Source organism: Schistocerca serialis, chromosome 6 (genome assembly GCF_023864345.2).
Source record: "Schistocerca serialis cubense isolate TAMUIC-IGC-003099 chromosome 6, iqSchSeri2.2, whole genome shotgun sequence".
Classification (NCBI taxonomy): Eukaryota; Metazoa; Arthropoda; class Insecta; order Orthoptera; family Acrididae; genus Schistocerca; species Schistocerca serialis.
The window spans coordinates 644954588-646108020 of NC_064643.1; the positions used below are offsets into that span (position 1 = coordinate 644954588).

The 1153433-nt window shown below is 41.3% G+C and overlaps 3 protein-coding genes, 1 long non-coding RNA gene, 2 other non-coding genes and 1 pseudogene across 10 annotated transcripts; 4 read left to right on the forward strand and 3 right to left on the reverse strand.

The window, feature by feature from the left end:
- Positions 1–69975: 69975 nt before the first annotated feature.
- On the forward strand, positions 69976–121993 carry LOC126483739 (importin subunit beta-1). 2 transcript variants are annotated; one of them, XM_050106868.1, is made up of 16 exons: positions 69977–70144; positions 70436–70494; positions 75315–75497; positions 75582–75782; positions 75856–76008; positions 76167–76316; positions 92657–92869; positions 92943–93114; positions 93200–93591; positions 93676–93879; positions 98703–98933; positions 105068–105175; positions 105262–105405; positions 116026–116246; positions 118356–118532; positions 119088–121993. In XM_050106868.1, coding segments are annotated over exons 1-16 (2673 nt in total). In that variant the 5' UTR covers positions 69977–70080; the 3' UTR covers positions 119089–121993. The 2 variants fall into 2 exon arrangements, with proteins under 2 accessions (XP_049962824.1, XP_049962825.1); XM_050106867.1 differs by lacking the exon at positions 119088–121993 and having other exon boundaries at positions 69976–70144; positions 118356–118536.
- A 196259-nt stretch (positions 121994–318252) lies between these two features.
- LOC126483635 (carcinine transporter) lies at positions 318253–713796 on the forward strand. Of its 3 annotated transcripts, XM_050106690.1 has the most exons (13): positions 318253–318331; positions 479966–480187; positions 515434–515607; positions 540067–540170; positions 540297–540451; positions 562737–562905; positions 562981–563107; positions 565095–565216; positions 617341–617555; positions 643562–643743; positions 679845–680023; positions 688570–688682; positions 711267–711392. In XM_050106690.1, exons 1-12 carry the CDS (start codon positions 318260–318262, stop codon positions 688661–688663), a joined length of 1815 nt encoding a protein of 604 aa, XP_049962647.1. In that variant the 5' UTR covers positions 318253–318259; the 3' UTR covers positions 688664–688682; positions 711267–711392. The 3 variants fall into 3 exon arrangements, with proteins under 3 accessions (XP_049962647.1, XP_049962646.1, XP_049962645.1); XM_050106689.1 differs by lacking the exon at positions 688570–688682 and having other exon boundaries at positions 562996–563107; positions 711267–713796; XM_050106688.1 differs by lacking the exon at positions 688570–688682 and having other exon boundaries at positions 711267–713795.
- On the forward strand, positions 710482–710599 carry LOC126485468 (5S ribosomal RNA; annotated as a pseudogene).
- A 7406-nt stretch (positions 713797–721202) lies between the features above and the next one.
- Positions 721203–960751, reverse strand: LOC126483636 (myosin-11-like). 2 transcript variants are annotated; one of them, XM_050106692.1, is made up of 9 exons: positions 960653–960751; positions 937066–937171; positions 884097–884348; positions 849123–849250; positions 842597–842763; positions 800666–800748; positions 757605–757846; positions 723375–723574; positions 721203–721743 (listed from the first exon to the last, which is right to left on the reverse strand). In XM_050106692.1, exons 2-9 carry the CDS (start codon positions 937162–937164, stop codon positions 721664–721666), a joined length of 1251 nt encoding a protein of 416 aa, XP_049962649.1. In that variant the 5' UTR covers positions 937165–937171; positions 960653–960751; the 3' UTR covers positions 721203–721663. The 2 variants fall into 2 exon arrangements, with proteins under 2 accessions (XP_049962649.1, XP_049962650.1); XM_050106693.1 differs by lacking the exon at positions 960653–960751 and adding an exon at positions 956471–956594.
- On the forward strand, positions 765506–765580 carry Trnat-ugu (transfer RNA threonine (anticodon UGU)). The gene has a single exon. It is a non-coding gene; the product is annotated as a tRNA-Thr (tRNA).
- Trnas-cga (transfer RNA serine (anticodon CGA)) lies at positions 807439–807513 on the reverse strand. Its single transcript has one exon. It is a non-coding gene; the product is annotated as a tRNA-Ser (tRNA).
- A 33332-nt stretch (positions 960752–994083) lies between the features above and the next one.
- On the reverse strand, positions 994084–997754 carry LOC126484420 (uncharacterized). Its single transcript, XR_007587851.1, has 3 exons — positions 997243–997754; positions 997003–997122; positions 994084–996942 (listed from the first exon to the last, which is right to left on the reverse strand). It is a non-coding gene; the product is annotated as an uncharacterized LOC126484420 (long non-coding RNA).
- Positions 997755–1153433: the final 155679 nt, after the last annotated feature.

The window sequence follows — 1153433 nt, forward strand, 5'->3', positions numbered from 1 at the left end:
GATAAATCACCAGGTCCGAATGGAATACCAAATCGATTTTGCAAAGAGTAGTCTATGGCATTGGATCCTTACCAAGCTTTCATTTATCATCAATCTCCCGCGCAGCACAAAGTCCCAAGCAACTGGAAAAAAGCGCATGTGACTCTAGCATATAAGAAAAATAAACAAACAGACCCACAAAATTATAGACCAATATCCCTCACTTCGGTTTGCTGCAGGATCTCTGAACATATTCTCAGTTCGAATATAATAAACTTTCTTAAGACTGAGAAGCTTATGTCAACGAATGTAGTAGTTTGGCAACAAGGACATCGCACAACTCTACATTGTTGCCAAATTTATTCAAGATGGCAGATCCAAGGCGGCAGCGATAGATGTGCAATGTCGCAATGACATTATGGTGGGAATTTCAAATGATGGCGAATGGGCTACCTCCACTAACCTAACCTCTCCCCCCTCCCCAAGAAAATGGCGGGAAGTTAAAATCTTGGCAGGAAAAAGGTCACTTGTGCTGCCTCAAGTAACCTAAGAAAATGGTGCGAAAATAGGTCACTTGGGCTACCTCCAGTAACCTAAGTCATTTGGCCACCACCTCTTCCTTGGAATTGGTGTCTTCCTTGGAATTGGTGGGAAAAGGACTCAGCCTGTTCTGGGCTACTAAATAGGATGGATGTAAGTCTTTATTTTCCATGCAGTGTTTATTGAAACAACATGATTTGTCATAGGCAGTAGCTCCATCCAATATCTTTACCATGAGGTCCAGAGGCCAACTGACCTAGTAGACAGTACTGCCACCCCATGGCAGTCTGGGGGAAGGGGGGGGGGGTGAGGAAGGAAATGGCGCAAAAAGGACTCAGTCTGTGACCAGCTGCTGGAGAGAGGAAGGAGTATACTTTTATTTATTTTTTCAGTGGCTAAGTTGGAACAGTTTATTTAGAGATGGATTTCACATAGTATATTTATTATGCTGATACAAAACACTCACTGTGGCGTGCTTGGGATCACAGTAAATAGCTTACAGACCTGAAAACTACTCAGAAGTTGCTGAAATAATGCAGAACACTGATGTGCAGAAATGAAAACAACTCGTAAATTGTCAAAATAATGCATGTAAATGGCTCTGTAAACACGCTCACTAATTGTAAACTGTCGAAATAATGCACAGCCTATAGACCTGTTCACAAAATAATGCAACAGACATGTCCACTACTCGTGAAATTGTCAAAAAAATAATGCATGTGTAACGCTATGCAAACACGCTCACAGTGCTTAAACAACCGAAAATGATGTAGGGTAGAAACACTCATTGCACATAAAAAACGCTTTCGAACTATTTGTAAGAAATTCGACCAAGACGTATCAGGGAACTGCTCCCTACAGAGTTCCAAAGCACGCACATGCCAGTACGGTATCCCCTGCACAAGGCCGGCCGCGGTGGTCTAGCGGTTCTAGGCACTCAGACCGGAACCGCGCGACTGCTACGTCGCAGGCTCGAATCCTGCCTCGGTCATGGATGTGTGTGATGTCCTTAGGTTAGTTAGGTTTAAATAGTTCTAAGTTCTAGGGGACTGATGACCACAGATGTTAAGTCCCATAGTGCTCAGAGCCATTTGAACCATTTGAACCCCTGCAAAATGACGACGCGGGCGTCAGATGCTGGGCTGCGGTTTACCTGGTCACTGTGGGTGATGCATAGCTGCGGTCCAGCACTGAGCGAGAGATGTTTGCATAGCGCCTCACCATCGTAAGTGCACATTTGTATGTTAATAATAGCCCAGTCTCCCTCTTGACGTGCTATAGAAATCTGTTACAATGCTTCCCAGAATAACACAGGATGCAATCTTCCCAGTGATAGTAATAGGACATCCCGTCCCACATGTGAGACACATTGGCTGCGCCCAAGTGTTTTATTGCCCAGTATGGCTGATGCATAGATGCTCGATGTTTACGTAATGTGGCTGGAATTTTTGGTGTCCTACAGCTACTGGTCTGCAGATGTTCTAATGCCACAATATTGGATGAGGGACAGCATCATGCCAGAGATGGATGGTCTGCTTCAACTTGTCTCTGAACACCTTGGCAGATTAAAACAGTTTTAATCTGCTAGGAAGTTTCAAATCAGCACACACTCCACTGCAGAGAGAAAATTTCATTCTGGAAACATCCCCCAGGCTGTGGCTAAGCCATGTCTCCGCAATAGTGCTAGTCCTGCAAGTTTCGCAGGAGAACTTCTGTGAAGTTTGGAAGGTAGGAGACGACGTACTGGCGGAAGTGGAATTGTGAGGACGGGTCAAGAGTCGTGCTCGAGTAGCTCTGTTGGAAGAACACTTGCCTGTGAAAGGCAAAGGTCCTGAGTTCGAGTCTGGGTCCGGCACACAGCTTTAATCTGAAAGGAAGTTTCAGATATGAGACTGCCAGAAATATGATTCACTAGTGGTTGTAATCATTATAAGACTTCTCCATAGGATTCAACACAGATATGTCGTTGAATGGAAAGACTTGATTCCAAATCAAAGACAGCATTTCTACCAGAAAATGTAGCACTAGAGATCTGAAAAGCTAGCGTACATTTCTTACGACGTCAACAGCACACCATCTACTGTTTGTGATACTTCTCAATCAACCATCACCTATATCCCAGTGGATATATCGCAGAACCTTTGACACAGCATCGAGACGGAATGCTTTGCAAATATTGGAGAAATATCTAACGGTGGCATGAGAGAGTTGCAAATACCACCTTCATACGATGTTACTTAGCCAAATCACTTTTTAAATTCGGTGATTTTATTACGAGCTTCAACCCATCGGCAGCTTGTAACCGCACTGTTGGTCTGATTTTATACACTTCGACGATCACCGTTTATATTGAGTGTCGCAGTATTTGTCTGGAAAAACAGCTTCATTCGGAGGTAATGCTGAACCTCGATTTATAAGGCTTGTACAGTTTTTAACACAGATATCATTAGCGATACTTGTGAGCACCTGTAGAACCACGACCAATTGTGATATTACCATGGTCATCGCGTTGCATCTGGCGGTTTTTAAAACGATTACTCCTCTCTTTCTAAGACGCAGTGGTACCACTCGCAGGAAAAACTTATAAGAAATGTCCACCCATCGCTGATTTTCGCTCAGTACTGTTTCGTATCGCCACCAAACAGTTATGGCGAAGTATTATACTTAGTAGTAGGGGATGCGTGGTATGTTCGTCTTGAGCATAAGGCTTATAAAATGTGTGTGTGTGTGTGTGTGTGTGTGTGTGTGTTCCGACATGTGCAAAGAAAATGACTATGTCCATGTGGAAGGAAGGTATGGATTTGACGTGGAATACTGCTATAGCAAAGGGAATGGAAGATTTCTTTTATTTGGAAAAGTGTGTCAAGTCATATGAATGGTACAGATATTTCTATTTCCAGGGCCACAACCGTCGGCAGGGGTTATTTCTGATACTTCGTTCACTTTCAAATGTCGCCCAATTGAGACTGCAATCGTAATAATTAATTGTAGCGATCAAATATATATATATATATATATATATATATATATATATATATATATATATATGCAGCCGGTTTCCTAGGACGATGTTGTCTGGGGGTGCGTGGCGCGCGGCAGCGGTGGCCTGTGGCAGGAATGATTCACGTTTCCAGCCAATGGCAGGAGCTGTCCAAATGGATAGGCCTGTTAGGGGACAGGATTTTACCTGTTCTAAGCATGTCGTCCTCTACATGGCTGAATAGTGAACTAATACTCAGTATGTGTTGGGATGCCTTTGTGATCACGTGTGTTCTGCACAGAAATTCGTGAAGACTCAATATTGATGTGTGTTTGCGCTGGACCATTATTCCCTACCATGTAAATTGTACGGTTGATTGCTACTGCACATTTCCCATCTTTAATTGGTCGAGAGAACATCGACTGTGGTGTGTGTTGTGTGCATCTAATATGTGAAAGACGGGTGTAAGACACGTTTGCTTGTTCTCTAGACATGAGAAACACCTTAGTAGACTTTGTAAAATATAAGGCTGATTTGGAATCTGGTAAATCACCGACATTGGTATTCGTGAGTGGAAAAATCAGTTTCCTCTGGGTTTTTTTTCGAGTTGTTACTCAGTGGTTTACAGGGCGCTCCACCTCGCTAAAGTTTCGGGTTTCTGGAGAGATAATTTCGTCTATATCTTCGGAACTACAGTGTGCAAGCGATAGGTAGCATACTGCAAAGTGCTCGATATCGAGGAGTATCGCGAAAATGATATGATATTCTGGCAAACCATGTGAAAATACATATGTCCTTGTAATCTCAGAGTCTGGAGATGGGTGTAGAAAGCAGGCAAGCAACAGGTAGAAGCCAGAAACAGTAACGCCTTTGTGCCAAGGGAAACCGATCCAGCCTTTATACAACAGTTTGGAGAGTGACCTCGGTCCATTAAGGGCACTCTGGTCACAAGTCAGTGCAGTATGTGTGCAGGTGAGAATCGCTTGTGAACTGTCGGCTGCGGTGGATGACCACCTGACCTCACAGGAAATATCTAGTGCTGTGAGGAGTATATACGGTGATAGTGTTTATGCTGTCTGTCTTCGCGATAGATCCACAAGTGTCTGGTGGTCGATAGCTATATGCAGGATGCAGAAGTGACGATTCTGTATGGCGTAGGATACGAATTATTTGTTTACTAGATCGATATGGAGCATAAAGATCGGTTTCACGCAGAAATATTCAAGCTACCGTCGTCAGTGGCAGAGCAGGGTAATTGAGAACGCGTCTTTCCGTATTTGACGATCTGTAGAGCACTTTTGCATGGTTTAACTGTCAGTGCAATAAGGCGATCTGTACAAAATAGTTTTGCTGCTGAAAGCCTCATCTGCAGAAAGAAATGGTGGATAGTGCTCTAACACCAGCAGCAGAAGCAGTTTGGTGGGTAGATTCAGTAACAGCCAATCAGAATGGTCCATTCGTTCACAAGACATCGTTTGTGCTGAGACATAGGAGCCTTGACAGACTGGTTTGAACAAGATGGGTGTAAGGTATCTACGGAAAGTTCTGAGAATAAGGTGATGTATTCTTTGTTCAGGTGGTCAATGACAAGTTGAAGCAAACCATCCATCTCTGACGTGATGCTGTCCCTCATCCACCATTATGGCATTAGAAGATCTCCAGACCAGTAGTTGTAGGACACCGAAAATTCCAGCCATGCTACGTAAACATCGCGCATCTATGCATCAGCCATACTCAGCAGGAAAACACTTGTGCGCGGCCAACACGTCTCACATGTGGTATGGGATATCTCGTTAGGACTGCTAGAAGGATTGCATCCTGTGTTATTCTGGGAAGCATTGTAACAGATTTCTGTACTGTGTCCAGAGGGAGACTGGGCTGTTATTTACATAGACATGTGACATCAGTATAACAGTGACAACCTTTTAGCAGCACTTGCGATGGTGAGGCACTAGGCAAACACCTCTCGCTCGGCGCTGGACCCGCGGTTATACATTCTCCACGGTGGTCAGGTAATGTGTGTTTCGACAGGAATTCCCCAGGTGTCAAATATGAAAGGGATGCCAGTGCCTCATACTTGCCCAACCCGAACGGACACCTGAGAATGGCCTGGCATCTGACGGCCGCGTCATCGCTTTGCAAGGCAGGCCGCACCGGCGTGTGCTGGCACGTGGGAGCTGTAGGGAGCAGTTCGCTGATACATCGCGGTCGAATTCCTTACCGATAGTTCGAAAGCGTTTTTTACGTGCAATGAGTGTTTGAGCCCTGCATTATTTTCGGCTGTTAAAGCGTTGTGAGTGTGTTTGCATAGTATTACAGATGCATTATTTCTTGACAATTTCATGAGTAGTTGCATTATTTTGTGAAGAGGTTCGTAGGCTGTGCAGTGCATTATTTCGACAGTTTGCAATTAGTAAGATTGTTTGCAGAGCCTTTTACATGCCTTTTTTGACAATTTGAGAGTTGTTTTCGTGTCTGGTCGTCAGTGTACTACATTTTTAAGTGATTTACGAGTAGTTTGCTGATCTGTAGGCTGTGCAAAGTATTGTTTCTACAGTAGCAAGCATGTTTGCAAATCATTATACATGCATTATTTTGGCAATTTACGAGTTGCTTTCGTGTCTGCACATCAGTGTACTGCATTATTTTGGGTGATTTACGAGTAGTTTGCAGTTCTGTAGGCTATTTAGCGTGATCCCAAACACACCAGGCCGAGTGTTTTGTATCAGTTTAGCATATGTACTACGTGAAATCCATCCCTAAATAAACTGTTCCCATTTCCCACTGAAAAAATAAATAAAAGTACGCTCCTTCCTCTCTAGCAGTTGGTCACAGACTGAGTCCTTTTCACGCCATCCCCCCCCCCCCCCCCCCCTGCAGAACTCCGTCGGATGACACTGCCCTCTGATGGCAGTACTGTGTACTATGTCAATTGGACTCTGGACCTCATGGTGAACACACTGGAAGGTGCTACTGCCTATGACAACTCAAATTGTTTAAATAAACACTGCATGCAAAATAAAGACTTACATCCATCCTATATTGTAGCCCAGCACAGGCTGAGTCCTTTTTCCACCAATTCCAAGGAAGAGGTGGTGGTCAGATGACTTAGGTAAGTGGAGGTAGCCCAAGTGACCTAGTTTCCCACCATTTTCTTAAGTTAGTGGAGGCACTACAAGTGACCTTTATCCTGCCAAAATTTTAACTTCCCGCTATTTTTCGAGGGAGGGGAGAGAGGGGTGAGGGTGTGGAAGGGTTAGGTTAGTGGAGGTAGCCCAACTGGCCTATTTTTCTGCCAAAATTTGAACTTCTCTGTGTGACGTCATTGCAACATTGCCATATCTATCGCCACCACCTTGGATCTATCATCTTGAATAAATTTGACAGCAATGCAGATTGGGATGATGTCCTTGTTGCCGCACTACTCACGAATAGGCCTAGTTTAAGAAAGCATCGATCTTGCAGAATTCAGCTTGCCCATTTCTCAGATGATATATTGCTATCTACGAATGAAGGGCAACAGGCAGATTCCATATTTCTAGATTTCGGAAAACGTTTGACAGGGTACCCATTGCACGCTTGTAACGAAGGTACAAACACGTAGGATAAGTTCACAGATATGTGAGTGGATCAAAGACTTCTTAAGTAATGGAATCCAGTGTGTTGTCATTGAAGGCGAATGTTCATCAGAGACAAGGGTATCATCATGAGTGCCCTAGAGAAGTGTGAGTGAACCGCTGTTGTTCTCTATATACATAAATGATTTGGCGGACAGTGTAGGCAGCAATCTGCTGCTGTTTGCTGATGACACATTGGTGTACGCCAAGGTGTCGAACTTGAGTGACTGCAGGAAGATACAAGACTACATAGACAAGTTCCTAGTTGGTGTAATGAATGGCAGCTAGCTCTAAATGTAGAAAAATGTAAGTTAATGCGAATGAGTGGGAAGAACAAACCTGTAATGTTCAGTACCAATATTACTAGTGTCCTACTTGACACAGTGAAGACGTTTAAATATCTGGGTGTAAAGTTGCAAATTGATATGAAATGGAACGAGCATCTGAGGACTGTGGTAGGGAACATGAATGGCCAACTTCCATTTATTGGGAGAATTTTAGGGAAGAGTGGGTCATCTGTAAATGAGATCGCATATAGAACGTTAGTACAACCTATTCTTGAGTACTGCTCGAGTGTTTTGGATCCGTACCAGGTGAGATTGAAGGAAGACATCAAAGCAAAAGTGATGTACATGATGTACTTTGCATGCAACATGCCATCATTGAATTTCTCACTGCAGAGAAAGAAACTGTGGGGAATGTTCACCAACGCTTGTGCGAAGTCTATGGAGGATCTGCTGTCGACAGAGGTACACTTAGTCGCTGGGCGCAGAGGGTGAAGTCATCAGAAGGCGGTTCGGCGCAGCTCCCCGATTTGCAGCAGTCAGGGAGACCATCCACGGCTGTCACACATGACATGTTGCAACGAGCTGATGTTGTCATTTGCTGGGACAGTTTAAAGTATGCCATTCATGTAAAATATTTTGAAGACGATAAGGAGGTGAATCGCAGAGTGAAGCACTGGCTCTGCCACCAGGACAAGGATTGGTACCGTCAGGGCATACACGCCCTTGTTTTGTGCTGGAGGAAGGCGTTAGAACAGGGTGGAGTTTACGTGGAAAAATAGTGTTTGTAGATAAAACCCCATTCTTTCGTGTATGGAATTCTTCTAGCCACCAGCAATGTTGAACCACCTGAAGATGTCGGACAGTTGGTCCGAAGAAATATTGTGGAATTTGCGCAACGTGATCCGGCGGCAAACCCGGAAGACTATTTACAACATATCTGCCGGGAAAGCTTGAAGAGTCACAATTCTCATCATGTTTAATAAAGAACTTTTGAAGAAAAAAATGTGGTGCGTTACTTTCGAGGCAACCCTCGTAAAGCCCCCCAATGGAAAACAGAGACCTGCCCAACAGCTTTTTTTTTCTCTCTTTACCACACAAATTTTGCATAGTGGACATTTAAAGGCTTCTGTCCTTGCCTCTATAGTAGAGACAAGCACATACTACAATCTTCTGTTTGAGTCCCAGAGTGATGTAAGAAAGATACAGTAATTCCTTCTTATATACAATTTTTATTGACTTGTATAATATTATAACGTTAACCTTATTTTCTACATTCTGAGGGCTCTGTTACTCTTTGCTCACTCTAGGGCTGATTTTGGGCTTGTTTTTATTTTATTCATCTGATGGTGGACATGCAGTGGAGTTCCATCATAGATGCCTCTTCACCATTCTTGTCTCAACAGTGGCAACTTCAAACTTCTTCTTTCAACCAGAGAGAATCTTTTTCTTGCTCTTCTACGGAGCAGTGTATAGCTTGTTTTCTTTCCTTTTGCTGAGTCTTTACTATCATAAGGTTTCGTGCTCAAACGGAATTAGCCAATCACATGCTGTGATGGGCTAGCAGTTCTGGTAAATATTCAGTTTCTGGTCCACTAGTTCGTGTACTGTCATTGATCAGTTCTCAGCGACCCCTCTGAGCAGTGCGGTGGGAAGAACAGTCTCATGCTTTAGGGAGACAGAGAAATAGCCATTTCAATACATTGTTGTCCCAGGCGGTGGTGAGTATCATGTGCTGAGAGCACCACTAATTTAGGCCATTAACGATGTGGTTTTAGTTAGGAATCAATCTGTGTTGATGGTATCAGCACCATTAGCAGCCCCTCCTTGGAATGAATCGTGGAATGTTCATTTTGCATATGAAATTTTGATGAGAATTCGAATAATGCAGTTTATAAGTTGAGGGCTTGCTTACTGGGCCATGTCCCCCCCCCCCCCCCCCCCTCCCACTGTCAATGGAAATTTCAGATCTCATCTGTAGCTCCTTCATTGCTTTCTATTTATCAGTTGCTTTATTTCATTTCTGTTCCTTTTTTTAATGTAAACCGATTACCCCATATGTGCAATTTGAGTGTCCATCAGGCACTTGACCTTTTTCCCTCTTGCAGCTTATTCATAATTCATTCCATTTACAGTAAGGACAATGTTTATGATGATATTTCGTAACATGAGTACTTTGCTTGAGTCAAAAGGCGCAGTTATTACTTTTTGGCTGTTATGCCCTCCTTCTTTGCTCTTCCACTCACTGATGGTGTGTATCCGTTCTTACAGTTATTTTCTTATCAGTATTACATGTACAGAGCACAAGGCTCCATGATGTTACCGTTTCCCTGGATTTTATTTCTCCCATTATGTCCATCCTTTAACCAAATTCGGTACAATATGTTGATTGGTTCTCCGGGGAAGGGGACCAAACAGTGAGGTCATCGGTCCCATCGAATGAGGGAAGGATGGGGAACGAAATCGGCCATGCCCTTTAAAGGAACCATCCCAGCATTTGTGATACAGTATGCACACATGTATTTCGTGTAGTCATGTGTAAAGAAGGATTCCACTTTCCAAGCATTAATTTGGCAGCCTCTCTTTGTACATTTTTTTCTTGTTCCAATATATTGACAATAAATTTATAGTGATGCTCATTTATCTCCCTTTTCAGTCCCAGCGAGTGGATCAATCCCCACAAGTAAGAACCTCTAACGCTGGTGAAACGCTAGATGATTTTTCCATACTTGAATGGAGACACATTTCCTTCGCACATATTTTGTGAATAAGCTGATTCTCCATTGTCCACTGCCTGTGCAAGAAAGTGAATAAAATTTCTCTTTTCTCCCCCATACATGGAGTGTGGGAATCTCTACCACACTTCCGCATATCTAATTCAGATGGTATACGTTAGGTGCACTCCAACATGATTCTGTTGTAGCTCTGTCCAGGATCAATTAGGTTGAGGATAATGGTTATGACAGATGTTATGCACCTCCAATTAAATTTTACAGAGAAGTGCATCTCTCATAAGCTATCCATTTAATCAGTACCCAGAAGAAATTTAGTTCCTGAAGTTCAATGTATACGACTGCAATGCTGGTTCATGCATCAAGGCTAAAACTACTAAATATATGTGTGACTCCTGACTTTCCTGAAGTATGTGCTACAGGTAATATGGCTATGCCGATTCTGAGCCACTTTGTTTACATTTGTGATGTCATGTGATTGAGGTTACTGATGTAGTGACATCATCAGTCTTATTGGTGATCTCATTGCTCTTATAACTGAAGTCATCATGCTTATCAGTGGAAAGCATGCCTCTGTAACCTCTCCCCTCCCAAGCCCTCATCTCCAGCCAATTGTAGTGCAATGTTATATATGAAACTGACAATTAAAAATTTAAGATGGTGGAATTAACCGTATTGTGTTAATCGAAAACTGAAAAGTCTCTCCTCCTCATCCTTCCTGTCATCATCAAATCACAACACAGTGTTAAAATATAACAAGTAAGCAAAAAATCTAAGATGGTGAAAATAGCCCTACTCTGTTAGTGGGAAATTTGAAACCACTTCCTTGTCCTCTCTCCCATCAATCAGGCTGTAGCATTAAAATGAGGTGTAAAACATTATTAACCTTCACTTGAAAGTAAAAGTATGTGTTATTTACATGAAAGTCACACACTCTGGTATAATAATAAAATGATGTGTGAAATGGTGTCAAATTACACTATTTCTGAAAGGCGTTTTATGTACACATCAAGCCATGCCCGTCTCACCTTACACAACAGGTCATGCCCTTCTCACCTCCCTCTCCTCTCCATCAAGTTACACTTAACCTCGGACCTAAGATTGCACTACAATTGGCTGGAGATAAGGGGTTGGGAGGGGAGAGGTTACAGAGGCATGCTTTCCACTGATAAGCATGATGACTTCAGTTATAAGAGCAATGAGATCACCAATAAGACTGATGATGTCACTACATCAGTAACCTCAATCACATGACATCACAAATGTAAACAAAGTGGCTCAGAACCAGGGCAAAAATTTGATAGTGGCGCCCGCACCCCTTTTCGAGCGTTTGAGAAGGGACGTCAATATTTTAAAAAAATCTATGTTACAAAAATATGTCCATTTTGTAGTGCATATCTTTATGAAGAGCTCAATATATAAAACATATATGTTCGAGGAAATGTAAGACATGTTATTTGGTCTTAAGAGTGCCATAGAGCACTGCCACACCTCATCACACAACACTCTTCTATCGTACATCACTCTATTTCGCTCTGTGCAATTAAAACATACATATTTTGTAATGGAAGCCATCAAGCCTATATTCAGGACAGCAAAAATTAAAATATCCTGTGTTACCTCTCCCGCTACCAGTCGACCGGTTTAACATCCTACCCCCCTCCTCTCCCGTCCCCTCTTAATAGTGGGTTGGATTATTTGTGACCAGGGGAATAAGAACTCTTCAGAAAATTGCACTCTTTATTACCTATTAGGTAATGACTTTTTGTTTTGTGTGACATAAAATTAAATATAGGAAACATAAAACCAGTAAAGACAAAAGACAAGCAAGACAGTACACATTACTTCAATCCTTAGGTCGCACGTCGAGCATTCTTTGCTGCAGAAGAGTCTATAACATCACCAAAGTTCTTCAAACATGAAAAATGTCGTTGTCTAATAGTGATAAACCTGTTAGTACGAATAGTACCCAAGACTGGTGTGGTTTCTCGGTTTGATTACGTCTATTTTGTCACTGTCTGCTAGATAAAATGAAATAAGTCTTTCTAATGTTGCAGCAGTTGTAGCATGCGCTAAATAAGCGAGACAGTTTTGGCACAAATGGTCATTTTTATCTACCTAATTTACATAAATAACACAACAGAATATAATTCATGAAGTATCAATATCAAACACCTATTAGGCCTCCTATTAGTATAAAGTCTTATGTTAGGAAATAGTTTTACATTTCATCCATAAGCTACAGTTTCTCAGGCGTGAGATCAAAAGGTAGTATTAGTAATACGAAATTTTAACATAAATTTGGAATCGACATATTCTTTCACATAATTTGTACGACGTCCCCATGTCTTCTCTTTCCTTGTTCTAAAAAACAATCTTGTCATCACTAATTCTGTAACTGTTCCTGCTATTATCCAAACTTATTCTCTGTTTAATTTCACAAACCCTGCCAGAATCACCGGTTCAGTTACCCCACGTTTACTGTCTGGTTAGGCCTTATGAAGTGCTTGTACAAAAGGTCTTGCACACTCCTCTGAAAATAAAACTCAACTGGATGCTAACTGGGGAGTGTACAATTCTGTCAAAATTTCGCTTTCTTGGTTGGTTGGTTGATTTGGTGAGGGGTGGGGAAACCAAACAACGAGATCATTGGTCCCATCGTATTATGAAAGGATGGGGAAGGAATTCGGCTGTTCCGTTTCAAAGGAACCATCCTGGCATTTACCTGAAACAATTTAGGGAAATCACAGAAAACCTAAATCAGGATGGCTAGACACGGGTTTGAACCATCATCCTCCCAAATGGGAGTCCAGTCTGTTAACTACTGCGCCACCTCGCTCGGTTTCATCTTCTTGGATACACCAAGAAGATAATGTGTAATCTTTCTTACCACTTATTCCCATTAGTCGTTTATTTCCACTCTGGTAATCTGAATCTACGGATTTCGTTAATAATTGTAATAACTCTTATCATTCGTGAGTCCAATCAACCACACAAAAAAAAAAAAAAAAAAAAAAAAAAAAAAAAAAAAAAAAAGCGATTGGCATTCACCCTTTAGGGTTTAGTCAGCTCAGCTTGTATAGCCCCATCCCGTATTGTCGCGAGAAAGATTTTTATTTCTAGATGCGATGGGGATTCCACTGCGGGAGACATCATGTGCACTACGAACGCATTCAAAAGTCAACTTACGACTCGTTCAGAAATGAGCTTAGACGTGTTCAAAAATGTCCAAAAACCAGCAGGAATGCGTTTCACAATCATACGAATAACCGACAGACCAATGCGCGCTGGATGCTAGGGGCTTTGTGAAACAAGATTTTTTTGGTCAAGAATATGAATTTGGCGCCCCCTGAAATTGACGCTGGGGCATATATTCCTGTTTGCTCTCCCCCAGATATAGCTCTTGTTATACTGAACCATGTCTTTTTCCCTCCCCTTCGGAGCTGAACAGAGTGTAGCATTGAAATGTTACATAAAAATTGCATAAGAGATACAGTAAAAATTATGTAACCTCCACTTTAAAGTGAAAGAGTGCCCTCAACAATCAATAAAATCAGCCAGTGAGCATTGAACATCACTGTCCACTGACCATCACTGTCCATTGACCATTATTTCCACTGACCATCATTGTCCACTGACCATCACTGTACACAGAATATGTCAAAAACTATACCTGTACACACATAAACTCTCTCTCTTTGTCTCTCACTCCCTTTCTTACTCTATTTTGTATGTAAAATACCATAGTTCTTAAGCACATGTGATCTCTCTAGTGCAGTGCAAAGTAATCATTTCTTGATTCTCTCCCCCCCCCCCTCCCTCTCTCTCTCTCTCTCTCTCTCCACACACACACACACACACACACACACACACACACACACACACACACACAAATTTAAATTAAAATATTTTCTAATTAAATCTCATCTCGTATGTGTGTGTGTGTGTGTGTGTGTGTGTGTGTGCGCACATCTTTTCACCTTCATTGGTGGGAAATTTAGAAAGCCATCTTCTCATTCTCTTATAAACTGATCAGGCTGAAGTATTAAAATTAGACATAAAATATTATGGAACCTCCAATTGAAAGTCACAGACATACATTATTTCCATGAAAATCACAAATTTCTGGCTTAATACCAAAATGATGTGTAAAAATGCTGCCAACTTTCATTACTTCTGTAAGACATGTAACATACTCATCCAGGTCACATCCATCCTCCCTCACCCTCCATTCCAGCTAATAACATCAAAGTGCTCAAAAACCCATCCCTCCCATTTCCCCTCTTCTTCTAAAAAAATGTAGTATTAAATTAATTGTTAAAATGGTGTAAGACATGTAGTATAAATTGCGTAACATCCACTTGAAAGTCAAGGAGTTATGCCATCAATCAACAAAATTAATTACTAATTAATCCAATAAAATAAAATAAATTTCAAAAATCCAGCTATCTCAGCTGAGCTTTATAACCCACCCATCCTCTTTCCAACCAATCAGAATGTAGTATTAACACAAGGCTTAAAAATAACAACAGAAATGCCATAATACATTGTGTGACCTCCATCTAAAAGTCAAAGAGTGATGTCATCAATCAGTAAAACCAATCAATCAATCCATCAATTCAATAAAGTAAGTTTTTTGAGTTCTCACATAAATGTCTTCGCAGATGGGACAAGTTTCTAGTTGCTCAGTGGTTTACAGCTCACTAAAGTTTTGTGCTTCTAGAGAAATAATTTCGAGTCTATATCTTCAGAATTATACTGTGTGAGCAATAGTACTGCTATGCAAGTGATATTGCTGTGCGCTTGATATCGAGAAGTATTGCGTAAATGGTATGATATTCTGGCAAACCATGTGAAATTACATATGTTCTTGTAATCCCAGAGTCTGGAGATGGGTGTAGAAAGCAAGCAAGCATGCAGGTTGGGCCAGAAACAGTAACGCCTCTGTGCCAAGTGGAAATGAGCCCATCTTTGTACAACAGTTTGGAGAGTGACTTCAGGCAACTGAAGACGCTCTGGTCACATGCCAGGAGCAAATGACTTGCGATCGTCAGCTGCATTGGATGACCACCCGACCTTGCAGGAAAATATCTAGTGCTGCGAGGAGTACACCTAAGCTGCATGTGTTTCTGCTGTCTGTCTTTGCAGTATATGTACGATTGTCTGGCGGTCGATAGCTATATGAATGACGCAAAAGGGGCAATTTTGTATGGCGCAGGATACGAACAGTACGTTTACTACATCGACACGGTATGTAGTGATATATTGTCGGATTGGAGATCGGTTTCACGCTCTAATATTCAACTTACGTCCTCAGTGGCAGAGCAGTGTAGCTGAGTAAGAGTCTTACATATGTAATAGACATAACTCCTTCTGCAATAAACAAAGTTATTTTACTGCCATTGTTTTTAACATGTCATACTAAAAAATCACATTCATTGCAACAGTAACTCCAACACAAGAGATTCAAGTGTCATCCACTTCAATAAACATTTTATGACAGTGTGTTTTCACAATGGAATGAAAAATAATTTCATTTTCTCAAAGTGTATCTATGCTACTACTATAGACAGTGACATAACATTAATATATTGCCAGACATATTAATTTGCCACAGATGGAAAATATAAAATAATGATCTTGGGTATTCGCGATGGCCTGTCCTTAGTAACCATTCCAGAAAATATGGGGTGGTGGTAGAGAACATTTGGTTGTGCAATCCTGTAGTCATTCTGGTGTGGTACTGGATTTGTGATGTGTTTTTGAAAATAAATCAAAGGTATATTGAATGAATTATTGAATACTTTTTGATAGAACCTGGCACTAATGAAAAGAACAAACATAAATAGAATATCATCACTACATGTCAAATTAGAAAAGAATTAAGTATGTACTGATGTACCGATTAGTAATATCAATTTTGTATGTAGAGTACTCCACTCCGTCACCAATGAGATAGTAATCAACCTCAAATGAAGTACCTACGAGTAAAAACTCCTGCATTTGAACAATTATTAAGTTGTCAAATGCTGGAGCACATATCCAGTTAATCTGATCACATATTTCATCACATTGTAAGTGGAAAGCTGGAGATGGTGACACTAGTGTTTAACAACTGTCATTATGTAGGTGCATCTTCAAGGCATTAAGCATTCTCACAGCACCTTCACAATGTATACATTTACTAATATGGTGTGATATAAATAAAAAATTTCAAAAGAATAGTGATTTCTTCCACTCACTGGCAATAACGACATCACTGCAACAAAATATTCATCCAAAAATCAAGCATACAAAAACCTCAAAATTTAACAAAATGAAAACTACTGGTGTTGTAAATTTTGCATGACCTATATATCTCAAATGAAGACCTCAATACCAGTAACCCATACAGAACTCAAAAACTAAACAAAATTTTCACATGACCTACATAGTTCCAACAAAGCCCTCAATACATGGAACCAACCACTCTAAAACATGGTGTTGCAAATTGCACTTCACCCACATAGTTCAAGCAAAGCCATAGACAGGACAATTACTCTACCTAAACCAAAGTTCTCAGGACAACAAACCAACTCATGCTCAAATGACTAATGTCAGAAATGTATCCTAATCAATGATGGTACAACAGTACCCATGATACCTACCAATAACAATCCAACGATTACCAAACTCTAACAAGAAAATCTCGAAAATTTATGAAAACTTCCATCACTACCAATTTCAATATACACAAACAACTTTGCCTATTGCAACTATCAATGAGCTACTCATAAATATCTGTATCTTCTTCATAACTGAAGGAAAGATAAAAACATTAAATCTCCAACCACAAGAAACACACAGCACTAATATTTCCAAACATAAAAATGAATCCATCTGCCAAAATATGCAAATTCAAAGTAACTCACCAGAAAGCCAGCACAACTTCTATTCATGTCAAACAACTCACTAACAAACATCCAGCACAAGAGAGCACCACCAAATACAACAACACACAATCTACAATCACAAAGACTCAAAAACACCAAGGCTCACCATGACATTATGGGTAAAAGCAGATGGGTGTAGCATCAGCACCTGACCTTGTACGAATAACCTCACGTTAGCCCCAGGTAGGAAATAGTGATGAGGCAATGACTGCCAATTGACAAGAAAACAGGACTAAATTACCAAGAATGAAACTTAATTACTGTTGGAACATTTGTTCAGAATTTGCCTCTTTTTGGTACAACCCAAAAAGGCCAGTACTGCCTGCTTTGCACTTAGGATATCTTTCTCACTGTACTGGCCCACAAACAGGACTAACAGCATACTTTTATTCAAACTGTCCTACAACATTTTCTGTCCAAGCAGCATAGCCAAGATCTTTAAAATTGTCCACTCTAACATTGAAATTCTAATACTTACACCCTAAACCATTTACTCCCTAATGGTACTTATGATTAATAATAAAGAGTGAATTTACTAGACACTGTTCTGATTTCCGAATTTTCTGAATGTCATTCATATGAATCGTTACCTGCGATTTCGGCATCTTGCTTTTCAAGTGCAAATTTCCCACAGTATCTCCAGTTTTGCTGCATTTCTATTCCTGTTTTTGGCGAGTTTCATCGCTATATACTTCAGGGACTAAAAACAAAGTTCAACAACTCCATTACTTAACATCTCAACATGTTTAAACGAGAGTTACCTTTGAAGAAGCCGTCCAACAGCCACTACAGCAGAACTAACTTGCATACAACACAGCTATGATACTAAATCTGCCGTTTATAACGTTCATGAGTACAACACTACACGTGCAGCTTGAGTACATACGTCACAGTATTAAATAAATCCTATACATTTATATTCTATGGGAAAATACGATACCACAATCATTTTAAGCGATCGGCTTATGTGCCTCCCAGAATGTGGATGTATATTACGTTTCCAGTTTTCTCTCCAACAATTTGCGTTCCGCTTTTCGTCTCTTAGAAATCACAATAGCACAAAGCCTAATACTGAGTCACCACAACAGTTCCATGCAGCATGTACCACCCCGACGAAAGAAACAACAAACACAGATCTTTATGCCCGCCAAAAATTTTGTCTACAAAGATAATACTCGCAACGCCTTCAACTGGATGTGGTAACTTCTGTGAAAGTGTGAACTATGTCACTTCCCGTGTTTCGCTGTCGCTAGAGTGGATACGGTGCCACGTTAGGACCATCAGGAGGAATGCATTCGGCGTTATTCTGGGCTATTTTCGTAAACAGGTCCTGTTAGGACAAGAAGTTCTATGAGGACAAGCTGATACATCATGAAAGCTTCTACCAAAGCGACCGTTAACTGTTTCTCCGACACTTAACAATTTCCGAGAGGTTAACTTGGGTCTTATTTACATAGCCATGTGATGTCAGTGTAACACTCAGAACCTTCTAGATGCGCTTGCGATGGTGAGTCGCTACCGAACATTTTGCAACGATGCGTCACCCACACTGGGCAGGTAAATGTGTGTACGGCTAGACGCAGCTCGCATGTCCTGTTTGGTTCACTGGGAACAATGCACCCTGTACTATTCTGGGAAGCACTGAAACAGATTTCTATAGCGTGACCTGTAACATTAATGTAACATTAAGAACCTTTCCACTGCATCTGCAAGCGTGAGCCACTAAGCAAACAACTTTCTCGGCTCTGAACTGGCAGATATGCCTCAACCACGATGGTTGGGTGAACATGTGCGCTTCCAGAGGGTAACTTGGCTCTTATTTACATAGACATGTGACGTCGGTATAACAATCGAAGAATTCTAACTGTATACCCGAAAATAGACGGGACTTTCACCTGCTGGCTGTGTGCAGCAGCGGCGTGAGAGCGATGGCTTGCGCCCTGCGTCCAGCTGCCCCTGCAAAGGGCCTATGCGATGTCGGCGGCGTCGGCAGGTGTGCTCATTGGTGTCTCTGATACGGTGCAGTTGACAACAGTTCGAAAGCCTTTCTTATGTGCAGTGAGTGTTTATGCACTGCATTATTTTCGGCTGTCTAAGTGTTGTTCAAATGGTTCAAATGGCTCTGAGCATTATGGGACTTAACATCTGTGGTCATCAGTCCCCTAGAACTTAGAACTACTTAAAGCTAACTAACCTAAGGACAGCACACACATCCATTCCCGAGGCAGGATTCGAACCTGCGACCGTAGCGGTCACGCGGTTCCAGACTGAAGCGCCTATAACCGCACGGCCACTCTGACCGGCATAAGTGTTGTGAGTGGGTATGCAGAGCCTTTTACATGCATTATTTTTTGACAATTTACGAGTTGTTTGCATGGTTGTACATTAGCGTACTGCATTATTACGGTGGTTTATAAGTAGTTTGTAGATCTGCAGGCTATGTACTGCATTATTTCGACAGTTTACAATTAGCAAGCGTGTCTGCAGAGCGTTTTACATGCATTATTTTGACAATTTTCGAGTTGGTTTCTTGACTGCAGACTGTGCAGTGCATTATTTCGACAGTGAGCATGTTAGAGTGTTTTACATTCATCATTCCGTGGATCTACGAGTAGTTTGCAGCTCTGTAGGGTGTGTAATGCATTATTTCGGTAATTTACAAGTTGTTTGCATGTCTGTACATAAGTGTACTGCATTTCCATAATTTACGAGTAGTTTGCAGATCTGTAGGTTATGTACCGTGACCCTGAGCACGTCAGGGCGAGTATTTTGTATCAGTGTGATAAATGAACTATGTGAAATCCATCCCCAAATAAGCTGTTCCAAAATAAATAAAGTACACTCTTTGCTCTCTCAAGCAGCCCATCACAGGCTGAGTACTTTTCCCTGCCCCCCCCCCCCCCCAACCACCATCTTGGATTATGTCACAGAAGATATGACAGCACACTCTGGTGGAAATACTTTGTATTAGGTCAATCGGACTCCAGACTTCATGGTGAACACACTGGATGGAGCTACTGCCTCAAATTGTTTAAATAAACGCTGTATGCAAAATAAAGACTTAAGTCCATCCTATCCAGAAGCTCAGCACAGGCTGAGTCCTTTCCGTGCTAATTCGTAGGAAGAGATGGGGGTCAGGTGACTCAGGTTAGTGGAGGCAGCCCAACTGACCTATTTTCCCGCCAAAATTTGAACTTACCGCCATGACGTCATTGGGACGTTGCCATATCTATTGCCACCATCTTGGATGCGCCATCTTGAATAAATTTATCAGCAATGCAAGCTGGGGTGTCGCCGGACTTGCCCTACTACTGCTGTATCCTTAAATGAATACAATGCCAATAATTCTTCTGTTTTATTAAAATGGGCAATAAAACCTCTGACATAAATCGCCACTTGGGCAATATCGGATAGATGTTTATTCATCCAAATCTAGAGAATAAAATATAAACTAAATGCACGATTTTTTACTTAACTTCTATTTGTCTTAAAGTGTCTTCCACAGGTCTATAAGAGTTTGATGAGATACATTTATTTTTGATAAATCATTTTTCTTTTCTGGTTCAAATGGTTCAAATGGCTCTGAGCACTATGGGACTTAACATCTATGGTCATCAGTCCCCTAGAACTTAGAACTACTTAAACCTAAGTAACCTAAGGACATCACACAACACCCAACCATCACGAGGTAGAGAAAATCCCTGACCCCGCTGGGAATCGAACCCGGGAACCCGGGCGTGGGAAGCGAGAACGCTACCGCACGACCACGAGATGCGGGCTCTTTTCTGGACACACAATGTCAATGAGGTCTCTAAGCATTACTACATCATTTCTCTATCTGAATGTGACTTTAATTTTTTTTGCCGATATCAGAGCTACTGCATAACACGCTTTCACATAGCAAGCTGACTATGAATTTGCCCTCGTAAATATCTGCTGTCGAGCAGAAAGTTTCCTCTTTAAGTCATTTACTTGTCGAAATTGTCCCTGGTGTTTATCAGACATTACAAATGATTCAGATGGCTCTGAGCACTATGGGACTAAACTGCTGAGGTCATTAGTCCCCTAGAACCTAGAACTAGTTAAACCTAACTAACCTAAGAACATCACAAACATCCATGCCCGAAGCAGGATTCGAACCTGCGACCGTAGCGGTCTTGCGGTTCCAGACTGCAGCGCCTTTAACCACACGGCCACTTCGGCCAGCATCAGACATTACTGCATGTTTAGTCTCATAGTGCCGTTTGATGCTATATTCTTTTGGAACTGAGACAGATTCATTGCAGATCAGGAACTGCACCAATAGATAATATGGATTTTGTTTTGTATTCCATAAAATGTTCTCAATTCCTCTATAACTTTTCTCTTCTTAGGTCCTATTTTTTTATTAGTTGGTGCCATACCAAGTTTGCATCTTGAACAGAAACAGATATTTTTATTATCATAAGTCTGCAACTGACAAAGAGGCAACACAGTAATCGGAGTGTTGTAATTCCTTATGTATATGGTATGCGAAGTTCAGAATCAAATGTGATTTACCTAAAGTAGTTTGATGCAACTGTCAAACATTCCCTACAAAATCTACTTTAACTTTTCCAAAGTTGCTTGACTCCATAAAGCAAGTTGACTGTTTCGATGGCTATATGACTCTGCGGTAGAATGCCCAACTGTCACATGGGTGGCCTTCGGTTCTCATTTGTGGTAAATTTTTAAACAGAGAAGGTTCATGTTCTATGGGCATTTTCGTGATGCGTTGGGTACATGAAGATGGATAAATTAATTTGAATTTTTTTTTCAAACAACCTAACATGCAAAGGATCGGTCATTACGTATTTATATAAGCAATGAAAACTGGATTTTTGTGTGTGATATGTAATTAGAAATAAGAAGACGTGCATTTTTCATAAAAATGGCAGTTAAATATGTGCTAATCAGCATATATTTATGACATAGGTATTGGAACTGAATGGAAAAAAAACTGAAAAAGCAATGACCAAAACTAGACTCGAACAAGCAGTCCTGCAATTGTCAGTCTCTAGCACTGGCTTTTTTCATTTTCTTTACAATTTTTAAGTATTTCACGCTTCACAGAAATGCTTACATACAGAGCATGTGATTATGTTTAAAAATTTGTACAACTGTGCACCTACGTTTAAAAATACAGTCCGCCTGGAAATCAAGCCCCTGCCCTCCTCCACATGGAAGGCTAGCATTGTACTACAGAACTGCACTGCTCATCTATTTATCAGTCTTTCATTTGAATATTATAGACACTTGGGAAGCTTCATAGCTGTTCTCTCGAGAATTTTTGAGAGTACTATACAACTGCTCTAGGAAATTGATAGTTTAGTTTTGAGCATCATGTATCATAAGTACAAAAAGTTATATATGCTTCACTTAATCTAGCAGACTTACTTTAAAATTTAGACCAAATTTCGATTTCTTTTGTTATGATTGTTCCTCAAAACTATTCTACATTTGAAGTTGATAACATTATTAGCTGCTGTAAATAAGATAAAGACAGGTGGATGAAGACAAGCATCACAGATTATTTGTAAAAAATAAAAGCTGGCATTACTTACATGAAGTGATGATAGGTATATCGCTATCGAATGTGCATCACATATACACATGAAGGGAAACAAATGTATCCAGTTTCGCAATCCACACTATTGGTAATTGTTGACAGCATATCATCAAGGCGACTTGCATCTTCTTCAAAATGGCACATGGGCTTTTCAAAATAAATCCAAAATATTATTTTTTTCAAACAGGAATGTTGACGAAAATCTAATGATAGTTGAATCAATGAACTGAGATATTCCTATTGTAATTGGATATGATATGAAATACGGTTGATGGAATGCTCTTTTGTGGGTTTTATGTGAAATAAAAGTTAAAATTTTCTTTCATATGAAACAGTGCCTTGGGCCAAAAATTAGTGCCACACATGCTGCAAGTTGGCCACCCCTGGTCTACAGGTAAAATTCCATCGCATTATAGACAATGATGGTAGTTTCTAGGATATGAATGTTTCCGCTCATGTAATCTCTTAGAAGAATGGGGAAAAATGTAGGCAGCGATTTAAGATAAAAATTTGAAGTCCTTGTTAGATTCTAATGATTCTTGAAGTACAAGGTTCATTACATGAGCATAGCACTAATTAAATAGAGCATTGGAATTTGTTTTCTAGAACTTTACTTTGGCGTCCTCTGAAGTGGCTACTCATGATGGCAGCGCCATCATAGGTTTGTGCAGTTAGATGATACCCACAGTTATATTGTTACATTATTTCGTTAATATGATTAAAAGAGCTGTTGCCGTTTTGTTGGCACTCACTTTTTGAAACCTAAGAAATTATTCCACTACTTCTTTCTGTGGAACTGAAAAGTAAGGGGATACAGGTGATAACTATGACTTATTGCTTTTATCTAATGTTTCATCAAGCGCAACAGCCACAGAATCTGTATTCTTAATTTCATTATAGATGTCGTCTCTCAAAAACATCATCTACTGCATTTATTAAAGCATTTTAAATGTTTGCCAATGTGCCACAGAAAACTATGAATGTTACTGAATGTTCTGTCAGCAGAGGATCAAACTCGGCATTTACAAGAAGAAATTCTAAGTACTTTCTTCTTTTGCACGTTCTGAATTTTCCCTATGGCCTTGAAAGATAATTCCTGTTTCGCTAAATAGCAAACTGCATTAATTAAGCTTTTCAATATTTCCCTGTTCTTTCTTTCTCATTGGGCAATTCTGTTTCTACCCTTCCTTCAGAAATCAAAAGAACGTTAATTCTAGCATGACATGCAATAAACCTGTTGCATGATAAAAAAGTAGAAAAGTGAAATTGAGATCTGATGATTTTTATAATTTTGTTCGGTGTTCTGGTTTGGAGTACAGTGTTATTGTTCGTGTACGTTGGGTAAGGGAATTTGAGCACTAGTTCGGCCACTGCCAGACTTGCGCTGGTCAGATGCGGCCAGGTTTGCATGGTAAGGTGCTGCGCAACACGCACTGAGCCGACTGCGGCCAGCCGCCCATGTGGCCAGCGTTTTGTCATGCGACCAGCCTTCGGCCAGCGCGCCGCTGGGGCCAAAATTACACACAGCTGAATGGAGCAGCATACACGTTGCACTGCCAGTGTGTGGCCAGCCATCAATCTGGTTTCAGCTGTGGCGATATTTTACATTTTATTATTTGTTTGTTGCTGCATGTCTGCAGAAGGATCTTACATAAGGGAGAGACCTGCTTTGTGGGACTTGTCATCCAAAGAATATGCTGACAAAAATGTGAAAAAGAGAATGTGGGAGGAAGTTACTATGATGTTTGGGGGCAGAGACTGTGCAATACTGCAGGAACAAAAGATGCTGTGTAAGTTCTATTACTTTTATCAATATTTATTAACATAACATGTACATATAATTCAGACTTCAGTCAATGTAATCCAGCTGCTATGGCAGAGTGCCTTCATGTGCAAAGTAATAGGCAAAAAACGTTTCTGTAATGTGAACTGGATGCACATCTATGTATTCATTGTGGAATATCCTCATGAACGAAAGGATATCCATACAGTGAATCTAAATAATGAATACCATCACTCTTTCGTATATAGTTATGCAAAACACAACATGCCTTAACAATGTCTATGGCGAAATCGACATCCACATTCATGGGTCTGTGAAAGATCCTCCGCTTATTTGCCATATCCCGAACGTGCACTCTAGGAAACGTCATGCTCGAGAATGACGATAGTTGATTACTTCTGTTTGTATCAAGTCGCAGACCTACGTATGGACACATAATTCTGTGTCAACAACAAATACATAAGGCACTGGCGTTTTATTTAGTCTGAAATGTGTTTGTCTTCCGGAATGTCTAAGTTATTAGACAGTATTCGCTTATAGAACACTGATTGTTGAAATACCGTTGAGTCAGCACATTTAGCATACAATGCCATATCTACAGCGACAAATTTATAGTTTGCATCACAAGCAGCCATTAATACAATAGAGAAACATTTCTTATAGTTGAAGAACATTGATGCACTGTTTGCTGGTTTCACTAGTCGCACATGCTTTCCATCAATGACACCGAGACAGTTGGGGAACTTGGACTTAGTTTCAAAATCTTTTGCTATTGGCAGCCAGTCGTTTTTGGTCGGTTCTGACAAACATTCATCTTTTAAGATAATCCAGAATGATGAACGTACTCTTCTTACAATTTCTCTGATGGTTGTTACTGCAAGTCAGAAACCATGATGCAAATCAACGAACGAATTTCAAGTTGCCAGCTATCTGAAAGGGAGAAATTACTGAATTATTTCACACTTTTGCGAGATAGATTAGTTTTAAGGCAACTTTTTTCTGAACAAAATGTCTTGAAATATTTTTCTAAGAGAATCTAATAAGCAGAATTGTTCTAATCATTTTCTTTAAATTAATGATGTCCCATCAGTTCCTACCACATATGACATATGACATGCGGAAACGCATCTAACATGTTACTACTTGTAGCTTCCCTTTACGAAGAATAGTCATTATTGGTAGCTAAGATAATATTTTTATTGGTATATCGTTACAGAAGAAATGGCGCAACATTAAAGATTCATACAGCTGGGAGAAACAGAGATTAACCGGTAAAAGTGGTTCTGCAGCTGCGAGAAAGACGTCATATCTGTATTTTAATCTGGTATCATTTCTGAATATTACCAATCCACTGTCGCAAACACATAGCAGCGTATCCCCTGAGAATGCCAAGAATCAGGCCACAGCAGAAAGTGAAGTGCCAAGTGGACCATACCAGGCTAGGGTGCTCAGTAAGAAAAGGAAAGCAGAAGACGAAATTGGAAGCCAACTAATCGATGTTCTGCAAAAATCTGCAGAAGCCAGGCAGCAATTGGACACACAAAAGACGACAGATGAGGACAGGCTTTTTTTTCTTGTCTTTGGTCAGCGATTTCAAAAAAATACCTCAACATCTGAAGTTGTCTCCAAAACGACGAATCTTAAGTATTATTGCAGAAGCTCAAGCACATCTTCCTACGTACTATCCAGCGTACATGTTTCACCATCATTTTAACCATTTTTCACCATCATCATCCGGATATTCCTCACAATACCAGCCTCTATCTACATCGTTGTTTTCTGATGGAACAGGATATTATTAGAAAACCTATCCCATGCAGTCTAGTTCTTATTTTTCACAAAATAATAATTCACCACAGTCCCCATCAGAAACCACCAATGATGGCAGGATTGATAATCGTGTTACATCACCACTACTTACATGTTTCGATGAATCATCAAGTTAATTTTACTTACTACATAATATAACATTAACAATTTCATTATTGGTAAAAATTTTCTTTAATAAAACTTACCTTAATTGATTAGCAATTTCTCTTGATTTCCTATGCATTGTCGCATTGCTATGTCTGTACCTCTTATGCTGTCTCCAATTTTATTTAATATTTCATCAAAAGTTTTTATAAACATTCTAGTAAAATTGAAGAATATATCTTTGTGTTCATGAAGTTCACAAAAAAAGTAACAAACATTCCATTTGTAGAGTGGGATTGCAACATAGGATGTACCCAGTACCTTTTCTTCTTTTGTTTCGCCTGACAATACCAGAGGTACACAGCCGTTGCTATCTCCGTAATCTCGATCGTGCGACTGAACTGTTACCAAGCGACTGCCAGCCGTGCCGGCTAGCTGCAGTCCTGATCACAATTGTATCAGCTATGGCCAGCCATTGGTCATGGCTGTGGCCGCACTAGTGAGCTATTGCCCTGAGACTAGATAATAATATGCCTTCTGTGGGAGGCTGAGAGTTTTGTGTTCATGTGTTTTCGGCTACAGAGAGGAAAAATTTATTAAAATCTAAAGCTTCCCTTTCCAGATGATTGTCATCTGTCCCATTTTCTATTAACTGTGCTACCCCTAATTCTTCTGGTATTTTGTCCCTGTTTTTTCCGATTTTATGATTTTTCAATGTAGTTTTTGTTTTATTGTTTGACATGTTTATCTTCTGTGCATAATGCATGTTCTGCACCTTTTTGATTACAGAGTTTAAGAGTTTACAGTACATCTTATTGTGTGTTGTCACTGTTTTATGTGTACTGTTCTTGTATTCTACATAAAGTTCCCTTTTTCTGGCAGATGATATTCTAATCCTAGATGTTATCAGATATTTACTATCAAAAAGTCTTGATCACAATTTATTTATTACAGTGACCAGTTTCGACCACTACTGTGATCATCTTCAGTGATTCTCTACAGAAGGAGGTTCTTACTCAGAGGTCTGAAGATGATCACAGTAGTGGTCGAAACCGGTCACCGTAATGAATAAATTGTGATCAAGACTGTTTTTGATAGTAAATATTTGTAACATATTTATCACTGTTCACTCCGATAATGTATTCAAAAGTAATCTAGATGTTATCCTTCCTTTCTGCCTACTTACATTTAATTTAATTTTGATATGTCTTTGGGAGGGATTCAAAGTGTTTGAGAAAAAGGTTTAAAAATGAGTTAAGTTTCTTAACCATGGTGTAATAGTTCCTGGTGTAGACTAATTCTAAACTTATTGGTGGACTCATTGTATATTGTTCTGACATGCCAAACTTGGGTGCTTGCATTAACTGTTTTTCTATTGCTACGTTTTGGAACTGATGTTTGACCATCATTATCAGATATGTCATTAATTACTGCCTGTATTTTTACATTATAAGATTTTGTGGGATCCAGGACAAACACTGTCAATCGTTGTCTTACTGCAGCCACTGTCCTTGTTGGCAATAAGATCATTGGGTGTAAATTAAAGCAAGACATAAATGTTTTTAGTTGTCTATGGTTACGATTGGATGATGGAAAGTCAATGTTAAAATTCCATCATAAATAATTTTGCTAATGCTCAAGTAAAATTTCATGAGTTTCAAACTGAGCAAGAAACTTTGGGATATTTCCCATTGTTGCCTAGTGGACAGCTTTAATTACAATGTACTGTTTTTCCAGTTGTAGCATTGACACAGTTTCTGCAACTTCTAGATGATGCTCTGTAAAGCAAAACACACCAACATCTGTTTCATTTAAACCTGTTGTACCTTTTGAAAGCAGAACTGCTTCCTTTTTGTTTAGCACCCTTCTTATATTCTGATGGAATATTTCTAAACAATGATGATTGTCAGCATCTGGACTTCTAATTTTGGTATGTCAGATTATTACCTATTACTACTACTACTACTACTACTACTACTACTACTACTACTTTTACACTGTGTCTTTCTTTTTTATCCTAAAAAGGTATACATTGAATGTTATAAAATATTGGGATTGGATGGCTGCTGTCTTGCTTGTTTCTAATGCTGTTGGTGATAATATCTATAACAAGCTTATTCCCTGCTCTATTGAAATGCAGACAATGATGTTTGTGATGATGCAGTTTTATCAACCACTTTAGTGTGTGACCAGTCTTATTTCCACAAAGCTCCACTGAGCTCCTCCTTCACATCTTTCATATGTTTCATCCACAGCCTACCAAAATGCTGGAAGAAGGAAAATACCATCACATAGACATGTGTTACTTGCTCAGCAATGTTAGAGATACCTCCCTCAACTCTGTAGCTGTTGTCATCATCCAAACTATTCCCAGGACCATCTATAATGATGATATAGCCATGTTTATCAAGATCCTTCCCCAAGGAACCTATATCACTGGTAGCATGACTGAGTCCAACACACTGCTTAATTATACCACTAACTTAATAGCTTTAACCTAGGAATTCCTTTAATAATTGTATAATAAATTCTATAAAGTAAGTGGACTATGACTGTACCGAGCGAGGTGCCGGAGTGGTTAGCACACTGGACTCACATTCGGGAGGAGGACAGTTCAATCCCGCATCTGCCCATCCTGATTTAGGTTTTCCATGATTTCCCTAAATCTCTCCAGGCAAATTCCAGGATGGTTCCCTTTAAAGGGCACAGTGAACTTCCTTCCCCGTCCTTACCTAATCCGATGAGACTGATGACCTCGCTGTCTGGTCTCCTTCCCCAAACAACCCAACCAACCCAACCCAACTATGACTGTATTTGTTTGTAAACATGTGTACCTTGACTTTTCATGCCGCTAGCCTCCTACCACCTGCACAGCCGCTGACCGACCGCGGCGTCACGTTCCCCGGACTGCGTGTATCAGCTCATCTCCATCATGACAAGAGCGGTGGGGCTGAGCTACCGGAAAATGTATTGGAAGAACCAAAATAAAGAGGAAGACTGCTAAAAACAGCCACCTTCTTCTACCCAGCCACGCCTTACAATCCCGACCATGTCACCCGCTCTGGTCATCCTATTACAAGTGGTGTCAGTTGGGCAACCTGCACATCACACACTCCTGTTACAATTGGTGACAGTAGTGGTCTTCTCCCTGGATTTGGAGGAAATTGTGGCTGGTAATCTACGAGGATATATGGCACCTGAGAAGGGCAACAATGGATCAGCTACTCCTGCAACATGACAAGTAAGTGCCAATTTTTCGTTTGGTGGTTTGTCTGAACCTGTAGCATTGTCCGTCTTCCTTTCCTGTTCTTTTTTCTGGGCTTACTGTAGTGTTGATTCGATAGCTGGTAGTGATGTAGCAGCTGTGTGTGAGGTGGTTATTCAGCAGCTACTTGAGCGAGTGTCGGAGTTAGAGATAGAGCTTGCTTGGTCTAAAGAAGTGAGCAAGGAATGGTTTCCTGTTAATACAGTAATTCATGACACTAACACTGCGTCTTTGGTCACCCCTTTCTCGGGAAAAGCTGGGGAGGATGTTATGATTTTTTTTGAGAACCTTAGCATGGCAGCTAAATTGGGAAATTGTGGTGCAGAAACACTTTTGCACGTTGCTAAGTTGAAAGTAAGTGGGGATGCCAGAGCATACGTTGCATGACATGAAGAATTAATGGATGCTTGGACATTTGAAGTATTCAAAAAAGGGTTGCTTGAAAGATATCGGAGGAAAAATATGTCTAGATATTATCAGAAACAATTAATAGAATGTATCAAAGGAATGGGGAATCAATAGAAGCTTTTGTAGATCGAACTCTAAAAATTAATGTTAACACCAATGAGCTAACGGATTCTGATAGGGTTAATGAAGCCATTCTGCAGGATGGAATTCCCTAAGACTCTCAATGAGGCAGTTGGAATCGCTGTGGCGTTAGAGGAAGTTGAAGCAGTAACGAAGACGCAGGACACGAAAGCAGTGTTTAATGCACAAATAAAATGTTTCAGATGTGGTCGGATGGGACATATTAGATGCGATTGCAAGGAAGTGCAGTGCAGGAAATGCAGACGTTGGGGTCATATGGAGCGTAATTGCAATGGGTCCTGGCAGAAACATGATAGGAAACCGCAAGGTGGGCCTCACCCCCCTCAGTTAAACAGGGCAGGGGGTGGTGTGTCCACTGTGCAACACCCCCTGGTAAGGATTAATGCTAGTGCAGAATCAGTGGCAGACTTTTTTCTGACCAGCTTGGTGAGGGGCAGACCGTGCAAATTTTTATTGGATACCGGATCTCAGGTATCCGTGGCGAGTAGGAGTGTACTCAGTAAAGTAGAATTAAAAATACCACGCTGGGCGTTAAGTGGCGTGGTTGGGGGACACGTGAAGTGACTCGGATCAACGGTGTTAAACCTCTGAGTGGAAATAAGGAACTTCCATCTGAAGGTAGAAGTTCTTCCAGTTGTTGGCAGCAGCTATGATGTCATACTCGGATTGGATTTCCTGGTTGTGCATCACACAAAAGTTAACCTGGAACGGCGTACAGTAGAACTGGACGGAATACAATTTCGCCAAGGTTCTGCAGCCGAAAAACTGTTACTGTCGCAAGGAATCGCCCAGACATCGGGTGGGCCACCTAAGCTGCGTACAAGGTCCCTTAGGGTTAACTCGCGGGATACTATACCGAAGGGTACAGGGAAAATAACCTGGGCAGATGTTGGAGCCAGTAAATTCGTTGTGTGTCGTTGAACCTTTGTCTGAGAATGAGCCGCTGGATAAAATGAAGTGTTTTACACCCCGTAGCGTGTCCTACATGCGGGAGATATAAGAAAAAAAGGTTGTGCCTGTCAGTATTGATAATGTTGACCTTGAAGAGATGCAGTCAGCACGGGGGTACCGTAATAGCGAATCTGGAGATAATAGGGGAAGATGAACTGGATAAGGATTTCACAGCAGATTACACAATGCTGGGAGAGTCTGTCAGCTGGTCCGCACTCAGGGGTAAAGTAGCAAATTTAGAAGGGCAAGACAGAGAATTCATGGAGAACCTTTTGACGGAATATAAAGAGTTATTTAATTCTCATGGTCCACTGCCCGCCACACCGTTGGTTCAGCATTACATCCCCAGTGGGAATGAAGCACCGGTGTATAAACGTCCATATCATGTTCCAAAAAGTTTACAGCCTGTCATGGAAGTATTTATTAATCAACAGCTTAGGGATGGGGTAACAGAAACCAGTAGTAGTCCCTGGTCCGCTCCTGTCGTAATAGTGGGTAAAAAATCACCTGATTGGGGCGAGGCATATCGCTTTTGTTGTGATTATTGTTTCCTGAATCAAAAAACTGTATCGGATGCATACCCAATGCCTAATATCACTGAAACTCTGAATAATTTGGGTCAGTGTCGGTACTTCACGACCTTGGATCTTCGAAGCAGGTACCACCAGTTGGAGGTGGCCCCCAGAAGACCGACCGAAGACAGCTTTTTCAACACCTACAGGTCATTTTCAGTATCAGCGAATGCCTTTCGGACTCAAAAATGCTCCGGCAACCTTCCAACGGTTAATAGATAGCGTGTTACGAGGGCTGAAACCTAATCAGTTTATGTTATATTTGGACGACATAATTGTTTTCTCAAAGGACATGCAAGAACATGTGCGCCGTTTGCACGCAGTTTTCGATCGTCTGAAAGCAGTGCGGTTAACTCTTCATATGGAGAAATGTCATTTTTTGTTGCAAGAAGTCCGTTATTTAGGTCGTTTACAGGACAGGAGGGTGTCCACACGGATCCAAAACTTGTAGAGGCGGTAATGAATTTTCCGACACATACAAAAGTAAAAGAGCTGCAGTCTTATTTAGGTCTCGCCAATTTTTACAGGAGGTATATTCCAAAATTTGTGGGAATTACAAGGCCCCTCACGCAGCTGTGGAAGAAGGGAGCAAAATTTCACTGGTCAGCAGAATGCGAAGAGGCTTTTCAAAAGTTAAAAAATTTGTTAGCATCTAGTCCGGCATTGGCTTTTCCAGATTTTAGTAAACAGTTAATATTATCTTGTGACTCTAGCAATTTTGCTTTGGGCATTGTATTATCTCAGGAAATAGATGGGCAGGAACAGCCCATAGCATATGCTTCCAGACAGCTAAACAATGCAGAAAAAAATTACTTGACAACCAAGAAGGAGTTATTAGCATTAATTTTCAGAATAACCTATTTCCGGTGTTATTTGTATGGACGACGTTTCAAGGTGATTACTGACCATGCAGCACTTAAGTAGTTGTTAGGGCTTAAAGATCCAACGAGTAGATTAACTAAGTGGGCTTTGCGTCTTAGTGAGTACGATTTTGATGTGATTCATCGACCGGGTAAATCGCACGGAAACGCGGATGGTCTGAGTCGTAAAGTATGCGCCATGGAATGCACAGGAATAAATGAGAACGAATGGGTGGAGGCACAAACCGCCAACACAGATTGTCAAAGATTTATCTCACAGCAACAGTTCGTCGCGAAAGACGGGATATTGTACCGTAAAACTAGGAACGGTCCACGCATAGTGGTACCAGAAAAATTGCGAAGCGAAATTTTAAGGCAAGCACATGATTCAATGTTTTCTGGTCATTCGGGTCGAAGAGCAACGGAAAGAAGGGTAGCACAGAGTTATTGGTGGTCAACGCGTACGCAAGATGTCGATCAGTATGTAAAGAATTACATTCCGTGTGCTCAACGGGCAGAATTCAGTCATCAGAAAATTGTGTTGCAACGACTACCGGATGTGGATGACCTGTCCAATTACTTGGCGTAGACGTCTTAGGACCATTTGTGCAAACACCAGCGGGTAATCGCTATGTTTTAACAATAATATATCATTTTTCGCGCTATGTGTCTGTGACAGCTTTTCCGGACCAGCGAGCCAAAACAGTGGCTCACGCCATGATACATCAATGGATATTGAAATTCGGAACACCTGAAACTATAATTACAGATCAAGGGTCAATCTTTATGTCCGATTTGATGAAACAGTTATGCAAGTTATTGCATGTAAAGAAATTGAGAATGAGCGCGTTACACCCGCACGCTAATGGTCGGACCGAGGCAGTTCATCGTACAATAGCTAAGATGTTAAGTTATTATGTAAATTCGCAACACAACACTTGGGATACCCTATTGGCGTTTGTAAGCGTGCCGTATAACTCAAAAGTGCATGGAAGTACAGGATTGTCTCCGTATGAAGTACTGTTCGGTCGGAAGATGCCATCTCCGTTTGAATTGCTCAAGACCCCACCAGGAACCGATATTTCGGCTGTTAAAGACTTATCCACAAAGTTGAAAACAATCTGGCGGCAGGTGAAAAAAATGAACACTAAAGCGTTAGAGAGACAGGACAAAGTTCACAATAGAAAGGCGGTTTTACCCAAATATCATGTAAGACAATGGGTGATGATGACTAATTCGTATGTGCCAAAAGGCAAAAGGAAAATATTTGTATCCCGTTATCAAGGTCCTTTCCCAGTGATCGAGATGACATCGCTGGTGAATGACAAATTACAGCTTCCAACTGCTATTATGCTCTTAGGCCACGCATAAAAAGGCAGAGCTAATGTGAGTTGTTTTTCTTTTGTGTCTCAGGAGGCGTGACGTTCTGGTAAGAACAGCAGTTCCAACGTCATGGGTTGTGCTGAAGAGGGAAGAGGGAAGGCGTGCACTATCTCTCAGCATAATTATTCTGTTTTGCTGTTGCAACTTAGCTGAAGCCTTGAAGGTACGTCCTCCATCAAGTGGTGTTTTGTTCTCTCGACAAGGGGACGTAATTATGTCTGGACATCAATGGACCTTAAGGGTGGACTATAATATTTGGGCGGTTGAAGACGGAATCTATAAATTAGAGGATACATTTAATGAACTTCATTCCGTGGTGGCTAATCAGTCAAGGTTTAATGACACACAGGGAGAATATCAGCTACTACGATCAGCTTTTGAACGCTTACAAGCTCAGTTGCGGCAAACTGTAGGGTTAATCCCGCACGTCCGCAGGAAAAGAGGATGGTTAGATGCAGGTGGTCGTATCCTAAAAAATGTTTTTGGGACCGCTGACGCGGAAGATATTAAAAGTATTAGTGAAACGCTACAGCAGGTACAGGATAATGTGAATAGTAGCCATGGAATTCTAGATCTTCAGACAGCCCAATTAACGAGTTTGGAGAAAGATGTAGTTAATAATACGCGCCAATTGCGAGCTTTGGCCGCGACCATGATGTTCCACATTAAGGCCACAGCCGACACAACCAATCACGACTTGGGTATAATCAAGTACCAGTTGGATAACATCGATTCACAGCTGATAATCGCTAAGCTGCTCCGTTTTCTTGCTGATAGTATTATGGAAGCACGCATAGAAGCCACGGAACTACAGGAGGCTTCGATGCACGCAATTTGTGGGCACCTAACCCCGGTACTGTTACCTTCGGAACAACTTCGGGAAGGATTACGGAAAGTTCATTCGGAACTGCTCGCATCCCTGGAGCTACTGACGACATTAACAGACGAATACTTATCCCTGTACTGCAAAGTGGCCACTGTTACCAGTACGTGGACGGGTACCCTGCTGAGAATTCATATCATAATACCATTAATATTTAAGGATTGTAAATTTGAATGTTACGCTTTGCATACATATCGAGTGAAGTGGGAAATTTTGCAGAAATTCGTACAATTAACCATATGGGAAATACTGTTAGTGGCACGTAACAGACAAGCTCATGCGTTGTCGAACAGGTCCAGTTACTATCTGCCCCGCGAAATTGTTACACACTGTTCCCAAATCTTGTGAGTATTCTCTATTCCACTCTCAGGAACCCTAAGGAAATTATAGCAGGCACGGTGAAATTCTTTCAGCAAGTGGGTTCACATTGGGTATTTTCAGTAATGGAAAACACAATCGTTATTTGAGTTTGTTATGAGCATGGTAAGCAAGGGAGTACGCAAAGAATAGAACTCCAGGGGCAGGGACTGTTAATTAACGGCACACAGTGTGACATTTCAGGGCCAACTCTCCGTTTACCAGCTGTGATTACTGGAGAGACAATCATGAACATAAAACGCTTATTGATCTATGTACCCGACTAACCGGTGCAATTCGTCACGAAATAAATCTCACTCTTTTGAATAGCACATTAGACCCGACTTTGCTCTTTGGACTGGATGCAAGCAGCTCAGGATGGTCGTATAACTATGGAACATCTTTTTCGACAAGTGCATGAGTACTGTAATGAACATAAGCAACGCTTCCCAGTTATTGGATCATCAACCACCGCCACATGTATTTTTATCTTTGTCGTAGGATTAGTGTACTATCGGCTCGAGAGGATAGGTAGCCCATATCCTGCCCCGTCCAACCTTTAACCTACGGGTCTACGCAAAATCACTGAACAGTTGTGAGGCACTGCAGCAGAACACTGAGTAATGTTTATGAAGAAAGATTAGACTGAGGATAGAAGTGAATGAACACAGTGTGAATAGTGAATCAGTCGCATTTTGTGGTGTTTGTGAAGTGAACTGTATTTGTTTTGACTTTTTGGTTGAATTCGGGGACGAATTCTTTTCGTACAAGGCAGGAATTGTAGAGGACAAGGGGTTATTTTTAGGAAATATGGTGCGAAATTGTGATTTAGTGCGTTTCAGTGCGCGATTCGCCAGCCTCACGGCAAACAGCAGACGAAGAATGGCCGGCGCGTTATGCAGGTGACACAGTTTTGCAACGAGCGTCGGTATGTGTGTACATGCGCGGCAGCCATCAACAGCCAGAACGCAGCATTAGCAGAATTACGCAGGCGCGGGTGGCGTCGGCGCGGTTGCGTTAGCCAACTCACCGAGAACCTTCTAATAAACACGCCGCACAGTGGGTCAGAATCCCAAAAAGCTGGTCAAAATATAAGTAGTTGTTCAATTTGTACCAAACTTAGTATGTAAGGGTTTACGGAGTTTCTGATTAAGAATATGATATCAAAAAGTGAAAAAAACAAAATGGCGGACCCAAGATGGCAGGCTCTATGTACACTACTATCCTTTTTTACGTATAAAAGTAATTTTTAGGGAATTATCGAGGTTACTGATGATAACAGAGTTCAAAAAATTTAAAAATGGTGGATCCAAGATGGCGGTCAACATCTATGTCTTTTTATTTATTTATATTTGTTTATTTTTATTCATATAAAAGTCAGTATTTAGGGGTTATTGTAGTTAATGCTTAAAAAAATAAACCAAAAAAGTGGAAAACTCGAAGAAAGGACCAACTATAGGTTACAAGATGGTGTAAAATATTACAAAAAATTATTTCATTTTAATTACAATTATTTATTTTGTAAATTTTTTATAACTTAATTTACAAGTTTTCATTTTCTTATTCTTTTTCATCTTCTGCTTCAACTGAATCGTCATCATCCTCAAACACTGTTTCCTCATTATCTGCATCTGCATCTCAATCTTCACAGTCTTCCGCCACAGGAACTAAGAGGGCAACAGCTTCTGGCGACAAACTCTTCAGTTTCTTTGGCGAAGATTTGCGTAAGGAAGAAACGTAGGGGTCTGTCGTTGCCAACAATCTCCTAAACACGTCTTCCATACTCTTAACTCTTGAAAACTTTCGAGAAAAACTCAGGCGATATTGCTTTATCAACTTATTGGTTGATTCCTGAACATCCTCCGATAGTTGACCGATGGGTAAAATGGCCGAAGAAATAATGTCTGGACCGTGAATCAACAATCTATGGACTGCCGTTGGCATGTTGTGCCAGGGGTATTCTTTCACGTAGTGCCTGGCAGTTGCTAAGGCGTATGCTAGAAACTTTTCAACGTCGATCTGACGTCCGCTCGAAATCGTCTGCAAAATTGTATGGAAACGGTGGATTAGTTCTTCGGAAACTCCAGTTATCAGCACTGATGTTGGAGTGTTTTCAAATAAACGTCGAGCGGTGTTTCCGTCATTCGTACTGCCATACCCTTGTTTCGGCATGTCAATTACAATTCCAAGCTGCTCTTTGAAAGCTTTTTGAATGTTGGATTTCAGTATTGCTTTTTCCTCTTTATCTTCTGCTTTACGTGCCTGCCACTTTTTTGTTTTCATTTGGTATGCCAAATTAATACAACATTCAAAACATCGAATCCAGGCGTGAAGAGTTGATAGTGCGTACTGCATATAATCGGCGGCAACTTGTTTTTTCAAAACATCGTCAATGATATTGAATTGGGCAGACGTAGCCTTGCAGAGATAGCATCGTTGCGCAGATTTCGTGTTGGTGATAGCATTGCACACTTTACCATCTACCATGGTCATGCTTAAATTGTATTTAATGGAAATGTCTTTCCCATGAATAACTGTTTCGAATGACTGGAGTTGTTCGATCTGTTTGTCGTAATACGCTTTCTCATTTAAAGACGTTTGTTCTGTTTCCTTTGTAAATTCTAACTTCAGTGGTCTGCAAAGGAGGGTTGAAGAAGGCTTCGGATTAATCCATAAGATCTTTTCTTATTTAGTTTCTTCATTTACACCTGCAAGTTTCAGTGGAACAAGTGAAGTGAAAAATAAAGTTGCATATGAAATACTCGAATCTGAAAACTTGATTTTATACATGCTTTGCCCGGAGATTCCGTCAAAGCCCCACTTACAAATAAGGGCCATATTAGACATTTCCGAATCACTCATATGTAAAATATCGTCTCGTTTCAGCAGTAGAACACGTTGAACAGTGTGGTCTAACAAAGCTTGCAATCGTACCTCAGCTTTTGATTCGGTAAAAGTGAGGGTTACGTCTGGAGGGCAGCAAGCTTTTTTTGCTACCAAAACAGCTGAATACGTTGGATATAGTGTGTTTAAGCCTTTTCCTTTAGCCCCATTTCTCAAATGCTGGTAAGATTCTTTTGACAATTTCAAGTCGAAAAGGAGTGCTAGACCTTCATTTGCATCATATGAGGATGGCGATGATGTTGAAAATCGCAAGCCTGCCTTGTATTTTTTCACCTTGGATGGACTTGAGAGTGTGACGTCTTTCACAATCTTCGCAGCATCTGGGTGCCTCGAAGATTGAAGACTCATTTGCGCGGCGAACGATAATTCGACAGGACTGAACTTCGTACGAATCTCCTCAGTTCTCCTTCTTTTAGACCTATCTGATAATGTTTCAAATTTTATGGCAAGTCGGCCTGTTGATTTAGTCACACTTGCAGGTTTCGAATCAATCGGAATATATACTATTGTATTTAACCAGGTTTCGTTCTTCTTGAAAAAATATCCTTGTCGCCGAGTTGCTTCCTTATACTTGCTTCTTAACTTTGTTAACAAAATCGAAATGGTAGGCCTCATATCATAGGGAATTTTAATTGTATGTCCACTTTTTTCTGTCAACGACCTTTCCAAATGTTCTATGACCCCTTCCAAATCATTTGACAAATACTCTTTTGTTATTAGAAAAATATCTTTCCTCGAAAATCCGATTCTGGAATACGTTGGATCAGATGAAACTGAAATTAAAAAAAAAATCTGTGTTACACTTTTCGTCATTTTTCTAATTATTTTATTCTTTAAAATGCTTCTACGTGTCGACTGTAATTTAAATTGTACAAATAAAACTCATAATCAATTGATTCTACTGTCATTTCTGAAGATGTCTGAACAATGACATTATGCAAGTGTCGCTTAAAACGTGGCTCAAAGCCAGAGTCGCAACTAGTCGCAGGATTTGAAGCTTAATTTACAAAGGTAATAATATATACTTGTGTACACAGCGCAAAAAATGCGGAATGTCGTGGAATTCGTAACTTATCTCTATTTTTAAGCGCATTTTACGATTTTGTCATTCATTTCCCTGTAGTACGTTAATTGAAATGTAAACGTGCATAATTGATGATTTAATAGTGATATAAGTGTTTTTTCACTAGTACATACCTCCTGGAATACATTCCATATTGAAAGTATTGGTTTCACTTGCACAAAGCATAAATAACTTCCTTCAACAACACGACCGTTTTTGTAGGCTGGCCAGCTGCGCGCACGCTAATAATGAACTGCCGCATTTGACCTGAGATATTACCGAACAAATGAACATCTGGTCGTCCGCACAGCCGGCGTTCAGTTGTCCCAGCATTGCTGCTGTCAACCTGATGGTCCAAAATCCCCATCTTTAAACTTTTTTTTCCTTTTTGGCCACGTTTTCAAGATTCTGGCCCACAGTGCGCCGCCGCGTAACCGGTGCATACAACAGCGGTCTGCACTATTCACTATTTAAGGGCATCAGCGGTGGGTGTCGGCATCGGTTCGACCGATTGGGCGTTCGGTCGCTGTTGCGTCGTCATCATCAGTGACGCTGTCCCCGAGTCTGTCCGGCGGAGGGCGTTGCCCGCTGCTGCACCGGCGACTCTTGGCGTCATCACGAGCCGCCGCGTCTGCATGAGGCGGGCTAGACCGGGCCTCATGATGCTAACCTCCTACCACCTGCGCAGCCACTGACCGAGCACGGTGTCGCGTTCCCCGGGCTGCGTGCATCAGCACGTCTCCACCACGACACGAGCGGTGGGGCTGAGCTACCGGAAAATGTGTTGGAAGAACCAACAATAAAGAGGAAGATTGCTAAAAACAACCACCTTCTTCTACCCAGCCACGCCCTACAACCCCAACCACATCACTCGCTCCGGTCATCCTATTACAGACGAAACATACCGCCATGAATATATTTTTCTCATTCATTAGAGTTGGCTTTTTCACATAAAACGTTATATAATGAAAACTGCTTCATCAGCTAATTTTTTATTTATGTACAGTACAGGCGTCTCATTTGTTCTGTTACTGTAGAGCCCAATAATGTTTCACCAACTTAATTCACATGTAATACATACTGATATGTATATACATCATTCCAGCCAACATCATAGCTCTCACAAAGTTTCATTTCAGTTACATTAAATTAATAATTGTTCCTTAGATTATGGATATGACACTTGACAACGATGTATAATTTGTCAGTTTAAGATATGTTCTGTTTACATGATACAATGATTTTTACTAATTCATATTTAAAAATTCTTCTACTGAGTAGAAGGAATTGTCATTCAGAAATCATTTTAATTATTTTTAAATGATGCTTGACTATCTGTCAGGCTTTTACCACCATTTAGTAAATGACTAAAGATTTTTGTGGCAGCATAATTCACCCCTTTCTGCTCCAAAGTCAGATTCAACCCGCAAGAGTGAAGCTATTGTAGCTACGCACTTTGCTATTATTTTTGATTTGGGATGGGATGTTGTGATTTTTAGTCCAAAGATTGGTTTGATGCAGCTCTCCATGTCACCCATTCCTGTGCAAGCCTCTTCATCTCTGAGTAACTACTACAGCAACATCCCTTTGAATCTGCTTAGTGTATTCATCTCTTGGTCCCCCTCTACGGTCGTTATCCTCCTCCCCCCTCCACCCATGCTTCCCTCCAGTACTAAATTGATGATCCCTTGATGTCTCGGAATGTGTCATACCAACTGATCTCTTCTTCTAGTCAGGTTGTGCCACATACTTCTTTTCTCCCCAGTTCTATTCTGTATCTCCTAATTAGTTATGTGATCTACCCATCTAATCTTCAGAATTCTTCTGTAGCACCACATTTCAAAATCTTCTATTCTTTTCTTGTCTAAAATGTTAATTGTACATGTTTCATTTCTGTTCATCGCTACATTCCATACAAATACTTCCAGAAAAGACTTCCTGACCCTTAAACCTATAATTGATGTTAATACATTTCTCTTCCTCAGAAACGCTTTCCTTGCCATTGCCTGCCTGTTTTATATCCTCCCTAATTCGACCATCATTAGTTATTTTGCTGCCCAAATAGCAAAACTCATGTACTACTTTAAGTGTCTCATTTCCTAATCTAATTCCCTCAGCATCACCTGATTTAATTCTACTGCATACCAGTATCCTCGCTTTTCTTAATGTTCATCTTATATATTCCTTTGAAGACACTGTGTATTTGATTTGACTGTTATTCCAAGTCCATTGGCAAATGAGAAAGTTTTTATTTCTTCTCCCTGGACTTTCATTCCTACTCCATATTTTTCTTCTGTTTCCTTTATTGCTTGCTTAATGTACAGATTGAATAAGGTGGGGGATGGGCTGCGACACTGTCTCATTTACTTCTGAATCACTGCTTCCCTTTCATGTACCTTGACCTTTATAACTGCCATTTAGTTTCTGTATAAATTGCAAATTACCTTTTGCTCTCTGTATTTTAGACCTGAGACCTTTAGAATTTGAAAGAGAGTGTTCCAGTCAACATTGTAAAAAGCTTTCTCTAAGATTGCAAATGCTATAAATGTAAGTTAGCCTTCCATTAACCTATCCTCTATGAGACATTTTAGGGTTAGTATTGCCTCACAGATTCCTACATTTCTACTGAATCACAACTAATCTTCTCTGAGATCAGCTTCTACGAGTTTTTCCATTCTTCTGTAATAAATTCGTGTTAGTATTTTGCAACCATGACTTATTAAACTGATACTTCGGTAATTTTCACACCTGTCAGCATCTGCTTTTTTTGAAATTGTAATTGTTGATTTCTTCTTGAAGTCTGAGGGCATTTCGCCTGTCTCATACATCTTGCTCAAGAGATGGAAGAGTTTTGTCATGGCTGGCTCTCCCAAGGCTACTAGCAGTTTTAGCGGAATGTTATCTACTTCTGGGGCCTTGTTTTGACTTAGGTCTTTCAATGCTCTGTTAAAATCTTCAAATAGTATCATATCTCCCATGTCATCTTCATCTATGTCCTTATCCATTTTCATAATATTGCTCTCAAGTACATCTCCCTTGTATAGACCATCTGTATACTACTTCCATCTTCCTGCTTTCTCATCTTTGCTTAGGACTGATTTACCATCAGGGATCTTGACATTCATAGAGATGGTTCTGCTTTCTCCAAAGGTCTCTTTAATTTTCCTGTAGTCAGCATGTGTCTTTCCCCTAGTGATATATGGAGTAAGATGGTTATTTTTTGATGATCTTATTGAATGTGTTAATATTTGTAAAGGAAAATGGTATATTTTAAGAACTGTGGTCATAGAAGCATTTGTTAGGCAACAATATCTGTATCTGCAATGGCAGCACTGTGGAGTTGTAGAATTTTTGACAGTCAGTATTGGATATCTACGGTTTGCAGCACGCAGGGATTCATTGAGTGTTCAGTATAATGCATGGATGCACTTTTGAACTATGTCAGTTGCAGATTTATTATGAAGAGGAATGATGACTCAGAACTTCAGAGCATTTCTGCTCAAGCTAGACAGAGCTCTTGATTCACTTTGTAGGAAGTACCAGAAATTAGTTATATGTGGTGACTTCAGTGTAAATTTTGTGCATGATGGTGCAAGGAAAAGGATGTTGGTAGATCTCCTAAATTCATATCATCTGATGCAGACTGTGTTTCTTCCAACTAGGGTGCAGGACAAATGTCATATGTAATTACGAACTATGTAGTAAAGTTAATCCAACAGCAATAGAGAGTTTCCTAAACCATGTCAAGGAACAAGAGTGGCACGGTGTTTATAGTGCCGATAACATAGAGGATAAATATAATGCTTTCCTTAACACATTTCTCGTGCTCTTTGAGAGTTGCTTTCCATTAGAACATTCTAAATTGGGTACTAGCAGTAATAGGCATTCCAGGTGGCTGACTAGTGGGATAAGGATATCATGTAGAACAAAGTGGGAATTATATCAAAATGTTAGAGTAGTCGCAATCAAGGTGCAGTAGCCCATTACAGACAGTATTTTAAAGTGCTTAAAAATGTTATCAGGAAGGCAAAGAGTATATGGTATGCAAATAGAATAGCTAATTCACAGGATAAAATTGAAACCATATAGTCAGTTGTGAAGGAAGTGTCTGGTCAGCAGTACAAGGTTGACAATATAAAGTCAGTTCATAGTAAAAATATTTCTGTTACTGATAAATCAGATACAAGTGCAGTATTTAACAATCATTTTCTGAGCATTGCTGGTGAATTAAACAAAAATTTAGCTTCTACAGGGAATCATAAAACTTTCTTGGCAAATGCCTTTCCAAGATTGATGTCTGAAGTGCTCCTCTGTGATACAGACAAGGGGGAGATTGAGTCAATAATTAAAGCACTGAAGACTAAGGACTCTCATGGTTATGATGGAGTGCCTAGCAGAATATGAAAGTACTGTGCTGCGCATGTTAGCCCTGTATTTAGCCATATCTGTAATTTTTTCTTTAGGAATGGTCAATTTCCTGAGTTATTTAAGTACTCAGTAGTAAAGCCGCTTTATAAAAAGGGAGAAAAGGTAATGTAGACACTTTTAGAGCTATTTTTATGCCATCAGTGTTTGCTAAAGTTATTGAAAAGGTTGTGTACTAAAGGATAATTGATCATTTTATCTCACACAATTTGCTATCAAATGTTCAGTTAAGTTTTAGAAGTAGCCTAAACAACTGAAAATGCTATATTCTCTTTACTCTGTGAGGTACTGGATGGGTTAAACAAAAGGTTTCGAACGCTGGGTATATTTTTTGATTTAACTAAGGAGTTTGATTGTGTTGATCACAAAATATTGCTCCAGAAGTTGGACCATTACAGAATACAGGGAGTTGCTCACAATTGGTTCACCTCTTACTTTAGCAACAGTCAACAAAAGGTCATTCTTCATTATGTTGAGAATGGCTGTGATGTGGGGTCTGACTGGGATACAGTCATGTGGGGGGAGGGGGCGGTGCCCCACGGATCAGTGTTGGGGCCATTCCTGTTCCTTATTTATGTAAATGATACGCCCTCTAGGACTACGGGTAACTCTAAAATATTTCTGTTTGCTGATGACACTAGCTTGGTGGTAAATGATGTTGTGTGCAACATTGGCTTGGTTTTAAAAAGTGCAGTTCATGACCTAAGTTCATGGCTTGTAGAAAATAAACTAACGCTAAGTAACAGTAAGACTTAGTTTTTGTAGTTTCTAACACACAATTCAACAAAACCTGACGTTTTAATTCCACAGAATGGGCATATGATTAGTGAAACTGAACAGTTCAAATTTCTAGGTGTTCATATAGATAATAAACTGTCGTGAAAAGCCCATGTTCAGGATTTGTTCAAAGACTTAATGCTGTTATTTTTACTATTCGAATGGTATCTGAAGTGAGTGATCGTTTGACACGAAAATTAGTCTACTTTTCTTATTTTCATTTACTTATGTCATATGGTATTATATTCTGGGGTAACTCTTCCCTTTCTAAAAGGATATTTTTGGCTCATGAACGGGCTGTTTGGACAATAAGAGGTGTAAGTTCACGAACCTCTTATCGACCCCTGTTTACGAGTGGGTATTTTGACATTGGCCTCTCAATGTATACATTCCTTATTGTCATCTCTTGTTAACAATATTAGCTTATTCCCAAGAATAAGCAGTTTTCACTCAAGTAAAACTCGACAGAAACCAAAGCTGCATTTGGATCGGACTTCGTTAACTCTTGTGCAGGTAGGTGTGCTGCATACTGCTGCATCCATTTTCAATAACCTACCACTCGAATTCAAAAATCTTAGCAGTAATCCAAGTGCATTCAAATCGAAACTGATAAGTTTCCACATGGGTCACTCCTTATATTCTGTCAAGGGGTTCCTTGAAAAAGTAAGCTGATTCTTGTTGTATTGTTGATTGCATTTACTTGAACTTATGGATTGACTTTTTTGGGTTCATTAACATTTTATTTTTATCTGTTATTACTTTTGTGTTGTAATTTCATGTACTGACACATTCCATGAACTTGGTCCTATGGGGCTTGATGTGTAAATAAAAACAACAATGGTTGGGTAGCATATGGACATAAAAAAGGTTTTAAAATGAAGTACAAGGTCTTACTTTATGAGGTAGAAAATTTATTTTTATTTTTGCAGACTTGCGTTGTCAGTGCAGTTCAACCTCGTCGCAGTCATGTTTTAGATAATTTTTCTATTGTTTGATCTGCTGATTTAATTTACTGTGTCATGGAAGTTATTCAAAAAATGGTTCAAATGGCTCTGAGCACTATGGGACTCAACTGCTGAGGTCATTAGTCCCCTAGAACTTAGAACTAGTTAAACCTAACTAACCTAAGGACATCACAAACATCCATGCCCGAGGCAGGATTCGAACCTGCGGCCGTAGCGGTCTTGCGGTTCCAGACTGCAGCGCCTTTAACCGCACGGCCACTTCGGCCGGGATGGAAGTTATTAGAGTAAATGAATTTTCGTATAAGAGTGTGTGTGTGTGTATATATATATATATATATATATATATATATATATATATATATATGTGTGTGTGTGTATATATATATATATATATATATATATATATATATATATATATGTGTGTGTGTGTGTGTGTGTGTGTGCGTGTGTGTGAACAGGGTGGTCCATTGATCGTGGCCAGGCCAAATATCTCACGAAATAAGCGTCAAGCGAAAAAACTACAAAGAACGAAATTTGTCTAGCTTGAAGGGGGAAACCAGATGGCGCTATCGTTGGCCTGCTACATGGCGCTGCCATAGGTCAAACGGAAATCAACAGCTTTTTTTTAAAATAGGAACACCCATTTTTTATTACATATTCGTGTAGTACGTAAAGAAATATGAATGTTTTAGTTTAGTTTAGTTTAGTTTAGATGGTGGTGTAATAATCAGAAACATATGGCTCACAATTTTAGGCGAACAGTTGATAACAGGTAGGTTTTTTAAATTAAAATACAGAACGTAGGTACATTTGAACATTTCATTTTGGTTGTTCCAATGTGATACATGTATATTTGTAAACTTATCATTTCTGAGAATGCATGTTGTAACAGCGTGATTACCTGTAAGTGCCACATTAATGCAATAAATGCTCACAATGATGTCTGTCAACCTCAATGCATTTGGCAATACATGTAACGACACTCCTCTCAACAGCGAGTAGTTTGCCTTCCGTAATGTTCGCACATGCATTGACAATGCACTGACGGATGTTGTCAGGCGTTGTCGGTGGATCACGATAGCAAATATCCTTCAACTTTTCCCACAGAAAGAAATCCGGGGACGTCAGATACAGTGAATGTGCAGGCCATGGTATGGTCCTTTGATGACCAATCCACCTGTCATAAAATATGGTATTCAATACCGCTTCAACCGCACGCGAGCTATGTGCTGGACATCCATCATGTTGGAAGTACATCGCCATTCTGTCATGCAGTGAAACATCTTGTAGTAACATTGGTAGAACATTACGTAGGAAATCAGCATCAATTGCACCATTTAGATTGCCATCGATAAAATGGGGGCCAATTATCCTTCCTCCCATAATGCCGCACCATACATTAACCCGCCAAGGTCGCTGATGTTCCACATGTCGCAGTCATCGTGGATTTTCTGTTGCCCAACAGTGCATATTATGCCGGTTTACGTTACCACTGTTGGTGAATGACGCTTCGTCGCTAGTTGAACCTGTGCAAAAAATCTATCATTGTCCTGTAATTTCTCTTGTGCCCAGTGGCGGAACTGTACACGACGTTCAAAGTCGTCCCCACGCAATTCCTGGTGCATAGAAATATGGTACGGGTGCAATCGATGTTGATGTAGCGTTCTCAACACCGACGTTTTCGAGATTCCCGATTCTCGCGCAATTTGTCTGCTACTGATGTGCGGATTAGCCGCGATCCAGCTAAAACACCTACTTGGGCATCATCATTTGTTGCAGGTCGTGGTTGACGTTTCACATGTGGCTGAACACTTCCTGTTTCCTTAAATAATGTAACTATCCGGCGAACGGTCCGGACACTTGGATGATGTCATCCAGGATACCGAGCAGCATACATAGCACACGCCCGTTGGGCATTTTGATCACAATAGCCATACATCAACACGATATCGACCTTTTCCGCAATGGGTAAACAGTCAATTTTAACACGGGTAATGTATCACGAAGCAAATACCGTCCGCACTGGCAGAATGTTACGTGATACCATGTACTTATACGTTTGTGACTATGACAGCGCCATCTATCACAAAGCGAAAAAAGTGGTCCAACTAAAACATTCATATTTCTATTAAAAAAAAAACACACACAGTTGATATGCGCCATCTAGCAGGCCAACCATAGCGCCATCTGGTTTCCCCCTTCAGGCTAGACAAGTTTCGTTCTTTGTAGTTTTTTCGTTTGATGCATATTTCGTGAGATATTTGGCCCAGTCACTATCAATGGACCACCCTATATATATACTGATTCATTTCGGAATTCTGATAAATGTAAAGATAATTATTTTGAAGTAAATGTTAGAAGGTTTCATGGATTGAGAGCTACTAGCAAAGGACACACTGCAGCAGAAACAATGTGTGCAGGATTTATTAGAGCTGCTGTGGAATCTGTTGCAAGTGAGTCAATGAAGTGTGTTGCAAACGCAGCTGTTCAAATAAATAATGGTATGACTGAAATACCAGTAGCTTTTGATGGCACTTCGTAGAAGTGTAACTACAGTTCTAACAATTCTGTTGCTATTGTGACCAGTGTGGATACTGGGAAGATAATAGATTTCCAGATTTTAACCAAACATTGTATTTACGTAAATCAGGGAATAAAGAAGGGCATATCTGTCACAGAAATTATGAAGGTATTGAAATTTTTAGCCAATCTGTGAACGAAAGGGGAGTGTGTTACACTAAGTTCTTAGGTTCAAAAGCATATAACAGTGTAGTAGCAGCTCAGCCTTATGGTGAGAAGATTATCACAAAACTGGAGTGTGTTGGTCATGTCCAGAAGAGGATGGGCACCAGGTTGAGGAAGTTGAAACAAAGTTTGAGATACAAGAAACTTTCTGATGGTAAAACCGTAAGAGACAGGCTGACATACAAAATGATTGATGAACTACAGCAGTATTATGGGATGGCCATTAGAAATAACACTGAGGATTTGTTGAAAATGGAGCAGGTAGTATGGGCTACCTTCTTCCACAGACTGTCAACTGATGAAAAACCAGTACACTGCCTTGGCCCTCTTGGACCTGAATCATGGTTCAATTACTGCAATGCCCACTGCTCAAATAGTTTATACAGCCATAAACATTCCATCCTAGCAGCGGTCCTGGATATCATACAAACTATTTACAGAGACCTGGAAAATTCTGAATTACTGGAGACGTGTCTGCATGGCCAGACTCAAAATCCCCATCAGTCGTTCAATAATCTTATATGGACTCACTTGCCAAAAATTTTTTTTGTTGGAATGAAGACACTGAAGTGTGGGGTCAGTGATGCTGTTACTGCTTTTAATGATGGCAACATTGGTATGGTGAAAGTGCTACAGCATATGGAAATTAATCCTGGAAAAAACTGCATCAGAGAACTTGAACGGATGGACAAGGTTCACATTGATAAAGCAGAGTATGCAGCACAGTTGGCCACTAAGGAGTCCAGAAAGAAGAAAAAACTTAGAAAAGGATCAAGAGGATGATATAGAGTACGGTACTGGATGCTTCTGAGTGACTAAAAGTAAAAAGTTAAGCATATATTAAGTCAGTTCCAGTTTTTGAAAGTTCAGAAGTTGTTCTTGAAAATTTACATTTTCTGTTGCATTTTTCCCTAAATCTCAGAAATAACTTTGAGTAGAGTATTCAAATTTTCTGTGAGTAATAACATACATATCCCGAGTCTACATACATAACTTATGTATAAATTACGTTTCTGAAAGCAGTGGCTGAAATGGAATTATTGTAGTTCAGTAGACTCAGAACATACAGTTTAATGTCCTGTAAAAGTTCCATTTCAATGTCGGGATAGGGCATTCCAGTTCCCCTTAAAGCTGCCCATTCTTCTTATATGATTCCTTTCCCCTATTCTTGTCAATCGTTCCCTAATGCTCCCTCTGAAACTCTCTACGACTTCTGTTTCTTTCAGTTTATGTGGCTCCCACCTCCTTAAATACCTAATTTTGCAGTTTCTTTAGTTTTAATCTACGGGTCATAACAAATTTCATAAGTGGATATATGTATTGCAAAGGTGCTGTGAATAGGGCTCCAGCTATTATTTTAAATACATGCTTTTGTGTAATGAATACTTCTTCTCTTAATGATGAATTACCTCAAAATATGATGCCATATGAAAGCGATAAATGAAAACAGGCATAATAGGGTAATTTACTGATATGTTTATTACCAAAATTTGAAATAACTGTAGTAGTAGAAGTAACTGAACCTAAACTTTTCAGCTGATCATCAGTATGTTTCCTCCAATTCAGTTTCTCATCAATGCCTATAAATTCTGAATATTCTGCCTTAGCAACACACTTCTGTTCAAAGTTTGTATCAATGGTGTTATGCCATCTATTGTATAGAACTCTGTATACTTCGTTTCTTTAAAATTTATTGAGAGGCTATTTGCAGAGAACCACTTAATAATTGCATGAAAGACATTATTTACAATTTCCTCAGATAATTCTTGTTTTTGCATATGATTACTATACTTGTATCATCAACAAAAAGAACTAGCTTTGCATCTTCATGAATATAGAGTGGGAAATCATAATATATGTTAAGAACAGTATGTGGTGAAACAAGTGCTATATAATTGTGAGTGATACAGAGGGAAATGAGTTGGCTGGGACTTACCCCAGTTCATTACTACCACCACCACCACCACATCATTGTAACGTGCCTGTGCTCAGCATACAAAGGATTGCATCATAATCTAAAAGACAAATTAAAAATGGAAATAACTTTTCCGCACTTTGTCAGTGTATGCCTTCAAATATTAGTGTTAGCATTTTTCTGCCTCAGAATGACTGAATGGGTATATTTCGCTAAATATATTATTTTAGGAAAAAATTATGCTAGGATGCAAAAAATTGTTCAGAATGTGGAAAGGTATGCCACAATCAAAGGTTACAATGCTCAACTTGGTGGATGCAGTATTTTGGTCAAAAACAGTGTTTTTACGAAAAATTGAAGGCACTAAATATTTGATTCAGGAAGATGAAAATTCATAATTAGCCTCAGTTTCATATAAAACATCAACTATGTGACTCCATTAAGCTACCTCTATTAGTTTTCAAGTTATTTACAAAAATGAAATTTGAAATGAAAACATCCTTATTCATAATAGATTAAGTACTATTCGCATTTGTTATAGAAAGTTGTAAAGACAGCACTCGATTACGGTGATGAAATAATACAGCTGTATCACTTTTCAAGACTTTATCATGAATAACAATCATTACAGGGAATCTTAAAGAGGCAGTTCGGACATCATTTTCTACAGTCGGTTCCAACATAAAAATTCCAGCCAGCAAAGTTTAAATGTGGGGCAGCTAAATCTTTTTCTGTAACTAAAGCAAACTTAACTCTAATTTAATAAAAATTGAGAAAATTATAAATTATTAAACGACAGAGATATTGATTATTATGTGCCTGAGAAAGGGGCCACTTATACGCTGCTACCTGTGGCTGCAGCGGTTTATAGCAGACGTTCTGTTTGGCAGTCCGATGCGCCCATCGGTAAATACAGCCAGAGAGGCAGTAAAGAGACAGTCCACAATGAGATATCAATCTGTCAACATCAGTCAAAAACTGTGTATGTTGTGCCTTGGATGGTGTCACAGCCAGGCAGCTATCAAATGTGTTTTTGGTAAAAGTAGGAAATGAACTCGCAAGGACTGTACACCATCCTGGATCACTTACATTTCACGAAAATAACTGTTTGTATACCACCCATAATGTTGACGAAACCACATGGAAAGTGGTAAGATTATTTTCAACTTTTAAGTCGAGAAATTAACTTTTGGTTATTAGGAGTCAGGCGATAGACTATTTTACCTGAACTTCCCATAGAGATCGCCTCTGAACTTCTAATAGTGCTTTTTCTGACAGGGACATTATTATTATCAAAAATGTTACTGTATATTGTGTGTTTAACTTTTACTGAATATAGCAACCAGTTAAAACTATAAACTTTTATTTAGATTTATAGTTCCTGCTACTGCTGAGTAAATAGCAAGTAGTAACAATTTCTTTCAGTGAATACAATGAGTAATATGGACTTGCAGACTGAAAATTATGGTCACTAGGTTCTCTATCACATTTTGAGTGATCATAAAATAATTTTCAGGCTCTTGGAAATGGTGAAGAATATTTACCTGCCACCTCACAAATAATGGACCCAAGACTGAACCCTGTGGGACACCATTCTTGATACCTCCCCAGTTAGACAAATGTAATGTATTGCGAATACATAGAAAGAAGGATCCTTTATTGTATGATTATATGATAGCGGAACAAACACTGGTAGCAGTTACTTCTGTAAAATATCTGGGAGTATGCGTATGGAACGATTTGAAGTGGAATGATCATATAAAACTAATTGTTGGTAAGGCGGGTACCAGGTTGAGATTCATTGGGAGAGTGCTTAGAAAATGTAGTCCATCAACAAAGGAGGTGGCTTACAAAACACTCGTTCGACCTATACTTGAGTATTGCTCATCAGTGTGGGATCCGTACCAGGTCGGGTTGACGGAGGAGATAGAGAAGATCCAAAGAAGAGCGGCGCGTTTCGTCACTGGGTTATTTGGTAACCGTGATAGCGTTACGGAGATGTTTAATAAACTCAAGTGGCAGACTCTGCAAGAGAGGCGCTCTGCATCGCGGTGTAGCTTGCTCGCCAGGTTTCGAGAGGGTGCGTTTCTGGATGAGGTATCGAATATATTGCTTCCCCCTACTTATACTTCCCGAGGAGATCACGAATGTAAAATTAGAGAGATTAGAGCGCGCACGGAGGCTTTCAGACAGTCGTTCTTCCCGCGAACCATACGCGACTGGAACAGGAAAGGGAGGTAATGACAGTGGCACGTAAAGTGCCCTCCGCCACACACCGTTGGGTGGCTTGCGGAGTATCAATGTAGATGTAGATGTAGATGTAGAGGACTCTGCTGATTTTTGCAGACTTTCTGTACTGTTAATTTCAACCTTCTGCATTCTTCCAGTTAAATATGAATTAAACTATTTGTGCACTGTACCACTCATACCACAAAACTTTCACGTATCTAGAAGAATTTCATGATTTACACAGTGAAACGGCTTTGAGAGATAAAAAAAATATCCCAATGGCTGACATTCGGTTATTCACAGCAATTAATATTTGATCAGGGTGGTTGGCTTGTTTTGTGGAGGTTGAAGGGACCAGACTACAGAGGCCATCGATCCCTTATTTGAACAGCAAAAGCGTATGTAGCATTTTCTGTTGAAAAGCCTTTCTAAAAACTAAATTGATATTTTGTTGGTACTTCATTTTTATAAACGTGTGAAGTTACTCTTGAATAAATTAGTTTTTCAAGAATTCTGGGTAAAACAGCCAGAAGTGAGACTGGACAGCAGTTGTTAGCATCAGACCTATCCTCTTTTTTATGCAATGATTTAACAATAGCATATCTCAGTCCAGCCAGAAACATGCTTTGTTTCAGATAGCTACTACATATGTGGCTGAGAATCCGACTTATCAGTTAGGAAACAGCTTTTAGTACCCTTTTGGAAATGCCATCAATTCCATGTAAGCTTTTCGTTTTGAGTGTATTTATTATTTTCGTAATTTCAGTAGGAGAGGTGGGTTGAATTTCAATTTTATCACATTGCATAGCTGTTACCCTTCCATATACAGCCTTGCATTTTCTAATGAACAGTTGTGTCTTATTTTCCACTACAACACTTAAAAAATAATTATTAAAAATGTTTTCTACACCTGACTTTTTGTTGACCGACTTTTTATTATGTCTGATGGAAACGTAGTCTTCTGTGCTGTCAGTTGCCCTGTTTCCCTTTTAACAATATTGAAAACTGCTTTAATTCTATCATCAGAAGTGCTAATCTCAGAAACAGTGCACATACTTCTGGACTTCTCAGTAACTTATCTTAATACAGTGCGGTAGCTTTTATAATGTTTGACTGTTTCTGGATCATTACTCCTTCTAGCTAATATACATTTCCCTTCACTGTTTACAAAATATTTCTATCCCTTTATAAGCCATGGTTTTTTAGATGGCTTCTTACACTGTTTTCTTAGGGGAAACTATTTTCAGATATACTAACAAAGGTATCGTGACATAGGTTCAATTTCACATCACCATCTGGTTTCCTGTACAACTTGTTCCAGTCTAACTGTTGGAAGCTATCCCTAAAATTTGCAATTGTAAAATCATTAATTAAATGCACTATTTTGGAGTAATGTTCGGCGTTACTGTATGGAGCTATGACATATACTGTAACTAGCTGTGCATCATGATCAGAAAGACCATTCTTAACAGGAAATGTTTTTATTGGATTAATTCTTACTTGGTCTATAAAAACATTATCTATCAGTGTGGTGCTTTCCTGTACTACCAGAGTAGTAAAATCAGTAACTGATGTCAAATTGAAAGAACAAAGTTATACTTCAAGGTCATGCTTTCTATCAAATTCTTTCAGAAAATCTACATTGAAACACCTACAAATAATGATTTGCTTCCCTCAGTCCGGCAGACAGTACAACAAAAAAATCCAAGTTATTCAGAAATAGCTGAAAATTTCCCAATGGGGCCCTACACACAATTATAAAAGTACTGTTCTTTAGTTTGAGCTTACAGGCACATACTTCTATATGTTGCTCTACACAAAAATTTTTAGTTTCTAAACATTGCACACTATGATAAATTTTAACATGTATGGCAACTCCTCCTCTCTCCATAGTGTCTCTAATTACATGTGCTGAATGCTTACATCCACCTACATTTACTGTTTCCATATCTGTTATTATACACTGAAGAGCCAAAGAAACTGGTGCACCTGCCTAATATCGTCTAGGGCCCTGCAAGCATGCAGAAGTGCCACAACACGACACGGCATGGACTCGACTAATGTCTGAAGTAGTGCTGGAGGGAACGGACACCATGAATCACGCAGAGCTGTCCATAAATCCGTAAGAGTATGAGGGTGCGAAGTTCTCTTCTGAACAGCATGTTGCAAGGCATCCCAGATATGCCCAATAATGTTCATGTCTGTGGGGTTTGGTGGCCAGCGGAATTGTTTAAACTCAGAAAAGTGTTCCTGGAGCCACTCTGTAGCAATTCTGGACGTGTGGGGTGTCGCCTACTGGAACTGCCCAAGTACATCGGAATGCACAATGGACATGAATGGATACAGGTGATCAGACTAGATGCTTACGTATGTCACACCTGCCAGAGTCGTATCTAGACATAGCAGGAGTCCCATATCACTCCAACTACACATGCCCCACACCAGCTTGAACAGTCCCCTTCTGACATGCATGAGCTATGGATTCATGAGGTTGTCTCCATAACCATACACATTCATCTCCTCGATACAATTTGAAATGAGACTCGTCCGACCTGGCAACATGTTTACAGTCATCAACAGTCAAAGTTAGTGCTGACAGGCCCAGGCGAGGTGTGAAGCTTTTTGTCGTGCATTCATCAAGGGTACGCGAGTGGGCTTTCGCCTCCGAAATCTCATATCGATGATGTTTCGTCGAATGGTTCGCACACTGACACTTGTTGATGGCCCAGCATTGATTTATGCAGCAATTTGCGGAAGGGTTCCACTTCTATCACGCTGAACGATTCTCTTCAGTCATCGTCGGTCCCGTTCTTGCCGGATCTTTTTCCGGTCACAATAATGTGGTAGATTTGATGTTTTACCTAATTCCTGATATTCACAGTGCATTCGCAAAATGGTCGTACGGGAAAATCCCCACTTCATCGCTACCTCGGAGATTCTGCGTCCTGTCGCTCGTCGCCGACTATAACACCACGTTCAAACTCACTTAAATCTTGATAACTTGCCATTGCAGCAGCAGTGACCGATCTAACAATTGTGGCAGAGACTTTTTGTTTTACACAGGTGTTGCCGACCGCATCACCATATCGTGCCTGTTTGAAAATTGCGCCTATACCAGCTTTTTTGGCGCTTCAGTGTATGATGTTCAGACAGACATAGTGTATCTACTCTACGTCTACATCTACATCAAACTACGAAAGCCATCTAATGGTGTGTGGGGGAGGGCACTTTTTGTACCACTAATTGAGCCTTCCAACCCTGTTCAACTCACGAATAGTGAATGGAAAGAATGATTGTTGGTAAACCTCGGCATTGGCTCTAATTTATCGAATATTTATCGAATGTTCTCGTCATGATCATTATAGTAAACATCTCCTTGCTGCATGACGCCTCTCTTGTAACGTCTGAAAGTGGAGTTTACTGAGCATCCCACTAACACTCTCGGGCTGGCTAAACTATCCTGTGACGAAACACGCCGCTCTTCATCGGATCTTCTTTCTTCTATCAGTCCTACCTGGTAGGGAACCCTGATAGACGAACAGTACTCAAGAATCGCGTGAACAAACGCCTTATAAGCCACTTCCTTTGTTGACGAGTTACATTTTCTTAAGATTTTTCCTAGGAATCTGAATCTGGCATCTGCTTTTCCCACTATTTGTTTTACGGGGTCATTCAACTTAAGGTCGCTCTGGATAGTTACTCCTGGATATTTTATGGTAGATACTGTTTCCAACGGTTTGTCATCAATAGTGTAGCTGTACAGTAGTGGATTTCTTTTCCTACGGCTGTGCAATATGTTACGTTTATTAATGTTCAGGTCAACTGCCCGAGCCTGCACCATTCATCAATTCTCTGGAGGTTATTCTGCAAATCGTTACGATCTTCTGGTGTTTCTGTTTTGTTATAGACGACCCAACACCTGCGATCATCCTTAAAGAGCACCTGATGCTTTCTACTAGGTTACTCACATATATTGTAAACAGTAACGGTCCTATCATACTTCCCTCGTGTACTCCAGAAATGACCTTTACATCTGTCGATCTTTTTCCGTTAAGAAGTCATGAATCCAGTCACAAATCTGCTCAGCTACTCGATAGTCTCGTATCTTTTCCACTAAATGGCAGTGTGGGACGGTGTCAAATTACTCCCTAAAGTCAAGGCATCAATCTGAGCACCATTGAGTGTGTGTGTGGTTTGAGGTTTTCGGGCGCTAAAGCACCATTGTCTACAGCATTGTCGATCTCATAGAGGAACAAAGCGAGCTGAATTTCGAAGCATGTCTGCATGCGAAATCCGTGTTAATTTTTATAGAGGAGATCTTCATTCTCTAAAAACTTCATGATTCTTGAGCATAAAACATGTTCCATAATCTTGCAGCAGATTGACGTCAACGATATAGTTCTGTAATTGTATGCATCTGTCCTATGGCCCTTCTTAAAAGTGGGAATGACCAGTGCTTTCTTCCAACCGCCAGGTACCCTTCGCTGCTCAAGCGATCTGCGATAAATTACTGTTAGAAGGGGAGCAAGTTCTTTCCCATAATCTTTGTAGAATCTCGCGTGGTCCTGACGCCTTTACACTTCTAAGCGATTGTAGTTGTTTTTCTATTCCGCGATTGGTTATCTCAGTATCGACGTTTGTATGACAACAGAAAGGAGGGACTATGCTATGATCTTCCACAGTGAAACAATTTCAGAATATCGAATTCAGTAGTTTGGCCTTCACTCTGTTAGCTTCCGTTTCTGTGCTAGTATAGTCTGTGAGTGAATGAATAGGTGATTTTGACCCACTTACTGATTTTACATACAACCAAAACCTCTTAGGGTTTTTACTCAGATCTTTTAACGAGGTTTTACTTTCAAAGTCATTGAACGCTTCTCTCATTGCTCTCCTTAATCTCATTTTCACTTCGTTCAACTTTTGTTCATCAGCTAGTTTTTACTTCTCGTGAATCTGAGATGAAGTTCTCTTTGTTTACGTAGCAGTTTTCTAACACAGCTTCAGAACATACTTGTCTATGCTAGTTGCATGATGCCTTTGAATTTTTTTTCCATTTGTTCTCTTCATCTTCGTCCTCATCACCGAATATTTGATGCTGATTGCTCAGATTTGAAATTTGTATCCTGTCACTCTTGCTAAGCAAAAATATCTTTCTATCTTTCTTAATGTCCTTTGTAAGACCCATTGCCATTGGCGCTATAGCAGCCATATGATCACTGATGCCTTGCTTTGTGTTAACTGATTGGATAAAAACTATCTTCTCAAAGTAATTTTCGGGCTAGATATCCAGAATAGTGTCACATGAGTCCCTGTCTCTGGGAACTGTTTTAATAGCATGACACTCCCAATCTATACCCAGCAAGTTGAAGTCACCTCCTATTACAGCGGCATTACCAGGAAATTTATAAACGAAGTTTTGCAAGTTCTGTCTGAAGCACTCAACCACTAGAGCTCCTAAACCAGGCGGTGTATAAAAGTATCCGATCACCATTTCTGACAGATCTTTTATGCTTAACTTCACCCAGATTAATTCACAATTGGAATCCTTGATAACCTCGCTAGATTTGATTTAATTCTTTACTGCAGCAAACACGCTGCCACCATTTGCGACTAACCTATCCTTATGATAAATATACCAATCTGCACTTAGGATTTTGTTGTCATTAACGACCGGTTTTAACCAACTTTCTGTTTCTAAAATGGTCTATGCATTATAACCTTCAGTAAGTGATACTAATTCTGGGACCTTTCCACCACACATACTCTGCTACCCTAGTAGCTGCCTCCTGCTTGTAGTGCACGCTTGACCTGTTAAGGAGAACCCTAAAATTCTGCACCCGATAACAGAGGTCGAGAAATTCTCATCTGATACCGTTGCAAAGTCGTCTGAGCCTCAGAGGACCTTGTTCAGCCCTGAGTACTATACTGTTGAGTGGTACTTAAGTAAATAAATTAGTGAAATCAGAGTGAAGTAGAAATTAGAATATAAATGAAAAAATTGGTTTAGTTTAGAGAGTTACATACTGGCAAACAGCGGGCAGAACAGCAGAACAGAAGAGACAATGACCGTGAAGTCAGCAAGTTCCACATAAGCGGGCGCTGTCGATTCAGCCGTCAGGGCATCGCCCGACCGGCTCACGTGTTTCTCAGTTGTCGCATGTGAGCAAAGACCCTTGCCTACATTCCAAGAGCCAATGACCGACGTTAAGAAGATTCTTCGAGAAGCTTCTCAACGTGACAGAAGAGGCAATGACCGTGAAGTCGTTCACCTCCAGTAAACTAAAGTGAATAAATACGCGAGACGCAGTGGGCCCGACGGACGAGAGAGGAAGAAGAAGGAAGAAGAGAAGAGTAGCAGTTGTTTTCAGTCAGGTTCGGTGCTGAAGACCGTCATGCAAGAAGAGACTGCATCATGCACAGAAGCACCAAGTCCACCGCTGTAATAGAATAGCAAGCAGCAGCCTCGGCGCCAGAAGACAGAAGTTAAAAGGTACTGGAAGTCTGATTTTTACGTACCCGGGTGACTCGTGAGGACGGGAAGGAGACGGCCTCACATCAGCAGTCACCTGTGAGCTGGGATGAAGATCCGACAGCCGAAGACTGGCAAGCGGGAGTCCGTTGTTCGAGTCCGGGACACTGGCCTTCCCCCGCCGCGCCGCTCTGCTGGCCGATGCACAACACACGCGGCCGCTTAGAAAAGAGAAACACTGGGACGCCACATGCAAGGTATCACCATCCGATGCACGACTTCGGTCGCAATAATTAAACGGGCCACCTCGCACTGCGCGTCTCCAGTCAGCTGGGCGAGACGGCGACACGAGATACACACCGCTACGCGTAATCAGACGCCGCCGCCGCCGCCGCCGCTGCCGCAGCAGAAGGCTTCGCAAACGACACAGTTGCCGCTCTCCAAGCCAGTACAATCCAGTAAGAAAACCGTTGTACGAAACTTGCAATAAAAGTTGTCTTTTGTAAAAATGCTGTTTCATTCTACCTCATACCCGAGCCGAGGAAGAACCCACCCTGCCCACATTTTGTTAAGAGAGAAAAATTAATTTATTTAGTATTTTCACCCTGACATAATGCTTTAGAATTAAATGCCCATTGCAGTGATGCTCATCCTGACAATTGACTAGCATCAAAAGAGAAAACCCAGTTACATTTAGTATCAGAATTGTTACAATACTACAAATAGACACCTTACCCTTCACCCCATGTGTGATGCTAGTTGCCTTCACCAAATCAGCCATCTGCCGAAACGAGCGGGGAATATTGTAGGAAACCAAGTGGCATGCTTCATTTGTGCCGACATGTGCCACTATATGCAGTGGGTCCTACCCAGTGCACTCCATAGCGCCTGGCACGGTCTTCTCCACATCACGGACAAGACTTCTCTAAGGAGTTCTGTCACCCCCCCCCCCCCCACTCCCCCCAACATTGAAAATCCCAATGACAAGGATACCCACCCTCTGCACTTGTCTAGACTGGGCATAAGAATCGACTGCTGGCCCAAAAGGGGAGACATCCCATGCTGGCTCAGATTTACAATCAACACTGGGTAGCACCTCGTACCTGTTGATAAAGCTTAGGGGCCAGCTGCATGACCTGCTCCCTGTTTTGCCCAGTGAAACATGAACCCACCACAATCTGCCACCCACTTTCTAGTGAGGTCGGGCCGGTCAGATGTTGCGTAATGGAAGATGCAGTGACACTCAGGTCACCAGGGGACTCCAACGGCACCAAAGGTGTTACAGGTCTCGTCACCCGTGCCCCGATGTCACTGCAACTTTCAGCATTTGTCAGAAGCATGTTGACGGTAGCCAATGCAGCTTGCAGCTGTTTACAGACGGCAGTCAATTCTCCTTGTGTCCACTCACAACAAGTATAGTCCCTAGCTATATCGTAGTGAATGGAAATGTCGTGTGGCTAGGGCCTCCCGTCGGGTAGAATAAAAAATAGATATAAGATCTCAAATGGCGCTACTGAGTTTGGTCTGTAGCAAAATATAACGATGAGAAAATAAAGAGATATTTGAAAGCGCTCTGCATTTTTCACTACACCCGGAGACTTCAAGCTCTTAAACAGAAATAAATTTCTCTACTGACGTGGCTGTATCTACAATTACCTGTTACTAAAAACTCTGCTTACCCAAAAGCTGCTGCATGAGATAAATATGCAGATTGAATGCACTTATCTAAACTATATGCTGTGTATCAGCACGAGATTTACTCTTAGTGGCATGATATGGGGCTTCTCATGGCGGGAAAATTACATTAGGAAGCTGCCTTACACAAGGATATGCATCAACATTTACACAAAAACAAAAGAGGAGGCCACGACATTTGGAACGTGGATTTACTGCAAACTTTGTACAATCGTAGTACTCCATGAGGACAACAAAATGTGTAAGCAGTAGCGCGTACTTCTCAAGCGTTATTGAGAAAATCGCAAGATAATTTCGGTCGTCGAATATATATCTATGCGTGGCTATTTTAACCATGAAGCGGCTGCAGCCGAGTGGTGCCGGCACGGTGGCTCAGTGTGTTCGGTCAGAGCGTTAGCTTCCCTCTATAATAAAAACACGGATCATCAAACAAACTGAACGGGTGTCACTGGACATCTGCCCTAAACAAATTCAACGAACATTATTGAACAAAATGCTCTTTTTTTAAGTGTTTGGCGTTCAAGCCGCTGGATCGAGTTCCGTTCGTCAGTTTTTTTATTTTCAACACAGTCATTTTCTTTATTATTTATATTGCAATTGATATTATGAGGAAAATACGTGTAATCGGATGAAATTTTATTAAATTTACAATGTTATTTCGCGGTCTGCTAACGTTTATTATCACAAATAATGTAATATTCATAACTATCGACCAGTAAACGACCAAACGCATACAGTCATACTGAAAATGTATGCTTGTCCGTGATTTGAGAAATCCCTTATACCCGGAAGGAGCCCGAAACGACTTGTTACCTCCAAGTTTTGATCAGCACAGACGGCTTTCGAAAGATGTACAAATAATCGTCGCTTTCGACATTACGAGTACAAGTTGCAGGATGGTACTTTTCGTAAAAACATGGAAAACATAAAGTTAAACGGCACCAGCTCCATTGAATAAATGCTATGTTTCCACATACGCAAGGTATTTTGACGTTTTTCTGTGGAAAAACAAACTTTGTTAACATTTTGAAAAACCTCTCTTTCAGACGATAGTTTGGAAGCAAACCATGCATAACGCAGTATTTCCTTAAAAATCGGCGCTGATAACTGGTTATGCAGTATCGAGTGTATTTTAATAGCGTCTTCCAAGAAGCAATTTCTCGTTCTCTTTCGATTAAATACGAACAGTTTTGAAGACACATTTTCAGTATCACTTTATGCGTTTGGTCGTTTACTAGTCGATAGTTATGAATATTATATTATTTGTGATAATAGAAATTAGTAGACTGCCAAATAACATTGTAAATTTAATAAAAGTTCATCCGATTACACGTATTTTTCCCATTATATCAATTGTAATATAAATAGTAAAGAAAATGACTGCATTGAAAATAAAAAAAAAAAAAAAAACTGAAGAACGGAACTCGATCCAGCAATCCAGCAGCTTGAACGCCAACCACGTTTAAAAAAAAAAAAAAAAAAAGAATACATTTTGTCCTATATTGCTCGCTGAATTTGTTCAGGGCGGACGTCGGATGACACCCGTTCACATTGTTCGTTCATCCATTCGCTCAGCTTTTTTAATAGAAAGGGAAGCTAACGCTCTGACCGAACACGCTTTTTTTATTTTTTTTGTTTTTTCTTTTAATTTTTTATTTTTGTGTTATTTTTTTTTTCTTCTTTTTTTTCTTCCTTTTTTTCGGTGGTAGGGGACCAGTGGGTGTTCGGGGGGCAAAGTGGTCAGGGGTCGAAACCCGAGGCCTGGCCGCAGTGTCCCCCTCACCACCACCGAGCCTGTGGTGCTTTGGAAGTGGGAGACACAGGAATCAACAGCAGTGGAAGTCGTTGTTGTTATTTATTTATTTGCATTGTGTTTTTGTAATATTAATTATTACCATGAAATTATGTGAACACATCGGCGAAAGAGAAAAAAAAATATAAATTCTGGGTAAAGAAAAAGGAAAAGCAAAAAGAAATAAAATCCGCCCAATCTGCGACGCGTTCTCCCATCCGCGGAGGTCAGAAGTAGAATCGATCGTTGGCGGCTTAAACTCAGACACCGCCGGGGGAGGAGGGGTACGTGCCCTCAGCTCCAGGCACCCCCCAACTTAGTGGAGGTCTAAACAAGACCCCTTGAAGATAGTTAACAAATAATGTTCGATAACGTGGCGTGTTTTCGAGAGCTCCATGGGCTGTTCGTAAATAGGTCCAGAAGTCGAGGTGGGATTTAGGTCCCTCATGAAAGAAATAAGCGACCGCCCACCCTTTGACCCACGTAATAGCATAACATTTGGCGGCGGGAAAATGTTTGTCCTGTGGGCATAGGAACATTCAAGGTTCGATTGTCTCTGGTGGTATCTGGAGATAGCAGGCAATGATTTGCTGCGTGAAGCGCCATACATCTTGTGAAGAGGCGCATGTCAGACGGTGTTCATCAGTGTCCAGTTGCTGGCAAAGGAGACAAAAAGGGGATTCTGACAAGCCAATGTTGTGCAGTCGCTGCTTCGTGGCAAATTTCCTGTTGACTATGTGATACCACAGTGCCCGGACATTCGTAGGGAGGAAGGGCTGGTGGACGTTAGTCCACACTATGGGCCACTGGATGGAGGGATATTTGGTCTCCATCACATCCCGGGGAACACAGCGCAGCAGCAGGCTGTAAAAATCCTTAGTCCTGGGTGGGTGCGTATCTGGGAGACTGCTGTGTCTGTAACTGCAGTCGACGAAAAAGGTCGAAATATGAGACAAATGAGGCACGATATGGCCGACAGACACCGGTTGTGAGGTGGATGCAGGGAGGAGGACCTCAAGCAAGCTGCATGTTAGAGATGCAACCTGGCCGGTCCACTGTTTTCTCATGGTACGCATGTACAAGGCTGCAGCTCGTATATGGACATTGACGAGCCGACACCCCCATCCCGTGGGGGCAGGGTATGTGTCTCATAACGGTCTTTCAACATGGAACCAGCCATGAGATAATAGCCAAAAGCCGCCTGAAGGTTGCGCCAAATTGCAGTTGGCAGAGGGAGAACTTGAACAATATGGACCAATTTTGATGCCACATAAAGATTAAGAAACTCAACCCGTTGAAGTGTGTCCTGGCGGCGCAAGAGGTTCTGGCGGACGTCGTTGCATATGACGTGTAACAGGCGACGAAAATTCGTTGCCGCTGTGCGTGTGACCATGGGTGTAAAGGTAACGCTCAGGTACCGGAAAGTATGCACAAGCGGCAGGGATGACACTGCACCCTCCTGGAGGCCTTATCCAATGTACACTGCAGAAGATTTGGCGAGATTCATGGCACTGCCAGCGGCAGCCCCATAACGAGTAATCACTTCGAGGACTGCTCGAATCTCAGAGCCGGAGTGAATGAGCAGGAGGAGGTCATCAGCATATGCCCAACAGCGAAAAGTGTGTTGGTGTAGGGTGAGGCCAGAGAGCTTATTTGTCAAGCCCGCAATGAGGGGCTCAAGGGCAATGGCATACAGGAGGGTAGAGATGGGGCATCCCTGCCGTATCGAACGGCAGATAGGTACCAGCCCTGCTAATCATCCATTGACTTGGACACGTGAACTGGCACTGTTGTAAAGACGACGGATGACGTCGAGAAGCGGAGGGGGGATGCCCATTCGGGTTGCCACCGAAAACAGGAAACGATGGTGCACTTTATCGAAGGCGCTGTCGAAGTCTATAGCGACGACTGCTGCACGGAGTCTGCAGGCTGCCGCCATCGCAATTAAGTCGCGGCATTCCCCTGTGGCAGTCTGTATGTTAACCTGTCCTCCAGGCGTCGTTTGCTCTGGCGAGAGGTATGAGGGAGTATTGTTCGGAGCCGCATTGTCAGTAAGCGCGCGAGAATCTTGTAATCGGCATTGAGTAGGGTGAGCGGTCTGTAACTCGTGACCATCGAACCACGGGCTGGTTTGTGTACTGGTATGATGATGACCTCAGCAAAGGTGGGTGGGATTGCTTCGTCAGATGTCATCAGCTCTTGATACATAGTCGTCCACCGCGGTGCCATGAGGTCCCGAAAGTTACGGTAAAACTCAATCGGCAAGCCGTCAATGCTGGGCGATCTGTTGACAGCGCCCTTGGCGATTGCGTTGTTGACTTCGTCTCGCGTGACCGCCACTCTCAAAGCATCCGCCTCCGTGTAGGGGAAGGTGCACGCGACGTAATGCAAAATGGAGTCGTCTGCTGCAGTATCTGCATCTTCTTCACTGTAAGTACGACAGTAGTGCTCGACGAATGCGTGGACGATGTCATTCTGAGTGGTCACCTGCGTGCCACGAGGCGTGGTCAGAGTGCTGATGATTTGCCGACGACGCCGTCGTTCGTCGGACACTATATGATGCATGAATGGAATTTCTAAACCCGCGTGATCGTGGCGTCGCGTCCGTATCACCACCCCTTGCAATTTCCGGCGTGCCAGCGCAATTATCTTCGCCTTAGTTCTTTGCCGTTCCAACTGGTTGTCTGGGGTTGGCGGTTGAGCGTCCAGATCTCGGAGAATCGCATAATAGAAGTCAACGGTGTTGCGATGCCAGTCGGTCATGTCCTTCCCGTATCTCATTAGTGTCCTCCGGATCGCCGGCTAGGCGCAGTCCAACCACCATGTCAATGTCGAGCGGTAGCGGGGAAGGCGTCGATCACAGGTTGTCCACGTTTCAGTGACTTGTCGGCGACATGCCAGGTCATGCAGGTGAGAAGTATTGAGTTTCCATGGCGCACGGCTGCGCCATACTGATTGCAGCGGAAGGAGGACCATACAGATATAAGTGCAATGGTCGGAAAAGGCTAGCAGCCAGTGTTCGGCGCCCCATATCGCAGATCTAAGAGTTTGTGAGGCATATATCCTGTCTAGTCGGCTTGCGGAATGACTGGTAAGAAAGGTATGGCCAGAACAGTCGCTGTGTTGAACTTCCCAGGTATTGTGAAGCAGGAGGTCTTGCACCACTATACGTAGTTCCTGGGATGTAGTATAGTGGGGAATCTGATCTTTAGGATGCAGAACGCAGTTGAAATCACCTCCTAGCATGCAGTGGTCATAACGCCCTAAAAACAGGTGAGTGATTTCCTCGGAATAAAGCTGGGCTCTTTCATGCCGTCGGTCAGTGCCTGAGGGAGCGTAGACATTAATGATGCGTGTCCCCATCACAGTGAGTGCCATGCCTGGAGCTGATGGAAGGAAGGCTACGTCGGTCACAGAAACCTTGTGGCGGACGTAGATGGCCACTCTGCGACCCATAGGATCACTCGCGGAGGCGTGGGCGGTATAGCCATTGATATCCGGCAGAGTAGCCAAGTGAACTTCCTGCAGAAGGGCGAAATCAATATCCGAAGCCCAGAACATCTCCTGCATAAGGCGGATTTTCACCCTGGAACGGATGTTGTTGGTGTTGATGGTTGCTACCCGGTAGGCCTGGTGGCAGACTGCTGGAGACTGGTCCACTCAGACGTCCGCGCAAGGGCTCGGGCGTCGCAGCGGAATGTTATCCCGCTGGCCCACAGGGAATCCTGGAGAGTATGATTAGTGGTTCGGCCCCGATGGCGCAGGGTCCCGTAACGGATCCTGCTCCTTGACCTCCTCCTCGGGCCACGCAATGGAAGTGGGCACTGGTGTATCGTCCATTTTGTTTGCAGAAGACGTTGTAATGGTGTGTGGTGTAGTGTCACCTGTGATACGTTCATGATTTAGTTCAGTGTCAGCACGGGGCGCAGGCACACCGCGCTCATAACGTCTTCGTCAGCAGTAGCGGGTTCTGGGGCCTTGTGCTGGTCGACAGTTGCGGCCTCCTCAACTTGTAAAGTCTCCTCCTGGCCGGAAACTGTGCGACGTCTTCGCTTGCGACGTTTCGGAGAACGTTGTTTCTTTGTGCGACCCTCCGTGTCCGACGACGGAAGGGAGTCGCGTCGCTCTGGCAGGAAGGCCGCTGTAGGCACGATGAGCGAGTCGATCTCCATCGTGTTTCCGAGGTCAGGGTCAGCGTCTGGTTGCGTCGGCATCGTCGGAGCGGCGTCGATGGCCGGCCGAGGCGGCGAGCCGTCTGAGGTGCTCTCCGTCGGTGTCTGGTCGGGCTCGTTAGTGGCGTCGTTGTTGGCGCCCGGGCGACGTTGCAAAGCGGTAGGAGAAGCTAGAGCAGTGGCGTAGGTCACCGGTAGCACTGTAGGTTGCGACGTGGGTGGTTCTTCGGGAGCTGGAAGTTGCGTAATACGCAGTTGTAAGCATTCGGATCTAAGGTCGCCTTCTTTGCCGCACCCGGAACAGGTCCGACGCTGGCCGTCGTATATAATTATTGCACGGCATCCGCCGATCTGTAAATAGGGCGGGACGTGGCTTCGGAGAGCAATGGTGACCTGTCGGACCCCGTTTAGGACAGGATACGTCCGAAACTGTGTCCACTTCCCCGCAGTGTGGCCATGGACTGTGCCGTATGGGCGGAGTGCCGCGACGACTTCCTCAGCAGGAAGTTCGAATGGCAATTCGAAAATGCGTATCGTTCGCATACCTAAGCCTGCGTGGTCGACGGTTACCTCTCCCACATTGCCATCAGCATGACTGAAGCGGAGCCCCTGTTTGGTCTCACGTAGGATGCGTTCGCAAGTCGCGTCGTTAACGATTTTAACATAGACCGTGCTGCTCACGATTGACAAACGTATGCCGATAATATCGGTCGCTGGGATCTTCACTTCCTCTCGCAGAAAACGTTCCACCTCGAGTGCTTTGGGTCGAGCATAATCGTTGCAGAAAGTAAATCGGAGTGTAGATTAACGGTAACGGTTCGCCATAGATCTTACACGGATGCCGGCACTTAAGTAACGGCGGTCAGAAAGTAAACAAGGCGAGCTCGCGCTCCGCACGCGGTCAACACGGACGCGTCCGCTTTGTTGCCCTGCCGAAGGCAGACTGTGCTGAGCTAACGTACCGTCACCATTCAGCTCCAGACGCTTCAGGTTACAATGGCCACGCACAGATATATATTCGACGACCGAAATTATTTTGCGATTTTCGCTGTAACGCTTGAGAAGTACGCGCTACTGCTTACACATCTTGTTGTCCTCATGGAGTACTACGAGTGTACGAAGTTTACAGTAAATCCGCGTTCCAAACGTCGTGGCGTCCGCTTGTTAGAGTAATTAGTTAACCACTAGTCTACACAGTTAAACACACAGATGTAGTTCACTTCTCTGCAGAACCACTTGAAAAAAAAAAAAAAAAAAAAAAAAAACAGAAACTAAATTACTGTACATCAGACAACTGCTATAGCTGCTACTGCTGGTGGTGCATCTGTTCGGCTTGGCGTCTGCCGGTATAGTCAGTTTCTGAATATTCTAAACAAACAAGAAGGTCAACTACTTTGTTTTTTAATCCCTTGATATTCTGATGCAATATACTAAAACTATTTTAACTGTACTATTATGAGAATCTTGTGATATACTAATATTATTTTTCACTGTAATTTTATGAGAGTCTTGTGATATTTTTACATCTTTAGTACCTACTTTTCTGAGATTCTCATTAAGCTTTATTTCATTCACTACTGAATCATTGGACACTGATCTTAGCCTAAAAAAGAGGTTCTCCCACGAGTTTCAGTGTCCCCCCCACACCACGCCACCCCTCTAAAGATTTTGCTATTGCCCTGGGTAGTTTACCTCTCCCTTTTCTATTGAGATGCAAAGCATGCCTTGTGAAGTCCCAGCTACCTATAGCATCAACAGGAGCCAAACCTATGCCTGTCAATGTTTCCACCAAAATCAGCTGATCTAACTCCATATTGACTCTCCTGACAGAACTGTTCAGCTGGGTCTGATCATTCCTCTTCCATGGCGACTACCTAGCAACAGAACTTTCCTCGTTCTTTCTACTTTTTTTGAAACACTTGGTTTCCTGGTGAAAGTGTGTTGAGTATAAACTACAGTTACATCTACCTGAGCCTCTTCGTTGGTTAACTGAGGTATCATGGCAAATTTATTGTTTGTGCCAATGATGAAACTGTCAGATACTGTTCTTTTTCTGTGGCCCCTTTTCCTTACTACCACTTCCCATCTGTAGTCAATATCCCCCCCCCCCCCCCCAACCTCGTCAGCTCCTCCCCACTCCCCAGTACTATCCAATTCAGCCTTAAGTGCTGTAATTTTCACTTCCTGTTCTGCTGCTTTCCTAGCCTTTGAACGTACTTTCCAATACCATGGAAGAGACCCTTTACTTCTGTAACTCCCGTGCCACTACATTCACCCCAGAGTAATTATCTGCTACAATAGCTGCTTAGAACCATTGAACTAACTTTCCTATGGCAACTCAAACACTGTCTTGTCACTTATGGAGGTTTAAAATCTAGTTACAAAATTCATCTAGACAATAACAGTAATATTCTATTAACTACATATCTCAAGAGTCTCTTAAAATTAGGTGTACCACTATTATATATGCATTCTATTAATATAGTACCGTAATGCACTTAAAATAACGTTAAAACTCAAAACTTGTATACCCGAAAAATTAGACCTAAGATAGTGCATGAGCGACAGGGCCTTAACGCGTTTTGAAAAGAAATAGAAGATAGTACTAAAAACCTTTAATTCCCCGACCAGATACGGCACTACTAAATATATGTGTAACGAAAACTACCTAAATTCTTCACTTAATACTTACTCAAACGTCTTAAATTTGTATGAAAACCTACATCTAAAGTACGCGGACACGGGGCCCTTCAGATTTTTGTTGTTGTTGTTGAGAATTACGTTGAAACAAGTGAAACCTTCAATAGATAAGATGAAATTAGTTCTAATTAACTTCCTTGTGGTGTAATACTAACGTAATTGACAGTTATTACACTATCAACTACTCATCGTCACGAGCTCAATATTCAAGCGCGTGCTGCCTTGTCAAGCTTAATTAAGTAGGGTAAGGTAAATGTAAGCCTATTCAACGGAGAAAAACTTTTGTATTGAATAAAATCATGCAATATAAACAGTAAAACAATAAAGTTAAATACAGTTTTCAGAAAAAATAACTGTTTCGTTATTTGTACAAATCTAACGTAAGTAAGTACGTACGGCATGGATGATGTGCTTCCCGATGATGAATCTGCAGCAATATAGTACACCTAAATAGAAGAAACAGCTGTCATGTATTACTGAGTGAAGATGGAAGGAATTTAAGATTGTATAATGTCTTTCCACTGTTATATTTTCCCAACAGAAAGACACGTATCTATTTGTTTCGTACATTTCGTTTTTGCGTTACCAGCAACTTGTCGTACCATTGTCTTGCAACTTTGGAGTGTTTTTTTTTTCATTTGAATTTCTACCTAAATTTTTCGAAGTGCTAGAATGCATTATAATGTTTAGTACACTAAGGAATTAATTTATTGTATCGATTGTTTGATCAAAGACTTGATGGCGCGAAATTTTTCATATTGCTACTTTCTGTGATTCATAGTTACAAAAATATAGTACCTGTTGTATTTCAAGATTGGATACTTTCTGAATCACGTATTCCGAATTGGAGCGTATGTTAGTAAAATATGACGTAAATATAAGGGTGTAACATCGATTTTATGGGTTTCCCAAATATTTTAGTGATTCTTCAACTGCGTTCGTCGTTGGATTCTTGCGCAGTGGTACAATTTACATGTGGGTGATTGCCGGTTGTGGTGGAAACGGGAGACAATATTCGCGTTAAATTTTGATTAGAAATTGACAATATAGATCGTAATTGAATGAAAATGAATCCCGAAGTTACAATGGAACTAATTCAAGTGTTGGAGAAGACTGTTTCGCCAGGTATGTGTTGGAATAAGCAATTCGTCTTTAAAAGTGTGTAGTGATATTCGTTCAAATTCGTTGATGATGTCTCATGGCAATTCAGCCATGGGGCGAGGGAAGAGATATTTTACAATTCTTTTTTTAAAGTTGATGCTTGGGTGATGAAAGTACCACCAAACTTTCTTCTGCGATGTAATGCATTGCATTTTCATGTATAACTCAGTAGAAATCATTTTTTTTATTTTCGTCAATGTCACCTAATGGACAATATTTGACTGCTTTTGACGTACTTTCTTTTTCTGTTTCTAGATAAAACTGAATTGGAACAGGCACAAAATTATCTGGAACAAGCGGCACAAACAAATTTGGTATGCAAACCATGACGTTTCTCCAGCAATCTCAGTATTTTCTTGTAGACTGGTATACTTCAAAAGTTTTTGAAACTGTTTGTAAACTGCTTTGTACACAAACTAACATTTAGGCGACCCTCATACTATTGTATGTGACCAGATTATGATAATCAATCCACTGCACAACATCTGTCAATATGGATGAGTTTGATAAGTGTAGATGAATCTGCTACACACTAGTTTTGGTTTACAGTAAGTCTACAGACAGATAACAAAACTTAGGTTTCCTAGTACATGTTTTCGTAGCCATTTCATGTCCACCCGACGATTAGAATAATTTCTCGAGTGGAACAGTGGTCAGATTTTAGTTCTGAAGTCTTTATCTTCTGTGCTTGTTCTAATGAACTCCTGTTATAGGAATCCATATTTCTTTGGATAGATATTGTATTCATTGATGTTATTAATACTCTCATTGTGCAGTATTAGTAGTATGAGATCTCTGTGGAGTGCTTATGCTGTACAAATGGTTGACTTATTTATAGCCCCAGGTAATTATTTGATGTTTAGAGTCATCATTTTTGTGAAGATCTGTTCATAAAGCTTCACGTCTCAATATATTCCTCCACACCAGCAGTGCTGGCTATTTTGTAATTTATTTGTCACTCACAGTTACGTGCTACACTACTTTTGATACACCAGCATTCTCCCCCAGATAAGTGTCATAACATTTCTTAAATGTTGTGTTGTCTGTTTGTTACTTATTGTAAACTGTTTGAATATAATTTTTAATCATTGGATGAAATGTGTTATAAATGAGACAATGTAGATTTTGAGGATGAGGAATAAGAGATTAATGTTCAACATTGCATTGACATTGAGGTCATTAGAGATGGAGCACAAGCTCGGATTAGGGAAGGATGGAGAACAAAAGTGGCCATGCCCTTTTCAAGGCACCATTCCAGCATTTCACTTCAGTGATTTAAGGCAATCTCAGAAAGTCTTGTCAGGATGGGCAGGCATGGGTTTGAACCATTGTCCCCCTGAATGTGAGTCCAGTGTGCTAACCACTGCGCTATGCTGCTTGCTTAGTTTTTGAAATCGGGTGTTAATGAACTTCGGTTTGGTTTCATTTTGCTTTAGGGCGCTAAAAACAACTGGGGTCATATGCGCCCAAGTCAAAAGTATAGAACACAAAGACTGTACGTCAGTCCCTGTTGACATAATGGAAGACAGCTAAAAACAGGCATGTGGTGAACGGGCCAATAAAGAAGTCATTCAGAAGAGGAGTTAAAGGAGGACTGTAGGGAGTGCTTTATAGTAAAAGCTTACCATGTGCTATCCATACACTGTCTTGTATGTTAACTACTGCTGCTTTTCCTGAGAGTGATGGTTGGCATTGTGAATGGTAGAGTGGCAACCAACTGGGAACATGCAAGCTTATGAGACAAAGCAGTAGTGGTTTGGGTAAAACATGATTGCATGTGGCAAATGAAACTGCCTCTTTGCAATTTAAATTAAGATTGTGAGATACACTACGTATCATTGTCACTGGCAGTACTTTGTATTTATGTGAAATTTAGTATGTGTGCAGTAATTTAGTGCAAAACTGTAGTTACATATATATGGTAATTCAAATGTGAGGAACTCTTGGGAAATGAAAGGCCATCGACACAATGCAAAAACTTCATGTTTAATAATATGGGAATTATATGGTTAAGAGCTTGTATTTGACTTTCTGTTACTTTCTCATAGGTGTCTCCAATTGGACAAGACAAATTGTCAGCATCTGCACTGGATTGTGCACAAATGCTGTGTGTGGACAGCCTTTCATAAAGTTTAGCTGGATTCGCTCTCAGCTGTTATGAAAAAAGTTGGTGCGTACGGAAAAGAAACATTTTTGATGTGGGAACTGTTTAGAAAAATCCGTGCTGTCATGGTCATTATAATACATAAAAACACTAATATTTTAATAACAAACCTGAAATCAGTACTGTCCATCCAAAACGAGCCGTAATATTATACTTGATGAGAATTTAATAACATGTTTACTCCTACCATACCATATGCCTGAAGATATATTTAAAGGAAAAGTTACTGAAAACAGACTGCTGCATAAGAATGATTTTAATCAACATATCTCTGTTTTTGTTTAAAAAAGGAGAAAAGTAATGCTACACAAAGCGATTGCACTAGAACAAATTCACTCTCATTTTGTAATTTCAGCCATTTATATTCATTGGCCTACATAGAAGGAACATATTTAAGAAAAATAAATTTTATTTGGTTTAAAAAATATGTTTTAACTTCTCATAAAACCAAATGGTAGAACAGAAGAGACCTTTACAGTGGCATCAGTTTCATCGTTGTAACATCAGTAATTTTGAAGTTGTTTACATTTTCTTTCATATCATTCTCAGAATAGTGAGCAGTTACCATTTCTTGAAGTTAAACATCAGTCGAGTATTGAGTATTTGTGTTTACTCCATAGGTACGTCCATACAGTAAACAAACATAATAAATTTTTCCACTCATTATGCTCTAATGTATGATTTAATATGTGCTGATCCTTAAGTATAATTCTAACAGTCACAGCTTAGTGTTAATTAGATAAAACTTGGGCAAATGAATTTTAGGTTATTTTTGGGAGACACTTCAGTGATCGGTAGTTATTAGCTTCCTAAGGTTTCACTGCTTTTTTGGATGTATGATAAGACAAAATTGTTAATTTATGTGGGTTGTGATTAAATTAGATACAGTATTCAGGATGTGGAACATGTCAGAACAATAAAATTATATATTAAATATTTACAAAGCTTTTCACAGTTCCGTGTATACATACTAAACTGCATAAGATAACTAACAGACCAGTTTAGCCAAGGCTTGGCAGAACAGAAACAGTTGATGTGGAGTTTTTAGACAGTTCATGCTACTGAAGCTGTGTTGAACTCTGGTATTATGTAGCTTTGTGTGACATACTTGTTAACATGTGCATCTTTTGGTTCGTCTAAGAAATCCATCTGTGGAGTACTGTACTAGGAGTAGGTTACAATTAATTTTTTAGGCTCCTATTAAAGTTCACTCTATTAGTATCACAAACTTTTTGTGATTGCAAGCAAACTGTTGAAAATGTGTATTCATGAGCATTGGACAGTTTTGTTTGAATAGCTATCACACATTTTTAGTTATTATTCATAGCAAAAGTTTAATCAAACAAGTAATAAAGGTTTTTTTTTTACATCAACTTCACTAAGAGCTGGATAAATAATGTTTAGCAACTGTTGTTATTGTCCACTCTTATTTCACAAAGCCCACCTCTCCCAACTCTTCATAATAGTGAAAACCATCTCAGAGTTAGGCACACATTTGTAACACTTTGAATGAGGAAAGGTGCTTTGAAAGGTATGAAGAGGTATTAGTTAATTAGCTTTAATAACCACTAAATCAATGAAATGCTAATATCATTAGTTCCGGTCTCAGTTTCAAATGGAGACAGTTTATATTGAGATGTTTGGAGTTCACATACAGCAAAGCATCACCACTTTGTTTTTGTTATCAAATACCATGGCATCATTTCACACTGTGTGGTATTCCTCCTGCTAAACAGTCAATAAAATCTCTAGGATCTTGCTGCATCATAATAACTGTAGTGGGTATTACTACTGTCTAAGAAGACAAAAATGTAAGATTTTAAGTTAGTAATATAATTTTATGAGCTTGACAAGTAAAGTTTTTTGTAATTTAAAATAATCTGAAATATCTTACTATCGAAACCTGCAAAGACCGTGATGTGTGAGAGATGTCTGTGACTATACCATTTAAAAGAATCCTTTTTTAATGATGTATTCCATAAGGTGGTAAGGAGAATTTTTATATATGTGGGTCATCATATTTCAAAACACAAAAGAGTGGTTTTTCTCGTGGCATTTGGCAGTGACAACATTAAGCAAGTAGTTCAGAATTGATGAATTGTATGCTGTGAGGAATGGTAAGTTAATTTTGAATCTTAAGAAATATGTGAACCGTTAATTGAAAATTGGTTTGTGAAATTTCTACAAAACGTTTATCAACCGATTGTATTGTATGTTAACCGGGGGCATTGAAATGATGGAGAAGCTCGGTCCCCGTCGCAGCCGCAGTGGACCGTCGTCGTCCACGACGGCTACCGCAGTCCACTTCACCCCTCACTTCTTTCAGGGTTATTGTGCGATTCGACCCCCCGGTGGACCCCTCACCCACCCCTCAGAGAATGTCTCACACCAGACGAGTGTAACCCCTATGTTTGCGTGGTACAGTAATGGTGGTGTATGCGTACGTGGAGAACTTGTTTTTGCAGCAATCGCCTACATAGTGGAGCTGTGGCGGAATAAGGGGAACCAGCCTGCATTCGCCGAGGCAGATGGAAAACTACATAACAACCGTCCACAGACTGGCCAGCTCACCAGACCTCGTCACAAGTCCACCAGGCGGATTTGTGCTGGGGACCAGGCGCTCCTTCCCAATCCGGGAAGTCATGCGTTAGACCACATGGCTAACTGGGCGGGCTTATCAACAGATTACTATATGCAACTAATGATTGATTTTTGTTTTGGTCAAGTTTGGCACTGTAAATGTAAAAATAAGGATCACTTTCAGGCCAAGTAGTTTGTATGAAGAGGAGCTGATTTTTAAGACAAAATACACGTTATTTGAAAGAACATTAATTACGTATCTTTTTGAAAATTTTCTCAGTATTGCTCAAAAGGATAAAAAAACCTATGTGCCCGTAGTTAACAAGAGCTAACTGCCCTTATAAAGTGCAATAGAGAAAAAGTGCTGTGCAATCTTTTTACTTCTTCTAGGGTGAGTTCCTGAAAACCTTATCAGATATACTGCATCATGGTGGCAATAGTCCGGTGGCGAGAATGGCAGCTGGACTGCAGCTCAAGAATACTCTTACATCCAAGGACACTGCTCTTAAGACACAGTACCAACAGAGGTGGCTTGGTTTTCCAGAGGAGACCAGAAGTTATATTAAGAAGAATGTGAGTGGTGTTGCCTTCTTGATTAGAGACATGATGTTTGAAGTAGTACTGATATATTCGTTATTATTGAATTTACTTTTCTAGATATTAGCTGCTTTAGGAACTGAAAATAACCGTCCAAGTTCAGCTGCTCAGTGTGTGGCCTACGTGGCAGTTGCAGAATTACCTGTTGGGCAGTGGCCAGAATTGATTGGCATTATGGTTAATAATGTTATCAGTGCAACGAGTACAGAAATGATGAAGGAAGCAACACTCGAAGCCATAGGTTACATATGCCAAGATATTGTAAGTATTCAGATTTTGTATTCTTCGTGTATCTGCTGTAAAATTCATAGCTAATAAACCAGTTTACTTTCAGGAACATGAAGTGCTGGTTTCACAATCTAATCACATACTTACTGCAATAATTCATGGAATGAGGCAAAATGAACCAAGTAACAGAGTCAGATTGGCTGCAACGACTGCTCTTCTCAACTCTTTGGAATTCACCCGAGCAAATTTTGACAAGGAGGTTTGTAAAAAAAAGACAGTATTTTATCTTCATTTGGTAATGATTGGATGGTATACCTGATAGGCATAGATACAAAGCTCAAGATTTCTTGCTATTGTGATTTATAAAATGTAATATTTTCTTGTGCACTCAAACCATCCATTCTTCCGTTTTTTTAGTCGGAGAGGAACTTCATCATGGAGGTTGTGTGTGAAGCCACCCAATCACAGGATACTCAAGTGCGAGTTGCAGCTCTTCAGTGTCTGGTGAAGATAATGTCACTTTATTACCAGTATATGGAGCCATACATGGGGCAGGCATTGTTTCCAGTAAGTGCATTCATTTGTCTGAAAGTTAATGAATCCATGGCATTCCCTGAAAAATTGATTTCTTTCTGTTGTATAGTTGAGTTTTTGTTACCTATGTAAATCAGTTTTCCTGTATTTAATTGGAATGTGGTAAGAAGCATAGAAGTTGTACTAGTGACATAATAACAGCTGTCTTCAGAAAGGTTAGTATGTAGAAATTGCTTAAATTGTCTCTTGAAAGGTAGGGAACCATACACACTACATAGCAAGAGTGCTGTCAGACCCTTAATTTCGCACATAGGCTAACACCTATTCCCCGATTAGTGTTACATGTAGTTAGTGGGTACCTGAAAATGTGGCATGCATTTTTTTGGTGAAACTAATATCTGTGTTTGATGAAATTAACATCAGTTTTGTGAAAGTGATTATGCAGATAAATTTAATGCTGTTTTGTCGTGACCCAATATTCTTTTGGATGTTTGAGATTTTGATTACTGCTGGCATGGCTGAAGAAATAACCTTAATGGTTCGAGGAGAGTGTTGCTTTTGCAGAAGTTTTTTCTGAAACTTTTTAAAATTCTTTCAACAAAGTGACGTTGTGCTCTGATTTGTTTGTTGGTTTCTTGGTTTACACCCAGTTCAACAACTACAAAATCTGCAGAACACTGATTTCAAATCTGTAGCTTTAAAGTTGTTTGGCATATTGCAGAGTCGTGCCATCTGCATTTGTAGCCATGCAACCCATACGTGACAACACTACAGTTAGAACTGACATGGTACTTGGAGTGGAAGGAGAACAAAACATAATTTTATTCACTCATTACGGGAAGACTTGCGGTGGGGTTGCTGATGTGAGCAGCTGAATTGATAGAAATTGAAAGAAGTTTACCAGTTTTGAATTCAGATTGCTACAAAGTGTAGCCAGCAGACAAGTGTTTGTTTCTTTGGAAGTGGTTTGTATCTGACAGACCATTCAACCACACAAACATAGATATCACAGCTTGCCTCAGTTCTTCAAAATTAGTATTTTCAGCTACACAATCTGTGTAATAACTTGTTTCACCTTGCTCTTAATCTCAAGATGCCTCATACTCTTCTGAATAACTAATGTGTAACATTTTCTGCATGCATTTGACCCTCTGACAATAGTTTTATGACTGCACCTCCACTGCAACTGATCTGCAACATATTGGAATGATCTCACATGTGAAAAATATACTCTTGGGCAAAATACGAGGGTAATCCCAAAAGTAAGGTCTCCTATTTTCTAATAATTACATAGACCTGTTTATTTCTACAATGGTTTACATCAGTTTACAGCTTAAACATTTAGCTATTTATTGACAGAATCGCCATTTCTGTCGATACGTTTTTGTAGATACTGTGGCAGTTTTTGTATGCCCATGTCATACCAGCTTGCTGTCATGCTGTTCAGAAAGTTACGAACCTCTTATTTCACATTGTCATTGGAGCTGAATCGCTTTCTGGCCAAATTTTCTTTTAACTTAGGGAACAGGTGATGGTCACTGAGTGCCAAGTCAGGGTTATAGGGTGGGTGATTATGTTCCACTGAAACTCTTGCAGTAGAGCAACGGTTTGCCGATCGATGTGCGGGTGAGCGTTGTCATGGAGAATGTGTACGCCCTTGCTCGACATTCCTCTTCTCCGGCTCTGAACTGCCCGTTTGAGTTTTTTCAGAGTCTCACAGTACCTGTCAGCGTTAATTAATTGTGGTCCTAGTGCTCAGCCTTCAACACTGTTTCCTCAGAAACTGAAAGTCTCCCGCTCCTTTGTTTGTTGTGAATTTTGGACCGACCAGCTGCAAGCTCTCTACACCAATTACGAACATTTTTGACATCCATGCACGACTCGCCATACACTTCTGTCAATTGGCGATGAATTTCAATCGGCGCAGTGCCCTTTGCGTTCAAAAACCGAATAACTGTGCGCAATTCGCACTTGGCGGTAACATCCAACAGGAGCTCCATTCTCAACAGCTGCCAAGCCAAGACCGAGCGCCTCAGCGCGGCGTGCACATGTTGAAACACAGCGCGTAAAGCACTCTTCATAACAGTGTGACCAACTGCCACACAAACAGAGTTCTGTACTTATATAAAAAATAGGAGACCTTGCTTTTGGGATTACCCTTGTACTCCCTCCAATTTAAAATAAAAGATTAAATAAAAGACTAACTTTTACGATCCAGCTGCAAACCATTTTTCTTCTCACATAACATCTTGTTGCAGTATTAGGTGGGAAATTGGAAATACCCAGACACTGAAAAAGAGTGTGACCTTACCAGTTACTCCCCTGTATAATTTATCAGAATTTTTGTACTTGAGAGAGGAAATTTGGTTATCACTGATGTTTTTATAATACGGGGTTTTATTTTTCCAGTATATTGGCAACTGAAAGTACTCGTTGAAATATTAAAAGTTTCGTGAATTCTGGGTATGGAAGTAAAATCATTCCACATAAAGTGAACCAGGGTCTGTACTCAATTTCAGAATCAAATGAAATTTTATCGAAAGTTTCTCCAGTGTCTTGCTTTTATATGTATATGTACAGTTTCAGCTCAATATTCCTTTGGTTCCATTTCTACAGTCTCTTATAGAGACAAAGTTTGTACCTCCTACAAGCATGCCAAAGAGCTAACTTCGGATAACTTTTATGAAAGGTACTCTTAACTTAAAAGCCCTTGCTGTTGTGCACTTGGAAAAACTGTGTCGAATAAGAAAATATTACTGATCAGGTTTTTAAATACATCAGGTGACAGCTGTGCTTTTTCAGAAATGCAGAAAATTCGCTGTACGACTTGGAGACACCATCTGTAACAAACCATAAATTAATGATATGAATATAATAGAGGGAAACATTCCACGTGGGAAAAATATATCTAAAAAGAAAGATGATGAAACTTACCAAACAAAAGCGCTGGCAGGTCGATAGACACACAAACAAACACAAACATACACACAAAATTCTAGCTTTCGCAACCAATGGTTGCCTCGTCAGGAAAGAGGGAAGGAGAAGGAAAGACAAAAGGATATATCCTTTTGCGAAAGCTAGAATTTTGTGTGTATGTTTGTGTTTGTTTGTGTGTCTATCGACCTGCCAGCGCTTTTGTTTGGTAAGTTTCATCATCTTTCTTTTTAGATATAAACCATAAATTATGATTTTTTAGAGAATTGGTAATAGGACATAACACCTATGCTGTTGTCTTGTACTTTTTGTAAAGTAGCCTCTGTCCTTCCTTTACTCTCCAAACTGACCTTCTGTATCAAGTTTGATGAAAACATTTTGGGTGGTTTTGGGACCCTTATCTCAACTGTGTATTCTTTTCATCTTTTTATCTTGCTATATCCTGAAAGAGAATTCCTTCAGCTTCAGAAGCAGAAATTTTGTCCCGTGTCTGCTTATAGCTGACAAGAATCGCTGAAAGTTATTACTTTTCGTATTCATTGGATATGTTTGAATATGATAATGAGCAAACAAAGTAAAATCGGTGAAAACTGCTTTTGTGTCAATAAGAACACTAAGTATATTCAAGTACAAATAAACTTCCAGACTATAAGCTGCAATGAAAAAACACCTACCTACTGATGAAATTACCCCCAAAAGTTTTTGCGATTTCATCCTTCAATAAATTTCATACGACGTTGTGTAAGACATCGAAAACATTGAATATGTTGGCAAGACATTGCTTGACCATTGTTTAAATCTTGCTGTGTCTGGAAAGAGTATCTTTTAAGCTTCAGAAGCTGTATAGTTAAATTTTATACCACTGCCTGCTTATGGATGAAATGATCCAAAAAGGTTTTGTAAATTCATTATTGGCTTTATTCCCCCAACAAACATTATTTGAGACATTATTGAAAACATTGTTAAAACTTGATAAACCATTTCTTGAAGGGATGTGTGTATTTATGTAACTGTCAGTTCCTATCTTATGATTAGCTTGAATTTAGAAAACTTAATGGGTGAACCAATCTGGTTTTTTTGGGATATAAATCAAGAACTGCCAGCTGCCATCTTTTCTTGCAGTCAAGATGAGACTGATTTCACAATCCTTCGCCATTTTATTGTGGTAAGGTAGCTTAAGCCACTGAAAGAAATGTCGTATTTGGACAGTGATCTTTTAAAAACTTAGATCTGGACTTGCATTTACTGAAGACACCCATACTCGTTCGTATCATTATGCCCTGTGGATGATGAAATTTCAGTTTCTCCAAAATACCTTCGGTAATCCGTTCGGGAAAACAAGAGGATTTACATCCAGTTTTCATTTCTCATGTTGAAAAACTGAAACTGTTGACCAATAAAGTTCTCAAGTTTAACCAGATGCTTTGTCCCAGATGTAGACAAGAATTTGCTCATAAGAAATTAAAGGCTTAGGGTGAACAGGAGTCACTGTTTGATGATTAGATGGATGCACTTGACACTTGTTGCACAATGAAGACTTCCTTAGCAACTTGTGGGAGTGTCACTTTCAGAGCTCGAACAAATTAGCAGTAAGGATTCAATGGGTTACGTATGGCAGAAAGTTAAAGCACAAGATTCCATCATGAAGACTATGCAAGCAGCTGCTTGTGAGAGTTCTACTAATGCGGGAAATACACATTGAAGCAGTGCCAGAAATGTAAGGATGTTAAAGTGTATTATTCATATCACTCCAACGAAGTTCAAATTTTGACTCTGGCTTTTAGCAGCTGGAATATAAAAAGAGCAGCAAAAGAACTTCGTGTTTCTGTGAGACTGGTGAAGCAGGCAAGGAAACTAAAGATGGAGTCTGGCATTTTGGCAGTACCTGCAAAACAGAAGGGAAAAAGACTCAATGATAAGATCACACATAAAGTAATCAGGTTCTTCAAGGTGAAGTTTCATGGCTGTAATGAAACAAAAATGGGTGTAAGAGTGGATGTTTGAAAAAGTCTGTAAGCAGAAATGCCTCCCACATCGTAACTTAAAAGAAATACTCATAGCTTATTATAAGGAATATGACAGTGATTTGAGGTTCCCAGAACTTTGTGAAATGGGGCCACAGTGGTGAATTACAATTGGTGCTTTTGGTACACAGTTCGTGTATGTGTAACACATCAAAATGTCAAACTAAAGTTGGCAGAGACACCTATTACGGATGAAAATTGGTGAATACAAGGAACTACCAACAAAATGGAGAGATGTGTGGAATGAAGACTGCATGCTACAATGTTGAGGACAGTGTGCTGGAAACATGAGCTGGAGGCTCATCTGGGTAATGTTTTTCAGAGAATATTTTCCAGACAAAATGATAGAATACAAACAGTGAGTACATACTGATAGGGTACACTTAGAGAAGTGATTTTACCCAAAATGGCTAGGAATGTCAGCGACCTTACTCGTGATAATTACTTATGAACAAAGTCACAATTGCAAAAAATAATTTATTTAAATGACCGGTTTTGACACATGCGGTAGGCCATCTTCAGATTGATTGTGCTGTAAATATTATAGAAGTGCACGGTGATTAGGGAAGCCAGTCTTGCATAAAATTTACGAAGATTGAACTAAAAAGGCATGATGTTTTATGCATTTGCTGAGCAGCTGTGTGTTGTCAAGATAACTGTGGCTAGTGGCTGTACTGCCATATGTTAAATAGTGCTTTATAGCGCACCAATTTGCTGCATTACGTCAGCTGCAGCCAGTGGGATCTTGTTGTTGTTGTGGTCTTCAGTCCTGAGACTGGTTTGATGCAGCTCTCCATGCTGCTCTATCCTGTGCAAGCTTCATCATCTCCCAGTACCTACTGCAACCTACATCCTTCTGAATCTGCTTAGTGTATTCATCTCTTGGTCTCCCTCTACGATTTTTACCCTCCATGGTGCCCTCCAATGCTAAATTTGTGATCCCTTGATGCCTCAAAACATGTCCTACCAACCGATCCCTTCTTCTAGTCAAGTTGTGCCACAAACTTCTCTTCTCCCCAATCCTATTCAATACCTCCTCATTAGTTACGTGATCTACCCATCCAATCTTCAGCATTCTTCTGTAGCACCACATTTTGAAAGCTTCTATTCTCTTCTTGTCCAAACTAGTTATCGTCCATGTTTCACTTCCATACATGGCTACACTCCATACAAATACTTTCAGAAACGACTTCCTGACACTTAAATCTATACTCGATGTTAACAAATTTCTCTTCTTCAGAAACGCTTTCCTTGCCATTGCCAGTCTACATTTTATATCCTCTCTACTTCGACCATCATCAGTTATTTTACTCCCTAAATAGCAAAACTCCTTTACTACTTTAAGTGTCTCATTTCCTAATCTAATCCCCTCAGCATCACCCGATTTAATTTGACTACATTCCATTATCCTCGTTTTGCTTTTGTTGTTGTTCATCTTATATCCTCCTTTCAAGACACTGTCCATTCCGTTCAACTGCTCTTCAAAATCCTTTGCTGTCTCTGACAGAACTACAATGTCATCGGCGAACCTCAAAAGTTTTTACTTCTTGTCCATGAATTTTAATACCTACTCCGAATTTTTCTTTTGTTTCCTTTACTGCTTGCTCAATATACAGATTGAATAACATCGGGGAGAGGCTACAACCCTGTCTCACTCCTTTCCCAACCACTGCTTCCCTTTCATGCCCCTCGACTCTTACTGTAACAAAAAATATTTATGATGTGCAAACGAACTAACAATTCAGTCAAATGTATATCATTATACAAGTACTGTTGTTTCAATAGTGCAAGTCATCAATAAAAATGCTTAAGTTTACATACAAGTGCATCAATATGAAAAGTTGAGTGAACGTTGAACACCAGATGGTGATGCTTGTTGGTACTTCAAGATGACACCATTTCCATGGAAATGGTGATGTTGGCTGTTGCTTGTCGAAGGCCATACAGTGTCGCCTAGGCAACAATGCTGTACAGCGTGGTCTTTGACATCATCTCCACAGGAACAGCGCAGCCTGCATATATATCTTTCGATGCCAGTAGGCACTATACAACGTTGCCTAGGCAACAGTGTGCTACAGCATGGTCTTTGACAAGTAATGGCCAGCACATCACCATTTCCATGGAAATGGTGCCACCTTGAAGTACGAATGTGCACCACCATTCAACGTTCGCGTAACCTTTTGTATTGGTACACTTCTGTTTAAAGTTTACAACTAAGCAACTATGTTAATGATCTGCACTATTTATGTAAGCAATAGCCCTTGTATAATGACATACATATATCAGATAAATTCTAGTGTCAGATTCCAGTAATCGGCTTGAGAAACTTGCCTATATACATTTGTTTATAGGCCTAATTCACGTAACGTTTTTGGAGAATCAAAGTTAAAGTATCTCGTTTAATTGTGGATCAGGCTCATCAGTGGTTATGTAGGATTTGCAGCAGAGATAGGAAGATAGTGGAACAGGAGGGGAAAATTGCTGCCCTTCAGGCTGAGCTAGATCAGGCTAGGGAAGATCTGGACAGGTTAAGGAGGGAGAAGGGCAAAGAGAGGTGGGAAGTGGCAACAGGTAGCAGAAGGAACAGGCCTAGAACTAAGTCTGACAGTTTTGTGGTGAATGTCAAAAATAAGTTTGACCTGTTGCTTCAGTTAGAAACTAATGAGCCTCAAGCAGAGGTAGGTGTAGACAGGACACAACAAACTTTCAATAGGAAATTGAAAAAGAATGTAGGAGAGTCATCGAAAAGGAAGAAAGTTTTGTTGTTAGGCAGTTCTCATGCCAGAGGTGTAGGCCAGCTTCTGCAGGAGGAATTAGGATCAGAATACCAGGTCACAAATTTTTTCAAACCAAGTGCTAGTCTGGATCAGGTGACAGAGGATTTAGGTTCACTCTGTAAAGGATTTACCAGGGAAGACACCGTGGTTATTGTGGGAGGGCCAGGGAACAGCATCGACAGAGATCCTGGGTACAGTATAGAGTGTGACCTGGTAAAGATTGCGTCAGCATCGAGACCCACCAATGTTGAGTTTGTATCTGTCCTGAGACGCCATGACCGGCCTCATTTGAACTCTTCTGTTGGGAGAGTTAATTTGGAGTTGGAACGGCTGCTTGGGTCGGGTGCGGGGGCTCATATTGGTGTGGTTCCTGTTGATCATCTCAGTAGGTGGGACTATACCAGGCACGGCCTACATCTCAACAGGAAAGGGAAGGGGAAACTGGCTGGGGTAATAGCAGGAAATTTAAAGGGGGGAGGCACTGCCATGAATGGTAAAATACCAGTGCTTACAGGTGTTGGAGCAGCACCTTTTTTAGGATAGGTAAGACAGAAAGATGCCAAGTTCTACGAGAGGTCAGGATTGAAACAAATCTTCAGTTTAGGAAAGAAATTAAACAGCACAATTCTAGCACATTGGATCACCAATCACAGCTATCAATTATAAATTTTCACCAATCACCAGAAATTTTATCTCCACCAAGTTGTATCTCAGTCCTAGGTAATTGCATTGATGAATTAAAGTCACCCAACCCAGTTGACATAATCTGCCTCTCTGAACACCATGTGACCACTGGTATAGGAACTAGGCCTAAGCACAATGAGAAACTCAGACAGGAGAGTACTGCAAATGTTAGAATAAGGAAAGGTTCTCATAAAAGTATAATTAAAAATAATGTAAGTATATTTCATCAAAATATTGGGAGTTTAAAGAATAAAGTAGATGAGCTTCTGGTTTGTTTAGAAGATTTAGAAGCTGAGAATGAAATAGATATACTATGCCTGTCTGAGCATCACATTGTTACTGATATGGATAAGGTAAATGTAAGTGGTTATAAGCTCTCTGCACATGTAATGAGAGAAAATATGGAGAAAGGAGGAGTTGCCATATATGTCAAAAGTTATCATTGTGCAAAAAGTATAGAAACAAAAAAGTTTTGTGTAGAGAAACATGTAGAAGCATGTGCCTGTGAGCTTAAATTAAATAAAGGCACATTTATAATTGTAACTGTATATAGGTCCCCATCAGGAAATTTTCATCTATTTCTGAAAAATTTGGACTCCTTGTTGTGCTATCTGTCAGACAGGGGGAAGCAAATTATTATTTGTGGGGACTTCAATGTAGATTCTCTGAAAGAGGGTAATAGGAAAAATGACCTTGAAGTATTACTCGGTTCTTTCAATTTGACACCCGTTATTGATTTTCCTACTCGGGTGGTAAAGGATAGCAGCTCACTGATAGATATCTTCTTTATAGACCAAGATAAGTTTAACCAGATAAATGCTCAGCCTGTTGAGAATGGTATTTCTGATCATGGTGCACAGCTAGTTACAATATATGACATAGCTCCATTCAGCAATACTAAACAGTCCTCCAAAGTAGTACGTTCAGTCAACGATTTAACAATTGCAAATTTCAGGGAAAGCCTACAGCAGTTAGACTGGGATGAGGTGTACCGTGAACCTGATGCCAATTTAAAATATAATTTATTTCATGACATTTTTGTAAATGCATTTGAAAACTGCTTCCCCAAGAAAATAGTTAAATATACTCGTAAGAAACCTCGTAACAAACCATGGCTTACTAAGGGTATAAAAATATCTTGTAATCGGAAAAGGGAAATGTATCTGACGGCAAGAAAGAGTAGTGACCCAGAAACTATCAAAAATTATAAAAACTACTGTGTTATATTAAGAAAAGTTATTAAAAAATCCAGGAGTATGTGTATCATGTCTGAAATCAGCAACTCTGATAATAAAATTAAAACAATTTGGAATATTATTAAAAGAGACGCAGGTCAACCAAGAGCAGAGGAAGACAGTATTACCATCAAATTGAATGAAAACTTTACGAACAAAAAGTCAGAAGTTGAAAATATTTTTAATAATCATTTTCTAAATGTTGTGGATATAGTAGGATCCAGGTGTTCATTAGAAGATGCTAGGCTGTTAATGGAAGAGGCCATACCTATGCAATGTGATACAATTGAAATCTCACCCACTTCTCCCTCTGAAATTAGGAAAATAATAAACTTACTTAAAAGCAAAAGCTCACATGGAATTGATGGCATTTCCAGCAAAATACTAAAAGCTTGTTCTCAACAGATAAGTAAGATTCTCAGCCACCTGTGTAATAGCTCTCTGGAACAGGGCATTTTCCCTGATAGACTGAAATATGCTATTGTTATACCTTTGCATAAAAAGGGGGATAGATCTGATGTCAACAATTACCGTCCAATCTCCCTTCTAACAGCTTTATCCAAAATTTTTGAGAAAGTAATGTATTCAAGAGTAGCTTCACATATCTGTAAAAATGAAGTACTAACAAAATGTCAGTTTGGTTTCCAGAAAGGTTTTTCAACAGAAAATGCCATATATGCTTTCACCAATCAAATTTTGAATGATCTGAATAACCGAACACCACCCATTGGGATTTTTTGTGATCTCTCAAAGGCTTTTGATTGTGTAAATCATGAAATTCTGCTAGACAAGCTCAAGTATTGTGGCATGAGTGGGACAGTGCACAAATGGTTTAATTCGTACCTAACTGGAAGAGTGCAGAAAGTTGAAATAAGTAGTTCTCGTAACATGCAAAGATCAGCACATTCCTCAAACTGGGGAACTATCAAGAATGGGGTTCCACAAGGATCAGTCTTGAGTCCTTTGTTGTTCTTATTATATATTAATGACTTGCCATTCCATATTCATGAAGAGGCAAAGTTAGTTCTCTTTGCTGATGATACAAGTATAGTAATCACACCTGAGAAACAAGAATTAACTGATGAAATTGTCAATACTGTCTTTCAGAAAATTACTAAGTGGTTCCTTGTAAACGGACTCTCACTGAATTTTGATAAGACACAGTACATACAGTTCCGTACAGTGAATGGTATGACGCCATTAATAAATATAGACCTTAATCAGAAGCATATAGCTAAGGTAGAATATTCCAAATTTTTAGGTATGTCCATTGATGAGAGATTAAATTGGAAGAAACACATTGGTGATCTGCTGAAACGTTTTGAGTTCAGCTACTTATGCAATAAGGGTCATTGCAAATTTTGGTGATAAACATCTTAGTAAATTAGCTTACTACGCCTATTTTCACTCATTGCTTTCATATGGCATCATATTTTGGGGTAATTCATCACTGAGGAATAAAGTATTTATTGCACAGAAGCGTGTAATCAGAATAATAGCTGGAGTCCACCCAAGATCATCCTGCAGACATTTATTTAAGGATCTAGGGATATTCACAGTAGCTTCTCAGTATATATACTCTCTTATGAAATTTGTTATTAACAACCAAACCCAATTCAAAAGTAATAGCAGTGTGCATAACTACAATACCAGGAGAAAGGACGATCTTCACTATTCAAGATTAAATCTAACTTTGGCACAGAAAGGGGTGAATTATACTGGCACTAAAGTCTTTGGTCACTTACCAAATAGTATCAAAAGTCTGACAGATAACCAACAAGTATTTAAGAAGAAATTAAAAGAATTTCTGAATGACAACTCCTTCTACTCCATAGAGGAACTTTTAGATATAAATTAAGGAAAAAAAATATAAAAAAAAAATAAAAATAAAAAATAAAGAAAAACAAAAAACACAAAAAATAAAGTTGTTATATTAACTTAAGTATTTTGTTAAATTAGCCTAATTATGTCATGTATTGGAAAATTCGACTCGTTCCACATCATTACGAAATATCGTATTCATGATCCATGGAACTAGTATTAATCTAATCTAATCTAATCTAATGACCTCATACCTAAGGCAAAGATGCTACGTGTAATCAATCTATGAAAGGTACGGGTCATATTCGTAAACAAACAAATGTAGCATACCATAAATTAGAAGCACATTCATGCAGTTATTTACTTAGTCATGAATTACATTGAAACGAACTGAAGATAACGAAAACCATTAAGAACAAGAATTAAAAACAAATTTTCGTTTCTGGTAAGAAGTATTCTCATAATTTATGCAACTAGAAAAGCAGAGTGAGCCTTTAAATTGCATTACAGTTAAGCACGTGGTGAAGTCATACTGTTATAATATAGTGTTAATATTATATTAATTATTGAATCTAACGGGAGAAGTGCAGGAAAGGTGGGGTTTTAAGTGGGGAAGAACTAGAATGTATCAGAGAAACAGGAAAATTAAAGGAATCGCAACAAATATGAAAGAGTAGCATAAAATGTGGAGAAGCTGACACACTAAATTCTAAAAGAAAAGCCAGTAAATCACTAACAAATATCTAAAAGAAATAAAGAATATTGGAATCAATAGCTAGAATTAACCTCTGTAGGTAAATTCCAGTTACAGATTCCAGCTGCTTCATGATTCATTTGTAAATTATTTTTGCAGTTATATGCACTGAAATGTAATACCATTTCTACATTTGTAATTGCTCTCTAAAACTACTGCGATCTATAACAAAAACTGGACTATGTAATTAGAACTGACCTCCTATATAGGTCAATTCTAGTTACCGATTCCAATATTAGTAACTTTTTTTTACAGTAGTTCAGAGGGCAATTACAACTGCAGAACTCATATTAGTCTACATTTTAATGCACGCACCTGCTGAAAAAAAACGATCTAATTAATGAATCATACACTGGCTGGAATCGATAATTAGAATTGGCCTGTGTAGGAGGTTAGTTCTTGTTACCGATTCCAGCTTTTCGATGGTTCATAATTTTGGACATATTTTGCAGTAAATCTGTGGACTACATTTTTGTAGGATTTCTAGATTTCTTATTGATCTCAGAACTACTATGAAAACTAATAAATGTTATAGGTACAGCTTCCAAATTTTTCTCATTTTCGTAGTAATGAAAATAGTAATACCGTATGCAGAATTCCTGTAACACTTTAGTGTACACACTTGAAAACAATCTAAATAACAAACCGTGGAATAGTTTTAATCGGTAACTAGAATTAACCTGTATAGGTCTGTTCCAATTACTGATTTCAGTGTTTGTTAGGCCCTACTTTTTGTCAAATTTCGTTACTTCTATAGATTTAACAATTAGTGTTAAAAGTTAACAGTGATGATTCATAATATTATGACTTCACTATGCGCTATACTGTACTGGATCTAAAGGTTCTCTGTGATTTTCGTACTCACATAAATGAAGTTTTTTCTTTTTTTTTTTTTTTTTCAGACATTTATACTCCTCTTTGGTATTCTTATTTATTTTTGTTACCTTTAATTCTTGTCGGTACAATTTGTGGCTAAGTAATTAATCACGTGAACTGTGTAACTCTCGTATGCTACATTCGTTTGCGTACGGATATGATCACTCATTTTCAGAGATTACTTCGTATGTAGCTTCTCTGCCTTAGGTGTGTGATCTCACTGCTGAAAGCAGATGTGTGTAATCAGACACCAGAATTGACCCCATATATCTGTACTGTTAGTTTTATATTTGATTTGCATTTCATAAATGTTCTTACATACCGTAAGATCGCATCGGCTGCAGCCGACGTAATGCAGCAATAGGCCTGCTATAAAGCACTGTGTAACACTGGCAGTTCAGTCATTAGCAGCAGTTATCGTCTTGACAACACACAGTTGCTCAGCATGTTACCAGCTCCAGCAAATGGGTAAAACATGCCGTTTTACTTTGGTCTTTGTATATTTTATCAAAGACTGACTTCCCTAATTACCAATCATTTTTATGATTGTTACAGCGCAGTCAGCATGAAGAAGTCCTACTGTCTCTGCCAAAATTGGTCATTTAGGTATATGATATTTTGCGATTGTGACTTTCTTCATAACTACGTAGAGAAGTGTCGTGCAACTGCAGAAGAAAAACTTGTACTTTCTTGGAATTAAGAAGCCACTTCAGTTGTACAAAAAGTTTAATACAGGTGAAGTGGCTTCTTAATCTCCAAAACTGTAGAACAGTTTATAGGGGGGGGGGGGTTCTAAAAATTAACCATCGGACAGGCCACCATTTTGTTTCAAGACACCAAAGTTCATATTTGGGGCACCGGGAAGAAAATCTTGCAAATCATATTGTTGGATTTTACTGAGAACTATTCATTTGTCATTAAAGATGCGGTTAAAGGGTTTCCTTGGTATAATAACCAAGCCACACCCTTTGTGATTTACTTTGGTGGAACAGAACATCAGTGACTGTATTGTTAGTGACTGCCTCCGTCATGATACCAGTGTAGGTCGTGCATTCGTAATGGGACTGATTAAATATTTGAGGGTAACGATAGGAGAAATGAAGCTCATTTACTACTTTCATGATTAGTCTGCTACTCAACCCAAGTAATTTACCAGTTTGTCTGCACAAAAAGAACTCGGGATCTTTCCTCAGTGGAATTTATTTGGAACCAGCCATGGAAAATCTCCTTGTGGATGGAATTGGAGGAACAGCTAAAGCATTGGCAGCTCATCCTAGTTTGTAGAGGCATTTAGATAAGCAAATATCTGGATCTGTTAAAGGTCTGCAATGACAGCATTTCAGGTATCTTTTTACACAGAGAGAAACTGAACAAATTCAATTTGAATAGGAAAGATGGTTTGCTGAATGCCACACAATTGCTGGGACAAAAGAAAATCTCTAGTACAAGCCCAGTGGTTTAAGAAAGATGAGAGTAAGCAGAGTTTCCAATGATGTCGCTGCATGTGCAATCAAAACATTTAACACAGATGAAGAAATTTCAGCTGTTTCAACCACAAATTTACAACCCGTGCTGTATGGTGCTTATTATATATGACAAAGCTAGGTTAGTGGGAAGTGTAAAAGTACCTTGGTCAATTATGTCCCCATCATTCTGCCCATTCCTTCCACTGACCATCTACTGAAGATACTTACTGGATACCAGAACAACACGTACTTGAGATCATAAAAGCACCATCAACATTATAAGGAAGGTAATATATTTACTCAGAATGTGAACAAGACGGTATTGGCAATTTATCTGAACCGGAAAAGAATTATTCCAGTCTGTAGTGTGTTAAAAATTCTTTCTTTCTGGGTTTTCCTGTTTTTTATTGCAGTAAATTGCTTGAAATTAATTTACACATAACTATACTTGTATTTTTGTTGACATAAAAGTGGCTTTCAAGGTTTCTGCTTACCCCTCAGCCCTTTGACTGCTGCGGACAAGTTAACTCATTATGACCTGCCGCTTTCCAGGTACTGAGGGTGTGTTTTGAATGCTTTCTCTGGGTTTCCCTTAAGTGTTAATGACGTGTTTATGTATCCTGTTTTGACATGTACCATACAACAGACACACCTCTCTGTGCGCTGACATTTGCAAAAACCCTCTCTTTGTTGTGTTGTATTACGATGATTGCTATGATGTACACAGGCAGAATTCTGCATGCTGTGTGCGTTTGTCGGCCAGATATAAAAACTAGTAACCCGAGAATGAAATACCCTTCTGCTCTCAAGTATAAATAAAAACTTCTAAATTTCATACCCAGCAAAGTATGAGCCAAAATAAGCCATATACAAAGATTATCCAATGTCTTTTTACCACTCAAGACTCTTGAAAATTTCATGCAGCACTTCATTTGATTTGCGGAACAGTAACTGTGACAAATAACGAAAAGAAATTCAGTTCTTTCTCGAGCAAAGATATCAAATGTGCGCAAAAATGAAATTCTTTTTGCTGAATAGTTTTCCTAAAATTAAATAAGTTCTTCATAGTGGCCAGAATGCTCGCTCTCAGCAAAGGTAGCATCATTTGACGAGCAGTATAGTAACAACAAAACCTCTCTCAGTACGGAATGTGGAGAGCACTCTTTACTGGTCAAAGGGTTAATGTCTCATTTGAGCACGCACACCATGTATGAAAAGTAAAAATTTTGAACTGTGTTTTTCCAGTCAGTAGCAGCATGCATAAAAAATTAAACTATATAGCTTCTGAAGAACAGTTGTGATACAGGTCCCTGAAATTAAATCTCAGTTTCACAGACAACAGTTGTTCTTGCAGCATATTTAGTATCCTTCCAAACTTCATTTTATTCTTTAATTTTAATTTTCATTGGGCCCATCTTTCACCAATTTTCTCAGTTGTGTATTCATGTCTGGCCCCTCCTTTCCAGTGCTTGATAAAAATATGACCTTACCCTTCCCTCACTCCTGGGAGCCATCAGTCACTCTGTTGCTCCCCTCACTGCACAGGGTTTGTTCTCTCTCTCTCTCTCTCTCTCTCTCTCTCTCTCTCTCTCTCTCTCTCTCTCTCTCGCTGGGGATAACTTGAAATTCTTCCCCGCTCTAAAATAGTAGTTTGGTAACTAAGTAGCAACCACTGTTAGTATCTGTGTTATTTGTTTTGTACAGAGTGGTCACACCTGGTCAGTTCTGTGGTTTTATATTTTATTGTTTAATATTGATGAATTAAGAAAACACTAACTTGCCATGTAAAAATTATTTTTCAGATTACATTGGAGGCTATGCGCTCAGACATTGATGAAGTTGCTCTGCAGGGAATTGAATTCTGGTCAAATGTAAGTGATGAGGAAGTAGATTTAGCAATTGAAGATAGTGAGGCTGCTGAAATTGGTAGACCACCTCAGAGAACATCAAGGTTTTATGCCAAGGGTGCTCTTCAATTTCTTGTACCTGTGTTGATGCAGAAGTTGACGAAACAAGTAAGTTGTGCATATGCATTCCTGGTTGTCAGTTTCCGTAAATTTTTGTTAACATTTGAATTACAAATTGCAGGAAGAATTTGATGATGAAGATGATTGGAACCCGAGTAAGGCAGCTGGGGTGTGCCTCATGCTTCTTGCTACATGTTGTGAAGATGACATAGTTCCGTTTGTCCTCCCATTTGTCAAAGACAATATAAAAAGTACTGATTGGAGGTACAGGGATGCAGCGCTAATGGCTTTTGGTGGGTGTTTGTGCCTATTGATTGTAATTGTGACAAACTGTAAACACTTTTAAACCAAGAATGTCAATTCTGATTTCCATTGCAGGTTCTATTTTAGGTGGCTTGGAACCAAAAACCCTGAAGCCACTTGTAGAGCAGGCAATGCCCACATTAATAGAACTTATGTACGATAGCAGTGTTGTTGTGAGAGATACTGCAGCATGGACTTTTGGGAGGGTGTGTGAAATAATACCAGAGGCTGCAATCAATGAAACATATTTGAAACCTTTGTTGGAGGCACTTGTGAATGGACTTAAAGCAGAACCACGTGTTGCTGCAAATGTCTGTTGGGCATTTACAGGATTAGCAGAAGCAAGTTATGAACAAGCAGTAGGGAAAGAGGAACAGTCACAACCAGAAACATATTGTTTGTCGCATTATTTTGAGTTTATTGTTCAGAGGCTGTTGGAAACTACTGACAGAGCTGATGGTGCACAAGTTAGTTTTTACAAAATGGTTTGACAATGTGATAATTCAAACATTGACGACAATTTGTTTTGTTACATTTTTATCTTCTTACAGGCAAATCTTCGCTCAGCAGCTTATGAAGCATTAATGGAAATGGTTAAAAATTCTCCAAGGGATTGTTACATTACAGTGCAAAAGACAACAATGGTTATTCTTGAGAGACTGCAACAGGTTTTGCAGATGGAAACGCACATACAGAACCATAGTGACAGAGCACAATATAATGATGTGCAAAGTCTGCTTTGTGCAACACTACAGGTTAGTGTGTGTGTGTGTGTGTGTGTGTGTGTGTGTGTGTGTGTGTGTGTGTGTGTGTGTACAATAAGACAGTTGGTCTTTTAAGAATGGGGCAGGTGGTTGGCTGTGGTGTTGGATAAGGAATCATCTCGGCATTTGCCTTAGTAGTTTAGGGAAACCCAAATCAGGATGTGTAGCCAGTGCATCTCCGTCCTACTGCATATTAGGTCAGTATTTCACCAGCTGCATTGCCTCATTTGGTCGGTGCATAATGTATGGTGTTCCTTGATCTTCACACAAATGGTTTCTAGTGAGTCATAATATGAAACTCAGTTCTGGCCTCCATTGCTGAACACAGGTATTGTGTGATGTGTAATGGCTTTGTAGTTTTTTTTCTGCTTAAGAGTATTTGACAAAGTACTTTAACAGACCATTGTGTATTGTTACTGATTAGTTTTAAATATTGTTTTCTCAGTTTTTCTTTTGTTATCTTTGTTTATTCCTGTGTAGTCAAATTTCCAAAAAGTGAATTGCTGCTTGTGTGTTATCTCCTCTGTTCAAATTTTCTCGTTGTAGGCATTGACTGCATATTATGAACGTTCGTTTCCTTCCTCCTCCAACCAGTGAGATAATTTGAGATTTTCAGAGGACAACTCATTATGGAATTTAAATGTTGAACAGATTAGAATACATAGCAGGGTTAGCCATAAAGTGATGAGGTGTTTAAAGACTTGCAGAGAGAGGAGTGTCAAAGTTTTGAAATAACATTTCTACCTCTACGTCATGAATAGTTTGATGGAGCTAGCTTCCTTTCAAACTAAATGCAAGTGTGCAAAACTTTCAGCATTCGTGCTATTTTAGCGAATGCATTTCTTTTTAAAATATCAGATAAACAATTCTTCTTATGGTTAATGCTCTTGTAAACATATTGACAAGTTGTTCTTTGATACAGTAGAGTATTGATTATTTATCCGAATGTCAGTCAGCTGAGTGACTGCTCAACAGAACTGTCACTCACTTTTGTGTGCTGCCTTCGCCCAGCTACAGGCTGCCCACACCCTGTCACCATTGCTGAGTTGCCGACAATAGTAACGGTTTACTGCCTGCTATGATCATGTGTTTCAACTTTTCTGCATGATATAAACTTGAGATTAAAATGTCTAAATGTAAATGTATTGTCCTTTCTAGGAGAAATAAATGAGAGATTAATAAAAGATTAGAGAAAGTTGAATTAGCAGCATAGTTACCTAATGAGTAAAAGTTTGGTAAGTTGACAATTAAGGGTGTAAAAAAAAAAGATGAGCATCACAAATGTTATATGATTCTACTGATGGATCAAAATGTCTTAAAACTACAGTCACTGCAAACATGGAATTAGATGAAGCTGTCTACAAATTCTTGCACAAAGATCACAAGGAGAACTTCCCTCTGGTCACATTCTGTGTGAAAAGGCAATTCGATTTAATGAAAACCTTGGAGGACCTATGAATTATATAGCAAACATGGGTTGGATAAAATGCTTAATGAAGACACAGCATCCATGAGCTTCGAATACAAGGAGAAAAATTCTTTGCTGATTCTTTCCAAATCAAGCTAATGGGAGTTTGGGGGCAGAAGAGTTTGCTCTTGAAAATGTTTACAATAGTGGTAAAACTGAGCTCATTTGGAAAGCTTCGCCAAGAAAAAGTATCTTTGCATAATGAATTAGCAGCACATTGTCCTGAAATAAGCAAGGATTGTAGTACTGCTTTAGCTTTTGCTAATGCTACTGGTGGCCACTGACTGCCTATGGTGGTCATTGTTAAAAGTGGAAAAACTGTTGTTTCAAACACATTAGTATATCTGTGATGCCTGTTGTTTACATGTCACAAAAAAGCGCATGGATGAATAGTAAAATTTTCATAGTATGGTTTATGGATGTTTTCTGTACACTCTGTAAAAGCTTATCAGTTTGGCAAAAGGGAGAAAATATTGCTGTTCCTTCACAATGCTCCAACTCGTCCATGGTGATATTTTAAATGAAAAGGATGAGCTCATTAAAGTCATGTTTCTTCCATCTTAAGTAACATCTTTATTACAGCCTGTGGATAAAGATGTTACTGAGAGTTTCAAATGGTACTTCAGAATAGAACTGTTATTTAAGTTAGCATTATGAATTGAAGAGGAGGGAGAAGAAAACCTGTTCATAAATCATGAAAATATTGATTTGACAGATGTCCTACATAATTGCAGCAGCATGGAATAGTGTGCAGGAACAAATGTTGAAAGAGCCTGGTATACAATTTTGGGTGTGGCAGAAAGTTCTCGATATGTAATTGAAAATTACAAACAAAATGGCATGACTGAAACACCCATTATCCTAAAAGAACTCGATAAATGTAATGAAGACGGCGTTCAATAATGGATGAGTGTTAAGACAGATCCAGAGCACCAAATCCTGCAGGGTAGCGAAATTGTAAACCTTGTCACTGATAAGGCAATCCTTTGGAGTGCTCATAACACATTACTGCTTCCCAAGGTGCATTATAAAGATGGTTCAGAAACCTATTCACACCATTCATAAGTGATCTGACCACAGTACTGTAAAAAAATAAAACACCTACAGCCATCCTTATGCCCTTTATGTAGCTACTAGCTACAGCACTTTAGTGCGTCATTTTCAGGCCTTAGTTGATGTTGAGGGGTTTATCATGAACCATGTATAAGCCGCATCAGTGGCCAACATAAACAGTTTATGTGAACGGCCATGGTCTCTAAGACCTCCAGCCAAAAAGATGGCCATACAAAAACTTCACAGTACAGAATTTCGTCAGTTTAAACCACAAACCCCCCTCCCCCAACTTTTTTTTGTGTGTAATAAATTCACAGGAGACTTTGATGGAAGACACGAACCATTTGCATTGTCCATTGTAAAATTTTCTGTTATTTTTCTCATGTACGCGCATGTGTTACCATTTTTTTTACCAGCATGATCTCATCAGATTTCCATTTCCACAATATAATTATTACCTCCAGTTGTCGAAAGAGAAGAGTCTTCTAGTGATGTGACCACTTTACAAATCACTTTCCTTGACTTAGATGTGGTAAGCCATCTACATATAATATTAATTGTACTTCAGTACTGATGGTGCCACAGAATAAGTATGTATCAGTATTGTTTGCTTGAAAATTAAACTATAAAAGAAAATTTAGAAACTTCATGCTACGGTATCAAGGAGCTTGCCTGAGCCTATACAGAGATTTCTCAAGTTTGGAGACCACAAGATTCTTTGTGTCAGTCAACAGCCTCTCATGTACTTTCATATAATTTCCTTGATGTGCATTCATGCACTGTGTGTGTGTGTGTGTGTGTGTGTGTGTGTGTGTCAGGGGGGCAGCCTTTTGGCCAAAAGCTCACATTGAGCTGTCTGCAACTGTCTCCTCTGTGTGGCCCTTTACGAGAAATGTCATTACTGCAGATAAGCTCACATATAAAATACATACACTATCTTTGCTTTTGGAACTAATTCTTTCATGACAAGGAGAGGTCGTGGATTGGTAAGAATGGAGGACAGGTCACTCAGATGCCAGGATGATGGGGACCCACCTGTTGTCATTCATCCTGAGTTCAGGGTGATCTGGCCTTCCTTTTCATCAATCCCCAAACCATCACCCTCTCCTACCAAAGGAAGGAATTATTAGTTCCAAAGCTAGAGTGTATGTACCTTCATGTGTGTCCTGACAGTACTGACATTCCTGCTGAGGGTAATTTTTACTCGAAGATGCTGTATTGCCCATCGAGTTGTTAGATGCAGGTTACAATTAACAATACAAGCACATTCAATAAATTGCCACAGATGTGGGTGTCTTATCATCTTTGGAAACAATTCTTGTGTTAATTTCGACATGTTTCTGGAATTCCTGGTGGTTGTCATTTAAGTAAATGTATAGTAATGGTTTAGAAGCCACGTTTTACCATTAAATCATTTTTGTTTCTAGCTCTTACAAAAAATTTTGTATTTGGTTTTGCTTTGAAAGTATAAGGTTTTCAGATGGTGAACATAATCTGCGAAGTTGAAGGTGGTTCAGCATCTTGACCACAGGAAATAAATAATATCACAGTGTGATGTCCATTTCATGTTCAATCATTAAATGATTCCTGGCCGGGTTGGGGATTTTCTCTGCCTGGGGACTGGGTGTTTGTGTTGTCCTCATCATTTCATCATCATCCTCATCATTTGTGACAGTAGTTGGATTGGACTGTGAACAAATTGGGACTTTGTATGGGTGCTGATGACCGCGCAGTTGAGTGCTCCACAAACCAAACATTATCATCATCACTTGTTAAATGATGGTGAATAAACCACTATAGAAAGTACAAAGCTTTCGGTGTGATCTGTGTGTCTAGTATAATAATCCCATCTGACTAAAAGGTTCATGTGCTAGTTCTTAGCATTACGTGGATGGTTTGTATCTGTGCTGTTCAGTCAATTGTGAGATTTCAGATGTTTGCACTAGTACTCGGAATGAAAAGTTATTGGTATCTTTGTGTTAACATAAGATGAAAAAGTCAAGAAGGTATTGATTGCATATGGTTTGTGAAAATTATTGGATTATGATCAGTTGGAAATTGAAGAATATGTATTGTAAATTAATGTTTCCTATTGAGTCCTTATGATATTGCCAAGCACGTCTTGTAATGGCCATTTTAGAGGAATCAACTAAATTTTCCTGGAAATAAGTTTTTTGTTTTTTAGTGGTAAAATTTGCTTAAATCCAAGATAGTTATACTGTATTCTGAATTGGCCAAATTAATTTGTCAATAAGTGATAAAGTTTCTTGATGATGGTGTTATTCTTTTTTAGAGCGTGCTGAGGAAAGTAACTCCAGAGGATGCACCCCAAATTTCTGATGCTATAATGACGGCACTGCTTCAGATGTTCAATTCAAACTCTTGTAAATCTGGTGGTGTACAGGAAGATGCACTGATGGCTGTGTCTACTCTAGTTGAGGTTTTGGGTGAAGGCTTTATGAAATACATGGATGCATTTAAGCCTTTCCTTTGCCTTGGCCTAAAAAATCATGCTGAGTACCAGGTATCATGTGTTTGGTTTATACTATTTTTACCTACTTTCCTTAAGAAACTTTTTAATGCCCGTCAACAACGTAGGAAAAGACAGGTTGCCTACTTACCGTAAAGAAGACAAGTCAAGTTGGGTGAAAGGTTATTGGTATCTTTGTGTTCAAAAGTCAAGAATGTATAAATTGCATATGGTTTGTGGAATTTTTGGATTTTGATCAATGGGAAATTCCAGAATATGTGTCATAAATTACTGTTTGCTGCTGAGCCCTTCTGAAGTTGCCAAGCAAGTTTTATGTTGGCAACTGTCTAAAACCTGACATGTCTTCTTTACAGTAAGTAGCAATCTGTCTTCTCTTACATTGTTGATATTCCTACCTGAAATTTCTGTTTTTACTTCATGTGTTATTGTGCAGGCAAATTTATCTGTTTTGATTATTTTGACATAAGATAGGTAAAAAATCTGAATTGTCCTTCTATATGCAGATAGATGCTATTGATGAACTTAATACCATCATTTTACCATTTTCATTAGCACATGCACGGATATACTATGGGACTAAAGCCAAAAATGCAAATCATATATTTTGAGTTTTGTTTTCAGGGTTAGAATGAGTTGGCCAAAATTTATGCACAGTTGAAAGTTGCTCTGTTCAGCAGCTGGCAGCTGTTGCAAACGAGTTTTGGAAGCACTCTCTTTCCCATCCCCCCCTCCTCTCTTAAAGAAATATACCTGAGATAATCAGAGATTGTCTTAGTATTATTTACTCTCACAAATTCTGTTTCATCTCCAACATATCAGTTCACTTGACTGTGTTGTGTACTAAGTACTCTGTACAATCAAAGAAATTGTACATGGAGCACCTGGTGTGAAACACCCACCCACCTGACCAAAATGTATGCGGTGCTGTCTGAAACGGGCAGTAAAACCTGAGTGAATGTGTGAAATTTCTGTTGTTTGGAAAGCATTCTACACGCCATGTCAGGTCACAGCAAACACATGAAGAAAGGAGTTAGTTAACTGTCATTAGTTCAGATGGACGGTGAATAATGGTACCCCATAGGGAAGTGATGGAAAGGGGAACCATGTCACTATTCAGCATTAAGAGAATCATACTAGTAGCAGTTATGGGCAGAGGATGATAACTTCCTCTGGCTTCTGAGATCAGAAAAAATCAGTTTGACCTGCAGAAAAGATGGAGACAAACAGCTGTGCTCAAAGTGTTTAGTTGGAGCTTACAGTTTGTATCATTTGTCCCAGAAATTACTTCTCTTCCAGTTTTGATTTAAATGGGGGGCTGGAACCAGATACATCAGGGTCAATCCAAAGTTAAGTGGTCCAATAAAAATTAAGTTGGTTGCTTGACCATTTGTAAGTATCTTAATTTTTTTGTATGTGATCACCTTATAATTGAGAAGTTCAAAACAGTTTTTAAAAAAATTTTACCTTTCACGTTTACTGAATGGCGACCATTTTCGTTCGTAAGCGCGTGACAATGTTTCAGTTTAGAGACATTAACAAAAATATGATACCTCTGCACTGGGTTCAGTTAAAACATTGCAATTTACATGATTGTTTTCAGAGAAGTGTCCTCTACGGCATTGTCTGTTATGCAAAATACCCTAAATTCAAAAATAACCAGTCAAAATGACCTCCAAAGTTTGGTATCCAAATTTTGAAACATAAACTCTTTAGCCCCAAAAATAAGAAAACAAGGAGTGATTTATGAGAGTATTTTTTTCCTATAGTTAGATATCACACACTGCTAGCTTCATATTGAGCAAGAACACTTACAAATGTTTCCTTAATTTCTTATGAATTTTCGAAATTTGAAAATTTTCATTTTTTGTAAAGTTTGGGGTTAGTTATCGGAGGTGGTACTGAATATAAAAATATGATTTTTGCACAGTTTGTACACCTGTATGATAGCAACATACTGTAAAAATTTCAACTTTGATATCAGACTGTGAACAAAGATATGAATTTTTGAAAATGAGGAGATTCATATTACTCTAAAACTGATCTTATGGCTACTGCCTATTCCTGTGTGATATTGGCGGTATATATTCAATTATTATTGAATTAAGGTACTGAATTTTATACAAAAAGTAACAACATCACTGAAATTGACATTTATATTATTTTGACATACTTAAAATAAATATTTTCAATTAACATCCTTCGAGATGTGAATGTTCCTAAACCTGGAGGTGGATGTTGAGAACATTCATTTCTTCTGACAGCTTCTGTGATATAGAATAAAACCTGCCAGTTGCTGCGGTAAGTTCAAGCACTGAAAGTTTCCTTAAAAAATTTTCATTGGTATCCAAACTTTGCCCGCGAAAGGCAAAGGTCCCGAGTTTGAGTCTCGGTCCGGCACACAGTTTTAATCTGCCGGGAAGTTTCATTATTCTAGCTGTCTGATATATGAAAATATCCCCCTTATCTCACTGAAAACAGTTTTCTTGATCTACATACATCTTTGTGCCCGCTGGTACTAAATTGTCTAGTGATCACTGATACCATCGTCTACGTGAACATCTTCAAAGGGGTTGGGTTGCCAGCAAGACTAGTATATTTTCATCATGAATAGTGTGCTAAACTATTTGTTTTATATGATTTTCAGAAAAAGCTTTTGTAGCTGTTTCACAGGATGTTTTCTCTCATCCAGCACTTGTGAAGTTTTTCTTACCAATTAATTGTGGGCTGATTAAAATCAACTCTAAATGTTACAGGACATGATGAATACATCATAGAACTTAAAATTTGTGTTGGATTCGAATCCTGGTGTAAATTAAGTTAGATTTCCAATCTTATATAAATTTTCAATTTCCACAACCCATTCATTCACTAGATCTCAAGTTCACCACTGACATTTCGCATTGGTATTATTTTGTATCACTGTATATTCATTGATTTCATCATCATCAGTCCATTCATTTTTCTTCAGTACTTTAATACAATTTATATTCAGAAAGTGTATTTTTAACTGGGAAAAATCCGGGAATTTTTTTCCTTGTCTGCGTGTACACCCTGCTTATTTACGCCAATTAGTTACTCTATTTTTCTTATGTTCATGGATATGAAGATGGTTTGATGGACCTAGAAGAGTTGTAAAATTAGAGTTACAGGGTTCAGAAGAAGACCTCATATATTTCAATAGGTGCTTACAAACAAACAAGGATACTTAGGAAAAACGTTCTATTGGGAAAGACAAATACTATTTCATTGTATGTTGGTTGGTTTTAAAAATTACGTCCAGTAAGTGGTGTTTGGCGTTGACATATTGAGGCCTTTCCCATATTTCTTAGCATCATTTCCGGTGGAATGGCAGCCACTTTTTGAGCGATTGCCTCCAAAAGTGCTTGTAGGGTTGTGGCGTGGTGTATGTTCACTGAGCCTTTAAGTGTCCTCAGAGAAAAAAAAAATTGAAAGATGATAAATCAGGTGATTGGGGGGGGGGGGGGGGGGAGGGGCTGGTAATGTCTCCTGGTGAAGAGACATGATCTCAATGAAACAAATCTCTCAAAATTTCTAGAGAGCACGGAAAAATGTGAACTGTGGTTCTGTCATGTTGGAACCAGGCTTCTCGCTCTTCATGGTCTCCAACAAACTTGTTCTACATACGTTGAAGAGAGGTCTCTCATCATGTGACAGCAGCAATTTGAAGTAACCGTTACAGTTCTGCCATCTTCCCCAGGAGAAAAAAAATACGGTCCCCACGTGCCAAATTTAGCAACAGTACAGCAAACTCTTAACACCATGGACGTGAAATAGTCGTTGAAGCTCTGAAGGGTTTTCTGCAGCCCAATAGTGGAAGTTCCATTTACAGTACTAAACAAGTGGAAGTGGACCTCATCAGAAGGAAACAAAATAGTGCTGGGGGGTGTCCTGAAAAATTTCTTCACACAGCTCAGAGAGTTTCCAAATTGCTCTTACTCAAGTCTTAGGTAACCATCCTTCTGTATGGGTGCATGTGAGGCTCTCTGTGCAGGATTCTTGTACACTCCTATCAGCCAATCCCATGCCAGCTTCATGTTTAAGTGTTGAATCCTGTGGAGATTGGTGGATGGACACACGTGTGCCATATTATCTGGCGTTGTTACCGTCTGAAGTTGGCCAGTAGATTCTTTTTCAGCGCGGAGCCTGATGCCCTAAAGTTTGATACCCAAATTCACAGTTTTTTTCCATCATAAACATAATTGTTAGACAAGTTTGTAGCAAATGTGAATTACTCGCTGAGCAGCAATTGTAGAACCACCATTAGTAATATACTCCACAATAAACACACAATGTTCACCTAGTCAAGCCATTGCTCCTATTGAAAGTGGTATGTACACTGGTATTGATAGGTACTCCTCCATGTCAGTATCCTAACAATTCACACAGTGGCCCCTCCAAATGTGGGAGGTGTTTTTGCTGGGTCCTGTTTATGCAGCCGAGACACAGTAAAATCTGTGGTATATTGCTTTCAAACTTAACGACTTACCTGAAACAAAATAACCTTCTCCTTGGAAATCAGTATGAGTATTGTAAATACTGATCATGTGAAACTAAACTTGTGCTCTTCACAATATCCTCAGTGCCATGGCTAGAGGAAACCGGAATGTTTCTGTGTTTCTAGACTTTGGAATAACTATTGATTAGTGCCACAATACCAACTTAGAGAAGATTTGTTCCTACAGGATGTCTAGCCAGGAATGCAACTAGATCAAAAATTTCCTGATGTCAAGATGCAACACGCTATTCTTGATAGTCGTCTACAGTAACTGAAGTAATTTTTGATGAGGCTTAAGGGGTGTATTAAAGCCAGTGCTCTTCGTATTATTAACAAATAGCTCAGTGGATAGTGTTAGTTGCAATCTCAGGCTTTTCGCATTCAATGCCGTTATCTGTGAGAGAATTCTACCCAGTAAAAATTGCTGTAATGTTCACTTAGACTTTGATGAAATGTCAACTCTTAAGGTAGAGAAATGCAAAGTTTTTCATGCAACATACATGTGATGTCCTTCAACTACAGGTTTAATTAGTCATAATTGATAAGTCATCACATAAAAAATTCAGCAACAATAATTTGTAAGTATTTAAAGTGGATTGACCACATAAGTTGTTGTAGGTGAAGCAAATAGTTGGCAATGGTACATTGGTAGGACATTGAGTAACTACAGAAAGTGTGTGAAAGAGAGAGTGTGCAAAACAGTTGCACAGACTATCCTTAAATACTGCTTAAATGTACAGTAGCCATGGGATACAGGGTATACACATCGAATGGCAGTGCAAATGATAACAGGGTTGACTGGCAAGAGTGTATGAGAAAAGGTTGACAAATCTGAATTGGCAAATTATTGAACATGTCATACATGTTGTGAGAATCAGCTTCAAGCTTAATCTGAAATTATGCTTCAGGCCCCTTTGTCGTATTTGCAGTGTCTCTACTGGATATATACAAATAATGAAAAAATTATTCACTGCTTAAATGGGTTGGAGGAATTAGTTGAGATACTTAGTATGTTTTCACTTGAATGTGGGTCAAGTTTAATGTTTTGTTATTTGTCAGTTTGATCTACGAAAATAAGTTTCACATGTCCTTTTAGTGTAATGAGACATGTATAGTTCTACTTCAGTAAGTGGTGTATGTTTGAAGGGATTGTGTATGACACTTAATGTAAATAACTCTTCTACTCGGGTACAAAATTTCAGAAAGATAGAAGTGGAAACTTCTGTATGCAGCTCTTCATCACTTTATCATTGCTGCTAAATTTAGGATGTTAATGAGAAGAAATAATGTGGAAGGAGTCTTCGTGTTATGTCCTGAGGTCAGATAGGACATAGACTTATTCCCTGATCAATATATGAAGATTTCTCTCTATCCTTTGGGACTTAGTTCCCTTCATGTTGCATAATAAATAGAGGAGTTGGAGGAAATAATACTTGTATTGATTATGCAATTCCTCAATACAAGACAAGGACTTGAGAATATCCTGCAGTGCCAGATATAACCTGAGGTCACTAAGGGAAACTGTAGAAAAGTTGAATTAAGAACATAGTCTGTATCATTACACATTAATGAAAATCGCAAAGATTAAATGTTTCTGTTTATATTGTGCTTAGAATTGATTTAGGAATTTCAGTACCTTATTCTGTCACAGGTTTGTGGTGCTGCAGTTGGATTAACTGGGGACATCTGCAGAGCTTTAAAAATTAAAGTTCTTCCTTACTGTGATGAAATTATGATGTTACTTCTTGAAAACTTAAGGGTAAGTATAACAGTCTGTCTCTAAATTTCTTATTTGTTGTCTAAAAATTTGTTGTTTAATAAATTCTGTGTTAAATATTTTTAAAGGACACAACTGTTCATCGGTCAGTAAAGCCACAGATATTGTCAGTATTTGGAGACATAGCTTTGAGCATTGGTGCAGAATTCAAGAAGTACCTTGAAGTAATTTTTCCTACATTAGCTCAGGCGTCACAAGCCCAAGTTGATAGAGTGAGTATGGAATAAGTATTAAAAATAGTTTTTATTTGCTTGTGTTCTACTCATCTGATAAGCTTTAGAAATTACATTGTAAAACACTATAAGGTACTGTTAAATTTATTTTTTAATTTGCGACTAGTTTTGGCGAAAGGCATGTAACACCTGTTGTACAAATGTCTTGAATACAGAATAATTTCAGGTGAAGAGGAGTTTCAGAATTGTAGGGAAGATGTAATTAATATTTAAAAGGCAGGGTCAACAGCCAGAGTTAATTTCTGCGAATGGACAATGAAACTTTCAATAACTTGTTTAGAGTTGGAGAATGGGAATGTATAGCATGCATCATCTGTGGAGGAAGCGAGGGGAAATAGTTCTTTTTATTTTATGGCATTCCTGCTTTTATGGTTAGTGTAGAATATTTGTTTTCTTAACCTAGTCCTGTGTAATTTATTGTTGTGAAAGATGCAACACTGCTACCATTGTGACAATTGCTGGGGCTGCTTTGTTTTCATCCTTGATTGTAGTTTTCATTGTTGTCGAAACTCAGTGATATAAATTGTAGTAAAACTATTTTTCACCGAACACATGCTTTAAAACAACACGAACAATGTGTGCCCTCCCATCAAACTTTGTCAAACACAGCAGATGTGGTCTATGTTTGACAAACATGTCAAAACAACTCCATATGCAGTCAGGTATTTGGCTAACATAATCAAATACGACATCCCTTAACACTAATGCATTAAGTAAATGTGTTATTCTGAGGTAGTCTCACTGTATGAACAGAGATTATCTGTGCCTTTGTAGGTTTTTCTAGTAATGAGAGGAGGGAGATCAAGAAGAGATGGTAGTAAATCTTATAAGATTGTTTTGTCATATTATTCCCACCAGTCATGCATGTTAAGGAAAAAGTTTTTGGACGGGTCACTGGTTGAATTGACAAAAACAAATTGTGTGTGATGCTCTAGAGCAGACCAGGCCAAACAGCGCGTTCCCATGTTGCACTAGAAGTGAAAGAGCAGATGGGAAAAGGGAAAGGAAACAAAAGGCTGCAGCCAGATGCCGCTAGAGCAAGACAGTTGCCTTGTCACAAGAAGTTTGCTAGCAGTACTATTTGTATTAAGTTAGATTCACATTCCTTAGGAATACTATGGCATCTGTGCACTTGCGCATCCCCCCCCCTCCCCCCCCACTATCACACTTCATTGTCTGCCACTCCCACCATGCTATCTCTCCCCCTCCCCGCCCCAGCCTCCTCCTTACCCCTACCCAGTCGCCACTCTCATCATGCACTGGTGCTGCTGCTTGGAGTGTAGTTTCAGCTCTCTGAGACTGCAGACGTGTGTGCAAGTTGCGCTTGCGTGAGTGTGCATGGTGTGTATGTGTGTCTACTGCTGACAAAGGCCGAAAACTATGATTGTGTGAATCGTTTTATTCTGCCTATAGCGACTCAGCTTTTCCACTATATGGTGAATTCTCATTGTGAGCACTTCTGTGAACAGCTTTGTCCCCCACCTTCCTTTATTTGCAAACCATTCTTTTGCACAAATTTAATATTTTGGCTACACTGTTTGTCATCTCCTCCATCGGTAAGATCAATCCCTTCTCCTCCTTATCGTGGCTCCTCCTCCCGTTCCCCATGTACACCCCCCTCCCTTCCTGGTGGTTCGTGTGACTTTGCGAGTATGTGCTTCCCCCTCACAGGGCCCCAGCCCTTGCAGTGCTACTTCCCTCTCTGTGCTGCAAGCCTATCCTTCTACTGTTCTTTTCATCTCTGCTTTAATGCCGATTGTGCTTAGATCTGGCTTTTGATGTTGAACACTTGGTTTTATCCCTTCCAGCAGTCTATAACTTTAAATTCCTAATTAAATGGTCTCATTTTAGGCTTGACTTGCTACTACTTTCCACATTTTATAGAAAGTGCAGTTCATGTAGGGGAGGTTGCCATTGTGATGCATATTCTATCACTTGTAACAATTCCATTGTGTGTGTGTGTGTGTGTGTGTGTGTGTGTGTGTGTGTGTGTGTGGATGGGTTTTATTTTATTATTATTATTTTTTTTTTTTTTTTTTTTTTGGGGGGGGGGGTTGGTCAAGTACTTGCATAATGGTAGCCTCCTGACCATGCACGGATCACAGTGTTTGTGTCTGAGCTAGAAACTCCATGAAAACCAGAGTATGTTCTTGTCACGGCATGGGAAGTTTGGGCAACAGTTTACTGTCCAGTTAACAGTTGCTGTGGCTGAGTGGCACCTGTGGGAAGAGCCCTGATTCAGAGTAGGTGGCACCATGGCGGACGATTTGTGCATGAAGCAAATTAAACTTTCTTTTGTTGGTGGCCAGAAGACCTGAGCAGTCTGTTCATGTAGAAAAGATAATTATAACGCAGAGAGATAACACCCCACAGCATTTCCTTCCCTGGCCATTTCATGGGATGAAGGATGGGCCAGACCTCTGGGAGCGATACACTTCACCCAGTACTTTGTATGTACCAGGACTGTTGTACCTTTTCTACAGTGAAACCATTATTCTTTTGTCGGAAACTTTCAAGACAAATTTGGGGAAGTTGAGTGTCTGGGAAAAATGCGAAATGGTTTGTTATTAATTAAAACTTCCTCTGCTGTCCTTTCTACAGCTCTCCATTTATGTGATCATCTAGGTGATGTGTGACCATTGTCCCAACCTAAACTTAGAAAATGGTCCAAGAAATCGTTTTCCATAGAGGTCTTACAATTGAACCAAATTAGGAGCTCCAGGCTGCTTTCCAGTGGCAAGCACACATTTTATCAGGTGCGTACAAAAAGGGCCCAAGGATAATTGTATGAGTATGGGTGCCTTTGTCTTAAGCTTTGGGGGGGGGGGGGGGGAGAGTGTCCTCCTGGGGAAAGTTAAGGTCATGGTGTACAGATGTGATGATGTGAAACCATATGTCCTGCAGCGTATGAAGTACTTTAGATGTTTCTTTGAACATATGTCATCCCCCTGCATGGCGGATCCAAAATGTGGCAACTGTGGGCAATCACTCTCCAAAGTTGGTCGTAGTGAACATCCACCTTTGTGTGTCAACCATGCAGAACATCACCCTCCATGTTCATCAGTTGTCCAGTTTTCAAGAAAGAATAGAAGATCCATGAATACAAATCTATGGAATGTCTGTTCTTTTATACTGAATGTGTGTAACTTGTGTAGTTATGCTAATACCATAACCATGCCACCCCCCCCCCCCCCCCCCCCCTCCAATCCACTTTTCCCAAACCAGATTTCACAATCTTCCTCTACAGTGGTTCCCATGGTACCTTCTTCAGGATCCACTTCCCGCACCTGGCTGAAGAAACATTCTCCTTTTCGTGTCTACAGGAGACAAGCCCTCCTCGGGATACCTCTCCTACCTCTCCCAGGAGGCCTGATGCCAAATGATGGCTGAAGGAGCCACAGCCTGTGGGTCGCTGGGCAGTCTGCTCTTCAACTGTCCCTACACTTAATGCAGATATCCCCATGAACAAAGTAGAATCAGGACAAGGTTCCTCCAGAGCCCCTGGAGGCACCAGATCCCTCCACACTGTAAGATTGTGAGCCAACGTTTTGTGGCTGTGGTTCTGTCCCCATTTGTGATGGGCATTGATCCTGTGGCATGACTTGTCCTTCTGGCCCCTTCATGCCTAACCTGGCCACCAGTCATATTAATCATCCAGTGGAAATTGGTGATCCTGGCATATCATTGCCACCACCAAACTGACTGACTGTCTACTACATTGGGTACTTCACAGAGTCAACTGTCCTTTGCTTGACTTTGCTTTTACATTTCCCACCTCTTTGTCAGGTATTATTGGTGAGGTTGTACAAGATGTTTGCGACGTGATCATCCACACCACTGGAGCTGCTATTCCCCTTTCTACAAACACCACCACCACCACCACCACCACCACCAACAGCTGATGCTGTGGTGGGCCCAAGACCTTGCAATAGCTATTCAGGATTGCCGATGAGACCTGCAGTGATTCAGACGACGTCATTTGCAGACCAACTTTATCACATTTAAGCAACTTCGTGCTAAGGCGTGCTGCTTAATCAAGCAAATTAAGAAGGAATGCTGGGAGTCTTGTCTCCTCCCTGGGGACGTATGCCTCTTCATCTGAGGTGCGGACCTTACGGGCCACCAATGATCAGCAACTGTTTCTGGTCTTCGTGTCTTTCTACTGATTCATCGGTTCTTTTGGAATACCTTGTGATCCCACTTTGTGACCGCATCGGCATCCTCTTCCTGACCAGGTACCTTTCTACGGCAGATGCAACAAGTATAAGATATTCCCTTATCTTTCACTTCCCGCCAAGCTGAATCCTTCAGTGACTGGGAACTGCTTCAGGCTCTTGCCTCGTATCACGACATGGCCCTAGACCCTTATTCAGTTGACTATCAGATGATCCAACATCTGAATGTTCCCCAAGGGCAGCATCTCCTCAGGGACTTCAACCGTATTTGGCTCCAAGGTGTCTTTCTGTTGCAATGGCAAGATAGCATAGTTGTCCAATTCCTTAAGACAGGCAAGAGACCAATGTCTCTTGACAGTTACCAGTTGAATATTGTGACCATCACACTAAGGATTACTCTGAAAAACATGCTCTGTAAGCTACATAAAATGATGGTTGCCTGCAGATTATGCTGGGTTCTCAAATCTCAGGGCCTTTTGGCTCCCCGTCTTCGTGGTTTCCAGGAGGGACAATCCACAACTGTAGATATGCGTAGATTGGAAGCAGCAACCCGACAGGCTTTTTCTAAAAGTCCTTTTTGACCTGCATTGGATGTATGACACCGTATGGTGTCATCCCATTTTACTTACTCTTCATGACTGGGGCTTTCGAGGTCCCCTTCAGATTTAGATTTTTATTTGTCAGTTTTTATCTTACCAGTTGTTTCCAGTTAGAGTTAGCACTTCATGCAGCTGTGTACGGGTCCAAGAGATTGGTGCCCCAGAGGGATGTGTGTTCAGTGTCACACTCTTCCACATCACCATCAATGGGGCTACTGACCCCTGTTGGGCCACTGGTTGTCCCTGTGTTGTACATTGATAATTTTCGCATTTGGTGCAGCTCCCACTGCCAGCTCCAAGGTGCCATCCAATGGGCCCATGCATGGGCTCTTTCCCAAGGTTTCCATTTCTCTCATACAAAAATTCAGGTCATGCATTTCTGTTGTTGTACCACAATCCATCGTAAACTGTAACTCTGCTTGGGTACATTTGATTTGATTTTAACAGGAGAGCTAAAACAGCTTAGTTCCAACTCGCCACTGCCCACACAGAAACTAGGTTTATTGTGTGGTATCGCTCCCTGTATATCTAGTAAAGCCAACCAGTGCCCTTAAATAGTGCAAGGAGTCCCTCTACCAGTTATTTGTTAGACACAATTTCTTCAGGTCTAGTTGTCCCGAAGATTCTGTATCTTTTACTCTCCAATGCCATGCATTCAGAGATTAGGTGTGATGCAGTTTCTTCACCCTCATCACAGATCCTACATTTAGGGTCCTCTTCCATTATACCCATTGTGTGTAGGTGTTTTTGAAGTTCCCATGGCCGGTCATCAGTCCAGTCATGAGTTTGATCTCTTTCCTGTTCAATCCCAGGATTACAGAGCTTCTTTTAAAACATGTCTTGGGCATCATTACCATACCATGTTTTTGTTTATGGACCTTGGTCCAATATCCTACGTGCTGTTTCCTAAGCCAGTTCCGTAGTTCTAATTTGATCGTGGCCTTGATGATTGTCAAGACAGGTTCCGGTCCAATAAATGGAGTTGTTACCCCCATCCTAGCCAATCTATCGGCTTGTTCATTGCCACAGATCCCTGAGTGGCCAGGGACCCACACTAGGTGCACCCTATTGCTTCCCCCTAGCTCCACCAGAGCCCTGTGGCAATCTGCAACAATCTTACATCTTGTTGCAGGAGCTGCCAATGATTTCAGGGCTGCCTGGCTGTCCGAATAGATGTAGATGCTGCTATCATTGTAGCACCTACTCATATTCGTCTCCCCACATGCCCTGATTGCAGAAATTTCGGCTTGGAATACAGAGGCCAGCTTTCCTAGAAAGATGCTGCTCTCCAGTCTTGGCTGAACCCTGTACAACCCTGCCCCAACGCCTTGATCTGTTTTTGACCCATCGGTGAACCAAACGATGTCCCCCGTACGGTGTCGAACTGTTTTCTCCCACTGCTCCTTACTTCCAATTATTATATTGTAAGGCTTGTCGAAGCAGTTACGAGTCATTATACAGTCAGCGGGCATTTCCCCAGCCATACCTATATTTACCTCACTCACTATGTTAGTGTGTGATTCTGGATATCCAAATGAGACCCAGTTTTAGCCAGTTTTAAGTCTGTATGGCCCAGCTGCTGCCTCCATCTTAACCCAAAGGTGAAGTGGAGGCACATGCAGCATGGCTTCCATTCCAGCGGTTGGTGTGCTGCTAATTCCACCCGTTATGGCTAAGCAGGCCAATCTCTGCACCTTAGCAAGCTCTTCAGCAGCATCCCGCTGTTCTACCTTCTTCCACAACACTATGGCCCCATAGGAAATCATAGGTCTAACCACTGTGGTGTATATCCAGTGCACTCCCCTGGGGCTTAGACCCCAGTTTTTGCCACAAGCCCTGCTAGTTCTCACTAAAGTACTTTTTGCCTTGGAGCAGATACTCTTAATATGAGGGGTCAAAGTTAGCTTCTCATCCAAGGTTAGCCCTAGATATTTCAGTGTCCGCTTCACAGGTAGAGTTTCATTGAAGAGCTTTAGATTTCAACTTGCATGCTGAATATGTCTCTTCGTAAATGGCACCAGAACAGTCTTGTTACGATTAACTCTCAGATCCTGTTTAATGCACCATTTTTGCACAATGTCCAACCCTCCTTGTGCCATATTCCTAACTGTGTCAGTGAATTTGCCAAGTATTACTATGACAAGGTCATCTGCGTATCCTTGGTGGAAGCATTATCTGGAATTTAGTTCCTCAATGAGTTCGTTCACCACTAGATTCCACAATAGAGGGGACAAAACTCCTCCTTGTGGGCAGCCTCTAGTGGTCTTAATTACCATCTTTTCATTCATCATGGTAGCCTCTACCTTCCTTCCACTAATCATGGCTCTGGCCTACCTACATATAGTGGTCCCCAGATCATGTACCTCTGCTGCCCTTATCATGGAATCGAAGGTCGTGTTGCTAAAGGCCCCCTCGATATCCAGGAAGATGCAAGAGGACTATTTCTTGGAAGTCAAGTGCTTTTTCCACCTTCCCGATGAGTTGGTGGAGAGCTGTTTCACATGATTTACCTGGTTGATATGCATGATGGTTCAGGTGTAGAGGGGCACTACATAGCCTACTCTCCCCAGCATATACATTAACAAGTTTTTGCAGTGTTTTGAGAATGGAGGAGGACAGACTGATTGGTCTCATATCCTTGGCCTTGGTATGATCAATTCTCCCTGGCTTTGGAATGAAGACAACCTTCACTGCCCTCCAAACATTGGGAATGATTCCTACTGCTAAGCTAACCCTAAATAGCCTGCATAGGATTCTTATAAGGTTTCCTCCTGCCTGTTGCAGGAGAGCTGGAAAAATTCCATCTGGGCCAGGTGACTTAAACGGCTGGAATGTTCCCACCACCCACTGGATTTTGTTGAAGTTCACACACTCCTTGGCTGATTCCCAGTCCTTTCTTCGAGTGTCTGAGAACCGTTGTCTCTCTGGGGTCACATACTGGTCTGTGTTAGCCGGCAGAGCGTATTGAGGAAAGTGAGTTTTGAGGAGCAATTCCAGCGTCTCATGTGCTATCTTTGTATATTCCCCATCCTCCTTCCTCAACGTCCCTCCTGAGTGAGTTGGTACTCTAGTGAGAATCTTGGTGAAGTCTGGCTTGTGCGGCCGTGCCTTCCAGTTCTTCACAGAATGCCTTCCAGGATGCCTCCTTTGCTTGTCTTATTGCAAGGTTGTAATTGACAAGGGCCTCACGATATTTAGCCCATTGTCCTTTGCGTCTCGCAATATTAAACAGTCTCCGTACCTGTTTTCTTTGCGTTTCCAATTTGTTATTCCACCAAGGAACACTCCTATTTGTGCACTTCATGGTGATTGTGCAGTTATCCTGATATGAGGTCACTATGGCAGAGGTAACAGCCTCTGCTACTTCCTCAAATTCTACTGGCTTCCTTATCGTGGTTTTAATTTCTGATGACCCTAAGTCAAGGTCTCTCCTGTATGTCTCCCAGTCTGTTTTCCTGGGATTTCTATAAGTCATGGTCTGATTCCCATTTAAACCTTGACTTTAATGTACATGTGGTCCGATGAGGATGGCTCCAACATCACATGCCATTGTTTGACATAGCTACCCATCGTCATGGAACCAAATGTTATTTCAATTACTTCTTCCCTTCTGCTATTCCTGAATGTAGGTTCATTGCCCCTATTCAGGACCTCCAAGTTGTTAGCTAAGAGGAATTCAAGAAGGTACTCACCTCTACTGTTAGTGTCCTTGCTGCCCCACACTAGGTTGGGGGCATTGGCATTGCACCCCACCAGCAGTTGGTCACCTTGCCGATGGCAAGTCTCTACCAATCTCCTCACCTCCAAGGGAGGGGGAGAACTGTCTTCGTAAGGAAGGTATGCTGAGGCCAAGACAATTTCCCTCGTGATACCTTCCTCACATTGCTGCATTTTGATAGTCACTAAGTCGCTAGAGCAGAAATCTATCATTGGCATGAAAGAAATGCCGTTTTTAACATAGATGCGTGTTCTGGAGTTTCTTAGATTTCTAGCATAGATCAGCTTACCTCCAGTGCGTCAGAGGCCGGTACACCCCCTTTGTATAAATAGGGTTCTTGTATCAGGGCCATGCCCACTTCCTGTCTCCTCAGGCAGTGGCTCAGGGCAGCAGAGGCCCCTTTACTGTGCTGCAGATTAATCTGCAGCACCTCCAGGCTCCATCTTACTGCAATCTTTGCGGTCTTTGAGAATCCTAATGGTGACTTGCAAGAACCATAAAAACAGTTTCAGGTCCTGCTCCCGCATCGCCTTCAGTGACTTCCCACCAACCTCCACCACCAGGGTTCGTCCTTCCGGAGCAACCTTCTGGTTAATCACTCTCCAGTCTTCTGTCAGGACTTTTCCGAACAGTCTTGGGGGAGACTTCCTTAAGGATCTTGGGTACCCATAATGATATCTTTGCGGTTTTAAGAAGCTCTGCTGCCGTCTTGACCAGCAGCTTCACATCTTCCCACGAGGATATCATGGGCACCTTGTCCTTAAAGCGATTCTACTGTGTGCACCCCGTCACAGACAAAAATGAGTGCACCACGGTCTAGATAGACCCTCCTGAAGTTGGGACCTGGGCCAGTGTCCAGTGTCCCCCCCCCCCCCCCCCCCCCCAATCTTTTCAGGGGGCCATCTGTACTAGTTCCTCCTGCTGCAAGGTAATGGCCACCAGTGGATAACCTTCCTGGATAACTGCCATCCTAAAAACCGAGACTGCAGTACTATAGGTCTGTTTCCCTATTTCTTGCCTCGGTTTTTTCTGGACTCGCTTACGCAGGGAGGAGGGAGTCTTTGATTCCTCCCTTATCCGCTTACTACCTGTCTTTGACGTTGTGGGGGTCTGGGTGTCCCCTTCAACCTGAGACAGTTTTTTTCTGGGGGTCTTGGGTTCTAGTCCCTTTACTTCCTTCTGTTTGTGTTTAGGAAGCCATTCTTTTCCTTCCTTTTCCCTCTGTTCCCTGAGTAGCTTCCTCCTTTGGGCCCCAGACAAGCCTTTGATCTTAATCTGGTCTAGCTTCTCGGTTACAGTTCCCACTTCTGGCTCAGGTCTAGACCCTGATTCAGTAGTGTAAGTGCCTTCCATCGATTCAGTCCCCGATGTTTGGGTATCTGAGGTCTCAATTTGCCCCTCAGTTTCTTTTTCTGTAATCATGTCAATGTCGGTCCCACGAGATTTGGGGATCTAGAAGGTCCACACCACGAATACCCCACGCTGTGTAAGGCTAATTACTCTGGGAGGTCGCCGGGTATCCCTGAGGCTCCGTTTGAGACACATTTTCCCATGTGCCAAGCACCCCTCGGTATGGATCGCATCACACCTTGGGTTGGGTCAGGGATAGGGAAGAAGGGATGTTGTGGGACACTCTTAGTCTGATCCATCGGTTGAGGTCTTTCCGGCAGTAGGTCCTCTACCTTTGGCATAGCCCTCAGCTTCCCGCGGATACGCAAGCCTCTCCACCCGCACGGACAGCGCTTCGTCAAGGTGGTGTCCCCTGGAGAGGTGCTTGGGTACATAATACACGGAACTGCGATGCATTAAGACTAAATGGCAATGTAAAATATTGCTAACCTGTACTTTTGTTTTTCAGTTAGATTTGTTCATTCAAAAGAGAATTTGAGAATTTGGTATTTTAGTGTAATGTGATAGTTCCCAGCTCTTCCATTAGGTCTGTATATCTGTCTTTCTCTGGAACACTTCTACAGTAAAGAATAGTTTAAAAAGCAATCTTTGGATTATTAATATGTATCTATGTAATGTTACCTACTTACTGTTAAAGAACATAAGATGGATAGTCAGATTTTCCTATGTTCTGCAACAATGTTCGTTGTTTTTTCAGAATGATTTTGACATGATTGATTACCTGAACGATTTACGTGAAGGTGTGTTGGAAGCCTATACTGGTATTGTACAAGGCTTGAAAGGTGACGGCCAGACTCCAAGCCCAGATGTTCAGCTTATGGAACCACATGTGCCATATATTGTACAATTCATAACAGTTATTGCTCAAGATGCTGATAGAAATGACAGCAATGTTGCATGCTGTGCAGGACTCATTGGGTTTGTATCATTTGCCATGGTTTTTGTGAGGGTAGTCGTTACCTTGTTCTAAAACTTTATCTTTCAATGCGTGGAGTATTACGTAATATTTTTTAGTTACTATAGTTGTTGTTGAATTGAAATATTAGTTTGTCTGTTAATGTGATTTACTACTACAACTACTACTCAGAGGAACTATTTTAGAGAGAAAAGTGGGCATAACGTTATTATACTGCTTCTGTGAAATAGCTTTTATCTCAAATTTTAGGAAACACTATAGTCTTGACGTGTCACAGTAGAGCACTTTTAACTGTAGGTTATATCAGAATTCCTGCAGTCACAGTTTATTACAGCTCACTTCTTAATGTATTAATATATTGTTACTATTTGCTTTTATTATTTGCACGTCGAATGATAAAATAAGAAGAGTAGAACTTAAAAATGTCATGTAAAAGATAAATTAAAACAGTGAATTGTACCACTCACTTATTTTCTCCCACAGTGTATTTTGAGGCATACATCCTCATCTTCAGGTGGATCAGTAGACTACATTTCAGTTTAGTTTCCTGAATGTGACTTGACCTATTGTTTTAAAATTCATTTAACTAGAAACAAGGTATAATTCATCACTTGTTTTTATAAAACGGAAATGGAATTACAAATTGTAAAAAAAATATTAAAGCTTCTTAAAAGTGTTCTAACAGATAGAAACCTGAGTGTCAGTATAAATATACATTTTTATCATTAAATGGTGCACAAACATGAAGCAGGAACATACACATTCCAGAGATTGTACAGAATGAGAAATAAGTTGCCTTAAGCTGGAAAGCAGAGATACAAACAACGTGTGTATAAATGTTGAAAATCTTTTTCCTTAAACTTATTGTTACAAAAATCTTATGCACCTGTGTTTCAGTGTATTTGTGTGTTAAAGAATCAATGTAGTGGTTTGGGAGTTGTTTACATGATTTAGGTAATTAAGGAATAGATACTAAGAAAAATTACCATGTGTCGTCAAGTATGATTGAGAAGCTTTTAGAAATGTGAATGCCCACTGTTCTATCTTTGTCGTCATGTTCAATTTCTGGCACTTTGTTTAGTGCTTGTTGGTATTTTGCAACATAAGAGGCAAAAGCATTAGTCAGATCATCATTTTACAGAAAGTAGACCAATGGATTACTATTTTCAGCATTAAATAACAACCTGCCCCGCCCCCTTTTTTTTAATATTGACAGAGAATTTGTGTGACGATTTTCATAACACTACTGTATATGAGGTACTATTTATAGTTGGTTTACATTTGTATGCTTTGTTTTGATGTAGACAAGCATGAATTTATTGAAAATGAGATTCATATTAGTAGCATAATGAGTTTCTGATGGCTGGAGTTATTATTTAAATATTGTGTTGTTTATAGTAATTTTACCATGTTATTACTACAGTAAAACATGATCAATTTTGGAAAATTTAAAACTATATTAAATTTTAACCACCAGTTGGATAAGCGAAGAAACTTTATCTAGGTTTTGGCTATAATAATGTAGCCTTCTTCAGAAATGTCATAATATAAGATTAACATTAAAACATGTCATAACTCTGTTAAGACTCTGCACCCACGGCCCACCTGTCTGGCCCGTTTGTGTGGCCTATCGGCAAAACATTGGTAGAAGTGACGCAGTCTTTTGACTATGTACTGTAGTACTAAAATTTCAACTTTGACAAGGCCAATATCCGGCATGTTTTAATTTTAATCTTATATTATGGCATTTCTGAAGAAGGCTACATTATTATAGCCGAAACCTAGGTAAAGTTCTTTGCTTATGCAACTGGAGGCTGAAATTTAATATAATTACATTTTACAGTTGTTGACTCTGCTGCTCCATGTTAAAAATATTCAAATTTAAAACTAATTTTTTGTCTTCGTTTAGAAGTTGCAGTGTGATTCGAATGATCTCATGTAAAACAAGTCAAGCCAATGAGGTGTTTGTTGGTAACCATTCTTTTTAACTCTGCATTATTTTATTGTGCTAACTGAATAACTGTGATACTCAGGTATCTGAATGTCCTGTTGTCCACTGAATTACCCCTGGTGGTGTTCGGCTTACCTTTTCTCTTTGTAATTGATTGCAGTGACCTGTGTACAGCATTTGGTGCTAAGATGCTACAGCTATTGGATGTGGAGCCCATTACAGAATTATTGACGCAGGGTCGTCGATCCCGTGTCACAAAGACTAAAACTCTTGCTACTTGGGCCACGAGAGAAGTGCGTAAGCTGAAATCTGCTGCAGCCACACCAGCCTCCAGTTGGTGAGTAACACACTTATTCATGTTAGTTCTAACCTGTGAAACACTAATGCAAACAACATTACATGAAAATGTTGACTTAACGTAACACTTCATGAATTGCAGCATTTAAAGGGCAGTTGGTGTAAAGTTTATAATATTTTGATCATTTTGAAGATGATAAACAAATTTTCTTCAAGCTAAAATTTATGAGGTAATGGAAATGAGATGATTTCCTTTTAAAATAAAGACTTTATTCATAAGGATCACAGAAATGGGTAGGATGTTACACTTACAGTAATTTCTGCGGTGGTAATATGTTGCTTAGACTCTACACATAGTAGCTGCTGGTTGATATTTAAAATCCAGAGTAACTTTAACTGGAAAAGTTTGCGAAGTGTTGTTTCATGGCACTGGTGTGCAGAGGAGTTCGTGTTGTATGGATGTTAAAATGAATGGTAGTGAGACTGGAAAGATAATACCAATCTCCACAACAAAAATGTACGATTGTTAAGTCTTTGTAGAAATATTCATGTTTTTCCAGTTTTGGTTCTGAAGCTAAGAATTTTCCCTTTACAGATCCGCCTCTGTATGTATAATCCCACATGAAGAAATTTGGATGAAATACTTTCTCAATATTATTCCTACTTTTGGTTGTCTGCAAATCCCCACTCCACTCTGAAGGCTCGTCCAGGGTGAAAGGCAGTGCAACAGAGTGAGCGATTGATTTATAATGAATAAAAGAAAACAAAATAGTACAGTGATAAATATTCGTGTGCACAGTTACTGGAAACGAAGTATGTGCGAACGAACGAGCGTGTGTCTGGTTGTTTGTTGTGAGAGGGACGCACCTACCAGGGCGAAAGAGTGTGCTTGAAGACTATGGACCGACCGATCGACGCAACTCGACAAGATGTGATGCAGTGTGAGGAAGGATGGAAGAAGATGCGTGTGGATCATTCGAGGCTAATTCTGATTACACAAAATATATAATTTTTTAACGACAAATGTCTTACTGTACGCCTTATCTTCTGATCGACGCATGTAGCATTTCCTCCTCTGCACATTGTGTGTTTTTTCTTGCTCAGGAAATTGTAAACATGAAAAAATTACAGTATTTTCCAGCAGAGGAAGTATGTTTAAATGTTGCAGTGCAACTGACATATCTTACTGGTCAGATTTGTTACCAAGATGTGAAGTGCTTTGGTTAGATACTTGAGACTTTTTTACCATAAAAGGCACATCACTCACTTAACTGCTGATATTTATTTCAGTGATGAAAATTTGTTGATTGAAGTGCCTTTATAAAAGCATAATAAGCTGAGAATAATTGATCTCAGTGGCTTTGATATGAATGAAAAATTATGTTGCGTTTATCGTCTGCCCTATTTTAAAGGACAGGTCAGTATTACTCCTAGTTTATGATCAGGGGTAAGTAAATGTTACAAATTCTGCGCTGTACAATTTAATTGTTCATAAGGAGTCTCTGCTAGACCTTCCTGTAAGTGAGATCCGAAATATTTTTATATATTGCTGAGTTTAATTTGTATAGTGGAGTCAGGTTTCGTTATATTGTTTGATGGCTGTTTTGCTCATTATTGGAGCATGTAAGTAATCATATTATCAGATTACTTCACAAACCCATAAGGATGGTTGTGTAAATTTGTAACTATTTGTAAGTCTTGTTTTTAGGTGACATAGATAATAAAAAGTCCAAGGTAACTCACTGACCTGAACCAAAAAAATTCTGTGATTTGAGGAGGTCCTCATGAGCATTTCCGCACATTGGGTGTTGAATGAATAGAAATGAATTGAGCTTGGTTATGTGGTCACATTTCTCATGTTGTGGGTCATTATTTTTCTACGCTGATTCTGGAGTGTGACCATTGCAACAGATTATGCATTTATCATTTGCTAGTCTGGTTTCCGTTGTGAAAATACTCAGGAATAAGTATGGTATTTCTTATTGAGCTTGGACCTCCTCGTGTATTTCTGACTGATGTGTGATACTTGCGTCCCTGTGTGCCTGTGAATAAATTACATGCCAGCCGAAGTGTGTTCAGTACCCTTCCAAAGGCATGGAAGTACGTAAACTGCATTGTATCAATGAGCCTATGTGTAGTGTATGATAGTGTGTGCTAGTTTATGGATGTGTATATGCTTGTTGCTGAGAGTGCTATTTAATATTTGAGAAGTATGAATGCTTGATTTGCCAACGACAAATGGACTGACAAATGTGTTTTATATGTAAACCTTGTTGTGAATGTTTTGGATGCTTCTTGTGTGTTTGTGGAAGTGTGACAGAATTGTGGAAATGTGTGCCATGAAAGTTCAACACCGTGAACAAATTCCTGTACGAGTGTAACTTCATTAACCTTCTATTCCAATGATTGATTTGGAAATCTTCCAAGACATTATTCCTCTGTAATCCCTTCAGTTTTCCACTCCCTGTTGCTGCTGCTACTGCTTGCTTCCATGTGAAACCCAGGAGCTATACGAGGGTTAGGTATTAATGTTACGGCATTAATTTTCGTATGTATTGCTTGAAAATGTTACTTTGGATTGAAGTCGCATAAAGTGATTATACAATGCAGGCAGTTTGTGGCCTCAGTTAAACGTTCTGTAATCATTAGCACTTCAGCATAGGGAATTAAAAGTTATAGCTATTGTAAATTCAAATTAATAAAACAAAAGTGTTCAACGTTCCTAAAACTGTTCTGCATTCCCTAAATCCAATACTACCACCATCATGTTTTCAGTGACCAGATATTATCTGGTTGAGCTCTAATTTTCTGAGATTTGTAGTTGAATTCTACAGATTTATTATGATTAGTAGTTTAGTGACATTTTGTTTGTTAATTTGCTGTACTTCTGATGGAATTTAATAATCTTTATGACTGTTTAATCAGTTACTGTTGATGTAGAGCTGCCATGTAGCTACACAATTCGACAGTATGTTTCCAGATCAGAAATATCATTGTTAATTTCTTTTAATCTACCAGTTATAAAGGCATTTTAAATATGGATTAGTAGAATAAAAGTAAGAAAAAATAATCACAAATTGGGTTAAATAATTTTTATTTTTGGTCTATAACATGTTAATAAAATTGTGCAAAGTGTGCCCAGAAGTAGGCTGGCATGATTATGTAAATGTTCCTTTTTTTTGTTTTTTTGCTAGCCAAGCTTCTGCAGTGAAAGTAAAATATCTCAAAAGTTTGTGTCTTGTGTGTCTTATACCTATTCTGGACATTCAATTATAGAAAAAAAAACAGGCAGATGACAGGAGATGTAAGTCCCTGTCCAGCAGAGGCTGTAAGTGGTGGATCATGTCAGTCTTGTGGCAAATGTAATCATATATGTGTAACACCAGGTTTGTAAGTTCCTTATGTAGGTTTGTTTATGTAATAGATTGTCTGGCAATCTTTTGATAAAGCTTTTCAAGTATACCAGAAACAAATAAAAATTTGTAGTGAGCAAATTGGTAATTGGATCTGCAGCCACACTTGATTATTCTTTGCTGCTTGCTTCCAGTTAATCATTTCAGATGAATAAACTGAAGAAATTGAAGTATAATGTTTTTTCCTACCATTATGGATTAACAGTTTGTTAGTAAGCTAAAGGTTTGTCAATTTGGCATTTACAACTGTTTAATAAGGATAAAGGTGTGGGCTTTACAACCTTACAGTGTTTGGAAAAGAAACGAATTCCTAACATTGTAAGCAATCAGTGTACTTCCCTAAGCAACCCAAGTAAGGCTTGCCCCCCCCCCCCCCCCCTTTTTAAAGAGCATAATACAGAACTTTTGATTCTCAGTACTAAAACATAAAATTAAATTTAATTATAAATCAAGACAGAAAGGTTACGAATTGTGAAATAAGTTCCACAAATTATTGAATAAAATGAGATAAATATAACTGTCGATAACCAAAGATTACAGTGCTGTGCATGAGATGTATATAGAAGAGTGTTGATAATTTGTTAGATAAATTGATATTTTCCTTGTTGACGTGAGAATTGGTCATCTTTTGCCCGGCATTGTATACACACTGGCAAGGGAAATCTGTGTTGAGTAACATTTATACTTCTACATTTAGCTACATGTAATAAGATAGTTTAAAATGCTCTTTTGAGTATATATATGTATATAAAAAAACAAAGATGATGTGACTTACCAAATGAAAGTGCTGGCAGGTCGACAGACACACAAACAAACACGAACATACACACAAAATTCAAGCTTTCGCAACAAACTGTTGCCTCATCAGGAAAGAGGGAAGGAGAGGGAAAGACGAAAGGATGTGGGTTTTAAGGGAGAGGGTAAGGAGTCATTCCAATCCCGGGAGCGGAAAGACTTACCTTAGGGGGAAAAAGGGTGTTTGTTTGTGTGTCTGTCGACCAGCCAGCACTTTCATTTGGTAAGTCACATCATCTTTGTTTTTAGATATATTTTTCCTATATATATATATATATATATATATATAGGCAGTCCTGTAGATGAAACAAAGTAATCGTTATCTCTTGAATCTAGCTAGCTGTATTGGCACTGAGCCATGAGAAGACACGTGAGCTTGACTGAGAGTTCTGTTAGCTTTCATACAAATCTGTTTTATGAGTTAGAGAGAGGGCAGGTGCTCCACCCACCCAAATATATAGAGGGAAACATTCCACATGGGAAAAATATATCAAAAAAACAAAGATGATGTGACTTACCAAACGATAGTGCTGGCAGGTCAATAGACACACAAACATACACACAAAATTCGAGCTTTCGCAACCAACGGTTGCTTCATCGGGAAAGAGGGAAGGAGAGGGAAAGACGAAAGGATGTGGGTTTTAAGGGAGAGGGTAAGGAGTCATTCCAATCCCGGGAGCGGAAAGACTTACCTTAGGGGGAAAAAATGGACAGGTATACACTCGCACACACACACATATCCATCCACACATACACAGACACAAGCAGACATTTTGTCTGCTTGTGTCTGTGTATGTGTGGATGGATATGTGTGTGTGTGCGAGTGTATACCTGTCCTTTTTTCCCCCTAAGGTAAGTCTTTCCGCTCCCGGGATTGGAATGACTCCTTACCCTCTCCCTTAAAACCCATATCCTTTTGTCTTTCCTTCTCCTTCCCTCTTTCCTGACGAGGCAACCATAGGTTGCGAAAGCTAGAATTTTGTGTGTATGTTTGTGTTTCTTTGTGTGTCTATCGACCTGCCAGCGCTTTTGTTTGGTAAGTTTCATCATCTTTCTTTTTAGATATATTTTTCCCACGTGGAATGTTTCCCTCTATTAATTCATATATATATATAGAGGGAAACATAAACATTCCACGTGGGAAAAATATATCTAAAAACAAAGATGATGTAACTTAACCAAACGAAAGCGCTGGCATGTAGACAGACACACAAACATACACATAAAATTCAAGCTTTCGCATCCAACGGCTGCTTCATCAGGAAAGAGGGAAGGAGAGGATGTGGGTTTTAAGGGAGAGGGTAAGGAGTCATTCCAATCTCGGGAGCGGAAAGACTTACCTTAAGGGGAAAAAAGGACAGTTATACACTCGCTTGCGTGCGCGCACGCACACACAACCATCTGCACATACCATATATTTAGTTGAATACTTTGCACATTAGAGAGGACTTTGATGGTTACTGCGAATTTCCTAGTGAAATCTTTAACACCATGCAGAAAAACTTTAAAGATTCAGTTAACAATGAAAAAAGAAAAAAAATTACAGTAATCGAAAGAAAGATTTATGTGGGTCTCATCGTTCTATACATCTAGAAGCATTTCGTGTTAAATTTGTAGGCATGGAGCAAATGATGAAATTAGTGATAAGAATAGTAATTTTGCTGAAGTCAAATGTATTACACTGTTAATTGTAACAGTTTTTCATGGTGCTGCACAAAAAGTATGGAGACATTATATATTACTGCAAAGGACATTGATTGTCAACAGGCATGTCTGGAACAATTCTTTGATTTAAGGCAAACTGCTGCTGACTTTCTGAAGGAAAAAGGAAAACGGGAACAAAAATTGCAAGAAACAGTGCATTTCAGACAGCACATCATAAATGAAATTGATTGCAGACTACTCTCACCAAGACATTGCAAGGTGAGAAGCAAATTGTGATTTGACAGGGAAAGTGGTTGTATTTAAAAAGAAAAGCACATTGTGGAAGGGAAACGTCTGACAAGGAACACTGTCTTGATCCTTAAAGCTCACTTGTATTAAAGAAAATGCAAGTGTTTGGAGAAGGCTTCGGGCGTTGAGATTGTTGTTGAAAGAATTACAAGAATAGCCTGTTTTGAGACAGTTTCCCACTCCAGGGCCCCCCCCCCCTCCCTGTACGCAGGCTTATGGAACCATTTGATCTGCAGTGTAATTCCTTTTTAAGAGACAAATTCTGTTACATTAAGACTGTCCAGAAGTACTACATTGTTTTTTGAAGAGTTTCCATGTCTCCTAGAGGTTGCAGATGTGATATCAGTCTTCCGATAAACATGTACAAAAGTCTCTTTTTGAGTAATTATGAAACTAAAGTTATGTGGTAACCTGAGTGATGAAACTCTTTGAAACTGTCTGTCTCTGCCAGTGTGCCGATAAATTATATAGGATATGAATTTTATTATGTCTTCAGTGTGCCAAAAAAATTTAGTACTGAGAATTTGTTGTATTTTTAATATATGTTGTTGAGAAGCATAAGTCATGGCTGTGCAGAAGGTGATAGGCAGTGTCGCATGTCCTGAATCCGTATGCTTATGACAGAAACGAAATTAAAAAAAATTAAACTGGCTTAACTGCCAGCTATTTAAAAAAAGAAATAACAATATCTGAAGTATTTATTTTCAACTGTGTTGTGTACAGTTGCTGTAATTTAAAGCAACAACTTTTTCTTCTCTCCACAGAATAGAGCACAAAAACATGTCAAAACTGGTAGGTTTTTCCAGTTGATGTTTTAGGTGGTTCAATGAGAACTTGAACATGAAGATATGGCATTAGGCAAATGCCCTATTATTTGGCTCATTAGAATGACAGTGAAGATCTTGTTCTGTTGTATATACATCAGTGATGATTGAAAAGTACCATAGACCAATATTTACAGGCTATGCATTGATATTTGCTCATATGAGGGATATGAATCTGTCCCTTAAATTATATTTTCCAAAGGGTTCTAAGTTGCTACTGATCCTATTTGCTCCCAACTGTAATTGGTGTAAAGGCTTAAATTAATGGAAACTTCTGGTACTATGAAGTGTTTGAAGTTCTCAGAACATTTCAAATGGTCTGAATGTGTCTGATATACAGATTGTCAGAAATGAAATAAATTTTAAGTATGGTTACAAAACTGAAACAGTGCTGACGCTGATAATATTTGACTGTTTAGAAGTTGTCAGATTTTCTTCTCAACCTAAGCTTTATTGTTCTGTTCCTTACTATGGTAACTATGCCATGGATAGTTACAAAGAATGACTACTCAGTCAGCAGTAATTTTAAAATCATTGCAGAAGGTTATAAAATGAATTCTGTTTCTGTATTGGTCTGAAGAACTCTTGCTAAAATAGTGGGATTATTGTAATGTTAATGTCTCTTTGATACAGTACATGAATTTCACAGAGAATAATGGAAAATCCAGGATAGAATATTGAGAATATTATAAAAAGGGTAGATTGCTACTCATATAGCAGAGATGCTGAGTCGCAGATAGGCACAACAAAAAAGATGGTCAGTCAGTAAGCTTTAGGCCAGAAAGGCCTTCATCCAAATTTTCTCTCTCTCTCTCTCTCTCTCTCTCTCTCTCTCTCTCTCTCTCACACACACACACACACACACACACACACACACACACACACACACTGGCTGCTGAGATCAGAATGGGAGCATACAGGGACAAAGTGGAGAGAGGGTAGGGCAGCTAGGTGTAATGGGGAGGTTAGAGGGAGGTCAGAATGGGGGAGGGGGGGGGGGGGGCAGTGGAAAAGAAGTAAAGGCTGTGGGTGCATTGGTGGAATGGAGAGCTTTGTAGTACTGGAGTGGGAACAGGGAAAGGGATAGGTGGGTGTGGGCAGTGACTAACAAAGGTTGAAGCCAGGACTGTTGAGAAAATTAGGATATATTGCAGGGCAGAGTTTCCACCTGCACAGTTCAGATAAGCTGGTATTCATAGGAAGTATCCAGATGTCACAGGCTGTGGAGCAGACATTAAAACGAATGTAATGTTGGGCAGTGTACTCGACAACTGGGTGCTCCAGCTGTTTCTTGTCTAGTTTTCTGGTGTCTATTCATGCGATCAGACAGCTTGGTTGTCATGCCCACATAGAAAGCAGCACAGTGGTTGTATTTAAGTTTGTAGATCACATGACTGGTTTCACAGGTAGCCCTGCCTTTGATGGGATAGGTGATGCTTGTGACCTGACTGGTGGTGGTGGTGGTGGTGGTGGTGGTGGTGGTGGTGCATGTATAGGGCATGTCTAGGTGTATTACAGAGATAGTAACCATGAGGCAAGGGGTTGAGAGCAGAGGTTGTGTAGGGATGGACAAGGATATTGTTTAGGATCGGTGGGTGGCAGAGGGAGGAGGGGTGGGAAAGAAAGTGTATAGGACATACCTTATTTCAGGGCACAATGAGAGGTAGTCGAAACCCTGGCAGAGAAAGTGATTCTGTTTCTCCGGTACTAAGTCTGAGGGGGAATGCTCTTCTGTGGTTGGACGGTGGGATTATGGGAGGCAGGTGTTGGCTGGAGAGATAAGGCATAGGAAATCTGCTTTTGTGCAAGGTTGGGAGGGTAATTATGGTCTGTGAAGGCCTCAGTATCTTGGTATATTCTGAGAGAGATTGAACGTCACTACAGATGTGACGGCCATGGGCTGTATGGAAGGAACTTGTTGGTACGGAATGGGTGGCACTGTTGAAGTGGAGGTGTTGCTGTTGGCTAGTAGTTTGATAAGGACAGAGATAATGATGTTGCCATCTCTGAGGGGGAGGTCAACATCAAGGAAGGTGGCTTGTTGGGTTGAGGAGGAAGCAGGTGAAGTGAGTGGGGAGAAGGTGTTGAGATTCTGGAGGAATGTGGATGGGTTGGCCTCACCCTTGATCCAAACTGTGAAAATGTCATCAGTGCATCTGAACCAGGTGAGGGATTTGGGATTCTGGGTGGTTAGGAAAAATTCCTCTAGATGGCCCATGAATAGGTTGGGACAGGGTGGTGCCATGCAGGTGCCCATTAGGTTTGTAGGTGATCCTTTCAAAGGAGAAATGATTGTGGGTGAGAATATATGGTCATGGTGACCAGGAAGGAGGTTGTAGGTTTCGAATGCATTGGGAAAGTTAGTGTTCAATCCTGGCAAGGCCCTAATGGGATGTTAGTGTGAAGGGAGATGGCATCAATAATGACGAGCAGGGCACCATGTGGTAAAGGTACAGGAACTGTGGAGAGTTGGTGGAGGAAATGGTTAGTATCTTTTATATAGTAGGGTAGGTTGGGTGCAATAGGCTGAAGGTATTGGTCTAAGAGAGCAGAGATTCTCTGTGGAGGTACAATAACTGGCCACAGTGGGGTGTCCTGAGTGGTTTGGTTTTATACTTAAAGAAGCGTATAGAAATTGGAGAGTGCGGGAGCGGTAGGAGTGAGGGGAGAGGGGAGAGAAATACTCAAAGAATAGACTAGAATATTTTTATTCGCCTTTCAGTATTTTTCATACAATTGGCTTCGTCAAAGTTTACAATGGAGTACAGTTAAGCACAATACACTTACATGCACAGAATTATTTAGCTTATTTAAGAATTGAAAACATTTCTTTATCACATATTAAAAGCTTGTATTGTAATGAGTATTTCCTTGGAATTCCTCAGTTGCATAGAATTCACTGCATTTTAACCAATTTTGCAATACACTCTTGAATTTATTAAATGGGGCTGTACGAGCTGAGTGTGGTAACTTATTGAAAAATTTTTTGCCCAAATGTTTATAGTTATTATGGACAACAGCTAGCCTCGAGAAAGGAAAATCCAACACGCGACTATTTCTGGTATTGTGTGTGTGTGTGTGTGTGTGTGTGTGTGTGTGTGTGTGTGTGTGTGTGTGTGCGCGCGCGCGCGCACATCACATCTCGTGCTGAATTTGTTCAGATTTTCTTTAGCATACATTAAACAGTAACATATGTACACGCTGGGCACTGTCCATTACACTGAGATATTTAAAGTGGTTTCTGCAGGAATCTCTGGGTGCTAATCCTAGTATACATCTGACGGCCTTCTTTAGCCATCTGAAAATAAATTTAGCCCCTGAGGAATTACCCCACAGCAAAATTCCGTACTCCAGATGGGAATGGAAGAAAGCAAATTACGAGTGTAATAACAGCTGTTTGCTCACACTGTTCCTCAATTTGTACAGTAAAAAAAAGTACACAGGCTAGTTTGCTGCACAGGTGATTGGTGTGTTCTTCCCAGGAGAGTTTATGGTCTATGTGCAGTCCAAGGAGTGTCACTGCTTTATTTTTCCTTTTTGTAGCTTTTAGATTAAAAATTATTTCTTCTGTTTTTTGTATTGTTTATGCACAGTTGATTGGCCTGACACCAGTGACTAGTAATTTGCATTATTTCTCTGTTGTTATCCAGCACAGTTTGTAAATTGTCACCTGAGAGTATTAGCGTTATATCATCAGCGTACAGTATATTCTTACATGGTATGTAATTCGAGAAATCGTTAATATAGACAATGAACAGGAAAGGCCCAGGAACTGAGCCTTGAGGTATTCGTCTTTTTATAGGGAGTATTGCTGATCTCTGTTTATTTGCATATACAAGCTGTAATCTATTGCTTAAATAAGATTTGAATAAGGTGAGTGGTATATCTTCAATGCCATAGTATTCTAACTTTTTTTTTTTAGTGATAATGTCATGAGACACTGAATCAAATACTTTGCTTAAATTAATAAGGGTTCCAGATATATGCAGCCTCTTTTCATATGCTTCATATACATTGTTCACCAAAGCTTCAAGTGCTTTTACAGTTGATAGGTGAGGCTTGCATCCGAATTGCTGTTCATTTAATAGTTTGTTGCTTTCAAAATAGCTCCATATGCATGCAATTTTCTATTATTTTGGATATGATTGGTACTATTGATATGGGTGTGTAGTTGTTCGGGAGGTTTTTATAACCTTTTTTATACATAGGTAGTGTAACTGTGAGCTTCAGACATTCTGGAAAAATTCCTTTATCTAGTATTCTGGGGAGGTTCTGGGATGGGCGTAAGAATTTGAGGAGAGACTGGAGATCCTGCGGGATTTCTGGAAAGCATCACTGTGGCAGAGCTTGTAGGAGGATGAATCTGACAGCTGGCAGAGTCCTTCTGCCAGTTAATCCTTGCAGTTCAAAACAGCAGTGGTGGAGCCTTTGTCAACAGGGAGGATTATAAGATTGAGATCGGTTCGCAGTGGTGTATTGCAGTTCTTTTTGTGGTGTAAGGTTAGCTTGCATGTTTTGAGCAATTCGAGGAATGATGATGAGGCAAAGCTCGAAGCTAAGAAATTCTGGAAAGTTAAAAGGGGGTGGGGTGATAGGGTGGCAGTGGTATTGGATCACAGTTGGAAGGAGGAGTGAGCTGAGTCAGTGTTCGGCATTGGTCTTTGGTTGAGTGTGATTGCTAGAGTTCGTGGTGAAAAAGTGTTTCCACTGTAGGGACCAGGAGTCGGAGAGAGAACGTCTTTAACAAGTCTTGCGTAATTAAATTTGAGAGTGGGGCAGATGATGAGTCCTTTGGGAGAGAGAGAGCCCAGATATTTACTTGGGGCTAAGGCTTTTTAAGGAGAGTTCACAACTGTGTTTCGGGTCTTTTTTAGGTTCTGGATACCATATGGTGGTGGTGATAGTAGGGAGTTTTTGTGAGAGGGCTCGGAGCAAGATAGTGCTAAGCCACACTTTTGTCTTTCTGAGAAAAATGCGTCTTAAATTCTCAGAAAATCCCATAAATCAGATTTTCGTATTTTACTTCAAACCAGGGTATTTGCTCCAGGCGGCAATTTTGGGGGGGGCTTAAAGACTGTTTCACAAAGCTCCTGACACCCAGCACCATGTTGTTCTAGCGATTATTCACAAGGTTTTGAAATGCATCCCTGTTGAATAACAGATAAGAACAATTACATATTATCTTCTCGGTGAATCCAAGAAACTAATATTTTGGCAGAAAATTTTTTGCCTGAACGCTACACTGATAAGGCCCAGTTGTACAGTCCCCAGCCAGCGGTCGCTAAAGTTCTATTCTAGGAGTAGCGCGGAAAACGCGTTGTATGAACACGTAGTAATGCCTAACTGGAGAATAAATCTGGGATAACTAAAATGGTGATTGTGGCAGGGTTAGTCAAGCTAACCATAGAATAAGTTTTAACCCTGGCAGGAATAGTTACAGAGTTAGTGATGACAAGATAGTTTGTTAGAACGAGGAAGGAGAAGAAACGGGGACATGACACAAATTATGGAAGAATGACAATTCCAAATTTATATAAACATTTCGTACTACTACTTTTTGATCTCGTGCTTCAGAGGTTAGAGTGTATGAATGAAATGTGAAACTATTGCCTAACATGAATATTTTTGCTTGTAGTATGCCTAATAAGCATTTGACATTGCTACTTCATGATTATATTCTGTCGTGTTACAAAAATGACTATTTGTGCCAAAACAATGTCATTTATTCGGTGTGTGTTACAGTTACTGCAATATTAGGCAGACCTATTTCATGTTATCTAGCAGACAGTGACAAAACACACGTAATCAGATTGAGAAACCACATCAGTCTTTGGGTACTACTCGTATTGATAGCTTCTTCAGTATTAGATGACGATATTTGGTTTTTTCATGTGGAAAATGTTTGACGAACTTTGATGAGCTAATAGGTCCTTTTCCAAAAGGAAAGCACGCCATGTAAAGCTCTGCTAAGGTTAGTGAGAAAAGCAATGCAACGACTTAAGGATTGAAGAAACGTTTACTGGTTTTATGTATCCTATATTTAATTTTATGTCTCACACACCAAGTTATTAGCTAACAGGCAATAAAGAGTGCAAATTTTCTGAAGAGTTCCTGTTCTGGTTACAAATAATCCCATCCAGTATATATTATGAGTTTTTCAAACGGGCAGGTTGTCAAACCAGCCAATTGGGAGCAAGAGAGGCACCACAGGACATTTTAATTTCCACTGTCCTGAATATAGTTTGATGGCACCCATTACAAAATGTTAAACACTTGAGTTCCACAGACCGAAATACAGTGATGTGCGATAGAAGAATGTAGTGTGAAGAGGTGTGGCACTGCACTTAGGCACATTTGAGACCAAATATGTCTTACATTTCCTCACATGTTTTATGTATGTGCGCTACAAAATAAACATATTTTTGAAAAGTCGATTTTTAAATTTTTGGCGTCCTACCTCAAATGCTCGAGGGAGGAGGGGCACCACTCTTAGTATTGCCCCAGTTCGGAAATTTCGTAGATCCAGGGCAGATCTACAGAGCAGCCTTAAGTTGTAATGCGGAGGTGGATAGCCTCACATGACCCGTGTTTATATTTAGTGATTTTGCTGTTTCCTTTTCGTTTATTGCTCTCATGTCAAATGAAAAAACAACTGATTTCTGTGACTAGGAGCTATCAAGTGAGTTAAAATATCTTCACATCATTACAGAAGCCTAAAATATGTTACTAGTTTCAGATTTTATTTTATTTCCCCTTTCTGACAGTCAAGCATTAATCACATTGCAGAGCAAAGGAGTTATTTTTGTTGATTTTCTAAAGAAATTTGGCTTTTATTAATCTTTTCCGCTTAACCAGCCAATTTATTGCGAATTTATTTGAAACTGAGTGTGTAATTCCACACTGTTGGCTAGTTTCAACTGTTCGCTGCATTTCAGGTGCACGTTTTCATATTCTAGCACGTATGGCATTATGCCATAATAAAGAACCAAACATGAGATAATACAGTACTGGAACTCTAAGAAAATTTACATACGAATGTTCACTTTAAACCGAATTATGCATTTTAGTGTGGTTCACGAAATCCCCGTGCTCTTGGAGTGCTCTGTAATGTCTTTTTTATTGTATGACATTATGTAAGATCTTTTTATGTTTTACATGTACAAACATATGGGCTTCCTGCGTCATCGTAGCTGCGCAAGAGCTGTGACGTTCGTTATCTGGCGCGCTCTGGCAACTGGTGAAACGAACCTATTTCTAACAGGTCGCGGGAAAATATTGCGAATGGTTGACTGAAAAGCGTTACTTTCAGAGTAAATTTCCTTTTACACAAGATGAACTATGTGCGAGAATGCACGATGAATTTCTTAAATCATAGCTTTTGACTCTCATTTAAAAATCAACCCTTTGAGTATTATGATTTAGAATAATTTCAAGCCCATATCTGACATTTATGTCGTTCTTACAAATTTTACTGGCACTTTCGCGTGATGTATCGCAAAGTGTAAAACACACAAAAAGGGGCAATACTATAATACTACGTATATTAATTTAAACCGTTAACTTTTCCTATGTGTGAGTTTGCGTTACTTAACTGTGATGTTGCTATTGGCTGGCTACGTCACGTGTCCTTTGTTCTGAATATCCACTGTTGTCGGCTGGCAAGATCACGTGATGTGAGCTATGACTGGTTTACAAAAGCGCATCGCAATCTTGATTTCAATCCTTCGGAAAGTAACATGTGGTGTTTGGTGGAAACTGAATTTATACTTTCATAATACGAAAATATGCAGTGTAAATGTTGCTGCACATCAAACATCTTCCCAAAATGTGTTTTGTTCCCTGAGTTTCATTTTCTAAAGTGCTAGGAAAGTCTACACCGGTGTATAAAACCATAACCATTCGAAAGACAGGTAAGTTTTACAGTTCCAAGGAAAAGTATACTCTCACTTAACACAGAAAAAGTGTATTTTCCCCACTTTTTTCCTCGTCCACACATACACCTGGTAAATATTTGGCAATAATTCATAAAAGTATGTTTTAATGTGTGATATGAAACAAATGTCGAGCACAAGAAAATATTCTTTCTCAATGATAAGCACAGATTGTTCAGTCAACATTAAGAGGGCAGTTGTAATCGTCGCCACTTCCTATACCTCCTATCTCTTTGCACTTAATACTATTATAATATGGATGGTACACTGGCTGGTTGAAGTGGAGTAGATCTTGCAAATCCTTGAACTACTTTGAATCAGCTGGGGTTGGTTCCCTGTACTTCTGAATGAGCTGAACATCTGCTGGCTGTCCTCACTTCAGTTGTGACTGGAGGTGCTTTACCATGCACAGAAAGTTTCACTTATATTGTTCCTGTTGTTTCACTCAGGAATTTTAAACTGTGAATTTTCGCGAACTTAAGAGGCATTTGTAGTCAGCAGTTGTCCTCTTCTGTATTTTTTCAAAAAGCAATCAGTTGATTAAAAATCTCTTCTCTCTCCATAGAGGTGACTGAAACCTTTCTTCTTGCAGCTTTTTGAAATAATCTTTACACTCATTAAGGGTATACACATTTCCGCAATGAGCTTTCTTGAATTTGTCGATTCTAGAAAAATCCTTGTCTGAAGGCAAAAAAAGTATGGTCTGGGATAAGAAAGCAGTGCTCCACAGAATCGCATTGACCACTGATTACTAGATGGAGCCAAAAGCTGTAATGTTCCAATTCGTGTTCTGCCGTACGCAGTTGTCTGAGAACACAAGATTCTTTGCATTATTAGCATTGCTGATTTGTAAGTACTTCATAATACAGCTAAAAATTTTGTCACTGCTTCACTTCCAACTGTCTCATTCTACTGGAACATGTAAAACACCCCCCCCCCCCCCCCCCCTAGCACAGTCGTGGACAAGTGGACAACGAAGTCCACAATTTGTGTTGGTAGACCACCGGCCCAGGTGTCAATATAGGAGTAGGAAGCACTTGCTGAAGATCCATGGTTATTACATGTAAGTGAGCCATTTTCCTTTGCTGCTTCAGTCTGCTACTGTAGGAGATTCTTCATTCCCTCTACGCTCTGAGTAAATGTGCTCTGCATTCGGCTTCAAGCTTTCAAAGTTCAGGATCATTTAATGCAGTGCTTGGATTTGCTTTTGCTATGGTTTCACATGTATTGCATGTATCTGATTGGGGGACCTTAAATCCAGTGTTGAACATTCTACAAAATATATGTCTGTAGTGTCTGCACTGACAGTTTCAAAACCACTTTCGTTGCACCATGGTACATAATAGTCTGTGTAAAGAGACTATATGGTTAAATCATAGTTCAGATGAACTATAGTTCGGTTTTGGCTTTTTTTAATAATGTGACTGGTATTTCGGAATAAGGCAAATATGGGTCCTAACATCTCCACACGCTGGTCAGAGTACTTGTTTGGCCTATTTGAATGCATTCCTCTACTATCAGTTCGCACAGAACTTGTTATTACCATTTTCTGAATATTTTGATGACGTCTTTTGTTTGTAACCCACGCAAAGACAAAAACTGATTATGACAAATATCTACATGTTTTCCTGAAAAATATACTGAGTAGGAGCATGTAAAGTTCCTAGATTCAGCAGCATTTTTATGCTTTTCTATGTACTTCTGAGTAATTGTGTGCTCCGTAATGCAAGACAAGTATGCATTTTGTGTGTTGAAATCAGTCATATTCCAAAAAGAATTTTTTAAATTTGGATGCTTTACCTTCTGTTAATACCCAGGACTCTCCCCCCCCCTCCCCCCCCCCCCCTCCCCCTCGTTAGGTCCCAGCTCCTTTGCTGAGTAACTCTTCTTCGCACTGTCATTGGATATAGGGAGAACCTTTGTTTCTTCTTATTTACCTTCTCCTCTTCATCTTCATCCTCCTTTTTTGGGTACTGTTTGAATTTCTGTTCCCCAATGAGCTGTCTTAATCTTCATAGGTGTCGTGATGGTGGTCTAACAGTCGTTTCATCCTCTTCCTGAAAATGGACATCACCACTTTCATTATTTCTATAAAAAGGCCACAAAAATATATGGTAGTATTTCTGCATAGCAATTAAACCTTGACTTTGAGAGATTATAAATACATTGGACAAAATTTCGGTAGTGTAGTGTATGCCCACTGCAGAACACTACGCTACTCATTCAAGAGGTACAAGGTCTATCTTTAATCTAGCATGCTGTATAAAGCTCAATACACAAATATGCACCCCTTAACATACTAAATAAGTTACCTACACATTCCATAAAGGTCAGATCAATTATTTTGGTTATAGCACACTTTGCATCATTAACTGGGCAAATTTTTGAGCAATACAGTGCTTTGCCACAATATCAAAGAAAATGTAATGTGTGCTCCAAATGACCCTTTCTCAAGAGACCAGTCTTCAGATGTGCGAGGAATATATTCATCTTCAGGATCTGAGAGACAGCTTGCGAATCACTAGATGTTCCTGAAATATAAAGGTTTCTCTCTACTGACGTCTTTCCACTGCTACAATCAGTCAATGCCGTCTTGTGAAAGTGTTTGGCTTTGGTTACTCTTGTTGAAATATTCAGTGTGATCTCATTGAGGCAATAAAAAGCTGAAGAGTACCTCTGCTGCTGCTGTGTAGGCCTATCTGGGAACCTAACAGAGTTATTGAATAGTGCTGCACCTAGTGACGAAGAAACTACCAACTCATTTAAGAAGAGAAAATGAAGCCCAGCACTATCTTGTGCCAAGCCCTTCATATATATCATCGTCCATATTGTCAACTTTGGTCAGCAGGAAACAGTGTTAGGCATATTGTACAATATTCTGGAATCTCCGTAGGATTTACATCAGACGAATTTGGTCGCTGAGACATCAATGTGGGCTCACTATAATGCTCCTCAAACCACTGTAGCATGGTTCTGGCTCAGAGACATGGACAATTATACTGCTGAAAGATGACATGACTGTTCGGGAAGACATCAAGCCTGAAGGGATGCAGATGGTCTACAGCTGTCGGCTTGTCTTCGATTACTACCACAGGTTTTGTTTGCCTGTGTAGATGAGTGGTAATGTGCTTGCCTACCATGCAGCAGGCACTTCGATCCCAGGTTGGTTTGGAGGTTTCCTCCATCCGTGGACTGGGTGTAGTGTTACCATCATCTCATCACCGATGCACGAGTCGCCCAGTGTGGCATCACCTGACATGAGATTTACGTCCGACGGCGAACTTTTCCAGATGGGGGTCCCCGTGCCAAAAATGCCATACGATCGTTTCAATTTTTACCACAGGTTCCATGAGAGTGCAGAAGAATGTCTCCCATAGCATAATACTTCTGCCACCAGTCTACATCCATCCAGAGCTGCACGTTTCGCACCACTGTTCACCTCAGTGACAGCATTTGTGGAAATAACCATCAACCTAGTATAGCAAAAATGTGATTCGCCTGAAGAGTCGACATGTTTCCAGTGATCACCAGTCAAATCCCGATAGTCTCATGCCTTCTGCAATCGTAATTGATATGTCTTTGGGTCAACATGTGAACACTTAGGAGTGCTCTGCTGCAGACATCCAAGAATAGCAATGTACAATGAACGGTGCGCCTGAAACCCTTGTGCGTTCGCCACCATTGTGCTCTTTCGGCAGAGGTAACACAGATCACTATCTCTCCTACTTTACAGAGCACACAAGCGTCTGAACCCCACATTCTGTGAAGAGTCACCATTTAGTGCCTGGTGGTCCTTTGACCTCTTTCCTAAAGAGTTGATGCTCATGACAGTAGCATATGAACATTCGAGCAGCCACGTTGCTTTCGAGGTACTTGTTCACAGGCTCTACATGATAATAATCTTCCCTTTTTCAAAGTCGGTTATTTCAGTGTATTTTCCCATGTGCCTCCCATATCTTCGCTAGGGTAATCCCCTGTCTGTGTTGCTCTGCTTACATGTTTTGTTACCGTGTCACATGCCTGCAACACTTCCAGCTGGCAGCCAACATTGCGGGGATGGTCATGAAATGTTTTGGCGTATCAGTGTATACTATCAGTCTTTCATCAACAACTTCATTGATTCAAGAACTATAGGCTTGACATACATTCACACACATGCATTTTATCTGATGTGATACCCTGAATATCTGCTGTCATTGGCTGGTGATTGCGTCATATGAGCTGTGATTGGCTGACAGCACATTGTGCTATCTCGATTTCAGTGCTTTGGAAGCTACAGTGGTGTATTTGGTGGAATTTGTATATATACTTTGGTAATATGAAAATATGCAGTGTACATATTATTGCACATCAAAGATCTTTCCAACACGCATTGCTCTTGCTGGATTTTGTTTCCTAAAGTGCTGGAAAGTTCTATGCTGGTGTATAAAACTTTTAGCGTACATAGGTTTGATAAGTTTGACACCCATGTGGGAAAGTATGTCACACAAAAAGGGAAGAGTGACTTTTCAACCAGGAAATTTGTGGAAAATCCGGGATTTTATTTTCTACTGAAGGGATGAATGAAATAGGTATTTGTGTTAGTGGTATTGAGAAACAGCTGAAATCGCTAAAACTGAACAAAGCTCCAGGCCGTGATGGAATCCCCGTCAGTTATACTGAATTTGTGGCTCTTCTCTCACTAATCTATCGTTGATCCCTTGAACAAAAAACTATGCCCAGTTCTTGGAAAAAAGGCACAGGAAAGGTAGAAGGAGTGATCCACAGAACTGCTGTCTCGTATCCTTGATATCTATTTGTTGTAGAATCTTAGAACTTATTCTGACCTCAAACATAAGGACATATCTTGAACAGAATGGCCTCCTCAATGCTAACCAGCAAGGATTTCGAAAACGATCATGTGATACCCAAGATCTCCAAAAAGTGCTTGATTCAGTGCGGCATCTACACTTATTGCCAAAAAGTGCCATCATATGAGGTATCAAGTGAAATTTGTGACTGGATGGAGGACTTTTTGGTAGGAAGGACATAGCGTGTTATCTTAGATAAAGAGTCATCGTTAGATGTAGAAGTAACTGTGGGTGTGCCCCTTGGAAGTGTGTTGGGATCCTTGCTGTCCATGTTGCATGTTGATGACCTTGCAGATAATATTAATAGTAAAATCAGGCTTTCTGCAGATGATGCAGTTATCTATAATGAACTACTATCCTCGAGAAGCTCCACAAATATTTAGATCTTGATAACATTTCAATTTGGTGCAGAGATTGGCTCTCTAATTGCTCAGAAATGTAAAATTGTGCACTTCACAAAATGAAGAACGTAGTATTTTATGGCTATAATATCAGTGAGTCACTGTTGGGATTGGCCAACTCGCACAAATACCTGGATGTAATATTCGGTTAACCAGGAATATGAAACTGGATGATCACATTGGTTCAGTCATGGATAAAGCAGATGGTAGACTTCAGTTTATTAGTAGAATATCAAGGAAGTGCAATCAGTCTACAAAGGAGATTGTTTACAAGTCACTCACATGACTGGTTCTAGAATATTATAGTGTGTGGGACCCTTACCAGACAGGACTAACATTGGATATTGAATGTATTCAGAGAAGGGAAGCACGAACGGTCACAGGTTTGTTTAATCCATGGGAGAGTGGCACAGATACTGAAGCAGCTGAAATGGCAGACTCTTGAAGATGTACATAAACTATCCCAGGAAAGTCTGTTAACGTTTCTGGAACTGGCTTTGAATGATTACTCTAGGAATATGCTACAATCCCCTACGTATTGCTCACACAGGGATCATGAGGATAAAATTACAATAACTACTGCACGCACAGAGGCATTCAAAGAACCATTCTTCCCCTGTTTCATACATGAATATATAAAAAGTAGATCCTTCACTGTTACAGGAGTACAAGGATTCTTAAAAAGAAAAAAAAAGTATGGATATTTGTGGCATGTAAGTAAATAATGGGCCAAGTGCCAAAAACTGATTTAGAGATAAACAACCAAATTTGTATAGCATTTCAACAAAAGCAGTATAAAAGTTTTGGATCACTATACAAACACAAAAACTATACAGGTTTCTTGTCACGTGTGTTTTTATTCTATGTTAATGGATTTCAGAACAAAATTATACACAGTTTGAAGAAAATGAACCTTCTGTTTGCAGTAGGTTTAACATAGATAATGATGCAAGTACCATCATGTCCATTTTTACTCATTTCACAAGTTTCTTGTAAAACCACGTATTCTCCTCTTTTACAAATGGTATCAATATAGATAAATCCCTTCTCTTTTCTTCAGACAGCCTACATTCACAGTGTAGTGTTTCCAGCTGCACATGTTGAAGATCAGAAGGCTTCACGTTTCTCTTCAAGATGTAATATTCCTTGAACTCTTCAGTTTCACTAAGAGTTGACCGAACTTCCAGTACCCCAGGCTGTTCATCAGTCAGTCTGATCCATGGTGCTTTTGAAATATGTACATTGATGAAATTCATATATTTTTCAGCAGCTGACTTAGTCGTAAAAATCTGTTTCTTGCATAATGGTCTCTATGAATAGTGTTGTGTGGGTAGCTTCAGTGATGAGGCGAACTAAATCTTTTGGAATTTCACACACAGTTAGCCTCATTTGTTTCTCAATGCAAAATCATGATAACTAGACATAAGAGTGTCCTTTCACCAAACACTTGTGCTCCATTTCCGTAAAGTAACCCTTTGCTGTAAGGTAAACCCACAGAAACATCATAATCTTATTTTTGTTCTGCCCACAGCAGTTGTTACTCCACATTGTTAGTTCTTTTTACAAGTAAGTGTCAGAAGTAAAAGCTTTGTGCACACAGGAAGCAATTTCATTCCCACCTCTGCCACATACGGCCTAATGCTAGAGAAACATGTGACTGGTTTGATTATCACTAACATGACTGCAAAAGCTGTAATTTTAGAGCCGTCATAAATAGTACATTTCACTGTGCCTTAACGAAGGAAGAGAAATCACTCTTTGCAAATCCATTGCTGCTGTACATACTTCAGAGTTAGGCCGTTGACTCTTGATTGTGTTAGCTTTCATGGAATCCATAGCTTTCTTTGCTTTTCGGTGATGTCATTCTAGCTGCAGTTTATTGTCTTTTTTATTGGAATCACACCTCAATTTGGCTTTGAGAAGGTCACATGTAGAACAAGTGTCACTTGACAAACGATTAAATTTTAGCTTGGGGAATTTGTCTTTAAAGACTTTTGCATAGAAGCAGTATGTGATGCTAGTGTCTTCATGTTGCCTTTGAAATTCCTTAAATAAATGATAAACAGTCAGATCTTCACTTAAGTATTGTTTGTCACCCAATTTTTTCCTTGAATAGTGGCTTTCTTGTCTTGGTATGGCGTTAATATGAGCAACAACCAACCTTTCATCTTGTTCTGTATATTTCCGGTGTTTTGTCTTATTTCCTCGCTTTTCTTCATATACAATCTCGCCACTCTGCTTCAACTGTGTTAATGTCTGAAACACTTCTTTTGGTCAAACCGAGAACCTCAATAAATGTTCCTTTACATACTCTATTCCATCTCTCTCACCATCAGGCAATGTGTAACACAGTTACGTTTTTCTTCTTGGGTATGATCAGTTGTCTTACACCTTGCTCAGTAGACAGCTGAGCAGTTTCGTTACTATCATTATATACTTTTTACCTTTGCCTCTTCACTTTGCAAACATGTATGTGAGACATTGCATAGTTATTTTGCTTTGTTGTTTCGTTTAGCGAGTAGAATTTCTTAAACAATTTAAGTTTTTGGTCATATGAAAGGTGCCTGCATTTAAACTGGCATTTACAGGAGTCCTGGAAGAGTGAAGCAGCACATATATATAACATGTTTAAATCAACATGCCTAGGTATTTGCAGGTAAGTAAATGATTTCATTCAAGTAGTTAACTACAACCTTATAATCAGAACGAAGATTTTTGTTCATACGAAATTAGCCCCCCCCCCCTCCCCCCCCCATTAACAATGGACCTTGCCGTTGGTGGGTAGGCTTGCGTGCCTCAGCGATACAGATGGCCGTACCGTAGGTTCAACCACAACGGAGGGCCTTGTAACGCTAACCAAAATGGCCTTTCTGTGCTGGTACTGCGAACGGCTGAAAGCAAGGGGAAACTACAGCCGTAATTTTTCCTGAGGGCATGCAGCTTTACTGTATGGATAAATGATGATGGCGTCCTCTTGGGTAAAATATTCCGGAGGTAAAATAGTCCCCATTCTGATCTCCGGGCAGGGACTACTCGGGAGGACTTTGTTATCAGGAGAAAGAAAACTGGCGTTCTATGGATCGGAGCGTGGAATGTCAGATCCCTTAATCAGGCAGGTAGGTTAGAAAATTTAAAAAGGGAAATGGATAGGTTGAAGTTCGATATAGTGGGAATTAGTGAAGTTCGGTGGCTGGAGGAACAAGACTTCTGGTCAGGTGAATACAGGATTATAAATACAAAATCAAATAGGGATAATGCAGGAGTAGGTTTAATAATGAGTAGGAAAATAGGAATGCGGGTAAGCTACTATAAACAGCATAGTGAATGCATTATTGTGGCCAACATAGATACGAAACCCACACCTACCACAGTAGTACAAGTTTATATGCCAACTAGCTCCGCAGATGACGAAGAGATTGATGAAATGTATGATGAGATAAAAGAAATTATTCAGATAGTGAAGGGAGATGAAAATTTAATAGTCATGGGTGACTGGAACTCAACAGTAGGAAAAGGAAGAGAAGGAAACGTAGTAGGTGAGTTTGGACTGGGGGTAAGAAATGAAAGAGGAAGCCGCACAGAGCATAACTTAATCATAGCTAACACTTGGTTCAAGAATCATAAACGAAGGTTGTATGCATGGAAGAAGCCTGGAGATACTGGAAGGTCTCAGATTATATAATGGTAAGGCAGAGATTCAGGAACTACGTTTTAAATTGTAAGACATTTCCAGGGGCAGATGTGGACTCTGACCGCAATCTATTGGTTATGAACTGTAGATTAAAACTGAAGAAACTGCAAAAAGGTAGGAATTTAAGGAGATGTGACCTGGATAAACTGAAAGAATCAGAGGTTGTACACAGCTTCAGGGAGAGCATTAGGGAACGATTGATACGAATGGGGGAAAGAAATACAGTAGAAGAAGAATGGGTAGCTTTGAGGGACGAAGTAGTGAAGGTAGCAGAGGATCAAGTAGGTAAAAAGACGAGGGCTAGTACAAATCCTTGGGTAACAGAAGAGATATTGAATTTAATTGATGAAAGGAGAAAATATAAAAATGCAGTAAATGAAGCAGGCAAAAAGGAATACAAACGTTTCAAAAATGAGATCGACATGAAGTGCAAAATGGCTAAGTAGGGATGGCTAGAGGACAAATGTAAGGATGTAGAGGCACATATCACTAGGGGTAAGATAGATACTGCCTACAGGAAAATTGAAGAGACCTTTGGAGAAAAGAGAACCACTTGCATGAATATCAAGAGCTCAGATGGAAACCCAGTTCTAAGCAAAGAAGGGAAAGCAGAAAGGTGGAAGGAGTATGCAGAGGGTCTATACAAGGGCGATGTTCTGTAGGACAATGTTACAGAAATGGAAGAGAATGTAGGTGAAGATGAAATAGGAGATATTACACTGAAGAGTTTGACAGAGCACTGAAAGACCTAAGTTGAATAAACACCCCAGGAGTAGACAACATTCCATTAGAACTACTGACAGCTTTGGGAGGGCCAGATCTAACAAATCTCTACCATCTAGTGAGCAAGAAGTATCAGACAGGTGAAATACTGTCACACTTCAAGAAGAATATAATAATTCGACTCCCAAAGAAAGCAGGTGTTGACAGATGTGAAAATTATCAAACTATCAGTTTAATAAGCCACGGCTGCAAAATACTAACAAGAATTCTTTACAGACAAATGGAAAAATTGGTAGAAGCCGACCTCGGGGAAGATCAGTTTGGATACCATAGAAATGTTGGAACACGTGAGGCAGTACTGACCCTACGACTTACCTTAGAAAATAGATTAAGGAAAGGCAAACCTAGGTTTCTAGCATTTGTAGACTTAGAAAGCTTTTGACAATGTTGATTGGAATACTCTCTTTCAAATTCTGAAGGTGGCAGGGGTAAAATACAGGGAGTGAAAGGCTATTTACAATTTGTACAGAAACCAGATGGCAGTTATAAGAGTCTTGGGGCATGAAAGGGAAGCAGTGGTTGGGAAGGGAGTGAGACAGGGTTGTAGCCTTTCCCTGATGTTATTCAATCTGTATATTGAGCAAGCAGTAAAGGAAGCAAAAGAAAAACTTGGAGTAGGTATTAAAATCCATGGAGAAGAAATAAAAACTTTGAGGTTCGCTGATGACATTGTAATTCTGTCAGAGACAGCAGAGGTCCTGGAAGAGCAGCTGAATGGAATGGACCGTGTCTTGAAAGGAGGATATAAGATAATCATCAACGAAAGCAAAACGAGGATAATGGAATGTAGTCGAATTAAATCAGGTGATGCTGTGGAAATTAGATTAGGAAATGAGACGCTTAAAGTAGTAAATGAGTTTTGCTATTTGGGGAGCAAAATAACTGATGGTGGTCGAAGTAGAGAGGATATAAAATGTAGACTAGCAATGGCAAGGAAAACGTTTCTGAAGAAGAGAAATTTGTTAACATCGAGTGTAAATTTAAGTGTCAGGCAGTAGTTTCTGAAAGTATTTGTATGGAGTGTAGCCATGTATGAAAGTGAAACGTGGATGATAAATAGTTGAGACAAGAAGAGAATAGAAGCTTTTGAAATATGGTGCTACAGAAGAATGCTGAAGATTAGATGGGTTGATCACATAGGTAACTAACGAGGAGTTATTGAATAGAATTGGAGAGAAGAGAAATTTGTGGCACAACTTGACTAGAAGAAGGGATCGGTTGTTAGGGCATATTCTGAGGTGTCATGGGCTCACCAATTTAGTATTGGAGGGCAGCGTGGAGGGTAAAAATCGTAGAGGGAGACCAAGAGATGAATACACTAAACAGATCAGATTCAGATGGATGTAGGTTGCAGTAGGTACTGGGAGATGAAGAAGCTTGCACAGGGTAGAGTAGCATGGAGAGCTGCATCGAACTAGTCTCTGGACTGAAGACCCCCCCCCCCCCCCACACACACACACACGAAATTAATTTGAATAAAAAATTAAATGCATTAAAATACTAGAACGTGACTTAAGCAGATTCCAACCCCTGTAATAAAAATTAAAACGGCAATCGAGGCCTACCTGGTGCTTGGGGATCTCTTTAGCTGGAATCACAGTGCTGTCTTTTCGAGTATATTCCTTTCCTTCTCTCTCTAATTTCTTCCTTTCACTTTGAGAGTGCTCAAAGTTCACCCCTGTTCCTTCGTTTTGGTGCAGTTTTCCATTCCTTTTTTCAATATTGTGTATTATGTACCTGTAATAATCACTTCACTGTGTTTTGAAAGCAATATAGAAGATGAATGGGGGGAAATCCCCAGGGCCTGATGAAGTATCAGTGGACATGATAAGAGCAACAGGTCCAGTGTGAATGCAGTGGTTGTAAAGAGTACTTTGAAGTGTGTGGAGAGATAGTACAATACCTGATGACTGGAGAGGAGGAGACATTGTTCCCATCTTCAAAAAAGGCAATAAAAAGACTGTAAAAACTACAGAGGAATAACCCTTATGAGTCATACAGCCAAGGTTTTTGAAAGAATTTTACGAAATCAGATAATTGAGAAGATAGAAAAGGAGTGAGTGAAGAACAGCATGGGTTTAGGAAAGGAAGAAGCACAATTGACCTAATATTATCTATCTGTCAACTGATGGGAAAAAGTTTGGAGTATAACAAAAGGGTGATAATGGTTTTTATAGGCATAGGAAAGGCTTATGACTTAGTTAAGAGGGAAAGACCCTGGGAAGAAAAGAAGATAGGTATAGAAGATGGATACATTAATGTAATAAAGAGGGGACAGTTCTAGAATTAGAACACCATTTGGGAACTCTGAATACTTCAAAAGAATACTTCCTTGTGTTATATGTCCTGCACTTTTTAATGTTGTGATGGATATAATGAATAGGGCAGTTAAAGATACAGTAAAAGAAAAAATATGATTTTTACAGATGATATGGTAAAAGGGGCAATGAAGAGGTAGATGTACAGTTACAACTGGATGCGTGGAAGGAAATAATGAAAAGGTATGGATTAAAAATAAATAAAGATAAGAATGAAGTAATGTTATTTGGAAGAGACAAAGGGATCAACGGGAATAGTACTTTGATTGGAGAACCCCTCAAAGTGGTAGGCAGTTTCACTTATTTAGGGAGTGAAATATCTAGTGGTGGAAAAATAACCAACGAAATTAATAGGTTACAGAAGAGAGGCAATTTCTAGAGTTATGACTTCCCTATTGTCACCTATGTAGGAGAAACATGGACAATGACAGAAAGGGACTGGAGCAGACTGCAAGCAGGGGAAATGAAATTTATCAGAGCAGTTAAGGGAAAAACAAGAATGGACAGAGTAAGGAATGTAGATATTAGAAAGGACCTTAAACAAGAAAGTTCGAGGGAAGAAATCGAAAAAAAGAGACTAAGATGGTACGGTTATGTTAAGAGGATGCATGGGCAGAAACTACCCAAAATTATGGAAGAACTAAAGAGGGATGGAAAATGACCAAGAGGGCGCCCAAGAACACGGTGGAAAACGGGAGTGAGACTATCTGTGGAAAGGAGAGGTGTGACCTGGCAGCAAGTGGAGGAAGAAAAATGGTGGGAGGACCGAGCCAAATGGAGAAGACTCGTCAGCACTCAGACCCGGTAGAAGCTGGAGCGGGATCCGGATACATAATAATTACTTCAGCAGTGTCCTATTGTTGCAAACAAACCACAGAGCTAGTTCACATGACAACAATTCAGGCAATTACACACCAAGACAATAACAGAAAACGGAGGGCGCAGGATTCTTTTGAACAACGATGTTGGTGTTAGACGCGAGTGCCATCTTGTGACAGCTGTGAATACTGTTTCGCGCTGTTCAACCTCTTGTTATCAGAATTTATGTTCTTGTTGTTGGCGGATTTCACCTATAACTCAAATTTTCATTTTTTGGCGCTTGGCCCGTTATTTACTTTCATGCCACATTTGTTTCTTGAAAAGAATTCAATTTACTTGTCTAATTGTGAGGTGGGTAAATACGCTAACATGGGCCCCCGCATTGCTTGCTCGCGGGCGCTGTGAGCCAGCAGTTCCCCCTCCACCTCTCTGCATAGGGTGGCTGTCAACGATGCGTCACATGGCAAGATGTGTTTTTCTACTTCGTGTCGTTAGTGTTATTGATATCGAAGTCTCATTGATGTTGTTGGTAGAAAGTGAGAATAAAGTGGCTGAGGAGGAATTAACATCCTCAAAAGAAAATGATGAACCTCAGTGGATATTAGATCTTTCTTTTCTGACTGACCTTAACAGAGCACCTGAATGTGATGAGTAAAACTGCAGCTTAGTCGTCAGCCAATTACCGATGTTTTAAAAGGAAATTGCTGTTGCTGATAAAGCAACATTCAGAAAAGTCATTTGCGCACTTTTCGAATGTTGCACTAATTATAACTGAAACAAATCTCCATAAGAGACATTGAGCGAAAAGTATGATGAGTTTGTTACGGTGGGAAACTTTCATAGTAGATTTAGTGACTTGAGTCGATTGTAAATTGATTTTACGACTTTTTAGTGGGCGTTCGAACACCTGAAATTCATTTGGAGTTCATTGACTGCCAGTGTTGTGTACTGAGGGTGAGGTTTTGGATTGCAGAACACATTGTATGACCTGTCTACGCGCAACCCCACCACACTTCCCCCCCCACCCCACCCCTTTCTCCATTGCACTGGAAGACAGAAATAGGAGTGTTTCATACTGCTTTTAACTGCGATCAACGTGTACACTGTATTACTTTGCGGCGCTGCAGTACTTATTACGGTATTAGGCAGTGACAAGATGTTCCTTTATTTGTTGGTTTGCCGTCGTGTTGTGACAATACCGAGTTTCAGGCGGTAAACATTTCTGTCATCTACTGAAGTCATGTGAACCTGTCGTTACCTTCCCCCCCCCCCCCCCCCCCCCCCCCCCCCCCCCCCCCCCCCTCAAAGTTGGAACGTTACATTCGCGCTCAAAAGAAAAATTCATTTGATTTTCTTCACGACAGAATTGTTATGCTTTTTCATTCGATGACACTTTTGTACAACACAAATTTGGCCCTTTAAGTCTACACTTCCTCGAATACTATGCTCATATTATATTGCGTCGGAAGCATTTATTTAATTGTACTGTAATGACGACATGCGAGCTGTGTGCGCGTCGTGCCCACTTGGTGACACACATGGCAACAGTGGCCGCAGGCAGCTCACTTGGCCTGGTATACAGCAAACAGTTCCAACAGAGCTACGCCAGTGCTTTTTCCCAATCTCCGAAACATTTCTGGAACTTGATCTTTAGGTTCTCTCAACAATGCGTTTCTAATCTGCTCTGTGCTTGTAAAACGACAGCTCCTTCAGAATTCTGTTACTTTTTGAGAACGGTTGTGTTACTATTATTATTATTATTATTATTATTATTATTATTATTATTCTTAACCTGCATCTACGCACTAAAAACCACCGCGAGCTGCGTGGCAGAGGGTAGTTCCATTTACCAATTTTTAGGGTTTCTTTCTGTTCCATTCATGTATGGAGTGATTTGAGGTTGCGAGATCGTTTGTGTTTACTGTATGTATAAGGATGAGAACTGAATTGAAAAAGACCAGGTTTAGGTAATAATAGTTATAGGTAAAATTTAATTGGGTTGTGCCTGGATTGGTGTGGTAATTTATGTTAGAGATATTCCGGATGGCTGCTCGTGCCACATCCATAGCGAAGTTCTGTGATCGTGGGACTACGCTTTCTCAGGTTAGTTTACACCTGTCTTCCTGAGTCTTCCAGTTCAGACTCTTCAGTATCTCTGTGACACTCTCCCATGGATAAAACAAACCCATGACTGTTCGTGCTGCCGTTCTCTGTATACGTTCAATATCCGGTGTTAGTCCTATCTGGTCTGGGTCCCACTCACTTCAGCAACTTCTAGAACCAGTTGCATAAGTGATTTGTAAGCAATCTCGTTTGTAAACTGCTTACACTTCCCCAGTATTCTGCCAATTAACCAAAGTCTATCACATGCTTTAACGACGACTGAACCTATTAGATCATTCTTCTTCATGTCAACAATGTGTTACATCCAGGTATTTGTATGAGTTGGCAACTTCCAAAAGTGACTCATTGATGTTACAGTCATAGGTTACTAAATTCTTCATTTTGTGAAGTGCACAGTTTTACATTTATGAACATTTAGAGGAAGTTGTCAATCTCTGCATTATGTTAAAATCACTGAATATTTATGCAGCTTCTTCCAGTTAGTACTTTGTTATAGATAACTGCACCATCTGCAAAAAGTGTGATTTTACTATTAATATTGCCTGCGAGGTCACTGTTATGCAACAAGAGCAGCAAGGGTCCCAACACGTTTCTCAGGGGCACACCTGAAGTTACTTCTACATCTGATGATTACTGTTTATCCAAGATAACAAGCTGTGTCCTCCCTACCACAGGTCCTCAATCCGGTCACAAATTTCACTTGATACCTCATATGATGGCACTTTTAACAATAAGTGTAGATGTTGTTCTGAATCAAATGCTTTTCGGAGATCAAGAAACACTACATCTACCTGGTTGCATTAATCCAAAGCTTTCAGTATGTCATGTAAGAAAAGTGCGCGTTGGGTTTCACATGATCAATGTTTTCGAAATCCATGCTGGTTGGCATTGAGGAGGTCATTCTGTTCAAGATACATCATTATGTCTGAGGTCAGAATATGTTCTAAGATTCTATAACAAATAAATGTCGTGGATACTGGATATAGTTTTGTGGATCACTTCTGCTACCCTTCTTGTAGAAGGTTGTGACCTGTGCCATTCTCCTAGAACTGGGCACGGTTTTTTGTTAAAGGGGTCATCGCTGCAAATGCAGTATAGAATCTTTTTCACAGGGGCTTCAGCTGTTTCTCAATGCCATCGACACTAATACTCACTTCATTCATCTTTTCAGTGGTACATCGGTTGAATTGGGACAGACCTGGTTTCCTTTGTAAAGGAACATTTGAAAACAGATTTAATCATTTCAGCTTTTGCTTTGCTGCCCTCAATTTCAGCTCCTGTCTCATTCGCTAGGGACTGGACACTAACTTTGGTGCCACTAATAGCGTGAACATATGACCAGAATTTATTTGGGTTCTCTGAAAGATCATTTGACAATATTTTGCTATGGTAGTTATTGAAGGCATCACACATTGCTCTCTTGACACCCATATGTGTTTCACTCAGCATCTCTCTTATCTATAGCCCTACACTTAGTTTTACAATTATTACGCAGTAATCCATGTTTCTTTAGAAGTTTCTTTACAGCGACTGTATACCATAAAGGTTCCCTCCCATTATGAAGTGTTCTACTGGATACGTATCTTTCCAGTGTATGGCTAACTATTCTTTTAAACTTGAGTCATAGTTCCTCTACATGCCGCTGCCCTGTGCTGAAAGTTTTGACACTACTGATTTTTTATCTAGTTTACTGAACATGTATATCTTTCTGCTTATTTTAGTTGTCCGTATTTTGTATTATTGCTTTTCGTGAATGACTTTGAACCTGTAAGTACTTTCCTTTTTAATTGTTCGACATGGTGGTAAGTAGTCATGTACTATGTTGATTTAGCACGACTCATGTTGCAATCCTACTAAAAATATACAGGTGGCATTACATTTTCAGTTTAGAAGTGAGAATCAAATATTTACGTGGAAATCATAGATAAAAATTCTGTTTATCAGGTGGATGTACTGTCACATATCAAGTTAGTCTTTCTTTGTGGCACTTTTGATTGGCAGAAATTTATCAAACAATATATGGAAAACTGAAGTGTTGGATGGTGATAGATTTCTTTTCACCACACCTCTCAGCTTCTTTCACAAACCCATTGTTGTAAGATGACTTTTTCTTCTCCTTAGTGTTGTAGGGTCATCAGATGAAAATCGTAGCTAGACATACTCAGTTATTTTAAATGGGGGTGTATACCAACCTTGGTTTAGTGTAGTAATCCCTTTGGTGCCATCTTGCAGGAATCTGATGTCTTTGATATTGACAAGGATGGAATAAAATTGTCTTAATGATATACTTTAAATGATATGTAGGCACAACCCTGGTAGGAAACTATGCCCTGTAACAGTGTACAAAGTGTGATCGAAAAGTAACAGAAATTTTTGTTGTTCTTAAAGAATCTTTATTTATTCATCATTAACATTAACGTTTCCATCTCAAATGTAATACACTTATGGCAGCGTATTTTCCAACCTTGGAAGCACTTCTTGAACTCACCTTTCATTATGGTTCAGCTCCTTCAACGATTCTGTTTTTGTCTCAGCAGTGGTGGCAAAATGACGTCCTCTTGTGGTTCTCTTCGGTCCTGGGAATAGAAAGAAGTCACAAGGGGCCATGTCCGGTGAATATGGCTGAGACAACATAACAGTATTTGTTTTTTTGCAAACAAATCATGAGGCATGGGGTTGTGAGCTGGAAAATTATCATGATGCAATTCCCATGAGTAGTTTTATCACAATTCTAGTTGTTCTCTTTGGATTGCTTCATGCAAGCAGCGCATAACTTTCAGGTAGTATTCCTTATTGACAGTACAACCATAAGGCAGGAACTGATGATGCACCATCCGATTTTAATTGAAGAAAACAGAAGAATCTTCAAATGTGATCAAACTTGTGGAATTTTTTCAGTCTTGGCTCTGGGTCTTGGTTTCACAATCATACCCGTATACCTTTATTTCATCATCTGGTATAACCTTCTGTAGAAGTTTTGAACTGTTGTCGACTTCATTCAGCAATTCTTGAATGTTGTCTACACGAAGTCATTTTTGGTAGAAATTCAACAATTTCAGAATAAACTTAGTTGCTACGCGTTTCGTGCCCAAAACGTCCGAAAAATTGCTTAGCATGAGCCGATAGGTATGTCAAAATCATCTGCAACCTCACTGATGGTGATTTGGCGATTTTTCAGAATGATTTTCTTTACTTCTTCCATATTATCCTCCATAACTGATGTGCTAGGGCGTCCATGGCAGTCGTTGCCTTCACCTTTGCAACCCTCTGTGAAATGTTTATACCACTTGTAAACTCATATCTTACTCATAGTAGATTCTCCAAAAACCACAGTCAACATTTCGAATGTGGTGCTTCCCTTTACTCCATTTTTAAAGTAAAATTTAATGCAGATTCTTTGATCCATCTTACTCAAAAGTAAAAATTCACCGAGCACTCGTAAACACTTGTAACCTTTTCGACTGTCAACAACAAACTAAGTATTTAAAACAGCTGAAAAGCCAACATACATCAGAAGCATGTGTACCAACAAGAAAAAAATAAAAATAAAAATTGGAACTCGTATGTATAAAGCCTGCAAAATTAAAAAATTACCTTTACTTTTTGATCGCATCTCGTATTTCTGGTATACAGTAGTGAAATATTTGTTGTTGATCAGATTTTGGAAAAGCAATGTTATCCGTCAATTGTGCTGCCCAATTCAGTGGTCGGATCAGATCATCAGATTCCAAACCTCACCATCATTGAGCAGATTGAAATTTGCGAGATTGTAATTCGGAGTACTTGAAGATATCTTTGCTGAACCTCTCTTTGGAATGTTTTGTGCCAGAAACACGTGAAAGTGGTTATTACCAGTATTATGTATTGTCTGGATGTAAGAGGGGTACTGTTGATAGAATAGAAGAGAATGATTAAACTATGGACAAAAGATTACCCATTGAAGGTCTATGCACAATATCACCTGTTGTTTTGCATTATCTGGTTCCGTATGCTGTTTCAGCCCTTGCTTGGGGAATTGCGCTTTCTGCTTCAGTTTATTCCTTCAGCACACTGCAAATATTTAACACAGCATTTTATCTACAAAAATTATGAGAAACTTCTTTGCATTACATGTAGCAGGTATACTGTTGTTCCACTCACCCCACCAGGTGGCAATTTTCTGAGAACAGGACCGTTTCTCCTGATGTATAAAGGCATCTATTATCCCTCAATGTATTGTGTTTTTTATATCACCACTCAAAAATATTATCTTAACATTCCCTACCCTTATTTAAACACGTTTGAGCTCTGCTTGTTACCACAATGCTTGGTGCATCACCCATGAGTTGTTCATGTAAACCATTGGCTGCGACAAAGAATCTTGCAGTTCAGCAGTGATATCAAAAATGTAAAATGGAAACAATTTAACCTGCAGGTGCAGAATGTCACATACAATGCTGTTCCAACTCTTGAGTTGCAAAAAAATCACAACACCAAAAAATAACTAATGTGGAGTAATGAAATTTTGGAAATATGTTTGTCGAGGTAACGTATTTAAGTGATTAACGTTGCAAGATCACAGCTTAATGTAAGTACGAGATAAGCAATTGCAAATGTGAAATGTTGATGTATTAATAACAGGTGTAACAACCAGAATGTTGAATGCAAACATGTATGCATTTTGTTGTATGGGTGCCAGATGGCAGTTTGTGAAATGGAGTTCCTGTGCCTGTTGCACTTATTGTTAGTTGGTCACTCACTATAGAGGGGATTAATGCTGGTTGTGGATGGCGCTGGAGTAGTCGTCTGATGATGTCCCATATGTACACAATTGGAAACAGATCTGGTGATTTAGAAGACCAAGGTAACATGCCAACAATGTAACTAGTATGTTGGGTTACAACAGTGGTATGTGGGCAAGCACTTTCCAGTTGGGAAAAAAAAAAAAAATAACACCTTGCATGCTGTTCATGAATAGTAGCTCAACAGGTCAAATCGCCAGATTGACATACAAATTTCCAGTCAGGATGCATGGGATAACCATGGAGTTCTCCTGCTGTTGTACAAAGTCACAACCGAGACCATAACTCCAGGTGTAGGTCTAGTGTGTCCAACATGCTGATAGGTTGGTCGCAGGTCCTCAACTGGCTTCCTCCTAACCGACACACAGCTGTCACTGGCACCAAAGCAGAAACAGCTTTCATTAGGAAACACAACAAATTTCCACCCTGCCCTCCAATGAGCTCTCACTTGACATCACTGAAGTCGTAAATGGCAGTGGTTTGGCGTCAGTGGAATGCATTCTACAGGGTATCTGGCTCTGAAATAGCCTTGAAGTAAATGATTTGTAATAGCTTGTTGCGTCGCTGTCATGCCAACTGCTGCTCTAATTGCTGCTGCAGATACAGTACGAGGCACCAGAGCCACACACCGAATGCGGCGGTCTGTCCTCTCGGTAGTGCCACATGGCTGTCTTTCTTCTGGTGACCGTACATTCACATGATCACTGCTGCCAGCAATCTTGTACAGTGGGTAAATTTCCTGCCAGGTCTTCCTGGAATATCGCAGAAGGAGCATGCAGCTTCCCATAGCCCTACTACAGGACCTCTTTAAAAATCGATGAAGTATTGATGAAGGCATCTTTGTCGCGTTAAAGGCATTCTTGACTTACATCAACTCACCGTTTCCAATTTCAAAGGTAACTAACACTTTCAACCATTGCAGTGTGTATTTAAAGCAAACCTGATTTGCATCCTCATAGTGGAACTACTAGTGCAAGTCTTACGTGACTCGTGTGAAATTTGAATAGACATCACCTTTCAGATGTAGAAATGTGCGTACCAACTTTCATTTATATCACACAGCTCCTTCTACTTGCTGGAACCTTTTTCTGTCATTGTGATCACAGTTTTGTGTGGGCGAATGATTCAGTTTTGGAGCAAATTATTGTTTCGCACATTTCATACACGAAACATATGAATTACCATATTTTATAGACTGTATGACCCACTTTCTTGTTTAAAACATTGCCTCCAAAATTCAGGTCCATCCTATACTCGAAATTAATATAAAAAAATCCAGTGTTTGATTTAAAATTACAGCCAGTCTTAAAAATGGCCATATATTCGATGCTGGCAACATTGGATTCAGATGGCAGCACCAGTACGCCAATGCGACACCGCCATTACAAACTCAGAACAATGTCTAGCCTCTGATGCGTGACTGCAGCCTACAATGCCAGTGAACATGAACTGAAAGTGCTTTGTGTTATTGACAACAGTAAAGTATTTTTGTTAGTTGCTAGTTTCGTAATAGAAGAAAAAATAAAAGCTATTCATATGATACATGCTATAAATTGAAAGTAATGGCATATGCAGAACAACATGGAAACGAAGCAGCTGAGCGGCATTTCGGCCCTCCACCAACAGAAAAAAAAGATTATAATAATTCATGATTGGTGGGCTAGTAAAGAAGAACTGAAAAAAAGAGGAATACTAAATGTACAAATACAGGACTGAATGCATAATGGTCAAAACGAGAAGATGACGTACTTAAATGGATTCAAGGACACTGTCAAAATGGCATTGGAATTAATAATAAAAAAAATATAAAAAAAATATTCAAGTATCTACTCATAAGGTGCAGTGGAACTTAACAGATTTTGAGGGTGGAGTTGGTTGGTGCTGTATGTTTGTAGAAGTGTTTTTTGAATTCTCATGGACTTCGCATGTGAAACAAAACCAAAATATGTCAGAAAATGCCACAAGAGTATGAAGACAGAATATAATCTTACCATCAATTTACTATTCAACATAGAAAGAAAACCAGTGTGGAACTAAGCCAAATAGCGAATATGGGTGAAACTCCTCTGCCATTTGATGTGCTGAGTAACAAAACTGTTGCCATGAAAGTTGCTAAAGCTGTAACTATAAAAATAAATGGACATAAAAAAATGCATTACATTGTCACCATTTCATGTTGTGCTGACGGGACTAAATTTAATCCAGTGATCTTTTTCAAGCACAAAGCAATGCCAGAGCCTTCTGAAATACTGCCAAGTGTTATTGTTCACTTACATGACGAGGGTTGGATGGACGAAGTTGGTATGAAATTGTGGATTAACAGTGTGCTGGAGAGAAGGAAAGGTGCTTTTTTGAAGAAGCATTCTTTTCTTGTGCTAGATCTGGTTAGTAACCATTTGAAAAACTCTGTGAAAGGGAAACTGAGACAGAGAAATACAGATCTTGCTGTTATTCTGGGAGGATTTATTTCACAATTGCATACTCGAGATGTCTCGATAAATAAACCACTTAAAGTGTGTATGAGAAAGGAATAGAACAAATAGATGATGGACAAAACCCAACATGAATTCATGCCTAAGGGAGCTTTAAAACGACCTACAATCAAACAAGTGTGTCAGTGGATAAAACAGAGAGAAGACTAAATTGTTAAATGTTTCAAGAAGTGCAGTACAAGTAACACTCGTGATGCCTGTGAAGACCATCCTGTATATGAAGAGCACAGCAATGACGAAGAAGAAGAAAGTTCAGATGACTGATTTTCAGAGATTTTATAGGTCAGTTCGCTTTTATAAATGAAGAATTTGTTTTTCTGTTTTTTTTTTAGTCTTGCTTTTGTAATCTAATAATAAAAATGATACTTTTAAAAAAATTGCTCAAAAATTAAGGTCTGTATTATAATCCATAGTATCTCATAGTGTGTAAAATATGGTAATTTCATAGCATCAGCCAGTTGACAACCAGTTTCATCAGCGATTTGGTTCACTGTGATTCGACAGTTATTTGTAATTTTTATTTCACTTTTTGGTGACTTCATTCATCAGTTGATGGTGTGCTGGCACATCCAGGTGCTTTGCCATCTTCAGCACCTTCACGATGATCTTCAAAGCCCTCCTACCACACACAAATGCCAAAAGCGATATTTTAACATGTCTAAAATCTTGTTGTACTTTGCCCTATTCTTATAGCAAAATTTCATGCATATTCTCTGATCCATTTTTATATGAGTGTGAGTCAAATGAAAACCTTAAATTTGTAATAACAAATCGAAATTTTGCCCGACTATCCTGTAAGTTAGTAAGCGTGCTACAAACAGCGTGCAGAATGGCCTGTAGGTGGTAGCATAGTGCACATATAACGTCGCAGTATCAGTATAAAGATGGCCGCCCCACTTGCGACTTGCGCCAGGGAAGAACAGTGTTCTGTTATTCGTTTTTTGCATAGTGAGGGTGTAAAACCTATTGAAATTCATCGACGAATGAAGGTTCAGCACGGTGATGCATGTTTGTCACAGCAGCAAGTCTATGAATGGAGTAGGAAGTTCGCAAATGGTGTGACTTCAGTGGAAGATGCTCCTCGTCCAGGTCAGGTACAACGAGTTGTGACTCCACAGATCATTGCAGCAGTTGAAGCCATAGTCAAGGAAAACTGCCGAGTGACACTGAATGACATTGCAGCATGTTCACAGATTAGTCATGGGTCAGCACACCACATTGTGCATGATGTGCTCCAGTTTCACAAAGTGTCTGCAAGATGGGTGCTATGGCAGCTGACTCCTCAAATGAGAGAACAACGTGTTGATGCTTGTGAAGAACTTTTTCGACGCATTGAACGAGAAGGTGATGGCTTCCTTGCAAGAATCGTTACTGGGGGCGAAACCTGGGTTCACTTCCACCAACCGGTAACGAAGAGAGCGAGCAGGGAATGGTGCCATTCCTCATCACCAAAACCAAAGAAGTTTTGAACAGAACCATCAGCAGGGAAGGTTATGCTGACTCTCTTTTGGGACAAAAAAAGGTGTCATTTTGGAGCATTACATGCCTAGAGGGACCACTGTCACCAGTGCATCATACACAGTTCTCCTAAAAAATCAGCTGCGGCCTGCAATCAAATCAAAGCAACGTGGATTGCTGTCAGCAGGTGTCCTTTTGCAACATGACAATGCATGGTCCCACACTGCCCTTACAACAGTTGCAACGATCACAGACCTGCATTTTGAGTGTCTTCCTCATCCTCCATACTCACCAGACCTTGCCCCAAGTGATTTCCATAAGTGTGGACCACTCATAGACGCAGTGGGAGGAAAGATGTTCTGTTCTGATAAAGAGGTACGCCACGCGGTGCATGAGTGGTTGCGTGGACTACCAAAAGAATTTTTTCTAAAGGAATTTATGCACTTTGCAAGTGCTGGAGGACCTGCATTGAGCGTGAGGGAGATTATGTTGAAAAGTGATACAGCTTTGTACCATTTCTGCACAATAAATAATGTTTAAAAAAATACTTAAGACTTTCATTTGACTCACCCTCGTAGATAATCAGCAAGACTACCAAACCACATGTAACTTATTTGATAGCTGACAGTAGACTAACTATTTAATACTGTAGAGAAAATTTTCAGACACATGTGCAGACAGTGGCGAAAGAATTGCATAAGTTAGACTAATGCAACATGTGAAATTACAAAACTTATAATAGTATGAGCCCTCTTACAATGATCTGTCTATAGGCTATGGATGAGTAAGATCAGATTAACAAAAGAATGAAACCATTTTGTAACCCATCTACATGATTACTCTGCAATTCACATTTAAGTGCTTGGCAGAGGGTTCATGGAAACACAGGCATACTATCTCCCTACCATTCCACTCCCGAGCAGCGCGCGGGAAAAACGAACACCTAAACGTTTCTGTTTGAGCTCTGATTTCTCTTATTTTATTTTGATGATCATTCCTATCTATGTAGGTTGGGCTCAACAAAATATTTTCGCATTCGGAAGAGAAAGTTGGTGACTGAAATTTCGTAAATAGATCTCGCCACGACGAAAAACGTCTTTGCTTTAATGACTTCCATCCCAACTCTCGTATCATATCTGCCACACTGTCTCCCCTATTACGTGATAATACAAAACGAGCTGCCCTTTTTTTGCACCCTTTCGATGTCCTCCGTCAATCCCACCTGATAAGGATCCCACACCGCGCAGCAGTATTCTAACAGAGGATGAACGAGTGTAGTGTAAGCTTGGACTTGTTGCATCTTCTAAGTGTCCTGCCAATGAAACGCAACCTTTTGCTCGCCTTCCCCACAATATTATCTATGTGGTCTTTCCAACTGAAGTTGTTCGTAATTTTTACACCCAGGTACATAGTTGAATTGACAGGCTTGAGAATTGTACTGTTTATCGAGTAATTGAATTCCAACGGATTTCTTTTGGAGCTCATGTGGATCACCTCACACTTTTCGTTATTTAGCGTCAAGTGCCACCTGCCACACCATACAGCAATCTTTTCTAAATCGCTTTGCAACTGATACTGGTCTTCGGATGACCTTACTAGACGGTAAATTACAGCATCATCTGCGAACAACCTAAGAGAACTGCTCAGATTGTCACCCAGGTCATTTATATAGGTCAGGAACAGCAGAGTTCCCAGGATGCTTCCCTGGGGAACACCTGATATCACTTCAGTTTTACTCGATGATCTGCCGTCTATTACTATGAACTGCGACCTTCCTGACAGGAAATCATGAATCCAGTCACACAACTGAGACGATACCTCATAGGCCCACAGCTTGATTAGAAGTCGTGTGTGAGGAACGGAGTCAAAAGCTTTCCGGAAATCTAGAAATACGGAATCAACTTGAGATCCCCTGTCGATAGCGGCCATTACTTCGTGCGAATAAAGAGCTAGCTGCGTTGCACAAGAACACTGTTTTCTGAAACCATGCTGATTACGTATCAATAGATCGTTCCCTTCGAGGTGATTCATAATGTTTGAATACAGTATATGCTCCAAAACCCTACTGCAAACCGACGTCAATGATATAGGTCTGTAGTTCGATGGATTACTCCTACTACCCTTCTTAAACACTGGTGTGACCTGCGCAATTTTCCAATCTGTAAGTACAGATCTATCGGTGAGCGAGCGGTTGTATATGATTGCTAAGTAGGAGCTATTGTATCAGCGTAATCTAAAAGGAACATAATCGGTATACAATCTGGACCTGAAGACTTGCCTGTATCAAGCGATTTGAGTTGCTTCACAACCCCTAAGGTATCTACTTCTAAGAAACTCATGCTAGCAGCTGTTCGTGTTTCAAATTCTGGAATATTCCATTCGTCTTCCCTGGTGAAGGAATTTCGGAAAACTGCGTTCAATAACTCCGCTTTAGCAGCACAGTCGTCGGTAACAGTACCATCGGCACTGCGCAGCGATGGTATTGACTGCGTCTTGCCGCTTGTGTACTTAACATACGACCAGAATTTCTTCGGATTTTCTACCAAATTTCGAGACAATATTTTGTTGTGGAACCTATTAAAGGCATCTCGCATTGAAGTCTGTGCCAAATTTCGCGCGTCTGTAAATTTTAGCCAGTCTTCAGGATTTCGCGTTCTTCTGAACTTCGCATGCTTTTTCCGTTGCCTATGTTGAATGGCACTTGTGTAAGGCTGTAAATTCCTGTTGTTATGCGGTGATAAAAATTATTTTTGTGGTTATCATTTCCACATAGTGATTTCTGATTTCCATGAATCTTAATAAAGAACCTCATTTGTGTACATGTGTAATGACTTAAAGAATGATACTAAATACTTCATTGTTTGATCTTAAATCACCATTATTCATATTTTCAGTAAAATTCCTTAGTGGGTAAAGAGAATTCTCTCTAGGCAGTGATGAGTCTTTTCTTTTCACAGCTTTAATTTTTTTGTAGTCTGAGTATCGAGTTACTGCTGTTCATACAATCTACAAGGAGATAAAAAATAATTAAACTACTACTCTACAATTCTAGTACTAAATACACTGATCAGCCAAAACATTGTGATCACCTGCTCAGTAGTTTGTTTGTTCACCTTTGGCATAGGTATCAGGAATCTGACAGTTTGTTGGTAGGTTTGTGGAGGTATGTGGCATTAGATGTCTGTGTACAGGTCATGTAATTTGCGTAAATAATGGGCCGCTGATTTGCATACATGGTGATGGCGTCCAACAGCAACCCAGATAGATTCCGTAGGATTTACATCAGGCGAATTTGGTTGTTGAGACATCAACATAATTTCACTATAATGTTTCTCAAACCACTGTAGCATGGTTCTGGCTCTGAGACACGGCCACTTATACTGCTGGAAGATGACATTCCCCTTAGGGAAGACATCAAGTATGAAGGGAGGCAGGTAGTTTGCAGCTGTCTTCAATTACTACCACATGTCCCATGCAAGTGCAGGAAAACGTCTCCCATTGCTTAATATTGCTATCACCAGCCTATGCCCATGGCGCACTATGTGTTTCGAGCTGTCATTCACCTCAGTGACGGTGTTTGTGGAGACGATCCTCAACCTAGTGTAGCAAAAATGTGATCCACCTGAAGAGCTGACGCATTTCCGTTGATCTATGCTCGAATCCCAATGTCCTGTGCTCACTGAAATCATATTTGGTAATGTTGTTGGGTCACGTGAACATATTGGGGTGGTTTGCTGCGTAGCTCATATGTTCACCTGTGTACAATGAACTGTGTGCTCCGAAACACTTGTGCATGCACCAGCATTGAGCTCTTTGAATAGAGATGCCACAGATCACCATCTATCCTACTTTACAGAGCAGACAAGCCTCCGAATCCCATGTTCTATGAAGAGTTATGGACGTCCAACCATTTAGCGCTTAGTTGTAGTTCACTGTCCTTTTACCTCTTTCAGTAGATGCACACAGCAATAGCACATGAACATTTTACCAGCTTCACCGTTTTCAAGATACTTGTTCATAGGCTCTGCATTATAATAATCTGCCCCTTGTCAAAGTCTGTTATGTCGATGGAGTTCCCCAAATGGAGGCCATATCTTTGCTAGGGTGATCCCGTGTCTGTGTATGCTCCACTTACATACCTTTGTTACTGCATCATCCGCCCGCAACACCAACAGGCAGCATCCAACGTCGCGGTCGGCAGTGGTCATAATGTTTTGCCTTTACAGTGTATAGCATGTCATGATGTTGAATGTGTGGACAGTCTGAGCGTATGTCTTCATGTAATTCATATGACATATTGTCACTGAAACCACAATCAAGCCTAAAGCCAAATGCAGGGTTATTTGTGAAGTACATCTATTAGTGCTGACTGTATATTTTATTATTGACATCACTGTAGAGTTAGAACAGAACTGCACTCCTGTATGGGGAGTACTGATATTTATACAAACATTGAATATTCCAGATACACAAATGTAAGAGATTTTGAGAACCTTCTAGAAATGACAAATATTAAATAACAATTTCTAGTGGTTGAGTTTGAATTGACTATCAACAGCACGCTAGTCAGTGGCATACAGCACAGCTTGTGGAATTGCCCCCTCTCCTTTAGGAACAGCAACCCGCTGTTTCAGTAGTTCTCATTACAGCTGACGATGGCTTCCAGACTTTAGATTTTATCAGTGGACCTCCGTAAGGTAGTGCTGGCAGATCCTTGCATTAATGGTCTTGTCACATTCTCTTCACTATGATGAGCGTCAAAGGTAGCCTCTCCTTTTGAAGCTTTGCAATCATCAAGTGGTCTTCAGTGTCCTTTAATGAGAAACACCTATTGTTGATTTGCGCATCAATACTGTCGTAAGGCTTCATATGGGGGACATTTGACAAAAGATGAAGGGTACAATACAGCTCATAGTAGCAATTTAATAACTTTTTCAAATAATCCCACTTTCCGCATAGGCATAAAAATCCATACCAAGTCTCACTGACCAGTGTTTGTTAAAGCAATCTCGGTCCTTCTTCTGGGTGTACAGGGTCTGTATGTGAGCTAGCTATCTTACTTTTTCATTCTTTGTAATGAGATGTTTCATGTAGTCGTCCACAGTATCATCCAGTTGAAATGTGACCAATGTATCCATTGGTGTTTCAGCCTTTTGATCTTGGAAAAGGAAAAATGCTGTGGAACCTGTAGTGTCTTGCTACACTGTTTTCTGCAAATATCATGGTAGTCAGTATTGTGTACCAAGCTCTCAGTTTGAGATGAACACACATCAAAAGCATGTCTGCCTATGTCTTATCAAAGCATTCTGTGAGGCTGTTTGTCTGTTGTTGGTAGGTAGTTGTAATCATGTAGATGATGTTGCAATGTGAAATTATCTCCGATTCTGGTCTCCACGTGAAAAATTTTTCATCACATGAGATAATTATATGGGATGCTCTGTGCTTAAAAAATGATGTGTTCCACAAGGATGCTTGCAGTTTCCAGAGATTTGGCAGTCAGCCGGCCGCAGTGGTCTTGCGGTTCTAGGCGCGCAGTCCGGAACCGCGCGACTGCTACGGTCGCAGGTTCGAATCCTGCCTCGGGCATGGATGTGTGTGATGTCCTTAGGTTAGTTAAGTTTAAGTAGTTCTAAGTTGTAGGGGACTGATGACCACAGCTGTTAAGTCCCATAGTGCTCAGAGCCATTTGAACCATTTAGATTTGGCAGGCAGGACAGCTTCGGTGAGAGCATAGCAGATGGAGGAGTCAGTTCAGACTATTATCCATTAATTCCCACTTGTCGATTTCAGGATCCACCCCAAGAGATCGATTCTAAATCGGTGGAATGATGCTGTTGCAGGTGCAGTTGGTACCAGATGCCTCAAAGGTAACTGCAGCACGCACTTCCAACATTGGCATTCCTCGCCGCATCTTAACAGATTGGTAGAGACCTAGCCAAAGATATCTGTGTCTGATTCTGCTTAGAGTCTTCACGAATATCTGGTGATCAGATCATGGAAATAATTTAGGATACTCATAGATTAATGGGGATGATGAGCAACCAGTTCCACCCCATTGGATCATAGTTCCTTGTACAATACAGTGGTTTTCAGCATTGCTGGATCTACCATCTATCCATCAGCAGTGTCATTTAGTGCCTTGGAATGCAGTCAGCATTCTTTTGTTTGCACCCACCTTTGTACACCACTATGACATCTTACCAATTTTCCTTAAGCATCATCAGCCAACACGGAGAATGATGGTCCATCATAATAATCAATGGTTTGCCAAATAAATATGGCCAGAATTCATTCATGGGCTAAACAATTGCAGGGCAGTGTTCCTCAGTTGTAGAGTAGTTCATCTCGGACTTGGACAGTACTCTGGAAGGATAAGCTGTCAACTTTTCATCACTTTCTTGAATTTGCACTAGAACTGCGCTTATAACATAACCTCTAGTGTTGGTATGAAGTTCTGTCTTATCATTCTTGTCATCTGACTGGAGGAGATGGTAATGTCTCCTTAAGAATATGGTTCAATATTATGTAAAAACCAACACCTCTTCTTTCAGGTACTGTTTATAACGTGTATGTTTTACAGATTTTTTGTTGATATCAGGGCAATGTAGCACACTTTCTAAACAAATTATAAGTATTTTGAATATTTTTGAACCTGTTTAGGGTTATTAAAAAAATTACGAAGAAATTGATGCAATTTTTTTTTCCAAAATGCTCCCTCAAATTGGGGTACCATTTAACCCAATGTTATACATTTGAAGGAGACCAAATTTTTACCAGATATGCAGGACATGATGGCTGAGGTACTAGACCTATTTAATTCCACCTATTGTGTATATTACAAGGATAAGAAAATATCACATCTTACATTTTAATTTTTATAATTTTTTCCCCAATAAAAATGTTATTTTTTCCATAATTTAGTTGATTCTGCAGCAAAGCTTAGGTCTACTACATAAGTATGGACCACTGCAAGGTACAGAAAAAAATAGAGCAAAGCTTTGTAAACTTTAGGAAGTATTTGTACCTGAATTCTGAAAAATACAAGTTGTGTGAAATTGCAATGAGTTCAATTAAACTGTACCTCAGAACATTCCTGAAGCATAGACTTCATCCTGCAGCATTTCTTCGTCTTCAATCTTCCTCTTGGCTTTCCTTTTAGCACTTCTTGCTTTATTGGTAACTTGAAGAGTGAATATTTCAGCTTCATGCACACACTCAAGCAGTTGATCTTCCATATTAGAGCCACATTTTATACCTAAATTTCTCAGTACTTCCAACCTTCCTATCGCTCCATCATTGAAACATATCACTGCATCTAGTACACCAACTTTTAATGTATTGAATCCTACAAAAACATTCTTGGGTAATCTAGCCATATGCAATGGTTGAAACTTTCATTTGTATTCTGAGTGCCCCCATCAAGACATTTACTACGCAAAACAGAGTCACTCAAGTTATAACACTACTGTGGTATTAAATTTACCAAATATGATCTAAACTTGCAGTAAATGTTGCCCATTGACCGAGTTTACCTAACAGAAATTTGGTATCGAATCTTAATTTTGTAAGAATAGCCATAGGTAGTCAACAGAAAGAAAATACTTTTGCAAGAAGTAACAGCAACTGATTATTGTTAAATGAAATAGTTATACGGTCGTCAGCCCAATTAGGCCTAATAATGTAAAACTATTATATATAAAGAACCTATTTTTACTAATTCAAAATGAACTTTCATTAAATTTTGTTCTATGAAGTGTAATGAACACACCCTTCTCAGTAGTCACTTCAAGGTTCATTAACCAGAAACCTACTAATCTGATTTATCCTTTTTATTATGATGGATAAGGAATGTGGTCCCACAAACTATCCCTTTCATTGTTACAACAAAGCTATACACACTTTCAAAATTATGTAGCATTAAGGTAGAATTGGATTACTCTTTGATTTGAGCCCATTAATTTTGTTCTATTTTAACACCCTATATACCCTGACAAAACCTCTACAAAATTAGATATAATCTCCAATAAAATTTTACTTCAAAACAACCTCAAGACAGTCTTATGATACCACTTCTGAAGCAAGTAGTTTTTTGAAAACAACTTTAAAGCAACAAACATTAGAACACTTTTGTTTTCAAAGTAACACTCTTTCCTAAACTGATATTCAAGTTCATTTTCTAGTTAAGTTTCAAAATACTCAAACATGAGTAGTCTCTTTTATATGTATGAAAAAACAAGTAAATTTTACCCTGCACATTAAGAGTACTGGCATAACTTTGCCACACATCAATAAAATGCACGGTAAAACTGTTAATGATTTTTATGCAAAGGACACTCTCGGACTTCCATCACTTATAGAAGAGGATGCTACTTGGATGAGTGCATAGGATGGACACATTGTTCAAACACATTTTGAACATTAGGATTATATTTTCACAGAACCAAACACAACATTAAACAATGGAAAATCCAGGATGGAATGTAACAGTACCAGTGAAGTGAAGTTGCTTCTCACCATATAGCTAAGATGCTGAGTCGCGATAGGCACATTAAAAAGATTCACACAATCAAAGCTTTTGGCCATTAAGGCCTTGTCAGCAGTACACACACACACACACACACACACACACACACACACACACACACACACACTCTTCTGCTGAGAGCTGAAACTACACTGCGAGCAGTGTTTGTGTGAGTGTGTGTGTGCGTATGTGTATGTGTGTCTACTGCTGACAAAGGCCTTAATGGCCGAAAGCTTTGATTGTGTGAATCTTTTTATTGTGCCTATCGCGACTCAGCACCTCCGCTATATGGTGAGTAGCAACTTTCCTTCTCTGGTATTGTTGCAAACACATTACTGGTTCATACAGTAATACAGTTCTGACCTTTCGTATGTGTGACGAAGTGGTTGCGCAATCGTGGTGGCGAGCATGTGGCAGCTAGGTGGTCTTGCCATAGGCAATTATTAGCTCTATTTACCTCTTCTTGGCTTTGTTAATATCATTTTTAGAGCGTTTCCCAAATTGAGAGCACTATTTTACAGCCACATATTAAATCCGAGGCCATTTCATTCCAATTGCAATACTGTAAGCCTCACTTGCCACCTGCACTGTTTACTCATCGGTTACTTGCTACCGACTGACTACTGTGTTCTCTCACTTGTCGCCCAGGCTGAGCGCCACATCCACCTTTTCCTAGCGCACCAACTCACTTCTGTTGCAGAGGGGAGCTACTTTGGGTTTCTCTTTTTTTACGATACAAAGTCCCTATGTATGAACCAGTTATTACATAGTTGCTTGCAAACATATTTTAAAAAAACCTCATCATTTAAACATATTAAGAAGCCAACACAAATACACATAATTAAATATCACTTCCCTCCGAATAATACAAAGAACTTAACTTGCAAAGAGTAAACATGTCACACTACCTTTCCACTTCTTTACAGTAGATCAAAGACATCACATAGTAAAGAATATACACGTGACATTATGCAGAATTAATCAGTACAAATTATTAACAATATTGATTGTAGTGTTACAAAGTCTCTAAAAATTTGTTTTATTTCATTCATAACAGGCTCAGGAAGAAAATGCTTATGATGGTATATTTGACCATTTTCTTTTGCAATTTGGTATCCAAACCAGGAATCTGCTCCTTTAGGGCAAAGTCCGTGAACAGAGTGGTCATTTGTGGACAACTTATGAAAGTAGGTGAAACATACAGGTTTTCTCATTGCTGTAACATCATTCAGAGGTGCAGTTCGTCTATTGGCCAGTCCATAATAACTCTGAAGAAGGACTATTTCAGTTTCTGTCAGTCTGCCTTGGCCAGACAGAGATTTTCCATCAGATAGCAACTTTCCTTTCATGTCTCTTTGTCGCTTCCTCAATCCAGCACCCATCCTCTTTTTCACATGTCCACAACACTCCAGTTTTGTTACCAAGGTCTCACCTTAAACGTTGAACTCATTAATTTTATTGAAAGCTTTAGAGTCCCCATTGCCTAGGTACTTCATATATCTAACTTTATAAACGGGCACTGACCTCTTGAAATATTTGTAGAGCTCCATCACACTCCATACCTCTACCGTAACCATTATAATTCTTAGAACACTGATGTTCAATATGTCCTTCAGTGTTACCATGGCACAGGTGTGGCAGTACTTAGATAAGCACTCAACATCAACAACTTTTCCATTCTCCAGGGAAGTAACACTTGCAACACCATTCAAGGAGCGATGTCCTCGACGTCCATAAAGTGCAACAGCAGTGTCCCTGGTTCCACTAATATTTACAGTTTCTTCTACTGGATGTTTCATAGATGCTTTAGACACAACCGTTAAGGCACCTAAAAGTATTTTTATATACTTGCTGAACCTACTGGGAGGAGGAGGAGGAAGGTTCATCAAACCACAAAACGTTTGAGTAGCCTTTTTTCCTTTTCCTAATGCGCGCATTGCATACACCAACTTCAAATCCACATCATGTGAATAATGCACAACGTTTGAAGTTATTTTCAAGGTAGATTTATTGCAGGATCTACACAGAACAATTAATTTTGACACTAAACCCTTCTTGTACTTTGTTGTTCAGTTATTTCCAGACAGCCTACACCATCACATTGTTTACGTTTCACCACTTCTTTTATCAAAGAAGATAAGGTGCCCACATCAACAACAACAAATCCACTACAAACAGTGTCATTTTTAACACAAAAATTTGATCACAAGGAGGTGTGCCATGTGGGAGTTTCTTCCCTGAAGAACTGATAAATGGGTTTCTTTCAACAGTGTGGCTTGCTTTTTTTGTGAACTGGTCACCACGGCATTTCCTTTTATTTAATTGTTTGATGCATGGCACAGTTCATATTTATTGCACACTAAAGGATATGTACTTCCACAAATATATGTAGCACTTGGGCAACAAACATTTGGTAATACATGAACAAACTGCTTCAGCAAAACAAAAGCAAATACTAGCAAAGATAATCATTTACAGACACTAGAAACTTGCACTGTTACCAACATATACAATGTATCATACCTATAATTGCTGGAAACAGGAAGTTCACAGTTCTTTTCGAAATAATACTGATTTCTGTAACAGAACTAAAAGGGACGTGGCGACATACATGACCATAACTTTAAAATTTGGTATATATAGGTCTTTTTCATTTGAAACCCCGTTTTTTATATTTATATATATGTAATCAGGAAAGACTGTAGAATTTAATAAAGTCATAAAAATTTTCGATTTTTCCACCACTTATAAGTAGTCTGAATCCTTAAGGACAAGGAAAGATCTTTCTTGCGCCATATTCCAGGAAAATTTGGTGTCTCTCCAGAGTAGTTCTTGAGAGAGATGTGCCTTAGTACAGAAGTCCTTTATGAATAACTAGTAGTGTGAGCACATTCTGAGAAAGCTTCTTGCATCACAAATGTGCCAAAGAGTTGTAAAATCTATTATTACTCTTATTTTCTCTGGTTCGGTGTAGACTCCATGGCCATTTTCCAGGTGCCCCCAGATTGTTATGTCTTCAATGGTGGAGGCCTGCAGCCTGAATGCATTTCATCACAATTGTCAGGTGGCTTAGATGTTCTTAAAATGTCTTGAAAAGATGACAGTGTCCTCTAGATAGCAAAGACATGTCTTCCATTGCAGGTGTTGAAACAGGTTGTCCAATATTCTTTCATATACAGCTGGAGCATTGCACAGTCCAAACAGCATAACTTTGAACTCATGAGGCTGTCAGGAGTTACGAAGGCAGTCATCTACCAGTCATCTTCAATTTTCCAGTAGCACACCAGTTTTTGGTAGTTGAAACCAAAATGTGCCATCCTTTTGTTTCTCAAGAGCCAGAGGACAGGACCAAGGACACTGTGAAACTTCTATGTCATCATATTGCAGCATCTTCTCCATTTTCTCCCATATGATCTGTCGTTCACCTGGCGGATCAAGTCCACATTCAAATGGTGATCTTTTTTCTCGGTCATTAATTAATTCTTTTTGAAAGAATTGTTACAAGGACTATAACAATTATTATGAGAATGCTGCTAGTTGTAGGATGATCCCTAGTGCCGATAGGATGATTTGCCATGGGCCACTCAGTCTGTCTTTTATCCACTCCAGACTTGAAAGCATCTGAAAATTGTTGCAAAAAGACTAACACTCGCCGACATTGTTTCCCAGTCAGGCCACATCCTATTGGCAGTTTGACAGCATGGCAACACAACACTGTTCTTAATCAGATTAGAGATTAGATTAAATTAGATTAGATTAATACTAGTTCCATGGATCATGAATACGATATTTCGTAATGATGTGGAACGAGTCGAATTTTCCAATACATGACATAATTAGGTTAATTTAACAACATACTTAAGTTAATATAACAACTTTATTTTTTTTGTGTTTTTTTTTAATATTTTTTTTTCTTAATATATATCTAAAAATTCCTCTATGGAGTAGAAGGAGTTGTCATTCAGAAATTCTTTTAATTTCTTCTTAAATACTTGTTGGTTATCTGTCAGACTTTTGATACTATTTGGTAAGTGACCAAAGACTTTAGTGCCAGTATAATTCACCCCTTTCTGTGCCAAATTTAGATTTAATCTTGAATAGTGAAGATCGTCCTTTCTCCTAGTATTGTAGTTGGGTTGAATTGGGTTTGGTTGTTAATAACAGATTTCATAAGAGAGTATATATACTGAGAAGCTACTGTGAATATCCCTAGATCCTTAAATAAATGTCTGCAGGATGATCTTGGGTGGACTCCAGCTATTATTCTGATTACACGCTTCTGTGCAATAAATACTTTATTCCTCAGTGATGAATTACCCCAAAATATGATGCCATATGAAAGCAATGAGTGAAAATAGGCGTAGTAAGCTAATTTACTAAGATGTTTATCACCAAAATTTGCAATGACCCTTATTGCATAAGTAGCTGAACTCAAACGTTTCAGCAGATCACCAATGTGTTTCTTCCAATTTCATCTCTCATCAATGGACATACCTAAAAATTTGGAATATTCTACCTTAGCTATATGCTTCTGATTAAGGTCTATATTTATTAATGGCGTCATACCATTCACTGTACGGAACTGTATGTACTGTGTCTTATCAAAATTCAGTGAGAGTCCGTTTACAAGGAACCACTTAGTAATTTTCTGAAAGACAGTATTGACAATTTCATCAGTTAATTCTTGTTTCTCAGGTGTGATTACTATACTTGTATCATCAGCAAAGAGAACTAACTTTGCCTCTTCATGAATATGGAATGGCAAGTCATTAATATATAATAAGAACAACAAAGGACTCAAGACTGATCCTTGTGGAACCCCATTCTTGATAGTTCCCCAGTTTGAGGAATGTGCTGATCTTTGCATGTTACGAGAACTACTTATTTCAACTTTCTGCACTCTTCCAGTTAGGTACGAATTAAACCATTTGTGCACTGTCCCACTCATGCCACAATACTTGAGCTTGTCTAGCAGAATTTCATGATTTACACAATCAAAAGCCTTTGAGAGATCACAAAAAATCCCAATGGGAGGTGTTCGGTTATTCAGATCATTCAAAATTTGACTGGTGAAAGCATATATGGCATTTTCTGTTGAAAAACCTTTCTGGAAACCAAACTGACATTTTGTTAGTACTTCATTTTTACAGATATGTGAAGCTACTCTTGAATACATTACTTTCTCAAAAATTTTGGATAAAGCTGTTAGAAGGGAGATTGGACGGTAATTGTTGACATCAGATCTATCCCCCTTTTTATGCAAAGGTATAACAATAGCATATTTCAGTCTATCAGGGAAAATGCCCTGTTCCAGAGAGCTATTACGCAGGTGGCTGAGAATCTTACTTATCTGTTGAGAACAAGCTTTTAGTATTTTACTGGAAATGCCATCAATTCCATGTGAGTTTTTGCTTTTAACCAAGTTTATTATTTTCCTAATTTCAGAGGGAGAAGTGGGTGAGATTTCAATTGTATCACATTGCATAGGTATGGCCTCTTCCATTAACAGCCTAGCATCTTCTAATGAATACCTGGATCCTACTATATCCACAACATTTAGAAAATGATTATTAAAAATATTTTCAACTTCTGACTTTTTGTTCGTAAAGTTTTCATTCAATTTGATGGTAATACTGTCTTCCTCTGCTCTTGGTTGACCTGTTTCTCTTTTAATAACATTCCAAATTGTTTTAATTTTATTATCAGAGTTGCTGATTTCAGACATGATACACATACTCCTGGATTTTTTAATAACTTTTCTTAATATAACACAGTAGTTTTTATAAGTTTTGATAGTTTCTGGGTCACTACTCTTTCTTGCCGTCAGATACATTTCCCTTTTCCGATTACAAGATATTTTTATACCCTTAGTAAGCCATGGTTTGTTACGAGGTTTCTTACGAGTATATTTAACTATTTTCTTGGGGAAGCAGTTTTCAAATGCATTTACAAAAATGTCATGAAATAAATTATATTTTAAATTGGCATCAGGTTCACGGTACACCTCATCCCAGTCTAACTGCTGTAGGCTTTCCCTGAAATTTGCAATTGTTAAATCGTTGACTGAACGTACTACTTTGGAGGACTGTTTAGTATTGCTGAATGGAGCTATGTCTGATATTGTAACTAGCTGTGCACCATGATCAGAAAGACCATTCTCAACAGGCTGAGCATTTATCTGGTTAAACTTATCTTGGTCTATAAAGAAGTTATCTATCAGTGAGCTGCTATCCTTTACCACCCGAGTAGGAAAATCAATAACGGGTGTCAAATTGAAAGAACCGAGTAATACTTCAAGGTCATTTTTCCTATTACCCTCTTTCAGAGAATCTACATTGAAGTCCCCACAAATAATAATTTGCTTCCCCCTGTCTGACAGATAGCACAACAAGGAGTCCAAATTTTTCAGAAATAGATGAAAATTTCCTGATGGGGACCTATATACAGTTACAATTATAAATGTGCCTTTATTTAATTTAAGCTCACAGGCACATGCTTCTATATGTTTCTCTACACAAAACTTTTTTGTTTCTATACTTTTTGCACAATGATAACTTTTGACATATATGGCAACTCCTCCTTTCTCCATATTTTCTCTCATTACATGTGCAGAGAGCTTATAACCACTTACATTTACCTTATCCATATCAGTAACAATGTGATGCTCAGACAGGCATAGTATATCTATTTCATTCTCAGCTTCTAAATCTTCTAAACAAACCAGAAGCTCATCTACTTTATTCTTTAAACTCCCAATATTTTGATGAAATATACTTACATTATTTTTAATTATACTTTTATGAGAACCTTTCCTTATTCTAACATTTGCAGTACTCTCCTGTCTGAGTTTCTCATTGTGCTTAGGCCTAGTTCCTATACCAGTGGTCACATGGTGTTCAGAGAGGCAGATTATGTCAACTGGGTTGGGTGACTTTAATTCATCAATGGAATTACCTAGGACTGAGATACAACTTGGTGGAGATAAAATTTCTGGTGATTGGTGAAAATTTATAATTGATAGCTGTGATTGGTGATCCAATGTGCTAGAATTGTGCTGTTTAATTTCTTTTCTAAACTGAAGATTTGTTTCAATCCTGACCTCTCGTAGAACTTGACATCTTTCTGTCTTACCTATCCTAAAAAAGGTGCTGCTCCAACACCTGTAAGCACTGGTATTTTACCATTCATGGCAGTGCCTCCCCCCCTTAAATTTCCTGCTATTACCCCAGCCAGTTTCCCCTTCCCTTTCCTGTTGAGATGTAGGCCGTGCCTGGTATAGTCCCACCTACTGAGATAATCAACAGGAACCACACCAATATGAGCCCCCGCACCCGATGCAAGCAGCCGTTCCAGCTCCAAATTAACTCTCCCAACAGAAGAGTTCAAATGAGGCCGGTCATGGCGTCTCAGGACAGATACAAATTCAACATTGGTGGGTCTCGATGCTGACGCAATCTTTTCCAGGTCACACTCTATACTGTACCCAGGATCTCTGTCGATGCTGTTCCCTGGCCCTCCCACAATAACCACGGTGTCTTCCCTGGTAAATCCTTTACAGAGTGAACCTAAATCCTCTGTCACCTGATCCAGACTAGCACTTGGTTTGAAAAAATTTGTGACCTGGTATTCTGATCCTAATTCCTCCTGCAGAAGCTGGCCTACACCTCTGGCATGAGAACTGCCTAACAACAAAACTTTCTTCCTTTTCGATGACTTTTCTACATTCTTTTTCAATTTCCTATTGAAAGTTTGTTGTGTCCTGTCTACACCTACCTCTGCTTGAGGCTCATTAGTTTCTAACTGAAGCAACAGGTCAAACTTATTTTTGACATTCACCACAAAACTGTCAGACTTAGTTCTAGGCCTATTCCTTCTGCTACCTGTTGCCACTTCCCACCTCTCTTTGCCCTTCTCCCTCCTTAACCTGTCCAGATCTTCCCTAGCCTGATCTAGCTCAGCCTGAAGGGCAGCAATTTTCCCCTCCTGTTCCACTATCTTCCTATCTCTGCTGCAAATCCTACATAACCACTGATGAGCCTGATCCACTTTCCCAACACCCACGCCACTGCAGTCCCCCCAGTGAAAAAAACTACTGCATCCATCACACCAAACCCCGGAACTAACAATTCTACGGCAAGTCAGGCACTTCTCACTCATGGCAAAAATAATACTTTAGCTAGAATAAATCAATTAAATTACCGAAAATCAAAAAAGACGTTACAAGAATTAAGCCTATTCACAAATGTATATAAGCAAGTTTCTGATTTAAAATTCCGCTGTTTTTCTGAGATCTGCATTAAAACAACGAAGGTATACACTATTTATTATATATTTCACTCGATGGAATGAAAAAAAGGACAATTAAACGAGATACTTTAACTTTGATTCTCCAAAAACGTTACGAGAATTAGGCCTATAAACAAATATATAGGCAAGTTTCTGATATAAAGTTACCCTGTTTTTCTGAAATCTGTATTAAAACAATGGAGTTATACGCTATTTACGGTAGTTTACTTATTTGTTACCGAGAAACTAGTTAAATTACCGTGAAACAAGAAACAAACACGTTAACAAAATTTAAGCCTAAGCGCGACTTCGCGAAGTTACGATCTTTTCGTGTTTTCTGAAAAAATACGCAAAGAAAAGTCAAACCTTTAACGGCAAGACTAAACGATACACTAATGCACGTATTTAATTTGTTGTCGGCGTTAAACTAAATTATATTCCTGTCTAAATCACTTAACTTTCTGGAAATGGTTTCTGGCGTCACTTACTCGGCGGCCCTTTCTGGACTGGTTCGATTGCCTCCATGCACATATCTTTAGGGATGTGTTGTGGACCCTTATGAGAGTTAATGATGCAAAGTTCCCCTTGGACACCTACAGTGCTTATGATTGTTACCAGCACGTAGAGCCTGAGTAACGGATTGATGACGGGATAACATCATCTTCAATGGCAAACGTCTAGCCAGAGCAGTCTTTTTTTTTTTTTTTTTTTTTGTTGGAATAGCTTTGTCAATCTGGAACTATGATCTTCCACAGTCTGATTGCTTGTGATGCCTGCAAGAAGTCCCATCGGAGAGTAACGTTATGGTTACAGTTCGATAAAACGACAAATTCAAAAGGTTCTATCATGTTGCTGATAGTTATTCTTGCAATTTGTGTTCCTGTGGGCTCGACATATTTCCCATTTGTGACTTTCAGCACAGTCACTTTCGCATCACAGAACATATTCATCTTTAGCTGGTGACAATAAGCATCTGACAGTAACGAAAACAAAGACTCCAGAGTTTATTAGTGGCCAGACCGATTGGCCATTGATGACAACGCCACTGAGATTTCCTGACATCTTGATAACTGTTGTCCATGGTGGGCCTTGCTCAGTTTTTTCAAATTTGGTATCTAGGAAAGCGGCTAATACCTTTGTATGCCAACAGGGGAGGGTTATGCCATGTTGGGGAGCAACCTTGTCCAGGATATGGATGTGGGTTTCATCCCACAGGTTGACCATAAATGTCTCCATTTGACTGATGTGAATAGGGACATTGTGATGGTTGGAATCTTGCAGCATAATAGCTATCACATGTTTGTCTTCTCTCACTGCATTAGAATACAATGTGTTCAGGGCTTCCATAATGTGAAAGCATACCGGCGTATTGTTCTCCATGCTCCAAATATCCTGTGGGGCATTCTACGTGGTGTAAGAGTTGGTTATACCTGCTTGGTTAGCTGTTGAGTTATCATTTGACAGCTATGGCGTAAGTCAAGTTTGCTGAGTCCATTCTTCAAGGGGTGTCCAACTAGTGACAAGAGGTTGGTGCTAAAGATTGAAGCATCTCTTCTTCAGCAGTCTTTGTTACCACCTGACCTATGGGATTCGACATTCATGGCTCCTATATCTTGTGTACTCAGTTTGTCATTTCTGCCTGCATGTTGTTCTTACTATCTGGCACATGAGAGAGGCAATCTCGTGGTTGTCATCCACAACTTCCATTAAGGACAACATTCCGCATTTGGTCATCTCTCTTTCGTCTGACTCTTCTGTTGAATTTCCTCTCTTTTTTGGCATCACATTGAGTTCCTCTGTCATTGTGATTTTCTTTACCAGAAAAGCTTCGCACATATCTTCTGTGACTCCTTTTATCAACTGTGAAATTTCGTCAGATTCTGTCATTTTTGGATTCACAATGTGACATAGGCCTAAAACATTCTGTATGTAAGATTGTGTCATTTCCCCATAGTGCTGGGCTCTGTTCTTCAATTGTTCTTCCACTAAATTGACTTGCTGCTGATTTTAACATATTTTTCAGTTTGGTCTGGAATTCATCCCAGCTATTTTTCATCATTCTTAAACCACTGCTGGGCTGTGCTATCTAAATAAAAGTGTGCATTTGCCAAAAACATCAAGTCATCCCACCTGTTGTATTTCATGATTCAAGAAATAAACTAAGTCTCATTTAGGAACATACACACATTTTGTGGTAACTGCTCCAGACATGTGCTAGTGCTTTGGTTTGGTTAAATAGTGCTTTCTTCTTGACCAAATGGAGCCATGTTTTATTAAGTTTATTGTGAAATGGTCCAATATTGCACTGTAGGATTGTGCAGATCAGTTTTCCTTTCTGTCTAATAAGAAATCTGGATATCATGCTCTTCATTCACCCATAACAATCCATGGTTTGGTTTTCTAGGGTATAATGAAATGTGTAGATATTCTCAGTGCTTTCAACTCTGTGCAAAAAGTCCTTCAAAGCTTTGTTTGGAAAAAACTTAATCTCACTTACGTTGAAACTTAAATTTCAAACTGAAGAGTAAGTTGAAGCTGCATCCCCCTCGTCATCCACAGTCAGCTATCTTGGTACCTATCAGGCTGATTATATTTTATGTGATGAGATGGTGATCGATGAAAGTCAGTCTTCGTTTCTGTTGATATTCGTGTCCTGGACTGTTCCATCGATTTTATTAATAACTCCATCCGCTGGACATACTGGCCAACTCTCATAAAAGTGCCACATTTAAATTTGTACAATCAATATCTAACTTTTGTCTATGGTGAAAATGTCGTATTTTGCTTTTACCCCAATGCACGTTTTCCCCTTCAAAAGCAAATGACTAAAAATAATGTCCTTTTTCCAACTTCGGAATACTACATAGCACAACTTAACTGAAATGGCTGTCAAATCCAAAATAGCATAAAAATCGGTATCATTTCTGGTTTGGTGTTGGCTGAGAGCGGCACAAGGTGGACAGTTGTAACTCCTTTTTGCATTAGTAGTGAAATCTCTGTTCATTCATGGTCACTTATTGAAATGCTGTTGTATGTCTGATGTACTTGGTAGATTTTTCCCTTGGCTAGGAAAATGGATGTGCACCAACCTACTGTAACAGCCGTACAGTATGTGAAAGGAGTTGTTGCATGATACAGGTAGTAGAGTAAGCAACTCACAATAATCCCTGTGAGCCAGGGGCACAGTCTTGTTCTTCTCTCCCTTTTGTTTAGTAGCTGGGGGAAAAAAAGAAAAAAAAAAACAAGCCGTCACTGTTAGTCTGTTGTGTTTAATAAGTGTTCGTTTATGGTCTCCCATTTTATGTTATTTTTTATATACATTACCAGTGCTGGAATGGAAAATTCTGGTGAAATGTGGCTGCAGACATCCCACCCCATTGTAAGCAAGAAACAGGAAGAAACCCTACTCCCATTGGTGTTTAAATTGTGAAAACAGAACATATATCAACAGAGAAATGCTTTTCAGTAGTTGTCACAGTAAATGTAGTAATAAGCTATTTATGCAGAAGTTACTGATACTATGGAAAAACAAATTGAGTCCATCCCTGATATTTTTTCCAATGTATCAATTAAGTGAAGTGGTGAGACAGTTTGATATATTTACATCACTTGATCCACATCAAGTCAGTCACAATTGCAAAGTTGATATAATTGCATTCATAAAAATATTTTGCAAGGGCTTGTGCTATTCTGCTGTAGAATGTGTCACAATACACAACTGACTTGCTCCCATACAATACTTTGGATACATTAATTTCCAGTGGGCCACCTTCAAGTCTGTCATGTTGATATACCCAATTCAACACTAAGTGACAGTTTCCTGCATAGGCTGGAATGTCCTTTGGTTGGAATACATATCATTTATCGAAACAGTCCAACCCTTACCTGTCTCTACACTTTAATGAGATGATGAACCACCTACCTGCCTCTGGTTTGATAAGAACTTCTGGTCAGTTGCCATCATAAATATGCCACTGTATTAATACAGCATGTACTTCTGATTTCAGGATTTAATTTCAGTTTTTTCTCTTCCCCTGTGGACACAGTTGTCCACAGTGATTTCATCTAATGTAAAGTTATTTATGTGTAGCACCACACTTAGTTATGCTCAAGAGTTGTTTCCATCTTTAACTGTCCTGTGGTCCTTGGCCCTTAATGATGTCCTTCCTCAATAAAACTGTGCTCACAAATCATGAAGTGTTCGGAATATTTCCATGCAGTTTGAAAAGATACATAATAATTAACACTTAAAAACATAGTAAATCAGCGTATGAAAATGTTCCTATTTCATTGTAGTACACAAGAACTAGATGTTGATTGATTCTCCTGTACATCCTAGTTGCCATTAATGCATACATGTTATATGTGGAGCATTTTTCAGTGAAGAGTCATAATGTACAAGCCTACAGACACTACTACTTTCTGTACGATTTTTCATAATTTTAGTCTATTACTTGTACTGGGTGAAAATTACATAAAATGAAATGTTGGAATTGTAACATTTTTGCACATTAATCTGAGAGTAGTTCACTGTAACATTAACCACCACCAAACTTGGTACGGTAGGCTGTGGACTGGAGAAAAGATTTGTCCAATATCTTTCATTGCCTGTAGATAGTGGTGAACCTCATGCTATGTGTATGTGTAAGGAGGAGTTTCGTGTTATACTTCTATTGTTTCAATAGAGTAAAAAACCAGCTTTATTATTTGATGTGACACTGTAATTGGTGGACGCTGTGATTTTTAGTTGCTATGTGGTGATATGGCATTTATGTTTATAGTCAGCATAAATATGAAGCTTCTGGCTTTAAATGTTATGTTTTAGTTTGAAACAGATACGCATAATAGTTTGGCTTTCTTCCTGGATAATTCCAGAACATTGAAATGACTCATTCATTGACCTAAAGTTTCTTATTCTATGTGATTTTGGTAGTGTTCACATTTTCATTGCAATGGGTACTAAAACTTTGTTCCTTCTTCTGTTTTTAATGATTTTAACAGACAATGCTGTGACTAACAATAGCTAGCTCTGCTTGACAAGTGCAGACCACCTGTTTCCATCAGCACACACAACTGTATGGAAGTGGAACACTGAATTTACAAATCATTTGGAAAGTCTGAAAGTGAAACACAGAAATTGCAATACACCTTTCAATTCTTGGCAGCTTATTGGATTATTCATTGGCGAATAACATAATAAAGTGTGTAGTTTGTTTTACACAGTGGTATTCTAAGGTGTATTAATGTAAGAACTCCATAATAATATATACAAGCAAGCAGTGATGTAGATATGTTGGTATCGTGATAAAAATAATTTCTTAGAGCATAAAATGGATAATTTTATACAATAATAACTATTTCTTGTTGATGAGACTAAATTGAAAACTAAATTCCAAGTGTAATTTTTATTCTGGTGAGTGGAATTCACATGGAAAGCAACAATATCTTTCTAGAAGTACTACTGTATTAAAAAAAAATTCTTATTTGCAGTAGCAATATGTTTTAATTGTTTGCCACATTGACATTTGTGTGGCACACTTACTTGGATTAACATGACCAGTATTGCAGGTTGGTGCTTTGAACTTCTACTGTTCTGTCTGCTGGTCAAGACTAGCTTGGAGTGAGTGAATATTAAGACTGTATAGGTCGCAAATGAACAGCATTCAATATTTTACATTTGATAGCTTTTGTAGAAATTTTTCCTCAATTGCAATTGAGCAATTGCAGTTGACTGTTGCCTCTACTATTAAAGTCATTACCATATTATTACATTTGCAATTGAAAGCTTGTGACGAATGACATTAGCCAGTAACAGAGCAAAATTCTGGTCTTCCACAAGACTGGATTTGAACAGATCATTTGAAAGTGTTACCTTTTTTCTATTTTTTGGCAGAGTTACATAACATCTATTGATAACAGAGCCCATGCCTTTAGTTTAGGAAATCAGACTTTGTACAGTACAAAAACCACAAGTTATAACAGCAGTTTTCAGAAATTTAATGGACAGATATTGTCATGTAGAAGAAAGTGTAATTAGATGAATGACGAACACTAACTTCGCGTAACGAATGTTTATTCAGTACTTGCACATTCAAGAGTGCGCAGCGAACTGCCTCCATCCAGAGCACATACAGTATATATACAGCTACAGAACATTTGAGTACAGTGATTCTTGACATTTGTGGATACTTCTAGAATTTACTCGAACCAAATATAGAAATATAGAAAATTGTAGAGTCCAAGTGAGTTTTGAACTCACGACCCTCCATGCAACAGTTTAGTATCATAACCACTACACCACTGTGCTACTTGGGTTCTTCTGCGACATTGCTCCCTCCTTAAGTGAAGAACGTCTCGGTGTTATGTCCTCCTAGTCCAGGAACGAGTCTTCGATCCTGCATACTCCGACTTCCGATGACTGTGTTCGTCCGGGCAGTGATCTTCTTAGAACTTCTTTTGCCGCTACACTCTTCGCTCTTTCATCACCTTTCCGCTTGTTGCCTATCGCTTGAGCTTCGAATTTCCCCTGGGTTGCAGGATCCTTACAGGGCTTCATTCGAAGGACGTGGTCGAAATCTTCAACTTCATAAATAACACCAGACAACTGTCTTGCAACCTTATAAGGTCCAAAGTAGTGCCTGAGGAGCTTTTCAGAAAGACCAACCTACCGAACAGGAGTGAAGATCCAGATGAGGTTACCAGGCTGGTAGACAACAGGACGGTGGCTCACGTCATACTTTCGGTGATCGTTTCCTTGAGCCTGCAGCGTGCAAAGTCGAGCTAACTGCCGAACTTCCTCAGCTCTGGATAACACCTGGCCAGTTTAGTCGTCGTCCACGTCATCAGGATGTAATGGAAACACAGTGTTCATCGTCGTAGTCACCTCATGACCATGCACCAGGAAAAATGGCATAAATCTTGTGGTGTCTTGTTTGTCAGTGTTGTAGGCAAACGTCACTAAAGGTAGCACCTCATCCCAGTTGCTCTGCTCAACATTGACAAACATTGATAGCATGTCAGCCAAGGTCTTATTACGGTGTTCAGTAAGCCCGTTAGTTTGCGAATGGTAGACAGTCGTCATGTGATGAGTAATGTTGCACCGACGGTTATCTCTGTCACAAGATTCGATTAAAAAACTTTCACTCAATCCGTAATTTAGTCACCTTTGGGCACCGTGTTTTTAATACAATGTCTTCCATGATGAATTTGGCTACCCCGGATGCTTCGGCTGCTTTCACAGCTTTTGTAATGGCATAGTGTGCCAGATAATCAGTGCAAACAATAATCCATCTATTGCCACTAGCAGACATTGGAAATCGTCCAAAGAGGTCAAACTCAGTATGCTGGAAAGGCATTGCGGCTGGTGGAATTGGTATGAGTCGGTCAGGTGATTTCTTAGGAACTGCCTTTCTCTGCTGGCACTCTCGACAGTGTGACACATAGTGATGGACACTCCTAAATAAACATGGCCAGAAAAATCTCTCGTGGATCGTATCGTGTCTTAATAAATCTTAAATGTGCGGCCTCAGGTGTGTCATGGAATTTCTGTAGAACATCTAAGGGCATGTGTTTAGCAATCACTGGTAGCCACCTTTTTCCAAATGGATCAAAGTTTTTCTTGCAAAGTAATCCATTAACTATGTTAAAGTGTCCTTTCACATCCTCTGGCGGATCAAAGGCAAGCATAATTTGAGATACCTTGGCATTCTTCTTCTGCTCAGCAGAGAGATCCTGGAGCGCAGCGAGACAGTCACTATCTTCATCAAAGTCTTGATGGTCTTGCGCAGGCAGTCGGCATCTTGGTGTATTTTTCCACTTTTGTACACTATGGTAATGTCATACTCTTGAAGACATAGTGCCCACCTGGCGAGTCGTCCTGTTGTGTCCTTAAGACCTGTCAACCAACAAAGTGAATGATGGTCTGTAACAACTGTGAATGGCCTTCCGTAGAGATACTGTCGAAATTTGCATATGGCCCAGATCACAGCGAGACATTCTCTTTTTGTAGTTGAGTAGTTTCTCTCAGCGTTTGTAAGTGTCTTAGAAGCATAGGCTATAACCTTCTCTTTTCCACCCGAAGTTTGCACCAGAACAGCACCGATCCCATACCCACTGGCTTCTGTGTGTAGTTCTGTAGGTGCTCTCTCAACATACAGACCAAGTACAGGGTCAGTCGTCAGAGCTTTTCGCAGCACATTGAAAGAATCTTGTTGAGCACTACCCCAGATAAATTTAGCGTTGGCTTTTAACAACTCTTGGAGTGGCCTGGCTTTGATGCAAAAGTCCTTCATAAAACGACGGTACTAAGAACATAATCCGAGGAAGCTTCTCACACCTCTAATACTTTTAGGAATAGGAAATTCCTTTATGGACCTCACCTTTTCTGGGTCTGGCCGCACACCTTCGTTTGACACAAGGTGTCCAAGTATTTTGATTTCTTTTGCTCTAAAGAGACACTTTCTTGGATTAAGTTTCAGTCCGCCTAGTTGGAGACACTTAAGAACGGCCCTCAGTTTTTTTATGTGTTCATCAAATGTCTCTGAGAACACTATAATGTCATCTAAATAACAAAGACATATCGTCCACTTCAGATGCCTCAGAAGATTATCCATCATCTGTTCAAAAGTTGCTGGTGCATTACATAATCCAAACAGCATTACCTTAAACTCGTACAGGCCCTCAGGGGTTTTCTCACAATCAGCCTCGTCTACTTTGATTTGCCAGTATCCCGAGTACATATCCACGATTGAGAAAAACATTGCCCCCGTCAGACAATCTAGTGTATCGTCAATTCGTGGAAGAGGGTAAACGTCCTTTTTAGTTATCTTATTAAGTTTCCTGTAATCAACACAAAAGCGCCAGCTGCCACCCTTCTTTCTTATGAGGACCATTTGTGATGACCATGGCCTCTGCAAAGGCTGAATGATGTCATTCTTCATCATTTTCTCTACCTCATCACAAATTATTCGACGTTTCGTTGCTGACACACGGTATGCTCTTTGGCTTATTGGTTGATGGTCTACAGTGCTAATCCAGTGCTTTACCATTGATTTGTCTAATTTGCTCTTCACTTGTGGATTGAAGCATTCAGAGAACTCTTGAAGAATGGCAAGTAGCTTCTTCTGTTGTTCCTTAGTGAGATCTGGTGATAGTCGAGCTAGAAGATCTTCTCTCACAGTGGTTGGACTAATTTCGGCCACAGACTCGGCATGGAAGGTTTCTATGATGCTCAGCTGTTCTGCAATTAATGGCTCAACATTTGCTACGTACATGCATCTTGGAAGGATCTGTGGTTCTCTGTGACAGTTAACTATCCACAATTCACTAAATCCGTTCTTAAGCAAGACGACAGAGGCTGGGATGACAAAGTTATTCTTCAGCGGTATGCTTCTCCTACATTCTACTACAAGATCCTTGGGTTGATGCATGGCATGACACACGAAAGCTACTTTTCTAGCGCTGACTGCAAGAATGATCACTTCATCCAGCACACGTAGTCTCCACGCAGTCGGATGTGCATCTTCCTGTTCACAGTATCTCATCTTGTCTAGCATAATCTTTGAGCGACTACAATCTATAATTGCCTGAGAAAAGCTTTCAAAAAGTCCCATCTGAGAATGACGTCATGACTACACTCTTGTAAGATGATAAATTCTAAGGGCTGTATATGGCCACTTATACCCACACAAATAACACATCTTCCTGTAGGTTTTGCATATTTCCCATTAGCCACCTTCAGCAGAGATGTTTTGTTGTCGACGAATATGGTTTTCTGCAACTGGCAATGGTACTTCTCCTAAATGACTGAATATGATGCTACAGAGTCCACAAAAGCTTGGGCTGGTTGGCCATCCATGAGAATACTGACGTAGTTTCCTATCATTTTTGTAGTTATCGACAGTGGAGGATTTTTCTCTTCAGCGGCCTCACCTCCAAGGTAGGTCACACCCTTTAGTTTTCCAGGTTGCGGCGGCAAGGTGATTTGCTGGACCTTCTAAACGGCGAACAAGACCTTGATTGGCGTGTTGGGAGCATCCTCTCCAGCAGCTGTCTTGCAGCGATGGTGACCTATGTCATCCTGAACCCACATCATCTTGTTCATCTTCGTCATCCCAGAGTTGGCGTCGGCTGAGATCGGTCTGCTGTCTTCTGGCATGGGCGTCATCAAATATCCACTGCCTTTCTCAACAATAGCATACCATGTGTCCCAGTCGTCCACAGTGGAAACATACTGGTTGGTCATCCTGGGTCCTCCAGATGTCAGTCTTCCTTGATGCCCATTGTAGGAACATAACTTCTCCTGGGTCTCGATCTTTTTGCTGTTTTAAAGGGAAATGAAGGACGAGAGATTGGGTTCAGTGTATGTTTCACTTCCTCCCTTATGACCTCTTGAAGCATCTCAGTATTTTGCTCGCTGTGCAATCCAACTGCCTTCTGAATTTCCTCTCTCACTATCTGATAAAGAACACTTGTGAAATCAGTTTCTTCCTCCATCACAGACATCGATACGATGTTTGGAAGTTGTTCAAACTTCTTGCATGTAATTCTTTTTTGATGCATTGTCTCGATATACTGGCACCATTTTATGAAGTCGGCTGCTGTCGAAACCTCCTTCAAGAGTAGGGCTTGATACATGTCCTCAGCAACACCCTTCATCAGATGTGCAACCTCATCTTCCTCCTTCATTCTAGGATCCACTATTTTACACAGCTCCAAGACATCTTGACTGTAGGATGCTGTAGTTTCTCCTGGACGCTGTGCCCTGCACTTTAATTTATCTTCAGCCTTGCACTTCTGTCGTCGTGTGTTGCTGAAATACTTGCGCAATTCTGCTTGGAATACTTCCCAGCTTGTGAACTTCTCTTCGTTGTTCTCATACCATTGCTTGGCAGTGCCCTCCAAAAAGTAGAAAAAGACATTAGCCAAACACATGGTGTCATCCCATGTGTTAAATTTGGCTATACGCTCATATACCTTCAGCCACTTGTTTGGTTCTCGGCCATCGTCACCAGAGAACCCTGAAGGATGTCTCGTGTGGTGGCACACAGTTGCTGTCATTGTAACCTCCTCTTCTTCTTCTGTCCCCGATAGATTGCGATCTGTTGAATATGGCTCGAACTCGGGTTTCTCACCACGTAAACGGCGGCTCTGTCGTGGCCTGACGGGAGCCACTGTGTTGTCGATAATGTGCGCTATCACAAGTTCCAATACCCAGCGTCTCCACCAGCCACATAGAAGAAGGTGTAATTAGATGAATGATGAACAATAACTTCACTTATCAAAGGTTTATTCAGCACTTGCACATACAAGAGCGCGGAGCGAACTGTCTCCAGCCAGAACACATACAGTGTATATACAGCTACAGAACATTAAAGTACAATGATTCTTGACATTTGTGGATACTTCTAGAACGTACTCGAACCGAATATAGAAATTAAAATTATTGAGTCCAGGTGAGTTTTGAACTCAGGACCCTCAATGCAACAGTTTAATATCATAACCACTACACTACAGAGCTACTCAGGTTCTTCTGTAACAGTATTATTGAGAGGTTCCTTGCTGCTTCCTCTGTTACCGCAATGTAGTTGCAATCTGCAGCTTATCCCAGATGGTATCTCCGTAGTGTTGGCAAAGTAAATAAATGTGATTTGTTAATTGTATTACACCAGTTTGTTTTTTTATTTGAGAGACAACTCATGTTCATATTAATTGGCAATCTCATATCAGTTTACATTATCATCAAGAGAAATCCAGATGGTGAGGCCATACGGCTGTGTGCAGGAGAAAACGAGTACTTAGCTCAGGAAAAATTGGGGCCAAAGGTGTGTTATCCTGCATACATTTACCAGAAAATATTGCTCTTCATTTGTCTAATGCAGGTAAAATCTATTCTAGTTACTACAACTGCTAAGTATGAAGCTTCATTTAGTAAGAACTTTTCTTAAATATGCCTGCTACAGTCAGCAATCCTTGCATGCCTCTTAAGTACCTGCGTGTATTGGCTACTCATAAGTGTCATAGCGGAGGCATTTGTTCTGTGTTTATGTTTACTTCAAATGCCTCAATCAGTTGAAAATCATGTAGAGAGTCATGTGACATGATTGAGAGAGTGAGTGAGTGAGTGAGTGAGTGTGTGTGTGTGTGTGTGTGTGTGTGTGTGTGTGTGTGTGTGTGGGTGTGGGTGCACGCATGCATGCATGAAATGAAATGGTCAGTGCGATGAGCAGTGGAATGATGAGAAAATGGGTCAGAATATTTGAGGATAGTCATATTAACATTTATGATGAAAAATGAAAGGGTACATTGTCACAGAAGCTTGTTGTAGAAAGTTGATGCAGATGTTGTTTAAAAATTATTTTATCCTCATCTAATGATTTCTCTGTAAGTTCAATGTAGTGTTCCTTAGAAGAAGAAGAAGAATAAGAACCCCCCTTAAACTTCCATTTAACAGTGGATGGCAAATTGTGCAGAAAATTTTAGTCGGAATGGAATTTAGAAAATGGTAAAGAATTTGCTTTTATCTTGCTGCATTTCAATTCCTGCCAAGTAATTATTGCTGCACAATACATACCAAAATTTGTATACAGGGTGAATCACCTAAAACTTTCACCAGGCGAGGTGGCGCAGTGGTAAGACACTGGACACTGGATTCGCATTCGGGAGGACGACAGTTCAATCTGCGTCCGGCCATCCTGATTTAGGTTTTCCGTGATTTCCCTAAATCACTCCAGGCAAATGCCGGGATGGTTGCTTTGAAAGGGCACGGCCAACTTCCTTTCCCATCCTTCCCTAATCCGATGAGACCAATGACCTCGCTGTCTGGTCTCCTTCCCCAAACAACCCAACCCCAACCTAAAACTTTCACCGCAAACAATGCTGAAATGGAAATTTCTGTTGATATGCGGTTTGCACAGAATGGATTGGTAGTCAAAGTCTTGTATTGTTAGCTAATCAACAGATTGTAATAATACTTTTATTTTATGCAGACATATGTTTTTAAGTAGAACAATGCCCGTTGACATTAGGAAATTAAAAGCAGGGTAATTAGAATGTCAGTGGTCTTCGTTGCAGGATTCTAGTCCGAGACGTTTACGAGATATCATATTTTGAATAGTTTCCACACCATCACTTGTTTGTGCCAATCAGCCTATGTACTTGGTAGGTATGATGTTGTTATGTTTGCTTACAGTATGCTTGTGCGTTTCTAGAGTACACTGCAACTTGTTAGTCAGTTTGCGCGCAACAGTCAAAGCAGCAGGCCTTGAGTGAATGTGGGATTTATCAGTGCAGGAAAAGCCTACATGCTCATGGTGTATGGAGGGTGAAGGAAAAATGCAGTTTGTTCCTGTATGGTGTATGCAGCAAGATATCCCAATAGAAGTCGACCATCTCGCAATTATTTATCAACTTCTTCATCCAGTTACGTGAAAGTGGCAGTGTAACACCTAGACAACATGACAGAAGGAAACAAGTAATGACAGAATAGGTGGAAATTAATGTTCTTGCTGCTGTTGTGACTGCACAATTGCTCCTGTACAATTGATCAAGGAAGTGGCATGAGGCAGTGAAGTTTTCTACACATTCTCCATCAATGTAGGTTCCATCCCTATCACATCTCTATCCATCTGGAGCTGCATGGAAATGATTACGAGAATCTTGTTAAATTCTTTACATGGGCATTAAGAGAGGATATTTCAGATATACCATATATCTCGTTTAGTGATGAAGTCACATTTACCCAACATGGGCAAGTAAACCACTGAAACATACACTATTGCTCCATTGACAATTCTCTTTGCCTTCATTGAGTGGAATGTCAGCATCCATGTAAATGTTTGGTTTGGGATAGTGAATCCTTAGCTCATGCCCCATTTTTCATAGGCAGAATACTGAACACACACAAGTATTGCAGCCTCCTAACAAACCATTTTTGACGGGTGCTAGAAGACATTCCTCTGCAGATTAGGAGGAACCTGTGGTACCAACATGACTGTCCAGCTCATAGTGCATGATTCCTCTGGAGATTAGGAGGAACTTGTGGTACCAACATGACTGTCCAGCTCATAGTGCATGAAGGACTACTGCATGTCTTTATGAATTGTTTCCAAATCATTGGAAGAAGTAACTGTACTCTATGAGGAGGTGTTAGGTGATTAAAACTGTTGATTTGTATTATGCCTCAAACTACACCGCGTTATCAGGGTACGTACTGAGTGAATTTGAGTTTCTCTGAACTTGGAGACCAAGTGTGGTGCAGTAGCAGTGTTATTTGTAAAGTGTTTACAAAAGAAATATGTTACATGTAAGTTGAACATGAATTATTGCTAGAAGCTAAATTAAATCAGTATATGGACACTATACAAGGAGCTTGCCAAGAATTTAGAAGCAAGATTTTATTTGCCAAGTCATTATATTATTACATAAATCAGTCTTCTGACCATGTGCTCATGCATGACAAAAACTCATGTATAGTTGACTGTCTGAAGATTATCAGAATGTACAGCTTGCACTACTGCATTCATCTCACATGTGGAATTAGTAGAACAGAAATGAATGAGTGCTGGATTGAAAACAACTGAAGACACTGTATAAGAAAGGCCACTAGACCTGGTGGATCACCTATTTGTTTCTGTGTCGAGCAAGTGGAATGTCTTGCCCCTCTATTAGCAACAGTTTATCATATATGTCTAATATACAGTATTCCCTGTGATTGGAAAATAATGCAAGGGAAGTCATTTCACTGTTTTAGAAGGTCCATGAAAGCAATGACCTATTTGATTTTTCCCAGTTTGCTGTAGTATTATTGAACATGCTTTGTGGTTGTATAAGTGGACACTTTGTGTGTGTGGGGGGGGGGGGGGCAGTAAACTCCTCTGTGGTAACAAACACAGATTCCAAAACTACCCGTTCTGTGAAACTGGAATTGTTCTGCGTATTCATGGGATTCACAAGGCTCTAATTTAGCTGAGCCCAGATTGATGCCACATTTCTTTATTTGTGGACTGCTTTGTCACCTGTTAAATACAGTTCAAGCTTAAAGAGGAACTGAATGACTGCATTCATCTGTGTTTGGTACCCACCACATATTTAAAAAAACTATCATGCGAAACCTACCCTTTTCTTTTCTCACATGATATCCTGAAAGCCCCAGATCAAGGCAGTCAGGTATATTTCTTGACTTCTGAAAAACATGACACAGATCAAGCAAAGTTTGTGACTGGATTGAGGATTCTTGTTAGAGAAGATTTAGCATGTTTTCTTGGATGAACAATCATTGACAGGTCTAGAAGCAACTTCGTGTGCCTTGGGGAATTGTGCAGGGACATTTGCTGTTCATGTTATATGTTAATGACCTTGTAAATGATTCAGTTATCTATAAAATAAAGTGTTGTGTGAATACTGATTAATATCGTGATAAGATTTCGTAGTGTTGCAGAAACTGCTTTAAATGTCCAGAAATGTAAAATTTTGCATAAAAAAAAAAAAAAAAAAAAAAAAAAAAAAAAAAAAAAGAAAAACACAATATCTTATTACTACAGTATCTATCAGTCACAGCTGGAGTTAAGGCAACTCATTCAAATGCTTGGGCGTAGCAATTGGTAGGGGTGTATAATGAAAGAGTAACATAGGTTCAGTTGTAGCTAAAGCAGGTGGCAGACTTCAGTTCAGTGGTAGAATGCTAGGGAAATGCAATCTGTCTGCAAAGGAAATTGTTTACAAAACATTCTTGTGGATCATCTTAGAACACTGCTGTACCAAATAGAACTCACAGGGAATATTACATGTGTGCAAAGAAAGGCAGCAGGAATAGCTACAGGTTTGACATAGGGAGAGCGTCATGGCGATGCTGAAAGAATTGAACTGGAAAATGCTTTAAGATAGACACAAACTATTCGATGAGAACCAACTTTGAAATGATGATTCTAAGAATAAACCACAGCTCCCTACTTATTGCTCCCATGCTGCTTGCAAGGACAAAATTAGACTGATTACAGCACACACGGAGGTGTTCAAGCTCTCATTCTTCTTGCACTCCACCCCCTCCCACCCTTCCCCACATGCTGCATTTCCTGGCCCCTCACACCACCTTTTCTGTGTTCCACCATATTGCCCTTTTTCCTCCCCCTTACAACACCATTTATGTCGTCCTTACAGTGCCCTTTCCACCCTGTGCTCCACAGTCACTGTCCTTTCCATCTCCCACCGTGACACAATTTTCATCACACAATTTTCCTTCCTGCCTTTTCCAACACTCCTCCTCTTCACACATATTTTGCCCTGTGCTACTTTTCTGTCTCCCACACGCATGCTGCCCTTTCCATACTCCTCCAGCTGTCCTTTCCATGTTACTCATGCTGCTGTCCACTTCATGCCACTCTTTTATGCCCTTCAAATCGCCCTTGCCATCACTGGAACACTGCGCTTTCCTTCCTCTTTCCCCAACTGCCCTTTTTGTACCATACTTCCATTTCTGCACCTCTTACACTCCCCCTTCTATCCCCCTAGCTTGCTGTCCTTTTCATCTCTCCCCACACTGCCCCTTAAGTTTTATTTATTTTATTTATTTATTTATTTATTGTTCCGTGGGACCACATTTAGGAGAAGTCTCCATGGTCATGGAACGAGTCAATACATGAAATTATAACACGATTGTAGAAACACATAAAATGAAACAAGTCGTTAGTTTAAATAAAGAAAATCAAGAATGTAACACTGGAATTTGCTTAATTTTTTATCTCTTCCAGGAGCTCCTCGACAGAATAGAAGGAGTGAGCCATGAGGAAACTCTTCAGTTTAGACTTAAAAGTGTTTGGGCTACTGCTAAGATTTTTGAGTTCTTGTGGTAGCTTATTGAAAATGGATGCAGCAGAATACTGCACTCCTTTCTGCACAAGAGTCAAGGAAGTGCATTCCACATGCAGATTTGATTTCTGCCTAGTATTAACTGAGTGAAAGCTGCTAACTCTTGGGAATAAGCTAATATTGCTAACAACAAACGACATTAAAGAAAATACATACTGTGAGGGCAATGTCAAAATTCCCAGACTATTGAATAGGGGTCGACAAGAGGTTTTCGAACTTACACCATACATAGCTCGAACAGCCCGTTTTTGAGCCAAAAATACCCTTTTTGAATCAGAAGAATTACCCCAAAAAATAATACCATATGACATAAGCGTATGAAAATATGCGAAGTATACTACTTTTCGTGTTGAAATGTCACTTATTTCAGATACTGTTCTAATGGTAAATAAAGCGGCATTTAGTTTCTGAACAAGATCCTGAACATGGGCTTTCCACAACAGCTTACTATCTATCCGTACGCCTAGGAACTTGAACTGTTCCGTCTCGCTTATAACATGCCCATTCTGTCTGATTAAAACGTCAGTTCTTGTTGAATTGTGGGTTAGAAACTGTAAAAACTGAGTCTTACTGTGATTTAGCATCAAATTATTTTCCACAAGCCACGAACTTACTTCATGAACTACATTATTTGATAATGTTTCAATATTACACACAAGATCCTTCACTACCAAGGTGGTGTCATCAGCAAACAGAAATATTTTTGAATCACCTGTAATACTAGAAGGCATATCATTTACATAAATAAGGAACAGCAGTGGCCCCAGCACCGACCCTTGGGGAACGCCCCATTTAACAGTGCCCCATTGGGACTGAACATCATTACCACTCTCAATATTGCGGAGGATTACCTTCTGCTTTCTGTTCTTAAAGTAGGAGGCGAACCAATTGTAAGCTACTCCCCTTACTCCATAATGTTCCAACTTCTGCAGTAATATTTTGTGGTCAACACAGTCAAAAGCCTTCGTTAAATCAAAGAAAACACCTAACGTTCTCAACCTTTTATTTAATCCGTCCAAAACCTCACAGAGAAAAGAGAATATAGCATTTTCAGTTGTTAAGCCATTTCTAAAACCAAACTGTACATTTGACAGCAAATTATGTGAATTTAAATGCTGCAGTAACCTTGTATATACAAGCCTCTCGATAACTTTAGCAAACACCGATGGCATAGAAATAGGTCTATAATTGTCAACATTATCCCTGTCTCCCTTTTTATAAAGTGGCTTCACTACCGAGTACTTTAATCGGTCAGGAAACCGACCACTGCTAAAGGAAAAGTTACAGATATGGCTAAGTACTGAGCTAATATACGTGGAACAATACTTCAGTATTCTGCTAGATACCCCGTCATATCCATGAGAGTTCTTGGTCTTTAGTGATTTAATTATTAACTCAATCTCCCTCTTGTCAGTATCATGGAGGAGCATTTCAGGTAACAGTCTCGGAACACTTTTTTCTAAGAGCGCTATATGATTCCCTGTTGGGACTAGGTTTCTATTTAGTTCACCTGCTATATTCAGAAAGTGATTATTAAGTACTGTACATATATGCGACTTATCAGCAACACGGACATCCCCACTACGCACTGATTCTATATCCTCGACCTGTCTCTGCAGACCAGCCACTTCCTTTACGACTGACCATATGGTTTTAATTTTATCCTGAGACTTAGCTATTCTATCTGCATACCACATACTTTTTGCCTTCCTAATAACTTTTTTAAGCACCTTACAATACTGTTTGTAATGGGCTGCTGCATTTAGATTTTGACTGTTTCTAACGTTTTGATATAATTGCCACTTTGTTCTACAAGATATTCTTATCCCTTTAGTCAGCCACCCAGGCTGCCTGTTTGTGCTAGTACCCTGTTTTAAACGTTCTAACGGAAAGCAACTTTCAAAGAGCACGAGAAAAGTCTTGAGGAAAGCATTATATTTATCGTCTACTGTATCAGCACTATAAACATCTTGCCAATCTTGTTCCTTGATAAGGTTTACAAAAGTCTGTACAGCAACTGGATCAGCTTTCCTAAAAAGTTGGTAACTATATTTAACATGTGTTGAAGCACAAAAATCTTTTAGACTTAAAATTTGTGCATCATGATCTGAAAGGCCATTCACCTTTTTGCTAACAGAATGCCCTTCTAATAATGACGAATGAACAAAAATATTGTCTATGGTTGTTCTACTGTTCCCTTGCACTCTCGTTGGAAAGAATACGGTTTGCATAAGATTATATGAATTAAGGAGGTCTACCAGCATCCTTTTCCTTGCACAATCACTTATACAATTAATATTGAAGTCACCACATATAACTAACTTTTTGTATTTCCTATAAAGTGAACCAAGAACCTCCTCTAGCTTTAGCAAAAATGTTGTGAAATCGGAGTCTGGGGATCTATAAATAACAACAGTAAGAAGTTTAGCTCCACTAAATTTAACCACACCTGCACAACATTCAAACACCTTTTCAGTGCAGTACTTTGAAACATCAATTGACTCAAATGGGATACCGTTTTTCACATACATGGCTACTCCCCCACACCGCAAAGAGCTCCTAGAAAAGCTGCCAGCCAACCTGTATCCTGGTAAAGGAAGCCTCTGAATTATCTCCTTATTTAAGAAGTGTTCAGATATACCAATAATTTCAGAGTCAACATCTATAAGCAGTTCACTAACTTTATCTCGAATACCTTGTATATTTTGATGAAATATACTAATTCCCTCATTAATCGGATACCCAAGCTTTGTAGAAAGTGGTTTCTTTGTTAGAGAGACTTCCCTTAAGCAGGAATACCTATCAGCTGACTTCAATCTAAAAAAGGTACAGCTCTAACACCCACAACTACCGGAATTTTCCCATGAGTGATCCCACCACCCCCACCTATGCTGTCACCTATAAGTTTTGCCAACCTCCCCTTCCCATACCTGTTGAGGTGCAGGCCATGTCTAGTGAAACCCGTCCTACTGATAGACTCCACCGACACCACTGAAATGTGACTCATGCCTTCTGTCATCAGCGCACCCCCAAGTCTCATGTTATTACGCCTGACGGCTATATTAAGATGAGGCCGATCGTGACGCTGAAACAGTTCCACGAAATGCACATTCGTGTTGCCAGTCTGAGTGGCTATCTTTTCCAGGTCACCATCTATGTCATACTTCCCATCCCTATCAATACTATTACCAGCCCCACCCACAATCACTACCTGATCCTCTTTAGTAAAATCCCTACATAACCCCCCTATGTTAAAAGTCACCTGAGCCAATCCTGCATTAGGCTTCACAATGCTGGTGACCTGGTACTCACTCCCCAAAACTTCCTGCAACTGCTGGCCTACACCTCTACCATGAGAACTACCTAACAGCAGAACCTTCTTCTTTCTCTTAGACTTTGCAACTGTCCTAGCCACCGTAACTGCTGAGGTCTGCTGCATACTTCCTACATCTACAGCTACTAGAGATTCCTCTCCACTAGACTCTGACAGTTGGTCATATCTATTACAAACACCAATAGTAAAGCTATCTGAAAATCTCCTTCTCCTAGCAGATCTCTTGCCAACAGCCAGCTCCCATTCCCCAACCCCCTTCTCCCTCCTCATCCTATCTAGCTCCTCCTGTGCGTTTTTCAACTGCACCTGAAGGGCACAGATCTTACGCTCCTGCTCCTCTATCAACTTACTCTTGCTACATAACCTGCAGTTCCAGGAGAGGATCTCACCAGAAAGCCCACTGGCTTCCCCACTGCATTCCCCCCAGTGAAAATACTTCGAACAAGTCTCACACCGCAATCCACTACTCACGAACCTACGGCAAAGCCCACACTTCTCACTCATGGTAAAATTTTACAATTATTGAAACAAGAAAACAACTTTATCTAAGTTCCGCTACTACAATAAGAAGATGTTAAAAACTGACTACAATTATCACAAACTTGCTCTACAAGGGAAGTAACTACTATTATTGAAAGTATTAATCAACAACAAATGAGAATATAACAAAATACTAACACAGAAAGAAAATCAAACGTCTAATGACAGTAACGAAACTGAAAGCAGTTCGCAAAAATTTCTTCTGAAGTTATTTCACCGGAAAACACCAAGAACACCGGTTGAAGACCACTAAAGTTCCTAAATAAAATACTATACACAAACAATTAATTAGTACTTAGCTTTCGATGCGCCGCTACAGCTGCAACTGGTCAGCGCGGAATGTAAACACGGGTAAGAGGTTTAGTTGCTCGATACGAAACACTCACAAATATCAGGCCACAACACACGAAATGCAGAGGTGAATGAAGAAACCACTAATAAGTCACTTATATAGTAAATATTATCACAAAAACAGTTAAAATATATATCTGAAAACTAAAAATAGATGAAAACTTAGAGAGCGATCTCACACGCAGTCACGCGCTTATGACGTCACACCAAAGAGTCTGCTCCCACACTGCTCCTTCCAAGGCTTGTCCCCAAGCTGGCCTTTCTGTTTCCCCATGCTCTTTTCTTGTCCCCTACACTTCCTTACCATACCCCTCACATTGTCCTTTCTCTTCTCCTGATGCTGCCCTTTCTGACCTCCTCATGATGTACTTCCTCTCTCCCTCACACCACCCTTCCCATCCCCTTTACATTGCCCATTCTCTCTCCAACCTTCCTGTCCCCTTCATGCTGCTTTGTCCATCCCTCTTATACAGCTCTATCCATTCCATCACAAATCACCCTGTTCGCTCAACTTGTGCTGTCATAATCATACCTTTCACACTGCTATTTCCATCCTCACACTATCCTCTCTGTTCCCCTCACTGCTTCCTTTCCTCTTCTTCTCTATGTCATTCTTTGCTTTTCCTTCATATTGCATTTTCTGGTTCCCCACACTGCTGTTTACATCTCCCACTATATTGCCATTTCTCACCCCCTCCCCCTCACACCACCTTCTTTTGTCCTCTACCTCTGCCCTTTGCATCCCCTTCACCCAGCCATTTCGGCCCCCTTCACACTGTCATATCTGTCCCCTTCACATTGCCACTTCCCTCTTCTCCATCCCACCCTCTCTGACCTTCCCTTCCCCTTCCACACTGCTCTTTCCATCACCTTCTCCATGCTGCCTTTTCCAACTCACCCAGTGCCCCTTTACCATCACCCTCACACCTCCCATTCAATGCCTATCATGCCATCCTTTGTATCCCTTAAAACTGCCTTTGCCATCCCCATAACTCTGGCCTTTCCTACCCTCTACCTGGTTGCCTCTTCCATTGTGCACCCCCTGCCACACAAGCTGGTCTTCTGTGCCCTCACACTGCCCTTTCTGTCACCCTTCAAGCTGGTTTTTCCGCCCACCCCACAACCCCACTGTCCTTTCCTCTGACTCCCTCCCCCACACATTCCTGTACCTTACTCTTCGCTCTGCCTTTTTCGTCCACACTTTCTGTCCCTCTCACACCATCCTTTCTGTCCCCTCAACTCTGCCATTCCAGTTGTATCAGTTCCTTCCACTCCCCACCTACCAACCTAAGTAGGATGAGATATGGAATGCTCCCATTGTGGCACATTACTCCCTTGGGCTTGCTAACAGCATAAGTTATTCTTTGTGAATTGTTCATGTGGAAGACTGTGTTGTGTATTTTATGAAAAACTATCACATTTTCTTCAGATCTTCTCCAAGGGTGACTTGGGAGAGGCATTCTTAACCATGTGTCTTATATAGCTGTCTTGTTGTCCCCATTTGATTTCTTCTCCATTGGTTGCAGAACCTAATATGCATGCATTAAACAGTGAATCTTTGTAGAAATGTTTGGGAATATTTTGACACTACAGTAATCAGACGTCAAATTATTGGGGTGTCACCCAGTTTTTAATTACTTGAATCTGAAAATCAGGAACATGTATATTATAATCAACATTTTCTAAGAGTCAGTCTACTATTAGGATTTGCATAAAAGATAACAGAATATAATAATCACTTATTAAGTGCTATAAGATCAAACAAGTTTACTAACATGTAGAAACCACGCACAAATGTTCCCAGTGCAATTTTAAGTAACAGTTCACTTCTAAATAATATAACATCCACTGTACACACATGTTGCCTCTCAGAAAACTAGTCACAAACTGTGTTTACAAGTGTTTCCCAAGACTGGTTTAAACTTTAACTTAAACTGAAGAAGACACAATATTTATTTGGGTCATGAACATATTGCTGGTGTGAAAGATATTTCTAGTTTGAATTATGAGGTTCCATCAGCCAATGGTAAATAACATTAAATAAAATCTTTAACTAAGCTTTTATGTGAAATTAGAGATATTAATATTGGAATTAGGAAGCCATTAGTCTGGATAATGTCAGCACAGTTGGAACTCTGCACAAATATTTAAATTGCAAATATAAATAATCAATGTTATGCACTTAGTACCAATGCTAACAGGTGATTCACAGCTTTCTGTGCACTCTTCAGCACAACTCTGCTTCCTTCTAACATTCTCCAACCAACTGTCATTTATGGGGTAGGGTGTTCTACTGACTTTGCATGTTCCCTAACTTGTAAATGTCACACTGTCCCCCTCACACCACATTTCTCGTCCCCATCACACCGCCTGTCCTGTCCACCTCTCACCCTAATTTCTGTCCCTTTCATGCTGCTGCCTGATGCTGCCTTGTCCATACCCCCCCCCCCCCCCCCCCCCCACACACACACACACACACTTTCCTATTCATACATCTCACGCTGTCATAATTCTTCCCATCACACCGCAGTTTTCATCCCTCTCACATTACTTGATCCATTCTCCCCATGCCACCCGTCCTGAGCCTCTCATGCCATTCTTTGTCTTCTTCACCCCACCTTTTTCGTCCTTTCCATACCCATACTGTGCTTTCCATCTTCCCATGTTGCCTTTTGCCTTTTCCGGCCTTCACACACTGCCTTTTCCCTCTCTCAGTACATTCTGTTTTTTACTCTCTTACATGTCCCTTTCTGTCCTCAAACTGCTTTTTCTGTCTCCCCAAGCCACCCTTACTGACTCCCCCCTCCCATGCTGCTCTTGCGGTACCCCACCACTATCCTTCCCATCTACACCACAATACACTGTCTGTGTCCATCTGTGTTATTCCTTCCATCTCCAATCACATTGATCTTTCCATCACACTCATGCCGCTATTTCCAGCCTCCCTACATTGATTTTTCATGCCCCCTCCCCTTCTTGTGCTTTCCTTTCCATCTTTCTGCCTCATTGATCTTTCCACTGTTCCTCCCTACACTGTCTCCTCAGCTACCTCCCTAGCTGGCATTTTTGTCCCTGTCCCCTGCTATCCCTTCCTGCTCTTGCACAGTCCCTTAGTACAGCCCTCACAGTGAATTTACTATTCTCCTCGTGTAGCATTCTGTTACCCCCACGCCACCTTTTGTGTCCCCTAATGCTGCTATTTCCGCCCTCCTCACACTGCCATTCTGTCCACTTCCCATTGCCCTTTCCATGTCCTTCAGTGCTGCCTTTTCATCCCCTTCATGCTGCCTTTTCATACCATTCACACTGCCCTGCCCCTTTTTCCTATGCGGCCATTTCCTTCCCCTCAATCCTGCCTTTTGTGGCTCCCCCACATTGACCTTTCCGCTCCCACACATTGCATGTTTTGCTCCCATTGAAAGGAAACTCAATTAAAACCTTTAGACCACGTGAGCAGGTTGGTCATGAAAGGGGTTCCTTTGGTGAATGCTACTGAACCATCTCTTGAGACGATATGTTTATTAACCCAACCTTTATTACAATCCAGCTTTCATTCCCTGGTACTTAAGATACATATTAGTAAAATTTCAACTCAGTAAAAAACATTCATTTAAAGGAAACACAATGGAACTAATCACAGAATATTAACAATGATGTAAAAGGCAATACAATAATCAAAGAAAACTATTACCTGAAGCTACTTTCTCCTCTTTTCGCGACGAAAAAGGACAGTTTTGTTTAACTGCTTGTACATTCAACCACGTAAGACATTGTAATGTTAAACAACTTTCATGGGACCTCTGCCTATAATATGACGTTACTGCCAGAAATTCAAGCTGTTGACCCAATAATTTTATTGTCAACAAAGATCCACAGATCAATTTATAAGAAACTATCAGCCTCGATTGTGGTAATGAAACCAACATTTACCTAGGTTTCAGCCTAGATAATTGAGCCTTCTTCAGAAGGTATACCTGAATCTATAATTTGTATGAGAGGGCATGGTCTAGAAATAAAACTAAAACAGCCTGAATAGGCACAGTCACATTTTAAAAATGCAATACATAAGTACTAAGTCAACACCAAGACTTAAACTCTGGCGTGCGCCTCGTCTCCATGGACGCCATGCGGTGGGCCTCGGGAGCTCACATGAAACTAAGTAGGACTAGATAACGCACTGCAAATCAACATGGCTGGGAATGTTGTGCATGTCTAACTGAGACCTTGACTGTCGAAGATAAAAGAACAACGCAGTTATATCTTAAAACAAATAACTTATAGAAAGGTTGAAAATCTTAAACATAAAGCCTCTGCACCAGGTTATTACTAAAATGTAACAAACTATGCACAGATTTATGTAAGTTCGAACACACTACCCTGACTTACACTATTAGAATATATCATCCCTTTCACAACGAATGCTGCATAACGCACCCATCGTTATTAATGAAAGATGACATAGGACATAAAAGAGTCAAACTGTAGTATGTAAATGCCATAATGCAATAATATCTGTTAACCTGTACACAGATGGTCGAGTAGGTGTTATTATCAGTTGATGTAGATATACCTCTTATTGCTGACACGCACTGAATGAAAAATATTATCAAGTTTAATTTTTTATCTTATTACTAAAAATAATGCGTGAGTGAATGAACAATGCCACATCATCGCCGTGTAATAGCAAATGACCAGCATAGGTCAAATTATGTTTTACATGTAAAAAATTTGGTAATTGTGTGAACGGACGTGCAACGCCCTTTCATCGCCCATATACTCTATCGACCAACAGACGTCAATTTCACTAAGCGCTACAAAAGATAATTATCACCTCTTATATTAAAGGCTATTGTTAAATAAATATGATATGATAAAACGTGCTTGACCCAAAATGACACATAGGAAAATTTTATGGACACTTGACATGGGAAAACGGTATGTTCTTCACAGGGAAGAATTAAAAAGAAATAAAAGATAGCTACTAATACGCCAATGTGCATGCCGTAAATGGACAAGGTTAAAGTCATCTCTGGATTGCAACTAGAAATAAATGTAAAGGGAATTAAATCCCAAAAGGTTGAGATGGACCAGCTAAACTTCATCTTGTCACCTAAGGCTTCATTTCACCGTTCATGTGCTAGTAACCACTTATATGAATATGACTATTGTCTATGGGATGGATACGGGCATCTTAATTATTTAAAAACCATGTGTGCCACATTATGTAAGCACCGTATGTGGGAAGACCCCTGATGGGAATCATATACCAAAATGTCACATGCTCAATGCATGCATGCTAGCCACTACCTTAAGGGATGTCAAAAATGAAGTATTGCTGTTACATGGTGATGAAGTGGCGTTGTTCGTTCACTCACGCGTTATATTTAGTAATAAGATAAAAAATTAATCTTGATAATATTCTTCATTCAGTGTGTGTCAGCATCAACTGATAAAAACACCTACTCAAACATCTGTGAACAGGTTAACAGAGATTATTGCATTATGGCATTTACATACTACAGTTTGACTCTTTTATGTCCTATGTCATCTTTCATTAATAATAATGGGTGCGTTATGCAGCATTCATTGTGAAAGGGCCCATATATTCTAATAGTGTAAGTCGGGGTGGTGTGTTCAAACTTACGTAAATCTGTGCATAATTTGTTACATGTTAGTCATAACCTGGTGCAGAGGCTTTATGTTCAAGATTTTCAACCTTTCTATAAGTTATTTGTTTTAAGATATGACTGTGTTGGTATTTTATCTTCGACAGTCATGGTCTCAGTTAAACATGGGCAATGTTCCCTGCCATGTTGATTTGCAGCGCGTTATCTAGTCCTACTTAGTTTCACGTGAGCTCCTGAGGTCCACAGCACGGCGTCCATGGAGATGAGGTGCACGCCAGAGTTTAAGTTTTGGTGTTGACTTAGTTCTTATGTACCAAATTTTTAAAATGGCATGATGTCTATTCAGGCTATTTTATTTCTAGACCATGCCCTCTTAGACAAATTATAGATTCAGGTATATCTTCTGAAGAAGGCTCAATTATTTGGTCTGAAACCTAGGTAAAGGTTGGTTTCATTACCGCAATCGAGGCTGATAGTTTCTTATATATTAGAGTATCACGATTGCTGACTGTGCTGCAATGTTGAAAGTACAAAAAATCCACAGACCACTTTGTGAAATAGGCATCAATCATCTTTTAAGTAATATCTTATATTAGAGTTTAGAAAACATGTAAATAGTAGTCTAAGAATTATACACTGATGTTAATCAAAACTTTTAATCACTGATAAATAATTCCAATAACATTAGAGAAATACAAAGCAGAAAAAAACTTTCTAGAAATTTTACCACCATTACAGAACTGCAGCCAGATAAAACATCATTCCATCACCTGGACAAGAATGGTCAAACCCACCCCAGGCCATTTGCAGTTGCAAACAATCCTATGGCAGCACAGAAACCAATCCACAGAGTATAACATGCTTTATATTAACAGTCATCCAAAGCTGCTACAGAATGCCCCGCACCTCATAAGGATGTCTGCACATTCCACTTCACTGAAACAAGGTGTCTCATCTGCTTAACGGCCATACGTTGCGCTTACTCCACAGAGCCACTGCCAGCACCAGTCTCTTGCGACATCTCGCACCTCATGCACTACCTTCTCCACTCTCTTTGAAGCGTGATATTTAATAAAAACATCCACCATGGGTCATGTGTCCACAAGTTGCGTACCAGCTATGTTACTGTAATCAATTATGATCAAGCAAGATTGATTGGGACACATCACATCTTTTTTGCGCTATCATTTCGTCCTTTCCATTCTGCCATTCTATTCCTACCTGTGGACTGTTTCTGCCTCCATCCACACTGTTATTTCCATCCCAGTCACCCCACCTTTTCCACATACCCCACACTGCCCTCTCCATACCCTGCACCCCATTTCTCGTTTCATCCACATTCGTACTGGCCTTCCTTTAACACCCCCCCCCCTTCCCCCCCCACATCCTCCGCCCTCACACTGGCCTATCTCCATTTTGCCACGCATGATGCCATGTCCGTCATACACTACCAATTTTCTCCTCCATTTGCCACTCTTTTTGTGCCCCCAAATCTCCTCTTCCATTCCTCCCATCCTGCCATTTCCTCTTTCCCTACCCTCCACCCTCCAGTGCCTTTCCTGTACCTTCTGTACTTTCCATTCAGTCTCACCCTACTTTGCCCTTTCTATCACCCTTCAAGCTGGTCTTTCTCCCCCCCCCACGCACCCCCCACCCCTCTCCCTCTCTTTCCCACTGTCCTTCCCATCCCTCTTCATACAACCTTTTGCATCCTCCTCAAATTGCCTTTTCTGTCCCTTTCATGTTGTCCTCTCCATCCCCTTTGCGGATCGCTTTCTGTCCCCCTCTCGCCACCTTTTCATCACCCATTTTAGCATTGCATAGTAGTTATAGTAATATTTTTAAAATGTATAGGAAGATAAAAATCTATAAAAACCTAATGGAAGACACCAGTTCACATTCCCTTTGTATATTTGTGCTTGTTTCTGTCTTTTACCCTTCTTTTCTTGCGCCTTTTTTTCATTTTTTTCTTCTATTGCAAATTAGTTATACAGCCTTGGAAAAGTAAAACTGGTCCCGAGTATATTTCATGCATCTTAATATAGACATCCCAACTTTCATCATCTATCCTCTGTATTACCTCACCCGTGACTTGACTTCAGTTGTAACAGTCTGCACTTGCTGCTATGAATGCTGAATGCGCGCACCAGAAAATGCTTATGCATGTGTGAAGTGTTTGTTGAAGGTTTCCTTTTTAAGACACCAGGTTTAATTCCCTTTTCTTCAGATATTTTTCTGTGGTGGGAAGGTCTGGAATGGGGACCACTCAACCTCATGAGGTCAAATGAGGAGCTGCTTGAATAAAGAAGCAGCAGTATCACTAGCATTAATCCGCTGGCGACAAGGGCTGGAGGGAATGGCGACATACTGATTGCATGTTGCACAATCATAGATCACTCCTCGTACTGCATTGTACACAGCAGTCGGAACAGGCCTAAGGCCAAATCTGTGAATGGTGTTAATAATTATAATATCTTTGAGGATAAGGGTGCATGACAGTTCTTCAAATAGAATGCTTTAAGGCACACCAAAGTATGAGGGAAAATTTTGTTGGAAATTGCTAGTTCATTTTCTGTCCTTGTGTCGAAAGCACCATACTCTAAACTTGAAGTACTTTTGGAAGTTAACTCTAACAAGTCTGCGAAGTCAGATGAAGCAGCTAATACTTAACTGGACTCCCAGTGGCCAAATAATGAGAGATTTTATGTTACTTAGAGTTACCATGTCTCACAGTGCTCTTCTTAAAGACAGAACCACTGAAACACTGTAAGACCTGGATGCTGGTGGGGACTGGCATCTTTTTGTCAGAGAATAACAAATACACTTTGAATAGATGATTTCAATCTCCTTGAAATGAAAAAAATACACACACATCAACAGAAACAACAAATACACTTCAACTAGATGGTTTCAATCTCCTTGAAATGAAAAAAATACACACACATCTATGAAAAGCTATTGCTGATTGAAAAGAAGAAATTGAAGCTCTTAAACAGAGGATAATTCTACAATACTATGATGGTGTAACTGCATATCCTAAATTAACAGTATAAAAATATTTACTGTCAGTTCTAGTAGATGAATATAATGCTGTATAATCTCCAGTGCAGGATGATCATCATGCTGATTTGTTTGAAACTGTTTATTCTAGCATGTGACAGAATTCTTGAAAGTAGGAGCCACAGACTTCTAATAGCGTTGTTTCCCATTAATGGTAGAATGATGCTATCCTCATCAATTATGTCTTTAATTTGAATCCACAAAACCCCACTTAGCCGAGAATTTTCCATTTTTAATGGATACTAAAAGAATAAATAATGAATAATAAGGAATAAAGTGTGTATAAGTTTTATTTTCTTAACTCACGATAACCACCAGTTGTTCTTTTTCTGGCATGGTTTTGTGAAATTTTGCATCTGGCCAAGTTGGGTCACCAATATTTGGAACATATTTAAAAGTTATATCCTCTTTTGTAGGGAACTGGGAAATTGCTTCTGTAATTATTAATATCTGCCATTATATAATGTTATTCATCCCTTTTGAAACAGTTTTGTTATCATTGAACCATTCAGTTTTTCATCAGGAAATAATTATCTAGAAGGTAGAGGTTCACATTGAGGAAATGTGTTACTAACCTAACCTAACCTAACCTAACCTAACCTACCGTCTGCAGTCTGTGTCTTCCACTGGATGGTGATGTCCCGCAGCATGTCCTCGCTGCACTTATAGCCCAATTGTCGCCACCTTTCTTGTCACTGGGCAACTTCAACACCCATAACCCTCTGTGGGGTGGGTCAGTGGCAACAGGTCGAGACGCCACCGTTGAGCATGTATGGGCACAACTTGACCTTTCCATTTTAAATGATGGTGCCTTCACACATTTCAGTGTGGCGCATGGCACGTACTCCGCCATCGACCTTTCTATCTGCAGCCCCAGCCTCTTACCGTCTGTCCAATGGAGTGTGCATGACGACCTGTGTGGTAGTGACCACTTTCCGATCTTTCTGCCACTGCCACAGCGTCACTCTTCCGGGTGCCCTTGCAGATGGGCTATGAATAAGACTGACTGGGACTTGTTCTCCTCCATGGCCACTATTGCACCTCTTTCTAATGAAGCCATTGATGTGGTGGTTCACTCGGTCACCACCGGCATCGTTACTGCCGCAGAATCTGCCGTACCCCGTTCTTCTGGGCCCCCTCGGCGGAGGACTGTGCCTTGGTGGTCACCTGAGATCGCTGAGGCGATTAAAGATCGCCGGCAAGCACTCCAGCGTCATAAGCGACATCCCTCAATAGAACACCTCATTGCCTTTAAACGGCTGCATGCGCAGGCCTGCTGCCTTATTCGCCAACGCAAGCAGGAGTGCTGGGAATGGTATGTCTCTACCATTGGGCTCCATATCTCTCCATCGCAGGTTTGGTCCGAGATTAGGTGCCTCTATGGCTATTGGAGCCCTGTCAGCGTCCCTGTGCTCTCACTGAATGGAGCAGTTTGTACTGACTCCGACGTAATTGCAAACCACTTGGCAGAGCATTTTGCTCTGAGTTCCGCCTCTGCGAATTACCCACTGTCCTTCCGCTCCATTAAAGAGTGGGTGGAACGTCGAAGCCTTTCATTTCACACCCGCCATCCTGAATCCTACAATGTTCCATTCAGTGAGTGGGAATTCCACAGTGCCCTAGCCGCTCGCCCTGATACAGCTCCTGGGCCAGTTCGCATCCACTGTCAGATGCTCAAACACCTTTCAGTGGACTGCCAGCGATGCCTCCTCGACCTTTACAACTGTATCTGGGTCGAGGATGAGTTTCTGTTGCAATGGCAGGAAAGCATTGTTATCCCCGTTTTGAACCCTGGCAAGAACCCATTGGAGGTGGACAGCTACCGCCCCATTAGCCTCAACAACGTACTTTGCAAGTTGCTCGAACACATGGTGAGCTGGCGGTTGAGTTGGGTACTCGTGAGTCTTGGGCCTTCCTGCCGCCAACAATCTGGTGAGCCTGGATTCAGCCATCCGTACGGCCTTTGCCCGCCGTCAGCACCTCGTCACTGTCTTTTTTCGACATGCAGAAGGCGTACAATACGACATGGCGCCATCACATCCTCTCTACGCTTCATGGTTGGTGTCTCTGGGGCTCCAATGCTGACTTTCCTACGAAATTTTCTGTTGCATTATACCCTCCGTGTGCAAGTTGCGGCCTCCCGTAGTTCCTCCCGAGTTCAGGCTAATGGGGTACCACAGGAATCTGTCCTAAGTGTCTGCCTGTTTTTAATTACAATTAACGGGCTCGCTGCGGCGGTGGGAATGTCTGTCTCAGCTTCCTTGTAGGCTGACGACTTCTGCCTCTACTATAGCTCCATTGGCATTGCAGCTGCTGAACGTCAGCTGCAGGGCACTATCCCAACTTGCCACTGGTGCTTTCCGGATCAGCCCTGTGAACAGCTTACTTGTGGAGGCAGGTGTCCCTCCACTGCAGTTATGGCGCCAACGTTTACTGGCTGCTTATGCTGCACATGTTTGTAGCAGGCCCAGGCATCCTAATTATCATCTCCTGTTCCCTCTGTCAGTTGTCCATCTCCCAGAACGTCGGCCCCAGTAAGGTTGTACAATCGCGGTCCGCATCAGAGAGCTTCTCTCAGGGCTTGAGGTTTTCCCTCTTCCACCTCCTTTCCGGGCCCCTCTGCGTACATCCCCGTGATGCGTGCCCCGCCCTTGCCTTCAGCTCAAATTGGCACAGGGCCCAAAGGACTCAGTCCCTCCGGAGGCCTTCCGCCACCACTTTCTTTCCATCCTTGCCATGTATCAGGGCTCTGGCGTTGTTACACTGACGGTTCAATGGTTGCTGGTCGTGTCGGTTATGCTCAGACTCTCGGGGACCATTACGAACAATATTCGTTACCGGCTGGCTGCAGTGTTTTCACTGCTCAGCTGGTCGCCATCCCTCATGCCCTTGAGTATATCTGCTCCTGCTCAGGTGAGTCCTTCATTATCTGTAGCGATTCCCTGAGCTGTTTACGAGCTATCGACCAGTGTTTCCCTCACTCTCGTATGGCTATCCAGGAGTCCCTCCATACTCTTGCCCATTGCGGCCGCTCTGTGGTCTTTGTGTGGACCCCAGGCCATGTTGGGAGACCCGGCAATGAACATGTTGACCGCCTGGCCAAACAGGCCACCAGTAAACCATCTCTGGACATTGGCCTCCCGGAGATTGATTTGCGAGCGTCTACGTCTTTCTTATCTGTGTCGTCTTTTCCATTGTCGTTTTTATTCTGTGTGGGTGTTTTTAAGTTTTGGAACAAGGGACCGATGACCGTAGCAGTCTGGTCCCTTTAATCCCACAAACCAACCAACCAGACGGCACTGGACAGCAAAACGTCAGTGACTGCACATGACAATTGTGTATAAAAGGAGCTGTAATGAGAGAGAGAATCAGATGCGCCAGCAGTCGCAGCATGCTGACGTTACCTGAAAAGGCGCTTTTAGTGAAGCTGTATTATCAGAATGGGGAATGTGCTAGTTCAGCATTACGATCCTATCGCCATAGGAAGGGGATTTGAATGGGTAAAGGTCCGTTGACAGATGCAGCTGTGGCGAGAATGATTTCGAAGTTCGAAGTCACTGGTTGTTTAGACAATAGACCCTGTAGTGGCTGACCGAACACAAGACATAATGCTGCTGAGACAGTTCAGGAAATGGAGGCTGTAGCAGGTTCGTCTATGCATGGGGAAGTCAGGACTCGTGCAGTCGCACGTCGCACCGGCATTCCATACACTACTGTTTGGTTGGCACTTAGGCGTACCCTCCAATGCTATCCGTACCCTCCAATGCTATCCGTACAATACCCATCGGCATCATGAACTGTTACCTGGCGATTTAGTGAAGTGGAGGGCATTTGCAGTGTGGGCATTTCAAAAGATGGCAGAAGATGACAATTGGTTGAGTAACGTGTTGTGGACCGACGAAGCTCATTTCACGCTTCGAGGGTCTTTCAACGCCCACAACTGCAGAATTTGGGCTACCGAAAATCCCAGAACTGTCGTGGAAACTCCATAGCACGACAAGAAAGTCTTGGTATGGGTTGGATTTACCACATCTACCATTATCAGGCCTCTTTTCTTCGAGGAAATGTGTGATTCTGGTTTTGTAACCGCTACCGTGATGGGTAAGAGGTACGCCGATATGTTACAGAATCGCTTCATCCGCAGCTTGGCTGATAAACACCTGCTGGAATGTACAATGTTTATGCAGGATGGCGCTCCACCCCTTATTGCCAGACGAGTGAAAGATCTCTTGCGCGTGTCGTTTGGTGATGATCGTGTGCTCAGCTGCCACTTTCGTCACGTTTGGCCTCCCAGGTCCCCAGACCTCAGTCTGTGCGATTATTGGCTATGGGGTTACCTGAAGTCGCAAGTGTATCGTGATCGACCAACATCTCTAGGGATGCTGAAAGACAACATCCAACACCAATGCCTCACAATAACTTCAGACATGCTTTACAGTGCTGTTCACAACATTATTCCTCGACTACAGCTATTGTTGAGGAATGATGGTGGACATATTGAGCATTTCCTGTAAAGAACATTATCTTTGCTTTTTCTTACTTTGTTACACTAATTATTGCTATTCTGATCAGATGAAGTGCCATCTGTCGGACATTTTTTGAACTTTTGTATTTTTTTGGTTCTAATAAAACCCCATGTCATTCCAAGTATGTTTGTCAATTTGTACCTCTCTATCTACATTATTCCGTGATTTATTCAGTTTTCAAATTTATACTGACTTTTTGATCACCCGGTATTTTATTCTTATCAATGTCAACCATTTCGTGGTTGTTGGGACATGTGTGTGCCACTCATTTGGGATACCATTTAAAACATTGGGAGGTGAGTTGCATACTTCTGCGTAGTGCTGTCATCTGTTGGCAGCCCTTCTGAACTTGGGAAAAACTCGAGACACTGGTATTCTCATCGTATAGAACAGCGGTTCGGTTCTCAAACTGTGGGGCTCGACCCTGAGGTGGGGTGTCAGTGGCATGCAAGGGGGGTGCGTTTTGTTAGAGAAAAAATATATTCATAGTAACAAACAATTAGGTTTATCTTTTATCGAACAAACGAGATGCCGCTGATCTGGTCTGAATTTCGCCCGACGTCGGTGTTAATGCCAGATGTAGTCGACGACAATGAAACCGCTGTCACATTTTCAGCTCTTTTTGAAATCATCGGTCAAGTTGTGTGACTTCCTTCAACGCCATCTAGGGTTAAAGCCTACATGCACGAACTTTGTTCCTAGGTGGTATTTTTTCATTTGATATTCGGTGGAATACCATTTGTTGCCGGCGCCATTACTGTTTCCGTAACTATCCCGTGGAGTGCAAGGTTTGGCTCGTGTATCTCAAGGCATCCTTATGGTGATGACTATAATTATAGACTTTGCGAGGAAGACTTGAGTGCAGTATGAAGCGGTGCCTGATTAATGACAAACATCAAGACAGCAGTGGTCCATCAACTGGCAGAGGGGAGGGAGATACTCCAGAGGTGAAAACGAGCAAGTGTGTTGAGAACTATTTAGTGCTAGGCTTCACAAAAACTACAATCAATGATGATGAGCATCCGCAGTGTGTTGTTTGTTTAATGATTTTAGCTGCTGATAGCATAAGTTAAGAGACATCTTGAAACCAAATATCCTGAATTAATGGACAAATCAAAAGATTTTTTTGTCAGGAAACTAAATGTTTTATTATCTACCCAGAAGAACTTTGCTAGAGCGATGAGTGTGATGTCTAAGGCCCTTTTAGCCTCTTACCAGATTTCTCACAAAATTGCTAAATGCATGAAACCACACATGGTTGCAGAAACTCTGGTTTTACCAGCAGCTATAGTATCAACAATGTTTGGCGACTCGTTTGCTCAACACTTGAAAAGTATTCCTGTCTATAATGACACAGGGTGTAGAAGAATGTTAGACATTTCTGATGATTTACATGAGCAGTTAATTGATAAATTGCACAACAATTTTGCACTTCAAGGTGACGAAGCAACTGACATTTATAAAGATGCTCATTTTATTACTTGTGTTGATTTCACAGATGAATTTAACATTCAAGTGTAATTTCTTTTTTGTGAGTCAATACTGAAAATGGCTACAGCTGAAAACCTTTTTGACACGCTCAATACTTTTTTTTAGTCAAAATGGTATATCACAGAATAAGTGTGTTGGAGTGTGCACAGACCAAGCTTGCTCATTGTCTTGAATTCATGGTGGATTGCAAGTGTAAAAAGCTATAGTTCCTGATGCTGTATGAACTCACTGCGATGCTGTATGGACTCACTGCATGATACATGAGGAGGCTCTGGCCGCTAAAGAACTTAGTCCACCCCTTCATGAAGTTTCGCGAATGTTTATACAAACAGTTATATAGGCAATACCTATAAATTCGAGGCTTGTTAATGTGCTATGTGAGGAGATGGGTGTTGAACACAATCAATTGGTCTTTTTTAGTAATGCTCGATGGCTTTCAAGGGATCAAGTATTGAAAAGAATGTTTGAACTGAAGAATGAGGTTGTGGATATTACATTTGTAGATCGGTAATAACACACTTTAGCCGTCAAATGGACATTTATTTAAGCACAAAACAAGGTGAATACAACATGGCTGTACAAACGTAGCTCACTGAAAATACATAGGCAAAGTAAGTCAAAGATCCTCGGGTCCAGAGGCATCACAGAGCCCGCCAACCCCCCCCCCCCCCCCCCCCCACACCTCCCCCTCTCCCGCCCCCTCCCCCAGCACTGTGGAGGGAAGCTTTCTCACTTGAATACAAACTCTTTGTGCCAGCACGGCCGTTGAAGACGGCATCCAGTGCAAGAGGTGGGCACCTCGGAAGTTGTGCTGACAGGGTCGCGTGCGTCAGACTGCTGCGCTGGCTGTGGAGTGCTCCTGGAGGTCATGTTGGCAGTGTCAGCAGGTGAGGCAGCAGCAATGGCAGGCAGACCACAGAGGCGTTATAGGTACAGAAAGCTGGTTGAAACCAGAGATAAATTCTGCCGAAATTTTTACAAAGGTACAGATGGTGTTAAGAAAGGATAGATTGCATGCAACCGGTGGTGGAGTGTTCGTCGCTGTTAGTAGTAGTTTATCCTGTAGTGAAGTAGAAGTGGATAGTTCCTGTGAATTATTATGGGTGGAGGTTTCACTCAACAACCGAGCTAGGTTAATAATTGGCTCCTTTTACCGACCTCCCGACTCAGCAGCATTAGTGGCAGAACAACTGAGAGAAAATTTGGAATACATTTCACATAAATTTTCTCAGCATGTTATAGTCTTAGGTGGAGATTTCAATTTACCAGATATAGACTGGGACACTCAGATGTTTAGGACGGGTGGTAGGGACAGAGCATCGAGTGACATTATACTGAGTGCACTATCCGAAAATTACCTCGAGCAATTAAACAGAGAACCGACTTGTGGAGATAACATCTTGGACCTACTGATAACAAACAGACCCGAACTTTTCGACTCTGTATATGTAGAACAGGGAATCAGTGATCATAAGGCCGTTGCAGCATCCCTGAATATGGAAGTTAATAGGAATATAAAAAAAGTGAGGAAGGTTTATCTGTTTAGCAAGAGTAATAGAAGGCAGATTTCAGACTACCTAACAGATCAAAACGAAAATTTCTGTTCCGACACTGACAATGTGGAGTGTTTATGGAAAAAGTTCAAGGCAATCGTAAAATGCGTTTTAGACAGGTACGTGCCGAGTAAAACTGTGAGGGACGGGAAAAACCCATCGTGGTACAACAACAAAGTTAGGAAACTACTGTGAAAGCAAAGAGAGCTTCACTCCAAGTTTAAACGCAGCCAAAACCTCTCAGACAAACAGAAGCTAAACGATGTCAAAGTCAGCGTAAGGAGGGCTATGCGTGAAGCGTTCAGTGAATTCTAAAGTGAAATTCTATGTACCAACTTGACAGAAAATCCTAGGAAGTTCTGGTCTTACGTTAAATCAGTAAGTGGCTCGAAACAGCATATCCAGACATTCCGGGATGATGATGGCATTGAAACAGAGGATGACACGCGTAAAGCTGAAATACTAAACACCTTTTTCCAAAGCTGTTTCACAGAGGAAGACCGCACTGCAGTTCCTTCTCTAAATCCTCGCACAAACGAAAAAATGGCTGACATCGAAATAAGTGTCCAAGGAATAGAAAAGCAACTGGAATCACTCAACAGAGGAAAGTCCACTGGACCTGACGGGATACCAATTCGATTCTACACAGAGTACGCGAAAGAACTTGCCCCCCTTTTAACAGCCGTGTACCGCAAGTCTCTAGAGGAACGGAAGGTTCCAAATGATTGGAAAAGAGCACAGGTAGTCCCAGTCTTCAAGAAGGGTCGTCGAGCAGATGTGCAAAACTATAGACCTACATCTCTGACGTCGATCTGTTGTAGAATTTTAGAACATGTTTTTTTTACTCTGTAGGAATCAACATGGATTCCGGAAACAGCGATCGTGTGAGACCCAACTCGCTTTATTTGTTCATGAGACCCAGAAAATATTAGATACAGGCTCCCAGGTATATGCTATTTTTCTTGACTTCCGGAAGGCGTTCGATACAGTTCCGCACTGTCGCCTGATAAACAAAGTAAGAGCCTACGGAATATCAGACCAGCTGTGTGGCTGGATTGAAGAGTTTTTAGCAAACAGAACACAGCATGTTGTTCTCAATGGAGAGACGTCTACAGACGTTAAAGTAACTTCTGGCGTGCTACAGGGGAGTGTTATGGGACCATTGCTTTTCACAATATATATAAATGACCTAGTAGATAGTGTCGGAAGTTCCATGCGGCTTTTCGCGGATGATGCTGTAGTATACAGAGAAGTTGCAGCATTAGAAAATTGTAGCAAAATGCAGGAAGATCTGCAGCGGATAGGCACTTGGTGCAGGGAGTGGCAACTGACCCTTAACATAGACAAATGTACTGTATTGCGAACACATAGAAAGAAGGATCCTTTATTGTATGATTATATGATAGCGGAACAAACACTGGTAGCAGTTACTTCTGTAAAATATCTGGGAGTATGCGTGCGGAACGATTTGAAGTGGAATGATCATATAAAATTAATTGTTGGTAAGGCGGGTACCAGGTTGAGATTCATTGGGAGAGTCGTTAGAAAATGTAGTCCATCAACAAAGGAGGTGGCTTACAAAACACTCGTTCGACCTATACTTGAGTATTGCTCATCAGTGTGGGATCCGTACCAGATCGGATTGACGGAGGAGATAGAGAAGATCCAAAGAAGAGCGGCGCGTTTCGTCACAGGGTTATTTGGTAACCGTGATAGCATTACAAAGATGTTTAACAAACTCAAGTGGCAGAATCTGCAAGAGAAGCGCTCTGCATCGCGGTGTAGCTTGCTCGCCAGGTTTCGAGAGGGTGCGTTTCTGGATGAGGTATAGAATATATTGCTTCCCCCTACTTATACCTCCCAAGGAGATCACGAATGTAAAATTAGAGAGATTAGAGCGCGCACGGAGGCTTTCAGACAGTCGTTCTTCCCGCGAACCATACGCGACTGGAACAGGAAAGGGAGGTAATGACAGTGGCACGTAAAGTGCCCTCTGCCACACACCATTGGGTGGCTTGCGGAGTATAAACGTAGATGTAGATGTAGATGTAGATGTAGATGTAGATGTAAATGCGGTTCGGCGAGGGACCATGCCGGTTTTAATCGGTTCACTGAAACTGCATTAGATCGTCCATTGAGAAGTATCATGAAAGTATTTGCTCCGCGGTGTATGATGTGGTGCGAACCAACGTAAGGTGGTTGTGAGGCCTCACGTACAGAGTCATCGTGCAGCATTACAAACTTGCGTGATGCCAGGTCTCTGTGTACAAACACCGGCGGCGAGGAATGAGCTCGGGGCAGGGTTGGTCGAAGGCGGGCAACGTGCGTGCATACTCGTTCTACAAGGTCCAGAAGGCTTATCGCGTCTGTCAGGCGTGCATCCTTGATGAATTCAGCTGGCAGGAGGAGTAGTTCTCCATATAAGACCTCCACCAGCGAAGCATTCAGGTCCTCTGTGTTGGCGGAACGGATGCCGAGTAAGACCCAAGGAAGTGCCTCAGACCAATGCCCACCGTGGGACGTGAGAGCAGCTTTAAGAGTTAGGTGCCATCACTCAACCAGGCCGTTCGCCTGCAGGTGATAGACCGTAGTGTGAAATTTTGCCACTCCACACAGTCGAGAGAAAAGCGTGGACTCGATTTGTCATCCCTGATCCGTAGTAATTGAAAGGGGGCAGTCAAATCTCGTGACCCACGTCGATAGGAAAGTGTGAGCTATTATCTCTGCCATTATGTTGACAAGAGGGATTGCCTCAACCCAACAGGTTGCATGGTCGATCATAGACAATATGTATTTGATCATAGACAATATGTATTTGTACCCTTCGTAATGGGGGAGAGGACTGACCATTTCAATGTGCATGTGCTGAAAATGACCCCTGGGGACGTGGGACGTCGAACTGTCCTAAAGGAGGCTACACGTGTCTGCCCACTTTACTACATTGACAAGGGATACACGTGCAGGTCCACGAGCGGCAATCATGCTGCATGCTGGGCCAGATGTAATGTTCAGTTATTAGTCTTGTCGTTCCCTGTGTTCCGGGGTGGGCCAGGTCGTGTAAAGCATCGAAGATCTCATGCCGAAGAGTGGACCGCACCAAAGGGCGGGGGGAGCCTGTAGAAATGTCGCAGAGGACCGGGGTCGTCGACTCATGCAGGACAAACGGTTTGATAGCGAGCGAAGACTTGTCCAAAACCAACTGCTGTGTATCCGCATCTTCAGTCTGCAGTCAGGCAAGGTCATCTAAGTTCAAGAGTGTGGAAAGCACTGATATTCACAAGTGTCCGAGGAATGTTGACAAATAAAAGTCCATGTGCCGGAAGTGTCACAGCAGGAGACCTTTTGCTTGGTTGCATGTTGTATCAACCAGAGGTTTGTGGTCTGAGTAGATAGTAAAAGGATGCCCCTTCAGGTCACTCCGGAATCATTTGACTGCCTCATAAACTGCGAGAGGCTCGTGGTTGAAAGCTGATCACTTACACTGACTCCTGGTTAGTTTTTTTTTAAAGAAACAGAGCGGCTGAGTGGAGTCCGTGGTGTGCTGTTGGAAGACACCACCAACAGCTGACTTGATAGTGTCAGTCGTAATAGAAATATGGGACTTGGGGTCGGAGTGGGTGAGAGTGGCTGCTTTTGTGTCGCAGTTTTCAGATTATTGAATGTGTTGAACATGGGCTTAGTCCTGTTCAACTTTCACTTCCCCGTGGTATTTTTACCACAGAGGTAGTCTGTAAGGGCCGATTGGATAGAGACAGCCCAAGGAATATGGCATCGATAAAAGTTTATTATACCCTGAAAACGACGGAGTTCAGCATAATTCTCAGGAAGAGGCAGTGCGAGAATGGTTTCAACAAGAGAATCCATTGGTCGGAGGCCGTCGGCCAAGACCGTAAGGCCAAGGAATGTAACAAATGTAGAACAGAACTGAGAATTGTCATGGTTGATCACCACACCATTGGACTTGAGAGCAGAACAAACTGCATCAAGGTGAAACAGGTGCTCCTCGGCAGACGAGGGAAAAAATCAGGATGTCATCCAAATAAGCGAAAGAAAAGGTAGAGATAGCAAAATGCAATCAATGAACTATTGCCACATCTACACAGCATTTTTCAAGCCGTAAGACATGTAACAGTATTCAAATAGGCTGAAGGGTGTGATGATGACTATCTCCGGAATACCTAGTGGGTGCATTAGAATTTGGTGATGCACCTTCAAACAATCTAAGACATAGAAGAACTTCAAGCCATGCAGTAATTGTGTGAAATCCTGGATATGTGGAATGAGACAGTTATCGATAATTGTCCGAGCTTTAAGGGGCATGTAGTCTCTGCACATGCGTAGTGAGCCGTTCTTCATAGGAACAAGATGGAGAGGTGAAGACCGGTTGCTGTCCAATGGTCGAAGCATGCTGGAAGCCAATAAATCCTGAACAGTTTCTTTCGCTCGCACAAGTTTGGAAGCTTTAAGACGTCTAGCTTTATAATATACAGGTGGGCCATCCGTGGTGCAAATTCTATGACAAGTGTCATTGCTGATGGCCGATACCCGCGAAAGGAGGCAGGCTGGAAGGGGGGGGGGGGGGGGGAGCGATTCACTGACCTTGCGTGGGTGGGGCGTTGGCAGCAGATGACAACGGAGGATGTGGCGCAGCAGCCGCGCGATGGGAGGGATCTCTCGAAGCGGTTACATGAACGGTTTGTAGATTCACCTGCGACAGCGTGGGACCGGTAGCAGGAGGAGGAAAACTTGACTCATGAGCGATGCAGTGTGAAGGTGCAGTAGAAGCGAATAATGGTTGGAAATGATGCAGCTCTTCGGACAGACTGCGAATCATACTCCGTGCGTAAGCCAGTTCAGCAGAGGCGGTGGCAATGCGGGTGCATAACACTTCGTTATGTGTGTGTGGAGCTTGTCGATCTGTGTACACATGTCCAATAAAGAGAGAGTCATGCAGTAATACCCTCGAGCAGAGATGCACATGCGGAAAGCGTAGCCAAGAGGGTGGAGAGTGGAGTCGTGCCAAACTCGTTCGAGCACAGAACGAAAGAACCAGATGTGTGGTGGAGCGTTGTGGCCTGCAAGTCTGCTGCAAGTTCGTAATGGTGTATGAAGTTCAACCCAATCATAGGTTCATCCACACTGGTGACATGGAGAGTCCAAGGAAAGGTGGCGACTGGTGATAGACAAAGTGACATCTTGATGGAGCCAAGTACCATGATAGGAGAGTGATTTACAGCAATCAAAGTGAGGTTAGCAGGAGAAAGCATTTTGCATGCGTGGTTGGTTGGGATAATGCTGACTTCAGTGCCGGTGTCGATGAGAAAGCGAGTGCCTGGTGACAAGTCTGTGACATAGAGGCGTCGCGCCACTGAAGCAAGAGGTGTGGTGACAGGTGGTAGGTGCTGTGGACGATTGTGGTGGGGCGTGGTGCCTAAATGTGCCCGCCGAAATCATTTGGGTATGCACAAGGTGTGCAACAGTTGCAAGTGATGTCCCCGTAAGTCGCATGGTACCAGCATAGTGGGTAAGCTTGAAGGCAAGGCGATCTGGAATGGGCGGGGGACACAGCTGACTGCATCTTTGCCTGAGACTGCTCGGGCTGCTGCTTGGGTGGGGTCGGCCGCTGTCGGAGGTTGCAGGCAGTACCTCCTTTAGGCTGCCTGGTTGCAGCTCCTGTCAGGCTGCTGAGGCATGCATGCTGGCCCCTGCTGGCGTGGATCCGAAGGTGATGGCGATGTCGTCCGTGACAGGCGGTGTCAGTGACAAATGATTGCAGAGGCTTGATCGACCATCCGTAGACGTACCTAGAGAGGGTCAGCTATGGAGATAGCAGGTGAAGTTGTAGGTACGATGGGAGTTTGACCATCCAGAATGCGGGTGGAACGGCCGGTGCTGTTACGAAAGCAGGTGGAAGGCGACCGTGGTGTGACCATGGAGTGATGGTTGCAGAAACTAGGGTGGTACTGTGACATCAGGCATATAAGAATATGTGACCCCGTGCACATGAATGTTCGAATTACAGTTCTCAAATTTGGTCGGCACATCAGATTAAACCGAAGGAGACTGCTTAGCTGAACGATAACGTCCATCACTCAATTATCGTTCACAATGTCACTAAGCGGCGTGCACTGTCCGTGTAGCAGCTGTTGCTGCCTAGTTGCACTTGATGGTTGCCACGTTGGGCCAGTTACAGTTAAGTGACCGCCGGCATGCATGGGCCCAGGTAATTGTTCACTTTTCACCAAATGCACAATAGATACACTATTAAATACGCAAGCACAGTTAATAGGGTTCAAGGCACTAGCACAAAAGGACACTGGCCGATACATTGTTCAAAAGAGAATGTGGACTGGCACACCAGTCTGTTAGTGATGAAACGAAGCACAAAATAATTTCTGAACACACGACGACATGTCGGTATCACCACCGTGGATATTATGTGTTTTAGATTGGTAATAACACACTTTAGCTGTCGAATGAACATTTATTTAAACACAGAACAAGGCAAATACAACATGGCTGTGCAAATGTAGTGTGCTGAGAAGACCTAGGCAAAGTAAGTCAAAGAACCTCGGGTCAAAAGATATGGCGCTTTATGCCAGAAGCGCCACAAGGTATTCTGTTTTTTAAAAAAGAGAAGTCACTCTTGGGTAGACTATTTCAACAGTGAAGATTTTTTTAAAAATACAAAATGGCTTACCTGACTGATATTTTTGAGAAACTAAATATTCTTAACACTTCACTTCAAGGTAATCAGGCAGCTCTACTATCCTGTAATGAAAAGGTGAAGGCATTGAGAGAGAAATTAGAGCTGTGGCAAAACCGAATGGAGAGTGGCATACTAGATATATTCCCTATTATAGTATCACTGTTAGAGGATACAGATCATCTGACACTTCCAAAGGTGATAAAAGCTTGCTTTCTACATCATCTTGTGACATTAAAAGTTCACTTCAAGAAATATTTCAGCAGCGATTTTCATAAATGCTCCTGGACCATCATTTCTAAATATAGAAGAGCAAGAACAACTTATTGAACTCACTTGTGATACATCACTGTAGAGTAAATTTAATGAAGTGTCTTTTTTGGAGTTTTGGATACATATTAGCAAGGACTTCCCAATGCTAAGCCAAAGTGCGTTGAAGATCCTGATTCCTTTTGCAACAACATACTTGTGTGAGACTGGATTTTCATCTTTGACAGCTATGAAGTTGAACTACCGTTCAAAGCCAAATGCAAACAAAGAACTTCGAGTGGCTCTATCTGCCATTCCTCCACATCTTGAGAAACTCATCCATCACACTGAAATTTTTAATTTAAATTTTTATTGCTCTTGTAATTCTTATTCACTGAATTGTAAGTAATGTTCATTTCATAGTTTTTGAATAAATGAAAATGTGATTAAGATAAAAAATTTGTTCCATATTTTCGTTATAATAAGTCAGGTTATTTTTGGTTTCTGCTGTGTAAAATCCTTTTAAATTGAGTTTGGTAAACACAATACGGAAAAAATATAAATTATGACCATTTATATTAATAACAATAGGCTCGAGGGCCTGATACTATTTTTCCTAGCGAAGGGAGTCCCCAAGAAAAAAAGTTTGAAAACCACTGGTATAGAGGGCTGTGATTTTTTAAATGGGCTGCCACATGAGTTTTCACACCATTGCCATTGTTTTGTATGTCTAAATGGTTTTTGTCATTTACTTGCTACTAAGAATGTCCGAAGTAAGTATTTTTGCTGTTTTATGTTCCTTCCATATTTACAAACAATAACGGCAATTTCTAAAACTCATTTTACTTCTAAAGTTTTCTTTCAATTAGTGGAATGCATGTGTCCCAGTGAACATAACGTGGACTTGTAGTGCGTTTATGTTGCGATATTGTAGTACTCACATTTCAAAGAAATGCAGTGTCTTCTGTAAATTTTTGTGCTAATATAAGCACAGCATGTGGTTTACAACAGTTAACTATAATTTTCATTACAGAAGCTGCAAGACAGCAAAATCCAAATTTTTTTATTTTTACTGCCAGATCAGCCGGCAGACTCAGAAATTGAAGATTATGACGATGATGTTTACAAAGACATTTCATTTTGTGATCATTTGTGTACTCCAAGCACCTCACTAGAAATGTGGACAGACAGTTCTGAATGATGAAACTGCAGACTCGACAGATTCTGATCGGGATGATATAACAAAGGTTACAGCAATGAAAATTTTGCTAACCTCAGTAAGAAAGATGCTAAATGCTCAAGTAACAGAAACACTAAGCACTGCTTGGGATCCAAACAAGAAGAGTTTAAATTGTGGTGCCAGTGACCACAAGTCAAGTGATTGCAACCACAAGAGCAAAGGAAAGAGGCTTCAGCTGCAACGAGTTTGGTTATGTCTTTTGAGAAAGCACAAAGGAGAAGAAGAATAAGAATCAAAAGATGACAATGAATGCAAACTCTCCTAGAGTATTAACAACTGTATTTTTAAAAATGTCCTAATAAGTAACCAGAAAATCAATGCGCCAATTGACTGTGACAGTCAATTTATTTCAACAAACGTTTATGAGATTGTGAATGCTCTCAAGTTTGCAAGATACAGATACAGTCTTGATAGGATTTAGGAAAAACTTTGCATCTCCATAAAGGTACTTGACAGGCATTGTTGATATTGATGATGTAGAAATTAGATGTCTAGTGGTAGAGCACGTGGCTGGAAATGGGATCGAATCCCGGCTGGGCCTTTTTTTTCTCTCTGTCTTTTACTCTAGCACTCTCATCTCGGTGATGTGGGTACACTCATTTCGAAATATGACGACAATTTCAGACTGCCGATTTTTGCTTTGCGTAGATTATCAGACGCAATTCACAGTCTTAATGCACTGCAAATTCTTCAAACAACAGGCTGTGAGTTAATCAACTCTGAAGTATCATAATAAATATGACCAGTGAGACTTCAGTAATTTCCCTGCAATCATTTGAAAAGAACTACATAGAGAAGACATGTGATTCTGAAATATGTGGTATTTTATTGTTTATGCTACAAATGTTTTCCGAAAAACTGCTTCAACAACTTTGCTTTGTGGCAATGATGAAGTAATCTGCCATAAAGAGTCCATGACAAAGAAATATGGGACAGTGCATACTACACTTAAGAAACGGAGAGCTGCAACAGCCATGGCCATTTTGAAACTCTGTGAATGTTGTGAAATGGCAAACACACAAAATGGACTCTGTGTTCAATGTTTGAACTTAAGTAGACTCTCCACTGGAGCTCCAGAGAGGAGAATATCATTGCCAGCAGTGTAAGTATTTGGGTCAGCAAAATGGATTCAAAGCATAAAGTTCTGAAAGCCCAAGGCAGCATTATTAAGGTAATTGCCACAGCTGCTGGTGTGAGACAAGTAGATGTTGCTCAAATGCAAATGGAAGAGTGCCAAAAATGTAAAGATATGGACATCTTAATTGGAGAACTTAAGATTACGCTTCAGACTTCAGGCAATTGCAGAAAAGTTCAAATTTTGACCCTGGCATCAAGTAGCTGGACTATTGAAAAAAAGGCTAAAGAATTTGCTATTTCAACTAAAATGGTGAAGAAGACTAGGAAACTAAATATGGAAGAAGGGATTTTGGCAACACCTGCAAACCAAATAGGGAAAAAGCTCAATGTTGAAGTAAAACAAAATGCCCTCACCTTTTTAAAGATGAGTTTTCTCGTTTATGACCTCGCAAAAAGGATTGTGTTGCAGTAAGAATAAATGGGGAGAAGATTCACAAGCAGAAATGCCTGTCCATTGCTTATTGTAAGCAGTATGGAAATCTGCTGAGATTCTCTGAATTTTGTGAGCTCAGGCTGGAATGGTGTACTGCAGTTGGTGATTCTGGATCACCTTCAATAAGTATATTTGCAATTCATCAAAATGTCAGATTAATGTTGACCTCAGCAACATCCATCCAAGGTGACTACAAGAATTTGATGAAAAAAACTGTATGCAGTTTGGAATCAAAAGATTGTATGCTGCAACGTTGTGAGGAATGTCCAGGAAAAATGCAACTACAGGTTTTTCTTTTAAAGACGATTACACTGAAGAAACAGTGGAATACAAGTAATGGTCCATACTGACAGACACACATTAGAGACATGTCAGAGAACTGTATTTCATGGAGACACTGATTTTGAAAATTACCTGTTTAAGACACCATCACTTTGTGTCAAAACACCAAAGTTTTTACCTTAAGCAGCTAAAAAGAAATCTTGCAGAAAATGAATTAATTATATTGGCAGAGTTTGCTAAGAAGTATTTATTGTTGTTCAAGATGCAGCGCACGGATTTTGTTGGAAGAATAGTCAGGCCACCATTTGTTTTCTATTTTGGTGGTGAAGACTGTCAGAGTATTAGCATTTGTAGCTTTAGTGATGGTCCGGCTGCTCAGTATAAGAGTTTAAAAAAATTTTATCAATTTATGTCTGCATGAAAAGGATTTTGACATCACAGCCAAACGAAATGGATTTTTTGGAACAAGACATGGTAAATCGCCTTGTGGTGACATTGAAGGAACAGTAAAAAGACTACCAGACCACACTAGTCTGCAGAGCCCCTTATGTAACCAAATATTGACTCCATACGATTTGTTCAAATTCTCTGATGATAGTAGTCCAGGCATAAAGTTTTTTTTATGTACCAAAGGAAGAGATTGGAAAAGATCAGCCTGATCAAGAAACAAGTTTGCCATGGGACATACAATATCTGGAACAAGAGAAAATCATCAGTTTCAGCAACTTAATTGCAATCAGCTCAGAGTAAGCAGAGTTTCCAGTGATGCTTTTGAAGCAGATGAAGAAATTACAACAATCCCAATTGCAAGTTTACAACCAGGACAATATATTGCATATATGTATGACAATTTTTGGTGGGTTGGAAGCATGTGTGAAGTTTCACATGAACAACAAGAAGTCCTTATCAGCTTTATGCACCCACACAGTTTTGCTTGTTCCTTCCATTGGCCAACTGCTAAAGACACCTGCTGGATTCTGGAGTAACATATTTTTGTGACTTTAGATGCACTATCAATATCATCATCAGAAAGACAATAGAGTTATCCACAATCTGTCCTTGACAAAATTGTAGAACTGTTTAACCAAAAATGGTACTGACTCTTTAGTATTTTTGTTTTGCAAATTTGCTGTTGTGTATTATATTTGTTTTTATCATATGCATCAATTTAATGTTTGAAACCGATTTATATCCTGGAATAAAAAAGTTAATTATGGGACTTAATGAGCAAAATATTTCACTTTTCTATCTTCTCGAAGTGCTAAAATTATAGCTTTGAAAGCTTAAGGAGCTTTTTCCAGCTGTGGCAGGAATAAAGGCTTGAACAAGACACAGTGAGATATTGCCCCCCCCCCCCCCAAAAAAAAAAAAAAAAAAAAAAAATATTTGCACGTAGAAAATATTGGTCAACTTTGCAGATGCATATCTTTTCATCTAGGCATCCAGTGTTAATTAAATTTGATCCATATGTAGACATCACAGGTAGGAATAACTATCTGAAGTTTTGGAGTGACTGGTTCACATGAAAAGTAGCGGTGGTCAGTCAGACCTCTTTCAAGAATCAAATACAATAGTAGATGCAATTTACTAGCTGAAGTGGGTGTGTACTGAAAAAAGGCTCCCTGTATGTGAACTCAGAATGGAAGTGTCAGTCATGAACTTTCCATATACTGAATGTGGCTTGAATTATTGATGGAAATTTTGTGCCTCTCCATATTAGTGAAAATTCAGTGAGTGAGGGTCTGCCAACAGACGTACTGGGAGTGCAGCCTGAACCAAACAGTTGTGGAAAATTGGTGAATGAGAACATTCAGCTATATTTATCAGTGCTGAACCTGTGAAATAGTTAGGAATTTAAATTTTGAACATGGAGCTGTTTCTTATGGTATTCTGTCTCCTGATAAAATTTCATCTATATTTGAAAGCCACATCCATTTACCGAGAAGTAATTTTGTGGAAAACGTAGGACAAGAGGTATATACCTACATAGACCAATTGCGTTGTGAAACACTCAAAAGGAAGATCTCGGTATGTCGAGGTGTTCATTCTACCATCATTTGGTTTTGCATTTCCATCAATTGCAGTGATAACAAGAGGACTATATATTTGTAAATGAAGTGTGTGAAGTTGCCACAGAAATGTGTTCAGATTTTGTGTCACTTTATCATTGAACAGTTCCATATTACCATTACACCTAACGCAAGAAGTCTAAAATGACTTTGGCAAACTGAAGAACATTTCATGAATTTTAGTTGCAGTAGGTTGCCATGTAAGAAGGAAATCTTGTTTATCTGCACTTGCCGTGCTTTCAAGTTTGCTGTTTACTCTGATGCAGGGCAATCCCTGGTCTGACTCGACAACACAGTGTGCACTGTGATTGATTAAAGTAGAGGGATACATTGCTTTCCCTTGATTGCTCACTGACATGTTTGCTGCCATATACTTGAACATAATTTGAATACTGCAAATTTCCTTGACAGGGAAAAGTTTCTGGCTACACAGCAGCACAGTTTTGGAAAGCATCACTCATACGAAACTCAACTTGGCCTTTTCTCACATGAGATCCTGTGAACAATGGATGAAGGGCTCCAACATCTTGGGCTGGGCATTCTGACTTGCTGGAAACTGTTGTCATACGTGTGTGAAGTCTGCTTGCTTGTGTGTGTGTGTGAATAACGTGTGTCTCTCTTTTAATGATGAAGGCTGTGGCGAAAGCTTTATGTAAGTGTCTTTAATTGTGCCTGTCTGCAACTTGATGTGTCTTCTTTATGGTAAGTAACAATCTGTCTTTTCCTACATTGTTGACATTATAATTATTTATGACATGTTGGTTAAATACTGATTGAAAGGAGGGAAGGAGGGAAGGAAGGAAGGAAGGAAGGAAGATAAGGGCCTAACATCCTGTTGACATCAAGGTCATTAGAGATGGAGCATAGGTTTGGACTGTGTAATGGATGGGTAAGGAATCCTCTCAGTGTTTGTCTGGAACGATTTAGGGAAATCATAGAAAACGTAAACCTGGATGGGTGGACGTGGGGTTCAAAAGTTGTCCTCCTGATTGCTGCTTTTATTATTTTGTGCTTCATTACTTTTACCTGTAGACAAAATAATGTAAGAGCATGGAAGCTGAGAGTGAAACAAAATGTGATGTTATATGGACATTAATTACAATAAACTTCAAACTATTTGTTGTAGCATTGCTGTATCTGCTAGCTGATTCAGAGGTGCATGTTGCAGACGACTTCAAACAGAATATGAATGTAACATCATAAAAGTTCCATGCTAGCGAGATCAGAGTTGGAGGCAATTACCATTTAATACAGCAGTAGACTGGAAATGTTATATATCGGTGCAAAGGGTTTTACATCCAACTTTGAGAATATATTCTTTGAAAAATTCAGGACTTTCCATATGATACACATTGCATTAGTGATGTGAGTGATAAGCAATAGAACATTCAATTGACTTTGGAACTGGAGATATTGTATGGATTTGTAAATTACCTATTCATTCAAATTACCATTGTACCAGAACAATGAAAAGTATTTTGCAAAATTAATTGACAAAAAACCAGTTTTCTGTTTTCTGACCTCTGTTGGAAATTTGGATTTTCTTAGTTTTCATTAATACAATTACTCTTTTACTATCGGTAGCTGTTGGTGCTTACTTTGGCCTGCATACATCATCTGCAACCCATGAAAACATTTTTATTTGGTGGTATAATTTGTTTTTTATTGGTGTGCATCTGCATTTTATGGCAGGACTCCTGTATAGTCCAATTATGGTGTGTGCTGTGTGAAACCGTTTTGAAAGAAAAGTTATATGAAAACATGTAGATGATTCATCTAGAGTGCTTTGTAGAAGTGTACTGTTCAAGGACCATGTGATTCACCTTACAAGAACAATGATTATTTGGAATGTTTTTTCACATCAGTGTTACGATAGAGATATGATTTTCATTTTTGTCACTTTTTGCCTAGATGATTGGAAAAACCACCTAAAAACCATAAACAGAGTGGCCTGCAGAACAGTGTTGAAACAACCTGGAATCAAACCCAGACAATCTCTGACTGCTCAGATCTGCCGCACAGTGTGCAGACATAGAAATCCACTGCCACACAAATATGTTGCTGGGGCTAGTTGACATAAGCGAAAGGTACACTCTGGTAAGTGATGAAAACTGATAAGGTAGGTCTTTAAAAACTAGTTACTGGAGTTGTTTCTTAAACCTGGTTTGTTCAGTCCATTTTTATTCCAAGGTCCATCACATGCTCCTAGAACAGTGTGCATTCTACAAAGCACTGTAGATGAATTGTCTGTATGTTTTCATGTAACTTCTCTCTCAAGGCTGCACACACCATGATCTGAACACACGAATCCTGGTGATGTCATATCCCTGTAGTGAAAATGATTTCCATTGGTTGTTTATAATTGTAGTCCTTACTTCTCAGTGAGAACTAATTTATTGGGATTAAAACTAAACTAACTCGGAAATGGTCTGTGGGCCTCCATCTCATGCTGATACCTGTTTTGGTTTTTCTGTTACTGACTTTTATGTCAGATCAAATCCAAAATGGAATACTTCAGTGGCCAGATATTACATATGCTGTTTCTTGTGCCAAATGGTGCATGTGCAGTAGTGCCAAATACATTGTCATGTCAGCTATGCACGGTTTTGACAAAATATAATTTCAAGGACAGGAAGCATGCAGTAACTTAAACATTTCATTTTATGTAATACTAGCAACACACCCTTACTTTGCACAGGTAACGCTAAGTATCTACAGAGGAACACCTTGTCTGGCATTGCAGAAATTTTGTTTCTAGGCCACTGTGTGATTAAAACTCAGTATTAAGTAACTGAATATCATTACTTTCATAGAACTTAAATGATTTAAGCAACATACACAAGGATAACTCGCAGGAGGTGTGAACGTTATTTGTTGCATATTTAATTGGCATCTGGAGTGAGATTTCATGGCAATGTTTGGAGCTGGGGGCTACTGTGCTTCCTCATCCACCTGCAGCAACAGTTCAGTGCAGACTGCTGTCACTTGCTGGCACAAGTTGTGGCAGTACTGTTGCTACTGCAGTAATGATGTGTTTTTCTGTCCCTGGGCACATATAATTCCACTGTAAAAATAATTTTGTTTTGTGATGGGAAACAAATTGATGATATGAGTAGTATTTATTTGGACTGACACCAGCTATATATAACAAAAACGAAGTTGCGTATGTTTGTCGAAACACCAGACAAAATGCAACTGATGACTCATAGGAGGGACATCCTGTTTATCCTTCTGAATCTGCTTCGTGTATTCATCCCTCAGTCTCCCTTTGCTATTTTTACCCTCCACGCCTCCCTCCAATACTAAATTGGAGATCCCTTGATGTCTCAGAATGTGTCCCACCAACCGATCACTTCTTCTAGTCAAGTTGTGTCACAAATTCCTCTTCTCCCCAATTCTATTCAGTACCACCTCATTAGTTACATGATCTGCCCATCTAATCTTCAGCATTCTTCTGTAGCACCACATTTCGAAAGCTTCTATTCTCCTCTTGTCTGAGCTATTTATCATCCGTGTTTCACTTCCATACATGGCTACACTCCAGTAAATACTTTCAGAAAGGGCTTCCTGATACTTAAATCTATTCTTGATGTTAACAGATTTCTCTTCTTCAGAAACGCTTTCTGTGCCATTGCCAGTCTACATTTTATATCCTCTCTACTTCGACTATCATCATTTATTTTGCTCCCCAAATAGCAAAACTCATCTACTACTTTAAGTGTCTCATTTCCTAATCTAATTCCCTCAGCATCACCTGATTTAATGCAACTACATTCCATTATCCTCATTTTGCTCTTGTTGATGTTCGTCTTACATACTCCTTTCAAGACACTGTCCATTCTGTTTAACTGCTCTTCCAGGTCCTTTGCTGACTCTGACAGAATTACGTGTCATCAGCAAACCTCAAAGTTTTTATTTCTTCTCCATGGATTTTAATTCCTACTCCGAATTTTTCTTTTGTTTCTTTCACTGCTTGCTCAATATACAGATTGAATAATATCAAGGATAGGCTACAACGCTGTCTCACTCCCTTCCCAACCGCTTCTTCCTTTTCATGCCCCTTGACTCTTATAACTGCCATCTGGTTTTTGTACAAATTGTAAGTAGCCTTTTGCTCCCTGTATTTGACCCCTGCCACCTTCAGAATTACCGAGCGAGGTGGCGCAGTGGTTAGCACACTGGACTCGCATTCGGGAGGACGACGGTTCAATCCCGTCTCCGGCTGTCCTGATTTAGGTTTTCCATGATTTCCCTAAATCGCTTCAGGCAAATGCCGGGATGGTTCCTTTGAAAGGGCACGGCCGATTTCATTCCCCATCCTTCCCTCACCCGAGCTTGCGCTTCGTCTCTAATGACCTCATTGTCGACGGGACATTAAACACTAATCTCCTCCTCCACCTTCAGAATTTGAAATAGAGTATTCCAGTCAACATGGTCAATATCTTTCTCTAAATCTACAAATGCAAAAAGTAGGTTTGCCTTTCCTTAATCTATTGTCTAAGATAAGTCGTAGGGTCAGTATTGCCTTGTGTGTTCCAACATTTCGATGAAATCCAAATTGATCTTCCCCGAGGTCAGCTTCTACCAGTTTTTCCATTTGTCTGTACAGAATTCGTATCAGTATTTTGCAGCCGTGGCTTATTAAACGGATAGTTCAGCAATTTTCACACCTGTCAACACCTGCTTTCTTTGGGATTGGAATTATTATATTCTTCTTTACATCTGAGGATATATTGCCTGTATCATACATCTTGCTTACCAGATGGTAGAGATTCGTCATGATTGGCTCTCCCAAGGCTATCATTAGTTCTAATGGAATGTTGTCTACTCCCGGGGCCTTGTTTTGACTCAGATCTTTCAGTGCTCTGTCAGATTTTTCATGCAGTATCATATCTCCCATTTCATCATCATCTATGTCCTCTACCATTTCCATAATATTACCCTCAAGTACATTGCCCTTGTATACGAGGGTCACTCCAAAATAAATGCACACTATTTTCGTAAAAATGCAGTTTTCATTCTGCATGTGTGAAAGTTTTACAGTTGTAGATACATTCTTCCCGCTTGTTTTCAAACTTAGTTCAACCTGTTCCCGTGAGTGGCGCCGTGACAGCATGTCTTCACGATGGCTGCTACAGTTGACGTTCGTCAGAAGCAACATGCTGTCATACAATTCCTGTGCTGTGAAAACGAGACAGTGGGAAACATCCACAAGAGGTTGAAAAACATGTATGGAGATGCTGCTGTTGATTGCAGTACAGTTAGTCTGTGGGCAAGCAGGTTACATGATGAAAGCGGGGAGGGCAATACTGAGGATTGTCCTCGCAGCGGCAGGCCTCATACTGCATACACTCCAGGCAATGTGCAGAGAGATAATGAATTGGTGATTGTTGACAGACGTATCACAGTGAACGAATTGCCACGCTATGTTGGGATAGGGGAAGGAAGTGTTTGCAGAATACTGAAAGTGTTGGCGTTATAAAAGGTTTGTGCCAGGTGGGTTCCCAGGATGTTGACAGTGGCTCACAAAGAAACAAGAAAAACGGTATGCAGCAAACTTTTGGAACAGTACGAGAATGGTGGAGATGAATTTCTTGGAAGAATTGTGACAGGTGATGGAACATGACTCCATCATTTTTCACCAGAGACGAAGAGGCAATCAACGGAGTGGCATCATGCAAATTCACCCAAGAAAAAAAATTCAAAACCACACCTTCTGCTGGAAAAGTTATGGCTACGGTGTTTTTTGATTCCAAAGGACTCTTGCTTGTGGACATCATGCCAAGTGGAACCACCATAAATTCTGATGCATATGTGACAACACTGTAGAAACTTCAAGCTCGACTGAGTCATGTTCGACCACATTGGAAAAAGCAGGATGTTTTGCAGTTGCATGACAATGCACAGCCATGGACAACACTGAAACACCCGCCTTACAGTCCTGGCCTGGCTCCATGTGATTATCATCTCTTTGGGAAACTGAAAGACTCTCTTCATGGAACAAGGTTTGAAGATGATGACTCCCATGTGCACGCTGCCAAACAGTGGCTCCAACATGTTGGTCCAGAATTTTACCGTGCGGGTATACAGGCACTGGTTCCAAGATGGCATAAGGCAGTTTAGAGGGATGGAAATTATGTGGAGAAATGAAAATATTGTTCCTAAAGGATGTATCTACACACTGTAAAACTTTTAAACATGTAGAATAAAAGATGGATTTTTTAAAAAAATAGTGAGCATTTCTTTTGGAGTGACCCTCGTAGACCCTCTATGTACTACTTTCACCTTTCTGCTTTTCCTTCTTTGCTTAGAACCAGTTTTCCACATGAGCTCTTGATACTGATACAGGTATTTCTCTTTTCTCCAAAGGTCTCTTTAACTTTCCTGTAGACTGTATCTATCTTACCCCTAGTGATATATGCCTCTAAATCCTTACATTTGTCCTCTAGCCATCCCCGCTTAGCCATTTTGCACTTCCTGTCTATCTCATTTTTGAGACTTTGTATTCCTTTGAGCCTGCTTCGCTTACTACATTTTTATATTTTCTCCTTCCATCAATTAAATTCAGTATCTCTTCTGTTACCCAATGATTTCTACTAGCCCTCATCTTTTGACCTACTTGATCCTCTGCTACCTTCACCATTTTATCTCTCAAAGCTACCCATCTTCTTCTACTGTATTTCTTTTCTCCATTCTAGTCAGTCGTTTCCTAACAATCTCTTTGAAATTCTCTACAACCTCTGGTTCTTTCAGTTTATCCATTCACCCCCCCCCCTCCTTGAAATGCCACCTTTTTGCAGTTTCTTAAGTTTTAATTACAGCCCATAGCCAATAAATTGTGGTCAGAGTCCACATCTGCCCCTGGATATGCCTTACAATTTAGAACTTGGTTTCTAAATCTCTGCCTAATAATTATATAATCTATCTGAAATCTTCCAGTGTTTCAGGCCTCTTCCACGTATACAACCTTATGTCATAGTGTTAGCTATGATTAAGTTATGCTCTGTGCAAAATTCTACCAAGCGGCTTCCTCATTCATTCTTTACCCCATGACTATTAAATTTTCATCTCCCATAACTGCCTGAGTAACTTCTTTTATCACATCATACATTTCATCAATCTCTTCATCATCTGCAGAGCTAGTTGGCATATAAACTTGTACATAGTAGCTTACCTGCACTCCTATTTTTTTTATTCATTATGAAATCTACTCCTGCATTACCCCTATTCGATTTTGTATTAATAACACTGTATTCTCCTGACCAGAAGTCTTGTTCCTCCTGCCACTGAACTTCACTAATTCCCACTATATCTAACTTTAACCTATCCACTTCCATTTTTAAATTTTCTAACATACCTGCCCCATTAAGGAATCTGACATACCACACTCTGATCTGTAGAATGCCAGTTTTCTTTCTCCTGATAACGACGTTCTCCTGAGTAGTCCCCACCCGGAGATCCAAATGGGGGACTATTTTACCTCTGTAATATTTTACTCAAAAGGATGCCATCATCATTTAACCATACAGTAAAGCTGCATGCCCTCGGGAACAATTACGGCTGTAGTTTTCCCTCGCTTTCAGCCATTCGCAGTACCAGCACAGCAAGGCTGTTTTGGTTAATGTTAAAAGGCCAGGTCAGTCAATCATCCAGACTGTTGACCCTGCAACTACTGAAGAGGTTGCTGCCCCTTTACAGGAACCACATGTTTGTCTGGCTTCTCAACAGATACCCCTCCGTTGTGGTTGCACCTACAGTACGGCTATCTGTATCGCTGAGACACGCAAGCCTCCCCACCAATGACAAGGTCCATGGTTCATGGGGTGGGGTGGGGGGGGGGGGGATTAAATACTTCTGTGATAATCGGATTACAAAATTGGAGTATAGACAATCCTACACTTGGTGAATATTACATAGAAATATCAATAAAAGAATATATAAAGTAACAGATAAACAGGGTTGTTGACTGTGAGAATACACAAAATTTTACAATGCAATCAAAAAATGTAAGCATGTAAATTACAAGCTACAGAGCAATCTATGAAATTCAAATCAGTCAAGCCACATCTGATGAAAATACACATTAAAATAAATTAATATGAAGAAAATACAATTTTTAGGAGTGAAAGAAAATATAAAAGGAAAATAGAATTTGTAGATGCAAAACATCTAAAATTTTATGCATGTGCCACAATCTAACATTTTTTTATGAAGGAACATTGCATACATCTAAAGATTTACACATTAGTTACAGAAATATGTCATCCAAATGTCTATGCAATCACAAAATGAAATTAAAATTCTGTTCATTATACAGATAAAAAATAATGAAGAGATACGGTGGGAACCTATACTTTAAGAGATTGATTAAAAATATTTCGTCAACATTACTACATTATTATAAGACCAAATAAAAAGAATACCAATCAGCACACTGACAAAAAGAAATAAAAAAAGAAAAAAATACTCAACTGTAAAATCGAAATACAGAGAAGTAATCATATCATACGACAATTTTTTTTTTTTTACAATTGACAAAACCGAGAATACAATGGGAAAAAATAAGAGAGGGCTTTTAACTCTGACCATAATTCTGTTGTAAAAATAATATAACAGTGAAAGTAATAAAATATTGTGGGGGCATTTATAGGAAGGGGATAAGGGAAAGGAATTAAATGTATGATAAAACTTATAAAAGTCATCATGTCAAAAATTAAAACAGTCATAAAAAGTTACAAAAGTGCAGAACTAAGGACATAGCCCCCGCAAAGCTATGGAAGTTGTAGAAGTGATAAAAACAGACACCATAATAATTATAGCCAGTCTAACATTAATGGTATTTCATATCAAAAGTAAATAAAAATAGAACACGAATGCTAATGTATAGTATCCAATGAGGGTTAATGAGCAGAAAGCCAAACCCATTGATGACAATATTTACATTCAATCATGATACTAACCATAAGCTGGGAATTTGGTTAAGAAAAGGTCAATTATGAAAAGAACAATATTAATATTACATCAAGTTAGTAATTGGGAGAACAAAAATAAAGAATAAAAAATGAAAATCAAATAAAGGAACACAGAGAAGAGGGAGGTGAGGAAGAGAGGTGAAGGGTTAAAAGGAAGATGCAATATTTGTGCGTCAAAGACTGTAGATTAAACAACCATAATGTTTGGTTTGCAGTGATGACAAATAAAATAGATACATGAATTAAAAGTAAACAAATTCAATCGTTATTCATCCCATTAAGTATCATAAATTTAATAAAAGTAAGAATTAAAATATAAGGTATAGCCATTCAGGATGATAATAAATCAAAGTAAAACATATATGTAAAAAAGCCGTCTAGGCTAAACAAGAAAGTGGGTAATGGAAAGGGGGGATGAATGGAGGGCTCAGATGAAATAAAAAAGGGGGGTATAATTGAGGAAAGTTGTGGTTTAAGAAGGTCCACTCAAATATTTAAAACTTTGTAAGTCTTATCATACATCCTATGCCTTTCCCTTACCTCCTTTCTATAAACGCTCTCACAGCCCCACAATATTTTATTATTTTTGCAGTTATATTACTTTTACAATATGTTGAAGTCGGGGTTAAAAGCCCTTCTCTGTATTTTGATTTTACATTTGAGTATTGGTTTTTCTTTATTAATTTTGTCTGTATTCTAGTTGGTATTCCTTTTACTTTGTCTTATAACAGTATAGTAATGTTGATGAAATATTTTTAACCAATGTGTTAAAATGTAGGTTTATATCATATCTCTTTGTTAATTTTTATCTGAATGATGAACAGAATTTTAATTTCAGTTTGTGATTGCATAGACATTTGGATGACATATTTTTGTAACTAACATGTAAAAGTTTAGATGTATGCAATGTTTCTTCATATGCATAAAATTTTAGATGTTTTGCATCTACAAATTCTATTTTCCTTTTGTATTTTCCTTCACATGTAAAAACTGTATTTTCTTCATATTAATTTAATTTCATGTGTATTTTCGTCAGATATGATTTAGTGATTTGAATTTCATAGATTGCTCTGTAGCTTGTAATTTACATGCTTACATTTTTTTATTGCATTGTAAAATTTTGTATATTCTCACATTCGACAATGCTGTTTATCTGTTACTTTATATTTTATTTACCAGCCAAAAGGTGCTACAAATGAACCAAAATATATTTACAGTTGGTGAACAAGTGGCAGGGAATAGGTAACTGTAGGGGCATAGATATTTGCTGAAGGATGTGAGGCTCCTGTGGGAAGTGGAAATAAAACTTCTGGCGCACAACTACATTGCAAGTGTGGAGAATGTGATGTTGCCTCCTGTCAGAATGAGAGTTGTGATTACGTCATGTTCCAACATGATAGCTCGCCCATTCATATGTTAGATGTGGTTAAGTGGTAGCTCGATGACCACAGAAATGTTACTATATTGAAATTGCAACCCAAAGGAGTTGACATAAACCCAATCAAGAATATTTTGTTTGAAACAGTCAGAATAATAAAGGGAAAGGGACAGTCACTGCCTACTTACCGCATGCATTCTGATGCAATTCATGATGCTTGGAAAGCGTTACTTAAATGCTCAAGATATGTCACTAGAGTTGTGGACTCAATGACCAACAGAAGGGTCATTGTGGAAGGCAAAGGCGATTCTGAATGCCATTAGCAGAGGTATTTATTTTCCTGAGAGTTTAGCTTGTGATGACTAAGCAGTGCTGATTCATAAGACCCACTGCTTCTCTGCCACAGAAATGTGGAGCTTTTTGAGAGATGATGAAGTTCTTTTGAGTCCCGTGAGTTGCCCACAAGAAAATGTTGTGATTATTACTTTACTTCATTTAATTCATGTGTTCTGACATTCTAATCTACTATTTCATTTTATTATTATGTGTTTTTTTATCAACAAAAGAGACTAATATCAAGCTTCAAGATAAGGAATAAATGGAAAACCTTAATTCAGGAATACACTGTTCAACAGGTAACATTTTGAGCAACATCTGATGTACTCATAGTACAACTGAAGAAGCAAATTGAAAAAGAGATTATGGAATGAACAGGCTACTCTGTAAAGGGCGGTGAAGGTCATAAAAAATTTTTATAAACAGGTAGAACTATTATTGATGGTGAGAAGCCAGAGTAGATACAACACTTTTAATTCTGAGTTATTGTGAAATTTATATATAAATTTTGCAATGCAGAATTTTAGTACCTAGTACACACGTCAGCAATGTATTGGCTCTGTTTAATTTTATTCTCACTGATGACATTGAGACTACATTCATGCTCGGTGTTGATTTCAGCCTGCCTTTCTCGGTCTGGCCCATATGGGCCATGGGCTAACCTAACTCCTAGAGCTGAGCGCAGCCCACAGATTGGGGCCAGCCCACACAATAAGTTGATGCTGCCCGACAGTGGCGGCCTGCGTCTTGTGCTTTCCCAGCACATCAGACTGCGCACTGTGGTTACCTCACTGGTCGAGCTTATCTATGCTGTGTCATGTGTTTGCTCGTCATTATAAGTGAAACTTGTGACCCATGTATGCAACACGGAGCTTTCAGAAACTTGCTGGGCATTAACTACAGTTGTTATCAGCATCATTAGGTGTTACTTACCAATGAAGCAGTGAAGGAAAAGTTGCTTAAAAAAGAATCCTTTCTTCATTCGAGGAAAATTATTTTGCTGTGCTTCATGCACAATCGAATGAATTTGTTGGTTTTGTACTGTGCTAAATTTGTGATGCTTGCCTTCATTGTTAGGCACAAATGTGTTAAAAGTGATTCATGGAGACATCCCACCAATATCTTAAAGATCGAAATAGGCTGTTACTACGAGGGTGGTTTGAAAAGTTCTCTGAAAGGAATAGAAAAAAAGTACTTACATCACTGAAACCTTTTTTTTTATTTTTCAAAGTAGTCTCCTTGTGGATTAATGCACTTGGTCCAGTGATGTTCCATTGTCTTGATCCCACCTCAAAAATGAGTTTCCTCCAGGCTTGCAAAATAGTTGTCAACTCCAGCTATCAATTCTTCGTTTTAAGTGAATCTTCGTCCACCAAGAAAAATTTTGAGTTTTGGGAAGAGATGGAAGTCTGACAGAGCCATATCAGGTAAATAATGTGGGTGTGGCAACAATTCATATCTTATTTCGTGTAATTTGCCATGGCAATGACATATATGTGGGCGTGCGTCAAGGGTCACGGCACCCATCTTGCAGATAATTTTTTCATTTCTAATTCTTCAGTTAAAATGTGATATATCCATTCACATTACATCTGGCAAATATGAGCAATTTCATGCACTTTCAATCGGTGATCCTCCATGACCATTTTGTGCATTTTTGCAATGATTTCTGGAGTAGTGACACATCTTGGGTGACCACTGCACGGATCATCATCTAAGCTCTCCCTACCAAATTTAAATTCATTTGTCCACTTGGCAACAGTTCAGTATGAAGGAGCAGAGTCTCCTCAGTGTATTCTAGAAATCAGCATGAATATCCTTTGCTTTCATACCTTTCTTTACGAAGTACTTAATCACTGCTCGAATCTTGATTCCCCCCCCCCCCCCCCCCCCATCTTTGCAAATCACTACACAGGACACACAACAACAGAGTCAAATCACCACCACAGCTCTCTTCCAAGAGCACTGATGTGGCACGTGTTTACAGGCAACAGTAAATGAATATCACATGAACATCTTGTGCTAGTGCTGATCTCTCATTGTGATTCCGAGAACTTTTTGAACCACCCTCGTAGTAGTTGCATTCAAGTCTGCAGGCAGGATCTACATTCCTGTGATATTATAAAGGTGAAGAGTTGAGGAACTTACATCAGAACCTTTTAGACATAGGCACACAGTATGCAAAATCAGGCCTCATAACTGTTAATGATGTTACTCATCTGTTAATGATTTCAGGAAATTTTTCGGAGGTACCTGAAAAAAATCAAAGCAGATATACAACAGGGAACCAAATCTTGCTTAGCAACCAGTGCTAGTGCCTCTGAAGAGGATTTGTGGCCTGATAAATAATACACTAAAACTGAATACATTACCTTTTTTGTCAGTATGTAACTCGAGAAATGCATTTGAAATCATGTGTTTTGTAAATACTAAATTTCATGGTGAAGATGTTAAATCTGTCTCAGTATTCAAGAAAAATGTTGTCTGAATTAGAAAGTTATGATATTTCTGTCACAGATTTAGGAGGTGCAACATTCTGATAGTCTGTGGCAAATTCCGTTGATGAAATCAGTGTCATATTTCTGGAACAGAATAAAATGCATTGATTAGAAGGCTGGAATAGGAAGCTTCTTACAGCTTTGATTACTTACTCTCAAAGTTTCAAGTTGTTAGTTACAAGCTTCAAGCAAAGAAGCACCCAAGACTCCATTTTGTTTTGCGTAAGATACAACAATATGTTTGCTCACTCCTCTGTTTCAGAAACTACACATCCAACATCATTGGAACTAGAGTTGTCGATATGTATTACTTCTGCTTCCTGGTTAGCAAGCATTTGTTGCTGCTAAAAAAAGATTGCTTTCAAGGTCTTATTTTATATTGTAGACAGATATCACACCACTCAAGTGGAGGACAGAATCTTTTCTGAACGAGAAGACTGAGATTTAGGAAGCACATCTTGTTACATCATTTTTGTGCCCCAGTATTCTAAATCTCAGAAATGGAACCCAGAAGAAAGACAGGAAATGCATAGTACTGTACACCAATTGTTTGGTACATTGAAGGATGGTAACTCTCAGTTTTGCTGTCAGTTGATGGACTAGCATTAGTTAAAGGAAATAAGTACTTTTCTGTGTCCTTTGCCATTCATTCTCTCATATTTCCTCCCCCCCCCCCCCCCCCCCTTTCTCTCTCTCTCTCTCTCTCTCTCTCTCCATTTACGTTATGTCCCTTTGAAGAGTGACTTTTGTATGTTATGGGGTTATGTGCTTTTTTTCCCACTTTCAATGAATGACTGTGGTTTGTTCCCCACAGAGCCAAAGAAAACCCAATCTGGCAATTGAGTAGACAACTTAGATAAACCTTTCAAGAGGAGCTGGGATATAAAAGATGAATTTTCTTGTTACTTAACAACAGCTTACTTTGAAAAGGAAGTTTCAGAACACTTTGTGACATTGTGAAGAATATGTCAAATAAGAGTTTCCCAGGCCCTTCAGATTACCTTGATCTGTGCTAATAATCTCCACGACAAGTGTGTCTGCAGACAGAAATTTTAGCTGAGTGTGGCTGATCGACAGTGAGAGAAGATCACTGATCTTTCCAAAAAATGCTGATGACCTGCTGATTCTGTATAACTTCTATTTAGTAAGGTTTATTCTGCAGAAACTGTGTAATTATCAGGAGTACTTTATTTAAATGTTGCAATTGTTTCTGCACAAAAACTTGTGGTGTCTGATGTTGTATTACTTTTATTTCTAAGAGTGACTGTAACAGCCAGTTGGCTTCACTTGGCAAACACTGATATTTAGTTTATAGTATTATTTACTTGAATAGATACAAAAATCTACTCAAGCAGCGGCAGTGTGTGTGTGTGTGTGTGTGTGTGTGTGTGTGTGTGTGTGTGTGTGTGTGTGTGCATTCTGCCGCCACTTGGTAAGTAGATTTTTTTATCTATCCAATTAAATTATCAATAATTGATTGTTTTTGTTATTTTATGGTATAATGCATTTACTTCAGGAAAAAGAATCCGATTGCCTGAATGTCAAAATAAAGTTCTAATATCTCTGTTCTTGTTACATTACTAAATAACACTGTTGGATTTTCATTTGCCCCCCATTCAGTTGGCTACCATCCTAGATTATAGCATATGATGTACTTAGTTTAATATTGAGAACAATGGTAGTAGGGCTTTGTGTACATGACCCAAATATAATTTAAAAAAGGGAAAAAACAAAGGAAACTGCATATTTCTCACTAGAGCCAGCTTTTATTTAGTTCCAGCCTGTTACTGTATCTGTATATTTCATAAGACTGTTTGCGATACTAACAACAATTACAGAATGTATTTACTGTGAAAAGATTCTTGTTATTATATGCCTTAATTTTCAAACAGCACAGTTCAGACATTCGTTGATGGGATTAAAGGTAATGTATTCTCTTAGAGAGGAGTCCCTGACAATCAGAATTGTAGGTTTGTTTATAAATAAATATTCTGGTACCAGTCACAATTTTTCTTTATTTACTTTTCGCACAACGCATTTCGGGAAACGATTCCCATTTTCAAGTGCATTTTTTGTGTGCATTAAGCCATTTCCATTGATGTTGTCAATGTGTGAGAGTCTGCTTCATTTCCTTGACTTTTATTGCAATATATACGAAACACGCAATTTTTTAGTTGGTTATTGATTCCTTTGGTGAAGTTAATGGTGAAATTTAGAAGAATCTGTACTCACAATTTTCTAAAGGTCCATTTGTGCAGACTCAATCTCTCTCTCTCTCTCTCTCACTCACACACACACACACACACACACACACACACACACACACCACACACTAAACATCACACACATCTTGTTGTACACTTTACACATCGAAAAATATCTTATATAAACAAAACAATTACAAAGATCTTCTTACAAGTAGTCCACAGAGATAACATTATAGGTCTTCCACAGATTATGATATTCTTTTGTACAGAGGTTATTTATCTTAACAATTTGGCTCATAAATTACTTGTATATTCTAGAGTCTGAATATGGATCATGGTTACACTTTATATTATGTATTAGTTTTTGTTGTAGTTTATTGGATGTAGAAAACACCATTTTTACTTTGTGGTTTTTGAAAATATTTGCAATCTTCTGTGATACATTGCCTATGTTTGGGATACTAGATATACATTTGTTTTTCTCTTTTTCTTCTGTCGTGCAGTTTGCACCTGGGTCTTTCTTCACTTTGTCTAGGATTGTGTCAACAATGGAAACTTTGTAACAATTGGCAGCTGCTATCTTTTTCACTGTGTTTATTTCTTGTTGCATGTTTTCTTGGTTCAATGGTATTTTTGTTGCCCTATGTAGCATTGACCTGTATGGTGCCTGTTTATAGGTATTTGGATGACATGAGGTTGCAGGGATTGAGGTGTCAGTCATTGTATTTTTCCTATAAATTTTGAATGTGCGTGTGTTGTTGTGTCTTGTAATATTTAGGTCCAGGAAGTCAATGCTTTTATTTTGCTCACATTCTACTGTAAATCTGATTTTCTCATGTAGATTATTGAAATAATTTAGAATGTCTGTGATGTCTTTGGTGTCCCCTTTCAAGAACAGTGTTGTGTCATCCACGTATATCCTATAAAATTCTATTTTCTTTAGGCAAGGTTGTTGGCTATTAAATAATTTTTGTTCTAGGTGATTTATGTGTATGTCAACTATGGTACCATATATACATGATCCCATTGCTAGGCCATCTGTTTGTTTATAAATGTTGCCATTAAAGGTAAAGTAGTTGTAACTTAGGGTTAACTGAAGGAGTTACATAAATTTGACAATATCTGTGTATGAAAGTTTCTTGTGTTGCGTAAGGTTCCTGTTATAGCTTCTTGTATGGGTATATTTGAGTAAAGGTTGATGATGTCAAGTGATATAAACTGCACATCTTGGGGGAGCTTTCTGGTTCTTAGTTCTTTAGATAGTATCATGCTGCTTTTTATGTATACAAGGTAACATGCCCGGAACACTCCATGTTCTACCTAGGACAAACAGGGCGAAATTTCAACAGCAGGTACACACAGCACATTAAAGCCTACACACACAACAAACACACTGCGTCAGCAATAACAGCACCCATACACAATACAGGACACCTGTTTGAAAAAACAGAGCAAAATGTAAACTGACTAAATAAGGGACATCAAATGGATTTGCTAGAAGAACTGGAGATATATTCACATTACAGAAAATATACAAGGTAACATGCCCGGAATACTCCATGTTCTACCTAGGTCAAACAGGGCGAAATTTCAACAGCAGGTACACACAGCACATTAAAGCCTACACACACAACAAACACACTGCGTCAGCAATAACAGCACCCATACACAATACAGGACACCCGTTTGAAAAAACAGAGCAAAATGTAAACTGACTAAATAAGGGACATCAAATGGATTTGCTAGAAGAACTGGAGATATATTCACATTACAGAAAATATGAAGGTAAAATTTTAAATGAAAAACTTGAAAGTGAATCAGTGAATTTCTACAGATGTTTCAATAGTATACTTAAATAAAAATAGTAAAACATAGAAATAAGCACAATTGTAAAATCGGGTCTGTACAAAAGCATACCATAATCTGTGGAAGACCTATAATGTTATCTCTGTGGACTACTTGTAAGAAGATCTTTGTAACTGTTTTTTTTTTTTTTTTTTTTTTTTTTTTTAAAAGATATTTTCGATGTGTAAGGTGTACAAGAAGTTGTGTGTGATTTTTAGTGTGTGTGTGTGTGTGTGTGTGTGTGTGTGTGTGTGTGAGAGAGAGAGAGAGAGAGAGAGAGAGAGAGAGAGAGAGAGAGAGAGACTCTGCACAAATGAACCATTAGAAAACTGTAAATACAAATTCTTCTAAATTTCACCACTAACTTCACCAAAAGAATCGCTAACCAACAAAAAAATTGCGTATTTCTTATATATTGCAATAAAAGTCAAGGAAATGAAGCAATCTCTCACACATTGACAACATCAATGGAAATTCCTTAATTCACACGAAAAACAGGCTTGCAAATGGGGATCTTTTCCCAAAGCACGTCATGCAAAAAGTAAATGAAGAAAAATCGTGACTGGTACCACAAGATTTATTTATAAACAAACCCATTGTTTTCACAGTCACAGGCTTTCAAAAACCATTTAACCATTTATAATGGATCAAATCAGATAATCGGAATTGTAATAATCAATTGATTCATAGTAGGAATTATGTAGCACAAAATGTGAATGAGTTATTCTCTCCCTGTAAGTCTCTGGACATTGCAGGCAGATGAAGGCACACCACAGCACAACCCAAGAGCTGCAAGTTCATTCAATAGCGGAGCACATGGTGCAGTGGACAGCATGCTGGTATAGTGAGCTGGCAGTGCCTTAATGGGCTGTCTCTGTCCATTATAACAGCTCACTGCCTCTGGCCCAGCTATCAACCCGGTGGGCCAGGCTGCGAGACACTGGCTGTGTGGGCAGAAACCAGCTCTGTGCATGCTCTTATTGAGACTGTTAATAAAAAGAGGAATAACACAACTGCCAGAACCCAAACTAGTGAACACAGGTGCCTAGTGGATACTGTCACTGAGTGAGGCCTAGGTTTATGTGTCAGCCAGTGTTTGAACCTAGCACCAGTCGGGTAAAACATGTTTCCACAATAGGTTGAATTGGCAAATCGAACAGCTGCTTTAACCAAGTTATTTTAGAGGATTGATTACTGTAGGCGGCCAGTGCTTTTATTGTGTGTTATACACACAGTGAATATTTGTGATATCTGCTCAAAAAAAAAAAAAAAAAAAAAGGGGAAACTGCCACTATTTATCTGCCATCAGAATAACACAGGAATCTGAAGGCCAGTAAATTTGGATCACATGCAAATGAAATTTCTTATGCTGATAATAACCATGTAAATGTTAGGCATGGTGATCTAGTGGTGAAGTGCATACCTGTCAGTCCAAAAGTAGCAGGATCGAATCCAGGCCAGACCTTGAAATTTTTTAGTTTGTCTTAACATGGGCTGCCACATCTCAGTGATAAGAATCTATGCCAGGAACGATACATGTTTGGTATTCAACATTGTACTGTAGGTCCCTTTTCCCTGGTAGGATCATTAGGATAGGTAATGGACATGTAACTCGCCAAAGTGGTGTCAAATTGAAAGGCAGGCTGTTGAACACCCTCTTGGAGGGTCCCAGACAATCATGCCCCATGCCTATTATTACTCTGAAAAAATATCTCAAAACATTTAATTTCATTTTCAAAAGGACTACAGTGAATTATTTGTGACATTCCTCTTTTGGCCAAACTCAAGTGAATTTAATGAAATTCTTATAACAGTAGTCTCTTGAAATGGTTTCTTAAATTTTGAATAATTTAATTTTTCAACATTCTGAGTAGCATATGACTCCATATAACTTCAAATACTTCAAAATACTAATTGTAAGTAAGTGAAATTTTGTGCACAGAAAGTACCCGTGAACAATTTCTCAGTGCTTTATGTCGGTGCCTCATTTGGGAATCTAAGTGCTGAATTAGTAAACAAATTGCTTTAATTTAATTAGAAAAGGTTTAAAACACCAATGAAAGTGAAATTAAAATAAGAAATTTCAGTTACTCTGTTGCGCATGTGTGAACATAACATGAAAACAAATGGACCAAGTAAAAAAAAAAAAAAAAAAAATGACATCTTTTATGTATATTTATGAATTATCCGTAAAACATGTGTATACTATTAATCAGAAGAACTGTGTTTCATCTCTTCTGAGGCAGTTATGATCTCGTGGAACACCAGTAGCATGGGTAATCACATTATTAAAAACCTAGGGAAATCACAATTTTCAGCAGAAAGCATAAAATAGCTAATTTACAAATCCACACAATATCTCTAGTTCCACAATCAATTGATTGTCCTACTGTTTATCAACCGCAGCATTAATACAGAGCATGTAGTAAGGAAAGTTCTGAGTTTCTCAAAGAATGGTTTCTCAAAATTGGCCATAAAGCCCATTACACTGAATATAAGCATAATGTGTCTGGTCTACCGACATATCAAATGGTAATCACCACCAACTATGCTCTTGTTATCATAGAACTTTTACGAGATTGCATTCATATTCTGTTTGAAGTCATCTGCAACATTCACCTCTGAACCCACTATCAGATACAGCAACACTATGGCAAATAGTTTGAAGCTTATTATAATTAATGTACATACACTGAAGCTTATTATAATTAATGTACATACAACATTACATTTCATTTTGTTATCAGCTTCCACCCACTTACATTGTTTGTCTATAGGTAAAACTAATGAAGCAAATCATAATAAAAGCAGCAAGTGACCAGGATGTTTAAATCAATATGGCACAGTGGTCCATCTCAAATGTCCTCAATGTCAACAGGACATTAAATCCTAATCTTCCTTCCTTCAAATCAATATGTAACTGACATGCCCTAATTAATATATAATGTTGAATTTAAAACTTGCAACTGGTTGTAACTTTCAAGTTTAACATGCTACACATTTACCAGAATACAGTATTAGTGTGCCAAGCACAACATTTTTAAAAATATAATGTAATTTTATAGATTAAAAATCTACTCACCAATCAGTGGCAGGAGAACATGCATATAAAGGTATTCAAATTTGCAAGCTTTCATGGCTAATGGCTCCTTCTTTTGGCGGAAGAGTTGAAGGGGAAGGAAGAGAGCTGAAGGAAAAGAACTGGTGAGGTTTAGGAAATGAGGACAGTTTGGAAAAGTTGCCCAGGACCCTGGATCTGGGCAGATTGTACCCGATGTAATGAGAAGGAAAGACTGATTGTTGGGGACCGCTGTGGTGAAGAAATGAAAACCTGAGAGCGTAAACGTGGAAAATAGGGTAACACTCAAAGACAGAGACTGCCACCAAAACATCATGCACAAGTTAATAAGAGAGGAAAGCTAAATGCATTGATATGATGTGATTGGGGGGGGTGGGGGGGAGGTAGGTCAGAAAATGTAAGATATAGAAAACTAAAATAGAGTGAAGAAAGGAATAGTTACTGTGAAGAAATTAACATAAATTGATGCCTGGTGGGTGGTGAGAACTAAGTACATGTTGTAACATCACTTTTCACATGCAGAGTTCTGAGAAACTGGTGTCTGGGGAAAGAATAAAGATGGCACATGTGGTGAAGCAGATACCCATGTCTGCATGACTGTCATATTTTAGAGCACGCTTTGCAACAGTATAGTGTGTGTTACCAGTACATGCCCTCTGCCTATGACCATTCAACCTAATTGATAATGTGGTGGTAGTTATGTCGATGTAAAGGCTAAACAGTGTTTATATAACAACTGCTGTATGACGTGTCATTTCACAGGATGCTCTCTCTTTAATAATATATGTTTTACCAGTTCCAGGGCTGGTATGGGTGGTGGTAGGATGATGCATAGGGCAAGTGTTAACATTGGTAATAGTCACAGAAGTAGGAGCCATAGAGTAGAGAAATGTGTGCAGGAGGAGCAAAGGGGATGACAGTGACATCATGGAGATTGTAAGGGTGACAAAAAGCTATTCTAAGTGTGGTGGGCAAATTGTAAGGCAGAATGTACCTCATTTCAAGGTATGGTTTTAGGAAGACATATCCATGTTGAAGTAGCTGATTAATACATTCAAGACCAAAATGGTAATGAGTGACAAGAGGCGCATCCTAAGTTGTGTTTTGGAGTGATCAGCAGTACCAGGATTGGATGTGATAGGGCATAAAATTTGCTTTTTAGCAAGGCTAGTGGGGTAACTACATCTAGTGAAGGCTTAAGTGAGAATGGAGGTTTTTGCTGTAAAGAGTCTGCATCTGAGCAAATACATTTTCTTCTAATTCCAAGGCTGTATGGCAGGGAATGCTTGACAGGGAAAGGCTTGCAACTGACTAAATGTAAGCACTGTTGTTTGTCAGTAGGTTTGATGAGAACAGATGTTTGTAGTTGACCTTGGGCGGGGTGAGGTCAACATCAAGGATAGTGGCATGGGATTGAGAACAGGACCATGTGAAATTTAATTGGTAAAATGTGTTTAGAGATTCCAAGAATTTAACAGCCAGTATGACACAGATGTGGATAAATAAGCACAAACATGCAGGCAACAGGTTAGTGTGGCCTTCATGTGGAAAGTTCTTGTTCACCCCTTATATTAAAGTATCTATAGACAAGACTCTCATTAGTGGTAACACAGCTAGTTCAGATTTGTAAAATCTGTGAAAGTGTTGAAATGTACTGGATATGACAATTAAAATGAAATCTTCGCTTTAGCGAAAACTACCAGTGATCAACCACACCAGATAGTTGTCACCATCTAGCACCTTGTCGTACATTTAAAAAATGCAATGCCTGAAAGGCAATAGAATGGCTGCCAGAATGAAGAAGTTTTTTAGAATGTATTCAAAGTACAAAGGAGATGCCACAGGAAGGGCACTGGTTTGGGCATTGGCCTCAGATGTTATGTAGACTTAAGAGGTACCATGTGTGCTCATGTGTCAAGCTGCAAGGGCGGCAGTGCGTTGGTGGTGGCCATATATGATCATACTCGAGGCCTGCAGGGCAGTGTCCGGAAGTGCCAACGTGGCCTACCGCACAGTATAAATATGGAAGTGGCGTAGCCTGTGGAGAGTTCAGTACAGACAGTGGTCCAAGAGGGACTTCTGTGTAGGTCAGGACTGAGTCCTGTACTTGTAGTATTCACTCTGGCTCTGCTTGCACTCATACATAGCCTCGTACCTCTCCCCAAGGGATTTTGCGTTCAGGAGTAGTGTAATTTCATTGAAATCATTACCACTTCTGGCTGAGATGAGTAATTTAAGATTGTAGTTATTCAAGTCTTGCCTTTGTTCAGTTATTTCCCAACCAAATTCTATAAGTATTTCCATTTTCCAGTTAGCAATCTCCATGTTAGCTGACTGGACTGACCTCCTTCAGTTTCGTTGTGTGTCTAGACAACTCGCTGGATGCGACATAGGGACTGTATTTTCTGGTTGGGGTTGGTCGTGGATTACTGTGCAGTTATCACTACACCAGTTACGGGAATAGTCTTTCAAATATCGAACGTGCTCAGCCCGATGTCAAGCAAAACGGCAGAATGGATTTGTGATCCTTTTGCTTTATTACACAGGCTAGCAGCAGAGTTAGGAGACAGGAGAGTAAAGGAGCTCCCAAGAAGAAGAAGAAGAAGAAGAAGAAGAAGAAGAAGAGGCCAGGACCAGCCTGGCAGACAGATGGCACCTGAGACTGGAGTGGTCATCCCAGGAGGTTGCCAGGGCAGTGCGGCCTCAATAGCAGTAGACAGACAGTGCCAGGAGTCAAGGAAGATGTTCCAGAAAGTGGTCAGGGGCGGCCAATGGCAGCACATGCACACGGACGATGGCTCGAGAGGCAGTCAGCAGCAGCCACAGTGGGTGGCATGGGTTTGCAGATGAAGCAGACAGCAGCGCAGATAGCACACAGTGTGGGGGCAGTCAGCAGCGGCCACAGTGCAGACGGACGCCTGAGGTTGCAGACGGTGGCAAGAGACAGCAGAAGGCAGACATCAGCAGAGGCGACAGCAGTGGCAATGGGCAGTGGCACCAGGGCAACACTTCGTAGCAGACAGAGCACAAAAGCAACAACAACAAAAAGCAACAGCAAAAGCAGCAGTGAGAAGTCGAATGGTGAGTTAAAAGACTAGCAGGCATGCCGTAAAACAGAGATAATATTTCTGGTGCAGGCTTTGATGTACCTGAGTCACAAAGTAGGCAATTTGTTAGTTTGGCAGATGTGCTAAAATTAATACTGCAATTGTTTGGTGCCACTAAGAACACTGAGTGAGTTCCTAGACAGTTGTGATCTTGGGTTTGAACTTATAGATCCAGAGGCAGCATGATACCCTTTGGAAGTTTGTTAAAACTTAAATAGTGGGATCAGCATGTAGCAAGTTATTAGTCAGAGATCTAAGCACCACTTGGCGAGATACGCGTGTTATATTAGCAGAAAACTATGCTAGTAGAAGGACCCGTGACTTCTAAAAAACTGTAAAAAATGAGGACTATTACGGTAGGACCCAGAATCCAAAGGAAATCTGTTGTGGGGATAAGGTACTGTTGTTCGATTAGAACGTGCGACTAGGCAATCGTGCAAGTTAGATACACAATGATACGAACAAAAGGTCCTAATGTTGTAATCTGTCTGAAGCAAAATAAACATGCAAAAAGACTGAATGAATTTACCAAGTTCCAAATATTGGCATCATACTGCTTCATTGGTGTTATACTACTTCTCAAGGTTGAACACGCCAGACAGGAACCGTACACACTAGTAACAAAGTGCCATTCGTCACTGGGATTGTATTATGACAGTATGGGTCGAGTAAAAATTTACAATGTTATGTGGAAAATTGTGAGTTACTTTTGCTTAATGAAACACAGAGAGAAATTAGAGTGCGGTGAGGTTCTCACCAGGCAAGCAGTTGGATATTGTAAAGACAGGTTGGCATTATTGAATATGAGTGCAAAGTGCCAAACTTATGGCAACTATGAAAAATAGTGAAGACACTGGGTGTGATTGGGCAGTTGGCATGGCAGGAATCCCATACAAAGAAATGAGGAATCTTAAGCTTTGTGTGGGAGATCAGTAAGATTCTGTTTGGAACCCTAGACAAGGGTGACGCCAGGTGCTTCAAGGCAAAGATAAATGTCTTAGAAGGACAATAGAAACAGCCACTCAAATTTTTGAAAGAGTGAGTGACAATAGTTAAAGCACCCTTGACTAGTTTTAATCATATGGTAAGCTCCATAACGAAAAATGAAGGAATTATCACTCATAGAATGAAGTAATTAAGCCAGCGCATAGTAGAATTTCAGACCAACACTGATCACGGGTTACAGTGAGCCATAATTTTGATCACTATCAACGAACAGCTGATGGACATTTTCAGTGAGCTAGAACAGAAATACAATAGGTCAATATCAGCAGTTGTCAACACTCAGAAAGGTATTCTGGAGCCACACCAGATCAATCAAGTCCCGATCATAAAGTATCTAGATATAATAAAAGATGACATCAAAGACAATTGGTTCCCTGTCAACCTTAAGGTAGACAAATGATACCAATTAATCAGAACCATTGATCAGGATGTTTTTGTTGCTGGAAACATCGTAAGTTATGTGTTAAATGTTCCGCTATTAGAGAATGACATGTATAACATCTACAAAATACTACCACTAGTGTCATAATTGGACAGAACGAGACATTTATTTACGTATATTGTCCCAGAGAAAGAGCTCCTGCTAACTGATGATGTGAAACACCAGTTTGCAAAATTAAATAACAAACAGCTACAGTGTAAGACAGTTAATCAGAGCGACTGATGACCTCAGCAGTTAAGTTCCATAGCACTCAGTTAATCAGAGCCCCAGAATATGCAAATAGACTTTTATGCTTTTGTTCACGTATGATCATGAGAACTTTGAGGCTAAGATACTGCAACCAGTGTGAGAAGTTCCAAAGGATTGTGTGCAGAAGCTAATAGTGTTAACTGAAAGTCTGTGGACACCATTAAGTAATAATGAAGACCTGTTTGTTTTACCAGTAGCCAAAGGCATTACTGTCATCTGCCATGATGCTCTGAGGCACAGGGAAGTTAAAATTTTCAGGTAAATGTCGTGGGTATATGGTTCAGGTGACGATACAGCATGAACATATAATACAAATAAATGATACCAGTAGTGATATTGTGCCAAACTTAAGCATGAAAATATACTGCTGCATAGTGAATAATGAAAGGAAGAATATAAGTGAACTTAAGCAGGAACTGCCAATACAGTCTACAGTTAGGCAGTTAGAGGACCTAACAGCTGCAGGACATAAGTTGGATGAGCTTCAAAGTGATATTGAATACCAGGAGAGAAGTGCCGTCAACAGCTTCTTGTTAAGTCATTTCTCTTTCTGGGTTTCATGGGCTCTGATGTAGTAATTATAGCAATATTATGTTGTCTAAGCAGATACTGTAATGTTGCCAAGGCTGTTTTAAATTTGCATGCAAAACAATGGATAAAGATTGTTGTAGAAAAACATTTGTTAAAAACACTAAATCGGTGCGCATAGAGGAATATAGTCAGGTACTGCCCTACGAAAAGCATGTGCAGAGACAAAGGAGAGAAAATTTTTGACAGATCTCTTGTGCATGATAGAGACTTAAGAAGTAGTGCTTATTGAAGTGTTCAGACTGCAGAATGATAACACTGGTAGAAAGTGGTCCAAAAAAAAAAAAACCTAGCTGAAGTGTTTCCTCTTTCACATACTGAAATTGCAATTACGTTTTGAAATGTTCATTGATGAATCAAGTGTAATTTATTGTAAAGTTGAAAAAATGTCTCATACTGTCAAATAAAATGTATCTTATTCCAAGTATTAGAATATGTAACTATGACATTGAGTGTGAAATGTAAAAGTGTGAATGTTTCTCTTACAGTAAAAGATAGATTTATATACATTTCTGTCATGGACAGTTGTAAAGCAATTATGTGTATCTTTTGGACATTATTGTAGAATGAATGTGTATGTTTCCTGATTAATGGAATAAAAATTGCGAAAAACTATGTATAAAAATTTGTAGTCGCTGAGGACAGTGCCTACAAATTTTTCCCTAAGAGGGGTGGGAGGGGGGGGGGGGTGTATCGCATATGCAAAAAAAGAATTGCAGTGCATTGAAGGCGACAGAACAGCAGCCAGAACAAATAAGTTTTCTAGAATGTACACAGAGTGCAAAGGAGATGCCACAAAAAGGGCATTCGTTTGGGTGTTGACCAGAAATGTTACGTAGACTCATGAGGTATCACATGTCGAGCCCTGAAGGTGGCAGTGACCATATATCGTTATACTTGAGGCCCCGCAAGGCACTGACCAGATGCACCAACGTGGAAGGGGCGTTGTGGCCTGCCACACAGTATAAATGCAAAGGTGTTGTAGCCTGTGGAGAGTTCAGTATAGACAGTGGTCCAAGAGGGAGGTCTCTGTAGGCCAGCCCCGGAACCTGGACTTGTAGTATTCGCTCTGGCTCTGCTCACAGTCATACTTAGCCGTGTACCTCCCTCCACAGGATCTTGCAATCAGGAGTAGTGTATTTTCATTCATGTCATTATCCAATTCTGGCTCAGATGAGCAATTAAAGATTGTAGTTATTCAAGTCTTGCCTTTGTTCCATTATTTCCCAAGTGAGTTCCATAACTCTTTCAAACTTCCCATTAGCCATCTCCAAGTTATGTGATTGGATGGACCTTCTCCAGTCTCCAATGTCATTGAGCATTTAGACTGCTTGCTGGGTGCAACAACCTGATAGATCCAGTGGGCAGAAATTACATGGCTAGTGCAAACATCTCTGTGTACAATGGCTCATAGTGATTCTTAACAAAGAATGTAGAACAGGAGCCCTTTTGTCTGCCCTAAGCACAGGTAAATGTTGTTCAGTAAATGTGCCAGTGTAGCACGCACCAAACATCAGTCCACTCATTCTTGTGTGATCAGAGTTACTTTAAGTACTAGCTACTGTCAATAATTTGTTTCCCATCACCTAGTTCACAGAATTCCATATTATTGCAACATCCACTTCATGTCGCAGGGGAAAAAAAAAGTGCAAGTTGTTACTACTGGCTGCAATGCTCATAGATAACTGTTTTCCTCTCAACTGCCGTTTTTTTGTCAGATACACTAAGTATGCATGAGATTGGCGGTATGTTGATAGCATTCTCTCTCCTAGCTTGTTATACTCTGGAACAGACAGTATAACTTTGTAGTTGAGTGTACTGACTGTACATGATGCATGTTTTTTTCTAATTTTTTCTTTTATTTGTGCCACTTCAACCAGTCTCCACTACAAACACCCGTGAATCATATACAGTATGTACATTGGTTGTAAACATATTACTTAAATTATGATGTGCTGTCTTAATTGCTGTGCGATGTCACTTCAGAGTCCAATTCAATATGGAACACACAGCATCTATGCCTCCAGGCAACATTCCTTCCATGCGCTGCTTACATCACATAAGTTACATGAAAGTCATGACGTTCAGTTACTTAACATTGTTCCCTGAAATTTATTCATAACTACACAGTGGCCTGCAAGCAAAATAAGCTACACCACACAAGTCATCAGGCTGTCGATACTCAGTGCTAACTGTGCAAAGCCGGCCAGGGTGTTAGTGAATTTGAAAATGGTAGTTTGGTACAATTTCCTAGTCCCAAGAAAGTTTTAATAAATGAAGACTGAGTAACTATTAGTAATTCTGAAAGTAAAGCTCATCTTATGTGAATCCAAAAAAAAAAAAAAAAATCAGACTTAGATACTGAAAGTTGTGTTAGTCATGAAACAAAGGAATATAGCGGAGAATTCTGAACTGTGCAGATGGGAATTAACCTTACAACATATTCTCCACTCCCAAAATCATCCTGGCCTCAGGTTACAGCAGCCTACTGTCTCCAACACCCTCCAACCAGCAGTTTCCACCTCTGTCCTATCACCTGCTTATTTTTGTCTCCAACTCTCTTTGTCTCCCTCCCTCTGCCAATGCACCAGCCCATCTTTCCACTTCCCTGCTCCTCTTCTTTTCCATTCCCTGTTTCCCCCTCCTTGTCCCACAGCTCTTGATGCTGCACCTTTTGCCAGTCCAGTCTCTGTGTGCTCCTTCAGAGCCAGTCCAGTCCCTGTGGGCTCCTCCAGATAGTGCTTTTCTCTCCCCTCACCCGTACACTGCTATCCGTTTCCCTTCCCACCCCCTTCAGATTTCTGCTTCTGTTCTACACAACAGTTGCATTCCAATCCAAGCTGCTGGAGATGGCTGTGTGTGTGTGTGTGTGTGTGGCCCGGCCTTTTCTGACGAAGGCTTGGACCAACAGATAATGTGTAAGTGACTTTTTTTGTTGTGTCTGTCTGCAACTTAACGTGTCTTTTTTATGGTAAGTAGCAATCTATCTTTTCCTTTTATAAACATTATACACATTATTTTACTGATTAATACAGTTCATCATTTTTTTACGTAGTGTTGTAGATAATGTGTGTGGATATTTTTTATGTAGGATTGTAGGTAATGAGTATAGTTACTTAATGCTGTCAATGTATTGTGTGTACTTGTCTGAACTTGTGGTTCAGGCTGAATTTGCATATTGCTTACTTTTAATTCTTGTGTGGTGTTTGAATTGTTTAATGAATCGCCAAGATATTTTGATCAGATGTATTTGTTGTCAGTGGTTATCATTTGAAGTATTGTATGTCTCTCTAGCTATATTAGTATGATGATAATTAAATATTTATTTATTTATTATGTTGTGTATTAGTGTACAAGCCATAACACTGTCAGGTTTCATCATACAAACTGTCGTGAAGTGTCAATGAGCTCGTTTCATTTGTACAAATATAAATATGTGCGTAGATTTTTCACAAAATTTGATTATCAGTTGATAAAATGGTTGAAGTTACTCCAGGGTTTTTCCAAAAAAAAAAAAAAAAAAAAACAGGCGTAGAGAATTATGCATCCTCCTCCCAGCAAGAAAGGCCCACCTTGACACGAAAATATCAAAACTACACCCCAGGTAAAGACCTCTGTACCACTAAGCCCGACCTTTAGCTTTGTTCTGCAGCTCATTCATGTGCCCCACCTCTTAATACCATATGTGCCTTGGCCAGTTATTGACAGCACATGTTGGCAGTTTACCTGATGCTTCTGATTGCCATGTTACAATGTCCATATTGAAACTGGCATTAGCAACCATGAGGCAGTTGTGACAACAGTAACAAAGAGTAATGAAAACAAGTTCTACTCCCCTACTACAAGCTTGCACTTGGTGTGGTGGTTGATGCAGGAGACTGTAAAGGGGAAATACCTTTATGATCATTCCTGCTAGACGCCATACCGATTGTCAGATTGGAGGGCACAAATAATAGAAAACTTTATATAGTTAGTAAACTGTGCCATAATCAAAATAAAATAAAGTGATGGAAAGTTCAGCATGGAGCATATAGTTCATGTATGTCAGCACATACAATATAGTTATTCTGAATCCATTCACTTGCTGCCTGTCAATGAGCAGTATTTGTTTTGTTTAGCAGAGGGGTAACTGTCTTATTTATCATTTTTATGTGCGCTAGTTTAGGACATTCTATCGTGCAGAGAACCATGCAAAGAAAGTCACAGTTGTTGTGTTACCATCACCAATCATCAGCTCCAAATGAATTTGGCAACTGGCACCTGAACTAAGAGAAGAGAGATGTGACAGTGATGGACAGTATAGTAAGCATGACCAGACTCATTCTGTAATTGCTTGCTGCTAAGATAGCTGTCCTGTAAAAAAAACTAGCAGACAATCACTTTGTTATTCTGATCTGGGTGTTATTCTGATCTGGGTATTAATAACGGAGCGGTAGTGTCAAATCTCAATTGGAAACATTGAACTTGAGACAAAAGCATGTATAAGAACTCTTGCTCAGCATGAAAAGAGTGACTGACTGTGCTAGCAGAACTGTTTATGATGGTAAGACCCTCTCAAGAGATACAGTCATTATGAAGAAACAGGTATTACTGCATAATGGGTGTAAAACAAAGAATAGAGCTATAAATAGAGAGATGATGAATGAAACTTAGTTAACTGTCAGGAGAGCAATGCGTGAAGCCATCAATGATTGCCTTAGCAGAATATTAACCAAGTATTTCTCACAAAATCCAAAGAAATTAGAGTTGTGACTCATGTGTAAAGGCTGTCAGTGGTATCAAATGTAGAGTCTAGACACTTATTGATGAGACACTAACTGAAATTGAGGGAAGCAAAGTAAATCAGAATTGCTGAACTCAGTTTTCAAATGATCCTTTACAAAGGAAAATCCAGGAATATAACCCAAGTTAAATTCTTGCGCCACCACAAATACGAGTGAAATCGATATTAATGTCATTGGTGCTGAGAAATAGCTGAAATCGCTAAAATCAGATGAAGATCCTGAACCTTATAGAATCGCTATCAGTTTATGTAGCAAATTTGCATTTGAATTAGCCCTTCTTTTAACCATAACACATCCTAAATTCCTTGAACAAAAATCTGTCTGCTGGTTAGAAAGAAACACAGATCACACCCATCTACAAGAAATGTAGCAGAAGTGACGCACAAAACTACAGTACTGTCTTGATTTCCTAGACATCCAACTATTGTTAGTATCTTAGAAGATATTCTTAGCTCAATTTTAATGCAGTACCTTGAACAGAATAACCTCCTCCATGCCAACCAGCAAGGTTTCCAAAAAAATTGATTAAGTCGAAACCCAACTCGCACTTTTCTCACATGACATTCTGATAGCCTCAGATCAGGACATTCAGGTAGATGCAGTACTTACTGACTTCTGAAAAGCATTTGACTCTGTATCACACCGTGCTTATCATCGAAGTATGATTGTAAGACAAATCGGGCAAAATTTGTGACTGGGTTGAGGACACCTTGATAGGCAGGAAACTGCATGCCATCTTGGATGAAGAGTCATTGACAGATGAAGAACTAAGTTCAGGTGTACCTCAGGGAAGTGTGCTGGGATCTTTTACGTTGATGTTGTGTATTAATGACCTTTTAGACAATGCTAAGATGTGATCCACACTGAGATGATGTGATATGTGATACAACACGTTCCAATAAAGGTTACAATTATCACTTGAACACTTTGTGCTCCCACTGGGGTAATATGATACATGATAAGATACATAATGTGACTCCCTGTATGACAAGCAACAGGACAGCACATATTTGTTTCAGCTTCACTTTCTGCTGAAATTGTGAGCTCTTCTAATGAGGATGTTATTGTGGCATATTATTTAAAGCTAAAAAAAGCTGAAAAAGAAAAGGAAGTACAAGGTTCACCCATACACCTCAGGGTGGCGCCAATGAGGTCGACACCAGCATCAATATGCGCTTGTCTTTATACTCTGAGCATCGTCTTTGGACTCTGAGCATTGTCTTTGGGCTGTTCCGCCATGTTCAGTTCTTTGTGAGCGTTGCATGTGTTTAGGTGAATAAATGAACTACTGCTAAATGGGTGTTGTTTGGTGTAACCAAACCGAACTTCTCCCTCACTATAAATATCAAACAAAGTTTGGCTGTGGTTTCTCATGAGGTCTCTTAACATAAAAAATTCCACAAATTGTACAGAATGAGTCCACACAGTTTCCACTTTTTGGAGCAGCTAGTATCAGCTACTGAGACAAAACAGGACACTCATTTTTTACGGCTGGCCGGTGTGGCCGAGTGGTTCTAGGCGCTTCAGTCTGGAACCGCGCAACCGCTACGGTCGCAGGTTCGAATCCAGCCTCGGGCATGGATGTGTGTGATGTCCTTAGGTTAGTTAGGTTTAAGTAGTTCTAAGTTCTAGGGGACTGATGACCTCAGATGTTAAGTCCCATAGTGCTCAGAGCCATTTGAACCATTTCCATTTTTTACTTGCTGTTTCTCATGCGGAGGAGCTACTCACTACAGTAAGGGAAGCTGGTGAAATTACGTGAATGACACCATGAAAAGTTTATTTTTTGTAAGGCCACATAGTATGGAAGTACAGGATGTCCCACTCAAACCTCCCTGATTTCAAAGACCCAGGGGAAAAAAAAAAAAAAAAAAAACAACACAGTAGATATGATAATGAAAAATGCACCACATTGTAGAGCAAGTTAAAGAATTTATTTATTTATCGTCAATACACCATTTGTAGCATGACTATTATCAAGTCTATATTCAATTTCTTGCCAAGTTCTTTGTAACATTTCCTCTGTTATTGTTGCAGTTGCATTAGTGACACAATGACGCAACGTAGGAATATCGCCCACTTTGTTCGCATACACGCAGCCCTTCACGAATCCCCACGTGAAGAAATCAAGCAGCGTGATAATGGGTGAACGTGGTAGCCAGGTAATGGGTCCTCCACATCCGATCCAACGATTGGGAAATTTCCTATCCAGGAACTTGCAAAAAGCCGTTGACCATTGCGGTGAAGCTCCATCTTGTTGAAAAATGATGTTGGGTTGCAAGTCTTGTATCTGAGGGTACACAAACTGCTGCAGCATGTCCTGATACTGACCCATTCACTGTTTGTTCCAGAAAGAAGAACAGTCCAACAATCCTGTCGTGCATTAGCACTCACCAGATGGTTAGTTTAGGGCTATCACAAACATGTTCAATGACAACATGCGGATTTTGCGAACCGCAAATCTGAACATTATGCCTCTTAACCCTTCCTGATAGATGAAAGATTGCCTCATCTGAGAATAAACATCTTTCCAGGAAGCTTTCATCCATATCAATATGCTGCATCATATCCTAAGCAAATTGTTGTCGGCGTGGTTTGTCGTTCGGCGTCAAATGTTGCAGAATTTGCCCTCTGTAAACACACAAAAGAAGACGCTGGTGAACTACACAATGCAATGTTGATTAGGTACATCAAGTTCCCTAGATGCTTGACGAATTGACTTACGTGGGCTTCTGATGTCCTCCACTGTCTCTTCTGAAACTCCATAACGTGCACCGCCAGAATGTTTCAGAAAACTATCTGTTGCCAGAAACTTCCTATACCATTCCTTAATTGTTTTTACATCAGGTGACTCACATTCATACACATGACGATAATTTCTTTGCACAGTAATCAGCAATTTTGTTTCTGCAAACCACACTACTGCTTGCACGCGCTGCTGTGGAGTCGCCATTTTCACTTCATGTGACGATGCTGCACTCTGGCAACTGACCATGCTGCACTCTGGTGACTATACTTGGTACTTCTGATTGGGAATATAAATTCTTTGGATGCTCTACAATATGGTGCATTTTTTGTTGTAATATCTACTGTGGTTTCTCTCTCCTGGGTCCCTGAAATTAGAGAGGTTTGAGTGGGACACCCTGTATATTCAGCATGATACATATGTAAGTAATGGTTACAAATTGATAAACCCAGGATAGTATTGCCACGACTGTTCAATTTCTCATAGTAGTACCATATTTTATGGACTGTAAGATGCCACAGACTATAAGACACACTTTAATTGCTAAGCAATTTTTTTAAGAAATAACATTTTTACTGTTTTTGTTGTTAGATTGCACAGCCAGACTAAAAAAATTCTTAGTTTGCAAAATCAAACTGACCTTTAAAATCCTCAAAAATTGTCGGCTGAACTTCCTTCTTCTTCTTTTTCCTCTTTGTCATCATTGTTGCCCTCTTCATACTTCCAATTTACAGCCTATATCATATGAATGCTTTTACTTTTTTTCTGTTAAGGAAGTTGCTACTAACAAAAATATTGAACTGTTATGGATTACACAAATCACTTTCAGTTCAAGTTCACTGGTACCATAGACTGCAATGACCCATCATAGGCTAGACATTGTTCTTGGTTTGTGTTTAGGGGAGGGGTGGGAGGGAGACAGTTAGCAAGCTTGTGAATCCCCACAATACATGTTTGTTGCATTGGTGCACTGCTGCTGCCAGATGAATCCAGTGTTGCTAGATAGAAATAGATTTTCCATGACATTGAATATATGGCCTTTTTTAAGACTGGCAGGAATTTTAAATCAAATGCTGGACTATTTACATTAATTTCAAGTATAGTATGCACCTGAATTTTGGGGTTAATTTTTTGAAGAAAAAAGTGTGTCTCAGTAGTCATAAAATACGGTATGTGATTCAGCTTGAGGAGTATTCAGAAAAACATTGCTGGATTTGAAGTGAGATCAGTCAGCATCAATGGTGTAGCAGTGTGAGGTGAACCTGCTTAGGAGAAGACAATGTATTTGAAGCAGTGGCAGAAACCCATAATTATAAGAAAAATCCTGACATCCTTCATGACTTTGTCCAGCTGCTCATTCAGAAGTAACAGAAATTTAGCTTTCAGAGTTTTTTATGCTTGTCACAAAGTTTATGGTTATGAGGGAGCATAGACTGAGAAAACATCCATTTGGAATCACCACCTGATGATTCCCAGTGTCTCTTTCGTTTTAGCAGCTTTTTCAATTACAGCTTTGGCTTGTATTGTCAGCATACAAAAAGGAGAAACAAAAGGCAACTCCGCACAGTTAGTGGCAATAACGTGTGTGGGGTGTAACTGCTGACCTCATCATGGACAACTTCCAATAGATCTCACATATATTCTCAAGAATGGAATGGAACATCACCCTCTTTACACTGTTAAAACTAATTTCAATAATTTAACTATATGTGACCTAAAGCCCAACAAATTTAAACTGGCCAGTGACTACATTCTTCACTGTGAAAGTTTCAAAATTTGTACTGTGGTTTACTTATTTGCAAAGCATCACAATAACTATGGGAAATAACAAATAGAAAACTGGTTCATTAACAAGGTGTGGTGTCAGACTATAAGATGCAAAAAAAAAAAATAAATAAATAAATAAAATCAAATATTTGTACCAATGTCCACAAAATTGAACAGTGAAGACAGTATAGTCGAGAATGCACATGAATCTCAAAATAGTGCTTTTTAGTTTTATTATGTAAAAAGTAAACATTATATTGAAAAACTAACACAGAGGTGGATATAGCTTTGCTTCCTGTATATAAAACAACTTTTTCTTAGGCGCATTGGATGACTCAAAATTTCCCGTACTGTCACTAATTGCCTGGAGTGACAAGAACTCCATATTGTCCCGGGCAATAAAAAAAAAAGTTATGTGTTGGTGTCATATTGCTGCTGCCCCAGTGTGAACCAGTTAAGTTGCTTCATCTATGTTTTTACGTGCTTTGTCGATGCAGGTTGCTTCTGCATTGTATCGTGGTTCGCATCGCATGTCGTATAATCTCTGTGTGAACTGCACCTAAGAGTAACAGATTCATTGCAGATGGTGCAGTTATCTCTATTGAAATATTATCTCAAAAAATCTTCACAATTATCCAGCCATATATGGATAAGACTCCAAAATTGCACAAAAATTGCTAGCTTGCTTTAAATGTCCAGAAAAGTAAAACTGTGCATTTCAGAAAAAAAAGTAATGCCCCATTACTACAGAACCAGTGAGCCACTGTTAGAATCTGTCAACTCATACAAATACCTTGATGTAACAATTTGTGGCCAAGATGATAGAATCTGTAATGAAACACTACTTCGAAGACAATAGTCTCTTTCATGATGCACAGCACTACCTCTATACCTGATGGTGAAGATGAATGAATTTTTCAAAGAAAGAAAGAGACAGAGAGAGAGGCTGCAGCATTGGTACTTTGTGGCCTTAATAAGGCCTTTGATTGTATCCCATAAGGCCCTGCTTGCTAATTTGAAGTCCTCCTACAGATTTGGGGTTGTATGTAACTAATAGTTTCAAGTAGTATCTGACCAAAGAGCCATTCCATGTGAAAATTTGCAAAAAGGTTTGCCATGAGGATCTGTACTAGGGCTCTGTTGTTTCTCAGTTCTGTTAATGATGCTAGCTCAAGTGGACACATTCAACAGGTTGCGTGTGACAGCAGTGTTCACTATGGGAAATGTACAACACAGGCTTTACAACAAACAAATGTTATATTCGATGAGGCCAGAGAGATGTTGGAAATAAATGAAGACAAACCACACAGGTTGACATGCTGCCTTGGTGACATTGGAGCACATGAAAATGTTTTAGCTGTTATCATCTTTATTTCTACTATAACAGTAAATTAACTTGAAGGAGAGCAATGAACTACCCTCTGAGGAAACACATTGCAAATTAGATGAGTAATAATTTAGAGAATTTCTTCATTTACTAAATGTCAAGGAATATATTTATTTTTTATTCAAATAATTCACATGTACACCCCTGAATGCAGAGGAGGCACTATCTGTGGAAATAGTTCAGTTGTATGATTTTCATTTTTCTGTAGCACCTGTTTCTTACCTGTGTGTTGGGGAAGTAAGATATTCCTTCAGAGTAGAGAATAATTTTGGAAATACATGAATTGTGGTCCAAAAGTAGATTTATTTCAGTGCATTTTCCAATTCTATGAAATGTATACTTCGAGACCAAGTTCGATATAAGAACAGAAAACTGTAATTGAAGGAAATATCTGTTAAGTATGATGACTGTGGGCATTTACCAGTAGTTGGTGGTAAAACATTTATGCAAGAATCATAACACATACAGCAAGAGACACCACAGTGCCCAAAATCAGAGTAGTCCAGACAGTCCAAGATGTTGACTAACACAGCCGGCCGAAGTGGCCGTGCGGTTAAAGACGCTGCAGTCTGGAACCGCAAGACCGCTACGGTCGCAGGTTTGAATCCTGCCTCGGGCATGGATGTTTGTGATGTCCTTAGGTTAGTTAGGTTTAATTAGTTCTAAGTTCTAGGGGGCTAATGACTTCAGCAGTTGAGTCCCATAGTGCTCAGAGCCATTTGAACCATTTTGTTGACTAACAAAGATGCAAAGTATCTCCCCAACAGTGGTCAAGAAAATGTTTAGTGCCCTATCAAACAGTGTTCAGTACACATCAATGGAGCTGCTTCAAGCAAAAATATTGAGACACCTAAAAGAACAGTCATTGTACTTAATGGATGAATTCTTTTCTAGTGATGGAACAATGACCACCTAACATTATCTCAGTGCTTTGACACTAGCAACAATTCTAGTATTGCGATTTTAATATTATTATTATGTCTGTGGTATTATTATTGTAGATTAATTTTGATCCTGATGCAGTCCATCCAATCCTGACTGGCCAACAACATAACACTGTTAATAAGCCATAGTAGCAAGAGTGATATCTAATACTACGATCACATAGGCTCAGTTGTAGGTAAATACTGTGACAGACTTTGGTTAATTGAAAGAGTGCTATGAAAATGCAGTCAGTCTACAAAGGAGATTGCATACAAAACACATGTATGACCCATCCTTGAAAGTTGCTCAAGTGTGTGGGCCCAGTACCAAATAGTTGTAACAGGGGATATTGAACATATACAAAGAAATCTGCTGACTGATAATAGTTTTAGCATAATATTAAACTTTTGTGCCAATTTGTTATGACTGCTCATTATCTGTCTTTGTAATCGGTGACTCGGGGCATACTTCCTAACATATAAATATGCTGTAGTCACACCCATATATAAAACTGCAGATAGACTAATTGTCTGATACTTACATGAAAAAAAGGAAAAATGTTGACAGTTTTGGACAGTTGCAAATGTATATTTTTGAGAATTTTCTAAGTTACAAATGTGCATTTCTTATTCTCTCATTGATTTTCACTTTTAATATTTATCAACATTGTTTGCACTTATCATGAACTAAATGCTATTGTTGAATTCATTTGTGGCGATAATGTCAAAAATGTTCAGAGAAACAGAAAATTTTATACTAAATTTTTCTGTTGTAGATATCTCATGTTGGCTGTTAATCACATGACTTCTAATACTTGTAGCAAACCAGACCCATAAACTAAAAGAATCAGCAAGGTTAGTTTGAAGTTACTTGTTTTTAATCTGTAAAACACTGCACCAGCCACAAAGCAGCCACATTGAGTGTGCTATCCTCGGGCATGGGATGAGTTAGTTGCTGTTAGTAAGCAGCTGGAAATCACTCTGACCACCACAAAGCAATTGTCAGCTGCAATGAATGGGTGTGTTGGGAAGGCTTCCAAGAGTTGTGCACAAGGAATACCGAAGTACCTCAAATACTATCCTCTCTTGTAAACCCTGTCTCCACAGGAAGTATGGGATTTATCAATATTCATCCACTTGATTGTGAATGATATGTCAGGGGTAGGGCTAGGCTCCCTGTACAGGGGAGACAGGGACTAGGGAGAACTCATGGTGTAACACTCATCCCCCTAACCAAGAAGTTCAAAGTGCTGTCTTCCAGTGACACTGAAACAGTGAGGCTCGCTTCACCAGTTGGGAAATGTGGTCTGTCCCATGTCAAGGGGAGGCAAACGCATAAGTGTAGGGGTTATCAATCAGCGGCAGTACAAACATGTGGCAAATAATTGCACCTCTTATGGAAATGGCAGCAAGGTATGGGAAGGAAGTCTGTGTGGACTTAGTGTGTGCGTGGGGGCCTCATTCAGCATGTTGAAGAGACTATTCCAGTAGCTACTGAAGGACCAGTGTGCAACTGACTGCAAATTGTAGCACACATTGGGACAAAAGATGCCTGTTGACTAGGCTCTGAGGCCATACTTCGATCATTCCCAGGACTGGCAGAGAAGGTTGAGAATACCTGCTTCACTCAAGGAGTTTCAGTGAAACTTGCAGTCTGCAGTATTGTACCAAGAACAGATCATGGCCTCCCTGATTCTGAGTCGAGTGGAAGCATTGAACCAGTGGCTGCAAAGGCTCTGTGACAGGCTGTGAATTCCTAGAGTTGTACCAAATGGACTCCCTAAGTGGGTCACGAGTGCACTAAACATCACAGACTGCTACCTAGGTAGCTGACTGTGAGTGGGGTGCACACAACAGTTTTTTAGATTAGTTGGCTCTCCATCCAGTCTAGATAATGGCAGCTGCAGGAGAACCAGAAGCATCAGTTTAGGAACCCTCTTAGGTGAGGGCATTAAAAGCCTAGTGATTAATTTCCAAACCATTCACAACGAAGTGCCAGAGTTTGAGGCACTCATAAGAAGCAGCGAGGCTCACATAATACTAGGTACAGAAAGCTGGTTAAAAAACCAAGATTGACAGCAGTGATATTTTTGGGGAAAATCCGAGTGTACATTGAAAGCATAGGCTAATGGAAACTGGAGGTGAATTTGTCACAATAAAGAGGGAACTTAATCCTACTGGAGCCAGAATTGAAGGTGCATGTGACATTGACTGGGCAAGACTCAGCATCAGGTGTGAGCATAAAATTATAATTGGATCATTATTGGGTTTACCAGACTCACCTCCTGATGTAACTGATAATTTCAGAGAAAATCTCAGATCACTAGTACAATTGGAGGAGACTTTAATCATCCAAAAATCAATTGGTATGATTACAGTTTTCTTAATCATGAGTATGACAAGATATCCTATGAAGCATTACTGAGTGCTTTTTCAGAAAATTACCTAAAACATACAGTTCAGAATCCCAGCCATGATGGAAATATATTGGATATGATGATGACACAAAGACCTAACATCTTTGATGATATCCACATTGAAGCTAGTATCAGCAATCATGAAGTAGTTGTAGCAACAATAATTACCAAAGTACAAAGGGCAATTAAAACAAATAGAAGTAGACTCTTAAGACAAAAACCAAGCACATCACGAATGAATTATCCAAATGAAACAGAAATCTGTAAGTGTGTTATACATGTGCAGACAAATAAATGATTATTTCAGAAAAATTGGATGATTTATTCAAGAGAAAGAGCTCCACAAGTTGAGCAACTCAGTAATATGTTGGTCCACCTTTGGTCCTTGTGGAAGCAATTATTCGGCTTGGCATTGATAAGTTCTGATATGTCCTCCTGAGGGATACCATCCCGAGTTCTGTCCAAATGGCGCATTAGATCATCAAAATCCTTAGCTGATTGGAGGACGCTGCCCGTAATTCATCAAACATTCTCAATTGGTGAGAGATCTGGTGAACTTGCTGACCAAGTTAGGGTTTGTCAAGCATGAAGACGAGCATTAGATACACTTGCCAGATGCGGGCAGGCTTTATCTTGCTGAAATGTAAGCCCAGGGTGGCTTGTCATGAAGGGCAACAAAAGGGGTTTAGAATAATGCTGACATACTATGGCTGTGCTGTAACAGTGCCACAGTTAACAGAGTGGTCCTGCTATGAAAAGTGGGTTTTCTCCATTTGGGGAGTGAGTATTGTGTTGTCTTCACTATCATTTCATCATTATCGATGCACAAGTCGCCGAAGTGGTGTTAAATAGAAAGAAATGCATCAGGCAGCCAAACAACCCTAAATGGGGTCCCATGGCCAAATATACCATGTGATCATTTTTATTTTTAATTTTTTAAAATTGGATTGAGGATTTCTTGGCAGGGAGAATGCAACATTTTACCTTGCAAGAAGAGTTATCAACAGATATAAAAGTAGCTTCAAGTTTGCTCCAGGGATCCTCGCTGTTCATATTCTGTATTAATGACCTTGCAGACAGTATCTATTAACCTCAGACTTTTTGCAGATGGTGCAGTCTATTCATATTATGAAAATCGAGGTACACTGATTTAGCACATGTCATGGGATAGTGAGGCACATATGGGACAGGTATGTTATATGTGCAGACTTCCCCTGTGCCAGATGCAGTGATACAGGAGATGTTTGGGGAAATGGTTGTGCAAGTGATTTGTGTAACACACAGCGTCGTCGTGAGCTGATGCCATTCGAATGGGGTGTGGCTGTCAGTGCGAGACAGAAGGCACTTTTGGTTTCGGCAGTGGTGCAGGAATTCAGCTTTACACATTCAACTGTGTCCAGGGTGTATCGTGAATGGTTGAAGAAATGTGTCACAGTCCACAACAACTGAATTACTGGCCATCAAGCCGCCCTCGATGACCGTGACTGGTGACATCTGAGACGGATCATCAACACTGACAGAAGAGCAACGGTCCAACAAATTATGACTCTGTTCAACATAGGATGTGCTAGACATATCTCCCAGTGGACAATTCATAGGAACGTGGGATATGGGAGCTGGTGCCAACATGGGTGCCACTGTTAATCCAACATCATCAGGCACAACAGCTTGCTTTTGTCGCCAGTCACCAGGGACATCCACTGGAACAATGACGTAATGTGATATGGTTGGACGAATTACGTTTTCAACTGCACCACTTCGATAGGAGGCACCGTGTGTGGTGCAGACCTCATGAATCAATGGATCCCACCTGTCAAGAAGGTATGACAGAGAGCAGTGATGTCTCTTTTTATGGTTTAGGGCACATTTTCATGGTATGGAAAGGGACCTCTCGTTGCTCTGGAAGGAACTTTGAATGATCCGCGATAGGTTGAGCTGCTCAGGAACCATCTCCACCCATTTTCGGCCTTCCCAACACCCTGATGGTTTGGCGGTGTTTCAAGAGGGTAACGTGATGCCACTTCATGCCCATGTCACACAGGAATGGTTCTAGGAACATGCAGGGAAGTTCCAAAGGTTTAGATGGCCACCCCAGAGCCCAGATTTGAACCCCATCAATCATGCACGGGATGTCCTGGAATGCAAACTATGTGCCATGGATCCAGCACCCACAAACAGAACAGAATTAACTGCTGCTCAGCAAACGATTTGGTGTGAGCTGCTTCCAGAGGAGTAACAGGGAATTATAGACTCACTTCCACAACATCTCATTGCAGTCTGCAGGGCCAGAGGAGGTCACACATGGTCCCCCCCCCCCCCCCCCCCCCCCATCAGTCTACTGACTGGTTTGATGCGGCCCGCCACGAATTCCTTTCCTGTGCTAACCTCTTCATCTCAGAGTAGCACTTGCAACCTACGTCCTCAATTATTTGCTTGACGTATTCCAATCTCTGTCTTCCTCTACAGTTTTTGCCCTCTACAGCTCCCTCTAGTACCATGGAAGTCATTCCCTCATGTCTTAGCAGATGTCCTATCATCCTGTCCCTTCTCCTTATCAGTGTTTTCCACATATTCCTTTCCTCTCCGATTCTGCGTAGAACCTCCTCATTCCTTACCTTATCAGTCCACCTAATTTTCAACATTCGTCTATAGCACCACATCTCAAATGCTTCGATTCTCTTCTGTTCTGGTTTTCCCACAATCCATGTTTCACTACCATACAATGCTGTACTCCAGATGTACATCCTCAGAAATTTCTTCCTCAAATAAAGGCCGGTATTTGATATTAGTAGACTTCTCTTGGCCAGAAATGCCTTTTTTGCCATAGCGAGTCTGCTTTTGATGTCCTCCTTGCTCCGTCCGTCATTGGTTATTTTACTGCCTAGGTAGCAGAATTCCTTAACTTCATTGACTTCGTGACTATCAATCCTGATGTTAAGTTTCTCGCTGTTCTCATTTCTACTACTTCTCATTACCTTCGTCTTTCTCCGATTTACTCTGAAACCATACTGTGTACTCATTAGACTGTTCATTCCGTTCAGCAGATCATTTAATTCTTCTTCACTTTCACTCAGGATAGCAATGTCATCAGCGAATCGTATCATTGATATCCTTTCACTTTGTATTTTAATTCCACTCCTGAACCTTTCTTTTATTTCCATCATTGCTTCCTCGATTTACAGATTGAAGAGTAGGGGCGAAAGGCTACAGCCTTGTCTTACACCCTTCTTAATACGAGCACTTTGTTCTTGATCGTCCACTCTTATTATTCCCTCTTGGTTGTTGTACATATTGTATATGACCCGTCTCTCCTTATAGCTTACCCTTACTTTTTTCAGAATCTCGAACAGCTTGTACCATTTTATATTGTCGAATGCTTTTTCCAGGTCAACAAATCCTATGAAAGTGTCTTGATTTTTCTTTAGCCTTGCTTCCATTATTAGCTGTAACGTCAGAATTTGCCTCTCTCGTCCCTTTACTTTTCCTAAAGCCAAACTGATCGTCACCTAGCGATTCTCAATTTTCTTTTCCATTCTTCTGTATATTATTCTTGTAAGCAGCTTCGATGCATGAGCTGTTAAGCTGATTGTGCGATAATTCTCGCACTTGTCAGCTCTTGCCGTCTTCGGAATTGTGTGGATGATGCTTTTCCGAAAGTCAGATGGTTTATCGCCAGACTCATGTATTCTACACACGAATGTAAATAGTCGTTTTGTTGCCACTTCCCCCAATGATTTTAGAAATTCTGATAGAATGTTATCCATCCCTTCTGCCTTATTTGACCGTAAGTCCTCCAAAGCTCTTTTAAATTCCGATTCTAATACTGGATCCCCTATCTCTTCTAAATCGACACCTGTTTCTTCTTCTATCACATCAGACAAATCTTCACCCTCATAGAGGCTTTCAATGTATTCTTTCCACCTATCTGCTCTCTCCTCTGCATTTAACAGTGGAATTCCCTTTGCACTCTTAATGTTACCACCATTGCTTTTAATGTCACTAAAGGTTGTTTTGACTTTCCTGTATGCTGAGTCTGTCCTTCCGACAATCATATCTTTTCTATGTCTTCACATTTTTCCTGCAGCCATTTCGTCTAAGCTTCCCTGCACTTCCTGTTTATTTCATTCCTCAGCGACTTGTATTTCTGTATTCCTGATTTTCCCGGAACATGTTTGTACTTCCTCCTTTCATCAATCAACTGAAGTATTTCTTCTGTTACCCATGGTTTCTTCGCAGCTACCTTCTTTGTACCTATGTTTTCCTTCCCAACTTCTGTGATGGCCCTTTTTTAGAGATGTCCATTCCTCTTCAACCATACTGCCTACTGTGCTATTCCTTATTGCTGTATCTATAGCGTTAGAGAACTTCAAACGTATCTCGTCATTCCTTAGTACTTCTGTATCCCACTTCTTTGCATATTGATTCTTCCTGACTAATGTCTTGAACTTCAGCCTACTCTTCATCACTACTATATTGTGATCTGAGTCTATATCTGCTCTTGGGTACGCCTTACAATCCAGTATCTGACCATGATGTAATCTAATTGAAATCTTCCCGTATCTCCCGGCCTTTTCCAAGTATACCTCCTCCTCTTGTGATTCTTGAACAGGGTATTCGCTATTAGTAGCTGAAACTTGTTACAGAACTCAATTAGTCTTTCTCCTCTTTCATTCCTTGTCCCAAGCCCATATTCTCCTGTAACCTTTTCTTCTACTCCTTCCCCTACAACTACATTCCAGTCGCCCATGACTATTAGATTTTCGTCCCCCTTCACATACTGCATTACCCTTTCAATATCCTCATACACTTTCTCTATCTGTTCATCTTCAGCTCGCGACGTCGGCATGTATACCTGAACTATCATTGTCGGTGTTGGCCTGCTGTCGATTCTGATTAGAACAACCCGGTCACTGAACTGTTCACAGTAACACACCCTCTGCCCTACCTTCCTATTCATAATGAATCCTACACCTGTTATAGCATTTTCTGCTGCTGTTGATCTTCCTTCCACTTCACTTCACTGACCCCTACTATATCTAGATTGAGCCTTTGCATTTCCCTTTTCAGATTTTGTAGTTTCCCTACCACGTTCAAGCTTCTGACATTCCATGCCCCAACTCGTAGAACGTTATCCTTTCGTAGATTATTCAATCTTTTTCTCATGGTAACCTCCCCCTTGGCAGTCCCCTCCCGGAGATCCGAATGGGGGACTATTCCGGAATCTCTTGCCAAAGGAGAGATCATCATGACACTTCTTCAATTACAGGCCACATGTCCTGTGGATACATGTTACGTGTCTTTAATGCAGTGGTTTCCATTGCCTTCTGCATCCTCATGTCGTTGATCATTGCTGATTCTTTCGCCTTTAGGGGCAATTTCGCACCCCTAGGACAAGAGAATGCCCTGAACCTCTATCCGCTCCTCCGCCCTCTTTGACATGATATTAGGTGCCAACCCCATGACATTTGCCAGATCTATGTGTGTGTGTGTGTGTGTGTGTGTGTGTGTGTGTGTGTGTGTGTGATATCTACATCACTGAACCGATTTTTTCAAACTTGGTACACATGGTACCTTACTGTCAGGCAACAATAGCTATGGGGACAAGAACCACTTACCTGTCAAAGGGGTGAGTGTGAAAAAGATGTGTAGCCCATTATGTGTGAATTTCCTGATTTCCTTCATTCAGTGTTTGAGAATGAGACCACTTAGCAACTCGCAACAAACTTCACACATAATTTCAAACTTTTCAAAAACTTTTCTTGCTGATAACACCCGCAAAATGATGAAAGGAAGTAAGTTTATCGCTTACTATTTCCACAGTTCAAGCATTAAAAGAACCGCATGATGCATGACATTATAATTTATTACTTCTTTATTACTAACTGTATTCACGACGCATTTTGCAGACATATCATATACCACTGAATGTAACAGCAAAATTTCATCATTGTACGACTCACAGGTGGAGATACTATGTCATAAACAGTGAGGTGCGTGAAAAACTGTTGCATGATGTTCAAATTTATTACTTCGTTGATACTGCAAGGGGCGTTTGAAAAGTCCGTGCAAAAATAAAACCTACTTACATGTTTGGGGTAAACCTATTTTTTTTTTTTTTTTTTCTTTTTTTCGATATAGTCTCCTTTTGGACCTATACAATTCGTCCAACACTGTTCTAATTTGTTGGTCCCTTCCGAATAATAGGAATTGTAGCTTGCTGTCCAGGTTTCGAGAGGGTGCATTTCTGGATGAGGTATCGAATATATTGCTTCCCCCTACTTATACCTCCCGAGGAGAACACAAATGTAAAATTAGAGAGATTCGGGCGCGCACTGAGGCTTTCCTGCAGTCCTTCTTCGCGTGAACCATACGCGACTGTAACAGAAAAGGAAGGTAATGACAGTGGCACGTAAAGTGCTCTGCACCACACACTGTTGGGTGGATTGTGGAGTATAAATGTGGATGTAGATGTCTGCAAAATAGGTATTAGTTAATGCAATCAGCTCGTTTGAATAAAATCTTTGTTCTGCCAGCTATTTCTTCAAATTGGGGAACAAATAGTAGTCTGAGAGAGCCAGGTCTGGGGAATAGGGGGATGTGAAACGAGTTGGAATCCTATTTCCATTAATTTTGTGACTACAACTGCTGAGGTGTGTGCTTGTGCAATGTCGTGATGGAAAAGGACTTTTTTGCAGCCCAATCACCAGTGCTTTTCTTGCAGCTTGGTTTTCAAATGGTCCAATAATGATGAATAATATGCACCTGTAATAGTTTTACCCTTTTCCAGATAGTCGATGAGGATTATCCCTTGCGAATCTCAAAAGACAGTCACCATAAACTTTCCGGCCGAAGGAATGGTCTTTGCCTTTTTTGATGCAGATTCTCCATTGCTGACCCATTGCTTAGATTGTTGTTTGGTCTCAGGAGTATAGTAATGTATCCATGTTTCATTCATACTGATGAAACAGTGCTTAATGCCCTGCGGATTCTTCCTGTATAACTCCAAACCATCCTTGCAACACTTCAAACAATTCTGTTTTTGGTCAAGTGTGAGCAATCGCAGAACCCATCTTGCGGATAGCTTTCTCATGTCCAAATATTTATGCAAAATATTGTGTACCCGTTCATTCGAGATGCCCACAGCACTAGCACTTTCACACACCTTAACTCTTCTCTCATCTATCACCATATCATGGATTTCATCAATGATTTCTGGAGTCGTAACCTCCACAGGGCGTCCAGAACATTCAGCATCACTTATACCCATATGGCCACTCCAAAAATTTTGAAACCACTTATAAACTGTTCTAATCAAAGGTGCAGAGTCACTGTAATGTTTATCAAGCTTCTCTCTAGTCTCCACCCCCCAGGGGCTCAGCATTCATTTGCTGAGTACGGGCTTGGCGACCCCGGGGTCCTGAGCTGGGGACTGGTCAGCGCTGCCAGTCTCCTGTCACCGTAAACCCCGGACATGCTTCAGCGACCACCGCATGGCGCAGCGGTGGAATGTTGTATGCTGCGGGGAATGGTAATCTTGGCTTGACCGTCTGGATTGCGAGGAAGGTAAACCTCTATAAAAACCCCTCAATCTTACGGTGTGCTGCGCGCCTATAAGATGCATGGCTGTTGGGGTGGCACAGTCGCAAGCGGGCAACCTCTGGGGCACCTGCTGCACCCCAGTTGTATAAGGCTTACTCAGGCACGCGGGGCTCTGTCTGAGCGGACCTTTAGGTTGGTTGGTTGGTTGGTTTGGGGGGATGAAAGGGACCAGACTGCTACGGTCATCGGTCCCTTGTTCCAAAGACAAAGAACACCCACAGAGAATAAAAACGAGGAACAGAAGAGATCACAGACGATACAGAACAAGAGAAACAGACAAGGACAAGACAAAACGAACGAAAACCACACAGAGTGTGACGGTGGTTGGCCGACCATAGAAAGAAATAAGGAAAAGCCAACCACTTAGAAACACATTAAAAAAATCAGTGGAAAATCATAGGCCAAAGGCCAGAATCAACACAAAACGATAAAATAAAACAGAAACACTCAGAGTAAATGATAAAATCCCCCTGCCCGAATAAAACGTAAAACTAAGTCAGCCATAGTGGAGTCGTCTGTTAAAAGGGCAGGGAGCGTAGCAGGCAGCGCAAATGTCTGCCTGACCACAGCTAAAAGGGGACAGGCCAACAGAATGTGGGCCACTGTCAAAGCCGCCCCGCAGCGACATACAGGAGGGTCCTCCCTGCGCAGTAAATAACTGTGTGTCAGCCGGGAGTGGCCAATGTGGAGCCGGCAAAGAACTACCGAGTCCCTGCGAGTGGCTCGCAGGGATGACCGCCACACAGCCGTCGTCTCCTTGACAGCACGGAGTTTATTGGACATTGTCAGTTTGCGCCATTCCTCGTCCCATAGCGCCAAGATTTTGCGGCGGAAGACTGCCTGCAAATCAGTCTCAGGGAGGCCAAGGTCCAGAGATGGCTTGCTGGTGGCCTCTTTCGCCAGGCGGTCAACATGTTCGTTACCCGGGATACCGACATGACCGGGGGTCCACACAAAGACCACAGAGCGGCCGCAACAGGCGAGAGTATGCAGAGACTCGTGGATAGCCATCACCAAACGAGAACGAGGGAAACACTGGTCGAGAGCTCGTAAACCGCTCAGGGAATCGCTACAGATAACGAAGGACTCACCTGAGCAGGAGCGGATATACTCTAGGGCACGAAGGATGGCGACCAATTCAGCAGTGTAAACGCTGCAGCCATCCGGCAAGGAACGTTGTTCGGAAAGGTCCCCTAGAGTGAGCGCATATCCGACACGACCAGCAACCATCGAACTGTCAGTGTAAACAACACCAGAGCCCTGATACGTGGCCAGGATGGAATAAAAGCGGCGGCGGAAGGCCTCTTGAGGGACTGAGTCCTTAGGGCCCTGTGCCAAGTCGAGCCGAAGGCTAGGGCGACGAACACACCATGGGGGTGTATGCAAAGTAGCCCGGAAAGGAGGTGGAACAGTGAAACCCTGGAGCCCAGAGAGAAGCTCCTGGACGCGGACCGCTATTGTACAACCACACCGGGGCCGACGTTCTGGCATACGGACGACCGACCGCGGGAACAGGAGACGATAGTTTGGATGCCCGGGCGAGCTTAGAACATGGGCAGCATAAGCGGCCAGCAAACGTTGGCGTCGGAACCGCAGTGGAGGTACACCTGCCTCCACTAGTACGCTGTCCACAGGGCTGGTGCGGAAAGCACCAGTGGCAAGGCGTATCCCGCTGTGGAGAATCGGGTCCAGCACCCGTAACGCAGATGGAGATGCTGAGCCATAAGCCAGGCTCCCATAATCCAGACGGGACTGGATTAACGCCTGGTAGAGCCGCAACAGTGTAGAGCGGTCGGCGTCCCAGTGGGTGTTGCTCAAGCATCTCAGAGCGTTGAGATGCCGCCAACATGTCTGTTGCAGCTGCCGGATATGAGGCAGCCAAGTCAACCGGGCATCGAAAACCACCCCCAAAAACCTGTGGGTCTCCACCACAGCAAGGAGTTCGTCGGCAAGATAAAGCCGCGGCTCAGGATGGACTGTTCGGCACCGGCAGAAATGCATAACGCAGGTCTTGGCTGCCGAAAACTGAAACCCATGCGCTACAGCCCAAGACTGCGCCTTACGGATAGCGCCCTGTAGCTGACGTTCAACAGCTGCAATGCCAGTAGAGCTGTAATAAAGGCAGAATTCGTCAGCATACAGGGAAGCGGAGACAGAATTTCCCACGGCCGCAGCAAGCCTGTTAATGGCTATTAAAAACAGACAGACACTTAAAACAGAGCCCTGTGGCACACCGTTCTCCTGGACGTGGGAGGAACTATACGAGGCCGCGACTTGCACGCGGAAGGTACGACACGACAGAAAATTGCGGATAAAAATCGGCAGAGGACCCCGAAGACCCCATCCATGAAGCGTAGAAAGAATGTGATGACGCCACGTCGTATCGTACGCCTTCCGCATGTCGAAAAAGACAGCGACCAGGTGCTGACGGCGGGAAAAGGCAGTACGGATGGCCGACTCCAGGCTCACCAGATTGTCGGCGGCGGAGCGGCCTTTACGGAACCCACCCTGAGATGGAGCCAGAAGGCCCCGAGACTCCAGTACCCAATGCAAGTGCTGGCTCACCATCCGTTCAAGCAACTTGCAAAGAACGTTGGTGAGGCTAATGGGACGGTAGCTGTCCACCTCCAGAGGGTTCTTTCCAGGTTTCAAAACGGGGATGACAATGCCTTCCCGCCATTGCGACGGAAACTCCCCCTCGACCCAAAGACGGTTGTAAAGATCGAGAAGGCGCCGCTGGCAGTCCACTGAAAGGTGTTTCAGCATCTGACAGTGGATGCCATCTGGCCCAGGAGCGGTATCAGGGCAAGCAGCGAGGGCACTGCAAAATTCCCACTCACTGAATGGAGCATTGTAAGATTCTGGGTGGTTGGTGCGAAACGAAAGGCTCCGACGTTCCATCCGCTCTTTAATGGAGCGGAAGGCCTGGGGGTAATTCGCAGAAGCGGAACTCAAAGCAAAATGCTCTGCTAAGCGATTTGCAATGACGTCGGAATCAGTACAAACTGCTCCATTCAGTGAGAGCGCAGGGACGCTGACAGGTGGCCGATAGCCGTAGACGCGTCGAATCTTGGCCCAGACCTGCGATGGAGTGACATGGAGGCCAATTGTGGACACATACCGCTCCCAGCACTCCTTCTTGCCTTGGCGGATAAGGAGGCGGGCCCGCGCACGCAGCCGTTTGAAGGCGATAAGGTGGTCGAGGGAGGGGTGTCGCTTGTGACGCTGGAGCGCCCGCCGGCGATCTTTAATCGCTTCAGCGATCTCAGGCGACCACCAAGGCACAGCCTTCCGCCGAGGGGACCCACAGGAATGGGGAATGGCAGATTCGGCGGCAGTAACGATGCCGGTGGTGACCGATTGAACCACCGCATCAATGTCATCGGTAGAGAGAGGCTCAAAAGCGGCAGTGGAGGAGAACAAGTCCCAGTCAGCCTTATTCATAGCCCATCTGCTAGGGCGCCCAGAAGAGTGGCGCTGTGGTAGTGACAAAAAGATCGGAAAATGGTCACTACCACACAGGTCGTCATGCACACTCCATTGGACAGATGGTAAGAGGCTATGGCTACAGATGGAAAGGTCAATGGCGGAGTAGGTGCCATGCGCCACACTGAAGTGTGTGAAGGCACCATCATTTAACAGCGAGAGATCGAGCTGCGACAATAAATGCTCAACGATGGCGCCTCGACCTGTTGCCACTGACCCACCCCACAGAGGGTTATGAGCGTTGAAGTCGCCCAATAGCAAGAAAGGTGGCGGCAATTGGGCGACCAGTGCAGCCAGGACATGCTGCGAGACATCACCATCCGGTGGAATGTAAAGACTGCAGACGGTAACAGCCTGTGGCGTCCACACGCGTACAGCGACAGCCTCTAAAGGCGTCTGGAGAGGGACAGACTCGCTGTGCAGAGTGTGAAGGACATATATGCAGACGCCACCAGACACCCTTTCATAAGCTGCTCGGTTCTTATAATAACCCCGATAGCCACGGAGGGCGGGGGTTCGCATTGCTGGAAACCAAGTTTCCTGGAGAGCAATGCAGAAGAAAGGGTGAAGGCTGATAAGGTGGCGGAGCTCAGCTAGATGGTGGAAGAAACCGCTGCAGTTCCACTGGAGGATGGGAAAGGCGTGACGGGACTGGGAAGGCAGATTACGCCACTGGGGCACCTGCTGCCTCCGATGGAGCATCCGTGCAAATGCCATCCATTGCGTCCGCGGGACCGGCAAGAGCGAGGTCCTCAGCGGACGCCAGAATCTCCACCTCGTCCTCAGAGGCAGAGCTTGTAGGGAGCGGCGGGATCGGTGCCACCGCATTACCGTTGGTCTTGGGGACTTTCTTCCTTTTCTGCTTATCAGGCTGTGCCTTCGGCTCTTCAGGCTGCATGGGCTTCACTGGGTCAGTCTCAGGGACAGACGACGACCGCGAGGCCCGACGACCAGGGACTGGCGGTTGTTTCAACCACTTGCGGGCGTCCGCTTTGCCACTGGTCGGAACTTGCGAAGGGAGGTCCCCAAGGGATCCCTTCCTAGCGAGAGCAGCCGAAGAAGTCTTACGCTTCTCCGGCTGGGAAGGGGGAGCTGATGTCCCCGAAGGTTGGGAGGGTGTTGCTCCTGAAGAAGATGGAGCAGGAGCAACAGGGTGTGAAGTGCCCCCCACAAGCAAGGGGGCCGGTGGATGCTGACCGATCTTAGAGCCGATTCGTGATGACGGGAGAACCGTCGTTGCAGCAGCGGCGTAGGTCGACGGCATTCCCACAGGATGGAGCCTCTCATATTTCCGTCTAGCCTCGGGGTAGGTCAGCCGGTCCAAGGTCTTATATTCCATTATCTTCCGTTCTTTCTGCAATATCCTACAGTCCGGCGAGCAGGGGGAATGGTGTTCTCCGCAGTTAACACAGATAGGAGGCGGGGCACATGGAGTATCGGGATGCGAAGGACGTCCGCAATCCCGACACGTCATGCTGGAAGTACAGCGAGATGACATGTGCCCGAACTTCCAGCATTTAAAACACCGCATCGGAGGAGGGATATATGGTTTCACATCACAATGGTAAACCATCACCTTAACCTTTTCGGGTAAGACATCACCCTCAAAGGCCAAGATGAAGGCACCGGTGGCGACCTGATTATCCCTCGGACCCCGATGGACGCGCCGGACGAAGTGAACACCTCGTCGTTCGAGGTTGGCGCGTAATTCATCGTCGGACTGCAGAAGAAGATCCCGGTGGAATATAATACCCTGGACCATGTTCAGACTCTTATGTGGCGTGATGCTAACGGAAACATCCCCCAACTTGTCACAATTGAGCAACCTCCGTGACTGGGCAGAGGATGCCGTTTTTATCAACACCGATCCAGACCGCATCTTGGACAAGCCCTCCACCTCCCCGAACTTGTCCTCTAAATGCTCTACAAAGAACTGCGGCTTCACGGATAGAAAAGATTCCCCATCAGCTCTGGTACAGACAAGATATCTGGGCGAATATGTCTCAGTGTCACGCAATGCCTGTCGTTCCTCCCATGGTGTGGCGAGGGAGGGGAACGATTTGGGGTCGTAAACGTTACCTTTAAAATGGGCTCTCGAACGCTTAGAGACTGCTGACGGCTGGCCGCCAGCGACAGATGATGTACCACGCTTCATTGCGGGTCATCCGCCCTGATGCCACCTACTCCGACCAAGGGCCCTCCCCACGGGCGCCACCCAGCCACAGCAAAGGCCACCTGGCAGGATGGCCATTGCCGGGAGTCCTGATGCCCCAGGGAGATGGGCATCTACTCCTTGGCATACGTGGGGAGTGAACGGCGCAGGCATCAGTAGAGCGATCCCTGTGTTGTCAGGGGGCTACAACCAAGAGGGTACATGGCGACCCCACCACAACGGACTGGCTACCGTGCTGGATCTTAGGTGCAAAAATGGCCAAGGTCGTCGTCACAGTTAAAAGAAACACTGCAGAGTGCAGCGTGGTAATCGCCCAAGAGATCGAAAACGAGCGGGACACCATTGCAACGACGAGAAAGACGGCTATAGGTCTAAATGCACGAAGGATACAGTGCACCATGTAAGGTGCCCTTCCCCAATTGGCTCGCTCTTCGGAATAATTTAGATAGATGGAGGTCAAACCCGAGAGGGGACCATCACATAAGGCCGAAACGTTTGAGACTCCTTTTAGTCGCCTCTTACGACAGGCAGGAATACCGCGGGCCTATTCTAACCCCCGAACCCGCAGGGGGTGAGCGGACCTTTAGTTCCCTAGCTGCTCGTGGGACCACAATGGACCCTTCGACCTCTACGTTTCCCCCTACCAGTGGATTGGGTGGGCCACTGGTAGGAAAACACACCCAATCGAAAAAGCGACTTCGTGCTGCGAGTCCTCCAGCGCCTGGTGTTACTAGAGATTTATCAGACTGTCGTAACAGAGCACATGCTGATATCCAGAATGTGTTTTTGATTGTCAAACGGAAGGAAGGTAGCTTTGAGAGAGTTTCTCCCTTTTACATCCACAAGGGTCTTGAGGGAATTGCAGGAACACTGAAATCTGTGAAGTGTCTGCGCAATGGGACTCTGTTAGTTGAAACTTCTAGTTCCCGTCAAGTCACTTCTCTTAGGAAAGCAACCTGTCTCGGAGAGTACGCTATCTAGACCGAGCTCCACTCCACTTTGAACTATAGTAAGGGTGTTGTGACATGTAGGGACTTGGTGGATATCCCCAAGGACGAGTTGAAATCTGAGTGGGCTGACGAAGGTATTGTCGACGTGCAGCATATTATGAAACGAGTCGATGGGGATCTAGTCAAATCCGACTTGTTTATTCTCACGTTCAATCGCCCGAGACTCCCAGAGCATGTTAAAGCGGGTTTCTTACGTTTGCCAGTACGGCCATATTTCCCCAATCCAATGCGCTGTTTTAAATGTCAGCGCTTTGGGCATACTACGTTGGGGTGCAATGGAATAGCCACTTGTGGTAAATGTGGTCAGCCTGCCCATGAAGGAGCCGATTGTTCATCGCCTGTGAAGTGCGTGAATTGCTCTGGGAGTCACCCTGTCTGGAGCCGGGTCTGCCCCATCTATCTCGAGGAACTGAAGATACAGGAGATCAAAACATCTAAGCGCATCCCCTATGGTGAGGCCAAGAAGCTCTTTAAGGCCATGCAGCCTCCTGTGTTTACAACATCTTTCGCTTCCACTCTGCAGAAACCGGTACAGTTGGCCACTGTTGCTACACAAACGGAGGTTGCTAGTGTCAGCACTAATACCTGCATTTGCCAGTGCACTTGTGCTGCTGCGGTTGTTTTGCAACCTGCAGCTCTCCCCACAACATCGGACAAGGCCGTGGTTGCTGACATTGGGGTACTTCCTGCACCTCCCCATATGGCACCTTCTGCCCAGGCGAGTAAAGCTCCAACTGTTGACAAGGTTCTGCATTCTAAGCCCCCCAAGACGAAGACACCGAAGGTGAAGGTTTTGTCACCTGAGGAGACTAGTCAGGGTCAGTCCGATGACGATGCCATCGTACTATCTGACATCTCCCTTGGGTCGCCATCGGAGCTGATGGACATTGATGTTGACCGGGGGCGATCTTCTCGCCCCAGGAATAAATCTCGGGCCAGTACGGGCTCTCCTCCAAAGCACAGGGGCAGGGTGAAAATTCAGCCACCCTGATCACTGGCTCCCACATTACAGTGGAACCTGAATGGGTTCAGGACGCATGTGGCCGAATTACAACTCCTTGTACGAGAGCGCCCCTTGTGCTTATGTCTCCAAGAGACACATTTCCGGGCCACTGATGCTCCTTCTTTACGGGGCTATACCGTGTATCGAAAAGATGATCTGATGGGGGAAAGGTCAAAGGGTGGTGTTGCGGTTTTTGTCCATGACATGCACCACTCATCTGAGCTCCCTCTCGTTACGGACTTGCAAGCAGTTGCAGTTGACCTTCTTGTGGGGCAGAGGCTCACAATCTGTTCCGTTTACTTACCGCCTCAGGACGCAATAGACTCTGAGGCTCTCACAGACCTTATTACCCAACTCCCCCGCCCATTTCTCCTTCTGGGGGACTTCAATGCTCATAATGTCTTATGGGGCTCTACGACTACTTGCCCCAGGGGTCGCATTCTGGAAAGCCTCATGGCATCCGAAGAACTGTGCATCCTCAACTCTGGTGCTCCCACTCATTTCTGTACTGCTTCTGGGTCGTCGTCAGCTATTGACCTTTCCTTTTGCTCTCCAGCACTCGCGGATTCTGCTCTGTGGGAGGTTGCCGCTGACCTCCATTCTAGTGACCACTTCCCCCTTTGGATTCGTCTCCTGGATGAGACTGTGGCATTACCAGTGCCGCCCAGGTGGCACCTCTGCAGAGCTGACTGGACACTTTTCAGCCATTTAGCTGTTTTGGAACACTGTGCCAGCGTCCACGAATGGGTCGACCATGTTACAGCCGTGATCTCCCATGCTGCTGAACTGTCGATCCCACGGTCCTCAAGTCATCCCAAGAGGCGCCTTGTCCCTTGGTGGACCACTGAGTGCCGCTCAGCCATCCGAGCCCGCCGTGCAGCTCTGCGCCGCTTCAAGTGCCGTCCCTCAGCTGACAATCTTGCGGCCTTTCGGGTGGCAAGGGCCAAGGCGCGGTGAGTGATTAAAGAGAGCAAACGACGGTCGTGGCAATCGTTCCTGAACTCCATCTCCCACTCCACTAGTTCTACAAAAGTGTGGGAAGCCATCAGGAGGATTTCCGGGAAACGCAGCCAACTACCTGTCACGGCATTGCTGCATCAGGGTAGTCTACTCACAGCGCCGAGAGACATTGCCCAGACACTGGCCATGTATTTTGCCGAATCTACTGCCACTATTAACTGTGATCCAGATTTCTGCCGCTACCGCACTGCCATCGAGAGGGATCACTTGGACTTCCGGTCTCCAAATTCTGAACCCTACAATTGCCCCTTCACAATGTGGGAACTGGATTCGGCGCTGTCTGTGGCTCATGATACTGCGCCAGGTGATGATCAAATCCTGTACAGCATGCTGCAGCACTTGTTGCTGCCATCCAAGGAAGTACTCCTGAATTGTTTTAATATGATATGATCATCCGGCACGTTTCCTGACTCGTGGAGGGAGGCGATTTTGGTTCCCCTCCTCAAACCGGGAAAGGACCGAATGCATCCCAGTAGTTATCGGAGTATTGCTTTGACGAGCTGTGTCGGGAAGACATTGGAACGCATGGTCAACCGTCGCCTGGTTTGGCTGCTCGAGACCAGGCAGCTCCTTAGCCACTCTCAGTGTGGCTTTCGGAGATGTCGTTCAACTATAGACAACTTGACCCTGCTTGAGGCGGCCATCCAGCAGGCCTTCTTACGTAACCAGCATTGTCTAGGTGTATTCTTTGACATTAATAAGGCGTATGACACTACTTGGCGCCGCCTTATCCTCAATCAACTCCATCAGTGGGGCTTTCGTGGCCATCTCCCCATCTTCATTCGGTCCTTTCTTTCCCGCCGCCTCTTTCGATATCGGGTTGGTAATGTGCTATCTGATTTGTACGTGCAGGAGAATGGTGTTCCTCAGGGAAGCGTTTTAAGTGTCACCCTCTTTGCCGTCGCCATTAACAGTATCACGTCCACTATCCGGAGTCCTGCCCAGTGCTCCTTGTTTGTGGACGATTTTGCTGTTTTCTGTTCTTCCTCCAGTCTTGTCACTGCTAGTCGGCAGCTGCAGCTTACGGTAAAGCGATTAGAGGCATGGACTGCGAAGACGGGTTTTACCTTTTCTGCAGACAAATGTGTGTGTGTTCATTTTAATCGTTCTCGACGTGCTTTTACCTCCCCTGAATTGCGTCTGAGGGGCACCATTCTTCCTTTTAGAGACACTGTGAGGTTCTTGGGCCTCACTTTTGATTCCAAGTTGTCGTGGTTGCCGCACCTTAAAGACGTCAAGGTGCGGGCCCTGAAGGCGCTGAATATTTTGAAGTGTTTGAGCCATCGGTCGTGGGGAGCAGATCGGGCGCGTCTGCTGCAGTTTTATAGGGCTTTCGTCCGGTCGCGTCTTGACTATGGATGCACTGTGTATGGGTCAGCGAGGCCTTCGTATCTGAAGATTCTTGACGCAGTACGCCATGAGGGTATCAGGCTGGCTACTGGTGCCTTCCGTACCAGTCCCATCCCCAGCCTGTGTGCTGAGGCAGGGGAACCACCGCTCGCCATCCGGCGGAAACTCCTCATGGTGCGACGAGTGTGTCAATTCCTTGCCTGTCCTACCTCCCCTGCATACTCTACTGTTGCCCGACCGCCTATGGAACATCTCTTTTCCAGTCGTCCAAGGGCAACGAGACCATTTGGGATTCGTGCCAAGCATTTGCTTGAGTCCCTTGGTGTGGAGCGTGTGGCACCCCAACTCCAGGGTTTTACCCGCCTGCCTCCCTGGTTGCTCCAGAGGCCCAGCGTCCTTTCAGACTTGTCAGAGTACCGGAGGAGCTGCACTCCTGCGTTTGTTTTTACCTCCTTATTTTACGATATTTTAAACCAGCATGCCGACCATGTACCAGTATTTACGGATGGCTCTAAACAGGGGGACTCTGTAGGTTGTGCTGTTGTTTTCCCTGATCGAGTCGTCAAGTTACGGCTTCCTGCAGCATTTACCATCTTTGATGCCGAATTGTTTGCGATCTTGCGGGCATTGGAGCAGATGAGATGTGTTCCCAGTCTTAAGTTTCTCATCTGTTCTGACTCCCTGAGTGCCCTTCAGACCATGCAACACTTGTACCCAGCGGATACGGTCGTCCAGAACATCCATGATGCCCTACTCCACCTGCAACGGCAGGGGAAGGAGGTTTCTTTCTGCTGGGTGCCGAGGCACGTGGGTATTAGGGGAAACAAACTGGCGGATGTGGCTGCCAAAGATGCATGTTCCCTCCCTCACGTTGTTGAATGTGCCGTCCCCCTCCATGCTGTTACCTCCCTTTTGCGTTCTCGTGTTATGCGTCAATGGGAAGAGGAGTGGCTGGCAGTCGGTGAAAATAAGCTGCGTCTGGTCAAGGCCACCACGCGGCCATGGCGTACGTCCTACCAGTCATGCAGGTGGGATGAGGTTCTCCTCACCCACCTCCGCATCGGGCACAGTCCCTTAACGCACGGTTTTTTACTCCGGTGGGAGGACCCACCAATCTGTAGTGCTTGTGGCGTCCAGATAACTGTCCACCACATTTTACTTGACTGTCCTTTATTCTCTGACCAGAGGGCGGTGGTTTCCTTGCCACCGGATTTGCCCTTTATTTTGCAAGACGACGCAACGACTGTGTTTAAGGTCTTACGGTTTTGTGTCCTGTCCAATTTGTTGCCTCGGATTTTAGGGAGAGGATTTTAATGTGCTGCTGGGTGACTGGTTCACCCAGGCTTTACGTAAGAGGTCCGCCAGTCACGATTACCTACTTGTTTCACTTCGATTTATGTTCTCTTTTCCTTGTGTTTCCTTTCCTTTTTTAGTGCGTTTCTTCTCCTCTTGTTTTGCCTCTGTATGTGAGGATTTGTAACTGCCTCAGGCCTGTACCTTTTAACCGTTCTCCTTGTTCGCTGTCCGTCTTCGTCCCTTCTCCGCATGTGTTCCTGTTTCTATGCGTTTGGCCCGCTGATGACCACGCTGTTTAGCGCCCGAAAACCTCAAACCACACACACACACTCTAGTCTCCTGAGGGGTTTTTCCTTTCATAAAGTAATGTTTAATCACCACACAAAATTCTTTTTCGTCCATTTTTAGACAATCACTCGACTTCCTTGTTTCACATGAATGCCAAACACAAATAAATAGACAACTATGGCTGAAACTTGGTGTGCGTTCTGTCCAGAGATGCTACTAACTAAACATGACCTCGATACACGACGACCGAGCGGGGTGGCGCAGTGGTTAGACACTGGACTCGCATTCGGGAGGACGACGGTTCAATCCTGCGTCCGGCCATCCTTATTTAGGTTTTCCGTGATTTCCCTAAATCGCTCCAGGCAAATGCCGGGATGGTTCCTCTGAAAGGGCACGGCCGACTTCCTTCCCCATCCTTCCCTAATCCGATGAGACCGATGACCACGCTGTCTGGTCTCCTTCCCCAAACCAACCAACCAACCGATACGCGACAGTGGTGCCATCTCTCGAACTTTGCATGGACTTTTCAAAAGCCCCTCTTAACTCCATTCGCAACACATTTTACAGCCAGTATCCGAATATGCTGTTGAATGTACCTGCAACATTCTATCAATGTATGACACATAGTTTAGGAGACATGACGTCATAAACATTAAGCACAAGGCCAGATTCTGCATGGTACGGGTGTGGATGCAGAGCTGTAAATAAATACTTAGACGCTGTCGGGTTTCTCTGCTAGTTATCTGCGAGGAGCATTCGATAATAAATGCCAAGAATTTTTTTTCTGAATGTAAGTTGGTTTTATTTAGGATTCCAATACACCATATTATTCCCCACTCTTTTGGGTACAAAATCCTATTTTTCAACATAATCTCCATTCAATGTGGCGATGTTACAACAACTTATTACGAGGATCGATATGGCCATATGATATAACTCTTCTGGTTGGCATTCAAGACAACAATTTCAACAGCCCCCTCCCTCCACTCATCCTCGTACTGCTTCCCGTGGAGTGCACTCTTCATTGGGCCAAGTAGGTGGAGGTCGGAAAGTGCGAGATCCTGGCTGTAGGTTGGATGAGGAAGAACAGCCCAATAAAGTTTTGTGAGCTCCTCTCAGTGAGCAGAATTTTGTGAGGCCTTGCGCTGTCAGGGAGGAGAAGTTCATTTGCTTTTTTGTGATGATGAACATGAAGTCGTTTCTTCAATTTGCTGACAATAGCACAATGACTTCAGAGTTGATCATTGCACCATGAGGGAGGATGTCAAACAGAATAATCCTTTCAGAGTCACAGAACAACATCGCCATGACTTTACTGGCTGACAGTGCGACTTTGAACATTTTCTTCGGACTCGCATTCGGGAGGACGACGGTTCAATCCCGCGTCCGGCCATCCTGATTTAGGTTTTCCGTGATTTCCTTAAATCGCTCCAGGCAAATGCTGGGATGGTTCCTCTGAAAGGGCACGGCCGACTTCCTTCCCTGTCCTTCCCTAATCCGATGAGACCGATGACCTCGCTGTTTGGTCTCTTCCCCCAAAAAAACCAACCAACCAACCAACATTTTCTTCGGAGGAGAGGTAGTGTGGCGCCACTTCATAAACTGCCATTTTGTTTCCAGTTCGAAATGATGAATCCATGCTTCATCGCCTGTGAGGTTGTTCTACAAAAAGTTGTCACGATCAACTTTTAATGCGTAAGAAACTCCGCACAGGTGGTCCTTCGGTGCTCTTTATAGTCTTCTGTTAGGCAGCCAGAAATTCAATGGGCACAGACCTTTCAGTACTGAAAAGTGGGTATACCTTCACCGATTTTTAGATGTGATTATTGCAACTGTTTTTAACTTCTGTGATACTTGTGGTAGTGAACATATGTGCTTGTATGAAAGCATTACATACTAATTAGTACAGTGCATTTTTTAAAATGCAGAGGAAGTACTGGCAAAATTATAGGCGATCAAAGTTAGCATGGATTTAGGGATACACTGATCGGCCTTTACTTTGTACCATTACGTCCTTTCTGCGTAATTGTTGTGGGGTAGAATTAATTTTGTTTTTCCATATGATTCAGTGCCATTTTCTATGTGTGGTCTGAAATATGCACGTAGTTGTCAGTTGCAGCCTACAGTGATGGTAATGTAACATAGCAGTTCAAATTCTGAATATTGTTTTTGGAACGCCACATATATTTTGAGCACAAGTAAATGTGTCTTAAATATACGTAGCGTGACTTAATCTCAATACACAGACAAAAAGTTATTTATTATTAATGGAAATGTTATGCTCTCTTTCAATGAATGGCAATGTAACGTAATCTGCAACTAACCCAGCGATAATGTAGAACAGGAAATTATTTCTTTTCCCAGAAAATTAAACTAATATTACACAGAAAGAAAGAAAGAATGGTACAAACACATACACATTATTGAAATAATTGCAAAGAATTTCTTTAACTGTATCTTTTTAAGAACTGGGTTAACTTTTAATCCTTTGAATTAACTGAAAATATTTTAAACCAGAGGTGAAGCCTCACCTAAGCATTGCAGTGTTAAATCTCTGAATAAGTTTCGCAATCAAAAATATTAACTAACTTTAATATTGAAAACTGACGGTAAAAATTCATAAAACCACTTTGAATTATTTTCCTTTGCGAGTGAAGCTCGCAAACACTGAAATATTCCTTGGTAAACGTAATAGCAGACTCATCGCCACCAAAACAGTCGAAGCCAGATGGGCAATCGACAGAATTATTATTGTGAGTACATTCTAAGTATCCATGAATGGCAAGAATCATTGTACTGGAATGTTCTGTAGCTGTATATATACCATATGTGTTCTGGCCAGAGGCAGTTCGCTCCACGCTCTTGTATGTGCAGGTGCTGAATAAACCTTTGTTACGTGAAGTTAGTGTTCGTCATTCATCTAATTACACCTTCCTCTACTTGACATTATTCTGCATTGGAGGTGAGGCCGCTGAAGAGAAAAATCCTCTGCCATCGATCGCTACAAAAATGATAGGAAACTATGTCGATATCCTCATGGATGGCCAGCCAGCCCAAGCTCTTGTGGACTCTGGAGCATCATATTAGTCATCTCGGAGAAGTACCATCGCCAGCTGCAGAAAACCGTATTCGTCAACAACAAAACATCTCTGCTGAAGGTGGCTAATGGGAAATATGTAAAACCTACAGGAAGGTGTGCCATTCGTGTGGGTATAAGTGGCCATACACAGCTTTTAGAATTCATCGTCTTCCAAGAGTGTAGTCATGACGTCAATCTTGGGACTTTTTGAAAGCTTCTCAAGCAATTATAGATTATGCTCCCTCGAAGATTATGCTAGATGAGACAAGATCTTCTAGCTCGACTATCACCAGAGCTCACTAAGGAAAAACAGAAGAAGCTACTTGCCATTCTTCAAGAGTTTTCTGAATCCTTCAATCCACAAGTGAAGAGCAAATTAGACAAATTGATGGTGAAGCACCGGATTAGCACTGGAGATCATCAACCAATAAGCCAGAGAGCATACTGTGTGTCAGCAATGGAACGTTGAATAATTCGCGACGAGGTAGAGAAAATGATGAAGAATGACATCATTCAGCCTTCGCAGAGCACATGGTTGTCACCAGTGGATCTCGTCAGGAAGAAGGATGGCAGTTGGCGCTTTGTATTGATCACAGGAACCTTAATAAGATAACTAAAAAGGACGTTTACCCTTTTTCACGAATTGATGATACACTAGATTGTCTGAAGGGGGCTAAGTTTTTCTCAACCATGGACATGTACTCAGGATACTGGCAAATCGAAGTACACTCATGCTCATAAATTAAGGTTAATTGCAAAATGTGGTGCCACACAACATGGCACTACACAAAACTGGCGCTAATACCATAGCCACATAGGGAACACACGCGACATGGATCTGTAAGTCCACAGTATTGGTGATAAGTTGAGAAAACCGTCCTGAAACACATGTGCTTCAAAACACCATTGTTTCCTGCACATGTAACCCAACATCAATATGGGATATGATCAACACTCATACATCCACAGGCCGCACAACACGTTGGCATACTCTGGATCAGTTGGTCGAGCAGCTGCTGGGGTATAGCCTCCCATTCTTGCACCAGTGCCTGTCAGAGCTCCTGAAGTGTTCTAGGGGTTTGAAGATGTGCAGCAATACGTAGACCGAGAGCATCCCAGACGTGCTTGGTGGGGTTTATGTCTGGAGAACAGGCAGGCCACTCCATTCGCCTGATATCTTCTGTTTCAAGGTACTCCTCCACGCTGGCAGCTAGGTGGGGCCATGCATTATCATCCATCATCATACTGGTGGAAAATGACGTCTCGATACACTTGGCCTGTTAACAGTTCCTCTGTCAAAGGCGTGCAGGGGTGTACATGCACCAATTATAATCCCACCCCACACCATCAAACCACGACCTCCATACAGGTCCCTTTCAAGGACAGTAAGGGGTTGGTATCTGGTTCCTGGCTCATGCCAGATGAAAACCCAGCGAGAATCACTGTTTGGACTATACCTGGACTCATCTGTGAACATAACCTGGGACCATTGTTCCAATGACCATGTACTGTGTTCTTGACACCAGGCTTTACAGGCTCTCCTGTGACCAGGGGTCAGTGAAATGCATCTTTCAGGTCTCCGGGCGAATAAACCATATCTGTTCAGTCACCTGTAGACTGTGTGTCTGGTGACAACTGTTCTAGTGGCTGCGGTAAGGTCCCAAGCAAGGCTACCTGCAGTACCCCCGTGGCTATCTGTGGGCACTGATGGTGAGATATCGGTCTTCTTGTGGTGTTGTATACTGTGGACGTCCCGTACTGTAGTGCCTGGACATGTTTCCTGTCTGCTGGAATCATTGCCATAATCGTGAGATCACACTTTGTGGCACACGCAAGGCCTGTGCTACGACCTGCTGTGTTTGACCAGCCTCCAATCACCCTAGTATTCTACCCCTCATAACATCATCAATATGTGTTCTTTGAGTCATTTTCAACACACAGTCACCATTAGCACATCTGAAAATGTCTGCACACTTACTCGCTCCGCCGTACTCTGATATGCATCAACACTCCTCTGAGAGCCACCGTGCGACAACTGCGGGTGAAATGCACTGCATGGTCATACTCCAAGATGATTTAAACCCGCAAACCACCCACCAGAGCATTGTTTCACCATGTATCAGCATTATCCTTAATTTATGAGCATGAGTGTAGATGAGGCTGATTGTGAGAAAACTGCATTTATCACCCCTGAGGGCCTGTATGAGTTTAAGGTAATGCCGTTTGGTTTGTGTAATGCACCAGCAACTTTTGAACGAATGAGGGATAACCTTCTAAGGCACCTGTCTTTGTTATTTAGATGACATTATAGTGTTCTCAGAGACATTTGATGAACACACCAAAAGACCGAGGGCCGTTCTTAAGTGTCTCCAACAAGCCAGACTGAAACTTATCCAAGAAAGTCTCTCTCTTTGGAGCAAAAGAAATAAAAATACTTGGGCACCTTGTGTCAAACGAAGGTGTGCGGCCAGACCCAGAAAAGGTGAGAGCCATAACGGAATTTCCTATTCCTAAAAGTATTAGAGATGTGAGAGACTTCCTCTGATTGTGTTATTATTACCATCGTTTTATAAAAGACTTTTGTATCGAAGTCAGGCCACTCCAAGAGTTGTTAAAAGCCGATTCTAAACTTATCTGGGGTGGTGCTCAACAAAATTCTTTTGATGGGCTGCGAAAAGTTCTGACGACTGGCCCTGTACTTGTTCTGTATGATGAGAGAGCACCTACAGAACTACACACAGATGTCAGTGGGTATGGGATCGGTGCTGTTCTGGTGCAAATTTCGGGCGGAAGAGAGAAGGTTATAGCCTATGCTTCTAAGACACTTACAAAAGCCGAGAGAAACTACTGAACTAAAGAAAGAGAATGTCTTGCTGTGATCTGGGCCATGTACAATTTTCAACATGATTTCTATGAAAGGACATTCACAGTTGTTACAGGATGACTCGCTAGGTGGACACTACATCTTCAAGAGTATGACATTACCATTGTGTACAAAAGTGGAAGAAAACACCAAGATGCTGACTGTCTCTCAAGAAACCCTGTGCAAGACCTTCAAGAACTTGATGAAGATAGTGACTGTCTCGCTGCACTCCATGATCTCTCTGCTGAGCAGAAGAAGAATGCCAAGATATCTCAAATTATTCTTGCCTTAAATCGGTCAGAGGATGTGAAAGGACAATTTAAGGTAGTTAATGGATTACTTCGCAAGAAAAACTTTGATCTATTTGGAAATAGTTTGCTGGCAGTGATTCCTAAACACATGCGCTTAGATGTTCTACAGAAATTCCATGACACACACCTGAGGTCAGACATTTAGGATTTGTTGAGACATACGATAGGATCCGCAAGAGATTTTTCTGGCCAGGTTTATTTAGGAGTGTCCATCACTAAGTGTCGCACTGTCGAAAGTGCCAGCAGAGAAACGCAGTTCCTAAGAAACCACCTGGCCCACTCATACCAATTTCACCAGCTGAAACCCTTTCCAGCGTCTTGAGATTGACCTTCCCAGACGATTTCCAACGTCTGCTTGTGGCAATAGATGGATTATTGTTTGCACTGATTATCTGACGTGCTATGCCATTACAAAAGCTGTGGAAACAGCTGAAGCCTTGAGGTAGCCAAATTCATTGTATTAAGACACGGTGCCCCAAGGTCGTTAATTACAGATCGAGGGAAAGTTTTTTCAATCGAATCTTGCGACAGAGATGAACCATCGGTGCAACATTACTTACCACATGACGACTGCCTACCAACCGCAAACTAACGGGCTTACTGAAAGCCTAAATAAAACCTTTGCCGACATGCTATCAATGTTCGACAATATTGAGCAGAGCAACTGGGATGAGGTGCTACCTTTCGTGACATTTGCCTACAACACCGCCAAACAAACATCGCCAAACAAGACACCACAGGATTTACGCCATTTTTCCTGGTGCACGGGCGTGAGGCAACAGCGACGACGGACACTGTGTTTCCGTTACAACCTGAAGACATGGATGACAACTACATTGGCCAATAGTTAACCAGAGCTGAGGAAGCTCGGCTGTTAGCTCCACTCTGCACGCTGCAGGCTCAAGAAAATGATCGCCAAAGGTATGACGCAAACCAGCAGCCTGGTGACCTTGTCTGGAAATTCACTCCTGTTCGCAAGGTTAGTCTCTCTGAGAAGCTCCTCAGGCGCTACTTTGGACCTTATAAGGTTGTAAGACAGTTGTGTGATGTTACTTATGAAGGTGAAGATTTCGACCCCGACACAAGACGACGAAAGATCAGAGATACAGTTCACGTCCTTCGAATGAAGCCCTATAAGGATCCATCAACCCAGGGTAAATTCAAAGCTCCAGCGACAAGAACAAGCGAAAAGGTAATGAAGAACGGAGCAGCAAAGGGAAGTTCTAAGAAGATCACCACCAGGGCAAACATCAGTCATCGGGAGTCGGAGTATGCAGGACCGATGACTCGTTCCCAGACTAGGAGGACATAACACCGAGATGCTGTTCTCTTAAGGAGGGATCAACGTCGCAGAAAAAGCCTAGTAGCAGAGTCGCCGTGGTGTAGTCGTTATGATACTAGATTGTTGCATGGAGGGTCGTGAGTTCAAAACTCAGCTGAACTGAAACATTTTAATTTCTGTCTTCAGTTTGAGTACATTCTAGAAGTATCCACAAATGGCAAGAATCATTGTACTGGAATGTTCTGCAGCTGTATGTGTTCTGACCGGAGGCAATTTGCTATGCGCTCTTGTATGTGCAAGTGCTGAATAAACCTTTGTTATGTGAAGTTAGTGTTCGTCATTCATCTACTTACACCTTCCTCTACATGACAATATATTATAACCTTAAAGCTCATACAGATAGCTAGTTATACATACATAGATCCACAGGAGAGAGAGAACAGACAGGTGAAAAACAGAGAAGAAACAGTGAGGGGGGGGGGGGGGGCAACATGGCTCTTGTGCACATATAATACACCTGAAGTTCCATGCTTTCATAGAATGTACTGAACTGTTGTATTCTTTATCTTTCGATTAATGGAAAATATTTACAATATTTGTCAAAAAATATTATCAGGCTCAACAAAATGACTCATAATAATACAAGCATTATTTTCTTGTTTTGGATTACATTGATATCAGTTGACTAAATCACATCATACATTGGAAAGGTTTCCAGGTGACATCACAACTTCCACCCCAAGGGTCAACTACCATTCTATTTGTGGCCAATGTTTCAAAATTACAATTGAACATCGTCCACCTGCGGTGGAGTGGGGGCGGTCTGTTGTTCTTTCACACAAGTCCGTATTTACTATGGTCATACTACAGCATTCAAAGTTCGCTGCCTACCCAACATATTTCACACGTAAAAGCAGCCAGAATTGCTGCAAGTCCGACCCAGTTAATTTTGCAATCTAACAGTCACTGACCCACCACTATTAGCGAGTTGAACATTCAGTTGTTTCATTGGTCTTCTATGCCAGAAGTGCTCGCCAAAGTATTCTATAAAGAACACGGAATATGCCACATGGAATTGTCTCTATGACTGAAAGATCACACGCTAATAAAACCCCAACTATTAGTTCTGAAACATCACACTGTCCTCAAAATGTTCGTAACTTAAACTTCTTTAGTCACGACACGTTCTATCTGAAATGATCTCACTAGCTCTTCATGTTTTCATACTATTTTTGCGGAGACAACTAGCATAGTGTTACTTGGAAACAGGTTAGCGAGCGACTATGTCGATGCTCCTCTCCTCTCTGCCTATCTAACTCTCTGCATGTGGGAACACTTTATTCTGATTGGCTATTGGTCTGAATGACCAATCAGAATCATCATACCAGGTCATTCTCGTGGCAAAACTTGCTTTAGCCAACCACTAATCAGATAGTCATTTACAGCATTACACTTTCAATTTCTAATATATTGTTTAATAAAATAGAACGAAATGTGAAATATTCTTTAAATTAATACAGAAATTTTTTCTGCTTCTGACTTTTATTCTGGCTACTCCCTTACAAAAGCAAGCACACATCGACATACGTCATCAGCATTGTGGTTGTAACACAGTTTTCCCACGGTTCAATTTTATAATGTTTTACATAAAATGACATTAAGTTTTAACATATGTCCTGCATACACTATCTCATTCATTCCCATGTATTCACACCAAAAAATAATAATAAGCAAATAATAATTTTGAATGATTTTATTCTACGTAACGTAGAGTAATTAATGTATTGAAAAGAGAATTCCAATTAAGTGATTTTTTTATACTGTGATCTATGTTATGACTTCAGACAATAATAAAAGACATTTGGTTTTCATTCCTAACTGAGTTTTGAAACATAAAACGTTTTTTTAGGATATTTAAGTAATTTTCTCACTCTCTGTAACTATAATAGATAAAAATCTGAAATTTTGACAGGATCCCATCCTTAATAACGAAAGATTGCATACCAAGTTTGAATAAAAATGGGCAATAATTACTGTGTTTTTTTTAGATTCGTAGAGGGCATAAATTTGCATACCGACTGCACTGTGAGTCAGAGCAAAGAAAAAATATAGCCATCCTGAAGCCACCATGCTACACGGCTGCGTACCTTACTGCATCTAATGTTATCTCATTATAACTTGGTACGTTACACACCCAGAACTAAATATATTGCTCTAAAATTTTCTTAAGTGCTTTATTAAGCCCTCATGAAAGGAAAAAAAGCCTAGTATGGTACGTAAATCAAACTATATGATTCATCTACAAAATTATAAATATAATGAAAGGTACTGGGATGAAGTACCACATACATAGTTCCAAATTTAGTTGAGCATAGTACCTTGTTTCAAAACACTTGGTGCAGTTGGGACTAAGGTTCTTCAATAATTGAGTCAACATATGGCACTCATGGCCAAACAAACTTCATTCCTTGTTTTCAGAGATATTAGACATAACATGTTGTTCTTGTATCACTGCCTGAAACCACAACATCTGAATCACTGTCTGAACCTTCAACAACTTGCAAACTGAGCTGTATATGACTGACATATGTTTTTCTTAGCTGTAGGCCCATTAACGATTACAAATGAGCCTTCATGTATACGAGGTGCGGCTAGAAAAAAACCGAACTGATGCTGGAAAAAACATTTATTTACAATTATTTACAATTTCATGTTATCTCCTTCAATGTACTCTCCTCCTCGGTCTCTACACCGCTCCATACGAATTTTCCACTGTTCGTAGCAAGGCTGCAGATCATTTTCGGTAAGTCCATACATTACTTCCGTCGCTTTTTCTTTTACTGCTTCAACAGTCTCAAATCTAGTTCCTTTCAAAGCTGACTTGACTTTAGGGAAAAGAAAAAAGTCACAGGGGGCAAATCAGGTGAGTAGGGTGGATGATCTAAGATGGGAATGTTGTGTTTTGCCGAAAACGTCTTCACTGACAACGCACTGTGAGCTGGGGCATTGTCTTGGTGAAGGATCCATGACTTTTTTCTCCACAAATCGTTCCGTTTTCTCCGTACTCGCTCACGTAGGTTAGCCAGGACGCTAATGTAGTAATGCTGATTCACTGTTTGTCCCTCTGGTACCCAATCAATGTGCACAATCCCTTTGATGTCAAAAAAAACAATCATCATTGCCTTGAATTTCGATTTTGCCATTCGTGCTTTTTTTTGTCGTGGAGAACCAGGAGTTTTCCAATGCATCGATTGGCGTTTAGTTTCGGGATCGTAAGTAAAAAACCACGATTCATCGCAAGTAATAACATTTTGTAAGAAGGTGGGATCACTTTCAATGTTTTCCAGGATGTCAGAACAAATCATTCTTCGGGGTTCCTTCTGTTCAATTGTGAGACACTTTGGAACCATTTTTGAACACACTTTGTTCATGTTGAAACTTTCATGAAGTATCTGCCTAACACTTTCCTTGTCAACTCCTGTTAACTCAGACACTGCTCTGATTGTTAAACGGCGATCTTGTCGAACAAATTTACCGATTTTTTCAATGTTTGCATCAGTTTTTGCTGACAATGGTCTGCCAGTGTGAGTGTCATCACTGGTGTCTTCGCGGTCATCTTTAAATCGTTTAAACCACTCAAACACTTGTGTTTGCGATAAACAATCATCGCCGTACACTTGTTGTAACATTACAAACGTTTCACTTGCAGATTTTCCTAGTTTGAAACAAAATTTGATGTTAACACGCTGTTCTTTCTGTACACTCAACTTTTCCGACGCACAGACAAAACGTCAACTACTTAAAACAGACGCCACGGGCAGACTGAGTGCAGGAGGCAGATGAAACTCGAGCAGTAGGCAGAGCGAGAGTCACGTGACAGGCCACGCGACTTTCAGCCTTATTGCATTCGTTTTATTGTTTCACCAGTACTAGTCCGGTTTTTTTCTAGCCACACCTCATATACCGATGGTTAAGGTTTGTATTCCTTAGTTCCACAGTCATAGTCAGCAACACTATTTAGTAAATTTGTATGTGTAATCCTGGGGTAACAATGACCAGTGATCAGAGTAACCCCAAAACAGAGAAATAATGCACATGACTTGCAGAAATCGTAATATGTTGGTAGATACACATGTGAACAAAAAGCTAATCATTGATATGTTTTGAAAAATAATAGAATAACATGCATAATATATAGTTGAAAACACCTATGTCTTTGCTGTTAAATAATAGTGGATTTTGACAACCAGATTTAATACACTTTCTCGTATACAGTTATAAGTTACAACAGGTTTGCCAACCTTTGCGGAAGGTAATCAGCACTACATGTCACCATCTAGTGTATGCTGATGGAACTTCATGACCAAACAGTATACAATATACTAAACATCCACTGAGAGCCAGAAGAGAGCCGTAAAACTTTTGGTGTATGAGTGGTCAAAGTAACCAAGGTGGTCAAACTAGACTCAGTTTACAGTACCCCAACTGGTGGACGAGTATACTAGCTCTACCAATGGAGATTTCCGGTTTTGCACGAGGTATTTGATTATGACTTGTCGATCACGTCAAATGAGAGTGTCCGCACATTCCAACATTACAGGAGTCACAGCTGTGTGTGGATGACCAGGATGTGGGAGATCAGAGAGATTTGTACGACCTTCTTGTGATGATGACAGACGCCTCACCCAATGACCAACCGTGATTTTGTTCAGTACCATGTCTACATAGTCATTCTGCAAACACCTATGAGTATCTGTGAGTAGTATGGAAATGGGGCTCTCACCCCAATTTTGATATCAAATTGATATGCAAATTAATTAAATCAATCAATTAATTCCCACCAACCATGCCCACCCCTACCCCTGACCACACCGACCAGGTAACATAGTGTTTTTCACAGCCTGCACGTGGGCTCTCCCCTAACCTACCCTATTGGTGGGAATTCGAATTTTGCTGAGAAGTTCGAATTTTGGTGGAGCTTTCTTTGTCCCCGGGCTGCGCTGACATCGCACCCCACCTAGCAATTGGCCGTAAATTAAAAATGATGATACCCTCTGATGGTCTCGAACCCTAGTCCTCCTGGAAGGAAAGCCCAATTGTATTCCCATATCACAATTATACCACCACAGGCACTTGGAATTGGCAGTAGCCAATAGGAATGCAGCAGATGATCACAATCGGAATATAAGTGGGCCCAGCAGCTCTGCAGCCTCAGTTGTGGTCAATCAGTCAGCCAGCCACTCACTCAGCATGAAACGCCAGTTGAGATCATCCAGCGCCATCCAGCCACAGCAGCAACAGAATACGAAAAATTCGTGGAAGATTCAGTACCCCCTACTTAATGTGTATGTTTACTGCCATGTGAGGCTTTTTGTGCTTCTGTCATCGCTTGTAATGGTTTTTCTTCTTTGCTCATCAATGGATGCGACATCGTCCAGCCTGTTGGGGTCTGCAACAGTGACATGTCCCAGCAGTGTCAGTATCCTGGGATCCTGTTGTGCATCTGATCAGCTTGATGAAGCAGGACAATTAGCTATTATTGTCAGTTGAAGACACCCAGCCAGCCCCTGACTCGCTGCAGTGCACCGGAGGTCCTAATCAGCATGACACAGGTCAGTACTGGCCTCCATAATATGCGCCATCGCACAATATTCCAGTGGTACTGCATAGACAGAGTGAGGATGTAGTTAATGAGAAGATACTCGTACCAATTAAGCCCTGTGCACCTCTACTCTTCTCTCCAGAGTATAATTTAACCACTAGTTGTTCGAGAAATTTACGTATTGGTATAGATGCAACCACAGACAGAGTGAAGCGTGTTCTGATAAAGATCAAGAATGCAGCTAAAAGTGTTAAAGTGTGGTTTATGGAGATGGAGTAGGATGAACTGTGTCATGCAAAAGCATAGATCAAGCAGCAGTTGATCGCCGAGTACCACCTGAACCGTCCGCCTACAGACATGTAGTGCTGCTATAACTCTATCCATTACAACAGTGTACAATAACTCTGCACTCTGTGTGAAATCAGGTGATACATCCATTTATTTACAACACTCCACCATTTAAAACTTTGTCAATCTACAGATGGTGCTACCCATTGTGTCGGAAAGATTGAACAGATGGCTGTCTTAAGTTAAAGCCATGTATAGAGACATCACAGAGTATCTAAGCATGAACAGCGTGCATGTAGATGACCTCGAACAGTGGGTCAGTATGGTACCAGTGAAAACTAATGTGCTTCCAATAAGTGTGAGAGAAATACATGCTGCATTCTGTGCTTACGAGAAGGCTTTATTTTCTATGCTCTGTACTGGCATTAAGATAAAGAAAGAACCAGTTGATGTAGTGTATGATCACTGAGTAAAAATACGTATATTACCATGGATGTGTTTTTTATTTCTTACGTCTTATTATATTGTAAGTACTAAAGCTATTGCCCCAGTATTTTCACTGCAAACATGCAACAGCAGAAAATTATGTCATTTAACTAAATTCTCCATAAAAGCCCATTGCATGCGAGTACCTGACATAGTCGGTATCATGGAAGGGCATAGTGTTCATTATTTTCTATAAAAACCCATTGCACACCATTACCTGATGCAGCAGGTATCATGGCAGGGTTGGTGAAGCATCAAGACTTTGTTGTAAGTAACTGGAGCTGTGACAGTGTGCAAGAAGACTGGGAGAAGAAGAATGGCATCCTCCTTCCCAAGAACGTAAGTACAGTAATTGTAGGTCCTTCCAGCTGCAGCAAGACAAATGTTCTCATGTCGCTGCTAACACATCTGGATGGAGTCTGCTTTGAGTATGTATGTGTATTTTCAAAAACGCTGTTTCAGCCCAAACCCCAACTATTACAGGAGATACTGCAGTATGCAGATGGTGTGACATACATGGCATTCAGTGAGAGCAGTGATATCCCTCCACCAGAAAAAATAAAGCCAAACACAGTGTTCATATTTGATGTTCATATTTGATGATGTTGCTGTGGAAAACCAAGATCAAATTAGGCAATATTTCTGTTTTGGTCACCATATGGCTGTCACTGTATTTTATCAGAGTCAGATATATCTCAAAACAGGTGGTGAGGGATGATGCAAACCTAATTGTAGCATTCAAATGGGACAATCTGAACTTGAAACACATTTACCAGGCTCATGTAGGAATCAACATGCCATTCAGTGATTTTGTAAAGACATGTGCAGATTGCTGGAATCAATCACAATATAGGTTTCTCGTTATTGATAAAACAAGACAACTGAAAGAGGGCAGGTATAGATGGAACTTCCAGGAGTTCGTACACACATAACCATTCAAAGAGGCGAGAACATCAGTATGTGCATCACCATGGATAAATTCGCATGCATGCCAGGAGCTCAGTTTTGATAGGATGGGTGTGCATAGACAAAACATTTGCTTCTACATGAACTCGAAAATTCAAATTCTCGAACATAAAGTCAGAGGCGTACACAAGGAACTAGAGACGTATTGTCAAACCCTTCTGAGACTGACCAATGCACTGAATGATTGGGCTAGTGCAATCGAGAAGAAAATAAACAGTTTAACTGAAGGGGAGATAGCTTTTATTGAGAACGGGACATTGTACGAACAGGTTAACGCAATTGAGAAGAAAATAGGCGACTTAACTGAAGGGAAAATAGCTGTTACTGAGAAGGGGGAGCAGCATAAGAAGAAGAAGAGTGGATATATAAAACCTCATGCTGCACAGAAGTCCATTTAGTATACACTGACATGTTGCCTAAGCATAAAGTCATCGAGGCGTGGAAGGCCATTTGCGAGAAGTTGCAGTTGCTGAAGTAAGGGCATTTGAAGTGGGAGCTGACACTGTGAGAAACCTCTAAACCAGTTACTGAATCTCTCAATGAACTCTCAGCGAAATTTTGCAACGACGACGATGACGCTATTGCTGATTTCATTAACTGCAAGCATAGACAAAACATTCAGTGTCATTTTTGAAAAATTGTACATGTCAGGCACACAGCTTATAACTTTAAATGAAAAAACAATACAGATTGGCGATAAACAGTTTGAGAGAACGCCTGGTCTACTGAACCTTATTTTCCTAAGACCCACAGAAACTGTAAATTATTTGCCTAAATCTCTGGAAATGTGTTGTGATATGTTGTTTTTGACTGATCTGCATAAGAATGCAAAAATCCAAAACAATGTGAAATACAAATCCATTATAAAACCTATACTGGACAGTGAAAAAATAACAGTGGTGAGGGTACTGACATTCAGCATAAAAGAGTGAGCAGTCGACGTCTGTAGTATATATGTTACGATGACCCCCAAAGAGCTGACAAACGGGTTATGACTGCTCATGGCATTAGCTGCCACTGGTAATACAGCTCATTCGAATGAAGTTGTTTCGATAATTTCTGAGGTTAGACAGAGAGGCATCATTGAAGAAGTATGGAGACTGTAGTTTGAGAACTGCACAAGCCAGATGCAAAAATACCTCAAAGAAATGTTATGATTAAAGGTTTGGACCACCTGTGGTAGGCAAAGATTGTCGACATGAGGGAATATTCATTTGGGAATAACGGATTCAAATATATTTTAACAGTCATTGAGTCATATTCTAAATATTCCTGGGCACTACCTGTGAAAGCGAAAACAGGGAAGGAAGTCGCACATGTGTTTGACAGATTGCTGAAGATAGGGAGAAATCTAAGCCCGACAGCCTTCAAACAGATCATGAAGGTGATTTTTACAATAGATATTTCAAGACTGTGATGGAGTGGCACTACTCGACGTTCACCCACCTGAAGGCAAGTATCGTGGAATGTCAGAACAGAACAGTGAAATCCCAAATATGGATGTAATTCAGTCTTCGTGGCTCACACAAAGGGCTCGATAATTGCACAGTATAATCGAACCAAACATCACACAATAAGAATGAGACCAATCGATGTTCATGATAATAGACTTCTACATACAGTATACAAGCGTATTAAAATATTAGATCTGCGCAAACATTTTTTTTAATGTAAGTGATTTAGTATGTGTTGCAAACCACAAGACAGCATATGAGAAGTCGTACATGCCAAACTCGTCAACCAAGATATTCACAGTTTCCAAAGTGCAGAGAACGAATCCTAGTACCTACCTATTCAAAGGACAACAGTAGTAGTGAAATTACAGGATGCTTTTATGGACAGGAGTTATACAAGAGCTCTGAACCAGGTGTGTATCTTGTAGAGAGGATCATAAGACAACGAGGGAATAGAGCGTTAGTTAAATGGTTAGTTTGCCTTCGTCACAAAACAGCTGAATTGGCGCTGACAATGTGTTATATAACAGGGAGCGCAGACCACAAGCAACTCAGTAGCATAACATGCGTGATAGGAGACACAGTAGAGCAGGAGGTGGTATTCAGGACAAACTACCAGTCGAATTACACATTTCTGGATATAACTACTTTGGACCTGGAAGAAAACTTCAAAAACGATTGGCATGCAATGATAAGGTATAGTGTAACTGCTCAAATATTCTTAACCAGTCTACCATTTTATTTCATTATATTAATTTTGTCATCAATATTCAACGTGTATTGAATAATTTTTAATTATTTATCTTTTCAAAATAACAATGTGTATGATGTTGTACTTACTGTAAAAACCTGACTTGTCCTACATCGTTTGTGCAAAATATGTACCTAAACACGCTTTACAGGACCAATAAAGAAATACAAATACAAATACAGATAAATGTACTCGATGAAACGTGTATGGAATACAACATTGCTTAAGCAGCAAATAAAGATCGTCACACCACCGAGCAAATTTTAGCTGATAAAGCTAATGCAGTACATGCGGGAAGGGATATTGGTATAGGTCAACGCATTGCAGCATTTGCAGTTGAAAAAACTATGCGTGGTAAAGTTAAGTTGGGCTTGGGTGTGAAGAAGTTCGCCAAAGTTATGAGCGCTGCGTAGGGTGCTAAGGAAGAAGACGAAAGCCAAAGGTTACGTGAAAAACTGTATCCTGACAGCGTTGTATACAGCTAAAAGCGCCCTGAATCAGAAAGGAGGGAGGAAAAAAAGATCGATTAAACCACCCATGGTTCTACCAGTACCTAAGACATCGGGTGGAGTTATTTCCTTCCTCATTCCTGCGCTAGCCAGTCTCTCAGCGGTGGGTTCACTGGCTGGGGGTGCTGCAGCTATTGCCAGGACAGTGAAGAATCCACAAAAATCTCAGGAGCAACTGCAGGAGGCATAAAGACACAACCCCACGATGGAGTCAGTAGCCACTGGAAAGGGGCTACACTTTAAACCATACAAGAAAGGACTAGGTCTCTCCATAAACAAAAAAACGCCACGTAGCAGTCCTGCCAGACAGGGCACTTACAAATAAAGATCTGCTTTAGTTTGTTTCGAAGAAATTCGACATTCGGACATTACCGAAGACTATGTGGAAGTCAGGAGAATGCAGAATTGTGAATCTGGATGTAGTATATGTTAAAAAAAGAAATACAAATAACGTCTACTATTTCGACTCATTCGGCGACCTGCAACCCCAGAAGAGTTACAACGATACTTCACAGGCAGAAGATGTGTTCTACAATTTTTGACACTACCAAGACTTTAATACAGTCCTGTGTGGTAATCTATGCATCATGTTCCTGCTGACATTTACGAATAATATATAAGGACGGGTATTAAGCACCTATTTACCAGTAGATATTTAGATGCAATGTTGTACACTCGGACATTAAAAGAACTATCATCTGTACTACTTGCGTATTACTTCCCATCAGCTGATTTAAGTGTTGGAGATTGGAGCATCGCGCTGATTGGACTGGAGACATACAACACCATCGCAAATATCACAAAGGCTAACAATAAAATGCATCTGCAAATTAATGGTAAAAACGAAACTGTATAAATTGAACCTGGTGCATGCGATATTGACGATTTAAATGGAGCTTTAAAACAGTCTGGAAAAGGGATTGAGCTCCGTGCAAACATCAGTACACAAATAAGGATGGTGAATGCATCGATTGACTTTAAGCAGAAAGGTTCAATAGACCCACTACTGGGTTTCACAAAGGGACAGGTTTGGAAGATGGATCCCAATAAATTTTACAAATCTGATCATACTGTTGATATTCTCCCTGTCAGTACAATCCATGTTGATATCAACGATAGATTGGTTCATTCAATTTATGGATTCTTCCCGTCAGTTGGAACAGGGTATAAGATTGTTGAGACTCCTACCAACGCTATATACCTTCCAGTGATAGTTCAGACATTTCCAGGAATACTTCTCGCATGAACCTTATGCTTCAAAGACATTTAACAAGAACGTCGAAATTAGGATTGTCATCCAGCACCAAGACGCTTTAGCTCTTCCTTGCAAGAGTTTCATTTATTTGCATCGATCCTATAAGAGAAAGGATGGTAGTCATACAATTGGATCAAAGCTTACATGTAATACTTTGACATTCCTGTTCCAGGAAATACGTAATGAACTTAATGGGGTAGAGATTGATCATACACACAATGTTGGCATAGTGTCAATGCTTAAAACATATGTCTCATCATCACCCTCGGATTTGAATGGCTTAGGAAATGCAGGATGGTTTGTAGACAAGCCTGTGGGCAGAACAACAGAAGTGTACCGCCGACTTACTGCATGCAACCTCTAAAAATTCTTTAGGGTACTTTGAGGACATATAGCAAATTATTATGAATACTAAACAGGAACTTATTCTGGTATGAAGTGCAATGGATAGCAACTCATACATTCAATGAGCTCAAGAGGAGAATCAGATCATCATTAACAAAATTATATGGAAAGTGCCGCACATCACTGTAGCAGTCAAGGAGCGTTTGAAGCTATTAGAAGTTCAGAATACTGGTGCGTATCTGCCATTAACTTTCCGTTCATGGGAGGTTTTTGAGTACCCTGTGCTACCAATAATGAGCAGACAAACATGGGCTATTAAAACCTCAGTGCAGCTAAAAAACACCAAGATTCATCACATTTGCATCTCAGACCAACAGAAGGGGGAATTTAGCAAATGATTCCACTGTATTTGACAACTGCAATTTAACTAATGTCAGAGTCTACTTGAATTCCAAATTCTATCCGTATGACAGTTTATTGCTACAGTGGGATCAGAATGTATACAGTCTAGCATTTGACATGCATGCAAGGTTCCGTGCTTCTTACTATGAAGGTGTTGAAGAGGAAGGATGCCTACTCAGTCCATGGAAATTCAAGGAGCTGGCGCCAATCATCATAATAGACAGTTCTAAGCAGAATGGGATAATTAAATTAGAACCAATAGATGTATGAATAGAATTTGAATCTTCATCAAATTCCCAGAACACACTGCAGCCTATGCTCTAGTTCTACATGACCATGTGATTAATTATTGCCCACTTACTGGTGTTGTGCGGCATGCTGTATAAATGACCAAGTGCTGTGGCATGCCCAGAGCATTTCACAATGACAACTTGCAGTGCAAACGTCGTTGCCGACATTCAAGGTTTCTATCAGGATGAGTGTAGGTAGTTCATGTTTAAAGATGTTGCACTCATTGCATACACAGGAGATGCTGGTACAATAGAGATATTCTCAGCAAAAATTGCATCACTGAGGCCTTTTGAGGATGTGAACTGTGCTAAAATATGGAGGAGTGCAAAGTGGCTAACACATTTTTAGGAATCCACTGGGATGATCCTGGTATACCTTATAAAGAAATGATGTCACTTCGAATATTCGATCATAGTGAGACCATCATCTACGTCAAACGTGAGGAGAAAATCACATAGATGCAGCGAATCTTCAAGTCTGCATCTATTCAAAACCTGGAATTCTATGGGTGTCCTGCTATCCACAAAAAGATGTGTGAAAATAGTGTTGTGTCTGCTTATGAAAATGTAAAATTAATTTTAAGTTGGATTAATGAAAATAAATGAATTTTTTTACCCAACATTCTGTGTTTTTCTGTCTTTCTACCTAGTTCCTACTTAGATAGTATGTAGCTTTGCCCAGATCCTATGTCTGTGGCACAGGAGATATAATTTCAGCCATATTTGCTATGTCTTTGGAAGCAGACACGATCACGCACTGCCTCTTCCCAAAAACCTATATGTGCAGCCCGATAGGCGAAATCCCATGCATTCATTGCATATATTTTGTTTTCCTCCTCCTTAAATGTTACCTCCCTCATGCTTTAAACTAATATCTTGTGCATCTTGCAAAGCCTTTATATACCTTTGCAAGGGTAGGGATTTGTGAAATAATAACAAAGACACATGGTACCGGTAACGAATACCAATATTTTTATTCAGACATAAATACTGACAGTAGTAAAACAGCTTTACATCCACAAATCTTATTACTTTAACTATACACAAAGTAATACTGCTTTTAAATTCCCAGTTCTTGTTAATGTCCGAATTTTTTTATTTACAGTTCTTGGTTTTAAAAATAATAATGATTGAAAAAATTTTTTACTTCACATTTCAGTACTGTTTACGGTTATTGAAGAGGTATATAGTTTCTCTTACACTAATACTATTACTTGAGATTCCACCCAAACAGAAGACTATATTTATACTTTGAACTGGGTGGCTCTAAACATTTTCCACCTCAAGCAGCTGAAATAATTTAATAATACAACAAAGCGGATGGCCCTAAAATGTTCATCCCAATAAGCTGTACTAAACTGAACAGGGTGGACCTCACACTCAAAACTAGTATGACTTGCACAGCTATAGTTCAATTCTTTTATTTTGGCGGCTCGCGCATGCCCGCCCAGACGTGGGAGATTGCTGCGTTGCCAGTTGCACATGACGCACGCACCAAGAGAAGCAGCGCCCTAGTATAGCATAGTTCGCAGGCTTACGTTTAGGGGGGAGCGCGCCACCACGGCCGCATTAACCCTTTCGCTGCTACAAAGACGAGCTCCCTGCATTCCGCGCTGTGCGCGATTTTGTCACGGCACTGCTCGCCTGTGCAGACACATGGTGTTCCGACTGCTTTGACACTCTTATCATTCGATTCCACAAAAACTATTTGGCCCAAAAATTAGATTTTTACACATCTTCTTGACTGATACCTTCCCCCAATAAATGACTTAATTTTGTTTCGATGCTCAACGCAGTTATTATGCGGCATTAAATATAGTAAACCATTGCACGAGATTTTGAAGAATTTTACAGAGGTAAAAGTCCATAGAGTATACTTTCCGTATGGTCGATTTTAGTTGCCACAATGTTGAGAATGAAATGTGGACAAGATACCTAAATTTCATATAAAATTTACTGTATAACAATATCTCATTTAATTTAAGTACCACATAGGTGTCATATGTAATATTGACAAATATTCCATCTTTCGCGACTGTAACAAAAGTTTTATTTACACAGGGCATGTTTGGCTTTATTTTAAAGCACTTTAATCAAGGAAGTAGACAAAATACATTAAACAAAACTGCGGACGTACAAAAACATTAGGACTTGAATATACCGTCTGTCAGTGAAGTGCTCTGAGCTATGTCAAATACAAATTTTTTGTGTGGCACACACAAACATTTATTTGCTAAAACACTGATCAGCCAACACAAACGTTGAATATTGTGTTACCGCAGCACAAAACTACGAAAGGTGACTTGGCAATGGAGGAGACAAAATACTGTCCACTGAAGATGCTTCAAAAGAGAGAAACGCGTCTGGTCTAAATAAGTCACTTATTACAGTTGCAGAAGAGGAATATATTTCAATACCATTGGTAAAACTGCGACTGTGGAACGAAAACAAGAAAGAGAACATGAGTACCATTGTGTATGTGCCATACCTTTCATTGATTGAAGTGCTTTAAAATAAAGCCAAACGCGTCCGGTGTAAATAAAACTTTTATTACAGTCGCGAAAGACGGAATATTTCTCAATATTACATACGACATCTATGTGGTACTTAAATTAAATGAGATATTGTTATACAGTAAATTTTATATGAAATTTAGGTATCTTGTCCACATTTCATTCTCAACATTGTGGCAACTCAAATCGACCATATGGAAAGTATACGCTTTGGACATTTACCTCTGAAAACTCTTCAAAATTTAGTGCAGTGGTTTACTACATTTCATGCTGCATAATAACTGCGTTGAACATCGAAACATAATTAAGTCATTTATGGGGGGAAGGTATCAGTCAAGTAGACATGTAAAAATCAACTTTTGAGCGAAATAGTTTTTGTGAAATCGAATGATAAGTCTGTCAAAACAGTGGGAGCACCATGTGTCTGCACACGTGAGCAGTGCAGTGATGACAAAATTGCGCACAGCGCGGAATGCGGGGAGCACGTGTCTGCAGCAGCGAAAGGGTTAATGAAGAGACAAAGCACTAGAAATTTCAAAAAATTGCATTCAAACGAATATAATTCGTGAAATAAAGCACTTCGATATTATTTTTAGGTAATGAAAATATTAAGCACTGCACAAGGTTTGAACTCATAACCTTTCGCGTAGAAGGCAAAGACCTTAACCATTACGGTAACGCAACACGTGTTACTATAGAACGGCATGAGGACTCTAACTCGTCATGCCAAATACTGACAAACATTGTTGGTATGACCATGAATTACTTATGCGTCGTCGAAGTAAAATAGGAAATAAACAATTACTGCTGTTCTTTATTGCGAAATAGCAGTTCGTGAGATTGATACAAACATCTTTCCTTGCTTTCGCCTGAATTAGGAGTCTTATTGCTTGTTTGGTTTAGTTAATAAATAGAATATGAAGCAATTGGTATAAAGAACGCTTTTTCCAAACTTTCTATAAAATAAAGTCTGCTATCAAGACATTGCTTTTGTTCTATTACTTTATTTATGACTAAACATTTCTAAAACTGAAGACACTCGTCCATGCTCTGCACTGCAGTCGAGATCTGGCAACGTCGTTCTCTGTTCATTGGCTGACTGTGTTTTGTGACGTAGGATGCGCAGAACGAACCTAAACTCGGCCGCCAACACAAATGGCGCGCACTTTAGCGGTATGTGAAACTTAAAAATTAATCTATTTACACAGACACTATACAGTCACACATTCACATGAAGTGCAAAAGCGAGAAGCACTGTAAACTATTTTTCCTTCATTTACAATTTTTTAACCTTTTTAATGATTTTAGTTCAGTTTTTACCTTTTTTATATATGTATTGCACATTTTAACTTTTAAATAATTTTTATAATTTTTTTTGTTGACGCATGCTGCTTATACATTCATACTTAGATATTATGCTAATTATTCAGAAAAAAACAGAATATATTAATGCACAGCCATACATATTTACACAGACATCCACACTCAAACACACTCACAAGCATACACACACAGACACACATATGCACTCACACATGCATGCGAACCATACTTCACACATAAAGTATTTAAACTATGATAAAAGAGCCATACAATTAGGTACAAGCCCTCTCTCAGACAGGCACTCACTCACTCTCTCTCTCTCGTTCACACCGTCGGAGTCTCCCACCCTCTCTTGCACTTCAAGTAAATAGTGTGAGTACAGGAGGGTTTAGATCCCGTCATCACAAATGGCTCTTTTATCGTGAAGAGGTGACAATCTGACTTTATATTGCAGCACAGTGTACACTTCATGACCCCACAATCAAATACTAGTCCGCTGTACCAAATGCGGAGGTTGCAGCAGAGTACCATGAATGCCACCGTACAGGCATTGCAAGTAGTCTTCGGTTGTGAGGACACGTGATGCCACACGTTGTACATCCTTAGCCTGCTTCTATGGCTCCATCTATTGTACAATATGGATACATTTTGGATCTTAGACCCAGAAACTCCACAATCAGCAATTTATCTGCTTCATCTTTCATTAAGCCGATAACCTTTTTGTTCTGAGGAATTTGGCTGCATATTCTAATGTGTCGAATTCATTACCAATACACCTAATTACTTCATGTGGATCGCAGTTCTTCACCCAACAGATGAAGTTATCTGTATCTATATTAAGTAACTTTGGTTCCACGAAATGAGTTTTAGCAAACTCACAGTGGAAGTGGCACAAGTGGACCTTGGAGATGTGCAGTATCACATAACCAAATAGATTGGTTTCGTAAACTCTGCTGAAACTTTCGATATCTCCATAGCAACAAAGTTCTCATAGAAAATAGTGACCCGCTTAAAATTTGGTCTGGCAATGCAGTTTCTTACGCCCCAAGGCCCATCCCATTCAGTCCTAATCAAAATATTGCGTTCATTTCTTACATTCTGCATGGTTTTACCGAAAATGGAATTATTCATCAATTAGTAAAATTCTTTTGCGAAATCACTAGTTGCGCCCGCCCTCTTTTCGGTATTTCATTCAATATACTCCTTCAACCAGGGGGACTGATTGAAGGAGATAGATCAGGTGATTCTACCTAGTTCCATCCCTAAGCTGAACCATTGCTGGAGATTATGATAATGAATTACATACCTCTGCTTGTGTCCAAGAGTGGTCATCAGTTTAGGGACAGTGCTTCCTTGTGGAACTTGTTGCTCTGGACATAACAGCAAGTCGCTTGTCATTTCATGCAAACTAACAGGATACATGAGGTATGCCTCCACCACATACTCTACATCAGAATCAGCCACCAGACCCAATATTTTTCCACCTAATCCCTCTAATTCGTTTTCAGGCATCCATTGAAACCCACCAACCGACAGTGGCTGCATCATGGCATGCCTATATAAGTTATTCACATCCAAATATAGATTATAACTTGAATCGAGGGATGCTTTGAACCCTGCACCCATACATGGATTATTTGTCTGGGCGTGTCAATGGACACACTGGCAAAGTCCTCTATGGATACCACACTCAAAGAAAAGAAGCATATTTGTCTCAGTCAAAAGTTTGAGGCTGCACCTCGTTTTCTTGAGCACTGCATCCCAGGACAATCCAGGAGCCTCATAATAAAAGGCGAGGTCCACAGAGTACATGGCATTGCATACTCTCCGGAACTTTTCAAAAACACCCGCAAGTAAGTGCATGTCGGTGTCCATGTATGGTCTTGCGTATTTGCCCAAATTTGGAATGTTGAATTCCCGCCAGACATTCACAGCATGCTCATAATCTGCACTAGTTATGGCATTGCCTGCGAGACTATTGGTAAATGGAGATACGTCGGGTAGCCTGATTTCGAGCTTCACCTTACTATCCAGATACACATATGGTAAAACTCCTTTCCTAGTCACAAGCTGAAACTTTTCCTCATTAGGATACGCAAATTGGGTGATACACATATCCTCCCGAGGTAAGAGTTTCAACGGGTTTGAGCAGTGGCACCTGCGTAAAACGTAGCGTGTCAAGGAAGTAGAGCATAATTTTTGGCCTCATTCGTTTGGAGAATGAAATATACAGGGCGTACATAAAGTCTGGCAACACTTCCAATTAATTATTGCACAAGAACTAAACACTGTACAGATATCATACATATTGCATTTTGAAGAGAAACTCTGAAAGTTTTTTGTACAAGCATTCGATATGCAAACCATGAGTGACCTGGCAGATGTCAATACAGTAATCGAATTCTTCCCATACCCATCCCAGCATGGCATTGTCGACTGTGGCAGTTGCTTCCTGTATTCTCTCCCAGAGCTCTGCTATGTCACTTGGTAGAGGTGGTACCTACACCAGATCTTTAATGTGTCCCCCCAGAAAAAAGTCACATCAAGTGAGATATGTTGATCAGTGAGGCAATTTCAAGAAACAGCTGTCCCCTTCTGTAGCACGGATGATCCATCGATGCGGCAGCTCCGTGCTCAGGTACCCACGAACTTCAAGATGAAAATGGGGTGGAACCCCATCCTGCTGAAAGATGAACGAAGAGTCCAATTTCATTTGAGGCATCAGCCATTGCTGCAACATGTCCAAGTACGAAATCCAGTGATAGTGTTCTCGGTGAAAAGGAATGGCCCGTACAGTTTTCGACGTGACAAAGCACAAAAAACATTTACCATTCGGGAATCATGCTCAAATTCAATTCATTAGTGAGGCTGCTTTGAAGCCCAGATTCGACAATTATGCCTGTTCACTCTCCCATTAGTGTGAAAAGTGGCTTTGTCACTAAAACTTAAGTGATCAACAATGCCATCCCCATCCTCATTCAATTGTTGCAACCGCCAACAAAACTCAAAATGCTTGTCTTTGTCGTCATCACTGAGCTTCTGCACTAGCTCCAATTTGAATGGTGTCATAGACAGCTTCTGTCACACGACTTTCCATACTGTCATTGGAGCCATTTAGAGTTCATGGGATGCACGATGCACCAATTTCTTTGGACTTCTTATGAATGTCACTCATACATGCTCCACATTCATTTCACTCACACTGGGACATCTGCTTCTCTTTGCCGGGCACAAGCAACCCGTCACAACAAATTTGTTGTGCTGGTGGTAAATGGCCTGCCTTGTTGGTGGCTCCTTACCAAACTTGTTTCTAAACATCCGTTGAACAGCTGAAGCACACTTGTTTTTGTCGAACTCGAACACACAGAAAGCTCGTTCTGCACCTGAGCTCGCCATGTTTGCGACTAGCGCTGACTGTCGGCAAATTACCAAATTACGCTGTGGCGGCATACAAGAAAAAAAACTTTCAGGGTTTCTCTTCAAAATGACAAATTTATGATATCTGTGCAATGTTTGGTTCTTGTGCAACAAATAATTGAAAGTGTTCCCAGACTTTTACACCCTGTACTTCTCAACAGTCTCAGGCAGGACACTGACCTGATTTTTCTCCCAACCAAAATTAACCAACTGCTCAACTACAACGTGGGCGTGATACCCACTTAAATTATGGAAGAAAACTGGTATGTATAGTGGTCACTGATACTTCAAATTGCATGCACTGTGAGCTGCACTGCAGAACTTCCCCTATAAGATGACAAATATCTCTGCGAGGAGTTTCAACTTTTCTATCTAATGGCAGCAACAAATATGACAGTTAACCACATCATTGTATAATTTTTTATCGTCCTCCGATTCGCTCATAGGGATGTTGGTGCTGCAAAGCTTGTCAACATCCCATGAGAGTCTTTCAATCTCAGTGAGCAACCAAACCGCAGGAATATCCTCAACATACGATTCATAGTGGTTAAGACTTGAATCATGTGAACAGGAAACTTGGTTCGCTGCAGCATACGGTACATGTTTTTGCATGAAGGTGGTGTGTGAGGCTAAGGGGGTCCTTTCACAGTGGCTGATGGGGGCAAGGAGACATTCAAAGTCTGCGTATACAAGAAACTGACATCATTCCTGATGGTGAGGATTCTTTAATTTAATGAACTTGTTTTCTTCTGTAGGCATAACAACACATACTGGTTCCTTGGATTCATAGTCCTCCAGATGTCTTTTTAAATACTTTTCTTCTGAAAAAGTATTTAGGCACTTGAAGCAAATTTGCTCTTTACACTCGTGTTTATTGAATTGGGAGCTAAGACGGTGGGACATGCCTTTGAGCCATACATAACGCTGATTATCACCTTCAGAGAAGAGCAGCATGTTCACATGAAGATCACACTCACCAGCATATTTCGGAAACTGGAGAAGTCCAACTATAGTATGCTTGTCCTGCTCATCTGGCTTGATTTTCTGCTTCTTCTTCAAGCCATAAACGTGAACCAATATTCCAGGATTTTGTGCTTCAAATTTTGCTATGTCCTGAATCCTTACAGGGAACTTGATACCATCAAAGTTATAAGTTGCGGTGATTTTATTCTTTCATATACTGTATGTTGTTGTGCACTTGGGATGGTGTCTGTAATGGTAATTTCTCTCACAAGCCAGGATTGATTATGCAAAACAAGTGCTATCTTTTTCATTCTGAACATTAATGCAAGCCCGCTTCTTCTTAATATCTTCAGGGAGTTTGATATAACTTCACCCTCCATTTAACGGATCATAGACATGAATATGGATGTTGAAGTGTAGTATTTGGCTGAGTGCTTTAGCTGACCCTCTTACTTCCATAACAGAAAATTGGGCCAGTACAGCATCCAAAGTGGATTGGCAATACCACTCGACGATTGATGTACTCTTGAGATATAGCGCCGTTATCACCCCAGATATAGTGCAAGGTTTTCTTCTCAGCAGTACCCTGCTGTTTGGGTGGGTGACCCAACTCGCTGCAGAGTACTGCATTACATTTAATGCCATTATATCTCGGATCATCTAGGGCTTTGAGGAGCACTGGCTCCAGCACCGGGTGGCATGCTTCTAGAAACCTGACTGGATCACGATCACCACCCCTCAGGTCAGATTCTCAATTCTAGTAAATGAGGTAGGCCCCTCAATGGCCCTGATAACCACCGAGTATTCTAGATGGGTCATGATGCTGCTATCTGATGTCCTTCACTATCAGAATGGGATAGAGCCCTATTGATACCCACAGGTTCATTATCATTGATACTACAGCTAGGAGCTGACTGCATCCACCTGATGGATGAGGGCGCTGGGGAGGAGGTGCTTTAGGAGGAGGGGAGAGGGGTATGCACTGTGGCACACATACCCATAGTTGCCAGTGAGGGCGAGTAGCCGGAACCTGAGTATAAGCAGGTGGCAGCGGTGAGCTCCTGTGGGAGTACCCAGGCTGCGGCGAGGTGCTTGTTGATGCTGCTGCATATTGGAGCCTCCTCCATCGCCAGCCTTGAGGGTTGGAGATCATTGCTCTGACTGAACCACCCATGTACACCAGAGGGTATGCAGTGGTTTGAGCGCTGGCAGTGGAGCAGCTGCAGCTGCCTCTCGTGTGGCAATCAGCGGTACTTTTCAAAGTGGTGCACGCTGCTTGGGTGTGTGTTTGATACCTGCCCCCACAACCACTGCTCTAGGTGCAAGCTGTTGTAGTGACGGTGTTGCTGACACCTCTGTAACATATGAATAATGGCAAAAAATTAAGCACAATGCTTAAGATTTTTTAAAATATACGCTGTAAACAAACAACAACTATTAAGAACATCAGCATTCCTGAATAATAATTGTATGCTATAACGATGATGGTCACATTATAACCACCTTTTAAACTCTAGGTCCCAGGATTGAGCTGTTCAATCGACCTTTCTGGTATGTCTCCCACTCTGTCAAATATTTCCATCTCCTGTTCCAGAAGGGAGGGATCATACTGCCTTTCATCAGCGACCATCCCACGCTCCCACTCAGGAATTTCACCCTCGCCGGAATTTTTGTTGTTGTGGAGCCACCAATTCTACTCTTGGAAGTTGTCTACAAGAAGATATTGATTATTAGAAACAACAACAAATTTATCCTGAATTTGACTACAGCGAGATATTGATTATGCATAACTACAGAAAAATTAAATAAATAAGTAAAAAGTTCATGGCAGATGGAAGTGATGACACCTGGTCATCATTCTTGATGCATACCCCTACTAGAACCTCATTTTCCTCTCGATCTGTAGCAACATCTACAACAATGAATAATATATACTTCACACAACTGAATACGATGAAAAAAAAGTCTAAAGGCAAAATATTATTTCTTGCTGAATTTCAGCCTCCAGCAGCAGCTCAGTGTCCATCAGCTGCTGTTCTAATGCTCCAACAGGGAGATCAAAAGTTTTATAAACACTTGTTACAATCTGAATACATCAAGAGCTGTTTTGTGAACATGTAAACTATCATACAGAATTTGTAGTTGTATTTACATGACGATAGCATAAGCTCTTCCGCTAGCTGGCGACTTTCAGCTTCCAGCTGCTGCTGTTCTAATGCTAGAACAACAGTAGAAATGTTATAAGCACTTGTTACCATTTGAATACTTTGAGAGATGCTTTCTGAACATATAAACTATCACACACAGAATTCTGAGATGTACTTACATAATGGTAGCACAACCTCCTCCATTTACTGGAGACTTTCAGCTTCCAGCTGGCGCTCTAATTGTACCAACATTTCGGGAATGAATGCTGTAATAGTAAGAAAAAAGAACTTTTATAACCACTTGTTATGAAAATGTATCACAATTTCGAAAAATTTGAATACTTTGCTGCAAAATTTTATAACTGTTGCAATTTGAGCTCATTATTTTTTTATGAACACTTACATGGCAATTGACCCAAGTTTGGCCATTTCTCACCACCACCACCGCTGGCATCACTGCTGGCTGACTGTTTCATTTTGCAGGAATCACGCTGATACAACCAAGCACTGTCAAAGGCTGATGATGATTGTGGTGGGGATTGGGATGTATGTAGCTTCAGACTCCACCCTCTAGTTTGCAGAGGACCAGTAAGAACTCAGAGTGCCATACTAGCAAGTTATAACTTGTCTTCTTTTTTGTTCAAACAGTCTTCGTGCAGGTATTTGAGGAAAATATCGCATATGTGGGGTGGGGGTGGGGGGGGTGGTGAAGAATTTTGGGACAAACATCCTTTGTTAGCTGGCAAGTGGATGTACCAGCAAGTTATAACTTGCCTTTTTTTCCTTCAAGCTTGGTGCAGGTGTTTGAGGAAAATATCACATCTGTGGGGTAGGGAGGAGGAAAAGAATTCTGGGACAAACACCCTTTGTTTGCTGACAAATGGCTGGAATATTGGACACAGCTGCTAGGTTTACAGAAACACTCTTTGTTCATTCTGAAGGAAACAGATAGCTTGATATTTCCGATATCAGTTGCACCCTTTGAAATACATCTTGTTGTTAGTGAGGGTATAGCTGTGGGGTAAGGACGCTTACCTTGCCTTCTTTTTGTTCTTCAAACAGGCTTAGTGCAGGCAGTTGCTGTGGGAGACAAAAGGAAGAGGTAGAGATCCCTTTCTGAAAACAGCCTTTGTTTGCCAGCAAGTGGATGGAAAATTGTAGACATCTCCTATCTTTAGAAAAACACCCTTGTTCATTCTGAGACAGACTGATAATACGGCACGCCCAATGCCAGCTGCATCTCACGAAATTATGTTGCTGTTTTCCTTACAACAGAGCTGTGGGCGAAGACGATAACCTTCGAAAACCAATCTGTTGTTCGTGGTAGGTGACCAACAAAGCATGCCTTTAGAGCAGCATTGTACATTACAACCTTCTGCCGATTTCCAACTGCTGGGTGCCCCCCCCCCCCCCCCCCACCATGTGGAAATCGAGGGCTGGGGGACTGTTAGGGAGGCAGACAAGTGGTCGTCACCAGACCGCTGGACACCTAGCCAAGCGGCGAATGTGTTGCGGTTACACGAGCTCGTTTGGTACAGCGCCTTTAATGTCAAACTGCCCACAGCAGGTCAGGAGGCGTGGTGTAGGCGTGTCCTGCGAGGCTGCCATCGTGAATGCAGCCTGCCCGGCAAGGTTAGGCGATGGCTGCTACCAGATGCGATGAGGAGGGGTGGGGAGGGCTGGCGGCACGGAGGCAGCTACACCAGTATTGCAGGAGCCCGGCAGTGCACTGCAGAGCGTCTTCATGACTTTGCGATCACACTATGGGAAGCAATGAAGCGGTCGGAAGTTATGCAAGAGTATCCCTGTCCTACGAAACGCAAATTATGTCCTTCTCAGAGCATAATTCTCCGTTTTTTCCGCCTACTCCCGTTTTATAAGCAATTTCTATCAACAATTTCCATTAATATTATGTCCTCTAAATTGACAAACGATTTGTACAGCGAAAATTCGGAATTGCAGCCAAAGTTCGAAATTCACACCAAAATTCGAAATTCTCACCAATAGGGTGGGTTGAGGGAGGCGGGGTGGGAGAAGGGGTGGAGGGGGGAGGGGGCTGGGGTCCACGTGCAAGCTGAGAAAAACACATGACGTCATCCAGGGTGAGGGTGGGGGTGGTTGCGGTCGGGGGTAATCGTGGTTGTAGTGGGGGGATTAATTGATCAATTTAATTAATTTGATGTCAAAATTAAGGTGAGAGCCCCATCTCCCTACTACTTCTGCGATGCTCTGATTTTTCGCCAAAAGAAACCCAAAGACAGCTCTGATTGGAACACACCTCCGCTGCAGATGCCATTTTGAAGGCTACATATAGCGGGACATCATGAACATATAGGGTAGGCTGAGAAACAAATTTCTCAGCACCTTATTGCAGAATTTAAATTATCGCAATTTATATTATCAGAACGCATTTCCCAATTTCCCGCGTTGGTTTAAATAATGCCAGTCAACATTTTTGGAACAACTGGTATGTGATACAGATCAATGTTTTTGAGAAAGGTGGTAGGTAGTCTTAAGGCTACGCCTTGAAATGCCGCTTAGTTCTATGGAGCTGAAGTTTGGGAAGGCTCTGGTGTTTCAGCCTAAGGGTGTCCTACCAACCTCACACAATTTCCACGTTCCAATGTTTACATCAAAATGGAATGAAACGAGTTGCTGAAACTTCGCTATCGAATACCTGCGTCTGTATATCTCTACTGTGCTTTGATGCGTCATTAATCGACGTTTAGTGTTACTGTTCTGATGGTTTTTTAGCCTTTTTTGCCATTGGCTGTCCTATCCACTGTTGGAATAAGTTTTCAAGTGTCTCGCCAGAGTGCACTAGAGTACGATAACATACGTATCACCTCCTAGTGAGAGTTTTACGAATGGTTAGTGGAAAAAACGCGGGAAATGTGTCCTGTACGCGAAACATGTGCCGCTATTTTAGTTTCCATGCTTGCTAACTGCGGTTAACGTGCGCTATTAGCAAGTTTCTTTTTATGAATAAGAGCAGCGTACCATGAGTTCGAAAATAACATAAATGGTTCAAATGGCTCTGAGCACTATGGGACTTTACTTCTGAGGTCATCAGTCCCCTACAACTTAGAACTACTTAAACCTAACTAACCTAAGGACATCACACACATCCATGCCCGAGGCAGGATTCGAACCTGCGACCGTAGCGGTCGCGCGGTTCCAGACTGCAGCGCCTAGAACCGCTCGGCCACTACGGCTGGCGAAAATAACACAATATGAGTTCAGTGTGCAATTTATAAGGCAAAATTTTGGACCGTGCGATTAGGATGAAAGTAAAGGAACTTGGTGCGCCCAGATCTGATGTAAACATGACTCAAGAACAAAAACAGGGTAAATCCAGGAAAGGGTATACGAGATCTAGCCAATGCAGGATTTTTGTAGAAAAAATTTTTCTATGCTTACCTTTTACTTATTGTGTATGGTCTCTTTCGAAATACTCTCCTCCACAATCGATACACCGCTGCCAACGCCGTTTCCACCTCGGGAAGCATTCTTGGTACGCCTCTTGCTGGGTTGCGTGAAGCGCCGCCTGCGAATTTTCTTTTATCTCGTCTATCTTTGCAGATCGTCCTTTCAGCGGGGTTTCCAACTTTGGAAATAAAAAAAGTCCGCAGGGGCCAGGTCTGGAGAGTACGGAGGATGAGAGAACACAGTGGTTTCCTTTTTTTGTGCAATAGTAACCCATCAGCAGGGTTGAATGTACGGGTGCGTTATAGTGATGCAGGATCCATGAACTGTTCGCCACATTTCAGGCCATTACCTTCTCACATTTTCTCGCAGCGTCGAAACACGTCCCGATAGTACCATCGATTGACAGTTTACCCCTGTGGCAGGAATTCATGATGAACTAATCCATCAAAGTCAGAAAACTATCAGTGTAGCTTTGACATTTGACCTGACGAGCTTTTGTTGATCTTGGAGAACCTTTCTCGACCCATTGTGAAGACTGAATCTTGGTCTCAACATCATAACCGTAGACCCACGTCTAAATCCCAGTTATGATTCTCTTAACGAACATTTTGTTCTCATTTTCGCAATCCAAAAGCTCTTCATAGATTGCGAGGCGTAAGTCTTTCTGGTCTTGGCTCATGTGTCATAGGACGAACTCGGCGTGAACACGGTGCATTCCAAGACGCTGTGTCAGGATTTCATGACATGATCCAACTGAAATGTTACATTCTTCTGCAGTCTCTCGGACAGTCAGTCTTCGATTGGCACGCACAATTTCGTTAACGTTCGTGGTATGGGCGTCGCCGGTAGACGTCGAAGAGCCTCCTGAACGAAGGTTATCTTTAACTTCCGACCAGCCATTTTTAAACCACGTGAACCATTCGTGAGACCGAGAATGACTTAAATAAGTACTCATCTCCGTAGACTTCTCGCATCATTTGGCGTGTGTCTGTTAAGGTTTTCATGAGTTTGAGGCGAAATTTAATGCAGACGCGTTGCTCCTATAACTATGCCACCTCGAAAATCGCAAAGAGTGCGACACAACGTTCTACTCAATACAGCACTGGACAATAAAGAACAGAACAATGCAATTTCCAGCAGTTACACATTATACACAGGCGTGTACGGGGGTGCCAACTGCATTTCGTTCCCACACACCATTGGCGCGAAATTACGAATGTTCTGGAATTTTTTTGAACAGACCTCGTACATATAATTATAACAGAACAAATGCCGCTGAGTTGTTGTGTGCGCTATATCACTTGAAATGCATATTTGTAATACACAAATACGATGTGTAAATTACCATGGCAGTTACTCGAGTTGCACATGTCAGCCAAGCACAACACAAAATCCGTAACCTCATAGAAACATCACTGTTTCGTTTTTGTAGCCCAATTTGAAGTAGCTTCCCGACTTGATAGACCACAAATGTCCCGTATCAAACTGTTCGTCTCAACTTGCTAACTCAATATGCTACCTCAAATTGGCCTACAAAAACTACGTAAGCTACAGCGCATGCGCGTCAAGCGATTTTTTCAACATTCTCGCGCTCTCTTCCCGCAAACCATTGGTTCTAGAGAAAAAAATGAATAGGACCTTTTTTGTAGGAAATTTAATGTAGTTTAATTTTGTACTGCGACACGTTTTCGGTGGAGGGTGCGGTTTTCGACTTATTCAAAAAAACATACAAACGTGATATTAAATGTGTTCTATCTCCATTCGGAATAGGGCATACGCCCATATTAGGTTTTTTTTCAGAATCACTAATACTACCACCCCTCAAAGCATGTACCTTTCGTCCTGACTCACCTTGTATATTGACCGCCCCTCGTATAACGAAGTACTATCTGAAAAACAAGCTGCACAAATATTGATTCAGCTGTTGATAGATTTCAAAGTGATGCTAATTTGGAGCTTTCTTTGAATGGTAGTACCCTGATGTAGACGAATAAACGAAATCGTTAAAAATTTCCGTTATTTTTGCACGCCCCTCGTAAGCGCATTTTGACGTAAAACGAATTGTTTCACTACGGAGAAGTTGAAGCGATTTCCGAGTTGAATGGGAATACAGTGTCGCTTGGCGTGCGGGGTGCGCGAGGCCGCCGGCGGTGCCACGTGACCCTGCCGGCTGGCAGCGCGTGGCAGCCGCGCCGCCAGCGAGCGCCGAGCGAGTGTGGACGCAGCTCCCGCCATGGCCGGCAGCGCAGCAGCAGGCCCGGAGCGCGCGCCCGCCAGCGCCACGGGCGCGCGGCGGTCGTCAGCGGTAAGCGCCGCCTCCTTCACTCCACAAGCTAGCGCGGCATTTTCTGATTTCGCCTGTTAGATTGCCACCTAATTCGCAGAAAATGTGTTTCCTGTAAGTTACCGAACCTTAAGCAGTCATGCGGTGACTGTTTACACCTGTCACGAATTTCGCAGCACGTCTGTCAACATCTTCAAACTCTTCCATCATTCCGTTTAACACCGGTGCTTCGTAGTCATGTAGCCGGCCCGGTCAGTCACTTTTATTGCTATTTCCATACAGTGCAGACTGTCATCTACTTAAGCGCCTGCGACATCCGTTTTGCTTTCGTTTAACGCAGAGGTAGTAAACCTTTTTTACCTACGATTCACTTTTGTACCTCTGTTAGTAGTAACATTTTTTAATGAATGACCGTCCGGTCCCATAGTAATCATAATTGACAGAGCAAGGAAGTAAATTTACTTCATAAAATTTATAAAGCAGAGTTACAGTAAGTTAATGCGTATAATATACCTTATGTCAAAATTTTACGAAAACTCAACGAAAAAGTTGTTAAAATCCTTACCGCTTACCGCCCACTACGAAAGCTGGAATGCCCACTAGTGAGCGGCAGGGAACAGGTTGACTTCTACTCGTTCAACCCCTCAAAGTACACTACTGGCCATTAAAATTGCTACACCACGAAGATGACGCGCTACAGACGCGAAATTTAACCGACAGGAAGAAGATGTTGTGATATGCAAATGATTAGCTTTTCAGAGCATTCACACAAGGTTGGCGCCGGTGGCGACACCTACATCGTGCTGACATGAGGAAAGTTCCCAACCGATTTCTCATACACAAACAGCAGTTGACCGGCGTTGCCTGGTGAAACGTTGTGATGCCTCATATAAGGAGGAGAAATGCGTACCATCACGTTTCCGATTGCGGTTTATCGTATCGCGACAGTCCGCAGCTCGTGGTCGTGCGGTAGCGTTCTCGCTTTCCATGCCCGGGTTCCCGGGTTCGATTCCCGGCGGGGTCAGGGATTTTCTCTGCCTCGTGATGACTGGGTGTTGTGTGATTTCCGTAGGTTAGTGAGGTTTAAGTAGTTCTAAGTTCTAGCGGACTGATGACCATAGATGTTAAGTCCCATAGTGCTCAGAGCCATTTGAACCATTTTCGTATCGCGACATTGCTGCTCGCGTTGGTCGAGATCCAATGACTGTTAGCAGAAAATGGAATCGGTGGGTTCAGGAGGGTAATACGGAACAGCGTGCTGGATCCCAACGGTCTCGTATCACTAGCAGTTGAGATGACAGGCATCTTATCCACATCGCTGTAACGGATCGTGCAGCCACGTCTCGATCCCTGAGTCAACAGATGGGGACGTTTGCAAGACAACAACCATCTGCACGAACAGTTCAACGACGTTTGGAGCAGCATGGGCTATCAGCTTGCAGACCATGGCTGCGGTTACCCTTGACGCTGCATCACAGACAGGAGCGCCTGCGATGGTGTACTCAACGGCGAACCTGGATGCACGAATGGCAAAATGTCAATTTTTAGGATGAATCCAGATTCTGTTTACAGCTTCATGATGGTCGCATCCGTGTTTGGCGACATCGCGGTGAACGCACATTGGAAGAGTGTATTCGTCATCGCCATACTAGCGTATCACCGGGCGTGATGGTATAGGGTGCCACTGGTTACACGTCTCGGTCACCTCTTGTTTGCACTGACGGCACTTTGAACAGTGGACGTTACATTTCATATATGTTACGACCCGTGGCTCTACCCTTCATTCGATCCCTGCGAAACCCTACATTTCAGCAGGATAACGCACGACCATGTTGCAGGTCCTGTAAGGGCCTTTCTGGATACAGAAAATGTTCGACTGCTGCCCTGGCCAGCACATTCTCCAGATCTCTCACCAACTGAAAACGTCTGGTCAATGGTGGCCGAGCAACTGGCTTGTCACAATACGCCAGTCACTACTCTTGATGAACTGTGGTATCGTGTTGAAGCTGCATGGGCAGCTGTACCTGTACACACCATCCAAGCTCTGTTTGACCCAATGCCCAGGCGTATCAAGGCCGTTATTACAGCCAGAGGTGGTTGTTCTGGGTACTGATTTCTCAGGATCTATGCACCCAAATTGCGTGAAAATGTAATCACATTTCAGTTCTAATATAATATCTTTGTCCAATGAATACCCGTTTATCATCTGCATTTCTTCTTGGTGTAGCAATTTTAATGGCCAGTTGTGTATAAGTTCGTGGCGTTTTTGTTTTGTATGTCGCTATCCTGCTTGTTACTGGTTTATTTATTGATTGTAATTTTTATTTGTAATTCACTGTTGCTATCTGAGATTACATATTCTCGTTTTGTCATCTGGGGGTAGTGAGTGGAGCCGTGGACACTAGAAAATGGAGTCCTATGTGGAGAAATCGGAACATTTTCTGATACATTCTTCTGGTTAAGCTCAATAGACTGCTCACAGCAGGGGAGGCAGCCACAAACACTTGCGCCGTGTGTGGGGACGATACCATTGGGCACAGCAGGCAAGAAAATGGTTCTCTTGTTTTAAGGAGGATCGTTTCGACATCAGCGACTCTCCGCGTTCAGGAAAACCTTAATGGTTTGATTTGATGAATATCGTTTAAACGCATTAATCCACAATGATCCACGTCATTGTACCCGACAACTGACATATATGATGAACCGTCACCATTCCACAATCGTGCGACATTTGCACGCAATCGGGAAGGTTCAAAAATGGGGTGTGTGTGGGTACCGCATGCTCTAAGCCAAAATCACAAGAATCAGCAGGTGGCCATACGGACATCTCTGCTTGTTCGTCATCAATTGGCTCGTGAACAATGATTTATCCCGTACCGTTACATGTGGCGAGAAATGGTGTCCCTGAGCTAACATGCTACATGCTCTGTTGCCTGTGTCTATGTGCCTGTGGTTCTGTCAGTGAAAGGTATGGTTGCGCCTAAACAAAGCCGCAACTCCCCCTTCAAAGACATGCGCGCATCCACAAAAGATAATCTCATGCATTTGGTGGCACAGGGACGGTGAGTTGTACTACGAATTGCCTCCCCCGACGTGTAAATCGCTGCTGGCATTTATTGTCAACAACTGAGACGTCTTGCAGGCGCAATCTAAGGACAACAACGAGGAAGACTGCGTGACATGGTACTAATCCACGATAACACCCTCCTGCATTCTGCTAGACTAGCAAAAAACGCTGTACAGGAAGTTGGACTGGGAATTCATTCTGCATCCATCTTATTCACCTGATCTTGCGCCCTCAGATTTTCGCCTTTTCCGTTCTCTATCGAACAGCCTTCAAGGAACTCTCTTTCCGAATGAAAATGCGCTCCGAACACGGCTCGACTAGTTCTTCATCTCAAAATGACGTGATTTCTACTGTCGCAAAATCGAAAAGTTACCCCAGCGTTGGTAGCCTGTTGTAAATAGTGAAGGAGAAATATTATTGATGACTACAGTCACTGTTATGTGTAACTGTTGTTTTCATTAACCTTCTGGCCGGCTGGTGTGGCCGAGCGGTTCTGGGCGCTTCAGTCTGGAACCACGCTACCGCTAAGGTCGCACGTTCGAATCCTGCCTCGGGCATGGATGTGTGTGATGTCCTTAGGTTAGTTAGGTTTAAGTAGTTCTAAGTTCTAGGGGACTGATGACCTCAGATGTTAAGTCCCATAGTGCTCAGAGCCATTCGATCGATTTTTTAAACTTCTGTAAAAACGCTACGAACTCATGCACCAACCTAATATTTCAAGAATATCGACAATTTTAATTTCTCAGTGTGACTGACATTCTCAAATTTTGGACGTCCATCTATTTGCGCACATTGCACTAAACTGAAAATTTTACGTATTGTTCTAAAAGTCGAAATGTGGTGCTACAGAAGAATGTTGAAGATTAGATGGGTAGAACACATAACTAATGATGAAGTATTGAATAGAACTGGGGAGAAGAAGAGATTGTGGCACAACTTGACAAAAAGAAGGGACCGGTTAGTAGGACATGTTCTGAGGCATCAAGGGATCACAAATTTAGCATTGGAGGGCAGTGTGGAGGGTAAAAATCGTAGAGGGAGATTGGTTCAAATGGCTCTGAGCACTATGGGACTTAACATCTATGGTCATCAGTCCCCTAGAACTTAGAACTACGTAAACCTAACTAACCTAAGGACAGCACACAACACCCAGTCATCACGGTAGAGGGAGACCAAGAGATGAATACACTAAGCAGATTCAGAAGGATGTGGGTTGCAGTAAGTACTGGGAGATGAAGAAGCTTGCACAGGATAGGGTAGCATGGAGAGCTGCATCAAACCAGTCTCAGGACTGAAGACCACAACAACAACATTCTACAAGTCATTTATTTTCTTTCTTCTGTGTTTTTTAGGCAAAATGTCCTACTCTTAGGCCTCAAAACACTCTTTTTTTTACTAAGTAATGATGTTCATAACATCATACAAACTGTTTCATGCTATATGTTGAAGACGTGTACTGACTAGTAAGAGTACTGTACGTTGTTTGTGCATCGTGAACTACGTCGTTTTCTTTCTTGTCCAGCAGTGGGCTCTATTCTTTATCTTAAACACAGCGCTTTCTATGAGAAGAGATCACATTATTATGATCTAGATAATGGACGATTCACATGGTTTTTATTTCAACTTTCGTCTGACTCATGCAGAGGACCCGCATTCAGTTCCTGATATTGCCAGGCATTTATTCTTGTTGGGAGAACTGGAACGGAGTGATGCCAGTTGAGGAGCTACTTGAATGAGAAGTAGCGTGTCGAAGGTCTGAAAAGTCGACAGCGGTCCCAATAGCGATGCGCTGGCCCCATACCCCTCCGTACCATCCTTGCATGACTCCAAATGACAAGGCGGCCGTCGACATCGCATGGATTTCAGTGCTGAGCGCAGAGTTTAGTTTTCCTTTCCTGACATTATGTGCTACGCGGCAATACAACGTATGTTGAATAGCAGAGGGTATGCAGTGTATCATTATCACTTGGCCCCTTGCTGTTCCATTCGCGGGTGCTGAACGCGAAGACCTGCTGTCGCTACGTTTAAGCTCAAGTGTCTCTGATGTCGCCTGTAACGTGCGCTCTCGGAAATTACGAGTAAGCCTCCCCGTTACAAAAGATCTTTCCTGTAGTCAACTACCGCGTTCGATGATACTTAGGTCATCAGGGATTGGCCACTTCATTCTGTGGCTACGTGTCATTCTTGAGGCCATCTACGTTAGAGAAGAAATGTCTGGTGAGGCATCTGTTAGTGAGGCTCGTAAGCTGTGTTCTGTAGGTTGCCTTGTTTAGCTCCTGGTGTCTGTGTTTCTGAGGTGGTGACATGAATTCGGCTCGGAGTCTGCCTATGGAAACGCCTGAAACCAGCTTCAGTACGGCCGCTGTGCGCTAACAAACTAGAACCCGGTTCAGCTTCCCTCCTTGTCTCTTAGGCTGTGTCCCAATGGTGAGAGTATTACTTAGTTTGTCTGAAAGTCGTTGAAATCATCACTACATAATACACATCACCAAAGCTGTGCAAGATTTTTCTACACGAAATTCTGCACATGCATTTAACGGATCGGCATAGAGTCACCACATTCCCGGTTGCTGTTGTTCGTAAATGTGCCTCTGGTATATGTGCATATTTGCATTCAGAATTTTTTGTGATAGCTATTAAATTTCATGAGATCATTAGGCAAATCAGTTTCAGTAGGAACGTGGTTTTCTTTATTTAGAGGGACTGTTAACGTCTCCGTGTAAAAGAACCTACAAGATATTTTGAGACCTGTTAAAAATTTGCCGGTATTGACGAACATTAGCTGAATGAGATGTTCCGAAGTATTTTGAGCAAACCCTCGAGGGTATCCATCGCTAGTTAGACTCCTTGGCCGGAGTAGGAGCAGATATGATTTCAGTTCATGTTTGAAGTTAATTTTATTACCCATTAAATTCCTTGCATCGCTGAGTAGATGGTCAAAGATTTTTATGGCTGAATATCTCACCTCTTTCTGCATCCAACTAAGGCTACGTGATGGATACTGTAAATCATTTCTTTTTCTAGTGTTATTTTTATGAATGTTGCTGGTGTTTCCAAATTTTAATTGTTGACAAGAAACTTTATAGTGAAGGAACTGTACTGTGAGGCTGCAGTCAGAGTGTCCAACTGTTTCAAGAGCTGTGTACAAGATGTTCTAGATCAACATCACACGTTACCGTTTTTACAAACTTCTGTGTCACAAACACTTTTTTCTCTTAGACGAGTTGCTCCACAATATGATACCATAATACATTTATGAACAATGATAGAAAAAGCAAGTCAACTTTTTGACATTTTCATCTCCAAAATATGATGTCTACATCTACATACATACTCTGCAATCCACCATACGGTGCGTGGCGGAGGGTACCTCGTACCACAACTAGCTTCTTCTTTCCCTGTTCCACTCCCAAACAGAACGAGGGAAAAATGACTGCCTATATGCCTCTGCACGAGCCCTAATCTCTCTTATCTTATCTTTGTGGTCTTTCCGCGAAATATAAGTTGGCGGCAGTAAAATTGTACTGCAGTCAGCCTCAAATGCTGGTTCTCTAAATTTCCTCAGTGGCGATTCACGAAAAGAACGTCTCCTTTCCTCCAGAGACTCCCACCCGAGTTCCTGAAGCATTTCCGTAACACTCACGTGATGATCAAACCTACCAGTAACAAATCTAGCAGCCCGCCTCTGAATTGCTTCTGTGTCCTCCCTCAACCCGACCTGATAGGGAACCCAAACGCTCGAGCAGTACTCAAGAATAGGTCGTATTTGTACTATAAGCGGTCTCCTTTACAGATGAACCACATCTTCCCAAAATTCTACCAATGAACCGAAGACGACTATCCGCCTTCCCCACAACTGCCATTACTTGCTTGTCCCACTTCATATCGCTCTGCAATGTTACGCCCAAATATTTCGATTCCTTCTGTAATACAAATCTTTTTTATGTCTTATTAGTAACATACTTTATCGTTTTCCCGGGAAATCAACTGTTAGAGATTGATAGAAACCCACGTATAAATATTCTAAAAATAGAAAACAGTCTCTGTTGCGAGTGTTTTATTAACAGTTTCGCGTGGTTAGCGCATCTTATCTGTAACTAGTAATAACAATCTTGTCAGATAGCAATTTATTCGCGAACCTATCTACACTCATGCTCATAAATTAAGGATAATGCTGATACATGGTGAAACAACGCTCTGGTGGGCGATTTGCGGTTATAAATCACCTCGGGGTATGACCATGCGGTGCATTTCACCTGCGTTCGTCGCACGGTGGCGCTGGCAGCAGTCCACATACACAGAGGTGTGTTGGTGCATGTCAGAGTGCGGTGCAGCGAGTAAGTGTGCACACTTTTTCAGACGTACTAGTGGTGACTGTGTGTTGAAAATGGCTTAAAGAACACATATTGTTTTGTGACGGCTCCCAAACCCAAGGTCCTCGGCGGTACTTTTGGGGCAGCCACCACAAATTGTATAAAGCGTGGGTAGTGACCAGGATGTAGCTACGTCTGTTGGCCGAAAAATATTTAATGACAAGACTTGCGCCAGCTAGAATGAAGAGATAACTTATCTTTATTTCTGACGAAACATGCACCAGCAATACAAGTCCAAGCAATATCCAAGAGACCGAGCGGGGTGGCGCAGTGGTTAGACACTGGACTCGCATTCGGGAGGACGACGGTTCAATCCCGCGTCCGGCCATCCTGATTTAGGTTTTCCGTGATTTCCCTAAATCACTCCAGGCAAATGCCGGGATGGTTCCTCTGAAAGGGCACGGCCGCCTTCCTTCCCCATCCTTCCCTAATCCGATGCGACCGATGACCACGCTGTCTGGTCTCCTTCCCCAAACCAACCAACCAATCAACCAACCAATATCCAAGAGTAATCCGTGTACTGGGCCTAGTCGAATACAATAGCAAATATCACACTGCAATGGCTCCACTATTAACTCCACGAAAGGCTAGCAATAGACAATCGATAATAGACTGTCTGTCTCGGGGCCAGCGCTCCTCCTTATATGCAAAAGCCAGAGGGCGCTGTGGACTCGAGCTCAGCCATGGCGCGACCTCTTCCGTCGGCGGTAACGCCCTGAGACGCCGACGGCCGCGACAGGAACTGTGGCCAGCGATGTCACGGTCAGGGCGCGCGTGCGCGACTTGGTTGGTTGGGTCCGTGGATACAACATATTGGTGACGTTATGAGGGGTAGAATATTAGGGCGATTGGAGGCTGGTCAAACACAGAAGGTCGTAGCACGGGCCCTCCGCGTGCCACAAAGTGTGATCTCAAGATTATGGCAACGATTCCAGCAGACAGGAAACGTGTCCAGGCGCTACAGTTGGGACATCCACAGTGTATAACACGACAAGAAGACCGACATCTCACCATCAGTGCCCGCAGACGGCCACGGAGTACTGCAGGTAGCCTTGATCTGGACCTTACCGCAGCCACTGGAACAGTTGTCTCCAGACATACAGTCTACAGACGACTGAACAGACATGGTTTATTCGCCCGGAGACCTGCAAGGTGCATTCCACTGACCCCTGGTCACAGCAGAGCCCGTAAAGCCTGGTGTCAAAAACACAATACATGGTCATTGGAACAATCGTCCCAGGTTATGTTCACAGACGAGTTCAGGTATAGTCTGAACAGCGCTTCTCGCCGGGTTTTCATCTGGCGTGAACCAGGAACCAGATACCAACCCCTTAATGTCCTTGAAAGGGACCTGTATGGAGATCGTGGTTTGATGGTGTGGGGTGGGATTATGATTGGTGCACGTACACCCCTGCACGTCTTTGACAGAGGAACTGTAACAGGTCAGGTGTATCGGGACGTCATTTTGCACCAGTATGTCCGCCTTTTCAGGGGTGCAGTGAGTCCCACCTTCCTCCTGATGGATGATAACGCACGGCCCCACCAAGCTGCCATCGTGGAGGAGTACCTTGAAACAGAAGATATCAGGCGAATGGAGTGGCCTGCCGGTTCTCCAGACATAAACCACATCGAGCACGTCTGGGATACTCGGTCGATGTATCACTGCACGTCTTCAAACCCCTAGAACACTTCAGGAGCTCCGACGGGCACTGGTGCAAGAATGGGAGGCTATACCCCAGCAGTTGTTCGACCACCTGATCCAGAGTATGCCAACCCGTTGTGCGGCCTGTGTACTTGTGCATGTTGATCATATCCCACATAGATGTCGGGGTACATGCGCAGGAAACAGTGGCATTTTGTAGCACATGTGGCCGGCCGAAGTGGCCGTGCGGTTAAAGGCGCTGCAGTCTGGAACCGCAAGACCGCTACGGTCGCAGGTTCGAATCCTGCCTCGGGCATGGATGTTTGTGATGTCCTTAGGTTAGTTAGGTTTAACTAGTTCTAAGTTCTAGGGGACTAATGACCTCAGCAGTTGAGTCCCATAGTGCTCAGAGCCATTTGAACCATTTTTTTGTAGCACATGTGTTTCGGGACGGTTTTCTCAACTTATCACCAATACCGCGGACTTACAGATCTGTGTCGTGTGTGTTCCCTATGTGCCTATGCTATTAGCACCGGATTTGTGTAGTGCCACGTTGTGTGCCACCACATTCTGCAATTATCCTTAATTTATGAGCAGGAGTGTAGCAACATTTAATCGGATAGGTAAGCTAAAGGTGAGAAGTAAATAACAGTGGAGGCCGCAATGGTCATATTTAAAAGCCATTAATGTGATGGCGTTAAAGCGAAGGCATAATTATTAATAAAACACTTGCTTTACGCGGTTATCGTATATTAAGATTATCTGTAATTACTATGTGCGGTGCGAAGATAGGTTAGCGATCACAGCCACGAATCACAGTGGTAAACAACTACTGCTCCACACAACGTATATGCTGAAGCGAGTGAAGTGCACAGTAGATTGACTTGAAAACAGAACTTTCTGAAACCGACGAGTGGCGGCGCTGATTGTAAAAAGGGATTGAAATAACGTAAATGCTGAACTGAGCCAGTTAAATTGATGGAATAGAATGAAATACTCTTAAAAATTAAAAAGGGACGGACTGGTGGTGACATGGAAAGTGACTATTTAAATTAACTTTCCAACTATTAAGTGGGGTAATGAGAGGGGAAAGTATAGGAGGTGGTAAACATATGGAGGGAGGGAGGGGGTAAGCAAAAAGTTAGGTAAACAAAAAGACAAAAAATATTGGGGTAATGGGATAACCGAGCATAAAGCCATGGTGCTAGGAGACAAAGACAGGAAAAGTGAGGAGCACATCCAACAGTCACCAAGAGAAGAGAGAAAAGCTGGCCGTTGTGGCCGTGCGGTTCTAGGCGCTTCAGTCTACGGTCGCAGATTCGAATCCTGACTCGGGCATGGATGTGTGATATGTCATTAGGTTAGTTAGGTTTAAGTAGTTCTAAGTTAGAACTACTAAGTTAGAACTTAGAACTACTTAAACCTAACTAACCTAATGACATATCACACACCGATGACCTCAGATGTTTAGTCCCATAGTGCTCAGAGCCATTGACAGAAGAGAGAAAACTACCTAAATTTTGACAAAGCTGACATCATGGTGCCACAGAAAATTTGTTTTTAATGACGCACTGATCACTAAAGCTTAAGTTCTCCGACCGCCAGACAATTTTGGCTTAGAACCAAAGACGGTAAGAAGCCACCAACAAGAAAGGGCATTCACCACTGGCATATATATATTAAAATGTGATGCACAGTGTTAGTATAATAATCATAATAATAATACAGGGTTTATCGATGGCCGATTATTATTGCGGTGTATAGTAAATCTGAGCGACTATTTCTAAGTGATCTCAGAGGAAATAGAAATAATGTTTACCCAGATATTTGATGTCTTTTTTTAAAAAAAAAAACCTTTTAATTTAGGCACATATTTAAGACTTTTAATATTAATTATTTTTCTTTGTAGTTAACTGCTTTGTTGAAAGATGTAATAAGTGTAATTCATATTAGACGGAATCAGTGAATAGGTCTGTTTGACCGCCCTCTACCCCTACAAAAGAAAGTTCGTACACCGGTTTCCATAAGAACGTGTTATGATTTTTACTTTCTCGCGCTCTCCCTACTTTTCGATTACGAGACGGGCGTGGTTAATTGTTGCTGCTTCGGGTGTTGTTTGGAGACGAATCCATTGGCGCATTAGCTGGGCGAAGAGAAACCAAGGAGAGTTGGCTACGAAGCAGATTTTGCACAAGACAAAGCACAGTTTGAAGACATGCGGAGAAACGCACAAGCAACCCTGATGAGAGGAAAGAGAATGTACGTCAAAAGTATGATAGAAGAGGCTCAGTAAGATATCCTGGGGAAAGAGGCTCAAAAGGTGTACCATAAAGTTAGTTTCTTTAAGAAGAGATACCAGAGCTGCCCAAAGTTCGTCAAGGACAATAACGGGACAATACTCAGTAATGATATCAACACTACTGAGGGAACTCCGCAGCTGTGATGAACCTAAAGATCTGTTCGAATTCCACCTGACACTGCCGACGTAGATTATCTGCCACCTACACGGGAGGAAATTAAGAAACAGATTGTGAAGCTGGAGAAGAACAACAGTGCAGGAGAAGGTGGAATTCAGGCAAGTCATGCAAGCTGGAGGGGAGAGACACCGCAAGAGAGTTCACCAACTAATCAAGTGCATACAGGCTGTGGAGCAGATCCCAAAATATTGGAAGACAGCGGTCATTTGCCATACAAACAAGCATTCTAACAAAATGGACTGCATCAGCTACAGAGGAATTGCACTCCTGAACGCCTACTATGAGATATAAAAACCATGCCAAAACGCGGAAGCCCAGGAACAGACGGTGTCCTTCATGTATTTTATAAAAGTTTCGACATCTACGTCTGTATCTAAATGGATACTCTGAAATCACATTTAAGTGCCTGGCAGAGGGTTCATCGAACCACCTTCACAATTCTCTATTATTCCGATCTCGTATAGCGCGCGGAAAGAATGAAGACCTATATTTTTCCGTCCGAACTCTGATGTCTCTTATTTTATCGTGGTGATCGTTCCTCCCTGTGTAGGTCGGTGTCAACAAAATATTTTCGCATTCGGAGGAGAAAGTTGGTGATTGGAATTTTGTGAGAAGATCCCGCTGCAACGAAAAACGCCTTCTTTTAATGATGTCCACCCAAAATCCTGTATCATTTCAATGACACTCTCTCCCCTACTCCAAGATAATACAAAACGTGCTGCTCTTCTTTGAACTTTTTCGATGTACTCCGTCAATCCTATATGGTAAGGATCTCACACCGCGCAGCAGTATTCTAAAAGAGGACGGACAAGCGTAGCGTCGGCAGTCTCATTAGTAGGTCTGTTACATTTTCTAAGTGTTCTGCCAATAAAGCGCAGTCTTTGGTTAGCCTTCCCCACGACATTTTCTGTGTGTTCCTTCCAATTTAAGTTGTTCGTAATTGTAATACCTAGGTATTTAGCTGAATTTACGGCTTTTAGATTAGACTGATTTATCGTGTAACCGAAGTTTAACGAGTTCCTTTTAGCACTCATGTGAATGACGTCACACTTTTCGTTATTTAGGGTCAACTGCCACCTTTCGCACCATTCAGATATCTTTTCTAAATCGTTTTGCAGTTTGTTTTGATCTTCTGATGACTTTATTAGTCGATGAACGACAGCGTCATCTGCAAACAACCGAAGACGGCTACTCAGATTGTTTCCCAAATCTTTTATATAGATAAGGAGCAGCAAAGGGCCTGTAACACTACCTTGGGGAACGCCAGAAATCACTTCTGTTTTACTCGATGACTTTTCGTCAATTACTACGAACTGTGACTTCTCTGACAGGAAGCCACAAATCCAGTACATAACTGAGACAATGTTCCATAAGCACACAATTTCACTACGAGCCGCTTGTGTGGTACAGTGTCCAAAGCCTTCCGGAAATCCAGAAATACGGAATCGATCTGAAATCCGTAGTCAATAGCACTCAACACTTCATGTGAATAAAGAGCTAGTTGTGTTTCACAGGAACGATGTTTTCTAAACCCATATTGACTGTGTGTCAATAGACCGTTTTCTTCGAGGTAGTTCATAGTGTTCGAACACAATATATATTCCAAAATCCTGCTGCATATCGACGATAACGATATGGGCCTGTAATTTAGTGGATTACGCCTACTACCTTTCTTGAATATTGGCGTGACCTGTGCAACTTTCCAGTCTTTGGGTACGTATCTTTCGTCGAGCGAACGGTTGTATATGATTGTTAAGTATGGAGCTAATGCATCAGCATACTCCGAAAGGAACCTAATTGATATACAGTCTGGACCAGAAGACTTGCTTTTATTAAATGATTTAAGTTTCTGCTGGTTTCTAGACAATAATTATAAAGGAACTCATGGAATTAGCAAAGGACAAACAACGCTGCGGACACAGCCCGCTGGAAAACCTATTTAAAAGTAAAAAGTAGTTGAATTCAATGCAAAAAAAAAAAAAAAAATCAGACTGCGTTACCTTTTAGCGTTAGAGTCCGTCAAACGAGGATATACATGAAGTAAAGAATTTCCCAGTTAAAGTACATTGCTCGATTTCTGTGTGAGACCCTACGTCGCATTTACATTCTTGAAGAATCAAATACTATAAACGACACTCAACTATATATAGTTTTAAGTATATGTTCTCATAGCCACACCCTGTGTCCCCTCGAATCACAAATAAAATCATGCAGTCTTCCTGCTTTACTGTTCACAGGCAATTGCTATCTCTCTTGGTAATGCAGCTAGTCGTTCATGACATTTTTGTATGAAGAACCACTTAAGAATGTAATGCCGGTCCGAACGAAAGATCGCTTTGTGATTATAAGTTAATCATGTTATCCTGACTGCAGAACAATTCTACTAAAAATAACGTACATCTCACTTAAGGCTGACAAAGCTTTGCGGATTAGGGTTCATATGGACGCAAATGGAGAAGGCTATAATAGCCTTGATAGAGGGCACTCTCAATCATGCATCCCCTATGGCGGCTTGAGGAGCATGCATGTAGATTTCGAATATGTGCCATTCAGATGTAGTGCATGAAGTCGGAAGCTGTATGAGGTTAATGACTGATGCTGGAAAAAATCACTCGCCGTATCTCAACGCAATCAAGCACAACAGGGATGTGACTGAAAGTGCTCATCGCCCCCCTCCCCGGAATCTACGGTAATTAGGTGCCTTGTGTGTGCAAATACGGAGGCAGCTCCCTCCGGCGACCTACCAAGGCCTCACTGCTTCCGTGCGAAGACGCGTCGCCGTTGTTGTGTGTGCCGAAGTGGACACGCCGGCCATTAGATAGGTGGTCTTAATGTTCTGGTTGTTCAGTGCATTTCCCATGGCGAATATAGCGGGCCTCTGGAATTGATGCCTTCCACTGTCTTTTCTACTGCTTCTCGGCTTTTTGTGCTCACGAAATGTGTGGGGAAGCGAGAGAAGTAAAAATAATTCCACAAATGTAGTCGAATTGTGCACGGGTGAGATGTGCGAATTATGAAATGACGTTGTGCGGAATCTATTAGCTGCAAAGCTTCTACGAAAGTGACTTAAGTTGAAGAGCACTGAGGTAAAACACTGTATATGCAAGAGACATCAACCGCAGGACCCTGTGGTAGAAGTAGGCGTTGTATTTGACGCCGAATGTACTTGGTAGTTACTGTTCATTAATCATTATTTGCATTAAGGAATGCTGAAATGTTGAGTACGTAGTGTAACAAGTGCAGTAAATGACAAACGATCTTTCTTCGGTGCTACGGCGTACATCCCTAGGAAAGAGAGAGAGGGAGGGAGGGGGAATGGCACTCGTATGGCATTGTTGTCTGGAATGTGAGACTAATCACATTAAATACAAAAGAACTAAATGTGACCGGACAATAACCGTTCCCTGACCTCGTAGGTGTATTTAGAGGAGAAATGGAAGATAAGACAATTACAGCGAAGTTTAATTGGTAATTTAAAACGGAATCATCAATAGCAATTTGGGATTATAACAAAAAGAGAAGAAAGGGCTCATTGTGAAATAAAGGACCTTACTTGACTAATAATGAACTATCATTTAAGCCTGTTTTTTTTAAAAAAAAATATTGGTATCTGTTCTGAATACAAACTTCTGACGTAGAGGTTGCGGACGTTCCACGAAATGATTAACTGAAATTCAGTTTTGAGACTGGAGTGTCGATTGTCTAATTCGTGCCGTAGAAAGAAGCCTATCAGGCTTCTAGTTTTGAAGCTGAATCTTTAGCGAGTGGGTTTTGTCTATTCTGAGTTATATATCGAGTAGTCTGGCGCCTGTGTGGATACGTCTGCATCTGTAGTCAGCAAATGGAGGGCATCCTAACTAGTATCACTCCCGTTCCATCCGTGAATGGTACTTAGGAACGGTGATGGTCAGTGAGCATCCGTATGATCTAGTCAATTATCTGCGTGACTCATAGATAATTTGAACGATTCTTTTACCAAAATGATACGAAACGAGTAAGTTTATGGGATATGTATACATGCTTAGTGTTAATATTAATGAACACATTATTATTTTAGTCTTACTCGTGCAACTTCATTTAAAAACAAGTTTTTTCCACTAATGGCCACCTGTTTTTAAACAGAAATTCGTCAATAAAACAGAAGATGATGTCCAGGAGAAATGATTTTAAATTAGATTTAAAACCTGCTTCGATACTTGTTAGACATTTTATGGCATTGGGCAAACGATCAAACTTTTTTTGTTGCTGCACATAGAACTCCTTTCTGAGCCATTGACAGCTTTAACAGTGGGTAAGTTGTAGGTATGGACATCACCGTTCTTCTCAAAGTGTGATGGATTATTTATGACGGGTTTCACTAGCGAATATACGTATCGTGACGGCGCCGTTTAAATTACTATTTCTTTGAAGAGATAGTTACCTAAATGACGTCCTGGGTGAACACCACATTTTATTCTTACTACTCGCTTTTTTGCAGTGAATACCTTCTTTCTAAGTGGTGAGTTACCAGAAAAAATTATTCCGTAAGACATTGCTGAGTGGAAATATGCAATTATGTCATGCGGTTAATTCATTTGATTCCAGTGTTAGCAGTTATACGAAGAGCAAAAGTAGCTGAACTTAATTATCTGAAAAGATCAATAATATGCTTCCAGTTCACGTTTTCATTAATGTGTACACCCAGACATTTGAAGCATTTTGTCTTATTTACTAACTTCCGCTCATGTGCTATACCAATTGGTATGACTCCATTTGTTGTACAGAACTGAATTACAGTGTGTTTTTTGTTTCAAAATTTAGAGTCAATTTTCTTCGAATCACCTAATAATTTTTTGGAAAATATCATTTACAATCGCTTCTGTTGCTTTCTCACTATTTGTATTCATTGTAGCACTAGTATCACCTGCAAAAAGTACCAGTTCTGTTCTGTGAACGTTAAGTGGAAGGTCATTCACATATATAAGGAATAGAAGTGCAACTAAAATTGAAACCTGTGGGACCCCCTTTGTAATTTCTCTCGAGTCATTGATATTTCATGCTCTTCTAATATTATATGAACTATTCATCACAACCTTTTCCATTCAGTTTGTTGAGTATGATTCAAGCCAGCTGTGCATAAACGCTTCAATTACACAAAACTTGAACTTTTCTAAGAATGCCTTGGAAAGATCACAAAAAATGTACTCTAATATCTTTGGTTTTTCTGTCGTGGTGTTTTAGCGAGATGTATTTGCGAGGGAGTAATATGTTGCCCGACTCTTCTTGGACTGTGCAATCTCTGAATTTCATCATTAAACTTCTCCCTGATGCACTAGTATACCACCGTAGTTTGATGCACGTAATACACGTATATTATACATTCCTGTCCCACGCTTACTAAACAGCCTCGTCACAAGTGCGAAAGACGAGTAATACTCAAGTACCGGTTGAGCTATAGATTTTGTGTAAGGCAGTTGTTTCGTGGATGAGTTATATATCCTTAGGATTTTTCCAGTTACTGTCAGCCTGTCTCCTACATTTTCAGCAAGTAGCCGTATGCAGTCATTCCACTTTAGATGCATGGAAACAATTATTGAACTATATAAAAAAACGTAAATTAATTACAAACTATAGCGTGCACACACTTTATTCAACATGTAAACGTCTAGGTTATGATGTTCGATATTCCTGCATCTTTGGCGATGGTGTGTCGCAGACGAATAGCGAAATTCTGCAGGATCCGCTGAAGTGTCGGAACATAGATGCTGTCGATGATTTCCTGAATGGTTGTCTTCAGCTAAGCAATGGTTTTGGGGAGTGTTATTGCTGTACACTTTGTCTTTAACACAGCCCCACAAGAAGGAGTCGCATGTGTTCAGATCCAGAGAATATGGCGGCCAATCGAGGCCCATGCCAATGGCCTCTGGGTACCCCAGAACCAGAATGCAGTCCTCAAAGTGTTTCTACAGGACATCTCTCTCCTGCTTCGATGGGATCGAGCTCCGTCTTGTATGAACCACATCTTGTCGAAATCAGGATCACTTTGGATAATGGGGATGAAATCATCTTGCAAAACCTTCACGTACCATTCGGTAGTCACCGTGCTATCAAGGAATATCGCACCGATTATTCCGTGACTGGATATTGCACACCACACAGCCACCTGTTGAAGGTGAAGAGACTTTTCGATCGCGTGATGCGGATTTTCAGTCCCCCAAATGCGACAATTTTGCTTATTGACGAACCCGTCCAAATGAAAGTGGGCTCTGTTGCTATACCAACCCATGTATCGTGTATTAAACCGGGGACCTACAAATGACGGAGAGGCGTTGTCCCACTATAGCCCGCAGTGGTTCACAACCCCACAGCAGTCCAGCCACCCCACCGCCGTTCCACACTGAACCCAGGGTTATTGTACGGTTCGGACCCAGTGGACACCCCCCCCCCCCCCTCCCCCCTCTCTGGGAACGTCTCATACCAGATGAGTGTAACCCCAAATGTTTGCATGGCATGGTATAGTAATTATGTGTACACGTATGTGGAGACAATGTTTGCGAAGCTATCGCCGGCATAGTGTTACTGAGGCGGAGTAAGGGGAACTAGCCCGCATTCGCCGAGGTAGATGGAAAACCACCTTCCCGCTCGGGAAGCAGCGCGTTAGAGCGAGCGGCTAGCCGGGCGGGCAAACCAACCCATCTGCGCATGCTAATTCCCAACATGCCCCGCGGCTACCGTGCAGTTTGAACGTCCTAAAGCAAACCGTTCAGAAATTATGATGGTTTTATTTCATACAATTCAATAATTGGTACCCTGTACATTACAATTGTTATTGCTCGCAGTGAGGTGTCGCCGATAGTGTACTCGGATTACAGTGGGTCTTTTCGGCAACTTATGCGCCGTACGTTACATTTATTTCCGTTGAATGTCGACTGTCTGTCCCTGCACCAGACGGTGATCCTCTGCAAGTCTTTCTGCGTTTCGCTACAGATAAAAGTCTGACCTGAAACGCCGGTGTGTGGGGTGAAGAACGAACTTTCTCATAAAGATTCTGTTATCATTTTTGGATGAATGGCTCAAATGGCTCTGAGCACTATGCGACTTAACTTCTGAGGTCATCAGTCGCCTAGAACTTAGAAATAATTAAACCTAACTAACCTAAGGACATCACACACATCCATGCCCGAGGCAGGATTCGAATCTGCGACCGTAGCAGTCGCTCGGCTCCAGACTGCAGCGCCTAGAACCGCACGGCCACACCGGCCGTTTTTGGATGATTTTATAGGTAAATGGTCCCTTTAAGACGTCCCAAATGTTTATATCGACGGGCAATTGTCATCTTCGGCTGTTGCGTGCAAAAATTTGTTTAGGACATATTGGAGCCCATGATGCCGCCGCTGCCAAACACTTTGATGGTTGCATCAACCATGCGAGACGGGTCAGTGGATAAGGCAGTGATATACTCTTACATTGTGTAGGGGCAGGATTGAATCCACTTCCTTACCCCACAACTATGTTTTCTGGTCTTTGTTTCTACTGACATATTCTGAACTAAGCATTTCGTTCAACTACATGCTATCCGAGTATTTTAGATGAAGCAGCCAACCCGATGCCGAAAGACATCAATTACATTGAAAGAAAGTCATTTAATTCGGGAAAAACTGGCTCTCAACTGCAGCACATTGTGTCACATATGCTTTTTTTATGGTACAAAAGTGCCACACTAGCGCAAGTTATCATCACAGAAATAGCGCACAGCAGGAGTCAACACTGTATTGGTTGCTGAAGCATTCGTTCCTGAAATATCTCTCAGCGTAACTATTTATTACAGTGGACGTTCGTCTTTGAGCTGAAATATGGTAATGTTTTGCAGTGAGTAACAGTGGACAGTGATTGAAAGTTGTAAATCATTTAGTTACTTCTAGTGGTAACGTACGCTGTGTAACTTCGTTATTTATCGCATGGGATGTTCTTAAGCACTCAACGTTCGCGATTTGTTGTAAGCTAATGTAGATATCACAAGCTTGAACAGTATTCCAGCAGAGGCCGTAAAACTTACCTTTCGTAAACCGACTGCAGGTTCGTAGGATCTTACAATAAATCGAATCACGCCGTACGCACTGCCCGCCACCGAGGGTGTGTTACCGTTCATATAGACTTCCCACGCATCGTTATTCCCCTGTATTTACAGATTAGATTAGATTAGTACTTGTTCCATAGATCATGAATACGACACTTCGTAATGATGTGGAACGTGTCAGGTTAATAAAAGGTGTCTATACAAGATATTACATTACACAAAATATTACAAGACACTTAATATTTTTTACTAATTTTTTGTGGGGGTTGAGGAAATTACCCACTTACTATATCCAAAAATTCATCTAATGAGTAGAAGGAGTTGCCATTAAGAAATTCTGAAATTCTTTTAATTTCGTCTTAAATGTTATATGGCTATCTGTCAGACTTTTGATGCTATTAGGTAAGTGACCAAAGACTTTTGTGGCAGCATAATTTACCCCCTTCTGAGCCAAAGTTAGATTTAACCTTGAGTAGTGAAGATCATCCTTTCTCCTAGTGTTGTAGCCATGTACACTGCTAATACTTTTGAATTCGTTCGGACTGTTAATAACAAATTTCATAAGTGAATATATATATATTGTGAGGCTAAAGTGAAGATCTCTAGCTCTTTAAATAAGTGTCTGCAGGATGATCTTGGATGAGATCCAGCAATTATTCTGATCACACGCTTTTGTGCAATGAACACTCTTTTACTCAATGATGAGTTACCCCAGAATATGATGCCATACGAAAACAGAGATTGGAAATAGGCGTGGTAAGCTAATTTACTGAGATGTATATCGCCAAAATTTGCAATGACCCAAATAGCGTAAGTAGCTGAACTCAAACGTTTCAGCAGATCGTCAGTGTATTTTTTTTTTTTTTTCAATTAAACCCCTCATCAATGCATACACCTAGAAATTTTGAATATTCTACCTTAGCTACCGATTTCTGATCGAAGTCTCTATTTATTAATGGCGTCATTCCATTTACTGTGTGGAAAAGTATATACTCTGTTTTGTCAAAATTTAAGGAGAACCCATTTGCAAAGAACCACTTAATGATTTTCTGAAAAACATCGTTTACAATTTCACCAGTTAATTCTTGTCTGTCGGGTGTGATAGCTATACTTATATCATCGGCAAAAAGTACCAGCTTTGCATCTTCGTGAATATAGAATGGCAAGTCATTAATATATATTACGAACAGCAGAGGATCCATGACCGAACCTTGCGGCACCCCATTCTTGATTGTTCCCCAGTTTGAGAAATCACCAGTTTTTGCGTATTACGTGAAATGCTCATTTCAACTTTCTGCACTCTTCCAGCGAGGTATGATTTAAACCATTTGAGCACTGTCCCATTCGTACCATAGTAATTGAGCTTATCTAGAAGTATTCCATGATTTAGACAATCAAAAGCCTTTGATAGATCACAAAAAATCCTAATGGGTGACTTCCGGTTACTCAGAGCATTTAATATTTCATTAGTGAAAGTATATACAGCATTTTCCGTCGAAAAACCCTTCTGGAAACCAAACTGACATTTTGTTAAAACTTTATTTTTACAAAGGTGTGAAGCTACTCTACAATACAATACTTTTTCAAGAATTTTGGATAAGGCAGTCAGAAGAGAGACTGGGTGGTAGTTGTTGACATCAGACGTATCCCCTTTTTTATGCAGTGGTTTAACAATGGCATACTTCAGTCTACCTGGGAAAATACCCTGCTTCAGAGAGCTATTACATATGTGGCCAAGAATGCCACTTATTTCTTGGGAACAAGCTTTTATTATCCTGCTGGAAGTGCCATCAATTCCATGTCAGCTTTTATTCTTGTGAGAGTTTATTATCTTCCTAATTTCAAAAGGAGAGGTGGGTGAAATTTCAATTGTATCAAATGGTATGGATAAGGCCTGATCCATTAACTGCCTTGCTTCTTCTAATGAACATTTAGATCCTATTTTCTCTACAACATTTAAAAAACGATTATTCAAAGTGTTTTCGACTTCTGGCTTGCTGTTTATCAAGTTTCCATTCGCTTTGATGGTGATGCCGTCATCCTGTACTCTTGGTTGCCCTGTCTCCCTTGTAATAATATTCCAAATAGTTTTGATTTTGTTATCAGAGGTATTAATCTCAGACAGGATGCACATGCTTCTGGACTTTTTAATAACCGTTCTTAATGTAGCACAGTAGTTTTTATAATATTTGGCTGTTTCTCGGTCATTACTGTTTCTTGTTGTTAGATATAGTTCCCTTTTGTGGTTACAAGATATTTTTATTCCTTTAGTAAGCCAAGGTTTTTTGCATGGTTTTTTATAATTAGATTTAACTACTTCCTTGGGGAAACAGTTTTCAAATTCTCTTACAAGTGTATCATGAAATAAGTTATATTTTAAATTAGCATAGGGTTCGTTGTACACCTGATCCCAGTCTAATTGCTGAAGATTTTCTCTGAAATTTCTAATTGTTGAGTCATTAATTGAACAAACAACTTTGGAGGGTAGTTTTGAATTACTGAATGGAGCTATGTCATATACTGCAACTAGCTCAGCGTCATGATCAGAAAGGCCATTCTCAACAGAACAAGAATTTATGTTTTTAAACCTGTCTTGGTCTATAAAAGTGTTATCTATCAATGTGCTGCTGTCCTTTACTACCCAAGTAGGAAAGTTAATGACACATGTCAAATTGAAAGAACCGAGCAACACTTCCAGATCATTTTTCCTGTTACACTCTTTCAGTGAATCGACATTGAAGTCCCCACAAATAATAATTTGCTTTCCCCTACCTGACAGATAGCACAAGGCATCCAAGTTTTCCAGGAATAAATGAAAGTTTCCTGAAGGGGACCTATATACTGTTAAAATTATAAAAGAGCATTCCTTCAGTTTAAGTTGACAGGCACATGCTTCTATATGTTGCTCTAGACAAAACTTTTTTGTATCTAAGCTTTCTACACAGTGATAACTTTTGACATATATGGCAACTTCTCCTTTCACCTTATTCTCTCTACTCGTATGTGCAGCTAGTTTATAACCACTGATATTTACCCTTTCCATATGAGACACAATGTGATGCTCAGACAGGCATAGTATATCTATTACATTATAAGATTCAATGTCATCTAAACAAACCAGGAGCTCATCTACTTTATTCTTCAATCCCGGGATATTTTGGTGAGAAATGGTAACATTATTATTTACTTTCCTGTTGTGAGAATTTTGTGAGTTTTGGACCTCTTTAGCACCTGCTGCCTGAAGTTCTCATTGGACACTGATATTAGTGTAAAAAAGAGGTACATCCGTGAGTACTAGTGTTCCCCCTTATGGATTTCGCTAACAACCCTGCCAGTTTACCTTTCCCTTTCCCATTGAGGTGTAGACCGTGCCTTGTGAAATCCCCCCTGTCTATAGCCTCGACAGGAACCAATCCAGTGTCTGACAGAGTGGCCACCCTACGCAATCGATCCAACTCCATATTTACCCTCCTGACAGAGAAGTTCAACTGGGGCTGACCATGCCGCATGAAAGCAGGCACCAGCCCAACATTGGTATGGGTCGTTGCCGAGACTATTTTCATCAGGTCACACTCAATGCTGTAGCCCTGATCCCTATCAATACTGTTTCTCACTCCACCCACTATCATCACACGATCCTGCTTTGAGAAACCATTGCACAAGGAACCTATATCCTCTACCACCTGGATAAGACATGCACTTGGCTTGAAAAAGTTTGTGACCTGGTACTTGTCAACTAATTTATCGTGTAAAATCTGGCCCACACCTCTTCCATGGCTGCTACCTAGCAACAGAACTTTCCTCTTACTTTTACTTTTTTTGAAACAGTTGTTTTCCTAGTGAGATTCTGTTGCATCTTAACTACATCTACTTCTACTAGAGCCTCTTCCTTACTTAACTGTGGTAGCAAGGCAAATCTATTGGTTGTGCCAATTGGGAAACTGTCAGACACTGTCCTCTTTCTATGGCCCCTGTTCCCAGCTACTACTTCTCACCGCTGTTTACCCTCCTCCCCCCTTAATCTCTTCGGTTCCTCCCTCGCTCTGTCCAAATCAGCCTGAAGGGCTCTAATTTATTTTCTCCTCCTGTTCAGCTGTAATCCTATCTCTTGAGCAAACCCTGCAAAAGAATGGAAGAGTCTCGTTTGCTTCCCCAATTCCCACGCCGCTACAATTTCCCCAATGAAACCACCTGTCACAACAGCTGCACAAAACCCCTGAACTAACTTTCCTACTGCAGCTCACACACTTAGTATCCATGGTAGTTTAGAAATTAGTTAAGAGATTTACTAAGTGATAACGATAATATATTAAATACAGATGCAAAAGGACACTAAATATGTTTTGGAAACTAATATGTAAGTAAACTATTACCAAATGCACTTAAATTTGTGGTATAACGCTAAGCATGCGCGATCAAAAATTAGGCCTAAACAGCCGAATGTAACCAAAACGAACTTTTTGCGATAAGTGGAAGAATACGTAAATAAAAGAAAAACCTTTAATGGCAAGCTTGAAGAGCACACTAATGAACGTATTTAATTAGTTAATCTGTACCAAATGCACTTAAGATTGCGGTATAGCGCTAAGTATGCACACTTGGAAAGTAAGACAAAGCCGCGAAATATAAACAAAACGAACTTTTCGCGATTACTGGAACAATACACAAATAAAAGAAAAACTTTTAATGGTGAGCTTGAAGAGTACACTAAAGGACGTATTTAATTAGTTAAAAGTGTTCAACTACAATTAATTACAACCTAAATTACTTATCTTTCACGAGAGTGATTCCAGTATGGGTAGTTGTATACTCAAGTGGTAGTCCATTTTATGTGAAAAGCAGAAGGTAGATTTCGGATGATAGATGTATTCCCGGAAACCGTACTAGTTTCTTTCTGTCATTATATTTGAACCCAGAATGAGTTATAGACATTTGACATAAACTAAGGTGAATGACATAGTACTGTAGTTCTGTATATCAGCACTGTGCTACCATTTTCTTGTAGCAGAATTGTAATTCTCTGGTCAAGATCTCTGTGGCGTGTACTTACTAGGTAGATATGCTCTTTGTTCCATAGGTCCATAGTGAGAAAGGTCCTCAAAGATGTAGAGAATTTCATAAAAACATACTTTTCGTTAACAGTATGGCATATTTTATTGTTTTAAGACATAAAGGCTGGGTTAGTTGCATGTCATTTGCCTATGTTTTGCTGCATATTTAAAGATCGAAACCGGCACTCTAAGGATCAAAAGGTTTGTGATCACTGGCGGGAATAAAATAAATTAATATTACAAGGTGTACAACTTTGCTTCCGCCGTTTTCTCCCCAACATTTGAGGCTTTAATGAAGCAAACTGGTTACACATTTATCATTCAAAGTATTTTCCATTGCTGGCTACTACTTTCTCCCATCTTTCGGGCAGTGTACGAATCCCGCTTCGAAAAAACTGTTCATCTTTTGAAGCGATCCACGAATCGATCCTATTTGTGACTTCTTAATGAGATCGGAAGTGTTGGTCAGCCAGGCCATGCGCCATTGATCTAAACAGGTGATAGACAGAGGGAGCAATGTGTGGAGAATACGGCGGGTGGGGTAGGACTTCCCATTTTAAGGTTTCCAAGTACGTTTTGACCTCTTTTGCAACGTGGGGTCGAGCGTTGTCGTGCTGCAAAATCACTTTATCCTGCCTCTCGCTGTATTGTGGCCGTTTGTCTTTTAATGCTCTGCTCAAACCAAACCCATTAATTGCGTTCCATAACGAGCACCTGTGATTGTTTCACTTGCTTTTAACACCTCATAGTAAAAGACGCCGAGCTGGTCCCACCAAATGCAGAGCATGATCTTGGAGCCGTGAATATTCGGTTTAGCCGTCGACGTGGAAGCATGGCCGAGATATCCCCATGATTTATTGCGTTGAGGGTTGTCGTAATGAACCCTTTTTCGTCCCCGGTCACAATGCGATGCAGAAATCTCTTCCGTTTTTGCTTCCGAAGCAACTGGTCGCGAACACACAAACGCCGTTCAAGGTCTTTTGGTTTCAGCTCACATGCGACCCAAGTTCCTTCTTTCTGAATCATGCCCGTAGCCTTGAGACGTTTTGAAATGGATTGTTGTGTCACTCCCACTAATCGTGCCAATTCTTCTTGAGTTTGACGCTAGTCTTCACTCAGTAATGTTTCCAATTCTACATCTACGGAAACATCCTCTCTTCCACGACTATGCCGGTCTACGATGTTAAAATCACCTTCTTGAAACGTTAAAACCACTCACGACACGTTCTTTCACTAATTGCGTCCTTACCATAAGTACTTGTGATCATTCGATGAGACTCAGCCGCTGTTTTCTTCATATCGAAACAAACCAGTAACACCTCCATCAAATGACGAGAATTAGACTTGTAAACTGACATTTTCAATCAAGAACAACTTTATGATACAGACACAAATCGACTAATGTTTGAATGAGGTTATGTTGACTGAGGTCCAAACTAACTGCCTGACTTCTGCGATCTGTTTCGACCGCTACTTACCGCTGACGCCACCTGTCGGCAAACGGCGGAAGCAAAGTTGTACATCTTGTACGTTTCGTTGATCGCTGTTTTAATCCGCAGCTATGTCGCAGCTTGTGGTGCAAGATAATATTATAGCACTTATTTATTCAGAACGCATTACTGCACTGGTGTTCTGCAGATGTCAGGTTTTATGTAGAACATTGTTTATACTCGTATATACAAGAATTGGTTCTACTATGAAATTCGTAAGTGGAGCTGGAGGAGCTAGCCATCAGTAGATCTTTTAGGCTTTGTACACTATTAGTAGTTAAACACTTTATGGCCGCTGGTAAGTTAATGAAAATATTGTATCCTCAATAATGGGCACCTATACTGGACAAAGTAAGTGACGACGCATTTCGTATAGATGATTGTTACTCCTAGTCTTGATCAAACGGACTGAGCTGTTAGCTTCAAAAGTAGATATATTACTTGTGGGAAGTTTTATTATGAAATAAATATACTGAGAACAATAGTTAGTTCTCCGATTCCTTGAATACACCTCTGCAGAATGTTCTCTGTTTCATACCACAAATAATTCGTACTGCGCCCGTTTGGGCTTGGAACACTACGCTGGGGTGACAAAAGTCACGGGTTACCTCCCGATACCGTGTCGGATCTCTTCTGCAGCAACTCTGTGTGGCATGGACTCGACCTCTCGATTATGTCCCATAAATGTTCGGTGGGATACTAGTCAGGCAATATGGGTGGCCAAATCATTCGCTCCAGCTGTCCAGAATGTTCTTCAAACCAATCGTGAACAACTGTGACCCGGTGACATGGCGCATCGTCATCCATAAAAAGACCATCGCTATTTGGGAACATCAAGTCCATGAATGGCTGTAAATGTTTTCCGAGTAGCCAAACAGAACCATTTCTGGCCAATGATCGGTTCAGTGGGACCAGAGGACCCAGTCCATTACATGTAAACACAGCCCATACGATTATGGAGCCACCAGCAGCTTTCACAGTGCCTTGTTGATAACTTGGGTCCATGACTTCGTAGCGTCTGCGCAACACTCGAACCCTACCATCAGCTCTTACCAACTGAAATCGGAAGAGAATTAGCCTGAGTTATAAATGTCTAAAATATGATGACAAGCAGATAGAAGAGACTGACAGTGTTCAATTCCAGGGACAACAAACTGATAATAGTTCCAGGCCACTTTTTTCTAGCAGTCTAGCGTACAGGACGGCGCTGCAGGCGATGTGCTGTTAACAAAGGAACTCGCGTCGGTCGTCTGCTGCCACAGCCCATTGACGCCAAATTTCGCCGCACTCTCCGAACGGGTACGTCCGTCATACGTTCCACATTAATTTCTGCATTATTTCACGCAGTGTTGCTTGTCTGTTAACACTAACAACTCTACGCAGACGCCGGTACTCTGGGTCGTTAACTGAAGACCATCATCGGCGACTGAGTTGTCAGTAATGAGACACAACGTCTGTAATTTCGTATCCTCGATACATTCTTAACACTGTGGATGTCGGAATATTGAATCAATAGGAAATTTTCCTATCGATTTCAGAAACTGAATGTCCCATGCGTCTAGCTCCAATTACCATTCTGCGTTCAGGGTCTGATACTTCCCGTTGTGTCCACACTCAGGTCGTAAACTTTTCACATGAATCACCTGAGTACAAATGACAACTCCACCAATGCACTACACTTTTATACCTTGTGTACGCGATTCTACCGCCATCTATATATGTGCATGTTGCTATCCCATGACTCTTGTCGCCTGAACATATAACTTAGCTAGATGATTTCATCGTAAAATTTGATCCCGTTTGATGTTATTGGATTAAAATAAGCAAAGTAATCCAGATTTTATGTTTTTATATCACCCATATCGGACGACATCCGCACTGCATATGAAGATTTGATCAGGCATTTCAGAAGTTCTGTAGTATGATCCTCTCAAACGAACTATTATCAGTTTGTTGTCCTTAGAATTGAACACTGTCAGTCTCGTCTCTCTGCTTGTCATCACATTTTAGACATTTACAACTCAGGCTAATTCCCTTGTAGACTTCTTATGGCACGTGTCAAGATATCCGCCGCGCCTGTAAGCTTGATGAGCTCACCAATTTCAGCTGCTTTTCAATACCATCAGTGCTGATAGAAAATCCTTGCGCATCACTTAAGATGTATAGTAACTGATTTATGTTAACGTTCTGTAAACTTTCTACAAATTTCCTTTTTCGAAGTCTACACACCTGTGTAGACAAATTTAAACCTCTCGGCTATTGTTCGACTATTTCGGTCCCTGTGTCATCGACAAGTGCCTGCATTCTTTTTTTGTTTTTGTTTTTTGTGCCACTAATAATAAATGGAACTGCTTCTCTAGCTAACCTGTTCAAAAATATCCAATATTATTCTCTCATAAACGAATGCTAAACTGTTTCGCGAATGTCTTTTCTCATGCTCTGAATGCTCATACGAATTCTCCAGTTGTGCCGTTATTAAACGACGATAGCCCCACATTAATATTTTTATGAGAACTCATATTTACAACGGACGTTCAATAAGTTAAAAAAAATTGTTCAAATGGCTCTGAGCACTATGGGACTTAATATCTGAGGTAATCAGTCCCCTAGAACTTAGAACTACTTAAACCTAACTAACCTAAGGACATCACACACATCCATGCCCGAGGCAGGATTCGAACCTGCGACCGTAGCGGTCACGCGGTTCCAGACTGAAGCGCCTAGAACCGCTCGTCCACACCGGCCGGCTCAATAAGTTACGCAACATATTTTTTCTGAAAGCAAGATGGTTTTATTCAGCAATCCAGTACACCACATCATTCGCCACTCTTTTGGCTGCAAAACCCCAATTTTCAGTGCGACGGCGTTGGGCCGCCTTCTGGGAGAGCCTGCATGCCCCATATGGTACCACCCTACTGGTCGACGTCGGAGCCGACGTCTTGCGTCATCAGTAACTCCCCGACATCCACATACTGCTTTCCGCCGAGTGCAGCTCTCACTGGGCCGCATGGACGCTGAAAGGTACGAGATCCGGGCTTGTAGGGTGGATGAAGAAGAACAGTCCAGAGGAGTACCGTGAGCTCCTCTGTCGTGCGCAGGCTTGTGTGAGGCGTTGCGTTGTCATGGAGAACGAGAAATTGGTTTGCATTTACATGGTTACGAACACGCTGAAGTCGTTACTTCATTTTGCTGACGGCAGCATAATACACTTCAGAGTTGATCGTTGCACCACGAGGGAGGATATGAAACAGAATAACGCCTTCAGGGTCCCAGAAGGACGTCGCTATGTCTTTACCGGCAGAGGGTGCAGCTTAGAATTTTTTCCTCAGAGGAGTGGCAATGTGGCACCCGTTTTGTTTCCGGTTCGAAGTGATGAACCCATGTTTCACGGCCAGTGACGATGATCGACAAAAATTGTCACGGACAGCTTCGTGACGCGCAAGCAACTCCGCACAGATGGTCCTTCGTTGTCACTTATGCTCGTCTCTTGGGCGGCGAGGAACACCCTTGAGTAACCCAACTGATGGAGTGAGTCAGCACTATCAACACAGATACCCGGATGAGCATCGTGTTGATAATCTCGAATGAGAGTGTCCGCACGTTGCAACATTGCTGGAGTCGCAGCTGCGTACGACCGGCCGGCACGCAGGCGATCAGACAGGTTTGTGCGACATTGTTGCGATGACAGACGCCTCGTCCAACGACTCACCTTGCTTTTGTTTACTGACAGGCCTCCGCAGACATTCCGCAAGCATCTATGAATATCTGCGACGCTCTGGTTTTCCACCAAAAGACACTCAATGGTAGCTCTCTGCTTGGAACGCACATCCGTTACAGGCGCCAGTTTGAAGGCTACGTACCGCGCCGACACCCAACGGAACTTTATGAAACTATAGAGGCTGAGGCGGGAATATTCCACTATGTCCCCCAACAAATTCCATATTTTGTCAGCCGATACCGGCAGAGGAAAAAATGTGTTGCATTATTTATTCAACGCCCCTCGTACGTTATACGCATGTAAACCAAACGTACCGTATTTTAACACCGAATACTTGAAACATTTAACAGTTGGTCAGTTATGTATATTCGCTCGCAACTTTACTAGTCCTCAGCTTGATGCACAAAGTATGGATCAGCTTCAATGTGCGACTCTATTTTTCTTTGGTATTGTACATCCCCATCTCACTGCTACCACCAATCACCCGCCCCCTCAGAATTCGGACAACTAAGAAGCATATTAGTGGTAATGGCTCGAGGTAGTGGTCAGGGACAATGAAAACTTATTCCAAAACTAGGACAAGTAAAGCGATTATGAATCACAGTTTTGCTTCAAAACCACAATGTATTACCAGGCATTGTTCTGTGGTGGGTTCTTGTTTCATTCGACTTAGAAACATGCGTATTGGCTGACTAATAGGGGAAGACAGTATTTAACAAGGAATTCAAATACAACACAACTTGTGTTTTTCATGCGCAGAAATTTCGTCTTAGATGACAGTAGCAGCAAGTAACAGAAGAAAATCCTAGCACCGACTGGAGTCGGATCCTGGACCTTACATTCTGAAACCTATCAGTGAGCCAATTAACCATCACGTCTGGCTCAGTTCAAATACATGCCGGACATCCTCATTAAGAGGAATTTGTTCTAGTTTTTAGCTGAGTGTACGATGCGATGAAAATCTATCAGAAGTTAAAGTTGTGTTCTGGACAGAGATTCTAACACTGATCCTTGCCTTTCATGGACTGTAAAGCTAAAGTAGAGCAAAATGTAATCTTACAATAACGCTGAGAATGTAATTCTGCTCCATCCTTGGTTTCACGAAATGCAGTTTATTCTTTTTTGTGTGAAATACTAGTAGGGACGAACGATAGGTTGAGAACAGTATGGAAATGCTTTGATTTAACTAAAGCAATTGATTTTTTGGATTATTCGATACTTTTGCGTAATCTCGAACTTTCTGTATAATCTCGAACTTTCTGAGGTAAGGGAAAGATCAACAGTCGTTCACTTCGTATCTGGAAAGCAGGAAGCAAAAGGTTGTCCTCTAGCGTTAATAAATATGGAAGAGATTTGAATATGGGTGGGAATGTAAAGTAGAGGATGCAGCAGGAATCTGTTCCGGGGCCATTCCTTTTCTTGATATGCAGTGTATCAACAATCTCCCACTAAAAATGAAAGATTGTAAGATGTCGTGGTCTCCTGACTTTCATTGCTTACTTATTCCAGCCTCACAATCATATTCCGCACATCAAGACGCTTCATTCGAACACAAACTCGATGAATGTAAACGATATGTAATTAACAAGTAAGCGCACTGTGGTTGAAATACTCGAGGCTGGCGTACACACATACATTCCAGACACAACGGCCACAGAAGCTTTTAGTTCGGGAAAGAAACCGCACAGCGGGACGCTGGTCCCTTCAGAGGATGACCCAGCCTATGTCGGCTGGTAACCGCCCGTGTGGTGGACAGCATGGGCCCGAGTGAAAGGGGGGAATAACCCCGTGTTCGGCTTAAAAGCAAGTTCCGCTACATTGTGTGGGAGCGGCCAGCCTACGCATTCTTTACACATAGCACACAGTTTCAGAGATTTTCACAGGGAGACAGCAAACGCCAAATGCCAATGCTACAGGTTTCTGGATTGGTCGCCTTAAACGAAACGTTATTCTGCCGTTTTAGAAGAGCAATGCTGATTGGCAGACGATATTTCTGACGCCTTGGGCTGAAGGAGTAATGGAAGAGACCGAAAGATACACCCCTTCACGTCTGGCATGGAGAGGCGCCGTTCCGTTGTCGCTCTTGGAGCGAGGATCAAGTCTCTGCTCAGTACTTCACTAGGAGAGCACCTCTGTCGAGAGCGAATCGAAATGCTACTCTATAGTGAGTCCTTGCGATTAAGCGTTGTTCACTGTGTTGGCGACACACTTGTTGCGTGGTGTGAACGGACAGAGTTCCAGTTAAGCGCCTGCGAGCGAATTTTGAGTGGCATCGCGGTGGACTGGTTATCTGGCCGGTGTACCACGCCAATAGTTAGACTAGGGGCGAATAGGAATCCTTGACTTCATCAAGGCATAGGGAGAGATTGATTGGCGAAGGTCAATCCAGATAGAACGAGAGTTATCTTATTTGTCAGCAGCGAGCGGCGCAGACAGCAGTCATCGCAGCTTATGGTACTGTGTGCTACAGCTATTGCGAGCCCCATATTTCCTCCACAACAGTACACTTCACTGCATTTCACATGCGGCAGCCTCGACTGTACCTAGCAACATTCTAAAGGATAATTATTCAAGTTGAGTAGGCGCGCCTCTCAGCCATTCTGCCAAGTCAACGACCATCTTAAACTTTGTGTAGAAATTTCATTAGCAAATCCTATCCTTGAGAGGTAACTTCACACTCCGAAAAGAACCAGGATATAACTTGTTCAATTCATAACTAAAAGCGTCATTGTGATTTCTCAGAATTTTTGCAAAATAAATAATAACTTTCGTTAGTTTCATGTTTTTCTTACACTAACTAGCACTACTCCAGTGCCCGAGTATCCCATTAGTTACGTAAGAAATTTTGTGAATTTTTGTGTCATTTCCTTACAGCGGACGACTCCAGAAGATATTTATTGCTGAAAGTTGTTCAGGCATTTCTCTTTAGAACGTTAGGAGCGTCTGTTTGACTTCTGTAGTAGTGTGGGGGTGGAAATTGCATTTTGCAGGAGCCACAGGGTAAAGGGTACATCTCAGATTAAACCATTGCGCAGAATAACAGAATCTCAGATCAACCCCATACTCACAAGATAATTTAAAATTTTTGACGTTGTAGATGACAATCGTTCTGAATCGTTTCTGAAGAAGAGAAATTTGTTAACATCGAGTATAGATTTAAGTATCAGGAAGTCGTTTCTGAAAGTATTTGTATGGAGTGTAGCCATGTATGGAAGTGAAATATGGACGATAACCAGTTTGGACAAGAAGAGAATAGAAGCTTTCGAAATGTGGTGCTACAGAAGAATGCTGAAGATAAGGTGGGTAGATCACGTAACTAATGAGGAGGTATTGAATAGGATTGGGGAGAAGAGAAGTTTGTGGCACAACTTGATTAGAGGAAGGGATCGGTTGGTAGGACATGTTTTGAGGCATGAAGGGATCACAAATTTAGCATTGGAGGGCAGCGTGGAGGGTAAAAATCGTAGAGGGAGACCAAGAGATCAATACACTAAGCAGATTCAGAAGGATGTAGGTTGCAGTAGGTACTGGGAGATGAAGAAGCTTGCACAGGATAGAGTAGCATGGAGAGCTGCATCAAACCAGTCTCAGGACTGAAGTACACAACAACAACAGATGACACGATTGGTATTTTGAAAAACGTGGAATGTACTGTAAATGATCTAGGTAATACGTTAGTTTCTAACATCTGAACGTGGCTTTTAGAGAATACGTTAATGCCTAACTGCAACAAAATACAGTGTATGTTGTTTCTGAGACGCTACTGTTGTGAAGGTGTAATTGCGCGGTCCCAATGTGGTCCAAATCGCAGTGACGTAGACCATTTTAAAATTATTAGGACTGGGTTTAGAAGGAAAAGGTTCTATGAAGTACCACCTTGAAGATACTGAATGCTTCTATATTTACCATAAGAATAGTCTCCACGGAAACAAGGAGGCTTGTTGACTTTGCTAACTTTCACTACGTACGGTGTTATGTAACTCTGTACACTCACCAACAGTATCCTCATTTCAGAAAAGGGCGTTCAGGCAGATATGCGGTGTCAGTTAGCGATTTTCATTTACACCGTTGTCCAGCTGTCTCGGAACTCTTAAGTATGCCATCCGTGTAACTTTATCCTGTGATTTGTCATTGACGATGTTGACTTATTCCAAAGAAACTGCAACATTCGTTCAGTGAAAACTAGACGTAAAGACGATTGGCACTTGGGTAATCCGTCCTTAATAATTGCACAGAAAAGTTCGAATTATTCAGCAGGTTTAATGTTCAGTAAGTTCCCAGCAGAAAAAAAAGCACTTGAGTGGTAAACCCCAAAAGTAAGTTGAAAGGTGTCCTTGTGTCACATCCCTTCTGTTCTGTACAGGAGTTCTTCGCAAAGTTGAGAAGGTCTGTCTGTAATGTTTTATTCACTCCTATACTCCTTTACAATCTTTTCACTTTTTATTGTTTGTTTAGTTCCTTCTTTTTTTATAAATTCTGTAATCAACATTCTGTAAACTATGTACTGATTCGCCGTGACCCACGGAACCTGATAAGTAAATAAAAATATCGCAGAGCTACCGGTCCCCAAATCCAGCAGGAGAGCCTTGGAGAATCTTTGTACGTGAGAATAAGAGAAGTGATAACTTGCAACTCTGAGTAGGTTAGCGGGTGGCGTACAGATAGCAGAGTGCCGCACTGCCAGCGAATGGCAGGGATATAGGTGCAGTTCCCATCCAGTACCTCACTTTCAACTGATATAACAAATGTTCGTCCTGATTCAGATTTCCATCGTTCCATGGGCTATTGCGTCTGTTAGCCAAAGCTGACATATCATACGATCGCATTCAGCCGTCCAGATGGGTGATATCAACAGTCATCACCAGGAATGTAAACACGAGGCATGCTCAGATAGTAAGTGTACTGTGACCATAATGGTCTGTTTTTTGTTTTTGTTTTTTGAGTGCTGGCGAGGCTGATGGCTACTGGGGGATCCCCTGGTCAGAGCGAGCATCGCAGACGCAGGAATGCGACAGTACGTAAACTCAGGGTGTAGTGTGCAGTTGCTTTATTTACATACATAGAATCGCATCCTGATGTTAATCTCTAGTTCGGATTTATCACGTTTATTCAGACGTGGTGGACGCTTATATCTATAAACGTGATATTTTGCTTTCCTTTAGACTATTAAGGGAACTCGCTCTTTTTAATACAGCGGAAAGATTGGCTTAAGAGATAAGGCTTGTTGTTATTACACGTTAGTTGTGTTTCTCGAAAATACCGCGCGGTTTCTTCTTACCTACAGTTCGAAGCGAACTAGTGCATTTGTGCAATGTGATGTCCAACTTGCTTCGCGTGGTTGTACGTAACCACGCTTGCAGCTCGAGACGTTTTCATCAGTTTTGCCGAATTTGTTAATCAGGTAAAATCATGAAGTGGTGCAGCGGAAGAAATCAGCGAGCAGTCCCATTGTAGAATGTTTTTCTGGAGTTGATAGTTTACCAGCACTTGGGGGATATGTACCGCTACTTGGAGAAGCCTGTCCACAACGCTGTGTCATAATTAGATGATTTGGAGAGTTTCACAGGAGTAAGTTTAACCTCAGCGATACTCCCTGATAAGGCTAGACATCTTCACCGGCATATGGAGAGAAATGTGTAGCTTGGTAAGTAGTTGTTGTAACTGACTGTATCTCTAATTAGTCTGAATTGGCGATTATTTTGATGTCCCAAGTAGCAAAATAAGGAATGAGTGTTTGCATATAAGGATTCATATCACATAGCTTGAAAGTCCCTGTATCTCACGAACATAATAGTGTCCGGCTAGTTCACATAAATGGGAGAGCTGGGGTGACCGAGCTAAAACCACACTCATTAGTATTTAGTTCATGGAATACTGGCTGCCTTAGGTCGGAGCCTCTTAAAATCATCCGTGCAAGGCAAAAACATGACAATTATGGTGTTGCAGTTTACAGTACGAAGATTGGTCTGACGCACCTGTGCATGCTACTCTATCTTGTGCAAGCCGGTTCATCTCCGAATAAGTAATGTAATCTACATCCTTCTGAATCTAATTACTGTGTTCATCTCTTGGTCTCTCTCTACGATTTTTATCCCCGACACTTCCCTGCAACATTAAACTGGCGATCCCTTGGTGTCTCATAATCTGTCCTATCAATCGATCCCTTCTTTTAGTCAGGATGCACCACAGATTTCTTTTCTCCTTGATTCCATTTCGTACCACCTCATTAGTTACGTGGCCTACCCATCTATTCTTCAGCACTCTTCTCTAGCACCACATTTCAAAAGCCTCTATTCTCTTCTGTCCATGTTTCCCCTCCATATGTGGCTACACTCCGTACAAATACTTCCGGAAAAGATTTACTGTCACTTATATGTACATTCGATGTTACCAGATTTCTCTTCTTCAGAAATGCATTTCTTTCCATTGCCAGTCTACGTTTTATATCCTCTCTACAGGAGCCGCCATCAGTTATTTTGCCGCCCAAATAACAAAATTCATGTATTACTTTAAGTTTCTCGTTTCCTAATCTAATCCTCCAGCATCACCTGATTTAATTCGACGAAATTCCATTATCCTTGTTTTGGTTTTGTTGATTTTCACCGTACATCCTTTTTTTGGTTTTGTTGATGTTCATCTTACATCCTCCTTTCAAGACACTGTCCATTTCGTTCAACTGCTCCTCCAAATCCTTTGCTATCTCTGACAGAATTGCAATGTCACGGCATTAATTTCTAATCCAAATTTTTCTTGGGTTTTCTTTACTAGTTGTTCAATGTACAGGTTGAATAACATCTGTGACAGGATAAAAACCTGTCTCACTCCCTTCTCAACCACTGCTTCCCATTCATGCCCTTCGACTCTTATAACTGCCGTGTAGTCTCTGTACAAGTTGTAAATGGCCTTTCGGTCCCTGTATTTTACCCCTTCTACTTTCAGGACTTCGAAGAGTGTACTCCAGTCAACTTTGTCATAAAACGTATATTTACCTTTCCTTAACCTATCTTCTAACATAAGTCGTAGGGTGAATACTGCCTCACATGATTCAGCCTAATAATGAGCTTGAAATCACGATAGGAGGACGAACTGTGGTTTGTTGTTCGGGCAGTTCAGTGATTAAGTTGAATATATTGCATCGTGAATGGACAGACCAGGTGCAGAGATCTAGTGTCTCTTCGTATGATCTTTTTGGAATCTTCGCAACAAAACATCAAGTAGCGACTCAGCTAGCATAATGAAGATGGACAGATATATGAAACTCAGCATTGAACTGTTCTAGCTGGACCTGAATATGAACGACACTTAGGTCCAGACAGTGAATCTGCGACAAACAAGCGAAAAGAAACGAATTATAGAGGTTGTGGGAGTGTGTCAGTGATACTGCAAAGTACAGGGCTATTCAAAAAGGACGAACAGATTTCAAACATTCATCGCTTCCTAACTACAAAAGGTAGGAACACAATTCGAACGTTCCTGGAAAGACATAAGTTCAAATTTTTGTGCATTCGATGTGAGCACCATGTTGTACACGACAAATATCAAATCGGTGGCTCATTTTCTGCCACACACGAATCAGCTGGTCTCTCTTTATCGAATTCACAGCTTCCACAGTGCGATGACGTAGACTTTCAAGGGTGTCAGGCATAGTGAAGAGGAAAATGCGTTCTTTTGCGTAACCCCACAGATAAAAGTCACAGGGGGTGTGAGTTCTGGAGACCTAGTAGACCACTGGCAATGAAGTTCATCTTCTGCTCCTCCTCTTCCAATCCACCGTCCTGGAATGGTGTGAATCAGATAACGTCGGACGTGCTTAGAAAAATTATCCAAGCACGTCCGACGTTACCTTAATGAGACCCTTCCAGGACGTTTAATTGGAAGAGGAGCAGCCTCTCAGGTCTCAGACCCTCACACGTTGTGATTTTTATCCTTGGGGTTACATAAAAGACGGCGTTTTTTCCCTTCTATGCCGGACACTCTTGAAAGTTTGTCCCTTTTTTAAACGAATCTTCATAGATGGAAAGAAGGCTTAGCTATACAGAGCAAGCTAAATAACAATACGAATATGACTGAAAGTTATGGGAAGTTACCGAACGGAACGTCGGTCGTCGGCAGTTAAAACCTACGCGATGCATTAGTCTCTACACAGTCCTGGTGGAAACGGGTTCCTTACGCTCAACGTACAAATCAGGCGGCGATCTAACGAACAGCAGATCCTTCATCACCCCTTGTGGCCCCCCAGGAGCGACGGGACGTCGATTCCCCTGACAGTTACGGGAGTCCTGTGTGACAGTTTGTGAGTATAGAAGCTTTGTCTCCTTGGTACTGAAGGTCCACACTAGTAGACTCTACCTCGGGAAAACGAATTCTTGTGTAATCTCGGAACTTCCATGGCCCATTCGTCTTACACCTATCATCCTCTCACGTTCAAAGTAAGTTAACTTGGACGTGCTGCCACGTTCACTACACATCTCTCTGCAACACGTCGCTCAGCTGTCGTGCGAACAGCTGAAAGCAATAACGAACTACAGCCATTATATTGCCCAATGAGCACGCAACACTATTGTATGACTCAATGATAATGGCATCCTCTATGGTAAAATATTCCGGAGGTAAAACAGGCTCTCCCTTCGGAACACCGTGCGGGGACTACTGAGAAGACCTCAAACCTTTCTCCTGTCGGACAGAGAGATAATCATTCGTTTGCTGATGTAATGCCCACGGATCGCGTAGGTTGCTTGATTCTTCTACTACTGGCAGGGGGTGTTGCTGTCTAGATTTTGAATGGAATTAATAGAAAGCAGACAGTCTTTGGTCACTTACCTACTAGCATCAAAAGTCTGACAGATAGCCATATAGTATTTAAAAGGAAATCAAAAGAATTTCTGAATGGCAACTCCTTCTACTCATTATATGAATTTTTGGGAATAGTAAGTGGGTAATTTCCCCACTCCCCACCCAAAAAAAATTAAGTGTCATGTAATATTTCATGTAATGTAATATCTTGTATTGACACGTTTTTATTAACCTGACACGTTCCATATCATTACGAAGTGTCGTATTCACGATTTATGGAACAAGTACTAATCTAATCTAATCTAATCTAATCCAAACAGGGAAAACTACTCAGTTCGGGGCCTTTTTAGAAGCTAATTTGAAAATACACTGAGAGGAAAAAAATTGCAACGCCGAGAACGAGTTGCGCGACATAAACGAAAGTTGGTAGGCGTGTTTCAATATCTGAAAAATGTCTATTCAGATGTCGCGCGAGTCGCATCAGAGTGGCACTACTAGCGCCACTATGAGGACGCAAATAAGATTTCCTTTAAATACACGCTGCAAAGATCGTGAGCGTCAGGCGATCATTGTAGGCAAAACCACCCCTTCCTTCCGTCTCCTCGACTTCTATATCACCACTTATGGCCGTCCTATCGCCCTCACCCCCAACCTCAAGCACCATGGCGTCATCCTTGACTGTCGCCTCTCCTGGACTCGCCATCTCTGGACAATCCAAGCCAAGGCACGCTCCCGACTCTGTCTCCTCAAGCTGCTATAAATCCCTCAGCTGCCCTATCCCCTGCTACTCCCACCCTGCATGGATCTCCACCCCTCCAACCTTTTACAAATTCCTTCAAATCCTAGAACGCCATGCACTCTGCCTAGCCTATCGCATCCGTCTCCCCTCCCCCACGCGGATCCTGTATGACCTTTTTCCATTCCCGCAACTCCTCCTTTTCCTCGAATGGATACAGATCCTCTACACCTCCCGTAAACTTTATCCCCCTCACCCTCTTGTCTCCCATCCTTTCCCACCCCCATCCACTGCCATGCCTGTATTCACACATCCCACCTGCTCTCCATCACTCCACTCTCCATACCCTTGCCCAAGGTGGCTTCCACCAACTCCCCTCCACCCCTCCCCCCATGATGATGCCCTCATCCCCTCCATCTACCCCTCCTATCAACTTTGATCCTCCCCTTCCACACCCTGTGTTTTTTCCTTTGGGCACCCTCTCTCCCTTCTCTCCCTCCTCCCTTCCTCCCCCGGGCTTCCCCTACCCCCTCTACCTTCTTTCCTCCCCCTACCATCTCATCTGCCACTGGCATCTACACCCTCCCCTCTCCCTCCTCCCCCACCTTTTCCCCTTTTGGCAGGTCCCCAGACCCCGGACTCGTACATGTAAAGTGAACATTCGCGCGCCAGAGATCATCGCCAGTGTTTTGTGTGTGCCATCGTGTTAGTGATTCAGTGTTTCATCATTTGTGCTCCTTCGTTCACGTGTGCCGTTTCTGTCGTCTCTGTTAGTGCCCGAGTGCTGAACGTTTTTCTTTGGACGCTGCGCTTGTGAACGACTTTATGTATTTTTAAATTTGTGTGTCTACTGTTGTCTATCCACCGTGTTGTTTCGTTTTTCGATGTCTCCACCTGTAATAAATGTATTATCTGTGGCTGAAGAGCGGCGTAGTATTGCCGCTGCCGGCCTACCTTTGTACAAGGTGTCAAAATAACAATAAGTTAGTTAACCTTTTACACTGGGCGTGGTGAGCCGATGTTAGTGAAGAATTCCTTTAAGGCAATAAAGCGCCATTATCAGCACCTCACTGAGTTTGAATGAGGTCGTATAATAGGACTACGAGAAGCTGGATGTTTCTTCTGAGGTATTGCAGAAAGATTTGGCAACAATGTGGCCACTGTACATGTTTGCTGACAGCGATGGTCACGAGAATGAACAGTCGCAAGAAGCACGGGACGACCACATGGCACTCTCAAGATGGAAGACCATCGTGTTTGGAGCATGGGTCTGTCGCATCGTGCTTCTTCTGCACCACCGATCTGAGCAGCAGTTGGCACCACAGCCACACAACGTACTATTACACATTTGTTATTTCAAATACAGCTCTGAAACAGACGTCCTGTAGCGTGCGTTCCACTAACCCCAAACCACCGCCATTTGCCTCGTTGGAGCGCAGTATGGATGTTTGTTGTGTTTTCTGATTAAACTGGTTCTGCCTCTGTGCCAGTGATGTGTTCACCAGAAGGAGACTAGCTGAGGGCCTGCAACCTACCTATCTGCGTCCCAGATGCACTGGACCTACGTGTGGGGTTATGGTCTGGGATGCGATTTCGTATGACAGCAAGAGCTCTCTGGTGGTTATCTATGCACCCAGAAAGTAAATGTGTACATCATTCCGGTGACTCGTCCTCTTGAGCTGCCATATATGAACAGCATTCCAGGGTGTGTTTTCCAACAGGACAACGCCGATGGCATACCGCTGTTGTAACCAAACATGCTCTACAACATGTCGACTTGTTGCCTTGGCTTGCACGATGAGCAGATCTATTTACAATCGAGCAAATATAGGAGATCATCCAGCGTCATCTTTAAACAACATCAATCATTCCTGTACTGACCGACCAAGTGCAACAGGCATGGAACTCTATCCCACAAACTGACATCCGGCCCCTGTACAACACAATGCATGCACGTTTTCAAGCTTGCATTCAACATTCTGTCGGTTACACCAATTATTAATGACCAGCATTTCACATTTTCAATGACTTATCTCGCGCTTACATTAACCTGTGATCTTGTAATGTTAATCACTTAAATGTATTGCCTATTCGAATATATATATTCCCGAAATTTCCTTACTCTACGTTAATTACTTTTCGGTATTGCGATTTTTTCCTTCAGTTTATTTATTGTTTAAGAAATTTTGCGTCTTTCTTGTCCAAATGGCTCAAATGGCTTTGAGCACTATGGGACTTAATTTCTGAGGTCATCAGACCCCTAGAACTTAGAACTACTGAAACCTAACTAACCTAAGGACATCACACATATCCATGCCCGAGGCAGGATTTGAACCTGCGACCGTAGCGGTCGCGCGGTTCCAGACTGCAGCGCCTAGAACACTCGTCCACAGCTGCCGGCGCGTCTTTCTTGTCAGTTTATATATTGTAACCAAAGAAAACTCACTTGAAGGTAGCCTTAGTACAAAAATTTGTGTACTGGCGTAAATGGAGAGCTCCCATCCTGCTGCAGGGAAGGAAGTATACAAGATAAATACTTGAGAAGCGGAGGGAAGCAATAAAAGTGAGAACTCATCCCAAAACAGAGCGAGTGAATGATTACGAGAAGTCTGCCTCGATCACTGTAAAAACAAACCACAGAAGTTGAGGTGCGGAGGCAGGATTAGAGGCGGCACGATGTAATTTACATTACTGCTGACGGAGTCGTGGTTCTAGACGCGGGCACTGTACTTCACATAACGGCCATGCGACCAACCACCAGAGCTGCGACAAGAGCCCGGTCGGCAGTCACGTTTCGCGATAGCAGTTGGACGTTAATCGAGACTGCTTTTCAAGTGATGAACGGACAACCTTACTACGGTGGCAGCCACGCCTACGTTAATGCTATCTACGTAGTGGCACGTCTTGCACCTCCAAAAACAGTTTAGGACCGGGCTGAGAGGTGATATTCCAGGATTTTTGTCAACCCTAGCTCCTGTGCATAGTGCACTCTCGTGAAGCGTGGAAAGGTGCCATAGCCGGAGGGAGGAAGAGCTACGGCTCCTGTGTCCCGGGCTGGAGGCACGTCTCGCCATTTGAAGATAAGGTTGCCAGGCATGTTTGGGCGCCAGCTCTGAGAGGCGCGGCCGCTTGCCCTCTGGTCCCCTAGTAATATAAATAACGACAATGGTTTCACGTCCGTTTCTTTAATTTAGATGCGCTCTGGGATATACAGACTAATTTCAGATGTCCATTGCACTGAAGATGCACCAAAACTTTGACAGCTGAATCGTATTTGTAAATTTGAAAGCGCCGAGAACATGCCTGAAATTTTACCATCTTATGAGAGGGACCTTGCATACATTAAAAAAAGTGTCGAAAATTTTGAGAGGTGGTAGCAACCAGCAAAACAAGGAAAAAGTCCAGTAAACGTGGACTCTAAAACGCATACTTTAAGAGCTACGCGCACTTGTTCATCTTCACTGCCGTAAAACACAACCCTTGTACTGAACAAGTGCTCACAGCTCGTGAGGTATTCATTTGAGAGCTCATTTTTACTTCACATTTTTTCTTGTATTGGTCCATGCTACCTCCTCCCAATATATGAAAAGCAAAGAGCTTGCAGTAAAAGAGATATCTTTTGCAGTGTCGAAGTTTTACAAGTGCTCAAAATTCTTAATGTATTCATTTTGGAGCCAATTTTTATTGGGCATTTTTCGTTGTTTTGGTACTTACTACCACGTCTCAAAATATTCGACATTTGTTATTTCGCAGTATCCCACTGGTAAGATAGATTCGTTCGCAAAGTGTTAGCACTTATCGCTCTAGCCTGCGAGACAGGAATGTGGGTTGGAGCGGGATCGATTCCGCGCGCCATGTTAACAAGAGTCGGTCTGGTACATTGCAAAGTCAAAATTCTTGAGTTACCGATTTTTGATGCTCGTTACTCTTGTTCCCACGGTGACAAAACAACGACAGGACGACAACGCCACCTGGCAGTACAACATAATAAATTCTAAATCCAGTATGAATGAGTGATCATCACGTACGTATCCTGAAAACGGGAGCAATTCCAGGAAAGGAAGAGAGAGACTGGTCTACAGCTAAGATATTGGTTCAGTAGTGCTCATCTGCTCTTGAGTATTTTTGCGTTGCGTAATATCGAGCAGTAGTGCTGTGTGAGCATTTTCGCAAAACGGAGAGGTCTCGGAGTCAAGCTTACCGTCGTATAAGGGCAGCACGCGGTCGCACTTGTGTGGCTTGCTTCGCGATGAGCCGCTGCGCGATGATGCTGTTAGACGGCCGGTTTACGGGCGATGGAAGCCCGTCCAGTGGCCTAACAGGTTTGCAGAGGCCCGCACTTCTCGAAACCATACCTGTTCGCCAGTGGCCGCTTATGTCTGTCCTGCTCGTCTATCTACATTTAACACTGGTTGTCTCGAAAATGTCCCATAAAGTTACAGGAGATAGTACTGATCAAAACTTCGAAACAATGACTCGTCACCATATCTCCGGGAACAAATAAGCACACAGAAAAAAAAAAGTTTTCACCAGGAGACACATCGCTAATGCCCTGTGACACTGCCTCTAGCCATCATAATGGTCTCATTTCTGAGAGCAAGAGAGTCCACATCCTGTTGAAGTCACTCATCCATGATTAACTGCCCTGTAGCAGCGATTCTAATCCTTCTTAGCTCTGCGAACGCTCAAATTGTAAATATAAATAAAATTAGGCCTAATACTTCACCAACACCGACGGCACCCAAAGGAACAATAACAGGAAGCCTTACTATTACTAATTCAATTTTTACTATAATCCATAAAAGGGGATGTACGTATATATGTATGTGCACTATGTGATCAAAAGTATCCGGACACCCCCGAAAACATACGTTTTTCATATTAGGTGCATTGTGTTGCCACCCACTGCCAGGAACTCCATATCAGTGACCTCAGTAGTCATTAGACATCGTGAGAGAGCAGAATAGGGAACTCAGTGGAACTCACGGACTTCGAACGTGGTCAGTTGATTGGGTGTCACTTGTGTCACACGTCTGTACGCGAGATTTCCACATACCTAAACATCACTAGGTCCACTGTTTCCGATGTAATAGTGAAGTGTAAACGTAAAGGGACACGTACAGCACAAAAGCGTACAAGCGGACCTCGTCTGTCGACTGACAGAGACCGCCGACAGTTGAAGAGGGTCGTAATGTGTAATAGGCAGACATCTATCCAGACCATCACACAGGAATTCCAGACTGCATCAGGGTCCACTGCAAGTACTATGACAGTTAGGCGGGAGGTGCGAAAACTTGGATTTCATGGTCGAGCGGCTGCTCATAAACCACACACCACGCCGGTAAATGCCGAACGACGAATCGCTTGCTGTAAGGAGCGTAAACATTGGACGATTGAACAGTGGAAAAACGTTGTGTGGAGTGACGAAACACGGTACACAATGTGGAGATCCGACGGCAAGGTGTGGGTATGGCGAATGACCGATGAAAGTCATCTGCCAGCATGTGTAGTGCCAACAGTAAAATTCGGAGGCGGTGGTGTTATGGTGTAGTCGTGTTTCTCATGGAGGGGGCTTGCACCCCTTATTGTTTTGCGTGGCACTATCACAGCACAGGCCTACATTGATGTTTTAAGCACCTTCTTGCTTCCCATTGTTGAAGAGCAATTCGGGGATGGCGATTGCATCTTTCAACACGATCGAGCACCTGTTCATAATGCACGGCCTGTGGCGGAATGGTTACACGACCATAACATCTCTGTAAAGGAGTAGCCTGCACAGAGTCCTGACCTGAATCCTATAGACCACTTTTGGGATGTTTTGGAACGCCGACTTCGTGCCAGGCCTCACCGACCGACATCGATACCTCTCCTCAGTGCAGCACTCCGTGAAGAATGGGCTGCCATTCCCCAAGAAACCTTCCAGCACCTGATTGAACGTATGCCTGCGAGAGTGGAAGCTGTCATCGAGGCTAAGGGTGGGTCAACACCATATTAAATTCCAGCATTACCGATGGAGAGCGCCACGAACTTTTAAGTCATTTTCAGCCAGGTGTCCGGATACTTTGGATCACTTAGTGTATCTCCTCCTAAACCACTGTAGCGATTTCAACCATTCTTCGTACACATATCACTTACTGTCTAGAAAGAATCGGTGTGGGGGAAAAGAACCACGTACCTATTAAAGGAGGGATGGTGAAAAACAAGTATAGCTCACCATGCGCGAATTTCCAGGCTTCAATCATGCATTATTTTAGACTAAAAGCACTTAGTGACTTGCAACAAGCTTTACACGTAGTTTCAAATACTTAAGAAAATTTTTCTCGCTGACAATCCTCACACAATAATGAAAGGGAAAAAGTTGATCGCTTACTACATTTTCGCCGTTCGTGCAGTAAAACATCTGCATCAGGTTTGACGTTTTAATTCATTAATTCTTTACCATTAAATTTATTCACGACACATTTTGCATGCAGTATTCATATATACAATTGAATATACCAACAAAATTATATCATTGTACGACACATACTTCAGGAGACATGACGTCATGGAGAACTGCCGCATCATGCAGGGCGTTATGATATTGAGTTTAGTACCAGCTCTGTTCCAACAAATTTTGCAGATAGTATCCAAATACACTACTGAATGTACCTGCAAAATTATTTTTCAGGAGAAACAACTTCAATAACATTGAGCTGCATGGAAACGAAACTGCAAGAGGAAATTCGCTACAGATACAGGTGAAATATATGTACAGATATGTGTGACGTATGTTAAATAGATGTGAAGCATACAGGGTGTTCGGGAATTGCCTTTTCGAACTTCTAGGGCTTAGAAGGGAGTGAGTACACAATATTTTGGATAGGAACCCATGTCCGGAAACGTACCGTTTCCGTGCTACAGCCGTTTGAAGACATGTTTGCTCGGTAGGTTTGCAACAGTGTAGTCAGAGTGGTGGGTAGTTGCGTCGTGTTGGCTCATGTCATTTGACGTCAATCATAACTCTCTCAACCGGTTCGAGCCTCAATCACGTGAAATAACATCAGCCAATCCGACGTAAGCAACCCATTAATTATGCTTGTAGTGTTGCTCACGCTACTAAATATTGCATTTTCGGGCAACAACAAAGTTATATTATGTGGCAGGTGTCATTAGAGCACAGTTAATAAAGTCATTTCTTGAAATAATGGATAAACTAGGCACTCATCTTTTCGTGTTTCCCACGCTGGTCTCGTTGTGAACTCATGGCTCAATCGTCGAAAATCTAGGTAGTGATGATTCCAAGCTCGGATACAAAGAGGCCTAGGTGTTATCCTGCGATATTCAAAAATTTTATAGAGGTGTTTCATAAACCATTCTTGAAGATTAAACTTTTGCAAGTTAAGACAATGGTGATGTAAAAAAATAATCAGCACTCCGAATTTAAGTTACACTTTTTTTTTATTACTTTTGTTGCAACATCACTTCGCAATATAAAACATACTTGAAAATATCTTCCTCACTGTTAAAGTTTACATTTCATAAACCGACTACAATTTGCGTCTTTTCAACATGACGACCAAGACTTGACTCTCTAATAACCGCTTACGCGCCCAAAAATCAGAGTTACTAGTACGTCAAAGATCATAGTGACAAAAGAAAGAATACACATAAGAATAATATCATTGCAATATAAACATATCGATGTGTCAAAGTACCTCTATATTAATGAAATCAAATCTGAATGTTGTCACAGAAACACAGTAGAATATTGCTGGTATCGAGAGGTTGAAGTGAGGTGCCGTAATGGTTACGTAATTCAAGAACCATTACACTACCCTGTTCCGATCTTACCTGGCAAACATGTTTTCAAACGGCTTTAGCACGGAAACATTACGTCTCTGGGCATTAGTTCCTACCCAAAATATTATGTACTCACTCCCCTCGACAAGTCCTACGAGTTTATAGCGGGAATTTCCGAACACCCATTTTGTGACATGTGCGTACTTTGTGACAGGTGTGTATTTTGGTAAATTCGAGAGAAAAAGGGTTCTACTAAACCCCAGGATCGATTCCAAACTAACTTGGTACTAATATTACTTCCAATATGGAAAGAAATACTGGTGGTGGGGGAGATAAGAACCATCAAACTGTTCGTGTCGTGGGGTACAATAATTTGGTAGGTGAGACAAGTGAGGAGGACGAGATGGACAGAGAGGAAGATGGACGAGATGAACACAGATGGGGTTGGGGGGAGGAGGTGGGCAGAGAGAAGGGGAGGACGAAATGGACAGAGAAAGGGAAGAAGTTGAGATGGACAGAGAGAGGGAGTGGAGGAGATGAATAGAGATAGGGGTGATGAGGAGATTGACTTAGCGGGTTGAGGAGATGAACTTAGAGACGGGAAGAGAATATGAACTTCGAGGGGGAAAGAGAAGAGGGACTTAGAGGCGAGAAGGAGGAGATGGAGAAAGAGAGGGGGAGAAGCAGATGGCCAGAGAGAGGAGGAGGAACAGATGGCAGGGGAGTGGTGGAGGAGGAGACGGACACAGAGGAAAGACTGGGATAAATATATACCCAGGCAACGCCGGGCACTCAGCTAGTTTATCGCAATATAAAAAATTATTTAATATTATATAATCACATTGTAATAATTTTATACCGACGGTACAAAAAATGAAATACTACTATTCGTATTATTTTATGTCGCTGCGATTATAGCGATGGATATGGACATGCATCTATGATGTGTAAATAGTACATTAGTAATTTACAAATTCCAGCCTGATGTGTACGTGCTCCTCGTAATTTGGTCTCCTCTAATACTCACTGTGAGAGCGTGCTTGAACATGCATATGGATGCGTTTGAGCAAGTCGTGCTATAAAAGAGCTGCTTGCGACTGCACAAATTCAGTTAAACTTCGATAGCGAAGAGTGCATCTGGTGCTTTTATTTTAGTGTGCGCTCATCCGTGAAACTGAATTTCTTTTTTCAAATATCTCATGCGGAATGGATAAATTTGTGAAAAACGACGTGAGCCATCTATATTCAATGAATCTTGCTAAAAAGACAAGGTCGTACAATGACAGTTACTTAAACTGTAGTTTTACTTCATAGAATGGAAGGGTACAGTGCGGTGTTAGCTTTCAAGTTCTCTCCGATGAAAGCAAGAAGCCAGCAGAATTACTTCGGCACCTGTAAACTAAAAATCTGGCTCATAAAAACAAAGGATTGGAATTTTTCGGAAGAAAACTACATACCATATCAGCAAACTTCTACTTGGAAGTCAAGCCACAGTGATAAAGTGTAGTTGAAGCACCTTATCTCGTAGCATCAAGAGTAATTAAGATTTCCAAACCCTATATAACCGACGAAAACTTCATATTATTGGCTGCAGTTGATTTGGTCAGTGTTTCAGGAAGCGCGGAAGAAGCAAAAAATTGAAAAAAAAGTCCGCTTTCTAACGACACAATATCAAGGCGAACTGATGTCGTGGGTGACGATGTTCGCGATGAGGTAATTCAACAAGTGAGTTGAAGTGATTGTTTTAGTATTCACTTTGACGAATCAACAGATGTAGCAAACATGTCACATTTCGTCTGTTTTGTGAGGTATGAAGGGAACAGGAACACATAAATCAAAGAAAATGTTGTTTTGCAAGACAATACCGGGTCATGCAACAGGACAATGTTTTCCTGATGTTTTTTATGACGCTACTAGAAACTGTATTGACACAGATTGGGCAAAATGTATTGCTGCACGTAGTGATGGTGCAAAGGCGATAACAGGAAAGAACGGTGGATTAATGCAAATATTAGAAGATCGTCTCTTACCAAGGATGGAATGGACGCACTGCTTCCTTCAGAGAAATGCTTTTGTCACAAGAATAATGCCGGAAAACCTCTTTCAAATTCTATGTGAAGCTGTAAAAATGGTTAGTTTTATTAAAAAATGACCGTTGCAGAACAGACTGTTTGCCAAACTATGCGATGTAATGGACGAAAATAAAAACTCTCTTCTTTTTCATACAGAAGTGAGATGGTTATCTTGAGAAAAAGTGTTAACTCGGGTACTGGAACTGCGAGGTGAATTAACAAGATTTTTCAAAGACAAACAAACGCCATTCTCATTGTTTTTACAGATTAATGGGTGTATGTTGTTGGCTTACGTTGCATTTAGACGACTTGAATGTGAATTTACAAGTACGTGATAAAAATATTTTATTAATGACAAAGTTCATACTTTCATTAAGAAGCTAGATATCTGGATTATTCCTTTTCCAAGCAAAAATTTGGATATGCGCCCGCTCACTTCGGATTATACTGAGATAAATTTGAATGAACAAGACTCTTATTATTCACCACAGATTGGTTTGCATGAAGATGCATTTACGTTAGTTGAAAACACAGTTGACGGAGTATTTCCTGTAAAATAAAACGTATTTCTCGAAGAGATGGGTGCTGAAACCGTTGTCGCGAGCTGAGATTCATGAACAGCTCATTGAAATGTCTACCGACGAAATGCTACAATTGCAATTTGCATCTGAAGATTTAAATACATTTTGGTTTGCTCGTCGAGACGAATACGGAAATTCAGTCACAGAAGCACCGAAAGTATTAATCCCTTTCGCCAAGTGAAAAGAGTTTTTCATTTGTGGTTGCGCTAAAATCTAAATACTGGCGCGTAACCATCGCATTAATTTCTTTTCTTTACCTGTGCACTTATTGTAAGTAAAATGTTTGAGCTGCGCAGAGTGGCCGCGCGGTCTAGGAAGCGCCATGTCACTGACTGCGCGGCCCCTCCTGCAGCAGGTTCGAGTCCTCCCTCGGGCATGGGTGTGTGTGTTGTTCTCAGCATAAGTTAGTTTAAGTAGTGTGTAAGTCTGAGGACCGATGACCACAGCAGTTTGGTCCCTTAGGAATTCACACACATTTGAACATTTGAAAATGTTAGTAATAAACGATTTTTTTTCTCATAAAACATTATCGTTTAGTGTGTTTCGGGACCCCCTTCAATATCACCGCGACTCTCAGGTTGAGAAAGAAACAATGCCGTAGAGCAGTGGCTGCCAACCTTTTTTTAGACCATTACCCCTGAGTGCAATCAGACATTAGCTAATACTCCCGCCCTCCCTCCCCACCCTGCCGTCTGTTGCCCCCTTGCCCCCCCCCCCCCCCCCCCCCTGTCTCGGACATCCAACTTTAGTACTCAACTAAACAGTAGAATGAAATACTTTTCTGGAACACTTTTATTTCTAAAATGATGAAAGAAGAATGATAATTAGTTTGTGTGTTTGGGAGGGGGAGGGGAAGGGGGGGGGGAGGGGAGTGTTGAATGACTGAGGAAGGAGTTGGTGGTGCATCGCAAGTGCTACGCAGAAGTCCTTCTCAGATAAAAACGCTAATATCCACTGTGAAGGTTAACTCTTGTTACAAAACATACTGCCCCAGCATTACTCCTCTCCACTGCGGCGCTTATTTGAGCTACACACTGCAACTCCATTTAAAATCAAATAAGTCCAGATGTGTGCACTGTACTTACTCTTCGTAAATCACTTGTTGCCGCACCCCTTACTTCTGAACTGGCAGAAATTGAAAGACTTGAGGCTGTTAATGCTTTGTTTCTAATTACTCTAATAATAATAATAATGATAATAATAATAATAATAATAATGTGTCCAGCACTATAGTAGTCCTTATGTGGTTACTGCTTTGTTGTGCTGTCAGTTAATTCACTGATCTGGTTAGAAGCGAGTAAAGAAGCACGTACTGTAGGTACTATCTACAACTTGGAGAAGACAATTTCTTGAGATATTTAGCATTTGTTACGTATATGTTACGTATGGAGAAGAAATAAAAACTTTGAGGTTCGCCGATGACATTGTAATTCTGTCAGAGACAGCAAAGGACTTGGAAGACCAGTTGAACGGAATGGATGGTGTCTTGAAGGGAGGATATAAGATGAACATCAACAAAAGCAAAACGAGGATAATGGAATGTAGTCGAGTTAAGTCGGGTGATGCTGAGGGTATTAGATTAGGAAATGGGACACTTAAAGTAGTAAAGGAGTTTTGCTATTTGGGGAGCAAAATAACTGATGATGGACGAAGTAGAGAGGATATAAAATGTAGACTGGCAATGGCAAGGAAAGCATTTCTGAAGAAGAGAAATATGTTAACATCGAGTATAGATTTAAGTGTCAGGAAGTTATTTCTGAAAGTATTCGTATGGAGTGTAGCCATGTATGGAAGTGAAACATGGACGATAAATAGTTTGGACAAGAAGAGAATAGAAGCTTTTGAAATGTGGTGCTACAGAAGAATGCTGAAGATTAGATGGGTAGATCACATAACTAATGAGGAAGTATTGAATAGGATTGGGGAGAAGAGAAGTTTGTGGCACAACTTGACCAGAAGAAGGGATCGGTTGGTAGGACATGTTCTGAGGCATCGAGGGATCACCAATTTAGTATTGGAGGGCAGCGTGGAGGGTAAAAATCGTAGAGGGAGACCAAGAGATGAATACACGAAGCAGATTCAGAAGGATGTAGGTTGCAGTAGGTACTGGGAGATGAAAAAGCTTGCACAGGATAGAGTAGCATGGAGAGCTGCATCAAACCAGTCTCAGGACTGAAGACCACAACAACAACAACGTATATGTCTCAGTTTTATCATCAGCGATGTGCGGGGCAAAGAACATCAGTGTGTGTAGTGGGTGGGCTAAGTGAGGAACCTGTAATCTCCATCGCATTAATGCTGTTAATTGAGAAAAAGTAATTGTTGATAACTTACATAATCAATGTTAGCCTTACAAAATTGTGGCAATGGTCATGATCTTTTGAAAATAAATTAGTTTCGTGACTGGAACAGAATCGAATAGTTTAGTTTGTACCTCTCAAATAATTTCATTTTACCCTTCAGTGGGTAATTACCTCCAGGTTGGGAACCATAGGCGTCGAGGAACTAAATTTCGGAGATGCTGACTGCTACGTTTCACCCACTGTTCCAAATGGTCCTTCTCCACAATAGCTCCCTTCTGTCATCCCTCCGTGTCCACTCGTCTTACTACACTCATTTCATACAGCCGACACACACACACACACACACACACACACACACACACACACACAGACACACACACACACTCACACACAGGGTGACCCATTTATCTTGACCACCCTAAATAATTGTTTGTCCAGGTGCAAAGTACAAAATGTTTCAAGCAAATGTTCTTTAGCCGTCAGGGGGACATCAATCAACAAAATTGCCTTCGTTGTAGTTTTGTTTTTTTACAAAGGTATGAACAGCGGTATGACTTTTTTAAATGGCACCATGTATTTTTTATTCGGTAATTCATTTCCCCTCCTAAAAATCTATTAAAAATGTATCACAGTGTACCGTTCACTGAAACACAACGTTCTTACTTACATAACACAACACTGACGATGACACTCCCAGCGCTTAGTACAGGTACTGGGGATAATGGAACACATCCACGTGCTGACGTTGACAGAGGACAAATTTAAACATAAGTTGAATGCACACCCGTCATTACGTCAACCATAGTCAGTTGAAAAGTTGTGTGAGTAGAACGTACACCAACGAAGAGAAGGTAGAAATGCTACTCATATATGGGGAATGTAAGTTAACAGAACAGTAATTGCAATACTTGAAACGTCCCCTTTGAACAATTTATACACGACTGTGCTTAATCTGACACACAATATTTTTAGCGCAACGCAATCTATCAAAGATCCCCGCAAAAGAATGTCCCTGAGTAACATTAAACTATACCTTTCAGAAATCACTTACCTCACAAAAATCTTCATTATTCGAACTACTGCAGTACAGCGAGCGCCACTACTGCCAGCTAAATAAAAGATTCAAACTACGGAAGGCACTAACTACTGATAGGCATAGTTAGCAAATGAAAGATTTTAATAGAGAACAAACAATGTATTTACCTTAATATCATCATATATCTAGCAGTTCATGACAAATTACAAAACTCCGCCATCTCTCTCCCCACATCCACCACTGCTGGCGGCTCACTTCCAACTGCGCAACGCTACGCGCTGTTCACAGCCAGCTGCCTAACACTACAATGGCGAGTATTACAAAAATGCAAAGCAGCCACAGACTGCACACAGCACAGCCAGTGATTTTCATACAGAGGTGGCGTTACCAATAAAAAAAACCTCATACAGAGGTGGCGTTACCAATAAAAAAACCTAAACAGCCTACTTACATACTGGTTTTTTTATGTACAGGTACATTTAGTACAGTAGCTTAGTCTTTTTAAATGCTGTTGTGTAGAGTAGGCATACAGTAAAGACTGACCTTCCTACAAACTGCATCGACATAACGTTTCTTTTATTGTTGTTGTTGAAGGTAGGCGAAATGCTACGCAGGCAGCGGTACTGTACATAGAGCGATATCCTGACAAGAAACCACCTTCCCGACGCATGTTTTCTCGTCTTGTTGCGACGCTTCATGAAACGGGAAGTTTCAACCCACGACAACGCAATAGTCGTAGCACTCGCACAGACGAAGCTGCCGAAGTTACTGTTCTCGCTTCTGATGCTATGAATCCACATGTGACCACACGAAACTTCAACATGAGATTGGCATTCCTAAAACCAGTGTACATCGTATTCTTACGCTTCACCGCTTCCGTCCTTACCATGTACACCTACATCAAGAATTGCATAGGAATGATTTCCAGAATCGCGTACAGTTCTGCTCCTCGCCAACCCGAACTTCTTCTCCAATGTTCTATTTACCGATGAATGTTCCTTCTCAAACAAAAGGACAGGCAAATACAAGGAACATGCATTATTCGTCCAGCGACAACCCACGATGGCTTAGACAGGTGGAACATCAGCGTCAATGGAGAGTTAACGTCTGGTGTGGGATGCTTGGTACTATAATTATTGGCCCTTATTTCATCAATGGTTGTCTAAACGACACAAGGTATGCCAACTTCCTCAGACGAATTCTTCCTTCCCTTCTGGATGAAGTACCGCTAAGAACCAGAATGCTTATGTGGTATCAACACGATGGATGTCCAGCACATAATGCCTTGTGTGCACGTCGTGTTCTGAACCGAACGTATCCTTGATTGGTCAAGGAGGAACAGTCACTTGCCCTGCTAGGTCTCCTGATTTAAATCCTCCGGACTTTTTTCTTTGGGGATGCATTAAAGACGTTGTCTATCGCGATATTCCAACAACTCCAGAGGACATGGCGGAATGTATGGTGCTTGTTGTAATTCTCTTCAGCAGGCAACACTAGAAGCAATAAATAATTCTTACATTCAACGAGTGCACCAGTGTATCGGTTTCCAGGGTCACACTTTCAGCGCGTTTGAATGTTCTACTCCTGGCCAATGGTACAGGAGAGTCAAAGTCAATTTTGTGTCACGTTTTTACTTGGTTTTCATTTGTTTTCTGACAACTCCAGCAAGTGGACGAGCTTGTGATTCCGGGCTCAAAGTTAATGTTTTGTTATGTAATTAATAACGTTGTGTTTCAGTGAATACATTTTTGAATAGGTCTTTAGGAGAGGAAATGAAATACCGAATTAAAAAAAAAAAAAAAACAGAGTGCCATTTAAAAAAGTCATACCGCTGATAATATCTTTGTAAAAAACAAAGCTACAACGAAGGCAGTCATGCTGATTGATGTCCCCCTGACGGCTAAAGAACATTTGCTTGAAACATTTTGTAATTTGCATCTGGACGAACAGTTATTTAGGGTGGTCAAGATAAAGGGGACACCCTGTATATACACTCCTGGAAATTGAAATAAGAACACCGTGAATTCATTGTCCCAGGAAGGGGAAACTTTATTGACACATTCCTGGGGTCAGATACTTCACATGATCACACTGACAGAACCACAGGCACATAGACACAGGCAACAGAGCATGCACAATGTCGGCACTAGTACAGTGTATATCCACATTTCGCAGCAATGCAGGCTGCTATTCTCCCATGGAGACGATCGTAGAGATGCTGGATGTAGTCCTGTGGAACGGCTTGCCATGCCATTTCCACCTGGCGCCTCAGTTGGACCAGCGTTCGTGCTGGACGTGCAGACCGCGTGAGACGACGCTTCATCCAGTCCCAAACATGCTCAATGGGGGACAGATCCGGAGATCTTGCTGGCCAGGGTAGTTGACTTACACCTTCTAGAGCACGTTGGGTGGCACGGGATACATGCGGACGTGCATTGTCCTGTTGGAACAGCAAGTTCCCTTGCCGGTCTAGGAATGGTAGAACGATGGGTTCGATGACGGTTTGGATGTACCGTGCACTATTCAGTGTCCCCTCGACGATCACCAGTGGTGTACGGCCAGTGTAGGAGATCGCTCCCCACACCATGATGCCGGGTGTTGGCCCTGTGTGCCTCGGTCGTATGCAGTCCTGATTGTGGCGCTCACCTGCACGGCGCCAAACACGCATACGACCATCATTGGCACCAAGGCAGAAGCGACTCTCATCGCTGAAGACGACACGTCTCCATTCGTCCCTCCATTCACGCCTGTCGCGACACCACTGGAGGCGGGCTGCACGATGTTGGGGCGTGAGCGGAAGACGGCCTAACGGTGTGCGGGACCGTAGCCCAGCTTCATGGAGACGGTTGCGAATGGTCCTCGCCGATACCCCAGGAGCAACAGTGTCCCTAATTTGCTGGGAAGTGGCGGTGCGGTCCCCTACGGCACTGCGTAGGATCCTAAGGTCTTGGCGTGCATCCGTGCGTCGCTGCGGTCCGGTCCCAGGTCGACGGGCACGTGCACCTTCCGCCGACCACTGGCGACAACATCGATGTACTGTGGAGACCTCACGCCCCACGTGTTGAGCAATTCGGCGGTACGTCCACCCGGCCTCCCGCATGCCCACTATACGCCCTCGCTCAAAGTCCGTCAACTGCACATATGGTTCACGTCCACGCTGTCGCGGCATGCTACCAGTGTTAAAGACTGCGATGGAGCTCCGTATGCCACGGCAAACTGGCTGACACTGACGGCGGCGGTGCACAAATGCTGCGCAGCTAGCGCCATTCGACGGCCAACACCGCGGTTCCTGGTGTGTCCGCTGTGACGTGCGTGTGATCATTGCTTGTACAGCCTTCTCGCAGTGTCCGGAGCTAGTATGGTGGGTCTGACACACCGGTTTCAATGTGTTCTTTTTTCCATTTCCAGGAGTGTACATATCACTGTTCCAAAGACATTTTGTGTGGGATTGAGATCGGGTCATTCAGTGTGCCAGTAGAGGTGGTAAGACGCCTCAGTATTCTGCACATCAGGAACGTATGCGTGCAGTCTTGTGCACACTGGCTGTTGTCGTCTTGGAAGATGGGAGTGCCCACAGTATAGTCACCGCAAAGATGTAGAAGAAATGCCAACAATTTGTCGCTGACAAGGTTAAAATACACAGGCTAGTCGTATTCATGGTAACCTGAATGAGTGAGCCCAATTCATGCTACGAAAATTACCCCCAAAACGTCAAAGAATCATCTCTGACCTGAACTACACGCTCCATATGTCGCGGTTTATATGTCTCACTGCGCTGTTTGTGCTCTTGGCGCATTACCTCTTTGAAAAAATAGAGAAAGTCGTGAGTCATCCAGTTTCTGTGTTGCAAGCGAGAGGCACCTGCCGTGTACGCCGGACGACATCCTCAACAACGCATTCAGTCTGTAAAATTTGTCAGTAGGTTCCTCCAGCGACTTGCAAAGAAGTCATAATTCAAAACAAGGGCAACCTCGCACAGATCTCACTCCTCATATGAAAGAGCGAATGTTGCCAGTGTAAAATGACCCTGAAATAAATGGAACAAAAATACGGGCTGCTGAAAGAACCTTTACATAAAACTTTCTCTTCTGTGGTCAATTCTGCACGAGCAATTACTTTATCCATACCAATTACAGGGTGTGCCAGCTCTGAGGCCACAAGACCATCACAGTAAATTACAGTCCTGCCATCGGTTTCTACGACGGAGCGCTAAATGTCAGCAGTTAATTTGCACATTATTTATGGAGAGGCGAGGAACACACAAACTGGGATAATGAAATACCACCAAAATCGCGTGTGACCAGGTGCATTGCCTCGTACGATCAAGGAAGCAAGGCTTCGAGTTCGGTTTGTTAGCGTCATGGCAGCAACTGTCGATGACAGTCTCGTAGGATCATACATTTTAGCTAATCCCTAGTTAAGATGGTCGAAAACTCTGGAATGCCTGTAGTAACTTCAAGAAAGCTCTACACATGTACAACTTACTATCTAGCAAAAATTGTGTGAGTGTGATACAACCCCAGGAGTGGATGTGGATGTTCAGAGGGTGACATGTAAAAATAAAGGTAGCTCTGGAAGCAATTTGAACCATACACATATGCCTTACTTTCTGAATAAAAATCATATAGGATTGGGGTTGGGGAGAAGGTTAAATATAAAAATAAGCAAAACTCTGTAACATGTGGATTGTTCAATCAAACTTGGTTCGAACCCATGTGTTCAATACAGTGTTGCAGAAGGAAGTAAAAAAGCATCCCAAATTCAAAAGAACACGAAATCTTCAAGATTGGTGCGGATTTACTGAGGCTCGAAACCTAACACGGACGTCAATGTGAGATGCTTTTAATAGCTTCCAGACGAAACTCTGTATCGGAAACTTGCAGAAAATCCAAAGAGATTCTGGTCTTATGTAAGAACGCCACTGACAAGACGCAGTCAGTACCTTCACTGTGCGATACCAATGGTAATATTACCACTAACGCGGAGATAGTAAACACAATTGTCAAATATTTCTTATCCAAAGAACACGAAATAAATATTCCAGAATTCCATTCAAGAACAGTTGCCAAGAGGAGTAACTTAGAAGCAGATATCTTCGGTGTAGCGAAGTTGCTTAAATCACTTAATAAAGGCAACACACCCAGTCCAGATAGTATATCAGCTAAGTTCCTTTCAGAGTATGTTGATGTAATAGCCCTATACTTAGCAATAATATACAAGCGCTCGCTCATCGAACGGTCCATACCTAAACACTGGAAAGTTGCGCGGGTTCACATCAAGACTCAAGAAAGGAAATGGGAGTACTCCTATTGCTATTTCCTGGAAACAATAAAAATGTACAGTCATACACAATGAAAAACAGGGAAAGGGTTTACTCGTCCGTGTTACATTGATCTTTATTACTGTATTAGACTAGAAATAACGGTAACGGAATATGAATATTACCGGCCAGAGTAAACACAGTTAATTGCTGACCAAGGATCTAACGGGAGCCGGGGGGGAGGGGGGGGAGGGGAAATCTAGTCGTACTTACCTGTATATCAATTACATAAGGGTACATAACATGTACAGGTGATGTCACTGAACACTTTTAATGATTACGTTACAATTGAACTTCTGCATATGATGAAACGATTACATAAGTGTACAATAGTGTCCACAAAACAATCATACGTCCTCCGAGAAACACACAAAATGTACGCTGGTATGCAATCACGTTTCTCACAGCAGAAACGCTACACCGTATATTCGAAGAGATCGCCGTTTACACGGCAACACCGCTGCGCACACTCAAACGCTGGCAGACTCACTGCTGCCCGTGTCTCTGGTGTTATTGCAGCACATGCAGTGGTAATATGGGCTGTCCTGTTGTTGTCCATTGTTGTTTGAAACTTATGATAAACCACCTTTTTCACATGTGCTCAGCCAAGAAATTTCATGGAGATGAGAGCTGGCGACCGCGCTAGAAGTCACTGAACAGGACTGTCCAGTCCTATTCATCGACTTGGGAACGGTTGGTTTAGTATACCGACCGTACCATTCCGTAATGTGTACGTAGATAAACAGCACACGCAAGAGGGAAACCGTTATGTACATACCAATGTTTGTGGCAGCAAAACCCCATTATTACTTTTGGCCCTCGTGATAACAGTGAAAGTAAGATTATGTACATCAATCACATCACAATTACGAGCAACGTGGGGTTCGTGCTTGCATCTCGGGATCTGCAATAGCGGTGTTTCGCTTTGCGGCTGCTCAGGATGTAACTGACGTATTGCGATGCAACGAATGCCATTCTTTTTTCTGATTTTTCATGTTATTGATTGCGTAGGAAATAATACAGGGTGTCCATTTAAAAAAACACAATAAATCAGAGTTCGTGCGGAAATATTTAAGTGTTCACTTTTACCGCGCTCTGTTCGAGAATGGAACGATAGAGAACTAATCCGAAGGTGGTTCGATAAACCCTCTGCCAAGCTCATAAGTGCAAACTGCAGAACAGTCGTGTAGTTGTGTGAAAGTTGAATAAATAACTTATTATGTGTAAAAAAATTACTGTAGATAAATGGAATCCCTGGCTCCCCTTATGGTGTTGGGTCAACACGTCATAGAAGACAAGGTGGCGTTGGGTGGATGGGACCCAGGAACGACTGGAATGATTTCAAACGAACTATGTACACATTTATGACTTACTAACTAGAAAACAAATCTGGAGTCGTAAAAAGTCTATAGGGAGGAAGCGGATGTGGGAAGGGGGTTAAATCGAAAAATAAACCTGTTCCTGGAACGCATGAAGCAATTTCAAATAAATTTGGCACGCTTATGACATACTATCGGGCTCATTTATTGACGGGGAAGATGTTCCTAGAATCCATAGGGTAGGGATGAATGTGAGAACTCGAGAAATCCTGAGGACGTTCCAGCCAAACTTGATACACGTATGGCTTACTTACTGTAAAAAGAGTACTGCGCGGCTGGGATACTCCTTAAACGGTTAGAGGTTATAGTATAATAAAATAATGGAATAGATGATAATAAAATGCGTGGCTTTTTAAAATGTATTGAATTAATGAGATTAATTTTTCGGCGTGAATGACAAGCACAATAAGCTGAGCTATGCCTGGAAATAAGTCCGTATTAGTTCATATTATTTTGCAGGGCGGAGTAGTTTCTTTCTCCGCTGTAGATTTGTGCTTACCATTCTTTATAATACTACGTTTGGTCGCCGCGTTCACCTTTGAAGTCTTGACCGTGTTCCTATTAAGCTTATCAGATCTTCGTAATTTTCCAAAGTACACAGGTGGGCTCCATTTATTGTAATTATTGTACTATTTGAAATAACAACTCACACGACCTTTCTGTTAATAAAACAATACTGTATTTTTCTAAACGGTGCACATATGAAATCCACACTCCTCACTTATTCATAGCGACCCCAAAATGGCGGTCTATAATTACTCGCTAAAAAATTGACGTGCTTCTCACTCTTTCACTAGCTGAGCGCGAATCCCTCCTTCCTCCTACCGGTACCAGAAAAAATCCTCTGTATTTTAACAACTGAAAGTCAAAAAATACATGACGGTAGGCATAGGCTCTATGATGGGCTACCGCTTCATCTTGTCTCTTTGCCTTTAAGGAAGACGAAAACATAAAGGAAATGCAAAAGGTTTATCACAAGGTGGAGATGAGGGTGGGATGGGGATCATTAGCAACACTCGACGACGTTTCAATTCAACTTTGGCTTTGACCGAGTAGACAAATGGAACCTGCAGATGCCTGTGAGAAATTTTTGAAACGAATATAACTTTGTAATGCCTTCTAGAAGGAACTGAACCCTCAAGGTATAATTTTTCGTTGTATTTATGTTCTAAGAAATCAATTATCTACAACAATCGTACAATGAATGAAGGAGAAGGCATGAAGATTCACCAACCAGATGCAGAAGATATTGGATATGTCTTTGTATTACAATATAAGAACGACAAAGTCAAGTATTTCATACGTGGGGGCATTTACATATTTACAGATCTAGTTTGATATGAATAGGAATAATAAAATAAGGGAAATCAGAGTTCGTGCAGGAATATTTAAATAGTGGGCTTGTAGTGTAAACCATTTGCATGGAGTAATTTATTGAAGCACGGAATGCCTATACGAAGACGTTGTTTGGAGATTGCTTCCCAAAACAAGCCAGTGTGTTTAAAACAGCGCAACCTCATTCGGTTTCAGTCTAGTGTACAATACTGTTTTGCAAAAAAAGTACATGGTGAGTCAAAAAGCACTTTACAACTTTGTAATGATATAGAAATTTATTGAGATGACTTACAGAATCGGCAGACGTGTCATTTTGTAGCAAATAACCTCAAATTTGATTTACGTAGTGCATCAGTAATCTATTCCGCCACCTCGCCAGCATAGTGCACAGTTAAAATGGCTGCTTTCACTGGTGCGGAGTGTGCTTGCTGTGTGTTTTGGTTTCATGAAACGAACTCTGCAACAACTGGAGTTTCTTTAAAGACCAAGTGTTTGTTCCTGCCAAATCAAAAAATTTATCCGACCTAAAATCGAATCCACCCTGCCGTTGCCCAAGTTACGCCTGACTTGCTGCAGCAACTGTGGGAAGAAACTGATTACCGGTGGGATGTTTGCTGCAGCGCAAATGGTAATCACATCGAATCAAATGACACTTGACACTTTTATGTGAAACTTGAACTTGTTTGCTACAAAATGACACATCTAACGATTCAATAAGTTATCCCAATAAATTTTAATATCGTTCCAAAGTTGTAAAATCCTTTTTGACATACTCTGTAATTTAATAATTTAAAAAGCTGGTGTTGCGCTGTTCATTCCTTTCTTAACACCGTATTAACCCAAAATCCTGTATCATTTCAATGACACTCTCTCCCCTATTACACAATAATACAAAACGTGCCACCCTTCTTTGAACTTTTTCGATATACTCCGTCCATCCTATATGGTAAGGATCTCACACCGCGCAGCAGTATTCTAAAAGAGCACGGACAAGCGTGGTGTCGGCAGTCTCCTTAGTGGATCTGTTACGTTTTCTGTGTCCTGCCAATAAAGCTGAGTCTTTGGTTAGACTTCCCCACAACAATTTCTATGTGTTCCTTCAAATTTAAGTTGTGCGTAATTGTAGTTCCTAGGTATTTAGTTGAATTGACGGCCTTTAGATTTGACTGATTTATCGTGTAACCGAAGTCTAACGGATTCCTTTTAGGCTGAACTCACACTTTTCGTTATTTAGGGTCAATTGCCAATTTTCGCACTATACAGATATCTTTTCTAAATCGTTTTTGAATTTGTTTTGATCTTCTCGTGACTTTATTAGTCGATAAACGACAGCGTCGTCTGCAAACAACTTACTCACCTGATGGAAACCGATGGAAACGTAACTCCGAATTGGTGGGCGAGGGTTTGAAACCTGCTGCTTCCATATGCTGGACCACGGCACCTCCTTGCTGGCAACAATAAAACTCAAACAGATTTCATTTCTTCTAAACTGATCCTCTTCTCACACACGTGTGCCTAAATTCATCATCTGACGTTATTGTAGAGTAAGGCCAAAGTGTTTTTAGAACACCATTCTAATCATTGTAAATACTGAAAACCATGCCTGACTTGAGATGCATTCTACTACCGTGACAGACAGCTAGTCTGTCCATGAAATTATCCTGCACTATCTCAGTCACATGTTCGTCCATTTTGCTGATAGTGTATCAGATCTATTTTTCTAAGTTCATACTAAGAAGGGGATAAGAAACTAAGGGAGAAATCTTCACTTTCGTTAAAGAAGTATTTACTTATTTTGGGATACTGATGGAACGTAATTTCTATTAAGTATACTACACATATAACAGATTTCTTCTAGTCCTGGAAATGTATGGTAGTACGACTACCAACTATCCAGACTATCTTGTTTATATTTGTGACATCATGTGAGCAAGTCAGTGACAAGTCGATGACGTCACGAGCCACGCCGTTTTATGTATGACGTCATTAATGTGATGTCACAAGCCAGACCTCTTTTTCGATGACATAATTAAGAATGCGGATGATGGGAAATTTAAGAATTAAAGATGTCGGTAAATTTAAAAATCAAAAAGGGATGATATCGGAAATTTAAAAATTAGTGATGGTGTGAAATTTAAAAATTAGCGCCATGTTCAAGAGTAATGGATTATTTCTTTAAAAAAATTTACTTAAATGTGTGTACAAAAGCACACACGCACACGCGCGTACGCACGCATGCACGCGCACACACGCACGTGTTTATGTCAAATACTGTAATGTCGTGGCAGGAAATTTCATCTCTCACAGTGTTTTTGTATACCACAAACGTTGATGTCGAAATACTTTACTGTGTCGTCGTTAGTAAATTTCATGTATGACCCCGGTAGCTGAGTGCTCAGCGCGACAGAATGTCAATTCTAAGGGCCCGGGTTCGATTCCCGACGGGGTCGGAGATTTTCTCCGCTCAGGGACTGGGTGTTGTGTTGTCCTAATCATCATCATTTCATCCCTATCGACGCCCAAGTCACCGAAGTGGCGTCAAATCGAAAGACTTGCACCCGGCGAACGGTCTACCTGACGAGAGGCCCCAGTCACACGACATTTACAATATTTAGTAAATTTCATGTCTCTTTGTTTATATCAAATACAGTATCTCTGTCTTTGTAATATATTACAGAGGGAATGAGAAGAATGGTTGGGTTCATTTTTTGCCTTCTCATTCCTTCTGTAATATATTCCCCCATCTGCATCTTGCCGTCGGTGGGGTGGCTTGCGTACCTGAGTGATACAGATAGCTGTACCGTAGGGGGAGGGGCAACATCTTTTTCAGTAGTTGCAGGGGCAACAGTCTGGATGATTGACTGATCTGGCCTAATAGCGCCAACCTAAACAGCCTTGCTGTGCTGGCACTATGAGCGGCTGAGAACGTGGGGAAACTACAGCTGTAATTATTTCTGAGGGCATGCAGTTCTACTGTATGGTTAAATGATGATGGCATCCTCTGGGGTAAAACATATCGCAGCAAAATTGTCCCCCATTCAGATCTACAGACAGGGAGTACTCAGGAGGATGTTGTCATTAGGAGAAACAAAACTGACGTTCTACAAATCGGAGCGTGGAATGTTAGATCCGTTAATCAGGCAGGTAGGTTAGAAAATTTAAAAATGGAAATGGATAGACTGACGTTAGATGTATTGGGAATTGGTTAAGTTCTGTAGCAGCAGGGACAGGAATTTTGGTTAGATGAATAAAGGGTTATAAATACAGTTACACAGGGGTAATGTAGGAGTGGGTTTAATAATGAACAAGAAAATAGGAATGTGGATAAACTACTATAAACAGCATAGAGAACGCATTATCATAGCCAAGATAGACACAAAGCCCACGCCTACCACGAGAGTAAACGTTCATATTCTTGGTAGCTACAGAGATGATGCAGAGATTAAAGAAATGTATAATGAGACAAAAAAAATTATTCAGATAGTTAATGGAAACGAAAATTTAACTGTGATGGGGGACTGGAATTCGACAGTAGGAAAAGAAAGAGAAGGAAAAATAGTAAGTAAAAATGGATTGAGGAAACCACATGGTAGAATTTATCACAAAGCATAATTTAACTATCGCTAACACTCGGGTAAGACTCATGAAACAAGAAAGCTGTTGTTTGTATACGCTGAAGAGACCAGGAGACACTGGAAGGTTTCAGATTGATTATATAACGGTAAAACAGAGGTTTATTTTTTTTGTAAGGCATCCCAGGGGCATATGTGGGCTCTGACCACAATTTATTGGTTATGAACTGCAGATTATGACTGAAGGAATTGGAAAAAGGTAGGGAATTAAGGAGATGGGACCTGGACACGTTGAAAGAACTGGAGTTGTTGAGATTTTCAGAGGGAGCATTAGACAACGGTTTACTAGAACAGGGGAAAGGAATACAGTAGAAGACGAATTGGTAGCTTTAAAGTATGAAATAGTGAAGGTAGCAGAGGATCAAATATGTTAAACGACAAGCCCTAGCAGAAATCTTCGCTAACACAGGAGATACTGAATTTAATGAGAAAGGAGAAAACATAAAAATGGAGCAAATGAAGCAGGCGAAAGGGAACACAAACGTTTAGAAAGTCAGATTTACAGGAAGTGCAAAATGGCTAAGCAGGAATGGCTAGAGGACAAATGTAAGAATTTAGAAGCTGAAAAATAGATACCGCCTAAAGGAACATTAAAGAGATTTTTAGTGAAAAGAGAAGCAGCAGTATGAATATCAACAGCTCATATGGAAAACCAGTACTAAGCGAAGAAGGGAAAGCTGAAAGGCTGAGGGTCTATATGAGGGAGATGAACTTGAAGGCAGTATTATAGAAATGAAAGAGGACATGGATGAAGATGAGATGAGAGATATGATACTGCGAGAAGAATTTGACAGAGCACTGAAAGAGTTAAGTCGAAACAAGGCCCCTGGAGTAGATAACATTCTGTCGTACTACCGATAGCCTTGGGAGAGCCAGCCATGACAAAATTTTTCCATATGACGTGCAAGATGTATGAGACAGGCGAAATACCCTCAGACTTCAAGAAGAGAGTAATAATTCCAATTTCAAAGAAAGTAGTTGCTGACAGGTGTCAAATTACCGAACTTTCAGTTTAATACGTCATGGTTTGCACAGTACTAACACAGATTCATTACAGAAGAACAAAAGAGTGGTAAAACTGGTAGAACCCGAGCTTGGTGCAGGTCAGTTTGGATTTCGCAGAAATGCAGGAAAACGCGAGGCAGTACTGATCCTATGACTTATCTTAAAAGATAGGTTAGGTAAAGGCAAGCCTACGTTTATAGCATTTGTAGACTGAGAGAAAGCGTTTGACAACGTAAACTGGAATACTTTCTTTGAATTTTTGAAGGTAGTGCTGGTAAAATAGTGGTATCAAAAGACTATTTACAACTTATATAGAAACCATATGGCAGTTACAAGAGTCGATGGGCATGAAAGGGAAACAGTGGTTGAGAAGTGAGTGAGACAGGGTTTTAGCATATTCCAGATGTTATTCAGTCTGTTCATTGAGCGCACAGTAAAGCAAGCAAAGAAAAATTTCTAATTAAAGTTCCGGGAGAAGAAATAAAAACCTTGAGATTTGCGTATGACAATGTAATTTTGTCAAAGACAGGAAAAGATTTGGAAGAACAGTTGAACGGAATGGATAGTGTCGTGAGAGGAGGATATAATATGAACATCAACAAAAGGAAGGTAAGTTTAATGAAATGCACTCGAATAAAATCACGTGATGCTGAGGGGATTAGATTAGGGATGGTGATGATCAAAGTAGAGACGATATAAAATGTAGACTGGTAATGGTAAGAAAAACGTTTCTGCAGAAGAGAAATTTGTCAACATCGAATATAGACTTACGTCTTAAGAAGTCTTTTATGAGGGTATTTGCCTGGAATGTAGTCATGTATGGATGTGAAATATGGATGATAAACTGTTTACACAAGAAGGGAATAGAAGCTTTTGAAATGCGATGCTACAGAAGAATGCTGAAGATTAGATGGGTATATCACCTAACTAATGAAGTGGTACTGAATAGAATTGGGGAGACGAGAAATGTGTGACAAAAATTGACGAAAAGAAGGAATCGATTGATAGGACACATTCTGAGACATCAACACATCACCAGTTTGGTATTGGAGGGAAGTGTGAGCGTGGGGGAGGGGGGGGGGGGGAGGGACGTAAAAATTGTAGAGGAAGACCGAGAGATGAATACAGTAAGCAGATTCAGAAGGATGTAGGTTGCAGTAATCACTGGAAAATGAAGAGGCTTGCACAGGATAGAGTAGTACCGAGAGCTGCATCAAACCAGTCTCTGTAATGAAAACCAACAACCACAACTACAACATGTGATATATAAAGAGGAAACGTTGTTACCAAAAATTTCGAAATCTCGTGACCGATTTACTTCAGGTTTTACTCTAATAAATGTTTAGCTGAGCATAGGCTACATATGTTGAATGTATGTAATATATAGATGTATATATTGTACCTAATAGCGAGGCATTGTCGGAAAAATATGAAAAATTTCGTGACCAATTTACTTCAGATTTTTACAGAACACTCTAATAAGCATTCACGTGTTTATGGACTGTATATTTTTTTAAAAAAAAAAGCAATCCACAGGTCTGCTTTTAAAATCGACTGTTCTTTGCTCTGCTGTGAATATGTCCGATTTTGCTTTCTTTGTCGCTGTCAGTAGATAGAAGAGCATTTAAATCATTAGAAACATGGTTTCTCCCGTACATATTCTTTGTGATTATATTTATTTTGTAAAAAATGTTTCAAATTTCTGTAATGAATACCGTAAATTTTCTTGTCACTTAAGGTTTTATTAATTTCTGGAGTTTATCATTCGATGGCGGTGGCATTTTTTTTTCGGACATAAAGGCAAATCGTAATGTAAATTGTGAATACTCTCGGGGTAAGCAAGATTCACTTCTGAAATGTACCCTATGTTGGAATCGTCTGGTACTTTTTCTTGTCAAAAGTTTCAACACTCCCTGAAGGGAGCCTTTCTGAACACCAGGAGGTACTGCAACATTGCCCAGCTATAAGGCTAATCAAATTGAGATATATGATTTAACATTCATTAATTTTGTTATCATAATCGACAAAGACCCAGTCGTCAGCAACGGAATATTTGCAAGAATAATCGAATAATTGTCATCTGCCTCTGATGCCACGCTCAACAAACTGGAATTGTTTGATATCGGTTCTAAGCTGCAATTCCATATTAGAGAATTTCAAGAGATCATCCCATCCCAAGCAAGGTGAAATAATGCACTGCACAGGATCCAGTTCATAAATCTTAAGGCAAGGTCTGCAAAAGTTTTCGAACACATAAGCAACGAGTAGCATGTCAGTTTTTAAACATATATCAGAGTAGACTCCCAAGTGTTTTACACTTGAACAGAATATCTTCCATACATTGCAAGCCTCTGTTATTGTATTTTCTGTTAACAAACTTTTAAACCTTTCAATCTGGGGTAAGTGATCGTCTAGTAAAATGATTTGTTGCTCATATATTCATACAGAAAAATGCCCTTCTGGTTAACTAAATTAAATCCTTGGTCATCCGGAATATATCTTGTGTTCATTGGATTTCACGTAAGATAAACATTTTTCAAGGAAACACGTCAGAAAATTTAGTGACTCGATAAATCTGAAATTTATGTTACATGTCTTCTCTTGATGCATTACTGAAATACTCATTTACATTTTTCCATATCAGAAGAAATCAGAGAAACTCGACCTGATTTTAGCTTAACTTCTTCGTTCTCGTTTTGTGTCATTTGTTCACACATGTTCATGTTCAAGAAATGCCCGTAGTAATTGCTAAGATTGTAGGATACAATGGAGACTGTTTAAATAAGGCTGTAGTTTATTATGCAGCTGTCATGAGCAGAACCCGTGCAAGTGCTGGTGAAACGACAGTGGTCACTGTTTTACTTCACTTTTCTTAACTGCTCCCCCACAAATTTTGACAGATCTCAGCTGAGTGAACCTAATTCTTCCTCAGGGTTTATTTTCATATTTTTATTTTGTAATAGATAAAAACTTATTCACTGTCAGTGACTACTTTTCAAGGTCACCCACAAGCTGAGTCAGCCGAATAGTCCCGATTACATCCGAGTGGTTCCGAGTTTTCCTACTGAATCAGCAAATGGTAGGAAATGAATTCCCTGGAATTTTCTGCTTCGTCAGGAAAAATTCTGTCTCATTAAAAGAATTGTGTCTATATAGAATGCTTGCTTACCACAACTGACCAGTATTCTGTGGGAGCAAAAAGTGTCCACATGGCTTCCTCCAAAGTGCTAAACAACCCTCAGCTATTAGCGGAGAAGATGAGTTATCTCTTTTTGCTGTTACAAAGTACCGATCAGCTGCGACTATAAAAGATTCTTATATATACAGAATTTTTGCTGACGCAAAATTTTTGTTGACAAGGAAGAATTTTTGCAGATGACATAAGAAATTCCAGAGAACCCAATCCCCTCCCCCGCCAGCACTTTATGATTCAGCAGGAAGACTCAGAGCTACTCGGATATATTCAGTACTATTTGACTGACACATTTTATGGGCAACCTTGAAAAATAAGCAAAACTAGGTAGTCAAAATCACAGTATACTGTAGTTCATACCCTTATGGTTAAATAAAAGCATCCTTGAATTACAGCAAGTAATCAGTAGGTGAAAAATAAAATTGTTAAGAACAATGTGTTCATGGCAGACTTACATTTTTGGAGAATTGCTCACATGTCCACGGAAAGCATTGAAACGACAGCTGTGATGGTTCAGCATCAATTATTTGCAATGAGTTTCTGCTCCCTATTTGATAACCTCCCATCCATCCAAACAGTTCTGGGTACTTCCGAGTTGTTCTGAACATTATCACTAAATCAGTCGCGAAAATGTCTGCACATAGGCACTGATGAAAGGTCATAAATCACTGACTTGATGATTCCACACAAGTTGGGACTTGCAAAATGCATACTCAGGCTTGTCAGTGTATCAGATTCACATTTCACTGACTCGACTCGACAAGTACAGACAACTTGTGGCCAGTCAAAATACATAGTCAGCAAGTCCAGCCTTACCAGTGTCTAATCACCATGTGTGTCGTATTATGCCTATTGGATGTGAGAATTGTCTGAACTAACGAAAGGCTCATTCAGTGAGTTCAGTCTTGCTGCCGCCTAATTGACGTATGTGTCATATTATGCCAAGCCGAGAGCCAAGTGCAATGGTTTCCATCACCTGTATTTTTTACATTTTCACACTTACGCTAAAATCACAGTCACCCTTGTCTTGTAACACAATCAACCATTCTACTGATCACCCGTTTTAAGTTTGTGAAAATGTAAAAATATTGAATATAAAAGAATATTTTTATTGTACAATTTAGCTCTGAATATCCCCCTTCACATCTAGATTGTAAAATTACATAATCAAACAATAATGCATCTAACTTTATTTAGAATGCAGTATTTTTTCATCTTACGAAGGTGGTTTGGAAAGTTCTCGGAATCACCACGAGAGGTCAGCGCTAGCGCAACGAATTGTTCACGTGATATTCATTGGACTGTTGGCTGCAAACACGTGCCACCAGTGTTGCCAATTTAGCGACTTTGTCGCTAGAAATGGCGACTTTTGCCTTCGTCTTAGTGATAAAAAAAACTTTTTAGCGACAAAAATTATTTAGCGACTTATCTGGCGACTTTTGGAGTACTGACGACTTTTGAAGTACAAATCAAGATTATTTTGGGCCAGTATTTTCATTAACAAAACTAAGATTTTAACTATAGAATGGATACTATACTGACTTTGTTCTAGATTTACTAAGTTAAATTAAGTTCTTAGCAAATCATGTAGCATTGTTCAGCATTTAGCAAACCTGAATGTGGGAATTGCCTACAGAGTAAGAAAACCTTGACTATAGAACAATTCATTATTCATTACCCACTAGCCTGTTATCATCCATAGCGTATCGATCTATAATTCTTCAATTTATGAACTCCCTTTATTTTTCGAATTGACAAAAAACATACTTAATATTAAGTATAATAAAATACATTTCTGTCCAGCAACCTCTAATTTTTCGCAATGTTATCTCGCAACCAAATTATTACTACATGCACAGTGGTAACGCAAGAATAATTCGGTGGGGGCATCTTAGACATTATTACGTTTTAAACAATGAACAATAGGACTGATATCGAGTTACCGAGTGAATAGATCGTTTCATGACCTCTAGTTTGCCTGAGTTTTAATGTATTTTCAGTGATTATAAATTGGTGAAGTTGTTGTGGTGGCTTACATAATGGATTTACCGCAGAAGAAGAAGCAGTACGCTCAAAAATATCGGGATGCGTGGGAAGCAGAACCTGAATTCAATGGGTGGCTGAAACCAGTCGTTGGAGACTTATCCAAGGCAAGATGTAAAGTATGTGCAACAGAGTTTTATGCTAAATTGTGTGATATTAGAAAGCATTCAAAAACTATTAAGCATAAACAAAATATTGATTTAAAAAAAACACAAACCACCTTACCTGTGAAAATTGTTGCGAAAACTACAGTTAGAATAGCAAGCAGAGCGGAAGGCGCCCTTTCTTTATTTATTGCTGAACACTGTTCTATTTTAGCTGTAGATCATTTAAGAATTCTGCGCAAGAAGGTGTTTTCCGGTGATGAGGGCGCTAAAAACATGCAATTACATCGTACAAAGTGCACTAACATTATAACTGAAGTTTTGGCTCCATATTTTACACAATCATTGGTTGAAGATATAGGTAACCAAAAATACAGTGCACTAATAAATGAATCCACAGATGTATCAATATCTAAAATGCTAGGTATCGTTATACGATACTATAGTGTAAACAACCAAACCATTAGATCAGCATTTCTCAAACTCGCTGTAGTAGAAACTGCAGATGCAAGAAATCTGGCTGCTGTTCTTGTGAATTCTTTGAAAGATCTCAAACTTCCAGTCGCTAATATGGCAGGTATTGGCACAGATAATGCTTCTGCAATTGTTGGGATAAACAATGGGCTTTTCGAACAACTCAAGAGAGACTATGGTTTGAAGCATTTGGCATTGATCCGTTGCATTTGTCACTCTCTTCAGCTTGCAGTTTCGCACGCCTCAGTGAATACCGTACCTAGAAACATAGAATTTCTTGTGCGAGAAACCTACAATTGGTTCTCCATTTCAGCCAAAAGACAAGAGGAATGTAGAAAGGTTTATGAGACAATAAATTGTGGAAAGCAGCCACTAAAAATTTTGAAGGTCTGTGCAACACGTTGGCTTTCAATTGAACCAGCAATACGAAGAATTCTGGAGCAGTGGGAGGAACTAGAGCTACATTTTTCACTTGCCGTGGTTCAAGACAATTGTTACTTTTATTTATTTATTTACACTGCCGATCTTGTGTATAAGATGTATTGTGACGACTCAAATCATCTTTACATGTTTTACCTTAAACATGCTTTAAAAGACGTACAAATAGCAATAAAAGCTTTTGAAGGAGAAGACAATTACCCCACTAAATTACAAGATACACTTGTATTTCTCATGCAGTCACTCGGATAAAACATAGTTTTTCCAACTGTTGATTTGTTGACAACACAAGTTCCAAGCGAATGTATGTATGCAAATCCGAACCTTGGCTTTATGGTTGAACAGAAATTGTCTGAGTCAAGTTTGTTTGAAGAAAATAAAGTTTATTTGAAGAAGAGATGCATTCAGTTTAGTCTGAAACTCATAAAAGAAATTCAACAAAGACTGCCAAGTAACTTTACGATCCTGAAAAAAATGTCAATGCTGAATGTTGAAGAAACAATTAAATGAATAAAAATAATGCTGTAGCGGATTTAGCCAAAGAATTGATTTTAGTGGCTGCAAGAATGGCATAATATCATCTTCATTAGGTGGAATAACACTACTAATACTGTTCGATTTTGGAGTGAGGTTTTGCAGCATAAAAATGCAGCAGGAGAGAATCTTTTTTCTTTGATTTCACGGCTAGCAATGACTGTTCTATGCCTACCGCATTCAAATGCAGAAGTGGAAAGAATATTCAGTTCTATGAACATTATAAAAACTAAACAACATAACAGATTATCGTTAAAGACAATTAATGCTTTGATCATATTGAGAGACCAGCTGAAGAAACAAAATAAAGATTTTGCATCTTTTGACATACCGTCAGACGTATTGAAGGTTATTGGAACGAACAAAAGTTACTCTTCTGTGATAAAACCAGTCGAACTGCAACATCATCTTTTGAGCGACGTTCAACCCTCTACATCAACTACAGTTCTGTCAGAGCATGAAACAGAAGAGTTATTCGATCTTCTGAGTGACGATGATGAATAGCTCACATTCCAGTATGTATATATTTTGTAACCTAATTTGAGTTCTTGCTTTCTTTTGTTACAAATATAGTTGTATATTTCTATTATATTTTACTACTGTGATTGAAACAACAATTTATGTGTTGCGTCAATTATGATAAAATGTTTAATTAAACGTTAGCGTATTTTATATGTATGTTGTTGCAAGCAGTGCGTCATTTAATTGAGACAATATATCAATTATGTATGAGACAATTTTTATTAATATTTTATTCCCCCCCCCCCCCCCCACACTGGCTTGCTGCACCATTCACAGCACGAAATTATCAGTACACACCTAGCAAAATCAGTTTTAGTGACTTTCTAGCAACTTTTGATATTGAATCTAGCGACTCGGGTTTTTTAGAGCTGGCAACACTGCGTGCCACGTCAGTGTTCTTGGAAGAGCGCTGTGGCGATGGCGTGGTTCTGTTGTTGTTCCAACGTAGTGATTTGTGAAGATGGAAAAAATCGAGATTCGATCAGTGATTAAGTACTTCGTAAGGAAAGGTATGAAAGCAAAGGACATTCACGCCTGTTTACAGAATACACTGGGGGGACTCTGCTCCTACATATTCAACTGCTGCCAAGTGTACAAATGAATTTAAATTTGGTAGGGAGAGCTGACATGACGATCCGCGCAGTGGTCGTGCAAGATGTGTCACTACTCCAGAAATCATTGCAAAAGTGCACAAAATGGTCATCGAGGATCGCCATTTAAAAGTGCGTGAAATTGCTCATGTTTGCCAAATGAAAGGGTATATCACAATTTAGCTGAAGAATTAGAAATGAAAAAGTTATCTGCAGGATGGGTGCCGCGACCCTTGACGCGCGCCCGCACACACGTGCTGTCGCCATGGCAAAATTACACGAACTAAGGTATGAATTGTTGCCACACCCATCTTATTCACCTGATATGGCTCTGTCAGACTTCCATCTCTTCCCAAAACTGCAAATTTTTCTTGGTGGGCGAAGATTCACTTCAAACGAAGAATTGATAGCCGGAGTTCACAACTATTTTGGAGGGAACTCATTTTCGAGATGGGATCAAGGCACTGGAACATCGTTGGACCAAGTGCATTAACCTGCAAGGAGACTACAATGAAAAATAAAGGAAGTTTCAGTGATGTAACTACTTTTTTTCTATTGAGTTCCGATAATTTTCAAACCTCGTATATTGAGAGTGTTTTTTGTTTGAGTTTTTATCCTTTCTCATTATCTGTAATGTATACAGTAGCCTATTTCACATAAACAGGAGACATGGAATATAACGATCATGAGACATTTCACATAAACATTAGTGGAGCATGAAACCAGAGAGAGAGAGAGATGAAATTCACTGATGAAGCAGATGTGAGATCAATAATCACGGAACACATACGTTTTCAAACAATAAATATCTTTTGTCATATATCTTGTGTGACGAAGCACGGAACTGTGCTCCAACAAGAGATATCTGGAACTACAATATAAATTATTCTCTAGAAATAGCTGGGACAAAATCGAAGTTTCAAGACTTAGTGACTTCATCCAAGTGTTCCTGTGATGAATTCTAGTTTAACATCGATTCCAGACCAAGTGTCCTGAAATTGTTTAAAGTTTGATATAGTCGGATTTGTGCCTCTGCAGCTTATCTTTTCCTCAAATAAGCTTTCATATATCTAATGAATGCAAGAGATCTTTTTCCTAAAAGTTTTCAGTTAAAACTCACACATAATCTCTGTACTGAATGCTGTTGCATAAAAAACTATTACATTCATGCAGGACTGGAAACCTCATTTTGCAATCAACTTTTGCCTGTTCTTTTCATTTCTAAGAACAACGTTCGAAATATATGTTAAATTACGAGTTTTGAGTGAGTAGTGAAAGGATAATTTTTGATATGATAATAACGTTGTTCGCTGCTGTCGACGAGATGGCTATTAGTTGCAAGTTGGATGAGCATATGTGTTTTGTGGTGTGGCATGTGTACCAATTATGCCGATTGGACTTGAGGCTCTGCCTGCCTGCCTGCCTTGTGACATGTAATATTCATCGTACAACAATTAAGATGAAGAAAATAATTAATTTGAAGCTCGATTCGAACTTTGTATGTACACAAGTGCTGCTTTACGTAATTAAGAACGTTGGGATCCTTTTTAGCACCCGGTGAAGTACTTGAAATACTGCAATTTACACCCTTCACATAATGGTTTGGTTGACTATGGCGCAAATAAGAAATTCGTTGCATTCAGATACCAGTGAGCACCATGTGAAATACTTTGAAATTCTGCTAGTTTCATCCTTTACATAATTTTTTGTTTGAATAGCGCGCAAAAATGATTTCAGAGAGTTCGAATACTTTTGAATGTCCTGTAAAGTAGTTTCAAATACTGAAAGCTACACCCTTTACGTAATATTTTGAGTAAGTATGGCGCAAAAAAGAAATTCATTGCGCTCGGATACTTTTGAACAAACAAAGTTCAGAGTGTTGTGATACTATTGAGAATGCTGTGAAGTTTTTTGAGAAACTACAAGGTACGCCTTTTACGTAATTTATTGGATAAATACTTCTGAACCCACAATTAATTCAGGTGAAGAGGCTTGCTTGTCGTGTGTGTGTGTGTGTGTGTGTGTGTGTGTGTGTGTGTGTGTGTGTGTGTGTGTACACGTTTACACAATTTTTTGAGAACCAATAGAATGCTTTTGAACATGGCACTAATGTTTAGATTCACCGCCATTGTTAATTTTTAAATTTCCCGCCATCTGCAATCTTGATGACGTCATCAAAAGGGGGCATACTTTGTACTGTTTCAATGATGATGCCATAAATAAGGGACGCAGCTTGTCATGTCACGGGTAGATCACTGACCTACTGACGTGACGTCATTAATGTAAACAGACTGGCCTGGATAGTCGGTAGCCACACTATTTAAGCAATGCACTATTTGATATAGTTTAGCTCACTTTCGCTATTTGGTATAGTTTTTAGCTCACTTTCATCTTCTCCTTGCTCGTAAAACACTGGATCTGGTTTCTATGGACACAGAAAAAAATACAAAAAGCTTTATAATAGCAGATAAGGAAACAGCAGCCGGCATCACAAATGCGTTATTTTTTGCCAAACATTCGAGAACTTCAGTGCTAGTACAGATCGTTGCTAAACATCAAACACCGGTCCACAATACTGATCGTTTTGTTTGTATTAGCTCGCGCAAGCAGAGTGAAACCATAAAGTAGTATCCTTATTGACTTATGGTCTGTCGATCTAAGTTCTTAGAGAACTAGTCCCTGTCCGTCAGTGAACGCGGTAAGGGGAATATTGACATGTCATCAAACTTTTACGGGTCTAGGTTTTTTTATGTATCTTACCTTTAGAGTGCACTGCTTTTACCTCATCGAAAGCTCGTTGTTTGTTGTGATTCGTTCCAGAAATGTTATGTCTTCAGTGACGTCAACCAGCAATTTTCAGCGATACTTTTGCGAGATTATTTTTCTTGAAAACATAACGTATCAGGACAAAAATAGTTTGATGCTAGAGTCCAGGCCAAAAGTCAATCGAAGTGGCTTTATAGAAACCTTATAAAATACGGATTTCATAAGCAATACTCTTAACAGTGATTCGACCATTAAGAATCTGGGGCCAGACCGACGCGTAATTCATGAGACGCAATAAACAGAAGTGCTGTTCAAAAATTGGCGAAAAAAAAATATTACATTCAAATGGTACTGTATTATCCTTCAATATTAATAAATAAAATACACTGGGAGTTAAATTTACATTCACTATTACAAAACCGAAACAGGTTCTCTTGCCTTGTATAAGGGTTTTTTGTTATCATTCTTAGAGTATTGTTGCTCCCTTGATTTTTGTGTTGGTAAAAAAGAAGTTATATAGAACTCCATCTTATTCGTCTTATTCATGGGTGAAGTAATATTGCTTTGCACAAGGCGGAATTTCAGCACCGTTATTTTTTTCCCTTTTTTATCTGAAGCCGATGACGATTGATGAGTTTCTGAATACATCGCTAGGAATGCAGCAAGTCTATCTTGCAGTAGTTTTGCCTCGAGACATAGTGAAACCGGTCGGCAGTTGCCGTTCTGCGCAGCATATTTACCGCACTTCTCGCCTCCGCAGGCAGAAGCCATACGGAGGCGCAAATTACAGCCGAGGAACTCTAGCTCAGACACGAGGCGTCTGGGTTGTCGATTTTCTAACTTATGTTTAAGTAGCGGACGTATTACTGTACCAAATACTCCAGAGAAAGAAAGCCTGCGTAAATGCAAATCGTGTTGCACATTTTTCTGACTCCTTAGACTGCTCGTATACTAACAGCGAATGTGCTTTCGACGAGCGATTATCGAAATGTTTTGATTCGAATCGCATCGCGTAAGCCTACATCGTTTACTCTGCTTACGAAGAATTATTTTAGCTGCGCGGTGTGGCCTTGCGGTTTGAGGCGCCATGTCACGAATTGCGCGGCCCCTCCCGCCAGGGGTTCGAGTCCTCCCTCGGGCATGTGTGTGTGTGTGTGTGTGTGTGTGTGTGTGTGTGTGCGTTGTTCTTAGTTTAGTTAGTTTAAGTGGTGTGTAAGCCTAGGGACCGATGACCTCAGCAGTTTGGTGCCTTAGGAATTCACACACACACACACACACACACACACACACACACACAACACACACACGCTGGGCGCACTGCTACGTTAGGGAATTTAAATAAGCTCCAGAATTCGCAGTTTTGGTCACATTTTAGTTGATATGAATAAATAACCTTTCTCGGCAGTATAGACGTGGAGAGGAGTGACACACGGTTCGTCTAGTCGCTGCTTCTTTTAAAGATCTGATTATGTCTGTGCAGCCGAAACTGGGTATCTTATCAGATAAACAACACAGTGACCAAGACTGAGAATTCTATTGGTTATTCAGATAGCAAAGCCTGTGGTCAGCCCCAAAGGTCGAAACGACCTCAATTCATTACGAACTTCAATTGGGACATAGTAATTCCTTCGTGTATCGTCTTGCAGCTTTGTATTTATTAAGTTGACGTCTATTCTTTTTAACTTTAAGGAGCGACATACTAATTGCTGTCTGACAAATTATCTCCATCCAGTTCCGTATATGAGTCTATGTTTACGTGAGTTCATTGTTTAAGATATTATGTTTAGGGAACGTCCTCAAAAGCTTTCCGAAATTTAAGTCATGAAATGATGATTTCTGCAGATTGAGTTTAGAATTTTCTGGTTGTATCTTATTCCATCAGTTCCGAAAATGTAAGTAAAATACTTTTAGTCTCACGTGAAATGTGGTTTTTATAAGGAGGACAGTTCATGGTAAATCAAGTCAAGATTCGCTGCCAGCAGTTTTCGAAGGGTGCTATCTGCTAAACATAAGTTCTCATAATTAACAACTAAATAAAATGTCAAACGAATTTCATTGTAAATGTTCATGCTACCAAAACCACTACATTCCATCCGGCAGCTATGCATTCGCTTGCGATGTCTGAAGTGAGCAGCTGCATGTTTGAGAGCTGTTGCTGAGAGTGTGCTAGTAGATAGCAAGGGGTAGACAAGTGGTCTAGAGGTGCCGTATGTGAGACGAGCTGTAATATGAGGCCACTGATAGTTTACACCAATGTGCTTGACAACAGATGGTTGAAAATAAACATATATTCCTAATGAACTGTTTTAAGCTGATTTCAAACTACTGTTAGATCTCTTATATCAGATGCAGTATTTCCATAATGGTGTAAAGTTTATAAGCTGCTGGAATTTTATTAGGGCAACAAGCTGAGTATACCAAAATTTTCTTTTTTTATATGTGTGGGGCAGTTGGGTAAAGCAAAAGCATTGGAGTGTAAAGATTTGACTAAATCAGAAACATTTTCTGTCTGAGACTAAAAATATCTTACATGAACCGCCTGTAGACCTAAAAAGATTTTCTTCTACCACTGTACATGAGATTGGGCTTGATCAAGAAGTTTATTAGGGCTGTTTCACAAAATGAATCCTGCCTTAAATATCTTTCTATGGAATTTTTCTTCATTAGTCAAGAAATATTGATAGCTGGAATTTTTGTTGATGTTCAAATTCACAAATTGATGACAAATCACGAAACTCAGAACATAATGAATGTTAGAGAAAAAGTTGCATGGAATACCTTCATATCTGTTACTGAAAACTTTCTAGGGTATATAGAACTTCCAAATTAGAAGAACATTGTCGAAATCATTTTGGAAAAATTCAATAAGTTGGGTAGTAACATGAGTGCAAAAGTCCACTGACAACTTCCATGGGACATTATCATGAACAGGAAGGAGCCACCGAGACAGTAAGGGGATGGAGAAGAGGTGTCAGGGAAGATGGAGTGAAAGTCTGATGGCTGACTATTGCTGGATGATCTATAAAAAGTTCATGCAAGATGTTTTAAGTCCCAGGCACAAAGTGTCTCCGATCTGGCCAGGTATTTACATTCCAATGTTTTTGTTTCACGCACCTATTCCAATCACATTGAATGCCAAGCATTTTCATGTTCAATAGAGATGAAGGTTTTGCGAGGGAAAAAAAATGATAAATTTTGCAAAACTGAATGTAACACAGTACTCATAATGTTCCTAAAACAACTCTTTATTTACAAGCCACGTCATTTCGAATAAAGAATTCGAATTTTCGATAGCTGTCTTTACCATCGTCATCTGGAGTTGAAATACCGATCTGCCTGTGCTCGCTCGCTCCCTCGTCCGCCAACGGGATGCCGAGACCCGAGGTGTGGGCAGCTCCAGCACTGAAGTGCTTCTCCTACCTGCAGTGGATCGTGTGGTTGTGGATTTCTTGACGTTTTGATTGCCTTGACGGTTGGACTCCGATGTTTCATCGGACTAACCGTGATTACTGTTTCAGTCAATGTGTCTTGGATGGCGCCATGGTTGCGAACAGATAGAAACATCCATGTGACGCGGGTGTCGCTGTGTGTCAGTTGGACACCATTGGTAGCGGGGACGATCGATTTAGAGGTGGAGGGAATCAGGCCATCGTATGCCGCGCCGCCAGTATAGCTTTTGACCGAGGGCACGGCTGTGTTCGTTTCCGGAAGCAGCACAGAGTTCGTACAACTGCCGCACAGTTTAATAGTGTCGTTCTCTTGAGAGGAGAAACGCCCGCTGGCATTCTCTGGAACCTTTCAGAGACGGCAAGAGGTGCGCATGCGCGAAAGTAAGTTGGGCGGCTCCCAGGGGCTGCGTTCCGCCGAGGGACCGAGTGACGTCACATGGCGCAAGCAGTCGGCGCCGCGTTTGAAACTGCCACTCCCGCCCCCTTTGCTTTCGGTCAGTGTCCAAAGCCCGCCCCCGCGCTCTACTGGCAGCCCTGGCAGTGAGTGATTTCAGCTCCTGATGACGATGGTGGTGACACCTATCGAAAGGTCGAGTGTGTTATTCGAAATGGCACGGCTTGTAAACCGAGAACATTTTATTGAAGCATGCCACCGCGAAAGACTCCGAGTACAAATACAGGAATTTCTGGATACTTTATTTTAATATTTGGGCTTCAGTTACTTAAATATTCCAACTATGAGATATTATTTTGTGAAGAATTCTAACATGATAGAATAAAATGAAATAAATTTTCAGAAACAGCATTATAAATAGGTCCTGTTACACTTGTTTTTGATAAATCATTTCACTTAAAAAAAGAAAATGCAGCCTCTAGGTTGAACCCAGACAGAGGCGGCCAGGTGGTTAAATGGTGTCGGTAGACTGCAGCGACAACTTTTATCCACAGTTTCGGCATCCAGAAGGCACGGCTGAGGACTGACGCGAAGCAGGGCCGTGGCCAAGCGGCGCGGAGCCCGCGTGGACGGGGCTGGGAGCATTCCAGAACAGTGCCGACTGCAGCTGCAATGCCAAGGGCTCTGATCTGCGCACATGCGTCCCAAACTAGGTTGAACCTCTTCATCATCTCAGTTAAAACCGATTTGATATTAACTGCTGGAAAAGGTACTGCTTTAGATTTTTCCATGTCCTACAGTCTTCAGCTCTACGGACGCATATCGCGCCCACATATTTTATGGTATCGTCTACCTACCGTCCATTACGTCGATGTCTACGGATTCTCTTACCTTCTGGGAGCCAATAGAGAACTTCCTTGGATCATCTTCCATCAATTCACATGGTTACAACTCATTTTCACTACATACCTAATTACATCTTCCACTCCGATCTCTTTCCAGATCCATTTGTTTGTTCCTCTCTCCCTCCTCGTAATTCTTCATCATGAATCTTGTTCTTGCCCCTTTATTTTCTGAATGATTTACGTGTTAGAGCTCCTGTCTCCTTGACGTAAGTCCATATTGAATATGCATACCATTCTTAAGCTTTCCCTTCCAGTCCCACTGGAAGCCTAGTTTTGAAAACCGTATTTAGCACTCCTGGTCATTTGTATTCTGTTTATTTCTTTTTCCTTTCTTCCAGTCATTGTTTTAAGCTACCCAAAATACAAAATCTCATCAATTTGTATGACTTCTTTGTTGATTAGCAATATTTCCTTCCCCATGTATCCACGGTACATTTTATTATTCATTGATTTTCGGGCCTGCTTTCGAACGTTCGGGTGCATCATCAGTCAGATATCCGTGGAAGAGATGCCTCCGAATGAGGCAGTTCAAAATGGTTCAAATGGCTCTGAGCACTATGGGACTCAACATCTGTGGTCATCGGTCCCCTAGAACTTAGAACTACTTAAACCTAACTAACCTAAGGACATCACACACATCCATGCCCGAGGCAGGATTCGAACCTGCGAGAATGAGGCAGTCTCCGCGTGTGGTGAGCTGTGACGTATCATTAGGAGAACGCGAGATGTCCACGCCTTTGCCTGTGCAAAATTCTGTAAAAGGTACTGCTTTAGATTTTTCCATGTCCTACAGTCTTCAGCTCTACGGACGCATATCGCATAACGCATAACGTCTCGTCAGTGATGAGACCATTAGAGACGGGATACAAGCTCGGATTATGGAAGGATGACGATCGACCATGTTCGTATCAAAGGAACCAACCTGACATATGCCCTAACCAATTTAGGAAAACCACTGAAAAATTATATGTAGGTAGCTGCACGGGGATTTGAACCGACTCCCCCAGAATACGAGTCCAGTTTTGTAACCACTGCGCTATCCCTGACGCTCCACGTTTCCGAGATGACACCTCTGATGCTTATGTATGTGTGTGATGATTTGATCCAGCGACTTGACAACACTCTACCACAACGGGCTCATCTCATCAACGAACAGCACTGACAGAAAACTAGTCAGATAGTACTCGCCCTACCACCAATGAATCCCGCAGAACATATCTGGGATTCTTTAGGTAGACCTGTTAACTGCTTGCAGGTCTCTTCCCCAAACTCATAACACACAGACGTCATTATTTGAACACGGATGACAGTCCCTCCCTTTGAAGCCCGTAAATATCAATTTTAAAAGCTTAACTCATCGGTTTATTGCTTATTAGGGTGATTCGTATTGCCTATTAGGGTGATTCGTATTGCTATACCAAACTGAGAAATCCATTTTGTGCATTTCATACTGCTTCTAACTTCCAAATCCTTTGTCTAGACCGCGCGACCGCTACGGTCGCAGGTTCGAATCCTGCCTCGGGCATGGATGTGTGTGATGTCCTTAGGTTAGTTAGGTTTAAGTAGTTCTAAGTTCTAGGGGACTGATGACCTTAGAAGTTAAGTCCCATAATGCTCAGAGCCATTTGAACCATTTGAACCTTTGTCTAGAATCGTGTTTTCATATTGTACTTACATCATGTCATGTATTCTACTCTTTGACAGAGTTTCACCATACATGCCACACCATGTTTTGAGTTACAGTTGTACTTGTAAATTTCTCTCTAACAATAAATGTCTGAAAGTCAGTTTGATTTTTATAAATACATTGTGTTCGAGGGAAGCGATTCTAATCCAAAGATGTGTGAATGTGAACTGTGATACCTTCGCTTGCTATGAGAAGCCTTTCGACAAGCTACAATATTAAAAATAGATGAACTTCTGGAAAGAAACAGATAACATAGACAAACATTTACATATTATTTAAAACCTCTGTTGAAATGAAACTGCAGCCGCTTGAAGTGAAGGAACAAACTGAGAAAATAATACCGTTTAACGGAGAATGTAGCAAAGTTAGAGATGATATTTTTCTGTCCTTTAGCGGAATACCATTTGTTACAAGGTAAAATTGCCTGCCAGACCGGCCTTGAAACTGACGAGTGGATCTGTAAGAAGTATTCGAATAGCGCAAGCGGTAGCCCACTGCCCATCAAATGCAGGGATACGGAGTCGAACATACTTGAGCTCTACTTTCGTGGAAACTCTTGTCTCCCATCCTTCTAAGGAGGCTAGGCCACATCTCTCGATGGTCTTCTCTGGAGTCGATTGGCTTGCTTGAGAACGAGCTTGATTTCTATCAGCTGAGGACTGCCACCTGATGGCGTTGCGCGCTGGTGCACAGGTTACAGATGCATCGGCTCTGTTCTTCATTTCTCGTAGAAGTCAACAGCTAGCCAAGTTGTCGCACATGTTCAAGTTCGGTTTTTGTCTCTCTTGCTTTTCACTCTTTTCTTTGAGGCAACATTCTGAGGAACTCTCAGGATATTAGATAGAGAGAGAGTCTCGTTCACATTGGATGTCTCAAAAACACCAGATATCCACACTGCTGTGTTCGTGGATTTGTTGAAAGCCTTCAAGAATTATTAAACTGGAGTAACTAACGTTAGGCAATATTGTGACTTAACAACTACCGCAAAAAAGTTGTTATAGCGATCAAGGAAGGTAATATTCACGCAGACAACGTTTGAATGTTGCTGGAGTTGACAGTGGCATGCAGGGTGCGCCAGTAATTCTGTGCGAGAGAGTTTAACGTAAATTAAATTTGAGATTTGTTTAGCTTATGCTCTATTTCTCAAGCTCAACAATTACGTGCCGGAAAGTCAGCACTAGGCAGTCAAACGAAACGATAGCTACATAAATGCATTTCTTCTGCACGCATTAGACACACTGTCACTGAACTAAGTCGAGACGAAAATCAGAACGCCTCGGGTTCGTGGACCTACAAAAACTTTTTTAAGTCTCCTCGACTGACCAAATTATAAACTGCGAAGTATCGAGGAGGACTGGAAAATGATTAAAAATAGGAAACAACTGTGAGAAATATGCGCTCTCCTACACCTAAAACTTCAAAGTATAATAACTGACAGACGTGGACGTGTGATATGCAGAATTTCATGTCTCAGAGATTTAAGAAGTTGGTTTCATGGTGATGAATTTATGTTTTCCGAAAAACAATGGGCAAAGACAATAATCACAGAAAACCTAAATGTGGATGGCCGGATGAGTATTTGAACCTTCGTTCTCCCGGATGGTCAGAATCCGGTGAGGAAGAAGAAAAAGGAGAAGAAGAAGAAGAAGAAAGTAATATTCTAATACACAGCTTCTTCTGCACTTCAGATGTTGGGCCTTTGTCTGTTGTAGTGTGCATCTCTTCCTTACTCTTCCCGGACTTCTTTAGCGTACCACATTACATTTTGTTACTTTGTAATGTAGTATGGCACTGTTCTTTACGTCGAGATGTTCGTCCCATTTTCTTATGTTGCCTTCAGTTTCGTTTCTTATGTTAAATGTTAAATATTCCTGTTTCTTAATCTGTCTACTCTGAAGCGGACGTTAAAAGCGCTAAGAAATCTTATTTCAGCTGCGTAGATCTTACTTTCTTGTCTGTAAATGACCCACGACTCACTTTCGTAAAATAGCGTAGTGAAGGCCATTACTTTATGAAACTTCATTTGTGTTAAGTGTCTTGTTTTTGAGGTATTTATTAGTTGTTCCACGTATGTTTCTAAATTTTGTGACTTTCTCTATATCTTTGTCATGCTCGTATCTGGTATCACATCTCAGATAATTAAAATGGTGAATTGTTCTTCTACTGTATTGTTGGCAGCTATTTTTGTTCTTATGTGGTCCTGTCCTATAAAAGCTACTTACCTTACTTTCCATGTCAGGGAGATAGACAGCACATCTTTCTTTCCATAATTCCGCAATCTTTATGCTCTTTCCGTTTAAAACACCTTTCCGCATACAGGATTCGTTCATGTTTTCGCATACTGGTGGGTGATTTCGCTTCTGGACTGCCGCGCAGCTCCAAGTAACGTCCTTTTCAAACCCCCATGAGACCAAATTTATTCTACACCTTAAGACTCCTGTTCTCAATCTATTTGGGTTCTCGAAGTAGTGTAGGGTAGGTGGTAAGCACAGCTAATTTCTTCTCTTGGAGTGAACCCATATTGCTTAAGCGCACTTTCCTCCCACAGGAAAACACGTCTGACATCTGGTTTCACGTCTGACGGTAACTTTCGCTGCAAAAATGTTTCCTGGACCTAAGGTTCAAATGGCTCTGAGCACTATGGGACTTAACTGCTGTGGTCATCAGTCCCCTAGAACTTAGAACTACTTAAACCTAACTAACCTAAGAACATCACACACATCCATGCCCGAGGCAGGATTCGAACCTGCGACCGTAGCAGTCGCGCGGTTCCGGTCTGAGCGCCTAGAACCGCTAGACCACCGCGGCCGGCCCTGGACCTGAGGGTACGTGTTGCAGGTGTATAATTGTACATCAAGTGTTCTGGGTCTTCAGTTTGCTACTTCCGTTCTATTTCTCCTTCCACTCTGAGTTTTAAGGGTGAGGGTGCAATGCTGGCCACTGAGTAGTTCTTTGGGATTGGGGCTGGCCTAACTAAACGGACTGACTCGTTTGAGGCCACGCCCACATGCCTGGTGTGAGCCGACGCTCCACAGACTGGTGTTCCGTAGTCTCCCACGGAGAAACAAAGAGTCTCAACATGGTTGGCCGGAGAAGCTACACATTTGCTCCCCTAGTAGAGCTTGTCAGATTTCTCAAGATGTTTCTGCTTCAGATTTTTCGTAGAACTTCACTGATTCAACCTTAGCTACACTGCTGCATAATATAACAATAACCAAATGACGACAGTCACATTCATACCGATGCCTGATACCATTGTTGGATGAACTGATAATAATCTGCTACTATATAATCCACTAACCGGAGCCATTGATGGTATTCCTTCAGTATAGCGGCCGTCACGAAAATAGTTACCTCAAGGTCAATTCAAATGTTAGTAAAAATTCCCATAAAATATTATACATAGCTGTTTTTAGAGTAGAATATGATGGAGTGCTTTTCAAAGCAAAATTGAACGGTTAAAACAAAATTCTCGCCAGCTGCTACGAAAAAAACTTAAAACTCGCGTTACAAGAAATTTTGAAGAAAAATAATTTTTTTCTTCGGTGTCTTGAAGAAACTGAATCACCGACATATTTGGACTGAAAAAGTATATGAACATTCTGAAAGTTTATAGATGCATTTGATACATATTTTACCGTGAAAACATAAAAGTATTCCGAGATAAAAAATAAAATGCCGTAAGAGGCTGAAACTGTTCCGCGTGTGTAATGAAAAATGTGAATTTGAGTTCTGTTGCGTATTTTATAAACTACCAGCGAGAAATTTGTTAAGCAAACTGTTAAATTTACTTTGATAACATCTGGAACATCATTATTGTATCGTGTCAACTATGAGAGTATTTCATTTTCGTGTACTTGTGTGCCGCCATCAGGATTTTAGTTCCGATCGCTCGCCTTAATGTGACCGAGAATATTCCGTACCTCAGGAAAAATTTTTATTTACTGACCCTTCGTCACTGCACCCATCAGCCAAATCGCCGATATACGCTATACAAAAGTTTCTGGGTACTTTCAGGCAAATATTTCCGTTGAAGTCGAGCAAAATATATTTGTGCGTACGGTTATGTGAACCTCAAGTTTTACCGAAGTATAGTACAACACTATTGTCCTCAGCTCGTAATAAGTCCATTGTAGAAAAAATTTCTTTCTTGATGGTGCAATGTCTCTGCTTTCCATTAAAAATTTTTGTTCACCATTACACTCTCTGAATCAAAAACCAAGTGAGCGGAGAAGACAAAGAACGGAGTCAGAATAATTAATTTCTTCACGGAGATCACTTTACATTTTTTAGCCGTTGGATACTCTCTTCTGTCGCAGTATGGAAGTACAGTTCTACGCTTTAATTTTTTGTCACAACCTTCCAATACCGTATATTTACGTTTTCATTTATATTCCTTTCTTGGAAGATCGAAACACTTGTTCACATGTAGAGCTTCTGCCGATTTTACTGGACTGTAAATACAAGGATTTGTTGTCATTTAATGAACTTGCGCAATATTTATATTATTTCTGGTTTCTTCACATTCGATACGACAATTGTAGATTGTATTCTGATGTCTTTTCGTCCTTTACGCGCACCGACTCGAGTAACAGTAGACGGAGGCTCTTGCTCCTACATTTCGCTCACAACTAAACGCACGTCAAAGCGCCATTCCACAGGAGACAGAAACCACACGTAAACACTTCCACTATAATAAATACATTTGATTTTCTTGCTCATCTTTCTCCAATTCACTCTTCTGCTCCACCTCTAATTAATATGTCACCCACAGGACGTTAGAGCCTAATTTTCTGGCTGGAAAACGGCGTTAAGAGTTCGTAAGCATAAAGCGCGTACGTAACAGAGTGACGTGAAACGGCGTAATGCAACGCGCCTGACGCTCTTCCCGTTGCGACAGACCCCTGCTGGGGACCGGCTGCCCCTGACTGGCCTAAACACACCGTGCTGCTCGCCGTTCCAGCCTGTACGTGATCCTGCGGTGATCCGAAGGTCGGTCGCAGGCGCGGCGAATGTTCCTGTTCGGTTTATTGGGGGAATTCTAGGAAACTTTAGCTCGCCCATAAAGTACAGAACACTTTTGGGATCCGTTCACGATTACTGCTCGAGTGCTTGAGATCCCCTCCCCCCAGGTTGGATTAAAGGAAGATGGAACGGTTGTAGAGGAATGCAGGAAGACCTGCAGAAGATCGAAACATGGTGCAGGGACTGCCAATTGAACTCCAGCATAATTAAATGTGACGTATTGCGCATACACTGAGGTGAGGATACACACGTATACAGATGGCGGTATTATCGCGTACACAAGGCGTAGAAGGGCAGTGCACTGGCAAGACTCCCAGTTTGTGCCAGCTGATTTTATCTGCTACGGGATTATGGCTGCATGACGAGAATTAGCAGACTTTGAACACGGAATGGTTGTTGGAGCCAGACGCATCAGAGATTCCATTCGGAAGTCGTTAGGGAATTCAATTTTCCGAGATCCATAGTGTGAAGAGAGTGCCGAGAATGCCAAACTTCAGGCATTTTTTGTCACCGCGGACAACGCAGTGGCCGACGGCCTTCACTTAACGACCGAGAGCAGTGGCGATTACCTAGAGTCGTCTCTGCTAACAGACAAACAACAAAAATAATAGTAGAAATCAATGTGGGACGTACGACGAACGTATCCGTTTGGACACTCGGCGAAATTTGGTGTTAACGGGTATGGCAGAAATCGACTGACGCTAGTGCCTTCGCTAATAGCACGACATCACCTGTAATACCTCTCCTGGGCTCGTGGCAATATCGGTAGGACCCCAGACGACTGGAAAACCGTGGCCCTGTCAGATGAGCCCCGATTTCAGTTGGTAAGAGCCAATAATAGGGTTCGAGTGTGCCGCAGACCCCATGAAGCCATGGACCCAGGTTGTCAACAAGGCCCTGTGCAAGTTAGTGGTGGCTCCATAATGATACGGGCTGTGTTTACAGGGAATGGACTGGGTTCCCTGGTCCAACTAAAGCGATCATTGTCTGGAAAAGGTTATGTTAGGTTAGTTGGAGACCATTTGTAGCCATTCTTAGACTTCATGTTCCCAAACAGCAATAGAATTATTATGAATGAAATGCGCCATGTCTCCGGGCCACAGCTGTTCGCGATTTGTTTGAAGAACATTCTGGACAATTCGAGCGAATAACTTGGCCATTTAGATCGCCCGACGTGAAATCCATAGGACATCAATGGGACATAATCGAGAGATCAGTTCGCACACAAAATCCACTGGCAACTCTTCCACAATTTATGGCTCAATATTTCTGCAGAGGACTTTGAACAACTTGCTGAGTCCATGCCACATAGAGTTGCTACCCTACGCCGGACAAAAGGAGGTCCGACACGGTATTAGGAGGCATACCACGACTTGTGTCGCCTCAGTGGAAATAGCGAAAAAGACCCATCACCGTGTGATAACACGATTGGAGAACAATCGCTGCAAGCTATGACATTTTTAAAATATCTAGGCGTCTACATATGGAGCGATTTAAAGTGGAACGACCACTTTAATAAAATCGCAGGTAAGGTAGACGCGAGACTGAATTTCACTGGAAGAATCCTTAGGAATTGTATAAGGGTAGTCCAAAACGAAACGTGCCGGAGGCATAATTCCAGAAACCAGTACCTGTATGTTGGAAGTATTGCCCCTAGTTGTTGAGACACTTTTCCCACTGTGACACAAGGCGGTGAATGGCTGTCTCATAAAATTCCCGGAGCTGAGATGTTAACCAGTTCCGCACGTACAGCTGGACGTCGTCGTCCGAGGTGTATCGTTTGCCCCTAAGAGCCTTTTAAGGGGACCAAAAATGGCGTAATCACAGGGAGAGTGGTCCGGACCGTATGGAGGGCGGCCGAGAACCTACCATTTGAATTTCTGCAGGAGTGCCGCGACTTTGTTGGTCGTATGAGACTCTGCATTTTCGTGAAGCAGAATGACCCCACAAGTGAGATTGCCTGGCGAAGGGTGGTCAAGGTTTGCGAGTAACGCTGGGCATTCACTGTTGTCCCGTGCTACAGGAAGTGAATCAGAAGGGGGCCATCTTGGTCAGAAGAACGTGATCGTAACCTTTCCTGCACTCGTGTGGACGGCCTTGGCTTTTTTTTTTTGTTGGTGGTGACTCTGGAAGCTTCCACTGGAGACTTTGTCGTTTTGATTCTGGTTGGAATTGATGACGCTATGACTCATCTCCAGCTACCACTCGTGCCAGGAACGCATTCCCTTTTCGAGTATAGCGCTGCAGATGAGCAAGACAGTAGGCCATTCAACGTGGTTCCTGGTGTGGTTGAAGACTGTGGGGCACCCATTGGACACACACTTTGCGCATGTGCAGTCGTTCTTTCACGATGATGTGAACACTTCCGACGCTCAATCCGACCACGGCGGCTATGGACTTATGGACTTCACTGGCACTCGGCGGTCCTGGGTAATGAGTGTATCCACCAGCTGTACGACGTTATCGGTAATGCGGTATGGTGCTCCAGACCGTGCATCATAGGCTAACGACACCCGTTCTTCCTTGAAGCGCTTGTGATACGTCTTGACCCTTGCTGACATTCGTCGATGAATGTCCGTTCCTCCTACTGCTTCCACTGTCAGAAATTTCCACGCTCTGGTCGGAACCACACCTCGTTACACAAGCCACTATATTAGCCTCCTGTCACCGGTTTGCGCATTCCAGACTCCGGCTCGTTTCTGTTTGAACGCTCCTTATATTTCATCCACAAAGGGGTTAGCTTACAAAACCCTTCTTCGACCAATACTTGACTATTGATCGTCAGTTTGGGATCCATATCAGACAGGATTGATAGAGGAAATAGAGGAGATCCAAGGAAGAGCAGCGCATTTCGTTACAGGTAAGCGTGAAAGGATCACCGAGGTGCTCAGCCAACTCCAATGTCAGACACTGCATGAGAAGCGTTCTGCGTCACGATGTGGATTATTGTTGAAGGTCCGTGGAGGATACGTTCGTAGAAGAGTTAACCAGTATATTGCTTCCTCCTACGTATGTCATACGAAAACAATAAGAAGGGATCATTAGAGAGATTCGAGCTCTTCCCGCGAGCCATTCGCGATTGTAAGGGGAAAGGGGGGAAGTAACAGTTGTACATAAAGTGCCGGCAGTCACATACCATAAGATGGCTTGCGGACACTAGGTGTAGATATAGAACTGAGAAACGTGCCGCTAGATTTGGTACCGGTAAGGTAAGAGAAATTAAGGCTCGTATGAAAGTATATAAATAGACGTTTTTCCCTCGGTTCATTTGCGAATGGAGCCGGAAATGGAATGACTAGCAGTGGAACGGGGTAGCCTCCATCATACACCGTAAGGCATCTTGCATGTAGATGCGGATGTAGGCATTAGGATCTGCACAGAGGTACCCGCTTCTATTTCACGATGTACCACTTCATGTGCTCCTCAGGCAGTAGGAGACGCGCAACGCAATCTTCACCCACTTCGCCATAGCTAGTCTGAAGAATAGCCACTTCAAATCCTGAAGGGCTGTCTAGCCTTGCAGCACGCTTCTGTAACTGCGTAATGTCGAACATGTCCGAGTCCTGCAGCCATTATGAATCAGACACAACTGAATTAATGGTCAATAGAACAGACGCCACATGTGAATAATTAAATCGAGGCTGGCCAATAATCTTTTCAGTGCAGAAGCACACAACACTCGAGCTTTTAAGGGAATCGGTGAAACGCCGCGAATATTGGGGATAATGGTCAGGGGCACTACGTCAGTAGTGTGTGGATAAGTAGAGAATTTGAATCTGACGGGAGGCGTGCTAGGATAGTCTGTGCAGTTGCGATGACTGTGTCCGGACGGCAAAGCGGTCACAGCAGCTGTCTGGTAAGGAGGAGACCCAGTTTCGAATCCCGGTTTAGCACAAATTTTCAACTTTCCCCATTGCTGTAATTAATACCCACTAGCAACTAAATGTCGTTCATTTGTTTCTGCGCAATTTCAGTCACAAAGACAATGGTTACAACTGTGAAGCACAAGAGTATCTCATACACCCTATCAAGAAAATAACAAGTGCGAGAAAAACGCTCCATAGGACGCAAGTGCGACGTGAGGTCTGTGAGGATGTGAAGCACAGGGCGAATAGCTGCCTCTCGAGGACCAGGGGCAAACCTTGTCTAGCAGAGTAATAGATGTGGACTAGTGCTGACTTCTGTCAGTTCTTTGTTACCTCTCCGCGTATAGTCTGTTACAACATTATGTCCCCCACTGTCCCGTAGCAGTCTGGGAACAGACGCAGTGGTTAATTCTCTGTGTTCTCACCTCTGTTTCGCCATACATTTTTTGTTCTCTTTGCTTTCCCTAAACATTTCCTTGGATTTCCCGAACAGACCTGAACGTAGAAAGATTGCTTCCAGCAACTTCTTTATTTTTGCCCTCTATGGCTCCGTCTAGTACAATGAAGATGTAGTAACAAATGTTCTACTATCGTAGTCTTTCGTCTAGTCAGTTTTTTCCATATATTCCTTCCGTCGCTGATTCTGCGTAGAACATCCTCATTTCGTATCTTATCAATTCACTTAGTTCTCAGCATCCTTCTGGAACGCCACAGCTCAAACGCCTCGATTCTCTTCCTTCCGGGTTTCCCATAATCTATTATTCACTTCCACACAATCCCATGCTCTCAGAAATTTCTTTCCGAAATTGAGGCCTGTGTTTGGTACTGGAAGACTTATTTTCCTGAGGAAAGCTTTCTTTTTCTGCGCTAGTCTGATTCAGATGACTTATAATGCTGATTCTCCTTCTTTCGTTGAACTTTGTTCGTCCAACAGTTGTAGTGCCAAAGGTTTCTTCCCGGTTACTTTCCTTGTACCTAGATTTATATGTCCACCTTTTGTTGTTGCCCTTTGTAGGGATATCCATTCCTCTTCAGCTGAAGTGCCTAGTGTGGAATTCACTACCACCGAACATACAGCATCACATAACGTAATACACATACCATTATTCCTCATACTTCATTATCCCACTTTTTTATTCATTGATCTTTAGGGAACATTCTCTTAACCTTCAGTCTCTCTTCATCATCACATTAGAACATGACCTGAGTCTGTGTCCGATCCTAGGTACGCCCTACAATCCAGTCCCTGATTTCGTAATCTCTCATCACGATGTTATCAAATTGGTTTCTTTTTGTCTCAGTCTTTTGCAGAATATACCTCCTTCTCGTCTTATTCTTGAACAGTGTATCTTCTATTACTAACTGCAATTTATTTTAACACTCGAGGAGTCTTTGTCCCCTATAATTTCTACTACCGAGCCCGAATTCTACTTTCTAAACTATGTTCTATTTCTTCCCCTACAACAGTGTTTCAGTCACCTATGATTATTAGTTTCATCTCCCTGTATGTACTGAGATATCTGCTCAGTGCCCTCATATACCCTATCTATTCCTCTTTTGCTGTGACGTCAGCATGTATAACTGAAATATTGTCGGCGTTGGTTTGCTGTCGATTCTGATGTGAACAATTCTGTCACAGAACTGTTCATAGCAGCTCACTCTTTTCGCTACCTTCCTCTTCATAACAGATCCTGATATAATTTTGCTGGTTTTTCGAACGTTTTTTATAGCCAGCTCTTGCTTGGGAGTCCCCTGCGCGAGATCCGAAGGGGGAGGACTAATCCAGTTTTTTTTCCAATGGGGAGATCATTATGACACATATTCAATTAAGTGATGGGAAGCTGCGATCGACGTGAAGGTTGGTTTGAACACCACAGCGCTTTATGGCGCATGGTCCTTCTGGCGGTGGAATGCCATTGCCTTTCTCCACTCTTTGAACTGCCGTATCAGACCAGTTATAGCGGGAACATTCCCCGAGCTGAATGAAGTGATAAGTGACGGAGAAAATCGTAAAGCTGACCTGGAATGGAGCCACTTACCATTGGCTCTACAGTGTGACATTTAAGAACTGAGATGCCGAGCCAAACCAATTACAGGCCACTGTTTCGCTTAGATACGGTGGTTTCCATTGCCTCTTACATCCTCATGCTGCTGATTATTAGCACTTTTATTTTCACAAGTCCGTCTTGATCACACAGATTTCTTTACACTTTATTACCGGTTTAGGCTTACCGCCATCTTCAGATCGTTAAAATATTCTGATCAAAAATCATCGTCAAGTTAAATATGTGAGTACATGGTACGTGCTCTCATTTACAGACTTCATGTCTTCAATTGATAACAGCTGGTTATTGCTGATTCTTCCACCTTCAGGTGCAATTTCGCACCCCATTCGTGACAGTGTGCCTTTAATTTATATCCACTCCTCCACCCTCTTTGGCTAGGCCGTTGGCGGAATATAGATGACTCCTTACTCAGAAAATATTAGTGTGCCATTGCTAATTAACTTTTAATTAAAATTTAAACAGTGGTTAGGACCGAGCCCGAGACCCAGAATAATGATTGGTAATCAAAGACGTCGGCCGTATACCAATGTGACCCTTTTGCATTAAATCTACCAACAGTGTATTGGAAGATATAATGACAGATGCTCCTCTGCTATGCAACTGCCGAATCTTGGCGGTCTAACAGCTAAATTTGTAAAAATGTTCCTAGGACCTTGTACCCAAGAGATATGTTGGTATCGGCGTTCGATCTGTAGTTCCAGTTTTCAGTATACCATTCACTGTAAGTACTGCATGACGATGAGCATTGTTATTCTTAAATGGGTACGGATTACTAATTGCAAGAGCATGAGGTACAGCAAAGATCTCGCTCCTTTACTTCTGAGCCATGAAAGCGCCGCTTCGCAGAACGTTAAGTCGCCAGGCCCGGTTGGAATCCCAGTTAGGTCTTACGAAGAGTACGCTGCGGCATTGGCCGCTTACTTAGCTTGCATTTATCGCGAATCCCTCGGCCAGCACAAAGCCCCAAGCGACTGGAAAAAAGCACAGGTGACTCTTGTGTATCAGAAGGGTAAAAGAACAGACCCGCAAAATGACAGACCAATATCCTTAACATCGATTTCTGCAGAATTCTTGAACATTTCTGAGTTCGAATATCATACTTTTTTTTGAGAGCGAAAAGCTAATGTCCCCGAATCAGCACGGTTTTATAGAGCATCGCTCGTGCGAAACGCAGCTTGTCTTTTTTTCATATGATATAATACGAACTATGGATGAACGGCAACAGGCATATTCTACATTTCTAGATTTCTGAAAATCATTTGACACGGTGCCCCACTGCAGAATGTTAACGAAGAAACGAGCACATGGGATAGGTTCCCAGATACTTGAGTGACTCGAAGACTTCTTAAGTAATAGAACCCAGTACATTGTCTTCGATGGCGAGTGTTCATCGGAGACAAGTGGATCATCAGGACTGTCCCAGGGAAGTGTAAGAGGAATGCTGTTGTTTTCTTCTATACACATAAATGATATGGCGAATAAGGTCTGCAGCAATCTACGGTTGTTTCCTGCTGGAGCTGTGTCGAGGTTGAGTGACTGTAGAAGGATGCATGATGACGTAGACAAAATTTCTAGCTATTGTGGTGGATGGCAGCTGGTTCTAAATATAGAAAAATGTAACTTACTGCGGATAAATAGGAAAAACAAATCGGTAGTGTAGGTATACCTGTACAGCATCAGCAGTGTCCTGTGAAACACAGTAACGTCTTTTAAATATTTGGATGTAATGTTGTAAAGCAGTATGAGATGGAACGAGCATGTGACAACTATGGTGTGTAAGACGAATGGTTGATTTCGGTTCATTGGAAGAATTTTGGGAAGTGTGGTTTATCTGTAACGGAGATCGCATATAGGTCGCTGGAGCGACCTGTTCTTGAATACAGCTCGAGTGTTGGGGATCCGCGCCAGGTGGGACTGAAGAAAGACATCGAAGCAATTCAGAGGCGGGCTGCTAGATTCTTTAATGCTTCGGAAACTCAAATGAGAATCCCTGGAGGAACTGAGGAACACTATTGAGAAAATTTAGAGAACTGGCATTTGAAGCTGACTGCAGATCGATTCTACTGCCACCAAGATTCACTTCACGTTAAGACCACGAAGGATGCGAAAAATTAGGGCTCATACGGAAACATATAGATAGTCGTTTTTCTCTCGCTCTGTTAGCGAGTGGAATAGGAAAGGAAATAACTATTTTGTTTCTCTTATTTTAAATAAAATACACTGGAGTCCAAAATGAAAGCAACATATTCACGATATAATCATACAAACTGTCAACTTATGTCCGTACGAGCGTGTTCTGCACGGAAGATGGCATTTCGGTCAACGGGAAACCACACCAGCGATGACGTCAGGGCACCTATCAAACGCAGTAGTGTTTGCCGAGTAGTCCCACATCCACAATTGCTGTATACACAGTGACTTATAGTGTGCAGTATGGCACAGAGAAGACGCCTACCAGACTCTCTGCGGTGGAGGGCAATAGGATGAATGGAAGAAGTGCACTCGCAAACTCATGTGGCCCGATGTCTTAATGTGAATCGTTCTGTTGTTTCTCGGATGTTGTCACAGTTTGTAGAGACCGAAACTGTATCCCGAAGACTTGGGCAGGGCAGACTACGTGTGACATCAGAAAGAAAGGGCCGTTATTTGCCTGTAAAGGCACGACGGTACCGCCTTAGTACTGCATAACAACTGGCATCGAACCTCGCAGCACCCACTGGACGTGTTGTATCGAGGCTAGCTGTGTAGAGAAGGCTTCGACAGACTGGCCTTTACTGTCGGAGACTTGCTGTTTGAGTGCCTGTGACGCGTCTTCACAGAAGGGAACGTCTAGAGTGGACCTGGACAGTCGAAGAGTCGGCCAATGTTCTTCTCACAAATGAGTCGCGGTTTGGTCTGGACGGGGATTGGCATCTGAAGGGAATGTGGAACACTATTTCGAGACCCGAACATTGCACAAATAGACCGATATCGAGGAGAATCGCTAATGGTGTGGGTAGGGATTTTGTTGACCACTCTAACACCTCTTCACGAAATTGTATGGGTGAATGGGAGAAGTTTAACTGCTGTCAGGTACCGTGACGAGGTCTTGGGACCTCATGTGCGGTTGTTGCGAGGTACTGTGCGCCAAGAGTTCGTACCGATGGACGATAATGCTCGACTTCATAGAGCACTAGTGGTTGATGTTTTCTTGGAAACGGAAGATACTGCAGGTATGGCGTGGCCTGCTCGCGCTCTCGATTTGAATCCCACAGAGTATGTCTGGGATGGGTGGTCACACCCCATAGTGAGCACATTAACCAGTTGTCGGAGTGGTGGTGGTAAGTTTCTATGGGACCAAAATGCTGAGGTCATCGGTGCCTAGGCTGACACACTGCTTAATCTAACTTAAACTAACTTACGCTAACGACAACACACACACCCATGCCCGAGGGAGGACTCGAACCTCCGACGGGGAGAGCCGCGCGAACCGTGGAAAGAGGCCCTAAGCCGCGCGGCTGCCCCGCGCGGCTGTCGGAATGTGTATGCAAATCTGTTAAGTTGGAAAAAACGAAGAACATTGTCGTCTATTGTTCTACTTGTTGCAGTTGTTTACATACTGTATTCTTTACATTGATTCTACTTTGCTATCACGTGTTTATACTGTCTTGTGGCAAAATAAACGCAACCTTGCAAAATTTCCGTTTGTTGCTTTAATTTTGGACACCAGTGTAAATGATAATCTGCTGTACTGAGAATAATCGAACATCCAAAAAATATTCAAAGCGGGTAATTGAGCACATTTGTGGCGTTGAAGGAGACGTTCCTGACTGCGTCACTGGACCACGTTCTATACATGGTGTCGGTACTTTCGCCGATAGAGATGAAAACCCAGTGGCAGCCTGTGTAGACACAATCGCAGATACCACTACGTGTATCTCATCCTACAGTACTCTTAAGAGACGTTGCGGCAGGGAGACAAATCGATATGTGGAGCCTCACTAAGTCTGGTGGTCAGTTAGATTAGTAGCCTCGCACATGGTCCGTGGGGTTAACACAGTGTACCGGCAGGAACTGGAAGATCCGTACACTGAGCAGACGATATTCTGGCAGGAGCGACGATCTAACGAACGAAACGGGAAACGTATACGGTGAAAGATAGCAACCAACCCTAGTGTAATCTCTTCACAGAAGCCGATGACTAGGTGACCTCCACTACAAACCGCCGTATCTTGGCGGATTATCCACCAGTATATGAATGAAGACAGCCTTTATCTGCTGTTCACTTTAAATACCTCGCGGTAAGTAGTTAGTGCTGTGTCACACCGCTACACTGTGCGCAGGAATGGCACCACATGGTCTGGTCAAACGAATACTTTCCATCCTGCGGGTGCTAACATTTCTGGCTCTGCTTGTACGATCAGAGGACCTGTCGCCGTTTGAGAACCTACGGTGCCATCTGAAACTCTGTTCCCGATAGCACTCTTTTGGCACTAGAAAAACCTGAAAGGCACTGTAGTGCAACCGAATTTTATAACTTTTAGAATGACTGTCTATTTAGCTTCTAGAGGAGGCAAACTCGTTACTGAAAATTTAATTTAACTGTTTTTTGTGATACGAAATGTGGTATAGTGTTTAGCTTACTAGCATTTAATGCTTCGGTTAAAGTATGTTCGAAGCAGATTTGCAGCTTTCTTCAGGGTGTTCCATTTGCCCTGTGCATCAGTGTATCCTGCGTTTCGACGTTGTGCGCTCGTCAGCTTTTTAGTCTTGCCAGTTGAGCAAGTCTCAAACAAGTTTTGAGCGTTCAAGGCTAGGAGGGAACGCAGAGCGTGCCTCTGTAACTAACCGTGAAACGCCGAGTTACGTAATAATAGGCAGGTGAGAAAAACAGCGGGCTGTTTCCATCACTAAACTTAGTATCTCAGATGGAAAGCTGGTCTGGAAGGACGTATTGTCACCTACAATGATTTTAATAACCAAAACAGAGAAGTGTACTAGCCCCAGGGTGAAAACGTGACTCCTTCAATGGAGTGTGCACTAGTTGAAAGCCTGTTGAACGATTTAAACTCGGATTTCTGCCTTCCGTAAGTAACGTTCTTCCAAATAAAATGTCCCAATAAGAGTGTTATTAATACGGCAGATTTTAGTATTATCCTACATTGCTGAAACGTGCTACTGGCATAAGTAACAGAAAGCAGGCAATATCCTTCTAATTAGTCACAAATTTGTGTACCCTGTAACACGTTTCGGAGTTTAAAGGCTGATTTCAGGTGACGATTTATCGTTGTTGTGAACCTCTTGACAGATTAAAACTGTGTACCAGACCAGAAATCAGTTTTAATCCACCACGAAGTTTCCCAAAAACTCACATTTTCCTGCGGAGCGAGATTTATCCGGGATACTGACGTTGATGGCTGTGTCACGGGTGACACAAGCTGAGGACTCTTGGATGCGGGAGGATTTGGCACTGTCTCTCTTCCCAAGCCACGCGAGTCGTAAGCATCCGAGATAAGTCAATGAGGCTATTGTATTAGCATAAAGCAGTTGGTCAAAACAATATGAAAAACATTGTGTAAACACATTTTCGGATTCTATTTTGCGACATGTGTAACACAACGCCCACTGTTGTGTGACGTATCTGTAACTTTTGTGAAATAGGACAAAATTGTAATTTTGGAGACAACCGAGATTGGCGCAATACGAGGGTCGTCCACAAAGTAAAGTTCCGTTTCTATTTCTATCTGCGGCAGCGCTACGATCGCAGTTCCGAGCATGCGCGGCAGTTACTCTGACTCAAGGAGAAGACATGTACGCCATTTTCAGATCGCTGCTGCCGACGTGTGCTTTGTAGTGCTTCTTTATAATGTAAGACGTAATTGAAAATGCTGCCGTGTGTGAAATTAGATCCGTGATTCGTTTTCTAAATGCAAAGAAAGCTAAACCAAAGGAAATTCATCGGCAAATCTGCGAGGTTTACGGACAAAATGCTATGAGTGATTCAATGGTTAGAAGATGAGTCAGACTGCTCATTGAAGGACATGATAAAGTGCACGATGAAGAACGAAGTGGAAGCCCGCCTGTGGTTACTGATGAACTGGTTCACACAATTGAAGAGAATATCAAGCACAACCGTAAGTCTACACTTAGTGCCTGCCCTTGCTGTGGAAGTTCCTCAAATCTCACGATCACTAATTCATGAAACTGTTACTGAAAAACTGAAATTTAGAAAACTTTGCTCACGTTGGGTACCCAAAATTCTTACTGAACAACACAAAAAACAACAGATGGGCAGTGCACTTCAGTTTTTGACACGCTACAATGAAGAATGCGATGGTTTTCTTTCTCGGATAGTCAGGGGGGATGAAACTTGGGTATCGTACGACACCCCTGAAACAAAACGGCAATCAGTGGAATCCAAGTACACTTCATCACCAACGAAGGTTAAGCCTAAGCAAATCTTGACATCTTGAAAAGTCATATGCATCGTTTTTTACGACAGAAAAGGCATTTTGCTGATTGCTTTCTTACCATGAGGCCAAAAAATCAGTGCACATGGTTACTGCGAGACCATTAAGAAATTGCGCCGCGCAAAACAGAACAAGCGCCGAGGATTTCTGTCAAAAAGTGTTGTTTTTTTACACGATAATGCCCGACCTCACACGGCGAATGTGACCAAACAACTCTTTCGAGAATTTCACTGGGACGCGTTTGATCATCCTTCGTACAGCCCGGACCTCGCTCCTAGCGACTTTCATCTCTTCTTACACCAAAAATCTTTCAGTGGTGGTCAACACTTCAACGATGATGACGAGCTGAAAGGACACGTTACCACATGGTTGAATACACAGGCGGCAACCTTCTATGAAGAAGGCATAGAAAAACTTGTGCCATGCTATGACAAGTGGCTACAAGATTTCGGAAGCTATGTAGAAAAGTAGTTTGACAGTTGTAGATTTTTGTGCAATAAATCTTTTTTCTGTATTTTTACAAAAATGGCTCTGAGCATTGTTCAGCTCGGCGGCCCCATTGCTGCCATTCAGGATGAGAGGGCTGTGTGCCGGCATCGCCTGTACCTGCTCGCTTTTCTCACAACCAAACTACACAAACGTCTGCGCATACTGCACTCATTACAATCACCTGCACTCAACACATGTACTTCAAGTTTGTTTATTTTATAACAGTCTATGCTCACAAAAAAATTTTGTCCTCAGAGAAATTTTTAATTTCGATCAGTCGTGACCATCTAGAGATCTGTTTAAAACTTATCCTAATACAAGGGCTGTCCAGAAAGTAAGTTACGATTGATCGCGAAATGAAAATCTGAGTGAAAATCAGAAATGTTTGATTTGTAACAGTTAGCTACACCTTTCAGCTACTTCTCTACGTAGTCGCCGTTCTGACTCAGACATTCGTCGTAGCGTTGTACCAACTTTCCAATACCCTCATCATAGAAGGCAGCCGCCAGTGCTTTCCGCCAATTCTCTACGCTGGCCTAAAGCTCGTTGTCTGTGCCAAAATGTTGTCTCCATGGCCAGCGGTTCGTTTGAGCAGAGATGAAACTCAGTGGGAGACAATTACGGGCTGTATTGTGGGTAACCAAACATTTCCAATTGAAACGACGCAGGAACATCTTCAATCTGCAAAATGAGGCTGAGAATTGTCTTGAAGAAGAAACCGCACGACAGTTATGTAATGTTGGTTGCATAGCTTCAGGGGAAAATTCTCACCACGCCCTCGTACTTGGCGGCAGAAACTATTTTCTACAACATCTTTACGCGCTCACTAAGAGCTCAGGAATGAAAAGAGCGACATAATTCTACCTAGAGTCATACTAGAGACACTGCCCAACACATCTTTGCAAACCTTTATCGGATTTTCATTGTCGTTTCCATTTCGCGACCGATCGTAACTTACTTTCTGGACAGTCCTCATACAATAGAGCCAGAGTTGCATCATCAAGAGATACAAAGAAAATCAACTAGGCAGCGTCGAACACATAGCTAAAAATATAGTGCGAAGTAGGCCATAGTACTGGCAGTCATAACATCATATGACTTTTTATTTCTTTACTTAAATCTACAATCGTCTTCGTATGCAGTATTACGATTCTTCTTATGCAGGAATGCTGGACCTAACATTACTGTAGATAACTGTTAGTTTGTTGGGGAATAAGGCTCTATACAGAGAGATTATCAGGCCCTTAACCGTTGAAACCGGTAGTTGTTCTGGTAAATCTTGTGACTGTCCACCGGTAAATAAAAGAAGAAAACACTTCTGGAAATATTCTAAGCCGCTGTAAGGTATATGATCATTGTGTTGTGATGATCTCGGACATTCTAGATTTCCAACGAGCGAAAATTGCCATTGTCTGATTACTTGATGCTTCCATGATCATAGGCATTATTCTGCAAAGAGTGTTTAGACCACCTGTATCTATCACCACGACGGCATGCAGAGCTCACGGGTAAATACTGTCTACGAAACACAATGCAGTAAGAAAAACTAAACTCACTGATAAAGATAGAAGGGCAGTAAAGAGGGTTGTTTTTTCTGGTATCAAGAGCACTGCATCTTCCACAATGACGATGCCTCCACTCACGTTGCTGGAAATATTAAAGCTTGTTCAAGCTTGGTTTCGTATGTTGGAGTATTATATAACAAATATTCTCTGCTCTCCACAATTATCAAGTATGAATATTATGAAGCCACTGTGTTTGCATCCCCGACCATGTCTCAAGAAAAGTTGTAATATTTTGCGAGAAATGGAACCGTGTTTTTTTTTTCCCTCTGATTAGTAACGAATTAGTCTCGGGTCGGAAAAGTATAGAGTCTACGTGGGGGCGGGAGCGTGGGACACGAGACAGCCTTCCATTCTGGTACCAAACATGCAAGTATCATAGAACAGGGAGTATACAGAAAGGAGACCTGAGGGCGACTGCTTGGGTTTGTATGAAGCCAAGCGTTGCGCTCATGGACGTAAAAAAAGAAGGGAGGTGGCATTACGTCACAGACCTGAAGCCGATGTCCGACATCTTAACTAGCCCAAAACATTTGGTTCACCGGAATTTTTCCAGAATTTTCATATGGTTCACCGCATTCATACTGCCATAGTTAATCGCGGTGACACTTCCCTGTGACGTCACTCTGACTGTGTCATATTACTAGAGCAAATACGCATTCGAGCACAGAAAAACATTCGAAATTGCCTTCCTGACACTATGTTATTCAAGTAGGTTCTATAATTTCTCGTATTAAAAACTATTGTTGCGCGCAGATGACAGAAATAATGAACAAGAAGTACTAGTAAACAGCAGTCCGCCAAAGTTTTGGGCTACTTAAAATGGCTGCAAGCCCTGCCCACTCTGTGTTCAAAACAAAGTACAGTGTAAGTCTATAGTGCCACCTCCCTTCTCTTTTGTACCCCCATGGTTGCGCTGGATGCCTTATTGAAGCCGAATAAACGCGGAACGATGGCTGCTTACTAATACTGCTCGAAATGGACATTGTTACAAAACAGAACTTATCTAACCGACTAAACGAAAACTTTTACGAAACGAAACGCTCATGAAACAAGGTGTGATAAATCTTTTGTCAAAAACTTATCACATGATCTTTTAAATTACTGTTAACTTCTACAAACTTTGAACTCCCTCTGCTTTTAGCTTCAGAAGACAATGAAGCTACTTTGCTTTGAAAATATCGGTTCTGTCCTTCTATAAATTTTAATGTACCGGTACTCCTTAATTTTTCTTTTTGGGGGCTGTGAACTACTCGTAATAAACCAACTTCACTTCCAACAAAAACAGCTGTTATTGAACACTCTGCAGGAGTTTCAGGGTATGCATCACAGCTGTAATTTTCATTCATATTTTCAACCGGAAAAAAATGCGTAGGCATTACTTTAAATGAAGCCAGTAGGCTGATTAAAATTTAATTCACACAAATGTGTTGAATTAGGCCCAGACCTTTAAGTTCACTCTAACATATTATGTAATATGGATCATATTCGTTAAAAAATGACGATTACAAGTGTCTTTGTCCTACATATGTGATGTGTTCAGCTTTTCCATTATGTAATCCAGCAACAATTACAACAATAAATCGCGTTCACTAGTTTGTGAAACGCATTTACTTCCATGAATTGTTCACGACTGTTTTTACGGTAAATATGACTCCTGCAAGTGTAAATCATCAACTGTAAAATAGTGAAAGCATCTAATTTTATATACGAAGTTCTCCTGGACAGCTTACAATCGCTTCGTGCAAAATTATACGCAATCCCAAATTTTTGTTTGACTTTCCTTTTCATGCCTTTTATCAAAGAATTAATAAATACAATACGTAAAACATTATTTTTGCTTATTTTGCAGCGTGATTAACGTAAAAATTGAAAACAGAAAAGATGAAATAGTTTCCACAGGCGGGCTCAAACCCACTTCTCTTGGCTGACAGTTCCACACTCTTTCCGCTATGCCACGCACTTCTTATAAATTGTGTTACCATAAGTAGCTCATCCCTCGCCCGAACCGTGCCAAAAATCCAATTTTCTTTTAATCCCATGGCCGCGTGGAGCTCTCACCTCTGCCCCTTTTATATCTGGCCAACCCCTGCATATTCAATAAATCTGGACGAAATCGGTGATGAGGAAGGAGTAAGCGGGGTCCCCTTGTGAGTTGCAGGTTACTTGTGCATGGCGCGCTCAAATAAAGTACTTCAACTTCTATTTTCTTGATACTGAGTGAGATTTGTTTTCCTTCTAACATTAAATACAATTACGATATGTTAGCTGCCTTTACTATACAACAACATGCACCTAAAATTATATAAACGTAAAGCTGCCAGCGACCACATTTTCACTGCAAACCCTTCAAATTTTGAAAATTCCTGGCAGATTAAAACTATGTGCCCGACCGAGACTCGAACTCGGCACCTTTGCCTTTCGCGGGCAAGTGCTCTACCATCTGAGCCACCGAAGCACGACTCACGCCCGGTACTCACAGCTTTACTTCTGCCAGTATCTCGTCTCCTACCTTCCAAACTTTGCAGAACCTCTCCTGGGAACCTTGCAGAACTAGCACTCCTGAAAGAAAGGATACTGCGGAGACATGGCTTAGCCACAGCCTGGGGGATGTTTCCAGAATGAGATTTTCACTCTGCAGCGGAGTGTGCGCTGATATGAAACTTCCTGGCAGATTAAAACTGTGTGCCCGACCGAGACTCGAACTCGAGACCTTTGCCTTTCGCGGGCAAGTGCTCTACCATCTGAGCCACCGAAGCACGACTCACGCCCGGTACTCACAGCTTTACTTCTGCCAGTATCTCGTCTCCTACCTTCCAAACTTTGCAGAAGCTCTCCAGCGAACCTTGCAGAACTAGCACTCCTGAAAGAAAGGATACTGCGGAGACATGGCTTAGCCACAGTTCTGGGGGATGTTTCCAGAATGAGATTTTCACTCTGCAACGGAGTGTGCGCTGATATGAACCTTCCTGGCAGATTAAAACTGTGTGCCCGACCGAGACTGGAACTCGGGACCTTTGCCTTTCACGGGCAAGTGCTCTACCATCTGAGCTACCAAAGCACGACTCACGCCCGATACTCACAGTTTTACTTCTGCCAGTATCTCGTTTCCTACCTTCCAAACTTTGCAGAAGCTCTCCTGGGAACTTTGCAGAACTAGCACTCCTGAAAGAAAGGATACTGCGGAGACATGGCTTAGCCAGAGCCGGGGGATGTTTCCAGAATGAGATTTTCACTCTGCAGTGGAGTGTGCGTTGATATGAAACTTCCTTCAAATTTTGTGCTACAGAGTACTTGGAACTTAAGTACCGCAATAACTGTAATCCATAACGAAAAAGTTCACACTTTGTCATGAAGCAGCGATATGAAACTATAAGACACGAAAAAACTAATCTTACATGTCAGTTATTTTCCTCAGGATCGAATGACAGATTATAGATGAATAAAGCAGTGAAGAGTACGGGCAAATGTGAAAGAAGTAGTTTTTTTTATTTTTAGAGAAAAAGGAGAACTTTTACCGAAAAACTAATCACAGGGGTTGATGTAGCTTTGCTTCATTTATATACACCATTTTTACAGTTTAATGAACTTTTACTGGTTACAGCAAGAAAATCGGTAAGCTCGTTTTTGTCATGCACTTCTATCAGCCGCCTCGAGGAAATCGCGCATTACTTTCCTGTGTGGTCTTTTCCTCTAATACTGCTCATTATAAGTCCCTAACCTCTACAGTACATTAAACAACTTTTTACTTGTCGCTAATCCCAACAGGTAAAATGTACAATTAATAACATAAGCAAAACGTATCCGTTTGCCATTGGCTTCAAACGCAGCGGTTTACTCCGTTTCAATACGGCAGGCTTTTCACATTTGCTCTAAATTTTGGCGCATCGATTTCAGCTGAATTTCCAATTTGTACACACTATTTTATGCCAGGAGCGTGGCGATATATTGAAGAAGCGGTTATTCGATGCCTCGATATTGGAAGGAAAGATCAGCGATCTTTATATTGGTGCCCTTTCCTTTTTATGGACAACAACGCCTGTTGACCTCATGCTAAAGGATGATTTATCACTCAGTGCCGTAACGAGTTTAATTAGTATTAATCTCGAATGCATCTGGAGTTCGCTTGAAGGACGCATTGTTGGAAAGCCATATCTACAGGAGAAAATAAATGTTCTTTATGAATTCAAAATTAATATTATCGAAACCGTATAGCGTAAATACGAAGTACTATTGGTTCGTTACGGTGACCACACATCATGTCAAGCAATAAATATCGTTGTTGCTCCCTCTATTTCTGACGTATTCCTTCTGAGTAGCGGTTTGCAGCAGGTATGTCCCGCCGTTTTCTTCTATTCCGTTTTAAGTTTTGTGCAGAACCTGCAACGCTTGTCATCTAAAAAAAATGCGGGTAAGTGCGACTAGGACTCGGGCACCGAAGCCTCTGTGCAAATTAATTGTGCATGTAGGTAGTTCACCTGTCCCTGGACTGGAGAATGTCGACTATTTTGCCTGTTATCGATATCGATACTGGCAAGATATTGGTCTCAGGAATACCACGACTTTCGAGAAAGACAAAAAAATATTTTTTCGTGTGATGTAACTACAACTGAACAATTTTCGGATTTTTTTGTTAGTTGTATTGTGAAACCTTACTTATTGCCTAAATTCATGGTTCTACGTCAACGGGAAGTACCCTATAGGTTTTGAGGAATGAGTTTGCGAGTGTCAAAATATGTGACGTAAATGGATATATCTTTCGATTGATTGACTTAGAAGCTTCAATTTTTCATACCGCCAAGGGACTGTAGACTTCAATGTTCCTGAGAAAAAGTGTCTTAGCAGAAGTCTTGATAAGTTGTTCCCTTCGTCGCAATGTAAAACTGTTTCACGTGAAAAGATCTTCATTTTCGTTGAAAGCTGTACAGTGTGTAAACTTTTAAATGGCAGACCTCTCCCTAGTCCTGAATCGGTAGAAGTCGGTAAACGTCGGGAGGCTTCGTAAGGCACGCAGTTTCGACTGCTGCCAACATTACGTAGCTGACTGTGTTGTACAAGGTAGCCATTGTCGTCTGCTTCGTTATTGTTTTGCGCTGTACTTTTCTGCGGGTTTTTATTGTGCAGTTGTGCTAAACATTATCAAAATGAGTGAAGAGGCAGTTGCTGGCCCATCTCGGGAGTCGCCAACAACCCCTACTGGTTGCGATGCTCGCAAAATTATATTGCATGTGATTGAATGCTGCGAAAGGGAAAGGGAGCAGAAAAAATGCTTCACCCCATTTACAAATCTTCAGTGAGAGCTGCTACATACACAGGACAAAGCATGCGTAACGTTGGAAGATTCAAACAGTTTTCCAAGAATCAACCTGGCGTATCACCACAAATGCCTGGCAAGAAAAGGTGAGTTTCCATTTCAGATATTTTGTTCACGATCACTTTGAAGGAGCCCCCTATTTCGTCCGAATTACCTTATATTTCATTTTTCCTTGCTACCGTATTGCTTTGTATGGAAACACCACTAGTTACTGTATTATTTCGAAACACATTCATTTTACAGTACATTTCCAAATTTAAAAAAAATACATGCAGTGCAGAAGGCATTTTCTTATAAATCTTTCTCGCTTTTAACTTAGGAGAAGAAGTGGAGAAATCGAAGTAATGATCGATGATTTCAACCAGCGTGTCATTCGCGACACGATAGCGGAATTTTATTCAGTGTGGAAGATTGTGCCGAGCCTGCGAACACTGCGTCCAGTTCGGAGAACAACTCACCAAAGTTTCATTGCAATCGGATGAATGATTTGTGAGCGCATAGTAGACAAACATATATACATTCATTAATATATATAGATTTTAATGTACATGACGATTTCAGTTTCGTTTACGAACAACATTTAAAGGGAGTTTTACTTCCAAGCCTTTCGTCTGCTTGCGTGTAAGCATGACGCGCAATTTGTAGTGCCAGCACTGCAACTGGTAGGCGTGCCTTGTCTCCCCCCCCCCTCCCCCCCTCGCCGGCTCCTCACCCATGGCCAGCCATTGCTTGCTTCCTCCTCTCCCCGCACTCCCCTCACAACTCAGCCGTCATACAGTTAACACACTGCATTTTCATTTGTCTTTGTTTGTTGTATGCACAAAATCTTTCAGGGAGCATCTATACGTTTTGACTTCCTTCCGATATATTTTCGATCCACCATACCGCCCAGCTATTCTTTGTTTTTATTAGCCCTAGTGTCATATTTTCTCGCTACAAGTGTCCTACTTTTTGCTTCATTCATCTCAAGAAGTTGGACTCATGATTAAAGTCGTCCTCTCTCGGGATGTGAAAACGCACCTGCGAGAAACTGACGATGTTACATCTTGGAGTTCAACATTCTACTATACTGCGGAACGTTTTTAGTGTTGTAACTAGTGTGCTACGAAAGTACACCGTTTCAATGCTGCGGCACAATGACAACCTATCAAAAGCGCGTCTTTTTGGTACAGTTTCCGTATTATATATCAAATAATGACTTTGTACATGATCAGCCAAAAATTTAAGACCACTGCCCATCGCGAAGATGGGTGCCGCCTAGTGGCGTTGCGGGCACTTGACGCGGTAACAAAAGAATGTAACGGAGCAGACTTGGACGGCGATCGCCCTAGCGAACATACGGGCTGGAAGTGGGGAAATCCATTGAGATAAGAGACTTTGACAAAGGGCAGATTATGACGTGCCGAGCCTGTGAACGAGTATCTCGAAAACGGCGAAGCTGGTTGAATGTTCGCGTGCTACTGTCGTGAGCATCAACGGAAAAAGGTAGAAGGACAGAGAAACTATCACTAGGCACTAAATGGTTGGCCGTCCACGACTCTTCACACAACGTGGGGTTCGGCGGCTTGTTTGCTCTGTAAAGTAGTATAGATGGTGTTCTCTGGCATCTCTGCCGAAAGAGCACAATGCTGATGAACGCACAAGTGTTTCGGAGCACACCGTTTATCGTACATTGTTGAACGTGGAGCTCCGCAGCAGACCACTCCTACGTGTTCACATGTTGACCCAACGACCTCATCAGTTATGATTGCAGTGGGCACGGGACAATCAGGATTCAACCATTGATCAATGCAAACAAGTCAGCTTTTCGGGTGAATCACATCTTTGCTATACTAGGTCGATGGTCTTCTCCACAATCGCCGTCATAGAGGTGAACGGCGCTGCAAACGTGCAGTGCGCCACGTCGCAGACTGGTGGGAGCAGAATTATGCTCTGGGAGACATTCTCCTGTGCTTGCTTGGAAACTGTGGTGGTAATCGAGGACACGCTCCTATTGCGAACTTGCACTTCTTCATGCTTAATCTCTTCCCCGACGGCGATGTCATCTTTCAGCAGTATAATTGTCGGTGTCTCGGAGCTAGAACCGTGCTACAGTGGTTTGAGAAGCATTACAGTGAACTGACGTTGACGTCTCGGCGACTAAATTTGCCTGATGTAAATCCTCTGGAACCTATCTGGGTCGGTATCTGGCGCTATCACAGCGTACGCGAAACAGCGGCCCGTTATGTAGGCGAATTACATGACCTATGCGTAGACATCTAATGCCACGTATCTCCCCAAACCTACCAACAAACTGTCTGATACCTGACCCACGCAAAATCAGTGATGTATTTCTTCCCAAAGACGGACAAGCAAGCTATTAAGCTGGTGGTCACAATGTTTTGGCTCCTCAATGCATGTACAGCAGTCTTTAGACAGTGTATTTATTATACGGAGGGTTGGCAACTGTGTTGAAACTGTAGCGCAGGTGATAGCGTTGTGGGCAATGAGCTGCGACAAGAAAGGTAGCAGATTCGCGTCCACTTACTACTGAGGTTTCGGCCACCTTTCGTTTTCTGAAAGATTCTGGCTCTTTCTTATTCATTAATGCAAAATATTATTTCAAAAGGCGATATTATTTATAATAAATAATGAATTTTCTGCAATTCTTGTTGCAAAAGCTAATGACTGGAACGTTTCCCCATTGGCCAGAAATCTTCACGTGATTGCCGGTCTATGTCAGTAGTTAAACACAAGTTACGCACTGGAAATTTCGCTATTGTGAAATGAAACTTCTTGGTTTATGAACTGGCCCATATTTGTATCTTGCCGGCAAATATCTTTTTCAATGACGGCGAGCAGCTACGGAAAAGAAAAGAATCTCCTCTTCCATTCCAACGAAATTAGGAAACGAATCTCGATCTAGAAATCTATGTGATAAAGTACATTATTTCAGGGTGTTGGTGGTCAGTGCAACATTGAGAATACGGACATTATGCATGCACATACTGACATTCGACAGTATATCTTAACTGTAGTAGTGAAGAAAATTTCTCCTCTCTGGTATAAAATGATATGTAGATAAGTAATGCGATCGCCCCACGCTCGGCGCCAAAATTGTAGTAAAGCGCGAATTACGCCATGAAATGACATGCAGGTGACCAATTACATTGCGCCATATTGGGAGATAATAACTGACATCAGTAATGAAGTGAATTAAAAAAAAAAAAGGTTGTGAGATAAGGGACTGATAAGCGAATGGAACAGATTGTTTAGACGAATAAAACATATTTCAGTAACTTTTACACAGAAAGCAAACCAAAAGCCCCTCTCTTCCCGAGGATAAGGTTCCTCTATAATAAAAAAACAGGAAAAGAATTAATACGGGAAAGAAAAGTGAAAAAAAATTAGTAAAATCAGTCAAAAGAAATCTTTCCCTATCAGAGACTGTTTTGGTAATCATTCTGACAGAAAGGTCCGCAAATTATATACCTCTTTCGCTGAGGTCAAAGATACATCTGTATTAGGATACGAACATGACTGACGAGCGAGATGCAGTGGTTAGCATACTGGACTCGCAGTCGGGAAACGACGGTTCAAGCTCGTGTCCAGCGATCCTGCTTTAAGGTTGTCGGTGATTTCCCTAAATCTCTTCAGGCAAACGTCGGGATGGTTCCTTTGAAAGGCGATTTCCTTCCCTATCCTTCCCTAATCCGAGCTTGTACTCCGTCTCTAATGAGCTCGTTGACAGGACGTTAAACGCTGATCTCCGCCTCCCCCACGAACATCATTAAACAGAATATGTAGCAGGGACCGATGACCTCAGCAGTTTGGTCCTATAGAACCTTATCACAAACAGAATATGTAGAATGAAAGAGACTAGATGTGAGCTAGTATTTTGGCCAAGGCTATGGCGAGCCATCCGTCTTGAGTAATGTATGCAATGGTGTGCAAAAAGAATCAACTCACGATTTAGATTTAAAGGAATTGTAAAGGCTAAGAGGCTAATTAAAAATAGCACTGTATTTCGAAACAGTTGAGATCATCTTCAATTTTTTGGTAACAGCATCCTGCTGTGACAGGATTGAAAAGCTTGTTGCATGAGTACTTCGAAGATAATGCTGAAGATACCAAATTCAAAGCGTGCAGTTGGCGGATAAGAAAGCATCTTTACACTTATTTAGAGATTCGTCGACGTTCTGAAGGCCGTGACAAACATTGTTCGTAATAGTAAAGAATGTAACGAACGAAGTATAGCACCATGTGTTAAAAAACATAATCGTACCCGTTTAAGGTTCTATAAATCCACCAGAAAGAATTAATAGCGTACATCACCTAAAGCCTTGCAGTCTGAGAATATTGAATTTGCAGCTACATATTATGACTTCTAGGGAACGGCATTCTCAGAAACAACAATGGAAAGTTGGGACTTAACGTCCCGTCGACGACGTGGTCATTAGAGATTCATCTCAAACTCGGGTAGGGCAAGCAAGGCTAAGGAAATCGGCTGTATCATTTGCAGAGGAACCACCCCAACTTTTGCCTCATGTGGTTTGGGAGAGATCAGAGAAAACCGCAGTCTAGATGGGCCGACGGGGATTTGAAAAGATAGCTAGCACTGAAGGATCAGGCGATAAACTGCTTGACGAAACTTTCAATATCTGTGAAAGATGGAACATTGAGCGTAAACTGCCCGGCAAACGAACTGAGGCAGTAGAGCAGCACTTCAACGGGCTTTGCGAGGTTGAGATGCCGACCGAGAGCCCGTGACTGTGCTCACATAACAATTCTCTATCCGATGACAAACACTTATTCGTAACTAGATATTTTGTCTCGAGGAATAAAGTTTACTACAGACGCCTACATTCAAATACAACCTTTTCTCTATATATGCTGTCTGTGATGAAGATCTTAATGAGGAAGCATTTGAAATTACAGTATCAGTAACATTGTCTCATGACATTTTGATCAACTTCTCTTACCGTATAAAAATATGTCTCAAAAATTTCGTATTTCGGGCAGTACTTGGACGTTAAAGATTGGCAATCTGTAGTCACATAGATGGTTGCTACTCTGTCAGCAGATATAGCAATGCTATGTAGTTGGTGAGTTGCTAGCGTTTTGGGTTAGCATGCAGGAGGTCGAGGGTTCGATTCTGGGTCGAGGCTTTTTTTTTATTTGCTAAAAGTAGCCCGCGTGGTACGGTATCTGGCGTCGAATTCGTCATACAGAGACTATAGTGGTACTTCTACAAAAGAAGTTACGTACCACAAATACAGAAATAAAAGTAAAGTCGTTTTCATTGCTCAGCTTTTAAGAAAGCCTTTCGTACGTCGTAAATGCGAATTGTTTCCCTCGCCGCATCTACTAGATTCCATATCTATTCTCTGTATTCCCTCCCCCCCCCCCCCCCTCCCGAATGGTGTCATCGAAATTATTTGCAAAGCACGTTGCTAGCCCTATTGGTGACGTAAGGCACTAACGGACGTGCCGTCGATAAAATACGGACCACTGAGTTTGGCTCAAAATGGCTCTGGGCACTATGCGACTTAACTTCTGAGGTCATCAGTCGCCTAGAACTTAGAACAAATTGAACCTAACTAACCTAAGGACATCACACACATCCATGCCCGAGGCAGGATTCGAACTTGCGACCGTAGCGGTCACCCGGTTCCAGACTGTAGCGCCTAGAACCGCACGGCCACTGAGTTTGTTCCCATGATGCCACATCATACGTTACCTGACCAAGGACGCTGATGGTCAACTTGCCGTAACCAGTGGGGGCTATCTGCACTCTGAATGCATGCTATGCCGGTTAACGTTACCATAGTTTGTGAATGTAAACTCATCGGAAAATAGTACCTCGGCAAAGAACCTGGGGGTCGTTTACATTTGTTGACGTACCATTTCACAAAACACTAACCGGTTATGGAAATCGGCGCAATGAAGTTCTTGACGCAGTGATACGTGGTGTGGATGATACTTACAACGATGCGGTATTGTGACAGTACTACCTATGGGCATACCGGAATCGCGGTGTAATTGCCTGTCGCTTATCCACGGGTTGTGGTGCACTACCGCTAGTACAGCTATTTCATTAGCTTCTCCTGTAACACGTTTGCTTCGTTTCTTTTTGCCGGGATGTACGCTGCCATCGGTCATTAAAACGTTCACAACCTTGTAAAAGAACGAACGATAGCGAGCTTTCTCTGAAAAACACTCGGCATACAAGGGAACAGCAGCCTCAGTGTTTCTCCTATATTCTCCGTAAATCAGGATTATTTCAATCCCCTTGCACGTCTGTTCTCCAAATGAGAGGTAGTGTGCAGGCGATAAACATTGCGCAAGTATTGTAATGTGTATAGCCGGATGTGTTCTACGTCTGCCCAATACGTGAGCTCCGGTCGTACTGTACTGCCTGTTATGTGTCGTAGTTCGCTACATGACCATGGTGGCACGTAGAATAGTCCCCTGTTCGATACGTCAGAGGAATACAACATAGCTAACGGAGTTTCCAACTAGACGTTATGAAATATTGGTCTGTCCTACCCTCGCAACATGGAGGTGAGGTCCCACGTGCCTTTGGATATTCAAGAGCCATTAAGTAGCATGTTGTAAATTACGATTGTGTACTCATTTCTATTCCTCCGATTGCAGAGCCATCTTTGGGGAAACGAAGAAACTTTCAGACAAAAAGTATTTAGATATTGCCGTGGAATCGTAATCTGCAATAAAAAACGGGGGTTCCCATTGATGATTTCGAAGTTATCTCCCACCCACGCACTGTGTGGGGTGGCAGGTCGAGTGCGGTATCGTTGGATGTCCCCCTCCGAGACAAATGGGAATTATAACTTTTTTTTTTTATCCGATGTGTAGTTTGCGAGACATTTCAACGTCTTCAGTTAAATTGAACACCCTGTGTATATAAATCAGGTAAAAGAAGTTCAGGAAAATGTCATGAGACAATATTACTGATAATTTTAAGTGCTTCGTTATTAATATCTTCATCACAGACAGCAGATATGGAAAAAAAGATTTTATTGCTATGTATACTTAATTCCTCAAGTCAAGGTATCTAGTGACGAATAAGTGTTGTATATCATCGGATATAGAATTGTTATGTAAGTCCAGCTACGGGCTCTCTAACAGCCGCCCCTCCTTGCAAAGCTCTCTACTGCCTTCATTCATCTGTTGAGCACTTTATGCTGAATGGCTCGTCTTTCACAGATATTGGAAGTTTCGGCAAGTACTTTACCGCATGATCCTCTGAAGTTAGCTGTCTCTTCAAATACCCGTCAGCCCACCTAGATCGAGGTTTTCTCTGATCTTCCTCAAATCACTTGAGACAAATGCCGGTATAGTTCCTTTGCAAAGGATACAGCCAATTTCCTTAGCCTTGCTTCCCCTACCGAGTCAATCTCTAATGACCTCGTCGTCGACGGGACGTTAAACTCTAATCTTGCATCATTGTTCCTGACAGCGCCGTTCCCTAGAAACCGTAATATGTAGTTGCTAGGACTACAAGGCCTTAGGTGATGTATGCTATTAATTATTTCTGGTGGGTTATATTGAACCTAAAGCGGGTACGATTATGTTTTTAATATTTACTACTACACTTTATTATATTCCTTACCACTAAGACCAATGTTTATCATAGCCTTAAGAACGTCGACGAATCTCTAAATAAGTGTGTAGATGGTTTCTTGTCTGCCAACCGAACGTTTTGAATTTGGTATATTTAGCATTATCTTCGAGGTACTCATGAAACAAGGTTTTAAACCCTGACATCGCAGGATACTATTACCAAGAAAAAGTTATAGATGATCTCAACTGTTTCGAAATACAGGACTGTTTCTTAATTAGCCTCTTAGTCTTTACAATGCCTTTAAAGACTAAATCGAAATCGTGACTTGATTCTTTTTTCATGCCATTGCATACGCCATTAATGACGGATGCTTTTTTTTTTTGTCTGAAGTGTATTTCACGAGATATTTCAATGTCTTCAGTTAAAATGAATACTCAGTGTGTGCAAATATACTTTTCACAGCTCCTTCTAAGTCAATGGATAGATTTCAACCAAAATTGTACACATACCACTTATTGTTTGGAAAGAAGTACTGTGGGGGTAAGAAGCGCCTCCCATCTTTATGAGGGTAGTAGTGAAAACAGGGTGACATAGGACGAGATGGACCAAGAGACGGGGTGGACAGACAGGGAGGGGGTAATGGGGTAATGGAGAGGATCAAGTAGAGCGCGTGGAGGAGCAGGTGGGGATAGAAAGGGACAGGAGGAGATGGACAGAGAGAGAGAGAGGAGGAGGAGGAGGAGATGGACAGAGAGGAGGGGCGAGGAAAGATTGGCAGAGAGAGGAATAGGAGTAGATGTACAGAGACAGGAGGAAGAAGCTTGGCAGGGAAAGGGGGATGTGGAAGAGGGAAAGGTTGTGAGGCGACAGGTGGAAAGGAGACAGCACGTGGAGGAGAATGAGAAACGAAAGGTGTTCGGTGACTTAGGAGAGAGATTAAAATTTTTCCTGTTTATTTTGGTGTATCCATTTGTAAAATCTACCATCATGTAGGCAACTGCCGTGGCTGCTTTCCTGTGAGTGTGTGTGTATGTGTGTGTGTATGTGTGTGTGTGTGTGTGAGAGAGAGAGAGAGAGAGAGAGAGAGAGAGTTGCGGTGGAGAGGCGGGGGGTGTTGGGCACAAATTGACATATCAGCCCATCTCTGTAACACTTGGCACACATCTCACTTGCAACCTGGAAAACAATTACGATGACCGTTAGACCCACAGAGATCTCCTGGGGCTGAGAATGAGCAATGTAGTGAGCCAGTTTATTGTATCAACATATTCCGGGACCAAAGTTAATGCCACATGACTGAATACCACAGATAAATGTAACATCGGCTCTAGAGTCAAAACAGCAAAGAATCAGATGTACACTTGTGGAAAATATGTAACAGCCAGATACACAGGCAAAGATGCAGGTAAAGTGTTAGTATATTATAAAAATACGTATATCCATGTGTTTTTCACATAGGCTCCTAAACAACTGCATTGATTTCCACCAAACTTGCTACATACAGTCGGAGAATAAAGTCTACGTACATCCCCATTTCGTAGCATGTTGCGTACAGTCTGGATGCACAGAGGTAGACGTGCAACTCTGTGCCTGCGTCCACGTCCACAATACATAAATCAAGGTCTTCAGAGCGGTATCGCGCATGGTAAGCGTGATAGATGCAACAGTGTTTGTTTACTGTGGTACGGAAGTCAACACACAATTCCAGTCTGTCTCGTTTGTTGCAAGAGAGACTTTGCAGTGAACACAGTGCAAGTGGTCTGGTTTGTTGATATAATAGACGTGTATTGCAATACGTAATTCGATAACATGGATTCAAAAGAACCGAAATACCACTGGAGGTGAGGAAAAATATTATTGAGCTCAGTAAAAAGGGCTTTTCACTGAGAACTCAGTAAAATGGGATTTTCACTGAGAGCTCAGTAAAAAAGGCTTTTCACTGTAGAACATGGGGGAAATTGTTAGAAGGAGCAATGCAAGTGTCTATATCGTAATAAGAAATTACAGGATTCGAGGAAGTGTAGAAAACAAATCTAGATGTGGACGACCACCAAAATTAGCTAACAGGGAGCGTCGACACATCATTAGAAAAGTGAATGCGGATCCCAGAATTACAGCTACAGAGCTTGCATTGGATGTCGCAAATACTAGTGGAAATAATGTTCATCCCATAACAGTACGAAGACTGCTGCACAATCATGGATTTGAAAGTAGAACAGCAAGGAAGAAATCGTTCATAAGCAGGGTAAATGAACCGAAGCGCGTAGAATTTGAAACTCTGCACCGAAATAAAACTTTCACATTTTGGAATACAGTACTTTTCACGGATGAGAGTAGTTTAACATCTTCCAGTGTGATGGACATTAGAAGGTGTGGCGAAAAAGGAATGAAAGTTGGAAGAAGGGAAATCTTGTCCCATCAGTGATGTACGGTGGTGGAAATATTCCTGTGTAGGGTTGCGTATCTGGAGCTGGAGTTGGTAATTTAGTATTTATTGAAGGTATTATGAGTAAATGGAAGCATCTCACCATCTTAAAGGAGAATCTGAAGCAATCTGCGGAGAAACTAGGACTAAGAACAGACTGGGTGATTCAGCAAGACAATGTCCCCAAGTATATAATCATTGTCGTAAAATAATGGCTACTTTACAACGTAACAAAACAGTTGCATTCACTTCCCCAGTCACCAGACATTAACGTAATGGAATATCTTTGGGGAGAACTAAAATGCGTGGATAAAAAAATACAACATCAAAAGCAAAGATGATTTAAAAGCAGCCTTAGTGAAAGAGTGGAATAACTTTACACCTGTGTACAAAAAAAAAAAAAAAAAAAAAAAAAAATCGTGGAATCTATGCCTCGATGTTTGGAAGCTGTGATCAAAGCAGATGGTGGCAATACAAAATATTAAATTGGGCCTGAAAGTGAAGAACATCACAGTGTATGTTTACTTTTGTTTCATTTGTATTCTCAAGATGCCAGTAAACGGAATTATTATTAATTATGCAGAGTATATGTTGTTTTTCGTTCCTAACATGTCTGTTTATGTCACAGAAAGTGAATACATAATATTTTCTTCATTGATTTTGACTTCAAGTGTTATTTTTAGGGTGTATGTAGAATTTAGTGTCCAACTGTATATCACCTGTTGCGTGAAAAGCACTGCTGGGGTGAGAAACACCTCACATTGGGGAGGAGGTAGTAGTTATCGTAAATATCTTTAGTTACGGTTTTTGATATCATATTTGTTACATAAGTGTGGGATATGTCTTTTGAATTATCTTTGTTATTTTTAGGTGCGCGTATTATGGTTGGTTACGTGTATCTGCAATGTGCACTTGCGCTATATTATTTAAAGGACTGACTGTTAGTGCCATTATTTATTTTTGATTATGATATAAAAAGACAATTACACGATAATTGCAGGCCAAATGCACACAACAGTCAATCCGCTAAGCATTTTGCTATCCCACCGACTGTGAAATTTTCATATATATGCTTATCAGTAGTTAAGTACGGACACTTCTAACTGTGTAATGAGGAGAGTAAATTACAAAGATGCTACACTTTTAACTGAAGATCCAAGAACTTTCGTACAATACAATGTCGTGAAATCGAGAAAGTAACGTCTCCTTTCTCCGCTATCGACATGAGATAAGCAAGAGCTCTTTTTTTAAAATTATGTTCCCTTACGAGAAGCTGTGGACAACTGAGCTCTGGCTGTGTAAAAAACAAGACGGCAAGAGCGTATCTGACTGTTACTGATACTAAACTATTAATCTTATCTCCCACGAAACATGGATGTGTGTGATGTCCTTAGGTTAGTTAGGTTTAAGTAGTTCTAAGTTCTAGGGGACTGATGACCTCAGACGTTAAGTCCCATAGTGCTCAGAGCCATTTTCTTTTCTCCCACGAAAAGTGAGCAACAATTCTGTAAATAGACCAATAAGTCCTTTTGGGACAGTATGGGTAACATAGAAAATGGACAAAGAGAAGGGGCTGGACGGGTGGGCAGGCAGAGAGGGAGGAGGAGATTGACTAAGAGAGTGGGAGGAGGAGATGGACAGAAAGGGGGGAGTGAGGGAGATGGGCAAGAGAGGGAGTGGAAGGGGTGAACAGAGAGAGGGAGAGCAGGAGATGGAGAGAGATTGGGGAGGGAAGGAGATGAACACAGAAAGGGGAGGGGGAGATAAAAACATAGGGAGAGGAAGTAGGAGGCAGCCAGAGAGAGGGGGAGGAGGAGAAGACAGACAGTTATATGGGCAGTGGAAGAGATAGACAGTGATATGGAGGGAGACAGAGGTGGACAGAGAGGGGGAAGAAGGAGATGGACAGATGAATGGAAGAGCAGGAGGCGGACTGAGAGAGGGTGGAGCAGGAGATGGCCTGAGGGAAGGAGAGTACGAAATGGAAAGATGGGGAGGGGGATAAAAGGAAATGGGTGGAAACATTGGATAAGAAGACATGAACAGAGAGAGAATGGAGGAGGAGATGGGCAGAGTGAAGGAGGAGGTGGAGAAGGGCAGAGTGAGGGAGGAGGTGGAGATAGATAGAGAAAGGGACAGAGAGAGGGCGGGACGGAAGAGATGGGCAAAGAGAAAGGGGAAGAGGTGGAGATGTGTGCAGTATATGCGACATTCACATATGCAGGCTACTCTGAGGGTATAAAACTAGTGTTTAAATGAAATACTTACATTATAGAAGGAGTCAGGAGTGGTTATACCGTTTGGAAATACTATCCATCGGAGAATGATGGCACGAACATTCACTGGCGGGAGAGAGTAACAGAAAGTTGAAAAATATTGTCCACCGGAACTCTAAGCAACATGCCATTACTTTTCTCTAGAACGTGCTTGAAAACCCCAAGACATGTCTTTCAACGTATAAACCATGAATTCTCTTCAGCCTCTTACCTATCTATCCCACAGAAGTCGTACAGATGGAAATAACAGCTCTCACAGAGGCAAGGTATTCATTCTCCCCTTGCTCCATCCGCGAATGGAAGAGGAACCAACTTTAACGAATGGTTCAGTAAAAAGTACCCTCTTCCGTGCTGCTTACTCTGATCCGCAGCGTGTAGATGTATAAGGTGTGCAGAAAATGAAAGAGCCCGAACTATAGATTTTTCTAAAATAACCCCCCCCCCCCCCATGAACCATGGACCTTGCCTCAGCGATACAGATAGCCGTACCATAGGTGCAACCACAACGGAGGGGTATCTGTTGAGAAGCCAGACAAACGTGTGGTTCCTGAAGAGGGGCAGCAGCCTTTTCAGTAGTTGCAGGGGCAACAGTCTGGCTGATTGACTGATCTGGCCGTGTAACACTAACCAAAACGGTCTTGCTGTTGTGGTACTGCGAACGGCTGAAAGCAAGGGGAAACTACAGCTGTCATTTTTCCCGAGGGCATGCAGCATTACTGTATCGTTAAATGATGATGGCGTCCTCTTGGGTAAAATATTCCGGAGGTAAAATAGTCCCCCATTCGGATCTCCGGGAGGGGACTACTCAAGAGGACGTCGTTATCAGGAGAAAGGAAACTGGCGTTCTACGGATCGGAGCGTGGAATGTCAGATTCCTTAATCGGGCAGGTATGTTAAAATTTAAAAAGGGAAATGGATAGGTTGAAGTTAGATATATGGGAATTAGTGAAGTTCGGTGGCAGGAGGAACAAGACTTTTGGTCAGGTGAATACAGGGTTATAAATACAAAATCAGATAGGGGTAATGCAGGAGTAACTTTAATAATGAATAGGAAAATAGGAGTGCGGGTAAGCTACTACAAACAGCATAATGAACGCATTATTGTGGCCAAAATAGACACGAAGCCCACGCCTACTACAGTAGTACAAGTTTATATGCCATCTAGCTCTGCAGATGATGAATAAATTGATGAAATGTATGGTGAGACAAAAGAAATTATTCAGGTAGTGAAGGGAGACGAAAATTTAATAGTCATGGGTGACTGGAATTTGACAGTAGGAAAAGGAAGAGAAGGAAACGTAGTAGGTGAATATGGATTGGAGCTAAGAAATGAAAGAGGAAGCCGCCTGGTAGAATTTTGCACAGAGCATAACTTAATCATCGCTAACACTTGGTTCAAGAATCATGAAAGAAGGTTGTATACATGGAAGAACCCTGGAGATACTAGAAGGTTTCAGATAGATTATATAATGGTAAGACAGAGATGTAGGAACCAGGTTTTAAATTGTAAGACATTTCCACGGGCAGATGTGGACTCTGACCATAATCTATTGGCTATGAAGTCAGATTAAAATGAAGAAACTGCAAAAAGGTGGGAATTTAAGGAGATGGGACCTGGATAAACTGAAAAAAACCAGAGGTTGTGCAGAGTTTCAGGGTGAGCATAAGGGAACAATTGACAGGAATGGGGGAATGAAATACAGTAGAAGAAGAATGGGTAGCTTTGAGGGAGAAAGTATTGAAGGCAGCAGAGGATCAAGTAGGTAAAGAGACGAGGGCTAGTAGAAATCCATGGGTAACAGAAGAAATATTGAACTTAATTGATGAAAGGAGAAAATATAAAAATGCAGTAAATGAAGCCGGCGAAAGGAATACAAACGTCTCAAAAATGAGATCGTCAGGAAGTGCAAAATGTGTAAGCAGGGATGGCTAGAGGACAAATGTAAGGGTGTAGAGGCTTATCTCACTAGGGGTAAGATAGATATTGCCTACAGGAAAATTAAAGAGACCTTTGGAGAAAAGAGAACCACTTGCATGAATATCAAGAGCTCAGATAGAAACCCAGTTCTAAGCAAACAAGGGAAAGCAGAAAGGTGGAAGGAGTATATAGAGGGTCTATACACGGGCGATGGTCATGAGAACAATATTATGGAAAAGAAAGAGGATGTAGATGAAGATGAAATGGGAGATACGATACTGCGTGAAGAGTACGACAGAGCACTGAAAGACCTAAGTCGAAACAAGGCTCCAGGAGTAGACAACATTCCATTAGAACTACTGATAGCCTTGGGAGAGCCAGTCCTGACAAAACTCTACCATCTGGTGAGCAAGATGTATGAGACAGGCGAAATTCCGTCAGACCTCAAGAAGAATATAATAATTCCAATCCCAAAGAAAGCAGGTGTTGACAGATGTGAAAATTACCGAACTATCGATTTAATAAGTCACAGCTGCAAAATACTAACGCGAATTCTTTAGAGACGAATGGAAAAACTGGTAGAAGCCGACCTCGGGGAAGATCAGTTTGGATTCCGTAGAAATGTTGGAACACGTGAGGCAATACTGACCCTACGACTTATCTTAGAAGAAAGATTAAGGAAAAGCAAGCCTACGTTTCTAACATTTGTAGACTTAGAGAAAGCTTCTGACAATGTTGACTGGAATACTCTATTTCAAACTTTGAAGGTGGCAGGGGTCAAATACAGGGAGCTAAAGGCTATTTACAATTTGTACAGAAACCAGGTGGCAGTTATAAGAGTCGACGGACATGAAAGGGAAGCAGTGGTTGGGAAGGGAGTGAGACAGAATTGTAGCCTCTCCCCGATGCTATTCAATCTCTATATTGAGCAAGCAGTAAAGGAAACACAAGAAAAATTCGGAGTAGGTATTAAAATCCATGGAGAAGAAATAAAAATTTTGAGGTTCGCCGATGACATTGTAATTCTGTCAGAGACAGCAAAGGACTTGGAAGAGCAGTTGAACCGAATGGACAGTGTCTTGAAAGGAGGGCATAAGATGAACATCAACAAAAGCAAAACGAGGATAATGGAATGTAGTCGAATTAAATTGGGTGATGCTGAGGGAATTAGATTAGGAAATGAGACACTTAAAGTATTAAAGGAGTTTTGCTGTTTGGGGAGCAAAATAACTGATGATGGTCGAAGTAGAGGGGATATAAAATGTAGACTGGCAATGGCAAGGAAAGCGTTTCTGAATAAGAGAAATTTGTTAACATCGAGTATTGATTTAAGTGTCAGGAAGTCGTTTCTGAAAGTATTTGTATGGAGTGTAGCCATGTGTGGAAGTGAAACGTGGACGATAAATAGTTTAGACAAGAAGAGAATAGAAGCTTTCGAAATGTGGTGCTACAGAAGAATGCAGAAGAATGCTGAAGATTATATGGGTAGATCACATAACTAATGAGGAGGTATTGAATAGAACTGGGGAGAAGAGGAGTTTGTGGCACAACTTGACTAGAAGAAGGGATCGGTTGGTAGGACATGTTCTGAGGCATCAAGGGATCACCAATTTAGAACTGGAGAGCAGGGTGGAGGGCAAAAACCGTAGAGAGAGACCAAGAGATGAATACACTAAGCAGATTCAGAAGGATGTAGGCTGCAGTAGGTACTGGGAGATGAAGAAGCTTGCACAGGATAGAGTAGCATGGAGAGCTGCATCAAACCAGTCTCAGGACTGAAGACCACAACAACAACAACGTAAGGATTCATTTTGTGCATTCGAGAACAAAGAAAATCTCATTCAAGTAAGAGAAGATTTTAGAATTTAAAACAAATACGTCTAAGTAGCTGTTTACATTTTCACGGGGATGTTCGAACTTATGCACTTCTCTTAAAAATACCTGTTCACTTGTATTTTGTCTCGCAGGACAGTATTAGATGTTATTTCGCTTTTTCTGATATCACTCAGCTTTTAAAAAAATTAGTTTTTGTGTTTTTGTTCTGGACGTAAGAAAATTGCCTTACTAGTTAATAAAGGGCTCATAAGAAACAGTTTGGTTTTGTATTGGATTAAAATGTACCTTGGGTGGAGGACAGTATTTGCATTTTGAAATGATGCAGGGACAATTATATGTTTTATGTATGGAAAAATTGAAGAAAAATAGTTAAAATTATATGTCCCTTCACCAAAGTATTTAAAATGAAATACACAATTTTTAAAGTTGTTGTTACATATTTCTATAGTGGTGTTGGTGGTAGGGACACCATTAAAGCCTGACTGAGTGACTGATGTTGGCGTGCGCAGGACAGATTGCGTATTACTGTCTCCCGGCAGTCGTAGAATGAGCGGTCAATTAGCAATCACATTCTTTATTCAGTAAGACACTCGTACGGATGTTATTGGCGGCGACTCGGTGACGTGCGAAGATCCCCAGACTGATGACGTTTGTTTAGACAGCATGCCCGTGGCAGTGCGACGGCACAGGGCAGAAGTGCTGTCTCAGCGAAGTGGCAGTGGGGACTGAGGTCTTGCACCATTCTACACTCCTGGAAATTGAAATAAGAACACCGTGAATTCATTGTCCCAGGAAGGGGAAACTTTATTGACACATTCCTGGGGTCAGATACATCACATGATCACACTGACAGAACCACAGGCACATAAACACAGGCAACAGAGCATGCACAATGTCGGCACTAGTACAGTGTATATCCACCTTTCGCAGCAATGCAGGCTGCTATTCTCCCATGGAGACGATCGTAGAGATGCTGGATGTAGTCCTGTGGAACGGCTTGCCATGCCATTTCCACCTGGCGCCTCAGTTGGACCAGCGTTCGTGCTGGACGTGCAGACCGCGTGAGACGACGCTTCATCCAGTCCCAAACATGCTCAATGGGGGACAGATCCGGAGATCTTGCTGGCCAGGGTAGTTGACTTACACCTTCTAGAGCACGTTGGGTGGCACGGGATACATGCGGACGTGCATTGTCCTGTTGGAACAGCAAGTTCCCTTGCCGGTCTAGGAATGGTAGAACGATGGGTTCGATGACGGTTTGGATGTACCGTGCACTATTCAGTGTCCCCTCGACGATCACCAGTGGTGTACGGCCAGTGTAGGAGATCGCTCCCCATACCATGATGCCGGGTGTTGGCCCTGTGTGCCTCGGTCGTATGCAGTCCTGATTGTGGCGCTCACCTGCACGGCGCCAAACACGCATACGACCATCATTGGCACCAAGGCAGAAGCGACTCTCATCGCTGAAGACGACACGTCTCCATTCGTCCCTCCATTCACGCCTGTCGCGACACCACTGGAGGCGGGCTGCACGATGTTGGGGCGTGAGCGGAAGACGGCCTAACGGTGTGCGGGACCGTAGCCCAGCCTCATGGAGACGGTTGCGAATGGTCCTCGCCGATACCCCAGGAGCAACAGTGTCCCTAATTTGCTGGGAAGTGGCGGTGCGGTCCCCTACGGCACTGCGTAGGATCCTACGGTCTTGGCGTGCATCCGTGCGTCGTTGCGGTCCGGTCCCAGGTCGACGGGCACGTGCACCTTCCGTCGACCACTAGCGACAACATCGATGTACTGTGGAGACCTCACGCCCCACGTGTTGAGCAATTCGGCGGTACGTCCACCCGGCCTCCCGCATGCCCACTATACGCCCTCGCTCAAAGTCCGTCAACTGCACATACGGTTCACGTCCACGCTGTCGCGGCATGCTACCAGTGTTAAAGACTGCGATGGAGCTCTGTATGCCACGGCAAACTGGCTGACACTGACGGCGGCGGTGCACAAATGCTGCGCAGCTAGCGCCATTCGACGGCCAACACCGCGGTTCCTGGTGTGTCCGCTGTGCCGTGCGTGTGATCATTGCTTGTACAGCCCTCTCGCAGTGTCCGGAGCAAGTATGGTGGGTCTGACACACCGGTTTCAATGTGTTCTTTTTTCCATTTCCAGGAGTGTATTTCAGCAGTACTCCACTCCTAGTAGCAGGATTTTATAGGCAGCTAACTTTTCCGCCTCGCCATAGGTTGTGCAGTTTGGATGAAGGGATACTGCAGTAACATTTCACTTTTTGCCTCAACTGGGAGCAGAGCTGCCGTGCAGTGGTGTGATGTAATGTGTGTGTATGTGAGGGGAAAGGAGGAGGGGTGGCTATGTAAGAGGCTGTGTCAGCAACGTTTTGTTCACCTGGGAGTGGGGTGGTTTGCAGAGAAGTGTGACTGGAATTGCTGTCTGGCCTTTCTGATTTGTATTTGCTGCCATTTTCCTAAACCACTTCTGACATTTGCTGACGCACTACTCTTAACAATCCTACGTTCAGTCTTACCCACACTTGTGTACAAAACTTAAGGATGAAAGTAACTTTTTCCTGCTAACTAACATAGCCCGATGAAACTTGGTCCAACATAGAAAGAACTTCTGCAGTATAGTACAAGAGATAACTGAAAGAAATACGTAATGAGACCAACAGAAATGACAATTTTGTTCAGATTCAAAGACAATAAATTACACTGAGGTGACCACGATTTATGATGGTGCCCTGGACATTAGAAAAGGCAGGGTGTGGTGATTCTTAATAGGGGTGTGATCACCACAGAGGGCAATGCACGTTATGCAACGTGCTCCCGTGCTGACCACAGAGTTGTAAAGGCGTTCTCGTGGTCAGGCGTTCCATTCCTCCACCAGTACGGTTGACAGCTGCTGGACGGTTGTTGGTATATGTGGACGTGCTGCAGCACATCCCACATGTGCACGTTGGGATTTAAGTCGAGGCAACTAGCAGGCCAGTCCACCTACCAAATATCCTCTCGTTCCAACACAACTTTCGTCCACTCCTCCCCCGTCCCCCTTCTGTTCGCCGTGTCACTGTGGAGCATGAGATTTCGTGCTTTGGGATTCCACTAAATGTGGTTGCAATTGCACCAGCTGTTTGACGTGGGTCCCTTCTTGCCCGTTGCACGATGTAGCGGTCGTCTGCTGCTGTAGTTGACCGTGGTCGCCCACCTCCTCTCCTCTGGACAGCAGTGCCTGTGGTTCGGAACGCTACCCGTGCACGTGAAACAGTTCTGTGGATTATAGCAAACTCCTGGGCTATACTAGCCACACTTGGTCTTTCTTCCAGTTTCCCAACTATTCTTTCCCCTGTGAAGTCATCCAAGTGTTGGCTCCTGGCCATGTTGTATTGAAGAACGCCATCCCAGTGCACTGTAACTGCTCGCTGATTGACACACGATGTCTTATCCAGTTGCATCGACTGCCTTTTGTTGCTGGGCCAGCCCCTTTTGGCGCTACAGTCACGCTGACGTCGCGCTATGTGACGTCCAGCTTTCTGTACACGACTGGGAGACCTCTGGCAACGTGCTCCCGCACTTTCATTTACTTCCTCCTAGTTGTTAATATGTTTTATTACTTTATCTTTGTCGTTCTTAAGTTTTGCAGAGCAGTGTAGTTTTTTTTTGCAGTCTGAGAAGCAGAATTCCACCTGTGCGGAGTGTCACGGGTCAATTCTGGACGATTCTTGATGGCCCCGAGTGAGCTAAAGACCGACGCGAGGCGTCAACTGCTCAAGTAGCTGCTTCCCGTGCCAATGACACTGAGGCCGGCGTGTGCAGCGGGGCTTCACGCTTCCAAGTGACTCGTGTCGCTGACGGTCACCTCGTATAAACGAATGTTCTCACTTAGTCTCCGGGTCTGAGTCGATTTCGCCTACACACTTTTCCAGTCTTTCAGATTGTACATGAACAATGACTAGGCTTGCCAACTTTCTTAGAGACAAATGACATATCTTATTTCAAGGAGAGGTAAATAAAAAGTATAATTCTAAAAACTGAAGCATTTACTTAAAGCGAATGTATCATATATTTGGCATTAAATATGAATTTCTGGTTACGTTTAAGAGTTTAATAACTGGTCCTACATTATAAATTTATCTTGTAATTATGAAAAATACTATTTTTTTTAAAATGCGTTGAAGCTCTGTCTCTCTCTCTCTCTCTCTCTCTCTCTCTTTCCGCTGATTTGTACCCATCACCATATTTGTCTTTCGATAAATGCTGACGTAACGTGAACGTGAACATTTATTTAGTGACTTTATCCCTTGTTTTTTTGAGCATATGCTGTCACTTGTCGGTTGTATTTCTTTCGTTAGGTAGACCCGTCATCATTCGTTAATATTCTTCGGACTTCTTTAATTAATATAGTTTAAGAATATGAATTATCCTTGCAGACACTGTATATCACATTGAATTTATCTCGAGGGTCACGTTTCAACCGGTCAATATGATTTCTTCCATTCCCACGCCACTGAGCGTTTCGGAATTTTGATCCAGACACAAAGTTCACTATCAGCTACACGCCTATTCGTAGATATGGACGAAACACTGAACAAAAAGCTACTTAGTGGCACTCAATAAGAGGCAAATAACAGTGACGACAGGTGATAATAGAGTGCAGTCAACGATAATGATTAAATAATGCCAAAAGTGAATTCGGCGCGGTTCAGGTGACTCCAGTTGCCGTTCCCAGCTGTCCAGATGGGTGCGAACATGGTTACAGAATGTTTACAGTGAAGGCTTGTGATAGGTTTAACTGTGAAACTGAACTACCAATCTGTAAGTGTGATCATGCGCGTGAAATACTATATGTACCTGCAACTCTTCAAAGGCTGTGAAATGTAAACAAGTTTGCATGCATGGGTATGATCTGCACATACCGATAACGTAATTTTCTGTATAATATATTAACCATTCGTACAAATACACTAAAGAGCCAAAGAAACTGGTAGACCTGCCTAATATCGCATAGGTCCCCCGAGAGAAAGCAGAACGGCCGCAACACGACGTGGCATGGGCTAGAGTGACTAGACTAATGTCTGAAGTAGTGCTGGAGGGAACTGACACCATGAATTCTGCAGGGCTGCCCATAAATCCTTAAGAGTACGAGGGGGTGGGGATCTCTTCTGAACGGCACGTTGCAATGCATCCCAGATATGCTCAATAATGTTCATGTTTGGGGAGTTTCGTGGACAGCGGAAGGGTTTAAACTCTGACGAGTGTTTCTGGAGTCACTCTGTAGCAATTCTGGGCGTGTGGAGTTTCGTATTGTCCTGCTGAAATTGTCCAAGTCTGTCGTAATGCACAATGGACTAGAATGGATGCAGGTGATCATACAGGATGCTTACGTACGTGTCACTTTTCAGAGTCGTATCTAGACGTATGAGGTTTCCCATATCACTCCAAATGCACACGCCGCCGCACACAATTACGGTGCCTCCATTACCTTGAACAGTCCCCTGCTGACATACCTGTATGTTACCATACCCGTACACGTCCATCTGCTCGATAGAATTTGAAACGAGACTTGTCCGACCAGGCAACAGCCCAATGCCGATGTTGACGGGCCCAGGCGAGGCGTAAAGCTTTCTTGCCGTGCAGTCATCAAGAGTACACGAGTGGGGCTTCGGCTCTGAAAGTCCGTATCGATGATGTTTCGTTGAATGGTTCGCATGCTGACATTCTTGATGGCACAGCGTTGAAATCTGCAGCAGTCTGCGGAAGGATTGCAGTTCTGTCACACTGAACGATTCTCTTCAGTCGTCGTTGGCCCTGTTCTTGCAGGATCTTTTTTCCGGCTGCAGCGATGTCGGAGATTTGATGTTTTACTGGATTCCTGATATTCACGGTACACTCGTGAATTGGTCGTACAGGAAAACCCCCACTTCATTGATACCTCGAAGATGCTGTGTGCCATCGCTCGTGCACCGGCTATAACACCACGTTCAAACTCACTTAAATCTTAATAACCTGCCATTGTACCAGCATTAACCGATCTAACAACTACGCAAGACACTTGTTGTTTTCTATAGGCGTTGCCTGTTTGCATATCTCTGTATTTAAATAGGCTTGCCTATACCGGTTTCTTTAGTGCCTCAGTGTAAATAGCTGAATAAGTGTTTATGATTTTTAATTAAGCAGTAAAGTGGAATACAGTCATTAAAATTTGGTAATGTTCTTTTCTTCTTCGTGTACCTCTAAGGGAACCTCTACGCTCAATGTTGTACCCCCAACGATGCTTCAAATTAATTAATTACAAATTAATTGCGTCTGGAACAACTTTATCCACAGAACTGTATTAATAAGTTTTAGCCCAAATGACGAAAAGAAGAACTAGTCCATTCAGAACAAAAGAATATGCATCGTGTTTGTTTGAACTGTGGGGTAGCCACTGAGATGCCTTCACATAGCACCGGTGGCACGGCTACCTCCGGATTCCGGAGGTTCGTGTACTCCGGTTGCATACGACTGCTTGTTCAGCTAATGACAGTACTGAAGAATGGGTTCACGCAGAAGAGTGAATGGATAACTCAGCAGCAAAAGCACTAAAGAGTGGTTTCAGTTGAAAAAGCGAATATGTTGTTTAGCAGAAAAAAACTACAGACTAGTTTCACTTTGACTTCAGCGGCGTGTGTCGACTGTTTTCAATAGGTTGCTCACACGTGCTGGGTCACTCAAAAGATAATTGCTTGACTGATTGATTTGCGGGAAGAGACCAAACAGCGAGGTCATCCGTCCCATTGGACTAGGAAAGAGGAACCATCCCGGCGTTTGCCTGAAGCGATTTAGGGAAATTACGGGAAACCTAAATCAGGACGGCCGGCCGCGGGTTTCAACCGTCGTCCTCCCAAAGGCGAGTCCAATGTGCTAACCATTACGCCACTTCGCTCGGTCAAAAGAATGAGTAGCCAAACCGACACTTCTAACTATAACAACCTAAATCGGTTGTTTTTATTCTGTTGCTCCCATGACTAGGCGCTTACGAATCAGAAGTGTGACTAGGTTGGGCAAGTGGGGCAATGCCTGGGACCTCAACGACAAGGGGCGAACGAAAGAAAGATGGGAAAAAATAGAAATGAAAGGGAAAAACTAATTAAATCGATCAGTCAAGTCAGGTATTTCGCAATACTGAAACAATCTAAGGTGGCTCTGAAAATCTTTCAGATGTACAGATACGTGACGATGTAGACGATAATCAAGAACAACTCTGTATCTCGAAGCAATTGATAACACCAAAAAAAATTTTGATCGCGGCAGGCTATGACGGTAGGATTTAAAAACGATATCATCTAAGCAGTTAGAGAAAGGGCCATTGAAATTCTTAAGGCTCTGGCAAACATAATTGTTAAGAGTAAGAGATACAACGAACGTAAGCGTAGCAATAGGTGTTTAAAATGTAATTTAATCCCACAGCTTTATTGTTCAGTGTAAATTACTAGAACGAAACAATATAGTATTTAACGCCTTACGATATGAGAATATAGGCGTTGCAGCTGCATTTGACCTTTCAGGAACGGAGTTTTCAGACGGGATCATTCCACAAACTGCTTCACGAAACTTTCAGCATCTGTGAAAGATGAAGCATCGTCCGCACATTCTCTTACAAACGAATAAAAGCAGTAAAATAGCATTTTAAATAGCTGTGTGAGGACGAGAGGCTGACAGAGATCGCAGCTAGAACTTAATGACCCTTAATCTGCTCAATGATTAACAACATTTATTTCTACCTAACAACATGTTGGGCTTTACGTCAGAATTTAAAATTATTCAAGGAGAACGAGCCATTCTGAGACGTGTTGTCGAAGGAGGAGCTACCAATGGTTAGATTTTAAGAAGAAACAAAAATATGAAATCATTCATAGTCGAAGATTTCGCTGTGAAAAACGTTTTGAAAGCTGTGCTGTAGATGTAGAAATTAGTGGGAAGTGAACTCCAGCAGACACAATATACTGGGCTCCAGCAGGCGATTTTGAGTTACTTAGAAAACAATTACACACATGATTAAACTTTTTAAAAATAGTTCAAATGGCTCTGAGCGCTATGGGACTTAACATCTGAGGTCATCAGTCCCCTAGAACTTAGAACTACTTAAACCTAACTAACCTAAGGACATCACACACATCCATGCCCGAGGCAGGATTCGAACCTGCAACCGTAGCAGTCGCGCGGTTCCGGACTGAAGCGCCTAGAACCGCTCGCCTTCTGCATAACTTTTGCACTACTGGTACTAAATAGAATGAGTTAATATTAAGCAAAGACTTCATTAAATTTTTTAAGGATGTGCCCATTCTTAAGTTATATTTAGCCACTTGCCATTTTATATAGTCTATCTATCCTCACACAGTTTACAAGTGATGTGGGAACCAGCAGCACTTCTACTTACAAATTCTTTAGAAACACATTGATATTGAAGAGCCATTGTAGAAATACTCGTAATTAAACCACAAGATTACGTTAATGAAAAATGAATTGAAAAAATTCAAAGTGTGTTTCTAAAATACACATCTGAAATATTTACACTATTTTCTGTAGCTTACACAGCCTATCTACTTTGAAAACTGGTGTCCAACATAATGTATTGAACATTCCTAAACCCTGGTCTACAAATAGTCAGAATAAACTGTAGACTATGTATCAAGGTACATTAGAGGACTAAGGCACATTACAAACTGAAATGCAAAAAACATCAGAGAATCCTTTTTCAAAGGAACATCGATTTGGTGAACACAGGAAAAACCTAAATTTGAATGGTCAGATGGGAGTAGGGGGACAAAGACAGCATCAGTGCATTTTGTTAGTGCAGGATGCCTACATTCAGGAGAAAAACTATCGCTCTCTTGTGATTGGCAGGTCCTTATCTTATTGTTCCACTGAGTGGATTATGACCTCATGGTGATAGTCTGTCCTTCTGAGAAACAAACCTTCCCCCACTCCTGCCCTTGCCCCTCCTCCCCCCAACTCCTTAGGAAATCTCCAGCCCTCCCCCCTCCCCCTCACGGCTACAGGTACACTTTCAGGCCTGAGTTATTCGAATAGCTCCCTCTCACTCTATCAGTCTGATTGACACTTAATTAAATTGATCAGTTAATTAACTCCTATCCCTCTGGTAAACCCCAACCCTCCTCTCCCCTGCCCTACATGGAAATTGGTGGCTCTGTGCTGGGGAGGAAGGATCTGACAACAGAAAATTTAATTACATAGAATATGGTATACTGTTTACTTACAAAAAAAATCGGTTTACAGGGGTTGGATCTCTCTTGCTTATAATTCTCTGCTGTTTGAGAAGATCCAGGTCTTGTAAAACACATAGAAAAAAAGTAATTAAATCGCCCACCTTTTTTAAATTCCGACTGCACAATGAATACCATCACGAAACAGTTATCACACAGAATTACACTGTTAAAAATCCTTCGATTGCGAGGCATGCACTGTCCACCATCAGCCGTCCACTGACCCGCACAGAACGCCAGCTCATGCCACCGCACGCTCAGGTTGCTTGGGGTCCTGCAAAGTGACGCGTCCGTCAGTGGCCACATCATGTGCCAGAGTCCAAAGTGTCCACTCGGGCCCAGTGACTGACAGACTGGGTGTCACTCTAATCCCCAAACAAAAGCATCAGGGCCGACCGGAGTGGCCGTGCGGTTCTAGGCGCTACAGTCTGGAGTCGAGCGACCGCTCCGGTCGCAGGTTCGAATCCTGCCTCGGGCATGAATGTGTGTGATGTCCTTAGGTTAGTTAGATTTAATTAGTTCTAAGTTCTAGGCGACTGATGACCTCAGAAGTTAAGTCGCATAGTGCTTAGAGCCATTTGAACCATTCGAACCAAAAGCATCAGGTGGCAGCAGCCCTTTGATACTTGATACCCGAAAAGATCTTGTCTCACATGCTCTCTCTCTCTCTCTCTCTCTCTCTCTCTCTCTCCCCCTCTCCCTCTCTCTTGCTCTCCTCCTGTAGCCTGCCACTGCTGGATCTGCAAGCAGTGGTCGGTTGTGGTCGGACTGAACTGCAAACAATGCAGCATTTACCCTGTAAGCCCCTGCAGAGTACCTACACACACAAGAACTCCTTCCAAGACAAATTCATAATTGGGAATCGATCCAGAAATACTGCTGAAGTTAATGCATAATTAATTCCCGTTCACATGATCGTGTTGTAGGGGATGTGAGGCAGATGCGGTAGCTATCTCTCACACACACAGATTGATCATGTTACAAAACTAGCAGCAAGCTGACTCGAAATACACTTTAAAAAAAGATCATTGCATACAAAGAGAGAAAGAGCCGCAATTTGCTAAGCGGGTGACACAGGAACTAGCACGGGATGTTTCATTCTGCCATGGGCTCTAAGCTGCCCCAGCCTTCCTGGCGCACTTTCTTGTGTTGCATTTCACGGACTCCTTCAGGAGCTGTTAAATCTGATGCCGAATATCATATCTCATAAGCTATCACAAATGGTACTTCATAAGGAATGATAGTGGGAATTTCAAATTTCAGTTTGAATTTATACCGTCACGGTTATAGAGTTCCCGACCGCTACATGTATGCTAAGTGTATTTTTTTTTAAAGCACTATAGATTTCCTAAATTGGTTCTCTCAGAAGAAGGAAAGCCCTACTGCATGATAGGATAGAGACGACTGCAAATACCACTGCAAGACAGAGTCCGCTGCGGTGTACTGAGATGCATTAAACACGATACCCTTTAACCAAGATCCAGTCCATAGCCGTAGTTGCCATGGGTAGATGTCAGAGATCGCTGAAACACTCGCTCATCCCGTGCACTCGCCTCCAGACATCCACAAGCAGTACGTCCGTCCCATTGTATACCGCCAGCGCCGACGTTCAGGGACCGCAGAAAACTTCAACTGTGTCCGCAGCTGCAGTCATGGACACACGTGTATGCGAGAGTGCACCACTCTCGGCCATGGAGGGCATGGAGGGTGGTGATTTGAATGGTAGAAATTCGGATGTTACCAATAGGTCCAGCGCAAACATCCATCATTTTGAATATTCTCTCATGCAACACATACACGTCTGCCTCTGTTGCACTCACCCAACATACTGGTCACTTCGCCAGGCGTTGCTGCTTTGGGCAAGATCAGACGGGTCAGCGCATTCTCTGTACACAGCCCAGGCTGAGCTAATCCATTACTTCTGGTTGCCGACTCCTCGTGACTATCGCTGCAGCCAGCCGCAGTGCACAGTGAAACAACCAACTGTAGCTTGGATGTATACAGCATTTCTAAACATTTCCACCCGACATAGACACACCAGTCGAATAAATCCACTTTACCAATCCGAGGCAGCAATGTCGTTTATCATAGACCTAGAATTTCTCTCATGAAATGTAGATTCCTCCCGTTTAAACGAGTTATTTTACAAGATAGAAGAAATCGGACAATACACGCATTTTCACATCGCTAATGTATTGTTACTTGTTATGAAAATTCTGTACAGGACTATGGCATGGGTTTATTCCCTCTCCCACCGAGCGAGGTGGCGCAGTGGTTAGCACATTGGACTCGCATTCGGGAGGACGACGGTTTAAAAAATGGTTCAAATGGCTCTGAGCACTATGGGACTTAACTTCTGAGGTCATCAGTCCCCTAGAACTTAGAACTACTTAAACCTGACTAACCTAAGGACATCACACACATCCATGCCCGAGGCAGGATTCGAACCTGCGACCGTAGCGGTCGCGCGGTTCCAGACTGTAGCGCCTAGAACCGCTCGGCCAACCCGGCCGGCGGACGACGGTTCAATCCCGCGTCGAGCCATCCCGATTTAGGTTTTCCGTTATTTCCCTAAATCGCTTCAGGCCAATGCTGGGATGGTTCCTTTGACAGGGCACGGCCGGCTTCCTTCCCCATCAAGCCCTAATCTGATGAGACCAATGATCTTGCTGCTTCCCCCAAATCAGCCCAACCCAACCAGCTTATTCCCTCTGAGTATTCTTTCATCAGGTAGAAAAATATCGTTTCTGATCTGTCACGTCCTGCATCACAGGACTAGAATATTAAACTCATTTTTGGCTCATGATTGCATGCTAATATCTACTACTGCCACATGCCGCCTCCTCACTTTCGGAGTCTTTCTTAAGGTAACAGCACAGAAACGTTAATACAGCTTATACTGCGTAGCACTTTACAAATTCGGTAATACATCTGATTTTATTACGATGGCCGTCTCTCCCTGTGTAGGTGAGAGATTCAAATATCGTTAAAAGATATCGCCGCAATGAAAAAAAAATGCAAAGTCAAGAATATCTTTAGCCATCGCCTGCACCCGCCAGGTAACATGTCACTGATATCAAATTGATAGATTAATTAATTAAATTGATCACGAGAGTCACTTTGCATGGCGAGTAATTTTTATTTTTCAGTAGTCGGATTACACTCACCAGGTAGTTCAAATGGGAATCCCTGAAGGGAAGACGATGTTTTTTTTCGAGGAACACTATTGGGAACCGACATTTGAAGCTGGCACAGAACGACTCTACCACCAGCAACATACATTTCGCTAACGACCACGCTATTAAAAACACGATTACAACGACTACGTTACCGTCACTCTGCATAAAAAGCGGTCTTGCTTCTGTAGGCATACATAAGAGTTGCTGACAGCGTTACGATTTCTGGTAGAAATGCTGCCTGCGATTTGGTATCAAGACTGTCCAGTCAACATCATACTTGCGGTGGATCCTATGGGAATGTCTTTCAATGATTACAGCCACTGATTAATCTTATTCATGCCACTTTCATATCTCGAAACGAGGCACCTTTCTCGAACCTATCTGCTACAGCAAAACTCCAACATGGCTTTAGACAGTTCCTCTGCATCTTGTAACTGTTCCTCAGCCTCTGCACCGGCCTTACTGCACCTTCATCCATGTGATCATCCCAGTTTAAGTCGGAACGGGACACAAGTCGGAGAGCACGATATCTACCACCTTCTGCACACCATGGGGGGAACAGGTTGAGCTGAGTTAATGTGATACGACCGTCTTTTTTGACCACTCAGTGGAAATGGTGACATTTTGTTGTAGCTCACCCTAGTGTGTACGATGTGTAAGAGCAGCGCCAAAACGAAGCTTTCTCCTGCAACACCAAGTAGTATAAAAGACAGTACGAGAACTGAAAGAAGGACGAGGATTTTGCTACTGCATTGCTGTGCATCTGCAAACTACTTACAGATATTACAGTCTGAAGGAGATCTGCATCCATCACAATGCATTCACGTCAGTATCTGACACATTCTCTGTATCATCGTTATTTTTTACCATCCAACAGAGAAAAAGCTCCACTGACTTCATCCAACAGAGAAGTTGATAAGATTTTACCACATCTCTCTCTTCCGATATATCAAAAACAAATACTGTTTATGTGCTGGCAGCAAACATAGGTGGCGACCCTATTAAATATACAGGTATTGATCCATTGGAGCAGGTGGCCAGTGATCGAAGTCACTTGCACAGACGAGCACGGAGTTTCATCCCACAGACTTATCAGTCGCGAGAGAGGGTTCCTGTTTTGCTGTCTGATACATTGTTTTTCTGCTGTGTATTACTACAGCGTTTACACCATGATACATTTAGTTTTCTCCGCCTCGACTTCGAAGTCTGTGTCTTGTTATAAACTGACGTTAACATGTTTCGCTCCATTGAGTCTCACAGAGAACTGGACATCGTGTCGTTGCTGCTCCCAAAACACACACACTGCATGATTGAAATAAAAGACAGTCACAATATAAGGAAACTGGAAGAGTTTTGCGGCATTGTGGAGCATTTTGAAACAACTGTCCGAAGTTGATTGATGACCTCTACTTTTAAACTCATCTTTCGCAGTGGCACGCTAACAGATGACTTGGTGTTTCGTTTCAATTGATTCCTCATATTGCAGTCATGTACTCGATCACTGTTTCAGTGCTGGCCACCCATGGAAGGTGTTGGTCCCGCTGAGACCTCTTTCCACCTCAAGCAAGTGGTGTCAGTCAATCATTATTATTATGATGCGGTAATCAAAAGCATGTCAGCAGACGGATGGGATGGAAAAGGCACGGTCAATGTACTGTAATAAGCACCACAGTTGATAGTGCGATCAATTTTAGCAATGTTCCAGTTTTTCTGTGATTTCAATGCCGACCAACGATATGGCAACATGCTTTCCAAAATCTACATCTACATCTACATTGATACTCCGCAAGCCACCCAACGGTGTGTGGCGGAGGGCACTTTACGTGCCACTGTCATTACCTCCCTTTCCTGTTCCAGTCGCGTATGGTTCGCGGGAAGAACGACTGTCTGAAAGCCTCCGTGCGCGCTCTAATCTCTCTAATTTTACATTCGTGATCTCCTCGGGAGGTATAAGTAGGGGGAACCAATATATTCGATACCTCATCCAGAAACGCACCCTCTCGAAACCTGGCGAGCAATCTACACCGCGATGCAGAGCGCCTCTCTTGCAGAGTCTGCCACTTGAGTTTATTAAACATCTCCGTAACGCTTTCACGGTTACCAAATAACCCTGTGACGAAACGCGCCGCTCTTCTTTGGATCTTCTCTATCTCCTCCGTCAGACCGATCTGGTACGGATCCCACACTGATGAGCAATACTCAAGTATAGATCGAACGAGTGTTTTGTAAGCCACCTCCTTTGTTGATGGACTACATTTTCTAAGGACTCTCCCAATGAATCTCAACCTGGTACCCGCCTTACCAACAATTAATTTTATATGATCATTCCACTTCAAATCGTTCCGCACGCATACTCCCAGATATTTTACAGAACTAACTGCTACCAGTGTTTGTTCCGCTATCATATAATCATACAATAAAGGATCCTTCTTTCTATGTGTTCGCAATACAGTACATTTGTCTATGTTAAGGGTCAGTTGTCACTCCCTGCACCAAGTGCCTATCCGCTGCAGATCTTCCTGCATTTCGCTACAATTTTCTAATGCTGCAACTTCTCTGTATACTACAGCATCATCCGCGAAAAGCCGCATGGAACTTCCGACACTATATACTAAGTCATTTATATATATTGTGAAAAGCAATGGTCCCATAACACTCCCCTGTGGCACGCCAGAGGTTACTTTAACGTCTGTAGACGTCTCTCCATTGATAACAACATGCTGTGTTCTGTTTGCTAAAAACTCTTCAATCCAGCCACACTATCTTCGCTACACCACCCCTCCACTACTTTCCAAGTGCCATTGCAAATGTAGATACATGACTGTGCAGATAATTCTCGAATTATATGCCAAAGTATACCCAACAGCGATCTACATGTAATTCTGCAGGCTTTCGTGCCTGTTGTCACTGTGGTTAAAATCTTCTGGCTTATTAGGCCGCGTCATATTTCTACTAAAATGATCGACGTTTCGACTCCTCTGCTGGGATCTTCCCCAGGATCTTCTGGTGTCCACTACTGCTGGAACAGAAGATCCTGGGGACACCAGAAGATCCTGGGGAAGATCCCAGCAGAGAGACCGAAACGTCGATCATTTTAGTAGAAATACGACGCGGCCTAATAACCCAGAAGATTTTAACTACAGTGATCTACATATTTCTAGTGCTTTGATCATAGTGCGTAATTTACGATTACTATTGCTTGTCTTTTCCTATAAGAATGGAAGTCACTGAGCATTCTCGCATTTTTAGAATAAAGTTAGAGATAGAAAGATCTCCTCGCATTGTGACCAACCCCCCCCCCCCCCCCCCCCTTCAACACTGTCACCGATTTAATGTGTAGCTGACAGGAGTTAGACCACTGCGTCCCACGTCTCATGAAGGAGCAGAACGAGCTGAGTCCGTAACTGCTGCTCCACACGAATCTTAATCACGGCACCCATCCAAGTGAACGAGATATCTCCAGATGCATGCATTTCGAGGAGGTCAGTACCCCTTATCAGTGCATAGTATTTATGAAAGTGCTGTGATGATGTAACAGACGGTTGAGAAGAAGAAGAAACGTGTAGTTTTTACGCACGATGGAACTCCAGACAGAAGGAGTTTGAAGCATTTTACGTAAAGCAACTGTGCTCTCAATTCTGGAATATTGTTCTAGGCCGGCCGCGGTGGTCGAGCGGTTCTAGGCGCTTCAGTCCAGAACCGCGCGACTGCTACGGTCGCAGGTTCGAATCATGCCTCGGGTATGGATGTGTGTGATGTCCTTAGGTTAGTTAGGTTTAAGTAGTTATAAGTTCTATGGGACTGATGACCTCAGATGTTAAGTCCCATAGTGCTCAGAGCCATTTGAACCATTTATTGTTCTAAAGTCTGGGGTCAGTATCAAGAAGGTATTGGTAAGAGAGAACATAAACAGGTGCATTTCTAAGGCTACACAGTTCAGCACTTAAAACAAGCTATAACACTAGAATGGTGCGGCTTCCGTCCTATTAGTTGTGTGGAATGCAACGCTGTTAACATTCCAATGTAAGAAATATATCCCCAGCACATGACATACATTATCCATGCAAGCTTCTCTACAATAAACTATGGTGAGACACTGTAGAGTGAAAAACCTACTACCTTACACACGAAAAAAAAAAAAAAATTCGATTCTTTGTAGCACAAAGACTACATAGGTTTCCAGAGGGTTGTGACACCTGCTCTTTACGAAGCTCATGCATGGTTATAGTTTGAAAATTATGATATGTTCTCAACAGCCCTATAAAATGATCGTCGACAGCCGAAAATGCATACAAAGAAACAGTGACATCTTAGAAGGAAATAAACACTACAATCAGTAGCCAGATGAGATGTAACAGTCTTACTGCAGTTTACCACCGCCCCTGATAACTTTCCTCTTGCACACAGGAGTCATGGGTCGATATTTGGTCGTATTGCTCATGTGCGTGATAATATTGCCGTTTCGTTTTGATATCATGTCTCTATAGTGCCTTCTCTCTCCACTACTGAGATGTGTATATGAAGCATCAGTCTACTCTCCTCTTCCAGAACACGCAGTTTTATTGATTTTGCTCAGTACTCTTTTCATCGTATTTGTATTCGCAGTGAGTTTCCGTAATTTTACTAGGTTTTCGCGATTCTACATATATCATGATATTTCCTTCAATTTTTACGTATCCCATATCAATTTTTCGGGAGCACACCTGGTTTTTCTTCAAATTTTACAGATTTTTTGTCAGCTTCGATATTTTTCTACAGTTTTTCATATGTATACGGTCATGTTGCTAACATACCCATGTGCTGTTTGATTTCCTACGAGAATATCTGCGCTTCTGATACACCAACCAACGAAAAAATCCTAAGACTTGCCCTCTCCCCAACGATCCACTCGCATTCCTTTAGGATAGGACCAACATGAAACAGTCGTTTCGTACCTATATGAAACCGAAGACTCGATTTACGTCCAAGATGAGGCAGGCAAATGGCCTACTTTTCACACATCTTCGTTCGTCTAAAGGAGGGTGCTGAAACAGGTTTTCCACCGATGGACTTGCTTCACACATGAATTTTAAGTCCTCTGATCACTGTGATTTGGAAAGGTTTGCTGTTCACGATCACATGTAGATAGTGCTCTAAGTCGTACACAGAACACAAAGTTGTATACGAGTCGATCGCAAATTATACCACACAACAGATGCACTCCGTGAGTACAATGGAAAAAATGGTTAAATACATGTTAATTGACCTGAAGGTATGTCTCCCTCTCTCCCTTTCAACTGATCATTCCATCTACTTCCTATCGCCTAGATCCATGGAAGTTTAGAGGCAGATGGATTTCTTTTTCCCAGGAAAGCATCAAAGACAGCAGTCATCTTGCATGTATCACTATTACTTCAATAGACACACAGTAGAATGTTGCCATACAGCAACTGTTTGTTAGCTGACGCCGCAAGGTTGTGATTGACGGAGAGTACAGAGAAGCACATTGTAAATACTGTGTGTTACGGTTTAAAACACCTAAACAGTCCTGCACAGGGCTAAAAACGCGATCCATTCTTTAGTTGTATACTGCAGTCGTCTCAGCTGGCAATACAAAGATCTTTAGCTAAAGACTAATGTATGTATGTATGTGTGTATGGACACTTTATAAAAATTTATAAGACGGTTGCCGATAATATTGGGGTCACATCTAGGCTTGTGATCCCATATATATAAATTTATTCCTCTACATTTGGTGGTCATCCACGTTAAACAACTGCTCCAACTAAATTAGAATTATATGTTAATAGCTTCAGCTGCTGACGGGCGTTGATATATCTCAACGGGGACAGGTGAAAATGTGTGCCACGACCGGGACTCGAACCTGGGATCTCCTGCTTACATGGTAGACGTCCTATCCATCTGAGCCACCGAGGGCACAGAGGATAGTGCGACTGCAGGGACTATCTCGCGCACGCCTCCCGCGAGACCCACATTCTCACCTTCATATGTCCACACACTACATTGGCAGTGCACCTACCCAACACACTCATTACTCATGGAAGATTTTCTTACCAAGTCCCGTAAGTTTTCGGGTAATGTGTGTGCATCTACACAGAAGAAGAAGGTCATGGCCGGTATTGCCAGAACTATATACTTATATGGATACTGTGTCTGTTCTTTCAGACATGTGCAGCAGGGTCGATGAGAGCGACAGTTTGCAAGCGATACTGCTGCCAGCCTTAATAGACCCGTCATTGACGCTGTCAACATAGAGGACAAAACGATGCAAGAGGTCACGTACAAATTATGTTTACTGCTACGAATTAGTGAGCATCGAAATGGAAAGCAGCATTAAGCAATGATGAATATAGTATCAGGCCTACTGTGTACCATTTCATTTGATCACCAAATTTGGCAGCAAGAAGAAAAAAAAAAGATTGGGTGCTTTAATTCTACGCATCTCTACCAATTCAGTATTTGGGAAACGTGAAGCCAAAGAACTATGTCTGCATGATATTGAAACTGAAGTTAAGTCGTCATGGACACAAAATTATAACCTTATGTGGTCCGTGTTGGACTGTGGTTTCCCAACTGCAACTCTTTATGACATACAAGGTAAGTCCTTTTGTTTGTTGGCAGAACTAAAGTGTTTGTAGACTGCTGTCATTGTTCCAGGCCCTTAGTGTATTTCGCGATTTTTTTGAGATACTGAGGACGAGCACATCCATTCTGATCGCTAGCTGCCTATCTCAAACTGTTGCTCAGCAGTGACATGGTCCGCTGCAGGGATTGTTGAGAACACTGTCACGTCGCAATTTGGTGCTTACTCTTAGAGGACTTAATACGAAAAATAATCTCCACCTAATTAAGGAAGCTATAGAGCAATAACAGCAGAATGCCGAGGCAATGCCCTGGGACTCCCGGGGGCAAAGCAAGCATGACATATGAGGAAAGAAAGGAAAAAAAAGAATAAGATAAAATGGAAAAATTAAAATGTTCCATGAGTAGTACGCAGTATTTGTTACGTCCAATGATGTAGTGACAAATAACAGTTTCAGTTATCGATAAATGCGAGAAAAATTGTTACGGCTATAATTTGATTTTCTGAAGTATTAAATATAAAATAAACTGTGTTTTGAAGTCTTTTTTTACTATTATTCGTTAACTCAAGTTGGAGCAGAGAGTGCGACGTTCTATGGTATTAGGATTGAGATGGAGTTGGCAGCAGGCGTTTAGGTGGGGGAGGGGTCCCGTGACTGTTAAATGTGGATAAGTAATGACAGATCCCACATTTTCTTTAGTGGAGGCAGGATCCGCAGAAGCCTTTGGTACTGGCACCGCAAGTACATAACTCTCGGGAGCTCTTCCAAGACGACAACTCACAGTAGCTACCAATCATTTGACAACAGGCAAGGCGATTTGCAAATGCTTATGAAAGTCTGCCAACTCATTCTCTGTTCGAAAGAGCATTCATAGGAGGGCTGCATTTTAGTTGATGCCATATATTGCAGGACACTGAACAAATAACTTTAAATTAAGCCTACTGATTATCTTTTGATCTGTTGAGCTAAACAGCCGATGAATCTTCACAAGAACTAAATCAAATACACAAAATGATATTTCTATTAAGGCAGCACAAAAACTTGCGGTAAAAATTACTGGTTTCGTAAAACATTTGAGGGTAATTATAGTTGTTAGCAAACTAGAAAACAGAGTTCATTACGATAAATGTACATAACATATGGGGCTACTCCTCTTTAAGGTAAAACTAGATGTAACACAATATATTTGTTAGATATGTGCTACAGTAACTAAATCACAAACTGATTTGCTACAAATTACTCGTAGATTATATGCGGGGCAATGGTGACTTCTGAAAATTCTCAAAAACGCACGTGTATTTACGTTGATATACAATGCAATTCAGGGGTGATGTATTCTTTCGCAGCAACTGTGAACCACAAACGCTGATTAGCTACAAAATATGCTGCATATCCAAAACTTTCGTACCGGTAACGTACGAAAATATGATTTCGATAGCGTCAAAAAATTCTGAAAAATGACCTACTTCTCACGTGATTATACAATAACATTTGAGAACGATTGTTTTGAACGAAGGTAAGCCTACAATCCCCAAATAAGTTTAAACAAGCAACTGACAACTGTACGTAATTATCGCAGCACTCGCGAATGTTCGAAATTTCACAATATACCACAAAACAAACAGGTTGATACTGCTTTCATATGGCATCATATTTTGGGGCAATTCGTCGTTAAGAGAGAAAGTATTCATTGCACAAAAGCGTGTAATCAGAATAATAGCTGAAGCCCACCCAAGATCACCTTGCAGACATTTATTTAAGGAACTCGGTATATTCATTAATGAAATTTGTCATTAATAACCCACCCCAATTCAAAAATAACAGTGAAGTGCATAGCTACAACACTAGAAGAAAGAATCATATTCACTATTCTGAATTAAATCTCTCTTTGGCACAGAAAGGGGTAAGTTATGCTGCCACAAAAATCTTTTGTCATTTGCCAAATACTATGAAAAGTCTGACAGATAGCCAACCAACATTTAAAAGCAAATTAAAAGAGTTTCTGAATGACAACTCCTTCTACTCAATAGATGAATTCTTAGATATGAAGTAGTATATCTGTAAAAAAAAATTATTTTGTGTAAAGAAAATTTATGTTAAAGTGACACGTTCCACATCATTACGAAATGTATTCATGATCTGTGGAACAAGGGTTAATGTATGTATGTACCAGTGAAAGATTATCACAGACGCAGCGCGAATAGTAAACTATGTGAACCTAGACTTTCAAATCAGCACACGAATCTTGTAAACGTGTTCTCAAACAAACAAAAACTCCGAAGTCGGCCTTTATATATAAATAAACGTGTGAATTGCACGGATTTTTGACTTAACTGCTTCTGTGCCAACTTCTACACTGGCGTGCCGAAGAACACTGCACTCCCAACAGCTACCTTGTGGATCGTCATCTAACTTTGCGTGAACCAGCCTTCCCCTCACCGCTTCATCCCCCTGAACAGCGATACCGTGGGGGAAAGGCACCCCTTCTGCCATTTCCAACAGCTACCAGCAAATCATCATCTAACATGGCTAAGTACAGTGTCATCTCCCGTACATCTCAAAAACAACTCCAATGTCTTTCTGCCCACGTAGCCGCGTAACGAAGCGACTACCTACAGAACAAACGCTAACATGCCTTATGTAGCAACACCGCTCGGTTTACAAAGCTACCGCCCACATGGCTCGCTCGTGTTCAACAATGGAATTTGCGATGTTCCGCTTACCTTACGTGTACCTTTGTTGCACGCAGTTTCGAAGAATCTAAGCCTCATATCACCACATCGAATTGGAATTTGTAGTAAGAACTGATATCAGGCAGGACAGTTTCAATTGACGTAAACTGGACAAGAAGTGAATTTTAAAGATGGTTAATTTCAATCCGTTTTGACTGTTTCAAAATTGGTGACCAGCTCCGGTTTCACAGTTGTTGTTGTTGTGGTCTTCAGTCCTGAGACTGGTTTGATGCAGCTCTCCATGCTACTCTATCCTGTGCAAGCTTTTTCATCTCCCAGTACCTACTGCAACCTACATCCTTCTGAATCTGCTTAGTGTATTCATCTCTTGGTCTCCCTCTACGATTTTTACCCTCCACACTGCCCTCCAATACTAAATTGGTGATCCCTTGATGCCTCAGAACATGTCCTACCAACCGATCCCTTCTTCTGGTCAAGTTGTGCCACAAACTTCTCTTCTCACCAATCCTATTCAATACTTCCTCATTAGTTACGTGATCTACCCATCTAATCTTCAGCATTCTTCTGTAGCACCACATTTCGAAAGCTTCTATTCTCTTCTTGTCCAAACTATTTATTGTCCATGTTTCACTTCCATACATGGCTACACTCCATACGAATACTTTCAGAAATGACTTCCTGACACTTAAATCAATACTGGATGTTAACAAATTTCTCTTCTTCAGAAACGCTTTCCTTGCCATTGCCAGCCTACATTTTATATCCTCTCTACTTCGACCATCATCAGTTATTTTGCTCCCCAAATAGCAAAACTCCTTTACTACTTTAAGTGCCTCATTTCCTAATTTAATTCCCTCAGCATCACCCGACTTAATTAGACTACATTCCATTATCCTTGTTTTGCTTTTGTTGATGTTCATCTTATATCCTCCTTTCAAGACACTGTCCATTCCATTCAACTGCTCTTCCAAGTCCTTTGCTGTCTCTGACAGTACATAGAGGTAATCCCAGAAGGAAAGAATTCCCTGAAATACTCAACAACATCACAGATTTGTGTTTAAGATCACGGTGGCAGAACAAAACTGTTGTCAGAAATATGATTGAAACAGTGCAAACAAAATAATTACGACAATCATGTAATTGATAACACTGTCTCATAAATATTTTTATTGATACATTAGTACCCAGGAATTACCAGTTTACTGTTTCACACACAAGGTTCAAGAGAAATGCTATTATACTGGCTCATATTCTTTCCAAGCGTACTTATTGCGCATATAAGCCATGTCTCCGCAATATCCTTTCTTCCGGGAGTGCTAGTTCTGCAAGGCTCGCAGGAGAGCTTCTGTGAAGTTTGGAAAGTAGGAGACGAGGTACTGGCAGAAGTAAAGCTGTGAGGACTGGGTGTGAGTTGTGCTTGGCTAGCTCACATGGTAGAGCACTTGCCTGCCAAAGGCAAGGTCCTGAGTTGGAGTCTCGGTCCGGCATACAGAATATGCCAGGAAGTTTCACCAATATTTCTTGCTCACTGTTGTTTGATGTTGTAACTTAAACTAGTTTTATCTTTTAATTAATAATGCTTTCAATAAGATTAATTCTGTTATTTTATACAGGAACAGAATGTAAACAACTAGGATATAATATATCTGCCAAGAAGTTTCAACTAGGATATAAGTTCAAAAGAAAATTTGCATAGATAACAATTAAAAAACAGCTGTATTGTGTAACGTAATCTACATTGAACTTTTCGTAAACAAATGTGTGCTCTACCATTGGTCATCGGGTGCAATGCTCATGCATCTGGTGTTGTAAGACCGCTGGAAGTAGGCCTTACTCATATTACACATGTTTTGTTGTTTTTCCAGTGTGAATGACACTCCATACACACAAAAAAGTCGAAATTCTTGTATCTGCATATGATTGTGCTAACTGTTTAAATCACGTAGTTCTTGGATGAGATCTCACAGAACAGCTGATTTTGCCTACATACTATGCGCGTATACGATCGAACAGGGGTGGGTGGGCAGCTCCATACAGGCTAAATGCACCGGTTAAAGGGTTCAACCATCGTCATGCAGTGTTGGAGGCGCAGGATAGCCCGAGTATGGGTCTTGAGTATACACAAAGGCAGTTAAAAGTACAGATTTGATAGGGGGGGGGGGGGCAGTTGTTAGTTTAGTAAAAGTGTTTATGTTTACAAATTTCACAGATACACTATGTGATCAAAAGTAACCGGACACCACCTAAAACATACATTTTTCATATTAGGTGCATTGTGCTGCCACCTACTTCCAGGTACTCTATACTAGCGACCTCCGTAGTCATTAGACGTGAGAGAGCAGAATGGGGCACTCTGCGGAACTCACGGACTTCAAACGTGGTCAGGCGATTGAGTGTCACTTGTGTCATACGTCTGTATGAAAGATTTCCACACCCCTAAACATCCTTAGGTCCACTGTTTCCAATGTGATAGTGAAGTGGAAACGTGAAGGGACACATACAACACAAAAGCATATTGCCCGACCTTGTCTGTTGACTGACAGAGACCGCTGACTATTGAAGAGAACTGTAATGTGTAATAGGCAGGCTTCTATCCAGACCATCACACAGGAATTCCAAATTGCATCAGGATCCTCTGCAAGTACTGTGACAGTTAGGCGGGAGGTGAGAAAACTTGGATTTCATGATCGAGCGGCTGCTCATAAGCCACACATCACACTGGTAAATGCCAAATGATGCCTCGCTTGGTATAAGGAGTGTAAACATTGGACAACTGAACAGTGGATAAACCGTGTGTGGAGTGATGAATCACAGTACACAATATGGTGGTCTGATTGCAGGATGTGGGTATGGCAAATGCCTGGTGAATGTCATCTGCCAGTGTGTGTAGTGTCAAAAGTAAAATTTGGAAGTGGTGGTGTTATGGTGTGGTCATGTTTTTCATGGAGAGGGCTTGCACCCCTTATTGTTTTGTGTGGCACTATCATAGCACAGGCCTACATTGATGTTTTATGCACATTCTTGCTTCTCACTGTTGAAGAGCAATTCGGGGATGGCGATTGTATCTTTCAGCACAATCGAGCACCTGTTCATAATGCACGGCCTGTGGCAGAGTGGTTACACGAGAATAACGTCCCTGTAATTTACTGGTCTGCACAGAGTCCTGATCTGAATCCTATAGAACACCTGTGGGATGTGTTGGAATGCTGATTTCGTGCCAGGCCTCACTGCCCGACATCAATACCTCTCCTCAGTGCTGCACTCTGTGAAGAAAGGCCTGCCATTCCCCAAGAAACCTTCCAGCACCTGACTGGTGGTTGTGGTGGTGATGTGTTGGGGCTTATGGGCGCTCAACATCGAGGTCATCAGCGCCCTGACACACATTAAAAGGAACAAATGTGGACAGACCTAAGAAAACTAAAGCACACACTCAAAGAAAGCAGGAAAAGAAGGAAAATGCTACATAAGAAAGTAAAACCTAAGGAAAGGGGAAACATAGCAACAAGAATGTCACAGGAAATTGTTATTGGCTGGCCACTTACATAAAATATGGGCGAGCTTGTCACACAGTGAGCAAATTAAAATCCTCTCCCTAAAATCTTTGTAAAAACATTTGACAGGGCACAGAACTTTAAAACCTTAACCACATTCGTCCGAGTGTTGCCTAAAAGAGATGGCAGGTCCACTGGCAAGTCAGCCGCGACCCGCTGGTCAGAAAATAAAACATGCCTGTGAGAGTGGAAGCTGTCATCAAGGCTAAGGGTAGGCCAACACCATATTGAATTCCAGCATTACTGATGAAGGGTGCCATGAGGTTGTAAGTCATTTTCAGGCAGGTGTCTGGATACTTTTGATCACATAGTATAACTATCAGGGAGTAAAGAATCATGAAAGTAAACTGAAACCTCTCAAACAGCAAGGAATTCCAGAAATTACAAGCTATGTGTAACATAGGATACTTTTCAATTGTTTATGTGAGGGCTTGCTGACATGGATGTGATTGTAGTCTGGCGGGTGACATTCTAATCACATAAAGCTGCCAATTCACAGGCTGACTGTACCGCAGTCAACATACACCAAACAGTTCTTGAGCCCACAGGTAGAATAGACAAACCATGGTAAATTTGAGTTAAAGACTATCCTCCACTATGAAAAAAAAGAGAAAAACTGAAAGAAAGACTTCCTAAACATAGATGGACTGGATTCAAAGAAACAACGTTCTTCTCATTTAGACACTCGTGTAGTCATATTTTGCAGACCTGTGTCCGGAGTCATATTCTGTAGTGAAATACCACACTGATAATAAGGCGCATAGAGTTTGATTTTATATTATGCAAATTATGATGTTACCAAAGTTGTGAGATGTAAGTTATTTTCAGAATAAGTGTGTGAGTTCTACATCTACACGTATGCCCTACAAACCACCATGAAGTGCACGGCATTGTACCAGGTATTAAGAGTTTCTTCCCGTTCCATTCATGTATGGAGCATGGGATTGTTTGAATGCCTCTGTGCTGTAATTATTCTTACAATCCCTATGTGATTGATATGTAGGGGTTTGTAGTATACTCCTAGAGTAATCCTTTAAGGCTGGTTCTTGTGTCTTTGTTAACAGACTTTCTTAGGATAGTTTATATCTATCTTCAATATCTCTATCTTCAATATCTCTATCTTCAATATCTCTGTGACACTCTCCCTCAGATTAAACAAACCTGTGACCATTTATTCTTCCCTTCTCTGCATGTGTTCTGTATCCCCTGTTAGTATTATCTGGTACGGTCCCACACACTTGACAAATTATTCTAGGAGTGGTTGCATAAGTGATTTGCAAGAAGTCTCCTTTGTAAACTGGTTACACTTCCCGATTATTCTACCAATGAACCAAAGTCTACCACTTGCTTCACCCACAACTGAACTTACCTGGTCATTCCATTTCATATCCTTACAAAGTGTTATACTCAGGTATTTGTATGAGTTGGCTGATTCCAACAGTGACTCATCAATATTATAGTTATAGAATACAATGTTTTTTTTTTCATTTTGTGAAGAGCAAAATTTTACATTTCTAAACATTTAGAGTAAGTTGGTAGTCCCTGTATCATGTTGGAATCTGACTGAATATTTATGCAGCTTCTTTTGGATAGTGCTTCATTACAGATAACTGCATCATCTGCAAAAAATCTGAGTTTACTATTAACATTGTCTGCAAAGTCATCAATATACAACACAAACAGCAAGTGTCCCAACACACTTCCCTGGGGCACACCTGAAATTACTTCTACATCTGATGATGACTCTCCATCCAAGATAACCTGCTGTGCCCTCCCTACCAAAAATTCCTCCATCCAGTCACAAATTTCACTTGATGCCCCATATGATGGTACTTTTGACAATAAATCTATGTGTGGTACTGAGTCAAATGCTTTCTGAAAATCAAGAAACACTGCATCTACCTGGTTGCCTTGATTCAAAGCTTTCAGTATGTCATGTGAGAAAAGTGCGAGTTGAGTTTCACATAATCGATGTTTTCGAAATCCATGCTGGTTGACATTGAGGAGGTCATTCTGTTCAAGTTACCTCATTATGTTTGAGCCCAGCATATGTTCTAAGATTTTACAAGAAAACAATGTCAAGGATATTGGACAGTAGTTTTGTGGATTATTTCTACTATCTTTCTTGTATACAGGCGTGCCTTCTTCCAAGAACTGGGAATGGTTTTCTGTTCAAGGGATCTATGATAGATATAGTCAAAGAGGGGCTAACTCAGCCGCAAATTCAGTATAGAATCTGGCAGGGATTCCATTGGGGCCTGGTGCCTAGTTCAGTTTTAATGATTTCAGCTTTTTCTCAACGTCTAATACTTATTTCATTCATCTTTTCAGTGGCATGAGATTTAAATTGGGGAATTTAGCCTGGGTTTTCCTTTGTAAAGGGACATTTGAAAATGGAGTTGAGTATTTAGCTGTTGTTTTGCTACACTCAATTTAGAGTTCCTGTCTCATTCGCTATGGACTGTACACTAATTTTGGGACTACTAACAGCCTTTACATACAACCAGGATTTCTTTGGGTTCTATGATGGATTATGTGGCAATATTCTGCTACAGCAGCCATTAAAGGCATTACACATTACTCTCTTGACAGCCAAACATGTTTCATTCAGTATATTATACCCTTGGCTTTCTTCTATGCTATTATGTAGTAAGGATATGAATATGATAGAGGGAAACATTCCACTTGGGAAATATATATATATATATATATATATATATATATATATATATATATATATATATATATATATATATATATATATATATAAAAACAAAGATGAGGTGACTTACCGAACAAAAACGCTGGCAGGTCGATAGACACACAAACAAACACAAACATACACACAAAATTCAAGCTTTCGCAACAAATTGTTGCCTCATCAGGAAAGAGGGAAGGAGAGGGGAAGACGAAAGGAAGTGGGTTTTAAAGGAGAGGGTAAGGAGTCATTCCAATCCCGGGAGCGGAAAGACTTACCTTAGGGGGAAAAAAGGACAGGTATACACTCGCACACACGCACATATCCATCCACACATACAGACACAAGCAGACATATTTAAAGACAAAGAGTTTGGGCAGAGATGTCAGTCGAGGCAGAAGTGTAGAGGCAAAGAAGTTGTTGAAAGACAGGTGAGGTATGAGTGGCGGCAACTTGAAATTAGCGGAGATTGAGGCCTGGCGGATGACGAGAAGAGAGGATATACTGAAGGGCAAGTTCCCATCTCCGGAGTTCGGATAGGTTGGTGTTGGTGGGAAGTATCCAGATCACCTGGACGGTGTAACACTGTGCCAAGATGTGCTGGCCGTGCACCAAGGCATGTTTAGCCACAGGGTGATCCTCATTACCAACAAACACTGTCTGCCTGTGTCCATTCATGCGAATGGACAGTTTGTTGCTGGTCATTCCCACATAGAATGCGTCACAGTGTAGGCAGGTCAGTTGGTAAATCACGTGGGTGCTTTCACACGTGGCTCTGCCTTTGATCGTGTACACCTTCCGGGTTACAGGACTGGAGTAGGTGGTGGTGGGAGGGTGCATGGGACAGGTTTTGCATCGGGGGCGGTTACAAGGATAGGAGCCAGAGGGTAGGGAAGGTGGTTTGGGGATTTCATAGGGATGAACTAACAGGTTACGAAGGTTAGGTGGACGGCGGAAAGACACTCTTGGCGGAGTGGGGAGGATTTCATGAAGGATGGATCTCATTTCAGGGCAGGATTTGAGGAAGTCGTATCCCTGCTGGAGAGCCACATTCAGAGTCTGGTCCAGTCCCGGAAAGTATCCTGTCACAAGTGGGGCACTTTTGTGGTTCTTCTGTGGGGGATTCTGGGTTTGAGGGGGTGAGGAAGTGGCTCTGGTTATTTGCTTCTGTACCAGGTCGGGAGGGTAGTTGCGGGATGCGAAAGCTGTTTTCAGGTTGTTGGTGTAATGATTCAGGGATTCCGGACTGGAGCAGATTCGTTTGCCACGAAGACCTAGGCTGTAGGGAAGGGACCGTTTGATGTGGAATGGGTGGCAGCTGTCATAATGGAGGTACTGTTGCTTGTTGGTGGGTTTGATGTGGACGGACGTGTGAAGTTGGCCATTGGACAGGTGGAGGTCAACGTCAAGGAAAGTGGCATGGGATTTGGAGTAGGACCAGGTGAAACTGATGGAACCAAAGGAGTTGAGGTTGGAGAGGAAATTCTGGAGTTCTTCTTCACTGTGAGTCCAGATCATGAAGATGTCATCAATAAATCTGTACCAAACTTTGGGTTGGCAGACTTGGGTAACCAAGAAGGCTTCCTCTAAGCGACCCATGAATAGGTTGGCGTACAAGGGGGCCATCCTGGTACCCATGGCTGTTCCCTTTAATTGTTGGTATGTCTGGCCTTCAAAAGTGAAGAAGTTGTGGGTCAGGATGAAGCTGGCTAAGGTGATGAGGAAAGAGGTTTTAGGTAGGGTGGCAGGTGATCGGCGTGAAAGGAAATGCTCCATCGCAGCGAGGCCCTGGACGTGCGGAATATTTGTGTATAAGGACGTGGCATCAATGGTTACAAGGATGGTTTCCGGGGGTAACAGATTGGGTAAGGATTCCAGGCGTTCAAGGAAGTGGTTGGTGTCCTTGATGAAGGATGGGAGACTGCATGTAATGGGTTGAAGGTGTTGATCTACGTAGGCAGAGATACGTTCTGTGGGGGCTTGGTAACCAGCTACAATGGGGCGGCCGGGATGATAGGGGTTTGTGGATTTTAGGAAGAAGGTAGAAGGTAGGGGTGCGGGGTGTCGGTGGGGTCAGGAGGTTGATGGAGTCAGGTGAAAGGTTTTGCAGGTCAACCCATTACATGCAGTCTCCCATCCTTCATCAAGGACACCAACCACTTCCTTGAACGCCTGGAATCCTTACCCAATCTGTTACCCCCGGAAACCATCCTTGTAACCATTGATGCCACGTCCTTATACACAAATATTCCGCACGTCCAGGGCCTCGCTGCGATGGAGCATTTCCTTTCACGCCGATCACCTGCCACCCTACCTAAAACCTCTTTCCTCATCACCTTAGCCAGCTTCATCCTGACCCACAACTTCTTCACTTTTGAAGGCCAGACATACCAACAATTAAAGGGAACAGCCATGGGTACCAGGATGGCCCCCTCGTACGCCAACCTATTCATGGGTCGCTTAGAGGAAGCCTTCTTGGTTACCCAAGTCTGCCAACCCAAAGTTTGGTACAGATTTATTGATGACATCTTCATGATCTGGACTCACAGTGAAGAAGAACTCCAGAATTTCCTCTCCAACCTCAACTCCTTTGGTTCCATCAGTTTCACCTGGTCCTACTCCAAATCCCATGCCACTATCCTAGATGTTGACCTCCACCTGTCCAATGGCCAGCTTCACACGTCCGTCCACATCAAACCCACCAACAAGCAACAGTACCTCCATTATGACAGCTGCCACCCATTCCACATCAAACGGTCCCTTCCCTACAGCCTAGGTCTTCGTGGCAAACGAATCTGCTCCAGTCCGGAATCCCTGAATCATTACACCAACAACCTGAAAACAGCTTTCGCATCCCGCAACTACCCTCCCGACCTGGTACAGAAGCAAATAACCAGAGCCACTTCCTCGTCCCCTCAAACCAAGAATCCCCCACAGAAGAACCACAAAAGTGCCCCACTTGTGACAGGATACTTTCCGGGACTGGACCAGGCTCTGAATGTGGCTCTCCAGCAGGGATACGACTTCCTCAAATCCTGCCCTGAAATGAGATCCATCCTTCATGAAATCCTCCCCACTCCGCCAAGAGTGTCTTTCCACCGTCCACCTAACCTTCGTAACCTGTTAGTTCATCCCTATGAAATCCCCAAACCACCTTCCCTACCCTCTGGCTCCTATCCTTGTAACCGCCCCCGATGCAAAACCTGTCCCATGCACCCTCCCACCACCACCTACTCCAGTCCTGTAACCCGGAAGGTGTACACGATCAAAGGCAGAGCCACGTGTGAAAGCACACACGTGATTTACCAACTGACCTGCCTACACTGTGACGCATTCTATGTGGGAATGACCAGCAACAAACTGTCCATTCGCATGAATGGACACAGGCAGACAGTGTTTGTTGGTAATGAGGATCACCCTGTGGCTAAACATGCCTTGGTGCACGGCCAGCACATCTTGGCACAGTGTTACACCGTCCAGGTTATCTGGATACTTCCCACCAACACCAACCTATCCGAACCCCGGAGATGGGAACTTGCCCTTCAGTATATCCTCTCTTCTCGTCATCCGCCAGGCCTCAATCTCCGCTAATTTCAAGTTGCCGCCACTCATACCTCACCTGTCTTTCAACAACTTCTTTGCCTCTACACTTCTGCCTCGACTGACATCTCTGCCCAAACTCTTTGTCTTTAAATATGTCTGCTTGTGTCTGTATGTGTGGATGGATATGTGCGTGTGTGCGAGTGTATACCTGTCCTTTTTTCCCCCTAAGGTAAGTCTTTCCGCTCCCGGGATTGGAATGACTCCTTACCCTCTCCTTTAAAACCCACTTCCTTTCGTCTTCCCCTCTCCTTCCCTCTTTCCTGATGAGGCAACAATTTGTTGCGAAAGCTTGAATTTTGTGTGTATGTTTGTGTTTGTTTGTGTGTCTATCGACCTGCCAGCGTTTTTGTTCGGTAAGTCACCTCATCTTTGTTTTTATATATAATTTTTCCCACGTGGAATGTTTCCTTCCATTATATATATATATATATATATATATATATATATATATATATATATATCTTTAAAAACAAAGATGATGTGACTTACCATACGAAAGCGCTGGCAGGTCGATAGAAACACAAACAGACACATACATACACACAAAATTCAAGCTTTCGCAACAAACTGTTGCCTCATCAGGAAAGAGGGAAGGAGAGGGAAAGACGAAAGGAAGTGGGTTTTAAGGGAGAGGGTAAGGAGTCATTCCAATCCCGGGAGCGGAAAGACTTACCTTAGGGGGAAAAAAGGACGGGTATACACTCGCACACACACACATATCCATCCGCACATATACAGACACAAGCAGACTTATTTAAAGACAAAGAGTTTGGGCAGAGATGTCAGTCGAGGTGGAAGTGCAGAGGCAAAGATGATGTTGAATGACAGGTGAGGTATGAGTGGCGGCAACTTGAAATTAGCGGAGATTGAGGCCTGGTGGGTAACGGGAGGAGAGGATATATTGAAGAGCAAGTTCCCATCTCCGGAGTTCAGATAGGTTGGTGTTGGTGGGAGGTATCCAGATAACCCGGACTGTGCCAAGATGTGCTGGCCGTGCACCAAGGCATGTTTAGCCACAGGGTGATCCTCATTACCAACAAACACTGTCTGCCTGTGTCCATTCATGCGAATGGACAGTTTGTTGCTGGTCATTCCCACATAGAATGCGTCACAGTGTAGGCAGGTCAGTTGGTAAATCACGTGTGTGCTTTCACACGTGGCTCTGCCTTTGATCGTGTACACCTTCCGGGTTACAGGACTGGAGTAGGTGGTGGTGGGAGGGTGCATGGGACAGGTTTTACACCCTCTGGCTCCTATCCTTGTAAAACAAAGATGATGTGACTTACCATATGAAAGTGCTGGCAGGTCGACAGACACACAAAAAAACACAAACATACACACAAAATTCAAGCTTTCGCAACAAACTGTTGCCTCATCAGGAAAGAAGGAAGGAGAGGGAAAGACGAACGGATGTGGGTTTTAAGGGAGAGGGTAAGGATTCATTCCAATCCCGGGAGCGGAAAGACTTACCTTAGGGGGAAAAAAGGACGGGTATACACTCGCACACACACACATATCCATCCACACATATACAGACACAAGCAGAAATATTTAAAGACAATATATATATATATATATAAAAAAACAAAGATGATGTGACTTACCAAACTCTTTGTCTTTAAATATGTCTTCCCGGCCGCCCCATTGTAGCTGGTTACCAAGCCCCCACAGAACGTATCTCTGCCTACGTAGATCAACACCTTCAACCCATTACATGCAGTCTCCCATCCTTCATCAAAGACACCAACCACTTTCCCGAATGCCTAGAATCCTTACCCAGTCTGTTACCCCCGGAAACCATCCTTGTAACCATTGATGCCACTTCCTTAAACACAAATATTCCGCACGTCCAGGGCCTTGCTGCGATGGAGCACTTCCTTTCACGCCAATCACCTGCCACCCTACCTAAAACCTCTTTCCTCATTACCTTAGCCAGCTTCATCCTGACCCACAACTTTTTCACTTTTGAAGGCCAGACATTCCAACAATTAAAGGGAACAGCCATGGGTACCAGGATGGCCCCTTCGTACGCCAACCTATTCATGGGTTGCTTAGAGGAAGCCTTCTTGGTTACCCATATATATATATATATATATATATATATATATATATATATATATATATATATATATATATATATATATATATATATATATATATATATATATATATAAAAAATTATGTAATAATATCTCTTTCTTCAGAAATTTCTTTATGATGACTGTATACCTTGGAGTTTCCCTGCTATTATGAAGTGTTCTACTGCGTACATATATTTCCAGTGCATGATCAACTATTCTTTTAAACTTGAGCCATATTTCCTCTACATGCTCCTGCCATGTACTGAAAGTTTCAAATTTCTCATTGAGATATGACAATACTAATTTTTTATCTGTTTTAATGAACATATGTATACCTCTCTGCTTGTTTTAGTTTTCCTTTGCACTTTGGTGATAATTGTTGCCACAACCACGTCATGGTCACTGTTACCAGTTTTGATATGGAAATTGTCAAATAGGTCAGGTCTGTTTGTTACCATTAGATTCAATATATTTCCATCATGAGTGGGGCTCCTAACTATCTGTTCTAGGTAGTTTTCAGAGCTCATGATACATGTAGGATTTCAAATGTTCTATTTCTTCCCATTGTAATTTCTTTTGCTAAAGCAACATATGAAGCACAGAGGTAAACAAATAATTATATTACAACATTTTATGTATTTTATTATAATTAAATATTTATTGTTATTACATCACAACTTCATATATATTCTGTTACTATTATTAAGATCATAGACATCTGTGATGCAGTAACAGTGCGGCTGATGGCAAGCTGTATTATTTAGGAAAAGGGGGGTGGGGAGAGAGAGAGAGAGAGAGAGAGAGAGAGAGAGAGAGAGAGAGAGAGAGAGAGAGAGAGGGAGGGAGAGGGAGAAACTGTGACACACCTTCAAATCAGAAATCTGTCTCAGCACCTGGCAGTTGCAAGCATCTACTTAAAACCTTCCACATAGAAGTCACTGAAATCATGCTCTGCATAGTATTCATGCTTAGGAAATTCATTTCCTATATTAATATTTTCCCTTAGGCCTATATGTTTATTGGCCATGTAGGAGTTTTTCTGGTCAGAGAAATTAGTAGTATATTCCACAGCAGAACATGTTTCTAAGTCAGTGAAGCTATGTATTCCCCAAACCTCTGAGAAGATGACAGACATTTGTCAGTTCCATTTGTCACATTGGTTGGTCCTACTGATCCCTGAAAGCTGTGGGTTTGTACATGCTTCACTGGGAAGTGAATGACACAGCAACACAGAGCAAGAAATATATTTGTTGTTTAGATCCCATGGATGGTACCATTTCTGTGAACAAGGAGTAACAAGCCTAGTTGGAGAGTGAATGAAAAGGAGGAACACTGACTGACATCTAAACTGTAAGGCACCAGAGAATCACAGTTGTATAAGTTTTCCAAGGCACACCAAGATTTTCCAGTCAAAAAGGTACAAATATACACCATGACCAACTACATCCTCACCCATAATTACCTCTCCTTTGAGGGCATCGCCTTAAACAAATCCATAATACAGCATTGGGCTACCACATCGCACCAGCCTATGCCAACCTATTCAGGGGCCATCTAGAGGAAGCCTAACCACACAGAATCACAAACCCCCTCAGTTGGTTCAGATTCATTGATGACACCTCACCTTCATGCTCTGAACTCCACATTCCTCCACGACTGCAACAAACTCCCCCCCCCCCCCCCCCCCATTTGCTTTACCTAGTCTTCCTCAACACAATAAGCCTACTTCCTCATTGTTGACCTCCACCTCAAAAATGGATACTTGAGTACCTCTGTCTACATCAAACCTACCAACCATGAGCAATACCTTCACTTTGACAGCTGCCACCCATTCCATACTAAGAAGGCACTTCTGTACAGCCTACTCACCTGTGGCTGTCGCATTTGGAACTGCTTCTGATCTTAATGTGTCGCCTACATGCTCCAATTAAGTCCAAAGTCACAAAAGACTGAAGCTGCAAAAAGATCTACACTGCTAGAAAAAAATAATATGTCCTTTTAGAGATTTCCAGTTCACTCAATATGTATTGTTTACGACAATGCATTTGGAGTACATGAAATGATTACATTTGCAGATCAATAGCACAAGTGGTTCTGAGGTACCAGGTATCAAACCATTTTGAAACACCAGTATTATTGCACTGTGTAGCCTCCTTGGGCGGCAATGCAGGTGCTGACTCTGGCATCCAGTTGATTGCACATATGGCAAATACAGTCCTGGGATGCATTATGCCACATTTGCTTAATCTGTTCATGTAGTGCTGTAAGAGTTTTTGATTGACATGCCACTTGAGTCACTTCTCATCCCATCATATCCCATATGTGCTTGATGGGAGACAAGTCTGGAGATTGTGCTGGCCAAGGAAGTTGCTGTACATCTCAAGTTGCTACACATCTTGCAGAGTATGTTGTGTTTCGTGGACAGTGTGTGGGCCAGCATTATCCTGTTGAAACAACACATCACCTTTCTATTGTAGGAACAGCAAAGGAAAGTGTCTTACAACATTCTACACACACCAAACACTGGTTATCATCCCCTCCAAAAACACTAAAGGTGAACAAGATTTGTAGCTTATCATACCCCAGACCATAAGGCCTGGGGTGGGGCCAGTGTTTCTTGGACAAATGCACTCTGTAAGATGGCACTCACCAGGCCTATATTGTACGTACAAATGACCATCACTTGCATGCATCCAGAACCTTCTTTCATTGCTGAAGACTACATTGTGCCATTTGATCTTCAGAGTGATCCTTTGAGGGCACCAGTAGAGCTGGGCACGTTGATTCTATGGCATGAGAGGAAGATGGGTTAGAGGTGTGCATGTCTGTAATCCCCCTGCTAATAAGCATTTCACAACAGTTCATGTTGACACCTCTGGGCTTACAAACCGCCTTATCTGTGCTGTGGTAGCTGTACGATCTGCCACTGCTGTTCTTAGAATATGACAATCCTGGCAGGAGTCTGTTTTGTGTGAATGTCCAGCACCTTGTCTACATCTGTCAGAATGTTCATATGAACACAGATACTGGCATCATTGCACAACTGGTGCAGCACATCCAACTTGTGTGGCAATTCTCCAGAACATCCCACCACTTGGAAGGCCACAATTTGATCTCTTTCAAACTGGGTCAGTTGGCTGTAGAAAGCATGTGTGGTCTCTGTGGCATGATTGGTTGTTTGCTTCACACATCTGCACCACGCTGAGCCATCTGGTGGTGAGCATTTTTCTATTAAAGGGTAGAAACAGATGACACTTTGGTAGCTACGCCACTACACTGTCTGCTGGTGGACAGTGCTGAAACCTTTATGAGTACATCTATTATCCACCATGTGGCATGTGCCGTCATAGGATCACATTGATGTCATTTCAGGTGTTCTAATCTTTTTTCTGGCAGTGTATGTGCTAAAAGCTGCACATTTGTGGTATCTCCAAGATATTTTACCTAATTTGGCAGCTTTGATCCTAATCTAGTCTTCTCATCTTTTAACACTGCTCCAACTGAAATCTTTAGGCCTTAAAAGTTCTCACTCGCCCTAGGGTACTGCCAGGTCAGTCTGGAGGCCAAGATTCATTTTTGATTAAATTTATGAATATAAGAATATCATCATTTTTTAACCATAAATATTTACATCATCATTTATATTTTTCTGCAGTTATTAAGGTTTCAGACATTTTAGCACTAGATGTTAATAGTGGAAGAATGAAGAGTTTGGGTTTCCATAATGGACTGTCAGTACTGAAACAATCAGAAATTGTCCTTATTCCGTCTGACATCCTTCCAAGGCCATGCCACTCTTGGAAGGATCTCATCTAGATATTTTCTGTTGGTGAACTAATATTTTAATATGATCATCTGTCGTTGATATTAGATTGGTTGTTTCATCTTAAACCTATGTTGTGTCTCTAACCAAAATATTTCATCTGTGTGTTTCTATGGCATATAATATGATATAAAGTGACTAAAAATTTCAGTCATTTGTCATTTATTGTACTCTCATATGGTTAGACATAATTTCAGTTTTGCACATTTAGAATGGGTTACATAATCATTTAAAATTAATAACACCATACTGTGAATAAAGAGTTTATGAGGCATTGGCTTGCTAGCTCTGTACCAGTCCTATCACAAGTTTTTGTTGTTGTTGTGTTACTCTAGACAACTGCATATTGTGAAGTTGGTTTTCACAAGAAGTGTTTACTTTGTATAGTTAGGAATCAAATAATCAAGGATTGTTTATTGGTGTGGCTGTTGGCAGGATGTCATGGACCTGGATGAAGTTCTACCACAAGTGGGCGAGTTTGGACTTTATCAGAAACTTCTCCTATGGCTGGTGTGCCTGCCAGCATGTATTCCCTGTGGCTTCTCTGCTTTCAACCAGCTGTTCATGGCACATGTTCCTGATCACTGGTGTCGTCCACCTGTTGCACTTCAAGAACTTTCATCACATACTGCCCGTGCACTAAGCTCACCACTTGAGGTAAGTAAGTACTGTTGTTGTTATCATAGTTCATTTTGAATCACAATGACAACTGGTTAATATTTTTGTGATGGAAGTGATCAAAGGAAAATACCAAGCGACACAGAATATAATAGTAAAAGTGTTGGCAAATCTGCATCTTGCATTCAAGCATATTTCTTACTCCAATTTGTATAACCAATTAGAACTGTATCATGATCATCGAAACTGCACAAGAGCCTCCATCTTCCCAAGACCAGACACTGCTTGGAATACCTTCTTGTCATGTGTTTATGCAGGTAGCTGTCCATCATGGATATCAAACAAATTTATGCCTCTTTTTTTAAAGTCTCACTGTATGAAAGACAAGTTTAATTAATAGAAATTGCTGTTTATGGCACTAAAAGTAGCACATACTGAGGAGAGGCAAAACAAAGCTCTCAATTATGGAGTGCAGTTTTCATTCCTGTGTGAGTCTTTCTCCGTTCCATGGTTTTGAACTAACTATGTCCTGCATAACAAAGGAGAGTGGGAGAAAAATCGATCTTTTGCACCAAGTTGACTTCCATTATTGCCTTCTTCACATTGTTTTCAAACTGACTATGAGGAGTAGTCTGACTGTTTGGGTAATCAAATTCACTGTTTTGTTATTCCTGCCAGACTCCTGCTATGTTGCATGAGGAGTGTTTCTGGTCAACAGTTGGAATGTTATGCAACTCCACCTTAAAGGCTGTGAGTGTTGCATTCATTGGGCAGTGCCTTTGGTATCATAACTTTTCTGATGTAACCACACTAACTCTGAAGTCGGTCACATGTTAACATTGGGATTCTTGTTTACTTGGTTCATGTGCTCTTGCATTTGTGTTGTGCATTTGTCATGCTGTTGCACTCTTACAGTCCCATTTATCCCTGACCACACTTTTGGACTTTCTGCTTGCTGCTTAAGTTGACACTGAGTGTTTATCTTGAGTGCCTTGCATCATGCTATTCTGCTCTTGTCTGTCTCAAGCATTTTTTATGGATGCTGTCATCTTTCTCTGTAAGAAGAGTTGGTAATGAGAACTTTCTCTCACTTGTATTGTTCATTTTCATGTTCATGATATTGTTTCATGTTCATGATATTGTGGCCATCATGGGTCTGCTGTTTTTAGAAGGTTGGAGACAACAAATGCAGGTACATGAGGAGGAACTGAAGCAACAACACCAATTACAACAGCTGCAACAATAATAGGATCAAGTCGAAGAGCTCATTCATTTGCTAACCAGGAAACTGATAATGTAAGCACTGGTACTGCAGCCTCCTTCGTCACTGCTGCCACCCCATTTTCAGGTCCTGATGAGACCATAAAAAAGTGGGAAAATTATTTGTGCTTTATTAACCTGTACTGCCAGGTAAGGCACACTGTGTTGCTGTCAAGAAGTAGTAGTAGTTTATACAAGGTGGTACAGCAATTGTGGCCCATTGTGGATCCTGGAAAAGTAGTTTTTGCAGTGTTGTATACATTACAAACACACTATTATTGTCAGCAAATGCATGTGGTAGCTGTCAACTTACAGTTCAATCACCATCTTAAACATCTAATCAGTAGTATGTGATGTCATATGTGTCTGCAGGAGGGGACACTTACCCCTCCTGCAATCTGTAGTAGACTTTTTATTAATTTCAAAATTCTCATGTATGGCTTGAAATGATTGCCTGTTATTCTATTCAGCCATGGATTTAACGTATCTGAATGCAAGGGAAACATTGTGGCTGTAACAAAAACTAGTGGTTGGTTATCAGATTGTTCACAAGAAATTGTACATTTTTTTGTGTCGTGGCATCAGTATCGACTTTGTTTTGCAATCTTGTGGGATGTGAAACTTTACAGAACATTTTCAAAATAGAGTAGCCCATGTGTTCTCTAACACTTCTTTGTACAGCCCTTAATGAGCTACAGAAAGGGATAGTTCCAACATGCAGCGCAATACAAACATATATGTATATCTCAAATAATACTGTTAGATTGTTAAATAAGTTTGTAGCATTTTTGTTTTGCATGTTGGTATTCCAGTTGCTGTGGGTTTATTTATTGACTGTGATTTTTTATTTTTAGTTTGTGTTTGCTGTTTGAGTTTACATATTTTCATTCTATCATTTGGAAATAGTGAGTGGAGCTATGGATGCTAGAAAATGGCGTGCCAAGTGGAGAAATCAGAACATTTCTGACATATTGTTCTGTTTGAGTTCAATAGAGGGGTGACATCAGTGGAGGCAGTTAGAAACATTTGCCCCATGCATTGGGACAATGTCATTGGACAGAGCATGATAAGAAAATGATTTTCTCATCTTAAGGATGCCTACTAAAACATATGAATGTAAAATAAGTAGAATGCCTGGTTAGATGTAAGAGAGGGCCTGATGGCCCTAATCTTGCCAGGTTAAATAAATAAATAAATAAATAAATAAATAAACATTTCAACCTTAGTGACTCTCCACGTCCAGGAAGACCTTCAGGGTTTGAGGAAGATCATTTGAACACATTAATCCACAGTGATTCACATCAGTGTACTCAAGAACTGGCAGATGTGGTGAACTGTGATCATTTCACAATTCTGTGTCATTTGCATGTGATGGGCAAGGTTCGAAAATTGAATGTATGGGTACCACATGCTCTAAGCTACAATAAAAAAATGAATGGGTGGCCATGCGTGCACTTTGCTGATTGTCGTCAAGTGGCTCATGAACAACACCAACAATTCATGTCCTGTATCATTACCGGTCCCACCCCCCCCTCCCACCCCCCCCCCCCCCCACCCCCATGAACCATGGACCTTGCCGTTGGTGGGGAGGCTTGCGTGCCTCAGCGATACAGATAGCCGTACCGTAGGTGCAACCACAACGGAGGGGTATCTGTTGAGAGGCCAGACAAATGTGTGGTTCCTGAAGAGGGGCAGCAGCCTTTTTAGTAGTTGCAGGGGCAACAGTCTGGATGATTGTCTGATCTGGCCTTGTAACACTAACCAAAACGGCCTTGCTGTGCTGGTACTGCGAACGGCTGAAAGCAAGGGGAAACTACAGCCGTAATTTTTCCCGAGGGCATGCAGCTTTACTGTATCGTTAAATGATGATGGTGTCCTCTTGGATAAAATATTCCGGAGGTAAAATAGTCCCCCATTCGGATCTCCGGGCAGAGACTACTCAGGAGGACATCATTATCAGGAGAAAGAAAACTGGCGTTCTATGGATCGGAGCGTGGAATGTCAGATCCCTTAATCGGACAGGTAGGTTAGAAAATTTAAAAAGGGAAATGGATAGGTTAAAGTTAGATATAGTGGGAATTAGTGAAGTTCGGTGGCAGGAGGAACAAGACTTTTGGTCAGGCGAATACAGGGTTATAAATACAAAATCAAAACGGGGGAATGCAGGAGTAGGTTTAATAATGAATAAAAAAATAGGAGTGCGGGTAAGCTACTACAAACAGCATAGTGAACGCATTATTGTGGACGAGATAGACACGAAGCTCACGCCTACCATAGTAGTACAAGTTTATATGCCAACTAGCTCTGCAGATGATGAAGAAATTGAAGAAATGTATGATGAAATAAAAGAAATTATTCAGATAGTGAAGGGAGACGAAAATTTAATAGTCATGGGTGACTGGAATTCGGTAGTAGGAAAAGGAAGAGAAGGAAACGTAGTAGGTGAATATGGATTGGGGGGAAGAAATGAAAGAGGAAGCCGTCTGGTAGAATTTTGCACAGAGCATAACTTAATCATCGCTAACACTTGGTTCAAGAATCATGAAAGAAGGTTGTATACATGGAAGAACCCTGGTGATACTAGAAGGTTTCAGATAGATTATATAATGGTAAGACAGAGATTTAGGAACCAGGTTTTAAATTGTAAGACGTTTCCAGGGGCAGATGTGGACTCTGACCACAATATATTGGTTATGAACTGTAGATTAAAACTGAAGAAACTGCAAAAAGGTGGGAATTTAAGGAGATGGGACCTGGATAAACTGAAAGAACCAGAGGTTGTACAGAGTTTCAAGGAGAGCATAAGGGAACAATTGACAGGAATGGGGGAAAGAAATACAGTAGAAGAAGAATGGGTAGCTTTGAGGGATGAAGTAGCGAAGGCAGCAGACGATAAAGTAGGTAAAAAGACGAGGGCTAGTAGAAATCCTTGGGTAACAGAAGAAATATTGAACTTCATTGATCAGAGGAGAAAATATAAAAATGCAGTAAATGAAGCAGGCAAAAAGGAATACAAACATCTCAAAAATGAGATCGACAGGAAGTGCAAAATGGCTAAGCAGGGATGGCTAGACGACAAATGTAAGGATGTAGAGGCTTGTCTCACCAGGGATAAGATAGATACTGCCTACAGGAAAATTAAAGAGGTCTTTGGAGAAAAGAGAACCACTTGTATGAATATCAAGAGCTCAGATGGAAACCCAGTTCTAAGCAAAGAAGGAAAGCAGAAAGGTGGAAGGAGTATATAGAGGGTCTATACAAGGGCGATGTACTTGAGGACAATATTATGGAAATGGAAGAGGATGTAGATGAAGATGAAATGGGAGATATGATACTGCGTGAAGAGTTTGACAGAGCACTGAGAGACCTGAGTCGAAACAAGGCCCCGGGAGTAGACAACATTCCATTAGAACTACTGACAGCCTTGGGAGAGCCAGTCCTGACAAAACTCTATCATCTGGTGAGCAAGATATATGAGACAGGCGAAATACCCTCAGACTTCAAGAAGAATATAATAATTCCCATCCCAAAGAAAGCAGGTGTTGACAGATGTGAAAATTACCGAACTATCAGTTTAATAAGTCACGGCTGCAAAATACTAACACGAATTCTTTACAGACAAATGGAAAAACTAGTAGAAGCCATCCTCGGAGAAGATCAGTTTGGATTCCGTAGAAATATAGGAATACGTGAGGCAATATTGACCCTACGACTTATCTTAGAAGCTAGATTAAGGAAAGGCAAACCTACATTTCTAGCATTTGTAGACTTAGAGAAAGCTTTTGACAATGTTGATTGGAATACTCTATTTCAAATTCTGAAGGTGGCAGGAGTAAAATACAGGGAGGAAAAGGCTATTTACAACTTGTACAGAAACCAGATGGCAGTTATAAGAGTCAAAGGACATGAAAGGGAAGCAGTGGTTGGGAAGGGTGTGAGACAGGGTTGTAGCCTCTCCTCGATGTTATTCAATCTGTATATTGAGCAAGCAGTAAAGGAAACAAAAGAAAAATTCGGAGTAGGTATTAAAATCCATGGAGAAGAAATAAAAACTTTGAGGTTCACCTGGCCGGCCGAAGTGGCCGTGCGGTTAAAGGCGCTGCAGTCTGGAACCGCAAGACCGCTACGGTCGCAGGTTCGAATCCTGCCTCGAGCATGGATGTTTGTGATGTCCTTAGGTTAGTTAGGTTTAACTAGTTCTAAGTTCTAGGGGACTAATGACCTCAGCAGTTGAGTCCCATAGTGCTCAGAGCCATTTGAACCATTTTGAGGTTCACCAATGACGTAATTCTGTCAGAGACAGCAAAGGACACAGAAGAGCAGTTGAACGGAATGGACAGTGTCTAGAAAGGAGGATATAAGATGAACATCAACAAAAGCAAAACGAGGATAATCGAATGTAGTCGAATTAAATTGGGTGATGCTGAGGGAATTAGATTAGGAAATGACACACTTAAAAGTAGTAAAGGAGTTTTGCTATTTGGTGAGTAAAATAACTGATGATGGTCGAAGTAGAGAGGATATAAAATGTAGACACAATGGCAAGGAAAGCGTTTCTGAAGAAGAGAAATTTGTTAACATCGGGTATAGATTTAAGTGTCAGGAAGTCGTTTCTGAAAGTATTTGTATGGAGTATAGCCATGTATGGAAGTGAAACATTGACGATAAACAGTTTGGACAAGAAGAGAATAGAAGCTATCAAAATGTGGTGCTACAGAAGAATGCTGAAGATTTGATGGGTAGATCACATAACTAATGAGGAGGTATTGAATAGGATTGGGGAGAAGAGAAATTTGTGGCACAACTTGACTAGTAGAAGGGATCGGTTGGTAGGACATGTTCTGAGGTATCAAGGGATCACCAATTTAGTATTGGAGGGCAGCGTGGAGGGTAAAAATCATAGAGGGAGACCAAGAGATGAATACACTAAGCAGATTCAGAAGGATTTAGGTTGCAGTAGTTACTGGGAGATGAAGCAGCTTGCACAGGATAGAGTAGCATGGAGAGCTGCATCAAACCAGTCTCAGGACTGAAGACCACAACAACAACAACAACAATCATTACGAGTGATGAGAAATTTTCTTTATGCTAATATAAGGAAAAGAAAGGTGTGTTTGAATCCAAACAAAGCAGCAATTCCCTGTACTAAGACCTGTGTGCATCCACAGGACATAATGTTATAAATCTGGTTGAATAGCATCAGTGTGGTGTAGTACAGATTGTTTCCTTGAGGTGTTACAATCACTGATGATATTTATTTTGAGCAACTGATTTGTCTTACAGAGGCAATCCACGAACAAAGACCAGAAGACTGTGTGAAGTGATGCTACTCCATGATAATGCCCACCCGCCTTCTGCTAGACTGACAGAATACATTTTACAGGAGTTGGATTGGAAATCATTCTGCACCCAACATATTCACCTGATCTTGTGCCCTCTTATTTTCGTCTTTTCCACTCTTGGTCGCACAACCTTCAAGGGGCTTCCTTTCCAGATGAAACTGTGCTCCGATCGTGGCTTGATGAATTCTTCACCCAAAACCATGTGATCTCTATTGTCGTGGAACCAAACAGTTATTCCAACTTTGACAGATAGTTGTAAATAGTCAAGGAGAATATATTATTGGTGACTAAAATCTCTGTTGTGTGTCTCTGTTGTGTTTATCAAACTTACTGAAAAATGCTATGAACTTATGCACTAACCTAGTATATGGCACAACCTTCGATGAACTTTCTTTCCAGATGAAAATGTTCCCTGAACTTGGTTTGATGAGTTTGCACCTCAAAATGATGTAATTTCTACAGTTGCAGAATTGAAAAGTTGCCCCAGCGTTGGTAGAGAGTTGCAAATAGTAAAAAAAAAATCTTGTGTGTTTATTAAAGTTACTGAAAAAGGCTACGAACTTATGCACCAACCTAATATATGGTTCCAGAGACTGTTTTCAAGTTTCAAACATCTGTGATGAATATATGCAGACTGAAGTGACAAATGAAAGTTTGTACCAAGTAGCCCATGCAGTTGTGCAAAGCCACTGTGCTAGGATGGGGCAGTGGTTAGAGCACCTGCCTAGTGAGCAGGATACTTGGGTTCTCATCCTAGCATTGGTAGAAATGTTCATTTGTCACTTCAGTCTGCTTATACAGGATGAAGGACAAAAATGCTGTACTTGGTGGTCGGTATGTGATTCCACATCCCAGTTCAAGACAAAAGTGTATCCAGGAAAACCTAGTCCCATCAATGGGTTTAATAGAAATGTAACTTAAAAAATGAGGTTCTGGCAATGCTGTAACTGCCAAGAACAGGTAGCATGAACTCTATGCTGTGTCGGAGCTGTCCCACTAGTCGGTGAGACGAGGCAGTGCCATAAGGAATGGACATGCAGAGTCACCGATATTCAAGTCAAGTTTGTGCCGAACATTTTTTTTTTTTTTTTTTTTTTTTTTTTTTAATTAGACCACCAAACTTTATCCAATTTATACCTCCACTGTGCAGTAACTTGTGTATTCCTTTCTGTTACTGTTGCCTTTATTTAAACATTAAAACATAACATGAGCTTCTTACAGATGTAAATGATCACTTTGTTTCATCCATGCACAAACAAAACCAAAAGAAAATAGTGGATACAATAACATTATCTGTATCCAGTGAAGGACAAAAACACAATAGGTAGGCTACACTAGATTGCATATTATGCTATACACAGTAATTCAGTTCTGTAGGTTTGATGTCCCAGCTTATTGTCCAGTGAGCCGAGACATACAAGTACAAGCAACATTCACTTTAGAGAAGATGTTCAAAATGACCACCTTGCACAAACAGTTTGCCACTCACTGTATCATAGTTTGATGCATCCTATGCAATTCATCAGTATCCACCATTGCTGAAGTGACATGCATGCAAGCTATTAGGTCATGTACATCCACTGGTGGAGTACTACAAACTTGTTCCTTTTAGTGTCCCCACAAATAAATCTCTAGTGGATTAAGGACTGAGGAACTTGGAGACCAGAACATTGGACTTCCATTTTTCTGGAAATGCTTCATTTAAATAGTTATGCACATTCATTGCAAATTGTAGTGTTGCACCACCATGCTAAAACCATAACTGTCACTGAACACCAAGTTGAACATATTTTAATGCATTAAGTAAAGTATTGCTAAGAATCATACAATACAGGGGTGCATTCAATTTGCGTAGCAATAGGTAAGGAACAAAGAACACTCCTCTCACAATTCCAGCCTACAGGTTTATGCCAAAGCGTCCCTGAAAGCCACACTTGCTGGTGACATGGAGGTTGAAAAGACCTTCATGAGTGAAGCTATATTTTAAAAAAAGTCCATATCACATTATTTATAAAATTTTTGTTATTTTCCACCTGGTGCAAAAGCCATTCACAAGACTGTACTTGTTGTATGCAGTTGTCTGACTACTGGTGTTGATTTAACGTGTATTGATATGGGTGCAGTTCTTCATTGTGCAACTCTTCAACAGCCAGTCATTAAGATATCTGGAACTGCCTTGCAGTATCACGAGTACTTTACTGAGGTGACTGGTGAATGTTTTCAAGAATTATGTCCTCCATTTGTCGAGAATGTCTAGTCTTTGGATGACCTCTGTCCATTATTGTGGATGAAGATTACTGGTTTCCCAAAAGCATTGCTCCAGCAAACAAAAAACATTCTTATCAGGATGGTATCTTTGAGAGTACCATGCAGCATACACTAGAGCAGTAACAACAGCAGCAGCTAGTTTATCGGACCCACCCAGTACCAAAAATGTAAACGAAGTATTCATCATTAGTCTAGTCCATTGGGAAACCACTCTACATTAACTTGGCAGGACCAATTATGGTTGTGCACTGCATGTTTCGTAGTCATGTGCATGCAGTTAAATGGGTCCAACTGTCATTTGATAGGCTATTTGTCAGGTGACAATATGACATCTTGCTTATAAATGACAAGAACTGGAGAAAGGGCATCTAAAGAACTTAAAAGGAATCTGACGATAATTTGAAAAACATCTCCGTGATGGATGTGGGTTTGATGTTGGAGCAGTCCACTCACTGTGCTACACCGGCTGGTATGGTAACGTTGGGTGATACATGTTTATCTGTACATTCAGATATGCTGCATGAAATGACAGTGTTGCCAACTCCTCATTTTCACTGATGTGTTTTTAAAATGCTCCAATCTGATTTTAGTAGATAAACTTGTGTCATGAATCTGGATGAAGAATTGCATACTGACCTTCACCCTGTATACATCATGAATTATATCTCCCAGACAAGTTTCCCCAATTTCCATAAGAACAGCCTTGTGGCACTGATGAGGTCCACACCAGCAACAATATATGTTTGTCCCTGAACTCCGAGCATCGTCTTTGGACACTAAGCATAGTCTTTGGTTTTTTTCCGCCATGTCAGTTCTTTGTAAGCCTTTGATGCGTTTAGCCTCTTAGCCTGCAACACATCTCAATCTGAACATTAGGTCTGTGTTTGACCCATCGAGGCTTGCTGAGACTCCTTTTAGTTTTACATGGTAGACCAACTAGAGTACAGTACGAAGAACGCAGTCATCTACACTGTAGGTGTGGACCCAAATGCAGAAGAAATACCAGTTTCTACAATGAAAGAGAGGAATAAATGTTGAAATATCAAGGTTGGAAAGGTGTCTGGGCATTCTTAAACTATATATGTGATTCTTAAACTATACAGGGTGCAATCCTGGCCATAGGCTGAAAAGTTCTGTAGTCTGGTTGCCATGGCTGCAGAATAACATGCTAAACCAGGGAGATGAGGATCATTCTGGTTCAGTCCTAGGCTGTTAAGCATTGGTTTTACTGATTAATTTGATGGCTGATTTTGAAGGTTTTCAATGTCCATATTCATATTAATAATATAAAAAAAACATACTTTGAATATATTTATGAAATACTCTTACCTTTAAGTTATAACAGTAACCTACCTTCAAACAAATATTGACTGTATAACTATCAAATGTTTAAGATAGTGTAAGCTTTGTGTACTTTGTGTCAGATTAATTTCTTGTGGCGCAACACGATCTCAAACTGAAGTAATATATCAAACTGGCAATTTTCATGGAAGGATTGATTGCTACTCACCATAAAGATGACACATTGATTTCCAGACAGGAATTACAAAAAGACTGTTACACCTTAAGCTTTTGGCCAAAGCCTCCATCAGAAAAGCGAATGTGCACACATTCACTCAAGCGAGCTATCTGTGGCACTCAAGCCAGGCCAAAACTGAAACATGTTTAACAGGAGAAACAATTCATAGTAGAGTGGTGAAGGGGGAGGGATAGCAGGGTATGACTGGAGGATGAAGAAACGATGCTGCCTGGTGGAGCGTGCAGGGACTAGAGAGGGCAGACAAGGCTACCTAGTGCAGTGTCGGAAGGCTGTGGGGGAAGGAAGGGGAGAAAAAAGAGAGGTAAAAGGAGAAGAGCAGAGAAGGGGAAAGCTCAGTGGGTTCATTGGCAGAGAGCAGTGAGTGCACAATGAGGGCAATGGGATATGAGTTAGAAAGACATGACAGGACAGAGGGGCAGAAACAAATGGGCGGAGAGCATGAGGTTCAGTAAGTTACAGTAGGTTGAGGCCAGAATGATTTCTGGAGCAGATAACGTGTGGTGAGGATAACTTCCATCTGCACAGTTCAATAAAGCTGGTGGTGCTGGGGAGGTTTCCATTGTTTGAAAATGGAGATTTTGGAATTTTGCCACCTCTTGGATAAATTTCTGTGGATGCCTATGCATGGTGTGGATAACCAACTTACAGGTAGATGTCATTTTGAGTGTAATCCATTTGGCACATCCTATGCAGACACATTGATTTGTGGTGCAATGTTGTGGCTGGCACTAGACATGGCAGCACAGACTAAAGTGTTAGCATATTCAGATCCAATATTAGGTGAGGTAGCACAAATTGTAGAGTCTGAGGAGTTGACTGCTGCAGCACATATTGTGATTGGCTGGTGGCAAAACTTGATGAGTCACACCAGTAGGATGAGTCCCCATTGGAGGCTATTCAGGTTTTAGTGATCACATTAACAAGTTGGTCAGTCGGCTAAGTGTAGTAAGAGTGGGAGCTGTCCACAGTCCAAGTAGTTATCAGCTATAAAGATGGTGGCTGCATTGGACAGCTCTCAGTTCCTGCCATGTGAATCATAGCAGCCACAAAGTGCTGTCCTTCTGCAGCTTTGGATATGCTTCTGTGGGAATGGCAGTCTTGCCCCAGTTGCTGGTTGTTACGCAAGAGGAGACAGTACCCCTATTTCTTTGCAATTTGTTGAGCCTGCCGTACACCAGGACATTTGTGGTAAGTGGGTCATATAGGGGTTTGTAGAACTGAAATCTACCACTTAATTGATTGAATACTTTTATTGTTGCTAGAAATAGATACACGAAGTGGCACATTGAAAATCCACAGTCGCTTGATTCGACAACATGACGAACACTCCAATAAACAATTTTTCAAGGAAGTTAGTTCAAAGATGAGTCGGTCGATTGCTTGTGATCGATAACCGCCACAGAGCCCCCCGCCAGTAGTGTGGAGCACGGCGTAATCGGTGAGGTATCCAGATTCGCGAGGGGGGGGACAGATAGACGAGGAAAAGGTATAGTCCCTATGCCAGAGAGGAGGCTGACAACCTGTTCTGGACGTGGGGAGGGGAGAGGGAGACAGTGATGTTGAGGAAGAGGGACGCATGGGGATAGTGACAGTGAGGGTACTGGCCGTGTCGATGAACGATGTAATGCTCTTGACATCAGCTTCGGGAGGAAGGGAGAGATGCCTGAGCAGTGTAACAAAGGGATGTGAATCGTTTAGAGAGCAGGGCATGGAAGATGAAAAGGGAACCCTCACGGACCTGTCTGCTAGATTGTCAGCTGTATACATGGAGACGTCGACTGTGACGTAGATGCTCGATGGAGGAGCTGGCAAAAGGTGAGTTGCTGGTGACTGTGTGGGTGAGACACAATCACTCGATCTAAAGGGAGGGCATAGCCATGTCACGCTGAGGGGAAGAAATATCACATGAGACACTAGGACCTGAGTCGGAACACTTGCTCAGAGTGTGGGCATCACATGGCACATCACTTAGAACACTGTTATCACTCGGGTGAGTACACTCGACTGGAATGGTGAAGTCACATGGAATAACAGATGCTGCTTCCGAGATGGTCCATGCCAGCTTTAAATGGTTCACAGACACAGTGTGTGGTTGTCCATTGATGTAGATTTGGAATGTGTTTTGGAAGCGTGACAGTACCTTGTAAGATCCTGTGTAGGGCGGTTGTAAAGTGGCTCGCACAGTGTCGTCCCAGAGCATTACATTGAGCCAAGTCTTTGTGTACGAAAATGCATGGAACCATGTGTGCATGCAGAGGGGGTACACGGACGCGTGAAATACTTGTGTGAACACGCTCGAACAAGTTGGGGAACTCGTCCAATGAAAGGGGATGTGAATCCTTGATGAAGTCGCAAGGAAGAACAAGGGGCTCGCCATAGAGCACTTCTGCTAAAGATGCTTGCAAGTCCTCTTTGAAGGCTGATTGCACGCCTAAAAGTACCCAGGGAAGGGCCTCCAAGGGGACCAACGATGTTGAGGTGGATGTGGCAGAAGCGACCCTTAGGAACATCGAACTGTCTGAGTGGAGGCTGGGTGTGACATCTGACTTTACTGCACTGACAGGGTATGCACGCATGGACCCAGTCATGGCTGTCATGCTTGACATTAGGTCATACAAAACGTTTGGTTACAAGGCATGTTGTAGCCCGAATGCCAGGGTGGGCTAGGTCGTGGAGGGTATAAAAAACTGCTCGACAGAGCGAGGTACGATCTTGCGCAGTGTACCGGTGGAAGTGTCACATATGACTGGGGTGTCAGATCCTGGTAGGTGGCTGTTCTCTGAAGTAAGGGATGAATTGGTGTCCTGTAATAAGTCCTGTATGCTGGGACCTTGTTGTTGAAGGCGCGCCAGATTAGCCATATCAAACGGCGAAGTAATGTCATTTATGCGCAACGTATAGTCTGCGACGACGTTGTCTGCACCTCTTATGTAGCGGATGACAGTTCGTGTACTGACATATGAGATCCATATGTCAGAACCTATGCAGTGGGAGGTCGGTAGCAGGATTACGAATAGCATCTGCGAGCGGACGGTGATCAGTGAAAATAGTGACCTCGCGACCTTCGATATCTTCGCAAAAGTGCCTGCCAGCTTCGTAAACGGCCAGTAACTCTCTATCAAATGTGGACCATTTGCGTTGAGAAGCAGACAGTATTTTAGAGAAGAATCAGAGTGGTTGAGAGGTATCACCGACGTGTTGCTGAAGCATGGCACCGATACAGGCATCGCTTGTGTCCGTAGTAATAAGCACGCGTCGGCAAGTGGGTGCGCGAGTGTAACCACGTTGGTCAGGGCAGACTTGAGATTGTCAAACGCGCGTGTCATATCCTGGACCAAACTACTTTGCATGTGCCAGAAGTGATCTTGCCTGCCAACGCATCTGTGCCTGGAGTGAAGCTGCAAGTGGGACGTGTCGGTGGAAAAAGTTCACCATTCCTAAGAAACGATGGAAGTCACGGTATGTTTCCGGAAGTGGCAGTTCGTTAATAATGGTGACACGCTAAGATGTAGGCCGAATCCCATCGGGGGTGAGCTCATGACCCAGAAACGTCACATGAGAGCGGCAGAGCTGGTTTTTACCCTCGTTAATTGCAACGCTGAGAGAATTTGTAGCACACGTGACAAATGTTCTTCATGTTCTGTTTCGGACGCTGAGAAAAAAAGGACGTCATCGAGATATTCGTAGCAAAAAGACAGTGGGAGAAGGAGTGAGTAAATGAAGCATTGCCAGGTCTGCGCAGTGTTTTTGAGGCCGTACGGCATGGTACAGTATTCGTAGAGGCCAAAGGGGATGATAATAGCCATTTTTAGAATGTCATCAGTGTGCATAGGGATCTGATGGTATGCTTTTTTACAGTCAATAATGCTGAAAACGCGTGCACCATGTAGTTGTTGTGCAAAGTCCTGAATATGCGGAATCGGATAATTGTCAATGATTGTGCGTGCATTTAATTTGCGGTAATCTCCACATAAGCGGTACGAACTGTCTTTCTTGGAAGCCAAGTGAATTGGAGAAGACCAGTTGATGGAGGACGGTCGGACAATACTGGCGTGTAATAGGTCCTGTATGATAGCTTTTGCCTGGCGACGTTTTTGGGCCGACAGGCGCCTGACTTTGTGATGAACTGGCGGGCCTTCGGTAGTACTTAGTCTGTGGCACGTGCCATTCGAAATCACCGGTGACATGGAGGCGATGGGAGGATGTGGAATCACCTGCGGCCCTGACAGTTGAAGAGTCACTGACCTGTGGTGGCGGCTGTGGGAGCCGCGTAGTCGGCATCGTAACAGGAGCTGTGTGGGTGTGATCGGTGGACGCCTTTGTGCGAAGTGCCATCACAGGAAGAGATCTTCGGTCTGTGTCTGAGACCTGTGATGAGGTGAGGTTGTGTGTCGGCTCGACGTGAGCAGGTCGCTCGCCATGAGAGCGAGGGAATAAATCGAGCTGGAGTTCATCAGTAGAGTCTGCGACAGGTACCTAAATGTGCGTGAGGTTGGCGGTGTGGGTGACCGTAGATGACAGGAGAGCGTTCGTAGATGAGAGGTTGGCGATCACGATGCGTGCACGCAGCAGCTCGCGTGATGTGTCCGCAATCAGTTGTCATAGTCTGTTGTTGTCATTACGAATAGCATCTATTTCACGATGTTGGCAGTTGACTTTGGCGATGGAGGTGACGAGTTGAGCCGACACATTGGAGCAATTGGCAGAAGTGTTGATGAGTAAATCTTAACTAAGAGGCAGAGTTGTAGCACGTGGCGCAAAGGAGCCAAGGATGCATGTGCCAGAAGTGTGGTGCACCAGTGGTGCAGACTGTAGGTCTGGAGAAAGTCCATAATGTCAGAGGAAATCAATACTGAGCAGCAGCTCATCGATATCTGCGATGTGAAACGTCCACGGGAACAGCATGTCGGGTGCGAGGTGAAGCTGAATCTCGACTGTTCCGTGAACGCTGATATTGGAATTATTCGCCGCGCGGAGCGTGGAATTGGTAGGTAGCAAGCTCGAGGAAGCAAGTGTTTGTGGCAGAACACTGGAGTCCACACCTATAGCCACGAGAAAATGGAATTTGGAGCATTCGTCTAGAATGTACAGACGGCCGGGTGCACAGCTGTCGTCGTGTGCAGAATGTTTTGCGCATTCCCTGACCTGAAGAGGCGGCGCGAGACAAGGCGCATAAAGTGGCTCGCACCTGTAGTTTTCCTCTGCGCACGGCGGTCGGCATTTGCGGGCGGCATCGCCATGTGTTGCATGGAACCAGCACAGCTGATGAGTGGGAGGGGAAGCCAGGCAAGGAGTTCCCGCCTCCGTTGCGGGGCTGTGCAGGGTGCCAGCAGTGGGAGTGCTAGCCGTGGTGGGGGCAGGCAGCGCTAGTAGTTTTCATGTGCAGCTTCCCAGGTGGGGAAGCCGTTGATTCACGCGATACATTGGAGTTCGCGCAGCTGCTCCTAGGCGGTGCTGGTGAGGCACTGACACTTGCAGGTGTGCCACCTGTTGGCGCCGTGTGAATATGGCTTGCAGGGCGAGGTGTGTATGAAAATATAGCTGATGCATGCTGTCAGTGATCTGTAGGTGCTGGTCCAAAGGTGCCATTGAGAGGGCGAGCAGTTACATTTCGATGTCATATGGTAACTTAACTGACCAAAAGGCCCACAGGGTGGTGTCTGACAGGGTTTGCTGGTCGACCATTGCGCATAATAGGCACCACAGCTGAGACGGCGATCTGTCTGGAATTTGCTCGACATGGATGATTTGCTGCAGTGCCTCATCCGTAGTGCGTGCTAAACATTCCACAATAATTTTCTTCGCCACAATATAGCGTGTTGGAGGTGGTGGTGAATTAATTATATCACTCACCAGCTTGAACTCGTTGCGTAGATGAGTAATCAGACTGGAGTAACATGCGTTGTCCGAGATAACGCTCAAACACATCCGAGATAACATTCAAACACAAGCTCGACTAGAACAAACCAAGTGACAGGATTGTCACGATTGAATGGTGGCAGTTTTCGGGGCTTTGATGGCTGTGCGACTGGAGACAAGGTGGGGGCTTGGAAACTGGTATCCAGCTCAGAGCGAGATGCAACATCTGGTGTGGCAGCTGAAGGTGCGAAGCGACGCGACACGGTTGGCACGGAAGACGCGTGGTGTGTTGCCGGCGCGGATGAAACAGCCAGTGCTGTGGAAAACACGGAACGGCCCAAAATACGATCGGCGTATGTCGCAGTAAGCGCAGCAGAGGCGGCCAGTGCTGTCAGAACAAACGAGCAGCCGATCTGGTCGTATTGCGTGGCCTGTGTGCCGTACGACGTAGGTAACACACAATACTCAGCACGTGATGCATCGTCGATGTCTTGTTTCACGCGAACACTGTTGGGTGGCATTGTCACAACACAAGTGCCTGTTGTAAGCTGCGACTGTGAAGCATAATAATTTGTAAGAGGTGCAAACATATGATGCGGCGTAAATGGTAGTTGTCCTGGAGCAGTTCATGAGAATTCACTTGTACTTACACAGGACAGCGGAATTGTAAGCACACTCGCATTGTTGGTCAGCCACATTGTTTATTCCCTGAGTTGTATCAGAAGCACATGAAAAAACAAAAGTTCTGGGTCACCAGTGTGGTTTTTAGAACCGAAACCTACCACTTAATCGATTGAATACTTTTATTGTTGCTAGAAATAGATACACGAATTGACACATTGAAAATCCACAGTTGCTTGATTCGACAACATGGCGAACACTCCAATAAACAATTTTTCAAGGAAGTTAGTTCAAAGATGAGTTGGTCGATTGCTTGTGGTCAATAATCACCACACATTTATCAACTGTATGCAGGGAACAATGGCAAGCAGTGCCTTGGGAAAATGGTCTGGTGTGTTTGCAATTGAACCCGTGAGCACATCAACTGGCCTTCAGCTGCACGGTATCATGGTAGATTTGGAGATAGTTTAGTGTTGTTTGAAGTTTCAATTAAACCCCAGCCAGTCTGATCATTGTAGATACTTGTGACTGGTTGGGATTGCACTCTCAGCACCAAGTAGTATGTTATATTGGGCAGCACATTCCCATTTCATGACAAATGGTAGTCAGAGCCAAGTACAAAGGCATGTATAGCCAGAGCATGCTTCTGGTTGTCAGTTCACAGTTGGCCAAAAACATTTTTGGCCTTGATTCTTTCACTATTTTTGAAGTTGAAGTAGTCGAAGAAATTAACATTGTCTTGCAGCTATTACTATTTCAAAACTTGGAGATATTGCTGTAGTTGTTCAGTCAACTTTCTTTTAAGGTCCTGAGTAGGACCATCACTTTTGAGGTCAACATAACATTGAAATTGTTGGCAGTTCTCAATTTTTGTCAATCTCACCCCATGCCATTTGCTATTTGAGGAAAAGTGAAAGAGGAACTCAGCAGAATCCCAGAATGGTGTCACCAGTGGACCACTCCCCATGGTCATGATACGGAAAACTGATTGTGATGTTCAACTTTGTGGTGATTTCATTCACATAATCAATGCAAAAACTGAAATAGAAGTTCATCACATACCCTATCCAAAGGAGTTGCTGGCTAAGTTAGCCAGTGGTCAGTATAGTTCCAAAATTGACCTCAGATATGCATACAGGGCTATTACAAATGATTGAAGCGATTTCATAAATTCACTGTAGCTCCATTCATTGACATATGGTCATGACAAACTACAGATACATAGAAAAACTCATAAAGTTTTGTTCGGCTGAAGCCGCACTTCAGGTTTCTGCCGCCAGAGTGCTCAAGAGAGCAGTGAGACAAAATGGCGACAGGAGCCAAGAAAGCGTATGTCGTGCTTGAAATGCACTCACATCAGTCAGTCATAACAGTGCAATGACACTTCAGAACGAAGTTCAACAAAGATCCACCAACTGCTAACTCCATTCGGCGATGGTATGCACAGTTTAAAGCTTCTGGATGCCTCTGTAAGGGGAAATCAATGGGTCGGCCTGCAGTGAGCGAAGAAACGGTTGAACGTGTGCGGGCAAGTTTCACACGTAGCCCGCGGAAGTTGACGAATAAGGCAAGCAGGGAGCTAAACGTACCACAGCCGACGGTTTGGAAAATCTTACGGAAAAGGCTAAAGCAGAAGCCTTACCGTTTACAATTGCTACAAGCCCTGACACCCGATGACAAAGTCAAACACTTTGAATTTTCGGTGCGGTTGCAACAGCTCATGGAAGAGGATGCGTTCAGTACGAAACTTGTTTTCAGTGATGAAGCAACATTTTTTCTTAATGGTGAAGTGAACAGACACAGTGTGCGAATGTGGTTGGTAGAGAATCCTCACGCGTTCGTGCAGCAAATTCGCAATTCACCAAAAGTTTACGTGTTTTGTGCAATCTCTCGGTTTAAAGTTTACGGCCCTTTTTTCTTCTGCGAAAAAACGTTACAGGACACGTGTATCTGGACATGCTGGAAAATTGGCTCATGCCACAACTGGAGACCGACAGCGTCGACTTCATCTTACAACAGGAGATTGGAAAACCGATGTATCGGTCGTGGTGGAGATCATGATCAGCAATTCATGTCATGGCCTCCACGCTCTCCCGACTTAACCCCAAGCAATTTCTTTCTGTGGGGTTATGTGAAAGATTCAGTGTTTAAACCTCCTCTACCAAGAAACGTGCCAGAACTGTGAGCTCTCATCAACGATGCTTTCGAACTCATTGATGGGGACATGCTGCGCTGAGTGTGGGAGGAACTTGATTATCGGCTTGATGTCTGCCGAATCACTAAAGGGGCACATATCGAACATTTGTGAATGCCTAAAAAACCTTTTTGAGTTTTTGTATGTGTGTGCAAAGCATTGTGAAAATATCTCAAATAATAAAGTTATTGTAGAGCTGTGAAATTGCTTCAATCATTTGTAATAACCCTGTACTTGCAGCTGCCATTGGATGCTGAGGCTCAGCAGATTTTAGTATTAAATACTCCTCTCTGGAGGTAACAGTTAAATCATTTGCCATTTGGGGTAGCTTGCACTCTAGGGATATTCCAGAATCTTCTTGTGGAACTTATCAAAGACATTCCATGCTTATCAAACTCTTTGGATGACATTTGTGTTACTGGCACCTTGAGAGAAGAGCATTTACAAAATTTTCAAACAGTTTTTTTAGCAACTATTGGGCAATTGGCTACATTTCAAGCCTGAGAATATGCCTTTTTTGTTCCTAGGGCATTTGTTAAGTAAGAATAATATCATTTCAGTGGCAGAGCATATTGCAGCAATAGAAAATTTGTCAGTTCCTACGAGTATTTGGGAGTTACAGTTGTCTTATCTTACAAGGGAAACTTCCCATTGAACCCTCTCAGGTTTAGTGGTAAGATGGTCCAGTAGATAGCCCATCAAAACTGAACACAGATCAAGCATGATAATGGGAAGAAGGTGTACTGAAATGTGAAAAAACAACAAAATAGGAACAGTGAATGGTCCAAGAACAATAAGTGCAATACAGAGTAGCCTAAAACACCAATAGTGTCATGGTTAAATGGTCATGGTATTGGACTGCCATCAGGCAACCTGTGTACAAAACTCCCTTGTGCCATTTATTTTATTTTTTTCCCACAGCATTATGAACTGTCCATTCGGTAATTGAAATGTTTGTTCTTTTTCTGTAGTCTTGGCAGTTGTGTCGTACTATACATTGATTGTAGAATATGAATCATGGTAAAAATACGTTACCATCACAAGTATATGGGATGAATAGTGAGAGCTGGCAAGATACCACATAAACATCTCACAGAAATGAAAACAGCAAATAAATGGGTGTGAATTATGTTACAACAAAGGACTTCAAAGGTCAAGACTTCCAAAACAGAATGCAACTTCAAAAACGTTAAAAACACTTGTTTTGACAGAGCACAGAGGAACTATCTGATTGTGAAACTGTTTCATTCATTTGTCGCAGCTTATGTGACAAACTATTATGTTTTCATTATTTCCTTGGGAGATATCACATTCAAATTCATATGAACACCTATATTGGTCAAGGAGGCATACCTCTCTCACTTACCAGTTGTACAGATTAGGTGTGTTGATAAGAGATTCCTATCATGTGACACATGTACTGCCATTAATGACTGGTGGAGGATTTGGTTTACTTGTCATCTTGTCATCAAACATTTTCAGTTCCCATTTGAAAGCTACTTCATGCAGAATCAACTGCCTACATCTACATAGATACTCTGCAAATCACATTTAAGTGCCCGGCAGAAGGTTCATCAAACCACCCTCACAATTCTCTGTTATTCCAATCTCGTATAGCACGCGGAAAGAATGAACACCTATATTTTCCTGTATGAGCTCTGATTTCCCTTATTTTATCATGGTGATCATTCCTGCCTATGTAGGTCAGTGTCAACAAAATATTTTCACATTTGAGGAGAAAGTTAGTGATTGGAATTTTGTGAGAAGATTCTGTCGCAACAAAAAATGCCTTTCTTTCAATGATTTCCAGCCCAAATCCTGTATCATTTCTGTGACACTCTCTCCCATATTTCGTGATAATACAAATCGCGCTGCCTTTCTTTGAACTTTTTCGATGTACTCCATCAGTCCTATCGGGTAAGGATCCCACACTGTGCAGCAGTATTCTAAAAGAGGGCAGACAAGCATAGTGTAAGCAGTCTCCTTAGTAGGTCTGTTACATTTTCTAAGTGTGCTGCCAATAAAATGCAGTCTTTGGTTAGCCTTGCCCACAACATTTTCTATCTGTTCCTCCCTCTTTAAGTTGTTCGTAATTGTAATACCTAGGTATTTAGTTGAATTTATGGCTTTTAGATTTATTGTGTAACCAAAGTTTAATGAGTTCCTTTTAGCACTCATGTGGACAACCTCACACTTTTCGTTATTTAGGGTCAACTGGTCAACTGCCACTTTTTGCACCATTCAGGTATGATGGCTGCACTTGAGAGGATATCAAATGTAGACTGGCAATGGCAAGAAAAATATTTCTATTTCTGAAGTGTTAAATGGATTAACATCAAATATAGATTTAAGTGTTAGGAAGTCTTTTCTGGCAATATTTGTCTGGGGTGTAGCCATTTATGGAAGTGAAACATGGGTGATAAACAGTTTAGACAAGAAGAGGATAGAAGCTTTCAAAATGTGGTGCTACAGAAGAATGTTGAAGATTAGATGGGTAGATCATGTAAGTGATGAAGTACTGAACAGAATTAGCAAGACAAGAAATTTGTGGCACAACTTGACCAAAAGAAGGGATCAGTTGATAGGACACATTGTGAGACATCAAGGGATCACCAGTTTAGTATTGCAGAGAAGGTGGGGGGGATCACAGAGAGAGACCACGAGATGAATACAATAAGCAGATTCAGAAGGATGTAGGTTGCAGTAGTTACTCGGAAATGAGGCGGCTTGCACAGGATTGAATAGCATGGAGAGCTGGAACAAATGAGTCTTTGGACTGCAGACTACAACAGTAACAACAACAACAGCAATCATTTTCAGGGAAGGTAAATTTCTATGTGAAATTCATTCCATGGGCTGCTCACCTTTGTCATCTATTGCATCACCTTCCCAAGAAAGGCATGAAGTTTGTATGGTCAAGGGCATGTCAGTCGGCATTCCAGTAGTTGAATGAACATCTCTGCTCTGCTCCATGCTTTGTCACTTTCACCCCAATTAAGCCGTTGACTTTGGCTACTGATGCATCTCAGTATGGCCACTCTCAGTGGCTCAGAGCAGCCTATTGCGTTTCCCTCAGAGACCCTGTCTGTAGCACAAAGAAATTATTCTCAGATTGAGAAGGACTCACTTGTGATCATATATGGACTAAGGAAGTTCCATATTGCTTTGTGTGGCACTAAGTTCCACCTCCTCACAGACCATAAGGGGGTGAGGCTCTGCTCGTGTACAGCAAGGATGGTCAGAGTCTTTTCCTTTGGATGTATTTCAGACTTCACAATACATTCAGTATTGTAAAAGCAATAGGCTGCTGGTGCATGTGGACTTCACCAGTTGTTTCTTAGGGGCCACGTAGCTTTTGGTGATAGATACGTTCCCATGTATTGCTCAGTCGGCCTCTATGATGGTCCACACTACAGTTCAGGCCTTAGCTGCCATTTTCACTGTTGAGGATGAGCTACGCATCCTGGTCTCAGACAATGGTTGTAAGTTCATGTTGAGGGCTTTTAAAGTGTTCTGATGCTAAAATGGAATTCAGCTCCTGACCACCACACCATTCCATCCAGCATCAGATGCAGAAGTTTAGCAATTTGCAATTTAGCAAAGTGGAATAACTCAGTTTTCTACATACTTCTATTCCTTTGAATAATTTTTTTATGTTCTCTGTTATACTGATAACAACTGTACTACATCAACTTAACATCAAAATTCTTACCAAGGCAGTATTTCATTAAAATTTATTGTTCACCACATTATTTTATCTGTGCCAATTTCAATGGTATATTTTGTTTATTACGAAACATTTTCTTTTCAGAGAAACCCTTAATTTATGATGTTCAAAAACCATGTCACATAAAAATAAACTGAGCTAATTAGTTTTATTTCCAAAAGACATAGCTCACTCATTTGAAAGAACTTCCTTACTCCAAGTAAATGTTTTACTTCTGCTGAAAAGTTATTAACAAAAAAAATATTCGTAATTAAAATTTCCACTTTTTAGAAGATGCTTTTGTTATTTTGACCTTGAATCAAGTTTAATTCCCAGAAACAGCCAATGGCTTTGCCACATTGGTAACACTGGTTCCCACCCAGTCACTGAAGCTAAGCAACATTGGGCCTCGCTAGTACTTGCACCAGGCCGTGGTGCCACAAAACATTTATTTTATTTTTATTCCAAGGAATAAAGTCAGACTCTAAATGGTGAGCTTAGTAATAATTTTGATAGATTCTGTAACTACGCTGTCACAGAAACTTGATGTTTGCACCACAAAACTAGTATCATTGTATTTCATTTTATGTTTGTATTCAAGGCAGTGCTCGGTGACAGCTGATTTGCTTTGTCATTTTAGTCAAGTGATCCACTGGTGTTTCTTGCATCTCTCCTCAACTGTTCTGATAGTCTGCCCAACATAAGACATGTCACATTCAGATGGAATGCCATACAAACCCAAATTTTGAAGGCGTAGATCATCTTTAACGTTTCAACAAATACTTTCTATCTTAACTGAAGGGAGGGAAATACACTGGATGTCATGTTTCCATAGGAGTGTACTGATCTTTCCAGATACTGGACCAGCATGAGGTAGATAAGCAATTTTTGGCTTCTTTTTCTCAATCTCAGCACAGGACTCTTTCTCAGGTATTCTTGCATTTGACTGCATGACCCATTCACTTTGATACCGTTTTTTTGAAACATGAGTTGTAGGTATCGTAATTCTCTGGTGAGGCTCTCCTTGTCTCAAAGTGTTTGAGATCTATATACCAGAAGTTTTAGCACAGAATTTCTTTGTGATGAACGGTGATGGCTTGATGCATGAAGCTAGAGGTGAGTGTGTGTAGGCTATATACACTGTGACCCATGGATCCGTTTAGTCTTCTCTTAACTAAAACATTGAGGAAAGGTAGTTGTCATGTTTCAGTTTTCATCATGGTTTTTATATTATGATGGATACAATTTAAATGTTCACACTCTTGAAGTATTTCCACTCTATGTGGCCACCCCACAAACATGACACCTGCATACCAATAGAACTTGGTGGATTCGAGTGCCTTTGCTTCAAAGTGTTCCATGTATAGGTACATCATGACAGGCAATAACGGACTACCCATTACAACCCCAGTTCGTTCATAATATGTTGTGTCAACCAGAAAATAAGCTGACATCAGAATGTGCCTAAAAAATTCTATGAAACAATCATCAAACTTTTCCATTATGATTTCCAAGGAATCATAAAGTAGAATTCCCATATAGAGGGACACTACATTGAAAATGACAATAATATCCATATCCTGGAGCTGTAAGTGACTGAGGTGATGTACGAAGTCAGGGGACTTTTGAATGTGGTGTTTGCACTTCCACACATATTCTCTGAGAATGCATTTCAGGTATTTTTCCAGCTGGTATGTAGGTGCGCCAGTATTATTAGATATGGGTCTTAGAGTTAATTCTTTCCTATTGAACATTAGGAAGGTGATATAGTCACAGTGGCACTGACGCTTGTGCTTCAAGACCCGTAGTGATTTTATGTGGCAAGCCTGACTCTTTTATTTGTAGGCCCAACATCTGTCTGCTTGTATGCAGTATCATTCAAAAGAGTGAGTATCTTCTTATTGTAGCCCACACTTGAAATTAGGACCATAAAATTGCCTTTGTCAGCTGGAAGAACTACAGTCTCCTTGTCCTCCCACAGATTTTTCAATGCTACTCCTCCCATGGAGATGTTGGATCTTAGCATTGGCATCTTGATAAGTGCTCTACAGGTTTACAGTGAACCTCCACTGCTGCTTCGGAGGAAGTTAAACCACAACATACTCCACAGAACTGATTTAATCTGCTTTTGGTAACATATTTGGAGTGGGTGCAAAATTTAGCCATTTACCAAGGATCTTCACTGTATTCTTGTCCAGGTGTTTGTCACTGAGATTAATGACAGTACTGATCTCTGTGTCTTGTCTTGGCTTAATGTGCAAGCTATCAAATTTTGCATTCTGGCATGCAGATGTTTTCAACCCCCAAGTTGTATTGATAAGCCATTCTCAAGATTCTGCAGATAGTGTAGCTGACACACAAAGATGGAGATGAAAAAGCTCTTTTTAAGTGACATCCATCAACCATTGAGTGTCACGAATTCTCTCTCTTACTAGAGCCAGGCTTGCATTGTGCAGAATCCAACTTGCCCCTGGTGTGTTAATGTGATGCTTGATTTTAGTGAACATACAAGTTGTTCATTTCAACATCTCATTAGGAAAGTTACTGTATTGAGAACTGTATTGAGAACTTGCCCTTTATTTTGGCAGTGCTCATCCAACTTGTGTATGTTGTAGAACACTTCGGGCCATCAACATCCATAACAAAGAAATTTGGTGCTAAAGACTCTAGTCCATAGAGCTCAAACATTTTCAGGCAAGGAGAGCCTTGCTGGAGAATTACAATGCCTACAACTGGTGTTCCAAAGGAATGGGTACTCAGAGCACCATACTGAACAGGTAGCAGCACGGTCAAAATCAAGAACTCCTGAGAAAGGGGTTGAGAATGAGAGTGAGGAAGAGAAGCCAAATGTTGCTTATCTGCCTTATGCTGGCCCAATCAGTAGACTCCCACAGAAACATGGTATTTAGTGTGTTTCCTTCCCTTCAACTAAGATACAAAGTACTCTTTGTAACATTGAAGATGATGTAGGTCTCTAAAAATCTGTTGTGTATTGCATTTCATTTGAATGCGGTATGTTTTACATCGAGTAGACAATTAACACAGTCAAGGAGCGATGCAAGGAACATCGGTAATGCACCTGACTAATACGACCAGGCAAATCAGCTATTGCCAGATGCTTCCTAGAATATAATCATGAAATAAAACACAATGAGACCAGTATCGTGGTACGAACATAAAGTGCCTGGGACATCATAATTAAGGAGTCTACCAAAATAAAGATGTTAGAAAATGTAATAAACAGGGATAGAGATTTCAATTGAAATGCTTTGAGTCCAGTACTCAGTTTATTAAAATCTCACTGACCGTCACGTCCATTAGAGTTGGGAAATGTTGAGGAAATTTGAATTTCATAGAGTATCAGTATGTGCTGTGTAAAACAAGTGCAGTGGCCATCAGGAACTGATCTTGGCTATAGAGACCAACAATAGCCCACAGTCTGGCTGGAGTCCAGGCAGTGAATACATTTAATAGGAAAACTCACAGCACCTAGAGAAGACATCTGGGTCGGTCATCAAAGTATTGTGCAGAAAATGGCAACAAAAACTTGGGTGAACACCCAGAAGCTTATTATTTATCAATCACTCCAAGAAAACCTGAAAAATAATGTCAGAGTCTAAGTTTTATTTCTTCATCTTCATGGAGCTAGGTGTGTGTATGAAGCAGTCTGCATTTGGTATTTATGTTATAAAAATCTCCATGTTAAATTTTTTGTGAGTCTCTCTGAGAACTGTTAATAATTGACAGTTTTCCTTTGTTTAAACAATGAGATCTAATGTGTGTGGAGGCAAGGGAACTGAGATTGTTATGCAAATATTCCTTAAGTATTTTGACACTATCAAAGTTCATTGAGTGTAGTTGCCAGCCTGTGGTGTGAACTATTTACAAAGCTTACAGAAGAAGCTGATCATTGGAATGTCTGTTGGAATTATTCTGGCCCAAGCTGCTGGAATTGGTGGCCATGTATGCGTGAGGTGTGCTTGCTTCTGTATATGAATTGTGTGTGTTTCTCTTTTGCTGATGAAGGCTGTGGCCAAAAGCTTTGTGTAAGTGTCTTTTAATTGTGCCTGTCTGCACCTTAATGTGTCTTCTTTACACTAAGTAACATCTACCTTTTCCTACATTGTTTGTATCAGTGGTGTTGTGTCAATCGGTGAACTGTCAGATTACAAATCTAACCAGTTTCAGAGAGAGAGGGATGTTAAGATTTTAGTGCTACAAATGAACTGCTGTTAATCACTGGTTAGTTAATTTACAAATTGGTCAAAACATTCCAATCACAACTAAAGAAAGCAATATTGGCAGTACCTAGAGAGACTGCCCTGGCCAGTTTTTTTGGCGTTTTACTGATCCTGAGAAGAGGGTGAAAGGGGTGAACCAGAGTTTTGTGACAAGCTACAAGGGAATGCTGGAAAGTATTCTCTCCTCAACATCGGTTGAGGTATTACATGTTATACATACTACACGATCAATTTTTTTGCTTTGATGATGCAAGCTGCAACCTTGTGCCACAAGAGGGGCTCCATGCTGTAGCATGTAACATGGTGGTGTGTAACGTAACTATGTTGGTGCACAAGAAACAGTATGCTGCAATGTTGTTTCAAATTCGAAGAGTTCCCTCTAAATGGGTCAGCTGTGCACTACACATCAGAGGCTGATAGTCAGGTATCTGATGGTGTGTGGTGTGCGCACAAGGGTTTTTGAAATTGGATGATCCTTCATACAGTCCGGGGGACTCAAAAGTATTGGTGCAAGATCCAAGAAATATCACTCCCCACAGACAAGAGCATTAAAACCCTAGTGGTTGACTGCTGATGCATTCACAACATAATGTTAAAGATTGAAGTGCTCCTAAAAAGGAATGAAGCTAGCATAACAGTAGGTACAGAAAGCTGGTTAAAACCCAAAGTTGACAGCAGTGACATTTCTGGGGAAAATTTAACGGTATATTGAAAGAACAGGCTAATGGAAAGAGGAGCCGGTGTATTTATAGCAATAGATAAGAACCAGAAATCCATTGAGATACAAATTAAAACTGCATAATTGAATCCTTCTATTAACTACCTCATGAAGTAACCAAAAACTTTAGAGAGAACCATAGTTTACTAGTACTTAAGTTCTCCAGTCACACTATAATAATTGGAGGAGACTTAAATCATCTCACAATCAGATGGGATAAATACAGTTTCATTAGTGGTGGGCATGACAAGACATTTTGTGAAGTATTACTGAATACCTTCTTTGAAAACTACCAAGAAGAGATGGTTCTGAACTCCACACATGATGAGAATATATTAGATTTCAGACCAAGTCCTCAGTTGCACAAAATTTTTATTTCACTTTTCTGGTTTCGAAAAATTAATTTGCACAGGTATTTTTGTTTTGCATTACTGGTTTTGACAAGTGATTGTGTGGAAACCAGTTAAGCAAAATAAAAATACCTGTGCAACTAGTGACTGAATTTTGTTCTGAATTGTATACTACAGTTGCTGAGACATAACAACTATGAATAAAATTATAAAAATATATTATATGTAATGTCAACAAACAGACATAACCTCCCTTGGGATATCAACGCTGAAACAGGTATCAATAACCATGAGACTCTTGCAGTAACCTTGATTTCCAATATACAAAGGACAACTAAAACAAGTAGAATGATCTATAAGTTCAGTCAACTAAATAAAGAAGCGAGGAACTTGTAGCATTTAGTTCAGAACAGGGGCATGTAGAGAAACGAGGGATAAAGTTTAAAAGGGTAGTTAATCGTGCACTGGATAGTTATATTCACAACAGAACAGTTAATGATTGGAGGGACTGTCAATGATATACAATCACTGTAAAGGAATTTCTAAAGAAACAGTAACTATGGAGTAAATGTAAGATAAAGCAAAGGGCTTTAGATAGAGACATACTGAATGAAACACATTTGGCTGTCAAGACAGCAATGTATGACTACTGTAGCAGAATAGTCTCAAAAAAATCTTTCACAAAACACAAATAAATTTCGGTTGTATGTGAAGGCTGCTGTGGCAACAAAGTTAGACACCAGTCATTCACCACTGAGGCAGGATCTGAAATTGAGGACAGAAAAGTAAAAGTAGAAATTCTGAACTCTGTTTTCATGTGTTCCTTTTCTAAGGAAAACCCAGGAGTACTGCCCCAGTTTAATTCCCGTATCTCTGAAAAGATGAGAGAAATAGATATTAGGTCAGTAGCATTATGGAATGAAATTCTTAAAATTGAACAAATCTCCAGTGCATGATGGAATCCCTAACAGATTCTATTCTGAATCAGTCATGTTAAACCCAACCTGCACTTTTCCCACATAACAATGAAAGCCATAGAAAAAGGAAGTAGTGTAGGTACAGTATTTCTTAATTTCTGAAAAGCATTTGACATCTTTGCTTACCGTCTTAAGGAGTATCAAGTGAAATTTGTGACTGGATTGAGGATTTTTTGGTAGGGAGGTCACAGCAAATTATTTTTGATGGAGAGTCATTGACATACGTAGAATTAACTTCGGGTGTGCCCCCTGGAAGTGTGTTGGGGTGCTTGCTGTTCATGTTGTATATTAACGATCATGCAGACAATGTTAATAGTAACCTCAGAATTTTTGCAGGTGATGCAGTTATCTATAATGAAGAATGTCTGAAAGAAGATGCAAAAAATTCAGCCAAATTGTGACAAGATTCAAGAGCCATGGAAAGATTGACAACATACTTTATATTTCCAGAAATGTAAAATAGTGCACTTTGCAAAACAAAAAAAGTAGTAGCCTTTGATTATGATATCAAATTTGCAGGGATATGAAATAAAGCAATCACATGGGCTCAGTTGTAGCTAAAACATGTGGCAGACTGTGGCCAACTGGTAGAATACTAGGGAAATGCCATCTACAGAGAAGTGCAGTCTGCAAAACTGCATACAGAATGCTCATGTGGTCTAGCCTAGAATATTGCAGAAGTGTTTGGGAACCATACTAACTAGGACTAACACTGGATGTTGAATGGTTACAGAGAAGGGCAGCATGATCACAGGTTTGTTTGACATGTGGTAGGGTGTCACGAAGATCCTGAAAGAACTGAACTGGCAGACATTTGAAGATAGGCACACACTATCCTGTGAGAATCTACTCAGAAATTTTCAAGAACCAACTTTAAGTGATGAATCTAAGAATATATTGCAACCCCATGACTATCTCTTCCATAGGAATCACAAAGACAAGATTAGACTGATTACAGTGTGCACAGAGGCATTTAAGCAATTATTCTTCCCACACTCCATATGTGATTGAAATGGACAGAACGTTGAATAACTGGTACAAAGGGACATACCCTCTCTCTCACTCTCCACAGTGGTCTGCAAAGTATAGACATAGATGCAGATGCAGAGCAACTCCATAAGTGCGTGCAGTCGGCTGATGTGCTGCATGGCCAATAGCCACACAATCTCTTCGTCCTGCTGTGCCTGATGCCAAATGTATGTGGCCTGTTGGCCTTGCCGTGGTGTCAGCAAGGTTCTGAAATCTGGACAAGCACATTTGGGTGGACATTTGGATGGAAACAAGGCATCATGGGGTGGCAAGAAGGGAAAACAACATTATGTAATTGTGGTAGGTGAGGAGTGTGTGGCATTCCATGCAAACCAGTGATGCCCCCACCAAAATGAGCAGCAGTGCCAACAAATTAGTCATACAGGAGCCCTTAACACAGGTGGAAGGGACCAATCAACCATTGCTCCAAGCACCAAGCATCTCCTGCAGGCATTTCCACCGCTTGCTGTGTTATTTATGCCTTCGTTTGAAGAAAAGCCCACCAATGAGACACATTTGCTACCCTCACAGCAGTGAGCAGAAAGGGTCCCAGTCCTCATTGACTACATGTCTGATGGAGCATTGGCTCGTCACTACCCCTGAGTGTCACCCCCGACGTGCTAGTAGAGAGTGTCCACATGGCATCACCACCCTTCGTCCCTCGACTCAATTAATGATACAGGCCAGGGCATTTTTGGGCCTATATTCTTTAAAAGGGGTTTGGATTTGGTATCCCTGCCAAACTTGTGTATCATACAAAAAGTTGTTCTCAGTCGACAGACTAAGTGATCCACAACTTCACTGTAAGTGGTGTGAGTGTTGCATATATTGAGCAGGACCTTTGGAGAAATAGCTGTGTGTGTGTGTGTGTGTGTGTGTGTGTGTGTGTGTGTCTATTGTTCACGAAGGCCTTAACAACTGAAAGCTATAATTATGAGAATCTTATTGATTTGCCTATCTACGACTCAGCATCTCCACTATATGGTGAGTAGCAACTTTCCTTTGCATAATATAATTAATTTCACATGTGAGACAACATCTTCACCAGTTGCCACCACCTAATTGACCCCCCACTCTCACAATACTGCACAGTGTAATGACCAAACAAACCTAAGTTATGCAGCAAATGATAAATCCATAGTATTTCTCATTGTGGTTGTATATAATTGCCTTAACCTATGGTTTAGTGGAATCATTGATCATTTCAAAAAGTGTATTAGAATTAATAAAATGCTGTATTCCAGATTCCAGGGAATAGGGTTGAGGCAGTTAAGGGCCCCATTTTGCCCCCCCCCCCTCCCCCCTCATGTTTACCATGTTCACAACCCACAGAATAAAAGAAATGCTGAACTAAATAGCACACACACACACACACACACACACACACACACACACACACACACACACACACACACACACACTCCTATGCATCTACTTAATGAACACAAAATGCCCATCTACTAGATGAACACAAAATGCCAGGACTGCATTTCAGCTGAGATGAGAGGTTGTATGGGTGGGGTTGGTGGAGGGAGAAAGAAACTGGGAGTGGGAGGAGGAGAAGCTGGGGAGGGTTAATTGGTGGCTCAGAGGGAGGCAGCAAGTGTGCAGGATAGGAGTATGAAAGGGAGAAGCTGCAGGTCCACAGGTATAAGGCAGACGGGCACCAGAGCTGGTGAGTTCATGGTATAAAAGCTGACAGTGATGTGGAGGGTTGGGTTGGGAGTGGGTTAGAGAGTTTTGAGTAGAGAGTGTGGGTGCACTGGGTTAGTTATTTAAAAAATTTTAGTAGCTATATTTATCCAAATAATTTAGTCTTTAAACATATGTCTATTGTAGAAAAAAATCAGGAAGTAGGTACAATATCAACTGGGATAGTTATTAGAAATTTAATGTGGCAAGAGAGTCTCTCCAAGCACAGGGTAAAGTGCTCTGATGGTCAAGAATTTATTGTTCCTTTTGCCATCGGCACCAACACCAAATAAGAAATCTTGTTAGAGCATTTAGTGTCAGTGTCAGTCTGCTGTTGGTATTCAATCAGTCTGTTACAGCCTTGGAATGTATTCTTTTGTGACAGTAGCTGCAACTGTGAGACATATGTCTGCTTGTGTCTATATGTGCAGATGGATATGTATGTGTGTGTGTGTGTGTGTGTGTGTGTGTGTGTGTGTGTGTGTGTGTGTGTGTGTGTGTGCGCGAGTGTATACCTGTCCCTTTTTCCCCCCAAGGTAAGTCTTTCTCTTCCTGGGATTGGAATGACTCCTTGCCCTCTCCCTTAAAACCCACATCCTTTTGTCTTTCCCTCTCCTTCCCTCTTTTCTGATGAAGCAACCGTGGGTTAGGAAAGCTTGAAATTTGTGTTTCTGTTTGTTATTGTCTCTATCAACGTACCAATGCTTTCGTTTGGTAAGTTACAGAATCTTTGTTTGTATAAAGCACCCATGTGATTTACCAACTAACCTGCCTACACTGTGAAGCTTTCTATGTGGGACTGACCATCTCTGGAGTTCTGACAGGTTGGTATTAGTGGGAAGTATCCAGATAACCCGGACGGTGTAACACTGTGCCAAGATGTGCTGGCCGTGCACCAAGGCATGTTTAGCCACAGGGTGATCCTCATTACCAACAAACACTGTCTGCCTGTGTCCATTCATGTGAATGGACAGTTTGTTGCTGGTCATTCTCACATAGAAAGCTTCACAGTGTAGGCAGGTCAGTTGGTAAATCAGGTGGGTGCTTTCACACGTGGCTCTGCCTTTGATTGTGTACACCTTCCGGGTTACAGGACTAGAGTAGGTGGTGGTGGGAGGGTGCATGGGACAGGTTTTACACCGGGGGCGGTTAGAAGGGTAGGAGCCAGAGGGTAGGGAAGGTGTCATCAATAAATCTGTAGCAAACTTTGGGTTGGCAGGCCTGGGTAACCAAGAAGGCTTCCTCTAAGCGACCCATGAATAGGTTGGCATACAAGGGGGGCCATCCTGGTACCCATGGCTGTTCCCTTTAATTGTTGGTATGTCTGGCCTTCAAAAGTGAAGAAGTTGTGGGTCAGGATGATGCTGGCTAAGGGAATGAGGAAAGAGGTTTTAGGTAGGGTGGCAGGTGATCGGCGTGAAAGGAAGTGCTCCATCACAGCGAGGCCCTGGACATGCGGAGTATTTGTTTATAAGGAAGTGGCATCAATGGTTACATGGATGGTTTCCGGGGTAACAGATTGGGTAAGTATTCCAGGCGTTCGAGAAAGTGGTTGGTGTCTTTGATGAAGGATGGGAGACTGCATGTAATGGGTTGAAGGTGTTGATCTACGTAGGCAGAGATACGTTCTGTGGGGGCTTGGTAACCATCTACAATGGGGCGGCCGGGATGATTGGGTTTGTGAATTTTAGGAAGAAGGTAGAAGGTAGGGGTGCGGGGTGTCGATGGGGTCAGGAGATTGATGGAGTCAGGTGAAAGGTTTTGTAGGGGGCCTATGGTTCTGAGGATTCCTTGAAGCAACACCTGCACATCAGGAATGGGATTACCTTGGCAAACTTTGTATGTGGTGTTGTCTGAAAGCTGACGCAGTCCCTCAGCCACATACTCCTGACGATCAAGTACCACAGTTGTGGAACCCTTGTCCGCCGGAAGAATGACGATGGATCTGTCAGCCTTGAGATCACGGATAGCCTGGGCTTCAGCAGTGGTGATGTTGGGAGTAGGATTAAGGTTTTTTAAGAAGGATTGAGAGGCAAGGCTGGAAGTCAGAAATTCCTGGAAGGTTTGGAGAGGGTGATTTTGAGGAAGAGGATGTGGATCCCGCTGTGACGGAGGACAGAACTGTTCCAGGCAGAGTTCAATTTGGATAGTGTCTTGGGGATTTGGATCATTAGGAGTAGGATAGGGATCATTTTTCTTCGTGGTGAAGTGATATATATATATAGAGGGAAACATTCCACATGGGAAAAGATATCTAAAAACAAAGATGATGTGACTTACCAAACGAAAGCGCTGGCACGTCGAAAAGCGCTGGCACGTCGATAGACACACAAACAAACACAAACATACACACAAAATTCAAGCTTTCCCAACAAACTGTTGCCTCATCAGGAAAGAGGGAAGGAGAGGGAAAGACGAAAGGATATGGGTTTTAAGGGAGCGGGTAAGGAGTCATTCCAATCCCGGGAGCAGAAAGACTTACCTTAGGGGGAAAAAAGGACAGGTATACACTCGCACACACACACATATCCATCCACACATACAGACACAAGCAGACATATTTGTCTGTATGTGTGGATGGATATGTGTGTGTGTGCGAGTGTATACCTGTCCTTTTTTTCCCCTAAGGTAAGTCTTTCCCTTAAAACCCACAGCCACTTGTCTTTCCCTCTCCTTCCCTCTTTCCTGATGAAGCAACCGTTGGTTGCGAAAGCTTGATATTTGTGTGTGTGTTTGTGTGTTTTTTATTGTCTCCCATCAATATACTAACACTTTCATTTGGTAAGTTACAGCATCTTTGTTTTTTTATATATAACTTCTGCACAATTTCAGTGCAATAATGTGTTCATTGTAAATAAGTATTTAGTAGTTGTATTACACATTTATGACCTTATAAATAAATTTAAACGAAATTATTTTAAGTTCAGTGCATTATTATTTGTAAAATGATTCTTTCATAGTGTGTTCATTAAAAAATGACGACCATGCCACTTGGGACCTGTGGAATGGTACATTAGCTTATTTGTTTGAGTTGTAAATATTTGTCATGTATTGTTGTTTTTCTGACATGTTCTACATCCTGGAGGACCTGCTCACTGCAGATCAATTGGAATGAAAGTAAATCTAATCTAATCTAATAAAAGCCAGATGGCTTTTTTCGATTTATTCAATTCCTGAATTCTTATTCAATTACCTTTCCAGATCTGATTGCAACACATTCAGTAGTTGCCATCACAATGTTTGGTGGTGCAAGTTATGTATGAATAATACAAATTTTATTATTCCTAATCACAAATTATAATCCAGATTATCATTTTTGATTGCTTAGAAGATTATCTTCAGTTGTTAAAAGAGTTGAAGAGAAAAATCCTACATGTAATATGTTATTAATAGGAATAATAAAAATTGTTAAGTCTTGTTTTCAATTATGTTATTCCAAACTTATGTCACTATTATTATGTTCATTTCCGTTAACTCTAATGTTACAGGGCAATTCAAACAACACATTTGAAAAATGTATTCGCTTTGCTGTTAATTGGACAGAGCTGCTTACGCAGTATTCTCCAGATGAAATCATGCCAAATTTGAGCTGGCCAGTGGAAGAGTGTAAAGATGGCTGGGAGTATAATACAACAGAGATCTCCTCCTCTGTCGTAATTGATGTTAGTATTCACTTAATTCTTATCAAGTTAATGTCACATAAATGAAAGGTGCAAATTTAAGCAAGTGCCGGTAGGGGCTAACTTGAAATATATATTTAGACTAGCTTAGCGCCCACTCCTCGCATGCATAGACTGTATAACATGTGGAATTGTTTTTGTTTATTTAATAAAATCTTTATGTTGTTCATAAATTGCCTTCAAAGCTTTTCACACTAATTAAAGCAATATAAGCACAAACCTCAATGAATGTGCTTTTGACAAAAAAGCAACTCTGATAGCTGGAGTCCAGAGTTACGTTAATCATGCCTTTTGCATGCTTATGTAGATATTTCTGTAGCAATTTTAATCACCTAAGAAATATTTCTTTATATCTAACATAGAAGTGAAATACCAATTTTCATAAATTTAGATTTAAATTTTTTTATATAACAAAATATTTTCTTGTAAATTTTCATGTCCTATTGTACTCCCTTGGGGGATGCACTGAAGCACAAAGAAGCATATATATATATATGATGAGGTGACTTACCGAACGAAAGCGCTGGCAGGTCAATAGACACACAAACAAACACAAACATACACGCAAAATTCAAGCTTTCGCAACAAACTGTTGCCTCATCAGGAAAGAGGGAAGGAGAGGGAAAGATGTAAGGAAGTGGGTTTTAAGGGAGAGGGTAAGGAGTCATTCCAATCCCGGAAGCGGAAAGACTTACCTTAGGGGGAAAAAAGGATAGGTATACACTCGCACACACACACATATCCATCCACACATACAGACACAAGCAGACATATTTAAAGACAAAGAGTTTGGGCAGAGATGTTAGTTGAGGCGGAAGTGTAGAGGCAAAGAAGTTGTTGAAAGACAGGTGAGGTATGAGTGGCGCCAAATTGAAATTAGCGGAGATTGAGGCCTGGCGGATAACGAGAAGAGAGGATATACTGTAGGGCAAGTTCCCATCTCCGGAGTTCGGATAGGTTGGTGTTGGTGGGAAGTATCCAGATAACCCGGACGGTGTAACACTGTGCCAAGATGTGCTGGCTGTGCACCAAGGCATGTTTAGCTACAGGGTGATCCTCATTACCAACAAACACTGTCTGCCTGTGTCCATTCATGCGAATGGACAGTTTGTTGCTGGTCATTCCCACATAGAATACATCACAGTGTAGGCAGGTCAGTTGGTAAATCACGTGGGTGCTTTCACACGTGGCTCTGCCTTTAATCGTGTACACCTTCCGGGTTACAGGACTGGAGTAGGTGGTGGTGGGAGGGTGCATGGGACAGGTTTTGCACCGGGGGCGGTTACAAAGATAGGAGCCAGAGGGTAGGGAAGGTGGTTTGGGGATTTCATAGGGATGAACTAACAGGTTATGAAGGTTAGGTGGACGGCAGAAAGACACTCTTGGCGGAGTGGGGAGGATTTCATGAAGGATGGATCTCATTTCAGGGCAGGATTTGAGGAAGTCGTATCCCTGCTGGAGAGCCACATTCAGAGTCTGGTCCAGTCCCGGAAAGTATCCTGTCACAAGTGGGGCACTTTTGTGGTTCTTCTGTGGGGGATTCTGGGTTTGAGGGGGTGAGGAAGTGGCTCTGGTTATTTGCTTCAGTACCAGGTTGGGAGGGTAGTTGCGGGATGCGAAAGCTGTTGTCAGGTTGTTGGTGTAATGATTCAGGGATTCCGGGCTGGAGCTGATTTGTTTGCCACGAAGACCTAGGCTGTAGGGAAGGGACCGTTTGATGTGGAATGGGTGGCAGTCGTCATAATGGAGGTACTGTTGCTTGTTGGTGGGTTTGATGTGGACGGACGTGTGAAGTTGGCCATTGGACAGGTGGAGGTCAACGTCAAGGAAAGTGGCATGGGATTTGGAGTAGGACCAGGTGAATCTGATGGAACCAAAGGAGTTGAGGTTGGAGAGGAAATTCTGGAGTTCTTCTTCACTGTGAGTCCAGATCATGAAAATGTCATCAATAAATCTGTACCAAACTTTGGGTTGGCAGACCTGGGTAACCAAGAAGGCTTCCTCTAAGCGACCCATGAATAGGTTGGCGTACGAGGGGCCATCCTGGTACCCATGGCTGTTCCCTTTAATTGTTGGTATGTCTGGCCTTCGAAAGTGAAGAAGTTGTGGGTCAGGATGAAGCTGGCTAAGGTAATGAGGAAAGAGGTTTTAGGTAGGGTGGCAGGTGATCGGCGTGAAAGGAAATGCTCCATCGCAGCGAGGCCCTGGACATGCGGAATATTTGTGTATAAGGAAGTGGCATCAATGGTTACATGGATGGTTTCCGGGGGTAACAGATTGGGTAAGGATTCCAGGCGTTCAAGGAAGTGGTTGGTGTCTTTGATGAAGTATGGGAGACTGCATGTAATGGGTTGAAGGTGTTGATCTATGTAGGCAGAGATACGTTCTGTGGGGGCTACAATGGGGCGGCCGGGATGATTGGGTTTGTGGATTTTAGGAAGAAGGTAGAAGGTAGGGGTGCGGGGTGTCGGTGGGGTCAGGAGGTTGATGGAGTCAGGTGAAAGGTTTTGCGGGGGGCCTAAGGTTCTGAGGATTCCTTGAAGCTCCGCCTGGACATCGGGAATGGGGTTACCTTGGCAAACTTTGTATGTGGTGTTGTCTGAAAGCTGACGCAGTCCCTCAGCCACATACTCCCGACGATCAAGTACCGTGGTCGTGGAACCCTTGTCCGCTGGAAGAATGACGATGGATCGGTCAGCTTTCAGATCACGGATAGCCTGGGCTTCAGCAGTGGTGATGTTGGGTGTAGGATGAAGGTTTTTTAAGAAGGATTGAGATGCAAGGATAGAAGTGAGAAATTCCTGGAAGGTTTGGAGAGGGTGATTTTGAGGAAGAGGAGGTGGGTCCCGCTGTGACGGAGGACGGAACTGTTCCAGGCAGGGTTCAATTTGGATGGTGTCTTGGGGAGTTGGATCATTAGGAGTAGGATTAGAATCATTTTTCTTCGTGCCAAAGTGATATTTCCAGCAGAGAGTACGAGTGTAGGACAGTAAATCTTTGACTAGGGCTGTTTGGTTGAATCTGGGAGTGGGGCTGAAGGTGAGGCCTTTTGATAGGACAGAGGTTTCGGATTGGGAGAGAGGTTTGGAGGAAAGGTTAACTACTGAATTAGGGTGTTGTGGTTCCAGATTGTGTTGATTAGAATTTTGAGGTTTTGGCGGGAGTGGAGCTGGAAGTGGGAGATTGAGTAGATGGGAGAGACTGGGTTTGTGTGCAATGATAGGAGGTTGAGGTTTGCTGGAAAGGTTGTGAAGGGTGAGTGAGTTGCCTTTCTGGAGGTGGGAAACCAGGAGATTGGATAGTTTTTTGAGGTGGAGGGTGGCATGCTGTTCTAATGTTTTTTATATATAATTTTTCCCACATGGAATGTTTCCCTCTATATTATATATACACTCCTGGAAATTGAAATAAGAACACCATGAATTCATTGTCCCAGGAAGGGGAAACTTTATTGACACATTCCTGGGGTCAGATACATCACATGATCACGCTGACAGAACCACAGGCACATAGACACAGGCAACAGAGCATGCACAATGTCGGCACTAGTACGGTGTATATCCACAATTCGCAGCAATGCAGGCTGCTATTCTCCCATGGAGACGATCGTAGAGATGCTGGATGTAGTCCTGTGGAACGGCTTGCCATGCCATTTCCACCTGGCGCATCAGTTGGACCAGCGTTCGTGCTGGACGTGCAGACTGCGTGAGACCACGCTTCATCCAGTCCCAAACATGCTCGATGGGGGACAGATCCGGAGATCTTGCTGGCCATGGTAGTTGACTTACACCTTCTAGAGCACGTTGGGTGGCACGGGATACATGCGGACGTGCATTGTCTTGTTGGAACAGAAAGTTCACTTGCTGGTCTAGGAATGGTAGAACGATGGGTTCGATGACGGTTTGGATGTACCGTGCACTATTCAGTGTCCCCTCGACGATCACCAGTGGTGTACGGCCAGTGTAGGAGATCACTCCCCACACCATGATGCTGGGTGTTGGCCCTGTGTGCCTCGGTCGTATGTAATCCTGATTGTGGCGCTCACCTGCACGGCGCCAAACACGCATACGACCATCATTGGCACCAAGACAGAAGCGACTCTCATCGCTGAAGACGACACGTCTCCATTCGTCCCTCCATTCACGCCTGTCGCGACACCACTGGAGGCGGGCTGCACGATGTTGGGGCGTGAGCGGAAGACGGCCTAACGGTGTGCGGGACTGTAGCCCAGCTTCATGGAGACGGTTGCGAATGGTCCTCGCCGATACCCCAGGAGCAACAGTGTCCCTAATTTGCTGGGAAGTGGCGGTGCGGTCCCGTACGGCACTGCGTAGGATCCTACGGTCTTGGCGTGCATCCGTGCGTCGCTGCGGTCCAGTCCCAGGTCGACGGGCACGTGCACCTTCCGCCGACCACTGGCGACAACATCGATGTACTGTGGAGACCTCACGCCCCACGTGTTGAGCAATTCGGCGGTACGTCCACCCGGCCTCCGGCATGCCCTCTATACGCCCTCGCTCAAAGTCCGTCAACTGCACATACGGTTCACGTCCACACTGTCGCGGCATGCTACCAGTGTTAAAGACTGCGATGGAGCTCCGTATGCCACGGCAAACTGGCTGACACTGACGGCGGCGGTGCACAAATGCTGCGCAGCTAGCACCATTCGACGGCCAACACCGCAGTTCCTGGTGTGTCCGCTGTGCCGTGCGTGTGATCATTGCTTGTACAGCCCTCTCGCAGTGTCCGGAGCAAGTATGGTGGGTCTGACACACCGGTGTCAATGTGTTCTTTTTTCCATTTCCAGGAGTGTGTGTGTGTGTATATATATATATATATATATATATATATATATATATATATATATATATATAAATAAATAGAGGGAAACATTCCACTTGCGAAAAATATATCTAAAAACAAAGAAGATGTGACTTACCAAACGAAAGTGCTGGCACGTAGATAGACACACAAACAAACACAAACATACACACAAAATTTGAGCTTTCGCAATCAATGGTTCCTTCATCAGGAAAGAGGGAAGGAGAGGGAAATACGAAAGGATGTGGGTTTTAATGGAGAGGAATGACTCCTTATATATATCTAAATATCTATATATATCTAAAAACTAAGATGATGTGACTTACCAATCGAAAGTGCTAACAGGTCAATAGACACACAAACAAACACAAACATACACACAAAATTCGAGCTTTCGCAACCAACGGTTGCTTCGTCAGGAAATAGGGAAGGAGAGGGAAAGATGAAAGGATGTGGGTTTTAAGGGAGAGGGTAAGGAGTCATTCCAATCCTGGGAGCGGAAAGACTTACCTTAGAGGGAAAAAAGGACAGGTATACACTCGCACTCACACATATCCATCTGCACATACACAGACGCAAGCAGACATTTGTAAAGGCAAAGAGTTTGGGCAGAGATGTCTGTCGAGATGGAAGTACAGAGGCAAAGATGTTTTTGAAAGACAGGTGAGGTATGAGCGGCGGCAAATTGAAATTAGGAAGTAGCGGAGATTGAGGCCTGGCGGGTAACAAGATGAGAAGATATACTGAAGGGCAAGTTCCCATCTCCAGAGTTCTGACGGGTTGGTATTAGTGGGAAGTATCCAGATAACCCGGACGGTGTAACACTGTGCCAAGATGTGCTGGCCGTGCACCAAGGTATGTTTAGTCACAGGGTGATCCTCATTACCAACAATCAGTGTCTGCCTGTGTCCATTCATGTGAATGGACAGTTTGTTGCAGGTCATTCCCACATAGAAAGCTTCACAGTGTAGGCAGGTCAGTTGGTAAATCAGGTGGGTGCTTTCACACGTGGCTCTGCGTTTGATCGTGTATACCTTCCAGGTTACAGGACTGGAGTAGGTGGTGGTGGGAGGGTGCATGGGCAGGTTTTACGCCGGGGGCAGTTACACGGGTAGGAGCCAGAGGGTAGGGAAGGTGGTTTGGGGATTTCATAGGGATGAACTAACAGGTTATGAAGGTTAGGTGGATGGCGGAAAGACACTCTTGGCAGAGTGGGGAGGATTTCATGAAGGATGGATCTCATTTCAGGGCAGGATTTGAGGAAGTCGTATCCCTGCTAGAGAGCCACATTCAGAGTCTGATCCAGTCCCGGAATGTATCCTGTCACAAGTGGGGCACTTTTATGGTTCTTCTGTTGGAGGTTCTGGGCTTGAGGGGATGAGGAAGTGGCTCTGGTTATTTGCTTCTGTACCAGGTCGGGAGGGTAGTTGCGGGATGCGAAAGCTGTTTTCAGGTTGTTGGTGTAATGGTTCAGGGATTCCGGACTGGAGCAGATTCATTTGCCATGAAGACCTAGGCTGTAGGGAAGGGACCGTTTGATGTGGAATGGGTGGCAGCTGTCATAATGGAGGTACTGTTGCTTGTTGGTGGGTTTGATGTGGACGGACGTGTGAAGTTGGCCATTGGACAGATGGAGGTCAACGTCAAGGAAAGTGGAATGGGATTTGGAGTAGGACCAGGTGAATCTGATGGAACCAAAGGAGTTGAGGTTGGAGAGGAAATTCTGGAGTTCTTCTTCACTGTGAGTCCAGATCATGAAAATGTCATCAATAAATCTGAACCAAACTTTGGGTTGGCAGGCCTGGGTAACCAAGAAGGCTTCCTCCAAGCGACCCATGAATAGGTTGGCATACGAGGGGGCCATCCTGGTACCCATGGCTGTTCCCTTTAATTGTTGGTATGTCTGGCCTTCGAAAGTGAAAAAGTTGTGGGTCAGGATGAAGCTGGCTAAGGTAATGAGGAAAGAGGTTTTAGGTAGGGTGGCAGGTGATCGGCGAGAAAGGAAGTGCTCCATCGCAGTGAGGCCCTGGACATGCGGACTATTTGTGTATAAGGAAGTGGCATCAATGGTTACAAGAATGGTTTCCGGGGGTAACAGACTGGGTAAGGATTCCAGGCATTCGAGAAAGTGGTTGGTGTCTTTGATGAAGGATGGGAGACTGCATGTAATGGGTTGAAGGTGTTGATCTACGTAGGCAGAGATACGTTCTGTGGGGGCTTGGTAACCAGCTACAATGGGACGGCCGGGATGATTGGATTTGTGAATTTTAGGAAGAAGGTAGAAGGTAGGGGTGCGGGGTGTCGGTGGGGTCAGGAGGTTGATGGAGTCAGGTGAAAGGTTTAGTAGGGGGCCTAAGGTTCTGAGGATTCCTTGAAGCTCCGCCTGGACATCAGGAATGGGATTACCTTGGCAAACTTTGTAAGTAGTGTTATCTGAAAGCTGACGCAGTCCCTCAGCCACATACTCCCGACGATCAAGTACCACAGTCGTGGAACCCTTGTCCGCCAGAAGAATGACGATGTATCGGTCAGCCTTGAGATCACGGATAGCTTGGGCTTCAGCAGTGGTGATGTTGGGAGTAGGATTAAGGTTTTTTTAAGAAGGATTGAGAGGCAAGGCTGGAAGTCAGAATATCTTGGAAGGTTTGGAGAGGGTGATTTTGAGGAAGAGGAGATGGGTCCCGCTGTGACGGAGGACGGAACTGTTCCAGGCAGGGTTCAATTTGGATAGTGTCTTTGGGAGTTGGGTCATTAGGAGTAGGATTAGGATCATTTTTCTTCATGCCAAAGTGATATTTCCAGCAGAGAGTACGAGTGTAGGACAGTAAATCTTTGACAAGGACTGTTTGGTTGAATCTGGGAGTGGGGCTGAAAGTGAGGCCTTTGGACAGGACAGAGGTTGAGGATTGGGAGAGAGGTTTGGAGGAAAGGTTAACTACTGAATTAGGGTGTTGTGGTTCCAGATTGTGTTGATTGGAATTTTGAGGTTTTGGAGGGAGGGGAGCTGGAAGTGGGAGATTGAGTAGATGGGAGAGACTGGGTCTGTGTGCAATGAGAGGAGGTTGAGGTTTACTGGAAAGGTTGTGAAGGGTGAGTGAGTTGCCTTTCCGGAGGTGGGAAACCAGGAGATTGGATAGTTTTTTAAGGTGGAGGGTGGCATGCTGTTCTAATTTGCGGTTGGCCTGTAGGAGGATGCTCTGAACAGCCGGTGTGGATGTGGGAGAGGAAAGACTGAGGACTTTTATTAAGGATAGGAGTTGACAGGTGCGTTCATTGGCTGAGTTGATGTGTAGTTGAAGGATTAGGTGGGTGAGGGCAATGGATTGTTCAGTTTGGAACTGGTATAGGGACTGATGGAAAGAAGGGTTACAGCCAGAGATGGGAACTTTAAGTGTGAGGCCTTTGGGGGTAATGCCAAATGTCAGGCAAGCCTGAGAAAATAAAATATGGGAGTGTAATCTGGCTAGAGCAAAGGTATGTTTGCGGAGGGAATTTAAATAAAACTTAACGGGGTCGTTGTGGGGATGGTGTGAGGGTGACATGGTATTAGAAGGTGGAAAGTGTAACATGAGGCTGAAATGAAAATGAAAATAAAATATAAATATATGGGGAGAGATAAAGGTGAACTGCAAAGCAACTGGAGATCTGGTGTGAAAAAAAGCGAAAAAGTATTGGTTATAGCTGGGCTTGTTGATCCTGTGGTGAACTTGGGTTGGTAGACAACGATGTGCACAAAAGTTAGGTGGTTGTGTTGCCGCCAAAACATGTTAAAGGGTGGAGCAATTCGGAAAAATTTCGAAAAATTGCATGTAAATGTATTAAAAGGAGTGGTTTTGTGGTGGCAGATTGTGAAAATGAGGCTAACAATTGTCTGACGAAGAAATAATGACGTTAAAACCTGTGGGAAGCGGCTAAAAAAGATCAGTGATGTGGGAAAAACGGAAATGGAAAAAAAGGCGAAAGTTATTAGAAGTAGCCGAAATTGCTGTTTAATAGCTGAAAGGAACTGTTAGTGAACTGGAAATGGTGGATTTTATAGTAGCGGTAGTGTTGAAAGCGGAAAAAAATTTTTTGGATATTGTTTGGAAGTGGGTTACGAATTATTGAGTATATATAGGAGGGATAAAATTGTATGGTAGATTCGGTAATGAGGAGAAGGTGAATACACTGTGAAACTACTTGCAAAAACAGAAAGAGAAAATAAGATGACAGGAAAGATTTCGAAATGCAACAGTGACAATAAAAAACATAATTGTTGGGCTCAAATTAATGATATGAATATAATAGAGGGAAACATTCCACGTGGGAAAAATATATCTAAAAACAAAGATGATGTGACATACCAAACGAAAGTGCTGGCAGGTCGATAGACACACAAACACACACACAAAATTCAAGCTTTGGCAACCAACAGTTGCTTCGTCAGGAAAGAGGGAAAGAGAGGGAAAGACGAAAGGATGTGGGTTTTAAGGGAGAGGGTAAGGAGTCATTCCAATCCCGGAAGCGGAAAGCCTTACCTTAGGGGGAAAAAAGGATAGGTATACACTCGCACACACACACATATCCATCCGCACATACACAGACACAAGCAGCCATTTGTAAAGGCAAAGAGTTTGGGCAGAGATGTCAGTTGAGGCGGAAGTACAGAGGCAAAGATGTTGTTGAAAGACAGGTGAGGTATGAACGGCGGCAAATTGAAATTAGAAGTTAGTGGAGATTGAGGCCTGGCGGATAACGAGAAGAGAGGATATACTGAAGGGCAAGTTCCCATCTCCAGAGTTCTGACAGGTTGGTGTTAGTGGGAAGTATCCAGATAACCCGGACGGTGTTACATTGTGCCAAGATGTGCTGGCCGTGCACCGAGGCATGTTTAGCCACAGTGTTATCCTCATTACCAACAAACACTGTCTGCCTGTGTCCGTTCATGCGAATGGACAGTTTGTTGCTGGTCATTCCTGCATAGAAAGCTTCACAGTGTAGGCAGGTCAGTTGGTAAATCAGGTGGGTGCTTTCACACGTGGCTCTGCGTTTGATCGTGTATACCTTCAAGGTTACAGGACTGGAGTAGGTGGTGGTGGGAGGGTGCATGGCACAGGTTTTACACAGGGGGCAGTTACAAGGGTAGGAGCCAGGGGGTAGGGAAGGTGGTTTGGGGATTTCATAGGGATGAACTAAGAGGTTACGAAGGTTAGGTGGATGGCGGAAAGACACTCTTGGTGGAGTGGGGAGGATTTCATGAAGGATGGATCTCATTTCAGGGCAGGATTTGAGGAAGTCGTATCCCTGCTGGAGAGCCACATTCAGAGTCTGATCTAGTCCCGGAAAGTATCCTGTCATAAGTGGGGCACTTTTGGGGTTCTTCTGTGGGAGGTTCTGGGTTTGAGGAGACGAGAAAGTGGCTCTGGTTATTTGCTTCTGTACCAGGTCGGGAGGGTAGTTGCGGGATGCGAAAGCTGTTTTCAGGTTGTTGGTGTAATGGTTCAGGGGTTCCAAACTGGAGCAGATTTGTTTGCCACGAAGACCTAGGCTGTAGGGAAGGGACCGTTTGATGTGGAATGGGTGGCAGCTGTCATAATGGAGGTACTGTTGCTTGTTGGTGGGCTTGATGTGGACAGACGTGTGAAGCTGGCCATTGGACAGGTGGAGGTCAACATCAAGGAAAGTGGCATGGGATTTGGAGTAGGACCAGGTGAATCTGATGGAACCAAAGGAGTTGAGGTTGGAGAGGAAATTCTAGAGTTCTTCTTCACTGTGAGTCCAGATCATGAAAATGTCATCAATAAATCTGAACCAAACTTTGTGTTTGCAGGCCTGGGTAACCAAGAAGGCTTCCTCTAAGCAACCCATGAATAGGTTGGCGTACGAGGGGGCCATCCTGGTACCCATGGCTGTTCCCTTTTATTGTTGGTATGTCTGGCCTTCGAAAGTGAAGAAGTTGTGGGTCAGGATGAAGCTGGCTAAGGTAATGAGGAAAGAGGTTTTAGGTAGGGTGGCAGGTGATTAGTGTGAAAGGAAGTGCTCCATCGTAGCGAGGCCCTGGACATGTGGGCTATTTGTGTATAAGGAAGTGGCATCAATGGTTACAAGGATGGTTTCTGGGGGTAATAGACTGGGTAAGGATTCCGGGCATTGGAGAAAGTGGTTGGTGTCTTTGATAAAGGATGGGAGACTGCATGTAATGGGTTGAAGGTGTTGATCTATGTAGGCAGGGGTACGTTCTGTGGGGGCTTGGTAACTAGCTACAATGGGACGGCCGGGATGATTGGGTTTGTGAATTTTAGGAAGAAGGTAGAAGGTAGGGGTGCGGAGTGTTGGTGGGGTGAGGAGGTTGATGGAGTCAGGTGAAAGGTTTTGTAGGGGGCCTAAGGTTCTGAGGATTCCTTGAAGCTCCGCCTGGACATCAGGAATGGGATTACCTTTGCAATCTTTGTAAGTAGTGTTGTCTGAAAGCTGACGCAGTCCCTCAGCCACATACTCCCGATGATCAAGTACCACAGTCGTGGAACCCTTGTCCGCCAGAAGAATGACGATGGATCGGTCAGCCTTGAGATCACAGATAGCTTGGGCTTCAGCAGTGGTGATGTTGGGAGTAGGATTACGGTTTTTTAAAGAATGATTGAGAGGCGAGGCTGGAAGTCAGAATATCCTGGAAAGTTTGGAGAGGGTGATTTTGAGGAAGAGGAGGTGGGTCCCGCTGTGACTGAGGACGGAACTGTTCCAGGCAGGGTTCAATTTGGATAGTGTCTTGGGGAGTTGGATCATTAGGAGAAGGATTAGGATCATTTTTCTTCGTGGCAAAGTGATATTTCCAGCAGAGAGTACGGGTGTAGGACAGTAAATCTTTGACAAGGGCTGTGTGGTTGAATCTGGGAGTGGGGCTGAAGGTGAGGCCTTTGGATAGGACAGATGTTTCGGATTGGGAGAGAGGTTTGGAGGAAAGGTTAACTACTGAATTAGGGTGTTGTGGTTCCAGATTGTGTTGATTAGAATTTTGAGGTTTTGGGGGGAGTGGAGCTGGAAGTGGGAGATTGAGTAGATGGGAGAGACTGGGTCTGTGTGCAATGAGAGGAGGTTGAGGTTTGCTGGAAAGGTTGTGAAGGGTGAGTGAGTTGCCTTTCCGGAGGTGGGAAACCAGGAGATTGGATAGTTTTTTGAGGTGGAGCATGGCATGCTGTTCTAATATGCGGTTGGCCTGTAGGGGGATGCTCTGAACAGCCAGTGTGGATGTGGGAGAGGAAAGACTGAGGACTTTTATTAAGGATAGGAGTTGACAGGTGTGTTCATTGGCTGAGTTGATGTGTAGGTGAAGGATTAGGTGGGTGAGGGCAATGGATTGTTCAGTTTGGAACTGGTATAGGGACTGATGGAAAGAAGGGTTACAGCCAGAGATGGGAACTTTAAGTGTGAGGCCTTTGGGAGTAATGCCAAATGTCAGACAAGCTTGAGAAAATAAAATATGGGAGTGTAATCTGGCTAGGGAGACTGTATGTTTGCGGAGGGAATGTAAATAAAACTTAATGGGGTTGTTGTGGGATAGTGTAAGGGTGACATGGAATTAGAAGGTGGAAAGTGTAACATGAGGCTGAAATGAAAATGAAAATAAAAATATAAATATATGGGGAGAGATAAAGGTGAACTGGAAAGCAACTGGAGATCTGGTGTGAAAAAAGGCGAAAAAGTGCCAGCGCTTTCGTTTGGTAAGTCAAATCGTCTTTGTTTTTGATATATTTTTCTCGCGTGGAATGTTTCCCTCTGTTTTATATGTATATATAAACACACATATCCATCCACACATATACAGACACAAGCAGACATGTTTAAAGACCGAATATGTCTGCTTGTGTCTGTATATGTGTGGATGGATATGTGTGTGTGCGAGTGTATACCCGTCCTTTTTTCCCCCAAGGTAAGTCTTTCCGCTGCCGGGATTGGAATGACTCCTTACCCTCTCCCTTAAAACCCACTTCCTTTCGTCTTTCCCTCTCCTTCCCTCTTTCCTGATGAGGCAACAGTTTGTTGCAAAAGCTTGAATTTTGTGTGTATGTCTGTGTCTGTTTTATATATAATAGAAGGAAACATTCCACGTGGGAAAAATTATATACAAAAACAAAGATGAGGTGACTTACCGAACGAAAACGCTGGCACTTCGATAGACACACAAACAAACACAAACATACACACAAAATTCAAGCTTTAGCAACAAACTGTTGCCTCATCAGGAAAGAGGGAAGGAGAGGGGAAGACGAAAGGAAGTGGGTTTTAAGGGAGAGGGTAAGGAGTCATTCCAATCCCGGGAGCGGAAAGACTTACCTTAGGGGGAAAAAAGGACAGGTATACACTCGCACACACGCACATATCCATCCACACATACAGACACAAGCAGACATATTTAAAGACAAAGAGTTTGGGCAGAGATGTCAGTCGAGGCAGAAGAGTAGAGGCAGAGAAGTTGTTGAAAGACAGGTGAGGTATGAGTGGCGGCAACTTGAAATTAGCGGAGATTGAGGCCTGGCGGATGACGAGAAGAGAGGATATACTGAAGGGCAAGTTCCCATCTCCGGAGTTTGGATAGGTTGGTGTTGGTGGGAAGTATCCAGATAACCCGGACGGTGTAACACTGTGCCAAGATGTGCTGGCTGTGCACCAAGGCATGTTTAGCCACAGGGTGATCCTCGTTACCAACAAACACTGTCTGCCTGTGTCCATTCATGCGAATGGACAGTTTGTTGCTGGTCATTCCCACATAGAATGCATCACAGTGTAGGCAGGTCAGTTGGTAAATCACGTGGGTGCTTTCACACGCGGCTCTGCCTTTGATCGTGTACACCTTCCGGGTTACAGGACTGGAGTAGGTGGTGGTGGGAGTGTGCATGGGACAGGTTTTGCATCGGGGGCGGTTACAAGGATAGGAGCCAGAGGGTAGGGAAGGTGGTGTGGGATTTCATAGGGATGAACTAACAGGTTACGAAGGTTAGAGTGGACGGCGGAAAGACACTCTTGGCGGAGTGGGGAGGATTTCATGAAGGATGGATTTCATTTCAGGGCAGGATTTGAGGAAGTCGTATCCCTGCTGGAGGGCCACATTCAGAGTCTGGTCCAGTCCCGGAAAGTATCCTGTCACAAGTGGGGCACTTTTGTGGTTCTTCTGTGGGGGATTCTTGGTTTGAGGGGACGAGGAAGTGGCTCTGGTTATTTGCTTCTGTACCAGGTCGGGAGGGTAGTTGTGGGATGCGAAAGCTGTTTTCAGGTTGTTGGTGTAATGATTCAGGAATTCCGGACTGGAGCAGATTCGTTTGCCACGAAGACCTAGGCTGTAGGGAAGGGACCGTTTGATGTGGAATTGGTGGCAGCTGTCATAATGGAGGTACTGTTGCTTTTTGGTGGGTTTGATGTGGACGGACGTGTGAAGTTGGCCATTGGACAGGTGGAGGTCAACGTCAAGGAAAGTGGCATGGGATTTATAGTAGGACCAGGTGAATCTGATGGAACCAAAGAAGTTGAGGTTGGAGAGGAAATTCTGGAGTTCTTCTTCACTGTGAGTCCAGATCATGAAGATGTCATCAATAAATCTGTACCAAACTTTGGGTTGGCAGACTTGGGTAACCAAGAAGGCTTCCTCTAAGCGACCCATGAATAGGTTGGTGTACGAGGGGGCCATCCTGGTACCCATGGCTGTTCCCTTTAATTGTTGGTATGTCTGGCCTTCAAAAGTGAAGAAGTTGTGGTTCAGGATGAACCTGGCTAAGGTAATGAGGAAAGAGGTTTTAGGTAGGGTGGCAGGTGATCGGCATGAAAGGAAATGCTCCATCGCAGTGAGGCCCTGGACGTGCGGAATATTTGTGTATAAGGACGTGGCATCAATGGTTACAAGGATGGTTTCCGGGGGTAACAGATTGGGTAAGGATTCCAGGCGTTCACGGAAGTGGTTGGTGTCTTTGATGAAGGATGGGAGACTGCATGTAATGGGTTGAAGGTGTTGATCTATGTAGGCAGAGATACGTTCTGTGGGGGCTTGGTAACCAACTACAATGGGGCGGCCGGGATGATTGGGTTTGTGGATTTTAGGAAGAAGGTAGAAGGTAGGGGTGCGGGGTGTCGGTGGGGTCAGGAGGTTGATGGAGTCAGGTGAAAGGTTTTGCAGGGGGCCTAAGGTTCTGAGGATTCCTTGAAGCTCCGCCTGGACATCGGGAATGGGGTTACCTTGGCAAATTTTGTATGTGGTGTTGTCTGAAAGCTTACGCAGTCCCTCGGCCACATACTCCCGACGATCAAGTACCACGGTCCTGGAACCCTTGTCCGCCGGAAGAATGACGATGGATCGGTCAGCCTTCAGATCACGGATAGCCTGGGCTTCAGCAGTGGTGATGTTGGGTGTAGGATTAAGGTTTTTTAAGAAGGATTGAGATACAAGGCTGGAAGTCAGAAATTCCTGGAAGGTTTGGAGAGGGTGATTTTGAGGAAGAGGAGGTGGGTCGCGCTGTGACGGAGGATGGAACTGTTCCAGGCAGTGTTCAATTTGGATGGTGTCTTGAGGAGTCGGATCATTAGGAGTAGGATTAGGATCATTTTTCTTCATGGCAAAGTGATACTTCCAGCAGAGAGTACGAGTGTAGGACAGTAAATCTTTGACGAGGGCTGTTTGGTTGAATCTGGGAGTGGGGCTGAAGGTGAGGCCTTTGGATAGGACAGAGGTTTCGGATTGGGAGAGAGGTTTGGAGGAAAGGTTAACTACTGAATTAGGGTGTTGTGGTTCCAGATTGTGTTGATTGGAATTTTGAGGTTTTGGAGGGAGTGGAGCTGGAAGTGGGAGATTGAGTAGATGGGAGAGACTGGGTTTGTGTGCAATGAGAGGAGGTTGAGGTTTGCTGGAAAGGTTGTGAAGGGTGAGTGAGTTGCCTTTCCGGAGGTGGGAAACCAGGAGATTGGATAGTTTTTTGAGGTGGAGGGTGGCATGCTGTTCTAATTTACGGTTGGCCTGTAGGAGGATGCTCAGAACAGCCGGTGTGGATGTGGGAGAGGAAAGATTAAGGACTTTTATTAAGGATAGGAGTTGACGGGTGTGTTCATTGGCTGAGTTGATGTGTAGGTGAAGGATTAGGTGGGTGAGGGCAATGGATTGTTCAGTTTGGAACTGGTATAGGGACTGATGGAAGGAAGGGTTGCAGCCAGAGATGGGAACTTTAAGTGTGAGGCCTTTGGGGGTGATGCCAAATGTCAGACAAGCCTGAGAAAATAGAATATGGGAGCGTAATCTGGCTAGGGCGAAGGCATGTTTGCGGAGGGAATGTAAATAAAACTTAATGGGGTCGTTGTGGGGGTCTTGTGAGGGTGACATGGTATTAGAAGGTGGAAAGTGTAACATGAGGTGAAACGAAAATGAAAATAAAAATATATGGGGAGAGATAAAGGTGAACCGGAAAGTAACTGGAGATCTGGAATGAAAAAAGGCGAAAAGGTGTTGGTTACAGCTGGGCTATGTTGGACTTGGGTTGGTAGACAACAATGTGCATAAAGGTTAGGTGGTTGTGTTGCCACCAAAACACGTTAAAGGACGGAGAAATTCGGGAAAATTTCGAAAAAACTGCGTGTAGTATATTAAAAGGAGTGGTATTGTGGTGGCAGATTATGAAAATGAGGCTAACAATTGTCTGACGAAGAAGTAATTACGTTAAAACCTGTGGGAAGCGGCTAAAAATTATAAGTGATGTGGGAAAAACGGAAATGGAAATAAAGAGAAAGTTATTAGAACTGGCCGAAATGGTTGTTTAAAAGGTGAAAGGAGCTGTTTGTGAACTAGAAACGGTGGATACTATAGCGGCGGTAGTGCTGAAAGCGGCAAAAAAAAATTTTTTTTGGTTATGGTTTGGAAGTGGGTTACGTATTATTGAGTATATATATAGGCGGGATAAAATAGTATAGCAGATTACGGTAAAAAGGAGAAGGTGAATACAAAGTGAAACTACTGGCAAAAACAGAAAGAGGAAAATAAGACGACAGAAAAGATTTCGAAATGCAACAGTGACAATAACAAACGTAATTCTTGGATTCAAATTAATGATATCAATATAATAGAAGGAAACATTCCACGTGGGAAAAATTATATATAAAAACAAAGATGAGGTGACTTACCGAACGAAAGCGCTGGCAGGTCGATAGACACACAAACAAACACTCCCCACTCCGCCAAGAGTGTCTTTCCGCCGTCCACCTAACCTTCGTAACCTGTTAGTTCATCCCTATGAAATCCCCAAACCACCTTCCCTACCCTCTGGCTCCTATCCTTGTAACCGCCCCCGATGCAAAACCTGTCCCATGCACCCTCCCACCACCACCTACTCCAGTCCTGTAACCCGGAAGGTGTACACGATCAAAGGCAGAGCCATGTGTGAAAGCACCCACGTGATTTACCAACTGACCTGCCTACACTGTGATGCATTCTATGTGGGAATGACCAGCAACAAACTGTCCATTCGCATGAATGGACACAGGCAGACAGTGTTTGTTGGTAATGAGGATCACCCTGTGGCTAAACATGCCTTGGTGCACAGCCAGCACATCTTGGCACAGTGTTACACCGTCCGGGTTATCTGGATACTTCCCACCAACACCAACCTATCCGAACTCCGGAGATGGGAACTTGCCCTTCAGTATATCCTCTCTTCTCGTCATCCGCCAGGCCTTAATCTCCGCTAATTTCAAGTTGCCGCAACTCATACCTCACCTGTCTTTCAACAACTTCTCTGCCTCTACACTTCTGCCTCGACTGACATCTCTGCCCAAACTCTTTGTCTTTAAATATGTCTGCTTGTGTCTGTATGTGTGGATGGATATGTGCGTGTGTGCGAGTGTATACCTGTCCTTTTTTCCCCCTAAGGTAAGTCTTTCCGCTCCCGGGATTGGAATGACTCCTTACCCTCTCCCTTGAAACCCACTTCCTTTCATCTTCCCCTCTCCTTCCCTCTTTCCTGATGAGGCAACAGTTTGTTGCGAAAGCTTGAATTTTGTGTGTTGTTTGTTTGTGTGTCTATCGACCTGCCAGCGCTTTCGTTCGGTAAGTCACCTCACATTTGTTATATATATATATATATATATATATATATATATATATATATATATATATATATATATATATATATATATATATATATATATATATATATAGTTATAATAGAGGGAAACATTCCACGTAGGAAATATATATCTAAAAATACCCGTCCTTTTTTCCCCCTAAGGTAAGTCTTTCCGCTCCCGGGATTGGAATGACTCCTTACCCTCTCCCTTAAAACCCAAATCCTTTCATCTTTCCCTCTCCTTCCCTCTTTCCTGACGAGGCAACCGTTGGTTGCGAAAGCTAGAATTTTGTGTGTATGTCTGTCGACCTGCCAGCACTTTCATTTGGTAAGTCACATCATCTTTGTTTTTATATATATATAAAAAAAATAGGGAAACATTTCACGTGGGAAAAATATATTTAAAAACAAAGATGATATGACTTACCATACAAAAGCGCTGGCAGGTCGATAGAAACACAAAGAGACACATACATACACACAAAATTCTAGTTTTCCCAACCAATGGTTGCTTTGTCAGGAAAGAGGGAAGGGGAGGGAAAGACACATACATACACACAAAATTCAAGCTTTCGCAACAAACTGTTGCCTCATCAGGAAAGAGGGAAGGAGAGGGAAAGACGAAAGGAATTGGGTTTTAAGGGAGAGGGTAAGGAGTCATTCCAATCCCGGGAGCGGAAAGACTTACTGTAGGATATATGTATATCCCACGTGGAATGTTTCCCTCTATATATATATATATATATAAACTCTTTGCCTTTACTAATGTCTGCTTGTGTCTGTGTATGTGCGGATGGATATGAGTGTGTGTGCGAGTGTATACCTGTCCTTTTATCCCCCTAAGGTAAGTCTTTCCACTCCTGGGATTGGAATGACTCCTTACCCTCTCCCTTAAAACCCACATCCTTTCGTCTTTCCCTCTCCTTCCCTCTTTCCTGATGATGCAACAGTTTGTTGCGAAAGCTTGAATTTTGTGTGTATGTTTGTTTTATATATATAAAATAGAGGGAAACATTCCACGTGGGAAAAATATATCTAAAAACAAAGATGATGTGACTTACCAAACGAAAGTGCTGGGAGGTCGATAGACACACAAACAAACACAAACATAGACACAAAATTCAAGCTTTCGCAACAATATGTGTGGATGGATATGTGTGTGTGCGCGCGAGTGTATATATATATATATATATATATATATATATATATATATATATATATATAGAGAGAGAGAGAGAGAGAGAGAGAGAGAGGGGGGGAAACATTCCACGTGGGAAAAATATATTTAAAAACAAAGATGATGTGACTTACCATACGAAAGCCCTGGCAGGTCGATAGAAACACAAACAAACACATACATACACACAAAATTCTGCTTTCGCAACCAATGGTTGCTTCGTCAGGAAAGAGGGAAGGAGAGGGAAAGGCGAAAGGATGTGGGTTTTAAGGGAGAGGGTAAGGAGTCATTCCAATCCTGGGAGCGGAAAGACTTACCTTAGGGGGGAAAAAAGGACAGGTATACACTCGCAGACACACACACACATATCCATCCACACAAACACAGACACAAGCAGACATATAATTTCTAACCTAGAAGTCAAATACCAATGTTCATAGATGCAGCTTTAAAAATGCCCTAGTAGTTCTTTAATAATGATGTCTTTTTAAAGAAACCTTTCACCCACTATTTCAACCCCATAGGGTTAAATTTCCAAAAATGATGAAACGCACAGTTCTTTGTTTCTGACCAAGAAATCAAAGACCAATTTTCTTAGGTCTAGATTCTAAATTGCCTTGATAGGAACATTTTTTCAAAAAACCTTTACCTGCTATTCCACCCTATTAAGAGTGGAATTTTGGACAATCCCTTCTTAAGCAATGCCTGTAGTATAAGATCCACAAGCTCTCCTAACTTCCAAGTTTATATCCTGAGCAGTTTGGGCTGGGTGATTATGAGTCAATGAATCAGTCTGATCCTGTTTCACCCCCATAGGGGTTGAATTTCAAAAAACAGTGAAACATATATTTTTTCATCTCTAGCCAAACATCAGTTTTCAAATGCTTTCACAATGAAATATTTTCATGAAATATTTCACCCCTTATTTCACCTCCTTATGGGTTGAAAGTCCAAAAACAGTGACATTCATATATTTTGTTTCTAACAGAGAAGCCCAATACAAATTTTCACAGATCCAGCTTTAAAAAAATGCTTACACAGTGAAAAATTTTCAAAAAAACTTTCATTCCCTGTTAATTTTCACAGATCCAGCTTTAAAAAATGCTTACACAGTGAAAAATTTTCAAAAAACCTTCATTCATGTTTCATCCCTAAGGGGTTAAATTTCCAAAAACAGTGAAATGTGTATTTTTTATTTCGAACTGAGAAGCCAAATTTAAATTTTCATTGATTTAGTTTTAATAATGCTGTTATAATGAAATATTTTCATAAAAAATCTCATCCCCTATTTTTCCTCCTTAGGGGTTCAATTTCCAAAAACACTGAAACTAGGAATTTTTTATTTGTAACTGTAAAGTCAAATACCAGTGTTCACAAATGTAGCTTTAAAAATACTTCAGTAGTTCTTCAGTAATGATATATGTTCAAAAAAGTCTTTCACCCACTATTTCACCCGCATAGTGTTAAATTTCCAAAAATGTTGAAACATGCATTTCTTTATTTCTGGCCAATAAACCAAACGCCAATTTTCATAGGTCTAGCTTCAATATTGCCTTAATAGTGCAATTTTTCAAAATAAACCTTCATCCTCTATTTCACCCTCTTGGGGTTGGAATTTGAAAAAACATCATCACAAACAATGCCAGTAGTATATGATCCATACCTTTTTCAAATTCCGATATTCTGTCCTTATTGGTTTGGGTTGGGCAATGATGAGTTTGTCAGTCAGTCAGACAGTCAGTCAGTCAGGACATTGCTGTTTATATATAGAGACAACACAGTTTCTCATAGGATTCATATAAGAATTTGGCAGATGGAATAGCTCTAGGAAGGAGATACTATGGCTTTGTTGAAATTTTAGCGTCGGGTAAGTGCAAATGGTTGATGAATTCCAGTTGTGTTTTTTCATCAATTAAATTTATTTCTTTCAAAAAAAGAATGTCAACAACATCAATAACATAGATCAACATTGAACATGCCTAAAGGTGTTTTGTTGACACCTGTTGTAGCAAAACTCCAGCAAAAATACATCACTTCATTTTCTATTACAAACTGCCATATTAGGGCCTAATATTCAAATTTGGTATATTGGTTTTGAGTTTCTTGAATGCCATTAATTATTCTAGTAATATTGGGCACTAACACAAATCCACTTAAACTTATCAATTGAGAGAGAGCTAAACTTGTAATCAATTTTAATTTTTTATAAAAGAGCCAAACGTAACCTAAAATTTGAAGGTTTACTTTACATAAAGAATGAAGTGCCCCGTACTCGTGTACTTTTATCTGACATTATTATCTTTGTAAACTATGAACTCTATTCCAGTAAGGAAGAAAATTATCTAATTAGCAACCAAAATGTCAACTGTCTACTTAAAATCATGTGACAATGCCAAATTTCACAAAAGATGGCTACAAATAAAGAGAGACGTGTATTGGGTGCTACACTAGTTCAAGATACTGTACTCAACATCAATACATGGCTGAGACAGTCATATTTCACTTAATTATATTTCACTTGACTGCTGAGTAATTAATGCCATATTGCAAATAGGAACGTCTTGGACTGGACGCTTAGTTAGTCCTTGGATGTCTTCTGTCACTCATCATGTCTTTCATCCCTCATCATGTCTTTCATCCCTGCAGAAATTTCAAAGATGCTTGGTGGTTTGGAGTCCACAGTGAACTGTGGGTGTAGGCTGGCTAAGTCAGTTCAAAGGACAGAGGAGGCACGGATGTACCACCTCCAATGAGACCATTCCTAACAAAGCACTGTTGTGTTTAAAGCATTGACAGCTTTACTGTTTTATATTGAAATGAGTGCAAAGAAAATTATACAAGTAAATTTAGATCCCAGAGATTTATTGGTCACTTGCCATTATTTAAAAAGAATAAATGAAATTTAAAATAAATTCTAATGTACACTAAAAATGCTATTTTGTTACAGTGAAGAGCATTTAAAAGTGGAGTGATGGAATTTTTGTAAATTTAAGATAAACTCTAAAGATTATGCAGTTTTTTGTGAATCAGTAATACAAATGTCAAAAAAAGTTTTGCATCACCTCAGTTCCGAGAGTTCGAGAACCTATACAGAAAATTGGAATAGAGATCAACATAAACATCATTTTTGCCCTTATTGCTCTTGAAAACCACACATTGCATGTTGTACCACCATACATTGCGACCTTCAAAGGTGGTGGTCCAGATTGCTGTACACATGAGTACCTCTAATACCCAGTAGCATGTCCTCTTGCATTGATGCATGCCTGTATTATTTGTGGCATACAACATGCTGGCCATGTTAGTCAACTGATGTCATTATCCTGAAGGAAGTCATTCACAAAATGTGCACAATGGGAGCACAAATTGTCCATGAAGATGAATGCCTCACCAATATGCTTCCAATACGGTTGCACTATCGGTTGTAGGATGGCATTCACATATCACACAGCTGTTATTGTGCCTTCTATGACAACCAGCACTGTACGTCACCCCCATATAATGCCACCCCAAAACAGCAAGGAACCTCCACCTTGCTGAAATTGCTGGACATTGTGTCTAGGCGTTCAGTCAGACTGGGTTGCCTCCAAACACGTCTTCAACGATTGTATGGTTTAGGGCATATGCGACAATCATCAATGAAGAGAACATGATGCCAATCCTGAGCAGTCCATTCAGCACATTGTTGGGTCCTTCTGTACTGCACTGCATGGTGTCATGGTTGCAAAGATGGACCTCGCCATGGACATTGGGAGTGAAGTTGCGCATCATGCAGCCTATTGTGCACAGTTTGAGTCATAACACGTCATGCTGTGGCTGCATGAAGAGCATTGTTCAACTTGGTAGCATTGCTGTCAGGGTTTCTCGTAGCCATAATCCGTAGGTAGTGGTAATCCACTGAATCCATAAGTAGTGGTCATCCACTGCAGTGGTAGCCCTTGGGCAGTCTGAGTGAGGCATGTCGTCGACAGTTCCTGTCTCACTGTATCTCCCCCATGTCCAAACAACATCGCTTTGGTTCACTCCGAGATGCCTGGACACTTCCCATGTTGAGAGCCCTTCCTGGCACAAAGTAACAATGCAGACATGATCGAACCGGTATTGACTGTCTGGGCATGGTTGAACTACAGACAACACGAGCCCTGTACATCCTTCCTCATGGAATGACTGGATCTGATTGGCTGTCGGCCCCCTCTGTCTAATAGGCGGTGCTCATGCATGGTTGTTTACATCTCTGGGTGGGTTTAGTGACATCTCTGAAAAGTCAAAGGGACTGTGTCTGTGATACGATATCCATAGTCACGTCTATCTTCAGGAGTTCTGGGAACTGGGTTGATGCAAAACTTTTTTTGATGTGTGTATCATTAAATAAGTCAGGCGCTGATGACTGCGCAGTTGAGTGCCCCACAAACCAAACATCATTAAATAAGTCATTTGTGTGCTTTTGATCATTTTGTAAGGTTTCTTTTGTTCACATTTTTGTGATGTACAACATGCAGATAATTGGACATATTTTTCTAAAATTGTCTATTTTGTCATATCCTCTGACACTTGCTATTCCTGCCAAAACAGTACATAAAGATGAATCTTTGCTGAGGAATCATCACAACTTTCTCTGTTATTTCTTTTGTAATGGAGATTTATGCACGAGCTAGGATGGACTTACCCTGGTTTACTTACAGCAACATATAGAAGATGCCCCATGGATGCAGTGTATGCTAACTTAAGCCCGTATTCCAAAGCAAAGTCCCCTCTATGCTGTGTTAAAGTTCTGCCTATGACCAACAGAGTCTATGGTATTAGAATGTGAGCCAGACTGGTAGCAGACTTGCTATGCACTGCACAGTTCACTTAATAAGTGACTCAGATCAGTCCTGAGCCAGCTTACTCGTATTTGCTAGATCATGGCACAATGTTGGCACAGGGCATTCCTGATTACCAGTGCCCTCTGGGTAATAGCACCACTGTGGTTGATAGATTAAGCCAGCTATTCAGTTTCCATGGTGACATAAGATGGTACCATTACAATTTCAGTATGTAACACCTACTTTGATGTGTACTATTCTGTTTGTCTTTTCTTTTTCTTCTACTTGCAAGGATGGAGAAATGAGTTTATTTTCAGAACTGCTATGTGGTCATCATGTTTAAGAAAGAAAAAAAAAAGATGTTATAGTTTTGCCACAGATTTTGTATTATGAAATATCCACAATTTGTCTCTCATGTGGGAAATATGACTTTGTGCTACATGTGTATGACAGATATTTTCATCAATGTAAGATTACTGAATTTAGTTGTTTGCCGCTTTTATGCAATAGTGAACTACTTGTGTGTCTTAGTGCTACACAGACTGTATCTTTTGTTTCTGTTTTACAGTTTAATCTGGTGTGTCATCATGCAATATATCCCACTATTGCTTTATCTGCATTGAATATGGGTGCACCAATAGGTGTGTACATGTTTGGCATGATTAATGACAGGTAGGTTATAATGTTTGAGATAAAATTTTATTCACACACATAGTGAAATTTCAATACTGCATCACTTTCAGTCACTTTGAACACTGAAATGCACTATTGTGGTGTTAAGCCACTGTTTGTGTTTAGAGTGGGCAGACGGATATCGTTCTTCTGTTGTTTGACAACAATGCTGATTGGAGGCTTCATGACAGCAGCAGCTAAAGACTTTTGGACATGGATGACAAGCAGAATCATAGTGGGACTAGCAGTGCCAGCCATTTACCAGATACCATTCATAATATGTAAGGTTTGGTGCAGCTCATGTGCTGTGTATATCTATACTGTATTTTGAAATTCTGCTCTTGTCAGACTGAGACTAAACATAGCCTAGATTTAGAGGACTGATTTGAAACTGTGTATCCCATCTGTTTGTATGTAGTGTTATCCATGTGAAAGTACAAGAATATTTCTTGAAATATTTGTGAATTGTGTAACTGATGCGAGGCATGAGTGTCAACCTGGTGTTCACCTAACTGGATGTGGGAAATGACTAAAAACTACATCTAGGTTGGCCGTCACACCAGCTCTCACCAATAATCCATTGGGCAAATTCAATCAGGGGCCAGCATACCTCCTGAATCCCAGAAGCAGCTTGCTAGTGCACATAACTCTCAGGATCAGTATTGTAACACTCATGTTATTTGATATTATTAATTATATATACATCAGTGAGTTCTAACAAGAAATTTGTCAGCTGAGTAGAAGAAGATGGTCACAAATAAATCCTTTAAGCTTCTCTTACATTCAATTTTATTAGTGGTTAAATTTTTTATGGTTGCTGGCAAGTTCTTGTAAATGTGTTTCCCTGAATAACGTGCACCATTTTGGATGAAAATTTTGTGATATTAAATCTTGTTGGAAATTATTATTGTTTGTAGTATTGATTCCATGTAATGAGCTGTTGGTGTGAAGAAGGGGTATTATTATTTATAACAAATTTCATTAACGAGTAAATGTATTAGATAGAAGTAGTTGGTATTTGAAGCTCTTTGAACAGGCCTTAGTAGGACATTGTACAAATGATTTATTACACATACTTTTTGACTCAGAAGACCTTATTTTGGCTTGATAAGTAACGCCAGAAAATGATCCTGTATGACATTATGGAATGAAAAGTAAGTAAAATATACAAATATACTTTTTTTTTTATGTGAACATGTGACATCTGCATTGCAAGTAAATATCTATTTAGGTACTTCAACAGATCTGTGGTATGCACCTTGCAAATGATTTTGTTATGAAGTTGTCAGCCCAAGAATTTAACAATGTCAACCTTATCGACCTGCTTATCGTCATATTTTATACATGTATGGGAAGGAAACCACTCTCAATTTCTGAGCTGCATATAGTGTGTCTTTTTTTATAGTGTCCATGAAAATTTTGTGAATATATATCTCTAAAAATACACTTGATTTGCTATTTATTGCAATTTTGCATCATCTGCAAACAGAGCAAATTTGGCATTGGGTAATATTACTGATGGGAAGTCATTTATGTACACAAGAAAAAGTAAGGGCCCTAAGACGGGACATTCTGGAACATCTCATGTAATTAGGTCACAGTTGGATGATGACTGATAGCTCCTCCCTCCACAGAAACAAATGTGTAGATGCCTTCCTCTAGTTGTAACTCATCTGACCTGGACTTAGTGTTCAGTAATCTCATAACCTGTTGTCTTGAATCTTCATGCTTTGAAGCCTAGCCATGTAGAAGCATTTTGGGCCCAGAAAACCAGCCATACATACCATTATTTCAAATGTTACTGGCACATCTTTGTCAGAGATATCTTAAAGGGCAATACACACTAAAAATATCATGTATCAAGTTTCATTTTTCATCTTTGTTGTAGTTCAGTGATAGATTACAAATTTTCCATTAATGATGACATAATGTATGACTGTCCATAAGAAAAGTGTGAAGATAGTTCTTAAGCAGTTTCACATGTTATTTACTTTTATGTGGAAAAGTCTGAAACATTATGTTGGCAGAGAAATATATTTCAATCAGGACAGTACCAGCATGTTTCTTTCTTGATTGCTTTGTCACTAGATTATTCTGTCTTCTCCAAACAAATCTTGTGAACTTGAGTGGGATGCTCTTCTTCTTAGTTCAGTTTCAGGAATTTTATCAGGAAAATGTTTTCCTACAAGCCTATTATTCATAGTTGCACTAGGAACAATTTCTTGTACCTTTCTGGAGTTCTCCATCAATTTCTTCAGACTGTTCCAACTCAATATTTCTCCATCCATTTGAGAATCTATCAAATATTCCTTTAGAGTTTCCAAAATTTCTTGCCTGTCAATAAACTTAGCATATTTGTAGGAGAATGAAGAATTACAGAAGACATGAAAACCTAATGAGTACAAGCATGAATCTGATGACAATGTAAGCATACAGTGGCTCAGTCACTTGCAACAGCAGCTCTTGCATTCGCTACTGCTTCCATCAAAGTTATTTTATGAACTGATAACAGAAGGCAGTAGGTTGTGAGGCATCCATACATCATTCCCATATATGAATGCGTGGTTTCGTGGCGATATGAATTAATAAAATTTTCTTGGGCTTCCAGCCGTGTCAGATGGTTAAAATCCCACGGGCTTTCGACCGAGCTCTCCTCAGTCATTGTCAAGTGGTAAGAACGACTGCTGTGTCTATGCTATGCATTCATACATGACGTACCTCTACGGGAAGGAAACATGGCGCACCATTATGATGTGGCCACAGCGACAGTCATTCTTACCAATTGACAATGACTGAGGAGAGCTCAGTCGAAAGCTTGTGGGATTTTACCCACATGATGCGGCTGGAAGCCCGAGAAAATTGTATTAAATCATTCCCATACAAAACCAGTCCAGTTTTGGTAGCAACAGGTAACTCCATGAAACAACACCCAAGATGTACTCAGGCATTGTTCTTTGAATGCAGTGTTGTGGCCTAAGTGGCACTTGGGCTTGCTCATTGAAGCGTTACTGGGCTTGACTGACATTTGTTAAGGAATGTACACAACACTGCAGTAAATGGTTTTCAATGCTTCTTATTTATTATCACACAAGGTTTCCTGTCTGATTATCAACTTTGTAACATGCTGGAGTCTTCAATATTTGTACCAGATAAGTAAGTTATACTCATTAATAATAATCGCAGAGTTCACTAGTGCCAGATTAATATATTACTCTACACAACTGTGAACTCATTAATAATATTCGCAGAGTTCACTGGTGGCAGATTAATATATTACTCTACTCAACTGTGATAGATCTGGTGGTTTCATAATTAACATTTTTGTGCTAACTGATGTAGACTGACATGACAATGACATAATGTTGACCTTTTGATTACAGACTGGAAATAACTTACTTAGTGGCTGCACATTCTGATAGCTTAGTGCAAATTGACTCACACATGTAGGACAATTTGACTGTGGCCACCAACTGACTCAGGCTTCGTGCATTAAGTGTATTTGTAGATGCAAGTTATACAGAAATAACAAAAATGGTAAAATACACACTTATTACCTAAATGTTGAATAATAATGTACAAACAGGAACATTAAAAGAGGCAGACACTATAGACAGAGATGTAAATTTACTTCACTAACAGCTGCATAAGTAGGAAATTGCCAATGTATAGATACTATTTTGTGGGAGAGTAATATTAACAAAAAGGAAATTTCTAAAATTTTCTAGTAAAATCTCAAGAAAGTGAAATTTTCTAATGTGATTAATTAACAAACTGTAAATTATGTTAATGAAATTAGGCATTTTTGTAATCATCAAAAATAGATCTGTGAAGCTACATCAGAATTTTGGAAATATGTACATTTTCAGATTCAACCTTCTGGAACACGAAAATTTTAAATGTGAATAACTTTGAAATATGAGGATTTTTGGAAAACATAAATGTTTGTTGAAAAGAGGTAAATGAGGGCATTCAATGAGCTATACCAGTTTAGAAATAAACTATTTGCTCATAAAAATTTCAGCTTCTACTGATCTGCATGTATAGTTAATCAGTAATATTTATTCAAAGAAAATGTTTCCATAAGAACCAAATATGCTATTATCATCAGTAGTCTGAAAAGTATCCTGTGAATAATAACTTTTAATGAAATTCAGTGTGAATAACAAATTAAGTATTTAATGTGACTCTTGTATATTCACTACTAATAAAATTTTTAATGAAATACAGAATGAATAACAAATTAAGTATTTTGTGTAACTCTTGTATATTCACTACTAATGAAAATATGTCAGAAAAAAAGAGAAAATCATTTTAACATTGGAAGTGATGAAGAAGAAGTAGGATCGTTTCACCTTCTCTGTTACATGAGACTTTAAATACAATATCTACATTTATACTACATATATTATCAGTGAGTTCTTCTGCTTTCAACAGCCCATCATTAACTACCACTATTGTCATTAACTGTGCATGCCTGGCCAATGTGCCTGCTGCTTCATGCTGCCAATTATTCGTGTGTGGAAAAGATGACAAAGAAATGAAATAAACATGTTTTGACATTAAAATTATAATTAATCAAAAGATTTGAGAAAGGGGAAAATTGCTGCAAAACTAACTGCTGTTTATGGTATTGAAATGCAGATTGTTCAGGACATCAAAAGAATAAGCAGAAACTACAGGATATTGTCAGGAAATACAATCCTAGATCTGCAGTTGATGACAATACTCCTTTGCAATGGTTTACACAAAAAGAAGCAGAGGGTGTTGTTGTTTCAGGTGTGGTGTCTGCTGAAAAAGCTAATATTTTTTCATGGAGCTCTAGGGTTAAAGAGAAAATTTGATACGTCACCTGGATGGCTAACTAGATTTAAACAATGTCACAGCACTCACAAACTTGCAGTGCAAGGAGAGTGGCTTAATGCAAATGTAGCAGCAGCTGATTTCTTCCAGGAAGAATTCTAGAAATTTGTGGAAGAAGAGAATTTCAAACCATACCAGATTTATAATGCAGATGAAAGTGGTACATATTGAAAATGTCTGCTAGCCAGAACCCTTACTTTTAAAAGTAATTTTTGTGCTCCTGGATATAGTTTGTGTAAAGAACGCATTACAATTTTGTGCACCACTGAGGCGTCTGGCAACCACAAAGCAAAACTACTAGTGACTAGAAAATATAAAGAAACCCTGAGCATTCAAGGATATAGCAGCTAAGGATCTTCCTGTGCATCATTACAACCAAAAAGGAGAATGGATGGATAGTGAAATTTTCAAATGCTGGTTCTGCACACATTTTGTACCTCAAGTTCAGTGATTCCCAAAAGAGAAAGGGTTGCCACAGAAGATGTTCTGTTGGTTGATGACACCCCTTCATATCCTGATAAGAGGATTCTCATGTCTGATGATGGCCTCATTGTAATTAAGTTTTACTCCTAACATGATGACCATTAGACAGCCAATCGACCAAGGTGTAATTGCATCAGTTAATTGATGTTACTGGGCTTGTTTACTGAGAATGCTGGTTGATGGGGATGGTTTGGTGGAGTTCTGGAAGAAGCTGACAATTCTAGATACCATACATGAGATTTGTGATGCCTGGCAAGGATTCAAGCTACATACACTAGTTTGATCGTGGAGGAAAATTCTTCCAGTTATAGAAGGTGATTTTCAAGGTTTCAGTTATGAATAAATGATAATTGCACAAATAATGAATCTGGCAATGGGTTTAAATGGTTTTGAAGATTTTGATGAAGAAAACTTGAATGAGTGGCTGAAGACTGACGCTTGTGAACTCGGTTTCCAGTACCCAAGTAATACCAAAATTGTGAGCACTGCTTCACAACAAAACAAAGAAGAGGACAGTGAATGTGAAAGTGGGGATGAAGACTGTGACCTTGTCAGTTGTTTTACCAAATTGCAATGTGTTGATACTCTTCTAGATTATATAAGCCAGCAGGGAGGGGGAGGGGGGTTTCCACACTGACATTATTGCTGCAATTAAAATTTGAAATACCATGCGAAAAAATGTCAACTCCTCTCAGAAGTAGACCAGCATCACAGACAGTTTTAAGCAATAAACAAGCCTGCAGTATCTATGCATAGAACTTCAATAAACTTTTGAATAAAGAATCCATGTTTGCAAATATTTTGGTTATTTGTGTTTTTCTATTTTTCGTACATCTTCTGCCCACATTATTCTGAATAATCGAGAGTATACTGTATATCAACCATATTAAAATTGCTATCACCATTGCACCCCATCTCTTTCTCCACACATGCACTCTTCATCTGATTAGTTTTACCTCCTTCTCTGATTCATGAATACAAAATTCTACTCTACCTACCTCTATATTAATCTCAGTAAAATCTTCCAATTTATTAAACAGTAAATCAGTCTGAAAAACTTCTTCAAAATTACACCCATTTTCATTGAGTTTATCACACTATAACAACCTTAATGAGAATGTGAATAAATATACAGGGTATCTCTCCTAAGAGTCATCAGGCTCATTTCCTCTGGTGCTCCAGCAGACATTTGCAATTTTGCTTTTTCAAAGTATAGGTGGAGTCAGCCCAAACACATACTGCTCATCACATCTTGCATGTGACATCTAGTTGAAAGCATCAGATTGTTTCCTGTTACAAACAAAATTATTTTAAAGCAGAATTTTGTGTGTCCATTCAATAGAATGGTCCCAAATTAGTCTCCTACGATATTTGTATCATCAGTATGTATTAACAGGGGCAGTAAAAAATGAAGAATAACCAGTACTCCTGCAGTGACTAAGCAGTGCTGCTACTGCATAGTGATAACAGTCAGTGAAGGCCAGGGCAGTGGCGTTGCTGCTGGAGTACTGCTTGTTCTTCATGTTTTACTATCCCTGTGAATTCATACCAATAATATAACACTAGACTAATTTGGAACTGCTTTGGGCACATAAAATTCTGCTTTAAAAGTCATTTTGTTTATATTGGGAACCAAACTGATGCTTTCCATCAACAGCAGAAGTCGCATGAAGGACATGCCAGCAGCATTTGTTAGGGATGATTCCAGCTACACATAGCAGAAATGAAACTGCAAACATCTGCCGAAACACCAGAGAAAAAGCACCTAACGACATTTAGGAGAGACACCATCTGTGTGTGTGTGTGTGTGTGTGTGTGTGTGTGTGTGTGTCATGCATGCACGTTTAATGTTAAACACTGTTTTTGCATGTGAAAAAGTGACTTTATCAAAAGGAATTGGTATAAATTCTAATGGAAAAAGTAATTATCTTTAGAACTGTCTGCAGTGTCCAATTTTTGTATAATTAGTGATTATATAAATAACATGTAATATCTGGGTTCCTTATGACTGACTGACAGAGTACTCAGATGAATCTTCTTTCCCATCATTTATTGGGCCAATTTCTTTTTTAAACAACTGATGTACTGCTAGTGCACTCTTCAGTCTTAAATAATCTAACTTTTACCACTCAAACTTTATGCATATGAAACTTCCAGAAAGTTAGTCCAAATACAGATAAGTTATCCAAACAGAATAAATTTATATTAAGAGCACTTTTGGTCCAAAATGCTAGTTTAAATGCAATTAAAATATATTTTTCTTCTTTGTAGTTTTCAATGGAACATTCAAGAGTTTCATGTTGTGTTTATCTTATTAATTTTAAGGATAGCTTTATGAAGAAGTTATTTCTAGTGAATCTGCCCACTTTATGTTGATCAGTAAGGCAAATGTGAGTTCATGAACAATTAAATTATAACTGGCAACATTCTAAATATATAATTGATATTTGTGCACTTTCCAGAGTATGTTTAGTGGACAGTAAAAGAAAGATTGTCATTTATCAATACAGTAGTGACTGATTACTGTTTGTCATATTTTCTTAAGACTGTGAAAGAATAAGATGACAAGCTTTGAGAAGTATTATAGTAACTTCTTGTAACTAACAAAAGTGATTACATCAGTTATAAACAGGCAAGAAAGATATTACTGTCACAAAGGCTCATCTATATCATATACTACATTAGAAAACACATATCAAGAATTTCAAAACTAAAACTGTATCAAAGGCATCGAAAGTAAAAGTGGTACCAAAAATTTCATATGTAAAAATTTAACCTATCTCCTGGTATCTTTCAATACACACATGTGGTCGGGCTGAAGACAGATGCAGTGTTGGCAGGCACTGATGAAACGTGCAGGCAGAGATCGCCAGCTGGGACACAACAGGGCATGGTAGGAGCACAACATGGCACATGAAGAGCACAAAAGGATGCAATAGGAGTGTGACAGGCCATGGTAGCGGTGCTGAAGGGTGGCCTGGGTTATAGGAAAGCATCACTGCAGTGTACTGTGGAGCAGAGAAAGGCATGGGCTGAAGATGTGCCTGGGATGTTGCGAAAAGTACCATTGCAGCATGCATTGGAGCATGGAAGGCACGGACTGAAGGAGGACTCAGTGTGACACGAAACATGTTACTACGGAGTGGGTGGAAGCATGGGGAGGACCTAAACCACAGAGAGGATGTAGAATAAGAGGCAAATGGGCTCTGCCTTCCCCAAGAAAGAAGAGTTGACAGTAGCTGTGATGTCCTAAAGCGTTGGGCTGGGTTGAGATTGACTGAGAAAGGCAGCAGTTGAAGCCACCAGGAGACCATGGGAGCACGACTCAACCAATGGTGGTTGCTGGAGGGAGGACATGGGTTCTGAGACAGCAGGTGTCTGCAGCTGATATGAATGTGGCTTGAACAAAGGCAGCTGCAGAAACTTCAGACATCAGCAGCCAATGAGAGCAAGTCTTGGTCAACAGTGGCTGCCACTGGGATGACTGCATCTTTCAAACATCGGGCATCAGGAACCAATGAGAATGGAGTTCAATCAATGGCAGCCTCCGGTGGGTTGTTTGATGTGGCTTGGTGAAGTGGGGCACCTGGGGAACAGCGAAGACAACAGCTGCTCACTACAAGAATGAAGATGACTCCATGTGCCCATGCCACAAATCAAAGTGCCCTGCCAGAAGACAAGGGCACAGGATGGAAGTGGTAGATGAGGGGATGTGTGTGGTGACATCAGGCATGCTGCCGACAGGTAGGTGTGGCTGTGGAAGGGCTGGACAAGCTTGTCAACAACTTTTAATGCAGTAGGGGAGATAAGGTGTGTGTATTTGTAAACAGCCTCATCACCAACTGTTAATGAATGAGAGGAGAAGTGTAGGTGCATCAGCAGCCTCATTTTTATGTCCTCACAGGGTGGCAAGGACACGTTGCAGTTATGTACACCATTATTAACAGTGCATATGGGTCTGTACAATAACTGTTCTGGATAATAACTCAAAGATCATCCATGATCACTAAGAATAACATAAACAAGTCCGCTGAGGAGATAACCATCCCAGGTGGATATTGGAACATTGTCTGCGGTGCAGTGTGATGTCTTGAGCTTGCAATGTGATGTGGTGAGTTGCATTATGACATCATGGTACAGAGATGGTGCAACAGTGTGGAGATGGAGGGAAGGAAAGCAGCATCTGCAGGGCATTGCAGGGTGGCATGTGATCCATCACATTGTGACACCATGGTGTGATGACAGCATGGTGCTGAGATAGCTTGAGGCAGATGGCTCAACAAAGAAATGGTGTGGCACGGAGACAGCGCTGCACAAAGACGGCACGGTGCGAAGAGATGTGAGATGTGAGATGGCTTGACATGGAGGTAGTGTGGTACAGAGGCAGTGCTATGCAGTGGTGGCTCTGTGGGGTGCAGCATGGCTGTGTAGGTGTGAACCTCTGGGCTGGTCTCAATGAAGCTCCGATTGATGGGCTGTAAGGCGCAACTAGCTGCAGGCTGAGAAATGAGCAAGAGGTGGACTGCTGCTTGATGAAGGTTGAGTCTCACCTTAAATATACAGCCGGCAGGTGGATATCCAAGGGAGTTTGATAAGTATGTGACCCACAGGTGGAAACTGGTCCCACAATAGCAGCTCCACTGTTTGCTTATGAATGCGCCGTTTGGGATCGTGGTTTGTGGCTGGTGCTCTCTGGTGTCTCCTGGAACAATCGGTGCTTAAACATGTACAATGCATCAGGCCTGTGTGGTCTTTGTAAATAGTCTTCTGCAGGGGAACACCTGTGGGCCAAGGGTAGGCAAACCCACAGGGTGTCAGCATTGTGCCAGAAGTAGCTGGTGAATGGCCAGATATATATTATCTTCATTTTATAAAAACTCAGTAAGACCTATTAACAGCTTCCCTGTAACATCAGTCCCCACACCTTTCCATTATTCTTCCAACTTCAGTGACCCTTGACCCCCCCCTCCCCCCCTTTCCAAAAAAAAAGTTCCAAGTTCCTTTTTGTACTTAATTTTGCTTTGGTTATACATTAAATGAGGGAGAAATTGTTTGAAAATTGTAAACAGATGGTACTTATCTATAGTCAGCTACAACTTATTTAAATTTTCTTTCCACAACATTCCAACATTGCAAAGCTATTAACTGAAATTCAAATACTTAGTCATGGGTGACGCATAGCAAGCGCATCATAAGGTAAAATATTAGAGACAAAAATACCACAGTAGGTAGCACAGAAATCAAATTACCCTGTATTCAAAACATCTGGCACATAACATGATGAATATGAAATACCCCAGTTCAGAACAGAAGTAGGTCCTTAACATACATAGACCCTAAACAACTCATCACAATACATGAAGAAAATTCATTAAACCATCATATTATCCAAAGAAAACCTCAACAATACTTCACAAACCATAACATGAAACTTAATTATAAAAAACTGTTGTGATTGTAGTAAATTCATACGCAAAGCATGGAAGGACTAGTGATCTCTTACATCATTACCATTCTAAGTTTTCTTCAAATTGCTAATGAAAGTACTCACGTATCTCCTCGCTAATGTGGTGACTATTAGATTCTTTCCTCTAATGAACATTTGTCTGAAATTGACAAAGGGATTTTTTTAAAGAAAAGAAGAAGAAAAAGAAGAACCAGAGTTGACACACTTTGCAAAATAATAGACCAAAGGTCTTCATTTTCCACAAGACTGCTTCCTACTGCTTTAGATATTTTCAGAATACTCAACAGCTGACCAAACTCATAGTATTATAATAAAAGTTCCAACAAGTCGTGACTTACCACCTATCATAAAATCAGTTCTCTTGGAAATGCACAATAGTTCCCCCAAAATATTTAAAATTAATATCCATTTACTCTATGTGGTGCAACAGAACTAAATACAAAATACTGCCTTGTGGCTTCAGTAAACCAGAACAGACACAAATTCTGTTTGAAAGGAGCATAATACATGGTCAAATCACATTAATGTGATCATTACTTATGTTCGACTTAATGTGCAATAACCACTTGCAGATGGCAGGTTGTGGCACTAGCAGTGGAAGTTGTATAAAGTGTGTAGCGCCGATGCAGAAAATAGTGCATTCATTGTCATAATGTGGAAACAGAGTAATTTATCTGATGTCCTAAAGGGCACGATCACTGACTTTTGGGCCAAGTGTGGCAACATTTCTGAAATGGCTAAGTTTATAAACATTTCACATGCTGTCGTGGTTAAACTATACTGTGCATGGCAAAATAGTACTATCCAAAATTGGTACCAAGGCAAGTTTGGTGCTCCACAGGCCACAGATGATGGGCAGATGATGGCTGCAGAGATGTGCATGGGCAAACAGACATGCAGCTGTTGAGCAATTGACACCTGGATGAACCAAGGGGCTGCCAGCAGTGTCTTCTCAATGACTGTTCAATGAACATTGCTGCTATGGGTCTAGACAGAAGATGCCTAGTTCATGCATCCATACTGACTGCTGTTTGTTGGTGACAATGGCTGGAATTTGCATGCCAACGCTGCAACTGGGCATGCCCTGAGTGGCAATAGGTGACCTTACTATCTTCGTCATTACTGTCTTTTTCCTCTACAGAATTCACTACTTTAATTCTTAAATTACTGAATCAGCTACCATCTCAACTAAAGATCTGCTGCCATTTTAAATTTAACTTCAAAATGACCTTTCACCCATGGGAGAATTTTACTGTATTTTTTTTCACTAACTACCCTAAAGTCATGTAACATTTATTAGTTTTTTTCATATATTGACGATAACTCATCACTGGGAGGCCGAAACATCACTGCATCTGACAAAGTTAAAGTTCCTTTTTTATTTTACTATTCAGTTTCAAGTGTGATTTACATCTTCCATTGCTTCACTGCTCTTATTTTTACTCTCAGGTGTTGTAAAAGTATTAATTGAAAACAAACAATATTAGTAAAACTTTATGATAGTAAGAAATAAGTATTTCATTTACTTTCTTTTCCTGTCTGAAGTGCAGATGTTGACATCGCAAGGTACTGTTATTCATCAATTTTCAGGATTTTCCACATTTCACACTCACCATTTTTCCTGCAGCTGCTCTCAGCAGTTCTTCAATGCTCTATAGACTGACAAAAACTTTTTTTGTGATGATTACTGCTGAAAAATACAGCGATCATTAGTACTCTAGTCTGTAATCTTTTGTGTCACAGCTGCAGCTCCCATATATAATAACCTTAGTCATAACTGGAATAGACGAAATAATATATTAAAAAAATCATGTCCATGCACTTTTGTAATAAACGTATGGCTTTTCTAAATAGAATAAATTTATAATGACAGTAAATATGTTTTGCAATGTCAGTTTAAATGTAATTAAAATGTAGTTTTTGTTCTTTGAATTGATTCGTAATTTATGATGGAACATTCAAGAGTTGCATGTTGTGTTTATCTAACTAATTTTGAGGATATCTTTTTTAAAGAAGTTATGTATAGTAAATCTCCCCACTTTAAGTTGATCAATAAGGCAAACATGAGTCAACGAACAATAAATTATAATTGGTAACACTCTAAATGAATTTTTTATGTTTGGGAACTTTCTATATAATATGTAGAGGACAGGAAAAGAAAGATTATCATTTATTAATGCAGTAGTGACCTGTCATTGTTTGTCACATGTTCTTAAAACTGTAAAAGAATAGGATGACAAACTTTGAGAAATATTATAGTTACACGTTGTAACTGACAAATTGATTATGTCTGTTATAAACATGTAAGATAGATATGAATGTCATAAAAGTTCTGTAACTGACAAAAATGATTATGTCTGTTACGAACAGGTAAGAAAGATATGATTGTCACAAAAGTTCAAATGTGTCATATATTACAATAAAAAACATATATCTGCTATTTCAAATCTAAAACTGCATCAAATGCATTGAAATTAAAAGTTGTACAAAACACTAAATATGAAAAAAATTAGCCTACCTCATGGTACATTTTAACACTCACGCTTCTGTGAATTCCTCAGCCTCCAATTTTGACCTCCTTGTCACTCAACATTGTGTCCATTGAATATGTTTGCTGTGGCTACACACTTCTTTCCTTGCATTTGTTTTTTTTCTTTCTTGCTTTCTATAGCTGTTTTATTAAATCATCCCAGAACTAAGACTCAGTGCATCTTAGTTTTTCAGGTGCAGTTGCCTGTGGTTATATTTATTTGGTCTTTTCTCCCTGTCCCCATGATTCTTAATCCTTCTACCATTAAAATACTGATAGATATTCTCCCTCCTCTGTGAAAAATTGTGTAGCTGTTTCCCAGGTCTATCTGCAATGGATCAGACTGAGTATTCTCATGCCCACATCTGTCATCCTCAGTACACCCTTTAATGCTACCGTTACCTGGGCCTTGTGGTTTAAATCTTAGTGCATTATTCAATCTCTCAATGAAATCTATGAAGTCCTCTATTGAGTCAGTCATATTGTTCTCAAGATCCCACTGCAGATTCTTCAGTAGTTGTCATTTTGGAGTTGATACTTCTGGTAGTATGCCTAGCAACCTGCTCATATGCATAAGCCGTTTTAACTCTTTCACACAAAATTCTTTCATAGTACCCCTAACCACACCTACACAAAGGGCTACTAAAGAACTCATTTTATAAGGAAATCTGCCTTACATAACCCCAAAACAATTTTAAACCACTCCACAAATGTCTTAAATCTGCTAATTTGTTGGCATTTTGGTTTGCCCAGGGGAAAGCAATGCTGTACAGATGCCATTTCACATATTTTATTTCTGTTGCATCGAACATACCTGCTATAAAGTTCTGCCTTCATTTCAGAAGTGTGCAACTTGTGCTGTGCAGTCTCATTATTGATTTCTGCTTTGAAATCACTTTTGCAAATGTTGATCTCATCATGACATTTTCCCACATCTTTAGCAACTGCATCAATGACTTATTTTGTCCCTTGCTCCAATGAAGAAGTCTGTGTCTGCTCAGCTGTCTCATTCCTACCACACAGATCACTCTGCAGTTTATCCATACAATCCACCAATTCTTGCTGTATATGATTGGCTATTATTTTTACCTCCTTGGTTTCAGAAGCAAGTCCACTCACTTCTGATTTTAACGAACTCAACTTTTTGTTAATTACTCCCCTAATTTTCCCTTATACATTTTTAATATCTCATATTTTTCACGAAATATCCAAGTGACCTTCCACACCATTGATCTGTAAAGATAATGCCCCTGTTAACTGCATTATGGTTGCTAGTGTATCAGTTGCATTGCTCTGTGTCCTAGCTTAAGCTGCTCAGCTCCTCTGACCCACAGATGCTTGGTAGTTATTTAAACAGTATCTCACAATCCATGCCTGTAGGCAACTCTGAAAAACAAGTTACATTAATGCTATCAGTTACAGTATTTATACATTCCATCATCTTGGAATTGCTGCTGGCTGGATGTCAGCAGTTGCTGTTGGCTGCTGCATGCAGTCTACTGTCACAGTCTATAAAGTTTTTCTATCACCGTACTACATGATACCTGACTTCTGTTGTATGCTATACAACTGCTAATAGTATGCCACTTCTCACTATCTGTCTAATCTGATTTCAACTCAGGGGTCTGTGCTGCACTGTGGGATAACCCAATCCTGAACCTTATACCTCCAAATGCAAGCTGACCTCTCCTATTCAGCAAATATCTCATAATGTGCAGGGGGGGGGGGGGGGGGGGGGGGGGGAAGGCTGAGAACTTCACAAGTACAAGCAGCCCCTGCATACAGAATGTGTGACTGTTTGGTGTGCACTCTCTAAAGTTGGCATTATTGGCCCATGGTTTTTTTGAAGAGAACGATAAGGCAGTGACGATCACTTCTGAGCGTTATGTTCAAACGAATGAACAGTTTTTTCTTCCAGAACTTGAAGAAGTGGACATGGGTGATGTCTGGTACCAACAAGATGATGCCACAGCTAACACGGCACGAACATCGATGACGATGTTGCGCGGGCACTTCCCCGATCATCTCATCTCTTTAAGGCGCAATCTCCAGTGGCCAGGATGCTTGCCAGATTTAGTGCCATGTGACTTTTTTTCATGGGGCTACCTAAAATTCTTGATGTATACCAATCGTCTGCAGACCCTGGCTGAGCTACAGAACAATATTTGTGTTGCTATTATCAACATTGACATGTTGGAAAAAGTCGATGAAACTTCAGATTTCGATTCTCCAAATGCATTAAGCAAAATGGAGGCCACCTTCAAGATATGATTTTCAAAACTGAACTACTGTTTGTAAAGAAAGAAGAATTAAATTGATGTGTCTCATACTTTGATTATTGATTTTTTAAAATAAGGAAGTTCGTGCACTTCACCCTGTACATCTCAAGAAGTATGGCCAAAATTGCATAAATTATTTGACGATGTTTCTGAAAATAAAGTTTGTGAACTTTGTTTACAATTTTTTGTCTATGTGAAAGATTCTAGTGATTCATATATCAACACTGAAAAATGTATGGGATAATTTGAAGCAAGAAATGGCCAAAGATGTAGAAAATAATCCAGAATTACCTGATTTATTTTTAATCTGTAAAATTTTAGGCATACTACCAGATGAGTATTTTTCATTTAAATCAAGTTGGATGCTTATGTCAAAAATTGATAGCACTGTTGATAACTTGACAACTCAACTTTGTGCATATGAGAGAGCTTTGTTGCGTAAACCAGGAGATTCTACTTCTCAAAAGGTGCTTATAAGTAACTCATTGAATCAAGCTTATAAACAATTGCAGTGGAAAAATAAAGTTGTTTGACACTACTGTAAGAAGCCAAATTATGTGATCAAGAAATGCCAAAAGTGGGTTGTGGATGGTCAATTACAAAAGCCTCAGAAAAGTGATGTGTGAGAAGCTGCTGAAATTTCAAATACGAACATGTTTCTCTTTGCTGAAACATCTATTGTTATTTCATCTGAGTGTGATGCTAGCAACTGGTTTGTAGATAATGGTGCAACAAGCCGTATCACCAACACTGCCAATTTTTTCAAGACATTTGAACCATTTTCTGTGACACATATAGTTATATCAGCAGATGGTGATACTGTTGAGGCTGTTGGCAAGGGCACAATAGAAATGGAAGCATCAGTGAATGGAAAGTGGTACAAAATCACTTTGAGTGATGTATGGTATGTACCAAGCAACAGTTGCTCAAAAGCAACATGCTCCTAAAATAGCGTGAACATTTTGAATTTATTTTATGAGCGTAACATGTCATAGGAGCAATGACATGCATGACATAATTTACTACAAAAAAATCATCCATAAAACACTTGAAAAAGGCCTAAGGCTGAAACTGTACAATCATACATGAAATAAAGAGAAAGGCAGCTGAAGGCATCAAGAAATCTTTTAAAAAATACATCACAGCTGTGGACCATATTGCATTGAAAATTATAAAGAGAATCAGTTTTCAGTCTTAGCAGCACGAGACAAAAATCCAAAAACTATGTTTTTATTCACAACAGAAAGGTTATTTTAAAATTGGTGGAGTCACGGAACTAGTTGGATATCATGATTATGGAGGACTGTTTAAATTAATGATGAGAAGCATTCCTGCTGAAGTAAATGAAATCAGTCAAGAAATTTACTACAGTTGTATCATGAAAGATCTGGGCATCAAAATAAGCGATATGTCAAGATGTTAACCTCCAAGATCTTAGGCATAAATGTGTGAATGGACTCAGAGCTCTGTGAAGGATGTATTTATGGTAATGCACATCGGCTTCCATTTGGCATCTGTAAGAAAGCTTCTGAACTGGGAGAGCTGATCCACATGGATATCTGTGGTCCTTTTGAAAAGTCCAATTCTGGGTATCACTACTTTGTGTTATTCATAGATGATTGCAGTAAATTTCAAGCTGTTTACTTTGTCAAGGAAAAAATCAGAAGTTCCTTGTAACCTAAGACAGATTATAACAGAAACAAAGACTGCTGGCCATACAATAAAAAACCTCTTAAGCGATATTGGAGGAGAGTTAAGCAATAAACAGACATGGGAGATTTTACAGAAGGAGAGCATAATAAAGTGTTTTATTATGCCATACACTCCACAGCAGAACGGATGCAGTGAAAGAGAAAATAGTACTTTTGTTGAAACAGCCAGAGCTATGATGCATGCTCATGGAAACATTCCTCAGTCATTTTGGGCTTAAATGATAAATTCTGCAGCATACTCCTGAAATGAATGGGACCTTCCAGTATTTTAGAAATGCCTCCATATGAAATATAGTATCAAAAGAAGCCTGGCGTGAAGCACTTAAGTATGATAGGGTCTAAATGTTATGTTCACATTCCAAAACGATTAAGAGTGAAAATGGATTGAAAGACAGTAGAAGCAATTCTGATTGGTTATGACCACGACAAAGGTTATCAGATATGATGTGAAGAAAATTGTCAGTTAACGAGATCATGGGATGTTATTTTTGAAGAGAAAATCATGCAAAAGCAAAGTCCAGTAGTTACTGTGGATCTTGACCTCCCTCATCAGAAGTCTCAAGATTCATGAGACAAAACTAAGAGCAAACTGAAATTTAGTTTTCCAAGTGAAAATGAGTTCAATAAGTATGATGATTTACAGGATTAAACAGAAGAGAAGTTAGGACAAAATGAGTTTGATAATAATGATGATTTACAGGGTGAAACTGAAAAGAGATTACAGCAATCTGATGATGGAAGAAGTAGGCCACAACTGCATAAACATTTAATGCTAAAATTTCCAAAAAGACTTCAAGACTATGTGAAGCAGTTAATGACCTTTGAGGAACTAGAATCTTATTGTGTCACTATAAATTCAAGTCAATGAGACAATATGAAAGGAGCAGTGGATCAAGAAATGGTGGCACATCAAGAAAATGATACTTGGACTTTGAAAGATTTACATCCTGGAAAGAGGGCAATTCTATGTAAGTGGATCTATAAACTGCAGACGAATGCTAATGGATCGGTTGACAGATTCAAAGCAAGACTGATTATCAAAGAATTTTCTCAAAAGCAAGGGATTGTTTATGAACAAACTTTCAGCCCTGTGGCAAAGATATCAACTATTCGAACAATACACTGCATTGCAGCCAAAGAGAAGGTGAACATTGCACAAATGGATCTGACTACTGCCTTTCTTTACAGTGACCTGAAGCAAACAATGCTTATAACACAACCTGAAGGTTACGATGATGGTCCTAGAAAAGTATGTCAATTAATGAAAAGCTTATATGGCCTGAAACAGGCACCCCACTGCTGGAATGAGAGGTTCACTAATTAAGTGATGGAATTAGGATTTAAGAGACAGAAAGTTTCTTACAAGATTGTCTTTGTGACTTATGTTGATGATGGGTTGATTGTGGCAAACAATGACAGTGAACTTAAAGAATTTATTGAAGAAAAGTGTGAGGTCATCCACATGAGTGCTAAAAGGAATTAGTCAAACTTCGGTTACACAATAAATCAGTATAATCTAAAAGCCATAAATTCAAGTAAATACCTAGGTATTACAGTTATGAACAACTTAAATTGGAAGGAACACATAGAAAACATTTTGGGGAAGGCTAACCAAAGAGTGTGTTTTATTGGCAGGACACTTATAAAATGTAACAGATCTACTAAGGAGACTGCCTACACTACGCTTGTCTGCCTGCTTTTACAACACTGCTGCACAGTGTGGGATCTTTATCAGATAGGACTGACGGAGTACATCGAAAAAGTTCAAAGAAGGGCAGCACATTTTGTATTATCAGGAAATATGGGAGAGAGTGTCACAGAAATGATACAGGATTTGGGCTGGACATCATTAAAAGAAAGGCGTTTTTCGTTGCGGCGGAATCTTCTTACGAAATTCCAATCACCAACTTACTCCTCCGAATGCGAAAATATTTTGTTGACACTGACCTACTTAGGGGGAAACTATCACCACAATAAAATAAGGGAAATTAGAGCTTGTACGGAAAGATATAGGTGTTCATTCTTTCCGCGCACTATACAAGAATGGAATAATAGAGACTTGTGAAGGTGGTTCAATAAACCCTCTGCCAGGCACTTAAATGTGATTTGCAGAGTATCCATGTAGATGCAGAAGATCTTGAAAGAGAATTCAAAATAAAATCAAAGGCAGCGTCATATTTCTTAGGCTTGGAAATTGATAGAAAAGAAGATGGATTCATTCAGGTGAGTCAGACTCACTACACCAAGAAGTTTTTGGAGTACTTTGGCAGGGGTGATTGTACTGTAACAACTCCAATTATCAAGGTCAATGGCACAGAAGAGAACCCTGTCAACACTGAATATCCTTATAGACAAGCAATTGGATCCTTGATGTATCTGATGTGTGGGACAAGAACAGACATAGCATATGCATTTGGAGTAGTATGTAGATGTCTTGGAAATCCAACAGATCATGATGTAATAAGGGTAAAAGAATTTTTTGCTATTTGAGAGTCACATATGACTTTGGACTTATTTACAAAAGTGGTGAAGAGAAAGGCATTCTTGAATGTTACAGTAATACCGATCACGGAGGTGGTTTAGGGACTGGACAATCTATCTTAGGTGTTTTCTGCCTGTACTTCAGTGCACCTGTCCGTTGGATGAGTCAGTGACAAACTGCTGTTGCAGTCTCTACTACAGATGCTGAAGTTGTAGCGACTAGTGAAGTAGCACAAGAAATGGTCTGGATGAAGAGACTTTTAACTGAACTTTGCCAGCTAAAGGATTTGAATCCTTGCCTACGAGTGGACAATGAGGCTGCTGGTCAATTTGCACAGAATCCTGTAATTCACCAATCGATGAAACATATTTGTTTCAAACACTTCTTTGTTTGAAAATTAGTTACAGCTAGTGAAATTACCATTTCAAGAGTAGGTACAGAAAATCAGCTAGCGAATTTATTAACAAAACCAATATTTGGTGCCTGACTAAGACAGTTGTGAAAAAATATGAGAGTGCGTAAGTTCTTAAATAAGTGAGAATGTTAAAGTTTTGCATTGTGAACAGTTTTATTCAATAACTTCATTGACATTTAAATATCTCTGTCTTACCACGCAGGGATTGTTTTGTGTTCTTTGTGACAATGGAAATTTATTATCATTGTTAAGTGTTATTCTGTAGACTTGTAACAAACCAGTGTGTTTTTTTATCAACAAAAAACTTGTGCCATACCTAAATAACCAGACACATACACCAAGTAATTAGAAGTGTACTGGTTTCCACATTAACATTAAAGAAATATGATCAGAGCTAGTACAGTTAAGTTTGCATGAATATCAAATAAACTTTGGCATAGACTCCAATTAAATAAGGTACCGTGAAAGAATAACCAGAATCGAAGTTCCAACTATGTGTTAAAGTTGAAGCACACCAGTGACACTGTTTCACCATCCACAAATGTTCATCACATAATATAACTGTGACACATGCAAAGTTAAAGTCTTTCAGTTGCTAAAACTCTTGTAAGCATCATCAAACCGTTTGTCACTCATGAAATTTTAAAGTACTGTAACAGTGCAGCTACTTGCCTCTCAGAAACTACGTTCAACTCCTATTGAAAGCTACTCTGATTCACCAGCAACTGCTCTGAATAACTGCACTAAGACAATACCAGACAAAAAGACCACAATTCACAGGAGCATCGCATATTTAACACTTCGAGAAACTGTACCACACTAGTCATTTTCAAAACTTCTTACTAATTTATGTTAAAATGAATGTCATTTAAATTACATTGTTTTTCTTAATACTAAATGTGATGGAAAACGCCATCTGATTAGTGGCACCATGGTGGTCAATAGTAATGTGGTGCCAGCTGCTTGGTTTCCTTTGTAATATGGTGCCACTGCAATCCACAAAGAGATTACCAAAATCATTAGGCCACTGGAAATAATAATTCAGCTGATAATAAAGATTATCAAGCAAAGTATTGAGATTTGTGGTAACTAACATTGGAACCTGTGGAAAATAAAAAATCTGAATCTGGAGACTGCACTCATGTGTGCGAGTTGCGTTTGTGTGAGTGAGTGAGTGTGTTTGTTTGTGTGTGTGTGTGTGTGTGTGTGTGTGTGTGTGTGTGTGTGTGTGTGTTGTCTATTGTTGATGAAGGCCAATGGCCAAAACTTTAATTGTGAGAGTCTTTTTGTTCTGAACTTTCCTTTTCATAATACTGCTGCATATACATCGATATTCATCAAAATACAGCACACTGTGTGTCACTCGCAGAGGGACTGTAGAGACAAAATTACACTAATTACAGCTCTCATGGAGGCATTTAAACATTCTTCCTGCTATTCAATTGCAAACAGATGGAAGTCATAAATGTGATAACAATGAGGAGTATCCTCTTCCACAAATCCACCCTTGCAGATTTCCTAAAGTCATGAGGTATCAAATCAGCACACACTTCACTGCAAAGTAAAAATTCATTCTGGAAACAATCCCCAAATCTGTGTCTAAGCCACGTCTCCACACTATCCTTTCTTCCATGAGTGCTAGTCCTGCAAGGAGAACTTCTGTAAAGTGTGGAAGGCATTAGATGAGGTACTGGAGGAAGTAAATTTTTGATGGGCAAGGGGGGGGGGGGGGGGGGGGGGGTGTTTGACTCATGCTTGGATAGCTCATTTGATAGAGCACTTGCCCTCAAAAGGCAAAGGTCCCAAGTTTGAGTTTCGGTCTGACTCACAGTTTTAATCCACCACGGAGGTTTCAGGTCAGTGCACAATTTGCTCCAGAGTAAAAATTAATTGTGGAAAAAGTCCCCCAGGCTGTGGCTAAGCTGTGTCTCTGCAGTATCCTTTCTCCCAGGAGTGCTAGTCTGGGAGTAGTAAAGCTGTGAGGGTGGCTCATGAATCATGCTTGGATAGCTCATTTGGTAGAGCACTTTTTGATGAAAGATTCGGGTCCTGGTCGGCATTGAACTTTTAATCTGCCAGGAAAATTCAGAAATATAGGTAATTTGGCTTGATTTGTTTAATTATCCAAGTTGTAAACCAAAATACCAGGAGAACTATTTTTTAATGTAAGTTGCACTGTCTTATTTCTGTTTGCAATGTACATTTTCTTGCTGATATTTTTCTATCTTTACCAATTCCAGTGACTTCTTATATTTAAATATATTTATTAGAAAAGTGATAAAACCTTTTTCTGATTTTGTGTATCTACTTACTAATACAACTAAAATTATAATTTCAGCACTCGAGCTGGTTGGACCAAATTACCGATCATTTGTAACTGTGATGACATGTATGTTCTACACACTTGGACTTGTAATGCTTGCTGGAGTGACATATTTAGTGAGGGATTGGGTTCATTTGGCCCTTGCTACAACTGTGCCATTCCTCTTATATTATGTGTACTGGTTGTAAGTTAAAGCATGATATATATTTTGAATATTTTGTGTATACATAAGTTAGCTTGTTAATTAATGTGTGCTCAGTTTTCTTCCAGAAAGCCCTAGATGGCTTCTTGCAAAAGGACAATTTGAGGAAGGATCAAAAATTCTTCATACACTGGCAAGAATCAATAAAAAAGAACTACCCTCTACATTTACAGAGAAACTAAAGGTGAGAATAAAAAAGAATACGTAACAGTTCATTTAAACAAGCCTCTATTCTTCCATCATGTAGATGACAATTATTCTTTAATAACTACATAGCAGCACTAGATAAATAGCACCTATTTAGTACAGCTGAAGAGTTAGCATTTATTCCTTTCAAACTAGTGATCTTCCTGCTAATTCTATTATATAAATTTCAGTCTGTGTAAGCACAATACAGAATGTAGGCGAGACTCAATTACTACTCACCAAATAGAAGAGATGCTGGCTGCTTGAATTTGAGCACCAAAGGCCAGTGTCCTCATGCACTGTATTGAGAAATTCTTACTAGCCATCTAGAAACCTAAACCTCTCAGCCAATTCAGATTCATTGATGAGATCTTTGATATGAACTGTCAATACCTGTCCTTTCATTTCACACAATTCTCAATTCATTACATTACATGAGTTGTATACCATGGATCCTGTGGATAGAGGTCTCTGGTATAAGAAAAGAGATCAAAGGTGTACAGGATGCATTACCAAAATTTGGACAAATTAAAATTTCTTTCATCACAAGTCATTATTGGCATTATGCACAGCCAGTTGCTTCTATTTAGCAAATAACCATTACCTTAAATGACCAAGATGTTGAAACAAAGTGTCATGTGTGATAAAAGATATCCTTTTGTTGAAGGCATACATGTTGGGCTCAGCAGCAGATATAACTCAATTCTCCAAATATCTTAAATCTACAGTTAACGTTGTTATGGCAAAATATTCGGCTTTTGAACAGTCAACTGAAGATTCCACCATTTAGGCAACATCACCTAAAAGACCACATCATGAGGACCCTTGAAGTTGCAAAAGAGATTAAAGACTGATTGCAGGGCTTCCAAGGCAATCATTGCAATCACTGATGAAGATTATTTGGTGAAGATTATTGGTGTAAGTAAAAATGATTGGTGTTAGTGAAGATTACTGATGTAAGTGAACCAGCAATGTGTAGAATTCCTAAGGAGGAGTTTTGATACAAATCCTTCACATTCAATATAAGACAAATGCTCTTGGAGGCTGGGAGGGGGAAGCAAGTCAGTCTTAGCAATTTGCTTCCGTGTGCAATGAAAAATGATCTCACAGAGCAGATCAAATTCTTTCCTGATCGTAAGATTTTCATGATAGGAGCAAAAATCAAATGGACAAATGACAATTGGCTTGTTCATGTTCCAGAGGATGAAACCATTGTTGCCAGGCTGTATCGGGATGAGGAAGGACAGTCCAATTAACTGTTGTGATCTCCGCTCAGGTGCACGGACTAGTGTGAGGCTTCACATTGTCATGTAGAAACAGAAGTTCATTTGCATTTTTGTGTCATCAGACATGCTGAAGTCATTTCTGTGTGTGTGGCCAGGCGGCACACGGGAGATTGGACACATTTGCGCGACCTTATCATCATGGCAGATGCCCCCAGGAACCTACTGTGATTTTGTTCACTGCAATGTCTCTGCCCCAGTCTTCAAGCAGCTATGAATATCCATGATGCTCTGATATTCTGCAAAAGAAACTCAGTGACAGCTCTCTGCTTGGAACACACCTCTGTTACAGTTATAGGTGCTGAAGCAGGAATATTCCATGATGTACCACAACAAATTTCACCTTTTTTCAACTGAAATTTTCCAAGTAAAAAATGTGTTGCATTACTTATTGAACACCCCTCATATACATTCCTTGCTTCAGGTTATTACTGGTTTTCGGTGTTCCCTTGACAGTGTCCTGCATTGCCATAAATTTATTGTTGCATTCACTTATATATCTGTTATTGTGAAGTTGCTGAGTTTTACAGATCAATTTCCTTAGGATCTTCTTGTACAACCTAAAGTAGTTGTGCAAATTTGAACCATGCATTATAGTGATGTGCTCATATAGACTCCTCATAGTCTTACATCATATTCTAGTGCCTTAAAATAAATCAGTTAATGTAAAGAAATGTTAATAAAGTTTTCTTTGTTCACTAGCAACGCATGACTTTAAAACGTTCACTTAGTGAAGAGAAACGTTTACATGAGACTCCAGGTGTTATGGCTCTGTGCAGGACGCCAAACATGCAACTCAAGACTGCATTAATTACACTGAATTGGTAAGAATGCTCTTGTATTATTTATCATTTTTGCAATTTGCTTTAAAACTATAATATGCTGAAACACAAATTTTGTATAGTCTGAAACTGTAGTACATGCTTTATCCAAAAATAATGTTGAGTAGTTAGTTGAGGAGCCCACTCAAAGTGTAAATGGTTGTGAAAACACACTTGATTTGCAACAAATAACCCTGAGAAACAAGGAAACATTATGATGGATATCGGGATTGGTGACCACAAAGTCACTGTAATGAAACTGAGTACTACAACATCCAAACCCATTCCTGTATATGAAAGGCAATGTCCTGACTGACTGACTAATTCATTATCGCCCAGCCCAAACCAGTAAGGATAGAATCTTGATATTTGGAGGTGTGGGTTTTATACAGTAGGCACTGTTTAAGAAGCAATTTTTCGAAATTCCATTCCTAAGAGGGTGAAATAGGGCATGAAAGGTTTTCTTGAAAAATGTTGCTATTACGGTAATTTTGAAGCTAGATATAGTAAAACTGGTATTTGGTTTCATAGTCAGAAATAAAGAAATGCATGTTTCAGGATTTTTGGAAATTTGACCCTGTGGGGGTGAAATAGTGGGTGAAAGCTTCTTTTGAAAATATATATTTATTAAAGAACCACTAACTACATGTACGAACATTGATATTTGACTTCTCGGTTACAAATAAAGAAGTATGTGTTTCAGTGTTTTTGGGAACTGAACCCCTAAGGGGGTGAAATAAGGCCTGAGATTTTTTATAACAATTGCCTTTGATGGTGAAATGGGAGAAGAAAGTTTTTATGGGAATATTTCATTGTGTAAATATTTTTGAAGCAAAACTATAAAAATCTGTCTGTGGCTTCTCTGTTAGAAATAAAACGGATGCATGTCACTGTTTTTGGAAATTCAACCTCAAAGGGGATAAAATAGGGAATGAAATGTTTTAGGAAACTATTTCATTACGAAAGCCTTTTTCAAGCTAAATCTTTGAAAATTAGTGCTTGGTTTCTCGGTTAGAGATGAAAAAATACATGTTTCACTGTTTTTGGAAATTCAACTCCTAAGGGGGCAGAATAGGGTCAGACTGATTCACTGACTCATCATTTCCCAGCCCAAACTGCTAAGGATAGAAAATTGAGGTTAGGAGAGAGTGTGGATCACATATTGTTTAAAAAGGGATTGTACGAAATTCCACTCCTAAGGGGGTGAAATAGGAGATGAAGGTTTTTTTTATTTTTATTTATTTATTTATTTTTTTGAAAAATGTCACTAGTAAGGCAATTTTGAAATTAGACCTATGAAAACTGGTATTTGGTTTCTCAGTCAGAAATAAAGAAATACATGTTTCAGCATCACTAAGGGGGTAAAATAGTAGGTGAAAGTTTTTTTGAAAATAATTACGAAAGAACTACTAAAGGATTTTTAAAGCTACATCTATGCCAGATGGTATTTAATTTCTTTGTTAGAAATAAAAAAAAATGTGTTTTGGTGTTTCTGGAAATTCAATCCCTAAGGGGGTGCAATATGGGATGCAAATTCTTAAGAAAATATTTCATTGTATTAAAAAGAACTTTAAAGCTAAATTTATGAAATTTGGTATTTCAGTTCTTAGTTATACCGGTATACAAAGAAATATTTGTTACAAGATGGAAGTTTCTATGGAAATATCTCCTCAAGAATGCAAAAGGCATGATTAAAAAAAGATGTTGGACTCCAGCTAACAGAACTACTTTTTGATCACAAGTACATTCAGAAAAGACCATCTTATATGGATTTAATTTGCGTGAAATGCTTAGAAGGTGTTGCAATTTGTGAACATCATAAAAATTAGATTAAATAAAAATTAAAAAAAATCTTTGCAGGCTATTCAGTCTATGTGAGTGAAGCAGCAGGTGCTAAGCCAGTCAAAAATAAATGTAAAATATATCTACTTAAAAAAGTAGGTGAAAATTTGATGGTACCTTTCTACGAGAGAATTTCCATTCATTCCAAACTAACTATGTCAGCATAGACTAAATGTGTGTTGATTGAAAGGAAACAGTATCAACGGTAATTGAGAGATTTATACCAAGTAAATTAGTAAGAGACAGTACTGATACCCCATAGTATATAAAAAAAGTCAGATCACTCTTGCAAAATCAACAAAAAAGCACAGCAAACTGAACGTGTTGGAGACCAGCCACATTGAAAAATATTGGGCCTAGGAAACAAGCCATTTGTCATTATCTGTCATTACTGGCACATAAGTGATTGATGCATCTGTTGTGACTGGCTGATCATTCAAAGCGCCGCCGCGCAATTACGTGCGTCCTCTACTTGCGGCGCTGTCTGCCAGCCATGCAGCAGCTGCGCCACCTAAGCGGCCAGCCAGGCAGCGGCCGCTAGACTGGGACTCAGTGCTTATTCAAATGCTAATGTGTACACATGTCTTGCTTGTCAACTTACTCTGTGACTTATATGTATTGTGTCGTTCTGAAATATACATGTTAAACTTGATGTTATAACAATTGGTGACGAGGTAGTGGATTTTTCCTTTTCAACGTTGACCCACAGGTTTCCATGGCTACTGTCGAGCAACTATTGCAAAATCTCCTTGAACAGCAAACGCTTCTAACAGCGGCAATTCGCGATTTCATCGCGGCATCAAATGCGGGGCGTTTCTTGTCATTGGCTATACCTCCTTTTCCTCCTTACGACGAGACGGCGGAAGACTGGTCTGATTATGAAAAATGTCTTCGACAGCACTTCTTGGCATTTCATGTCACGGATGAACAACCATGTAAGTCTCTGTTCCTTTCCTGGATTTCACCTCAAATGTATCGGTTGTTGTCGCAATTGGCTCCTTTGAAGGATCCTGCATCTTTGTCCTTTGCTGAAATGTGCTCACTTCTGTCTGTCTATTTTCAAAAGCAAACACATGTGGTAGCCTCTCGTGTTGCCTTTTATCGTTGTCACAAACAGCCACATCACTCCTGTCGCGCTTGGGCTGCTGAACTTCACGACCTCAGTCGAAAGTGTCAGTTTGTTACTGACGTTCACAAAGAATCCTATGCCGATTCCATGGTACGGGATGCTATTATCCAGTCGGCGCCCAACAAAGACGTTTGGCAACAGGCCCTTCAGTTGGCAAATCCGACTCTAGATAAAGTTCTCTCCATTGTGCAGTCTTTTGAAATTTCTCGCGCCGCTGGGGCGCAAATAGAGGCGTGGGGTGATGTCAGGGAAATACAATGTCTGTGCGCTGTTGACGACACGAGCGGCGCATCCCCGCCGGCCGACGCGGCCGCAGTGTGCTCCCACGCGCAGCCTCAGCCTAACCGTAAACAACCCGTTAAGAAACTGCAGCAAAACCCCCGGCAACTTCCTTCATGTCAGCGGTGTTTTGCGAAACATTCACGCAAGGATTGTCCCCAACGTTGGGCTGTGTGTCACAATTGCAAAAAGAAAGGTCATGTGTCTTCCGTTTGCAAATCCGACCGCATACATGATGTTCATGAACATGACGCTGATTCTGATTCTGTGTTGTCTGTCAATTGCACTTCTTCCCTTTCAGGTAAGTTATTCCTCACTGTCCAAATCCTTGGTCGAGATGTTCGCATGCAGGGGGATACCGGTTCTGCTGCCACTATAATTAATTCTCAGACGTATCTTCAGTTGGGTTCTCCACTCCTGTCACCTGTCACTCGACAATTACAGATGTACAATAAACAGAAGATTTCTCTCTTGGGACAGTTTCATGCTGAGGTATCTTACAAATCCGTCATTCGCACTGTTCCCATATTTGTGGTCAACCAGAGCAACGCAGAAAATCTTTTTGGTTTCAATGCCTTTCACGTTTTTGGGTTCTCCATACATGACTCTGTCAATATTGTCTCTGATGCTATTCCTTATGCTGAACAGGATTCCTTGTCGATGACATTTTCGTCCCTTTTTTTCTCCTGGGTTAGGCCGCGCAAACGACTTTGAAGCTCATATCACGCTCAAACCCACTGTTCGGCCTAAGTTTTTTCGGGATCGGCCCATTCCTGTGGCCCTTCGTGATCGGGTAAAACAGGAGTTGGATTGTCTCACTACTTCAGGGGTTTTGCTTCCTGTCACTTCCAGTGAGTGGTCCTCTCCTGTTGTTGTCGTTGCTAAGCCAAATGGTGATATTCGTCTCTGTGGCGATTTCAAAGCCACTGTAAATGCTCAATGCCTCATCGACACTTACCCTATGCCCCGTCCTGAAGAACTGTTCACTAAACTTGCTGGAGGCCAGTATTTTTCTAAAGTTGACCTGTCAGAAGCTTATCATCAACTTCCTCTCGACGCTGCTTCCCGGCAGTTTCTGCTCCTTAAGATGCCTTTTGGCCTCTATCAATACCAACACTTGCCATTCAGGGATGCTAGCGCCCCTGCTCTCTTTCAGCGATTTTTGGAACAATTATTGCTCCCTGTCCCTGGGTGTATCAATTACATGGCCGACATTGTTGTCACTGGCTCCACCACTGAAGAACATCTTGAAAATCTCCGCACACTTTTTCATGTCTTACAGACTGCCGGTCTTAAGTGTAATCTTCAGAAATCAAAATTTTTTCAGGCATCTATCATGTACTTGGGGTTTCAACTCTCTCGGGATGGTATTCGTCCGCTTCAGCAAACTGTCGCTGCGATCGATGCCCTTCCTCGCCCTACATCTGTTAAGGAACTGCAGGCCTTCTTGGGGAAAATAGCATACTATCACAAGTTTTTACCATCTGCGGCTTCAGTGGATCAGCCGTTGCATCGCCTGTTGCATAAAAACGTGCCTTTTCACTAGCCCGCGGCATGCGATGCGGCTTTCCAGAAATTGAAGACTATGCTGAAACAGGCCCCGTGCCTGGCTACTTATCGACCTGGCCAACTTCTTGTTCTTGCCACAGATGCCTCTCAATACGGGGTCGGTGCAGTCCTTGCGCACCGTTTTTCTGACGGTTCGGAACAACCCATTGCTTATGCCTCCAAAACGCTCACGGATGCCCAACAAAAGTATTCTCAAATTGAGAAAGAAGCTTTGGCCATTATTTATGCTCTTCATAAGTTTGGTGTTTTTCTCTATGGCTCAAAATTTCATCTTGTTACGGATCACAAAGCACTTGTTCCCTTGTTTCATCCATCAAGTCACTTCCCGACAAGGCTGCACACCGCCTCCAGCGTTGGGCTCTTTACTTGTCTCGTTTCGATTATGAGATTCATTTCCGGCCAACAGCTCAACATGCAAATGCTGATGCTCTGTCTCACCTTCCCATGGGTCCTGATCAGGCATTCGACAGGGACGAACTTTTGTGTTTCCACCTGGATGTTGCCGAGCAGCGGGTTGTGGACGGGTTCCCCATCACTGGAGACAGGCTGGCGGCTGCTACGGGTTCTGACCCTACCCTCTCACAGATTTTACGCTGTATTCAGAAGGGTTGGCCAGATCGCCCATCCGCTAAGACTTCTGATCCGTTGCGGAACTACTATGCTTTGCACTACCACCTCACAGCTAGGGATGGTGATGTCCTCCTTTCCACTGACAATGCTTTGCCGCGTGTTGTGGTACCCGCGTCTTTGCATGCTTTGGTCTTGCGCCTCCTTCACCAAGGGCACTGGGGTGTGTCTCGCACAAAATCTCTGGCGCGCCGTCATGTCTACTGGCCTGGCATCGACTCTGAAATAGCACACACGGTCGCTGCCTGCGGCCCTTGTGCATCACAGGCCGCTGCCCCAAAGTCATCTTTGTCACCCTGGCCTTCGCCTGAGAAGACCTGGGAGTGCATTCATGCTGACTTTGCGGAACCCTTTTTAGGTACTTATTGGTTCCTCGTAATTGACGCCTACTCTAACTTTCCTTTCATTGTCCGTTGCACGTCGCCTACCACCACAGCAACCACCAGTGCTCTTGCCCGCATTTTTTCTTTGGAAGGCCTCCCCTCTACTCTTGTTACTGATAATGGTCCGCAATTTGCCTCTTCCGAATTTGCGGATTTTTGTGCTTGTCACGGCATTATGCATGTCACGGCCTGCCGTTCCATCCACAATCCAACGGTGCAGCTGAACGACTGGTCCGCACATTTAAGGCTCAGATGCGGAAACTTCTGACTTCTTCTGCTGCTGATGATGCGCTTCTCCAGTTTCTGGCGTCTTACCGTTTCACCCCCATGGGCGACCACAGCCCGGCTGAGCTCTTACATGGCCGACAGCCCCGCACGCTACTTCCTCTTCTGCGGCCTTCCACCTCACGGCCGCGGGTGCCTTCACTTGGCCGGTTCACCGCCGACGACCTCGTCTGGGTACAGGGATATGGCAGGCGGCCAAAATTGAGCCCGGGCCGCATCTTATGACACCGTGGCAGATGCCTGTATGAAATCCAGACGGACACGGGTGTTGCAGTGCGTCATTCGGACCAGCTTCGGCCTCATGTGCCGGCAACGCCTGTTCCGAATGCTGCTACACCACCTTCGGCTCTACCTGCCACTCGGGATCTTGGCATCTCTCAATACTCACAACGCAGCCCTCTCACCATCATTGCGAAGCCAGCACAAGAACAGACGCCACGAGGAGACGTGCCCATGCAGGAACCGGATGACCATCCTCTGTCAGAGCAAATCTACTCGCCTCCTCCTCCAATGGACGCTGACACATCGCCCATGTCTCCTGGTGCATGGGGCCCCAGCAGATTCGACCCCTACGTCTCCTGTCATCTCGACCTGTTATCATCGGGGACACTTCCGTCCGTAAGGGAAGCCTCCTCCTCGAGACTTTACGGCGAGTCAGACAACGCCTATGAATGATAGCCATCTCCAGGACACCTCCATCAAGACCAGTGCAACAATTTCAAAGGGGGGAAAAGTGTTGTGAATCACCGATCATTCAAAGCACCGCCACGCAATTACGCGCGTCCTCTACGTGCGGCGCTGTCTGCCAGCCATGCAGCAGCTATGCCACCTAAGCGGCCAGCCGGGCAGCAGCCGCTAGACTGGGACTCAGTGCTCATTTGAATGCTAACGTGTACACATGTCTTGCTTGTCAGCTTACTCTGTGACTTATATGTCTTGTGTCATTCTGAAATATACGTGTTAAACTTGACGTTATAACAGTATCTTCAAGAGTAATTCATACTAAAAAAAGACCAAGCTTCAAGATTTATTTTTCATATTTAGTGCCGTTCTCTGATAGATTACAAGTTTTAAATTAATTATGACAGAAAGTATAATTATCCTCCCAGGAAAAACAGTATGAAGTGAGTATTGAGCAGTGTCTTCCCCTTGAGCTTCCAAAATTTGTTGCTCACTCAACAAACATGACATATTTGTGGCAGAATTACAGCAAACTGCAAAACTTAATGAGTATTTGTATGAAATTAGATCAGTACCATCATATTGGCTCAGCCATTCCCTACAACAGCTGCTACATTCGCTAATGTTTCTTTAGAAATAATTCTAGAAATTGGCAACAGAAGGCAGCACCAGTCAAGGGACAGGTAGCAAGATGTCCATGCATTGTTCTCATATGCAAAGAGTCCAGTTTTTGAGTGACAGATGGCTTGTGCATCATGAAAATCATGCCCCAACATATACTCAGTGTCATTTTTTGAACACAAATTTGTGGCCTGAGCTATGCTCGGGCTTGGTCTTGAAAGTGTTAAAAGAACACAAAATCACTAAGTTGATGAAGTTTTACAGAATCTCAAAATTTTGTGCAGATTTCAATGTGAGATGCCTTTAATAATTGCACAATGAATCTCTGTCTTGAAATCTGGCAGAAAATCCAAAGAGATTCTGGTTGTGTGTTAAGTACACCAATGGGAAGACACTTAATACCTTCACTGCATGTTAGCAATATATAACATTCTACATACCATCTGCACTGATAATTCTTCACATTCAGTATGAACAGTATTATATCTAAGATGATTTGATGTTATTTCTGTCTACTATTATGCTTAAATTTGTTGAGCAATTATTTTAATGGTGATGAATCAGGTTCTCTACCTATGGAAAGCAATAATTTCATGAAGGTGAAAAACAGTTTGTTCCTTGCAAGACAAAAGCAGAGCTCACCATTTGCAGCATAGTTGACAGGACCAATTGTGAACTTCTGGTACAGAGCTGAGTGGAGGGTCTGAATCAGAGGCTCACATGGTTCTGCAGCCATGTAGGCTGCAGATTCCTTGACTTGCACCATAGGTTGGTGAGCTTTTTGGGTTGTGCTAAATAGGTTACACACAGGGGGTGGCTACACAGGTGGCGGGGGCTGAGGGCATAGTCTGGGAAGTTTTTTGGGTTAAGAGCATCTCAGGGGAAACACAAAAATGGCTTCAGTCTCAAAGGGTGCAGGTAAGAAAGTAGATCTAGGAACCATTGATGAAACAGTTGTAAATTGTCACAGCTGTGTTGAGAAAGTACCAGAACTCCAAGCACTAATAGAAAGCACTGATGTTCAAATTCTTACAAGCACTGAAAGCTAGCTGGCTAAAGCTGGAGATAAATTCAGCCGAAATTTTTGTGAAGAACCTGACAGTGTTCAGAAAGGATAGGCTAAACACAGTTGGCGGTGGTGTGTTTGTTGCTGTTAGAAGTAGTTTATCTTGTAGCAAAATTGAAGTAGATAGTTTCTGTGAGTTAGTATGGGTAGAAGTCTTTTTTGTGAATGAGAATAAAATAAACAATTATAGTTGGTGGTACCTTTGACATGTTGGCAAAAATACATGTTTAAATCATGAAGTACGAATAAAACATCATACAAAATTGTAGTAAATGCATACTCTGAAAATTATTTCAAGCAATTTGTTCATGAGCCCTCTCAAACAGTAAACAGTTGTGAAAACGTACTTGACCTCCTAGCAACAAATAATTCTGAGCTAATAACGAGCATCAAAACAGATAGAGGGATTAGTGAACACAGGATTATCATAGTGAGACTGAATACCGTAACTTTCTAATCCACCAAAAATAAATGTAAAATATATCTATTCAAAACAGCACATAAAAATTCACACAATGCCTTCCTGAGAGGCAATCTCCACTCTGTCCAGATTAACAATGTAAGTGTAGACGAGATGTGGCGTGAATACAGAGAAACGGTATTGACAGTAATTGAGAGATTTATACCAAACAAATTAATAAATGACAGAGATGATCCCCGATGGTACTCACAACAGGTCAGAACACTCTTGAAGAAACAATGAAAAAAGCATCCAAAATTTTAACAAATGCAACATTCCCTAAGTTGGCAACTTTTTTTAGAGAAACTCTAAATCTAGTGTGGACTTCAGTGTGAGATGCTTGCAATAGTTTCCACAACAAAACCTGGCAGAAAATCCAAAGAAATTATAGTTGTATGGAAAGTACGCTGTGGCAAGTCACAATAATTGCCTTCGTCTCACAATAGCAATGGAAATACTATTGATTAAGGAAACTAGTAATTTTTACTGCAGGTTCTTGTGTTGACATAGTAGAAATCTCATTTTGTGTATATTCTTCAATTCTTACAAGGAATTCGTAATTTTTTAGCTCAAGAGATTAAAAGATAATTAAAGATTTTTTTTCATTGCCCTGTAATACACTGGACTAGCCAAAATGCAGGCCCACTGTGAATGCTGTTTTCAAAAATGGGATGAATAGGTTGATATTTGTACATAGCTGGAAATTGCCCTGATTATTGTCAAATGATTGGCAGCTTCTGCAAATAAATGTGTTGGAAGAGCTCATGAGAGAGAGTACCTGTGATACCGGTACCAGAGATACCTTGAGTACTATTCTCTCCTGTGGATCCTATCTGCTCTGCAGAAAGTACAGAATCTGTCATTACTCATCCGCTTGCCTGCAAATGGCATGGCAATGATAGGTCTAGGCATCCTATACAGGGTAGATGGGTAGCAGGGAGGACTCAGGGTGTTTTGCTGATTCCGCTAACCAAAAATTTTGAGATGCTGTCTTTCATTCAAAGTGAAACTGAGCTGAAGGGACTCATTTCACCTGTTTTGGGGAAACCTATTTTGTCCTTTGTCAAGAGGAAGCAAACACATAAGGGTAGGTATCTATTAATCATCGGCAGTTCAAACATACAGTGAATGATGGTACCCATTAGGGAAATGGCAGCAAGGGACAGAGAAGGACATCAGGTGTACTCAGTGTGTATGCCTTGAGGCCTCATTCACCATGTTGAAGAGGCTATTTCAGCAGCCATTGAGGAAATAGGATGCAACCAACTGCAGATTGTGGTGTGTGTTTGAACAAATGATGCCTCTTGTTTGGGCTCCAAGGTCATACTTGTGTCATTCCAGCGACTGGCAGAGAGGGTTGAGAAGACCAGCCCTAAGTATGCAGTTGTAACAAAACTCACAATATGCAGCATTATCATCAGAACTGATTGTGGCCCTTTGGTTATGTGTCAAGTGGGGGGAATGGTTCTGTGACAAGTTGGCCTGCAACTTCCTGGACTTGCGCTATAGGGTTGAGAACTTTAGGTTCTCCCTACATGGATAAAGTGTGCACTACACATCAGAGGCTGCTACTCAGGTAACTGACTTGTGCATGGGATGCACACAAGGGTTTATATCTAATAAACCCTTGTGTGCATCCCAGGTGGCTCTCCATCCAGTCCAGATAATGATTGCTGTAAGATACTCAGAAGTTTGAGAGTAAGACTGTGAGAAATGCTTCACACAGATGAGAGTATTGAAACCCTAATGGTAAACTGCTGAAGCATTCACAACAAAGTGCCAGAGTTTGAAATGCTCCTGAAAAAGCAATGAAACTCGCATAATACATGGTACAGAAAGCTGATTGAAATGTGAATTACATTTGCTTCGAATGCCGAAGCTATATGGAAGAAATTAACTTGAATTATGGCCAGGTGGGAGGCAAGAACCAAGGTCATGTTGTAGCACTAGTTCCATACTTGTTCAGATGCAGGCTCTTTACAGTAGTACACCACCATTCTCACCTCAGATTTCACTGGACGTACACCAGCCTAGTTCAAAAGCAGATTTCCTGGGCCATCACATGCAATCCTGGCACTGCTGATCCCTCCAAAAAACAACTTCATAGCACACCACTTGTCTCTCAGTATTATCCTGATCTTTAATGTATTAATAAGCTACTTCGACAAGGCCATGACTTCCAAAAATGTGCTCTGAAATGGGAGCCATTCTGTCTCAGATTTTGCCCACCACATCTACAATAGCTTTTTGTTACCCTCCAAATCTCCGCAGTACCCTTGTCAGGCCTTATGCTCCTTCTGCGCTTATCTTCCTACCATATGGCTCCTACTTCTGTGACCAGCCCCACTGCAAGACTTGCTCTATGCACCCTCTTACACCACATATACCAGCTCTGTGATTGGCAAAACATATACTATCAAAGGGAGAGTACATAAACACTGTTTGGCCTTTTACATTGGCATGACTACCACCAAACTATCAATTAGAATGTATGGGCATCGGCAGAGGCAGAGGGTGTATACTGGCAACACACAGTATCCTGTTGCAGAGTATACTCTACAACATGCCAGGCATGACTTTGGTGCCTGTTTCACCACACACAGCATCTTGATTCCTCCTCAAAACTCCAGTTTCTTAGAACTCTGCAGCACTACAACATATGCTTGGTTCTTACCATCCACATGGCCTTAATTTATGTTAATTTCTTCCATCTCAGCATTTCTTCACAGTAACTACTCCTTTCTTCACTCCATTTTAGTTTTCAACACCTATCATTTTCTTAACTGTCTGTTTTTCGCTGTCCCCCTCCCACCTCTGTCACATACAATGCACTTAGCTTTTTACTTTTATTAACTCATGCATGATGTTTTAGCAGTAATTTCTGTCTTGCATCTTACCCTGTCTTCCACCTTGAAGCCCCCAGGTTTTCAAATCTCTTCCATCTCGTCTGGCACAGTACCCAACAATCAGTCTGTCCTTCTAATCCCATCTGGTAAATCTCCCCTGACCTGCAGTCCTGGGTGACTTTTCCTAAACCTACCCCTTTTCCTAGTTTCTCCAGTTCTTTTCCTTCAACCCTCTTCCTTCCCTTTCAACCTTTCTGCCAGGAGGAGGAGCCACTGGCTCCGAAAGACTGCATAATTATAACCTTCTTTTATGCGCATGTTCTGCCACCACTTGATGAGTAAATTTTTTTATCCATCCCATTTCATTATATTTTCAAAAATTGATTGTTTTTGTTGTTATAACATTTATGACTTGTTATATATGTAATTTTCAGTAGGACAATGCACCCTCTAGCATTCTTTGTTCCTGAGTGTTTCTTTCGCTTTATTCCAGCTTTAGGTTATTTAACAAGTCCTTTTCTCACAATTTTAAATATTACATATAATTTGTCACTCACTAGTGAGGCAATTTTTATCATAAACACATGTTTTCCTCTTATAACCATACCTTTATATTTTGTGTTTGTGTTTTAACATATCTGGAATTTACAAGGTATATTTTAGATACACGCAAAGCCAATAATTTTATATATACACAGCAATATAAACTTTGAATATTTTAAATATTTTTTTCCTACATTTCTTCATTAGTATTACATGTTAGTTTGTTTATTTTTCAATTATTCTGAATATTCTTTCAAGTCTGGTTACTATCAGTCACAATTCTTGGTTCACATTTTCTTTGATCTGTAATATTCTGTACTCCTAACAGTTTCCTGGTACTGTTTAACTTTGCATCGTGCCTACAAATCCTGGCTTCTGCTTGCTTATTCATATTAGTTTCTAGTATCTCTTTCTTTTCATCAATAGCATTTTCTGTACGTAGAGGAAACTCTATTAAATCCACAATTAAACAATTGGAATTCCTTTCTCGCAAGATCTCTTCAGGAGAGAATGCTGTGCGGTGAGTTTGAAAGTATTTATAATATTTTCAAATTCCAGTACAAATTTTTCCCATGACTGGTGATTGTGGTGACAATATGTATGACATAGATTTCCTATTTCATGCATATACCTCACAGCTAGATTGCTGGTTGGCCGAGATGCTGACATGTGGATTTCTTGTACTTGATTTTCCGTCACTCCTTCCCTCCATAATTTTGAACAAAATTGGGACTCCTTATTGTATAGAATCTGTTGAGATTTTCCCACTTTAACATAACACTCTTTAGTCATTTTATTATAAGGTGCTTTGGCTCTTGGTTCACACGAAGGGTACAATTTGATAAATTTGGGAACCACATCTATTACTACTAAAATATGGGTAAAACTATCAGATGTTTTTTGGCAAAGGACCAGACAAATCCATCCTGACTATTTCCATCACATCATTTAGCTCTGATAGTTTGCATCATACTTCTGCTAGTAATGTTAGCTACTTTAGCCTTTCGGTAAAAACTGCAAGATCTAATCCTCTCAGCTGTTCTCCTTACCAAATTGTTAAACGTGATACATTCCCATATATCATCAGTGCATTTTCTAGCACTGCAATGGTCACAAGATAAATGGGAATAATTGATGACTTCTCGTATATATTGGGAAGGCCAACATACTCTTCAAGTTTCAGATCCTTTTCTTTACTCATGCATAAAACACTTTTATACATTTTGTTGAAGGTTTGATTTTAATACTGTCGACCGCACTAAACTTAATTTTTAACAATTTCAGACTATTGTCTGCATTTTGATATCACCTCATGTTCTTGCAGATGTCTTTAATTTTGTCCTTCCCTTCTACTGCTTTGAAATAATTAAATCTGAATGTGTCATCATCTTCCCCCTTCTGTTCATCGTGTCATCATTCTCGGGCAGTCTAGACAAAGCTTTCAGAATCCTTTTTCTTTCTCATACATAAAACACTTTTATAAATTTTGTTGAAGGTTTGATTTTAATACTGTTGACAGCAAGAAACTTAATTTTTACCAATTTCAGACAATTGTCTGCATTTTGATATTGCCTCATGTCCTTGCAGATGTCTTTAATTTTGTCTTTCCCTTTTACTTCTAAATACTTAAATCTGAATGTGCCATCATCTTCCCCACTTCTGTTTATCTTGTCATCATTCTCACACAGTCTAGACAAAGCATCAGGAACCCAGTTATGTACCTCTTTTACTTTTCTTATTTCCAGATCAGATTGCTGAAGAAGTAGGGGCCATCTAGCCAACCTGTTATGTAATTGCCTGCAATCATGTAGGAAAATTAGCTCTTTGTGTTCAGTGTGGACAATAATTTTATACCCTACAAATAATATTTAAATTTTATGCATTCCCAGACTGTAGCTAATGCCTCCTTTTCTGATGTCATATAGGGTTTGTCAAATTTCATCAAAACTCGACTAGTGGAACCAGTTGATTTGCAAATGATGTGATCTCTTACCTGTTGTTCCTGAAAACTCTGATATCCTACACCAAAATCAGAACTATCTGTATCCAAGAGTAATGGCTTATACATATCTGGATGAAACAATTCAATATTTTTGGACAGACACTCTTTCAACTTATCAAAAGCCAGATCGCATTCAGGAGACAGCACAAAACTGCTATGCTTTTACAGTAAATTGTTTAGGTTTAGGTCATTGGAAGCTTGTTCCTCAACATACTACTGGTAAAATGAATATATATGTAGAAATACTTTCGAATGTGTTAGGTACCAGACAGTTTCTTATAGCTTCCATTTTCTTTGACTTGTGCTTAATATCACTGGTTGGTTCTGTATGCTCCAAGAACCTAATTTCTTTTTGTCCATCAGTTCTAAATGTACTTCCCAGGATTTTGTACCTATCATCAGATCATCTACACAATTAGCAACTTGAGATCTTATCTCATTTCCCGAAATTTTGCTTAATGCTCTTATTAATACTGACACTGAAGTGGTTAACCTGAAGGGCACTTCTGTATAGCGATAGCACTTTCTTGCAAAAAGAGAAAGCAGAGAAATTTCTTGATTGAGATGCTAATTCCACCTGCCTGTATACAGCACTCAGATCACAATAACTAATGGATTATTGTATGAACTATTGCCCCATTCAATTAGCCCCCTATTTAACCATCCTGTCTATTTCCCTTTGAACAGCAGCTCTTTTTGCCAGAGGGACTATATATGGCTGTTTGAAAAATGGTTCGTGTTAATAACATCCAGATGATGTTCATTATTTAGCACTCACTTGGGCGTATCAGGACACACCCCTTTTTCTTCTTTCATCCCTGGTAAAATTCACTCTTTTGTTCTGTTGCTGAACTGCCAAATTTATCCACAATTAGTGTAAAGTCAGGTCCTTCTCCTTGTGATTCCATAACATCCTAAACATGGTAATCCTCTTAACCATTCCCAAAACTGTCATTTTCATATGTCCTAATAAATTCTACAGATTCCATTGTACCTCATTCAATTTCATTTAATGATACATATGGCACTCGTGACCTTATATTTCCTGCTTGGCACATTATCATTCTTGTATGAAAATCAATGATGACTCATTGTTTTACCAACCAGTCAATGCCAAATAGACTTCTATGCTCAATTCTGGCACAGCCAAAAACTCATGGGTAAATAATTGTCCTTGAATTTTAAAATCAAAGGTGATCTGATTCTTAATGGCCTTGCTCACCTTAACTTTCGTCCCTACTACTTTCATGTCATATACTGGCATAATTTCTACATCATATTTTTTTTATTATTGCAAAAAATGCATTTGATATGACACTTATTACCCTCACATAGATCCCTTACTTCAGTCTGCTTATTCACATTTGCCTCGAATTCTGATTGGTAGTTTTTTCTTTGAATTGGTTTTGTTCAACCAATTCTGTGCTTACAGCTAAACCTCATCTTGAAAATACATATGTTTTGTGTCATCTTTGGGCCAACTACTTTTATCTGTGCCCACCAGGCCCTAGACCTGTGTAGAACCTAGTTTTCCTCATCATTGTGTTGTATTATTGTGGAAGTTACTGTACCCATCATATTAATTTGTGGCCCATTCTGGCCACCCATATCAGATACATTTACTTGCCTGAAATTTCATTGTTCATGAGTTTTGCACCAATTATCTTCATTCTTAACCTTTTCCAAAAACTCATTGTCTATTTTATGCTTACTCCCCGCAAAGCATTTTGAGTCCTCTGGAAGCTTTCTCCAAAGTCCCCATATTATCTGAGTGTTAGACTTCCAGTCTTTCACGTATCCTAGTTTTTGAAACCATGATTCACAAAAGTCTTTCACGGAATTGCTTCAATGATTATTTGGCATTTGTGTGATGATAAATTCATATCACAAATTGTGTTGTTTCTTGATAAACAAGTATTCTTTAAAAAAAAACTTGTTCTTAAAATCTGCTGATGTCATGTTAGTGGTGAGTAGATTCAAACCTTACCTTTTTGCAGTACTTGCTAGGACATCAATCACTACATAGATTTTCTCTACTAAAATCTGAAGGGTGCCAGCCCCCTGTTTCTTCAGCAGATCACATTTGTCTTTTTTGCTCAGCAGTGTAACCCAACATTTCTTGCAACATGCAAGAATTCTGGACAGTCGAAGCTGTATTTCTTAATGGTGAAATATGTGCATTTGTTTTTGTGGAAATTTTGGTTTATATTACAGAAACTAATGTCTCTATCTTCCCATCTGCCAATGGTTCAGCACTCTCTTCAACTTGCTGTATTACAGAAACCAATCTAGAATGATATCAGTAGTCTGCATTTGAACTTATGCTATCTCTTTTTTTTCATAGATCCATAGATTTACTATCAGTTTCATGAGTCAAAATAGATCATTTCATTTCCAAATTGTCTTCTGATTTCTATAAGTGTTTCTTCCATTCTCTTGTTGTTCTGAGTTGTGAAATGAGTATGTCGAATACCATATTACTATGCAGTGTATTCATATTGCCAGTTATAGTGCCCATGTGACCATTCATGTTTCTTAACATGTGCACTATTCTGATCTTGAATGGTTGGTGCCCCTCTACTATGCTCTGATCTAATACCCTATTTTCTGGTTCATGTGTTTCATGTTCCATTTTCACATCCAGTGGACATGGAATAACACATTCTGGTTTTATTTCTGAAAAAAAAGGAAGGAAAAAAAGGAGGAGAGAGAGATTGAGAGAGAGAGAGAGAGAGAGAGGAATTTCTTCAAATTCTGAGTCCTCTACTCCCTGGCAGCTGTACATTTCACTACAGGTGTCACCTGTTGGTAATCAGGTGAACCTTCCAAATTTGTATGTTCATTGTTCCCATCTGGTGCATCACTATTCAGCTCCATCTTGGATTTTGTTTCCAGGTCTTTATCTCGGTTTAAATTCCAGTATTGGCACTCTCATTCCTTCCTTGCTGCCACACAAAAACAATCCAGTAAATTTATTTGGAAAGTTTTGAATAAATTTCTATTGCTGTTTTGTAAGTTCATGTCTTTAGACTTTACCAAAATCTGGCACAAACACTTTAAGTTAGGTAAATGCACCCATATTTGCACAGTTGATTTTCAATGAAATTTCCTGTTCCTTCAAGCTATGTGTTACCAAAGGCTACACATAACACAGGCCTATACAATCGATTACTGAAAGGTCTTGTGATGGCAAATGCACATGTGACCAAAACCCTCCTGATTTTATGTAAACTCAATCAGTGCTTTTAAGTGATGACAAACTGTGGACAATTGCTTCATGTTTATTATGTAACAGTCATTACAAAACTGCTATTTTGTAAGCAATTGGTCTTACAATTATTTGTTGCATATGTTAATGTTGTTGAAATGCACCAAGTATAGTCAAAACTTTTATACTGAGTACCGAAAGCTATTGTTCCATGTCACCAGCCACTGCACAGGAAAGTGGCTGCTCCTGCCACCTGTTTCACCCCAATGTGGTGGTGCAACATCTTGCTGGAAAATGATAGTTGATTGTAAATCAATAAGTTGTGGTGCTACATATTTGGTCAGAAGGTTGAGGTAAACATCAGCAGTAATTGTTGACTCGTTGAAGAAAAATGGACCAATTATTCAGTTGCACATGATTCCACACCACACATTCACTTTTGGACTATCCCAGTGAAGCTCCCTCGTCTTTTAGGGGTTTTCAGATTCCCAGATTCTCACATCATGTCTGTTTAATGTCCCAGAAACATGAAAACTTGCCTCATTACTGAAACAAACTTGTCTCAGGAATGCTTCATCCTCCAAAAGCCGTTCCAGCACGTTGAGTACAAACTCTGTCCATTTTGGCTTGTCATTTGGCTCAAATGTCTTTAACCGTTATGTACGTTAGTTCATAGAGCACATGTGGTACCTGATCCTGAAAGCCTGACGAGTGAAATACAACATTTGAAGACAGTGTTCCGACAAAACAGTTATTCTGAGAGACAGATATGTAATACATTCAGGCCCAGGCAAGTCCAAACTATGGACTAGAATGAAGATATGAAGACATCCACCACTTTGCTGTACTTTGGTGCCATGTCGTCAAGAATCGGAAGAGCCCTCAGAAGATATGGAATTAAGTGTGTTTTTCAACCATCTGAAAAACTGAGAAACATGTTGGGCTCAGTTAAGGATGACCTTGGTGTGAGGAAATGTGGTGTGTACAAGATTCCTTGTCAATGTGGGGCAGTGTGTATAGACCAGACATGCCACACAGTACAAGAAAGCCATGATGAACATCAGTGTCATACATGCCTTTGTCAACCAGAAAAGTCGGCAATTGCAGAAAACAGTCTGAATACAGACATTGGATGATTTATGAAAATATGGAAGTTTTATTTCTGGCATCATCTTTCTGGTATTGCATCATTAAGGAAGCATTACAATTCGTACAGCCGATAATCTCCTCAACAAGGAGGTGGGATTTCAACTGAGCACAGCCTGGAACCCTGCATTGGCTGCTATTAAATCACGACACAAAAATTAAGATTCTTCAATAACCGGCCTGTCATAATATTGGTCTAGTGCAGCCTGCATTCACAGGAGAGCCGCTCTGTGATTTTTGGCCGAGGGAGACCGAATATGGCACCATCTATCTGCAAATCATTGTGCATGCATGATTTCCGTGCCTGCGCATTCTTCACACGCATGTTCTAGAAATGGGGTGATGACATGCAGATACCATCAGTCGTACCTAGCCACCAGCAAGGTTGAACCACATAAAATTGTCAGACACATGCTCCGAGAAAATATTGTGGAATTAGCACAACGTGATCCAGCGGCAAACCCATGAAGACTATTTACAAAAATATTATTGTCACCTTTCTTTATGAAGTGAACCATGTGTGTACTAAACAGAATACTGTTAAACAATTCAGCTGATCAACTCTTGATTCTGAAGTAACTGATTGATGCAGGGGCTCAACCATAAAATTCACTCCCTATTACAATTACACTGCCTTAATCATAGTGTTCCCTACCTTCAGTATCGATTTGATACTGTGGATACATCCATCCATTGAAGAGCCAGAGTTGTAGATGCAGAGAAAGAGAAACTGCGTTACCTTATTAAATCCTCTGAAAGATATATTACGTCTAGGTTCTCATGGTCGCCAGTTTAATTTTAATTAATTCTGAAATTTAGTGTGCATTTGAAATCATACTTGTGAACTAAACCTTGTATTCGAAATTCTAAGATGGAAGTAAGCCAAATTGATTCTAATGTCTTGCTCAGGCAGCCATCTTTAAAATGCTTTAAGTAAATAATTACTGAAAATTATTAACTGGATTATGAACTTTCAATTAGGGATTTTACAAAGGTGACCAATACATGGATACTTAAAACTGCTATTAAATGATACACATTAAAGAATAACTGCATTAGTAGTATCAAACAATGGAAAACCCTGGATGGAATGTAATAGTATTATGAAAAGGACAATTGCTATTCACCATACAATGGAGGTGCTGAGTTACAGACAAAAAGAGGCTTCAGCTGCCAGAGACCATGGTCATGTGTATGAGATGTTTTCACATGCGCACACACATTTGTGTGTGTGTTTTTTGTCTGTTTTTGATGAAGGACTTTGTTGGCTGAAAGCTCATCTTCCAACTGTCTTTTTGTTGTGCCTATCTGCAAGTCAGCATCTCTGCTACATAGTGAGTAGCAACTGTCATCTTCATAATATAGTTGCATTATTAGTATTGTATTCTGATATACCATAATCCGAAAATGTTCTTACAATTGTAGAGATCATAATTTTCATTCAAGTTATTATTAATGAAATGACAAACAACTGAGGATAGTGTATTAATTGAATTCTCAAATAAAAGTATGATCACTTTTACTAATAAAATATAATCTTGAAATTAAATGTTTTTTCACTTTAACCTATTGTGACTGTTACTCCTGGATGAGTCTTGCATCACTGTTGTGGTCGGTGTGCATCTTCTTACAGTATATGCTGTGGCCCAATGTGTTGCCTGCTCTTCTTTTAACCAGGACATCCAGAAAGGGGGACCAGATCCAGGTTTTGACACAGGTGTCCAAATACTGGGATTGTGTCATTAAAGAATCCATGTAGATTTGAGTACAGGAACTGCTGATTAATTGAGATAGTGGTTACTTCCTTAGTAAGGCCTGGGAACCCGCTTTGAATCTGATTAAAAGGTGAAAGAAGACATCCCATCATGAACTGGCTTGGAGAACAGGCAGAGGTACCAAGAAGACACCATCGGCACGCAGCCCTGGGCACGGACCATGAACAAAAAGATGCTGAACACTCTGTGCCTGGGCACAGACAGCATTCGGAACACATGGAGTGGGGGAGGAGATAAAAGCCAGGTGCTGGTGCCTTGGTGGTCAGTTTGTCAGCACACCTGCTGATGGCAACGTGGTCGCTTGCCAAAATATTGTGCCCGGTGGACACTAGCACCCTGCTGTTCACCCGTGAACTCTTTCGTCATGAAGTAGGCCAGGAGAAGTTGAAGAATTACATCACATACCTTAAAGGCAGGAAGATGTATTGCAGCATGAAAATACTTGACACGCTGTGCCACCGGAGAAGCCATTTACTAAGTGCATTTGCATTCCTTGTGAGATGCCGTCAGGAGTGTGCAGTGCCAAATTTCCTCAAGGTGATGCATCACATTGATTCAGTGGCAACCAGAAGAATCAAGCAACATGCCATCCTAGCCATGGTTAATGAAAGAATACATTTTACTCAGTGGTGCCTAGACTTGACTAACAGAGAATTTCTCAAACTACATCTACAGCTACCCAATCAGGTCAACTCCTGGGTGTGGGAATGGACTGATGGTGTCATATTCACCACAGCAGACTCTGCACAATGAAAGGCCACTGGACATCAGACATCAAAATTCAAGTGTTTATCAGAATGACAACCTTCTGAGGCTCATTGCAAGACTATCATCAATCTCATTACCAGGCAACTGGATGAGAATTTGAAGCCATTTTGACTATTTTTCGACCATGACAGTCTCAAGAAATATGTAAAGGTTTTTTTAAATTACTACTACCAGTCACAAAACCTATACATAAACTGGATGAGGAAGCACTCTCAGTTCTTAAGAGAGGACTCAACTCTGCACCAACTCATAGATCTGCACCTATCATGGATATCATCAGTGCAGTGGAATAGGCAGCTGCACGACTTCCACCTAAAGTAGCTGAAGAAGTACGTAGCAAAACCTGTCATCCTGTCTCACAAACTAAACCTGTGAAACTGAACATCTCTAGCAGGGAGAGGGTGGCCCATATGGGACCTACGAGAAGATCCAGATATCGTGGTCTTACCAGCCGACAAACCAACACAACTGTGATCTTATCTCATCAGGATTATATTGAAAAAATGCAGGGCTTGCTAGAAGACAGCACATATTGGAAGATCAATACTGGTCCTACCAAGAGAGTGGAAAAGAAGACCATGGCTCTTCTCAAAGAATCCAGCTTACCAGACGATGTTGTGAAGAAGCAACAACAGAGAGAGAGAGAGAGCAAGTGTTCCATCAAGACTTTGTGGACCCCAGAATGTACACAAAGAGGGAGTAGCTTTCTGCCCAATTGTCAACAACATTGGTGCTCCGTTGTACTCACTTGCAAAATACCTGAAGGATATGCTTAGCCCTTAACTCGGAAAATGTCCACATGATATTCACAACTCAGTGGATTTTGTTGGGTGACTTAACAGCTTCAGACTTCATGATTCAGACATCCTTTTGAGTTTAGATGTTGTCTCCCTCTTCATGACGGTGCCTTTGCAGGACTCTTTGGAACTTAATCAGAAATTTGATACAGAGACGACCAACCTCTTTAGACACATCCTGACAATGACATACTTTCTCTTTGACTGTGGATACTACAAGCAGGCGGAGGGAGTAGCCATGGGGAACCCACTTTCACCATTTGTGCTAATTTGTTCATGGAACATTTCAAGGAGGAAGCCCTAGATTCTGCACAGTGGAAACCTACCTGTTTCTTGTGCTACGTTGATGATACCGTTGTCATATGGCCACTTGGTAGAGACAAGCTGAATGATTTCCTCATACATCTCAATTCCATACGCCACCTTGGAAGTTGAAGTGGATGGAGTGCTCCCCTTTCTGGATGTCCTGTTTTAAAAGAAGAGGAGATGGCACATAGGGCCACAGCACATACCATAAGAAGATGCACACTGACCTTTAGTTACATGAAAAAAACTGCCACCATCCAGCGCAGAGGAATGGCATCCACAAAATGTTAGTTCTAAGGGCTCGTACCCTGTATGACAATGAGAGTCTTAACCAAGAACTTGAACATCTGAGGTCAGTTTTCTGGAAAATGGTTATGCAAAGAAGCAAATTCAGAGAGCTCTATGTCCCACACCAACTGTACAACTGGAGGAAACAGAAGAGGAACCTCAGCAGGATGGTGGCACAGCATTTGTTCCATTCTCTGGCGTTTTATCAGGAAAGATAGGTCAAATTCTTCAAACACATCAAGTGAAGACTGTCTTCTGCACACCAATTAAGACACAGGAACTGATTGGTCATGTCAAGGATGATCTAGGACTACAGAAATCCGGAGTCTACCAGATGCCCTGCGAATGTGGCATGGCTTACGTAGGTCAAATGGTGTGTACTGTCGAAGATCATTGCCAAGAACATCAATGGCACACCTGACTGCAGCAGTCTAACAAATCGGCGGTTGCTGAACATTGCCACGCGGAATTACACAGATTGAATTACAACCAGACCAAGGTTCTGACACAGACGTCCGAATACTGGGACTGTGTCATTAAAAAATCTATCAAGATTCAAGTACAGGAACTGCTGATCAATCGAGACAGTGGTTACATCATTAGTAAGGCCTGAGAACCCGCTTTTGAATCTGACACCCCACCATGAACTGACGTCGAGAACAGGAAGATATACTAAGAAATGCTGACAGTATGTGCCTCTGGGCATGGATTGTGAACATAATGGATGCTGGACGCACCACGCCTGGGCGCAGACCGTATTCAGAACACCGGGTGGGGGGTGGGGGGGGTGGGGGGGGGCAGGAGGTAAAAGCCCAGCACCAGTGCCTCAGCAGTCAGTTCGTCAGCGCACCTGATGCTGGCAACACGGTCACTTGTCAAAATATTGTGCCCCTGGCTGTTAACCCATGAACTCTTTCATCAGATCAATATTTGTATTGAAAATTTAATTGTTTGTGTGTATGACATAGTTTTTCCATTACATGATCCAGATAGTGTATCAATTATGTTCCTTTCAGAATATGCTGATATAATAGCTCTAAACATAGCAATCATATAAACCAATGCTCGGCAAAAGATCTGTATTTAAAGACTGGAAAGTTGCACAGGTCACACCAATATATAAGAAAGGGAACAGGAGTAATCTGCTCTGGATTAGAGACTGATGTTGATTTGCAGTAGGATTTTGAAACATATACTGTGTTCAAACAGTATGAATTACCTTGAAAAAAAAAAAAAAAGGTCTATTGACACATAGTCAGCAGGGATTCAGAAATCTCAACTTGCTCTTTATTCTCAAGAAGTAATGAGTGCTATTTACAGGGGATCTCAAATTGATTCCATGTTTCTAGAATTGCAGAAGGCTTTTGATATCATTCTTCACAAGCTGCTTCTAATCAAATTGCTTGCTCATGGAGTATCATCCCAGTTGTGCAACTGGATACATGACTTCCTATCAGGAAGCTTACAGTTCATAGTAACTGATGGAAAGTCGAATTAAACAGAAGTGGCATTCATCGTGGAAGTGTTGTATTCCTTAACTGATCCTAATCTATGCACATAAATGATTTAGGACACAATCTGAGCCGATTGTTTGCAAATGATGCTGTCATTTACCATTCTAATTCTAGTAAAGTCATCAATTGCAAAATGATTCAGACACGATATCTCTATGGTGAAAAAGTGGCAACTTACGCAAACTAATGGAAAGTGTGAGGTCATCCGCATGATGAGTTGTAAGAGAAATCTGTTAAATTTTGATTACATGATAAACACACAAATCCAAAAGCTGTTCAGGCAAATACCTAGGTATTATAAACATGAACATCTTAATTGAAGCTTAGATGGTACAACAAGTCCACTAAAGAGACTGCCCACAGCTGTCCTCTGCTAGAGTATTGCTGTGTGGTATGGGACCCTTACCAGAAAGTATTGACAGAGGTCATCAAAATAGTGCAAAGAAGGGCAACTCCTCTTGTACTATTATGAAATAGCAAAGAGAGTGTCACGAATATGATAAACAAGGTGGGATGGCAACCATCAAAACAAAGGCATTTTTGTTGTGGTGAGATCTTTTCATGAAATGTCAGTCACCAAATTTCTACTCTGAATGCGAAAATATGCCATTGATGTGCGCCTATATGGAGAGAAATGAGCATCACAATTAAGTAAGACATATCAGAGCTTGCATGGAAAATTTTAAGTGTTTGTTTTTCCTATGCAGTGATCAGTAGTGGAACGGTAGGGAAGTAGTGTGGAAGTTGTTCAATGAACTCCAGAGTAATCATGTGAATATGAATGAAAATTAATTCATCATTTGCTGCCAATGATAGCCTCAGATTTAGGAATGAACAGCCTTTTGATAATTGTACTACAAAAGTAGACATTCATAAAAAGTTATAGTATGCAAGGCTCCAGCTGGTAAATCTGAATTGCTCATAAAACATCTGGATGAACAATTAATTTTTTTAAATTCTAACCAGAATGAGGCAGTACTATACTGCCATCACTATTTTTTGGCATGGCTGAGTAAATGCTGCTACTGCCACTAAAGCAACAGGCTGTGGGAACAGGTCAGATCAGAGCTGGCCAGACACAGGTGCAACAGGGGCTGCCTTCTGATATGACAAATGCTCGTTCCTAGGCGCCAGATGGATTACTACATGCTGCAACTGAGTGGAGGCACTGGAGTTGTAATAAATAACATTGTTGCAGCAGAAAAGCAAAGCCACTGTGGCCTGAGTAATGTAGTTGCTTCACACCTGAGCCATGATTTGTTGTGGCTTATTTGATAGAAACTGAATTTGTAGCAAAACAAGGATAGACTAAGACTGCATAAATACTCATCATTTTTAGTCATAGGGAAAGCTGTTTGCCAGCCACCAGTTCCAAAGTACATCTACAATGGTCTACAAGTCTACATGGATCAACATGTCACCACTCCCAGTCTCTTCCACTGCTAGCTGCAGCCTTGCTGCACTACGGTGCTAGCTATGAGACTTTTTTTTTTTTTTTTAGCTTGTTCAGCTATCATCTAAGTTGTCTCTACTAAAACTGAGAGTGGATCCTTGATTAGTATGTTTATAATCAGCAAATATCACAATTTTTGGATTGTCCTTTGAAGTCTTTGGATGATCATTTATGTAGGTTAACAATATTAGTAAATTCCATAACAATCCTTGTGAGACCTTATATGTTAGTTTTGTTCATTCTGACAGTAGTTTCATTTTTGTGACATGTTTTATCAATGTGGCAACCTGATTTTTTATTAAAAGGTAAAACTTCATCCATTCAAGGCATATGTCAGGGATACTTCAGTTTGTCAAGTAAAATTCTGCAATTTACACAATAAAAGGCATTGGCAACGTCACAGAATATATCAACAGGATAATTTTTCTTATTTAGCTCTGCCAGGATTTGATTTGTGGGAGGTTGTATTGCTATTTCTGTATAGAATATTTTATGAAAGCCAAAATGAAAGGCAGTTAACGAATTCTGTTCAGAAAGATCAAGTTTCTGTCATAATCCGCTTTCTCAAAAACTGTTAAATACACAGGAAATGATTAAATGGGCCTGTAATTAGAAGTGGTATTCATATCTCCAGTTTTATGTGTGAGTGTTATTATGACACATTTAAGTCTGTCAGAAAATATACGGCTCAAGTTTAGTGCTGCCTGAGTACTGCGTAAGTCTTTCTTCTGTAAACCAGATTTATCCATATACTTCCCTAAGACAATACTTTGTGGTGCCACACACACACTTACATTAATATCCTCTCTATACAAACAAACAAACCCCAGCCATGTTTTAATTTGTATTGAGCACTTTCCAGACTATTGGTTGATGTTACCCCTGTCTCTTTATGGTATCTGCTATTCAGGACCATCTCTTTGACTTTCTTATACGTACTCCTTGCTCTGTTGCCTTTCTCTGGGTCACAAGTTGTGGGTATCCCAGGGAGTAAACTGGCTGACCATTTGGCCAGACAGAGGATAACTCGTTTCGGTTCTTTCTACAAAACCATCATCAGACCCATGGCTCCCTTAGGATGGTAGGCGGAGCTCTCCTCACTGCTACGCAGTCAACTGATCAGCGAGCAGCGAGGAGAGCTCCGCCTACCATCCTAAGGGAGCCATGGGTCTGATGATGGTTTTGTAGAAAGAACCGAAACCGGTTATCTACACTCCTGGAAATGGAAAAAAGAACACAGTGACACCGGTGTGTCAGACCCACCATACTTGCTCCGGACACTGCGAGAGGGCTGTACAAGCAATGATCACACGCACGGCACAGCGGACACACCATGAACCGCGGTGTTGGCCGTCGAATGGCGCTAGCTGCGCAGCATTTGTGCACTGCCGCCGTCAGTGTCAGCCAGTTTGCCGTGGCATACGGAGCTCCATCGCAGTCTTTAACACTGGTAGCATGCCGCGACAGCGTGGACGTGAACCGTATGTGCAGTTGACGGACTTTGAGCGAGGGCGTATAGTGGGCATGCGGGAGGCCGGGTGGACGTACCGCCGAATTGCTCAACACGTGGGGCGTGAGGTCTCCACAGTACATCGATGTTGTCGCCAGTGGTCGGCGGAAGGTGCACGTGCCCGTCGACCTGGGACCGGACCGCAGCGACGCACGGATGCACGCCAACACCGTAGGATCCTACGCAGTGCCGTAGGGGACCGCACCGCCACTTCCCAGCAAATTAGGGACACTGTTGCTCCTGGGGTATCGGCGAGGACCATTCGCAACCGTCTCCATGAAGCTGGGCTACGGTCCCGCACACCGTTAGGCCGTCTTCCGCTCACGCCCCAACATCGTGCAGCCCGCCTCCAGTGGTGTCGCGACAGGCGTGAATGGAGAGACGAATGGAGACGTGTCGTCTTCAGCGATGAGAGTCGCTTCTGCCTTGGTGCCAATGATGGTCGTATGCGTGTTTGGCGCCGTGCAGGTGAGCGCCACAATCAGGACTGCATACGACCGAGGCACACAGGGCCAACACCCGGCATCATGGGGTGGGGAGCGATCTCCTACACTGGCCGTACACCACTGGTGATCGTCGAGGGGACACTGAATAGTGCACGGTACATCCAAACCGTCATCGAACCCATCGTTCTACCATTCCTAGACCGGCAAGGGAACTTGCTGTTCCAACAGGACAATGCACGTCCGCATGTATCCCGTGCCACCCAATGTGCTCTAGAAGGTGTAAGTCAACTACCCTGGCCAGCAAGGTCTCCGGATCTGTCCCCCATTGAGCATGTTTGGGACTGGATGAAGCGTCGTCTCACGCGGTCTGCACGTCCAGCACGAACGCTGGTCCAACTGAGGCGCCAGGTGGAAATGGCATGGCAAGCCGTTTCACAGGACTACATCCAGCATCTCTACGATCGTCTCCAAGGGAGAATAGCAGCCTGCATTGCTGCGAAAGGTGGATATACACTGTACTAGTGCCGACATTGTGCATGCTCTGTTGCCTGTGTCTATGTGCCTGTGGTTCTGTCAGTGTGATCATGTGATGTATCTGACCCCAGGAACGTGTCAATAAAGTTTCCCCTTCCTGGGACAATGAATTCACGGTGTTCTTATTTCAATTTCCAGGAGTGTATATCATTAAAACATGTGATCAAGACTGAACTTTAGTCAAAATATAACAATTAATTGATCACTGCTTTCCAAAAATGTTTACCAAAAAAGAGGATAGCTCGCCTAACGTTTGCTATGATGATCCCACATGTGGAACCTGTCACTAAGACTTCTCCTCGCTCAGAAAAGGAACATCTCATGGGCTGCTGCTCCCTGTGCACTATCAAAGAGACTATTGCTGCAAGGCACTCCTCCCCCCATTTCTCCCATAAGCAATCACTGGCTTATGTTACCTCTGATTGGTCATACTAGATTAACCCATAGTTTTATTATACGTAACAAGCCCCCCCTCCCGTGTTATGGTTGCAGAGCCTTACAGACATTAGCCCACATACTGGTGGAATGTCTCTCCTTCTGGCTGTCCATGCTACTGCTGCTAGTGGGCTTGAGGGCCCTGCACCCTACCTCATTTGCCAGCCACTTTTGTCAGCCTGGTTTTACTATGTTTTAATTGCTCTTAGATGTGGTAGGTTAGCCCATTTTTTGTGTACCCTTTTTTTTTTTTAATGGCAGTATTCATGTGATAGTGAGTGTTGTTTTACTATTTAACATATCATGGGTGGGACAGCTCTAGTATGAATGGCCCCAATCAAATGCAGATTCTGTGGTGGATGTTCACCTGGCCCCACCCGTTCACTGACCTCATAATTTCTCTTATCTTGTTTTATTATTGCCAGTGCAACAGATGTCCATTACATTTTTAGTCTTCTGAATTTTATGATTAGAAAACTCCTGGCTAGAAGACATTCCTTATTCTGTAAATGTCTTTGGCTTTTAAGCAGATCGGTGGGAGGAGGGGGGGGGGGGGGGGGGGGTAGGAGCAGGTGGGGTTTCTCTCAGCACAGAGGTGCGCTGGGAGAGCCCTTGTCAGCTCTTTCAGTCTTTCAGGAGATTCATATACTTCTCATGTCTAGCATCAGTACTGCTTTCACCGTCTTGGTTTTATCATTCTTACATACTTTCATGTGTTGTTGTTGTTGTTGTGGTCTTCAGTCCTGAGACTGATTTGATGCAGCCCTCCATGCTACTCTATCCTGTGCAAGCTCTCCATCTCTCAGTACTTACTGCAACCTACATCCTTCTGAATCTCCTTAGTGTATTCGTCTCTTGGTCTTCCTCTATGATTTTTACCCTCCACGCTGCCCTCCAATGCTAAATTTGTGATCCCTTGATGCCTCAGAACATGTCCAACCAAGTGGTCCCTTCTTCTTGTAAAGCTGCGCCGCAAACTCCTCTTCTCCCCAATTCTATTCAATACCTCCTCATTAGTTATGTGATCTTCCCATCTAATCTTCAGCTTTCTTCTGTAGCACTACATTTTGAAAGCTTCTATTCTCTTCTTGTCCAAACTATTTATCATCCATGTTTCACTTCCATGCATGGCTACACTCCATACAAATACTTTCAGAAACGACTTCCTGACACCTAAATCTATACTCGATGTTAACAAATTTCTCTTCTTCAGAAATGCTTTCCTTGCCATTGCCAGTCTACACTTTATATTCTCTCTACTTCGACCATCATCAGTTATTTTGCTCCCCAAATAGCAAAACTCCTTTAGTACTTTAAGTGTCTCATTTCCTAATCTAATTCCCTCAGCATCACCCGACTTAATTCAACTAGCTTCCATTATCCTCATTTTGCTTTTGTTGATGTTCATCTTATATCCTCCTTTCAAGGCACTGTCCCAGGGTGTATACGATCCAGGACAACTGGGAGATCCAGGAAAAACCCGGGAATTTTTTCATCCGGGGTTTTATCATTCTTACATACTTTCATGTGTTGTTGTTGTTGTTGTGGTCTTCAGTCCTGAGACTGATTTGATGCAGCCCTCCATGCTACTCTATCCTGTGCAAGCTCTTCATCTCCCAGTACTTACTGCAACCTACATCCTTCTGAATCTCCTTAGTGTATTCGTCTCTTGGTCTTCCTCTATGATTTTTACCCTCCACGCTGCCCTCCAATGCTAAATTTGTGATCCCTTGATGCCTCAGAACATGTCCAACCAAGTGGTCCCTTCTTCTTGTAAAGCTGCGCCGCAAACTCCTCTTCTCCCCAATTCTATTCAATACCTCCTCATTAGTTATGTGATCTTCCCATCTAATCTTCAGCTTTCTTCTGTAGCACTACATTTTGAAAGCTTCTATTCTCTTCTTGTCCAAACTATTTATCATCCATGTTTCACTTCCATGCATGGCTACACTCCATACAAATACTTTCAGAAACGACTTCCTGACACTTAAATCTATACTCGATGTTAACAAATTTCTCTTCTTCAGAAATGCTTTCCTTGCCATTGCCAGTCTACACTTTATATTCTCTCTACTTCGACCATCATCAGTTATTTTGCTCCCCAAATAGCAAAACTCCTTTACTACTTTAAGTGTCTCATTTCCTAATCTAATTCCCTCAACATCACCCGACTTAATTCAACTAGCTTCCATTATCCTCATTTTGCTTTTGTTGATGTTCATCTTATATCCTCCTTTCAAGGCACTGTCCCAGGGTGTATACGATCCAGGACAACTGGGAGATCCAGGAAAAACCCGGGAATTTTTTCATCCGGAAGAAAACCGGGAAAATCCTGGGAATTTTTTAGAATTCCGGGAATTTTTCATTGTTTTTGTTTCCAGTTAAATTTTTGAAATTTTGACTGCTAAGAACCGGTACTCTAACAAACGATATTACTGTATCCAGCCACTGCAGAATAATCCTGCAGCAATAAAACATGAATGAGAGAAAGAATGAAAATAAAACTTAAATCGCAAAGCAAATGCACCATATACAGCAACAAAACAGTGCTCATACAAGCGTCTGCCTACAGCAAAGTGTGCCAAAGACTTTAGGAAGACTATGCAATGCTCTGTAACAACAAATGGCCTCCTGTTTACATTAGATTCGTTTTAGCAGTTACAAGTGGGATCATGTGCATGCGCAGTTGCTCCCGCTTCTGGGTACAGAAATGTGGCTGTTGGCTGTGTAAGCAGTTGCAGCAAGCAGCTAGATGTTACCGGGAAAAATTTTGCTGGAGCGCCCAAGCTGCCAGATTCATGCATGCGCAACATGCCCAGATCTGGGTGGTGGTGGTGGGGGGGTGGGGGCAAATTTCTATTCTTGAGGGAGAAAACCTTGTTTCACAAAGTGCCTAGTATCCAGCACACGTTAGTCTATCGATTATTTATATGACTTTGAAATGCATCCCTGTCAGTTTTTGAACATTTTTGAACACATTCTAAGTTTCTGAATGAATCGTAAGTTAATTTGTGAATGCATGCATAGTGTACATAATGTCTCTGTCAGGGGAATCCTCGTTGCATGTAGAAACAAACTTTCCTGCAGACATAAGGAGCTATACGACCAGAGCGGAGTAAGGTCGAACGGGCGAATGCCAACTGCTGTCTGATTGTGTGGTTGGTTGGGTTTGCGAATGATGAGCGTTGTTATAATTACTAGCGAAATCCATAGGTTCAGACTACAGGAGTGGAAATGAACGAATAACAGGTAAGAAAGATTACGTATTACGTCCTCAGTGTATCCAAGAAAATGAAATTTTGACAGAAAATTTTTGGCCAGATCACTATACTAGCAAGGGCCAGTTGTACGGTCCTCGGCTAGCAGCCGCTTTAAGTTCTACTCTGGAAGAAGTGCAGAAAATGCGTTGTACGAACATCTAACAATGTCTAACCGGGGAATAATTGCGGGATAAGTAAACTGGTGTTTCTGGAGAGTTAGTGAAATTAAACTGTGAATAAGCTTTGACATTGGCAGGACTAGTTACAGAATTAGTGGTATCAAGACTGTTTGTTAGAACGAGAAAGGAGAAGAAACGGGGACATCACACAAACTATGGAACAATATGACGATTCCAAGTTTGTATAAAAATTTTGTACTACTACTTTTCAATCTCATGTTTGAGAAACTGGAGCATATGAACGAAGCGTGAGACTATTTCCTAATGTAAAGCTTTTTGCTTGTAGTAAGTAGGCCTAATAGGCGTTTGATATTGGTTCAAATGTGTGTGAAATCTTATGGGACTTAACTGCTAAGGTCATCAGTCCCTAAGATTACATGCTACTTAACGTAAATTATCCTAAGGACAAACACACACACACACACACACACACACACACACACACACACACACACACACACACACACACACACGAGGGAGGACTCGAACCTTCGCCGGGACCAGCCGCACTGCCCATGACTGCAGCACCTTAGACCACTCGGTTAATCCCACACTGCTTGATATTAGTACTTTGTGAATTATATTCTGTCGTTACAAGAAAGAGCATTTGTGCCTAAACAGTCTCGTTTATTTGGTGTGTGTTACAATTGTTGCAGTATTAGAAAGGCCTATTTTTTTATCTATCAGACAGTGACAAAATAGACGTAATCAGATCGGGAAACCTCACCAGTCTTGGGTCCTATTTGTATTAGCAGCTTTTTCAGTATTAGACAACGACATTTCGGTTTTTCATGTAGCAAAATGTTTGACGAACTTTGATGAGGTTATAGATTCTTTCACAGAATGAGAAGCACGCCACGTAAAGCTGATTAGAGAGAAAAAAATTTTAGGAGCTAAGGATCGAAGAAATGTGTGTTGTCTTGCTTGTCTCATGTCTTTACTGGGTTTATGTATCCTATATTTAATTTATTGTCACACGAAGCAGCAAGTTGTTAACTGATAGGGAGTAAAGTGTGCAAATTTTCAGATTTTTTTTTTTTTTTTAAATGAGGGAAGAGGCACCTCAGGACATCTTAATTTCCACTGTCCAGAATATAGTTTGATGGCATTCATTACAAAATATACGCGTTTAAATTCCACAGAGTGAAATGCAATGACGTGGGATAGAAGAATACTGTGTGAAGAGGTGTGGCACTGCACTTTGGCACACATACAACCAAATAACATGTTTTACATTTCCTCGAACACATGTGTTTTATGCATCAGGCTCTTCAGGAAGATGTGCTAGAAAATGAACATATTTTTGAAAATTCGATTTTTTTTTTATTATTATTTTGACATCCTATCTCAAACGCTCGAGGGAGTGGCGGGGTATTGCCCCGGTTCAGAAATATCGTAGATCTGGGACTGATGCGCAGAGCAGTCTGAGTTATAGTGGGGAAGTGGGTAGTCTCCACGTGAATACAAAACAGATGTGAATTATAATACATTCACATAATTACAGAAGGCTAAAATGTTTTGTTAGTTGCAGATTTTATTTTATTTCCACCTTTCTGACAGACGAGCATTAATTGCCTTGCAGAACACTGAAGTTTTTTTGTCGGTTTGCTAAAGAAACTTTCATTTTTTAATCTCTTCCGCTGAGGCAAACAATATATTCTAAATGAAGTGTTTAATTCCACACACTGTTCGCTGCATTACAAGTGCACATTTTTATCTTCTAGCACATATAGCATTATATCATAATAAAGAACCACACATGAGATAACACAGCACTGGTACTCCAAGAAAATTTACGTACATTGAAAAGCTTAATATCAGGTCATGGCCTACTTTACTGGGAATCTGGTCATACGAATGTGCACTTTAAATGTGCACATTTTAGTATGTGTCACGAAATTCCGATGCTCTTGGAGTATCCTCTGACGTCTTGTTTCTTTTATGACATAACGTAAGATCCTTTAATGTTTCACACGTACGAACACACGGCCTCCCTACATCATCGTAGCTGTGCAAGCACAGTGGTGCCTGTCATGTGGCGCTCTCTGGCAACTGCAGAAACAAACCTATTTCTAGCAGGTCACGGAAAAATATTTCGAATGGTGGTTTGAAAAGCGTTACCATCAAAGTAAATTTCCGTTTACACAAATTGAACTATGTGCAAGAATGTATGATGCATTTCTTAAATTACAGAGCGTTTGACTCTGATTTAAAAATCAACTCTTTGGTGACGAGCCTTTAGATGAATCACACATTTATGTCGTCATTAAAAATTTTACTGCCGCATTTGTGTGATATATCTTAAATTGTAATACGCGCATAAAAGAACAACATTATATGCGAAAGCTTAGCTTCTCTTGCAGCATATTAATCTTCTAGACCAATATTATATGTCAACGCTTTGCTTTTCATGTAGCAACACTATGTATATTAATTTAAACCATTAACTTATTCTGTTTGTGTGTTCACACTACTTAACAGTGATGTTGCTATTGGCTGACTACATCACGTATCCTAGGCTCTGAATACCCGCTGTCATCGGCTGGCGAGATCATGTGACGTGACCTACGACTGGCTTACAAAAGCGCATCGCTATCTTAATTTCAATGCTTTGGAAAGTAAATGGCAATGTTTGGTGGAATTCGCGTTTATACTTTCGTAATACAAAAAAGTGCAGCGTACCTGTTGCTGCACACCACAGATCTTTCCAAAACGTGTTTTTTTTCCCTGTGTTTAGTTTTCTAAAGCTCCGGGAAATTCTACACCCGTGTATAAAACAATAACCATTCAAAGGACTGATAACTTATACAGTTCTGAGAGAAAATATACTGTCAGTTAACAGAGAAAAATTATGTTTTCACCCGGGAGAAAGTGTATTTTTAACTGGGAAATCCGGGAGAAATCTGGGAATTTTTTTTCCTTCTCCACGTATACATCCTGTGTCCATTCTGTTCAACTACTCTTCCAAGTCCTTTGCTGTCTCTGACAGAATTACAATGTCATCGGCAAACCTCAAAGTTTTTATTTCTTCTCCATGGATTTTAATACCTGCTTTAACATCGGAGAGAGGCTACAACCCTGTCTCACTCCCTTCCCAACTGCTGCTTCCCTTTCATGCCCCTCGACTCTTATAACTGCCACCTGGTTTCTGTACAAATTGTAAATAGCTTTTTGCTCCCTGTATTTTACCCCTGCCACCTTCAGAATTTGAAAGAGAGTATTCCAGTCAACATTGTCCAAAGCTTTCTCTAAGTCTACAAATATTAGAGACGTAGGTTTGCCTTTCCTTAACCTATCTTGTAAGATAAGTTGTAGGATCAGTATTGCCTCACGCATTCCAATATTTCTATGGAATCCAAGCTGATCTTCCCTGAGGTCAGCTTCTACCAGTTTTTCCATTCATCTGTAAAGAATTCGTGTTAGTATTTTGCAGCCATGACTTGTTAAGCTGATAATTCGGTAATTTTCACATCTGTCAGCACCCGCTTTCTTTGGGATTGGAATTATTATATTCTTCTTGAAGTCTGAGGGTATTTTGCCTGTCTCATACATCTTGCTCACCAGATGGTAGAGTTTTGTCAGGACTGGCTCTCCCAAGGCTGTCAGTAGTTCTAATGGAATGTTGTCTACTCCCAGGGCCTTGTTTCGACTCAGGTCTTTCAGTGCTCTGTCAAATTCTTCACACAGTATCCTGTCACCCATTTAATCTTCATCTACATCCAGTTCCATTTCCATAATATTGTCCTCAAGTACATCGCCCTTGTATAGACCCTCTATATACTCCTTCCACCTTTGTGCTTTCCCTTTTTTGCTTAGAACCGGGTTTCCATCTGAGCTCTTGGTATTCATGCAAGTGGTTCTCCTTTCTCCAAAGGTCTCTTTAATTTTCCTGTAGGCAGTATCTATCTTACCCCTAGTGAGATAAGTCTACATCCTTACATTTGTCCTCTAGCCACGCCTGCTTAGCCATTTTGCACTTCCTGTTGATCTCATTTTTGAGACTTTTGTATTCCTTTTCGCCTGCTTCATTTACTGCATTTTTATATTTTCTCCTTTCGTCATATAAGTTCAATATTTCTTCTGTTACCCAAGGATTTCTACTAGCCCTCGTCTTTTTACCTGCTTGGTCCTCTGCTGCCTTCACTACTTCATCCCTCAGAGCTACCCATTCTTCTTCTACTGTATTTCTTTCCCCCATTCCTGTCAGTTGTTCCCTTATGCTCCCCTGAAACTCTGTACAATCTCTGGTTCTTTCAGTTTATCCAGGTCCCATCTCCTTAAATTCCCACCTTTTTGCAGTTTCTTCAGTTTTAATCTACAGTTCATAACCAATAGATTGTGGTCAGAGTCCACATCTGCCCCTGGAAGTGTCTTACAATTTAAAACCTGGTTCCTAAATCTCTGTCTTACCATTATATAATCTATCTGAAACCTTGTAGTATCTCCAGGATTCATCCATGTATACAACCTTCTTTAATGATTCTTGAACCAAGTGTTAGCTATGATTAAGTTATGCTCTCTGCAAAATTCTACCAGTCGGCTTCCTCTTTCATTTCTTACCCCCAGTCCATATTCACTACTATGTTTCCTTCTCTCCCTTTTCCTACTCTTAAATTCCAGTCACCCATGACTATTAAATTTTTGTCTCCCTTCACTAAGTGAATAATTTCTTTTATCTCATCATACATTTCGTCAATTTCTTCATCATCTGCAGAGCTAGTTGGCATATAAACTTGTACTACTGTAGTAGGCATGGGCTTCATGTCTATCTTGGCCACAATAATGTGTTCACTATGCTGTTTGTAGTAGCTTACCTGCATTCCTATTTTTTATTCATTATTAAACCCACTCCTGCATTACCCATATTTGATTTTGTATTTATAACCCTGTATTCACCTGACCAAAAGTCTTGTTCCTCCTGCCACCGAACTTCACTAATTCCCACTATATCTAACTTTAATCTATCTATTTCCCTTTTTAAATTTTCTAACCTACCTGCCCGATTAAGGGATCTGACTTTCCACGCTCCGATCCGTAGAACGCCAGTTTTCTTTCTCCTGATAACGACGTCCTCTTGAGTAGTCCCTGCCCGGAGATCCAAATGGGGGACTATTTTACCTCCAGAATATTTTACCCAAGAGGACACCATCATCATTTAACCATACAGTAAAGCTGCATGCCCTCGGGAAAAATTACAGCTGTAGTTTCCGCTTGCTTTCAGCTGTTCACAGTACCAGCACAGCAAGGCCGTTTTGGTTAGTGTTACAAGGCCAGATCAGTCGATCATCCAGACTGTTGCCCCTGCAACTACTGAAAAGGCCGCTGCCCCTCTTCAGGAACCACATGTTTGTCTGGCCTCTCAACAGATACTCTTCCGTTGTGGTTGCACCTATGGTACGGCCATCTGTATCGTTGAGGTACACAAGCCTCTCCACCAACGGCAAGGTCCATGGTTCATACTTTCATAATCTGATCAAATATCTGGTAGATATCACTGACTCCAGATGAACTACCTCTTGACTGAAGGGCTACTGACATTGCCATTTAGATCCACCAACCAACGAAACAATCAACCAACCATCCTAACAATGCAGCCACTGGAATGAATTTCTGTACAGTTACATAATGTTTGAGGTACTGATAGGATTTGGAATGGTGTGGGTGCTCCAAGGCTGATGAACGTTTAATAATAATAATTATTATTATGAATCTACCGCAGTTACTGTTTGTAGCCCTGAACTTCCCCGTACAACATGAAAATTCAGTAAAATTACTTTGTGAAGTGAAACATACTGTCACTTTGACCTGCCTACAACTACTTTCAATAAAAGAGTCTAATACAGCTTTGATAGTGATGTATGAATAGTCTTTATTCCCAAAAAAACAATTATCATAAATTCTACTCAAATGGAATGGGTACAAATTGTAATACATGTCACAATAAAAAATACCTTATGCCATGCACCTCACTGTGATCTGCAAATTACAGTGTAAAGATGAAAATTCAAAGGTAAATTTGCCATTTCTTTATCTGGATTCATGCATGTGTTTGTATGTGACTTACTCTTTCTTTTATTCACTCCACTGAGCAACTCAATTAGGCTACAGCCACATGTGCATGTTTTTCATGTGTATTTTTTTGATATTTCACAATAATATCATAGACCACTGTTTGTTGAATGGGGTGTGGTGTGAATAAGCTGGGGTGCATTTGATCTGCATTTCTTTCTCTGCATTTTTATGATCTGTCTATGGGAAGTGGCCTTCCAGGAAGAACAGCGGAAAAGGATGACAACTAATCTGTTACATATACAGCAGTGCTGTGCATCAACCATTGATTTACCTAAATTCTGTTCATATGTGTTTGTTATGTTAATTACATTTGTGCTAATTACTGTGTTTCATATAGTGTAACACATTTACTGAAATTAACACTCTCCAGACATGCCTGCACTATGTGTCTCCACAGATATGACAAGCCCTCTGTAGAAGTGTCAGTATAACTGTGGAACAGTCTGTGTGCAAATATTACTTATGACGTAGCTGCGTAGAGGGACTGGGAACTTGGGTGCTTGCTGTTCAGTTTGCAGACAGGCTATACCACCCTTGCATTATTGTCATTGTATCATCTTGTTGTACCATACAAACCAACAAAATGAGCATCTGGATAGTAAAGTAATGATTATGATAATGTAGGGACACCAATGGCTGTACAACACTCAGGGCAAGGAGTAATAAAACAGAGATAAAAAGAATCATGGCAAGCAATTTCAGCAGCCATTTGGGGAAGAAAGTGGGATGGAATGGATGACAAGCAGACACAGGTCTTGGTGGGCACTGACAGTAAATATTTTGTTAGTATTTATAAATAGTGTACACTGAAATATGCTCATGAATAAAATGTCAACAATCCAATTTTTAGACTAAAAACTACTTGTCATTTGAGGATATTAACATAATGAACTTACCATGGTGCAGGTCCTTGAGGGAATAGAAGTAAGCAGCATAATGATCTCTGATAGTTTTGTCACAGTTAGTTTCTTTTGTCTCATGCGCAGGAATACTTCCCATTATACATGTAAGTGTGTCATCAATATTATAGCTGTCATGTCGTCTCACAAAATTATGAAGTGTATTACATGCCTGTATAATAGCATCCACCACGTCAACATTAACATCAACTGGACAGTGTAAAAATTATCCATTTATTAGACGAAATGCCAAATACAGATTCTACATTATGCCATGCTTGTGACAGCCTGTAGTTAAAGACTTTTTGTTTATTAGTCAGGTTTTTTGCAGTATATGGTCTCATTAAGTTGTCACTCATTGCAAAATCCTCATCAACCACAAACATGTAAGGGCTTTTCAGTCCACATGGATCATTTGGAAGTGATGTTGCACCTGGCACATTCAAAGTCTGATTGTAAACTTTTTTACCTAATTCAGTTGCTTTAAATACAAACGCCCCTATGTCTATGAATCTGAAACAGTAATTGCTGTCTGCATGGTCATTAGTACAACATAAAAATACTTTTTGTAATTATAATATTTAAATAATTGTCACAACAAGGAAGAAGAATAGGCCAAATGTGGATATAACTTGTGGAGGGGAAAAACTACAAGTGGTAGAGAACTTCAAGTACCTGGGAAGCATGATTGAAAATAAGGGGGGAAACGCATTGGAAATAAATGAAAAGTGCAGAAAAGCAGGGCAGTTCTTCAAATGCGTTAGGGGGCTTATTTGGAGCAAGGAGGTGCCACAGAAATCCAAGGGAATTATATACCGAACCTACTTTGTCCCCATATTGGCATACGGAAGTGATACATGGGTAATGCACAAAAGCGACAAAAGTAGAATACAAGCTAGTGAAATGAAGTTCCAGAGGAGCAGGTTGAGTGTAACAAGACGAGACAGATTGCGAAATGTGTATGTGAGGGAAAGACTAAAGGAGGAACCAGTACAGGACAGGATAGAAAAATCAAGACTGCAGTGGTATGGACACATAAAGAGAATGGATGAGGGAAGAATTCCAAAGAGGATGTTTGATCTGCAACTGGAGGGGAAGAGGCCCAGGGGAAGACCAAGAGATAGATGGGTGAAGGGAGTGAAGGAATGTGTGACGAGAAGAGGAGAGAACTGGATGAAGGTGGAAGAGGGGGAATGGTGGAAAGACAGAACACGATGGAGAGGCTTGTGTTCCCGACAGATCCAGCCAGTGGCTGGAAACTGTCCAAGATGATGATGATGATGATGATGAATATTTATTGTCTGAACTTCATGGTTTTACATTTCCTATGTGTTTTCCATCTATGGAGCCCATACAGTGAGGAAAGTTTGCTGTCTTCTCATACTAGTCACTGGTATTCTTCCACTCTTCTGTGGTCAGTGGTTTCATATGTTACTCTTTTAGCTTCTGCCTTATGAATGTGGTTGTCTGTCTAATAATGCCAGAAATTGTAGATCTGCTGAGAAGAAACTCAAAATGTAAAGAACATGTTGAATTCCCCATCCCAAGACATCTGTAAAATTTTATTTAATCTATCAGGAATAGTTTATGAAAGTCCACGGATTTTCTTTTTATTTATATATTGCACATAATGCTTTTGAGGAGATTCTTCCCATTTTGAAGTGTGTTTCCTGTGCACTATGGCATTTATTTATGATGTTTTCCATGTGTGAGGTGTTGCATTGTTCTGTTGTCTTTACTGTAATGTATAAAACCACATGCAAATTTTAATTAATTATTGACATTTATGTAGAGTTATTGGCAGAACTCTATATAATGATCAATCATTAATTAAACATTTCTGAGAGGTAGAAAGAGAGAGAGAGAGAGAGAGAGAGAGAGAGAGAGAGAGAGAGAGAGCGTGCTCTTGTCAATATGGTATCAATATGGTACTTGGCATGTCAGTGTCAGTCATTGTACTGACCATAAGTATTATAGCCTAGTGAAGGATGGAAAATGTGCAGCTCACTGCATTTGATCACCACCAGATCATGTGTACCCAAATCATGAGGCACTTTATGTTCAAAGATGTGCAAACATGAGGCTTTTCATATGCCACAGTGTCAAGAACTGAACTGTTCAGCACTTTAAATGTGGGGAAAACAGCTACTGCCATATCAACTACCAATTTCAACAATGTCAGTACCAATTAACACTTCCCATGACTACTGCAAACCCAGCTGACCTTGGCTGCATCACCACATTGCCTACCTGGACCTACCTGACTGGTTTCCACCTCCAGTATTCTTCCTGCCCCAACCCAGTGCATTCCACACGCTTTGTCACCCAGCTAGCATTCACCGAGAGATAGATGTCTATCCATCAGCAATATCCTTGCACATGTGTGACATCTGAATGCACCACGCACCATGTCACACACCCATGTCCAATCTATGCCAGATCATTTCAGTGAGTTTCACCATACATTTAAAGATATGTACATCCATGTAACCCTTCTATTTGAGGCCTGGCTCTAGCAAGTATTGAGTAATGAGGGAAACTTTAGAGCTCCTCTAAGATTTAGAACTGATGCTGGAGACTTGCAACTAAAACATCACCCTGAGACCACTAGAGTGAACGCCACTTACATAAGTAAAACAACGTGTAACGAACTTAGTTCATGCTGTGAAACAGTGATGTTATCGAGAATACTAGAGGAAATCAAAGATTCTCGTTATTACAGCATAATCTTCAATGAGACTAGAGACATAGCGCACATCGTCCAACTGAGCTTAGCTGCAAGATACGTTGATGGTGACTGCAAATTACACGAAATATTTTTGGGTTTCGTTGACATCCATAAAGACAATGATTGTAGTGGAAACATTGATGATGGACCTCAGGAGAGTCAAGATGAGGAGCGTAGCATTACTGGTGAAATATTATGTTCTATGATTTTAAGGAGAATGGAAAGTCTTTCTCTGTCACTGGAAAACTGTGTGAGTATAGGCTGTGATGGTTGCTCAGTTTTGAAGAGTCACCTAAAACACTCGCTGCAGTCACATTGTCAAATGAGATGGGTTGAGCAACGTGATGCTGTTATTCAATTTGCAGCCAATCTCAGAACAGTTTGCAAAGTTCTTAAAGAAATACAGTGTTGGAGGGATAGAACAACGGCTACCAAAGCCGATATTCTCCTTTGAGCTCTCTCTAACTGCGAGTTTTTCTCTCTCTAACTGCGAGTTCTTTATCACTCTGTTTACACTGAGTGACATTATGAACATAACACATCCAGTAAGCAAAATCTTACAAGACCCTAGATTGGATGTCGCGATGGCAAAAGCAAAGTTAGATTCGACGCTCAAGGTGTATGATGGCATGAGAGCTAACATTGATAGCCACTTTGCTTGTATTGTTGAAGAGGTGAAGGCAGTTACAGACGAGTTACACGTGGAGATGAGTGTTCCTGGTCTTATAGGCAGACAAAGACACAGTGAAAACAGCGATCATAATGATGATGCTATGACATATTGGAAAAGAATTACTTTTATTCCAGCTGGACCATATTATGACTGACATGAGAGAATGTTTTGCTGAATAAAATATTTGACATTTAAAATTCAGCATTCTTTTGCCCTCACAGCTACTGAAACATGATGGTAATGACCTGGTACATAAATTGAATCAGTGCTTAACTGAACTACCATTCTTTGAAGAAGAATCACTCTTTGAGATTAAAAAGAGACTAATACAAGCAAATGAGTATAAACATCCTTAATGATCATGATTCTGTATGCAATCGTTGTCTGTTTGTCGTAGATCTGACTAACCTACTTTGCAGACACTGCACAAAATATTTGCTTGTCTACCTGCATCTACTGTTGCAGTTGAAAGAAGTTTTTCAACATTGTGTCATACAAAGACATGGCTGAGGTCAACAATGAAGGAGGATCGACTTAATGACTTAGCTCTGTTGAACACTCACCCTGACATTGATTGTCCTATTGACGATGGAATTAACCAATTTTCCAGTAGGAATAGGTGCATAGAATTCATCATTTAAGGAAGAGAACCACAATTGTAACTTTTTATGTCATAAGATGGTCTTGTCTTCTATATGTGTATAATCAGTTTAAATTAAACTTAAATTAAACTTTCTACCCCCATGAACCACGGACCTTGCCGTCGGTGGGGAGGCTTGCATGCCTCAGCGGTACAGATGGCCGTACCGCAGGTGCAACCACAACAGAGGGGTATCTGTTGAGAGGCCAGACAAACATGTGGTTCCTGAAGAGGGGCAGCAGCCTTTTCAGTAGTTGCAGGGGCAACAGTCTAGATGATTGACTGATCTGGCCGTGCAACACTAACCAAAACGGCCTTGCTGTGCTGGTACTGTGAACGGCTGAAAGCAAGGGGAAATTACAGCCGTAATTTTTCCCAAGGGCATGCACCTTTACTGTATGGTTAAATGATGATGGCGTCTTCTTGGGTAAAATATTCTGGAGGTAAAATAGTCCCCCATTCGGATCTCCGGGTGGGGACTACTCAAGAGGACGTCGTTATCAGGAGAAAGAAAACTGGCGTTCTATGGAATGTCAGATCCCTTAATGGGGCAGGTAGGTTAGAAAATTTAAAAAGGGAAATGGATAGGTTAAAGTTAGATATAGTGGGAATTAGTGAAGTTTGGTGGCAGAAGGAACAAGACTTTTGGTCAGGTGAATACATGGTTATAAATACAAAATCAAATAGGGGTAATGCAGGAGTAGGTTTAATAATGAATAAAGAAATAGAAGTGCGGGTAAGCTACTACCAACAGCATAGTAATATTGTAGCCAAGATAGACACGAAGCCCATGCCTACTACAGTAGTACAAGTTTATATGCCAACTAGCTCTGCAGATGATGAAGAAATTGATGAAATGTATGATGAGATAAAAGAAATTATTCAGGTAGTGAAGGGAGATGAAAATTTAATAGTCATGGGTGACTGGAATTTAAGAGTAGGAAAAGGGAGAGAAAAACATAGTAGGTGAATATGGATTGTGGGTAAGAAATGAAAGAGGAAGCCGACTGGTAGAATTTTGCAGAGAGCATAACTTAATCATAGCTAACACTTAGTTCAAGAATCATGAATGAAGGTTGTATACATGGGTGAATCCTGGAGATACTACAAGGTTTCAGATAGATTATATAATACAAAATTGTTAAGGCTTTTGTGGCCACTTGTTGACAAACTGCCTTTTGGCTTCTGTCTCGGGTTCTTCGGCCGACGTTCATCTAATGACGCTTCTGACGTTTCGCCAGCACAAGTGGCTGGCATTGTCAAAGCTTCACCCTCCATTGCCGGTGGTGAACTGAAGCCGAGCTCACGCCCGCAGACTATATGCACCTGGTGCGCCAACATACGAGGGCTTCTCCGCAGTCATTTCCGGTATGGTTCTCCTCTTGCTACATGCGACTGTCGTTCGCTGCAGTACGGGAAGCCAGGATCCGTTTGCCTTAAGGCTTTCCTCTTTCTTGTTCAAACTATTCGCGTGTTTTTGTATTTCTACAGCTTCTCTGAACAAGCATGTGTGATAGTGCTTGTCTACAGCCAGAACTTCCATGTCGGCGAATTTTATTACGTGGTCGGTCTCATTCAGTGCGTGCTCTGCCACGGCCGATTTCTCCACCCGCCTCAACCTGCAATGTCGCTTATGCTCTTTGATCCTGGTGTTAATGGATCGTCCAGTCATTCCGACATAAACTTTTTCGCATGTGTATGGTATACGGTATATTCCCGACATTGCAAGTGGTTCTCTTTTCTCCTTCGCCGATCTAAGACAGGTTTGAAAATCGTCGTTACACCATGTTTGCACAATGTACGGCCGATTCTGTCCATCATTCTGGGAATGTATGGCAGAAAGGCCGTACCCGACATTTCTTTTTCTGGTTCCTTACTTCGCCGAGTGTTTGGCTCTGTTACACTTCTAATATAATTTGTGGAGTACCCATTGCTCGTCAGGACAGTTTCCAGGTGTTGCATTTCTCGTTTGAGGTGTTGCGGCTCACATATTCGTCCTGCACAAACTATCAAACCACCATCCAAGCCAGAAAAGAGGCATGATTAGTACGCTCGCAATGAGAGCAGGACGAATATGTGAGCCGCAACACCTCAAACGAGAAATGCAACACCTGGAAACTGTCCTGAGGAGCAATGGGTACTCCACAAATTATATTAGAAGTGTAACAGAGCCAAACACTCGGCGAAGTAAGGAACCAGAAAAAGAAATGTCGGGTAAGGCCTTTCTGCCATACATTCCCAGAGTGATGGACAGAATCGGCCGTACATTGTGCAAACTTGGCGTAAAGACGATTTTCAAACCGACAACGAAGATCAAAGAGTGTTTTAGATCGGCGAAGGAGAAAAGAGACCCACTTGCAATGTCAGGAATATACCGTATACCATACACTTGGGGAAAAGTTTATGTCGGAATGACTGGACGATCCATTAACACCAGGATCAAAGAGCATAAGCGACATTGCAGGTTGGGGCAGGTGGAGAAATCGGCCGTGGCAGAGCATGCACTGAATGACACCGACCACGTAATAAAATTCGCCGACATGGAAGTTCTGGCTGTAGACAAGCACTATCACATGCGCTTGTTCAGAGAAGCTGTAGAAATACAAAAACACGCAAATAGTTTGAACAAGAAAGAGGAAAGCCTTAAGGTAAACGGATCCTGGCTTCCCGTACTGCAGCGAACGACCATCGCATGTAGCAAGAGGAGAACCACACCGGAAATGACCGCGGAGAAGCCCTCGGACGTTGGCGCACCAGGTACATATAGTCTGCGCCAACGAGCTCGGCTCCAGTTCACCAACGGCAATGGAGGGTGAAGCTTTGACAATGCCAGCCACTCGTGCTGGCGAAACGTCAGAAAAATCATTAGATGAACGTCGGCTGAAGAACCCGAGACAGAAGCCAAAAGGCAGTTTGTCAACAAGTGGCGACAAAAGCCTTAACAATTTTGTATTATGCCTCTACGGGGTGGAGATTTGCAGATTGTACCGATGCCTTGACCAACGATGGAAGAAGAAAGCACGACTGATGTCCTCTCTTGCCTTTCTGTCACGGTGCCGAGATGAATGTGCTACATCGAAGTTCTTGAGATGTAAGCGCCTATTCACCACCGCCCAAGCACATCGTATCTACGACAGAAAGGAACGAGCTTTTCTTCGTGAACGAATACATACAACACGGAGAGATTTGGCAAGAACGGATCAGGAACTTCTGGACATTTTCTATCAACTAAGTAGCAGAATGCATCGAGACGACTGGGACAAGATCGACAGCATCACTCACAGGAGCATGCAGAACGAACTCGAATGCTGCACCGAGCGGCAGAAGAAAAAGTTTGAAAGATGCCGGAAGCAGACCGACAAGACGATTCCCGACATGTCACACACAGTGGTCAACCTCACTGAATGACAATTGACCGAAGAGGAAGTGTCTGTTCTTCAAAAAGGAGGGAATTTTGCTATCATCCCGAGAACTATACCTATGGAGGACATCATTGCCAACACCGAAGCAGCCATTCGGACCCTTCCTTGTGAAAGGGCAGAGGAAATACGCACTGAAACAGCCAGGATACTGCGCCGAGCAAAACTACCAGCTTGCAACCTGAAGAAAGAAGAGGTAGAAGCCATTAAGAATCTCAACGCCGACAAGAGTATATTGGTACTGCCTGACGATAAGGGGAATGTGACCGTCGTAATGAAGACCGAAGATTATGAGCAAAAGATCCGAGACCTATTAGATCCAACGACGTACCGAAAACTAAGCGCAGATCCGACGCAGCGTATCACATGGAATACGAATCGATTAATCAAGGCGTCTTCTCTGCCGGCGGACATACAGAGAAACCTGCGCAACACAGAAGCCCTACCACCTCGGCTGTATGGATTACCCAAGATTCATAAGAACAACGTTCCACTGAGATCGATCGTTTAGCACTCCTGGCTCACCGACATATAAATTGGCAAAACACTTGGCCTCTCTGCTCCAGCCACATATGGGGAAGATCGACACTTACATTACGGACTCAGGACATTTCATTGAGAGGCTGAAGAAACTGAAACTTGCACCAAATGACATCCTGGTCAGCTTTGATGTTGTTTCGTTATTTACGAAAGTGCCACTCAGTGACGCTCTCGAGCACATCAGTTCCATTTCCCCGCAAGACATCAGAAATCGCTTCCATGCATGTCTCACCACGAGCTATTTCACATGGAATGGCGATTTCTTCGAGCAGCTGGAAGGCGTCGCCATGGGTAGTCCTCTCATTCCAGTGGTGGCCAACTTCCTTCATGAAACAATTCGAAGCACAGGCACTGGACTTGGCAACTTGCAAACCTAAGGTGTGGTACAGGTACATCAATGATACTTTCATGGTGTGGAGCCATGGTGAAGAACAGCTCGGTGACTTCCTAAGACACTTGAACAGCCTCCATGCCAACATAACATTTACCATGGAAGTAGAAAAGGACAAAAAACTACCATTTCTAGATGTGCTGGTCACAAGGGACGGCGAGAAACCTGGGACACAGCGTGTATCGAAAACTGACACACACGGACCGATACCTGCACAAACTATCAAACTACCACCCGAGCCAGAAAAGAGGCATGATTAGTACGCTCGTAACAAGAGCAGGACAGATATGTGAGCCACAACACCTCAAACGAGAAATGCAACACCTGGAAACTGTCCTGAGGAGCAATGGGTACTCCACAAATTATATTAGAAGTGTAACAGAGCCAAACACTCGGCGAAATAAGGAAACAGAAAAAGAAATGTCGGGTAAGGCCTTTCTGCCATACATTTCCAGAGTGACGGACAGAATCGGCCGTACATTGTGCAGACATGGCGTAAAGACGATTTTCAAACCGACAAGGAAGATCAAAGAGTGTCTTAGACCGGCGAAGGAGAAAAGAGACCCACTTGCAATGTCGGGAATATACCGTATACCATACACTTGGGGAAAAGTTTATGTCGGAATGACTGGACGATCCATTAACACCAGGATCAAAGAGCATAAGCGACATTGCAGGTTGAGGCAGGTGGAGAAATCGGCCGTGGCAGAGCACGCACTGAATGAGACCGACCAAATAGTAAAATTCGCCGACACGGAAGTTCTGGCTGTAGAGAAGCACTATCACACGCGCTTGTTCAGAGAAGCTGTAGAAATACAAAAACACGCAAATAGTTTGAACAAGAAAGAGGAAAACCTTAAGGTAAATGGATCCTGGCTTCCCGCACTGCAGCGAACGACCGTCGCATGTAGCAAGAGGAGAACCGCACCAGAAATGGCCGCGGAGAAGCCGTTGGATGTTGGCGCGCCAGGTACATATAGTCTGTGGCTGCGAGCTCAGCTCCAGTTCACCACTGGCAATGGAGGGTGAAGCTTTGACAATGCCAGCCACTCGTGCTGGCGAAACGTCAGAAAAATCATTAGATGAACATCGGCCGAAGAACACGAGACAGAAGCCAAAAAGGCAGTTTGTCAGATTATATAATGGTAAGACAGAGAATTAGGAACCAGGTTTTAAATTGTAAGACACTTCCAGAGTAGATGTGGACTCTGACCACAATCTATGGGTTATGAACTGTAGATTAAAACTGAAGAAACTGCAAAAAGGTGGGAACGTAAGGAGATGGGACCTGGATAAACTGACCAAACCAGAGGTTGTACAGAGTTTCAGAGAGAGCATAAGGGAACAACTGACACGAATGGGGGAAAGAAATACAGTAGAAGAAGAATGGGTAGCTCTGAGAGATGAACTAGTGAAGGCAGCAGAGGATAAAGTAGGTAAAAAGATGAGGGCTAGTAGAAATCCTTGGGTAACAGAAGAAATATTGAATTTAATTGATGAAAGGAGAAAATATAAAAATGCAGTAAATGAAGCAGGCAAAAAGGAATACAAACGTCTCAAAAATGAGATCGACAGGTAGTGCAAAATGGCTAAGCAGGGATGGCTAGAGGACTAATGTAAGGATGTAGAGGCTTGTCTCACTAGGGGGAAGATAGATACTGCCTACAGGAAAATTAAAGAGACCTTTGGAGAAATGAGAGCCACTTGTATGAATATCAAGAGTTCAGATGGAAACCCAGTTCTAAGCAAAGAAGGGAAAGCAGAAAGGTGGAAGGAGTATATAGAGGGTCTATACAAGGCTGATGTACTTGAGGACGATATTATGGAAATGGAAGAGGATGTAGATGAAGATGAAATGGAAGATACGATACTGCGTGAAGAGTTTGACAGAGCACTGAAAGACCTGAGTCGAAACAAGGGCCCGGGAGTAGACAACATTCCATTGGAACTACTGACGGCCTTGGGAGAGCCAGTCCTCACAAAACTCTACCATCTGGTGAGCAAGATGTACGAGACAGGTGAAATACCCTCAGACTTCAAGAAGAATATAATAATTCCAATCCCAAAGAAAGCAGGTGTTGACAGATGTGAAAATTACCGAACTATCAGTTTAATAAGTCACAGCTGCAAAATACTAACACGATTTCTTTACAGACAAATGGAAAAACTGGTAGAAGCCGACATCGGGGGAGATCAGTTTGGATTCCGCAGAAATGTTGGAACACGTGAGGCAATACTGACCCTACGACTTTTCTTAGAAAATAGATTAAGGAAAGGCAAACCTACATTACTAGCATTTGTAGACTTAGAGAAAGCTTTTGACAATGTTGACTGGAATACTCGCTTTCAAATTCTAAAGGTGGCAGGGGATAAAATACAGGGAGCGAAAGGCTATGTACAATTTGTACAGAAACCAGATGGCAGTTATAAGAACCGAGAGGCATGAAAGAGAAGCAGTGGTGGGGAAGGGAGTGAGACAGGGCTGTAGCCTATCCCCAATGTTATTCAATCTGTATATTGAGCAAGCAGTGAAGGAAACAAAAGAAAAATTCGGAGTAGGTATTAAAATCCATGGAGAAGTAATAAAAACTTTGAGGTTCGCCGATGACATTGTAATTCTGTCAGAGACAGCAAAGGACTTGGAAGAGCAGTTGAACGGAATGGATAGTGTCTTGAAAGGAGGATATAAGATGAGCATCAACAAAAGCAAAACGAGGATAATGGAATGTAGTCAAATTAAGTCAGGTGATGCTGAGGGAATTAGATTAGGAAATGAGACACTTAAAGTAGTAAAGGAGTTTTGCTATTCGGGGAGCAAAATAACTGATGATGGTGGAAGTAGAGAGGATATAAAATGTAGACTGGCAATGCGAAGGAAAGTGTTTCTGAAGAAGAGAAATTTGTAACATCGAGTATAGACTTAAGTGTCAGGAAGTCGTTTCTGAAAGTATTTGTATAGTGTGTAGCCATGTATGGAAGTGAAACATGGACGATAAATAGTTTAGACAAGAAGAGAATAGAAGCTTTCGAAATGTGGTGCTACAGAAGAATGCTGAAGATTAGATGGGTAGATGACATAACTAATGAGGAGGTGTTGAATAGGACTGGGGAGAAGAGAAGTTTGTGGCACAACTTGACTAGAAGAAGGGATCGGTTGGAAGGACATGTTCTGAGGCATCAAGGGATCACCAATTTAGTATTGGAGGACAACGTGGAGGGTAAAAATCGTAGAGGGACACCAAGAGATGAATACACTAAGCAGATTCAGAAGGATGTAGGTTGCAGTAGGTACTGGGAGATGAAGAAGCTTGCACAGGATAGAGTAGCATGGAGAGCTGCATCAAACCAGTCTCAGGACTGAAGACCACAACAACAACAACAACAACATGTTTTCTGTTACCACCATTCTTATGCTGCTAAGCATGAGTATTGCACTACTGTTCTAATGCACACTAGTCCAATATTTTTCCAATGTATGAGTGCCATCTCAACTGTTCAGTCCCTGTGGACTTCTGCAAATAACCTGATCCCACTCTAGACCACCCAGATATGAAAATCCTACCATTCAGGAGTTAGAACAGATCATTACATAAACTTTCATGTTCTCATTTGCTACCTCCTGCTGTCTGTAATAGAATATAGGTGAAACAGTTATAGGCAGGTATAGTTAATAAATTACACAGACAATATGAGCTTCTAGGTTAAACACACACTCCAAAATCAGTACTTACCAATGACTGAAAGATTGGTAAAAGTGCTTAAACTCATGCAGCCATTATACAGTAGCAACACCAATAGCTGAGTGGTCAGCATGACAGAATGTCAATCCTAAGGAGCATGACAGAATGTCAATCCTAAGGGCCCGGGTTTGGAGATTTTCTCTGCTCAGGGACTGGGTGTTGTGTTGTCCTAATCATCATCATCTCTTCCCCATCAACGTGCAAGTTGCTGAAGTGGCATCAAATTGAAAGACTTGCACCCACTGATCTGTCTACCCGATGGGAGGCCCTAGTCACACGACAACAACTCCAAACTGGCATGTAAGAATTTAAATTACACCTTCCACTCATACTGAAGGATTTTAAAAATCCTTCGACTAAGTGCCACTCATCTGACAAAGGCACTTCCCTAAGGCCTTCCAGTTACAAAATGCCCACATCGTGCTTGCAGGTACCTGTGAAACCTTCTCTCCTCTCTCCAGAAGTGTCACACATTCCAACTGCCAACTACATTTCAAACATTCACCAGAGGACTGCATTCCACACATTTACTTAAGGTAAGGCTTAGAGGCTGTAGCACCACAAGCACATTTTCACTATTGAGCCCACATGTTTACTCCCTTATAAAACCTGATGTAATTACTTTTGCTGTTTATTACTCTGGCACAGAAAGGAGCTAATTAGACAGCCATAAAAATAGCTTTATCATCTCCCCAGATATTTAAAGCCACTGAGAAGCAACAACACATTTGAAATGCAAACTGAAACACTTTCTGAATTAAAATTCTTTCAGAGTATGGTAAAAAAAAACATTTTTTAACCATTTTTGTAGGATGTAACTAATAAATTAAACTTAGATTAAGTTAATTTAGCTATAAATAGATGTTTCTGATATAAATGTTCAGCATTTAGCCACTTGTTCACTCAGTAAGTTAAGTAATTTATATTAGTCATGTAGGAAACGTGACTCTACTCTTTAATTTTTAGGAAGAAGCTCTCAACAACTGATCTAAACTTTCTGATTATGTGATCAGATTCCTTTAAGAAATAGATCAATTTTTGACTCTGTTTTTATGACTGACTTTTGTTTCCAGGTTTTCAAATGAGCTAGTGTATGTGGGACTGAGTTATTATGGTCCATCTCTTGGAAGTAATGAGTACACAAGCTTCCTCTTGTCATCGCTGGTTGAGATACCCAGCTATTTGGCGTGCTGGGTTGTTATGGATCACTGGGGCCGCAGGTGGCCATTGTGCATCAGCATGATTGTTAGTGGAGTGAGTTGCATTGTTACAGTGCTCCTGCCCACAGGTTAGCATTTATCTAATAAACAAATTATTTATAATTAATTATCTTCAACAATTTTTTTGAGTTTTAGATACTAAATGGATATATTGTTGAGTTTCACAGTCATTTGAAGAACCGCAAAATCCAAGCACAAGGGGCTAAGTGCAGCTGATGAAATTGCCTACTTTTAAAAGTTTTTCTTTGTTTTACCATTTTAAAATATATTTCTCGGTGCCCACATGATTAGCTTTTTGTATTCTTCTGTAGAATATCCACAGGTCTGAGCTAGCAGTTTCCATTGGTAATGAGAGTCATGGTCAAAGGTACATGAACTGCCTTCAGCCTGGGATGTTCATTGCTGTATCTGACAGATCAGAAATTATTGACTTGCTTATCTGGAGTATATCTCTCCTCTCGATATCTTCTTTCTTCATTTAGTGGATTTTGACTCCTGTGCAACATGATCTTTGCTTGAGATGAAATTGTGCTTATCTATTTCCTATACACTACCAAATAACAGAAGTCACTCTTTGAAGATGTACATATATTCTTACAAGCCATACCGTCTCAGAACATGCCATCTAACAATTTTTGCTTTATAGATTTGTCAATCACATCAAGTATCACAAATTAACAATGTTATGAAAAGGGTAGACTACTCACCATAAAGAAGACACTCTGAGTTGCAGACAGACACAACAAAAAGGCTTACACACTGAGCTTTCGGCCAAAACCTTTTTCAGGTAAGAAAGGAAAACACACACATTCACACAAGCAGGCACAACTCATGCACACATGACCACTATCTCCAGCCACCTTCCCTACTTCAGTCTTTGCATGCTCATTCCATTTTGTATTGTTTTGCAGTGTGATGCCTGAGTATTTAAATGACGGACTGTGTCAAGCAGCACTACTAATGCTGTATTTGAATATTTTCCCTACTCATTTGAATTACATAAACTGTTGAATGGAATGAACAGAATAGGGACTGAGGGGAGAGATGGCATTATTTGAATAAATTTGTATCTAGATAATTATTTGAACAATTAGGTCATTCAAAAAAAATTATTTGTGGATAAAAGGACTATTCCTTTCTGTGAACACAAATAATTATTTGATATTTATTTTTCGTAACTTAAGTAAAGAATGCCGTAGAATACAACTCATCTTCTTTGGTTACTACATGATTAGAACTTTGCCTATATAACCGACATTTTTTTGTGTGGCTCAGTACAGTTTCTGTTTGATAAAGTCTTTATTAATGCACTTTACAGGAGAGTGCCTTGGTGCTTCAGTGGGTTAAATAGAAAAGGAAAAAGTGTGTAGATTCCAGAGTATGAAGCCAAAGGTTTGGAGTTTGAGCCCTGTTGATCCTAGGATTTTTCCTATCATTTCATGCTTCTTTTACCTCAGACAATGAAAAAATGACAATTTGAACCATGCTTCAGATTACATATTAAAGTATAGATCTCTCTATGGGCTGTGGTAGACAACCTCCAAGAAGCCAATGCACTGCATCCCCACCTCTAACAACATGAGGAAGCATTCTGTGTAATTAGGCAGAGATGAGAGTGCTGCCTGTAGAGATGTGAATGAGCAGTACCTTCCTCAGTTGTGTCAAGATTGCTAATGCTGTTGGGTATGGGTGTCTTCATGATATAATAGTACAGTTCTCTTGTTTTTGTACTGCTAAAAAATTAGTGAACAAAGTAAGGGCTCTGTGGTTGGTAATGACCAACATGAATAGATATTAAATCTAAAGTCTCTTAAAATGGCATAAGCCAAAGGGCACCGCAAAATTACACAAAAATATAATGATTTGTGGAATGATGTATGTCCGAAATGATCAGAAATAATGGAAAGTGTTCTAGGACTAACTCTTGAGTGAGCTTCATGTTACAAGATGGAGTAGTTTTCTGATCCAACATACATCAATACAGTCAACAGTTTTTGGATTGAAAAATTTCTTAAGTGTCACTGAGTTTGAGTACATAAACGAGCTCATAATATTGCAGTGCACTGGCCAACTTTTTATCAAATCAATGTCAACAGACAATTTGAAGACTTTTTTCACCTTTATACACCAAATACAGAAAATAGAGCTAATGTAGCACAGATTTTCCCATGATTTAAATACACATAGTTCACCTGTACTGCTGCTCATGATGAAGGGTGGACTCAGGTTCATAATGAAATACAGATTTATGATAGCCAAAGAAGTGCTGAAGACATCAGATGGTGAGTTTGGAATGAAGTTGTGGGAGAATAAGAGAATTTATTTTTTGATTTTGAATGGGCTTTGGAGGTGAAGCTGATGTGAAATCACTACGAAATCGTTTGTCAAAAGCTATGGTGGAATTGATTACTTCTGAATTTTTTGCTTAAGTACACTACTGGTCATTAAAATTGCTACACCACACCATGAAGATGACGTGCTACAGACACGAAATTTAACCAACAGGAAGAAGATGCTGTGATATGCAAATGATTAGCTTTTCAGAGCATTCACACAAAGTTGGCACTGGTAGTGACACCTACAACATGCTGACATACATAAACAGCAGTTGACCAGCGTTGCCTAGTGAAATGTTGTTGTGATGCCTTGTGTAAGGAGGAGATATGCGTACCATCACGTTTCAGACTTTGATAAAGGTCAGATTGTAGCCTATCGCAATTGCGGTTTATCGTATCGCGACATTGCTGCTCGCGTTGGTCGAGATCCAATGACTGTTAGCAGAATATGGTATCGGTCGGTTCAGGAGGATAATACACAATGCCGTGCTGGATCCCAATGGCCTTGTATCACTAGCAGTGGAGATGACAGGCATCTTATCCACATGGCTGTAACGGATCGTGCAGCCACGTCTCGATCCCTGAGTCAACAGATGCGGACGTTTGCAAGACAACAACCATCTGCAAGAACAGTTCAATGACATTTGCAGCAGCATGGACTATCAGCTCAGAGACCATGGCTGCAGTTACCCTTGACACTGCACCACAGACAGGAGCGCCTGCGATGGCGTACTCAACTACAAACCTGGGTGCACGAATGGCAAAATGTCATTTTTTTGCATGAATCCAGGTTCTGTTTACCGTATCATAATGGTCACATCCGTGTTCGGCGACATTGTAGTGAACGCACATTGGAAGCATGTATTCGTCATCACCATATTGGCGTATCACCCGGCATGATGGTATGGGGTGCCATTGGTTACACATCTTGGTCACCTCTTGTTCGCATTGAGGGCACTCTGAACAGTGGACTTAACATTTCAGATGTGTTACGACCCGTGGCTCTACCCTTTACTCGATCCCTGCGAAACCCTACATTTCAGCAGGATAATGCACGACTGCATGTTGCAGGTCCTGTACGGGCCTTTCTGGATACAGAAAATGTTTGACTGCTGCCCTGGCCAGCACATTCTCCAGATCTCTCACCAACTGAAAACGTCTGGTCAATGGTGGCCGAGCAACTGGCTTGTCACAATATGCCAGTCACTACTCTTGATGAACTGTGGTATCGTGTTGAAGCTGCATGGGCAGCTGTACCTGTACAAGCCATCCAAGCTCTGTTTGACTCAATGCCCAGGCGTATCAAGGTTGTTATTATGGCCAGAGGTGGTTGTTCTGGGTACTGATTTCTCAGGATCTATGCACCCAAATTGCGTGAAAATGTAATCACATGTCAGTTCTAGTATAATATATTTGCCCAATGAATACCCGTTTATCATCTGCATTTCTTCTTGATGTAGCAATTTTGATGGGCAGTAGGGTAGATCATGATTTGAAAGTCTTACATCATTATTCTGAAATAAGCGCAATTTTCAGAACATGTAACACATTGCTAAGTTCTGATGTGTAGAACATATTTTTTTAGTAAACTGTACTGGAAAATCTTTCAATATCAAATAAATTTTCTGCTGAGACAGTCAGAAAAAAGATGGAAATATTTTGAACACAAAGCAACAGAAAGTACATTTGTTTTATAAATGACAAAGAACTTGAGCTATCAATGTGTTTGGATTTTAAAGTTAATTATTGTTCACAACACTTTTTACTCGCACTTATAAACAAATTAATTTGAATAAATAACTTGATTTGTTATTTATGAATAACAAATAATAATTTTTATCTTTATTCATTGTTTGCCATTCTAATAAATTCTGCCCAAGTCTGATTGAGAGTGAACTGAAGAAAGATGAAAGTAATGAGGAGTAACGGAAATGAGATTAGTCAGAAATTGAAGGAAATGAGATAAGTCAAAAACTGAACATCAAAATTGGTGAGCAAGATGTAGATGAAGTGAAGGAATTCTGCTACCTTGGAAGCAAAATGATGCGTGACAGATGAAATGAGGAGGACATAAAAAGCAAACTAGAAAAGATGAAGAGAGAATTCTTGGACAAAAGAAGTCTACTAGTATCAAACATTGGCCTTAATTTGAGGAAGAAAATTTTGAGATTGTATGTTTAGAGCACAGCATTGTAGGGAAGTGAATCATGGACCATGAGAAAATCAGAAAAGAAGAGAATTGAAGGGATGAAATGTGGTGCTATAGAAGGATGTTGAAAATTAAATGAACTGAGAAGATAAAAAATGAGGATGTTCTGTGCAGAATCAGCAAGGAAAGGAACAAATGGAGAACACTGACAAGATGAAGGGACAGGGTGATAGGGCATACGTTAAGACATCATGTAATAACTTCCATGGTTCTAAAGCAGGGTGTATACGTTGCCAAGGAAAAAAAATTCCCTGATTTTTCCTGGTTAAAAACACACTTTCTCCCAGATGAAAATACACCTTTTCCATGATAAGTGACAGTATACTCTTCCTCGTAACTGTAAAACTTATCAATCCATTGAATTGTCATGGTTTTATACTTCAGTGTAGATTTTACCGGCACTTTAGAAATCAAAACTCAGGGGAAAAAAACATGTTTGGACAGATGTCTGATGTGCAACAACATCTACACTGCATGTTTTTGTATTACAAAAGTATAAATTTGAATTCCACTACACACCGCATGTTAGTCTCCGAGGCATTGAAATCGAAATTGTGATGCACTTTTGTCATCCTGTCACAGCTCATGTCACGTGATCTTGCCATCTGATAACAACGGATATTCAGAGCATAGGACATGTGATTTAGTCAGCCAATAGCAACATCACTGTTAAATAGTGTGAACACACAAATAGGAAAAGTTAATGGTTTAAATTAATATACACAGTGTTGCCACAAGAAAAGAAAAAAAGCTTTCACATATAATACTGGTCTCAAAGATTAATAAGCTGCAAGAGAAGCTAAGCTTTCAAATGTAATGTTGATGTTTTTTGCACATATTACACTTTAAGACACATCACACACACATGCCAGTAAAATTTTTAATGACGATATAAATGTCTGATCTTCTGGGTTTGAAATTATTCTACACTCCTGGAAATTGAAATAAGAACACCGTGAATTCATTGTCCCAGGAAGGGGAAACTTTATTGACACATTCCTGGAGTCAGATACATCACATGATCACACTGACAGAACCACAGGCACATAGACACAGGCAACAGAGCATGCACAATGTCGGCACTAGTACAGTGTATATCCACCTTTCGCAGCAATGCAGGCTGCTATTCTCCCATGGAGACGATCGTAGAGATGATGGATGTAGTCCTGTGGAACGGCTTGCCATGCCATTTCCACCTGGCGCCTCAGTTGGACCAGCGTTCGTGCTGGACGTGCAAACCGCGTGAGACGACGCTTCATCCAGTCCCAAACATGCTCAATGGGGGACAGATCCAGAGATCTTGCTGGCCAGGGTAGTTGACTTACACCTTCTAGAACACGTTGGGTGGCACGGGATACATGCGGACGTGCATTGTCCTGTTGGAACAGCAAGTTCCCTTGCCGGTCTAGGAATGGTAGAACGATGGGTTCGATGACGGTTTGGATGTACCGTGCACTATTCAGTGTCCCCTCGACGATCACCAGTGGTGTACGGCCAGTGTAGGAGATCGCTCCCCACACCATGATGCCGGGTGTTGGCCATGTGTGCCTCGGTTGTATGCAGTCCTGATTGTGGCGCTCACCTGCACGGCACCAAACACGCATACGACCATCATTGGCACCAAGGCAGAAGCGACTCTCATCGCTGAAGACGACACGTCTCCATTCGTCCCTCCATTCACGCCTGTCGCGACACCACTGGAGGCGGGCTGCACGATGTTGGGGTGTGAGCGGAAGACGGCCTAACGGTGTGTGGGACCGTAGCTCAGCTTCATGGAGACGGTTGCGAATGGTCCTCGCCGATACCCCAGGAGCAACAGTGTCCCTAATTTGCTGGGAAGTGGCGGTGCGGTCCCCTACGGCACGCATAGGATCCTACGGTCTTGGCGTGCATCCGTGCGTCGCTGCGGTCCGGTCCCAGGTCGACGGGCACGTGCACCTTCCGCCGACCACTGGCGACAACATCGATGTACTGTGGAGACCTCACGCCCCACGTGTTGAGCAATTCGGCGGTACGTCCACCCGGCCTCCCGCATGCCCACTATACGCCCTCGCTCAAAGTCCGTCAACTGCACATACGGTTCATGTCCACGCTGTCGCGGCATGCTACCAGTGTTAAAGACTGCGATGGAGCTCCGTATGCCACGGCAAACTGGCTGACACTGACGGCGGCGGTGCACAAATGCTGCGCAGCTAGCGCCATTCAACGGCCAACACCGCGGTTCCTGGTGTGTCCGCAGTGCCGTGCGTGTGATCATTGCTTGTACAGCCCTCTCGCAGTGTCCGGAGCAAGTATGGTGGGTCTGACACACTGGTGTCAATGTGTTCTTTTTTCCATTTCCAGGAGTGTAAATGGTCATCCTCAAAGAGTTGATTTTTAAATGAGAGTCAAATGCTCTGTGATTTAAGAAATTCATCATACATTCTCGCACGTAGTTCATCTTGAGTAAAAGGAAATTTACTTTGAAAGTAACGCTTTTCAAACAGCCATTATTTTCCGACTTGTTAGAAATAGGTTCATTTCAGTAGTTGCCAGAGAGTGTCTGATAACAGGCGTCACCGCACTTGCACAGCTACGATGAAGCAGGAAGCCTGTATGTCGATACATGCAAAACATTAAAAGATCTTACATTATGTTATAAAAGAAACAAGACATTACAGAATACTCCAAGAGCATAAGAATTTCATGAACCATATTAAATGCATAATTTGGCTTAAGTACATACCCGAATGTCCAGATTTGGATGCACATTTTCTTGGAGTACCAGTACTGTATTATCTCATGTTTGTGGCATAATGCCATTTGTGCTAGAAGATGAAAATGTGCACTTTAAATGCAGCAAACAGATGAAACTAGCCAATAGTGTGGAATTAAACACTTTGTTATAAATAAATTGACTGCCTCAGTGGAAAAGATTAATAAAAGCCAAATTTCTCTAGCAAACCAACAAAAATACCTTCATTCTTCTGCAAGGCAATTAATGCTTGACTGTCAGAAAGTTGGAAATAAAATAAAATCTGAAATTAATAACATATTTTAGCCTTCTGTAATTATGTGAATGTATTTTAATTCACTTGATGGCTCCCAGCCACAGAAATCCGTTTTGTTTTCATTTGACGTGAGAGCAATAAACGAAGGGAAACAGCAAGTTCATTAAATGCAGACTATTCAGAAAGATGTGTGCTACAAAATAAACATATTTTTTAAAAGTAAATTTTTAAAATTTTTGGCGTCATACCTCAAATGCTCGAAGGACGGGGAGTGAGAGGGCACCACTACCTAGTATTGGCCCAGTTCAGAGATAACATAGATCTGGGGCTGATGCACAAAGCAGTCTGAGTGGAGACTACCCACTTCCCCACTGGAACTCAGACTGCTTTGTGCATCAGCCCCAGATCTATGTTATCTCTGAACTGGGCCAATACTAGGTAGTGGTGCCCTCTCACTCCCCGTCCTTCGAGCATTTGAGGTATGACGTCAAAAATTTTAAAAATTTACTTTTCAAAAATATGTTTATTTTGTAACACACATCTTTCTGAAGAGTCTGATACGTTGTCATATGTGTTCAATGTGGTTTGGTCTTAAGTGTGACAAAGTACAGTGCCATGCTTCTTCACGCAGCATTCTTCTATTGCATCTTATTATATTTTGCTCTGTGGAATTCAAACATGTAATATTTTGTAATGGGTGCCATAAACTATATTCAGGACAGTGGAAATTATAATGTCCCATTTCCTGCTCCCAGTTGGCCAGTTTGACATCCTGCCCGTTATAAAAAGAATGTCGCAGTTAATATTGGACAGGATTATTTGTAACGGGGAGAACAAGAACTCTTCAGAAATTTTGCACTCTTTATTGCCTATTAGCTAATAACTTGCTGTTTTGTATGACATAAAATTAAATATAGATAAAAACAAAGATGAGGTGACTTACCGAACGAAAGCGCTGGCAGGTCGATAGACACACAAACCAACACAAACATACACACAAAATTCAAGCTTTCGCAACAAACTGTTGCCTCATCAGGAAAGAGAGAAGGAGAGGGGAAGACGAAAGAAAGTGGGTTTTAAGGGAGAGGGTAAGGAGTCATTCCAATCCCGGGAGCGGAAAGACTTACCTTAGGGGGAAAAAAGGACAGGTATACGCTCGCACACACGCACATATCCATCCACACATGTATACGCTCGCACACACGCACATATCCATCCACACATGTATGTGTTGATGGATATGTGCGTGTGTGCGAGTGTATACCTGTCCTTTTTTCCCCCTAAGGTAAGTCTTTCCGCTCCCGGGATTGGAATGACTCCTTACCCTCTCCCTTAAAACCCACTTCCTTTCGTCTTCCCCTCTCCTTCCCTCTTTCCTGATGAGGCAACAGTTTGTTGCGAAAGCTTGAATTTTGTGTGTATGTTTGTGTTTGTTTGTGTGTCTATCGACCTGCCAGCGCTTTCGTTCGGTAAGTCACCTCATCTTTGTTTTTATATATAATTTTTCCCTCGTGGAATGTTTCCTTCTATTATATTGATATCTAAAATTAAATATAGGATACATAAAACCAGTAGAGACAAGCAAGACAGTACACATTTCGTCAATCCTAAAGTCCTAGCATTTTTGTGTCTCTAATCTTGCTACAGCTTTACATGGCATGCTTTCCTTTCTGGGAAAGAATCTATTACCTCATCAAAGTCTGTCAAATGTTTTCCTACATGAAGAAACGATATGTATTATGTCACTGTCTGCTAGATAAAATGAAATAGGCCTGCCTAATATTACATTAGTTGTAACACACACCAAATAAATGAGATTGTTTTGGCACAAATGGTCATTTTTGTACCACAACAGAATATAATTCACGAAGTACCAATATCCAGTGGCTATTTGGCCTATAACAAGCAAAAAGTTTTATGTTAGGAAATAGCTTCACATTTCATTCATATGCTCCAGCTTCTGAAGCATGAAATTGAAAAGTAGTAGTACGAAATTATTATATAAATTTGGAATCATCCTATTCTTCCATAATTTGTGTGATGTCCCTGTTTCTTTTCCTTCCTCATTCTAACAAACAATGTTGTCACCTCTAATACTCTAACTATTCCTGCCAGTACCAAAACTTTTTCTCCTCCCACAATCACCAGTTTAGTTATCCTGCGTTTATTCTCTGGTGAGGGGTTATTACATGTTCATACAACATGTTTTCCACACTACTCCCAGACAAGAACTTAGCAGCTGCTAGCCAGCGACTGTACAACTGGTCCTTACTAGTGTAGCGGTCTGGCCAAAAATTTTGTCAAAATTTCATTTTCTTGGGTACACCGAGAAGATAATACGTAATCTTTGTTACCTGTTATTCCTGGTAGACATTTATTACCACTCTGGTAGTATGAATGTATGGATTTTGCTAATATTATAACAACACAGATCATTTGCAAACCCAGTCAACCACATAAACAGCGACTGGCATTGACCCATTCAGATTTATTCTGCTCAGTTGGTATAACCCCATCCCCTTTCGTCTGCAGGAAAGTTTATTTATAGATGTGACAAGGATTCCCCTGATAGAGGTATCACATACACTATGCACGCATTCAAAAATCAACTGATGATTCATTCAGAAATCAACTTCGAATTCATTCAAAAACCAATAAGGATGCGTTTCAAAATCATATGAGTAATCAATATACCAACATGTGCTGGATGCTAGGCGCTTTGTGAAACAAGGTCTTTTTCATCAAGAATATGAATTTAGCACCCCCCTTCCCCCGAGAAATGCCACCCGGGACAGATACACTGGTTTGCTCCACGCTCCTAGATCCAGGCCTGTTGCACATGCGCGTGAATCTGGCAGCTTAGGCGTGCCAGAAAAATTTTTCTGGGTAGCATCTGGCTTGCTTGCTGCTATTGCTTATAAAGCTAACTGCCACACTTCTGTAGCCAGAAACAGGAGAATGTACTACTCATATGTGACTCAACTGGGCATGCCCATGAGCTGGCTTGCAACACCTCAAATGAATCTAATGTAAGCCATTGTTATGTCACACTCATCGGAGGCAATTTTTTCTTATGAAGCATTGCATAGTCTTCCTAAAGCCTTTGACACATTTTGCTGTTGCCTGATGCTTGTATGAGCACTGTGTTTTGTTGTTGTATGTAGCACATTTCCTTTGCATCTTACGTTTTACTTTTTTTTTTTTTCTCTCTCGTTCGTGTTTTATTGCTGCAGTATTATTCTGCAGTACCGAGATACAGTAGTATCATTTGTTAGAGTGTTGGTTCTTAACAGTCAAAGTTACAAAAATTTAACTGAAAACTAAAACAATGAAAAATTCCTGGAATTATAAAAAATTCCCTTGATATTCCTGGTTTTCTCCCGGATGAAAAAATTCCCAGGTTTGTCCTGGATCTCCCAGTTGTCCCGGGTTGTATACAGCCTGTAAAGAGGACAGTAGAGGGTAAAAACTGTAGGGGAAGATAGAGATTGGAATGTAGGTCAAGTGTTTCTCTGAAATGAAGAGGTTGGTCCAGGATAAGGTGTCATGGCGAGCCATATCAAACCTGCCAGAAGAAGACTAAAGGCATCGCCCCCCCTCCCCCCCCCCCCACCTCATCCTTGAACACCTGCCTTTTTATTAATAAAAAAAAAGAAAAAAAAGAAACAATGGCAGGTAATTTTGCAGATCACTTTTACTACCTTCTTATAAACAGGTGTGGCCTGTGCTTTCGTCTAATATGTAACTTTGTTCAGTTCTAATGATTTTTATATGTTTCTCAAGGCCATCAACACCAGTATTTATATTATTTAGTTTTACAGTGGTGCAAGAAAGAGACTAGGGCATTATTTCGGTAAAAGCTGAAATTGACAATAGGAACCATTAAGGAATAAATGTACTGGGAAGGAAGTGTAAGAATTCCAAGATACATGAAGAGTTATCTGTAACATGCACAGCAATCCACTTTACAGGGTATTTATTTATTTACACGTCAAGTTCCATAGGATCAAATTGAGGAGCAAATCTCCAAGGTCATGGAACATGTCAGTACATGAAATTACAACATAAAAGTAATAACAGATAAAAGTAAATGTTCATGAACCTGAAAAAAGTCAATTCATAAGTTTAAGTAAACGCTATCAGCAATACAATAAGAATCAGCTTAATTTCTCAAGGAACTCCTTGACAGAATAGAAGGAGTGACCCATGAGGAAACTCTTCAGTTTCGATTTGAAGGCGCATGGATTACTGCTAAGATTTTTGAATTCGAGTGGTAGCTAATTGAAAATGGATGCAGCAGTATTCTGCACAACTTTTTGCACAAGAGTTAAGGAAGTCTGATCCATATACAGGTTTGATTTCTGCCGAGTATTAACCGAGTGAAAGCTGCTTATTCTTGGAAATAAACTAATATTGGTAACAAGAAATGACAATAAGGTATATACATACTGAGAGGCTAATGTCAAAATACCCAGACTCATGAACAGAGGTCGACAAGAGGTTCATGAATGCACACCATTTGTTGCCCGAATCGCCCGTTTCTGAGCCAAAAATATCCTTGTAGAATGGGAAGAGTTACCCCAAAATATAATACCATACGATATAAGAGAATGAAAATAAACAAAGTAGACTAATTTTCATGTCAAAGTACCGCTCACCTTTGATACTGTTCGAATAGTAAAAATGGCAGCATTAAGTCTTTGAACAAGATCCTGAATGTGGGCTTTCCACAACAGCTTACTAACTATCTGAACACCTAGAAATTTGAACTGTTCAGTTTCACTAATCATATGCCCGTTCTGTGAAATTAAAATGTCAGGTTTTGTTGAATTGTGTGTTAGAAACTGTAAAAACTGAGTCTTACTGTGATTTAACATTAGTTTATTTTCTACAAGCCATGAACGGAGGACATGTACTGCACTATTTAAAACCGAGCCAATGTTGCACACTGCATCCTTTACTATCAAGCTAGTGTCAGCAGCAAACAGAAATATTTTAGCGTTACCCATAATACTAGAGGGCATATCATTTATATAAATAAGGAACAGGAGCAGCCCCAGCACTAATCTCTGGGGCACCCCCCGCTTGACAGTACCCCACTCAGATCCCACATCACAGCCATTATCAACACTGTGAATAATGACCTTTTTGCTGCCTGTTGCTAAAGTAAGAGGCGAAGCAATTGTGAGCTACTCCCCGTATCCCGTAATGGTCCAACTTCTAGAGCAATATTTTGTGATCAACACAATCAAATGCCTTAGTTAAATCAAAAAATATGCCAAGTGTTCGAAACTTTTTGTTTAGCCCATCCAGTACCTCACAGAGAAAGAGAATATAGCATTTTCAGTTGTTAAACGACTTTTAAAGCTGAACTGTACATTTGATAGCAGATCATATGATATAAAATGATCAATTATCCTTACATACACAGCCTTTTCAATAACTTTTGCAAATACTGATGGCATAGAAATTGGTCTAAAATTATCTACATTATCCCTTTCTCCCTTCTTATAAAGCGGCTTTACTACTGAGTACTTTAATCGCTCAGGGAACTACCATTCCTAAAGGAAAAATTACAAATATGGCTAAATACAGGGTTAACATGTGCAGCACAGTACTTTAATATTCTGCTAGACACTCCATCATAACCATGAGAGTCCGTAGTCTTCAGTGATTTATTTATTGACTCAGTCTTCCTCTTGTCTGTATCACAGAGGAGTATTTCAGACATCAATCTCGGAAAGGCATTTGCCAAGAAAGTTAAATGATTTCCAGTAGAAACTAAATTTTTATTTAATTCGCCAGCAATGCTCAGTAAATGATTGTTAAATACTGGAGATATATGTGATTTATCAGTAACAGAAATATTTTTACTGTGAACTGACTTTATATCATCGACCTTGTGCTGCTGACCAGACACTTCCTTCACAACTGACCATATGGTTTTAATTTTATCCTGTGAATTAGCTATTCAATTTGCATACCACATACTCTTTGCCTTCCTAATAACATTTTAAGCACCTTACAATACTGTTTTTAATGGTCTACTGTAGCTTGATTGTGACTACTTCTAACATTTTGATATAATTCCCACTTTGTTCTACATGATATCATTATCCCACTAGTCAGCCACCCAGGCTGCCCATTACTGCTAGTACCCTTTTTAGAATGTTCTAATGGAAATCAACTCTCAAAGAGCATGAGAAATGTGTTATGGAAAGCATTGTATTTATCATCTATGGTATTGGCACTATAAACATCCTGCCACTCTGGTTCCTTAACAAGTTTTAAAAAACTCTCAATTGCTGTTGGATTAACTTTCCTACATAGTTTGTAATTAAATATGACATTGGTTTGAGTACAAAAGCCTTTTAGTGTTAAAATTTGTGCATCATGGTCTGAAAGGCCATTCATGCTTTTACTAACAGAATGCCCATCTAGTAATGAAGAATGAATAAAAATATTGTCTATGACAGTGCTACTGCTCCCCTGCACCCTAGTCGGAAAAAACACAGTTTGCATGAGATCATACGAATTTAGGAGATCTACCAACATCCTTTTTCTTGCACAATCATATACAAAATTAATATTGAAGTCACCACATATAACTACTTTCTGGTACTTCCTACAAAGTGAATCAAGAACCCTCTCTAGCTTGAGCAGAAATGCTCTGAAGTCATAGTTAGGGGACCTATAAATAACAACAATTAGAAGTTTAGTTTCACTAAATTCAACTAACACTGCACAACTTTCAAATATCTGTTCAGTGCAGTGTCGTGATACGTCTATGTACTCAAATGGAATACTGTTTTTTAAGTACAGAGCCACTCTCCCACCCCACAAGGAACTCCTTGAGAAACAGCCAGCTAATCTGTAGCATGGTAAAGGAAGCCTCTGAATTATCATATTATTTTAAGGGGTGCTCTGATATACCAATAATTTCAGAGTCAACATCTATTAGCAGTTCACCAACTTTATCTCTAATACCTCTTATATTTTGATGAAATATGCTAATTTCTTCTCTAGTTGGAAACATTACATCCTCTGAAGGTGAGCCCGTTGTTAGAGGGACTTCGTTTAAGCAGGTATACCTATCAGCTGACTTCAATCTAAAATAGGTGCAGCTCTAACACCAACTACTACTGTTTTATTTGCTGAATACATACTTTACTAATTTAAGTGCATTGTCCCAGATGCTAATTCTGTAAGACATCAAGAAGTGAAAAGTAGCCAACACCCTTGTCTTTGAGTCAACACAGTGCACAATTATTTTAAATGCAAAACAAACACGTTTGGCTTTCAAGAAGTAAATTGTGAAGCGTTCAACAACTGATGTAGCAACATATTATCAAAAGATCTTTCACATAAGCCATAGTTATTCTGATGATATTTAAATGTGGTTGGTGGCACCAAAGTTAGTGTTGATACACACATGGATGAGACAGGAACTGTAGTTGAGGTTAGCAAAGTAAAAGCATAAATGATGAAGTTCTTTCTCAATGTTCCTTTGCATAGAAAAATCTATAAGTATTACACAATTTAATTCTAACTTCACTGAAAATATGAATGAAATGTTCCTTTGCATAGAAAAATCTATAAGTATTACACAATTTAATTCTAACTTCACTGAAAATATGAATGAAATAGGTCTTAGTGTTTGTGGTGTTCAGAAACAACTGAAATTGTAAAAACTGCACAAAGCTCCAGGTGCCAGTGGAAACCCTGTAAGATTCTATACCACCAGTCCTCTGATTCTTTAAAGAACCAAACTCCCATGTATAAAACAGCTTCAGACACCTGATTGAAAATGAATTAATGTCCCACCACTGTTTAAATTTTGATTAATAATCAAAATTGGTGGCCGAAGGCATCCGGCATAAGAAGTCACCTTCATTCTGACAACTGCCCTGTTACAGAGGGTGAAGGAGTAGGCAGAGGCTCAGCGTACTCTCTTGTCCTTGGGGTGGGAAACTGCTCCTAAAGATGGAAGAATCTGCAGTGATCAGTGGCATGAGGATACAGAAGGCAATAGAAACCACTGCATTAAAGACACATTATGTGAATCCACAGGACAAGAGGCCTGTAATTGAAAAAGTGTCATGATGATCTCTCCACTGGCAAACGATTCCAGAATGTTCCCCCTTCAGATCTCCAGAAGGGTACTGCCAAGGTGGAGGTGACCATGAGAAAAAGATTGAATAACCAACGAAAGGACAATGTTCTACAAGTGGGGCGAGGAATGTCAAAAGCTTGAATGTGGTAGGTAAGCTAGAAAATCTGAAAATGGAAATGCAAAGGCTCAATCTAGATATAGTAGGGGTCAGTGAAGTGAAACGGACAGAAGATAAGGATTTCTGACCAGATGAGTATAGTGTAATATCAACGGCAGCAGAAAATGGTATAACGGTAGTAGGATTTGTTATGAATAAGAAGGCAGGGCAGAGAATGTGTTACTGTGAACAGTTCAGTGATAGGGTTTTTTTATCAGAATCAACAGCAAACCAACAATGGCATTGATAGTTCAGGTATACATGCCAATGTCCCAAGCTGAAGATGAGGTAGAGAAAGTATATGAAGATATTGAAAGGGCAATATAGTATATGAAGGGAGACAAAAATCTAATAGTCATGGGGGAATGGAATGCAGTTGTAGGGGAAGGAGTAGAAGAAAAGGTTACAGGAGAATAAGGGCTTGGGGCAAAGAATGAGAGAGGAAAAAACTGAGTTCTGTAATAAATTTCAGCTAGTAATAGTGAATACTCTGTTCAAGAACAACAAAAGGAGGAGCTATACTTGGAAAAGGCCAGGTGATATGGAAAGATTTCAGTTATGTTACACCATGGTGAGACAGAGATTCTGAAATCAGATACTGGATTGTAAGACATACTCAGGAGCAGATATAGACTCAGAGCACAATGTAATAGTGATGAAGAGTTGGCTGAAGTTTAAGAGATTAGTCAGGAAGGATCAGTATGCAAAGAAGTGGAATACAGAAGTACTAAGGAATGATGAGATACTCTTGAATTTCTCTAAGGCTATAGATGCAACAATAAAGAGTGGTTCAGTAGGCAGTACAGGTGAAGAGAAATGGACATCTCTAAAATGGGGAATGACAGAAGTTAGGAAGAAAAACATAGATACAAGGAAGGTAACTGTGAAGAAACTATGGGAAACAGAAGAAACACTTCACTTAATCAATGAAAGAAGAAAGAGGAACAGCAAATTCAGGAATACAGAAATACAAGTCAATGCAGAATGAAATAAATAGGAAGTGCAGGGGAGCTAAGACGAAATGGCTGCATGAGAACTGTGAAGAAATAAATGACTGTTGGAAGGACTGACTCAGCATATAGGAAAGTCAAAACAGCCTCCAGTGAATTTAAAAGTGAGGGTGTTAACATTAAAGGTGCAATGGGAATACCACTGTGTTAATTGCAGAGGACAGTGGATAGGTGGAAAAAGTACACTGAAGGCCTCTATGAGGGAGAAGACTTGTCTGATGTCATAGAAGAAGAAACAGGAGTTGATTTAGAAGAGATGGGGGATCCAATAATAGAATCAGAATTTATAAGAGCTTTGGAGGACTTAAAATCAAATAAGGCAGTAGGGATAGATAACATTCCATCAGAATTCCTAAAATCATTGGAAGAATTAGCAATAAAATGACTACTCATGTTGGTGTGTAAAATGTATGAGTGTGGCGACATACCATTTGACTTTCAGAATAATATGATCCATGTAATTCTGAAGCCTACAAGAACTGACAAGTGTGAGAATCATCACAAAATTAGCTGAACAGTTCATGCATCCAAGTTGCTGACAAGAATAATATACAGAAGAATGGAAAAGAAAATGGAGATGTGTTAGGTGACAATCAGTTTAGCCTTAGGAAAAGCAAAAGCATCAGAGAAGCAATTCTGATATTGCAGTTGATAATGGAAGCAAGACTACAGAAAGATCGAGACACATTTATAGGATCCGTCAACCTGGGAAAAGCCTTCAACAATTTAAAATGGTTCAGGATGTACAAAATTCTAAGAAAAATAGAGGTAAGCTATAGGCAGAGGCAGATAATATACAATACGTACCAAATCCAAGAGGGAATAATAAGAGTGGATGACCAAGCATGAAGAGCTCAGGTTATAAAGGGTGTAAGACAGGGAAGTAGTCTTTCACCCCTACTGTTCAATCTGTATATTTAAGAAACAACGATGGAAATAAAAGCGAGATTCAGGAGTGGGGCTAAAATTCAAGGTGAAAGGATATCAATGATATGATTCACTGATGACATTGTTATCCTGAGTGAAACTGAAGAAGAATTACAGGATGTGCTGAATGGGAACAGTCTAATGAGTACAGAATATGGACTGAGAGCAAATCAGAGAAGACGAAAGTAATGAGAAATACCAGAAATGAGAACAGGGAGAAACTTAACATCAGGATTGATGGTCATGAAGTAGAAGTTAAGGAATTCTACTACCTAGGCAGCAAAATAACCAACACTGGCAAAAAGGGCATTCCTGGCGAGGAGAAGTCTACTAGTATCAAACATAGGCTTTAATTTGAGGAAGAAATTTCTGAGAATGTATGTTTGGAACACAGCACTGTATGGTAGTAAAACATGGACTTTGGGAAAAATGGAACAGAAGAGATTGTATGGCAGTAAAACATGGACTTTGGGAAAAAAAGGAACACAAGAGAATCAAAGCATTTGAGATGTAATGCTACAGGCGAATGTTGAAAATTAGGTGGACTGATAAGATAAGGAACGAGAAGGTTCTGCGCAGAATCAGAGAGGAAAGGAATATGTGGAAAACACTGACAACAAAAAAGGACAGGATGACAGGACATCTGTTAAGGCATCTGGGAATGACTTCCATGGTAATAAAGGGAGTGTTGAGGGGCAAAAACTGTAGAGGAAGACAGTATATACTCAGTATATATTTGAGGACATAGGTTGCAAGCACTACTCTGAGATGAAGAGGTTAGCACTCTTCAGAAGAGGAATTCATGGCAGACCACATCAAACCAGTCAGAAGACTGATGACTAAAAAAAAAAAAAAAAAAAAAAAAAGGAAGAAGTGCCAAATCTTAGCTGTTATGCACATAAGTGACAAAAAAGTTTGGACAAGGTTTGGAAGTCGCTAAATGTTCTCACTGGATGAATATAGTATAAGTAATTTGTGCTCATTTTAACTAAAAGCTAGTTTTTCATGCATCTTAATATTTATGATGTTATATCCCCTGAACTACGTACCATACAATGATATAATTTTGTAGGTACATTCAGTGATATATGTAGATACCATCTTCAAAGTACATTGCAAGTAGAGTTAGTAGTTGTGTTGTTGTGGTCTTCAGTCCTGAGACTGGTTTGATGCAGCTCTCCATGCTACTCTATCCTGTGCAAGCTTCTTCATCTCCCAGTACCTACTGCAACCTACATCCTTTTGAATCTGCTTAGTGTATTCATCTCTTGGTCTCCCTCTATGATTTGTACCCTCCACACTGCCCTCCAATACTAAATTGGTGATCCCTTGATGCCTCAGAACATGTCCTACCAACCGTTCCCTTCTTCTAGTCAAGTTGTGCCACAAACTTCTCTTCTCCCCAATTCTATTCAATACCTCCTCATTAGTTATGTCATCTACCCATCTAATCTTCAGCATTCTTCTGTAGCACCACATTTCGAAAGCTTTTATTCTCTTCTTGTCCAAACTATTTATCATCCATGTTTCACTTCCATACATGGCTACACTCCATACAAATACTTTTAGAAAAGTTAGTAGTAATGAGCAGATAAAGTAAAATGTCATGCCCAATGTTGAAGTTTCACTGTCCACTATTTTAGGCAGACTCTAGTTTTTCACGCATCTAAATGTCTGTGACAACATATCTCCTGAAATTTTGTGTCACACAATCATATGATTTTGCAGGAACATTCAGTGGTGCATTTCGGATATTGTATGCATAATGTGTTGCAAATAGAGTGCTAGCAAAGAAGTAATAAGTTAAAACATAATGTCTGATGATGCTATAGTTTTACTGCATGAGCAGTGAAAATGTAGTTAGCTATAAACTTTTTTTATTTCATCATTTGTTGTGGGGGTTGTTGGTGAGAGAATGAGTCATAAAGGTTTGAATTATGTGCAAAATTTGGTGGAAGTCACTACGTGCTCTCATTATCAGATACTAAATGAAAGTCCAGGTATTTGTGGACTATAAGTCAATGCTGCCCCAAGACAAACACATGGTTTCTAACTATAATATTTGTCTTAAATGTGTTAAACTTTTAATACAAGTTTATACCTATTAATGAGTAGATTATTAAAGCATTTCAGATTTTAAATTTGGTCAATAATTATGTAGAACATTGAAAATCAACTTTTTGTCGCCCCTGGAAGCCATTAGATAGACATTAGATAGCCTATGCTGTGACTGGTTCATGCTTCAGGATAGTCACTTAGTAATATTTGTGGCTGTGTTAATCTCTCCTTTAGCCACAATATACCATAGAATGCATGAACAAAACCCCATGCCCAAGGATGGTAGAAAGAACAGATCACACTCATCTACAAGACGGGTAGCAGAAATCATGTAAAAAATCTGTTGTCCAATATCTGTGACATATATTTGTTGTAGAGTCTTAAAACATTTTCTGAGCTCAAATGTAATGAGGTATCTGAGACAAATTAACCACCTCAGTGCCAACCATAATGGGTTTAGAGAATGATGAGCATGTGAAATGAAACTTGTACTGTTCTCACATGACATGCTGAAAGTCATGGATTAAGGGAGTGAGGTAGGTGCAGTATTTCTTGATTTCCAAAAAGAATTTGGCTTGGTACCATACCTACACTTATTATCAAAAGTATGATCATAAGGGGTATCAAGTGAAATTTGTGACTGAATTGATTATTACTTGGTAGATAGGACACAGCATGTTATCTGGATGAAAGTCATCAACAGATGTGAAAGTAACTTCAGGTGTGCCCCAGGAAAGGGTGTTTGAATCCTTGCTGTTCGTGTTGTTGGTGGCATTTTGCAGAGGCTGCAGTTATGTGGAAAGAACTACTCACAGTCTGGAAAAATCTGCAGAAATATTCATTCAGATCTGGAACAGATTTCATAGTGCTTTAAAGATTGGCAACTTACCTTAATATTAAGAAGTGTAAAATTGTGCACTTTACACAACAAAACAAAATAGTTGTCTTTGGCTACAATATCAGTTAATCACATTTGAAGTAGGCCTTGGTGGATAATTTGTGGGGATATGAAATAGAAGGATTACATAGTCTGGTCATGGGTAAAGTGGATGACACATTTCAGTTCATTGGAAGAATGCTAGGGACATTCATTTTGTCTACAAAGCAAGATGGTTATGGAACACTTCAGCAACCCATCATAGGATATTAGTTAAGTGTGTGCGACCTGAGCCAGGATTCAACCATGGATATTGAATATACACAAAGGTGACAGCTCGAATGGTCACATATTTGTTTGACCCATGTGGGAGCATCAAGGTGATGCTGAAAAAACTGAAATGGCAAGTGCTTGAATACAGATGTACACTCATGCTCATAAATTAAGGATAATGCTGATATATGGTGAAACAACACTCTGGTGGGCCGTTTCTAGGTTTCAATCAACTCGATGTATGACACTCATGCCCATAAATTAAGGATAATGCCGATATATGGTGAAACAACACTCTGGTGGGCAGTTTCTAGGTTTCAATCAACTCGATGTATGACCATGTAGAGCATTTGACCTGCGGTCGTCGCACAGTGGCACTGGCAGCAGTCCACATACGCAGAGGTGCATTGGTGCATGTCAGAGTATGGTGCAGCGAGTAAGTGTGCAGACGTTTTCAGACATGCTAACAGTGATTGTGTGTTGAAAATAGTTCAAAGAAAACATATTGATGATGTTATGAGGGGTAGAATACTAGGGCGACTGGAGTCTGGTCAAACACAGCAGGTCATAGTGTTCGTGTGCCACAAAGGGTGATCTCAAAATTATGACAATGATTCCAGCAGGCAGGAAATGTGTCCAGGTGCTCCAGTACGGGACATCCACAGTGTACAACACCACAAGAAGACCGATATCTCACCATCAGATCCCGCAGCCGGCCACGGAGTACTGCAGATAGCCTTGCTCGGGACCTTACCCCAGCAACTGGAACAGTTGTCTCCAGACACATAGTCTACAGATGACTGAACAGACATGGTTTATTCACCCGGAGACCTGCAAGGTGCATTCCACTGACCCCTGTCACAGGAGAGCCTGTAAAGCCTGGTGTCAAGAACACAGTACATGGTCATTGGAACAGTGGTCCCAGGTTATGTTCACGGACGAGTCCAGGTATAGTCTGAACAGTGATTCTCACCGAGTTTTCATATGGCGTGAACCAGGAACCAGATACCAAACCCTTAATGTCCTTGAAGGGGACCTGTATGGAGGTCGTGGTTTGATGGTGTGGAGTGGGATTATGATTGGTGCACGTACACCCCTGCATGGCTTTGACAGAGGAACTGTAACAGGTCAGGTGTTTTGGGATGTCATTTTGCACCAGTAAGTCCATCTTTTCAGGGGTAAGTGGGTTCCACCTTCCTCCTGATGGATGATAATGCACAGCCCCACCGAGCTGCCATCATGGAGGAGTGCCTTGAAACAGAAGATATCAGGCAAATGGAGTGGCCTGCCTGTTCTCCAGACCTAAACCCCATCTAGCACATCAGGGTTGCTATCAGTCGACATATCGCTGCACGTCTTCACACCTCTAGGACACTTCAGGAGCTCCGACAGGCGCTGGTGCAAGAATGGGAGGCTGTACCCCAGCAGCTGCTCGACCACCTGATCCAGAGTATGCCAACCTGTTGTGTGGCCTGTGTACATGTGCATGGTATCATATCCAATATTGATGTCAGGGTACTTGCACAGGAAACAGTGGCGTTTTGTAGTACATGCGGTTTTCTCAACTTATCACCAATACTGCAGACTTACAGGTCTGTGTGGTGTGTGTTCCCTGTGTGCCTATGCTATTAGCACCAGTTTTATGTAGTGCCACATTGTGTGGCACCACATTCTGCAATTATCCTTAATTTATGAGCATGAGTGTAGATTATCCGATTGAAAGCCTGCTTAAAACATTTCAGGATGAAACTTTAAGTGATGAATTTAGGAGTTTACTACAACTTCGTACATATCCCTCCCTTAGGGGTTACAAAGAAAATATTAATTTAACTCTCACAGAGCTGTTCAAGCAATCATTCTTCCTACACACCATATGTGAATGGAATGGGAGAACCCCTAATAACTGGTAGAATGGGAGGCACCTTCTGCAATGTACTCCATGCTGGAATGGCTGTAGATGTTAATGCTGAAATGAGTGAGCTTCTTAATTAGTTTATTTATTTGTTAACTCCATTTTAACTAGTGATGCAATTGGACTCATAGGAGTTTAACGTATGGCATCCCATTAATTTTGTGACCGTTAATGTGTAGCGCTAGTACTGAGAAGTCATTTTTGTTAGTTCAAAACTCCAAAGTATAAATTTTTGTAAGATTAAGACTGAAAATGAAGATATAATAAAAGAAAAGAAATTCAAGCAAAATGAGGAACAGAAAGAATGAGTGCAATATTATGGACAAAAATGTAGGAACTTAAAATAAAAGAAATTAAATTGAAGACACAACATAAAAACCTTTAAAATCACAAGAAAAAAGGTTCCAAGCAGAAAAGAATGACAGAAAGAAAAATGAGAACAAATGAAAAAATGAATATGATGGTTAAAATGATGTAACAGAGCAATATAAGTAAAAATTACATTTAAACCAATTAACTGAATAAAAATAATGACCGAAATTATTTCAATAAAGATTTAAGAAGTAAAAGTTCCAAAGCACCTCATGAGATTTGAATCCACATCCTTTAACATGGGAGGACTGTATCTTAACCATTACACTGTGCAAGCAGTCTGTTAAATATTCCTCTTTCAAATCGTAAACAGTCTTGTAAAATTCCAAAACTTTTCAGTCTGTTAAATATTCCTCTTTCAAAGCTGTAAAGAATCATGCAAAATTCCAAATTTTTTTCATTGATTACTCACAGTCAAGAGCCCATCAGAGCCAATGGCTGCAGCATGTGATACCTTGGACCTTAACCTACATCACTGTATAGATGATTTAAAAAAGTCAACACCGCAGCTGGGGCCTCTCCTTATAACTGTGGGTGTGGCCACTGTCATAATTGATCAGTGGTTTGCTTAGTCAAATCTTGGTAGGTTCTTTAATGACACAATTCTAAAAGTTAGACATCGGTGTAGAACCTTATCAAGGTCATAATATATTCTGTATAATTCCGATGGGTAATGTCATGAGACTGCCAACTTTTTAAGCTGCTGCAATCTGGCAGTAGGTTTCCATTGAGCTGATTCCAGTATATGGATGACACTTTGTCAAATGGACATATGGAAGAGACATGCTGAATGTCTTACTCGTATGTTTCAATTCTATACACCAGAACATCAGTTTTACCAAGGAACTTGAGGTGGATGGACTGCTTCCCTTTCTGGATGTCCTGGTAAAAAAGATTAACAAAGATAGAACATTGGACCACAGTGTTTACCGGAAGAAGACCTTCTTCAACTTAACCTACACGGTACCACCAATTGGTGCAGAGGAACTGTGTGCTTAAAACATTGGTATATAGGGCTCACACCCTCTCCAGTCATGAAAGGCTATCAAGAACTTGAATATCTCAGTATGTTGTTCTGGAAGAATGGCTACACAGAGTGGCAAATTCAGAGAGTCCTAGGCTCTACACTCACTCTACAGCCTGTGGAACCAGAAGACAAACCTCAGGAACTGCTAGTCAATCGTGATAGTGGATACTTCCTTAGAAAGACCTCGGAACCTGCACTTAGTCTGATTAAGAAGAGAAAGAGAGATGGACATTGAGTATAGTAAGGCATTAGAAAACAGTAACAAAGGAAAACAGCTCTGGGTTAAGGGATGGAAGAAAAGTTGTCAGGCAGAATCGAACAATGGAAAGTCCAGAGTGGGATGTAACAATATTATGAAAGGACAGTTGCTACTCACCATATAGCAGAGTTGCTGGGTCACAGATAAATACAACATAAAGAGTGTCAGGAAGTGAGCTTTCAGTCAAGAAGGCCTTCATCAAAAGTAGACAACAGACACAGATGCAGTTTGGCCTCAGCAGCCAGAGACTATGATCTTGTGTTGTTGGCCGAAAGCTCACTCTCTAACAGTCTTTTTGTAGTGCCTATCTGTGACTCAGTATCTCCCCTATTTGGTGAGTAGCAACATCCTTTCCATAATATTGTCACATTCCATCTTGGATTTTCCATTTTTTGAGAAGAGTAAGGAGATATCCCACAAAAAATGACTTTGGGTGGCAGATGGAGCAACAGCAGGGATGCCAACACAAACAATCTGGGATGCAAACCAAGGATGGAGCAATGTGTCAGCAGGAGGAGGGGGTAGGAAATGCCAGGCATTGACGGCAGACAAAGCAGCAGGTTGGAGGGAGGCAGGGAAGAGATAAAGGGTCTTGCTGACCCCCAAGTAGACAGTTCATCTACGCACCTGATGATGACAGTGAGGTCACTTGTCAAAATATTGTGCCCATCAGACACTGACATATAAGCAGTGTATCAGTACTAATCAATCAGGGACAGTTTTATTCTCTGAAGATAACACTCCATGATTTAAACTAAAAGAAATTATTGTGATTTTCCAGAATGATTAGAAATTACTGGTGGGAGTATGCATTGGTACACACACAATCAAAAAAGTCTAACAAATTCACCAATTTGTAAATTATAAATAAAATATTGTATCAATACATAAAATAATAAACACATAGAATTTGTCCAAATAAATTAATTTTTAAATTAACAAATGGGTATATTTCAGCTCGATTTATGTAAATCAAATGCCACATAGATTAAATTGTGTGATTGAAATTTGTTGTAAAGTTAAGAATGTGAATTATTCAAATTGAGATGTAATAATATTTATGTATTAAATCTACAACTGCACATATTGCAACTCATCCATGGGCTGTGAAATTGCAGTTCACATGTAATGTGTTCTCTGCTCTTCAGCTAGTTGAGAAATTGGCAGTTGAGGATGTTAAGCATCTTTACACAACTGCACATGGAACATGTTTGGGTTCAGAGATTGTATACCCATTCACAGATTGATTTTAGTGTCATGAATCTGGTTTAGAGCACATTATTTTGCAGTAGTTGTACTTGTAGTCTTGACCATACAGTTCTGTGACAGAGCACACTGAACAGCTTTTATGTATTTGTTGCATTCTTGTGCAGAACAGCATAATTTTTATTTGCCTGGAGCAATGTGTCATGATTAGTTCCAAACTCCAGAGGTAGAGTAGTTATCATGTCATTACTGATTTTAATAAAGATAGCTGTTCCATTCGAGTACAACAAAACAGACAGCTCAGCACATTTTGAAATATTGTTAGTATGATTTTCTGCTATTTTGCAGATGCTGTAAATACTACTTTGGCACTCTACTTAATTTCAAAATTTGCCATTTCTGCCTCATTTTTAATAATATATCCGTTTGCTGGTGAGCTTTATCCAACACAGCTAAGAGGCATAGGGATTGGTACATCAGCATACATTGGTGGACTTGGGCTAATCATTATCCCTTTCATCACTTATCTGGTGAGTAGTAGTCTATAATTAGAAAAAAATTGTGTGCAATGCAGGCTTTAAATTTATGCTCAACATGCATGTTTTTAAACAGCTGAGATGTGAATGAGGTGATTCTTCTTTTTTTTTTCACTTGTACCCTACATTGTGCTGGCTGAACAAACAATTATTTAGATTCTACCAGAACGTTCCTACTATACATAATATGACTGTTACATTACTTAAATTTCTAGATTTTCAAAAAGATCTATCATCTTCTATAGCCTATAAATCTATTTCAACTTTTTAAGGCATTCCTACTCTGCCTGTTATACTGATGCCTCTTCTTTACTCTTCTTCTTGTTTCTTGTTTATCCCGGCGTCTTGAGATTTCTTGTGAAGAGACACAATACAGCACGTTCAGTAGTGGCATGTGACAATCAATGAAGTTACACAACAGTTAGTAATTTAAGTTTTGAAACTGCTGGTTTATTGGCATTTTTGGAAATAAAATCACTCTCGTACTCTCATGTGGTCAGCAAATTTCGTATAACAATTTGTATGTGTAATGGGACTTATTATGTCACAAATTGTTCTAATGAATTAATTAATCTGCATTACAGTATTGCTAAGCAATGTGATCAACAAGGTGATATGTGTCTCAATTAAAACAGAACCTCGATATTTTGAATAAACTTTCTGTTCTTTTTTGTCAAAATCAGCACTTGTATAAAAATTAATTTCCAACTTCATGCATTAAGTCCAAGCATTTGCAACTATTGTATGCAGTTCAGCGGAGAGCTCAATCACGCACTAGCATGTAACGTATTTCAAATCAAGCGCACAGGTTTCAGTTTTCCCTAATGGGCTAAACGACTCTATTGTAATAATGTGATGTGTCTATCTCATGTAAAGTCTAAATGAAACTGGATTTGTCTCAATTTGGGTCAAAATCACAAAAAACAAAATTCACCATGCAGGTTAGCGAACTGTACATGTGCACTTTTAGCACTCTAAGTGATAACTTGTCTCAGAGTAAAAGCTGCACATAAATTCACACTTTTTCATGCACACAAAATTCAAAACACCTTTATATTAAACTGATAAATTGTGGCCTGCAATTAACATTTCTTATTCTGAATAAACTTCAAGAACTTGTATTTCATAATCAATAAAATTTTATCACCTGAAAGAAACTATTAGTTTGCTAAAATGGATTCAGATTACAGTCAACTCTTGTCTAGATGATGACATCACTAATCGATACTTGCTTGGAATGAATGAAATACCAGTACTGAAAAATACTGTGCATTTAGTAATTTACTGACTTTTATAACAAATTTGATACCCCTTGCATTGCTACACTGTTACTGGAGTTTCAGTTTAACTACATTTATATATCACTATTATGTTGACAGTATTACAAAAAGGATAGACCGCTACTTACCATGTAGAGGAGGCTCTGAGTTTCAGGCAGGCACAATAAAGAGACTGTTAAACATGTAAGCTTTCAGACAAAAACTGCTTCTTCTGAAATATAAAACACACACACACACTCTCATGGCTTGTCTCCAGCCACCAGAGCCCAACTGAGTTGGTCCCCGCACCTGGAGATAGTAGCCATTTGTGTATGAGTTGTGCTTGTGTGTAAGAGTGTGTTCTATTAGGGAAGAAGGATTTTTTGTCCAAAAGCTTAAATGTTTAGCAGTCTTTTTATTGTACCCATCTGCAACCCAGAGCCTCCTGTATGAAATGAATATCAGTCTAACAATTTCATAAAGTGGTTGTTATTCCATCCTGCACTCTTCACTATTATGTCACATACATTACAGAGTCTGATACTGAAACTTTCGAGTGGGAAGAATGTGCATTACCACTTATATAAGACTCTCAATATCTTCTCTTCATTTCTTCCACAGGTAATGTATAAAATGTGTACTGTGTTGAAAATGGAACAAAATTTTTTAGAGGAGTTGTTTGTACACAATTTATACATAAATACTTATGATTAAAGTCAACTATATTTCATTTGTTATTTATTTTCATTCAGCTGGATCTCATTGTCAATCAAGCAAGGTCATAAAACATATCACAATCCATCAAGAACTTCTAAATGGAAATTGTAATAATAAAAAATTGAAACTCCAGTATAAAAATAACAATGAAAATGGTGATAGTGGCAGTTGTGATTGATGACAACATTAAACTCGCAGTGCAATAATTTGATTTATTTATGGAAATCTTAATTATGGGCAAAGAAACAGGACAGTTGTTGGCCATGGTTTGTTAATGGCATCCTACCCAGCACTGACATGTAATTATTTGACAAACATATGGGAATGCCAAATCTGTATACCTGAATCACGTAAATAAATATGAATAATTTTCTGTACAATTAAATCCATTTTAGTGAATTACAATTATCTAACGCAATCAAGTAGAGATGAAATACTCATACGCTGATGAGTCAAAACATGATGACCATTGCCCGCCATTATATTGAATGCCACCTGATGATGTTGCTGGCAGATGATATGGTAAAGAAGGTATATTAGTGAAGCAGAGGTGAGTGGGGAATCACTGTGGTGCCAATATGGGCTGCAAATGGATAAATCCACTGACATACGCAACATTGACAAAGGACAGATTCTAACGGCCTGGTGCCAAGGAGTAAGCACCACAGAAATGGTGAAGCTAGTCAGATTTTTGTGTGCTACTGTTGTGAACATCTATGGCAAGTGACTGAAGAACACTGAAACCAAAGATAGGTGACAAGGTGTTGGCCGTCCACACCTCATTGCACAACATCTAGGTCAGAGGCTTGTAGACGTGGCAAACTTTAAGACAGAACACATTGCTGGTGCAGGCACAAGTGTTTTGGGGAAAGCTGTTCAGTGCACATTGTTGAACATGGAGCAGCACAGCAGACAACCACTACAGAGGCAAACAAAAGTATTCAGACACAGGTCACATGTGTATCTAACAGTCAATTGTGACTGATGCAAACACAGAATGCATACCTGAGTATGTGCCAGAATGCAGGGAATATTTTGAAAGACATCGACTATGCAAATGTCACCGTATCCTCTACCTGAAACGATTAGTTCTGTGTTACCATCACAGGCGTGTGTTTCACTTGGGACAAAAGTAATCAGACACTGCCCCACTTGACAAGTTAACTGCAGTCTGAAGGCACAACTTGCGGGCAGCAAGCAGTCAGTGTACACAAGGCAGCTGTCTCATACTACAAGAAAGCACAGGCCTTGCCAAAAAAGACCAATGTAGCACCAAGCTCCGTAGAGGTAGGGAAATGACAGTGGAAGAGTGAAGGCTTATTGTGGAGCTGCATAGTGAGAGAAAATCACATGCAGAAATAGGTAAGGTCGTCAACCAAAGCCAAAAAACTATATTTTGTATTGTCCAGAAATGGAAAGAAGAAAAAACTCCTGTAAGTCGCCCACAATAAGGGTGTCCTCAGAAACTCACAAAGAGAGACCAGAGGAAGGTAGTTTGAATAGTGAAAAGTGACCTGTGGACAACGGCCCCTGCTGTAGCTGTAGAACTGGCAGAAGGCATTGGTACCGAAGTTAGTGTTAGAACAGTGCACAGATGCCTGAACAGTGCTGGTTATAAGGCCAGAGTGTCAAGGTGCAAACTGTTCATCAGTAAGTGTAAAGCAAAAAAGGAGATAGTTTTTGTAGAAGAATTTGTCAGCAAGGATGTGACCTTCTGGGACAAGATTCCGTGGAGTGATGAATGTAAATTTACTTTGAGCCACGTGGATGGTCACAGTTTAGTGTGGCATCAAGAAAACAAAAAGTGGGAGCCCAAAAACATGCAAGGAACCATCAAACATGGAGGTGGCAGTTTGATGGTGTGGGGATGCATGTCTTCCAAAGGTGTTGGCGAGCTTGTCTTTATTGAAGGCACCGTGGACAAATTTGCCTATCTCGATATACTCCAACAAAATTTGACGAAAAGTGCTGCGAAGTTGGATCTTTATTTCCAACAAGACAATGATCCTAAACACACAGCAGAAATTGTCAAACTGTGGGTACTATACAACATGCCTCATTGCCTCCTTATCCCACCAAAGTCTCTGGACCTCAATCCCATCGAAAACATCTGGAATGAACTGAAAATGGCACTACAGAAATGACATGTGAGCAGTTTGACACATTTGAGTGCATTGGTAGAAGAAGAATGAGTGAATATCAGTTCAGATATAACAAAAAAGGTTGTTTACTCCATGTCACAAAGACTGAGGGCTGTAATACAGAGAAAGGGACACATTACCAAATACTGACTGCTGAGGGTCTGAATCTTTTTGAACATTCAATATTTTGGTTTTCTTTCTTTTTTTTACATAAGGTGTGTTTTGTTGCTTGTTGTTCTGCATATGTTCTCATTGACATATGTATTACACATCTGTAAAGAATAAAATATATGTTTTGAGTTAAAAACACATTTAAAGTTTACTTATCTGATTACTCCCAGTGTCTGAATACTTTTGTCCGCCTCTGTATATGTTCCCATGTTGGCCCAACATCATCATCATCAGTTACTACTACAGTGGGCACAAGATCATCAAGACTGGACTGTGGATCAATCAAAGCACATGGGATGAATCATGTTTCATATTACATCAGGTCCATGGTTGTCTGGATATTGCCTCATCCAGGTGAACAGCTGCTCAAAACATGCACCATACCATGGACGCAGGATAGTCTGGGCAGTAATATGCTGTAGGGAACATTCACGTAGGATTCCATGGAACCTGTGGTAGTAACCGACAGCACCATCCCAACTGTGGACTATGTGGACATTATTGTGGAGTGCCTGCATTTTTTCCTGCTTGTTGTCTTTTGTGATGTTATCCAGTAGGAAAATGCTCCATGTCACAAGGCCAGCATTGTGCTACAGTGGTTTTATGAATATAATAGTGCACTCATTTTTATGTCTTGGCCACCAAATATTCTTTATCTAAACACGGAGAAATAATTTGGGATGTTATCAGGTGCCAGCTCTGCCCACCGAAAGCACAGTCCACAATTTATGAGAAATGAATGACCTGTGTGTAGGTATATAGTGCCATGTACCTCCAGAAACCTACCAAGGATTGTCAAAATCATGCCAAGCAGAATCACTGCTGTGTTGCATTCCAAAGATGGACCAATATGCCATTAAGCAATGGTTATAAAGCATTATTTCATTAGTTTAGGGTACTAGGATAATGGGAGGGGTAGAATGGAGAGAATGGGAGACCACTGTGGATAATTATTCATAGTCTCATAGATTTATAAACTGAATTCATGTGAGGAGGACAGAGGAAAGTTGTGATAAGCAAGAAACTGATTAGGAGTAGTGAATTAGGGATGTTCCAAAAATAAGCTTTGTCATCATTTTTGAAAGAGAAGATTGTGCACCAGTTAACACAAACAAATGCCATATGAATCCGTACCCATTGCTGAACCAGCAATGGAAAGGGCATCAGGGGGTGGAGGAATGACATATGCACAGAGTGCCAAAAAATAGAGAGTAGCAGCAGACCAGTGTGCCTGAGATTATTTGAATACACACCTCGATGGCAGATGGACATGTACTGACAACATGGTGCCAATGAAAGTGTGTGCTGTTATATCCAGTATGAATGGGCATGTGTCTGTTGTCCATGAATGACTACAGACCATAGATAGTGAAAAGGACATATCTCATTAAATGGTTGGTAGCTGGTGGTGCATATTCAGAGAAGGAAGGCAGATTGTGGAGGATGAAGGTCAAAGTGCATGTCCCTCCACATCCACACCCAATACTGAGATGTTTGACAATTCCTTGCATTGCAGGGCACCAAATTTTACCAGAGTTTTTTCTTCAAACTGATTGTGCGCTACAACAATTGTCTCAATGTTAGCGGTGACTATGCCGAAAAACAGTGCAAGGTGTATAGTTCATAATGTCATGGTGTATTTATTTCTGGCAATAAAGTTTCCACATGAACAACAATGACAAAACTTACTTTCAGAACTTGCCTTATATATTGAGGGCTTGGAGATTGCAGGACCAAGTTCTGTGCTGTGAAATTCATGGAAACTGGTGTCACATTGGCATGGGCATGGGTTTTGAAGCAGCCATTGAAGTCAAGGATATTCAGCTCAATTCATTGAGTAGTTAACATCATGCTTGGCTGCAGTTTCTTGGTACCCATCTTTGAGGATGGCCAGGTAGTTGTGTTCATGTCCACATAAAAATGCCATGGAGTAGCTGCAGCATAGGTGGTATATCACATACCTGCTACTACTGCTGCCTGTCGAAAAAATTGAGGCACCTAGGTGAGCAGGAAACTAAATGAAACTTCATGGGTTAAGAGAATGCATGATGTTGTTTCAGTGTTTGCAAAACTGAGTTTAGTTTACAAAGAACTTAGGAAATCGAGGATGGAATAATGACAATATGATGAAAAGGATAGATTGCTACTCACCATATAGTGGAGATGTTGAGTCACAGACAGGCATAACAAAAACACTGCTAAACAATCTTTCAGCCAACATACCTACTTCTGAATTAGACAACATACGCACACATTCATGCAAACTCATACACACAAGACCACTGTCTCTGGCTGCCAAGGCTAGTCTGCATTGAAAAATGTGGAATTTGTTATGGAACATTGTAGAATATTCCTACTTCAACCCCTAAAGTTTATCAAGTTCCAGTAGGTGGCGGTGCTATGTATAATCTTCAAAAATGAATCTGTAACGGAAGTGCTTTCGAAGCAGAGAGCTGTCATTGAGTTTCTCTCAGTGGAGAACGAGAGCATTACAGATATTCATAGATGCTTGCAGAATGCCTACAGATATGTGGCAGTGAACAAAAGCTTAACGATGAGTCTGTCATCATTGCAACAAGATAGCATTGACCGGTCCAGTCTCCCGGATGCTGTCTGGGCGGGCGCATACAGCTGTGACTCCTACAATGTTGGAATGTGTAGTGTAGGAACTCCAATTTGAGGTGACTGACAATTACAACCACACAACCACACCCATCACTGCTTGGCTGGATGTCTCTGTTGGTAGTGCTGACTCATTCATCCACCAGCTGGCGTACTCAAAGGTGAGTGCCTTCTGAGTTTCTTGTTGCCTAACAGAAAACAATAAAGAGCAATGAAGGGCCATATGTGTATAATTGCTTGTGATTTACAAGGCTGAGCATGACAATTATTTTTTGAACATCGTCACAGCTGGCAAAACATGTGATCATCACTTCGAACTGCAAACAAAATGGCGATCCAAGGAGTGGTGCTGTACCACCTCTCCTTCGAAGAAAACATTCAGAACCGCACCCATCAGTTGTGTAAGTCATGGTGCTGATCTTCTGAGACTTTGAAAGGGTTATTCTGTTTGATATCCTGCCTCATGATGCAATGAACAGCTTGAAAATATATTGTGCTACCTTCACGAAATTGAAGAATCAATGTCAGCATGTTGATACCATAAAAATGTAAATGAATTTCTCCTTCTCCGTGACAGCACAAAGTCTCACAAAATCTGGGCACCTGAGATGATCTGACACAACTTTTTTGGACTATTCTTCCTCACCCACCCTACAGACATGATCTTGCTGCTTCTGATTTCCAAATGTTTCATCCAATGAAGGATGCACTCCACAGGAAGCAGTACATGGAAGATGGGGAGGTTATTGATATAGCAAGACGTTGACTCTGACATTGACTAGTAGAGTGGTACCCTGCGGGCACACAGGCCCACATAGTAACGTAGTGAAAGGCCTTCACATGGATTGGAGGTTATGCTGAAATATAGTGTTTTATAGCCAAAAGATTGATTTGATTTGATTTGATTTTGGCAGGGAAGCTTTGGTCTAACCCACCACTGCCCGCACTGAAACCGAGTTTATTGTGCAGTATCGCTCCCTGTATATCTATTAAAGCCAACCAATGCCCTTAAATAGTAAAAGGAGTCCCTTTACCAGTTCTTTGTTAGACACAATTTCTTCAGGTCTAGTTGTTCTTAAAATTCTCTGTCTCTTGCACTCCAGTGCCGAGCATTTGAAGATTAGGTGCGATGCAGTTTCTTCACTCTCATCACAGATCCTACATTGAGGGTCTTATTCCATTATACCCATTGTGTTTTTTGAAATTCCCATGGCCAGTCATCAGTCCAACCATGAGTTTTAAGCCCAGGATTACAGAGCTTCTTTCAAAACACGGATTTGGCATAATTATCTTACCCTGTTTTTGTTTATAGACCTTGATTCAGTATTCTACGTGCCGTCTTCTGAGCCAGTTCTGTAGTTCTAGTTTGATCATAGCCTTGGTGATTGTCAGGACACAGTCCGGTCCAATGAATGGAATCTTTGCCCCAATCCTGGCCAATCTGTCAGCTTGTTCATTGCCACTGATCCCTGAGTGGCCAGGAACCCACACTAGGTTTACCCTATTGCTTCCCCCTAGCTCCACCAGAGCCCTGAGACATTCTGCAACAATCTTAGATCTTACCGCAGGAGCCACCAATGATTTCAGGGCTGTCTCACTGTCTGAACAGATGTAGATGCTATGGTCCTTGTAGCACCTATGCATATTCTCCTCCACACATGCCCTGATTTCAGTAATTTCAGCTGGAATACCGAGTCCAGTTTCCCTAGAGAGATGATGCCCTCCAGTCTTGGCTGAACCCTGTACACACTGGTTCCAGTGCCTTGGTCTGATTTTGACTCATCAGTGAACCAGACAATGTCCCCCATACAGTGTCCAACTGTTCTTACCCACTGCTCCCTCCTTCCAATTATTACATTGTAAGGCTTGTTGAAGTAGTTGGGAGTTCTTATATAGTGGCTGGCTCTTCTCCAGCCACTCCTATATTTACCTCTCTCACTGTTTTAGTATGTGATTTTGGACATCCCAATGAGATCCAGTTTTTACCAGTTTTGAGTCTGTATGTACCAGATGCTGCCTTCATTTTGACCCAAAGATGTAGTGGAAGCATGTCCAGCATGGCTTCCACTCCAGCCATTGGTGTGCTGCTAATTCCAACTGTTGTGGATAAGCAGGCCAGTCTCTGCACCTTAGCAAACCCCTTAGCTCCGGCCTGCTGTTCTACCTTCTTCCACCACACTACGGCCTCATAGGAGATCCTAGGTCTAACCAGCATGGTGTATATTCAGTGCATAACTCTGGGGCTTAGGCCCCAGTTTTTGCCACAAGCTCTTCTGGTACTCACTAGAATACCTTTCGCCTTGGAGCAGATGTTCTTAATGTGAGGGGTCCATGTTAGTTTCTAAACTAGGGTTACCCCTAGATATTTCACTATCCCCTTCACAGGTAGAGTTTCATTGAAAAGCTTTAGATTCCAACTTGAATGTTGGATATACTTCTTCATGAATGGTACCGCAACAGTCTTCGTAGGCTTAACACTTAGACCCTGTTTAGTACACCAGTCTTGCAGAATGTTCAGTGCACCTTGTGCCATATTCCTCACTGTGTCAGTAAATTTGCCAAGTATTGCTATGACAAGGCCATCTGCATATCCTTGGCAAAAGCATTGTCTGAAATTTAGTTTCTCAATGAGTTCATTCACCACTAGATTCCATAATAAAGGGGACCAAACTCCTCCTTGTGGACAACCTCTAGTGGTGTTAATTACCATCTTTTCATTCATCATGGTGGCCTCTACCTTCCTTCTACTAAGCATGACCCTAGTCCACCCACATGTAGTGGTTGCTAGGTCATGCACCTCTGCTGCCCTAACCATGGAATAGAAGGTTGTGTTACTAAACGCTCCCTTGATGTCCAGGAAGATGCAGAGGGCTATTTCTTGAAAGTGAAGTGCTTTCGCTACCCTCCCTTCGAGTTGATGGAGAGCTGTCTCACATGATTTGCCTGGTTGATATGCATGTTGGTTTTAATGTAGAGGAGCCCTAGTTAGCATCCTCTCCCCAACGTGTACATTAACCAGTTTTTCCAATATTTTAAGATTGAAGGAGGACAGACTGATTGGTCTCATATCCTTGGCTTTGGTATGATCAATTCTCCCTGGCTTTGGAATAAAGACAACCTTCACTGCCCTCCAGGCATTGGTAATGATTCCTACTGCTAGGCTAACCCTGAATAACCTGCATAGGACTCCTATAAGATTTTCTCCTGCTTGTTGCAGGAGAGCTGGAAAGTTACCATCTGGGCCAGGCAACTTGAACGATTGGAATGTTCTCACAGCCCATTGTATTTTACTGAAGTCGACACACTCCTTGGCTGGTTCCCAGTCCTCTCTTCGAGTGCCTGAGAACCATTGTCTCTTAGGGATCGCATTCTGGCCTATGTTATCTGCCAGAGCATATTGAGGAAAGTGAGTTTTGAGGAGCAGTTCCAGTGTCTCATGTGCTGTGTTTGTATATCCCACATATTCTTTCATCAACATACCTTCTGGATTAGCTGGTAATCTAGTGAGGATTTTGTGAAGTCTGGCTTGAGCAGCCATGCCCTTTGCTTGTCTAATTGCAAGGTTGTAGTTGACAAGGGCTTCATGATATTTTGCAGATTGTCCTTTACATCTCACAAGGTTAAACAGTCTTCGTACCTGTTTTCTTTGCATTTCCAAGTTATTGTTCTACCAAGGCACACTCCTATTTGTGCACTTCTTGGTGATTGAGCAGTTGTCCTGGTATGTCACTTTGGCAGAGGTTACAGCCTCAGCTATTTCCTCAAACTGTACTGGATTCCTTATCGAGGTTTTAATTTCCGGTAAGCTTAAGTCAAGGTACCTCCTACATGTACAAGGTACCTCCTACATGTCTCCCAGTCTGTTGTCCTGGAATTCCTATAGTCCATGGCCTGTCTGATCCCCATTTCAACCTTGAATTTAATATACATGTGGTCCGATGTGGATGGCTCTAATTCCACATGCCATTGTTTGACATAGCTGCCCATCATAACAAGAACCAAAGGTTATGTCAATTACTTCTTCCCTTCTGCTATTCCTGAATGTAGGTTTGTCACCCCTACTCAGGACCTCCAAGTTGTTAGACGAGAGAAATTGAAGAAGGTACTCACCTCTACTGTTGGTGTCCTTGCTGCACCACACTAGGTTGTAGGCATTGGCATCACATCCAACCAACAATTGGTCATCTTGCCAACGGCAAGCTTCTGTCAGTCTCCTCACCTCCAAAGAAGGAGGAGAGCTGTCTTTGTAAGGAAGGTACGCTGAGGCTAAAACAGTTTCCTTGTGATACCTTCCTCATGTTGCTGCATCCTGATGGTCACAATGTGCCTGGAACAGAAATCCATCATTGGCATGAAAGAAATTCCATTTCTCATGTAGATGCATGTTCTGGACTTTTTAGATTTCTAGCATAAATCAGCTGATCTCCAGTCCCTTTATATAAGTAGTGTTCTTGTATCAGGGCCATGTCGACTTCCTGTCTCCCCAGGCGATGGCTCAGGCAGCAGTGGCCCCTTTACTGTGCTGCAGATAAATCTGCAACACCTCAAGTCACCATCAAGCTGCCATCATTGCCTTTGAGGTCTTCGAATACCCTGACAGCGACCTGCAAGAATCCTAAAAACAATTTCAGGTCTTGCTCTTGCATCGCCTTCAGGGACTTCTCTCCGACCTCCACCACCAGGGTTTGTCCTTCCGGTACAGCCTTCTGGTTGATTACTTTCAATCCTATGTCGAGACGTTTGGGTTCTGGACAATTATTTTATGAAACAGAGTCTTTTCAGAGACATCCTTAAGGATCTTTGGTATCCATATTGATACATTTGCAGTTTTAAGAAGCTCAGCTGTCATCATGACCAGCAGCTTCGCATCATCCCACTAGGATATCATGGACACCTTGTCCCTGAGGCAATCCACTGTATGCATTCCCTTGCAGACAAAAATGAGGGCACTGTGATCTAGATAGACCCTCCTGAAATTGGGTCCTGGACTAGCGTCCCCCTTCCCCACCCAATCTTTTCAAAGAGGGCCATATGTATGAGCTCCTCCTGCTGGGAGGTGATGCCTACCAGTGGATAGCCTTCTTGGATAACTGCCATCTTAAAAACTGCAGTACTATTGGTCTGTTTCCCTATTTCTTGCATCAGATTTTTCTGGGCTCATTTATCCTGTCCTGAGAGCAGGGAGTCTTAGATTCCTCCCTTATCCTCTTGTTACCTGCCTTCAATGTAGTGGGGGTCTGCATATCCCCTTCAACCTGAGACAATTATTATTATTATTATTATTATTATTTATTTATTTATTTTTTTTTTTTTTTTTTTTTTGGGGGGGGGGGGGGGGTCTTGGCCTCAAGCCCTTTTAATTCCCTCCACTTCTGTTTGGGAAGCCATTCTTTTCCTTTCTTTTGTTTCTGTTCCCTGAGAAGTTTCCTCCTCTGGGCCCAAGACAAGGCTTTAATCTTGATCCAGTCCAATTTCTTGGTTACAGTTCCCACTTCTTGCTCAGGTCTAAACCATTATTCAGTAGTGAGAGTGCATTCCATTGGTCCTGACCCCAATGTTTGAGTGTCTGAGGTCTCAGTTTGTCCCTCAGTTTGTTTTAAACTATTTTCATCAGTTGTGTCCATCTGGGTCCCATGAGATTTGGAGATCTACACGGTCTACAACATGAAAACCCCGTGCAGTGTAAGGCTACTTACTCAGGGAGGTCGCCCGGTATCCCTGAGGCTCCATTTGCAACACATGTTCCCATGTGCCATGCACCCATCGGCACGGATCGCATCACACCTTGGTTGAGTTGGGGAAGGGAATTGGGTAAGCACTAGGAGTGGATAAGGAAGACAGGACATTGTGGAACACTTTTAGTGCAACCCATCAGCTAAGACCTTTCTGGCAGTAGGTCCTCTACCTTCAGCACAGCCCTCAGCTTCATACGGATATGCAAGCCTCTCCACCCACACGGACATTGCTTTGCCAAGGTGGTGTCCCCCAGAGAGGAAGCCAAAAGAGTGGGTAATAAAGTGGTGTATTTGAATCTTGAATAAAACCAACCTGATTTCAGAAAAAAATATATTGCATTATTTATTGAATGCCCCTCATAGTTAGAATGGCATAATTAAAATAGTTATGTGTACTTCAATACAAGAACTACATTCAGATAGAAATGTAATATGAGTAATATTACTTTCATTAATTTTTCCAAAACTGAATTATTTTTCATGTATTGGATTTATTTAAAAGAAACAAACAATGGATTTCCATGTTGGTGTATCAAAAATTTCAGGAAAAGATAGATTGCTACTCACTATAAAGATAACACGTTGAGTTGCGGACGGGCACAGTGAAAAGACAGTTACAAATTTAGTTCAAGGGCAAAACCTTCTTCAGAAAAGGAAACAATAGTGAGCAGGGTGTGCTTGCTTATGCGAATGAAAGTGTGTGTTTCCTACTCTGAAGAAGGCTTTGGCTTAAAGCTAAATGTGTAAATGTCTTTTCGTTGTGCCTGTCAGCAATTCAACATGTTATCTTTATGATGAGTAGTTATTTAAAGGAAAAAAAATTGGTTTACCTGGTGTCCTTAGTATACAAGTTATTGGCATTTAAATTGTTAATTAAAACTCACAAACTAACTTCATAAAATATTATTGAGAAGTAACTTTTTTGTTATGTAAAAGTCTTTCTTTAACGTATGCTTTATCTTTGTTTTTGTTGGCTGGTTGAAAGTGTGTGGTGGAAGTCAGTTCTTTTGTGTTGTACTGTGACTTACTGTGATGTGTTATTACTGTGGATATTTTTGGCATGATACCACGTAGATTTCAGAAATGAAAGTATTGAAAAAGCAATATAAACATTTAATTTAATTGGACAGATAAAAAATTTACCCACCAAGTGGCAGCAGGGGAAAACATATATAAAGGTGAAGTAAAGGTGCAAGCTTTCAGGACCAATGGCTCCTTTTTGAAGGGTTGAAGAGGAAAATGAATGAAGAAGAAGGACTAGGAAGATTGGGGAGAGTTTGGAAAAGTTGCCCAGAACCCCAAGTCAGGTTAGATTTACTGGATGGTATGAGAAGAAAAGACTGAGTGTTTGGGACTGCACCAGATGAGATTTGAAGACCTAAGACCATAAAGGTGGGAGATAGAGTAATAAGCAAGATAGGGATTACTGACAAATCATCATGCAAATGTTAACAGGAGTGAAAAGCTAAGTGCATTGTATCTGGTAGAGTTGAAGGGCAGGAAAAAATAGACAGGAAAGAAAATAAAAGATAAAGATAACTAAAAATGGTTAAGAAAGGAATAGTTACTGAGAATAAAATCTGAGACTGAAGAAATTGATGTAAATTAAGGCCAGGTAGGTGCCAGGAAGTAAGGAGATGTAGTCTGCGGGAAGAATCAGGCACCGAAGTCACAACTGTCATATTGCAGAATATGCTCTGCAACATGATATTGTTACCAGTATATAACCTCTGTCTATGTCCATTCATCCACACGGATATCTTGGTGGTAGTCATACCAATGTAAAAGGTCAAACATTGTTTATGTAACAGCTGGTACATGAAATATATCATTTCACATGTGGCTCTCTCTTTGATAGCATATGTTTTGCCAGTTCAGGGCTGGTATAGGCGGTGGTAGGAGTGTGCAAAGGGCAAGTCTTACAGCAGGAAGGGTGACAGGGGTAGGACGCATACAGTAGGGAAATGGGTGCAGGAGGAGCATAGACGGCTTGACCAGGATATTGCTGAAAGTGTGTGTGTGTTTCAGGGGGGTGAAGCTAGGTATTATAGGTATGGTGAGCACAGTGTTGAACGGAATGGAACTCATTTCAGTGCATTATTTTAGGAAGTCATATCCTTGGCAAAGTAGTTGTTAAATACATTCAAGACCAGGATAATATTGAGCAACAAGAGGTTGACTCTTAAGTTGTTTTTTCGGGGGTATCAGCAGTACCAAGATTGAATCGATCTGGTGGGATAATAACATCCAGTGAAAGCTGAGGAGAGAATGGTGATTTATTGTGATGTATTGCTGTAAAGAGTCTGCATGTGAACATATGTGTTTGCCTCAAATACCCGGGGTGTATGGGAGGTAGGATTTGACAAAAAAGGATGGTAACTGTCAAAATGTAAGTATGTTGTGTGTTAGTAGGTTTAATGTGAACAGCTTAATGTAGCTGACCTTCATCCTCACTGAGGATCAGCTACATGTGTTCACATTTAATCTACTAACTAAAGTACTTATTTATTCACAGTTGTCATTTTTTTGATGTCGAATATTTCCTTCCATACACAGACTCTTTACAGCAATACGCCACCATTCTCACCTCAGCATTCACTGGACATAGTTACCACACCAGCCTAGTTGAAAAACAGATTTCTTGGGCCATCACACCAATCCTGGTACTGCTGAGCCCTCCAGAAAGCAACTTAGGAGTACACCTCTTTTTACTCAGTATTATCCTTGTGTTGAATGTATTAATCAGCTACTTCTACAACGCTATGACTTGCTAAAATTGTGCCCTGAAATGAGGTCCTTCCTGTACATTTTGTACACCACACCTAGAATAGCTTTTTGCCTCCACCCTACCCTCACCCCCTGATCGCCACCCCTCTCCCACACCCGCGAGCCAGTCTCTGCAGACACTATGCTCCCTCCGCACCTATTTCCCCACCTTATGGCTCTACCCCTGTGAGTGTACCACTGAAGACTTGCCCTATGCACCCTCCTACCATCACCTATACCTATCAAAGGGAGATCCACCTGTGAAAGAACATGTCATGCATCAGCTGTTATGTAAACACCTGTTTGGCCTTGCACATTGGGATGACCACCACAAAGTTATCAGTTAGCAACACACAAACAATATCCTTTTGCAAAGCATGATACAATATTACAGTCACGACATTGGAGCCTGTTTCATCACATGTTCCATCGCAGTTCTTCCCTCGGACACCAGTTCCTCAGAACTCCGCAGGTGGGAACTGGGGTTACAACATATCCTTGGTTCTCACCACCCACTTGGCTTTAATTTACGTTAATTTCTTCAGTTTCAGCATTTCTTCTCAATAAATATTCCTTTCTTTAGTTTTTCATATCTTTTATTTTCTGACCTGTCTATTTTTTCCTGCCCTCCACCTCTATCACATACAATGCACTTAGCTTTCCACTCTTATTACTCTTATTAAATCTTGCATGATGTTTTGTCGGCCATCTCTGTCTTGGTTATTTCTCTATCTTCTGCCTCTTAGCCAGGTTTTCAAATTTCATCTGGTGCTGTCCCCAATAATCAATCTCTCCTCATCTCATCCGGTAAGTCTCCCCTGACTCAGGATTCTGGGCAACTTTTCCAAACCCTCACCATTTTATAACCAAATCTTCCCAGTCCTTTTCCTTCATCCCTCTTCCTGCTCATTCAATCCTTCTGTCAGAAGAAGGAGCCACTGGCTCCAAAATCTTGCACATTTACTTAACCTTAATATATATTATCTCCTGCTGCCACTTGGTGAGTAGATTTTTTTTTGTATCCAGTTACGTTATATTTTCAAAAATTGATTATTTTCGTCATTATAAACATATGATACTTATCATTTGAACTAACACATTCAATAGAATGAATTCAATATCTTTCTGCACTGTGCAGGAATAATCTACATCTAGATTCTATGCCATGTCTAATAAGATGTAATGCACAGCATCAAACTACACATATCAGTAATAATTATTTACATTCTCACTCAAAAATCCAAATTCTAATTGTCACTTCTTTTCTTCAGCTATTAAAGCAGCTGAAGGATGTTGAGTCAAATCAATTCACTGATGGGGAAGTGAGATTTGAAAGATACCTTATAATCTCCAATGTTGATATTTGAACAGAGAGAAACATAATGGAGGTCAGAACCCATAGGTTGAACGTTTGTTGGGATGGAGTTTGGACAACACTGTTCTTGAACTGGTAGTAAAAAATACCTCTTATGGCTAAAATTGTGCAGAGAGCTGAAGTTGTGGTTTCTATGGTTACAAGTTGGCAATGATCATCTGTATGATACCATGTCATATGGTCTACAGGTTGTTCCACTGATATGCAGCCATGTTGTTGTTGTGGTCTTCAGTCCTGAGACTGGTTTGATGCAGCTCTCCATGCTACTCTATCCTGTGCAAGCTTCTTCATCTCCCAGTACTTACTGCAACCTACATCCTTCTTAATCCGCTTAGTGTATTCATCTCTTGGTCTCCCTCTACGATTTTTACCCTCCACACTGCCCACCAATGCTAAATTTGTGATCCCCTGATGCCTCAGAACATGTCCTACCAGCCTGTCCCCTCTTCTTGTCAAGCTGTGCCCCAAACTCCTCTTCTCCCCAATTCTCTTCAATACCTCTTCTTTAGTTATGTGATCTACCCATCTAATCTTCAGCATTCTTCTGTAGCACCACATTTCAAAAGCTTCTATTCTCTTCTTGTCCAAACTATTTATTGTCCATGTTTCACTTCCATACATGGTACACTCCATACAAATACTTTCAGAAACGACTTCCTGACACTTAAATATATACTCGATGTTAACCAATTTCTCTTCTTCAGAAACGCTTTCCTTGCCATTGCCAGTCTACATTTTATATCGTCTCTACTTCGACCATCATCAGTTATTTTGCTCCCCAAATAGCAAAACTCCTTTACTACTTTAAGTGTCTCATTTCCTAATCTAATTCCCTCAGCATCACCCGACTTAATTCGACTACATTCCATTAGCCTCGTTTTGCTTTTGTTGATGTTCACCTTATATCCTCCTTTCAAGACACTGTCCATTCCGTTCAACTGCTCTTCCAGGTCCTTTGCTGCCTCTGACAGAATTACGATGTCATCGGCGAACCTCAAAGTTTTTATTTCTTCTCCATGGATTTTAATACCTACTCCGAATTTTTCTTTTGTTTTCTTTACTGCTTGCTCAATATACAGATTGAATGACATTGGGGATAGGCTACAACCCTGTCTCACTCCCTTCCCAACCACTGCTTCCATTTCATGCCCCTCTGCCATCTGGTTTCTGTACAAATTGTAAATAGCCTTTCACTACCTGTATTTTATCCCTGCCACCTTTAGAATTTGAAAGAGACTATTCCAGTCAACATTGTCAAAAGCTTGCTCTAAGTCTACAAATGCTAGAAACGTAGGTTTGCCTTTCCTTAATCTTTCTTCTAAGATAAGTCGTAAGGTCAGTATTGCCTCACGTGTTCCAACATTTCTACAGAATCCAAACTGATCTTCCCAGAGGTCGGCTTCCACCAGTTTTTCCATTCATCTGTAAAGAATCCGCATTAGTATTTTGCAGCTGTGACTTATTAAACTGATTGTTCGGTAATTTTCACATCCGTCAACACCTGCTTTCTTTGGGCTTGGAATTATTATATTCTTCTTGAAGTCTGAGGGTATTTCGCCTGTCTCATACATCTTGCTCACCAGATGGTAGAGTTTTGTCAGGACTGGCTCTCCCGAGGCCGTCAGTAGTTCTAATGGAATGTTGTCTACTCCCGGGGCCTTGTTTCAACTCAGATCTTTCAGTGCTCTGTCAAACTCTTCACGCAGTATCATATCTCCCATTTCATCTTCGTCTACATCCTCTTCCATTTCCATAATATTGTTCTCAAGTACATCACTCTTATATAGACCCTCTATGTACTCCTTCCACCTTTCTGCTTTCCCTTCTTTGCTTAGAATTAGGTTTCCATCTGAGCTGTTGAAATTCGGACAAGTGGTTCTCTTTTCTCCAAAGGTCTCTTTAATTTTCCTGTAGGCAGTATCTATCTTACCCTTAGTGAGATAAGCCTCTACATCCTTACATTTGTCCTGTAGCCATCCCTGCTTAACCATTTTGCACTTCCTGTTGATCTCATTTTTGAGACATTTGTATTCCTTTTTGCCTGCTTCATTTACTGCATTTTTATATTTTCTCCTTTCATCAATTAAATTCTATATTTCTTCTGTTACCCAAGGATTTCTACTAGCCCTCGTCTTTTTACCTACTTGGTCCTCTGCTGCCTTCACTACTTCATTCCCAGAGCTACCCATTCTTCTCCTACTGTATTTATTTCCCCCATTCCTGTCAATTGTTCCCTTATGCTCCCCTGAAACTCTGTACAACCTTAAATTCCCACCTTTTTGCAGTTTCTTCAATTTTAATCTACAGTTCATAACCAATAGATTGTGGTCAGAGTCCACATCTGCCCCTGGAAATGTCTTACAATTTAAAACCTGGTTCCTAAATCTCTATCTTACCATAATGTAATCTATCTGAAACTTTCCAGTATTTCCAGGATTCTTCCATGTATACAACTTTCTTTTATGATTCTTGAACCAAGTGTTAGCTATGATTAAGTTGTGCTCTGTGCAAAATTCTACCAGTCGGCTTCCTCTTTCATTTCTTACCCCCAATCCATATTCACCTACTATGTTTCCTTCTCTCCCTTTTCCTACTCTCGAATTCCAGTCACCCATGACTATTAAATTTTCGTCTCCTTTCATTACCTGAATAATTTCTTTTATCTCATCATACATTTCATTATCTCATCATACATTTCATCAATTTCTTCATCATCTGCAGAGCTAGTTGGCATATAAACTTGTGCTACTGTAGTAGGCATGGGCTTTGTGTCTATCTTGGCCACAATAATGCGTTCACTATGCTATTTGTAGTAGCTTACCTGCACTCCTAATTTTTTTTTCATTATTAAACCTACTCCTGCATTACCCTTATTTGATTTTGTATTTATAACCTTGTATATTTCATCAATTTCTTCTTCATCTGCAGAGCTAGTTGGCATATAAACTTGTGCTACTGTAGTAGGCATGGGCTTTGTGTCTATCTTGGCCACAATAATGCGTTCACTATGCTATTTGTAGTAGCTTACCTGCACTCCTAATTTTTTTTTCATTATTAAACCTACTCCTGCATTACCCTTATTTGATTTTGTATTTATAACCCTGTATTCACCTGACCAAAAGTCTTGTTCCTCCTGCCACTGAACTTCACAAATTCCACTATATCTAACTTTAACCTATCCAATTTTCTAACCTACCTGCCCGATTAAGGGATCTGACATTCCATGCTCCGATCCATAGAACGCCAGTTTTCTTTCTCCTGCTAACGACATCCTCTTGAGTAGTCCCCACCCAGAGATCTGAATGGGGGACTATTTTACCTCCGGAATACTTTACCCAAGCAAACGCCATCCTCATTTAACCATACAGTAAAGCTGCATGCCATCGGGAAAAATTACGGCTGTAGTTTCTCCTTGCTTTCAGCCGTTCACAGTACCAGCACAGCAAGGCCGTTTTGGTTAGTGTTGCAAGGCCAGATCAGTCAATCATCCAGACTGTTGCCCCTGCAACTACTGAAAAGGCTGCTGCCCCTCTTCAGGAACCACATGTTTGTCTGGCCTCTCAACAGATACTCTTCCGTTGTGGTTGCACCTACGGTATGGCCATCTGTACCGCTGAGGTACGCAAGCCTCCCCACCAATGGCAAGGTCCATGGTTCATGGGGGGGGGGGGGGGGGGGGGGGGGGGATTTACCCATTGGTGCAGCTAATGTCGTATCTAAAGTGGTGAGCAAAGTTGGGGGTAAATTGTTATTGAAATACGGCAGGTTTTCAATGGGTAAGATCTCAAAGGGTAGATCCATTTAGTCAGTTAATGTATCAGTGATATTGAAGGCTGTGGTTCCAGTCATTGTGGTGGGTAAATGGAAGATTGGTCCAAAAATTTTCTATCCTACTCTGCATAAGCAGAAACACAGCTTATGGTTACTTGCACTTATGGTAACAAGGAGACTGGTGGAATGAAATGGGTGGTTCTGGTGCTAAAAGCGGATATCATGAGGTAAATTAATAACCAGCACAAGTTCAAAGTGTAGCCAAATTGTCCAAGCATATACGACAATCCAGAAAAAAGTCCAAATTACAGAACGTTAATCAGGCAATGTCAAAATATCAAAATACTCTGGTATCCAGTGGCACATTTGTAAGGCTTCACTGACTTATGATAGAGTGGCTGGAATCACCGGGCTGCAGTATATTGGTAAAGAGTCATCAGAGGATGGCGCCCTCTCATTTGCTTGCCTCTGGGACCACGCCTTGTGCAGGCATGAGCAGCAGACTGGCTGGAATTGCCGGGCTGCAGTATATCGGTAAAGAGTCATCAGAGGATGGCACCCTCTCATTTGCTTGCTGGAGCGACCATGCCTTGTGCAGGCACGAGCAACAGCTGTCACCTGGAGCCCCAAGTATTTCTGATGAGTTCTATTTGTTGATAGTTGAGCAAGGCAGGGAATCCAAATCACTCTCAGACATTAAAGAAAATATCACACTGAGTGCCATTGATCAATATCCCTCATGTCTGTAGCTTCATCTGCTGTGTGCCACTGTAACATCCTTGCTCATACCAAGTAAAAATGATGACCACTAGGTTTATCACTGAATGTGACCGATGCAATGCTATGCTGTGGAAGAATTCCATTTTGTCCTTAATCACCTCCTTGTGACATTCTGTCCCATATTTCAGGGAGCAGAACAGGGTGAACTCACTCAACTGGGGGATGGTGTGTACCCAATGTGTAGGACAGATGGTGATTGGCCCATCTGGCAGTGCAGTAACTCATGCATGGAGAGCAGTGTGTTGGACTTCCTATCTAATGCTACCTTTCATGTTATAATCTCAAAGCTAAATGACCATGACTAATACCATGCACACATATTCATACTCGCACTCAGTGACAACCTTGTTACTGTTACAAGCCTATACAGAATTGACAATTACTTCCACATCAACCAAAAGTGCCCTCTTCACAAAATAATTTACATATCATACCACGCAACATTATTGTTTTTTTCTACCGAGGTATAAATATGGTTCCACAACTATTAACAGTGTTGGGAACAAAAATTTCACCAAAAATTTCTTCAACCTAGTACATAAAGAAAATGTTTCCCTTACACTTAGTTGAGAGCCTCTTTCATAAAAACAATACCCTCTACAGTTTGGTACTTCTTAAAACTTAAATATAAACATTCGTATGTGAACACATATCTATAATTTCTAAGAAAACACATAAAATTCATATATGCACTGCATTCTCAGTTATTTTGCAATCCAGCTTGACTTTAAGGTGCATGGGTAGGTCAGGATAACTGTAGGTGCATCCTGTTTACCTAGGTGTATCTTACTCTTCTTTTCCTTTTCCCCCTAGTACCTCCTCACCTCTTCTGAACGCGCTGCCAGAAATGGAGGCAGCAGGTCTGGCATTGATTTAAATAGGCAAATATGGCCTATGTGCATTACCATGATCCACACTGGGAGTTGTAATTTAACATTCATGTCATTTCTATTACTTGGTAACATGCAAAAATCTTAGGTCTTTCCCTTTGGCACATAAGAATTGGTTAGCATCACCCACTGTCTGACAGATACTTTGGTTGCCTTTTTACTCTGGGTAACTTTCTGTCATTCCAAGGCCTTATTGTTCATCTTTTTAACTTCGTTGCCAAATATTTTAACCTTTTTGAAACATTTCAAACTGATGATATGATGGTGGCTTTACAAGTCTGGTAAATTTCCATGAAAGAATTCAATGTTTTTGTTGCACCTTCATGGTTGGTAAGCTTGATTATTCCAATGATTGGAACATTAATCAGGCAAGATCAAAATACTCTGCTATCCAATGGCACACATGTAAGACGTCAGTGACTAGTGAAAGACTGGCTGGAATCACCGGGATGAAGTTTGCTTGGACACTGCACCATCATTGGAGGCCATTTACATTTGGATTAATGAATTCAAACATGATCAGACAACCAACAAAGAAAAGGCACTCTCCAGTCATCCAACTGAGATTACCACCTAGCAAACCATTGACAAAATTCATGAGATGGTAATGCAAGATCACTGAATAAAAATTCATGAGATTGCTGAGACTGTATGCATCTCAACTGAGTGACTGCATAATATCCTACATGGAGAATTAACTATTCAAAAACTGTATACCAGGTGGGTGCTGCAATTGCTCACAGTCAACCAAAAGCACATCTGGCACAACATTTCAGCACAATGTCTGGTGATGTTTAATCAGAGAGTGCAAGATTTTTTGCGCCAATTAGTGACTGTTGATGAAACCTGGATCCATCATTACACACTAGAGCCAAAACGGCAGTCAAAACAATCGACAAAAGATAATGAAAGAGCACCGAAGAAGGCAAAGACCATTTTGTCAGCTGGTAAGATGAAGGCCATTGTTTTTTTATTACCAAGGAATAATCGTCATAGATAACTGTAACTGGACCCTATTATGCTTCATTGTTGAATTGTTTGAAACTTGCTTTAGCTGAAAAAAGACGAAGATTGGCAAGCAAAAAAGTGATCTTTTACCAGGACAATGCACCATCCCGCACCATCCCACACTTTATCAACAACACTGAAGAAATTGCATGAATTGGGATCTGAATTTGTTCTCCATCCAGAATATTCACCAAATGTAGCCCAAAGTGACTTCTTCCTGTTCCCTAACTTGAAACTTTGACTTGCTGTGAAGAAATTTTCATCAAATGAGGAAGTGATAGTTGCAGTCAATGAGTATTTTGGAGTTTGGCAGAATCTATTTTTCTGATGGGATGAAAATGCTGGAGGATCGCTAAACCAAGTGTGTGTTTCCATCAAAGGTGACTATATCGAGAAGTAAGGTGAGTTGTTTATTAAATAAACATTTTTTCTTGCTTTTTTACCAGACTTACTAAACCAAGTTTTCCAGGAAAGAGTTTACATAGCTGAAAAAGAGATGGCTTCTTTTGACTGAAAACAACCTCATATAGGGCAGCCTGTACTCTTGTGGTGTTTTGAGTTATACGGTGCTACTATATGCGGGATAGGGAATCCCTGTTGTTGTGGTGACTTAACATATCAAATCAACATTTTTCCTATTCTTGGATGGGCTCTCTCAGTTTATATGTTTGCATGTGGCTGTAATGTGCTAGTCTTGAATTTTTTAAGGCACAGTTATCAACACAACTGCTTTATTAAACCTGACATAAAATTTATTTCTTGGTCCATTATCACTGTCTCTGGCATCCCGAGCTTTAGCATCCACTGATTAAACACCACTTGTGCTGCTACCTGCCTGCTGCTTGGGTATGGCTATTGTGGAAATGAAATATGAGAAGTGATAAATTATTTTTAGTATATAACAGTTCCCTGTTGGTGTTTGAGCAGATAGTCTGAGTATATCATGGTCAGTCCTGTGAAATAGTTTCCCTCCCTCTGGCAATTTTTTGATGGCTGAGTTTCACTCAGCATGCATGCAACACAATTTTTGAAGTAATGTTTGACATTTTGCTTGCATGTCTTCCACCATTAGTTTTGTGCAACTCTGCATCCTGTCACTCAGCAGCCACTGTATCCAGCTAAAATCAAATCATGAGTCTGACTGAATACATCATTCTGCAATTTTGCAGGTAGCACTATGCACAGACCACTGTCTTTCTATACAGCACCAAGTCTTCAGTGCTGAATTGTGTTTGCTTAATGAACTGCTGACATTCCGGGTAAGCACCTTGTTCTTCTTGCCATTTTCCTGTGTCTACCCTGGCACATTCCAAGGCATACATTTTTTGACCAAGTCCATCTGCATTTCCATATGATTTGTCTGGTCAATGTACTACTTGAAAGTCGAATTCACTCAGTCATAATGCCCGTCTATTTAAACAACTTGTCAAATCTTTGAGTCCCATTAGTCATTTCAGTGCGGTATGAATACAACGTCTGTTCAAAAAATTCCGGAGCAGTCGTAATTTCACTCAATGGTGTTTTGGAGCAAAATGCTGTTGGCATCCCTGCACACACCTGTGTTAAATGAGTAACTGCTGAAAGTTACATTGTTGTATATCTGTTAGTTGTTGGCCAGTACTGTATTCAGTAGAACATTGTGTTGCACAGTTTGGGAATTTCGGGATGGCAGAGTTAGAGGGGCAGAGAATCTGAATTAAATTTTGCATGAAACTGAAGAATACCTTGACAGAGACACACCAAATGCTGCAGGAAGCCTACAAGTGGTTCACACAGTATGAGAATGGCCAAATGGATGCCCTTTGATGTCTACTGATGATGCTCACGTCAGTAACATCAATGAAATAGGTGTGCTAATCTAAGAGAGAAGTTTGCAGAAGAATGTGACATTTCAGTTGGATCATGTCATCAAATTCTGACACAGCATCTTGGAATGCATCGCGTTGCTGCCAAGTTTGTCCCACAGCTTATGAGTCAAGATGAAAAAGACCTTCGCCTCACAATCTGTGAAGAGCTTTTGAATTGCACAAATGAGAACGAGATGTTCCGTAAGAGAATCATAACTGGTGATGAGACACAGGTCTATGGTTATGATGTTGAGACCAAGGTTCAGTCTTCACAACGGGTCAGGAAAAGTTCTCCAAGACCAAAAAAAGCTCGTTATGTCAGGTCAAATGTCAAAGCCATCGTGATAGTTTTCTTTGACTTTGGAGGATTAGTTCATCATGAATTTGTGCCACAGAGACAAACTGTTAATCAGTAGTACCATTGGGATGTATTGCAACATGATAAAATGTGAGAGTGGCCTGAAATGTGGTGAGACAATTCATGGCTTTAGCATCATGATAATAGCTGTTGCACAAAAATTGAAATTGCCTTGCTACCACATCCTCCTTATTCTCCAGACCTTGCCCCTGCAGACTTTTTTTTATTTCCAAAGTTGAAAACCCCATTGAAAGGACGAAGATTTGCAAACAATAGATGAGATAAAAGAAAATTTGCAGATGCCACTTTATGCGAGCCAGCAAGAGACATACCAAGACTGCTTCTAGAAGTGGAAACGGCACTGGGAGCAGTGTATCAATTGTAGAAGAGAGTATTTCGAAGGAGACTGTGCACAATAAGTAAAAGGTAAATGTAGGAAAATTTTGTGGACAAAGTTCGGAATTTTTTGAACAGAACTCGTAGTTATTACCCTGAGGTGTCATCTGTACAAATAACAGTGAAATAAGTATGCCGTAAATTAATGCTGTCATTCCCTTTGCCACAGTGAAATAATTTTTCTCTGCCTTATTAAGTTGTTTTGACGCATATGCTATTGGATGTACTTCTCTGACTACCTCCTGGCGTAAAATGCACCACATGCTAAAATTGCTGGTGTCACATGATAGAATAAATTGCTTTTGTTAGCTCGGGAAAACCAGTACTGGGACAATGGTCAATAAATATTTCTGTCTTACAAATGCTTCATTGAAATTTGACTCCCATTTTTAATAACTGTTTGAAGGGCCTTGCAATTTGAGCAAATTTCAGAATAAATTTTCTGTAGAAATTAGCCAAGTCTTAATATGACAGCAATTCCTTTTCTCTGGTGGTTTTGGGAAGCTTCTCACATCATCAACAGTTGCAGATCAGTGCATACACCACCCAGGCCAATAATGTGGCCCAAGTAACAGATCTCCTGTAAGACGAAATGACACTTTTCTAAGCTGTGTGTTCATCGTGCTGCACATAACCGTTCAAAGACTTCATGTAAGTGTACCATATGAAGCTAGATATCCCTCAAGAATGCAGTGAATTCATGTAAGTAGACCATGCATTTCTTTGGTTTTAGTCCCCATATGTCACTGTCTTACAGGTGCTGAGAATTTGCTGCCATGTTTTTCAGTCCAAATGGCATTGAACAATACTAATAATGACCAGACTCAACTACGAATATGGTTTTTGAGTGATCTTCCAGTGCTACTTATAACTGATTGTACCCACTTCATAGGTACAAAGTTGGAAAATGACATTGGCCTATATTATTTAAGGTCTCTGTTATATTAGGCACAGGGCAAATGTCAGTGACTGTCCTTTGGTTTAAATAATGCTAATTGCAGTAAAACCTATATGCTTCACTGCCATCAGATGATATTTTAGGCACAAATAGGACTGGTGCGCTCCGAGGGCTATTAATTTCTTCTACAGTCCAATCAACGAGTTGTTGATTTATACAGTTTTCAATTACAGGCTGTAAATGGTGCAGATCTCGGTGAGATTTCTTATACACAGGCGATTCATCTGAAGGGGAAATATGTCATTGAATTAGTGGTGTGGCAGGCAATGGTCCAGGAGGGTCCAGTAACTCCGCATATTGTTCCAACAGTCCTTCCATGCCCTCCTTATTATTTCCCTCTAGATGTGATGCTTTCCTCCTCACTACGATTAAACTGACAGATGTTTCAGCATCGCATAGACTGATGTGACATCCCTATTTAACTCCTCATGCAGTGCTTCTATGTTGGCTATCAGAGTACCACATGACAGCTTCACTTCTTCACAATCAAAGTTATCAGTGCTAACCGGCACAACTCGACTTTGTCAATTTCCCATACATATGATAAACTATATAAAGTAAAATATTGTGCTTTATCTAACTCTTCATTCTCTACCAAAGGCTCAACCATACACAAAAAGGTAACTGTCAGATCACCTCCTGTTTACCCAGAGTAATTTTCTGTGCCTTTGGGTATGATATCCATGAGTTGATATTAACGGACCTTGTACACAGTTTAGGTTGCCACCCCTGGTCCCTTGGGTGGTAAAACTGAGATGAAATAGTGCTCCAGCCTGCTCTTCTATATGCCATGCCAAGTCAACTTTAGCATGAAGCACAACCAGGAAATCTAAACACAGTGTAACTATGCAGCTAATCCCTCACAATCCCAGCATTGCCAAAACGAGTGAAATTAACATTACATTCTGTATCTTATAAAAATTTTCACAATTTCCTTCTCACATAGCTGATCGTAAAAAAGTCTGTCATTGAGTCTGCACAGAGGTATCCTGTGCTATCCCTTACTGGGAGCATTGTGCAGTGGCCACAATGTCACCTGGTCTGGTTAACAGAGGGGTGCAGACTGTGACAGACTTCCCTGTTTCTGTGAACCAATGCTCATACACTTCTGTGCCCAAATTGTTTACATTTTTGACATTGTTCTTCCTTACAATTACACTTAATATTACCTGAATATTGACATTTCTAACTCTTGATATCTGTGTTAAATTTTGCTTTCTTTTTCCATGGTTTAGTGGAACACCAGTTTCAGCTAGTGCTGCTGTAGTGTCTGCCACTTCATTCAATGTCTTTGGGAATTCCGTGTGTACCCTTAATGATATTTATGGACATAAATCCTACAAAAATGGACCAGGTGCTCACTGTTCAGCTTCCTTATTAGTGTTATCATGTTCAGTCAGCTCATATGGGTTAATATCAGCTTTTGGAATATGATCTACAAAACTCTGTACTGATTCTTCTTGTTTCTGAAATATCCCATTAAACTGCTCACAACAGTATCTTGATATAGTTTTTCTCTTTTATCTTTCAACTAACCCTTCTCTTAAGTTGCCTAATGATTATGCATCCCTTAATTTCTCATAGCAATTACATAAGCCTGGGTGTACCCTGATATTTTCAGTCTAGCTACAATTAATAACTGCTCATTATTCCAATTTCTTATCAACCTGGCATCTGTATCCAAATTATCAAAAAACACAGAGATCTCTTCCTCTGATTCTCTAAAAAATGGGCTTGCCAACAAAGCAGTTTTGTAAGTACAGGTACACAAGGATGTGACCATTCCCTCCTTCAATCCCGCAGGTTTTTGTATATATGCCTGTAACTGAGCTGCTAATCCAGCACACACTGAACAACATCCTGAGCCATAACTTCTTTAGGCAGCTTGCTCACTTACCATCACCCCAAGTATATAGCATACCCAAAATAACAAGGAAGAAGAAAGGATAGGAAATCCAACACTCATACCTGCCCCAGGATAACTCTGAAGTTGACAATGATTTATATTGCTGCATATGATGCCTCTTCTGCAGAACATGGCACTGGCAGCTGTCTTCTGTTGGTTGTTCCTCTTCATCTTCAGTAGCCTTCTGACACCAAATATAGTGGGGTGTCTAGGATGTCTTGGTGTGGGTGGTGATTCTCTACTGGAGACAGATGTGGGTAGAGTAAAAGATGGCAACTCATAGATGCAAGAAGCCCTTTATTGCTGTTTATATACATTTGTTCAGTTTTCGATGCTGCTAGTGGTGATCCCTTGTGAGTGCGGCAAATACACCGACATGGCATCTCCCTGTGTATTGGTCTCGCAGCCCAGTCCTGTCATTGGTGATGCAGACTGTGTGCTGCTGCTGCTGTGTTAATGGATGTCTCACATTATCAACCTTTAGATTTCCAGCCAGGCATCAATTGCTCTCACAAAGGATATGGCACACTGCACCTCACTGCAATGGCATAGGGCAAAGAAGTCCTTGGTTTGAACATCAGCAGATGCCAAGATGGCTGGGCCCTGCCACCGTAGACCTGTGAAGGTAATAGAGTGTGGAATGTCTGGATGGTCAGGTATTGTCAAAGGTTCAGGTCCAGTGAAAATGGTTATTGCCATGTCATTGGTAAGGCATTGTCTGGTGCAGCTTGGACACTATAGTATAGCTCAGGCTGGACCTCCGGGGGCAGGGGGGGGGGGGGGGGGGGGGACTAAATGGAGCTGTCCAGGGCTGACTATGCAGAAGAAGTCGAGACGTAGCATTTCTTTTTTACATGGAATATCTCGAACAGAGGCCATGCGACCTAGGCCACGCTGTTGCTACACATTGCTAAGTGAAATGGTAGAATTGTCTCACTCCTGCTGAATGCTGTGTTGCCAGGTCAATGACTGCAGCTGATTGTGATGGGTGCTAATGTCCTAAATACGATTCTTGGCTATGGTTATGGCCCTTGCCATTACACTGGGAGCAGAATGCACACTGTTAAACTTTTGCTAATTTAAGGACAATATTTTCTGGATTTATAACCATAATCATTGAAAATTGGCTGTTCAATGGTTGTGATTGTGATTGGTGAAAGTGTTCACTGTGTATTGTAGGCTGAAGAGTAGGGCATGTGTGGCATCTCATTTGTGTTCTTGTTTGCTGGTAGTGTCCTTGTTGCTCAGAGGAGAGGCAGACATACCACCAGGAGACTAAAACCATCATCACAAATTAAAATTGTTTGGTTGTTTAACAATCACAACTGTCTATCTGACTTAACATTTATATATATATATATATATATATATATATATATATATATATATATATATATATATATATATATATATATATATATATATATATATATATATATATATATAGAGGGAAACATTCCACTCGCACTCACGCACATATCCATCCACACATACAGACACAAGCAGACATATTTAAAAGACAAAGAGTTTGGGCAGAGATGTCAGTCGAGGCAGTCCTCAATCTCCGCTAATTTCAAGTTGCCGCCACTCATACCTCACCTGTCTTTCAACAACTTCTTTGCCTCTACACTTCTGCCTCGACTGACATCTCTGCCCAAACTCTTTGTCTTTTAAATATGTCTGCTTGTGTCTGTATGTGTGGATGCATAAGTGCGTGAGTGCGAGTGTATACCTGTCCTTTTTCCCCCTAAGGTAAGTCTTTCCGCTCCCGGGATTGGAATGACTCCTTACCCTCTCCCTTAAAACCCACTTTCGTCTTCCCCTCTCCTTCCCTCTTTCCGGATGAGGCAACAGTTTGTTGCGAAAGCTTGAATATAAAAAAACAAAGATGTAGTGACTTACCAAATGAAACTGCTGGCAGGTCGACAGACACACAAACAAACACAAACATACACACAAAATTCAAGCTTTCGCAACAAACTGTTGCCTCGTCAGGAAAGAGGGAAGGAGAGGGAAAGACGAAAGGATGTGGTTTTTAAGGGAGAGGGTAAGGAGTCATTCCAATCCCGGGAGCGGAAAGACTTACCTTAGGGGGAAAAAAGACGGGTATACACTCGCACACACACACATATCCATCAACACATGAAAGCTTGAATTTTGTGTGTATGTTTGTGTTTGTTTGTGTGTCTGTCGACCTGCCAGCACTTTCATTTGGTAAGTCACTACATCTTTGTTTTTAGATATATTTTTCCTACGTGGAATGTTTCCCTCTATTATAACTATATATATATATATATATATATATATATATATATATATATATATATATATATATATATATATATTAGAAGGAAACATTCCACATGGGAAAAATTATATATAAAAACAAAGATGAGGTGACTTACCGAACGAAAGCGCTGGCAGGTCGATAGACACACAAACAAACACAAACATACACACAAAATTCAAGCTTTCGCAACAAACTGTTGCCTCATCAGGAAAGAGGGAAGGAGAGGGGAAGACGAAAGGAAGTGGGTTTTAAGGGAGAGGGTAAGGAGTCATTCCAATCCCGGGAGCGGAAAGACTTACCTTAGGGGGAAAAAAGGACAGGTATACACTCGCACACACGCACATATCCATCCACACATACAGACACAAGCATTTGAAATATGTCTGCTTATGTCTGTATGTGTGGATGGATATGTGTGTGTGTGCGAGTGTATACCTGTCCTTTTTTCCCCCTAAGGTAAGTCTTTCCGCTCCCGGGATTGGAATGACTCCTTACCCTCTCCCTTAAAACCCACTTCCTTTCGTCTTCCCCTCTCCTTCCCTCTTTCCTGATGAGGCAACAGTTTGTTGCGAAAGCTTGAATTTTGTGTGTATGTTTGTGTTTGTTTGTGTGTCTATCGACCTGCCAGTGCTTTCGTTCGGTAAGTCACCTCATCTTTGTTTTATATATATATATATATATATACACTCCTGGAAATTGAAATAAGAACACCGTGAATTCATTGTCCCATGAAGGGGAAACTTTATTGACACATTCCTGGGGTCAGATACATCACATGATCACACTGAGAGAACCACAGGCACATAGACACAGGCAACAGAGCATGCTCAATGTTGGCACTAGTACAGTGTATATCCACCTTTCGCAGCAATGCAGGCTGCTATTCTCCCATGGAGATGATTGTAGAGATGCTGGATGTAGTCCTGTGGAACGGCTTGCCATGCCATTTCCACCTGGCGCCTCAGTTGGACCAGCGTTCGTGCTGGACGTGCAGACCGCATGAGACGACGCTTCATCCAGTCACAAACATGCTCAATGGGGGACAGATCCGGAGATCTTGCTGGCCAGGGTAGTTGACTTACACCTTCTAGAGCACGTTGGGTGGCGCGGGATACATGCGGACGTGCATTGTCCTGTTGGAACAGCAAGTTCCCTTGCCGGTCTAGGAATGGTAGAACGATGGGTTTGATGACGGTTTGGATGTACCGTGCAATATTCAGTGTCCCCTCGACGATCACCAGTGGTGTACGGCCAGTGTAGGAGATCGCTTCCCACACCATGATGCCGAGTGTTGGCCCTGTGTGCCTCGGTCGTATGCAGTCCTGATTGTGGCGCTCACCTGCACGGCGCCAAACACGCATACGACCATCATTGGCACCAAGGCAGAAGCGACTCTCATCGCTGAAGACGACACGTCTCCATTCGTCCCTCAATTCACGCCTGTCGCGACACCACTGGAGGCGGGCTGCACGATGTTGGGGCGTGAGCGGAAGACGGCCTAACGGTGTGCGGGACCGTAGCCCAGCTTCATGGAGACGGTTGCGAATGGTCCTCGCCGATACCCCAGGAGCAACAGTGTCCCTAATTTGCTGGGAAGTGGCGGTGCGGTCCCCTACGGCACTGCGTAGGATCCTACGGTCTTGGCGTGCATCCGTGCGTCGCTGCGGTCCGGTCCCAGGTCGACGGGCACGTGCACCTTCCGCCGACCACTGGCGACAACATCGATGTACTGTGGAGACCTCACGCCCCACGTGTTGAGCAATTCGGCGGTACGTCCACCCGGCCTCCCGCATGCCCACTATACGCCCTCGCTCAAAGTCCGTCAACTGCACATACGGTTCACGTCCACGCTGTCGCGGCATGCTACCAATGTTAAAGACTGCGATGGAGCTCCGTATGCCACGGCAAACTGGCTGACACTGACGGCGGCGGTGCACAAATGCTGCGCAGCTAGCGCCATTCGACGGCCAACACCGCGGTTCCCGGTGTGTCCGCTGTGCCGTGCGTGTGATCATTGCTTGTACAGCCCTCTCGCAGTGTCCGGAGCAAGTATGGTGGGTCTGACACACCGGTGTCATTGTGTTCTTTTTTCCATTTCCAGGAGTGTATATATATATATATATATATATATATATATATATATATATATATATATATATATATATATATATATATATATATCTAAAAACAAAGATGATGTGACTTACCAAATGAAAGTGCTGGCAGGTCGACAGACACACAAACAAACACAAACATACACACAAAATTCTAGCTTTCGCAACCAACGGTTGCCTCGTCAGGAAAGAGGGAAGGAGAGGGAAAGATGAAAGGATTTGGGTTTTAAGGGAGAGGGTAAGGAGTCATTCCAGTCCCGGGAGCGGAAAGACTTACCTTAGGGGGAAAAAAGGACGGGTATACACTCGCACACACACACATATCCATCCACACATATACAGACACAAGCAGACATATTTAAAGACAAAGAGTTTGGCCCAAACTCTTTGTCTTTAAATATGTCTGCTTGTGTCCGTATATGTGTGGATGGATATGTGTGTGTGTGCGAGTGTATACCCGTCCTTTTTTCCCCCTAAGGTAAGTCTTTCCGCTCCCGGGACTGGAATGACTCCTTACCCTCTCCCTTAAAACCCAAATCCTTTCATCTTTCCCTCTCCTTCCCTCTTTCCTGACGAGGCAACCGTTGGTTGCGAAAGCTAGAATTTTGTGTGTATGTTTGTGTTTGTTTGTGTGTCTGTCGACCTGCCAGCACTTTCATTTGGTAAGTCACATCATCTTTGTTTTTAGATATATATTTCCTACGTGGAATGTTTCCCTCTATTATATATATATATATATATATATATATATATATATATATATATATATATATATATATATATATATAGAGAGAGAGAGAGAGAGAGAGAGAGAGAGAGAGAGAGAGAGAGAGAGAGCATGTTTCTGGTACATTCTACAAATGTCAATGTGTATGCCCTTGGTCATCTAGCACACATCCAATCAGTTAACCAGTTCCATCCATATGTTCACAGGCATGTTTCCATCAATGTCTATCACAGCAGCAGTCATGTGTTCCTACAGTTCTTGCAGGATTGTTGGCATTGGTGGTATATAACTTTGTCTTTAAAGAAACCTCACAAAAAGAAATGTGAGTGAGAAACGCAGCAACCTAGTGGAACATCACCCAGACCAGTGCAGCCTATCTAGTAATGTGTTAGTTCTCTGTTAAGAAAGCCATAGACAATTGTGCTCAAGTGAAGTGGAGCACCATCCTGGTGAAATATGAATGTTGAGCAGTCAGCAGTGAGAAGTGGCAACTACAACAGCATTATATCCAGGTACATGGAAGCGTCACAGTCTGCTCCATGAAGAAAAAAAGGCCATACATCTTTGTCTTGGATATGGCATAGAAGACATTTACCTTTGTTGAGAACAAAATTTATGAACCCCCAATTTCAACAATGCTGCAAGTACTGCAGGCATGCATCACTGCTGATGTGACAGCCATGTATGGAAATATACTAGTGAATGCATGGACCAACTGGATTACCATTTGGATGTGTGCCAGATAATCAAGGGCAAATGCATTGAACATTTGCAGAATGTACCAGAAAGTTGGAGAGTGTATCTATCTTTTCTTGCATCACCCTTCTTTGTACATAATATACTTGTCAATAAATAGTGATTTGAAACCTGATGAATCATTTAGGCTAGCAGTGCATTGTTTTCTTCATTGATACTGTCAATAATTTTTGTGGCTCATGCTACTTTAGATATCCTATAACTGCACCATTTGTCTCCTCTACATGTACATTATCACACTAACACATTATTTTGTCCACTCCAGCAGTGTGTGGCAATTCTGGTCAGTTGGTCAAAAAAAATTCCCTCTCAAGATTGTTTAAAAAATTGGCTTTAATCCTTAATGGTGGAGAACCACTGACAATTTGCAACAATGTGCAGCTAGTTCCCAAAAGAAGGCCAAAACATCGAATTGGAAGGTTGCACAAGAATGACACAGTACCAATACCAAAGAAGATTTTTTTAAAGTGATTATTTACTCATACTGACTTTTGCATTCATTCAAGTGGTTTACCTTCTCATGCCATGATGAAGTGGTCCTAAAATACTGCTACTGAGTTATAGGGGAACAGTAAGTTGGGTTTCTAACTTAGTTTTTCACCAATAGCCTTCTTCTCTTGTGGAATCCCATTGAAAATGTATTTGGAGTGTGCCACATGCCTTTCTGTACAGTGTTTAAGGACTTTTTTTTTTTATTTGGAGCACTTCTTTCTCTTACATTCATTGAACTTACGTTCAAAAACTTATGTAAACAAATTTATGTTACCAGCAACAAATCTCCTAAATAAGTAAATATATTTCAATGTTAGTATGAGACTCCACTGCTTGTTCAGTAAAGGCCTACAAGGCATTTAATTTTTAGGAATAAATTTTCAGTGAACTTTAAGTTTGAAGGCAGTTGTAAATAGAGACTTTCTTTTGCTAGAAACACTGCATGTATCTGACTTGGAAAAATATATATTCATTAGGAGGAAACACCAATGAGAAATTATATATATCGAATGGTCAGTCCAGCAATTGTGTTAAAATGTAACATATATCTATCTTGTAATGAGGCTGGAGGGAATGTCATAACTTGTCATTACAGTGTTTGTGCCAAGTATAATTATGTAGATGCTATGTAACATTTCTTTGCTGTAATATTTCTAAAATTCTCTGTCACATAAGTCATAAACTGTGAAAAAAATTGGGTGCATACCAGATCACAGAGTAAAACTGGTATGCCTCAAAAAATAAATACTTGTCCTCAAATACCTTACCAGAGACTGTGACATCCAAGGAAAAACTTATGTGTGGGACAAAACACAAAAGTGTAAGTATTAATGCACAAAATAAGGGTTTTTGCTTAAGAGCACACTTCATAAATATATATGCATAGAGCTTTATCTGGCAATGTAAGCAAGAAGTATTGTAAGATATTTTGAAAAGCCATCAGCAATGCCTTTCTTTTGATTTGTAGAGAGAATGATATATTTGTGTGGATATTATTATTTTGTTGTTTGTGTCAGGGTTCAGAAAACTTAGTACTACCACTTGTAATTATGGGAGCTATATCAGTAATTGGAGGACTGTCTGGACTGCGACTTCCAGAGACATTACATCACCGACTGCCACAGACTGTTGAAGAAGGTGAAGAATTTGGGAAAGACTGGTCTTTCAAGGATTGTATTCGTTGCATACCTGAGAGGTGAGGTACAATATTTGCATGAAAAATGAATTAATATACTGCAAGCATATTGTATGAATTGATTCCATGTAATGTTAAAATATTTTAAGCTTCTTTAAATGCTTAGAAGAATTAGTTGTAAATTTCATTGGTGTTTATTCAGAGTAAATGTGGATGTGGTAGTTTGCATATCACAATTTCTGTTCCTGCTGATTATTTTTGTCCTTTCTGCTGTTTTGTAAATAACATTTCATCAGTCTCCCACTGATTTAACACTTTGAAGATCAGTCACTTGGAAGATTATTGGGCCTAGAAAACTGGCTATTTATACTGTTGTTTAATGCATTATGTAATTGATGTATCTTCAAGAGTAATACATACTGAAAAGAGACAAAGCTTTCAAATTTATTTTCATATTTACTTTACCTATATGATAGATTACAAATCTTAAAATAATGATGATAGAGTAAAAGCGTGAGGTGAGGTGTGGAATAGTTTTCCTCTTCAGCTTCTAAAATTTCTTGCTCACTCAATAAAAATGATGTATTTGTAGTAGAATTCCAGCAAAATGTCAAACCTAATGAGTACATGCACAAAATTATGTCAGTGTGATCATATTGGCTTACCCATTCACAAAAGCAGCTGTTACATTCAGTGATATTTCTTTTGAAATAATTATATAAATTGACAACAGAAGGCAGAACCAGTCTAGAAAAAGGTAGCACGATGTCCATACATTGTTCTCATATACAATGAGTCCAGTTTTTGGAGAGATTTATAGCTCGCATGTCGAGAAAATCACAATCCAATCTATACTCTCTCACAGTCTTTTTTACACAAGGTTATGGCCTGAGCTACAAAGTGTTAAGTCATTTTCTTAAAAGTATGAGATCCATTATCTTCTCTGCCAGCAGATCAACACCTCCTTTTATTTTCTTTATGTAATACCTTGTAATTTATTGTAATTATTATTGTATATATAATTCTCAACTGAACATTATTTTATTCACTCCAAATGTACGAAGAGAGAAAATTTTGGGGGGCAAAATTCCAAATCTGCCGAATAAACATTTAAAAACATACACTGCAAAGACACTAGCCTCCTCTTATCCTCACAACAGGTGAATCCTTCTCAACCTGGTGTGTGGGTGACCTCCCTCTCCTTTCCAACCTTTCCCAATCAGTCATTTCCATCCCTGCGAAAGGAACAGTAAATACCCCCAGCTAGGAATATCGTTTTCTACTTTTAAGTGTTTCTATCAACAGTGTTACTATCTACCTGGAATTTTATCCCAGCCATTTCATATTCTTGCAATTTAATAGTTTCCTCAATCGAAAGTTTCATTATTATTTCATGATTTTGTTAATAAAGTCCTTACCTTATGTAAAAGTCATTTCCCCCATAAACTAACCCAGATTAAACTACAGTTTGCAAAGAAGCCATGGATTACTCAAGGAATAAAATTACCTTGTAAGACATAAAGAGATATGTATATCTGTCAGGAAAAACAGCTCTGATGTTGACGCTATAGCTCATTACAAGACATTGGCAAAATATTGAAGATAGTAATACCGACTCCAAAGCAATGCATTATGAGAAAAAGTTACAGCAGTCATATCAGGTAATGAGGTAAAGATGATATGGTATATACTGAGGGGGATACAGGTAAAACCAGAGATGAAGAGCAGAAAGCATTAAGAGTAAATGATACATCAGAAACAGTTGTGAGCAGTGTTGCAAAAAATTTTGACAAGCATTTTATAACTCTTCTTGAAAAGACATGGTCATCAACTTCAGTTGATGCTACCATGGAATATCTCAGATCAGCCATTTATGGCAGATAACCTAAGTAGTATGAATGTGACCCTCACTACACCAGTAGAAGTAATGTCCACCATAAAATACTTTAAAAATGGTCATGATGAAACCCTAACAAAGTTCATTTAAAAGTGTTCTTCTGAGTTTAAACCAAATAACAAAAAGTCCTGTATGAAAAACAACAATATGGAAAGGATAGGTAGCTCACCACACAGAGTATGCATTGAGTCACAGATAGGACAGTGAAAACGAATGCTATAACTGCAGTTAGGCCTTAGTGCCTAGAGACAGTGCCCATGTGTGTGTGAGTTGTTATTGTTTGAGTGTGCATGAGTTTTATAGTGCTGAAGAAAGACTTTGTCCAAAAGCTGAAATATTTCCTGCATTAATTTTCATTTTGCCTGTCTGCAACTTAGCACCTCCTGTATGTAGTAAGTCAATTTGTTGTTGTCTTCCGAGTTTGGTAACATATTAAATTATTTCTGAATAAGAAAAGAGATACAGAAATACTGTCAAATTTTGGTTCAGTATCAATCTCTGTCTCATTTGTTTCTTTGTGATTTTCACTGAAACTTAGTTTTGCATTAGGGCAGTTGAATAGTTTGCTGAAATATTCTTGCCATCGCTTTAAGACTGGTTCAGTATCCATGGTCATGTTTCCATTTTTGTCACAGATGTACTGACTTCTTGCAGTGAACTCTTCCATTTTCACATGTTGGAAAGATTGCCTACTATCTGGGTTTTGGCTATCCAGTTCCACATTTTCAAGAATTTTTATTATGGATTTTCTGCTTTCAGTTTTCTGTATTCTTGATGTCTGGGGGGAGAGTAGAGAAGAGGAAAGGATTGCTGCTACAGAAGATCGGTGTAGTACTAGAGTGGGATCAGTGGATAGGTTAGATAGGTGGGAGACAGGGACCAGCAAAGGTTTAGGCCAGTGGTGTTACAGGAACAAAACATACGTTGGAGGGAGACTGTGCAGTTCAGAAAAGCTGGGGTTGGTAGGAAGTGGTAGGAACAGGTTGTTAAGCAGTCATTTAAGTGAAGCACATTATGTTGGATGGCATGTTCAGCAACTGTATGGTCCAGCTGTCTCCTGGTTACAGTTTGATTCTGGCCATTCATGTGGACAGACAGCTTGTTAGTTGTCATGCCAACGTAGAAAGCTGCGCAGCAGTTGAAATTTAGTTGGTTGATCAAATGACTGCTTTTACAGTTGGCCCTGCCTTTGATTGGGTAGGAGGTGCCTGTGATTGGAGTGGAGAAGATGTAGTGGGAGGATTTAAGGGACAGGCCTTGCATCTAGGTCTATTTCAGTGATGTGAGACATGAAGTAAAGTGTTGAGAGCAGGGGTGGAGGGGACTGTGGGAGGGGTGGGGAAGATATTCCTCATTTCAGTGCATGATGACAGGTGCTTGAATCCCTGGTAGGAAATGTGATTCAGCTGCTCCAATCCTGGGTTTATGAACTGTAGGTAGCATGTAGGAGTTAGGAGTGTGGGGAGTGCTGGGGCTCAGGACACAGACAGGTTCTGGGAATCAGTTCTAGGATGGACCTGAGAATTTGCGGATGCACTGGAGATCCTATTGGATTTCTGCAATTGCGTCATTATGGCAAGGTTTGTAGGTAGACACTTATCTGACAACTGGCCGAGTCCCTCTGCCAGCTAATCTCTGTAGTTCATAACCACAGTGGTTATAAAATGCCTGAAAACTTATCCCCACTTGCCAAAAAGGGGAACTGCAAGGATTACCTGGTGGAGGAACTCCACCAGCTGTCGGATACGTCCAACTACAAACCTTTAAATTGGCCTACATTGCATTCCTGAGTTATTTTGTTATGTTTGGACCAAATCCCAAGGAAGTTGGTCCACTTTATTAGTTTTCCTGTGGAAAAGTGTCCAGCACAATAACAGATTTACTTTAGAAGTTGGCAGCCTTGCAGCAGGCAACAAATGTGAGTTTCTGTGTTCTGGTAAAGACATGGGCAATTAGCTTAGTACAGATTACTCAGTAAATTCTTAAACATACAATAGACATACATATTGTACTATCACCTTGAAAATTTGTTTATGAAAAGGATAGATTGCTACTCACCATATAGTGGATATGTTGAATTGCAAACAGGCACAAGAAGAAGACTGCCGATCAAATAAGCTTTCAGCCAAAAAGCTCTCTCAAACACATGACCACTGTCTCTGGCTACTGAGACCAGACTCAGTGTGGCATCAGCAGCCAGAGACAGTGGTCACATGTGTGAGAGTTGCATTTGCATTGAATGAGCATGTGTTTGTTGTCTTTTAATTCAGAAGAAGGCATTTTGGCTAAAGCTTACTTGTTTAACAATCTTTTTGTTGTGCATGTCTGTGATTCAACATTTCCACTATATGGTGAGTATCAATCTATCCTTTTCATAATATTGTCATTATTCCATCCTGGATTTTTGATTGTTACTTAATTGTTTGTCCTTGTTCACATTGAAATCCCCATGTTACAGTACTGTAGCATACCACTCGAGCAGCCTGGTGCAAAACAAATTGGTGCAACCGGTTTCCATTTTATCAGTGTGTTGCTCAATTTGTTTTGGCACCTCTTGCAGAATGCTGTGATACTGTGATACTTGGATTTCAATGTGTACCAGGACTGCAGACATTCTTATGCAAACAAACAACAAATAACTATGAACTTTATTTTTTGGGACTATAATTAAAACTCTGATTACTCTTTGTACTTTAAGATGGGTTAATAATGGCTGCAGAAGAATGCCATTTCATTTGGAGAAAATGGTGGCTGCGATGGTCCATATCAGCAGTGCTTTGTGCTTGTAATATGGTGCCATTAGGAAAATAAACAATGAATAAAGAAATCAAACAATGGAAAATCCAGGATGGAATCTAACAATACAAGAGAAGGAAAGTTGCTACTCACCATATAGCGGAGATGCTGCACTGCAGTGTAGTTTCAGCTCTCTGAGACCGCAGACGTGTGTGCAAGTTGTGCTTGCGTGAGTTTGTGTGTGTGTGTGTGTGTGTGTGTGTGTGTGTGTGTGTGTGTTTGTGTGTGTCTTCTGCTGACAAAGTGTGGCATCGCAACTAGTGCGCGATCGCCCATTTGTCTATTAAAAGCTTTACTTCAGAATGTATGTGGGCTGCAATGTAAGCCGGTAGAGTATTACGGTCAGTAACGGACGAGTTGTGTCTTGCAGACTGACGTCACAACCATCTGTTGTAGCTGCGCGTGTGAAAGCAGTGGAGTAGCGCTGGCAGGCCACTTATATTATACGAAACTAAAAATCTTAATAACTAATAAAGGAATAACCTGAGGAACGTCATATTTGATGTACAACCTTCTGTTTTGAAAACAAACAATATGTCAAAGTCTGAGATCAAAAATAGTTGTATTTTGGAAGTTAGGAAAATTCCATAAAAAAAACGTAATTTTCTGACAGTCAAGAATTTAAATAAATACAGTGATGTAATAGTTCACCTTCAGTGACTATGTACGATGATCTGATAACACTTTCAGTGTTCATATATAAATCTGGAAAGTTTTTAGTTTCAGAAAACCTCTGTGACTTTTCTATAATAATTTCAAGAATTCTAAGTAAATATGTGTATTGTGTGTTAGGGTGCGTGTGAATGAGAATGCGTACGTGAGAGTATGTGGGACGTTAGGCATTATTAAAAATCATTCATATAATTCTCTACAGGAACTGGCAGGTGTTCCAACTCTGTAACGTGGGAACGAATCCACTAGTGGTTCCCCTACTAGTGAATGTCGGATGTCCAAGTATGTATGCTTATGTATAAGACAGCCAGAACATTCGCGACTACATAATAAATTTCCAGATGTAGAGTAAAGCTTATAGTTCATTTTGTTTTGTTTATTTAATTAGAGAGTTTTGTGTTACTTAATTTGATGACGTCAATGAGCCTAGAGAAGTGGTTGGTGCTTGCTAGATTTTGGCACGAGCCGTGCCCTAGAAGTGAGTTCTCATTGGTCGTAAGTACTGACAGCCAATAAGAAGCGAGACGGTTGGCTGCCTAGCGAGGGATATAGTTTTGAATAGTGGGAGAGTGAGGGGAGAGTCGCGAGCTAGCTTTGATTGGAGGCGGTTATGCTGGATGTGACTTTTCGCATTATGTGTAAGATGAAGTCTTGGGATGACTTCCGCGTTATGGTCCAGTGTTAATGGTATCTGGTAGTGACCAGAAACTGTTTATGAAAACTTCAGAGTGTTATGATAATTCGTTCTGACAAAAATTGCAAGTGAACTTTGAATTATATAGCATGGCGGTACTGAGTATTTTACGGCGAGCATAAACTTTTACTAAAGACAACCACTGAATATCGTGTGCAGAAGTAATTGGTCAATCATTGACTGTGTTACAAGTAACTGGTTTTGGAATTTGGGAAGGTAAAAGTTCTGGCTGTTTTAGGTATGGTGATAACTGTGAGCAGAAACTTTAGTAATTTTCGTCAATGTGGGCTGATGATCTTGCTTCACGGCAATAAAAATCTATTGAAGGTTTGAATTTGAACTTCACGTTTAAAGTACGAGTGACATCCCCTTTCCGAATCTCATTTCTTTAAAGTACATAGAAAATTTTCAGCAAATTTTACTTATAGCGGCCTCCGGCGTGTAGCTATGAGGTTACAGTTTCCTCAACACTGTTTTTCTGTGATCTCGTAAGTAACTGCAGTCAGGAGTTTACGTGCGAAGATCTACCGCTGTAAAGAGGTAGGTGAACAAAAATTATAAAAGAAATTGCATTGCAGCAGCAACGTATAATCCGTCGCAATTGGTGCATCGCATCACACGCGCATTAAAAAACCGTCGCAAAAGGCCTTAATGGCCGAAAGCTATGATTGTGTGAATCTTTTTATTGTACCTATCGCGACTCAGCACCTCCGCTATATGATGAGTAGCAAATTTCCTTCTCTCGTATTGTTACAATGAATAAAGAAAATTACTTATAGAAATGCTTTACAAAAAAATACTGAAACTGTTAAGAGGAATTGGGCAGTGTGCAGAGGTGTTATCTCAAAACACGAAATATGAGCTCTAATACAAATGAGGTGATATACTTTCAGAAAATAATTTTAAAATTAAAATGGAAAGGAAGATATCAAAAGAAAGTCATCAAAGAGGTAGGAAATGTCGAAGACTGTGTCTTCATGCTTTATTTTTCAAGAGAAATATTTCTTATTACATTTCCTCTTCGACGACTACAAAAATAAATAGCAAGAACAGAAGCGAATGCTTTGTTTGTATCAATGTTAGTATGGATTTCAATAAATCTGGTGACCTGTTGACTGTATTCTACGCCACTGTTATTCCGTTTGAACCTTCCAGAGAAGGGTTTCTGTTTTCAGTATCACTGAACTATCACAAAATATTAAAGACTGTGTCTACATGCTTTATTTTTCAAGAGAAGTGTTTCTTATCTCATTTCCTCTTCAAGAGCTACAAAATAAACATCAAGAATAGAAGTGAATGCTTCTTTTGTATCAATGTTAGTATGGATTTTAAAAATTTTTGGTGACCTGTTGACTGTGTTCTATGCAAATGTTATTCTGTTTGAACTTTCCAGAGAAGGGTTTCTGTTTTCAGTATCACTGAACTATCACAGTCCTTCCAGGTATTCATCAGTTTGCACTTTCTTACTGACATCTTATGGGATATTTAATGAATACTTGCAGTTGGGTAGTTTGTATGAATCTGTTTTTTGTTGCTGCTGCTTACAATACTACTACTACTACTACTAATAATAATAATAATAATAATAATAATAACAGCTGCTGCTGCTAATAATAATAATAATAATAACAGCTGGACTGTAATGAACACATTCACAATACAAGACAAAAATAATCTTCATGTAAATTTTACCTTCTTTTCTGGGGCTGAAAGTGAAATTATGTACTCGGGTGTAAAGGTATTCAACAAACACATATCTAACATAAAGAAATACATTTAGCATAAACAAAGATATTGATAACCCCCACTAGCTCAAAACAAAATTAAAAACATGCATTGTTAGCCACTATTTCTGCAAATTATCTGAATTTCTAGATGGAAGGATTGAGAAGTTCTGTTAGTTACATAGCAAACAGTAGTATTCATTGTAATGCTGCTTGCCAAGTGGTATTGATCTGTAATCAGCACTCAGCATTTAAAAAATTATTTTCTTTGAAAAATACCAGGTTAATCAAGTAAAAACTGAGCTACCAAAAGGAGAGAAATAACAGCTATTTAATATAACTCAGGAGGCAGCAATTTTTTTTCCAGTATAGCACCTTTATTTCTAATGGAATTGATTAAATTTACCTGGCATTAGCATGAATAGCTTTAAGTAGTAGAATGCTAGTTTATTGAATACAGTATACAGATTAACTTTATATCATTTGCCTACCTTTTGTTAATGTATACCTTGACTCGTTCCACATCTCTGAAACTTTTCCTTCTTGACAGTGTCTACAGAACACAATAAATGAATGCATGAATTTAATTTTTTTTTTCAAATAATTTTACCTCATGGCTTTGATAATATTTTACTATCAGCTAGCTCCCTGGTAATCATCATATATTGTAAATACATTTTTATTCCTATGGATGAGCACAAAAGTAAACTAAAGTAAACTAGGAGATCCATAAAAACATTATGATATTGCTTCTTATTTTTAGTTCTTAAATTTGTTTATGTATATTAGAATTTGCTTTTAAAATATATAGTGTGTGTTTTAGAGTCCTGCAAATAGTTGTACCTAGTATATCCAAGCATAGCCAAAAGCAAGAAGTCACAGTGGAGACACAAGAAGTGGTGACCAGTCATCTATAAATCTGTGGAAAAGTGCTTGGTAAGTAAACAGAATTTTATGTGATATTTTAAGAATTTTTTGGCAATATTTCTGTGGTCAGTAAGGTGGAAATTTTGAAAATGATACAGCTTTATTTAATAGGCTTTTATTTATAAAGTTAGAATATCGATAGTCTTATTGACTGAGTTGGTTGGTGTTGTGCTAGAGGCATTGAACTCTTATTTGGAAGGAACAGAAGATAAATACTTATATGAATATGCTGTTTTAGGTTCCCCATGATTCCACTAAATCACTTCATATAGAACCTGAGGCAGATCTCTCAAAAGAGCCACTGACAGTTTTCTTCCTGGCCTTGTCCAACTGAGATAGTGCTCCACCTCATAACAATGGAAATTTTTTTCACTTGAGTACTTGGATTGAAGCACTCAACAAGGAAACGCTAACGGAACAGACATATCAGGCCTACTTCAGTCCTGTGAAACAACTTCTGTAGGCAGTTACCAATGGCATATAATCTATTGTAATTGTCCCAATAAGACTTTTACTTGGCATTTTCATACTAACAAAACAAAGTTGAAAGTAAAGCATCAAGGCATTGCTGTTGAATTGGCTCCAACTGAAATCAAGTATGTCAATAAGGAGGGGAACACATTGAGGTGATACAACACACAATGTGACTCATGATACAACACAGAAGCAAGCCGCATCAGCAGAGTGCTTAGAAACATAGTGGAAGTGACCTAAAGGTTCACACCAGGATAACAGTGACATGACACCAACACGTATCTCTGTCATATTGGCTGGCACAACATGGGGTCCTGATTGCTCCACACAACTTGTCATACAATACACAGTGAGGGGAATTACAAGTCATGTCTCAAAAACAATTGTTTTATGTAGACAAGGCAAAGCTACATCCACCACTATAGGCAGTTTTCCTGTAAAGCTTTTACTATTCATATAAAAAAAAATCATAAGTCACTGTTTGCGATTCCTGCTTGTTCTTCACTATGCGCTCTTCCTTATTCAATTTTGAGGAAACTTTTTGGTAAAAAAATTGATTTTTGTTTGTCTTACAGTCTGACGTCACAGCTTTGGTAATGAACTGGTTTTATTTTAGTTATTGCTAATAGTTATTGGAATTACCTCACAAATAATTAAGCCATCAGGCATTTTTGAAAAGTTTCCAGTGAAGGATGTAGTCACTGACCAGTTTACATTTGATGGATTTTAGATCATAGATTGCTGCATACAAAATACAAGTAACATATCAAAATTGTTTTCAATGGTGGTAGGAGTGTGATACCTCTTTCCATTCTCAAAGAAAATACATGATATGTATTTGAAGTTTTCTGTGACAAGATTGGGAGCTATACACCACATGCGTCACAACTGCTGTCTCATGTGTGCAGTGTGGAGCTGCCTCATGTTTGTCATTTTCGTATGTTCCAGTACAAGCCAAAGTTGTAAATGAAAAAATAATTGACACTGGGAGCTATCAGCTGATGATGCTGAGTGGATGTTTTTTTCAGTTTGTGCACCCTGATTTCAGGAAACTTTGTGAAAGGTGCAAAAAAGCTCTGAAAGCTAAACTCCTGCTACTTCTGAATTAGTAGCTAGACGAAACTGAGAAGAACATATTGGGATTTTTCTTATCATCATAGGCTTCTTCTGTTTCTTCAAACACATTGTCTACCACTACAGAGAGTTCATTCTGACACCATCAATAGTGACTCATCTCACTTCAAATCCAGCAATGCCTTTTCTGAATACTAAATTGTATACTACTTTGTGAAACTGAACAGTTGTAGGAACGATACCCTAGGTTCATTAATTGGTGACCATTATTTCATTATTTACACACACACACACACACACACACACACACACACACACACACACCATATTGGATGAAACCATGCTAGGTGGTCTTACAAAAAATAAACTTTTTCATAGTTGCATTTTTTATGTAATTCCCACAGTTTCACCTACTTACCTTATTGTAATGAGTAGCTTCCCAGCAGAAGAAAAACATAGCAAGTGTCCTGCTTTGTCATAGTAGCTGATACTAGTTGCTCCATAAAGTGGAAACTGTGTAGACTCATTCTGTAGAATTTGTGGAATTCTGGTGCTGAGAGACCTCAACGAGAAACCACAGCCAAACTGCATTGTACAGGTGCACCCAGTACTTCTCTTTCTTTTTAAGTTTTTGACCTTTAAATAACGATAAAGCCACAAAAATGTCCACTTCATAAGAGCTCATGACTGCAATTGAAGATGAAACAGAAACATGGTTCGAATTGTCTTGTTACTTGTTGGATGGTGAGTCGCACTGCTTATCATATCATCCTAGTGGTAACATGGATGTCACACTAAAAAGGATCACATTGCATGATCCTTATTGCAACATGTCTTATTTGGTATCATAACGAGGGGCCCAGAAAAATGTAGACAGTCTTTGATAGTTAATATCTTTGGGAAAAAATGACACATTATTGCAGCTTTGCATGGTATTGTAGTCCATTGTTTTCTCAATAGATCTCGGTGAGTGTTTTCCAGCAGATGATAGAGCAGCAATGAATGAAGTAAGATTGTTGTTTGAGCAATGCAGGCCCATATTGAGGTGGCATTGGAAGTACAAAAATATGATGGAGGTACAGCGACAATGGTGCAATGTGTATGGAACTCAGTCACCAACATGTACAGCAGTTTATCATCTTAGGAATAATATTGAAGTATGGTACTGTTCAGGATGTGCATAAGGAAAGGTCTGGCTGACCAAAAACATCAACAAGTCCAGCTTTCAGTGCAGTTGTGTCGCAACATTTTACTAGGTCACCTTAAAAATCTGTGACGCAGCCTGCATGTGAAAGCAGTGGAAACTGATCAAGCTTACAGCGAATTCTGAAAGCTGCAAAGTGGAAAGTGTAAATTCCAAGATTGCCACACACTATGAATGAGGACATCCTGGATCAGAGGATGGAGTACTATGATGGTTTGAAGGCATGCTTCATGAGGATTAATGGTTTGCATGGATGGTTATCTGGTCTGACGAGAGGCAATTCAAATTGAACGTTACTATAAACCACCACAATTGCATGTTCTGTGCTCCTGAAAATTCTCACATTCAGGTGTATACAAACATGTTAATCTACAGGGTGTTAATGAGTGGTGTGGTCTGTCATTGCACTGCTTGATTGGTCCATTCTTCTTTGAAGGTACCATATGTGGTGAGGTGTATCATAATATGCTGCAAACATCAATTTTACCTGCCATCCAAGAGGTACTTGGAACTGAAAGATTTTATCTATAACAAGATGGCTCTCTGCTTCACTACCACAGAGATGTCAGAGCCTACATGCATCAAAATCTACCTGGATGATGGATAGGTTGAAGAGCAGCTGTTGAGTACCCACCATGGTCTCAAGACATTACACCTCTTGACTTCTACCTGTGGGGGTCCTTGATAAATAAAGTTTATCTACAGATGCCAGCTACACTGAACGAGCTACAAGAAACCATTGAGGCATCCTGTGTGGCTGTGATGCCAGCAACACTGATGCTGTGGTTCAATCAACTGTTTAGCAGCATGACTTGTTTGGCTGCTAATGGGGTGAACTTGAATACATAAATAGGCATGGGGCATTTAGGAGACGGAGGAGGAGGGATAGCAGCATATGGGTAAGGTGGGGGAAGATGTTGTAGTGCTACCTGTAGGAGATACAGGGATGTGGCTGGGACAAGAAGGTTGGGCTGCTAGGTGTAGCATCTAGACACGTCTGCTGGGGAGGGAGGGGGTGGAGAGAGAGCAGAGTAAAGTAAAGCTGAGAGGTGGGAGCAGCTATGGATAAAGGGACAGGTGGGAACAAGAGCTAATGCACATTAAGGCCAGAGGGGAGGGGAGGGGGAGTAACAGGAATGAAAGATACGTTGCAGGGACAGTTACTGCCTGTGCAGTTCAGAAAATCTATTGTCAGTGGTAAGAATCTAGATGGCACAGCCTGTGAAGCAGTCACTGAAGACAAGCACACTGTGTTGCACAGCATGCTGAGCATCTGGGTGGTTCAGTGATCTTTTGGCCAGTATGGCAGTGGGCATTCATGCAGTCAGACAGTTTCTTAGTGGACATGTCCTCAGAGAATGCCACACAGTGGTTGCAACTAAGTTAGTAGACCACATAACTAGATTCACACATGGTCCTGCCTTTGATGGAGTAGGAAATGTGTGTGAAAGGACTGGAGTAGACAGGAGTGAAAGGACATATGGGACACATCTTGCATTCAGGTCTATTGCAAGGGAATATGAGGCAAGGGGTTTGGGGTCAGAGGTGGAGTAGGGACCAACAAGGATATTGCATAGGTTAGGTAGATGACAGAATACCAGTGTGGGAGGGTTAGTGAACATGGTGGGGAGGATGTTTCTCATTTCAAGGCACAATGAGAAGAAACTGAAACCCTGCCGGAGAGTGTGATTAAGTTGCTCCAATCGTGGGTGGTACTGAGTCACGAGGGGGCACTCTTTGTGGCCTGTCAGTGGGTATGTGGGTTATTGACATGTGACTGAGGTGACAAAACGCAAAAGATCTGTTCCTGGAGTATATAGGGAGGGTAATTTTTGTCTGCAAAAGCCTCAGTGAGACCCTCAGTATATTGGGAGAGGTACTGCTTGTTATTGCATATGTGTCAATCACAGGTGGCTAGGCTGTACAGACAAGACTTTTTGATGTTGAACGGGTAGCAGCTGTGAAACAGAGGTACAGTTGGTGGTTGTTGCATCTGGGCATCTGGGGAGATTACATGAGGTAGGTAACAACATGTAAAGAGACTTGGAACTGAATTCTGGCTAGCTCATAGAATCTCGCAATTTGACTGCCCACCAAATTACCCATCTCTGGCTGCAAACCATCCTTTCACAATGACAATTCAAATTCCATCAGTCCATAGCCTCCATCAACTTAGTCCTGCAAAAGCATGTAACTCAGGCCCAAGTATCCTTGCACGACACAGTGACAACCTGGTCACCAAGGGATTCCTGTGTCACCAAAGGTGTCATAGGTCACATCACTGGTGCCCTGAAGGTGCTGCAGCTTTGAGCAGAAACCAGAAGCCTGTCGACCGTGTCCAACGCAGTCTCCAGGTGTTTACAGACAGCAACCAATTCAGGTTGTGTCTGCTCACATCATACTGTGTATAAATACTGAATAATACCCAAAAAATACAAGCAAATCAGTGACTTGAAGTACAAGCAGACCCCTCGTAAAACAGAAAAATACCCGACTGGCACTACTGATGTTGGAATGTACACAAAATGTAAACAAGGAGAAGAAACACTAAAATCTGCTCTGCAGAGTTCATACTACAGCCTAAGATCACAAGATCCACTAGCTCTTAAAACAGAAATAAATTTCTCTACTGAAAATGGGTGTATAAACAGTTTCTTTTTACTAGAAACTCTGCTTACACAAAAGATACTGCAGGAAATAAATACTCTAACTCTGAAGCACTGATTTAAACTATATGCTGTGAACTAATGCAAGATTTAAAAGGAGTGTGGCTCTTCAGGTGGCCATCGCCTCACATAGCTATATACAAATATTTACACTTCTACTTCAGAAGAAGGCCTTTTGGACAAAAGCTAATATGTATAGCAGTCTTATCATTGTGCCTGTCTGCAACTCAATGTCTCTCCTGTGTGATTAGCAATCTATCCTTTTCATAATATTGTTGTTATTTCATCCTGGACTTTTCATTATAAGAAAATACGACTTAACTCAACTGAGCTGTTACAAGTCCTTGGAAACATTTCTGCATTTAAAGGAGTTATCTTGTACCCATGGCAGCTGCAGTGTAACACGTGTTAAGTTCGGCTCACGAAATTTAGTTGAATTTGAAGGTGTTCTCGCAGGTGGTGTTGTCTAGTACAAGTGGAAATCATGTAAACAACAGTGTTCCGTGCAGTAGTGCTATTTTTTTTTTTCTGTGCTCCGCCAATATCTTCGAGAAAATGGTAAACAGAAGAGTCAACAGCAGTGCGTCCAGCAGCGGGGAAGCAGCAGGTGCGACGGGTCTGCTCTTGGCGAAGGTGCGGCCCCGGCTCCTGGTATAGTGGAGCTGGTCCGCTCTGAGGTCAACGCTGCACTTCGCGGTAAAAACAATCTCGATCTGATAGCAGGCACTATATCAGATACTGTAACGGCAGCAGTACTGGCCAAAATGCGTGAAACTGTTGAGGCCAATACTGCTGAAATTACAGCACTAAAAAAGTCTGTGTCTGAATACAAGAAAACGGCACGAGAGTTGGAAGTGAAACTATCTGCCGCAACTGACGAGCTAGAACAGTACCAAAGGCGAAATAGTCTACGACTGTTTAGTGTAGTAGAAAATAAGGAAGAAGACATAGACAACCTGCTTATACAGGTTGCGTGTGAAAAATTAGGCGTTGAAGTGACCAAGGCAGACATTGACAGGAGCCATCGGGTGGGACGAAAACTACCAGGTGCTACCAAACCTCGTCCAATAATAATTAAATTTGTCTCGTACCGAAAAAGGGCAGAGATCTTTACCCAGAAGAAGAAGTTAGCAAGGACAGGGCTTACAATAAGGGAAGATCTGACACACGAACAGCTAAAGATTTTAAACAGTGCCATATCCCATTTCGGTCTTCAGAATGTGTGGACTCAGGATGGCAGAGTAATCATTAAGACAGCAGCTGGAAAGAAGACAGTCACAAACATGACAGAACTGAATAGTATTAAGTGAAGCTACTCGAGCCAAAAGTGCAAACTTAACACCATTTGCAAATTGTAACAGCCCTATACTCAGATATAGTCTTGTAATTGTATTAATTTTTTAATTATACCCATATTTGTACCTTCAACTAATTGTTTTTGTAACTGTATTAACTTTTCACTATTTTTTTTTTTTTTGTGTCTGTAGCTCTAACCATTACTTAATTTTAGTTACTGCTAATACTTTTTTCATTTTCTCAGTTTATTCTCTTCCGTTCTGAAATAGTTCTATTGCAATTATTAGTCTCTCCTTTAGTTCATTGAGCACCCATCTCTTTGGTTTAAATTGTTCATAACAAAAATCACTATCAGTATCACTTTAGAAAATTTCAATCTAATTGTAGCTTCCTACGATAATCACTACCAGTATCACTTTAGTAAATTTCAATTTAATTCTAGCTTCCTACGATAATCTATTAATTATTAAGCTTACTTCTCTCTGCTGGCAGCATCGGCCTCTTAAATCACTCCCCTTTCCCTTATTTCCACCCTAAGCTGTTTCAAATACGCTAATTACATTTCTCCTCTTACGACAGAGGATACACAGTGACACACAGCCGTCACTATTTTGGTCATATTCTCCTTGCACTGAATACCACTAATCCATTTTCTATACTCCCGCAACCTCAGGAAATCTCTTGCAGTCGCCTTTCTTTCGGCACTCGCGGTGTCACAAACAGGGCGCGCAAAATCTCGGACACCCCTGTGTTATGTCACTTGGCGGAAGTAGCAGCCAGTGCCCCTCGTGGCAGGTAGTGCCTAACAAAGGGACAAACCAGTCTGCCACCCTACTCCAGGCTGCTCAGCGGAACGCATCAGAGCTTTTAGCAGCTCACTGCAACATCCAGTCTTTACTTGCACATTACGAAGAACTTAGCCTCCTCTTCAACCAACTAAACTACCATGTAATCCTCTTATCCAAAACGTGGTTGAAACCACACATATCCTCTGCATCTTTTCATCTCCCAGGGTACACATTTCTTAGGGCAGACAGATCAAAAAAGCGAGATGGCGGGGTCGGCGCGTATATACGAACAGATCTCAAAGCGAAAGTCTTATGTACGTCAAATCCTGCTGAAGAAAAAGAGGCTGAATTCATGTTCATTGAAATAAATATACAAAGTCGGAAATTCTTGACTGGCGTCGTGTACAAGCCACCAAAAATAAGCTCAATGAGTTCCTTCCAGTCGGAATTACATTCACTTCAGTGTCAATACAAACATGTCATCGTAATGGGTGACTTGAACATAGACCTGCTAAGAGACACTCCCTCCGCAATAAACCTAAGAATACTGTTTAGTTGCAATAGCATGAACATTCTTCCATTACAACCTACACACCATACGGCGCACAGTCATACTCTTATAGACGTAATCGCAATGAAACAGACTGACAAAGTAAGAGATGTTGGTCAAACATTGGCCCCTGGCCTCTCAGCACATGATGTAATATTCCTGGCCTACTCTGTGCAGCCCCCAAGGATCAAATCGCATTACATAACTTGTAGGAACATGAAATGTATTGACCTTGATGCTCTAACAGCCGATTGCTCAGAAATCTCATGGCATCAAATAATCAGAAAACCTACAATCGATGGCAAAATTAATGAACTTGGTGATAAACTCACTGCCCTCTATGACAAACATGCACCTGTGCGCACAATCCATGTAAGAAAATCTCCTGCTCCATGGCTGACAGCTGAATGATGTCAAATGATGACTAATAGGGATGCTGCCCACAGGCGTTTCAAGGCAGATCTGAAACCCAAGCGTTTCGAAGAATATAGAAAGCTACGGAACAGAGTGAAACAATGCATTCACAATGCTAAAATCAGGCACGCCCGCTCCCTTGTATGCAGCGATCTGACGCCCATGACTCTACGGAAGAATCTCCGTAGCTTGGGGGTCGGAAAGGCAAAATCGGAAACTACTTTTCATGTGTCAGCTAACGAATTAAATGAATTCTTCTCTGCACCTCTGAATACCAGCACGGCTGATAATTACCGTCCACAAGAATCCCCAAACAGGATAACTAACAACGATACCTTCCATCTAAAACATGTAACAACAAATACGGCAAGAAAAGCAATAATGAGAATCTCTTCTGATGCAATAGGCAACAACAGTATCGGTATAACCATGATTAAGAATGTTGCCGATATCTTAGTACCTGTCTTAACTGACATATTTAATTTTTCCCTCGTGAACGGAATATACCCCACTGCATGGAAAAGAAGCATAATTCGACCCATCCCTAAGATCGAAAACCCGCAACTGCCTAGTGATTACCGACCAATTAGCATACTGCCTGCTGTTTCCAAAGCATTTGAATATATTGTTCATGACCGAATCACTGAACACTTGCATGAATTCAGCCTATATGACAAATTTCAATCCGGTTTCCGTAAACATCACAGCACAAACACTGCTCTAATTAAAGTAACTGATGACCTGAAATATGCCATTGACAATCGAAAGGCAACAATATTGACGCTACTGGACTTCAGCAAAGCTTTTGACACTGTTAACTTTGACATATTGCTCAGAAAAATGAAACAGCTTAATTTCTCTGATAGTGCAATGAGATGGTTTGAAAGCTACTTAAAAGACAGACAGCAATGTGTTGTCTGCGTAAATGAAAAATCTTCCTGGAAACATGTTTCCTCGGGAGTGCCACAAGGATCAGTCTTAAGACCACTTTTGTTTTCTTTATATGTCAATGATATTTCGTCGGTTCTGTCCTCCTGTAAATATCATTTCTATGCCGACGACCTCCAGCTCTACCTAAGCGTCAGACCTGAAGATGTAAACACTGCAATCGGTGAGATGAATGATGATCTGTCTTCAGTAGTGACATGGGCGAAAAACCTGGGCCTTAAACTAAATGCAAAAAAGACGCAAGTAATCTTAATAGCCCATCAGAAATTAATAAGTTCAGATTTCCGCGAATGGCTACCTCCTATTCTGCTCGACGGTACTCCAATACCATGTCAGAAAACAGTGAAGAACTTGGGTGTAACTTTGGATGAGCATCTCAACTGGGTGGAGAATACAGTCACAGTGTGCCGAAAGACGTCTGCTTGTCTTTATGCTCTCAAAAAGTTTCGGAACATATTTCCACAGGACTTGAAACGCCAGCTTGTGCAAGTACTCGTTCTGCCGAACCTCCACTATTGTGATGTGATTCAAAAAGGCATGAGTAGTGAAAACAAAAGACGGCTAGAGCTAACCATGAATGCCTGTGTGCGTTACACCTGCAACATTCGCCGATATGATCGTGTTAGTGCTTCATACTCCGAGCTAGGGTGGCTGCGGCCGGACAAATTGCGTGACTACCACACTCTATGTCTACTTCACCGACTCCTCGTCACGCAAGTACCCCAGTACCTTGCTTCAGAGATTAAAACCCTGTCATGCCATCATAATCGAAACACGAGGTCACTCTTATTTGGTATCCTAACTGTGCCCACTCACAAAACAAAAACTTTTGCAAACTCTTTCTCAGTTGCCACTGTCCGCCTCTGGAACAAACTGCCCCTTACCTTGCGCAAAATTCAATCTCCTGCTGCTTTTAAGAAGGAGTTGAAGCATTTCCTACTATCGTCCTCATAAAGTTCTCCACAAAATCAATGTACAAGGGCAATCCTCTCATCTGTCAAATAGCAAAGCTAGCGTCTCCTATCTTGCTCCTGAGATGCCTTCCTCTTCATCTATCTCTATTAGCCACGCAATCTTCTTTTCCTTTATATTTCCTTAATTATGTTTCATCATGTCTCTCTATTCTTCTCCTCCCTTCACCATGAGTCTCCCTCATACTCCCTGCTGGCAGCACTCCTATCTAAAATCTGTCTCTTCAGTAATGTCTAATTATAACAGTACTTATGATCTAAGAATATAAACTCTATATGAATGTATTTTTCCAGGTGTACCTTTCTAATTGTTTATTTCACTTTTTGTACTAGATGTAGTTTAACATGCCTACTAAAACATATGAATGTAAAATAAGTAGAATGCCTGGTTAGATGTAAGAGAGGGCCTGATGGCCCTAATCTTGCCAGGTTAAATAAATAAATAAATAAATTATCTTAAAATATATGCAGTTTGTCTTCTTCAAAATGTTTCATCATTAGTTGTTTCATACGCCTGGTAAGAAAGCACATCACTGTTCATGTTCTCTCAGAATAAAACACGAACACCTCAAGTGAGACTAATCCCTAAGATGGTTGGAGGAAGGGGGGAGGGGGGGGGGACATTTAATAACAAATGCTTTTGAGATACGGCAAGTTCCAATGTATTTGTAGTTTTACAAATATAGATTTATATTTACAGATTTTACAAATACAAATATTACATATATTCATTACAGAGCATCATACAACACTTCTTTAACACATTTCTTGGCACACTTTAACTTCGTAGCAAACCGTACTGTGATAGGTCTGACTATTTCATACATTAAACATGTCACATTTCCAGCATATAAACTGTTGCACCACATTTACCATATGTAACACATTTACCAGTTGCTCATAAGAATTAAGACTGTCACTTTCCATTCACTCGTTCAGAGTACAACAGAGTAAACCATTCACAATTCATTCAACGTAGCTTGGTGTCAGGGCCGGTTCAAGGACATTGTTCTACAGAAGTGACTTTTCCCTCATATACTTACACCCATGTCAGTTTTTGCTACTAATTGTGATACTCACTGTATAAAGATATTGCACTTGGGTGCCCCTCCTGGCTCCGCCCCCCATGCAGCAGCTTGTGTTGCTTGGAACTTAAACCCACCCTGCTTGGCACACTTAATCATTCTGTGCCTGTATCGTAACTCTGACATCAACCCCACCCCGGCATGCTCACCCTCATACAAAATTCAGATAATAATTTCACATTTCGGTTTTTAGAACTGATCATAAGAAATTTAAATACATTTAAGCAGTGATACTGTCCTAATTCATGTATCACATGCTATACATGATCTTTTTTGTTTTTGTTTTAATGAACTGGTGCTCCTTAATTACTGTATCAAAGTTACTTTCATTTACAAAATCCACTCCAGGTGACACTAGCTCCCATCTACTTCTCAGCAACGCTCCCCTAGTATCTGATTCTGTAAGTTGGTGGCATATGCTGTCAATTAGTGCTCCCATCAGCAATGAGAGTCCCAAACATCTACCCACTGGATACATGATACTGTATCAAAGGTGCATTTCCATTATAAGTTGGCAACATCACTGTTTCCTTAAGTTTATTCAAGTATACTTGCTATAATGAGTAAGTAAAGCCACAATATTTGTGCAAACAACACCAACTTGTCTGCTAGATGGCATATGCAATCAGATGTTAATGTTGAAACTTCAACCTTCCTTTTTTAGGTGTTAAGACTAATTATGTGTAGGCTTATGGAGTTATCCAATAGTTGTTAATCACCAAAACAAATGATGGAGGCCAAGTTTGAGAGTAGTAGGGAGACTAGAGTAAGAGGGATTGACTTGATCAAGACCAGTAGACAAAGAAGAAATTTGGAATGGAACTAAACATTTACAGAGGAAGAATGATGCAAAGACAGGTGGGAATGGAGAAGCACCATTAATGTCCCAACCCACTCGGATGCTAGATAAAAGGAAATGAAAACAAACAAACAAATTGTTAGTTATCTGTACTACTAACTTAGAAATTACCAAATGAGCTAATATATAGAAGGCTTTTTATTTTGAAATGATCATTAAATCGAAACCCTTAGCTGCCGACAGGTGTTGTTGATATACACTCCTGGAAATTGAAATAAGAACACCGTGAATTCATTGTCCCAGGAAGGGGAAACTTTATTGACACATTCCTGGGGTCAGATACATCACATGATCACACTGACAGAACCACAGGCACATAGACACAGGCAACAGAGCATGCACAATGTCGGCACTAGTACAGTGTATATCCACCTTTCGCAGCAATGCAGGCTGCTATTCTCCCATGGAGACGATCGTAGAGATGCTGGATGTAGTCCTGTGGAACGGCTTGCCATGCCATTTCCACCTGGCACCTCAGTTGGACCAGCGTTCGTGCTGGACGTGCAGACCGCATGAGACGACGCTTCATCCAGTCCCAAACATGCTCAATGGGGGACAGATCCGGAGATCTTGCTGGCCAGGGTAGTTGACTTACACCTTCTAGAGCACGTTGGGTGGCACGGGATACATGCGGACGTGCATTGTCCTGTTGGAACAGCAAGTTCCCTTGCCGGTCTAGTAATGGTAGAACGATGGGTTCGATGACGGTTTGGATGTACCGTGCACTATTCAGTGTCCCCTCGACGATCACCAGTGGTGTACGGCCAGTGTAGGAGATCGCTCCCCACACCATGATGCCGGGTGTTGGCCCTGTGTGCCTCGGTCGTTGCAGTCCTGATTGTGGCGCTCACCTGCACGGCGCCAAACACGCATACGACCATCATTGGCACCAAGGCAGAAGCGACTCTCATCGCTGAAGACGACACGTCTCCATTCGTCCCTCCATTCACGCCTGTCGCGACACCACTGGAGGCGGGCTGCATGATGTTGGGGCGTGAGCGGAAGACGGCCTAACGGTGTGCGGGACCGTAGCCCAGCTTCAGGGAGACGGTTGCGAATGGTCCTCGCCGATACCCCAGGAGCAACAGTGTCCCTAATTTGCTGGGAAGTGGCGGTGCGGTCCCCTACGGCACTGCGTAGGATCCTACGGTCTTGGCGTGCATCCGTGCGTCGCTGCGGTCCGGTCCCAGGTCGACGGGCACGTGCACCTTCCGCCGACCACTGGCGGCAACATTGATGTACTGTGGAGACCTCACGCCCCACGTGTTGAGCAATTCGGCGGTACGTCCACCCGGCCTCCCGCATGCCCACTATACGCCCTCGCTCAAAGTCCGTCAATTGCACATACGGTTCACGTCCACACTGTCGTGGCATGCTACCAGTGTTAAAGACTGCGATGGAGCTCCGTATGCCACGGCAAACTGGCTGACACTGACGGCGGCGGTGCACAAATGCTGCGCAGCTAGCGCCATTCGACGGCCAACACCGCGGTTCCTGGTGTGTCCGCTGTGCCGTGCGTGTTATCATTGCTTGTACAGCCCTCTCACAGTGTCCGGAGCAAGTATGGTGGGTCTGACACACCGGTGTCAATGTGTTCTTTTTTCCATTTCCAGGAGTGTACATCGATGGGGACAGCTGAAAATGTGTGGCCCGCCCAGGACTCGAACCCGGGATCTCCCACTTACATGGCAGACGCTCTATCCATCTGAGCCACCGAGGGCACAGAGAATGGTGCGACTGCTGGGACTTATCCCTAGCACGCCCCTCGTGAGACCTACATTCCCAACTGTCCACAACATGCATTTTTTAGTGTTCCTAATAGATATTTGCCCATTCACTCATTACTCGCACCAGACTCAGCTGACGAGTCCCACAAGAGTTTGGGCAAAGCGTGCACATTCGCACAGAAGAAGGTCAATGGCCGGGTAGCCTTTAACTATATGAAGATGGTATCGGTTCCTGAAAGAACAGATACCACTTTTATTTTGTTTATTACCATCAATTTTGTGGGCCCCCTTTTTTCCCAGTTTTAAGGAACTTTTCTCTACATTACAGATGAAGAGTCAATAATAGTCACAAATGGAACTAGAATCACAAGACCTCTTATTAGATTACATTGTCAGTATCACCATACTCTTGTTCAATACTATACTAATGTGCAAACAAAGAGAGAGAGAGAGAGAGAGAGAGAGAGAGAGAGAGAGAGAGAGAGAGAGAGACAAAGTTTTTTCAGGCACATGTGCCTTAAGAAGCTTGCACCTGTCTGCTTGTGTTAAGTTTTATATTATTAATGTTCATCTTGAACAGAGTTGACCCTTGTAAAAAGTCCTGGAAGTTAGTGAATTTTTTTGTGTTGTGACACATAGCTATTCCGACCGGATGATCAGCTGCAGGTGAGTTGTTGCCTTTCCTAATTTTATTTATGGAGTTGTCTCCTTCTAATCGATACCATTCCACTCATGTTTATTTATGCGCCATCTTCAGTGTTATGCTTGAAACGAATTGCTGTTTCCTACTCTGTAGTATGATGTAATCTCTGTCTATAGTCACAGTGTTACTTTATCTTCAATCACTTGCAATGCTAGCCACTATGCAGATTACAGGTCACCATGCTTAATACTGTACAAACACTTTTTATAACTGCTTACTCTTAACTTATAGGTTTTTAGAACTGGAAGACATTGATTTTAAATAGTTTTACACATACTATTAAGCTTTACTGACAGCCATGTAACTCTATCAAATTGTACACATTAATTTTCACGAATTCAAGTTTCACACTTCAAGAGCCATTTTACAATACTGTTATCACCATCCCCATTTTTAACTAACTTCTTGTTAAAAATTATTTATTTCTCATGGTAAATGTTCCTTCTGTCACTGTTTAGTACAACTACTTCATAATTACAGATGAGAAGCAACAAGTTGTGGTTGTTCTGCAGTAACAATTTGCTTAGTTCACCAGTTTTTGCAGCTTATAAGGTCATCACATACCATAACTGACTATATTTCTCAAAGGGGAAACAGTTCTGGTGCTTGAAAAAGATATTACACATAGAGAGTATTGTGCAGACATAGATGGGACACTTACTTTAAATTTGTACTGGAAGAAACCTTTTCACATGCTACAATTGGAAGTAATCTATGTCCTGCATTTCACAGATGTTTGACCCCTTCCATGCCAATCAGAATGAATTCAAAAAGACTGGTCATGCAAAACCCAGCTTGTGCTTCTCTCATATGACATCCTGAAAGCAATGGATCAATGTAGCCAGGTAGATGCAGTATTTCTTTGACTCCTAAAAAGAATTTGTCTGAGTACCATGGCTATGCTTATTATTGAAAGTATAGTTCTCTCAACTTAGGATTTTGTGGTAGGGAGGATGCTGTATGTTATCTTTGGTGGAGCTTATCGACATATGTAGAAATTATTTCAAGGTGTACCACAGGGAAATGCATAGGGACCCTTTCTTTTCTTGTTGCATATTAATGACCCTCTGAACAATATTAAAAGAAGCCTCAGACTTTGCTTTGCTTTAAGTGTTCACAATTGTGCAGTTCACAAAACAAACAAAAAATGTATTATCCTATGTATGATGAGGACCCATTGCCCAGTATGTTTCTCATTACATTTTACTTTATTTAATAAGTAACACAAACTGAGTGAAAACAACCTGATTATAAGAGTGTTGTCTGTTGAAATGTATACTTGAATTGTATAAAGTATTATTAACATGACTGAAAGGAAATAATTATTAGTGATGTAGTATCTTATGACTACAATATCAAGTAGACATTGCTGGAATTAGTCAACTCATATAAATACCAGGATGCACAATTTATAGGTATTTATAGGTATATTAGCTGGAATACTCACAGGCTCAGTCATATGCGAAGCAGGCTCAGTCATATGTGAAGCACGTGGCAGACTTCAGTTCATTTGATAGAAAACTGGGGAAATGCAATCAGCCTACAAAGTAGATCACTTACAAAACCCTCATGCAACCCATCCTACACTATTGCTCAAGTGTGCGTCTCCCATACCAAATAGGACTAATGTATATAAAGAAGGGCAGCACACGTGGTCATAGCTTTATTTTGTGCATGGAAGAGAAATGGAGGCACTGAAATAACTAAATTGGCTAATGCTTGAAGGCAGATGCAAACTACTCCAAAAAAATGTATTTATAGCTCCAAGAAACAGTTTTGACTGAGAAACCTAGGAATATACTACAGCTCCCTACACATCATTCCCATAGGGAATAGACTAGTTGCAGTGAGTACAGAGATATTTAAGCAGTCATTCTTCACAACCTTCATACATGAATTGAATGAGAAGTAGCTCTAATAACTGATACAATGGGAATACCCTCTGCCATGTACTTCTCAGAGGTGTGTGGACTATACACACTATTGTCTCCCATGAACCATGCACTTTGACGAGGTGGGGTAGCCTGTGTGTGTCTCAGTGGTACAGATACCAGGGTATTTGTGGAGAGGCCAGACTAACCCAACCTATGGTTCCTGAAGAAGGGCAGCAGCCTTCCCAGTAGTTGTAGGAGCAACAGTCTGCGTGACTGACTGATATTGTCCTGCAACATTAGCCAACATGTTGTTGTTATGGCTGGCACTGTGAATGACTGGAAGCAAGGGGGAACTACAGCCATTATTTTTCCCAAGGGCATGCAGCTCTACTGTATGGTTAAATGAAATGCCATCCTCTTGCATAAAATATTCTGGTAATAAATAGTCCCCTATTTGGGTCCCCTTGTGGGGACTACACAGGAGGATGTCATCATCAGAAAACGAAAGCTGGTTTTTTATGGGTCGGAGCTTGGAATATTAGATCCCTTAATCAGATAGGCAGGTTAGACAATTTAAAAAGGGAAACTCATAAGTCTAAGTTCAATAGCATGGGATTAATGAAATGTGGTGGCCCGAAGAACAGGGCTTCTTCTGGTCAGGTGACTACAGGGATATACTTAAAGAATCAAATAGGGGTAATAGAGGAGTAGATCTAATAGTGAATAAGAAAACAGGAAGGTAGGTTATCTTCTGTGAACAACATAGTGTACACATTATCACAAACAGTGAAGACATGAAGTCAACACATAGGTGCATGTCATATCAGTGCAAGTTTATATACCAGCTAGCTCAGCAGATATGAATAGTTTCAAAGAGAAAAATGAAGAGAGAAAAGAATTTATTCAGATAGTTAAGGGAGATGAAAATTTAATTGTGGTGTGTGACTGGAATTCGATAGCAGGAAAAGGAAGACAAGGAAAAATAATAGGAAAACAAGCAATTTGGGAAAGCCATGAAGAGCGAAGTTGCCTAGAAGAATTTTGAAAAAGTGTGAGTAAATTTTTGCCAACATTTGGTTTAAGAATCATGGAAGAAGATTGTACACCTGGAAGAGACTTGGAGACATGAGAAACTTTCAAATAGGTTTCATAATAAGATGGAGATTCCAAAACCAGATATTGAACTGGAAATCATTTCCAGAAGCAGATGTGTGCTCTGAAATACATATAAAAACTGAAGAAACTGCAGAAAGGTCAGAAATTATGGAGATGGGACCTGGATAAAAGAATGGTTTTTATGAGTTTTGGACAGAGCATTAGGCAACAATTGATTGAAACAGGGGTACAGAACACTATAGAAGATCAGTGGGTAGCCTTAAGAGATGAAACAGTGAAGGCACCAGAGGATCAAATAGAAAAAGGACAAAGATCACTAGAAGTCCTTTGATAATGCATGAGGTATTGAATCTAATTTATGACAGAAGGAAATATAAAATGCAGATAATGAAGCAGGCAATATGGAATACAGACATCTAAAAAATGAGTTGAAGGAAGGGGAAACTGGCAAAGGAGGAATGGCTAGACAAGACAGACCAGGTTGTAGAGAATGCATAAATAGGGGAAACATGTTGGAAAATTATTAAAGAGACCTTTGCAGAAGAGAACAAGAATTGTGTGAGTATCAAGAGCACAGATAGAAAATCTGTGATAAACAAAGATGGAAAAGCTGAATGGTGGAAGGAACAGATGGAGGGGCTATACAAGGGAAATGAACTTGAAGACAATGTTGTAGAAAGGGAGGAGGAAGTAGATGAAGTTTAAATGGCAGATTTGATACTAGGGAAGAATTTGACAGGGCACTGGAAAACCTAAGTTGAATGAAGGCGTCTGGAGTGGACGACATTTCTGCAGAATTATTGTGATCCTTGGGAGAGCCAGCCATAACTAAACTATTCCATCTGGTGTGGAAGAAGTACAAGGCAGGTAAAATACTCTCCGACTTCAGGAAGAATTTAGTAATTCCAGTTCTGTGAAATACAAGTGCTGACAGATGTGAATATTATTAAACTATTAGTTTAAAATGAATGCTCGCAAAATACTGACAAAAATTATTTACAGAAAGAAAAAGGGAAACATTGGCAGAAGCTGACATGAGGGCAGATCAGTTTGGGTTCTGGAAAAATGTAGAAACATATGAGACAATACTGGCCCTGCAACTTATTTTAAATATAGATTTAAAAAAGGATATGAGACAATACTAGCCCTGCAACTTATTTTAAAGATAGAGTGAAGAAAGGCAAACCTATGTTCATTGCATTTGCAGACTTAGAGAAAGCTTTTGACAATCTTCTCTGGAATACATTCCTTGAAATTCAGAAGCCAGTTGGGATAAAGTACAGTGAGCGAAAGGTTATTTACAACTGGCACAGATGCTAAAAGTCAAAGATGTGAAAGAGAAGCAGGTTAAGAAGGGATTGAGGCAGGTTTGCAGCCTATCCCCAATGTTATCAAATCTGTACATTGCCTAAGCAGTAAAGAAAGCAAGGAGAAATTTGGAATGGTCATTAAAGTTCTGGAAGAAGAAAATAAAAACTGAGGTTTTCCGGTGACACTGAGTTCTGTCAGAGACAGCAAAGGACTTGAAAAAGCACTTAATAGGAATGGATAGTGTATTGTTATAAGATGAACATCAACAAAAGTTAAACAAAGCTAATTGAATGTACTCAAATAAAATAAGTGATGCTCAGACAATAATAGTATTAATGAGTTTAAATATTTTGGCAGCAAATTAATCCATGATGGCCACAGCAAAGAGAAATTAAATTGCAGATTGGCTATAAAACAAAAAGCTGTTTTGGAAAAGTGGGAGTTGTTAACATTAAATATATATTTAAGTCTTAGGAAGCCTCTTCAGAAGGTATTTGTCTAGAGTTGGGTTGGGTTGTTTGGGGGTTGAGACCAAACAGTGAGGTCATCAGTCTCATCGGATTAGGAAGGACAGGGAAGGAAGTCAGCTGTGCCCTTTTGAAGGAACCATCCCGGCATTTGCCTGGAGTGATTTAGGGAAATCACAGGAAACCTAAACCAGGATGGCCGGATAAATCACGGAAAACCTAAATCAGGGTGGCCAGATGCTGGATTGAACCATCGTCCTCCCGAATATGAGTGCAGTGTGCTAACCACTGCACCACCTCACTTGGTCATATTTGTCTAGAGTGTATCCTTTTGCTGAAGTGAGAAATGAACAATAAGCAGTTCAAACAAGAGGAGAATAGAAGCTTTTGAAATATAGTGCTATGGAAGAGCATCCAACATTCGATGGGTAGATTGAGTAACTAATGAGGAGGTACTGAACTGAATAGGAGGGGAAAAGATATCTAATCTAATCTACAGTTTGACTAAAAGAAGGGATCACGAGGCATCAAAGAATTGTCAGTTTGGTAATGTGGGAAGGGAGGGCCTGGGAGTTGAACTGTAGTGGGAGATGAAGGGATGTATGTTTCTGTAGTTATTCAGAGTTGAGGAGACTTGCACAATGTAGACTATCATGGAGAGTTTCATCAAACTAATCTTCAGACTGAATATCAATAACAGCAAGAGCAGCAGCAACAAAATACACTACTGAGCCAAACCACTAAGACCGCTGCCCACAATGAGACTGAATGCCACCTGATAATGTTGCGGGTAGTCATGTCGAGAAGAGATGTAACAGGTATCATTCTAGTGATTATACTGGCTACAATTGGAGAAATCTACAACATAAGCAATTTTAAGAAAGGGCATATTGTTTTGGCCAGCATCTGAGAACACGTATCTCAGAAATGGCAAAACTAGTCAGACGTTCACAAGCTACTGTCAACCACATCTATGGGAAGTGGTTTTTGGGCAGTGAAACCCCACATAAACACCAAGGTGTTGGATGTCCAAGCCTTATTGCAAAACATGGAGGTAGGTGGCTTGCTTGCTCTGTAAAGCACATAAATTCTGATGAGAACAGTGCTGGTCCAGGCAAAAATTTATCAGAGTACAACATTCAGCACACATTGTTGAAAGTGGACTCTGCAGCAGATGACCTGTAAGTGTTCCCATGATGATCCAATGTTCCCATGATGATCCAATGACATTGTCAGATAATATTGCAGTGAGCATGGGATCATTGACATTGTATGACGGATCAATGGAACTATCTTACCTGGTCATATGAATCATGTTTCTAGTTGCACTATGTTGATGGTCACATCTGGATATAAAGTCATCAAGGCGAACAGCAGATCAAAATGTGCACTGTATCTCAGATGCAGGCCAGTGGAGACAGTTTCATGCTATGGAAGACATTCACCTGAGCTTCCATGGAACAAGTGATAGTACTATAATAACCCATTGACTATATGAACATTTTGAGGAACCACCTGCATCCCTTCATGCTCGATGTCTTCTGTGGCAGCAGAAGCATTTCCCAGAATCATAACTGTTCATATCATAAACTCAAGGTCAGGATTGTGACACAGTGGTTTGAGGAGCACAATAAGTGAACTGATGTTGATGTTTTGGCCACCAAATTTGTCTGATCTGAACCTGATGGAACACATCTGGAACACTATTGGGTACCATCTCATTGCCCAAAAACCACCGACCCGTAAGGTACAAGAATTGTGTGACTTGTGTTTAGGCACCTGGTGCCACACACATTTACAGACATACCAATGATCTATCAAATTCGTATCTCTAAAAATCACTGCTGCGTGGTTTTCCTGCTTTTAAGCAGGTGTGATAGTGTGTATAGCTGGAGATGTAGAGTATGGATTTAGATGTATGTAGATGTAAATATTGCTTATAGTTTTCAATAGTGACTACAGAATATTAAAAAGTAACAAATTTATAAAAGAATAATTACTAAACATTTGGACACCCTAAATTCTTTACTGCAATTTTGTTACATTTGCATTTAATTATGCTGGTGAATAATTTCAAACTATGAAGTTCATTTTCAACCCAGGCCTATTAAAGCTGCACTAACACTGCTTGATTAGGCGACAGTCAATTTACACATAGGTAATACACACATAATGCGTAATCACAGGAATGTCAGACCCCATATGTGTTCACAAAGTGCACATTGTGAATCTGATCTGACATTCCATGTCACTTAGTATTATGTGTATATTACCCGTATGTGCCAATGGCCTTGCCGCAGCGGTAACACTGGTTCCCGTCAGATCACCAAAGTTAAGCACTGTCGGGCTGGGCTAGCACTTGAATGGGTGACCATCCAGTCTGCCGAGCGCTGTTGGCAAGCCTTTGTGAGGCAAACTGAGAAGCTACTTGATTGAGAAGTAGTGGCTCCTGTCTCATAAACTAACATACAGCCAGGTGAGCGGTGTGCCGACCACATGCCCCTCCATATCCGCATCCAGTGATGCCTGTGGGCTGAGGATGACAGAGTTTAGTTTAGTTTACTTTATTTCCTGTATCTGAATTGACTTACACCTTACCAAGCATTGTTATTTCAGCTTTAATACACCAGGCTTGAAAATGAACTATTTAGTTTGAAATTAGTCACCAGCATAATTAAACATGACAGTGATGGAATTAAATAAAGAATTTATGAAGTTGCTGGTCCTGTCCCAAATTCATGTTGGAAATTATAAATTTGGATACTCTTATCCATCTGTCACATATGTATTACATTTTTGGATAACTGTTCAACACACACAAATTGTTAGCACTACTGCACCATCATTGTCACAAGTCAAAAATTATATTCTCTTGATACTTTAATTGTGCTTGTTTATTATTAGAGGTTTTGGGATTATATATGTTTATCTGATATAGTATACACATTAGTATTCACTGTTTAATGAAAGCATTTTTTTCACACCACTATTCCAAGACAAAAAAATAAAAGATCTTTAAAATTGGTTAAATTCTGAAACTTAATGTTTTTTTCTGCACAATTTCAGGCCATCATCTATAGCAACATCATATGAAGATCTTGAACCACATGAAACTGTGGAACTACCCGTTATGCCACAAGAATTAGTGCAGCCTCCAAGTGAAGCAACACCACTGGAGCGAAGAGAAACTAGACGCTTCTCTAATAGGACTCCAAGACTAGTTCGTCAGTCAAGTGTTATGGAAACTCCAGTGGATTCATCAGGTGTTATGCAAATGACTTACTGGTTCTAGAATGTTATGACACGTGAACCCACCCTTATGTGTGTTCAGATTGACAGTTCCGTTTTGCATAACATTGTAAAAAAGTTGGGAAATTTGTTGTATAGGTTGACATTTCTTCTCTGAAAAAGAAACTGCTGCCCTGGATTTTTATATATGAAAATAATTTTTTTATATTTCTTTGACATGTATTTCTCCCACAAACATTGCTATTTGGTAAATAATGCTGACACAAAATAACTCAGCAAATATTCAAAATGTTTCTGTCTTTTTATGTATTCTGGAAAGAAAAATGATTATATATTGCTGCTAAATTAGTTCATTTGCGTGAGAATTGTTGCTATGTGAAAAACAATTCATAAATTCAGGTTTTTATTTAGAATTGTGAATACTGTACTAATAATACAAAGAACATGGAAATATTATATAAGGGCAGGCATAATGCCAATGGAGGGGTGTAGCAACTGTTGGAAAATTGCAGCAACTTTTGGAAAATTATAGCTAATTATTTACTTCAATCACAGTTGCTGTTTAATGAAGGTCATTACATTACTGATGGCTGAAGTATGTTATCAACTACAATATGGAAAAACATGGCTGACTGTAAATGACAAGCTTTCTAGCAGCATCACAAAATTCCATCTAGTTATGAAGAAAATCACAATCCATTTACTAGGTTAGTAGGTGGGAAGAGGCTTGCTGGGTTTTCATAGATAGCATAATTTTCCAATAGAATAAGGACAATCTTTTTCATTATTATATTTTAGATGCAATTGGCAATCATTTTGTATACAAAAAACTTACAGTAAGCAGTGTATATTTTAAAAGAATACTTGTTCAAATGAAATAGGTAAATGTTTGAATGTATGCATGTGGAAGTATACAATTTGTGTTACGGGCTACAGTAAGAATGTTCTGGATTATAAACAAGTGAATGAAATAGTGATGGGTAACTTCAATCAAACATATTATATGTTTTTGCTTCTTGCAGCTTTATACATTGACGTCAGACGTGAAAAAATAAAAATGAGTGTATATTCCATAAGCATACTTCTTCTCTTTTGCAATTATCAGGACAGACATGTGTAACTTTAAAAAAATGTAACATATGTATTGAAATAATACAGAAAGAACAGCGGTCCCAGCAACATGAAGATTTCTAGAGGTAAAATGCTGCTTAAAACATGGAAAAAGCAATGAAGTTTAAAGGTATCATTCTGGTAATAACATTGCACTTCCTTTCATATCTGTGGCAAATATTTTTGTGTGTGTCATACTGTGAGCAGCTGTTGGAACACAATCCACATTATTACGTAATTAATGATCTATGTTGATTGAAAAGTATTAATTTATGATTTTATGTGGACATTTTTAAAGATGTAGTCTTCTACGCTCGGAAGGATATATCCATGTTAAGTGTTGATACTGACATTGTTAATGTTTATGCACCAACATGGGTTGCCTTTTTTGATTTTCAGACAAGTAACACACAATAGGCATTACACATTTTTGTTTTACGTGTATTTTTATTATTAGATTACACATAATGATATTTTAAACCTGGCAACTATATAGCATAATGGTCAAAATTTTTCATTAACAGTGATTAGTAATAGAACAAAATAACAGAACACTTCCTTCACATCTCATTACTCAATTTAAATGCTGAATTTATCAAATTTTACATCTTATGTATAATGCAGTGTGCTCACTTCATGAACTCTCAACCACAGATGATACAACTTGCTGGCCTGTTATATGTGTGCACCCAAAGATACACACACCACAAAGTCATTGCATTGATACCATTAGATTTTAAATATGAATTTGTAGTACTCCCTTTCTACTTCAAGGAATGCTTAAAATTGTTTCCTCCCTGCTGTAAGATATGTGTCACAGCCATTGTTCAGTGTAATGACCCTTTCTTCAACTTATTATAAGCAATTAAATTAATTCTGTGTCTTAGTACAGCCTTCAGTAGAATGAGGATTAGTTTGGTATAGTTTTGTAAATCTTACCATTTAGATTTACCCAAATGCATAAGTCACAATAACTAAGATCAAAGGACTTGAGGGCCATAAATATCATATACCTATCTAATCATAAAAAGAAATCTATTAGCGATCAGGAAAGATACAGTAGTATAAACTGTAATATTGTCTTCATGAAAATACTTTTTCTCATCTGTTTGTTAAATAATGGAATGAATATTGTTGTCACATGAAAGTCAGAAGTTACATGTCTATTAATAAAGATATGGGCAGCTATTTGGCATGTTCTTATTGCAGTCAACCATCTCATTTTAAGACTTTGTTGAATGCCTACATTATATCCAGGAACTCATCATTACAGTACCACACATCTTTTGGGGATAACATCGTCTGGAATTTTGAAATCACATCTCATCAGTCATAAATGTTGTTCGTATAGTCACATTACCATTATACATATTTTCAGGTAACCAATTACAAAAAACAGTTCACCTAGTGAAATGTGCCTCCTTAAGTTATACCACGAAAACTATTGTATTGTGTGTCTAAAACATGTGAATTACACTGCTTCCATGGCTAATCCTACAGATGTGATGGTTGATTGTGACAGATGATGGAGAGATTTTTTCGGATTAACCTCTGATCATAAGCTAATATCACTTCTTCACCCAAAACATGCCTTTTTCATTCTCTCTACTCATCACAAAGTGAGGCCATTAGGGTACACTATTTCTTTAATTTTCAAATACAAACCTCTGTAGGAACCATTGGATCAGGAAAATGAAAGAAGAAATCCTCAAACACTTTTTGTTTTACATAATGCTCCTCCACCAAATGAATTTGCTCTTCCACACACTTCATTTTCCAACAGCAGCTTACTGCACTAAAAATAACAAAACAGCAAGCTTAAAAGTCTACAACCTACAGAGTTGTAATATGTGACCATCAGGAGAAACACTTGGCAGAAGGGCTCATTCTGTCTGAAGAACACTCTCACTTCTAATACCTTTCAAAATACCAGGTGTTTCATTTATCTGAAGACTGCTTGTGTGGCGCAGTAGATGCCAGGCAGTGACTGCTTCATTTCCTGGCGATCAGATGCTGTGTTGCCCATCTATTGCTGTGGTACGACATGACTACATTTAAAATGTAAGCAAATAAACTTTGTACTCACCCATGTCATGCAAGGAGATACTGGAATTGCCTACCATTATTTTCCATGACTTTCTGACATCTACTCAAGGAATTATTAATCACATGATGTAATTATCTCTGATATATTGAATTAAATGATTCACGGATATTATCCTTGCATTCCTGCATTGTGTGAAGATTTGTTGTGTACACTTTGTCCTTCAGTGCACCCTACAAATAAAAATCACACGGAGTTAAATCAGGACTTCAATCAAGCCAGATATTGTTACATTAAAAAATGGTTGCAAAATCTTTTGCAAATGTCTTTCACTTGTAACTGTGTCATAAAAAGAAATTGAACCTATTATTCTGTCACCACTAACTGTGTACCATACCCCTATTTTCTGATCATGAAGGGGTTCCTCATGAAGCACAACAGGACTATCTGCACTCCAATGTTGACAGTTTTGGGAATTAACACACCTGTGTAAATGTAACCAAGTGCTGTCTAAAAACAGAATGAGGTAAGGATCCATTTCATCATTATGCACTTGTTTTAAAACATTTCACAAAACCTAACCCTGTGTGTCCAGGTCACCATGTCAAAGTTCTTGTACTACTGATACTTTGTAAGAGACTTTTTAGGGGAATTTTCCAGGCAGTATGCAGTGCCACTGAAACGAGCTTCTGTGAGCACTGTACATTGTCATTTACGCTTCTTGTCTTGAACACTTCCCGTTTCATGAAATTTATTCACTAATTTGTGAAATGCATCACGACTCGGAACTCGAACACCTAGAAACTTCTGTTCAAAGAGTACGAGCGACATTGTATGCACATATGAATCCTAACTAAACACTTGTTGTGGAATTCAGTAATTCACTTTTGCCATTGTTGCATTCTGAATAGTAGCAAGAATAGGGGATGAGGACAAAATCTCATATATAATGGAAACTGATTAATAATTGTTGCTTGAATAATTAAAAAAACTGAAAGGGATAACTGAAAGAAATCGGAAGGTATACATAGCCTGAGTGAACTTTAACTGGCAATAATATCAACAGTCCTGTAAAGTCTATACATTTTTTGATTATTTTTCATCATTTAAATGTACATACATCTTTTTTCTGTTACCACTATTGTGTGTAGAGAGCTTGGTATTACAATACTGGTTCTGGATCGCCCCTCCTCTGCTCACACAAATTTTTCTTGTCTGCTTCGATCCTCTTGATGCAGGATTCTTGGCTCGGGTGAAATGATGAACATATGTGGTTATTAATAAACATCATCTTGCTAGTAACTTTTATAACACTTCTTTAATCTACAGTTAGAATACACATTTTTGAACAATATTAATGCAGCGAAACTCTTCATACATTCACCCACTAACACTTATAGAGACAAACAGGTGAAGATACAGAAATTAATCAATTCAAGAGCATATGTCTACTCTTTGAAAATATTATATTTGTCACAAAATATCTTATGCGTATAAGAAAAGAAAAGAACAAGAGAAATAAAATAAGAAGAAGAAGAAGAAAAAGAAAACAGGAGAAAAAATTGAAAAATACATCCAACTGGCTGAGGAAGTCAAGGACATGTGGCCTTCAGGCTAAAACCCACAAAAAAAGGGGTTCATAGTGTGGTCCTGTGTGACACATTTGACCAGCAGGTGCTGCTTACACAGCAGGCCTGCAATACTGTGGGCAGGTGGTCATCAGATTAATGGAACACCCTATATTGTGAAATCATTTCTCAAATTCATTATCTTTTCTTTCTTTGAACCTCGGTTGCCTTCTATATATTCAAAACATGAATTCTATGCCTATAATACTTAAACCTCTAAGATAATTCTAGTAATGCACAATGGACTTGCTTAGCGTATCAGAAGAGACCTGTGACCAACTTACTAGACACATAGCAGTGCGACACAAAAACCCTAATTGATAGATGTTCTTGTGAAAAAAAGTTGTATTCAGACTATGCTTACATTGTGGAAGCCACAAGGAGGGTCTCCTGAAAAGTGAAGTTGCCACATCATCATGGCACACCAGGGCTGCAGTATCACTGACACAGTGGAAGGTGCAGTATCACTGACATAGTGGAAGGACCAAAGCAGTGATGTCATGATTGCTCAACAACTATACCTCACATCCCAGCTCTGCTGAAGGGAAAGTGCTGCCATTTCAGATATAGTGGCAGATTAAGCTCGCATAAATACTGCTAATTTTAGACAAGCATCATCAATCACTGCCTTCCACCAGCTATGAGAGGAAGTTTACACCAATCAGTGCCCCAAAGCAGCTTATCAAGTTGCTGCTGCTAGACAGTCTTAATGAGCTGAAAGGCTGCCATCTACAGCTAAGTCCTAATGTTGCTGACTTGATGTCTTCCAGCTGGTGGCCCACCTGCTGGCTACCTTCCATTCATTGCAGGCCACCTACCTTTGGGGTCCACAGTTTGTACCTGGACCTCTTAGCCACCCAGCCGCCATCACCTGTGCAGACAAACTTTGCTGCTCTTCACTGTCCTGTGCAGGCAAGCTTTGCTGCTGTTCGTTACCCATTGTGAGCAAACTCTGTTGCCTGTTCACAGCCCTGTGTCGGCACACTCCTTGGCTGCCAGCACTACCATCTGCACTGGGGTCCATGGTTCGACTCTGTGCACCTTGACTCGTCCTGTACTGAGTTGCACATCTGCACAGATAATGACACTGACTTCGCAAAGACTGTATGAGTGACACAGTGGAAGGTGATGCACCAATATACTGTGAGACTGCTGACCACATAACCTCGCCACCTGCTGGCAGAGTTGACACTGCACATGGGCTATGATGGAGGCTGCTTGCTGATCTATGCAAGTTTCACAGACTGAAACGAGCCTGCACCTTGGGGTTGCTGACAACTCCTTAGCACCATCTCAACTGAAGTATTCTGGCATGAGATAAATGAATAACTGACTTTGCCACTGTTGTGACTGGACGTTGGACATCCTCCTGGTACCTATCCACCACACTGCTAAAACCACACCCAAAATGGAGAGTTGACAGCCTTCCTGACCACTAACAGCCCAGGTCCACCACCCACTGTAGAGGTCATTCACCTCTGACCTCTACAATGTGAAATTCTTTTAGGGCTCTGACTCTTATGTCTAATATACGTCACATAATTTGTTAACGCTTCCTATGTTCCTTCCAACTATCTCATTAGAGGACATGCACATGGTTTCCTCAGCTCTCTTTTTTACATTGAGTGGAGAAAACATTGATTGGTTTTTCTTTAACCTCTTCACTTTATCTTCATGGTTCATACTGGCACAAAAAAATTATTTCATTCATTTTTAAAGGAACTAAGTCTTGTAAAGTAATAATACCATTGTTTGTGACTCTTGCAATGTACTTGAAACTAATACTTGGGATAGAGAAAAGCATTGCCATGGATATCATGATTTTATCATTTGTGGACATAAAAATTGTTCAATATAAAGTGATTAGAGATTTATCTACTTTTGTGACTGATGACCATAATACTAAAACCATTCTTTCACATCTGTTATATATATAAAGCATAGTGTATGTGTGTACATCTTGGATCTCCTCCCAAACATCTGGATCAATTTCAATCAAATTGGACATAGAAACAGCAGGTCTCATGAGTATCAGCACTGTGTGGTTTATAACCACCTAACTCCTATAGGAGTGACAATATGGGCAAAAGCATTTTTTTCATTTTTTCCCCGGCCTAGCATATAGGCTGCCCTGCACAACAGACATTGTCTGGGAATAGTATCAGCTGCCAAATCATTTCCTCTTTGCAGGACAGCATACATGTCAGGGGCCATAAATGGTCTTCTGGGCCTCTGTATGTCTGGGTCAAATAAATGATTTTAAAGCTCCTGTTGTAGTCTGCCCTGCATGGCAGGCGTGTTATGAGTGTAGTATTGACCTGCTTTATTAAACGGAGTTGCATGGGGCTACACATGCCAATGAGGATGGCTGGGAAAGTTTGAGATGAATAGAGGAGGGGATGGAAAAAGCAAGGGGGAGGAGAGAGGGAGGGGAGGAGGGATGCTGCATGATGTAGGTGGAAAGTGTAGAAGGGTAGTGAGCAGGTCAAAAAGGAAGGAGGGAGGGGGAGGTGGTGATGGAAGAAAGGAGGGGAAGGAGGATATTGTCAGAGGAAGCCAGGAGGAAGATATGGTGAGAGGGGGAGGAGAAGACGTGTTCAATATATGTGTCAAATGCTTACACAGGTGAGGCTGCAGGGAAAAGGCTAGTTTTTTGTGTACAGAACAGACATTTCATGAAGTAATATACACTATCATAAGCACAGTATTTTCCAACTAACCAAATGAAGCCAAAGTTGAGTGACTGAATGAAAAAAGAAGAAAAACTACTGTGCGTATCTACTACCAGTAAAAGAAAGATATTGATTAATCCACAATATGGACGAAGACTTTTGTAAGTTCCTCACAATCACAAAAAGCAGGCTAGCATGAATGGGAGTGGGGAATAACCCAAGGAAACTGGAAAGAAATTTATCAAGGAGAGGAGGGAAACACACTAACAAATAGAGAAGTTGCAAGGAAACACAAAGAGCTCTCACAATGCATAATATAAACAAACAATCCATGGATGTTAGTATCATAAAAATCAAATGTGAAGGAGTAGAGGAAAGTAAATAAAGGCTCTCTTTCCAGCCAATTACATAAGAAATGCTGAGAATGAAAATTAATGTGTGGGTACAACTGATGCAACAAATGAAGCAGATGAAGTGCTATTCATTTAATAAATAAATAAATAATATATCCAATTTTGAGGTAAGCAAATTGCCAGAGAAAAAGCAATGATATTTTTTGTTTGAAAAAAAAGGCAGTTTTATGGACAATGGAGAAAATATGGGTACACAAAGAGGACAAAAGTGACAATTGAAGACAATGAGAAGGAAACAGAAAAGAATTATAAGTTAAGAATAATAGAAGGTGAACAAAAGAGGGAGATACATCATCTGATCAATTTTGCTCAAGGCTGAAAAAGTGACTATAACTGTGCTGTTTAAAATTATGTATTACTACTCAGTATAAACGAAATTGTGACTGGTTTGTATCTCCTCTGTGTTCCTGGTTTCATTAAAATTAATTTGCACATAAGCTGCCTCTTCCTGTTATCAGCTTCACCATGCTTAATTATTGTTAAGATGTGGCACTTTTGAATTGATCTGTTTGTATGCTCTTGTATCACTTTAAGTGGTACACTCTACAGACAATTATTTCTAAGATAAATTGATGTATATGTGTATGATAAATTGCTAAAAGTTTATGGAAATTTTATAAATTTCTTGTTGAGGACTCAATTTCTGCACTTAAAACAACAAAAACGGGACTATTTACTTTTTGACATCAGGTCAATTATAAAATGTGATTTCATGTTGCTCACTAAAACATATCTTCATTTTTAATAAGTTATGTTGTTCTATTTCAAAATGTAGTAGAGAGAAACCATTTTATCAGCATTTTCTATCAGTCATTTCTCTAAATTACAGTACATGAAACTACAGTAATAAATTTTACCAAGTTTTATATTTGGTCATTTCTGTAGAAATGCATTTATGTACTTTGTTACTTAAGGATATAATTATGTATGAGTTTGATCATCAATAGAAAACCAGCACCATGTAAATTTATTAATATTAAAATAAATGAATTGATTATGAACCCCATTGTCAAATAGTGAACAAGCAAACCTATTAAGATTAGGTCTTTCCACAAGAATCTTTTAGGTAAAAGTTGAAGGTACTCATAGTGGCTTTCTTGTGAAATGTAAAATGTCCAAGTAGCCTGTGCTCTGAAACTCTTTCCTTTGATATTTATTTGCAGTTTTTAGTGTGAGCTGCAACAACTACAATATCACCTGTATTACATTTTTTGTAAAGTGGAATAATTGCTTGAAACATGTCATACAGTTGGTTTAGAAAGAGGAACAGCCAGTACACTTTTATGCGTTTATTTCTGGTTGTGTTTAAAATGTCAAATGACAGATAAACATAAATTCACTTTGCACATCACTAGACGAGTCATATTTTTCATGTATTCATTCACATCATGTTCTATAAATGCCATCTGAAGGAGAGCCATTAGAGATGTGGCACAAGTCCAGCTAGAATGTACCACTGCTAGTTACTTCTGTAAAGTGTACTACCGAGAAACTGTAACTAGCACTAATCTATTCAGACAATTACGGCAATTATTTCTAGAGAAAAACAGCTACCTTCAAAAAGGCACTGCTCCTCTGCCTATACTACTGAGCTGCTATTTCCAACAAAGTATTTATGTGACTTTTTAGAGATCACTATTAGCTTTTCTATACTGGCAGAGTAAGAACTGACCTAATACAAATGTCATGAGTTATACAGAATTTACATCCTTGAGTCCAAGTATTCTGATACACTGTGGGAGTGGCTGATGAGGTATTATTTTACTTTATCCTTAAATATTTGGGGATTTTCAGTTTGCAGCCTGATGAACCAATAGCAATCTGTTATAGACTTTTACACCATAATATAAAAAACTATTCTGAATGCTAGAGAGCGATGCGTAGTCTCTATTGAAATTATTTCTGCTTCTAGTATTGTAGTTGTGAATAGCTGAGTTTGCTCTAAATTCACTCTTGTTATTAATCACACATACCATTAGGGAGTATATGTATAGGCAATCAAGTGTAAGAATCCTTATGTCCCTGAAGAGGTTCCTGCAAGATCTTCAGTATCAACTTCCAAAGCTCAATGTCAAGAACAAGACAGGGATTAGAAACATTATTTAAAAAAATAAATGATAAAGTCATTACATTGTCATCACAGTGAACACCAAACTCATTAGAACATTTGCAGTAAATTGGTGAATATTCACAAATTCAGTTCTTCTGGTGTCAATTGGAGTGACATAACTGGTATTTTTTACCATACAATACCTAACTGGTGCTACCTATTTGTGTTGCTCAGACATTCCCCCACAAAAGTAAATAGTAACAATGTCACAGCAATGCTGAACCCATTGCTTCATCTTCATGAGCAGTGGAAATCTGCACTTCGGTACTTCAAGACACCAATTAAGTCAACCCAACGGTGTTTGCTGTCTTTAAACTCTGCAAAGAAAGCATTGTTGTTAGACACAAAAAGCATCTCATCCATTTTCTCAACCCACCGCCTATAATATATCATTATGTTATTGAGCTCAATAAAATCAACACCCATGCAGAATTAATGACTAATTGTGACTGTTTTTAAAATCAGATGTCTTTCAGGTAACAATACTGCTAACAGAAATATGCTAGAAACTTTCTGTGCTTTTCAGGTTGATATACTGCATAACACACTTCAAATAGGACACTTAATTGGGGGGGGGGGGTCTGCAATGTTCCAAAATAATGTATCATAAGATACTACTTGCTTGACAATAATTAATATAATTTGTCTAAGAGCAGTATCTCTCACTCGACAAATCATGGCTGCATTAAGTTACCTTACAACTTTCCTTCTTCTTAAACCTGGTGTTCCCTAAGGCTATCCATTCCTTTTACAAAAGTCTCAACAATTTTCATCCTTCTTCATTTCTACTTCTCCATCCTTCCACTCTTAATATTTCTTCATATCCTTCTCTTTCCTGGTCAAAGTGTGCATATAAGTCTCCCATTATCATGGTCTTTTGTCAGGATAGTTGTCTCAGCATTTCCTCTTCAAAGTTCTACTCATTAGCAGAACATACAACTTGTGGTGCATGATCTACTTGCAGTGAACCACTGGATGCTCTCCACTTACATGATTGTAAGGTATTCTAAATAATTTTATGTGCAGAGTCAGTATTTTTTTATGCTATTTGATTCAAGCTATTGGTAAATAGCATTAGACAGCTTGACTAAAATTATATTTCCGTTATAATAAGAACTGCACAGTTTGGTGTTTTGACCTAGGGAAGCTTACTGTACACCTTTTTTACTTCTTTTCTTTCATCATTTTTTTATTCCTCCTTTTTGTCAACAATGACTGGAGAGAGTAATATTTTGTTATGTCTGTGATAATTAGAAATTAAGTTTGTCAGTACTTATTTGTGAAGTTGCTTCCTGTTGTCTGCACAATGTAATTGATAGTAGGTTTGATGAAAGAATCTTACTGAATTTTGTGATCACTGAAAACCAGCAAGTTGAGTAGAATGTATTTACTAAATAATTTGTTAATATTATTATGTTTTACACCAATAAGGAAATAAAATCTTCCAAGCTGAGTTCTCTATATACTTATATAAAATAAGTACAGTTACATCCATTTACCAAAATTTTTTATCCTATAAACAACATTAAGAAAAAATGGGTCTAAACACTAACACTGTACATTATGTTTTATAATCAGTTATCTCTGCAGCTCCAACCTGGAATTTCCATCCATTCTCTCTGGCTACACATAATGAAGTAAAATAGTTCCAACCTCCAGAGATTATAGTTAAAGCATCTTCTGATCAGTTTATGACACTGATGTAATTTTGGCTTCACACACACTGTCCAGCAGTCTCATAGATACTGAGAAGATTTTTTTTCTAGTTTTATAGTGTATGCAATATGTGTTTAACAACTCAATGTTTGTGTTTTATGCAGTGTTCCCTGTAAAGTCTGTAACACACATAACACTACTCTGTTCAGTCTGCTGAAGATCAAAATTACATAAACAAAAACTTTGTTTCAGTCATTAGAAGTGGAAAGATTACTTTTCTCATTTGTCTCACCAGGATGTTGACCATCTGTTTGTACTGACTGCTCTTCAGGAATTGTCAAAGCCATTTTATTACTGTAAGATTCATCTGCCCCTTGAAACATAACACCTTTCTCACTTTTTTCTATGACTATATCTGTCTGAGTTTCTGAGTTCTTGGCATCTGTTTTCTTATTAGATGCATCCTTGTCCATTAGAGCTTCTTCCATTAGTCTGTAAAAATGGTATATGAGAACATCAGTATACCTTAAAATACACATAACAAGAAACAGGAGTATTTTGCACTTGCAAATTCCTGTACAAAGAACTTAAAGCCTTGATTCTGTATAGTATTAGTTCTCATATAACAATTAGTATTCAGAATCAAGTATAGAGGAAGGCTGACATTTTAGCAGATTAGTGTTACGTCAGTGCAAATGAAAATATTTTAAATCCTTACAAATGTCCTTAATCAAGCTTTTCACAAATCAGGATTCAAGCAATGATTGTGTACTATTTTAAACTCATACATCGTCATTTGGAAGTACTGAAAAGATGATAAGATGATAATAGAAATGATGAGCCACATCTTGCCATAGAGATATAATTCCAAACAATTTGTATGCCAACGTATTACACCAAGATACTTCTTTGGTTCACACACCTGTGAGCATTGGATTATGGTGAAGCAATTGTTTGACTGATTGATCCATCCATCCATCACGCTAAACAATGGAAAATCCAGGATGGAATGTAACAATATTATGAAAAGGAAAGTTGCCACTCACCATACAGCGGAGATGCTGAATCACAGATAGGCACAACAAAAAGCTGCTGAGTCACAGATAGGCACAACAAAAAGGCTATCACAAATAAAGCTTTCGGCCAGTAAGGATTTTGTCAGAAATAGATCTCACACACACACACACACACACACACACACACACACACACACACAATCACACACACACACATACACTCACACAAATGCAACTCACACACAATCACTACATGAATGTGGCCAGCCTTATCGTTGTGCCTATCTGCAACTCAGCATCTCCACTATATGGTGAGTGGCAACTTTTCTTTTCATAATATCATCCATCATGTTACATACATCCCATCATGAACGGAGTCTTCAGATATATGATATGAGTAAAGATGTATGTTAACAATAGAGGAGACACTCTTAGAAGTTTAAACAGTATTGTAGTTGATCAGTATACAATTTAACACTATTATACCTTCGACAGCTAAACCTAACCTATTAAATTAGCAGGTAACTTGCAGTATTTCCTGTGTCTTTTCAATTATTTTGAAATTTTGATTGCAGCCTAGCTCTCTGATGTAGCCTTAACATTACTACCCCAAAGTGTGGACCACAATTGTGCTAACTCCATGTGATACAGCCAAAGTACCTCAAAGTTTCAAAATTTAGCTGCTTTTACACAATAATCGGTGGCAATAGGGACAATTGCTGTATCTTGAGGAATGGTAAACATCATTCCTCATGTAGTTTTGGTAAAATATACAACATTAAGCTGAAACTTTTTACATCAAACTCCACTCCAGATGGATCCACAGCATGTCAAATCAATGCACGCACTGCTTCAGAGTGAACTTCATTCAAGAATCTGCAGCAGTCTGCACACTTGTCCATTTTGTGGGTCATATTCCATGTATTGGGAGCATGGAGAGAAGACAGTGAGGAGTGAAAGAAAAGCATACCACATAACACAGTTAAGTAACAGACAGTGTCTGATCAAGGAACCAGAGCGGTGAGATGGAGCAGAAACTATATGCTATCTACTAAAAAAAATGGTGTGCAGGAGGGTGAGGTGGCACGTGAAGTACAATGGGATGAAGGGAAATGACTGCTACAATAAAGGTAATTAGTGGAAAGACCATGAAAAAAGGGAGTGAGAGAGCAAATTTGACAGTGAAAATCAAACGTGAAAAAATGAATGAGACTGCGACTGAAGTGTAGGGCATTGTGGGATGAATGATACAGAAGGCAGAAAGAAAACAGCAACATGAACCAGCTCAGGGAGTCAAGTGTTGAAGGCTTACCCCTGATGTCTATGCACTATCCAACTTGAATCTTGTAGCTGCCCCTCCCACATCATCCTCTCTGATGGATCCTCTATGCTTTGTCTGTAGGCCACAACTTTTCTTGTCACTTAATTCATCGTTTAGTAATATTGTGTCACAAAACCCATTTCTTTCTGATTTTGATTCAACATATCAGCACTACTTTCAAAGGAGCCTTAACTCTAGAGACTATATTCCTTTGTGGTACATTAGGGAATGCTCATCAGCAGCTCGTGCCTGTTGATAGGTAGAGGAGAAATAAAATGCCGTCCGTGAACTAAACAGGCCAGAGAAACATTAGCAAATACCACTAGGGCAGTGTATAAAATACATGCTTTCAAGCAAGGGAAAAAATCTCAAAAAGACTGGAAATAATGGAAGATGACGAAGCTATTCCTGTGGTCGCCATTGAATCATATGCATACTAATCTTCCATGCTCTCCCACATTGTGAAGAAAAATAATAAAAATTAAAGAGCAAAAAAGAGACCTTGGCATATGAAATATGCATAACAATCTTTCATGATATCATCTATAACAATGGTAATCTAATTTCCATGGATGGTACATACATTATTTTACTCTCCTTGCTAAATGAAGGGCACATCTCTTGGAATCCACATTACAGGGAAACTTTTCCTTTTCTGTTGCATTTTACAGGGCTCTTCTTTTTCATCATTCCCCACATCACTTAATAAAGATTAGTTAAAAAACAGTAAATTAGTTCCTTCATTTATGTTTCACAGATCCCATTGTGAAGGGGAACATTCACAGATGACCGAGCGTGGTGGCGCAGTGGTTAGCACACTGGACTCGCATTCGGGAGGACGACGGTTCAATCCCGTCTCCGGCCATCCTGATTTAGGTTTTCCATGATTTCCCTAAATCGCTTCAGGCAAATACCGGGATGGTTCCTTTGAAAGGGCACGGCCGATTTCGTTCCCCATCCTTCCCTCACCCGAGCTTGCGCTCCGTCTCTAATGACCTCGTTGTCGACGGGACGTTAAACACTAAGCTCCTCCTCCTCCATTCACAGATGTGAAACAATTTAATGTGTACGTAAGCATTGAAAAGCAGCTGCTAGAAATTAATCATTTTACTGTGTTAATGAAACAAAAATTACAGTGCTGTATATTATTTGTGATTAAATATGCAAATTTGACAAAGTGAAATCAGCATGAACACCTTTACTTCGGAAAAAAATATTGCCTCCTCAAATATATCTTCCTATTTACAGCTAAATATGTGGCTGCAACAGTGCCATTAATTTGAGGTAATCATATTAAGTATGTAATGTTAAGACAGAATAAGTTTATAGAACTTATTCAATATTACACAGTTGAAGTTGTCAAGAGGTCCAGGTTTTAACTATGTAGCAAAATACAGTTTTTCATGCCATGTAAACTCGTGCTTTGTAATGATTAAAACAGTTTTAAAAAACTGCTTGACAAAAGATACATTTTTAATTCCAAATCTACTACAAAATTGTTATTAAAATTTAGTTGGATAGCTAAAAAAATCTGAACACCAAGTGGAGGGAGTAAAAAACACACACACACACACACACACACACACACACACAAATACACACACACACACACACACACACACACAAAGGTTTAACTTATGCAAGCTTTCAGAGCCAGTGGCTCCTTCTTCCAGCAGAAGAGTTGAAGGGGAAGAAAGAGGAGAGAAGGAAAAGGGCTGGAGAGGTTTAGGGAAAGGGGTACAGTTGGAAAAAGTCACCCAGAACCTTGGGTCAGGGGAGCCTTACCGGACAGGATGAGAAGGAAACACTGTCATTAAGACTGTTATATAACAGCAACTACTTATTCCAGATGCTACAAACAACAACAACAACAACTACTACTACTACTACTAGTAGCACAGGTCCATACACATAGACGAGTAACAATCATTGTATTCATTATCACTATTTTTATATATACTTATTTACAATTAAAAACTCAATATACACGGACTTTAGTATGACAGTACATTCTGCATGAACAAATAAAATATTGAATACAATATTTTTTGTGAAACAGAAAGCTACCTGTACAAAATTTCATGTTGTTTGTTGTTGTGGTCTTCAGTCCTGAGACTGGTTTGATGCAGCTCTCCATGCTACTGTATCCTGTGCAAGCTTCTTCATCTCCCAGTACCTACTGCAGCCTACATCCTTCTGAATCTGCTTAGTGTATTCATCTCTTGGTCTCTCTTTATGATTTTTACCCTCCACCCTGCTCTCCAGTACTAAATTGGTGATCCCTTGATGCCTCAGAACATGTCCTACCAACCGATCCCTTCTTCTAGTCAAGTTGTGCCACAAACTCCTCTTCTCCCCAATTCTATTCAATACCTCTTCTTTAGTTATGTGATCTACCCATCTAATCTTCAGCATTCTTCTGTAGCACCACATTTCAAAAGCTTCTATTCTCTTGTTGTCCAAACTATTTATTGTCCATGTTTCACTTCCATACATGGCTACACTCCATACAAAAACTTTCAGAAACGACTTCCTGACACTTAAATCTATACTCGATGTTAACAAATTTCTCTTCTTCAGAAACGCTTTCCTTGCCATTGCCAGTCTACATTTTATATCCTCTCTACTTCAACCGTCATCAGTTATTTTGCTCCCCAAATACCAAAACGCCTTTACTACTTTGAGTGTCTCATTTCCTAATCTAATTCGCTCAGCGTCACCCGACTTAATTCGACTACATTCCATTATCCTCGTTTTGCTGTTGTTGATGTTCATCTTATATCCTCCTTTCAAGACACTATCCATTCTGTTCAACTGCTCTTCCAAGTCCCTTGCTGTCTCTGACAGAATTACAATGTCATCGGCGAACCTCAAAGTTTTTATTTCTCCTCCATGGATTTTAATACGTACTCCGAATTTTTCTTTTGTTTCCTTCACTGCTTGCTCAACATACAGATTGAATAACATCGGCGAGAGACTACAACCCTGTCTCACTCCCTTCCCAATCACTGCTTCCCTTTCATGTCCCTCGACTCTTATAACTGCCATCTGCTTTCTGTACAAATTGTAAATAGCCTTTCGCTCCCTGTATTTTACCCCTGCCACCGTTAGAATTTGAAAGAGAGTATTCCAGTCAACATTGTCAAAAGCTTTCTCCAAGTCTACAAATGCTAGAAATGTAGGTTTGTCTTTCCTTAATCTTTCTTCTAAGATGAGTCGTAGGGTCAGTATTGCCTCACGTGTTCTAACATTTCTACGGAATCCAAACTGATCTTCCCCGAGGTCGGCTTCTACCAGTTTTTCCATTCGTCTGTAAAGAATTCGCATTAGTATTTTGCAGCTGTGACTTATTAAACTGATAGTTCGGTAATTTTCACATCTTTCAACACCTGCTTTCTTTGGGGTTGGAATTATTATATTCTTCTTGAAGTCTTGAGGGTATTTCGCCTGTTTCATACATCTTGCTCCCAGATGGTAGAGTTTTGTCAGGACTGGCTCTCCCAAGGCCGTCAGTAGTTCTAATGGAATGTTGTCTTCTCCGGGGGCCTTGTTTCAACATAAGTCTTTCAGTGCTCTGTCAAACTCTTCATGCAATGTCGTATCTCCCATTTCATCTTCATCTATGTCCTCTTCCATTTCCATAATATTGTCCTCAAGTACATCACCCTTCTATAGACCCTCTATATACTCCTTCCACCTTTCTGCTTTCCCTTCTTTGCTTAGAACTGGGTTTCCATCTGAGCTCTTGATATTCATACAAGTGATTCTCCTTTCTCCAAAGGTCTCTTTAATTTTCCTGTAGGCAGTATCTATCTTACCCCTAGTGAGATAAGCCTCTACAACCTTACATTTGTCCTCTAGCCATCCCTGCTTAGCCATTTTGCACTTCCTGTCGATCTTGTTTTTGAGACGTTCATAAAATTCCATTAAGTTTCATATTTAAATGCTGGGAAAAGAAATACACAAATTATGAAAAAAATAGTAATGACTAGGATTGTTACAAGGTACTCCCCATCATGCATCATATTGTGGCTTATGGAGTAAGTATGTAGATATAGACAAATGTCCTAACAAACTAGTTACATCTTTCCACACTAACACTAAATAACTGCTATTTATCTACAAGAACAAGCTCCATTTTTATATAACCACACTGACTTATATCAAAGAATATCTGTTACCTACATTGTGCAGTATATAGAAGTAAAGAATAGATGCGTTTGAAATGTAGTGTAGCAGAAGAATGCTGAAGTATAGATGCGTAGACACGATAACTAATGGGGTCATCATAATCTACTGTGTCTAGCCTCTGGCTGAGTCCATTTAAAACATAAGCCTCTCCATCTATTTCAGTCCTCCTCCCATGCTTCTCTCTCCCAGAATTCTCTCTCCATCATGCACTCCTCCAGTCCAAAGATTCATGTCTCGCAATCTTCTTCCAAGTCTCTTGTCTCCTATCTTCATTTCTTGGGCCTGTCGTGGTATCCTGCCAATTCCCATTCTTTTAACACGCCTGTACTATCTTAATCTTACCTTTTTTGTGATCTCTTGCATGTACTTCTCTTTCATTATTTTTCCCCAACCATTTTCCTAATAAGTCCTGTTCTGCTTCTTTAAAAATTCAAATCGCAAGACTGTATCCTGCTCACCTGCCTTTTCTTCAGTACTCACATTTCTGATGCATGTTGAGTAGTGGAGCATAATTGCATTTTGGTGATACCTCCTTGCTCCAGACCAGGCTTCTCACACTCTTGAGGAAACCATGGGGTCGCCTTAATCTTTCACTGATTTCCTTTTGATTACTTTCTCTGTCTTCTATTATGCCCCACAGGTATTTCAAACTTTTCACTTTCTTTATTACTCGTCATCTAGTACTTATGTCCATTCCGTTTGACTCATTATTTCCCTCTCAGTCCTCTTCCTACTATGTCCCATATTCACTTTTTCAGAATATTCTCAAAAACCTTTACAGTATGGCACATCAAAGTGACTCCCCTATAATTCTGATATAGTTTCCCACAACCCTTCTCAAAAACTGGCACTATGATTCCTTTTTTCCAGTTTTCAGATGTTCTCCTTTCTTTCCATATTGTTCTCATAATCCAACAGACCCACTGTGCCCCAAACTGCTCTAATAATCTCCACAATTACTTCATCTAGTTCAGGTGCTTTTCCTCCTTCCATAGTCTTTATTGCTTCTGGACTTCTGTCCATGTTAAGTCCATCTCAACATTCTCATTGTCCTCTTTCATACTTCCACTGGGGTTTAGTAACTCTTTGAAATAGTCTTTCCACATCTTCTTGATTTTCTGTGTATTCTCAACTTTCTTTCCTTTTTCATTAATCATCCTGACATTTTCCATCATACCTCTCTCCTTAGCCTTTACCGTTTCATAAACGACCTTCTTACTCCCCTCACTGTCCTCACCCATCAATTTCCTCCTCTCTCTTTCTACCATGCTCTTAGCCACTTTATCCTTCTCAATGTATTCCTTTCTTGCTTCCTTACTCTACCATTCCACAAGGATGTTTCTAACTATAACTGCTAAAACATGGAGGTCACTTTCTATGGCTTCAGTAGGTATTACTTTGACGTCTATCACTGTTCCCCTTGTGTTGTGGTCACATACACATCTGATCAAAAGCATCCAGACAACTTTTAGCGGACATTAATAAGGGTACATCCACCCTTCATCTTTATGGCAGCTTGAACCATGCTGAGGTCTCTTTCAACGAGGTGCTCGAATGTGTTCTGGCATAATGCCAAGCACTGGCACGTCAGCCTGGAATGTTACAGCAGAGAAGGCTGTGAGACAACATCAGCCAATAGTATGCTGACAGACCCCTCTCTAGGGTGACACCAAGATAGGAGCAGCTTCTACACGAAGAGAATATGGAGTGCCACACCGCCTAGCTGCAGCCTGAGTTGTAGATGAGCCGTCCTCCGAAAGCTACAGCAGTGACTTATGAACTGTATTGTTTTGCTTGCACTGGAATGTATATACCAAAGGACATTGATTATTTGCATGTCACCATTTGCTTGTGACACACCTATGTGAATACACAAAGTTAAGTATTGTCAATTATCTTTTGTAATAAACTCCATTAATACGATTTGCTTAAATTGTTGTCTAGCAATCCAAGAAAGCAGCTTTCCTAGGCACCTTATATAGACAAGTGGGCAGAACACAACAGAATGTCTGTAGAAGAATGGCAGCCCATTCTTCCTCAAGAGCTGAAACCAGATAAGGAACTGATGCTGGACACTGGGATCTGGAGTAAAGTCAATGTTCCAACTCATCCCAAAGCTTTTCCATTGGGTTCAGGTCAGTATGCTCAGCAGGCCTAGCTACTTCAAGAATGATATTTTTTGTCTACAAACCATTGCCTTACAGATGCTTCTTTATGGCACTTCTCTGAACTCTTCCTCTAGTATATGCAGTACACAATGCTGTAAAATGTGTTCACACCCTTCTCCATTTAGTGGTTTCTTAAGAACAATAAGTGCACCACACCATTCTCATGTAAAATGCCCTGGTTTTATGGTACCATAAAACCACCTCCCCTGCATTTCACTATTTGCACCACACATGACAGTATTCACTAAATGGAAACCCTTCCATCAGATTTTCACAGGATACGGTATCTTTCGTTTCTCTGAATCACTTGTTTTCAACAATTATCCATTGCCCAATGGCATCACTCTACTCTTTACACCACCTCAAGAGTATGTGTGGCTTATGGGGAGCTGCTTGGCCACTGCATCCCATTCTTTCTTACACAATAAACACAGTCACCTTTCTAGCTGTACTGCTGGCAGCACTCTGGTACTCATGAGTGATTCCTTCCACTGATTTCATGTGATGTTTTACAACCACTGTTTGCAGTGCTTGATGGTTCCTATCTGGCCTTGGTTTAGCTGTGTTTGTTCTGTCACAATTCCAGATCACAATCACACCACCAACAGTTGACTAGGACAGCTTTCAAAGGGTTGAAATGTCCCTGATGGAATTTTACTGTGATAACATATAGCAACTAGCCACATTCAACGTCAATGAGCTCTCCTAACTGACCCATTCTGCTGTTACAGCCTCTCTAATGATAACACAATACTCCCTGCCTCCTTTTATACTGATGGGTCTGCCTATCATGACATCTAATGGTCAATTCTGCATTACGCAGGTATGTCCAGATGCTTTTGGTCAGATTGTATTATGTAATTTACCACAGATTTACTTCCCTGATGACTTTCCTTCTTCTTAAATCAATGTTGCCTACTTCTAGTCAATTTCTTTCACAGAAGTATAAAAATTTCCTTCCTTCCCCATTTCTCCTTCCCCACTCTTCCATTCCCATTATTTCCTCAATACCCTTCTCTTTTCTTGCCTACAAATGCATTTAGATCTCCTGTTATCATTATCTTTAGAGGTGCAGAAGAAGTTTCATCAAGGCCACTTAAGTATTTCAAACAGCAGCAACTAAAGCAAGGAAACTACTGTGGATTTCTCATCTTGAGAATAACTCGATACATGTTCTCGGAGTCTTTTGCGACAGCATACATGAATAAAACGTTCTCGGTTTTCCAGCCACGCCAATTCAAATAAAATGCTCGAGCTTTCGATGGCCATCTCCGCCATCGTCGTCAGGAGTTCACTGACTGCCGGGGCTGTTACGGTCTCTCGCTTATATAGGCATGATGACATCATCAGCAGCCAATCAGATCGATCCAATGTGGCGTGCGCGCATAAGTCGACCGGGGCAGCTTGTGGCAGCACCGGTGACGTCAGGTGGCGCCAAGGGGTGGCGCCACATTTGAAACTGCCACTCCCGCGTCGCGCATCTGTCTCTGCTTTCTTTCGATGTCCAACGCCCGTCCCCATACCCTGCTGAGTGTATATCGCTGGTCTCTGTTGAAATTGTTTCTGTTTAGGCGAATCTCGGCCGCTTCCTTTATAATGGAGTCCCAATATGTAGAGGCATGAGCCAGCACTTTTGTATTTTCAAACTATATCTTATGTCCATTTTCTAGGCAATGCTCCACTATGGCCGACATGTCAAGCTCCCTTTGTTTTATATGGCGCTTGTGCTCAGTACAACGCTCCGCAACCGTGCGAATTGTCTGTCCAATGTACATGCTGCCACATTCACAAGGTGCACCATACACACCGGACACTTGGAGAGCAATGTCGTCCTTAACAGGGCACAACATATCTCGTATCTCGGGTGCGGGCCGGAACACTGGTTTTAGCCCATGTTTCTGCAGCAGACGTCCTAACTTACTGCTAGTTGCTGCACTGTATTCCTGCCATATCGAAAGCTCAAGCATTTTATTTGAATTGACGCGGCTGGAAAACTGAGAACGTTTTATTCAATAACTTGATACGGCCACTCCCTTCAGAGTCCCTCCCACCTGGGCATTAACAGAATTGCACTGTGTGGAGGTCACTCAACTGCCTTTGATATGGAGTTGGATGATCCAAGAATAACCCTGTGGATACAGCCAACTGTGACTGCAGAAAACAATGCACAAGGAAAAACTTACTGATCTGTCAACTACACCCCTGCATCTTGCACTGAAGATCTTCTCCTTGTGACTCTGATAATAGCTGATGTTGCAAGATTTCGGGCAACAATAATGTAGCTTAATAATTTTTATCTCTTTTGTTTTTAATGGTAATTACTATTCTCTGTATTTGGTTCCGACTCAAATTAATAATGATCTTTTGTCGGTTAGTTGTCTCTGCATTTCCTCTTCTAAGTTCTCCTTCTCTTAGGCAGAACACACAACTTGTGGTGCATATACTTGCTCAATTTCCATATTCTTTCTTCATACTTTTAGTCTGACCTTCATCATCCTGTCTTATTCTCTTCATCTGTTGCTGTAATCCTGCTCTCTCATAATGTTTTAATGATTTCAAATTTGAATAAAGTGCACTAAAATCAAGATACAGTGATGGCAACACTGGCTATTAGCAGTGCAGAGTGTCAAGTTTCATCCCATACATATGTTAGTATACATGTTGTACTGGTCGAAGCAAAATCGTGTGTTTGTGGAGGAGCACTATTTTTATCACAGTGAACTTGTTACGTGTGTGTCCAATGTGTCTTTTGTAAGTAATTCAAGATTCAGTTGTGATATCCAATTCCTGCTAGTCGAACAATATTAAATTGGGTAATAAATTTCTGTGCAAATAACAGTGTATTGAACTGAAGGTCAACCAGCCCTCATCGTTCATTCAAAAATGTTCCAACAAGATGGCATGACATGCCACACATACAACAAGACACTGCAAGTTCTCTGTGAAGCATTTGGTAACTGCATAACTCCCAAACGCACATGTGTTAAATGGGCACCTCACTCACCTGATTTAACCATGTCAGACTTTTACTTATGGGGTTATTTGAAGGCGAGAGTGTACTCAAACCAGCCAAGAAGCTTGGAAACAGTTACAGGATCAAATTCATGACGAAAGTTTCAGAACTGCTTCATAAGTTACTAAACATATATTAAAAAACTGGGTGAAGTGTCTTTGAGTATTATGTAGCTGCAAGTGGCTGTCATTTGTCCGATATAGTATTTCATAAGTAAACTTGAATAAATGTTATACCCTGTGCATCATATTCAACTTTGTTTTGCAATTAGTTTGTGTTATTCAAATCTGAAATCACCAAAACATTGTAAAACACCTTGTAAATACTGCCTCTTCATGTCTTCCTTCTTCCTCATTCTCACTCCAGTGCAGGCTATACAGCATCTACTTCTAAATGCCCTAGTGGCCATTGCAATTGAGGATACTGTACTCAGCTGCATGTTGTGCCACAAGTGGTCAACGTTGATCTTGGCAACAGTCTTTCATTGGCCATTCATCTTGGCGGAGAGCTGGTTGGTAGTCAAATCTACATAAAAAGTTGTACAGTGTTTGCAGTAGAGTTAGTACATGACATGGCTGCTTTCACTTGTGGCACAGCCTCCAATGGTGTTGGTTAACACTGTGACATGATTGGCGTAGGAAGTGCTGGGTGGGTGGATTGGCCAGGTCTTGCAACTTGTCCCTCATTTCAGAGCATGATGAGAGATAGTCAAAGCCCTGGCAAAGGATTTATGAGGATTGTACCAACCGGCCCATGAAGAGGTTGGCATAGGACGGAGCCATCCTGGTTCCCATGGCCGTTCCCCTGTTTTGTTTGTAGGTCTGGCCTTCAAAAGTGAAGTAATTATGGGTGAGGATGAAGTTGGTAAGTGTGATAAGGAACGAGGTTTTTGGAAGATCTTCGGGTGGGCGTTGGGAGAGGTAGTGCTCAAGGGCAGAGAGACCATGGGTATGTGGGATGTTTGTGTAAAGGGATGTAGCATCTATGGTGACAAGAAAGGTTTCTGGTGGGAGAGGAGTGGGAATGGATTTGAGGTGTTCTAGGAAGTGGTTTGTGTTTTCGATGTAGGATGGGAGTCTGCGGGTGATAGGTTGGAGGTGTTGGCCTACCAGAGCTGAAATATGTTCTGTTGAGGCTTTTAAGCCTGCCACAGTGGGATGGCCAGGATGGTTCTCTTTCTGGATTTTGGGTAATAGGTAGAAGGTAGGGGTACGTGGCTCAGCTGGAGTGAGTAAGTCTATGGAAGCCTTTGTGGGGCCTTGTGAGGGACCTTGGATTTTTAGGATTTTCTGCAGCTCAGTCTGGATGTAGGGAATGGGATCCTGGGTAACAGCTTTGTAGGTTGAGGTGTCGGAGAGTTAACGCAGTCCTTCTGCCACATACTCCACACGGTCAAGTACGACAGTTGTGGAGCCTTTATCCGCCGGGAGGATGACAATAGAGCGGTCTATTTTCAGCTCCTTAATGGTACGGGATTCAGCTGGGGTGATGTTGGGGGTTGTCGGGATGTTCTTCAAGAAGGACTGGGAGGCAACACTGGATGTGAGGAATTCCTGAAATGTCTGCAAGAGATGGTTTTGGGGGAGGGGAGGAGGATCCCTTTGAGAAGGCAGTTGGAACTGTTCTAGACAGGGTTCAACACTGGGTCCAGTATTTGGGGGCTGTGTTTGGGTAGTGAAGTGATATTTCCAGTTGAGGTTCCGGGTGAATGAGAGGAGATCTTTAACCAGGGCAGTGTGGTTGAATTTAGGTGTGGGGCTAAAGGTTAAGCCTTTTGATAGAACAGATGTCTCTGGAGGAGAGAGGTATCTGGATGAGAGGTTTAGAACTGAATTGGGACTGGTGATATGTGGCATTTGACTGTGGTTATAGTTGAGATTTGGTCTGTGTGGGGTATGTGCTGGGATGGGGAGACTGAGTAGGGTGGCTAGGCTAGAGTTGTTGGCTATGAGGGGGGTTTGTTGAAGGTTCTGTTGTGGTTGGTGTTTGTGAGGGATAGGGAGATGGACCCCACTTCTTAGGTGTTGCACTAGCACTGTGGATAGTTTTTTCAGGGGATGTGTGGCATGGAACTCAAGTTTGCAGCTGTCTTCTAGGATGATGTTCCTGAGTGTGTTCTCCAAGCAAGGGTTTGAGAGGTGGAGGACTTTGAAGAGAGATAAGAGCTGTTGGGAGTGGTGGTTACATGAAGTAGTGTAGAGATTCAGGACAAGTTGGGTAAGGGCTAAGGATTGAAGTTTCTGGAAGTCCAGGAGAGACTGGTGGAAGGAGGAATTGCACTCAGAGATGGGAACTTTTAAGGTAAGTCCTTTAGGGGTAATTCCAAAGGTTAAGTAGGACCGGAGGAAAAGTATGTGGGATTGCAGTTTGGCTACGGTGAATGCATGTTTCCGGAATGAATGTAAATAATGTGGTATAGGATTAGGGTACATAGTGGGTAACTGGTGGGTAGGGAAATTAAATAACTTAAGTTAAAATAATAATCATAAGAAGGAATAAAACACCGAGGGAAGGACGAGAAAGAAAGAAATTGTGTTGGTAATGTTCAATAACAAAGGAAGGCCACTAAATAAGAAAAATACGGAAAAAGTTGACCAGACCAAGCAATTATGTCCAGATCAGGGGAAAAGAACACACGTTGTTCAAAAACAGAGATAGCGAGTGGCGAAAAAAAGATCGCGTGTGCCGCAAAAAAGATCGCGCGTGCCGTAAAAAAGTTTGCGGCTGGTGCAGAAATGTCCCAAAAAAATTTTCCTGTGGCAGAGAAAGATTGCCAATGGCACAAAAATATCGCCAGCAACACGAAATCGACGGAAATGGATGATACTGGTAGGTGTGGAAGAGATTGTTGGCAGTGATTGTTGGCTGAAAAACTGCGAATAACGAACGTTACAACTATGGAATGTTAAATAAATAAATCAATAATCAGAAAAAGAGAAGTGGACTATAAACGGAACACGATAATGGGAGGAAGATGAAACTAGCACAGTTGGTGATGAAAATATTTATTTATGTATATATAAAACACTGAAGAAGAGAAAGTGTTAAGATGACAGATGTAAGTGATAGCTAACAAAAGGGGCAAAACAATGAAGGATGTGGACCATATAGGTGATCTAAATGATTAATGGAAAATCTCATATAAAGATGTGAAACAGATACTAACAAAGAGATAAAGGGGCTGGCCAGTACTTACCTCAGCCCAGTACAGCCGATAGGTACACAAAAAACAGAACCAAAAATTTACGTTCCTAGCTTTCGGAACAAATGTTCCTTCATCAGGGAGGAGAGAGGGAAAAGAAAGGGAAGAAGGGAAAGTAGATTCAGTTACTCACAACCCAGGTTATGAAGCAACAGGGAACGGAAAACAGGGACGTTAGCAAGGATGGAGGCATGGTTGTCAGAGGGAAGCCAAAGATATTCTACTGTAAGTACTGTGCCAGCTTCAAACCAAAGAGGATGCATACAGAAGTAAAGAGGTATATAGTATAAAGATAAAAACAACTATGTAGGACGAAAAGATGCGTGAATGGCTAAAGAGGAAAGGGAAAGAGGAGAAGACTGAAGAGTAAATTGGAGTGAGGTTGTTTAACATAGGTTCAGTCCAGGGGGATGGCGGGATGAAAGGATGTGTTGGAGTACAAGTTCCCATCTCCGCAGTTCAGAGGGACTCCTTCTTATGATTACTATTTTAACTTAAGTTATTTAATTTCCCTACCCACCAGTTACCCACTATGTACCCTAATCCTATACCACATTATTTACATTCATTCCGGAAACATGCATTCACCGTAGCCAAACTGCAATCCCACATACTTTTCCTCTAGTCCTGCTTAACCTTTGGAATTACCCCTAAAGGACTTACCTTAAAAGTTCCCATCTCTGGGTGGAATTCCTCCTTCCACCAGTCTCCCCTGGACTTCCAGAACCTTCAATCCTTAGCCCTTACCCAACTTGTCCTGAATCTCTACACTACTTCATGTAACCACCACTCCCAACAGCTCCTATCTCTCTTCAAAGTCCTCCACCTCTCAAACCCTTGCTTGGAGAACACACTCAGGAACATCATCCTAGAAGCCAGCTGCAAACTTGAGTTCCATGCCACACATCACCTGAAAAAACTATCCACAGTGCTAGTGCAACACCTAAGAAGTGGGGTCCATCTCCCTATCCCTCACAAACACCAACCACAACAGGACCTTCAACAAACCCCCCTCATAGCCAACAAACCTAGCCTAGCCACCCTACTCAATCTCCCCATTCCAGCACATACCCCACACAGACCAAATCTCAACTATAACCACAGTCAAATGCCACATATCACCAGTCCCAATTCAGTTCTAAACCTCTCATCCAGATACCTCTCTCCTCCAGAGACATCTGTTCTACCAAAAGGCTTAACCTTTAGCCCCACACCTAAATTCAACCACACTGCCCTGGTTAAAGATCTCCTCTCATTCACCCGGAACCTCAACTGGAAATATCACTTCACTACCCAAACACAGCCCCCAAATACTGGACCCAGTGTTGAACCCTGTCTAGAACAGTTCCAACTGCCTTCTCAAAGGGATCCTCCTCCCCTCCCCCAAAACCATCTCTTGCAGACATTTCAGGAATTCCTCACATCCAGTGTTGCCTCCCAGTCCTTCTTGAAGAACATCCTGACAACCCCCAACATCACCCCAGCTGAATCCCGTACCATTAAGGAGCTGAAAATAGACCGCTCTATTGTCATCCTCCCGGCGGATAAAGGCTCCACAACTGTCGTACTTGACCATGTGGAGTATGTGGCAGAAGGACTGCGTCAACTCTCCGACACCTCAACCTACAAAGCTGTTACCCAGGATCCCATTCCCTACATCCAGACTGAGCTGCAGAAAATCCTAAAAATCCAAGGTCCCTCACAAGGCCACACAACGGCTTCCATAGACTTACTCACTCCAGCTGAGCCACGTACCCCTACCTTCTACCTATTACCCAAAATCCAGAAAGAGAACCATCCTGGCCATCCCATTGTGGCAGGCTTAAAAGGCACAACAGAACATATTTCAGCTCTGGTAGACCAACACCTCAAACCTATCACCCGCAGACTCCCATCCTACATCAAAGACACAAACCACTTCCTAGAACGCCTCAAATCCATTCCCACTCCTCTCCCACTGGAAACCTTTCTTGTCACCATAGATGCTACATCCCTTTACACAAACATCCCACATACCCATGGTCTCTCTGCCCTTGAGCACTACCTCTCCCAACGCCCACCCGAAGATCTTCCAAAAACCTCGTTCCTTATCACACTTACCAACTTCATCCTCACCCATAATTACTTCACTTTTGAAGGCCAGACCTACAAACAAATCATGGGAATGGCCATGGGAACCAGGATGGCTCCGTCCTATGCCAACCTCTTCATGGACCACATGGAGGAGGCTTTCCTGAAGACCCCACAGCTGCTTCCCCTGGTCTGGTATAGGTTTATAGACGACGTCTTTGTGGTCTGGACTCATGGTGAAGAAACACTCCTTAATTTCCTCCATAACCTCAACTCCTTTTCGAATCTGAATTTCACCTGGTCCTTCTCCAAAACCCAAGCCACCTTCCTGGATGTTGACCTTCATCTTGTTGAGGTTCACATCCACACCTCTGTCCATATCAAACCCACAAACAAACAACAGTACCTTCACTTTGATAGCTGCCATCCATTCCACATCAAACGCTCCCTTCCCTACAGCCTAGGTATTCGTGGCAAACGTATCTGCTCCAGTGACGAATCCCTCAACAATTACACCAATAACCTAACCAGTGCTTTCCTCTCCCGCAACTATCCTGCAGACCTTGTCCACAAACAGATCTCCCAAGCAATACATTCCTCCCCATCCAACAACAATGTTCCTATCCCCAGACCACACAGAAGCATCCCCCTTGTCACCCAATATTATCCTGGCCTCGAAAACATCAACAAATTACTCCGCCAGGGATATGACTTTCTCAAGTCAACCCCTGAAATGAGATCATCCCTTGACAAAATTCTCCCCACGCCACCCAGAGTTGCCTTTCGTCGCCCCCCCTAACCTCCGTAACATCCTTGTTAAACCCTAAAATATTCCCAGACTGCCTTCTCTACCCAGCGGTTTCTACCCCTGTAACCGACCCCGCTGCAAAACCTGCCCCATGCATCCCCCCCACAACCACCTACTCCAGCCCCGCTACTGGTAAAACATACACAATTCAAGGCAGGGCCACGTGTGAAACTACACATGTCATTTATCAACTGACATGCCTGCACTGCACAGCCTTTTACATCGGTATGACAACAACTAAACTGGCTGAGCGCATGAACGGACACAGACAAACAGTCCGCCTAGGAGATGTCCAATACCCAGTAGCGGAGCATGCCCTCCAGCATAATTCTAGGGACCTAGGAACCTGCTACACTGTATGTGCCATTTGGCTTCTCCCACCCAACACCAGTTCCTCTGAACTGCAGAGATGGGAACTTGCACTCCAACACATCCATTCATCCCGCCATCCCCCTGGACTGAACCTATGTTAAACAACCTCACTCCCATTTACTCTTCAGTCTTCTCCTCTTTCCCTTCCTCTTTAGCCATTCACGCATCTTTTCATCCTACATAGTTGTGTTTATCTTTATACTATATACCGTATTTACTCGAGTCTAAACCGCACTCGAATCTAAGCCGCACATGAAAAATGAGACTCAAAATCAAGGAAAAAAAATTTCCCGAATCTAAGCCGCACCTGTAATTTGAGACTCGAAATTCAAGGGGAGAGAAAAGTTTTAGGCAGCATCTCCAAATCGAAACAAAGTTGGTCCACTGTAATATGAGACAATTTAGGTTGAATGAATGACGATACAGCTACAGTAGTTTGGTTCGAGTCGTAAGCTTAGCAGTTAAGCTTTACCAGGTAGCCATTGCTATGCGTCAGGCGCTCCGTCCGTATTTATACAGGTACCCTTCCTTTTTCACGTGCATCGTCTGGTTTGAATTGATTGCTTATTTTTCTTTGATCTGATAAGCGCAGTTTTCTTTGTTATAGGTGTTTACGTCACTCTACGCTGAAAATGCATTACTGTACTGTGTCATGCATTGTTTGTCGTACTCTGATACTGCGTATTTACGGCCTGTCGCCGATCATGGCATGGCTTGCTTTTGAGTGCGCTACCACCGCTTACAAATAAAAAAAAAAAAAGAAAAAGAGAGAGAGAGGAATCATCTCATTAGCGAAACAATGGCAAGAGACTGCTACTTGTTGTTACTTACATTGCTGCTTTCTTTGATAATGATCAACAAGAACCAAATAATAGACTGCGTATGATAGAAGATGTTCTGAACGAGAGTTTAGCGAAAATTTTTCTCCGTTTGAAAATCTTTGCAGGCGCCTCTTTAGTACATTACATTCTGCACAGAAATTAGAGTCATCTTAGATTTAAAAATCTAGGCAATTGCCTCGATTCATTTCTGATTGTATCACTGTTTAGCATAAGAATAATACGAATATACACATGACATGATATGTATATTCTTCCGCGTTTGCTGTTGTCTCACCCTAGTTTTGCGGTTTATTATGCAGACAGGATTTAAATGAGATAGTAGAAAACACGAAACAATACATGGCAAAATGTTTATATTCGTATTATTCTTATGGTGACGAGAATACTGCATGTGATTCACAATTTATAAAAGTTCGTATTAGCAACCATCTCTTCTCACAGATAGGAAAAAATTCAGAACGTAGAGTTGGCCATATTGACAAACATCCTAAACATTCTTGCCAGTCGGGTTTTCGTAGTACATTGAAATGCTGCTACATTCAAAGATGAACAATACGGAATTAGTATTTACTTCGTTGGATAATGTATGAAAATGCAGTGGTCGAAACTCGGCACGGAGAAAAAAAGCTTGTCTTCCACCTTTTTTTTTTTTAATTTATTTACTGACACAGAGGTTTTGGCGCCAGTATTTATCTTTGTGCCTACAAACAGCACCCTACAAAGCATGCCTGTGTAGCGCTACATATATTCGACGGCAGAACTAAGTTGTGGCGGCACCCACCGACATTTTTAAGAACTTCCGCTTGCTTTGCACTCGATTCTAAGCCGCAGGCGGTTTTTTGGATTACAAAAACCGGAAAAAAAGTGCGGCTTAGATTCGAGTAAATACGGTACCTCTTTACTTCTGTATGCATCCTCTTTGGTTTGAAGCTGGCACAGTACTTACAGTAGAATATCTTTGGCTTCCCTCTGACAACCATGCCTCCATCCTTGCTACCCTCCCTGTTTTCCTTTCCCTGTTGCTTCATAACCTGGGTTGTGAGCAACTGAATCTACTTTCCCTTCTTCCCTTTCTTTCCCCTCTCTCCCCCTGATGAAGGAACATTTGTTCCGAAAGCTAGGAACGTAAATTTTTGGTTCTGTTTTTTGTGTATCTACCGCCTGTACTGAGCTGAGGTAAGTACTGTCCCGCCCCTCTATCTCTTTGTTAGTGTATATATATATATATATATATATATATATATATATATATATATATATATATATATATATATATATATATATATATATATTGGGAAACATTGGGAAACATTCCACATGGGAAAAATATATCTAAAAACAAAGATGATGTGACTTACCAAACGAAAGCACTGGCACGTCGATAGACACACAAACAAACACAAACATACACACAAAATTCAAGCTTTCGCAACAAACTGTTGCTTCATCAGGAAAGAGGGAAGGAGAGGGAAAGATGAAAGGATGTGGGTTTTAAGGGAGAGGGTAAGGAGTCATTCCAATCCTGGGAGCGGAAAGACTTACCTTAGGGGGAAAAAAGGACGGGTATACACTCACACACACACACACACACACACACACACACACACACACACACACACACACATATCCATCCACACATATATAGACACAAGCAGACATATTTAAAGACCAAATATAAAGCAGATTCATTTGCCATGAAGACCTAGGCTGTAGGGAAGGGACCGTCTGATGTGGAATGGGTGGCAGCTGTCATAATGGAGGTACTGTTGCTTGTTGGTGGGTTTGATGTGGACGGACGTGTGAAGCTGGCCATTGGACAGATGGAGGTCAACGTCAAGGATAGTGGCATGGGATTTGGAGTAGGACCAGGTGAATCTGATGGAACCAAAGGAGTTGAGGTTGGAGAGGAAATTCTGGAGTTCTTCTTCACTGTGAGTCCAGATCATGAAGATGTCATCAATAAATCTGTACCAAACTTTGGGTTGGCAGGCCTGGGTAACCAAGAAGGCTTCCTCTAAGCGACACATGAATAGGTTGGCGTATGAGGGGGCCATCCTGGTACCCATGGCTGTTCCCTTTAATTGTTGGTATGGCCATGGCCTTCAAAAGTGAAGAAGTTGTGGGTCAGGATGAAGCTGGCTAGGTAATGAGGAAAGAGGTTTTAGGTAAGGTGGCAGGTGATCGGCGTGAAAGGAAGTGCTCCATCGCAGCGAGGCCGTGGACGTGCGGAATATTTGTGTATAAGGAAGTGGCATCAACGGTTACAAGGATGGTTTCTGCGGGTAACAGATTGGGTAAGGATTCCAGGCGTTCGAGAAAGTGGTTGGTGTCTTTGATGAAGGATGGGAGACTGCATGTAATGTGTTGAAGGTGTTGATCTACATAGGCAGAGATACGTTCTGTGGGGGCTTGGTAACCAGCTACAATGGGGCGGCCGGGATTATTGGGTTTGTGAATTTTAGGAAGAAGGTAGAATGTAGGGGTGCAGGGTGTCAGTGGGGTCAGGAGGTTGATGGAGTCAGGTGAAAGGTTTTGTAGGGGGCCTAAGGTTCTGAGGATTCCTTGAAGCTCTGCCTGGACATCAGGAATGGGATTACCTTGGCAAACTTTGTATGTGGTGTTGTCTGAAAGCTGACGCAGTCCCTCAGCCACATACTCCCGACGATGAAGTACGACGGTGGTGGAACCCTTGTCCGCTGGAAAAATGACGATGGATCGGTCAACCTTCAGATCACGGATAGCCTGGGCTTCAGCAGTGGTGATGTTGGGAGTAGAATTAAGGTTTTTTAAGAAGGATTGAGAGGCAAGGCTGGAAGTCAGAAATTCCTGGAAGGTTTGGAGAGGGTGATTTTGAGGAAGAGGAGGTGGGTCCCGCTGTGACGGAGGACGGAACTGTTCCAGGCAGGGTTCAATTTGGATAGTGTCTTGGGGATTTGGATCATTAGGAGTAGGATTAGGATCATTTTTCTTCGGGGCAAAGTAATATTTCCAGCAGAGAGTACGAGTGTAGGACAGTGAATCTTTGACAAGTGCTGTTTGGTTGAATCTGGGAGTGGGGCTGAAGGTGAGGCCTTTGGATAGGACAGAGGTTACGGATTGGGAGAGAGGTTTGGAGAAAAGGTTAACTACTGAATTAGGGTGTTGTGGTTCCAGATTGTGATGATTGGAATTTTGAGGTTTTGGAGGGAGTGGAGCTGGAAGTGGGAGATTGAGTAGATGGGAGAGACTGGGTTTGTGTGCAATGAGAGGAGGTTGAGGTTTGTTGGAAAGGTTGTGAAGGGTGAGTGAGTTGCCTTTCCAGAGGTGGGAAACCAGGAGATTGGATAGTTTTCTGAGTTGGAGGGTGGCATGCTGTTCTAATTTGCGGTTGGCCTGTAGGAGGATGCTCTGAACAGCCGGTGTGGATGTGGGAGAGGAAAGACTAAGGACTTTTATTAAGGATAGCTTCATCCTGACCCACAACTTCTTCACTTTTGAAGGCCATGGCCATACCAACAATTAAAGGGAACAGCCATGGGTACCAGGATGCCCCCCCCCCCCCCCCCCCCCGTACGCCAACCTAATCATGGGTCACTTAGAGGTAGCCTTCTTGGTTACCCAGGCCTGCCAACCCAAAGTTTGGTACAGATTTATTGATGACATCTTCATGATCTGGACTCACAGTGAAGAAGAACTCCAGAATTTCCTCTCCAACCTCAACTCCTTTGGTTCCATCAGATTCACCTGGTCCTACTCCAAATCCCATGCCACTATCCTAGATGTTGACCTCCACCTGTCCAATGGCCAGCTTCACACGTCCGTCCACATCAAACCCACCAACAAGCAACAGTACCTCCATTATGACAGCTGCCACCCATTCCACATCAAACAGTCCCTTCCCTACAGCCTAGGTCTTCGTGGCAAACGAATCTGCTCCAGTCCGGAATCCCTGAACCATTACACCAACAATCTGAAAACACCTTTCGCATCCCACAACTACCCTCCCGATCTGGTACAGAAGCAAATAACCAGAGCCACTTCCTCATCTCCTCAAACCCAGAACCTCCCACAGAAGAACCACAAAAGTGCCCCACTTGTGACAGGATACTTTCCGGGGCTGGATCAGACTCTGAATGTGGCTCTCCAGCAGGGATGCGACTTCCTCAAATCCTGCCCTGCAATGAGATCCATCCTTCATGAAATCCTCCCCACTCCACCAAGAGTGTCTTTCCACCATCCACCTAACCTTCGTAACCTCTTAGTTCATCCCTATGAAATTCCCAAACCACCTTCCCTACCCTCTGGCTCCTACCCTTGTAACCGCCCCCGGTGTAAAACCTGTCCCATGCACCCTCTCACCACCACCTACTCCAGTCCTGTAATCCAGAAGGTGTACACGATCAAAGGCAGAGCCACGTGTGAAAGCACCCACATGATTTACCAACTGACCTGCCTACACTGTGAAGCTTTCTATGTGGGAATGACCAGCAACAAACTGTCCATTCGCATGAATGCACACAGGTAGACAGTGTTTGTTGGTAATGAGGATCACCCTGTGGCTAAACATGCCTTGGTGCACGGCCAGCACATCTTGGCACAGTGTTACACCGTCCGGGTTATTTACAAATGTCTGCTTGTGTCTGTGTATGCGTGGTTGGATATGGGTGTGTGTGCGAGTGTATACCTGTCCTTTTTTCCCCCTAAGGTAAGTCTTTCCGCTCCCGGGATTGGAATGACTTCTTACCCTCTCCCTTATAACCCACATCCTTTCGTCTTTCCCTCTCCTTCCCTCTTTTCTGAAGAGGCAACCGTTGGTTGTGAAAGCTTGAATTTTGTGTGTATGTTTGTGTTTGTTTCTGTGTCTATCAACATGCCAGTGCTTTCGCTTGGTAAGTCACATCATCTTTGTTATCATTCTGTACTATTTAATAAAAAACTTGATATTCATTGTGAAGGCATATGGAATGTTCTAGAAGATCGTGCATTGTCATCATTATCAAGAGAGTGTTGTCATTAACAAAATTACGTACAAATGCTGGATTGAATGTATAATAAAGAAATTGAAGGGATAAATATTTGGCGGAAAATATTAAAATGCTGTAGAAGTGTTGGCATAGGGGGCTGGCACCTCTATTTACCATAATTACAATCAAGTAATGAGTTAACACAAAGAACCTCATTATCTTGAGAAACAGCTTGAAAGTTATTAGCAAACAATATACTTTCATTTGTAATTTATTTTTATGTCTTCCTCTGCAATTAACAGTCCTTGTAATTACATTTCTAATTAACTCTCCAATTGTTTACATCTCACAGTTTTGCAATTTCAGAATTTGAGGCTTTATTTGTAACTTTCTCGTATGAAGTCGGATAAAGCACATGATTTGTAATACCATTACACGTTAATAACCAAATCCAAACTGTAATTAATTAAATAACTAAAATAAGACACTATTGTAATTAAAGGTCAGAATGATTTTCTTATGGAAAATTAAAGATATTACAAGAAAAGATTGTTATTCAAATATTGTATTTTATACCTTATTTGGCTGTAACATCAGTTTCTTTACCTTCTGTAAATTTTAATTCTAACATTGAAATTATAAAAAATTAACAATGGAATATTGTGTGATCAATTGTTAAAATTCTATATAAGGGAAAGCAGCAAGGCTGTGAGTCAGTTGTAGTTGTTGAGTCTGCTTGAGAGTATGTTTGTAAAACAGATCAGTGATGTCTGTGAAGTGCTTTGTTTAAATCTGTCGAGAATGCAGTTCTGTTGTCAATAAATAATGAGAAGTTGAAAACTTATTTTCTTTCATCAAAATGAACTCCAGGAAAAAGTTAAGTAATTTTAAGTAACAATTAAGAAGAATGTAGCATCGTTACAATAAGACCAGGATTTTCTTGTGTTCTCTGCCAGATCTTTAGCTAAGGTGTGACTGTGGTAGTTGTTGTATGCTTTACACACAGATCTTCTCACAGATGCATGAAACTCTACTAACCTTCGTTTGTTGTCATTTGTGTGCAACAGCCTCTGCTTACTCAGCATCCGTTGAATTTTGTTGTTAAACCATGGTGGGCCTTTCACATGCTTTACCCATTTACTAAGCACATAATCCTCCAGGGCACAATTTACAATATCCTTAAGCTTTGCCCATAATTCCTCTATATCCATCTTACTGGAACTGTCTAGCAGAAACTCTCTCCTAACCTTCTTGACTGATTTAACAACTTTCTTAATCATCATTGCTATAATGAGATCATGATTGCTAGTCCCCTTTCCCATACTGACATTGTCGATAAGGTCTGGCCTATTTGTAGCTACAAGGTCTAAGACATTTCCATTGTGTGTGGACTGCCGAGCTAGCTCCTCAAGACAATTTTCAGAAAACATGTTCAAAAGTATTTTGGATGATTGCCTGTCTGTACTCCCGCAATGAATCCATAGACATCTCAGTCTATACTCGGCAGGTTGAAGTCGCCTCCAACTAGTACTGTTGTTGTTGTTGTGGTCTTCAGTCCTGAGACTGGTTTGATGCAACTCTCCATGCTACTCCATCCTGTGCAAGCCTCTTCATCTCCCAGTACCTACTGCAGCCTACATCCTTCTGAATCTGCTTAGTGTATTCATCTCTTGGTCTCCCTCTATGATTTTTACCCTTCACGCTGCCCTCCAATGATAAATTTGTGATCCCTTGATGCGTCAAAACATGTCCTATCAACCGATCCCTTCTTCTAGTCAAGTTGTGCCACAAACTTCTCTTCTCCCCAATCCTATTCAATACCTCTTCATTAGTTACGTGATCTACCCACCTTATCTTCAGCATTCTTCTGTAGCACCACATTTCGAAAGCTTCTATTCTCTTCTTGTCCAAAATAGTTATCGTCCACGTTTCACTTCCATACATGGCTACACTCCATACAAATACTTTCAGAAACGACTTCCTGACACTTTTATCCTCGTTTTGCTTTTGTTGATGTTCATCTTATATCCTCCTTTCAAGACACTGTCCATTCCGTTCAACTTCTCTTCCACATCCTTTGCTGTCTCTGACAGAATTACAATGGCACTGGCAAACCTCAAAGTTTTTACTTCTTCTCCATGAATTTTAATACCTACTCCGAATTTTTCTTTTGTTTCCTTTACTGCTTGCTCAATATACAGATTGAATAACATCAGGGAGCGGCTACAACCCTGTCTCACTCCTTTCCCAACCACTGCTTCCCTTTCATGCCCCTCAACTCTTATAACTGCCATCTGGTTTCTGTACAAATTGTAAATAGCCTTTCACTCCCAGTATTTTACCCCTGCCACCTTCAGAATTTGAAAGAGAGTATTCCAGTTAACATTGTCAAAAGCTTTCTGTAAGTCTACAAATGCTAGAAACATAGGTTTGCCTTTTCTTAATCTGGCTTCTATGATAAGTCGTAAGGTTAGTATTGCCTCACGTGTTCCAACATTTCTACGGAATCCAAACTGATCTTCCCCGAGGTCTGCTTCTGCCAGTTTTTCCATTCGTCTGTAAAGAATTCGCGTTAGTATTTTACAGCTGTGGCTTATTAAACTGATTGTTCGGTAATTTTCACATCTGTCAACACCTGCTTTCTTTGGGATTGGAATTATTATATTCTTCTTGAAGTCTGAGGGTATTTCGCCTGTCTCATACATCTTGCTCACCAGATGGTAGAGTTTTGTCATGACTGGCTCTCCCAAGGCTGTCAGTAGTTCTAATGGAATGTTGTCTACTCCGGGGGCCTTGTTTCGACTCAGGTCTTTCAGTGCTCTGTCAAACTCTTCACGCAGTATCATATCTCCCATTTCATCTTCATCTACATCCTCTTCCATTTCCATAATATTGTCCGCAAGTACATCGCCCTTGTATAGACCCTCTATATACTCCTTCCACCTTTCTGCCTTCCCTTCTTTGCTTAGAACTGGGTTTCCATCTGAGCTGTTGATATTCATACAAGTGGTTCTCCTTTCTCCAAAGGTCTCTTTAATTTTCCTGTAGGCAGTATCTATCTTACCCATAGTGAGACAAGCCTCTATATCCTTACATTTGTCCTCTAGCCATCCCTGCTTAGCCATTTTGCACTTCCTGTCGATATCATTTTTGAGACGTTTGTATTCCTTTTTGCCTGCTTCATTCACTGCATTTTTATATTTTCTCCTTTCATCAATTAAATTCAATATTTCTTCTGTTACCCAAGGATTTCTATTAGCCCTCGCCTTTTTGCCTACTTGATCATCTGCTGCCTTCACTACTTCATCCCTCAGAGTTACCCATTCTTCTTCTACTGTATTTCTTTCCCCCATTCCTATCAATTGTTCCCTTATGCTCTCCCTGAAACTCTCTACAACCTCTGGTTCTTTCAGTTTATCCAGGTCCCATCTCCTTAAATTCCCACCTTTTTGCAGTTTCTTCAGTTTCAATCTGCAGTTTACAACCAATAGATTGTTGTCAGACTCCATATCTGCCCCTGGAAATGTCTTACAATTTAAAACCTGGTTCCTAAATCTCTGTCTTACCATTACCAGGTGCATTCAAGTTCTAAGGCCTCCGATTTTTTTCCTCCGGACTGGAAAGAGATAGAAACATGCGTATTGTTTTAAAATGAGGCTGCGTTCATTGTCAATACGTCCCAGAGATGACAGCACCATACGGCAGATGGAATTTTACCGCCAGTGGCGAGAATGAGAACTGTTTTAAATACTTAAAATGGCGACATTTTCCTTACTTGAACAGCGTGCAATCATTCGTTTTCTGAATTTGAGTGGTGTGAAACCAATTGAAATTCGTCGACAGCTGAAGGAGACATGTGGTGATGGAGTTATGGAAGCGTCGAAAGTCCATTCGTGGGTGCGACAGTTTAATGAAGGCAGAACATCGTGTGACAACAAACCGAAACAACCTTGGGCTCGCACAAGCCGGTCTGACGACATGAACGAGAAAGTGGAGAGAATTGTTTTGGGGGATCGCCGAATGACTGTTGAACAGATCGCCTCCAGAGTTGGCATTTCTGTGGGTTCTGTGTACATAATCCTGCATGATGATCTGAAAATGCAAAAAGTGTCATCCAGGTGGGTGCCACGAATGCTGACGGACGACCACATGGCTGTCCGTGTGGCATGTTGCCAAGCAATGTTGACGTGCAACGACAGCATGAATGGGACTTTCTTTTCGTCGGTTGTGACAATGGATGAGACGTGGATGCCATTTTTCAATCCAGAAATAAAGTGCCAGTCAGCTCAATGGAAGCACACAGATTCACCGCCACCAAAAAAATTTCGGGTAACTGCCAGTGCTGAAAAAATGATGGCGTCCATGTTCTGGGACAGCGAGGGCGTAATCCTTATGCATAGTGTTCCAAAGGGCACTACGGTAACACGTGCATCCTACAAAAATGTTTTGAAGAACAAATTCCTTCCTGCACCGCAACAAAAACGTCCGGGAAGGGCTGTGCGTGTGCTGTTTCACCAAGACAACGCACCCGCACATCGAGCTGACGTTACACAACAGTTTCTTCGTGATAACAACTTTGAAGTGATTCCTCATGCTCCCTACTCACCTGACCTGGCTCCTAGTGATTTTTGGCTTTTTCCAACAATGAAAGACACTCTCCGTGGCCGCACATTCACCAGCCGTGCTGCTATTGCCTCAGCGATTTTCCAGTGGTCAAAAAAGACTCCTAAAGAAGCCTACGCCACTGCCATGGAATCATGGCGTCAGCGTTGTGAAAAATGTGTACATCTGCAGGGCGATTACATCGAGAAGTAACGCCAGTTTCATCGATTTCGGGTGAGTAGTTAATAAGAAAAAAAATCGGAGGCCTTAGAACTTGAATGCACCTCGTATATAATCTATCTGACACCTTTTAGTATCTCCAGGATTCTTCCAGGTATACAACCTTCTTTTATGGTTCTTGAACCAAGTGTTAGCTATGATTAAGTTATGCTCTGTGCAAAATTCTACAAGGCGGCTTCCCCTTTCATTTCTTCCCCCCAATCCATATTCACCTATATGTTTCCTTCTCTCCCTTTTCCTACTGACGAATTCCAGTCACCCATGACTATTAAATTTTCGTCTCCCTTCACTACCTGAATAATTTCTTTTATCTCGTCATACATTTCTTCAATTTCTTCATCATCTGCAGAGCTAGTTGGCATATAAACTTGTACTACTGTAGTAGGCATGGGCTTTGTGTCTATCGTGGCCACAATAATGCGTTCACTATGCTGTTTGTAGTAGCTAACCCGCACTCCTATTTTTTTATTCATTATTAAACCTACTCCTGCATTACCCCTATTTGATTTTGTATTTATAACCCTGTAATCACCTGACCAAAAGTCTTGTTCCTCCTGCCGCCGAACTTCACTAATCCCCACTATATCTAACTTTAACCTATCCATTTCCATTTTTAAATTTTCTAACCTACCTGCCCGATTAAGGGACCTGACATTCCACGCCCCGATCCGTAGAATGCCAGTTTTCTTTCTCCTGATAATGACGTCCCCTTGAGTAGTCCCTGCCCGGAGATCCGAATGGGGGACTATTTTACCTCCGGAAAATTTTACCCAAGAGGACACCATCATCACTTCTCTCCCTTTTCCTACTGACGAATTCCAGTCACCCATGGCTATTAGATTTTTGTCTCCCTTCACTACCTGAATAATTTCTTTTATCTCATCATATATTTCTTCAATTTCTTCATCACCTGCAGTACTGTATGACCTGGGTATTTACAGACTTTCTTTGAATGTCTCTAGAACTGACAGCAGAATTGGGTGCCTGGTAGAAACATCCAACAATTAACTTGGTTTCACTTACTATACATAACCAGATGACTTCACTGTCACACTCAACTTTGATCTCAATGGAGACAATATTTTTGTCAACTGCAGTGAACTCTCCCTTCTATGGCCTCTAATCTGTCTTTCGAATATAAGTTCCATGAATCACTAAATATCACAGAGCTTTCCACTTCGGGTATCAGCCAGCTCTCAGTCACAAGAATAATCTGAGTGCGAGAACTTTCCTGGAGAGCGCTAAGTTCTGGAACTTTACTATGATTACTTTTGACAGTTTACTGGTAAAACTGTGACAATTGAAGTGTCTTCATTCTGAATGCCGTTTGACTTCCCTGGCCGCATATCAACTGGTGACTGTTCATAAGATCACCTTGAGCTCCATGGGCTGCGGGTCATCAGATAGAAGCCTGGTCTGAAGTTTCAGAAATCAGTTCCTCCCAAACCCTCCCGGCCTTCAGTCAGTTCACAAGGGAACATAGACGCTATTCCAGCAGTCCAACAAATATCTCAGCATCATACAGGTGATCATCATTCACAAATGCAACAGTCCATGTCACAACGTCAACAGGTGCCATGAAAAGGACATATTGCTTCTGTGTGTAACTCTCCTCCAAACCGTGTAACTCTCTTCCAAAACTCAATGAGGATGAAAAAAACATGGATGTGACACAGTGTGTCAGCAGTGATGATGTCTCCAAGCAATTTATACATTGAAGTGCATGTGTTTAACAGACCATTGAGAATGCAGGTGGACATGTGTGCAGCACCAGCATTGGTGAATTCTCAAACTTATGTGAGGTTGAGTTCTCCCTCTCTGGCTCCTTGTCACAGAGGCTGCTGAGTTATAACAAACAGATTTCCATTCCTGGATAGCTTTCTGCAATTGTAACTTACAAAACTGTGGTTTGTTCTTTAACATTCATAGTTGTTGCAATGCTTATAATGAAAATCTGTTTGGACCGGATGCTTTTAAACTTTTTTGATTCTCCCTCGATGACAACGTGCATTTGGTTTCTGATCAAGTTCCATACCAACAGTTAGACACCATCTGCGAATTTTCCTATTATTTTCAGCAGGACTGGGCTGTGCAACAGAATTTCAGGCTCATTTTATGATGAAACAGATACCTGCCCCGTTTTTTCTAGGGTGCCCAGTACCAGTAACTGTACATGATCAAGTAAAAGCACAATCATATTCAATTCCTTCATGTTATTTGACCTATTTCTCCCATTGAATGGTCAACACCACTGCTGATAGTTAAGAAACCTATGGGCAAATTACACCTCTCCAGTGATTTTTAAAAAATCAATTAATGTACAGTTAATCACTGATACCTATCCTTCACCACGCACTGACAAGCTGTTACCAAATTATCAGATGGCAATTATTTTTCAAAGATTGACTTAGCATTTGCATATTTACAGCTGCCGCTAGATGAGGAATCAAACGCCTTCTATTTATTAATACATCATTTGGGTTTTAGCAAAATGAGTGTTTGCCTCTTTTGGGGTGGCAAGTGCACCAGTTATTTTTCAACACTTTTCAGAGCAACTTGGTGCAACAGTTCCAGGCTGCATCAACTATTTAGATGACATGCTAGTGTCTGGTGCCCCTACAGAGGAACATTTGAGAAATCTTCATGCTCTATTTTCTGTTTTACAGTCTGGAGGGTTAAAGTGCAATTTGGACAAGACACAGTTTTTTCAGCCACCCATTATTTATTTAGGTTTTGAAGTGTCACATGCTGGCATTAAACCACTTGCCACCATATTAATTCTATTGCTGCATTGCCACACCCTACATGCATCAAGGAATTATAGGCATTTTCAGGCAAAACTGTGTACTACCAAAAATTCATACTGGACACTGCTACTGTGGCACAACCACTCCAAGTATTATTACATAAAGATGTTCCTTTCCAATGGTCCCAGGCTTGTGACTGGGCATTCAAGTTGTTGAAATCCAAGCTGCAGCCAGCCTCTTGTTTGGTTACTTTTCAGCCAGGCCTGCAACTTCTGTTAGCCATGGATGCATCTTAGTTCGACCTTGGCACCATCCTTCCTCATAAGGATGCAGACGGATCAGAACGCCCTACTACATATGCCTCTAAAACCTTAAACTCAGCATAAGATAATTATTCTCAGATAGAGAAAGAAGCTTTAGCAGTTGTGTGTGCTTTAAAAAAATCATGTTTTTGTATACAGATCTAAGTTAAACCCGATCACAGAATACAAACAACTGGTGTCTGTTTAACCCTTCGATACCCTTGCTGGACAAAGCCGCACATCATTTACAGTGGTGGGCTCTTTTCTTGACACTATACAATTATGAGTAACATTTTCAACCTACAGCACAACATGCAAATGCTGATGCCTTATCGCGTTTTCCGATTGGTCCAGATCCAGAGTTTGATAAAGAGGAATTGTTCTGTTTTCATTTGGACATGGAAGGTAAAAATGTTGTTGATGGTTTTCTTGTTACTAGCTCTAAAATCGCAGCCACAGTAGTCTCGGATCCTGTTTTAAGTAAAGTTTTTTCTTTTGTGTAACACAGCCGGACAAATCTACAGGCTGTGCTTCTGATCCTTTAAGAAATTATTTTGCATTACAAAACTGTCTTTCTGTTTGAGATGGAGCTCAGCTATTAGCTACAGAGGACGCCGCTCCCCCAGTTGTAGCCCCATCTGCCCTTTGGGTGAGGTTAAGTGTGTATTACATGTGGACCACTGAGGTGTGTCATGTACAAAAGTGTTAACATGCAGAGATGTTTTTTGGAGAGGCATTGATGGGGTTGCAGCCTGCCCACAGTGTGCCACGCATCAGGTGGCCCCTGCATGCATCTGGCCAGCTCTACAGCAGCCTTGGAAATTAATTCATGTAGATTTCGTGGGACCTATCCTGAATTTCTATTGGCTTGTTGTAACTGATGCTTATTTTAAATTTCTGTATGTGGTGCATTGTCTGTCCACTTCTGTGGCAACAACAACTTCAGCTTAGTCAAAAATTTTTAGAATGGACTTTCTTTCGTATATATTAGTTACAGGCAATGACCCCCAGTTCATATCTCATGAATTTGAAGATTTGTAAAGAAAAGTGGTGTCTGCCATTTCACTGCTGCTCCTTTCCACCCTCAATCAAACAGGGGAGCAGAACAAGTAGTACAAATATTTAGGACTCAGATGAAAAAAAATATGTTTCATGTGTGGAGGAGGAGGTGGAGATTTCTGTTTAACATCCCGTCGACAACAAGGTCATTAGAGACGGAGTAAAAGCTTGAGTTAGGGAAGGATGGGGAAGGAAAGCAGTTCCCTTTTGAAGGAACCATTCTGGCATTTGCCTTGTGCAATTTAGAGAAATCATGGAAAACCTAAATAAAGATGGCTGGATATGGGGTTGCACCATCATCCTCCCGAATGTGGTTTCGGATGTGACACTGAAAGTGGCTCTTGACTGATTCCTCAGTTCTTATAGGTTTACCCCTGTTGGAGATAAGTCTGGAAGAGTTATTGCACAGCCATCAGCCCCAGACCCCACTACATCTGCTTCAACCGACGCTTGTGCCACAAGACTTCCAATCTGGCATAGCTGTCTGGGCTTGCAGTTTTGGTTGCTGACCAAAACGGTTACTGGTGGTCATCGAGAGCCACTGTGAACAACGCCTCTGTATCATCTCACTGCTGAGGAGAGGGCGTTGTGACACTTTGACCAGCTATGACCCTGCATGGGCGGCTGCGTACTGTGAGTGGCTCCATTGTCTTTGAATCCTCCATTTTCCCACCTGTCTCCTACATTTCAGCTGGGACCCTCGATTTCTCCGCCACTCCTGCCAACACCTTCACAACTGTCTCCTCTGCTGTGGGTGCCCCCTTCAGCTGATGGGTGCCAAGACAGGACCCCCCTGGCTCCCGCACTATTGCAGCTGATGCCTCCACTGTTGCCCCTCCATTGTAGTTGGCACCATCTGTTCAGCTGCCTTCACCACAGCCTCCTTCACTGATGTTAGACTCCAGCATGGAAATGGAAGCTACGCCACTGTTGCCTACCCTATCACATAGTCTCTCACAGGGGTATGGGTGCCACACCTGTCCTCGATTGCACCACTTCATACCCTATGGACTGCTGGTAGTGTCTGCATGACTCAGCAACCAACATCAATGACAGAAGAAATGGACAAGAGTGCAGTACTAACTTCTTCACAAAGAAAGATGAGTGCTGTAACAACCAAATTTCTTGTGCACTGCTTTATTACTTGTATATGAAGTTTGCGCATGACTAGAGGCCACCTGGACTGCTAGTACGACAGCAATTAGAACTAATGACGATATAGGCAGGAGCTTAAGGCTCCACTGGTGATCTATGTGTATTCTGTTATATGTACTTTGTCTCTCATGTGTTTACGCTTTTTCATGTTAAAGTTACAGTCTCATTCAGTTATAAAAACTCTATTCATCTGTCTGAATTTTCCACATCAATTGAATATTTATATACATTATTTAAATAAAGAAGATTATAACAACTGTCAAAAAAGAGTAAATTTTCCTACACAGCACAGGTGGCCTGATCTCATAAATGCTCTCATACTACTTACTGTGTCATAACATGACAGCTCTTCACATTGAAAAGCAACATTTCAATACCACAATATTTTGTAACTATACTAATGTGTTTGATTATAATCTATCTTGTATATTTCACACAGCAGTAAAGAATCTTAAAAAAAAAGATACATACTTGAGTTCTTTCTTTATAGCTGCCACTTCATTACAGAGACAAGATTTATCAGATTCAAGTTGTGATATATATTTTTCCTTCATGCTTAATTCTGATGAAACACAGCTTAGTTGCTGAGACACATTTTCCTCCAGCTGTTGGAAATGAACTTGTGCTCTGAGTGCATCTTCTAAGGCAGCTTGCAATTGTGCATTTCCATCACGCTCAGCTGATAGTTGTGACTGCAGCTCGTGGGCTGATACCTGGGTTGAAATTATTTTTGGCTCCATGAGTTTTTTTATAATGGAATCAGTACTTACAGTTAATTTTATAAACTTTTTCTTTGCTGCATATTTATTCACATGTCATCTCTGTTCTGTCATCCACAAAGGAACTGCACTATATTCCTTGCCAATACTGAATGGAGTATTGTAATTGTTTAATTATGTAATTTTGTGATAATTTACTGAGTTTGTTTTGAATTTTATAAGTTGCAAATTCTCTTTACTTGTTTAGGCAATGCAGAGTATATGTATAGTAGAAAGTTATGTGAAATGGTTGATCCCCTCAGAAGATGGGCAAACTTATAAAATGTTTACAGATATTCATAGCATACATTTTGCCTCACACACTGAAGCTGGAAGAGGGAGGAAAAAGAAAAGTGTTAAAAGCACTGAATGTGAGCATACATTATTGAGGATCTAAAGCACAGAGAAAGAAGAAAGGACATGTCAAAAGGGTAGTGTAAGTGTCCAAAAAAGACATTAAAATAACATTGAAAAGTAATGCCACTTCACACTACAATGAAACTATGCAGTGTACTCTCTGTCAAAGAGAGCAAAGAATCTGCTTGAAGAAAGAGTTTGTGAGTAAGTTTCCCACTTTAGGTTGCCAATTTGGAATGCATGCCAGCATCACTCTAGTACTGGTGGGAATTGTTATCTACACAGCCACCATCAGCAAAAGTGGGCTGGACGCAGTGACCAGAAAAACTTCATCCTTATGTAGAAAGGATAAATTACTCAGACATGAAAGTGCTCAATACTCAACCTATAAACAACAAAAATCTTGTTCCTGAAAGACAAAAATTTAAGAGCAACTTGAAAGAATATCTGTTACAAAATTCATTCTACTTAGCGAAATTTAAGAGCAACTTGAAAGAATATCTGTTACAAAATTCATTCTACTTAATGAATTTTTTAGCATAAGTGAGTGCATGCATGTAGTTCTATTGTACAACTGGGATGCCTGATTATTGTACGCACAAATATAAATTATTTGGTGTCGTATAAGGTATCATTCATTTTCAAGTATTAAGATATTAATAACATGATTGTCTCATAGTGTATGCACAAATATTAATTCTGATGTCTTTTTGTATTATGTACCTTACTTATTTTCATGTATTATGATGTTCAAGTAGTTTATGTGGGTATCATAATGAACCTACTATACTTTACCCTACTGTACCTACTATTGTAAATTTTATAAATAATTCATGATAGTAAATGTTTTAGAAACATTGACTCATTCCAAATCCTAGCAGCTCTAATGCTATTGGGATCAATGGAATCTTAATAAAGGAAAATAAAACGTAAAGTGAAACCCCTATTTTACATTTTCATGTGGTCCAAACTTAAAAATGCAAAATTGAGGAAAATGTTAACCCCCCACCCCCAAATATGAGCAAAAACATGTAATTAGCATACAGAATTAAAAATCGCAATCCTCTCCAATGCTCTGTACAAAATCTGTCTAAGTGAGGAAAATTAAAAGTACAACACAATTTTTACACGATAATTTGTGGTAATGAATTTCATCAGTTCTTCAAAAATCACTGGTGCATAACAGCACGTAAAAACTTACCAAAAAAACTGAAACTGGTATCTGGGTACAATGTAATCGAGATATTTTCTGACATGCTACAACCACAAATTACACATTCAAAACCTGTGTTTTTGAGATATCATCCTATGTGCTCACGCAGAAAAAAAGCAAAAATTGATCAACATGTTGAATTAAACCAAAAAAATCACAGCAGCTAGGTGGTTAAACCATAAGCATAGATGCAGACATCTGCTTCATGACAAACTTTGTCACCATTGCTGTTATTGTTTAATGTTTTCTTCCAAGCTGCACTTCATATGGTCACCACTGTTAAAACTGTTAAAATGTTATTTTAGGGTAGATGAGAGAGACGTGAAAAATAGAATTTACTTCCCCAACTGACATTAAAAGCTTATTAGAAGTCAGCCCAGCGAATTCCTGTACACTGTGTAAAATGTAAATTTGAAAGAAAGCTCAGGTGCTCCAGTTTCGCTTCATGCCCTCTATCACTGCTGCCAAACTTTGCAATCCTCAGTGTGGTGTGTGTGTGTGTGTGTGTGTGTGTGTGTGTGTGTGTGTGTGTGTATGTGTTGAACACGAAAGTCTTTAAAATGTGCTATCGCAAAACCCTTGTTTTATTTCTGTGTGTCATCTCTATCGTAGCACATCATCTGCACAAAAAGTATATTCTCAGCACTTCACAAAATTCTTTCATCCCTACCTGCACCCCCGTTGTTCAAGGGCCACTCCCCCTCTCCATACATCCAGTATCTGAGATCATTTTATGTATGATAGTGTGGTGTGGCTGCGCTCGCTGTTGGGTGACTTAACAAGTCACCAGCTAATAAGAGTTCAATAGCCGGAAATGGATGACATTTCCTTGATTATTATCGAGCATATTCTTCGAGACTCAGTGTTTGAATTTAAAAGATGGATGATTGATATTGTTGCAGAGTACAGTACATAGGAAATACATGCAAAAAGATGACACTGAGTTATAAGTGGCACAGAAAAGGTGGTGGGTGGGTCCCTTCATCACATACTGGCTCAGTCCAGAACACTTTGCGACGACTGTCTTGTTTTTCCATTACTGCTGCAACCTAGCAGTAGTTGTATCATAATTGTGCTGTAAAGCTAAACGTTGCAAGTTGTGTTGGCAACACCAATTGTGGATTACATCAGCATTTCCTCTCTCATGTCTCCCCTCTCCACAACGGCCTAAAATATTCCCTTAACTCCACCACTACCCATGGTGTTAACCATCTGTCTTTTCTGTCAGTCATTCAGTCACATCAAATGTCAATAGGAAGAAAACAGGATGAGTCGAGTAAGAGCTCAGAATCAAGGTGGACCATACCAGGAAGAGATGTATAATCAGGGAATTTTTCGCATTAATCTTATGGGTTTTTTGCAGGGGCTACGAATTTATGGTGTAGAATCATGGAAAACATAAAACTGCAGAACATAAATCGAAGTTCCACTGTAGTTGGGATGTAGCATGCAGGCCAGACAGTTTCAATTGCTCATTGCTGATATTAACTCAGGTTAAGCGGGTTTAAACCATATACATGGCATGTATTATTCATGGTGAAATTCCTTACACTGAGAAATGCACAATTTTGCAATCAGTGATTTTATGTCTGCTAATATGTGCTGTATTCATTTACTACACCACGTACTTTACATACTGAGAAATCAAACAGTGGAGTAATGACAATATTATGTAAACCACCGTGGAGTGGAGATGTAGAGTCACATATAGGCACAACAAGAAGACTTGTAGCCAAAAGGCCTTCTTCCGAATTAGACAAAACACACACACACATTCATGCAAACATAACTCACACACACACTTGACCATTGTCTCTGGCCAAGGAAGTGGCACTAACCTCTGTGCCCCACTACATGAAGCACAGCTCACAGGATTGCTCTTTCTCTTTAATAAAAAGCAAAGTACTGTTTCAGAAGGTCTCACTGGACCCTATGTCATGATCTCTGATGGTGGAAAAGTTTCCCAGTTGAGACTAGTATCAGAGGTAATTTCACATTACATCACTCACAAGACAACAACTTCCTACAATGTAAAAACAACTGTTCTCACAGAACACTTTAATAACGCATTGGCAGACATTCCATCAATGTATGTTGATGCCAAACAGAAAAACTGAGAAACATTACTATCCATCATGACATTTGCATAAACACAGTGAAGTAATACACTATACGTTTCACACCATTCTTTCAGCTCCATTGTTGAAAACCTAAAATGACGATGGATACACTGTCCCTGTTTCAACCCAACAATACTCAGGCTGACTATGTGAAACACCTCGTCACCAGACAGAAGAAGCAAAACAACTTGCTTACAGATGGATCCTGACTACTCGGAGAAAGACAAAGTGCTATAACACTGAGCATGAGCCAGTGAGATACAGTCCGACGGACATGTTGTGAATTTTTACCCCTGTACAGAAAGAGGGGCTATCAGGACTGTATCAAATCCTTCTTTGCTTGTCGCACATCATATATGAAGTTGAGGATTATAACTCTTCATCAAGAAGACAAAAGCTCAAGAGTCATCGTTAGGACATCACATATGAAGTTGAGGATTATGACTCTTCATCAAGAAGACAAAAGCTCAGAATCATCATTAATGTCATAAGTATGATAGGGGTTTTTCATTTAAGGAAACTGAAGATTGGTTCCATGTTCATGAAGCTTCAATGGGAGGGGCTGCCTTCAATGCTCGTCACAGTGAAGAGTATGTGACAATAAGACCAAAATTCAATGATCTGTAAGCATTGCCATACAGACGACTGCCAACAAGATCTAATTCCAGTGTACTGTAATTGGCTCTAATGAGAATTTTGGAAAAAGCAGGGCCTATTCCTCCAGGAGAGGGAGCAATGCTGTGAGCCATGCTGCATGCAGTTGGGCATAGTGGTTAGCGTCACTGGTTGGCATACTGCAAGTTGACTGCTCAACAGTATTAGTCATCCATATTTATCATTTGTGGAAGGTTCTCAGAACTTCTCATGTTTGTATATTCTGGAATATTCAAAACCTGTATAAATAACATCAGTCTTCATCCAGGACTTCAGTTCTGTTCTGTTCTGGTGTTCGTAATTAATGTGCTTTCAGTACTACGTCTTGTACTGGGTGGTTACAATTAAACTTTCACTACTTGAGCCAGTGTAGACAGAAAACATTTAAACCAGGATGTATATGACCTGGGACAACCGTGAGATGGGGGAAAAACTTGACATTTTTTTCATCTGGGAGAAAACCAGGAAAATCCCAGGAATTTTTTAAAATTCCAGGAATTTTTTATTGTTTTAGTTTTCAGTTAAACTTTTGTAATGTTGACTGGTAAGAATCAATACTCTAACAAAGGATGTTACTGTATCCCGCTACTGTAGAATAACACTGCAGCAATAAAACATGAATGAGATCAAAAACGAAAATAAAGCTTAAATTGCAAAGGAAATGTGCCATATACAACAACAAATCACAGTGCTCATACAAGCGTCTGCCAACAGCAAAATCTGTCAAAGGTTTGAGTGAAATTATGCAATGCTTCATAACAACAAATTGCCTCTGATGAGCATGACATCACAAATGTTTACATTAGATTCATTTTAGCCATTACGAGCCAGCTCAAGCGACAGCGCAGTTGAGCCGTGTGTGAGTAGTACCTTCTCCCACTTCTGGCTACAGACATGTGGCTGCTGGTTGTGTAAGCAGTCACAGCATGCAGCTAGATGAAACTGGGAAAATTTTTATTTATTTATTTAGTTTTGGTCCTGTAACATCTTGTATATATATATAACAAATAAGATCAGTACAATGCTGTGGACTACAAATATCTACATTAATACAATGTTACATGTACAACTAGTACACTTTAATATACAAATAATTGCCATAAATTGTTTATTAATTTAACATTATAAAATTAAATTCTGTTTCATTATGAGAGGTATTCATTTACAGAGTAGAAACTGTGATCTATCATAAATGACTTCAGCTTTTTTTTGAACAAGCTGTCTTGCTTTACCAACTTGATGTTGTTAGGAATGTGGTTATACAATTGTGTGCCTCTAAGAAGGACACTCTTCTGGTAGGCTGATGTTCTGGCATATGAGACATGAATGTTATTGCCATTTCTTGTTGTGTAATTGTGCACAGAGCTTTCAGCTGATATGCATTGGAGGTTGTTAAATATTCTCTTACAAATACTATTGCTTCAAATATATATAGGCATGGAAGGTTCAGTATCTTTAGAGTAGGAAAAAGAGAGCGACATGAACCTTGCCTCTTTATGTTGCAGATGATTCTGATAGCTTGTTTCTGAGTTTTGACTACAGGGTGCATTCCCCCCAAAATATTATTCCATATCCGGATTGCTGACTGGAAATGTGCCTGTATTACTATTTCTCTATTACAGCTTGTGCTTAGTATCTGTACCATGTAACAGACTGATGATAGCTTGGTTGTAAGAGCTTTAATGTATGTATTCCACTTGAGATCACTCTGCAGATATATTCCTAGGAACTTAACATCATCAACTAATTTTACAATTTTGTTGTTTATTTTCAATGTGTGTTCATTTTTTGTGGGATATATGAAATTTCATGGCCACTGTTTTCCCAGTGTTAATTATAAGTTTATTTTTTTCAAACCAGTTTGTTAGCTCCAGCAATGATGCATCTGTAGTTAATTGAAGCTCTTTTTGGTCTGACCCTGTAATCAAAATACTGATATCATCTGCAAATAAAATTTTCTGTTTGCAATGAACAGTGTCATTCAGGTCATCAATATACAAAAGAAAGAGGATAGGAACTAATGTTGATTCTTGTGGCACATCATATTTTATGGTAGTTTTTTCTGATTTGTAAGTTGTTTTCTTGAAATGTTTTCAGTTATTGTGTCTTGTTTGAGAACAACTTTTTGTTGCCAGCTAGTAAGATATGATCTAATCCATTCATTTGGGATACCTCTAATTCCCTTTCTTTCCAACTTACGTAGTACGATATCATGATCTAAAATGTCAAATGCTTTGGATAGGTCCAAGAATATTCCAGTAGCCATTTCCTTTTCATCTACAGCTTTTAGAATGGAGTGCAAATATTCATAAACTGCTGTGGTTGTGGATCTAGTTTGCCTGAATCCATGCTGATGATTTGACAGCAATGAGTTTTTGTTAACAAACTCTAGCAACCTATTATAAAAGAGCTTCTCAGAGATTTTTGAGAAGACACTAAGGTGTGCTATAGGTCTGTAATTGTTAACATTGTGTGTGTGTGTGTGTGTGTGTGTGTGTGTGTGTGTGTGTGTGTGTGTGTGTGTGAATGGAATTAGCTTATACCCTGAATTAAAACATAGGCCACTTTCAAAAGCACGTAGTATAAGATATTTATTTATTTGAAGAATATAATGTGGACCAATAATTACTCTTAGAAAAAGCTATTTCTCAAGCTGCCTTCCATTAGGAATGTGTGTGCACTCAGTGACTGTGATATGACTTTCAAATAATAGAGTTTTATTAGGCAAAACTAGACTTTCGCTAGTGCCTATCAATTATCAATGCACTATTTCGTAGTATCAATACATGTCCTAGTATGTTAGTCCCCTGTTGTTCGGGCTTCTGTCACAGCTCATTCAAGACTACTGTATATCCAGTGTATATACAGAAGTCTTGAACGAACTGTGACAGAACCTCAAACAACAGGTGCTGATGTTCTAGGACATGTATTGATACTTGAAATAGTGCATTGATAATGGCTAGGCACTAGCCAAAATCTAGATCTGTCTAATATAACCTGAAAGAAAAGGTCAATGGAGTGGTCTGCTCTATCATTTTAAAGAAGCTACTTACTCTTTGATTTTGCTCTATCATTTTAAAGAAGCTACTTACTCTTTGATTTTCTAACTGTTTCATTTTTGTGAAAATGCTTTTATTGTTTAATATGTCCCACACAATACATTTCAATGTGATGAATACAATGCTTCTACAATCCTAAAAGTGTTTAATCCATGTGGATCTCACAGGGAGCGTGCAAGGGATAAGTCCCTGCAGACGCACTATCCTCTGTGCCCGCGGTGGCTCAGATGGATAGAGCGTCTGCCATGTAAGCAGGAGATCCCGGGTTCGAGTCCCGGTCAGGGCACACATTTTCAACATGTCCCCAATGAAGTACATAAATGCCTGTTTGCAGCTAGGGTGTCCATTTAATTATCATTTCATTTCTAGCAAAGCTGCATGGTCATCCACGGTAACTGTTCTTTCAGGAACAGATACTACCGTCATATATAGTTAATCCATACTTCCATACAAGTTCATTGCATTTCAGCTGCTGAGCATCAGGCATATCTTTTAGCTTCCTAGACACCTGAAGACTCATGATGATGGTGTTATTAGAATGCTGTATGGTGGAGAATCAAGCCTTTACATGTAGAACATGGCAGACTTTTAGCGAGCCTGGATTTGATTACAATATGCAAGCATATCCACTGCTAACAGGCACACATGTATGGATAGATGATGTTGTTGCACATACAAATATTATAAAACCTGCACAGCACCAAACTGCACATTCCTTATTTTCTTTCTTTTTTGAGTTGTATGTTTGTTACTCCTTTCCCAAAGAGACAGGGTGGATTTGGATGAAGCTTTATTCCAAAAAAAAGTCATTGTTCCCGTGGGGTGGTCAGCATGACTACTGTTCCTGTGGAATGGGTAATGTGACTAAAAAGTCATTCATAGAAGTTAAATATATACATCAAAGAGATAACTTTTATAATGGTGCAGAAACATGGATAGTGCATTTCAGAATTAACATTTCTTTATAAATAACTGGTAAATAGTGAGTAATTCTGTGGGGAATGGCTAGTGACATTATAAGTTATGCAGGGACAATGAAGTTTTCCCCTTCTGATTATTTTATTTCATGGGCCTGTAAGTGAGAAAAAGTTTACAAAAGTTTTGAAATTAAATTTGAAGATTTTTGGAAGTTGATAATTGCTCTCATCAAACACTGGATGAACACAGTCTGGGTAATCTTTATACTGTGAGTTACCCTGACTCTAGACCTACACACAGTTCCTAACTTTACTACCTGATTTATTGTGTTAAACCTTTAACAGAAGATTATATCTCTTAGTATGTAGATTATGACAGAATTTTAAATTTTTAAATTTGGCCCATGATCTGGAATGCATGGGTTGTGCAATGACCACTATTGGGTGGTGGGAGCCATTTTCATGTTTGTCAGGAGGTGTTCAACACTCGCCTGCAATGGCTGGGTTTGGAAAATGGCGAAGAAGACTGGATGATGTTTTGGAAGGCTACAGCAAAACCACTGGTCAAAATAACAATTCTTTAATATTCCATTAGACTTGGCTAATTATACATGCATGTCCTCATCCAGCACAAGGCCTAGCGTCACCCTGTGTTGTCTTTGTGTCAAAGTGGCACGCATAACATATGACCTGACAGTGTATAACCCATCTCATTGTATCCGCTCTACCAAATACTTAAACTTATCAACTCTTTTGATGCTTCTGTGTTGCATTTGCAAATATTTTTCTCTATTGTGTTTATGTTCAATGTATTGAATTTTTTCATGTGATATTAGTAATCTGGTTTTAGCTGCAGTTTTATGAAGTGTTTCTATCATTATCTTTGCATCTGTTTTGTCCTTAGAAATTACTGCAGTATTGTCAGCAAAAGCGAGACATTTCACCTCAGATCTTCCTCTTCCTTGTCATAGATGGATTACTTCAATGTTTTTCTCTTGTAGTTCGTTATCCCACTCTCTCATGACCTTGTCTAAGACCAGATTGAAGAGGATCAGTGAGAGCCCTTTTCCCTGCCGAACACCTGTGTTAATTGTGAAGGGTTCAGAAACTTCTCCTAGAAATTTAATTTGTGAAGTTGTGTTGTGAGTGTCTTTTTGACTAATTGTCTCGTGGTTCTGTTGACACCTGCTTCTTCCAGTGTTAGGAATACTGTCTGTCTACATAATCATATGCTTTTTTTGAAATCAATGAATGTAATGAACTGTGTTAAGGTTCCACATTGTTCTGATTCTGAGGATAGTTTTCAAGATAAAAATTTGCTTTGGCCATGATCTATTTTTTCTGAACCTTGCTTGGTACTCACCAATTGTGTGCTCTGTTTGATTTTGACATTACTTTGTAGGTGATTAGAAGTAGAGATATGCCTCGGTAACTGTTGGTGTCTGTCCTGTCACCCTTCTTATGTAGCATAGATAGATTACAGCTTATTTCCAGTCATCCGGTATTCTTTTTCTCTCCCAGCAATCTTCAATAACCTCATAAATGGTTTCAGCTGCCCGCTTCCCTTGCAGTTTTCACATCTCAGCTAATATGCTGTCTTCACCTGGTTCTTTGTTGTTTTTCAGCTGGCCATATAGTATAGTTCAATTTGATGCAGTGCTGGTGGTCCTGAAGGTGGGTTTTTCTTTTCGAGGCTGTGTGAAAATTAGTCATCACGTTGGTTCTTCACAGTCTAGAGGCTTTTCGAAGTATTTTGCTAGTAACTCACAATTGTCTATGTCATTGGTAATCAGTTTGCCTATTGAATCTTTGAAGTGTAGGCTCATCGGCTTGAAATCTGTTATTTCTTCTTTGAAAAATTTTGTAAAAGTCCCTAGTGTTGTTCTGTTTGAAATTTGTATCTCTTTCCTCTAATCATTTTTTATCATATTTACGTTTCTCTGTTTGAATAATTTTTGATGTCTCTTTTCTGATCTCTGTGAATTTGTTCCACTTTGTTTCCTTCTTGCAGGAGTTCCAATTTTTCCAAGCAGTTACTCTATCCTTTATTGCTTCATCACATACCTTATTCCACCACCTATGTTTCCTTCTTCTTTGTAGTTGTTCTAGTTCTTTCACCGTTTTGATCGCTGCTTCTCTGATTTAGTTTCCAGTTTATCATCTTTGTGTAAAGCTTTTTTAATGAATTTGCTCCTGTTCTCTGACAGGTTGGAGTTTGGTCTTTTAGGTTGAAATTTGGCTTTGATTTCTGTTACATGATTTCCCTATGGTTTTGTGTAGCTATTGCCACATGATCCAGTTGATATGAGCCTAAATGTGTATTAGGAGAAGACCAGGTCTTCTTTCTCCTTGGTAATTTCCTGAAAAAGGTTGACATCAGTTTTAAGGCAGAAGTTGATGACCCTTTCTCCATTCCTATTGTTGCATGAACCATGGACCTTGCCATTGGTGGGGAGGCTTGCATGCCTCAGTGATACAGATGGCCGTACCGTAGTTGAGAGGCCAGACAAACGTGTGGTTCCTGAAGAGGGGCAGCAGCCTTTTCAGTAGTTGCAGGGGCAACAGTCTGGATGATTGACTGACTTGGCCTTACAACATTAACCAAAACGGCCTTGCTGTGCTGGTACTGCGAATGGCTGAAAGCAAGGGGATACTACAGCCATAATTTTTCCCGAGGGCATGCAGCTTTACTGTATGGATAAATGATGATGGCGTCCTCTTGGGTAAAATATTCCGGAGGTAAAATAGTCCCCCATTTGGATCTCCGAGCAGGGACTACTCAGGAGGACGTTGTTATCAGGAAAAAGAAAACTGGCGTTCTACGGATCGGAGCGTGGAATGTCAGATCCCTTAACCGGGCAGGTAGATCAGAAAATTTAAAAAGGGAAATGGATAGGTTAAAGTTAGATATAGTGGGAATTAGTGAAGTTCAGTGGCTGGAGAAACAAGACTTTTGGTCAGGTGAATACTGGGTTATAAACACAAAATTAAAGAGGGGTAATGTAGGAGTAGGTTTAATAATGAATAAAAAAAATAGGAGTGCAAGTAAGCTACTACAAACAGAACAGTGAACGCATTATTGTGACCAAGATAGACACGAAGCCCATGCCTACTACAACAGTACAAGTTTATATGCCAATTAGATCTGCAGATGATGAAGAAATTGAAGAAATGTATGATGAAATAAAAGAAATTATTCAGGTAGTGAAGGGAGACGAAAATTTAATAGTCATGGGTGACTGGAATTCGAGAGTAGGAAAAGGGAGAGAAGGAAACGTATAAATGAGTATGGTGAATATGGATTGGGGCTAAGAAATGAAAGAGGAAGCCGCCTTGTAGAATTTTGCGCAGAGCATAACTTAATCATAGCTAATACTTGGTTCAAAAATCATGAAAGAAGGCTGTATACATGGAAGAATCCTGGAGATACTAGAAGGTATCAGATAGATTATATAATGGTAAGACACAGATTTAGGAACTAGGTTTTAAATTGTAAGACACTTCCAGGGGCAGATGTGGACTCTGACCACAATCTATTGGTTATGAACTGTAGATTAAAACTGAAGAAACTGCAGAAAGGTGGGAATTTAAGGAGATGGGACCTGGAAAACTGAAAGAACCAGAGGTTGTACAGAGTTTCAGGGAGAGCATAAGGGAACAATTGACAGGAATGGGGGAAAAAGTACAGTAGAAGAAGAATGCATAGCTCTGAGGGATGAAGTAGTGAGATCAAGTAGGTAAAAATTCGAGGGCTAGTAGGACTCCTTGGATTATAGAAGAAATATTGAATTTAATTGATGAAAGGAGAAAATATAAAAATGCAGTAAATGAAGCAGGCAAAAAGGAATACAAACGTCTCAAAAATGAGATCAACAGGAAGTGCAAAATGGCTAAGCAGGGATGGCTAGAGGACAAATGTAAGGATGTAGAGGCTTGTCTCACTAGGGGTAAGATAGATACTGCCTACAGGAAAATTAAAGAGAGCTTTGGAGAAAGGAGAACCACTTGCATGAATATCAACAGCTCAGATGGAAACCCAGTTCTAAGCAAAGAAGGGAAGGCAGAAAGGTGGAAGGAGTATATAGAGGGTCTATACAAGGGCGATGTACTTGAGGACAATATTATGGAAATGGAAGAGGATGTAGATGAAGATGAAATGAGAGATATGATACTGCGTGAAGAGTTTGACAGAGCACTGAAAGACCTGAGTCGAAACAAGGCCCCCGGAGTAGACAACGTTCCATTAGAACTACCGATGGCCTTGGGAGAGCCAGTCCTGACAAAACTCTACCATCTGGTGAGCAAGATGTATGAGACAGGCAAAATACCCTCAGACTTCAAGAAGAATATAATAATTCCAATCCCAAAGAAAGCAGGTGTTGACAGATGTGAAAATTACTGAACTATCAGTTTAATAAGTCACAGCTGCAAAATACTAACGCGAATTCTTTACAGACGAATGGAAAAACTGGTAGAAGCCGACCTCGGGAAAGATCAGTTTGGATTCCGTAGAAATATTGGAACACATGAGGCAATACTGATCTTATGACTTATCTTAGAAGAAAGATTAAGGAAAGGCAAACCTACATTTCTAACATTTGTAGACTTACAGAAAGCTTTTGACAATGTTGACTGGAATACTCTCTTTCAAATTCTAAAGGTGGCAGAGGTAAAATATAGGGAGCGAAAGGCTATTTACAATTTGTACAGAAACCAGATGGGTGGTTCATGGTGTGGATTCCTGTAGTCATGTCCTAGTTCATGAACCACGGGCAACGTATGAGTGACCAAGTAAGTGGTCCCGACAGTCGGGATACCAGTTACTTTGGAATAAGGTTGGGCATCTCGGACTTATTCTGAGTCGTGGTCACCTTTGTGCTCATACGGCAAAGACTACCAAATCCACTGGTTAGTCCCTCAGCCGTTAGGGGTAAAACTCAATGGGACTTGGGGCAAGTAAGGCTAGCAACCTGCTTCCCTAGTACTTTAAATATGACGCTGGCAACAATCAGAGCAAAATGCCTCGGACCTTTGGAGGTGACAGAGTCCCACCTCTAACTGACAAACCAGGGACTCCTAAGATATGACTTGGCAAACAAATGGTAATGAGATGGGGAGCTATTAATATCAATGGGGGCTACTCTGGGAAGAAGGTAGAGCTGGCAGAGACTGCAAGCAAGATGGGGCTGGACATTTTAGCTGTTAGTGACATTTGGGTCGAAATGACCACATCGGCCGCTGACAAGAAAAGGAATACTATCAAATCTGTCGCTGCACATTCGCTGTTAGATGGACCCGCAGTCTTCTGTGGTTGCAGATTGAACTTCAGCATCGATATTAACGATACATTTACCCATGGGAACGGATGGTTAACAGTCGCTATTGTACGTGGAGGTATAGGCGTACCAAATGTATCCGGACTGGAAAGCTTCGTCGATCGTGACGTTATAGCCTATCGAACATATCATGTGACTGAAAACGCAAATAAAGACTTCGGCAAATCTACCTATATGTCACCCTCACCCTTCTCCTTGTATACACGTAGTAGACGTAAGATATCTGTTAATGAAACTGTATTTATATGGATTAAAGGTAAAGGTACTTGTGAATATGTTAAATTTATTGGAGATTGTACAATGTATTTTCACAAATAAAGTGATCTGTAGCGTAGCTTAAAAACGGACAAGGGTACATCTAGAATCTGTCGACATAGAGTATGCAAGAGGAAGTGGGAGAAATCAGGGTCTACCTGTCAGGAGTCAAAGCAGGAATAGCACAATGGGGTGTAGGGCTTTACATCAGGAAAGAAATGGAGCCCAGTGTAGTTGCAATAAGGTATGTAAACAAACGACTGATGTGAATAGATTTGACAATGTCTAGCAAGAAAATTAGGATTGTGTCAGTATATTTGCATTGTGAAGGGACAGATCAAGATAAGATGGATAGTTTTTATGAGGCACTCGGTGATGTAGTTGTTAGAGTAAAGGACAAGGACAGTGTTCGGCTCATGGGTGATTTTAACACCAGGATTGGAAATCAAACAGAAGGGTATGAAAAGATTATGGGTAAATTTGGAGAGGATATGGAGGCCAACAGGAATGGGAAACAACTCTTGGATTTCTGTGCCAGTATGGGCTTAGTAATCACAAACTCCTTTTTTAAACATAAAAACATTCACCGGTATACTTGGGAAGGCAGGGGAACCAGATCTGTCATTGACTACATAATAACAGATCAGGAATTCAGGAAGGCTGTGAGGGACACACATGTATTCAGGGGATTCTTTTATGACACTGATCATTACTTAATCTGCAGTGAAATTGGGATTGTGAGGCCGAAAGTGCAGGAGGTCAGGTCCATATGTAGGAGGATAAGAGTGGAGAAACTTCAGGATAAGGAAATCAGGCACAAGTACATAATAGCGATTTCAGAAAGGTACCAGTTAGTTGAATGTAGTCAATTACAGTCATTGGAAAAGGAATGGACAAGGTACAGGGACGCAGTACTAGAAGTGGCTAAAGAATGTCTTGGAACAGTAGTGTGTAAAAGTAGGATGAAGCAAACAGCTTGGTGGAATCACACAGTCAAGGAAGCCTGTAAAAGGAAAAAGAAGGCGTATCAAAAATGGCTACATACTAGAACTCAGGTAGACAGAGAAAGTTATGTTGAAGAAAGAAACAAAGCCAAACAGATAATTGCAGCATCCAAGAAGAACTCTTGGGAAGACTTTGGAAACAGGTTGGAGACCATGGGTCAAGCTGCTGGAAAACCATTCTGGAGTGTAATTAGCACTCTTCGAAAGGGAGGTAAGAAGGAAATGACAAGTATTTTGGGCAGGTCAGAAAAACTGCTGGTGAATCCTGTGGATGCCTTGGGCAGATGGAGGGAATATTTTGAAGAGTTGCTCAATGTAGGTGAAAATATGATCAGTAATGTTTCAGATTTCGAGGTAGAATGGGACAGGAATGATGATAGAAACAGGATCACATTTGAGGAAGTGGAGAAAATGGTCAATAGAGTGCAGTGCAATAAAGCAGCTGGTGTGGATGAAATTAAATCGGAACTCATCAAATAAAGTGGAATGTCAGGTCTTAAATGGCTACACAGGATAATTGAATTGGCCTGGGAGTTGGGACAAGTTCCATCAGACTGGACAAAAGCAGTAATCACACCAATCTTTAAACATGGGAACAGAAAAGATTGTAACAACTACAGAGGTATCTCTTTAATCAGTGTTGTGGGTAAAATCTTCTCAGGTATTGTTGAAAGGAAAGTGCGAGTATTAGTTGAGGACCAATTGGATGAAAATCAATGTGGGTTTAGGCCTCTTAGAGGTTGTCAGGACCAGATCTTTAGCTTACAGCAAATAATGGAGAAGTGTTATGAGTGGAACAGGGAATTGTATCTATGCTTTGTAGATCTAGAAAAGGCATATGACCAGGTTCCTAGGAGGAAGTTATTGTCTGTTCTACGAGATTATGGAATAGGAGGCAAACTTTTGCAAGCAATTAAAGGTCTTTATATGGATAGTCAGGCAGTTGACGGTAAATTGAGTTCATGGTTCAGAATAGTTTCAGGGGTAAGACAAGGCTGCAACCTGTCTCCACTGTTGTTCATATTATTTATGGATCATATGTTAAAAACAACAGACTGGCTGGGTGAGATTAAGATATGTGAACACAAAATAAGCAGTCTTGCATATGCGGATGACTTAGTTGTGATGGCAGATTCGATTGAAAGTTTGAAAAGTAATATTTCATAGCTAGATCAGAAATGTAAGGACTATGGTATGAAGATTAGCATCTCCAAAACGAAAGTAATGTCAGTGGGAAAGAAATATAAATGGATTGAGTGCCAAATAGGAGGAACAAAGTTAGAACAGGTTGACGGTTTCAAGTGCTTAGGATGCATATTCTCACAGGATGGCAACATAGTGAAAGAACTGGAAGCAAGGTGTAGCAAAGCTAATGCAGTGAGCGCTCATCTATGATCTACTCTCTTCTGCAAGAAGGAAGTCAGTACCAAGACTAAGTTATCTGTGCACTGTTCAATCTTTCGATCAACTTTGTTGTATGGGGGCAAAAGCTGGGTGGATTCAAGTTACCTTATCAACAAGGTTGAGGTTACGGATATGAAAGTAGCTAGGATGATTGCAGGTACTAGTAGATGGGAACAATGGCAGGAGGGTGTCCACAATGAGGAAATCAAAGAAAAACTGGGAATGAACTCTATAGATGTAGCACTCAGAGCAAACAGGCTTAGATGGTGGGGTCATGTTTCACGCATGGGAGAAGCAAGGTTACCCAAGATACTCATGGGTTCAGCAGTAGATGGTAGGAGGAGTCGGGGCAGACCAAGGAGAAGGTACCTGGATTCGGTTAAGAATGATTTTGAAGTAATAGGTTTAACATCAGAAGAGGCACCAGTGTTAGCACTGAATAGGGGATCATGGAGGAATTTTATAAGGGGGGCTATGCTCCAGACTGAACGCTGAAAGGCATAATCAGTCTTAAATGATGATGATGATGATGATGATGATGACCAGATGGAAGTTATAAGAGTCGAGGGGTATGAAAGGGAAGCAGTGGTTGGGAAGGGAGTGAGACAGGGTTGTAGCCTCTCCCCGATGTTATTCAATCTGTATATTGAGCAAGCAGTAAAGGAAACAAAAGAAAAATTCAGAGTAGGTATTAAAATCCATGGAGAAGAAATAAAAACTTTGAGGTTCACCGATGACATTGTAATTCTATCAGAGACAGCAAAGGACTTGGAAGAGCAGTTGAACGGAATGGACAGTGTCTTGAAAGGAGGATATAAGATGAACATCAACAAAAGCAAAACGAGGATAATGGAATGTAGTCGAATTAAGTCGGGTGATGCTGAAGGAATTAGATTAGGAAATGAGAATTGGGGAGCAAAATAACTGATGATGGTCGAAGTAGAGAAGATATAAAATGTAGACTGGCAATGGCAAGGAAAGCGTTTCTGAAGAAGAGAAATTTGTTAACATCGAGTATAGATTTAAGTGTCAGGAAGTCGTTTCTGAAAGTATTTGTATGGAGTGTAGCCATGTATGGAAGTGAAACATGGACGATAAATAGTTTAGACAAGAAAAGAATAGGAGCTTTCGAAATGTGGTGCTGCAGAAGAATGCTGAAGATTAGATGGGTAGATCACATAACTAATGATGAAGTACTGAATAGAATTGGGGAGAAGAGGAGTATGTGGCACAACTTGACAAAAAGAAGATAACAGTTAGTGGGACATGTTCTGAGGCATCAAGGGATCACAAATTTAGCAGTGGAGGGCAGCTTGGAGGTAAAAATTGTCACAAATGTCTGCTTGTGTCTGTGTATGTGCGGATGGATATGTGTGTGTGTGCGACTGTATACTCGTCCTTTTTTCCCCCTAAGGTAAGTCTTTCCGCTCCCGGGATTGGAATGACTCCTTACCCTCTCCCTTAAAACCCACATCCTTTCGTCTTTCCCTCTCCTTCCCTCGTTCCTGACAAAGTAACCATTGGTTGCGAAAGCTAGAATTTCGTGTGTATGTTTGTGTTTGTTTGTGTTTCTATCGACCTGCCAGCACTTTCGTTCGGTAAGTCACTTCCTATGTTAACCTACACAAACAAAATCATGCACTCTACAGCCCTCCAAATCAAAAACCAGGCACTTCTTGACATGTGTGAACTTGATTACATTAATCTATTCTGCTGCCTCATCGCTATAACATAGTGCATAAGGAAAGGTATTTGCAGAAGAGAGGAGTCAGCTGTCAGCTGTAGCATTGGCATGGTCACATTCTCAGCCACATTGACAGGTGAAAACATCTTTGTTCTTTGGCTAAATGAATACATTACATCTTCATGACAAAGAACCCCTAACACAAATTTCATACTTACTATTCTTCAATGATGCATATAATATTTCATCATCTTCCATAACACAGCACAGTCATAACCTTAACTCACCATCACAATAGGATTGGATTGGATTGTTTTGGCGAGGAGACCAGACTGCGAGGTCATCGATCTCATCGGATTAGGGAAGGACGGGGAAGGAAGTCGACCATGCCCTTTCAAAGGAACCATCCCGGCATTTACCTGGAGCGATTTAGGGAAATCACGGAAAACCTAAATCAGGATGGTCAGACGCGGAATTGAACCATCGTCCCGAGTCCAGTGTGCTAGCCACTACGCCACCTCGCTCAGTTCACCATCACAAGAGCATCACCTCATAAGAAAGTACAGTTCATCATAAGAAACCTTAATACCTCAATTCACAGTAACCTCTCATCCCGAGAGACTAGTCCATTGGCTCCAATTCATAGAGTTCTCCGATATCGTGGACTGTAAGCCTGGATCACTATTTTGTTTCTGCTACTCTCTGTGCCCTTAGTACACCTCTGATACCTCATAGAAGTTTCCCCAATACATTCTCCCATAATGTCAAATCTCTAACCTGGACAGATATTATCATTGGACTTTCCGTTACACTGGTCACTGTCTCTCTAGGAGCCCAGGGCAGTTTAATGATGCTGTTGTGTCTAATGATCATCTCACATCCATTTGGTATCTCAGCATATTGCTGCTTTAAATCAGCATCACATGATCAAAGATAAGAAATCCTAACCATTCAGCATTGTTGTTATGTCATGTTTTAGTTTGTCAGAGCTGTACCACTGTTTATATCTACCTTAAATCTGGAAACTAAATGTGAGAGGGAGTCAAATGAAAACCTTAAAAGTGTAATTCAAAATCGCCATTTCATGCCATTGTTCTGTACGTTGGCAGTAATGTTACCAATGATGCAAGGAACGCCCTACAGGCAGCACCATACTACAGATAAGCAGAACACGGCCGCAATACCAGTTCAAAATGACTGCCCCATTTGTGACATGCACCAGGAAGAACAGCATTCTCTCTTATATTTTCTGACCAGTGAAGGTACAAAACATATTGAAATTCATCAGCAAATTAAGGTCCAGTATGGTGAAGCATGCCTACCACTGCAGCAAGTGTATGAGTGGAGTAGGAAGTTCAGAAATGGCATGACTTCTGTAACAGACACTCATCACTCGAGTCAGGCACACCACCTTGTGGCACCAGAGTCCACTGCAGCAGCTGAAGCTGTTGTGATGGAAAACTGTCATGTGATGGTTGATGAAATAGCTGCAGATATGAACATTACTCACAGCTCAGCACAACACATCATTCATGAAGTGCTTAAGTTTCTCAAAGTGTCGGCAAGATGGGTGCCACAAAAGCTCACTCTGAACTAAAAGAGCAGCACATTTATATCTCTGAAGAACTGCAGAAGATGATGGCTTCTTCATGAGAATCGTTACAAGGCATGAAGCCTGGGTACAGTACCAGCACCCCAAATAACAAGAGCAAGTAAGGAATGGCACCATTTCTCATTACCAAAACCCATGCAGTTGTAGATGCAGCTATCTGCATGGAAGTTTTTGCTGACTCTCCTTTGGGATGAATAAGGCATCATCTTGGAACACTACATGACTAGGAGAAACATCATCACAAGCTCATCATATAATAATATTTTAAAAAATCAGCTTCAGCCTGTTATGAGATCAAAGCAACGTGGACTTCTGACTGCAGGTGTCCTTTTGCAACATGAGAAAGCTCAAACTTATACTGCTTGTGCAACACTTTCAACCACTGATGACCCACAGTTCGACACTCTGCCATGTCTGCCATAGTCACCAGACCTCTGCCAAATGATTACCACATGTTTGGATAACTTAGAGAGACGATGGGAGGAATGATATTTCATTCTGATGAAGAGGTGCAGTAGGTCATGCACAAACAGCTGCGCACACGGCCAAATGAATACTTTTTCAGAGGAAACTGTGCATGTCCTATGCACTGAAGGAAGTGTGTTAAATACCAGGGAGATATGTTGAAAAATAATACAACTGTGTTCCACTTCAGTTTCATATCAAAAAATTTAAAAAAATATATAAGGATCCCCCCCCCCCATGTGGTATTCCCTAACTATTGCCCTTGTGATTGTCATACTCCAGACTGTCCTATTTTCTAGTACACACTTTACTAAATAATCAAAATATTGCACTAAAAGATATCACGGTTTCCTATTAAATTAAACACACTAAGTTTCTACTATTACAGTGGTACAGCATATGTTCAATGTATTGTAAGTCTCACCTAAAAGTTCATTCACTATATAACAAAAACACATAATTTACCTATTCCCAGTTTTCAATCTACTTCACAAAAGACATATCAGATACAGTAGTACAGACTACTAAATTCATACATCTACATCTACATCTACATCTATACTCCACGAGCCACCTTACGGTGTGTGGCGGAGGGTACTTATTGTACCACTATCTGATCCCCCCTTCCCTGTTCCATTCACGAATTGTGCGTGGGAAGAACGACTGCTTGTAAGTCTCCGTATTTGCTCTAATTTCTCGGATCTTTTCGTTGTGATCATTACGCGAGATATATGTGGGCGGTAGTAATATGTTGCCCATCTCTTCCCGGAATGTGCTCTCTCGTAATTTCGATAATAAACCTCTCCGTATTGCGTAACGCCTTTCCTGAAGTGTCCGCCACTGGAGCTTGTTCAGCATCTCCGTAACGCTCTCGCGCTGACTAAATGTCCCCATGACGAATCGCGCTGCTTTTCGCTGGATCATGTCTATCTCTTCTATTAATCCAACCTGGTAAGGGTCCCATACTGATGAGCAATACTCAAGAATCGGACGAACAAGCGTTTTGTAAGCTACTTCTTTCGTCGATGAGTCACATTTTCTTAGAATTCTTCCTATGAATCTCAACCTGGCGCCTGCTTTTCCCACTATTTGTTTTATGTGATCATTCCACTTCAGATCGCTCCGGATAGTAACTCCTAAGTATTTTACGGTCGTTACCGCTTCCAATGATTTACCACCTATGGCATAATCATACTGGAATGGATTTCTGCCCCTATGTATGCGCATTATATTACATTTATCTACGTTTAGGGAAAGCTGCCAGCTGTCGCACCATGCATTAATCCTCTGCAGGTCCTCCTGGAGTACGTACGAGTCTTCTGATGTTGCTACTCTCTTGTAGACAACCGTGTCATCTGCAAATAGCCTCACGGAGCTACCGATGTTGTCAACTAAGTCATTTATGTATATTGTAAACAATAAAGGTCCTATCACGCTTCCCTGCGGTACTCCCGAAATTACCTCTACATCTGCAGATTTTGAACCGTTAAGAATGACATGTTGTGTTCTTTCTTCTAGGAAATCCTGAATCCAATCACAAACCTGGTCCGATATTCCGTAAGCTCGTATTTTTTTCACTAAACGTAAGTGCGGAACCGTATCAAATGCCTTCCTGAAGTCCAGGAATACGGCATCAATCTGCTCGCCAGTGTCTACGGCACTGTGAATTTCTTGGGCAAATAGGGCGAGCTGAGTTTCACATGATCTCTGTTTGCGGAATCCATGTTGGTTATGATGAAGGAGATTTGTATTATCTAAGAACGTCATAATACGAGAACACAAAACATGTTCCATTATTCTACAACAGATTGACGTAAGCGAAATAGGCCTATAATTATTCGCATCTGATTTATGACCCTTCTTGAAAATGGGAACGACCTGCACTTTCTTCCAGTCGCTAGGTACTTTACGTTCTTCCAGCGATCTACGATAAATTGCTGATAGAAAGGGGGCAAGTTCTTTAGCATAATCACTGTAGAATCTTAAGGGTATCTCGTCTGGTCCGGATGCTTTTCTGCTACTAAGTGATAGCAGTTGTTTTTCAATTCCGATATCGTTTATTTCAATATTTTCCATTTTGGCGTCCGTGCGACGGCTGAAGTCAGGGACCGTGTTACGATTTTCCGCAGTGAAACAGTTTCAGAACACTGAATTCAGTATTTCTGCCTTTCTTCGGTCGTCCTCTGTTTCGGTGCCATCGTGGTCAACGAGTGACTGAATAGGGGATTTAGATCCGCTTACCGATTTTACATATGACCAAAACCTTTTAGGGTTCTTGTTTAGATTGTTTGCCAATGTTTTATGTTCGAATTCGTTGAATGCTTCTCTCATTGCTCTCTTTACGCTCTTTTTCGCTTCGTTCAGCTTTCCCTTATCAGCTATGATTCGACTACTCTTAAATCTATGATGAAGCTTTCTTTGTTTCCGTAGTACCTTTCGTACGTGATTGTTATACCACGGTGGATCTTTCCCCTCGCTTTGGACCTTAGTCGGTACGAACTTATCTAAGGCATACGGGACGATGTTTCTGAATTTTTTCCATTTTTGTTCCACATCCTCTTCCTCAGAAATGAACGTTTGATGGTGGTCACTCAGATATTCTGCGATTTGTGCCCTATCACTCTTGTTAAGCAAATATATTTTCCATCCTTTCTTGGCATTTCTTATTACACTTGTAGTCATTGATGCAACCACTGACTTATGATCACTGATACCCTCTTCTACATTCACGGAGTCGAAAAGTTCCGGTCTATTTGTTGCTATGAGGTCTAAAACGTTAGCTTCACGAGTTGGTTCTCTAACTATCTGCTCGAAGTAATTCTCGGACAAGGCAGTCAGGATAATGTCACAAGAGTCTCTGTCCCTGGCTCCAGTTCTGATTGTGTGACTATCCCATTCTATACCTGGTAGATTGAAGTCTCCCCCTATTACAATAGTATGATCACGAAACTTCTTCACGACATTCTGCAGGTTCTCTCTGAGGCGCTCAACTACTACAGTTGCTGATGCAGGTGGTCTATAGAAGCATCCGACTATCATATCTGACCCACCTTTGATACTTAACTTAACCCAGATTATTTCACATTCGCATTCGCTAATAACTTCACTGGATATTATTGAATTCTTTACTGCTATAAATACTCCTCCACCATTGGCGTTTATCCTATCCTTGCGGTGTATATTCCATTCTGTGTCTATTTCAAAAAATCCAGGCTTGTATTTACCTATTACTTACACTATCTTAAGCTTTCTTGGTACCCATGGCTCTCCTTGCCTTAAGTACATGCTGTCTCTGCTCTTTGTGGAGTAATTCTCTTTCTGATGGCATACCCAGAAAACTAAATCATGCAATCCAATGGATGAAGCTGGATGTACTTGTAAACTACACTGTGTGCATATCACAGATGCTGACAATTCAGCCCTTAGGTCTTTACCTAATATTACAACTGAGTCTATGCCTAATATGGTGAAAAACAGGACAGTAATAATGCAAGGATACAAAGATACAAGGATTCCTTGAGTGAAAATCCAGAATTGGAGCAGCTACTTAACTATAATGCTGCTGCTCAAATGAAGCCACAATTACAGTCACCATTTGCTTCTCTCACTGGAATGAAGTGGACCTACTTCTTCTCCATTGATCAACCAGTAGCCAAAAAATTCCTCTTCCGATTCCAGAATGTAGACAGAAGGTTGGGCAATAAGCATTACAGGATGGAGGGAGCTGTTTTTGTGTTCGTCAGGTGGCGTATGACTGCCACCTGGAGTGTCCTGGGTTTATAAGACAGCAAAGCAGACTGGAGGACATTAAGGGTGGCTGCAGAAAAACCGTCAGTGAACATAACAGTTCTTTGTTATTCCATTAGAGTGGAACAATTATATGTGTATATTCTGACACCATCCCATGTTGTCCCTGCATCAGAGCTGAATGCATAGCATACATCCCAGATGTGTATGTGGACAGCTGGAAGGCAGGCTGCTTACTTGGAGAATGCCAGCTCAGCAGATGGTGATGGGGCAGCAGGTGAGTGAAGCACTCGAGACAGCTCATCTATTAACAACAGGCAACCAGAGGTGTCTTCTACCATTGGGATAGATAACAGCATAACTCAGAGTCAAACTGTCTACCATTGCATTGAGAGCAGCAGCTGGGAGGCAGCATGGAACCAGTTGTCCATTTGTGCCTCAGACCATGAGGCAGTGGCTGGTTGCTCAGTGGGTGGTCAGATAGATGTCACATTTTTGCAGCCCGGCAGCAGTTATGCCATAAGCTCAGCATGATGTGGCACAGCATAGTCTAGCTGTACCAATGACTGTCTCAGTAGAATGTTGGCACATGACACAGCACTGCCGTATCGATGATCTGCTCTACTGGCCCAGGGGTTTAAATACAGCTGTCTGAAGCTGAGCACATGGAAAATTTGCCACTGCTGCATTCCTAGGTCATACAAAAGTTTCTTGAACAGGGGCTAGTGCTTGAGGCTCGGCTGTCATCATATAGGAACTCAAGCTCCAGCAAAAACTAATGAAAAACATCTAGACTCGTTGGAGCAGAAACTATTTACTGTTACTAAGGAGCTTTCATCTAGTTCAGAACGTTGATAGATGCCAGAGGATTAGAACTGGCAACATTATCCTTCTTCAAGAACATGTCTTGCCTCAACATAAGTGGAAAAGGGTGAGAGTAAATGACTCTGCTAGGATGGAGTTCATTGAACTCTGTAGCAAAGAGATATTACTAAGCCAATTGTGCGTGGTTGTAAATTCCTAAGGGACAAAACTGATGAGGTCATTGGTCCCTAGACTTACACATTACTTAAACTAACTTAATCTAACTTACGCTAAAAAAAACACACACACACCCATGCCCAAGGGAGAACTTGAACCTCCGGTGGGAGGGGTCCACGTAATCCATGACATGGCGCTTCTAAGCACGCAGCCACTCTGCGTGGCTCCTGGATGAGGAGAATTTCGTGGCACAGTAGAATTATTTACTATAATATCTTTGTATGACTCTATTTCTCTTTAGTTGAAATAAATGTTCTTGTACTTGTAATGGCAAGCAGTGATTATTATGTATTCAACTCAGAGCTATAACAAATAATGATGGCTGGTTAGCCAGCCAGCCGGGATAAGTTTATATGTAGTTTCCCAAATTCCACTAGGCACATATTGAGGTGGTACCTACATCCCACCTCAGATACATGCTATTTAGAAAACATTCTTACACTTTCAAATGGGATCTACTCTAGAAACAGACAAGTGGGGTATACAGATTCTGTCCTGGGTGATGAACCTGACACTAATGACCACAGTATAGTTTCTCTGAATGCATAATCATCATCACCATCACCACCACTTATTTACCCTGTGGTCGTGGCCTTGTAGATTAAGTGCTGCATCAACAATTGGTCATTGCTGCATTCTCTCCAGAGCTGCTTCCTTCCAACTGACTACATTAAAAGTTTCCATATCTTTCTTTATATTGTCTTCCCATGTGTTTCTTGGGCTACCCACAGATCACTTTGTTGTTGTATGGGCAATGAATGTTTACTTAGGAAGCTGGGTTTCTAGCATACAGATAACAGCATACATGACCTGCCCAGTCTAGTAGTCTATTCTTTTGATATTATAAAACATTGAGCTCGTTCATGATCTTATAAATTTCATGAGTCCTTTTTGTTCTTCGAGTATCTCCATCTCTCATTGGGCCCCACATTCTTCTCTTAAGATAGTGTAAGTAATAGGTAAATACAAGCCTGGATTGTTGTACATAATACAATCCGGGCTTTTATTTACATATTACTTACATTATCTTAAGCTTTCTCAGTACCCATGGCTTTCCTTGCCTTAACTACATGCTCTTTCTGGGCTGTCTGGCATAATTCTCTTTCTGATGGCATAACCAGTAAACTACATCATGCAATTCAGTGGACAGAGCTGGATGTACTGGTAAATTACACTGTGTGCATATCACAGATGCTAATGGTTCAGCCCTTGGGTCTTTACCTAATATTACAACTGAGCCTATACCGAACATAGTGAAAAACAGGACATTGGAGTACACCCCTGTTAGCTGAGTGGTCACTGCGGTGGAATGCCATGCCAAGGGGCCCGGGTTTGATTCCCAGCTGAGGCTGGAGATTTTCTCCACTCCGGGACTGGGTGTTGTGTTGTCCTCATCATCATTTCATCCCCATCTCCGATGCGCAAGTCGCCCAATGTGGCGTCGAGTGCAATAAGTACTTGCCCTCGGCGGCCAACTTCCCCAAATGGGGGACTCCCGGTCCACAATGCTGTAAGCTCATTTCATTTCACAGGACACTAGAACGCAAGGATACAAAGATACAAGGATTGTTGTTGTTGTTGTTGTTGTTGTTGTTGTCTTCAGTCCTGAGACTGGCTTGATGCAGCTCTCCATGCTACTCTATCCTGTGCAAGCTTCTTCATCTCCCAGTACCTACTGCAGCCTACATCCTTCTGAATCTACTTAGTGTATTCATCTCTTGGTCTCCCTCTACGATTTTTACCCTCCACACTGCCCTCCAATACTACTTCTCCCCAATTCTATTCAATACCTCCTCAATAGTTATGTGATCCACCCATCTAATCTTCAGTATTCTTCTGTAGCACCACATTTCGAAAGCTTCTATTCTCTTCTTGTCTACACTATTTATCGTCCATGTTTCACTTCCATACATGGCTACACTCCATACAAATACTTTCAGAAACGACTTCCTTACACTTAAATCTATACTCGATGTTAACAAATTTCTCTTCTTCAGAAACGCTTTCCTTGCCATTGCCAGTCTACATTTTATATCCTCTCTACTTCAACCGTCATCAGTTATTTTGCTCCCCAAATAGCAATACAAGGATCCCGCAAGCGAAAATCCAAAACTGGAGCTGCTACTTAAATATATTACTGCCACTCAATTGAAGCCACTACTGCAGTCTCCATCTGCTTCTCTCACTAGAATGAAGTGGACCTGCTTATTCTCTGTCAATCAATCAGTCTTCAAAAAATTCCACTTCTGATTCCAGAATGTAGTGGGCAGACTGTGCAATGACCGTTACTGGATGGAGGAAGCTGTTTTTGTGTTTGTCTGGCAGTGTATACTACCACCTGGAGTGTTCTACATTTATAAGATTTCATAGGAGACTGGAGGACATTGTGGGTGGCTGCAGCAAAACCATCAGTGAACACAACAATTCTTTGTTATTCCATTAGAGTAGAACAATTATATGTGCATGTCCTTGCACCAGCCCATGTTGTCTCTGCATCAGAGCAGAAAGCGTAGCATACACATGAGTGGTTTATGTGCACATCCGGAAGGCATGCTGCTTACTTGGAGAATGCCAACTCAGCAGATGCTGATGAGCTAGCAGGTGAGTGAAGCACTCGAGACAGCTCTACTATCAACAAGGGGCAGCCAGCAGTGTCTTCTAGCAGTGTGATGGGTGACAGCATTGCCCAGAGTCAACTGTCTATCACTGTATGGAGAGCAGCAGCTGGCAAGCATGAGGCAGTGGCAGGTTGATCAGTGGAGGTGAGATGGCAGTCAGTTTTTTGCAGCCCAGCAGCATTTATGTCATAAGCTCAGCATCATGTGGCACAGCATAGCCTGGCTGTACCAATTATGACTGTGTCAGTAGAATGTTGGCACAAGACACAGCACTGCTGTTTCGATGATCTGCTCTACTGGCCCAGGGGTTTAAATACTGCTGTCTGAGGCTGAGCACTTGGAAAATTTGCCACTGCTGCAGTCCTAGGTCACACAGACGTTTCTTGAACATGGGATAGTGTCAGATGCCTGGCTGTCATCATTTAGGAAGAGGATGAACTCAAGCTCCAGCAAAAACTAATGTAAAACATCTGGAATCATTGGAGCAAAGACTATTTACTGTTACTAAGGAGCTTTCATCAATTTCAGAACGTAGATAGAAGCCAGAAGATTAGAACTGGCAACATTGCCCTTCTCCGAGAAGATGTCTTGCCTCAACATAAGTGGAAAAGGGTGAGAGTAAATGACTTATGAATTTTCTGGGATGAAGTTCACAACTCTAGAGCAAAGAGATATTACCAAACCAATCCAAGTGGTTATACTATTGGAGATTGTCTAGGGTGTGGAGGATGTCATGGCACAGTGGAAGTGTTTATTATAATATCTCTGTATGACTCTATTTCTCTTTGGTTTAAATAGATGTCCTTGTACTTGTAATGACAAGCACTGATTATTACTTATTCAATTGGAAGCTACAACAAATAATGATGTCTGGTCAGCCAGCCAGCCGGGATAAGGTTTTTATGTTGTTTCCCACATCCCATTAGGTACGTATTGAGATGGTACCCACATCCCACCTCGATGCAAGCTATTTAGAAAACATTCTCACACTTTCACATGATATTTACTCTAGAGACAGACAAGTGGAGTATACAGAATCTGCCCCGGGTGATGAATCTGTCATTGATGACCATAGTAGTTTAGTTTCTCTGAATCCATAATCATCATCACCATCTCCTCCACTTACTTATCCAGTGGTCAGTGGGCTTGTAGAGTAAGTGTTGCATCAACAATCGGTCTCTGCTGCACTCTCTCCACAACTGTTTTCTTCCAACTGACTACATTCAATGTTTCCATATCTTTCTTTATATTGTCTTCCCATGTGTTTCTTGGACTACCCAGGGATCTTTTTGTTGTTATATGGGCAATGGACGTTTACTTATGAAGCTGGGTTTCTTGCATACAGATAACATGACCTGCTCATTCTAGTAGTCTGCTCTTTTAATATTATAAAACATTGGGCTAGTTCATAATCTCATAAATGGGCAGGTTCATAATCTCAAAAAATTTCATGATTCCTTCTTGTTCACCAAATATCTCCATCTCTCACTGGGCCCACATTCTTCTCTTAACCTTTCTTTCAAGAAGCTTTTGCATCTCTCTTTTAGTAAGTTTCCAGTTTTCTGCACCACAAAGGACATTGGAATGTATAATAACATTTTATATTTAATTTTTGCAGAAACTAGTATATCTTCAGACTTGAGCATATCCCTGATGTCATATAGGCACCTGGTGTCATTAGAAATTCTTTCATTTTCATCAGTAGGTATTTGGTTATAATAACTTCCCATTGACTTGAACTGATCATCAGACTTGAACTTGACTTCAATGAACTTGACTTCAACTGTTACGTGCTTTTGTGCATATTTAGCTATGCTTATGAATATAACAGAGGGAAACATTCCACGCAGGAAAAATATATCTAAAAACAAAGATGATGTGACGTACTATACAAAAGCGCTGGCAGGTCGATAGACACACAAACAAACACAATCATACACACAAGGATGTGGGTTTTAAGGGAGAGGGTAAGGAGTCATTCCAATCACGGGAGCGGAAAGACTTACCTTAGGGGGAAAAAAGGACAGGTATACACTCGCACACACACCCATATCTAACCACAAATGAGATCCATCCTTCATGAAATCCTCCCCACTTCACCAAGAGTGTCTTTCCGCCATCAACCTAACCTTCGTAACCTCTTAGTTCATCTCTATGAAATCCCCAAACCACCTTCCCTACCCTCTGGCTCCTACCCTTGTAACTGCCCCCGATGTAAAACCTGTCCCATGCACCCTCCCACCACCACCTACTCCAGTCCTGTAGCCCGGAAGGTGTACACGATCAAAGGCAGAGCCATGTATGAAAGCACCCATGTGATTTACCAACTGACCTGCCTACACTGTGAAGCTTTCTATGTGGAAATGACCAGCAACAAACTGTCCATTCGCATGAATGGACACAGGCAGACAGTGTTTGTTGGTAATGAGGATCACCCTGTGGCTAAACATGCCTTGGTGCACGGCCAGCACATCTTGGCACAGTGTTACACCGTCCGGGTTATCTGGATACTTCCCACTAACACCAACCTGTCAGAACTCTGGAGATGGGAACTTGCCCTTCAGTATATCCTCTCTTCTCGTTATCCGCCAGGCCTCAACCTCCGCTAATTTCAAGTTGCCACTGCTCATAACTCACCTGTCTTTCAACAATATCTTTGCCTCTGTACTTCTGTCACGACTGACATCTCTGCCGAATCTCTTTGCCTTTACAAATGTCTGCTTGTGTCTGTGTATGCGTGGTTGGATATGGGTGTGTGTCCAAGTGTATACCTGTCCTTTTTTCTCCCTAAGGTAAGTCTTTCCGCTCCCGGGATTGGAATGACTCCTTACCCTCTCCCTTAAAACCCACATCCTTTTGTCTTTCCCTCTCCTTCCCTCTTTCCTGATTTAGCTGTGCTTACTTACATGTGTTATATTTTTTTGTTTTTTGATGAGTAGTCCTACTTGACTTGTTGCTATAACAGCTCCCCAAGAGTTTGTTCACTCTGGCTCACTAACGCTATCTGACAAATACAAAACTGAAAATTACAGATAAGTCTCAGTGCTTCCTGTCTTCTCCAAAATAGTTGAAAAAGTCATCTACAACAAAATTATAAATTTTTGTCAATAAATATAATGTTTGAAAACTATGATAGATTTCAAACACATAAATCAACTAGCACTGCAACAGTGCAGTTAATTGCAATTAACTGCACTGTTCACGGCAACAGTGCAGTTAATTGCAATTAACTGCACTGTTGCAGTGCTAGTTGATTTACGTGTTTGGAATCTGTCATAGTTTTCAAACATTACAATACCTTGAGAAAGCTTTAGACAGAGTGTACTACTGCTTAAAACTTGGAATGGTGTTCACAAATCTAAAAATATTACAATAAAATATGTTGTGCCATAAGGATCGGTATATGGCCCTCTTCTGTTTTTGATTTAGGCAAATGACATGCAATATTATTCTCTAAGTTCCTAAGTAGTTCTGAATGCAGGTGATATGTCCATCATGCCTAAAAATCAATCATTTAAAAAACTACAGACCTATGGGAACGGGATGTGTGTAGAGGTATACTGAACAAACTGCCCCACAAATATCTGCACATAAATATATATTTTCACAGTAGTTCTACACATGTACACAGCAGGAGACATAAATGCACACTGTTAGAATAACATGGCAGCTCGAATGTCCAATTTCAGTCAATGATCATGTTGTTCATGGTTGCTATGACCACACAGCACCCCTCCTCCCCCTCCCCCACAGTACGGAGTACAACAAGTGAGTCTTGGCTGGAGACAATGTGGGCATTGATGCTGTTGGTGGTCGTACGAGATGGTAGGTGCACAACTGGGACCTCCACCTCGACCGGGGTGGGATGCAGAGGCGGAACGATGGCAGGCAGGTCCACCTCGAAGTCATTGAGCCAGCGAGGGCAGATGATGCGGCTGCTGGCCCGTGAGCAGGGGAGCGGAACGGTGGATGGCAGGGTGTAGTTGTGGCAAGCCCAGATGCTAACCGAGCCGTCCGGCAAGATGAAGGCATGGATTGTTGTTGGGTCGCACTCACGAGGGAGAGTGAGCATATGCGCAACACTGAAGTTTAGCTGATCATCGGGTGGCGAGGTCATGGTGTCTGTGAGTAGAATGTGAACTCGGTCGTCGAGAGTTACAATGGAAATGTCGTCCATGCGGTGTGGGGGGTATGTTGCAGAGCAGGGTGACTATGGGAGAGGGTGTCTCCGTAATCGCTGAGGTAGCTGCGAAACCCACACACGGGGTGGAGGTTGACATATCCGAGAAACCGGCGATTGGCGATGGGGCGGCATCGGGTGAAAAAATTGGCGTGGTGGCCCAAGGATAAACGTTGTTGGACTCCACAGCAGGAGAGAGACTGGTGAAAGAGTCATTAGAAGAATCTGACTGAGCCAGCAGGGGGGCATTGGGGTCCAGCAGGGGGGCATCGGGGTCCACAAATGCTGCTTTGAGTTGGTGTAACAAAACAGTTTGGAGAGAGTCTTTGACGATGATATCGAAAGTTGTAGCGAGCTGCTGGAGGAATTTAAAGAGGCTGAGATAAGGTGGTTGTAGTGGTTGTCGGACCGAATCATCTCTCAGCATCACATGGGAGAAGTGTTGAGAGCAGTTGGCACGTAAGTGTCCGGTGGGGAGTGGCTGATAGGTGGGTGCAGGCGCGCATGTTTGAAATGAGTGTGCATGCGATTTATGAAATCCGGGCAGGGGGGGAAATCTTTGGGTACCTGAGGCTGAATGAGTTCACCTGGTAGGACGGAGTTCTCCCCGAAAGCGAATTCTGAGATAGTTCCCTATAAGTCAGGCTTGAAAGCTGAGCGGAGGCCCAGGAGCACCCATGGAAGGGCTTCGGACCAGAGGTAGTCGTGGCCCTGAGGGCTGTTTTCAGTGAGTGGTGCCACCGTTCTACCAACCCATTGCTTTGTTGGTGGTAGCCTGCGGTATGAATTTTCTTTATGCCAGTAGATGTTACATAAAATGGTGAAGAGGGTCGACTCAAACTGCCGAACCTGATTGGTGGTGGTGGTGGTGGTCGGACAACCGAAACTAGTAATCAATGCGAATATGAAACCCTTGGCCACGGTCTCGACCGTGATTTTATGTAAACGAACTGCCTCTACTCAGAAGGACATGCAGTCGATTGTGGATAGAATGTATCTGTGGCCCCCCATCGGTGGAAGAGGACCAATAAGATCGATAAGTACATGGCGAAATCGTCCTGGGGGAATGTCGAACCTGCCCATTGGTGGGGTGACAGCCAATTTTGTTGTGTTGACAGGGGACGCAGCTATGTGCCCAGGTCTGACAGTCCCATTTTATATTTTTCCAAACGAAACGCTTGGAGACGAGCCATGTAGTGGCGTGGACACCAGGGTGAGCGAAGTTATGCAGCGCATCGAAGGCCTGCCGGCACAAGGGGGGGCGGGAGCGACAGACATAAGGTACCGGTAGAAGAGTAGCATCACACCTCATCCACAACACCAGGGAATTTAGCTTTGGTAAACACAAGGGATGTTTGAGAGTCCACAAGGAGAGCTTGAGATTCCTCGTCGGAGGCTTGTAGGGTGGCCAGGTTGGATAAGTCTATGATGCGTGAAATAGTATTGATCCACGAGAAAAAATCTAGGATGATGTTGTCCATGCCTTTGATGTAGCAAACGTCGGTTGTGAATTGGGAGACTAGATCAAAGTGGTGGAAATGCCGAGGGGGTGGGTCCTTGGGGGGGTTGCAGAATGCATCTGCGAGTGTTTGTGATCATTGAGGATGATGAACGAGCGACCCTCCACGTGAGGCAGAAGTGTTTGACAGCCTGGTAGACCACAAGGATTTCTCTATTGAAAGCGGAGTATTTCTTCTGAGCTGTTGATAGTTTTTTAGAGAAGAAATGAAGAGGGGAAACTGTGTCTGCCTTGCGTTGCTGTGGTACCACTCCCGCCGCGGTGTCAATGGCGTCCGCAGTTATGAACAACCTGGCCGAGGGGTCGAGGTGGACAAGTGTCAGTGCATGAGCTAAAGAAGTCTTTAGTGCATTGAAGGCCTCCAGAATAGGTGCAGTCCAGCGAACGGGTTTGAGTCCTGAATTCTGTTTACCCGACAGTGAGTCTGTCAGTGGGGCCTGCACGGAGGCAAAAGACGTTTGTAATTTATTGTGCCCAGGAAATATCAGAGTTCTTTGCAAGTACCAGGGGACAGCACTGACATGATGGCCTGCACACGAGATTTGGGAGGCTGCATTCCATCGGTGGAGACAGTGTAACCAAGAAAGTGACAGAAGGCTGGTGCAATTGGAATTTGTCTTTGTTGACCTCTATGCCATTGGATTTTGAGGTCTGGAGGACCACAGATAAATGATTTTTATGTTCCTCAGCCGACTTGCTGAAAATGAGTATTTCCTCCAGATATGCAAAGCAAAAACTTGAACTGTCATAAGATGGAGTCAACGAATCACTGCCACGTTTGCGCTGCATTTTTCAGGCCGAATGGCATGAAGTTGTAATGGAACAAACCAAGCGGCATGGTAATAGCTGTTTTAGGGATGTCTTCCGGTGCTATGGGAATCTGGTGGTAGGCACGTTTACAGTCAATAACACTGAAGATTGCAGCGCCCGATAACATATGAGTGAAATCATGTATGTTAGGCACGGGGTAATATCCATGAGGGTACGAGCATTTAGACATCTGTAATCACTGCACATTCGGAAAGAACCATTGTGTTTGAGGGTGAGGTCAATCGGTGAAGACAAGTTGCTGTCTGGCGGTTGCAGGATACCTGCCGCCAAAAGTTGGTTAATTTGCTGCCTGGCCGCATGGAACTTAATAGGGTTGAGGCGTCTAACCTTGTGCCTAATAGGAGGGCCAGCGGCGGTAACTATCTTGTGCGTCGTTCCGTCAGTGATGGAAGAAACTGAGAACTGCACACGAGACTGATCATTGCCCTGACGTGAAGTTTTTGGACAAGTAGGGCACGATGAGGTGAAGCCGTTAGCGCAAGTGGGAAAGGGCAACCCGAAAGTCACATGCCTAGTACGTGAGCGTGGCTTGTGTGGAGAGGGCGGCTGCACATGCAACAAGGAGCAGGTCAGAACGCGCGGTGAGTGTCTGCTGTCAACCTTGCACTTGATAACCGGTGCGGGCGAGAGTGGCGTTGGCATCGCGCATGGAACAGTGATGGCTGCCAAGTCACGTAACTGGCGCGTGAGAGAGGGGGAATGTTTATCAACACGCAGAGCGGCTGCTTGAGCAGTGTGCATGGTTGCGTTGTGCGCACGACTGTCATTAGAAGCACTGTTTGAAACACAGGGCACTGAACGTGGCGAGGGCATCGGTGGTGCTGAGTCTACCGGAAGCGAATCGTCACACACAATTAATGTGTTTGGACGAACCTGATGAGTGTCTGAGCTGGTGTAGGCATTAGAAGCTCGATTAGGTGGCAGAACTGTGGACTGTAGTTTTAGCAGCGAGTTACGAGCCGTGACAAGCTCGTTGTAGGTGTGTGCGATGTGTTTTTCAGCTCAGCGTTGTCCCAGCTGTTCCACTGAGTTGTATTCTAACAGTAGATTAGTTACACAGGTCGCAATGTCACCCACAAGGGCAGAACACTCGCGTACTAACTCACATGTCACGAGAGAAGCAGAGTGGAGAACATAAGTGCAGGAGCACAGTATCTGAGTGTTAGTGGACTGGTGTTGCACTGAACCCTGAAATTCATTCAGAGAGAGTTTGTAATGGGACAAAATATCCATACAGAGAATTGATTCATCAATGTTGGCAATGTAGAAAGTCCACTGAAAACACACAGAATGAGATAGGTGCACCGTAACTTTGACAGAGCCTGAGGTTTGTAATGTTGATGCGTTGACAGCTCGTAGAAGTGACCTCTTCAGTGAAAAGACGGGGAGAGCCATCGATGTAGGTATGATAGACACGTCAGCACCAGTGTCAACTAGGAAACTGAGCCGTGACAAAATGTCAGTCACGTACAAACGACTGCTCAGCAAGGTAGACGAGTGGATGGAGTGCAATGTATGAGGACGCCCGTGGGGTTCCCCACAAGGCTCAGTGTCTTTTAGATCCTGTGGTCGGTGTTTGCAAGGTAACCGGCACTTCTTAGCGTCCTCGCTGAAAACCTTCTGGTACAAGCAGTACGGATGAGCCGGATGTTGTGGTGGTGGTGGTGACTGCGGAAATGGAGGAGGCTTGTCCTCGTCAATTTGTTCTGGCATGTATACCGGTACATATGGCGTGTGGGTGATCCTGGAGTGCTCGGATGGTGGAGAGAGTGAGCGGATGCTGCCAGGTGATGTAGAAGGTGTGGAGGTAGAGCGAGCCCTGCCCTGCCAGCAGAAGGCCGGTAGGCAGGAGCAGTTGTGCCAACTAGCCGTGAGTGGTGAGCTGGCTGGCAATGAACACAGTTGGTCTACGATGTGGAGATGAGAGCCAATTGGCTCGAAGGAGTGTGTTGGAAAGCAAGTGGATCTGTAGGTCAGTAGGCAGCTTGGCAGACCACACCACCCACAAGGTGATGCCTGGCATGGTATGCTCACTCACAAGTAACCAAAGGTGGTGCCAGAGTTGTGATGGGGTTCGGTCCCCCAGGTGTTCCTCGTACAAGATCTTGATGATTAATTCTTGTGGTGAGAAGGCGAGTCGTTCAATGATCGTCTTCTTCACAAACTCATATTTCAGTGGAGGCAGTGGCAAGAGGAGTAGATCACAAGTTAAGTCTGAATGATTACGAAGGTGCGTGACGAGACACAGGAATTTAGAGTTGTCATTTGACACACGATGAAACTCGAAAAGATGATCAACAAGTCCAAATCATGACACTGGGTTGTCCTCGTATAAGGGTGGCAGCTTCGGCAGACGACTTGGAGGTGGGGACGAAGGCGGCTTTGGTTTCTCTTGGAAAACCATCAGGTCCATGATGGGAGAGGCTACACAGCAGGCTGGCATGGTAGGCACAGGTATGTTACTGGCAAAAATGTCTGTAGCAACTGTGGACATTGTCCTTGACGTGTCACGAAAACACCACGTGGTTGACACGGTCGGTACCGTGGGAACGGGCAGTTGCACGGTAGGCATTGAGGTTCCTTAAACTGGGTTGTAGGCTACAGCCACTGATTTGGATTGAGCCACCTCAGAAATAACACGGAAGGCTGGTGTGGCAGACATAGGCGGTGCTGTGGGAGAGGCGAGCAGCTGAGCGGCCGGAACCGGGGGCCCCTGCGAATGTGGAGGGGTGGCAGGAGGGAGTATGACAAAAGTTTGAGTTCTCCGCACATGCTGAAGACATGCCCCATGAGGTCAGACTATAAATGACCGGTGGAACCAGCAGAAAGTCACTTCGGTGTGGTAAGATGCCATTGGAAGGCAAAACACCGAATGATGCACTCGAACCAACGTGGTCAAAAACTTGAGCAATCGGTCTGGGGGGTGAGAATGGAGAATTGTGCCCATTAAAATGTCCTATATTAGTTTGCAAATGAGGCAAAACCAGACCAGGTTACCGTTGATAGTGTCCGGGTGTGTTTTGCGGTAATGGCAGCACTGCACACGGCACTACAATATCTGTCGTTGCGCCCCGTTGAGAGTCAAAGTACGTGTGCGAATGTAGATCGCTTTGAGCACCATACAATCGATCAGTAGGTACACAGTTCTGAATATTGTTCACTTCAAACTTCACATGTTGGCGAGCACAGTCCAGCGACACGAAACCCGAGTCCATTGTTTGTGTTAGCAATGTAGCACTCGACCATTGTAGAGTGACAAAGTTTGAGGTTAATGTGGCTGGAGATCACGAATTGCTGTGAATTAATGTAGAAATGGTCATTGGTGAAGGAACGAAAAGGTCCGGCGATCATTGTGGAGCTTCCAAATCTTCGAACAAAGAGTTGGGTGAGGCAGCCATGGTGGCATGCATATAACCTGTTGATGCTACAACACTCGGCGCGGTAGTTGCGGAAGACGTGCAAACTTCAGGGTCACCAGTATGGAAATGGGATGCGTGTACAGGTATACTGAACAAAGTGTCCCACAAATATCTGCACATAAATATATATTTCCACAGCAGTCATACACATGTACACAGCAAGAGACATAAATGCAGAGTGCTAGAATAACATGGCGGCTTGACTGTCCGATCTCAGTCAGAGATCATGTTGTTCATGGTCGATATGACCTATTGACACCACAGACCCATTGCAATACTGTGACAACTGGAATTTTCCAATATTTAAATGAAAGCCACCTAAATGAAAACATCAGTAGTACACATCTCATGAAGTTCAACAACAACAGACTCAATGAAAATAAACTGTACTTTGATAGTGAAATGGAAAAAAAATTTGTGTAAATTCCTTGGTTTAACCATTCAAAGCAGTCTGAAATGGGATGTGGATGATAGCTCTTTAGCATATAATTTATCTAAGCATATATTTGCAGTTAATGATAGCAAGTTTTCCAAAAATACTGTAGTTCTAAAGACAGCACACCACACTTTATTTTCCTCACACCTGAACTGTGGAATAGAAATTTGGGGGCAACAACCAAAGCAAATCTCTATAAGCTAGGAATTCTTCGAAAAAGTGCTATATGAATCTGTGGAGCTAAATACAAGGAATAATGCTGTGGGCTGTTTCCAGAACCTTGTACCAAGCAAGGTGATGGAGTTGTTAACGCACTGGACTTGTACTCTGGAGCGTGATGGTTCAAATCCATGTTCACCCATGCAGAGTTATATTTTCCATGATTTCCCTAAATCTCTCAAGGCAAATGCTGGGATGGTCCCTTTGAAAGGACATGGCATGGTATGTAGGCAGAATGGCACCAGGAAGATTATGCAGTGATACAATGATCCACAGTTAGTTGAAATGAAATGGTTCCTCATGCAGGAAATGTGAAAAATATGTAGTCAAAGGAATTCAGTGCATCAAGTTCAATTTTTGGTTATATTTTAAGTATGCAAAAATGTGTCTGAAATTTATAAATGACAATATTCAGTGGACATGCCTCAACTGTATAAGTGGCATAATATGCGATTAACATGCACGTTAAGTTCTAAAGGTGAAATTATTTGTGTTCTTCAAGGTAACACTGATGCTCTGAAAAAAGAAGTGATGCTGATAAAGCAGGAAAATATTGCATCAGAATGTGAAAACTTATTTGTGAAAAAACTCTGATGGTAAATAGATGTACATCAGCAAATGCGTAGAGTGATATAATTGATCAATCACAAAACAACCCAGTTACCATTACGGAAGAAAAAGAAACTGAAGATATGGAAGAACTAAACAAATATAAGTGGACCAGTATAACGTACACGAAAGACAAAAAGAAGCATCACAGTAAGACAGAAAATCAATTTTTTATCATAGATTACTCATTGTTAAAAAACATGTCACCAAAATCGACATTTGATGTCTGACCAGGCATCAGGATGCATCAGTTGCATGAACATTTAAACAACATCTTAAATTCAAGAGGAAGTGTAACAGATAAGCATAACAGGAACCCAAAAGTTGTTTTTATCCAAGAGCAAATAAATTCCCTTCAAAGCAACAGTGAAGAAGAAATTGTAAAATAGACAAGGAACCTTATCCAAATGTCCAGAAGCCTCTACATAAGTCCCAGAATAATAATCAGTGGCACTGTGTAAAGGATATTGGTGAGTGATAACTACGTGCAGTGAATAAATGGCAATATTAAAGAACAATGCAATAAACTAGGAGTCATTTTCATTGATCCCAATAAATATCTAAGTGCAAAGTGTCTTTCCAAAGATGGTCAACATCTTAATAGGTTAGGCTTAAAAAATTAAGCAATATGTCCACTGATCTCGCCAAGCTATAGAAAATAAGGGCTGGTAAGCAGTGATGGGGTGAAAAAACTTCTGTAGAAATAAGAAAGACAGAACCAAACGATTATCTGGCAATAAATGTGCTGCAGCGTATAAGTAATAGTCAAAGTAGAAATGTTATGTACTGGAACATAATTGGTTTAAACACTGACACTTCAAACAAACTCCAAAATAGACAAATTGGAAATCATTCTGTCAGAATGTGCAAATATTAGAGCTGTTTGTTTAAATGAGCATTGTTTTACTGAGAACACAATTAAAATTTTAAACAAAATTGGGAATTTCGGGTTGGGAAGCAGCTTTTGCAGAGAAAACAAGTTAGGTGGAGGTTGGTGTATGTTTCTGCATAGTGATAAAAATTATGAAACCAGAAATTGTTTTAATTATTTAAATGAATAATGTCTGTTTTACAGCTGTTGTGTAGAAATAGTGGACTTACCAGTAAATGTTATAGTAGTTTCAATATACAGAATCCCAGGGAGGTTAACAACAGAATTGTTGTTATCTAAGTTTATGCTAGAAGACCTCTGTAGAGAAAAAAAAAATCTAATAGCTGCTGATATCAATCACATGTGATAGTACTTATACTTCAAGATTCACTGACTTGGTAAAGAAATATTCATTCAAATTGATTTTCTTTGAAACTACCAAGGAATAAAGATGTGTGTAAATTTTATCTACATTTAGGTATTTCATATAATTATGCATTGTTCATTGAGCTGCCACAGGCAGAAATGTGAAAACCTTTAGCAAAGAAAACTCATTAATATTTAGTAATAAGCTAAAAGAGAAAAAATAGTCTTCTGATAATTGTAAGTCAAGTGAAGAAAAATTTTAAAAAATCCTAAATAGTTTTCTTGGTGTCTTTATGAAACATTTTCACCTAGACTCTGCAGCAGCAAAGTTACAAATAGATTACAGTGGATCCCTCAAAGAATAAAAATTCCAGTGAAAGGAAAAGGCAACTTTGCAGAGAATTAAAATATAATAAAGACGCTGATTTCATTCAACATGTTATATCCTGTAAATTATATTTAAAAGAATTGTTAAGGCAGCAAAACAATTGGCAAATAAGTGGCAAATTTTAAACCATAAAAATAAGACAAAGGTAGTGTGGCCAGTCATTCCATCTGAGTTAAGGCGTTAAAGCCTGTAACCAAGAAATTTCAAAAATTAATATTGAAGGAAACATTATTGTAAGTCTGACTCAAATATGAGTGTGCTTTAATGAATTCTTTATAAATGTAGCAAAGTCTGCTGTAAATGTAACAGATTATCACAACAAAGTAAATCCTTTTGGCCAAACACCTTACAAAAGTTTCTATGAAGGTTGTAGAAAATGAAATCCTAGCATTAAAAAACAAAAACTCTGCACATTGGGATGGCATACCCACCAAAGTTAATAAAGCAACACAACACAATGGAAAAATACCACAAATGCCGTGAACAGTTTCATTGAGAAAATAAGTACATCATTAGACAAGAGCAATAATGTGGCACCATTATTTTCTGTAAAACATGCACTGCTTATTTACAAACTTGAAAAGTACAGAATTAGAGGCAGTGGCTCAAATCCCACTTATCAAATAGAAATCAAAGAGTTAGCATCTATTTAAATGTGACTGAAAAAAAATCTCAGTGACTTCCACAAGACTCCATAATAGGCCCAGTCCTATTTCTCTTCTATGTAACTGGCGTACAATTATATATTAGCTCCCCATCAGTTCTGTTCGAAAATGATAGTTCTGCCTTAGTTGAAAATCAGGACTTGGAAAAAAATTCCTAAGTCTGTGATTGGTATCCTCAGTACCTTGCATGATGCAATTCAAAACCAGACACTCAAACTGTGAGCAATTAAGACTATTTACAACAACCAAGATATAGAAGAAGTTGCCTCAGTCAAATCCTTAGGATTAACTCTGGTTAAAAATTTGAGCTAGCAGGCACAAGTTGTGTACCTAGCAAACAACTTGAGTAGCTTTGCACTTGCAGTGCAAATATTATCTACTGCAACTGACATGGACACATGAAAATTAGTATATAAATCTACTTTGAATCCATTATTACGTAAGGTGGTGTTTCTTGAGGGTATCTCAATAAATATAGTGCAGATTTTAAAAGTACTAAAAAAAAAAATTCAAAAATATGTGCACTGTAAATCATAAAGAACCATGTCACCCATTATTTAGCAAAATTAAAAACATTATTGCAGAACAAAATCAGTCTCAAGTTTTTCTTCTGAAACACTTTTAAACCAGTTGCTGTAACAGCCCGCCACAATGAAATGGGAAAAATTTTTAAAAACATGAATTCTGCCATCCTTTTTTGTTCATTCACATGATACAAGAAACAAAGAAAATTTTATGTTTACCACCAACGGCCTCAAACTGTATGCCCAGGGGCAACAATACATTGGGATGAAAATTTATAATAAATTAAAAGAGAACAAGTTAATGCAGATGAATTTAAATCCACTTAAAGAAAGCTATATCAGGCACTGAAATGTTATTACTCAGTGGATGAATTCAAGCAGGTCACTGGAAATTTGAGAGGGATAAATTGTTTTACATATCCCAAAAAATATCATTATAGTGTTATGCATTATGTAACTTATATTCACCTAATGTGTAAAAGTGCTTTTGTAGAAGGAATTTCTTAAGCTGATATATAAGCTTCCCTGTGGTGATAGTCATAAGTATAGGGGGCATTTATTTTAGTCCTATTATTTATTAGTATAAAAACCATTATAATTTTTAACATGTCTCCTGTACACAAACCAAATGGATTGCAAATGTACGTCACGAGATGAATAAAATCAAAATTCCACACAATGTCACAAAGAAAAATTTTACTTTAGCAGCCACATAATAGTATTCTACAAAAAAGGTTCACAACATGCAGGATTAAAATCAGCCAATAAACTGCCCCCTATACTTATGACTATCACCACAGGGAAGCTTATATATCAGCTTAAGAAATTCCTTCTACAAAAGCACTTTTACACATTAGGTGAATATAAGTTACATGCACAATGAGAAGTGTTTTAAAAACATATGTAAATAACCGCAAAATGTTTATGAGTAATCTTACCAGATATTAATCAATTACATATTCAGCAGAATTTGTTGTGTATCAGGAACTGATGTTTTGTACATATGGAGTGAATCATTTGGTCGTGAATAAAATATTTTTACTGTTGTTATCATCACCATCAACATCTTGTGTGACAGCAAAAGTGCATTAGTTCATATCAAAATATATTTACATTCATTTGTATATGGACTTTTGTTTCATAGTCTACGTTCTAGAGTACTATCTTTTGGCACAGTCTAAACTGAATTTTTGAGATCAAAATATTGTTTAACTCATTTTATCCTTTTACTCCCGTTTTGCTTCTTAATATAAATACTTACCTGTTCAATTTCAGTTTTTTGGAAATCAGTATATGGCAGCCCATTATTTATGTTCTTCTCACTTTGGAGCTTCTGGATCTCAGCTAGTAAATAAGAACAGAAAGTCTTTATTAGGCAAATAAATAATGCTAAATCCAAGCAAGAAATCACAACATTAATTCATTCTCTGTGTTTTGTGGATCTCAACATGGAGAAGAGGTTTCAAGGATGTGAAACAAGTCAATATACATATGAACAAAGTGAAGAAGCTGTTACAAACCATTGATAACTAGCATTAGACTGTTATAAACTAATTTTCCTTTGTTGGGAAATCCAAGATGAGGTATAATATGTTACAGAAGTTAAATCACTACTTAGCAAATAGAAGAAGCAAAGAGAGAAAAATAAATAAAACAACATCATTTTTGCACAAAGCCATCCTTCAGAGCTAAACAAACACACACACTTAACTACTGGGATTTCCAAATCATGCCAGCTGATAGGGTTAAAAAGTGATCTTGACTTGGAGGGGTAATGGGAAGATGATACAAGCATAGAATGGGTATAGTAAGCCTTGGCCAAGTGGTGTGTCAAGTGTGTGATTTAAACACATGCATTGAAGTAACAACTGTCTGTTTATTCACAATTAACTCAGTACAGTTTTGGAGGACAAAGTTCTGCACATGAGTACAACTGAAATGGCCTTCTGTAATGATGCATAGCAGATGCCATTATGACGAAGCCCACGATCGTCAGTAGTGGTGATGAGCTATGGAAGCTGGGCCTTCTGGAGTGGCTGATACATGGACAGTGGCTGTGATTCTAGTGAAAGTTCACGATGACACTGTCTGAAGGGTAGCAGCCACAGAAACTGGCAATTTGGGGACTGAGTGGTAACCTAACTACCCATCACCAGAGGAATACAGGCATGGTGTCACGCAGAGGTGAAGAGGTGATTGTGACTACAGTACTAATGTTGTGATAAAAGGGAAAATGTTTTAGCATTTACTGTATTGAAGATCATTCAAGTAATGATTTAAAGCTCTATTCTGAAAAAATATACCATCTGTAACTAAAACTGTGTTGCAGACTTTATAATTTACAACAGGTTATGAACACAGAACAATGTGAAAAGAACAAAATACAGCTTTCTTGGCATAAAAATTGATTCAATCAATGTGTGCTGGCACAAGATTATGGAGATTATAGCATGAATATAGATAAATCTGGAGGGCCTGATGATTGGGCAAAATGGAAATGGCACGTCTATGGCGCTCTGTTCAGAGGAACTCGAAGACATTGTTATCTGATGTGCGAACCTGTTGTGTTGCCTCAGGATCCTACTACTGAACAGAAGGCAGCATATGCAGAATGGCAAAAGAATAACTTGAAAGTAGCAAGTCTAATAGCAAGTGTGCTAAGCAAACCAGTTGCTGAACTTATGTTGATGTGGAAAAATGATAAAGAAATATGGGTAAACTATGTGCCCAATTTGAATGTAGCAGCATACAACTTTTGAACTTGTTAACTGAAAACTTTTTTCGGGTCAAACACAACAAAGCAGAAGATATTAGCACACATGTGGCTAACCTGAGAAGTTATTTGCAGGTCTAAATGATGACTTAATGAAACGCGAAGAAAACATGTCATCTAGAAGAATATTAAATGGGTGAATACCAGTGGAAAGTCAGAGTTTGGACTTACAAATTGAAAAACTTTGTACCACTGAATTGTGTGAACAAAATGCAATGGACATTACTGCATTTATCATTTCTAACAAACAGAAGAAATGTCTAAAGAGCAAATAAAACAAAAATTTCTGTGCAATAAATGTAAACAACTAAGTCATTGGGCAACAGAGTGTCCACTGGACATACTGACTACAATAGCATACTGCAAGAAGAGAATGGATTCATCTAGTAGAAATTGTACTGACTTAAATAAATGGTATTGTGATAGCAGTGCTTTGAAGCATATCACTCTGACTAAACAATACTTCGTTTTGTACAGTGAATTTGATATTCCTGGATGGTTTCATTAGGAAAACAAGTTGCTAATATGCATGCTCTTGGTCAAGGAATAGTCTGCAACAAAATAAGATGAAATAATAGATGGTACAGTGCTAGAATGGAAAATGTTTTACATGTCCCCCATGAAAATGCTCATTTGTTCTCAGCCAGAGCAGCTGCATGTGACAGGAAAAGTGTTAGGACTGGGGAAAAGCCAGCAGCAACATCGTCATGACAGGCTAAGTGGAAAATGGTCTGTATGTGTTGAATAAGCATGCTGTTAGGCCACAAAAAGGTAATCAAGTGAACTTAGTGGCATCTTCTGAAACATTACAAATGCACCATGAAAGATTCAGTCACCAGAATAAACAAGAAGTCAAGAAAATCTTCAAGAAACTTAACATCAGTGTAGAAGGCTGTAAGGATGAACTTTGTGATGGTTGTCCATTAGGAAAGATGCAATGACTACCATTAAGACAATGAGCAAATCACTCCACAGTTACTGGAAAATTAATCCATGCATGTGTCAATGGACCAATGAGTACAGAGTAATTTAGAGGTGCTGGATATTGTGTACGTTTTGCAGGTGATTTAAGTAAATTTCGTTGAACTTTCTTTTTGAAGCACAAAAATGAAGTGTATGAAGTGCTTAAACAATTTTTTTAATGAAGCTCCATCCAAAGGTCATGCTGTTAAACTGGGGGACTGATGACCTTCGCTGTTTAGTCCCCCTTAAACATCCCAACAACCACCACCACCATGCTGTTAAACAGTTCAGATGTGAGATGGAGTAAGGAATTTAATAACAACAGAGGTAAGAAATTGCTCATAGATAAGGGAAGAGACTTACTGATTCCTGCACCCTATACTCCTAAACAAAATGATTTGGCCGAACGTGAAAAGAGAACAACTGTTGAAGCTGCAAGTTCAATGCTGAATGTGAGCAAACTATCAGGACGATTGTGGCCAGAAGATTGCAATACAGCAGTTTATATTTTAAATTGTATTGGAAGGTATCCAGTTGCAGACTAATTTCCTTATGAGGTGTGGTACAATTGACTAGTAGATAAACTTCAACACCTCAGAATTTTTTGTACAGGTTTCTAGGTTCACGTAAACCAACATTTTCATTCAAATTTTGATGATAAAACTGCTTTAGGTCAACGTGTTGGGTATGTTAATGACAAAGATGGATTTAGGGTCTGGATGCCTTCAAAAAAGAAAGTGGTCTTGAGTCATGATGTAAAATTTTTAATTTAAGTACCATATCAAATTTGATATTCCTTGGCATTCTGCTACCATAGGAAGTCAAAGTGAAGAAAAATTTAATGCACTTGATTCTGGAGGAAGTCAAGTATCAGACGACAATAATGTAGAATCAACAGAATTCCAGAAAGCCGAAACACCTGAAGAAAAATTTAATGCACTTGGTTCTGGAAGAAGTCAAGTATCAGATGACAATAATATAGAATCAACAGAATTCCAGAAAGCCAAAGCACCTTAATTTTCTGGTGAAGGTAAATTGGAGAGTAGAAAACAACAAAGAAAACCAGCTTCTATAGAAAGTGGCAAGTTCTTTCTTGATGCTAACAAAAGTTAGTGTTGTGGACATAAAGATCCAAACTGTTTTACTGAAATATTGCAGTCAAATGAAAAGGAAAAACGAATGCAGGCTATTAATGAAGAAATGGAAGCACCAAAGAGAAACAAAATATGGGTATTAGTTGGACATCTCACGAATACCAAACTATTGCCATATCACTGGGTTCTACATAAAAGAGTACAACAGCTGATGGAAGCACTCATTTCAAAGCCCAATTAGTTGCTAAAGGGTATATTCAGCAAGAAGGAATTGATTATGAAGATGTATTTAGTCCTGTTGCACAGTATGACACAATTCAAGTTTTGCTAGTGGTAGTTGCTTCAATGAATATGGTGTTGATACAATTTGATTTGAAGACAGCCTTTTTGAATGGAATACTTCAAGATGAAGCGTATTTGGAACAACCGAAAGGCTTCAAAAATATACACATCAAGTGTGTCTCTTGAAACGGAGTCTCTATGGACTCAGACAAGCACCATGCTGCTGGAACAAACATTTTATGGGAGTCATGAATAAAGCAGGTTTTAAAAACAGTGCTGCAGATCCTTGTTTGCTTTATCGTAAATGAAACAGAAATACAGTTTATGTAGCAATTTATGTTGATAAGGATCTAATTGTAGGCAATGAGAAAAATGAAATTACAGCTTTTCTGTATACTTTACAACGTGAATTTGATATAACAATGGTGACCTTTGACAATTTTCTCAGCATAAAAATAAAGCAAAATGAAGATTGAGTGATTACACTAAGTCAAGAAAAATACATGAAACAAATGTTGCAAATATTTTGAATGCCAGAATCCAACATGACTTCAACTCCCACTGGATATGAAGAAAATGATCAAAATGAATCAGTTTTGTCCTTTGTCCCCTATCGCGAGGCAACTGGATATCTTATGCATTTCTCAATAGCATCTCATCCAGATGTAACTTATGCAGTGAATAAAGTTGCTTGAGCTATGTAAAAACCAACCACTGAGGGCTGGAATCAAGTGAAAGGCAAATTCCAGTGTCTGAAAGGCACATTTAATTATGGCACTATCTATGATAGGGAAGAAAATTTGTGAATTTGCAGTGATGCTGATTTCACTGGCAACAAGCAGACAAGATGTTGAACAATCAGCATTGTAGCAAAGTACCCTGGTGGGGTAATATCATGGACAAGTCAGCTGCAGAAGGTTGTGGCTACATCTACAACTGAAGCAGAAATTATTTCAGCAAGTGAAGGAGCCAAAGAATTAATTTGGTTATTTCATTTATTAAATGAATTGGTTGAAATGCTGGGACAACCTCCAACACTTCATATTAACAACGCAAGTGCATTAAAATTAGCAAAAAACCGTGAATATCTTCATCAATCAAAACATATTGAGGTCTGACACTTTTATGCTCATGAACGATTCCTGAATGGTGAAATTATGTAGGAACATTTGATGGAAAGACTCAGTTGGCTGATCTCCTGACAAAGCCAATTGAGCAAGTTCACTTTAATTTGCTGTGTGCAGAGACTGGTGTGCACGAAGTCAAGTAGTAACTCGTTGGTTGTTTATTTGACTGATTTTTTATTTTCCTTTTTGAAGAAGTGTTGTGATAAAAGGAAAAATGTTTTAGCATTCACTGTAAAGTATTCTTCCTTGATATTTTCCAAAATATTCTTGTTTCTATATAATGTCTTTGAAGTTCATTCAAGTTATGAAGCAAAGTGAAAAAAAATATATATATATATCGTTCACAACTAAAACTGTGTTGTTCAGATTTTATAATTTATAACAACTGTGACCTGCAGGCCATGTATTGGCACAGCTTGTGCCCCCAGATACTGTGGGGCTGCAGGAGGCTTGGCACTAAATAACTCAGCTACTTTTCTGTTGACGACAACTTGCAGGGCTATAAGTTGCCCATGAACCATATCCATGAGTGTGGTGTCTGGATATGTAAGAACTCAGGCATGTACATGCTACACCCCTCACCCCTTGCGTGAGATGGTGTAACTATCAGAGAGAAGTGCAGTATCCAGGGGAGGAGGCACCAGGCAGTCATGAGAGTAAACTGGAACAAGACAACAAGAAAATCAGTCAGTCTACACAACATTGGATCCCAATTAAAGTAGCATGCAGTGTCCACACAGGGGAATAACGTGGCAGTGAAGAGTCGAGGAAGGCACAACCCAGGGCCAGAAGAACACACTACGGGATTGGAGGTGCCAGCAGGAATGGATGGTTGGGCGCACAGCTACGGAGGAGGTGGTGGTGGATTAGGAGGTGATAACTGCTGGAAACTGTGTCGCTAGGATCAGCATCGACAGAACCGGCAATTAGTGAACCGGCCACAAGAGGCAAGAGGGTGAGCAAGTGAGCAAGCATCAGCATCAACAGGGCTGGCAAATACTGGGGCGCCAGCTGCAACAGGCTACAAGAGGATTAGCCACAACAGGGCCAGTGATGAAAGGATTGGTCTCTGATGGCGTCATGAGCAAGAGATGGGACAGTATCATAGGAGTGTCTGGTGTAGAGTACTGTGAACCAGTATGGAGTGCCACACAGCATGAGAATGTAGCAACAAGCATGACGAGACATGGTCTAGGTTGCCACACACAGAAACTTCTGGATGTCCTGTCTAAATGCTGCAGAAAAAACTGGGGAGACTGAGTGAGCCGAATAAAGCACTGCAGGAGGCCCTGAGGTGCCTGATCCCTGAACTGATGGGCAAGAGACAACGGGAGCTCCAGTGATTGAGAACACACTGCCAGGGAAACAGAAAAACACATGGAAGTCGCTGACCAAGAACAGTATGTAAGATAATGCACATTGAAACAATTCATGAAAGGACCATTTGATTATGCAGCAAAGAGAGTATTAAACTTCCTGGCAGATTAAAACTGTGTGCCCGACCGAGACTCGAACTCGGGACCTTTGCCTTTCGCGGGCAAGTGCTCTATCAACTGAGCTACCGAAGCACGACTTACACCCGGTACTCACAGCTTTACTTCTGCCAGTACCTCATCTCCTACCTTCCAAACTTTACAGAAGCTCTCCTGCGAACCTTGCAGAACTAGCACTCCTGAAAGAAAGGATATTGCGGAGACATGGCTTAGCCACTGCCTGGGAGATGTTTCCAGAATGAGATTTTCACTCTGCAGTGGAGTGTGCGCTGATATGAAACTTCCTGGCAGATTAAAACTGTGTGCCCGACCGAGACTCGAACTCGGGACCTTTGCCTTTCGCGGGCAAGTGCTCTACCAACTGAGCTACCGGAGCACGACTCACGCCCGGTACTCACAGCTTTACTTCTACCAGTACCTCGTCTCCTACCTTCCAAACTTTACAGAAGCTCTCCTGCGTTCGCAGGAAAGGCAAAGGTCCCGAGTTCGAGAGCTTCTGTAAAGTTTGGAAGGTAGGAGACGAGGTACTGGTAGAAGTAAAGCTGTGAGTACCGGGCGTGAGTCGTGCTTCGGTAGCTCAGTTGGTAGAGCACTTGCCCGCGAAAGGCAAAGGTCCCGAGTTCGAGTCTCGGTCGGGCACACAGTTTTAATCTGCCAGAAAGTTTCATATCAGCACACACTCCGCTGCAGAGTGAAAATCTCATTCTGGAAAAGAGAGTATTGTCAAGAAGCTGCATCTGCTGAGAAACACAAACATGAATTTGCAAAGGAATCCCTACCAGAATTGAGAGAGCAACTGAACACAGGTACAGAATCCAAGAATTCAACAGTCCCTGTCTGATACACAGACGACACACTCATTCTATAGGAAGGCATTAATAGTCCTGGTCTGGTACACAGCTGGACACACTTGTAGGCTTCGAATGTAGACTGGCACAATGCAAAGACATGAGTGTGCTACCCCATCACTATCACTAGTATTTAAACAAGAAAGATGTGGTTGAAAAAACGTACAAACAATTGAGAACAAAATGAGGATCCAGCAAAATAAATGAAGACACATCAAGAAATGCTGAAACACGTGTGAAGATGTGGCATCACCAATCTTGTCCTGTCTGGGCACTGCCATCCACAGGAAGGAAGCCAGTCATGACTGCATTGCCCAGGCCGAATGTGACGTGCCATGGTGGCATCAGACTCAATATGGTGAAGGAGAGGCGGCTGGGTGATGGGCGAGACCAGGAATTGGTACAGCAGCTAGCAAACCATGAATACACACTGGAGTGAGTGAATCATTAGCAGCACTACACTGAGAATCCACATAAACTGAATCCACACGAACTACAAGTGTCACTTGTATCAAGAAAACCATTATCTTTGTCTCCAACTGTAGTATATAGGGGATGAAGAATGAGCACTCTACACGAAACCATCATCCTCATCACCAGCTACAGTATAGTAACCATGGCTGAGTGGTGTACCTAGGTAGTGATTGTTTTGCATGCATTGGAGTAACATTGTTTGTTTATTCATCATGAACCAACTCAGTACAGATTTGGTGGAAAAATGTGCATACAGGTACAACAGAAATGTCCTTGTGTAATGGCGAATAGTGGAGGCTACTATAATGAAGTCCAAAATCATCGGTAGTGGCAAAGAGCTGTGGAAGAAGGCCCTTCTGGAGAGGCTGATTGTAGGCCAGCAGCTGCAACACTGGTGATGGCATGAGATGGCACTGTATGACGGATACCAGCTGCAGCAGGAGTTGTGCTCCAAACCGCAGGCTCAACGGCAGCTGGTGGTTGGGCTGGACCTGGAGCTAACCTGTCTATTGAAGGTCTGAGCAGCCAGTGACCTAAGTACCCATTAGCGGTGGAATAAAGGTGCAGTGTCACGTGTACTTGTGACGCAAATGGGAATAGGTGCCAAAGACTGGAGCACTGTTTACCTCAATCTGCATGCCATGTATTGGTGCAGCTTGCACCCCTAGATGCTGTGGTAGCTGCAGGAGGCTTGGTAGTAAACATCTCAGCAACTCTTCTGCTAACAACAACTTGCAGGGGCTGTACATGGCCTGTGAAGCATATCCAAGAGTGTGGTGGCCGAATACTCAAGGGCCAGCCCTGCATATTCTCCAGTAGGTAGTGAATAGGAGAGAAAGCAGAGAGATGGTGATTGGTGGGAGATAGTGTCTGGGCAGGAACATACAGATGAGTGTTTATGGAAAATGAGAGAAAAAAGAGGAGTATAGGGAAATGGTGTTAATATGGTTTACTAAGAGACATACAGATACAAGTAAAGGTTTCATGGCTGAGATGCGTGGAGTGACAAGTAATAAAATATGAGGGTGAATGAGATACTAGTGTGGGGTCAGGCCAGTAAAACAGTTTTGGAACAGGAGGAAGGAGGAGGGAGGCAGAGAGAAGACCGATGGAGAAGGTCTATCAAAAATGGATGCCACAGACATTGAGGGAATAAGTGTTGAGGAGGAGAAGCCAAATGGCATAGGTAGTGAGACAGTCCCTTAAGATGTGCCATATGGTCACTGACTGGATGTCCCAGTTAACTTTTAGCCACAGGTTGGGAGTGGCCATTCAACTGGGAAAATACTTTGTTTATAGTTATACCTTTGCAGAGTGCTGTAAATGTTGCAGAAAAGTTTAGGAGGGGCTCTTTTAGCTGGACATCAGGTTTGTGTGGAGTGTTAGCTGTGCATAGAATGTTAGTGTATATAGGGACAGGCTAAATGACCTCTGTTTCTCGACAAGATTGAGAGATAAGAGTTGGTCTATCAAAGCATCAGGAATACCTTCACCATACCGAAACAGTGACTGTAGAGACTGCTTGTCAACTACAAATGAAGCAACCATGGGTGTTACACTTTGGTAGGAAATGACTGACAGCTGTTCAAAAACAACTATGTTAAACACTAAGAATCACCAGCAATACCTCCACTTCAACATCTCCCAACCAAAGAGTCCTCACATACAGCCTAGCCACCATGAATTAGATAGTTTCAGTAACAAGCAAACATCTTGCAGGCGTCTTCTAAACCTCATCCTGGTATACTCTAATGACCTACCTTAACCTACACCTAGCATTCCTTACACATCTGCTTAAAAATCACAACAGGCGTGCTCCCTCCACCACTCAGCACCATCCAGAATTTAGGGAAAACTATGCCACATTCTCTTTTCATGCCCTAAAAATGAGGAATGTCCTCCCCACAATCAAACTATTAAGTAGAAAAACATTATTCTGTCACTAACTCAATCTACACACTACCACTGTCAATCCTTGCGCCCCTCCTCCTCACACCTTCCAACACAATGAGTTAAATCCCTGTCGAAGACCCAGGTGTAAGATCAGTCCATGCAGCCATCCACCTCTCCTACTCCAAACAAGTCACTGACACTTCTTATTCTGTCAAAGGGCCATCCTGGAAGTAAGCACACCATACAACAATGGAAAGGAAACCTTGTTTGAAAAGAAGGCAACAGACTTCTAACTTCCATGCTGTTTCTGTCATAGAGCTGTTCCTGTAGCAAAGTTTGATGCATTGACAAACAATAAAAAATCATACACCAGACTTGATAAAATTAGTAGTGTAGCATACGCTAGATTTTTCTTACATTTTTCAAACTATTCTGTTGCTTCTGGAGGCCAGTTGATTTTCTTTTTGTAATTTTCCTTGCATTTCATATTGTTCTGTTGCTCCTGGAGTTCAGTTGATTTTCCTTTTGTCATTCATCTTACTTTCATTCAGACAGACATTTAAAAGAGCTTGTTGTAGATGTCAATGTCTGTTAAGAAATGCTTGCAATTGTTTCACAGTTTCCGAATTAGATGTCCTGATAACAGCTGTTATTCCTCAAAGTCTGGTTTGGTGCCTTCTAGCACAGTAATGTATTGCAAAAAAACATATTTTCTAAGTACGAGACATAGCTCTTCTCAGATTTATCCTCATGCAGTACTTATCAGGAAGTGTGGCTAGAAATGATTTTCTTCCAAATTAGATGCAATCAGTATGCCATCTACATAGGCAAAACAGAAAACTAAACCTTTAAGTATTTCGTTAATAAAACTCTGAAAAGTACAGAAGTGCTAGGTGTGTTCCTTAATCCAAATGACATAAAAGTAGATCCATATCTACATCTTCATACTTACTCTGCAATCACAGTATGGCATAGGGTAGTTAACACTGTACCACATGTGAGGGTTTCCTCCCCTTCAAACAGCATGAGTAGTGGGGGAAGAATGACCGCTAAAACACCTCTGTGCGTGCTGTAATAGATCTGGCCTTCTCTTCATGGTCCCCATGGGAGCAATACATATGGAGCTGAAGAACATGTCTAGAGCCTTCAATTAATACTTGTTCCTGAAACACTGTAAATAGGCTGTCACAGAATAATTGTTATCTATGTTCAAGTGCCTAGAAATTCAACCTCAGAAGTTAAGTCCCATAGTGCTCAGAGCCATTTGAACCATTTGAACCTAGCAATTCAGGTTTTTTTTCAGCATTTCTGTGACAGTCTCCCATGAATCAAACAAAACTATGACAATTCATAAAGAGAAAGATACTGAAGTCACTACAGATGCTGTGATCATTTGTGCTGTCCTTCTTCGTATGCAATGACAGGAAAAAATTGCAAACCCAAAAAAATTCATGTAGAGCAATGAAATTTTGGGAATACAATTGTCTAGGTAACATATTTAAGTGGTGACAATATTTTGAACAGGACAAATTGCTACTCACCATATAGCAGAAATGCTAAGGTGTAGATAGGCACAACAAAAAAACTGTCAAACAAGTAAGCTTTCAACCAAATAGGCCTTCATTGGAATTAGACACACACACACACACACACACACACACACACACACACACACACACACACATGCAAATGCAACTTACACACGCATGACCACAGTCTCTGGCTGCCTAAGCCAGACTCAAAAACACAATGAGATCAAAGAAAAATAAATAAAAAGATTGCAATGTGGGTTGCAGGTAAGTAGGTGGATACCTATGAAGAAGGGGGCTGGCAGATGTGACTAAATTGGGTGAAGTTAGTATTTGTAAACTGGAATAAGAGAGTAGAAGGAGTGGGGGATGGGGAGGGGTTGATAAGATGAGGTTCAAGTTCATGTGGCAAAGGAAGGTATGGACAAACGCACGAGGGAGACACAGGAAGAGTGCTCAATTTGAAGGTCTGGCAGGTAGGTGTACTGTGGGACATGTGATGCTGCACCAACAATTAGAACTGTCTTGCAGCCATCTGTTGTGTGCAGATGAGACAGTTGACAAAGGTGGCTTGTAAGTAGAGCTTGTGCTGTGGTTTGGAAGGCAACATGTGGAAAACAGGAAAGAAGAGAAAAAAAGGATGGACACTGAGTATAATGTGGCAGAAAATAGTAACAAAGGAAAACTGCACTAGGTTATGGGACGGAAGAGAAGCCGTTAGGAAAAATCAAACAACGGAAAATCCAGGATGAAATAATGACAATATTATGAAAAGGATAAATAGCTACCCACTGTATAGCAAAGATGATGAGTCTTAGGTAGGCACAACAAAAAGCCTGTCAAACAAGTAAGCTTTCAGCCAAAAAGACCTTTATCAGAATTAGACACACACACTCATGCAAACCCAACTCACCTAGGCAGCCAGTGACTGTGGTCGTGTGTGCGTATATGTGTTGCATTTGCATGAGTGCTTGTGTCTACTGCCAACGAAGACCTTCTTGGCCAAAAGCTTACTTGTTTGACAATCCTTTTGTTGTGCCTACCTGTGACTCAGCATCTCCACTATACAGTGAGTAGCAAATATATATTTTTCATAATATTGTCATTATTCCATCCTGGAATTTCTACTGTTTAACATATTTAAGTCATTAAAGTTGCAAGATCAGAGGTTAAATTAAGAGCAAAATAAACCATTGATACAGACCAAGTACAGGGTCAGTCGTCAGAGCTTTCCGCAGCACATCGAAAGAATCTTGTTGAGCACCACCCCAGATAAAATTAGCATCAGCTTTTAACAACTCTTGGAGTGGCCTGGCTTTGATACAAAAGTCTTTGATAAAACGGCGGTAATAAGAACATAATCCGAGGAAGCTTCTCACATCTCTAATACTTCTAGGAATAGAAAATTCTGTTATAGATCTCACCTTTTCTGGGTCTGGCCGCACTCCTTCATTTGACACAAGGTGTCAAATATTTTGTTCTCTTTTGCTCCAGAAAGACACTTTCTTGGATTAAGTTTCAGTCCGCCTTGTTGGAGACACTTAAGAACGGCCCTCAGTCTTTTTATGTGTTCATCAAATGTCTCTGAGGACACTATAATGTCATCTAAATAACAAAGACATATCGTCCACTTCAGGTGCCTTAGAAAATTATCCATCATTCATTCAAATGTTGCTAGTGCACTACACAAACCAAACAGCATTACCTTAAGCTCATACAGGCCCTCAGGGGTGATGAATGCAGTTTTCTCACGAACAGCCTCATCTACTTTGATTTGCCAGTATCCCGAGTACATGTCCATGGTTGAGAAAAACTTAGCCCCCTTCAGACAATCTAATGTATCATCAATTCGTGGAAGAGGGTAAATGTCCTTTTTAGTTGTCTTATTAAGCTTCCTGTAATCAACACAAAATCGCCAACTGCCACTCTTCTTCCTGACGAAAACCACTGGTGATGACCAAGGGCTCTGCGAAGGCTGAATTATGTCAATCTTCATCATTTTCTCTACCTTGTCACGAATTGTTTGACATTCCATTGCTGACACACGGTATGCTCTCTGGCTTATTGGTTGATGGTCTCCAGTGCTAATCCGGTGCTTCACCATTGATTTGTCTGATTTGCTCTTCACCTGTGGATTGAAGCATTCAGAGAACTCTTGAAGAATGGCAAGTAGCTTCTTCTGTTTCCTTAGTGAGATCTGGTGGTAGTCGAGCTAGAAGGTCTTCTTCTCTTGTAGTGGTAGCGCTAATTTTTCCCACAGACTCTGCATGGAAGGTTTCTATGATGCTCAGCTGTTCTGCAATTCATGGCTCAGTGTTTGCTATGCACATGTGTCTTGGAAGGATCTGCGGTTCTCTGCGACAGTTAACTATCCACAATTCACCGAATCCGTTCTTAAACAAAACGACAGAGGCTGGGATGACCAAGTTATTCTTCAGTGGTATGCTTCTCCTACATTCCACTACAAGATCCTTGGGTTGATGCACGGCATGACACACGAAAGTTACCTTTCTAGCACTGACCGCAGGAATGATCACTTCATCCAGCACACGTAGTCGCCATGCACTCGGATGCGAATCTTCCTGTTCACAGTATCTCATTTTGTCTAGCATAATCTTCGAGTGACCATAATCTATAATTGCTTGAAAAGCTTCCAAAAAGTCCCATCCTTGAATGACATCATGACTACATTCTTGTAAGTGATGAATTCTAAGGGCTGTGTATGGCCACTTATACCCTCAGAAATGACACATCTTCCTGTAGGGATGTTTTGTCGTCAACGAATACGGTTTTCTGCAACTGGTGATGGTACTTCTCCGAAATGACTGAATATGATGCTCCAGAGTCCACAAGAGCTTGGGCTGGTTGGCCATCCATGAGGATATCGATGTAGTTTCCTATCATTTTTGTAGTGATCTACAACGGAGGATTTTTCTCTTCGGCAGACTCACCTCCAAGGAAGGTCGCACCCTTTAGTTTTCCAGGTTGCTGTGGCCAGGTGATCGGCTGGAGCTTCTAAACGGCGATGGAGACCTTGATTAGCATGTTGGGGAGCGTCCTCTCCAGTGGCTAGCTTGCGGCAGTGGTGACCTACATCGTCCTGCACCCATATCTTCATGTTCATCATCGTTGTCCCAGAGTTGGCGTCAGCTAAGATTGGTCTGCTGTCTTCTGGCATGGGTGTCATCAAATATCCACCACCTTTCTCAACAATAGCACACCACAAATCCCGGTCATCCGCAGTGGAAACATACTGGTTGGTTATCCTGGGTCCTCCAGACATCAGTCTTCCTTGGTGCCCAAACAGGTTGCTCGTGCGGCATTCTACTAGGAATGTAACTTCACCTGGGTCTCGACTTTTTTACCGTTTTAAAGGGAAATGAAGGACGAGAGATTGGGTTCAATGTGTGTTCCACTTCCTCCATTATAACCTCTTGAAGCGTCTCGGTTTTTCGCTCGTCGTGCAATCCAAGTGCCTTCTGAACTTCCTCTCTCACTATCTGATGAAGAACACTTGTCAAATCAGTTCCTTTCTCCATCACAGACACCGATACGAAATTTGGAAGCCGTTCAAACTTCTTGCATGTAATTCTTTTTTGATGCATTGTCTCGATATACTGGCACCATTTTATGAAGTCGTCTGCTTTTGAAACCTCCTTCAGGAGTAGGGCTTGATACATGTCCTCAGCAACACCCTTCGTAAGATGTGAACCTTATCTTCCTCCTTCATTCAAGGATCCACTATTTTACACAGCTCCAAGATGTCTTGAATATAGGATGCTGTCGTTTCTCCTGGACGCTGTGCCCTGCACTTTAATTTATCGTCAACCTTGCACTTCTGTCATTGTGTGTTGCTGAAATACTTGTGCAGTTCTGCCTGGAATGTTTAATATTTCCCAGCTTGTGAACTTCTCCTCTTTGTTGTCACACCATTACTTGGCAGTACCCTCCAGATAGAAAAATATGTTAGCCAAACACACAGTGTCATCCCATTTGTTAAATTTGGCTATACGCTCATATACCTTCAGCCACTTGTTTGGATCTTGGCCTTTGTCACCAGAGAACCCGGAAGGATGTCTCATGTGGTGGCACACAGTTGCTGTCATCGTGACGTCCTCTTCTTCTTCTGTCTTCGATAGATTGTGGTCTGCTGAATATCGCTCAAACTCGGATTTCTCGCCATGTCATCGATAATGTGGGGTATCATAAGTTCCAATACCCGGCGCCTCCACCAGAATAATGTCACGTAGAGGAAGGTGTAAGCAGATGAATGACGAACACTAACTTCACTTAACAAAGGTTTATTCAGCACTTGCACATTCAAGAGCGTGGAGCAAACTGCCTCTGGCCAGAACACATATGGTATACATACAGGTATAGAACATTCCAGTACAATGATTGTTGCCATTTGTGGATACTTTTAGAATGTACTCGAAGCAAAGATAGAAATTAAAATGTTTCAGTTGAGGTGAGTTTTGAACTCACAACCCTCCATCTAGTATCATAGCCACTACACTACAGCGACAGCACTACTCGGCTTCCTCTGTGACAATATAATCATGTAACTTACAGTATACGACAACGTAAACAAATCCTAGTCCAAAATTCACACCAATGAAATGTTTTCTTTGTCCAGAAAACATGCAAAACAGTGTGAAACCTTCAATTGATAGCTTACAATAGGTATTAATGTACTTATTTATGGTGTGACTAATTATCTCTGTATTGACCGACCAAGTGCAACAGGCATGGAACACTATCCCACAAACTGACATGTGACACATGTCCAACACAATGCATGCACGTTTGCATGCTTGCATTCAGCATTCTGGCAGTTACACCGATTGTTAATGTACAGTTAATCCAGACGAGGTCACCAGGCTGGTAGACAACAGGGCACCTACACAACGACACACAGATGCCAGTGGGTATGGGATCAGTGCTGTTCTGGTGCAAATTTCAGATGGAAAAGAGAAGGTTATAGCCTATGCTTCTAGGACACTTACAAAAGCTGAGACAAACTACTCAACTACAGAAAGAGAATGTCTTTCTGTGATCTGGGCCTTGTACAGATTTCGACAGTATCTCTATAGAAGGCCATTTACAGTTGTTACAGACCATCATTCACTTTGTTGGTTGACACAGCTTAAGGATCCAACAGTCCGATTCACCAGGTGGGCACTGCGTCTTCAAGAGTATGACATTACCATAGTGTACATAAGTGGAAGGAAACACCAAGATGCCAACTGTCTCTCAAGAAACCCTGTGCAGGACCATCAAGACTTTGATGAAGATAGTGACTGTCTAGCTGCACTCCAGGATCTCTCTGCTGAGCAGAATAAGGACGCCAAGGTATCTCAAATTATGCTTGCCTTAAATCAGTCAGAGGATGTGAAAGTACAATTTCAGGTAGTTAATGGATTACTTTGCAAGAAAAACTTTGATCCATTTGGAAAGAGGTGGCTACCAGTGATTCCTAAACACATGCGCTTAGATGTTCTACAGAAATTCCATGACACATCTGAGGCTGGACATTTAGGATTTATTAAGACATATGATGGGATCTGCAAGAGATTTTTCTGACCAGGTTTATTTAGGAGTGTCAGTCACTATGTGTTGCACTGTCGAGAGTGCCAGAGGAAAAAGGCAGTTCCTCAGAAACCATCTGGCCGACTCATACCAATTCCACCAGCCAAAACACCTTTCCAGCATGTTGGGATTGACCTCCTCGGATGACTTTAAACGTCTGCTAGTGGCAATAGATGGATTATTGTTTGCACTGATTATCTGACACACTATGCCATTACAAAAGCCATGAAAACAGCCAAAGCATTTGAGGTAGCCAAATTCATTGTAGAAGACATTGTATTAAAACATGGTGTCCCAAGGTCGTTAATTACAGATCGAGGGAAAGTTTTTCAATCGAATCTTGTGACAGAGGTAAACCATCGGTGCAACATTACTCATCACATGATGACTGCCTACCATCCGCAAACTAACGGGCTTACTGAACGCCTTAATAAGACCTTGGCCGACATGCTATCAATGTTCGTCAATGTTGAGCAGAGCAACTGGGATAAAAACTACCTTTCGTGACCTTTGCCTACAACACCGCCAAACAAGACACCACAGGATTTACACCATTTTTCCTGGTGCATGGGCATGAGGTGACAACAACGATGGACACTGTATTTCCGTTACATCCTGATGATGTGGACGACATTGGCCATGTGTTAACCAGAGCTGAGGAAGCTCAGCAGTTAGCTCGACTCCACACACTACAGCCTCAAGAAAACAACTGCTGAAGGTATGACGCGAGACCACCGCCCTGTTGTCTACCAGCCTGGTGACCTCGTCTGGATCTTCACTCCTGTTCGGAAGGTTGGTCTTTCTCAGAAGCTCCTCAGGTGCTACTTTGGACTGTATAAGGTTGTAAGACAGTTGTCTGATGTTACTTATGAAGTTGAAGATTTCCACCCCGACCACAAGACGACGAAAGATTATAGATACAGTTCACATCCTTCGAATGAAGCCCTATAAGGAACCTGCAACCGAGGGGAAATTCAAAGCTCCAGCGACAGGCAACAAGCGGAAAGGTAATGAAGATCATAGTGGCAAGGGAAGTTCTAGGAAGATCCCGCAAGGGCGAACATCAGTCGTCAGGAGTCGGAGTATGCAGGACCAATGACTTGTTCCTGGACTAGGAGGACGTAACACCAAGACGCTGTTCTCTTAAGGAGGGAGCAATATCACAGAAGAAACCAAGTAGCTCAATCGCCGTAGTGTAGTGGTTATGATACCAGATTGTTGCATGGAGGATTGTGAGTTCAAAACTCACCTCAACTGAAACATTTTAATTTCTATCTTTGGTTTGAGTACATTCTATAAGTATCAACAAATGGCAAGAATCATTGTACTGGAATGTTCTGTAGCTGTATATATACCGTATGTGTTCTGGCCGGAGGCAGTTCACTCCGCGCTCTTGTACGTGCAAGTGCTGAATAAACTTTCGTTACGTGAAGTTAGTATTCGCCATTCATCTGCTTACACCTTCCTCTATGTGACAATATCAATAAAGCAAAGTTTGTGTTGTTAGTGTATTCTTGTACACTATCCATTTGATTCTCTAGTAAGTAGCCAAAATGAGAAGTTCGAAAATAAGATAAAAGTTTATATAGTGTAGGCTCAGTTCTATGTTTACTTTTTGTTTTGTCACATAACAATACATGTTAAGTCATTTTTGTTTCTCCAGAAATTTTGAATTACTATCCAAACTTTAGGCCTAAACTTTCTAAGAAATTAAGTGTATTAATTGCCTATGAAGTTATTCTTGTTTTAACTTAGACTAAAGCTAAAATTTGTTTGCCATGAGTGAAGAGCATATGACTTGCCATAGGATTCTTAGTTCCGGGGTGTGGTGTGAGGGTTGTTGCAGTTTCTTTCATGTGGGTAACTATAATGACGTGGCAATTGGGGAAATAAAAAAGGCTCATTGGTTGTGTAGGATTTGCTGTAGAGATAGGAAGATAGTGGAACAGGAGGGGAAGATTGTTGCCCTTCAGGCAGAACTGGAGAAAGTGAAACTAGATCTGGAAAGGTTAACGGGGGAGAAGGGAAAAGACCAGTAGGAAGTGACAACAGGTTACAGAAGAAATAGGAATAGGACATTCTCAGACAGTGTGGTTGTGGAAAACAGGTTTGATCTGTTGTCACAGCTGGAAACTGATGAGCCACAATTAGATGTAGGAGTAGACAGGACACAACAAGCTTTCAAAAAGTGTTTTAAAAGTAAGAAGTCAGAAAAAGTTGTGAAGAAGAAGAAGAGGAAGAAGAAGAAGAAGAAGAAAGTTTTGTTGTTAGGTAGTTCGTATGATAGAGGTGTTCACCAACTGTTGCAGGATGAACTAGGGTCAGGTTACCAGGTCACAAGTTTTTTTAAACCTAGTGCAAGTCTAGGTCAGGTGACAGAGGATGTAGGTTCACTTTGCAAGGACTTCACAAAGGAAGACACAATGGTAGTAGTGGGTGGGGCGGGCAACAGTATAGATAGGAACCTTAATCATTCAGTTGAGAGCGGCCTGGTAAAGATAGCTTTAGCAACGGGACATACTGGTGTTTGGCTTGTGTCTATTCTGAGGCACCATGACCAGCCTCATTTAAACTCTTCTGTTAGGAGAGTTAGTTTAGAGGTGGAAGGGCTGCTTCGACCAGGTATGGGGTCTCATATCAGTGTGGTTCCTGTTGACTCTATCAGCAGGTGGGGCTATACCAGGCATGGCCTTCACCTCAACAGGAAAGGGAAGGGAAAACTGACTAGGCTACTAGCAAATAATTTAAAGGGGGGTACTGTCACAAGTGGTAAAGTACCAGTGGTTACAAGTGACTGATCAGCAGTTTTTTTAGGGTAGGGAGGGCACAAACAAAAGATCTCCAGAGACAGGCTTAAAATGACATTCACATTGATAAAACAGACAGCCAGAAAGCAAATTTTAATGTACACAATTCATGCAGACAGCTTCTGATACAAACTAGAGATACTCAAAAATTGACAGGAAAATTAGGTTCATCCAGTTGTAATTCAGCCAGTGCACAAAATCAGTTATCCTTATTGCATCAGAATATCCTAGGACTAAGGGGTAAGCTTAATGAGTTGCTTATTTGTCTTTAAGAATTAGAGTTGAGCTAACCAGTTGATATAATCTACCTCTCTGAACATCATGTGGCCACTGGTATAGATATGTTAAATGGTACAGGATTCAAATTAGCTTCTTACTTCTGTAGAGAAAATATGGAGAAAGGAGGGGCTGCAATAAATTTTGCTCAGAGCAGCACTTTATGCTTGTGCAACAGAAGTAGTATTTCATAATAAGTCATTTTAATAGTAGGTATACACAGGTCACCTTCAGGAAATTTTAAGCTCTTCATAAAAAATCTGGAAGCTCTGTTACCCCATCTCATGGTAAAAAAACAAGGAAATTGTGGTTACTGGTGATTTTAACGTGGATTGATTGAAAAGCTCTGCCGGTGAACAATTATTGTAGTTGGCAACACTATCATTCAATTTAGTTCCTACCGTGAACTTTGCAACCAGGATACATAAATGCTCTGAGACTACTATTGATAATATCTTTGTAGACAAATCTAGGGAAAAAAGCCATACCACAAAACCAAAAGTAAATGGGCTATCTGATCATGACATGCAGCATCTTGTGTTAAATGTTGAAACTTGTCAGGATAAAAAATCCATTAAATCTGAGTACAGGAGGGTAGTAAACAAGTCAAAAATTGAGAAATTCAGGAAATTGCTCAAAGACATGAACTGGATAGATGTTTACAATACTTCTGACTCAAACGAAAAATAAAGTTACCTCCCCTTTTGAAAGTTGTTTTTCCCTAAAGGTAACTCAAATCACACACAAGTCAAAAAATAAACTGTGGGTTATACAAGAAATAAAGATATCATGTGGGACAAAAAGGAGACTCTATCTATTATCTAGGAAAAGCTCTGAAGTTAGAATTGTAATGCATTAAAAAGAATACTGCCAAATATTGAAGCAAGTAATCCAGGAATTGAAGCAGCTTTATTATGAGAAACAGGTAATTACATCCGGCAACAAAATAAAAACTGTATGGGATATAATGAAGACAGAGACAGTTGGTGACAAAAAGGAAGAGGAACAGATAGCTCTAAAAATAAATGAGACTTTGGTAACAAGTGCATGTAGTGTTCCAAACCTCTTAAACAAGTACTCCATTTCTGTTACTGACAGCTTGGGGTTATCAGATTCGGTGAACAGTGCAGTGGAGTATCAGACACCAGTTTTTAAAAATAACTTCAGTAAAATGGAAATGACTCTCACGTCCCCTAGATAAGTAGTATCCATCATAAAATCCTTAAAATCTAAGTATTCCAGTGGGTATGATAACATATCAACGAAATTACTCAAAAAGTGTTCATGTGAGTTGAGTTCTGTCTTCAGTTATTTGTGCAATCAATCTCTTATCAGCAGAACATTTTCAGACTGGCTAAAATATGCTGAAGTTAAGCCTCTTTACAAAATCTGGGATAAAGAGATACCATCAAATTATCGACCAATTTCATTTTTGCCGGCTTTCTCAAAAATATTTGAAAAGGTTGCTTCAAGTGTCTCCTTAAGCATCTGACTGCAAATAATATATTGTCCAAGTCACAGTTTGGATTTCTTAAGGGTTCTGATGCAGAGAAAGCTATTTACACTTACAGTGAGAATGTACTTAATTCATTAGATAATAAATTAGAGACAAATGGCATTTTTTGTGACATGTCAAAAGCCTCTGACTGTGTGAACCACAGCATTCTCTTAAGTAAATTAGAATATTATGGTGTCACCGGCAATGCTGCAAAATGGTTTCAGTCTTATCTATCTAACAGGAAACAAAAGGTATCATTGCAAAATACCTGCGTACTAAGCAGTCAGTCTTCATCTGATTGGGAATTAATTACATGTTGTGTTCCTCAAGGTTCCACCCTGGGTCCATTGCTTTTTCTTGTGTACATTAATGACTTCTTGTCTGATACTTTGCCTGATGCAAGTTTGTTTTGTTTGTAGATTACACAAACCTTGCAATAAGTAGCAAGTCAAGTATAAATTTAGAAATAGTTGATAATCAATTTTCACTGACATTAATAAATGGTTTAAAGCTAATTCACTGTCATTAAATTTTGAGAAGACCCACTATATGCCTGTAAGAGATTTGCTTCCAGCATGTGCATAACATATGAAGACATGCAGATCGAAGAGGTTGACAGTGTTAAATTTCTGGGATTACAACTCGATAATAAATTCAGTTGGGAAGGGCATACCACAGAATTTCGTAAGTGCCTAAACAAGTCTGTATTTGCAGTAAGAATGATGTCAGATGTAAGAGATGAATGAAAATACATACTTTGCTTACTTTCATTCTATTATATCATACAGGATGATATTCTGGGGTAACTTATCAAACCGAGCAACAGTCTTTATGGTGCAAAAGCATGGGATAAGAATCATTTGTGGTGTAAATTCAAGAACATCATGTAGAAACATGTTCAAGGTACTCTGTGTTCTAACCATTCCTTCTCAGTATATTTATTCCTTAATGAAATTTATTTCAAGTAATATATCTCTATTTCCAACCAATATCTTAATACATAGTATCAATACTAGGAATAAGAACAATCTACATAAGGACCTAAAATCACTTACCTTGGTCAAAAACGGGGTCCAATATTCAAGAACACACATTTTCAATAAATTGCCAGCAACCATTGAAAACTCAGTTTCAGATAAAGCATGGACTTTTTGATAGCCAACTCCTTCTAATCTATAGATGAATATCTTAACAGAGACTGTCAAGCCAGCTTAAGTAAAAATGTCTGTTATATTTGAGTTCTGACAGCACTTGGTCACAACAGTCAATATTTGGTATTTTGTGTTTGATAAATTTATTAATAGTGCATAACAATGTTTCATTCTGACAGCATGTTAATTCTGTAAATATTAGGTGTTTCAGTTTACTGCATTGTATTTAATTCACCTATTTTGACGATCTCCAGACAAATTATCAGGGTAGTAAGTACTATATTCAAATGTTTTATGTTTTTATGTTATACTTCCATGTTCCACACCCACGACAATCATCTCATTTTTTGGGTCTATGGAATGAAAACTGAATCTAATCTAATACGGTTGTGGATGATGCTCAAGTTTTTGTCCGATGATGTCCCCTGTGTACTTGACTGGAGACAAATCTGGTGACTGAGCAGGCCAAGCCAACATATCAACACTCAGTAGACCATGTTGGGGTACAAAAACAGTATTGTATGAGCATCTTCATGTTGGAAAAGACCCCCTGAAATGCTGTTCATGAATGGCAGCACAACAGGTCGATTTACCAGATTGACGTACAAATTTCCAGTTGAGGTGTGTGGGATAACCACAAGAGTGCTCCTGGTGTCGTACAAAATCACACCCCAGACCGTAACTTCAGGTGCAGGTCCAGTGTGTCAAGCATGCAGACAGGTCAGTTCAGGGCCCTCAGCTGGCCTCCTCCTAACCAACACATGGCCATCAATGGCACTGAGACAGAACCAGCTTTCATCAGAAAACACAAAAATACTCCACCCTGTCCTCCAACTAGCTCTTACTTAACACCACTGAAGTCAGAAATGGCGGCTGTTTGGGGTCTGTGGAATGCATGCAACAGGCTATCTGGCTCTGAGCTGTCCTTGAAGTAACTGATATCCTTAAAGTAACTGATATGTAACAGTTCATTGTGTCACTGTTGTGCCAACTGCTGCTCAAATTGCTGCTGCAGATGTTGTATGATGCACCAGATCCACAAACCAAACATAATGGTCTTCCCTCTCGGTAGAACCCTGTGGCCATCCTGATCCTGGTCTCCTTGCGACTGTACATTCTCGTGACCATTGCTGCCAGTAATTATGTACAGTGACTTCATTCCTGCCAAGTCTTTTTGCAGTATTACAGAAGGAACATGCAGCTTCTCATAGCTTCCTTACATGACCTCATTCAAACTCAGTGAGTTGTTGTTAGTGGCATCTTTGTTACCTTAAGGGCATTCTTGACTAATATCAACTCACCACACACAATCTCAAAGGTAACTAATCCTCATGATCATTACAGCATGTATTTAAAGCAAATCGATTTGCATCCTTATAGTGGTGTTACTAGTGCTACTCTTATGAAACTGGCGCAAAATTTGAATAAACATCATCTTTCAGATGTAGAAACATACCTATCAACTTTTGATAATGTTGAACAACTTCTTCTTGGTGACGCAATTTTTGTTTTCAATCAGTGTCATAAAAGCAAAATCACATACCCTACTTTTTTCAGAATCCAAGGTACATACACTGAAGAGCCAAAGAAATTTGTACACCTGCCTAATATTGTGTAGGGGCCCCCCGTGAGCATGCAGAAATGCCACAACATTATGTGACATGGACTCAACTAATGTCTGAAGTAGTGCTGGCAGAAACTGACACCATGAATACTGCAGGGCTGTCCATAAACCTGCAAAAGTATGAGGGGGTGGAGATCTCTTCTGAGCAGCATGTTGCAAGGCATCCCAGATATGCTATGGTCACCAGCGGAAGTGTTTAAACTCAGATGAGTGTTCCTGCAGCCACTCTGTAGCTATTCTGGATGGGTAGGTTGTTGCATTGTCCTGCTGGAGTTGCCCAAGTCTGTTGGACTGCACAATGCACATAATTGGATGCAGGAGATCAGACAGGATGCTTACACACGTCATCTGTCAGAGTCGTATCTAGACATATCAGGGGTCCCATATCACTCCAACTGCACATGACTCACACCATTACAGAGCCTCCACCAGCTTGAACAGTCCCCTGCTGACATGCAGGGTCCATGGATTCATGAGGTTGTCTCCATACCCGTACATGTTCATCCGCTCGATACAATTTGAAACAAGACTCATCCGACCAGGCAACATGTTTCCCAGTCATCAATAGTCCAAATGACAGTGTTGACAGGCCCAGGTGAGGTGTAAAGCTTTGTGTCGTGCAGTCATCATGCAGCCTTTGGCTCCAAAAGCCCATCTCAATGGTGTTTCATTGAATGGTTCGCATGCTGATATTTTTGATGGCCCATCGTTGAAATCTGCAGAAATTTGCAGTAGGATTGCACTTCTATCACATTAAATGATTCTCTTCCGTCATCGTTGGTCCTGTACTTGTAGGACCTTTTTCTGGCCGCAGCAATGTCGGAGATTTGATGTTTTACCAGAAACTGATTCAGGATAATCAACCAGAGAACTTGTTTAATGTCTTCATTTGTAGTGAATAGAGCCTGCATTTCACACAGTTATTGTGTTCAGAATTGTTCTGCTTGATTTTAAACATGTACCTTGGACCTTTAAAATGTATGATATGTAATGTTGGTTTCATAACTGCATACTTGACTTCCATGAACATGGTCCTGCACTGAACTCAGTCATTAAATAAATAGTGTTAAAGTCAGCATTTGACTGCATTTTTCCAATATCCTTCCAATACACTGAAGTTTACCATTTGTCTTACCTATGACTGAAATTATGTGGTCCTTCCAATTCATATCCCTACAAATTGTTACACACTAGTATTCAGATGAGTTGACTAATACCAATTGTGGTTCATGGTGTACTCATGCATTTTACGAAATTCATAATTCACAGACCAAATAGAATCATAATTGCCATTTTTTGTTTCTCTTCTTGCAAAGCTGGTATTGGATACTAAGTCTTTGAGAGGTCTATGTTTTAAAATATTTTCGTCTTGTGAAGGATTAAGCTAAAATCATTCGTTCATGGGATTGGATAGCAGTGTGGCAGGGTGCAGTTATTTAGATAGTAATAATCTCCATAAACATGCCTTGGGTCATCAAGTTTTGTAGCCATACATAGAGAACCTGCCCACAGTGATTTGGATGACTGAATAATGTTGTGGTTTAACATGAACTAGAATTCTTGCATGGAATATGCAGTTCGTGACATTCAAATCCATGAGACCTGCAGAAGACTAGAGAGCCAAAAGATGTAGAGATATAATGTTTAACTTCATGTTTGACTTGTTTTGGAGCACTACAGGATTTTGTTCTGGTCTTCAGCCACAAGACTGATTTGATGCAGCTCTCCAAGCTAGTCTATCCTGTAAAATCTTTTCATCTCTGAAATAACTACTGCAACCTGTATCCTTTTAAATTGCTTCATGCAATCAAGCCTTAGCCTCCCCCTATAATTTTACGCCCCCCTCAACCCACCCACCCACCCACCCACTCACCCACCCGCCCACCCCCCACTCACCCACCCCCACACGCCCGCCCGCCCACCCAGCCACCCACCCACCCACCCACCCACACACACACACACACACACACACACACACACACACACACACACACACACCATTACCAAGTGTACCAAGTGAACTATTTCTTGATGCTTCAGGATGTGTTCCATAAACCAATCCCTTCTTTTAGTCAAATTGTGCCGTTTCCTGATGACAACATCCTCCTCAGTACTCCCCACCCGGAGACCTGAATGGCCAACTATTTTACCTTCACAATATTTTACCGAAGCAGGTGCAGTCATCATTAAGCCATACAGTACAGCTACAGGTCTTTGAAAAATATAATTTCTGTAGTTTCCCCTTGCTTTCAGCTGTTCACAGTACTAACATAGCAAGACCATACTGATTAATGCTGCAAGGCCAGATCAGTCGATATCCAGAATATTGCCCTGCAAAAAAGGCTGCTGCTTCTCTTCAAGAACCATATATTAGTCTTGCCTCTTCTTAGAAATCTCTTCAGTGGGGTTGAGCATAAGGTACTGTATTCTTGAGGCTACTCCACCTTGCCAAGATCCACAGTTCATGAGGGTTAGGAGATATGAAAGGTATTAATTATATCACTTGCTTCAATACATAATATATTCCCTTCATTTTCTATAGAGTATTGTTATTAATTTCTCTTTTGTTCTTGAAATCAACTAGAAGGTGGATTCTTTGACAAAAAAGTGGTACTGGAGACCTATAACACCACCTGCAACAGATTTCCCCAATTTCTTCATTCACAAGGCTGAACACATTTTTCTGGCCTAAGGTATGCCCCCAAATGAAAATGGTAGTAGCAGTACTTCTCCTTTCAGTTATATCTCAAAGAGCTTCTACTCCTACTATGAGAACATTGTCATATCTGATTCCCATTCTATCTCAGCTGACATTCTTTTTTGTTGATTTGAAAACACATCTCATACAACTGGAAATAAAGATCTGTACCCAATGTCAAATTTTCTATTAGAGCTGACTGAACTTCATTAACTAATTGCTCTTCCATCAATCAATCAGACACGTGAGTCATTTTATAAACATCTTCAGAAAGAGACAAAATACAGGGTGATTCAAAAAGAATACCACAACTTTAAAAATGTGTATTTAATGAAAGAAACATAATACAACCTTCTGTTATACATCATTACAAAGAGTATTTAAAAAGGTTTTTTTTTCACTCAAAAACAAGTTCAGAGATGTTCAATATGGCCCCCTCCAGACACACGAACAATATCAACCCGATACTCCAACTCGTTCCATACTCTCTGTAGCATATCAGGCTTAACAGTTTGGATAGCTGCTGTTGTTTCTCGTTTCAAATCATCATTGGTGGCTGGGAGAGGTGGCTGAAACACCATATCCTTAACATACCCCCATAAGAAAAAATCGCAGGGGGTAAGATCAGGGCTTCTTGGAGGCCAGTGATGAAGTGCTCACTCACGGGCTGCCTGGTGGCCGATCCATCGCCTCGGGTAGTTGACGTTCAGGTAGTTACGGACAGATAAGTGCCAATGTGGTGGCGCTCCATCCTGCTGAAATATGAATTGTTGTGCTTCTTGTTCGAGCTGAGGGAACAGCCAATTCTCTAACATCTCCAGATACTGTAGTCCAGTTACAGTAGCACTTTCAAAGAAAAAGGGACCAAAAACTTCATTGGCTGAAATGGCACAGAAAACGTTCACCTTAGGCGAGTCACGTTCATACTGAGTTGTTTCCCGCGGATTCTCAGTGCCCCATATACAGACATTGTGACGGTTGACTTTCCCGTTAGTGTGGAAAGTTGCTTCATCACTAAACACAATCTTTGAAACGAAAGATTCATCTGTTTCCATTTGAGCAAGGATAAAATCACAGAAATCGATTCTTTTAATCTTATCAGCTGCAGACAGTGCTTGAACCAATTTCAGACAATAAGGTTTCATAACTAACCTTTTTCGTAGGACTCTCCATACAGTTGATTGTGGAATTTGCAGCTCTCTGCTAGCTCTGCGAGTCGATTTTCCTGGGCTGCAAACAAATGCTTGCTGGATGCGTGCTACATTTTCATCTCTCATTCTCGGCCGTCCAGAACTTTTCCCTTTGCACAAACACCCATTCTCTGTAAACTGTTTATACCAACGTTTAATACACCACCTATCAGGAGGTTTAACACCATACTTCGTTCGAAATGCATGCTGAACAACTGTCGTCGATTCACTTCTGCCGTACTCAATAACACAAAAAGCTTTCTGTTGAGCGATCGCCATCTTAGCATCAACTGACGCTGACGCCTAGTCAACAGCGCCTCAAGCGAACAAATGTACAACTAAATGAAACTTTATAGCTCCCTTAATTCGCCAACAGATAGTGCTTAGCTCTGCCTTTTGTCGTTGCAGAGTTTTAAATTCCTAAAGTTGTGGTATTCTTTTTGAATCACCCTGTATTTTAAATAAGGGTGGGAGGTTATGTAACCACATCATTTTGGGGATCTTTTAGCCTGTAATGCTCATTCATAACCTTTAATTTTTAACAACTGACTTGCTTTAGATTAGATTAGATTAATACTTGTTCCATAGATCATGAATACGACACTTCGTAATGATGTGGAACGTGTCAGGTTAATAAAAGGTGTCTATACAAGATATTACATTAGACAAAATATTACATGACACTTTTGGTTTTTTTTGGGGGGGGGGGGGGGCGTTGGGAAATTACCCACTTACTATATCCAAAAATTCATCTACTGAGTTGAAGGAGTTGCCATAAGAAATTCTTTTAATTTCCTTTTAAATACTATATGGCTATCTGTCACAATTTTGATGCTATTAGGTAAGTGACCAAAGACTTTTGTGGCAGCATAATTTACCCCCTTCTGAGCCAAAGTTAGATTTAACCTTGAGTAGTGAAGATCATCCTTTCTCCTAGTGTTGGACCCATGTACACTGCTATTACTTTTGAATTCGTTTGGATTGTTAATAACAAATTTCATAAGTGAATATATATATTGTGAGGCTACAGTGAAGATTTCTAGCTCCTTGAATAAGTGTCTGCAGGATGATCTTGGATGAGCTCCAGAAATTATTCCGATTACACGTTTTTGTGCAATGAACACTCTTTTACTCAATGATGAGTTACCTCAGAATATGATGCCATATGAAAGCAGAGAATGAAAATAGGCGTGGTAAGCTAATTTACTCAGATGTATATTGCCAAAATTTGCAATGACCCTAATAGCATAAGTAGCTGAACTCAAATGTTTCAGCAGATCCTCAGTGTCTTTTTTCCAGTTCAACCCCTCATCAATGCATATACCTAGAAATTTTGAATATTCTACCTTAGCTACCGATGTCTGGCCAAAGTCTATATTTATTAGTGGTGTCATTCCATTTACTGTGTGGAACTGAATATACTGTGTTTTGTCAAAGTTTAATGAGAGCCCATTTGCAGAGAACCACTTAATGATTTTCTGAAAAACATCGTTTACAATTTCACCAGTTAATTCTTGTCTGTCACGTGTGATAGCTATACTTGTATCATCAGCAAAAAGTACCAGGTTTACATCATCGTGAATATAGAATGGCAAGTCATTAATATATATTAAGAACAGCAGAGGGCCCAAGACCAAACCTTGCGGCACCCCATTCTTGATTGTTCCCCAGTTTGAGAAATCACCAGTTTTTTTGCATATTATGTGAACTGTTTACTTCAACTTTCTGCACTCTTCCAGTTAGGTATGATTTAAACCATTTGAGCACTGTTACATTCATACCACAGTACTTGAGCTTATCTAGAAGTATTTCATGACTTACACAATCAAAAGCCTTTGATAGATCACAAAAAATCCCAACGGGTGACTTCCGGTTAACCAGAGCATTTAATATTTCATTAGTGAAAGTATATATAGCATTTTCCGTTGAAAAACCCTTCTGGAAACCAAACTGACATTTTGTTAAAACCTTATTTTTACAAAGGTGTGAAACTACTCTACAATACATTACCTTTTCAAGAATTTTGGATAAGGCAGTCAGAAGAGACTGGGCAGTAGTTGTTGACATCAGACGTATCCCCTTTTTTATGCTGTGGTTTAACAATGGCATACTTCAGTCTATCTGGGAAAATACCCTGCTTCAGAGAGCTATTACATATGTGGCTAAGAATCCCACTTATTTCTTGGGAACAAGCTTTTATTATCCGGCTGGAAATGCCATCAATTCCATGTGAGCTTTTATTCTTGGGAGAGTTTATTATCTTCCTAATTTCAGAGGTAGAGGTGGGTGGAATTTCAATTGTATCAAATGGTGTGGGTAAGGCCTCTTCCATTAACTGCCTTGCTTCTTCTAATGAACATTTAGATCCTATTTTCTCTACAACATTTAAAAAATGATTATTCAAAATGTTTTCGACTTCCGGCTTGTTGTTTATCAAGTTTCCATTCGCTTTGATGGTGATGCCGTCATCCAGTACTCTTGGTTGTCCTGTCTCCCTCATAATAATATTCCAAATTGTTTTGATTTTGTTATCAGAGGTATTAATCTCAGACATGATGCACATGTTTCTATACTTTTTAATAAGCTTTCTTAATGTAGCACTGTAGTTTTTATAATATTTGGCTGTTTCTGGGTCATTACGCTTTCTTGTTGTTAGATACAGTTCCCTTTTGCGGTTATAAGATATTTTTATTCCTTTAGTAAGCCAAGATTTTTTGCATGGTTTCTTATAATTAGATTTAACTACTTTCTTGGGGAAACAGTTTTCAAATTCTCTTACAAGTGTATCATGAAATAAGTTATATTTTAAATTAGCATCGGGTTCCTTGTACACCTCATCCCAGTCTAACTGCTGAAGATTTTCTCTGAAATTTCTAATTGTTGAGTTATTAATTGAACACACAACTTTGGAGGGTAGTTTTGAATTACTGAATGGAGCTATGTCATATACTGTAACTAGCTGAGCATCATGATCAGAAGGCCCATTCTCAACAGGACAAGAATTAATGTTTTTAAACCTACCTTGGTCTATATAAGTGTTATCTATCAATGTGCTGCTGTCCTTTACTACCCGAGTAGGAAAATTAATGACAGATGTCAAATTGAAAGAACTGAGCAAGACTTCCAGGTCATTCTTCCTATTACACTCTTTCAGTGAATCAACATTAAAGTCCCCTAACTCCTGTTCATCAACTAATCATTTTATTTGGTACTCTTCACTCTTCTGTAACATTGTTAAGAGCCTTTCTCCAACTAATGATCATTTTGAGATTCAGATACGGCAACAAATTCCAAAAATGTTTTCAACAAATCATGGCTCTAGTTGTGAAGTAAATAATTAAATTTTGTAGTCTCGGTTGCAATGCTGGTGATGTGAATCTGTGCTTCAGCTCGGCAAAACCAAATATCGTTGCTTTCTACCCAAAATTACTAATCTTGCCAACTTCAGCTTTACCTAGAGCTGCAGCATTTACAATGACAGTATTGAACTGATCCCCGATGACCTGTGAAGACTTGTCTGGAGATGACGTTAACAGAAGTAGAATAACAATCTGACTATTATCCGCTATACTACCTGACAACCAGGGGTCATGGTCTGAGGTGGATCCCTTTTGTCGTCATCTGTGACATCCTTACAGCACAGTAGCATATCAATGATATTCCATGACCTGTTTTGTTGCCCTTCATGACAAGCCATCCAGGGCTTATATTTATCAAGATAATGTCAGCCCACACATGGCAAGAGTTTCTATTGCTTGTCTTCATGCTTGCCAAACCCTAACTGGCAGTTTTGAGCATTATGGGCACAGCCCTCCAACAAGCTCGGGATTTTGATGACCTGGCATGCCAATTGAACAGAATTTGGCACAATATCCTTCAGGAGGACATCCAACAATTCTACCAATTACTGCCGAACTGAATAACTGCTTGCATAAGCGCCCGAAGTGGGCCACCACATTATTGACTTTCTAAATTGGTGAAGCTTGTCCTCTTGAAGAAATCATCCAATCTTTCTGAAATTGTAATCATTTGCTTGTCCATACATGTACATCACATCTACTGATTTCCATCCCATTCAGATAATCCACTTGACAGGTATTGCAAGTCTAATCAGTCTTTGTTAAATTACTATCATCAGAGACAGAGTTGTGTGCATGTGAATTCCTCGAAAAAAGTTCTACTGTCCAAATATAAAATTGGCATTAAGATGAGTCAAATGCCTTTCTGAAAAACACAAGTTATATGATTTAAGAATGCTTCGCCATGGATCCACAGCTTTTAGAGTGTTTCAAGAAAGCAGTGTTACCAGCAGAAAACTATACTCATCCAAAACAAAAAACACCAGGAGGAACCTACATTATTACTGGCATTCCTGCAACAGTACCAGCCAGCACAAGGGGTTCTGACAAGCTCGCCTGACCACTCAACAATGCCACCATTATTCATTTCCTTTTTGGATGATAAGAAGGACTGGGCCAGTTATGAGAAATGTCTACATTGACACACCCATATCATGTACTAAGAGCACAAACTCAAAAATCTCTTTCTCTTGCATTATCAGTTCCCAAAATCTATCAGCTCTTATGGAAGCTCACTCTGCTTACTAATCTTGTAGCTCTAACTTCTGACAGAATTTGGGACATTTTATGTAGTCATTTCTGTGGGGAAACTCATGTTGTGGTTTCCTGCTTGCAGTTTCATTTTTGTTACAACAAACCAAATCTGTGCTATCACACATCGCTCAGAATTGTCTGAAAGATGACATTGTGATCCACATGTGATGGATGTCAAAAACATTATGCAATTGCTCCTATTCTAGACATGGTTGTCAAATTCACTCCTGACCTCAGAGGATTGGCACAACACTCTTAAGCTTTCCAACCCCTCAGCTGCAGAAGTCCTCCATATTGCTTCCACTTTTTAAATAGCGCACTTGACGGACATGAAACTACAAGAATGTCCTGATGTATGTGAAGTTGCTGGCATTCAACCACCATCACATGACCCTCCACAGTCCTAGTCATGTTTCTTCAGCTCGACAGTTTTCTGCCTTTACAACCAGAGAGCTTGATCCACTGTCAAGGGGACACCCTCCAAAGCTAACTGTGCAATTTGCTAACTGGTCTCATAGGTCCCAGCGTTGAATTGCCTATCTACTTCATAGAGATAGTTTCTGATACCACTGAAAAGCCTAGTGCCCTTACTGAACTGAAGTGTGTACATAAAGTGGAGAAAAGGGTCACATGGAGATAGTTTGCAAATGCAAACCACAAGACCATGACTTCAATATGCTGGTGTCCAATATCAAATGTTTGCATGCATCTTTTTCTTTAAGTTGAAATTATCAGGCAACAGGTGCATTTGATAGGCACAGCCTGCTTCCTCATTAATCTTGAAAAATACACAGTAATTGATTCAGTTGTCCACCAAACAAAAACTGTATGGAGCCAAATTTAGCATCAGGAGTGCCATACATGAAGGTTCAATGAATTTGAAAGTAAAATTTTATCTACCTACTTGATGAAAATCTAAGAAGATTTACTCTTACGTTAAATCAGTGAATAGATCAAAGCCAGCTATTCAAACTCTCTGTGACTACAATGGCATTAAATGGAGGATGACACAGAGAAGGTTAAAATATTTAAGTTTTTTTCCAAAATTGTTTCACTGAGGAAGGTCACTTTGTAGCTCCTCCTTTAAATCATCACACAAATGTCAAGTTTATGATTATGGGACAAGTGAGCAACAATTAAAGTCGTTCAACAGAGGAAGGGCCACTGAACCTCAGGAGATACCAATATGAGATACCAATATTATAGAGTACATGAAAAAAACTCACATAGGTTGCTGAAGGACTGAAGTATTTCTAATGATTGAAAAAAAGAGCAGGTCATTCCCATTTTCAAGAAGGGTCATTGAACAGACACACAATACTATAGGACTATATCTCTGACATCAGTTTGTTGTAGAATTTTGGAACATGTTTTACGCTCTCATATTACAGCATTTCTAGAGAACGAAAATCTCCTCTGTAGGATTCAACATGAGCACTGAAAATGAGAGCGTGAAACCCGACTCACTTTATTCATCCACCAGACCCAGAAAGCAGTAGATACTGGCACCCAGTTTGATGGAATGTTCCTTGACTTCTTGAAGGCATCATTCAATAGTTCCACACTGCCACCTAGTGAACAAAATATGAGCATATGAAATATCAGACCATCTGTGTGACTGTATGAAGAGTTTCTAGAAAATAGAACACAGCATGTCATTCTCAATGGAGAGAAATCATCAGAGATACAAGTAACTTTGAGCATACTCCAAGGGAGTGTTATAGGACCATTCCTTTTCACAATACTTATAAATGGCTTATTGTGCAACACTGGAAGTTCTGTGGGGCTTTTTGTGGATGATACTACTGTATACAGAAAAGTCATAATGTAAGAAAACTGTAGCAAATTGCAGGAAGAGCCACAGAGGACAAACACTTGGTACAGGGACTGGCAACTGATTCTCAAGATAAGTAATCACATAAATAGAGAAAAAGATACATTATTGTATGTTTACAAGATTGCAGAACAATTACTAGAAGCAGTCATATACATAGAATATTGAGGATAATGTGCACAGAGTGATTTAAATTGGAATGGCCACATAAAACTAATCACAGGCAATGCAAATGTCAGACTGAGATTCATTGGAAGACTCTCAGGAAATGTAGCCCACTCACAAAGGAGGTAACTTATAAAATCCTCATTTGACCAATACTTGAATACTGCACCAGATAGGATTGGTAGAGAAAACAGAGAAGATCCAAAGAAGAACAGCACATTTCATTATAGATTCATTTAGTAAATATGAAAACATCATGAACATTCGAGAGCATATGTTCCTACAAGAGTCAACCAATATATTGCTTCCTTCTATGTAAATCTCTTGTAAAGACCATAATAGTAAAATCAGAGAGATTCGAGCTCACATGGAGGCTTACCAGCAATCTTTCTTTCTCCACAACATTCACAACTGGAACAGGAAAAGGGGTTAACAGTGGTATCCAAAGTACACTTTTCCAAACACTGTAAGGTAGCTTGTGGGGTATAAGTGTAGATGTAGATGTAGATGTATACTGCAGACATCAACTCATAAGATTGTTACATATAACAAACATGCCATTCATGTATGCAGCATGGTCACAACACAAGTGACGTACCATCAAGTCCAACACTCCCTGGACTGAACAGGCTTCAAGACACCATAGCTGCAAACACATGTCGGCTGCACATCTTTCCACTCTATGTTTTCTCAATCTTGAATCCTCTCAGTTTCATGTATAACTCCATTCCCTTTAAAAATATTCAGGTCTGTCAAAAATATGCACCCGTTTTTGAATCCAGGTTGGGATACATCAATGACATCCTAACCTAAGCGTGTATTTAAATTGATTTTAAGGCTACAATCAATACTTAAGTCACTATCAATTCACATCCCATCCTACAGCATTACAAGCTGCATTCTAGTTTGGTAACTGGGCAATACTTTTCTAAATTGAGCTGGAAGATGCATACTTGCAAGTTCCGTAGGGTCTAGAGTGTCAACATATTGTTGTTCTGATTACATCTTTTGGATTATATCCCCTTAAGTACATTCCTTTCATATATCAACTCCAGCCATTTTTCAACACCATCTGAAATAACTAACAGCTGATATCCCATGCTGTGAAAACTACTGAGATAACATTATTGTCTCAGGCAAAACTCATCAATCTAACCAATCCTCACATCTCATTTTCTCATCACCAAGCTGCTACCTTCCACTGTAACCTACAAATACATGTTATTTTTAAAGACCATATTGAACAGATGCATCATGTTCTCAGCAAAGATGACAATACATTGACATAATGTCATCTCAGTGACACTGTTCGCATTAACTAACCTACCAAACTTTTTAAGCTACAATACTTTTTGGGGAAGTTTCCAGCACACACATCTCCGTTCAGCATCAGTGCTGTCCTATCTCACTGCACCACAGATGGCACAGACCACAGAACTTCACCAAGCTCTGTACGTGCACTTATTGATTGGGTGAAATTGAGTCATGTGATACTTTCTGCCATATCAGGCCTTTATACTGCTTGTGTAACGTAGGGAGTATTGTATATTTTCTAAGTTTCATGTTGAATCATGAGACAATATTCTGCGCTTATGACGGTACTTTTCAAGCCCAAAAGTGAGGGAAACTATAAACTTCCTTCTGAAGGAAACTGGAAAATATAAATGTAATTTTTGGTAAATAGTACTGAACTATTGCCAAATTATTGCTGTTTCTATTTTGTTTATGATCTATCACTTTGTGTAAAAGATTTAGAATCATTAGATACATCCTGAATGCAAGCAGCGGTAATGTCATCTTGTTTTAATATGCAATGTGTGTACTGTTGTGCCGCAATTAATTTACTTGGCACAGCTAGGTAAAATTGGGACACTATCCATAGCTAATACAAGATTTATTGGAAGAATGCAAGAATTATTGGAAGCAGGTCAGCTTGGGATGGCCAGGTGAAGTTATACAGCTGATACAACAAGTACTGTTTTCAAAGTGTTTACCACATGCTACAGCAAAGCAGAGGAACCAGGGGCTTAACAGTATTTATGCAGCAGAAAGTCAGAGCTGCTGTGGCATGGGTGACATGATTGCATTACGTCTAAGTCGTGGCTTTGTTGTGGCTTATGGGTTAGGAACTGATGCTTCATCAAAACAGGGATGGGTCAAGCCCATATAAACAATCTTCATTTTTAGACACAGGTATTGCAGCCAGCCTCCAGCTCTGATGAGCAATCCTACAATGTTCTATGAGTCTACATAGATCAGCTAGTCACCACCTCCAGAACCTGTCACTGCTAGCTGCGGCCCTGCTGTTCGCATTGAGGCAACTGCTGCCAACTAAGTGCCCACCAACCGGTGGGTCACTTGTGGGCCTACCTCAGCTGCTGCCAGCATCACCACTCCACTGCTAACCCACCTGTGGTGATGATTTACTGGCCTCCTGAGCTCTGTCAACCTGCTTCCACCAACCACCACAGGAAGCTTGCCACCCTGAGCTCTATAAGTGGTATCAGAAATGGTTATTGACACCTGCAGCCGGATCCAGGGTCCAGCCATAATGTGCAGTTCAGCAATACAGCTTTGGTAAGTGAGGTTTTTTTTATTTGTGTGACCTTTTTCTTCTGTTTTGTACACAGTCAAGGATAGATTGATGTGCATAGGAACTTGAAGGTACAATTTGTGAAACCTGAGTGACCTACAGATTTGTTGCAGTACTATTTATTCATAGCCTGTGAGAGGCCAGCATTATAATTTTGTGGGTCATGAACTGCTGTGTATGCCGGCAGTACCAGCTACGTGCAATACTTTCCGACATTATGGGAAAGAGGCACATCAATGCTCAGAGTCTCAATGGACTATGTTCCATCACAAGGATTACTCTAATTTTTTTCACTTATGCCTAAATGTTTGTGGTAGCTGTCCTTGCTTTGTTGATGTGCAGTGTACTTTATGTGTATTGTATTTTTGGTTCATAGAGGTTACACAAATGCTACAAACACAAGCAATGATGATGCAGGAACCAGCTGAATCTTTCGTGAAGCACATCACCAAACTATTGGAGAGGGACAACACATTACAAAGGCAGGTGGACACTTCAACAGCAGGTAACGCACGTGGACACAGTGAACTAAATAGGATGCTACATGCACAAGCTTCATTAAGTGGACCTGTTCCTTCTGTGGATCCCATTGCAGCTAGTCTACTGGCTCCTTTTTCTAGTAAAGTGAATGAGGATGTGTCTGCATTTACCAACAATCTGGAAGCTGTTGCTAGTCTGGATAATTGTTTGGACAAGGTACATCTGCACACGAGCAAGCTACGAGTGGTGAGTGAGGCAAAGATGTGTGTCATGGATCATGAGGGGTTGAATAAAGCACAAAAATTTGAACAACTCAAGAAGAGACTATTAGCGCTACCACAAGCAAAATAGTGCTATATTTTTTTTAAGGAGTAACTTAATGAGATGTCCCGGAAATGAAAAGAGTTGCTGGAAACATTCTTTGATATAATTAGGAAAATCAGTGTGCAAATGTATGAGTTAACACAGTCCCATGAGGCAGATAAATTATTCTGCAAGAGGCAGAACACAGAGTGCTAGATATGTTTTTGAGAGGACTTCCACCCAATACACCGAGGAGGGTATTGATGGAAAATCAATAGAATCTGACTGCTGCCATTAAGGTTGCTATGCAACTGGAGGATGTAGACGTGGTAACTTGGGTGCAGGGTAATCAGAGTATTTTTTTCTCAGATGTAAAGTGCTGTAAGTGTGAATCACATTCAGGAACTATGCCATCAACTGATATGCTACAAGTGCAGGATGGTGGTGCATCATGCGAGGGATTGTCAGAGTAAAAAGCAAAGAGAGTGACAGGGTGGTGGGGCATCGTGTTGAGGACTGTCAGAGTAAAAAGCAAAGAGGGTGGTAGGATGATGGGGAATCGTGCGTGGAACTGTTAGAGTAAAAAGCAAGGAGAGTGATATCATGATAAATCACTGGAATCAACACTGCTCAGTTTGCATATTGGATGAAAGTAATACACAATCCTTGGGCTGGATTTTCTGAAACAGCATCACAAAGAAGTTGATCTTTCACAGTGCACCACTGAACCCAGTGGGACACTGTTGCCTCTGGGGACAACCACTGCAAATAAAACATTGTCGCAAGGTTCATGGATTGTGAAAGTGGAAGCAAAATAAATGGCATACGTGTTCATTTAGGCTCAATTTGCATGACAGAGCACCGATAGGTATGGGAAAATTGCTCTGGGTGAGTGTGGGTACTGACATACTGAATGATATATTGTTTGTTGTAGAGCCATTTGAACACAGTGACAAATTTAATACATCACACTGTTTTGTCTCTTGAGTGTGGATAATTTTGGCTCTGATGAAGTGGCTCGGCCAAAAGGATTATTAATTGTCAATCTGCACATCCCAGATGTGGAAGATTTAGAAAGCATGCGTGGAGACCTTTGTCGCAAGCAAATCTTCAATACATCTGCATTACATGAAAAAGAACAGCATTTAAAATGGAAATATAGGATAGATATGTAAACACTGTCAATATGATTTGCAGATTTGTTCAGTCCTTGTGGTCCATTCTCTGTGATGCCCATGACGGCACAAAATCCTGTCGAGGGATAAATCCTGTTTACAAGAAGCCATACCATACACTTTGGTACTTGCAAATGGTAATGGAGGAATTCATAAATCAAGGATGGCATATGGAGGATAGAGATAGTCGACAGGAAGCACACATTGTCACTGTGCCTAAAAATCATCAGACAGGACGAACAAACACAGGTTTTGTTGCAATTCCCAATATCTGAACACAAGAACCGTGATGGAAGCATATTGTATTACAAATATGATTGAAAGATTTGGCAACCTGGGTCAATGTAAATACTTCTCCACAACAAATTTAAAGAGGGGTATCACCAGTTGGAAGTGGTTTCAAGAAGATCAGACAATGATCTAATTTACCATTCCATAGGGACACTACCAAACTCAGCAGATGGCATTTGAGCTTGAGAATGCACCAGATACAATCCAATGGCAATTCAATGGAGTGTTAAGGGGATTAAAACCACATCAGTGTATGGTCTGTTAAGATGATATTATTGTGTTTTCTAAAGGTCTTGAGCAGCTGATTTTAGTACGCTGAATGTTATATATTGAAAAGTGACACTGTGTGTCCACAAAGGTGAACTATTAAGGTCATGTGATTAGTTGAGATGGTGTGAACCTTGCCCCAAGTTTGATATGTGTTGTCCCTGATTTCTTACCACCACAAACTGTGAAAAAACTCCAATCATTATTAGATTTATGTAATTACCATAGGAAATTTGTCAAAGAGTTTGGTGAAATCACTGAACCATTAACTCTTTTGTTAAAAAAATGATATAAAATACCAGTGGACAACTGACTGTCAAACTGCATTTGAGCAACTGAAAGAGATGCTAACAACTAGCCTGGTACCCAAATTATGAGAAAAAATGTCTCCTGTTCTGTGTTGCATGCAACCAGGTGACAGGATGCATTCTAAGTCAAGATTTGAATGGCGTGGAACAACCAGTAACATATTCATTGAGGCTGTTAAATAAAGCTGAATGGAATTACTTAAAGCTAGTTTCACTGTTACCTATATGTTAGGAAAGTCAAAGTCATAACAGAGCATGCTGCATTAAAATGGTTATTACAGTTGAAGGATCCTTCATGCAGATTAACTTGTTGGGCATTAAAATTAAGTGAATTTAATTAAGCACAATAAGCTATTGTATAGGATGATAAAGTTCATGCCATGTATTTTGGTACCCACAGCACTGACAGTTGAAGTGTTGAAGGAAGCTCATGATCATGTATTATCAGATCATGGATGACGAAGAACAACTTATCACTGAATAGCTGAACAATAGTGGTAGAGGAAGGGGAGACAAGAAGTTGACCTGGGTGTGAGGAACTGCATACCATGGGCACAATGTGCCAATCTCAGTCATCAAGAAATACTGCAGCAAAGATTACCCGAGGCAGCCGAGCCATTTTAAACAGTGGGAATCAACATTTTGGGTTCATTCAACCTAACACTGGTGAGCAACTGCTACATTTTAACCATCACGGACCACTTTTCACATTATTTTGAAACAATTGTAATCCCAAATAAACAAGTACTTACCGTGGCACAGGCAGTGGTAAACAACTGGTTATTCAAGTTTGGCATTCCCAACACAAAATTACAGATCAGAACACTAACTTCAAGGCCAAGCTGATTAAGCAGCTGTGTCATCTATTGTGAATCTGGAAACTAATAACTAGTCCCTTCCACCCTTATTCAAATAGAAGAACAGAATGTGTTCATTGTGCTGTCAGCAAAATGTTAGGTTATTATGTGAACAGCAATTACAATGACTGGGATGTTTATCTGCCCTATGTCATAGCTGCATACAATCCTAAAGAGCATGAAAGCACTGGATTCTCACTATACGAAGTGGTATATGGTAGAAAGATTTCATTGGCTTTCAAAGTGTTTACAGCTAAAGTTGGGAAAAATGGGGACTCGATGAAGAAGCCTGGGAAGATATTGTGTGGGATGTGTGGAAACAAGTAAAGAAATTGAATATGAAAGTGCTTGATCAGCAAGAAAAAATGGGATAATGTGTTGTTAAACTACCCAAGTATAAACTCAGTCAGTGGGTTGTGCTGGTGAACCCCTAGACACCAAAGGGCAAAATGAGAAAAATTCTTACATGGTATCAAGGATTATCTCTAGTCATAGAAATGACATCACCTGTGAATATGAAGTTGCAGTCACTGACAAGAACCTCCACTGTTCAATCTTTTACGGGCACTTTAGAAATTTCACTGTAAATGCCATGCCATGCACCCTGCATGGGGAGCTAAAACTAAGTGCAAACTTGCATGACCTTGACTAATGAAAAACATCTATTCTTTGAATGTAGCATTTTTGGGCAGCCAAAATCTGACTGAAATAACTTTCACAGCAGTTAAAATGATCCTCACTTATCGCCTCAGTCATAGTCTTTCAAATAAAACATAAGGTGCTACAACATTTGATCACCAACATAAAACATTAATCACTGTTGTTTCAAATTGTTTCACAGATTAATGGACAAATGAATGAATCAATCAATAATGCAACAAATAAACTATTATTTCTCTGTGAAATGACAATATATGCAATTGGATCTTTGTAATTAACTTCTATTTCACTAACTCTAAAAATGCGTGTATCCATAGATTCTTCTCTACTGACTTACCTTCAAGGGCTACAATCTTTTTTTCAAGGGATGCAGTCTTGCTCTTCTCCTTTTCATGCAAGAAGGTAATGTGTTCTGCAGAAAGCTGTACTTGTGAGCTAAGTTTCTTTGTAGCCTCAACAGAACTTTGAAGTCTGTGGTAGTCTTCTTCTAATTTTTGCATTTGACTACAAATGCCAATTACAAACACATACAATGAGCCAATATAGTTTAAGCAACATTTATTTAAAACAGTGCACAACAGACAATAATTTTTGTGATGATTAATTTGGATTTGAATTAAGAACATATGACTGGTTTCAAAATGCTTAAATTTTGTTGTCACTGTTGTATGACAGACTAGCCAATTATTATTATTGTGACCCAGAATCCTTCTGATATATTTGACAACAGAATATCATTTGTTTAATGTGGCAATCTGCAGCATTGTATGTTCTTTAAAAGTATGGCCTTTTGGAAAAGTTGGGTAGTAACATAATAAAAGGAAAGGCAAGAATTCACTAACATCTGATAGCTAGGTTACACATAAACATAACAGACTAAATGTTCAGAAGGTTGTTCTAGCTGCTGCACCCAGAAAACATGGTCAGCTGCCAATGTAACTTTCTACGTGTGTACACCATCAGTGGGTACATTAATAATTAAGCTGCCAATTCTCTATGACAGATAGAATGGCCAGCAGAGTATTAGGACTGTTCATGTTTAGTTTTTTAACAGCCCTAGTAGGGTATACATGGGGTGTGAACAGCATTAGATGTTGAGCAACACTGATTGAAACATGCATTATCTAGATATGAGGACATTCAGATATGACTATGGCCTGATGTTGAACTGCACAGGAATACTCACAGTCAAGCTACCAGATGATGACAAGTGAGGATTGCACCAACTGCATCATTAAAACCTTCAAATCAGTGCCTACCATCCAACAACAAGTAAGAGATCCACTGCAACATTCTGTGTCATCCCACACCATGTTGTCAGCCGTTCTTGATTCGAATTCTGAAATATTTACTTCATCTTCTTTTGTGAAGGCATTTCAGAAGGCTGTGTTTAGTAACTCAGCTTTGGCAGCACTTTCTTCAACAGTATCTCTTTTGCTATTGCGCAGAGAAGGCATTGGTTGTTTCTTGCCGCTAACATACTTCACATACGACTAGAATCTCTTTGGATTTTCTGCCAGGTTTCAAGACAAAGTTTCATTGTGGAAGCTGTTATAAGCATCTCACATTGAAGTCCACGCTAAATTTTGAGCTTCTGTAAAAAATATCCAATCTTGGGGATTTTGCGTCTGTTTAAATTTGGCATGTTTTTTTTTTTTTTGTTGTTGTTGTTTCTGCAAGAGTGTTCTGTCCCATTTTGTGGACCAAGGAGCATCAGCTCCATTGTTTGTTAATTTATTTGGTATAAATCCCTCAATTGCTGTTGATACTATTTCTTTGAATTCAAGCCACATCTGGTTTACACTTATATTATTAATTTGGAAGGAGTGGAGATTGTCTCTCAGGAAGGTGTCAAGTGAATTTATATCTGCTTTTCTGAATAGGTATATTTTTAATTTGTTTTTGGAGGATTTGGGGGTTACAATATTCAATCTCACTGTGACAACCATGTGTTCACTAATCCCCATATCCGTTTTGATGCTCATTATTAACTCAGGATTATTTGTTGCTAAAAGGTAAGTGTGTTTTCACAAACATTTACTATTCGTGTGGGCTCATGAAATAACTACTCGAAATAATTTTCAGAGAATGCGTTTAGCACAATTTCGGATGATGTTTTATGTGTACCTCCAGCATTAAACATGTATTTTCACCAACATATCGAGGGTAAATTAAAGTCACCACCAACTATAATCAGCAACTGTATCATGTGAATTGGAAGATCGGTAAAAGTATCCAATTATTATTTTATTCTGGTTGCCAACAATGACCTCTGCCCATACTAACTCACAGGAACTATCTACTTCAATTTCACGGCAAGATAAACTACTTCTAACATGCCACCACCAACCATGTTTATCCTACCCTTTCAGAACACCATTAGGTTCTTCGCAAAAATTTCGGCTGAGCTTATATCTGGCATTAGCCAGATTTCAGTGCCTATAACGATTTGAGCATCAGTGCTTTCTATTAGCACTTGGAGCTCTGGTACTTTCGCAACACAGCTATGACAATTAACAACTATTATACTGATGGTTCCTGTATCTATGTTCTTCCTGTGTTCGGCTGCACCCTCTGTGACTGAAGCCCTTTTGTGTTTTCACAAGACCCTCTAACCTAAAACACCGCCCAGTCCACGCCACACAGCCCCTGCTACCCGTGTAGCGGCCTCCTGTGTACAGTAGACAGCTGACCTATTCAGCGGAAGTAGTGGCTCACCGATCCTTTCAACTACCTACATACAATCCACAATTACTTCTACTTTGCAGTTATATTTACAAATATACCTCCAGAAATGCTCAAGTACTCATAACACACCATCATATGCCAAAGTTTTATGGAGCACCTAAAGGTTACATCTTTATAATCTGGATCAACAGCAAGAACATCATCTATTCCTCCCTTCAGAATATTAACATATATCCCCAAATCACCTTCACTTGCATCTTCTCAAAACAATAAGCTGTCTTCCTGGCTGTCCATCTCCACTTTTCTGATGGATCCGTAAAAACCTCTCTTCATATCAAATAAACCACATATCAACAGTGCAACCAATCTCATGACTGTCACCTACCTTGTGTCACAAAGTCCTTTCCCTACAGTCTCAGAAACAATAGGCATTTATCTGCAATAAGTTAGAAACAGGAGCTTTCCACATAGTTGCTAGAGCCTTCTGGTCCTTCTGGTCTGATCTGACAGTAACAAACTCATCAACACTATGAACTAGCCACTGGTCAGTACTACCCTTACTACCCAATTATGAACCAAGTCTTAATTCAACCACATTTTGCCAGGGCTTTGTCTCCTTTCATTTAGCTCTGAAAATAGGGCTGTATCAAACCCAAAATCCTACCCTCATCTCCATGTTGGAGTTCTATTGTCACCTAACCAACATGATGTCCATCCTCAGTAGCTGAGTGGTCAGTGCAACAGAATGACAATCCTAAGCGCCCGGGTTTGATTCCCGGCTGGGTCAGAGATTTTCTCCACTCAGGGGCTGGGTGTTGTGTTGTCCTAACAATCATCCAGGCTGGAATTATGAAAGTGAAACACTGTACCAACACTTCCAGCAATGTGGTGATCCACAAATAGCAATGGAACTATTGTCCAGCTTGGACATGTCTCGGAGGCAGAAATGGGCACAAGCAGACAAAAATATGGACTTTACCCACTCGAGCAGGAAAGCATGGAGTCTTCTGAGAAAACTGGGAGGAAGTGCACCAGCATGCAGAAAAAATTCCAAAGTAACTCCAGACAAAATTGCTTTCCACATCATTACTACCTCAAGAGTGCCTGCTGACAAGAAACACACAAGACATATCAGATGACAGCTTCGTGACCTGAAAAAGATGGCATCTCCCTCATCCGAGTATACCCATCCCTTCACAGTTTCATACATTGACTCTGGACTAAAGGACCTCAAAGCTCTTAAGGCGGCTGGATTTGATGGTATCCATCCAGAATTCCTGATCCATATGGGAGGAAAAGCTAAGAAATGGCTGGCAGAATTCTTCACTGACATCCTGCTGACTGATCAACTTCCATTGGAGTTTAAAAAGGCGAAGATAATATCTGTTCTGAAACCTGGCAAACCCAGCGACATGGTAAAAAGCTACAAGCTTTTTGAAAGGCTGGTATATAACACAATAATCCTAGAGAACATTCGAGTTGATCAGCCAGGCTTCAGACCAGAGCGTAGCTGCTGCGACCAAGTACTGTCTCTCACATCCTTCATAGAGTCGGGATACCAAATGAAGCAGAAAACATCAGTGGCATTTGTTGATCTAACTGCTGCCTTCAACACTGTGTGAAGGGAAGGCCTTATCTACAAATTTCTCCACATCATACCCTGCAGAACAATGGCTCGACTGATTAACAGCATGCTAAGTGATTGAAAGTTCCAGGTAATCACCGGAAGCAACATAAGTAAGGAAAGGAAGGTGAACAATGGATTGCGTCAAGGATCAGTTCTCTCACCATTACTGTTCAACCTATATCTATCTGATCTACCTAACACTTCGTCTAGAAAATACTGCTATGCCAATGACCTGCCTCTAGCCATATGACACCAGGAAATGAAGACAACAGAAGCAATTCTAACCAATGACCTGTCTGCATTAGATAATTAGTTCAAAATCTGGAGACTCCAACCCAGTCTGAGTAAAACAGAAGTGTGTTGCTTCCATTTAAAAAATCAGTTGGTGAATGTAAAATTGGTTTCAGAGACAGAATTCTTCGTCATAACTGGAACCCAAAATATCTTGGTGTCATCCTGAACTGTACACTATGCTTCAAACAAAACCTTCTTAACTTAGCTCAAAAGTTGAGGACTCGAAACAACATCCTCCATAAGCTATGCGGAACTACCTGGGGATCTTCAGCAATCTCCCTGTGATCTTCAGCTCTGGGCTTGGTGTACTCAAGTGCACCTGTTTGGATGATCAGTGATCATACAAGGCTTGTTGACACCCAGCTGAATATGACAATGTGCATAATATCTGGCACAATCACATCTACTCGAGTTTATTGGCTTCCACTGTTAACCAGTATAATGCCTCCTCATCTAAGCAGATGTACTGCCCTTATGAGAGAATTCCACAAGATCTCCAGGAATTCTAACCTACCCATGCATAGCGACCTGCCACTTTTAAATCGTAAGAGACTGAAATCATGTCATCCAACTCTGTGCGATGCTGCTGACATGGTTACCAAGGATTTGAAACCTCCTGAAGAATGGAAAGGTCGGTGGGAAGCAGTGACAGATGTGCGCCTGCATAACATCTTCTCAGGATTCGACCTACCACGCAAGACCTGGACTACTCTCAACAGAATCCGTACCGTCCATGGCCGATGCAGGGATGCTCTCTCTAAGTGGAAGAAGCTGCCTAATCCAGCCTGTGACTGCAGGGCTCGATACCAGACTGTTCACCACATTGTCAGTGAATGCAGGATTCAAGCCTATCACGGTGCTGAAGAGGACTTCCTGCTAGCAAATCCAGATGCAGTGTGCTGGATTGAAGGACTGGATATTCAGTTGTAAAGACAAACTTAAGTTTCTTGTGTGTCAATATGTACATATGTATATGTAATTTAATTTATGATTTGTCTGTATTAGCCATATGCTAAAAAAATAAATAATAAAATCATCATCTCATCCCCATCGACGCACAAGTTTCCGAAGTGGCATCAAATCGAAAGACTTGCACCCAGCGAATGGTCTGCTGACGTGAGGCCCTAGTAATACATTTATTTACCAACATGATATCTGTTGCCACTACTGTTTCTATTCTGCAGCTCATGAGCCATTCTCCTGTGAATGACCCAGATATAATTCCTGTTACATGCAACCACCCACCACTCCTATAGCAATTCAGTCACAGGCTTTTCCTATCCCATGCAAAAGCTGTAACTTCATATACCAGCAGGGCAGCATTCTATGTGAGAATAACAACTTATCAGCTGTCCACCTGCACGAATAGCCACTGCCAAGTGTTGGCTAACAATAAACTTGCCCATACAAAGGCTAAACGTGCTGCACATCACAATACAGATGTTTCTGCCAGTGACTTCAGTTACCATGGCATTTGGATCCACCACTACAGCACCAGCTCCTTCCAACCACATAGGTGGGAACCACCTCTTCAGCATATCCTCTGCTCTTGTAACCACCTTTGTTTCAACTTTTGCTAGTCCTCATCCTCAGATACTCCTAAACAGTCAACCATGGGGGTGTACATATTGATATCTGTGTCTGTGAGAGAGTGTGTAGTTAGGCTAGGCAAAAAGAGGTAGTTCTCTTGAAAGCTGTGTTCTTAACATATTTTAAGGTGGTCCCTCAGATTTCCTATCTAAAGGCCTGGTGTCCATCAAATAGGTTTAAATGTCCTACATCATATCAATATGCTGAAATTACGGACTATGCAAATGAATGAACTAAATTTAATTGTGGACTGAAGTACTTCTTCCTGCATGACATTTACCCATTTTTTAATCTGCACAACTTCACACTACAAGCTTCAAATCATGTAGGATTTTAAGAGTGCAAAGTATACTAGTGTTAGATATGGACTACCAGTTTTTACTTTGTTTCAAAACTGAATACAACTCTAATTACTCTTTGGAGATTAGTCTATGTGTACACATATTTTTAAGTCACTGTTTAGCAAGAATTTGATGAATTTAACTGAACCTTATTTTGTGATCAACTTGTAAAATTAATGCTTCCTCAGATGCCTAAATTTTATCGACAATATAAACATGTGAAATGTTTCAGTATGACTTATCATTAGAGTAAATGAAGGTATTTTTATGAAAAACAAAAAAAATCAATTATTATTAAAATCAGATACAAAACAATACTTTACCTTCTTAATTCTCGTACTGAGTCAGTTAGCTTATTCTGACGAGTAACACAATTTTCTTGATATGCCAGCTGACACTTCAGTTGTCGATCTTGTTCATCTATAGTATGTTGGAGCTTCACATTCTCTAACTGACAAAACATTCAAATGAACATAGTGAAAGGCCTAAAAGTATGTTCTGTACAAATGTTGTACAGTAATTATAATGATACAAACTAAAACTGGAATGAGGGAGAAGTTTGCTAAACAGAGTACAGATAAATATATACGCTTTTCCCTTCTTTTAATCTTTCCTTGTAGCCTGTTGCTTGTATTAACTGCATATGGATAAATGTCTCAACATATGGTGACTATACTAAGAGCTGGGAAGAAAACCTTCAGTTACATCTAAGATAGGATAAAGGGAATCACCTAGGGAAAAATCGCAAAGTCTTGTTCACATATTCACGCTGTCTAACTATTGGTATCCATACTGTTATCATCTTGACAGATCACATTATGGGGAATAAATAAGAATGGGCATCCCACAAACTGACATGGTAGACAGAATGGTGAGACTACCTCTGCAGTCCTCTGGACTAAATATATTACTAGTAACACAAATACTAACTACTAAATGACAATACTGACGTAATGGGATTGCTAGAACATTGTCAGTAAGACAAGGGTGATGATCTTGATCCAAAGCTGATTTAGAAGAACTCAGGACTGGGATGAGACTGCTAAAGGCATGGCTCTGTTGAGGTTTAGTACTATGCAACATCTTGCCAAATGATTCAGACCATGACAGACCTGTGTATCACGGTTAGTCTTGTCGAAGGCCCTATTGCCATGTATGAGTTCTTGGAATGTTTGTATTCCAAGTTGAATGAAAGAATATTAAGAGCTGTGGACTGAAAAATCTACACTATCATTTCAGGCCATGGAACACATCCAGTTACTTCTGCATTGGCACATTGGTACAGGAACTTGGACAATATAAACCACTAAATGTATCATAGAAACCGAGTTTTTTCTTTTATAATAAACTGCAAATGTTTGGGTTCCAAAAATGGATTAGTGATCGTAAAATAACATCAGATAGGTTGTACTTGGGATAACAGACATGCAGTGAATAATCAAAGCCCAAATAGAACTGAATTCAGGTGTAGGTAGTACATTTGAAACAATATTGCAAATATTCCAAGAATCTTAAATAGAACAGCAAGGCTCATTTAATCATAATAATTATGACAACAGTAATACCAGTTTAATAATAATAATAATAAGCATAAGCATATTCCATGGTAACTGTTTATGAGTCATTGACGAAGATGTAGAAGACATCTACAACATGACCAGAAGATTCTGAATGACAGCAAATCCAACTAAAAGATGATAACTGAAGAGTTTAACACAGGTAAAATGTGATGCTTCTTGGGAAGTTTTGGAAATAATATCAGGAATGACATGGGACACTTATCAGCAGAAATTCCCAAGAGGAACAACATGTTTGTCTATAACACACACATGGACAAAAACATCTAAAATGAAATTGATCAAATTTTATCAAATAACAGAGAAATTGTACAGGAAGTGACAGTTCTTATGTTTCTTACTATTGTATGTGATCATGCATGTGTATGATGCAGAGAGAAAATAGGTACAAAGCTATAACGAAACAGATTCATCAGGCAGGAAAGTAGAACTGCAGACTACAATAATCTGCTTAAAAATGCCGAGATATACCAGATTAAAGTATGCAGCACAGTCATATTCTTAGAGAATGATGATTATTTAGAGATATGCAAAAATGGTATTTCTTTAACTATGCTACTGATACAGACAGGAAAATATGTTGCTGGTAGAGTAAAAAGGCCAAAGAAAACAGTCTCAAACAAGACAAGTCAACTGCTACAGACAAAGTTAGATTTTCTAATAAGCACGGCATAATATATAAACAATACTATTTGGAAATGTCTCCCAGCGAAAGTACAACAAGAATTTGATAAGAGAAATAACTGAAAACAATAGGTGTGTGAAGAAAGCAAAACAGAGAGTTAAACAATGGAAAGTCCATTAAGAATAATCTTTGCAAATTGTGATTTGGCTTCACAGCAGCTGTACAATATTTCAGAACAAATGAAAATTTGTTCTGGTCAGGCACTTGAACTTGGATTTGGATTTCCCGCTTATTGCAAGTGATCACTTTAACCACTGTGGCAATCTGATCGTATCTCCAGGAGTGGCCCAAATCTCCATTTGTCCCAGTGTCGACTCTCGCTTGTGCTTGCGCTATATTACCATGATGAGACACTTTTTTCTCTCGTCATTGCCTTGCTATGGCTTGAAATACTGTGGTGCAGTGTCTGAGACACTGCACTGTTGATCAACAGCCGCATTCACTTATGGATGAGCTGGATGAGCTTCGCAACTTGCATTTATGGTTCCACATCAGCTGTCCAATACTTCAGAACAAATGAAAATTTGTGCCAGACTGGGCCTCAAACCCAGATTTCCTGCCTTTCCCATGCAGCTGCCTTAACCACATTGGGTATCTGAGCATGTCTCCTGGATTGGCCCAAATCTCCAACTGTCCTGGTGTCTATTCTCCCTTGTACTGGCATTATATTATTGTAGGGTTGGCCCAGGCCATCTAGATCCTCCTCTACACCACCAGATTTTGTGAACTGAACACATGGAAGTTATCTTTGCAACACATTTTTTGCTCCCAAATTATCCTGGACTCAACCTACGGTAACCTACTGTCCCCACACCCTCCATCCAATAGTTTCCAGCTCCTCTGTCCTATTACTTCTTACCAATTCACATACCCTCACCCTCACTGTTTGCCACTCTCTGCTAATGTACCCGCAAGTCTTTTCCCTCCCTCTGCTCCTCTCCTTTTCCGCCCCTCCCCCTCCCCTCCTTCCCCAACAGCATCCGAACCCTGTGCTTGGTAGCCAGATCTGCTGTCATCTAATCCCTGCATGCTCTGCCAGACAGTGCTATCTTCTTTTTCCCCATCTGTATCCTGCTATCCCTACCTCTTCCCCTTTTCTTTTCTGAAGAAGACTTTGGCCGAAAGCTCAATGTGTATCAGTCTTTTCATTGTGACTGTCTGCAACTCACTATGTCACCTTTATAGTGAGTAGCAACCTATCCTTTTCGTAATGTTTTTAAAATAGAAAGTTATATGGCAACGGAATGGAAAATTGTGGTGGAATGTAAATAATTTAAGGAGTAAAAGTAACAACTCAATGAATAGTAGATGTGCATGCACACACATGCGTGCACCCATGTGTATGGCTATATTATGCTTGCAGAGTACACTATGCCTGCACTGCAACTCATCTGGGGTAAGAGGTTGTGTCCTGTGGAGTGAGTGAGCAGGGAAATGAGGTGGGGAGCAGGAAGGAGGGTTGGGGAAGGGTGGTTGAAGGCTGAGATGGAATGACTGCATGAGCATGGGATAGGAATGTAACAATGGTATCAACTAGGTGACCTGGTTCTGACAGCGAGGAGGCACGAGGTATGCATGGATTGATATCAGGAGGATTACAGGATCGAGGATGTATTACAAGTTTAGTATCCAGTGGTTATATTGATTCCCCACCCACCCTGAGTATCAATAGAGATAACACAGAGAATCCACATAAGGCACCAATGTGCACTTTTGCTGTGTTTCCATATGTTTCTGTCAGATCCAGGAACTAGGTAAGTTACATTACCTCAGGTACCTTCACTGCATGCTAGCACAGGAGAGTCAAAGTCAATTCTGCAGTACAGTTTTAATAATTTGGAGATATTGCTTTACAGACAGGCACAATAAAAAGACTGATAAACAAGTAAGTTTTAGGCCATAAGTCCTTATTCTGAAGTAGACAACACAAACGCATGCGCACACATGCGTGCGCATGCACGCATGCGTGCATATGCACGCACACACAAACACACACACACACACACACACACACACACACACACACACACACACACAAAACACCCACAAATTTATACAAACACAACTCATACATACACGACCACTGTCACTGGTGCGAACAACTGCACATGATTTGAGATACAATATGGGTGGTGGGGATAAGGTGGGGGCTGGGACAGAGAGGGAGTAGCATCATAAGGATGGAGGACAGTAAATTGCTGTTGTACAAGCACACAGATATGTGGGGGTGAGAGGGTAGCAAAGCTAGGTGCAGTTGGGAGATTAGACGGAGGGTGCAGGGGAGGGTGGGAGAAGTGGAGAAGGAGAGAAGTAAAAGGAGTGTGGGTGTGTTTGTGGAACGGAAATTGTGTAATGCTAGAGTGGGAACAGGAAAGGGGATGAAGGACAGTGACTAATGAAGGTTGAGGCCAGGGGGTTATGCGAATGTAAGATATATTGCAGGGAGAGTTCACATCTGTGTAATTCAGAAAAGCTGGAGTTGGTAGGAATAATTCAAATGACACAGGCTGTGAAGCAGTCACTGAGGAGAAGAACACTATGTTGGGCAGCATGCTCAGCAACAAGATGGTCCAGCTGTTTCTTGACCACAGCTTGTCAGTGGGCATTCATGCAGACAGACTGTTTGCTGTTTGTAATGCCCACGTAAAATGCAGCACAGTGGTTGCAGCTTAGCTTGTTGATCACATAACTGGTTCCACAGGTAGCCTTGCCTTTGATGGGATAGGTGATGCTTGAGACCAGACTGGAGTAGGTGGTGGTGGGAGGATGTATGAGATAGGTCTTGCATCTACGCCTATTACAGAGATATGAGCCATGTGCCAAGAAGTTGAGAGTAGGGGTTGTATAGGATGGACGAGGATATTGCGTAGGTTCAGTGGATGGAGGGAAACAATTGTGGGAGGGGTGGGAAGGATAGTGGGTCAGACACTCCTAATTTCAGGGCATGGCAGTAGCTACTCAGAACCCTTGTGGAGGGTGTGATTCAGTTCCTCCAGTCCTGGGTGATACTGAGGCACGAGGGGAAAGTTCCTCTGTGGGTGGACAGTGGGACTTTGGGAGTTGGTGGGTGACTGGAGAGACAAGGCATGAGAGATCTGTTCCTGTACAAGGGTGGTAGGGTAATTACCATCTGTCAGGGCCTCGGCGACACCCTCTGCATATTTTGAGAGGGACTGTTCATCACTACAGATGCGACGAGCTCAGGTGGCTAGGCTGTATGGAAGGGAGTTCTTAGTATGGAATGTGTCACAGCTGTCGATGTGGGGGTATTGTTGATGGTTGGTAGATTTGATATGGATGGAGGTACTGATGTACCCATCTTTGAGTTGGAGGTTAACATCAAGGACGGTGGTTTCTTGCGTAGAGGACGACCACGTGAAGCGAATGGGGGAAAAGGTGCTGAGGTTTTGGAGGAATGTGGACAGGGTGTTCTCACCCTCAATCCAGATCACGAAGATGTCATCAATGAATCTGAACCAGGTATGAGGTTTAGGATTCCTGGTGTTTGGGAAGGATTTCTCTAGATGGCCCATGAACAATTTGGCATAGGATGGTGCCATGCAGGTGCCATTGTCGTACCCCAGATTTGTTTGTAGGTGATGCCTTCAAAGGAGTACTAACTGTGGCTGAGAATATATTTGGTCATGGTGACCAGATAGGTCATAGTTTTGGAATCCATCGGGTGTTGGGAAAGGGAGTGTTCAGTAGTGGCAAGGCCATGGGCATTAGGGGTGTTAGTGTAAAGGAAGATGGCATCATTAGTGATGAGCGGGGCACCACTGTATTTGATATTGTACTCACCAGAATACTGAAACTTATCCCTATTATTACAGATTTTATGGTGGAGATTGTATTTTAAAATGTTTTTGGATGATAACCAGTTTTAATGTTTGATTTACAAAAACATTTCTCGATTTTGTTGGAAGTCTTTTCATTGTAACTTAAAGCCATGTACATTTTGTTGTTGCAGCTGCAAAGTGACTTCCACTTATTTGTTTTATTTGTTTCTTCTTTATCTTCTTATAAAATTTCACCATGTCATTGCTTCTGTACCCATTCACCATGGCAACATGCTTTAAAACACTCAGTTCTTTTTCTAATTCCTGATGGCTTAGCCACAATCTTAATAACCTGTAAACCACTGCATTAAAATATGACCACTGATATTGTGGTGGGTGGCATGACTGCTCATCAACAACATCTTTATAGCAAGAGCAGCAATCGAATGAAAACAAGACAGATGCGGAAAAATATACGTAAACTGTTCATTATTTCAAAAGTAATCACCGTAACTGTTGGTACATTTATCCCATAGTGAGACAAGATGATCATTGCTTTCATGGAAAAATGTTTAAGGTTGCCTACAGAAGTATGTCGTACTCAGACATGCACCTCTTTGTCAAAGCAAATCGATGGCCATGAAAGTCTCTCTTCAGGGCTATAAAAACACGGAAATTGCATGAGGAGAGATCGGAGCTGCAAGGAGGGTGTGTATGGGTTTCCCAGTGAAACTTCTGCAGTATAGTCAAAACAACCATAGCACCATGCGAGCATATGGAAACATTTTGTATTTCATACAGTATTTGCTAATTAGTTATTCTACTGTTGTCTATACAGCTTTGGTTCACAATAATAAATGTCTTCCACTTTGCTCCTATGCACGGATTGAAGTAGCTGTGGGCATCACCAATAACAAAGTGAAATGTCACATAAATAAAACGCTTTTGCAATGTTATGAGTTTAGCTCTGCTACAGGAAGAAATACTTTTATCACTCTATCACCTACCGTGCATTGTGAACAATTGCATAGTGATGTGTGCATGCCAAGTGATCTTTTTGTACACACTGTCAACAATAAATTCATGTTTACCTCACTCACTAGCATCCCCCTTCATTCCACAAGCCAACTGCACTGGAATCCCTACAGTGGTGATCCTGTAATGAAAAGCAGAATCTATTTTGTCAGAGTTAGTTTTGGAAATGGTGTCATTCCATGATCACCATCTTCTCAAACAGTTTGAACATAATGATGACTTTAAAACTACCACATATAACATTCTCTTCCATCCTGATCAGCCTACAATTTATGTGAAACATGAAAGTGATATTCTACCACATCTCACCATCTACAGCAACAATTATGAACTTGTGCAGGAAGAATGTTTAGTTCATTTTGACCTTTTTTGTGACTGTCTCAAAAAAACAAGACAGTATTCCAGCAACTAATTCAGGTCTCCACAACAACATCTTGTGTGCTTTTAGCAGTCCATCTGCATTGTGAATGATCCAGATGAATCCATTCATAATCCAATGAGGGGCCCAGCCAGCTGGGCCATGTGAGAAGACTCCCAGTTTTCCATCCACACCAAGCGTGGTCAACGGGATCTTGTCCACTGTTGCTCATGGACCAAATGTTCCAGCATATCCCCAACTTCTGTGGGGCATATACATGACCAGGTTCTCAACCCAAACTAGTCACTTTCCAACCCGAACATCCAGCAATGTGATTCAGGATCACCAGATTCATACATTCTGGAATCATCGATGATACCTCCAAGCTGGTGGCCCTACTAAGCTACAATAAAGGATCATGCCTACATTTTTAATGACATTATAGAAGCACATCTGGCCAAAGGCACATTTGACATTGCAAAGGCAGTGTTGCTCCACCAACTTTGCAAGACACCAGAGAAACAGCTACAACAAGTAATTTACAAGAAAAATTGGGCTGCAGGATACCATCTCAGCTGTGGAGACATCTCTGTGAATCGATCAACCCAATTCTCATGCCAGACCACAAGCTCTGGTTAATTAAATTACTGTCTCAGATAAAGTCAGTGATGGTTTCGGATGAACACCATGCTAGGGTGAACAAATTATTCTTGGCTTACAGACTTTCCATAATCCCACAACAACGTCAATACCTGGATATGAAGTAAAACAATGAATACCACAGCATATTCTTGGCACGACACATTGGCTGCTGCCACAAGGAGACACAGAGACCCAAGCATTTAGGTACACTCATGAGAGTGACGTCATGAGTGACCCTCACTGGGAATGGTGACCTTTTGTTGGCCATAGCTGCCAACCCACCACCAACAATTATACATCTTGTGGCAGCGAGGGGGCACAGCCACAGCTGTGTTGGTTTCACTCATGTTTTGGTGACCAGGCACACATCTACTCCAGCCATGGAACCACCCAAATGAATAACAATGCAGGCACACGAGTTCTGACTCATCCACTAATGACAGCAGTAGATTGTATGTGTTAGGCAATGCAACAAATCAACATTCCTTTATAGACTTTGGACAGGGCTACTCCGCTACAACCTCCTTCAAATCTTACATACATCTTCCTACAACTACTTAACAATCATTGAGCTTTGGAGTCGAGACTACAAGCTGTGATGTAGAATTGTGAAGAAAAAAATAGATAGGTTCAAGCTACATGTCAAGGGAGGGTGTGGCGAAGCAGGCTGGGATAATTTTACTTCCCCCTCTTGTTTTGGAATCTGCCTCCTTAAAATTCTCCTTTTCACTTTTAACTAATTGCCATTAACATATGTGATTATAATCTGCATTTTCATAAAAGAGAAAGATTGGCCCTCAGTTGTAAAGAATATAACACCAGGTCTAATTTTGTGCTTAGTTTCATTTATGTAATTGATTTTCTAATTTGTTATGACTATTACTAGTTAGTATCTTTCGTTATAGGGTGAAATTAGTAATTGTTTTGTAACCTGATAATAAACATTTGGAAGAAGTAGTGCTAGAATTCTTAAAATATTTATTTGGTTCTATTCGGTTAACAAAGCCAGCCCTTAATTAATTCCAAAGTAATTAACAGTTTTGTCAAAAGTATTGTTTGTATAATGATATCTGTTAATTTCATCATTTAAACAAATAATTGGCTTAACCCTTGTAGTAGAAGAAACCATTAAAAAGAACCAATTTTTTAGGTATTCAGTTAGTTTGATGAGTTAAGATTTAATTGAAATTTCTGTAAATTTAACTTCAAACGATGTGTAGTTTCAGCAGTTATTATTGTGAGGATATATAAGGGCCCGAATTTTGGTCCTGTGACAGTCAGTCCACGGCCGAGTTTCCAACAAGGAACCCTTACTGGTAGATCAACAACAATGGATCAACTTAACTGTGAAATAAGTGTAACACAATTAGGTCGTGTGTTAAAACAATGACAGTGTCTGTTCCACATGTACCTTTTTATTTTTCAAGAACTGTGAACTATGTGGTTAGCTTTTTACTGCTGTGTATTATTGGGGGATTGTGAACAATGAAAGTAAAGAACTGTGAAACGCAACTGTGCACCTGTTGGCTACATCATTTAAAGTAGTCAGTGTTGAACTTCATCCCCCATTTTTCAGTCAGTATCACAACACAGTACGTCGACACGGAGGACAATCAACAAAGAAAAAAAAAAGAAGGCGAATGTCACAAGGGTCGTGGATGCTATGCAATCTTTTCTAAGGCAGTTAAAGTGGGAACAGCACCACCACCTGCAAATTCCTGGCATGAATGAGACAGCAGTAACATTAATGTCGACAGACTGCACATACAGACAGAGGTTGTATGCTGCACTGCATGACTCACTGAAATACAGGTCAATACAGTGAACTTTTCTAACAGTGTGCATTCACCCACTGTGGATGCCCTTGTTCCCCATGCATCAGATGCAATATAGTGCACACTGTGTGAAATTAACACCACATGAGGTTCACTATCCCCTTGCATTGCCTCAAACCCACCTGGATTATTCTAGGTACACCCAGTACAGATGACACAAACGCCACTTGGACAGAAGGCAACATAGAAGAGAGAGATGACAACACACAACCTCATTCGTCACTACCACAAGCAACCCCTCCGTCACTGTAGCTCAAGAACTTTGACACTGAGCAACAATCTTGCAATGGTCATATCCAAGTGCAGTATTGGCTACCATCCATTTGGCCACACTTTAAAATATGTGTGCCGCCAATCATGCTGCCATGTTTCTTACCTTGTCACTGCAGCATGAGTGCATTGCCAAGAATGCTTATGCTGGTGCCAATGGTACAAAAGCACCCCTCTCTAGAGTTTCAGCTATGGGTCTACTGAAGTTCAAACATCAATGCATGGAGCCCATTTTGTGTGTTTGCCATTTCATAACATTTACAGACTATCATAGCAGTGAGGGCTCATCCTCTTTGGGATAGTCATTGTATTGAAGACTGACTGAATTTTAAACGTTGGTATATGAATTAATTTCAACATTCAAGTCTACTGTTAGCAATTGATGCTGCAACTACAGCAAACAAAGTTTTGTATTATATTTGCTGTTTGATATTAGATGTAGACTAAACTAACATGTGAATTCTCTGATCACAAACGGCGTCTGTTCCTTGCTCCTGTAACCAGTAAAGTCCACAAAGTGTGCAAAGGAAGTTACAACATATTGGTGATGAGAATGGGTTAGTGGAACAAGGACTCTGGATACCAGAGCAGGACTTTGTGTGTGTGTGTGTGTGTGTGTGTGTGTGTGTGTGTGTGTGTGTGTGAGTGAGTGAGCGTGTATTAAATTGAAATATGTAAGTTGTTATACTTAAGATGAGATAGTTAAGGAATTGTGGCATACCAAGGAGAGCAACATATAAGTGCTGAGCAGCGTCTAACAGCTCTTGTTCAGTTTCACTGTCAGCAAATAACAGAACTGCTGTTGGCAGTTTCTTGCCTTATACAAGTGCAAGCAGTCCAGCAGCAAAGGCATCAGAAGCTAAAGACAGAGTTCAGTTGATGCCTCTTCTCTTCCGATAGTTCGGTGAAAAGAATGAAACATGGAAAGAGTACATAGAACAGCAGCACCAACACTCTGACACCTACAAAATCACAGGTGATTCACATCATACGTTTTTCTTTTTGTGTGTAGGAGTTACACATACCGGGGGATTAGTGAAATTATTTCTCCTCAGTGAGCCTCAAACCTAGCCCTACGGAGCTATGGATTGTGGAATTGCAGGGCATGATTAGGGACTGTAAATTCGGTTGTGTCTGTGGTACAATTTATCAGGATGGAATGCTCCGTGATGCTATTATTCTGAATCTATCAGCTCAGAGACTGAGGGCCGAAATTCTAAACAGTTGCAACCCGAGCCTCAATGAAGTGCTTAAAGTTATAGATGCATGACAAGTTCAAGATTTAGCTGAGCAAGATTTCTGGCAATGAGTTTGAAGAAGAACAAGTGCTGTATCATTTGTGAGATACAGAGCCAAGCGAGTGTGCCGGGACTTACCCCAGTTCACTGCTAGTAGCGCCACATTACTTTAACGCATTTGCACGTAGTGCACAAGTATTGCACCATAATTAAGTATAAAATTAAAAGTAAAACTTTTATATTCAAACTTCGTCACTGTATACTTAAAGTAATTAAACCAATAGTTTTCAATAAAATACAGTTTCAAGAAAAAAAAAAGTGGAGCTAAATAATAAAGCTAGAAAGCCAGAATTTGGTCAGAATGTGCCTATGGAGGTCATAAATAAGTAGTGCAAGTTCCAAATAATAGAATTAAAATTACACCCACAACCCAAGTTTTTAAGAAAAATTGAAGGCATTACATATTAGAAATGTAAAAATTTCTATTGTGCCTCATGTCAACCTAAAAATAATAACTAAGAGACCACGTTAAGCTACCACTTATAGTTTTTGAGTAATTTAATGAAAACCAAATTTGTAACTAAAATGTAGTACATTTAGTACCTGTAATTTTAATGATAGAAAATTTTGGTTACAGCACATGATAAAACCTACTAAATAATAGAGCTATAACAAATTTTAGAATTGCGGTATTAATAACAGCCAATGCAACTTCTAATTAAATTATAGTTCAGAGGTAACAATCTACCATTAGTTCCACTATAGAAATTCTAGAAGGCAAAGTTTTTATTCAAGCGAACTGAAACTTTTTCTGTGATTTCAAACAACTTACACAAATGCATGTAAAAATTAAGAAGAATTAATTCATAACTTTGTTATTAAAGATTTTGTGTGCGAGAAAATGGTCGTTCAGAGGCTGATGCCATGTGCTTACGGCAGATGATGGCATAAGTTCCCTCGGCCATCTGCTGCGGCACATATATACAGCCCGAGAGGCAGGGAAAAGTTTCACTTCACACTCAGTCACTGTAAGATCCACGTCTGTTAAACGTCAGATTGCGCTCTGCCTCGGATGACATCAGAGATGGTCTGTGACAAAACGCATATTTTCTGCAATAACTGATAGTGAACTCGCGAGGACTGTACACTGCCTTGGATTGTTTAGATTTTGCTAAAGTAACTGTTAGTGTGCTGTCTGTGATAATTAAAAATCCACATGGCAAGTGGTGACTATTATTTCCACTTTTGTGGTGAGCATTTATTAAGAACATTTATTTGAGTATTAGAAGTGAGGGCGAAAGACAATTTGTTAGGAATGTACCATAGAGGTCAGTTGAACATACTAGAACTTTATACCTTCATTTATAATCATAGTCCTGATCCCGTTAAGTAGAAAGAGAATAGAAACATTTCTTTCAGTGGGCTGGACCAGAATGTGGCCATGAAAACTGGAAACTATGGTCAGTATGTTCTCCATTGGTTTCTGGCTAACCACAAATATAGTTGCCAGCTGTGCATGAGAAAGACAGCAAACTTCAACAACAAAAACAACCACCAACATAATTTTATCTGCCACCCCACAAGTTATCACTTTACTTGAGACATCCCAAGCCCCAGCCACAGCTATAGCCCTAGCAGTCGCAAATCAGCACTGTGGAAACAAGGCTGGATACACAACAACAAACATGTGCCACACCAGCACAACATTAATTTCACAGCTTCAGCTCTGCACAAAGCGAAGTTATGTGTGAAATGCTATGTCACCCATGAATGGAAGAATTGCTTCTTCAGACAAGCTAAAGGCAATTTCTGTCATTGTATGGGACATATGAAACCAGTCTGCTGAAAAAGATTAGAAAGCCCTCCTCTGTTTCCAGCAGGAATAATGCAAAGCAGGAACAGTTGGAAATAAACATCATTTCATGTTCAGAATCTGTGCCTCCTCCTGCTCACAATTTAGACAAGCAAAGATGCAGCAAAGACACGTGGGCGCATGCGCGCTCGCGCCCACCCACCCAGCCACCCACCCACCCACACACACACACACACATTCAAAGTGAATACCCCACACTTCAAACAGGCTCTCCCAATCTTGAAATTCACAAAAGTGCTCTAGTGCGCATGTGGAAACAGAAGAATTTTTCACAACATGAAATGGACAATTGAATCATAAATTGTTGAAATCAAATAAGTCAAAATTTTCAGTTTTCGTTTTTTCACTGAATAGCACTTTTAAGAGTACAGCCTATTCTTTGGTGTTGAAATCAAACACGTCATGCTCCCACAAATGGTAGAAAAGGTGGTGCACTTTACACTGTTTGTTGTTGAAACCAAATAAGTCACTGATTTATTCCTTTTTAACAGATGCTGCTCGTTCCCGTGCAGAATCTGTTTCTATCCAATACTACACATTGTTGATGAAATTATCCATCTCCTTTGTTGTGGCACTAACAGCCACATGTAATGTGCACTGAGCAGCAGTTGGTTGTATTACTATGGCTCCAAAAATGAAGAATATTTGTGCAGATAGAAATAAGATAAAGACAGCTTGTACCATATGACTACCTTATCAAAATTACAGAGGAGATTATGTTCCAGTAAAAGCAATTAAAGAATCTTGCAGGTAAATATCAATCTTTCTTGGAACAACCGTAGGAAACTGTATAGATGTAAATAGTATCAGTATTACCAGCAATACCAATCTCATGTTATTAATTTCCTTTCAGCTGCCGAATGAAACATTATGACTCCACTGATGTAATTCAATGTAATAATATTTTGGCAAGATTTCTTTATCTTCCTGCCAATTATGCCCAGGATTTACATCTGCAGCGCCTTATTGAAACAAAGGAAGTAAAGCTGAGGTGTCCTCAGAAATCTGATCCAGAATGTAGTGAAAACTGTAGGGATGCAACGTTTCTTTACCATATAATGCTTGGAAGTGAAAGGAAACTAGTTTGCAAGAATGTTTTTCTGAATAAACACGAAGTGACGAATTCATGCGGGTTTCGAATCTGTATATCGATGTATTAGTAACACATATTTTTCACTTAAGAAAAAGACGTGAGCCCATCATTTCAGGATTAATGGACAGCTTTCGAATGGCCTACTCAACATACCAAGTACCTATTTCCAGAATGAAGATGTAAGATATGAAGAAAGTCATTGAATATGTGCCTGCTGCAAAGAGATCATTCTATGAAGAAGTGCTTTCTTGGCCAGTGATTGACTAAAATTATAGTTAATGTACAGTTAATCATTACTGCTGTTAAAATAATTCAGTTTGTTCTATTTTGTCAGACCATGCTGATGTATTATGAAGTGTTGATAATACAATTAAGTCTTAAAAAAAAACAAAAGAATATTTTTGTAAATTGTTGAAACCAAATTAGTCAAAAAACTTTGAAATCATTAAATATCAAAATGATATACTCTAAGTTAATTATTTCTCTCTGAAAAAAAAAGCAGAGTGAAGTCACTTTCAGTTCTGAAAAATTCCAGTAACATAGCAGAATTACATATGGCAGTATTTAATTTTTTGTTTCTCCTGAAAAGTGTAAAAAAATGACTTGTTTGTTTCCAACAACTGACAAATCAATTGTATTCAGAGAAAACACCACAAACTGTGGATTACATAGCAAATTTGTAACCAGTCAGTGCCTCTGGAGCTTGTGTCACATTACTTAACCTAGATACATATGGAAAACTTGGCCAACCATCTTTGAAACATCAAGTCTGCATCTCATCACCTACAACAATGACAACATTTCATTTCAGTCCTTGGAACGAGCCACTTGACTGCAAAATACAAAAACATGACTAAGGTAGTACCTTTCACTGTAGTTTGCTAATGCATGGGTCCAAATATTTGCAGCATGGATGCGTTTGACTGCTCTGGATTAGACATAAGGACACTGTGCATGCCATCAACACAAAAGCTCCCCAACACCTCTGTGACAAGTACCAACGTATGTTCAACAGTACTCTGGGATGTGCAAAAGATTTTCAAGGCCACATTATGCCAAAAGCTAATGCATAACCCAGCTTTTGCCACACACACATTGTGCAACATGCATTACGGGACAACAACAGTACAGAAATTCAGAGACTAGAACCAAAACTGGATATTGCAGACACTTATCCTCAATTACCATTGGACGAAGAGACAAAGAAAACAAGGTGCTACCTTGTTTTAATTACCTTGACAACATAACCATCGCTGGACAAACACCAGAACACCACCCTAAAAATTTGGACTGTCTTCTTCAAGTTCTCACTGAGGTGGGCCTCAAATATAATATGCTGCATAATCCCCCCACCCAACACAGCAACTGAATGCTTAGGACATATCATCAACACCGGTGGCACACCAGAACTTGCCATCTCCTAAGACTTTACATGAGCTGTGAGCTGTTCTTGGAAAATTGATTTATTACATAAACCTCATTTCTAATGTGGTGCAAACTGACATGCCTCTGAACTGTCTCAGATATAACTGTTAACAGCTAATGTCTATTGTCAATGTGCAAGTGTCCTTGTCATCATCAGAACGGGACTTAGAATTGCCTCATTTATACACAGTATTTTCATTGTTGTTACAACTTTCAAACTTCAAACTATTGTTTACTAATATCTGGACCATATTATCAAAGTTACTTTGACAACTGACTTGCGCTATGGTTTAATAATAAATAAGTGAAGTGATGTACAATTTTGCAGTTGTGTTAAATGTACAAATTCGTACCTCAATATGTTCATCAGTGACATACAGGCCTAACTTTAGTGTAATTTCAACAAACGAGTTACATGAATAAGAGAAAAAAAGCAAAAAATATTATATCTGGGATTTTAGCATCCCATAAAAAGTCCATGAGAGCAATTTTTTTTTACCTTCAAATATGTAACACTGCTTACAACATGGTATGATTGGCAACCATGGTCAGGAGAGAGATGGATTTGGGGGGGATTCTAGGATGGGTCTAAGAATGTGAATTGGGAATGCTGGAGCTCTGGAATGGAATCGCTATGGCAGGGCTTGCACTAAGGCAGAAAGGTATTCAAAAATCTCCCGTATCATATGAAGCATGAGGTTTGGAATCCCAATCAGGTCAACAGATGCCTATAAAAATAGCCACCTGTGAAATGACACACCAGCTGTTATGTAAACACTGTTCAGCCTTTCACATCAACATGACTACCACCAAATTATCAGTTAGGATGAATGGACATAGGCAGAGGGTGTATACTGGCAACACACACTGTCCTGTTGCAGAGCATGCTCTACAGAATGACAGTTGTGATTTCTGTTCCTGTTTCACCACATCTACCATCTGGATTCTTCCCTCAGACACAAGTTTCTCAGAACTCCACAGGTGGGAGCTAGTACTACAACTAGATAGGTTGAGGAGGGTGAAGAGTGCAGAGTAATGGCAACTGGGAGGTGGCAATAAGGCAGCTAAGAGGAGGAGGTATTCATGCAGCTGTACTTTGCGTATATGCAATAGATTTGACCAACTGTCAGAGTTAAGTGGAGAGGAGCCTCTTGTAGCTGTAGGTGTTGGAAACATGCAGCAGTCCTCAGCAGTTAGGAAGCCTAACTACGTCAGTTGCAAAGTCTACGAGAAAGAAGAAGGTGCTGCTGCTAGGTAGCTCGCACGGTAGAGGTGTGGGCCAGTAGTTGCAGGAAATGTTGGGGGGTGAGTACCAGATCACTAGCATTGTGAAGCCTAGTGCAGGATTGGCTCAGGTGACTGAAAGCATAGGGGAGTTATGCAGGAATTTTACAAAAGAGGATCTGGTAGTGACTGTGGGTGGAACAGGGAATAATCTTGATAGGGATGGGAAATATGATGTAGGTGGTGACCTGGTAAAGATACCTACTCCAACTGGTGGCACTAATGTGCACTTCGTGCAACTGTTTCAGCGTCCTGATCAGCCTAATCTTACTGCTGCTGTTAGGCATGTTAACATGGGGATTGAGAAGGCACTGATAGCAGAAGGCATGGCTCACATTGCAGTGGTGCCTACTGAGTCTATCAATAGATCAGGTTTCAATAGGCATGGCCTGCACCTCAATAGGTATGGGAAGAGAAGGCTGGCAAAGCTTATAGGTGACAGTGTAGTGGGTGGCAATGGGATCACTCATGGAAAAATTCCTGTTGTAGTTGGTGTTAGAGCTGCACCTTTTTTTAGATTGAAGTCAGCTGATAGGTATACCTGCTTGAAGGTAGTCCCTCTAAGAAAGGAATCACCTTCAGAGGAGGTCAGGTATCGAAGTAGAGAAGGAATTAGTGGATTTCATCAAAATATACGAGTTATTATCTGAGATAACGTTAGTGACCTGCTTATAGATGTTGACTCTGATGTTATTGGTTTATCAGAGCACCACTCAAAGAGGCTTCCTTTACCAGGATACAGATTAGCTGGCTGTTTTTCAAGGAGTTTCTTGCGGAGTGAGAGAGTGGCCATGTATGTAAAAAACAGTATTCCATTTGAGTCCGAAGACGTATCACAGCACTGCACTGGTTTATAGGTCTCCTAACTCTGACTTCAGGGCATTTCTGCTCAAGTTAGAGAGGGTTCTTGGTTCACTTTATAAGAAGTACAAAAAATTAGTTATACGTGGTGACTTCAATATTAATTTTGTATATGGCTGTGCAAGAAAAAGGATGTTGGTAGATCTCCTAAACTCATATGATCTGATGCAGACTGTGTTAGTTCCAACCAGGGTGCAGGGGAACAGTAGCACAGCCATAGACAATATTTTTATTCATTCTTCATTACTAGAAGGGCATTCTGCTAGTAAAAGGGTGAATGGCCTTTCAGACCATTATGAACAAATTTTAAAACTAAAAGGCTTTTGTACTCGAATAAATGTCACATATAATTACGAACTATATAGAAAAACTAATCCAATGGCAATAGAGAGTTTTTTAAACCTCATTAAGGAGCAAGAGTGTCAGGATTTTTATAGTGCCAATAACATAGATGACAAATATAATGCTTTCTTTAACTCATTTCTCATGCTCTTTAAGAGTTGCTTTCCATTAGAATGTTCTAAATGGGGTACTAGCAGTAAAAGGCAGCCTGGGTAGTTGACTAGTGGGATAAGGATATCATGTAGAACAAGTGGGAATTATATCAAAATGTTAGAAGTAGTCACAATCAAGCTACAGCAACCAATTACAAATAGTATTGTAAGTGCTTATTAGGAAGGCAAAGAGTATGTGGTATGCAAACAGAATACCTAATTCACAGGATAAAATCAAAACCATATGGTCAGTTGTGAAGGAAGTATCTGGTCAGCAGCACAAGGTTGATGATACAAAATCAGTTCTTAGTACAAATATTTCTGTTACTGATAAGTCAGATATGTGTACATTAGTTAACAATCATTTTCTGGGCATTGCTGGTGAATTAAATAAAAACTTCAGTTTCTACAGGGAATCATATAACTCTCTTGGAAAATGCCTTTCCAAGATTGGTGTCTGAAACACTCCTCTGTGATACTGACAAGGGCGAAATTGAGTCAATAATGGAATCATTGAAGTCTAAGAACTCTCATGGTTATGATGGAGTGCCTAGCAGAATATTAAAGTACTGAACTGCACATGTTAGCCCTGTACTTAATCATATTTGTAATTTTTCCTTTAAGAATGGTCAGTTTCCTGAATGATGAAAGTATTCAGTAATAAAGCCGCTTTATAAAAAGGGAGAAAGGGAAGATGTAGACAATTTTAGACCTATTTCTATGCCACCAGTGTTTGGTAAAGTTATTGGAAAGTCTGTGCATGTAAGGATAATTGATCATTTTATATGACATAATTTGCTATCATATGTTTTAGAAGGAACGTAACAACTGAAAAAGCTATATTCTCTTTTGTCTGTGAGGTACTGGATGGATTAAACAAAAGGTTTTGAACGCTAGGCATATTTTTTTGATTTAACTAAGGTGTTTGATTGAGTTGATCACAAAATATTGCTCCAGAAGTTTCACCATTATAAAATACGGGGAACAGATCACAATTGGTTCACCTCTTACTTTAACAAGTCAGCAAAAGGTCATTATTCACAGTGTTGAGAATGGCTATGATGTGGGGTCTGAGTGGGGTACAGTCAAATAGGGGTTGCCCCAGGGATCAGTGTTGGAGCCACTCCTGTTCCTTATTTATATCAAATGACATGTCCTATAGTGTTACAGGTAATCCTAAAATATCTCTGTTTGCTGATGACACTAACTTGGCAGTACAGGATGTTGTGTGCAACACTGGCTCAGTTTCACATAGTGCAATTCATGACATAATATCATGGCTTGCGGGCAATAAACTAACACTAACCCACATAAGACTCAGTTTTAATAGTTTCTAACACACAACTGAACAAAACCCGACATTTTAATTTCACTGAATGGGCACATGATTAGTGAAACTTAACAGTTCAAATTTCTAGGTGTCCAGATAGTAAACAGTCGTGGAAAGCCCATGTTCAGGATCTTGTTCAAAGACTTAATGCTGCTATTTTTACTATTCAAATGATATCTGAAGTAAGTTATCGTTTGACACAAAAATAAGTCTACTTTGTTTATTTTCATTTTCTTATGTTGTATGGTATTATATTTTGGGGTAACTTTTCCCATTCTCAAAGGATATTTTTGGCTCAGAAATGGGCAGTTCAGGAAGTAAGTGGTGTCATCACTTCGCAAAACTTTTGTCAATCCCTCTTCACTAGTCTGGGTATTCTGACATTGGCCTCTCAAAATATATATATGTATATATATATTCTTTACTGTTAATTCTTGTTAACAATATCAGTTTAGTCCCAAGAGTTAGCTGCTTTCACTCAGTTAATACTAAGCAGAAATCCAACCTGCATTTGGATTGCACTTCCATAACTATTGTGCAGAAAGGTGTGCAGTATACTGCTGCATCCATTTTCAATAAACTACCACAAGAATTCAAAAATCTTTGCAGTAATCCACTTGCTTTCAAATCATGGGTCACTCCTTCTATTCTGTTGAGGAGTTCCTTGAAAAATTAAGCTGATTCCTATGTTATACTGTTGATTGTGTTTACTTAAACTTATGGCTTGACTTTTTTTTTTGTTCATAAACATTTCATTTTACTTGTTATTGCTTTTATGTTGTAATTTCATGTACTGACATGTTCCATGACCTTGGAGATTTGCCGTGCAAATGAAAAATAAATAAATAAAATAAAATAAAAGTTTCCCGGGTTCTCACCACAAACCTGGCCTTAGTTTACATTAATTTCTTCAGTCTTTCAGCATTTGTTCACAGTAACTGTTACTTTCTCCACTCCCTTTTAGTTTTCTACATCTTTCGTTTTCTTATCTGTCTATTTTTCACTGACCCCCTCCACCTCTATCACATACAATGGACTTAGCTTTTCACTCTTATTAACTTGTTCACAACATTTTGGCAGTAATCTCTGTCTTTCATAATACACTATCTTCCACTTTTAAGCTCTCAGGTTTTCAAATCTCATTTGGTGCAGTTCCCAAAAATCAGTCTCCTTTTCATCCCATCCATTAAGTCTCCCCTGGCCTGGAGTTCTGGCTGACTTTTCCAGACTCTATACCTTTTCTAAACCTCACCAGTTCTTTCCCTTCACCTCTCTTCTGTCCCTTACAATCCTTCTGCCAGAAGAAGGAGCCACTGGTTCCAAAAGTTGGCTAACTGTAACGCCTTCCACATGTGTATTCTTCTGCCACCACTTAGTGATTAGATTTTTTATATATCCAGTTACTTATATTTTCAAAATTTGATTATTTTCTTTCTAATTTGTTTGATTAAATTTAAGACTTAATAGCATTAAGCAGTATGCTGGTATTTGACTGTTAATGCTGTGTCTCACAATACTAATATCAGAGAAATTTGGGACTTTAAATTGTGAAGAACATTGTATTCTGTCTATTGACACACACATAGGAAATATTGACAACAATAATACTGAACCAAATTTAGTTGAACACCAGTATGGATTTACATAGAACAGAGGCACATGGGCAGCTGTCTTAATGTACTGACAGGTTATGACGAAAATGCTGGATATAAGGAAACCATTATTTACCCATTATTTCTTGCATTAATATAATCAGATAAATCCTTCAATAATATGAAATGGGGTATTTTAATGAAGATTATATCCAGTGTTGGTCTGGATTTCAGAGACAGAAGAACAGTATATGAATTTAAAACAATTCTCATTTATTATTCAGTCTCAGTTGCACACATTTTTAAATATATGACACATTTATATCTCTTTGGGCATCTTCAGATCTAAAACAATGTAAAAGCTAATTATGTGCTGTTGTAATTCACATTACATGCAGTCTGGGCGGAGAAGGAAATATGATAAATTTTCCAGATTACTTTTCATTTGACAGGGCCCACAGTGTAGTACATGCCACAATATGACACTTTGAATAGGAAATGTCCAGACTATCTGGAATAAGTTTAATATGCTTTATAACGACAGCTGTTTTGGATTTATTGCCATTCTCACATGACATCTAGTTTGATTTGATGTCCACATTGCATCTATAGGAAACTGTCATTGTCTGACTGGAAGAGATTATGTAACATGTAGTAATAATAAACATTTGAAACACATTTTTCACTTATTTGATAGTTCACTTAATACAAAGCATGATTTGGCATTTATTTGACTGGGGGGAGGGGGGGGGGGTGGAAGAAAAAAAAGGAGAAGAAGAAAAAAAAAACTGCCAAATAAATGTCAAATCATACTTTATAGTAAATTAACTATCAAATAAGTGACAAAATGTGTTCCACACATTTATAATTACTACATGTCACATAATCTCAATGAATTAGACAGCAAAAGTTTTATAGATATAATATGGACATCAAATCAAATGACATTACTTGATAGTGGCAATAAAGCCAAAACAGTGGTCATAATAAAGAATGTTAAACTTACCACAGCTAGCCTGAACGTTTCCTTTTCTTTCACATTACATAATGTCCAAAGTTGGTCCAGTTCATTAGCATTGCACACACATCAGTTCAATGAGAAAGAAAACTATATTGAAGTTGCTCATAACAAATGTTTTTACAATAAAATATCTTTCTTTCACACTTTAACTAAGTATTGTGAACATGAATCAGAACCTTTGGAATTAAATGGCTTGGCTAAAAATTCTATGACTGTGAAATTTAAAATTATAAGTGTGCCAATTTCTGCTCACACTGGCAAATCATTCATCAAGATAAAACAAGCAAGTTCTGTATAGCAAATACAGGGTGATTTTTTTTCCACTGTGTAGAAACTCTAGGGATTGATCGATGAGAGAATATGGGACAAAAGATGTCTACTGAACTTATATTTGGAAATCCATGGTTTCCATGATAGAGACCATTTATTCAATCATAAATTATTACAGAGACTGTGGTCCAATATGTGCAGCACCATGCAGCCACAGTTACAGTATGTGTTGCAAATGGTATCCATGTGTCTCAACGAGGCATGTATGCACTGTAGCATGTTCTGTCCCACACATTCATGTCAGCCAGGCTGCATCCAAACAGAGTCATAGGCAGCATTAATACAGTGCTCCAGTGTCTCCACATCTGGAATGGGCCTAGCATACACAGTACTTTTGAGATGGCCCCTTAACCATAAATCGCATGGGGTGAGATCCAGTGAACGAGCATGCCATGCAACTGGACTGCCTTGCCCGATCCAATGACCAGAGAAGACACAACTGAGATGCGAATGGACGTTCATGGCGAAGTGGGCTGGAGCACAATCATATAACAGCCACATAACCCTCCAAATCATCAATGGAACTTCTTCCAGCAGGGAGCCAAAGTCACCCGCAAGAAACATCGATAGTTCTGGCCTGTTAGGCGACGTGGAAGGAAGACTGGTCCCAAAATATGGTCACCAATTATCCAGGACCACACATTCCGGCTGCACCGATGCTGATGATTCGCTGTCACCATGCTGTGGGGGTTCTGCATTCTACCCCACAGATTACTGTAATGAAAGTTGAAGATACCACTCCGTGCAAAGTGGCCTTATCTGTGAATACGATGGATCACACAAATCCTGGAATTGTGGTTGTCTTGTGAAGAAACCAGAGACAAAATTGCTCCTGATTTGGAAAGTCTGTCACTAGTAAGACCTGCACACGTTGCAAGTGATAAGGGCAGAAACAACTGCCATGGAGAATGTTCCACACAGCCATCTGGTGCACCCTGCACAGGCAGGCCAACTGCCTGGTACTGATGTGGCAGCAGCCTTCCACAGTGTTCATCACATTTTCCTCCAAGTCAGGTATCCCAACATTTCGGGTGCGTTCTTCATGATTTCTTGCTCCCTGAAATGACCCTGTCTCAGACAAACAGCAAAACACTGTTGCAAACATTGAGTGCTGTGGTTGTTGTCAGCAGGGATAGATCTCCTGATACAACCTTGCTGCCCACTGCCCATTGCCATTTGCCTTTCCGTAAGTAAACACCATGACAACAAGCTCTCAATTTGAATATGGAACCATTATGTACATCACTGTATCACATTCACTACAAGGTGAGTCAGCAAGAGAAGTGAATTGGTCACAACATTACCAATTGCTATGGCAGGAGAGGGTGCTAGGGCACGACGTAAGAGGAAACCATGCATACTGTATCTGGGGCTGCATGGTACAATGTGTATTAGACTGCAGTCTTTGTAATGAAGTACAGTGGAATAAATGGTCTCTAGCATGAAAACCATGCAGTTCCAGACATAAAATCATCAGACCTTTTTTGTTCCGTATCCTCTCATCATTCAGTCCCTTGAATTTGTAAACGGTGGAAAAATCACACTGTATAAATAGCACTTATCTCACAATGGCGGCCGAATGGAACACAATCAAGCGAGCTAGTTTTGATCACAGATCTCACTATTAAGATGTAATGTTGACATTAAAATGAAGAAGAACAATACAATGAATTTCAATTATCATTACTTATACAAGAAGACTTAGACAATATGTCCGTACAGACACAAGCAAGAAAGAGACCCTAAAATCAGCTAACAAGAGAAGAATGCAACAAGTGACAAAAATGACAGACCATTCTCCCTTTTACTCATGGAGATAAAAATTAAATCAGTGTTGTTACAATTCAAGTCCAAACATTATGCGAGATCTTTGCTCATCATAAATACAGGGTGTCCATAAATATTTACCCTGATTTAAAAGATTAAATATTAATTATATTTATGATGGTAACGTTTGTTTTTTGTTACAGGCCTATCTGTGAAGTTTCTGTACAGCTGTGTCTCATTCACCACTTTCAACGCAAGGAGCACTGTGTGAGCTACATCGTAAAAATGGCTTGCCCCCCCTCCCTCGAAGAGAAAGCTCAGTGTGTTGTGTGGCTAGCAGAAACCAAATCTTTCCTTTATGGAAAGAAAGCACCAGATGTTAAGTTAATCAGAACATGGCTGGAAACCTTTCTAGCAAAGGTCACTTCAAAAACAGACAAGCAGCAGCAGAACATCAGTTTTGGAGGAGAATGTGCAGGCAGTTAAACTGCATTCATAAGGTTGCCACAGAAATCAATTAGACAAGCTTTGTGGGAGCTTTAAGTGCCAAAGAGTACAGTGCATAAAGTAGTTCACAAATGTCTTAAATTGTACGTATACAAGGTCCAAATTGTTGAGGCATTACAACCAAATGATCATCCAAAATGTGTATAATTTGCAATGGACATGTATTCCCATGAGACTATAGTTTATGTTTTTGGCTCAGTTAACCACCATAATGTCCAAATCTAGGCATCAGAAAATCCTCATGTCATACAAGAACACATTCGGGACAGTTCAAAGGTTAATGTGTGGTATGTGTTAAGGCATGATCAAGTGATGCCCCATTTTTCTTCTTTGAAAGCAGTGTAAGTGGATATGTTTACCTAGAATGGGTGCTGGTAAATTATGCCATTGCCCAGCTACAGGATATGCAAGACACTGTCATCTTTCAGCACAACAGCACTCCCCCTCATTGGGCTCTAGAAATCTGCATGAAACCTTCCCCAAAGGTGGATTGGCAGAGATGGCCCAATTATGGCCTCTGAGATCACTTGACACTATCCCCTAGATTTCTTTCTTTGGGGGTATGTGAAAAATGTGTGCAAAACAGTTCCTGGTATTGTGACACTGCCACAAAATATCAGAGATGCCTTTGGCATAATTACATCAGATATGTTGCAGAATGTGTTGCAAGAGGTTGAAGACGTCTTGATCTTCTGTATGTTACCAGGGGTGCCCTTTTTGAAGTGATGTATTACCTGTATTAAATGTTTATGTAAGGTTCAAAATTTAATGAGTAGAGGTATACATGGTATAAGGCATGTTTCATTTACTGTATTCAATCAAGAGCTACAATGTTTTCTTATCAGGCTAAACATTTATGAACAACCTGTATATAGTTTTTCTGTTCAACAAAATGTCATTGTCTATTAAAAATAGGTTTATACAGGCCAAGAAAGAAGGAGATCATTATGACGTTACACTGTCTGTTATTTTACAATAAGCAGAAAAGAACTGCACATTTGTAGAATGTATCTATGTAGTTGCATCAGCAACCTGTCATGCATGTGTCAGAACCTCTGATCAGAGTACTCATTCCCGAGTGTGATCAGTGTTTTACATTGGTTTCTGGTGGAGGTAGAGGGGGCGGGGGGTGAAAGAGGAGTGAAGTATGAGAGGGAGAATGGAGCAAGGGTGGCTGTAAGTGATGAGAGAAAGCAGTGAGGGGGAGATGTACGGTTGTGATGAGTTTAACAAGAGAGGATGCATGCTAAAATTATAAAAAGTACAATCATGTAAAAAGTTCCATTAAAGTATTGAAAGTGTAAAACAATGGATGCACACACTGTAAAAGGCATAAAATAAAAAAAGTATGAGGTGAAGGGGATTGGGAGAGGGGAAAGAAGGCAAGGAGGTGAGGGAAGGTGGGGAGGTAGTCATGTGTTTAACAAGAGAGGGTCTTCCACTACAATTGTTAAAAGAACCATTACATAAAATTAAAAGTGTAGACCAAAAGGTGTGTAAAATTGCAAAAGACATAAAACAGTAAATTATAAAACTGGAATAAAAAGTAACTAGAACTGAATTAATGTCTTAAAATATTTAAAGTGTGAAACATTGAAAGTATAAAACCATAAGGGTCTTACACTAATAAAGTAAAACCATATAAAATATTAAAAGTGTAGAACAATGATGTACAAATTGTAATAGATATAAACAGTAATTTATAAAAGTGGAATTATATATATTGACTAGAACTGAATTAAGTGTAATTAAATATTTAAAATGTACAACCCTGAAAGTATAAAACAATGAAGAGTATAAAAAATTAAATTACAAAAGTGAAACTATCTGCAGCACTTAAAGTTAAGAGGAACAGGATATGATAGTTATGGTTAACTGCATTTGCTTCTGTTTGGTGACCTCGTATGGTTTTACAGTATGTATAGAAACCAGTCCACATGACGGTCTGATGGTGTGTGGGCCAATGCCCCACTGCTGTCTCTTCTCGGTGAGCAGGGGCTGATGCCCAAACATGTGCTGCATCAAGCTGGATGATCGGAAGAGACCTCCAATTTCTCAAATGAAAACTGATAAATTCATTCTGCAGATTTGATGTGCTGCTGGGCTTTTGTGAACAGTGTGTCACCTCAATTTCTGCCAACTTTTTTAGGTGGTGTCCCTTAGGTTTGCTATGCAGCCCTTCCAAATGCAGATCATTGATTCAAACAGCTTGGAATCAAATTTATTCGATGTCAGAAGTTGTTCTCCAAACGCTGTTTTATCACTGTGGATTGAAATGTGTTCTTTGAAATGTACTTCAAACATCTTGTATGTCTGACCTGTGAAAGCTTTCGGACAGTTTCAACAGTTAATTTTATATATACTGCTGCCATGAATTCCAAGGCTTTAAATTCACTCGGTGCCTCAGTGTCAAGCAAATAACGTCACTAGTCTTAAACCCTATAAGCAAATTGGTGCTGCAGAAATATCTAGCAATTACTTTTGCAACACTCCTTTATAACTCACTGGCATGTACTTGATTTTCTTACTTTCTGTTCATCTGTTTAATTTTCTGTAATAACTTGCTTACTGTTGTAACTAGATAATCATTGCTTACAGCTAATTGTTTTATAGCAGTAGTTTCTTTATTCCTCTCTTGCTCCCTTAATGGCAGTTTTAATAACCTATTAATCATAGACTGAAAATATGCCATCCTAACTCTATCAGGATGCCAAGACTTCAATATCAATGTCTGCACAGGTAGGTTTTCTGTACACACCAAAACAGTATTTACTCATCTTATCTTGTAACTGTAATATTGAACTAACTATTCAACTTCAAACTTATTTTTTCTACTTATTGTAAAATAATAGACAGTACATAATTAACTTTTTCTGGTTTTGGATCTGAAAATGATTCATAGAGATCAAAATCTGTCATTTACTAAGCAGTGTGCAACTGAGACTGAAGAATAAGTGAGAATTGTTTTAAATGTCAGTATAGTTTCTGTTCTCTTGTGACAAATACTATATGTGGACTATGGTGAGTAAATCAATCGTATATGCCGGGCTGCTACCTTGTGACATTGCCACACTGTAACAGACACGTACAGTGGGTAGATGCAGCCCAGGCCCACTAGTAACATTACCCCAGGTTATCGGACATCAAAATAACTTGCCACGCCCTTTTTAATCAAGCTCATACACCCTTCACAGCATCAGGTGGCACCAGCTTTGACTAACCAAGCTGGGATATTTTTACTTTCCCTCTTGTTTTGCCATCTGCCTCAGGGGGGAGCAAGGGGGGGGGGGGGGGGGGTTGTGAATCAACAGTGAAAGTAAAAAACAATGAAACACAGCTGTGCAATTGTCGGCTATCATTTAAAGTAGTCGGCATTGAACTTCCACCACCCCCCCCCCCCTCCCCCTCCTGTTTTTCAGCCAGTATAACAACACAGAACATCTTCACTGAGGACCATCATTGAAGAAATAAAGCAGGTGAATGTCACACAGCCTTTCCAATACATGGCACAAAGATCGCAGTACACACTGCTGCAGTTGCGTGCACCATGTTCTTAAGTGGAATCAAGTGCCAACTAAATGCCATACCAGTCTTCATCATCTGGATGTATTCAGGCCACTGCCTGACAACTCTGCAGCTAGTGCACACTCAGGACTCAATGTTGACCGCATCTGCAGCCCATCAGAATCACTGACACTGACCCTCTCATCATCTCAGTCAATGCCAGTCCAGTCGACACAGACACTGGCGTGGCAACCTCCATCACCAATGCTGGTGCTACTGACCCTTTGCCCCAGCAGCAGGCTCAGCCACGTGGCCAGCTTTGTCTCTGCTGCCATCAATTCGGTGGCTGGTCTCACCACTCCCACTGGCACCACTGCCCCAGACGAGTCGCCCCTTCCTCAGGTTTCCATGGCTCCTTCTCCTCTTGCCTTGTCTTCTATGCTTCCAGTGCCAGTTGGACACACCCCCTCCAGGAACTCTTCCCCTTCATTCAGTACTGACAGTGCCACTCTCTCCATTGACTGCACTGATTGCCCGATGTTTCTCTGTGTCCCAGACCACCGCGACTTTTCACCTGCCACTTTTTTTTACCTGGATTGCACCTTTTTTCCCTTCATTTTCAGTATATTTGCCCCAATGCTGCCCCCCCCCCCCTTCCCTCCAGTCCCCTGGCCTTTCCCTCTCCAGATTGTGACACTCCATCAGTTCTCTTCGTTGGCTGCTTTTGTGAGTTCTTTGGCTGCTGCTAGTGTGGACGCCCATTCTTTGACTGTGTTTGCACACTCTGCCTAATACCCAAGTGTTATTCTAACTGTATTGGGCTCCAGTCTCCAATTTTCGTATGGTCTTCCAACCAGTGTTGCCTAGACATGGTGCGTCTTCCCCTAGTCCTTGCCCTGAGTTTCCCATTCCTGCTTACCCCTCCCGGGTGCCTCCGGTCATAGCATGCACACACACACAGTGGCTCCTCACAGCCATTGGGTTTTGCTTCTGTTGCTCATCGTGGTACCTCTAGGCCCTGTAAATTTCCTACAAACTCCAGGTTAGGCGGGGTTTGCTCTGTGAGCTGCCTATGGTGGCAATAAGCCTTTCCCATACCCCAACACTGCACATTTCCTTTTTATTCAGAATTGTTTCCTTGCCTCTAGGGCACTTCCTCTCTTTGGATACCATGTCCTCCCTAAGATGACTCCACCAGCTCTTCCTTAAGTGGAAGGGGATATTGTATACATTGGGCTGCTGCCTTGCAATGTGACCAGCTCTCTTACAGATGTTTCATATCATATCAGACATCAAGACAACTCAAAGGCTGTTTTTGACTAAGCCACACACAGCCTCCACAGCATCAGTTGGTGCCAGTCTCGATGATAAGCAGTGCGCAGATTGGAGTAAACAACACTGCAGTTGCAGGCACAATTATCCTAAGTGAAATCACATGCTCACTAAATGCTACATCAGAATTCATCCGCTGGCAAGTACTTAGGCTCCCGTCTGACCATTCTGCAGCCAGTGCATATTCCGGGCTCAATGCCGGCCACATCTGCTGCCCATCAAACGGAGTCATCTCTACCCTCACCGTGAGCACCTTCCATTTGACATTTGCTGGACTTCTGTCAACTGCTCTTTTATGTGACATTGTGCTGTACCTGTGTCTTAGCTGCATTCGAGGTCAAAGCTTTGTGTGTCTTTCATCTCAACCATCCACAATCCCACAGCCTCGTGGAACCCTTTCACTAATCCTCCTCGCCATCACCACCAACTACAGCTTTCATGGTCCTCATCATGGTCAGCAACTTCCAGGCAAATCTGGCAGTGACTTTTCAGTTTGTAATCAAGTGGTGTAGACACTCATCCCCAGAAACTGTGTACTGAGTTCTGTTTCTTAGTTAATAAACAAATAATTGTTATTGCTACTTGTGCATTTCAATTCCCTCGGCCACACACACTAAAATATGAATTTTCCAAAGAGTCATTATACACACATATGGTGAAGTACAAGTGGTTTACATAAAGAAGAAGTACAACTGAGATGTAACTTGTCACCAGTTTCGAACAACCTATATGTTGAGGAATACACTGAGGAATGTAAATAGTATATGGAAAGCATAAAAATTGATGAACTGCAGATCAAATTAAAAAATATGCAGACGACATACCTCTCTTTGATGAAAACAAATAGAAACTCTAAAAAAACCATCAGCAAGAATGATCAATCTCTTGAGAGAGAAGTATAATAGGAAAATTGATACAAAGAATACAACAGCCAACATATCACAACAGACATTAGAATTAATGACATACCATTCAGGCAAGTAAGTAGCTTTAACTAATTAGGAATTATAACTTCAGATGACAAACATTCAGCCAACATAAAGGGCTAAACTGCATAGACAAAAAGGCAGCCTATTACAAAAAAAATGTGCTACTTACATCAAGAAACCTAAATGCAAGACTACAAATAGACTTACCAAGAGCTTAATCAGGAACATGGCCTTTTATGCCTACAAAATGTGGATTATTGGTGCATGTGATAAGAGATATCCTGAAGCATTTGAAACTTGATGCTGGAGGAGGACAGAAAAGATCTCATACACAACAAAGATCACAAATGGAGAAATTTTTAGAAAAAAAGGTGTCTGCTACCAACAGTATGGAAAAGAAGAGATCAATCAATTGCCCAACTCTACCAACACAACAGTTTTGTAATTAATGTAATAAAAGGAATGATTCAAGGCAACAGAGAAAGGCTTAAATACTCCAGGCAGTCCAGGCAGATCAGATATGATCTCATATGAACCATGGACCTAGCTGTTGGTGGGGAGGCTTGCGTGCCTCAGCGATACAGATGGCCGTACTGTAGGTGCAATCACAACGGAGGGGTATCCGTTGAGAGGCCAGACAAACTTGTGGTTCCTGAAGAGGGGCAGCAGCCTTTTCAGTAGTTGCCGGGGCAACAATCTGGATGATTGACTGATCTGGCCTTGTAACACTAACCAAAATGGCCTTGCTGTGCTGGTAATGCGAACGGCTGAAACCAAGGGGAAACTACAGCCGTAATTTTTCCCAAGGGCATGCAGCTTTACTGTATGGTTAAATGATGATGGCGTCCTCTTGGGTAAAATATTTCAGAGGTAAAATAGTCCCCCATTCGGATCTCTGGGCGTGGACTACTCAAGAGGACGTCGTTATCAGGAGAAAGAAAACTGGCGTTCTACGGATCACAGCGTGGAATGTCAGGTCCCTTAATCAGGCAGGTAGTTAAGAAAATTTAAAAAGGGAAATGTATAGGTTAAAGTTAGATATAGTGAGAATTAGTGAAGTTCGGTGGCAGGTGGAACAAGACTTTTGGTAAGGCGAATAGAGAGTCATAAATACAAAATCAAATAGGGGTAATGCAGGAGTAGTTTTAATAATGAATAAAAATATAGAAGTGTGGGTAAGCTACTACAAACAGCATAGTGAACACATTATTGTGGCCAAGATAGACATGAAGCCCAAGCCTACTACAGTAGTACAAGTTTATATGCCAACTAGCTCTGCAGATGACGAAGAAATTGAAGAAATGTATGATGAAATAAAAGAAATTATTCAGATAGTGAAGGGAGACGAAAATTTAATAGTCATGGGTGACTGGAATTTGGTAGTATGAAAAGGGAGAGATGGAAACATAGTAGGTGAATATGGATTGGGGGCAAGAAATGAAAGAGGAAGCCGCCTGGTAGAATTTTGCACAGAGCACAACTTAATCATAGCTAACACTTGGTTCAAGAATCACAAGAGAAGTAGTCATGGGGGAGTGGAATTCGATAGTAGGAAAAGGAAGGGAAGAAAAAGAAATAGATGAATATGGACTGGGGATAAGGAATGAAAGAGCAAGCCGCCTGGTAGGATTTTGCACAGAATCATAGCTAACAATTGGTTTAAGAATCATAAAAGAAGGTTATATATGTGCAAGGGGCCTGGAGATACTGCAAGGTTTCAGATAGATTATATAATGGTAAGACAGAGATTTAGGAACCAGGTTTTAAATTGTAAGACATTTCCAGGGGCAGATGTGGACTCTGACCACAATCTATTGGTCATGAGCTGTAGATTAAAACTGAAGAAACTGCAAAAAGGTGGGATTTTAAGGAGATGGGACCTGGATAAACTGGCTAAACCAGAGGTTGTACAGAGTTTCAGGGAGAGCATAAGGGAATAATTGACAGGAATGTGGGAAAGAAATACAGTAGAAGAAGAATGGGTAGCTTTGAGGGATGAAGTAGTGAAGGCAGCAGAGGATCAAGTAGGTAAAAAGATGAGGGCTAGTAGAAATCATTGGGTAACAGAAGAAATATTGAATTTAACTGATGAAAGGAGAAAATATAAAAATGCAGTAAATGAAGTAGGCAAAAAGGAATACAAACGTCTCAAAAATGAGATCGATAGGAAGTGCAAAATGGCTAAGCAGGGATGGCTAGAGAACAAATGTAAGTATGTAGAGGCTTATCTCACTAGGGGTAAGATAGATACAGCCTACAGGAAAATTAAAGAGACCTTTGGAGAAAAGAGAACCACTTGTATGGATATCAAGAGCTCAGATGGAAACCCAGTTCTAAGCAAAGAAGGGAAAGCAGAAAGGTGGAAGGAGTATATAGAGGGTCTATACAAGGGCGAGGTACTTGAGGGCAATATTATGGAAATGGAAGAGGATGTAGATAAGATGAAATGGGAGATATGATACTGCGTGAAGAATTTGACAGAGCACTGAAAGACCTGAGTCGAAACAAGGCCCCGGGAGTAGACAACATTCCATTAGAACTACTGACGGCCTTGGGAGAGCCAGTCCTGACAAAACTCTACCATCTGGTGAGCAAGATGTATGAGACAGATGAAATACCCTCAGACTTCAAGAGGAATATAATAATTCCAATCCCAAAGAAAGCACGTGTTGACAGATGTGAAAATTACTGAACTATCAGTTTGATAAGTTACGGCTGCAAAATACTAAAGCAAATTCTTTACAGATGAATGGAAAAACTAGCAGAAGCCGACCTCGGGGAAGATCAGTTTGGATTCCGTGGAAATATTGGAAGACGTGAGGCAATACGACTTATCTTAGAAGCTAGATTAAGGAAAGGCAATCCTATGTTTCTAGCATTTGTAGACTTAGAGAAAGCTTTTGACAATGTTGACCAGAATACTCTCTTTCAAATTCTGAAGGTGGCAGGGATAAAATACAGGGAGCGAAAGGCTATTTACAATTTGTACAGAAACCAGATGGCAGTTATAAGAGTCGAAGGACATGAAAGGGAAGCAGTCGTTGGGAAGGGAGTGAGACAGGGTTGTAGCCTCTCCCCGATGTTATTCAATCTGTATATTAAGTAAGCAGTAAAGGAAACAAAAGAAAAATTCGGAGTAGGTATTAAAATCCATGGAGAAGAAATAAAAACTTTGAGGTTCGCCGATGACATTGTAATTCTGTCAGAGGCAGCAAAGGACTTGGAAGAGCAGTTGAACGGAATGGACAGTGTCTTGAAAAGAGGATATAAGATGAATATCAACAAAAGCAAAATGAGGATAATGGAATGTAGTCGAATGATATCGGGTCATGCCGTAGTCAAATTAAGTCGGTGATGCTGAGGGAATTAGATTAGGAAATGAGACACTTAAATTAGTCAAGGAGTTTTGCTATTTGGGGAGCAAAATAACTGATGATGGTCGAAGTACAAAGGATATAAAATGTAGACTGGCAATGGCAAGGAAAGCGTTTCTGAAGAAGAGAAATTTATTAACATCGAGTATAGATTTAAGTGTCAGGAAGTCGTTCCTGAAAGTATTTGTATGGAGTGTAGCCATGTATGGAAGTGAAACATGGACAATAAATAGTTTAGACAAGAAGAGAATAGAAGCTTTCGAAATGTGGTGCTACAGAAGAATGCTGAAGATTAGATAGGTAGATCACATAACTAATGAGGCGGTATTGAATAGGATTGAGGAGAAGAGGAGTTTGTGGCGCAACTTGACTAGAAGAAGGGATTGGTTGGTAGGACATGTTCTGAGGCATCAAGGGATCACCAATTTAGTACTGGAGGGCAGTGTGGAGGGTAAAAATCGTAGAGGGAGACCAAAAGAAGAATACACTAAGCAATTCAGAAGGATGTAGATTGCAGTAGGTACTGGGAGATGAAGAAGCTCGCACAGGATGGAATAGCATGGAGAGCTGCATCAAACCAGTCACACGACTGAAGACCACACAACAACAAGAGGAAACTAAGAGAATAACAGGAAACAGAGAGGAATGTAATATGAGGATTGCCCCTGACCATTTTTCAGATTGAAGTTTAAGAAGAAGACAGTATACAGATTAAATTTCATCATCTGGGTAAGCTGTCTTTTGTTAAGGAATATGCCCCTGGAAGTTCATTTTCTTCATAGGACCTATAGAACACAATGAATGAATGAGAGGTTGTCAGTTAATCTTGTTAGATTACGGGACTACAAGACATAGTGCACAAGAAACACCCACTTGTAAAATTTTGTGTTCTTACATCAGCTAAAATGCTCAAAATGATTCTAATGGTGAAAAAATCCAGTTGTGAGAACAGGACGGTGAGTGTTCAGAGGGGTCAAGTCTCACATAAGAGATTATCGGTCATTACAATTTATTATTATTAATGATAGACCTCTCTTTTTTACACAACTCAATTGTAAACTTTGTCATTTTCTTGTTTAATTTCTTCCAACTATTTCCTCCTATACTAGATCAACTGTGATACATTTGGAGAAGATTTATGGTATAAAAAAGCCAGAGTCACCTGTACTGCCCTGGCCTGGTCACGCAACGCATCTCTTTCTTGCAATGTAGTCTCCAGCTGTAGGCGGTGACGAGATGCTGCCTGCTGGAGGCTGCTGCGTTCTTCTTCCCACCTGTGTGCAGCAGCCATAGCTATTTCAAGTTGTGCCTGCATCTCCTCATTATTACGCTTCTCTGAATCCAGTGCCCTCTCTAACTCATGCTGAATTAATACTGCTTGGTGCAATGCTTCACGACCTTCTTCTACTTGCCCCTAAAAGAGAGAATGAGCTGTTTTGGTGGAGAAACTAGAAAAAATTGCATAAAAGTGTATTGGTGTGACTCATATTTTTGCTTGTAACTAATGTCAATAAAGAAAATCACTGATCCAAGTACCACTGGCTATAAGAAATTGTATTTGCATATTTAAGAGAACATGATAATCTACATCTACATCCATACTCTGCAAACCACTGTAATGTGCATGGCATAGAGTACTGCTCATTGCATCAAATATTAATGTTTCATCCACTTACTGAATGCATGAAGAATGATCGTTTAAATGCATGTGTGCACACTGTAATTAGTCTAAAGTTGTGTCTTGTGAGGTAACAGGCGAGTTGTGGCATCCTAGAAATATTCTACGTTCAGAATTGGCGAGGCCGCACAGGCCGCTCGGCAAGCCAGGGCCTGGCAGCAAGCACGTGGTGCCGAACGTTAGCTGGGGCCCAGGAACCACGTGGCTGGGAATTCCATGGAGAGGTGTGTGATGAAAGAGACTTGTATGCCGAGAGCGCCAAAGATGGTGGAGTTTGTGAAACCATCACGGCACACATTTCACTGTTCGTATAGAAATTGATAGTAGGCAGATGAATCATGATACCTCAAAAAGAAACATATACATTACCATTATATGCGCAACGATTCTGATGGTGTAATCAGATTTTCAATATCTTTATCAGTTTAAAGTTTAGTATCTGATGATAAATTATACAAGTAACACCAAGCAACGAATTTCGAAAATTTAAACGGTTCGTCCGATTTTGTCGCTTGACATATCTTTAGAAACCTATTAGTGTAAACCTAAATTGGTATAAATTACAGACATGTAGCTTAAATAGTAAATGAGTTATTGGAGGTCAAAGTGTCCAATTACTATCGATCACATCAGGCCATAAGTACTCCACAGCTACACAAAAAAATGGCAGCAGCATGCATATAAATATGTTTATTCATCTATGTCTTTGTTTATATCTGATATATACTATTCATGAAAAAATTGGTTAAATATTTACTGTGTTCCAGAAAGCACAGAGACACTAGGCTACTGGCCTACCTTTGTTGATATTCCTTTGATATATGTTTATTTAATTTGTTTATGTATTTAATAATGTGTGGTAGAGCATGTTTACGGTCCAGCCATAGGAACATTTAATTCATTTCAAGTTATTTAAATGTAAATCCAGTATTTCAAATGTGTTTCATTATGTCTGTGAGTGTGCATTGGCTTGAAGACAGGGTGGGAGCGCTCTAGCCAGTCACAGCACTCCGGAATGGGAAGACTGGATGGAAGTGGGAGAACAGTACAGGACAGGACACGGAGGGTCTGGGACAGTCGCACAGGACGCGACAGATGCATGATCGCAGCAGAGACTTGGAGAGTGTGGAGCAGTTTGCGCATTGTTGCAGCAGACAGAAATACTTCGTAGTGCCGACTTGTGCACTTGTGAGATTTCCATGGCTTCTACAGTGAAGATGTAGTGTGCGTTTAACAGTGAATATGCGAGCCATGTTGTTGTTCATAACTAATTACGTGCAGTAGGAATCTATTGTTTCCCTATTATTTAACGTATATTTTATTTAATTGCTGGACCATCGACACCAATAAGTGTTTTGCAGAAATATACCACATTCTCAAAAGTACTTCTACTATGGTACTCGTCATTTAAAGTCATTAAGATAGTACCTGCAGATTTTATTTAATTGCAATCTTTCATTTATAAATTTCTATGTTACATTCACAATTGCTGAGTGATAGGAACCTTTGACCATTCGATTCATGGGTATATTCATATTGTATGCTCTAGACTCAGCAGTATTTGGCTTGTAATGCGGCAACTATGTATCCCAGCCCCTAGACAACGGAACCAGCCAAAACTTTTAATATTTCAACACTGAGTCAGAGGGAAAGTAGTTGAGGGTCACCATCACACCATTGCATTTTAATGTTTTTGAAAGCCCACAGTCTGCAGTCCCTTCTGTAGTGTTACTTAGTGGGTTGTAATATATTCCCAGATTCTTCACTTATTACTTACTGGTTCTTGATACTTTGTAAGCAGGCTTTTGTGGGCTAGATGGAGGTGTACAAGCAGCTGAGGAGTAAGGACTTGGGAGTGGGCATCCAGGGCTGATGTTAAATGAGAACAGAAAATAAAGAGCATATATTGCAGTATATTAATACTTGGGGTGCATCTACAATATAAAGTTACCACGTGCAGGTCATCTAGGAGACCAAACAAATTAAAGATGTAGGCAGTAGGAGTAGGGTCGGTTCATGTTAAGTTCTGCTGGTGGCTGGTCATGCAGTGCAGAGACAGAGGCCATCTCCAAAGAAAGACATCTGTTCTCATTGAGGTCTGGATCACAAGAGAGTCAGGCAACTGTGTTCTGCTTTCCAGAACCCTCCAGTGTTCACACATGTGACCCATCTGCCACGCTTGATATTGGCTAAACCAATGGCACGAATCTACCACCAACTTCAGCAGAGGGCTGAAGTCATCTCTTGTCAGCAGCTTCAATGTGTTAGTTCTGAAAGGCAGGCAGCTTGAATAATGTAGGCACAGCTTAAGTTACTCTGGGAGAAAACTTGTAAAGACTTCTACTTCTACATCCATATCTACATCCACACTTATTCCGCAATAACTGTACAGTGCATGGTGTAGCTACTAGTCATTTTCTTTCCTGTTCCACTCACAAACTGAGTGAGGGGAAAAACAACTATCTATATGCCTCCAACAGAGCACTAATTTCTCATATCTTCTCTTCATGGCCCGTCTGTGAACTGTTCATTGGTGGCCGGCCGTTGTGGCCGAGCGCCTCTAGGTGCTTCAGTCTGGAAACGCGCAACCGCTATGGTCGCACGTTCGAATCCTGCCTCGGGCATGGATGTGTGTGATGTCCTTAGGTTAGTTAGGTTTAAGTAGTTCTAAGTTCTAGGGGACTGATGACCTCAGATGTTAAGTCCCATAGCACTCAGAGCCATTTGAACCATTTGTTCATTGGTGGCAACAGGATCATTCTGCAATCAGCTTCAAAGGGCAGTTCTCTAAATTTCCTCAATAGTGTTCCTTGAAAAGTACATCACCTTCCCTCCAGGCACTTCCATTTGAGTTCCCAAAGCATCTTCACAATACTTGTGTGTTGCTGAAATCTACCGGCAGCAAATATAGCAGTCTGCCTCTGAATTGATTCAATGCCTTCCTTTAATCTAACCTGGTGCCTTTGAAATAAATTTTTAAAACTAATTTGCTAAAATATTTCTTGACTGGCTGCCAGCCTGTACAGTGGCCTTCTTCAAGTGTCTGCAGATTCACAGTTTTCAGCATTTCAGTGATGCTCTATTGTGAGGCGAACAAATCTATAACCATTCATGCTGTCTTTCTTTTTGTACATTCAACATCCTTGTTTATATGTATTTATGAGGGAGGATCAGAAAATAACTCACTATAATTTTTTTCTCCCCTGGTACTGCATCTAAATGTTGAATTTCACAATGATATAGTTTGAAGTTTGCACTACCGAGGGTAATATTGTTCTCATGTGCAGCTGTAGCAAGAGTAACCTGAACTACATTACTAATATGGTGTGAATATTACTGTCAACTCATGAAGAGCAGTGAAGTGTAGTTCGATATTTGTGGGCCAAAGGGCATAAACTGAATGAAAGTCACAGGTATATGTGTGGCATGTATGGGGAAAACTGCATGGGCTGAAGCAACGTCTCCAGAGAATGTGCATTCTTCTAAGGGAGGCGTGTGAGCCTTAGCAACTCACCAACCTCTGGGCAACTGGTTAACAGCTGCACCCATGCAGAATGTTGGAGCCATTGAAGCAGCAATTCTGAGCGACCGGCACATGCAGCTGTGAACCTTATTGCAGCAGTCCAGTATTTCCTATGGTGCGGTGCATGATACTGTTCATGAGACAGTGAAATTCTGTAAAGTTTGTGCTAGCTGGGTGCCTACGAAACTGACAGGTAACCATAAGGAACACCAAATGATGACAAGCTTGGATCACTTAAAGCATTATGCTGCAGAAGGGCACAAATTTCTGAAAGGAATTGTCACTGGTGATGAGTTGTGGGGATAACATTACATGTCTGTATCCAAGCAGGCCTCTATGGAGTGGAAACAAGCTGGTTTCCTAACAGGAAAACAATTCAAAATGACTCAGTCTGCTAGGAAAGTGCTTCTGACAGTGTTCTAGGATATGCTTGGAGTTTTATTGGTGGACTTTGCTTAACAAGGAACTGCTGTGAATGCTGCAGCCTACATTAAAACTATGGTTAAGTAGCGCCATGCCCATCATGAAAAACGTCACAACATTAAAGCTGATGGTGTCAGACTTCTTCATGACAATGCTCACCTCCATGTTGCTGCCCCTATTTATGAGAAAATTGCCACATTTTGGTGGGAGGTGCTCCAGTATCCACCATACAGTCTGAACTTTCATCTGTTTGGTCCTATGAATAAATTCTTGGCTGGCCAACGCATTGCGACAGCTGTGGAAGTGAAATCAGTAGTCTGCATATGGCTATGCTCCAACCAAATGGACTTATATGAACAGGGCATACTAAATTCGTACTACAATTGCAGAAATGTGTTGAGAATGTTGTTGGCTATGTAGAAACGTAGTTAAAAGATGTCAATTCATTTGTGATTTTTTTCTACTAAACTTTTTGGTAATAAAATTGTTGTGCATTACTTTCCATCTTTCCTCATATATGGATCCCGTGCACTTCAGCAATATTCTAGGATGGGACACCTGTGAGTTTTGTAAGCAATCTCCTCTCATTTTACTTTCCCAGTACCTTAACAATGAACTGAAGTCTGCCTCTTGCTTTGCCTATGACAGAGTCTATGTATGTGTTCCATTTCATATGTCTAAAAATTCTTATACGGAGATATACACTATGTGATCAAAAGTATCCGGACACCTCCAAAAACGTACATTTTTCATATTAGGTACACTGTGCTGCCACCTACCTGCCAGGTACTCCATATCAGCGACCTCAGTAGTCATTAGACATCATCAGAGAGCAGAATGGGGCACTCCAAGGAACTCACGGACTTCAAAAGTGGTCAGGTGATAGGGTGTCACTTGTGTCATATGTCTGTATGTGAGATTTCCACACTCCTAAACACCCCTAGGTCCACTGTTTCTGATGTGATAGTGAAGTGGAAATGTGAAGGGACATGTACAGCTCAAAAGCATACAGGCTGACCTCGTCTGTTGACTGACAAACACCATGGACAGTTGAAGAGGGTCGTAATGTGTAATAGGCAGACACCTATCCAGACCATAACACAGGAATTCCAAACTGCATCAGGATCCACTGCAAGTATTATCAGGGGAGGAAACTTGGATTTCATGGTCAAGCCGATGCTCATAAGCCACACATCACGCTGGTAAATGCCAAATGACACCTCGCTTTGTGTAAGTAGTGTAAACATTGGACAACACCTGTGTAATAGGCAGACACCTATCCAGACCATAACACAGGAATTCCAAACTGCATCAGGATCCACTGCAAGTATTATCAGGGGAGGAAACTTGGATTTCATGGTCAAGCCGATGCTCATAAGCCACACATCATGCTGGTAAATGCCAAATGACACCTCGCTTTGTGTAAGGAGTGTAAACATTGGACAACTGAGCAGTGAAAAAATGTTGTGTGGAGTGATGAATCATGGTACACAATGTGGCAGTCCGATGGCAGGGTATGGGTATGGCAAATGCCCAGTGAACGTCATCTGCCAATGTTTGTAGTGCCAACAGTAAATTATGGAGGCAGTAGTGTTATGGTGTGGTCATGTTTCTCATGGAGGAGGCTTGCACCCCTTGTTTGTTTTGCATGGCACTATCACAGCACAGGCCTACATTGATGTTTCAAGCACCTTTTTGCTTCCCACTGTTAAAGAGCAATTCGGGGATGGCGATTGCATCTTTCAACACAATCGAGCACCTGTTCATAATGCACAGCCTGTGACGGAGTGGTTACACGACAATAACATCCCTGCAATGGACTGGGCTGCACAGAGTCCTGACCTGAACCCTACAGAACACCTTTGGGATGTTTTGGAACACTATCTTTGTGCCAGGTCTCACTGACTGACATCGATACCTCTCCTCAGTGCAGCACTCTGTGAAGAATGGGCTGCCATTCCCAAGAAACCTTTCAGTACCTGAGTGAACGTATGCCTGCAAGAGTGGAAGCTGTCATCAAGGCTAAGGGTGGGCCAACACCATACTGAATTCCAGCATTACCGGTGCAGGGCACCACAAACTTGTAAGTCATTTTCAGCCAGGTGTCCGGACACTTTTGATCACATAGTGTATGTATGAGTTGACTGATTCCAGTTCTGACTCGTTGATACTGTAGAAATATGATACTATGTTTTTGTATTTCATAAACTGCACAATTTTACGTTTATGAACATTTAAAACAAGTTGTCAATCTCTGCACTACTTTGAAATTTTCTCAAGATTTGACTGAATAACAGTGCAGTATTTTACAGACAGTACCTTATTATAGGTAACTTTATCGTATGTAAAATGTCTGAGGTTATTACTAAAAGGTCATTAACATACAAAATAAATAGCAAGGCTCCCAATACACATCAACGAGGCACAACTAAAGTAACTTTTAGATTTGTTGATGACACTTCATCCGAGATATGCTACACAAAATCCTTAGTGCAGTCACAAACTTCATTTGAGCTCAGGTTTTCTCTGAAGTTTATGGTTACATTTCGGAATGAGTCTGGTGGTTCACAAAAGAATTTGAAAACGAGATTGTTCCCACCATGGATGCTGAGTCTTAACCATACAATCTTGCAAGTAGCTTCAAAGTATGTCTCAGCAGAAACTGGTTTTCATATCTACCATGGCAAATACACCACCCCCATTCCTCCTTAGCCTATATTTTCCAAAAAAATACTAAGATTTATGCCTACAACGATATTGCTGTCAATTTCAGGTTTTAGTCAGCTTTCTGTACATGAGCTCCTTTGGTTGTTGAGACTGCTTCAGATTCTGACACTTATATTCAAATGCTTCATCAGTTGATCACTAGGACTTCACCAGTATTATTGTTGGGGGTAGGGAGCATTTCTTTCAATGAACTAATACTACAGGTTCTCCCACAGCTGTCATTATCTGGACTTTATGAAGAGTCAATCAATCTAAAATCCCAGTCTAAAATCTCACACAGTCAACCACTTGTTAGCACGCTCTGGTGTACAATAAACCCCTGAGCCATTCATGTGGATCCTACAGTTTTCAACCCAATCACACAAACCTAAGAAGTTGCAACATAGCCTATTGTAAAACCCTGAAAGTCTCTGGGTTTAACCTTCAACTCCACTCACAATCAGGAGCCCACAATCGGTGCTACAGATTGTGAGTGTCATTGAAATTATTTAAAACAGATAAGTATTAACTCAAAATTGCAGTAAACTATGTAATAATGATATGTTTGCTCCCAACTATGCATGTGGTGTAACTCATTTTTACAACCACAATGAAATAAAAGCAGGAAGCAAAATATTATGGAAATTATTTTCATTTATGTTGTAACCAATTTGTACATGAAACTGATCCAAGTAACAAAAACATGGCTTTAGTCATAAACATCTAACAACAACATAACTCAGCCTCTCATGGATCCCCTTGTAACAAGACACAGAACAAATGATGAGAACGGTACAACTGGAAGAACATAAAAGAGGGTCAGTCATCACTGCTCCGCGAGTTGCCAGCAGAAAGTGTGGTGAAGACAGTGCTGTGTGCACATGTCCCACAGGTGGCCTACAGCAGCCAGCCCACGCTGATACAGTTGAACACCAGTTCAAGCACGCACGCATGGCGAAACCACTTTTGGCGCACTCACACTTACATGTACCAGTAGCAGGCTACAGAACACCTCTCCTTTGTGTCAAGTGTGTGTCAACTAGGTACCAGAACATAGAGCCTGAACACATAGAGATGAGGCCACATCCGAGGGCGAAGGGCCTGCATGGCACCCAATGACAGCACCAGAGAGGAGGATGCCATCATCATATCTGCATCACAATCAGTAGGTAGATCCCACTGTGGAGGAGTCAGGACTGGAACCACCAGTGATGGTGGCTGAGGCAATGGTGCCGCAGGGGCCAGTGGAGGCAGCCTGACCGGAACAGCAGGCTGTGGCAACAGACCCAAGGCTGGAGACGGACCAGCACCCGGCACCACAAAGCTGGAACCCCATGGCACTGCACATGGAGGAGGCACCCAATGGAACATGGGTGCTTCCACAGCTTGTGACGATGGGCTCGAGGCAGTGGGTGGCAGAGCAGGCTGCAGTGACAGGATCTGCAACCAAGAACCTGTAGCTTCCAGCGGCGAGCTGGGGTCCAACTGACAAAAGTGGTGTGCCACTTGGCCATACAGACATCACAAAGACAGCATCTCTGATGGCAGACAACAGTAGCCAGTGTCCACTTGGCACAGTGCTCAAACCCTCGCACCCATACCAGTGATCCCAGCACGAAGTGGCCAGTAAAACCCAACCGTGGCAGTTGCAGCACAGGCAGCAGAAGATGGGGGGAGGGTGTGTGGCTGCCAGCAGTGGAGCATCTCAGCTGGGCTCTGCTTTCCCATAAGCATGATGTGATAGGTGCCCAGAAAACAGAATCCACAACAAACGTTTTCATTTGGGACTTGAATGTATGCACTAGTCATTGCACCTCATCATTCGATTGAGGGTGGAAGGGCAGAGCTGTAACATGATGAATGCAATGACTGGAACAAAACAAATGGAAGGTGTGAAACATGTACTGGGGCCCATTACCAAAAGCATATGAGCTGTGACTGCAGCTGATGTCGAAGCACACCGAAGAATGTAAGGAAAATGCATCCACAACCAAGAGCCAATAGGAATTCGATAAGGGACCTGTAAAGTCTACATGAATGCATTCCCATGGGGCATGGGGGAGGGGGTTGGTAGCAGGCCAGGGGGACAAGGATACCCTGGGAGCTGCCTGCTGTCAGACAAACTGCTCACAAGCTCCAACAAAATGGTCAATTTCATCATTAATACCCAGCCAAAAAACATGTCTCCTAGCTAGCAGGTTAGTGTGCAAAACTGCCCAATGGCCCTGGTGGAGAAGGAGCAGAACCTTGTGCCATAACGTGTTGGGAACGGCTACTCCAGGAGGAAGTTCTTACATGGACAACAGCAGAACACTGTCAAAAACAGAGAAGTGATATCATGAGGAAAAATAGTTGTACAGCGGTACGAAGCCTGACCCAGCATTTTATCTGGACAGCCCTGTTGAACAAACTGAACTATCTGGCAGAGAACCAGATTGGTAGCAACGGCATCTACATCTACATCCATACCCTGCAAGCCACCTGAGGGTGCGTGGCGGAGGGTACATTGAGTACCTCTATCTGTTCTCCCTTCTATTCCAGTCTCGTATTGTTCGTGGAAAGAAGGATTGTCGGTATGCATCTGTGTGGGCTCTAATCTCTCTGATTTTATCCTCATGGTGAGTCTTCCACTGGAGTTTATCTATCATCTCCGTAACGCTTTCGCGATTACTAAATGATCCTGTAACGAAGTGTGCTGCTCTCTGTTGGATCTTCTCTATCTCTTCCATCAACCCTATCTGGTACGGATCCCACACTGGTGAACAATATTCAAGCAGTGGGCAAACAAGAGTACTGTAACCTACTTCTTTTGTTTTCAGATTGCATTACCTTAGGATTCTTCCAATGAATCTCAGTCTGGCATCTGCTTTACCGACAATCAACTTTATATGATCATTCCATTTTAAATCACTCCTAATGCCTACTCCAAAATAATTTATGGAATTAACTGCTTCCAGTTGCTGACCTGCTGTATTGTAGCTAAATGATAAAGGATCTCTCTTTCTATGTATTCGCAGCACATTACACTTGTCTACATTGAGATTCAATTGCCATTCCCTGCACAATGCGTCAATTCGTTGCAGATCCTCCTGCATTTCAGTACAATTTCCCATTGTTACAACCTCTCGATATACTACAGCATCATCCACAAAAAGCCTCAGTGAACTTCAGATGTTATCCACAAGGTCATTTATGTATATTGTGAATAGCAACGGTCCAACAACACTCCCCTGCGGCACACCTGAAATCACTCTCACTTCGGAAGACCTCTCCATTGAGAATGACATGATGCACTCTGTTATCTAGGAACTCTTCAATCCAGTCACACATTGCTGTTATGTGCAATCATTTCAGTATCCAGAGGGAAGCAAAACAATTCTTCATGATCAAAGTAAGGACCAAGACCCACAGGAAGGTGGGACAAGGTGTCCGCATTGAAATGTTTAGACATAGGTCAAAAATAGATTTCATAATTGTAGCAAGACAAGAACAGCGCCCAGCATTGTAGGCAGTGTGCTACCTTGTCAGGCAAGGAAGTGTGAGCATAAAGCAAGGAGACCAAGGAATTATGGTCAGTACAAATGTGAAACTCAGAGCCATACAAAAAAATATGAAATGAGCCTCTTTTTCCACCTGAGAGTAGCACTGCTGGGCCAGAGTAGGAGACTTACAGGTAAAAGCAATGGATCATTCAAGCCACAGGCATACTAGTGCACTAGGACTGTGCCAAGGTTGTACTGTGAGGCATCAGTCACCAAACTATGTGCTGGTCCAGAGAGAACATAGCTAAACAAGTGGCCATGAGTAGTATGGATTTCAACACCTGATGTTTGCAATCCAGGCTCAAGCAAAAAGGTACATTCTTGTGTAACAAAGCATACAATGGGTGGGCCAATGTGGCCACCTCCAACAGGAATTTATGGTAATAGGGCCTTCTAGTGCACTTCCTTGTCCAGAGCTAAATAGATATTGCATTGTGCACCACAGAGTTTGCATAAGAGTGATTATGGGCATCACTAATGAATTGACACTTATGGCTAAGGCTGTGAAGTTTGGCTGCCCAGGTACTGTATGACTGGTTTGGTTTCTTGCGGCACCAGTAGAATTCAACTCCCACCACTATGACTTGCATTCGTTTGTGATTGTAGTTGGACACTGAACTGCACGTGTGATCAAAAGTAAGAGGTGCTGGTTATTGTAAAGGGGCATCCTGACACAGTAATTGATACATTTTAGATGGAATCCATGAGAGGTTGAAGACTTCGCACAAATTTGAGCCTGTCACACTGAAAGCCAAAAAATGCTGTAAAAGTCTTTTTTTGTATGCTTCCCCATCATCAGCTGAATAATCATGTGGAAGAAAAGTGGGCAGATGGACCAGTGGAATGGTACCCTGTTGACTGACTCTCTTTTATGTTATTCGTGTTGTACTGTTCATGTCAGTTGTTCAGTGTCTTGTTATGTGGGGCTCTATGAGTGGCTGAAGTATTGCAAAGACCAAACCTTCAGAAATGAAAGTAAGCTATTAACAACCAACAGTTTAACACATAAACAAGAAATAAATTACTAAAACATTTATTTGGAACATTTTAAGTTATGGTTGTGAATAGTGGACACAGTAGAAACAGGAAAAGAAAGAAACAGAGGCAGCAGCGATATGGAAATAGAGTAGAACCAAAAAACCATCATTGACTGATAGAAATATAATACCAAAATACTAAAAGAAATTAAAGAGAAATGACCATTGATTAACATGATACAGAGCAGAAATACTAAATTAACTGGACATCTATTTTCGCATAACAGCTTCAGAAAAAAAATACAAAAAATTAAAAGGAAAATCCTAGAGAAAAATCAAGAGGCTGACCCAGAACATCCACATTACATAGCATTATCAGTGAAATGAAATGAATGAAGCAACTACAACCAAATGGTAAAGATGGTGAGCGACCGAGTATGATGGCTACATTAACAAGGCACTGCCTTTGGTGTCTGATACTAATGAATTCTTACAAATATCTGGTTGCCATAACTTGTAGAGGTATGAAGTTGAACAATTACATAGATTCAATAGCAGATAAGGCAGGTGGCAGACTTTAAATATCATTTACCCCCTACCAAAACACTTCTCAAGTTTTTGGAAGTCATACCAAGTGTACTACCAGAGGACATTGATCATACAGTGTCTACAAGGAGAAATGGTCAGTATTCACAGGTATGACAGGAATAATCATTCAGAGCAAAAATGTGTAGTAAACATGGGCTCTAGAATGTATACTCTAAGAGCTATGAGCATGACTTCATCCTTCATACTATGAAACAAATCTCTTCTACTGCAAGCTCTTTGCTTTTCATATCTCGAGAGATGCTTGTATGGATCAAAACAAACAAAAAAGTCCACTAAAGGAGGCTCTAAAGTGCATACCTTAAGAACTATGAGCATTTGTTCATCTTTACTACTGTGAGACACATCTCTTCTATTGAACAATATTATAAAAGGGATGGTTGCTACTCAACATATAGTGGAGATGCTGAGTCACAGATATGCAAAACAAAAAGACTGTCACACAGTACGCTTTCAGCTAACAAGGCCTTTGTCAAAAATAGACAACACATACACAGACACTCAGTAAACGCAACTCACACACATATGACCACAGTCTCTGGCAGCTGAAGCCAGACTATGAACAGCAGCGCATGATGGGAGAGCAACCAGGTGGTGGTAAGGAAGAGGCAGGGGCAGGGAGGGATAGCCATACCCCAGATTTAATTGTATGTAACGCCCTCAAAGGGGGACAGTAAAGTAGATAGTAGGTAAGACTGGGGGACAGTAAGGTGCTGCTGTAAGAGTGCCCAGGGACAAGGTGGAAAGAGGGTAGGGCATCTAGGAGCAGTTGGGAGGTTAGACGGAGAGCAGTGGAGAGAGGGGGGAGGTAACAGAAAAGGAGATAAGTAAAAGGACCGGATGCGTTGATGGAATAGAGGGCTGTATAGTGCTGGAATGGCAACAGGGGAGGGGTTAGATGGGTAAGGACAATGATTAACAAAGGCTGAGGCCACAAGGGTTATGAGAACATAGCATATATTGCAGGGAGAGTTCTCACCTGCACAATTCAGAAAACCTGGTGTTGGTGGGAAGGATCTAGATGGCACAGGTTGTGAAGAAGTCACTGAAATGAAGAATGTTGCTTTGGGCAGTGTGCTCAACAACAGAGTGGTTCAGCTGTTTTTTGGCCACAGTTAGTTGGTGGCCATTCGTGTGGACAGATAGCCTGTTGGTTGTCATGCCCATGTAGAATTCAGTACAGTGGTTGCAGCTTAACTTGTTGATCACATGACTGGTTCACAGATAACCATGCCTTTAATGGGATAGATGATGTTTGTGACCGGATTGGAGTAGTTGGTAGTGGAAGATGTATGGCACTGGTCTTGCATGTAGGGATACGATCCGTGAGGCAAAGAGTTGTGTAGGGATGGATGAGAATATTGCATAGGTTTGGTGGGCAGTGGAATACCTCTGTGTGTGTGCACGGGGGTGGAGGTGGGGGACTTGGAATGGCACAATGAGAGGTAGTCAAAACCCTGGCAGAGAATGTAATTTAGTTGCTCCAGTTCTGAGTGGTACTGAGTCACGAGGGGAAAGCTCCTTTGTGACTGGACAGTAGGACTTTGAGAGTTGGTGGGTTACTGGAGAGATAAGGCACAGGAGATCTGTTTCTGTGCAAGGTTGTGAGGATAATCACCACCTGTGAAGGCCTCAGTATATTTCGAGCGGTTCTGCTCATCACTACAAATGCGATGACCACTGGTGGCTAGATTGTATGGAAGGGACTTCTCGGTACGGAATGGGTCGCACCTGTCGATGTGGGAGTATTGTTGATAGTTGGTAGGTTTGAAATGGACAGAAGTACTGATGTACCTACCTTTGAGGTGGAGGTTAACATCAAGGAAGGTGGATTGTTGAGTTGAGGATGACCAAGAGATGCAAATGGGGGAGGAGGTGTTGAGGTTTTAGAGGAATGTGGACAGGGTGTTCTCACTCTCAGTCCAGATCACAAAGATGTCATCAATGAACTGAACCAGGTGAAGGGTTTCGGATTCTGGGTGTTTAGGAAGGGTTCCTCTAGAATAGAGCGACAGAACGGTGCCATGTGGATGCCCATAGCCATACCCCAGATTTGTTTGTAGGTAATGCCTTCAAAGGAGAACTAATTTTGGGTAAAGATGTAATTGGTCATGGCAATTAGGGAGGAAGTTCTTGGTTTGTAAACAATCGGATGTTGGAAAAATTAAGTGTTCAGTAGTGGTAGGGCCATGGGCATTAGGGATGTTAGTGTAAAGGGAGATGGGATCACTAGTGATGAGCAGGGCACTGTGTGGTAAAGGAACAGGAACTGTGGAGAGTCGATAGAGGTAATGGTTGGTATCTTTTATAGATTGCAGATGTATTGGTCTATGAGAGCAGAGATTCTCTCAGTGGGGGCTCAGTAACCGGCCACAATGGGACGTCCTGAGTGGTTAGGGTCGTGGACTTTAGGTAGCATGTAGAAGGTAGGAGTGTGGGGAGTGGGTGGGGTGAGGAGAGAGATGGGCTCTGGGGAGAGGTTCTGGGATACGTCTAAGGACTTGAGGAGAGACTGTAGATCCTGCTGGATTTCTGGAACAGGGTCACTGTTGCACAGTTTGTAGGTGGATGAATCTGACAGCTGACAGAGTCCTTCTGCCAGGTGAAGCCTTTGTCAGCAGGCAGGATTATAAAGTTGGGACCATTTTTTAGATGGTGGACTGCGGTTCTTTCTTTGGATGTGAGGTTAGTTTACATGTTGAGGGATTTGGGAAATGATGGGGAGGCAAGGTTCGATGTTAAGAAATTCTGGAAAGTTAATAGGGGGTGATTTGGGGGCAGTGGGGGTGGATCACGGTTGGATGGCAGAGTAAGCTGAGTCAGGTAGGATTCAACATTGGTCTTTGGTTGAGCCTGATTGGTAGGTTTGTTGGCGAAAAAGTGTTTCCACTATAGGGACCAGGAGAAGGAGAGAAGGTCTTTAACAAGTCTTGCATGCCTGAATTTGGGAATGGGGCAAAAGGTGAGACCTTTGGAAAGGACTGATATTTCTGTGGGGCTTAGGCTTTTGGAGGAAAGGTTAATGACTGCGTTCCACGTCTGCTTAGGTTCTGGATTCTGTGTGTTGGTGGGAGGGAGTTTTGGTGGGTAGGGCAAATGTGGTAGATCTGCAAGACAGGGTTTGTCAGCTATGAAGGGACGTGGGAGAGGTTTCAAGGTTGTTGTAGAGGTGGTGGACATTGATAGTCTAAGGCAGGAGTAGGAAGTGAGTGGGATGGAGGGTATTTTGAGGTGGCGATAAGCATGTTCCTCTATTTCCTGGAGAGCAAGTGTTTCCATGTGTTTTATGGGATCTATAAGCCAAGCAACAACAAAGGAACAGTATGTGGGACTGGGTTCTGGCTAGAGATAAGGGAACTTTTCTGTATTGATGCAGATGGAAGGAGCAGGGATCCATGGTGGTGGAAAATCGCGAAAAAAATATGTAAATAAAGTAGAATTACAGCCGAAAAAATTTCAAAAAGTCTCCCAAATACGTGAAAAAATCATGAAATGGATTAAATACAGGGAAAAAAGAGTAATTCAGAGGGAGTATGTCAATAGTAAAAGAGGAAAACCAACTGAAATTGGCATGAGGCCACAAAGAGATCAAAGAAAAAATATTAAAAAGAAGTTTCACAGTGGGTTGCAGATCTGTGAGTAGATAAGTGTGAAGAAGAGGGATGGCAGATGCAACTGGATTAGGTGAAATTGCACCGCAAAAAGACTGTCACACAATAAGCTTTCAGTCAACAAGGCCTTTGTCAAAAATAAACAACAGACAGCAAAGTAACAGACAACAACTATTGAACAGGTGCTCATAGCTCTTTAGGTATGCATTTTAGAGCCCATGCTTACTAGACAATTTTTTTCTTGTTCTGGTACATAATACCTCCTCCCACAATATGGAAAAAAAGAGCTAGCAGTAGAAGAGATTTAAAGTTAAAATCTTCAGGGTTGTTAGGCCAGGTCATATTTCCTTCTAAAATAATCGATGTTTTGACCCATCTGCTGGGATCACCTTCAGAATGTTCTGGGTGTCCACTATTGCTGAAACATTTATCAATAGTGGATAACGAAACACCCTGAAGAAGATTCCAGCAGAGTGGTCGAAATGTCGATTATTTTAGAAGGAAATATGACACGGCCTAACAGCCCAGAAGATTTTAACTTTAGTGACAACAACCATGAAAGCCTGCAGACTTACACAGAAGAGATCTGTTTCACAGTACCACAGATGAAGATGAGCTCATAGTTCTTAAGGTATGTAGATGCAAACCGGAATAGAAAGTTGGAATAGGGGGGGGGAGGGGTTGATAAGATGAGATACAATATGGTGCGGCACAGGAAAGGTGCGCGAAAATACGGGAGAGTGATTCAGGGAGGTGATCAATTTGGAGGTATAGGATTAACAGTATTGGTGGAAGTAATTTGGAACATAAGATGCTGCATTAACAATCAGCATGATCTTCTAGCTTTCTGTTGTGCTCGGCCAAGACAGTTGATACAGTGTGGCTTGTAAGTAGAGAGTGCAGTGTGGTTTGTAAGGCAACAAGTGAAACACAGGAAAGGAGGGAAAGAAGGGCAGACATTGAATATAGTAATGCATTACAAAATAGTAACAAAGGAACACAGCAATGGGTAAGGATGGAAGAAAAGCAGTCACGCAAAATGGAACAATGGAAAATCCAGGATGGAATGTAACAATACCATGAAAAGGATAGTTGCTACTCACCATATAGTGGAGATGCTGAGTCTCAGACAGGCACAGTGAAAAGGTGTCACACAGTAAGCTTTCAGTCAACAAGGCCTTTTGTCAAAAATAGACAACAGACAACAAGATAATAGGCAACAACTAAGAAAAAACAGGTGCTCATAGCTCTTAAGGTGTGCATTTCAATCCCAATGTTTACTAGACAATTTTTTTCTTGTTCTAGTCCATACGACCTCCTCCCACAATATGGAAAACAAAGAGCTTGCAGAAGAAGAGATTTAAAGTTAAAATCTTCTGAGTTGTTAGACCGTTTCATATTTCCTTCTAAAATAATCAATGTTTCAACCCCTCTGCTAGGATCTTCTTCGGGATGTTTCAGATCCACTATTGCTGGGACAGTTAGCAATAGTGGACACCAAAACACCCTGAAGAAGATCCCAGCAGAGGGATCGAAACATCGATGTTTTTTAGAAGCAAATATGACGTGGCCTAATGACCCAGAAGATTTTAACTTTAGTGACAATGGCCACAAAAGCCTGCAGACTCACATAGAAGAGATTTGTTTCACAATACCAAAGATGAAGATTTGCTCATAGCTCTCAAGGTATGTATTTTAGAATCCATATTTACTAGATATTTTTGCTTTGATAGATCATACCTGTCATATATCTGAATACAGAGCATTCATCATGAGAATCCCTGTATAAATAGAAGGGCAGCATTATAAGTTCCAGGTTTGTTTGATCCATGCAACAGCATCACACAAATGTTTAGAAACCTGAATTAACACATGCCTGAAGGCTGGTGCCACTTATCCAGCTAAAACCTATTTACAAATTTTCAGCAACCAGCAGTAAGTGAAAGACCTAGAGATATTCTTACGCACCCCTACATATCACTCCCATATAGACTGTGAAGGCAAGATTAGACTAGTTTAAACAGTCATTCCCATGTGTCATACACAAAATGGAAAGAAACCCTAACATGTGGTGCAATACTAATTATCCTCTGCCATACACTTCACAGTGCTTTGCAGAATATGTATGTAGATATAAATACAGAAACTGTGTAAGTTATGAGCCCATCCTGTAGATGGTCCATGTCTGCAATACTATATGTTACATGCAACAGAGTTCTAAGAACAGAAATGGTGCAGACAATTACTCGCTTGTAGATATAAACATGTATGGGTCAGCTTGTGATACACTGCATGACACGAGGTGCCATCAATAATACAATCAACCATATTGTTGATTGGTTGGTTTGTGAGACTGAAGGGACCAGACTACTACGGCCATCGGTCCCTAACAACATTGTTCAAGAACGGAATATGCTGGTGTCAGCACACTATGCAGCATAAAGGTTACGAGAGTATTGATAGAGGCCAATGACAAGACACACTGGAAACACGCTGCCAACGCCCTTTCATCTTCGAGTATTTAGGATCGCTGCCAGGGACTGGAGGACCAGTTTAGCCAGTTAGTTCAAGCCTGTTATGCCAGTTAGTTCGAGTCTGTATGCCGTGGAGATTGTGTCACCAAGACGGAGCCACAGACTTAGCCTCTAGCACAGAGACAGGCAGCTTGTAGCAACATTACAGTGAAAATAGTGACTTCTACTTCAACAGCATTGAGGCTATGTGGACTATACAGAAGAGAGCTTGTACCACAGCACATGGAAACATGAGTTAAGTAGCTCTTTCTTTATGAATAAAGAACAAAGTTAATAATTACGTGCAGTTTGTGTTATAGAACGAGGATACTGGCCACTAACCAACATCCTCTACTTGCTTCCCATGGTAGAACTCTACAGAGATAACGAGATGACATAAAAGCAGCTAACAAGGATACAACACGAAGGCAGCCCTAGTTTTCAATTTTCATGGTAAATTGAATATCATTATGGATGTTACTGAGATAGTTTGAAAAATTACGTAATTTATGTGCACCATGAGATCCCACTACAAAGGTGTCATCAGTGTATCTCTAGAATACTGCAGTTTCAAAATTTAAGACCTAGTAAATTTTCTTCAAATTTCTCCATGAACAAATTGCATCAGTCATTGTATTCATTGTATGAATAAACCTGTAACCTCTTTCATAGTTGGCTTGTTTGGTATTGTAAATAGAAAATTAGATTTTGCTTTAAAATGGCTGTACCCAAAGATATGCGGAATTACCTTCAAGTCTTGAATTGGATAGACAGCACAAAAAAAGATACATGTGATTGGGCTCATGAGGAGGCTACAGTCCGATATGACTGGAAACCTTAATGACATGTGACATCATCACAAGAGGAAGCTGTTATTTGATGGTACATCCATCAATTAAAATGATGAGAACAGATCCAGATGACACTATGCTGATTGTTTTAGGTAAAGAATTGAACTTTGGACCTACCAATACCAGCACTCAATGGTACTATTTTAATTGCTGGCTGTCTCACTTTCTATGGATTCAGAAATAATGTAATAAATTGATCAGCTGTTATAAAAACTTGTCTACAAAAGACTAATTGATCTAGAATGAACCATTCACTCAGCCACAGAATGTGTGCTGATTTTACACTAAGAGTAAAACTATCTGACAGGCCAGTTTTTTTTTTTTTTTTTTTTTTTTTTTTTTTTTTTTTTTTTTACCTACTATCAGGTTTATTATTATGGAGACTCCAGTTTAGGCTTGTATTACAAGTGAACCAATAGGCCTTTTGCAAAATGAGTTCCACCAATATTTCTTTTTTTTTTTCTGTGTTAGGCTATATGCAGCAATTTAGTTTTAATGTTGAATATACATTATTTATTTTAGATTGCAGTAAGGATCATCCTGTTCTTGGTGTCTTGAACTGTTCACTTTAAAACAAGGCACATACACTCCTAGAAATGGAAAAAAGAACACATTGACACCGGTGTGTCAGACCCACCATACTTGCTCCGGACAGTGCGAGAGGGCTGTACAAGCAATGATCACACGCACGGCACAGCGGACACACCAGGAACCGCGGTGTTGGCCGTCGAATGGCGCTAGCTGCGCAGCATTTGTGCACCGCCGCCGTCAGTGTCAGCCAGTTTGCCGTGGCATACGGAGCTCCATCACAGTCTTTAACACTGGTAGCATGCCGCGACAGCGTGGACGTGAACCGTATGTGCAGTTGACAGACTTTGAGCGAGGGCGTATAGTGGGCATGCGGGAGGCCGGGTGGACGTACCGCTGAATTGCTCAACACGTGGGGTGTGAGGTCTCCACAGTACATCGATGTTGTCGCCAGTGGTCGGCGGAAGGTGCACGTGCCCGTCGACCTGGGACCGGACCGCAGCGACGCACGGATGCACGCCAAGACCGTAGGATCCTACGCAGTGCCATAGGGGACCGCACCGCCACTTCCCAGCAAATTAGGGACACTGTTGCTCCTGGGGTATCGGCGAGGACCATTCGCAACCGTCTCCATGAAGCTGGGCTACGGTCCCGCACACCGTTAGGCCGTCTTCCGCTCACGCCCCAACATCGTGCAGCCCGCCTCCAGTGGTGTCGCGACAGACGTGAATGGAGGGACGAATGGAGACGTGTCGTCTTCAGCGATGAGAGTCGCTTCTGCCTTGGTGCCAATGATGGTTGTATGCGTGTTTGGCGCCGTGCAGGTGAGCGCCACAATCAGGACTGCATACGACCGAGGCACACAGGGCCAACACCCGGCATCATGGTGTGGGGAGCGATCTCCTACACTGGCCGTACACCACTGGTGATCGTCGAGGGGACACTGAATAGTGCACGGTACATCCAAACCGTCATCAAACCCATCGTTCTACCATTCCTAGACCGGCAAGGGAACTTGCTGTTCCAACAGGATAATGCACGTCCGCATGTATCCCGTGCCACCCAACGTGCTCTAGAAGGTGTAAGTCAACTACCCTGGCCAGCAAGATCTCCGGATCTGTCCCCCATTGAGCATGTTTGGGACTGGATGAAGCGTCGTCTCACGCGGTCTGCACGTCCAGCACGAACGCTGGTCCAACTGAGGCGCCAGGTGGAAATGGCATGGCAAGCCCTTCCACAGGACTACATCCAGCATCTCTACGATCGTCTCCATGGGATAATAGCAGCCTGCATTGCTGCGAAAGGTGGATATACACTGTACTAGTGCCGACATTGTGCATGCTCTGTTGCCTGTGTCTATGTGCCTGTGGTTCTGTCAGTGTGATCATGTGATGTATCTGACCCCAGGAATGTGTCAATAAAGTTTCCCCTTCCTGGGACAATGAATTCACGGTGTTCTTATTTCAATTTCCAGGAGTGTATATAGGCAGTGGAAAACTCAAGTTACAGAATGTTTGAGTCACACAAAATAATCTTCTTATTGTTTTTTTTTTTTTTTTGGTTTTTTTTTTAGTAACTTTTCCTCAACTCAGGATATGCATATAAAAGAAATTGTGGGTTGGCTTTGAAGGCCTCTTTCATAGTTGTAAGAAGCTGCTAGCCTTGGACATTTGGGAAATGGAATTCCCATGACTGCTTTGTCTGTATACTACTGTTACCATCTGATTGTCTCCATTGTGTTAGTTACATTGTATCAAGATCTCTCTGAGACCATCATTGTCAGTGGGTGAACTTCCAATGTTTTTTAAATGCTATTTATTTCTTCCAAAGTTGGATGGCGGAGGGGGGGGGGGGGGGGGGGGTGCGAGGAGGGAGAGAGAGAGAGAGGAGTAGAGGACAGTAGGTTTCCTGTGTATCAGCAAGTGACACACTGTCTTGGCTTATTGTTGTTGTCAGTGAAGGGAGTTGAGCTGCTTCAAAGGAGAATGATGAAAATATGTCAGTAAGTTCAAGAAAAAAACAGTGTATCTGTCTAGGGCAACTGAATGATTTAAATTTGTGCACAGTATACAGAAATATTCACAATATTTACATGAATATGGTATTCCTCACAATTAAAAACCTTCACCTGAAACTGATAGAAAATATGGCAGATTTTCCCAGTATTGCAATCTCTACTCTTTTTAAAATAGTTTAAGCTTCAGATTCGGTTCCAAAAAACTTAATAGAAAACGAGTATTAATGGGGTCTGTGACCAGCTGCTGCAGCCTGACGTACCTTCCCTAGAAGAATGAGATAGTTACAACACAGGGCAACAAGATCTTCATTATAAACATGACCTGGTGCAGACAGAATCACACAATGAAGTACGGGTGGCAAGAAAACATGGTTGATTCTTTAGAAAATAGCTTTGACAACTATAATCAACACCAATGATACATTCAGCAAGTTTATGGATAGCATGGAGGCTTCAAAACACTTCCTGGAGCTGTGACGTGCATCATAATTTTACACGTCACAAATGAAGAAAGATATCTTGACAGCACACACTGTTATTCACACAGAAAGAAAGGAACCACAATGAAATGAGCTCTGCTCATTATAAAGAATGGTTCAAGGAAGTTCTCAGTTATTGCCCCAAAGATAAGCTATTGTTATAGATCAAGTACCAAATTATACGATGGTCAACTCTTAAACCAAAAATCCTAGTATGTCATGGCTGAAAGGTGAAATCATATCTTGGATAGCATCAAAGAATATTTCACTACCATCTATGCTGACAAATTTAGCAAACTGACTTAGGCAGATCTTATTTTCAAACATCAGTAAGGAAACTGTAACAAGAAACTAAACAACTTATACCAGATGTAAAACTTGGTTGGTTGCCAATGGTTAATTGCAAGCTTAATCAAGTAGAGCTCATATGGGCTTATGTAACGGTAAAAGTAGCAAAAATGAATACAGCTAACACATTAGGAAATGGTAGAAGTATGGAAGCTTTTAACATTTTATGCTGGGTAGCCTTACATGCTGTAGCTCCAGATCTCTGGAAAAAAGTGTATTAAACGTGCCAGGAAAACTGAAGATAAGTACTAGGAGAAAGACGAACTGCCCGAAAATATCCCTCATATCGAGCCACTCATAATCAACATAAATGACAGCAGTTCTGATTCATTGGAACATTGTATCTTTCAGGTGAAGAATATTGGTAGATATTATTACTTAAAAATATGTAAATAATGTAAACAGCTCTTGTAAACATTGTATAGTATGACATTTTTAAATGGAAGCAAACCATTTTTAAATCTGCCATTGGAGGTCCAAAGCCCTCATTAGAAGAGGGGATGGAAAACAGATTTTTTATATGACAAAACAAAATCAAAGTCTAAAAGTAAAAATAATGCTGCATTCCATCCGAGCCACAACTTTTGTACCTGATCTGGGCATAACCAGTGGTTTAAGGCCTAAATGGCACAAGCAGGTGCTTGGAATGCCAGACTGAGAGGGGTACCAAAGCAAATGCAAAATTTAAATGGGCGAAAAATAATTAGTATCAAGACTTCTGTAATGTGTGAAAGTAACAAAACTCCATGAAGCAAAAGCTTTCCAGTGAATAGAGGGGCTGTGAATGAATTGTTTTCCAATGACTTCAGTATGATACATTGAACTAGTTATAGTTAGTACAAATAGTTTAGAAATGCAAAGTTTTCAATTATGCCCCATCTAATTGGGCTAACTTTCACTCAAAGTGTACCTTAAAATAAAATAAAATACTGCTTACCAAATTATCTGTTATAAATTACTATACACTCATACCTGTTTAAAGAACTGTTCACACAAGGCATAGTTTAACAAGAAATAAAATAATAACAATTTTTTCACTAATATTTTTAAACATCTCTAGAATTACATCAAATACAAATGTAATAAAAATGTCAAAGCATTATTTATATTACAGAGAAATGTCTATATAGTACTTAATTTACAAAGAAAAAAAACAAATGGCTTGGAAATGGTCCAGGTGTCGTTTCCAGAACGAATCTCTCACTCTGAATTGGATGTGCATTATTTTGAAACTTCTTGAAAGATTAAAATTATTTGTCAGATTAAATTTTGAATCTGGAGATGCACACAGTTTTAATATGCAGAAAATTGTGAAACAGTGCACACTTCAGTTGCAAAATGAAAGATTCATTCTGGAAACAACAGCTAGGCTATGGCTAGCCTTTTCTCCACCATATGCAGACTTTAATGAGTGCTAGTCCAGCAAGGTATGCGGGAGAGTTTCCATGAAGTTTAGAAAGTATGAAGAGGCATTTGCAGAATTGAAGCTGTGTGCGTAGGTAGTGAGGGATGCCTGGGTAGCTAACTTTGTAAGAGCACTGTATACAAAAGTCATTCTGAATTTGAATCCAGTTTCAGCACACAATTGTTATCTACCAGGAAGATTTGAGAAGTTAATCTGTTGCAGAGAGAGCTGCACTACATAATTATCACCAGGATATTCAGTCAGTTGTACTCCCTGCTGACAAAGGAAGTCTACTCTTTTAATGTCATGTAATATTTACAACGATAAGATTTATAGTGACTGAGTTAATGTCACATACTAGAAGATCGGACAAGATAGTACTGACAATGTGATAAAGAATACTGCTGCACTGCTGAATGCCTCTCATTTCCATAAAGAGCCTGTGAGAAAATATAAATCACAGGTTGTAGTGACACAAACCTGTACTGACACTCCAACATTTATGAGAAGAATCGAATGAAACAACAAGTTTATTGTTACTAGTCACTGTTCATTTCCACGATGTGTTTTGAAGGCTTAAATCGCCATCATCAGGTGCATTTATTTGTATTAATATGGCATACATGTGTTGTGTTATAACTTTAGGGTAGCCTGTTGCACTGTCTCCATTGGTCACAGGAGGCTCCTTTCTCTGTTTGATATGTCACATATCATGCTTTGTAAAAACTGGGTGAACAGTGAAGCTGTTGTTTCATTTGATACCAATAACAGTCATCATGAAGCTTAACCTAAAACATTCACATGAGTAGAATGTTTCTGCCTGACTTATAGTGAGGAATATTGTATTTCTGACTTAGTATATTGCCAAACACTTAGCCTCAGTGTTAAGATGTTTTGTAGAAAAGTGTTATCATATACACAACTGTACATACTTTATTAGCAAGACAGATTTCACTCAGACTGAATGTCATATCTGTTAACAAACTACAGTATGGTATCATTATTCATCAATTTTCCATTTTCATAAAGAGGTTATAGCTTTGTTGAATTATGTACTTATCTCTAATTACTTTTTATTTAATAGTGCATTTTATGAACAGACTGATGCTGTTTTCATGGGCAGTCTCTTATTGCCCTTGATGGACAATTTGTTTACAGAGGAATTCAAGGAAAATGTCATGGTATCTGCAATATTCTGAACATATGTTGAAGACACATTTGCAGTGTGGCAAATGGCAAGGACAAATTAAATCAATGTTTAAACTATTTAACTTCAGTTGATAAAAACATTCAGTTTACCATGGAAATCAAATGGTGGGCTACCCTCCATTCTTGGATGTTTTGATTTACCATCATATTGATGGCACCTTGGATGTTACATTGCATCATAAGTCAACCCACATGGGTTTACATCTACAAATAGTTACTTTATACTTCCTGTTCTTAGAACTCTGATACATAGGGCGTAATGCTGACAAGGACAGTCTGGGGGATAAGCTCGCAATTTTTATATATATATATATATATATATATAAAAAAAAAAATAAAATAAAATAAAAAAAAAAAAAGGAGAGAGAGAGAGAGAGAGAGAGAGAGAGAGAGAGAGAGAGAGAGAGAGGGAGGGAGGGAGGGAGAGAGAGAGAGAGAGAGAGAGAGAGAGGGAGAGAGAGAGAGAGAGAGAGAGTTGTTGAAGCAAATGGACTCTCTCCACAACAGATAAAGAGTAAGACGGACCTACAGAATAATGAAGTGGAGATTTGTAACTCTCTTGTTTTCCTGCCGTCCACAGGAAGTCCTGCCCCCAAGAGAGGCCAAATACTCACCAACAAGTACAAAATCCAAGTGATTGTTTCTCCTCCATTATGGATGGCACTGCTTCTTGTTTCCATTATTGATTTTACATTTTGAAAGGCTGGGACTTACAACATCCGGTGCAAGTGTGGTCAGTCATGCAATGGCAGATGATGCAGGCAATTCATGAGGGATGCACAGAACATTGACAATACATACGGATCATACAGCCCCATACATTAACAGTCGGGGGAGTACCGAAAAGCTGGGGTTTACAACATCCTCTGCAAGTGTGGTCAGTCATACAATGGCAGATGATGCAAGCAATTCATGAGGGATGAACAGAACATTGACAATACATGCGGATCATACAGCCCCATACATTAACAGTTGGGGGAGTTCTGTGTTGACACCACCCTTTCCATGGTATATGAAAACATCAAAATTCTGTTGTTGATTTCATCCTTTTGGGGCTTGATTGTGAAAAAATTTGTACAGAAAAACCTAGCAACAGATTATATTAATCATGACTAGACAAGCCATCGAATATGGCCTTTGCATTGTATAGTTCTCAAAGTCATCTCTACAGTGATGCTTTCACTGACACAACAATATTTTATACTTTTAAAGTGTTTGACGATAGTTTCTGTTTTCGGTACAGATATAAGAAGGTCATACAAAATCTCAGCTGATCAGCAAATTAGGTCTGGTGCACAAGATTTTTGGCCACACATATTGTAGTGCAGCACTCAGGTTTACATGGGCAGACACTCAAGCTGTAGTTTCAGACATTGTCTCACTAAGAAGGTGAACAAAGGGTAATAAGAACAAAATGTCAGTGAAAGAAGTGGAGTTTCTATGACTGCATAGTCATAATCTAAAAGATCAATATTCATAAGGCTGCAAACAAACATGACGTGATAATATGCCGTGATAATTTAGCTGCCGGCCGGTGTGGCCAAGCGGTTCTAGGTGCTTCAGTCTGGAACCACGCGACCGCTATGGTCACAGGTTCGAATCCTGCCTCAAGCATGGATGTGTGTGATGTCCTTAGGTTAGTTAGGTTTAAGTAGTTCTAAGTTCTAGGGGACTGATGACCTCAGATGTTAAGTCGCATAGTGCTCAGAGCCAATAATTTAGCTCAACAAATTACTTTTAATAAAATTATTTAAACAAATTATTTGGCCTAATCTTTGTGTTAGAAGAAACTGTTAAAAAGAAGGAATTTTTTGATGTATTCAGTCAATTGAATGAGTTATGTTTTAATTGTAATTCCTATAACTTAAACACTGAACAAAGTATAGTTTCAGTTCTCATTATTATGAGGATATATAAAGGACTAATTTTTGGTCTCTACACAGTCAGTCCATGGCCACTTTTCAGAGGGAAATTATGTACTGTTTCAAGTAACAACAATGCATCAATTAACAGTGGAATTAGTGTAACGCAAATAGGCTGTTAATACAATAACAGTGTCTGTTCAATTTATTTGAGAAATAGTGTCACACTTACCATATTATTCTGCAAGAATTGTGAACTGTGTGGTTAGGTTTTTACTGCTCATAGGTATTCAAAAGCAAACTATTATAGCAGTATGCTGATGTTTGCCTGCAACCTATTAATGAGGCTTATCAAAATTTACCAATAGTGAACTGGCCATATAACTGTGTAATACTGGGAGGGTTGTAAACAGTGAAAGTAAAGAATTGTGAAATGCAACAGTGGAACTGTTGGCTGCTACATCATTTACAGTAGTCAGTATTGAAATTCCACCCCCACCCCACCCCCCACTTTTCAGCCAGTAACAATGCAGTACAGCAACACCAAGGATTATCAACGAAGAACCAAAGTAGGCGAATGTCACAATGTCTGCTAGTATTGTGAACAACATTTTTATTAAAAATAATATCTGATGTCTATCACTTGCAGTTTTTAGTTACATTTTTTTTTTTTATTTTACCTTTTGTTATAGCATTTCACAAATACTCTGATTTAGAGAGGTCTATAAAATTTTAACAAATCATCGGAAAATCAAAATACAGGATGTACATAAAGTCCGGGAACACTTTCAATTATTGCACAAGAACCAAACGTTATGCAGATATCATACATATGTCATTCTGAAGAGAAACCCATAAAGTTTTTTTCCTGTATACCACCACAGCATAGTTTGGTAATTTGCTGATAGTCAGCACTAGTCGCAAACATAGCGAGTTCAAGTGCAGAGCAAGCTTTCTGTGTGTTGGAGTTCGACAAAAACAAGTGTGCTACAACTGTTCAATGGATGTTTAGAACCAAGTACAGTAAGAAGCCACAACAAGGGCACATTAAAGATCTGGTGCATGTAACATCTCTACCACGTGATGTAGCAGAGCTCTGGGAGAGAGTACAGGCCACAGTCGATGATACCATGCTCGGATGGGTATGGCAAGAATTTGAGTACCATATTGACGTCTGCCGGGTCACTCGGGGTTCGCATATCGAACGTTTGTAAAAAAACTTTCACAGTTTCTCTTCAAAATGTGATATGTATGACATCTGTACAATGTTTAGTTCTTGTGCAATAAATAATTGAAAGTGTTCCCAGACTTTATGTACACCCTGTATTTTAGTTTTTAAGAGGTGTCTTGTGGAACTTCAACATATATTTTTTTCTGAAACCTTTGAAATAATTATGTGACACATTCACTCTTCACCTGTATGATTTGACATGAAATCATCCAGGTAGCAGACTTCAGCTTATTGGTAGAATACTAGGGAAATACAATCAGTCTATGGAGAAGATTGCTTACAAATCACTTGTGTAATGCATCCTAGAATATTGCTTGAGTGTGTGGGACCTGTATCAGATACCAAGGCCTACTGAATGTATACAGAGAAGGGCAGCACATACAGTCACAGGTTTGTTTGAATCAGAGGAGCTTGTGACAGAGACACTGAAGAAACTGAACTGACAGGTACCTGATCATAGACACAAACTATCTTGAGAAAAGTTAATTACAAAGTTTTAAGAACTGGCTTTGAATGGTCATTCTAGTAATGCACTAAAACCCCCTACCCTCCTATTTACATCTTTCCTGTATGGATCATGAAGACTAGATTAGATTAATTATAGCACACACAGAGGCATTTAAACATTATTCCTGCACTCCACACAGGAATGGAAATGGAAGAATCCTTAATAACAGACACACCCACACACACACATGCAAATACAACTCACCCACACATGACTGCACTGTGGCTTCAGCTGCCAGAGACTGCAGTCGGGTGTGAACCGTGTGCACGCGTGCGCGTAGGTGTGTGTATGTGTGTGTCTGTGTGTGTGTGTGTGTGTGTGTGTGTCTGTGTGTGTGTGTGCGTGTGTTTGTGTGTGTGTTGGTGGGTGGGTCGGTGGGTGCGTCTGTCTGTATGTCGTCTATTTTTGACAAAGGCCTTGTTGGTTGAAAGCTTATTTGTGACTATCTTTTTGCTGTGCCTATATGCGTCTCAGCTTCTCCACTATATAGTGAGTAACAACTTTCCTTTTCATAATATTGTCACATTTTGCTGAAAATAGATTATGCATATCACAGCATACAGTTCCCTATCTTTGGTGGGAGTCTAATGCACTATTTGATAACCTCAGTTATAAATGTGATTATCCTGTTTGTGAAACATACATATATTTAATGGTGTTTTGCTAAAAATTTCTAACGAAGACATCAGAAGGAAAAAATACAGGCTTGAATTTGAAGAACAACAGACACACAGTTAATCTGGAAGTCCACTTCAAAAGATGTTGATGCCAATCTTAATAATTACTATTTAAATAAAAATGAATTTTTAATACACCATATTTCTAAAACAGACTAAAAAGTATAAAATAATTTCTCCTATCCCCTAACAGATTCCTAATCCCATACAGACAACACTGAAAATTTTTGACTGTGATTATTATTGGCTATATACACAGGGTGGGGCAAATAAAAGTGGCCTGGAGAACAGAGTTCCAGGATACAAAGAAACACAGCAGAGTAAAGGAAATACGGTACTAACCTGGCTACAGCAGATGTTGAAAGTGACTACCATTCATCTCTTGGCACTTTTGGGCCCTGGTCAGCAAGTTGCTGAAGGTGGATCGAAGCTGGATTGCTGGGATTGCTGCAATCTCATCTGAAATGTTTTGCTGCAGTTCTTGAAGATTGTGAGGATTGTTCCAATACACCTTACATTTGAGGGCTCCCCACACAAAGTAATCACATACTGATAGATCGAAAGACCCAGATGGCCACTTAGGGCCATGACTAGATTGACCTCTGCTAAAAACTCCATCAGGCGTGAAGATTATGTAAATGTGCTCCGAGGTTTGACCATTTGTATGAGGAGTTGCTCTTTCCTGTAACTGTCTTTTCCTCCTCTGTTAATGCTGCCACAAATGGTTTCAAAATGTTGGCAATGTAATGTGCCAAATTAAGCATCAGATGAAAGAAGATGAGACCAATAATGTGGCATGCAACACTGCACACCAAAGTTATGCAGATTCTCCGCTGCCCAGAACCTATGAGTCTGTGGGTTGACATAATCACTCAGGTGAAACCAGGCTTCATCTGACATAAATAAGAGATTCATGTCCAAGTCATTCATTGTTATCTCAGTGAACAACCATTCACAAAACTGGACGCACTGCGGAGCGTCTCCATGATCAATGTGATACGCCAGTCTCTTGCATCATGCGTTGGGTTGATTTGATAGGACTCTGAAGGATTTTATGGTGAACTGCATTCACATTTTCTGGTGTATGGGCACATTTGAGAAAAATTTTTGACTTGTTTAAATCAGATCCTGTCTGATGCCATTTTCAGTCAGTCACTTATCTTTCCACAAGAAACATCTACTGCTCCACTGTGAGTACCATTGTCCAATTTGCACTGCTCCACTCAGACCGCTACAACTCGCACCACACTCTGAATCAGTGTGGATCACGGGGTGGACGTACATAGTATGCGCATCACAGGGTGTGGTTACATGCATATATTCATGACCAGTTGTATCCACTTCTCCGGGCACTTTTATTTGCCCCACCCTGTACTTGTATGATTTAAAATTAAAAACGTGGGTGCATGCAATGGTTAGCAGTAAGGAAGAATCAATTGTGTATTGCACGCACCCCATATTTTTCATTTTATATCTTACAAGTATTTTATAGCTATTAAAAATTCACAATCACAAACTTCAGGACTATCTATTTCTGATCAGGAATCTGTATGGGATTAGGAGAAATTATTTTATACTTCTTAGTCCAGTTTAAAAACATGGTACACTAAAAATTCATTTTTATTTAAATAATTATTTTATGCTTTTTGGTCTTGTATTTGTGAAATTTTTCAGTCAATTTCAGACACTTTGATAAGATTACAACAGAGATATGTGGTAAATTTAAAGTTTATTTCTGTTTCTCTTCACCTGGCTCTATCAGTATACCACTTTCTCCAATGTATAAGTTGCCACAAGACCATGAAGGCAAAATCCGAGAGATTTAAGCTCACACAGAGGCTTACCAGTGATCATTCCTCCTGAGGCCATTCAGGACTGGAACAGGGAAGGAAGGCAATGGGAATAGTACAAAATGTATCCTGCATCATACACCAGGCATTACTATCATCCAGTTCTGAGCAATGTTGATATTTTCAAGTTTCTAGCTCACCAGGATATGGCAGTGGCAAAAAACGTACCCTCCACCACATATTAGTCAAGAAAGTGAGTTAGTACTACTTAGTCAGCCAGTTATTAGCTGTATGTAAAATTTTGAGTCTCTAGCTCACCGGGAAGTTATTTTGAAATCAACTGCAAAATTTGTACTGAACAGACAGACAAAACGGCAACCTAATAAAAATATTGTAAAAATATGACACAAATATTCGTATGAGTTGGTTGTTAGAACCTCTGAATATGCAACAAAATCACTAAAGTACAGAGTTAACATGTCATCTTCAACTCGAACTTTCCACAGTATTTCAAAAACATCTAAAGTACCTACTCTCTTCAAAAAATTAGACACTGACAATGAAAACAACTACTACTCAGTATCCAAATTCAGAGTTTTGTCAGAAATAATTGATACAGTTTTCTATATTAGGCTACAAAGCTAGATTTCAAAACACTCATTACAATTACAAAATCAGCATGGACTTAGAAAATCCAAGTCTGCATCCACTGCTATGAATTACGAAGTTCTCTTTAAAACACTGGATGACAGAGAATATGCTACTCGTATTTTCCTAGATCTGTCAAAACCACATGACATAACTGACCATGACATTCTTATTCAAAAGCTATACCAAAAGGTGTCAAAAAGACGTTTCAACACAGTGTGTAAGATCCCACTTAGAAGTCAGTCAGCAAATGCTGATATTATGGCAAGATAACATCAAAGAAGTATTATTAAACTAACAACATATTTATCCAATAAATCACTAAATAAATATGTTGTACCACAGGGCTCTGTCTTATGACTCCTATCACATCTCCTTTACATTTTTAGTATCTGCACTGGTGTGACAATGCCGCTACACTATACTGCCAGTGTCAGCACTTCACGAGCTGGTAGTGGCTCGATAATGACTGGGGAACAGAACCCCATGAGAGGAAACGAAAACTCACCATGCAAGTCAATCTATGGGAAGCAGGAAATCTGAACCCTCATAGAGATGTGCATGAGGATAACTCAGCATGTGGCTGGTATGGAGGGCTGTTGACTGAGCACTAGACAACAACACTCGGCACAATGCAAAAGGGAAGGTCCGCAGCAGTTGAATGCAACATAAGCAGTGGTCTGCTCAGCTCACAACTGCCCACAGATAAACATCTCCATGAGTGGGTAAGCCCATACTATGCACCATGTGCACCCTCCATGGCAGGTGTCTGCACTATTTCATGGCACTACCCAGCCAGCCCCTGAGATCACATAGTGCTGAAAATGACCCGGCTTGGGCTGTGACCTCTGGTTTGGAAACCAGAGAGGCCACTGGAGAACATAGTAACAGATCAACCACTGAAGAAGGCAATTCAGGAAGGGCGGAAGGGCACAGAGCCTAAGACAAGATGGTGTTCTTCAGCAGCAGTGGAGGCATGGCAACCTCCATCATTGAGGGGGGGGAGGAGGAGGGGGAGCAGGAGGGGGCCGGGGAGTGGGAGGGGGAGAGGAGGAGAAAGAGGGAGGGGCAAGGACCAAAATCCATGGGCTGCAAATCAACAGGTGCTAGATTCAGCCTCACTGGAGGGCCTAGGCTGCAGGCAACGGGGAAGCACACCACTTCCAGTGGGAGCCCACACCTGGAATAATGTCATGACCAACCCTGTCACCTGGCGGACCAGTAGACCACAGTGATGATGTCCACCAGAGCACAGGCACAAGCGGTCTGCATGATGGGTCGGCTGCTCCCTACCAAAGTCCACTACAAACAATTGCCGACATTTGTGGCCTACAGTGACATTTGGCAGCCAACCCTGCCACCGCCTGAAGGAGCGAGGCAAAACAACAACCACGGGAGGAAAACATGGCATGCCATGGTGGTCTGTGGCATGTAACTCAGGGTGCAACAAATCACAGAGACCTCACAGCTGGTGCCCATGCAAATGTTCCACTGGACTGCACCCAATGACCGGCAGTGCCCAGTATGTAGCCATAAAACTTGACAATGCATCAGCATGGGAAGAGGCAGACACTGACTACTTCATTTGGGTCTTGAATATATGCATGAAGTGCTCCACCTCCAAGTTATAAGCCAGATGAAAGTTGGAAATCAGATGCCAAATACCATTATGAATGCAAAAATCTTTAATCTCCCATGCCTTAAACTACCTACCATTACCAGACACAACAATCCTGGGGGATCCCACAATGACAAAAATAACTGACAACACATGACCAGTGGCAGCTGACAATGTGGAGGACAGCTTGGGTACATACAGGAAGGTGGACATTGGATCGACCATGAACTATGACATGTTACATAAAAACGGACCCACGAAATTGACCTGCACCACATCCCAAGGGAGCTCCAGGGTCAGCCAAGGAGAAAACTGGCATGGTGGTGCAATCTGGTTCTGTGCACAAGCCCCACAAGCCCACACCAGACATCTGATGTCATACACGATCGCTGGCCAGTAGACAAATGCCTTCATATGAGTCATACCTCAGTACGATTCATATAACGACTGGGGCGAGCAAGAGCACAACACAAGAGAGATGACCACTCTACAAACATTGCTCCTATGTGAGAACTGTGAGGACCCCATAGACAACACTGAGTCAATCATGTAGGAGACAAAACATACAACAGGCTGGATCTATGCCCAAAGGGATGCCAACCTATCTGAACCAACGAAATTATTTCCCAGAAAAGTGGCATCAGCAGCTATGGGGATTGCAACCTCTCATGCTGTCAATGGAAAATCCGACAGGGTTTGCTGCAAGGCATTATCCAATGTGAACACAAGAGCCTCCTGCTGATCGAATTTTGGATTGGATCCCACTGAAAGCCAAGAGAGCACATCAGGAAGTTGTAGCAATAATTACTTAAAAAGAGGGCCCACCATTGCAGTTGGCTGTCAGTCCTACTGGTCCACTTGGAATGCAAACCAAAAATGGATACCAGTGGCTTGTAGTCAGCGATGAGGAGGAATCACCCCCCCAAACAAGAAAAAAAGAAACTTTTTAACTCCAAAAATAACAGATAGGCCTCCTGTTCCACTTGTGAATAATTATGCTATGTGGTAGAAAGTGTCTTCAGTGTGTAGGCAATGGGCTGTTAGGTGCCATCCAGATTCCAATGGGACAGAATGGCATCAATGCCATACTGGGACTTGTCACAGGTCAGGGTATGACACCTCCCTTACTTTATGAATGCATAAGATTTATTTACCGGTGCATTAATATAATTACTTATATATTTGCACCTGGAGTGGACATAAGTAAGGACAATGCATAACAAAGTATTTTTGTTGTACTTATCTTGTAATTTGCCTGAGTCGGGTAGCTGGTGATTCCTTCTAATTGAAACTCCAGGTCATACAATTTGCACAGGTTTATTTGTCGATGATAACATTTTTCCAAAGTCATTGCAGAATGCATCAAACTTCTTTGACAATCTAACAGCTGTCAGACTTACTTACTGACTGAAAAGACATGACTAAAAAGTGAACCCCTAGGCGAACTGATGCTGCACTGCCGTGTTTGCTTATATATATTCCAAACAATGACTGTTCATTATTTCAATTATTACACCACTGTGAAATTAATAGTTACAATTAAAAGTTACAAATATACAAAGGTTGACAATCAGATTACTTACAGCATAAAATATTAGTTCATTACAGATGAGTTTTAGGTTAGAAATTGTACAATTTAAGATTGAAAATTAAATATGACTTTTTTACAATAATGCGTTTCATTAATTTAATAAATACAAATCAATTATCGATCAGAAAATATTGCTAACATTTACATAATATATACACAAGTTGTTTAACCTCTTTAATGGCTCATAACTTTGAAATATACATCCAAAGGTAAGTAATGGAGTTCATTAATTATTTTAGTAATGGTATTAATTCTGGTGTACAAATTTGGATTTGAAATTATATATCACTTGAAATTACATGCATTTAAATTTGGTTCTTGCTTTTTGATCGATTTACAATAACATTTTCCAAACTGAACTTTCGATATCTAATTTCAGTTAATTAATGAAAGTAATAACGATGCTAACATTTATAACTACTTCTAATCAAATGAATTACATACTGATTATTATAGTTCTGAGTAAATGTTGATGGTTCATGGTGATTATTATTTAATTATTCATAAATTTTGTTTAAATATCATTCATAGTATTATATAGTACAATTACATAACAGGAAAAGATGCCATAGTCACATGATTTTTATTCTTTGTGTAACAGAAAGTACCGATACCCGGCTACAAATTCCGTGCATCGAATATTATAGTAATGCTGGGGAGGGGGGGAGTATGTTATAAGGGTTAAAAGTTTACCCAGTTTAAAAGAAGCCAAACAGAAAGCAGAGCACAAACACTGCTTGAGGGACTGGATAGCCCCTCGAAAGTCCACAGACATGACAAATTTAATGCCCTTTTGCTGAAACTGGTTACGAGGATAGGAGTTGTGCAGAGCCTGGGGAATGAACTGATAAGGGAATCGTCCAATGCGACACGTCGAAACCTACCCTAAAATTTTTCTCACAGGAAGAATACGTCAAAAAAATGAAAGGTCAAAATTTTAGCTGCTAAAAAAATGTTAAAGCTACTCCTTTTTGCTGCACAAGAACCGCTTATAAAAGTGCCCTTCCTGCCGAGTGCATGAATCAGTGTATAGGCAAACACAGCCATGACAAGAGAGTATGACACCACATATTGCAAAGTCGAAAGTGAACAGACGCAAATTTTAAGCACTTAACCCACATGAAAAATTTCTCAAATCATTCATTTTTTGAATAAGTGGCTTTCAATCAACAGCTAAACTGTTGTTACACAAGTGACTGGCAGAGGAAAGAAAATCAAAATTGTGTGTGATTACAAATAACTTCCATCCACCAGGACTTTAATTTGTTGAAACAAAATATTTTATAACAATTCCTGTAGCACAATTTTTACGGTAATTTTAGAAGAATGTATATTTTATCAACAATGAGACCATTGCTTGTTTATTTACTGTAGTCATTACATAAATGCTAAATGTCTACTGGAAGACAGATACAAACATTTTTCTTATACCAGGCACACATGATAAAAGAAAAATTAACGCACTCAGGCACTTCACAGTAATTATTAGATTTATTTAGACAGAATTGGAATGGAGTAGAAAATAGTCATGGCAGTTGTTCTGAATATTATGTTGCATACCAGGCACACTTGATGTAATTAGTAAAATGTGGTATCCAAACTGATAATGCAAAAATGACTGAAGTTTAACACTCTTGTTCTGCTGATAAACATGAAATGACAAAGAGCTATTGGAAATTATATTGTCCAACACTCTTCTGAAAAAATATTGATATTGTTGAAATGGAAAAATTTGGTTTATCGAGGCACTGAATCACACTATTACTTCTGGGTGGAATCCTAATTATATTAAGTACGAAACTTCCTGGCAGATTAAAACTGTGTGCCCGACCGAGACTCGAACTCGGGACCTTTGCCTTTCGCAGGCAAGTGCTCTACCATCTGAGCTACCGAAGAACGACTCACGCCCGGTACTCACAGCTTTACTTCTGCCAGTACCTCGTCTCCTACCGGGCGTGAGTCGTGCTTCGGTAGCTAAGATGGTACAGCACTTGCCTGCGAAAGGCAAATGTCCCAAGTTCAAGTCTCGGTCAGGCACACAGTTTTAATCTGCCAGGAAGTTTCATATCAGCGCACACTCTGCTGCAGAGTGAAAATCTCATTCTATATTAAGTACCATTTCGTTGTCATCCTAAAGACAGAGATATCATTATGTCCAGGACAAGAGCCCAACAATAGCAACTATTTTTTTCTGAAACTGGTAAGAAGACATTTTGTATGTAATACTAAAAATTATTCTCTCTAATTTTTCCAGATTTTACTTCATACGTTACAAAATTTTTGCAACTAAACACATCCTTTATTTAATTTTTGATACTAATTTTGCCTTGAGGTTCCTGAAGACAGATATGAAGCTATAGAAACAGTAATCCACTGATACTTACCACTGGCATTGTTGTACAAGAATGTGCCACAGCATTCATCAACAGCACACTTGAAATGATAAAGTGCGGTTTGCATGGTGTTCTTGCATGAAACCTAAATGATTGGCTTTATGCACAATATTTTAGGGGATAATAAAAAGCTTCGTCTTCATGTCAGCTACAAATTTCTCTACAACATTACCTTTTAATGACAACTCCTCTACGAGTTTACTTGAAGTAAACTGTAATTTTGCGACTTCTTTACCCGTATAATTTCGTGCCTCTGTTTAACCAGGTTGAAGAAGGCTGTAGATCAGTAATGTTCATCTCACTTGCAAATCCAGAGGGCCCGGCTCCCTAATTCTCCCTCAGTAAAGGCGCATTGAGTCTTATGAGAAGTTCTGTTTTTTTCGAATAGTTTTAATTTTGCACTTTTGTGAGTTTCATTTTGGTGCATATTTCGTACTTTGTATCAATGTTACGTCCATTTATACAATAAAGGTTAGTGTTTACTACACAATATCAGCTTTGCACATTGCTTAAATCTAAGCATTTTCTCCTTTCTTCATTTAACCAAAAAAATTACTTTCTTCTTTGTCACTGGAAGCTATTACTGTACATGTTTTCTTTGGGCTAGAAAGGAACTGCATTTTCATTCTAGACTTTTAATTGACATAACAGTCATCACATGAATATAGTTCATGGAATCATCAGAGTTATTTCAAATTTCTTCTTCTGTTTCCACAACTTATAACGAAAAACTGACATTCGAATGAATGTCCAGTAAATTAGCTAATAAATAACACATATGTAAGTCTTCAGGAGAAATAGGTGATTTCGATTGCATACCACAATATTTTATCTTTGCATTGTTGGAAACATTAACTGGATTCCATATTACTGTGTAACTCTGGAACCTGCACAAAGATAGATGCTATTAGCAAGTATATATGAAGAAAACACAAAGAAAATTATTGCCGTTTTATCCCCATTGTTAACACTTAGCGATACCAGAAAGGCAACTGCCAATTGTTTTGGGCACTAAGTGAGTTCCAAATAAAAGCAAATAACTACTGTGAACAATTTTGTCATAGGAACTACCAATGGAAACTGAAATTCACTTTATAAATTATAATCATGTTTTACCATATTATCTGTTTATCTATGTGCCATCAACCAAAGATATGTGCTTGCCATGTAGTGCATGCAGTGTCTGCTATAGCTACAGTAGACATGCACATTTCTCCAGATGCCTGGCAAGCTACAAATTTGGCAATTTTCACTACGAATTTGGAAATTTTCAATGTTTTTTAAATAAATACTTGCAGTGTATCTTAGCAACTAAAATTTTGACACTGTTTTCTTTCAGTGTACTCCTCTTGCATAAGAAATTTTAGGGCAGGTTTCGACATGTCGGATTGGACTGTTTGCTTGTGAGCACAAACCAAAATCATCTTTCAGGTTCTTGGGCACTGGCATGTTGATGACAGCTTTGATGTGGTCTTCTGTCAGGACAAGGCCACTTTTCCTAAGCAAGTCCCAAAAAATGCACCTTAGGTGAAAAAAAACTACACTTTTCCAGCTTTAAATGAAGGCCATTCTCCAGAAGGCTTTGGAAATTCAACTGAATGTTTGATAAATTCTCTCTTGGTAGGGCACATTACCCAGACATCATCATGGTAATTGATGCAACAGGGAATGCCATGAACTACCTGTTACAAATACTGTTGATAAATTCTTGGGGCAGGCAAGCGATTAAACTGGCAAAGCCCAAATGGAGTGCTGAGGACCAAGAAAGTCCAAAAGACTGCATCCAACAGCAACTGCAGGTTGGAATTGTCCAAGTCGATGTGGGAAAAATACTGACCTCCTGACAACTTTACCAACCATGGTGGAATTGGATACAAATCCATGACACATTGCATGTTGACCATCTGTTTAAAATTGCCACAAAGGCACAATGCACTGTCGGGCTTTGGATTTACCACCAAAGGGGTGGCCCACTGACTCAAGAGAATAGAAGAAGTGGTGCCTTGGTCCTGCCACTGCTGCTACTCAGCCTTTACCTTGCAAGGGAGTAGGGTGGTAGCGACAAAATTTAAGTACCTCTGATGGCATAAGAGAAACATGTGCCTCAGAATTTACAGCCAGGCCCAAAGTATTCTCAAACAGTGGGCCGTAGGCCACAGTACGGAGGCCAAACTACGAAAGTCAATGGAAAGAGACACTATAGTCCATTTAAAATTACCTGACAGCTGGCATTTGTCACTTGGTGCTACAGTGCTGCCACATCGGCTATCGCTCAGTTAAACATGACACGAAACCACAGTGGGTCACTTCACAAGTGCTGAAATGCTGTCCACATAACACAGAGCAATATTAGAAGCTGCTGCCTTTAGGTATTGCGGGAATGCAAGATGCTCTGTTCACAGCTGATTTTAAATGACCAATGACTGAATTGCGGCTGACAACGCATTTTGTAGGCCTGAATTTATACTCATGTACTAAACTAAGCAGCAATGGCCTTGCCGCAGTGGATTCACCGGTTCCCGTCAGATCACCGAAGTTAAGTGCTGTCAGACGTGGTCAAAACTTGGATGGGTGACCATCCAGGCCGCCATGCACTGTTGCCATTTTTCGGGATGCACTCAGCCTCATGATGCCAACTGAGGAGCTACTTGACGGAATAGTAGCGGCTCCGGTCAAAGAAAACCATCTAAACGACCAGGAGAGCGGTGTGCTGACCACACACCCTTCCTATCCGCATCCTCAGCTGAGGATGACACGGCGGTCAGATGGTCCCGATGGGCCACTTGTGGCCTGAATATGGAGTGCTTACTTAATAACCTAAGCACAACCTCTTGAAGTGCAATGTTTCTGAGAAAACAGCAGTCGGTAACCTGTGGCAAAACTATTGATCACCCTCACTTTGTTAATGGCAATTAAAGCTGACCTGTACCAGCTAACTCAAAACAGAAAAAAATTCAGTTTCAGTGCTAAAACTGAACTGCAGCTTCTCACTTTGTCTACGCGAGCTGATGCAATACTGACCAATGAGCAGTCTTAGTTGGAACTCATTTACAGGATATAGGCATCAACGGCAGATTACAAAAGAAAGTAGGGCGATAGGAAGAAAAGTATGAGCAAATAAAAAAGTCAATATGATGTTGAAAATGAGTGAACAAAAGATTAAAAATAAAAAATAAATAGATTGAAACCAACTAACTGAAAAGAATAATAATCAGAGCCATTTTGATAAAGATTTAAAAAAGAAAAAACAATGTCTCACAGCGATATTTGAACCCACATACTTTTGCACTATACACTTGACATTACCACTGCACTACAGTAGACCTTCTCAGGTCATTGATGCAAAGATCATTTTGCACCTTCAAAAAGTCTGCTTTTACACCATATTGTATGAAGTTTACAAACTGTACACCAATCTCTGTGATGATAACTGAATATGTGAAGCCAAATTGTGTCTTGTGCAAAAGAATCCAATAGTCTTTGGCTAAAATATGTAAAAAATCTGCATATTTCATTACCATGGTTTTGGGTGTGTTTGTGTTGTTTTGGGTGTGTTTATCATGTGTGATGAAACACTAAATAAATGGGCTGAATCCAGCCCAGACTCCAAACACGACAAGAAAAAAAAAACAGACAAGGAATTGGAAGTTAACTGATCATTTGCTGTGGTAGTTTAGCAACAGCAAGCAGTTCAAGCATGAAGCTGAGTGCTCAGATTGGAGGAAGACACCTCCAACACGTGAAGTGTCAACTACCAAGTAATCTTAATCAGACTATAAATGCAGTTTGTCAACAATATGGAAGTAAACAACACAAAGAACGTCTAGCCCAAAACTTTTTTGAGCCAAAGGTGAAATGACCACTAACAATTTAAGTTACCCTTCCACATTCTTATAACGTATACAGATGGAGAATTGCCCCCTCAAAGGACTGCAACAACCTTATGCAGTGGCCATTGCAACTCTGGGCATCCCAAGAGCCTGTACATATCTCAATTAATGAGGTCAACCATCACTCCGGTGTTGACTTGAAATGTAACCAGCCATGCCTCCACAAACAACGTCAGAAAAATACACAGGGGCAACCCTCAAGGGGCATCAGGGATGACTCACAATCAAGCAAAAACACAGGAGCTTCCAACAACTGACTCATGGCACGCCAACTGTCACAAACAGTTGTCAAATGGCCTTTCTGATGGAATACCACACACACGGCTTCCAAATGCTGGCAGTCACAACAAATGGGCAACACATAAGAATTGGGATAGAACTACTATCTCACCCAATGAGTGGAAAGAGAATGACACACAAGAGCCCAAAAACTACCGGATACAGAAATTACAATGCTGCAACCAAAGTGAACCTGATGTCCTTTGCACAGGCAAATGACAGGCAGCACCATGACGCCACTGTGCCAGAACCATCAGTGGCCTCCACACATGGTGACTCGGTGGAAGACATGGTTGGGTCAGGCAAGGTCAATTCTCTAGTCTGAAACTCAGGATCAGGCATTAAACGGACAACCACGTCTTGAATTGGTGAATGTGCATAAGAGGTAACATACTGAGACACTCAAAATAACACTTGCGTGACGGAGCCTGCAAATCAGTGATACAACTGCCCCATGCACTTGTGGTGTTGGTAAAAAGCTGCAACCATGTCACTCCATATGGGTTTGGTGTCCAATATACTGCATTATCAATTGGCAAAGGTCATCAGAGGGGAGTTTCTCAGGTCAGTAGAGGGCTTCAAATTTTAGACAACTTTGTATAAAGCCATACTGCAGGGCAGCAGGATTGGTGATGTGCCATACCTGTCAGTGCAGGGCGAGTAGTTCTCCCATTTTTCTGTAGACTCATTGAAACCAGCAAACAGTATCGGGGGCAGAGAAGAAAATTGCACAATGAGTGCCTGACCCATTGCCAAAGGGGCAAGGGTGTGAAGCAACTCTGCATTCTGATTCATCAGCACTTACATCTCCTCCTGATGCTGTTGTTCCATTTGCAGGTGCAATTGCTCTTGCCGGCAATGCAGATATGCTAGGTCCATGCTGTTCCAAATTAATACCAGGAAAAGGGAATCAAAAAATAGGGGCATTGCATGTGTAAGAGCATCCTTTGTTGACACACTAGTACCTGCCATGGCATGACAATTCCACTACTATACACTGTCAGGACGTGCACTTTACCGGCTAGCAGTGGTTTGATGATGACAGGGAACAGAACACAGTAAGAGGAAATGAAAACTCACATGTGAGCCAATCTATGGGAAGCAAAAAGTTCGAACCCTCAAACACACAAGACACACACACACACACACACACACATGTACACTGTATAGCTACATTGTGCTTCACTGATTTGTAGTTGCAGGATACTATGTTTCTGTACATACATGAAAAAAATTTTGCATCACATCAGTTCGGAAAGTTTCGGAACTTGTACAGAAAATTGGAATAGGGATCAACATAAATATCATTTCCGCCCTTTTTATTGCTCATGAATACCACACATTGCATGTTGTACCACCACACAGCAAGACCTTCAGAGGTGGCGGTCCAAATTGCTGTACACACTGATACCTCTAATACCCAGTAGCACATCTCTTGCATTGCTACATGCCTGTATTCATTGTGGCATACTATCCACAAGTTCATCAAGGCACTGTTGGTCCACATCGTCCCACTCCTCAATGGCAATTCAGCGTAGATCCCTCAGAGTGGTTGGTGGGTCATGTCGTCCATAAGAACCCTTTTCAATCTATACCAGGCATGTTTGATAGGGTTCATGTCTGGAGAACATGCTGGCCACTCTAGTCAAGCACTGTCATTATCCTGAAGGAAGTCATTCACAAGATGTGCACGATGGGGCGTGAACTGTCAGCCATAAAGACGAATGCCTTGCCAATATGCTGCTGATATGGTTGCACTGTCAGTCAGAGGATGACATTCACGTATCGTATAGCCATTATGGTGCCTTCCATGACCCTTCCTGGCACAAAGCAAAAATGCAGACACGATTGGACCTCGGTATGGACCGTCTACGCATGGTTGAACTACAGACAACACGAACCGTGTACCTCATTCCTCATGGAATGATGGGAAAATCAATTACAAATCTACTGAAACCAGTAGTTTGTACTTACTTCAACAACTAGAAGCCCATGCTGAATTGCTGCTGGTGGACAAGGTGTTTATAATTACAATGAAATCCCTATTTTACATTTTCATGCAGTCCAGACTTAAAAAACACAAAACTAAGGAAAATGCAGAATTGAGGAAAATGTGAATACCACCCCCCCCCCCCCCCCCGCCCCCCAAAAAAAAAAATAAAATAAAAAATAAAAAAATAAAAAAAAACCTAGCAAAAACACATGTAATTGGCATATATGATTAAAAATCGCAATCCTCTCCAATACTTTGTACAAAATCTGTCTATGTGAAGGAAATTAAATGTACAATACAATGTTTATACACTAATTTGGGATAACGAATTTAATTAATTCTTAAAAAAATCACAGACACGTAACAGCAAGTAAAAACTTATTAAAAAAATGAAACTGGTATCTGAGACGAGATAATTGAGCTATTTTCCAACAAGCTACGATCACAAATTATACACTCAAAACATGCATTTATGTTCACACCAAAAAAAAAAAAACTTATGAACATGATGAGTTAAACCAAAAATATCACAGCAGTTAAGTGGTTAAACCATAAGCATAAATGAAGACATCTGCTTAATGACAAACTTTGTCATCTTCACTGATAATGTTTTAAAGTTTTCTTACAAATTGCACTTCATGTGCTCATGTGCTCACCACCATTAAAGTGTCATTTTAGGCTTGATAAGCAGATTCAGAAGGATGTAGGTTGCAGTAGGTACTGGGAGATGAAAAAGCTTGCACAGGATAGAGTAGCATGGAGAGCTGCATCAAACCAGTCTCAGGACTGAAGACCACAACAACAACAACAAGAGAAACAGAGACCCAAAAAAATGAGTTTACTTTCCCAGTTGACATTACTAGCTTCTTAGAAGCCAGTTTAGTGAATTTCTGTACACTGTGTAAAACCTAAATTTGACAGAAAGCTCAGGTACTACAGTTTTCCTTCATGCTCTTTATGACTGCTGCCAGTCTTTACAATCTACAGTGTATGGTGCAAAGTGTATACATGAGTAGTGTATGTAGTTGTTGCAACTGCATTGTGTCAGATTTGAACACAAAAGTCTTTAAAACGTATTCTCACAAAACCCTTCTTCTATTTCCAGGTGACATCTCTGTCATAGCACTTCATTTGCATGAGAAGCATATTTTCAGGACTTCACAAAATGCTCTCACCACTACCTGCACTCCCGTCATTGAAGGGACACTCCCCCTCTCCATACATCCAGTATGCGAGCTCATTTTACATGTGTTAGTGTGGTGTGGTGGCTGTATTGGCTCTTGGGTGACTTAACAGGTCACCAGCCAATAAGAGTTCACTATCCAGAAATGGGTGACTTTTCCTCGATTATGAGTGAGCATATTCTTCAAGACTCAGTGTTTTAATTTAAGAGGTTGATGACTGATATTGTTGCTCAATACAGTACAATGGAAATTCACGCAAAAAGATGAGACTGAGTTTTAAGTGGCACAAGAAAAGGTGGTGGCTGGGGCCCTTTACCACGTATTGACTCAACTGTCTTGTTTTTCCATTACCGCTGGAATCTAGTAGTAGTTGTATCATAATTGCATGGTGAAGCTAAATGTTGCAAGTTTGTTGGCAACACTGATCATGTATTATGTCAGCATTTCCTCTCTCACATGTCCACAACAGCCCAAAACATTCCCTTAACTCTGCCACCACCCATGGTGTGAACCATCTGTCATTTGTGCCACTTATAACTTGTTCAGTCACATCAAATGTCAATAGGAAGAAAACAGGATGAAGTCAAGCAAGACATCGAGTAAGAACTTAGAATTGAGGTAAAGCATACAAGGAAGAAATGTAAAATCAGGAATTTTTAGCACTGATCTTATGGGTTTTGCACAGGGACTATGAATTTATGGTGTAGAATCATGAAAAATATAAAATCAGGGGACCTAAAATTAAAGTTTTACTGTAATACATTTTATATAGTCCCACTGAGAAACTTATTGAGGTATTCTTAGAGAAATCTAAATCATTACTGCACCATTTGGCAGACAGAGGAACACAGATGATAACCAGTGAAGTCAGGACTGGTGATCTAGGGGAAAAGTGTGGGCCTGGAAACTGAAAGGTTGTGGGATCAAATCCTGGTCAGACCATACGTTTTTCACTCGGTCTTTTAACTTACAAGATTAGCCAGGCATGGCGCATGGTTCAGATTACGTATTAAAATGTAGGACATCTTTCCCCAGTTGGATAACTGGGGTAGGTTAGGGAAACACAAGTCGACAAAGTGGCATCCAACTGAAAGACCTGCACCAGATCATTGAGCCATGTGTAATTGTCTTCATTATAATAGTCAAGATTTTAATATTAATTTTCTGAAAGACTAAGATAAAAGAAATGATTTGAAATGTTACTTAACAATTATAACATGAGTACTTTAGCCAATTTTCCCACCAGAATAACACAGGAAAGGTGTATCTGAGTACAGTGACATGGTATCATGGAAAACACAAGCTGCGACATTGTCGCGAATAAAACAGTGACCCATATATACAATAAGTTCCCTTTAATTTACGTCTATGGTCACAAAACTTTTCTTTAACAGATTACCGGTTTCAGTCTATAATGGCCGTCATCAGATCTGCAGCAAAAAATGGGAAAAACATAAATATACTCGCAGATTGTCTACAGCTTAAAAACAATACATAGGTCATAATGAAAAGTACTACTGACAAATACATGCATTTGTGCACTTTAAGTATGAAGAGGCATACCTGTTTTATAAAAACAAAGTCCTAATGTACTGCAGCCATAGTGGCATCGTCAAATGTTAAATGCAGAATCAGCACCAGCATCATCAAATATATATAAATAACATCATATGCACGAGTCATGTTGTCAGTAGCACTACTGTTCAAAACAAGCTGATATACAGTAGCCACAAGATGTTTGTGTTGTAAGTTCACCAGATGGCACTAATGTTGGCATATACATGTTTTTAATAATTAATTGAACAGTGAAAATAAAGGGGAATTCAATAGTTGAAGTCTGTAATGAGCTTATAACATATAACAGGCATTACAGTAACAATCTTACTTTTGTTGTGTTCTTTTTCATTGCTTTTTATTACTGCACTAATAAGACACCAAAGCAACCCTGGATCACAAAAGGAATCAAAATATCATGTGTAAGTAAAAGGAAGCTATTTGAAATGTTAAGTTAAAAAGAGGAGGACGACTGATTACATATTACAAGAAATGCCGTGCTGTCTTAAGGAAAATAATTAAAAATAAATGGTGCAATGTGTGATGTTAGTAATTCATTTTAGACTATAAATCTATTTGGACAACAGCCAAAAGAGTATCTAGAAAATGAGCAAGGAATGTGAAGACCTTGGAATTAAAGAAAATAACCGACAATAAATGACAGCAGTTGGGTAGAAAATGTAGTTAACAAAAACTTCCTTTAAGTAGCTCAGGAGACTGGCAAGGACAGTTCGGGTGATAAAGCATCAGAAGACATGCAAGCATCAACACCAGTCACATACAGACTAATCAGAATTACTCCATACTCTATCAAAGAACTTAAGAATGTAATTAGAGAGGAAATAAGACATTAAAAGCACTCACTGCATAGAAATCACTGAATTAAAACGAAAAATAAAATCTCCCAAAAATTATACCAGGGAGCTTGAGGGAAACATTACCAGAATGAAACACAGCCAAAAGTCAAACTTTGTTTACGATCTTATATGCATCAGCAAAAAAGGATAACACAGATACAAACCACAAAACTGAAATGATACCAAAAATGCATAAAGTGACAATTTCTAAGAGTCTGCCTATTACAAATACATTTGCGCATAGGGATATGATCACAAAAAAAAACTATAAGAAAAACATGGAACTTATTTTAGCTGACATCCATAAAATAAAGTGTAAATCACTTCTATATAGGATATTAGATTCTTATTAGCAGCTAGAAACAACAGTTAAACCAAATGCACCTTTAAAGGAGATCATAAAAAGGGTGGTAAACCTTAAAAAAAGGTATGTAAGTGGTAATAAGAGATACAGATGAGATTGCTAGACCCCTCCAAATCACAAAAAATCATGTAAGAGAAACATTCAAAATAAAATTAAAAACATACCTAACTGGTCACTCTTCCTACAAATTATCTGAATATCCAGATTCAGGGATTAAAAAGTTCTGTAAGCTACATGGTAAGTAGCAGTGTTAATTATAAAGCTGTATGAAAAGTAGTAATGTATTGTAAATAGGATTCAGTATTTACAGATATAAGAAAACATTATCTTTAAAAATACCACTGTAATCTAGTAAATATTAAGCTACCATACCAATAGCAGATAAATAGCAGCTATTTAATAAACTGAGAAGGCAGCAGCTTTTTTCAAAGTAGCAGCTTTTCTCAAAGTAGCAGCTTTCTTTCTAATTTACTTGATTAAATTTAGACACTATAAATGTGAAAGATATTGAATGAGTCAGTATTTTTACAATGTTAACAATACAGCTGCACACAATATGGTTAATTCATGAAAAAACTCACTGTAACAACATGGGACACTAGAAGAAATAAAAACATATTACATACATCAGAATTAACACTTATGTGTACACATTCAGATTAACAATATCAAAGTATTTGAGCAACAATATAACATTACAGCAACAAATAGTTTCATTTATGCTTACATTGCATGGATAACTCAGTGGTATAATAAAAGCTTGCTCCTATGAACTAAAAAATTCACTAACTGAATAGAACGACTTTTGTATTAGATATTCCTTCAGTTTGCTCTTGAACTTTGGTGTTTTAGGAGCAAGACGTTTGATGACACTGGGTAGAGCATTGTAAATTTTGATGCCTGTATAATTTACTCCTTTCTGTACAAGGGTATAGTTTGACTGGTTACTATGAAAGACCTCTTTTGACATTGTGTTGTGACCATGATATTAACTATTGGTTTTGAAAGAGAGTGGTTTTTGTTAATGAAACATACAAGGGAGTATAAGAACTGAGATATCATTGTAAATACCTGTAATTTCCTTAACAGATTCCCGCATGAATGCCTTGGTTGCATACCACTCATGATACATATAGCTCTCTTCTGAGCAATAAAAAACTTTTTTTGCCAAGGGCTGGTTGCCCCAAAAGATGATTCCATACACCAAAAGAGCATGGAAATACCCGAAAGAAGCAGCTCTCCTTATGTGTGGTTGATGCAATTATGCATAAGGCAAATGTTGCAGAATGTAGCCTTTTTTCAAGATCTAGGATATGGTTGGACCAATTTAGCTTGCAGTCTATGTACACACCCAGGAACTTAGACAAGTCAACTTGCTTTATTTGTTGTCCATTACATTCTACATTTATATCCCCCGGTTCTTTATGTGCTGTGTGAAACTGTACATAATGAGGTTTTTTTTATATTTAGAGAGAGTCCATTACAGTTAAACCATTTCAGAATGCATCAAATGCATTGTTTGCAGATGTTTCCCAGTTGTTCCCTGTTGCTTTGTCAACTAGAAGAGAAGCATTGTCAGCGAATAGTGATAGTTTTTTGTTAATACAGTATACAAATTAAGTTTTCTATGATTTCTTTGTCTTTTGTTAATGTTCCACATCCCTGAAGATTTTCCTTCTTGATGAGATCTACTGAATATGATGAATGAATATAATTATTCACCCTATGCTTAAACAGCATTATACACAACATCGTAATAAAAAAATTTATGCCTCAAATCATAATACGACACAGACAACCAATGAATTAAAAATGAAAACAAAAGAACTGCTGTAAATTTTGAAATGGGGAGGGAAGAAACAGGTACGTGAAAAATAAGTTTTTTTTCTCATTGGGATGAACAAATTAAAAATATCAAGTGTGACCAGCCAGTCACAGGGGACTACTAATAAGCAGATAAGAAAGGAGTAAGCAGAAATCACAGGAAAGAAAATAATCAAGGCAGTACACACTACAATAGATCAGTGGATGTCACAGGAAAAGGCATAAGACACAGGATAGAAAATGATCAGAGCAGTGCCAACTACAATTGAGCCGCTGTTTGGAATAATACAAAGAAAGAAAGACAGAAAGAAGGAATTTGTGGGAATAAAGTTTCTAACCCACAATTCAACAAGAACTGACATTTTAATCAGACAGAATGGGCATGTTATAAGCGAGACGGAACAGTTCAAGTTCCTAGGTGTACGGATAGATAGTAAGCTGTTGTGGAAAGCCCATGTTCAGGATCTTGTTCAGAAACTAAATGCCGCTTTATTTACCATTTATTTAGAACAGTATCTGAAATAAGTGACATTTCAACACGAAAAGTAGTATACTTCGCATATTTTCATACGCTTATGTCATATGGTATTATTTTTTGGGGTAATTCTTCTGATTCAAAAAGGGTATTTTTGGCTCAAAAACGGGCTATTCGAGCTATGTATGGTGTAAGTTCGAAAACCTCTTGTCGACCCCTATTCAATAGTCTGGGAATTTTGACATTGCCCTCACAGTATGTATTTTCTTTAATGTCGTTTGTTGTTAGCAATATTAGCTTATTCCCAAGAGTTAGCAACTTTCACTCAGTTAATACTAGGCAGAAATCAAATCTGCATGTGGAATGCACTTCCTTGACTCTTGTGCAGAAAGGAGTGCAGTATTCTGCTGCATCAATTTTCAATATGCTACCACAAGAACTCAAAAATCTTAGCAGTAGCCCAAACACTTTTAAGTCTAAACTGAAGAGTTTCCTCATGGCTCACTCCTTCTATTCTGTCGAGGAGCTCCTGGAAGAGCTAAAAAATTGAGCAAATTCCAGTGTTACATTCTTGATTTTCTTTATTTAAACTAACGACTTGTCACCTGAATATGTTTCTTATATTTCATTTTATCTGTTTCTACAATCGTGTTATAATTTCATGTATTGACTCGTTCCATGACCATGGAGACTTCTCCTAAATGTGGTCCCACGGAACAATAAATAAATAAATAAAAATAAAATAAAAGGTGTTATGGCGGAAAAAATTATTTGTGAAAGGGAAAATATCAAGATGGCTATCAGTGGACCTGTGAACCTGTCACATCTATCAATAATATTGTCTCAGTTACTGCACAATCACATGGCAGACAAGATCAACCCACTGATTTGATAGAAATAACAGTTTCAGAGGAGCAACATTTAAACTGAAAGTGAGTGGTACTGTAGATGCTCCTCATATACAGAAAACAATTCAAAACTCTGTAATGAAGATCTTTAACAAACATCTTCAGTCCAAATATAACAAAACAGAATATTTGACAACATAAGAAAATCAGGGATTGTTTGAAAACTGAGGATTTAAATATAATAATAATGCAAGACTTAGACGGTTTTTCTGTAATTTGCCTTTCTCTGGCTTGATGAGACCTTAATAAAATCTGTCTTCCTAGAAAATTTGTATTGGTTGACTACTGAAGGTCAGTATGAGGAATGCCCATATTCCCAAAGCATAACACAGAAGTTACAAGTATTCCTAATATGATCACACAAAGTAGAAAAAAAAGCAGAAATGGCAGCAATGAAAATTGCAAAATTAAATTTTACAACAGCCACAGTTCACGCACCGTAAACAAATCTTGCACAACATCAACAACTAAAACTACAGCAGGAGCAGCAGCATCAACACCATCAGGAACTATTCTAGCACATTACTACTTCACTACAGCTGCACTCCATCAGAAAATTCTGGGCTATTTCTGGAGAAAATGGAATGGATCCTAAATATGGAAGGATGTGAGGTTATAGTTTGTCATACCTTTAACAGTGGCTTTTTTAGTAATCCCATCAGACACACAGGTCAATGATTCAGGCATATCAATATGTGTAACATTACATACATTGAGCAAGGATGCCTGTGGCAGGATCAAGGCCAATATCAAAACATCAGTCGCACGAATAGAGATGATTCAAGAACATTTTTCCACACAAGTCAAATTATCATTTGGTGCCACTTCTCCCCCCTTTTCACTTGCTCGCTTTCATCCAAGCCAGTTTCCACTACTACTTGATACACACCGTAAACAAATCTTGCACAACATCAACAACAAAAACCACTAAAACTGCAGCAGGAGCAGCAGCATCAACGCCGTCAGGAACTACTCTAACACATTACTACTTCACTGCAGCAGCACTCACAGGCTCTGTTGCCCATACTGACATTGCAATCATTAAGTGAAGCTCATGAATTTAAATTTTAAATGGTTCAATTTTCATTCACTAGTCAATCTGATTGCTCTTCCCCGTACTTCTGAGGATTGTCTATGTTGTTATGTACAGACAGCTGACACCACAGTCCTTCATGATCAGACATATCTAGTACAGCATGTCCAAGACAAAAGCAACCCTGCCCTATAAGCAACGCAGTGTAATTTTACTGTTTTCCAATCTTCTAATCATGTGATGAGTGTGGTTAATTGTCAAAGCTTCAGCTTTTGCTTGAAAGTGCAGTGAACATCTCTTCTTTGTTCTCTGAATTATTTATATGAAATGTTCCATATTCATGAAACAAAAGGGGTGTTTTCATTTAGAGCTTACATCTGTACTGGTTTTTTTAAAAAGAGTTGCAAAATTTTTCTTGAACTCGTCCAAAACTCCAGTATTCCAGCAAAAAGTAGTATTCAGAAAATGATATCAAAATAGTTTAGCCATAAGCTTTCAGTTCAAGTTCCTGAAATTACTGTTAGCCCAAAAAAAAAAAAATGTAAGGCAGATTTCACAACAGACAGGTGGTAAACATACATCTTGTCATTCTGTACTTAAATGCTTAGACCAGAAACCTTACCAAGTTTAATGGGCTCAGGTATTACTTCTAGCTGATAAAGAAAAGGGGATTTAGTATTCTGACTGATTCCTTAAGAAGACTGATTCCTATATGTGGAGTTTGGTTAGCAAAATTCCACATATTAAAATGAATTGTATCTCCAACCTTCCCATTCAGCTTGTATGTGAAGCACTCAAACTATAATGACAAATGCCATTAAGATGAACAAACCCTTGCAATAATATTTTTATATGGTATTCAATAGGGAGAATGGTAAAAGCTTGAAAAAATGTAAGAGAGAAGTAACAATTATGAAATGAAACTGCAAATGGAAACTTAAACATTAGCCTCAAAAAATTTAAATTTAATACACTATAAAATCCAAAGTTCATCATTAAAATACTCAGAAAGATGCTGTATAAAAATAGTATTTACACGTTTAAGCTGGAGTTCATGTAATATCTCACGCAACTGTCTCTCCAGATTAAGAGCATCAGGTTCTTCAAGCATTTCAACCTCGCCTGTTAACTGCATTCTCCTCCTGCAGTGCAAATTGAGAAGAGTACTTGTTAAATTATTTCAACAATACTCAGATAGTTTGTATCTATTTACTTACTTTATTTTTTTAAATCTAGACACATATGAGATACAGATTAATTTACAACTGTATCCAATCTCTCCCAGTCCCACTTTGCCAATGACAGTCACTGAATCAGTATCTGTTCTAAAAAATGTGGACAGTTTACGAGAGTGAAAGTAACCAGAAATTGCATTAAACTGTCCTATCTAATAATTTAAGGAGAAAGACTGGATATATAAAATTCTGACCAAATTCTATGTAAATATTAAACTAAGGTATAGGCATAATCCATTTCAATTCAGGCAGACTAGGACAAAATCTTACCTTCATAGTCTCGGATGTTATTGAATTTAGCATATGTTGAAACTAAGGACTAAGTAAGGAACACGTATTTCTTTGTTTTCTCCAAAAAAAATTCTGCTCCGAGATACGGCCCTTCAAAGATGACACTGCGCATACCATTTTGAAGATGCAAATTTTGTAAAAAAATTTTAAAATATTGTACACATTTTGTTGGTTTTTTTTTATTTGAAAGATAATTGCTTTATGATATACAGGACATAAAAACCCCTCTGAGGCCTTTGATCATTTTTATGTTAATAATTGGCAACCAATGCTGTACAATCGTAATAAAGTCATGAGATGTTCAATTGACTCTTTTTATTACAACATGTTACGTGTTTCGGGATTACACCCATCTTCAGACATCTGTTACAAAAAAGTACAAAACATAAGTGAACAGCACATTCAACACGTCTCAATGTTAGAGAAAATGAAATCGGGTCATATGAGTTACATACCACACACTTCAACTCCTTCCTAACCAACCGGACATGCAGCCTTGACAACTCAAAGAAAGTGTCCAATAGCATATGATTATAACTGCAACACAAGAAGTCTTGAAGCAGAGCGTATACTGACGCTAAACAAGTCAACTAGCAGCGAAGCGTCCTCGGTAGGGGGCACTGCATGGTCATGTGCTCCAAGCGTTCACATGTAATTTAATAATAATGTACTCAGAATGTAGCACCTAACAGGGTGTAATTATGACTAGCAACTGGAATGGTACTTCTGTACACGTTAACACTAAGGCATTTTTTTTTTTTAATTTAAGAACTCCAAATTTTTACATTGCCATACTATACCTAAAGCCAGTAGTGGCACTAAGCACAACTCAAACCATATATCAATATAATATAAATAATTTGGGGGGAGAGGGTGGGTAGGGGGCGGGGAGGGGTGGGGGGAGGAGTTCCTTCATGAACAAACATTTCAACTTCCCAAATCTCTAAAAGAATACCACCAAATTAAGTATAACCAACAGTATCCATCATAAACTAAATCCCAGTGATCAGCTCACATATGCAAGTGTCTTAGGTGCCATCTATTAAAGCCAACAGCAACCACGTCAGCGGCAGCCATCCGCCTATCGAATTACAGCCAAGTAATATTCATGGGCCATGATTGCCCAAATAGAAGCCTTCAAACAACAACTTACACCCCTCTACCACATGGAGAAAAGTTTAATGGTGAGAGGAAGAAAATTTTCATAAAATCCCAAAACACACACGTGGGTTGTACGTCATACATTCCTTATATAAACGAGTGGCACGACAATTGCACGAGTCCTACCTATGCTATCTGGATAATGGAGAGCTCTGGATCTAAAAAAGAAACATGAAAATTGTTAAAACTTTGAAGTCTAAAATCAATAAAATAAACCATTGTGTCACCAAGGGCCACCCAAAGGGTACGGTGGTGAACAAATGCGTATATGCCAACCTATCTACCCATCTAACTTTCCCCATATGACATTGAACTAGCCAACCACTCAGCAAAAATCCTAGCCTATCATAACGGTACATACACAGAACACCACCAGCTCCTATAAAATACACTATCATAACTTCTTATCAAGGCTCACAGCTCCAAACTTAAAATAGTAACTGTTCAAACAATCCAAAAAGCCAGTTGTTCCCATCAGAAGCCTGTTCATTAAAAACTGGGTGGGCAGTGTGCTGTATCCGCGCATAGATCTCCAGATCTTCGAAATTATCTAAAATCTTCCCTTTTGGTTCTAAATGCAGAATCCTTAGACTATCTTCTATTGGGGCCAGCTTATGGCCAGTCTCCCTCATATGGCACCCTACCCCACTATTATTACTATAGTATGTTCTCTAAGCCTTGTGGCAAAATCCCTACCCGTCTGGCCAATGTATGTCCCAGCACATACTCCACATTTAATTTCATATACACCGGATTGCTGAAATTTATCTGATTTCCCGTCTTCCTGATGTCGCATTATTTCCCCCAACTTCTTCCTTGTATGGAAGCCTACATGAATGTCAGCTTTCCTGAAGGTTCTAGTTATTTTTTGGCAACATGGTCCAACATACTCCATTGACACAAACTTACTATATAATTTTTGGTGGCCCAGCTGCTGTGTCTTGCTAAGAATTTTAGCTCCAAACTCTCGTATAAATTTTTCTGAGTACCTGTTAGCCTGTCCTATCCTTACTTATCATTTCAATCTCCCTATCAGTGGCTTCTTTGCTCAAATTAACCCTTCTTCTATTTCCAGGTGACATCTCTGTCACAGCACTTCATTTGCATGAAAAGCATATTTTCAGCACTTCACAAAATGCTTTCATCTCTACTTGCACTCCTGTCATTGAAGGGACACTCCCCCACTCCATACATCCAGTATGCGAGCTCATTTTACACGTGTTAGTGTGGTGTGGTGGCTGTACTGGCTCTTGGGTGACTTAACAAGTCACCAGCCAATAAGAGTTCACTATCCAGAAATAGGTGACTTTTCCTCGATTATGACTGAGCATGTTCTTTGAGACTCAGTGTTTTAATTTAAGAGGTTGACGATTGATACTGTTGCTCAATACAGTACAATGGAAATTCATGCAAAAAGATGGGACTGAGTTATAAGCGGCACAAGAAAAGGTGGTGGCTGGGGCCCTTTACCACGTATTGACTCAACTGTCTTGTTTTTCCATTACCGCTGGAATCTAGCAGTAGTTGTACCATAATTGCGTGGTGAAGCTAAATGTTGCATGTTTGTTGACAACACTGATCGCGTATTATGTCAGTATTTCCTCTCTCACGTGTCCATAATAGCCCAAAATATTCCCTTAACTCTGCCATTAAATGGAAAACAATTAAATGACAAGGTCAGTTGTAACAACTCCGTAAACTCAACGACTTCATTATAAACCATCTTACCTTTCCTTGGCAAATTTTTGTGAAGAATCTCCAGTGTCTCATTGACTGGGATGTCCGTATACAAATTAACTACATCAAATGAGACTAACACAGCCTCTCGGGCACCCTAATATTTTGTAGAAGGCCAACAATCTCAAAACTATTACAAACACTAAAGGTCTCCTTAAAAGTATAATATTCTTTCAGTTTATCGTGTCAAAATCTATTCATATAGTAATCTGGGCTTGAACAAGCACTAATAATTGGACGGAGGGGTTTCTCAATTTTATGGAGCTTAATTTGAGCCCTCAACTGTGGCATTTTGGGATTCATCATGAAAAGCCTCTTTCTCTTTACAGCTGAGTCAAACAGGAAATGCGAGTCATTAATACATTTTTTAATATCTCGGCTAAACTGAGTTAGGGGCTTTTCACTGAAAAATCTTAGGGTCTTAGCAATGTAGTCACTATCCTTAATCAACACAACGGCGTTTCCTTTATCAGTTTTGACTACTAAGATCTTATTGTCCTCTAATTTTAAATTTAATTTCTTCACAGTATAAGAAAATGTACCTGGAAAATGTGGCATATATCTAGCTCGCATTAGTGCATTACAAGTTGCCACAGCTATATCGGCCTACAAAATTTTGGGAACTTTTGCTAAATCACATCCATTCTTAACCTCGGTAATCACCCTCTTGATGATTTTGCCATTAGTCTGTGAAGATATGTTATTGGACACTTTCTTTGAGTTGTCAAGGCTGCACATCTGGTTGGTTAGGAAGGAGTTGAAGCTTGTGGTATGTAACTCATATGACTCGATCTCATTTTCTGTAAAGTTGAGACGTGTTGAATGTGCTGTTCACTTATTTTTTGTACTTTTTTGTAACAGATGTCTGAAGATGGGTGTAATCCCGAAACGCGTAACATGTTCTAATAAAAGAGTCAATTGAACATCTCATGACTTCATTGAGATTGTACAGCATTGGCTGCCGATTATTAATTGCTTTACGATTACAAATAAATCCTTAATTTGGACTTATCTGTCAAAGTTCTTGTACTATAGCGGTCTGAACTATTTTTATAATTTATGGAAAAAAAATCTTGTTTCAAAAATGCCAGTCCATAAACTTTTTGTTTTTTTCTGTTGATTAGTACCATATAGTTCGACATTCCCTGAAAAGGAGAGCTTCCACTTTTAGGTTTTATAAACAATTGAAGTTTTTATTACCACATTATCACATAACAGGCTCATAAAAATCAAAACCTAACAGAATTTTAGTTTTGAAAGATGAGTAAGAGACTCATTTATCAAGCATTTTAAAAGTGGAAACAGACAAGAAAAGATGGCAATGTACATGTAAATACGAGTTTTGTTTACACTTTAGGTGGCAATTGTTAGCAAGGCTCTATTATGTATTGGATATTTCAGGATGGCGTACAACCTGCGTCCCGCTTTGGGATTCACAAGAAATGGCTATGAAGCTGCAACCCGTGGTGTACAATCGTCCGAAGCCGGCCAGCATAACAGTACTTCTAATTCAGAGGAGCATGGGTGTTCGACGGAGATTTCACAACCTGAGTTTGACGACGGATGGGAGGTGCCACTGTCGCGCATGCCAGAAAAAAACTTAAACTCGTCAGATATATCATAATGTTTCAATATGGAAAAGTTCTTTGCTAGTTCATCAAATTTCTCTTGAACCCCCATCTTCCCATACTCAAATCTACATCCATCGGCCTGTGTATACTCCGTCCGCCATTTACACATGCGACCGAAATACGGCCTAGTCAGAGTTGGGCGACGACATTCTATGGAAATAAAATTAATTATTCTGCAGCTGTAATTGTTTTGGAGGAACTGTGGTATTCACAACCTGAGTTTGACGACGGATGGGAGGTGCCACTGTCGCGCATGCCAGAAAAAAACTTAAACTCGTCAGATATATCATAATGTTTCAATATGGAAAAGTTCTTTGCTAGTTCATCAAATTTCTCTTGAACCCCCATCTTCCCATACTCAAATCTACATCCATCGGCCTGTGTATACTCCGTCCGCCATTTACACATGCGACCGAAATACGGCCTAGTCAGAGTTGGGCGACGACATTCTATGGAAATAAAATTAATTATTCTGCAGCTGTAATTGTTTTGGAGGAACTGTGGTATTATAAGCCTAATTTAGAAGAGCTGTTGGAACAATTTAGGGTTGCATATAGAGAGTATGTATTCATGCCAAATGGTATAAGGTGCGCCAACAGGTACTTTGACTTTCGTCAGGGTAGATATAGGCCTCTATGGTACATTTATTAGAGCCTCAATGAGTAAAACCTCACAAGTCATACCTCAGACGCACAGCCAACGGCCATCCTAGAAAATGGCCTCGGTCCAAAGCGGTAAGAAAGAAGCAGTTATATTTATACGGGGACACAAATATTGGCAAGTCCACGCTTATCGAAAAGGTCATTTCCAGGAAGCAACACGTATACATACCATTTTGTTCCGAATTCGGTTTTAATTATTGAGGCACTAATAAATGGTGCCAAAATGTATGTGAAAGGTCCAAAGACTTAAAGGTTTCAATTTATACAACTTCTTTGCATTGCCTTTTGTAGTGAAATTACCCAGTCAATGAACTAAAAATGTGTTCCACTGCTTCAGGATCTTCCTTTGATATAGAGTGATGCCTTCCTGTTGAACCAATAGGAACTGGAACACTTACAATCTTCAAAACATTGTGAACAGGAAGTGAGCACTGATGGCATTGTTGCTGTCCTTCAGCTGGGAGTTCTTAGCTTACGTAAAAACTCACGTTTTGATGCGGAAACGTGTAAAAAATGCGGAAAAATACTGAAAACCAGAATCACATGCAAGGAATGTAATAACTCGTATCATTTTCGATGTGCAAAAGTGGACTCATCTGTGAAAGAAAATAATGAATTTATAACATGCTGAAACTGTAGTCAGTGCTGCGTTCAGAACTCAAATAATTATCATAAAGCAAAAATTTGTGACTGTAGATGTGAATTATCTGTTCTAGTCGGCGATATGGTAAGTGAAATCCAGAGCCTAAAGGCTTAAGTTACTCTCTTAAATAAGAACGTGTGTGAATTTGAACAACAGCGCCTGATGAACGACTGCAGGCCTAAACTAAAAACCAAGGAAAGCTTTCCTGCCGTCAATACTCAAAACAGGTTTCAAATTCTCGAAGAAATAGTGGAACAAGAACAAGTTCAGTCCGTGCAAACTAAAAGTAATCCTTCAAGCAGCAAAAAAACTGTCAGTGATAAGTTCAGAAAACACGAAGTCCCAAACTCGTGTACAAAACGTGAAACTGAACGTAAACAAACCGTCCAAGGAAGTGGAATCTGTGAAATTACATGCAAGAAATCGTCCCTAGGGAAAACAGAAGAAACGACGACAATCAGAAACACAAGCAGGGCCAGATTCTATTATATGGAGACAGCCATGGACGTGAAATAGCGCAAAACATCGCAAACATGCAAGACAACTTTGCAGCTGTAGGCCACATCCAGCCTGGAGCCCCTCTTTCTGCTGTGGTGAAGCCGCGCATGCAGTAGTGTGACTCCTTCTCATCCAATGACTGTGTCGTTATTATGGGAGGTTCATTTGATGTAGCAAGAAATCAAGCAAATGATGCAATTAGACATATGAAAATGGTACTAGGTAAGTTAAATGACACTAAAACAGTTGTCAACATTCCACAGAGGCATGATCTTATGAAACAGTCTATTGTGAGCCGGGAAGTTCATAAAACAAATGACAGGATTAAAGATCTATGTAGTAAATTTCAGAATGTGTCTCTAGTAGATGTCAGCTATCTAGAAAGGGAGCTGCACACATCTCATGGTCTGCACATGAGCAAAAGAGGCAAAAAGATCATTAGTAGCAAAATTATTGAGGAAGTCAGGTGACATTGTTCACAAAGTGATCAAAAGAAGTCCATTGCCATGGGGTGGTACAACCCACCTCAACAAAATCTGCCACAACACCAGCCACCGCTGGCAAGCCAGGGAAACTTGTGAAGCCTGCTTGCCTCATTGCTAGTCCAAAATTATCCTCTAAGGTCCAGCAGGAAAAACTCAGCCTAAAAATCATACACCAGAATCTTGTTAGTCTTAGAAATAAGCATAATGATCTAGATGTAATTTCACGGATTGACAAACCCGATATATTAGTTGTAACTGAACATTGGTACAATGAAGCTCTGATTTGCATTAGCCAACCACTGTGTATGAAATTCTGCACAGCCTTCAGTAGAAAAGACAAGACTGGGGGAGGTGTAGCAATTTTCACTGTAAATGAAAGTAATTTTAATGTTATTGATGTGAGTGCCTTCTGCTTGGAAGGAGTCTCAGAATTTGCTGCAATAAACCTGAAATGGGGTAGAGATAACATAACAGATATCGGTGTTTACAGGCCACCTGCAGCAAATACAGATACCTTTTTTGTAAATCTTTCTGACTTGCTTGTATATACAGACACAACATTTTCTGGGCCAAATGGTCATGTAAATATTATAGTTACAGGGGATATAAATATAGATTTATTAACAAATGATGTCAGCACCAAAAAGTTACATCATCTGTGTGATGAATTTAACCTGATCCCACTCATTCGGGAACCCACTACAGAAATTGGCAATAGTAAAACATGTCTTGACAACATAATAACAAACATGAGCCACCTATCCCACAGTGCATCGGTTTTAAAACTAGCCATCTCAGATCACCATGCAGTACAACTTAAATTGGAACGCCATGAGGCCCCCACTGTCACCACAAAGCAACAGTTTGTAACTACAAGAATAATGTATAATGACAACATAAATAGACTAAACTGCATGCTAGCACAAATAAAATGGTTTGAAAATAATAACTTTTCATATGATAACTTTGCTGCTGACTTCTATTACTGCTTTGATACCACATGCCCAGTTGTAATCACAAAAATGAAACAAACAAAAAATATTAACAAAAATATTTGGGTAAATAGTAATGTCACTGAAGCGAGGGAAAAATTAAGACTACTCCACAGTGCAATGCTGAATAATAGAGAGATTCCTGAGCTAAAGGAAGCCTTCAAAATATATCAAGCACACTATAAGGACTTACTCACACAGACCAGGAGCAACTATGTTGCAAATAAGCTTCAAAACTCACACAACGTAACTACTGGCATCTGGGCAGTCATAAACAATTTTAGAACCAGCAATGACAAATCCTGTATGGACTTTACTATTAACCACAATGGCATGCTCATAAAAGACTAACTGGAAATTGCAAATATTTTTAATGAATATTTTTCTTCCGTAGGAGAAGCCATAAATGACAAACATAAAAACATGCACTACAGTTTTAAAGGCAATACATGTGACCATAGTATATATCTAGCCCCCACAAACTGTGCAGAAATAATGGGCATCATTAGCTCTCTAAAACCCTCTAATTCAGCTGGACATGATGGCCTAAATACTAATGTTTTAAAAAGGCTGTAGCCAAAATGTCTCTGTACCTCTGTCTGCAGCAGTCAACAATATAATAGAATCAGGCACCTTTCCAGACAGACTAAAAATAGCTCAGGTAACATCCATTTTTAAGAAAGGTGACAACAACAAAATAGAAAACTACAGACCAGTCTCAATCCTTCCTGTCTTTTCCAAAATAGTTGAGAAAGTTATATACAACAGGATTATAAACTTTCTTAACAAACACAACCTGATGTTCAAAAATCAAAATGGATTCATAAAAGGTAAATCAACTAGCACTGCAGCTGCTCAACTAATTGAAGAGGTGTTAGGGGGTATCGAAAGCAAGGAACATGTGGCAGGTGTATACCTAGACCTGGAAAAAGCCTTTGATTGTGTGAACGTTGACATCCTATTAGACAAGCTATGGAACATGGGCATTAGAGGCGCTGCTTATGACCTAATAAAGTGTTATATGAGCAATAGAAAGCAGTTTGTTCTACTTAAAACGGAAAGTGGTGTCTACAAATCAGAGATCACTTGCATAAAATATGGCGTGCCCCAGGGCTCGGTGTTGGGTCCTCTTCTGTTCTTGATCTATGTAAATAATATTAAATACTGTACTATAAATTCCAAAACTGTTCTGTATGCCAATGACACGTCCATTGTATGTAAAAAGGAATCATGTAATGAACTAGAGGCCGAGTGTAATAATGTGACAAAAGAAATTGTTCAGTTTTTTAATGAAAGCCACTTAAATGTAAGCACCAGTAAAACATGTTTGATGGAGTTTAACAAAAGTAGTTTGAATAATGAAATTAAATTATACATGGGCAACGAATTGGTAAAGAAAGAGTCCAGTGTAAAATTCCTTGGCGTAACAATCCAAAGCAACCTGAAATGGGACACACATATTGACTCTCTAGCAACTAAGTTGTCAAAAATATATTTGCAATCAGTACTATTAGCAAGTTCTGTAGAGACACCATAGTCCTAAAGACTGCATACCATGCTCTTTTCTCCTCTCACTTGAACTACGGTATTGAAATTTGGGGAGCAACAACCAAAGCTAATCTAGATAAGCTACTCATTCTTCAAAAAAGGGGTGTGAGAATAATCTGTGGAACAAAATATAGGGAATCTTGTCGCAACTTGTTTCCAAAAACAGAGGTGTTAACTGTTATAAACACATACATTCTAAAAGCCATATTGCCTGTGAAAAGACTGCTCCCAAACACTTATTCAGATTTCCACCAGTACAATACTAGAAATAAAGAAAGATTTTACACTGGCAGCCACAGAACAGCACTTTACGAAAAGGGGCCTCAGTATGCAGGTATAAAATTAGCTAATGCACTGCCTAGAGCAGTCATGGCTCTTCCTACAATTAAACTGAAACATCAGCTTAAGAAATTTTTAGTAAAACACCCTTTCTATACATTAGAAGAGTACCATACTTATATGAAGAACAACAAATGCTTTGTGAAATTATGTGAATAGATAAGTAAACACCTTATTGTAATTTTGTTGTAAATTAATGACTTATTCAGAAGAATGTGTCTTGTGTATTGTACAAATAACTGTAATCATTACTGTTTCCTTGTACATTTGCAGTGTACCATTCGATGTTGAATAAAGCTATTATTATTATTATTATTATTATTATTATTATTATTATTATTACCCTATATCCAGCAGTTGGTCCATGTGGTAGCCTAAAGTTCACTGCAATTTCATTTAACTCATAACTGGTGTCTTTTATGTCTGCAATCCACCAGTCACAATCATACACACACCACAAACATCCGCCTTCTCAGGTTGTGTATCTGAATATTATCCTGCTGTTTCTGAGGTGTTGGCTGAACGAACGAAATTTCTTCCTTCTTGGTCTTTAAAGGGCGTGCAATATAAGTTCACCCATCACTTTGAGTCCAAAAATGTGTCTTCTGAATTCCTTTCATCAGAGTTGTTTGTTTGGACCATTCTTCCTTTTTCTGCTCACAGAATTCTTCGATTTCCTCTTTGGACAAAAGAATGAAAGCTGTGGCTGTGTAAGATTTCATGACTCTTGTAAAATCTTCAGCATTCTGAATCACAGCTGTATTTGGTCGGGAAAGATTATGCTTTGTAGCATGGTGCTTCAGCAGGCGTCCTACACCATCACAAGGCCCTTTCCCGTGACCAGTAGCACTGTATACCCAGTCAGTTGGCACAAGCAACTTACTCAGTTCAAACAGCTGGTAACAATTTTTAAAATGACTAGGAGCACCATCAGAAATAATTATGATATTCTCTGCCCCTGTTTGCAGTTGAAGAATATTGTGCATTGCTAGCAAAGCATCTGCTGAGTCACATCCTGTGTCATCACTTATAACTGCAACACTTGTGGTCTTGTTTTGAAAATCAATGTGCGATTTGCAGGGGGGGATGGGGGGGATTTCCCCCCATCTGCATCAGAATATCCCCTCCTCTGGTTTTAGTTTATGCATCCCAACCTGAGATGTTTATTTCCCACGCACTGGAGTAAACCTTTACATATAATTTAAATTTGTGGAGCCGAACACTGAAAGTTTTTAATAAGTCTTACTATTAATATGTTTCAGTTTTCTACCATCAGAATAAGTACAACTTTCCACAAATGTGCCTCTACTTTTTGAATTCCCCTCGTATATCGGTACCCGTATGTAGATGTTTTTGCAAATGAGCTTTAGCTATAATGTACTTTTAAAGATACAACAAGGGATGGCTTTTTTGATAGTGCATACGCGTCAATAGTGAGTTTCAGCATTAACATCTATTTATAAATAGTTGTTTAACCATGTGTAACGCCATGGTCCAAGCTAGTAACATATGTAATTCTACTAACCCCCTAAGACATCCCCCCCACTGGTAAAAGCACAAATCGCACCCTGTTGAAAATATGTCACTTCTGTAAAACTTGAAACCTGGTCATTACTCCAATGATACCCTTGTACTTCTTATGGGAGATTTATAGACCAGTTCTCAGCAAAATCACAGTGAAGCACAAAACATAGTTCTTCAGCCTGTACACACCCTTTCACTTCTGCAGTATGTTGTTGTTACAATTTCTTCAGATGCTGGTGTGTTACTGCTTTCGCTAACCATTTACCAAGTCCATCAATGAAACTATCAAAGGTAACAGTTTTCTTAATTACTTTATTTTCCTCCCTTGTTGCATATGTAATTTCTGCAGAGTTTTCTGCTACGTCTTCCAGGCCAAGTGTCTGCAAAGACAGTCCTCCCTTTCCAGGGCAGTCACCACATTCTTGAAACAAACAAGTCTCTCGCTTTATGTCACAAACTACTAATGACTTCACGTGCCCAACCAAAGTGTCATATGTAAGTTCTTCAAAATTATCACACAAAGTTCAAAATTCACTCAGTATACACACAAACATACCTCTCTAGGTGGGTGTGTAACTGCCCACTTAGGTCGTAGTGCATAAAATTTTGATCTTCCGATATGTGAAGTTGTATAGTTACTCTTATAAATTGTAAAAGTTTCTGTAATACTGCAAGTCATGTACCTCTTCACTTCCACAACTTTTTGACTTTCAACTGTTACAGTTATAGTGTCTTTTTTGAAGGCACTCTGTCAAGAGCAGTCCCATTTATCTTCCAGATAAAATGACTGCACTATTTGAACTTGATCTGCTTCAACAGGATGACCATAATAGGGATCTGGTCTTCCAAACATTCCTTTTACAGACCTCACATTTCTTGATTTGTCTATCATGTACTCTGATACTGATGGAATATGGTTCAAAACAGTTTTCTTTGAAAATGTCTCTGGAATAATAGTTAAAACTTGCACCTTTTCACTGTAGGATTCACAATATTCAACAGCTGAATTGATATTTGTGGAAAATTCCTGGCAAGAGGAGCAAGAGTGCTTTGGTTCATTTTCTCCTGAAGATAGAATTCCTATTTTGAAGAGTGTGGTCAGTTTTGCTGTAGTGTATTCATCCACAGCTTTAGTAATTTCCCTGCACTTTCTTGATGCATAGAGCTTATGACTCGATTTCACTGACCACAGTTTCTTAACAGGACTAACACCTATCTCTATAGTTGGCCGATTCAGGGTATTTAATTCTTCCTCTATTGATGCAAAATCTGCATCATCTGCACCATGGGAGGCTTCACCTTGTTCAGATATTATCATTGTTGTTATTCTGTCAAACTTTGAAACAGAGTCTCCAAATGAGGTCACTTATTCCCAACCTGAACAAAGTCCGTTTTTTTGTCTTATATATCACTCTTTTATTGATATGCAAATAGTGAGCACACTTCACTCTCCTGTGGCCTCAGTCAGAAGACATTTCAAACAGTCCTTTTCGCAAAGCACACTGCAATTGTGTCAACTGGCAAATTCCTCATGAAAACACAGAATCCACTCAATGGCCTCAGGTTTCTTAGAAGCCTCTTCAGTAAACAAATTAGCACTGAACAATTACAATACAGAAACCTGCAATGAACAACCATGGCAAAGAAACTGACAAGACACCACAACGAAGTGTAAGAAATATCTATAACAATGAAAGTGAAAAGAAATAATTGAAACAAACAAAGTGATAAGAAACTGCAACAAAGACAATAGAAATAACCCTTGGAAGTTTAAAAAAAATGATTTTTTAAAATAAAACCTGTCCAACTTAAAAGTGGAAGCTCTCCTTTACAGAGAATGTAGTACTACATGGTACTAATCGACAGAAAGAATATAACTTTTCTGCACTGGCATTTTTGAAAAAAAAAATTCTATATATTATAAAAAAGAATTCAAATGGCGACAATAAAAGAACTTTGGCAGATATGTCCAAATGGAGGATACCACTGTAATGACAAAGCAATTATCTTTCAAATAAAAAACCTCTAACAAAAATCTAGAACTGTTAAAGGGATACAGCATTTTAAAAAAATTTTCGAAATTTGCATCTTTGAAATGGTGTTCGCAGTGTCATCTTTGGAGGCCTGTATCTTAGGACAGGAATTTTTTTGGAGAAAACAAAAAAATATGTGTTTCTTACTTACTACGGTGAATTTTAACATATGCTAAATTCAATAAAATCCAAGACTATGAAGGTAACCCCCTGCTTGGAGTGATACGGATTGTGCCTATACAGAAATCTGTATGCCGTAGCACCAAACACTTATTAATTCCCATGTTATAGCAGATAGCCACGTTTCAGCAAACAGTAATTCTGAAAGGTCTTCATCTCACTTGTGGCAGAAAGAAATATGTCATGGTCCACAGCAGCTGAGTCAGGTCACTTGCAGTAGAGGTTACATCATCTACAGCAGAAACCAGGTCATCTACAGTAGAAGCCAGGACATTTGCAGATGAAAGCAGGTCACCTCCAGCAGAAGACCTTACACCAGCAGCAGAGGACCCAACATTGGCAACAGAGGATACTACACCAGCAGCCAGAGGCACGACATCAGCCGTAATAGAAAAAAGACCCTTCACTCGCAACAAAAGATCCATCCTCACCAATAGCAGCTGCAGTGAGCATTACAATGCAGCAAAAAAATGCTTACAAGGTACAGAAAACCTGTTGTACTCAAGAATTTTTGGTTATCAGCCTCAAAACAGGGTCAGATATCACACAGCAAAGTGTAAGCACAACTGTAACTAGTCTCTAATTTAGAAGTTTTCATATTTTAATCTATAATATTCATAGTTTGAGAAGCATATCTTTTGAACCTGAAGTTGCAGTTAATAATTCCAATATTGACTGTATGTGTATTATGGCACACAGGTGTAAGGATTGTGAATTAGGTACTGTTAATAATATTAATCATGATAATTTGTCTAGTCAGTTCTGTACAAAGTATGCTAAAAGTGGGGAAGTTTGTATTTTTCTTAAACCTAATGTTGAATATAAACAGAGGTGTAAGGCAGAAGCACTGATTATTGAAAAGAATCTTTAAGCTGCTGCTGTTCAGTTTCATGGGTAGCTGGGTAACGTAATAACTGTAGCTGTATATAGATCAGCTAGTGGGGCCATAATCATTTTCATTAACAAATTAGTCTCTGCTGGACATTTTGTTTATTGAAAAAGCAATTACAGTCATCTGTGGTGACTTCAATAAAACCCTAGTAAAGTTTACTCTTATATAAAGAGCCCCACAAGAATAAAAAATAAAATGGAAATGTCTTGTAGACAAAATATTTTAAATTGTTGACTCCACACTGATAAAAATTATTAACACCGATCTAGGACTATCTGACCATAATAATCCTCATCCTTACAATTTCAGCTCTATCTGTGAAAGAAATTGATGAACTTCTTTCTTATACAAGTAATTTCTCATTGGAAAACTATGGTACTAAGTAATGAATCTGATTAGAAGTACTTTCACACTCAGGTAGTAACAATGCTTTCTGTTCAATATTTCTGACTAATTCTGAGATGCGTTCTCCAGAGAAATTGACCAGAGTCCATTCATATGGGATCAGTAAATCTAGTACCTTAATCATGTCAGGCATTAAAATTTCCTATACGACTCTAAAAAAGTTCAGGTCTCAAATGGAAAGACTGACAGTTTATAGAATGCATGAAGACCTGTAAGAAAATACACTGACAGGTAATTGCATATGCAAAACTACTTAAAAATGATAGCATAATAAGATTGTTGGGTAATAAATAAAAACCTGTATGGGAAATCGTACAAAAGAAACAGGGAAGAGAGATGAAGAACAGGTAATTACAGTTACAATTACTGATAATATTAATATTGGCAAAAAATTCCAACAATTTACATAAATGATTACTTTATAAATGTTTCCCAAATGCAAAGCTTAAATTTCATGAATCATAATAAACTTATGTATCATACACCTGCATGCAGCATGACATATAGTTCCTCCTAGTGAACATGAATTAGGAAACATGATTAAAAAGCCTATGATAAGGTAAGCAGGACGAGATTATGGGCTATACCCACTGACCATTGTGTACCACTAAATTTGTTGAATGCCATTAAAGCATTGTATGCTAACACTGAAATTAGTATAAAAGAAGAGTTATTGACTATAAATCTGGGACTAAAACAAGGGTGTGGGCTCTCACCAATGTTTTTTATATACATAAACAAAATTACAGAAAAATGGAATCCTAAGAACCTCAGGAAGATAGACCTGGGAAAGAACAAATTTCTTAACATTATTTTATTTGCAGACAACCAAGTTCTCCTAGCAAACAGTGAAAGTGTTTTACAAGAAAAGTGTTTAAATGGAATAACATTTTACAAGCTTACCATATGGTTATAACTGTAAATAAAGCAAAATTAATGGAAGTGGAAGGGAAACATATAAGAAGAGTCAAAATAGTGATAAACAATAAAATAACAGAACAGGTAAATTTATTCAAATACCTTGGAGGCAGATACATCAATACACAAATCTACTTCACTTGTTGATTAGATTAGATTAGATTAATACTTGTTCCATAGATCGTGAATACGGCACTTCGTAATGATGTGGAACGTGTCAGGTTAATAAAAGATGTCTGTACAAGATATTACATTACACAAAATATTGCATGACACTAATATTTAAGTTGGTTTTTTTTCCCTCCCTTAATTTATATCTAAAAATTCAGCCAATGAGTAGAAGGAGTTGTCATCTAGAAATTCTTTTAATATATTTTTAAATGTTGGTTGGCTATCTGTCAGGCTTTTGGTGCTATTTGGTAGGTGACCAAAGACTTTTGTGGCAACATAATTTACCCCTTTCTGTGCCAAAGTCAGATTTAACCCTGCATAGTGAAGATCATCCTTTCTCCTGGTGTTATAGCTATGCACACTGCTATTACTTTTGAACTGGGTTGGATTATTAACAACAAATTTCATAAGTGAATATATATACTGTGAGGATCCCTAGATCCTTAAATAGATGTCTGCAGGCTGACCGTGGGTGGGCTCCAGCAACTATGCCGATTACACGTTTTTGAGCAATGAATACTTTTCTACTCAACAATGAATTACCCCAGAATATGATGCCATATGAAAGCAGTGAATGAAAGTAGGCATAGTAAGCTAATTTACTGAGATTCTTATCACCAAAATTCGCAATAACCCTAATAGCATACGTAGCTGAACTCAGACGTTTCAGCAGACCATCAATGTGTTGGTTCCAGTTTAACCTCTCATCAATGGACACAGATACACAGAAATATACTGCTATAAATGGTTGTATATGGAGATATATTGGTAGAATTATGAGAAAACAGATAACACAAAGACTGCACAACATGGTAGCTAAGCCAGCTCTTATATATGGTAGTAAAAACAGAATCCTAAGAATAAGAGGTGAATGAAGAATTGAAGCAACTGAGATGAGGTTTCTGAGGTCACTTCTTGGACTGACACTAAGAGAGAGAGACTGCAGAGTGAAGATACAAGACAAAAACTAGATGTAAAAACAACAGCAGAAGAGATGAGACACTTACAAAAAAAAAAGAAAATAGTATGACCGCAACAAAAGGATGCCACCTGAGCATCTGCCATGGGAAGTGCTACATTTCAACCAATCTGGAAAAAGGGATACAGTATAGCCAATGAAGAGATGGAAACAATGTAATTTATCATTCACTGAGGGAATGTTCACCCACGGATTAAAAAATTCAATTTATTCAAGAGTGCTGACAGGCATAAAGCTGAAAATTATCGACCCAAATCACTCCACTCAGCATGTTCTGAGGTATTTGTGACATTAATGAAACCATAAATCACCAAATTCTTAAATGACTGCAAAGTACTGAATATAATCAATATGGCTTTTACAAAGGTCAAAGCACAGAAACAGCAATCATGGTTTATACAAATCAAATAATTAGAAACCTACAAAACAACTTCAGTGTTGTAAGGGTTAATTTACATCTTTCTGAAGCTTTTAATATTGTTAAGTCAAGCAATCTTTTTCGAAAAGCTGGACGCAATGGCGATAAAATAGATAGTAAACAAGTGTTTTCAAGTATACTTGCAAAATACACACATCAAAAAAAGTTTTGCATCACCCCAGTTCCCAGAACTTCTGAAGATAGACGACTGTGGATATAGTATCACAGACACAATCCCTTTGACTGTTCAGAGATGTCACTAAACCCACCCAAAGATGAAAACAACCACACATGAGCAGTGCCTAATATGACATAGGGGGTCCGGCAGCCGATCAGTTCCAGTCATTCCACTAGGAAGGAGGTACATGGCTCGTGTTGTCTGTAGTTCAACCACACATAGACAGTCAATACCACGGTTCAATTGTGCCCGCATTGTTACTTTGTACCAGGAAGGGCTCTCAACAAGGGTTATCCAGGTGTCTCAGAGTGAATCAAAGAGATGTTGTTCGGACATGGAGGAGATACAGAGGGACAGGAACTGTCAATGACATGCTTCGTTCAGGCTGCCCAAGGACTACTACTGCAGAGGATTTCCGCTACCTACAGATCATGGCTTGGAGAAACTCTAACAGCAATGCCACCATGTTGGATAATGCTTTTCGTGCAGCCACAGTTTGTCATGTTATGACTCAGATTGTGTGCAATAGGCTGCACGATGAGCAACTTCACTCCCGATGTCCATGGCAAGTTCCATCTTTGCAACGACACCATGCAGCGCAGTACAGATGGGCCCAGCAACATGCCGAATGGACTGCTCAGGCTTGGCATCAAGTTCTCTTCGCCGATGAGTGTCACATATGCCTTCAACCAGACACTCGTCGTAGACGAGTTTGGAGGCAACCCGGTCAGGCTGAACGCCTTAGACACACTGTTCAGCGAATGCAGTGAGGTGGAGGTTCTCTGCTGTTTTGGGGTGACATTATGTGGTGCCGACATACGCCACAGGTGGCCGTGGAAGATGCCATAATGGCTGTACAATACGTGAATGCCATCCTCCGACCGATAGTGCAACCATATCGGTAGCATATTGGCGAGGCATTCGTCTTCCCAGATCACAATCAGCACCACCATTGTGCACATCTTGTGAATGACTTCCTTCAGGATAATGACAGTGCTCGACTAGAGTGGCCAGCATGTTCTTCAGAAATGAAACCTATCAAACATGCCTGGGATAGATTGAAAAGGGATGTCTATGGACTATGTGACCCACCAACTACTCTGAGGGATCTACGCTGAATTGCCATTGAGGAGTGGCACAATCTGGACCAACAGTGCCTTGATGAACTTGTGGATAGTATGCCATGACGAATGTAGGCATGCATCAATGCAAGAGGACATGCTACTGGGTATTAGAGGTACCGGTGCGTACAGCAATTTGGACCACCACCTCTGAAGGGTGAAAATGTTGTTTATGTTGATCTCTATTCCAATTTTTTGTACAGGTTCCAGAACTCTTAGAACTGAGGTGATGCAAAACTTTTTTTTACGTGTGCAGATCACAGGCTGTGAAACTCACATCAGCTTATTCTAATCATAAAATCAGATTAGTATATGACCCAAAGAATGTTGAACTAGGTGTGCCAAGAGGTAGTTTGTCACACCTCCTTCTGTTCTTTACTTATATAATTGATGTGCAAACCTTAGAAACTGCAGCTAAGATCATGTTGTTTCCAAATGACACTTGCGTAATAGTGAATGTTGTTAGACGATCTCTATCTGCATCTGGTCAAGTCATTGCATGCATAATTCAGTACCAAGTGCCTGACCTGTTGCAAAAAAAAATTACATTCAATTTGGGAAAATGAATCAAACCCAAGATCTCCAACTCGTACTGGGTGGAAGAGGGTTACAAAGAGCATGATCTACAAATGTTTTAGAAATGTATGTTGATCAAAGCTTAAACTGGAAAGTCCATGTAACAGGAACTCTCCCAGAGACTCAGCTTGGCATGTTTTGCTTCAAGAATCATTTCTAAACTGTGCTCCTCAGAAGGTGCTAGAATGGCTTACCTTGGTTACCTCCTGTCCCTTATAGGTTTATGAAATAGCTTTTTTGTGATAAAACTGATAGTCAATTAAATAAAATTTTTACGTTACAGAGAAGGGCTGCTCGAATCTTGTCACACAACTCTACAAGGGCTTGCTGCAAGCCCCTATTTAAAAATTGTACATGCTTACAGTAGCCTCCCTATACATATACAAACGTGTTGATGACAAGATCTAGTCTTGGAGACTTGCAAATTAATAGCAATTGCTATAGTTATTACACATGTAACTGTTGGACCCTACATGTGTAGTGAGCAAAAATAACTCATACTCAAAGACGTTGGAGAAGAAAACATCTTTTAGAGAAGAGGTAAAAACATTTCTTCTTGAGAAGAGTTTCAACCATGTAAGTGAATATGTCAGTTTACAGAGGTACTTGGCCCCTATATATTGTTGAATACCATGTAATCTGTTAACACATGTACGACCTATCCTGTGTGTGTCTTTGCACAAGAATGTTGCTGCTGTTGGTCATCTGTTTTCTCTGCTTCAGATTCAGTGCACTACACCTCCTCAGAGAAAGGATGTGTTGCAAGAATAGTTGTGATGAATATAGTTTTAGCAGGTGTTCATGTGTGGTTGGCAGTATTTTTTTCCAGTAACATTAAATAATAGATTCACACATTTCTTTCAGAAGTGTGATAAAACAAAGTTTCCTGTTTGGTTTATCTAACTGATCATACTTCTTGTGCATGTTGTAAGCTCCTTCTAGATTAGGTACAGGTGGTTCTCTTTCCAAATCATACATGGTGCACAGTGACTAAACCAGTGTTAATGCACTGATATGGGAAGAGCCGGGTTCATTTCCCAACTGGGCTTCCTGACTTGGTCTTTCGCATGTTGCTGTAGGTGAATGCTGATATGGTTTCATTGATAAGTCATGACCATCTTCCTGCCCTGTTCTTGTCTAATCTTACCCTGCTTTGTATAGGCTTCATATATGCCTACACTAGCCTACTTCTGTAATGTAACTGACAGGTCCCATACTGTTGTGGCAAATGGATAAATAAATAATAAAAGTAGCTGACTGATGGGCTGTCAGATAACTGGAATGTATGATGAACTTCACAGCACTAACATGTCGCGCTTGCTCCAGTGCCCTCATGGTGACAAGATGATGTGAGGGGTTTCTGATTTACCTGTGATGATACAAAAGAAACAAATTGCTCTTTATTTCTGTGTGTGATCTCTAATGGTGTGTCTCTGATTAAGACATATGAAATATGACATAATGGACTCTAGTTTTCAGTGGGAATAGCGCTCAGAAACTGAACCACCCAAGTACACCATTGGCCCAGCTCAGGAGTTATATATAACACACACCCCACTGGGGAATGAAACATTACTGCTCCAAACAAACCCTAAACAGTAGTTATCCATTGGGGCCTTTTTGTCAAAGATGATAGTCCAGCAATGTATGCAGGGTAGCGTTTGTGGGGTTTGGAAAGTAGGAGTGGGTTGGTGACTGAATGAATGTTTCCACATGCCTGAAGAGCCTCCTTCTTGATTGGATGCATGGAACATGATGATGAACGAAGGTATCGCAGATGTTTGCTGAGTACATATGTAGGTCTCATAATGGGGTGTCATTGACTTATAGGTACTCACGACATGGCAACTAGAATTTTAACTTTGGACAAAATTCATGAGAAGCTACTGGGCAGCCAGTTCACAGATATGTGGACAGTGAACGGAACAGTTTCAACTATTCAAAATAGCAAGAAATCGTGTAACACTCGGGAAAGATTTTTTTGTTTCAATAACGAAATACCAGCAAACCGTCTGTCTGTTTAACTGATTGTGGGAGACTAGAAGTGTAAATCACGCAGTGTCAGCTTGTTTTTCATTGGGGATTAGAGGATAGTTTGTATTTGTTTTTACAGTGGCACTGTGATGTCAATTGTAAATAAAATCAAAAAATGTGATTACGATAGCAAAAATTTGCTCTCTAATGTTCAAAAATTAATGGATATGAAACACGATGGTAGTTAATGAAAACCTCGTAACTCTATTTAGTTAAATTTTGCCGGTGAAGCAAAACTGTCTCTTAAAAAAATAATATTTCGTGGTATAGAAAGTTGCAGCCTGTCCGAACTGTATAGTACAAGCCTTTTCATTGACAGATATGAGAAACCCATGCACTTTCAAATCTCTTTCGTTGCGGAGTTACTGGAATTACGAGATTTCGCGCGGTGTTACACGAGTTTAACAACTATCGTACAGCACATTTCACTAAAGTGGTTCTAGAAGCACTGGATGAAGGCAACTATGTATCTGGCATATTCCTTGACCTGTCAAAGGCCTTTGATACAGTTGACCACCAGAATCTATTACTTAAGTTAGAAGCACTAGGAGTAAGAGGGGTAATCAACAAATGGTTCCATTCATACCTTAAAAATAGAGTACAGTGGGTAGAGATCTCGCATGTCTCCAGTAGATCAAAGTTCATAGAAAAACACCTGTCAGATCCACAGCATATTAATATTGGGGTCCCTCAGGGAAGTGTGCTGGGTCCGGTGTTGTTCTTGATTTATATAAATGACTTTCCACAATATATCCGACATGGAGAGAAGATATTGTTTGCCGATGACAGCAATATTATAATCACCAGTGAGACATCAGCACAAATGTTGGAAAATTGTAATGAATCACTGAAAGATGTCTACAAATGGTCTACAGAGAATAAAGTGACCTTAAATATTAAGAAAACAAATAGCATACGCTTTAGAATAAACAGAAAAAACAGTCCCCTAAAGTTAAAGCTACATAACACCTCTGTAGACGAAGTGCCCACCACAAAATTCCTAGGGTTGCATATTGACAGCCAGCTTAGGTGGAGTGAACATGTTAAAAAACTCACAAAAAAGATATCTACAACGTGTTACGCACTTAGAGTTCTCTCCTCAGTATGCAGCGATGAATGTCTAAGAACTGTATATTTTAGCTATGTACATTCAGTCATAAGCTATGGGATAATTTTCTGGGGAAATAATGTACTCAACTTACAAACAGTTTTTAAAGTGCAGAAGAGAGCAGTGAGAATTATAACTAAAAGCAGTAAGTGGGCTCACTGCAGAGAACTATTCAAAATACTTGGTATTCTAACTGTTCCCTGTTTATTTATGTTCCACACTATAGTATATATAAAGAAAAATATAGTGAATTATAGTACAAACAGCATTTTACACAGCTATAGCACAAGAACAAGCCACTGCCTTCATCTAGATAGGAGAAACAAGCATAAGACCCAAAAAAGTTTCTTGTATCAGGGTGTAAAATTGTATAACAAGCTGCCACAGGAAATCAAAGAAATTAACAGCATGTACTGTTTCAGAAAAACTCTTAAACTGTATTTTCAGGAACACTGTTTTTACACAGTAAGTGAATATTTAAATGTTTGAATGTAATTTAAGTGACATAATGACATTGTATTGTATATTCTGTAAATGTATAACAAGCTGCACAGGACATCAAAGAAATTAACAACATGTACTGTTACAGAAAACCCTTAAACTATATTTTCAGGAACGCTGTTTCTAAACAATAAGTGAATATTTAATTGTTTGAATGTAATTTAAGTGATAAATGTCATTGTATTTGTATACTCTGTAAATGCATATAAAAGTGTCAATGTATCTGCAAAAATCACTGTATCCAAACTGACAACATCCATACATTGCAAAATGTCTACGGATGGCTAATCAAATAAATAAATAAATAAATACTCCTATATAAATAACGCTAGTCGATATAGCGCTACCGATACCATTACTCACTGTAAGAACTTAACTTTCCGTTTTCAATAGATCTAACTCGGAACATAGATTAAACAGCAACTCAACACGGTACAAAGTTCCATTCAATTCACCCTCTCCCTTTCCTTTGTTTTCACCAGTGGGGGCCTCAATATCCTGTTGCAGGCGGATTTACTGCCTTACAAAAAAGGTGACATGGCAAACAAGAAAAACATAATAATAACTTTCTTGTATGCGTCTATCAAGTTGCTAAACACGAGGTTTGTTTATACAGTTGTTTATATCTTTTAGTTTTGTAAAAAAATCATTTTGGCAAAGGGGAGCAGTTGGTACTCCCACGACGTGAAATATACAACTATCCAATCAGAGACAAGTCGAATTGTTGCAAAAAAAAAAAAAAAAATAGCTCCATTGCCAACAATACGTGCGCACTGTAGGAGACAGTAATTATAACGAAGTCGGTTAAGAGGTTTCATTCATCGCCCACTATTTCTTGCATAATTACATATTTGATTTCTGGGTGGGTACAGCTTACAGTTTCGTACTTCACCCTCCTCCAATAAAATTCGCAATCACTCCCACTTTTAACGTGCTGCAGCGTCTATGTTTTTACAGTGATAATAACAACAACGTCAGCTAATAGTATGTGTAGGTTTACATTATGCATTAATGTGTGTAGGTGCCCGGACAGCTGTGCGTGTTAGCTTGCGACGTCCATCTGGGTAAATACCTACGTCCTTTCTCAGATACATGTACACCAACATTTAGTGACTATTATCATACCGGAACATAAAACTACCCCGTATAACAATGCCGACCCCGTGGAGAAACGAGAACAGGCAAACAATAAGAAGAAAGAGTTGTGTGTGCAGTGACTGGGAGTGAGAAATGAATGAACATTGTATTATTAAATAAGTTGTTTACAAAGCTGTACGTTAGGGATAAATCGAATGAAGTAGCGCCTGTTTTTGAGACTGGTCGTATGTCCGGGAAGCACTGTTTCAAACAGACGCCTTGCATTCGGGTGGGTGAAGGCTACAATCTTCGTCTAGCCATCCCGATTTACTTTTTCCGTGGTCTCTCTAAATTACGACTACTTTGGCCAAATGCCGTAATGATTCCTAATTTAAGGCTACAGCCGCTTTCTTCCTAACCTTGTCACACAAGACATTTTTAATTATTCAAATGCCTGTATCTATGAATTACGTTATTTTTGTTGTTCTTAAAATGCCATACAATTGATCTACAAATGAATAAAATTATTGCTACTAAAAATAAAACGTATTAAAATGTTCTAATAAATTTTATAATAATTTGTTTACATTATTGCTTAGTACATCATTTCAGCATAACTTGCAACAAATTGCAACTCAGAAAAGTACATCACTTTGTCCGAAAATTTGAGATCACATGTCATGTAGTTAACGACGTAAGATAACAACAAACTCTCGTAACTTTGACGGCATAATTTACATAATATAAAATCGATGTGTGTACTGTCGTTGTCAATATTGCCTATAGCCAGTGCTTTTTTTCTAAAAAAAAAAAGTTTGAGGGTACTCCGACATTGGATATAATGCAGCGAAAATTACTTATACCTGAAGCATGGAATACCACCCGTCTGCATTTAGCCATGACGTCATCAACATGTCATCAACTGGCTGCCAGCGATTCAGTTGTCGAGAACGGTTGGCGCAGCTTCGAAATGCTTGAAACAATCAATGACATCGCTTTTCCCACCAAAAACTGCACTGGTGTCATTCGTATTGCAATTACCAACACGAAAAAGTGAAATAAAAAATTTATGTCCGTGAAATAAATCCCTGGCACTCTTCCAAATTCTCAACATCGTAAAAAAAATTAATTTGTCAACGAAAAAGTTTAGGCCAGGGGTACGCATCCCCCAGCGTTCCCCCAGAAAAGCAGCACTGCCCGTAGCACTAAGATTTTGAATACAGAAATATACCTGGGATGTAAATAGAAAGGGTAGTCTTTCTATTCTCTTTTTTTAAGGTCCCACATTTGGGCATAAAAACGTGTCAGATTTATTGTTAGCAGCAGATATGGCCAGCCTGTGAACGGGCGTCTTTGTCTGTCTTTAACTGCACGTTATCTTGAGAGAAACGTAGCTTCTAGAAGTCCTTGTTATTTTCTTGAATAGTAGTATTTTACTTTGTGAAAGTGAAGTGAGATATCTGGAAGCTGGTATACCTAAAAATGTAACGCTTTTATTTTGGGTTAAAACTAGCAAATAGCTGGTTTAATGAAATCTTTACATTACATAAATGGGCTATTTGTGGCACGTCACCTAGAGGTGCACTGCATTTAAAACTCTGCCTGTACCTGCGGGACCCTCCTATGTATATACAAAAGTGTCTAGTTGATCAGAGCTAACATAGAACTCTACAAGCCAAAAGCGTGGATCGCAGCTACAATACATGCAACTGTGGGTCTCCCCACACAAAATGAGGAAGAACAACTCATATTCAGAGACATGTGAGCCACATGGTTATCAGATGATACTTCATAAAGCATTGCCAGTATACAACAAGAGGTTAGAGGAGGAAACGGATTTTAGCGTATAATTAAAAACGTTTCTTGTGAAGAAGTTTCCTACAATTAAAGTGAATACGTGGGCACACAGAAACTTTATACGGTTACGAAATTGCTGACTATAGTTTTAAACTGATAACAGGTATATTATCTTTATTCTCCACCCCCTCTACCCGCTCCACCCCCCCTCCCTCCTATGTGAGTGTGGAAAAACTCAAATTCTTGTGGCACAACTTTTCTCCTCCCAAACACCGATTAGTGTCAAAGGGGTCGCCAGATTTGAAGCTAACTTGTTGTATTTGAAGTTTTTCGTATTTGTGCTTGCGTGTTATGAAAATGTGTAGTGTTAGTTATATATCACATTAATGATCTCTGCAAACCCCCTTTGTTCTGTGTACAGTGGTGGGATGTGCAACTTTGGTGTTTAAAGGTTTTGCAATGCGGCTATGAAAACATAAACCTTAAATTACGTGGTAAATATTTATGATGTTTACATTATATGATGCACGGATAAAATTTATGTATGAGTAAGCAAGTATTATTCAATTAGTGAAAGCTAAGATATGATTTCACTGCTGCTCATCTCATCCTAAAAATCGAGAAAAATAATGGAATACTGGCAGTATACTCGAATAATCAGATTCTAGTACTGGAAACTTTTAGTGCCCTTTTAAACACTTGCCCAGCGGATTTGAAAAAGAAAGTAACAGGGCCTCTGGTGGCATTACTTCAGGATGACTGTAGCTTTTAAAAAAGAAAATGAACTATATTATAGTGTCTTCTAATGAACTTGCATGAAGCGTAGCTCCAAAATTCAGTATAGGATAAATTTAATATGTCGTTGTTTTTAACTGATGTGGGCAACAAGTTTGAGAAAGATTAGCTTGTAAATGAGTCTTCAGGGCATCGTAAATAGCATCAAACATAAAACTTGGAAATTGTTCTTTTGAGACCGTGGCACAATCCTAAATATTGGAAAGATGTAACTGCCAGATGCCAAATATCGACGTGTCTCTTATAGTTTTATCTGAGTCAGGACTGCATCTCTAATGTATCACACTTCCGCAAGTATTCAAAATTAGCTTTCATTCTTTGAATGTGTTTCACGTATGCGTCGTCATTTACATGTGCAACATCCATTACTTTGTTTGATACCACTGTGTTATTTGTGTGTAAATTCCACTTCCAAATACAATATTTGTACTGAGCGCCGGATCTACGATATTTCCGAACCGGGGCAAATGCTTGGTAGTGGTGGCCGCTCCCTCCCAATCGAGCGTTTGCGATATGACGTGAAAAATTTAAAAAATCGATTTTTCAAAAGTATATTCATGCTGTAGGGCACTTCTTCCTGAAGAGGTTGATATATACAACACATATGATCGAGGAAATGTAAGACATGTTATTTGGTCTTAAATGCCAAAGTGCAATGCCACGCTTCACACAGCATTCGTCTATCGCACGATCCTTTATTACGCTCAGTGGAATTCAAACGTCTACATTTTGTAATGGAAGCAATCAAACCTATATTCAGGAAGTGGAAATTAAAATGTCCTGTGTTACCTGTGGTTTCACATCCTATCACCCTTAAAAAAATCTCTCAACTAATACTGGATGGGGTTATTTATGACCGGAGAATAAGTACTCTTAAGAAAATTTGCAGTCTTTATTGCCTATTAGCTAATAACTTCCTCTTTTCTGTGACATAAAATTAAATATAGGAAACATGAAACTAGTGAAGACAAGAGACAAGCAAGGCAGTACACATTTCTTCAATCCTTAGGCCCCAGCATTTTTTTTCCTCTTTAATCTCGTTAAGCTTTACACAGCGTGCCTTCATTTCTGCCAAAGAATCTATTACCTCATCAAAGTTCATTTAACGTTTTGCTACATGAAAAATCAGAATGTCATTGTCTGGTACTGAAAAAGCTGTTAATGCGAATAGTACCCAAGACTGGTATGATTTCTCGATTTGATTACGTCTGTTTTGTCACTGTCTGCTAAATAAAACGAAATAGGTCCTTCTAATATTGCAGCAGTTGTAACATACACCAAGTAAGCGAGACTGTTTTGGCACAAATGGACATTTTTATCCACTCGTTTACGTAAATAACACGACAGAACATAATTCACGAAGTACCAGTATCAAATGCCAATTAGGCCTACTACAAGTAAAAAGTTTTAAGGTGGGAAATAGTTTCACAGTTCATTCATACACACCAGTTTCTTAAGCATGTGATCGAAAATTAGTAGTAGAACGAAATTTTTATACAAATTTAGAATCATCATATTCCTCCATATAATTTGTGTGATGTCCCCGTTTCTTCTCCTTCCTCCTTCTAACAAACAATCTTGTCCATCACTAATTCTGTAACTGTTCCTGCCATTGTCAAAACTTTTTCTCCGGTTAAATTCACTAACCCCGCCAGAATCACGCGTTTAGTTATCCTGCGTTTATTCCCGGTTAGGCGTTATTACGCGTTTTCCGCGCTATTCCAAGGATAGAACTAAAGCTGCTGCTAACCCGGGATCGTGCAACCGGCCGTTAGTAGTGTGGCGACCTGGCAAAAATTTAGCATCAAAATTTCATTTTCTTGAATACGCTGAGAAGATAGTACGAAATCTTTATTATCTGTTATTCCTGTTAGTCGTTTATTTCCACTCTGGTAGCTCGAATCTATGGATTTCGCTTATAATTATAACAAAGCATATCATTCGCACCCCCTTAGATTCGGGTCTGTTTGCACTTAATCTTCTTCTTACTGTGTTCCCGGCTAAGTTCTGATACAATAACCTGGATTACAACGCCAGTGTCCTACAAATAATCTCTGCTGACGCCATATTGAAAACTGTGCCACAACAATTTTAAGAGAAGCGTATGGAACCAGCAGCTCATGGTGCCACTGTCGTATCGGCTGTCAAGTCACTTGCTGCGGCGACACTTCTGTTGGATGTGGAAACATGTCCAAAAGAACAGGCGCCACACATAGCACGCCCCCCCCCCCCCCACCTCCCCACACATGCACTCATACAAGGTGGTGCGACTACCAAAGATCCATTCTTTCAGTGCAGGTGAACACGGAGCTCGATCCCTTGTCTACTCCGAAATGGCGAGTGAGGGGTTCATGTGTAGTTGCTGCTGTGCTATTAGTGTGCAAGAGGGTGGGAATTTGGGTCGGATAACTGAGGTGGTTAAGGTGATCTCTCATGTTAAGTGGGAGGAGACCCGGGTTCGCTTTCCAGTCTGGTACAAATTTTCACCTGTTCTCATTGATTCATTTTAATGCCCAAATGCGACTAATGTCGTTGAAAACTTTTGAATAGTTTTTGTGGGGCCCCTGGATCACATTAACCATGAATATATAGAGTGGATTTGGGCAGTCGCTACAGATTCTCCTTAAGTGCACAGCTGCGTTCCGTCAGGTACTTAACACATATAAATTATAATTCAGTTTTAGATCTTGCCGACTTCAGGGCTACTAATGCTGACTTTCTAATGATAAGTTCCAGATTTATTTATCAGGATCCGCAAAACAATATCCGCACTCAGTGCTGATTAGCACATTCACCGACAACCAGAAACCACTGTTACTCACTACAGGACCACTAGTACCAGTTGTTGTTGTTGTGATCTTCAGTCCAGAGCTTGGTTTGATGCAGCTCTCGATGCTACTCTATCCTGTGCAAGCTTCTTCATCTCCCAGTACCTACTGAAACCTACATCCTTTTGAATCTGCTTAGTGTGTTCACGTCTTGGTCTCCCTCTACGATTTTTACCCTCCTCACTGACCTCAAATACTAAATTGGCGATCTCTTGATGCCTCAGAACATGTCCTCCCAACCAATCCCTTCTTCTAGTCAAGGTGTGCCACAAATTTCTCTTCTCCCTAATTCTATTCAATACCTATTCATTAGTTATGTGATACACCCATCTAATCTTCAGCATTCTTCTGTAGCACCACATTTCGAAAGCTTCTATTCTCTTCTTGTTCAAACTATTTATGTCCACGTTTCACTTTCATACATGGCCACACTCCATACAAATGCTTTCAGAAACGACTTCCTGACACTTAAATCTATACTCGATGTTAACAAATGTCTCTTCTTCAGAAACGCTTTCCTTACCATTGCCAGTCTCCATTTTATATCCTCTCTACTTCGACCGCCGAGCGGTTCTAGGCGCTTCAGTCTGGAACCGCGCGACCGCTACTGTCGTAGGTTCGAATCCTGCCTCGGGCATGGATGTGTGTGATGTCCTTAGGTTAGTCAGGTGTAAGTAGTACTACGTTCTAGGGGACTGATGACCTCAGGTGTTAAGTCCCATAGTGATCAGAGCCACTTGAACCAATCTACTTGGACCATCATCAGTTATTTTGCTCCCCAAACAGCACAACTCATTTACTACTTTAAACGTCTCATTTCCTAATCTAATTCCCGCAGCATCAGCCGATTTAATTCGACTACATTCCATTACCCTCGTTTTGCTTTTGTTGATGTTCATCTTATACCCTCCTTTCAAGACAGTGTCCATTCCGTTCAGCTGCTCTTCCTGGTGCGTTGCTGTCTCTGACAGAATTACAATGTCATCGGTGAACCTCGAAGTTTTCATTTCTTCTCCATGGATTTTAATTCCTACTCCGAATTTCTCTTTTGTTTCCTTTACTACTTGCTCAATATACAGATTGAATAACATCGGGGATAGGCTACAACCCTGTCTCACTCCCCTCCCAACCACTGCTTCCCTTTCAAGCCCCTCGACTCTTATAACTGCCATCTGGTTCCTGCACAAATTGTAAATAGCCTTTCGCTTCCTGTATTTATCCCTGCCACCTTCAGAATTTGAAAGAGAGTATTCCAGTCAACATTGTCAAAAGCTTTCCCTAAATCTACAAATGCTATAAACTTAGGTTTGCCACTAGCACCAGTAACTGGAATAAAATCGGGGCCACTCCCGATTCTCAATACCCTACACACCAACTACCCTACCTCCTAATATCGCGACGGAGCTTTAACTGAACACTTCTCTTCCCTGCTCTTCCTTCCCACGGAAGCCACCCGTCTAGCCCTCCCTTTTTTTCTCTTAACACGTCGCCGTGCCGTGAACGTTGTGGGAATTTCAGCCCGGTGACAGCTCCAAAGGCACAGGAATTGTGTTAGCCTGGCGGCGGCAGTGTGCGGCAACTCGTCCAGCCTCGGCCTCCTCATTAGACATGGTCGGTCACGTGCATCACACGTCGTAACAGACTGCGCGGGCTGCGCTGTCCGCTAGAAATTCACAAAAAAATTAAAATCTGGAGGTACATTCAATGGACTTCAAAATTGCGCATGAGGTAAGGAAATAATGAAATTTTACATATTGTGCGCATGCACTAAAGTACGAAGAATATATTATTAATACAAAAGGGAGAATTTTGTGCAACTGCGTGTTACATGTTTGGCTAAATTCAAACACAACAATATAAATACAATAAGAAAGCAATTTTTGTACCTGACAGCATTTTCTAACATTGCATGCGGAATTGGAGGGGTGCTGGGGTAGTCCGTACGGCTGTGGTGAGCACAGCGGGATGAAAGCAGAGCTCACCATCTGCAGCATCGTCGACAGGATTGACTGCGGACCTTTGGTACAGAACCGAGTGGAGGGTCTGAATCAGAGGCTGGGACGGTTCTGCGACCGTGTGGGCTGCAGATTTCTCGACTTGCGCTATAGGGTGATGGGGTTTCGGGTTCCGCTGGATAGGTCAGGAGTCCACTACACGCAGCAAGCGGCTACACGGGTAGCAGGGGTTGTGTGGCGTGGACTGGGCGGTTTTTTAGGTTAGATGGCCTCGGGCAAGTACAGAAAGGGCAACAGCCTCAAAGGGTGCGGGGCAAAGTCAGGACATGCGGGGACCAAGCAGCAATCGGTATTGTAATTGTAAACTGTCGAAGCTGCGCTGGTAAAGTACCGGAACTTCAAGCGCTGATAGAAAGCACCGAAGCTGAAATCGTTATAGGTACGGAAAGCTGGCTGAAGCCAGAGATAAATTCTGCCGAAATTTTTACAAAGGCACAGACGGTGTTTAGAAAGGATATATTGCATGCAACCGGTGGTGGCGTGTTTGTCGCTGTTAGTAGTAGTTTATCCTGTAGTGAAATAGAAGTGGATAGTTCCTCTGAATTATTATGGGTGGAGGTTCTACTCAACAACCGAGCTAGGGTTAATAATTGGCTCCTTTTACCGACCTCCCGACTCAGCAGCATTAGTGGCAGAACACCTCAGAGAAAATTTGGAATACATTTCACATAAATTTCCTCAGCATGTTATAGTTTTAGATGGAGATTTCAATTTACCAGATACAGACTGGGACTCTCAGATGTTTAGGACGGGTGGTAGGAACAGAGCATCGAGTGACATTATACTGAGATCACTATCCGAAAATTAGCTCGAGCAATTAAACAGAGAACCGACTCGTGGAGATAACATCTTGGACATACTGATAACAAACAGACCTGAACTTTTCGACTCTGTAAGTGCAGAACAGGGAATCAGAGATCATAAGGCCGTTGCAGCATCCCTGAATATGGAAGTAAATAGGAATATAAAAAAAGGGAGGAAGGTTTATCTGTTTAGCAAGAGTAATAGGAGGCAGATTTCAGACTACCTAACAGATCAAAACGAAAATTTCTGTTCCGACACTGGCAATGTTGAGTGTTTATGGAAAAAGTTCAAGACAATCGTAAAATGCGTTTTAGACAGGTACGTGCCGAGTAAAACTGTGAGGGACGGGAAAAACCCACCGTGGTTCAACAACAAAGTTAGGAAACTACTGCGAAAGCAAAGAGAGCTTCACTGCAAATTTAAACGTAGCCAAAACCTCTCAGGCAAACAGAAGCTAAACGATGTCAAAGTTAGCGTAAGGAGGGCTATGCGTGAAGCATTCAGTGAATTCGAAAGTAAAATTCTATGTACCGACTTGACAGAAAATCCTTGGAAGATCTGGTCTTACGTTAAATCAGTAAGTGGATCGAAACAGCATATCCAGACACTCTGGGATGATAATGGCATTGAAACAGAGGATGACAGGCGTAAAGCTGAAATACTAAGCACCTTTTTCCAAAGCTGTTTCACAGAGGAAGACCGCACTGCAGTTCCTTCTCTAAATACTCGCACGAACGAAAAAATGGCTGACATCGAAATAAGTGTCCAAGGAATAGAAAAGCAGCTGAAATCACTCAACAGAGGAAAGTCCACTGGACCTGACGGGATACCAATTCGATTCTACACAGAGCACGCGAAAGAATTTGCCCCCCCCCCCTTTCTAACAGCCGTGTACCGCAAGTCTCTAGAGGAACGGAAGGTTCCAAATAATTGGAAAAGAGCACAGGTAGTTCCAGTTTTCAAGAAGGGTCGTCAACCAGATGCGCAAAACTATAGGCCTATATCTCTGACATCGATCTGTTGTAGAATTTTAGAACATGTTTTTTGCTCGCGTATCATGTCATTTCTGGAAACCCAGAATCTTCTCTGCAGGAATCAACATGGATTCCGGAAACAGCGATCGTGTGAGACCCAACTCGCTTTATTTGTTCATGAGACCCAGAAAATATTAGATACAGGCTCCCCGGTAGATGCCATTTTCCTTGACTTCCGGAAGGCGTTCGATACAGTTCCGCACTGTCGCCTGATAAACAAAGAAAGAGCCTACGGAATATCAGACCAGCTGTGTGGCTGGATTGAAGAGTTTTTAGCAAACAGAACACAGCATGTTGTTATCAATGGGGAGACGTCTACAGACGTTAAAGTAACCTCTGACGTGCCGCAGGGGAGTGTTATGGAACCATTGCTTTTCACAATGTATATAAATGACCTAGTAGATAGTGTCGGAAGTTCCATGCGGCTTTTCGCGGATGATGCTGTAGTATACAGAGAAGTTGCTGCATTAGAAAATTGTAGCGAAATGCAGGAAGATCTGCAGCGGGTAGGCACTTGGTGCAGGGAGTGGCAACCGACCCTTAACATAGACAAATGTAATGTATTGCGAATACGTAGAAAGAAGGATCCTTTATTGACGGAACGATTTGAAGTGGAATGATCTTATAAAATTAATTGTTGGTAAGGCAAGTGCCAGGTTGAGATCCATTGGGAGAGTCCATCAACAAAGGAGGTGGTTTACAAAACACTCGTTCGACCTATACTTGAGTATTGCTCATCAGTGTGGGATCCGTGCCAGGTCGGGTTGACGGAGGAGATAGAGAAGATCCAAAGAAGAGCGGCGCGTTTCGTCACAGGGTTATTTGGTAAGCGTGATAGCGTTACGGAGATGTTTAGCAAACTCAAGTGGCAGACTCTGGAAGAGAGGCGCTCTGCATCGCGGTGTAGCTTGCTGTCCAGGTTAGAGAGAGTGCGTTCCTGGATGAGGTATCGAATGTATTGCTTCCCCCTACTTATACCTCCCGAGGAGATCACGAATGTAAAATTAGAGAGATTCGAGCGCGCACGGAGGCTTTCCGGCAGTCGTTCTTCCCGCGAACCATACGCGACTGGAACAGGAAAGGGAGGTAATGACAGTGTCACGTAAAGAGCCCTCCGCCACACACCGTTGGGTGGCTTGCGGAATATAAATGTAGATGTAGATGTAGATGGCCTAGTGGTCAGTGCACTGCCTTTCAAGCAGGCCATCCAGATTCGAACCCTGGCTCGGCACAAATTTTCAACTTGTCCCACTGATATAAATCAGTGCCCACTGGCAACTCTTTAATTCCCTTGTGTCTTGGCATTTGGCACTACTGGTTACCAATATGCGTTGTATTCGAAAACAGTACAAATAATTCGACCAAAGTAATCATGACTAAATTGAGGGTTAGCACTTTCTTCCAGCCACCCCCTTAATTGACCCTTGTTAAGGGAGAGGCCGGCTGCTCCCCGCGGAGGTTCGAGTCCTTCCTCGGGCATGGGTGTGTGTGTTTGTCCTTAGGATAATTTAGGTTAAGTAGTGTGTAAGCTTAGGGACTGATGACCTTAGCAGTTAAGTCCCATAAGATTTTACACAGATTTTTTAATGGAGAGGAGAACTGTCCATGGCAGAAAACGGTGGAAACCGTGATTTCGAATCAGCAGTCGGTTGCTGTCAAATGATATAACGCGACAATATGTGTTCTGTTGTACGTCACGCACCAAAGTGTCACTTCTAACCATCATCTACATCTACATCTACGTCTACATTTACATCCATACTCCGCAAGCCACCTGACGGTGTGTGGCGGAGGGTACCTTGAGTACCTCTATCGGTTCTCCCTTCTATTCCAGTCTCGTATTGTTCGTGGAAAGAAGGATTGTCGGTATGCCTCTGTGTGGACTCTAATCTCTCTGATTTTATCCTCGTGGTCTCTTCGCGAGATATACGTAGGAGGGAGGAATATACTGCTTGACTCCTCGGTGAAGGTATGTTCTCGAAACTTCAACAAAAGCCCGTACCGAGCTACTGAGCGTCTCTCCTGCAGAGTCTTCCACTGGAGTTTATCTATCATCTCCGTAACGCTTTCGCGATTATTAAATGATCCTGTAACGGAGCGCGCTGCTCTCCGTTGGATCTTCTCTATCTCTTCTATCAACCCTATCTGGTACGGATCCCACATTGCTGAGCAGTATTCAAGCAGTCGGTGAACAAGCGTGCTGAACCTACTTCCTTTGTTTTCGGATTGCATTTCCTTAGGATTCTTCCAATGAATCTCAGTCTGGCATCTGCTTTACCGACGATCAACTTTATATGATCATTCCATTTTAAATCACTCCTAATGCGTACTCCCAGATAATTTATGGAATTAACTGCTTCCAGTTGCTGACCTGCTATATTGTAGCTAAATGATAAGGGATCTTTCTTTCTATGTATTCGCAGCACATTACAATTGTCTACATTGAGATTCAATTGCCATTCCCTGCACCATGCGTCAATTCGCTGCAGATCCTCCTGCATTTCAGTACAATTTTCCATTGTCACGACCTCTCGATATACCACAGCATCATCCACTAAAAGCCTCAGTGAACTTCCGATGTCATCCACAAGGCCATTTATGTATATTGTGAATAACAACGGTCCTACGACACTCCCCTGCGGTACACCTGAAATCACTCTTACTTCGGAAGACTTCTCTCCATTGAGAATGACATGCTGCGTTCTGTTATCTAGGAACTCTTCAATCCCATCACACAATAGGTCTGATAGTCCATATGCTCTTACTTTGTTCATTAAACGACTATGGGGAACTGTATCGAACATCAGCCGGATGTACAGCAAAAATATGATTATTGGGACGTACTTTCAGAGGTGATTATAGAAGTCAGTCAAAAGGGTTGGCTAATGACGGGCGGGGAGGGGGGGGGGGAGGTTGGGGAAATGGAATATCGCTTAAGAAAAGGAGTTTTTGGTTGTTTTGTGTTCATGGTAAAAACGTGTCTACAGAATGTGTGTGCCCGGGAAAATAATACGATTTGACCCAGATGTCTGGCGATTTTGAAGTTTTTGCCTGGTGTCAGCAATTTAAGTGTTGGTAGGCATACCCATCATATTTAGGTTTCTTGATTATTGTAAGTGGTACTCGTACATTAATATACATCCAATGTACATTAATAAATAATAAGATGTCCATTTTAAGTTAAATGATATTTATGGTTTAGATAGTAAGCTATTTGCCGCTCTTATTCTTTTGTTAAAATGTGTTTGAAATACATTGCAACCTCTATTGCTACATAATTATTAAAAAAATGATTGAATCTGTTGAAGTAATATATTTGCTGATTTATGAAGCGTAATCCAGTGTAATATGATACGTACTTTAACATGTTTCATTAAGTTGTCGTGTATTAACTGTTGTAGAACGAGAGAAGATGGAGAAAAGGAAGCTGCAGACAACGGTGTGGCAAGCGTTTCCCTTCAAGCACCTTATCGAGCGGCGAAGACCCTGTATCGCGCCCCAGCTGGCCGCTGAACACCATCATGACGCCCATCGTATTCAAAGTAAACATTGTTAAAAGTGGTAATACCGCTGTTCGTTTATTCATTTTAATGGTTCCAAAAAGCTGTGAAATGGTTTGAGTAGCAGTAGCGTTTCTATCAGAGATGAGAAGGGGTATACACCGAGATGACAAAATTAGGAGGAGGAAATCGAGGTCATTGGAGACGAAGCGTAAGCTCGAATTAGGAAAGAGCGGGGAAGGAAGTCGACCGTGCCCTTTCAAAGGAACAGTCTGAAATCTGCCACAAGTGATTTACGGAAATCACGGCAAACCTAAATCTAGATAGCCAGACGCTGGTTTGAACTGTCGTCTTCCCGAATACGAGCCCAGTGTGCCCATACTTCGCTACCTCGCTCGGTAAGGTAACGGAAGTCATGGGATAGCGATATACAAATATACAGATGGCGGCAGTATCGCGGACACATGATTTATACGGACAGTGCATTGGCGAAACTGTCATTTGTACTCAGGTGATTCATGTGAAAAGGTGTCCGATGTGATAATGGCAGCACGACAGGAAAAAGCAGACTGTGATCGCGGACATTCCATTTCGAAAATCGTTAGGGAAATCAATATGTCGAGATCCACAGTGTCAAGAGTGTACCGAGAATACCAAATTTCAGGCATTACCTCCCACCACAGCCAACGCAGTGGCCAACGGCCTTCACTTAGCGACCGAGAGCAGCGGCGTTTGTGTAGATTTGTCAGTGCTAACAGACAAGCAACATCGCATGAAATTACCGCAGAAATGTCCGTCCCGGTAGGTGAGTGGTCAGCGCGACAGAATGTCAATCCTAAGGGCTCGTGTTCGATTCCCGGCTGGATCGGAGATTTTCTCCGATCCGGGACTGGATGATGTGTTGTCCTAATCATCATCATTTCATCCCCATCGACGCGAAAGAAGCCGAAGTGGCGTCAAATCGAAAGACTCGCACCCGGCGAACGGTCTACCCGACGGGAGGCCCCAGTCACACGACATTTACCACAGAAATCAATGTGGGACATACGATGAATATATTCGTTAGGGCAGTACGGCGAAATTTGGCGTTATTAGGCAATGGCAGCAGAAGACCGACTCGAGTGTCTTTGCTAACAGCACGAAATTGCCTGCGGCGCCCCTCCTGGGCTCGTGACCATATCTGTTGAACCCTAGACGACTGGAAAAAGCTTGGCCTGGTAAGATGAGTCCCGATTTCTGTTGGTAAGAGCTGACTGCTCGAGTATGGCGCAGACCCCGCGAAACCATGGTCCCAAGTTGTCAGCAAGGTACTGTGCAAACCGAGCGAGGTGGTGCAGTGGTTAGCACATTGGATTCGCATTCGGGAGGACGACGGCTCAATCCCGCGTCCGGCCATCCTGATTTAGGTTTTCCGTGATTTCGCTAGATCGCTTCAGGCAAATGTAGGGATGGTTCCCTTGAAAGGGCACGACCGACTTCCTTCCCCGTCCACCCCTAATCCGATGAGACCGATGACTTCGCTGTTTGGTCTCTTCCCCCAAACGACGCAACCCACAAGGTCCTGTGCAAGCTGTTGGTGGCTCCATAATGGTGTGGTCTGTGTTTACATGGAATAGACTGGACCATCAGATCCAATTGTACCGATCACTTATTTTAAATGGTTATATTCGGCTGCTTGGAGACCATCTGCAGCCATTCATGGACTTCGTGCTCCAAGGCAACGATGAAATTTTTGTGGATGATAACGCACCATATCACTGGGCCCCAACAATTTGCGATTGATTTGAAGAACATTCTTTCTATCATCAGCATGATACGTGTCATAATATTCGTGTGCCCTGCGTCGAATAGATTAGCACAGGTAATCTGTTACCAGTTGTGCGTTTAACGAAATGAATGGGGCTCACTTTCATTATCAGTTATTTGTCTAATGATAATGTTGGTACCCACGCAGAGAAAATTTCGCCTTCTAGAGTTCTGGAATCATTTCAGCCAGATTAGCTCGAATACTTGTTAGGTCATGCACTGAGTACTCAAACTGGACTGTAGCGAAGGTTGGTTATGATTAATTCAGTCCACAACTCCTTGACCTAGGATATGATTTCCTTTCAGTAACGCCCCCTGCAGTTCTAGTTATTCTACCCCCCCACCCATAAAAAAAAAAAAAAAAAAAAAAAAAAAAAAAAAAAAAAAAACGCTAAGCGCAAGTAGGACTCGCGCGCACTGAGGGTTCCGTACAAACTTAATATTATTTATATTGATAGTTCATCCATCCCGAGAATCGAGAATCTGGGCGATTTCTGCCTGTTATCGGTATCTCGGTATCTACACTCGCACGATATCCGTCCCGGGAATTCCAAGGCGGTTGAGAATGTTTTAAATTTAAATCTTTGTGTACTTTTGCATTCTCTATTGTAATTTTTCATCATTTGATTAATTTTGAATCTATGTTAACGTGCTATGCCAACTGACAATTGCAGATGCGCTGCGTCTAGTCTCATCCCTGTTGGCGATTCCTAGCAAGACCTGACGCTAGTCTTCGGAGAAGAAAACGGTACAGCCGACAAGTAAGGCTATTGTTGTCACGTAGATGACGAAATGTTCTGTGGAACGCTTTTATAGAAAAATGGAACCTCATGTCAAACTGTGGAAGTGCAATCCTGCAGTATTACTTTCGTTTGAAATATCAAAGATGCTGCACGTGTTGCTCGCATAGACTGCCAGCGTAGTTAAGTCAGGTCGCCTTAACGCCTATCACTGCTAGCTGGCAAAGGCATCGTTTTCACAGCGGAAGTGGAATTCATTTCATCGAAACTCAGCCAGTTAGCAAGAAATATTTGTAAATTTTGTGTATAAGCCTTCCTCGTGAATCGCTCTACCTACTACTGAAAACAGGATCAAAATAACTGCAGCAGTTCCTCAGAATTTTGAAAGATTGCGAATACAAAGTAAGGTTGTAATGGAAAAAATATTTTTTTTATATTTGATATAATCACAATTTAACAATTTTCGGAATTTTCCCTAAATTCCTTGATTCTAGGTTAACGTATTGGTGTGATGAGTGAACCTGCGAGTATCAAAATATTTGACATACATGGCTCTATCTTTTGTTCTGCACTGACGCAGGAGCTGAAACCTTTTACATCGCCAAGGGACCTTAGACCTTAGTATGTGATGCACATTTGAACTTGATACGTGTGCCTGATTCTGAGAAAATGGGGTACTAACAAGCGAACAGAGAGTGTTGGATGACAAATGACCAAAAAATTTTTTTGTCTTGTGATATAGTTACAAATTAACGATTTTAGGATTTTTTTTCCTTCAGGTGTACTGTGAAATCTTGATTCTTGCGAACTTTCATGATTGTAGCTCGAAACTATAGGTTTTGATGAATGTGCTTGCGAGTATAGAAATATGTGATGTAAATGGCCGTATATTTTGATGCATTGACTTAGAAGCTTAAGTGTTTTTCACTGCTAAGGTACCACAGACGTTAGTAAGTGACATAAATTTCAGCTTGATACGCCAAAATGTCCCTGAGAAATAGTGGTTTTAATAGACAAACTCGAATAACAAATGACAAAAAAATTTTTTTTTAGTGATATAATTACAAATTAACAGTTTTCGGATTTTTTCCTTTACCTGCACTGTGAAATCCTCCTTTTTACTAAATTTTATGGTTTTAGGTCAACGGGGAGTACCCGATATGTCTTGACGAGTGAGTTTGGTTGGTTCAAATGGCTCTGAGCACTATGGGACTTAACATCTATGGTCATCAGTCCCCCAGAACTTAGAACTACTTAAACCTAACTAACCTAAGGACATCACACAACACCCAGTCATCACGAGGCAGAGGAGTGAGTTTGGGAGTATCGAAAAAAGTGACACGAAGGTTGCATTTACTTAGAAGCTTAAGTGTTTTTCCCTGCTAAGGGACCATAGTCGTTAGTAAGTGACAAAAATTTCAACTTAACATGCCAAACCGTTCCTGAGAAAAAGGGGCCTGAACGGTGGGACGGACAGACAGGCAGACGACAAAGTGATTCTATGAGGGTCCCGTTTCTCCCGATTGGGTACGAAACCCTAAAAATAGCAGTATTTTATCTACTTCATAGGAAGCGATATGAACGGTGTAAATTACATGATCATTATTCCTGTAAAACCGTTAATTATAATTATCCAGGTCTTAAAGATACGAAATTGTATTTAGTCATCGATTGTTGTGGTTCTGTGATTCGCACACTTGCCTCACATTCGGAAGGAGAGAGGCGCCTCCATGATAAGGCATCAGACTCATCACTGGAAACAGTGGGCTTTAAATCCTCTCTGACCATCCTGTTTCCCTAAATCGAATAAGGCGAATGTCTGGGTGGTTCCTGTGAAGAGGATAAGGAAAATTTCCTTCCCCAACATTGCTCTGAACTAGCCTGTGATCCGTGTTTAATGATCTTGCTGTCAGTGGAACTTCAAACCCTCATCTTCAGACTCTATTTACCTTCCGAATCCTCGCATGCGCAGGATGTGTAAGTAGGCTGTTTAGGTTTTTATGTTGGTAACGCCACGAAGCGCTGTGTATGAAAATCACTGACTGTGCTGTGTTCAATCTGTGGCTGGTTGGACTCATTGTTGGAGTGTAGAGTTGGGCAGTTGGATGTGGTAGCAACCTTGGGATGTGAACAGCGCGTAGCGTTGGGCAGTTGGAGGTGAGCCGCCAGCAGTGGTGGATGTGGGGAGAGAGATGCCAGAGTTTTGAGCAGACGATCAGGACGCGTGTCCGTCAGAAAAAAATGAGATTTGTTTAATTGTATGTCACAAAATTATTTATATATTATGACTTTGGAACGCTATTAAGGTAAATACATTGTTTGTTCTCTATCAAAATCTTTCATTTGCTAACTATTCCTACCAGTAGTTAGTGCCTTCAGTAGTTAGAATCTTTTATTTAGCTGGCAGTATTGGCGCTCGCTGTAATGCAGTAGTTCGAGTAACGGAGATTTTGTGAGGTAAGTGATTCATGAAAGTTATAGTTTATTGTTAGTCAGGGCCATTCTTTTGTAGGGATTATTGAAAGTCAGATTGCGTTGCGCTAAAAAAAATATTGTGTGTCAGTTTAGTGATGAACAGAATATGTAAAGAGAGAACTGCCCGAGTACGTTCAGTTTTACTGAGCTGTCGTTGTATCAAATAACGTAGAAGTTTACCAGCACAGTAATTCATAATTTTTCTAAGGGGATGTTTCAGATGGCGAGTGGGTCAGCGAACGGCGTGTTTTGTAGACCCCAGCGCCTCGTGACCTCACGCTTCACGTGGGGCCGGAGTGACCGTCTACATCTACCCATATGTCTGCACTCCGCAGCCTACCTCACAGAGTGCCACCTCTTCCCCCTCCCTCACCCCCCCCCCCCAAAAAAAAATCTTGTTCCATTCTCGAATGCCGCGCTGGAACAATAATTGTTGGTAAAGCTCCGCATGAGCTCAGATTCCTCTGACTTTCTAATCGTGATCATTTCGCGAGACGTGCGTGGGAGAAAGTAATACGTCGTCCGAATCTTCGCGGAACGTGCTCTCTGGAAATGTCAACAGTAATCTCCTCCATGAGCCACAACGCCTCTCTTGTAACGCCTGCCACTGGACTTTGTTGAGCAGCTTTGTGACACTCTCACCCTTACTTAACCATCCAATGACGAAACAAGCCGCCCTTCGTAGGATCATCTCTGTCTGTCCCATTAATCCTACTCGGTAAGGGCCCCAGACTGACGAACAGTACTCAAGAATATGTCGAACGAGTGTTTTGTGAACTACTTCTTTTGCTAAAGATTCTCTCAATCGATCTCATTTTGGCATCTGCTTTCCCTACAGTTTGTTTTATGTGGTCATTCCACTTTAGTTCGTTCCCCTTGGTTACTCCTAGGTATTTTACGAAAGTTACAGTTTCCTCTGATTTAACGGCAATAGTATAAACGAACTTCGTCGTCTAATTACAAGAAATATGTTACATTTATTTACGTTCAGGGTCAGTTTCCAATCCCTGCGCGAATCATCGATCCTCCGCAGGTCTTCCTGCATTTCGCTACAGTTTTCTGGCCTTCCAACCTTCCTATAGACAACAGCATCGCCCGCAAATAGCCTTACGGAACCTCCTCCAGCGTTATCCGCTAGACCATTAATATAAACTGTACGAAGTAGCGGTGCATTAACACTCCATTGGGAACTCTCAAAATATCCTCACATTTGTCGAATTTGTATAGTTAAGAACGATGTGTTGAGTTCTGTCTGTGAGGGAGTCTTGTATCCAGTTACAAATCTGGTATAACACTCTGTAAGCTCGTAATTTGTGCACTGAATACCAGTAGGGATCTGTGTAGAATGCTTTCCGGAAATCAGGGTGAACGCTCTGGATCTCATGGACAAATGGAGCGAGCTGATTTTCACAAGATCGCTGTTTCCGGGATCCATGTCGATTCTTATAGAGGGGATTTTGGTTCTCCATAAACGTCACAATGCGTGAGCGGAAAACATGGTCCATAAGTCTACAACAGACTGACGTCAACTATACAGGGTGGTCCATTGATCGCGAGCGGGCCAAATATCTCACGAAATAAGCGTCAAACGAAAAAACTCCAAATAACGAAACTTGAAGGGGGAAACCAGATGGCGCTATGGTTGGCGCGCTAGATGGCGCTGCCATAGGTCAAACGGATATCAACTGCGTTTTTTTTAATAGGAACCCCCATTTTTTATTACACATTCGTGTAGTACGTAAAAATTATGAATATTTTAGTTGGACCACTTTTTTCGCTTTGTGATAGATGGCGCTGTAATGGTCACAAACATATGGCTCACAATTTTAGACGAACAGTTGGTAACAGGTAGGTTTTTTAAATTAAAATACAGAACGTAGGTACGTTTGAACATTTTATTTCGGTTGTTCCAATGTGATACATGTACCATTGTGAACTTATCATTTCTGAGAACGCATGCTGTTAGAGCGTGATTACCTGTAAATACCACATTAATGCAATAAATGCTCAAAATTATGTCCGTCAACCTCAATGCATTTGGTAATACGTGTAACGACATTCCTCTCAACAGCGAGTAGTTCGCCTTCCGTAATGTTCGCACATACATTGGCAATGCGCTGACGCGTGTTGTCAGGCGTTGTCGGTGAATCACGATATCAAATATCCTTCAACTTTCCCCACAGAAAGAAATACGGGGACGTCAGATCCGGTGAACGTGCGGCCATGGTATGGGTGCTTCGACGACCAATGCACCTGTCGTGAAATATGCTGTTTAATATCGCTTCAACGGCACGCGAGCTATGTGCCGAACATCCATCATGTTGGAAGTACATCGCCATTCTGTCATGCAGTGAAACATCTTGTAGTAACATCGGTAGAACATAACGTAGGAGCCGGCCGAAGTGGCCGTGCGGTTAAAGGCGCTGCAGTCTGGAACCGCAAGACCGCTACGGTCGTAGGTTCGAATGCTGCCTCGGGCATGGATGTTTGTGATGTCCTTAGGTTAGTTAGGTTTAACTAGTTCTAAGTTCTAGGGGACTAATGACCTCAGCAGTTGAGTCCCATAGTGCTCAGAGCCATAACGTAGGAAATCAGCATACATTGCACCATTTAGATTGCCATCGGTAAAATGGGGGCCAATTATCCTTCCTCCCATAATGCCGCACCATACATTAACTCGCCAAGGTCGCTGATGTTCCACTTGTCGCAGCCATCGTGGATTTTCCGTTGCCCTATAGTGCATATTATGCCGGTTTACGGTACCGCTGTTGGTGAATGACGCTTCATCGCTAAATAGAACGCGAGCAAAAAATCTGTCATCGTCCCGTTATTTCTCTTGTGCCCAGTGGCAGAACTGTACACGACGTTCAAAGTCGTCACCATGCAATTCCTGGTGCAAAGAAATATGGTACGTGTGCAATCGATGTTGATGTAGCATTCTCAACATCGATGTTTTTGACATTCCCGATTCTCGCGTAATTTGTCTGCTACTGATGTGCGGATTAGCCGCGACAGCAGTTAAAACACCTACTCGGGCATCATCATTTGTTGCAGGTCGTGGTTGACGTTTCACGTGTGGCTGAACACTTACTGTTTCCTTAAATAACGTAACTATCCGGCGAACGGTCCGGACACTTGGATGATGTCGTCCAGGATACCGAGCAGCATACATAGCACACGCCCGTTGGGCATTTTGATCACAATAGCCATACATCAACACGATATCGACCTTTTCCGCCATTGGTAAACGGTCCATTTTAACACGGGTAATGTATCACGAAGCAAATACCGTCCGCACTGGCAGAATGTTACGTGATACTACGTACTTATAAGCTTGTAACTATTACAGCGCCATCTGTCACAAAGCGAAAAAAGTGGTCCAACTAAAACATTCATATTTCTTTACGTACTACACGAATATGTAATAAAAAATGGGGGTTCCTATTTAAAAACACGCAGTTGATATCCGTTTGACCTATGGCAGCGCCGTCTAGCGGGCCAACCATAGCGCCATCTGGTTTCCGCCTTCAAACTAGACGAGTTTCGTTCTTTGGAGTTTTTTCGTTTGACGCTTATTTCGTGAGATATTTGGCCCGGTCACTAGCAAAGGATCATCCTGTATAGGCATATAATTATGTGCGTCGGTCCGACGACTTATCTTGGAAACGGGAATAACCTGCGATTTTTTTAATTTTCTATTCTGCGATCGCTTATCTTATCTGCCATTTCCACACTTGTGAGATGTCTGAAAGGAGGAGCTGTATTATGATCTTTCCTATAAATGTAGCGAATTATGTTTTGTTTTTGCTCTATGTCCAAAGTCTGCCCACATGCCCCACTAAGTTAGTCCTTTTGGAACACGATTCAGCTCCTTGGCACGATGGTTACCCGTAAGGTCTTTTGTAACTATCCACTCTCTGTTTTCCAGTGTAAGGTGTGTTTACAGGCAGTACTAGAAATGCGCACACATCCTCGGCGGTTACTCGTCAAATGTAGTGAGAAAAGTCACAGTAGCGGGAGAAGTAACTTGGTCATGGGTGTGATGGCCAAGAACTCGAGGGAACTGTGTTATAGCTGGGCTGAAAACCTAGTGAACCCAATGGAATTTGGGCTCGACCAGCCGTCTGGCGTGGCCACTTGCGTTCTGCATTCCTCTTCAGGGTACAGTTGGACGTGGTGCTCACTGTATGGATACCGAAGCTGATTTACATCGATGGATTGGCGTAGTGTGACATGACTGAGGTAGCACCACCTCCACATTGGTTCCCCCAGGGCGCTGGTCGTAAGTGAAAGTTTGCCGGTCAGTAGCTAGTTGCGCTCCTCCAATTGGAGGGTCCATCCCCTTTTTATGGGTAGTTTTCGCCTACATTAGTGACATTTGGGGGCGAGTAGCGATGGTGATGGAGTGACTGCACGATGTACTATACAAAGATTGAAGCAACCTTCAGTCGAATTGCTAAAGCATGCCTATACACAGGGTCGTATAGTAAATTACTCAGCCCTTTAATATCAAGAGTGCTGAATCAAAAAATACCCTACTTAGTGTGTATTTCTGATCTCTATTGAAGCGACTCCGTCATAGTTCGAACATTGACTCGCTTTTATAACTGAACCTCAGCAGGGAGTCTATGGGGCAAGATTCTCGTCCTTTCCAACAATTGTCTCGCTACTGTCTCAGCATCGCCTCAAATTGAGTGTAACTCCCGCGGCAGATCAATGGCTTCGCTCCTATCAGCATACAAAGCAAACGACGTTGAAATTTGGTTTGGGCGAGATGCAGGAGTTGGACAAAAATGTGGAAACACAGAGAGCATTGCAGATGCTAGCCAAGCCTGCAAGTTTCGCTGTTTGATTTGACCACGAAGAGCATCCATGCAATGTCCTCAATTGTTTCAAGTGTTAATTATGGTCAGAACAATCTTATGTGTAGTCGTGAGTGCTTTATGTCGGGCCTAGGTGAATTCCAACCTAGGCAAATTGTTGGTCCTCGTGTGGTGAGTGCTCCGTTAACCAAGGTAGTCGAAGTGTTTGGTGTTTGAAGAGGCATCGTATCGAAGATTTGTACCGTATACAGGGTGAGCGGGAAAAAAAAATGATGCCGCGCTGGGTAGTCGCTCGTTCTGAGGCGTCCTGCCACGGCTCGTGCGGCTTCCTCCCGTCGGAGGTTCGAGTGCTCCCTTGGGCAAGGGTGTGTGTGTTGTCCTTAGCGTAAGTTAGATTAAGTATTGTGTAAGCCTACGACGGATGACCTCAGCAGTTTGTCCCATAGGAACTTGCCTCCACCACCACCAAGAAACATCATCTGGTAAGTCAACAACGCGGACGGAAGTCATCGTGGCAGACGGTCGTTGAAGAGCACTGTCACGAAAAATGCGAGTAAGATAGAACTATAGAACTGAATGGTGCACTCGCGAACCCTGTAATTGTTGTGGTCTTCAGACCAAAGACAGTTTAATGCAACTCTCCATGCTATTCTATCCTGTGCAAGCCTCTTCATCTCCAAATAACTACTGCAACCCACATCCTTCTGAATCTGCTTAGTGTATTCATATTGTGGCCTCCCTCTACGATTTTTACCCTCCACGCTTCCCTCCAATATTAAATTGGTTATCCCTTGATGCTTCAGAACGTATCCTACCAACCGATCCCTTCTTCTAGTCAAGTTGTGCCACAAATTCCTCTTCTCCCCAGTTCTGTCCAGTACCTACTCATTAGTTACGTGATCTACTCATCTAGTCTTCAGCATTCTTCTGTACCACCACACCTGGAAAGCTTCTAATCTCTTCTTGTCTACACTGTTTATCGCAAGCACTATCAGCATAAAAACAACATCAAGGGAGATTTATACGTTGGGAATTGCAGGGCCAGCTGCAAATGACTGTAGCCGGAAAACGTGGTCTCGAAGCCATAAAACCTGGACTGTGGAACACTTGAACAAAGTCATTTGGCTGGATAGTCTTGTTTCACACAGTTTCCAACTTCTACATCTACATTTATACTCCGCAAGCCACCCAACGGTGTGTGGCGGAGGGCTCTTTACGTGCCACTGTCATTACCTCCCTTTCCTGCCAGTCGCGTATGGTTCGCGGGAAGAACGACTGCCGGAAAGCCTCCGTGCACGCTCGAATCTCTCTAATTTTCCATTCGTGATCTCCTCCGGAGGTATATGTAGGGGGCAGCAATATATTCGATACCTCATCCAGAAACGCACCCTCTAGAAACCTGGACAGCAAGCTACACCGCGATGCAGAGCGCCTCTCTGGCAGAATCTGCCACTTGAGTTTGCTAAACATCTCCGTAACGCTATCACGCTTACCAAATAACCCTGTGACGAAACACGCCGCTCTTCTTTGCATCTTCTCTATTTCCTCTGTCAACCCGACCTGGTACGGATCCCACACTGATGAGCAGTACTCAAGTATAGGTCGAAGGAGTGTTTTGTAAGGCACCTCCTTTGTTGATGGACTACATTTTTTAAGGACTCTCCCAATGAATCTCAACCTGGCACCCGCCTTACCAACAATTAATTTTATATGATCATTCAATTTCAAATCGTTCCGTACGCATACTCCCAGATATTTTACAGAAGTAACTGCTACCAGTGTTTGTTCCGTTATCATATAACCATACAATAAAGGATCCTTCTTTCTATGTATTCGCAATACATTACATTTGTCTATGTTAAGGGTCAGTTACCACTCCCTGCACCAAGTGCCTATCCGTTGCAGATCTTCCTGCATTTCGCTGTAATTTTCTAATGCTACAACTTCTCTGCGTACTACAGCATCATCCGGGAAAAGCCGCAAGGAACTTCCGACACTATCTATTAGGTCATTTATATATATTGTGAAAAGCAATGGTCCCATAACACTCCCCTGTGGCACGCCAGAGGTTACCTTAACTTCTGTAGATGTCTCTGCATTGAGAACAACATGCTGTGTTCTGTTTGCTAAAAACTTTTCAATCCAGCCGCACAGCTGGTCTGATATTCCGTAGGCTCTTACTTTGTTTGTCAGGCGAAAGTGCGGAACTTTATCGAACGCCTTCCGGAAGCCAAGGAAAATGGCATCTGCCGGGGAGCCTGTATCTAATATTTTCTGGGACTCATGAACAAATAAAGCGAGTTGGGTCTCATTTCCAATCATTTGGAACCTTCCGTTCCTCTAGAGACTTGCGGTACACGGCTGTTAGAAAGGGGGGGGGGGGGGGGCAAGTTCTTTCGCGTGCTCTGTGTAGAATCGAACTGGTATCCCGTCAGGTCCAGTGGACTTTCCTCTGGTGAGTGATTTCAGTTGCTTTTCTATTCCTTGGACACTTATTTCGATGTCAGTCATTTTTTCGTTTGTGCGATGATTTGGAGAAGGAACTGCAGTGTGGTCTTCCTCTGTGAAACAGCTTTGGAAAAAGGTGCTTAGTATTTCAGCTTTACGCCTGTCATCCTCTGTTTCAATGCCATTATCATCCCAGAGTGTCTGGATATGCTGTTTCGAAGCACTTACTGATTTAAGGTAAGACCAGAACTTCCAAGGATTTTCTGTCAAGTCGGTACATAGAACTTTACTTACGAATTCACTGAACGCTTCACGCATAGCCCTCCTTACGCTAACTTTGACATCGTTTAGCTTCTGTTTGTCTGAGAGGTTCTGGCTGCGACTACCGGTCGAGTTTACTTGCCAGGAGTGAAACATTGCGGGAATTCGGTGATGATTTGATTGCCTTATCGTGGTATCCCATGATCACCATTGGTACTCTGCGATGTCGCATTACTGCCACAGATTATGTGACCATTTCGGCTGGTCAGGTCCACTCCATGGCACAATGTTTGCTCACGAATGGTGGTACTGTCTTCCAAAGTGACTGAGCCCTTGTTCATACGCCAGGCATCGTCCAAGACTGTTTTGTAAGCACGATGATGAATTGTCGTATCTTCCCTGGCCACCTTAGTCAACAGATGCAATATTATTAAGTCTTTGTGGTCTACTTTGGAGAGAAGAGTGCGTGATAGCGATTCACCTTCACCATCGTCACCTAAACTTGAACAGTTTTGCGGGAAGAGGGGTGTAAGATTTCCTTAAAAAGCATGCAGGACCTTCATTTACACAATCCGAGACAGCTGGAAGATGTTTTGAATGCTAACACTTTTCCTACACCATATTAGGCATGAAGTGTGGTGTGTTTTTAGTGTTTTCATGTTTTTTTTATCCACTGCCCCTAATTGGCGTGAAAAGTGGCAGTATACACCGAACGGTAAAACGTGTAAGGTCCTCCACATGACTGTTTTTAAAAAGAACCGCTGAATTTCGGTTACACGACAAGTAGTACAAATTTAAAAGTTGTCGGTAACAGTGCGTATGATTTGTCTACATTAACTAGGAATATTGTACACTCATGGTACTCTAAGACCTACATCGTCTTAATAGGACGTAACACTGTTTTTCGAAATTGACTGGAAAACTGGGCCGGCCGGGGTGACCGAGGGGTTCTAGGCGCTACAGTCTGGAACCGCGCGACCGCTACTGTCGCAGGTTCGAATCCTGCCTCGGGCATGGATGTGTGTGCTGTCCTTAGGTTAGTTAGGTTTAAGTAGTTCTAAGTTCTAGGGGACTGATGACCTCAAAAGTCCCACAGTGCTCAGAGCCATTTCAACCATTTTTTGGAAAACTGGCCTCGACCATTATATCTGAAGGACGCGTCGTACCTTACTAGTAGTTTTGCCTCAATGTAGGAGAAATGCTGCTGTTTGCAATCTGTGGCTGTTGGTTTCTTATACACAAAGGACCGAGCCGATAGTTGCCGTCCGCTTGTCCGGCACATCCACACAACGTGCACGTGAGGACATGGTTTGTCTGCGACGACAATGCAAATCAAGATCTTTGAGCGCTGTCAGAATAGCACTACAAATGCTGCAGCGACAATCTCCCTCTTGTCCCTGTAGAAGGTCAACAATCTTAGGCACCCACCCAACAAGAAACCTTTCGATACTCCACAGAGTCCCGTCTCTGATGACCTCGTCATCGAGGGGACGTTGAATCATCGTATTTTTTCAACCCAACCACATTATCTTAAATACTGTTCTATAACATGTCGTGCTCCTGGCTACCAGCCATCATAGCAGGGCAACGTTAATCAAAAAATTAACTTCGCTAATCGTTAATCCGTTACTAAAATACACTCCTGGAAATGGAAAAAAGAACACATTGACACCGGTGTGTCAGACCCACCATACTTGCTCCGGACACTGCGAGAGGGCTGTACAAGCAATGATCACACGCACGGCACAGCGGACACACCAGGAACCGCGGTGTTGGCCGTCGAATGGCGCTAGCTGCGCAGCATTTGTGCACCGCCGCCGTCAGTGTCAGCCAGTTTGCCGTGGCATACGGAGCTCCATCGCAGTCTTTAACACTGGTAGCATGCCGCGACAGCGTGGACGTGAACCGTATGTGCAGTTGACGGACTTTGAGCGAGGGCGTATAGTGGGCATGCGGGAGGCCGGGTGGACGTACCGCCGAATTGCTCAACACGTGGGGCGTGAGGTCTCCACAGTACATCGATGTTGTCGCCAGTGGTCGGCGGAAGGTGCACGTGCCCGTCGACCTGGGAACGGACCGCAGCGACGCACGGATGCACGCCAAGACCGTAGGATCCTACGCAGTGCCGTAGGGGACCGCACCGCCACTTCCCAGCAAATTAGGGACACTGTTGCTCCTGGGGTATCGGCGAGGACCATTCGCAACCGTCTCCATGAAGCTGGGCTACGGTCCCGCACACCGTTAGGCCGTCTTCCGCTCACGCCCCAACATCGTGCAGCCCGCCTCCAGTGGTGTGGCGACAGGCGTGAATGGAGGGACGAATGGAGACGTGTCGTCTTCAGCGATGAGAGTCGCTTCTGCCTTGGTGCCAATGATGGTCGTAAGCGTGTTTGGCGCCGTGCAGGTGAGCGCCACAATCAGGACTGCATACGACCGAGGCACACAGGGCCAACACCCGGCATCATGGTGTGGGGAGCGATCTCCTACACTGGCCGTACACCACTGGTGATCGTCGAGGGGACACTGAATAGTGCACGGTACATCCAAACCGTCATCGAACCCATCGATCTACCATTCCTAGACCGGCAAGGGAACTTGCTGTTCCAACAGGACAATGCACGTCCGCATGTATCCCGTGCCACCCAACGTGCTCTAGAAGGTGTAAGTCAACTACCCTGGCCAGCAAGATCTCCGGATCTGTCCCCCATTGAGCATGTTTGGGACTGGATGAAGCGTCGTCTCACGCGGCCTGCACGTCCAGCACGAACGCTGGTCCAACTGAGGCGCCAGGTGGAAATGGCATGGCAAGCCGTTCCACAGGACTACATCCAGCATCTCTACGATCGTCTCCATGGGAGAATAGCAGCCTGCATTGCTGCGAAAGGTGGATATACACTGTACTAGTGCCGACATTGTGCATGCTCTGTTGCCTGTGTCTATGTGCCTGTGGTTCTGTCAGTGTGATCATGTGATGTATCTGACCCCAGGAATGTGTCAATAAAGTTTCCCCTTCCTGGGACAATGAATTCACGGTGTTCTTATTTCAATTTCCAGGAGTGTAGTTAACTACGTTAAGTGTTACTTACCAGGAGATTGATCGGAAGTTAAAGTTGCTCGTAAATCGTTTACTCGTAATAGTAAACTTCCTTTTGTGAGTGTAGTGAAATGAACAAGGGAATCGAACATATTGCCGTTGCTTAAATTAAAATATTTTGGTTGGGGACGTATAGGTAAGACTTCGACGATAGAGAAACAGTTTAGTTTTATAATTATTTACTTATCAGTATTAAATCACGGTAGACTCAAAATACGGGTGAATCATGTAGTATCTGACATAAGGTGCATATTTCCCTTCACGAACATCAACATGTTCAAAGCTCTCAACGAAGGGCGAGGTTCACTTATGGGACAACATGTTTTTGCCCACAGCAAAAAACCGTTCCACTGCAGCACTCGAAGGTATAGGGGTATTATATTTAATAAGCAATTTTACTAAAACCTTTTCCGCAAGAAACAGCGCATCGTTAAGGCTCGAATTGTTAGCTACAATTGTTGATGTTTTAGGCAAGCATAGACTTCAAACGAAAACTATTTGTTCCCTCGACCTGGATATAAAGGTAACGTAATTACTTAAATGCGCCCAAGGATTTCCATCAGTTGTAGAGCTGCAGTCTGATTCCACGATTTAGTTTCCACAGTCAATCCGCTAACAGAAAGTAGTACTTAACGCTAACTCAGAAAAAAAAACAATTACAGCTATAACACCTAGTTATTCTCGCTCTCGGTCGATTGTTAACATCAATCGTTCGCTGCTCGGTGTTGCCACACACTTAGATGACCCACACTTGTCAGTAAATGATTCCCGTGTGCGACGCTGCGTCATTTTTGTCGCAAATAGTAGGTACCCAATTATCGATTAACGGACGCAAAGGAAGTTGACTGGAAAGGAGAAAGGAAGCCAGGAGCAAGTGACTGAAGGGGACAAATCCGGCACAGGGCAAAGCACAATTTGAGGAGGTCCGAAAGACTACACAAGCAACTCTGAGAAGAGCAAAGAGGAAATACATAAGGGATATCATCATTGAAGCAGAAACAGACTTCAGAGGACAAAAGACTAGGGAAATGTTTCGGAAGGTGAAGTACCTCTTCAAAGGTCACCAGGCCAAGCAGAAATTTGTCAAAGATTCCCATGATAAGATCCTGACGAACGATAGGGACATAGCTGAGAGATAGAAAGAGTACTTTCGACAGCTGCTAAATTGTGATGAACCCGAACTGCAGTTTGATTTCCAGTACCCAATTACACCCGATGCAGACTATCCCCCACATACCCTGGATGAGATAAAGACCAGAATCAGACACCTTAAACAGAATAAGAGCCCAGGTGAAGATGGAATACAGGTTGAAATGATCCTGGCAGGAGGAGAGAAACTTGCAGAAAAAATACACCGACTGATACAGGCAATATGGACCAAGAAGAACTGCCAGAAGAATGGAAAACAGCTCTGATCTGTCCAATACATAAGAAGGGTGACAAACTGAAATGTGACAACTATCGACGAATCGCCCTGCTTAACGTCTGCTGTAAGATCCTGTCCAATTGCCTCATACATAGAATTCAGCCAGTGGCAGAATCGGTGATGGGGAGTACCAGGGAGGTTTTCGGCCAGGACAGTCAACAGTAGATCATATCTTCAGTCTCCGGCAGCTCACTGAGAAACTGGGTGAATATGGTAAAGATTTGCATATTTTGTTCGTTGATTTTAAGAAGGCCTATGATTGCATACATCGCAAGAGCCTGCTCAACTGTTTAAGGGAGTTTGGCATAGCAGTGAAACTCATCAATCTGATTAAGATCTGTCTGAACGAAACACGTGCAAAGGTGAAGATAAGAAATCGCGTAACTGAGGAGTTTGAAATTGTGACAGGACTCAGGCAAGGAGTGGGCTGTCCCCTATCCTGTTCAACTTTGCCCTCGAGAAGATCGTACGCGAGACCTTCCAAGAGAACGAATGGATTGAAATCGAAGGAAAGAGACTGGCATACTTAGCCTATGCAGACGACATCTGTTTACTCTCTAGGTCGGAAGAGGAGCTGGAGCAAATGACCAAAGCACTAAAGGAGGCTGCCAGCAAATTTGGGCTAAACATAAACGAAGCCAAGACAGAGTACCTCGTTATGACGCGTGGTCATTGTCAGACTGCTGATCATCTACAATCACTGCAGGTTGGGGACCAGTCCTACAAGAGAGTGCAAGAATTTAAATACCTATGGGCACTTTTCACTGAGAACTCGTCATGTCAAGCAGAGATCAATGCTAGAATACAAGCAGGAAACCGATCTTACCACAGCCTAGTACAACTGCTTCGGTCCAGATATCTTTCCAGACTGTTCAAGATTCGACTGTACAAAACCCTGATCCAGCCCGTTGTTCTATAAGGCTGTGAGACATGGAGTGTCCGGAAACAGGACTTCCATAAGCTCCTTGTTTTTGAGAGAAAAGTGCTTCGGAAGATCTTCGGTCCAGTTCTGGATGCAGGTACAAGGGAATGGAGGATCAGATACAACCAAGAGCTTGAGAAACTATACCAGCAGCCCAACATAGCAGGAACTGTCAAAGCCAAACAATTGCAGTGGGCCGGCCATGTGGCCCGGATGGAGGATCTCAGATGGCCTCGGAAGCTCCTGGACTTCACACCTACAGGAAAGAGACCGCCAGGGAGACCCAAGAAGCGGTGGAGGGATGGACTCCATGAAGATTTAAACCAAGTGTCAATAGATGTGAACGGATGGCGGATAGCAGCAATGGACAGAATACAGTGGAGGAGGAAACTTGTAGATGCGTGCGGTCCACTGGGCCTGATCACGTAGTAGTACAGGGTGATTCAAAAAGAATACCACAACTTTAGGAATTTAAAACTCTGCAACGACAAAAGGCAGAGCTAAGCACTATCTGTCGGCGAATTAAGGGAGCTATAAAGTTTCATTTAGTTGTACATTTGTTCGCTTGAGGCGCTGTTGACTAGACGTCAGCGTCAGTTGATGCTAAGTTGGCGATCGCTCAACAGAAAGCTTTTTGTGTTATTGAGTACGGCAGAAGTGAATCGACGACAGTTGTTCAGCGTGCATTTCGAACGAAGTATGGCGTTAAACCTGCTGATAGGTGGTGTATTAAACGTTGGTATAAACAGTTTACAGAGAATGGGTGTTTGTGCAAAGGGAAAAGTTCTGGACGGCCGAGAACGAGTGATGAAAATGTAGCACGCATCCAGCAAGCATTTGTTCGCAGCCCAGGAAAATCGACTCGCAGAGCTAGCAGAGAGTTGCAAATTCCACAATCAACTGTATGGAGAGTCCTACGAAAAAGGTTAGTTATGAAACCTTATCCCGAGGCGATGGATCGGCCGCCAGGCAGCCCGTGACAGAGCACTTCATCACTGGCCTCCAAGAAGCCTTGATCTTACCCCCTGCGATTTTTTCTTATGGGGGTATGTTAAGGATATGGTGTTTCGGCCACCTCTCCCAGCCACCATTGATGATTTGAAACGAGAAATAACAGCAGCTATCCAAACTGTTACGCCTGATATGCTACAGAGAGTGTGGAACGAGTTGGAGTATCGGGTTGATATTGCTCGTGTGTCTGGAGGGGGCCATATTGAACACCTCTGAACTTGTTTTTGAGTGAATAAAAACCTTTTTAAATACTCTTTGTAATGATGTATAACAGAAGGTTATATTATGTTTCTTTCATTAAATACACATTTTTTAAGTTGTGGTATTCTTTTTGAATCACCCTGTAGTAGTAGTAAAGGAAGTTGACGGAGCTTAAACGAGTCCGTTAACGTTTGTTACAATTAGCTTAAAAATTAATCCGTTGCTCGAAAAATTAACTTCGTTAACTAACGATTAACGGGTTAAGGGTCATGTGCGTAACTATGGCAACCACATGCGCACAAGCCGAACGCCTCTCATCGTTGCAAGCACGCTGGCGATGGTGTCTGTTGCGAACAGGCGCCGTCTAGTTCTCCTCAACAGTTAATGAGCCACCATACGCCACACAAACTGAAATACTTACCTCGGTACAAAGGCTGCATATCCTCTTGCATTTTAATGGGTGTTCCTCGTCCGCTGCAAAGGAAACGAATAAAGCACCTCCTCTCGTTTGACATCCACGTCTTGAGTACAACAGCCATCTTTCCGGATTTGCATTGGCGTATTTCAGAATGACTATCCCAGACGACTTGGTCTCAGCAAAATCGGTGATGGTCTCCAGTAGGTGAAGTCGAGGCCCTAATGCGAGAATCCTGCAGCACTATACACTACGCTAGATAGCTGGAACAGTGGTAGATCAGGAAACATTTATTGTGAACTGAGAAATCATTATTTCAACATAAACTGTAACCACTGTTTATTTTTGTTACATGTATTTGTATATGGCAAAATTTAATATACAGTGTTCATATTTAATAATAACAACAATAACAACAGCAGTCTTATCTTTATTGTTGCATGGAACGTACCGTGGAATAGCTGGTCCAATGGAGTTACGCTCCCTATGTACATATTTACATTGTCTACGTCCACCTAAGTAATTAATTTCCTAAAGTAAGGCTGGACAATTGATAGATTATAATTACTTGCCCCTCAGTCATTTTGCTATCAAAAGGACGCTAAAATAACAAACGAAGAAAGTTACAAAAGACGCTCTCTGTGTTGATATTATTTTAGATGTTGGCAAAACTACGTAGACGGTTGAAAGAGTTTATATCAATAGGGTTGCTTTCGTTATTTTCAGAAAGTAAGAAATTAAAGTCTGGGTTTCAATATTTCAGCGATACTCAGAAGGCCGTTCGAAAATACATACACTGAAAGCAAATGGGAAATTATGCAAAACAGACGCGACTATGTGAAAATTGTGTGGTCGTATTCCTGTAAAGTAAAAATAATCTCCAGTACCTATTATAATGCGTCATTTCTTTTCTGAATGCGGTGTGATCGTAAGAGTCTTCCTCACTCGCTTGATTTTTTAAAATGTTGGTAATGCGAAGGACCGCATAGTTTTTATTTCAAGTTATGCACTGTTTCCACGCGCTGATTCTCCTGTTATTTCTCCATATCTGTGTGACATTATTGTCATATAATGCTGTGCGACATCAATTCAGTTTTCGCCCACTATTTTGCCGCCACATCTGTGGGCGCTGGAAATGAGTACACGGAGAGGAAGCTTCGCACCCTCCTAGCGGTGCAAGTGGGCCCCGATCTCGGGTCTCGTTTGTCGGCAGAGGGTAGTCTGTGATTCTCTTTAGGTCAAGCATGTTTCCCTGGGGTATTCAGAAACTTACGCAGAAGCCAGCCTGCAGCCCGCCTTTATGAGAATATCGACAGCATCGCGCTGCGTGCTGGACAGTGAACCACGTTACCACCTGCTGGAGATAGAAGCAAGACATTTTATTTTTGCTCTTCTGCGTTACTTCAAAGGCTGAGACATCTTGGTGCCTAGCATGGGAGTGTCGGTTGCATTTAATTCAAAATGTCTGATTCATCCAATGAGATTGTGTCGCCTGACCTAGCACATGGGCCAACCAATTAAAGTATCACTGCTTCAGCCCAGTGCCAATCTCATGATGGTAAAATATACGTGTTGTACACAAAGAAGTGGGAAATTTGCTTTTCTTTCTCCCATATTCGGTAAATTTTGCCACATTTCTCGTCCTATACACTGGCAATAGCTTGGAGTCACCCCATTAGTCGTTGAATTTTTGAAAGGTTGGAAGTTGAGAAAGAGAAAGTAAGTTCTGGGGCATTCGAGGACAAACAGCGGATGAGTCAAGAGACCTGCAGATACGGACAGCTGGAGGAGATTTGAGCTGACTACCAGCTGGGGCTGCTGAGCATACTTTGCTGATCACCAGGAGATGTAAGTTCTCATACCCCGCCGTAGTGCAAACTGCAATCTGAGCAGCTCGTTTCTCTTATATTTATGGCAGGTAACTTGCGTTTCTTATTTAATTTCAACTTGTATCATGTTTCAATAATATCGTCTCTGTGACCTGCTCGGACAAGGATATCTGGGTCTTCATTCTTCATGCCGTCTTCCTTTCGATTTGTTACCTCCCACAGTGTTAGCATCACTTCGTAATTCAATTAATATTCAATCAATATTGTTTCTTTGACCACTTTTGATTAATCTTAAAAAAGTAAATAAAATTCTGATAAAGACAGACTTAACTTCTATTTCAAGATCCTAAAATTGTCATACAACTTTCCTGGTTAAGTGACCCATTAAAAAATTAATATAATCAGGTACACTACCAAGTTGTGCTTTGCTCTGTAACTGCTGTCCTTGCTTACAGTGGCCAAGTACAAGAATAATTTATTTATTACTTTGAGGAAGGAATGAGCATTGCATACATTCGGGTTACGTAGCACGACGCTGCTCAACAGCACTTAAAAGACTTCGAAGTATCAGTTATACTGTGGTTACTTCCACGTAATGACATTCCGTACTCCGCGCTCACTACATTTTAGTATCTCCTTCCAAACAATCTGAACGAATGGGCTCCCCAAGACATGGTGTGCTAGTTAATATGGGTACGATTTTTAGTTCTACAAAGTCTAATAAACAATGCAAGTTTCTCGGATATTTGATCATTATTGAAAAACTATTTTCGGTAGTGCAACGAAGTTAATATGGAGACAACCTGTGGTCAATTAGTTTTTATACCTAAGTCTCAATGTTGCTATTGTTAATGGGTTTCTTCGATTAACACTGTAACTTTACTTCTAGCGATTTCCTCTAGTCTAGAGGTCACAGTGCCGTAGTGTTTACCAGTTGAGTGAACCCATTCGTGGTTTTGTCCCTCACTTGGGCACAGGTCGTTTAGTGTTGTTTCATTTATCACTTTGTCAGTATAAGAGATGTGTGAGAAAAGTAATGAGACCAAAGTTTTTGTATTTTTCAAATAAGAATATTGTCATCCTGAAAGGAGTTGTCTTCGACAGCTTCACACCGGCAGAGTCGTTGTTCCCAGTTTTGGTAGCAGCGCTGAAAGGCTTCAACTGGTAAGGCTTTTAACATGTCCGTCACGTTCTTTTGAATGTCGTTTTAGGGCATTTTTTTAATATCAGGGGAGGAAAAAAGTCACAAGGACTCAGATCTTGTGAATAGGGAGGCTGTGGAACAACTTGAATGCCTTTTGAGAAAAAATTTCGTAATGGAAGTGATCGGGGCTGTGGAACAACAAGAATACCTTTTGAGGAAAAAAAAATCCGTAATGGAAGTGATCGGGGCTGTGGAACAACAAAAATACCTTTTGAGAAAAAAAAAATCCGTAATGGAAGTGATCGGGGCTGTGGAACAACAAAAATACCTTTTGAGAAAAAAAAAATCCGTAATGGAAGTGATCGGGGCTGTGGAACAACAAGAATACCTTTTGAGAAAAAAAAAAATCCGTAATGAAAGTGATCAGGGCTGTGGAACAAGAAGAATACCTTTTGATAAAAAAAAATCAGTAATGGAAGTGATCGGGGCTGTGGAACAACAGGAATACCTTTTGAGAAAAAAAATTCCGTAATGGAAGTGATCGGGGCTGTGGAACAACAAGAATACCTTTTGAGAAAAAAAATTCCGTAATGGAAGTGGTCGTGTGACGTGGAGCGTTGTCACGATGCAGCATCCACTTGTCTGCGATGCCCGATCTCAATAGATTCACCCTCGTCTCGAGTCTTTTACGGATATCTTTGCAAAATAGTTGTTGGCAGTTTGTATTGGAGGAGCAAATTCTGCATGCACGATACCTTTCTGCAATATTTACTTTTGTGATAAACTTGCACTGAACAGAGTCCAGTACATTTTTGAAACGGTTCATTCGAATAATATGGACCCAAGCAACCACCGGAGGAGCCACAAAATGTGACCACGTAATGTGATACGAGAGAGAGAGTAGTAGTAGTTGATGTGTTTGGTCAGACGGCGGCGACCTCGAGGCGCGCCTTCCTGGCGGCGAGCAGCGCGTGCGGCGACGGCGGCCCGCAGCCGGGCTCCGGCGAGACGCCGCGCTCGAACGTGAGCAGCACGGCCGGCCACTGGCGGCGGTCGCGCGCGTCCGCCGCGGCCACGACGCGCCTGCGCGCCAGCTGCAGCTGCTGCTGCTGCGCGAGGCGGCGCGCGCGCCGGAAGCTGAGCAGGCCGCGCAGCTCGCCGCTGAGGCCGCCGCCCGCGCCAGCGGGCGACGCGGTGCGCTTCGGCGTCGGCGCCGGAGAGGCCGGCGGCGCCGCGGACACCCACCACAACTCGCGGCGGCCGCGCGGGTCCACGCGCGTCACCAAGCGCCCGCCTGCCCCCAGCTCTCGGCCGATCTGCGGGAAGAGAGAGGGCCACTCAAAGATACGGAATCCTATGAGCTGGCGCTAGACGATTCGGAAGCCCACTCATGATACGCTACTGGCCATTAAAATTGCTACACCAAGAAGAAATGCAGATGATAAATGGATATTCATTGGACAAATATATTATACTAGAACTGACATGTGATTACATTTTCACGCAATTTGGGTGTATAAATCCAGAGAAATCAGTACCCAGAACAACCACCGCTGGCCGTAATAACGGCCTGGATACGCCTGGGCATTGAGTCAAACAGAGCTTGGATGGCGTGTACAGGTACAGCTCCCCATGCAGCTTCAACACGCTACGTCAGTTCGTCAAGAGTAGTGACTGGCGTATTGTGACGAGCCAGTTGCTCGGCCACCATTCACCAGGCGTTTTCAATTGGTGAGAGATCTGGAGAATGTGCTGGCCAGGGCAGCAGTCGAACATTTTCTGTATCCAGGAAGGCCCGTACAGGACCTGCAACATGCGGTCATGCGTTATCCTGCTGAAATGTAGGGTTTCGCAGGGAGCGAATGGAGGGTAGAGCCACGGGTCGTAACACATATGAAATGTAACGTCCACTGTTCAAAGTGCAGTCAATGCGAACAAGAGGTGACCGAGGCGTGTAACCCCATACTATCACGCTGGGTGATACGCCAGTATGGCGATGACGAATACGCGCTTCCAATGTGCGTTCACCAAACACGGATGCGACCATCGTGATGCTGTAAACAGAACCTGGATTCATCCGAAAAATTGACGTTTTGCCATTCGCGCACGCAGGTTCGTCGTTGAGAACACCATCGCAGGTGCTCCTGTCTGTGATGCAGCGTCAAGGGTAACCTCAGCCATGATCTCCGAGCTCATAGTCCATGCTCCTGCAAACGTCGTGGAACTGTTCGTGCAGATGGTTGTTGTCTTGCAAACGTCCCCATCTGTTGACTCAGGGATCGAGACGTGGCTGCACGATCCGTTACAGCCATGCGGATAAGATGCCTGTCATCTCGACTGCTAGTGATACGAGGCCGTTCGGATCCAGCACGGCGTTCTGTATTACCCTCCTGAACCCATAGATTCCATATTCTGCTAACAGTCATTGGATCTCGACCAACGCGAGCAGCAATGTCGCGATACGATAAACCGCAATCGCGATAGACTACAATCCGCCCTTTATCAAAGTCGTAAAAGTGGTGGTACGCATTTCTCCTGCTTACACGAGGCATCACAACGTTTCACCAGGCAATGCCGGTCAACTGCTGTTTCTGTTTGAGAAATCGGTTGGAAACTTTCCTCATGTCGGCAGGTTGTAGGTGTCGCCACCGGCGCCAACTTTGTGTGAATGCTCTGAAAAGCTAATCATTTGCATATCAAAGCATCTTCTTCCTGTCGGTTAAATTTCGCGTCTGTAGCGCGTCATCTCCGTGGTGTAGCAATTTTAATGGCCAGTAGTGTACATCGAGGTGACAAAAGTCGTGGGACACCTCCAAATGGCGTGTCGAATCTCCTTTTCCGAGGCGTAGTGCAGCAGCTCGACATGGCATGGACCCAACAACTCGTTGGAAGTCCCCTGCACAAATATTGAGTGGTGCTGCCTCAACAGCCGTCCATAATTGCGAAAATCTTGCCCGTGCAGGGTTTTGTTCGGGAACTGACCTCCCGACTGTGTTCTGTAAATGTCCGACAGGATTCATGTTGGACATTCTCGGGGGTCAATTGTCCAGAACGTTCTTAAAACCAATTGCGAACAATTCTGGCCCGGCGACATGGTGCATTGCCATCCATAAAAATTCCATTGTTATTCGGGAATATGAAGTCCACGAATGGCTGCAGATGGTCTCCAAGTAGCCGAACACAAACAACCATCGGTTCAGTTGGACCAGAGGACTCAATCCGTTCCATGTAAACACAAACCACACCGTTATGGAGCCACAAGCTCGGACACATTTTCACATTGAATCCCCTGAGTACCAATGACAGCTCCGCCAATGCTCTGCCCTTCTATACCTTGTGCACACGATACTACCACCATCTGTATACGTACCCATTGTTATCCCATGACTTTTGTCATTGTATTACAAGGTATTACAACGGTCACCCAGAAAGTAAGTCACTACTTTTTTTCTCAGTTCACAACAATGTTGCAAGTGTGAAATACTAGATACGAATCCAAAACGTTGTCAGTGAACATGCCGTGTCAAATTCTGATAAAGTCCCAAGCTTTCTATGGCCGCCTTCATCCTCGTTGTCAGAGATTAAGCCTGACCGTCGTGAAATTGCCGAAGCACCAACATTTATGCCCAAAGAACGGCACACGATTGACTGAATTACATCATGATGGCATCACAGAAATAGCGCCTACTGAGGTGGCACCCTCTTTGTCCATATATTATGTTTACACTGATTTCAGTGTTGGCTTTTCTTTTCTTCATTGTTATTTCATCCCTGACGTCCGACAAGGAAGAGACTTGGGCTGTCAATGGTAGAATATTCCGTTCTTAAGCCAAGAGCTGGTTCAAATGGCTCTGAGCACTATGGGACTTAGCTTCTGAGGTCGTCAGTCCCCTAGAACTTAGAACTACTTAAACCTAACTAACCTAAGGACATCACACACATCCATGCCCGAGGTAGGATTCGAACCTGCGACCGTAGCGGTCGCGCGGTTCCAGACTGTAGCGCCTAGAACCGCTCGACCACCCCGGCCTGCAAGCCAAGAGCTTTTGACAAATATAACAAAGATAGAAATGTTATTAAAGGAGCAACGTTACACAAGGTTTTAAAAACAATAAGTACAATGAATTTTGTAGGTGTCTACATAAAAAATACTTAGACTGTTTTCTTTTTTACATTAAAAATCAAAGGACTAACAGCTAAAAAAAGGAAATATATGCATTTTAAAAACATATTCCAGCAGGGTGAAATTCTTCTAGGAAAAACAATTGTGCTTTCACTTAAAATCTGAAGGACTTGCAAATGGAGAGAAGGACTTCAAGAGGAGAAAATATGTGCCATAGGGTCGATAGTTGTGGACAGAAAAATGTAGGGGTCCTTTAAGCAGGGAAAGTATGGAGGTGAAGGTAGTTGTTAGGATGGAGATTGAGCAGACAATAGGTGGTAAAGACCGTGGGTGAGAGGACAATGGTGTGTGGATAGGATAGTGGTATCAAGAGGAAAGGGATGAGGATACTTAGAGAAGAAAAAGGAGGGAGGAGCCCCCAAGTGGAGTGGGATAGGTGTGAAGAAAAGGCATAGCAGCATACCAGGGCTGGCGATAAGAGGAGAGACATTGGTCTATTTTTGGTATCTAGTTTGCAGATAGCATAGAAAATGTGGAGGTGTCCGATGTGGGTGGAGAGGGTTGGGAATTTGGTAAGATATAGAGGATCCATATGGGGGAAGATAAATGGATGTGGAAAGCGAGACGAAATTGATGGCGTGTGAGAAATTGAAGGGACTTATAGAACGTTGGTGAGGTGAAGATCCATGCAACATTTGAATATCAGAGGATGGGCCAGATCAGAGGTGAATTTAGAGAGAGTGTTGGGATTTCTGGAGTGTAGGGTAGAGGGCGAGGAAAGCGGTGTCATCGGCATACCGAAGGATGTGGAGTGACGGAGGTGATTTGGGTACATCAGCATTATAAATGAGGTGAAGGTGAGGAGAGTGGATGAAGCCTTGGGGCACTTGTCCAATGTGATAGAAGGTACAGGAATTGGTATTGTTAACCGTGACAAAGGATGGCGATTAGACAGAAAGGATGCAATAAGATGGACAAAGTTAATTGGAAGTACATATGTCTGGAGTTTAAAAAGAAGACCAGAATGCCAGCCACAGTCGTACACTTCCTCGAGGTCGAGGCAGACAAAGACAGCAGATTTGCGGGAGCTGAGCTGTTAAGGTAGCAGATGGGTGAGGCGCAGCAGCTGGATATCAGAGGAAAAACTGGGATGGAAGCCACAGTTGTTAATGGGAAAGAGGTAGTATTGGTTCAGGTGTTGATGGATGCGCTGGGAGAGGATAGGTTTGAATATGCTGCTAAACGCTGAGGTGAGGCAGATGGGGCAGTAGGAGGACATGTCAGCAGTTTGAGGAAAAGTAGGATTTTAGAAGTTTTCTTGTTTAAGGATAGTGGGGGGGGTTACAAACGTGACTAGAAACGAGAGGGGGCATTCTTTGAGGTGTCGACAGGTAACACAGCAGTAAGTAGGAAAAGTGTTGCACTTTTTGTGTTTTTGTGGAGTACTTGTTTTATGCCATGTGCTGTGATTGGTGTATTTAATTTTGTTTGTGGTAAGTTTTCAATGAATTGGAAGCTGTGAGCCATTGCCAGCACAGCGAAGTTTGTGTGAGACGACACAACAACACCCAGTCATCTAGAGGCAGGGAAAATCCCTGACGGCGGGTCAGGGAATCGAACCCGGGACCCCGTGCGCGGGAAGCGAGAACGCTACCGCAAGACCACGAGCTTAGGAGAGACACCCGTCAAAATTACAACAGCACAACTCCAGCAATTCGTCCAACTATTCTGCATAAAGTGGTAACTACAACTCTGCTGAACACCCCAAGCATACCGGTAAGGAGCATGAATTGTCGAATGAGATTTTCACTCTGCAGCTGAGTGTGCGCTGATATGAAACTTGCTGGCAGAATAAAACAGTGTGGCGGACCAAGCCTCGAACTTGGGACCTTCGCCTTTTGCGGGCAAGAGCTCTACCATTTGAGCTACTCAAGCATGACTGACGACCCGGCCTCACAGTTTCAGTTTTGCCAGTACCTCGTCGAGAAGAACTTCTGTGAAGTTTGGAAGGTAGGAGACGAGGTACAGGCGCAAACTGCCAGTAAGTTTCAGAATGAATTGTTGATTTCGGGATAATGACAAGTTCAAACCTGTCTCCTGGGGCAAGAAGTTGGTGGCGAAAATTATTAAGCTAGTTTTATGAAATGTAGTACTGCTGATAATAACACTTCTGGCCATTAAAATTGCTACACTACGAAGACGTGCTACAGACGCGAAATTTAACGAACAGGAAGATGATGCTGTGATATGCAAATGATTAACTTTTCAGAGCATTCACATAAGGATGGCGCCGGCGGCGACACCTACAACGTGCTGACACGAGGAAAGTTTCCAACAGATTTCTCATACACAAACAGCAGTTGACCGGCGTTGCCTGGTGAAACGTTGTTGTGATGCCTCGTCTAAGGAGGAGAAATGCGTACCATCACGTTTCCGACGTTGATAAAGGTCGGATTATAGCCTATCGCGATTGCGGTTTATCGTATCGCGACATTGCTGCTCGTGTTGGTCGAGATCCAATGACTGTTAGCAGAATATGGAAACTATGGGTTCAGGAGCGTAATACGGAACGCCGTGCTAGATCCCAATGGGCTCGTATCACTAGCAGTCGAGATGACAGGCATCTTGTCCGCATGGCTGTAACGGATCGTGCAGCCACGTCTCTATCCCTGAGTCAACAGATGGTGACGTTTGCAAGACAACAAACAACTGCACGAACAGTTCCACGACGTTTGCAGCAGCATGGACTATGAGCTCGGAGACCACGGCTGCGGCTACCCTTGACGCTGCATCACAGACAGGAGCACCTGCGATGGTGTTCTCAACGACGAACCTGTGTGCCCGAATGGCAAAACGTCATTTTTCGGATGAATCCAGGTTCTATTTACAGCATCACGATGGTCGCATCCGTGTTTGCCGACATCGCGGTGAACGCACATTGGAAGCGTGTATTCGTCATCGCCATACTAGCGTATCACCTGGCGTGATGGTATGGGGTGCCATTGGTTACACGTCTCGGTCACGTCTTGTTCGCATTGACGGTACTTTGGACAGTGGACGTTACATTTCATATGTGTTATGACCCGTGGCTCTACCCTTCATTCGATCCCTGCGAAACCCAACATTTTAGTAGGATAATGCACGACCGCATGTTGCAGGCCCTGTACGGGCCTTTCTGGATACAGAAAATGTTCGACTGCTGCCCTGGCCAGCACATTCTCCAGATCTCTCACCAATTGAAAACGTCTGGTCAGTGGTGGCCGAGCAACTGGCTCGTCACAATATGCTAGTCAGTACTGTTGACGAACTGTGGTATCGTACTGAAGCTGCATGGGCAGCTGTACCTGTACACGCCATCCAAGCTCTGTTTGACTCAATGCCCAGGCGTATCAAGGCCGTTATTACGGCCAGAGGTGGTTGTTCTGGGTACTGATTTCTCAGGATCTACGCATCCAAATTGCGTGAAAATGTAATCACATGTCAGTTCTAGTATAATATATTTGTCCAATGACTACCCGTTTATCATCTGCATTTCTTCTTGGTGTAGCAATTTTAATGGCCAGTAGTATAGTTGTAGTTCGCCGGTTAACGTTTCCCTAGTTACCCTTCGGAGCACCGTGTCGCGTAATTTATCACTAAGAGCCTGGACCGTGAGTGATTCTTTCCCGGATGCCACTGCGGCGCCAAGGACGAGACAGGAGGAGCGCTCCAGGCTGCGGCCGCTGTGGACTGAGGTCGTCGGCCGGTGGCGAGGGAGCGGCGACCGCTGTCTGTCGGCTCCGGATGTCATCCTCTCGCTCAGCTTTCATCGAGACACAGAACGTGTCGTTATACTCCACACGCACGCGTCAAGGTCAAACACGAGTAGGCTGCGTAACGGGACATACGCAAGCCGTTGTAATGGCCTCAACTACACTGAAGCGCCAAAGAAACTGGTATAGGCACGCGTATTCAAATACAGAGATATATAAACAGGCAGAATACGACGCTGCGGTATGAAACGACTATATAAAACGACAAGTGTCTGGCGCAGTTGTTAGATCGGTTATTGCTGCTACAATGGCAGCCTATCAAGATTTAAGTGAGTCTGAACGTGGTGTTACAGTCAGCGCACGAGCGATGGGACACAGCATCTCCGATGTAGCGATGAAGTGGGGATTTTCCCGTAAGAACTTTTAATAAGCGTACCGTGAATATCAGGAATCCGGTAAAACATCAAATCTCCAACATCGCTTCAGCTGAAAAATGATCCTGCAAGAACAGGACCAACGACGACCGAAGAGAACCGTTGAACGTGATAGAAGTGCAAGACTTCCGCAAATTGCTGCAGATTTCAATGTGGGGCCATCAGTAAGGGTCAGCACGCGAACCATTCAACGAAACATCATCGATATGGGCTTTCGGAACCGAGAACCCCACTCGTGTACTCTTGATGACTGCGCGACACAAAGCTTTACGCCTCGCCTGGGCCTGTCAACACCGACTGGAAACATGTTGCCTAGTCGGACGAGTCTCGTTTCAGATTGTATCGAGCGGGTGGACATGTATGGGTATAGAGACATCGTCAATATAAACTAAAGACTACGCCTTGTCGATTTAGTCACGTCCCTCTCTCCATTGTCATCCTGTTCAATTCTTCATACGGTTTTATCCCCATATCTTCTTTGATGTTATTAAAATACGTTGCTCTTTGCCTGCCTCTTGGTTTTTTTCCCTAAAACGTTTCCTTCAAATACATTCTTTAGGAACTGGTTGTGTCTCGTTATGTGCCCTATCATTTTTCATTTTCTTTTATGGAGACAACCTTATGAATCCATGGACCCTGCATGTCAGCAGAGGACTGTTCAAGCAGGTGGAGGCTCTGTAATGGTGTGGGGCGTGTGCAGTTGGAGTGATATGGGACCCCTGATACGTCTAGATACGACTCTGATTGGTGACACGTACGTAAGCATCCTGCCTGATCACCTGCATCCATTCATAACGGACTTGAGCAATTCCAGCAGGACAATGCGACACCCCACACGTCCAGAATTGCTACAGAATGATTCCAGGAACACTCTTCTGAGTTTAAACACTTCCGCTGGCCACCAAACGCCGGAGACATGAACATTATTGAGCATATCTGGGACACCTTGCAACGTGCTGTTCAGAAGAGATTTCCATCCCCTTGTACTCTTACGGATTTATGGACAGCCCTGCAGTATTCATAGTGTCAATTCCCAGCGGCACTATATCAGACATTAGTGGAGTCCATGCCACGTCGTGTTGCGGCACTTCCGCGTGCTCGCGTGGGCCCTACACGATATTAGGCAGGTGTACCAAAACTCATTGAGCCACACAAAATACAGTAAAATTGTGTGTAAAACTGGAGCTCGAAGCCAGACATTTGCCTATAGCGGGCAGGATTCTACCTAAGCACCCCTCAGGCACGTCTGCGGGGACTTCGTCTAAAAGCGCAATCAGCGACGGACAAACGTCCACCGTCGAATCTCGGTCTGTCGCAAGTCTGTGGGAAAGTTTCGGTGTTGAGGTTGCGTTCGCACTGCAACAAATGTCTTTGTACACACCTATTTCCGATGTCAAGAAAATGGTTCAAATGGCTCTGAGCACTATGGAACTTAACTTCTGAGGTCATCAGTCCCCTAGAACTTAGAACTACTTAAGCCTAACTAACCTAAGGACATCACACACACCCATGCCCGAGGCAGGATTCGAACCTGCGACGGCAGCGGTCGCGCGGTTCCTGACTGTAGCGCCTAGAACCGCTCAGCCACTCCGGCCGGCCTTTCCGAGGTCAGTTGCGGAGTATTCTACGCACTCAATTCTTCCCTGTCGTTGCACATTTCACGTTTACAGTCTTTTTCCCTCACTTTCTCTGTTTGCTTTCTTATTTAACTGCCTAACTTGGCTGCCTGTATTGTGCCGCACATCCTGCTAGTGTTGATACCGTACGGTTTCCGACATAAGCCTGTGACGAGGACAGCGAAGATCGATCGCCGAGCAGCGGTAAAGCTGCGCTACTTGCCGTTGGTTACCTGCAGTGCCTACCTAGGTGGACAGGCTGTCAGGCAGGCGAGCTTACACAAGGCGCCTGGGGCTTCCTCCGCCTCTCTATCCTGTTAGTGCAAACACGTAACTGAGTGCATGTTGCTGAAATAAGGTCGTTTCACACTTGTAACGGACCGTCGAAACATTCCACAATGCATTTGAAAAGGCGGCATTCCACACACCGTCAACGAAACGGAGCGCGATACGGAGAATGTTTTGATGTTAACGATGCTGGGGGCAACTGTGTCGTCGCCTGCAAACATCGGAAGATAACCTATTTTCGCCGCGCTCACTCCTGTTGTAACACTGCATTTCGTGGCTTTTTTTTTTCTCAGTCTTTGTTTTATTAATTTGCCTTGTTTTCAAGACACAATGCAAATGCTCTATCACGACTTGGATCTTTTTTCCATTGAGCTTTCTCCCACAAAAGAGGCCGGCTATCTGTAAGCTGACGGTTATTTAGGTTTTACAATATGCTGAACGGAGAACGAGCCTACACTATGTAGGAATAAGACCATACATCGATGAAACAATTTTCATTAAATAACCTTTCCTTTAAAAAAGACACCTCTTTTGCAGGGGAGAAATACAGTTGTCTTTGACGTAAGCAAAACAGGCTCTTTGTATTGCTTATTGTTTGATGCGTTTGTATGTATACGGGGTGTAACAAAATGTACGGCACAAATTGCAGGACACATACGTCACACGTAGATGAAGAGATTATGTTATACGAACATGGGTGTAGAAACGCTTTGTTTCCGTGTTACAACTCACTTTCTACAACTCAAATCATGGGAAGCACACACGAACAGAACGCACCAGCCTACTGCATGAAGCTCTTTCTCACAGATGTTCAATATGCCATCTGTGGGCACTGATACATTCATTAGCCCGCCGTCGTAGCGAATCTTGGTTGCGCTGATGTATTCCTGGAGTACTGCGTATGATTTCGCAGCCTTCCATAATACGGGAACAAAGACTCTTGTACTGGGGTCCTATACACAAGAGCTTTCAAATTCCCCTACAAATAAAAGTCCAGAGGATTTAGGTCCGGGGAGCGAGACGCCAGACAATTGGTTCTATCTCTACCCACCCGGCATCGGATCTGTTATTTAGAAGCCGACGGACATTAACACAATATTGAGAAGGTGCTCCATCGTGCATGAAGTACATCTTTCGTCTCACAGCTAAAGGCACATCTGCTTAGACATCAGGTAGAACATTCTTTACGAAATAATGCTATGTTTGTCCGTTGAGCCTGGGTGAAAGAAAGTGCGACCCTCCTAAAGTCACCTACAATGCCGCCCAAACATTGACAGAAAATCTTTGTTGATGACTGGCGTCACCAAGAGCGCATGTTCCCCGTGACTCTAACGTTCTGGTCTTGCGTGTTTGCCATGGTTTATGAGTTGGAGAAAATGAGTTGTAACATGAAAACAAAGTGTTTCCAGACACATGTTGATATAATATTATTTCTTCATCTACGTGTGATAAACGTGTCCTGCAATTTGTGCCGTACATATTTTTTACACCCTGTACGGTTCTTTAATAGATAAATGTCAGAGTTTTTGAAATGTTTGAAGGACACTTTTCCTCTTATTCCATTTTTCAGCAGTTTACGATACAAAATTTACGAAGAAAAGCAGTTGCGAAGTTAACTTTTCGCATTAACAAGGTTTATCGTTGCCAATTCCTTAATTCTAACTCTATATTTCGACTTTGTATCACGGATTGTGTCTCGTAAAGACACTTCCGCCGTTCGATACTGGACTAAGCGAAATTACATTTTCCATTACGTCTAGCGTGAATAAACCATCATTCGACGGCCACTTTGTCTGCCGTTCCGTTCCGAGCGTTCAGGATAATGCAGCAGGTAAACATACAACAGAACAATGTCGACATTAACGTTTATTTGGGTAAAACGCTACTTCGGCTTTCGGGCTTACGAACTGGCGGACAGGCTAGCAGAGGAAGCGATTAGTAAATGCAGTCACGAGTATGATAAGGTCCAGATCTTAGACTTTATTGAGAAACTGTAGACAAAGTTACCTGCTATCGTGTATTGTGACAACAATGGAGTACGAAGGAGGTGGTATTACGGTATGTGTGTTTTTTTTTTTTTTTTTTTTTTTTTTTTTTTTTTTTTTTTTTTTTTTTTTTTTTGTCGTGAGGTAGTGGCCCTCTTATTGCGCCTAATAAAACTTTATATCCAGAAGGATAAGAACACATTTTACAACATTATGTACTGCGTATTAATGTCCACAAAATAGCTGTCCGGATACTTTTGACCAGATAATATATGTCGATTGACGCTTTCTGCTGTCTTCTCAATGCAATTGTGCATGAAATTTAAAAGTATGCCACTAATTACCGACGGGCAGTATAAAATGAAATAAGGCGTGCAATTGCCTTCTGGTTTTACGCAAATGTAGACTGTTACGTTAGTTGTTGAATCACATTTCATTAACTGCTATGTATTAGATTGTTCCTGATGTCTGCATGTCATATGTGAAGCATTAAAGGAACTTTTGTTTATCAAAGCACACATAAGGAAAATAAGATCGATAAAGTACGATTAATAGAGTGTAAAATACACATATTACCTATCACATAGACTACTGGATAAAATTTTATGTATAGATTGTTGGAGGGGAGATAGTTTAATCGAGGGAATCAACGGTTTTCATTTATTGGATTACTGCATCAAAGGCTCATATAATAACAGTGATACATCAGCGATGTAATTACAGCTACCTTCAACGTAAGCCACGAAGAATTATCATGTCTTTCGAAAATACTCAATTCTGCCTTATTCAGCACAACAGATATATAATTTTTGTTTACTTTCATTGATGTTTATTGTGCTGTTCCTTTTTAATGAAAATAAATGCAAGAATTTGTACCTCTGCACTCTGTTTCCTCGTGACAGAAACCAGTAACGAGTTTATCGTAATGCGGGAGCTTCGAGTGCTTCAGCAGTTTTTAACCAAAAATAGCTGCCATTTTGCACTGTGGATCTCTTGGATCCCACAAACACGTGTGATACCTATATCCTTCTGTTTGCAACATTACGTTCTCTTTTGAGAACTCCATCGCTCATGCCGTTGGCGTTCAATAACAAAAGTAATCAACGAAACTGTAAAAACCGTCAAACTTGCGCTTAAGTTTGTCTTTATTAAACCGTCAAACTTGCACTTAAGTTTGTCTTTATGAACTGATGACTAGTTTCGGGCCTTTTCAGTCCACTTTCAAATCATCCACATGTGTCATACATCAATATCCATTACGTGTGAATGCTGGCCACATAGCATGTGTGTGTGGCTGATTGAAACATATTTACAAAACGATCGTGATGTGGTGCATACAGTACATTTCGACTGCTATAAACCCCATTTTACTTTTCATAAATAAATCGAATGGCACATTAAAAGGAATATGATTCGTCTGAAATATCAACTTTTCTGTCTTATGTCATCAGTCTTCAAACTGGTTTGATGTGATCCTCTATGACCTCACCCGTGTGCAAATATCTTTATCTCAGAGTAGCTTCTGCACCCAATGTCCTCAAATCTTTGTTGGATACATTGCGATCTCTGTCTTGCCCTACTGTTTTTAGGCTTCCGTGCCTCAGTCGGTAAAAAGGCAGCTCTTACAGGATCACTTCGTTGTCCAGCCGCCCGTCTGTCTGTCTGTCCTACTGTTGAGATGCCTTTATCTGAGGAACGGGCAGACGTGTCAAGTTGAAATTTATGTAATACACTAAGTTCAATGTTCTCCTGGCGGTGTAAAACAGTTACACTTCTAAGTCAATTTAATCAAAAGACACGGTCGTTTATGTCACATATTTTGAGACTCGCAAACTCACTCATCAAAACCTATAGCTTACTTCCCGTTGAGCTAAAAATCATGAACTTTGGCGAGAATCAAGGCTTCACAGTACAAGTTTGTTGTTCGACTTCAAACTTAAAATTAAAACATTCTCGAAAGGCATGGACTTCCCGTGACCGACACCTCGTCTATATCAATGTCGATAACAGACAAAAATCATCGAGATTCTCGGTTCCCCGAGTGGATGAATTGTCTATATGCATAATTAAGTTTGTATGGAACCCTCAGAGCGTTCTAGTTAGTCCCAGATGACTGAGTGGATATCCTATCATCTCGTCCCTTCTGTCTTTCCTCACCGAGTATGCAGAGAAACTCCTCTCCTTATCGGCATCCTCAGGTAGCACCACATCTCAAACGCTTCGAGCCTCTTACGATTTTCCTACAGTCTGTACTTCACTTCCATACTCTGCTGTGCTCTGGGTGTCTATTCTCACAAATATCTTCCTCAAATTTAAGTCTGCACATTATAGAAGTTTACATATTTGAACGATTAATGGCAGTAAAGGTAACAATAGAAAAATTCGGAGTAGGAATTAAAATCCATGGAGAAGAAATAAAAACTCTGAGGTTCGCCGATGACATTGTAATTCTGTCAGAGACAGCAAAGGACCTGGAAGAGCAGCTGATCGGAATGGACAGTGTATTGGAAGGAGGATATAAGATGAACATCAACAAAAGTAAAACGAGGATAATGGAATGTAGTCGAATTAAATCGGGTGATGCTGCGGGAATTAGATTAAGAAATGAGACGCTTAAAGAAGTAAATGAGTTTTGCTATTTGGGGAGCAAAATAACTGATGATGGTCGAAGTAGAGAGGATATAAAATGTAGACTGGCAATGGCAAGGAAAGCGTTTCTGAAGAAGAGAAATTTGTCAACATCGATTATAGATGTCAGGAAGTCGTTTCTCAAAGTATTTGTATGGAGTGTAGCCAAGTATGGAAGTGAAACGTGGACGATAAATAGTTTAGACAAGAAGAGAATAGAAGCTTTCGAAATGTGGTGCAGCAGAAGAATGCTGAAGATTAGATGGGTAGATCACATAACTAATGAGGAGGTATTGAATAGAAACCGAGCGAGGTGGCGCAGTGGCTAGCACACTGGACTCGCATTCGGGAGGACGACGGTTCAATCCCGCGTCCGGCCATCCTGATTTAGGTTTTCCGTGATTTCCCTAAATCACTCCAGGCAAATGTCGGGATGGTTCGTTTGAAAGGGCACGGCCGACTTCCTTCTCCGTCCGTACCTAATCCGATGAGACCGATGACCTCGCTGTTTGGTCTCTTCCTCCAAACCAACCAACCTACCAACCTATTGAATAGAATTGGGGAGAAGAGAAATTTGTGGCACAACTTGACTAGAAGAATGGATGGGTTGGTAGGACATATTCTGAGGCACCAAGGGATCGCCAATTTAGTATTGGAGGGCAGCGTGGAGGGTAAAAATCGTAGAGGGAGACCAAGAGATGAATACACTAAACAGATTCAGAAGGATGTAGGTTGCAGTAGGTACTGGGAGATGAAGAAGCTTGCACAGGATAGAGTAGCATGGAAAGCTGCATCAAACCAGTCTCTGGACTGAAGACCACAACAACAACAACAACAACAACGATTAATGCATTCTTTGCCTGTGATAGTCTCATATCTATATCCACATCTTGCGTTATTTTGCTTTCAAGGTAACACAATTCCTTCATTTCGTCTACTTCGTGGTCTCCAATTTTGATGCCAAATATGTCAATAAACTCATTTGTACTACTTATCACTGAAATCCTTTAACCCCCCCCCCCCCCCAATTTTAATCCCACTCCTGAGCCTTTCTTTTACTTTCGTCATTGCTTCTTCGACGTAGTTGAACATTAGGGGGGAGAGACTGCATTCTACTTCGCGCCCTTCGTAGTCCAAGCACTTCTCGCATGATCTTTCATTCTCATACCCACCTAGCTGCCTCTATCTTTGAAATGTAGCAGTCTGGAGACACTGCTTTGTAATATATATATTATATACCTTCTTAGTCGAAAAGAAAGTAACTGTACGAGAGATATTTTTGGAATATGAATCAATGCTTGTAATACTGAGATCCGATTGTATTCCATTTTGCTGTAATGATACACTATTTAATAAGCTACAGTAATTACGTCTCTTACATTATGGGTCGTTATAACGTAATTTTGCCTCACATATACTGTGTATGTAAAGGCTAAATAGTGTTAACGGAAAGCAATATAAAATAAAGGAAGGGATATCGTCCCACAACATCTGCACAGCAGAAATGTGTGGGAATAAATTACGAAGCGCAAAGATTACCTCATTAAGGCAGATCTAATCCGCGGTTTTACATGATGGGTTTGAGTAGGAGAAAAGCTGATGACAATAACCACTTAATCTGTAAAAAGTTCAGTAACTGAGAATGTTAGTAAGTACTGAAGAACTGCGGATCTCATAATTGAATGAGATAAATGTCTGGCGCTGGGTCTTGTGACGCATTTGATCATAACCGTTAGTAACTTGGCAACGTTGTCGCAATACTAGTTTAAAACACAGCTAAATTGCAGCCAAATATATGAAGGAGAAACGTAAAATATTTCTAGCAATTCTAAGGTGAAATGACAACGTAATGACAGTATCACCAGTGATAGCAAAGGAAACAGAGAGCGAACCACGTTCTGAGAAATGAAGAAGCCACGTGAAAGCTGGCATTACGTCTATTTGTGGCCCAGAAATGCTCTACGGCTTACTGGAAACAAGTACATTCGCATCAAGCAGGACTCATTGCTGACTCTGTTATCTCTTCCCCTCCCATCTCTCCCTCCACTCTGCCTTCGCATCGCGGCCGACGAGATAGTCGGCCTCGCTTTCGACCCACCTACGTCACTGGAATTTACAGTGGCTCCTGACGTCATCTGGCCAGTCACATGAGCGACTGAAACGTAGCGGCAGCCGTAATGGCCGTGCCGTGTTGTCTCCGTATGTTGCCAAGGTTTCATCGACTGAGGATAAAGAGTGCTTTTGCGTGATAGTGTGCACTGCGGGTGCGCGTGGAATACAGGGAAACGTAAAAAGGCCGAGAACAGCGTCGGGTCTCTGCTAGTAATAACAGCAACGTACAAATCGATCTTAAGCTCTGCGAAACACGGCGCGGTTATACTAGGCATCTAACAGGCGAGATACAAACTGTTCCTAAATGGTCATACTTCCAAACTGAGGCATTACTCAACGCCAGACGTGAATCTTGCGCAGTAAAAATGGTCACGCGGTTATGCACCGGAAGTCCAGCTGGTCACATACAATGAGAGAGGTGTGCTAGAGGACACGCAAGTTACTAAATATCAATACCGAGCAAAGTGGTGCAATGGAAGGTATTGATTTAAAAAACGCATCCGGTTATACCAATTTAGGTTTTTCACGAGTTTACAGAATCATAATCAGACGAATGTCCTTACCACGACCTTCACCCATTACCTCTCCCAACTTTGCTCAGATAAATTGGTGACCCAGCGCTAATGATACACAGCGTCGGACAAAAATATGAAAAAAAACACAACTTATTATCATGAAACTTCCTGGCAGATTAAAACTGTGTGCCAGACCGAGACTCGAACTCGGGACCTTTGCCTTTCGCGGGCAAGTGCTCTACCAACTGAGCTACCCAAGCACGACTCACGACCCGTACTCATAGCTTAAATCCGCCAGTATCTCGTGTCCTACCTTCCAAACTTCACATAAGCTCTCCTGCACACCTTGCAGAACTAGCACTCCTGGAAGAAAGGATATTGCGGAGACATGGCTTAGCCACAGCCTGGGGGATGTTTCCAGAATGAGATTTTCACTCTGCAGCGGAGTGTGCGCTGATATAAAAGCTGTGAGGACGGGTGGTGAGTCGTGCTTGGGTAGCTCAGTTGGTAGAGCACTTGCTCGCGAAAGGCAAAGGTCCCGAGTTCGAGTCTCGGTCCGGCACAGAGTTTTGATCTGCCAGGAAGTTTCTTAGTTCAATACAATCGCCGGTGTCTTGCTGCAGCTCAGATGCATCTGCTGAAGTAATATTACTAAAATACTCGTATAAATCATAATATTAATCCCCATAATTTCGGAAATATTACAGACCCACAAACTCTAAAACTAGTTTTAGAATCATCAACAAAATTCCTTTAAGACGAAATATTTAACATACAAATATGCAATAATTTTAAATTTATTAAAAATTTCAGTTATTTATTTTTCCGAAGATGGCAAACAGGTTTGTACAAATAATGGTGTACTCAAGTATGGTTGCTACCACATTGATATACATTCAAATAAATTTAATATCCTACAGTTAAACTCTTTAACTTAATACTAACATAAATTAAAAGAGTGATAGTCTTCAGGCAACTTATTTCTATTTAAAAAAAATTGCATGTTTATACTTCATTTTGTGACCTCACATCCCTGAAACTGGTGGGAAGGGGGATGTTTTTAGGTAGATTTTAGACAGACAGTTATCATCACTGCGGAGTGAATTTGTGTTGAGGTGGTTTCTCCAAATTCTTTGATTTCTGAGACTGACATCGAAATATAGGTTGGCAGCAGTGTTTACACATGAAAATGTCAATTTCTACTGTGGTCTTCTTTTGTCAGTTGCTTACGAAATAAATATTGGCTATGAAGACATTTTTTATTTGTCAATATTTGTGACACGTACTTAGAAAAACCTAATGGTACACGTGATCTTTGGCACGAGAAACCTGGAATTGACTGCAGCTATTAAAAATCATCATATGACATTGACGAAATCCACAAGCTGGATTTGTGGAATGATTGAGCAGGGACTCAGACTTTATTTTTATCGAACCTAAGGTAGGCAACGTCAGATGATGGAGATCTTCGCGCAAGAAGGAGCAGTTTTTACGTCAGACTTCACTGTTTTCCGTTCCACGTTTACATAGCACACATTTCACTGCACAAATACGATTTCACAGCATTTAGCGCTCCATCATTCATTACGACTGAAACAGGTATCAGCACACCTACAACAGAGGGGAACAGAAGTCTGTTACTTCACACAAGCTTTCCTGCACACCTTGCAGAACTAGCGCTCCTGGAAGAAAGGATATTGCGGAGACTTGGCTTAGCCACAGCCTGGGGGATGTTTCCAGAATGAGATTTTCATTCTGCAGCGGAGTGTGCGCTGTTATGAAATCTGTGAGGACGGGTGGTGAGTCGTGCTTGGCTAACTCAGTTGGTAGAGCACTTGCCCGCGAAAGGCAAAGGTCCCGAGTTCGAGTCTCGGTCCGGCAGGAAGTTTCATATCCGCGCACACTACACTGTAGAGTGAAAATCTCATTCTGGAACACATTATCATGTCTAATACGGTGTAGGAAACCTGTTGGCATTCAAAACAGCTTCCAGTCATCTCGTAACGGATACATTCAGGGCATGTACGGTGTTCAAGGGAATCTTATACCATTCTTCCTACGAAATAGTAGTGAATTCAGATAACGACAATGGAGGTCGATAGCAGTCACGCACCCGTCTTTCCAAAGTAGACCACAAAGGCTTAATAATACTGAGACCTAGTGAGTGGTGGCGAGGAGAGATGCGACGATACGTCTTCGTGGTCACAAAAGCAGTCCTGGACGATGCGAGCTGTGTGAACAGACAGGGGCCCTGTCGTCTTAGAGAACACCATGACAAGTGAGGAAGAAACACTGTACCACGGGATGGACCTGATCAGCCAAAATGTTCACTTAATCTTTTGCGGTAACGTGACCTTGCAAAGTAGCCATGGGGCCCATGGGTTACTTCGATGTGGCTGCCCATACCATCATCGAATCGCTGCCATATTTCACTCTTGGGACGTAGACTCGACCACATGTTGGAAAGAGTGCGAAACAAGACTCGCTCTGCCAAATGACGTTCTTCCATTGCTCCATAGTTGAGGTTTTATGGCTTTGGCACCGCGCTTTCATGTTACGGGCGTTTGCATCAGTGAGGAGTGGTTTTCAAATTCCAGCTCGCCCAGCAATTCGAAGCTTGTAGAGCTCCTTTAGTGTTGTTTTGGTACTAATGAGGCTCGCGAGTGCGATGTCCAATTCTGCAGTGACTTTTTCAGCTGTCATCCTCTTGTAATATCTCTTTATATTCGATGAATTATTCAGATACAATTCTACCCTTGAATGACGTTTACTAATTTTCTATCTTCATACTCGCAGAATCCATGCGAAAAGTAGCTCATACAATAGCTATGCCATGAGCGCATAAGTATTCTTTGTAGTACTCTCTCTGGTGGTTGCTAGAAAAAAAGAAAGGGAGCTTCCGAGATTGTCTTCGTGCCGATTAGCCTGAGCTCGGTTTGGAAGAACTGTAATCTAATTATTGAGATTTATCACAGAAGATAACTGATACGAACTATACGATTAAAAGGAAATATATATAGATTGCTCCTTTAAATAAAAGGTGTGTATTTGAAATTTGAGAATTAATTATATTTATCGATATATTGCGTAGTTGTTGATCAGAAGGGAACTTCCGAAAGACGGGATACGAACCTGCATTTAATAATTTAAGAGCTCCATTACTTCTTCGGAAGGTTAAACTTCATCAAAGCCAAATATCCGCTTGATATGAGGTTTCCCGACTGATTATACAACGCTCCCAAAATTACGAGGCATTTTATTTGTACAGATTAGCAGACTGCCGCAAAGCACGAGCCTGCAGAGAAGAAGAATCATCGCCTGATTTCATTCTAACAAGTAAAATTTCTGAATCATTTTTAGTGACTGAGCTATGACTGTGTTTCCTATCATGAATGATTGATTGCTCGAACGAATTGAGAGCTACAGAATTACGTAGAATAGAAAAGATAGGAGGAAAAAAATTACACTCTCATTTTTCGTCACAATGGTCTTCAGTAACCGTCCATCACGATCACTCAACACACCCTTCCGTCCGTGTTGTGACTTAGTGACAGATTTTTTTCCCCACATTTCCCTGCACACGGTATAAATCTTCGACGCGGTACCTCTTGAAACACCAAACACTTTAGCTCCCTTGGTTACGGAAGCCCTCACTATACGGCCACCAACAATATTGGCCTGCGTTCGGATTCACTAAGCTCAAACAGAACGCTCTCACGATTGCACAGAACACTGTTCTGAACACGACTGGCACTTGCAACGTGTAGAGGACGCTGCACAGGTACCGTTCATATTCAAATATAGGTATGACTAGAATTTGCATCTATGTTCAACCATGCATTTTTTGCAGTGTTTCCATAGTTTTCTCGAGCTCCTGCAGGTGCCTGCGTGGCGTTAAGATTTAGACCTCCAGTTTCCGAAATAACTGTTGGAACTTTGATTACTCGAATATGCAACCATCGCTTAAGAAAGACCAATACAACAACCCATACCTTCAATTTACCTGCTTCTATAAAAGTCCAGGATGAGCACGATTGGGGATTTGCGCTAACTTGTTCCTGATCAGCAGTTGAGGACGGCATAACGCGACGTGTTGATCCATTGTTAAAGACCTCCCGTCGACGAACCGGCCATTGGAGATGGAATGCAGGTTCGGATAGGTCCAGGATAGAGAATGAAGCCGCCCGTGACTTTTCAGAGGAACTTTTCCGGCACTGGCTCTACGGGATGAATGAATCCGGATGACTGAAGTAGGATTCCGCTCGGCGGAAGGTAATCTAATCAAAATATCTAGTTCCATTTTGCTAACGATGTTATTACACTCAGTTTTGTTTATAACTGTGGGACATCAAAAACACAAATTCTTACATTAGAAAAAAAAAAACAATTCAAATACAAAAATGCGAATTATGCTATGAATTGCAGTTATCACTGGTACCAAGTATTTAAACAATTAAAGCATCTAATAAAAATTTCCGTAATGGAGCTTTTGAGATGCGTTTCTATTTTGTAAGAAAATAACGGCGCGGCAACATTGAAAACTGATGCAATTTATCACCTATTTTTAAAAATTTTATATACTAAACTGTCTAAAAATTCCGGAATGAATTTTCAGTCTGCAACGGATTGTGCGCTGATTTGAAACTGCCTGGCAGATTAAAACCGTTATATCAGCGCATAGCTCTAACGAGGGACCGTTTGCCTTTTGCGGCCAAGTGCTCTACCGTCTGAGCTATCCAAGCGTGACCCGCCGTCACAGCTCTACTTCCAACATAACCTCGACTCCTAGCTTCCAAGCTCTAGAGAAGTTCTCCTGCGTGACTTGCGGGGATAGCACTCTCTGGAATAAAGGATATTGCGGATACAGGTTAAACATAGCATAGGAGATAGTTTCCAGAATGAATTCTCGCACTGTAACGGAGTGTATGCCGATTTGAAAATTTCTGGCAGACTAAAAGTGTATGAGAGACGGGGCCTGGAACCTAGGACCTTTTACCTATCGCGGGCAAGCGTTTCGCCGACTGAGCTATCCAAGCGCGATCCGCAACCTGGCATCACAGTACACTCCGCCACAGAGCGAAAATTCATTCTGAAAACAGTCACGTAGGCTATGGCTAACCCGTGGCTCCGTAATACCCTTTCTTCCAGAAGCGTAGACCCGCAAGGTATACAGGCGATTTTGTGAATTTTGGAAGGTAGGAGATGAGGTACTGCTGGAAGTAAAGCTATAAGGGCGGATCGTATGCAGTGCTTGAATAGCTGGGTCAGTAGAGCACCTGCTTGCAAAAGGGAAAGGGTCCCAGGTTCGAACTCTGGTGCGGCACTCAGTTTTAATGTGTCAGGTACTTTCATGTTTAAAAATGTTTCGCACCAACCTTATGACTTGCACAGTTTGTGGAATTTTCTTTCATTGCAAACTCCTTTCTCATTTTGAATACAGAAAATTGCTAATGGTTCAAATGGCTCTGAGCACTATGGGACTCAACTGCTGTGGTGATAAGTCCCCTAGAACTTAGAACTACTTAAACCTAACTAACCTAAGGACATCACACACATCCATGCCCGAGGCAGGATTCGAACCTGCGACCGTAGCGGTCGTGCGATTCCAGACTGTAGCGCCTTTAACCGCTCGGCCACTCCGGCCGGCAATTGCTAATGTGTGATGCATTCTCATTGCAGTTGAGCAGAGTGCATTTTGTCTCCAAACGTGAACTGGGTAGCTCGGCCTGTGTTCAGTGGCCATTCCGTCAACGTGACTCAAACGCCGTTCCAGTCAAAGACCGCGTGTAGTTCGTGAGCGCGGGTTATCGCTCTCCCAATTGGCGTGAACGGTAGCGACTTCATTACAACACTCGACCGCTGGGCCATGGTGGGACAAAAAACATTGAAGATCTGCCTCGTATTGGCTGCACGAGATCGAGACAGCACCTCATAACATGTAAGTATCCCGAAAAGCATTTAACAGAATCGCGCGCTGCCTATTTGGAGGCGACTGCAAGGGCCGTGTCTACACAGACAATACGCAACTGAGTTCGCACGATTACTTTGCCCTCTACTCGTCCATAGGGAACAAAATAGTACAACCCTCCTAGCATCGTGACGCGCGAAGAAGGTGGACAAGGAAACACCAGGCATAGAACCCGGATCAGTGACACTGAGTTGTCTTCGCCGACGAATACAGGACGTGTCTGTTGCCTGAAGATCGTCGTATAATACTGTGGAGGTGGCCAGATGCCAGTGCCCGTCCCATGCTTTCAGTCCCACAGGTTCAGCAGGGAGATGGATCCCTCATATTTTGGGCCGGCGTACTGCGTGGTGTCCGCCTCCGTAGCTCAGGTTGTGGCGAGACCCCGGCTGATTGGAGGTTTGGGCCTCCCTGATATTTGGGCATCCCTGATCTTCGGACCGAGGCTTCCGCTTTTAAGGTGTCTTCGCGTCCCCCAGTAACTTACAGCTTCCTTTTTGTCTGTCTCCGACCTACGAGCTCAACTCCTCCAGTAGATGTTGGTAGGATAAATATCAAATTAAGGCACAGCCGAAAATTTTTGATTGGTGTTACTTATTTAGGGGTTGATATTCTTTCCCAGTCGCATCTCTCTGTAATAATACTGTTATGTTGCTGGACGTTTCCAAAGCAAAATCATGTTCCCACCAATGTTCGACTTTTTCGCATTAGCCTTAGCGAAACAGACCGATGCAGTCATTGCCGTGAAATGGATATATTACATCATAGGTTGGTCGCCTGCGGACGCAGACATTGCAGTTGGCTCTACCGTTAATTGGCTTTTCTTGCCACGACGACAGAAGCGGTAGTCTCCGATGAGATACTCCTGCATCCCGATTCAGCCTTCTTTCCTAGTACGAAGAACAATACAGTTATGGGGCTTGTAGGGCATTATGTTCATTACGTGATGGAGAGCGGGTATGACCCAGACCATTGTGCCTTTTGCCAGTATGTGGTTAGAACTCATTGGGTGTGGCAAAGGAATATGCTGTTTCTGCTATTTAATCCTCAGGGAGTTGGATGATGTGCAGAATTCATTTCTGTTCGTATTTTTCATTCCTGCTATCTAGCTTCTGTTCAACTGGCGCGTTAGATCGTCAAAATCCGGAGATTGTTGGAGGGTCCTGCCCATAATGCTCCAAACGTTCTCAATTGGTGAGAGATCCAGTGAGCTTGCTGATCAAGGGATATTTTGGCAACCACGAAGACCATCAGCAGAAAGTCTCGCCATGTGCAGGCGGGCATTTATTGCTCAAATGCAAGGCCAGGATGGCTCGCCATGAAGGACAACAAAACGGGGCGTAGAATGTCGTCGCCGTCCCTCTGTGCTGTAAGGGGGCCGTAGATGACAACCAAAGAGGTCCTGCTATGAAATGAAACGACACCCCAGACCCTGGCTGTCGAGCTGTGTGGTAGACGACGATCTGCTTGGTAACCCACTGCTGTCCGGGACGTTTCGAGACACGTCTTCGCTAGTCATCCGGGCTCAGATCGAAGCAGGACTCGTCAATGAAGACAGTTCTACTCCAGTCAATGAGATTCCAGGCCGAAGACGTGTCTGGAGACGCCCCATATAGCGGCGGGATACCATCCTTAGTTTCACCCGCCATAGGGCCCGACAACCAGGAGTGGTGATCTAGGGTGCCATTTCATTTCAAAGCAGGACCTCTTTGGTTGTCATCCGCAGCACCCTTACGGCACAGCGCTACTGTTGTTGTCACGAAAACTTGCCATACAGGACCATGTGTTGGGTTCTATTGCTTAAGAAGTCTTTGAGCAATTCATGTATCTAAGTACATGCTTCGTTTGCTCGTACCTTCGTTAACAGTCTGCAGTGGAGCACCGTATCAAACGATTTCCCGAAATCTCGCAATATCGAATCTACTTGTTGCCGTTGATCCATTGTTATCAGGATATTGTGTGGGAAATGGGTAAGGTGAGTTTCGCACGAGCGATGCTTTCTAACTACATCTACATCTACATCTACTTGGATACTCTGCAAATCACATTTAAGTGCCTGGCACGGGGTTCATTGAACCACGTTCACAATTCTCTGTTATTCCAATCTCGCATAGCGCGCGGGAAGAACGAACATCTGATATGTCGACAGAAGTTTATCTGTCCAAAGGAAATTTATAATGTTCGACGTCAGAATATGCTCAACAACTCTGCAGCAAACCAACGTTAGCGATATTGGTCAGTAATTTTGCGGATCCTTTCTTTCTCCCTTCTTCTATAGGCCTGTCACCTGCGCTGTTTTCTAGTTGCTGAAGTACACTACTGGCCATTAAAATTGCTACACCAAGGAGAAATGCAGATGATAAACGGGTATTCATTGGACAAATATATTATACTAGAACTGACATGTGATTACATTTTCACGCAATTTGGGTGCATAGATCCTGAGAAATCGTACCCAGAACAACCACCTCTGGCCGTAATAACGGCCTTGATACGCCTAGGCATTGAGTCAAACAGAGCTTGGATGGCGTGTACGGGTACAGCTGCCCATGCAGCTTCAACACGATACCACAGTTCATCAAGAGTAGTGACTGGAGTATTGTGACGAGCCAATTGCTCGGCCACCATTGACCAGACGTTTTCAATTGGTAAGAGATCTGGAGAATGTGCTGGCTAGGGCAGCAGTCGAACATTGTCTGTATCCAGAAGGGCCCGTACAGGACCTGCAAAATGCGGTCGTGCATTATCCTGCTGAAATGAAGGGTTTCACAGGGATCGAATGAAGGGTAGAGCCACGGGTCGTAACACATCTGAAACGTAACGTCCACTGTTCAAAGTGCAGTCAATGAACAAGAGGTGACCGACACGTGTAACCAATTGCACCCCATACCATCACGCCGAGTGATACGCCAGTATGGCGATGACGAATACACGCTTACAATGTGCGTTCACCGCGATGTCGGTAAACACGGATGCGACGATCATGATGCTGTAAACAGAACCTGGATTCATCCGAAAAAATGACGTTTTGCCATTCGTGCACCCAGGTTCGTCGTCGAGAACAACATCGCAGGCGCTCCTGTCTGTGTTGCAGCGTCAAGGGTAACCGCAGCCACGGTCTCCGAGTCCATGCTGCTGCAAACATCGTCGAACTGTTCGTGCAGATGTTTGTTGTCTTGCAAACGTCCCCATCTGTTGACTCAGGGATCGAGACGTGGCTGCACGATCCGTTACAGCCATGCGGATAAGATGCCTGTCATCTCGACTGCTAGTGATACGAGGCCGTTGGGATCCAGCACGGCGTTCCGTATTACCCTCCCGAACCCACCGATTCCGTATTCTGCTAACAGTCATTGGATCTCGACCAACGCGAGCAGCAATGTCGCGATACGATAAACCGCAATCGCGATAGGCTATAATCCGACCTTTATCAAAGCCGGAAACGTGATGGTACGCATTTCTCCTCCTTACACGACGCATCACAACAACGTTTCACCAGGCAACGCCGGTCAACTGCTGTTTGTGTATGTCAGCACGTTGTAGGTGTCGCCACCGGCGCCAACCTTGTGTGAATGCTCTGAAAAGCTAACCATTTACATATCACAGCATCTTCTTCTTGTCGGTTAAATTTCGCGTCTGTAGCACGTCACTTTCGTGGTGTAGCAATTTTAATGGTCAGTAGTGTATGTTCAATAACGAAGCTTATGTTTACTGTTGGTGTCTCAGGGTGCAGCTGGGTCAAATTACGACTTGGTCGCGGTCCATTGGAGAAGCAGGTACGTTAAGGAGTAGCTGCTCGCGACGCCTCGGTCGTGGCGCAGAGACGTGACCCGGCGGCGCCGTGGACTCCGGAGGCGCCGCCCCCGCGCTGCTGATCCCTCCGACCCCGAGGAGTGGTCGCGGCGGGGACGTGCTGGCCGCGGCCCGCCACGGGCTTATCTCGGGCCCTCTCGCCTTACCGGCCGCCGCCCACCGCCCGCCGAACCCGCAGGCCGCCACAAACAGCTTCCGGTGACGGCCTGAGCCGTGCGGCCCGTGGTCTACACGGCGCACTAATGGCCTGTTTTCGCTAGAGTTACACTCGGGCTTGTAAAAGTAACGCCGACATTTTAAACCGTATTTCGACACAACTGTTCGTACGTAAAGACTAGATCGTTGCACAGTTGAAACCAATATACAAGAATGTAAATAGAAACAGTGAAAATGTTTCATATGGTTCTGAGCACTGTGGGACTTAACATCTGAGGTCATGTCCCCTAGAACTTAGAACTACTTAAACCTAAGTAACCTAAGGACATCACACACATCCATGCCCGAGGCAGGATTCGAACCTGCGACCGTAGCGGTCGCGTGGTTCCAGATTGAAGTGCCTAGAACTGCTCGGCCACAACGGCCGGCTAGAAACAGTGAACTGAATCTAGGATTCGATTTGTACAGGGTGTCCTACATAAAACCGGTATGCCTCACATACTGGTTAATCATCTCTAGTCAAATTGCTTGTGAAGTGGCAACACTGTCTCGAAAGGTGGCTACACTGCATTTTATCGCAGTTTTGAGTGCAGCCGTGTGTTCGTGCGTCAGATGTTGTGAGAAGCTCATATTGTTGTTACAGTAAAGGGGCAGTTTGTGTTAGAACAGGGAATTGATATTGCGTAGTGTTAAATAAAGACAGGCTCCATCAAGGAATGAAAGGAAATATTTCAAGCGACGTATCCTGGTAGGAAACTCCCTACGGCCAGCACTATTCAAGATCTGTACAAGAAATGGAGGGCTGTAGGATCTGTTCAGAATGTGCAGAGGAATAGGCGACCGACAAAGAGCACCGCTTAAACTAAGAATTCGCATGGACATTACGAGAGGTCCCCACATGTCGGTTAGAAGGCTAATGCAGCATGTTGGTATATCCCGTATACAAAAATATATTAAACTAAAAGCCTATCGTGTGAGTGTGGTGTGTGGGTTGAAATTTGAGGATCCGGAAAAAGATTTCACTATTGTAACCTACTGTTAACATCAATTGCTAATGGTCGCTTGGACCTCTTTCTGTACTTCATGTCAGATGACGTCTTGTTTCCTTTGTCAGGTTATGTAAACTCCCAGAATTGCAGATACTGGTCGCAGGACAACTCTTATATTCTGCATGAAGAACCCCTCCACTGAGAGAAGATAGGCGTTTGGTGTCCATCGTCCGGCATCCCTATTATTGGTCCTATATTTTTCAATTACATCTTAAACAATGACACATCTAGAGATCTTTGACTCTTTCTACGCACAATTAACGGATGGAGAGATGCTTTGTGTAGTATTGAAACAAAATGGAGCAACCGCTCATGCGTCTAACCAAAGGATGGCCCACATCACCAATGTGTTCCCTGAAGACAGACTTAACCAGTAGAGGCCCCTGGTACCCGAGGTCCCCAGACTTAACATTGGGTGCTTTTTATGTACGGGGCACACTAAAAGGCAAAGTGTATGCTGACAATCCTCGCACACTAGACGATGTTACGCGGAACGTTACTAGAGAAATTAACTACATCACGCCTTCAGGATTACAGCGTGTTGCTGGTAACGCCATCACATGACGTCAGCGATGCCCGGATGCCCATGACCACCACTTACAGCATCTATTATAATTAGGTAACTACATGTTTTTAACATTACTATTACCTGTTATTTTTTAGTTAGTTCATTGATACTTGAACCTCAGGCGTCAAACGTCCCAGTTTTATGTGGGAAACTCTGTAGTAGGATTTTGGAACACATACTGTTTTCGAACACTACCTCGAAGAAAACGATCTGTTGACACATAACCTACACGGATTCAGAAAATTTCTTCCATGTGAAACAAAACTTGCTCTTTATCCAACGCAAAGCTATGAGAGCTAGCGACAGGGGGATTTTATGTTGATTACATATTTCTGTATCTCCAGAAGGCGTTTGACACAATTTCTCACAAGCAACTGCTAATTAATTCGTGTGCTTATGCAGTATCGTCCCAGTTGTGCGACAGGATTCGTCAGGGTCACAGTTTGTAGTAAGTGACCTGAAATCATCAAGTGAAATCGAAGTATTATCTGGGGTACCCAAAGGATAGGCTCTCTGCTGTTCTTAATTTACAGTATACACTGAGATAAGAGAAGTGATGGGACAGCAATATGGACATACACAGATGGCGATGGTATCGCGTATACACTGTGTGAAAGGACAGTGCATTGGCGGAGCTGTCAATTGGACTCAGGTGATTCATGTCAAAAGGTTTCCGAAGTAATTATTGCCGCGCGACGGGAATTAAAAGACTCTGAACGCGGAATGGTAGTTGGAGCTAGGCACATGGAGTAAGTAGGCTGTTCAGGTCTTTATGTTGGTAACGCCACGTAGCGCTGTGTATGAAAATCACTGACTTTGCTGTGTGCAGTCTCTGGCTGGTTGGACTCATTGTTGGAATATTCTCTTGCGTAGTGTTGGGCAGTGGGGTGTGAACAGCGCGTAGCGTTGGGCAGTCGGAGGTGAGCCGCCAGCAATGGTGGATGTGGGGAGAGAGATGTCAGAGTTTTGAGAGGTTACTATAAGTGGACGATCTGGACGTGTGTCCACCAGAAAAAGGAAATTTTAAAGATGGTTGTCATGAATTGATAGATATATATGATGACTTTTGAACATTATTAAGGTAAATACATTGTTTGTTCTCTATCAAAATCTTTCATTTGCTAACTATGCCTATCAGTAGTTAGTGCCTTCAGTAGTTAGAATCTTTTATTTAGCTGGCAGTATTGGCGCTCGCTGTATTTCAGTAGTTCGAGTAACGAAGATTTTTGTGGGGTAAGTGATTTATGAAAGGTATAGGTTATTGTTAGTCAGGGCCATTCTTTTGTAGGGACTATTGAAAGTCAGGTTGCGTTGCGCTAAAAATATTGTGTGTCAGTTTATTGATGATCAGAATAAGTAAAGAGAGAAATGTCTGAGTACGTTCAGTTTTACTCAGCTGTCTCTATCAAATAACTTAGAAGTTTACCAGGACAGTAATTCATAATTTTCCAAAGGGGACGTTTCAGTGGGAGATTCAGTATCGGAAATCGTTAGGGAATTCAATATTCCGAGATCTACAGTGTCAAGAGTCTGCCGAGAATACCAAATTTCTGCATTACCTCTCACCACAGACAACGCAGTGGCCATCGGCATTCACTTAACGACTGAGAGCAGCGGCGTTTGCGTACAGTTGTCACTGACAACAGACAAATAACACTGCGTGAAATAACCGCAGAAATCAATGCGGGACGTACGACGAACATATCCGTTAGGACAGTGCGGCGAAATTTGGAATTAATGGGCTGTGGCAGCAGACGAACTATGCGAGTGCCTTTGCTAACAGCACGAGGTCGCCTGCAGGACCTCTCCTGGGCTCGTGACCATGTCGGATGGATCCTGGACGACTGGAAAACCGTGTCCTGATCATATGAATCCCGAATGCAATTGGTAAGAGCTGATGGTAGGGTTCGAGTGTGGCGCAAACCTCACGAAGCCATGGACCCAAATCGTGAAGCTGGTGGTGGCTCCATAATTGTGTGGGCTGTGTTTACACGGAATGGACTGGGTTCCTTGGTCCGACTGAACCGATCATCGACTGTAAATTGTTGTGTTCGCCTACTTGGAGACCAGTTGCAGCCATTCATGGACTTCTTTCTCCCAAACAGTGATGTCATGCCACCTAGCCACACCGGTTCGCGATTGGTTTGAATAACATTCTGCACAATTCGAGTGAATGATTTGAGCACACAGATCGCCCGAAATGAATACCATCGAACGTTATTAGGACATAATCGAGACGTCAGCTCGTACACATCATTCTGCACCGGCAACACTATCGCAATTATTGACGGCTATAGGAGCAGCGTGGCTCAATATTTCTTCAGCGGACTTTCAACGACGTGTTGACTCCGTGACACTTTGGGTTGCTGCGCTACGCCGGGCAAAATAATGTCCGACATGATATTAGGAGGTAACCCATCACCTTTGGCATTTCGGCGTATATTGTCCGCAGCTCGTGGTCGTGCGGTAGCGTTCTCGCTTCCCGCGCCCGGGTTCCCGGGTTCGATTCCCGGCGGGACAGGGATTTTCTCTGCCTCGTGATGGCTGGCTGTTGTGTGATGTCCTTAGGTTAGTTAGTTTTAAGTAGTTCTAAGTCCTAGGGGACTGATGACCACAGATGTTAAGTCCCATAGTGCTCAGAGCCATTTCAGTGTATATACGATTAAGGAGACATCAGATTGTCTGCATGCGACCCTGTCGTGTGTAGTCTAGTAATGTCATTAGACAATCAAAATGGTTTAGAGAAGTTATTTGCATGGTGCGATTAGTAACCACTGATGCTAAACAATCCGTTACTTTCGGTTACGCAAGAAATAACACGATTCAGCTAAATACCTAAGGATTGAAAATGAAAACAATTTAAATTGCAACCATCACAAAGAAAATGTTGTGCGAAAGGCGAACCGGAGACTGTGTTTTATTCGAAGATAACTTACAAGATGCTACAAACCTACAAATTGACTACACTACACTTGTATGCTGGAGTATTGCTGCGCGGTTTCGGATCTTTAGCACATAGGATTGACAGAGGACATCGTAAAAATTCACACAGGAGCAGTTCGTTTTGCATTATCATGAAATAAGGGAGAAAATGGTTCTGAGCACTATGGTACTTAACATCTGAGGTCGTCAGTCCCCTAGAACTTAGAACTACTTAAAGCTGACTAACTAACCACACACATCCATGCCCGAGGCAGGATTCGAACCTGCGACCGTAGCGGTCGCACGGTTCCTGACTGAAGCGCCTAGAATCGCTCGGTCACACCGACCGGCTAAGGGGGAAAGTATCATGGATGTGATAAGCGAATTTGACTTATGCTTCTACACACCGAAGCTATATTGTGTCGTCGTAAATGAGTCTACATGACTAGCAATAACGCACTGATGATGGCTGCGATGTTAGCTGAAATACAGATAATGTTACGACCGACGCTGACATGCTGTCTGTTTAGTATTTAATGTGTTTTATTAGACTATCATCGGCTGTAGTTGGCATGTCCTTGTAGACAACGTTTTTCAGTTTTACCCACAGAAAAAAAGTCTACAGGCGTCAAATCCGGGGAACATGCCGGCTAAGATACAGGTTCTCCGCGTCCAGTCCAACGATTTGTAAACAATTCATGAGGACATGCTGTAGTACTTCGTGCACTGTGGGCTGGACAGCCATCATGATTGTACCACAGGTTCCTCCTAGTCTGTAGAGGAACGTCTTGTAGCATCCGTGGAAGACGGTCTGTCAGGGGGCTGCGATACCTCCGCGCGTTCATTGTTCCGTCTATGGAAAACGGGCTTATGAGCTGATGGTTCACGATCGCACACCACACTTTACACTTCGTGGACTCTGATGTTCTTTCTGATGAAGACAACGGGGACTGCCTACAGACCAATAGCGCATGTTTCGTTGGTTTACTTGGCCATTATTAGTAAAAGTGGCTTCATCACTAAACGAGATACGGGATACAGCCTGTCGCAACGCCCGTGTAGCAGTTAACACGATTCTCATAATCGTTTCCATGCAGCTCTTGATGGAGAGGGATGTGATATGGATGGATCCTATGTCAGTGGAGAATGTGTAGGACAGTTGCCTGACTCATATCACGATTCCAGAATGAAATTTTCACTCTGCAGCGGAGCGTGCGCTGATATGAAACTTCCTGGCAGATTAAAACTGTGTGCCGGACCGAGATTCGAACTTGGTAGAGCAATTACCCGCGAAAGGCAAAGGTCCCGAGTTCGAGTCTCGGTCCGGCACACAGTTTTAAACTGCCAGGAAGTTTCATATCCCGATTGTGCAGGAGCAAACGTGCGGATCAACTGCAACAGCAGTAAGTACATTAATCTCTCCCTCTTCTGTCGTCCCTTGTTTTCTTCTGCTACGTTGCCTAGGTGTTACACTACCACTTTCACGTAACTGGTTGAAGAAGTTGATAAATAATTACCAAGATGGTTGAGGCCTGTTGGGATATCTTGCCGCGTACACCGTATAAGAACGAACTGCATCCTTCCTACACTCTCCACACACCATGAGGATGTCGACTTTTCTGCACTGGTAAATCCCATCGTCCGCTCACGACCTACTGCTTGGACAGTCACACGCTAACTGATCAGCAAGTCGCAATGCACTCAAGGAACACACAAGCAAACTGTAAGCAAACATAACAACATCGTACATAGTAACTACGCAGCTTGAATGACACAAACAAGAGTCGGTATGGAGACTTTTCAAAATACGATACTCGTAATCGACTCGCACTAAAATCCTGCAGCAACACCACTGACATTCTAATTTACCCTACTTTTAGTTTGTTAATGCGACAGGCATTGCTTCGTTTAAAAAAGTGTATGTTAGCAAAAAAAAACACACTTTCTAAGTGTAACTACCATTTGTTGATTGGCTTGCGGTACGAGCCCCTGACTACCAATCCATTCTGTGAAAGCCGCGCATCACTAGCACCTTCCATTTACGCAATATTTACAAGTTTGAGGTGATTCGCCCTGTATACTCAGCACTACTTTATTTGCTTAAAAAATTACAAAAGTATTGACACGAGTAGGTGTCGATACTTTTGGAGTACTCATATGAGCAGTACTGCGGGACGACTTGAGTACTATTCATCTGAGTAAGTATTGATACTTTGATGGTATCGGAACTCCTTACGAATGATGGCGAAGCAGCGTGGAATGACTTGTCCATATCTCGTTCGGGCCCAGCTCGACTCGATGGCCTGCCGGGTTGGAGCCACTGCTGCTGCTGCAGTAACAAATTCCGCACTATGTATACGCCAACTCGGCTACAAATTTAATTGTGTATTCTTACTACGGTGCTTGTGATGCCCCACTGTCCGAGGCTACTACGGGCACATCAACATTACGATAATTAGAGATTAACAACCTTTTCAGGCTAGCAAATGTGGTCCTACATGTGATAATTAATTCTGACTTTAATTTGATTATCGATTTTCTGAATGTTGCGAGAACGGTTATTAGATGCTAAACAGACAGTATTGGTGCCACAATAAAGAGGAATTGTTCATAATTTTTACTGGTCGTAACTGAAACTAATTAAAAAGTTAGTAATTTTCGCCAGGATGGCGTTTTTCGTTTGTAAGGGAGTCGTTAGTGCTACGTTTGAATGCTCCTTCGCACTTGGATACACCAGAGATGCGCCAGTTGAAGCGCTCCTGGTAATTAGAAGAAGTGAACGTCTGGCACCTTAGAACTAAGTACCCCGTCCAAAACTGTGCAAATGAGCGCAATCAACTTGGCAGTGAAAAGCAGAGCCTTCTGTGAAGTCGGATAATCCCCACAGCAAGATCTCTGCCCCACTGGGCACAAGTTCTTATGCCACTAAGATGCCTTACCATGGTTGGTAAAGTCTCCAACCACATGGTCCTAGCATTTAGGAGCAATGCTGAGACAGTTTAACTGAGTGCTATAAGCACCAGAAGGTCGTCAGAAGATCGACAGTTAGAAAAACTAGCCGGCCGTTGCGGCCGAGCGGTACTAGGCGCTTCAGTCAGGAACCGCGCTGCTGCTACGGTCGAAGGTTCGAATCCTGCCTCGGGCATGGATGTGTGTGATGCCCTTAGGTTAGGTAGGTTTAAGTAGTTCTAAGTCTAGGGGACTGATGACCTCAGATGTTAAGTCCCATAGTGCTCAGAGCCATTTGAACCATTTTTTCAGAGAAACAACTAATGATCTTCGATAATAATAGAAGCTGAAGAAATTTTTTAAAACGTGCTACAGCCAGAACTTAAACGCGGGTCTCTTGCTTACTAGCTGATGTGCTAACCATTACACTACTGTCGGAGTATGGCTAACACAGCTTAACGGATTGGCCTTCATAACACAAACTTCAGTTCATGCTTTCAGCCCATTTTCCCCTTCTCAAATCGTTTGTATCGCCGAGGCTCTCCGGTACTGGAGTAGTAACAATAATATTGACAATTTAAGAAGGGGAAAATTGGCTCGAGGCGTAAAGTGAAGTTTGTGTTAGGGAGGTCACTGGACTAGGGCAGTCCTTGTAGCTGTGTCAGCCATACTGTGACAGTGGTATAATGGTTAGCACATCAGCCTAGTAAGGGAGAGACCCGCGTTCAAGTCTGGGCTGTAGCACAAATTCTAATTCATTTCTTCAGTTTCTATCATTATCGAAGATAAAGTTGAGAGTCATGTCTCAAGGACAATGTAATTCCTAGATCAATTAATGCTCTTGTTGCGACAATCAGATGATCCAGAATTAAGTGGGCAACTCATAATTGCGACCACATACCGACCAGCGACTCCATCAAGCTGCCGGGTTTACTTCTTCATTTTATGTCCTCTGATTACTTACGTGTGTACTTTTTCTCGGTTGACCAAGTATTGTATCTCAGTTCAGCAATAATCTTACGTCCTGACACTTTTTCACCCTTTTATTTACCATGTTCAATCGCGTGAGCTTTATTATTAGTATATTTGTGCATCTTTATCAGAATATAAACATTTTATTGAGTCCATCGTCTACTCTTGTTTAACCAGTGTTGGGCTGCCCTCTTTCGTCTTTAACATCACGCTTGATGAACACCACTGTGATTGTGCAGTAGGGGATGAATTCGATGTTTTAGTCACTGTCAGGGAAGGAGTAAGGTGGTGGGTGCTCGTTCCCAATGCCTGCAGCTGGGAACGTAGATTAATCTTCACATGCACTGTATACATACGAAGGTCACTCCAAAAGAAACGCACAACATTGTTTCAACATCAAACTTTTTCTGCTAATCGAAAAAGTTCGGCGCCGGAAATATAAATTTTTAAAACTTTTCTCCAGCCACGGCCAGGCAGTAGAGGCCAGCTCAGCCAATGCGCTAATCAAGTAAGCCACTGGGCAGTATCGTGCTGGCAGGGTTTGAGACACTGGCCAAGTCGCACAAAACCGCTAATGCCATGACACAGTGTGATCGGAAGTGAACTTGCATTTTCTAACTCAGAGCTATTGTGTGCTACTGAGCAACTCACACGCTGTAAATTCTACCAGGCCTAGCAACCATTGCTCGGGGCAAAGCGAGTCAGGGAAAGCTGAAGGACAAATATATGACAAACCTACTCGTCTGCCCCCTCCCCCAGCAGTAGGACTACGTCAGAACCATAAAGGTATAAATAATCGAGCTTAGCAGGTCAAGGCATTCAATTGTGCCACTATTTTCTCTGAGACTTGAACTGGAGAGAATGATGCGCTTTTTGTTTCAGAGAAACCATGGCTAACGCTTGGTGATGAAATCTGCTGGCTGCCAGCCACTGATTAACTCGTCAACTTGCCTCTGAGGTGTCTGGCTGATAGACTGCAAGCTGTGATCTGGCTGGAGGAGTCGTGCCCTTACGGCTTCCTAGCCACCTAGACGCCATTGGACATCATTCAAGTCCACCGCTGGGGAGAGGGGGGGGGGGGGAGGGAGTAGTGGAAAGCATTGCTCCTCGTCATCGGACATGGCTACCGCATCCAAGTGCACGACATGGGACAACGAGTACATGCGGGGGTGCATAGCTGGCAAAACTCCGGAGGGCCTGGGTGGACTGGACTTGTTCCCGCCCACTGACAACTCGTATGGCGAGGAGTCAGGGGCCGCTCGCGTCCCACGACAATGGACATCACCAGTGTCATGAGGGCGTCAGCACACCTTGTTCTATTTCTTTGCTATTTATGGATGCCATACGTAGATTCTTCCCACTTACGTAGGTTGGAGCTTAAATAGTGGCAACACTGCTGTGTAGACACTATGCAATGGAATCTACTATTGTCGCTGATAGCACACGTTGTTGACATACCTACCTTACCTCCAAGCAAATGGACTCCCCCATCCCACATCACTGGCGTGCGCACAGTCAAGGGAAACACAGTCACTTGTGAGCGAGCGGTCTAACGTCACGGTGTCACTATGGTTTCGAAACAGGAACAAGGGAGTTGGTTCAAGATTGAATTTGCCAGAGGTCGTACAGCACGACAGTGTCATCATCGTCTTCAAGAGGCGTTTGGAGAATCGGCATTGCCGTACAGAACAGTGGTACGTTGGGTAAAAGCCTTCAACGAAGGTCGGCAAACTGTGGCAGACACACATTGGGCAGGTCGTCCTAGCATCTCTGAAGAAGAAGTGCATGCTGTTACCGCGTTAGTGGACAGTGATCGACGCCATACGATTCGTGAGCTCGCTCATGAAACCGGATTAGCGCATACGACTGTGCTTCGCTTCCCCAAGGAACGTCCGGGCATGCGAAAAATTGCATCACTATGGGTGACATTGGGCACACAACCACACTGATCTCCCAAGCAGCGGCAGTCCGAACACTTCACTAACTACTGAAAAGTACAGCATATTCATAGTATTATTTTGGCTGACAAACGCTTAACAATTAATGAACTGTCAATCCGAGTGGGAGTAAGAGAAGCAAGTGCGTGGGGAATATTGAGAAAGTCAAAGTTGGAAAAGCTTTTCGCCAGGTAGATTCTTAGAATGTTGAATAGATCACAAATTTTGAGTGGAAAACACTGAAACACTCACGCTACGGCCCTGACCTGGCACCGTGTGGTTATGGCTACTTCAGTAAACTGAAGGAATCTCTTCAGCGAACAAGATTTGGAGATGATTATGAGATTGTAAAAGCTGCTAAATAATAGCTCAAACGTGTTGGTCCTGACTTTTATGATGCAGGCACGAGGGTGAGTCAGATGAAAACCTTAAATATTTTTTTAAATATTATTTACTGTGCAGAAGTGGTACAAAACTTTTCAACATAATCTCCCCCACGCTCAATGAAAGTCCTCCAGCGCTTACAAAGTGCATAAATTTCTTTAGAAAAAAATCTTTTGCTAGTCCGTGCAACCACTCATACACCGCGTGGCGTACCTCTTCATCAGAACGGAACTTCTTTCCTCCCATTGCGTCTTTCAGTAATCCAGACATATGGAAATCACTTTGGGAAGGTCTGGTGAGTATGGTGGATGAGGAAGAGACTCAAAATGCAGGTCTGTGATTGTCGCAACTGTTGTACTGGCAGTGTGGGGCCTTGCATTTTCATGTTGCAAAAGGACACCTGCTGACAGCAATACATGTCGCTTTGATTTGATCACAGGCCGCAGATGATTTTTTTAGGAGATCTGTGTAAGATGCACTGGTGACAGTGGTCCCTCTAGGCATGCAATGCTCCGAAATGACGCCTTTTTCGTCCCAAAAGAGAGTCAGGATAACCTTCCCTGCTGATGGTTCTGTTCGAAACTTCTTTGGTTTTGGTGATGAGGAATGGCGACATTCCTTGCTCGCTCTCTTCGTTTCCGGTTGGTGGAAGTGATCCCACGTTTCTTCCTCAGTAACGATTCTTGCAAGAAAGTCATCACCTTCTCTTTCAAAGCGCCGAAGAAGTTCTTGACAAGCATCAACACGTCGTTCTCTCATTTGAGGAGTCAGCTGCCGTGGCACCCATCTTGCAGACACTCTGTGAAACTGGAGCACATAATGCACAATGTGGTGTGCTGACCCATGACTAATCTGTAAACATACTGCAATGTCATTCAGTGTCACCCGGCGGTTCCCCTTCACTATGGCTTCAACTGCACAATGTTCTGTGGAGTCACAACTCGTTGTGTCTAACATGGACGAGGAGCATCCTCCACTGAAGTCACACCATTTACGAACTTCCTACTCCATTCGTAGACTTGCTGCTGTGACAAACATGCATCACCGTACTGAACTTTCATTCGCCGATGAATTTCAATGGGTTTCACACCTTCACTTCGCAAAAACCGAATAAAAGAACGCTGTTCTCCCCTGGTGCGAGCCGCAAGTGGGGCGGCCATCTTTATACTGATACTGCGACGGTATGTGTGCATCTGCACTATGCTGCCACCTACAGGCCATTCTGCACGCTGTTTGTAGCACGCTTACCGACTTACAGGATAACGAAGCGGAAGTACGATTCGTTATTACAATTTAATGATTTCATTTGACTGACCCTCGTATACAGGTGTTAGTTCCACGACGGCGTAAGGCAGTTCGAAGATATGGAGGCTGTGTGGAAAAATGACATTTTGTTTTTAAAGAAGGAATCAACATACCGTACAAATGTCAAAGTACGGAAAATAAATCGGGTTTTTATAGGAACTTTGATCTTTTGGAGCGACCTGCTTACAATAAGTAAAATTTTATATATATACTAAGATGGTATCTGTACCTTCGGTTGGCCAAGTGGCCGGTGAGCGTTAACTATATATATATATATATATATATATATATATATATATATATATATATATATATATATATATATATATATATATACTAAGATGATATCTGCTCTTTCGGATGTGTCTGAAAGAACAGATACCATCGGTGACAATGCAGCTCGTTAGAATGAAATTACAATGAAATGAACACACTTAGCTGCTTACAGGCGTTGACATACGTCAGCAGGGACAGATGAAAATGTGAGCCCCGACCGGGACACGAACCCGGGATCTCTTGCTTACATGGCAGACGCTATACCTATTTTTTTTTTTTTAATCTCATTTTGTTCGCTTTCGTTCGTTGCATCTGCTCGGGGCGGACGTCGTAAGACATCCGTTTAAGTTCGTTGTTGATCGATTAACTCAGTTTTTTTTTTATTACAGAGGGCAGCTAACCTTCTCACCGAACACGCTGAGCTACCGTGCCGGCGTCCATCTGAGCCACCGAGGACACATCCGAAAGAACAGATGTCATCTTAGTACATATATATAGTTAAGGCTCACCGGCCACTTGACCATCTTCTTCTTCTGTGCGAATGCACAAACAGTGCCCGAACTCTTACGGGAATCGGCAACACGCCGCGAGTAATGAGTATAATGGGTGGGGGCACTACGAATGTAGTGCGGGACAATACGTTGAGAATGTGGATTTCGCAGGAGGCGTGCCAGAGATAAATCCCCGCAGTCGCGCTATCCTCTGTGTCCTCGGTGGCTCAGATGGATTGAGCGTCTGCCGTGTAAGCAGTAGATCCCGGGTTCGACTCCCGCTCGGGGCACACATTTTCATCTATCCCCGTTGATGTATGTCAACGCCTGTAAGCCGCTAAGGGTGTTCATTTCATTGTAAGTACAATTTTGTTATTTGCTATCCTTCTTGGTGTCTGGCCAGTAGCGTAGCTGTGCAGCTGAGGGCGTCAGGCACTGCGAAAAGCTCACCGCGGGGTCCCCGGCCGTCGCCTTGTCTGCAGGGGGCGGCGGCCTGCGGACGGAGGCGGGCGGCGCCGTCTTGCGGAGCCCGCAGCCGCGCACCATGGCCGGCTCCTCCGCCTCCACCGACACGCTGAGGATGTCCTCGCGCTGGCTGCCGCCGGAGTAGAGCGACACCTCGATCCTGCCGCCGTGCCTCTTGCCGGCGGCCGCAGGCTCCTCCTCTGCCTCCTCCTCGGGCTCGCTAGCAGAGCTCTCCCTGGACGGCGCCACGCCACACCACTCTTCCGCGTCCTCCACCTGCAGATTTCGCTTCATTTAATTTATTGCATATCTAAAGACCTACAAGTCTAGTAGTTTAAAAACAGTTCGTACATTTTACACTACTGTCCATTAAAATTGCTACACCAAGAAGAAATGCAGATGATAAACGGAAATTCATTGGACAAATATATTATACTAGAACTGACATGTGATTACATTTTCACGCAATTTGGGTGCATAGATCCTGAGAAATCAGTACCCAGAACAACCACCTCTGGCCGTAATAACGGCCTTGATGCCCCTGGCCATTGAGTCAAACAGAGCTTGGATGGCGTGTACAGGTACAGCTGCCCATGCAGCTTCAACACGATACCACAATTCATCAAGAGTAGTGACTGGCGTATTGTGACGAGCCAGTTGCTCGGCCCCATTGACCAGACGTTTTCGATTGGTGAGAGATCTGGAGAATGAGCTGGCCAGGGCAGCAGTCGAACATTTTCTGTATCCAGAAAGGACCGTACAGGACATGCAACATGCGGTCGTGCATTATCCTGCTGCAATATTGGGTTTCACAGGGATCGAATGAAGGGCAGAGCCACGGGTCGTAACACATCTGACATGTAACGTCCACTATTCAAAGCGCTGTCAATGCGAACAAGAGGTGACCGAGACGTGTAACCAATGGCACCCCCATACCATCACGCCGGGTGATATGTCAGTCCGGCGATGACTAATACACGCTTCCAATGTGCGTTCGTCGAGTACACCATCGCAGGCGCTCCTGTCTGTGATGCAGCGTCAAGGGTAACCGCAGCTACGGTCTCCGAGCTATTAGTCCATGCTGCTGCAAACGTCGTCGAACTGTTCGTGCAGACGGTTGTTGTCTTGCAAACGTTCCCAGCTGTTCACTCAGGGATCGAGACGTGGCTGCACGATCCGTTACAGTCATGCGGATAAAATGACTGTCATCTCGACTGCTAGTGATACGAGGCCGTTGGGATCCAGCACGGCGTACCGTATTACCCTCTTGAACCCACCGATTCCGTATTCTGCTAACAGTCATTGGATCTCGACCAACGCGAGCAGCAATGTCACGATACGATAAACCGTAATCGCGATAGGCTTCAATCCGACCTTTATCAAAGTTGGAAACGTGATGGTACGCATTTCTCCTCCTTACACGAGGAATCACAACATTTCACTAGGCAACACCGGTCAACTGCTGTTTGTGTATGAGAAATCGGTTGGAAACTTTCCTCGTGTCAGCACGTTGTAGGTGTCGCCACCGGCGCCAACCTTGTGTGAATGCTCTGAAAAGCTAATCATTTGCATATCACAGCATCTTCTTCCTGTCGGTTAAATTTCGCGTCTGTAGCACGTCATCTTCGTGGTGTAGCAATTTTAATGGCCAGTAGTGTATAACTGCTCATTTGATGAGACGTTGTTCCACAATATTAGCAAAAACGTTTTGAGCTATACAATCAAGACTAATTACAATGAATTATAAAAAGAATTAAATCAGATAAGGAGACGGAGGGGTAAAATAATAAATGTTTGTAATTTAGAGTAAAATTGTGAAAAGATAGGAAAGGGACGATCTACAGATTTTCATTCACTGTGAAAACGAAATTTGACATACAGATTATGGTTCATGTTGTTGCTGTTCCTGGTGGGAGGGCCTTGGCAGAAACATTAAGCCTGTTTTGTTATATTACTAAATGAAATACATCATGAATAATGCTCTATGTATCTGTTTCTACTGTCTAAGGACTAGTAGTACTTAGTACACATTTCATGTGCTTGTGTAGGGTGTACCCACTGCTCTATTTGTGTTGCTATATTTAGATGTAGTTCTACATTTTGTACGTGTGCTATTCTGTTGTTTGTTTGTGTGTGTGATGCTGCTTTCCTTAATGCCGTAGGCGGCAGGGGAGCTTCGGAGCTTGAACTTCGAAACTCTCCTCCCCATGTGGCATATTCTTTAGATGTAATCACTGTCTCATTGTTTGTGTTAGTCATTATCCTTTATATTATCTAGTTATCACATTTAAAGTGCAGGTCCGCGTGGTAAATGGGGTGATTGCTACGCACAGGGGTCCAGATTCGTTTCCCGGCTGGGCTGGTGATTTTCTCTACTTGGGGACTGGATGTTGTATTGTCCTCACTTTCTTAACGTCAAAGTTGACATTACTATCGAGATGGCTGCATCGACATGGCCCAAAAGCCAACAAATTTTTTAAAAAAACCTAAGTGCAGTTTAGATGTGTGAACCAGTCAACTGACATCTATTTTAGGTGTTACACTCCTTATGTTATGAATCTACTTGTGTCTGATGTTATCGATCTGTATCGTTTTCTGCCGGCCGGTGTGGCCGAGCGGTTCTAGGCGCTACAGTCTGGAACCGCTACGGTCGCAGGTTCGAATCCTGCCTCAGGCATGGATGTGTGTGATCTCCTTAGGTTAGTTAGGTGTAAGTAGTTCTGAGTTCTAGGGGCCTGATGACCTCAGATGTTAAGTCCCATAGTTCAAATGTTCAAATGTGTGTGAAATCCTATAGGACTTAACTGCTAAGGTTATCAGTCCCTAAGCTTACACACTACTTAACCTAAATTATCCTAAGGACAAACACATACACCCATGCCCGCGGGAGGACTCGAACCTCCGCCGGGGTAGTCCCATAGTGCTTAGAGCCATTTGAACCATTTTTTGTATCGTTTTCTGTATTTGCTTCTACACTGGTGTTTGTGTCTGTGTCTGAGTTTTGTCCTCCCAACGACCATGCTGTGTTTGTCGTGTACCTGTTCGATATCTCCTGTACGGATTTTCTTTTCTGTAGATGTCGTGCAGTCGTCTTGAAGCCTTGTCAGTGGTATTACCAAGAACACATTCATTTGTCTGGGTCTCATAACATTTATTTGATGTCATCATATTCTGTTACAGGTCTTACGTATGTGACGGTGTTGCAGTGTAATGTTGTGTCTTCAGGGGACCCACAAGTCTCACACGTGTATGTAGCACTCTGGCTGTGGCCCCCTTGAATCAGATGTGCTGGGTACAGGCCGTGGCTGGTCACTCAATGAACTGTGCCACAGTTCTGATCTGCATGCTTCAGCTTCAGTCGTTCCCATACTTTGGGGAAGAAGGAGAAAATGCGACAGCCTCCGCCAGTCGTCTCCCGCTACCATTGTCAACGTGTCAAGGCATCAGCAGTTTTGTTGGTGCATTTCTACAATGTTGTCCCCATTAATTTCACGAATATTGTTATCTCTGCCCGCCTTTAGCCAGTCTGGCACTCCTCTGTGACGGATAGTGACATCCAGTGCTGTTTTTCTGGGGGAACGCTGTGGGACGCGTACCCATAAACTTTTTCGTCGACAAAGAAATTTCTTTACGATGTTGAGAACTTGGAAGAGTGGGAAAATCGATGTCATTGAGTGTTGCAAGCATTTCGAAGCTGCGACAACCGTTCTCAACAACTCAATCGCTGGCAGCCAGTTCGACAAGCATGCAGTGCCCTCGCCCGCTAATAGTGGTCGATGGTAGTGCTAAACGGATATGCGTACGCTCAAAGCGCATGCTTCATTTGAGGTGACGTAAACTGAAGTGTTCGATACCACATTCTCTTGTATGTGTTTTTCGGTATCGCCTGACTTTTGGAGCAAGCTCACCTGAAGAGTCAGATACCATTTTTTTTAGTTTTTTTTTAGTATTTTTTTTGTTCGTCATGTTGATGACGTCATGGCTGAAAGCAGACGGGTGGTATCCCGTGCTTCAGTTATAACTAATTTTCGCTGCATTATATCCCATGTCGGAGTACCCTCAAACTTTTTTTTAGAAGAAAAGCATTGATGATATCAATGCAGCAAGTCCCCAAAACTACACGAAAAGACTTCTACTGACGATATCAGTAGAATAAGTCCCGAGAACCACAGACAGAGCTTCTACTGAACTGGTACCGAAAGCATCCAACATTCTGAGTACTATGCTCCTCTTTCCTCACTTCATATGGTGAGCCCATGCACTTGCTGGAAAGCATACTATAGCTTCAAAGAGAGCAGTGTGATACACTTGTAGCGTTCAAATGTGTGTGAAATCTTATGGGACTTAACTGCTAAGGTCATCAGTCCCTAAGCTTACACACTACTTAACCTAAATTATCCTAAGGACAAACACACACACTCATGCCCGAGGGAGGACTGGAACCTCCGCCGGGACCAGCCGCACAGTCCACGACTGCGGCGCCCTAGACCGCTCGGCTAATCCCGCGCGACACTTGTAGCGTCCTCAGAGGTAGTCTGTGTCGTGTGATGTTTAGACTTGCAAGCTTGCGCGTTAATTCGTTCACCTGTAGAGTTGGAGGGGCCGGCCCGACGCCGCAGCTGTGGCCGCCCCCGCCGGGCGCACTCTCCTCCAGGCTGGCGCTGCGCGGGGTCGCGGCCGCGGCCGCGGGGGGTTCCCCTGCCGGCTGTGGGGGCGGCTCGCGAGACAGGCCGGAGGGCGGCAGCAGCGGCTCCGTGTGGTGGCGTGGCCTGCGCGGGCAGGCGGGCCGCGGCCGCGCGATGCTCGGGCAGGGCGCCCGCGGGCACCCGCCCCCACCGCCGCCCCCGCCGCCGCCCGCGGCCGCCGCTTGGCCCACGGCAGGCCGCTGGATGAGCAGCACGCGGTTGGGCTGCCTGCCGCACGCCTCCCTAGTCTCGACTCGCTGCTCCGCCAGCAGCACCACGCCGGCCGCAGCGCCCGAAGTGTTCCCTGCGAGCACACAAAGCATCGCAGCTACTCTACCTGGCAGTGCAACTTAGGCCACAACTTCCCTTACCGTGAAAATTTTTTGGAAATATACGGTAAAATACGGTATTGTAGTGCCTGTTGCATTCCGAATTACAATCCAGTGTTCCTTTGGACGTGCATAAATGTCCGATGTAACATTACACCGTAATTCGGAATAACACAGACACTGCAATATCGTATTTACACTAAGTGATCAAAAGTATCCAGACAACCCCAAAAACATACATTTTTCATAGTAGGTGCACTGTGCTGCCACCTACTGCCAGGTACTCCACATCAGCTACCCCAGTAGTCATTACACATCGGGAGAGAGCAGAATGGGGCGCTCCGCCGAACTCACGGACTGCGAAGGTGGTCAAGTGACTGGGTGTCACTTGTGTCATACGTCATACGTCTGTACGCGAGATTTCCACACTCCTAAACATCCCTAGGTCTCCTGTTTCCGATGTGATAGTGAAGTGGAAACGTGAAGGGCACGTACAGCACAAAAGTGCACAGGCTGACATCGTATGTTGACTGACAGAGACCGCGCGACTGCTACGGTCGCAGGTTCGAATCCTGCCTCGGGCATGGATGTGTGTGATGTCCTTAGGTTTAAGTAGTTCTAAGTTCTAGGGGACTGATGACCTCAGATGTTAAGTCCCATAGTGCTCAGAGCCATTTGAAGCATTTGATTTGACTGACAGAGACTACCGACAGTTGAAGAGGGTCGTAAGGTGTAATAGGCAGACGGCTATCCAGACCATCACACAGGAATTCCAGACTGCATCAGGATCCACTGCAACTGCTATGACAGTTAGGCGGGAGGTGACAAAACTTGGATTTCATGGTCGAGCGGCTGCTCATAAGCCACACATCATGCCGGTAAATGTCAAACGACGCCTCGCTTGGTGCAAGGAGCGTAAACATTGGATGATTGAACAGTGGAAAAACGTTGTGTGGGACGAATCACAGTACACAATCTGGCGATCTGATGGCAGGGTGTCGGTATGGCGAATGCCCGGTGAACGGCATCTTCCATCGTGTGTAGTGCTAACAGTAAAGTTTGGGGCAGTGGTGTTATAGTGTCGTCGTCTTTTTCATGGACGGTGCTCGCACCCCTTGTTGTTTTGCGTGGCACTACCACAGCACAGGCCTACATTTATGTTTTAAGCACCTTCTTGCTTCCTACTGTTGAAGAGCACTTCGGGAATGGCGACTGCATTTTTCAGCACGATGGAGCACCTGTTCATAACGCACGGCCTGTGGCGGAGTGGTTACACGACAATAACACCCCTGTAATGGACAGGCTTGAATGGAGTCCTGACCTGAATCCTGTAGGACACCTTTGGGATGTTTTGGAACGCCGACCTCGTGCCAAGCCTCACCGACCGACATCGATACCTCTCCTCAGTGCAGCACTCCGTGAAGAATTGGCTGCCATTCCCCAAGAAACCTTCCAGCACCTTAGTGAACGTATGGCTGAGAGAGCGGAAGCTGTCATCCAGGCTAAGGGTGGGCCAACATCATATTGAATTCCAGCATTACCGATGGAGGGCGCCGCGAACTTGTAGGTCATTTTCAGCCAGGTGTCCGGATACTTTTGATCAGATAGTGTATCTGTCGACACCGGGCAAGCGACTTTCACTTAAGGGGCTCCGGAACGCCCTATACTTGCAATGTTAAAATAACGCTTATAAATTACATCTTTCCTCACAAAGTATTTGAGGTAGGAAGTTGAACTTTTTACAGATTATTTATTGGAATATGAGCTACAACTTAACACATGGATTTTACAAAATTTTAGTTCAGTTATTAAAGATGATTTTTTTTCAATTGTAATGAAAATTCACAACATTTTTTTGCAATTTTTTATTTATATATCCAAAAATATACAGTTTTTTGGAAAAAGGCTGTGTTAAATTATGCAGAAGGTACTGTGTAACATTTACTGAAAGTTTGAAACAAATATGTTTGGAAGATCCTTAGAAAACATGTAATTAGTATGAGAAAATAAAAGTTTTGGGAATCGAGCGACAAAGATTGGATTAACTTTTTAGCGCATTCCAGGTCCATAGGATGGATTATCTTCATCCTCTGCAAACTCCTCCTCCAGCTTCCTCTTGTTCCTCCTCCTGTTTACTCTTGCTTGTATTTCTAGACTCTTTACAGCCCTGTCTGCAGCCCGAAGGCATTCCTTGTCTAAAGCAAGCATCGCTCGTTGTTGTGTTCGTAGATTTTGCTACCATTTTCTTCAGTTGCAGTTACTGAAACACTGTTCCAAAAGGTGGTCATGTATGAACACTTATCACATTTCAGTTGTATTTCACTAGCAAGTCCTACGTGCTTTATTATGGAGAGTTCCAGACCAACTTCACTACAATGAATACATCTTACACAGTTTGAAAAAATTCCTTTGAGAACCGACATATCAAATATTTCATTCACATTCGATTCGCCCATAAAACATTCATAGTTTTCACTCATTGAACCAAGCTTCTTCTGTGAAGTATTTTCTTTCCCACTTTGACTGCTATGGGCAGGTGTACTTGAGAGGTTAGGTTCACTCACTTGGTTATCGTCTTTATTGTTTAAAGTAATAACACATACCTTTGGCTTTCCAACATTTCTCCTTTTCTTAAAAGCCTTCAGAGGATTTCTAATAACTTTACTTTTACTCATTATTATACTTCAACAAAACAGAGAATCAAGAAACAGAATTAATTACGAATATTTTCGAGATAACGACAGAGTAAATAAACATGAAACAATCGACAATCACACCAGCGATATATATTGAACCATCACAGGTTAGCCACAACACATACTTTATCTCACATCACTAAAATGTACCCGATGAACACGGACGTTAATAATAACACCATTTGACAGCAGTTTAACAGCGCCACAGTGGGTCACGCCCATGTAGAACACATTTCAAAAAAAATTTAAAAATAGTTGTAGTCTTCGGAATTGAATAAATTATATATCTATTAAAAGGTAATAGTCTGCAGATTCAGAAAACGCAAAAAAGTAAAAATTGAACTTTTCATGATTTTGAGCCTTTCCGGAGCCCCTTAAAATGTCTCCCCTGTACAGGAATATCCATAATGGATGTACGAGCACAGGTTGCTGACATATGGAAGTTTGAGTCTGGCTGGGATTCGTGCACGGACAGCCTAATGGTAACGCGGGAGATCCGGGTTCGAGACCCGGTCTGGCACAAATTCTCATCGTCGACATGCCATTATACAGCTGATGCTTGTCCCTCTCCGAAATTGCGAATACATTTCACACACACGGAAAAATATTTTCCGAAGTAATTTGTCTAAAAGTAAGAAGAAAAGTAGGTTGGAGAAATACTTGACGCACTTTTGAATAGTGTGAGACGTCATGTACGGAAAATGAAGCGTGACAAAAGTTTCTGTAATCTATTTTATTTCTTATTTTTAGACATATCATTTCACGAACTATTTTAATGTTTTTTTCAGTTTTTAAATTTTCTAGTTTTGCTCAGAAAACATGAAATGTGATATACTTAAATATCGATCGGTATTCTATTATTACTAACAAGGGAACCTCCCCATCGCACCCCCCTCAGATTTAGTTATAAGTTGGCACAGTGGATAGGCCTTGATAAACTGAACACTGATCAATTGAGAAAACAGGAAGAAGTTGTGTGGAACTGTGAAAAAATAAGCAAAATATACAAACTGAGTAGTCCATGGGCGACATAGGCAACATCATGGACATTCTGAGCTCAGGAGCGCCGTGGTCCAGTAGTAGCGTGAGCAGCTGCAGAACGATAGGTCCTTGGTTCAAGTCTTCCCTCGAGTGAAAATTTTACATTCTTTATTTATGCATAGTTATTATCTGTCCGTTCGTTCATTGATGTCTCTGTTCATTGTAATAAGTTTAGTGTTTAGCGACCGCATCGCAAAACCGTGCGATTCGTAGACGAAAGGACGTGCCTCTCCAATGGGAACCGAAAACATTTGATCGCAAGGTCATAGGGCAACCGATTCCTCCACAGGAAAACACATCTGATATATTCTATACGACACTGGTGACGGCATGTGCGTCACATGACAGGAATATGTTGTCGACCCACCTAACTTGTACACTTGGTGAATGGGTAAAAAGATTCTTCTACCTTGCCCGATTTAGGTTTTCTTGTGGATGTGATAATCACTCCCAAAAAAGTGATGAAAACATAAGAGCTTGTCACATAAACTGAAAACAAAAAATTAAACTTGTCACTCGATGGAAGATTTGAACCAAGCACCTTTCGTTCCGCAGCTACTCACCTTACCACGAGACCACGGCGCTCCGCCGATCCCAGTGTCCTTGATGTTGCTTATCTTCCCATGAACTACTCAGTTTGTATATTTTGCTTATTTTTTCACAGTTCCACACAACTTCTTCCTGTTTTCTCAATTGATCTGTGTTCAGTTTTTCAAGGCCTATCCACTGTGCCAACTTATAACTAAATCTGAGGGGGGTGCGATGGGGAGGTTCCCTTGTAAGAGATACAGATAAAGAGAAAGCAGAAAAGTTTCATTTCATGCTGTAAATTGATAGTTACTTAATTTTTCCAACATTTTTCCAACATTTCACAATTTCTACTCCAATGTAACTGCTTATGTGCAAAATAGCCAGGCCCGGAGAAAACTTTTTCACATTTCATATACATAGCTAGCAGCTATATTAAATAACTAGCTGGAGTACCCCGCTTTGCTCATGAAGTTGATATGAGATTGTGTGGTAGTTGAAATAAAGGCATACACTTTAAAACATGAGAGATAAAAAAATTATTACACTATTTACAATACTTGTTAAAGTACAAGACGTAAAAATATTTATTCAAGGCATATTCTAACTACTTACAGTACTTGTTTATAAAGAACATTTTTCATTTTGTTATACGTCATGTATATGCACAAATTTTTCGAATTTCGTACTCGAGAGCAAGCTACGTATAGCTGTCCGCGAGAGAAGCAGAAGTCTTTGAGGTTGATGCCGCAATATTTTAAAGCTTGTCCTTGCGCTTTTTTAATTGCAAAACTAGGCTAATTTGACTGGAAATTGCAGTCTTTTGAATTTGAATGCCAGTTCAGTAAAGATCAATGGTATTCTCGGGGTAAATAGCGTGGGTACTTTGAACTTTCCAGTCATAAGTTGAGCTTCGATGATGTTGTTCGATTGTTGTTTGACGATCACCCTTGTTCCATTACATAGTTTTGGCGAGTTGAGATCTATGAGTAGTATGATCAGACATCCAATTTTAAGTCAAAGGCAGTGTAATAGCATTCCTGGTAATTGCAAAGGGTTTAGAAATTGTGTAGGGAAATTCACACTTTCTTCAGCGATTACCACTGTTTCGATTGATTTGTATATTTTCTCTTCACCGAGAATTTTCTTTTGAAAATGTTGATATCGTCGACAATATTATTTTTAGTTGCCAAAAGTGTCGTTTCAAATAGCGAGTCCGAATTGGTATAGTTGTGCACAATGTCTGGATAAATTTGGTCGATGAGTTCTTTTTCAGCAGTGGCTATGTTGCAGACATCACTGTTGAGTTTAATGAAGCCAGTCATCTGGTCAGTAGGATATGTGCCTTCGCCTATCTGTAAAAGTCAAAAATGGTTCAAATGGCTCTGAGCACTATGGGACTTAACTTCTAAGGTCATCAGTCCCCTAGAACTTAGAACTACTTAAACCTAACTAACCTAAGGACATCACACACATCCATGCCCGAGGCAGGATTCGAATCTACGACCGTAGCGGTCGCGCAGTTCCTGACTGTAGCGCCTAGAACCGCTCGGCCACCCCGGCCGGCTGTAAAAGTCGTTGAGCAAAATGTGCTGTTGTGCGTCTTTCGATAGCTCAACTCTCATATTTTTTATCTGTCACAGTACTTGTATGTGTGGCCAGAAATATGATGTTTTTAAGCATGCATTGATCTCGTCTGCTTGTGATGACTTGGGGATAACAGGAAGTGTTTGTCGAAAATCTTGTGAGAGAACGAGTGGAGCTCCTCCCATCGCTTCAGAGTTTCCTCGCAAGCCTTGTAATGCTCTGTCCTTGGCTTCGAATGATTTTTTATGTGCCATTGTGCATCCCCCCCCCCCCCCAGGCGATAATTTGAACTTGTTTTGGAAGTTCACCACGTCCAGATGTTCTTGAAATTTTACATCCCAGGAGTTATATTCTTCGCCTATATTCAACGGTAGTCGTAGGGCGGAATGGGCACTTCGTCCTCCTTCCGTAAGTGTGGCTGTAACGCTGGATGACGCCAGTGTAAGTGCGATGTGTCGTTTAGCACGTACTTCCGCCAGCAGTAGATTGTTAGAAACGTTTTCCCCGGTGCCGCCTGGTGAGTCCCAGTAAATAATTCCTCAAGTTTTGTTGTTGGTACGGTCCATGATAACGTTGTAATTTCCTTATGATTGTCATTCACTGAGGAGTCGTTTGTTGTGAGTAATGTATTGAAATAATTCGTTAATGTTGTAGCTTTTTTCCTTTGCAATTTCGAAGATTAGCACGCTGATAGCATCTCTTCGTGTTGCTTGCATCTGAAGTTGTACCAAGGTCTGGTTGTTTACTGCTAAACATTTATCTTCGAGGTGAATGAGTTTTTCATTGAAGGTGTCGTCGCTGAATTCGATTGTCAGTTCAGGATGAGCTTGTCGGTTTAGTGCAGTATGTCATCACTCATACTCCCTTTGAAGGAGTTCCATAGCTGTTTTGGATTCGATGGATTACATGTTGTTAGAATTAAGGCGAGTAAGTCTCTCATTTGTTCAGCTGAGGCTGTGAGCGAGGCTTTGTGTAGTGTTAATTTCCAGTGGTTTCCCTTTTTCAGTAGTCCTAAGCGGTGGCATGCTTCTCTGTACGTCTGGCATAGGTAACCGTCAACAGTCTTGAGGTCTGTGAAACTTGTTGGTCCCGTATTTCGTGTACCAACATGCGGAAACAGAAACTTTCGCCACATTTCGGATGTACGCTGTGTACTTGGCGTAGTGCGCCATTTTGCATGATTTTTGGATGATCTACTGGAATTCCTTGTTTTTATCGCTGAAAGATTTCTCTTGTTGTGTTCCACTTATAATAGGTAGGGACGTCGACATTAAGTAATGTTTTTTGCGAATGGATCCGTTTGGCACAGTTGGTAAAAAGCTGTTAATGCTGTGATCTGGGGTGGTTCGCTTGCAGTTTTTCTGGCGGTGTCTTTTGTGAAGTAAACTCTCTGTCCATTCTCCAAACGTACTGCTAGATGATGTTCAGTTGGTTCGCGTTAGCGTCTGGGAAAACCGAAAATCCGCCACGCTGCTTCTTTAATGTATCTTCCCAGTTAGTACATGAGGATCACGTCGTTTCTGTTTTGTTATACGCTGTCTATTGTTATTCGTAATACTGCCATGTCATAGGCTTTGTTCACATACTTACAGACAAATTTGTTGGATTTCACTGAATTGCGGTATTCTACGTTTATGTGCGCTTGGAACATTTTGGAAAGTAGTGTGCTATATGGTACCACCCTCTAATTATCTATTTCCAGTTCGTCGCTGCCTCGCATTATTATTTTTTCTGGGAAACAACCGATTTTGGGTGATTGTCTTCTGTATTTGGGATGGCCACCAACTCCGGTTTGTGTGTCGTCCATGTGTGGTTTTCGGTATTTTTGCTGTACTTTTTCCATCACTCACAAACGGTGAATTGGGGTTTAATCGCCCGCATGGTCCGTGAATCATGTTTCTCTCTACTATGTCGTACAGTTCCGGATCTTCTTGTGGATTGGGAAATTCAGTTTGGATGATTTTGTCGATATCCGTGCAGCGAATTCTGTCGTGTAGCCATATGAGATTGTGTGAGTGACGTAGTCCTCGTTTTTGCTATTCGATTGCGTATATCCAGCATATAACGGTTCCAAAGATGTGGTACTTTGTGATGACTTCAATAAATCTCATTTGTTTTTGTCGGAAAACTCGTGCTACTATGACGTGTCGATGCATGGGGGCTTGTCCGTATCTTAGTGTTCTTTGATTTCTGGCCACGGTGAGTTGCATGTGAATGTTATGAACAGGTCAGGTCATCCATATTTTCTTATGTAGGTCATGTCATCTTGAGTGCATTCGTCCTTGTGTCTCGGACTTCCTATGTATGATGAGCGTAAGATTACCATCGTTCCAACGCCGGCAATGTTTCCGTCATTTATGACTGCGTCTTGAAGATGGATGTATTCTTCCGTGTGTAGCTTCTTATGATTCAGTCTTATGTAAAGCATCCATTCCGTTTCTATTTTTGCATACGTATCTATCAGGAATTGTTGGAATAAACGGCGAGTGTTGAAAATATGATTGTATGTTTCATTGTCTCGGACCATCTTGGAAGTGACTTACTATTTGTTTGATTCAGCGCCTGTTTCAAGTTGGATTCGTTTCACATTAATATGATATCCGTCCTCTTCGTGCAGAAATGTTAACGAATAATGGAGGGCATCACATGAACAGCGAGTCTCTGCAATGCGTTGTAGTGCTTCTCTTCGTTGTACATTTATGTCACGGCTTGCATTTTCATTGTCCACAATTACGATAGCGACTTCGTTTATCTGGGATGCATAAATCGACGTTCGTGTTCTCCAGGTGATGTTTCGTCGGCTCGAATTATAACTTTATGTCATCAGAAATCATTGGGTCTTGTGCTGTTTTGAAAATGTGAATCAGTTGATTGTATTTGTGTAAGATCCTCTCTACACCTCGGACTACTTCTCGTCTCTGTCGACCGATATCTGTGCATCGTTGATTAATTTCCGTTTCTTCATTTCCGATTAAATGTACATGCAGAAATTTATTGTCTTCGTCGGGTAGTAGTAGTAATGATCCCATGTTGTCACAGATTTATCCTTGGATGGTAAAAACGCAATCGATTTCATCTCAGTGTTGATCGAAGGGACACCGAAAGAAGTCACTTGGAAACAGGCGTTGTACGCTTTTATGTTTTGAAGAGTGTCTTGATTCTTGGGTTTCCCAGGTTATGTAGTGTAAAAATTCCTGCGGAGTTAGTTCCAGTGGTAGTAATCGAATTCTTCAAAAATTTAAAAATGGTTCAAATAGCTCTGAGCACTATGGGACTCAACTGCTGAGGTCATTAGTCCCCTAGAACTTAGAACTAGTTAAACCTAACTAACCTAAGGACATCACAAACATCCATGCCCGAGGCAGGATTCGAACCTGCGACCGTAGCGGTCTTGCGGTTCCAGACTGCAGCGCCTTTAACCGCACGGCCACTTCGGCCGGCTCGAATTCTTCCATTCATGTAAGAGAATCCTGGAGTTTCTCTACTGATTTTTTCACATTGCAAAATTAGCAGGTATTATCCATTTTTCCGGTTACGACGTGTTTGTTATATTCTTTTGTGGGGCCGCAGTGGAATGCTTCATTTGTTAGTCTGTGATATTTACTTGTCCTCGCTTGCGCTTCTCATAGAGTGATATTTCTATCATGGTTGGCTTAAATTCACAGTCTTTCATTATAAGATTGCGTCGCAATTCTTGATTCTTCAATCAGTTTGTTTCGTTGTTCTTTGGTTTCCTCATGGTACTCATTGTTGTTCCCTGGGAACTCTAACACGATTCGCGCATCGCCTTTTTGCTTCAGAACTGGCAACATCTCCTCCTCTTTTACGTTTGGTCATTGTGTTAAATATAAATCAAAAGCTACCAAAAGCTTACAGACTTACATGTAACCATTACAACAAAAGAAGTATTTCCGTTAATGCCAAATTAAGATATTACAAAACAGTAGTCCTACCCGAAGCCTTCTATGCCTCAGAAATGACAGTAATCAGGGGAAGAACGAAAATCAAGGAAATGGAAAAGCAATGAGGAAAATTCTGAGAAAGATCTATGGGCTAGTGCAGAGACAGGGGATCTGGATAAAAAGACCGCCAAAGGACAGTACAAACAGACAGAGACAATTACAAACAACATTAGAAACAGAAGTGCTAAATTCTATGTGCACATTTATAGGATGAACGAAAATAGGCTAATCAAGAAGATTTTTAACATAATAATGAGTAATACGATGAAAACTAACTGGTTAAAGGAAACCATGGAAGACCTCAAGAAACTAAATAACTTCACAGCAGAAATAACGAACAAAGAAAAATACAGAGAAAAAATCAGGAAACAGAAATTCGAGGAAAGACCAAAAGAGAAGAAACCAGGAAAGAAGTGGACAGAAGAGAGGAAGAAGAAACACAGTGAATATATGAGAGGTTTTTGGGAAGAGAAAAGAAAGAGACCAAAAAAATGCCATAAAAATTGATTGGGTTTTAACGCTCTCCTAAACGGAGTTTTAACGATAATAATAATAATAAATCAAAACAACTTTTACTAACAAATACACTAAGTACACTTTACACATTTTTCAAACTTTATTTTCGGTTTATAATCACTCACTGTATCACTGACTACTCACACTTCACTGTTTGTTTTTAATCACTCACTACACTACTTTTTCGGTTCTTCCCTTCGTCACTGATAAGGAACTAAAGTTCGAACACGCGACAGATCTTGTTTCATATACCCTTACCAACGGGCAGGGCGAATTCCAGAACATACCAAAACGGCTTCGAATGGTCCACAATGTTCCAGAACATTTCACAACACTCGAGAGTGTTCTGGAAGGCTCCACAATGATATGGGCTGTTTCGGCATGTTCCAGAGAATTCTGGAATCTTCCCAAATGTTCCAGACTGTTCCAGAACATTACATAACATCCTGGATCTTTGTGGAACATCCCAGAACATTCTGGAATATTGTGGAATGCTCTCAAATGTTCTAGAATATTCTAGAAATTTCTAGAGGGCGAAACTTCCCAGACCTTTTATCTTCAAAAACACGTCCTCCAGGTAAAAACGGGAACCTTCTTCATGGGTGGAGGATGGAGGGCTACCACACCATACAACTCCCTTGATCGTACCCGGACTTATTTCTGAGTTTTAGTGGCATGCACATTGAGAGGTGGCATGCCACTCTCTCACTTTAACAACAGTCAGTCAGATTAATATTCATATTTTTGGTAATGATCTCAGTTTTCCCCAGTAATACATTTGGCATGTGTGTTTTATGAGTTTCTACATGAGGAAATTGTGGGCAGAATGTTCATATAACGATGCATGTGTAGCCTGTAGAGAACTTGAACGCGAGCGGCTGTAATGCAGGTGAGGGATAAAGATAGATTGTGGGCCATAAATGCCATGTCCATCAATCTGGCTGTGCGAGTGATTCTGGGAGCAGCGCTCTGTGAATTGTACCTTCAGAGGGACTTTGGGCCATGTTACTCCCCTCTTCCCACTTAGGGTCAGAGCAGGAGGGCACCAGTCAGCAAAACATTGTTGACACCCACATACGTAGGGAGAAATGATCATCACCATAAAATAAGAGAAATCAGAGCTCGAATGAAAAGAGTTAGGTGTTCCTTTTTTCCACGTGCCATTCGAGAGTGGAATGGGAGAGAAGTAGTATGAAAATGGTTCTATGAACCCTGTGCCAGGCACTTAAGTGTGAATTCCAGAGAAACCATGTAGATGTAGATGTAGATGTACCTGGGTCAGGCGACACACTGTCGCAAAGGCAACCAATTTGCGGAAAGTGGGTGAAGAGAGCCATTTAAGAGAGAGTTCTGTAATCTGAGCTTTTGTGTAAATGGCGAGATGGTCATAAAACTCCAAGCATTCTCATGTTAGAAGCTGGGACGATAAGGGCAGAGCGGCTGGTGCTCGTGTTTAGTTGAGACAAGACTGTTACTTCCCCATTGCCAGGAAGTCGCCAGATTCTTTTAGCAAGCGGCAAAAACGTATATCTCATGGGAATGTCTGTCTGGGAAGCTTAACAGCCTTCTTTCAGAAATTGGAAATGGTCCTCCTGGAAAGCTTAGATCTCTCCATAAATAAGGGACTGTGGTCCCGACTATGTAGAAGTTTCTTGCCCAGACATGGACTTGCTTACCTTGAGAATGACACCTCCATAGTCTAAAATCTTCTTTTTTCAGACAAGAGAGATGAGTTGCTGATTGGCAGCTCGCAGAATTTTTTATTTTCTTTTATTTATTTATTTTTGCTAATTCGGCTCCCATACCAAGGCCTGGTGGAAAATGATTTTGCTTCTTTATCTTCTGATCCTTCACTGGTGGAGGAAGAGCCAGTGGCAGTGTCCAGCTGTACCGACAGTGGAACTGCATATCAGCTCGGACACATCGTGTGTCACGAGGGTGGACACATCACATACGTGCAGAGTCGGGCATCTGATGTTTGACCCTCCGGCGGAGGTTCGAGTCCTCCCTCGGAGTGGGTGTGTGTGTTGTTCTTAGCATAATTTAGTTTAAGTAGTGCGTAAGTCTAGGGACCGATGATCTCAGCAGTTTGGTCCCTCAGGAATTCACACACATTTGAACATTTTCTGACGTTTGACAATTCCGGCATGCACAGTCGTGCCTGTGAGTCAAATTGGTTTGGCCAGACCAGCGAATGAGTGCACCTCACACTGAAACCTGCTGGGATTTCAAGGCTCCGATAGGAAAGTTTCCCACGTTCTAATAATGAGAACGCCAGTCTGTGTAGTTTACAAATTTTCGCGGACGCGTCAGAACATTACAGCTGTTGCAGCAAGCCGGTCGTCGCCCACAGCGTGCAGTTTTCTGCTGCCGCCTGAGTCAAGGTGAAACGGTAAAGTACTCTGCACTGGCACAGGGTTGTTGAACGATATTCACAGCTCCCTGTTCTCCGGTGAGCCATAGTTTGTGGTGTGCTTGGTAGTAGTTGACGCTGCTTGAATAGAATTGGGCCTCACAGTGGATTTATGTAAACAAGGTCAGATTGCGATGTAAGAGCGATTAATTCAGGGCAGAAATTGCGTAGTTCCCACCAAAATGAATGCGTTGCCAATCAAGCACCATCCCTTTTCTGATTTATGTTTGCTCTTTATCAGCTCATTGTAATTATAAAAGAATTAATAAATACTTGTAATTATTTTTGTAAACTTAAATACGCCACTGTTCTCATTCATACTCCCTGAACTATTTACAATTTTTATTTTATTGTGGTGATGCGTCGATACACCAGCAATTCAAAATTCAATCACATTATATTAGTTAATTTGATTATTAACTGGGGTTTTGAAAGTGACCGCAGACATAGGCAACAAAAGTGGCGTGAGTGAATCCATTAATTTCATATATAAAAATTAAAGTTGTAGCTCAGGATTTGAAGGTTATTGAGAAGATAATACTTTATTTTAAGATAATAACGTTTAGCATCATTTGGACATATATTTATGACTAAAGCAAGTGACGACTTACAACATTGTACACTTGCTTTTATGATATACATTATCGTTAATTACAGTTTTCTTAATTACCCCGAGAGTTTCAACGAATTACATCTTGTCCTGTAAAGGCAGATCTAACGCTGGGGTATTTGATACCGCATTTTTCCATTTACAACTCTTCACTTGGCTACGAAAATTCGGACAGTAATCCATTCTTTAATGTCTAGGCTCTCTTGCTTTCACTCCACTCAAACATTTGACGAAAAATACGAGATCCTCATTGAGCCGTGGCAGGCTCATGCTATGCTCTGGATTAAACCTTCGTTGCGATTCCGTGTTTAGTCTCCCGCGGTTATCACCATTATGCTGTTATCCTCTCCTTCCACGGGTGGCAGCAACGGTGTGTATCGATATTCGCGCCTTGGACTATCTTTGACCTGGCGCTTATAGTTTCCGGCTGGACGGTGTACGACAAGTCGGTCGGTTGGCGTGGAGCAGCGAGGAATTCTCCGTGGGACGTAGTTTGGCCGTTCGCTGGCCGTCTCTACTCGGTGTCGGAGTGTGTGGAGCTGTTCCCATTGCTCCGACCCTGAACAAGAAAGTTGAGTTTTGATTTAATCTACCAGCAAGTCAAGACTGTTCACATTGTGTCGTTTGGAGTTCGTTGTCGGGTGCTGGGATATTCCCGCGAACCACAACAAGGTTTTCAAGTTGCAAAATTCTAGCCACCCTTCGGTGGAGTTTCACTGTATTTGGTTATTTGAATTGAAGTGCACCAGCGGAATCTTCTGCCTTGTGGCAGTTAACGTTCCGGTTACCTGCCCTGGCCGTTGATGTAAATTCAGGCAGTGTAGTTTCCTGATCGTGTTGTTACTGTCCAGCACGGTGCGTAGTTTGACAGCTCCAAGTGTATGATTGGTTGTGGGCGCCAATATCTTCTACGTTGTTCCGTTGAACTCTCTGTTGTGCCCTAGTCGGGTGAAGTGGAAGTTATCTTGTCGGTGGGTCCGTTGCCTGTCGGTCGGTTGGATTGTCGTCGGATCGTGAATGGTTGGCCCAACTGACTGTCTCACCTAAGCGAGCGTTAGCGTTTGAATTCCAGGCTGAACCTCGAACATCTGAGCAGCCTTGGGTGTACTGCCTTTTTTTTATTTGTTCTTGTTGTTTGTACTTGTATGGCTTCTAGCCGATTTTTTTTTTAAATTAAGGTTGTTTTGCCCTTAAGGCGTAAGATTCTTTAGGCCTTCAGCCTAATTTAAACAACTGTTTCACGTAGGAACTTTGGCATTTTAAAGGTTTTAATGTTGTTGAATTTTAAGTGTTGGGCCTTCAGCCGATTTTGAGTTTGAGTTGTTTTGCTCTTTAGGCCTTCAGCCTAGTTCAAAGAACTGTTTCACGTAAGGCCTTTGGCATTTTAAAAATTTTAATGTTCTTGAATTTTAAGTGCTAGGCCTTCAGCCGATTTTGAGTTTGAGTTGTTTTGCTCTTAAGGCCTTCAGCCTAAATGAAAGCACTGTTTCACGTAAGACCTTTGGCATTAAAAAAAAGTAATGTTATGGAGGTTTAAGTGTTTGGCCTTGAGCCGATTTGAATTTAACGTGTTTGGTCTTGAAGTGTCTCATTCTTTGGGCCTTCAGCCTAACTAAGGAACTGTTTTAAGATAAGGCTTTGCCTTTTAAATTTCTATTTTGGTTGAGTTTTGCCTAATTAAGAACTGTTTTACCTAAGGCTTCTTTTTAATGTTGTTTAGCCTTAAGTGTTGGACTTTCAGCCGACTTTGAATTCAAATTGTTTGCTCTGAAAATCTCAGATTCTTTGGGCCATCAGCCTAAATAAAGAACTGTTGTAAGATGAGGATTGCCTTTTAATTTTCTGATTATGCTTGCATTTTAAGTTATTGGCCTTCAGCCGTTTTTAAATTAAACTGGCTTTCAGCCAGTAATTAAGTCGCAAAGATTAAAGCTGTGTGTAAAAAAAAAAATAAAAAATAAAAAAAAAATTGTGCTCTTGTAATGTTTGATCAAATAATGAAGTTGTATGTCCGAGTGTAACTGACAGCCCCTTATTTTGGCCCCTTTCCACAATTTAAACTACCTGTCCTGTACTGCGGGTTAAGCCGGGGCATGTCACTCATCCGATCGGTTTCGTGGAAGTTGCAGATCAAACGCGAAAGACATTCTGCTGTAAGTTGTGACTGATAGAGACCAGTATGTTATAGTGGACTGCGATTGTTCCACATGCACAGAAGTAACATCGAATATGTCCCAGGAAAGCGCAATAGAATCCCTAATGTTTTCAATATGCAGGGCGATCAGAAATAGTCTGAAAAGCTTATGAGGGTATTGCAGAATAGGCTGTGCTGACAAATAATTGTTTTAAATAATTGTATACATTGCGCCGCTACCGACTTAAGTAGCAGTGAAGTCAGGCAATCAGGCAGTTCTGCGCGAGTTGAAGCGGATCGGCAGAGACGTATCGCCAAACGTTTACTTCGTTTGGTTTCCTAAAACGGAACAAGAGAGGGATACTAAAATTGGGCGTGGGACGTTAGTAAGGATCGAACGTGAGCCAAAGGCTAAGCAGTTCGAGCGCTGTTGTCTGCGATATGGGCGCAACTGGCGCTGTATCTGCTGTATCTGGCGGGCCGCTTGAATCTGAGTGCGCAACGGCCTCATCGGCTAATTTCAATGCTGATTAACTTTTAGCATAAGATTACAGCTCTTAATGAGTATATTGTGACAGCATTATATATTTTTTTAATTCGGCCAATAATTACGCGAAATACTGAAAATCGAGTTTTATTGCCCCTATGCCGTACTGGTGCCGGATTCCGGGTATCGACTTCCGGGATAGTGATGAAGGTTTCTCGGGTCTTCAGCCGGGTGGTAGCGTTGATATCTCGCGACGTTTCGGGAAGTGTCATACTACCCATCTTCGCCAGAAGACCCGAGAAACCTTCATCAATAGTTTACGCCGGGAAAGCTTACAGTCACATATTCCGGGATAGTGTTCCAATAATACAGATAGCATTTATGCCCCACAGCAAGGTTCCTTTTGGCCTCGAAGTTGACTTTTTCGAGCCGCGCATTTAACGGTGTTCGCAGCACGGCCGGTGCGGCGCGCCGACTGACCTGTGACGTGGGCTACGGTGTGCTTGGGACGGGCGCTCTTGGCGTCCGCGATGGCGGCCTGCTCGTCGGCCGTGAGGAACATCTTGATGCCGACGGGCCGCGACCTCCTGGGCGGGCGCGCGCCCTGCAGGCAGCGGGAGGCGGCGGCCGCCTCTGTGGCCGTCCCCGAAGCTGCCCCCGCGCCCGCCCCCACGCCCACGCCCACGGAGACGGCGGCGTCCTCGTCGCTGTCGGCGCCCTGCGCCATGGTCTGGCGGCCGCGCGAGATGCGGCAGGAGCGCAGCTTGCGGTAGCCGGAGCAGGCCGCCGCCCACCGCTGCAGCCGTGCCGCCAGCCGCTCCGCCTCGCTGGGCCAACCCTCGGACAGACCCATACCTGGGGCCGGCGCCGCCCGCCCCCGCCTATATACGCCGCGAGCTCTTAATCCGTCCGCAGCCCCCCGCGCGGGTCTGCCCGCCGTGGAGCCCCCGCCGCTCTGGGAGGTACCAGAGACGGCGATGTCCGGCTTCCCGCGTTGCGTCAGCCAGGATCGGCCGCGCTTGTATAACGCCCGGAGAAGCCACACAACCAGCCGCCCCCCACACTCTGCCGTCGCCTCACCTCGTTACCGCCACCTACATCGCACTCTGGAGCTACTCCCCCCACTTGCACCTTTATTTTCGAGTCGTCGGGCTTCACACTGGTTTGACGCGACTCGACACGGATTCTCCTCCTACGTCAACCTCTTCATCTCAGTGTAACACTTACACCTCACATCCACAATTACTCGTTTGATACACGATGATTCCGTTGTTGTTGTTGCTCTTGTTGTGGTCTTCAGTCCTGAGACTGGTTTGATGCAGCTCTCCATGCTACTCTGTCCTATGCAAGCTTCTTCATCTCCCAGTACCTACTGCCACCTACATCCTCCTGAATCTGCTTAGTGTATTCACCTCTAGGTCTCCCTCTACGATTTTTACCCTCCACGCTGCCCTCCAGTATTAAATTGGTGATCCCTTGATGCCTCAGAACATGTCCTACCAACCGATACCTTCGTCTAGTCAAGTTGTGCCACAAACTTCTCTTCTCCCCAGTCCTACTCAATACCTCCTCATTAGTTATCTGATCTACCCATCTAATCTTCAGCATTCTTCTGTAGCACCACATTTCGAAAGCTTCTATTCTCTTCTTGTCCAAACTAGTTATCGTCCATGTTTCACTTCCATACATGGCTACGCTCCATACAAATACTTTCAGAAACGACTCCCTGACACTTAAATCTATACTCGATGTTAACAAATTTCTCTTCTTCAGAAACGCTTTCCTTGCCATTGCCAGTCTACATTTTATATCCTCTCTACTTCGACCATCATCAGTTATTTTGCTCCCCAAATAGCAAAACTCCTTTACTACTTTAAGTGTCTCATTTCCTAATCTAATTCCCTCAGCATCACCCGACTTAATTAGACTACATTCCATTATCCTCGCTTTGCTTTTATTGGTGTTCATCTTATATCCTCCTTTCAACACACTGTCCATTCCTTTCAACTGCTCTTCCAAATCATTTGCTGTCTCTGACAGAATTACAATGTCATCGGCGAACCTCAAAGTTTTTATTTCTTCTCCGTGGATTTTAATTCCTATTCCGAATTTTTCTTTTGTTTCCTTGCGAGATGCCGGGGCTAGTAGTGTATTTAACACTAAATTCTTCTAGAATCTTCATATATAAATGATGCTCTAAGCCCCCCAATTCTAACGCCGACTTTTGCTGTTGCACGTGGATTAAAAAGAAATGCGAACTGGCTGTAATCGACCCTGCAAGTGGAGTAGAAAAGAGTTTGGCAGCTGCAATAATTTAATTTGATACATAGGTTAAATAAAGGAAAGTTTCATTAACGCAGTGAGAAATGAAAGGGTTGCTCTACCGATTAACAGAATGAAAGTTCTGTCCAAAATAACAATATGATTTATTATGACTAAACTCAAAATAATAAACAGAACACATGAAACATTTAGAATACATCAAATTGGCTCAAACTGGATACTCAAATAAATGCTGTGAAGGTGAAGTTGTCCCTAAACTAGATTGTGACATTTATGACGAAGTGGTATGTGGAGCCAATTCCTTGCAACTCAAATCTTAAGAGAAACACACAGCCAACGCGATATTAATTGCTCCTACAGTAGTGAGAACTCAGACAATGAACACCCAAGACAGAACAAAATTAGAAAAAAGACGAACAGGCGCCCTCTGCTGAGCTCTGATTATCACCTAGGGAAATCCCTAATCTGCCGCTGATGCGGACATACATTACCAAGCTGTCTTCTTAACTGCAAGAACACGATCTGGCGTACCGGAGGCGATGGCTGGTTGCTTCGACGTCCCGTCGTGGTGATAATGTCGCGAGTATAGCCTGAAACAAATTATCCTGGTCTGGTTGTTCCAGACTAAAGACTTCCTAGCAATACAAATGCGCCTCTGAGGGAGACGAAGAAGGCTCACCACACAATCACTGACGGTACAGTGATTGATTTTAACAAGCGAAGTCACACAGTAACTCCGATACAGTCAACTTTAGCCAAAACTGCTCAAGACAGACAATATAGGCCACTTGTACGCAGAACGCTCAATTGCCAACTGTACTCGGAAAGTTACGTTGAAGTCGAAACTTCAGCAACTTCGTCAAACAGTTACAATTAAATAAAAGTATGTTAGACAGCCAACGGAAGGCAAGCTGTCCAGAGCAGCGAGAGCTCAGTCTTGTAACCTACCCCGGCCGAAAGGCGAGAGCCGACTCTCTCAAGAGCACCCGTACAAGCCGAACACAGAACATTCCCGCCCCCACGACAGTGGCCGTGGTTAAACGTTCCAACCAGCAGCTCGAAAACCGGCGGAAAATTCCACTCTATTGGCGAAGCACTACCATTCCACCAATGGAGATTCTTGGCGCCAATTTCTGCGCCGATTTTGCTACGTCACAGAGCTATGCCCTGAGCAAGCCAATCAGAGTTACGATTTTGCAGAAAACGCGGGAATTTGCCCGCCAAGAAACTGCCGCCGTCGGGTGAGGCACTTTCTGCTTACATCCCCCTGCAACTCACCCCAGCTGCAAGGGTGGCTTTGAAGCAGCCACTGAATTACAAGGTAGTTCCAGTAGTTAACACTCTTTGTCTGTGTTCGTTGATGTTTATAGGAGGACCTTTGAAGCTCCCGTCTCTTCAGAGTGGGGTGATTCCGAAGACCTGCACCATAAAGGCTTTGGCTATTCACTCAGAACCATTTAACTTCCTCAGCATTTTGCAACCATCAAAGGAAGCCATCTCGTTGTCCCACAAAGCACTGGTGGAACAGTGGGGCCTCCCAGCTCAGTGAATACAGCCAGTGAATAAACACATCCCATGCTGCCGGTACTTTGCATCACCACTAGGTGGCATCTCTCGCCTGTAGCAGTGCATAGTTACCCGACTTGTTGCGTGACTGCACCACCGCCGCCCTGGCACAGCACCCCGCCAGCCAGCCACGAGTCATTCCACAGTCAGCTACCATGATGTGTAGAATGGGATGGGCTACATGCCGTAGCATTCCATAGACACAAAACATGATTATGAAGGTGGTGTCAAGTCAGAGAATTATAGTACTGCAGTAACTGAGTTTTTTCTAGCGCCGCACATCTGCTCGGAGTTGGTATGGGAGAATGCATGTATTAATTGATTTACAGTATGTGTTACATGATCTTTGCTCTTTGTTTTTAACAACAGTTTTTAACAACAGTCAGCGATGTTTTTGAATCATATAATGATATGTAATTAAGATATATAGTTGCCAATACATGCACCTCCCACACCAACAGCTGAGCTTTTCCCTTAAAATAAATGAAGTAAAGAGTACATCTTCTTCTGCAGCGAGTCAGTGCAGACTGTGTCTATTTCCCACCATTTCACAAGTTGGGAAATGGGGGAAGGGAGAGGGGAAGTGGGAGAGAAGGGGAGTCTTACAACACCCTCTGGTTGTGGTATTTTGAACTACAGCACCAAAATTTGAAATTCCTACCATTTTCAGTTTCCCACTATTTTTTGTAATTACCACCATTTTTGTAATTTCCGTCAGTTTTTTAATTTTTCGCCATTTTGAATATCATTAGTTTGCCAAACTCAATTAATTTGCATATAAATTTAAGTAAATTTAATTTCAATTCAATTGTGATGTTGTCACGCCTACCACCACTGGGAGGGGCAGGGAAGTGGATAAATTTGGCAACAATGCAGAGTGCACCAGAATGCAGTTTGTTCCCCTACTTGGATGAGCCTCGCTGCCTGAGCCTGGCTGTGGCTCGAGAGCTACAGGGCTGCCGGGCTAGTAGTGCCAGCCCAATGCCCACAAGGACCATGGGCTAATGTCGCAAGACCCTGAGGCTGAGGTGGGATGGTGGGGCAGCGAGCAACCAGTCAGCCTGAGGATGACCAATAGACTGCGGCGAGGTAGCAGTCCACAGACCGTCTCTTTGGCTGCTACTTCAACTCTGTGTGGTCCAAGGTTCGACACCAAACCGCGCTCGTAGGGTGTAGGCACCAATTAGGCTCTGGCAATACTACGAATGTAATGCCCTGTTGTTAATAACATAGTTGGATACAGCCGCCGGTGTCTTGCTGCAACTCAGGTGCATCAGCTGAAGTGATGCTACTAAAATATAAATCATAATATTAATCCCCATAATTTCGGAAATATTACAGACTCATAAACTCTAAGAGCAGTTTTAGAGTCATCAAGAAAATTCCTTTAAGATGAGATACTTAGCTTACAAACTCTCAATCATCTTAAATTTCTTAAAAATTTCAGTAATTTAATTTGCCAAGATTGCAAACACATTTGTACAAATAATAGTGCACACAAGTACAGTTGCTACCACATTGATATACACTTAAACAAATTTAATATCCAACAGAAAAACTCTTTTAACTTAATACTAACATTAATTAAAAGAGTGCTAATCTTCAGGCAACTTAATTCTATTTTAAAAAAAATTCATTTTATACTTCATTTTGTGACCTCACATCCCTTAAACTGGTGGGGAGGAGTATGTTTTTAAGTAGATTCTAGACAGACAGTAATTGTCACTGCAGAGTGAATTCGTGTTGATGTGGTTTCTGCAAAATCTTTAATTTCTGAGACTGACATCGAAATGCAGGTTGGCAACAGTGTTACACATGTCCCATGTCAGTTTCTACTGTGGCCTTCTTTTGTCAGTTGCTTATGAAATAAATATTGGCTTTGAAGAAGTATTTTGATTTATCAATATTTACGTTACACATACATAGAAAAGCCTGATGGTACGAGTAAACTTTGGTACGAGATCCCTGGAATTGACTGCAGCCATTAAAATTCATCGTATGACATTGATGAAATCCACAAACTGGATTTGTGGAATGATTGAGTAGGGACTTCGACTTTGTTTTTATCGAACCTAAGATAGGCAACGCCAGATATTGGAGATTTTTGCGCAATAAGAAGAATTTTTTATGTCGGATTGCGCAGTTTTCCGTTCCGTGTTTACATAGCACACAACATTTCACTGCGCAGACACGATCTCACAGCGTTTAGCGCTCCATCATCCGTTACGACTGAAACAGATATCAGCCCACCTGCAACTGAGGGGAACAAAAGTCTGTTTCTGCATTTTCAAAGTCACCATGCAGGTCTGTTTCAGACGCACAACACTACACTGTTAGGAAAGGCAAGGATGTGAATGAACGTGAGATCATTATAGCTATTGCATCTAACGTATGGCCAACCACTTGTCTGGAGTATTCATGAACCGACTGTGATGTGGATGATAAACGAAGTTGGCAACACTAAAAAAGACAAACTCCATAGTTTAATTTACAGGAGAGGTATCTGTATCTTGCATTGTGCGAACAGGTGCTGACAAGGACAAGGTCTATCCCCTATTTTGTAAAGTTGTGTTATTGAAAAGGTGTCCGCAGCTCGTGGCCTTGCGGTAGCGTTCTCGCTTCCCGCGCACGGGGTCCCGGGTTCGATTCCCGGTGGGGTCAGGGATTTTCTCTACCTTGAGATGACTGGGTGTTGTGTGTCTTTCATCATCATTTCATCATCATTGACTCGCAAGTCGCCGAAGTGGCGTCAGCTAAAAAGGACTTGCAATTCCGGCGGCCGAACACCCTGTTGGGGTCTCCCAGCCGACAATGCCGTACGACCATTTCATTTCATTGAAAAGGTGGCCAGGAATGGGAATACGATGTCAGATAGAGTGGAGTAAATGAGCAGGTGCAACTGGATCGTTAAAACAAGTATCTTAGAACTCAATGCTGAGATTTTGCCGATGATCTCGCAATACTGTGTGGAGACAAAGCAATGATAACTAGAAAAAAACCAATGTTTTATAAAGAATTACGGAAAAAACAACTTCAAATATCTTACACAAAACAGAATTTGCGGCCAATACAAAAGATGCTCCACGTTTCATAAAGACAGATTACGAAAAATTAAGTGCAAATAAATTTAAATAACTTGGCGAGGAAACGTAGAAGAGCAATCGTGATGGGGAGTCTAATGAACTCGGAGTAAGGAAAGTGGAAATGACCTTTTAGTTGACTAAAGATGAGTGCAATAAGGGAATTATGTGCTTTCAAGCAAAGTTATAGCGCTATGTGACAATAATAAAACCAGATTGTTTATACACAGCCAAATGCCTGAATCTGGCTGAGACAAGAGACGTAGAAAACATATAAAAAAGAGAGGAGTATCTTAAAAAATGTTGGATCCAGTAAAGCACAAGAATGAATATAGGAACAGCAGTAATAAAGACCTGTAAAAAAACTGAGCAACTAAATGTAACGATGAGGAAACGTAGAAAGATATTTTATGCCCATCTGGTTCAGATACATGAAAACGGAATACACACGAGAAGTTTTGAACATATCAACCGATGAAAATCTGGAGAGCGATACGTTTCGAAAGAACGCTTTAGATTCCCATCTCAAGGGAACCCCCACCTTTCTCCTCCCCCCTCTCCTCCCTGACTTGCCCTTCCCCACCCCTCCCTCAGAAAAAAAACTGGAGCAAACAACAACACCCTAATCGAATAAAAAATTACTGGAGAAACCGAAAGTTAAATCAGAATTAGTTATTTATGTGGGTCATAGAAGGCTCATATTGAGTGAAGAAGAAGCGATTTAACTGGACTGAGCGTTTTTTTTTTTTTTTTTTTTTTTTTTTTTTTTTTTTTTTTTCAAAATAGAATTCAGAAAATGGTTCGAATGGCTCTAAGCACTATGGCTATGGGACTTAACATCTGAGGTCATCAGTCCCCTAGACTTAGAACTACTTAAACCTAACTAACCTAAGGACATCACACACACCCATGCCCGAGGCAGGATTCGAACCTGCTACCGTAGCAGCAGCGCGGTTCCGGACTGAAGCGCCTAGAACCACTAGCCCACAGCGGCCGGCCTCCAAAATAGAATTATTTCCTATCATATTACGACGCCAAAATATTATTAAAACCTGATATGCTCGAATACATTCAAATTCAGTCCACCAGCTCGCGAGTCATCGAAAAGGCCACATCTGGATCGAATCTGGATCGAATCCTTGCCCTGGATTGAACGATAGTCAGCCGGGTTTAGAGTGAGGTTTAAAAGTTACGCCACGTTCGACAAGATAAATATCGCACTGACAGTCTGAGATACAGAATTCATAAACAGTTAAAACAGAAAAGACGCAGAACAAAGTTCATACACTTCTCAGACAAATGGCGCCCACAACATTCCTCCTCTACGATAACTAACGATTTATGGCGACGGAAAAAGTGATCTGGTCACAGAAGTAAAATAAATGCTAAATCATGGTTAACCAGTTGTTCATCATTACCAGAAACCTGTTACAGGGAAGAGAAAGAGCTGCCAGTCCTTACTAGAGGCATTCGCTGAAACGATTCAGGGAAATTACGGAAGATCTACATCAAAATGGCCGGGATCTGTATGCTTTCCGCATCCGTGAATGGGAATCCGCAGTAGCACACCTTTCGAATGTCACACTCACAATCAAAGAAACGACACTAATATGGCCATTTTGATGGTATCATTTAATAACCCTTAAAACTTTAGATAAGATTGTAATCATTTTTATGGACAAAGAAAAAGAATAGAAGAACTGGGTTATGCCCTAACACAATGCTAATTAATTATGGAAATGAATAAAACAGCAACCTTCCGATTATGTGGCTTTCGAATTAGTCGCGCGTAGTTCGGCGATTTAAAGAGAGACCTATGCCTGATGAGTTATGTCATAATTAGAACGAATATTTTGGTTTAGATTACAGATTTCTGGTTGTAAAGACGTAGATAAGCAAAACATACGCTAGTGTCTGTAAAACGATGGCTATGGACGGGGATTTGAGCAGCTGAGTGAACAAAGTGTGCTCGATAGAGAAGAGCGCGAAGACGAGGAACCCTTATTACGCACACCGACGCACTAAAATGCGTTGATCTATTATTAGAGTATGTGGGGGAAAATTCGTTTGACCATACGAATATTTTGACTCTCCGGAAAATGAGAACCGACTTTAAGGAAAAAAGAGGATGCAAAACAGAAAAATGAACGTTTATTTCCGGAAAGTGAACTAAAATCAAGTGATAGGAAATATAGTGTATGTCGAGTGTAATTTTGTAAATAAGGTTTCAATTTACGGCGTGGCCTTGGTTTCACTGAGTACCCCGATTCTATCATAAGCAGTTCATCCATTCGATGCAATGGTCATCTAAATCCTGCCTGCTTTCAAATATAGAGAAACAAACACCTGCTCTTGCTTCACTGCTTCTCGGTCACTACTCTGCAGTTCACACTTAAGTGCCTGGCAGTCGGCTCTTCGAACCACCTTCAGAATATTTTTTGTAGCATTCCACTGTCTGACAGTGCATGGGAAAAATGAACACTTAAATCTTTCTGTATGAGCTCTGATTTCTCCGATATTATTATTATGATCACTTCTTCCTACCAGAGGAGAAAGTTGGTGACTGAAATTTTGTGAAAATTACACGTTAGAGCTGATATTCTGGGACCTCCATCTTATATCATTTCTGATGCTAGTTGGCCCCACGTGACTTCCTTTCTTTACTAAAGCTTCCACCTTTGTAGCCGATATCACTAACACGAGCAAGTCCTCTGTAGGTCGATCCGCATTTTGTCAGTTCTAATCCACGTGGAGGGAGAAAATTTCATCGTCATTATTCGGGGGAGAAGAGAAGGAAGGGGGAAAATTTCTTTATCATAGGACTATAAATCAATGTCTTGGGGTTAAAGCATAAAACTCTCGGCAATGTCTGATGATACGACAGTAGATCAGCTCCCTGGCTTAAATGCAAAACTCTCGGCAGTGTCTGACTGAAAGATGGTACGTAACACTTTTGATGATGACGTATCCATCAAACAGGGAAGGCACGATCGTCGGCGTCTAGCTGCTGCTCAGAAGCAGTAGGCACAGAGTTTTACCATCTCCTTTCTCTCCCAACGCCACCAACAACAACACAAACACAAACCACGCTTAACACGCTTCCTCCCCAACAGTTACCAGTGTGACATACCGAATGCAAGGCTCCCCAAATGGTATCCCTTTAAGAGCGATGCAACAACCACTGATCCGCGCAAAAAGTAACTTTATTAACTCCATCTTCTCAGGTTCTTTTTTTTCTGCAATTCATTCCTAATCGCCTTTAAATTCATTAAGGTTCTTCCGTTTAAAATTTCGATGACTTTCTTTGGATCCTCGGACATCGTGAATAAATTCTCTTACTTCTTAGTTCTCTGTTTCATTACCAAATACGAAGTCAGAATTGCTTCTCTGGCGCCTTTACGTAATGTGAAACCGAATGACTGTCAGTTTCGTTAATCTGTATTATTATTCTGTTTACAAGTAAATTAAAGAACTTTTAAGTGTGGTCTGCTAAATGTATCAGCGTTATTTCTCACATTTATCTGCTCGTCCCTCCTGTGGCCTCCCCGGTTGCAACGTGCAAATTATGCCTTCACCAGGAATCGAATCCCACCCCATGAACCATGGACCTTGCCGTTGGTGGGGAGGCTTGCGTGCCTCAGCGATACAGATAGCCGTACCGTAGATGCAACCACAACGGAGGGGTATCTGTTGAGAGGCCAGACAAACGTGTGGTTCCTGAAGAGGGGCAGCAGCCTTTTCAGTAGTTGCAGGGGCGACAGTCTGGATGATTGACTGATCTGGCCTTGTAACATAACCAAACCGGCCTTGCTGTGCTGGTACTGCGAACGGCTGAAAGCAAGGGGAAACTACTGCCGTAATTTTTCCCGAGGGCAGGAGCTTTACTGTATAGTTAAATGATGATGGCGTCCTCTTGGGTAAAATATTCCGGAGGTAAAATAGTCCCCCATTCGGATCTCCGGGCGGGGACTACTCAAGAGGACGTCGTTATCAGGAGAAAGAAAACTGGCGTTCTACGGATCGGTGCGTGGAATGTCAGATCCCTTAATCGGGAAGGTAGGTTAGAAAATTTAAAAGGGAAATGGATAGTTTAATGTTAGATATAGTGGTAATTACTGAAGTTTGGTGGCAGGAGGACAAGACTTTCGGTCAGGCGAATACAGGGTTATAAATACAAAATCAAATACGAGTAGGAGTAGGTTTAATAATGAATAAAAAAAATAGGAGTGCGGGTAAGCTACTACAAACAGCATAGTGAACGCATTATTGTGGCCAAGATAGACACGAAGCCCACGCCTACTACAGTAGTACAAGTTTATATGCCAACTAGCTCTGCAGATGACGAAGAAATTGAAGAAATGTGGATGATAAAATAAACGAAATTATTTAAATAGTGAAGCGAGACGAAAATTTAATAGTCATGGGTGACTGGAATTCGGTAGTAGGAAAAGGGAGAGAAGGAAACGTAGTGGGTGAATATGGATTGTGGGTAAGAAATGAAAGAGGAAGCCGTCTGGTAGAATTTTGCACGGAGCACAACTTAATCATAGCTAACACTTGGTTCAAGAATCATAAAAGAAGGTTGTTTACATGGAAGAAGCCTGGAGATACTGACAGGTTTCAGATAGATTATATAATGGTAAGACAGAGATTTAGGAACCAGTTTTTAAATTGCAAGACACTTCCAGGGGCAGATGTGGACTCTGACCACAGTCTATTGGTTATGAACTGTAGATTAAAACTGAAGAAACTGCAAAAAGGTGGGAATTTAAGGAGATGGGACATGGATAAACTGAAAGAGCCAGAGGTTGTACAGAGTTTCAAGCAGAGCATAAGGGAACAATTGACAGGAATGGGGGGAAGAAATACAGTAAAAGAAGAATGGGTAGCTTTGAGGGATGAAGTAGTGAAGGCAGCAGAGGATGAAGTAGGTAAAAAGACGAGGGCTAGTAGAAATCCTTGGGTAACAGAACAAATATTGAACTTAATTGATGAAAGGAGAAAATATAAAAATGCAGTAAATGAAGTAGGCAAAAAGGAATACAAACGCCTCAAAAATAAGATCAACAGGAAGTGCAAATTGGCTAAGCAGGGAGGGCTAGAGCACAAATGTAAGGATGTAGAGGCTTGTCTCACCAGGGGTAAGATAGATACAGCCTACAGCAAAATTAAAGAGACCTTCAGAGAAAAGAGAACCACTTGCATGAATATCAAGAGCTCAGATGGAAACCCAGTTCTAAGCAAAGAAGGGAAAGCAGAAAGGTGGAAGGAGTATATAGAGGGTCTATAAAAGGGCGATGTACTTGAGGACAATATTATGGAAACGGAAGAGGATGTAGATGAAGATGAAATGGGAGATATGATACTGCGTGAAGAGTTTGACAGAGCACTGAAAGACCTGAGTCGAAACAAGGCCCCGGGAGTAAACAACATTCCATTAGAACTACTGACAGCCTTGGGAGAGCCAGTCCTAGCAAAACTCTACCAGCTGGTGAGCAAGATATATGAGACAGGCGAAATACGCTCAGACTTCAAGAAGAATATAATAATTCCAATCCCAAAGAAAGCAGGTGTTGACAGATGTGAAAAATACCGAACTATCAGTTTAATAAGTCACGGCTGCAAAATACTAACACGTATTCTTTACAGACGAATGGAAAAACTAGGAGAAGCCGACCTCGGGGAAGATCAGTTTGGATTCCGTAGAAATATTGGAACACGTGAGGCAATACTGACCCTACGACTTATAATGGAAGATAGATTAAGGAAAGGCAAACCTATGTTTCTAGCATTTGTAGACTTATAGAAAGCTTTGGACAATGTTGACTGGAATACTCTCTTTCAAATTCTGAAGGTGGCAGGGGTAAAATACAGGAAGCGAATAGCTATTTAAAATTTGTACAGAAACCAGATGGCAGTTATAAGAGTCGAGGGGCATGGAAGGGAAGCAGTGGTTGGGAAGGGAGTGAGACAGGGCTGTAGCCTCTCCCCGATGTTATTCAATCTGTATATTGAGCAAGCAGTAAAGGAAACAAAAGAAAAATTCGGAGTAGGTCTTAAAATCCATGGAGAAGAAATAAAAACTTTGAGGTTTACCGATGATATTGTAATTCTGTCAGAGACAGCAAAGGACTTGGAAGAGCTGTTGAACGGAATGGATAGTGTCTTTAAAGGAGGATATAAGATGAACATCAACAAAAGCAAAACGAGGATAATGGAATGTAGTCGAATTAAGTCGGATGATGCATGAGGGAATTAGATTAGGAAATGAGACACTTTAAGTAGTAAAGGAGTTTTGCTATTTGGGGATAAAAATAACTGATGATGGTCGAAGTAGAGAGGATATAGAATGTAGATTGGCAATGCAAGGAAAGCGTTTCTGAAGAAGAGAAATTTGTTAACATCGAGTATTGATTTAAGTGTCAGGAAGTCGTTTCTGAAATTATTTGTATGGAGTGTAGCCATGTATGGAAGTGAAACATGGACGATAAATAGTTTGGACAAGAAGGGAATAGAGGCTTTTGAAATGTGGTGCTACAGAAGAATGCTGAAGATCAGATGGGTAGATCACATAACTAATGAGGAGGTATTGAATATAATAGGGGAGTAGAGGAGTTTGTGGCATAACTTGACAAGAAGAAGGGACCGATTGGTAGGACATGTTCTGAGGCATCGAGGGATCACAAATTTAGTACTGGAGGGCAGCGTGGAGGGTAAAAATCGTAGAGGGAGACCAAGAAGTGAATGCACTAAGCAGATTCAGAAGGATGTAGGTTGCAGTAGTTACTAGGAGATGAAGAAGCTTGCACAGGATAGAGTAGCATGGAGAGCTGCATCAAACCAGTCTCAGGACTGAAGACCACAACAACAGGAATCGAATCGGCGACCTCCGGGTCGAGCGCCACCGCATCACTGCGATTAGCCATCCGTGCCTCAGGGACAGTTGTGGGTCTGTACTACTTCACACAAGAACATTCTCGGACTTTCTCTTGGCTTATTCAGCTTACTGCTGCCATACATTAGCAGCGAAGAATATCAGATAGGTGCCTACATGAGTAAATGGACCACAGATACTAAATGCTATCGGCTCATACCAGGAAATCTTATCTCTCCGATAACGCTGACAACATTCCAAATCGATAAAGTGACCGTTTTATATCTCGCGAGTAAATTCCATTTACGTCGCAGCGTTTTCTATTTTCTTACTGTTCTGGAAGATGAGTTACTGCTTCCGTGTTTTTAGGTACGTTCCGCTAAGTGCATCACACTCCCGAATCAATTTGTATAGCCAATGAGCACGTAACTAACAGAAACAGTAGGAAGAGTTGTAGGTTTGTAGCAGTAACCGTCAAATTGGCCGTGGTAAGAAAATGGAAGCGTTCCCTTACTTGCAAACTGAAACTGTCCGGCTTTTAGAGGATAGTGAAACGAACTAGGGGAGATGGAAGTGGTAGTTAAAACCACTTTTATGTTTGATATTACCAAATTTTTTGCCGACTAATTTATGGGGCAACCTAGTAAATCGCAGCATTGAGAATCAAAGTAATGAGATGTTGTGTTTAATGTCCCATTGACGAAGAGGTCTGTAGAGAAGGAAAGAACATGGGCGGGAAGGCAACCGGACGAGTCCTCTTCAAAGGAAGCAACCTGGCATTCACCTTAGGCGATTTAATGGGAGCACATGAAATAAAATTTGTCTAGTCGGGCAGGAATTCGAATTCTTATCCGTTGGAATGTGAGTCCTGTACTTTAACCGTTACTTCACCTCGATGAGTGGAGATCGACCGCTGCTTGGTGTTATCTTATTTTCTAGTACTTAACTCGAATGGATTACAACTTATAAGGGGAAAGTATCAAGCAAGACCACAGCTTCGATTCTACATTATATATCACATGACTTTGAGAGCTGGGTATCGGTTTGGAGGAAGGCGAAGACGAAAGGCTTCCAGTAGGATCAAGGCCGGCTGATGGGTTCTTCACGTATTGTAATCTATGCCTGCATCCACATCTACACCCTGAAAACCGCTGTGAAGTGCGTGGCAGAGGCTAGTTCCCGTTATACCAGTTATTATGGTTTCTTCTTGAACCTGGAGCGTGGGAAGAATGATTGCTTAAACGCCCTTGTCCATGCTGTAATTAGTATAATCCTTTCTTGACGATACCTACACGATGGATCCCTAAGGGGCTGTAGCATATTTCTAGATTCACTACCTAAAGTTGGTTGTCGAAACATTCTATGTAGGCTTTCGCGGAATACCTTCAAGCGGTTGCTAGTTCCGTTCTATCAGTATCTCAGTGACTCTCTCTCACGGGTCACACGAACCTGTGACCACCAATGCAGCCCTTCTCTGTATACGATCAGTATCTCCTATTAGTCGTACTTCGTATGGGTCCCATGCAATTGACCGATATTCTGACATTAGTCGTACGAGTGTTTTGGAAGTAGTCCCCTTTGCAGACTGGCTGGATTTCTCTAGCGTTCTGCTAATGAACCGAGGATTTCCACTTGCTCTATCAATGACTAAGCTAATGTGACCGTTCCATTTCATATCCGTACAGACTTTTACACGCGGATATTTACACGAGTTGACTGATTCCAGTTGTGCTCTGTTGATACTGTAGTCATGGAATAACACCTTTTTCCGCTTTGTGAGGTGAGCAGCTTTTCATCTCTGAATATTTACAGCAAGTTGCCAATCTTCGCACCATTTTGAAAAATGGTTCGAATGGCTCTGAGCACTATGGGACTTAACATCTATGGTCATCAGTTCCCTAGAACTTAGAACTACTTAAACCTAACTAACACAGCACACAACACCCAGTCATCACGAGGCAGGGAAAATCCCTGACTCCGCCGGGAATCGAACCCGGGAACCCGGGCGCGGGAAGCGAGAACGCTACCGCACGACCACGAGCTGCGGACACACCATTTTGAAATATTATCAAGATGTGACTGAATAATTGTGCGGCATTTTTCAGACAGTAATTCATTGTAGATAACTGCGCCATCTGCGAAAACTCTGACATTATAATTAATAAGTCGTTAATATATAACATGAACAACAAGGGTTCCATAATCATCCCTGGGGCACGCCAGAAGTTGCTTCTACATCTGCTGATGATTCTCTATCCAAGACAACACGTCGTATCCTCCATACCAGGAAATCCAACCAAAAATTTCGCTTAATACCTCACAGGACCGTATTTTCAAGTTGGAAGTGCAATGTGAACAGCAACTTGTATCTGAACTGATTGAAGACTTGCTGATGACACTGCGATAAAAAGCTAACTGCCAGAGGAAAAGAGACTGTAATTCACTTTGCCATCGACTATGATGTCGTTTGAGTCGGACCACAAGTGCATACTAAACAAGGATGGTAAATGAATTGGACGTGTCTTTTTCCAAGGATCTATGCTGGCATTCGAAACTGTCTCTGAAGAATGACTTGACTGACTACTTAGGTACTATACGAGATGACAATGATTTCTAACAGAACGTTTCAGTTACTTTTAAAGTAACGTCCTGTTTTTATGGCGATTTAAGAATAGTTATAATCCATTTTGCAGAAGAATTTTGTAGGTCTTTTATTGCTGGCGCTAATGAAATACAACAAATTGAGTACCAGAAATTAACAGATCACTTTTTTATTTCGTGTGATCGAGTTAAGGAAACAATCAACAAGGCGAGTGTTGGTCAAAACATCACAGAGCTCCGCTAAGGGTGGTTCAACTGAAACTGATTCGTCTTACGTTGGCCGAATATTTTTTCTTTGTTCATTAGGGAACCGTATCTCAATCGTAAAAAAACAAAACACTTACAGGATCGCTTTACTGTCTGTCTGACCTTCTGTTAAGACCCTTTTTTCTCTGGTACGGGTAGATTTATCATGTTGAAATTCACGGTGGTAAAAAAAAAAAAAAATAATTAAGCTTGTAAGTCAATACAACCAAAAGATGCGGCCATTTATATCACATATTTCGACACTCGCAAAATCACTCATCAAAGCTTTTGGGGCACTTTCCGATGACGTAGAATCATCAGATTTGGCAAGAAACAAGGTTTCACATTACAAGTAAGGGGAAAAAATCCTAAAATTGTCAGTTTGTAATTGTATCAGAAGAAAAAAGTTTTTTTGGCGTTTGTTAGGCGGCTGCCAATATGTCCGTCTGTTAAGATCCCTTCTTTTCACGAATTACAACAACAAATGCGAAATTACACAAAAAAATTTAATCTTAAAGATCCTCGAAAGTCTTGGAATTCCCGTGATCGATATCTTGCTTCTCGATATCGATAACATAAAAAGCGCCTAGATTCTTGATCCCTGGGACGGATGAAGTATGTATACACATAATTACGTTGTCAGGAAACTCTCAGAGCGTGAGCCCTACTCGTATTTGGCAGTTTATTTATTTATTTATTTTTCTAGTGTCATTTGGGTGTCATCTGAGCCAAATCTTCTACTTCGTGGAACCAGACTCTGCATCCAAAATACATAGATAACGATGCAAAAATCTCTCACGTTTGTTGCTACTGCTAGAAGCTCGCTGAAAAACAAACCTGTAGAACAGTGTACATCTTCTGTACAAAGGTTATAAGAGTGTGATCCAAACACAAGTAGTTTTTATCTATAGTTAATTCAGTGAGTGCTCCGGTCCACTAGTACGAGCCCCTTTTATTATCCATAACACAAGACAACTGCCCCACTCTCTTACTGTGGGACCTGAATTTAACTTGGAATTCTAATAACAGAGCAAACCGATTTCTTAATGCGCATAAGTTACTACCAAACCCGACTGCCGTCTTAAGAGGACTGTAATGTGTCAACAGTGTCATAATCTTTCTTTCAGTGTCAGAATCAGTTTTCTGGAGGATAACTTCATTTAACTCAGGATTTTCGTAGCGAGCACTGAGTGCATTCCACACAGAGTCGTATGCCACGTATATTGAGACGGACTCCTCGATTTGGTGCCTTGACTGCTCCACATTGAATTAGAACAATCTACATGAAGATGTAAAATCACTTACTTTGGTCCAGAAAGGTGTCCAGTATTCAGGAACATACATTTTCAGTGACTTACTGATCATCTGAAACGTTTAGCTACTAATAAAGTAAGATTTAAGAGGAACGTTAAACATTTATTGGTGATCAACTTAATTTACTCTATTGATGAATTACTCAACAGAACAAATTAATGCAGACATTATTTAAAGCATCTCACACTGTGATTTATATGTAATTTCTGCTTCTGCAGCTCTTTAGTGCAGTAATGACATGTATTCAGAGTGTAGAAAAACTGTGTCACGAAATTTGAACCCTGGATAGCAGATGCCAATAGTAACCAGAATTACTAATGTTGAGTAGGTCGATAACGCACAATTTTTAAGCTACGGAAACTTGGCGCCATGCGCTCCGATTGGCTGCAGGACTGCCCTGTTGCCGGTTGCTCTGGACAACGCATAACCGCAAATGCTTTGCCTGCCCGAGATCGCGATGTATCCATGATGGCCCGCACGCTCGGTGGTAGCGCGCCAGACTTCCACTCTGGGGGCGAATCCGCCGGGGTCCCGACTCATCCATTGTAGTTTCGTGATAAGGCGTACCGGGAACAAACCCGTCAACAGTTGTCAGCTCGGGTACAGAAAGTCTTTTACAAATTTTTAGTAGCTAGGACATCGTTTACTTAAAGCAGGTGCTCGAACTGGCGACACTGGTGTGATACAAGCTTGGTAATGTCGAACTGTGTTTTGTCGAACTCCTGGTAATGCCCTGGCAGCATGTTGAATGCGATCCATTATCTTCTCTTCGTTTCTAGGTGGTTCACGTCCTTGCAGAATACCCACAGGAAAAGTCCGATGGCGTGAGGTCTGGTGATCGTGGGGGCCGTGTCCTACAAACACCTTTGCCAATTACCCGGCCGTTGAAGAGTTCCTTTAAATATCCGCGCACAGCACGACTGTTATGTGCGAGCGCCCTATCGTGCCGCAACCACTTATGTCGCCATATGTCCAGGGGAACATGTTCCAGCAGGCTAGGTAGAGTTTCTTGCAAAAACTGAAGGTAATTTGCCCCGATAAGTCTAGAAGGTAGATGGACAGGCCCAGTCATGTAGTCACCGACAATGCCTGCCTAAATGTTGAGCGAAAATCGTTCCTGGTGTCCGTGGACGTACGTGACGTGAGGATTTCCCCTTGCCTAGTAATGAACGTTTCGAGTGTCGTAAAGGCCATCCCGATGGAAGGTGCAGTCGTCGGTAAACAACACAATGGCGGGGAAGTCGGGATCTCCTGCAACACGTTGCAGAAACCACCGGTAAAATCCTATCCTGTGTTCATAGATCGCCACAGGATGTAGGTCTTGGACAGGGTGGAAACTAAATGGATGCTCGCCGTCATCCCTCAAAACCTCTCAGACTAACTGATGAGTGACCCCCAGTGCCCAACCTCTCGAGTACTTGTCGCAGGTGCTTCCTCGAAGCGCTCGAGAATAGTCACTTTAAATGCAGCATCCCGTCGTGTTCGAGGTTTTCCAGCATCGCCATGACATCCCGCTAACGAGCTTGTTTCGCCAAGTCGCCGGAGAACTGCTATAAACATTTTCGGGTGTGGGTGGCGTCTTGCTGGGTACCATTTCTCATACAACTACGAGGTTCATGCGCATTACCATCGGCTATTCCATAAACAAAAACCACATCTCGTTATTCTACAAACGAATACTGTGCCGCCACGCTTACTCCATGACTAAATCTCTGGTGACGTGTGTGTGCTCCGAAGCGAAGCCTACGTGTGAATGCTTCTGAAGTGAGGTGGAGACAAACAGCAAGACCTAATCGACACGTGTGCGTATCTCGTTATGGCAGTGATGGGGTGAGGAACGTTTGTATGTGTGAACCGACAACCATAGCGCTGCCCTTCAACCGACGAACGGCAACAGGGCAATCCCACGGCGAATCGGACATCGTGGCGCCGATGCGTTGTCGACCTATACAACTTTAGTAATTTTAGTTCCTACTGGCATTAGCTATCCAGGATTAAAATTTTGTGACACAATTTTTCTCCACCCTGTATAAACAAGTATTGCATTTTTTTTACTAGCTACTTAAAAAGTGTAGCAATTATCTTATGCATACATATGTACTCATCTGTGATATTTTTTATATTAATTCGCAAATTAAAATATGTTTAAAAATGTCAACATACACGCAGTGTCTCCAAACAAACCGAAAATAGTTGTGGCCGAGCGGTTCTAGGCGCTTCAGTCTGAAACCGTGCGACCGCTACGGTCGCAGGTCCCAATCCTACCTCGGGCATGGATGTGTGTGATGTCCTTAGATTAGTTAGGTTTAAGTAGTTCTAAGTTCTAGGGGACTGATGACCTCAGATGTTAAGTCCCATGGTGCTCAGAGCCATTTGAACAATTTGAACCGAAAATACGATGACTCGTCCCAAATTGTGTTTATTTTGATCTGTACCGACGATGCTGCACACGTTAAGTTTTTACCCATTTGCCACTAGTTATAAACATGCCACTGCTTCAGTAGCTGCAGCCACTATTACCAAAATTCTTTAACATTCAATGTGGTTGCTGTTCTAAGAGTCATGCTAATCCTATCGTTTGTTGCTTGACTTGTGGTTGCCAAATGCAAGATACTTGTGATTCTCTTACACATTACTCTGTAATGAAGTGGAACAGTTTTTGTGCCTCAGTTCTATACTAAATTCATTAAATAACTGATTTTATTCTTCCTTTTCGTTCTCCTACTGTCTTGTACTGCTAGTACCCGAGGCAAATAATCGGATTGTACGTGGCAATTTTATCGTTGTTACTAAGACAGTTCTCATTGCTTATTTAATGAATGTAAGCCGTTTCTAAAGTGTAGAAATTCCAAAAGCAGATGTGAAATGTGAAAGGGAGTTTCTTATGAAAGTCATGGCCAGTAACATTTTCCGTCAAGTGCTGTCGCTATTGTGTTACCCACGTCGGAAATTAGAGACAAACCGACGGTGGCAACAAAACTGGTCGCGTGTTACGAGAACACCTCCAAGTGCCGAAAGCTATATAGAGCCTGTGTAGCAATAATTTCCTGCGGCTTAAATGTGTTCACAGCACAGTATGCAACACACGTCCACAAGTCTGTTTAATGTTCGTGATAAACAACAGGCAATGACACAGATTATGTGGTCTCCGCAAATATAGCGGTGTCTTATCACGCCTGTACCGAAGTCGTCTGGAAAGAACCTAAAATGAGTGTGCACGAGATTGCACGAAGTGGGAGGCAAAAGAGGAAAACTAGAAAACGATAATATGAACGTTTGTGGGAAGATAGTTACTGGCACTGGATAACTGTGAAACTTCCGTTTAAGTTTTGTTATCGTATAACTCCAATTAGTATTAAACCATCAGTGATACAAATATCGAAGTGATGTTACCTGCTTAACGAAATTGAGCAACACTGTAAGACTGTCTGTTCATCATTTTTATGCGGTATAAGCAGGTGCGAGAGTAACTGTTTTCTCCACTAATTGTTAATTCTATGTAAATAGTTCAACAGCTTTTTCAGAAACGCTCGATATAGTTATAGGGTCGTGATCACTCATTAAAAAGCAACAAAAAATAAAACAAAAATAAGTTTGCTGCGCCCTTACAAACATGTCGCTTAATAAATTAAAAAATTCTCCATCGTTATTAACTTCCTTCCTCTGTCACAGGTCACGCAGTAGCAGCTCGATGTTCAGAAATCGATACCATGATCTCAATAAATTTTCACCACTTGGAAACACACAGTGTCTATTGTACGTCGTTTAGAACGACATTTTAATAAAATAAATTCCATTACTGCCACCGTGGAAGACATTCTCTCGCCAACCCTTCCTACAACTGACCTGCTCCCTTGATTTCTCACTTCCTTCGATTTTACATTAATATATACGTATCTCTGGACACGATGTTTAATAATAAATATTTCATATAGAACTTTACATATATAGAAATATTATAAACTTTTGTATCACACGTGTCTACTTTAACAAAGGAAATAAAGACGCGACTTACGCTAACGAAACATTCGTCACAGAATCCATTTTATGCGCATTTTTATGCTTTTTTATTGTATTACTGAGAAGTAAATGGAGGAAGACCACGGAATTTGCCTTGACGAGTGAGAAAAATCACCTCGCTGGCATGTCAGACCAAGGGTCGACAGTCGAGGCCGGGGTCATTTCCTTAACTCGCTAGCCCGCGCGATAAGCGACACGGATAAGATAGCATTCAAGATCATTTACAAGCGAATAAGTGAATTTCAATTCACCGAACATCAGACAAGGATAGAACACCCTCTGAACACGCACTACAGATTTCTGAAAAATTCCACGTTATAGCTGTGGGAGGGCGACAGACGCACGATGGCGACATGGCAGTCGATACCGCGACGAAGGATATTCAGCGTGGCGTCCCTTTGGGAAGCTGTGTGCACGACGGCTGTGCTCTTCGTTCACTTACGACCGGAAACGCTCGAGGACAGATATATTGGAGGACAAGTTTGTCATTGCTAAGTCGTACGTGAAACAAGTATCCACCACTGTTTCTGACTGATCATCAAACAGTCCAAGCAGTTACTGACACCCAAAACAAAGACTTAATGAAATTACATCGGAACGAGAGAAGAACTACCGGGAAGGCAATAGTGATTGTTCAGCAATTCGCTAGAGATTATATTTATATGTTTTTGTTGGTTTTTTAAAATTTAAAAACAGAGAGACAATTTTATGAAACCGTTGGGGTTTTCGTGGGCAGCGCGTTCTAGGCTCCGGGCTTTTAAGAGAGGTCGCAGCACTGGTCAGAAGCACAGGCAATGTCAGGGCCGGGGTATTTGTAGAGCTAGGTTAGTTTCCGCCCCACTCCCCCCCCCCCCCCCCCCCCCCGCCCCTGCCCAACCCTCCATGAACCATGGACCTTGCCGTTGGTGGGGAGGCTTGTGTGCCTCAGTGATACAGATCTACATCTACATCTACATTTATACTCCGCAAGCCACCCAACGGTGTGTGGCGGAGGGTACTTTACGTGCCACTGTCATTACCTCCCATTCCTGTTCCAGTCGCGTATGGTTCGCGGGAAGAACGACTGTCTGAAAGCCTCCGTGCGCGCTCTAGGTGCAACCACAACGGAGGGGTATCTGTTGAGAGGCCAGACAAACTAGTGGTTCCTCAAGAGGGGCAGCAGCCTTTTCAGTAGTTGCAGGGGCAACAGTCTGGATGATTGACTGATCTGGCCTTGTAACACTAACCAAAACGGCCTTGCTCTGATGGTACTTCGAACGGTTGAAAGCAAGGGGAAACTACAGCCGTAATTTTTCCCGAGGGCTTGCAGCTTTACTGTATGGTTAAATGATGATGGCATCCTCTTGGGTAAAATATTCCGGAGGTAAAATAGTCCCCCCTTCGGATCTCCGGGCGGGGACTGCTCAAGAGGACGTCATTATCAGGAAAAAGAAAACTGGCGCTCTACGGATCGGAGCGTGGAATGTCAAATCCCTTAATCGGGCAGGTAGGTTAGAAAATTAAAAAGGGAAATGGATAGGTTAAAGTTAGATATAGTGGGAATTAGTGAAGCTCGGTGGCAGGAGGAACAAGACTTTAGGTCAGGTGAATACAGGGTTATAAATACAAAATCAAATAGGGATAATGCAGGAGTAGGTTTAATAATGAATAAAAAAATAGGAGTGTGGGTAAGCTACTACAAATAGCATAGTGAACGCATTATTGTGGCTAAGATAGACACGAAGCCCACGCCTACTACAGTAGTACAAGTTTATATGCCAACTAGCTCTGCAGATGTGAAGAAATTGATGAAATGTATGATAAGATAAAAAAAAATTATTCAGATAGTGAAGGGAGACGAAGATTTAATAGTCATGGGCGACTGGAATTCGAGAGTAGGAAAAGGGAGAGAAGGAAACATAGTAGGTGAATATCGATTTGGGTTAAGAAATGAAAGAGGAAGCCGCCTGGTAGAGTTTTGCACAGAGCATAACTTAATCATAGCTAACACTTGGTTCAAGAATCATGAAAGAAGGTTGTATACATGGAAGAATCCTGGAGATACTAGAAGGTATCAGACGGATTATATAATGGTAAGACAGAGATTTAGGAACCAGGTTTTAAATTGTAAGACACTTCCAGGGGCAGATGTGGACTCTGACCACAATCTATTGGTTATGAACTGTAGATTAAAACTGAAGAAACTGCAAAAAGGTGGGAATTTAAGGAGATGGGACCTGGATAAACTGAAAGAACCAGAGATTGTACAGAGTTTCAGGGAGAGCATAAGGGAACAATTGACAGGAATGGGGGGAAAGAAGTACAGTAGAAGAAGAATGGGTAGCTCTGAGGGATGAAGTAGTGAATGCAGTAGAGGATCAAGTAGGTAAAAAGACGAAGGCTAGTAGAAATCCTTGGGTAACAGAAGAAATATTGAATTTAATTGATGAAAGGAGAAAATATAAAAATGAAGTAAATGAAGCAGGCAAAAAGAAATACAAACGTCTCAAAAATGAGATCGACAGGAAGTGCAAAATGGCTAAGCAGGGATGGTTAGAGGACAAATGTAAGGATGTAGAGGCTTGTCTCACTAGGGGTAAGATAGATACTGCCTACAGGAAAATTAAAAAGACCTTTGGAGAAAAGAGAACCACTTGCATGAATATCAAGAGCTCAGATGGAAACCCAGTTCTAAGCAAAGAAGGGAAAGCAGAAAGGTGGAAGGAGTATATAGAGGGTCTATACAAGGGCGATGTACTTGAGGACAATATTATGGAAATGGAAGAGGATGTAGATGAAGATGAAGTGGGAGATATGATACTGCGTGAAGAGTTTGACAGAGCACTGAAAGACCTGAGTCGAAACAAGGCCCCGGGAGTAGACAACATTCCATTGGAACTACTGACGTCCTTGGGAGAGCCAGTCCTGACAAAACTCTACCATCTGGAGAGCAAGATGTATGAGAGAGGCGAAATACTCTCACAATTCCTAACAAAGTGGATGGTGACAGGTGTGAATATTACTGAATTATAAGTTTAAGAAGTCGCGGTTGCAAAATACTAACACGAATTCTTTACAGACGAATGGAAAAACTGGTAAAGTCGACCTCGGGGAAGATCAGTTTGGATTCCGTAGAAATATTGGAACACGTGAGGCAATACTGACCTTACGACTTATCTTAGAAGAAAGATTAGGGAAAGGCAAACCTACGTTTCTAGCATTTGTAGACTTAGAGTAAGCTTTTGACAATGTTGACTGGAATACTGTCTTTCAAATTCTGAATGGCTCTGAGCACTATGGGACTCAACATCTTAGGTCATAAGTCCCCTATAACTTAGAACTACTTAAACCTAACTAACCTAAGGACATCACACACACCCATGCCTGAGGCAGGATACGAACCTGCGACCGTAGCAGCCCCGCGGTTCCGGACTGCAGCGCCAGAACCGTCAAATTCTGAAGGTGGCAGGGGTAAAATAAAGGGAGCGAAAGGCTATTTACAATTTGTACAGAAACCAGATGGCAGTTATAAGAGTCGAGGGGGATGGAAGGGAAGCAGTGGTTGGGAAGGGAGTGAGACAGGGTTGTAGCCTCTCCCCGATGTTATTCAATCTGTATATTGAGCAAGCAGTAAAAGAAACAAAACAAAAATTCGGAGTAGGTCTTAAAATCCAGGGAGAAGAAATAAAAATTTTAAGGTTCGCCGATGACATTGTAATTCTGTCAGAGACAGCAAAGGACTTGGAAGAGCAGTTGAAAGGAATGGACAGTGTCTTGAAAGGAAGATATAAAATGAACATCAACAAAAGCAAAACGAGGGTAATGGAATGTTGTTGAATTAAGTCGGGTGATGGTGAGGGAATTAGATTAGGAAATGAGACACTTAAAGTAGTCAAGGAGTTTTGCTATTTGGGGAGCAAAATAACTGATGATGGTAGAAGTAGAGAAGATATAAAATGTAGACTGGCAATGGCAAGGAAAGCGTTTCTGAAGAAGAGGAATTTGTTAACATCGAGTATAGATTTAAGTGTCAGGAAGTCGTTTCTTAAAGTATTTGTATGGAGTGTAGCCATGAATGGAAGTGAAATATGGACGATAAATAGTTTGGACAAGAAGAGAATAGAAGCTTTCGAAATGTGGTGCTACAGAAGAATGCTGAAGATTAGATGGGTAGATCATATAACTAATGATGAAGTATTGAATAGACAAAAAGTATTGAATTGACAAAAAGAGGGACCGGTTAGTAGGACATGTTCTGAGGCATCAAGGGATCACAAATTTAGTATTGGACGGCAGCGTGGAGGGTGAAAACCGTAGAAGGAGACCAAGAGATGAATACACTAAGCAGATTCAGAAGGATGTAGGTTGCAGTAGTACTGGGAGATGAAGAAGCTTGCACAGGATAGGGTAGCATGGAGAGCTGCATCAAACCAGTCTCAGGACTGAAGACCCCAAAAACAACAACAGGTTAGTTTCAGCCAGTCCCTAGCGAGTAGCAGAAGGGTTGAAATGTTCCCAGTTATTGTACGGCAACCAGTTTCGGTGATTCAGTGCACCATCTGGAGGCCTTAGCAGATGTTGTGGAGAGAGGGGGGAGGGGACGCCATCCGTATACATGATGCATCAATGGCCAACATCTATAACTGGTTTTCGCAGACTAACTGTAACCGTGACGTTGTTTCTTCAATCATCAACGTCGCGGTTACAGGTAGTCTGCGAAAACCAGTTATAGATGTTGGCCATTGATGTATCGTGCATGCGGATGGTGTTAACACTCTAAGCATCTGTTAAGGCCTGAAGTGTAGCACCGAAATTGGTTGCCATACAATAAATGGCATCATAAGGACGGTTGTAAGTGTTCCATTTTATTACACAAGTGAACGGCCGAAGTCCCCCAGACCTCCAGTCACAAGGATGGAAATATAAAAACCTGATCCGTTTTCGCCGTGTCACATTCCTTTTCAAAATTCTTCAGTGTTCGACGTTTCGATCCCCCTGATGGGATCTTCTTCACGGTTCCAATGGTGTCCCTGGACGGCTGAACGTTGTCGAAAGACAGTGTGGCGTTGACTCATAAAAGGCTATTTTACTGCTCTTTTCTGGCGAAGAGGAGTTATTGTGTAAAAACCTTCAGGCTGCCATTACTGAGTCGTCGCCATGGGTACATTCTGAAAGCAGACGTTGAAAGGCGGAGGGGGGAGAATCCAAAATATCATACGGAGAACCTGGCAGAAGGTGGCAGCAATATGAAAAACGTATGTTTTTGGAGGTGTCCGGATACTTTTGATCACATAGTGGATGTATTAGGAAACATCCGAGGCAGCACAACAATAATATTTTGGATTTACCCCCCTTTCAATATTTGCTGTCAGTATCTGTCCAAAGATTACGGCCCACCACTACAGCCTGAAGGTTTTTACTAGATAATTCCTCTTCTCTATAAAAGCGCAGAAAAATTGCCTTTGATAAGTGAACGCGTCACTGTCTTTCGACAGTTTTCAAGCATCCAGGGGCGCCTTTGGTATCCTGATGAATATCCCAGTTGAGGGACTGAAACAATGAGCATTTTGTGATTTTTTACGTATGTCATTCATTACTGAGCACAGACAACGGTTTTAACAGTAATTTGTAGTTATTTCCGAAAGTAGGGTTTTCTCATTGGGTCGACAATGTCCCCAGGAGCACATAAAGTGGTACATTATTGTGGAAGAGTCATAATCAAAATAATACATATTTTGCGAGAGTTAATACTTATAAGTAGGAATTTAGAATCAGTTTTTATTATTACAAGATAGTGTTAAGTAATCATATTTGTTAGGCAAAGAACGTCAAATGTAACATCATTATGTATGAAGCTTTGCAAAGAATTTATCTTGCAAATTTACTTTATATCTGGGACACGTTTTGACAATTTTATTTTCACAAAGCACGCGTCTTCTGCTGACATGACGAATGAGAATAATATGTTGACCATGTCGGGTGGCAGTAGGTTCGTTATCAACCCTCTGGGAGTATATGGATTAAACTATCTATATTACTAACCAACTAACTCGGTTCATGGGCCGGCCGCTGTAGTCGAGCGGTTCTAGGCCCTTCAGTCTGGAACTACGCGGCTGCTACGGTCGCAGGTTCCAATCCTACCTCGGGCATGGATGTGTGTCATGCCCTTAGGTTAGCTAGGTTTAAGTAGTTCTAAGTCTAGGGGACTGATGACCCAAGATATTAACTCCCTTAGTGCTTCGAGCCATTTGAACTATTTTTTAACCGGTCCATGGTTTATGGTTCATATTTACAGTTGAGCGTTGGCTATGTAACGGCTTCCACGGCAACAAAAATTCGATTTTCAATATTCCATATAACTTGTGATACAATTCAAAAATTTTAAGTGCTGCCGTAATCTACTCATTAAGAGGTATAACCTTTTCAACAAACTTTATGAATAATTTCAGACCTTTACGAAAATTTTCTTACTGACACGCCTCACAAAATGATGAAAGGAAGAAAGTTAATACCTTACTACATTTTCGCTGTCCAAGCGGTAACATTTCAGCGCCAGACATGACGTTTTATTACTTCTTTACTACAGGTTCTATTCGCAACACAGTTTGCAGACAGTATCCGCGTAAGTCACTTAATGTATCTGCATAATTATATCATTGTCGGACTCACAGTTCAGGAAATATGACGTCAAAAATATTTGCATGTGCGAAAAGTTAATTTGTGCCTAAATAGGCGCACAGTAAAACTTCATCAGGCATGACGTTTCAGTTTAATAGTTGTTTACTACTCTCTCTATACACAACACATTTTACAGACAATATCCGCACGTATTCCTGAATGTACCTACAAAATTACATCACTGCATGACACATAGTTCAGGAAATATGACATCATAAAGATTGAGATGCATGAATAACTAGCTTTTGCTTAAAAATGGATCGCAAATTACCCAGACTATATGCATCCAGTGTTTCGTAATGCTACTTTAAGCATAATTTCAAAAGTTTTCCAAACTTTTTCTCGCTTCCACGCTTAGACTTACGAACACATAACTCATTTGCAAAGTAATCAGGCTTTTGAAGTTGTGTTACTCATGGGAGTTCAATTCTTCAAAGAATCGGAGGTTTGATGGTATAAAAATAATCGCAGGAAAAGTAGATGCCTGACAGATTCAGTGAAAGTATCTTCAGGAAGTGTAGTCCACCCACTACATAGTTTGCGGCGCTACCACTCGTGTTGGTAATAATGTATTATACTGTCGCCTGAAATATGACTGATTCGGAGTGCGGTTGTCGAGGCGGTTGGTTACAACCAACACTTTCAGTTCAATTAACAAATCAACTACACTCAATCTTCTGCAAGCAGGGAAATAAATAACAGTGAAGTGGCAACCTTGCAACATGACAAGTCATATTGTCGGATGATTTGTGTTGGTCGAGCGCCGCGTTTGGATCGCACGCACACGGCTAGCGCGGGAAGGCGGTTGTGCGGGGACTGCGTCGCCGGCCGCTCAGCGGGTCACTTCCGTTCGAGATTAGATTAGATTAGATGTACTGTCCGTTCCAGTTCATACATAGTGAGGAGATCCTCTGGGATGTGAAACATTTCAGAAAGCAAGAATACACGATAAATATTTACAGAACAAGAACAGATAATGCTAATGGACCTTCCACAGATCCCAAATGAAACTGCCCTTGTGGGTGTTGAATCGGTCAAAAAAAATCGTAAGCCTATTTACATTTAAAAGGATATAAAACTTGTCAGCAAGTACTTAGGTGCATATGATAATTCTTAGGCTATTGTAACCACTCATCATCAAATAAAAAAATAAAAAAAAAACATTTTACAGCACTTATTTGCAGTGATCGCATTACTGCACAAAATTTGTACAGAAATCAGATTGTACACAACATTAACATTATCTGATATTATTAATAACATACACACATGGATCGGTTCTGCTAAGAAATTCATCGATGGAGTAGAAGGAGTTGGCTGCCTACAAATCCTTTACACTCTCCTCAAACTGAACTTTATTATTAGTTTAATTTTGTATGGCTGCTGGTATGTTGTTGAAAATGTGCATTGCTGAATAGCCGACACCTTTCTCAACGAAAGTAAGTGACTTTAAATCATTGTCAAAGTTATTCTTGTTTCCTGTATTGATTCCATAAACTGAAGTGTTGGTTTCAAAACACATGTATTTTTAATGACAAACTTTATTAAGGAATAAATACATTGAGAAGCAGTAGTCAGTATCCCCAGACCCTTAAACACGACGTTCTTGAGTTCACACTGCAAACAATTTGTGCTGCACCTATCTGGGCTCAGAAAACTTTAGCTTGGCTTGATGAGTTACCCCAGAAAATAATCCCACAAGACATTATGGAATGAAAGTAAGCATATTACGCTAGATTTTTTATTTCTATATCACCTATGTCTGACAACCTTCGCATAGCAAATAGAGATTTGTTTAGGTGCTTCAGCAGTTGTGTGGTATACTTCTCCCATTTAAATTTATTATAAAGCTCTAATTCCAATAATTTAACAATGTCAACTTCTTATCTTTGGTAGTGTTCATATTTTAGGAATATACTGGCACAAAAACTTTTACAAATTTTTAACTGCTTGTACTATGTTCTTTCAGGGTTTACTGACAGAGAATTGGCTAGGAGCCATTTATTAACTTCTATGAAAATTTCATTAACCCACCTTTCTATGAACATACTTGATTTACTAGACTGAAGCGCCAAAGAAACTGGTCTAGGAATTCATATTCAAATACAGAGATTTGTAAATGGGTAGAACACGGCGCTGCGATCGGCAACGCCTGTGTAAGACAAAAAGTGTCTTTCGCGGTTTACAGATCGCTTACTGCTGCTACAATGACAGGTTATCAAGATTTAAGTCAGTTTCAATGTGGTGTTATAGTCGGCGCACGAGCGATGGGACACATCATCTCCGAGGTAGCGATAAAGTGGGGATTTTCCCGTAAGACCTTTTCATAAGTGTACCATAAATATCAGGAACCTGGTAAAACATCAAATCTCCGATGTAGCTGCAGCCGGAAAATGATCCTGCAAGAACGGGACCAACGACGACTGAAGAGAATCGTTCAACGAGACATAAGTGCAACCCTACTGCAAATTGCTGCACATTTCAAAGCTGGGCCATCAACAAGTGTCAGCGTGCGAATCATTCAACGAAACATCATCAATATAGGATTTCGGGGCCGAAGGCGCACTCGTGTACTCGTGTACCGTGAATATCAGGAATCCGGTAAAACATCAAATTCCGATATCGATGCTGCCGAAAAATAATCCTGCAAGAACGGGACCAAAGACGACTGAAGAGAATCGTTCAACGTGAAAAGTGCAACCGTTCCGCAAATCGCTGCAGATTTCACTGCTGAGCCGTCAACAAGTGTCAGCGTGCGAACCATTCAGCATCATCGATATGGACTTTCGGAGCCGAAGACCCACTCGTGTACCCTTGATGACTGCACGACTCAAAGCTTTACGCCTCGCCTGGGACCGTCAACACCGACACTGGACTGTTGAGGACTGGAAACATGTTGCCTGATGATCGAACGAGTCTCGTTTAAAATTGTTTGGAGCGGATGGACGCGTACTGGTACGGAGATAACCTCATGAATCCATGGACCCTGCATGTCAGCAGGGGATTGTTCAAGCTGGTGGAGGCTCTGTAATGGTGTGGGGCGCGTGCATCAGGAGTGATATGGGACCTGTGATACGTCTAAATACGACTCTGGAAGGTGACACGTACAATTGCATCCAATCTGATCACCTGCATCCATTCATGTCATTTGTGCATTGCGACGGACTTGGGCAATTCCAGCAGGATAATGCGACACCCCACACGTCCAGAATTGCTAGAATGGCTCTGGGAACACTCTTCTGAGTTTAAACTCTTCCGTTGGCCACCAGACTCCCCAGACATGAACACTATTGAGCATATCTGGAATGCCTTGCAACGTGGTGGTCAGGAGAGATCTCCACCCCCTCTTACTCTTACGGATTTATGGACAGCCCTGCAGGATTCACAGTGTCAGTTCCCTCCAACACCCTACTTCAGATAGTCGAGTCCATGCCACGTTGTGTTGCGGCGCTTCTGCGAGATCGCGGGGACCCTACTCGATTTTAGGCAGGTGTACCAGTTTCTTTGGCTCTTCATTGTATTTATTGCAATGTTTGTATCATCTGCAAACAAAACAAACTTGGCATCTGGTAATGCTACCGATGAATGGCCATTGACATACACAAGAAAAAGTAAGGGCTGTAAGATGGAAACTTGGAGGACGCCACATGTTATTGATTCCCAGTCGGATGATGCCTGATAGCTTAATACACGTCTGTTTCCTATTGACAATCTTTGTCTTCTGTCAGAGATATAGAATTTGAATTAATTTGTAGCATTTATTGTTACACCGTAATATCCTAATTTACTTGGTATTGTGATTTATTCAGTCAATTGCTTTTGACACATCACAAAATATACCAGTAGCCTGTAACTTATTGTCCAATGAATTAAGTACATTCTCACTGAATGTGTAGCTAGCCTTCTGAATGTCCGTAGCTCGTGGTCTAGTGGCTAGCGTTGCTGTCTCTGTATCACGGGGTCCCACGTTCGATTCCCGGCCTGGTTGGGGATTTTCTCTGCCCGGGAACTGGGTGTTTGTGTTGTCTTCATCATTTCATCATCATCATTCCTGACAGTGGCTAGATTGGACTGTGTAAGAAATTAGATTGTTTAGAATCTATGCCTCCCTGGTGTGTGAATATCTTTTGTGTTGCTCTGGTCAACCACGGACGCTATGATTTATTGTGTTCCGTGTATTGAGCTTTATGTGTGTAATTCATGTACCTTGTTTAATGTATTAATAAATTGTTCCAATCAGAAACCGCCCGTAAATTACTCTGCTAACAGGTTAAGGGCCCAGAATTACAAACCGGCGTAATATTGTAAAAAAAATTACGAGATCACCGGCTCGGGAAAATTGGCAACAACGCGCCGTAGTGTAGAACGACGTAATAGCTAAAATCATGGTGCCAGTAAATACCAGTTCGTTGCCTACGATCGAAAAACTGATGCGAAGAGAAAACTACAGTACCTGGCAGTTCGCTATGCGAACATATTTAGAACACGAACAATTGTGGGGATGCGTCAGTGGCGAAGTACAAGATGCAACTAAAGCTTGTACAGCAAGAGCCAAAATTATACTCTCCGTCCATCCGTCGATATATGTTCACTTGCAAGATTCATCTACAGCAAAAGAAGCGTGTGACAAGCTAAAGCAAGTCTACGAAGATACTGGTCTCTTCAGAAGGATAGGGTTATTAAAAGCGTTACTAGACTGGAGAATTGTTCGTCAGTAGAAGTTAAAGAAGAATGGATTGGGTGCATTCTGCTTGCAGGATTACCATACGAATATAAGCCTATGGTTATGAGCTTGGAAAATTCAAACTTGCCGATCACAGGAGACTCAATAAAAAATAAATTACTGCAAGAAATAAACGATGAAGCTTGTAATAAACAATCGATTAGCGATGCTGCTCTGCGAGTCAACAAGAAAAAGAGCGATGTAATATTCAAAAAGGGTCCCAGGTGTTATAACTGCAACAAATACGGGCATCCGGCTAAAAACTGTCGCAGCAAGAAGAAAAACGACGAAAAAACTTCGTCCAAGACAGCCAACTACCAGACGTTTCTCATAGCAGCAGCTGCAGGTAAAGATACATGGACAGAATGGTACGTAGACTCAGGTTCAAATAACGTTCCTTTGATTTACAGATGGGTAATAGTTCACATTTTTATAGCTGCTCATTGCCTTTCGTGTTTGATGTGCTCTTTTTGCAACGTTATACCACTTGTGTGAAAAACTAATGTTATTAACTATCTTGCTCCAATTTCTTTTAATGCTGTCACAATCAAATTCCTTGGGGAGGAGGTAATTGATGAACAAAGCGTTGGATATCGAAGAGTTAATTAGCATTGATTTTGCTGAGGTGGTCTCATGCATCTCATGAAAAGCGGAATTGAAAGTAAAATTAAGCCAACTGATAGATTTATCTCAGTTATTCTTAACTGGCTATGATAAATAATAAGTGCTGATTTAAGGTCAGTTTAACATGTCCAGAAAATGACGTTGCGGATAGTATAGAATGGCGGTGATACGCGATGTGATACTATCAAAACATAATTTCCTAAATTCTCTAAAACTGAAGGCAGACGCATAATCACTGACTAATATCTTGGAGGAGGGGGGAGGGGCGGACAAAGTAAGACAATATTTTATCAAGACGCTGAACTATCGAACCTGTAGTCATACCTCTACTGTGGACAAGCCACACACACTGGGTAAAAGTATCCATCACAACAAAAATATACTCACTGCCAATCTTAGTACATGGAAGCAGCCCTAAGTAATCCCAAAACAACCGGCTTCTCTTCCCGATCACAGTGCAACGAACCATGGCGAGAACTGGAATTGGCTTAGCAGACTGACATCCCTGGGCTAACTGTGTGATTTGGGGAAAGAATCTTTAATTCCCCATTGCAGCGGGCACAATGACGTAGGAGACCTTTGTTAAGATGGTACACAGCTACTTGCTTTCCAGTAAGGAACTGACCCTCAATACACCCGAGCATTTTTGATCCTAATGCTGGTATTCACTCAAATTCCCAAAACATAATGGAGTCTCGGTTAATACGGCTGCACTACATTGAAGATTATCATCTGACTGCGTTACCTCAAAGGACCCCTGATCCCCACTAAACATACAACTTAACACATCAGCGCCGCGCGGGGTAGCCGCGAGGTCTGAGGTGCCATGCCACCGTCCGCGCGTCTTTCCCCCGTCGGAGGTTCGAGTCCTCCCTCGGGCGTGGGTGTGTGTGTTGTCCCTAGCGTAAGTTAGTTTAAGCTAGATTACGTAGTGTGTAAGTCTAGGGACCGATGACCTCAGCAGTTTGGTTCCATAGGAACTTACCACAGAATTACCAACACATCAGCTACCTGGTTGGCAGAACCCTTCACGTGCTTTATGGCAAATCAGAAAGCTGAAATTCGAACTACTCTACGTGCTATCCTGCCAGTCTTACAGGGCCTAGCCAGTACCCAACTTGGCACATGATAGTGTGTTTCTAATAAGAACTGCCTATACTCCAAATAGAACTGCCGCCGACAGAGCCCTTGAGCATACACGACCAGCTAACGATCTCCATCAAATTCTTTTAACAGGATGGCAGCGACTTCAGAAGTGGAGGCATCGGTCTGGAGAACAAACTGACGCTGAAAATCTGGAATGTCTAACATAGTGGCATTACTGAGAGCCTGCTTCATTGCATCAAAAGCTGATTGGTTTAAGAGGATGACTAGAATGAGCATCCCGAAAGAGTTAACCATTCCAAGTAACAGTGCAACTTCCTGCTTATCCTGCGGGGGGGGGGGGGGGGGTGGAAATTTATAAATGGCTTTGGTACACTCGTTATCGATTTTAACGCTATTGACTGAAGCTAAATGACCCAGAAAAGACATCTTGTCAGCGCTAAAATAACCTTAGTAGGCTTCATTGTTACTCTTGGTTCCCAAAAGTGGGACAACACCTGCCTAAGATCTCAAAGATGTTCACCAAAGGTCTTGCTGTAAAGAATCACATCATAAAAGTAATTATATATACAATGAAGCTCCAGTTTTCCATTGATGGAATCTAGCAGACATGATAGGGCTGCTGCACATGTAGTCAATCTGAAGGGAACTCTGTTCGCCGGCCGGAGTGGCCAACCGGTTCTAGGCGCTTCAGTCTGGAACCGCGCGACTGCTACGGTCGCAGGTTCGAATCCTGCCTCGGGCATGGATGTGTGTGATGTCCTTAGGTTATTTAGTTTTAAGTAGTTCTAAGTTCGAGGGGACTGATGACCTCAGATGTTAAGTCCCATAGTGCTCAGAGCCATTTGAACCATTTTGAACTCTGTTCAATTCAAACAAGTTCCAATATGCGCAGAAAACAGTCAGATGTTTAGGTTCTTCAGCAAGAGGTCTCTGGTGGTAGACTTGATTCAGGTCCAAAACCGCGACATACCGTGCTGCAACAAACCAAATAAAGCATGTGTGAAGGTCAGACAGGGGCACCGTTGCCTTTGGGAACCATAAACAATGACGAGGAATATGGAGAGGTAAGTAGGCCTAATGACACGCTCCGTGATCAATTTATCAATAAATTGCCTTACCTAATGCATTTTTGAGGGCGATAATCGTTAAGGAGAGTGACGCACGAGAACGTGGTGCGTGAGTTGGACCTGACACTTGACTTCGTTAGTTACAGCTAAGTGTTTGGTCAAAACATCCAGAAATTCGCTTAAGAAACTTGCTAACTGTTGAGCATTATCTTCCCCCAAATATCGGACAACACAATGGATATCATTCGAGTGAATACTAGCAACGGAAAGAAGTTGACCATGACTAGATAACTGATAGTCATTATCTGCATGAAATTTGAAAGCAAATTTGTTTTCGGACTTTTCTAAGACACAACCCACTTTGCCTATGAAATTGTGCCCTAATAGTAGAAAGTCAGAATACAAAAATTTGGCGATAAACATTTTAATAGGCCATGAGAATTGCAGAATTTTAAATGAACTTGTGTCTCCCTCAACAAAAAAATGGTTCAAATGGCTCTGAGCACTATGGGACTCAACTGCTGAGGTCATTAGTCCCCTAGAACTTAGAACTAGTTAAACCTAACTAACCTAAGGACATCACAAACATCCATGCCCGAGGCAGGATTCGAACCTGGGACCGTAGCGGTCTTGCGGTTCCAGACTGCAGCGCCTTTAACCGCACGGCCACTTCGGCCGGCTCCCTCAACAAAGGAAATGACTGGCCATTAGTAATCCTAACCCGTTTATCCAGTGGTGTTACAGTGGGAAATTTGCAAATCTTACCGTCCTTCAGATATCATGCATAATTTAATAAGGAAACAGTGCTGACAGAATCCAAGGGTCTGCATGCCAGTTTCTGGTTAAGGACAGCACAGATAAAAGGAAGGGACGACTGAATGATTCCACTTTACTGCGCTCCTTGGGTGGCCAACCTGTTCGCCTTCATCAATATGCTTCCGGAAACTTCATCTGCGATTACCTGTTTCGCACCTAATCTGATAATCCCAAGCGGAGTGACCCGATTTATTCCACCTAAAATAGTTTCCATGATCTAGACCACGTTGGCTACTCTCGTGATATTGAGGGGAAGAGATTCCATGGTAGTTACTGTTTTGCTCAGTGATCTCCCTTTTCTGACCAGCAAAAGTAATGCTGTCTACATTCCGTGCAACTTGATCGAAGTCAAGGAAACTGCCGCGTTTTTAAGCAAAAACCATTGCATCCTTTCAAGCAGATTACCAATGACCTGATATTCTCTGACGAAGATGGTGACGATGTTTGGCTTGTGCGGCGCTCAACTGCGCGGACATCAGCGCCCGTACAAAGTCCCAATTTTTTCACAGTAGAATTTTTTGTTTCACAATCCAGTCTAGCCACTGCCACGAACGATGAGTATGAAATGATGAGGACAACACAAACGCCCAGTCCCCGGACAGAGAAAAATCCCTAACCCGGTCGGGAATCGAACCCAGGACCCTGTGATCCAGAGGTAGCAACGCTAGCCACTAGACCACGAGCTGCTGGCGTTTTTTCTCTGAGCTCAACAAATGAAGCTAATTGAGCCCATTAAATATTGTCAATATAATTCACAAATCTTGTGTTAATATTGTACCCAAAAAAGCGTTTGTTAATTAATTCATTTTTCAGCCTTTCTGTTAACCCTTGATGAACAATCCTACCATGCAACTAGCCAACGTACCCCTTCTCGAATAACTTGATAAATAATACTACCTAACAGACCATTAGTTGAAGGATGCAAGATCTGAAGAACTACAAGATCGGGAATTTGCGGAGCGTTTGCCTTCTGTTGTAATTTAATTGACAAATACAAAAATTCTACATTTGTTCACAAGTCTCCATTGATAATTTAGTAATCCTTTGTATAATAGCCATAACAGGGTTAGGTATGCGATCAAAATGCTCCCCTATTTCCATAGCACCATCATTTCGCTAAATACACTTAGACTCGCTATCATCCTCTACCCTTATCTGATCATCAGAGTATTCCTTCCAACTGCAATAGATCAGTGCGATGTTGGAGTTCCCTAAACTCCTGCTGCAACTTTCAGTTTAAATGCCGTGCTTTACATCAGTATTCAGTTCATGTAAATCCTGTACCTGATAACTAAGTGATCGAGGTAGCTCGCACTCAAAATAACTGGGATCCTAAAGCGGATCGATTCTGTGTTGCTCGCTGGCCAGGGACTCGAGACCAACAATGATGGCTTGACATACCTCGCCGAGGATAGCTGGGCTCAGCTGCAGCGGGCAGTCCAACGTGCCACGGAGATGCAGCGCCAACTCACGAACTCTACCTTCAAACACCTCGTTCCGCATTCGCAATTCATATTCTAACTTGTCTTCCTTCAGACGCCCAATCCTAACCAAGTGTCTTACGATCATGATAGAGAACAGGATTAACTGAAAAAAAAGAAACAAGTTAACAGTACGCAGCATGCAAGAAAAGCATTTTATGGTATGACGACTCATCACCACAATACACTCTGCTACCACTGAAAATGATAACAAGAGGGGAGCTGGGAGTGGTGAGATGCCAGGTCCAAAAAACATAACATGTCACCGGGAAGAGATACACATTAGAACTACAATTATCCGATCTCTAACTATGCGGATCACCAGTTATCCGGATCGCTTTGAGGATAAACTAAATTTGTAATGCGTGACCGAAATGACTGGTTTTGTCCGATAGTTGTTACAGTATACAGTACACTGTACGTTTCTTTATAATTCTAAACTCAATCCACAGCGAATGTATTAAAAAGCAAAATCGTCCAGTGAACGATGAATACAATATGCAAATCGTTGTACACGCCATACACGCATTGTTGTGTTAATGGTGCCCGTCATTCAGTGCAGCCACCATCTGTCTGTCTTGTGACCTTAACCTGTTCACTGATTCGACTTCTGTGTCTTTTGTTTTGTGCGTGTGTTTTAATTTATTGTGCTGCCTATGTCTTCTAGAAGGAAAAGTGTTATCTCATCGTTGGCAGACAAAAGTTCTTGAACTGTTATTAGACAAAGGCGTGAGTGGTAAGCAGTTAGTCGAGATGTTTAGCGTGGGAACATCAAGAATTTCAGCCATAAAAAAACAAGACCTCGGTTTTAAACTTCGAATCTGTCCTTGAGAATGAAGATGGGAGTTCGTAGAGAAAAGCAATGAAAACAGCAAGAAACAAAGAAATTCAAGAGGCTGTATTTAAGCGGTTTTTGCAGCAACAAGCAAAGGGAAACCCTCTTTCAGGGCCGATGGTTTGCGAAGAAGTAAAACTTTCAGCCGAGAAAATCGACAAGCGAGCAGCAGTATGGCTGGCTATGGAATTTTAAGGCAAGGCATAGTAGTCGTGAGTTGGATCTGGGTAGTGAAGAACTATCAGCAGACCCAAAAGCAGCAGAAAATTTTATTGAAAGAGTCAAAAGTGAAGTAGAACCTTATAACACTGAATTTTTATACAATGCAGATGAGAAAAACCATATTTGCAGTCTTGCCTGAAACAACTTCGGGTTGTCAAATGGAAATTAGTGCACCTGCTTGTAAAGCCAGTGTTAACCATGCTGAAAAATGTTAACTTCTTGGGAAACCACAAAATACCCCTTCTGTTGATAGGAAAATCGAAAAACCCCCAGTCTTTCAAAAATGTTAAAAAGCTTCCCATCTTTTTTAAGAATCATCCAAAGGCCTAGATGACCGCTACTTTGTTTTGCAAATGGTACGATTCAGTTTTCATATCTAAAGTAAAAAAACACCAATAGGCCATAGGGAAAACAAGGCAGTAAGATGATGTTAATTTTGGACAATACACCAACTCACCCTACAGAAAGTCTTCTTGTCAGATAAGATGGACATTTCAAAACACTCTTCCAGCTACCAAACGTAACGAGTATGCTGCAGCCAGTGGACCATTCAGTTAACGAAACAATAAAGCGACATTACAGAAGACAACTGTTGAGGAAGCTTTTGATAGAAGATGGAAATGAAGAAGGCGGTGTCGGTCTTCACCAAATATTGAATTTGAAAGACTACTCATATATGGTGGCGGAATCATGGAATGCCGTGAAGACAACTACAAGATGGAAATGAAGAAGGCGTTGTCGGTCTTCACCAAATATTGAATTTGAAAGACTACTCTTATATGGTGGCGGAATCATGGAATGCCGTGAAGACAACTACAATAAAAACACTTCGGAATAAATTCAAAACCATTTCACCGAAGATAAGGTACAGAAGGACGAAGATAGAAAGAAGAAGCGTAAATAGAAGAGGTAGAAAGAGAAGCGGCACTGGGCGAAATACCACTTCTAAGTAGGCTGTTTAGGTTTTCTTATTGGTAACGCCACGTAGCGCTCTGTATGAAAATCACTGGCTGTGCTGTGTGCAGTCTGTGGCTAGTTTGCATTGTTGTCTGCCATTGTAGTGTTGGGCAGCTGGATGTGAACAGCGCGTAGCGTTGCGCAGTTGGAGGTGAGCCGCCAGCAATGGTGGATGTGGGGAGAGAGATGGCGGAGTTTTGAAACTTGTAAGACTGAATGTCATGAACTGCTATATATATTAAGACTATTAAGGTAAATACATTGTTTGTTCCAATGAGTCTAACTTTTGAAGCTGTTGCTGTGTTTGTCTCTGGTGTTGTTCCATTGTGTCTAACTTTTGAAGATTTTGTTCCATTGTGTCTAACTGTTGCTGTGTTTGTCTCTGATTTTGTTTCATTTGCTGCATTAATTGCAATAATAATGTATTAGTGTCTCGAATGTGTTTCTCTATGCTTTTTGGCAGTGCATTTTCACCGGCAACATTCACGTTTTGACAAGCAGAAAATGTGTCTTAACTCATTTGAGAAAACGGTGAGGACCCAAAACCTGAGTCTACAGTATTTGCAATATTGTGTTCTGTCATTTCGGATTCCTCAGGCGAGCTGTTGCCGACCGATCGATCGATAATGTTTCCCTGTTCACTAATTGTTTCACTGCCTACACCATTATTTGCAGCCCGCTCCATTTCCCTATGCACAATTACCAAGTTACTACTTTGAACATTAGTTAATTCATCACTCTGCGGCGCTAACACACTGCTTTCGTCTTCACTGTCATTTCTCAGTTTACTTTGAAGCCTAGTATTACGTTTTTCACACGCCATTATTGTCACAATATTTCACACGACAACACAGAAAAGCACAATTTGAAGAGCAAAATAACAAAACACATTAACATAGCATTGAAAATAATATCTAGTTAATTGCAAGCGCAGCTGCGAAATACTTGGTGCAAATCTACATGCATGCCACAACTGTGTACAACAATGAAAAACTACAACTACAAAGGAAATTCTCTCTATAATTACGCGCTAGCGATAAACAAAAGCTACACTAATTACACAAGCTACAAGAAAAATCAGAAGATTCCAGTGAGGTATCCTCGGCTAAGGGTCGACATATGAAACGTCCCCTTAGAAAAATTATACAAGACTGTGCTTAAACTGACACACAATATTTTTTTTTTTAGCGCAACGCAATCTGACTTTCAAAAATCTCTACAAAAGAATGGCCCTGACTAACATTAACCTATACCTTTCACAAATCACTTACCTCACAAAAATCTTCGTTACTCGAACTACTGCAATACAGCGAGCGCCACTACTGCCAGCTAAATAAAAGATTCTAACTACTGAAGGCACTAACTACTGATAGGCATAGTTAGCAAATGAAAGATTTTGATAGAGAACAAACAACGTATTTACCTTAATAGTCATAGTATATATAGCAGTTCATGACATTCAGTCTTACAAATTTCAAAACTCTGCCATCTCTCTCCCCACATCCACCACTGCTGGCGGCTCACCTCCAACTGCGCAACGCTACGAGCTGTTCACATCCAGCTGCCCAACACTACAATGGCAGACAACAATGCAAACTAGCCACAGACTGCACACAGCACAGCCAGTGATTTTCATACAGAGCGCTACGTGGCGTTACCAATAAGAAAACCTAAACAGCCTACTTACACACTTAGCAAATAAGAAAGATTGTCTTGAACATTCCTGGACGTTCCGATTACAGCGCAGAGAATATAGGCCAGCGGCTTGCCCGTGGGTCTTCGGGTCCTGGATACCAAATTCTCATGACGATGAAATCGTTCGAAGTGTGAGAGAAGAAACTGAAGGCCAGGAGGATAGTGTTGTCACTGAACCAGATGCGGAACTACCACCCGGTGAGCCGTTGGCGTGTCTCGACGCTGTGCTACCATTGATGGAGCGGCAGCCTAAAAGTGTGACCATATGCAACTGATCACCGTCAAGCGGATGCGAGACTTGGCTGTACGAAAACGATTCAAGACAGCAAAAAACTGACTCTGGCCGATATGTTCAAGACCTGACATTGTATGTAAATGCAGTACCGTTCAAAATGTCAACGACGTCGTTAAATTAATATCGCAGTAGTATGTGTGCACAAATTTAGCTTTTTTAAAAGAATTATCTGGATAATTGATTTTCTGGACTGGATCCGGTCCCGAGTCATGTCGATAATTGGAGTTCTACTGTATTAATTTTATGTAACAAGTTAGACACACGTTTATCATTCATGTTTTTAAAATGTAAAATTTGAGAAACTCAGATGAATGTACACTCCTGGAAATGGAAAAAAGAACACATTGACACCGGTGTGTCAGACCCACCATACTTGCTCCGGACACTGCGAGAGGGCTGTACAAGCAATGATCACACGCACGGCACAGCGGACACACCAGGAACCGCGGTGTTGGCCGTCGAATGGCGCTAGCTGCGCAGCATTTGTGCACCGCCGCCGTCAGTGTCAGCCAGTTTGCCGTGGCATACGGAGCTCCATCGCAGTCTTTAACACTGGTAGCATGCCGCGACAGCGTGGACGTGAACCGTATGTGCAGTTGACGGACTTTGAGTGAGGGCGTATAGTGGGAATGCGGGAGGCCGGGTGGACGTACCGCCGAATTGCTCAACACGTGGGGCGTGAGGCCTCCACAGTACATCGATGTTGTCGCCAGTGGTCGGCGGAAGGTGCACGTGCCCGTCGACCTGGGACCGGACCGCAGCGACGCACGGATGCACGCCAAGACCGTAGGATCCTACGCAGTGCCGTAGGGGACCGCACCGCCACTTCCCAGCAAATTAGGGACACTGTTGCTCCTGGGGTATCGGCGAGGACCATTCGCAACCGTCTCCATGAAGCTGGGCTACGGTCCCGCACACCGTTAGGCCGTCTTCCGCTCACGCCCCAACATCGTGCAGCCCACCTCCAGTGCTGTCGCGACAGGCGTGAATGAAGGGACGAATGGAGACGTGTCGTCTTCAGCGATGAGAGTCGCTTCTGCCTTGGTGCCAATGATGGTCGTATGCGTGTTTGGCGCCGTGCAGGTGAGCGACACAATCAGGACTGCATACGACCGAGGCACACAGGGCCAACACCCGGCATCATGGTGTGGGGAGCGATCTCCTACACTGGCCGTACACCACTGGTGATCGTCGAGGGGACACTGAATAGTGCACGGTACATCCAAACCGTCATCGAACCCATCGTTCTACCATTCCTAGACCGGCAAGGGAACTTGCTGTTCCAACAGGACAATGCACGTCCGCATGTATCCCGTGCCACCCAACGTGCTCTAGAAGGTGTAAGTCAGCTACCCTGGCCAGCAAGATCTCCAGATCTGTCCCCCATTGAGCATGTTTGGGACTGGATGAAGCGTCGTCTCACGCGGTCTGCACGTCCAGCACGAACGCTGGTCCAACTGAGGCGCCAGGTGGAAATGGCATGGCAAGCCGTTCCACAGGACTACATCCAGCATCTCTACGATCGTCTCCATGGGAGAATAGCAGCCTGCATTGCTGCGAAAGGTGGATATACACTGTACTAGTGCCGACATTGTGCATGCTCTGTTGCCTGTGTCTATGTGCCTGTGGTTCTGTCAGTGTGATCATGTGATGTATCTGACCCCAGGAATGTGTCAATAAAGTTTCCCCTTCCTGGGACAATGAATTCACGGTGTTCTTATTTCAATTTCCAGGAGTGTACTTATTTAAAACAATGTAGGAACATCGCCAATAAACATTTAGTATTTCAAATTTGATTAATATTGACTTGAAACTACAAACTCTGAAACTGTGTAAGCTTCGCCACACTCAGATCGTTTCTTCTCAAAATAAATTCAGTAGAGCACACTATGAATTCAGTTATTATTAGAATGGACAGAAAAAATTTCAGTTAACAAATGTTCCCAAATAATACATTGGACATCAATAAACATTTAGTTAACACACCAGTTAAAACCTGTAAGAACACACGATCACAGCAGATAATGAGCAACTATGAATTGTGTGAAATGTAACCTTTACATAAGTAACAGGAACATTATTTGAACTCTCATAAATACATAGTGGTTGTCCCATTAAAGAGCCCGAGATTAGGAATAAATAGCCAAACATAAAATCAGGTAGAAAGCAAATCTCCGCCAAGAGAGAATGTTTCAATGCCTGTGTGGTTCGATTTTAAGTTGCGATAGCTTAGGCTAATTTTATAAAAGATTATATAGACAAAATTTAAGCGACAGTACCCACATTGCTCAAACTAAAATAACAGGTAGTAAACTAAATTAACAGGTAGTAATGATAATGTGTGTGAAAGCTTATGGGACTTAACTGCTAAGGTCATCAGTCCCTAAGCTTACACACTACTTAACCTAAATTATCCTAAGGACGAACACACACACCCATGCCCGAGGGAGGACTCGAACCTCCGCCAGGATCAGCCGCACAGTCCATGACTGCAGCGCCTTTGATCGCTCGGCTAATCCCGCGCGGCAACAGGTAGTAAAACTGAACGTATTTTAATTCTGGGTATAGTATGAATTACACATAATCAGCTCATATAATAATTATAAATTACCAACATGCCTCAATCCTGATAGGCAAGAACTAGACAACTTGTATTGAATACCTGTGGCTTAAACAATTTTAGCAAAGTTAGCCAATTTTAAACGCTTTAAATGAAGTCTTCTTAACACAAGCCTAGAACAAAGTAACATTGTAACTTTAACATGGATGGAAATTAAAAATTTTATGTGAAGTTGAGAAAGTAGACACTTAGAAATTTTGTGAGAACTGGAAATTTATATTACGAGACAGAAGGAACCAAACAGCCTCCTCAAAGAGCAGAATGAGTTTGCAACAGATGCATGTTTTAATATTCACGACGATCTACTCAGCTGAGGTAGTAGCTGTGCCCTACATAGCACATGCGCCAACTGTTGATGGGGCCTGCCTACAGCCTAGTGCTGCACTGAGCCACACGGGCTGTGTCCTATTTTCCTAGCACCTGGCCGGCAAATGTAAATACCTCGCAGCCGGAAGCAGAGTGACAGCGAGTTGCAGCAGAAAGCCATTCTTGTCCGTGTCGTCGCTTATGGGCGGTAATGTAAACATCTAGCAGCAAAAAGTACAGAGCCATCAGCTGTCGGAAATTCGCAGCATAAGGACTGCTCCTTTGTTACTTTTGTTATTAAGGCCTTATTCTGTTTTAAATATGGGCTTACTGATTTAATGACCTTCTAACGTTACGTGTATGTAGGCCAGTTAATCGGCCTCCGAGAATTGGTATGATGTGAACTGGTTCGAATGGCTGAACTTTCACTTTTCAAAAAATGGCTCTGAGCACTATGGGACTCAACTTCTGAGGTCATCAGTCCCCTAAGACTTAGAACTACTTAAACCTAACTAACCTAAGGACATCTTACACATCCATGCCCGAGGCAGGATTCGAACCTGCGACCGATACAGACTGAAGCGCCTAGAACCGCTCGGCCACAGCAGCCGGCCTTTAACTTGTTGAGGGCACTTTTACGTTAGACTTCGAAGAAGGAGGACACTTTATGTTGAGATCTGGTGAAAGGTAGACCCGTCTGTGATGACGTGAGTTATTCGGTCATGCAGGTGATTGATTCTGGGAGGTGAACGGCCGCTACAATATTCTTTTTCCGGCTGCATTACGGAATAGAGAACAGACAAAGTATGAGTCTCTACTCGTTATCTAACGCGTGTTAATTTGTAAATCATCGTTTTGAACGCTGAACTGTCTTAAGCCGGTTTATATTTCGTGTATTACGAAATGGACTTAGTTTTCCCGCGTCTGGGATTGCTGTTTAGCTTGGGAGTTCTGCTACCACTCTCGTAACGGTCTCAAGCCAACCTTACTGCGTTTGATAAGCTTATTTTCTGTCTGTATCATACCTAATTATCATAGGACCATTTTCCGATTATTTGAGATATAATTTATGAATGAACATCATTCATTATAATTCTCTGGTGTGATCTATATCAATTACAGGCCTTACAATAAACCCTCTTTATTAATTATTCATTCACCTTTATTTAATATGTCCATTTATTTTATTAACTCGCAATTGTAGCCAGTGCATAGACTATTTGACTGCAGGATCACAGCTACAGATTATTGTTTGCAGTGAGTTAGCTGCTGAGCACGAAAGCAGATGTGCGGGGCTCGACCTTATGATTACATCGAACTATTCCTTTTAAACAGAGCTGTGCATAGACCAAGTAAGTACCTAATGTGCGAGCAACATCTGGTAAAGACGCAGCCAATTTGCTCGTGTGGGATGCTGTTTGGATACCAACTAATTAGCAGCAGAAAGCCGTTAGCTAACGTCGCAGCCGGTAATGTATTTTTATACGTATCTTATGTATAACTGGTTGAAATATTGTTTTAATAATTGTCATACTTTATGGTTTTCGAAAGTTAAAATTGTCTTATAGATGATGTGCTCATTTAGTGCGAAGGGTAAAGAAAGAAAGGTACACTTTGTTGTATCTAAGTAATTCCCTAACTTTTCGTAACATGTTTAGTTTGACACCGCATGAACATTATTTTACTGATCCACATGCATTTTAATAGCACTTTAATTAGTTCACAAGAAGGCGTAGTTCAAGTCTTTTTACCTGCTTAAAGGCCGCAATTGTTATTATTTGCCGGTCGTAGTGGCCGAGCGGTTCTAGGCGCTACAGTCTGGAACCGCGCATCCGCTACGGTCGCAGGTTCGAATCCTGCCTCGGACATGGATGTGTGTGATGTCCTTAGGTTAGTTAGGTTTAAGTAGTTCTAAGTTCTAGGGGACTGATGACCTCAGAAGATAAGTCCCATAGTGCTCAGAGCCATTTGTTATTATTTGTGTAGCATCTGAATATGGCAAAAGTGGCTGGAATGTAACACACACAGTTTAAAGAACACAGCGACACAGTAGATGGCACCGAATAACTGTTCGTACAGTCTACACACTACGGTGCTGACGAAACAAGCCCAACAACCACCGTGAGTACGGTGTACTAATCCCGCTCTTGCCCGTGAATTCTTTAGACACAAACAGCAAAATTCCAGGACTGTCTTCCACCGAATCCGAACGATGTGCTTCTCGGGCATGTAAGTTGCTAGTATAGAGAGCCAAGCATCTGCTGAAACTTCGGCAAATGCTCGTAACATCCACGTCCCTCGTGCCTAACAGTACTCGTCCTTGAAGGCCATCCTGCAGTTAACGGTAGTAAACGACTGGGAGCGGGCTTACGCGCAGCAACAGTAAAATACTAGGGCCCGTGTTGCCCGGCAGCCTCGTCCAGCGGCCAAGTCCCGTTCAAGGTCACCCGCCTAGCGTGCAACAAAGAGCGGCACGGTCACCAAAACAAAAAGTGAATAGATTTTCTTAACAAAGAAAGGGAAGGAGATAAGGATAACAGATAAGGAAAGGACAGAACACACTTTATTGTCTATAATAAATCATACAATCACCGTTGATCTTTATTTTACAATTGCCATTGCCGACTTTCGCCCATATAAAGAGGTATTCATCAGCATTTAACTTCTTCTTCCTTCTCGTAGTCAAAACAAATGGCATGCTTGGAACAAGAGTACCAAAAGGTTGTTTAGCCAAGAGTCCTGTAGTCTCAGCTATACTCCATGTTTTCCAAGCCAAAATGTTAGCATCTGTAAATGCTTCAAGGCCACCATAATCTGCGTGATTGCCCCATACAACAGCAAGTGTCAACCAGGTACTACCTCCAAACACTGCTTGTACATCACAGGTAAAGTTCAGATGGAGTCCACGAAATACATTTGGACCTCCAATTAATTGCTGTTTATTAAACTGCCCAGCCAAGTCAATATCAGTCGCCTTCGAACTGCGATACACTGGTACACTGCGCCGCCAGCGACGACGGTAACCACGTCGCAGAGCCATTGCTGTGGCACGTTAACACAAGTTGGCTTGCTACGTTCACTTGTGTTAACGTGCCACAGCAATGCCTCTGCGACCCGTCGCTGGCGGAGAAGGAGGTCTGTCCCGTGGTGCTGCTGATGGAGTTAACTGTGGACCAATGGCAGATGGTGCCAACCAATCCGCATCCCGACGTTTGTCTTACGAACCACAGAAAAACTGGAGGTAGGACGTCCATCCAATGGCACAGATGGGTGCAGCACTGGCGCTACAGATGATGCAGAACGCTGTACAACTGATGCAGATGAGATGTCCGTGACTGCCTTCACTGCAAGCGGAAAATTCCACGGTAGAGTCATAGGAAGATCCAGGATATGGCAAGGGTTACTCAGTGGCTACAGACTGGGTTCCAGGCAGGGTGTCCGAAAAATTAAAGTCTAGAGCAGGATCATTATAATTACGGGCACGAAATTTGTTTTGGTACCGTCACTGCGTGCCCAATACGCCATGAATGGTAGAAGGAGCACGAACATATGTCGGAGTGGTGACGACAAATTGCCATTTGTGATTCTTGTTATAGACACGGTAAAAAACTTTGTCCTTCGTGCTGAACTTCGCTCCGAAATTAGTGCCGGAAACAGAGCAGCGAGGGTGAACTTCACGCAGCAGAATGTGGCGGCGCCAACTGTGTAAGACTGAAGTGTCGTGAGCAGGCGTAATGCGAGAGATAATCAGAAACAACAACAGAGGTCCTTCTCTCCAGTTTTAAGCATGAAGTTTGGACATCTGAGCCCTAAAACTGTAAGCGAAATATTTCGCTTTATCATTCGATTGAGGAGAAAATAGTGCCATTCAGATATGTTCAGTTCCACATTGTTGGCAAAAAATTTGAAATTCTGACGAAGATAGCGGCGGGGCATTGTCCATACCAACTGTTGTGAAAAACCTTCCAGCGCTAGTAGTTGAATGCATTGGAATTGCAAAATATTTGTTGTACGCATCGACGATAATGAGCCAGCTTGTATTCCAGAAAGGACAAACAAAATCAATGTGAATGCGTTGACAAGGACCATCAGGTCAAAGACAACTGAAAAATTCCTGGCGCGCGCTGCTTGGTTATCCGACGCATGCGCAGCACCGGGTTGTCACACTTTCAATCTGTTTATGAAGCCCGAGCCACGAACAATGCTGACGTACCGTCTGCTTAGTTATAATAAACAGTTCACCAGTGTCCTCTATATAATAATGTCAAAACAATTGTTGCAAAGATGTGGGAATCAATACTCGTATTTGTTTATTAGGTTCAAATGGTTCAAATGCACTTTTGGAGCATAGCATTGTGCGATAGTGAATCGTGGACAGTGAGAAAACCAAAACAGAGAAGAATAGAAGTGTTTGAGATATGGTGATATAGAAGAGCGTCACAAATCAGGTGAACTGATAAGATAAGGAATGAGGAGGTTCTCCGCAGAATCGGCGAAGGAAGGAACATAGCCGGCCGGTGTGGCCGAGCGGTTCTAGGCGTTTCAGTCTGGAACCGCGCGACTGCTACGGTCGCAGGTTCGAATCCTGCCTCGGGCATGGATGTGTGTGATGTCCTTAGGTTAGTTAGGTTTAAGTAGTTCTAAGTTCTAGGGGACTGATGACCTCAGATGTTAAGTCCCATACTGCTCAGAGCCATTTGAACCATTTTTGAAGGAACATATCGAAAACACTGAGAAGAAGAAGGGACACGATTATAGGAAATGTGTTAAGGCATAAGGGATTAATCTCCATGGCCCTAGAGGGAACTGTAGAGAATGGTTCAAATGGCTCTGAGCACTATGGGACTTAACTGCTGTGGTCATCAGTCCCCTAGAACTTAGAACTACTTAAACCTAACCAACCCAAGGACATCACACACATCCATGCCCGAGGCAGGATTCGAACCTGCGACCGTAGCGGTCACGCGGTTCCAGACTGTAGCGCCCAGAACCGCACGGCCACTCCGACCGGCAACTGTAGAGAATAAAAAGTGTGGGGGAAGGCAGACATTAGAATGCATCCAGCAAATAATTGAGGACGTAGGGTGCAAATGCTACTCCAAAGTGAAGAGGTAGGCGCAAGAGAGGAATTTGTGAATTCGTGGCCAGTCGCATCAAACCAGTCAAAAGACGAATGGCTGAAAAAAAAAAATTTAAAAAAAGCGAGACAGATTTTCTGCCTTTGGTTTGCACGCTGTGCCGTAGGGAGATAAAGAATTTTATATTAATTCTTATTGATAACTGGATACAAGCTGTGACCAATGTTGCAGCTTCTGTGGTGTACGATCAGATACTTCTTTTGCTGGATGAAAGAGAGCAGTCAGAAGCTTATGATAAGTCACAAGAAAAAATTTTTGACCACAGATATACTGATGAAATTTTGTGACACCGTAAGTTATAGCTGCAGCTTGCTTTTCTAGCTGACCGAAGTTGACTTGGGCCTTGTTCAGCGTTTTGAACACTAATGCTAGGGGGCTTTCTGTGTTGTCAACCTTGTCTACATATACGTTGTTGCCGTTCTCAGTATAGGCTCTCTAACTACAATGTTGGCAACCAGAAAGTGATTAGCAAAAATGTGAGCCTGTAATTAAAGTTCACTGTGCCCACTGTGATGGAGAAATAAAGTGATTGATCACTGAAGTTCATTACGCTGAGGATTTAGGATGATGACTGGGATTCATAGAAAATGCAGTTTACTGTAATAATTTTCACTATATTCTGAAAACGATAAAGCGTAAAGTTTCAGACAAATGTTTACCCATGCAATGCTACTACCAGCTATTGTACTATCGGAGCCGTTCAGAGTCTATTGCGCGGATCCTATTATCCCTAGATAACAAAACTGTTAAATAATCGTTATCGATGTAAATGTTCAAAGTGAATGTTCGCCAAAATTTGATGTTAATACTCATCAAATACTAATTTTATTAAATTAAGACACCCAATATCAATAATACTTTTCATTATCCTTCGAACTTTCTTAGTTGGATTAATAACAGGAACAATAATGGAAAGCTATTGATATCACGTATTTTATTCTTAACATTTATTGGTGGGATATTAGTTCTATTTATTTATATTACAAGAATTGCATCAAACGAAATATTTCAACCTAAATCAATTACCATAATTATCACCTTAACAATATGGGTCTTTTTATATCAACATTAATTATCCTAGACATAACAATATTTATAGTGTAAGATGTGTATATTTCTATTGTCTATTGTCAAACCACAATTTATGAAAGATGTTTATATTTTATCAATAGGATTAAGTAGGAATTATTAATATTTGTCATGTTGGAAATAATTGTGGTAGCAGGGAATGTCTGCACCAAAGTATTGTTGGCAAGAGAGACCGCAAATTGATATAATTTTAAAAAGGGCGGGAGAGACCGCGTGTGGATACATTTTAAGAAAAGAGCGGGAAAGACCGCGCATTGATACATTTTGTAATGGTAGCAGGGATTGTCTGCACCAGAAAGCATTGTTGGCAGGAGAGACCGCACTTTAGCGTTCGTAGGAAGTCAGTAGTAAGCGAGACGTGAAGCGAGTTGGTAGCAGGTCTGAAGCGAGAGGTTGAGAGGAGTAGTGTGCCTGCCAGCCACCAGCTATGATTTACAAGAGATTATAGACGGATGTACAGAGACATCAGCTAACTATTATCATAAGAGGAACTAATATTATTGAATTAATTTTTTGAGAAACTCAGGACTACTGAAGGTATGTTTGCGCATTGCTAGTTGTAAGGTTATTGTAAAAAGTAAGTCCCATTTGAACATTTGTAAAATTATTTCATTCAGAATATAATTAATTTTTGCCGGCAATATTGCATTACTGATTATAATCCATCTCAAAGACTATCAACGTAAAACTTTGCAAAATTTTATTGTTGTCAAGAAACAGTTTAACTAAAGAATAACGTCAGCTTTGGTAATAAATACAGCCACTTATTATGACAGCCCACCAGCAGCTAATAGAGTGTAGTAAAACCTAGTAAGTATATTCATGTCGCAGTTCGATGTAGCAGTCAGATGGCGATTCAGTAACTGTAAAAATGGTAAGGAACAGTTTTGGGTTATTGCAGGTAACGACTGAGGGCCATGACGACGACACATTCTATGTTTCGTCGAAATAATCAGAAAATAACTTTTAATAAGCAGCATTTAAATTTGTATGCAAAGATTGAGAAAGAGAATTAATTTCGAAGGGAAGATTTCATTTGTTATTATTAAGCAAGAGATAGAAATCCAAAGGGAAGTTTCATAGGTTATTGTAAGATGGGAAAGTTGCGTAACAAAAAAAAAAAAAAAGATATAGAGGAGACGGGAAGGTTTCAATAGACACTCCAAAAATACCGAAACTATAAATATTGATAATTCAATCAATTACCAAGAAATAACAATATCCTTAGAAAAATTATATAATAGACCAACATTCATTATTACAATAATAATAATAATTTATTTATTTTGGTTTATGGTGTGGGTTCCTGTTGTCATGTCCTAGTTCATGAACCACGGGCAACGATGAGTGGCCAAGTAAGTGGTCCCGACAGTCGGGATACCAGTTACTTTGGAATAAGGCTGGGCATCTCGGACATATTCTGAGTCGTGGGCACCTTTGTGCTCAGACGGCAAAAACTACCAAACCCATCAGTTAGTCCCTCAACCTTAAGGGGTAAATCCCAATGGGACCCGGGGCAAGTAAGGCTAGCAACCTGCTTCCCTGGTACTTTAAATATGATGCTGGCAACAATCAGAGCAAAATGCCTCGGACCTTTGGAGGTGACGGAGTCCCACCTCTAATTGACAAACCAGGGACTCCTAAGATACGATTCGGCAAACGAATGGTAACGAGATGGGGAGCTATTAATATCAATGAGGGTTACTCTGGGAAGAAGGTAGAGTTGGCAGAGGCTGCAAATAAGATGGGGTTGGACGTTTTAGCTGTTAACGACATTCGGGTAAGGGGTGAGAAAGAAGAGGAAGTGGGAGAATACAAGGTCTACCTGTTAGGAGTCAAAGCAGGAATAGCACAGTGGGGTGTAGGGCTTTACATCAGGAAAGAAATGGAACCCAGCGTAGTTGCAATAAGGTATGTAAACGAACTACTGATGTGGATAGATTTGACAGTGTCTAGCAAGAAAATTAGGATTGTGTCAGTATATTCGCAATGTGAAGGGACAGATCAAGATAAGATGGATAGTTTTTATGATGCACTCAGTGATGTAGTTGTTAGAGTAAAGGACAAGGACAGTGTTCTGCTCATGGGTGATTTTAGTGCCAAGATTGTAAATCGAACAGAAGGGTACGAAAAGGTTATGGGTAAATTTGGAGAGGATATGGAGGCCAACAGGAATGGGAAACAACTCTTGGATTTCTGTGGCAGTATGGGCTTAGTAATCACAAACTCCTTTTTTAAACATAAGAACATTCACTGGGATACTTGGGAAGGCAGGGGAACCAGATCTGTCATTGACTATATAATAACAGATCAGGAATTCAGGAAGGCTGTGAGGGACACACGCATATTCAGGGGATTTTTTGATGACACTGATCACTATTTAATCTGCAGTGAAACTGGTATTGTGAGGACGAAAGTGCAGGAGGTCAGGTCCATATGTAGGAGGATAAGAGTGGAGAAACTTCAGGATAAGGAAATCAGGCACAAGTACATAACAGTGATCTCAGAAAGGTACCAGTTAGTTGAATGTAGTCAGTTACAGTCATTGGAAAAGGAATGGACAAGGTACTGGGACACAGTACTAGAAGTGGCTAAAGAATGTCTTGGAACAGTAGTGTGTAAAGGTAGGATGAAGCAAACAGCTTGGTAGAATGACACAGTCAAGGCAGCCTTTAAAAGCAAAAGAAAGCGAATCAAAAATGGCTACGTATTAGAACTCAGGTAGACAGAGAAAGTTATGTTGAAGAAAGAAATAAAGCCAAACAGATAACTGTAGCATCCAAGAATAAATCTTGGGATGCCTTTGGAAACAGGTTGGAGACTTTGGGTCAAGCTGCTGGAAGACAATTCTGGAGTGTAATTAGCAGTCTTCGAAAGGGAGGTAAGAAGGAAATGACAAGTATTTTGGACAGGTCAGGAAAACTGCTGGTGAATCCTGTTGATGCCTTGCGCAGATGGAGGGAATATTTTGAAGAGTTGCTCAATGTAGGTGGAAATACGATCAGTAATGTTTCAGATTTCGGTGTACAATGGGACAGGAATGATGATGGAAATAGGATCACATTTGAGGAAGTGGAGAAAATGGTCAATAGATTGCAGTGCAATAAAGCGGCTGGGGTGGATGAAATTAAGTCGGAACTCATCAAATACAGTGGAATGTCAGGTCTTAAATGGCTACACAGGATAATTGAAATGGCGTGGGAGTCGGGACAGGTTCCATCAGACTGGACGAAATCAGTAATCACACAAATCTTTAAACATGGAAACAGAGAAGATTGTAATAACTACAGAGGTTTTGAGAAGAATTGTCCACCTGTTAGACGATCCAAAAGCTCATCAACTGGTGGAAGCAGGAAGGAATCAATCATTGTTTGAGCGTTAACTGTAGCTTCGAAGTCGGCACAAAATATGACCTTCCCTTTAGCTTTTCTTGTGGTCACAACGGGAGGTGTCCATCGGCTTGCAGGAACTGGTTTCAAAACTCCAGATCGTTCTAATCTGCTGAGTTCAGAAGCAGAGTCATTGCGAATGATGCTGGGTACTAAACGATCGCTGTAAAACATTGGTTTTGGGTTGTTCTTGAGCGTAATATGTGCGTGAATATTCTTCGCCATGTCCCAGCGTGCTGTTCAACAAATGTCCATGTTTTCAAGTTGCGTATCAAATGTTCAAATGTGTGTGAAATCTTATGGGACTTAACTGCTAAGGTCATCAGTCCCTAAGCTTACACACTACTTAACCCAAAATATCCACAACCATGCCCGAGGGAGGACTCGAACCTCCTCCGGGATCAGCCACACAGTCCAAAGTTGCGTATCCATAGTATTCAAATTATGCTTAGTATCTAAATCAAATAAATGAAAAGCATCCGTGCCAAAGGTATTGTAACTAGAATGCAACAGAACCGCTGTGATCGACAGTGATGCAGTCGTATTTCTATATTTTGTTTGCAAAGTGCACTTTCCAAGAAGAGAGATACTTTCGCCATTGTAGACTATGTGGTGCAGACTTGATTTTTGTAGTTCTGGGTGTCCCACTTGCTCATAAGTGTTTTGATTAAAGACTTTGACTGAAGCACCAGTGTCTGACTGAAATGGTACAGATTGATTGTAAATCTGCAGGGAGATGAACAGTTTGTTGTTTTGTTCCTTTGAATGTGGCTATGTGTTCTGCATTGTGGAATACTGATGTCTTTGTCTGAGTTGGTAATGACGAAGCGTTTAGATGTGCACCTACTAGAGGAGAGCAGGTTAGAATGAACCAAGTTTTGCAAAGTGCATTTCGCCGTGCGATTCCATCGGTTTCGTCTACAGTTCCTGAGTGGATAGTTAAGAGGAGCCAGTACAGATTCGGAATGAAAGATCACATTTATTTCCATTTCTCAAGTCGAGATTTTTGTGGAACAGAATTTACTTTCAGTTTATTTTGAATCTACTTTTGCTGTGAGTGTCCTGATTTATGGCGGTGTCGGTATTCCGCGTGGCGGAGAAAGCAGATTTTGCGGTCATGCGTTACATGAAAATATCTTCACAGAATGGGGTTTGGGGCTCTAACTGAGGGAACAACTTCCTACACAATCTAAAATTATACACTCCTGCCAATGAAAAGAAAAAAAAGAGTGCTGTGTTTACCCTATATGTCATATGCTGCAAAATGTTGCTCGAGTGTTATGCATCAACTAAAAACGACTTGCAATACGGCGAACGAACTCCCCCGAATGGGGCCTTCCGTCCAACAATGCCATACGATCAATTCCATTTCCATAAGAGCGGAAGTTGGAAGGAGCATCTAGCCGCAGGTATTCTGCGCTTCTGCCGTTGTGCATTGTTGGGTTTACTGCGCATTCGGCAGTCTCCTAATAGTGGGGAGCAAAGAGATAATTTGTTGGCCCTGAACCTGAATAAATGCAGTGACTAAGTGCTCTCCAGAAGTTGCCGCTACCTATTGCTGTTGTGGTCTTCAGTCCCGAGACTGGTTTCATGCAGCCCTCCATGCTACTCCATCCTGTGCAAGTTTCTTCATCTCCTAGTACCTACTGCAACCTACATCCTTCTGAATCTGCTTAGCGTAATCATCTCTTGGTCTCCCTCTACGATTTTTACGCTCCACGCTGCCGTCCAATACTAAATTGGTGATCCCTTGATGCCTCAGAACATCTCATACCAACCGATCCCTTCTTCTTGTCAAGTTGTGCCACAAACTCCTCTTCTCCCCAATTCTGTTCAATACCTCCTCATTAGTTATGTGATCTACCCATCTAATCTTCAGCATTCTTCTGTAGCACCACATTTCGAAAGCTTCTATTCTCTTCTTGTCCAAACTATTTATCCTCTATGTTTCACTTCCGTACATGGCTACACTCCATACAAATACTTTCAGAAACGACTTCCTGACACTTAAATCTATACTCGATGTTAACAAATTTCTCTTCTTCAGAAACGCTTTCCTTGCGATTGCCAGTCTACATTTTACATCCTCTCTACTTCGACCATCATCAGTTAATTTGCTCCCCAAATAGCAAAACTCCTTTACTACTTTAAGTGTCTCATTTCCTGATCTAATTCCCACAGCATCACCCGATTTAATTCAACTACATTCCATTATCCTCGTTTTGCTTTTGTTGATATTCGTCTTATATCCTCCTTTCAAGACACTGTCCATTCCGTTCAGCTGCTCTTCCAGGTCCTTTGCTGTCTCTGACAGAATTGCAGTGTCATCGGCGAATCTCAGTGTTTTTATTTCTTCTCCATGGATTTTAATACCTACTCCGAATTTTTCTTTTGTTTCCTTTACTACTTGCTCAATATACTGATTGAATAACATCGGGGATAGGCCAAAACCCTGTCTCACTCCCTTCCCAACCACCTGGTTTCTGTGCAAATTGTACAGAAACACAAGTTAAAAACCCTATCAAATATATTCTACACGAAAAGTTTTTCGGATTTCCGACAGCTACCACACTTAAAGCACCAGATCCGTCGCCAATAGATGTCTAATGTGTTGGTAATTGAGGTTGCCAAGAAACATAATCAGATATGTACGAAAAGGTAAACTACTTTATGTCCTTTTTTTACACTTAATAGTTGGGCATCTTCTATCCTACTCTGCGTAGTTAGAGCACAGTTTATGATAACTCACACTGGTTGTAACGTAGAGACCAGTGGAACGAACAGGTATTTCTAAGATAGTGAAGATCACCAATGAACCAACAGCAAAAAAGAAGAAGAAGACCGAGAAGCTGCTTAGCTACTACGTCGTCTTCAGCGTAAACAACAATGTACGGGGCAAATCACAAACAAGGTCAAAACTCTACTTTTAAATGGCATCACTGACTAGCGAGAGTGTGGCTAGCAAGAGCCGGGCTGCGGTCATTAGTGAAAAACACTCTTCATCATCCGTCGCCGCCTCACGTGTTGGCCGAGACTATCACCTGGAGCTTGAGTACCTCCGACGTGTTCTCCCTACTGATACTCAGGCTATGTGGGGCGTCCGAATCGCCGTCGGATACTAAATCTACATCAACATCGACATCCATACTCCGCAAGCGAACGAACGGTGTGTGGCGGAGGGTACCTTGAGAACCTCTATCGGTTCTCCCTTCTATTCCAGTCTCGTATAGTTCGTGAAAAGAAAGTTTGTCGGTATGCCTCTGTGTGGACTCTAATCTCTCTGGTTTTATCCTCATGATCTCTTCTCGAGATATACGTAGGAGGGAGCAATATACTGCTTGCCTCCTCGGTGAAGGTATGTTCTCGAAACTTCAACAAAAGCCCATATCGAACTACTGAGCGTCTCTCTTGCAGAGTCTTCCACTGGAGTTTATCTATCATCTTCGTAACGCTTTCGCGATTACTAAATGATCCTGTAACGAAGCGCGCTGCTCTCCGTTGGATCTTCTCTATCTCCTCCATCAACCCCATCTGGTATGGATCCCACACCGGTGAGCAATATTCAAGCAGTGGGCGAACAAGTGTACTGTAACCCACTTCCTTTGTTTTCAGACTGCATTTCTTTAGGATTCTCCCAATGAAATTCAGTCTGGCATCTGCCTTACCGACGATTAATTTTATATGGTCATTCCATTTTAAATCACTCCTAATGCCTACTCCCAGGTAATTAATGGAATTAACTGCTTCCAGTTGCTGACCTGCTATATTGTAGCTGCATGATAAAGGATCTTTCTTTCTATGTATTCGTGCGACCATAATGACGTCGGAAACCTTTTCACATGAATCACCTGAGTACAAATGACAGCACCGCCAATTCACTACCCTACAAACCTTGTGTACGCGATACTACCGTCATCTGTATAGGCGCATACCGCTATCTGATGACTTCTGTCACATCAGTGTGGTCCTGAATGCTGATATAAGCAGATAAGTCACTGTCAACCAAAAATGCTTCGTAGCATTGTGCTACGTCGATGTATTTTATCACTGCAGTCTTTCACACTAAGGTTGCTGCAAGTCTGGAGATAATCTGGGGAGAACCTCTGAGTGCCCCTGCTTAAAAAGAACGCTAGCCAATCAAGAGTCGCTGGCAGTGAGGTGATGTGGATACGTCGTCCTCTGGTGGTGTGAATTCGTGGTGCGCGCTATCGTAGAAAGCGAGCGAGGACGAGAGAGCTCGACGGCTGCGCGCTGTGTTATTAAGAACGCAACAGGAGTACACTAGATACCATTGCATTTTATTTTTGTGGGACAGTAGAAATAGGAAATGAAATTGTATTTAAGCAGACGGGTCAGCAAGAAATCGTAACTCTAGAGAGAGAAATGTTGTAGTCACCTCTCATGGACCCGAAAGATGTTCCTTCTTGCACCCCTTCATGTAAATATAGCCTTGAAGAAAAATGTTGTCGAATGTATGCACTGAGAAGGACATGTCTTAAAGTACTTCAGAGACAAATTTCCTACAGCTTACTCATTTTCAAAAGCAAGGGGCATTCTGTGATAATACACTAGTGAAATAAACTTTTTTGCCAAGATCGCCGCCGGCCGCTGTGGCCGAGCTGTTCTAGGCGGTTCAGTCCGGAACCGCGCTGCTGCTACGGTCGCAGGTTCGAATCCTGCCTCGGGCATGGATGTGTGTGATGTCCTTAGGTTAATTAAGTTTAAGTAGTTCTAAGTCTAGGGGACTGACGACCTCAGATGTTATCCCACAGTGCTTAGAGCCATTTGAACCAATTTGAGAGCCAAGATCGCCAATAATAACCTTTATTTTCGATAATCAGTTTCAGTATTCAAAATTACTATCTTCAGATCTCGATAATAAGTTATCTGTCGTCGAGATATGAGGATGGTAAGTTCGATTACTGAAACTGGTTATCGAGAATAAAGGTTATGTTATTAGGGAGTCATTCATGGACTCTTAGAAAATAAAAGGGATAAAAGCTTTAGTCACTTGGCCACGGTACTTCTGCAACAATATCATCATCATCAGCCATTTTCTCCACTGACACCTAGACTTTTCGCTCTTAATGCTTGAACTGGCAGTGATGAACACGGAGAAAGATGCTACCAGGATATTTCTTTAAGGCAACGAAGGTTTCAGTGCCGTCAAAGTGAAGCATTGCCTGCAGATTACTGGTGGTCTGTGCATAGGGATGCCCCAGAACGCAATTGCAAGAAGCAAGCAAATGAAAACGCTCTCGTAAAGCCAACAAATGATCCCCTCCAGACTTAACCAGCTGCCTGGTATTCTTCCGTCAGCTTAGAACTCTTACAATGTAACCATCATTAAATAATCCCAAACGGTCTTCCAATGTTCTTGGCATATGTAACCCAATGTATCATTTGCTCTTAATCCATTAAAATAAGATTCTCCCCTTCACTGTATATCACAGATTGTAAAGCCAAAAAGTTTTTTGGTCAAATTCATTTCTCTCAACCCAAAATTAGTAAAGACTCATAAAGTGAAGTACACACTGAAAAAAAAAATTTAAGCCTTGTTGAGGAGACTGGGGCAGGTTGGCCCACTTTCTTTGCTTGATTTTTTTTCAGCTTGTATTTTAAATGTTTCCATTGACGTTTTCATCTAGAAACATTGGTACATTGCTTCTGTACCTTCAAAGCTAAGTAATTTAGGCTCCTGACTTCTTGTCTCTTCATGAAAAATATTTTGTACAGTAATACCAACTGAGCCAACCTCCCCCCACACATGTGCAGGTTGATCCGGAAGATGGGAGTATGGTAAGCTGGCCCATATTATTTTATAATTTAATTTAGTTATGACATTGGTTGTTGTTGTGGTGGTTCTTCCGTCCAAAGACTGGTTTGATGCAGCTCTCCATTGCTACTCTATCCTGTGCAAGCCTCTTCTTCTCCGAATACCTAGTGCAACCTACGTCCTTCTGAATCTGCTTACTGTATTCATCTCTTGGTCTCGCTCTATGATTTTACCCCCCCCCCCCCCCATCCCAAGCGCTAAATTGATCATCCCCTGATGACTCAGAATGTGTCCTACCTATAGTCAGGTTGTACCACAAATTTCTCTTCTCCCCAATTCTATTCAGTACCTCCTTCTTAGTTACATACTCTACCCATCTAATCTTCAGCATTTTTCTGTAGCACCACATTTGAAAAGCTTCTACTCTCTTCTTGTCTAAAATGTTTACCGTCCATGCTTTACTTCCATACATGGCTACAATCCATGCAAATACTTCCAGAAAGGACTTCGTGACACTTATATCTATACTCGATATTAACAAATTTCTCTTCTTCTGAAACACTTATCTCGCCATTGCCAATCTACATTTCATTTCCTCCCCACTTCGACCATCATCAGTTATTTTGCTCCCCAAATAGCAAAACTCATCTATTACTTTAAGTGTCTCATTTCCTAATCTAATTACCTCAGCATCGCCTGACTTAATTTGACTACATTCCATTATCCTCGTTTAGCTTTTTTTCACCTAACATCCTCTTTTCAAGACACTGTCCATTCCGTTCAACTGCTTTACTAAGTCCTTTGCTATCTCTGACAGAATTACAATGTCATCGGCAAACCTCAATTTCTTTTATTTTTTTTCTCCCTGAACTTTAATTCCTACTCCAGATTTTTCTTATGTTTCCTTTACTACTTGCTCAATATACAGATTGAATAACACTGGGGACAGGCTACAACCCTGTCTGACCCTTCTCAACCACCGCTTCCCTTTCTGCCCCTCAACTCTTGTAACTGCCATCTGGCTTCTGTATATATTGCAAAGAGCCTTTCGCTCCCTTTATTTTACCATTGCCACCTTCGGAACTTGAAAGAGAGTATTCCAGTCAACATTGTCAAAAGCTTTCTCTAAGACTACAAGTGCTATAAACGTAGGTTTGCATTTACTTAACCTATCTTCTATGAGAAGTCGTAGGGTCAGTATTGCTTCGCGTGTTCCTACAGTTTTCCGGAATCCAAACTGATCTTTCCTGTGGTCTGCTTCTACCAGTTTTTCCATTCGTCTGTAAAGAATTCATGTTAGTATTTTGCAACCGCGTCTTCTTAAACTTATAATTCAGTAATATTCACACATGTCACCACCTGCTTTGTTAGGAATTGGAATTATTGTATTCTTCTAGTAGTCTGAGCGTATTTCGCCTGTCCCATACATCTTGCACACCAGACGGAAGAGTTTTGTCACGGCTAGCTCTCCTAAGGGTACCAGTAATTCTGACTGAGTGCCGTCTACTCCCAGGGGCCTTGTTTTGACTTCAAGCTTTCAGTGCTCTGTCAAATTCTTCACGCAATATCATATCTTCTATCTCCTCTTCATCTACGTCCTCTTCCATTTCCATAGTTTTGCCCTCATGTACATCTGCTTTATATAGACCGTCTATATACTCCTTCCACCTTTCTGCTTTCCCTTCTTTGCTTAGGACTGGTTTTCCATCTGAGCTCTTGATATTCATACAGGTGGTTCTCTTTTCTCCAAAGACCTCTTTAATTTTCCTGTCGGCAGCATCTGGCTCACCCCTAGTGATAAATTCTTCTACATTCTTGCATTTGTCCTCTGACCATTCCTACTTAGCCATTGTGTTCTTCCTGTCGAACTCATTTTTTAGACGTTTGTGTTGCCTTTTGCCTGCTTCATTTATTGCATTTTTATATTTTCTCCTTCCATCTATTAAATTCAATATCTCTTGTGTTACCCGACGATTTCTATAGCCCTCCTCTTTTTAAATACTTGATCCTCGGTTATTTAACTGAAAATACATCGACTTTAATACTCACAGTTTATTTTAATACAATTTCCTACAGTTTTATGACAAAAGATACACTCATAAATTGTGTTATCGTTGTTATAATAACAGTTTGATAAAAACATATGTCCAAAATTTCTATCGTCTGATTGCCCGATAGTTCGTATCTTCAATCTAAAAAAAACTTTTACTTCTTTTTTAACGAATGACATATGTGCCCAACGCTTACAACTTCTGCATTGAACCCATTATGAAACGTCCCCTTAGAACATTTATACACGACTGTGCTTAAACTGACACACAATATTTTTTCAGCACAACGCAATCTGACTTTCAATAATCCCTACAAAAGAATGGCCCTGACTAACATTAACCTATACATTTCACAAATCACTTACCTCACAAAAATCTTCGTTACTCGAACTACTGCAATACAGCGAACGCCACTACTGCCAGCTAAATAAAAGATTCAAACTATGGAAGGCACTAACTACTGATAGGCACAGATAGCAAATGAAAGATTTTAATAGAGAACTAACAATGTATTTACCGTAATAGCCATAATATATATATAGCAGTTCATGACATCCAGTCTTACAAATTTCAAAACTCCGCCATCTCTCTCCCCACATCCACCAGTGCTGGCGGCTCACCTCCAACTGTGCAACGCTACACGCTGTTAACATCCAGCTGCCCAACACTACAATGGCAGATATTCCAACAACAATGCGAACTAGCCACAGACTGCACACAGCACAGCCAGTGATTTTCATACAGAGCACTGCGTGGCGTTACCAATAAGAAAACCTAAACAGCCTACTTACATAGCCCCCATGCTCCCCACAAAAAATTTTGCAAATTGTTTTGGGCAGTGGCCAATAATGATTTGATAAAATTTTTCATAATTACAATAACAAAGAAATCAAATGCACACACTTATTGATACAATGTCGGTCAAAAGCTAAAATTTTCTCACAGTCCATAAAGACAGTCCTGATCATTCATCACAGTAAAATTGCAGTGTTTTTCTCAAAGTCTGAGCAGTAAAAGAAAATGCACACGGAAGTAGTGGATATCCATGCAGTCTTGAAGAAGTAGTGTTGTCCTTCCATTGGAAAGACAGTGCTGACTCTCGACATGCAGACAGGTAATGAGCCACCACAGAGGAACACCACAGCAGAGTCATTCGACGTTTTGAAGAATATTGGTAGGTAGGTCATCACAGAATAGACCCACTATAGTCCTGGTAGAGATTACAGTATTGGTGGGCCATCAAAGATGCAGACCCACTATAGTCCTTGTAGAAATAATGGTATTGGTGGGCCATCAAAGATGCAGACACACTGTAGTCCTTGTAGAAATAATAGTATTAGTGGCTCATCAAAGATGCAGACCCACTGTAATCCTTGTAAAGATAGCCAACAGCCATCTGTTGTGACTGTGCAGGTGCACAATCACCATTGAAGAGTCTTGCGGATAATATAGCAAGTCCATAACCACCACTTGTGCACTCACAAAGTTTTTGGAATTGTCTTTAGAACCAGCGATGCTGTTATCCAGTCCCTTGCTGAATTATTAACACATGTGCAAACACTAACAGTCCCCACTTCTCACATATTGTCCGTGTACTATGACCGACAGAAATGTGTGCAGTGAAATGTAACTTACAAGTTAATAATATGATGAACTGGTGTCAATTATAAATTTATAACATCAGAATACAATTACAAAGGTACAAAATACATCATTAAAGAACATAACAATACAGATAACATTTGTAGTACAGGCTTTACAAAAGAATCGAAATAACATATACGTCAGTGTTACAGGAATTATGACATGAGTACATACATAAAAGATCAGAATAACTTTCGAAACATCAACTTCACACATGAGCAACAAAACAGAAAAGATAAATAATGTCTAAACATCTTTACAAAGTAAATAATACAGTATTAGAAAAATTCTACAAGGTAACTCATATCAGCTAAACACATAAAGACAGGAAAAACACAAATATACAGGAGTACACAAACACATAGCAGAATAACACAAGAGGAAAGGGCAGGGTTTGTTTTCAGTGTAACATTTGGTACTGCAGTCCAACCTTAAACTTCATTCCATAGATCTTTCGTCTTATTTCAACATTTGTTTCCACCAAAAAAATACGATCCAAGCATGCTTTCTGTATTTATATGTTCACATATTTCTTACCTCATTATTTATTTTCCATTATCTTACCTCATCATTTATTTCCGAGAAAATCCTATGTAAACCTGTTGTCCCTAAACCCTACTTTTTTGCTCATATCCTCTTTCAAAATACTTTTTTGGCCAAACCATTTTCTTATAGCTTCTCAATGCATTTCTTCCAATTCATCACAACTCGTTCTCTCATATAGCCTGCCCCATCTTAAGCTAACTTAAATCTACTGAGCTCAGATGCTAAACTAAGGGACGAGGCAATGCAGCAACACAAAACAATTAACACAAACAGCAATGACAAAAAAATGGAAATTGTCAAAGTAAGCTACAGTAAATCTAAATTACCAAGCAATGCAACACAACTAATACGAGCCAATTTGCAGCAACAAGAAAAAGTAGTAATCAGTAGTAAAACTAGCTTAACAGAGTAATACAAAGTGAAATTTAGTAGCACTATGCCTGGCAAACAGCAGCAGCAAATGCAATAACTTATACCTAAATATGACAAAGCTCAATGAGAAAAAGTATTACACTAAAGACGGCCATGTCTAATACCTATGTCACATCTTAATACTAGAGTGATGCATCACGATAAGTTACTGTAGCAGACAAGTTACCAAATCGTTTAAAAAATTATTTATGCAGTTCCTGTGAAGGGGAATGTCTATTTATGTGCCCTCGTTTTCTTGGAAGTAGATCATAAATTTATAATTGACTGGATCTGTAGGCATAAAATAACTATATTAGTACATCTATTAAATTTTATTTTAACCAATGCTGCAGTGCAGCTAGACACTAGATATTAAAGAAAATGAGCAAATATGTACAAAGGAAGACATGAAACATCATTCTTTAGCCATATGGCATTTCATAAGGTAGTAAAAAAAATCTCTCAACTAGAAAGACAGTAGTCATAATCAGGTGTATAGACATAAAATATTTCTCGTCATTTCATTAGACATTTCAGTAAATATCATAAATTAAGAGCTCCACAGTGTTATCATATGTTTTCAAGTTTGAGCGTGTCGTATTTGCGATGCTTTCTACAAAGGAATGTCAATAGCGAGGATAATGGCCTCCCTTTTTTTTTCTACCTGTGCCTCTGAAAAGGCACACACTAATGGCTTTTTCTCCAGGTGTCTGACACAGCTGGGTGCCCACGACGCATTATGTGCAGATGGTCACTTAACTTTCCTACGGAAATATTTACGACAGCAGTTTCCGCTACAGTGACAGTCTCATATAAAAATATTTCATAGGTCAAGAATTTGCGTTACAAATCTGTAGAAACAAAATCCTATTGATATAACAGAGTCCAAAAAATTTTCGTCGGCATTGTAATACATTCACGCATTTACATGCATTTCATAACTCTTAAAGTACGATTCTTGGTTTCCAACAACCTTTTTCACAAACCAGAGTCCCTAACCACTACTCATTATTCCTTACCTTATTCGTCGACACTTCTTCAATATTTCATCATAACAGATACGTAGCATACACAAATAACTCATATAGCATCAGCTTATTGATCATAAACATACCGCAACAGCATAATACACATATTCATCGTAATAATAACACATAACACCTCAGCAACTCTCAAAATCGTCGTAGCTTCCTCCAATAATTTCAAAATCTAAAAAAAATTCTCTGCTCATGTCAAAAGTGTCATCTGCCTCAAACGTACTTTAAAAATCGTGATCCCATACCAAATATATCATTCAAAGCTCTCATAATATCACAATGGGTCGGAAAAAATATGAACAGTTCACAAAGTACAGACAAATTCAATTTCATAAGTGTGAAGTTACCCAACTGTGTAATTGCGTAAACATGTGTCACTGATGTAGTAAAAAAAATGTTTATCTCTCAGTTAAATGATCAGATAGCTGTGTAATTTGTGTGTTAGAGAAATATGGTACCGATGAGTAAAGTTGTATAAGCAAATACCATATTAGCTAGGGCTCCTTGTGCTTGCCAAACACATGGTACACAAAGTAAATGTGTACCCCCCTGAGGATTAATGTAATTATACCCTCAGGTGTTACAGATTACAGCAATGGAATGAAATGCATCACGGAAAACTTTCTTTGTAATTCAAAAATCTTTAAAAATAAATGTTTTAAGTACAAAATTAATCACTGAAATGCGTGTCCTGTAGCGCTAAATGTGCGTCTTGCTGTAAGATAATTCTGTTGAAGTGTCGTAGTTATCGTCCTCTGTAAGCAAAGTTCTGCTGAAGTCAATGTACTTACCTCATAATAAACAAAGTGAATTGCTTTGCGTATAGATATCTTAGTTATTACTCTTATTGCCGTGATGAAGGAAATACTGTGCTGTAACGTATTGTTGTGCTACGGAAAAGGCTGTCTCATTGTAGCTATACCACAGAAGTTACTACTAAAACATAGTTTACTTTCCAGAATAATTCAGAAAAACTGTGCAGATATAAAACAGATACACCGCAAAAGCAACATTGTAAATTGTCACTCATTAGTAGCGTCGTGATAAAATCGTGATAAACTAACCACTGTGTCATCTGGTATCTCATAGAAAGTACTTTAAATCCAGAATGTATTTTCAAGTAAACCAAAATGTTGCATTAAAAACTCATTAGCAGCACTGGTAAATGTTCTAAGTATGTAAGCCTTACAGTCATTACGTAATCGTGCAACTAACAAGCAAGAATATACACACACAATAACACTGTGACGTCTGTTCACTATAACAATGCATTCGCAACTTCTGTTTAAATAAGTTCTCTTGGTTCTTGATTTGATAGTTAACTGTAAAACATAGTTGCATGTTAACAGGTTCTACGTCTGACGAAGCGTATTAGTAACGTGAAGTGAATAATTTTATAGCAAAGACTAAGTTAAAAAGCACATTATCTCTCAATAAACGGTTTTATGTGTGAAATGTGGTGGAAACCTTTACTCTTCCTAGTACGCAGAGTTTCAACTTCAACGCAATTATCGTGCGGTATACGTCGGTAAAGAATACTGGAATTTTTCTCAAGGTTAGCTTATGTTATTTTTCTCAAGCCCAGCCGGCATACGTGGCTGCCTGCGGTGCGAGTCATTGTCTGTTTCTTCGTTGGCGCGTGTCGTTACTGGGATTAGGAGACCTAACTTCTACAAATTCACCTTGACGAGAGGGCCCTGCTCTGTTTGAATCCCGCCAGTTCTGATGGAATTCAGGTCTGTCGTTTTGTCGGTAGTTTACATAGTTCCTTGTTTGTCGGTCATGTGGTGGAGAATTTCTCCCGGAATCGTAACTGTGTGCTGAACTGTTGCATCTGAAGTTATTCTGTCTCCCTTGATAATAATTGTTTTGGTTTCCATATTGTCTGTTTCTATGGTTATCTCTGTCATATTCATAATTACGGAAGTGCGATCTTTCTCTGTAACTATTACTCTGCCAGTGGTTGTCATATGGGTGGTGTCTGTTTTTGTCACGATTTGCGTTGAAAGAATAGCCTTGTCGTGTATTATTTCCGTCATCGCGGAATTGTGACGGATGTGATCTGTAATTGTTGTGCTCCTGTTTTCGCGTTCCGCGATTGTCAGTGTCAATTTCCAGTTTTTGTAACAGTCCCTGAAAAGCTTCAATGTCGTCTTTGCAACGTCCTGCTAAAATAATATGTCGTAAATGTTCAGGCAGTTTGAATAAGCAAATGCGGATGAGTTCTGAGGGGCTGTATGAGTTTGACAGGTACTGATTCTTGTGCAACATGTCTTCAAAATATTTCACAAGACTGAAATTCAGATTGTTCGAAATGTTTCATCATTATGATGCTATGTTTTACTCGGTCTTGTGTAGCTTGAGACCAATATGCTGAGAGGAAGGCATGATAAAAATCTCCTTCACTGTGACAATCGTGAATGACTGATCGCATTCTTACATCTGGTTCATTCTCGAAGTAGCCACACATAAATTCTAACCTGTGCTCCAATGACCAGTTGGGAGGAAAACAATGAGAGAATTGATGGAGCCACGCTTGTGGATGAGTGTCGTTGGCAGAATTCTTAAATGTTTTGAATTTAAGTGTAGTGATGAACAGCTTATAGTCAAAATCATCGTGTCGGCGAGTAGAATATCGGTCATTGTTATGTCGTGTCGGCGGTTCCATCTCAAAATTCGGTGCACCTTGCCAATTTCTTTCATAATTTCCAAAGTGCCCTGTGTTATTATTTAGTGGCTGTTCCGTATTTCTATTGTCCCCCTTCCCGTACTGGAGCGCGAGTGTCCTCTGAAATATGAAATTTTTGTGTTACTTGTGCCAACTGATCTTGTACTTCCCGGATTTCTCTTTTGTATTGCGTATTAATTTGATTCTGATTTTGTTTGAATTTCTTAATTTGTTCATACTCTTCTGTGTCAGTGATAGCTACAGGTCTTGTGTCATTCAGATCATCATCTACCTTTGCAGATAAGTTAGTGAACTGATCCGAAAGTTCGGCTACTTTCTCCGATAGTGTACTTATTTCCTCAGTGTGTTTTTCTGAACCAAGTTTCAGAGTGTCCATATATGTCGAAATCGTATCTACTGTGTCCTTTAAGTTTTCTTGAGTTTTTGCAAGTTGCGTAACCGAATCAGTAGATGCAACTGAGTCAATTTTAGCTTGAAAGGTGTCGTGATTTTCATGAACAATAGTTTGCAGTTCTTTTATGGCTGCTTCGTGATTCTGTAATGCATTTTCATGACGCGAAAAAATAGGTCGGAAATGCTCACAAATTTGTGTTTTTACGTCATTACAGACTTTTTGACATTTAGATTCGATGTTATGTAACTCAGTAGTTAAATCTTCACGTGTTTGTTCAAGCGTGTTGTCTAACTTGTGAAGATTTTGTTCCATTGTGTCTAACTTTTGAAGCCTTTGTCCCATTTGTTGCATTAACTGTAATAACAGTGCACTGGTGTCTGAAACATGTTCCTCAGTGCTTTTCGGCAGTAAATTTGCACCGGCAACATTCACATTTTGACAAGCAGAAAATGTGTCTTGACTTATTTGAGAAAACGGTGAGGACCCAAAACCTGAATCTACAGTATTTGCGAAATTGTGTCCTGTCATTTCGGATTCCTGAGGCGAGCTATTGCCGACCGATCGATCGGTAATGCTTCCCTGTTCACTAATTGTTTCAGTGCCTACACCATTATTTGCAGCCCGCTCCATTTCCCTATGCACAGTTACCAAATTACTACTTTGAACATTAGTTAATCCATTACATGGTGGCACTAACACACTGCTGTCGTCTTCACTGTCATTTCTCAGTTTACTTTGGAGCCTAGTATTACGTTTTTCACACGCCATTATTGTCACAATATTTCACACGACAACACAGAAAAACACAATTTGAAGAGCAAAAATAAGAGAACACATTAACATAGCGCTGAAAATAATATCTAGTTAATTGCAAGCGCACTGCGAAATACTTGGTGCAAATTTACATGCGTGCCACAACTGTTTTACTGTACAACGATGAAAGACTGCAACTACAAAGGAGATTCTCTCTACAATTACGCGCTAGCAATAAACTAAAGCTACACTAATTACACAAACTACAAGAAAAAATCAGAAGATTCCAGTGAGGTATCCTCGGCTAAGGGTCGACATATGAAACGTCCCCTTAGATCATTTATACACGACTGTGCTTAAACTGACACACAATATTTTTTTAGCGCAACGCAATCTGACTTTCAATAATCCCTACAAAAGAATGGCCCTGACTAACATTAACCTATACCTTTCACAAATCACTTACCTCACAAAAATCTTCGTTACTCGAACTACTGCAATACAGCGAGCGCCACTACTGCCAGCTAAATAAAAGATTCAAACTACGGAAGGCACTAACTACTGATAGGCATAGATAGCAAATGAAAGATTTTAATAGAGAACTAACAATGTATTTACCGTAATAGTCATAATATATATATATATATATAGCAGTTCATGACATCCAGTCTTACAAATTTCAAAACTCCGCCATCTCTCTCCCCACATCCACCACTGCTGGTGGCTCACCTCCAACTGTGCAACGCTACACGCTGTTATCATCCAGCTGCCCAACACTACAATGGCAGATATTCCAACAACAATGCGAACTAGCCACAGACTGCACACAGCACAGCCAGTGATTTTCATACAGAGCGCTACGTGGCGTTACCAATAAGAAAACCAAAACAGCCTACTTACACTATTTATCACCTGAACTTCTTCTTCTTCTTCCTGAAACGTTTCTGCTTATGTAGGTCCTTCACAGAGCCTTTTCCTAGCGTCTCTTGTCTTCCACAGTCTATCATTTAGCGTCTCTTTCCATTGTAGGTCGCCGGTTCACATCATCCTTCAGTGGTCTCTCCAGCTAGTTCGTGGTCTTCTAATTGTTCTTCGTCCAGATTCTGCCCATTCTACAGCTCTTCTCAGAAGTCTTCCTGGACCCATTCTTTTAATGTGGCCAAAACATTTAAGCCTATTATTCTCCGCAGTTTCTTTTTGGGGCTTGCCCTGCAGGGTGTTTCGTATTGTTTCATTCCTTATCTGTCCCTCCTCGTCTTATCCAGACTCTCTTGTAGAAAGCGCATCCCTGTTATTTGTGTTCTTCTCATACCTTCCTTTGCCCAAGTCCAACATTCTGATCCATAGGTCAGAACTGGCAAATAATATGACTTGCATATCGTGATCTTTGCTTTGGCAGATATTTCTCAATTTCTAATTATGTCCACTACACGATAATGAAATCTCGAACAATTTTCTATTCTCTCCGAAAGTTCACCTTGATGATTCCTTTCTTGGTTAATTTACTTCCTACATACTTGAAACCACCAACGTATTTAATAATTTTTTTTCATTCCAACTTACGTCCTTCATTTTTTTCCATTTTTCCTGCTGATTTTCTTTACTTCACTTTTTGTTAAGTCTATTTCCATGCCTTTTTCTTCAGCTACTCTGTGCCTTTCTTCCCAATTCATCACATCATCTGCATAAGCTATGGTTGCCATATCATCTGTTGTTGACCCTTGGCGATATTTCGTTATAATGTTGTCCACAACTATATTAAAAAGCACTGGTGAGAGTACACTTCCTTGTACAACCCCTCTGTCCGTTATAATGTTATGAACCATTCTGATGTTTTGCCGTCTATTACAACATAATTCCGGAATTTTTTTGTACATCTTTCTGATCCCCAGTTGCGTTCCTTTTGACAGTTTCGGTATATTCAGACCTTTCCATATCTCTTCTCTTCTAACAGCGTCATAATCCTTTTTATATCTATGAATGCGAATACGATGTCTTTCCCAAATTCGTGTTCTTTTCCACAACATGTCTGGCTGTAAATATGGCATATATCGTCGATCTTCCAGATCGAAATGCTTATTGTTCTTCGCTTAATATTGTGGTCCTATCTTAGTCTTGATTTTCTATAAAATTATCTTTTTATAATCTTCATGCAATGACACAGTAATACTATTCTTCTGTAATTCTCACAGAGCACTTTGTTACTCTTATTAAAGATAGGTACGATAATTGCCTTTGTCCAATCATCAAGAATCTTTCCATACGTCCATACTATCCTCATTATTCTATATAGCAACAAAATTTCGACAGATCCTGTGGCTGTGATTGTTTCTACCTGGACTACCGTGGAAAAATAGTTTAAGACACCTAAAACCACAGTAAATCCTCATTCTCATCTTCTTCTTGATAAACCTTCTTGGGAATGCCTAATTTCTTTGTGCGCTTCATTTTAGGAGTTTTGTCATATGATATAGCCTGACCACGGCGCCATTTCACGCATATTATCAATATTGCTCTTTAAAGTGTTTTTTTTTTCACTGTGGAGGCTTCTTGTTCGCGTTGTAATGCACCTTTCACTGAAATGTCTGTAATTATTGCTGAAGTACACTAATGCTCATAAATTAAGGATAATGCTGATACATGGTGAAACAACGCTCTGGTGGGCGGTTTGCGGGTTTAAATCACCTAGGGGTATGAGCATGCGGTGCATTTGACCTGCGGTCGTCGCACGGTGGCGCTGGCAGCAGTCCACATACGCAGAGGTGTGCTGGTAAATGGAAATGAGCGTTTGACGTCATGGGCCGGGAGGCCCCTTGCGGGGCAGGTCCGGCCGCCTTGGTGCTGGTGTTATTACATTCGACGCCACATTGGGCGACCTGCGCGCCGGATGGGGATGAAATGATGATGAAGACAACAGAACACCCAGTCCCTGAGCGGAGAAAATCTCCGACCCAGCCGGGAACCGAACCCGGGCCCGTAGGACAGCAATCCGTAACGCTGACCACTAAGCTATCGGGGCGGCCGGTGTGTTGGTGCATGTCAGATTATGGTAATGGAAATGGAAATGTCGTGTGGCTAGGGCCTCCGTCGGGTAGACCGTTCGCCTGGTGCAGGTCTTTCGATTTGACGCTACTTCGGCGACCTGTGCGTCGATTGGGATGAAATGATGATGATTAGGACAACACAACACCCAGTCCCTGAGCGGAGAAAATCTCCGACCCAGCCGGGAATCGAACTCGGGCCCTTAGGATTGACAGTCTGTCACGCTGACCACTCAGCTACCGGGGCGGACTCAGATTATGGTGCAGCGAGTAAGTGTGCAGACGTTTACAGACGTGCTAATGGTGATTGTGTGTTGAATATGGCTCAAAGAACACATATTGATGACCTTATGAGGGGTAGAATAATAGGATGACTGGAGGCTAGCACAGATCCTCCATGTGCCACAAAGTTTGATCTCAATATTATGGCAACGATTCCAACAGACAGGAAACGTGTCCAGGTGCTAAAGTACGGGACGTCCACAGTGTTCAACACCACAAGAAGACCGATATCTCACCATCAGTGTCCGCAGACGGCCACGGATTACTGCAGGGAGCCTTGCTCGGGACCTTAATGCAGCCACTGGGACAGTTATCTCCAGACACATAGTCTACAGACGACTGAACAGATATGGTTTATTCGCACAGAGACCTGCAAGGTGCATTCCACTGACCCCTAGTCACAGTAGAGCCCGTAAAGCCTGGTGTCAATAACACAGTACGTGGTCATTGGAACAGTGGTCCCAGATTATGTTCACGGACGAGTCGAGGTATAGTCTGAACAGTAATTATCGTCGGGTTTTCATCTGGCGTGAACCAGGAACCAGATACCAACCCCTTAATGTCCTCGAAAGGGACCTTTACGGAGGTCGTGGTTTGATGGTGTGGGGAGGGATTATGATTGGTGCACGTACACCCCTGCATGTTTTTGACAGAGGAACTTTAACAGGTCAGATGTATCGGGACGTCATTTTGCACCACTATGTCCGCCTTTTCAGGGGTGCAGTGGGTCCTACCTTCCTCCTGATGGGTGATAACGCACGGCCCCACCGAACTGCGATCGTGGAGGAGTACCTTGAAACAGAAGATGTCAGGCGAATGGAGTGGCCTGCCTGTTCTCCAGACCTAAACGCCATCGAGCACGTCTGGAATGCTCTCGGTCGACATATCACTGCACGTCTTCAAAGCCCTACGACACTTCAGGAGCTCCGACAGGCACTGGTGCAAGAATGGGAGGCTCTACCCCAGCAGCTGCTCGACCACCGGATCCAGAGTGTGCCAACCCGTTGTGCGGTTTGTGTACGTGTGCATGGTGATCATATCCCATATTGATGCCGGGGTTCATGCACAGGAAACAGTGGCGTTTTGTAGCACAAGTGTTTCGGAACTGTTTACTCAACTTATCATCAATACCGTCGACTTACAGATCTGTGTCGTGTGTGTTCCCTATGTGCCTATGCTATTAGCGCCAGATTTGTGTAATGCCACGTTGTGTGCAATTATCCGTAATTTATGAGCAGGAGTGTTGTTGCTCGTAGATGTCTTTTTTCTTGGTTGCGATTTCTCAAATGGCTTGACATCTTCAGGCGTTGGGAAGCACAGTTGGTCAGGTAATGCGACGTTTAACTTAACAGGCATTGTTACTAAGAGCGTAGGTCTACCATTGTGTTCTTGAGCAGCTGGAATGCCAGCTTCAGCAGTTAAACCACAGCCAACAACATTAGGATCAGGCTTATCTGTTATGTACGAAGGCAGAGAGACAGTATTGATGAAAATGTCCCTGTTTAAGGGGGAGATACCTGTCATCTCGAACCCACCCAGCATATTTTTGGGCGTAAATGCGTTTGGTAGTGCAGGTTTCACAATGCCTAGGAGGTCGTATATTGTCTTTGGTTGTTTGTTTGCTATCACCCATGCGTAGTACCTTGACTTTACAAACTTCTTAAAGGGGAGGTAACAACTTCTGTCCAAGGGCTGTAGCGTGTGGCTATGGTGAGCTGGAAAAAACAAACGCGTGACAACATTTTCCTTGCAAAAATCTAAGACTTCGGCGGATAAATGGGAACTTGGTTGTCAGTACCAAGCAATGATGATACTTGGAACATGGAAGATGTGACACGAAAGGGTGCATGTATTTCAAGAAGCTAGTTCCTGTCATCCAACCTAAGGGATGGGCATTGTCTTCGCTCCAAGCAGGACTGTCTGTGATAAAATGAAACCTGAAGTTAACTCTAAGGAATATTAAAAATGAAGGCACGCTATTCCCAACTGCACTAATATCTAAGGCCACAAAAATCCTCTTTGAGCAAACCGCGCTCCTTCTCCCGCCTCCAGTGACAATTCTGTCATGCCTTTCGACTGTAGTGATTCCAGTGAGCGCCGAGTGTCGTTTCAGAAATTCTGAAAACCAATCAGATCTCGCCATTGGAAATTTGGTCCAAGATTTGAGTATTTTACGTTGACAGCATCTGCACACGTGTAGGCAAAGAGCCTAACTTGTTTTGGTGGAAGACTAAAGCCTATATCACTAGCGTTAGCAAGGTCTTTTTCAGGCAGGTTTTCTGTTCCAGTTCAAAAATTTGGAATCCTTGAGTCCGCAGCTCGTGGTCTTGTGGTAGCGTTCTCGCATCCCGCGCGCGGGGTCCCGGGTTCGATTCCCGGTGGGGTCAGGGATTTTCCCTGCCTCGAGGTGACTGGGTATTTTTGTGTTGCCTTCATCATCAGTCATCCCCATTACGATCGGAGGAAGGCAATGGCAAACCACCTCCGCTACGACCTTGCCTAGCCGCTCCTCGGAGTATGGGACCTCATCATCATAATCCTTGAATAAATAAAACTTTCAGAAAGTTATTAGCGAATATACTTTTACATACTACTGCTATTGGTGTTATTTAAACAGCGAAAATGTTAAGTGCAACCCAACAAAACAAAGTAAAATGTTTCCTGAGATCTTTTTGCGAAGCCAAATCTATGTCACGTATAAAATAAATAACAGGCCAGAAGGGCTTTAGTCACAAAATATTTAACAGGAATGTGTGAAGGCGAGCCTCTAAGGGCTGCTCATACCTGTACAGCCCCCGTTGCAACCTGTCGCTGTACAGGTATGAGCAGCCCATAGAAGCTCGCCTTCACACATTCCTGTTAAATATTTTGTGACTAAAGCCCTTCTGGCCTGTTATTTAATTTACACGTGAACTGTAAGTACTGTCTCTGTCTTGTATTGTTGGACAGTACTTACACTTTTTTATATAAAAAATTTTTTTCTCCCCATAAATTTATAATTATGTTATAGACAGACCACTCTAAATGTCTAAATTCTGATGAAGGCATTCTTACAAGTGTTGAAACCTGGTTGTTGTTGTTGTGGTCTTCAGTCCTAAGACTGGTTTGATGCAGCTCTCCATGCTAATCTATCCTGTGCAAGTTTCTTCATCTCCCAGTACCTACTGCAACCTACATCCTTCTGAATCTGCTTAGTGTATTCATCCCTTGGTCTCCCTCTACGATTTTTACCCTCCACGCTGCCCTCCAATCCTACATTTGTGATCCCTTGATGCCTCAGGACATGTCCTACCAACCGATCCCTTCTTCTAGTCAAGTTGTGCCACAAACTTCTCTTCTCCCCAATCCTATTCAATACCTCCTCATTAGTTACGTGATCTACCCACCTAATCTTCAACATTCTTCTGTAGCACCACATTTCGAAAGCTTCTATTCTCTTCTTGTCCAAACTATTTATTGTCCATGTTTCACTTCCATACATGGCTACACTCCATACAAATACTTTCAGAAACGACTTCCTGACACTTAACTCTGTACTCGATGTTAACAAATTTCTGTTCTTCAGAAACGCGTTCCTTGCCATTGCCACTCTACATTTTATATTCTCTCTACTTCGACCATCATCAGTTATTTTGCTCCCCAAATAGCAAAACTCCTTTACTACTTTAAGTGTCTCATTTCGTAATCTAATTGCCTCAGCATCGCCCGACTTAATTCGACTACATTCCATTATCCTTGTTTTGCTTTTGTTGATGTTCATCTTATATCCTCCTTTCAAGACACTGTCCATTCCATTCAACTGCTCTTCGAAGTCCTTTGCAGCCTCTGACAGAATTACAATGTCATCGGCGAACCTCAAAGTTTTCATTTCTTCTCCATGGATTTTAATACCTACTCCAAATTTTTCTTTTGTTTCCTTTGCTGCTTGCTCGATATACAGATTGAATAACATCGGGGACAGGCTACAACCCTGTCTCACTCCCTTCCCAACCACTGCTCCCCTTTCATGCCCCTCGACTCTTATAACTGCCATCTGGTTTCTCCACAAATTGTAAATAGCCTTTCGCTCCCTGTATTTCACCCCTGCCACCTTCAGAATTTGAAAGAGAGTATTCCAGTCAACATTGTCAAAAGCTTTCTCTAAGTCTACAAATGCTAGAAACGTAGGTTTGCCTTTCCTTAATCTTTCTTCTAAGATAAGTCGTAAGGTCAGTATTGCCTCACGTGTTCCAACATTTCTACGGAATCGAAAGTGATCTTCCCCGAGGTCGGCTTCTACCAGTATTTCCAATCGTCCGTAAAGAATTCGTGTTAGTATTTTGCAATTGTGACTTATTAAACTGATAGTTCGGTAATTTTCACATCTGTCAACACATGCTTTCTTTGATATTGGAATTATTATATTCTTCTTGAAGTCTGAGGGTATTTCGCCTGTCTCGTACATCTTGCTCACCAGATGGTAGAGTTTTATCAGGACTGGCTCTCCCAAGGCCGTCAGTAGTTCTAATGGAATGTTGTCTACTCCCGGGGCCTTGTTTCGACTCAGGTCTTTCAGTGCTCTGTCAAACTCTTCACACAGTATCTTATCTCCCATTTCATCTTCATCTACATCCTCTTCCATTTCCATAATATTGTCCTCAAGTACATCGCCCTTGTATAGACCCTCTATATACTCCTTCCACCTTTCTGCTTCTCTTCTTTGCTTAGAACTGGGTTTCCATCTGAGCTCTTGGTATTCATACAAGTGGCTCTCTTTTCTTCAAAGGTCTCTTTAATTTTCCTGTAGGCTGTATCTATCTTACCCCTAGTGAGACAAGCCTCCACATCCTTACATTTGCCCTCTAGCCATGCCCGCTTAGCCATTTTGCACATCCTGTCGATCTCATTTTTGAGACGTTTGTATTCCTTTTTGCCTGCTTCGTTTACTGCATTTTTATATTTTCTCCTTTCATCAATTAAATTCAATATTTCTTCTGTTACCCAAAGATTTCTACTAGCCCTCGTCTTTTTACCTACTTGATCCTCTACTGCCTTCACTACTTCATCCCTCAGAGCTACCCATTCGTCTTCTACTGTATTTCTTTCTCCCATTCCTGTCAATTGTTCCCTTATGCTCTCTGTACAACCTCTGGTTCTTTCAATTTATCCGGGTCCCATCTCCTTAAATTCCCACTTTTTTGCAATTTCTTCAGTTTTAATCTACAGTTCATAACGAGTAGATTGTGGTCAGAGTCCACATCTGCCCCTGGAAATGTCCTACAATTTAAAACCTGGTTCCTAAATCTCTGTCTTACCATTATATAATCTATCTGATACCTTTTAGTATCTCGAGGATTCTTCCATGTATACAACCTTCTTTTATGATTCTTGATCCAAGTGTTAGCTATGATTAAGTTATGCTCTGTGCAAAATTCTAACAGACGGCTTCCTCTTTCATTTCTTAGCCCGAATCCGTATTCACCTACTATGTTTTCTTCTCTCCCTTTTCCTACTGTCGAATTCCAGTCACCCATGACTATTAAATTTTCGTCTCCCTTCACTACCTGAATAATTTCTTTTATGTCATCTTACATTTCTTCAATTTCTTCGTCATCTGCAGAGCTAGTTGGCATATAAACTTGTACTACTGTAGCAGGCATGGGCTTCGTGTCTATCTTGGCCACTATAATACGTTCACTATGCTGTTTGTAGTAGCTTACCCGCACTCCTACTTTTTTATTCATTATTAAACCTGCTCCTGCATTACCCCTATTTGATTTTGTATTTATAACCCTGTATTCACCTGACCAGAAGTCTTGTTCCTCCTGCCACCGAACTTCACTAATTCCCACTATATCTAACTTTAGCCTATCCATTTCCCTTTTTAAATTTTCTACCCTACCTGCCCGATTAAGGGATCTGACATTCTACGCTCCGATCCGTAGAATGCCAGTTTTCCTTATGCTGATAACCTGGTTAGTAAGACTAAAACATTGTGACCGAGGGCTCATTTGTTTCAATTTTAATTTATAAACGGTCTCTGAACCAAGCAGCCATGTTCAAAACTGTTCATCTCTTAAGCTGGGTTCTCCCCATCCGAACAGGTCTCGGAAGGCCCAATGGTGCGGACCGGCCGCCGCGTCATGCTCAGCCGACACGTCAATAGATGCGGATATGGAGGGTCACGTGGTCACCACTCTGCTGTCGCGGACGTTGTCAGTTTTCGTGAGCGGAGCCGCTCGTTCTCAGACAAGTAGCTCCTCAATTTTCCTCAGAAGTGCTGAGTGCGCCCCGCTTGCCAACAGCGCTCCACAGGTTCGGACGGTCACCGATCCAAGTGCTAGCCAAGCCCGACAGCGCTTAATTTCGGTGATCTGACTGGAACCGGCGTTAACCCTGCGGCAGGGCCGTTGGCTAAGTTTTTCTAGGGATGTTAAACTTTATTCTCCCTTCCCTAACTGATCTTTCATGTCATTTTATTCCTTTCATTGCTGATCTCATAATTGCTTCGGAAACAATACCCTTTTCAATTTTCTTTTTATAATTTCTAATCTTCCTAAGAACAAATTGGACGATAATGGCCGGCCAGAGTTGCCGAGCGGTTGTAGGCGCTACAGTCTGGAACCGCGTGACCGCTACGGTCGCAGGTTCGAATCCTGCCTCGGGCATGGATGTGTGTGATGTCCTTAGGTTAGTTAGGTTTAAGTAGTTCTAAGTTCTAGGGGACTGATGACCTCAGTAGTTAAGTCCCATAGTGCTCAGAGCCATTTGAACCATTTGACGATAATGAGGAAAGAGATGACTACATTCGAAGGTACACGTAGATTTATGTCCTGCAATGTGCCTTTAAGTAATAATCTCAGATATATGTTCCAGTCGTTCTAGTTGAATACTCGAACACAAGTTATAGGTTTTGATATAAAAAGGAATAGCATGTCACCGATTTAAAATCAGTGCAGAAAACAATGCGCTTACGTAAAAATTGCACTACGTATGATTTAGACTTTGGCTACATTGAACCTATTAAAATTAGTAAGACTGTTTATTAAAAAAAAAAGAGAAAGCAGGGCAAGTTGGCCATGTGGGCCGACGTGCCCCCATTTAAGTGGGCCTTTGTGCCTCATCTTCATTGTGGAATTATTTTAGTTCGTTGAAGAAAACGTTTTAAACATTCATACAGTTCAACGTAATCCTTGATCTACAGACTTCAATCGTACTTGTTTAGTAACAGCGTTGTCTTGGCGTACACAACAAAATAGCTTGTACAAGCAAAATTTACTTTCACTAACAAGAAAACATAAAAGGCACGCCTTTCCTCGCTCAACAATCTAACTATACTGAACCGTTTGTGGAAAGACTACTGCGTTCTTTCATGGGTAAAATATTCTAACGGCTGCGTTACTTTTATGTTGTCCGAGTTCCTTCATCAAGCGTCGATTCTCTGCAAGCGTTTCTGAATTTCGTCACAATTCTCTGACGTTGTGACTGCTATACACAGAAGCATCATCTGCGAATAGCTCAAACACATCATTTATGCATATCGTGAACATTAACCGCGCTTTAACTCTTCCTTGGGTAAATCCCGAGGTTGCAGGCACATCTCACGTTTTCACCAGATAAAGGACGACTCGTTGCGCTCAGCTGTTAAAATGTCTTGAATATAATCACAGCTCTAGTCTGATATTGCATTAAGGTTGTATTTTGCTCGCTGGGAGACCGAATGGAACTATAACGAATGCCCTCCGGAAATCAGAGAGCATAGGGTCAACGTGGGTGCCTCTGTCTGTTGCCTTCAGGATATTATGGGCAAACATAGCTAGCTGATAATCAGTGTATGAATTTCTCAATCGCTATTTCGCGGTCTGTGCCATTTTCAAGTGATAACTGTAAGATCACACAATTTGTTAAACAACTCGTGCCAGTTACTTGTACGTTCATTCTGACTGCTTTTAGATCTGAATGCGTTTAGATGTATGATGAAAGTGTCTTTTTTCTGTGGTATCGTCTTTCTAACACGGCTGTTTATCCACGGTGGGTCTTTTCTACCCGTTACAACCTTGTCCAGAGCGTAAGTGCCGGAAGCGTATTGTACAATACTCTTGAATTTTGTGCATTTAAGCTGCCTGTCTTCGTCCTCATAGACGAATGTTTAGTTTATAACAAAGAAATTCGCCAGTTGAGAAGTTATTTTATTTTGTTTTTTGCTATCAGTTTCGGCAATTGAATATGCCATCTTCAGGAGACCCCATATGCACCTCTCAAAGATTACCAATACTGGTAGACAACTTTCAGTTGCAGTCAACTCTTCGAAGGAAGCACTTGAGAATTCACGACATCCAGAAACAAAATAAAATAACTTCTCAATTTGCACGGCTGTCGGGCGAATTTCTTCGTTAAATATCTCACCAGCCGCTGTCTCACGTCCACAATGGATCAACAGAGACGAATGTTTAATGTCGACTGTTTAGGTAACGTGCAGCCTTTTTCCTGTCGCGTTACTGAGCAAAAGTATTTTGCTACCTTTCTTAACTCTCGCACCTCACGCTTGATTTGAATAACCTTGTACCTCACATAGTGGTTCATTGGACCCCAGTAAATATTATCATATACCAGAGGTTGTAAGCTAATGAATAGATACACAGGACTTTCTTATGTATGTGGGAGGTTGTAAATAACTATATAATTCTCTGTAACAGTTTTTTTGTTATTACAACAATGAGTTACGCAGTACCTTAACAATATGTGCATAGTATTATTTATTTATAAATAATGTTTTGTACTTTTTAATGTCTGTATTTGATTGTGTGTAATGCAATAGAATGTCTTACTTGACTTTACTGAGTTATTACAAAGACTAACAAGGATGTTTACAAATTTGGTACTTATCACGCTTCAACATCACACTGAAAATTAGTTTTTATGTTCATTTTATCACATGTGTCTATTCAACGTGAGTCTGAACTTGAATGTATAAAGCAATATAATATGATGAAATATCTGATTTTTACAGGCTGTTTCGGCATAGGGTGTTTACAAAATTAGTTACTATTATAGTATATTTGTGGAAAAATGCATAAAAAAGATTAAGCTAATGTAAGCCCTACTTTAGAATGAAATAGAAATCTGTAACTAATATCAGTCACTATTTGTATTGCCAGTGAGCACACTCGGCACAAATTAGTGCTCTATGTTCATCACAGATCGCCCTCTACAATTCTGGCAACAGATTTTTGCTCTTCTGTCTCTTTTTCTTGAACATAGCGAACATCTAAGTTTGCTGGTTAGAGGTTCTGGTCTGTTTGGAATCACAGTGTCTACTTCCAATATTTCTTCCAGAGTTCTCTTCAAATTCCTTTGTAATATAGATATATTTTCCCCACAAAATCAGGATCTTCGCCAAATCTGGGCCTCCAAATGAATCGTCTTCCTGCAACAACTCTCTACAAGTGCATAGTATACAGAGTGCAACATAAATGTACTGTACAAATTGCAGGACACATTCTTCACACGTAGATGAAGAAATTATGTTATATGAGCATGGGTCTGGAAACGCTTTGTTTCCATGTTACAACTCATTTTTCCGACTCATTAATCATAGGAAGCACACACGAACAGAACGCACTAGCCTACGCTACTTGCAACTCTTTCTCAGAGTAGATGTTAAGTATGCCCTCTGCGGGCATTTATACATGCATCAATCCGCCGTCGTAGTTAATCTCGGGCGCGCTGATGTATCCTTGGAGTACTGCTCATGGTTTCGCAGCCTTCCATAATACGGGCTGGAAACAATGAGTATCTTGTACAGAGGTCCCATACACAAGAGTTTTCAAATGCTCCCACAAATAAAAGTCCATTGGGTGTAGGTCTGGAGAGCGTGGAGGTCAGGCAAATGGACCATCTCTACCTATCCATCTGTCACCGAACCTGTTATTTAGAATCCGACGGACATCTAACAGTAAACCGAGAGGATATTCCGTCGTGTATGAAGTGCAAGTTTTGTCGCACATCTAAAGGCATATCTGCTAACAGATCAGGCAGAACATTCTCTACGAAATTATGCTTGTCCGTAGAGCCTAAGTGGAAGAAAGTGAGACACGCCCAAACAGTCACCAACAATGCCGGCCCAAACATTGACAGAAAATTTTTGCTGATGACTGGCGGTGCGCAATGAAGCCAGACGTCACCAAGAGCGCAAGTTCCCGTTGATTCTAACGTTCTGTTCTTGTATGTTTGCCATGATTAATGAGTTGGAGAAAGTGAGTTGTGACTTGGAAACAAAGTGTTTCCAGACCCATGTTCATATCGCATAATTCCTTCGTCTACGTGGGAGGAATGTGTCCTGCAAAAAATGGTTCAAATGGCTCTGAGTACTATTGGACTTAACTTCTGAATCATCAGTCCCCTAGAACTTAGAATTACTTAAACCTGACTAACCTAAGGACATCACACACATCCATGTCCGAGGCAGGATTCGAACCTGCGACCGTAGCGGTCACGTGGTTCTAGACTGACGCGCCTAGAACCGAACGGCCACACCAGGCGGTTTGTGTCCTGCAGGTTGTACCGTACATTTTTGTTACACCCTGTATATTTTCATCTATTCTGAGTCATTTACTCATTGTAGCTGAAAAATAAAATAAAATAAATAGAACTACATTGTAACGAGCAGCTTTAATTTACATAAAAAATATATTTTAACAGTGTATACTTGGCAAATTATAAATTTTCCTATCTGCGCAATAATAGAATTTTTCGGCATAAATTGGGAAGAAATAGCATACAGTGTAATACAAATGTAATGCACAAACTGTGTATGTACTTCGATGTTGTATTTCCTACTAAATTATACATTTACCGTCTGAATAAATGAGTTAAACGGAACTCACACTGGAGATATCATGATCCCACGGACGTTCAAAAATCCTTACATGTTGACACTACCGCAACAACAATGCAAATGTTTTGAGTTACCACCGCATACATGTAGGCACTATTACCAACATAATATACACTAAGTTTCAATAAATTGTAGCGAACATTCACTTCGTAATACACAATAAAATATACACTGGGGTTCCTAGGACCAGTGTTGCCAACTCTAAAAAACCCGAGTCGCTAGATTCAATACCAAAAGTCGCTAAAACTGATTTTACTAGGGATGTACTGAAAATTTCGTGCTGTGAATGGTGCAATAAGCCAGTGTGTGTGTGTGTGTATGGGGGGGGGGGGGGGGGGGTAATAAAATATTAATAAAAATTGTCTCATACGTAATTGCTATATTGTCTTAATTAGATGAAGCACTGCTTGCAACAACATACATATAAAATACGCTAACGTTTAACTAAACATGTTATAATTGATGCAACACATAAATTGTTGTTTTAATCACAGTAGTCAAATATACTAGAAATATAAAACTATAGTTGCAACTAAAGAAAGCAAGAACTCAAATTAGGTTACAAAACATACACGTACTGGTATGTGAGCTATTCACTGTCGTCACTCAGAAGATCGAATAACTCTTCTGTTTCATGCTCTGACAGAACTGTAGTTGATGTAGAGGGTTGAACGTCGCCCAAAACATGATGATGCAGTTCTACTGGTTTTGTCGCAAAAGAGTAACCTTTGTTCGTTCCAATAAGCTCCAATACGTCTGACGGTATGTCAAAAGATGCACAATCTTTATTTTGTTTATTCAGCTGGTCTCTCAATATGATCAAAGCATTAATTGTCTTTAACGATAATCTGTTACGTTTTTTAATTTTTGTAATTTTCGTAGAACTGAATATTCTTTCCACTTCTGCATTTGAATGCAGTAGGCATATAACAGTCATTGCTAGCTGTGAAATCAAAGTAAAAGGATTCTCCCCTGCGGCATTTTTATACTGCAAAACCTCACTCCAAAATCGAACAGTGTTAGCTGTGTTATTCCACCTAATTAAGTTGGTATTATGCCATTCTTGCAGCATATCGTCTATGAAATCGCCACTAAAACCCAATTCTTTGGCTACATCCGCTACAGCATTATTTTTATTCACTTTTAGTGTTTCTGCAACATTCAGCATTGACGTTTTTTTCTTCAGGATCGTAACGTTACTTGGCAGTCTTTGTTGAATTTCTTTTATGAGTTTCAGACTAAACTGAATGCATGTCTTCTTCAAATAAACTTTGTCTTCAGACAAACTTGACTCAGACAATTTCTGTTCAAACATAAAGCCAAGGTTCGGATTTGCGTACATACATTCGCTTAGAACTGGTGTTGTCAACAAATCAACAGTTGGGAAAACTGTTTTGTCCGAGTGACTGCATGAGAAATACAAGTGTATCTAGTAATTTAGTGGGGTCATTGTCTTCTCCTTCAAAAGCTTTTATTGCTATTTGTACGTCTTTTAAGGCATGTTTAAGATAAAACGTGTAAAGATGATTTGAGTCGTCACAGTACATCTTGTACAAAAGATCGGTATTGTAACAACTGTCTTGAACCATGACAAGTGAAAAATGTAGCTTTAGCTCTTCCCACTGCTCCAGAATTCTTCGTATTGCTGGTTCAATTGAAAGCCAACGTGTTGCACAGACCTTCAAAATTTTTAGTGGCTGTTTTCCACATTTTATTGTCTCATAAACCTTTTTATATTCCTCTTGTGTTTTGGGTGAAATGGAGAACCAATTACAGGTTTCCTGTACAAGAAACTCTATGTTTGTAGGTATGGTATTCACTGAGGCGTGCGAAACTGCAACGAATCAATACTAAATGCTTCAAACCATATTCCTCTTGAGTTGTTCGAAAAGCCCATTATTTATTCCAACCATTGCAGAAGCATTATCTGTGCCAATTCCTACCATATTAGCGATTGGAAGTTTGAGATCTTTCAAAGAATTCACAAGAACTTCAGCCAGATTTCTTGCATCTGCAGTTTCTACTACAGCGAGTTTGGGAAATGCTGATCTAATGATTTGGTTGTTTACACTATAGTACCGTATAACGATAAATGGTTGAAATGGCTCTGAGCACTATGGGACTTTACTTCTGAGGTCATCAGTCCCCTAGAACCTAGAACTACTTAAACCTAACTAACCTAAGGACATCACACACATCCATGCCCGAGGCAGGATTCGAACCTGCGACCGTAGCGTTCGCGCGTTTCCAGACTGTAGCACCTAGAACCGCTCGGCCACCCTGGCCGGCGTATAACGATACCTAGCATTTTAGATATTGATACATCTGTGGATTCATCTATTAGTACACTGTATTTTTGGTGGCGGTGGTGGGTAGTGTTTAACGTCCTGTCGACAACGAGGTCATTACAGACGGAGCGCAAGCTCGGGTTAGGGAAGGAAATCGGCCGTTCCCTTTCAAAGGAACCATCCCGGCATTTGCCTGAAACGATTTAGGGAAATCACGGAAAACCTAAATCAGGATGGCCGGAGACGGGATTGAACCGTCGTCCTCCCGAAAGCCTGTATTTTTGGTTACCTATATCTTCAACCAATGATTGTGTAAAATATGGAGCCAAAACTTCAGTTACAATGTTAGTGCACTTTGCACGATGTAATTGCATGTTTTTAGCGCCCTCATCACCGGAAAACACCTTCTTTCACAGTATTCCTAAATGATCTACAGCCAAAAATAGAACAATGTTCAGCAATGAAGAAAGAAAGGGCGTGCTTTCCACTCTGCTTGCTATTCTAACTGTAGTTTTCGGAACAATTTTCACAGGTAAGATGGTTTTTGTTTTTTTTTAAATCAATTTTTTGTTTATGCTTAATAGTTTTCGAATGCTTTCTAATATCACACAATTTAGCATAAAACTCTGTTGCACATACTTGACATCTTGCCTTGGAAAAGTCTCCAACGACTGGTTTCATCCACCCATTGAATTTAGGTTCTGCTTCCCACGCATCCCGATATTTTTGAGCGTACTGCTTCTTTTTATGCAGTAAATCCATTATGTAAGCCACCATAACATAAGTTTCACCAATTTATAATCACTGGAAATACATTAGAACTCAGGCGAACTAAAGGTCATGAAACAATCTACTCACTTGGTAACTCGATATCAGTCATATTGTTCATTATTTAAAACGTAATAATGTCTGAAATACCCCTACCGAATTGTTCTTACGTTACCACTGTGCATGTGGTAATAATTTGACTGCGAGTTAACATTTCGAAAAATTAGAGGTTGCTGGACAGAAATGTATTTTATTATACTTAATATTACGTATGTTTTCTGTCAGTTCGAAAAATAAAGGGAGTTCAAAAGTTGAAGAATTATAGATCCATACGCTATCGACGATAACAGGCTAGTGGGTAATGAATAATGAATTGTTCTATAGTCAAGGTTTTCTTACTCTGTAGGTAATTCCCACATTCAGGTTTACTAAATGCTGAACAATGCTACATGATCTGCTAAGAACTTAATTTAACTTAGTCAATCTAGAACAAAGTCAGTGTAGTACCCATTCTATAGTTAAAATCTTAGTTTTGTTAATGAAAATACTGGCCTAAAATAGTTTCGATTTGTACTTCAAAAGTCGTCAGTACTCCAAAAGTCGCCAGATAAGTCGCTAAATAATTTTTGTCGCTAAAAAGTTTTTTTTGTCGCTAAGACGAAGGCAAAAGTCGCCATTTCCAGCGACAAAGTCGCTAAATTGGCAACACTGCCTAGGACCCCGGTGTGAGGTTCGACGGTTAACACTCCTTTTAAAACATGCAGTCTTTGATGCTAAGTCTTATGATCAGTGATTCCCTTCGTACCGTTACCTGATCGTAAAGTTCGGCTTTATTAGTTGATAGACGATTTCAGACGTTGCTCTCAAGAGTCGGTGCTCGAATTGCAATAGGTAATTTGCACAGAAGACTTTCAGGTCTAAAGACTTTCATATCTAAAGACTAGAAAGCTGCACATGTCGCACCAGTACCCAAGAAAGGAAGCAGGAGCAATTCGCTCAATTACAGATCCATATCACTAACGTCGATTTGCAGTGGGATTTTAGAACACACACTGCGTTGGAACATTATGATTTACCTCGAAAAAAACGATTTACTGACAAACTGTCAGCACGAATTCAGAAAATATCGTTCTTGTGAAACGCAGCTAGCTCTTAATTCTCACGAAGTAGTGAGTGCTATCGACGGGGGATGTCAAACTGATGCCATATTCTTAGACTACCAGATGGCTTTCGACAGCTTTCCTCATAAGTGTCGTCCTATGAAATTGCGTCCTACGGAGTATCACTTAAGCTGTGCGACTGGATTCATAATTGCCTGTCAGAAAGGACAAAGTTCGTAATAATTGACGGAAAGTCATCGAGTAAAACAGAAGTAATAGCTAACGTTCCGCAAGGAAGTGTTACAGGCCCTTTACAGTTCCTGATCTAAATAAACGACATAGGAGACAATGTGAGCAGCCCTCGTAGATTGTTTGCATATGATGCAGTTTTTACCGTCTTGTAAAGACATCAGAGGATCAAAACGAATTGCAAAATGATTTAGGCTTGTCTGTATGGTGTGAAAAGTGGCAATTGACTCTGCATAATCAAAAGTTTGAAGTCATCCATCGACATGAGTACTTAAAGTAGTCCCCTAAATTTCGGCTACACGATCAGTCACACAAATCTAAAGGCTGTAAATTAAACTAAATACTTAGGAATTACAATTACGAATAACTTAAACTGAAACGATCACGTAGATAATGTTGTGGGTAAAGTAGACCAAAGACTGCGATTTATTGGCAGAACACATTGAAAGTGCGGAGGGTCTACTGCTTACACAACGATTGTCCGCCCTCCTCCGGAGTATTGATGTGCGCATCATATGGAACGTCGTATATGTTCAAAGAACGGCAGCTCGTATTGAATTATCGCGGAATATGGGACAGAGTGCTACGGACATGACATGCGAACTGAAGTGGCAAAGTAGGGAGGAATGTCCATCATCATAAAATAAGAGAAATCAGAGCGCACCGTTCGAGAGCAGAACGGTAGAGAAATAGCTTGAAGGTGGTTCGATGAACCCTCTGCCAGGCACTTAATTGTGAATTGCAGAGTAATCATCTAGAACAATCTCACACTAATCCCTTTCCTTGAAAATCTAAATAGTTGCCCGTTGGTTGCACATGTAGTTCTAAACTGAGGTAATGACTAATATTACACGGGAAGTTGCCGGCTTCGAATTCGAGCGGATTCTGTGTGTTTCCTCCTTCGAATCTGTGGCTTCTCCATCTGCATCTACATATACATACGTACTCTGCAAGTCACCAAACGGTATATGGCGGAGGGCACCTTGTACCACTAATAGTCATTCCCTTCCCTGTTCCACTCACAAGTGGAGCATGAGAAAAACGACAGTCTATACGGCTCCGTACGAGCCCTAATTTCTCTTATTTTGTCTTCGCGGGCGTTAACGCGTCTGCCAAGGACAATGTCAAAAGGGCAAGAGTTCGAAATATGACTACATACTTTTTTTCTTTGGTGTGCATGTAATTACGACAGTGCCGTTCTACAAAGGCAGAAGTGAGCCATTTTTGTGAAATACTGTGGCAACCCTCACAACATAACAGCGCGCTCTCGGTAAGGCAGAGCCGATTAGGTCCTAAGCACCGGGATTTTTTCCGAGAAATTGTTTTCGCCGTCGGTTCCCGCCGCGATCAGCTAGAATAAAGTTGTGTTCTTTGATTACGGACTTCCCGGCTTAAACGCACCGGGCAGCAAGCGTCGGACGAGAGGCCTTCGTGAATGATTGCGCAGCGCAGCTATTCACGCCGACGTCCGAAAAATAAGCGCCGGCTACATCCCCCAGGCGCCGCCTACGAAGAATTTTTTAGCCCCCTAAATAATAATGTCGGCGCGTCTGCGGTGAATGCGAGATTAAGCTATTTTCCGGCATTCGGGGGCGGCGACGATTGGCTGTCGGCGCGCGGAGGACACGCCCCCTCCCCTGGGGGCGGCCGGCGCCGACTATAAAAGCGTCGGCCCGCGCCCCTGGTGGCAGACACACCCCGGCGTCTGCAGCCTCTCCGCCTCCGACACCCTCTCCGCACTCTACCGCAGCCAAAGGTAAGCCCACTCGCGGGGGGGAAGTGCCGCTTAAGGGAGAAGGACACTTCTGCTTACTTTGCTTCAGGAACCTTCATCTACACTTTTCTTTTATCATCATCCTTCAGACTGGGTTGATGTGGCCCGTCACGACTTCACCTCAACGTAGCACTTCCACCAAACGTCCTCAACTATTTGTTCGATATATTTCAATTTCTGTCTTACCCTGTAGTTTTACCCTCTACACATCCATCACTGAGGAATTAGCATATGTCCAATCACCCTGCCCCTTTTTTCTTGTCAGAGTTCTCCAAATACTTCTTTCGTCACAGATTCTGGGGAGAACCTCCTCATTTGGCACTTACGCAGGAGAGAACCTCATTTTTTATCATACTGGTCCACCTAATTTGCAACATACCTCTATAGCACCATATCTCAGACGCTTAGTTTCTCTTCTTTCCGTGTTTCGCTACAGTCCAAGATTCATTTCCGTACACTGCAGCGTTCCAAGCGAACGTTTTCAAAAAATTTGTTCCTCAAATTAAGGCTAGTCTGCTATTGATGTACCACGTGCTTCATCCATCATACCGTATTTTACTTCCGTGGAAACAAGGAAAGCTCCAACGTTCTGGCCACAGCCGAGCCAATCGTCACCGCCCGACCGCCCTGTCATCAGTCATTTAATGGCGTCATTCCCATGGGGTATGGAGGGTCGTGGCCTCAACACACCATTCTCACAGCCGTTGTTGAGTTTTGCTTTCAAGGTAGCAGAATTCCTTTACTTCACTTACTAAGTATTCCCCTGTTTTGACGCTAAGTTTCTCACTAATCTAACTTCTGCTAGTCCTCATTACCTTAGTCTTTCTATCAATCCACAATCTATGCACGGCAGACTGCTCATACCATTCAGTATGCCTCGTAATGCTCCCTCGATTTCATCGAGAACAGTTAAGTCATCATGGAATCTTATTATTGATATTCTTTCACACTGAATTTAAATCCGACTCCTCAACAAATCTTATATTCTCGTCATTGCTTCTTCGGTGTATAGTCTGAATAGTAGGGGAGAAAGATTGCATCCCTACTTTTACACCCTTTTCAATCCGAGCTCGTTATTCTTGGTCTTCTATTCTAATTGGTTCAAATGGCTCTGAGCACTATGGGACTTAACTTCTGAGGTCATCAGTCCCCTAGAACTTAGAACTACTTAAACCTAACTAACCTAAGGACATTACACACATCCATGCCCGACGCAGGATTCGAACCTGCGACCGTAGTGGTCGCCTGGTTCCAGACTGTAGCGCCTAGAACCGCTCGGCCACTCCGGCCGGCTCCATTCTAATTGTTCCTTGTTGGTTCTTATAGTTATTTAGAAGTATCCGTCATTCGCTATAGCTTACACCTACTTTTCTGAGAATTTCGAATAAATTGCACAATTTTACATTGTCGAACGCTTAGCTGTTGGTTCCGTTATCAGGCGCAACGCCAGAAGTGCCTCTACGGTGCCTCTCCCGTTCCTAAAGTCAAACTGATCGTTATCTTCAAATCGCTGTAAAGTGTAAAGCTGCGGTTACTTTGGACTCATACGTACTATCGAAATGGCTCGTTTCGCTCATAGATTGTACACTGGAAGACTAACCGCTTACAGGCTACGTATTCCAGACATTCCCTATATTTCACACATTCACTGCTTCCTACATTAACAAACTGACTGATCCTAGATGACAAGATTTCAGTCCATCCTTTCGACTAGTCACATTTTCCTTCAGTCAACTTTCCCCACTTATCCTGGTTAACAATTTGTCTTATCGTATTTTGTCCATCTTGAGTTTTAACACCGTTATACAACATTTCATATACCTTCAATTGTAATTTTCGCAGACTTTCCTCTCGTCATACTCTCTAATATCGCATTTCTTCAAATGAGTCAATTATCTAACTTCTGTCTTCCATACGTCTTGATTATTTGCTACCAGTAGAACGTTTCTTTCCCCTAAGCAAACTTTTTTTATTTGTAACATTCTGCTTTTAATATTGCCGTGTCGTAAGTCGTCGTTTATAACTTTACATCCTAATCCATAACATTTCTTTATCTCTTCTGGCATATGCTCTTCAACGCAAATAATTAGTATACTGTTATTCCTTGACCTACTCTATTTGTGTATATCCTACAGCAAAATTATACGTTAGGTATCCTATACAACATATTTTCTAATTCTTCTAAGTTCCTCTAACATTAGGTTGAAAGGACTGCCAGCTATAAACCTGAAAAACCGGACCACTTCTTCATGCGCCATTACACCTATTTAGGAATCGCTCGTCTCCCGACTGACAGAACTCTATTTTCAAATGTACTGAAACACGTATGTAACGCAGCAGCGATGGCGAGGCATTGTAGCATCTGTGACCAGAGAGTATGCGCTTGACCGCGCGAGTGTTGCGAGCGGTTCTCAGTCAGTAGTAGTCTTTGCGAGTTAGTTGTCGCTATGCAGAGTAGCAGTCAGTCAGTCGTTGCTAGTACTCAGTCAGTCGTTGCGAGTCTGTAGCTCTGTCTAGTTGAGAGCAGTACTCAGTCTGTAGTCGTCATGCAGAGCGGTCGGTCAGTAGTAGCAGCCCAGTGCGGTTGTGTGATGTAGGCGGTCGGCAACAATGGTCAAGATGAGGAATAAGGTATACTGTTAATTAATATAATCATTAGATAATGAAAAATTTTATTTATTGTAATTATTCTCCAACAAGTCTCCCAATAATAATTTTTTATTTCAAAAGCAAAAAAAAAAAAAAAAAAAAAAAAAAAAAAAAAAAAAATGACAATACTTAATAGAAATGGGAGCCAAGTGTAACCTCCTCACGAAATTTTTAAAGAAAAGGACGATACTAATTAGAAATGCTGATGGACATTGCTCTAAGCGTAACCTGCCCACAATGAAATGTACTGACAATGGCAACAAAAATGTGAAATACGCAATCTGACTCAAATATAAATTCTTCACAAAATTTAAAGTCCGTTCAGTGACAAGAAAATACAATTAAACCGAAATATCGGTCTTTGGCCCTGTGTAAAAACAATCAGAATTAAAGTCTTACCTCAGAATAAATGGATGTCACATATCTGCTCTTGTTGTTGCGCACCACTTGGAGGAACTACATTGCAAATAATAATATTCTCCTTTTTTTTTGTAATTCTAGTGAAATTTTTCTTCAAAAAGAAGTGGAATGAAATGGGAAGTGCAACGAGATCTTTAGTTCAAAAAAAATTAAACTTTTGAGAAAATGCTTTTGAAATAAAAAATTATTATTGGGAGACTTGTTGGAGAATAATTACAATAAATAAAATTTTTCATTATCTAATGATTATATTAATTAACAGTATACCTTATTCCTCATCTTGACCATTGTTGCCGACCGCCTACATCACACAACCGCACTGGGCTGCTACTACTGACCGACCGCTCTGCATGACGACTACAGACTGAGTACTGCTCTCAACTAGACAGAGCTACAGACTCGCAACGACTGACTGAGTACTAGCAACGACTGACTGACTGCTACTCTGCATAGCGACAACTAACTCGCAAAGACTACTACTGACTGAGAACCGCTCGCAACACTCGCGCGGTCAAGCGCATACTCTCTGGTCACAGATGCTACAATGCCTCGCCATCGCTGCTGCGTTACATACGTGTTTGACAATACTTAATAGAAATGGGAGCCAAGTGTAACCTCCTCACGAAATTTTTAAAGAAAAGGACGATACTAATTAGAAATGCTGATGGACATTGCTCTAAGCGTAACCTGCCCACAATGAAATGTACTGACAATGGCAACAAAAATGTGAAATACGCAATCTGACTCAAATATAAATTCTTCACAAAATTTAAAGTCCGTTCAGTGACAAGAAAATACAATTAAACCGAAATATCGGTCTTTGGCCCTGTGTAAAAACAATCAGAATTAAAGTCTTACCTCAGAATAAATGGATGTCACATATCTGCTCTTGTTGTTGCGCACCACTTGGAGGAACTACATTGCAAATAATAATATTCTCCTTTTTTTTTGTAATTCTAGTGAAATTTTTCTTCAAAAAGAAGTGGAATGAAATGGGAAGTGCAACGAGATCTTTAGTTCAAAAAAAATTAAACTTTTGAGAAAATGCTTTTGAAATAAAAAATTATTATTGGGAGACTTGTTGGAGAATAATTACAATAAATAAAATTTTTCATTATCTAATGATTATATTAATTAACAGTATACCTTATTCCTCATCTTGACCATTGTTGCCGACCGCCTACATCACACAACCGCACTGGGCTGCTACTACTGACCGACCGCTCTGCATGACGACTACAGACTGAGTACTG

Coding starts and splice junctions, on each gene's coding strand:
- LOC126483635 (XM_050106688.1), top strand. CDS start 318,260: ATGGCCGGCAGCGCAGCAGCAGGCCCGGAGCGCGCGCCCGCCAGCGCC. Junction 318,332..479,965: donor GCGCGCGGCGGTCGTCAGCG/GTAAGCGCCGCC, acceptor GGCTGTTGGCAG/GATGTCATGGACCTGGATGA. Junction 515,608..540,066: donor CCTCCTCTGTCGTAATTGAT/GTTAGTATTCAC, acceptor TCTGTTTTACAG/TTTAATCTGGTGTGTCATCA.
- LOC126483636 (XM_050106692.1), bottom strand. CDS start 937,164: ATGCAGTTAACAGGCGAGGTTGAAATGCTTGAAGAACCTGATGCTCTT. Junction 842,764..849,122: donor TCAGTACGAGAATTAAGAAG/GTAAAGTATTGT, acceptor TGGCATTTGTAG/TCAAATGCAAAAATTAGAAG. Junction 723,575..757,604: donor GCTATAAAGAAAGAACTCAA/GTATGTATCTTT, acceptor CCATTTTTACAG/ACTAATGGAAGAAGCTCTAA.
- LOC126483739 (XM_050106867.1), top strand. CDS start 70,081: ATGAAAATGAATCCCGAAGTTACAATGGAACTAATTCAAGTGTTGGAG. Junction 76,009..76,166: donor GAGCAAATTTTGACAAGGAG/GTTTGTAAAAAA, acceptor CCGTTTTTTTAG/TCGGAGAGGAACTTCATCAT. Junction 105,176..105,261: donor TACTTCTTGAAAACTTAAGG/GTAAGTATAACA, acceptor ATATTTTTAAAG/GACACAACTGTTCATCGGTC.